The sequence below is a fragment of the Hesperophylax consimilis genome, chromosome 15 (assembly GCF_061612785.1).
Source record: "Hesperophylax consimilis isolate HC1 chromosome 15, BYU_Hcon_1.0, whole genome shotgun sequence".
NCBI classification, from domain to species: Eukaryota; Metazoa; Arthropoda; class Insecta; order Trichoptera; family Limnephilidae; genus Hesperophylax; species Hesperophylax consimilis.
Window position 1 is genome coordinate 13,260,915 of NC_142850.1, and position 986,234 is coordinate 14,247,148.

At 33.3% G+C, this 986,234-nt stretch overlaps 13 protein-coding genes, 1 long non-coding RNA gene and 4 other non-coding genes across 23 annotated transcripts; 9 read left to right on the plus strand and 9 right to left on the minus strand.

Moving 5' to 3' along the window:
* Positions 1–69,011: 69,011 nt before the first annotated feature.
* On the minus strand, positions 69,012–69,695 carry Teh1 (tipE homolog 1 phospholipid transfer protein). Its single transcript, XM_089640575.1, has one exon. The coding sequence runs from the start codon at positions 69,693–69,695 to the stop codon at positions 69,012–69,014; it is 684 nt and encodes a 227-aa protein (XP_089496701.1).
* A 23,503-nt stretch (positions 69,696–93,198) lies between these two features.
* LOC149417333 (uncharacterized) lies at positions 93,199–110,765 on the plus strand. 3 transcript variants are annotated; one of them, XM_089640221.1, is made up of 21 exons: positions 93,199–93,558; positions 94,230–94,748; positions 95,008–95,148; positions 95,438–95,590; positions 95,790–96,011; positions 96,293–96,463; positions 96,793–96,923; positions 97,166–97,274; positions 97,630–97,816; positions 98,054–98,244; positions 98,486–98,623; positions 101,157–107,119; positions 107,308–107,364; positions 107,585–107,654; positions 107,866–107,968; positions 108,943–109,009; positions 109,498–109,558; positions 109,749–109,805; positions 110,060–110,127; positions 110,382–110,459; positions 110,660–110,765. In XM_089640221.1, exons 1-12 carry the CDS (start codon positions 93,334–93,336, stop codon positions 101,280–101,282), a joined length of 2,313 nt encoding a protein of 770 aa, XP_089496347.1. In that variant the 5' UTR covers positions 93,199–93,333; the 3' UTR covers positions 101,283–107,119; positions 107,308–107,364; positions 107,585–107,654; positions 107,866–107,968; positions 108,943–109,009; positions 109,498–109,558; positions 109,749–109,805; positions 110,060–110,127; positions 110,382–110,459; positions 110,660–110,765. The 3 variants fall into 3 exon arrangements, with proteins under 3 accessions (XP_089496347.1, XP_089496349.1, XP_089496348.1); XM_089640223.1 differs by having other exon boundaries at positions 107,061–107,119; XM_089640222.1 differs by lacking the exon at positions 110,060–110,127.
* LOC149417334 (small nucleolar RNA snR61/Z1/Z11) lies at positions 109,926–109,993 on the plus strand. The gene has a single exon (XR_016303331.1). It is a non-coding gene; the product is annotated as a small nucleolar RNA snR61/Z1/Z11 (small nucleolar RNA).
* Positions 110,248–110,315, plus strand: LOC149417335 (small nucleolar RNA snR61/Z1/Z11). The gene has a single exon (XR_016303330.1). It is a non-coding gene; the product is annotated as a small nucleolar RNA snR61/Z1/Z11 (small nucleolar RNA).
* Positions 110,766–116,127: 5,362 nt separating the features above from the next.
* Positions 116,128–119,486, plus strand: LOC149417336 (cilia- and flagella-associated protein 298). The gene is made up of 4 exons (XM_089640576.1): positions 116,128–116,367; positions 116,873–117,031; positions 118,348–118,458; positions 119,340–119,486. The coding sequence occupies exons 1-4, from the start codon at positions 116,128–116,130 to the stop codon at positions 119,484–119,486; spliced, it is 657 nt and encodes a 218-aa protein (XP_089496702.1).
* A 5,823-nt stretch (positions 119,487–125,309) lies between these two features.
* Teh4 (tipE homolog 4 phospholipid transfer protein) lies at positions 125,310–206,381 on the minus strand. Its single transcript, XM_089640577.1, has 10 exons — positions 206,211–206,381; positions 201,846–202,139; positions 171,414–171,581; positions 141,940–142,135; positions 139,683–139,923; positions 131,132–131,260; positions 127,936–128,128; positions 126,846–126,980; positions 126,252–126,337; positions 125,310–125,749 (listed from the first exon to the last, which is right to left on the minus strand). Exons 2-9 carry the CDS (start codon positions 202,032–202,034, stop codon positions 126,266–126,268), a joined length of 1,323 nt encoding a protein of 440 aa, XP_089496703.1. The 5' UTR covers positions 202,035–202,139; positions 206,211–206,381; the 3' UTR covers positions 125,310–125,749; positions 126,252–126,265.
* Positions 206,382–217,314: 10,933 nt separating this feature from the next.
* Teh2 (tipE homolog 2 phospholipid transfer protein) lies at positions 217,315–222,832 on the minus strand. 2 transcript variants are annotated; one of them, XM_089640231.1, is made up of 3 exons: positions 222,443–222,832; positions 221,684–222,078; positions 217,315–217,804 (listed from the first exon to the last, which is right to left on the minus strand). In XM_089640231.1, exons 1-3 carry the CDS (start codon positions 222,830–222,832, stop codon positions 217,684–217,686), a joined length of 906 nt encoding a protein of 301 aa, XP_089496357.1. In that variant the 3' UTR covers positions 217,315–217,683. The 2 variants fall into 2 exon arrangements, 1 of the variants encoding a protein (XP_089496357.1); XR_016303295.1 differs by having other exon boundaries at positions 217,667–217,804; positions 221,574–222,078.
* A 951-nt stretch (positions 222,833–223,783) lies between these two features.
* Teh3 (tipE homolog 3 phospholipid transfer protein) lies at positions 223,784–227,067 on the minus strand. Its single transcript, XM_089640229.1, has 2 exons — positions 225,622–227,067; positions 223,784–223,924 (listed from the first exon to the last, which is right to left on the minus strand). The coding sequence occupies exon 1, from the start codon at positions 226,943–226,945 to the stop codon at positions 225,632–225,634; it is 1,314 nt and encodes a 437-aa protein (XP_089496355.1). The 5' UTR covers positions 226,946–227,067; the 3' UTR covers positions 223,784–223,924; positions 225,622–225,631.
* Positions 227,068–259,294: 32,227 nt separating this feature from the next.
* On the plus strand, positions 259,295–352,599 carry tipE (temperature-induced paralytic E). Its single transcript, XM_089640230.1, has 4 exons — positions 259,295–259,350; positions 259,500–259,748; positions 264,587–265,766; positions 347,900–352,599. The coding sequence occupies exons 3-4, from the start codon at positions 264,709–264,711 to the stop codon at positions 347,961–347,963; spliced, it is 1,122 nt and encodes a 373-aa protein (XP_089496356.1). The 5' UTR covers positions 259,295–259,350; positions 259,500–259,748; positions 264,587–264,708; the 3' UTR covers positions 347,964–352,599.
* A 10,302-nt stretch (positions 352,600–362,901) lies between these two features.
* On the minus strand, positions 362,902–367,274 carry LOC149417341 (uncharacterized protein C9orf85 homolog). Its single transcript, XM_089640225.1, has 3 exons — positions 366,889–367,274; positions 365,156–365,250; positions 362,902–363,236 (listed from the first exon to the last, which is right to left on the minus strand). Exons 1-3 carry the CDS (start codon positions 367,198–367,200, stop codon positions 362,999–363,001), a joined length of 645 nt encoding a protein of 214 aa, XP_089496351.1. The 5' UTR covers positions 367,201–367,274; the 3' UTR covers positions 362,902–362,998.
* A 1,637-nt stretch (positions 367,275–368,911) lies between these two features.
* On the plus strand, positions 368,912–370,961 carry LOC149417342 (heparanase). Its single transcript, XM_089640224.1, has one exon. It carries the CDS (start codon positions 369,106–369,108, stop codon positions 370,621–370,623), a length of 1,518 nt encoding a protein of 505 aa, XP_089496350.1. The 5' UTR covers positions 368,912–369,105; the 3' UTR covers positions 370,624–370,961.
* A 63-nt stretch (positions 370,962–371,024) lies between these two features.
* MICU3 (Mitochondrial calcium uptake 3) lies at positions 371,025–594,616 on the minus strand. Of its 3 annotated transcripts, XM_089640228.1 has the most exons (12): positions 510,367–510,470; positions 504,275–504,321; positions 413,235–413,376; positions 394,056–394,166; positions 392,946–392,993; positions 391,860–391,942; positions 391,154–391,219; positions 383,562–383,648; positions 379,706–380,039; positions 378,190–378,417; positions 376,398–376,555; positions 371,025–374,904 (listed from the first exon to the last, which is right to left on the minus strand). In XM_089640228.1, exons 3-12 carry the CDS (start codon positions 413,281–413,283, stop codon positions 374,833–374,835), a joined length of 1,236 nt encoding a protein of 411 aa, XP_089496354.1. In that variant the 5' UTR covers positions 413,284–413,376; positions 504,275–504,321; positions 510,367–510,470; the 3' UTR covers positions 371,025–374,832. The 3 variants fall into 3 exon arrangements, with proteins under 3 accessions (XP_089496354.1, XP_089496352.1, XP_089496353.1); XM_089640226.1 differs by lacking the exons at positions 504,275–504,321; positions 510,367–510,470 and adding an exon at positions 594,409–594,616; XM_089640227.1 differs by lacking the exons at positions 383,562–383,648; positions 391,154–391,219; positions 504,275–504,321; positions 510,367–510,470 and adding an exon at positions 594,409–594,616.
* LOC149417344 (5S ribosomal RNA) lies at positions 484,343–484,461 on the minus strand. The gene has a single exon (XR_016303377.1). It is a non-coding gene; the product is annotated as a 5S ribosomal RNA (ribosomal RNA).
* On the plus strand, positions 522,004–522,075 carry TRNAT-GGU (transfer RNA threonine (anticodon GGU)). The gene has a single exon. It is a non-coding gene; the product is annotated as a tRNA-Thr (tRNA).
* Positions 594,617–620,875: 26,259 nt separating the features above from the next.
* Positions 620,876–806,696, minus strand: bnl (fibroblast growth factor branchless). Its single transcript, XM_089640232.1, has 3 exons — positions 806,570–806,696; positions 636,691–636,794; positions 620,876–622,058 (listed from the first exon to the last, which is right to left on the minus strand). Exons 2-3 carry the CDS (start codon positions 636,718–636,720, stop codon positions 621,243–621,245), a joined length of 846 nt encoding a protein of 281 aa, XP_089496358.1. The 5' UTR covers positions 636,721–636,794; positions 806,570–806,696; the 3' UTR covers positions 620,876–621,242.
* On the plus strand, positions 662,350–663,524 carry LOC149417347 (myb/SANT-like DNA-binding domain-containing protein 3). Its single transcript, XM_089639982.1, has 3 exons — positions 662,350–662,893; positions 662,982–663,195; positions 663,288–663,524. The coding sequence occupies exons 1-3, from the start codon at positions 662,723–662,725 to the stop codon at positions 663,374–663,376; spliced, it is 474 nt and encodes a 157-aa protein (XP_089496108.1). The 5' UTR covers positions 662,350–662,722; the 3' UTR covers positions 663,377–663,524.
* Positions 806,697–806,790: 94 nt separating the features above from the next.
* LOC149417348 (uncharacterized) lies at positions 806,791–875,370 on the minus strand. Its single transcript, XR_016303296.1, has 3 exons — positions 875,278–875,370; positions 873,038–873,225; positions 806,791–808,308 (listed from the first exon to the last, which is right to left on the minus strand). It is a non-coding gene; the product is annotated as an uncharacterized LOC149417348 (long non-coding RNA).
* A 32,853-nt stretch (positions 875,371–908,223) lies between these two features.
* On the plus strand, positions 908,224–912,172 carry LOC149417349 (uncharacterized). The gene is made up of 4 exons (XM_089639983.1): positions 908,224–908,487; positions 908,811–908,895; positions 910,688–910,771; positions 911,531–912,172. The coding sequence occupies exons 1-4, from the start codon at positions 908,411–908,413 to the stop codon at positions 911,648–911,650; spliced, it is 366 nt and encodes a 121-aa protein (XP_089496109.1). The 5' UTR covers positions 908,224–908,410; the 3' UTR covers positions 911,651–912,172.
* The last annotated feature ends 74,062 nt before the right edge of the window (positions 912,173–986,234 follow it).

Here is a 986,234-nt window from a genome sequence, read left to right on the forward strand (position 1 = left end):
AACCCCCAAGTCGCTGATCTGAGCGACTGATGTCAATAGTACATTATTTAAAGAGTATTCATAAGTAACATGACTTTGGATTTTACGAAAACGAATAACTTGGCACTTTTGAATATTAAGAAATAATTAGTTGATCACACGCCAATGATACAATTTACAATTTATCCAAATTAGATTGCAAAATATGGCAATCTTCTATAGTACGTATCATTCTGTATATTTTCAAATCATCAGCGAAGAGCAGAACTTGTACATCTTTAAATACACCAACAATGTCATTTATAAATAATTAAAACAGAGTTGGTCCGAGGTGAGATCCTTGGGGAACTTCACATATGGATTCGAAGATGTAAGATTCTACAGAATTTATTTTAACACAAAGCTTTCTTTTACTAAGATAACTGTTGATCCAGATCAATAAGGTTCCTTTAATGCCCAAAAGACTTAGTTTATACACAAGAATATGTCTCCTAACTATATCAAAAGCTTTGGAAAAATCAGTGTATATCGAATCCACCCGATGCTTGTGGATAAGGGAATCAGTTACATAATTTTCATAAATGATTAAGTTACTTAAAGTGTTTCTATCTGTAATAAAGCCGTGCTGATTGGGAACGATTATATTATTGATTTGTTTTGTAATGACATCTAGTAAATTATTATGTAAATTATTTTTACTATTCCTAACTGATAAAATAATAAATGATGACCTTTATATAAAAAATTGAATCTTATGCTTTTTACATTACATAATTATTTGTTTTATGTAACTTTTTTGCAAAAAATAATAATAAATATTGAAAATCACCGATATTTTATTTATCTTGCCAATATATTCAGATATAATTATGATCAGATATTATGAAAATAAATACCGTATTGTTTTGACATCTGTCAATGAAGAACACGTCGGTTACGAGTCATAAGGTACTGATTACCGTCTAGCAGTGTAGTTGATAGTATCGATAATTTATCAAACAAGTTTGATAGAAATCTGATAATCTCATCTAAATCTCATAAAATCATGAGCTCCTTCTGTAATTCTTCTATTGAAATTTACCTAAAAAATGCATACTCAACTTAATAAACTTTATTTGAAAGACGCTCATTATTAAGCGTTTCATGTTCAAACCTTACTCATGGGTACCATCTAGTGGATTTCATCGGTGCTCTGTTCGAACTGAGTTGACCACAGCACGTCGCCGCGTGTTCCGCGTTCCAACATACTTCATTCCTCTCCGCCCCGAAATATTATTTCGGTTTTTGCAAATACCCCCTTAATACACAAGTCTCTGAATGATTTACCTGATGAATATCTCTAAACAGTATAAAATAAAGTTGCTATCCACGTCTGTCTGTTTGTGCGCATAGTTCTTCTAAGCTAAGCAACAAATTTCGATAGGATTTTCACCATCATTCAGAGAATTTTCTCCGAAAGGTTTATGTATATAATAAATGCTTATTATATTTGTAGAAAGTAGAGAAAAGTCAATGTTTATCATAGAATTCACAACCTCAAAACTTTACTCCAAATGCTTCACAGCCCCGATCAATACCGGGTACACGTCAGCTAGTTATTATATAATATTGTAATTCAACATGTTATATTTTCTGATTGTATAGGGAAAGAGTTTATCATAAATATTATACAAGATTCACTCAAAATGAATAATTCCTGGTTCTGAAATGTAGCAATAAGTACGGTGAAAGAACCCTAAACTATATTGTACCCAAAATATTTAATAAACTTACCGAAGACAATTAAAAATAATACCATTTATACTACTGAAGATAATATACAGGGTTTTCCAATAAGAGGTGTTATTTTGAATAGCCCGCTATTTCAGTAGATGTTACTTTTGAAGCTGTCATTTTTTTACATTTGAAAAGTAGAAACTACGTTATTAATAAAAATGGAACGATAAACGCTTCAACAACGCATTGAAATTATTAAAATTCACTTGAGTGAATCAAATGCAAATCATCTTGAGTGATGAGGCCCATTTCCACCTCGGTGGCTTCGTCCACAAGCAAAATTGTCACATTTAGGGCTCGGAAAACCCAAGACTTATTGTTGAAAAGCCTCGCTATCCTCAACGTGTGACTGTTTGGTGCGGTTTATGGTCCGACGGAGTCATTGTACCTTACTTTTTCAAAAATGAGGCTGGAGCAACAGTTACGGTGAATGGATCGCTATCGAGAGATAATTAATGATTTTTTATGGCCGGAATTGGATGGTATTGATTTGAACAACGTTTACTTTCAACAAGATGGCGCTACGTGCCACACAAACAACGAAACCATTGATCTTTTACGATTGGATATCAAAATAACATCTCTTATGGAAAACCCTGTATATTGATACCCTACTGAATCCCTTGTATTGATAATTACAATTCACATCACGACTTATAATTTTGTAATTCCTGTACCTACTTAAATCTTGGAAACTATTGACGTGACTGTTCATTTGTACTTATAATGCTATACTGCTATTTATACTTACACTATTCTGTTAATTTAACCCTTGATTAATAATTGTTTAGATATCATCATCATTACTATTCATAATACCATTTGAAAATGTACCATGTAATTACATCAAACTTAAGAAAAATGAACTGCTTAAGTAGTTTAGGAGGTTTGAATGTCAAAAAAAAACGTAAAAGTTTTTATAAAACACCACTACTAACACACACAATTACTGATTATTGCATTTTTTGTATAGCTGGTACTTATCATGCAAACTGTACGTAGGAGAAAAGTAATGAATAAATTAAATTTAATAAAATGGATACAGCACGGATGAGTCAATCTTGCTTGCTTTATATTTATAAATAATTTCACGATTTTGTATTTTTACACATAATTGAAACAAAACCACAACATGGCATATTATTTTATTTTCAAAATTGCTGCAAAACAAAGATCGCTATTAAATGCTACTAGTATTGTACTGTATATTATCTCCGTAAATAGTTAGTAATAACATAGATCACTGTAGAAATGTATTACAAATTTGTACAGCACCCTTGAGGTGATTTTGCACAAAAACGGCGCCATATATTTATTTATTTATTTATTTAAGGAGAAAAAACAGATACAGACAGTAATTAAAAGATAATTTTGTGAAACAATAACTTGAGAATTCGCCTGAATCCTAACTATTTCTCACTGATAGACAAACAGTGAGAAATATAAGTCATCCAATTATTTTTCTTCCGATTTTATGTCCGGGTTAAGTCTTCCCCATAGGAAAAACTAAACCCTTCCAAACACTTTTCGATAAATGATCATCTAGTAAATCAAAATTATGCGAGTGAATTATATAAGCAAAATAAATACAAAACGATACAAGAACAACACGTCAACTCACCAGAGATCAAATCGGAAAATAATTCACCGACTCCAGATATTTTCATATCAGAGGGTTCGGCTCGGTAGAGCTCCTAACAAGGCCTATAAATCCTACTGATCCCTCAACATAAATATTTAAAAAATATTTCAAATGACTGATTTTTGCATTTTGATATATAATTTCTTTGATAGATCTAATACGCCTAAATTTTGAATGAGAGAGCTAGGTATAATGCCAGTAGCCGAAATAACAAATGGTAATATTTTTATAGTCTGAGAATGCCAAATTCTTTTTATCTCATTTCCTAAATCTGTATATTTTCTTATTTTTTCACTAACAGATTTTTGAATATTACAGGAGTTTGGAATAGCGACATCAATGATATAAGTTATTTTTTTAATTTTGTCATGTAAAACTATATCGAGTCTATTATGACTAATCGTTCGGTCTGTTAGTATAGTTTTATCATAATATATTTTATTAAATTCGTTTTCTAAAAATGAATTTGGTCCATATTCATAATTAATTAATTCATTGAAGTTTCAGAGTCTGAGCCTGAAAGAAGGTTCATAAAGGATTATGTCACACACTTTAATGCTTTACAATGTAAAGTTCGGCGAAATTTACAACCAAATGCTGTCCATGCGTGGCAAGGGACATTGAAAAACAAATAAAATGGGCAGCGTGAGTAAGCACCGATACATGTTTGCTAAAATTGATATATAATTCAGTATTGGTTTAGAATAAGCTCTGTGTATTCCTCAGAGATGTTCCTCGGGCAAACACAGAAAGCAGACACAGGTCATGTGTGGAAAAAAGAGTTAACTTAGCAAATAATAATAATGCTATGCGTTGTGTATTGTGTTTCGTGTACGATCAGCAGCTTGACGCAGCGGCGCGATATAAAACTAGATGTGGAGTATTGAATATTTTATGGGAGAATACAAAGGACTGCGGTAGTAAGCCACTAACAAGGTGGCCTGAATATTTCATGCTGTGTGGTCATGGAGTATATACAAGGAGAGAATGCTGAACGAATTTGTCAATTTAATTAAATAATTACAACCTAGTTTGTTGCTACAGGGGTAGCAAAAGGTGGGAGGACGCCCTTATTCCATAAATGCCTTATTTTATTCACATTAATACATCTATATGTGCATTCTCATGTCTACGATTAATACTAATAGAATATCATTCTCATCTCTTTTTCTATTATTACGATCGCCTTCGAATCTTGGTCAATCTGAAGCAAAAACATTTTATGGCCCAATTCTTGAACTAAAGAAATATGGTTACGTTGAGTAAACAATTCATAATAATGTTTGTTACATAGGTACACCTACACAGGTCATAGTAAAAACTTTATACATATGTACATATGAATTCTTTTAAATGTATAAATTAATAACATATTTTCGTAATTTAAATTTAAATTACTTCACATTCAAAAGCTTCCTTGCATAAAATGTAATGAATATTATAAAAAATATTCTTCTAATTTATCTTCCCCTGCAAATTCGCCAAATGTCTTCAGTGCTCCGTACATCAATGACTTTTGCCTCCAGCTTTTATTAGCGAAAGGGGAGTTTTATTTGAACTCTTTTCATCGTCTCATGTTATATAACATTATATTGCTAACATTGATTTTATTTAAAAATGCCTCCCTATTTTAATTGGTTCCACGGTGGTCGTCAGAAATCTGAAAAATCTTGACTTTTTAAAAAAAATCTCAAGTGTTTACCTACACAAATATTGTCCACGATAACATAATTACTGGTGATTTTGTAATGAAATGTAAGTCTACTCATACTTACGTAAAAAGTCAAATAAATATGTATATAAAATGAACTGCCTGGAGCAACTGAGGAAACATGAGTCAATAATAATAGTCAATACGGTGAACCAACAGCTTGATTGGCACTTACCTACTTACAACCAAAACCTGAAAATACATACATACATTTTAGCTATTGTAATATATTATATCATGTATCCATACTATTATATACTTCAATCAATACTAATCTAACCTAGTCTACTTATAAGTTTTGCATGTACTTGTATCTCTAACTTTTTATATACATCTAGAGTTTCTGTTAATTCTATATTTTCTGATGTCACTGTTTATAATTTATTGTATATGGTATATTTTATATCGTTGATATTAAAATAAATAAATAAATTTAGATACTTATAATTAAATTTACCTATTTTGTTAATGATAAATGTTAATTTAAAAACAATAGATTGATATATTCATTTATTTACTCATGTAGGTACTCCATAAAATGCATCAATACATTACCGAGAAGATTACAAATTTGATGTACGAGTACATGTAAGTATTAAAAGTCATGAGGGCAGTTATACTATTTTGTGACATGCGTCAAAAGATAGTTTCTAAATAATAATTAGATAACTTGTATAGCACAGTTTTTGTTAAAAATCTTATCTAATTTTAAAGTCTATCTAATTTTATTATTTACGACTAAGCTGTCTGTAAAATAACGTAAAAAAATGTCGATGGTCAATGCAGAATCTGTTGAGTCGGTAAGGCTGGCTGCATACATACGTTTTCCGTATTCGATTTCCGAATTCGTTTTCCGTATTCGGACATCCGAATGCACGGAATCAGTAGAAAATACATTAACTGCCGCACACGTTCGTTTTAGTTCCGAACGGAACAAATTCCTTACGCACGTTCCGAATGCGAGCCGGCGCGTTCGGAGAAACCGAATGGAAAAAACCTAATGACGTCATGTGGAACGCAGCTCTCGTATACACTTTGTTTGTGCCGACGCAAACGTTTGGAAATTTACGTTCAGTAATTCAGTGTTGCCAACGGATCTTGACCTAATATCGCCGTTTCTCATACATAAGGTAGCGTAAAGTAGCCGAATTTGCTGTTAGGTGGGACATGTTTAAAATTGATGTTTTTACGTGAAAATAAAAATTTCGTGGGGGGGGGGGGTGACTAGAGTATTTCAAAAAAATAAACTTTGTCCCCTGAAAATAAAAAAAATTCATGAGGAGGGTGGCTAGAGAATTTCAAGAAAATATAAAATTTGTCCCCAGAAAAATAAATTATGGGGGGGGGGGGGTGGCTAGAGAATTTCGGGACATTAGATTTTTTCGGCGCCGATTCTCGCTCTGAGTAGCCTAAATGGCGATATATCGCCCTTGTTGGCAACACTGATTCTGACGTTTATACATTCCGAATGAAGAAAAACGAACGTTTGCGCTAGTCTCACGGAATTCCGAATACGGAAAACGAATTCGGAAATCGAATACGGAAAACGTATGTATGCGGCCAGCCTTAACGTACTTAGGAATGTTATTTTATGTATTAAATATTGGACTACCTATAATTGCAATACATAAATAATATTCAAGTAATTTTAATGTTTTAAATTACACTTATTTGAGTTTAATTAATGTATGTAGAATACTTTGACTTGATGTTTTGTGTAACAACGATTCATATATTTTATTCAGAATTAAATCAACAGCATTACATACACACATCATCAGAGATGTGCTTTATTTCAAATAAATCCATTTCAAATGGAAATGCAAAATGCAAAATGGGTATTTTCCATTTTGCATTTTAAATGCTTTTCTAAAAACCATTTTGCATTTTGCATTTTAAATGCTTTTCTCAATGCATTTTCCATTTTAAATGCTTTTTGCAACATTCTTCCTACTATCTCCACTCATCTTTTTTTCATAAGCCCCAAATATCAGTCGGTCCTCAACCTCGCTATGAGAGATAATTTACATTTGTCAAGTTGCTCCCTGGTAGGAGCCCTGGCAATTGAGTGATACCATTACAAAAAATACTGATTCAAATAGGTACTGAACATGGGGCCATGACTCTGTAATATTAAATGTTAGATAGCAGTTTCTATGTTTTTACGTTGGCAACATTAGTTTAATAATCTGTAGTCGTGGTGTTTTTGGATTTACTATCATGTAATATGTTTGTTCTACATTGATGTCCAATATTAAATGACAATTTTTTTTTTTAATTCTATAATTATTTTAATTGTTTGACCTGAGAAACCATTTTGCATTTTCAATGCATTTTGAAAATAGGTATTTTGCATTTTGCATTTGAAATGCTTTTCTAAAACCCATTTTGCATTTTGCATTTTCAAATGGAAAAGTTTTGACCCATTTCCATTTTGCATTTCAAATGGTTTTGGATACCCATTTTGCACATCTCTGCACATCATAAACATTTTTTTTAATTTAAAAAATCATTCGATAAATAAAATAAAATTTATAAGAAATCAAATAATTCTTGGGCAGTAAAATAAAGCTTAAATAAAGCCATGCAACACAACTTCTATATTTCTTTCACTATTGATGGTTACAGAATTCTGAATTATTTGTCCCAGCAAAACTGGCAAAGTGGGACTGTCGAATCAATTAATCTTTATGAATAATTCACTGGCGATGTATCATTAAATTACCCTGCATTAATGATTTTCATATTTTGATTTTTTTTAATTCCACCTGGATTTCACGGTGGAAATCTGTTTTCATAAAAACGAAAAAAAATGGTATTAAATTTAAATACTATTACTACGAATAAAACCGATTTAGTTTAATCTCTGCTTAAGGTAATGAAGATTATGATTTTAAAACAATTTTTTAATACCAAAATTCAATGTCAGAAACGCTTAAACCCTGGATCTATTAGAACTATTGCATTCCCGATCGAGGAGAATATAGTTTATAAGGAAGGTGTGAGAGAAAAATATGAAGTAAAGATTTTAAGTGTCTGGCTTTTGAGATGTAGTTATTCACTATTTCTAGCAACACTGTTGCGATTATGCACAATGGTCGCTAATCGGGGTGATAGTAATAGCGGGACGATGTTATAATATTGCTACACCTATATATATAATGTTGCTAGACTTATATATATTTTACATCTAATCTTATTTTGATCAAGCCTTACCGAGAGACAGCCTGGGTTCTCATTGTCTCCGAAATTCTGGCCCTCCATCAAAAGGGTAAGGTGCTCCTAGAGCCGTTGTGCCCACGTGATGCACATGTGGGGCCTTAAAGAGTGGGCGATGTGTGAATGCGGCGCGGTGCAGACCACCGAACATGTGGTCAACGAAAGCCCGCTCCATTCATTCCACGCAGGGTTTAACGAGGTCTTCGGAGCGACGACGCCTGAGGCCCTAGATGGCTCGCAGACCTACATGTCTTTGTTTTGAAAATTTGATCGTACAGAAACATTGCAGATGCTTTTATCAAATATTAATACTAATTTATTCCAGAAGGTAGTGCAATTCAAAAATATTTCAAAGAAATTTTTAAAAAACAGACAAAATAAAAATAGGTACGGAAGATGAAAACAGAAAAAAATCTTAAATGTAAAATCTTATGCAAAAAGCCGTTTATTTGACAGTCTCCCATTTCCAGAGTAAATACTGCTATTAGAAGACATATTGACCTTTTTTTAAACAATCTAGACAAAGGAAGCTTTAAATAAAATAATTTTCCTAGGAGCCTGTGTCTGGATGTCCTGGATGCTGTGTGGAGAATATTTTTAAAGGAAATTAAGGACAGGAAGTATGAGGGATGAAAAAGGTATGAGGGATGGGTAGGAATCTAGGGGTCCATCCCTCAAATTGCGGTGCAAGGCGATGGGTCGAGAAAGTCTGGCTGGAGATGTCTAAAAGCCCATCTTTTTTTTTTTTTTTAAAGAAAGACAAACATTCCCGGGTTACGAATAATCTTACAATATTTGAAAATCTCCTACTACCACCACAGTAAGCTGAAAATGTTGCTTGTGTTGTGATGGAGGACTTAGCCAGCCGAGGTATTGAACACACTACGCCTGGGTGGGACCTAAGCGCGATGTCAACTCAACCACCGACCGGTCTTAATCAGTCTCTCTCGATTCGTGGTGGGTAGACGCACCCGCCGCCAAGACAATTTAACCCCATTAACCAGGGCACCCATCAAACGTAGCGAACCACTTGGGGTAACCTATGGCAAGGGTTATGGTTATCTGATAAATGTTTCCCGGGGTGGCGTTACCCATATCTGCCTCGAAGACCATAATCAGTCTATATTAATCTTTTTATAAGCCTATAATTTGGTTTTTTAGATTATGATTCCGAATGCTACACGCCGAGGTGGATCGCCCTTAATACTTGAGAACACATTTTAGGGAGGAGACGGGGAAAAAGAAGGCAGGGAAGTACCTGGCTATTCAGATCTGGTCACCAAACACGGCCGAAGCTATTTCAATTTGAAAGGTGGTCGGTTACCAGGGCGATGCTGAGAGTATCACGACCGCCCAACAGTGCTAGTAATGGTTGGTATATTTACCCGGGTATCTTGGTCTTGGCTGCACTATATATCCCACAACAGATGGCAGTGATCAACTAAACGTTTACGGTATGTGAACCTTTTTGGCCTCCGTGGTCGAGGGCAAGGCTCTCGACCAGGAATCCAAAGGTAGCGGTTTGATTTTTTCAATGATTCATGCTCAGATCATAGTTTTTAGTAAGCATCCAAAATTTCGCACTATTTGGTAAGATAAATCTAATTTGAATATACATTAAATGCCAACATAACTAATACAGCGTTTTCCAATAAGAGGTGTTATTTTGATATTCAAAGAAAGTTCTGTAGAAAAATTAATATTGCTGATTTATTATGAATATCTCCAAATTATTCGTAATCAGTTTAGAAACCATATTGCAGGTCCTTAACGAATGAATTGACAGGTTTCCTATGTATATATGTATGTATGTATGTATGTAAAAATATAGAAAAATCTCTTCACCTTATGTGTTTTTAATCTACTCTGGAACGTGCCGCAAATATACTACATATTATTTTATATGAGTAATTTATGAAATAACACAAATTAATCAAATAAAATGTGTTTGTGCCCACCGTGATTTGAACCCGCGACCTCCAGCTTGCTAGTCGAGAGCCTTACCCATCGACCACGGAGGACGTCAATGGTAATATCATTGCGAAATACGCAGATCACCTGACATTTCCTATTTATTCAGGCAAACTCCTCACAACGCGAGAAGCTGTATTTAACCAACCCCCATTCACTTCCTCAGGAAGCCTCACCATAATATATATGTTGCGCTGTCAGTAATTGCCCGTGCAAGTACTATTATTTACAAACAGACTCCGTAGCGCAGGTTGGCCCGGCACAATGCACACCGCAACCCATCTATTTCGTACCGCTGGCTGTCGGGCGAATGAGATGCACTTCCGGAGGAGGGACTTGCGCATCCTACGGAAGTCTGCTGTGAGCAATCTACGTGTACGTCTCGTAGTATCTATCACAAGTAAAGTCGTTCGCTTGAGTTTATCAGGACTACAAAGCTCTCAGAAACGTAGATTTGATGTTTGAATTCAACGATGTCGAAACACGAAGGAACATAGAGATAAATTAATCTACGTAGGTTTACGTCGCATAGTACTACAAGACTTTCAAGAATGTTAATTTGAACTCTGAAGTAGTTTATAACGATAGATATCTTAAATCAACAATGTCTAAACTCGTTTTACCTAAATGTAGGAAAGTAGTGCTATGAAGCACCACTATCTATGTGAATGTCTCGCAATTTCACTAGTAAAGTCGCTTGAGTCGCTAAATACAAAGTAATTCAATAAAATGTATAAGCGCAATACGCAATACAATATATCGAACAGGAAAAATCAATAACTCAAAATATGATTTTATTCTAAAGCCGCGAATCTAGGGAACAGTTTTCGTTAAAATTTTAAAAATCATTAGAAAACAAAATATTGTGAATATATTAAAATGCGTTTACAGCTTTAGATAGTATGTTTTATTTTTATTATACTATTTAATTATTTATCTTACAAAAGAGCGATGAACAAGGAGGAAAATGATATGAATTTTTTTTTTATTTATCTGTTATCGGTATGAATTAATCTTTCAAGGTTTCCTTGTAATATTTGAAATTCCCCCCTCTGCACCACCATATCTCAAGCAACGATCTTCTAATACATATCTCAGCAACATTCAAGTCTCATCTCGGATGATATACGGCCGCGGAACCTAGAACCTTCCTGACGCAGCCTCTGTACGTGTCCATAAAGATGAATGGACCAGGAATCTGTTCCGCGGATGGTTGATAGAGGATATGTACGATGGAGGACGAAACGTGACTGGAATATCCGGTGTCCGATTCCACGAGAAAAGGGATCATTAAGGTTGTCTTTCAAATTTCTGTGGAAAGATTCCAATTTTTTAAATGAGAGATTTTAGTATTCTACCGCGATGCTTTCACCAATTCTAGTACGACGAACGCCAGAATACGTACAAAATTACATACATAAGTTATCTTTAATAATTTAAAATAAAAATGTATAAAGATTAGTATAATTTTTTAAATTTAATTTTTAGAATTATTTTTCAATACTAAAATAACATCTATTGTTCTTGAATAATGCATTATTTTTTTGAGTAACCCGTTTTTCGATTAAGTTATTCCGTATTAAGTTATTTCACAATTTATTCAATGAAAATAATATATAGTATATTTGTGTTACGTTCCAGACTGAAAGATACTCTCAATATCGCCCTAGTGTAAAACCATCATTCAGCGGCTTTAGGCATGTTTAGTGACGAGATCTGTACAACATACCGCAATTGAGGATGCCATAATCTAACTGGCTCCAGACGGTTGGAAGCAATTGTGACTCTTGTGCGTTATTCACATTAAAAAAATGTACGTAAACAGATTTTGTGAAAATTGCCTATTTCGTTTATACAACAACGTTTCCATTTCGAATTGCCGACACGCTGCAACTACCTGCTAATAAACTAACTTTTATAATCCATATGTAAGAATACCCACGAAAATCATTAGCCAAATTTTCCCACCGCTAAAATTTGATACCGCAACCTCTAGGTCAGGACTCAAGGAGCTTTTCGCTGTTTCATATCGTCCTTGAGTTCCCCTTAAATAAATTACCCTCTTTATAATTTACTGAACATGGTTTATCATATTTTTAATCAAATAAACTCCCAGAGATTAAATGAATATGCATGACCTTCCACGAAACAATGCAAAACGAGATGGGAAATATTCAAATAAACTTTTTTGCAGATTAAGGAGAAGCTCGAAAAGAACAATATCATATTTTCTCGTTATTGAATTTCAAAAGCTTCCTAATATAGGCAATCTCGCGGACACCGCGTGTCAGACTTCAATATTTCAGAAACAGGACCTGGAAGGAATCTATGGAGACAAAAGCTCCTTTATCCATAAGATTTGAGCTTTTTGTAATAAGTTTATTTTAACGTTAACTCCAGGCATGAAAATAAATGTTATTTTTGGGGATGCTATCTTTTTTAGGAGCAGAAAAAGTGAACACGGAAAGACAAATTGTTCCACAGCCGAGTAGTTGAACCCAAGAACGAGTCGTAGAAACAATCCGTTCTCATGTGACAAATTTAGTTGCACAAATACTTCCCGACAAGGCACCAATGCCAAATGGATCAATAACGCAAGTTCCTTGAAGCATCTTCCATCAAAATACAGGTAGAAAAAGGATAGCGTTCGCATCTGACGCATGTGGTCTAAATATTGAAGTGTTTTGGGGCTCCACACCATAGGTGGCCGCCAAAATGTAGGGCGCATTTGCGAACAATGTCTGAAGTTATGTACTGTAAAGTGCACAGTACGCCCAACTTCTGAGAAGCTAGCTTAACTCTGTCTTCGATGGAGCCTGAAATAATTTATATTTTTGCACTAAGCATATCTATGGAAGACATTATGGGTAGATTTCTCCACGGTTTTAATTACGTGATTACTTTTTTAAATATTTAATCCCTTAGACTAATTTGTTCGCTTTCGGGAACAACTTTTAGGACCTCATAGAAATCGTTGTCTCCCATACTGTGATGGTCTGAAATATGATCTAGGTGTTAGAAAGAGAAAACACCACGGGTTATATTCAAGTCAACCACAGAACAGTTAAATTGTACACCTCCATGAATTTTTCATCAATTATATTAATATGAAAGACCAAAAATGAGGTAACAATAATGCCCAATAAAATGTGTTTTTTTTTCTGCTAGCGATTATTTTAGTTCAGTATTCAGACGAAAAAATGTAAGGTGAGACATAATAATAAAAAAAATAAATTTCATTCAAAACTAATTATACGTTGATTTCAACTTTTAAAAAAAAAAAAGTTTTTGGATGCGTTCAGAAATATTCCATTTATTCGGATTTTATTATAAATCGGAAATACACACAAATTATGACAGAATATGACAAAGGCCTGAGGTGTTAGGAAAATAATCGAAAACCACTAATGCAAGAGTGACTATCTTTTTGTGAAATCGAGTTAATGATCATCTGCTTATTTCATTTTTGTAACTGTAATAATGAAATATTTAAAACATAAAAATAATTATATCGCGTTAATCGGGATATTAGTGTGCACATTTTTTTCACGTTCGGAATAAGCCCACTAATGACACACTATAAATCATGTTAAAAAAATATACACCGACACCATAACAATTACCGTTAATTAGATAATATTGTGGGAGGAAGTCAACCTGCGTAACACTCAACTATTACACGAAGTTTAAGTTACGAAGTTTCTTCCACGTGAAAGGTTACAAAAGGTTATTAGTACGGTAGGTTCTATACAGTTTTCAACCTGTATTCATAGTCTCGAGCTTTTGTACGTAAAAGCTTGAACCAGAACTTGAACATATTACAAAATGCAAAAAAAAAACTATAGTATGACCACCGAGAGTATTACTATGAGTCATTACTGAAATATTCACAGCAAACTTCCGTCGTGGCTCGCCACATTGAATACTAGATCTGATAGAAACCATACATCCATAATTAATTAATCAATGGCGTAATTTCTCACGTTTTTGCTTGATCAGTATTTTTAAACTTTTTTTAACATTAGTTCCACGCAAGAGGATCTGAAAAAAATTATTTATCTCAGGGCATGTCATCTTAGGGGAAGTAAAGAAGGAGAGGAAGTATTTGGAAGGAACAAGGTATAAAGGGAGGGTAGGAATTTAGGGGTCAGTTGGTCAAGAGTGACGGACGTATGAATCCATCCCTACATCTGAGTTGCAAGATGATGGGTCGAGAGAGTCTTACTGGAATGATCAAAAGGCCTCCATCAACCATTCTCTCTCGATCCTGCCAACCACGCAGCAGGTGGGTGCCTCAGCCCGGGCACACCTGCTAAGTCACCAAACGTAGCTAATCACTCGGGGTGACCTATGGCAGAGGTGTTGGTTATCCAATTAATGGTTCCCGGGGAGGCGGTACCGGTACCGGCCTCCCATATTATTAATAAATGAAATAAACAATAAAATAATTTCGACACAATATGTTAGAAGCAGACAAGGTTTTTCTTCTACCAAAGATTGATCAGGAAAATATATTTTATACATTTAATTTTTTATTTATTTTACTTATTTCAATTTGTTCTTGGAAAAAAAAATTTACCCACTTCTCGACATTAGATCGAGTCGATACTCGTCAGAGAGATTCCTTGTCGATGACGAAGCATTCTATCCATTTTTTATGGCAATCACGCATACACACTACGGATTGTAGTAACATATTGTCATTTCTCTAAAATTTGATGACATAATATAGGAAATAAATGTCGTTTCTACCCAATCGGGTTTTGGCTCAGTTGTTTGCGTGGTTGACTCCATTCTCTAGTGAGAAAGGTTCAAACCTACGTAAAACCAAAAAAAAAGCATATATGTATTTTTTTTAAGTTATACAATAAATTTCAACAGTTCACAGCAGGTAAGAGCCAATCCCTGGGGAGCAAGTTTAAATCCTAAATTAATAAAAATACATGTATTATAGTTTAAAAACTGTTTTTACCGGTAAATTTTTATATCGACTACTATTTACTCGGGCTTCGTCTAAATTCTCATTTTATTGAAAAAATATGAATATATTATATGAATAAGCAAAACGGCGTCTTGCGTAATTTTTGTCATTAATTTTATTTACAATTTGCTCAAATATTCTAAGAACATTGTTTACAAATGTTATTTAGCCAGCCGTTCTAGAATTTTAATTGCTTTGGGTGATATAAAATGCTATATTAAGATTTTAATGTGATAAATATCATTGCCAAGGAGTCATATCAAATCTTTTGGTGGTCATGCTATAGTCCACTGAATATGCCATGACTAAAATCATTACGCGAGCAGGTTTAACGAACGTAAAACTTCGAACAAATAAAATAATAATGACCAACCGAAACATACGACTCTAATCAGCATTAAAATGGAAAATGAAAACATTTTCTAACGAGGGCTTTTCAATTGTAGCATTAGCTATGGTATATTTTATAGTACATTAATGAAATTCCTTCGATTTTAACTATAAAGCAGAAGAAACCAAGCGCGTGTCACTAAAAACACTCGAACGGTAAAGGCCGACTACAGTACAGGCATGGGCGCGCGACGGATTTTGAAGTCCCACGTAATCAAGTCATTGGCATCAAACATCGCTTAAACTTATACTCCCCTCGACTGAAAAGCTTTAAAATATCAATTTAACTTTAAAAAAAACAAGGCATCAAAGTCAATAATTTTTGAATACCGAGAACTCCAAATTGTTGTTTTTTTTATTTATTTTTTATTATTCGACACTTTCCATCAGGAGCTATAGTGCTGTGAAATACTAAATGACATTCTATCCCTGCTGACAAACTGCTTCTGCGATTATGTACAGTAAACTCAAACTCGCATTGAATTCAAGTGTAATTTCCAAATTGGAAATGATCGTATGAACCTACCCATAATATAAACCCTACAGTATTTCGTTTTTCATATTCGTCAATTATTGTTCAATAGGAATGAAAAGGGAACTTTTTTGTCTTCTTTTACACTAGCCCCACGTAGGAGGCCTTGGGGAAAATAATTTTTCTCATGGCCCATGTTATCTTTTGGGATGCTGAGTGAACGGTTTTTTTAAGGAAATAAAATAAAGGAAATGAAGTTCCGGGAAGGAACAGGTATGAGAGGTGGGTAGGAATCTGAGGGTAAGTGTGTCCAAGAGTGACGGGCGTACGAATCTATTTCTCCAACTGTGGTGCCAACTCACCCCATGAACCCGGGCACCCCTGCTAAGTCACCTAACATTACGAACCGATATATCCAATAAATGGTTGCTGGGTAGGCGGTACCCATACCCACCTCCCAAATTGAAAAACAAATGGTTTTGAAATAGTTATCCATGATCATGATAACTGCATTACTTGCCTTTTTTCGTTTCGCATAAGCGTCGTTGATTGATTTTGTGTTTTCACGATATAATCATTTAAAATAATATATTTATTTATTGGTAAAGGTAAGAGACAAACAGCTTATACATAAAATATAAATATAAATATATACATGTTAAAAACAGTCAAGCCAAAAAAGTCTCCTATATTAAAATTGATTGGAGATGAAGTTTTATTGCATAAAAAAAAATATATATAAATATTTTAGGTGAGGAGGGGAGGAATAGGAATTTAGGATGAGGATAGGAGATGCTCTGGATACATTCCATACTATTGTATTAATTTTCGATCGTACGAGTTATATCGTTCGATATTTGTGAGGTGTATTGCTAAAAATGTCTATGTTTTGAAATTTAGTATTATATTGGGCACATATACGTGGAATTGGTGAATTTTTTCTAAAATTAGTTCTATATGTAGGTAAATGAAACAAATGGGATTGCAGTGTTGATCTTGTTGGAATATGAATATTTATTAAATTCATTAGCTCTGGTGAATCGAGGCCAGTGTTAAGAATTTTAAATAATAAGATTTGGTCAAAGATCAAACGTCGTGTATGAAGTGAGTTGAAGTTGTGGTAATTAATAGAATCGGCGTAATTTGAGAAATGTAAGTTTTGTTTATAATCAATGTGTTTAAAAATTTTTTTTTGAATTCTTTCGATTCTTTCAATGTGAGCTTGGTAAAAAGGAGTCCAGATCGGTGTGCAGTCTTCTAGGTGGGGACGGATGAACGTAATATAAAGTATGGATTTTTACGGCACTTTACAGATATGGTAGATCAGTATCTTCGTGGTTAAAGGACACCATTCAGATCGAAACGTTGCTTTAAATGATTATATTGGGGTTTGGTGACCACATCTGAATAGCCAGGTACTTCTCCACCTTCCTCTTTACCATCTCCTTCCCTTCCACAATACCTTCAGCCTCATAACATACCCCAATAATTGGGGATGCCATAATATCACTGACTCCAGACGGTTAGGAGCAGTTGGGAATCTTTTAAAAGGAGAAAAATGTATCGCTAATTTATTAAGAATTACAGCATCAGAAATCAATCAAGAATCAAGCCTCCACTAATGAATAAACAATGCAAATGATAATATATTTGTAATTTACTAAAAGTTTATCAGTCAACCTGTTAATTCATTCGTTAAGGCCTGCAATCCAGTTTTTTACTGGATAACCAATAATTTGAAGAGATTATTAATTTCACGGAGAAGAAAGAGTAATTAGCAACACTCCTTATTTTCCGTGTAATTTCGAGATATAAGGGAGTGTGATTTTAATATAAAGAATTCAAATCTAAGACGAAGCCGGGTAGGAAAAACAGTTTTCAATATTTTCATAGTTATTTCATGTCGGTAATATTAACATCGCAAATGTACGTACGACAGGTCGTTGACCCATTGGTTTATTGATTTTTCCAATCGAAACATTAGTACTTCGAAACAATTACCTTTCCACAAGTACGCAGATGTCGGAATTAAATAGAAATGACGACAACTTTTGTAAGTAATACCGATAATTATTCCAACAACATTTTCGCATGCCGCAGTTACTTAGCATTTTAATTTAATGTTTTTATTGCTTTCTTGGTAGACTCCACGTTATAAATAGCGATGATATTTGAAAAACATTATTTTAATGGTAATAAAATTTCTTATAAGTAGGTACCTAAAAATTGCGCGTAATTTTTCAGCGAAATTTGTGTTATTTTTGGTGAAATTCTTTGTGTGATTTTTCCGATTTGGCAACAAAAGTATTGTTAAAATTTTGGTATTTTGTAACAAAAACGTATTTTTAAAAATACGAAGAAGATAACTGAATTAAATGAAGAAGATAACTGCAATCTATTTTATGGCTATTCATTTTAGCCAAAATCAAATACAAGGACGTATTTGTTTATATATTATATATTTCTTTCTTCGTGTGAAAAATAAGAAAATTAGCGTTATTTGTCCGATTATTGATCAGAAGGTTGTCACTTGTAAATAAGACCAAGCTGTTGAACTCAAGAACGAGTCGTAGAAAAGACCCGTTCCCTCGTGACAAAGTTCAACTATGTACAAAAGTACTATCATCAGAATCACCTTCAGAAATTTGTGCACTTTACCCCCGAACACCTTGTATTTATATCTTTCCAATAATTTATTTTAATTTTGTATGTACGTTTCATAAATATAATTGCATTAATTCAAATGTACTATAAGGCTGATATAAATTTCACGGCTAAAAGTATTATCAAAAATAACCCAAAACTTTTTGGGTTACTCTGCAGTGTTGCGCTTCTTCCTAATTTAACAAACGTTTCGGACAACGTCTCAGTATTCATCATCAGGGCAGATAACGGCAAATTATAACTTCACAAGATTCTTTTTTATTTTTGCAGATTGGATATTTTTTGGTGAAGTTATGATGCCAACAGAGGTTTTCATCATTGTCCATTTATACCCGTGAACCATAATGTTAATATTAAAAACAAAAAATAAATAATTCTTTTAGTTGAAAGCTTAATAAAAACGTGAAATCAAAATTTGTTATTTTGTTTTTATTATGACCTTTACAATGATTTTTTTCAAATTTACTCGGATTTCAGAGCGCGCAGAGTTATGTAAGCCCTTATGTAAGGAGGGGTTGTCCAACGAACTAACCTGTTACTCCTGTGTTAATTACACTCCATTGACTACCCATCCGCCATTACAATCCTCAGCATTATATTAATATAAGATCATTACTAAAAATATAATTAAATTCGCATTAAGTTCGTTCCAGAGATTAACATACCTATTTACAAATAATCGTAGTACTCCAAAGTTTCCTCGCAAGCATCTCTGAAACACGTGCGCTTAACTATAAATCCCCTTAGACGTATAAAAGCGTCATTATGCAAGTTCCTCGGCGGAAAGTCGGCATCCCAGATGGCATAAATCACTTGAACATTTCCCAGCAACTTTAAAAACTTGCCCGCGCCCGCAGTCCCGCATTCGTGCCCAACAGACACAAACAAATTATGTACTGCGCATGGGGGACAGGGATTTATCATTTTGTACTAACAGATTCCTAAAAGGTACTTGTCAAAGATATTAGAAGAACGTACTTGTACTAAGTTGAATTAACTGCGTGTATAAAATTGCATTTTTAACACAAGTCATTACGGTATCAGCATATTCCAACACTGTTTTTATGATTGAAACAATTGAAATATAAAGAAAAACAATATGGCTTCTCTAACAGCATATTCATCAAATATCCATAGATCACAATGGAAATGACGTTGTGGGCTAAAACATAAATGTTACTTTTGAAGCTGTCATTTTTTGACATTTGACAAGTAGAAACTATGCCATTAATAAAAATGGAACGATACACGCTTCAACAACGCATTGAAATTATTAAAATTCACTTGAGTGAATCAAATGCAAATCATCTTGAGTGATGAGGCCCATTTCCACGTCGGTGGCTTCTTCAACAAGCAAAATTGTCGCATATGGGGCTCGGAAAACCCAAGAGTTATTTTTTAAAAGCCTTTTTATCCTCAACGTATGACTGTTTGGTACGGTTTATGGTCGGTGGAGTCATTGGACTTTACTTTTTCGAAAATGAGGCTGGAGCAACAGTTACGGTGAATGGATTGCGCTATCGAGAGATGATTAATGATTTTTTATGGCCAGAATTGGATGGTATCGATCTGGACAACGTTTACTTTCAATAATACGGCGATACGTTCCACACAAGCAACTAAACCCAAAGATATTAGAAGAACGAGATGTGCTATGAGCAGTTCGTACTGAGTGGAATTGTTTTGCCCAGTGTCGCCGGTTTTGTTCACCAATACTACTGCACACCTTCGCTTGCGCTAAGGTATCCGCACTAATACATAGAGCAGATTTCTGTGCGTACACGTCCCGATACCGTTCAAAGTACCCTAATTAGGTAGTACTCCGGCTACGGTCCGGCGTCCAACATAGCATATCTCGTTCTTCTAATATCTTTGACTAAACCATTGATCTTTTACGATTAAATATCAAAATAACACCTCTTATTAGAAAACCCTGTGGTTCTAGATAGCAAAAAAATCTAGCCAGAAGTTGTCGTGAAAATTTCTCGTTTCAAGATCTCATCGTTTGAGTGCATAGAGTTCGCAAATATCTATAGTAATATTCTGCTTGAAAGTAATTTGTTGATTTTTTAATGTGAATTCTGCACAAGAGTCCCAACTTTCCTCCACGACTCTCTGAGCTAGATGGAGTATGTCATGTAGCTGAATGGAGTGGGAGAAGAAAGAAGATGAGGGAAAGGAGGTTCTTAAGTACCTACCTAGCTAATCAGATCTGATCACCAAACTGGACTATAGCCATCTCAAGCAGCGCCAACGTTTCGATTTTGAATTATTTATTTACTATACATATTTATTTACTATAAATTTGATAGTATGAACATAATAATTCCGTGAAACAGTAATTAATAGTCTTTCTTCTTCTTCTTCTTAGAACATAAGTTAATTAATTTTAATTTCATATAATTAAAGCCGACCCCAACAGCCTACCTAGGCAATGAGTTGGGATAGTGCTAGGAAGAAGTAATTAATAGTAAAATTTGCATTTAAAATTATACAGAACCCGTACAGAAGAATGGTATTATGCTAAACTTAATTGTTATTATTACTGAAGTATGTTATTATAGCCTTCTTGTAACTATATTCCGTGCAGTTGAACACTTCTACAATTTCCGAGACAACATTGCCAACTGCATACAATCTAGGTACAAGCGAGTACGAAAATGACTAAATTTTTATTGAAAATAAAAAGAGTTTTGGATCGACTAGTTCTTGTAGGTATATGGAAGGTAATTAGACTTAATAAATCAGGACTGTCTATAATACCATTAAAAATTTTATAATAGTCTTTTATCAGGACGATACTGAAAGTATCTTACAATCTAATTTGCTTTACTCGATGAAATTACCTATTCGATTTTGTACAAGTACCTGTCAGTTGAGGTTAATAAATCGTCCATTATTTTCCTGTATCCAACTCACAAAATTTAAATGTGAAACTGTTTCTGAATGTTGAACAGTTCGAAGTTTTATTGTGACAAGTTAACATACATCATATTTTGCTCGTTCGTACAATCAAATTACGTTGCAAAATTCCGGAGAAGAAATTGAATAAAGTCGCGTTGGGTTATAAATTTTCAATACTGCTGTTCATTTAATGCAAAAAGATTCAGGTATTACCGCTCGAAAGGACTCTCAAACTAAAAAAATAATATTTATTCGCTGTTTTCAAATGCGTAGAACAGCAATTATAATAATATATTAAATGTATTAAATATATCGGTTTTCTGCTCAAAGTACGTGAATAAAGTGTTGGTATTGATAAAGTGGACAACATCCTAATATAATACAAATTCTCACCATGAATGAGCACATACTCGCTATTTCATTCAAATTACCCGTCACTCAGAAATAATTAAAATATTTTAGGAGCGATGGCCTGTAATTATTTCTGCTGCGTAGTTTAATGCGTACTTTTATCATTTTGCAGCTAAATTTTTCAATTGAATAAAATTTTTATTATTGATATCTTTTAACTACGCAATAACATTTTCTTTTAATATATCGTCTTGCTATACAATAATGACATCACCATATATTCGACAAAATGGGTTTATTGAGAACAATGGCACCCATGGTAGTGGTTTCCGTGGTAGTGGCTTGAGTTGGAAATTTCTTGTTCAATACGCAATGTTCCAAAAGAAAAATTCAATAACCCATGCAGTTACTTTCTATGAATTAATTTCAGTTTTTCGTAGCATTTTTCACTATATCTGTCACATCCATTCAATAGATAAACGTAGACCCTTCTGAACGGAAAAATAGTTTTCAGCAACAGAGTAAGATCAAAGAATGTGATTAGTCAATACTTTCAAAAGAGATATAACGTTATTAAATGAGTCAGTTAATATTTATCAGTTCGAAGGATATTATGGTTTAAAATTGTTTGCCAAAACGTATGATTCCGCATATAAATAAAAAGTATAGATCATACGCACAACACAAAATTTGGTCAAAACGAAAATTTGAGCAACGAACAATCTTTAAGAGGAAGCTACAAGCCAAAAATGTGTATATTCTTGGTATACCTTATATCGTAGGTAATAGGCATTAAAATCGCTTGACAAACGGAGTCTAGAAACGTTCGATTTCAAGCAAAAAACTGTTTTTTTTTTTTGTAAATAATTTTATAAGAAAGCAAACAAGTTAATCAAGTGAAACTGTCATAAATAATCTTGGCTATAAAACTGTATTTTTTAGAAGTTGTTTCCTTTATGCGTTCATACATTTCTATTGAAAAAAAAAATTTTTTTAGAAGTTTGCTATTATATTTTTTATTGAGTAATTTATTTTTTATTTGTGTTCTACTCAAGCAAAGCGATAGGAAAACCTTCAATTTACCTAAAGCATATTTTTTGGTATTCATAATGTACACCAACTCGCTAAGCTTCGCCTTAAAAAGCGAATCGAATCGCACCACTGAACTCAAAAAAGTGATGAAAAAATGGTAAAGATTTTTTTATATTGTAATTGTTTTAAGCACCAATACATTAGTATCCATTGATTTAATGTATGTAATAATGATAATTATTTAATATGTAATAATGACGACGCACTAATTTACATTGCAGAAGATAATTATGAGAAAGCAATCAAAAAGATAAATAGTGACTTAGAAACATTGTCAAAATGGCTCAAACTAAATGTAAATAAGACAAAATACATGCATATAGGCAGAACAAATACGCATGAGGAACCAAAGGTTTCTATAAATGGAGAAATCATAAAAAAAGTGGAAGAAATTAAATATCTAGGTGTTATTATAGACTCAAAATTGAACTTCTCAAAAAATGCAGACTATACAATAGGGTGTATCGATTTTTAACTTTTTTTTGTTTTCAAATTCCAAGTTGAAAAAAAGTTGCTACTAGGTACCACAACTTACCACAAAAAGTTTTGGATTTTTTAAAAAATGTTTAGGTCTCCCGCACAACTCCTAAAGTTTTAACTTTTTTCAAAAAATATCAATTTATTTTAAATTTAAAAAAATAAAATCGTAACTTTTCTGTTTATTCCAAGTTAAAAAACAGTAATATTAGGGCATAAAAATAGGTAAAAAACGATTTAAAAAAAAAAATGGATTTTAGGTCTCCCGCACAAGCCCTAAAGTTTGTTTATTTTGATGAAATTTTGTAATTTTGTGTACATATAAAAACCATGTTTTTTTTAAAGTTTAAACTACCTGTTTATTTTTATTCCCTAATATTACTGTTTTTTAACATGGAATAAACACAAAAGTTACGATTTTATTTTTTTTAATTTAAAAAAAATTTGAAATTTTTTTGAAAAAAATTAAAACTTTGGGCCTTGTGCGGGAGACCTAAACATTTTTTTAAAATCCAAATTTTTTTGTGGTAAGTTGTGGTACCTAGTAGCAACTTTTTTTCAACTTGGAATTTGAAAACAAAAAAAAAATTAAAAATCGATACACCCTACTATACAATTAAAAAAATTGCAAAAAAAATATCATTTCTTGGTAGAATCAGAAACAAAGTAAATAAAGAAACATGCCAGATAATATACAATACAATTATATCACCACACTTTAATTACTGTTCAAGTATTCTTTTTCTCTGCAATAAAGAGAAAATGAAAAAAAATGCAAATACTGCAAAATAAAGCAATGCGAATAATACTTAAGCGCAACATATACACACGGATAAGAGACATGTTAAAGGAGCTGAATATTTTGACGGTGAAGCAAACTGTGTATTTGAATGTACTTATTTTTATACATAAAATTAAATTAGGGATGATGTCTAAGGAACTGAAAAGAAAAATAAATTACAATAACGAGATACACGGACACGGGACGAGAAATTCTAAGCAAATTAGATTGCCAACAAGAAAAAAAACAAGCACCCAAAAATCTCTGATGTACCAGGCCGTTCAACTCTATAACAAAATCCCGAAGGAAATTGCTGTGATAGAAAATATTAATAAGTTCAAAAATGAATTAAGAAAATATGTCTATCTCAATTATTAATGTTTCTTTTTTTGTGACTTTATTGAAATATTTAAAGAAAGATTATGTTTGCCAAACAATGTACATGTTTATATGTTTATAAAACTATTAGCACACACGAAGATGTGAGCTAACTTAAGATTAATAAATAAATAAAATAATATGTATAAATATGAGTGTGTTTTAGTATGCTGTATGCCTTTGAGTGTGTGTATGCCTATGATTATGTTGCCCGAGGTATCTGTATGTGTATTTTATGCCTTTATATTCTTCTACATCTATTTTTTATATTATGGTTTCTTGTTATATGTGTGTTATAATCAATATTGTGAAACTGGCCAGCTGTTAAGCGGGTGCTTATAATGAAAAAAAATCATTTTACATGAATACCTATTATAGGAAAGTTGAACATAAACACAATACTAAGTTCACAAAGAATGAAGGCATTATTGTACCAAAATATAACAATAAATACGGACAGCAAACTCTGGGGTACAAAGTGTCTGAGATATTCAACATATTACTAAATAATAACAAAAATTGTGATTTACTTAGAAATTTATTTATTTATTTAGAAATTCAAATGGAATGGGGATATAATTTCAGGCATGTGTAAGAGAGACAGACCGCGTGCTAAATGGTTTAGAACCAGAGGTAACTAAGTCGCATTGTTTTCCATTCAAATTTACATGGGAGGCGCTTCTAGTTTTCTTCTTTATTCTAAAGATTTGTCAATGACAATAAATTGTACATTTATAGTTATTGTAATATTACGTATAGTTGCATTTCTATTGTTATTAAACATTCTGTGGACAAACTGCTTAATTGCAGTTTAACCCCCGTGGTCGAGGGGCTCTCGACTCGGGTTCAAATCCCGGCGTGCGCAAGTAAATTTTATTTGAGTGATTATTGTTATTTCACTATTCATTTAAAATAATATCAAACATATTTGCGGCACATCCATGAGTGGGAGATACTCTCAATATCTGTACTAACACCGGTATTCTAAATAAACATTCAGAAGTGAAATGTTGCTTGAAATGGCCATATTCGTGTTTGGTGACCACATCTGAATAGTCAGTTTACTTCCCCACCTTCCTCTTACCATCCCCTTCCTCTCCCCGTTTCTTTTAGCTTCACAACATATCCCGATTGCGAACACCGTCTCCAACTGTTGAAAGCAGTTGGGACTCTTGTGCGATAATCACATAAAAAAATATTGTATTACACGGAGAAATGTACTGATATGAAATATTGCTAAATATCACTTAAAATTATTCGTAATCCTGTTAAAAACGGGACTACAGGCCCTAAACGAATGAATTGATTGGTTTCATGTTAAACTTTTAATAAAAAGGGATTAGAATAACGTGACGTCGGAACACGTGTTCATAAAAATCATTATATTTTCACATTTCGTCATTATACATTAACAGGGCAAACGCAGGTGCATGAACACGTGTTCCCATATATTTGGAAAGTACTAACATTTTATTAGGAAACGGCCTGCTATCCAGGTTTTAACAGGATTTTAACAAATATTTTTTACATTGCCCACTCTCCGATACAACGACTTCACACCGTGGGTAATCATTACTTGGGTGATGTTGACATATTCAATACCAACTTGGCAAGTTTTGTGGATCATTTAAAACATTTATTTCAACAATACTCCTAAACACATCATGTAAACCTACAAATAGCTGTAATTTTCTGTTTTTGTTTCTTGTGTTTGTATGACTTGTTGCATAGCTTTTATCAAATGTAATTTTATTCTTATTTTGTATGTTTCAAAGTATCTGTCAAATTGAAAATGATACTACCAACCATGTAAAAGCCCTCTGGGCGTTAAATAAATAAATAAATAAAATAAAAATAAAAAAATCAGAAATTCTCATTTTTCTCTGTGTACTTAAGATAAAAGACACATGTCAATTACAAATAAAAAATCATTACCAGAGTAGTTAGAAAAACAAATACGTGACGAACAAGTTACGTTTGACTGCTACGGCTATCTTTTCCATCGATTACATTGCTTAGAGAAGTCCAATGTCTGTGGTGATTGAATAGGCTGGGTCGCACAATAATTCATCCGTAAAAATGGACTAATCCAACCAAAGCCACCCTCCGCAACCTTCAACTTCCATTCAATTCAACTTCAAAGTAACCTTTTCCTCGAACCTCCCGACGTTTTGGTAAAGGTGACTGGATACTGTCGAAATAATATAAGTGCGTAGATAAAGGGACGTCAACCTTTAAATAAGTTTAAAAACCTAATGATTTTTTTTAACGAAAAAGATCAGATTCTTCTGATGTTACTTTTTTCAACGACCTGAATTTTACATGTAATTTGGATTAAATTTTATACTATGTTGAGACAATTGAGATTTTACTCGTTAAATGCCCAAGCTGTTGCATTTCTTGGTTATCTATCTACTGCTCCGAAAACGGATGGGTTTTTTTACTTCAAAATATGTTATGATTTTATATGTATTGAAAATCAAAAGCATTCTATAATTAAACTGTCTGGCAAAAGGGCTTAGAGTAATAATATTGTGTGATACCAACTGTTTCTCTAAGCGTAGTTGATGAACAGCTTATCAGACAACTGAAATTCGGCTGAATTTACAAAAAATAGTGTAACTTCCAGAGTGAGAGTGGCTTTGTCAATTATGACTCCTTGACACAAGCCCGCGAGTGTTCAGCATTGGAAGATGTTTTCCGATTACGAAATTCTCCAATATCACGTGATGGTAGCGTTATTTAACGAGGTGTCGTGACCGTCGTCCGTCAGTCCAAATGTGGCTCTGGGTGGCTTAATGCTTCGGGTTGTCGTTCAGGGAATAGCAGTGCTTGATTTTAGAACTGCTCAGGTAAATGGTCCTAAAAATTATAGTAATAATAATGATTGATTGTCTTCTTTTCTTAGTAACATATAGAGATAATGATATCCTCACTGGGATCTCCCGTGCTGAGGATGTCATTTAGATATTATAATTTAATTATAAGAAATTAAGATTACAACAAAGTAACATATGAATTTAATTGTAAACATATATCATGTAGTATAATTTTTGAAGTGAAACTTCTTTAGGCGCGTAATGAATTTTCTGGGACGGAGTAAAACCGAGTCAGGATCGACACGAAAATGCGGGTACCCCCACCACCGCTCACCGTTCACTGTCCCTCTCTCACCATATGCGCTTGTTGAGGTGGGGGAGCCGCTCACGAACGTTCTCTCCCGACACGGGACAACAATCGATGCAGTTTTTGCACGATTCATTAAGGATTTAAGTGCTCATGTATATATCTCGCACTTTAGTTACCATAACCCAATTATCACGACATTAGGAAATGATATTCATGAAATTGACAATGAAAATGGCACATGATTGGTAAATTGTCATTGTAATTTCTTTGTAATTTTTAATTGTAATATTGTTATTTATGTAATATTGTATACTTGTGAATAAAATGAAAATTTTTGGAACTATACATTAATCGAACGTCATTCATCTATAAGAAAATATTAGAAAAAGCAAATCCATGCTTCGTCGTTGAATTATTTAACCTCTAATTTTCAAACTAACCTAAGAGAGAAAATAGAGATGATGAAATGAAAATAGAGAGAGAGGAATACTAGAAGTTTCACTTCTGTCTTGCGTAGGCTTGACACACCCACTTTTTTTATTTATATTTCTAATTTTAAAATAAGTAAGATAGTGTTTTTTTGAATAGTTCAGTTTAGTAGATTCGGTTTTAGTCTGTGTTTGATATCAGTATATTTTCTATTTCAGATCTCCCTATATTAAGTATCCAGCTTTTTATTTGAGATTTAAATGTTATGATGTTGAGGTTTTTGAGTGAGAGTGGTATTTTATTGTAGAGTTTAATACTATGATATAAGAAGTTTTTTTGCCCAAAAGTTGTATTAGTAGTTATTTGTTGGATAAGTTTTTGACCATGAGATCTAGTGTTTCTATTGTACGTGTTTGTTGTTATATTAAATGAACAGGTGTTGTCGTCAGAGCGCAGGTGTGGAAACGAAATGTTAAAAATATTGCAGGGTTGGCAATCTAACAAATGCAGAATGGTTAATTGAGTAAATACTGGAGGTTACGCTCACCGAAAACATAGACATAAATCAACTAGAAGGAACCTATACAAAAACGGCTTAAAAGAATATTGGATGACTACGTCATTGAACTATATCGTTCACTTTTATTATCGAAGTTGATCTCTGACTATCTCTCACTAGAAATTTTAAGTTCTAAAGTGTTTTTTTGTTTTTCATATTTTCTCTCAGCAATCTTTAAAATATCCAATAGAACAATATTAGTCAATATGTATCTCATGCAAAGTCAGATGGAAAATCTAGTTTTTTTTTCTTACCTACCTACATTGTATAGGTACATACACCCAAACCTAAAAATGTTTTCAACCCCTACCGCAATGACTCCACAAAGAGGCTTCCACGCCGGAAATCGATTTGTTTGACGAGCGCGCACAACGACGTGACATTCATTTAGTAATGATTGATTTGTTGATAAAAATGACACGTACTAGCAGCGACACCTTATTAGCAGGACTTCTTATCAACCGGAGTGATTGGAAAATTAAAACGTTTTCCTGTGGCGCCTGTCACGCCGTAAGAAATTGGGCATTACGCTGTGATCGATTGGTTTCCTGAAGAATTACAACTGTCCTTAATGTGAAAATAAACTAATTTCACTTTGAATTTTCTAACATGTCGGTCTTTGTAATGAATTTAAAATTGGTATTGTCGGTTATTTTTGGTACGTTATTAAACAGGCGTCACGTAACAAATGTAAAAAAAAAGATTATAAAGTAGGCCAGTGAGACATGGTAATTATGATAATTTTTGACGTTGAAGGTAGTGAGGAGGGAAAGAAGACAGGAAAGGGGAAGGCGGGAAGTACTCGGCTATTCAGATCTGGTCACCAAACACGGCTAAAGCCATAACAGCAACGTTGTGATTATGAATGGTGATCTTTAATCAGGGCGATACTGAAAGTAACGCTCTAGAATGTGACGCAAATATACTATACATTACATTAGATTACTCAACGGATGAACCTAACTTAAAAGCTAATAAAATTTCGTTATTTTTTAATGATAAACCAATGTTTACATGACAAGATTTTATGCATAGCATAAAGGATAACAAATAATTATAAGTAATAATTAGTCTGAAATACTAATACAAACTGAAAATATTAAGAGCCGACATAGCTCAGTGGTTACAGAGCACCTGACCGGACATCATAAGGCACGGGCTCAATTCCCGTTGGCGGCATTTATTTTTACTCGGGAGATATTTTCAATTTGTATTAGTATTTCAGACTAATTATTACTTATAATTATCTAATAACTTTTCGATTACAAAATCGTAAGACAAGGTTTCCAGGGCCTCGATTCTCGACGAAGTCATTCCAATCGACGGGGATTGTGAGCGGCCTGGATTGGAGAATCGATTCCGTGAGCTGTTCTTCATATAATCATCGAAAACATAATATTTCATTCGGTTCCATTAAACTCATCAAAAAGAAAATTCAATTCACCTTTAAAAAGTGGTAAATACAATAAAAGCGATGAAAAAAACATGTATATAAACCTAACCCAGGTAACCTATTAATCTAGTTTTTGTTTCATCACTTTTCATGACTTATTATCACTATTGAAATAAGGTGTGTTGAATTGTCATTTTGGCGAGTTAACCGGTCACCATTTCATTCATTACGCAGTCCAAAAGCTAGTCCCATTGACATTTTCATTTATTCCATATCAATAATTTTGTTCCCTAATATATAATATATTATTTATACCTTACTAATTATTTTAATGGTGATTTTTCATATTTACTTTAGGCAGGTATTTTTTTTTGTTATTTTTTATTGATACACATTTTCATAATGTAGTTATACAAATAAAATTACAATCTAGTGTGTTTCAAAAAACCTACAAAGGCAAATCCTGTGCGTGGGTATTATAGTACTTATTATCACAATTCTATTGTAGAAATAAAACGTAAAATTAAGGTGTACGTTTTCTTTGATGATAAGTAATATAAAATTATGTTATGGAAGTAGAAACAATAGATGAAATGAAAACAAAAATTACATAAAATTTGATATTATCAGTGGAAGATTTAAACCAGACACAAAAACATAAAAAGAGGTTTTTCAAATAAATTATCTTATTATTTCTATTACAGTAATTTATTAAGATTTGTTTAATGTAAAAGTCCTAAGTGCGTAAATAAATAAATATTATGTCAAACAAATCAATTAAATAAAATTTACTTTCACTCGCCGGAATGTAAATCCGTAACCACGTAAGCCGTCAGTGTCCTGTTTTGTCATAGAATCATATAAAAAATGTCTAAACCAAACTATTATCTATTTAGTGTCTAATGTACACATGAATAAAAAACAATAATGAAAATTTACAACATCGGTTGACATTTTCAAAATACCCAACGAGAACAATACGTCCAATGTCTTTACGTCTACCGCAAAGTGCGGGGTGTAATATCATTTTCCATTTCCCCTGGGAACTTGAGAAAGCAATATTCCTGTGCTCACACGGCGTGTCAGAGAGTTGACCTACATGGGGAATATTTCCTTTGAGGTTTCCAGTCGATGGGAAAACTACTTTACGCAACAGTAGCGGCTATGGCGACGGAAGGGAGATAAAACACAGTGACCGGAAATAAATATAAGTCGCACAAGAAGGGGAACAATTTGTACTATGTTCTTATACCATAAGATGATAGGGTGGTTACGTGGGAGAATGTTTCTGGTAGGGCCCTTTTACACCTCTCACTCCCACCACTAAACTTAAGTTATCTTCAAGAAAATCGAATTCTTTTCATTGTTATAATTTTGTTTTTTTACTCAGTGCCAGTATTTCAGGCTTGGTTTGAGAGATGTTTATATTCGTCAAGTCGTCCTTTTAAATTTAGTAGTAATAGTTTCAATTTTGTTACCGCTGCCCCGGGAATCCTTTATTGGATAATCAACACATCTGTCGTAAATCATCCGAAGCGGTCCGCTACGTTTGGTGACTTATCAGGGGAGATAATGCTTGAGGGAAAGCCTGTGATCTCTCGTGCTTTTCACCGCACCGGGAGAAATGGATTCATACGTCTGTCACTCCTGGATACAGATAATTTTTTCCTTCCCAGAACTTTTTCTCCTTTATTTCCTTAAAAAAAACCCGACACAGCAACCCCAAATATGATATAGGCTAGTAGGGAAATTATATTCGTCAAGGCCTCCAGTGCGGGGATTATGTAAAAGAAAGGTGAACCTTTACTTGCTCAAACTCCATAATGCCAGAAACGAAGACGATAAATAGCTTATATTTACATTTTGTGAAATGTTGATCAGATATTTTCCCCACATTATTTATTTAGATTGTCGCTTCAGCAGTATTCCCATCGCAATATCGATTATTTCTATGTGGGTTGGTGGGCAGAAAAAAATAGGTATCCCGGATGTTAGTCCCCATCTCGCGGTGATTAGTGAAACTAAACCTGTTGCATTGGGGGGGGGTATTAATAGACGGGGTAGGATCTGAAATATCTGGTTTCCTTATGGTTAGCTAGTACTTGGGGTGGCATATTAGGGATGTTCTATATCTGTGGGCGTTCTGTTGAAGTTTTCTTGTGAATTTAAATTCGTTTATTTATGTAGTTAATTATGTTTGGAATGTTTATCAGATCTTTACTGCAGATTCGCGTGTTAGTAGTTAGGCGTGTAAGTTGTAAATGCCAAGACACCAAGAAAATAAATAATACAAGAAAACATAAACTTAAGTTAAGGACTTCAATGATCTGTTTTAATTTTATATATATATATTTTCTTTCATGTGCCATACAAAAATGTACCTGATTATTTATAATAGTAACTAAAATAAAAGTGGCAGTGAGATACATTTTTAGTTTAGAAAATTTTAAATTTTGTATATTTCAACACGTCTCAAAGCAGAAGATTGTATTTTCGTATCTTTCTCTAGTAAGTAGTGTACTGTTGAAATGAGATCCCTGAGGCGTATGTGTGGTAAAACCATGTATAATCGTGTGAGGAATGTGGAGATCCGCAAAGAGTGCAAGGCTGATGTAAGCGTAATGAGTAAGATCAAGAAAGGGACGCTTAGATGGTTTGGGCATGTAGAGCGAATGAGCGAAGAAAGGAGTGTAAGGATATACGATGCAAATGTGAATGGTAGCAGAAGTCGGGGAAGACATGGCACGATCAAATGAATCAGATACTTGAGTCGGGCCATGTCAAGAGTCAGAATAATAGAAGATGTATGAATGTGAATGAGACAAGGAGTGTGTGCCAAGACCGAGTTGTTTAGCGATCTGTCCTCTCTGCCTACCCCTGTGGGGAAACGGCATGATTTTTAGTTAGTTAGTTAGTTTTTAGTTCTCTTGTAAGATTACAAATCAGAATGGAAACGTTGAGGTACTAATTGAAGTGACTTTATAAATGTTTAGCGACCCGTTTTAAATAACCAGATACTTGTAAGCCTTTCTCTATCGACTTATGTTTCCACTTCACTACTACCGACATCATTGAGAGCCTAAGAGGATAACACATAATATTATAGACTGGAATTGCACAATGTTTTTTCCTCCACCGAATTATAAAACCGCGATTTCAGAGTCAAATAGCGATCCGCTCTACCACAGAGGTAATCAGTCATTCCTTTACAAAATTTTAATATTTACTAGTATTTAACATCATTTCATTAATGTAAAATAAAATAATATAGCATACTTTCGGCACGTTCCAGAGTGGTGTACTAACAGTATCACCATGGAAAGATCACCATTCAGAATCGAAATGTTGCTTGAGATGGCTTTATCAGATTTAAATAGCCAGGTACTTCACTACCATCCTCTTCCCCTTCTCTTTCAGATTTACTTAACTGCACGGAAGCTAGGTAAAAGAAGGCATCATATCTTTTCAATCATATTATGGGGATGACAGATTACGCTATACGCATCATGGCTTGGCCTTTTTTCAGCATATCCCTCACCATACAATCCTAATGGGAATGGGAATGACAATATAGCGTGGTCTGTCACAGGCTTTAATTTATCCTTTTTTCACCAATATTTTTTTATGTACATGTATCTCTTACTTATATATTTTTCAAGAGCTTGCATTCATTTGATAATTTTTGATATCATTTTTGGTGTTATTTTTTTATTGTTTAAATTATAACATTTTTACAGTAATAAACATAATATATGGCAAAAACAAAACGGTGAAATACATCACAAGAATTCTACGCCATTTAAGAAAGCTAGCTCTAGAGCTTGTGTAGGAGTTTTTTCATAATTTTCCCACATTTTAGTGTACAATGATACTATAAAATAATGTAAATATAATCTTAAATACTAGGATGTTGTAACGTTAAAATTTTATAATATGGCATGAAATGAAGTGATTGGTGATGTTATGGTTGTTAATTTTTTCAACACAATTTGATTTTTTTTAATGATAACAAATCTGTTATTTTTTTTTTTCGGGAAGATTATTGAAATATTTTATGCCTTTGTAAAAATAATTATTGTGAATTTTTTGTGTTGAAAATAGAGGAATTTACAGGTTATGATTATACCTTAATGACGAGTTAAGTTATTATGTATATATGGTATATTTTAACCGTTGATATTCAATAAATAAATTCTCTTCTCCTTCCGACTTCAGTCTAACAACACGCGATTGGGGTCAGTCTAACTGACTTTGTGATGAAAGGCTTTAAATCACAGTGAAAAAACAGATAAACCATAGCTGCAAAAAAATATACAAATTATTTATGAAAACGGACATGCTAACGACATCTGGCGGAGAAAGAATTGATTCAGTTTGCTTGCAGTAGGCGCCTGTAATAGTTGGACTTAAATCGAGGTTCCGGGATGAAAGCAGAAAGGCCGTAAAATCGTCTAAGACGAGAAAGGAACCCCCTTTCTAGGCCTAAAAATAAATATTGAAGGTTGTCGACCAATTAGATCTGGTCGAGAACGATAAAAATTTTGAATAACCAATCAGTGAACGGAGAGGCGTGCATCAACTACAGACAAAGGAATGAACCTTGGACCGGGCGATAAAATAGATAAGTAATGGCTTCTTCTTTCCCACAAAAATTAGAGGTAAATGCACTATAGAGTAAACATCGACGTTTCAAGGGAACTAGTCCTGGGAATGTTTACAATAACTGAGACATTTATGAGGTATCGAACCATTGAAATCGAGGGCTTTGGAAGTTTTACAAGTTGTAAAGCACATACACAAAAATGCAATGAAAAAAATTATAAACGTGATAGTGTAAGAGAGGGCGGAGAAACTTAGGGAAATTACTGGCAGAATTTTCAACTGTAGTACAATTATTTATGATAGAAGGAGGGTGTCATGTTCGATAAAAATCGTACTAAAGAGAGGTGAGAGTTTTGGAAACAATGGAAATTAATCGTTATCAATTTAAGATGAAACGGACATATTGGTAAATCAATTTTGAATGAAAATCTCGCAAAAAAATAGACATTTTAGAAAAGTGCGGCGACCGAATGGAAGGATAATACAGAGATTTTTGAGCTGCTACAAAGGTCCTAGGGACATGAAAATTGAGTATCAGAAGAAGGCAATAAAGTTAAACATATAGCGATAGATTAAATTCAGGAAACGTAGGCATTTTACATGATTATCAGGGTAGATAGATATTAGAGTTACACAAGACGGCTGAAGAAGTGACATGAGATAAAAGGTTGACAGTCTCATGTGTATTTTAGGAAATAAACAATCGAAATCCGAACATGATTTTTATTTACGTTAAGGTAATAAACGATTAGAAAAACGATTAACTTAACGTGGAGCTTATGAGGTATTTAGATAAGGCAAAAGAGATTAAAATTAATAGGTTTGAAATTAAATTAAATTTACGACCATAGTACATAAATTCAAGACGTAAATAGGTGTCCAGACATATAATTTATGTGAAATCTTGTATGACAAAGATAGAGGATGGGGCGGAGATTGGGTCAGTCGAGGTTTTGAAGAGGTGAATACGTCGCAGTACTACGTTTTTGGTAAAAATTGACAGTGAAATATCTCTAAGTGTTAATTTATAATTTAATTAAAAAACCGGACTTTATAGTGTTATCCGAAACATTTACAAACGATGAGTCACCGTCTTATCACTTACCTGAGTACAACTATATTTCTACCAAATTAGACATCAATAAAAATTCGGGAATAATAATATTTGCAAGCAATAAATTTAGTATTGTTAACATAATAGAACATCCAATACACTTAGTAAACTGCATCGAAGTACATTTCAAACTCGGCAAATCAATATACCATCTAATAGCTATCTATAGAACGCATGGCTCGAATATTATTACATTTATTAATGACCTCAAATACATATTATTAAAATTAAAAAATAAACTTTGCTTCGTCGTAGGAGATTTTAACGTTAATATTAATGAAAAAATAGAAAATAATAACAAAAATGAATACATCAATTGTATGACTGAACAAAATTTTATATCTTGCATAAATAAAAATACTAGGGAAATAAAAGAACATACTCCATCTTGTTTAGACCACATTTGGACAAATGTAAACATTAAAGATCTTCACAAAATAAAATCAATTGTTTGGAAAACTAACATAACTGATCATCACTCATGCTTACTTCTGTATAATAATAATATTAAACATAAAAAACATAATTTAATAACCAAAAAATCAACAATAGATATGACTATTCTCTCTGAAAAATTAAAAAAGGAGAGTTGGAATAATGTTTTAAACAGTGATGATACTGAAATTTGTTCGACTAACTTCGAAAATATTATGTCACAACACATTAAAAATTCGACAACTGAGATAACAACACACATAAAATCAAAATTAAGATGTTTAAAGCCTTGGATTACCAAAGGGCTTATTATATCTATCAGAAATAAAGAAAAACTTTACAAAATAACTTTAAAAAATCCCCAAGATGAAAAAGCATATATTTTCTATAAAAAATATAAAAATAAATTAACATCTTATATTAAAAAAAGTAAGGAAGAGTATTTTAAAAATAAAATATTATCTTCAGAAAATAACCATAAACAAATATGGAAAACTGTTAATTTCGCCATAGAAAATACAAAAAAAACACAAAACATTAAGTACATTGAACATGATAAAAAAATTATAGATGCCAATATACAGCCTAAACAATGTGCAAACATACTTAATTCCTTCTTTGCAAATGTTGGGAAAAATCTTGCGAAAAATATCCATAAGCCTTCAAACCAAGAAAACCATAAAAATAAAAATATACAGAAACATAATATACTTTCAATGTTTGAAACAACAGAATGTGAAATCTCGAAAATAATAGAAAATATGAAAGGAGGTTCGTCTCCCGGTTTTGATTCTATTACGACACACATGTTAAAAACTATGAAACCTCACATAATAAAACCTATCACTCATTTAATAAACTTAAGTTTAACAAATGGAATTTTTCCAATGAACTACAAAACCACAATAATCTCACCTATTTACAAATCTGGAGATCCACATCAAGCAACGAACTATCGCCCAATATGTCTAATTTCTAATATAGGAAAGATCTTTGAAAAAATAGTAAAAAAACAATTGGTAAATTTTCTAGATAATAATAAAATATTACACAAAAACCAGTTTGGCTTTATAAAATCACTCGGCACACAAGATGCTATTGCTAACGTAACTTCATACATTCACGAATCATTAGATAAAGGTAAAAAATGTGCGGGTATATTTATTGACCTTAGAAAGGCATTCGATAGCATATCCCATGAGATGCTATTAAAAAAATTGAATAATATCGGCATAAAAGGCAACGTGATTAAATGGATCACCGACTACTTAAAAAACCGTCCTCAAGTGGTAAAAATCAATCGTGTTAAAAGTGATCAAGAGATTACAAGCTTTGGAATCCCCCAAGGTACAGTGCTTGGACCAATTCTATTTACTATATATGTAAACGATATTTTTTTTCAACCTTTACATGGTCAAATCACGTCATACGCCGATGATACAGTATTAATAATAAGTGATAAGACTTGGGAAAAAGTAGAATTAAAGGCCACAGAAGACATCAACACGCTCAAGAATTTTTTCGACACCAATTTACTGTCACTTAATAATGAAAAGACATTTGTAATTCCATTTGCAATCCATACAAATGATACTCCTAAAAATTTTAACATTGTCATACATAATAATACTAAAATTCACAGCCAAAACTATTGCAAATCAAACTGTACAGTACTAAAAACAACAAATGAAATTAAATATCTAGGAGTAATTATTGATAAAAATCTGAAATGGAAGGAACAAATATGTCAAGTAGTAAAAAAAATTAGAAAATTAATATATATATTTTTAAGAATTAGAAACTTTCTGTCGATAAAAAATCTATATTTAATTTACTATGCCTTAGTTCAATCCACTTTACAATACGCTATTATTAGTTGGGGATCCGCGTATAAATGTAACCTTCTTCCAATTGAAATTATACAAAGAACAATTATTAAAATTATATTAAAAAAATCCTTTGACTACCCAACAGAACGCCTGTTTGAAGAATTTCAAGTACCTACATTTAAAGACCTATATATTAAAAACTCATTAATCCAAATTATAAAAGAAAAAGATAAATATCAATTTTTAAATGAAAACAGAACGCGACTTAGACATGTTTTTCTATGCCCAAAACTAAATACGTCTTTTGCACAACATCATTATACTTACCAGGGAAGAACTTTTTTCAATCGTCTACCAGAAGAAATCAGAAGCATTAATGATAAAACCCAAATACTGCTCTCTGTCAAGAGACACTTTAAAAATATTCTGAAAAAAAAAACTACTGTCACTTAATTAATCTCACAAATATCCTTAGTTTTCCATAACTTTCTTTCTTTATTAAAATTTATTATATTCATATATTATCCTTCACTACTATCAAAAAAAAATACTACAGCAAACATACATTTATGTACAATGAATTATCTAAGTACTAAATAACAACAACATTTATGTACACTCCCCTTCCATACACAAGCAAATGCTTTCAATGGAAGAGTAGTAAAAAAACCCAAGATGTAAAATGAATTATGTACCATGTAAACTTATTATTAAAAATAAAAAATAATTCCAAAAAAAAAAAAAAAAAAAAAGTCTAAGTTTAAATTCTGAACAAGTCCCTGGACTTAGAAAGTTTTGTAAAAAGTCTTAAATTCAGTTTCTAAATTCCTTTGAAAACCCTATCAGTGAAGTTTTGTTAAGTCAGTTTAATTTAATTAAACCGTGAAAATAAATATGGTTGAACTCAGTGCTAAAAAGTGTTAAGTGAAAAGTGAAAAAAAAGCCATTGGTGAATATGAAAATTATTTAAATTCTAAAATAATTATTTCATTCAAAGTGAAAACATTCAAATTAAATTTAAGAGTTTGTTATCGTTAAACTAAAGTGAACGTGATCGCGGATTGATATTTAAAAATAGATTATAATTTTGTTTAAAATTATTAATAGTAAATACTTCATCTTAGGTTAAAAGAAACACAAAAACAAAAAAGGATTCGATAATAATAAACGTTCAAACCTTTGTTCTAAAAGTAACAGTTAGAAAAAAATTTAATTTATTAAGAATCGAGTTAATTAAAATTTTGCGCAATTCGGAATAAATTTTCTTATAAATTTATAAAAAAAAAAAAAAGAAATTTAGAATCAATAAATTGATCAATTAAAATCCATCGTGCGTATAGCGACAGTGTTAAAAGTGTTTGTCGTTTTAACCGGAATTTTAACATCAACCTACCATTTCGAAAAAGAGAATTTGAAACAGCTATCATTCAAAAGCCTAAATTAGAAAGGTGTTATTAAATCAACGGGTTTTCTGGATTAGGATTTCGTTCGGAAGAAAAATTAAATATCAGCTAATTTATATGAATCAAGCAAGAAATAAAATTTTAAATAGGAATAAATAGTCGAAAAGATTTATTTTGAAATTAGTTGGAAAATTCAGTTAATTAGGTAGGATTTTCTTCGGCAAGATTTGTTGTGTGGCACCCAACCGGAAAAATCTTGTAGAGGGTGAGTTTTCCTTTTATAAATGATTTTCAGGCCCAAGGAGTGAGGAGGCACAGCTGATCAATGGTATATCATTTAAATTATTAAAACAACAAAACAAAGAATTACACATTAAAATATGTATATTGTGTATATATATATAAATATAAAATAATATATTGTATATAAAGAATATATGTATGAGTAATGTAATTATATATATGTATTTTATTTATTAATCGAAGCATCGAAATGGTAGCGATTTTTAATACCTACCCGAGGACATATCTATATTATTGAAAAAGAAAATATGTATTTATTAATATTCCAGACTATGTAGAATCATATATTTTATATTTATTTTTTAATATATGTACTCTTATTTAACATATTTTGACAATCGAGATATGTGTACTTAAATATATATTTATATTTATTCTTCATTTAACCTAGTAAATTTACTAAATTCGGAAAATGAAAAATAGTTTAACTTCAATAAAGAAAAAAAAAAATATTTTAATTAATATTGCACAGTAACAGTAAAGAGACACAAGTGACTTCTAAGGAATTTTAAAATAAACAAATCTCACATTTAGGTTAGTGTGTCAGGAGATGGTTACATTATTTTTTTACAAATAAAACGTACGGGGAACTGGGTCAACTGCATAGTTTTGAAAACGACCTTGGCCGCAACTAGATAATCCTCAGGATGTCATTGTGCAATGTGGAGCGATTTGGGTCATTCACAAATGCCTATTGTTCACAAACGACAATTGAAAAATCACGGGTTAGCAAGATTTATATCGAAAAATTACATGAAACATTTAAATATCATTGATTAGATAGTCGCATAGATTTTTATTAGTTACCTGAAACAGCTGGAAGCTGCGTGCTTACAAATACTTATCATTCACAATCGACAATTGAAAAATCACGGGTTAGTAAGATTTATATCGAATAATTATACGAAACATTTGAATATTATTGATTGGGTGCTCATACAGAACCCCATCAGTTGCCTGAGACATTTGAGAGTCGAGTACTCTCTAATGTGGCAACCAACTACTTGAAACAATTGGAAAATCACGGGATAGGATGAACAAAATTAATGTTGAAACCTGGAGGTAAAATTTAAAACAAATACAGTTCATCAAACAGGAGGCAGTGGTCGCTCCTACAACAAGACCATTAACCAAACCAAATAGAGATGACGATTCTCTTAAATAAAAACGTCAAAACCAAACAAAAAGCCTGGAGTTTGATAGCTCTCCAAAACAAACTATCAATAAGACCTTATTCTACTAGTATTTATTAGTATCACCCTATTAGTACGTATTTATTCGGTTACCAAACCTAGGACTTCGCAGAGTTCTTGGCACGAGATCCGAGCTTGGGATGCGAGGTAAATAGCCTCGTATTGCAAGTTATAAACCTTTCCCAAACTGTATGTATACATATATTTATTCGTATGTACTGTTTACTGGAGAATGCGGACCTGCATACAGCTTGCATTTTAGGTCCTCTGGACCATTCTCGCATTTTCTCTTAAACGTGGAATGAGGATTCACGACCCGTAAGTCCACACCAACCGTGAGTATATGATCGTATATGAGACGAAACCGGTTCGCCCTAAGTAAATTGTAGTCCAAGGAGGAGTCGGAATTTGGGGGTATCGAGACCCGAGGGGAAACTTGAAGGCAGTGCATGATGACGTGGAAGGTTTATTGGGACGCGGTGACTTAGGCACCAATCAATGAACCGTGTCAAAAGATTGTGCGAATTTCTTGTTGACCCACGATCATCTCGTTTACTTGCAGGAGGAAGGAGCCAAATTATGCCAGCAAATGGGCTATTCCGAGTTCGTCAAATATGCAATTAACTAATTACATTAACCTACTAAATCAATCTTTACATGTACCTTATAGCAGCAGAATCATAAAGGAGTGGCGCCAAACAGACACAAGAGTTTACCAAAATCAAATTTACTAACAATTAACCATTTGAGTTATATTTAATTACCTGTCCAAATAAACTTGTAAAATATCTATTATCAGCGTTTAACTACGACTTTGTTAGGGTGCAGGGAATCAGAATAATTACAATAGGAAAGTTAGCTCATTCAGAGAATTCATTTAAGTCTAGGTTTGCAATGGAAAGACTAATTAAATTTTGAAACTCAACGCCTCGATCAGAACCAAGGGGGTTACCACAAAAATGAAGGTAATTAAAATCCTATATCATAAATCAAAAAATTACACAACGTTTGATGGAATTTAATTACAATATAAATACGGAAATATTTGCGTTCAAGTTCGTAAATAACGTATTAATTAGTTAAGTACATATGTCTATAAAGATATATAGTACAAGAGAGCTTTAAGTAGCTTTCTGTAGATATCAAAGAAAAGGGTCCAATTTTCATGGAGGCTTATGTGTTGTAGGGGAGGAATTTTCCATCCCTGCGAACACATATGCAAAGCCTTAGAAAAAAAAAATTAAATATCGGTCATAGCCAAGAGAGAAGAAAATTTTATATTGTTTTAAACAAATAAAAGAATGGCGAAAAGAGGGAAATATTACAACTTCAATATCGAATAAAAAAGAAAAATTGAATAATCTGTACCACCCCCACTATATCAATCATTTAAATAACTTTAAAAAACCCTTGATTAATTTCTTCGCTATAATTTCTCGACTTTCTGTAAAGCGACCGCATTGGGAAATTTCGTACCCAAATATTTATTCTCATGGAATATTCGTTAGGAGGAGATTTTCGTAATCAAAGTTTTAAGCCTGAGGGAAATATTAGTTAGTTATTTGCATAGAAATTACTTTCCCAGGACTTAATGAAGTACGTTGTAGAACGCAGAGTTTAAAGTGTTAACAATTATAAGTTTAATACGTACAAGTAAAAACTTTTTCGGTAAGTATCTGGTCTGTTCATGCGGGATCTTGTTATATACACAACCCTTACAAGTCAAAGTGTAAAATTTATATACATTCATCGAATATATACGTATTTAGATATTTCAAATAAATATTTGTATAGTTTGGAGATTATAGATAAAATAAGTCTGGATTAAATAAGGTGGAATAAAATTAATACATTAGGTGATTTAATATAATCACTTTTTTAAATCAGCTATGAAAATGCATCGATAGCGATCAATAGCGATTAGTATCTCTAATTGTGTGTTCTGGCGTTATTCAGTTTGCAATGTTTAAACCTTTTTCAAAACCTTTATTCCATGCTTTTCAATGCAAATCTCGGAAGCAGCCCAATAGTAAAACTCATTTTTTTTATAACTACTAGATGAAGTCCCGGCGTTTTCGGGCTTTAAGCGGTTTTTTTCATAAATCAAATTTTAATACAATAATCTGCCTTTTATTTCGAACGAATTGAATTGTGCAAAATTTCATCAAAGATTTTGCAAATTATACCTTAAGAAAGGGGATGGGGTGGTTTGTCGAAATCTCATGAGGACAGGGACCTTCGATTTGAAGTTCAAGATGTTTTGAAATTCAAGTTCAAGTGTGCCAAATTTCATCAATCTTGGAATATAACTATGGATTTTTATTAAAAAACATACCACAATGTGGCCTTGTGGTATGTTTTTTATACTTCTTTATTTGTGTAGGGTGTCCGGAGATAAATCCGGGGGGTGATTCTACATGATTTTAAAAGTAAAAAAGAGAAATAATTTTTCGAAATTTCAACGCTCTAGGGTAGATTTTAGGTAAAAAAGTTTAAAAAAAATTTTTATGGGAAAGTAATTATTGTTCTTTGGAAAAAAAAATTAGAATGAGAAAAAAAATTATATGTTCAAAAAAAGTTATTCATCTTTTTTTACTTCTACCATCATGTAGAATCACCTCCCGAAGTTAGAGCACTTTACCCCCGGACACTCTGTATATATTACTAGCTGAAATCCCAGGCTTTACGCAAAGTTTTTCGAAATCAGATGCAAACAGTGACCCTACTCATGTTCTGAAGGTCGAGTGTGCAAGATTTCATCAATCTCGGAATAAAACAGTAGATTTGTATTTAAACCAAATCCACGCCTCCCACCAAGGACACTTCTCGTTTATATACATAGATTATATAGGATAGATTGGTTGTATTTTAAAATTACGATTATTAAAAAAAAATTGTTTTCCTTTCGGACATTGACGGTGTTAACTGACTGAACAAAGTTTGCATCGCCCCGCTCTATCGAACTAGGAACGGCGTGGCTAGGTGCACCCCCGAGTCTTCTTCACATAGTTCTGACGTTCTGACCCCAATGTATATGTAAATACGTACTCAACAAGGGTCACATTAGCTCTTATGTAACATAGACCTTAGACTACTCGTTAGTAGAGAGGCTTTGCAAGACGAGTTTAGACCTCGGATTAAGATATTTTTAAAACCTTTTTCATGTATTCTCTGAACGACTGATACCCCCCACTTAAGCACACCAGCCAATAACAAAAATAGTTCATAAATTAACTCTTCACAAAACAGACGTGTTGTTACTTTTGAATCCTCTAGATGCTGACCGCTGACTCGTCATATTACACTCACCAATAATAGATACCTAATGCACGAGTACACCTGAAGTTAACCATTAGATTTTCATTACGCCAGAGTTCACTTTGCAGAATGTTTTTGATGAACGCACGGTAATTTTTTTTTCAATCAACCTCTATCGATTTCTTTGCATTTTAGCATCCACTTTTCCCTAAAATATACATATCTTTCCATTTGTCACTAGATATCTTTCCAAATTTCCGTTTAATTCTTCTCTATTCCGCAGCCAAGTGAGGAAGTAGGTAGTACCCAAAATTACTATCATCCTCATATAAGCTAAAATACTTGACATATCATTTTAGTATTTTACGTATTCTGCGCAAAATACATAAGTTACCATTAATAAATAATTGACTGAATAATTGGGATTTCTATAGTTTAAAAGTCCATAAGACAGAAAAATTCATGGGGTTGTCGGAAGACCCACTTGATTACAGACATTTTGTTTGGCATCTTGGCCTGTCAAGAGTTAAAAAAGTGTAAAAATAAATCTCATTCAAAAAATTCTTAATCAAACTAGTTCTCCCTAACTACAGAAACGGTAGCAGGAAAATCTTTTATCAAATAACCTAAATAATTTCATATTCGAAACTAGTTTTCACGTTAGCACTTAGCAAAAAAAGTAATTGTACCTAAAACAACTCCACAATATTCAATTTTCCATGTTATTCTGATTTTCCATTGTTTTCCACGCATGAAAAATATCGCATATTTATGAAAGCGGTGATAATAAAATTCTGCTTATGAGGGCATTTCAACTCATAAAATGTAAATCCATATTATATAACTTAATCTCCATTTATATTTGCGAACTTTCTGTTTTTATACGAACCATAAGAAACGGATTTACATTTACATATTCATGTTGTGGAACAACTTACAAGTGCTATATTGCAAATATATTTGGTGAAATGGCTATTCTACTAAGCTATAAGTGCCGCAAAAAATATACTTTCTAGGCATTGTTATTCTTTTTAAATTCTACACCTGTAGATCGAAGTTTTCATATAATTTCTGGATTTCCTCGTACTCAATAGGATATAGAATATTGTGAGACTGAAGAAATAGTGATCCTATAGAGGGCAATACTGAAAAAAAAGGTTCTACTAAGCTTTAAATAAGAATGATTTTATTTTTTACAGGACTACTTTATTTTACTCCTTGGTGCAAATTGCTAGCGAAGCATACGTGATTACACTGATAGCAGGAAGGCAATAGACGCAATCAAATTTCGTCTACTTTACCGAAGTCATGCAAACCTTAAGAAGGCAGTAGGTCAACCATGAATGTTTGTTATGGTAAAAGTATAGATAATATTTGATTTCCCTTCGTAATTAATCGGCAGTTTTGAAAATCATCAAAAAATTGAAAAATACTTACGCGTTTTAATATTGACGGATATGAGATTTTTTTATTGAATTTTTCTTATGGTTTAAAAACACATTTAGGAGTTTATCGTGAATAAATAAATAAACAAAAAATAATCATCCCTAAACCTCCCTGTAACATCACCTATCCTACACACTCCATGTTAGGTGAGTCAGGGTCCTTCAAGACATGTATAGATAACACGACCAGAAGCTGTTTTGCGAGATTCATCGGCGCCACGGTTCCCATAACGCGAGGGATCGATACGAGACGTCCCGAGGTACCGAAATACCGGGGTACCAGGGAGACAAGGAGACACGGGGCCCGCAGACTGTAGGTGGGGTAGGTAGAGATCCCGAAGGGCGCGCCACAACTGACTTAATCGATCATTTGCATAATGTAATAAGGGCGGGTGGCTCTTTTGAACTGTTTGTACATATATGTCTAGATTATCTGCTAGTATAATCATATGGCGCTGTCATTGAAGATGTCGGATTACAGTTTCGATAAAACTACGCGTAAAAAGAATTTTTCGCTAAATAAAAAAAGAAAATCTTCTATCCATCTATCTTCAATCTTTTGTCCCGATGTGGGTTTGTTTTTTTAAATAAATCTACACCTTTTTTCCGAGTTTCATGAAATTTCGCAAACTTGACCTACAAAACAAGAGAAATGTGACTGTCTAATGATATTTAGAAAGATCACCTCCATTTTCCTTCCCAACCCAACAAAATAGATTTTTGATATTTCTTGATTATATTTTGCACACTCGCACGCGTTCAAGTCAAGTTTGCAAAATTTACATCTGTTTTCGAAAAACTCTAATAATTTAAACACAAAGAAGAGGTTCCCGGTGTGGGTTTTTTTTTAAGCTACAGTTTTATTTCGAGATTGATGAACATTTTAAAATTGGCCTTCAACACAGGAGGGAGGTTACTGTCAACATGAGATTTCTAATAACCACCCCTATCTCATTTCCCATTCCTAAGGAAGAATTTTAGTATACTTCTTGATAAAGTTTTGCACATTCAAAATAAGAGAAAAATCATTAACTTTGCGTAAATCAGTTAATTTATATTAATATTCCGAACCGGTTTCGTCACAAGCGTGCCTTCGGTAGGGCAGATGTGATTGAATTTTTGTTTTTTATAACGTAATTACTTCATGGACATTTGTTTCGAAACTAATTGGTGTGTGTAAAAATAATAGTTTTTTATTGATAAAATAATACTATGATATTTTATTTTTATTGTACATTCCTGTCGCCTACCTCAGAACAGGTTACACCTAGTGAAGTAGGTAATGGAAAGCATACAATTAAATTAGACTTCAGCTAAATTTGTTGTTTTTTGTGTGAATTTCAATTAATGCCGATGTATGAACACGGAACTGAAAAACAGTGATATAATCGAAGATATTAAGTCTTCAATATAATTCTTTCACAACGAAGTTAATTATTTCAAAAATATTAAATACCCGCTGACTTCTCGGGAGTTGCCCGGGCTTTACGCAATTTTTTTTGAAATCTAATGTATAAAGTGACAAGTTTGTAAAATGTCATCAACCTCGGAATAAAACTGTAGATTTCCATGATGATGGTCACAACTAATATTCTGCCTTTGTTATGTGTTTTTTATTATGTTACTAACACCTCAATTTCTGATTAGATTGCCGTATTGAACTCCATCGTACTACATTGTCCATTTCCCCGTCACGGGGGCGGATAGACCCGGTTTCTGCATCCATTCAGGTGACAGTAATACGGTGCGGCCGTTCCACGAACCACGGATGCCTCTCATGAGCAAGCGGGATTCTGGAGGGTCGAGAATGGTTTTAAATACAAATATAACTTCCTTTTCCTTTTTATAACCTCACAAAAAGAGTCTTGACGTGTACGGCTAAGGTGGTTAAACAATCAGTTTCCTTACATAGCCATTAGAAAAGTGATGGGTCTTATGCAACGTATAATTCCTTAAAAATCAAACCCACGCCGCCTGTCCGGTGTCCGCCACAGACCCTCTTCTTTACATAAATCAATATTATTGATTCTTTATTAGTTGATCAAATTAAATTTGTAATATATCAACCGCAATGAATTTTGTGTGCCAACATCGGTTTTAGCGTGTTGGTGGTTTCGGTATATTAATGTCTCAGTTGGGGAATTGCTTGAGGTAGGCGAGGCAACCACATTTGGTATGAATATATTGCAGTCTGCAAAACATGTCAGACATCTGTCAAATTACAGCTCTAGCTTATTGCCGAGGTCCATCTGACGGTGAAAAACATGTTTTTCGGAGTTTGTAGAAAACAGCTATCGTACTTTTTATGGTGCACATTTCAAGTAAAATGACTAATGCTTATTGTAGATTTTAAAAACAGGAGTGGAAATTTAAAAAAAGCTTTTCTAATACAACAACTTGAAAATTAAAAACCTTATTTAAAACCAATACTTAATGAATCATTTAAATTCTACCTGACGTTTCAGCAGTTTTCTTATTAATTACAATGTTTTATTTCAGAACTACATTAATACCGTAAGTGATCATCATAAAAACTAATTTCGTTTGGGTATCTGTTTTCAAAATTAGAACTGATTGTGACGACAAAGTACCTACCCACCTATAAATTAGTTTTACCATTTTTGTGAATATTTTTTACTGATATTAAATTGTTTTTGTTGTTTGGTGTGTTTTAATAAACTTTCAGCTTCACAAATCCTTTAATTATAAGATCCCATGATTTGTCACAAGTTTGTGGTAGTTAATGATATAACTTTCAACTATCGTCGTAATACATCAAAATCGAACAACTGCAAAAACTGTGAGATTTTTTTTGTTTAGCTAAGTTCCAAATTACCTTACTCGAGTCTTATATTTTTTTTATGGTTTTACGCCCAGCCGGGCTTTAACATGGATTTTGAAAACAGAAAAAAATTTAAAGCATGATATAACAGTAAACTGAATACGAAACAATATTAGGAAAACATAAAATAATATAGAATATATAAATAAAACTATAACAATACTATATATAAGACAAATCACGAAAATTACATTACCAACGCTACTTTAATTTGTAGGATTCAACAAAGTGCTGGTATAGATTACGCTTAGTTCTATAAATGGATTCAATAAATATAACAATAGTACCTACCCCCAAACTTGTTGCCCAGATTATGCATCCTATTAGTTGGTGAGTGTGTCTTATAGTTGGTCGTGTATTACAGAAGAATGTTACATTTTGTCTTGTGTCCCTAGTCGGTATATTGAATTTAATAGTGGCAACGATGGCAGGATTGTCATTTTAGTTGTTAATGACTCTATGTAACGCAAGCAGGTGTTACACAACTCTCCTGTCAGACAGTGTAATTAGATTAATTGATACATCACACTGACCTAATTAATGAATTCAATTAGTATTTTGAGCTTAAAATTTAAGTACTTAAGAAATTTGTGCTGAAATCTTTATTTGTTGTTAGAATGAACTTTATTCAAAAAGGACTAATAATCAATGACTAAAGTGTCTTTTTTATTTTTTGTGTGAATGTATTCTATAGCTAATTGTTTATCTGAAATCGAATAAGTTTCGTTATAAAAAAATAAAATAAATGGAAAACAGGGTGCTTGAATTTAAAACGTTTTTTTCACCACAGAACATGTTTATCGATCATCCGTATATAATTTGTTATGTTATTCAATTTTGACTGAATGGCATCGATAAATCAACACACTACTCTATCCAATCACACGTCTGTCATTAATTCTATCCTAGATTCTAAAAGAACAGTTCATCTTGATAAATGTTTTTTTCTAATTGCTGCTGACCACTTTGTCCGCGTAATTTTGTCCAGTTTTCCAGATTGTCAATATTTACCGGTTCACATTATTCGGGCAATATTGTTGATTGGTGGGAAACGGTCGGCTGGACCGTCCATATGACTCGGAAGAAAATATTGAATCTCAGCGACATTCCGTTATTACAACAGCATCCCTTTTGTTGGGGTGATAGAACGCCTTATAGAATCTGAAAAAAAGCTCTGCGAAAGATTCTCTACTTTTTTTTATTTCAGTATCTGAATAGGAATACATAATTCTTTTAGATTTTTCTTTAACTAAGTATTACCTATTTTATGGCATATTATTACTTCGGATATTATTCAAAGAAACGGGTTTATTTACCGGAGTTTTTCCGAAAACTCTTCGGTAATCTGGTCTGAAGTTTTGGAGAGCTTAAAGTTCACAAGAAGAAAGAAGAAAAAATAAAATTTTCATTCACATTAGTTTTTACCTCAAAACTATTATTAATATTTTTATTTTTGAAACTGACAATTCATGGTGGAATTCCATTATCAGTAGGCTAATTACCAAATTACTGGAAATATCAAAATAATTAGAAATTAGACAGTCTAAAACGACTTAGTAACAAATGTAATTAAAAACCCTCGTAGACCAGCTCTCTCCCTCCCCCATATGTTATGTATATAAACCGTAGACTAAGAATAATTAGTACCAGTCTGAAGATGGCTTTAACGAGCTGAAACCGTTTACGGTCAATCAAATTAAAAAGTTCCATATTTGTTTTATTATTATATATTAAAACTATTATTTATTTATATTACATAATACGCCCATGCCGGCTTTTACAAACATACGTAGATAAATAATTTAGCCTAACATTATTAAAGAAGTAGTATCGTTAAAGAAATTATAAAATAAAATACATGCAAAGGAAAAATAAAATAAAACATAAATATTTTTTTATAAGGTTTGCTATTATAGCCTTCTTGATTCTAAATTCTATGCAGTTGAACACATTTACTATTTCTGAGATAGTATTGCCGACTGCAAGCAATTTAGGTACAAGCTAGTATCTGTATGACTAAGTCGTAAATTGTTGTTGCAATTAAGAACATTTTTTTTCGTATATGGAAGATTAATTAGTTAGATTCATTTCATATGATGTATCACGTATATCTTTGATTCATTTCATATGATGTGCGACGTTTCAATTTTTTGATTCATTTTATATGATGTGCGACGTTTCATTTCTTTGATTCTTTTTATACGAAGTGACACGTTTAATTCCTTTGATTCATTTTATATGAAGTGACGCATTTCATTTATTTGGTTCATTTCAAATGATATGATAAGTTTCATTTCTTTGATTCGTTTCATATTATGTGACATATTTCATTCATTTCATATGATGTGAAACGTTTCATTTCTTTGATTCGTTTCATATTATGTGACACGTTTCATTCATTTCATATGATGTGAAACGTTTCATTTCTTTGATTCGTTTCATATTATGTGACACGTTTCATTCATTTCATATGATGTGAAACGTTTCATTTCTTTGATTCGTTTCATATTATATGACATGTTTCATTCATTTCATATGATGTGATTCGATTAATTTCTCGTTTCATATTATGTAACGCGTTTCATTCCAATGAACTTTCGATAATATTTTCTACTGCTTTTTACCACCGCATTCCGAATTTATGCAGACCTGTAACGTACTTCCCTTGAACACTTGTTTTAAAGCTCTTCAAAATATATATGTTAGATGCCAAATTCAAAAAGGACATTATATGAATATACCGAGTAAGAAAAAAAATCGACAAGCAAGTTCTGAAAATTATTAAAAAAATCAACTGGTTCTGTTATTTAATATGTTATAGGTTTTTTAAAAATTCGTCATGTTTTTTTAAATGCTACTTAACGCAGTTATCGAGAGAATTTTAATTTATATTAAATAAGTTGTGTGTTATTAAATACTTTTATAACAGTTGCTTACGTCTTTTCATTATAATCGTTATTTTTAATATTAGCTCGTTCACTCTTTTATTAGTATTTACATGAATATCTCCCTTTCAAACCATCATCCTAGCCTTAAATGGGTACTTAGTTGTACCGTTTTATACATAATATATCAAATTTAAAATGATTAATACAGTTACATCGCAAAAACATGAAGGCAGACGATTGTAAAATCTGTCATTTCAAAAATCACATTTGTTGAACTCGTGTAACTCTGAAAATATTAATTTTCGTCACGAATTCAGAAATATTTGCCCAAAATCACGCGTGTAACATGAACAAGCGAACTGAAACATATTCTATAAAATACATTTTTTCGATAAAAAGAGAGAATGAATCAATGAAACACGTTATTTTTGCGTGATGAGCGATTGAATTTCAGGCAAAACTTAATATTCGCCGTATTCAATAAATCATAATACGAGTAGGTAGTGAGGTAGGTATGATATGCGGACACGCGAAAAATGCATAACCCGAACTGAACGCAAAATAATATTGATAAAAACACCACATATGGGTTGGATTTTTGTTCGTGATGCATGGAACTATTCATGTTTGGTGTGATTAATGTTAAGCGTAATATAGCCGAAAGTTCTGCCGGGGGAGGAGGTACAACACGCGACGGGTTGAAGGTATGAAGAGCAGGACCGAACCCAACGATTAGATTTAGAACAATATGGTATTTTTTTAAATAAACAATTTGTGAATACCGCACAAGGGTCCCAAGTTCTTCCAACCGTCTGGAGGCAATGAGTCTAGGTCGTCACTAACCGGGGTGTATTGTGAGGCTGAAGGTAGTGGAAGGAGACAGTAAGAGGAATGTCGCGATGTACTTGTCTACTCAAATCTTGTCACCAAATACGGCTAGGTACATCTATTTCAAGTAACGTTTCAATTCTGAATGGTGGTCTGACAATACTGAGAGTATATCCTACTCTGGAACGTGTCGCAAATATTCTTTATATTATTTTAAATTATTAAAAAGTGAAATAATACAAATTTCTCACATTAAAAGATTGAGGTTTACCTAAGCCTTAGTCCTCAATGACGGAGGCCGTCTCATGACTTAGTTACTTAGTTCTAACGTTGTATTGTGTACAATGTGGGACTTCATAAGACAGTGAGATTGACCGTTGATTTGTATACCATCGTTCCACATAACGCTTATTTGTATTATACATAAATGGCACTTGTATTATAAATAAATGGAGCTTCATAAAAAATTTCGGGCATTTTAAACTGGAATTCGATTAGATATTTTTTCATCAATTTTAAGACTATTAATTTACGTTATAAATCCAGTGAAACCTAAGAACATCCATAACCATGGTGCCCTTATGAGTAAATTCATGTTGAGAGAAAAGATGCTGCCAACGTTTTTTGTAGTCAATAACAGCCGCTAAAAAATTGTCGCTATCGGTTATTAGTCATTATTTTCTTAAAACTAACAAAATTAATAGAAAAAATTGTAAAACTTTTGACTTCATTATTCACAGGGCATAAAATTGTATAGCTTACAGACTCATCAAAGGTAAATCCGGCACTGGATATAAGGAAGGTATAGATATAGGGCGATCCGCAATACGGGATCGAGCGGAACAAACATGTCAGACTTGTGCAAAGCAAACACAAGAAAACAACATCTGTCTCGATCGCAACGTTCAGAAGTTTCCCTCAATAACTTGAACTCAAGAACCGAATGTCTTTTTTCTTACAAGAGCTCCAACTGTTCGGTCTGAAGGAGATTAATATTTCCATCGTGTGACAGAATATTGATGATATATACCTACATCAAGGGGAATAATGGTGATAGTTATAGAGACGCAAAGCCACAGTATATGATATGGATTTGCGTCTGATGCATTTGCAAATGATATTTGGACAATAAATCTTCTAGGCCAGGATTGAGGAATGATTTGAGCACGAGAATTATTCAAGATTTGGCCACAGAATCTGAAACCATTTGTTACGTTCAAGAATCTTCCACTCTGAAATTGTGACGATTTGTTTTGCTGGTTTTGTTTTATTTGTATTTAGTACAAGTCTGGGGTATTTTTTAAATTTTAATACAGAACAAGATTTCCAACTCTGTAGGCTTGTTGCGACTCGGAAGATAGTGGGGAAGGGAAGAGATGAGGACGAGAATGGTTGGGAAAACTGGCTATGAATATTTTGTCAGAAAACAAAGCCGAATCCATTTAAAGCTTTTCGATGTAGTAGATAATTTATCTTGTGGGTAGGGGACTTGGGCCCACAAATAGTTTAATCCGGGCCTGATTCGTTGTCTATCCTTTCTTTGACCTGTGGACTAGACACATTACGCACATATAAATATATACATCCCTGGCTGGTAACACAGTATACCCGCATGTGTTTATGTCAGCAGGGGACAATGGCGGTTTATCTGACTCCGCCATGACTTCATTTTCAATAGGTGATGTCATTTCAATGGAATCGCTGAAGCTTTTCATGACACATAAAATATGCAAGTTTATCATGTGAAAGGAATGGAGCCACGAGACGATGGCTTGCCGAGACTTTTCTTGCCATTTTCTCATTTTCCATAAATAAATATAAAGATTACGGTTGTTATTTGAATATAATATTCTATTAGCTATCTTAGTCTCTATACGGCAGTATTAATCAAAACTTTAAAGCAAAACTTTTAGTTACTACCCGATTTAAAGTACGATTTCATCTATTTGAAATTAAAAAATAGATAATTATAGGGTTTATTTATTTATTTAGAATTAAAAAGCGCCATGTATATACATGATAGTTATTGACAGTCATCGTATAATATAGAATAAAGAAGGAAAATAAATTTTAAAAAAACCTCGTTAAAATATGCACTGCTATTTTTTTTAAATTAGTACTGCTTTATACTTCAATATAGGAATATTTAAAAAATCAGCTAACATAGCATAAGAGTCACCAATGGCCCATAATAAATTTTTAAAAGAATTGTAGCCTAAAACCGCAGTCTAATTGTTACAATAATACATAAAAGAAACCTAATTTTTACAATAATACATACTAAAAACTTGATCTAATTGTAGGATCTTGAAAGTGAATTAACATTAATATATCAGGGCGATTCAACTGATAATTTACAATTTTATATAAATTATAAGACCAAAAATGTTTCTGCTGTCACGTAACTACAACAATTTCAAATAATGTAATAAAAATCGCTTAACATAATCTATTAATTCTAAAGAAATTCAAAGTCTAAATTAATACACTTCAAAAAAAGTTCAATAGCTCATGACGGGAATGAGGTTTTTTTATCAAATACTTCTGGTGTTCACCCTTCAAGGGCGTTCTAGGTCTAGGCCATTATTTTAAATTACGGAGAGAGGGAAGGTGAATTTATATATTAATTTTATTAAAATGGGAAAATTTCATGATTCTATGTAAGATCGGAGTAGAGTTCTGGCTTTGAAGAGATAATATGTTGAACGGAGGGGGGCAATTTTAGATAAGGCTTGATAGAAGAGAGAATATTTTTTAGAAAGGTAGAACTAAAAAATATGGCAACAAAAATTTTAATCTGGGGATCAGGCATGAAAATATTTACGATAAGTTCACGACAGAAAAAATATGTTAATAAATACGCCAGAGCTCACCGTCTGTCAGTATATTCAGAACGAATAACAGAGTGAAAATCTGTTTGGTATTTTATCAGATTTTAAAAATTTCACTAAACTTATTAAAATTTTATCATGTGTGTGGAATAATATCTTTCTTTCCTCTCTGACAACACTCTCCAAATGTTGTAGTGGTGGAAAATAAAGCTGATTAAAAGTGACCTTATCGTCATTATATTATGCACGTGTTTGAATTCGAAAGCCTTTTTGTGGGCTTCATCTAATATTTATACATTTTTAATATTGTTTGTAATATAGGTAATGTATTTGCTTCAACTGATAAGCATTTCAACAACATTTCTTGAGCACTACTCAAATAAACTTATCTACATTTCAACAGCCAATAACTTCATCCAAAATTAGATTAGGCTCTGTTGACATAATCTACAATGCTTTAATAAAATACGATATAACCAAACCAACCAACCAAATATATGGATCGATTACGTATTTTGATGAAACATATTACACTTTGTTTCCAAAATTAGATACGATTTATAAATTGCTAATCCTTCAATATTCAGAGATAATTTGGTAATGTGAGTTGTTGCAGTGTTTGCAAAATTATCAAACTCGGATAGACCTGATTTCTCTTGTTGATTTTGTCAGGTTTAAATTTAAATTAGTTCAATTAGTTCAAGTTCAATTTGGTAGGCGGGAATGGGTACCGCCGCCCTGGGAACCATTTATTGGATGACCAACACCTCTGCCACAGGTCACCCCAAGTGGTTCGCTACGTTTGGTGACTTAGCAGGGGTGCCCGGGTTCATGGGTTAAGGTTTGCCCAGGTCTTGGTGGCGGGTGCGTCGGCCCACCTTCTGCGTGGCGGGCCGGTTGGGAGATGCTGGTTGAGGGAGACCCTTTACAACCGGTTACCGCTGTCCGGGCCGCTCGATAGTACAGGGGCCCGACCCTCAGGCTCACGACTAAGGGTGGGCTGCCCCATCAGCGAGTGTAAAAACCCCGCCACTGCTGTTGTGCCGGTTCGTGACCGGAGGGGACCCAGCAGCAGCGTTTGGGGCGCATTGGATGCCCTCTCCAGCCGGACTCTCCCAGCCTATCGCCTAGCACCGCAGTGGGTGGGCTGGAACCAAACGCTCATCACTCCTGGACAGCCTGAACCCCATATTCCTACCCACCCCTCACACCTTTCCATTCCAGACCTTCCTTTCACTTCATACCCTTAAAAACAAAAAAAAAAAAAAAACAAAATTAAAATCATGAATATACATAAAAACAAACATAACATCTTTACAGCGGCGAGTAGCAGGCGTCCCCGGTGCGGGCCAAAACTGTTGGTAAATTTTGCCAACATTCGCGGCCTGCACACAAATTTAAATTCCGTCCATCACCATCTTTTGTCCCAACGTCCCAACCTTCTTTTCCTATCCGAAACTCAGATAGCCGAGCCGCCAGACTCCTCCTATCTGGACTGCCCGGGCTTTACCCTCGCAAGCAAATTCCGACTGAAAGGAGGAGTCTGCCTCTATAGTCGAGCTGACGTCAGCTGTGTGCGACTATTGAGTCTGGAAAACTCCAGATTCGACGTAATGTGGGTGCGCGTCAATCTTGCCAGTACGGCAAGATTCTACGCATGTCTATACCGCTCACCGAACCATAGCGAATCAGACACTTCCGAGCTCTTCAAACATTTGAGCGATACTATTGATGATCTCTTGCCCCGCTACCCTTCGGCCGAGTTTGTTGTTCTGGGGGACTTCAACGTTCATAACGAACCATGGTTGAAGTTCTCAGGCCCAACGGACTCGGCTGGCCGACAGGCGGAATCCTTTGCCATTTGCTACGGATTAGAGCAATTGGTTCAGGAGCCTACAAGGGTTCCTGATGTCCAGACTCACCGCTCCAATCTGTTAGACCTATTCTTAACTACTGTGCCACACGGTTATAAGATTGACGTCACAGCGCCTCTGGGATCATCTGACCACTGCCTAGTGACGACATCAATCCCCGTTAGCCTCAGACCAACCAATGAGAGGCTGAGGAGAAAAGTGTGGCACTATAGGTCAGCAGATTGGTTCGGTATGCGGGCCCATTTCAATGCTTTTCCGTGGTCAGCTGTTTGTTTTCGGACTTCGGACCCTTCAAGATGTGCCCAGGAGATTGGTGAAGTCATCAATTCGGCGATGGATGGCTTCATACAATCGACTACTAAAGAAACTGGTGTGGGCTCAAAGCCGTGGTTCAGTCGACAATGCTCCGAAGCAGTTCGACGAAAAAACGCGGCTTACCGAGCCTACAACACATCTCGAACGCCCGAAAGCAGATCAGCATACAACAAATCGGCAAAGGAATGCAAGAGAATCATCAATAGGTCAAAATTCGAACACGACCTGCAGATCAGCAAAAAGCTGGCTGCCTGCCCGCATGGCAGCAAAGCATTCTGGTCGCTTGCGGGCTCAATAGGTCGAAATTTTTGCAAACCCAGTTTGCCACCTCTTACCAGACCTGACGGCTCACTAGCAAACACCGCCACCGAAAAGGCAAACCTTTTAGGGAAAATGTTTGCGGAAAACTCGACCCTCGACGACGGGGGTGCTGTTCCGCCGTCGGTTCCTCACTGCGGCTTCTATATGAAAAAGCTGAGGATCCGGCATCGGGATGTACTCCACGTCATACGGGGGCTCGATGTTAACAAAGCTAGTGGACCTGATGGAATACCTGCCCTGGTATTGCAGAGGTGTGCTGCGGAAATAGTTCCAGTTTTGACAAAGCTCTTCAAAATGTCCCTGAAGTGTGGCACTGTGCCCTCTGGTTGGAAAAAAGCGGTAATTCACCCTATTCCCAAGAAAGGTGACCGCTCCAACCCGGCCAACTACCGCCCCATAGCGATCACATCAGTTCTGTCCAAAGTGATGGAACGTGTGATCAACGACAAACTGCTCACATACCTCGAGAAGAACAAAATTATCAACGACCGTCAATACGGATTCCGGCGGAACCGCTCGTGCGGTGATCTTCTCGCGTATGTGACGCATGTTTGGGGGCGGTGCCTGGAACGTCACGGTGAGACCCAAACGGTCGCACTAGACATATCCAAGGCCTTTGACCGGGTCTGGCACCGAGGACTTGTCAACAAATTGCATTCTTACGGACTTCCCGCATCCCTGTGTACGTGGATTGCTGACTTTTTAAGGGATAGGTCGATTCAGGCGGTTGCTGACGGTTTCACCTCTTCCTCGCACTCCATAAATGCTGGCGTCCCACAGGGATCGGTTCTGTCTCCGACTTTGTTTTTGTTGCACATCAATGACCTTTTGACATGTGCACCGATTCATTGTTACGCGGATGACAGTACAGTTCATGATAGCTTTTTGTTTGACAAGCCCCCAAAGGGCACACAAACTCCAACGGCTCGGAGGGCTTTGAAGCAGAGAATGGACGGTTATCTCGAGAGTATTTCCTCCTGGGGTAAAAATAATCTCGTCGAATTTAATGTTTCAAAGACCCAATCCTGTCTGATTACGTCTAAAAGGGATCCAAATGATAATCTAGTCTCCTTCAACGGAAGCAATCTTCCGAACAGGCCTTCCATTGATATGCTTGGTGTACCTATAAGTGACCAGCTCAGGTACGGGGGCTCCATCGAAGCTAGAGTAAAGTTGGCCTCTCAGAAGCTGGGCGTACTGTACAGGGCCCGCAGATACTTTAATAGTACACAACTGCTCACCCTGTACAAATCGCAAGTGCGCCCTACTGTCGAATTTGGCAGCCATCTCTGGTCTGGAGCCCCAAAATACCTGAAAAAAACCCTTGACTCTGTGCAGAAACGGGCGGTCCGTTTGATAGATTCCCCAATCTTAACAAACGGACTGCAATCTTTAGAGCACAGGCGTCAGGTAGGTATGCTGTCCTTGTTCTATCGGTATTACAATGGAAGATGCTCTGAGGAACTAGCGTCATTGATCCCTTCGGCACCGGTGCGTAGTCGGGATACACGCCAAACGCGCGCCCAACATTTGTACACAGTTGACACTTGTCACATGAGAACGGGTCGCTTCTATGATTCGTTCTTAAGTTCAACAGCTCGGCTGTGGAACGAACTGCCGGCCTCTGTGTTTCCTCCCTCCTACAACATGGGACTCTTCAAGACCCATGTTCACTCCTTCCTCTCCACAAAAAGACCCTCCACACAGCATCCCCAAAGATGACATAGGCCCTGAGGGAAATTATTTTCTTCAGGGCCTCCTTTGTGGAGTAAATATAAAAAAAAAAAAAAAAAAAGTTCCTAATTAGCCATATTTCCTGTACTAAACAACTAAATGCTGCAGAGCAGACAGATTGAAGTTTTATGAAGTTTACCTAACGTTTAAAGGCGCATAAGATTGTACAATAGATACTGCAATCTTCTAGACTTAGATATAATTTCAAACTCAATTAATACCTTCAGAAAGAACTTACACATACTTATACGGTTATACCTGATGATCTCCTCACTTAGAGCCATTTTATTATTTCAATTTCTTTACCAATCACCTACATACTTAGCATTAGCTCCACAGTGTATGTATTTGTGCGTGCATGTGTGTGTACATGTTTGCATACAATATGCGTATAGTGTTCACATCTATGCATAATATGCGTATGTGTGTGTTTGTATTTAAATATGAATGTATGTATGTATCTATGTATGTGTGTACATATATATGTAAATAGTGTATATATGTATGTATATGTGTATTTATATGTGTGCATGTAGGCGTATATATATATGTATAATATATTTGTAAGTCTTGTCATGTCACTCATGTCACTCTAGCCCAAAATTGAAATTTTATAATATCCAAAATAAATAAAAATCATTTAAAAATGGCTCCCAAAAGTGATACAATGGAACAAAAATTAGAATGTTTCAAAGAACAATTGTTACTAACAATGAAAATTTTCTAAAAAAAGATGTCAATAAAATATTCTTAGACATTAAAAAAGAAATTCAGGATATAGTTAAGAGCGTAGAATTCTGCTCTAACAAAATTGATGATTTCGAAAATGAATTAAAAAAAACCAATGAACATCAAAAAAAAAATGAATCGAAAATTGAAGAACTACAAAAAGAAATAAAAAATCTTAAACAGTCAGTAAACCATATCCAACAGAGCTCACTAGAAACATCCATTGAAATTCAAGGAATCACACTGAAAAAAAATGACGACATCAGAAAACCAGTAGAAATGCTGATGTCGACACTAGACTGTAGTGACCTCCTAAAAAATAACTCATTGGTGAATTACTATAACAACCCGGTGAAACAAATTATTACTATTCAATTTGATACAAAGGAAACGAAGGATAAGGTCATCAAACAAAAAAAAAATAAAGGAATTCACTCCCAAGGACATCAGGTACTCAGAATCAACTGAAAAAATATTCATAAATGATAAACTTACCCCAAAGAATAAACAACTTCTTTGGTTAACAAAATCTACCAAATCTTTGGGATATAAATACGTTTGGACGAAGGATGGAAATGTATTACTGAGAAAGAACGAAGAATCCCCTATAATAAGAATTTTTTTTTTTTTTTTACAGTATTACCGCACAAGAGTCCCAACTGCTCCCGTCTGGAGCCAGTGAGACTATGGCATCCCCAATTGGCGTATGTTGTGAGGCTGAGGGTATTGGGGAGGGGAGGGAGATGGGGAAGAGGAAGGTGGGGAAGTACCTGGCTATTCAGATCTGGTCACCAAACACGGCTAAAGCCATTTCAAGCAACGTTTCAATTCTGAATGGTGGTCTTACACCAGGGCGATACTGAGAGTATCTTCCACTCTGGAACGTGCCGCAAATATACTATATATTATTTTAAATGAATTAATTGTGAAATAACACAAATTAATCAAATAAAATTTATTTGCGCACGCCGGGTTCGAACCCGCGACCTTCGGATCTGTAGTCGAAAGCGTATACCACTAGACCACGCCGGCCGTCGAAGAATAAATGATGTTAACGACATTCCAACCCAATAATCATGTACCTACTAGAGTAAGAAATTTTTATAATTAAATATGAAAATGGATTACTATGACGATTTTTCGGTCCCAGACACTAAGGTTTATGAAAATATGACAGAACTAAATAACTACATAATTGAGGGAAATACAGATTTCAATTTAATAAATTTAAATATAAGAAGCATACGCAAACATTTTGATGATTTCTGTATTTTCCTCAATTCTCTAGATTTTCGTCCAAATGTAATCATACTTACCGAAACGCAAATGCGTGACTCAATACCCTACCACATCTCCGATTATGAGACTTACTCACTACCCTGTAAACATACTTCTCACGATGGTCTCTCAATATTTTACAGTTCAAATAAAATAACTAACGTAATAATTAATATCCCCAAATTTAAGTATTCTAATGCCATACATTTATCCTTCACACATAACAGTAAAACATACTCTATACTTGCTATATATCGCTCCCCTTCCTTAGACTCTAAATCCTTTATTACAGAACTTAAATATTTTATAAATGAAAATAATTGCAATCAATCCGATTTCTCATTTATTGTAGGTGATATAAACATCAACATTGATAATTCGATCCTAAACCCTATTGCAAACGAATATCTAAATGTAATATATAGCGAGGGTTATCTGTCTTACATAAATAAACCCACTAGATATGGCCATCACGCTGATTCTTGCCTCGATCATATATTACTCAAAACTAATAAAAATTTTATACCCAGATCAGCTGTTCTAAAATTCGATATCACAGACCACTACCCAACCTTTTTCGGTCACAGTAAATTAAATTTTCATCATACAACTAAAGAACAACAAGTGGAAAAAAATAAAATTAACTACCAAACACTAAACAATTCTCTAAAAAAAGAAACTTGGAACCAAGTTTTATCCAATGATGACCCAAATCAATCACTGAATACATTCTATTCGATATTAAATAATAATACCAAAAATAGTCTAGAATTAACACGAACACCTAAAAGAAAACATAAAAAAATTAAACCATGGATCACGCGTGGACTGATAATTGCAAGTCAACACAGGAACAAACTGTACAAAATTTACAAAAACCATGAGAATTACTGTATGGTAAAAGGTGTACCATCTAATGGAAATTTACGTCAGCAATACATAATCTATAGAAATTTTTTTAATATTCTTATGAAGAAATGTAAACAAGAATACTATGCAAACCAATTGCAAAAAGCTGATAATGATTCTAAAAAAACATGGCAAGTCATAAATGAAATAACGAATAGAACACACAAAATAAAAAGATTTCCCGAAAAAATTGTAACAGACGATAAAATAGTCATAACGGATGTAGGAAAAATCGCAAATAAATTCAATGATTTCTTTACAAACGTTGCCGCAGATTTAATAAATAATAATCCCTCATTTCAAAACAGTATACATAAATCAACCCAAATAGACATACCCACCCCCGAATATACTCCTAATTTATCTCAATTTAAACGGATAACTGAATCTGAAATTATAAAACACATTGACAATCTTAAAACAAATACAGCCAATGGTCCAGATGAATTAAGCTGTATCACAATCAAGTCTATTAAACAACACATTTCTATGCCCTTACAACACATTTTTAATTCCTGCCTTGAAAAAAACATTTTCCCAAATGCATTTAAACTCTCAATTATTGTACCCATACATAAATCTGGATCGATCTCTAAACTTGACAACTACAGACCAATATCGCTGATATCCCAACTTGCAAAGATATTAGAAAAAATCATAAAGATACAAGTACTAGAGTTTCTAGAATCTAATGCACTCTTGTCACCACACCAATATGGTTTCAGATCAGGTCTTAGTACTGATGATGCTTTATTTAATCTAACAAAAAAATTATACACCAATCTAGATTCGAATATGAAAAGTTTAACAATATTCTTAGACCTAAAAAAGGCTTTTGATACCGTCAATCATAATAAACTGCTTGGAAAACTTAATAATATGGGAATCAAAAACAATTGTCTGTCACTTTTAACAAATTATTTACTTGATCGCAGACAATCCACAAAAATTGGCGTAAATATTAGTAAACCAGCATCTATGAGACATGGGGTTCCACAAGGAACAGTTATAGGTCCGCTTTTGTTTCTAATTTATATTAATGACCTATGTAATATTAGTATTCCGGGAAAACTTTTCTCGTATGCTGATGATACTGCAATCACAGTTCATGGTAAATCCTGGGACGAGGTCTCTAAAAATGCAAATAAGTGCACAATTATTGTCAAAGAATGGCTCAATCAAAACCTTCTAACTCTGAACTGTGAAAAAACTATATATATTCCTTTTTATAATACCAAAAAAGCGGCACCCTTAACTCATCTAAGTATAAGGTTTCACAAAAATACTTGCAATCCTGTCTTATGCACTAACTGTACAGAAATGAAATCGGGGAATACAGTTAAATATTTAGGAATTATAATAGACAGCCAACTCAAATGGACAAATCATGTAGAAAAGCTTGTAAATAAACTTAGATATTTAACTTATATTTTTAAACGTTTAAATAACATAGTAGATATCAAAAGAATCAAATTGGTGTATCATGCATTGGTGCAATCATCAGTATCTTATGGAATAATTGCATGGGGGGGGATTTATAACACCCATATTAAGCCACTAGAAATAACACAAAAACTAATACTAAAAATAATGTTGCATAAAGATATGACCTACCCCTCCTTGCAATTATTCGAAGAGGCTAAATTGTTAGAGATAAGAAAAATTTACTGTACACAATGTTTAAAATATATATTTGCTCGAAATTTTCTTTTTATAAAAAATGAAAATCGGTCTAGTAATAGGGTAAATAATGTATTTAAAGTTCCAATGTGCAAAACAAGGCTTGCGCAAAGACATGCTTATTTTATTACACCAAAAATTTATAATGCACTCTATACCAATACAGAAATCAAATGTGAAAATATATCATCCTACAGGAAACATAAAAATGTAATAAAGTCTTGGATAAATACCATAGATATTAATATTTACCTGCTGTAACATCTGATCTTAGTCTCTATTAACTTTTAACAAATCCTTATTAACTTTTATTTTTCATATTTAATCCCGTAAATACAGTAAATAATGATTTTACTATAAATATTTTCATTCTTTTCTTTTCAATTTTCTACAAAGATAAAATATGTATATTTAGAGTAATTTTAACTGAACTGCCTTAAAGAAACACAAGTATACCCACGAACTGGCGATGCCTATGTGGGATTTTTTTGCTATCATACATTTATGCATATTATTATTTTTATGTATATGCTGTTTATAAACTCGTGTGTGTGTACGTGTATTGTGTGTGTATGTTATGTATGGTGTGTAATACACTATATATGTATACATATGTGCATGTGTACATATACTTTTCTGTAATTCGCATTGTTTCTTTCTTTTTTTAATATGTATGTAAAAAACATAATTTGTATTTTAAAACCATGTATGTAACAAAAAAATAAAATAAAAAATGTATGTATCTTTCTTCCTAATAATTGATTTCGATCCTCCTTGTTTTTATATATATTCTTGTAATTAATTGTAGAAATATCGAAATCTCAGTACTCGAAGTAGAGGATGCTTGAGGAAGACACGGCGCGGTCAAGTTAACCAAAGACTAAGGTCGGGCCCTGTCAAGAGTTTGAATGACAGAAGGGTATGCATGAGACGATGTATGAATGTAAATAAGTGTTTTCTAAGTCCGAGTTGTTTGGCGGACCTTCCTCTCTACCTACCCCAGAGGGGAAACGGTGCGATCAATTCTAATTCAGATTTTAATCAATTATAAAACTTTAATGGTGGCCAAAAGAAATCGAAAAATCCTCAGTTTGATAATGGCTTTAAACTCCGAAATAGATGTCACAATAATAAATACTAAATTACATTCAGAACTTAACAATACCAATATATTTTTTTCCTTATATAACTTTTTTTAAATGTAATATAAATATTTATGTGAGATAAAAAGAGTTTGACATTCTCAGACTATAAAAACTGGCATTATACCTAGCTCTCTCATTCAAAATTTAGGCGTATTAGATCTATCAAAAAAATTATATATAAAAATGCAAAAATCAGTCATTTTAAATACATGTAGGATAACGAAAGATTTTTTAAATATTTATGTTGAGGGATCAGTAGGATTTATAGGCCCTGTTAGGAGTTCTACCGAGCCGAACCCTCTGATATGAAAATATCTGGAGTCGGTGAATTAATTTCTCATTTGATCTCTGGTGAGTTGACGTGTTGTTCTTGTATTGTTTTGTATTTATTTTGCTTATATAATGCACTTGCATAATGTTGATTGACCAGATGATCATTTGTGGAAAAGTGTGTGGAAGGGTTTATTTTTCCTATGGGGAAGATTTAACCCGGACATAAAATCGGAAATTGAAAAACAAAATATATATACATATAAATATATTGATATATAAAGAATCTTTGAAGTCTGAAGCAGACAACAATCTCAAACGGTGAACTCTAGCTTTATCTCACTCGACACAACGCCATTATTTTCAAATCTTAATGTCGTTTACATAAAGCCTGTGACAGACTACTCTACAGCGGGCTATATTCTCGTGGCTTGGCCTATTTCAGCATATCGCTCGCCATACATTCCTATTGGGATTGTATAGCGAGCGATGTGCTGAAATAGGCCATAGCATGATGCGTATAAAGTAATCTATCAGCCTCATTATGATCCATTAAACTATGAAGAAATAAGACACGACCTTATACATGAAATTTGTTCTTTACTTTTCACAATGCAGATAATAAAATCCGTTAGTAACAAAAGTAATATTATCACCAGTATGTTAAAAATGTAATCAATTTAGTAGATACATTAAAAAGGTTCGCTTTCGGTGCATTCGGAAGTTTTATTGGGTTTTTTTTCCAAACTATAAAATATTCACTTCTCCCGCAATTCTCTCAAGTCAACACAGAGACGGTCGTTCGCACCGAACACGAAGAGAACCAGTCAAATACCATTTGTTCTCCTATCTGCTATCGCTCAAAGAGACCTACATAATATCATACTCCGTCGTTGGAGCTACATAAAATATTTATTAAACTTTTTCCCTCGCTTTGGGAATTCTGTGTTTTGCGGCTAGTCCTTTAAATCCTATTCTACCCCAACCAACCAATGTGGATAATAATCTGAATATAAAAAACTTTTCTCATTTTATTTGTTTTTTTTTGTTATACTTGCATATATTTATTTGCATCATATTAGTAAAAATGGTTACCACACAGAAAAGTTTCAGATAGAGCAACGTTAGTTACTATATTAATATATAATAGGGTTGCGAATGGCTTAGAGTAAAGTTTTGAGGTTGTGAATTCCATGTGTAGTTTTAGGTGGAAATAATGTTTTTATAAATAATTGAAAAATTACTTTATTAAGTATTTCTTTATGGTGCCATGTCTTCCTTGGGCATACCCGACTTTTTCTATCATTCACTACTGTATATCATATTGTTACTGATAATAAATTACTCTACACCGACTATAATTCAACTACGTATCTCATTTCAATGCAGAGATAATGCGTTATGATACAAACCACTTTCTAAAACTCCTGGCACTAATAAGAACAAACAGTAGTTTTTTTAAAGTTTATATAGCTCACTCATACGGACATTGCCTTATTTATAGATAGAATTTGTTATTTGTATGATCTCCATCATTGATGTTCTATGATCTCCATACATAGTTTTTTTATTAGTGGTCGATGAACGAATGTTAGCCATAAGCTGATAATATTTTGACTAGTTTGTAGTTAGTTATACGATAAATCATTGTTTAAAATTTTATTTATTTGTACAGCGCCCTTGGGGTGTTTTTTTACAAAAACGGCGCTATACAAATCATTCAAATATGATTATTATTATTTAGGAGACCCGATTAAAAATCGCTTACCTCCGGGCCTACGTCATCTTTGATGATGCTGTGTGTAGGGCTGGCTGGCTTAGGGGCGCGGAACCTGATCCTCGTGAAACCTATCCAATGCCCTGCTTTCTCTCCCTAGGACTGCCTGGGAGCGGGTGACGACACCCCCTCACAAAAAATGAGGTGTACATTTCACCATTTTCTTTTGTCTCATAATTTTTAATTTTTGCAGGTGGCTGTAAATTATTATTTTTACCCGTTATTGTTGATACCTTGTACATATGACCTGTTAAACTAACCAAATAGAGTAGATTTTACCAACAGGTTACTAATACGCAGCACTTGCATACTGCGAATAACATTGTATGCATGGACATTTTGGAGGTCTTGTTTTGAAATTTTAAATGTAGACTCGTTGTATCAAAAAATTAGCGTCCTTGAAAGAGCTCTGAAGGGGTACCATCAGTACCTAAAACAGGGCGGGGAAGTGGTGGGCCTCCTCCAGAATGATGTTGTGTGTAGGATCTTTTGAATAAACCTACCTACCGGCTGCGCCAGTTTGTTGTGAGTGGATCTTGATAATAAAAACTCATTCTTCACAACAAAAATTGTGTCTTTATTTAGACTTAAACATTTTTAATCATGCAAGAGTAAGTAGGTCTCTATTATCTATTATGCCCAAGTAGAGCCAAAATGATAATAAAAAAAACGTCGCACGTTTTCAAGTCTGGCAGTGACCCGCCATTATCAATTTGAAAAAAATCGTCTCATTTTTCTATTGTCTGTTGATTTTCTGATGAGTTTATCAAATATTCGTGCCGTCTCTTTCTATAATCTCTTATGCACCCTTTTACCAAATAATTGTTGAGAACCATTGATTAAGACACAAAATTGGATGTAAAACTGCACGCTGTAAAACATGTGAACAGCACAGGTTATCTTGGTGAGGTGTTCACAAAACATTACAACTTAACCATTTACTTAAGGCGATGCACTACGTCGTGCAATACTTTTAATTGAGCCGCTATCAATAACAATCCTTACTTAGATGGCAATAAGGTTTAAATTCCCGCTTAACACAATCCGCCTATTTTGATTTATTTAAGAAAAAAACATGGCCAAAAAGTTCCTTTTATTTTATTTTGTGGATGTTCAGGCATAAATATTTAATTTTTTTTTCGATCATTTTATAAATAACTTCATTTGCCACATTATACAATAAAATCAAAACCCAAAATAAGTTCGTAAGTAGGAGATTTTGAACTTTAAAGTAGTTTTCATAGGCCTTTACATATTTTTTTCTGGGCTTATAAAAAGACTTATCTAAAAAATACTCGATTATGTCAAAGGCCAACATGTATTCTACTCGCAGTATTTAATTAAAGCATCTGAAACATTTCTAGGCGACCAAATTTTCAACCCAAAAGCACATGATTTTGTATTACTATCGCCTCAATACGAGTATTCAGTTACTGATTATTTTACACTGTACTACCATTATTTAAATTAGGAATATGTTTGTATTACTTGCACTTTTCATCTATTTACCTGCAAATTTTATGGAATAGTATACATATTATATGGCATCGCCTTAATACGAGTATTCAGTTACTGATTATTGTACACTGTACTACCATTATTTAAATTAGGAATATGTTAGTATTACTTGCACTTTTCATCTATTTACCTGCAAATTTTATGGAATAGTATAAATATTACATTCAATTATATTTTATTTTAAGATGATATTTACCTGAAGTCCTCTCTCCGTGGTCGTGAGCGTGCACGCAAGCGCGGCCTCGGCGGGCGCGGTTGTCGACAGTCGCAGTGCAGCGCGCACAGCGCGGCCGACGTGGCCAGCGTCAGCACTAGCGGCGCCGCCAAGAACCTCAGCACTACGGCTACCTGCTCAGCGCGGTCATAGTGCGGGAGCGCTACACTACCGTCCGCGCGCGACCAGTAACACGGAAACTGCGTGCCTTCTGTGCCGTACGTCTCCGTGAAGTTAGCGCAGTTCACTGTAGGGGGATACCCACATCCTTTGATGTTGATCAAAAGCAAAGCGTTATGAGTTCTGCCTTCGGCGTCGTATTTGACGTGCACCCGCGTACATTTGTATAAGTCAGCCGTGCAACCTTCTCTGCAGGATGCTAGCATACATTCCATCAAGCCGTTTCGTTCTTCCTTTCGGATGGTCGTGCAGATGACGGGGGTGGAAGGGAAGTCGGCTGCCAGCGCCGAAAGCGCGGGGTCCACGTAGAGGGGCACGAGGAAGAGCAGCGCTCCTCCGCCGCCCGCCGCTAGTGCTGCCAGTATCGCCGTGCCGCAGCGGGCGGCTTGCTCGCGGAAGCGCTGCGCTCGCGTGGGGGGCGGGCGCGGGGCCGGGGCCGCACCCGCGCCCCTTAGCAGCAGCTCGGAGCTGCCGCTGCGCATCTTCTACCGCATCCTCCTCCCGCCTGGTGCTGACCCTAGGCGTCCTGCCTCACCACTACCTCCGTACTGCTACACTGCAACACTCCAACACTTGAATGTCCACTTATAACTTACTCCAACACGGATCCAAGCAACCAACCTATGTGTGCACTACACAATACGCACTTGTTTAAAACATATATCAAACAATATTATATTACATTATTAGGTATATTATATTACCACCAAAATTGTGCTTTGTAGCGTGTAGATATGTTTGGTCTTAATTTACAACTTAACGATTATACGGGTATTTTGATGGGACGCAATAAATAAAATCATAACCTAACCTATCCCAACCTAACCTAACCTATCAAACTGATTCACTTACATGTTGTAATAACGATTTACATTCTTAACCAAAAATTAATTAATGGAACCATCAACACGAGTAATTCAATGTGGTCTATATTATCTAATAATATGGTTATTGTGTAAATAAATATAAAATAAACTGGATAATTTACTAAAGGATCATATAATCTAATCGTGTATTTATTTCCTTTAGCAACTTATATAATGCACTTGCATAATGTTTTTTTTTTTTTTTGGTTTTAGGCATTTCACCCTGAAAAGAGTGCTTTGTGGTTGCATAATGTTGATTGACTAGATCATCATTTGTGGAAAAGTGTGTGGAAGGGTTTTGTTTTTCCCATGGAGAAGATTTAACCCGGACATAAAATCGGAAAAGATTATTGTATGCTTTAAATTACCTACCTCACTAAGAGTAACCTGTTCTGAGGTAAACTCAAAGTGTAGAGGATTTTATTACATGCTGCTTGGGAAAATTTATCGATTTTAAATTATGAAAAAAACATGTATTCACGATTACTTACTTAACGATTATACGGGTATTTTGATGGGACGCAATAAATAAAATCATAACCTAACCTATCCCAACCTAACCTAACCTAACAAACTGATTCACTTAAAGGTTGTAATAACGGTTTACATTCTCAACCAAAAATTAATTAATGGGACCATCAACACGAGTAAGCATTCAATGTGGTCTATATTATCTAATAATATGGTTATTGTATAAATAAAAACAAAATAAACTGGATAATTTACTAAAGGATCAAATAATCTAATCGTGTATTTATTTCCTTAGCAACCCTTATGTGGACTACACACAGGCACTTATTTTATTAAAAAAATATTAATCAATATTAAGATACAGTATTGTTGAAAATGTCACCAATAAAAAAATTAATAACATTTACTCCACTTGGAGGGGTCAAATTTACCGACCTTGTATTTTTCTTCGGCACAGAACCAAACCCTATTACCACCCGTAATAAAATATTGATTTATGCAGTCTGTAAATATTAATTTTAAAAAACCCTATCCTCAATAAAACTTTTGGGAAAGCGAGTTTTTTTCCTTAACGTCACCTCACCTTATCTAATTTTACCAAACACATCCTTATCTAACGTTAATACGTTTTCTAAATCTGATTCTAGCTACCTTTGAAATATAATTAAACATAAAATAATTTAATAAGGAAAACATTGAAAAAGTGTTTTTTTGGCTCTAAATTTGAAATGATGAACCATTTGTATGTTTTTTAATTAAAAATAAATGGCTTTATATCGTTATTATTATTAAGTTCTGCATGTATGTTTGTTTTCATTTATTGTGACAGCTGTTTCAGCGTTCAAATCCATCATCACACTGTCACAATAATAAAATACTAAGGACGGGTTGTTTCGGAGAATTTGAACAATTCATCAAATTTCAACGTTCATTTCCGGGTTCTGTGAAAGTCCTATTCAAGTTCTGTTATTATATCATTATAGGCTAGGTGCTTTAAAAAACTGAAATTAAAACAGAACTTTAAAAAATCTTTCACAGAACTTGAAAATGAACCTTGATATTTGATGAATTGTTCAAATTCTCCGAAACAACCCGTCCTTTCATTATAAAATTTGATTCAGTTTAAATTATAACAATTAACAAATTTGTTGTTCGTAATTTCAAATTTCGACACAACAAAAAGTTTTTTATTCAAAATATATTTTATTCCAAAAAGTTTTTTTATTCAAAATATATTTTATTCCAAAAATAAATCACTATAATCCTGAGAGAGTATTTTTTTAAATACAAATTATCGGTTTAAATAACTTTTTCAATGATGTCTTTGCGATTAAATTGGAATTATTAGACATAATCATTTGGAAATAAAAAAATTTGAAAAGTTTTTGTTGTGTCGAAACTGGAAATTACGAACAACAAATTTTATAATGTTATGTACTGTTAAGTTATGAATTTTTTTGTGAAAATCTCAAATCATATCTAACTCAAGACTGTTCTAAATATTTTCCATACCGTTTGATTAAAAATAATCGTCGGGTATTTTGTCATAAATCTGTAACAATTTTTAAAGGCTTCAAGTGCATTCCTCTTAAGCAATCTGTACTCTTACCAAGTGATAAAATATTAGTCAAGGATATTTATAATGGAAATTAATTATGTACTATCCATATTTTTTCTTTTTATTCAAAAACAGGTGTATTGAGTGGCTAGTTAGTATTTTTGTCCTACATCAAGAGATTCACAAGTTATTCTTACCTAACCTAAAGTAACAAAATGAAATCAAACCTTACCTAATACCAAAGCCCAACCAAATACCAATCAAAATAACAATGTGAAATTGTATCTATTAACTGCCACCTATGTATTGTAAGTTCCTCTCGTCCCACAATGAGTTTTGTAACTAATCGGGATTGCTCTAGCAAGAAATAAAAAAAATAAAAAATAGTATAAAAAACCTTCATTAACTAAACAATATTCAATAAAACTTTTAAATAATGGCTCAGAAAGTGTAGAGCACCAGTGAGGCCCACATGAATACATGTTTTTTTCATAATTTAAAATCGATAAATTTTCCCAAGCAGCATGTAATAAAATCCTCTACACTTTGAGTTTACCTCAGAACAGGTTACTCTTAGTGAGGTAGGTAATTTAAAGCATACAATAATCTTTTCCGATTTTATGTCTGGGTTAAATCTTCTCCATGGGAAAAACAAAACCCTTCCACACACTTTTCCACAAATGATGATCTAGTCAATCAACATTATGCATGTGCATTATATAAGCAAAATAAATACAAGAACAACACGTCAACTCACCAGAGATCAAATGAGTAAATAATTCACCGACTCCAGATATTTTCATATCAGAGGGTTCGGCTCGGTAGAACTCCTAACAGGGCCTATAAATCCTACTGATCCCTCAACATAAATATTTAAAAAATCTTTCGTTATATAGAAAATTAATTATGATATCTACTAATATTGTTGTTGTTTTGTGTGAAAGTGTAAAAATTGTATTCAATAAACGCCGATTTATCGTCACTGAACTGAACCTGTTAATATTATTGAAAACTTTATTGTGTTTTTAAATATTACTAAAAACCAAAACCCTGCATAAAAATTGTTTACATTGTATCACGCCTTGAAAAATGAACTTACATGAATTAATAGGGGTTACCACTCGGGACTCCCATCTCAGGTATTCTTTAATGACGTCTGTACTTCAATTTTATTGGATTCAATATTGAACAATAGATTTTTTCGAATTGCTAGACGTCAGGTAAACTAACAGTCGGTATAAAAGCACGTAGGTCACACCTAACAAAGGCGAGTTAAACGCTACGGACAGATTACACCCGTTTTATTATAATAGCACACCTTTTTTACCTCCGGTGCTAAAATTTTACATAGGCCATCAAATAAACACTACAATAATTCAACGAAATCGTATTACCAGTCTCACGAGAGAATTTCGCAATTATCATTTTATTACCAATAAAATGATTGTAAGGAATGATTTAAAATTGTAGAAATATCGTCAGTGAAGTGAAAACATCTTCAACGTTAAATTATTTTGTGAAGTCAGCGTGAATTTCTTAATGTTTTCAATTAAATACATTTTTCTGTGGAGAGTTTTGAGAATCAAAAGGTTATGCTTGTATATTCAAGGTGGTTTGAATCATATGTCACCCAAGAGATGTGTATGTAATACCTATGTGTTGTATCCTTAATAATTGAGTAGGTTATAATGTGTATCAAATTTAAAGCTTTTAAACAAAGAGGTATCTACCTATTATTACTACCGTGAATATTATAAAAAAATAATTAGTAGTTACAGTGTGAATAGCGAATTTATAATTAAATTATATCAGATTAAAGACGTTGGTACATCTTTGAACAATGTTTTGCAGATTACAAATAATGACCATATCAAATGGGGTGTTCAGAAATATTGGACAAATAGAGGTTAAATCATTATTAAGTAAGATATGGAAATAATGCTATCGGTTTTTAAACTTAAATTTGAGACCAAAAAATAATGTACATTCTTTAAACCACTTATTTTATTGGTTCAGTTTAGGAAATAATGTAACGATAGTTAATGATTTATTAATGAAGAAAAAAGAAGTTTTATTTCACTTAAATTTACATTAAAAAAATCACTTTTTTTAAATGAAAAATTAATGTTTATACGAAAACTTGTTGCTTAAAACTTTTAAATGGCGTTTAAAAATTAGAATCAAATATATGGTTAACATACAATATGTTATTAGATGTGACATAAGATACCGTCAAAGTGAGCGGAGAAGTGGTGTTAGGCAAAATGTGGCCAGTATACGCGCTTGCGACGGAAACAAGCGCCTTGTGACACGCTTGCTAACGGCGCCCAGCGATCCAACTGACGCGAACTCAAATGTACTGAAAGAATCCAGCTGAAATTCTGAAAGGCGGGCTCCACGGGGAGAGGGATTAAGGAAGGGGTTTAAATTAAGGGTGGAGGGTAGATGGAGACTTTCTCCAAGGTAATAATTAACAAAATTCATAATTCACAACCATCGGTGTTTATGATAATATTTATATGAAATTATGGGCAGCTTTATGATTAAAATAGAAAAAAAAATTAAATTTTACTGTTTTTATTCAGTTTATTAGCTGAAGTACTTTCACATTGAGTTTTGCGAGATCTAATGTCGGCAGTGAACTTCATCAAGTTTCGAAGGTCAAGTTTGCAAAATTTCATCATTCTGTGAATAAAACTATAGATTACAAACACACGTCCAAATCAAATCCACGCCGCCCGACATAGACAATCTTCTTTATAAAAATAGATACACGGAGAAAAATAAGTATGGCTGATCTATTAAAATCTAATCAAATATATTCAGTGTAAATTCAGAATATATCGGAACACGTGTTCTACAGCTGCGCTGATCTTGATAAATATAATTAAATGCGAAAATATTAGACTGTTTATGAACACGTGTTCCGACATCCTCATAAAACATTCGTGTTTTACTGACAGTTTTTCTTTTCAATTCATTCGTTAAAGGCGCCTGCAGTCCCGTTTTTAACAGGAAATTTTACAAGAGGTTAAGTAAATTAGCAATATTTTAAATCGGTAAGTTTTTACTCTATAGATAACATAGATTCCATTTTATTCTTTTTAATGTAATTATTGCAGTACAAATCTTGGCAGTTTTTATTCTAGTTAGATTAAATCGTGTGATAATATTCTTGCTGGATTATGCTTTATTGTTATGGGAAACAATATTTAATTAAATTTGAATAACATAATTTGATAAAAAAATTTTGACTCCTAACATTGCTAAAATCATACACATAAAGTTTTACTGTTGATTTTTCGATTTTTTATAATTTTATTTTCGATATATATAATTACATGGTTAATGTTTGAAATTATACATTGTTTACGTACATATAAATTATACGTAGTTTTTAAAAAGTTCAGGTTTACCTGTATGATATAAAATTAATGCTTAATTAAAAATTCTTAAAAAATAAGTTTGAGTTTGACCGTTTTTACCCCGTGGCAATACTGAACGCGTGGCCACCTGCCGGCCAGGCTGCGAGGCTCCCGCGTCCCCGCCCCCGCGGCCTGCGCACGCGCACCCCTGCCCCCGCACCCCTTACCAGGGTAGCAGGGCTACCGACAACCGACGCCCGTCGCCCGTTGCAAGGACGAGCGCCGCAAACGCCCACGAGCGGACGCCGGCGGAGGTACCGTCCCGGGGGAAGGAAAATATTACACAGACTCTTTAAAGCAAAGCGATACACAGCTCATCTCATTCCGTTTACACACTCAAGAAATAGTGAACAAAGAAAATACATTACGTACGTATTTACTGACGATCAACCAATAATAACACAGTACAAAGCATATAATACGAGCTGAACAACAGTAGAAATAAACGAAGAAAATGGTAGGTACTTGGCTATATATTAGCTACACCTGAATAAAGCATGACAAATTGCACAACAACTTACATCAGTAAACTTTAAGATGTGCAAATTCAGACTGCAATACTCGAAAAGTGGTCAACCAACACCATGAGTGTTTTGAGAGTGGTAATACTTAAGGCGATGCACTACGTAGTAATGCAAAATCATGTGTTTTTGGTTTGAAAATTTGGTCTCCTAGAAATATTTCAGATGCTTTAATTAAATATTGCGAGTAGAATACATCTTGGCCTTTGACATAATCGAGTATTTTTTAAATAAGTCTTTTTATAAGCCCAGAAAAATATAATGTATAAGGCCTATGAAAACTGCTTTAAAGTTCAAAATCTCCTACTTACGAACCCATTTTAGGTTATGATTTTATTGTATAATGTGGCTAATCAATTTATTTATAAAATGATCGGAAAAAAAATATTTATGCCTGAACATCCACAAAATAAAATAAAAGGCACTATTTGGCCATGTTTTTTTCTTGCATAAATCAAAACAGGCGGATGGTGTTAAGCGGGAATTTAAACCTTATCGCCATCTACTCTACTAAGGGCTGTTATTGATAGCGGCTCGATTAAAAATAATTCACGACGTAGTGCATCGCCTTAACACAATACCGGAAAAAGATGAGGTGTGGACTTAAAGTCGATGTAATGTAATGTAGTTTTTTAGTCCCGCATACCTAATTTCTACCGATTTAAACAAGTCTCTCGTTAACTCTTTAAGTTTTTAAGTTCAAAAAAAATATTATTATATTTTAAAGATAATATGTATACATTTGTTATACCGAAACGTTAATTATATGAAATTTCCTCGATAGAAAAAAATCGCAAAGTAATTTCCGAAAATTATTTAAAACACGTTTTGTTCTCTTAGGTAATATGTTATACACATGAAAAAATTCACAGTATATATTTAAATGCCATTAAAACATTTGTAGAGAGTTATGATATATTTCAAACGAGTCGTGTTTTATTAAATATTTTCACCATTTTCGCTTAATTATTATCGTTTTTTTATATTAGCGCGCTCCCTCTAACATTCGTATTTAAATATCTCCCTTTCAAACCATCTTTGAACGCTTACTACTGGGCCCAGTAACATTGTGGTATATAGTAGTGAATGGTGTAAGATGTTGGAAACGCTCGAAAAGACATTAACAATAGCGAAGCATTGTTGGGTCAACTAGTATTATTATGATTTCTGAACATTGTTGTCAAGAAATACATGTCATGCAATATCATAAATTTTTCTGGTTTCAGTGTAGTTCAGCCTCGGTGAATTTGATTCCAAAGCAAATAATTCAATGTCATGCATGATAGGTTTTATTTTATTTTTATTTAAAGTGCATAAGTGTTATTATGTTTTGTCAGGGTCGATTTTAGTTCCTAGCTAAGCAGATTGCCCGTTCTAAGGAACCAAATTCTCGTGAAAATGCTAATGAACTATGTTGAAAAAAATGTTTATACTTTCCATCAAGTTTTTTATTTGTCATCAAAAGGTGTATAATTTTACTTAGTGTGTCATCAATAGGTGTATACTTTTACTTAGTGTGTCATCAATTGGTGTACCTATACTTTTACTTAGTGTGTCATCAATAGGTGTATAATTTTACTTGGTGTGTCATCAATAGATGTATAATTTTACTTAGTGTGTCATCAATATATGTATAATTTTTCTTAGTGTGTCATCAATAAGTGTATATTCTTACTTAGTGTATCATCAATAGGTGTATACTTTTACTTAGTGTGTCGTCAATAGGTGTATAATTTTACTTAGTGTGTCATCAATAGGTGTATAATTTTACTTAGGATGGGTTGTGTCATAAAATTTGGAAAAATTCATAAAATTTCAACGTTCATTTTCGGGTTCTGTGAATGCCCTCTTCAAGTTCTGTTATTAAATCATTATAGGTTAGTTACTTGACAGAACTGAAATAATAACAGAACTTAAAAAGCTCTTTCACAGAACTTGAAAATAAGCTTTGAATTTTGAAGAGTTGTTCAAATTCTTTGAAACAACCTGTCCTTAGTTTGTCATTAATGGGTGTGTTATTTTACTTAGTTTGTCATCAATAGGTGTATAATTTTAAGTGACATTATTTAATACTTTTTCAGGCTCCCCTCTACTTAAGCCAATTAACCATTTAGTTATTATTCGACCGATGTAGGTCATTTTTTGCATGTTATAATGTTTAATTCTGCGGGGATTTCATTATACAATTTCGGACCCAGATACGTATACGTATTTTGATACATTGCCGTGTTTCTCCTCGAGACCATAAGATTCTTTCTGAAGTGACCTATTGTAATATATATTATTTATGGTCCATTTTATTAAGATTTTCTGGGTTTTGTGTATGTATACAGTTAAATATGACCAAAGGAGATAAGGTCCCATTAGCTTAGTTGGTAGAGCGGTGCCCCGGCAAGACATGGGTCCTGGGTTCGAGTCCTAGACGTGACCGTATCTTTTTCTGATTTTTCTGTTTCAAATATTCGTTTAGGAATTTCTAATATTGTCTTCAATAATTAGATATTAAATTTAAGGTATTACTTACTAAGTTATTCCAAAAAATAAAATAATCATCCTAGACTTGCAGATAAAGTCAATAGATGTCGCACATTAAAATAAGATATATTTATCTAAGATATTGTCTAGATTGCATTTAGTTCGAGTTAAATCTTGCGATCATACATAAAGATAGCAGCCGGTTCCATGATAAATCAACACATCGACTGTTTAACACACCTTTAAAAAGTGATATTAAGTCATTAGAAACGATGAAAAAAAATTAAACCTAATCTACTTAACCCAGTTAATAAAGTTTTTTTTCATCACTTTCCATGACTTTATATAACTTTTTAAAGATGTGATGAATTATCATTTTGATGATTTATCCGGTCACCTTCCCCGATCTAGTGCCCTCATTACGTCATCTAGCAAAATTTAGTTGAATCTATTCAAAGAGCCCCCACTAAGATGTTTTCCTATTAAGGCGGTGTCTAGTAATTTATCAATTCGAAATAATGAAAATATTATTACGCAATACGGTAAATATGATGTTCTTAGCCAGAAAAAAAAATTTATATATTTTTATAATTTATAAATACTTAGCATTTATCACAATTAAATCAGAAATATGACCTTTTTATGGCCCTCCTTTCGTATTGTTCAAAAAATATTTTAAATTTTGAATATCCTCAAAAAATACCTTGAAGGTTTTTCTTCAAGACTTCGTTGAGAAATTAAAAAAAAAAAAAGAATAAGGTTGTGGTATAATTATTTCCTAGGCACTATCTTTAATGTTTTTGTAAATGCGGTTTACTAAACTTTGGTTAAATTTATTCTAAAAAAAGGAACGAGGAATAGTTTCTATTATTTTTGTCCACTTTTTAAAATTATTTTCACATTTTTAAATTACCATTTGTTTAAGAGTTTCAAGTTTATTAAAATAATAAATTATGTTGCCGTAAAGTGGCGACATTAATTCAGCTACTACGGCAGAAATTAGAACTGAAGGCTTATTTTTAAATATGTCAACAGATGGCGTTAATCACGGAACGACACTTGGAATTTTCAACAAAATCTTGCGTGTCATCAGTCAGCGAAGATAATACCTACTTGTATATACGAAGAAGTTGCCAGTAATTTTTTATAAATTGACAAACGGTCTTGCTGTGCACGTGTTTATACATGTGTTAGTTTTCGACGTGGACATGCGCACACACACTTGTGTATATTATGTAAATATGTTTTGTCATTGATTTTGAGGACAGGCATCAGAGATGTTCATCGAGTTAGGTTGATACGGTTCGTCTTCACAATTTTTTATTGTATAAGTAAAATAATATTACATTTATTGTGAGGTGTGCTTAGCTGATTCTTATTTGGTACATGATATATACGTTCATAATTTTTTTATTTCAAATTTAATGTACTTTACATACGATTTTTATATATTGAAGTGAAACTTCTTTACGCGCATTATGCATTTTCGAGGACCGGAGTAAAACCGACTCATGACCGTCAAGTGACTCAAGGCCGATAACGCGACTAATTACCCTCGCAGACGTGCGTGACAAGTTTTTTTAGTAAACAACACAGCCGTAAGTGAGTTTTTCAAAATTTAAAATTGCGCGGGACAAGTCAATTGAGGAGTACACGTTGTATACGCGGTTCTCGTCGCGCAAGATATCTCTCCTCGCGGTCTAGAGGCAGAGCGTTCGATTCTCGTTATGCAGGACCCTGGTTCGAATCCCATATTTTTATAATTTTTAATTTTTTTTATCACATGCTACTTATAAATATGTGAATTTATAAGTAGCCATTTAGTAGTAATTTATTTTTACTTGTGTCATGACATTGTTTTTAATAAAGCATTACATATTATTTACTTAGGCACCGTTATTTTCTTCTATGATCCTTATTAAAAAAAGCATTTTTTTGTTATCCTTCAAAACATGCATTTTTTACTCTTGAATAGTCTTCAAGCACGTTTTTTTATTACGGTCACAGCGCATTGATGTACCTACCTAGGTACCTACCTATTGTATTTTTTTATGTCAGCGCGGAGCCTTCTGCAGTGGGAAAGTGTTTTAAAAAATCAAATATTGACATACAATATAAGTCAGTTATAATTAGTGACATCTTACGAATTTCAACAGAACTTTTTTAGTACAGAACTGTCTTTAAATGGCTAGTAAAACCTAGTTCCTCCGCTGGGGGGCATTGTTGTAGTTTCGTTCTGAACAGGGTACCTATTATACTTGGCCTTAACAGGAACAAGCAAAACACTAACAGACTTACTGATAAAAAAAATACTTACAAACCGCTAAACGGTGTTTTAGTTACACGTTGAATAAAAACTACAAAAGGTGAAAAAATACTTCCAAACCGCTAAACGATGTTTTAGTTACAAGTTGAATAAAAACTACAAGAGATCAAATTCGATTTGGTACTAATAAAAAGTGGGCTGCGAAAGAGCTGGCAGCCTTGGATTTAAGCAGACTGCCGGCTGAAATTTCTTTCTTGAAAAAGTCATATTATTGTTATTAATATTATTTTTAATTGACTGTTGCCGCGTTGATTTATTAAGAACTGTATGAAAGTGCTTTGTTTTAAAAACATGAATGTCTTCTGTTGGTAAATACAAATCCTGGAAACGTCTATATTGCGCGATCAACGAACCCAAAGTGTTTGTTTTTGGTTATTCTCTTGGTATTATTACAATTTTTTTTGTATACACAAGATAAAATGTGAAGTGACAATTTAAGTAAAAGAATTAAATTATATTTCAAATAAAAAAATTTAAAAGGTCATTTTATTTTGTCATATTATTGATAGTGTTAATATTGTGTAATGGTGTTACTATTATGTATTATGTAATGTTGCTTTTATGTAATTGTAACTGTGTACATGTATGCTAATTAGAAACTTGTTAATTTGACTGTCCTAAGGGCCCGTTCCCACTTCCGTTTTCAAATCGGAGGCGTGTCCCGTTTTAAAAACGGATGGCCAATGGCCCTGTTCACACTACCGTTTTAAAAACGGACCATACTCTACGAAAAAAAATAATTGTCGATTCAACAAAAACATGTTATTTGCTCATTCTTCAGTAATGGTGCGCAATGAACGACGATGAAGCTCTTGTTGTCATGTTGTACTTATTAAAAAGAAGGAAAAAAGTGAAAAGAAAATTTTGGGTACACCCAATCATAGCCGAATGATTTTCTGTAGGAATTTTCCAAGTGTTAATTGGTGAGTTGAGAAGTGATGAACTAAAGTTCTTTAATTATTTTAGAATAATAATGATTGGATTATTTATATAGCGCCGTTTTCACCATGAAAAATCACCTCAAGGGCGCTTAATGGCTTAAGAGAATGTCTATCACTTCCTTTAACCATCTACTGGAATGAGTTTCAAAGAACTTAACATATCAAAATACAAAATTGAGAAAGTGCATTTGTCCTGAAGAAAGGCTATCGATATTTTAAAGTAAGAAAACAATAACAACTCAAATATTTTTTATTATGTGTTTATTAAAATAATAAGCTCTTCCGTGCATCTCATTAAAGCTTTAAAATTTAAAAAAAGTAAACTTAAAAAAATAAAAATAAAAATTTTGATGTACAAAAGTTGTGTACACCAAGTGTTTTGTTTTTATTTGGTTAAAGATAAAATATTACCATACTCTTTCTTCGACCAGTGGTATTAAATTTTCGGGATTTATTTCCTTATCCATTATTGTAGTTTTGATAACCAAATACAAGCACGCAGCGTGCCTGCTTCCTTGCGACAGGGAGCGGGCGGGGAGGGGTCGGGGTTTGGCGGGGACTCTGCCGGAACGACTGGACGACAAGTGTGAACAGCTCCATACAACACTATGAGCGAGCGTGTTCCGACACGATTTGAAAACGGACGCGCTGCGTAGGCGAGCCATCCGACAAAAAATGTCGGATCCGTTTTCAAATCGTGTCGGACAAGTGTGAACAGCTCCATACATCCACTACAGCCACTAGGGCATCCGTTTTTAAAACGGGACCCGCCTCCGATTTGAAAACGGAAGTGGGAACGGGCCCAACGGGAAAGCTTCCTTCCATATAATATAATGTATCTTTTCAAAATAAATAAATTTGGTTTACAAAATGGTATTTGTTTTTACGACATCTTCAAAAAGAAGAATGCATACTACCTCGCTGGTCAAGCAGTAAGGTTCTCGACTAGCAAGCCGATGGTCGCTAGTTAATTTTATTTGATTAATTTGCATATATATTTACAATGAATACATCAAAAATAATATATAGTATCCTTGGGGCACGATCCAGAGAGGAAGATCTCTTAGTATCTCCTTGGTGTAAGACCACCATTCAGAATTGAAACGTCGCTTGAAATTGCTTTACCTGTGTTTGCTGAGCAGATCTGAATAGCCACCTTATTATTTCCCATCTCCTTCCCCGCGTCGCACAGTGGGCTGAAAATCGCCTTTCATAGACATAGAGACTTGAATTTTCAAGGGTATTTTTTTGGCTAATAATGGATTCTGCTGATCATTACTATGCTATAAAATTTCGTTTAAAGCAATTGCGTGGACAAATGAAGGAATTATCATTTTTTTAAGAAAAAATTGTATGGCGCTGACATTAAAAATGAGGTTATCTCTGGAATCATAATATTGGCCATTACATCCTTACACACAGATTTACTACTATTTATTTGTATTGTGGCGCAACTTGCGATTTTTTTTTTAAATCCTCATAGTTGAAAAAAAAACTTTTTAATGTTGATGATTCATTTTAATGCGTAAAAGCTGGAAGCTAATCGATGTGAATCAAATAACAAACAAAAGGTGGCCGTTACCTGCCCAACTGCGGCTGCACCTACCGGGAATATCGTATCCCGTTAGGGACGGATTGTCTTTTTTCTAGCACTACCTGTACCCTGTACCTGTGAGATTGTCGAGTGAAACATTGCAAAACACTTCCAGCTTTACTCATTTATTCCCTTTTATACGTATACATCTTTGTATTACAACTCATCGCACCTACCGCAAACATTTACATTTGTTTTCCAAATTTTGTATTTACATTATTTTTCCATATTTTGTATTTACATTATTTTCCATATTTTGTATTTACATTTTATTTCCATATTTTGTATTTACATTATTTTTCCATATTTTGTATTTATATTTTATTTCCATATTTTGTATTTACATTATTTTTCCATATTTCGTATTTACATTTTATTTCCATATTTTGTATTTACATTATTTTTCCATATTTTGTATTAACATTATTTTTCATCAGAACATGTAAAATTTATTTATATCCCCCGTTTTTATTATTTACATAATTTGAGAGGTCTGCTAATTTTACAATTCATTATTTATAATTGTGTTTAGATTTTCGTGTCTAATCTCCGTTTCTAATTCGGGTCTCCGCGTTTATATGCATCGATCAGCTTTCACAATGTTATATCTATTATGAAGGATTTTATACCTATATTAATTTTTTCGAAATTAATATTAAATAGCACTATTTTTCCTAATCGTGTAAGGAAATAGTTGTTTCTTATTGTTATGAAGTTTAAAAAAATGCTTATTAAATACGGAAAATGTAAGTAAAAATTAACAAAAAAAAACATACTTCTCGTTTTCACTAAAAACATACAAATATGTATGTAACTCTATATATATTTACTTTTTTATTTCTTTAGTAAATTTATGAGAAAACGTTCTACTTACTTTTTATCTTGTCGTATAAAAAAAATTAAAATACATGGGGAACATTTTTTGCGCCATTTCTTCTTGATCTTCTTTGGTAATAATTAAACATGCTGTACAAATAAATTTCCTCGGCCGCGGTAGTTTCCACGTCCATGTTGATCAAATCGCCAATGCGGAATTAGCCAACAGCATTGGCGTCAACGTTGGCGACGGCGATCACACGTTGGCGAGTTGGCCACGCATACAAGTGTATGATAATTCTGTACCGCAGTGAGAAGTAATGTGAATACTTATTTACAAAGTAACGAGCATGATATCCCACCATAAATAAACCAATCACTATTTCACTCTCCTGACAAGCGGGGTTGCCGATACATGCGTTATAACATACCCACAATAGTTGCTAAAAATCCCCGAATTGGAGAGAACAAAATAAAAATTCCCTCAATTTCCCCACAAGTTCCATTTGTAATCTCCAAAACGAAACAAAATTCTATTGAAATTTGTATTGATTTTTTATAATCTAGTTATTTTCTTTTTCGTTCAGGCTTTAAAAATAGAATTCTCACAAGTATTACGAATATTCTTATTGAATATGGTTAGATAATCGAGAAATGTCCAGAGTCCCGCATTTTCCCCACAAAAAGGTTCTCCCTGCAAAAATTCGAAGAGTCGGAAGAAAAAGTCGGACGTGTATTTCAGCTTTATGCAAAAGTAGGCACCGCGCGCCTTCAGACAACCAGTTCGGTAATAAAATAGGCCACGCCCTTCCGATTCGGCTGACCCACAGTGGACTGTCTAGAACAGAGGTTCCCAAAGTGGCCTATATGGACCCCCAGGGGTCGATATCGGCATGCTGGGGGTCTATGTTAGCGAGAAAAAAATTTAGGGGTCCACGAGATTCAAATGGGGGTACATACGAGCGGACCCCCATTTACCTCAAGTCAACATTTATTTATTTATTGGATGATTTATATAGCGCCGCTTTTGTGAGATATCACCTCAAGGGCGCTTTACAGTTAATGCAGATATTACAAAAAAATATAAATATTACAAATTGAAATTAAGTTAAATAAAATGAAGTACAGAAACAGGTGACACGAAGATGGAGAATCTGCTGCAAGAATCCTATGTGGTGAGGAAACTGGACCAGCTGCTGCAGCAAGAAAGTGCACCGCGTCCACCAACAGTGCCAGCACGAGGTTCGTCATCCATCCAGGTATGTGTCTGCTGCTAATAGAGCGCTGACACAATGTCCTCTCATGGATTCCAGACCTTGGCAGCACCGCTGTGACATTCGACGAAGGTAGAGGATGGAGACTCTGCAGCAAGAATCCTTGGTGGTGAGGAAACTGGACCAGCTGCTGCAGCGAAAGAGTACACCGTGCCCACCAACAGTGCCAGCACGAGGTTCGTCATCCGTCCAGGTATGTGTCTGCTGCTAATAGAGCGCTGACACAATATCCTCTCATGGATTCCAGACCTTGGCAGCACCGCTGTGACATTCGACGAAGGTAGAGGATGGAGACTCTGCAGCAAGAATCCTTGGTGGTGAGGAAACTGGACCAGCTGCTGCAGCGAAAGAGTACACCGTGCCCACCAACAGTGCCAGCACAAGGTTCGTCATCCGTCCAGGTATGTGTCTGCTGCTAATAGAGCGCTGACACAATATCCTCACATAGATAACAAACCTTAGCCGCACATCTGTGACGTTCGGCAAGTCCATCTCCTTGTACACTTGTTCCTGGTGATTATGTTAGTGGTTCATTGTCATAATAAATTACCCTGGGCACTTGTTAGGTCTTCCAAGAATTCCATTGAAAACATCTGGCGTACCTACAGTTACCGATTCTCGTCCCAAGTTCAACTTCATCGAATTTAGAATATTTTTTAGCACAATTTTCGATTATTCATTTTTAACACACTGCACTCTAATCACATTACTATAAAGTTCTGATTACTAATTGGTAAGTTAATTTTAAATGTTGATTGACTGATTTTTAAAATAATTTCAAAGGGATGTTGCCTCGTTTCCCTTGAAAATACTAAAAAAAACACAAAGCGGTTGGAAGACGGCATGACGCGTCCAGCTGCCACAAAGGGCGCTAACTAATGCCTAACCTAACAAGGAGTTCCGTAAATGACACAATAGACCTAACACAAATATAATAGACTGAGAAATGACTTATTTGATATTTGTATTTTTTATATTTCGTAAAGTTGTTAATTGAGGTATATAAATAGAGTCTACGTTACTTTTCTAGTCAGAATTAATATATTCAAGCAAAACATTGCACATTGGAAACCGCGAATTTTCCTTGTTTTTGAAAAATGTCCAGGGTAATAATGACGTTCAACAGTTAGATGTACTTCACACAGACTTCAAAACTATGTTTGAGGACATTTTGACTATGGAAATGGAACGTTGAAGCATCGGATATCAGGTGACAATACCTCACAAGGGTGCCCCTGTATACCGCCACCCGGTTGTTGGGCAGGCAAGGGAAGGGAATATTTTTACCAAAAAATAAATAATTATCACATGGGACGTTAATAGTTTTAGGAAAATTCAATATTCGGCAGGCAGGGGGTCTACGGAAAAAAAAAATGGCAAGTGGTCTACGGTACAAAAAAGTTTGGGAATCTCTGGTCTAGAACAAGCCAGCTTGACAAAATTGTTTTATAGCATATTAAATGGTCATTTATGAAGTGTCATAATTAAAAACCACCAACGCTTGTGTTTTTAATGATAAATAGACTTTATTTTTTGATTTTTGAAGGCATTGAAATTTCAGTTATTGTAGAATAAATTATCTTGGTGCATTTTGAATGGGGAATTATTATAATTATTAATTGAAATTATTTCACACTGTACATTTATCTATATTCTAGATGTTTGTACCTATATAAGTAGGCATAGATTTAATTTTGAAAAGAAAAGTTAAATAAAGCATTTTCAATTTTTATTAAACACAAATTTAAAAGCTTTTCTAAAAAATAATCTAATTATATAGATGTATTTGTGAACTAAGGATCAAACGCACTAATTTACTCAATTTGTAACAATATCCAACTGAAATATTCAATAATGTTTTATTATTATTGCACTTATAAATTATACTTAAAATATTAACACCGATAATTGATTTCCACAATTTACATTTGAACATTATTTGGAAGTACTTAAAATATAAAACAGAGGGAATAAGAATATTTTAAGTACTTAAAAAAATAAAATAACTTTTAGAAAGCTCGTTTCTGAAAAGTGAAAAAAGTTTTATTGGCTGCAGTTGCAAGTCGTGTTATATGAATTTTGGTTAACGATGAAGTATTCTTTCATTTGGACACAAAATTTAGCTGTCTGTATAGCAAATATCTATTTTTTTAATTATCTAGATAAATACCACGTTCTTTTATAAAATTAAAGATTTTATTAACTAGTTGAATTTTAGTTATAATAATATGCGTGAAAAAATTCAATCCACAGCTATACACAAAAAAAATCTATTCAACAATCCCTTGAAGTGTTCCAATAATCGATTTGCGAATATCGTATATGACTTTTGTCGAGCTGGCTTGTTCTACACAGTCTTCTGTGCACCCGATCCGATGTCGGATCGGATGTGTATTCCCGGCATTCGTATTTTCAAAATCTAGAATTGGGTAGATAGCTTTCACAGCCAGGTATCTAGGTATCTATTTAAAAAAAATGATAATAATATTTTTGAACCTTCCCGCGGACCGCTATGTTGTTCATTTGCAAGCTGAAATAATGCTTTCTCCGTTATTCAACATATGGTTTCCAACGATTTTTTTTTCAAAACGAGTTTGAAAAAAAGGCAGTTTCGTTAAAAATATCCTTTTTTCGCAATTAGCCTCGAAATATCTATTTGTAAATTATTGTTGTGTTTGTATATTTAGTTGATATATATTTTAAATCATATAGGTATATTATAACGGTAGCAATCAAGGTTCGTAGAAAATATGGTATATATTTTCTCTACGAACCTTGGGTAGTAATAGGTTCTGCCACACGTGCACCGCTCCAGACCGTCGCGTAAAGTCTCACAATGGCCTGCGCTCACAGACATATGAATATATAGACTAGAAATTAAAGATGAGGGGTAAAATCAACTGTTGAAGAACGAAGGGGGTAAAGCTGACTGTGATTCGTCAATAAATCAATCTGACAGTATATAGGCATCTCGCATTATAATATCACCATTTAGTTCTTAAAAGTAAAATCTGCTTTTGAATGAATAGACATTTTTACATGGGAGCGCAAATTACTCGCCACGTTATGAACAAATTTGCGAAGTCCAAATTCGGCAAAATAAATTTCTTCTATTTTCAGAGTCGAATATTTCGTTTACGTATTTAGTTAAGAGACTTTTATAAATGTTCATAATTTACTTCCCAGCTTTGTGTTTCGCGTCCAGACGTATCTCGATGTGATAGTATATGTTTCTACAACTGATCCATATTATACGATGTGAATATGCTTAAAATAAAGTAAACTAATGCTTATATATGGAATGTAATTCGACAATTGGGTTTATTCTCTTTTTCACATCTATTTTTACAAGTTTTCATACCACAAGCCACCATTTTGCAGTGTTATTTCGTAAAATGAACCGATGATGCCTCGACCATAGTTCGCACAAGAATGATGACGTCAAGTTTTCTAAATTCACTTGAGGCCATACGCGACAGCCGGCTCCAATGGAACCGGTATGGGGAGTGGCGAATAATACGCTTTTAATCACTTAGGGCAGGTCTACTAATATTCATATGTCTATGCCTGCGCTGTAAACCATTACCTTACTTTGGGACGTTATTTTTCTGCACGGCGACCTGGAGTGGCGCGTGATACCGCCGCTCCGAAGTGTACGAATGGCAGAGCCTAATGTCAAAAGTTTTTTCATGGCGGCGCATGATGGTCGCGTTTAAAATTTTCGTGGATGTTTATTTTAGGCAAATTTGGTTTGTATGTATTAAATATCAGTGTGTTCGTTCTTGAATTCTCTGCTAAGGCGACACAAGACTCTAATAACGTGGTTTGCTCATGGCTCACATTTTAATTAATTTCGGCGAATTCCTAATGATTATATATATTTTAGAGCGATCCCTACGGATATAAGCTATTTATATTTAAGATTAATAAAAACTGTACCTTAGGATTAAAATATTTTATGTAAAACGGTGTGAAAATTGTATAAAACGTTTTTCGAGTATGAAATTAGAGGTAAGCACCAGATTTTATTTTTCTAGACGTTGAGTTAGTAACATCCCGAAGGATTTCTCTAAAAACATCTGAGATTTTAGTTATACGTTCATTAGAAATAATTAAAATAAACCTCACGGAAAGATCAATTTTCTAGGCCTGCCTGAGCAAATTCGAACGTAGGTTTGTCCATTACGACGGGCCGCGCGCTGAATATTTATTGACATGTCTTCTTCACTTATGTCGTTAAGATTCCGACTTTATTTTGTAGGTACATCAGGGCCGTGCGTCGCAACTTTCTTCACTTGCGTCGTTAATATTCCGACTTTATTTTGTAGGTACATCAGGGCCGTGCGTCGCAACTTTCTTCACTTGCGTCGTTAATATTCCGACTTTATTTTGTAGGTACATCAGGGCCGTGCGTCGCAACTTTCTTCACTTGCGTCGTTAATATTCCGACTTTATTTTGTAGGTACATCAGGGCCGTGCGTCGCAACTTTCTTCACTTGAGTCGTTAATATTCCGACTTTATTGTTGTCCCGAACAAACATTCATATTTCACGCATTTGTCTGTTAAAAAAATAATTCAACTAAAATTAATGATTAAAAAAAATTACATATGTGAAATAATATAAAAATTAATCAGATCAATCAAAAATATTATATATATTCACTTATGTGTGTTCGATAGATGGGTAAATATGACGTAGTATTTAAAATTACATAGTGTTTAAGGCGATGCAATACGTAGTAATGCAAAATCATATGTTTTTGGTTTGATAATTTGGTCACTTAGAAATGTTTCAGATGCTTTAAATAAATATCGCGAGTATAATACATCTTGGCCTTTGAAATAATCGAGTATTTTTTACATAAGTCTTTTCATAAGCCTAAAAAAAAAATTTATAAGGCCTATGGAAACTGCTTTAAAGTTAAAAATTTCCTACTTACGAACCCATTTTCGGTTATGGTTTTATTGTATAATGTGGCAAATTAAGTTATTTATAAAATGATCGGAAATTTTTTTATATTTATGCTTTTTGGCCATGTTTTTTTCTTGCCTAAATCAAGACAGCTGGTTGGTGTTAAGCGGGAATTTAAGCCTTATCGCCATCTACGTAAGGAGTGTTATTAATGACGGCTCGATTCAAAATATTACACGACATAGTGCATCGCCTTAAAATTAATTTCCTCATACAACCGTCTAACATCCAGAACTCGAAACATTTCAAATAAAGCATCTCTGTGATACCTAAATGGTTATTTGAGGATGACCCTTAATGATGGTTTTTGAGATTTTGCTCAAGTGGTCCAAAACAGGTCCAACACACCCACACATAGTAGGAAGTCTCTAGTAGTGACCCTCACATAGCGCCGTAAATGAGTTTCAGTTCTTTTTTACGTAGGATATTGCTAATTGGCTTTGCTTTCTAACCTTTGTGATGACTAGATCTGTGTCCGTCCCATCTCGGGTATTTGTCAATTATTATAATACCCAGATATTTTATACTGTTCACTAATTTATAACAATTACAGGTAGCTGAGTCAGATCATCTACGTATAAAAAAATCATATAGGTATTATTCCTTAGGATGGCTCGCTTCCGTCGCTCTAAAACGTATGAATTTCGTTTTTTTTTCGAGTTAAGAGTCAAAAGATTATAGTTTAACCACTGGACCTTATTTGGCCACATTTTGGAAATTTGCAAACACCCGCTTCTTCACGCTGGCCAAAATATGGGCAATTTTATAAGATATTTTAAAACATCTATTGGAATTATTTCATAAGCTTTAGCGCGTTGAAATCTTCGATTAATCATAAAGCTAACTTAGTAGTTTCACATTCTAACAAAAGATGTCCATCATCTCTACCGACTTATTTGTTATTGAAATTCCATTAACCGAAATTATTGAAATATATTTTCTTACAAATCATTGATCATGTGTTTACATATTTAAACAATCATGGTAAAATTTAAATTTATAGCAGTGCTTAACAACTAGGTCATATAGAACATACATACAGAAGTAATATTTAATATTGCTCCAAGTAGGTACTAAAAAGATAATTTTAAAGATATTATTATTATTTAAGTAAATAATAAGCAGAATTCACGCTTTATAAATTAAAAGATTTTCTTATAATTTTTTCATGAATCCTAAAATATGCGATAAACGAACAAATTTAGGTGCATTCAGTGACTCGTCTCTCAAACCAAACACTAAAAAATTTCCGATCGATCAAGGCTAAAATTGATTATATGGCAGAACACCTCCAGTGGCAAATCACTACTAGTAAAAACCCTATCAAAATCCGTTTTGTAATTTAGAAGAACTAAGCGCACAAACAGTCTTAATATTTGTAGGAAGAATCTGGAATGATGTACGCTGGAAAGCAGAAGTTGGTTTAAAACTTCGGTAATAGCCGTCTTACATGACATTTTTTTTCATCCGGTTTGCCTAATCGGGATGAAAAAGGGGAAGTGTTTTATTTTGGTAGTTAGTACCGTGAGAGACGTGTATAAATATATATAGAAAATATGCATATTATATTTATAGAAAGGAGAGAAGAGTCAATGTTTATAATAGAATTCAAAACCTCACTCCAGACTCCAAATCATTCAAAACCCCGAGCAACGCCAGTTACAAGTCAATTAGTGATATTTAAAAAACTATTTTATGCGTAATGTGTCGGCACCACGGAGGAAGGAAGACTTCCTCCGTGGTCGGCACCCATAAACAAGACAATATGGCAATATTATAATGATAAGCCCGCCGTCTCACTGGCTCGGTAACGGTACGAAAACGGCAAAAACCGGATACAGTGCGCAGAAAAGTAAAGTAGACTCCGGTTTGCAGAGTAGCCATTGTGGGATTGATGGGACGACGAGCTAAATCAGCACTGACCGGGAAAAATCGTCCGGTAACCGGCTGTAGTCTGGTAACGTGCTTATTCCCCCAACAACAATACAATCTCTTGTGTGCTAAACATGGGTAAACCTTTGTATCATGTTTTTTCTACGAAATAATAATTTATAGTGACTATTTTATTTGGTCACTGCATTTACACAAAAACATTAAATTTTCATAAATTCTTTCAACACAATCAACGTAATAAAACATTTATATATTGACATATTTGTCTAAAACGGCGACTCACTTTTATAATTCTGAATAAATAAATGTAACAGAAAACAGAATATAAATGTTTATATTGTGTTGATCAATTTGTGTTTATTATTTGTAAAACTTCTTTCCTCAAGTTGTTGTGTGAATAAAATATTATTGCTTGTCGATCAAAACATTAATAATATTCAAAAATCTGGCCAATATGATTGTAAAAATAAATCACAAAAGGGATGTACGCATAGTAAATATTTTAATTTTGTATTGGCTCTAAATTAAAATATTTTGATGTCTAGAACGCAAAATACGTTAAAGTATTTCTAGTCGCAGGTAAAACATAAATAAATAAATAATATATGTTTGATACAAATTACCACGATTGACACAAAAAAAATTAATACGTCGTTTTCTCAAGACGAATGAGCTCTTTGTTTTCAACAGATGTATAATAAAATTTAACGTAAGAACTTTTATTTTTAGAGGTGCCTGTTCTGCAAATAACTAAACGTAACCCTGGCTACGTTCAAATTATATTTTAGTTCCATTTTATGCCACGGCACATATATAAAGCGTTTTTTTATCCATTTCCGCCCACTTCTCTGGACACACGCTTACCCGGCGTACGTGTGCAGTAATATTTCTTATTTGTCTCAATATAGTTGTAAAGTCGTTGTTACTAGAAGAGGGAACAGTCTTTCTTGTTTGTATTAATTGACATTTTATAACGTATAACCCATAATGTACGGAAATAATCGCGGAATGGGCATGGGAATGGGAGGACCGCCTCAGCCCCAGAGGCAAGGCGGCGGTGGTAATAGGCGAAACAACAGGGGCTTCAATAACAGGAACTCCAGATTCGATCAGCAAGGATTTCCCGGAGGCTTCCAGAACCAGCACCAGAACCAGAACAATAACCAAAACAGGAACTTTAACAACCAGGGGGCCCCCAAGAACGTCAAAGTGGTAAGCGCATTTCATTTTATCACATTTTTGATAGTTCAAAATGGCGGCCGGAGCGTCCATTTTCAAAGCGTCACTTCATTTTACGTTTCGTGTTTTGACTAACTCGCGTAAATATATATTGTCCGATTCTGAATAATATGCGTAATGCATAACTCCGTTCGCAAAATTAGTGCTATCCTACCTCGTGGGCATACTAATTACGATTTATCTTTTGTTCAACGCAGTGGGTATGTACCATGACCATTTATAGGTCACCGTTTAGATCAAATAATAGCAATAACTTAAGTTTTCAATCCCCGCCGGCCACGTGGCTTGTTGACACCGATTGTTCCCGGAGTGAACATCAAACCATTTGGTGACAATTATTCATAGATAGTAAAAACTTATAACTTATTTCGCCCCTATTTTACGCCACGCTTTGAAATCTTCAAAATAGATCTACAAAGTGCCAATATGTGGGGTAGATAAAATATAACCTGCTTCGAAGGAATCTTATGATACTCATTTGTGTTTAGGATTTTCAAATAATGTATGGCACAAAACGTTTCACACCAGTGAATATTTCTGTATTCTGGCGCTAGTTTCGAGGTTGATAACTTGAATTCTTTCGTCTAGCTTTAATTATATTAAACGCAACTCATCGATCCTAAAATATGTATTTTTTTTTACAGCAACAGGTCAAGCCTGAGCCTGTGGTTGCCGCTGTTGTCAACAAGCCCGAGCCAGTGAAGGAAGAGGTTGTTCAACCAGTCCAGGTTGTCAAACCCATTGTTGCCCCTGTTGTCCAACAGAAGGTTGTGACTCCTGCCAAACCCCTACCCCAAGTCACCACCCCCGTTCAGAGCAGGCCTGCATCGGCCCAATCTAACCCCCCTATTAACCAGGCCAAGCCCAACCAGTCTCAGGTTAATCAGAATAACCAAGCTCGTCCCGCTCAGCAGCAGCAACAACAACAGCAGCAGCAGCAGCAGCAGCAAAATGTGGCGCAAAACCAGAACAGACCCGCAGTTGCCCAAGCAGCCCCGGTCAACAACCAGCCAAAACCTAACAACCCCCCTCCCAATCAGAATTCCCAGAACAATCAGAACAATCAAAACAGGCCGCCTGCACAGCAGAATCAAAACAACCAGAACAATCAAAATAACCCGAATAATCAGATGCGCCCACCCGGACCACAGAATAACCAAAATGTAAGTTTATTTATTCAATGAAATATTTTTAAATAAAATTATTATGCGAGATATCTTTGAAATTTTGGTGTTGGAGAAACCTGACAAACTTGATTTTCTATTATTTGATGTGATATTTCAGAATGATGCTAGATGAAAGTAGTTTGAGCATTATGTATAGTGATGCCTATGATGCCAATTTAAATAAACTGATTTGTAAATTCACCAATAAAGGTTATTTAAAAATGAGATAAATTTACTAACGTTATAAACTTTTCAGGGCCCCAAGAATAACAACAGACAAAACAATGCTCCCAATAACCAGCAGACCAAGCCCAACCAGGCTGCCAACCAGAATACTCGTCCCGCTGGCCAGAATAATGCCAATATTCGCCCGCTTGTCCAACCTGGTCAACAAAATGTAAGTATCAAACACAACTTTCTAAAATTACATGTAATCTAACCCCCAAAAAATTGCGGAATTTTACATCTTTTTAAATGAGACAGTAAAATTGGAATTTGGGGAATATTGAAGTACCAATAGGAAACATGATTGTTTTGTGCAATTAATGTGTCGACATTCGGTAAACATTAATTCTTATTATACGCCTGATCATCATAAAAAAAAAACATCTTGTTCCACCGGGAAATGATATATATATTTTAAGGTTAAAATAGAAATATATTCTAAATAGTTTATTTTTGTTCAGAACCAGTTCCCGGGTCCAAATAGTAACTACAGTAGCAACTCCAGCATCAACAAGGCAGGCCAGGAGGGAGGTGGTGGGGGCTCCCAGCGTGGAGGCGTACGCGGCGGTCGCAGGCCCCTCCAGGGAGACAAGGGGATGCAAGGCAACCGAGACGTAAGTCACAATGCAATATGACCTCTTGCTGGACGCAGGTAGCTCAAGCCAGGGGCAGAGTGAACAAACCAACCAACCACCCTTGGGAATTATACTGACGTATGGTACAGCTGCTAATAATGGAATAGGAATAAAGCCATTGCAGTTTGGCTCGTGTATGTATACATAGAATTATATGTTAGTTTTGTATTTTCCACAGGAACATTTCATGAACACCAAGCTCAAGGAGCTGTCTGGCTCCATGGTTGATCTGCCCCCACTGGACCTGACTGAACAGAAGTTCTCTGGCAGGAACCGCCTCTACATCGGCAACCTGACCAACGATGTCACAGAGGAAGAGCTTCTGGAGACCTTTGGCCAGTTTGGTGAAACATCTGAGCTGTTTGTCAACAAGGAGAAGAACTTTGCATTCATCCGGATTGTAAGTTCAAATGAAACATTTTATTTTACTATTACATTAGATAGCGATTTGCCCCTATTTTACGCCACGCTTTGAATTCTACACGATAGATCTACAAAGTGCCAATATGTGGGGTAGATAAAATATAGCCTGCTTCGAAGGAATCTTATGATACTCATTTGTATTTAGGATTTTCAAATATGTAAGGCATAAAATATTTGATTATTTATACTTTGCTTTCATTGAATATTGTCCACTAGGATTATTTCTTGAAGTTACTAAAAATGTTGTTTATGTTTTAGGATTACAAAGCCAATGCAGAGAAGGCGAAACGTGAGGTAGATGGGAAGATGCGTCGGGGCCGCCCTCTGAGGGTGCGCTTTGCTCCGCACAATGCCGCCATCCGGGTTAAGAACCTAACCCCCTTCGTCACCAATGAGTTGCTCTACAAAGCCTTTGAAATCTTTGGAAAGGTATGTTATTTTTCCACTAGTAAATATAATGTTTGTTGTAGTCGGATCTCGTAGCCATTCTGCTTGTAGCTGCATTCAATCATGTAGTGTCTCCCTCCATAAGTAGTAGTCTGCTTCCCCTGATATTTGCCACACTTCACATTCTATTTATTGGAATGATGAGGTGCCAGTTCAGGGGTAAATTAAATATCAATCTAGGAACCTTTATTGTCTAATCCATGACATTCATTGGGTCGATGATATGTTGACAATCAAATGCCAATACTCTCACACGTTTTTGAGATCACTGCCTGAAATAAGTAATATGAATGTTGGATGAATTTGTGCAGGTGGAACGTGCCATTGTGAAGGTGGATGAGAGAGGGAAGTCGCTGGGAGAGGGAGTGGTTGAGTTCTTCCGCAAGGCCGCTGCCTTAGCTGCCACACGTCATTGCACAGAACGCTGCTTCTTCCTTACTGCGTAAGTTTATATATCATCCCATCCGTTGAACCCCAAAAAATTGCGGAATTTTACATCTTTTTAAATGAGACAGTAAAATTGGATTTTGGGGAATATTAAATTACCTACAGGAAGCATGGTTGCTTTATGCAATTCATGTGTCGAAGTGAGGTAAACATCTATGATTTAGTTAATTTATATCTATTTAGTTATGCGCAAGGGTATTAAATCGATTTTATATTGGTTTTAAATGATTTTTCCAGTTCCCTGCGTCCCGTTGTAGTGGAGGTGTTTGATGAAGTAGATGAGATGGACGGATATACTGAGAAAGCCATTCCCAGGAGGGGACCAGACTTCATTCGAGCCCGAGAGGTAAAATGAACAAACAATTATTTATTTGATATAATCCCCTGCTCTGTTGCACTATCCAAAGGAAATTTGGTTTGTGTATTTCAATTTTAAGGGGTAAGATTGACTTAGCTCTCTTTCAAGGATGCCACGGTGCTCATTTAAATATACGCCCGTAGCGATAAATCGATGAATTTACAAATTCTAGATATTCATGAAATAATATAGTCATTAGAGGGACATGAGCCCCTTACTTCCTTTTTTCTTTGAAAACTTCCTTATTTAAATTGCACATTGTTTTGTTACTTTTACGCTATCCCTAGAAAAAAATATATATCATGTATGTGCAACGAATAACTGTTGTTATGATGTTATTTAGATGGGTCCACGGTTTGCCGAGCCCAACAGCTTCGAGCACGAATACGGCACCAGGTGGAAGCAGCTGTATGAGTTGTACAAGCAGAAGGAGGAGGCCGTGAAGAGGGAACTGATTATGGAGGAGGACAAGCTTGAGGCTCAGATGGAGTTTGCCAAGTACGAGCATGAAACAGAGCTTCTGCGAGACCGTAAGTGCAACCTTCCATTTTACCATTATGAGAGGAACCCCAAAAAATTGCGGAATTTTACATCTTTTTAAATGAGACAGTAAAATTGGATTTTGGGGAATATTAAATTACCTACAGGAAGCATGGTTGTTTATACAATTTATGTGTCGAAGTGAGGTAAACAATCTATCAGCGCAAGTTAAATAAAATAAGTTAAGAGTGTTTGGGACAATATGTAAATAAAAATTATCTCTACAGAGCTGCGTCAGAGGGAGCAGGACCGCGAAAGGACTAAGCGCTCGTGGGAGATGGCGGAGAGGCAGGCCGATGAGCAGCGCGAGAAGGAACGCGAGTCAGTCATCCGACAGCAGGAGGAAATGTCCACTCGCATGCGTCTGCAGGAGGACGAGCTCATGCGCCGCCAGCAGGAGAATACACTCTTCATGAAGGTGAGCACTTCATCACCACCACAAGCACACTCACACACCCCTTACTATTCTCATTCTTTTCTGATGTTCGTACAGTCATAGAATTGCATTAAAGGGGAATATAAAGTTATCCTAAGGAAGCATCGTTGTTCTCATATAACTGATGTGTCGATATTTGGATAGACAAACAAACTCTCTCTCGCGAATATATGACATGATTCAAATAAAGTTTCCCTCGACTTAATGGTTATTTGTTTTCCAGGCCCAACAGTTGAACCGAATCCTGGACCAACAGGAGCAGGGCATGGGGGGTGGCGCCGTGGGTGGCCGAGGTGGCTATGACAATAGCCTAGTGGACAGCAAGAGGGGGGGAGGTTATGACATGGGGGGCTTGCAGATGGTGCGTACCTATATTTAATATTCTCACTCACTCCATTTCTCGTGATCCCCTCAGGCTCTTGCAAGCAAGTCTATTTATTATCCTTGACCTTGCTTATGTATTACTTTTACACTAAAATATATATCTGAGAGTTACTCTCAGAGCTAACATTCATAATTAGCAAGTCGAGAGGTTTTCCTAAATATAACCCGTTGAGAGGTTAATTTGTTTTGAAAAGACTGACTTGTATCATGATGGCAGGATTCCACACCGCCTGCAAGTTTTCACTTTATTATTAATTCTGTAGCAAGGGTTATATATATAAGATTAACCCCCCATATATAACATCTTTAAAAAAAAATGTTTTCAAACAATAATTTTCAACGTGAAGTATTTTCGGCTAATTAAAGTTTTCCTTGAAACCATTTTTTGTCACAATATTTCTTTTAGCACCTCGAATTTTTAATTTAATTATTGTGTAAGCATAAGGCTGGAAATAGTGGGACACGTACAATCAGTCGGTGACCACCAGTTACATGATGTCTTAGTGCTGTACTTTATTTATGTGTCTCCTGGGTACAGTTGTCTTCAATTAATTTATTCTTATTAATATCATATTTACACACGGAATTGAAATGATGCCTCCCACATTTTAACTTAGTCCCGCTTTGTATAAATTACTAGATATGTACCAAAGTGGAGGGCGGAGATGTACGTACCTCTGTACTAACCCACTTGTCAATTTTGTAAAACCGTGGACATGTACTCCCACTAGTTCACGCGAACCGCGCCGCACTGAATGCCCTCATACTCTATAGAAAGCGTATCAGTTATAGCGTTGCGCTGGTGAGCTGGACCGATTGCCCTAGTACGCAGCGTGTTGTAACTTGTGACCATCAACGTTTTACTACAACTCTTCACCTACACATTACTGTACGCACTATTTTCAGCCTAAGTACTGACAGTTCATAAAACATCTTGTAATATGCTGAAAGTGTTCTATATTTACATATTCTGGATATTACCGCTATCCACCGTGCATATCTTGAAGAATGGTATTGATTACTAACATATTTCATAAAATAATTTCTTGGCTCATCTGCGGGTAACTGCATAGGTACTTCATTTCGGGGCTGGGTTTAATAGACTACTTTTCAATTTCTTATAATAGATTATTTCCAAAGGAAAATCTCTGCTGTTTGACAGCAGTCATTTTTGTGATACAAAGAGCTCAAACTCTAGCTGAATGCCTAGTTCAACATGTAGTGTTGAATTATTTTATGACTGACCCAATTTTTTTGCAAGGTCAAGGCAACAAGGCCCTGGCTGTTACACCACACAAATGAAAAATACGTAAATTATCATTATCAAACGTTTCAAAAAATGGTTTCTTGGTTTAAAACATACTATTAAGTTTTACTCTATCAATTAATCTTATTAAACATTCTTTCCATGCTGAGACTGAAATGAGTTGTATTGCAATGTGGTTTCTCATTCCCATGGAATGAATATTACTGAATATCCAAAACTACAAAATAATCTGTGTAGTTGAAGCTGAATTGACTTCCTACAAATAATATATTACCGGTAGGGTTTCTAAAGCATTGATTAAATTAAATTGTGTTAGTTTTACGAACAACGACTGCAATTAATTCTGGATTACCAACATTTTTACCTCAGGATCTTCACTGACATTCATAAGTTCCGTTTTGCGCTACACAAATTAAAATTTGTATGGCTTTCTGCACTATACCAATTTAAATTGTAATATTTCATGGCTGCCTGTTGCTATTCTCACTGAAGTGTAAAAAAATCGTTTTAAAATAATTTCCGATGGCTGAGGCTGCCCCAGCTCTGTTATAAAATATTCTGCTTCTTAGTCATTGAATATTCTTAATACCTTATATTTGACCAGCTACAGCTTATTCTGTTCAAACATAGTTTTATTTGAGACTTTAATCTATCCATAATCATTGCATAAACTGTTATGACTATACCTGCGAGTCCATCTGATATCAAGAACCACTAATTAATTACATCTATAAAAAATGCTGTGTTTGAAGAATGTGTTGTACCCTCGTTTGGATTTATTGCATTGACATATGTTCCCCTGTTATTCTTCAGTGAATGTTGGCAACCATCTGCCCCGTCAGCTTTTATTACGTATACTTTCTGTTGCATCGGAACTATGAAGTATGCGCCTTTTCCTGTCCAAGAAAGAAACTATTATTAATAATTTGGTGTTTGGTATAGATCTAACCAACTCCAACTTCTATAACAGTTTCACTATTGGGCAAGAAGTTGCATCTCGGACTTTAATCAATATATCCCTGACAAGAAATTGTTACAGATAAGCTTTTTCTGAAAGTTTTCTTAATGATTCCTGGAATGGAATAGAAGCGACTAAAAAAGACGGACTAATCCGGATACGTTGAAATATCTCCCATCGCATTGCAATATGGCGTCTAGGTCAACAGTCATGGACAGGGTGAATGTGCGAATTGTCTCATTTTGGGGTTATTGTAAAGTATTGTTGTGAACCCATCAAATATAGGATTCAGCGTACGGCTTGGATAACTACGACTCCATGGGCGGTGGTGGCCGCATGGGGTATGAAGATGGACCGGGTCGCTGGGACGCGAGGCAAGAAGACTTCCCCAACAAGAGGCGGCGTTACTAAACAAACAACTAATCGACACCTGCGTTGCGTCGTGACAGTCAACTGTCTCTGTCTTTAACTTCCTCACGTTTTATTTAATCAACAGTGGGATATTTTTCCCCCCGCTTACCATATTATCGGAAGTTGACATATCTAGTTTATTTTTTTTTTATCTGGCTTTAAGTTATATTTCATCCTTTGGATATTATGATTTTCTTGAGCACTAGGAAGAATTAACACCCATTATGACATTTGAAATAGGCAGGTTACGATAGTTTTGACCGCAATTGTAATTTTAGGATAGTTAAGGTCGTCGATAATACATTTTATTGTCTCGCAAAAATAGTTAAATAATGAGGTTAATATTATTATTTATCAGGCAAAAGAGAAAAGATACTGAAATTAGTAGAATTAATATATTATATTAAAACCCAAGAGGTTCATTGTGACTGGGAGTGATGAATGTGATTTCTACTCTGGAATCTCGAGCCACTGAATATTCCACTTACATTAGTTCTTTAAATGTGTGCGTGTGCCGGTGCCGATTCAATTCTGACTGCAATATATCTTTTATAATAGTTTTTATTATCTTCCTGTTTAAAATAGATATTTTGTTTTTATTCGGTCATGGATGAAAGGATTTGTAATTTTTTTTGCTGATAAAATAGCTTAGGATATCTTAAGTATTTGTGGTTCTCTTTTTAATCCACCTAATAATAGTAACAATTATTGTATGTTTATAAACATAATACACAAATTAATTTATACGTATTCCAATCTTTTATTTTCATATTATTTTTATTATGCGTCAAGATTGGTTTAAGTGACGCTGCCCACTCACTACCAGTACTAACGTTATTAAATATGCAAGCAATTAATTTTCCCAACTTCAGTATTTTATTGCAAAAAAATTGTATTCTAATTTTTTTTTTGATACGTTTTTAAATGCCTTTTTGGAAGTTGTTTGGAACTCCAGAATTCATTCTGAAAAAAAAAGATCTCATGCAACCTGTGACTTTTCAGTTCACATTTGGGGAAGAAAAAAAAGGTAATAAAACTAAGAAAAGACTCCATGTAGGTCAAGGTAGTGGATTTCTGTTGGGAGAATATATTTTTTTATGAACTATTTGAATTATTTCTAAAATGGGGTTTAACTTGATAATTTTGGGTTTGTGGGTTGTCCCTTTATTTTTTGTTGATATCCTTAAAAAATAAATATATATTAAAGCCATCTGTCAAAATTAAAACCACAAATCAAGAAGAACCACACTAATGTTCTATTTTTTATGGTGGACCATACTTATCAATACCAACTGGATCTTGGGTGTCTACTTTTGTTGATGTCCTTCAAAGTATGTACATTGATGCCACCTGCCAACATTATTAACAAGTACAAATCAAGAACCACACTAATGTTTTGTTGTGTTTATGGTGGAGTATACTTCCTATCAATATGAACCGGATCTTCTGCGGTTAGTGCATTTATGCGCGCAACAGACCTTCATTCCTTATCCTTCAATGTTTATTTTCTCCCACTACTGGAATGACATCTTAAATAATCAATTGTTAAATGTAACTGTGACTTGACAAATTATTAATTTATTCTTTAAAATCTTTTTTTTATTTTTTTTTTTATCCATGACTGACATTCCCAACTATGAAACTTCAGACTTTCAAATGAAAAATGACAATTTCTTTAAAATCAAATAATTCACCCCTCCTTATCATATGGCTATTTTGTTACTGTTTTTGATTTTCAGGTTAATGGAAGGTCCTGATAACCTTACATACGGAAAATAAATTAATCATGATCTTATGTGTTGCTAATGATTTAATATTATTCAACATACATTAGTTTCATTAGTTCTCACATTGAACTCGCTATAAGCTGATTGTCAGACATACTGATTTAACTCTTAGACTAAGACCAACTGCAATGTGCAATTCTGGTGCACTACAATCTGAATTAAAATTTCGTTTTTTCAGTAAAGTTATCTTATTTGTAGTGTCTTAAAATTTCAATCATCACTGTCTTAGATGGGAATATTATTTTGTAAGCCGTTCGTTATCTTGCCATGATAATAAATGTATTGAATTAATATTATAACTTGTATCTTTCTAAAAACTTGCTAAGCATCGTGAAGATTTATAAAAAAAAAAATTCTAGCCGGAGTTCTAGAACACAATTAGAATAAACTCAGTAATCCGCTCCTCAATTATCTGACTACTACTAAATTATGCTGTTATTTTTATTGTTGGTTCATATGGCAATCTACCTTAAGTGTGATCATGACACATTCACTTTAAACCAAAATATGATAATTTACTTAGCTATATTTTTTAAAATTTCTTTAAACTTGGAGAAATTTTTTTTACAGGATACCTGTTTTAATGTTTAGCATATTATCTATGCACGCATGCACACGATAATCCGCCGCTTTCACTTATTGGACACTTGCCTGGTTTTTGGCATTGCGGATTAGTGATACTGTAATTATTATTGTCCCTAAATACTAGAAGGCAAATTCATCAACAAGATGTTGTGTTTATTTTTTTGCCTAGTTATTTATTACTTGCTGCTTTGGGTGACTCGTCAATCTTGTCTTCTCCCAATAAAATCCATTGATTTTAGACTAAAATCTAACAATTTATTATTATGTATTTCAATTTCATCTTCTTGAATAATGAATATAAAAATAGCTGCCCCATTGTATTTTAAATATGATTTTTCTTTCAGGATATTTAACAAACTTTACTAAGCAATATTTGAAATGTGGTCTTCGACCATTGTTTCTAATTAATACATTTAATGATATTGAGATGCACTCAATCTTTTATGAATGTATCGAGAGCTAATTTAAACTGAAAATATAAGTGGGGGATGGGGAACATTGAAATGAAAGTGATTTGCTACTCATAGATTGAATTCACAGTGCATTAAGCATGGTTGATTTCGCTGAAGAAGAGTAATTATTTCACTGATGACGTGGCGGACAATATTGCATGAAACTGCATACATATCTAATTTATTTTATCTTTCTACAATGTTCTCCGGATTCTATGACTATGATTGTCATTTTGGGTTGCGACGTACCATTATTTTCTGGATAACTGCATAATATTTTAATGTTGATATTTTGGGCACACAAAATGTATGTGGTCCATTATTTTTCAATATTGTAAATAGTACAACAAAAAAATATATAATTTTCCCGATAATCACTTGTGATCAGAATGTATGGATATAGGTGATAAAAAATAATGATCGAATCGTCGTCTACATAATAATTCTACTGGAATAAAATAATGCCATTTGAAAAAGTGTATAAGGCCCAGATGTTTCACAGGATTTAATAAATTCATTAACTTATGTTATCATTTCAGTTATGTGAAACAACTCACCAATAATCGGAACTTGAATAGAGAAAACCTTTACAGAACTTGAAAACTATCTTTGAAATTTGATGAATTGTTCAAATTTTGTGAAACATCCCATCCTAAGACTTAATATCTCAAGTAAAATTATCTAAATGCTGACAAATACGGATATGTGGGTTAGGATGGGTTGTTTCACAGAATTTGAGCAGTTCAACAAATATCAATGTTAATTTTAGAGTACTGTGAAAGTCCTTTTCAAATTTTGTTATTATAATTATGGGTCAGTTGCTTCTCAGAACTTTGAAAAAAATTAACTTTGAAGTTATATAAATTCTGCAAAACAACCCATCCCAAGTGTATGTATGTTGAATGAATTATGTAATGAGTGAATCCTTTGGGTTTGGTAATATTGTGTGTTCAAGAGAACTTAATGATTTATTATTAAGGACGGCTTGTTTCAGAGAATTAACATTCATCAAATTTCTACCTTAATTTTCGGGTTCTGTGAAAGTCTTATTCAAGTTCTGTTATTATATCATTATTAGTTAACTAGTTGCTTGACAAAACTGAAATAAAAACCGATCCTGAAAAAATCTTCCACAGAACTTAAAAATTAATGTTGAAATTTAAAGAATTGTTCAAATTCTCCGAAACAACCAGTCTTAAAATACCCGCAGAACTTCATAATAAGATTCATAAATTTGATTTGATGTAAATAATTTTTTTTTATTCTAAAATAGCTGCACGAATCCAGCTTTTATTTTTGATTTGATGGGTAAATTTAAAATATGGGTATCCCAATGTAGCATCAAAGAGTAAATACAATAGAAAGGCTTGATGATTGAAACAGATGAAAAAATGGAATAAAAGACTTTTGCAAACTAAATTTTGGGTCAAGAGTTTCTACCCTTTCTACTGAAGCATCGGTCAAGCTGTTAACTCCGGCTCATGGTAGTCCAGTCACTACACGTGCGGCCCCAACAGTGTGCTTATTGCCCAAGTATAGTTGCCAGTGTTACTGATATGTTAACACACCGACTCTTGGAAGTTACGGTGTCTTCATTAATTTAGCATCTGCCCTGTGATACAGTAGGTGAGTGAAATATAATTTGTTTTGATCGTAAGCCATTGTTATATTATACTTTTAGTAGAAAGTTATGTATTATACTTAAGTATTGTTTTTGGCAAACCAATGTATGCGAAAATCTTTTTTTTAATTCGTGGTTTACAACAACCAAACAAGAAATTTATAGAGCATTATAAATAGTGGACAGCATCCCCAAGATGACATGGGCCATGAGGGATTTATTTTTCTCAGCCTCCTGTGGTGCTAATGTTAAGAATAAATGGAACATCTGTTTGAAACCGTTCGTTTGCTTCAAAGCAGCCTTGTTGTTACTGCTGTACACAACTTGTTTGTGTTTTTTTCATTTTTTATAAAAGTAAAAGTCTTATTGCCAGTCATACCTTTTCCGCATTTCCAGATCTGGAGAGTGTTAGTTCTATATCTTGACTCATATTTGACATTGTATGATATTTTTATTGAGTCAATTCGACTGCATTTGATCAATCAAGCAAGATGAAAGTTACCTTAAATATTTGACCCTGCAGTTTTCCATATGTATACATTTTTAAGACGATTAAAAAACGTTTTCCCAGCAAATTTCATCTGGTGTAGTTTTCTTCTATTGAACTTATTAAATATAAATTTATTGCCCCTCTTTACCCGCCTCGTCAAAATGTTATGAACGCTCATGTTATTTATGGTTGTCGAAAATGATCAGAAACTCTTAATTGTTTTCTCAAATCACGGATAGTATATCCAGGATCAGAAACTCTTAATTGTTTTCGCAAATCACACGGATAGTATATCCAGATAATGACCGTAACCAAGGAGTTGTTAAAAAAAAAAAACATAGAAATTACAATTGAAATAAGATTGTCCTGATTATCCTAATAATATAGCATTATTGACCCCGCTTTAAGTATCTTAAAACACAAAAGTGACTATGAGTTGTTAACTTAACAGATCTAGTCTCTTCTAAGTTTGTTTCAATGACCACAGAAAAAGTGAATGAATGTCAGCATCTCGTGATTTTCATCTAACCACGATCGACTTGTATCTATCTGAATAATATTGTGTTTTGGTTGGTGAAACAACTATATTAATTAATACATATCTGGAAAAATAATATATTTCTTACAAATTACCCTTTTCCTTAAAATTATTTTTGAAATAGTTTTCATGTAAACCCAACCGTTTCGACTAGTTCCGTCAATCATGCAATGACATGTCTTCTTTAGACTATCATTTATCACCATCAAATTAATATTTTACTAAGTGCTACACAATTTTGTCAATTTCAGAAAATTAAGTAAATTGAATTTAAAAAAATCTTCATTAATATTTTTGTTTTACAGATGTGCTCTATTAGATGTCAGTAATAAGATGACCATACAATTTGAACCATTTTTATTGGGTAAGTTTCTTAAAATACTTACAATAATATTAAAAATATTTGTAATTAATCGGCTGTTGCCACTGATTTACGATTTGTTGTTTTTATCAAATTGTTTTCTTTTCCCATCGTATTTATGATACAATCTGAGCCCAGTAGAATACAGTTCTGTAGAAATGTTCTAAGAATAATTATTTTTTTATTTTCAGAAAATTTAGGAGACTCACCATTGCTCCCTAAAACCACAACTGGATTCAGACTTGGTGGTAAGTTAAATTCTAGTTATGATTTCTCATTATAATCTAGTAGACAAATAAAATGTGTTAGTGCATTTTAAATGATGATATTCAATATTTTAAATAATGTCTTCTTTTCCCGTCATATAAATGATGCTGATGAACACAATCTGAAGCAAATAAACCCAGTTGTGCAAACGGTGAAATATTTCCAATTCACTATTTAATTCAACCTTTTTTGTTTTTTTAGGATCGTCTCTAAAATGGGATTCAGGTACATCCACACTGAATGAAGAAAACAAGACTTTCTTATTTCTGAGGTAAGAAATTAAAGTTATCCTTTTATTGTACTCTATATTATTCTGAAACTATTCCTTACATGATGAGAAATGAAACATTTACTTGCCGACTTTTGTGCTGACGACAATTCTTTCATACCCACAGCGCTCTGATGATCACAATAGTCTAGTCTAGAGGTTGATCCTTGAACCAAAATGAATTGAAAACTGATGAATGAATTTTTTTTAACAGATACGACGGAGCTGAGAATTGTCTAATTGCCAATTCATCACTTCCACACAGATGCTACCTCTGACATAAAAAAAAACTAGTCCAGTTTATGGGAAACAACAAGGTAATTTTACCTATATGTATGAAAATGCTAGGCTTCATTCTTCGAAATTCCAGAGGTTTCAAGAATATTTCAACATTAAAAATTTTGTATACATCCCTGGTTCGTAGTCAAGTCGAATATAACTCCTCGATCTGGTCCCCCCACTACAAATTACATTCAGATTCAATCGAAAAAATTCAACATAAATTCCTAAGACACATTAATTTTAAACTCGGTATTCCCATTGAAAATATTAATTATAATTACTTGATGAAAAATCTAAATTTATTAAAACTCTCAGATCGAAGAATTATATCCGACTTAATATTTATGTTCAAAATTGTAAATGGTAGTATAGACAGTCCTGATTTAATTAACCTCATTGAATTTCATATACCCACGAGAGCTACTCGTTCTAAAATTTTGTTTAAATGCAACAATATCAGGACTGAGTATTCCAAACACTCGCTTGTACCTAGGTTGAATGAAGTTAGTAATAGATACGCAGATGTGGCAGATCTATTTAACTGCACGCAAGGTAGGTACAAGAGGGCTATGCTATCAAATCTTTTCAATCAATATTAATTAAATCTAATTCTACCTTATTTGCACTATAGAAACTTATGTACTTGTATCTCTTGTTTACTTACTCTCTAATGTCATTTCACATTCAAATGCCACATATATTTGTAATTCTTTTTTCAAAATATTTCTACGATTTTAACTGTGACATGTTATCATTGTTTATGGTATATTTATACCGTTTATATTAAATAAATAAATTGTAAAAATCTTTCACAATAATCTCAATAATACTTTCTACTGCTAAAAACTGGTACAACTGTACATGATGAGAAATGAAACATTTACTGGCCGACTTTTGTGCTGACGACAATTCTTTCATACCCACAGCGCTCTGATGCAACCGACTCTCCTCCAACTTCATTTATTTGATATGAATAATTCCCTACTTAACATAAAATTCTCTGTTGCAGGTATGAAGCGGCACACTCACACAGAGATGGTGGTGCAGATCTAACTGGTGGATGATAATAAGTTAATGTAAGTTGAGACTTGTATTTACGGCCTTCATTAGGTGTATTTGCTGAAGGCAATGCATTAACGAGTATGTACAGCCGTACGCAGTGGCGCAGACTCGCATCCGCTCAGTTGTGACTGCGGTACGGTTTCAGCAGGACAGTATTGCAACAGGCAATATTTTGTACACTACGCCTGCTTTAAATTCTCACAGATGACCAGCGCCCATGCAGGTACAAACTGAACGTGGTCTCACATTACATGCTGGTCAGCGATTTCTGCCTTGTCTGTCGAATGACATTCCTGCTCTGTACTGATCTCATCCTTGCCCTGATAATATTTTTTTTTGGACTTGTAAATCTCGTTTTTATGATGAAAATAATTACCGTTTGATAAAAATGATACAAATTCATGGCTGTAATTTTAAATTGATCCAGTCTTTAAGAAAATACTTACCGCGTTTGGGGTTAAAATTTTTTCTTTTATTAATAATTCTTTTCATTCTTTTGCAGATCATCAGGAAGATGACCCTACATGTTTTGGACAGTAAACTTCCCTACCATGAATTCTAAGGTACATATATTTCTGAAACTATTTTCAAAATTTTATTTTGCCTTTCTATGATGATAATAATTACCGTTTGATCTCCATGATACAATAGCATGGCTGCTTTATTTACTGAGTGCTATTTTCTAATAGTAATTTTTATTATTTTATGTAGTCATTACTCTAAAACTTATTCATTAATTTCGTTTATTTACAGAAAACTGCCAAAAATTGAATCTTAAGGGGCCTGAGAAACAACACGAAATGAACAATTGTGAGTATTTTAGTTCCTCTTTAATCTTTCCACCCCAAGACTGATTAAATTCTCTCGTTTAATGATATTTTTTTTGTAAAAATCACTGCAAGGGCTGTTTTTTATTATAATAAGACCCATTTTTCATGATGATCAACCAGTTCTGCTTCTGAGTAGTGTTGAAGATACCCATACCAAATTGCTGATTGTGCTAACTTCCACTTTTACATTCCATTGATGTTGACTTTTTTTTAATAAAAAGTTTTATTTCTCAGATTTTTTCAATGTGTGCCTGGACTAAGCACCTACCCTCCAGTCTGACCCCTGGAAATATTTTAGAAAGGTGAGAAATTTCATCAATTAAATATAAAAAATAAAAATTGACATGTATCAGTTTCTCCATGCAATTAATTACTATTTTTTTTTTGTGAATCCATATATATTTTATCCACTAAATATTTTTTTTCCATGATGATCAACCAGTTCTGCTTCTGAGTAGTGTTGAAGATACCCATACCAAATTTCTGAGGTTTCAAACCTCCACCATAATATTCTACTTATGGTCTTTCCTTTCTAATAATCATTAATTTTTCTCAGATACTTAAGCTGGTGGCAGAAGTGACATTTCATGACGATATGGGAATAACACTGGATATGCATAGAAAGTGGCCATAGGTAGTACATTTTATCACCTAATCTGCATTTATTCATTTGCAATATTTCACTTCAATTAATTTCCTGTGATGATAATAATTACCGTTTGATCTCCATGATACAATAGCATGGCTGCTTTATTTACTGAATTTATTTTAGAATTATCTCATGATGTAGGTTTTGCATAGGATCTGTTGAACTGATTTTGTTTTTCGTTCCAGATCCTGCTGTGGTGGTTTTCCTGCAATTCCATGAATTTCTACAAACCATATATAACTGATCTTGACAATGTATGAAATTGATTAATAAAATAAGCCATTATTCTAACTTATTGATTTGTTATTTCATAAGAACCCTCCTCAATTGCCATGTCGAAAACACAAGCCTGAAGTTTTTTCTCATCCATACATATCTGATTCTAACTACAAAGCTGAGTTCGACTCTGGGAGTTATTGTAAACTATTCTCTACTCGACAGTTGCCTGCATTAATATCCATTATGGTATAAAATTATGTATGCATAGCTCGTGTGACGCAATGTGACAATAAGCTTATTTTGAAATAGCCTCTGCAACCAAAGTTACTAACATTAGTACTGAGCGAGTGACGATTTGGTGAATCCTGTTACTATTTTCATTAAACTAATGAAGGGGACTGTAAATTTTCTGGTTAAAGGAATTGGAGGAATTAAACGACTATAAATACTAATACTTTGAGTGGCAGAAAAGCTTTTCAGTAATGAGACTGAAATTAATAATGTGTTGCCTGTGGTAGGCTTGGCATAGTCAAATGCGTGAGTATCTGTCTTGTCAAGAGTAAATATCAAGACAGCGACTATAACCTAGAGAAAAAAGCAAGTTTGTGGCGGTCTATCCTCTCAGCCTACCCCTGTGGAGAAACGGCGTGATGGTTAATATAATCTGTTCTCCTCCTTGATTGAATCCGGGCCTCTTTGACCCGCAATAATAAATCCCTTCTTACAGATATTATAGTCTACACCAGAGGTTCCCAAACTTTTTTGCACCGTAGACCACTTGCCAAATATTGAATATTGAATTTTCCTAAAACTATTAACGTCCCACGTGATAATAATTTATCTTTTTCGTAAGAAGATTCCCTTCCCTTGCCTGCCCTACAACCGGGTGGCGGTATAATTCCTTTGTCTTTAAATTATGCAGACTTGTGAGGTATTACACCAAATGAAAATGGAGCAGGATAAGCAACGGGAATTTCTTTCTGTAGCTGGCCCTACAGAACTGCCCCTTAAGTTCTTTGTTAGCGCTTATTCCGATCAGTTCTTCTTGTTATATGATATCCGATTCTTCAACATTCCACTTCCACAGTCAAAATGTCCCCAAACTTAGTTTTGAAGTCTGTGTGAAGTACATCTAAATGTTGAACGTCATTATTACCCTGGATGTTTTTCAAAAACAAGTTGGGAATCTAGGAAAATTCGCGGCTTCCGATGTGCAATGTTTTGCTTTAATATAGTAATACTGACGAGAAAAGGAACGTATAATTTTATTTATATACCTCAATAAACAACTTTACGAAATATAAAAATACAAATATCAATTAAGTAATTTCTCAGTCTATTATTAGTATAACGTAACCTGTGTTAGGTGTATTGTGTCATTTACGGAACTCCAAAATAAAGAGTTGAGGTAAATGGGGGTCCGCTCGTATGTACCCCAATTTGAATCTCGTGGACCCCCAAATTTTTTTCTCGCCAACATAGACCCCCAGCAAGCCGATATCGACCCCTGGGGGTCTATATAGACCACTTCGGGAACCTCTGGTCTACACTGTCACCTAAACACCTACTTAAACAAGTAAAAACCATGCGGCTGTACCCATGGCTCCTAGTGCATATTCTACGAATCTTGGGCTGTACCATTCAAGGATCGTAGAAAATACATGTTGAGTATTATATATTTTTACATACCTTGACCATAGCTATAATAAGCGCATAAAACAAAACATTTTGAACTATTTTACAGGGATTGAAGCAGGAACTAAGGCTGGGTTCAGACGGTTCAATTTTTTAGTTTATTAACTTGACACTTGAAAGAATATTGTATAATAATTAAATAATATAGTTTAGTGTGAACCTTCTTTCAATAAAGTTGAAGTTTTTAGTTAGAACTCCGTTCAATCAGTTGATCAACCAAAATTGAAACGTCTGAACCGCCATAGCGATTGCTTCGTGGAACTAGGCTCTTTCACATCATTTTAGGTTTTATCAAAAAATCTACACTACCAACGCAACCGATTGCAAAGCTGACATTGTTAGTTGAATCAGGTAAACATTACCATGGCAGCGATATTGTTTATCATCAATAAGTTTGCTTTCAGTATTGTGCTGTTTATCATCCTTAACCTGAAAACTAATTCTCTAAAAATGGTGATTCTCACGGTAAAAAAGGGTGACGAACCGCAATTTCTTTTTGAAACTACCGTAGACAAGTCGGTAGATGAAACTGTTAAAGAATGCACCGAGATTTACAACGGAAGACTAAAAGTCAGTCGCATTTGTTTTGGTAAGAAATTATTAAAATTATTTGATAAAATATGTACCTAAATATTGAACCAAGAGGACTGAAGTCCAGAAATAACACTATTTATTGTATATATATTATGTAGTTCAGGTCATAACTTTATTACCGTTCACTAAACCCGTCGTCCCATGGGTCTGTAAGGAATCGACATAAACCGTAATACACTGCGAACGAAAGTCCCACAATGGCTGCACTGCGTTTGCAGTGTCGAACTTAATTTTCTGTGCAGGCGCAAGGTTCAAGCGCTCGGTTTATGTCGATTCTTTACCGGGCCGTGGGACAACGGGCTGAAGTGACTGCTTTATATTATATTATACACTAAATAAATAAATAAAATATAAAACGTTTTAGGTATTGAAAAAAAAGTATTTAATTCGCACCTCCCATATTTTATTCCATCAGCACATATCAGTCATAGTGTCATCATGTAAATTCTCAAGAAAGACAAAAAAAATTACAAATCAACTATCTGTTTTTTTTTTTTAAATGAAAACAAAATTGTAGTCAGCTCCAATGTTAGCAATCTTATTATCAATAATAGTTCTTTATTTAGGACGGGTTGTTTCAGAAAATTTGAACAATTCATCAAATTTTAACGTTCATTTCCAAGTTCTGTTTTTATTTCAGTTCTATCAAGATATAATAACAGAACGTCAACAGGACTTTCACAGAACCCGAAAATGAACGTTAAAATTTGATGAATTATTCAAATTCTCGGAAGCAACCCGTCCTCTAGTTATGAGCAGAGATGTGCAAAATGGGTACCAAAAACCATTTGAAATGCAAAATGGAAATGGGTCAAAACTTTTCCATTTGAAAATGCATAATGCAAAATGGTTTTTAGAAAAGCATTTCAAATGCAAAATGCAAAATACCTATTTTCAAAATGCATTGAAAATGCAAAATGGTTTCTCATTCAAACAATTAAAATAATTATAGAATTTTTTAACAATTTTCCCATTTAATAATGGACATCAATATAGAACAAACATATTATGATGGAAAATCATTTACATGATGTTAAATCCAAAAACACCACGACTACAGATTATGAAACCACAAAAATTTGCGCGGGACTAATGTTGCCAACGTAAAAACATAGAAACTGCTATCTAACATTTAATATTACAACGTCATGGCCCCATGTTCAGTATTTGAATCAGTATTTTTTGTAATATTATATATTATATTATATTATATATTATATCTAGACGTCATTAGCTATAAGTCTAAGTTCTAAGTGATAGATTGTTTTTTTTTTTTGGTTTTAGGCATTTCACCCTGAAAAGAGTGCTTATTGTTTGTAGGTTAATTATGTTGCAAAGCGCCCCTCAAAGCGACTTTCTCACGAAAGCGGCTCTATAGAAATTATCTAAATATTATTATTATTAAAAAATAATGGATTTTGACCAGCAGCGCTGTTGCCCGCTACTAAAGTTGCTCTTGTGTCCTAACTCTTGCCTGGAAGTTCGTAGGGAACTTACGAGGATTTCAATCTGTTTGAACATGTGGAGCGGATAAACCGAAGTGAATAGTAGGAAAAGTCAGAGACGCCCGAGGAAGACATGGCACGATCAACCAGAATCAAAACTTTACTTCAGTTGGGTTATTTCTCAATAACAAAGTACCTATGTGTAAGGTGTGTGTGCTCGTGAGGCAGTCTATCCACTCTGCCTACACCTCCGAGGATACGGTGTGATGGTTATGGTATTATTAAAGACGTTCATTGTTTCCGGCCCGTGACCGAGTGACCGCTGTTTGAGGAAAGGTGAACGTAGCGAAGTCCTTTTCTAACTCGACCATTTGGCATTTCATCGGTCTGGAAATTTGTTTTTTTTTTACGTTCCGGCTCAAGATAATGGCCGTGTTGGATACTACATTTTTATCCCGCCAGAGTTCGCATGATCGTGTTTCCTACTAAGAGCTGTCAATTCTGAATAACCAATATTATGGTACCTACCGGCCTGAAAAAGTTTGATAAAAGAATTGTTATGTCACTGTACATAGATATGGTGACATTTCTTTTGACAAATTGTATAATAAAATTTCTTATCTGAAACTTTTTTTAAAGTTGACTAAAATATGTGTGGTTTATAATGAAGTAGGTAGGTATTTATGTACCTACTTACAAATCTTATGATTTCAGAGGAAATTATGGTTTTGATTTATTAAATAAGAGAAAATTAGAAGCTATTGGCGGACGTGTACCCGGCGTTGGTCGACTTTTCTCTAATTTCTATGATTTAGATGAACTAAGCGCACAAACAGACAGACGCCGATAGCGACTCTCGTAGTAGATGTACCCAGCCACGCGTTTCTGTGGCTCAGTCTGCACAGATAAAGAAAAAAATGGCGCGTATTGCTTTTACGTCTAACAGAAGGCGCTGTTTAAATAAAAAAAACATGTTTTTACCTTTCACAGGTGAAATCAATATAATATATTAAAAACACACGCGTATTCGAAAGCCACATTGTGTCAAATTTTCAAAGCAAAAAACTTTCGCAGATTTAAGATTTTTTAACAAACGAACATTTACATTTTTATTTATACGGGTGTATCGGCAAGTACCCGACAAACTTTAACCAGCTATTCCTCAGCACATTTGGAGTAAAAAATGTTATGGGCGCTTTGCTGTCCGGTAACATTTTTTTTCCATTAAAAACAAAAAATAAATAAAAAAATCCACACTCCGTCATTGTCATTTGCATTGTTTCTCGTGTCCAACAGCTGTTATTAGCAAGTGTGTCAAAAAGTGTCCTCGCTCTTTCGTACACACTAAATAATAATAGTTAAAAATGAGACGAATGGTGCCGTGCCATTTCGTTGTGATTGTAAAAGCGCGCCAACGTAGGTACGTACGTACATTATTCAACGAAACTCGAACAAAATATTGCCAGACGGGTTTTCAGACTTTGACAAAGGATAAAACATTGGTTTTTAATTTTTTATTAAAAAAAAAATGTTACCGGACAGCAAAGTGCCCATAACATTTTTTACTCCAAATGTGCTAAGGAAAAGCTGGTTAAAGTTTGTCGGGTACGTGCCGATACACCCTGTATAGATAGATAATAAAGATTAGAAACTGTTAAAAGTCCCACTGTTCACAGAACTAATAATATATTTGTAATGTGATGACAGAGATCGAGGAACTGGCTAAGCACGGCACCATGCTGCCCCCCGAGATCCTGGGCCTGACCCCGGATCAGGTGGCGGAACTGGGACTGCGGGACCCCTGGGCGGAGCGCTGCGCTCCCGCGGGCTGGGCGCAGAACCCCGACGCCGTGGGGCGCAGGTGTGGCCGCCAGCCCGGGCCCCAGCACCAGAAGGTGCTCAGGGATGCAGTGGAGACGGCGAGGGAGATGGTTTCCAAGGTAAACAATACACATGAAATTCTTTGCTTTTAGTATAGGTAAAATACTACTAAAATGTACAAAATAAATGACAAAATTTGTGCATTCATAAAATTTTTCTCATGCATTCTTCTATGCATTAGCAATGAGGATCTGCAGAGTTCCAAAAGAAAGTGCTCGAACATCCCTCTAGTGGAAGGAGGGATGAGGAGGGGCAGGGGGGGATACTGTTCACAGAACTTGAAGATCAACTTTGAAATTTGATGAATTGTTCAAATTTTGCGTAACAACCCGTCCTAAGTTTAAACGAAATTGATAGACCTTGGTAGGAACCCACTATCTTTGGGCATTTGGTAAGAGGGGACTGCAGGCGGGTGTTCCAATCCAAACTAGTCCATAAACAACGTGTTCTCTTTAAATGCCTTTACCTAATTAGAATTCAAAACATGGAAATCGAATGAAAAATGTACATATTTAAGTTGGATTTTCATAATTTAATCAATATTTACTTTATTTTATTTTCTAGAAACTGTGTGCTGCTGGAAAAGCAGTGACTAGGTCTGACGTGTCCAATGCTCTATCTGAGCTCTCTGGCGCCGTGACTATCGTGTACCCGATGGGTCTACCGTCCCACGACCCTGTTCGCCAGGAGTTGGAGAATGTTGAAGATCTTGATGGAACTCAGGTTACTATAATTAATTTCATTCAAAATCATGCTAAAATGACAGCTGACCGGCGGATATTCAGTCCGATGACAATCCAGGATGTGTTTAGTTAAAATCAGAGCCGAGTTAGGGGCGGTGCAAATAGGGTATCTGCCTCGGGCGCTATTGACCATGAGACCCATGTTTACTCCTTCATGTCCTCAAAAATTCCCTCCACCCAGCATCCCCAAATATGATTTAGGCCCTGATATGAGGGAAATTATTTTACTCAGTGCCTCCTGTGTGGAGAATGTAAAAAAAGAGAAATCATTTCTGATCACATTGAGAGACTGTTCTTGTGACGTATTCGATTGTCAGAAAGTAATTTTAGCCACCCATATTTTTTTAAATAAATTAGTAAGAAATAATTCACCTAATATTTTTCAGTCAGAAAAAAAATTGATGAAAAAAATTGCCTGTGGATGAATCAAGTACCTACATATATGTTATACGAGATAGAAACTTAGATGAATAATGAACAGAGTGACGATGCAATACTGAGACAGCGAGCGTGATCTCACTGAACTAAGTCCAGTGGACGTACTTCAGCGGGCCGTTCATATAGCAATTTCATTACTACACAGATATTCTATGAATTGCTATCCTACAGCAGTGCTATATTTTTTGTTCGATTAGTATGAATATAATGTGTTTTGTAATTTTATAATGTCATTGTATATAAATTGATATTGTGTGATGAATTAAGATACCTTTCCCTAGAAATTCATTGAGAAATGTTTTTGCAATGATTTTCACTTTACCATGAATGGCCCTTGTAGCGAAAACAGAAGTAACAACGGACTCGGCTATTGGACCACATAAACTCGGCGTCACAAAAATCGCACAATTGTCCACAAAGTGTCACAACTTGCGTCATCTTCCTGGGCAATTAAAGGAGCAGTTTAAGTCAAATATAGGTCATTCACTACCCGAACGTTGAAAGGGACACACGTAATTATTCACATGCTAGAAAACAACCCCTTAAAACGGACACCACTGCTGGTGAAGCCCCTCAAGTGGTGGCACTGCTGCAATCAGGGATGCGACAGTGTGATGTTGCTCGGCAACTAAATTTAAGCCATTTTGCGTTTTGGAGGTTTCGAACGGTTTCAAGAGACTGGTGGCTTCAGGCACGGATCACGGCGAGGATGCTGTACATCTGAAAGTGGCGATCGCTTATAAGATTTTGTAATAGGTGCGAATTTTGTGACGCCGAGTGTACTTGAAAGGTAAACTAATAGTTAGCAATAATCCTATCTTCCTATATCCTAATTGATTGATTTATTTATGAATCCAGGCTTCGCTCGAGGTGATGGATCCAGCCACCACGGTGATGTGGTTCTGCGGGAAGCAACTTCTGCCCGGGGCTGCGCTTAGTAAGCAGCTCGGCAGAAACGACAAGTGCAAAGTAAGATTTTGTCCCTATTTCAACATACATTTTAAAATATTTTTTTCTACAACCAGTCAAAGACCTTTCGCCAATAAAATAAAAAATGTCCTTCAACATAAGTGCGGCTGCTTGAGCAATATATTGTTAAATGTTACCCCGACGAGTATTCAATTGGCAAAGAACGGATAAACTTTTTACCACAGCCTAATGTATAATATTCTGTTCATAGCAATTAGTCTATAGACATCTTCTGTCAATAATTATTTGAACTAAAACCGTAAAATACTGTTATGTCATTATATTTAAAGGTTCGGTTAGAATCATTTTAATTGTATAGTTACTGGAATTTTAATCAAAAAATTTGAATACTTTTGGATTTAGTAATGTTTCTGAACATAATATGATCATCAAAAATACTATTTTTTGTTGTGTATCTGTCTGTTACTCTAGTTCAATGAATTTTAAAACAAGAATTTGCTTTGAATTTAGTATCATTTTCAAAATTGAAAATTATTGTGTTAAAAATTCGTACAAGCGATTAAGTAAGTACCTCATTACTTATTGCATAATATTTTACCAGATAATAATTTTATTTGTCTTTTTATTTAACAATTTATTTTCGGTTGTGAGTACGTAACGGTAATGTGAGTAGGAACCAACGTAGCATTCTAATTAAAAAAAAAAAAAATATATTGAATTTATGCCGCCGTTCTTAAAATGGTTGTGTGCGTAGGTATGGTCAACATAATTGCCTTCTAAGCAGTTGATCGAGGTTCGATTGAGGGCCTTGTAATTTTATGTAAATTATTTATTTTTTATTTTATATTAAAAAAATATGATTTTTCACGGGTCTGCGCTAGTAGGTACCTGTATAATAATAATGATGTTGATTATTAAAGGTGGTAGTGAAGTTGTGCAAGCGAGGAGAGGGTGCCCCGGCCAGGGAGCCAGTGCTTACTGAGGACGACAGGAGGCACCTCATGATGCAGGCCTACAGGCGCCAAGAGGAACTCAAGGTTAGTGCTAGTGCCCCTTTATTCATTTAAGTTGATCATTTTTCCCTTATAGGTAAGATGTATATTGTAACAGATATTATAATCCCATCAGCTGACGTCTTGAGAATTTTATTTATATTACGGGTATAATAAACAAAATCTGCATTTTGGGTTCTGCTACGAATATGAGTCCGGTATACCGTTTAGTCCGTATCCTCGCTATATAATCGTACGACATTCCTCGCACAAATTTAAGCGGGCTTAATTGGCCCGCTTAAATTTTGCCTTGATCAGCCTTAGAATAGTTTGCTTTTAGACGCCGAGGTGCTAGCACTGACACATGTCAAATCTGACGTTTACGTAAATCAATACATACTTCCTTCTCATCAAAATCTACGTTAATTGCCTAATCTTATTAATGTGGACTATTATATTCATCGCACGATGAAGGATTTCAAGGTTATTCATTGATAATTAATCAATCTTAGAAAGTCTGTTAAGATATTATAGGAAGGATTTTCAACGTCGAGACAGTTTGTTTTCTGCGTTTTATTTGCCATAATTTCACGACTAGTGCACTGACTACAGCCAAATAAATACTATTTAAAATTAGTAACTCGCATATAGCACCATGCTGATTGAATTGGGGGATTCGTCGATGCTATTAGACAGCATATATATGTATTTTGGTTGTACAAGGAAAAAAGAAACACATACCTCTTTTACAAATCATAGACAAAACGTAGAATATTGATGAAATCTAGATTTACGACTCATACCCAGATTATGTTCAAAGCCGCGCTAAGCCCGACACTCCAACCAAGCCGAGCTTTAAATAAACTGATGTATCGGGCCATAAACGACTTATCTGTAAGGACTCACCTTATTTTGTAGAATGATTGCCACCTCCCAGGCTTGGTGGCAACTGACAACTATAGTGTCAGTATTCAAAAATGGTTGGATATAGTGAACAAAGGCTTGTGGCATAATTTACAAAGAAAAAAACAACTTCGCTTTGTGCAGGTTTAACTAAAAACTGTCATTAACTATCTGATTATTTTTTCTGCGAGTTTACACAACAATGCGTGGTTATCAATTAGAATTTTTCAAGGAGCCGGTGTTTCAACTTCAAAGACCAAAGGGGTCCGGAGACGACCGATGTCATTGTCAGTGTTCTTATGTCATTGACAATGTGCATCGACATGCGGTCGACGGAACTTCAATCGACCCATCAATAGTTTCGCCTCAGTTGTTTTTGTGAACGTTCGCGGAAACAAAACCTGAAGTGTGCGAAAACCATTTGATATTTTATTTAGTCACTGGCGAAACCAGTAGATTCTTTGGTTTATTCTTTCAATAACTCTGGAGCGAAACATGCTAAATGCACATCGTTTTCCTAGTCACGTCACTGGGGATTCTCAATTGTCAATCGCTTCAATTGCCTTAGTAAACGATCAATTAGCGATTATTGTTAATACACCAAAGACATAGATTGACGCCACTATTGAAAATGGATGTGGACGTCTCTCGGACGCTTAAGATTCGGTAGTTCGAAACGAAGTAAGGAGAAAGCTACTTGAACAGATGTCCGTGTACAATTTGGGAGATATTGTTTCTATTTATTGGTAATGGGTGAATTATCGAATCGCTTTGTGAGGGTTTAATGGTGGCTCATTACATTTATCAATTTATTCGTGTTGTCCATAAAACGGTTATGCACAATATATATGCAAGATTTCAATTTTTAGGTACAAGTAAGTATAAAAGGCCACGCAGGCAACTGTACAACTGTTTGTGACATGCGTCCAAAGATATCTGCTAAACTGTTTGTAAGTGACGTTAAAAATGTCGATGGTCAAAGAAGAATCGTTTAGCAGTTGAGTCGCTCTGTTGATTGGCGAGTTCTGATAGGCAAAAGTCCTCGCTTTCGGAGCATGAAAAGTGCATGGGTTCCCCCACAAGTATACTAGTTAGGCACATATAAGTTAACCTAAATCAATGCGTATATATCTCTGTAACTGTACAATTGTACATCGCTCAAATCCATTGATTAAATAGGGAATATATAACTTCAGTCTTAAATTATATTATGTCATTTAAGTATGCATATAATTAAATAAACCTGTTTGCTTTTTTTTAATCTTTATTATTTTGTCAAAACTGTAAACTTACATTGTGTCAAAACTTGTCGCAGGATGGGAGATATTGGGTTTGGAGTTTTAACATGCTGGCGAAAAAGTTTACTCACTTTTGGAATGGGTAAATTTTGTCAAAATTAGATGTTTATTTTTCTTTCGTTCAAGGTATCGAAAATCAAAGACATTTCCTTAAATATTTGTTTCAACTTATTTATTTATTAGGCTTGTATAATATTATGAACATCAGTTTCTGCATTTTATGTAAATACAAACATCAAAAGCTAAAATAAAATGGACCTTCCTTTAAACCGAGTATTTTTTTGTAAAGACGAAGAACTACAAGTTATTACATACACACATATTAAGACACATCGAATGGTATATTAGGATATTATACCTCTATGAGAGGCTTAATAATTATTAACGTAAATGTACATGTAAAAGTTTTTAGCCACACGAGCGATGGAGATTTCCGGGTGTTTGGTTTTCGATTTATTTAATAAATCTCAAAATATTAATAAACATATCTGCTTACTGCCACTTAAAGCCAACGAATCCATCTATCCCATATTTTAATGTTTTATATTTTAAAAAATTAGTTAAATTTATAATTCATTAAAATCACCTACCTAATTTGAAATCCATCGCTCGAGTGCTTGGAAGATTACAATTTAATAAGATGGAAATAAATAAATTAAAAGCTTTATAGTAGATATACAGTAAGAACGTTATAAAACATGAGTTTATCAACAGTATATTGTTGCGTTTAAGTATGAAAGCTAATTTTTACAAATTTTATAGTTTTACTTGAATTTCAGCATTATTTTTCAAAAACTCAAAAAAGGTACAAAGAAGAAAAAGCAAGTGAATATTTCAAAGATCTGTGGGATATACACGAAACAGGGTTGCGAAATTGAAGAGTAGCCGCGTTAATTTAGAAATTCCGGATAAAAAAGTGTTTGTTTCATGACGCCAGAGTTCACTGTTTGTTCCTTGCTTCAGAAAACGATTTTTTTTACTTCATAGTTAAGAAGGGATCTCTGGGTTTAAAAACTAATTAAAAATGTATATATGTACTTGATGGCAGCGGCTGCTCGTGACTTTTGGGTTACTAGAGTGCTAATATTTCAAAAAATGGCGTTATTGATGTTGTTGTAGCTGAAAACGACTTTTCATTTTTTTTGAAAAATTATTTTTTTGTATGAAGATTTTCAGGAAATTCGTGCGGCTAAACTGTAATTTCCTGAAAATCTTTATACAAAAAATCAATTTTTATAAAAAAAAATAAAAAAACCGTTTTCAGCTACAGCAACATCAGAACTGCCATTTTTAATAATATTAGCACTCTAGTACAGTGGTCTCCAACCTTTTTGTCGCCGCGGACCGGTCACCGTCTGAAAAATTTACCGCGGCCCGCTGAGGGTGGTTGAGTTAAATGTTAATATTCTAGAACATTTTAAATATTTTTTTATTGAATTGTGTTCAACGGTATTGTGTGGGCGGTTACTTAGCCTAAATATGTTTTCAACAGAATAAGTTTTTTTTCGCGGCCCGTTACCATTTGCTACACGGACCGGGGGTTGGGGACCACTGCTCTAGTAAACCAATAAGTCACGTGCCGCCACTGCTTGGTGGTTATCCCACTTCTAAAAAATATATTTGGTTTAGTTTTATTTCTTATGTGAAACGAATTTTTATTTTTACTGGTTGTATATGATACCTATTTGCTTTTGGGCTTGGAGGTTTTTAAACGATTTTAAACTTTTCAACTTTGAAATATAGGAGGTAATATGGAAAATTCTGTTTAAAAGTAACTACACATTATATATTTTTTTTAAATATTTCATAAATGCGTATTTACTTAATATACAATTAGATATTAAGTCTACTTTTACAAATGTTTTCACAAATATCACATACATTTTAAGCCTTTAATAAATAATTTATTTATAATATTTTGGTCAATAGCATTAGGCCTTTGTGTAAAATAAGTCTGTAGTTTAGCCAAACAACTTGCTTCCTTCTTTTGAGAAAACAGCCCATTAGTTACTACAAAAATATAAATATTGTTTTCAGTTTCGTTGGAGCTGTATTATTCATACATTAAATCTCACACACAGAGAATATTTTATATCAATAGCAATATCGATTGGCAAAGCATATTATTAAAACATTAACGGCTTAGGTATTAAAAAACAGTACCATTTTCTTACATTCACTTTAAAACTAAGCAATACATTTGTGAAGTAGCACGACATTGCAACCCTGGCTAAAGATATAATAAAATTAAATTAATTGATAAGTATTTTGTTTCAACCACTAAATTTATTTAACTGTGCCTCAGTTTCTGAAGATTTTGCTCTCTGTCCCCCACACTCTTATGGGTGGTAAGTAAAATCACAGTAAGTCCCATTGGAGTCATTTTCCAGAGGAAAGTGTCGAGTTCTGTTTAACCTTTTAACATATTTTTAATTGACCTAATGTACTGATTTTTAGCCAAAACGCTTAAAGACACCTATTATTTGTTATCATTAATAAATAAATTTTATAAAAAAGTAATATCTGATGAAAAAAAGCGCTTTTCTATTTTTACTCACTGGTGAATGTTTTTGAAGCGCCTATGCTAAGTAAAAAGGCAGTATAATGTTTTACTACGTTTATACTTACCGAGATTGAATATTTGTCAAGTGATTATGGTAAGTACAAAAGTACAGTTTTTAATATTTTACTGTGTTTTTACTTGTAAAAAATCAGGACATATCATTTCTCACCCCAACACTCACGTACATACTACTACTTAGGATACATTTTCTGAATGTTTTGTTACTTTAACTTTTATCTCGACAAAGAGTTGTATATAAACGGGTTGAAAGTAAAAATAAATTTAGGGGTAAAAACCTCACAATTTAATCTAGTTATGGCAAACCACAATTTTAACAAAAATTTTAAGTAATATAATTTACTTTTACATAATACCTCACTTCAACATTCATTGCGTATTATTTTAAATATAAAGTTTTAAATGCATCTTAAATAGTTTTTGTGTAACATCAATAAAGGAATAAAAATGTACATAAATATATAATACATTTTTTTTAAATGTAGTTCCTAAATCTTAAAATTATTTTTAGCAAATGTCATAATTTTATTAAAATTAATACACAGAAGGCACAACGAACATTTAGTATAAAATTTACGTCCAATGAACAGCGTTAGGACTTAAGTTAATTAGGTCAATTAAATTTTTTTATTAAAAGTTTGTTTTTGATGAGTATTAAAGAGTTTTTATGTCTAAACTATATTATAATAACACCTATCTTCCATGAAATAAATATACCGAAATAAATATATCATAATAAAACCTATCTTCCATGAAATATATATACTATAATAACACCTATCTTCCATGAAATAAATATATCATAATAAAACCAATCTTCCATGAAATATATATATACTATAATAACACCTATCTTCCATGAAATAAATATATCATAATAAAACCTATCTTTCATGAAATATTTATATTTTCAAACAATAGATGTTGAAAAGTGTGACAATGGGAATACAAAATATATATTATAATAACACGTGTCTTCCATGAAATATTTATATAAATATCATAATAAAACCTGTCTTCCATGAAATGCATATAAATTATAATAACATCTGTCTTCCATGAAATATTTATATTATGAAACGATACATGTTGAAAAGTGTGGGAATGGGAATAAAAGATATATATTATAATAACACCTATCATCCATGCAATATATATTATAATAATAACTATCTTCCATGAATTTTTTAAATATATTATAATAACACCTATCCTTCATGAAATATATATTTTATAATAACACCTATCTTCGATGAAATATATATTTTATAATAACACCTACCTTCCATGAAATATTTATGTTTTGAAACGATAGGTACTTGTTGAAAAGTGTGGCTATGGGAATATAATAATATATAAATTCCTGTAAAAATTTAACTTTTTTCAATATTTTTTTTCTTTACTAAGCCATCAGTTCAATTTTGTATTTTTTTTTCTTAAAAACAAAATTGGTTGAAATATTTTAACAATCATCTGCTGTTATTGAATCAAAATAGAACCTGAATTAAGTTTATGCTGCGGCTTCGTGTTCCGTTGTCGGTTCTTCTGTGGGAAGCCTGAAAGGAAAATATTACAAAATTAGTTCGAAAATTAATTGTAATTACCAAATTCATTGAGATTTTTTGATGACGACGTCTTTGTTATCCACTCGAGCGATTTTTGGCACATTATGCCAAGTTTGCAAAAACGTTTTGAGCGGTCGCTCGCCATAATGTGCCAAATTAATAAAACCTAAACATATGGGATAGACGGTGAAATCTAGGTGGATTCCTTGGTTTTAAACCGCAGTAACCAGTTTCAAATGTTTCCGAATTAATATTTTGAGAAATGGAATTAATTAAATAATATTCATAATATATACCAATCGCTCCAGTGCATTTACAGTATATCAGTTGCGAATGAACCTAAATAACACGAGTTCTTTTTTCCCTATGGGCATGGGGATGTTTGTGAATTAAAAGGAAGTGTGTATAGTTGAGAAAGTATCGAATATTCCAAAATACGATACTTATCCCAAATCGATAACACGAATACAATATTAAGTGTAAAGGATATAACCTTCCATAGTGGTGCTAAGTGGGCGTAGGTTGTTGCACCTTCTGGCGGCAGCAGGACAAACATCGCAGCTTTGCATCGTCCCCAACCTGAAATCATAAATCACTTTGTAATCTCATATCGAACGTCATATGTCACGAACAAGCTTAAAATTACCAAGTGTTATAAAAAATATTCTTAAACGTCTATGGGCCGGAATATCAGTAAATTTTAGTAATGGTATCACTAGGCTTATCTTGACAGGACTCCAGACTACCAGAGATCAACTTGACGGACGTAAATGTCTCACAAGCCGGACTTAAAAGCAACTGATATACCGACCATAGTGAGTACCTGCCCTATGTAGGTGGTACAGTAGCATTTTTGGAAGATTGCATTTTTTTTAATTTGTGCAATTTCAATAAATGAATTTTGATATCTTTTGTGTTTATCCTTTCATCTATTTGATTTTTAGGGTGTTGGGCCGTATTTCGTTTTCTACACGCTGTTTTTCCTTAGATGATATTAACCTCCTGAAGTATCGCGGCATGAACATGATATTGTGTGCATTTTCTATTTCAGTCTTTATTGTCGCTTATTGAATGTGTTTAATCTGACCTTGACGGATCTGTTGATGATGCACAGCGTGGTGAGGGAAATAACGAAGAGTATGGATGGAACCAGTACCGCCACCATTAGCTCGCGCCACGTCTGCGTCAAGTCGAACCTGGCGAGCACCAGGAACGGGTCGTTCTGTAACACGATAAGTGCACTAACCATTAGATATATTCAATGTCAATCAATCTTTTCAAATTAGTGAAAAAAACATAGAGGAATGAAGGCTGGCGCATGGCGGAGGTAGTTGAATTTCCCAAAAATCACCATAGATTTAGATGAACTTGGCTCCCATGTAACCAGAATATTCACTTGTGTCAACATTATTTTTGGAAGCTAAACAAAATTTACATAAACATTTTTTAACCAGGGTAATTTAATCGTTTTCCGAGTTTCTCATTTCCGTGTTTAAAGAGAGTTATAACAGCCTACAACACCTAATAAAACTTCTTAAAAAAACACATTATTATGGTAATATTTCCCATAAAACCTTTTAATAATTATACTCTACACCCGAAATAATGTAAAATAAACTGCCAGTGTAAATATTTAAATGCCTGAAAGATGAATAATTTAAAAGCACTCCTAACAGCTTTCAAGTATTTCGAGGTTGACTGACTGCGTACAGGGTGACTGTAGCAGGACGGGTGCAAGATAATGGGTCTTTCAGACGTGTTAAATGGTCAGATTACCAGAGAAATGATTGGAGAGAAGTGTAGGCGAAACCCTCACTAATAACATGAACAAAGATAACTCACCGCTCACCAGTCGCTTCTTTGGCTTCTAGGATCGATCCCTCCAGCGGCAGCACTAAATTTACAGCGTTGTCTCTTAGCGGATTATAAATATTCGATAATGATGCGTTAATGAATGCGAAGTCCTCCATCCTCAATAGAGGTTTGGTTAAACTCTGATATATTGCAGACAGACTTACACAAAGAATGGGAATATCTAGAAACTGAAGATGAAAGGCTAGGGACAGGATACAGCGTAGATCACCTGCAGAAGTCCATAGGCCCATAAATGTATCGCCGAGAAGAAGATGATCTTCTGACTTCCCTGTGAAGTGAACATGGAGAATTGAAGGTTCTACCTTGTTGTAGAAGCAAGGGTAGCGGCTCCTGGCCGTGTGCTCCCTCCCGTCTTGCCCGTAGTCCAGCAAGAACTGCTTGCACTCTCCCTTGAGGGTGTTGACACAGCCCGCTAGGTTGATGTACAGCCTGCTGGGTGTGGGGAAGATCTGCAGGGAGATTCCGTGGGGTAGAAGAGATGAACCTCCGTGAGGTCTGCAAATATTCCATTCACATCAAAGTGATTATACTTATCAGAAACAGTGGTAGGATATATCTACCATACCTACCATACATAACTAATTAGGTAGGTATTTTATGAATTCCTTACACAGTCAGTTCCAATTTTAAAGATTTTGTGATTTTCCGTAACGTCCTTCGTATTATTTTTTATCGGAGAGTTGATAATTAAAGGTTTTTAAAATCTTATTTAAACGTAATATCCGATATTATCTTGGCAGCTACCGCTTTATGTCTGGGTAGAGGCAAACTCGTCGGCGACGCCAGTCTCCCGCGACTGCGAGGTTGTTCCCGCTTTCGGCATCGAGACTCTAAACATTTGTGACAATGCGTGTATTTAAATCAATGCTTAGAACAGAACAGTCAACAAAGAATGACAGGATGTAAAAATGACAGCTAGATCCACTGATTGGTTGTGAGTGAGGTTATGAAAGCAGTCTAGTTTTTACATTTCAACTCGTGATTTCAGTAGACACGTGTACGGACTGTGTGCAACAAGTTCTTTACGACGCGACGTGAGTAGAATACAACATGAGTATCGGATACTAGTGTATTCCTGTAGAAAAGGGGCGTTAATTAGTCACTTTTACCACGAAATTCATTGAGACACTATTTTGTATCATAATTATTTTTTTAATGATAAACTAATGTTTATAAGACAAGGTTTTATGCATAGCACAAAGGATAACAAATTATTATAAGCAATATAATAATTTGTCTAATAAACATTACTTTATCATTAAAAAAATAATAATATTTGATAAGTCAAAATATTTCACCAACAAATGTAGATATAATATGTCTTGATGCCATCTAGTGGGAAATTTAGCACTAACAAAGTCTTTCCTACAAAATAAAGTTGGTTTTTTACAGGTGAAAAAAAATATAATAAGCAGTAATTGTTGATTGAAGTACTAGTAGGTACATATTGAATTATTTGGCGGGTTGGAAATAAGCCGAAGTGGCTCAGTAGTCCAGAGCATCTGACCGGACATCAGAAGGTGCGGGTTCAATTCCCGTCGATGGAATTTATTTTTACTCGGGAGATATTTTCAATTTGTATTGATATTTCAGGCGACTAATTATTGCTTATAATAATTTGTTTTATCATAATCTTTGGATTTAACTTCACTCTATTATCCTATCCGTCTCCATTTAATAATTTTTTTTAAAGCTGTGTGGCGTCCAGATTTGGACATAAGCCTCCCTGAAATAATGTCTTCAGTTTTGCCAATAATTGCTGCTGAACCCTAAACGGACCCTTCTTCTGAGTTCTTTTCTTCATCCCTTCCATCCATGGTTGGTATCCTATGTTATTGTAATTCTAACTATCATTAGTTTTGCTACTTGTCCACAACAGTCACACACCAATACTCATAAGTTAAAGCTCGGTATATCTGTTATGCAATTATCATTTGAACTGATGTCATTAGGCGATGACGTCGTTCGGCTTCTAAATTTGATCGGCCCCAGCTCGAATTACCGAGCTCGGTCAATCAATCCAATTAATGGCGCTATTGATCGATGATATTTATGGATATTGATTGTTAAAGGTTGATTGATTGGCTGTTAATAACTCAATTTTGTCTATTTTATCTCCAAAATGGATGTCGGGAAAAGCTATTCGAAATGTTGGCACATTTTTTTGGAAGAGGGGTGATTTTTGCTTAAATATTTTGGAAAGGGATGTATTTTACGACCTCCGTGGCAGAGCGGCACGATTCTTGGCTCTGGGTACAGATAGTTTCTAAAAGAAATTAATAATTTGGTAGGCAGTTATGAATGTCCCCGCCCCGGGGAACTATTTACTGTACAACCTCTGCCATAGGTCACCCCAGGGTGCCCGTGTTAATGGGGGTGAAGTTTGTTCATGTCTTGGTAGCAGATGTGCCTGCCCACCAGCTGCATGGCGAGCCGGATCGGGAGAGGCCGGTTGAGGGAGTCCCTTTGACATCTCTAGCTGAACTCTCTCAACCCATCGCCTTGCACTGGAACGGTAGGGAAGGATTCATACGTCCGTCACTCCTGAACACACTGATCCCCTGGATTCCTACTCTCATTCCTACTTTCTCTTTTTCCTTTCCTTTCCTATCATTTTCCTCGGGGCCTCCTTTGTGAATTTTTTGTAAAATAAGTGATTTTTGGATGTTGAGCGGCAGAGATGAAATCCATTAGAACAAGATCAGGAGAATATCGGATGTGGAATAATTTCCCAACTCATCTCTTGTATAACCTATTTTGTAATGTTAGCAGTAAACGAACAGAAATTATCATACTGAATACTATATTGATGTCGATTTCAAAGGTCAACAAACACCGTTTCAAAACCTCAAAACGTTACGCTGGAATGTATCATTCATCAACCATTGAATAAAGAAGAACACCAGAATTTAATGGCTAGTGGGCGTATTTTGTGTTCCAAAAGTCTGACCATTCTTTACTTAACTTTTATATGCAGAACTGTGTTCCGCTATCATTATGGCATTCAAATAAGATGGCGATATACGATAAATAATAATAATATTTGGACAATTTGTATAGCGCCGCTTTTGTGAGATATCACCTCAGGGGCGCTTTAAAGTCAGGCAAGTGAGAGACAGAGAGACATTTAAGAGAAAAGTCATAAACAAAGAACTTCTAATCACCATAAATAATTAAATAAAAATTGTCCTGTGTAATTGTACCTCTACTTTTGCGATTAATGCGCGTGTTCTTATAACAAAATAGCCATTTCAAATTTTTAATACAATCCTGACCGAGTGCGAAGAAATAAAAATTAAACGAAAAAATAAGAAAATTATCGTAACATATTTGCTATTTTTTCATTGTTTCGCGGTATGAACATGGAATACAGTGTATTCGCATATATTTTTAATTCTCTGCTATTATTAATCTTTAGTGGCATTAGATTTGTTATATCCATTTGTAAATCAGCCAAGTGGTGAAGTGTAAGGCTAGTCTATTACAACCATTACCTACCGTTGGTTATTCCTCAGTGGTTCTCCTTCCATGGCCTTCTCCCAGAGCACTCTTAGCTGGGTAAAGTTCATGGCGGGCTGCGGCAGTTCAGCCGGTGGGATCACTGTTCCATTGATGCAATCTGTTCCCCTGAAAAAAAAAACAATTATTTAATATTTCCACCACCGGAAAGTTTGGTTTACTGCAACAGCCACAGGCAGCTTAATCATGCTTCGGTTCCAGAAAGGGTCAAATCAAACCAATCATATGATCCCTTCCAGAACCAAGCACTTCGATAGATCTAAGCTAGATATTTTATCTGTATCAAAAATTCATGGATCCTTCACGGATTTTTAAAACAAAATTGAAAACAATTAACAACAACAAGCTTTAAAAGCATCAAATCCATAGGTAAAAAAAATTAAGTTCGCACACCATATTTTTGAAGTGAAACTTCTTTAGGCGCGTAATTCGGGGACGGAGTAAAACCGAGTCAGGATCGACACGAAAATGCGGGTACCCCCACCACCGCTCACCGTTCACTGTCCCTCTCTCACCATATGCGCTTGTTGAGGTGGGGGAGCCGCTCACGAACGTTCTCTCCCGACACGGGACAACAATCGATGCAGTTTTTGCACGATTCATTAAGGATTTAAGTGCTCATGTATATATCTCGCACTTTAGTTACCATAACCCAATTATCACGACATTAGGAAATGATATTCATGAAATTGACAATGAAAATGGCACATGATTGGTAAATTGTCATTGTAATTTCTTTGTAATTTTTAATTGTAATATTGTTATTTATGTAATATTGTATACTTGTGAATAAATTGAAAATTTTTGGAACTATACATTAATCGAACGTCATTCATCTATAAGAAAATATTAGAAAAAGCAAATCCATGCTTCGTCGTTGAATTATTTAACCTCTAATTTTCAAACTAACCTAAGAGAGAAAATAGAGATGATGAAATGAAAATAGAGAGAGAGGAATACTAGAAGTTTCACTTCTGTCTTGCGTAGGCTTGACACACCCACTTTTTTTATTTATTTATTAACACGCTTCATGCGGGTGAAAACAAGGGTTCCATTCAAAGCCTACTTTTGTAATACGACTCCATAAAGTCAGTGTTTTGGGCAACTTACTGATGTTTTATTTGTAAAATAAGTAGGTTTTTTTATCACAATACATATATTTTTTGGGGTGACCGGATCATCAAAATGATAATTCATCACATTTTCAAAAAGTCATGGAAAGTGATAAAACAAAAACTTTTTAACTGGGTTAAGTAGATTAGGTTACGTTAAAAAAAAAAATTTCATCGTTTTTAATGACTTTATATCACTTTTTAAATGTGTGTTGAATAACCACTGTGTTGAGTTATCATGGAACCATTTTTTGGTGACCGAATAAATCATCAAAACGATAATTCATCACATCTTTAAAAAGTTATAAAAAGTCATGAAAAGTGATGAAACAAAAACTTTATTAACTGGGTTAAGTAGGTTAGGTTAGGTTAGGTTTAATTTTTTTTCATCGTTTCTAATGACTTTATATCACTTTTTGAAGGTGTGTTGAATTGTCACTGTGTTAAGTTATCATGGAAACATATTTTTTCGTTTTCGCATGAGAACAAAAAAAGAAAAAACAAAAAGTTTCGCATCTTCGTGCGATAGGCTTTATTATCCGTTCTACGAGTTTAAATATAGTTTACTTTTAACAAAATATTCTTCCACATAAAAGACAAGAATTTGCAGAGGGGGAAGACTTGGGTCACATTTTTAAATACATATACATATTGTTGGGACATTCATAAAGAGATATATGTAAAATAATTGTATGAAATTATCAGACAACAATGCCTTTTCCGCCATTTAAGTAGGACCGTCGTAAAAGTTATTCCTACCTGATCGTATGTTTGCGGATATGAAAGAGACTGCGTGCCTGAGTGAGACAGATGAAAGGGAGTATAGATAGTACGTAAGTTATCCATTGTCACTCTCTTGTGTCAGATTAGGAGCAACAACATTTCGTTATACACCTCATAAAACTAAAGAACGTAAAAGTACTTACTTATCTTATTTATCACAAATAATAAATCTGACTACACTACCCTTATTTTTTTTCAGTACTTAAATGTGAAAAATTATATACATGGATGTTTTAATACAAATAAATAACCAAAATTATAATATTAACAAACATAGTAACCGATAAACAAGAATGGGTTATAGGTATAATACAAATATATCCATAAACAATTTATTATTGTTACCTGTACTCTGGTTTACAATTCATCTTTACTGATGACACATTGAATTGCTAGGTACAATACTTATACTTCATTCATAAATACATACAATACTTATTACTTCATCACAATAACAGCATGATATGATTAATATGATTAAAGTTTACGATTCTCGCCAGAAGTGTGTTAATACAGTATGATTGCTGTTCATGTTCACATGTAAAAAAATAATAGTATCACATACGTATTGCATTTTTACGATGGTGAACTTGCTGTTATTAAGTAAAAAAAAAAGTAACTTTTAGGTCCGATTACCATGAGTTTTGTTAAAGACAAAACATTTTTCCATATTTTAGTATTAAAATGCGTCGATTACTGCTTTTTAAATAATGGAAACAGCTTGGAATAAATGACTAGACCATTCCCCGTACATAATTAAGTAATTTTTCAATTTTTGGCCGTATACTGCATTTTACTAACGAGGGAAGTATATTTTATATAATACTATTAGTGTACTGTAGTTTATTAAGCGCAATAATATCATAGCAGCAAAATATGGAAAATTCGTTCTTACACCGGCAAAGAATTAAAAAAACCTATTCGAATAAGATGCCCGTTCACCTGCAATTAGAGTATTATGAACTGTTATCCAACGAGTGTAGATCACAACAGAGTTGTCTGGTATTATTTCTTCTATCGGTTCAATTTTTATAACTATAAATGGCGTGATATATAGTAAGTTTAGATAGAATGGTACATTGATAAAAACAATATTTGATGGTTTATTTATTTTTCGGAATAACTTTATTGAGTAAAACCTCAAATTGTAATATTTAAATATTGAAGACAATATTTGTGATTTCTAAACGAAAATCTGTAACAGAAAAATCATACATAAAGATAGTTGCCAATAAAAAAAATGTGCGGTGAAAAAATGAAGACAATGTTAGTAGTTCTTATTCGAAGTATGATACAGTTAAAAGTGACCGAGGGGAATAGGGTCCCATTAGCTCAGTTGGTAGAGCACTGTCACGGAAAGACAAGGGTCCTGGGTTCGTGTCCCAGATGTGACCGTTTCCTTTTCTGATTTTTCTGTTTCAGATTTTCGTTTAGAAATCACTAATATTGTCTTCAATATTTAAATATTTGATGGTATTAAGATTCAGATCATAAGCATCTATGTAAATGGTAGACGGGAAAAAATAGTATGATGGCAGCCGGTTTTTACCTGCCAGTAAATCTTTATCTTTTACTTCTCGAACAGCTGATGTAATTTTTATAAATTAGAGAAAGATACACAAAGAACGATGGTAATCATGAGATAATTTTATAATAAGTAAGCCTGATTTTTTACGAGATAACAACCAAGTAGTAATAACCAAAGAAACAATGGACAAATAATGATGACATGTTGTGGTTTATGTGCTGGATAATCTGTAATAAACAAAGGGTATTAAATCTTATAGAGGGTGTTGACTGTTGACCTCTTGGTGAATAAACTCTTACTAAGCCAAGGAAAAATTACTTAAAAAACACATCTTTTATGGCACATTATCTGGGCTGGATTTACCATACAAGAAGCCTTGGGCTAATCCGCATTGGGAGAGACAGAGAGAAGACAATATTTATAACAAGGTTTTTTAAATAAAGCTATTCTTAGATAGGATAGAGGGTTTAGGTTGAGTAGATGGGCGGAGAAGAATGACATTTTATCAGGAGAATATAATAAGCTTACATATTAATTACACCAAATGGACAACGTCAAACTATTAGATCCAAAAATCTTTACGTGAATACACAAACATTAGGTAGATGTTCACAAAAGATTAATCTATTTGCTTGGTCGCTTTATATTCCTTAGAACAGACAACCTGTTTGGTTAGGAATTGATACCGACCTGACAAAACATAGGAGCACTTGTATATTTTTTAATTATTTTTTTATCAAGACACAATATTAAAATCCTTTGGGTTTTCTACTACCTCTTGGTTCTCAAATTCCTTTTCCGAAAATTTATATTTATTTATTAAGACATACGCAATTACATATAATAAATTGGAAGAAGTGCGTGGAGAGATGAAGATAAATTTATAAATCGAGAATTAAATGCTCACGATTTGTAATTGGCTATTAATAAAAATTTTACGAAAAGTTAAATGAAAGTAATTTTAAGATAATTTATATTGCGTAAAAAAATTTAAATAAACTAGTGTTGTATGTTTGCAAGGAATTATGAACAAAGTTTGTGTAGTAATTTTTCGTAGTGGGTAAAAGTTGTGATGGCGCGAGTAATTTGCGAGTTATTGGCTTCTATACGAAGAAGCGTAGGCCTGGTATGCCTCATAATTAAATAAAATTGTCAATTTTTAATGTTAATTTTAACAGAAAGACAAATTTTCCAAGTTACGAATAACCTGACAGTATTTGAAAATCTTCTACAATCACCACAGAAAGCTGAAAATATTGGTTGTGTTCAGAGATGTGCTTTATTTCAAATAAATCCATTTCAAATGGAAATGCAAAATACAAAATGGGTATTTTCCATTTTGCACTTTAAATGTTTTTCTAAAAACCATTTTGCATTTTGCATTTTTAATGCTTTTCTCAATGCATTTTCCATTTAAAATGCTTTTTTGCAACATTCTTCCTACTATCTCAACTCATCTTTTTTTCATAAGCCCCAAATATCAGTCAATCCTCAACCTCGCTATGAGAGATAATTTACATTTGTTAAGTTGCTCCCTGGTAGGAGCCCTGGCAATTGAGTGATACCATTACAAAAAATACTGATTCAAATACTGAACGGGGCCATGACGCTGTAATATTAAATGTTAGATAGCAGTTTCTATGTTTTTACGTTGGCAACATTAGTCCCGCGCAAATTTTTTGTGGTTTCATAATCTGTAGTTGTGGTGTTTTTGGATTTACCATCATGTAATATGTTTGTTCTACATTGATGTCCATTATTAAATTACAAAATTGTTTAAAAATTCTATAATTATTTTGATTGTTTGACCTGAGAAACCATTTTGCATTTTCAATGCATTTTGAAAATAGGTATTTTGCATTTTGCATTTGAAATGCTTTTCTAAAAACCATTTTGCATTTTGCATTTTCAAATGGAAAAGTTTTGACCCATTTCCATTTTGCATTTCAAATGGTTTTGGGTACCCATTTTGCACATCTCTGGTTGTGTTGTGATGGAGTACCTAGCCAGCCGAGGAATTGAATACACTACGCTTGGGTGGGACCCAAACGCAATGTCAACTCAGCCACCGACCGGTCTGATAATGATTTCATAATGCGGACACTCACATAATATTGAGGTAAGTGCGACGAATTGTGCCAAATATAATAAAATAAGAAGCAAATCAGTGAATTCCAATCTTAGAGTAACATATTAAGCTAATGAGCACCATCCTACAAATTAGCCAAAAATCAACCTACACTAACATCAAGCTACTTTACAATCAAAACATCCACAACCACAATACTCGGAATAAAATAAATCCGCATTCCTCAAACACACACTACAAAATATGGGATAAAATCTCTTAACTACGAGCATATTGCCTACACACTCTATAACTCTCTTCCAGATTTGTATAAAAACAGCCAGCATATACTAAAAAAATTAAAAGTAAGGCTTTAAAATATTTTTATATAAAAACGAAAATACGTCATTCTCGTCGTGTTGTATTTTGTCTTGTTTCTTTCTCTCTCCTTTCCTAACCCCTGTATTGGTAATCGAGCACAATCTCTTTGTACCAATGTATTAAGTGGGTAAGTACCTTCTTGTAATTTCTTATTTTGGCTTTGTGCTTATGTGTATATCCCTGTATGTTTACTTTTTGGGTTCTTCTTGTTTGTTCTACTTAACCGCCCTTTTTCTATTTTTTTACTGTTTTTTATGTGAAACTTAAAATTTTGATTTCAAAATACCAATGTAAAATTGTACATATTAACATCCACCTATTTATTCTAAGTTCCTCTCGTCCTACAATGAGTTTTGTAACTCATCGGGATTGCTCTAAAAAAAAAATTGTTACTTTAAGATTTTAGCATATCCGTTATCGGAGTCGTATTCCATTAAATAAGACATTACAAGCAACAGTGTTCGAGATACGTGAGTTTAATTTGGCCGAGGCCAATTTAACGATTTAATTAATTAGAGTGAGCCGATAAAGATAGCTATAATATAAAATATAGCGTAATGAGTTTGCTGTTCCAGCCTTAATAGCACCGCTACGTAGACGCTGACTGATTAGTGTTGACAAGAATATGTTTACTTTGTATTAAGTACCTGATCGATAATTGTGGAAGCATTTTTAATTAGCATGGAATTTTATGGTTTTCTGACCTAACTAAGTGAACGTTTTCTTACTCCAGAGGTTCCTAAACTTTTTCGAAATGTAGAACACAGCAAGTCTTTCCGAGTTTTTTCCAGAATATTGAATATTCCTAACGTTTCCTTAACTTCAAACGGGTTTTTCATTTTTTTTTGGAAAAAGATTGGCTACCGTACTAAAAACCTTTTCCATGAGGTATAAAGATGGAAATGCTATAAAAAATATGTCTTTAATAATCAAATTAATATAATTGAAAGATTCCATTGCAAATTTTTGAGGTGACTTGGATCCCTTGATTATGATTTTTTATAAAATTCATTGAAATTTTTGAAATAAGGTGAAAAAATTCTCGTATTTTAATACAAAATTTTAAATTTAATTTGGATAACCCTGATATATTATTGTTGATTCATTTTAATGTTCCTACCAATAAATTAAGGTTCCCTAGTATTTATTATTGTAACAATTATACTAAGGTTGCAGGCTATATTTCTGTTATAAATAGATTACATACACTACATTGGCAACTCTTATTTATGGTAGCTGATGTTTTCAATTTACCTCTATTGAAGTATAAAGCTGTACTAATGAAACATTTTAGCAGTGCATTTTTAAAAAGGTCACAGCATAACAAGTTTGTTCTTTTTGTTTCTTCTTCATTTATTTCATTAACTTTGTACTAATGCAGATTATTTCTTCTTTTGAATTGTTTTCTAATAATTTTGTCTTAAATTTTTTTTCTACCTATTTCTACATTGCACTATGACTGGTTATAACTATCATGCATGCAAATGGAATTTGTGCCGTTAATTCTAAATAAATATATTATAATGATAAGTAACACTATTTATTTCTGAAGCTAGAACTGCTGATACGCCTCAGTTTTTCCAGTCAAAAATATATCTAGTTTTGAAGTCTGCGTGTACATTTATATCTTGAATATAGGCCAAAGCGTTGTCATAAAATCCTGGAGTTTTGGCAATGACAAGTTGGGTAACTGGGGAAATTCGCGACTTTCAATGTTCTGCTTCAACATAATACTAATTCTTGCAAAAATGAACTAAGACTCTAATTATGTGCACTTATACCTCTAAAAACATTATATGAACATAAACTTTTTCATGAAATATCAAATAAGTAATTTCTTTGTCTATTATGTACCCAAAATCTGTGTTAGGTGTATTACGTCTTTTAAGAAACGCTTAACGCTTCCTCTAACTTGTACCCCCGTTCGCCAATTTTTTTCTCGCTTACATAAACCCCTAGCAAGTCGAAATCGACCTCTGGGGTTCCATGTAGACCACTTTGGGAACCACTGCTTTAATAGTTTGTTACTCAAAGTGTATTTTGTTCGATAAGCACCACATTATACAGGTGCTTTTCATATACCTATTACACCATATTCCGTTGACAGTTTAGCCAAGTCCCATTGATGAATGCTATAGTGCGTATTAATGCTATGGTCCTAGGTTCAAGTCCTAGATGTGACCGTATCTTTTCTGATTTTTCTGTTTCAAATTTTTGTTTAGGCATCGCTAATATTGTCTTCAATAATTAAATATTAGAATTTGAGGTTTTACTCATTAAGTTATTCCAAAAAATTATATTTTATTTTTCGTTTAAATTCGTTTTTAAATATATTTTTTATGGAAAATTCTTTCATAAATATGGACGGTGGGTATATTAACTATACTAATAAAAACAGAGCTTGCCTTTTAAAGGCAGCTTCATGTATGCTAAAATGTCAATATCAGCAAGATTGCTCTCCCCACCGGTATTGTCGGTGACGGAGATAACATAGAACGCTCTCCATGATGAGCGAGTTTTCAAACCATCCACGAATCAGTCTGAAGAAATGTGTAGCAATGCGCACATCCCTCCTGACCCGTAGAAGGTTCATTCCGAGCATACCCAATAAAAACTTGGTGGGATAGAGCCACGAGTAGTAATACAGATTAGACTTACGAGATAGTTTCATTGGCGCGCTCCACCGTGTGGCACGTGACCAACAGCACGCCGTCTGAAGGCAGCCAGAGCGGTGCGCGCGCCGGGGTGCCGGGCGCGCCCACCAGTCCACGCGCGCACCGTGCTGCCACCACGCTGTTGGCACGCGCGACCAGCACGTTGGTAGTGACGGCCGTGGTGCCAATGCGCGGGCACCAGCGCTCACACTCCAGGCGATGCCTGATCTTCAGGCAGCGGGTGCCTGTAAATCATAATTCAACGAGAAACCATGGTCAAATACATCTAACTTCCGGGCACATATTGGGTTGAAAAATACAAATCCCTGAAGACCCTGTACAAATCGCAAGTGCGCCCTACTACATCTCTGATCCGGAGCCCCTAAATACCTGAAAAAAACCCTTGACTCTGTGCAGAAACGGGCGGTCCGTTTGATAGATTCCCCAATCTTAACAAACGGACTGCAATCTTTAGAGCACAGGCGTCAGGTAGGTATGCTGTCCTTGTTCTATCGGTATTACAATGGAAGATGCTCTGAGGAACTAACGTCATTGATCCCTTCGGCACCGGTGCGTAGTCAGGATACACGCCAAACGCGCGCCCAACATTTGTACACGGTTGACATTTGTCACATGAGAACGGGTCGCTTCTACGATTCGTTCTTAAGTTCAACAGCTCGGCTGTGGAACGAACTGCCGGCCTCTGTGTTTCCTCCCTCCTACAACATGGGACTCTTCAAGACCCATGTTCACTCCTTCCTCTCCACAAAAAGACCCTCCACACAGCATCCCCAAAGATGACATAGGCCCTGAGGGAAATTATTTTCTTCAGGGCCTCCTGTGTGGAGTTAATATAAAAAAGTGATTTGTGAAAACCGCAACGGTGAAATTAAGTGAATAAAAACTTAAAAATATGCAATGCAATGCTAGCATTAGATTGTCTAGGTCTAGGACACTCTAGAGATCAGATGGAAATGGAGGAATCATGTTGGTGGCACATATGCTGCGTAATGGGCCCATTTGCAAACATGATGTCCTGGAACGTACTACGCTTTTATTTTCTTTTATATTATAGAAACAAACAGTACATGATTTACAGAGATGAAACAATACAGGAATAGGATATTATATTTCATGTTGGGTACCTATGATATGTTTCCTTGTAATGTCTGCTAAGTAGTATGTTTATTCCTTAATTACCAGGTGACGTGTGTAGTATATAGGTGTGTGTATGTGTAATGTATGTGTGAGTGTTTGTGTGTGTGTGTGTCTGTATGTATGCGCATTGAATAGTTTAAATTATTGACATGATGCCACGTTTGAATTTGTGCAGTGAATCCGAAAAAAATGTCAATGTTAGAGTTAAGACAAATATTATTTAGAGTTTATGTCCCCGATAACTTCATCAGAGCTAGGCAGCACAGGCTCTTTATTTTTTCAAGAGGCAGGACCAACCTACCAATTATCATGCCTTTGTGGAGAATGACTGCATTCCTAAACTACCTTTCTTCTGAGGTACACATTTTCATTTGAACTTCAGCGACTTCAAGATAGCAATACATATTTTGTTCAACACAAGGATAACTGATCTGACTGATAACTGCTCTAACTGATTTATTTATGTAATATTATATGATTATCTGATTTTGTGAAATGTTATCGGATTCACTGTATTTCACAAAAAATAAATAAAATATGCTCAAAAACAAGAAATACCTAAACATGCATTTAAAAACATTATCACAAAAGTGGACGGTTCCATGATAACTCAACACAGTGACAATTCAACACATTTTTAAAAAGTGATATAAAGTCATTGGAAACGATGAAATTATTTTTAACCTAACTTAACCTAACCTAACTTAACCTACTTAAACCAGTTAAAAAAGTTTTTGTTTCTTCACTTTCCATGACTTTATATAAATTTTCAAAGATGTGATGAATTATCATTGTGATGATTTATCCGGTCATCGCTGACATTATACCTGGTGTTCTTTGTCGTTAAAAGCGGGTAATCTTAAGAATAAAAAAAAACGTTTCGACCCCCATACAAAATGAAACGACGGTTGAAAAAAAGTAGGCTATTTGAGACTGGTGTCGTCAAACGTCACGATCATAGATTTGGTGCGATTTTGGGAGACTCGAAAAATTAAATCAATTTTTTTTAAATATGGACTGGTTTTCCTTATTGACATTGAGAACGATACTAGATAGAATAAAACAGAGAACTCAGTTTTCAGTAGTTTAATCGTGTTCATCACCATGACACTCGTACTGCCCCGTCAGCTTGCCGCTGTCTTTGTCCACATCCACTTCAGGCTTTTCTCCTCGGTTGGTGCACTGCAGCAGCTCCGTGTAGTTGGAGCAGTGTCCTAGCGAGCAGTTGAACAGTCCCTGCATGGCGGTGCACTGCGTCGCGTTGTTGCAGTTGGCCTTCACGAGCCCCTCCAGATTTGCCTGAATAATACAAGTGTTTACATCATTCTTCTTTTTTAGTATTATTATAAATTTGATGGTGGCTGTCAGTGGGATGCACATAATTTTTAATCAGGGTAGGCAGTAGGAAAAACAGCGAATTAATTTACCATTTTACTACAGACATGGAACGTTTTTGCTAATAATAATAAATTAAAAATTTCGACTCAAACGTTATTTTTTCAATGTTTTACTTTATTTACGCAGTAGGTTGGGCTTGATATATTTTTTTAACAATTACTAATAGTTTTATTTTATATTTTAAAACACAAATAAATAAACTAATACATATTCGTACTAAATATGTGCTATACTTTTTGATTAAAAAAATAGTTATTAAGTTTGGCCAAATATTTTGAACTCGAATCCAAACTAAAGTTTTACACGAAAGCCGCCCAGCCGTTCCTCCCTTACACACAGGACCATAATCAACCCATAGCATATGACTAGGGGTACTTAAATTTCGTTTTTACGAAATAGATGCGATAAAAGCGAAATCTGCATTTTGTTTGCGATAAAAGCGAAATTTGAAAATTAAATACTTTCGCACCTTTTTACGTTGCGTGCTATCAAATATTGATCAGACGCGCTAAAAATTATTACAACTCTGTTCAAAACAGACAGAGACGGCACGAGTTGTTGCGTAGTTGAGGAGCGAGCGTATTGCGTGATCGTGTTTCGGTAGGCGCGAGTCAATCGCGCCTTTAAATTCGAGTTTTGGTTTGCTGCTTAGCTAAGAAGTAGTGTAGATTGCGGGATCGTGTTTTGGTAGGCGCGAGTCGATTGCGCCTTACAATTCGAGTTCTGGTTTGCTGCTTAGCTAAGAAGTAGTGTAGATTGCGGGATCGTGTTTTGGTAGGCGCGAGTCTATTGCGCCTTTAAATTTGAGTTCTGGTTTGCTGCTTAGCTAAGAAGTAGTGTAGATTGCGTGATCGTGTTTCGGTAGGCGCGAGTCAATCGCGCCTTTAAATTCGAGTTTTGGTTTGCTGCTTAGCTAAGAAGTAGTGTAGATTGCGTGATCGTGTTTCGGTAGGCGCGAGTCAATCGCGCCTTTAAATTCGAGTTTTGGTTTGCTGCTTAGCTAAGAAGTAGTGTAGATTGCGGGATCGTGTTTTGGTAGGCGCGAGTCGATTGCGCCTTAAAATTCAAGTTCTGGTTTGCTGCTTAGCTAAGAAGTAGTGTAGATTGCGGGATCGTGTTTTGGTAGGCGCGAGTCTATTGCGCCTTTAAATTTGAGTTCTGGTTTGCTGCTTAGCTAAGAAGTAGTGTAGATTGCGTGATCGTGTTTCGGTAGGCGCGAGTCAATCGCGCCTTTAAATTCGAGTTTTGGTTTGCTGCTTAGCTAAGAAGTAGTGTAGATTGCGTGATCGTGTTTCGGTAGGCGCGAGTCAATCGCGCCTTTAAATTCGAGTTTTGGTTTGCTGCTTAGCTAAGAAGTAGTGTAGATTGCGGGATCGTGTTTTGGTAGGCGCGAGTCGATTGCGCCTTAAAATTCAAGTTCTGGTTTGCTGCTTAGCTAAGAAGTAGTGTAGATTGCGGGATCGTGTTTTGGTAGGCGCGAGTCAATTGCGCCTTAAAATTCAAGTTCTGGTTTGCTGCTTAGCTAAGAAGTAGTGTAGATTGCGGGATCGTGTTTTGGTAGGCGCGAGTCAATTGCGCCTTAAAATTCAAGTTCTGGTTTGCTGCTTAGCTAAGAAGAAGTGTAGATTGCGGGATCGTGTTTTGGTAGGCGCGAGTCAATTGCGCCTTAAAATTCAAGTTCTGGTTTGCTGCTTAGCTAAGAAGTAGTGTAGATTGCGGGATCGTGTTTTGGTAGGCGCGAGTCAATTGCGCCTTAAAATTCAAGTTCTGGTTTGCTGCTTAGCTAAGAAGAAGTGTAGATTGCGGGATCGTGTTTTGGTAGGCGCGAGTCAATTGCGCCTTAAAATTCAAGTTCTGGTTTGCTGCTGAGCTAAGAAGTAGTGTAGATTGCGGGATCGTGTTTTGGTAGGCGCGAGTCAATTGCGCCTTAAAATTCAAGTTCTGGTTTGCTGCTTAGCTAAGAAGAAGTGTAGATTGCGGGATCGTGTTTTGGTAGGCGCGAGTCAATTGCGCCTTAAAATTCAAGTTCTGGTTTGCTGCTTAGCTAAGAAGAAGTGTAGATTGCGGGATCGTGTTTTGGTAGGCGCGAGTCAATTGCGCCTTAAAATTCAAGTTCTGGTTTGCTGCTTAGCTAAGAAGAAGTGTAGATTGCGGGATCGTGTTTTGGTAGGCGCGAGTCAATTGCGCCTTAAAATTCGAGTTTTGGTTTGCTGCTTAGCTAAGAAGTAGTGTAGATTGCGGGATCGTGTTTTGGTAGGCGCGAGTCGATTGCGCCTTAAAATTCAAGTTCTGGTTTGCTGCTTAGCTAAGAAGTAGTGTAGATTGCGGGATCGTGTTTTGGTAGGCGCGAGTCAATTGCGCCTTAAAATTCAAGTTCTGGTTTGCTGCTTAGCTAAGAAGAAGTGTAGATTGCGGGATCGTGTTTTGGTAGGCGCGAGTCAATTGCGCCTTAAAATTCGAGTTTTGGTTTGCTGCTTAGCTAAGAAGTAGTGTAGATTGCGGGATCGTGTTTTGGTAGGCGCGAGTCGATTGCGCCTTAAAATTCAAGTTCTGGTTTGCTGCTTAGCTAAGAAGTAGTGTAGATTGCGGGATCGTGTTTTGGTAGGCGCGAGTCAATTGCGCCTTAAAATTCAAGTTCTGGTTTGCTGCTTAGCTAAGAAGTAGTGTAGATTGCGGGATCGTGTTTTGGTAGGCGCGAGTCAATTGCGCCTTAATATTCAAGTTCTGGTTTGCTGCTTAGCTAAGAAGTAGTGTAGATTGCGGGATCGTGTTTTGGTAGGCGCGAGTCAATTGCGCCTTAAAATTCAAGTTCTGGTTTGCTGCTTAGCTAAGAAGTAGTGTAGATTGCGGGATCGTGTTTTGGTAGGCGCGAGTCAATTGCGCCTTAAAATTCAAGTTCTGGTTTGCTGCTTAGCTAAGAAGAAGTGTAGATTGCGGGATCGTGTTTTGGTAGGCGCGAGTCAATTGCGCCTTAAAATTCAAGTTCTGGTTTGCTGCTTAGCTAAGAAGAAGTGTAGATTGCGGGATCGTGTTTTGGTAGGCGCGAGTCAATTGCGCCTTAAAATTCAAGTTCTGGTTTGCTGCTTAGCTAAGAAGTAGTGTAGATTGCGGGATCGTGTTTTGGTAGGCGCGAGTCAATTGCGCCTTAAAATTCAAGTTCTGGTTTGCTGCTTAGCTAAGAAGAAGTGTAGATTGCGGGATCGTGTTTTGGTAGGCGCGAGTCAATTGCGCCTTAAAATTCAAGTTCTGGTTTGCTGCTTAGCTAAGAAGTAGTGTAGATTGCGGGATCGTGTTTTGGTAGGCGCGAGTCAATTGCGCCTTAAAATTCAAGTTCTGGTTTGCTGCTTAGCTAAGAAGAAGTGTAGATTGCGGGATCGTGTTTTGGTAGGCGCGAGTCAATTGCGCCTTAAAATTCAAGTTCTGGTTTGCTGCTTAGCTAAGAAGAAGTGTAGATTGCGGGATCGTGTTTTGGTAGGCGCGAGTCAATTGCGCCTTAAAATTCGAGTTTTGGTTTGCTGCTTAGCTAAGAAGTAGTGTAGATTGCGGGATCGTGTTTTGGTAGGCGCGAGTCGATTGCGCCTTAAAATTCAAGTTCTGGTTTGCTGCTTAGCTAAGAAGTAGTGTAGATTGCGGGATCGTGTTTTGGTAGGCGCGAGTCAATTGCGCCTTAAAATTCAAGTTCTGGTTTGCTGCTTAGCTAAGAAGAAGTGTAGATTGCGGGATCGTGTTTTGGTAGGCGCGAGTCAATTGCGCCTTAAAATTCAAGTTCTGGTTTGCTGCTTAGCTAAGAAGTAGTGTAGATTGCGGGATCGTGTTTTGGTAGGCGCGAGTCAATTGCGCCTTAAAATTCAAGTTCTGGTTTGCTGCTTAGCTAAGAAGAAGTGTAGATTGCGGGATCGTGTTTTGGTAGGCGCGAGTCAATTGCGCCTTAAAATTCAAGTTCTGGTTTGCTGCTTAGCTAAGAAGTAGTGTAGATTGCGGGATCGTGTTTTGGTAGGCGCGAGTCAATTGCGCCTTAAAATTCAAGTTCTGGTTTGCTGCTTAGCTAAGAAGAAGTGTAGATTTCGGGATCGTGTTTTGGTAGGCGCGAGTCAATTGCGCCTTAAAATTCGAGTTTTGGTTTGCTGCTTAGCTAAGAAGTAGTGTAGATTGCGGGATCGTGTTTTGGTAGGCGCGAGTCGATTGCGCCTTACAATTCGAGTTCTGGTTTGCTGCTTAGCTAAGAAGTAGTGTAGATTGCGGGATCGTGTTTTGGTAGGCGCGAGTCTATCGCGCCTTTAAATTCGAGTTTTGGTTTGCTGCTTAGCTAAGAAGTAGTGTAGATTGCGTGATCGTGTTTCGGTAGGCGCGAGTCAATCGCGCCTTTAAATTCGAGTTTTGGTTTGCTGCTTAGCTAAGAAGTAGTGTAGATTGCGGGATCGTGTTTTGGTAGGCGCGAGTCGATTGCGCCTTAAAATTCAAGTTCTGGTTTGCTGCTTAGCTAAGAAGTAGTGTAGATTGCGGGATCGTGTTTTGGTAGGCGCGAGTCAATTGCGCCTTAAAATTCAAGTTCTGGTTTGCTGCTTAGCTAAGAAGAAGTGTAGATTGCGGGATCGTGTTTTGGTAGGCGCGAGTCAATCGCGCCTTTAAATTCGAGTTTTGGTTTGCTGCTTAGCTAAGAAGTAGTGTAGATTGCGTGATCGTGTTTCGGTAGGCGCGAGTCAATCGCGCCTTTAAATTCGAGTTTTGGTTTGCTGCTTAGCTAAGAAGTAGTGTAGATTGCGGGATCGTGTTTTGGTAGGCGCGAGTCGATTGCGCCTTAAAATTCAAGTTCTGGTTTGCTGCTTAGCTAAGAAGTAGTGTTGATTGCGGGATCGTGTTTTGGTAGGCGCGAGTCAATTGCGCCTTAAAATTCAAGTTCTGGTTTGCTGCTTAGCTAAGAAGTAGTGTAGATTGCGGGATCGTGTTTTGGTAGGCGCGAGTCAATTGCGCCTTAAAATTCAAGTTCTGGTTTGCTGCTTAGCTAAGAAGTAGTGTAGATTGCGGGATCGTGTTTTGGTAGGCGCGAGTCAATTGCGCCTTAAAATTCAAGTTCTGGTTTGCTGCTTAGCTAAGAAGAAGTGTAGATTGCGGGATCGTGTTTTGGTAGGCGCGAGTCAATTGCGCCTTAAAATTCAAGTTCTGGTTTGCTGCTTAGCTAAGAAGTAGTGTAGATTGCGGGATCGTGTTTTGGTAGGCGCGAGTCAATTGCGCCTTAAAATTCAAGTTCTGGTTTGCTGCTTAGCTAAGAAGAAGTGTAGATTGCGGGATCGTGTTTTGGTAGGCGCGAGTCAATTGCGCCTTAAAATTCAAGTTCTGGTTTGCTGCTTAGCTAAGAAGTAGTGTAGATTGCGGGATCGTGTTTTGGTAGGCGCGAGTCAATTGCGCCTTAAAATTCATGTTCTGGTTTGCTGCTTAGCTAAGAAGAAGTGTAGATTGCGGGATCGTGTTTTGGTAGGCGCGAGTCAATTGCGCCTTAAAATTCAAGTTCTGGTTTGCTACTTAGCTAAGAAGTAGTGTAGATTGCGGGATCGTGTTTTGGTAGGCGCGAGTCAATTGCGCCTTAAAATTCAAGTTCTGGTTTGCTGCTTAGCTAAGAAGTAGTGTAGATTGCGGGATCGTGTTTTGGTAGGCGCGAGTCAATTGCGCCTTAAAATTCAAGTTCTGGTTTGCTGCTTAGCTAAGAAGTAGTGTAGATTGCGGGATCGTGTTTTGGTAGGCGCGAGTCAATTGCGCCTTAAAATTCAAGTTCTGGTTTGCTGCTTAGCTAAGAAGAAGTGTAGATTGCGGGATCGTGTTTTGGTAGGCGCGAGTCAATTGCGCCTTAAAATTCAAGTTCTGGTTTGCTGCTTAGCTAAGAAGTAGTGTAGATTGCGGGATCGTGTTTTGGTAGGCGCGAGTCAATTGCGCCTTAAAATTCAAGTTCTGGTTTGCTGCTTAGCTAAGAAGTAGTGTAGATTGCGGGATCGTGTTTTGGTAGGCGCGAGTCAATTGCGCCTTAAAATTCAAGTTCTGGTTTGCTGCTTAGCTAAGAAGTAGTGTAGATTGCGGGATCGTGTTTTGGTAGGCGCGAGTCAATTGCGCCTTAAAATTCAAGTTCTGGTTTGCTGCTTAGCTAAGAAGAAGTGTAGATTGCGGGATCGTGTTTTGGTAGGCGCGAGTCAATTGCGCCTTAAAATTCAAGTTCTGGTTTGCTGCTTAGCTAAGAAGTAGTGTAGATTGCGGGATCGTGTTTTGGTAGGCGCGAGTCAATTGCGCCTTAAAATTCAAGTTCTGGTTTGCTGCTTAGCTAAGAAGAAGTGTAGATTGCGGGATCGTGTTTTGGTAGGCGCGAGTCAATTGCGCCTTAAAATTCGAGTTTTGGTTTGCTGCTTAGCTAAGAAGTAGTGTAGATTGCGGGATCGTGTTTTGGTAGGCGCGAGTCGATTGCGCCTTAAAATTCAAGTTCTGGTTTGCTGCTTAGCTAAGAAGTAGTGTAGATTGCGGGATCGTGTTTTGGTAGGCGCGAGTCAATTGCGCCTTAAAATTCAAGTTCTGGTTTGCTGCTTAGCTAAGAAGTAGTGTAGATTGCGGGATCGTGTTTTGGTAGGCGCGAGTCAATTGCGCCTTAATATTCAAGTTCTGGTTTGCTGCTTAGCTAAGAAGAAGTGTAGATTGCGGGATCGTGTTTTGGTAGGCGCGAGTCAATTGCGCCTTAAAATTCAAGTTCTGGTTTGCTGCTTAGCTAAGAAGTAGTGTAGATTGCGGGATCGTGTTTTGGTAGGCGCGAGTCAATTGCGCCTTAAAATTCAAGTTCTGGTTTGCTGCTTAGCTAAGAAGAAGTGTAGATTGCGGGATCGTGTTTTGGTAGGCGCGAGTCAATTGCGCCTTAAAATTCAAGTTCTGGTTTGCTGCTTAGCTAAGAAGTAGTGTAGATTGCGGGATCGTGTTTTGGTAGGCGCGAGTCAATTGCGCCTTAAAATTCAAGTTCTGGTTTGCTGCTTAGCTAAGAAGAAGTGTAGATTGCGGGATCGTGTTTTGGTAGGCGCGAGTCAATTGCGCCTTAAAATTCAAGTTCTGGTTTGCTGCTTAGCTAAGAAGTAGTGTAGATTGCGGGATCGTGTTTTGGTAGGCGCGAGTCAATTGCGCCTTAAAATTCAAGTTCTGGTTTGCTGCTTAGCTAAGAAGTAGTGTAGATTGCGGGATCGTGTTTTGGTAGGCGCGAGTCAATTGCGCCTTAAAATTCAAGTTCTGGTTTGCTGCTTAGCTAAGAAGTAGTGTAGATTGCGGGATCGTGTTTTGGTAGGCGCGAGTCAATTGCGCCTTAAAATTCAAGTTCTGGTTTGCTGCTTAGCTAAGAAGTAGTGTAGATTGCGGGATCGTGTTTTGGTAGGCGCGAGTCAATTGCGCCTTTAAGTTCGAGTTCAGGTTAGGTGCTTAGCTAAGAAGTATTGTATGTTGGCGTCCGTCCATCTCTTGTCTTTCAATCAGTCACTCGCTCATGCGCGTATGGTAAAGTTGTGTTACTAACGTCAATATGGGCCGCTCGAAAGTAGAATTATCTGAACGAGTAAAAAAGTTCAAAGGGGATGGCTTGTATTTAAGCGATACTAACATCGTAACGTGCAAATACTGCAACGTGCGTTTGGAAGGAGAGAAGTTAGATACTTCGAAGAAGCATACGACTTCTGTTACACATTTAAGAAAGAAATCTGATTCTGATCCTCAACCAGGGTCCTCTGGAATATAAAGGCAATCCACAATAGTTGGTGCTTTTGAAGTGCAAAAGCGTGCCAAAACGGAAAAAGAGGAATTTGTGCTTGGCACTGTAAAAATGTGTTTGAAAGCAACTAGATCATTCAGTGTTCGCAGTTACATCGAAAAATATGTGCCTGGCTCGGGTAACCTGCCTTCTGGAGATAATTTGAGACGTAAGTACGTACCACAGTGCGGTGTTTCGGAGAAAGATGAAGTGAAACAAAAACTAAAGGATCAGCCTGTAGTTGTGGTGGCCGACGAAACTTCTGACAAACAAGGCAGATGTGTCTTTGCAGTTTTACTTAAAACTATCTCTTCAGAACCACAGCAGTCTTGTTTTTTAGAAAGTGTAAATTTTTTAGACACTGCCAATGCTTCCACTTGTTCTCAAGCAATAATTGATACTTTGAAAGAATACGAAATTCAATACTCTCAAGTACATGGTTTAGTGTCTGACTCTGCAAGGTACATGGGTGCATGTTTCAACTTGCTAAAAATACTACTGGGTGACCATGCACTGCACTTTCAATACTGTGCGCACAAAGTGAATCTTGTGGGTGACATTTTTATAAAAGAATTTAAGGAACTGAACTCTATTGTGACCAAGACAAAGTTAGCCTTTTTGCATTCTACAAAAATGAAAAGTTCCTATTTAAACTTTCTACGACAGCATGCTCCACAATTAACTCCAAAACTTTACCCCACGCCTGTTGTAACCAGGTGGAATTCTTGGTTTAAATCTGTGATTTATTTGAATGAGTATATGCAGCAAATTATCGATTTTCTTAATTAATACGAACACGACAATTCTAGCACTATTTACCTCAAAGAATGTTTTGAAAATGACATTCTAACCAGTAAAATTCAAGTTCAACTTACATTTGTATCAGAATTCTGTCCGAAAATTATGAAACTAATTGACAATTTAGAAGGTTCAAACTATTCATTTGCACACATTTTGTGGAGTAAATTAGAAGATTTGAAGTCCTCTCTTCAGCGTCAATGTGAAGGCTCTTTTGGCGAAAAAACAATGAATATTTTATCAACCGAAAATTCTATCGATCACAGCATGATGTTGAAGATAGCAGCTCAAAAGAGCTTGGATAAATTGTTGGTACACATGGGGTCGAATCCAACAAATGAGTGCTACAAGCTCATTGGCAGATTATTTTGTCCATCGGAAGCAGCAAATGTGCCCTCTTCTTCTGTCGATTCAAATTCCATAGTGGAAAGCTTCGCAAAAATTCCGTTTTTCAAAAGTTTACCACAAGAAGAACTAATTGACGGGTACTCTAATTTTCACAGACAATTACTTCGATTGGTCGGCCAAGAAGCTCCTGTGGATGTAATGCAAGTTTTAGTTACATCAAAATCTTGCTTCCCTGGATTTGCAAAAGCAGCTATTCAATGTCTAAATTGCCCTGTCAATAGTGTTGATGCCGAGAGGTACTTTAGTATCTAAAACATTGTCGTAACTGATCGCAGGCAAACAATGAAAGATGAAAATGTAGAAATTACAACAATGCTAGCCTTTAATTGAGTTTTTAACACTGTATTTTTTTTGCGAAATAAATGCGAAATTTTCTATTTTGAGTTTTCTTAAATGCGAAATCACGATTTTTTATTTGCGAAATTTACGTACCCCTACATATGACAATTCGCCAGTTTCAATCACCAGTCTCTCTTCCACCCATAATATTCGTTCATTGTTTGTAAATATGGTAAAATTTTATTCGCCTTCACGGTACCTACTTATACAATGAACAGTTTCTAGTTTCACTCCTCATATTTCAAACTTTCAAAGTCGTTCATTTCTAAAGGCAGTTAAAATTAGGTATCGCAAAGGGAAGAGATAAATGAAGGATACTAAGCAGACCCTGACCCTAACAAAATACGGAAGATATCCGGAATTACATTATTGAATCCGATGTACGGACGTTCTAACTGCAGAACCTTCGTGGATTGTACTGCAGTAGTAAATAAAAAAATAATTTCTTAAGAGTCTCTGGAGTCAGGCAACATAATATTATCTAAGTTGGCAAAGTCATTCTTTTCGACAGGCTTTTGGTAATAGACGTGCTAGAGTGGCTCTCAGTAGTACTCAAATCCCAGCGTATGCGACTAAATTTTATTTTATCACCTGTTTTGAATTATTATTATTTATTTCTTTTCTCAGTTGTTTTTACATTTGTATTTTAAATAGTGTCTTACAAAACTGAGTAGTATTCAGTTTGATTGTTAAAAATGTATTCATTGAAAATAATGCGGCCATATTTATAACCATATTTGCTGCACGTTATAGAGCAGTCATACTCAACCTGCGGCTATTTTGTGCGGCCCTCAATATATTTAATATCAGGAACATGGTTTACAAAATCTGGCATTCTATATCACGTTAATTTGAGATTAATTGCGACTTTGACGTACAGACATTGAAACCCGAAGAGGATAGTCGTTGTCGTGTCAACATCAGATCTGGTATAAGAGTGTTGCTACTGCACACGTTAGATCTATCCCCAAAAAACAAAGATTTGACAGGCAAATATGCGCGCGAATAATTTTGATCGTGGCAACACATAAATTTTTGACAGCTCCAAAGTTAAATGCGTCACAGTCACAGTGTTGCCAAAAAACGGGGGTAGTGGGTTTCATGATATTTTTTGTCATACCAGTATAGTGTTGCGGCCCGCGTAGCTTTACAAACATATGAATGTGGCCCGCAGAAGAAAAAGGTTGAGTATCATTGTTCTAGAGTGTTAGATATTTTCAGTATCACCCTAAGCACCATTCTGAATCGAAACATTGCTTAATATGGCTTTAGCTATGTTTGGTGACTAGATCTATAAGTATAAGTATTTCTCACTTTCCTCTTCCCCGTCTCCTCCCCCTTTCCGTTATTTTCATCCTGACGACATATCCCAATTGGGGATGCAATAATCTCACTGGCTCCAGACGGTTGGAGCAGTCGGGACTCTTGAGCGGTAAACACATAAAAAACGAAAAGATAAACCTTAATCTAATCCTTGGAGTCGCATTAATATTGTCGTATTCCGTCTAGAATTTCCCAGATAACTGGAAAAATTAATTCGTTTTGATAAAATGAACCGACGGTGAATAATGAAGACAACAATCAAGCATGAATATTCCAGTAGCAGTTGGCCAGGTTGGCCGAGGTCGCTCTATGCAACGGGCCCACGGGACCTTTCATACTTAGCTTTAATAGTTTAACTTGCTCTAACCCACTTTCGGATAGTTCGGGGATCGAAAAGCCATGAAGATATGAGAGCCAAATTATATAGTAAACATAAACGCATAATATCAGCCACTTCGGAACCATTGCCATGACTGCCTGTGGGAAATCCTGCCTGTATCCTTCCTGTTGTATCCTTCCAGTTTCTTATGCAATCTTATGTGCTTTGGCCTCCATATCACCGAGCTATGTGGTTTAATTTACTATCCTCGTCCTCCAGATTTATTAAAGAGGAGTTAGTCTTGGGTCGATCACGAACTACCCGCTCATTTTAACCTGCTCCCGAACCACCAATATTGGTGAGCAAACATAGATGTTGGCATTATGTGGACCGGGCTTCTCGCATTTCGTCCTTGCGACAGACAAAGAGATATAGTTCTGGAAATCTAAAATATGGTGACGGGAATTCGTGTCTCGGGTACGGCATGGTACTTTCTTCTCTGCTCTATGACAAGTTTTTCCACCCGATCAAACTCGGATCACTTCGCCAGTGGGTCGTGAGCGACCCGGGTTGTATGAAATCGATCCAGCTCTGATGCTGTGTATACACGTACAAACCAAAGCGCGATCTGAGCCATGATCCAATTATGGGAAATGAACGAAGCAAGTTCTGTACGAATAATTTCACAGGAAAAATTAATAACGTAAGGCTATTTTCGTAATATCTTATTAGTCACTTCATTAAATAAAAAAGTAGATAAATTTTAAATGCACATATTATTATCATAACGTCTTGTTAAATAGCAGACTATCAGAATAAAATGCATTTATTATGATTTTGGACGTATACTTTCTCGGTTCGGACACAGTTCAGCGAAATCGCGCGTGTTGTCTCAGTAAAGTAGGATTTTCAATTTATTAATTGATTCAGGATTATGCGCCTAATTTTGGGAATGTTCGCGTGCAGTTGAGTGTGTATTGACATCGATCCGTGAGAATGGGCGGGAGAAGTGGGCGAAGAAACATTTCTCTACCCCCCACCATAAATGTACCTACGCATTGGAAATCTTCCCAAATGGCTTTGCGTGAGTCATTTTCTTAGAATCTTTCGTGTATTTTATTATGGGTTCCGCGTAACAACTGTTCTGCATTGCTAGTTGCTAGGGCAGTTTTTGTAACCTCTGTGATTTCATGGATTAAAGCATAGAGCTATATAATTAGAGGCGCTGTTGCGTAATAATATCTAGTCGATACGTGTTCCACTATTATAATGTCATAAGCGGTACACGTACACCGGATTCGGTAGTTTTTTCTTAAGGCGATGCCATACGTCGTGTGACATTTTGAATCAAGCCGCCAACAATAACACCCCTTATGTAGATGGCGATAAGGTTTAAATTCCCGTTTAACACCATCCGACTTTTTTGATAAATACAAGACAAAAACATCGCCAAAAAGTGGCTTTTATTTTATTTTGCGGACGTTCAGGCACAAATAATTAATTGTTTTACGATCATTTTATAAACAACTTAATTTGCCACATTATACAATAAAACCGTAACCGAAAATGCGTTCGTAAGTAGGAGATTTTGAACTTTAAAGCAATTTTTATAGGCCTGATACATTTTTTTTCTAGGCTTATTAAAAGACTTATCTAAAAAATACTGGATCATCTAGTAGGCCAAGATGTGCTCTACTCGCAGTATTTAACTGAAGCATCTAAAACATTTCTAAGTGATCAAATTTTCAAACCAATAAAACAAGAATTTGCATTGCTACGTATGGCATCGCCTTAAGTATTTGGTGCGTTGGATGTCAATTGGAGGTTAAAAAGTAGAACCTATCAATGGGTTACGGTCAGGAAGAAAAGAAGCTGCAATTCATGACCATATTTTTTTAATGACTTCAAGTTATTTATTTATAACACCATAATTAAGTAGGTACTTGGCTCTTACCGAGTCTCCACGCCATTTTACGGTATTGTGTTCATATATTGAACAATTTTACTATTGATTTTTTATTTATTTCTAAATTGGTTTCTAGTCTTTAAAAACAGATAAATTGTTATTTTGAAGCTCAAAAAATCACCATGGAAATGTGATCTATAAAAAGATGCTTCGAAAATTCCAGACCAGATAATCTGTCCATATTTCATTATGCCAGAGTTTGCCATTTGAGAGTTTTTGTTGCTTAATACACACAGATTTTTAAGGCAATGAAACGTGTCTTTTAACATTTTAAATCGGGCCGCCAACAATAATACTCCTTATGTAGATGGCGATTAGGTTGAAATTCCCACTTAACATCAGCCGCCTGTTTTGATTTAATAAAGAAAAAAACATTGCCAAAAGTGTGTTTTATTTTATTTTACGAACTTCAAGAACAATCATTTAAATGTTTTAGGATCAGTTTCAGGAGAACGTAATTTGTTGATAGGTAAGGCTCTCGACTAACAATCCGGAGATCGTGGGTTCAAATCCCGGCGTGCGTAAATAAATTTTATTGATTAATTTGTGTTATTTCACAATTTATTCATTACAAAATAATATGTGGTATATTTGCGGCACGTTCCAGAGTGGAAGATACTCTCAGTATCGCCCTGGTGTAAGACAACCATTCTGAAATTAAACGTTGCTTGAAATGGCTTTTTTAGTGACCAAATGTGTTAAATATTTTATTTTAAGTGATCAAATTTTTAAACAAAAAACACAGGATTTTGCATTGCTACGTAATGCTTCAGCTTAAAGAGAAATTAATTGCAAGATTCTTCTGTTTTCCTGTATTAAAAATGAAAACTGTCTCTTTGTTAAGGAATTAACGAAATAATAAATGAATTGGTACCATCGCCACAGGTCGAGCTAATTAGACTATGTAGGTTAACTACTGACGTAATTGTAAAAGGGCTGTGATAGGCTGTTAGTTCAAGGCGACCGCAGGCTCTAAAAAAACAGTACCTAACTGCCCAACCTTTACGTGTTTATGAATGTGCTGTACCACTCGTATTGGGAGCTATTGTGTGGACAGTCATAAATGTTTAACGGTATTTTACATAACATAAAAAATGTTACATTACTCGTCTTGTACTCATCGAGTGACGAGGGATGTCATGAGATTATAATTCAAATTAAATAATTTCACCGGAGATCAAAATGCGTCCACATATTTTACTCTGAAAATGAACAGGTCACTGTTTAAAAAAGTTTTTTGTACTAAATTCAATTAGTTCATTTGGCACTATGTTCGTTCTGTACTAAGTTCATTTTCACCTAGTTCATTTTCGAGTAAGTTCGTTTTGTGATAAGTTTATTTTCCAGTAAGTTCGTTTTGTGCTAAGTTCATTTTCACCTAGTTCATTTTGCATTAAGTTCATTTTGCACATGTTCGTTTTGTACTAATTTCATTTTGCACTATTTTCGTTTTGTACTATGTTCATTTTGTCGACCTATTTAAAATCTAAATGTAAGCTCAGGAATCGCTGTAAAAAAGGCTTTCGCGTATCTCCTGATACTCCCTGTATAAACCAAGTGGAGAAAAAGTCCTATATGACAATTAATTTATCACAATTATTTTGCGTTCTTGAGGAGTAAGTGGATTGTCAACACGTATTCTGATTCTGTTTAGGCACTTCGTAAATGTCAAAGTCGTGATGACGTAAGACTCCATCTAAAAAAAATGAGAGCATTTCCAGTAGGGCGATGACTTTAGAACTTTTCACCTTTTACAGATTTTTTTTCTTATTGAACTGTTTGAAAAGTCTTGTTTTTAAAATGTGTACACTTTGCTTATGTAATATTCAAATGTGTGTCAAAAACCTTACTCGTAAAAAATCAACACGTAGAATTTTTTTTTAAATTTTATTTTAATAAAAATACATATTTTCAAATGTGTTTTAAAAATTAAAAATACAAATTTGGTTTAACTGAGTATTGAACCTTTTTACCCAGACCAACATCCCAGAGATAACTTACTAACATGAAATATTGTTAATTTATTAAAAGTCTGGACAAATTATTCGTTTTCCTGATAAACACGGGACTGCAGGCCTGTAACGAATAAATTGACAAATTTCATAATAAACTATCAGTAAAGCATGAATTTGTTTTGAGAAAGTCGGAACACGTGTTCTTAAAAATAATAATATTTTCCCATCTCATCCATTATATTTATACGGACAAGGCCACCTGCATGAAGACGTATTCAGATATATTCTGAATTACTATTTTTTTATTTGGAAATGGTCATGCAGTTAAATTTTTAACATTTCAGTTATTTATCTGTGCTCATTTTTCTCCGTGGGTAGGCCCGAAATTTATTTTCTGTATTAACTGCTGTAATGTCAACCGACATTCGAGATAAGTACGTGATTGCCACCAAAAGTGGCAGAATGTATTGTCGTCAATAAAGAGTCTATCTAGTGAGTTTCAGCTATATAGGACGTTGGAAAATAGGTTAATAACCGCTTCCAAAATTTGTATTCGTTATTTCCTGAAAACAGAGGTAAAATTCAAATAGATATATTTAAAAAGATTGAAAAATGTGTTTTAACATTAAAAACAGAGAAAAAACTTTCCTTCGTTGACAGTGCAATAATAATTATTGCGCCACTCATAAACTTCATCCCCATTTCCATTAAATTATCTCTACACCGTTTTTACTTCTACCCAGTTCTACTGTTTACTACTACCCTTAAAGGAAAACATGATATTTTAATTATGAGGATATCAATAGCCACCCCTTAATGTAAATATACTTTTCGAATTGATCTCGCCGCGAGTAAAGGGTGGAAACCCTATTAATAGTTTCAATATTTACAAGAGTTTCCTCTTGGCAGGTAGTAAGCCGATAGCCCCTCCATTAGTCGGGGGTAGTAATTATTTGGGGCAGAACGCACCCATTTGCGATGCATACACTAACTCCCACTCACTAGCTATTTCTACAATACATAACCATCATTCATTCAACGGTTTTAACGTAAAAAATTGTTCAACACGCTTTCCCCGCAAATGGAATAACGCAAATGTAATTTAAATAATTGAATATTGAAATGATGTTATTTTTTCACATTCATTATTCAACCTTTTAACTGATATACCGCAATAGGAAATTCTAATAAGCATATTTAAGGACCTAAAACCCAATCAATTTTGTTTCCAAAAAGTTTTATATTCTATTTTGTTAAACACATTACATATTACGGAAACAAATTGTTTTTAATAAAGTAGTAAAATAATATCTATCTATTTATATAAAGGAGTGTCTGTAGCGTGGATTTGATTTTTTACATAAATCTAGAGTTTTATTTCGAGATTTATGAAATTTTGCACAATTGACCTTCAAAACAAAAGAAAGGTCTCTGTTTACTTGAAAATTTTAAAAACTCCTGCGAAAAGCTCGGGCAATGCCGGGAACTTTAGATATAACTTAAATCGTAATATTTTTAATGACATAGTAAATATATTACGTCAAGTTTGTGATATTAAAATTTGAGGGAACCTTTCATCTGTTTTCAAAAACAGTATTTAATTTTGCGATATGTTAAAACACAATGAATGTTCTTGAAATCGAATATCAAGTGAGAATATTTCTAAATAAAGCTATAATCGAATGATAGAGGAAGCGCGATAATATAAAAAATGATTATAATTAGAAGGCACAAGCGACTGTTATATATCTATAAAATACAGCAAAAACTTCGTGTCATTCATTAATAGCATAAAGTAGCATGCGTTTGAAGAAATAGTTTGAATTTTTCACACTCATGTCATGTCGTCATGTTAAATAACTGAACCAGATTTGTTTTTTTTTTTTAAATTTTCATTCAATACTGTCCGAATTTTAAATAATTACTTTTAAACTCGGCTTCTGAATGGAGATTATCATAAAAAAGAATATATATTTTTTAAGAGCTTCATTTATTGTTGTGTCTTATTTAGTCAATGGCTTTATAAATTAGAGAGTTCAAGGGAAGTATTCTATATATAGGTAGAAATTTGGTATTCGCAGTCTTAAAAGCAGTGTGATCTAAACACCACACGCATACTTATTCATAATTATTATGAATTGGAAAAGCATTGCCTAAATGTGTATTGTATAATATTATCATTTAATAAATCACCTCATTATTAACCCCTCGTACCGGGGCCCTACATTTGCAGTGTTGAAGAATTGTACTAAGCTCAGCGATTGCAGTGTCGACCTTATAAATTCATTTTTCCTTTGGAACTTTTAGTAAGTTAGTTAAGGCGATGCCACACGTAGTAATGCAAAATCATGTGTTCTTGGTTTGGAAATTTGGTCGCCTAGAATTGTTTCAGATGTTTTAATTAAATACTGCGAGTAGAATATATCTTGACCTTTGAAATAATCGAGTATTTTTTTATATAAATCTTTTTATAAGCCCAGAAAAAAAAATAACGCATAGGCCTATGAAAACTGCTTAAAAGTTCAAAATCTCATACTTACGAACCCATTTTCGGTTATGATTTTATTGTATAGTGTGGAAAATTAAGCTATTTATAAAATGATCGGAAAAAAAATAATATTTATGCCTGAACATCCACTAAATAAAATAAAAGGCACTTTTTGGTTTTGTTTTTTCTTGGATAAATCAAAACAGTCGGATGGTGTTAAGCGGGAATTTAAACCTTATCGCCATCTACGTAAGGGTTGTTATTGATAGCGGCTTAATTTAAAATAGTACACGACGTAGTTCATCGCCTTAAAGACAAAAGTATGGTATTGTCTACATGTTGGTTTTACAAAAATGTATTTTTATTTCTCAAAGATTCTTGCCGGCCTCTAGGGGGTTAAACAATAAAATTTTGGATTTTTGTACGTAACATTAAAAAATATATCATTCTTTTATTTACAGTACCTACATATTATAATGAATTTATGCCGCCTTATTTTATAATTTACATAAAAGCCTTCGACTCCCAGCCTCTGACACCAATGCAGTTCAATGAAAATAATAATCTGCTGGCATACGAAAATGCCAATAATACAATTCCGTCGGTTTATCTTTCAGTGTATATTACGTAAATGCTCCATTATTACATCGCACAGTGGGCTGAAAATCGCCTTTCATAGACATAGAGACTTGAATTTTCAAGGGTATTTTTTTGGCTAGAAATGGATTCTGCTGATTATTACTATGCTATAAAATTTCGTACGAAGCAATTGCGTGTACAAATGAATCATCAACATAAAAAAGTTTTCTTTTCAACTTGAGAATTAAAAAAAAAAAAAACAAGTTGCGCCACAATACGAAGTATGTAAAAAATACAAATAAATAGTAGTATATCTGTGTGTAAGGATAGAATGATTAGAACCTTATGATTCCAGAGATAGCCTCATTTTTAATGTCAGTGCTATACAATTTTTTCTTTAAAAAATGATAACTCCTTCATTTGTACACGCAATTGCTACGTACGAAATTTTATAGCATAGTAATGATCAGCAGAATTCATTTCTAGCCAAAAAAATACCCTTGAAAATTCAAGTCTCTATGTCTATGAAAGGCGATTTTCAGCCCACTGTGCATCGCGGAAATGCATTCTCACCGAGGGCTACCATGGGGTGAGGGCGAGGCCATTTAGAACTGTCATCATAAAATTAATGCACTTCAGTTGTGCAAGTTTTAGCAGTGATACTAATGTACTGGTAAATACTTTGGTCCATCCGACCTCGAAATTATTTTTTAATTGTATCAGGGAAATTTTATTGAAGCTTAAACCTTATTGTAATGTTTAATCATTGATGCAGATAATATCAACAACTCAAAATATCAATGAAATATGAAATAGACAGATAAAAGAGCTCAGTTGTTACAGCACCAATCCTAGTAACTACGACCACTAGGGGTTACGTTCCACGTTCCCAATGGCTTTACAAGTAAAACAGATTGTTCGTTCTGTCGCCGCACACGTCACGATTCTATATTTTTTAAATATATCTATTTCAATTTAGATTTTGTTTTTGTGAATTAATGAATGCAAATCTTGGAAACGACAATTAAGCTTCTGACAAGCTGAATCCCGGCATATAGAATCATTATCGATAGAAATGCATCCTATCAACTTTTGGTGGCAATCACGTACACACACGCGGAAATCTATGCATTTCTTCAAAATCGGATGACATTACAAAAGTTAATATACGAAATAAATGTCGGTCCTTTCCGAAACGAATTTGGCGAAGTTGGTAGAGTTGTCGACTTCAGTTCCTGGGTAGGAAGGTTTAATCCTCAGTCAAACCATTTATTTTTGTTTGTTCTATGATTCAAAAGACATTTTTAAATAGATGTATTATACTAAAAAAAATTACTTTTGCGGGTTGATTTTTTTATTTTCTGTATTTGTCAATGATCAAAATTACCAGCCTGCAGTTTAATAGCAAGGTTAGCCAAAGCCGAAAAAATAACCAATCAATAAGCCAGAAATGATTAGAGATTTTCACGGTTAAAAGTATTATCGTTGTTTTTTGGGTTTATATATTACGTTGCGCTTCCTCCTTCTTTAGGCTACATTTCGGACAGTGTTTAGTTTACATCTGCGCTGATTACGAAAACTATAACGCTGTTCGAAACGTTGGTTAAAAAGGGATTAAGCGCAACACGACAGCGTAATAATCCATAAATTAATTAGAATAGAAAACTTTTTACCGACAACACAATCGTAAATAAAAATATCTTCCATTATACAGGGTTTTCCAATAAGAGGTGTTATCTTGATATTCAATCGTAAAAGATCAATGGTTTTGTTGCTTGTGTGGCACGTAGCGCCGTCTTGTTGAAAATAAACGTTGTCCAGATCAATACCATCCAATTCTGACCATAAAAAAACGTTAATCATCTCTCGATAGCGCAATCCATTCACCGCAACTGTTGCTCCTGCCTCATTTTTGAAAAAGTAAGGTCCAATGACTCCGCCGGACCATAAACCGCACCAAAAAGTCACACGTTGAAGATAGAGAGGCTTTTCAATAATAACTCTTGGGTTTTCCGAGCCTCAGATGCGACAATTTTGCTTGTTGACGAAGCCACCGAGGTGGAAATTGGCCTCATCATTCAACATGATTTTCATTTGATTCACTCAAGTGAATTTTAATAATTTCAATGCGTTGTTGAAGCGTATATCGTTCCATTTTTATTAATGACGTAGTTTCTACTTGTCAAATGTTAAAAAATGACAACTTCAAAAGTAACATCTACCGAAATAGGGGCTATTCAAAATAATACCTCTTATTGGAAAACCCTGTACTAATATCCTCAAAACCACATTCCTAAAAGTCGATTTTATAAATCAAATACTGTAGACTCAAGACTCGACCGGTTTTGTTGAAAATTTCCAATCTGAATGGCAGAAGAAGTCGTGGACGCCTGAGGAAGACGTGGCACGATCAAGTGAAACATAAGATTATAAAAGTAAACTTTTTAATTCTTTTTTTAGTAATTTAATTTATTCTTTTTTAATAATATTTTTTCGGAATAAAGAATTATTATTTTAGAATAATATTATTTCCACATGAAAAATATTAAATAACAAAGTTTTCAGGTACACTAGAATTAACAACCTTACAACTTTACTCCAAACCATTCTAGAAGCCAACTAGAATTTAACACCACCATTTGTAGTCCTTACTACAGTGAACATAAGAATTCCCTTGAGCGAGTCCAACATAAATTTGTACGTTATATTAATTTTAAATTGGGAATATTCATCGAAAACATTAATTACCCCTCTCTGTTACAATTATTGGGACTCGATACATTAAAAGAAAGAAGAATTTGTTCAGACCTATTTTATTTATTTAAAATCGTTACCAACCTGTTGAACTCCCCTAAACTTCTTTCGTTAATATGTTCCCATGTACCTAGTCGATCAGTTCGTTTTAAATTACCCTATCATTGCAACAATACAGGATCTAACGCTGAACTCAATTCCACAATGAATCGCCTGCATGTACTTGGAAATAAATATGTTTTGGATGAACCTATAAACATTGCTAGTTTAACCTCATACAAACACTACTTAATTAAAACTGTCTGTCAGCTCTTCTCAGATTGACTATAATCAAATACAGTTTTAAAGTATTAACTTCTTACCACTCATTACATAATATCCGGGATTTATAAAATGTTGTATTGTATTTGTAATAACCTACTCCTTGTACTTTTTTATGTTGATACTACTATTTCTATTGTTCTCTTTTGTGTATTTTATAAATTTTTTTTCTATGTATATTCTGTATTCATATGTAAAACAATTGTTATTCTTTTGTTAAAGCTGCTATAATCGGCATTAATAAATAAATAAATAAAATAAATAAATTCATAACCCCGAGGAACGCCGGGTACCCGTCATAAATAAATATATAATATGCATAATGCTTGTGTCATTCGTCTAGAATTTGCTATGCATGTGTCTTGAAATTAGAACTTATTGTGCATTTAGCACTTCTCTAGATAATAAGCTCTAGCTTAAGCATACTACATTAAGCTGAGTCTAATCCAGTTAACTTAAGCTCAACATAAATAAAACATGTCGCAAGCTTCTGAAAGAATTGTGAGAACGTGATAGTATGTGAGTAAAACGATTTTATTTCGCGTACGTGGAATATTTGAAATGTTTTATAAAAGTTTGTAAAGGGACTTATTCGTTAAATTTATATTCACTTTAACCACCCTGACTGAGTGAGTTTGTTGAAAATTGTTCTTTATCAGATCTTAGAAAAATGTTTGTGTGTAACTTCGTATTAAGAAGACTTAAGAATTCATATCACATAAAAAAATACTTCAATCAGTAAATTCCTTCTTATATACTGTTATCTATATTATATTTATCTTCTGTCTACATATATAAAGAGGAGTCTCTGTGGCGGAGTGGCTTTGTATTTTATACAAATATACAGTTTTATTCCGAATCGACGAGGTTTTGAACACTTGACCTTCAAAGTAGGAGAAAGGTGACCGCTTACATTGGATTTTGAAAATCCACCTACCCCTTTTTCCCGCAAAATTTTGATACTCCATGGAGAAAAATGAGAATCGTTAATTTATTAAAAATCTTTTCAATTTATTGCTAATCCGGTTGACAACGCTTCCTGATAAACTTTTAGTAAATTTGTAATATTATCGGAACGTTTATTCATGCACCTGCGTTTGTCTTAATAATATGTAATGACGAAATGTGAAAATTTTACGATTTTATGAGCACGTATTCCTAAATCGTGACAAAACATAGGTATTTTACTAAAAGTTTATCAAGAACCTATCAGTTCATTCGTTAATGGCCTACAATACCGTCTTCAAACGGATTACTAACAATTCTTAAAAAAATAGCAATTTTTTTTTATCGGTAAGTTTTCTCCGTGTTCTTGATGAAATTTGAACACGTTGAAAATTAGAGGAAAATTACTGTCTATATCTGATTTCGAAAAACCTCTGTGTAAAGGCCGGGCAACGCCGGAGACTTCAGTTAGTATGTATTTATATAAAGTTGTTGTGTTCCCACAAACAGTTCTCCAACTCGTCGTGGATTATAAATAATTGGTTCTTTGTGATAAATCAGGGATTTATTAATACTTCGCGTATTACAATGGTGACTCGATAGTCGACCTAACTAGAAGCTGGCTAATTGAGATCTGAAACAGTGAGTTTGTCTGGGAGCATTCCCACTGGCCCTGGCGACTACTGGTCACTCGCTGCCATCTTGTGGACTTCCACGCAAGCTCTATGCACTGCCCTCTATGAGTGCATCGGTGAAGCTCTTACTTCCCAACAAAAGTATAATCAATGTATATAATACTTGAAGCTCTAACTGAAATACAAAATTAAAAACCACGTAAATTACAGACACGTATCACTCTATTAATTGCGCCACAGAGCGAACCGTGTCATTTTAAAGTTATCTCAAATAAACACAGCTTTTTGTGCTTTTTCCACCCTTGGCAACATTCCACAGGTATCCGTTTGAAAGCCTTAATGAAAAGCCCAACCACTGTATGTACCGGGATTTATAGCACCACCATTGTTCTCACGGACTTTTGTACAGGAAAGAGATAAACCGATGGTCTAGACGTGTCTGTGTGCTTGAAGTAAGCACTATTTTCCCTTATTTTGAGTGAAATTTTCTGAAGTCGATATTTTTTCTTGAACAGAAAATCAACTAAATTGGTCTGTCTGGTCACTAGGAGTCAAAAGGTCCTATGTAAATTTGAGACATCACTGTTCTTGCTCTTTCATGTCGCCACGCATTGGTCACCCTAAACATGCAGTGATAAGCTGAGTATGGCGATTCAATGTATCAATGTCTTGTAAATGTCAATTAATAGCGATGTATTTCATAAAAAATAAAACAAATATATGTCACTTCTACTGTTTATCTGTTCTGTGCTTCTGTAGTATAAATTTAGTACAAGGGAAGACTCGGCTTCTAATAAAGTTTTATTTGTAGGAGTAATGAAACTTGCAGAGACTTTTCTTTAACCAACTAGAACTAATACAATTAGTTATAAGAGGGTGTTTATATAACATTTGTTAATATACTACACCATGATGCACGTCCATAACTTGAAACTTCTTGATTACTGTGGAAAGTTAACGTATTATCTTGAGAGCACAAATAAATAATTGAAAGTTTTTATTTTTATTTTGTCCGACTGACAAATGGTATAAACGTATCTTTACAATTATTTGTCTTAACCTTGCGTACCTATCTCCAAGGTGACGCATATAAACTTGATAAGTAAACTTTAAAGCTAGGCTATCAATATATTTTTCGTTTTAACCTTTCAAATTGGTCCGCTTGAAAAACTATTAAAACGCGACCAAAAAAACGTTTTTCTCATTTCCGCCTATTTGAAAAACTAAAAGATTTGTAAGCAAGTACTTAAATACCCACCTACTTAACTAATAAACGCGACTATTCGGCGACTGATCACTTTTGAAAAAAAGAATATTATAATCTGAACTATTAACCCGACGTGTGCTGACGCTAAATTTTCGCCGTGCGTCAACTGCATATATATTTGTAATAACTTATATTATTATTATTTTTCTAAATTATACCTTCTTACCAGATACTGTGTTTATATATATATATTTTTTTTAAATAGTATATAATCTACCATAAGTATCTTCCCAGAGTTAGTATCTTTATATACAGAGAAATCATTTTTTAATCATGTCAACGTCCGCCATCTTTAACCGGAACCGGAACGTAACAAATTTACAGAAGGACGAAATGCAAAACAGGACTTCGGTACGATAAGTAAAAAAATGTGTACATTCCAAATATGATTTAAGATTTTCACGGCCAAAAATATTTTTGTTATTTGTTTTTGGGGTGTTATGCCGTGTTGCGCTAATTCCTTCTTTAGCCAACGTTTTGGACAGCATTGCAGTGTCCATCATCAGGGCAGATGTGTTTTGTTGTGTACATTCCGTTAAATATTAACCAAAATCTCATTATTTTCTACTAGGATAGGTTGAGAGGATGAAACGTCATTTATACATTTTACTGGGTGTTAACTTACTTTGGACGTCCACTTCTTCTTTCCACTTGAGCGTCACTTTTCTCCCTGACGCTTCTACCATACAATTGCTACCGTTACTAACTTGATAGTCCAGAGAACGCTTCATAACCCATAAAAGCTTAGTTTCCTAGAAATCCTGATACAACAGGCTGTTTGCTGTTAAAAATTACGTTTCCGAAAATTCTTTAAAAAAATGTTTTTGTCACTTCAGAGAATGAAATTTCTGCTAATGTAAAGGTTTTAGTAGTCATACGTTTCACACAGAAACTACGATTTTTCCATCTCATTCATTTTATATCATTTAGCAAATTTTTCTACAATTTTCGATTGAAGGCTTTTAAGAATTATTTAAAAGCTTGCTTTGTTCATCACTGGAGCGTGGCTGAAGCACTTAACGGCGCTAAGAGAAAGTAAGTAGATATTGTTGGAAAGTTATGTTTTAAAGGATAAAGGAAGATTAGTATCGAGCTGATGGACAATGGATTGATGACATGCGTCATTGCTTCATTACGTGATGGGGCCTATTAAAAGTAGCCATTGTCTATCTGAATACATTGTTGTTCGTTGTGCTATGTTTACTAATCCAGCCATTGATAGATAATTATTATATTTCTTTCAGTATTGGCAAATTTACACGGTTTTTAGGTCGAGATTTATGTAGAGAATTTCAGAAAATCGATCAAAGTTAGTCTTCTTTTAATGCATGTCTCTGTGCCACGGTTTTTCGATGGCTGGTTTTAGGGGATTAAGCTCTCAGTCAAATTAAAATTTAATCCATATTAATAGACGTATGTATGCAAAACGTGCAATCGGCAATATAAAATTGCGCATGGTGAACCATGCATGAGAAATAGTTAGTAAACATTTTATTTTTATTAATTTATTAACTTTCAAAAATACATTTTTTACAATTAAGTCCCGTTAAACTGATTGATATCAGTTTGTCAACGGGTTCTTTTAACGATTACTTCTTAAATACATTTATTTTATTGACACATCACATAATTATGTACGCATTACGCAAACTTGTTATTTATTTATATATTTATTATATACAATACAAAACAAAATGAACCTTTGTCTGTCCAACTGGGAAGGATTCCCGTTTCAGGATAGCCAAATTGTGTATTTAATACATAATATTCTTACAATGGAATGGCGATGCTGTCAAAACAAACTTTGAGAACATTGTTGATTGCATTCGAAGTGACAGGATGGTTTCTTTATCCTTGAAAGAATCGCAAAGATGTAATTATTACCAGGGTCAATTTGAATAACATTAGTAATTGCATTCAGAACAGATGAATGGTTTCTTTCGGGACATCACAAGTCTGAGATTCTTTCCAGGGCATTTTGGAGAACATTTTTATGAATGTAATGTTATGTTCTTTTAACCAACATAGGTTCTGAGTGGGAAATAAATACAAAACGTTTTACTGTGGCGTAAAAGGAAATATATTGTTCTAAAAGTTAATTAATTCTTATTTATTACAGATTTTTTGGTTTGAATTCTGTTATAATTATAAATTAAACATAATTATTTTACATTATTTTATTTTTTTTATTTTTGTTTTTTGCAGAAACAAACAGTACATAATTACATAGATGACAATAGTTACAAAGTTATAAAAGTTAGTATAATAATTGGTACCAATGACATGTCGCTGACATATATACATAGGAGGTATATTATACATTTACGGTTAAGTTACATTTTTAAGTTAAGTTAATTAGTGTGCTGGGGAAAGAGAGAGGTGTGTGTGAGTGTTTGTGTGTGTGTACGTGTGCGTGTGTGTCTGTATGTGGTTGTATGTGTTATGTTGGCGAATTTAGTGTGCTAAAAAAGTTTTTCTTAAATAGAGGGAGAGAATCAAAAAATATATCGGTACTTGTGCTTGTTTGAATTGAGTTGAATGTTTGAAGGATACGAGAAATAGGGGAATTGGCTGCAGCGTTTGTATTATTACTAGTTGTGTAAAAAAGGTTGGTGTGTCGAGTTCTTTTAGATGGGGTGTTAAAATTTATTTGAGATAGAAGTTCTGAGCAGTCTATTTCGTTGTGTATTATTTTATGGAGAAATGTCATGTCAGCTACCGTTCGCCTGGATTTCAAGGATTGGAGAAATTATTAGAAATAAAAAAATTATCCTCTTTAAAATCACAGCAATTTTAACAGAAAGTCATTTATAAGAAACTAGTGGACCACGCAATGCTTCGCTATTTCTAATGTCGTTCTCGTACGTCTCCGACTTCTTTCACCATTCACTACTATGTGCCACAATGTTACTGTTAAAAAACTACATAACATTGACTTTAATTCGACTTCATATCTCATTCCGGTGCAGAGATATTTAGTAACGTATTCCTCGAGCGTCCCCGACTTCTGCTACCATTCAAAACACTATCTAAACACTCCTGGCACTAATAAGAACAAAGCTTTGAAATTTTTACCGATATCGGTCGACTACTTTTAGAGTAGGCTGAATTTTAATATGTTAACAATTTTAACGATATTGTATTAAGTAAAACTTCGCCTGGCTTGACAGGAGTTTTTGTATTACTATAACAATAAAATATTACTTAAATAGTCGTAAAAAGTTATTTATTAATTAAAATGAGCCACAATTTTATTTTAAAAATATTAATAAAGTTTGTATTTGTCACGTACGTATGGGTGTGCTATTTTCAATTCAAAATAATTTCCATGTATAAGATAGCAAACAGAATTTTGGACCAACGTCAGTGTGTAGAATATTAATTCGAATCTTTGTTCGGAAGTTCCTTTGTTTTCAAAGACATTAATGTTTTCATTTATTTTCAGCATATTATTTTAGTCAATTGATATATACATAAAACAATTGCTCGACGTTGCACCAAAATCCAATTACTTTAAACTTGGTCATATAGCTCGTAATATATGTATTATAAATAATGAAGTTTAAGCCTTAGACATATTACGCTATATTATGCGCGAATAAATTGGGCGTGGCATGTATGTATTATATATTGGGCTGACACACTACGCTATAATCTTCTCCAGATTAATTGGATGACTGCCGCGGAATATCATTTCTTTGTATGGGATCTGTCACCTCGACAGATGACAGGCGCTCGGTAAATTGTTGTGAACCCTTCTCCTACCGTAGATAGGAGAGAGGGTCGCACAGTTTTCAAATGTAACCTGGCTAGCAGATCAGAGGACATATCGTCGCCACGCTCACACTTATAACATCATCTTTTTAGGTGTGACAGATCTGTCTGGGATTGTATGGCGAGCAATATTTTTTTATTAATTTAAACGCCCTGATAGGCTTTTACATGATTTACTGCATATTACAGTGCCGACAGAAGGTTTTTTTAAAACAAAAACAAAAAATTATTGAGTCACGCTTTGAACCTATAGCGTAATCTGTCACCCCCTTTACCCCTTATATTCTAGGTTATGTAGATCTATTAATATTTATGAACTTTTTTTAAAGTCTTGTATTTATAGAATACAATATCTCCATATTTGTTTCAAACGGTGATCAGCGAGAAGAAAGAAGAGTTAAATTATAATAACTAACGGTTTTATATGGGATTGTTCACGCTCCTAAAGCGAGTTAAGTTTTTTAGTTTAATTGTCAAAGAGTTCATTATATAAATATACCCATACATTCACGCATTTTGCGAATAAGTTATAATAAAATTGACCAACGTAGATACCTGTGTAAAAATTCTTTGACGCTATGCACACAACACACTTAAAAAAAGTTTTAGTTTCTGTTTGGACTATAGGTACCAGGGATAACTCCGATCGAAAGTGGGAACCGAAATATTGTGACGTCATATGATCGCCTAACTACATCCACCAATGAAAAACGCTGAAAGTCTATAGAATAAACTTTCAGAGTTTTTCATTGGTGTATAGTATAATAAGTAGGCTCCGAATGAGAATTGTACTGTCTATATATTGGCATATCTATGGTTTTTAGGACCGATTTATTTCATACAAAAAGCCCGAAGATATCGATCTAGTTAGTGATTTATTTACGATTATCATTGCCCACAATTACGAACTTTGAACATGTGTAGTTTCAAATGTTTCCATTCCAATGTTGAAAATTGGCTGTGAATAAGTGCTATATTATCTTGAGTCACAACTAATAGTGCACAACTGCTGATCCTGTACAAATCGCAAGTGTGCCCTGCTGTTGAATTTGGCAGCCACCTCTAGCCTGGAGCCCCAAAATACTAGACTCTGCGGAAACGGGCGGTCCGTTTGATAAATTCCGCTATCCTAATAGGCGGATTACAATCTTTAGAGCACTGCCGTCAGATAGTATGCTGTCCTTGTTCTATCAGTATTACAATGGAAGATACTCCGAGAAACTAGCGGCATTGATCCCTTCGGAACTTGGTTGATATTTGTCACATGAGAACGGGTCGCTTCTACGACTCGTTCTTGAGTTCAACAGCTCGACTGTGGAACGATTTGCCGACCTCTGTGTTTCCTCCCTCCTACAACATGGAGGGAGGAAACACAGAGAAACGCAAGACCGATGTTCACTCATTCCTCTTCTCAAAAAAGGCCTTTAGACAGCATCCCTGGAGATGACTAAGGACCTTAGGGAATTTGTTTTCCTCAGGGCCTCCTGCGTCGAGTTAATGTAAAAAAAAAACAAAAAAGAGTCAAAATATAAAAAGGTGGTTTTCTTACTGGAGGACAGTTGACTTGCTGCGCTCTCGTGCAGCCGGTTAGCAGCAGATTGGAGCCGTTCTGCCTCACCGCCACGTGCATCTGCGGGCAGAAGCCGGAGGTGCGCGTCAGGCACCACTCCCCGCACGACACCCACGAGCAGTTGTTCTCCAGGGTCGTGTTCACGGTCTGTGAACGAAAAGGCGCTTTATTTTCTGAGGATAAATAGTGATTATTTTTCTGAAGAGCGAAAACGGTTATTTTTTTATGGCAAAAGTTATTATTTTACTGAAGAACAGTGGTTAACGTCTTAATCGGAGTTTATATTATTGCTGTTCAGACGCAAAAAATTGTCATTACAAAGATATTTAAATTTAAAGAGTTTTACCGAAATTCACTGTAAAATTTTGGTACCTCGAAGTGGCGAAGTGTAAGAGCTTGCATTGTGCATTATTTAATTCACACTTAACCAACTCATAATAATCCAAAACTAATTTTTGAATACTCCAAGTGTCAAACAATTAAGTATTTTTATTGTTAACTTTGTGGGTATCTACCTATACCGAAGCCGCAGTGAGTAGTGTATTGGCCAGTATAGTACCTACTAACATATTGGTTCCGAGTGCGCTGAGATATCTAGGCTGTCCCATTAGCCACATCTGCAAGTAAATAATTACAACTTTTTCTTTCCAAAAACCATTCTTAATATGGATGCTCAGGCATATATTTGTCTCGCAAAGGACGCAGTGAACTTACTGACCAACATGATTATGGATCCCAATAATAAATTCACGAAAGAACATATCGCTAAAATTATTCCTAGAACCAATGACATATTAGGAACAATTGGCCAAATGGCTGTTAAAATGGCGAATCTTGAGGGTGAATTAACAGCTCTTAAAACTGCAACCCCTAATGTGTGCACCCCCTCAGTTTCACAAACTCAGAGTGTCTGTGATATCCTCGCCGAAATCAAAGAACAAAGTTACAGAGATAAAAATTTGATTATTCATAATATTCCGGAGAATACATCGTTATCTCAGACTGAATCAATAAATAGCGACATAGTGTCAGTGAAAAAAATAATTTCAGATTTAGATATGTCAACATTAAATCTTGACTTGAAAATCTACAGATTGGGTCAAAGGCGTGCCGATAAACCAAGAGGAATTAAAATCGAGTTTCCGGAAGCTAAATGGCCGAAAGTACTATTAAGCAAGAAACACGCATTAAAAAATAATATACGTATTTACCAAGATCAGTCATTTATGCAGCGGAAACAATTGAGTGACCTAAGAAAAGAATTGGAAAATAGAAAATCTTCTGGTGAAACGGATATCACGATAAAATACATAAATAATAATCCGTCGATAGTCAAATCGAACCCAAAAAACTAAATTCTAAAATAAAAATATTTTATCAAAACGTACGTGGACTAAGAACAAAATTACAGGACCTGAAATCAACCTTACCTACTCTGGATTTACGATTCTTACGCTTTCACTGAGACATGGCTGAACAAAAACATTGATACTACGGAATTGGGTTTCTTTGAACACACAGTGTACAGACAAGATAGAAGCAATAGCAATAAAACTAGAGGAGGTGGTGTGTTAATATCCGTAAATAAGAAATTCAACTCAAGAAAACTCAAATGCATCTACACTCATCTGGAACAACTATTCATCATGGTGTCTACCAATAAGGAAAAAATTATTGTTGGCTGCTTATATATACCCCCTTCTTCTGATGCTCAATTATACAAAGACCACTACCTCGAAGCTGAAACAATACGAAGAAAATTTCCAGATGCCACTTTGATATTAACAGGAGACTACAATCTACCTAATGTAACGTGGGACACAGAAAACAATAAAACTTCATGCACGGACAACATCAATCATGGTTCCCATGATATAATCGAGATGTCAAATTTTTTAAGTCTCCGGCAGTTAAACTACGTCTACAATGTTAACGCTCGTCTTCTCGATCTAGTGTTTTCCAATTCTTCTTCTGTAAAAGTATCCGCATCTGCTGAAGATATTCTCCCAATCGACAAGTATCACCCTCCTTTAACGATCGAATGCTACTGTTCAAAAATAGAAAAAAATCCATCTCCATCAACAAAATTAAACTTTTTCAAAGCTGATTTTAAGCAAATCACAAATCTTCTATTGTCTACTGACTGGAACTTTCTTGACTTTGAAGAAAACCTAAATGTAATGGTAGACAAATTTTACTTAATTTTAAATAATGCAATTGAATTGTTTGTACCCGTCACTAAAATCACTGTGCACAACTACCCAAAATGGTTTAGCAACGACCTTATTAAAATAATTAGAGACAAAAAAATTGCTCATAAAGTTTATAAATCGTCACGTGATCCTAAAGATTATGTAAAATTTTGTGAACTAAGAAAGACAACTAAAAATATGTCCAAGTTATGTTACAAAAGGTGTATCGAAAACTGCGAAGAGTTGGCAGCAGCTAATCCTCAGAACATTTATAAATTTGCGAACATGCTCAATAATAATGACTCTAGTATTCCGTCAAACATGTATTTAGATAATAAAATGGCCGATACCCCCCAAGAAGTCGTCAATCTGTTTGCTGAATTTTTCAGCAAAGTCTATGATACTGCAAACAACTCTCCATTATTCGATACAACTACAGCTAACAATGACAACAAGATCGATTTTAGCCAATGTATATTCAAAGAAAGCGATATTAGAACTAAATTAAAATCCCTTGATATTAATAAATCGGCTGGTCCCGATAACATTCCTCCAATTTTCTTATCAAAATGCTTATCAGTTTTAACATTACCTCTAACTAAACTTTTTAACTTGTCTCTAAAAATTGGTACCTTTCCACAAAAATGGAAAACCAGTTTTCTATTTCCAATCTTTAAGAAGGGAAATAGATCAGATATCTCTAACTATAGACCTATATGTATCCAATCGTCAATCCCTAAACTATTTGAATCTGCTCTGCTTTCTAAACTCTCGCCTGAGATTAACAAAGTTATTTCACATCGTCAACATGGTTTCATGGCAAAAAGATCTACTTTTACAAACTTGATGATCTATCAGGAATACCTATTTAATACAATGCAAAAGCGTCTTCAAACAGACGTAGTGTATACTGACTTTAGTAAGGCATTCGACAAAGTCTCACATAAAATTCTCATACATAAACTTAGTGCCCTTGGAATAACAGGGAATATTTTGAGATGGTTTGAGAGTTATCTGCATAAAAGAAAAATATGTGTTAAACTCAACTCACACTATTCACACCAGTTCGAAGTCTTTACCGGCGTCCCACAGGGGTCTCATTTAGGACCAGTACTATTTTTATTGTTTATCAATGATATAACTACGGTTTTTGATGGAGTCATGATTCTCTTATTTGCAGATGATCTCAAAATTTATAAAACCATTACAAATATTCATGACTGTTACGTACTACGATTTAATCTTGTGAGGCTACAAGAGTGGTGCACCCACAATGAACTATTTCTCAATATTGATAAATGTCAAACGATAACTTTTGCCCGAATCAAAAATCCCATTACGCATCAATATAGCATCAACAACATTTTCCTAAAAAGAGTTGAGAATATTAAGGATCTTGGTATTATTTTTGACAGGCAACTAACATTTGTTCCTCATATAAACGAAATAACCAACAAGGCCATGAAATGTTTGGGTTTTATATTAAGGACAGCGAAAGATTTTAAATTAATAAATTCCTTCAAACTGCTATTCACTGGTTTAGTTAGAAGTAATCTAGAGTATAACTCAACAATCTGGTCTCCATTTTATAAGATTCACCAATTAAAAATTGAAAGAGTGCAACATAAATTTCTGCGATTTATTAATTATAAATTAGGAATTCCAAACGAATATCTTAATTACACTTTCCTCATGAACTTACTAAATTTAACCGATTTATCATTGAGACGCACAGTGTGCGACTTAGTATCTCTTTTCAAAATTTCGAATGGCAGACTGGACGCCATTGATTTGACGAGTCTTATATCGCTCCGTGTACCTACGCGCGACACTCGACAGACCGCTCTATATAATGTTCCCATATCTGCTAACAATTATTTTCAAAACTCACCTATTCAAAGACTTCACATACTCGGTAATAAGTATAGCTCAATTGATGTTTATCATCACCAATCAGTATACAAACTAAAATACAGTATACTAGAATGTTTGTAACAGATTCATAATTTTTTTTTTCAAACGCATATTTTATTGTTTCATTAACTAAGCTTTGTTTTGTAAAATTCCCAATCGGGCAAAATAAAGATTGATGATTACAAAGATGGTTTACAACAAACTGTAGTGTTTATCTTTATAATAATAATAACAAACTTACTTGTCTTGTGTGTATTACCTACTTACATTATTGTACTCTTGTAACTACACTATATTTATATAAACTTATCGAACTCATTGTCCAAATTCCAATAACACCGTAACTATATACTTGAATTGTATCTACTTAACTACCTACCTATATCTGTTATATTTTTCTCAAGTTTATGTATTAGTTTAACCTATGTTCTGTAAAATATTCAACCGACGTACTTTGTACAATAAACTTTGCTTGCTTATGTTTATAAAATAATAACACCATAACAATAACCCTACACATTGTTATGTAAGTTCATACTCAATTTATTATGCTATGTAATTAAAATATTTTATAATGCTACTGAACAACAAAACCCATAACATGTATATGTAAAAGCCTTCTAGGCGTTAATAAAATGAAATAAATAAATAAATAAATTAAGTATCAAGAAAAAAGAAAAAAAATGAACAATTTCTAAAAAAATATTTTACCCTCTAAAATATCTAGAGAGCTCTCAATAATAAGCGGTGTGTTTTATTAGTTCCATGATAACTCAACACAGTGAAAATTCAACACACTTTTAAAAAGTGATATAAAGTCATTAGAAACGATGAACAATTTTTTTTAGCCTAACCTAACCTAATCTAACCTAACCTACATAACCCAGTTAATAAAGTTTTTTTTCATCACTTTCCATGACTTTATATAACTTTTTAAAGATTTGATGAATTATCATTGTGATGATTTGTCCGGTCACCGTTTTATTGCAGTTTGAGGTGTACAATTTAATAAATTTCTGTATGCCATGTTTCGCGTGAATCTCCCTTCATTAATGCTTCAAAACCTGCATTTTCTACCGTCATGTAACAATTTTTTTTTTAATCATGTAAGTTAAAAAAAATGTGTTTTTTTTAGATAATCTCTTTCAGATACAAAAGTTGAAAAAGAACAATGAAATTCCCTCAACAGAAAAAAAATCGCAATATATGCTATATATGTATTATTAGTTATCAGTCTATATTCATCTCCACTGTATTTAGATGTTCGTAATTACTCTCTTAATTGCCCAATAATTATTATGTAACAGAATTCCATATATTTAAAACTACACATACAGATAATCCATAAGTTTCAATTGTTCCTATTATATATATATATATATATATACGATACTTACCTATGGCATAATGTTATTCTATTTTCCTTATAATTAGTGTAACTCGCTTACAAAACCAGTTTCTTCTTTGGTGAGATTGCGATTATAAATATATTTTGTACTCATATGTACTTATATTACATCACTGTACCCATTAATATATTAAATAAAAAATAAAAAAAAATCCTTCGAAAATTGTAAAAACACGCCTGATTCTGTTATTTAACATTTTAGAGGTAAAAAAACACAGTTTTTCTGCAAATGCTACTTAACTAAGATGTTGCTCTATTTTTAATAATTCATGTTTTACTAAATACAAATAATATTTTCACAGCAGTCGCTTACGCACACTCTCTTTATCGTTGATATTTACATATCTCCATTTAAAACCGTCTAATCTTAGCTTATAACAGAGCCTCAAATCTTTTACCTTTAGCAAGAAAAGCTTTTAGTTTAACTTTTAACGACATCCATAAAGATTGTTTCAATGATAGGAAAACTAAAATCAAAATTATACGTAGACCCTATGTAAGCAGAGAGCTCAGTATGGCCTCATTTTCGTTCTGCACACACTTAAATATAAACAATAAATTCATTGACGAAGATCTTATTGCAATTACCTGACCTTTTTCTAAATATCCCCTTGCAATAATTATCTTCATAGATTCCTCTTAGTACATAAAACCACATACCGAGTTGATTGTGAAATATATAGCAGGTTGCATCCACACCTATACACCAACGATTTTAAATACGTTTGTTAATAGAGGGTATATAATTATGTACTGCAAGATATATAATTACAAGAACTCTATAATAACATACCTGAATAATACTAATAATTAAGATTAGCATAATACTATTCTTCTGCATGGGTTCTGTATAATTTTAAGGCGATGCACTACGTCGTGTAATATTTTAAATCGAGCCGCTATCAATAACACACCTTACGTAGATGGCAATAAGGTTTCAATTCCCGTTTAACACCATCCGCCTGTTTTGTTTTATGTACGAAAAAAACATGGTTTTTGGCCATGATTTTTATTTTATTTTGTGAATGTTCAGGCATAATTTTTTTTTTCGATCATTTTATAAATAACTTAATTTTCCACATTATACAATAAAATCATAACCGAAAATGGGTTCGTAAGTAGGAGATTTTGAACTTTAAAGCAGTTTTCATAGGCCTTATACATTAATTTTTTCTGGGCTTATAAAAAGACTTATCTAAAAAATACTCTATTATTTCAAAGGCCAAGATGTATTCTACTCGCAGTATTTAATTAAAGCATCTGAAACATTTCTAGGCGACCAAATTTTCAAACCAAAAACACATGATTTTGCATTACTACGTAGTGCATCGCCTTAATAGCAAATTTTACTTCATGAATTCTGTCCCACTAAATTATTATTTAACATCACATGTCTATAAAAGCCGGTATGGGCGTGTAGTGTAAATAAATAAATATAAATACACCGGACAAAAGTTATAATTTTTACTCACCTGGATAAAATATCAGGCCTTCATTCAGAAAAATAGTAATAACTGACATATTAGTTTGAACGTTACAATTTCAGTAACGTGACTACTCGTATAAACATACACATACATGGAGAACTATCGTGTGCATTAATAATTTATGTTTTCCTTTTTGAAAGTAAATAAGTTTTTTTTCATTCTATAAGTAATACTTTTCCCTGTTGCTTTAGGCCGCCTGAAATAAAACATTCACGTTTCCATGTATTTTTAATGACTGCCCTGTTAAAAAGGCCTGTATTTAACATAGAATAAATATGATGAAACCTGAAAAAATATTATTTGAATGTACTGTGAATGCTATGCTCGAAAATTATATGGAGAATACAAAATGTAAGGTTTTAAATATTATTTGTATTATCTTGTTTTTATAATTTATTTTTTTCTCTTTCTAACATAACATTTCAATATGATCGAACGTATAGGGCGTTTATTTGATAAACAACCATTCATTAATCAAAGATAAATATAGTTGTGTATCAGTTGTGTAAAATTTAAAATACTTTTATTAGTGGGGTGTATATAATTATCATGTTTGTGAAACAAATAGGTAGAAACATACACACCTGCCATGAAGCTCAAGGACCCTGGTTAGAGCTATTCGAGACCAATTTGAAGCCGCGAGGGAGGGAAAGATATATGAAAAATGCCAAAACCTACTTCATTTTATAACTAGTTTTTGGTGTTGCTCGACTTTCCTCTATTTTTTATAAATATAATATGCACGTATTATAAATATAATCTTCCGAAAGAAATTCTCTAAGCCCTACAGAAACCCGTTGCGCACATACAGAAGACGCGGATAGCGACTATATTTTAGTTTAATAGAGAAAACAAAATGGCATGTCCCATTTCCTGTGTCATCGGATACAATAAAATCGTAAGCCAGTATATGCATTGACGATATATATAAATAAAATTAAAATATTATTGATGAAGGCAATATTAGCGATTTCTAAACGAAAACCTGAAACAGAAAAATCAGAAAAGGATACAGTCACATATCAGATATGACCGTATCCTTTCAGGTTTTCGTTTAGAAATAGCTAATATTGTCTTCAATAATTAAATATTAAAATTTGAGGTATTACTCAATAAAGTTGTTCCAAGAACTAAAAATTAAAATAAATCATTTTTTACCACTATACATACAAATCATTTCAAAAGTTTGTCATACAAGATGGCTGCTGGACAATTTCCCCCAATCGTTAATTTTGATTCAATGTCATTCATATAAAGTTGCAATAATGCTCTATTCATGGCCTTTTAGGTTAGTGAGACCTGCAACAATATACAATGTAATTAAAGGGATGTAAAAATCACCATTGACATACGACTAAAAAGTTGTTTATCGAGATTTTTTTGTTGTTGTTCTGTATTATTTTTTTTTATTACAATATTTGTGTAAGTATTGAAACTCACTAAAATATGTATTCACTGCTAAACCAGATTAATACACAAAAGCTTTGTGATGTCATACAATAAAATACAGCGCGGTTCGGAAAACAAAATTATTTTAGATTTAATTGGACATGGAAAAGCTGACATTTTCATTACAAAGCAATTTGCAGTTTTACAGAAACCATAATAATAAAAAAAATTATGTTATTTCTGTCACAAAGGATTTTTTTGTCAAAACCTTTTTTAATTACCTAGTTGAAATGTAAATATTAATAACGTGTATTTGTTGCCGTTCTCTTATTTCGTTTTAGTGATATTAATCAAAACCTGTAATAAATTTTTAAAAAACTCTTCGAACATAACCGAAAAATAATTTATAAGGTTTTTGAAAAAAATGGTTGACGTGCTTTTCAATAATTAGAATATAGAATTCAAAGAAAATTTCTTCGCTGCGTAAATTTTAAACTAAGGACAAGTTGTGTTAGAGAATATGAACGATTCATCAAATTCAAAAGTTAAAATTTAACATCTGTGAAGGTTCTATTCATGTTCTGTTATTACTTCACTATGGGTAGGTTGTTTAACCTTTACTTAGATAATAACAGAACTTGAAAAGGACTTTGACAGAGTTTGAATATTTGCATTGAAATTGCCCTTAACATCCCTTTAGAGGATATATCTGATAGTATTATTGTCCCAGCGTCTGGACGATGTAGGCCCTCTGATTGGTCAAATTAAAATTGTGTGTTTCGGGTAACTTGAATATTAAGACACGATTCCATACTAAAATAGGATCGCCTCATAATAATACGAGATTTCTTCAAAAGCATCGTTTCTGCTCATATAATTTTTGGATAATATCGAAGAAAATATGTTTTAGAAAGTTCATAATCCATTGGATTAATTACATTACAATGAAAATTCTCCACAGTTACGTGATTATGTTTGACGTTTATAAAAATTCACGCGTTTCTTCAAGATGGCCGACAGAGCGCACCTCTGGCGGTTTAAAAACGAACCAAATGCCTGGCGCGAATATTTAAATATGCAGCTCACAATACTTGACTACTTACCATTAACAAGCGTTTTATAAGAAGATTTCTTCTGGAAGCTTATCACTTTGTAATGGCATTTATCATTATTATTTATGTATTTTTTTCTTATTAATTATATCTGATTTTATATTGGCATGTTTTCTAATTTCTAAAATTTCAAAATTATTTATTTACAATGCTTTATATCCTGAGTGAAGTATTTTAAGACCTGAATTTTTATCGAAAGTGTGATCATTATACAAAAGATTATTTGCAAACTCAGATTCACTATTTCCATTTATAGTCCTGCGATATTCTTTAGTTCTGACTTCAAAGTTTCTATTGGTTCTACCTTTGTAAAAGAAATTAAAATCATCTCAATTGAGTTTTTAAACTCCTGATTTTTTTGTTTGAATTTTGCTATCTTTATTATTAAGAATATATTTCGTCATTGTTATTAGTGTAAAACGCCAGTTGAATGGTACCAGGATTGTTTATATATATAATTTTAGAAGTATCGTTATCCACAAACAGAATTCTACGCCATTGTTTATTTCTATCTTTAGAAAGACCGTTTGAAGAGAATGTGTTTAATTTTTTTATTTAGTATTTCAACTATCAATTTATTAGAATAACCGTTATTAAATGCTATTTGTCTTATGAATATATTGTTTTATGGTTATATGCTATTTGTTTTTTTCAGGTCTTAAAATACTTCACTATAAATAATTTTGAAATTTTAGAAATGAGGAAACATATTAATATAAAAGCAGATATAATTAACAAGAATTTTTTTATAAACTCTCTTTTAAATATTTTCCCACTCAACTGGTCTTTCCCGTCTAACGATATTGTAATTCCTAATTATTATAAACCCAGCCTACTCTTACCCCTCCCCCCTCCTTCCACTTCTTCTTTCCCAATTGCAATCTATATTTAATTTTTGACTTCGGTGTATACACAATAAAATGTAAACATTATATTTATTTATTTATTGGACAATTTGCATAGCGCCGCTTTTGTGAGATATCACCTCAGGGGCGCTATATTGTAATAATCTACCTTTATATATAGATTTTTACTCTCCTGATGAAGGTCTATATATAATCTAGCTTTAAACTTTATTAGATACAGTAACAGTTGTAGGTAAAGAATTACCACCAGTTCGAGTAAAATTAACACATTTTAATTAAACCGACTGCTAATGTCATCGCACAATTACCTTGCTTTTATTCATAAACACGGGTACAATTAATCAATATGTAATAATCTATTATTTAAGTCAACTTTGTTAAAACTATCTTTAATTGTGACAAACTAAACGATATTGATTCAACTTATAGACATTGACGGTTGTAACACATATTCAAGCACTGCAAGTCTCCTATGAGCTAATTATATTAGGTACGATAACAGTTAATATCAGTTGTAGACATGTAGTCAATAATAGTGTTTCATTTGAAATAATCCATCACAAATACGTAAAATTTCATTTATTCAAACAACTGTCATTCTTATTATGCGTAAATTTAGCATGTTATTATTAATTAACTCCTTCCTGTTCCGTGTTTTAACAATATATATACCTACTCACCCTCTCTCTGTGAATGTTCTAATATATATCTATTAAATGTAACTGTTGTTAATATCACTTAAAATGGGCGAAGCCCAACCAAGAGCCGCCCGCAGGGCCTAGCAGAAAAAAACCCGCGGAGCGGGTTTTTAACTGCTAGTTTTAAATATTCCAACTTTAGAGAACAGACGAAAAATAAACGACCTAACCTTTTTATTAAAATGGTAAATCTACAAATTCTCCTGGATTTAACACATCTACCTGTAGGAACAGCCAAATGTATAAGATGTATATATATATGCATATCATTCCAACTATAGTGTGCGTACCCCAATTCAAAGTCATTTAACTATTTCTACCTAGTATAAATATTTTAGTGACAATTCAACACACCTTTAAAAAGTGATATAAAGTCATTAGAAACGATGAAAAAAAAATTTAAACCTAACATAACCTACTTAACCCAGTTAATAAAGTTTTTGTTTCATCACTTTCCATGACTTTATATAACTTTTTAAAGATGTGATGAATTATCATTTTGATGATTTATCTGGTCACCAATAAAAATATTTAAATTACTTTAAACGTGGTATGTGTGAACTATTTCTACCTAGTGTAAATATTTAAATGACTTCAAACGTGGTATGTGCGAACTATTCCTACCTAGTATAAATATAAATGACTTTAAACGTGGTATGTGTGAACTATTTCTACCTAGTGTAAATATTTAAATGACTTTAAACGTGGTATGTGCGAACTATTCCTACCTAGTATAAATATAAATGACTTTAAACGTGGTATGTGCGAACTATTTCTACCTAGTATAAATATTTAAATGACTTCAAACGCCGTATGCGCGAACTATTTCTACCCAGTATAAATTATTGTTAACAACAAATTTATGTTTAAATTGATATTATTGTTGATTGACAATTATATATTTTTATATTTTACATTGCATATAATTTTTCAAAAAAGATTTACTGTATTCTATGTAAAAGCCCTTTAGGCGTTTAAATTAAATAAATTCATACGTTTCTTCAATAGATGGTGTAAACAGAGTATTTCATTTATATATAATTGATACGTTTATTTGTTCTAAAACACGTGTCTCACTTCTCGGGAATTATTATTATCGGTTCACTTTGCTTAACCGATAACCTGTTCATCGTGCATCTGTCTCATCTGAAAAGTGTGTGTAAAGCAAACTCAATGTTACTAGAACCAGGATATCTCGCACTGTAGCGCAATAAAACCCTACATCAATACGAAATTGACAAAATCTATGGTCAGTTAGCGATATTTGCAAGCAAGGTCAAACAATTCATAAGAAGTGTTCTCACGGCCGATAGATAAATTTTAGAGCGGCCTCTACAGCATCAGACAAGTTTTGGTTAACTGTCCATATAGACATCTTTTTGAATAATGTCGATCATTTTGCAAAATAATTGCCTTATTAACGAACACTGTTGAACTAACGAAACTCTTAGAATAGAAAGAAGTCGTATACGCGGTGAGTTTAATCCGTTTTGGCTAACGACATTGGTTTGGGCTTGGAGAAACGAATGTTGTGGAAAAGGACCTTATTAAGACAAAAAGTAATCGCGGACTGCCAATGCATATTTAGGTTAGGATTTCAATTCAACATAGATAATACTTATAAATATTTTTGGCAGATGTTTGCCGTTTGACGTTTCAGAATGTCAAATAATATGCAATGCCTCCGTTGTTGCCAGCGTACATAGAGTTCTTATTTATTGTATAATCAATATCGGATTGGCTATCAACAGCGCGACCGTGCTCGGTAAATCGATATCAAATCATCGGTAGTTACTCCTATCGATCCACTGTGCTAGACTCCCCGGTCGGACTTTATGGTTGCCTTCCAAACCCTTTCGTATCTAAACTACCGTAACTGCCCTTTACGGACAGCAAGATATTTTTTAAACTGGAATTCGAATTCGAATTGGAATTCCCTTGATAATAAGTTGATTAAGTTAAGAGCCATTAATCCCCAGCACTCCCCACAGAATGCCCTGAAAATTCCCTTTGTTGAGAGTACTTTGTTGGTGTGACTCATTTGCGGTAATTAAATTCTGTGCAACTTGTAATGGACTCCCCTCGGGTGACTCAGACTGGCGCCATCTGAGAAAATTCCCCATCCCTCTTCCCAATCCCCACAATGTCTGCATCCCCCTCCCTACCCGCCTTGTCTATCTGTCTGGCGTCCCCAATCAATTCTGATATAATAAATATTCAACATTTAAAAAATATATATTGATTCTTAGTATTTTTCGGGTGATGTTTTTAATTGCCAATTGGAATGGCATAATGCATGCGCAAAAATAGAATGCCAAGTTTTTGTTCTGTTTCGTTGGGGTATGGAATACCCGATTGTGTGGATGAAGGCAGTGAAGAAGTGAAGGAAATGAAGAAAAGAAGGTTGGGAAGTGGTTAAATCCAATTCAAGCATCTTTGATAGTCTTTTACTAAGGCGGTGATGGGAGTAACTTTCACTCTGAAAAATAATCATTTATTCGTTGAATTCTTTACGCTTCTAAAATCCAAGTTATACATGCTAAGACTCGTTTTCCTTCTAAGCTCACCCACCCAACTCACTCTCCTTCCTTCCAGGAAAGATACAAGTCTGTACATTCTCAATCACATACCATTGACACGTTCCCCGAGTGCTCGTGCACCGAATGGTACAACAAAAATGTTACTTAAAATAACACGATATTAGTATACATCTTAAGAAATAGATTGGCTATAGAATATGAAATACGATATTAGTATACGTATTGAGAAATATATTAGCTTTAGAATATGAAATATCACTTAATAAATACTTAAGGCGAAGCTTAATGCCAAATCACTATTTTGATTAATCTTTATAACGAATTGGTGTACATTATGAATACCAAAAAATATGCTTAAGTTAAATTGAAGGTGTTCCTATCGCTTCGCTTGAGTAGAATACAAATAAAAAATAAATTACTCAATAAAAAATATAAGTGCAAACTACTAAAAAATCTATCAAACGTATCAATAGAAATGTATTAACGCATAAAGGAAACAACTTTTTAAAAATACAGTATTATAGCTAAGATTATCTGTGACAGTTTCACTTGATTAACTTTTTTGCTTTCTCATAAAATTATTTACAAAATAAATAAAAACCAGTTTTTTGGTTGAAATCGAACGTTTCTAGACTCCGTTTGTCAATCGATTTTAATGCCTATTACCTACGATATAAGATATACCAAGAATATACACATTTTTGGCTTGTAGCTTCCTCTTAACGGTAATTCATGTATTTTTAATTTCTAAAATTGGGAAAAGTGTTTCCATTTGTACAACGTTCTGAAGTATTATCACAGAATATGCTGTTTCAAGCATATTTAAAAAAAAATGATTTGAAATTATGAAGCAAAGATGCAAATCATTAATATGTTACATAACATTCTTAATTAACTAATTGAATTATCCAGTATTTAGAGAAATATTCTCGGGTCTAACGGGTGAGTTGGTCTATTTACAGTAGCTTGTTAGCAGCAGTAGATTTACATAAGCGGTATAAACTTTATGTAATTGGAATGTGAGTTTTATGAATGTGAATGAAGCAAGGAATTCGTTCATATAATGTGGGCCTCTTCGAGCCCCGCATTATTACTAAAAACCCTTCCTACAGCCCCTACCTTTACCCGCCTCACAATGTTGCCAAACCGGGAACTATATAACCGTTGGCGATATAGTCTTTTATCTTTATATTTTATAGACAGAGGAGTTTATGTGAGGTGTCACAAAAAATAAAAAAAAGGGTCGGCCAAGACCAAGTCGTCACGCAGTCCACACTAACTGCCTACCCATGCGGGAAAACAGTGTAATTTTTAGTTAGAACAAACGAACCGCAAAAAGTATTGATTGTTGAAAAAATCTAAAAACGCAAATTTTATTATTAAATAAAATTAAATTACGCCCTTTTAACGTTGGCCAGTGTGACGTCACAAGCGCCCTCCGTACCACCATAAACGTAGCTTTATCGTTTTGGCGGCATATCAAAAATTACATACTTCAAAACATTATACAAATTTTAAACTTGACTGTCGTTGTGCATCGCCATCCCATTTGATCGAATTGCGAATTTCTTAATTATGATGAAATACAGTTCTGTATTTGAAATTGAAGTAAAGAATGGTCAGTTTTTTGAATCATGAAACATACTCACATTGCATTTTTGTGTTGTTCTTTATTCTACGTCGTTATCACAAAAATAAATGCTATTATTATCGTAATTTATTTCAATATTATAAATCAGTGAAAACACCCTATTAAGATAATTATATTAAAGTCGTGTTCATCATTTTCATTCCGAAAATATTTGGTGTCAGGCTTTTACAAGCAATACATTTACCAACTTGTTGAATGTAAATGTGTTTTTATTATGATATTTTCAAGGTTTCGTAGGCCATGTTTTGACGTATCGCCTTGTTCTAGTTATCAGCAAGATTTTTGAACTGTAAATCATGTCTCACATTGTCTTTACCAAATCTATCATACAGGGGGTTTTTCTAGAAACAGTACATTATTTATAAGTGCGTTTAAGACATACTGTCAGTTGAAAATTTGAAACACAAAATTGAGTCGAAATTTGAAACAGAAAAATCAGGAAAAGATACGGTCGCATCTACGAATTGAACCCAGAAAGTTAGTCCTGCCGGGACACTGCTCTACCACTGAGCTAATCCGACCCTATATCCTTCGGTCATATGTAACTGTAACATACTTCGAGTAAGAACTACCAACATTATCTTCGTTTTATTAACGCATACTTTAAATTTGAAACGCTAATATTGTCTTCAATGATTAAATATTTCAATTTGAGGTTATATAAAGTTATTAAAAAAATTGTTAGTCTAAAAATAATTTGTACAGGGCGATTAAATACTTCTCAACACCCTGTATAGTTAACCCACAGTGGCTTATGTGATTATTACTTGATTCATTTGTGTTTCAGAAATGGTCAAATTCAATTATCATTGTTTCAAAGTTTTTTCTTCTTATTCTTGTTATTATACTTCTTCTTAACATAATATCCACTTATTATATTTACCTAATATTTATTTTTTCTTGCTTCCTTTCCAACTTTTGCGTAACAATTTTGTAAAATAAAATCATTTTACACGAATATAAGTCCTTTGCCATCTATAACCAATAAACTAATTATTGTGTAATATTTAGTTATAGCGTAAAAAAAACGAATCAGACGGAAAGCTTTTTTATAAACATCGATTTTTGTGAGTTTTTAAATACCCCTCTAAACGAGAGTACAAAAATGACACAAAATATTTAGTGGAAGGAAGTTCCTGTGCTTCCCAGGCGCTGATTAATACGATTTCCGATAATATGGGACCGAAGGTTGGATAAGGTCAACTTTACACAACTTGTATGATATCATCTCGTTCCCCTTCCCATGCTTAATATTTTTTGTGCCCGCTGGTTCTGACTAGCAGAGCTCTTTGAGACGTAGACGTTATGAAAGAAAATGAAATTCACGCTCGTATCCAATCCGAGAATCTGAAATTGATTTAATCTTCATTGACGATCGGAGCCATTTTGAATTTCCGACGTATGAACAATTCCCGTTAAATGCCGATACTTGGCCCGTTTCAGCTTTTAATCAAATTTTTATCAGCTGTACATCATAACCAAGTAGAATTAGTTTTGAAGGTAACAATAAACTCACACTAATTACTCCATTATAATATTTTGCTAGATTATACATGTTAAGTCACTATTTTTTATACATATTAATATTCTGTTCAAATAAAATATTCTCTGCCATTATAATATTCTATACCTTAATAGAATTTATCTTATATTAAATACTATGTATTATCATAACCATCTCATACCTCGATTTATGTCAGATCTTATACAAACCTAGTATTAATTCAACCATTATTAAACTAGTAGATATTTATTTTAATTATGTATTGTCTCACTGCACTTCTATTAACAACTGTACCACTTGCAATAATATTTTTGTGTACAAATTACTTGTTCTGTAATTTATTTCTAATATTCTCCTGTGTACCACTGTATGCTTATAATCCGATGTATCATTCTATTGTAAAAGCCATTTTATGGCGTTTAAATAAATAAATAAATAAAAATCGATACGTTCCAAGAATCAGTATTTAAAGGAGACCATTTACTTGACAAAATATCACATATTTGTTTTGTTTGAAAGATGGTTATCCAGAATTTTTCGCAGCTGTCCTGAAAATACTAAATATTGAACTTTCGAAAATATTTTATAGTTATTTACTTGTAATTGATGATCCCACTTCAATTAAAAATTTCACCTGCAGCCACTGTTAGACGTGGATAATCAAAATATCTGATATACTGGTATTAGTAATTAATATCCTTCAAGTCAATCTTTTTATTTATTTAAGGAATATAAACTTAGAAATAAAGCATCGACCGCCTCAATAAAACTATGTTAGGGCAGGCTATTGATTATACCATTCTTCTTTTAAGAAAATATTATATTTTTCAAAGTAACTGTCAGAAAGATAACTGTTTTACATTAATTCTTTCTTTAAGAAAACAATCACCCCCACATATTCCAGGCTTCAGTCTACAACAAAACAATCACCAACATACGTTAACTCAATCACCCGGTCTCCCCGTGAAACCCTATTATGTCCATTAGCTCCATGTTCACTGTTGACACAGTGGCTGATCGGTCTATATAATCCCCGAGCTTGGGACATGGAGAATGGGGTACAAAGCTTGGGGCATTAAGCACGAGCGTCGCGAGCGCCGCGACGTGGGAGAGAGGCGTCCGCCGCCACGGCGCCGAGATCCCACGGCGGACAGTGGCGGATTTTTGGCGGCTCTCAGTGTTCAAGCATTTTGTGATTCATTGTTGTTTTTAAGAGTTAATATTGAGTGCTACTTTATTTTTGTTGATTTTTATCAATTGAAAATAATCTGGTTAGAACTTATATACCGACGATATTGAAAACAATCATACCTGAAAAATATTATGGTGTGAGTAAATAAATGAAAATAGATGAGATTTTTTTTTCCATACACAAAATAAATTTAAAAAAATAATCCTTATAAAATGGTTGTAAAGTCTCGTAAATAATTTTATTAGTACTCCACTAAAGGCAAAAACTTTTAAAAAATGTTTGAAAAAACAGTTTACTTTGAACCTAGACAACAAATATATTTTTTTTTTTTACATTATTTTAATAGAGCTTTGAGAATATTTCCCATGCAAAAAAAAAGGTAAGTACCCAGATAAATCAACTCAATTACGCACATCTTCAAATGCACCTACACAGCGTTGAAGAGCGCTCCGCATATTTTTGTTTTGCGACCCATTACTACAGAGTAACTAGAAGATTTTTTTTCCGTGGTGAATTTTTAAACTTTTGATGTTAATGATCAAAACACAAATGACGCGCACCACCGCGTATATTATTTATTCATTCGTGTTACATAACGGTGATTTAAATATTCTAGCAATTTATTGGGATCGTTACAAGAAAACGTAGCTTTTTTTTAAATATTAATATAATTATTGATGTAATATTAAGCAAAAACTTTTAGCCTGAAAAACTTATATAAATTGAAAAAATCTTCCGAAAAAATACATGCCGCCGAAGGGAATTGAACTCGCTGCCTTCTAAATACCAGTCAGGTGCTCTACTAATGCGCTATATAATAGGCTGCGCTACGTCGACTTATTCCAAACCCGCCAAATTATTCATGTATTTTTTCCCAGAAGATTTAAACAATTTGTATGGGTGTTTCAGGCAAATAATTATTGCTTGAAAATAATATTTTGTCCTTTGTGCTATGCATAAAAAAGCTTGTATCTTAAACATTAGTTTAATTATGTCTCGACGCCATATAGCCGGAGATTTAGTATTATCAATGCCATTAAAAAAAATTGTTGTTTTAAAGTGAAAAATCTAATAAGCAATAATTGTTGAATGAAAAATACCAGTACATATTGAATAATATTATGTTAAATACTATTTTAATTTTTTTTTACTTATATAAAAATTTAAAAAATCGTGTATTAGCAATATAAATTATGTTTTAATTTGTTCTACTCTTTTGAAAATAGTCTTAAAATCTTACCGAAAAATATGTCTGCCTTATGAATTTTTTTTAGCGAAAAATAAGATTTTTCTTAGACTTAAACGAGCCTTAAGTTGAATATTTAAAGAAAACAATCATTTCTTAAAGAAGATATTGCGTGAGTTAATTGATGTCAATAGATGAGATTTTTTTCCATAAAGAAATAACACGTTGTGAAGACTGGTAAACAATTATATTCCCACTCCATTAAAGACAAAAAATTGGAAAAAATAGTTTACTTTAAATAAAGACTTTACGTGAAAATAATATTTCAATAAAGCAAATACCTTCGGGATTTAATAAAATAATAACTTAATGCTAAAAGTACGTAAACAATTTGATTCCGCACACCTTAAAACACACCTTAATACCGTACCGTAAATGAGCGCCCCGTACACCTCTGTTCTGCTACACATTAGAGAGTTATTAGGTTCCGGATGCAATTTTTAGTGACTTTTTTAATGTCAGTGATAAATAAAGTTATCATCTGTTAAAATATATTATTATTTCGGGAACATGCCGACCAGCGGGCTACGTCGCGCCAGCGCTCTAAGTTCCGCCACTGTGCGGCGTCGCTGCCCGCCATAACCACCTACCCGTGATACACTAGTACTCGTATAGTAGTGTTGGACCACATTTCTTAAAACTAGTCAGTTTTGCTGTTTTTTTAATAAGTCCAGGAGATAAGAAAGTAGCGAAGGTTTTTCAGGCAATCGAATTTATTCAGATTTATTTAATTTTTTTCGATCGATTAATTTTATCCACTGCGAAAAAAGAGAAAGCAGAAGTTAATTTATTCTAAGTAAATTTAAAAGAAAAATAATATATGCTCTATAAATTAATGAATAAACATTAATACTCGGTAAGGTTCTACAAAATGGAGTTTTCCACCAAATAAAGACTTTAATTTTATAGGTTTTTATTAATCTACTGAGTATTATTAGTATTGGGGATTTTATACGTAGAACTACAAATTTAATATATAGGAAGATGTTATTTTTTATGTCTCGATGTCGTGTCTATTATATGAGATCTATAATTTATTACTTTATTTGTATGCAGTACACGAAAAACCCCTTTTCCACGTAATCGTATTTACTCGTATTTAGTAATATTCACATGGCTTGCAATGCAATTATTTCGCTTTTGACTAAATCACACCATCACGTATAATCGCACAATCCAAAATTAATTAGTTAAAACAGTAGCGAAATCTGTGAGAATCTGATAAAATAAAAAAGGCGTAAGAAAGCCTTCTCAATATAAAGCTTTTTATATGTTATTTGCGACGAAAAAACAGGTACAAATGGGAAAAATATTTGTTCTATTTTTAATCCATTTTTATAACCATAGATATTACCCAGAAACTTTCCGATACAATTGTTATAAATCGATATTTTCTATAAATATCCAACCAATTGAATCATACTCATATTGATAAAAATAGATTGCATTTCAAATTGGAAGATTTAAAGGTTGGGTCGGCCTATTTCAATGCAACAGGCAGATACAATATTATACTTTTGCATAATCACTACGGAAATTTAGATTTTTACTTACTGCGTTTGAACTTCTCGTTATTAGTTTTAGTTTTTAGCCATGGTTTGCAATGCTTTATTGCGAGCTTTGAGCTTACAAATAAATATTATACATTATGTAGAGAGTACCATTTGCTAGTTTCCCGCTGGGAACAAAATTAATTCAAGTCCCTCTGACATACACATTTTAATTTAGTTTTCTCTAGTAAAGTTTTTATTTTTATGTGACACCCCTCACAAGAGCATCCCTGGTTGTACAGTGTAAAGACAGGGGAACTATGTCGATACTCAGTTGGGCAGCGTTGTATGGCGGGTTAAGGCACGCGCGTAGGAAGAGATTTCTTAATGCGGGTCTTGAAGGGTCCCAGATTAAATGAAGAAGGAAATAATGCCGGTAGCTATATGGCTATACGAGACGACTTACACAAAAACGTGTCGAAGAAACGACCCGTTCTACTGAACCCAACATCGCTTCGCTTTTCTCCGCCGAGTTACGCGCAGGTGCATCGGTACACCGGGGTGTGAGAGTAATTTAATTTTTTTGTAGATACAAAAAATAAAATAAAATCACTTTACAGTATTTGGTACTATATATTTGTCGCCTATCGGATAGAATATGAAGGCATTCTTTGGCCAGTCGCGCAAATTTTCCATGTCAAGCGTTTTTGAAGAAAGTGGATAACTTTGTGTACTTTGAAAGAATGTTTGCTAGTGAAGTGGCGGCAGAGCGCCTTGACAGATATGGGTGAATGTAGGAAATTCATTTGAAGACAGTTAAATTGCCATCACAAAATTGTCGATGGAAGCTAGCTAGCACTCTAGCAGTTTAAAATTGAATTCCGATACCAAACCATTGATACGGGAGTGACGCATGTAACCGGGAGAGAAATTATGAAATTAGACTTAGGCCCTTCGTACACACAGTTACTTGCCAGTTACGCGACTGTGATGCAATCACTAGCAAATCTGTAAACAGCTGATTTACTACTCTTTAAAGCTTTACAAGAATTATACTGAACTTGATCATTTTTCACGTACAGCCGTGAAGTTAAGAGGATGCCAAGTGACTAGCGATAAAGACAGTATTGTTCTTATGTATCCTTATTATAAACATACAAATACAAGATTTCGGGTTCACCCGGGCATGGAAATAAATAATAATTATAAGGCATTCGTCGCCGCCAAGAAACTACATGAGAATATGGTCAACGTCACTTTTTTTCCAATTTAAATCCACTCCTTCTCGGCCAAACCTTTTTAACAATATCCGATATATCGTGGTAAAATATGTAGATTTATATCGTTATATAAATCTAATCTGATATTTTACCACTAATTTAACACTCAAATTATGCTTGTTCTATCGAATAAACGAGTAGTATGATAGTAAGTAGTAGATGCGTATGCAACAAGCGTAGCGTGCTACAAGCAATGTAGTAGCATATCATCTTAAAGTGGTACTACCTACATGAAAAAGCCCTCTGGGCGTTGAATAAATAAACTTGCGTTAAACCCGTTGTTGCGTGTGAAATAGTATGGCGGATACTCCCGACCGATGCGTATGCTACGCGCACAAAACTCGAGTCGCTTGTAAGTATTTCCGTGTACGAATGGCCTTAGTATATTATAAATTAGATTCTTGAGGTAAGCGGTCAAACCATAAGCTCGATTAAAAAAAATGCAAATAAGATTCAATACGAAATCAATGCTGATTTAAGCGTAACGATTAAGAGATGAGGCTTGAACTCGTAGAGCAAAAGGGCGGAAAGGAGTGACAGTAAGTAAATATATTTTTTTCATCAGATCATGTCACCGTTGGGTATGATGTAAGGAGTGTATTTTTAATAAAATAAAGGAGAGATAGTTCTGGGAAGGAAACCTGACCTCCCCAACTTAATCAAAAGAATTACACATTTTGACCAAAGAATTATTTACTATAATAAGATAACTTTGCTACCCACTTTATAGCTTTTCAGATTTGACAAGTAGTGGATTTTTTAGGTTAAAAGTTCATTAAACTTAAATAATGTTATGCATTACGCAGGAATATTTCACATTACCCACGCACCGGAATCTGAAATTAGTGAGTTTTAATCATTTTGATACCAATATTATTGCTTGTCGGATGTGATAAGTATTTGAATTTTTGAAAATTAAAAGTTCATTGAATTTGAATAATGTCACGTATTGCAAGAATATTTCACATTACATAATACACCAACCAACACCTGAAATAAGTATCGAACAATTTCTATCGATTGGATAGGTAGGTACTAGTCTGTGAAGTTTGGTGTTTATTTTTACGCCTGCCAACCGTTTCAACCCCAAAGGCACTATCAGGAGTTTGCAGCCATTAAACGCAGATTGATTATGCCAAAGGGAAGAACGATTGAAAAATAGAGAATCATAAATAAAGTAAAAATTGGCAAAAGTTTCTTTCTACCACGAATTGAAACTAGAAATTTCTAGTGTTTTCTTTCCTTCATAGGTAAAATTGAATTGTATCTAGTTTTCTCAGCGACTCATTTAAAATGTAAGCATGTGCGTGATAGATCAAATTTCAAACATCAATTTGCAGAGTAAGTTATAAGTTTAAAATTTACTCTTAATACTCTTTAATACTCTTAATACTCTAAATACACTTGAAAAATTTTCAATTCTTTTCCGTTTTTATTTTATGTATTTTTATTTTTTGTTTGTTTATTTTATTTCTCCCCTTCATTGAATGTTTTGCATTGCAGTACCCCTGCGTACCTGCTGAAATAAATAATTATTATATTACTATCGCAAAACCATGAAAAGAGATAATAATTGTGGGATTGATTATGTTTTAGTTAAAACGCGCAGACCCTTCGAAAATAACGAATAATGACTTACTTGGCAAGATTAACCATAATAAAATAAAACAAAGAATATTCAAATTTGAAATATAGAATAAAAATAATTTTCTGTTAAAAATAATATATTTTTCTTGAATTTCAGTGTTATTCTTGACGCATAAGTTCATTTTTTGAAAATAACGATTAAAATAATATTCTGTTAAAATATTATATTTTATGCAGGAATTTGATCGCTTCTCTGAATTCTTCTAACCAGTTCCAATTTTGAAAAATGACACTTAAATTCAATCACCGACCCACCACCCCATTTCGCATTTTTGATTTTTATAATATTAAATTAGTAAAATTTTTATAGGTCACTGTATGTGACGGGAATTTCATCAAATGTGTATAAGCCATTCCTTTGACTGCACCCCATTGAACATAAAGAAATACGACATGTCTGATGTGACCTAGATAGTGACCTATGGGGTATTGTGTGACATGGAAATACAAAGAGGGCAAATGGGATCCTTTGGATGTAGGTTAACTAACGTTCTTTCATTTAATTTGTTTTTAAAATGTGCATATTTAGAGGGAATGCATTACTACACGATTACTTACTTAGTTTGTTTTCATAATTTATTGAAATTGTTAGAATTAATTATTATCTGTTAGTTTTAAATTTTGCTCTCAGTTTTTGATACCCCTGAAACACAGTTATTAATTTTATTTCTTGTTTGTCGTTTGTAAAAACAAAGCTTTAAATATCACAATATATTTTAATTCAACTATCAACATGAGCATTGTTTTTTTTTTAATAAGGTATTTTCACAAACTGTGAATACTGTTAAAAATGTGTGAAAGATTTTGAACAATTTATCAAATTTCATAGTTAATTTTCAAGTTCGGTGAAAGTTCCATTAAAGCTCTGTTATCATTTCAGTTTTGTGAAACAACTGACCAATAATGATATAATAACTTGATTAGAACCTTCACAGATATTGAAAATCAACTACACTTTTGATGATTGTCAAATTCTGGGAATCAACCCATCCTTAAAGTTTATGTTTCTAATTCTGATCATTGTATTAAAAATGTGTAATTTTAATATTTTCCTTCATTTTATTGATTTTTTAAAACCGCACATTCTGAAATGGTTCCAACTGGTTACAACGTCATTATGACATGGAAACCGCCACTGGTTGGTAAGACACGAATATACGAATAAAAACGAACATGTCGTGTTGGCAAATCGAAAATGGCACATTTTAAATAGTTCTAGAAAATGTATTCGTCAACCCACAAATAAAATATAAATAATTTATTGTCGTAATTTTTTTCTTTTTTTTCGAGCAAAGACAACAGTGAAAATACCCTATTACCTCCAAGTGCCGTACAATGTTGCCAATTTCTAAAGCAATTTTTTTCCGAAATTATAGTAATAAGAACGATGCTGACTACACTAAACTTAGCAACACTCCATTCAACAGGTTTATTTGGCTTTTCTTACGTATGGACATTGCAGCTATGAACATTGCAGCCATGTCAATGCATATTATTAGTTATAATTAAGACATGTGCAGTATTTTGAAAATTTTCAATTAATTATATGGTCTGTCGTAGTTTTGAATTTTTTTTATTTATTTTTTTATTGATACATTATTTAACAGTATTTCATATCTTAATTCAGTAATGTTGGCCTCACTGGGTTATTTACCCGTGCTGAGGCCCCCATTTTAAAATATACGAATTTATATATTTAAACAAAAAACAACATTAAAATAAAGATAAATTTAAAGTAAAAATAAAGATTAGAAATTAAAATTTAATTTTCACACTAAAATAAAAATATTAAAAGAGAATGGAAATCGGCATTTATAATGATTTATGTGTTTGTGCGTGTTGCGTGTTTTATATATTTTTTTGTGTTGCGTGTATATGTTTTATTCTTTTATGTTATAGAATTTTGAAAATATTGTCTTTTTTGTTCTTTAATCCATTTTTTTATTTTGTGTTTGAAATTATTTTTATTTTCCTCAATTTTTGTTTCGAGTGGAAGACTGTTGAATGCTTTAATAGCGTGGTATTTATGGTGTCTTTGTCCAAAGGTAGTGTTTACCGTCGGAGTTTTTATCATTTTTTTATACGCTTTTCTGACCGGTCTATTAGTGATATTTTGTGTTTGTTGCGGTTTGTTTTTTTGGTCGAAAATGTAGTTTAGTAGAGTTTTAACATATAATTGGCGTATATCAAGTATGTCACAGCTTTTAAATATTTGGTCTGTGTCGGTTAGTTTATGTTTTTTGAGTATTACCTTTAATATCGTTTTCTGTGCGATTTCTATTTGAGCGGTAGCTGCGTTTGTTGCTCCTCCCCAAGCAATTATTCCATATTCTATTATTGATTGGCATAGTGCATAATATATTGTTTTCAATTGTTTTATTTTATATATGTTTCTTATATTTAGGAAAATGTGTATTGTTCTGAGGAGTCTATTTGTGATTTGTTTGATGTGATGTGTCCACCTAAGATTATGGTCAATTACGATTCCTAGATACTATATTTGTTCTGTTTTTTCTAGAGGGGGACAATCGCAGATGTTGGTGTTTATGCATTCGTGTATTTTTATGGTGTTTGTATTGTTTTTTGGCTGTCCTGTGTTGGTTATGCTGTACGTTGTGAAATTTGTTTTCGATATGTTTAGTGTGAGTGTGTTTGAGTTCAACCATTTTTTCACTTGCGTGATTCCTAGATTCGCTATGTTATAAACCTTATTCCAATCCTTAGATTTAAATAGTAAAACTGTGTCGTCTGGGTAACTAATTATTTCTCCATCTATTTCCATGCTGCAAAGTTCATTTATGTAAATTGTGAAAAGAACGGGCCCTAGTATGCTTCCTTGTGGAACTCCGTGTGTAATCGGCAGTGGTTTGCTAGTATAGTTATTAATTTTGACTTGTTGTGTTCTGTCGCTCATGTAACTTTTTAATAGTTGTAGTTCTTTGTCTTTGATACCTATATTTTCTAATTTTTTAAAAAGTGTTTTGTGGCATATTGAATCAAAGGCTTTAGCCAAATCTAGATATATCGCTATGCATTTAAACCCTTGATCTAAGTTGCTATGTATATAATCTATTGTACTTGCTAAAGCTTCTTTTGTGCTTATTTTTTCTCTAGATCCATATTGTTTGTCCGAGATTAATTTGTTTTCTTCCAGGTATTTTATTATTTGGTTTTTAAATAGTCTTTCGTAAATCTTTGATAGAGAGTTTAACAAAGTGATTGGTCTATAGTTAGTTATTTCCATTTTATCTCCGGATTTATACATAGGTATTACCAGTCTATTTTTAAGAGTATTTATATTTTATGATTTAAAAAAAAGTTTTTATTTTTTTTATTTATTGATTAACGTCTTTTTCGGGGCTTTTACATATGAATATTAAGAAATACACATTATTTTCTTAACATAACTGAATTGCTTAATTAACAAAATTTTAAAAGTTTAAAAAATGTGAATTTAAAAATCACGCGACCCAATACTATTGAAAATATTTATTTCAGATTTTATTTATAATTGTGTTAATTGTAACGAGAATCACGTAATCTATAATGATAAAAATAAAAAATGTAAATGTTCGTTTGTTCAAAATCTTAATCTTCAAAAGTTCTTCACCGATTGCTTGGAAATTTTGACCACAACATTGCATTCGAATATGCGTATGTTTTTATATATCTATATTAAATAGATGTTACCTGTGACTGGTAAATTTTTAAAACAGCGCCATCTATTGGACTAACATGTTTTTTTATAAATATAAAAAATACGTAAAAAACGACATTGAATAGACGTGCACGTTTAGCTCTTGTGTTTGTTTTTAGGGTTTCGGTAAAACCCCGAAGTAAGCGTTCAAAGAAGGTTTGCAAGGAAGATATATAAATACGAATATTATAGGGAGCGCGATAATATTAAAAAAACTATAATAATTAAGCGAAAATAGTGAAAATATTTAATAAAACACTACTCGTTTGAAATAGAGCAAAAAAATTATCGTCAAATGCTTTAGTTGCATTTAAAGATACACTGTGATTTTTTCATGTCTATAACATATTAAAAAATAGAAAAAACGTGTTTTTATTTATATTTGGAGTTAACTTTGCGATTATTTTCTATCAAGGAATTTCATGTAATTAACGTTTCGACATAACAAATGTATAGATATTATCTACAATTTTTTTTTTAAACTTAAAGAGTTGACGTGAAACCTGTTATAAATAGGTAGAAATTGGGTATGCGGGGCTTAACTCTCCATTTATGAAGTAGGGGCGTGATGTGCCACTGGGATGGGCCTGGACGAGAGTATTCTAGGGCAATAATAATGAACGTCATCTGAAGCTTCGGCTTTATACTGAAATCTCTTTGTCAAAGCTCTTCCTCGGATTGAAGTCGGCTGGAATGCGAGCTTTACGGTAAGGGGCGCGTCGTTAAAGTATGCAACCGAGCTTTCAGTCTACCAGACTGTAAAACGACAACGAACACCGGATACCAGCTACTGCAGGAAAGGGGCGATATGGCAGTAAAGACGGCGGATGATTTTAATGATATGTGGCGCCACAGACAAGATGTACCTACCTAAACTTAGCTACAGCGGAGGTATTGATTTCTACGTTTATCCATAATGCGTGTCTTGCACTATATTTACATTTGAATTTTCTGTTTTTAAAAGATAATATACTTACTTGTTGAGTTTTCAAATGATTTTGTGGTTGTTGTATAACTGTTGAAAAATGCATAAAATTTATGTAGCGCCATTTTTCGTGTTCCACATCTAGGGTGCTTTTGGATAGTAATATATATTATAATAATTATTCTAATTCCACAAAAAGTATAACTTTTTTGAAAATATTTTCGAGTTTCCTTCAATAGGTAAATAATGTACGAATGCCATCAGTTTACTTTCATTACAAAGCCTTCACCTTTACCATCAGTTTATTTTCACTATAAATCTTTCACATTTTCCATCAGTTTATTTTCATTACAAAGCCTTCACCTTTACCATCAGTTTATTTTCACTATAAATCTTTCACTTTTTCCATCAGTTTATTTTCATTATAAAGCTTTCATTTTTACCATCAGTTAATTTTATCTGCAAAGCCTTCACTATTACCTACAATACATATATACATGGATCGACGACATACCCTGGGTTTGTTAGCAAAATGGGGAATGGTAGAATATCATGAAGCTTTTACTGTGTTTCATTATGTCATTTACAAATATATAAATAAATACACTGTACTTCTTACACTTCTTTATAAATTATTCACTAACAGAACTTCCTCTTCCTTATCTCCTTCACTCTCACCAACCCCTTCATCCTCACAACATACTCCAAAATGGACATGCCGTACCTAATCCCACTGAAGCAGTGGAAGATATTATGTAAGAATGTGAGTTTTTTTTTGTTTTTTTTATCTTTCCTGTCATGTTAATGTCCATTACTTACTGATATGATGATACTATAGCACTTCTTACTTATATTTTCAATGATTGCGCTGACATTAGGATTATATCCATTTAGGACTGGAATGATATCATGTCAGCGTAATCCTTAAAAGTATTAGTAAGAAGTCCTAATATTCTACCACTAAGTAAAGGACATTTAACGTGACAGTATGCATAAAGTATAGTAGTAGTAGAAGAACCTACCAAAATACCTCGAAAACCTAATTCGAATAAGAACGAATGAATGGTTGGTAATTACTGATAATTTGAAGGCAAAATTTATTAGTACGGATGTAGGAGAACTGTCAATATCTTTCTATTAGAACTAATAAAATGTTAGCAACTACTGGTAACGTATCATGAAGACTCTTAAGATATTCGTAATTGTAACGTAAAAAGATTAGTATTATCATATGGACTGTGCCGAAAGTGTGTGCAAGCATGATCATATATCCGTAATTTAATAAAAGATCAACAAAAAATCTCGACAGCCCGCGTCCGAATCTTTATTACTACTCCACTTCATGTAAATTCATTCGTAACAATTGCAATCCCGCTTTTAACCGTATGTACGAATACAAATGTGGGAATTTCTGATAAATTCGCAAATCATTTTTCTCCGTGCACGCCACGACTGGAATTAGGTCATATCCTGAGTGGAAAGTTTTATGACTCGGATATAAACAGCGACGAAGAGGCGTATGAAAGTCACTTCACTCAGTACCTAAGTCAGGTGACAGAAGTCGTGATTAGTCTCTCCAATACGTAACTTGCAAATGACTGGCATACAAACAGCAATAAACAGTTTGAATGCTGGGTGAAGATGTCTGTTGTATCCGAAAGCTGCTTACGAATTACAGCTTCAGATGCATTTGACAATGGACAATAAATAATTTGAACTAAACAAGATTAAAAGGTGTTTACCAGAATTGGTTGATAGTTTGTGTAGGAGAGAACAAGATATAGAAGGAAATCACTTATAACTACATCTCTGCGAAGGAGCATACAACACAACCACAACATAGTGAGTTCCATCGCGATAAGTCGAGGTAATTATCGCTACAACAAAACGATATTATTTATTACGTACCTTCAACATATTTGAATTATTTCTTTTTATTTAAAAACGAGATTGTGTGAATGAAAAACACCAACAACTTCCTTCCAAGGTAGCCCCAATCTTTCTTCTCTCTTCAAAACAATCGCACTCGAATTCGCACAATTTTTCTTGCAATTGTTATGTTCCATAATTCAAATAGTTAACCAGTGAGGTAATGTTTACGGCGAGGTAGGAATTGGATAAATGATATTCCGGTAGAAACCATTCAAAACCAAACAATGACATTAGTACTTACCTCGCACATGACTGGAGTCGGGTCATACCCCGAGTGGAAGGCTCTATGACTGGGGGCATACACGGCTACGGACAGGTACATGAGAGCCACTCCGCTGAGAACCAGGGTCAGCTGACAGAGGCAGATGGCGCCGATGATCCTTCCATCCTGCTCTGGGATCACTCGCGGTTTGTCTTTCTTCTTACCCATTATCGATCACAACTGATATCACTAAAACTTGAATTCGACCTTTTTTTACACTAACTATTTTAAGTGCGATTTTATACTGAGAAGCTACTTAGCGGGTTCAAATTCCTAGTGTATTAAAATAATATTATTAAAAAATAAAAAATAGTTAAATTACCTTTTTTTTTAAAACGCGCTTTTTCATCATGTTGAATAGTTAGATTTGTAAAAAAAAAACGATTAAAAGTTTTTAGTTAAGTAACAGAGTCGATCGGACTGTAACATCCCTAATTCAACTGAATAAAGTGGGAAAGGATAACAGTAATAACAGTATATTTTGAAAGTACCTCACTATTACTACTCACTATCTAATTAATAAAATATAAACATGTTTCGATTCTGAGAGTAGCTTATCTCTGGAACGGGCGCAAATACGTGACTCTATTTCAGTTTAAATTTATTTTAAATGTTTTCAAAATTTAATCAAAATACTGTACATGACAACTACATCGTGAAATAGAGAATATGATTTGTCAACGTTCTTTGTCATGCAAAAATACAGACAGTTTTGTTAGAATTGATCCAAATGCGAATTATACATCCTTTTGAAAGCCTTGTTATGTTGGAAACCGTGGGGGTTCCTTTCGTACATAATTTAAAGCATTCCCTATAGAGTTGAGAAGCTTTTTTACTATTTCCAAGTGAGCAGATAACGCAGTGAGCTTCTTTGGAATGAAAGTTTTTCGTGGAATTTATACGGTCGAAGTAATTTCGCTTCATAACATTTTGATAGCTGTCGCTTCGTGGTTGAGTTATTGATTAAAAAGTATATAAGGCATGGAGATTAAAACAAATCCTTTGTTGTGTGACAATAGGGTAGAGATTAGTACTAAAAGTAATTAGAATTTATTTCGTATAACGTATCGGGACGAAATTACACAGGCATATGATGCGAATGCGAATGGTAGCATAAGTCGTGGACGCCCGAGGAAGACATAGCACGATCAAGTGAATCAGATACTCGAGTCGGGTCATGTCAAGAGTCAGAATTATAATTAATTAATCAGAGTATCTATGAGAAGGTATGAATGTGAATGAGGCAAGAAGTGTGTGCCAAGGCCAAGTTGTTTAGCGGTCCGTCCTCTCTGCCTACCGAAACGGCGTGATGGTTAGTTAGTTAGTGAATTTCACACTATATTTATTACACAGTAATAACATTGCTGTCAGAATTACACTCCGACGGAATTACACACGGACTAATGTAAAAAATCTGTTTTTAATAGGTTTAAATTTAAGATCGTTTAAGTGTGTGCAAAATAAATTTCGTATTAACCCCTCAGGCCTCCGGCATATTTTTTCAGAAGGATAATAATTCCCACTATATCCGAAAACTAGAAACTTTGTTTGAAAGGTGATGAAATATGCTTTCAAGTTTTATTATTAGAAATAAACATAACATTTTTTTTAAATATTAAAATTTTAATGTAATAATTGAAAACAAAAATTAACTAAAAACACACGTATTTTATTAGACAAATATAACACAAACTTTATTGTTACCTCACTTTTATGTCATTTCATAAAAAAAAAAAAAATTATTAAAAATTAATAAAAAAATGCTGTCGCAATCTTTGGTTTCGTATAGGTGTACGTTTTAATTCTTCTGTGATTAATTTCTAGATTTGAATATAAAGCGTGTTCAGATCATAATTGTCACCATGACAGTAAGGGAGACTCTGTGAGACCAAATCAGCTCTTCCGAAAAGCGATAATTTAGCCTGAGGTGTTAAAACACAAAGATTAGATTAAGTTAAGTTGGATTAGGTTTTTTGACGTGTGTAATTAGAGTACTTGTAAATGAAGTGTGTAATTCCAGTTCTTGTAAATGAAGTGTGTAATTCCAGTACTTGTAAATAAAGTTTGTAATTCCAGTACTTGTAAATGAAGTACTTCAAGTATATAGTAAATTCACGTACATAGTAAATTCGTCGGGTAACCTATATACAAAAGTATGAGGTTTATTTTGTATACTAATGAAGTTTTTACGAACATTGTTATTTACTAGCTTCACTCTTTTATTTTTTGTTATTTAACACATTACTTAATGAACAATAAATCCCCATTTATATTCAACGCGCCAGAGCTTAAAAAATTGACTTGACTGACAAGATCGACAGGTTTTGAAAACTAGAAACACAGATTTAATTTTTTTTATGTGATCACGCGCAAGATTCACAACTTCTCCCAACCGTCTGGAGACAGTGATAATATGGCATCGCCAATTGGGGTATGTTGTGAAACTGAAGGAAGTTGAGAGGAAGAGAAGGAGATAGGGAAGAGGAAGGTGGGAAAATACCTGGCTATTCAGATCTGGTCACCAAAAACGGCCAAAAACAGTTTCAAGCAACGTTTCAATTCAGAATGATGGTCATACACCAGGGTGATACTGAGAGTATCTTCCACTCTGGAACGTGCCGCAAACGTGCTATATATTATTTTAAATGATTAAATTGTGAAATAACATAAATTAATCAAATGAAATATATTTGCGCACGTCTGGATTTAAATCCGCGACTTTCAGCTTACTGGTTGAGAGCTTTTCCCCTTTTACCACGGAGGTCGTCAAACTTTCATTATAAATAAGGTTATAACTCGTTTTATTGTAATCTATTTTGATATCAATAAGATTTAAAGTTTTTTAGTTTACTCTCGCATTAGTAATTAATAGTTTCAGTAAATCTGTCGCCACAACAATATTTACTTTGTGAAAAGTTCCATGTTTGTACAACCCAGAGAGAGTTGGAGAATATTGATTTTTCTGAAAGGTAATAATATTTTACAATCTGTTGTTATCTCGTTTTCCTACAAATAATGGTTGTTTAACTTTATGTGTGGGCAATAACCTTAGAAAAATTGGCCATGGAACGAAAAATGATCTCTATTTATTTATTTAAATTTAAATACTGACGGCACAACATGTGGCATTAACATAAATATAAAATTAAAAAGTATAAGGTATATAGTATACAGCATAAAAATAACGATGTATAATGTACGGTATAAAGTGTAAAGTATAAAGTCTAATATAGGTATAAAGTGTTAGTTAAGTTTTATAAAGAATTATATAAAAACGTACGAAAAGTAAGAAAAAAAATTTTAATAATGGAATTATTTACCAACCACGCAAAACATAAATGATTATCAATTATTAACAAGTTCAACCATACCAAACATAAATTATTATCAATTATCAACAAGTCCAAACATGCCAAACATAAATTATTATCAACAAGTCCAACCATGACAAACTTATGATTATCGAAAATCAACAAGTCAAACCACGCCAAAGATAAATGATTATCAATTATCAACAAGTCCAACCATATTGTAACAAGTGTTTAATCCTTATGTAGGCTTCTATTCTTGATTCGTGATAGTCCTTCAGTAATAAAATTAAACAAAGTGTTCATATTTAATATTGCGGACCTTAAATTTACTTAAACCTCATTCTACACTTTTTCTAAAAGATTTTTTAACATTTTATAAAAAATGCGATTAAAATTAGTCGAGTGCCTCACTAAAATAACACTTAAATTGTAAGCTCTGTCATCTTGTAAATTGCACGATCTGAATATTTTTTGTCTACGCGACTTTTTAATATTAAGATTGCAACAATAAAAATTAGACGAGACACCGTATATTTTGCTATACATTTGCCAATCAAACCGAGCGTAAAAAAAGAATGATTTGAGATTTCAGAGTTTGGCAAGGCACTATAGTTTATCATTTATGTACTCCAAGATGAAACGTTTAATCCCATTAATATTTTATTGAAATTGAATAATCTAATAAATTTTCATGATTAGATAATATTCAAACTCAGAAATATACTCCCGTAGATGGCGAAGTACGGAATATGTTTACACTCCGCATGCAACACGTGAAAACAGAACGTAGATTGTGACCTGTTGTTGTTTATTTTTTAGTGTTTTTACGGTACCCACCGACATTCCGATTACATTTTGATAAAGTTAAAGAAACATTAGTTTTTTTTTTTTAATAACGTGAATTTAAAACCCTTTCTATTAAAGTGCTTTAGCAATGCTCTGAATATATAGTATTAAATCAAGATAATTAAAAATATTTTTACTTTATTATGTTTTTTTAAATGTTTTAATTACTGAATTAAAAAAGGATTACGAATAAGAGATGGTGGAGAAGGGATTCCACTAGCGAATTAACGATTTTTTCTCAGTTCCATCGGGGAAACAGTCGATAAATAGTTGGCGTGTGAGTTGTTTTTAATTGGTTATTTAATTAAAATTGTTTGTTTTGCCACAACTTCGATAGTTGGGGTTTGCTCGCGTCCGACCCCCGCTGAAGTTAGGCGGCGACTGAAAGGAGCTGAAACCTGAAATACGGGACCCAAACAAACCCTGAAAACAATCTTTAAAACTGGCTACTGAAATACAACCACCTCACCGAAAATTTGACAACTCAACTGTTATAAATTTCACGACGTACTATTTGAAATGTACACTTTTAAGAGTAGGCTGTGAAGAAGTTCATTGCTTAGCTTTGTATTGGATAGTGTGCAGTTTGATGGGTGCGGGAAGAAGTGGAAAATACCCTCCCCCCTGGGTGGGTGACCGAATGTAATGAAATTGTCGAGATTATTTTTATTCCTTGTGTTGCATTGAATTTCGGGAAACCATCACTGGTGATGACATCACTGGGGCTGCATTTTATTTTTCAATAATCTAACTGAATTATAATACTATGTTCCCACGTCCTTCTCATAAATTTACCATAACATAGTAGTTATGGAAATGGTATTCGTGCGGATCGCCCATTCATTCTATAAGAAAAATAGCATTATTGACTGAGCGTCGCGAAGTCCTGTTTTAACTCGACCGTTTTCCATTTCATCTGTGGGTAATTTTTTTTTGTACATTGTGTTTCTGGTTGAAGATGGTGGCCGTTTTTATAATAAATCGTCTTATTTATTTTAACTTTCTTCCTTCGTGTTATGGTAGCTACCTGCTCAAAGAAAGTTTGAAAAAGAATTGTCTTTGATTGTGTAATTCCTTTGAGATAAAATTAAATGAGCGTTTTTATAAACATTCAATGCATATTTGTAGATCTAATAAATGTATATATTAATATATATATATATATTTTTATTATTTTTTATTTATTGTCAATTTTTTTGATACATACAGTTTCATATACAATTATACAAAATACAAGGAGTAACAAAAAAATCCCACAAAGGCGAAGCCTGTGCGTGGGCATTATAAGGTGAAAATCAAAACAGTGGTGAATGAATATGAATGTGAACATTGCGCAAAAGTCCCAATTCCGACTCCGACTCCAACTCCGACTCCGACTCGGACCGAGTATATCATACCGGCTTAAGTATCGGGGCTTTATAGAAGCCCGAGTAAATCTGGCTTCCAAGAAACTGGGCGTCTTTTTTTATTTTTTTATTTATTTATTGCACAACAGATAGATTATCCAATTACTGTACAATTCTCAATTTGACAATCTTAACACCCATGAAGATAATTATTATACAAAAAAAACTTTAGGCTATTTAAAGAAGAATTATATATATCTAGTGCTTCTGAGATTTCATTCAATAGCACCATTCCTCTTGTCATGCTATGTTGCGCTAGAATATCTGTTTTGCCGTATGGTATTTTGAATAAGTCGTGTCGACGACTACGGCTGAAGTTTTCGGGCACGTATAAACCATAGGATTCCAAGAGGAACGGGCTATCAATATAGTTTTGGATTATGTTAAAACTAAGTATTGCAAGATTTGCATGACGTCTAGTTTCCAAGCTAAATCTATTTGTTGCCTCAAGTAAGTCCACATGGTGCATGAACCTTGGATAAGTTCCACGCATCCGCATATAGACATACCTGAGGAATTTTTTCTGGATTTGTTCCAGCATATTAATATACTTAGTTTGGTGCGGAGTCCACACACCACTAGCATACTCCAGCTTACTTCGTATGACGCCATCATACATGGCTATCATTGCATCTGGGTCGTGAAATTGTTTACATGTTCTGGTGATAAATCCCAGGAGTTTGTAGCATGCTGTAGTAAGTCGTGATATGTGGTCCGAGAATGTTAGTTTGGGATCAAAGACGATACCGAGATCTTTATAGCTATTGACTCGGCATAATTTTTTCTCTTTAATGGTGTAATCAAAAACTACGGGCTTCTGAGAGCGGGTATATGTCATTGTTACGCTAGTCTTGTATAGGGCTAGCAGATTCCTCAATAGTAAACAGCTGCTAACCCTATACAAATCGCAAGCACATCCAATAATTGAATTTGAGAGCCACCCCTAGGCTGGAGCCCCACAATACTTGATTTATTTCATTTAAACGCCCATAGGGCTTTTACATACAATGCAATTATTTTTTTTAAATACAATAAAAATAAAGAATTAAAATAATATATAAGAATATACAGATTACATAAAATATAAGATTTAACAATGCATACGTTAACAAAATATAGGTAACATGAAACATAGAAAACGCAGGTAACATGGAATTTAAGTAAGTGAAATAAAAATAGATGATCGCCCAATATCCTCCAAATCAATTGAATAAAAAAGTATGAAATTTTTGTTCACTAACTAACTAACTAACCATCACGCCATTTCCTCGCAGGGGTAGGCAGAAAGGACGGATCGCCAAACAACTCGGTCTTGGCACACACTCCTTGCTTCATTCAAATTCATACATACTCTTCTATTATTCTGACTCTTGACATGGCCCGACATTCATATTTGCATCATATATCTTCCTTACACTCCTTTCTTCGCTCATTAGCTCTATTTGCCCAAACCATCTAAGCGTTCCTTCTTAATCTTACTCATTACGCTTACATCAGCCTTGCACTCTTCGCGGATCTTGCGGTTGTTCACATTAGCCTATAAACTGTGTAACTTTAATTAACAATCTATATTACGCAAGATCAGGATAAGAATCGACAAAATTTCTAATAGAAAAACGTTTATATCTAATGTAAACATTCTATTGATTCTGGTCAAATGAGGGCAGTCCGTCTAATTGACAATCCATTGTTAACAGACCGATTGCCATCTCTAATGCACAGATTCAATGTATGGGTATGCTGAGTCTGTTCTAGAGGTATTTTAATGGAGCCTGCTCTAAGGAACTACCAGCTTTGCTCCCCGGTGCAACGGTGCACGTGAAACTCGATGTACACGAGCGGAACGCCCGTTCACAGTTGATGTTGGCTTCATGAAAACGGGCCGCTTCTTCGACTCGTTTTTGTGTAAGACGGCTCTTATGTAGAACGAATTACCGGCATCTGTTTTTCCTCCTTCATATAATCTGGGCCTCATCAAGATACGAATTAGTAAATCCCTCCCTACAGCTTCTGTCTTACCCACCTCACAACGCTGACCGATCGGGCAGCGACATAGCTCCCCTGCCTTTACACTGTAAAGTCAGGGGAGCTCTTGTGAGGTGTCACTTAAAAAATAATAAAAAAAATGCTCTCAACCGTCCAGCAGAGATATGGCATCCCCAATCGGGAATGAGAAGGGAAAGAGGAAGGTTGAGAAGTACCTGACTATTCAGTTCTGGTCACCAAACACAGCTAACGCAACTTCAAGCAACATTATTCATGGTGGTGTTTCAACACAATCATAAAATTCAACGTATTAAATACATTCAACATTATTTCCCACTTTGTCATTATTTAGCAATTTCCTAATACTGTCAATTAGCTAAATGTCTAAATTATGATAGAAAAGAATTTGTCTAACTGTGATAGTTCTTACATCATTGACTGAAAAGGGAAAATGTTGAAGAATAACGAACGTTTGGCTAAAACGTTGGTCACCCAAACCCAAACATTTTCTCTTCGTTTCCACCACCTTCCCTAACGTATTCCGGCGCAGGCTTCAAACCCCCGTCCCCGGATTTACATGCCCTGCTTTCAGGTCAACTCAATTACTTTTTAGTTCATGAAAAAAATTACTTAAATTTTTATTGAATACAGGATAGTGGTAAGAGAAGCGGGATGTATATAATAATATATTGCTTAAAAATCATTGGAATAATATTAATATCACACTTTCCGTCTTATCAGCAATTCATACGACCAAGACTCTACATATGTTGCCCGAGTTGTCAGAGCACGCTTACGTTGCCTATACTGGGGGTCCCAAAAATAGTCAAAGCGGAGGTCAGGAGATAGAGCACACATAGCGCTATCTAAATCACCCAATTGTGTGCTCCGCGAGTTTTTGTAGTTTTCGAGAAATGATTTTTTTTGTACTTTTTTATGAAACCTTAACTTACAAGAGATTGGTCACAGAGACATGAATTATCGAGATGCATGCTTGATTTTTTTTTCTAAGTAGGTGAAGTGTATGTCTTGTAGACACAAAAACAATTGTGGGTAGATTTGATGCCATTACGCAAAAAATGTTTGTTTTGTAGTTTATGAGATACACACCTGGAGCCCAGAATGATTTGTAACATAAACTTCTCTTCAAAACAATACGCAAAGTTTACTCGTATCGCACGATTAGCCTCTGAGATATTATCCCATTTACGGACACGTGTCGAATCCGGAAAGTCGAAAATCGTGGGTTAACTTTGCGCATACGCAGTTCGATGCCAGGAATGTCGGAATAGTTTTGTGACAAACTTCCATCCGTCCTCTTTAAAACGAGATTAGATGGTGGAGTTATATATATTTTGGCCGATATATTGAAGTTCGAAATTACTTTGACAGAAACTGACGCTCGCTTGTGCGCAATTTCCTCCCCACACCCGGGTTTTTTTTGAGGTTGTCGCGTCAATATTTTACAAATAAAATATATATGTTGTTCTCAGATTGGTGCAAAATATTCATAGAAAAAATTTTGGACCTCAATGTTTAACATGCCTGTCAAATTCGGGTTCAACTGTTGTATTCGAAGGGCAACTACCTTTGTATGGAGCCGCATGCATTTCAAGGTGACTTTGAACTATAAAGGATTGTTTGAACCCCTTACTCCAGTTTATGCTAAACCTCCCTAGCTGGTACTTTGTTATGCACCGTGAAAGTCATTGAAATTAATTTTTGAGAACTAAGTTTTTATATATTAAATACTTACCCAAAATAAGTCGATTAAACTCAAGTCGATTAATAATAACCTAAACTGAATTTACATGCTACATGGAATATTGCAACTACATGGTTTTCCAATAAGAGGTGTTATTTTAAATAGCCCGCTATTTCGGTAGATGTTACTTTTGAAGCTGTCATTTTTTGACATTTGACAAGTAGAAACTACGCCATTAATAAAAATTGAACGATACACGCTTCAATAACGCATTGAAATTATTTAAATTATTAAAATTCACTTGAGTGAATAAAATGCAAATCATCTTGAGTGATGAGGCCCATTTCCACCTCGGTGGCTTCGTCAACAAGCAAAATTGTCGCATCTGGGGCTCGGAAAACTCAAGAGTTATTATTGAAAAGCCTCTCTATTTTCAACATGTGACTGTTTGGTGCGGTCTATGGTCCGGCGGAGTCATTGGACCTTACTTTTTCGAAAATGAGGCTGGAGCAACAGTTACGGTGAATGGATTGCGCTATCGAGAGATGATTAATGATTTTTCATGGCCGGAATTGGATGGTATTGATTTGGATAACGTTTACTTTTAACAAGACGGCGCTACGTGCCACATAAGCAACGAAACCATTAATTTTTTACGATTGAATATTAAAATAACACCTCTTATTGGAAAACCCTGTATTTATTGATATAATCGCCTAGTATAAAGTATCTGTACTTAGAAGCCACTTTTTAAGCCTATTTATGTCTGAAACTGGTTAGTAATTTACAATTTTTGATATTACATAGTAATATGTTGAATATTTTCGGAACGTTATGCTCCAGGGTTCGCTGTCCGTATTTATTGTTACTTTCGGGGTAAGCATTCCTGCATTCTTTGTGAAGTTTTTTCATGTTTTGTGACCTAGTATTATATTCATGTTCCACTATCCTCCATATTCAGATATAAGCTGAATCAATATTTAGTGCCATCATAAGGCCTGCACTGGCAAGATAGTTAAATTCCGATACAACAATGAAATTTTTCGACTGTGAAAAAATAGACCAGCTATATAGACTGACATTAAAGCTATCAATATCAACTAGTTATTTAAATACTTAAGTCACATAAGTTTACAGTTTCGTAAACCTTTTTTTTACATTAATCCCACACAAGAGGCCATTAGGAAAATATTTTTTCCCATTCCCTATGTCATCTTTGGGAATGGCGTGTAAAGGGTATTTTTAAAGAGAGGAAATTTAAGTAAAGAAAAACATTATGAAGGGTAGGTAGGAATCTAGGGATCAGTGTTTCCAGGAGTGACGGAATTATGAATCTATCCCTCCGACAGGAGCAGGAGTCAAAGGGTCTCCCCAAACCAGCCTCTCCCGATCTGGCCCGCTACGCAGCTGGTGGTCAGGCACACACCTCACCCGATGAACCCGGTCACCTCTGCTAAGTCACAGATTGCGACGTCCGTACCTAGCGAAACACTTGGGGTGACCTATGGTAGAGGTGTTGGTTATCCAATAAATGGTTCCTAGGGTGAACGTACCCAAACCCACCACCCAAATGGATATCTTCTTATATTCTAAGGATATTCCACAAATAAAAAAAATAATTAATTAAATAATTAAAAACACTTTGTTTTTACCACGATAATCTTTATTAAAAAATCAACATGTTTCGATTAATAAAGATTATCGTGTTAAAAACATTTTTTTTTAAAATTATTTCACTGATAAAATGGTGCCGCAAAGTGAATTTGCAAAATTTGAAGAAGTAAAAAAAAATTATGCATTGTAATTTTCTTTTGAAATATGCACTCCTTTATCGTATATCTAAGTTCGTGAAATGTAAGGGTTAACTTAAGTTTGGGTTATTTTATTGTTTTAGAATTAACTCTGTAAAACTGAAAACAAATTTTAAAATATTTATTTAGCTGTAGGCCACTGACTGAAATTTTCCAGAAGATTTTTCTGAGGATTCCAAACCAGATTTTTGTTCTCTGTAATTTTACTGCCATCTGTCGAAAACCTTATTAAATGAATATATCCACAGGGAAGAAGGTTTTTGAAATGTTAAGAAGCTTTGGAAAACGAATGAAATGAAATTACGAAATTATTTTATTAACTTTCTCAGGAAACATTTACCTTTTCCCGATTTGATTGAAAATGTTCAGCATCATCATATTTATTTTTTATACTTCTGAGTTCATGTTAAAAAAACCTGTAAAAACTAGCTTTTTATGTAAAATCTCCCTTGCAACGTTATTTTGTCCTGACTATTTTGTTTTTTTTTTCGTTCCATTAAAATACGAGTCTAGATTGTCTGGAGCCAGAAGGATAGTAATCAATAACCTCTGGGTCCAGAGCCAAGCCAGTTTCTCTCCACCATGGAGGATGAAGGACGTCTATTGATTTTTTAGTAAAATATGTATGAAAAATGTAGGTATTTATTTTTTTTTTAAATTAAGAAAGACAAAAATTTAAGATTAACCTGACAATAATTTAAAAATCTCCTGCCACTAAAAGGCAAAAATGTCTCTGGTGTCATAATGGAAGACTAAATCAGGCGAGGAATTGAACTCACCACCGCTGAGTGGGACCCAGGCGTGATGCCAACTCAAGAATTGGGCAGTCAATTATATTTTTATCTTCTTTACTTCAAAAATTTTCTAAATTCTTTCTTTTGTTCATTTGTTTTTTTAATGTTCCTCATAAATTTATATCAAGCAACGTTTCAATTCCGAATTGTGGTATTACGTCAGGGTAATACTTAGGACGGGTTGTTTCGGAGAATTTGAACAATTCATCAAATTTCAACGTTCATTTTCAAGTTCTGTGAAAGATTTTTTCAAGTTCTGTTTTTATTTCAGTTTTGTCAAGAAAATAGCCTACAATGATATAATAACAGAACTTGAATAGGACTTTCACAGAACCCGAAAATGAACGTTGAAATTTGATGAATTGTTCAAATTCTCCGAAACAACCCGTCCTAAGAGTATCTTCTACTGTGAAACGTGCCGCAATTATTTCAATTTTAGTAAATTGTAAAGTAAGTCTAATTAATCAAATCAAACTTTACTTGCGCACGCCGGGATTTTAACCCGCGACCTCCAGCTTGCTAGGCGAGGGCCTTAACCCTCGACCACGGAGGTGGTCTTAAGATTCTAGAAGCTTTTATTTGAAAATATTAACTAAGCTCACATTTGTAACTAAACTTCCTTCCTTCATTAAAATCATTAATATTAAATACGAGAACTATGGTACCGTCAAAAAATCGTATGCTGTACAGTTCCCTACCATTCTGTAAGTTTTCTAATAATGTGAGGCTTCTCAAAATAGTATGCTGTACAGTTCCCTACCATTCTGTAAGTTTTCTAATAATGTGAGGCTTCACAAAATAGTATGCTGTACAGTTCCCTACCATTCTGTAAGTTTTCTAATAATGTGAGGCTTCACAAAATAGTTTTAATTAGAAGTGACGGAATACAGTCGTATCCCACGATAAGACATTTTATACTAAGGCAGAAGAGACAAATACACATTTTAATAGAAGAAGTATTTTTATTTTTCCTCCAAGGTAAATGAAGTGTCCAATATACAAGTACAGAAATAGAGAACAAATTAGCAATTGTGATTGTTGCTATAATGAAATCCAGCCATGATCGCGTACTAGAGCGCTTTGATGGAGATACAAAGGGATGGAGATGGGAAACGCAATTGTAAGGATTCATTTAATAATTATAAGTATAGCTGTGAAATTACATCATTATTAACAATAATCTCTACAAAAGTGTCTATATTTTTATTATGGTTTAATCACAAAACAAGGTGAACAGGCAATAACTATACAATCTTTCCTTTTTTTGGTCTGCAGTTGAAATTATTTGAACCAAGTACTAATCAAATCTATCTGTGTATTTTTAAGCACGTTACTTTTGCTGTAATTTAGAGGTATATTATTCAAATAATGGGCATCATTTTTTTAAACTGATTATATAAAAACGTCAATAAAATATTGAACCTAAATAACGTTTGACTTAACTAATGTTTTTTTACGATTAACTTAACATCACAATTGTTTATGAATAATAGAGACTTTAGGAGATTCAACATAAGATTATAAATTAAAAAATAATATGCAAGACTTAGACATAAGAAAACATAGAAATTTTAACTCATGAGGGTTGTTAATTTTTTCTTGTAACTTTAATAATAGTTTATAAAATCTACGATAATTGTGTGTTTTAAAAGGTTTTCCTATCGTTCATAATTCTGAATGTCTTTGTAAATAAACAAATGCTCAAGTAATTCAATTTCAGACAGTAATTCAAATACATACAGTTAATTACAACTTGATTATCATTAAATGATATTTGTTGTGAGGAACACACTTAATAGCACGTCACTTTTTTATTTAATAAATGCAGTCTGGAATTGTGAACGGTGAAAGATTTCAATAAAATCTTTATACTTTTAAAAACACCAAAAAGTTAAACGAAACCTTAATTAGCAGTTATATATTTATAATAGTCCATAACAACCTCTCAGAATTTACAATATAATTTTGTGATAATATTTCCATCGCGGTAATAAATTTCATATAATCTTTGTAGTATTTAAAAATCCACATCGTATTAAAGGTCATTTGACTTAAGAGTTAAGCCATTATTGTCCATATGTACAAATTCCGCAACTTCTTGTTAAAACGTCGGTCATACTTTAATTAATTTATTAAAATTATCTAACAAGCATAAGATAGATTACTATGATTAAAAATATAAGCCACATTTTTTCGCATTAATTTAAAAAGCGAAGAATTTGTTAAAGTTGTACAAGGAAAATATCAACAATATCTGCTAGAGGATAGTTTTTTTGACCGAATGAAGAAATGTTAATCGTTGTTACGTTTAAATTACAATAATGTCAATGATAAGTCTCTCGACAAGACAAGGCAAAGTTTCAAATTCATTAAGTATGATAAATGCTTAGAATGACAACTCTTGTTAAATTTTTCAAATTTATAAAACTTGATTGGAATTTATTCATCGTAAAATCTAAATAAAGCTCTGACAAAGTCGAAGTAGTTGAATAATTTAACAAATTTCGCATGTCTAAGTACAATATCTACAATTCGATAAATGTTAAGAAACCAATTGTAATTTTTGTCAACGACCAAAGTCAAAGCCGTTTTTACCATAATTTAAAAACAAACTGTCGTGGGGTTTTAATGTTATTATTATCAGACTAGTGAGTCCGCCTTTGCGGAAGATTTGCACAAAATGCAAGCCACGAATACTTCATATAATTATTTTGAAAACAATTTTTTCAAGATATTGCACAACTTGTACAATTTTCCATGAAAATTGTTACGCTGGGACTTATACACCTCACGTCGTCAGTTTCCAATAATATTTACAAATATTTTATATAAATATTATGAATTTGTGGAATATGTAGTATTAAGTTTATTTTTATACGGTACCCACATCCCAAGCACTGTATAAACACCTTTTTTATATAAGTGCCCAGGCACCAACGCTACGCTCAAGATAGCCGCCAATCTTGTTCAAAAATTTCATCTCACATGGTGGAAGCTTATTTATTTACTCAGATTTTGTCTCTAGTAACCCAACGAACAACACGACATTTCAGAAAAAATATTATACGATTGTAAAAAAAAACTAACGAGATTTTATTGATTTTACCACAATCCTAAATTTTAATTCTATACTTTGAATACAAGTGTACGCTCTGTGGTTTAGGGTGACCTGATAAATCATCACAATGATAATTCATCACATATTTAGAAAGTTATATAAAGTCACGGAAAGTGATGAAACAAAAACTTTATTAACTGGGTTAAGTAGGTTAGGTTAGGTTAATTTTTTTTTTCATCGTCTCTAATGACTTTATATCACTTTTTAAAAGTGTGTTGAATTGTCACTGTGTTGTTATCATGGAACCATGGTTTAGATATAATGATTTCACACCTAAAAAATGTCTTAGTTTTATTAATAATTGAGACAATGTCATTAAAACTTTTATGAAGATTGCCGTCTTTGCTTTCATAATAGGAAGGCTTAAAGTCAAACACCATTATTTACAAATAATTCTAGAAATTAAGACCAAATACGGTTATATACAAAAAATGTGCCAAAACTATTTATTGGAATTTATTTGTGACATAACGTTGTTGAACTTTAAGACGTCCAATTATTGGTATAATATTTTGTATATAATTTACTTGACTTGGCCTAGAATTACTTTTATGTTTTTTTTGTTTTACTTTGAGCCCTCGAATAGTCCTCCAACGTATGAGTTTGAACAAGATAAGTTTTTACCCGTTGTCGTGGTTATGCATTTACACAGTAGATACCGCTTGAATGCATCGCAATTTAGCAAACAAACATTCCTAATGAACACAATTATTGACAGTCGTTGACGTTGTTACAAATAACTTCTTATTAATAGTAGATATTAAAGTTAGAATTGTAAATATCTGGTGGATAATTATAAGGCAACAGTGAAGTGCGGCGGACCGGCGTGGGCTCCCTTGGCTACCCTTTCCATAGCGCGTCCGTGTCTCGGGATCCGCTGCGGCCGCGCGCGTACAGGGACTCGTCGGGTTCGTCTCCGTCCCCGTCTCCGTCCAGGTCTAGCTCGTCGCAGAGCAGCTTACTGGGGAAACAAACATAGTCTCAGCAATACAAAATACAAACGTATATATTTTTATTTTTATTTTGGTAAACTAATGTTTAAGACAAGATTTTTTATGCATAGCACAAAGGGTAACAATTATTTTTATAAGCAATAATTATTAACCTGAAACACTCATCCACATTGAAAAATCTCCTGATAAAAGATACATGACGCCAACGGGACGTGAACCTGTGTCATTTCGATTTCCGGTCGACAGCTCTGACCACTGAGCTATGGCGGCTTATCTCTTATCCGCGAAATAATTCAATATATACTAGTGTTTCATTCAACAATTACTGCTTGTTACATTTTTTCACCTAAAAACAACCAACTTTATTTTACATGAGAAAGGCATTATTGTAAGTGCTAACTCTCTCACTAGATGGCGTCGAGACAAATTGTCTACATTTTTGGTGAAGATACTAGAACTTGTCAAATATTTGTCCCGTTGGCGTCATGTATCTTTTATCAGGAGATTTTTCAATGTGGATGAGTGTTTCAGGTTAATAATTATTGCTTATAAAAATAATTGGATATATTTTTGATAAATAACCAGAAATACCGGGCACTGTTAATACGCGCAAATTATTTAAAAAAATACTTCGCATCAGCTTAAAAACAATGATAAACAACTTTTATAGTCACCGGAAATATAAAATACCGCATTTTAATAGTTATTTCGTTCAAAATAGGGTAATTTGACGTCTAAGGTCCCCCCGTCATGTTTTTTACATAATAATATACGAAAAAAAAAATGAATGCTAGTTTTTATTATTTTATTAATTAAACCCTAATTAGGAGCATATGAACCTATTCTAGGTTCTTAGTTTTGTTTAGATAAAATAATATGTAAAAAATAGCATTAAAACTGTAGCTTAAAAAATAATTACCGCCAAATGGAAAATCAACCATTAAAATGCATTTTTTCCAGTGACTGAAATAGTTACTATACTGATACTTTTTTTAAATGTGTCCAGTAATTCTGGATACTAACAATCATTTTTTACTATCATCAATTTAAATTTGTAAAACTTAGTTTTTATTTAAAGTTTTTTATGTTTAATATATTCCCACCATCTTCTTCCCCTCCCCGCTACCGTGAGCCTCACAACACAACTCTAATGTTATTATTTAGTTTATTTATGAACAAATTTTGTTGTGCAATTAGTGTTATTACGAGTGAGAGCTGTTTCGCCTTCCAATGGAATTATCAAACTATGGTGAATCCATTTACATCTATTTATATTATTTCGATGGTTACTTAGAATATTGATTTTTTTTAATTTTTATATTAACTCCACCCAGGAGGCCCTGAAGAAAATAATTTCCCTCAGGGCCTATGTCATCTTTGGGGATGCTGTGTGGAGGGTCATTTTGTGGAGAGGAAGGAGTGAACATTGGTCTTGAAGAGTCCCATGTTGTAGGAGGGAGGAAACACTGAGGCCGGCAGCTCGTTCCACACCCGAGATGTTGAACTTAAGAACGAATCGTAGAATTAGAATGATTGAGAAATTGTTTTCATTTTTATTAATTTATTTGATTTTTGAGTAAATTGTTTGAAATTATCAATGGCTATTATATTGTCGTAAGCGTAATAATTATAATGGAAAAAAATATCTGCTTCATACAAATAATTAAGTTTAACCAATGATGTTTGTCTAAACACAGAAATAATATAAATAGATCATTTGAAAATGGCTTCACTACAGTTTCCTTATGCCTTCGGAAGGCGAAACAGCTGTTAGGCGTAATAACTATTGCACAGCAGAACTTTATTTATAAATAAAATGTTTTTTGTTTAATTGAAATAAAAAAAAACATATTATTTTAATTAAGGAGATATCAGATATGGTACGGAAGCGTTCTACAATCAAACTGCACGGACTTTCAAAGCGGCGCAGCCAATGAAAGTTTTGCTTTTGGTGTTAATGGAGAAACAAAGGCGGGCCGCTGTGTGTAGATGCTATTTGCAGTAATACTCGTATGATTTACTTTTGTGCACGCGACATCACACTAAACATGTCCCGTCTCCCTAGTTTCCATTGTCTATGTCGTCAGTATTATTTATCTGATTTATCAAAGGAACTCTCATCTACAATGTTCAAGGACATAATTTACCGGTAACCGGATAAATCGTCACATTGATAATTCATCACATCTTTAAAATTTTATATAAAGTCATGGAAGGTGATGAAACAAAAACTTTATTAACTGTGTTATGAAGGTTAGGTTAGGTTAGGTTAAAAAAAAAATTTTCATCGTCTCTAACGACGATCTTTGACGGCCGGCATAGTCCAGTGGTAACGCATTGGACTGCCATTCCGAAGGTCGCGGGTACGAACCCGGCGTGCGCAAATAAATTTTATTTGATTAATTTGTGTTATTTCACAATTAATTAATTAAAATAATATATAGTATATTTGCGGCACGTTCCAGAGTGGAAGATACTACCAGTATCGCCCTGGTGTAAGACCACCATTCAGAATTGAAACGTTGCTCAAAATGGCTTTAGCCGTGTTTAGTGACTAGATCTGAATAGCCAGGTACTTCCCCACCTTCCTCTTTCCCTTCCCCACTTACCTTCAGCCTCACAACATCCCCCAATTGGGGATGCCATAGTCTCACTGGCTCCAGACGGGAGCAGTTGGGACTTTTGTGAGGTATTCACTGTAAAAAAAAAAAAAAATCGACTTTATATCACTTTTTAAAAGTGTGTTGAATTGTCACTGTGTTGAGTAATCATGTAACCTACTTTACCTACCTCGGACCAGGTTACTACACCTATTGAGGTAGGTAATATAAAATATATAATTAAATGATGTAGCAAATTACGGTACTAATATTTAATGAAATTGTGAAAATTATACAAATTTATGAAGTAATAATACTGAACACTGAAATACATTGGAAATGGAGTTGTGCTGTACGGTCCTCATACGGTTATTATCCATATTCCTATTGTATGCGTTATTATGTAGGTATACAACAGTGTAAAAGTACGAATACATTTTCGAACCGAAACGCTATCCCTCGAGTTATGGGAAAGGAACGAAGCAACAACAAATAGCGTGAAACGCCGCCTACGGTTTTTTCATTCCTTTTTTATAATTCGAGGCTTGGTTTGCAAATGTATACGCAGCATAACAGAAATAGTGTATACATCGGAACTCTCAGCGGCAGGACCATAAGACACAAGCAATATTCAACGTATTTTGGCATTTGACAGAGCGGCTTGCTGGGTGGATAGTATTACTAACAATAATAATAGTGTCAGTACATATTATGTGATCGATGGAATCAATTTCAATATGCGGTATTCAAGATACACAGGTAATGGATTCATACTAGGCACAATTGGAGCAGGCCGCTCCTAAATAACTAAATGTTGAAAACATCAACATTAGATATTGTTTACGTCTATGCTATGAAGAGATGCATATAATTGAAATACATAATTGGTACAAAATTTTACAGTCGGTGACAAACTATCTAAGATGAATACTAGATTCGTAAACTATCCAACGAAACTACAAAAAAAGATTTCGGTACCTAAGGAACAAAAATATAACAGAAACGAATTCTAAAATGATAAATTTATTCAAAATAATATGTATTGCTAATAAAAGATAAAACAAAGGAGAAAAATAACATGTTTCCTATAAACAAACAATGTATTGGTTAGGAAAGTGGCAAATTTAAGCGGCTTTTTTTTTAAATCATAAAGAAATGAACCGAAGCAACTAATTACCTATGAACATGCATGGTCTACTGCTCGAGTTGTGTATGTATCGAGTGTCATCACACAGCCGCGTGACAACCTGCGCTACAAGAGGCGTGGGGTGCGCAACACACACTTACTCCTCCTTGGCCGGCGGGTACCTGTCCAGCGACCTGCCGCTGCTCCGATCCCCGCACGAGCAGTGCCAATAGGCCAGCACACCCACTGCTACGGCGAAGATGAGCGGCGGAGCCACCAGGGCGATGGCCAAGTGCTGCAGCGTGGCCGGCCAAGAATATCTCTCGACCACGCGTTCCGGGTGCACCTTGCTGTAGTAGCAGGGAAAGGTGGTGCCCGTATCGTACAGCTCGCGCAGAGCCTTGGCGAAGATGGTGCAGTTGACCCGGGGCGGGTAGCCGCAGCCCTCGGTGTTGATCAGGTAGCGAGTGTCGTAAACGTCCCACTCTATGGTGGTGATGGTCAAACCGCTCTGGAGGAACTCGGCGTACGGGATGCGGGAATAGTTGACGAGTATCTGGAATTCAATTCGTCATTTAAATTTTTTAATTCTTGAACATTTATTGACCAAATAATAACATATGATACTAGGAATCCATCTATGCTGTGGGGGATATCTTGCAAGATTTTTCTGGTCTGCGACACTAAACTTAATGAAGAGTCAGTTCAAATTTTAAAAAACATCTTCTTTCGTCATAATACCCATATGGCAGGGGTCAAAGATAGATATCAAGATCCTTGACCTAGTCCGAACCTTAGTCTTGTGAACCACATCAATTCCGCCGCGGAAAACGTGAAGCTAAGTTGAAAAATTTCTGCGAGAAGAGTGTATTGACATTCTTCTAGGAAACGTCTATAAAGAAGGAATCTGTTTAAATTACCTGAAAACACCGCGTATGTGAGGTGGTGCACCCTTCTCTGCAAGACGCCCAGGAGCAGTTCTTCATTCCCTCCACGTACAAGTGCTCGCTTACCGCACAGGTCACCGGTTCCGACTCAAAGTCCGCCAGGATGGTGGTGATGGCTGGCTCCACGACGAATGGAATCAGAAATAGGAATGCGAAAACTGCGAGGATAGCTGAAGTGCCGAGACAGAGAGATGTGTAGAATTTGGCCTTTGCTATAAAACTGGCAACCTTATCTGCAAACGTTTCTGGTACTGGAGACTTTAGTGGCGGTGGAGGACTTTCACCTCTGTCGCTGAGAACCTCGGCTCCCATAATGATGGTGGACTCGTCTGAATCCATCGTGGAGTGAAGTGATCCCTTCATCGTGGCTGATGTATGCGAGTACCAGCTGCTTAAATGCGCCTAATCTGCCGTCACTATCTCTTGAGTGCTTATTAGGATGTTGACAGTTACACTTCTCTTTCCCTTGTTTATCGATTGTCTGTTAACGTTTTCACTGATTCAAAGAGATAATTATTATGTTTTGATGAATTGATTTAATGTACAAAATGTAAATATTGACACAATTTAAACGCAACTCTAACTAACGAAAAAACACTTATTACGTAATATACTTAGCAAATAAAATAAAAACACTTTTAGTAATTTATTGCAATAACTTTGGCGTAACCTTGTCTAGTAAACAACCCAATATTATTAGTCTAGCGGTTCAACTAACTTGAGCTAGATTTGTGTTTTCTTTTAGTAAATATCGCTAGCAGGTGAGATTCAACAACGAAGTCTGCGTTTTTAACTAGAACTATGAAATTGTTTTTCTTTTATTTTGTTTCGTTATTCACGCGCTCTCCCCTCCGCGCAACTGATTTGCACTGACCACAGTTTGTTGTTTACCCCCGATGGACGAATGTTTCTTTCCGCCCGAGTCAAACAACTTCTCAACTCTGGTCGATTAACTGCGACGCTCTCCTTCGTTGTCACCTCACGTTATAGACGAAGCAATCCGAAGCCAGCGGGTGAAGTCTGAAGTCCATGATTGGCGACGATTGAATCAACGCACTCCAACTAATGAGATATGAAACTACATCGACTGTATCCGCGGGCGTACCGCAGGGATGCAATCTTGGGCCTAGTCTTCTAAAAAGAATTGACGAATGATATGCACAATAAAAGGAGCAGTATTGCTTTTATACTAAATATTGCGAATTGTTGAATGTAGTGTACTAGGTGCATAATACTTAGATAGAAGAAACACTGAGGAGTGGAATGAGAACTGTATGAGGCTGCTGATGGATGTCTTGCTCGAAGGCCGGCGCTCCCTTAGAAGGCTTTGTCAGAAGAAGTTCTTCCTCGGAAGATCTGTCCTGGGCGGGGCGGGGGGCAGGCAGGGGCGGGGGCGAGGGGGCTAAAACCCGCCCAGCCCACTGTGGACGGGACTCTCGTGCAGGAGGGGAACGCCTGGAAAATAAATATTTTTTTGGATTAGCAAAAACCAGCTGAAATAGTAAAATATTGGAAAAAATACAGATTTTCTATTTCAATAGCAAATACAGGTAAAAAATATTTCAGTAGGTACGAACGTCCTTTGAATGGCCCAGTAACCGTCGCTTATATACTCGTAATCTCTGATACTGTAATTTATATCCGAGACGCAACATAAAGCACAGACTGTCGTAAATTCAATAAAATTCCCAAAATAACTCCAAAGTTTGCCAATTTCTTTATGAGGTACTCGGGTAAGTTGGTTTTGCGCAGTGGCAAACATCCAAAGTTGTTAAAGGGGGAGAATAACAACCCTTTTCATGTGCTTAGACAACATTCTACCAACAAAGTGAACCATTGCCAATTTTATTCGCTCCCACCGCTTCGGCGCCAGACCTCGATAAAAAGGTTACGAAAAATGTTGTTCTCGAAGAAGAAATAAACAAATAAATACATTAAACAAGATGATAACCTCGAAAACAGAATGATACGTACATATAGATTTTTCACAGTATCGGGTCGGGCTCAGATAACTTATCACCTAGAAATAACCTAGTGACCTCTTATGCAAAATGTTATCATCTGTTTTGACTGCTGACATTTAAAAATAACATCTACGTCAATTAGCTGGAACTTCATACATACTTGTTATTGTTTTTAAATTGCATTGAAAAAATTGTAGAAGAAGATAATGTTAATAAACATAAAAGAAAGATGAAACCCAGGATCTCTTGTCTTACCGGGACAGGCGTCTTAAACCACTCGACCATTGGGACCTATTTATTATGAGTCATATTTGTCGAAATCATATTTCAAATTCAGAATTATCAATATCGGTGACCGGATAAATCATCAAAATGATAATTCATCACATCTTTAAAAAGTTATATAAAGTCATGGAAAGTGATGAAACAATTATTTTATTATCTGGGTTAAGTAGGTTGGGTTAGGTTAGGTTAAAAAAATATTTTTTTCCATCGTTTTTAATGACTTAATATCACTTTTTAAAAGTGTGTTGAATAGTCACTGTGTTGAGTTAGCATGGAACCATCAATATCATACAATAAATACAAATTTTAAAAACATCGTTACTTTGTTATATGGATTATTAGGGCAAAAAATTGTAGGTACCTTGTTAGCATTGTTCATTATTCATAATCGTATTAATAAATTATATTAGCTTTAGATTAGGTTACCGAGTGGCACCTGAGTATGCATTTGATCTAACTTAATAAATTATTTGTAATTTTCGTAAATTGGAAATATCGTGATTGAACAACGCACGTGTTGTAAGTGGTTTGAGGGTTTATTCATAATCGATAACAAATTAGCGGATGGCGTGAGGCGAAAAATAGAGAATATTACATAACTATTGTGTTTGGTTTCAGTCTCGTTACTCGCATTATTAATTCAGTAAAATATCGACAAAAAAAACAATTTTACATTTTCGACGTACTTAATTTTTTTTGCTCGTGGATCGTTTAATATTAAATATTTAAGGACTGGCTTTAAGATTAAAAAATGTGTACTTTGTAAGAACATGCAAAATTACAAACATTTGAGGAAATCTTATATTCAAAGCTCAGACTCAAGAAAGATATAAATTATTAATAAACCTCAATATTGTTGATAGTTTGTACTATTAATAACAGGAAAATATAATTTGGTCTCACGTGACGGATCTCAGAGTGCCATAACAGTGTCTGCATTGGGCTGCGCCGCCGCTATGTCTCCAGGTAGCTCACTACCAGCGCACCCCTTGAACCTCATCTTGGCATCATCCCCCACCACCACTGTCTTCTGGCACAATAGCAGCGTCAGGCAAGACACCACGAACAACACGGACGGCAGAACTGCAGCTACTAGGAACTGCCTATAAGTCTTCTCCAGATCAAACCGAGCCACAACTATATCAGTTCCGTCAGCATAGAAACAGGGGAACCTGGCTCTGGCGTTATGGTCTGTTCCATCTTTCCCATAATCCTTTATAAAGTCCCTACATTCATCTTGCAATGTATTCACACAACCTTCTAGATTTATCATTAGTTTACTTTCGTTGGCTACGATCAAGTCTTGTTCCAGTGGAGCAATTGTCTTTATGGGATGTGCCACAAATGTGTGAAGATAGCTCAGATAGGTGAAGTTGGTCAGGTCGGTGAGGACGTGCTTCTCTAACACGGAGCCGTTGATACAGTCCACGGCCATCACGCCTTCAGAACTGTTGCTGATGCTGTAGCAAGACGTCATGAGGACGTTGTCTTGATCTTCCGACCAGACTTCCCGACCCGTGTCCTTTTCGAGAGCTCTCTCGCACTGAGAGAGGTAAACTTTGTCTCCACTTAGTAATATCATGTTTTTATTGCGCGTGGGGATGTCAACACAGCGGCGATCACAATTATAAGGTGTCCGTATTTTTTCGCAAGTCCCTTTAGTACAACTGTATAAACCATCTATATCTATGCAAGTTATTTTGCCGCGTCTTCCCGAACACTTTAACGGAGGGTCTGTATCGTGGAATATGCACTCGAACGCGTCCGTTATGTTGATACACATTCCTAACGAGCAATTAAACGTCCCTGTCAAATTCTTACACTCGTCTGCGATACATCGATATTTCCTGGCATTTTCTTGGTCTATTCCATAACACGTTTTATTTGCGGCGTTCGTACAGTTTGCGAATAGTAAGGACGATCCATTTCGCCGGAGGTTGACGTAGATCTGGATGCAGGCTCCTGAGGTCTTGCTGAGGCACCACTCTCCGCAGGAGCCCCACTCGCAGCCATCCTTGTTGATGGACCTGGTGGTAGTACACATGATGGGCACCTCACTTATTCCCGAAGCGAAAGCTCTGGATGATGGCATGTAGATGGCTACTGTCAGGTAAACTAGGGCCACGCAACTGAGGATGCATGTCATCTGACAGATGCAGATTGTGCCACAAATCTTGCCATCCTGTGGCGGGATGACAGGCTCTTCTTCCTGTTTCTTCTTCGGCATCTTGTCTGATTGTCACTCAGTCACTGATTCGGTATCGATTCCGATGTATTCATCTCGCGGTAGGCAGCCGGGTCGGGCTCATGTCCGGGGGGTGTACGCGAGTGTGGCTACGGTAGCGAGTGAGGCTCTACTGGAGGGGGAGGGTGGGCGGGGGCCCAGCTGGGGAGGTGCGGCGGGGGCTGCGCGAGAGGCGCCGCGCACCATCCGCAGAGCGGCGATCGATCGCCCCCGCCCCACCACTCCACCAGCCCCCATTCGACCCACGCGCACGACAGATGACGTCACACGTTTCAATTATTATTATTGCAAACGGGCAGTCAATTTCAACCGTTATAAAATGGAACTACTTAAATCTATTAAAAGTTACGTAAGAATTACCATGATGATTGCGAATATTTAATTATTGTTCAAACGTATACACCGATATGTTCGTTCATAGACACTGATGCAATTTATTGAAATCCATAAAATTAAAAAGAATGTATTTTGGGTAGTGATTTTATTGATGCAAACTCCGACTTTTTTGAATAATTATTTAAAAACGGCCATGATCCTTCACATTGTGTCAGTTTGTGTATTTGATTGTTCATCAAGTGCAGGCAAATTGTTTTAAAGAGGGCACAATTGAATGTATTTGTGCACACCGATAATGGTTCAAACCGGTTCAAAATCGATCAATTCAGTTTTCGAAATAGAAGAACAGCCCCCTGTCCTTCGTACCCAAAGCATTCCTACAGTACATTATACAACACAAGCAAGAATCACTGAATGATTCTACTGTACCCGTTTGTCCGACGGAGCGCAGGAGTTAAAAAATATCTTTCTATAAAATTAAAATGGTTTGTTCGCAAACTATATTACCTACAAACTTATCTTTTCTTCGCAGAATCAGAAACAAAATTAATAAAGAAACATGTCAGATAATATATAATACAATAATACTGAACATTAATATACCCACGGATAAGAGACATTTTAAAGAAGCTAAATTTTACGACAGTGAAGCAATGTTTATATTTGAATGTATTTATTTTTATACATAAGATAAACATAGGGTTGATTTCTAAGTAAATTAAAGGAAAAATCAATTACAATCACGAGATTCACCCACGATATATGCAAAGCAAATTAGATTGCACACAAGGCAAAAATCAAGCTATGACTCATTTTAAAAAAGAATAAAGAAAGAATGTCCACCTCAAATACTGATGGATTGTTTTGAGTTTTTTTTTATATGTCTAAATTTTAAATATTTAAAGTTTGTTATATAAATATGTTTCTAAATTATTATCGCACACAACGATGTGAGCTACCTTAAGATTAAGATTAATTAATAAATTAATACTGCCTATCTATTATAAATTTATTGTTATGTTGTTATTCATTATTTCACGAAGTATCCAAAAATGTAAAGCTCCCATTGAACAGGTCTGGACGTATTTATTTGTAGTTCATAGCGCCAGGCGGGCTGTGATTCACGTCGGAGCACACCTTCCTTTTGTTTGAATAAACGGCAAAATATTTAGCCAACACGTAAAATTACCTTTTTATTTTCACCCTCACAATAAAACGTTAAGGCAATGCTTTTATCCTTTTTGTTAAATGCATCCGTGCTGTCAAGCTCCATTCGGGATCACCTTATAGACGTTTGAACGGACGATTCAAGCCAGTCTAAAAATTTTCAGGAAATTTCAGGAATTTCTGAAAAGTCGATGCATTTTCAAGGTGTGTTTTAGGGTGTTTATTTATGAATTTACTCTTTTTTTGTTCTAAATAACTTTAGTGTTGATTTGGATGGATATGCTATTTGGTTGCTTTCCGTTTATTTGATAGGTCGGATTACTTGTATACATATTCCATTGTACAAGCGGTGCTTTGCTTTATAGAATTAGTGGACATATTTACACCTAATTATTACGTTACGTTATAATTCCTCATTAAACAGTAACCTGCGTTCTGGACTTAATTAATTACGCGTTTTGGATGGGTTGGGTCGTTCAATTTAATCTAATAAATAGGTTATTAATTTATGTCTTCATTTTATTTTTAAATTTTATTTTCCACTGAAAGCAGAAAAACTAAAAATCCTTAATGAATATTAAATGTTTTTTTCTAAAAAAACACATTATTAAATGGAACAATATAACTTTGTTTAAATCACTATATTTGCTAATAACGACGACTGCAAACTATATACTAACTTACCATGAACAAAATTACAAAATTATGTACCACTTTATGTATCAAAATTATTTACCCACTCTTTTTTTTTTTTTTTTCTTAGGTTTGTCAACAGTGATTCATATCAAAGCTCTCGAAATACAATTACATTAATTAAACTTGGTTGATACTATCACTAATTACAGACAAACACAACATTGATGAACACAACACTGTAAGTTAAGAATAATGTACATGTATTCACCTACATGCATACATGTATACACACTCTTGCACCACTTTATACCACACACAGAAAACTTACTGATAATAAATATTGTTAGTGTAATTTTTGCTAAAAATCTGGTCAAATTATTCGTTTTCCTGTTAAAAACGGCAAATAACGAATGCATTGACAAATTTCATAACAAACTATCAGTAAAGCACGAATATGCTATGAAGAAGTCGGAACACGTGTTCTTCGTAATAATTATTATATTTTCGCATCTCCATTATATTTATTCGGACAACACCACTTGCGTGTTCAGACATATTCTGCATTACTAATATTTTATTAGGAAATGATCATGGAGTCACATTTTTAAAAGTATCTTGATACAAAAAGTCGTACTAATTTTGTATGTACCACTTTAAGTACCAAATTTATGTACCCAATTATGTACCACTTTATGTAACAAAATTATGTGCTCCACCCCCACGTCCACACCGAATATATTTCACCCATAATTTTGTAATATTAGGTTGGCGTTAAAAAAATATAGTGGCTTAAAGTTATATAGAATTTTTTTGGAATAACTTTTGAATTTTATCCCCATCAATATAATATGTCATTGAAGAAGCAGATAATACTAATAAATCTGAATGAAAAATGAAACGAAACAAGAACAGAAAAATATAAAAAAGGTATATACCCAGTTGTGACCTTAATCTATACTCTTAAATCTAAATATAATGGACAGCCGCAAAGTTATAGTACAAAATGTATTACGTTGGTATATTATTTTAGTATAAGCATGGGACCCAGATAAATTGACACGGAAAGCCTGTATTACATATAATATTAATTATAGCGTAAAAAATGTGTTAGTAGGTTGGAACAATTTGCGAATTGTTTTTTAATTAGCATTTCTTTGACGGCCTCCGTGGCAAGTTCTGCCTTGCTTTTAAGTGTCTTTTTCAAAATTGTATCTGATCTTTCAGTAATTCATGAAAGCGATAAAGTGTACTATTATTGTATGCCTACCTTTAGGTTAATATTTTTTTACGAGAAAATTATATTATTTCTATACTTGAAATTTCTTTTGCTTTTGTTTATATTTCTTAGGGTTAATTTTCACAAGCAAAATCAGGTTACGTGATTTTTTTACGTGTATGTCATAGTATTATTATCCTAATTACCTACTTTCAGCTCAAACCGTCTCCAATTGGGTAACATAACTTGCATAAAAATGTTCTATACAATTATTTTTTCTTAAATGTGCAAAAATGAAACTGATCTGTAGTGATAAAAATACCGATTGATTTTGACTACTTATTAAAAATAGCTGATGTTTCTAAAAATATTTGCGGCTAAGGAAACGGAGAGAGACCGAGCTAAATTGGGAAATGCTAATTCCACTTCTGAAGTTTAATTGGCCGCTACAGACTGCGTGGAGCAGAATTTCAAGTACGACAGAAGGGTGAAATTAGCTTGGATATAACAACAAACGTAAATCCCCTATCAAATTATCACAAGAAGTTAACTTTAATAACGAAATATTATTATGTTAAATCAAAATTAAACATGGGTACCTACAGCAAAGTTAGAGATTTTATTAGTAATGGGTTGGGATATTTTATTAGTAGAGAGTGGGAATACTGTACTTGTTCTACCGGTATTTCAATTGAAGTTTTTCCGAGGAACTAGCGTCGTTAGAACGTTCTTCAAATTCGGGAAATACGCCAAATGCGCGCTCAACATGTGTACACAGTTTTAATTTATCATATGTTATCATTTATCATATCTGCACTCTCCAATCCCTGACATCCAGGCGAACGGTAGCTGACATGACATTTCTCCATAAAATAATACACAACGAAATAGACTGCTCAGAACTTCTATCCCAAATAAATTTTAACATCCCATCTAAAAGAACTCGACACACCAACTTTTTTTACACAACTAGTAATAATACAAACGCTGCAACCAATTCCCCTATTTCTCGCATCCTTCAAACATTCAACTCAATTCAAACAAGCATAAATACCGATATATTTTTTGATTCTCTCCCTCTATTTCAGAAAAACTTTTTTAGCACACTGAATTCGCCCACATAACACATACAACCACACACAGACACACATGCACACGTACACACACACAAACACTCACACACACACACCTCTCTCCTTCCCCAGCACACTAATCAACTTAACTTAAAAATGTAACTTAACCGTAAAATATATAATATACCTCATATGTATATGTGTCAGCGACATGTCATTGGTACCAATTATTGTGCTAACTTTTATAACTTTGTAACTATTGTCATATATGTAATTGTGTACTGTTTGTTTCTGCAATAAACAAAAATAAATATGAGAACGGGTCGTTTCTACAACTCGTTCTAGAGTTCAACAGCTCGGTTGTTGGATGATTTGCCGGTCTATTTGATTCATCCCTTCTACAACATGAATAATCTTTAAAACCCAGGTTCAGTCATTCCTTTCTTCAAAAAGACCCACCACACACCATCCGCAAAGATGACATAGGCCCTGTGGGAAATTAGTATGTGTGAATATGTCTGCCATACTACTTTAAATCTACCTGTAAACTAGGCTATTTAATATTATTTTAAACACAATGTTTGATTTTCAATTTTTATAATAATTATTTAAGTAAAATATAAACGGTATTTTAAACATTGGCTAGTAATATTTATTTTTTCACGTGACATCTTCTCCTTAAAAAATACAAACGTCAGAAGTTGAAACAGCTGTCACTTGTAAAAATAAACTCACATACTTTGCAAAATTTTAAAAGGTTGTATTTGAGTTAATTTTTTAATTTGTATTTGTATTTTTTACAACAAATATACAATGTTTACAAGTCATACTGTTTTAATTTATAATACACTTATATTAAAAGCATTTGCTTGTAATAGAAGTAATGGAAGAGTAGTGTACATTTGCGAAAAAAATAATATAACTCGGTTACAAAGTAAAAAAAAATTACAAAAATTAAAATCCATACAAATTATTGTATTTGGAAGGAAGAACAAATATATATTATGGAGGATAAATGAGTTTAGTAGGATAATTTGTGAGATTTTCAAGTGAAACTAGGGGAATCAGTTTTTTTGTTAACGATTTCCCTGAAATATTTTTTTGTAGAGTTCAATATTTTTTATCATTAATGCTTCTAATTTCGTCTGGTAATTTATTAAAGAAATGTTTTCCTTGGTGGGTATAATGGTGCTGGGCAAAAGAAGTGTGTAGTTTGGGGCATGCAAATATATATTTAAGTCTGGTTCGATTTTCAGCTATGAATGAGTATTTATCTTTTTCTTTTATAATTTGAATTTTTCATAAATAAGGATGGGTTGTTTCGGAGAATTTGAACAATTCATCAAATTTCAACGTTCATTTTCGGGTTCTGTGAAAGACTTATTCAAGTTCTGTTTTTATATCATTGTAGGCTAGTTGCTTGACAAAACTGAACAAAAACAGAACTTGAAAAAATCTTTCACAGAACTTGAAAATGACCGTTGAAATTTGATGAATTGTTCAGATTCTCCGAAACAACCCGTCCTAAGTGTTTAAATGTAGGAACTTTGAATTAATATTATTGTAGAAAGCAATCACTTTGTGGTTTGACATATTTAATAAAATAAAATACTTTTTTGTTTTAAAACCACGATATTTATTAATTTAAGAACCGACCGGTTTCGCTTTACTTAAGCATCATCATCATCAGTATTAATTTGTACCCTGATGATGCTTAAGTAAAGCGAAACCGGTCGGTTCTTAAATTAATAAATATCGTGGTTTTAAAACAAAAAAGTATTTTATTTTATTTACTTTGAATTAAGTTCAGTGGGGAAGTCTGGAGGTTTTTTAGTATTATTTTTATTATAACTTTTTGAACAATTTCTATGGGGGTCTGGCTAGTTTTGTAAGCTGTCGAATAATTGTATTGAACGTAGTTCAGACACTATGGAAAAATAGTGAACGTATGATGTCTCTGATAAATGTACGATATAAACGTAGGGTATAAAAGGTTTTTCATTTTATTTTTGGAATTACTTAATGTGCAAAACCTTAAATTGTAATATTTAATCATTGAAGACAATACGAAAGGCGTGTTTACGTATGCTTCCGTTTTTGACGGTTACAAGTTGTTTTTTAAATATTATATACTTGTAATCGAGTGTATATTTTATTATACTTTCCATTTTCGAAACACTTTCATTTTAATATCAATTTAATAAAGTCACAGTGAGTTCTACAAAATAATAACATTTCAAACAAAAAAACGAGATTCAGTAAATTTAGTTTTGCCAATAGATACGTCGGCATCGACATTTTATTAGACAAATAGTTTTTCAAAGTATTTGATATATTTATCGGGCGTTTGGGATCGCAACCCTTTTTCCATTAGCAAAGTAGGTATAGCTTTCAGCCGTTAATGGCGAGAATCGGGCCTCTCGCTATGGGCTCCGGTCTATATATTACATAAGGGTATACTAGCCCGCGACTCCATTACGGTGTACAAGCTTATTGGACTCGAACTAGCTTTTAATTTTTTTTTAATTCAGGCTTTAGTATCTACATAATATTTACTGTCTAAGCCCTTATTTTAAGCAACAGTGGTTTCGAAATATTTTTTTGACGTGTTAATAATGTAATTTTTTTGCCTTGGTAAAAAACTTTTTTCGCACGAAGCACTGAGGAGAAAACCGCAAGTAAGTGTAATCAATAATACCGATTTGAAAGAAAACTGATGTCGCCAAGGTTGAACTGAATAGAAAAAAAATTACAAGGACGTCGAACATTTCCAGGTCGAGAAATTCCAAATAAATAAAATGTGTCTGAACGTATACGAAAACTAATAACTGTTCTTGAAAGGTGATGAAATATGTTATTCTATTAATAGAAACAAATATATTTTTTTTGGAATATTAAAATTTTGATTGTAAACATAAAAAATGGTTCACCTTATGTTTTTTTAACTAAAAATATTGATAGTGTAAAATCACACGCCTGTATTAGAAAAATGTATTACTAACGTTTTTGTCGTTACAAATAATTATAAGCAATAATTAGTCGCTCGAGATATTAATACAAATTGAAAATATCTCCCGAGTAAAAATATGCTATGCATAAAACCTTGTCTTATAAACATTAGTTTATCATTAAAAAATAATAGTTTTTGTCGTTGCATACAAAAAAATATTGATGATTTTTTAAACGTTAAAATTAACAAAAAAATTTCGGTCGGAGCCTTTAGTTTCAAAAGATGCAAATTTTAATTCTTCTATTATTAACTTTTAGGCAATAATAAAAAAATCTTGTGTTTTCTCTTTCTAATACCGTTTAGATCATACTTCTCACCATGAAAGTAAGGGAGACACAACGATTTCAATGAAACCAAAGGGTTATTCCCAAAAACGAACAAATTAACCTGAGGGGTTAATTCTCGATTTGTGTTTGTTCAAACATTTTATTAACAATATTTAAGAACCTCTTTCAAAGATTTTTTAAACAGTACCTACCTAAGCATATTATTTATCACTTCAGAATATTTTGACTTCCTAAAGTGTTAACGGTTAGAATATGGGAGATATATGTAACATGTACATACAAATATTAAACCTCTTCTAAATTCTATGGAAAAAATGTCTACGCAATCACGTATGTCCAACTTATAGGTACCTAAATGAGTAATAAAACGTTAAGTGATTAAATTCTACGACAAATATACGAATATATATGGCTACACGATGTGTATATATGTACTGTCCTTGGATTGAGACGAGACAATACCTTAAAACAAAGTCGGAATCTTAACGACTTAGGTGATGAAGTCGTGTAAAAACAATAAGCGCGCGTGGTATGGCGTAATGGACAGACCCATGGTCGACTTTTCCCTAGCAGGCACAGAAAATCGACATTTCCGTGTGGTTCATTTGAATTACTTTAATTATTTGAATTAAAAATATAGTAAATATTTCACATAATTATATACATAAGATTTACCACTAATTCATCGTCTGGAAAAATAAAATCTGGTGCTTACTGCTAATTTTATAGTGGAAAAACGTTTTATAAAAAATTAAAACCGTTTTACATAAAATATTTTTATTTTTAGGTTCTTTTTTAGGAGACATTTGAGATTTTAGTAATACGTTCATCAGAAATAATTAAAATGTGAGCGTCGAGCAAACCCCCATTATAAGTCTTGTCGCCTTAATTGCTTTTCAATTTTCTAGCATTTCTATGCCCTCGCATTCCAAACAATGGCCTTACTTTTGCTTTACAACTTCACCCGCATTCCCCCTACCTTTCGCCTGAAATCTGGTATCGGGACTAGAAGTAGGAGATCTGGGTCACCGCTATTCCCCCAGAACCCAGGTTCTTTTTAGTTAGAGACTTCAGGGCACATTTTTCACCTGGTTCACATTGCCTCGCGCGTCCCTAACGTTTGCATCGGGGGAGGCGGTGCAATATACGCGAGTGCTTTACGTTTTACAGGATGACTGAAAATATTTTTTAAGAAAAGGATCCTTTTTTTATGCTGAGAAAACCCATTTTAATTAAGAGGTTCACAGATAAATACCTTATACTAATTTCCGTTGTATGTCTGTAACTCTGTTTGAAATTATGCGTCACTTTCAAAATTAGAATTGTTTGTTTGAAAAAATTCAGAAAATTAATAAAGTACATTATTTAAAAAAAAAATAATTTTTGTCTTTTTCAAAATTGGAATGTCAATATCTCATGATTCTCACGGGTTTGAACTAGTACGTGATGTTGATTCAATTATATTTTCGTTATACCAGCCTTATAGGACGGGTTAATCCTGAATTTTAAAAAAGGCATCTTTTTTCCCTGAAAGTTAAAAATTAAAAATGGTATAATATCCAATTTCCCCGCTTTATTCGAATGAAAACGGTTTTAACAAATAATCTTTAATCTTAGGTAATGGGCATTCAAATCGATTGACAACGAAGTCTAGAAACGTTCGATTTCAGCACAAAACTGGTTTTTATTTATTTTGTAAATAATTTTATAAGAAAGCAAAAAAGTTAATCAAATGAAACTGTCTCAGATAATGTGAGCTATAATATTGTAATTTTGTAAGTTGTTTCCTTTACGCGTTCACACATTTCTATTTAAAAAATGTTTTTTTTGTAATTTACATTTATATTGTTTTTGAGTAATTTTTATTTATTTTTATTCTACTCAAGCAAAGCGATAAGAAAACCTTCAATTTATCTAAAGCATATTTTTTGGTATTCATAATGTACACCAATTCGTTGTAAAGATTAATCAAAATAGTTATTTAGCATTAAGCTTCGCCTTAACAGATGTTTTTCATAGAACTCGTAACTGTTTTTTTTTAAATTGTGGGACTAAATCAAATCACACATTTTTTTGTAAATGGACTAGCTATTTGTTAGATTGAGAAAAATTAAATTTCCTTATTTTGATTTCCACATGGCGACACTATTTGCATAATTGATAAAATGAAACAAAACTAATTAATATACTTTATACTTCCCTATGAACATCCTGTAGGAATACTACGCTAGTATATTATTTAGTCGATATTATTATATAGCTGTAATAAATATACCCCCGCGTAGTTTATTTCCTTCTCTCGAGCGGAAATGCCGCATCCGACCACACCATATAAAAGTGCCTACACACGAAGCACGAATTCCAGTGAGATGTGAGAACATAGAATAGATGTAGATAATAATACATAGGCCATTTCCACTGAAAAGCGTATTCCCGTAAATTAGATCTGAACCGTTTTGAAATAAAACTGAAGTACCCGATTAACAAACGATCTCTCAACTGGTTGCTGAACAAATAATTTCGATATTTGAAAATTTTTCATCAATTTTAGCAGAAATCTAGAAATTGTGTGCCCATAACACACTTCTATCAGTTTATATCTTCAGTGGCCGTTGCATCGTGTAAGTAAGAATAAATAATTATTAGGAATGAATATTAAGGATGGGTTCTTTCATTGAACTTTATACAATGTATTTCCGCAATATATTGGGAATTGTTAGGTATGCATCCACAAGCTTAATGGACAAGTGTAATGTCAATACAAAATCCTGCAAATGTCCTACCTACCCTTTTACCCATCCCAAAATGTCACCATTATAAAATAATTGTTGCGACACACGTAAAATCGGACAAGTGATGTCAGTTGCTCATCAGAGTTCGTAGTGATAACTAATATCAGACAGGGCGATTATATATTTGTGACGTGAAATCATCCAAAACTCCTGGAGACGTGTGGTAATCATCAACGGGTGAGTCCATCTTTCCTGCATTCCGATCTGGGCTTATCTTGTGCTCCAGAAGCCCAGATTTATACCTTTTTGACTATTGCACTGTCCATCGGGTTTGTCGGATGCATAAATCGTCCCATAACCTAGCATTCGGTGTAGTTTGGGACTGGTCCTTTGAGCGTGTGGCATAGGGCTTTGCTCTGCACCACCTTTAAAAATATAGTGGAGTCGCAGCTTCGCGACGACACCACACTGAACAATTTGAACAATTTATCAAATTTCAACGTTCATTTGCCTGTTCTGTTAATGTCCTATTCAAATTCTGTTATTATATCATTAAAGGACAGTTACTAGCCTATAATTAAATAATAACCGAACTTATAGAACTTTTACAGAACTTGAAAATTAACTTTGTAATTTGAAGATTTGTTCAAATTCTCTGAAACAACCCGTCCCTTGTCTTTTTTTTCATGTAGATACTTTTCAGTTGTCGTTTTTTTTATGTGCTATGGAGATCCAAATGCTAAAAATAAGTAGAACCATTTCACTCACTCTAGAGGAAGGTAATGAGGAGGTCGTAAGGCTGAATAAATATTTATTAATTTTTACAACGTTTTTGTATCGTAAAAAAATGTGCTTCAATGATAGATAACAAACAAATAAAATAAAACAAAGTACTATACAAATTGTCCAATATTATTATTATTATTATTATTATAAACGCGTCATACATAATATTTTATGGGCGGTGTTCGGTAACCAATAAAGTGGGGAAATGGGGAATCTACTTCACATATAGAACCCAAAAAACAAAATATGTTTTAATTCGTTTTTTTTACCAATTTTTCTGAAACTTCAGGGATTAGAGCTTATGGAGCCGTATGATAGTTGCGTCTTTTCGAGTGTTAGGCCGACAGACACCCAAATTGATAGACTCGCCCTATTATGAAATCAGGGTATCACATGAAGTGCTGGAGGCTAACCACGTGACCATATATTTGGGTACCAGAAGGGTTCAAAAATGCTTTGAAAAAACTACGATATCAGTCGTGCTTTGACCACCGAAGAGCGCACATTGAAATTACCTGACCAAAAGTAAAGTCCGCTTAAGTATAAAGGTTTGCAGCGAATTGTGGAATCTGAATGAAGAATCGCCTGGCAAAGTGACGCTAAAATTGAGTGAGGTGGGTAAATTATAACACATTTGTAAAAATGTCTAACTAAATAGTGTAACAAAATATTAAATTTCGGAAACAAGTCCGAACTTTTGTTTATCCGATTTGGGATATGTAGTTAAGTTTTTTTATGCAGCCGTCAATTTAATTTGCGCACCATTGCAAAAAGAGCTAGCAATTCCTAAGCACATTTTTATTTTCTAGGATAGAATGATGATATTACCATGCGAGTTGCCTGTCCATGCTTAAACGTTTCAAATTTTATGAAAACACAATTTTTCTCTGAATTATGCCACAGGTCAAGGGGTTATAAGGTACATGTAGCATGTTTATTTCTCGTGTGTTTATGCATTTCCGCATTTTATTTCGTTTGTGGATACTTGCCGATAATGCGCATTTACGTCAATGGTTTTCTTGGAAGCGAAGATTTTTGTTATCAGCCGTGTTTATTATTTGTTTTTGAATGTTTATTGGAAATAATACAACTCAATATATTTAAATAAATATGCTATACAGACTTGGAAATTAAAAGATATCCTCCCTTACTAATAAACTTGTTTCAAATTTTACACAACTGATCATCAACCATTTAGCAAAATGAATGTTTGTTTATGAGTTGTGTAAAATTTAAAACATGTTTATTAGTAAGGCCCTCAATGTTTTACATACAGGTTCAAGTTAAATCCGTTTATAAACATTTAAAAAATATATTCTATAGATTTAATTCTCCATGACAAAGCGGTAAACTACTTGTCTATGGACCCAAACGTCACGAGTCAATTCCCGGTGAAAGCAAATTAATTCACGGATTGAGCTCTCGTGAGGTGTTATTTAAAAGAAGTACGAAGAGGCATGTAAATATCAGAAACTTTTTTTCTCCGTTCACTTCTCAATAAGAAAAAATTATTTAAATAATACTTTGTATCAAATTAATTTCTAAAAGACAACTATTTACGTCGGAGGGGTTGAAAAAAGATACCTTAAAGTTCAATCAAAATTTTATGTGCCAAATTTTGCCGCCATGTTTTTTCTTGTTAGTATGTTAGTGGGTTAAATTTGAAGGTTAGAAAATACGCATAAAATATTTTTATAACTTAAACTAAGAAATTAACAACCTTATTTATTTATCTATGTTATTTATTTATGTTATTTCAATAATTTCGTCATATTTAACGTTAAGCGGAGTAAGAAAATATTACACAGAATTCCCATAAAAATATCACGTCAATCATTCGTTATCATACACACTAACAACCTTAAATCAATAATATTGTGAAACGAAAAACATAACATTTTCTAGAAACGATTATTAATTGTTGTAGTGTGTAAATAAATAGCAGCTTAATATAATATCCTTAATATAATGTGCTTACATGGATATTATTTACATTCTCTGTATACATTCAGAGTTTTTTCTTCATATAGGTAGAAATGTGTGTACGTATGTACATGATCTTCGAGGTTTAAATTTATATAGTGTTAAAGCGTATTAAACAACGTGCACATATACGAATTTGCACACATACATCTACAGTACTAACGTATGTATACATCTACCCATCTTCACTGCGTCATGTTTGTCTATGAAACATTTATGCATTGTATATATATAACAGCATTTCCCGATATAAACAAGGACAAATTGTTCGCTAATTCACTACGGGAAGGAAATTACACAACTGCATCCATCAAGGTTTAAAATAAACATTTTTAATATAGGGATAAAACATGATCTGATAAAAAGGGTTAGTATCTTGATTTTACGCTTATTTCTTCATTTTTGGTTAAGCTTAAATTGTTATAATTTTTAATATAAAACTGTTAAATAGCTGTTTTAAAATTTTATAAGTTCATATACAGGTCTAAATGCACTAACGCAAAAGTACTACAAAAAAATGACAATTTGTTTAAGTCAGTTTTCTTTTAAGGTTTCATCAAACAAAATGGTTTCTTTTCACATTAGCTTTGCATAAATAAATTGCAGATAATTATTTGATGGAGTTATAAATAGATGTTTATCAAGTTTGTTTCAAATATGGGATAAAAGTAAATGTTTTTCTTACCACTCAATGTAAACAGAGTACTATTGCAACTGGAAAACGTCAGGTTGGTTGTTAAAACCTCCCCGCGTAAAGATCTTGAACCTTTTCCTCTTTATTTATTGGATAATTCACATGACACGGTTAGCAATGGTATTATTTTAATCGTCGTGATGGTTGTTGCGTGTCATTGGTCGGCCGATAGCGCAAACACGAAAAGGTTGTCGGCCATTTTACTTTAAGTATAGCGCGAAAATATTGTTGTTCCCGATGGCTCTCTCGTTTGCCGGGTGACTGAAGAAAAGTCAGCTGCGTAACTACCACAACAAGCAGCGTGTGGCGGTTGGTAAACCGCGCTGAAGCGAAAAGTAAAACCAAAAACATATCACAGAGTCAAAAGGGACAATCAAAACTATGTAAAGAAAAAACAATTGACACGATTTTCTACATAGTTCCATGCTCTTTTTGTCGCATTTTGAGATACAAAGCGGTTGGTGGACTCCAGTCAAACGAATATCGCAAACAAAACTACGACACATAGTAAAAAATGTATTTTGAAAGTACGGTAAAATCTATCTCATTTGCGACTTTTTGACTAGTGTTTGCTTCGTTTCGTTGCATGCTGTCTGGTGTGGGCGTAAAGAGAGATGGAGCTTGCGCAAAATAGCGCCAAATATTGAGAGTGGCGTATTGCGCATGTTCCGCCGTTGGCCGCATTGAGGCAGCCATCTTGTGATTTTCTCGAATCAATAGGGAAAGTCGTGGCGGGAAAACTAATTTCAAATTTCGAAAAGTCGTTACTTATTTGTTTTAAAAATCGTTTTTGTTTCAAATTGATGATAAAGGCTGGTATTTTAAGACCAGGTTCTAAGAAAATTAATAACATATAAACTATAACGCACTCATTCAGTATTCATCAACTTTCATAAGTTTAGAATATGCTGCATAAAGGAGACTAAACAAAATAAATTAGCATATATTTAAGCTATTGTTCGATAAACTTAAAATTTTATATCAGAACTAATAATTTCCATGGCCCTTTTTTCCTGGAAAAATCCTTTCGCTTACAATTATTACACATGACCTTTTACACCGCATTTGTAAGTTCAGTAATGGGGTTAAAAACTTATATATTAAACGCATACTGAATTTATCATACCAATAATCATTTAAAACTATTATCCATTGATTATGACAAAAAATAAAATTGGGAACTTATTGGGAATTTTTTTTTTAAATTTTGCGTTAGCTCCACACAGAATGCCCTGAGTAAATCAATTTCCCTCGGGGCCTAAGTCATCTTTGGGAATGCTGGGTGTAGATTTTTTTTTAAGGAAAGGACGTAGAGAAATACCTTGAAAGGACAAAGTTATGAGGGGTGGGTAGGAATCTGGGGGTCAGTGTGTTCAGGAGTGAAGGACGTTCGGAAGTGAGCAGACGCGGACAATCCTCACCCCATGAACCCGGGTACCCCTACTATGTCACTAAACGTAGCGAACCACTCAGAGTGATCTATGTCAGAGATGGCATTATCCAATTAATGGTGCCCCGGGGCAGGGGTACCCATACTTGCCTCCCAAATTGGCAGTCGTATTTGAGTTTTTCACTTTAAAAGAAAGTACAGGTTGAAAAAAAGTACCTTCGTTTACGCTACTATTATATAAAATCATTGCAGATAATATTAAGATAATACTAAAACAAAAAATGTAAGAAATAAAATGATTCGCTCGCATATAGGAATATAAATATTATTATTAAATTATAATTATTATTTTTATATTTTGATAAAAAGCAATCACTTTGTGGTTTGACATATTATTAGATAAAAATAAAACAATTTGTTTAAAAACCACGAATTATTGTAAATTTATTAATACCGACCGGTTTTGCTTCCTAGAAGCATCTTCTGGGTTCAAATTTTAACTTTTGTTAATTATCAAAATTTAAATTTTGGACCCTTAAGATGCTTCTACGAAGCGAAACCGGTCTTCTTAATAAATTTTCAATAATTTGTCGTTTTTAAACAAAGTATTTTATTTTTATTTAATAATATGTTTTGTAGATAATATTTCAGTTTAAGATAGGCATTTCGTTTCACGGGTAAAAATATATTCATCCTTCCGTTTGGAGTAAAAAAATATGAACAAAACCACAAAATCGAACAAGCCCTCATCTGTTTTCTGACTACGCAACGCGACGGTAAAATTGATTTTAATGTATACAGATGATACGCGTGTGGTGATTCTCTCAATATTTACGACTTTCCACAATAAATGGGTTGGTTTTACAGGAAAAAAATTGCGGTTGAAATAGTTAAAAAATATAGATATTTATTACTTTTTATACCTGCAGGGCAAGATAAAAATATAATTCTTATAGAAGTTTTGTTTAAATCTGGGAATCATCCCTAGTAAAATGTCTATTTTTGGTTGCAGTAAAATAACAATAAATAACTTTTTGCCCACTCTTAGTTCCCCACTAAGCACTAAAAGCACTAAAAAAACCAACCAGAATTTAATAATTTTTAATAATTTAAAAATTTTATAATAATTTTAATTTTTTAATTTTAAAGTCATTTTAAATACACGTAGGATAAGGAAAGATTTTTTAAATATTTATGTTGAGGGATCAGTAGGATTTATAGGCCCTGTTAGGAGTTCAACCGAGCCGAACCCTCTGATATGAAAATATCTGGAGTCGGTGAGTTATTTTCCCATTTGATCTCTGGTGAGTTGACGTGTTGTTCTTGTATTGTTTTGTATTTATTTTGCTTATATAATGCACTTGCATAATGTTGATTGACTAGATGATCATTTGTGGAAAAGTGTGTGGAAGGGTTTAGTTTTTTCTATGGGGAAGATTTAACCCGGGCATTAAATCGTATACAAGAACATCTTAGTAAACACCACTTGTATTTTTTATACTTAATGTCGACCGGGTTCCGCTACAACCGTAGCTTCATCTGAACTGAATATACAATTATACAGCTCTGATGAAGGTACGGTTGTAGCGAAACCCGGTCGGTACTAATTATGAAAAATAACAGTGGTATTTACTAATACTGAAAAAATAATCTTTCTGAATCCCGAAAACGGTCACTATCCTGAAACTGAAATGGAACGTACAAACAAATTTACAGAGAGACGAAATGCAAAACGGTCTGGATAAAACATGACGCTCGTCGCTCAGTCAATAATTATTGTATTCTAGCAAACAAATGATGAAATACTTCAAAAATTTCAACCATATTTTAGGAATGATGATTTCTGTTGAAGTTTTTATGTGGAAAATTCTCATATTTCAGTTGGTACCGTGAAATTTGCGCAGACCATGGCGTTTATAGAAATGGAAATTTATAGTCCGACCGACGAATATCACTATTTTTATGGTTGACTGCTGCGCCATAATAAACCTTATACTCCTCCCATATTATTCCACGTAGGTACTCGTACATAAATATATTTATTGTGTACCCGAAAGCCAATTTTTTTCCGACAGTTCAACCAAATTGTAATGCGGAATTTATTTTTTGCAGTTGAACAAGTGATGTCGGGTTTTATTCATTTGGTCCGTGAAGAGTATAATGTTAACAACTCTCAAATAAATATGAAATAAAAAGACATAAAAATAAAATAAAAGTTAATTTTCAGAACTGGGACTTTAAACCAGATACTTTAGTTTTATCGCGATCGGCGTCTCTACCAATTGAACTACTGAGACCTGATGTCTCCGTCTGTCTGTAACTCCAGTTCAATGTATTTTTGAGCTCGAATATGCTCTGAACTTAAGTGTCATCATTTTTAAAATTGGAAGCGCTAAGTAGGTACTTATGTATTTTTAACAGAAAATTATTTTAATTGCCATTTTCAAAAGTAAAACTGATTTGTCCAGAATTCAGACTATTTGTGATTTTTCACGGGTATGCGCTAGTAATAATAATTAAAGAAATCAAGTTAAAATTCGCTAAGGACTATAACACGATTGCATTCTGATACATTCTGAGATGCGTAAGTTTTTTTTAATCCAAAATTAAATACTCCACTCTTCATCATGCGACATTCATAGGATTTATATGAATGCAGTCGTTGCAGTCAGATATCTTTATGATGGTCACGACTCTCGATCTTCCGATGATTGATCCCCCGACAGTTAAACCCCCGGACAGTTGATATCTCCGCACTTGATCCCTCGAAAACAAAAAAGGATTATATCTGTTTTACTTCCACCCCGGTAGCGTATGTAGAGAGGTAAGTATATGTAAGTAAGTTGCATTTTGTTTTTCGATGATGTTAACTCTTTGCAAAATTCTTCGGAGACACGGAATTATTAGCAAAAATCTTTGTACAGCAGATTTTTACTCAAGACGCCGGTAACTGTAGATGGATCAGGCGTTACGGAATCCTTTATAATACCTGTATTAAACTTAAGGCGATGCCATACGTAGTAATGCAAAATCATGTGTTTTTTGTTTGAAAATTTGGTCACCTAGAAATGTTTCAGATGCTTTAATTAAATACTGCGAGTAGAATACATCTTGGCCTTTGAAATAATCGAGTATTTTTTAGATAAGTCTTTTTATAAGCACAGAAAAAATTATGTATAAGGGCTATAAAAACTGCTATAAAGTTCAAAATCTCCTACTTACGAACCCATTTTCAGTTATAATTTTATTGTATAATGTGGCAAATTAAGTTATTTATAAAATGATTGGAAAAAAATTAAATATTTATGCCTGAACATCCACAAAATAAAATAAAAGGCACTTTTTGGCCATGTTTTTTTCTTGCATAAATCAAAACAGGCGGATGGTGTTAAGCGGGAAATTAAACCTTATCGCCATCTACGTTAGGGTTGTTATTGATAGCGTCTCAATTTAAAATATTACACGACGTAGTGCATCGCCTTAAATTCTCCATTTTCGCCTCCATCCTTCACCCCAACGCTAACATCTCACAAAGTTCCACGTGAGGTAAAGTAGTTTGCTACAAGAGTGCCGAGCCTCGGAAAACCCTCAAACTTATTTACTCCAATAAAACATTATCCTCGTAGTCAGAGACTTTGGGAATATTATTACTACCTCCTACTCAGTGACGCACTGAGGGGGGGGGGGGTGACTGGAGTATGGGAACAAGGATAGTGTCACTCCCACCCAATTTCTCAGTGATGTTACTTTTGGATTTTTTTTACATATTTAAAGCTTGTAACACTGGCTATTTCCTGATAAACTTATCAACAAATATATTTCTGGTCTATTCGAAACAGCTCTTTTTTTCTTAATTTCCTCCCTTATCTTTCTTTGGGTTCTATGATGACTTGCTGCTGATTTGAATCGCATTGGAGAAAACCTTCTTATCAAAGCAGGGTCTGTTAACAATAACCAAAACAAATTATGATGTTATTAAAGTACAAATTGTTTACATCACTTTATTATATACAACCTCTACGTATTTCGTGAACGAAGTTCACCTCATCAGGAGTGATTATACACTTCAGTGAGTTATTAAAGGCGATGCCATACGTAGTAATGCAAAATCATGTGTTTTTGGTTTGAAAATTTGGTCGCCTTGAAATGTTTCAGATGCTTTAATTAAATACTGCGAGTAGAATACATCTTGGCCTTTGAAATAATCGAGTATTTTTTATATAAATCTTTTTATAAGCCCAGAAAAAAATAATGTATAAGGCCTATGAAAACTGCTTTAAAGTTCAAAATCTCCTACTTACAAACCTATTTTCGGTTATGATTTTATTGTATAGTGTAGCATATTATTTATAAAATGATCGAAAAATAATTAAATATTTATGCCTGAACAGCCACAAAATAAAATAAAAGGCACCTTTTGGCCATGTTTTTTTCTTGCATAAATCAAAACAGGCGGATGGTGTTAAGCGGGAATTTAAATCTAATCGCCATTTACGTAAGGGTTGTTATTTATAGCGGCTCAATTTAAAATATTACACGACGTAGTGCATCGCCTTAAAGTTATTTGTGTTATAATAAAATAAATAATTCCATCACAAAGTGAAAAGCTTTCAGAAGATTTTTTTTTTCTAAAAATTTATACATTATTATTTCTATTCTATTTTTATGTTACACCTCACAAGCGCACCAATGTCTTCACAGTGAAAAGACTGGGTAACTATATCGCCACCCAATTAGGCAGCTTTGTGAGGTAGGTTGAAGTAGGGGCATAGTATAAAGGATTTATTAATGCGGGTCTTGAAGGGACCCGGATTATGTGAATGAGGAAAAACAGGTCCAGAATCAAGTATGTTTATCAGGTATTTTTGGGGCTCCAAAATTAAGGTGGCTCCCAAATTCAGTTGTTGGATGTACTTACGTCGGTTAGCAGCTGGTTACTTTTGAAGAATCTGATAGCCCCATACAAGACACTCAGTTTCTTGGAAGCCAGATTCAGGTTTATTTGAGCCTTAAGCCAGTCTGAAATGCATTACTCCGAGCATTTCAATGGAGTCTTTATTGAGGAAGTTCTTTCGTGAAATGTCACTACACAGACACCACACATGTTGTAATTTAGTTTAGTTTCATTATTTTTATTTGCGAAAATTGTGTAGACCCACATTATATTATTTATGAAAAATAACAAATACGTTATAATCAAATCTGCAATTACCAAAAATATAATTTATTTCTTTTTGTTATTATGCTTACGAATTACGAGGTAGATTTCTTACAATTCTATGAGATAAAAAGGTTTCGCTTTATTTATATGGCTGCCGCTCTCCAATATAATTGGTTCGATTTTCATTAGGCGCTTCGTCCCAACTACGTCTTTAAAATAATTGGTTCGTGGACATTACTTTCGCAACTAATTTCCTGCTCCTAGATCTTTCCCATGGCTACCGGTGACCACTTCATTCTTGCTTTCCAACTCGCTATGCAAGGAAGTCCGTTGTACCATCGACATCGGGCATTAGTATGCAAACCACGGGCTTTATCTTTCCTACAAACCAAACTTCAGCACAGCCACTGATGATTTAGGCCTGAATTTTACTGTTTTTCAGCATGCAATTGCCATCAGAGCTTCATACGGAAAACCATCGTTGAAAAAATCCGTACTTAGGAGGAAATATTGGTTTTTTGCGCTTTCGTGGATATTTTATCTACGTTTTCATTTCATTAACTTTTAAGAGGAACGGCTGCTCAGCCGTTTACATACAAAACATAAATTTTGATTTCAGGCCAAAATACCCAACCGAACTGAAGAATTTATAATAATAATAATAGGTGATAATTCCGGTATGTGGGGAGGTTATTGCAGTCCCACACATTCCATATAGAGATACGGTTCCGAGCTAACTCAACACAGTGACTATTCAACACACCTTTAAAAAGTGATATAAAGTCATTAAAAATGATGAAAAAAAAATTAACCTTACCTAACCTAACCTAACCAACTTAACTCAGTTAATAAAGTTTTTGTTTCATCACTTTCCATGACTTTATATAACTTTTTAAAGATGTGATGAATTATCATTTTGATGAATTATCCGGTCACAAGAGATACATACATAATAAAAATATGATCAAAAACAAACAAAAACAAAAAAACAGATGAATTGTACGTATTGTAACAGAATAGAATAATAATAATAATAGACTGCCGTAATATAGTACCATATTATGAATACAAACCAAATTCATTTTTAGAAAATGAATTTTATAAAATATATAATGATAAAACTTATGATAGACCGAACGATTAGTCATAACAGACCCGATATAGTTTTACATGACAAAATGAAAAAAAAACTTATATCATTGATGTCGCTATTCCAAATTCGTGTTATATTCAAAAATCTGTTTCTGAAAAAATAAGAAAATATACAGATTAAGGAAATGAGATTAAAAGAATTTGGCATTCTCAGACTATAATAATATTACCGTTTGTTATTTCGGCTACTGGCATTATACCTAGCTCTCTCATTCAAAATATAGGCGTATTAGATTTTCCAAAGAATTTATATATAAAAATGCAAAAATCAGTCATTTTAAATAAATGTAGGATTACGAAAGATTTTTTAAATACTTATATTGAGGGATCAGTAGGATTTATATGTCCAGTTAGGAGTTCTGCGGAACCCTCTGATATGAAAATATCTGGAGTCGGTTAATTATTTTCCCATTTGATCTCTGGTGGATTGACGTGTTGTTCTTGTATAGTTTTGTACTTACTATGCTTATAAAATGCACTTGCATAATGTGGATTGACTAGGTGATTGTTTGTGGAAAAGTGTGTGGAAGGGTTTAGTTTTTCCTGTGGGGAAGATTTAACCCGGCCATAAAGTCGGATATGATTATTAATATTAAAATTTTTACATATTGTGTTTATTCCGGTATGTGGAGAGTTTATAGTGCAGTCCCACACATTCCATTTAGAGATGAATTGTAAAATGAATTGTACGTAAAACAGAATAGAATTATAATAATAATAATAGTAAGTTGAAGCCTTTAAGGAGCCGTGACCATATTATTTTTATTTTAATAAAAATGTTTACCAAATATCTAGTACGGAAACGACACATTTTATTTACTTTTGATTTAATTTTTTTGTTGTTGCTTTCATCCGCTAAGGGTGATCTTGACCATACAAAATTAACACTTCTTCTTAAAACTGGTTACATTTTTTAAAAAACAAAAGTATGAAATGTACAAAAACAAATTGACCGGTCAGTGGCTATGTTGACATCGCGTTTGGATCCCACCCAGGCGTAGTGTGTTCAATTCCTCGGCTAGCTAAGTCCTCCATCACAATACAACAAACATGTTCCGCTTAGTGTGGTGGTAGTAGGAGATTTTAAAATATTGTCAAGATATTCGTAACCCGGGAGTGTTTGTAAAAAAAATACAGTGTGTGGCAAGCCTACGCACGACGGAAGTGAAACTTTTAGTATTCCCAGTCGACGCTTGTTTACACACGCTTCGGTTGTAGGCACGACATCCCTACATCATATTTCACTGTTATTATAATCTCGCCAATATGTTAAACAATCCTATCATGCTATCACAACAACAATACTTTTTTGTGAGATATTTATCCACTCTTCTTGATTATGTTTATCTTACGTTAATGTCATCACATATATCTCGCTCGTACTAATGTGGCAAAAAAACAATCCTATCATGCTATTACAACAACAATACTATTTTGTGAGATATTTATCTACTCTTCTTGATTATGTTTACCTTACGTTAATGTCATCACTGTGTGAATCAGACTCTCTTTTTCTTTGGTGATTTTCAGGGGATATTTCCTCTTGTGCCACGAATGTTTTTCTCACTTCTATCTCGTCACTACTCATTTTTGACACTAAAACTCTGTTCCAAATCGAATAAACCACAATCAATTACGTATTTCACTCGTATTACACTCACCGCGCAGTACACGAAGCAAGCAGCTGATGCCTGGCGTGGCGTCGTTGGCTAGAGAGAGAGGAAAAGAGAGAAGAGAGAGAGAGAACGTTCGTCAGTGGCTCCCTCACCTCAGTAAGCGACTACGGTGAGAGAACGATAGTGAACGGTGAGCGGTGGTGGGGGTCCCGTACCCCCACCACCAAATGATCACGGTTTTTCGTGACGGTCATGAGTCGGTTTTACTCCGGTCCTCGAAAATGCATGACGCGCGTAAAGAAGTTTCACTTCAAAACTTATAAACAAATAAAGCAAATGAGTGAATTAATATTTACAGATTTATAGAACATAAACGTATTATAACATAAATTAACATTGCATAAACATAAATTAACATAACATAACATAATATATTATAATAAAAAAAATATGAAACTTACTAGATGTAATAGACTGCTCGTTGAAACCATCTTCAGACTAATCTGAAGATGGCCTTAACGAACTGAAACCGGTTACAGTCAATAAAATTAGTGGAAAAAAGATTCGGATTTGTTTTATTATAATATATTATAATGGAATTCCACCATGAATAGTCAGTTTCAAAAATAGAAATATTCACATAACATAGTTAATAAAAATAATACAGAGCTGGTAATAATAGGTAAATACAAAATATAAAAATAGGAACCTGTGTACAAAAATAGTGGGCATTTTTCTTTATTTGAAATAACAGTTTTTTTCCAAAATAATAGCATTTTATTAAACAGAACTATGAAACAGACAAACTTATAAACAAAAAAAATACAGTGTGTGGCAAGCCTACGCACGACGGAAGTGAAACTTTTAGTATTCTTCTCTCTCTCTTTTCATTTTATTCTCTCTTTTTTTCTGTCTTACGTTAGTTTGAAGATCTTAGGTCAAATAATTCAACGACGAAGCATAGATTTTCTCTTTTTAATATTTTCTTATACATGAATGAATTTCGATAAAAGTATAGTTCCAAAAATTAAAAAAAAAACATAAATTTATTTATAGGCGTGTTGTTAACAAATGAACGTTTAACTAGATTCCTAATATTGACATATTTATAAGTAGCATGTGATAAAAAAAATTAAAAGTTATAAAATATGGGATTCGAACCCGGGTCCTGCATAACAAGTATCGAACGCTCTGCCTCTAGACCGCGAGGAGAGGTATCTCGCGCGACGTGAACCGCGTATACAACGTGTACTCCTCAATCGACTTGTCCCGCGCAAATTTTCGTTTTCAAACACGGCAAATGAATAATATCACATAACGTCTCGTTAACGCTTTATATAGGGTCGAATCGAAGACATATCGGCAGTGTGAAGTCATATCTGTCGTTTTTCAAAATATTTCCGTATATTTGTCCGTTTTGGAAAAGATCTATCGTGTTTTAACAGTCTCATACCCGTATGAAGTCTGAATTTGAAAAACATTTCTTAATTTTGAAAAACTCACTTACGGCTGTGTTTTTTTACTAAAAAAACTTGTCACGCACGTCTGCGAGGGTAATTAGTCGCGTTATCGGCCTTGATTAGTAATTTTAATGATTCAAAATAAAAATAATTAATCAAAATACCGAGCGACTCTACCGGCTCGATTTTTAAGCTATATTTCGACCAAAATATCATATAGGTACCGACCGTTACTTTTAGCCAATTACTCGAGTGAACACCTGCCGGTATAGTCTCACTAAATGGATTTAGACATTTCGGGAGACTCTCCTTTAAAATTAACAAATTTACGTAATTTTTACTACATTATTACAAATCATGTAGATATCTTCTTATATGTATACCTGACAAAGTCGCAGCACGAGAGCATTTTATCACTTTTCCTCGTATTAAAAAAATCACAAAAAAATAAAAAATTAGTTAAAGCGGGGATCGAACCTCGGTTCTTCACGACGACAGTCGGGCGCTCTGCCTCTGGTCTCTGAGTGACCTAAACTAGGTACATAATATTAGCTAGGCACCTATAGCGAAATGATCACGGTTTTTCGTGACGGTCATGAGTCGGTTTTACTCCGGTCCTCGAAAATGCATGACGCGCGTAAAGAAGTTTCACTTCAACAACAAATGAGTGTATACAAATATAGAGACGATTATAGAATAGTGTCTTAACATAAACACTCTAAGTTGGGATTAGTGATCACAAAATTGTGTGTTATAAGGTTCCTTAAAATAGGAACTTGAACAACTGAACACAATAGACGTTGCAAGAACTGCATAAATGCATACAAATGAAGATGAAAGAAATGTGATTAATGGTTAAATATCAAGGCCATTTTTATAAATAAATTTTGCCAACAAATGGTTAGGAGGCCAAGGTATACTGGTAGGGAATTCAATTTCAAGTTTTATCAATTCATGCATAGAGTTTGGAAATTGGTCATTTATAAGGTGAACTGACTTTATGGAACCTGGCAAAATGGCTAAGAGAACAAGCTTGACCCTATCGCATTCTGATTATGGAAAAAAAAAATTTGCCATGAAAGTGTATGCCATTTTTTATCAGAGAGGATGTTTTCCATTTAGAAGACCATTAAAGAAAAATTTCACTTATATGAGAGTTCCAAGTAAGCTTGCAGTCCAAAGACATCCCCAGGAACTTAACCTCCTTAGAGGTAGGGATGACTTCATCGCCAAATCTCACCTGAATATCTGGGAGCTTTCGACGACGAGTGAAGTTGATAACTTTGCTTTTGGAATGGAAAATATAGGCTATTAAAGAATTCGATTTTTCTTATTGTCAACTTACAGCCAACTTGGCATGTTTTCAATTATATTGAAAAATTAAATTAAATAACATATAAAAAAAATTATTCACCATCAAAAAGAATAAAAAAGTATAAGAAATTTGATTTCCGACGCAAACAGCCGTTTGTTATTTAAATGTAAGCTCATAAAAATGATTTTTCGGTCATTTTTATTTTTATGTTTCTTCACAATTTTTTATTATTTTCATAAACTATTTTTAAATATTTGTCATTAACTCACAAATATTTGCCAAAGTTGCCCCTAAATCATTAAAAATCGAATATTTTAATGTCCTTTGTTTTATAATGTAAAATACAAATAAATAAAATAGCTCACGTCCGTGCGTGATATTTCCTACATATTTTGATATTTAAAAATTAGTGTGGTTGAGTTTTTAGCCTTAAATCCAAAATTATTTTTTGTTGTAAAAGGTCGCGCATCCATTCTTTCAGTAAAAGGGCATTTTCACGATATTTTTTATCAAATAAATTACTATATGGTGGAAATTTAATAAAAAATTTGATTTGACGAATAAACCTATTCTAACGATCAAAACGGCGTGTTCGTTTTTGTTTGAGAATATGGCGTTGTTGACGTCACGCCAATCAACGGCGCGGGCGGTGACCGTATTACCAGCAATAACGTTATCTACAATATCTACATTATATTGCCGTTGTTGCCAATAGTGTGATTTTATTTCATTTTTAAAGTAAAATAAATGAAAATGAAAATATTAAAATTACGCGTTTTTAGTTCGATTATTATAATCAGAAAAGCAAATATTATCTTCCAAACATTTTTAACGGTATCGCCACTGTTTAAATACACGATTTTACATATAAGTCGTGTTGTATACTCATTATTTTGATGTGTTTTCTAGCACCAAAGGAGTCACTGGGAATGTTTGTCTTTCTTTTTTAATAGTAAAACAATGCTTTTGTTACAAAATAGATCATCAATTTTAATTTTTCTCGCTCAAAGAAAACTTAACGTATTCCCCATAGATGTAATGGTATAATTTGTACTAGTATCTAAAAATACATTTTATTTGCTTACATTTTTCAATTGAGTTATTTTTTGTGTTAAAATAATAATACACATACATGAAATAAGGGTATTGGAAATCAACTAGGCATTTTACATATTATAAGCTTTTTAACTCCTGCTTTCTTTGTAACAAAAAGGATTAAATTTAATCCTTTTTTTTAAATTATTCATTTTATTTGATACATTAATAATTACATTATTAGAGAGATTTTTTTTTAAATTTACGTGTATCATTTTCATTCTGACAATAGTTGGGTAGGCTAAACCCCAGCATTAGAGTTTATTTTGAAATGTTTTTATAATTTAGGGAAAATAAGTTTTCTTCTATTTTTTAATTCTGAAATAAATACTTGGGTAAATTGTTGAGATGAAATGTACAAAATTTAAATGAATATTGAAAAGCGCAATTTGAATAATACACGAATGAAATTGAATTAATTAAAATGTTATAATTAACCTATCAGCATGAAATACTGTCAAGCAGAACAATCAGAACAATTCCACAGTGATTGATAATTTGGTTCAATGAACAAACAATTAGTAATTATATTTACTGTCATAAATTTAATATAATACGAATGTTAAGTTTTTGATTTTATTAAACTTTTTTATTTACATTAGCGAAATTTTGAAGGATGTAGTATAATATGCAAACAGTATACACGTTCACGATTATATAATATTTTGAAACCAGTTACCGAAGATAATAATGTTTGTTTGTAGTCATAAAATGATCAGGTCATAAGATGGTTCATATCCAGGCGTAAGAAAACTTTTTTTTCACGTTACAGATGTTGTATATATATGTGCACCACGTTCTAGAGTAAAGCTGTTTTTAATGATCGGGTCTGAATAGTCAGACACTGAGCTATCCTCCTCTCTTTCTTTCTGCTATTCCTAACTTCACACAGCCTTACAACATTTTAAAATATCATGGATGCCATAGTTCCGATGTTTCCAGCATGGCAGCCAAAATTCAGTGAAGTTGTGCGATATTGCGTAAAACATTTTCTGTAAACTCTTAGAACTTGTGCAATATTGCGTAAAACATTATCTGATGTTGTTTATAATTGATGTCCAGAGATGATGGTTCATATTTTCAATTATAAAACAGTTCTAATCAGCCATTCTGCATATTATCAAAATGAATGTTGATTCTCTATAATCTTCACTATTCGATACAACTCTGAAGTGACCAGAAAAAACAAAAAAAAAATAGAAATAGCGCGACCACGTGAAATTAAATGGCATATTATTACTGTAGAATTTGTGAAGCTAAAAGTTTTTTTTTAACACTGCCAATTATTTTATAAAATAATATTTTATCGTTGGCAAATTAGTCAGAAATTAACTTTCGAATTAATTATGTTAGTAGTTTTCTTTTGTTTGAAATATTTAAATAAAAGAATTACACATTTAAAATATAGAATTATTAATTAAATAAAAATGAACAATTCTGTAATTCACACAGTCAGTTCCATTTTTTTAAAATTTCCTAGCAAATTTGAATTCTTTGAACGTGAATTATTTTATGCAGGAATATTTCGCTTCATGAAACGACAACCGAATTAGTATTTTTGTGATATGTGATTAGAAATCAAAGACTCGTTTAATGTAAGCTTTTCCCTAAAAGTATTGTCCTCGTATTTGGAGGATGATCCTGGGAGGAGCGTTATAATATCCTTGTTCCAAATACCAATACGTCGTTAACCTTTGTATCGGCCTTCTCATTTCAAACTGTTTCAAATCCTTATGTATTTCTAAAGAAGCCTTCGGTAAATTTTATAACCAAAAGAACTTTAATATGTACCTGTTCACAATTTTAATTCGTGTGGAAGTAGGTACCTACACTATATTTTTGGTTTCAATATTTTATAATTCCTAAAAAGTCACAAACCCTGAAAACGAAAAAAATCATTTACGAAGTTACACATTGTGTTTGTATTTATCATCGCTAAAACCCTAAATAAGGGCTCTATTATCATTTAATTTTACTATAAAACCACAGTGCTGCAACTTTCGCTAATCAAACTGAGCGATCAATAGGTTCCATTTAACTGCCATCAATGGAGACTGAGCGCAATTTCGAAGACATTTATTTTTAGGAAACAATGTATCCGTTATTTAGTAATTGTCAAAGTCGTACCTTCGAACTTTCTTGTAGGCCAAATTTTAACTCATTTTTTTTTGTTTGATATTTAAATTTAATGAAATAATATAATATACATTAAAATTCAATATTTATTTATTTATAAATGAAACATTAGCACAAAAGATTTTTCAACCTAGCAAACCGTTCATGCGCAGCTGGCATTGGAATTTCGCCATTGCTGGTTTTTTATGTGCGATTTAAATCTGTATGCCATGAGAAAGTGCATTTTTTTCATCAGAATTGCTTGCACTTGAATCACTTTAGAATTCAATTTTAAATTTCCCTTAAAAAGGGTCTTGTGTTCCAAAGGTTAAGGTAAACGATAATTATAAATATGTTCTCGACCAGTCTTTCTCAAAGTGGGTGATAACGCCCCCTTGTCGGCGCTGGAGGCTTTCAGGAGGGCAGTAAAAGGCTCAAAAGGATGCGTTAAGGATATCTAGAGGAGCGACGCCAGACAAATTTTATCTATAAAAATCCGACGGCATCTAGCTGATAAACAGTAATAATTTTGTTTACTTCCTTAGACATGCCCATTGATTATTACTTTATAGTCTGTTACAGTAAAGCGCACTTCAAGTGAAATCACACAGAACGCTATAAAAATTTTATGTTATTATTATAATTATTATTACTGTTTCCATGCTAACTCAACACAGTGACTATTGAACACACTTTTAAAAAGTGATATAAAGTCATTAAAAACAATGAAAAATTTTTTTTTTAACCTAACCTATTTAACCCAGTTAATAAAGTTTTTGTTTCATCACTTTCCATGACTTTTTAAAGATGTGATGAATTATCATTTTGATGATTTATCCGGTCACCATAAAAATTTTATTTGCAATAATTTTTTTTTAAATGCGCAATAGATGGTAATGTAGAATAAGTTAAAAATATGCTATTTCGGTGGATGTTACTTTTGAAGCTGTCATTTTTTGACATTTGACAAGTAAAAACTACGCCATTAATAAAAATGGAACGAAACACGCTTCAACAACGCATTGAAATTATTAAAATTCACTTGAGTGAATCAAATGCAAATCATCTTGAGTGATGTGGCCCATTTCCACCTCGTTGGCTTCGTCAACAATCAAAATTGTCGCAACTGGGGCTCGGAAAACCCAAGAATTATTGTTAAAAACCCTCTCTATCCTCGTCATGTGACTGTTTGGTGCGGTTTATGGTCCGGCGGAGTCATTGGACCTTACTTTTTTGAAAATGAGGCTGGAGCAACAGTTACGGTGAATGGATTGCGCTATCGAGAGATGATTAATGATTTTTTATGGCCGGAATTGGATGGCATTGATCTGGACAACGTTTAATTTCAACAAGACGGCGCTACGTGCCACACAAGCAACAAAACCATTGATCTTTTACGATTGAATATCAAAATTGAAAAAACACCTTTTATTGGAAAACCCTGTATTATAAACAAGTAATGAAATACAGTTTTCGCATGAGTATACTATTCGAAACAATATATGTGTAAAGCCAGCTTGTTAGTATTACACATATTTTTTGCCGAATTACTTCGAGTGTATATTTGATTTGTCAAAAATATTTGATTGAATGCAAGCCCAATTATCGTCTGCATAAAAACATCTGTTTGGTTTGGACGCAATAGCGGACTCTAATTGCCCTATTGTATTGATGATTTCATACATTCGCAATAATTGGTTTATTTCCTACGTTATTTTTAAATATTTTTGGGTTAAGTAAATAATGATATTCGAATAATATATATAACTACATTATTTTTTAACGACTACCCAAATAATTCTTCCTTCTGTCTGTATCTTCTTAAATATATTTTTAGCGCAATTACGTGAAATATTATTAGACTAGTTTATTACTTATTGGTGTCAAAATAACATAAGTAATCTAACACGCATCACGTTAAATATGTAGAGAATAGTTTTTTATTTTTTTTTAGATTTGTAACACACATTGTAAATTATAAGCATTTTAAGGCGAGGTACTACGAAATAATGTAAAAACATGCGTTTTTTAGTTGAAAATTTGACTGTTTAGAAATATTTTACCTACTTTAATTAAATATTTGCCTTTGAAATAATCGAGTATTTAAAAGCCCAGAAAAAAAAAATATCAGGCCTATAAAAACTGCATTATAGTTCAAAATTTTCTACTTATGAACCCCTTTTTGGTTATTGTTTTATTATATAAAGTGTCAAATTAAGTTCTCAACAATTTTTTTCTTGTATAAATCAAAACAGGCGGCTTGTGTTACGAGCAAATTTAAACCTTATCGCCATCTACATAAGGAGTGTTATTGTTAGCGGCCCGATTCAAAATGTTACATCCCGCGGTGCATCGCCTTACGTCTACTTGGGTACTGTATGTTAAAACATTAATTAAACAAACGGCAAACATGGTGTTATAAGTCAACAAGTTATTTATTACTACACCCTGAACCAAATGCTATATATAAATATTTTTGCATAAATTTAATGAACATATTTTTAACAAACAAATATCCTGTTTTGTATTAAGCCTTATCTAGATTTGCCAACACGCCTTATAACTAACTTTCTAGAATTGCCTACTTGCTTTATAACTGAACTTCACCTCTTTAAAATTATTTTGAAATTATGCCAATTTAATAATATTAGGGTGAAAATTTAATTCACCACTCCCTTTTCCATCTTTTGAAACCATGGCCAAGAATACCCTTATAGGGTCAATAATCATATTGTCAATAAACGAAAGTGAAAGCCAAACACATTTACACCACTAAAGAAGAAACCTTCAAGTTGTTTAGTTTGTAAGATTGCTTTAATATTAATATCATTATATCCCTATTAAAAGATAACTGATGAATGGAGGTGCCTTCTAAAAATAACATCCTTTCCAGTCACGTGGTTTCCACTCCCAAAAGTCAATTGATCTTCCCGTCTCGATCTTTGTTTTCCCCGCCAAAAGGCCGCGTCACGCGCTCGGCAATCTCCGGCGACGCTCGGTCGTGTCAGCGTCCCGGCGGCCGCCGCCTGTACCGCCCTGCGCGCGCTGTATCGACCACCCGACAAGCCTCCTCCGTTCCGCCCCGCCGCTGTTGGCCGAGCGCGCCGGAACCTTAAAGACGTGCGACGGACGTCGCATAGCGTACATCGCGCACACCGTTACCGTAAGCTCCGCGTCGCGTCAAAAATTACACTAAAACATATCCAAATCACACAACCACAAAAAAATAGTTTAATTTTAATAAAACATTTCAAAAACACTTAAATCATTTTTTAATAGTTGTTTGAACTTATCTGAATCTGCTATTTTCAGATTTATTGGGGCAGTTATTCGTTTTTGGATTTTCCAGCGCGTTTCAGTGTCATAACAATCGGAGCCCGTACAAAGGGATATCGGATTGTGTCCGGACTTCGGCTGGGTTTTGATCGTCCAATTCTGCAAAGTGAATCCCCGGACAGTGGTGAAGTTTGATTGATTGGAGTGGCAAACTGTCAGCAGCGGCGCGTGCTGTATTGTTGTCTCTTTAACGGATCTCCTAGCAAAGTGAACTTTACTTGACAGGTATGCTCTGAAGTTCAATCGGGAGATAAGATCACGTGAATCTATGTTTGAGAGTGTAGGAATTTGATTGTAATTGAATGAAAGTACAAATAAAATAATGCAGAAGAAAGAGAGACAATTTGTATGATCACTTTGCATCTTATTGAATAATAATTATTTTTTCTTTAAATCCATTTTTTTCGAATGCATCACTAAAACAATATTTAAATATTATTCCTGGAATCATTTGTATGCTCCATTCATTATTTATTTCACGAGAATAGATGTTTTAGATGGCTTCCATACATCAAGATTCGCTGAACAATGTGACTACTTCTCCGCTGAGTCCCTAAATCCTTTAAGAAGATTATATTGTTGTGTCGAGCTTAAGAGCCAAGTATAAAAGCGCCTCTGCGGAATGCGCTAATACCGGCGGCATTTTTCCTTTGACGGTGTTACGTAAACTTATTCATAAGTTATTAATACTCCAGCGGGGTCGAACCGAGGTCCTACACAATTGCGCTGTGAGAAGCAAACTTTCGGGGGAAAGCGATATAATCCCTTCTATTTATTTGCTATTATCACAATTTGTTCGTAAGCTTCATAATAACTATAGATGTTTTATTTGAATACTTCCATAAATAATGTAATTTGTAATTTGTCGTGCTTTATTCTTCAATCTAATCTTGAAGATTCCAGATGTTTTTACAACTTATGTTGTTGATTTTCTTAGAGTCAAAGCTTTTAAATATTTTCCGTGGGGTAGTAATATTTCCTTTTAAATTAGATCGAATGGATTGATTTTTGTAATTGTTAATTTTTTTTACTAAAAACATTTTATTATCTGCCTAAACTTTTAGTGGTAGTGAAACCAGCAGGAAAGCCTGAAATAGGAGGTACTGAAAACAAAGAATATTATTATTTTTTTTGATTTCTTAAAATAATAAACATTTGATCGAGATATCACATTAACTTTCAAAATCTATAAATGTCATCTAAATTATAAAACACTTTCAGATGTTTCTTGTAAAATTCTGTCAAAAAATTGGAATTACAAATTTTATAAATAAATCGTTAGTTATTATTCTGTTAATTAGTATTCCTAAATGCCATCTTTACAAATACAAAAAGCGCTGTTCGAGAAAGTTCCTTCCCATTAATCCTTTTGAAATATCTTCTAAAAGATATATTGTTATCCAAATAATTCATACATTTCCCTAAGACAAATTTAATAATCACATTTCTCTAAAAAATCATGAAAAACCTTTCAATACAATATCTAAACCATAGGGTAGCCAAGTATTCTTATAATATCTTCTGTCCTATTCAAGTAACTTGGTTTAGATGGACTTGACGTAAGTGTTGACTGAGGTTGCGTTACCTGGCTACTACCCCTAGCTACTCCTTACGAACCTTTCAGTGGTAGAGTTTTCAGTCCACTTGTTATCACATGGTTGCGGCGCAAGCTGAAAAATCAATTTTTATCGATTTTCGACGCCGTCAGCTATGGCTGCGAAAAATTCCATCTATTTGTTAATCCGTGAATTCAGATTCAACTCTTTGAGGTCTACTTTAATCAGTTGCTTAAAACAAGACTTAGTTTTATTTCATCTATACAATCATATGTTCAATAAATATCTCTTGCATCAATTTTATCATAGTTCTTTTTAATCCCATGGATTAGAAAAAATACGCCTTATTGTTAAAACAAGCCTTATTGTTTTAATCAACATAATTAATCATTACAAAATTATTTGTAATCCAATCCAGAAAATTGTTTCCGGTGATACGAAACTCACGGAAAACTCTTCGGTTTTTCATGTTGTGAATGTGATTTTTTACACCTTAGTCGCTTACCAGGGTCGAGCAAACTCTCGCAAGGAATTCCCAGTTGTACGTGAGAGATATTTACGGCATTTACTGAATTAAAAAAAAATCTATTTTATTTAGATTCTATTGATCAAAACAACCCTTAATTTGCTTGATACTTTATATAACCATTTGTAATGGTTCCTTTATTGGAATTCCCCATATGGGTATTTTTATTAAAGTACATTTTTGACTTTAAAAACGTACGTGTTTTGATTTGCGCTTATATTCAGTCTGCTATTGCATTAAATCTTGCTTTTGTCATTGTGATAATCGCACCACGTAAATATCAATTTAAAGTATTACGAAACTATTTATGAAAATTATTAATTTCATAAACATCATTCAATGTTTGTATTGCTCTCAATTAATATCACTTAGCCTTTGGCATTGAGAAAATATTATCAACAAATTGCTACCATAAACATTTTACCCTGACCGTCTTGGAAATAAGATAACTTATTTATATTCCAAATGAATTCAGCAGAATTAGGAAAAATAAAAAATTCGCAGTCATTTAAATGATTTGCAAAATCAATTTAATGGATCTTAAGTACCTATTTGAAATTCTTTTCTGAAAGTGTTTTATATGGTTAATGCGAACGAAATATAAAAAATAGCGGTTTTTTCAAAGGCCTTTCTTTTACAAAAAGTTTTTTTAAAGTTAATTTTTATCATAAAATCATAATTACGTAGGTATATAGTACATTGATTCAATGATAAATCCAATCTTGTTCAAAGATTTGCAAAAGGACCCGTTATAATTGGAATGTTTATTGTTTTAGAAGGGTATTATTTAATTTAAATAGATTATAGATTGATAAAAGCTTCTGTTTTCTTTGATAATTTTGATAAAGTATTGGAATCTTTAGATTGTGTCCCTACTGCTTACACATAATGTATTATTACATCAATTACTTATATTAAAATCTGAAAGTGTCACATCTATGAGCGAAGATTGCTTCTAGAATCAGATGGAGACGTATTTGATTCTAGAAGCAATCTACTCTCATAGATATCACACATGAGACTCCGAGTGAAATGATTTCCATCAGTGCCTATATCATCTTTGATGGGTTGTATTTATGAGGTATTGAGGGAGTAACAGGGGTCTTATTATTGGAGAAAGGAATCACAGTGGCCGACAATAACGTTTGTTCTGTTTAACTTGTCGGGAGAACGTATTTAGAATGCTAACATTACAACACATCTAATCAAGAGCTTAGTTTGGAAGTTATTCAACGTCTACCCTATTCCCCTAACCTTGATTCATTAGATTTTTACATTTCCTTTTCTCTTTCTATCTCTCTACAATAATCAATAAGGAATCATATTTACTAACGTCAAAACGTATTATTATTCAAAATAAGCTTAAAGAATTCTTTACTCAAAATTAACGAACTTCTTTTCAGAATTGTTTCACGGGCTTCAAACACTTCATCAAATTTCAAGTACTATTCAAGTTTTGTTATCATACAAGTACTGTGAATCAACTGGCCCACGGTGAAACATTAACATTACTTTATTTTCATCTTTGAAATTTGATAATTTTTCAAATTCTGTAAACAACTAGTCCTTATTAATATTTCACAACTTTGGGAGTCAACAAAAAAAAAGTATATTAAGCTAACCCGTGCGTCAATACAATACTTCATGTTCCATCTTTTGTTTTATCATTTTAGTATGGAAGAAGAGGGTGCCTTGCTAAATATTTATGACAGCAGTTAGTATTCGAGTTGCGAAAAGAAATAAGATGGGAGCATTCTATGGATTATTTGATTTATTATGAGCGATAAGCTTCCTCGTGAGGGTGTTCCGTGTTCTCAGTGTGATCTGTGTGGTTGTTTGTTGTCTGTAATATGAACCCGCAAAACATGGGCAATCGCTTAGTCATCTTAATTCCCCAATTATTCATGCGAGAAATCTTTGATTATACATACTTTCCCAAAAACAATTTTGAATTCAGTTTCAAAATTTTGTTTAATTCCTAACCAAAACCGTGATTTCAACAATTCCCTCATTTCTCCAAAAAATAAAGTAACTCACTTATTCGAATGGGGATTGGACATTGTTCCGTCACCCTTCTCTACTTTTTAAAATTCATGTTCTTGACCCCTCGGATTGTAGATTCTGCGGTCTAGAAGTTGGAACTTTAGATCGCATATTTTTGGCTGTCCCTCTATAAACAAATATCTTATCCTCTATCAAGCCTTATCTAAAAGTGCATCCCCTCCATTCAATATCTCTTCTCTTCTTAGTCTGCATTCGTCTCCAATATTCCATATAATTTTGAAATTTGCCTTCAATAAATTAACATTCCCTCTATCCATAATTTGAAATGATGGCTTAGAATGACCTTGAGTGGTGAAAGACATAAAACAAACAGTCTCCCTGGAGGAGTGGTAAGCTCCTCGGGTCTGGAACGAGAGGCTACAGGTTGATGGCCAGGGCAGTCTACAAAATAAATCTTGTAAAATAAGCTATTTTACATGGGTGTAGATTTGAATTAGGTCGCTATATTTGAACAGTATATTGAACATTGTTCTGGTAATATACAAGTACGCGCGATCTAAACGTTGCTTTAAATATCTTTCACTGTGTCAAGTTTCAGTTTTGAATTACCAGGTAACTTTCCAACCTCCTTAATATTTTCTTTTTAGTGTTTTAACTCCTTTCTTCAACCTGAAACATCTTCAAATTTTAAAGTCTTCCACTGTATATACAGAATCAATTTACCCTTGAAAAATATCCCCCACAACACAGGTGTACTTCTAGTCTGGAGGAATTTATACAATATCTTGTAATAAAAAACATGACTAGTAAATATTTTAAAATAGTTAACAAATATTATGGAATTTCCACTAGCTCCGGGCAGTTGGATCTCTAAAGAAAAAGCGATTATCCATGTTTTTCAAAGGTGTTTATAGGTGTGTGTGTGTGTGTATTTGTGTCTAACTGTGCTTGTGTTTGTGTTCTGTTTGGGCTCTTAGCTGATCAGTGGCGCGTGGTGACGGTGTGTGGGGCAATTGGCGCGCGTGGCGCACTGGGCGCTATGCGGTAAGCGGGGGCGCGCGGCTCCGCGGGCCATGGCCGTTGAAGGTCGCGCGCCATAATGGCTGACGAGGAGAAGATCCCCCAGACCTTCCTCGAGAAGCTGCTCTTCTACACCACGGCCACCTTCATCCTGCTGGCCATCTTCAGTCTCTTCGCTTTCCTCTTCCTCGTGCCCTTCGTCATCGACCCCGCCTTCACCACTATATTTATGCAGTTTGACACCAACCCGGCGCAGTGTGTGACCGCGGAGACGCTGCACCGCGAGGGCGCGACCAACTGTAGTTGGGCTTCTTGCCGGGAAGGATGCACGAAGGACATCTACGACTGCCTGCAGATCCGCGTGCACTACAAGCGCGCTCCGGGCAGCGGTCCCCTTCCGCCGCCGCTGGTGCGCTCGGCACGCGCGCTGAGAGAGTACGACTATGGGGAGGCATCTCCCGAGTCGCAATCCTTCGCGTACGAAGATAACGAGATCCCGCAGTCCATCTCGGACCCGGATTACCCGGAGGGCCCCCCGCCCACGGGACTCATGGGCAACGACTCGGAGTGGTTCTTCACCTACGCCCGCCTCTTCCCCAACGTCAAGGGCTGCGGATATCCCCCAATATTGAACTGCACAATATTCCTAGGAAAATACAAAACGGTCGGTACGAATTTCACTTGCTACTACAGTAAGGTGGACCCGGGACTTGTGATATCGGATTTGGACATGTGGCAAAATACATTAAATCTCGTGTATGCGATGGCGATACCTATTCCCTCGTTCATCGTGTCTGTTATCTACCTGACCGTAGCTTATTTCAAGATTTATAATGAAGATGAAGAAGCGGCGCCTCTGGAGAGGAACGCGGAGGGGATGGCTGGCGGGGAAGAAGTGGAGGGGGAAGCCCGGGAGGGCGAGGGGGTGGGGGCAACAGGAGGTGACACTCCGGGCAGCGACACTTTCAGAGAGGATTTGGCCTCGTTCGGGCACCAGCTCAAGGCGGATGCAGTGGGGGGCAGCAGACAAAGCTGCTGCAGCAGGAGTCAGAGCCAAAGCCAGAGTCAGGAGGAAGCCGCGGGGAGCCGCTGTAGTCTGGACGCTGGGAACGTCTCCAACTCGGGCTCTATACCCGGGTAAGCACATTTTAATATTCATTATAAATCATATTCATAACCAATGAGATTACCATTTAACTCACTGATGATATCGACTGAATTATTTAGGCTCTATTTCATGCTATGTAGCAAGGTTCCAAACTTCTTTCTGGTCTCGGCCCGATTTTACAAAAACTAAGATACCACGACCCCGACTGGGATGAGGGGTGCAAGGGTTTTTTTCTTGTGCTTTGAATTTTGAAACCTGCCAACTTCGAAATAGATTAAAAATTGTAATGAAATTCGAACTTTAAGATACACACTAATTATTATAACTATATTTTTTACTGTTCTGGGCGGCAATGCCCGTATTTTAGGTGAATATCTGGCACAAAACATTATATTTGTTCTTTTGCTCGAGAATTTTACAATCCAAATCATAACCTTTTATGTAATTTAAGAGGTCACACAAATCTACAAGTACTTTATTAACCCATGTAGAGATCAACCCGCTGTATAAATACTCTAAATGGAAAGCATAAAACAGAAAACAGGAATGGAAATTAGTGTACAGAAGCTTTTAGCTTTACGTATGTTTATATTTTATTGACTGCACTTTTTAATGTTTTGAATCTGAAAAATCTTAAAATTACAAAACACAATATGAGTCTGCCTGTAAGTGTAATCTGAGCGCCCTTGAGGTGATTTTTTGCTAAAATAACGCTATACAAATCATGTAAGTATTATTATCCAATGATTTGTTTTGAATATAAGTGTCATTTTAAAAATTGGAACTGATTGTGTCAAGAAATCAGTCAATCGATAAAGTGCCTACATAACCAAAATATAGTATTTATAACAGAAAGTTTCCATTTTCAGGAAAGTGTTATTTACTAACTAACCAGACTTACAAATATAGCGAATTTTCTCGAGAAAAACTATGGGACAGTCTGAATTCTCGAGAAATAAGTTACAATTTTGAAAATAGCAATTTACATAATTTCCTTATAGTTGGGTACCTACCTACTTTATCGCTTGTCTGAATTGTTTTCAAATTTAAATCAAATTTGAGTTCATCGAACCAGAATTCACGGGGACCAACAACCAAGCACACACAATCGAAATTAGTATATTTGGTGTACAGTATTAATCACACACAATATTCAGTAGATATCAAAGCTGATAGTAACATAACACCATAGCTTTATAAAAGGTTATAGATATAAGCTGAGAAAAGAATAACGAATGTAATCCGATACAGGAAATAAAACCGAAAAAGGTTTCAGAAAATGCTCCGTCTATACATTCCCCGGAATACCAAAGGAATCTCCGCGCTATCTGAGGCTAGGATTTTTCCAATATACTTGTGCTGGACGGATCAGGCTTTCATTTTAAGAATATTAAAAAATCCACACTACCAATTTGTTCTTTATCATTTCTAGGAAATAAGTTTATGAAATGCGTTACCTTTTATTTTAATGGTTCAGATATTTTATGATTTTGTAACTTTAACGAAGACTCTTGAATGAGTTCTTTAACTTAAAGCTGTTAAATCGTACGTTTTGTTTTAAAGTTTTCACAAATTTGGGGGATAGAGTGCAGTGCTTCAAAAATTCGACATTATCGATGTATAGTCCCAAACGATTTTTTTTTATTTTTGATTTTAAATTCGGTTTTTTGGGGGAAGATTTTCAGGATATTTCAGGTTTTTGCAGAGCACTGTACCGATTTCCTGAAAATCTTCGTACAAAATCCGAATTTTCGAAAACAAGAACATAAAAAACATTTTCGGCTACAACAACATCAATAATGACATTTTTTAATATTAGTACTCTAGTAAACCTTAAAGTCACGAGCCGCCACAGGTAGGCACCTACCTACTCTTATAATATTGTTTGTTTAATTCGAGTGCACAGAACGGTGAGTGCAATACTCTTCCGTATAAAAGCATACACAATATAAATTGATTTCAATAAATAAAATTGAATATGGGATATAAAATGCATAGATATTATATTACGATGGCTTTAAGGAAATCTTAATCTATGGAGTAGGGGCGCGCCCTGCCGCTGGGCGATGGCCTGGACAAGAGTATTTTCTGTTTTCCAGTAGCGTTGACTCGTCCCAGCTAATCTGTGGTGCATCAAAGCAGCGAACCCATGCACCCTTCCCTCTGCGAACACCCTTGAGGCGCATGGTAATACTGTACTCGGAGTGTATTCATGACACCTTAATTTATATTTATGTATTTATGAATGTTTTTATATGCGTACTAGCACTACTAACACAGACCCATGAAATATCACGTCGTATCGCTGTTGAAAAATGAATTAACTTTTATTTTTATTAAAAAAAACGTATGTTTAAAAATTAAGTATATATTAAAATGAAAGAAATTTATTTAAGAAAATTAAAATTAAGACACAAAAATGGGTGTGGCTATTACACCACCAAAAGGACGACAGCATAAATTCATCACATGAAAATATAATTACTAAGTATTTTTAATTTTAGTTACCTGCATCACATCATATCTGAAACTATCATTAAACATACTAAATTCTGTTCCCTGTCAGTGATTGTACTCTAGTTCAATGAATTCTATTTTATTTCAGAATAAAATTACATGTACATCCAAATATATGTGTAATTTTTAAAATTGGAACTGAATGAGTAAAAAAATCCGACAAATATCTCGATTTTTCAAGGCTCTGCAATAGTATTGTTTAATAATACGGTCCTGTCGCTAGACGCTCCTTTGTAACCTTTTTTTCTTTCTGTGACGAAAAAAAATAAGAGGTTACACTGGAGATGCGGTATCATTTTACATAATTAGTTACAGTTAATTAGCGAGTATAATAAAGGTAATACGAACCAATATTTAAAAGCAAAATCTGTACTTTCTTTACGTATTTTAGATAATTGGGTTATATTTTGGCAAAGGTACGTAATTTGTATAATAATGGTCAAAATCCACCTCTTAATTAAATTGCCACCAAAATTCTTGTTAGTCAAGGGTCACTAAGCGGTGTCAGACTTCGCTATTTTTACACAAAATTTTGTCTATGGTGAGCTTCTCAAACCGTCAACAAAACCCCTTACAACATTAGGGCAAAAACGGTGGAACTCGTGCTCTGTGCAGGTACTTAAATTAGTAATTTATACGGAGCCATTTTAGTGAAAAATCACCAAGGAATATAAAATACCAAGACAATCCAACCTTAATATATTTTGAAAGCTATGTAGGTGGCTGTAACTAGCCTCTTACAATTAATGACTAAACTGATTTACTAAACCACTTTACTTTAAGCTAACACATTATTTAGTGTCGTTGACTATACCTGGTTATGTAAACCGAAAAACTTTTAACAAATTCATAATTTACTATACGTTTAACATTTCGTCTGAATTTCGGCTACAGCGAATACTAAAATCTTTTCTAATTTTTTTCCTGTACCCTAAGGACTGTGTTATCTCTTTTAGAATTAATTTTGTTGAATACCAGGAAAATTAACTAGCTGTACCCTGACACGCGTTGCTGTGGCTAAGTCTGTCTGTGCAGATATAGAAACAATAGCCCTTTTGGCTTTTACTTCCAACAGATGGCGCTGTTTTACGTAATACAGGTGATATCTATATAATAAATAATATGTAAAAACACGCGCGTATACAAATGTAACGCTGTGTCAAAATTTCAAAGCAATCGGCGAAGAACTTTCGAAGACTTAAGATTTTGAACAAAATAACATTTACATTTTTATTTATATTCTTAGTTCTTAATTATAATCCCCTAATAATCCATGATAGTTATCGCGACATTTGATTCCACAGAAAGTTGATTTTCTTAGGTTATTTTTCGTCCCGTATGTTGTTTTTTGTCATTCGACGATAAGTCCTCTCTGCAAACTCCTTCAAAGTCACGGCATTATTGTTAGAAAAATTTTGTGGAATGGATTTCCACTCAAGATGCCTGGAGATATTATAAGTTTGTACATCGATTTTCGTTATACGGTCGTATATATCCTCTCTGGATTCTTTACCAGGGAGGAAGTACAAGAGAAATAACCTTTTGGGGGATCAAGTGTGTGAGGGTTAAAATGTCCGAGGTATCAACTGTCAGGGTATCAACTGCCGGGGGATCTAGAATCGGGTTACCGATTTCTTATTTGTTTCCAGTAATGTGGAAATTTCAAAGATATATTTCCATATCCTAGGATGAGTTCACTTCATATCTGGTGAACTGAATATTACATTTTCCAGCCAATGCATCTCATAATTATTCAATTTACTTGCACCGGGAGATCTAGCAACTCACACGTAATGGCATCCCTCTTAATTATATTTACGAAATTTCGCACTTCGAACCACTAAAACCAATAATCTCCAAAAATTATTTTGTCATTAAACGTAATGCATTTATAATAATAATTATAATACGATAATTTGCATAGCGCCGTTTTTGTGAAAAATAACCTCAAGTACGCTGTATTATTTATTATGAGTTCCTCTGCTCTATCTAATTTTATTATTTGCAAACAGATACAGAAAAGCATACTTACTAGACAGGTTACTTCAGATAATCACACTTTCATTAAAAAGTTTACGACTTTGCACGCAGAGGATACCGTAGTAAAAACACTGGACATTGATTCAATATTTTCTATTTTACCCTCCATTACAATAGATTGATATTAGATTCATTGGAAGATTTGTGGCAATAGTAGGGTTGATATTTATTTTACAAGACTAAAAAATTCAGAACTTTTAGGGACTGGAAAATTTTGCTAACGGGTTTAGTATATAACTGTGGTTCCGTCCTCACAACGCCACACAGGGCGCTGAGATGTACGATCTAGAAATAATAATACATTCTTTATACATTCTTAGGATGGTTTATTTCAGAGAAATTGAACAATTCTTCAAATTTCAAAGTTGATTTTCAAGTTTTGTGAAAGTTCTTTTCAATATCTGTTATTATTTCAGTTATGTCAAGTAACTGGCCTAGAATTATATACTAACAGAACTTGAATAGGACATTCACAGAACCCGAAAATGAACATTGAAAATTGATGAACTGTTCAAATTCTATGAAACAACCCATCCTTAATAAATGTGGTATTGATGTGCATATTTGGTAGTTGGGAGTAGGTCAGCGCTTTGTGCGAGCTTCATGTGAACACAAGCTATGAAGCATAGTTCGCATGCGGTTGCATCTCCGAATTTCTAAAGAATATTTCTAAATTAATTGCATAATTTTGTAGATAAAGGTTATATTCTGCATAAAGTATCACCGATGACTTTTTGGTATTAGAGGACATACGAGAAAGACTGCAACTTTATTAGCGTTAAGTACAAAAAAACATGTGCCAAAGCTGCATTAGGTACATGGGGATTCAGCAGTTAGATACGATTTGGAAAAAAAAAATGTAATCATAATGACAATTTATAATTATTTTTTAATCAATCTGTTTTACGAGAGTAGGATACAGTTTTCCCCCGTTTTTCATTTCCCAGTGTGTCTATGATGATATTCACTGTCTATCTTATGACAATGTTTTTTTTGTAGAATAATATTTAAAGTTTTATTTGGTGTCACTCGTGAAAACGGACCCATTATGATGTGCCAATTGGCTCCATACGGTTTTGCATTAGAAGATGTCATTGTAGTTGTCAATCTATCCACGAAAGCACCTTGATCGGTTTCAATTTACGCCAGAGCCAAGTCATACCTTTTAAATCTGCTGTTTAGTTTTCAAAATCTATTTATTACCTGTGTGGTTAATCAAATCCAATAAAACTTATATATTCAGAATAGAAGTTCTTTGAGAATGCTCTATAGAGGATCTTTTGAGGATATGAGGGAGAGTAGGATCTAAGAAGTAAAATGGTATAAGCATTCGTAAGAATCTGGGAGTCAGTGTGTCCACGAGTGACCGTCGCGTGAATCTACCCCTCACACTGCGTTGCAAGGCCTATTGGAGAGGTCAAAGGACCTCTCTCATCCAGCCTCTCCCTATCCGACCCATCACGCAGTTGGTGGGCAGATGCATCCGCAGCCTGAACTAACCTGACTCCATGAACCCGGGAATCCCCGGTTGGTTATCCGAAGAATGATTACCGGGGCGGGCGGCGTCCATTTCCGCCAACCAAAAATATTTCATAGATGTGTTTTCAATATGTTTCATTCATATACACTTTTATATTAAGTAGGTACTCCATCACCTAAATTCGGACCAACTTCAGACCAATGTCCGCCACTGTCCTGAAGAATCTGATATGACTTTTAGTCTGATAAGCATCTTTAATATTCTGATTAACATTTTGAGTATCATCGTTTTATGAAGTTTCGCCGCGGTGGTAGTTAGTGCAAGCATTGCGTAATGTGCCGTGAAATGTTCAGCTAATTAAGCAATAATAATTCTGCGTTTAGTTACTGGGACATAACTAGCGGCGGCGGAGTTTACATAATAATAGAGGTACGTTATTTACCAGATTCCGCCGTAAAAAGCAATAACTATATTGAGGTAACTAAGAGATATACATTGCACAATAAATCACTTTCTTCATCCTTAAAGTAAGAGTACTGGGTGGCAAAAGCAGGATAATCTGAATTTGGATTCCAGAATCAATGTTAGTTTTATTTTTTTTTTATTTTTTTTATTTGGAAAACCAACAGTTATAATAATCACAAAGTATGGTGTATTAAGTGTTAATTATTTAACCAATAATAGGTTTTCACTTAAGTATTTTAATTATTTAGTGAATATATAATATTTATGTAATAAAAAAAGTTACATTAGCCTATAGGGATGGGATGGGGAAGGGAGGGGTATGGGATGGATCTAGTCTGTGTAATGTGTAGCATGTACGTAATAAAAAATAAAAATGATAATATAATTATTTATTGATTTTAGGTTTTAAATTGTGGGGTGCTGAGTTAAATAAGTCTAATTCACTGTATGAAGTATTAAAATTGTATGAAGCACGGTGAATAAAAGCATTTTGTTTTGAGTTCGTGTTACATTGAGGGATGTTTAATGTGTGATTTTGTCTGGTTTGTCTGATGGGTACTCTTAATTGAATTCTTTCAAGTAATTCCGGGCAATCTATCACAGAGGTGGCAATTGTTTGTAAAAATAGTGCGTCTGCGGAGTTTCTACGACTTTCCAGTGACGAAATCCTGAAAAACGCTGCTGACTCCTCGTGACTCAGATGAGGACGATAGGCCCGAAAATCAAGGTATCGTAGAAAACGATATTGCACTTTCTCAATCCTTTCTATGTGTGACTTATACATGGGATTCCATACTTGAGAGGCGTACTCCAGAGAACTGCGTACATAAGCAAAGTACAGCATTTTCATGGTATTTACTTTTTTTAAATGTTTGCAGGTTCTGAGTACAAAGCCAAGTACCTTGGAAGCTTTTGCAACCATGGATTCGATATGGCGCTCAAAAAGTAATTTCGGATCTAACACTACTCCCAGATCCTTAGCCTCTGTCATTTTGCTCAGTATTGTGCCGTTAAGGGAGTAATTAAAAGAAATGGGATTTTTATTTCGGGTGAAGCTGATGGTGCCACATTTTTTTACATTTATTTGCAGGTTGTGTTCTGCACAATAAATATTTAGGCGATTTAGATCTTCTTGCACGCGGGTACACTCATTGATACACGTGACAGGGGAGAATATTAAGCTTTGTATGAACGAGAGACTCTTTAATCCTCGACCCCTTAAGACTATTCCAGACATATTAAAACATACTTCTCTTGTACCCTTTAATTTTCAAGCTTGTCAAAAATATGTGTTATTTTTTAAGGATGCCGCGCCGTCTTGAAAAGGTCATTATTTGAAATTCTACGATAGAAAAAATTGCAAAATGTGCTCCGAAAATTATAAAAAAACTTATCTGGTTCTGTTATTTAAGATACGAAAAAATTTGTGAAAGAAATAAAGTGTTTGTTTAAACGCTACTTAACTCTGATGTTGAGACATTTTGGCTCTTTTTTTAATAAATCGTGTTTTATTACATATTTTTATGATTTTTATAATATTAGCTCGCATAATCATTCATATTTATATATCTCCCTTTCCAATAATCTACAGTAATCTTCTCCCTCTTTTTTAATGCTCATAATCCTTACGGACGAATTTTCCAGAGGTTACTATGGGAGGGTATAATATAAACATAGTAAAATGTAAAGGAATATTCTTAAGCAACGTTGATTGACAACCAGCTAGAAACTCAGCGGCCGAAAACGGGAGCTTTCGCAGTTGTTGCCTGCAACATGAGAACGAGGCATTTTTCCATCTTGTTCTTAATAAAACGGCGTGCATATAGAATTAGCCATAGGCCTTTATGCCGAGCCTCTTCAAGACTCGCATCAACAAATAATCACATCGTCATTATGGCGGTATTTAATATGAATAAATTAAAAAACTGATTGCGCTCTGTTTACTGTTTCTACCAATTGGTATAAATCAAAGAACCTTTAGGAATAACTCCCAAATCTTCTCTGATTCTCTTTGGAAACTGGGCGAGGCGTTTGTTTGATTTTTTATGCAAATCTACAGTTTATTAAGAGATTGATAATATTTTTTGACCTTCAAAACAAGAATAAAGTGAATGTCTATGTCTGATTTCGAAAACTCTGTGTAAAGCTCAAACTTTACCGCGGATATCAGCTGATGTATTTTAAGCGTTGTAGTTGTTATAATACTCCTAATAAGATACCTATTTATTTTCTTACAAAAGACAGGTATAACAAACAACCCACAGGAATATTATAGGATTTTGTGAAATAATAACAAAATACAGTAATTTTATAGTATTTACTCAGATAATAACAAAATACAATAATATTTATACCTTCACCAAAGATAACAATAAAATGAGAACACATGGACGAATCAATGATTTCGGACAAAGATAATATTTCTCTTACTCAAAATAAATATTCCGGAATCGACTCCATTTTTACTTTGAATATTTGCTTTGAACTTAGAGAATAGCTGTATATATTTTTGTAACAGACTGAAACGTTTTTGGAATTGTGTAAGGTAGAACTTGATGGATAACTAAGTCGCAACCTGACTTAAAACTTTCAAACGTACCTTTTCTTCCAATGTAGACGGAATCTATTGATTTCCCCGTTATTTAAAACCTCCCAGTAAGGTGGTACGATTTTCCTAGAAATTTTCAACTGTATTTTTAGATCTTTAAATAAATATTGCTCTGTTCAACCTTTTACAAATTACATTAATGCTTCGATCTGTTTCCACAGCACTAAGCAGACATAATACATAGATTAGATTAACAAATACTCAATTGTTTTTAGAGTTTATCGACGATATGGCGACCTTTTAATGGACTTTTTAATGGACTCTTAATTTTATTAACTCTTTTTCTTTAATTTAATGAAGGTACGTACCTATTTTTTTTTTAATTTCTAGGTTCTCTGAATTATTTTTCACCCACAACTTCTTTTCCATCAAGAGCTTTCGAGCTTTTAAATTACTTGGGTTAGCCGTAAAAACAACAAATGCCGTCTTGTTTGTTCTATATTTTTCAATTGTTCTACAAGAAAAATTGCATTTCTACATCTTTGTAAATAACTAGTAACTCTGTGAATAGTAGAACTCGCGTCCGAAAAATATGTTTGTAATTTTTTGTTTTCCTCTAAATAGTATAAAAAAAAGTCGCTATCCGCGTCTGTCTGTTTGTGCGCTTAGTTCTTCTTAACTATGCAATAGATTTTAATAGGGTTTACACTATGATATAAAGAATTTAGAGAAAAGTCTTCAAATATTTTCGTGCGCTTACATTGCTAACACTGGCTAAACATTATGAGATTCATCAAAATAATATACTACGAAATTGTATATCTTACAAAGGCCTACAAAAAAGTCCAGCATTGTATATATCTATCTCCTCAGCATAAACCCCAGTGACGTCGGGTACACGTAAGCTAGTTAAATAGTATAAAACAAACTTCTAAACTACGCAACGGATTTTGACAGTGTTTTCACATCATCTCTAAACAGTATAAAATAAAGTCGCTATCCTCATCCATCTGTTTGTGATCTTATTTCTTCAAAACGACGTAACAGATCTTAAGGCGATGCCATACGTAGTAATGCAAAATCATGTGTTTTTGGTTTGAAAATTTGGTCGCCTAAAAATTTTTCAGATGCTTTAATTAAATACTGCGAGTAGAATACATCTTGGCCTTTGAAATAATCGAGTATTTTTATAGATAAGCCTTTTTATAAGCACAGAAAAAAATAATGTATAAGGCCTATGAAAACTGATATAAAGTTCAAAATCTCCTACTTACGAACCCATTTTCGGTTATACTTTTATTGTATAATGTGACAAATTAAGCTATTTATAAAATGATTGAAAAAAATTAAATATTAATGCCTGAACATCCACAAAATAAAATAAAAGGCACTTTTTGGCCATGTTTTTTTCTTGCATAAATCAAAACAGGCGGATGGTTTAACACCATTAAATTAAATTAAACCTTATCGCCATCTACGTACGGGTTGTTTTTGATAGTGGCTCAATTTAAAATATTACATGACGTAGTAAATCGCCTTAATAGACTTTTCGCTAACATTTAGATTTTTTTCTGGAAGGTTTATATAAAAAAAAAATATATATAAAAGATTCATATTATATGTATAGAAAGTTGAGAAAAGTCGAGCATTGCCAGGTACACGTCAGATAGTATTTAATAAATCGAAGTACATAAATCATTTGTAAGTAGATACTAATGTAATGTTTTCTTTTTAATTCCAAATATGGAATAAATCAATCTGTCCAAAGAAAAATCTTTATTCAAACTTTCTTCAGGCACGTGGGTGTCATAATAATGAAAAAAATGCAAATTAGAATAAAATAAACGCGACTATTTCACAGTTGAAAAAAAAAACTTCACTGAACAATGAAAACGGCCACCATCTCGAACCAGAAACGGAATATACAAACAAATCAACAGACAGACGAAATGCAAAACTTAGGACTTCGCTAAGCTCTAAAATGTTAGAAGAGCCTGGCGAAAAATTTCAACAACTGACGTTATTTTTGTCGCTGAATAATCTTTTTTCCGCCGTGGGGCGTTGAAAGATGGCCAACGACGTCACGCCACTGCGTGTCCTGGTACATTCAATAAGACTCGGTTCAGTTAAGGTTCAGTGTTCCAGTTTCCAGAAAGATTTCAGCGCGATCGCCAAAAGAAAGAACCTTATGTAATTAATCACGACTAACGCCTTCGGAGATCGTTAGTACTTTGAGATCCTTTTGGTGGTACGAGTAGCTAGGCCGTTTGTCTTGCAATTCTAGGTAACTACGTGATCATTTCAAATATGATTACAAGGGTACTTTATGTCGAAGGCTAGATATTTTGTCTAGACTTTGTCCTTTCGCTGACACGACGCGACACTTTTTTTAAATGGGGTCACACTGACGCCAAAACTATTATAACACTGCTAAATAATTTATTTCTACGGAAAAATACTAACTTCGAATTTTTTGCGTAATACTCGAATGCAAGTGTTGATAAATAGATATTATTTCTTGTTGTGTCTGTCCTGGGTTAGATCTTCCTCAGAATCATTTTACTCTAGAACTGAGATTTAAAAAAAGGTTATTTTATATTTTATTTATCTATACAATAGCAGTATTTTTTTACGACAACATCGTATGTTAATGTGGGCCTTACCCGTTCAGATACAGTATTTGTGTGTTGACTGTCCATTAAATGGAATGTATTGAAATTTAACGAACTTAAATAAAATGTCAAGATATAAAGAGTAAAATAAATGTATAAAAATAAAATAACCAAAGAGTGTAGTGAATATAAAATAATTAGGCAGTTATAAAAAATTAGGTAATATGTTTATCATTTTGAGGTAGGTGTATAATGTGTATAAAATTTGCACGATTTATTCTTTTAAGGTATATGATTTTGTAATTTTACCTTTTAAATTTTTTGTTCGTTTTGCTTTGAATTTAAGTGTCATTTTCAAAATTTTAACAGTTTGTTTGAATAATTCAGGCAAGCTATATCTAACCTCCCTATAGTATAATATTTTTACAGAGAATTAATTTAATTTTCATTTCAAAATTGAAACTGATTTATAAATAAATCAGACCATCGCGTGATCTTTCACGGGTCTGCCTTGGTATAGTGAAAAAATCTTCTTTCAGTTGTTTGTCTGTCTGTAACTCTGGTTCAGTGGACTTTGAAAATCGGTTTTATTTTGAATTTAAGCGTCATTTTCAAAATTGTTACTCTTTGTGTGAAAAATTTAGACAAGCGATGAAGAAAGTTCCCTACAATACATTATTTAAAATATATAAATTTAAATTGTCTTTCTGATTTGCTAGTATTATAATATCCCGTATTTTTTCAAGGGTCTGAGCTAGTGTAAATATACTGAGTGAAAATCAAAAGAAACAGCAGAGGTTCGTAAGACAATGGAACGATTTTATCTATTTTTTTTACTTCCCTGAAAATGGCACAGCTGTGTGCGGACTAGTTGTTTTTCAACACAAGTTTTAAAAAGTACATGGAGTAGAAATAATACGAGAAATAAACCATCCTTTTTTCGGTCTTATTATTTTGATGTAACATTACTTTGTCATCTTGGAACCGTCGTTAATTCCAGTGGAAACTTCTCCACAATACTTTCCACTCGATCCAGGGTTTATCTCGGAAACTCCTGGGTTATTTCTCTGCGTAATAAATGATGGGTGTTTTTCCCCGACTTCGACTAGCCAAACTAAGGTAAGCCCAGAAAACAACAGTTTAAATCACAATGGCCTTATTTGTCCAGCACTTTGGCCGGCTGTTACACAAACACGACGGCCAAAATAGCTATAACGCTGTTGTTTTAATGAAAAATATGTGTTTACTTTTGGGCCTGCGTATTTGTGGTATTCAGTTGGCTACTTATACTGAAATTAAACTAACAATAACAGAAGAGATAGCAGAACTTAAAAATAACAACCCAAAAATACCAGTTGTTTTATATTTTAAGTCACAGTCAATTAATATGATATCCAAAGTTATTTTATTCAAATAGTCTAAAAATAACACTTTTAGATATTTGAAGGTTGAAAAATATTTTTTTGCATTAATTGTACACAGGAGGCACTGAGGAATATAATTTACCGTCAGATGATGTGTGAAAGATCTTTTTAAGGGAAGCAATGAGAGGAAGTTCTAGAAAGAACAATGTTATAAGGAGCGGCTAGGAATCAGGGTGTCCAGGACGTCTAAATCCATCCCTCCCAATGCGATGCATCTAAGGAGCCAAGCTAGAGAGGTCAAAGGGTTTCCGTCAACCGGCCTCCACCAATAAAGGCAGACGTATCCACCGGTAAGACATGGACAAACCTCACATCGAACGTAGCGAACCACTTGGGTTGACCTATTGCAGAGGTGTTGGTTATCCAATAAATGGTCCAAGGTGCGACGGTACCCATACCCACCTCCAAAACTGAACCAATCAATATAATTAGAAGCTATAGTACTAAGAAATACCCGACATAATGTTAAGTTACCGTTTTTTTTCTTAAGAATAAATACCAACATTCCCGAGTTACGAATAACCTGACAATAATTGAAAATTTTCTACTACCACCATGACAGCAAAAATGTGGCTTGCAAAATCATGAAGGACTTGTCTAGAGAAGGAATCAAACCCACAACATCTGGATGGGCCCGGCATATTTATGCACTCAGCTTCTAGCCTGTCTAGATTTAGATTCCTTAAAACAAATTAGTCCTGAAACATTTTACAATTTAAAAAACAACCAGCTGAAGTAAATTTTTTCCATGTCAACGCATATTTCAGGCAAAATGAATCGTCTGGGAAAAAATATACCATTCACATGACTGGATAATATGGAAATAACATCCCATATTTTCAAATTTTATCGTTCATGGCACATAAAGCCTGGTTATTGAATATAGGTATACTTTTTATTGCAAAAGCAGAACAACCAATTACGTTTTACGATTCAATTGTAAATATCAGGAAAGAACTTCAAGAACATAGATTCTTATGATTGTTTTAAAAATAAATTAAGAGTTTTGTTTCCCTCTTGCATTAATAAAAAATCCTACCTTTTTTCCTCCATTATTATTGAGAGGTTTTCCATAAGTTTAATATTTGTTAAATGTAAGCGTCCACACACATCGCATCGATTCAAAATGGTTGCTGAAAGGCCGACTTCATGGATTATTCATGGTTTGTGCCACTTTTTGACACGTCAGGCCATTACTATTGTAGTCTGTAGTCGGGAGTGTGAGATAACCGGCTCTAAAGATGAAATAAATAAAAGTAGTACTGATTAATAGTTGAGTTCATTTAAAAAATTTAAAAAAAATAACGTTACATAATTTACAGAAATACAGTAATTATTTAATTTAATTTTATCCATAAGATATACGACCATAATAAAGCTAGGCTTTTGTGTATTTTTTTATATTTAGGTTACTTACTGGTATGAATGAATTAAAAAAATCTACTCCAAGATATTTATAGTTGAATTGCCCCAATGTTTTTTTTACATTTCGGAGTTGGGAGTATTGACGTATGTCAGAATAATCTTTGTAAATTTTTTAACTTTGCATATTAGAACTATAATGTATTTAGTTTTCTGACTTTAAATTCTTAAAAAAGAAGTTATGATGATTATGCATATGGTTTAAATAGAATTGTTTTTAATATTATTTTTTGTGCAACATAAAGATGTTTTTTTTTATAAGTTCCACCCCATCCTATAATGGCGGACTTTATTAGTTGATGCATATAAAGGTGTCCGTATTTTCTCGCTAAAATAATGTGTCCATTGGTGTAATGAAAAAATGTTTATCTCGAAACATGTTTTGACAAACACTTATACAGGTGTCTGGACGAATACAGAAAAATATGGATTTGTACCGAAAGAGGTCTATTATAGATATGTACCGAAATAGGTCAATTATAGATATGTACCGAAAGAAGTCAATTATAGATATGTACAGAAAGAAGTCAATTATAGATATGTAACGAAAGAGTTCAGTTTGTTTCTTACGAGTAAATATAATTGACAGTTGCGTGACACTGTGTTTTTATAAAACCAAAATTATTTTATGCATTCTAAGAAGTCAATATACATTTAATAAATATAACACTTGTGCGGAGAGGAATCGATTTTGGCCCTCACGATAAATTAATAGGCCCTAATAATAAAACATCAATTTAAAAATGTTTCATCGATTTTCTTTGATAACATATCATGAATAATACAAAAGAAATATTTTAACATCATTATATACTCACAAAATTTGATTACTGATTATTTATTCTTACAATTATTTTAAATTTAATCTTACAAATTCCTAACTAGGTATGCGTCCAAAATCATAATATTGTAATAATGTAATTGGATTTTATTCGGATACTCTGTTATTTAACAAGACATGGTGACACTATGGGTATGTAAATTTTGTCTACTTTTTCTTTAATGAAGTGACTTATAAGATATTACGAAAATAGTCCTACAGTATTCATATTAATTATTACATATAATATTTTTTAAATACAAAATGAATGAATGGTTGACATTTCCAAATTGTGAAAAAGTCTTTTTTAATTATTGAGAATCCCCTACAGGGATTTGTCACAAAACCGGCTCTATATCATTCAACAAAAGGTAATTAAGCGAATAAAATGTTAATTATTTACCGTGGAAGATTCGTTCAGCGGGAATATTTGTGTTTGTGTTTGCAATGCAAAAATTTTCGGATTTTCAAGAAAACGTGTTTCGACATCTTGATAACGTATTCGTAATTTCAAGTTCAAATATGATTTTAATTTATGTGTAAGTCCTATTACTCTTACTATATCAAAATGGGCCAGTTGCTTCATAGAACTGAAATAATAATATAACTTGAATAAAACTTTCACAGTCCTTGAAAATTAACTGTGAAATCTGATGAATTGTTCAAAATCTCGAAACAACCCGTCCTAAAAATTTTATTGGGAAATTCTGATAATTCGCGTTCTAACATTTGTTATTCGGCAATTTCCTGTTTTCATTCGTAAGACTTGCAATCCCATTTTTAACTAGAATTACCAATAATTTGAAGAGAATCATTAATAAATTATCAATACATTTTTCTCCGTGTTTTATCCAACAAGTAAAAATATGCTACATTATTAGTTGAATTAGCTTCGATAAAAGTTGAAATAAAAAATTCTTATTTTGTTATTTTTATCACGAACAATATGAGGCGCTATTGTGCAGGAGTTCAGTGGAATCTGGAATTTATCGCATCCTAGTAGTGCTTAGGATGCGATAAACGTTGCGCGTAGACCGGATTCGGTAGTTTTATAATTATTATTATTATTAAGTTTTAGCCTATTATTTGTGGAAAGGTTCTGATCACCTCAACAAATTAATCACTATTACACCACAGTTCATGACGTCCGCCAATAACATTTTAGAGTATACTAGCTGTACTGAGGCTCCTTCCAGAACTTTTAAGAGCATTCTCTAACTTTTCGGAACCTTCTAGACACACCGACATACTCCACCACTCCAGTTTAAATCTTTTTTTATTTTTTATTCTAGATAAAAGAAAATTACATTTTTCACTTATTTAACTAGAAATAACGAATACATTACACATAAATATATTACACAACGATATTATTCACTTTCATTGTTTTGTTGATTGAGCATAAAATTGAACAATTTTTTTTTTAAATGTACCTTTACTTTTTACATTTTTAATTTCGTCTGGGAGGCAATTATATATGTTGCTCCCCTCGTAACCAATGGATTGCTTGCGATAATGAGTATGTATGGTATTTAAATGTATTTTATCGTGTTGCCGTGTAAAGTGTGTGTGTACTTGGGACGTTTTAATGAGTTCTGTATTTGTATGTATGAGTTTATTATTTATTTTGTAAATAAGGAGACATGTATTATATTCTTATAATTTTCTTAATTTTAATAGTTTTGTTTCCATATGTAATTTTTTTGTTGATTTTCTAGGTTTGAAATGAAATAGCTTTTTGATATCTTATCTTAGAGAACCTTCTTGAACTTTCTCCTTCCAGAACCTTCTAGAGCATTCGAGAACCTTCATGAACCTTCCGACATAGTCGGCGGGCCCATTCTGAAATAATCTGAAGCATTTGCGGCCTTCCCATAGCAAATCACATTTTCCTCACCCAATTCCACCCACGCTCAGCCACCCTCACCAAACTCTCTTACTTTCGATGTGACACCAAGGGCTATCTACCACCATAACCACCGGTGCGCGGCAGTTGCTGGTTATGAATATAATTAGGCGGGCAGGGAAACATGGGTTTCTTTTTATAATATATATTAGATTCCTACATAAGTTCACAAAGTCAAATTCACAACTTTAAAATTCATTTTATTAATTTAATAAAAATACTTGAGTCACTGTAGTTATGCGAAATCATATCTGGTGACAATACTCGCCGCTCGCAGCAACGACTAGCAATATATTATCTTACGCACACTTGTAATGTACTTACATCGTTTTAGAGTTAAGCAGTAGGATAAGTCTTGTGGCGTAATCAGCTGATGACTTCTGTTGTTAGTTGGAAACAAAGCAGAACTTAAACGAGGAAATACTACATTCTCTCGGAGAGATAAAAGCTGTTTGAATGAGGAAAAACGGAAATAGCTATGAAAGTTCGAATCGTCGGTACAAAATACGAGAGCCGGTTTTTTTCACAACACAGTTATAATTATTTACAAAAATTTATAAACAAAAGCTGAGTTTCTTTTATTATGAAATTTTATCATCAGTTTTAAATTATCACTAGCGTAGGCCAGTGAAAAATTATGGGACATTATATAATTGTAGAATTTGTGAAGCTGAGAGAATTTATAAAAAAAATATTTCCTCAGAATCATTGCCCTTCAAAAAATTATCAAAATTTTTATTTAATACTGAAAAAATTTAAATGTGTCAAAATTTTAACTAAAAAATACTCATTTCAAATATAGAATTATTAAAAGATAAAATAATTTCAGTACCTACATTATCGCTTCTCTGAATCGTTCCCATAATGACTTCCAATTTCTAACATCAAATCTATGTTCTAAAAGTCATAGAAACGAAGTTACAGAAAAACACAAAATCAAAATTATTATGTACTTAAAGTACCAACTTAAAACATTGAAAAGTGTTACCTACATAAATGTTTCGTTTTGTAATATTGTTTTCTTTTCTGTTAATTTTTTTCAAAATCAGGAAAACCTATTTTCCTTTTCTAACAATATTGTATTATACCAACAAATGAAGTACAGTTGCTAATCTTCTGAAATTCGGATCTTAGTTTTAAATTTTAATGAATATATCTACTTCCTTCACAGTGGTACGTAAAAATAAGAAATAAATTAACCAATAACCTATTTTTAAATATTGCAACCTAACAGCTTCACCATAACCAGTATTTAGTTATATTATACGCCCACACGGGCTTTTAAAGACAAACATGTGATATACGATATACGTAATTATTTAGTGGAACAATAATCATGAAGTAAAATTTTCTACTAAAATTACATAGAAGCATTCAGAAGAATAGTATTATGCTAACGTTAATAATTATTACTATTATCGACGTATGTAATTATATCCTTCTTTTAACTACATTCCTTGAAATTAAGCCCCCGCATACCCAATTTCTACCGATTTATAACAAGTTTCTCGTTACCTCTTTATGTTTTTAAGGTCCAAAAAAAGGGTATTTTTTAAGGTATTATCTGTATATTTGTTATGCCGAAACGTCAATTATATGAAATATCCTTTTGTTTTGCATTTAAGCACGTTTTGTTTTGTTATTTCGTATGTTATAGACATGAAAAAGTTCAGTTTCTTTAAATGCAACTAAAGCATTTTTCGAGAGATTATTGCTCTATTTCAAACTTATTCATTTTCGCTTAAATATTATCATTTTTTAATATTAGCGCGGTCCCTCTAACATTCGTATTTACATATCTCCCTTTCAAAACATCTTTGAACGCTTACTACGGGGCCTTAAACACATCTACTATTTCTTCAAAAGTATTGCGAACCGCATGCAATCTAGGTACAAGCGAGTACCTAAATGACATTGTTGTTACAATTAAAAAGAATTGGCGATTGAGTAGTTCTAATGAATATGTCAGAAAATGAGGGCTGTCTATAATTCCATTAACAATTTTAAAATTAAAATCAAGTCTGTAACAAGTCTTCAATTTGAGAGTTTTAATCATTTTATATCTTTCATCAAGTGGTTTTATTTTATAGTTTTTATAGGTAGACAGAATTTAAGCACACTCAGTAATAAAATCCATTCCCCTGCCACAGAGATTAGCAAAAGCGGTTTGATGTATGTTTTTTCTGTTTACATCACTGTTGATAAAAATCAATTCACCCCTTCATATTATAACGTTCAAGGCAAACCGCGCGATTTAGGTTAAGCCTCTTAAAGTCAGACATGAAAGGTCTAAGGGGTCATAGGGAGGTTGTGGGTTAAGTCATATTGGCTAAGACAGGGACGTACTGCCTTTAGAAGGGTGATATTTATACCCTCGACTCAACTGCGGTTAACTGCAGCGGGCATACTTTCAAGAAGCGTAGACTTGTACGAATACGTAATACGTACATAATTTGTGAAAAGTCAACTTTATTCAGCTAACCAGTGGTCGGCAAACTTATTGGCCGAAGAGCCAAATATGTACATTACAACGATTAAAAAAAATTATGAGAGCCAAATGTGTTTTTTAATTTGGTAAACCTTTATTATAATTTTAGACCTTCATTAAATTACGATTACACTGAAAAAAACTTGATTTCACACATAAAATTTTATTTGTTGATAAACAATAATATAAAAGTAAGTCCATAAATTTAAATCGTGACAATGACTGATAAAAACTTAATGCGAACAATGTCATAGCATCTCCTTGGAAAGTTTGAGTAAGTCAGGTTTGTACGTAGTTGTTTTTAATTTTAAGCATGATTCCAGGTTCTCATCAATAAGACGACTTCTCAGTTTACTCTTGATAATGATAACTCCATGCTTGAAAGAGATTGTTCGCATGAATATCTAGAACCAAAAAGGGAAAGAACAGCAAATGGGAGTTTTTTCAACTGATCGTAACTGAGTCAGGAATACTATTCCAGACGTTGAAAATGATCATGTCTTCCTTCTCCAGGTCTTTCAAAGCAGACCACTTGTGATACGAACTAAGATCACGTTTTTTCTTCTCGAATATTACAAAACCAATAAAAAGACATTGAAATTTAGAGCTCCATATTTCCTTGTTTTTTAAATTCTGCAATTGAATTTCAAAGTTACCAATGTTAATGCCAAAAGGAGAAAATGTCAATTCATTTATCGTAGTATTAAGAGGATTTTTGACGAATTCTAAGGTCGCTCTGCTGTTTTTAACTCCAGAAGCCTGCTGATACCTGCTGGCCGTGGGTATTTGTGCCAGAGCCGCACTCAAGGAGCCAAAGAGCCGCATGCGGCTCCGGAGCCGCACTTTGCCGACCACTGAGCTAAGCTATCAAATTATAGTTGGAATGGTTTTTTTTTTATTAAATGCGTTGTTATTTTGTCTAATATAAATCAGGCTGAAATTAATAGTACTTACCAAAAATATTATGTACTATGCCTCTATGGTGAGGCTCTCGAAAAGCAATCCGGAGGTCCCGGGTTCAAATCCTGGCGTGCGCAAGTACATTTTATTAGATTAATTTCTGTCATTTCAAAATTTAATAATTAAAAATAATATATAGTACATTTGCGGCTCATTCCAGAGTGGAAGATACTCTCAGTATCGCCCTTGTGTAGGACCACCATTAAGAATTAATGTTTCTTGAAATGGCTTTGGCCGTTATGATTTGAAATTTTTACGGCTAAAAGTATTACAGTGATTTGTTTTTGGGGTATTATGCCGTGTTGCGCTACCTCCTGGCTTTGGCCGTGTTTGGTGACAAGATCTGAATATCCAGATACTTCCCCACCTTTCTCTTTCCATCTCCTTCGTCTCCGCACTACCTTCAGCCTCACATAATTCCCCTAAATGACGTTTCCCATAAGAGCTCATTGGCTACAGACGGATTACACTAGTGGATTATCTAGATTCTGGTAGGTTATTATTATTTATTTCCCTAAGACCAATACCCCGAATTCAAAACCAAATCTTTATTACGAAATAATGCAGATACCTTCATATATTTGTGATTCTTTTTTTAAAATATTTCTACGATTTTAACTGTGACAGTTATCATTGTTTATGGTATATTTGTACCGTCGATATAAAAAAATAAATTAATAAATAAATATGTTTTTAAATTAAATAGATTAATTTCATCAAGTTATTATTTTCATACCTACTTCTTTAACTCCAATTTAGGAGAAATGGTTAATTTAATACTATATATTGAAGATATTCAGGAATTTAAAATAAAATTAAAAAATTACCTAAAACTACTATAAAAGTCCATATCTTACTCTTATTATTATTTCCTTCAAATCTTGAAACTGTATTATTGATAAATCTTGCCTATTTCTTACTTATCCCTTTGGTTTTGAAAAAATATTATTTACTTACTTACATGATTCCATATAATTGAGCTAGGATTCACTCACCAAACACAAGAGCCTCGTCTCTTTATGGTGAGGAAAAGCTATTATTATTCACCTTTATAACACTGTATAATATGTATAAATTGTATATTTATTGTAAAAAACATACAAATATTAAATAAATAATAAAAAAATTAAAAAAAATATTAGTGTTGGTATTGACGGGAAAAATCATCAACCAAATTAATTACGCTTAATAGTATAATGCAGGCATTGTTAAAGGTATTGTTATTGTATTTAATGTGTAGAAAATTATTTTTATTATTTATTTAAATCAAATCAAACATAATAATAACATTATTAAATTTGATTATTTTAAATTCACAAAAAAGTTATCATATGATTGATTGCCTACGATTACGAATTAATTCAAAGAAACTACTCTAATTTAGTTTCTAATCGACTAGTACACCTGCTTTCATTACTGGTTTTCATAGTTTTGTTTAGCCAAGAAGAAAAATACAAAGAAATGTTATTCTGAATTGCAGGCCGTTTCCTGAAAAACTTTTAGTTAATTACCAATATATGGGAACACGTATTCATGCACCTGCATTTGCCTTGATAATATACAATGACGAAATGCGGAAACATTCAGATGTGTATGAACACGTGTTCCAGCATCATGATATATTCGTATTTTATTCATAGTTTATTAGGAAACTTAACGATTATTAAATTAGTAATTTGTACAGTAACAAAATTATTAGGTTTTAGTAGTTCTTGTAAAACTTTAACCGTATTAATAATTAGATTCTTATACGCCGGTTCAACGGTACGGAAAGGCCGGCCGCCTGGTTTAAAACCGTTTTAACCATACAAGCGCCGTGACTACAAGTCAAGTTTTTCACTGTTCTGACGTTACACGCCACGTAATATGTACATTGCGTTAGTAAGTAATTATCTTAATATTTCAGAGAAGAAATTGTGATAATGCGAAGAAGTTACGCAAAAAAAATGTCTTCAGCTAAAATCTGAAACATCCCACGTATCAAGAGCACAGCCTTCAAGTACCGACGGTAAGTATTTCGCAGCTGATTACGTTAAATTGATTGCGAGGCTTACCACTTACCACATGGGGTTGGATGATGCCACATGTAGCCTCGCATTGCTATTTCATACTATCTATGGACAGTGTGTAGTCAATACTGATGTTACATAAAACTAATGAAATTCGTTTTCTCACTTAAAGAAAGGCAATTTATTTTTTGAGCATTAACCTTCTCGGTGGGGAAAATTATTGATAAATAAATAAGTGCTTAGCTACGCCGATGATGATGATTAATGATAATGACACGCCACTAGCTCTACGGATACGTTTATCGATAAACTGGAATATTTTCTGATTAAAATATGGTTTGACATGAGCGGAACACTCTGTTACTGTGGTGAATTTTCGTTTTGGGATAATAGCGATCAACACCAAGTAAAATGCTATTGATATGTAGTATATAATAATATAAATATATATTTATGTAAAGATGTATTTATTAAAGATACCATGTAGCTTGCAATTTATTTTGCGTAGAATCTCGCAACCATACATAAAGATAGCAGCCAAAAAAATATGCGTCAGGAAAATGAAGGTAATGTTGGTAGTACTTAGTCGAAGTATGATAAAGTTTTAAATGACACAAGTTGATTTGATCGAGTTGACTTAGTAGTCAGTGGACAGAGGTCCTGCGTTCAATTTCTTGATACGACCGAATCTTTTTCTGTTTTTATGTTTCAAATTTTTGTTTGGGAGTGTTTAATAATGTCTTCAATGATTAAATATTACAATTTGATGTTTTAACCGATAATTTATTCCACTTTAATAAAAATATATAATAGTGGGTGTAATAATTCGTAATACCGTAAGAAGTTAGACGGTCGAAAGAAACAGGGTAATAAAGACGATGAAACACAAAATTTGTATAAGCATGCCCCACTATCGTTCTGTCACATTCATACTCCTTTTCCTTGCCTCGTTTTGGCTCTTCCTGGTTTCTCTTGTCTCTTCTTGCTTCTTCTAGTTTCTGTTGGCTTGTCTTGCCTCTTCTTAGCTCGCTTTGGATCTTCTTGCATATTTTTGCAACTTCTCGCACCTTCTTTGCTGGTCTCGTCTCTTTTTGCATATTTTTACGTCTTACACACCCTTCTTGCTTCTTTTATTCTCTTCTTGGCTCTTCTTGAATCTTTTTACCGTCGCTTCTTGTGTCTTCTAGTCTCTTCACGCCTCTTATTGCATGTTCTCGTTCCTTTTTGTTTACTCTTCTTGACTCTTCTTGAATATTCTTACTTCTTACCGACCTTTCCGGTATTCCTACCTTTTCTAGTTAATTTCTTCTTTTTGTCTCTTCTCGGCTCTTCTATTCGTGAAATACTTAAATAAAATAAATCAAAAACCTAACCAAGAAATTAGAAACTAATCACAAATTACATGTACAAACAAACGCCTCTGAAATATAATGAATATAAACCGACTGGTAAACAAAAAAATTAAGAAATAAATATTGGAATTGAACTTGTGTCTACTAATAAAAGAAAATTCGAGCAATCAATACAATTCAAAATTGTGTTCCTTTAAAATGTTTGTAATCTTATAACTGATCCACACTTGTTAAGTCTATCACAATTAATTACTTGACACTGGAACTGTTTTGTCGTAATTATTTCGGTTCGTCCCAAACAAGCTACACTTTGTGTGATTTTGTCAACTAACACTATATTTTGAAAGCGTTTTGAAATATGTTTAAAAAATCAAACATAAATTTATAACGGAAAGAGGTAAAATTAAATCCCGAAACAAAAATTATGTACTGATTTTAACGCGTACATATTCACTTTTCAAGGAAATCGATTCAAAAAAACGTCGGAAAGCTTAGAAAGAAAAGACAAGAAAAAACAAGGACCTCAAAAGATACGTCCTAAATTTTTTTTGTACTATCAGAAGAAGAAAAAATTTACACTGCATTATTCGTATCCCAGAATGTAGTCTTTGAACTGTAAAAAAAGGGTACCTTAAACTGGTGAAAATACATCATAATGAAGTTTGTTGCAAAACGTAAAGGAAACGTACACCATAAAAATGTAATGGCAATAATTCTGGAATAGATTGCTTTCATTGTGTCCTGAAATTGCTAGTGGAGTATCGTACACCGTACAAACAAAACAAAATGGCTGCACAAGTTTTAAGTTCGGCTTTTGTAATAACGCCGCTGCCCGCTGCACATACGTAGATTTTAATGATTTAGACGGCCAAAAGTATTTTTTTTTAAATCAATATAATGGTAAGGTATCTATTTAATTGGCGAGTCAACAGTTCTATGTACAATATAACATCCTCTCCCCCCTCCTTGGAAGCGCGGGAGTCGACTTTGATCAGTCGGAATTCGATAGTGAACAAGTGTGTACGTGTCGGGTCTCGGCGCTCTCCTAAACTTATAACTTTTCAAAGTGCATTATTCATTTCAAGCTAATATTACCGTTTTAACTGTGATGGATTGCAATAATACAGGTAAGAACAATTTGTTTTCGTTACAGAAAAATTTAATTAACATTCTCTGTCATTCATTTTTAAAACGACAAACATCACTCTGTCAAATTTTTTTTTTTTTAATATATTTAAATTCGAGTGCCTTTTTAGTGTACTTATGAGTCCGTCCCTGTATTAATTTTCATTATACTATATAGTGCATATATGTAACTAACTAATTCCATAAGAAATAGCCGCGCAAAATCGCGCTTTTTTGAGCTAAGCCCTTTTGAAAGGCTCTTTGTCAAATATAGGAAATATTGAGTGTGCGATATTTTGTATTAAAATTGTTTTTTTATTTGTTTCAGGTCTACCTACTACCTCGGGTACTAAAGAAGTGACTCGTCAATACATATTTGACCAACTACAGAGTCAAAATTTACCAACTTTAAATGAAAAACTTGACTATTATGAGAATTTTCTCCTTATGCGCTATGGGCACAACAAAGAGGCTAAAGAAGACTTTAAAAAAAGATTTTCTTATGTAAAATCACAAATTAAGCAACGATGGGTAAAGGCAAATAAACACCAAGATGTTTTCCTGAAAATAAACCAATCATGGTTAGAGGGAACATTCGAGATTCCCATTGAATCAGCCTCCTCGCAAGGTCGACCACCCAAGTCTTTTGGAGAACTAAGTGAGCGTAGTAAAAGAAGAAAAACGGAAGAAATAAGGGCTTCCGCAGGTGATGAAGTTATTGTTCACGCTGCTACATCTGTGTTGCAGACAACGGGACATAGGACCGCCTCGAAAGTGCTTAAAGATATTACGAACTCCCCAACACGGGTTAGTAAATATAGAAAAGCCTACAGTAGAGTTACCAACAACGATGAGGTACCTCAATTGACGTCTCTGCAAGCACTTAAGATTTTCGTTGAAGCTGATTTTACGAGACGACAGTATGATATAGTAAGGGCAACAAATCCACAACATTTTCCTTGCTATGATCTTGTTTTGAAAGCAAAACAAGAGTGCTATCCGCCGAAAGAATCCCTAAGAATTACGGCTACTTGCGCGGAAAGTAATCTACAGTGCCTAATGGATCTAACCGTAACACGATTATCAAAATACCTAGAAGATGTGATAATCCAGCTTAACGAGCAAGAAAGGAAGTCGTTAATGATAATCTGCAAATGGGGTTGTGACGGTTCTCAGCAATCCAAATTTACGATAGTGAGACTGATTCCGATGCCAACATTTTTATGAGTTCCTCTGTGCCTTTGCGCATTGTTTGTGGAAAAGAAGGCAGTAAAATTGTTTGGCAGAATCCAACTCCTTCTTCGTCAAGGTTTTGCCGTCCGATTCGATTCCGATTTGTAAAAGAAACAACGGACATAACTAAAGAAGAGATAAAATATGTGCAGGAGTCCATTAAGCAACTAAACAAAACAGTTGTTACGTTGAATGAAGAGGAGTTTTCGTTCGGGCACCAACTCAAAATGACTATGATTGACGGAAAGGTGTGTAACGCAGCCACAGACACAAAGTCAACATCCCAGTGCTACATCTGTGGAGCTACTTCGAAAACCTTTAATGAACTATCGAAGAAAAATAGTGTAAACCCTCAAGCTTTGGAATTCGGCTTGTCATTATTACACGCCCAGATCCGCATTTTCGAAAGAATTATACACCTTTCGTATAAACTGCCAGTAAAAAAATACAGGGAAAGAAAAACCGAAGAAGACAAGGCATTAGAAGCCCAAAAGAAGTTGGAAATTCAGGAGAGGTGTCGAAATGAAACCGGTTTGCTTATTGACATGCCAAAGGCCAACTTTGGCAACACCAATGATGGCAACACAAGCTGGAGGTTTTTTGAAAACCCCGAATTGGCTTCAGCCATCACAGGTATTAACTTTGAACTGATTTACAGATTCAAGGTTATTTGAGAAACTATTTCTAGTGGCCATAAAATTGATGCTGAAAAATATGATAAGTATAAGTATGCGTACGACACAGCAAAATTGTACGTAGAACAGTATGGTTGGCACCCAATGACGCCAACTATGCACAAGATATTGGTACATGGAAGCCAAATCATAAAAAGTTCGGGGCTCCTTCCAACTGGACAGCTATCGGAAGAAGCTGCAGAAGCCCGGAACAAGCATTTCCAATCGTACCGGCTAAACTTTGCCAGAAAGTTTTCTAGGGAAGAATGTAACTTAGATGTATATTATAGGCTTTTGTTAAGTTCAGATCCCTTCATTAGTTGCTTGAGACAAATAAGAAAACCTTCACGTAACGCATTTCTACCTGAAACGGTTAAACTTTTATTACCTGGTGACCCAAACACAGAGTCAGTAGAGACACCTGGACCTGAAGATACCGATTTTTAATGTAATTTTATATTTAAAGAAAACTTGTTAAATTCTGTTTCCATTCATTTGTATTTTTAGTGAATTTAGCTCTGTTATATATTACTGTTCTTTGTAACCTGACAAATATATGTATGTTTTTATAAATATATACCTTTTCTTTATTTTAATTGAACTTAGAACTAAAATAACCCCAAAAATAATTTTGGCCGCCTAAATCATTAAAATCTATCTATGTGCGCTGGTGCAATATTCGTATCATTCGTGGCTGTTACTGTATGGTTTATTTGTAGAAAATGCAGCGTGATGAAATATCGCAGAGAAAATGATATCTTCGCTACCGTATTTCTCATTGTTGAAATACATTTCAGCATCGAAGCTCGCATGAAAAACTTATTCTTATTTATTTAAACTAATTACAAAACAATTATCCTTTATTAAATTTATGAATTAACTCGATCGAAAATTATTGATTTATTTACTTCATGTATCCTGTTGGTTATTGAGTGTGTCTGATAATTGGTTGTGTATGTATTGCAGAAAAATGTTACATTTGTCTTGTGTTCCTCATGTCGGAACATGGAATTTAGTAATTGCGACGATGGCTGTCAAACAAGTTAAATAATGTATATACTTGGCGGATTGGTTTTGGCGGTATCATTTACCTAGATTTGATTTACACGTTGCTCATAGCTGTCGTAAAAAAACGATAAATAATATTTTCATTGTGTCTGATAGTTGGTTGTGTATGTATTAGAAAAAAATATTACATATTGTCTTGTGTTTTTAGTCGGACCATGGAATTTAATAGTGGCGACGATACCAGGGCTGTCAAATAAGTTAAATAATGTATAGACTTGACGGATTGGTTTTGGCGGTGTCAGGTACCTAGATTCTAAGATTTGATTTACATGTAGCTCACAGCTGTCGTAAAAAATTGATCAATAATATTTTCCTTATAATTTTATCGATGATTCCGACATGTCGATTTCGATGTATGAAGGAAATTTTATTTATCTTTTACTAATTAATGAACTTTTTATAATTTAAAATGGGTCGCTGTATTTACTTAGTTTTATAGAAAACAATTTCACTCTATATTATGCGCATGTTAGGTTGGACTTCAAAGCCTTAATGCTTCGTACAATTTGGAACGTATCCAGAAAAAATGCAATTAAAAGATGTTTGTTTTTTTTTTCACTGATTTATAGGCTATTTAAAATATGTATTTTGTAACCGAGTAAAGCTTTGAAGATTGATGTATATTCTAGTAATCACGGTAAATTGCGATTTTAACTACGCGCAACTTAAAATACATTAAACTTATATGAATATCCTATCTACGTCAATTTTTGCACCATTTTTTAACTTTCTGTTCAACTCACCTAATGACTTCTCATTTTCTCACTACGATTTATTTGTCATCAAAATTAATAAAGGATTATGACTTTTGATGAAAAGTGCCGCATGACTTTCTAATGTTTGATTTTATGGCGTGTAAAGAAAAACTAATATCACGTATTATACTTTGTATTGATCGCATCCCACATCCGTAATTGAAATGGTGTAAACATTTATTTTTCCAATGTGATAGCTTGAACAAAGTACTCATTAAATATTGAAAAATTGGGTAAAAATGAAGAACAATACATTTTCAAAAGCAACCAAACCAAGTTATTCTGGTGTGGTACCCCCTTCAATTAGCAATTTCCTGCAACTACTCATGATGAAGTACTATTGTTTAACCTACCAATGGGCAATGTCAGTTCCTACTGACACCTCAATCTGTTTAATGTTAAGCGATCAATTATCTATAACGCGATAAAGATCGGTGATTAAATTCATACGTTTAAGATATCTATACTTTTCCATTCAGCCAACCCATTAAGCGCATTTGCACGTTAGATGAATTAAAATGAGCGATAGTTTAATGATAAAACGCACTTGATTTCACTGAGCTGGGTCCAGTGGACACACTTGTGATTTAATGCACTTAGCATCGCAAATAAATCCGTCGGTTACCGGCTGCCACAAATACGTCAGTCATGGCTCTTTTTGTAAAAAATATGGCTTCCTGTACTTTTGAGATGTGCACAAATCGTTCTCAAGTAAAAACCAAATCTGATAGAGTTTCTTTCCATTCGCATGTACTAAAAAATCTCTTATTATTTCAATAAATACAATTATTCACACAGTTTTTGCTACCCAAAAACGGTAAACGTAAGATAAAATGAAGTGAGATAGCGAACGCAGAAATACAAAAGCGTATGAAGGACAACCCAGTGACAGTACGTACGTAGTATGCTACTACTCTGCTCGCTCGTTTTTTCGTCGAGAAATATGTGAAAAGCGCCCACTGACGGGCGAGCATGTTCTTGGCGAGCAGCCTGGGCATGACGTTACGCGATTTATTCGGCGGAAATTCATACAAAGATGCTCGTCGCTTGCCTGTGACGTCTTGCTTGCTGCGGACATGCTCGTCCGTTAGTGGGTCAACTGGTGTCGTGAGGAACGCGCACAGAAACGAGGGGCGTTCGTAATAATAAAGCTGTTTCACCCGTACACATATTCTATGAATGGCTCTCTTTCCAATGCGTTATGTTCCATTTAGCTATGAATAGTGTTATTTGTAGCCATTTAATTTATTCACACCTATTCTTTTCTTATGCGTTTTGTTATTCGATTTCAATCAAGAAACAAGAACGTGCCATAATTTTTGTTGGATTTGTATGAACTTAACTCGTCTTAGTATTTTTATCAATATATTGCACCCGTGTTTCAGATTTTCCATCTTCTTTAGCCTACTTACAGCAATAACAGAGAATGTAATATAATGAAATATGTAACATTTAATATATATTAAAAATAAATAAAATCAAAGCGTAATAAATAAGCGTATAAAATCCTAAAACTAAATCGACTCTCAACAATAACTTACTTCTATGTTACTTGTTTGAACCTGTACCTACAGAGTTTTGTTTTTTTAGTTATCACTGACAATGACAAAATGGGCTAAAGTTGTAAAGAAATGTGTCACATCAAGTCACTTGTTTAAGTCAGTAGTTATAAGTTTCAGTCGTAAGTCACTAAATATAAGTCTTAGATGTATGTCACAATTTATTTTTATAAAGCTTAGTTGTACGCCAGTTATTTAAATTCATATAATATATGTGTTTGAGGTGATTTTTCATAAAAACGGCGCAATATAAATCAGGCGAATGTAATTGTTAGTTTACATAATATTTAAAAGGAAAAATGTTACGTATGAAATCACTAACGTCAATCGTGCTTTAGCCGTTACGAATCAGTTACCTAATGAACTAGCCGTAATCTGACAATGGCGTTCTGTCCATGTTATATAATATTTTAGGGTAGTTACTCATGCACCAACATTTGCATGCGTTTCATCCCCCGATAGCGAATTTCTCACGTAATGCGCTAACCGTACGAGTATACTTCGTACACTGTGTGTTATAACGTAGATAGTGATGAAAATAATTGTTCTGTCAATTTAGAACAATTTTGTCTAAAATGTCCATTTGAACAATTCCAAGATGCATAATACCGTCAAATTTTCCCGGTTGGAGAATTCTTCGTTCAATCAGACAATTTCAAAGTGGGAAATATCATCAAATTTGTCCATTTGCAGAAGTATTTGTCAAATGGGACTATTGCATTGCACCAAATTTTGTCAAATTGTCTTTTTGGACAATTCCAATTGCCAGAGTTCTTTGTGAAATCCGATAATTCAAGATAATAATAAGTGGCTGGACTTAATAACGTTGTTTAATTTGAATTGATTAGTATTTAAAAAAATGAATAAAGGTACGAACAAATAATACACAGAAATAATTCATTTTTGCATTTAGCAAATGACTTTTTATCCGTTGCTTAGACAAAAAATGGAATATGTGTTGAAACAGTTTGTTGGCGAGGCTATAAGTTTAACGTGTAACATCTATTGTAGTCTTATTGAAGGCAAAATAGGAGGAAAACGTTTCCTTCACTGACAACCAATCAACGGTTGTATTTGGATCATAAACCCTTCATGGAGAGAAGGATTAACTGGAAAGGTTTATCTAGCGCACGTTTTGAGAGAATTAGCCTTGTAGCAAATACTCGTATGGAATTACGGTAGCAAATACGGTTTTAATCCTACAAAGAGTGAATTTGAGAACACAGAATTTTTATTATGTTCTATGAAAAGGGTGAACGTGGTTGGTGTTATCAGAATGCGAAGCAGTATCCTCAGATGTGAAAAATTACGTTTTAATTTTTTTTTCTCAAGGAAATGATGTCTTGTTCTAGTAAAATACAGGGTGTTTGGGGGTAAAGTGCACAATTTCTGGCAGGTCATGGATACCACATGATGATGGAAGTAAAAAACACAAATAAGGTTTTTCGAAATGCCGTTGTTTTTTTTCCATAAAAGAATATTATTTTCTCCATGCAAACAATTCAACTTTTGTACCCAAATACAACAAGAAATTTAACAGTTATTAATATATTTTACTTTTACAATCATAGGTATATCATACCGACTAAAATTTTACATTCTTCTGCAATACATACACAACCAACTATCAGACACACTCACTAAACAATAGGATGCATGATCTTAGCAACAGTTTCGGGGAACTATTGATATATTTATTGACTCCATTTATAGAATAAGGCGTAATCTATACCAGCACTTTTTTGAATCCTACAGATTATAGTATCGTCGGTAATGTAGTCTTAATGATTTGACTGAGTGTTATATTGTTCTAGTTTATATATTATTTTATGATACTGTTACATGTTTTACTAATATTGTTTATTACTCAGTTTACCAGTTTAATGTTATATCATGCTTTAAAAAAATTGTATAATTTACGATGGTTCACTAGATATTCTTAAAATCCATCTGAAAGCCCGGCTGGACGTTAAAAAAAAATATATATATTGTAATCACCTCCCGAAGTTAATGCACTTTAACCCCGGACACCATGTATATGTCGAATCATCATTACACTTTAGTTCTTCATTGTGTTATGATTTGAAAGTAATAAATTGTAGTCATTCAATGTTTTACGCTCAAAAATACGACGTAAGAAGCGTATAGTTTACGGAGTGTCTGGGGGTAAAGTGCACTAACATAGGGAGGTGATTCTACATGAAGGTAGAATCAAAAAAGGTAAATAATAACAACAAAAAATCCATACAAACAAATCAACTTATTTTTACAGAAAAGCTACCTTAAATTTTTTTTTAATATTTTTTACTCGTAGGTACTATCGTGTAGAATCACCCCCCAAAGTTAGTGCACTTTACCCCCGAACACGTTGTATCACGAAAAACTAGTTCTGGAAGATGTATTTTGTTAAGTAGTCCTAGAAACATAGCGAGAACAAAACATGGTAAACATGATAAGAAAGGTGACGTCACGTACGACCTCTCTCTATTCCCAATGGGGTATTTGAACTTTATCAGTTCAACTCCTAGCCATGAAATGAATCCCGTTCTCGGTTCTGTTTATATTTTTATTCCAACAGTTTGAAGAAGAGATCCTTTGTCTTTTGTTACCTTTCGGTCACGAATGAAATGCAAACCAAATGTAAACATCTTTATTATAGATACGTTGATTAATGTTCTTTTTATTTATATTCCATCAACGGTCGATAAAGAGCGGACTAGCGACGTTTAAATGTTTAACGATGTCACACATTAATAATAAGTTCGGCATGCGGCGGAGGGTCGATTATCCAATTCCAATGGTACACTCTACTTTATTGATTATTCTTTTTTTTTCCAGTTGGCGGCAATCTTTAATTATTCATAGCCCTCCACTAGGTGCGACCTTCATGGTACTAATATATGTATCTCCGTACTTTGGATTTAAAACTGTAGGTAACTAGGATTTATAATTTTTATGAAAGTACGAAAGAAATTAAAGCCCTTTTAAATGTAAATCTCAAATTTGTAAAGTGAAATACATAATATATGTATTTATGTGATAGCAAATACTTGGATTAAAACACATGAAATAATTAAAATAAACAGCAAAGTTATTTACATCTAACGCAACAAAGTTATAACTAATTAGAGTGTATATTTGCTGGATTGAATAATTGATGTGATTTTAATTATTATGTTACAATTCGTCAGCACTACCATCTTTGTGGAATAACTGAGAATGTCCCAGATATTTATGCTTATATCACAATTGATGTATTATATTTAGATGGGACATGAAGTAAAAAAATAAGTTTCACTTTTTTTACCTACAACTGACCTCCAACTAAACTTCAACTGACCTCCAACTCTTCAACGCTTTACCTAAAACTATCGAATCCGGTCTACGAGCACCGTTCATTAGCGATGTGTAGGTTCAGCCGGATTGAGTCCTTGAGCCCGAGTCCTTTGCGGGAAGCGGGTCCTACTCCCACTCCTTTTCGTAATCAACCACTCCCAGAGAACTCGGTCTGGGACTCGGACCCGAATGCCTCCAATCAACGACTCCCAGAGAACCCGGACCCGAGAATGCCTCTAAGGACTTGGACTCGGACCCGAATGCCTCTAATCAACACAACTCCCAGAAAACTCGGACTCGGGGTCTCGAACCCGAATGCCTCCCTCCACCACCGGCCTCGCGAGTCCTGCAGTGAGTGGTAAGTTCTGGTGGTGAAGACATCTTCTGTTTACCTGCTTTACAGTAAGTGGATGTTTTGTTTATTGTTTAATATCTAGTACTTATTGGAGTTATTTGGGGTTATGAGTTGCTTTTCTAAACCGATGAGCTAATTAGTTAAATAATAATATCGACTGACATGTACTAATAAATCAATAATAGCAATAAATTATTTGAGTGATGTAAAAAAAAATAAGTTAAGTAATATTTAATTTAATTAGGTGTATAAAAATTAGGCTGTGACTGGGGTTTTCACTTTAAAAAAAATTGATTCTTACCCTAGTATTGTCGATAGTTTTATCAATCAATTCTGTTTCAGCAATCAATTCTGCCATTCGATACAATTAACAGCATTCCTCAAAATATTAGTATTGAAACAATAAGAAATGATTATTGCGGCTTATAGCCAATGAATTCACCTAGATTTTACCATTTTTCCAATATTTTTAGACTCACTAAGTACTCTAGGATGTACCTAGAGGTGCTACTAAGATATTGCAATACTTGCAAAAATTTGACGAAAAGCGCTCCAGTGGATGTTTTTATTTATCTTCTAAAAAACACAAGCCACTAAAAAGCATCTTGCCTATTATTTATAATATCCATAACACTTCATTGTAAATATTGTATTTTTTGTTGTCACTGTTAATAACTACAACGACTACAGAAAACAGATAAAACAAGTTCATTGGATTTTGAAGGAACAACCTTGGAAGGCTCAGCCATCCGAAAGTTATTACCTTAAATCAAGCCCATTGTTCGTCCCTTTTTACATATTTTTAAAAAAATTGTTGGCTAAATCAGATAATTCGGGAGTTGCAGCCAAGCCGATTGTTTGTTACAGCGTTTCCCAAATGGTGGGTCTGGAGTCTGGATAAAATAAAAACTCTAATTAATTTATTATTTTACATTTAACTTCATCTCATAACAAAATATTATTGTCTTCTGTTATGAATTACGACTCTCATTTTGTGATACCTATGACATATTACAGCGCCCATAAGGTGATTTTTTCACAAAACGGCGCTATGCCAAATATCCAACATTATGTGCATCCTGTACTAAATAAATAAATAAAGATAATCTTAGGAATTTGATTCAGGTGGTTGTGAAATGGCCTCTGTCTTCCCTGACTTATACCGCAAATCAATCTTCCATATTACACACACACTAATCTAATAATCTCCTGAAATACCTTTCTCCGCTCTTCATGTCCAAACTATCTAAGCGGTCCTTCGACCAAGTATCTCTAGACAAGCCCTGTGATCTTAAAAATGCCACCCGAACCAAAAACATTGGTTTACGTAAACATTTTTCAAAAACAAAGTGCATTTTCTCGCAGTCCAAAGATCACAATAAGCATTGGTTTTTTACCTTTTATTGGTCTGAGTGGAGCAAATTTGTCCTCCAGTAAGTTCGCGGCAACAGAATCGCTAGTTTTGTGAAAATCTTTTTTTTTCAAACACAAACATGAGGCAGTCCGTAGTATTTTAGGTACGGGCTATCGCAAACTTTATTATTAACAAATTGATCAGTTATATGAATACTTCAAAAATAGATGTACCTAACAGATAGATCCGAGGCAGCGTACAAAGAAAAGTAACAAAAGATCAAAATGTTTAAATTCTTCCTAAGAAAAAAACCACGTTACGCAACAGTAGGTAGATCGGTAGGTAGGTACATTAGTAGTATTATGAAATGACGCGTTAGGTGGTATTACTTTTGGATTGAAATTAGGTATGGGAGGGCTAATCTATACTTATTATATCGATGAAGCGGTAACTTCTTAATCTTGTGCATTACGCCGTGCACTTTTTCTCCATATTTATACTGTCTTACATTCCTTTAAAAAATATTAATTAAGGTTAGTTTTTTTTAATGTAAATAGGTAGGTTCTAAAATGTGTAGGTACTGAATTAGATTTTATTTAAACAATACGTCAATATTGAGTGAAATAAAATTTTGTGGATCTGTGAAAAAAATAAAACCAAAAGGACTGCGGAAAAAAGTTTGGGAAACGCTGAGAGGAATATAATATTCATTTTGTCACAAAATCATATCTGCTGAGGTCTGCTGTGCACGCGTTTGTCTCGTGTGTTTTGCTGTGTGCCGGTTTTTAGCATGCGTTTTCTCGTGTGTTTCACGTGATAATTTCGCGGAACATTTTTTACTTTTTCATATTTTTCATGGCTGTTTTAGAAAGTATCTAAGTATTCGCGTTTTTAGTTTTGCTCCCAAATCTGCCTGTATTATTTTTCTTTTCAATTCTCCCACATTTTTTGTGAAAGGCAGTATTTTTTAAATTACTATTTTTATAGCGCCGCTTGTGTGAAAACCTCCCCAAGGTTGCTTTATACCTAACTTTAAGAAATTTAACGTAATCATAATATGATTATAAATATATTTTTAGGAATAAATAAATAGGGGAGGTATGATAAGAAAAAAGCAATGTTTCGCATTATTTTTTTTCTTCGATCCAGATACAAGTAACGTTGTGACGAGGTAGATATTTAAATATAGTCTATGTTCCTTACAAAACCCTACTTTCCGATGAAAGGTTACATCATTGATAGTTGCTATTTATTTCTTTTCCAGAACGATTTGTGCAGTACTGACCTATCTTACAGAACATATTACATAGGTAATTGACAGTTATCGCTGGAAATCCGTACCCGGTGAGCGCTTGTCTTGTAACTGACTCCGTGTTGCGTACATTGTGAACAATATGCCTCCACACAATGCAAAGAAGAGTGAAGTATGGAAGCATTTCGACAGCCCTAATGAAGTAGAACAGAAAGCTAAGTGTTCTTACTGTCACAAGTACATCAGTTATCGTGGTGGCGGCACTGCTAATCTATCACGTCATTTGAAGAGGACGCACCCAACGGTCCCTTTATTAACGAATGTTACTTATAATGCCCGTCTAACTGTACAAAACTTTCAAGAAGACCCATCTGTCTCTTGTATACATCAAGAACCGCTTCAGCCTCTAGAACACGAAAATATAAATCGGCGAACTCAAGAAGCACCGACAACTAGTCAAACACAAGCTAGTATTGCTAATTATATTCACGTTGTTCGACCTATCTCGGTTTTGAGATCAAAGCAGTTGGATGAGCAATTAGTGAGGGTAATAATAAAAGAATATCAACCATTTAGTATAGTAGAGGATGTGGAGTTCAAAAAATTAATACATATGTTATGCCCCGGATACAAACTGCCAACTCGAAAAACAATTTCTAACAGTATAATCCCACGGCTATACGCGAAAACTGAAGAGATAGTGAAGGAAAAATTATTTAAAGCTAATTATGTTTGCATAACCACAGATGGATGGACATCAATCACGAATCAAGGATTCTACAGCGTCACATGTCACTTCGTAAATGAGGAAACTGAATTGAGTTCGGTTTTATTGGGATGTGAACAATTTGATCACCGTCACACATCTGAAAACATATCATTTTTTTTTTGCGTCAAACTGTCGCCAAATGGGGGTTAGAAAATAAAGTAATTGCAGCAGTAACAGACAACGCTAGTAACATGACCCGTGCAGTCCAATTATGTCAATGGGAACATTTCCCGTGTTTTGCACACAGCGTAAATTTGGTTGTGCAGGCAGGATTAGAAAAGATCAAAGGTATTCTAGATAAAGTCAAGGTCATTGTCAAATTTTTCAAGAAAAGTTCCCACGCACAAGCATGGTTACACGCTGCACAAGAACGTATGGAATTACCCCTCTTAAAATTAAAACAAGATTGTCCAACGAGGTGGAATTCCACATACGACATGCTCAAACGCATATTAACTATTAAGAATGCAGTGGTATCGGTTTTAGCAGTTGAGATGCCCCAATACAATACTATAACATCTATCGAATGGGAGGTCATAGGAAAATGTGTTCAAGTTTTAAAAATTTTCGATGAAGTGACTACAGCCATTTGTGCGGAAAAGACCATTAGTATCTCAAAAACCATTATATTTGTCACGGCAATGAAAGAACATGTCGAAAAGATGATGGTGGAACTCATGGATGCTTCACATGCAGGCGCTCAAGAAATGACAATTACTTTGAAAGAAAGACTTGTAAGCAGGTTTCATTTTATAGCTCAGAATACTTTAGCAGCACAGGCATCATTTTTGGATCCTCGATTCAAAAAATAAGCATTTTCAGATGATTTGTCTTACCTAAAAACGTACGAAGACATAAAACATATTATCAATAGTTCCGAAGTTTCCCAGCAACAAGTAGTAATAGAAAGAAATCTACCATCCCAATCTAGTACTGACATAGAGTCATTACTGTACAAATGTTTTGATGAGAAAGTTCAGTTTTCGGCACTCTCAATGATTTATCGCAATTCTTTGATGTTTTATATTTTTATTTTAGCCCCTCATATTTGTAGGCGCTAGGTACCTACTGTAAGTAAAAATTATTGTTTTATTTTAAAGTTTTATTTTAATTATCGTTCACTATTTTTATTTTTTGTGTTATTAAAAATACAAATTTCAGTGGTGTCTGTCTGTGTATCCGTAACTCTGGTTCAATGAACTCTAGAATATGGATTTGCTTTGATTTTAAAAATTGGAACTGATTGTCAACTGGTATTGGAAAGATTCAGACAAGCGATAAATTAGGTACCAAGATTATTTTATTCAATAATTGTTTATTTAAAATGGCTATCTTTTGTTAAAATTTTTTAGCTATGTCGTAATAGTGTTCATTCGAAAGGCAAATTTCTGGCAAATGTTTATTTTTAATGATCCTGAGACATATATATGTATATATTTGTGAAACCAAAAGGAAAAATATACAAATCAAGTATATAATATACACAAATCCTACAATAATATATTGAACAAAGTGTGTATGTATTGTAAAAGTAAAAAAAATGGACTGGAATAAATAGATATTAAAACATGTTGTTAATTGTTAAAATTTTAATAGTTCAATGCTGTACCTAACTACTTCCTGACTTTGTTTTTAAAACATCTCGCCTTTACTGAGTTTCATTTGATAGAGGCTTCGACCATGTACCTTTATCTATATCGATGGACAGAGATTATGAAAACGACAAATTCTCAACGACAACCGAAATTTATGTTACTACATTTGATTTATTACTGCTTACGCGTGTGCTAAAATTATCATCTGGAACTTGGAACCTAATACTACATCCGTTACGGCCTCGCATTAGCCGTAGCCCAATCAGCTGGAACACGACAAGACACGAATGGATTTCGTTGAACTTCGCCAAAATGTAAACTGCACAACTCGCGACTCGGGTGCGATGGGTGACGGGATTGACTCCGTGTTCTCGTGTGGGTCCGAGTTCTTGTGCGGGTCCTTGTCCTGCTACGGGTCCGAGTTCTTTCGCGGGTTCTATCCGAGTCCGAGTGCCGAGTCCTTGGCCGGACCCGTGCGTCCCGGTAGTCGCCCAGTACCCAGTCCGCACCCAAGAACTCGGACCCGGGACCCACTCCAAGAACTCGAGTTCTTTTAAAAGGAAGCAGTCCTCGGATGCCTCCGGAAAAATGCAGAACTCACCCACCTCTACCGTTCATTGCGTTCTAATAGTGGAACAAGTTTCGACCAGATATTAGTATGCCTCCAATTGTAGCTCTATGGATGTCGACTAAATATATGGCCAAGCGCATTGGGTGTAGTAGTGTGGCGATATATTTTTATTACACATAATCTAGAGTACCTTAGAGTGAAATATTTATATATTTTCGATCACCCATCTTCTGTTCTTGTTCATAGCTCTTCAGCTTGTTAGCGAAGTCAAGACGAACCATTCCGACTCCCGCAATGGTGACCTCGAGGTGATAACACCGGTATCTACTAGTCGCCCATAGAAAACCCCTCTAAACCTCCAATCTTGCAGGTCTTCTGCTATCTCCATCTAGTTCCTTATGCGCTGGTATGCTGTGTTCGTCCTTTTTTCAAGATTATTCTCTCAAAAATGGTCTGACGAGCCATTTATAGATATTGGATTTGATGCTTTTGAAAGGAGGTCTCAGTAGGGTATTTTCACAAACTGTCGATACCGTTAAAAATGTATGGAAAAATTAAAAAAAAAAAAAAATTATTCATCTTTCTTAAAATGTGTTATTTTAATAATTTCATTCAAAATAATTATTGTTTTAATGAACGATCTAAAGCTCCACATTTCTAAATGGTTCGAACTGGTTACAACATCATTATGACATATATAACGCAACTGGCTGTAAGACGGATTTACAACCATGTTGACCGGCGTGATGTCAACAACACCATATTCATGAATAAAAATAAACTTTTTGCTTTAGCGGCAAATCAAATACGGCAAATTTTAAAACATTATTGAAAGTTTATTCGTCACCATAAAAGTGCCGTCATTATCGTAATTCTAATTATCCCATTATGCATTTAGAAATCAATAGCCAGTGACCTACTAGCCAGAATAATATACTTAACCTCATTTATTTGTTTATTTCGTTTTACGCTTATTTATGCTAAATATATTATTGTTTTTGCTGTCAGTATATATTATTATCTCTGAGAGTCTCTCCGGTAGTGTTAATTACAATTACGCTTTAAAAAATAACGCAAATTTAAGTAGAATAAATATTCCCCTTGTGAGTAACACAACTAATCTCGTAGTTTTAGTATCGCGGTCCTAGACTGTGTGACAGTTGTCCTTGTGAAAGGTCGCACATCCCCCCATGGTGTGGGCTGCAGGGTGTATGGTGCCGGGTGTAGGGGGCAGACGACGTACACGTACACGTAAATACTAAATACCCGACCACCCCGAACATAAATAATACCCGCCCTAACGAGAGCCCTTCCATCGCATTACGCGTTACGCAGTGTTTAGGTGCGGATTGTTTCCAAGGGGACGGTAATTATTTTACAACCCTCTTCATGCAACATTTATACAAAAGACCATCGTAATGTCTTATAACTTTTTAATAGTTTTATTTATACAAATATTCTATTCCGTACGAGTACAATATATTCTTATATTTATATACATCTATTTTATTTTTACTTTTGTTATCGGGAATGAATGATTTCAAATCTTGGGAGGGAAAATTAACCCACTTCCCGACATCTGTTCGAGCTGAACTTTTGGTGGCAAACGCGTACACACACATGCAAAATGCAGCTCACTTGAATGACAAATGACAAGTTCACCATCATTATCTGTAGTTTTTTTTATTGTTTAGAATAGTTCAATTACGTGAAAACTGTATTTCTTTACCCGTTTATAATATTATGCATTTCTTCATAACGCTTATTTTTTTGTCATTTCTAATATATTGTGTAGGTACAAATACTAACTCAACATTTATCTTAATGAAACTTTATTGGTATGGAACATACGAATGTTTATTCCTTATACTTAATGTACGACTTTTTGTTTCCCAAATAATTAAATTCAGTAAGTAATTTTTTTTAAATCCTGTAATATTGTATACCTAACGAGTACAATTATTTTTGCCTGTTTTATTGGATTGTAACACAAATAAACCATGTTGTTTGTACGAGGGTCATTCAGAAGGTTACAACATTTATGTAGGATCGAAAAATGCTTGTATTTAATTTAAATACACAGGATACTTCACAAATATATTAAACTATATGTAATCGTCGTCAAGATCGAAATATACCTGTAGTCGGGGCACCAGCTTTTGAATGCCAGTGTACTAATCCTCCACCGCAAGCTCTTCCAGCCACTTCTTCAACTTGCTGATCATTGGAAACACGTTTCCCACCCAAAAACTTCTTTAGTTTAGTGAAAAAATGATAGTCAGTTGCTAGGAAAGATGAATAACGCCGCTGAAGTGATTTTATTTTGGATTCTGAGGTGTAGTAACACACCCACGACTCATGATAGAGTCCAGAAAAGCTTCTCCCTCCTGTGTAAAACGATTCAAAAATTCACCCTGATCTCGCAGGGCCGGGAGGTGGCGGGTGCGCGCGACGACTTCGACGAATAACTAGTCCTTTATAATAGCGCGCAAATTGCTGGCTGCGAAAAAAACTTAACTACATATCAAACACCCACATGAAGTAGATCGTTAAAATACAAAAAATAAAAGTAATAATAATCCTGAGTGTACCCATCAAAGAAGATGAAAATATTTTTTTTACTTGTTATCAATATTATAAAACTCTATTAAAAATGGAATACTCAAATTTAAAGGATAAAATGAGTACTGACCAACACACCTACACCACAAGGAAGAAAATATACTGAACATCCCAAAATCAAATACATCTTTTCGTTAGAAAGACCATAATTTTCGGGCTACAAAATTATATAATGCCGTTCCAAATTAAATTAAAAACACCATGGGATAAAAAAACGTTTAAAAACTACATCAAAATTTGACAAAACATGAAGATGATGAAATCATTAAAATTATGAGGTAACAAACACCACATCAATTTACAGTCAACAAACATGAAGATTTCTTTATTATTTTGAGGAAATTTTAATAAAGAAGATAAAATCCTTATGTAATATCACAGTCCCACTCGGAAAAGGAACACCGAGTGAGGAGGACTGTGAATAAACTACTTTACTTCTTATTTTAAATATTTTCATTAGTAAAAAAAATGTCCCAAATCCCGTTTACAAAAGTTCGTGCCTATTTTCAAAATTTTGTATTTTTATTTCACCATTTAGTTAGACACTTGTACAAATGTGTTATAATTTACCCACCTCACTAAATTCTAACATCGCTACGCCAGATGATTCGTTTAAGAATGAACATTCAAATAATGGACAGCGCTGCCAACCTTTACCTAACTTTCACGAACTTACAAATTTATTAATTTTTATGAAGGTAGTGCAACCCCGTTTTAGCGTGGAATATAAAAACAAATATAATATAAATATATAAACCACATTCAGGAAAAGAAATAATATTTATTTTACGAAACTACGCAATATCTTTCCCCCTTATATGAAGCGAATAGAAAATTTGAATGATTACAAATCAAGAATAAAAATCTGGCTAAAAGAGATTAATGAGAATACATTAAAACGACATAGAAAACTAATAAAACAGAAACTAATAACTTTAGTCCGCCTCAGCATAGGTCACCTTAATAATAATAATATTTGGCTAATTTATATAGCGCCGCTTTCGTGAAAAATCACCTCAAGGGCGAGGAGAACTAAGAAATAGTCGCTATAATAAAAAAGTAAAAAATATATTTTTAAATTTAAAAGTATATATCTATAAATATATATTTACTTTCATTATGACTGAAATGTGAACACAACAAAGAAATTTTTGACTCCAGTAGGGGTGATTAAAGTAGGAGTAATTCACTCTTTTCCCATGTTATATTATTAAGTGAAATCACACCCATATAATTTCGTCTTAAAACCCACTTTTCCATGGTTCCGTCATCTTTGAGCAAGGCGATATCACAAAAAAGTTTCATGTTAGAAAAAAATATATCCGATCATGCAAGTCTTTCTTTTATCCCGGTGACAAATATTATGAACTATTATAGTCAACATGCAATTAAAACAAAAAAAAATCTTTAAAAATTCTACAGCTAAGGTTTTTCAAAAATTGTTCCAACAAAATATAAATTTGTGGACCAGATACTTTATTTATGTTTGAAAGGCGCTAGATTTCCGTGAGGGTTAACGATGAAGCGAGGAGCGAGGAACCTTTTTTGTCGCATACCGCATCCATCATTTCATCTTGCGCCACTCGTGAGTCAGACAATCATCATATATTCCCCTATTCTGTTTTTTTTTTGTTTCTCTCATTATTATATGACGGTTACTTCATGCGATACATAAAATATCCTGAAAATGTATTTTTTCACAGAGATAAAAGGAAGTGGAGAAGCAGTCGATTTAAAATAAGTGTGTATTAATTTTTAAAATATAAATTAAAAATAACGGACGAAAGAGACATCTCTGCTCAGTTTTGGATAGATTTTGCTCTGCAGGTGAGTGATGACGAATTCCAGTCACCTTTACATTGATCAGTTGGATTCATCCGGATTGTATCGTTTGTCAAAAGAGGTCTATTTAAGACTAAAATGATTAAAATATATTTTTTTGTCACAATAATGTGGCAGTACGTTGAATTACAAATGTACTAATTCATCTTTATTATTTAATAATTTTACTCTCTTGAGAGCTGGTTGACATATTATAATCTCATAATGCGAATGCAAAATATATTATTGTGCTGATCTGCCGTTTTGCTGCCGAATTTGAAGATCAAGGAGTAGAACTCAATTGCGAGTGCCATTATTTTCTGGTGAGTCTCTCTGTTTATATGTATTTTGGTGGCTGGTTTATAAGTGTTGCTTCTCCTGCAGAGTGAATTCAATGATCAATCCATTTTTTCATAGGGAAATAAAATATTCCCTGATGGTCTGTGCTATTTACAAGCCAGATTATCACCAGGAAGCCTTGCCTGGAATGTACGCAAAGACATTTCAACATTGTGTAAATGATTTATGCAGCAGAGTACATTAGTGGGCTTTGTCAAGCACAATTCTCACTGATTCCATAACCCACTAACGTAATGACATGTATATCTTTCAATGAAAGATTTCATGAAAAATGTAACTATCATTCAAAAGTATTTCAATTTGGTTACACGGCTGTATATGCTTACTTTACCAAAAGGACGTAGATCAGAAATAATACTTTTGGGGATCAAGTGTCCGAAGGATCAGCTGGCAGAGACATCAACTTTTTCGACGTTTTGATAAAAAACTGTTTTGCAGTGAGCTTTTTTTTCAACTTTTTTCATCTTTGATATTCAAATATTGCAATTTTACAATATATTTCATTTAGATTTTTGTATATTTCATATACGAAAATCTAAAAGGTAATTTTATCTACGTTCTAAAATGGTATTTATTTTTACGACATCTTCAAAATGAAGAAATATAGAAAACATTTAAAATACCTTATAAGAATTCCGAAATTTGTTGAGAAATTATTATTATTTCAAGTTTAGACAACAGATAAACAACCCTCTTTAACGTTTTATAAGTTATTACGATAAGCAATGTATATTACATATATAATATCTTTCCACGAACTACTTTGTCAGTTTCTATTTCACGTTTCAATTACTAAGGTTTTCACATAGACGGTCGTTTATTATGGAATAAAATTTTAACCATGTTTTTTAGTAAGGCTGTAAATGTGTCAACGGTACTTTAATAACAAATTCGGTAATGTTATATAAACAGTGGGATTGTAATATCTATTATATACATATTACAATCTTAATATCTATTATATACATATTATAATGTTTTCAGTTTCGGCGATATATTTTCACAGATAACGTTCGATGAATTTACCAAATCACGTCTCGAATTTTTCTTTTATGGTTCAACCTCTTTAATAATTTAGAACTTTAATCAGACATTTATATCTTATGCTATTTCACCATTTCAACACCATTTATACTGTGTTAAAACCGATACTAAACTATTCCTTCATCGCAGGGATTGCTCCAGAATTGTAATGCAGATTGATGAAATGGCAAAATTTATTTATTTAGATTTATCTTCGAGAGACCAATGACACATAAATAATAATGTTGCAAGTCGGCTGGTCTGAATTACGCATAACTCGACAGTATATTTTTTTTGTACTTCCATTATTAAACGTTGTGATTTATTGTAGATGTACTATGGTATATCTCCGAAAATCACTCTTTACATAAATAAATCATAAAAAAATAATTTCTGAAAAATAAAACAGAAACCACTTGAACAAGTAAAACTGTACTATTACGCTTGTTCTAGAGAATACTCCATCATTTGTTAAGATTTCTGAAGTAACGAATAGATGATGTATCTTTCTCGGTGACCGGATAAATCATCACAATGATCATTCATCACATCTTTTAAAAGGTATATAAAGTCATGGAAAGTGATGAAACAAAAACTTTATTAACTGGGTTAAGTAGGTTAGGTTAGGTTAAAAAAAAAATTTTCATCGTTTCTAATCACTTTATATCACTTTTTAAAAGTGTGTTGAATTGTCACTCTGTTGAGTTATCATGGAACCATCTTTCTCACATCCATTGCTTTAGTCCGTAGACGTCAAACGTATGAAAGTTTTAGTAGGAACTAAAAGTGATTACTGACTGTCATTGGATGCTTCCCATCGCTATCCTGACCAGAAATCGCCCTCAGTTTGTTAAAAATAGGTATTTCATTTTACAGCCATTACATCCCCATTAAAACAAATTGAAATTCAGCGGCGCGAGACTCATTGTGGATGCATATCTCTAAACCGGGTCAATCGATTCCCGTATTGGCATCCCCTAGAACTCCAGTCACTTCTCGCTTGGCTCATGCTCTGCCCAACTTTTGGAAATTTGGCCTCTTTCCAATCTAGGCGGTGACGTCATTGCTTTCAGACGCCTCCGGCGGATTTACGAGGAACCTAAAAGCACAAATTAAGGCATTTCTTTGCATGCGATTTGCGAAAGATTATCCTATTTGGGTCCGTCTGGTTAATTTATTGGCGCGTAATGAAGCGACGAGACTACGATGAATAAAAAATACATCAAACCCAGATTCATGAATATTATAGGTACGTGAATTTTCATTTTACGTAATTATTACTATTGGCAGAGTTGATTTTGACAGGTATTTTATACATGTCTTCCAATCTTTTCCAATCTTCCTTATAATTATAAAATATGTTTATTTAAATATTAAATTAATATAAAAATTCGTCTAACCTCTCTCCTTAATTTGAAATGATGGTCTAAACAATACCCTCCAATGGTGAAAGACAGAAATATTGAAGAATAAAACGTACATATATATTTAAGTAACATTTTATCGGTACCTAAACGATAATTTCTTTGAAGTACAACTTTAGATGCCATTTGGGTGCAGGCAAGATTCAGAAGCGATAACTGACATGAAAAATGTCTTTAAAGCATTATAATTTGAAATGAAAGAAATATTTTTATAGAATTCATAAAAAAAATTGTTTGTCTAATATCTGAAACAGTTACATTCCCCGAACCATAATCTAACCAATTTTTACAGCTTTTTTAAAGTCAAAACAACTGTTTTCAGTCACTAATATCGATTACATCATTATGAAGCATAGACAATAACATTTCGTGGAACAATGAGACAAATAATACGTTAATGGTGAAAGAAAAAAATAAATTTTAACTCGAGCGAAGCCAGAAAACTACTAGGTTTATATGAGAGTGTTGTAAAAACGATAAAATTAATAAAGCGACTTGGGGGCAAACGAGTATTTCACTAAACCCCTAAAAGCTTTTTACTGCACCGCGCACCGACTCGTAGCGGAATAACAGTGTAGGTACTGAACAAGCTCGCCCAGAATAACGAATAGCGCGGAGGCACCAGCATTGAGGAACCTAGACGAACATTGAAGAACATAAAACATTGTATGCACCATTCTGCATAGTGCATACGATTCTCAAAGAAAAGGCTTGCTTCAGTCTCCCTGAGTTATTCAATATTCCATGCAAATCATCTACTTAAAATAAGGCAATTCTGTAATTATATTTTCCGAATTATGTATAGAGATTCTCTGGCCTTTTAGGAAAGGTAGGCATGCAGACTTCAAGTCAGTCGAAGTTAGCTTCGCATCAAATCTACACACATTCACTCATTATATTTAAATGAGATGATAATTGTACCTGTTGGTAGCTCTGTGAACAGTAAGTAGACCTCGCGTCTGTAAAAGTTTGTTTATAATTTTCTCTTGTTTAATAAATAAAAACCTAAATTTTCTCTGAAATCAAAAGATTTGTATGTAGGTACTCAAATACTTACCTACTTAATAAATTGTAAACAACATATTTTATGTAGTATTTATTTATTATGCAATTTTTCCAAAGAAACGTCACTATCTCAATGACATTTTATTTCCAGCTCTCTTTAGGCAGGATTCCTAATATTGAAAAAATACGAATGAGATAGTCTAAATAAACATACAACGATTTCACATTTAAAAAAAAGTCTTTACTGAATCATCGAAACGGCCACCATCTTTAAACGGAGACGAAACGAACAAACAAATTTAAAGACATATGAAATGCAAAAGATAATGTAATTCGACAAAAGGTCTTCGCTATGTTCAGCTAATTAAGAGTGCTTTAATGTGTCTACTGTAAAAGGTCGTAGGTGAATAATATATGCAAAAGTCACTTTAAGGCTTTAATAGGAAATTCTGAGGCACTTGTATGATTAGTATAGCATCACATATTTGTAGGTGTGTATTTTTAGAAATCTGCGTAGGTAAGTCGGCATTTGATGGTTTATGAGAACACCTACTCGCGATTTCGTAAGTTTTGAGAGATTTTTTTAGTAAAATTCTTTTTTTAGATAAGTCTTCGATTAATAATACTACATGTCTATGGATGCCATTGTTGTAATATAATGACAATGACCACATTAGTATTCCACTAACCAGAGCCATTGTGAATAATAACTAATCAGGTGAAAGGTAATTGGAAAGACAAAGAATAAAGTGAAAAAATATTGTTCTAAATAACTAACTAAGCTTAAAGCAACACAACTTTAAAAAATATATATATGGTAATGCAAATTGGAACGAAGTGTCAATTCACCTACAAAGATAAGATACACATGGTATTTGAATAAAAATGATATTTTGGATTTGCGCAGTACAGAAATAATTGGTTTTTGTTTCATTATCTGTTGTAAAAACTGCGCACATAAAAAGTTTAAAAGCTGTAATTCTGTTAACAAAACAAAATACCCATTTTAGAAGCATTTTACATTTACCTTATTTATTTTTAGCCAAACGCTTTACAATCTGGATATTTTGAAAAGCTTTCTAATATTATTTCTAAACTGCCTAATTTTTACTTAAGCCTTCTTTTCTAACAACGTTTTCATGGGCTTTCATCAAATTCCGTTTATCAGGGAAATCTATCTCTCCCATTCTGCCCTGGGAAAGAAATTGAAATTCTCTCCACAAATAAAAGTGGATTACTGTAGTTTTTGCGTCTTGCAAGTGCCGCCCTTACCCCCGCCCTCGCGCCGCCTTACCGCCCTGCCACCCCCGCTGGGCCGCCCCCTGGCGGTGGTTTCCCGATTTTCATTTTGCCTTAGTTTTACACTCTTTCTAGCGTGAAAGCCTTTATTATTTATACAGCCTCCGTTGGAGCCCGGAGTTTCCCCAGAATAAACAGCTGTTTTAAACAATAAGAACGAACAAATTTTATCATTAATGTTTTCATTTATTTATTTTAAATTGGTACATTAACAGATTGATATCATACAGCATATAATAAAAAAATATTGTAATTAGTTTAAAACCAAGTAACCAATGTTTACAATTTTGCAAACATAATAATATTTTTTAAATATACGAGTACATTCAATTGAGTTTGCTAATAAATTGTATGGCTAGTAGATAAAAATAAATAAACGTATACAAATAATTGCAGGAAATATCATAAATAAAGAGTGCCAGTTGTACAGCTATGAGAAAAAAAAAGTGAAAAACATCAGAAATTCTCATAAAAACGAAAAATAATAAAAAAATTTAAGTAGCTTTTTAAAGTAAAGAAGAAAAAATAGTATTTAAATGTTAAAAACACATATATGATTTTTAATTTTATTTTGTTAATAATTGTTATTGAAATAAATGCTTTTAAACAATAAACAATAATTAAATTTTTAATATTGTAACAAACTCTAATTGCTAAAGATTAAAATGATGAGTGCGATTCCACCGGGAAACGAAAGATAATCGGAAAATAATATATTTTTTAAATATTTTGTAATAAATATCAACCCGATTTGCTATTGGATACCTCCAACGAGATTCTCTCGGGACGATGATCGGGTGATAATCGGACGATCGGTTAATTTTATTATAAACGGCTATCCTAAATGGTTTATAATCAATTAGGGTAACAATTTACCTCAATTACCAACAAGCTAACTCAGAGAATGTAATGATTATTTATAATAAACACATGATACTAAAAATATACTATACTGTTAAAAATCAATGAAATCTTATTCAAACTTAATCTACGTGAAATTTGGAGTCGATTTTGCAGTATAACTTTTTTGATTTGAGCTTTTGTTTTCGAGTAAATCTTTAACTACTTTGCGGCTCGCCTTACCATCCCAAAGTTAACATCATGTCGGGGTCACCATATTTGGGTAATGGTAAAGTGAGACGAATGAAAGATGAGATGTGATATCACAGTGTTGACGTGAGGTGAATGAGTATGTCATTGAGGTCGTATTAAAGTTTCCAAATCAATGTTCGACGGAGTTGTTGGACATTATCGATGGCAAATTCCCCAGGCCGAAGATCAACACCTCGTCGGTGGATATAGTAGACGGCAAATCCTGCAAGCGGTGATGAATGGTGGTCGAGTGGTCGTGGCGATGAATTAGCTTTAAGTCACTGTGGGTGGATTTGTATGTGATGTTCAGCATTGGTGATGACCACGGGTCTTCCGTGGGCTTGGGCTTGAACCGCGGGCGAAGCCCGTTACGCTCGTACGTACCTCGTAGCGGGCGCACGGGGTCAGTTGAAGCTGAACACTTGCTGGACACTAATAGGACTGACGGAGTAATTGCTATAGACAGATCTGGTACCGCTACTTTGTATAGGAAACACTCGTTCGAGAACATTTCGGCAGTCGCGAGGAGGTAGATGCGGCGCGCTTTCGCCGCTTATCTCATAGGTTCTAAATGCAAAGTGCGTTACACATATTAATGTCACAGAATTTCTTAGTAGCTTGCCGCTACACTACCAAAATGTTATTATTACTAGGATGTTTCGGAAGCCCTAACATTTGTACTGAGGGAATCCGTTAAACTTAACGTCATTCCACCGCCTAGCAGTAATAAAAGAGATTATTTTTTTAAAGTAAAATACATGTTTAAATTTACTATTGTCTTACTCTTAGGACGAGTTGTTTCGTAGAATTCCTACAATTCATTTTGGGGTTCTGTGAAAGTCCTGTTCAAGTTCTGTTATTATATCATTATAGGATAGTTGCTTGACAGAACTGAAATAACAAGAAATATAAATAACAGAACTTGAAAAAATCTTTCACAGAACTTGAAAATGAACGTTGAAATAATTTATAAATATTTCATAAAAGTTTATCTAAAAGATGAACTTTTAGGCCCCGTCTTATCCTTACCGAATTTATTGTAAATAATGATGATCATTATAATGGTGTGACACTTCATTCTGTGCGTGTAATATTTCAACTCTGCTTGATTTTCTTCCAATTTCACATTTAATTGAATATCTTCCACCCTTAACCCCCCTCCCACCCCATCTTCCTCACTCCCCCACCCGCACCACAAGGTCGGCTGCTCACTGTGAGATCATTCAACTGCGAGAAAAGTAATCTGGGGACTTTTGTGGTATCGGGAGCCAGACAGATCCGTGCGTAAAATAAAGCTATATTATTATGTACAAGGCTTTAGAGGTTTCCTGAAAATGTCAGGTTTACACTCTTATATTGTCGCCGAGATATGTTTTATTTGCAATAAATTCCCTGTTTATAGGGAAGCGATGATCTATATTTGGAGATACCCGTTTGATATCGTTTAGTTATTTGTGGAAATTGGAGTGTGCCGCATAGGTTAACGGATTTCTTTAGATTTATTGAATAATTAAGAAAAAATATAGTATCTACTTACCATAGAATAAAGATTAACACGAGAATTGGCTCATGGTTGTGTTTCATGATACAAATATTAACCTATTTGAGGATTAAATTTTCAATGTGTTTACGTAAATCAAGTGGAAAGTTGATATCTACAATGTCAGGCTAAAAGCAACATTTGTTTCCTTTCAATTTTGTATGAAAGGCACTCCTAGTTTTATTCTTTATTCTATGTTACGTGCTAATCCATTTTAGTACACACGCTTTCATTTTTTGGGTTTTGAGTTTTTGAATTAGATTAGAATTGTTTTCTACATAGCGTTAATTTATTTCAATATTGTTAATTATTTTTCCCTTTCATTAGAATTTTAGTAACTCTGAAAATTTTTAAATAAATCGTTAAAAAATTATAGCTAGGTACACGATAGTGCTTTAAAAGTAAATTCTCAAAAAGCAGGGAATATAAAAATATATTTTAAGCCATCTATTTTTTGTGCAGGAATCGCAGATGAATTTCCCAAAACTGTTAGTACAATCACTATGCCATTTATCAGTTAGCCTTAGTTCAGGTTGTAACGAGAAGTGACACAGCTGCCCATTTCGCATTTCGAATCGAAGATGATATACTACACGGGATGTAGAATTCTCTCCAACCTCCGTGTTTGTTTGTAAGTCATAAATATACGTTTGACAGGTGTACGGGTAATCTCGCGGGCTTTTGGGCAAGTGGCTAGGGATTCGCTCGGTACTTTGCGGGCTCACCTATCTCCGTGCTTTACTGGCTTATGTAAGCAGGGCCGGACCTTCAATATTCAATATTTATTTAAACCCTCTTTTTCTAACATCAAAATCGCGTTATTATTTATCGAATTAACATTTTTATAAAGTACTAATGGATCTCCTGCAATGCTTCGCTATTTATAATGTCTTTTTCGGATGCCTCCGAATTCTTTCACCATTCACTACTTGATCAAGGAACGAACAAGGGTTGGGATAGCAGTACTTTAAAGGGCTATTCCATACAGATAAAGCATAAATGAAGTCTATGGCTTGTGACAGGCGAATACGAAAACACAATACGTAAGGTTAATTCACAATCAACTTACCGGGTGGCGATGGTGAAATCTGCATGGTAAGACTCATCTGTCAGCACTGGAACGGGGTTGTGGTTCGTTAGCACTCGTTATTTTAAATTAAATTGCGATAAAATACGTATTAAGTGATTATTCCGATAGATAACCGGCGATGGAGTTTTGACAGGACGAACGGTTTTTGTGCGACTGAACGGCTCACGGCACTACGTGGTTATAGCTGACGTGTGCAAATTTAAACTACACAGTTCAAATTCTGACGATACGATTGGTTAGCACACGGCCTGTCAAAGCAAACGGCGTGACGGAACACTACTGTATACTACAATTTTATTGATAAAAAAAACATTACATAGACTTTAATTCTCCTACGTAATAATCTCATTACGGTACATTGATATTGCGTTAACTATTCCTCGGGCTTCCCGACCATTTTACCATTTAAATATCTACACTACTGGCACTAATAATAACAAACTTTGAAATTGTCAGCAATATCGGTTATCTTCTTTTCGCGTTTTGCGAGCACAAACATACTCAGGCTATTTTTTTTTATATATTAAGATAAACCAGTTAGAATTTAACTGAACCATTTGGAATTAATTTTATAATATAAGACGTTGTCCTACCACAGACCGCTTTTTATGCAGGGAAGTTAAAATGTGTGGTTGTATTTATTTTTGGATGAGAAATCTTGAAATTCGTTGAAAAAAAATTCAATTTTTTTTGGTTCTAAATCTTATATTTCAAGCTGGAACCAACCATACACATTCACAAAATTTCATTGAAATCGGTTGAGCGGTTTCGGAGATTAGCGTGGACAAACACAATGACACGTGATTTTTAAATATCAAAGCTACAGACACAAATGCTTTCTTTTACGATTCTGCCAAAATATAACATCACAACTGCCATTCTGCAAATAATTCAACACTCCTTGGTACGTGACCAACACTAAACCTGATTTTAATTCTGACATAGACCAGCACAAAACACGATCACAAAATCAAATACACTTATCGCCATCTACTCACATGACTAAAATTAACTCCTTACAATACATCGCATATACGCAACAGAACGCTTCACCTAGTAACCTAAAACTCGCTGTAACGAACAAAAAAATATTGGCAAAAGCTCTTAAAGGTTATTTCCTCGGCAGCTTTATTAATCAGTGACACAACGTTTCTTTGAAACTCTCTAACTTCTGTATATCTTTCGTAATGAAGTTTTGAAATATTTCTCAATTAACTGTGTTAAGTCTGACAAGTCTGTTTTAAAATGTATGTACACTATTCATTTAAATCCCCTTTAAATCTGAATTCTCATGTAAAAATATTTTCTTTTTAACTGTGTAATATTGTCTTTCCCGCAATGAGTTTTACTCACTTAAATAATTAAAAATGAATAAATTCGCAAGTTATCTCAGCAAGGCGATAGGATTATTTGTATATCTTGAATAGGACTTTCACAAAAACCCGAAAATGAACGTTTAAATTTGATGAATTATTCAAATTCTCCAAAACATCCCGTTCTTAGGACGGGTTGTTTCGGAGAATCTGAACAATTCATCAAATTTCAACGTTCATTTTCAAGTTCTATGAAAGAAATTTTCAAGTTCTGTTTTTATTTCAGTTTTGTCAAGCAACTAGCCTACAATAATATAATAACAGAACTTGAATAGGACTTTCACAGAACCCGAAAATGAACGTTGAAATTTGATGAATTGTTCAAATTCTCCAAAACATCCCGTCCTTAGACATCGTCTTTTGAAAAGTGTTCCATATGTGTACTTTTCCAGAATATGTGTTTTGTATAATTTAGCAGTGCTTGAATGAATAACTAATTTAATTTTCATAGAAAAAGAACATTCTGTTTCTTGATTCGATGAATATTATATTAGCAAGAACGAATAAATTATTCCCGTGCTTTGAAAATATTTATCTACCATCGCGAACGATTAAGCATTGGTAAAAAGAAGGAGTGGTTGATTCGTTGTTCTTCGATCAAAAAAGTTTTTGTGTGTAAATATACTGAAACCGTTTTTATCGGCATTTGTATTCCAACAGTGTGTTTCCAAATATTGATCGATATAAAATTATTTGCGCGGGTTTGGGTACCGCCGCCCCTGCAACCATTTATTGGATGACCAACACCTCTGCCATAGGTCACCCAAAGTGGTTCGCTACGTTTGTTGATTTAGTAGGGGTGCCGGGTTCATCGCGCGAGGTGTGTACAGGATGCACCTGTTTGGGGAGACCCTTTCACCTCTCCGACCTGTGTCTCGAGGGATGTATTCAGACATTTGTCACTCCTGAACACACTGATTCCAATATTCCTACCCAACCCTCATACCTTTTATTTTCCAAGAAGTTAATCTCCTTTCATTCGCTAAAACAGATCCTGCACACATCACCCTCAAAGATTAAATAGGACCTGAAGGAAATTATTTTCCTCAGTGCCCTATATGGGGTTAAAGAAAAAAACAACATTTTGCTTAAATTAAACTGATTACTTTTTTTGAGTACAAAATGAAAACGATTATTAATTACTAGATGCAAAGCATAATGTTTTTATGCTTTTTTAATTACCTTTTTTACTTAAAATGTAAAATTTGAAAGTAAAAACATTAATTCGCACGAAATTTAAAAATGGCTTTTTCCTTCTCATCTTTTTCAATATATTTGGATTTTTCTAACAGTGGTTGTAAAGTCCTGTGAAGTGAAAGTGTAATCATACCCTTATCAAATGTACTGTTTCGATGGCTTAAAATCAATGCGTTTGATATAATTTTCTTTGTGAAAGTGAGTTTCGAACTCAAACCATTCAAAAGATATTTACGTATCAAATTTTCAAAAGAGACTCAATTTTTTTACATAACTTTCTCAAAATACTAAATCGTTTATGCACGGAGAAAAATGAGTACATAAAATGATTTTTTATCATTATACTGTTCAAAATGTAACTACATGATAATTTTCTTATAAAATATTACTCACTCGGAATATATCTGAGCACGTGTTCAACACAGGTGGCCTTGCCCGAATAAATCTGCGGACGAGATGCGAACCTATTATCATTTTAAGAACACGTGTTCTGACTTCCTCATAACATATTCGCGCTGTACTGCTATTTTGCTATGATTTTTGTCAATTCATTCGTTATAGGCCTCTAGTACCGTTTTTAACAGGAAAACGAATAATTTGACCAGATTTTTAATAAATTAACAATATTTCATATCAGTAAGTTTTGGAGATGCAATATGTTGGATTTAAGCCATCAATTTATAGTAGCAAAATCGATTACTGTAAACTGTTCCCTCATTTCAACTTTTATTTCTCCTTGGTCTGAACTCTATTTTTTTAAATTATAACCCGTAAACCCCGTTTTTTTCAATATTTTTTTTTTTTTAAAGAAAGACAAATATTCCCGGGTTACGAATAACCTGACAATATTTGAAAATCTTCTACTACCACCACAGAAAGCGGAAAATGTTGCTTGTGTTGTGATGGAGGACTTAGCCAGCCGAGGAATTGAACACGGTACGCCTGGGTGGGACCCAAGCGCGATGTCAACTCGGCCACCGACCGGTGGCCGAGTAACTATGATAGATGTATTTAAAATAAATAATTATATTATTTTTGTCTGAGGATTAATTAGTCCCAGGGACTTACTAAAATGAGTGAACAGATATTAACTTCCATAAATTTTTATAATGTCATCCAATTTTAGATTAATGCAACATAGCTTATAGGTATACTGCCATTTCACGTGTCGGTCAGAGATCAACTAGAATGACAGCTCACTGTAAGTGTACCGTTCATGGCTTTGAGTTTTTATTGCGAAGTTTTTCAGGTCACGTGAAAATTACGACCGAATAAAAGGAACCGTCTCGCAAGAAACAATACTGACAGCAGATCCCGTGGATTGTGTATTAGATTTCTAGAAGATACAAGTTAAGGTTGAGAAAATACTTACTTTGATTATTTCTACGTACTGGGAGTTCCACATCAGGCTTTCAACTCGAGCGTATGTTAAAACCCCTCCAGCGGTTTAGGATCGTATATGACCGGGCGTCCATATTTTACAGAAAAAAAATTATCATGCGGAAATATGTAAATTTTTTGACGTTAGAAAGAGAAATAATAATTGTTTCCTTATACTGGATGCCATTAATAAAATCCTATAAATAGCCAAAACGAATAGTTCACATTTAGCGTCGCTATCAATAGTTTTCTTTTATAATTATTTCTGTTTTTTTTATTATATGAACGACGTAAAAGTGAATTTACAGTTTTCTTACAAATTCCTCAAACAAAACGAATTTATTTTAGAAATATCGAGTTCTCTCTATTCTTCTACGATTGGAGTTAACCGTGGTTAGCGTTGTTGAAGACTTTTTTCACGTTTTCAAAATTTTATTATTTATAAAAAGTTATATTTATTTTAAATTCATACACCGGAAAGATAATTTTATCTAGTTTCTAAAACAGTATTTTTAATACAAAACATTTGAAATACACAGAACACAAACTGAACAAAAGTGATAAAAGTACTGAAGGATTAAGATACTTTGGACACTTTGCTTGTCAAACTGAGGACTCCGACTTGGAGTAACTCATGGTCACTGGCAAAGTGTTTGTCAGGAGAATCAGAGAAAGGTCACCAACCAATGCGCTGGAGTGACCAAGTATCACTGGCGTCAGGTAAGTCGTTGTCCTTGGCTGAGGAGTGGTCTTTCACGCATTGTCGACCATGGAAAGTGGAGCGATTGATTAAACTCAGCAATGAGGAACCGAATTTATAGCCCGCGTTCCGAATTTCTATCGGTTTATAACGTATTTCACTTGAACGCTTTTAAGTTTTATAAAAGATCTTAGAATATTTAGTAGAGCGGTGCCCCGGCAAGGGAAGGTTCCTGGGTTAAGTCCTAGATGTGACCGTATCTTTTTCAAATCGTTAATATTGTCTTCAATAATTAAATTATTAAAGTTATTCCATGAAAAATATATAGATATAAAAATCATCTTCATTAAAAAGACACTGCAAAGCAAAATTCTAGCAGCTTTTCCACTGTCAAAGACAACCGCTGTGTAAATTTTGCTGTAAAGTAAATGGAGTTAAAGATTAATTTATAATGTATTATTTTAAATACAAACGAAGTCTGTTATTTTACTTTTTTCATAACCAATATATTTGTGTAACAGTTTTTTTTATGTGAACACTGTACAAGATTCCCAACTACTCCCGCCTTTCTACGTGGTACTAATTAAATAAAAATTATTTTATAACACCGGCATTTGAATCCGCGACCTTTCGATTCTTAATCGATGATATTAACCGCTTGACCACGAAGTTGAGATTATTATTGGGAAGGCGGGCTTCGTGGCCTAAAAAAAATTAATGTTTACCACAATATTAAAGACAAAAGATTCAGACAACAACAATATTTAGAATTATTCCTCGAAACAAATAAAATCCCTTTATAGTCCATTTCTCCTGGTAGTCGTGGTACCAGACGAGAGAAATAAAATATGGCCCAGCGAGTAATTGCTTCAGATAAAATACGCCACGTTGAAGAATCGCCGATGGTACAAAGGGTGAACTAGGAAATTTACTGCCGACCCAAACAAAACCCCGCTCAACGGATGTTAACAATATTTTAATGCAAAGTGATAAACAACCAGATGAATCGTATTATGTAAATTGCCTACTATTTTTTTCTTTAATTGCACTTCACCCCTTAAGGCTTTTCTAAGGCAAATATCAAAGGGGTTGAAAAAAATGAGAAAAAATGTATATAGGTTATACAACCTAGATTTGTATAAACTATCTGGTATACACCACTATTCTAATTTTTCGAAAGAAGTTGTTTCAAAAGAAGCTTTTAAAATATTGTATTACTATCGCAGACCAGTGAAATAAAACATTTTTTTTAATTAGTTACAACTATAAAATATTAAAAAATAGTTTTAATAATAATTGCCGAGAAATGAATCCCGATCAACTGCTTGAATGCAACTATGCCGACCACCAACTATTGTAAGAACGGCGGCATAAATTCATTATATGTACTGAAAATAACTAGAATCAATAATTTTTAATTTATTTTTAAAATGATACTACGTACTCATGTCACATCCGAAATTACATTGTTTAAATAACGCCAAGTCTAAATCAATACTATTGATTCATGGAAACAATTGTGTCTAATTTGTGGAAACTATTAGAAAATAATTTGAGTGCCTATTGCAATTTATTTGTGAATAGAAACCATACATTGTTTTATAACCACGAAACAGAACAAGACAAACACAAATAGTAAAAAATCGTAATGGTCTCAACTGGGAATCGAACCCAAGATCTCTGTCTTAACGGGACAACGGCTCAACTTACTTGGCCATTGGGACCTAATTATTTAACGTTATTTTTGTCGATCTCATTTTTGAAATTCAGAACTAACACTATTATCTTCAATATTTTTTATTAAATTAAAAAACACACTTTATAATACATCACTTTTTACTAGACTGTCAACCAGGTTTCGCTTATCTCAAGCTTCATCAGTGATATTAAATTAACAGTTAATATATAAGCCCTGATGAACGTTGAGACAAGCGGAACCTGGTTGGCTGTCAGTTATTAATTCAATAAAAAAGTGATGTATTAGAAAGTGTATACTTTCATTTAATATATAATGTCACTCCCCGAAGTATTTGCTTCATTCGAAAAAAATCAATATTTTACCCATATTTTTGGCTGCTATCTTTTTGAATGCCTACATAGTTCTAACAAATGTATTTGTAACCTAGATAGTGTCTGCGATATACATATAAAAATTTTATTGATTTTGAACACCTATTGGGTTTTTCTAAAAGTCTAAACGAATAGTCCAATTTACTGGAATAACTTTTTCAATCACTTCTTAAGGTAACCCATCAAAATCGTTTTTCTTTTTGAAGTGAAACTTCTTTAGGCGCGTAATGGATTTTCGGGGACGGAGTAAAACCGAGTCAGGATCGACACGAAAATGCGGGTACCCCCACCACCGCTCACCGTTCACTGTCCCTCTCTCACCATATGCGCTTGTTGAGGTGGGGGAGCCGCTCACGAACGTTCTCTCTCTTCTCTTCTTTCCTCTCTCTCAGACACCAGCGAACTGCGCCACGCCAAGCATCAGCTGCTTGGTTAGTATACTGCGTCGTGAGTGTAATACGAGTGAAATACGTAATTGATTGTGGTTCATACGGTTTGGTACAGAATTTCAGTGTTAAAAATGAGTAGTGACGAGATAGAGGTGATGAACACATCATTGTCATTGTAATTTCTTTGTAATTTTTAATTGTAATATTGTTATTTATGTAATATTGTATACTTGTGAATAAATTGAAAATTTTTGGAACTATACATTAATCGAACGTCATTCATCTATAAGAAAATATTAGAAAAAGCAAATCCATGCTTCGTCGTTGAATTATTTAACCTCTAATTTTCAAACTAACCTAAGAGAGAAAATAGAGATGATGAAATGAAAATAGAGAGAGAGGAATACTAGAAGTTTCACTTCTGTCTTGCGTAGGCTTGACACACCCACTTTTTTTTTCTGTATCTTGTACTGTTTCCTGTTTCGTTTATAAGATTTACCAGTATTATCAACTTATTCAATGGTTAATATCTTCAAATATATGAATATCTTCAAATATTATATGAAATTTAAAAATCCAATGAAATTGTATTAAAACCGTTTAATTTCTAGTATTTTTGTACATTCTTCCTTTTCTTCATGTTTGCAGATAAAACTTATTTCCAATAACGCCGTTTTTTGGGCAATATTCTGTTGACAAGCGTTAATACAATCACTCTTAATTAATACATGAAACTAGTTTAAAAAATAAATAAAGTATTTAAATGCTTGATCAAAATTCAAAATTCAAAAAACATTTATTGCGCAAAAATCTGTGGCGGTTTTCTCTAAAGTGCGTTTGTGCGGCGAACCCCCATTAAAAAGATGAGAAAATAAAACAAACTTGTTTTATAATAATATAAGCACATTATAGATAGCACGCTATTAAAATTTCGCCTTCAAAACCCGCGCCACCGAAAAATACGATACATATTCCAAATTTTGTGCGAGTTGAAATCCGCGCCAAACTCTTCATACAAAAGAATTTTAGCCGGTACAGATCCCTATGACGGTGACATATACAAAATTTGGTCTTTCTTTGCAAAAGTAAGACAAATTGTGTGCGCCGAACACGCGTTATGTTATCACGTGACCTCCGAACATTGACGAATGTAACCGAAGAAACCCGAGAACTTCGCGGTCGACGTTTGACCTTTAGGGAAGCAAGTGTTATTTTTTATGTTATATTACGGTATTTAACTTTGTAGTCATTTTTGTACATATTTTTGTTTTCTTGTTTCTGCATTTCTCCAACCGTTTGCTTATGGCATTTGCAAATCTACTACCTATTGAAGTAGACTTAGTAAATTTATTTCGTGCCACCTTTATTTGTTTTTTTTTAATGTTTTAAATATCTATTATATGTATATTCTACGAAATTATTCTTCTCGAAAAAACAATAATAATTAGCAACATACATTGAGTGCTATAAAAACATTAAACAATTTAATTCCTATAAAACTTTTCTCATTATCTAATATTTGTGTCTAGTGAAGTGATTTAAAAACAATAATATGTAGGTACCCCTCCCACTAACTTTATTTAAGTTGTGTGACTGCTGCCGTATTCGACTATTTGACGAAGGACAACAGTAAGTAAATTTTAATTAGATATGTTTTTCTTCTCTTGAATTTCTGAACCCCCTGTTAAAAAGACCACGAACCGCCACTGGCAAAAATACAGATTACAAAGGGTATAGCTTATAGGTTACATCTTATTTCTTCCAGCTAACCCAACAAATACACATTATATTACATAACCCGACAATTACAATTGATCCTCGCCTCATCCTACATTGTACATATTATTTTGATTTGGACATGGAAAGTGTGTGTACTTACATAAGCTCGTATAATTAACTATAACACGAACATATTTTGGGAAGCTACACTGCAAGGTACCAGAACACAGGCTCAAAGACAACAGTGCAAAACACCACAAAGGTTGCCATGTCACTATTTCTGGTCGGAGAGCCTATTTTCCATTAACTATAAACATTACAAAGGCTTGCTCCCACAGGTTGCAGGCTGTGTTGCAGGCTGTATGCTGCAGGCTACGGGGGAAGTTTGCCCTAATTGCCGCCTTGCCAAGAGAAACTTTACGGTTCAAATTATATCTTTTGTCGGATTTGCTTCGGGCTGCAGGAGTAATCGTCAACAAGTTTCTGGGAAAAGCGATGTAGATTCTTTGAAATTATTATCGTTTACACCCGAATGCAACCGGTTCATGAAATAAAATTATCTACTGTAAAAAAAATCTGCTTAGTTAGGTATAATAATTAGGACGGGTTATTTCACAGAATTTGAACAATTTATAAGATTTCAAAGTTAATATTCAAGTTCTGTGAAAGTTCTATACAAGTTCTGTTATTATCTAAGTACTTGAAGCTCTTGGTGAAATATTAACAAAACTTTTACAGAACTTAAATTTCGACTTTGAAATTTGATGAATCGTTCAAATTAGGTGAAAAAAATCCGTTTTAATCTCATTCTTACGAAATGATTCAAAATTTTCAGCTTTAAAGAGCAATAATTTAGATGTAATCAGTGAAATTCTTAGTTAAGCTGTATAATGTATTATATCAATACCAAACTGATTTTATTTTATTATTTTAATCATTTGCTGAATGGTTTTGATAAATAATCGGTAGTCATTCCCCTTGATTTCCCGAAAAAGTGTGAAAACTCCGTTTCCTCAAGTTTAACTTCATCATATCCGATCATTTAATAGCACTAAATAATTTTGAATTCGGCGCAATTTTTTTTTAGTGATGTTTATGAACTTATAAACAAGATTATCCAGGAAATGAACGGGCTCGATAAATTAACAATATTTTAGTCAATATCAACTGTCAAAAATGACACGGGCGATTTGTGAATCTTCCTTATCTACATCTTCGTCTTACATTATTATTATTTGTCATTGCTGCATTCATTTATTATAAGTGCTGTGTTTTCGGTGTAATCTCTGATTTCTTACATTTGTGTGATAATAAATATATTGTTGATGAATAAATTTAAAATTTAAAAACTACTAATCTTTTAAACTACTTTCGCTACAAATATTTTGTTTCAATTATATTACGTCCCCTTTAAGTGTAAAAAATGTATTTTAAATAGGTACCTACCTACTCAGAGTCCATCTCTTTATAATGTTTGGGGACCCCTGGTATGGTATTCTTAGGAAGGAGCGGTGTTGAAATCCTTTCAGATTAAATGCAAGAGTTTTTGTTCCCGGAATCTTTTCATGAGAATAAAGTGCACTCGGGTTCAACATTTATAATTTATATGAAAGCTAACAAGGTTATACGAATAAAATGGCGTAAGTCTTCATTGAAAATGTTTAATTAGTGGGTCGTAGGTTGTCGAGGATGTTCACTAGTGACCAATATGTAAAATATTGTTCTGATAAACCATACTCAATAATTTCTGATGGTTCTGAACACTTGTCAGACTTGATTAGACCAATGAAATGCCGATCTTATTCTGTCTTTACCACTAACCTAAGATTCTTCGAGTTCGGGTTTTCGATTTGGTAAGCGTTGTGTCAAAAATATGTTCGAATGCGGTTGGCAATTAGTTTTGTACGATAGATTTATATGCCAGTCTGTCCTTGGTACATTTACTTCTGCAACACCACATTCCGAACAGTTAATCCTTTTCCATGGTCTTAGAATTTAAATTATTTCAAAGGTCTGTACTTTAAATCTCAGGATATCTTGGAAAACGTAGGTTATTATTTTTTTTCTACATTTAGGAAGTATGTTATGAAAATGGGAAGGTTGATAGAGATATTGAAAGAAGGGTAAATGCGGGAAACTCTTTAATGGAGGACTGAACGCGGTTGGGACAAATATTTTCTTCCAAACGAGCGAAACTAGCAGTCCACAATGGAGTGCTGGTACCTCCTCCGATGTATGGCAGAGGAAGGATTAAAATGGACTTTTTGTGCATGTAGAGCGAATGAACGAAGAAAGTGTCTAAGGAGAATATTTGACGCAAATGTGAATGGTAACGGGGACGCCCGAGCAAGGCACGATCAAGTGAACCAGATACTTGAGTTCTTTACCCGTTTAGCTACTGAAATTGTCAGAAGAATAAAGCAAAACTATAACAAAAATTTTATGTAGAACTGCATTGTCAAAATTATTTAAGTACCTTAATGTTAGATAATGATAATGCAAAACGTATATAAAAATCGGAAAATGTGTTCCTACATCATCTGTCGGGTGAATTTAATTACTGCGTAACTGAATAATCCACTAGCGCGCTGCATCGAATGCATTAATGATGGACTGCATCGTGTACATGCAACATGCAGTCCGCAGGCTGTCTGTTGGTCGCCAACCGTATCCGGCGGGATTCATTTCCTGCCGCCATCGCGCTTCCGCCGCCTGCCTTGTCAACGCGGCGCTCACGCTGAATGGATACCGGACACCACGTGGTCCAAGGCCCTAAACTTCTAACAATAACTAGTATGGTAAGAAAGTACTTATTTAGGTTAAAAAGAGTTCTACTACAACATTAGTAGAAACTAGGACATCCCGCGAAAAAGCACGGGATATTATAATTGTATGATTTGTAAAACTAAAAAAAAAAAATTGTTGACAAATTAGAGAGATGATTGTAAATTTACCTCCCGAATGAACACTGTTAGTAAACTTGGAAAAGCACGAAATTTGTCAAAAATTTAAACAAAAGAAACACACATTCGCAATATAGAATTTTTAACTTATTAATTGAATAAAATAATTTTCTGATTATATGTAGGTATAGGTACCTACTTTATCGTTTGCCTAAATTCTTCAAACAACGATCATAACCGGATTTCACGCAGGAATAACTCTATCACTGACAACGGAAATTAGTATGTTTGAAGATATCCATTGGAAATTTTATAACTATACCAATTTTGTTATTACGCGGCTTTTGCTACCACCATCATTTTGTTATAAATGTTCCCCAGACAAATAAAAAAAATATCTGTAATTTACCCTCCGGCAATTTGTGAAAGACATTCATTCAATTTAGAGCATAAACTTACATTTCAGTAAAATCAAACTCAATTTTCACGAATTCGTATCTGTGCATCCGTTTGAAAGGAATTTACGTGTTGAAAGCTTCCTCCATCCGAGGCAGACAATATTAAGTTACAGTGTTGAGGCGAACAGCGAGATGGAGGGGCGAGATGTGAATAGGAGGCTGCATTGAACCGGATTCCAGATTTAAAGCGGATACTTCTATACTGACAGTATTGGAATTGATGTGGTCTGCAGTCTGCATCGACTTATAAGCGACTTATCTTTTAGTCATAGCTTTACCATTTCATGAATAATGTAATTTTTTTGCAGTTCTATTGGGGATGACGTATTGAAGCTTTTAAACCTCACTGTAATAATATTTAATCATTATTGTTACTGTTAGTCAGTCATTCAGAAAGAAAGTATGGGATTGATAAAAATTTACGAAATGTAATGAAGTGGCAATATTTCAATTGGTATACACCCCAGCCCCGGTAAAACTAGAGCATCTGGGTTCGAGACCGTTTGCTGTATCTTTATTTTCTGTGCCTTTGTCTGCTTCATATATATTTTTTTACATTGAAAGTAAATAATAATGATTGGATTATTTGTATAACGCCGTTCTCGTGAGAAAATCACCTCAAGGGCGCTTAATTGTTGATCTTCTTCAGTTTTTTACAATATAATGTAATCATTAATATTTACAACTGTCAAACGAAAAATAAACTAAAAAATCAGAAAAAGATGCGGTCGCATCTTGGAATTGAACCCAGGACCTCACTCTTGTCGGGGCTTTGTTATTCCGCTGAGCTAATCTGACACTATCCCCTTCGATCATATTTAACTGTCTCGTGAATTACCAGAATCCTCATTTCCTTAACGCATATTTTTTGGCTTCCGTCTTCAAACGTGATTACAAGAACCAGAATTTAATTTTTTTATTTTATTCAACCCGGATTTAATTGCGATCTAGATAGTGTCTTGGATAAACATATCCATTTATTATTTTAATGTGCGACATCTTGTAGCAGTTTACTTTCGCCCCGCTACATTTATGGTAATTTTTTACACAACTCTATCTTCAGACCGCTTTCCTCTATGGGCTCTCGGTCTATGGTTGATAGCAGAGCAGCGCGACGGAGGAGCTCCGGTCAAGGAGTACATTGATTTTCATCTTTCTTTTTATTCTTTAACAATGCAATCCTTTCTGATAGTAATCCTAATCTGTTACAATGATGCCGCAATCGCGGGTTTGTCATCTTATATTTGATAATTATCTATTACTTTTGCTTGGTAAAGATTTTATTTATTACTATGGCGTTCAACGTGGTGAATTGAAGTTGACGCAATAATCACATTGTTACAATCTATCTAGTCTAGGATTAATATTCAATATTTTTGTACAATTTTGAGGTTTACTCAATGATTATATTGATAAACAGAAAAATGGAAAAGTTGTAGGCATAGTGCCGTCTTGATCTCTGAGAAAAATTTACACAGTACAGTTGTTAAGGAAGAAGCGTTTTTTGTATCCAGAGAAATCAAATCTTCAAAAATACTAACACTCTTTTCCCCTATTGAAAATATATAGATTTCTAAGTGGATTATGGGAAGTTCAACTCCTTTTCGAACTCAGTGGCCCTGGTGAGCTTTTTAGTTCTGATCTTAGAACTCTAGGAGATGTTTCTTTTCACCATTTTCTTTCTTCTTCTCCGACTTCGTTTGCTTCAAAACATTGTTCATGTGAAGTTTCCACAGTACCAGCGACTAAGGGCGTCTCATCGCTATTTATTATTAATAATTTCCGTTTCAAGGTCTGGAATAGATCTAATTGCAATTTGAAAGAAAACATGAAACAGAACAAGACACGAAAACGGAAATGCAAAACACTGAACTATTGAGACGAGATTATTTTTCTGCCAGGACTTCAGTCTTACCGGGACAATACAAAACACTGAACTATTTAGACGAGATTATTTTTCCGTCGTTTTAATCGATCTCATATTTCAAGTAAGGAATTAAAGATACTCCGATTAATCCTCAATTAATTCTCTCCATTTAGACTTGTAGAAAATTCCAGGTGTCCAAGATTACAAATAATATTTTTTTTATTTATTATTGTAAATTATTTAACATTATAAATGATAACAATATGCAGACTTATATATATATGTTTTTTTGCGTTATTATTTTACTACTCCATAAGTTGAGCTCCAGGAGCTCGTGTTTATGGGAGGAGTATTTACCTTTAGTTCTAATGAATTTTTAAACAATAATCAAAAACTTATGATATAAATACAAACATAATATTAACATAGGTACACAAATTAGAAAAGTGTGTTTTTAAAGATAATTAAAATAATATATCTTTTTACAGATTAAGTAAGCGTGAGGAAATTGAGGGTACAATATATCAGGTAAACAAATTAGATAAATAGTTTTTTAAAGATAATTAAATTAATACATATATTTTTTACAGATTGAGTAAGTATAAGAAAATTAGGGGTACAATATATCACTATCCAATTTTAGGGACATAATTAACTTTTTGAATTAATCATAATTCACAGTTTTGGTTACACTAATTTTATTTGTGGACAATAATATATTATACCATCTCACACCTAAATACGAATAGTGGTGCTGAGCCGTGGTCGTTCTAAGCATAGGAATGGCTATTAAGCCATTAGTTTTGAATCTATTGCTTATGCTATCTGAGGGGTGAATTTTATAAATAAAATATTCTTTATAAATTTGATATAAGGCGATTCTCTTATACAATTCTGTGGTAGATGGTACATTAAATTCCCGAAATATCTCTAAAGTAGGGGAGTCATATGGTTTCCTAAGGATAATTTTTTTGTAATTATTCTTTGAATTGTAATTATGGGCTGTAAAGAAGCCTTAAAAGTCCCTCCCACCCAATAATCCCGTACTGCAATAAGGACTGAATTAATGCATGATAGACAATTTTGATAGTTTTCTTATTTAAAATAATATATCTATTAAGATACCAAGATATTTTACATTAGATTTATGATTTGTATTCGGGTAGGTAATATTACAAAAATATATCACCCAAAAATATGGGAATTAATTGAGGATGATATTGGTAATTCTTCAATCGAAATATGTGATCGATAAAACTGGCAGAAAAATAATCACGTCTCAATTGGTTTCAGTTTCATGTCTCAGTGGTTAGAGCATTGATTTCCAGCGGCAGCGGGGGGGGGACGTTGAAGAAAAATATACTTGTAATGTGGGCGACGAGCAAGATATGTTTGAAAACCGCTGGGTTAGAGTATTGTCCCGGTAAGACAGAGGTCCTGGGTTCTATTCTTGTTCTGTTTTATGTTTCATTTACATTTATCAATATTATATTATTCTTGATTAAATATTACACAAATGTATATTATAACTTTCATTTAGTCCGGATTATCTGGTTTAAATGAAATGTAATGATTAAGTAACTGATTCTCTATTTCTTACAATAAAATATATATTTGGATATCTTATGAATATATTATACGAATGCCTACCGTATACTATCAGAAGTCAGTCATTGGTGTCATCAAGCCACCCTTTTAAAGTCTAAATTGAAGAAAGGCTTGGGAACACTGCCAAAATGAGGAGTTCGTGAGGAAGCTTTGTTGAAACAAACTGAGAGATAGATAAATCACAGTCAGGCTAGAGGAAATCGATTTTAACTTACAAATAACTTTTCTTTCATCAATGTTTGGACTTTGATTGACATATCAGACAGTATATTAAGGGCACATGAAGGTAACTTCTAACAAAAAGGGCCGAACCAAATAATATATTATGTAAAATCTATATTTAACCAAACCCTAGTGGTTTCTGTTAGAATATATAAGTTCTCGAATAGAATATTACCAAAAATGCTAATTTGGTTTATGTATCTATCTTTATGTCTAACTCTGGTTTAATAAACTCCGATTTGCTTTAAATTTAAATGTCTTTTTCAAAATTGTAACCGATTTTATGAAGAATTCAGACAGGGGATAAAGTACCTACCTATAAAATAATATTCAACAGAAATTATTTTAATAGTCAATTTCAAAATTGAAACTAATGTGTCAAGAATTCAGACTATCTAGTAATTTTTCACTGGTTTGCGCTAGTATTTTGTATTTTATAACAATCTAAAGCTATACTTACGCTACGTAGAAATAACTGTCGATGAAAATTTTGAAATATCTTGAGGGGTATGCTTTTGATTAGTTTTAGATTCGCATTGACATTATTTGATTATTAAAAATGTTTTAAATTTGATTAGATGGTCATATTCCAAAATATTTTACATTGAAAGCGTTTTCTACGTAGCGTTTAAAGCTCCTAGAGAATTTTCAAATTATGAATTTTCAAATTTGAGTATATACATGCGAGTGGATCCTGCTGCATTTGAACTTTCAACATTTGAACCCATCGCGCAAAGCCTACAAAGAAAGTGTTTTATCAATCCTTGAAATTATATATCATTTGCATTCTAAAATATTTGAAAGCGATATTTAAAATAAGTCTTACAATTTTATTTTGTTAAAAGATTTTTCTATTTTAAACGCTAATCGCGGGTTCAAATCAAACAACTCGTAAAATCACAAAAAATCTAAATAATTAAAATTAATTTCCCATAAGTTTGTGGTAACTAACCTGAATATACCGTGTGCATGGTGTACTTTGCTTCCTAGTTGCTCGTTACTCCTCATAATGCAGCTTGCATTTCCTAGAAAAGTTCATGACCTCATATATTATGTAAGTCGTTTACCTCAACATGTGTTGAATTAAAACGTTCAACGGTTATTCCTCTGGTTTGGTTGACGTATTTTTGCTGACTGAACGTAGCGAACTCAGGATAAAACAAGAAATGCTTTCCGTACAAATTTGAATAGAAACTAATGTTCCATTTGTCCCACTAGCCCAGCGCTCTGTGTCACTTAAACATACCTGACATTGAGATCTCCATCCCATTTGAATTTCGTAAATACATTTATGTATCGGAAATTTAAGGCTCGAAATAGTGCGACGCGTACGTCGGTCACTTGCGCTAATATGTAGGTAAATTATTGAAGAGTTGTAGTGCCACGCCATTCGCTACGCGATCCAGCTTGTCGTCGGTCTACCAACGGTACGCGTGCCACTATTTTCAGCCTTAGGCACGATTAGACAAATATTTTGATCACGAAAAAAGCCCAAAAGGCATTTTTGTGTTCTTCTTTATTGTGTAGTAGCGAAGTCCTTTTATTGGAATGTTTTGCAATTCGCCTGTCTGTAAATTCACTTGTACGTTCCGTTTACGTTTCAAAATGGCGGACGTTTTAATGGTTAAATATGAAATCGTCGCTCTTATTTGGACTTTCTTGCGTGCATTTTTTTTAATATTATGGAAATTACTTGCCTTGAAAAAAATTAAAAAGTATGTCATTTAAGATAGTTATATTTCTTAGAACAAATTGTAGATACCTATAATTCCTTATTTGAAATTAAAAAATGTTACATAAAATATATACCTAGATTATAACTTCATTAGGTGGGTATTTAAGTAGGAAATTTTAGTTTTTATTTATTAAATAAGAAAAAATAGACGCGAGGTCTACCGATATGATTTGAGATTTTCACGGCTAAAAGTATATAAGTAATTTATTTTTGGGGCATTATGCCCTGTTGCGCTACTCCCTTATTTAGCCAAAGTTTCGGATAGCATTACATTGTCCATCATCTGTTCACAGAACTACTAAACAAATAAGAAATAACATAAGTATTAAAAATCATTTAGTAAGTCCTACTAAATGAATGAAGTATACCTAATTATTGTTTAGTGCATAATATTACGATCAAATAAACTGCTCTTATCGCATTATTTAATAATCTCATAAAAAAATCTCCAAGGGTCTCAAACTCTTCCTGCATGGAAAAATTGCGTTTATTATAATTGCAAGATTTATACTGACGTAACCGGGTAGTGCAACTAGTGTGATATACCCAATTAAAAACTGTGTTGAACAATTTAATACCTATTGTAGTCTTTTACAACTAAGCATTGATATTTTCCTTTACCAAACAGGAATTTTAGACTGCGACGGGCGTAAAGCTAGTACGAGAAATTTTATCGGTTTAATTATTATTGTTAGTTAGAGACACGAAAAAGGCTCGTAAACTTTTATGGCAAATGGAACCGTTTTTAAAATTCCCAGACCTCACAAAATTACCATTCCACCCCTAACAGGAAATTCAATATTGAAACCTAATAAATATCCACAAAAACTTTAATTAACGAAATCGAACTGAATAAATCGATGCATTAAATCTGCACCTTTCAGACACGCTCCAATGGCCGATGGCAGCAAATCCAATGGCAGTTCTAAGTGAATCCAAGTCAACAAAAACATAAAAACCTTCCGAAAACAGAAAACATCGAAGATTATGTTCTTTACTTTTTGTCTCTTCTTTATCCAGTGGCAAACAATCCCATCTCCTTTCGGCTAGTGCGGATTTATTCGCTGTTAAATCAAAACTCTTTTATGTTGCTTGGTTACGAGCATCGGGGTGCAATCATTTGTTCCATAAATGTATTCAAGTCCTACTTGTTGGTTGGGGTTTTTGATTTGTGGTGAGTGTTTTGCTTGTTTTCGTATCAGACTTTTTGTATGGTCTGTTCACATTGTGCAGAACATTACACTGCGACAGACTCCGCGGCGCCGACTATATTATTATGGCGTGCCGAATTAGTTTTATACAGCTTTATACATACACTGTCTAACGGCCAGCCAGCGGCTTGTTCTAGAAAAACTTACCGCATTAAGCTATTGTTGAGGTTAATAAAGTTGAATGACACGTTGGAACAGCGGAACTTGATATCTTATTATTACAGACTTTACAGACTCACCAATATAATTATAGAACATACTTTGGTTTGCCAATGGTGTACATCAAACATATGAAATGTTTATCTATTACTAATTATCGACACCTTGTGTTTATTATTTAACTAACTAATGCCATTTAGCTAAAGTGCTACAAAGCTTCGGTTTTGGATTATTACAAAAAATAAACCCATGTTTTATACCTGTGTCTTCCCATTATCAAATGACCACTCTTTGATTTATCTAAACGGCTATTAATTAATGTAATTATGCAATGTCATTCAATTTCAGCAACCAACGTTAGCAAAATCTGCCAAAATGTACACGGTAGATGTGTAGCTACAAACTTTAGTTACTTTAGCATCAATGTATTCTACCACGCACGTAATTCTGCGCATTGCCTTTGTCTTCCCATTATCAAATGACCGCTCTTTGATTTATATAAACATCTATTAATTGATGTAAACATCAGTCACAGCAATTTATTCTACCATGCACACATTTCACACGTTTTTTTAATTCAAAAAATCTTAAAATAACTTTGCTAACTAGCTATGAACAAAATAATTAAAAGTATCCCTCAAGGGTCGCATCAAGGACCTATCTTAATCGTCAATAGCTTTTTGAAATGTATTTCTTTGTATTAACTCCACACTGATTTAATGATTTCCCTCGGGGTATATGTCATCTTTAGGGGAAGCTGGGTTGAGAGTCAAGGAGACTTAACCAGGATTTTGCATTTAGAATATGTCTTTTCATGTACCTGATATAAATGCGCATCTATATGGGACCTGTGGGATTGCACTAACCTCTCCACATTCTGGAATGAAATTATTATTATTATTATTATTATTATCATCGAGCTTGCGATAAGCTATTTTGCTTTAGGTCCCTGATTTAATCCTAGAGGTCTCGATAAATATTCATTTGAACGGATTTTAATCGATTAGAATCGAAACATTAGATTGTTGAAAAAATGAATTATTTAGAATTAGATTGAATTCTTGTTCTGCCAACCTAACCTAAACTAAGCCCTTCAAAGTCATTTGTAATCCATATAAGCCTTACCATGATTTACTCCTTATCAACCGAGGAGTGTGTTGACATTCCGAGTATTATGTGATTGCGAGCAGCGGCGTAGCTACCTAGGGGCTACGCGGGGCAGTGCCCCGGGGCCCTCAAGCTCAGGGGGCCCTCGAATCCTTACCAGAAATCTCGATCGAACTGAACTTTTGGAAATTTCTCCCATTTTCAAAATAAATATGACAGGTTGCATCTTGCAACCCACCTTATCATGACAACTCAATTGAGAGAAATTCAAAAGTAATGCCTAGGGAATTCCCCTAAATTCTTTCTGTAGGTTGGCAGTGTCAGTCAATTTGACGGATAGTGATATGTGGAGAGTGGTTTATTTATGGATATGTGCGTCATTCCCCAACTACACTTGTAGCGTATTAAAATATGGATAAAAAGAAGAAACCCAGTGGTGCATTTAAACGCAAACAAGGCCAAGAAAGAGAAGATAGTAAACAAAAATTGCCCAAAATTGACAAGTTTTTTAGTCAGCCTTCTGCAAGTACATCTGGCCAAAATATTTCTATTGATAGTGACTCAAATAATGTGGTAACTGCAGTGTTGGTTGAGAAGCCTACTGAAGAAGATTCGACAATTATTGCAGTTGGAGATACCTCCGCCGCCGATCATGTTAACGTGGATGATGTTTGCTAAAAACTAAATCCGACTAGATGGTCCAGTAGGGTCAATACGATATCTGCAATAAAACTTCGTTATTTTGATATTATCAAAGCATTATCAGGAATAGTTCTAAAGAGTCCTAATAAAGATGAGCGTAGTGAAGCAGAGAGTATTAAAACAAAAATGCTAAATTTCGAGTTTCGTGTTGCTTTGCAAATTTATGCACAGTGTATTGAACGACATCAATTATGCATCCAAAACTTTACAAAAATGCGACATCAATTTGGGCGAGGCGAGTAAAGTTTTAGCAGAGACCAAAGCAAAGTTGCAAATTTATAGAAATGATTTCGAATTATTCAAGTGCAAAGCCAGTGAAACTGCAAGAAAATATGGTATTGATACCCATTTTCAAGAAAAAAGGCAAAGAAAAGTTAAAAAAACATTTTGATGAATTAGCTGCTGATCACCGATTTCCAAACCGAGAAAAAATATTTAAAATTGAGATTTTCAATAATGTACTAGACACAGTAATATCTCAATTAGATACACGTTTTATTGGTATGAGTGCAGTCTGTCATATATTCGATTTTCTAACACCAACATTTTTATTACATGTTGATGAAGCAACTTTATTACAAAAGTGTGACGAATTCCAAAAAAAATATTCAGATATAATAGGCCCTAGTGTTTCACTTCAATTTATTAATATTTACCATCTAGTTTTACCTCAACTAACTCAAGCATGGACTGTTCACCAATTATGTAAGGAAATAATGAGCAAATATGGAGTGCTAATGTTATTATTCTTTACAATTCCTATCACTTCTGCAGCAGCTGAAGGTCATTTAAAAAATAATAAAAAATTATTTAAGAAATAAGATGTGCCAAACTCGACTCAGACATTTATCGCTAATAGCAATTGAAAACAAAACCGCATCAAGCCTGGATTTAAACGAAGTCATTGATACTTTTGCGAAAACTAAAGCTAGGAAAAAATTGTAAATATAATTGTTATTTAGTCAGTTGGTAGGCCCGACCTTTATATAATAAACCCTTGAATCTTCTCTATTTCGTTTTATTAGCCAAATCTACACCAAGTATTATTGTAATTTATGTTGTTACTGTTTAATATTTTTATTACCTGCCCTGCAGTCTGCAGTGCACAAAAAAGAGCTTAAGTAGCTTAGCATTTTTAAAGTGTTTGTATAATATTTCATATTTTTATTTGATAAAACCTAATCATTTTGGTTGTTTGTTTTTGGGGTGTTATGCCGTGTTGCGCTAACTCCTTCTTTAGCCGACGTTTCGGACAGCGTTGCAGTGTCCATCATCAGGGCAGATCCGGTAGATCCGAAGATGTGTGAAAAAGAAAAACACATCTTCGGATCTACCGGATCTGCCCTGATGATGGACACTGCAACGCTGTCCGAAACGTCGGCTAAAGAAGGAGTTAGCGCAACACGGCATAAAACCCCAAAAACAAACAACAAAAATGCTTTTGGCCGTGAAAATCTAAAAACTTACCAAAACCTAATCAGTCTACATAGCAGTGGGGCCCCATTTTTTAATTTGCCCCAGGGCCCTTGGTTACCTAGCTACGCCACTGATTGCGAGACTCGAATACTCAAATAATAATACATAATAGTCGTGCCACGATAATTCTACCGTTTGAAGTAGATTATACGTTTAGCGTTTAGCCGGTGTACTAATGAAATAATCGATAGGGAAGGTAACAAAGGACCGCATGTACTATACACATGTAATATAACTGCTGTGCGTATACATGTACAGAATATAGACAGTATAAATTGCCATGAGTACCTACGTACAGTTGCCATACATCGTATTCTAGTAGTTCTGTGAACAGTAGACCTCGTCCAAAAAAGTAGAGGTAGGTACTATATTATTGAAGAATGCGAATAAGAATGTCCAAATAAACGAACATTACACATTTGAAAAAAATCTTTACTGAACTATTAAAACGGCAACCATCTTGAACCGGAAACGAGACGTGCATACAAATTTACATACAGACGAAATGTAAAAGGTCGAGTTAAAATAGCACGGTCTGTCAACGACTGACAGTTTCCCGGTGGTCTTTTTTTATGTGACACGCCCAAGAGGACGCCCCTGTTCGTACAGTGTAAATACAGGGGAACTATTTCGCCGTCTGTAATATCCCGAAATAGTTTGGGATCCCCGTCCCGCGGTCCCATTCTATCACAAAATAGTTTGGAACCCCCGTCCCGCGGTCCCATCCTATCACAAAATAGTTTGGAATCCCCGTCCCGCGGTCCCATCCTATCACAAAATAGTTTGGAATCCCCGTCCCGCGGTCCCATCCTATCACAAAATAGTTTGGAATCCCCGTCCCGCGGTCCCATCCTATTCCTAAATAGTTTGGAACCCCGCCCCGCGGTCCCATAATATCCCGAAACTATCCCGAAATAGTTTGAAACCCCCGCCCCGCGGTCTCATCCTACCCCGAAATAGTTTGGAACCCCCACCCCGCGGTCCCATCCCACCACTACACAAGCAAGAATCTCTTTAACCCTTCAGGCTAATTTGTTTGCTTTTAGGAGCAGTTCATATTAAGGTCTCACAGAAATTGTTTATATCCCTTACAATCTAAACAGTGTTAGAAAGAAAAAATATCAGGCTTTATATTTAAATCTAGCAGTTAACCACAGAATAATAAATATTAAAAATGTACACCTTTAAGAAACCAAAGGTTCCGACCGCAATTTGAGAAAAAAACGTTTGAAACTTAGTGACTTCACTATTTTTAAGTTTAAAAAAAATTAAGTGATAATAATGTTTGCTTTTTTTATAAATTTAATTTAGATTAAATTTGATAATATTATTATTAAGTTCTGCAAGTGTTTTAGTTTTTTATTATTGTGACAGCTGTTTCGGCTTACAAGGCCATTTTCAAACTGTGGTTAGTCCACATTGAGACGACGTTTTTATACTATTTCAAATGTAAATTTTGAAGGTGCATACATTGATTTATTACTGGTTACACCGATGACATGATCTATTGTTGGTTAAACCAATCTATGTTTTCCCCTCAATAAATGGTAATGGGTTCTTAATTATTTACTAATGACTTTATTGCTTTGAATTATTTGGGTGCATTATACTGCTTGGGTTTTGTGAAAATACTAAGAAGTGGTGAGTAAATTATTTTCCGTACTTTATTAATTAGTGTTAAATTTGGGTCATTCATTTGGGTCATTTTCACAAAACCCAAGCAGTATAATGCACCCAAATAATTCAAAGCAATAAAGTCATTAGTAAATAATTAAGAACCCATTACCATTTACTGAGGGGAAAACATAGATTGGTTTAACCAACAATAGATCATGTCATCGGTGTAACCAGTAATAAATCAATGTATGCACCTTCAAAATTTACATTTGAAATAGTATAAAAACGTCGTCTCAATGTGGACTAACCACAGTTTGAAAATGGCCTTGTAAGCCGAAACAGCTGTCACAATAATAAAAAACTAAAACACTTGCAGAACTTAATAATAATATTATCAAATTTAATCTAAATTAAATTTATAAAAAAATTAAATGGAGTTCTACGAATTAAACACAAAAACAATAAATAATAATGTTTGCATTGATTTTAGTTCAGTGATTAGACTAAAAAACGTAAGGTGAGCCATTTTAAATCACAACAAAGTGTATGTTTATTTCTAATAATAACATTTGAAAGCGTATTTCATCACCTTTCAAAAAAGTTTTTAGTTTTCGGATATGTTCAGAATTATTCCAATTATTTGGATTTTATTGAAAAGCGGAAATACTCCGACCTTCTGACAGAATATGCCAGAGGCGTGAGAGGTTAAAATTATTATATTGAACAAACATCGTCTTATGTCTGAGAGCTCTGTCGTAACTTATCTTTTTATTACAAGCATTTTTTTATAAGAGGCATACATATCGTAGTATTACACGCGTTTTTTTTATAAGAGGGATACATATATTTCTATTACACGCGTTTTTTTTATAAGAGGGATACATATATTTCTATTACAATCGTTTTTTATAACATGGATATACTCGTATATGGTACCATGGAGCTATCTATCAATCAATACCTTTTGTAAAGCATAAGTAGCGTTTCTACATCCTACAGCTAATTTACACGATAACTCATAACGTTAGAGGCTTTCCTCTTAGGTTATTATGAACTTAATTGTACATGATTAAATGATGTATTAGGACAATATAATTTTTATTAATATAAATAAAGTCCCAGATCGTATCTGGTGCTTTCTTTGTAGACAAATTTGAAATGAAAAGTAGTGTGATATATTGGGTTAAAGGTTAAAGTGTCAATTTCCTTTGAATTACGAACTAGAAAATATATTTAAATGGCTATAGGTTAAAAATATACATTTTCGAGAGAATTATATAACATAAGCCAAATATATAATATACAGAACATTGGAATACAATATTCTAAAGATATTTAACTCACTGCCCAATAATGTAAAAGAATGTAACTATATGAATAATATTATGAAGTACAAAAACAATAGGTATGTAAATGTAATAATTATTTATAGACACTGTTTTCTTATACTTGAGGGAACGACTGCACCATGCAAAAATTAAAAAAAAAATACAAAACTTATATTTGGATTTGAGGCTAAAATACCAAACCCAACTAAATAATTATTTTTCAATCAAAAGGTAAAGCTAATATCTAGTATATGGAGTAGTAGAAAATGTGCTATTTTATTTATTTGTATTTTAAATAAGGAGATATTAGAGCACTAAATTAAATGTGCATTGATTTTAGAGGCAAATTTGGAGTTCATCTTTTTGTGAGTTAACTGTAATTATTAAAAAAAACATTGCACTGTACGAACTGTCTTGATATAATGAAAAATAAAATAAAACATTTTTAAAAAAGAGGTTTTTTTGTAATTTGAATTTACGCCCATGAAAATGCTTTTTTATCATTTTATTTTTCGTCTATTTAGCATTGTAAATATAGTAAAATATGTTTCCCCTCCAGCGTTTTAGGGTCATATATCACCGGGCGACCATATTTTATAAAAGTATTTTTACTTTTTTTCTATCATGCGGAAATACTTAATTTTTTTGACTTTAGAAAGATAAATAATATATCTTTCTAGTTTGCCTCAAATATTTATACTGGAATCCATTAATAAAACCCTAAAAATAGCCTAAATGAATAATTCATATTTCGCGCCGCTATCGTAACAATCGGTTTTACTTTAAAAAATATTTCTTATTTTTTATTATATGGACGAGGTAAAAGTGAAGGTACACTTCTCTTACAAATTCCCCAAACAAAACGAACGTGTTTTCGAAATATCGAGATCTCTCAAATTTTCTATGATTGGAAAATAAAAATTTCAATAAAAATGTGATTAGCGTTTTTGACAACATTTTTCGCGTTTGATATTAAAATTTAAATATTTAGAAATAGTAATGTTTATTTTAAATGCATATACCGGAAATATGATTTTATCATGTTTCTAAAACAGTATTTGTTTTTACGGAAAATTAAAGAATTATACTATATAGAGCATTTGAAATCAGACTACATAACGCAATTTCTCTTGTCTAGAATTTCTAGGTCAACGCATCTATTTATTGATTACAATGGCCCTGTATATCAGTACTTGTTACTTACTCCTGCCAAAGAGCCTCTTGATAGAAGTAAATATCCCTCAGCGAGGATAGGAACTGACTGATATACGGGGCCTGTGTGCATTTTACTCACGCAACTTCTGCGCTCCGGGTATCGAGAACGCTAAGGGCCTGTTCAGACACGGCGATAACCGCGCGATTGATAAAATCGCGCGGTTTGAACCGCAAAAATGTTGACTGTTCAAACATCGGCGGTTAGTTAGCGATTAGCGATCAGTTTCAAGATGGAAGTCGAAGAGAAACTAGCGTGTCTGTGGCTGCCCCAGAAAAAAATAAAGAAAAGAAGGAAAAGGCAGTATTGGGTGCATCCAATATTAAGGGATCGACTGACACATGGCCAATTCGTAACGCTATATCCCAATTTAAGAATGTTTGAGAGGAAATTTTTTGACTATTTAAGAATGTCAATAAAATCTTTTGATGAACTAATTAAATTAATCAGGGAAGATATTTCGAGCTCTGAAACACAAATGAGGGCAAGCGTGTCACCAGAAGAAAAACTCGTAGTAACTTTGAGGTAAGATATTTATTATATCGCGCGGTGCCCGCAACGCTACTGAACGCTGAGGAAGATCTCCATAGTAATAAAACCGCGTGGGCGCCGCACGATTCTATTTTCTAGCGGTTGAGTGGCGGTAATCGCGAGGTTGGACTAACCGCGCGATTATGTCTGAATGATTATTATACCTGATATAAATACCTGCGTAAATAAGACCCACGCGGTTCCCGCGCGATTCTCAAACCGCGCGGTTCCCGCCGTGTCTGAACTAGCACTAAAACGCCCCAAATAAAAAAAATAATATTTAAAAATAAATTCGAGAAATCCCTTGGGCAATTTTGTGAGATATCTAGCCTGACACGGTCTCATAAAAGTTATGCTATCTGATTTTGTATTACGATGAGAGTATGATTTAAACAGTGTTAGAAAGAGATAATACCGCGCTTTCAGTTTGTATTAAAAAAATTACCATAAAGTTCCAGAATTTTTTTTAAATAAATATAAATCATTATTTAGCATTTGTCAAAGTTTACAAATTTTTAAGTAAATATTTTTAAATTATCTATTACTAAAAAAGTGAAGAGACGATATCTTCAATATAATACCTCTGTCTTATAAAATATGCTTTTTAGTTCGATGTAAAGTAGTAATTACAGTTTACATGATAAAAACCATCGCTAAGCAACTCTATCTTTCTTTGCGTTTAATTTTAATATTTTTAATTGCTTACCTCGAATTGTAATTCTAAAATCTGAGTATTTCATCTGGTTCAAGAACAGTATTTTATTTTGAATACGTTCCAAAACATCGAATTTATCTGGAATCAAATGTAATGCCAAAATGGTTAATTTAGCTGGAATCAAATGTAATGCCAAAATAGCGAATTTATCTGGAATCAAATGTAATGCCAAAATGGCGAATTTAGCTGGAATCAAATGTAATGCGAAAACAGTGAATTTATCTAGAATCAAATGTACTGCGAAAATATTTTCCACGAAATCTGTATTCTGACACATCTTCTAAGAAAAATAAACACATTGCAAAGTCAGAGGCTCTAGGGGTTAATACTAGTCACCTTTTCAAACACTAAACTTGCTCCTGGCAGATTCGCTTACATCACCGCTCTTGAAAAGGTTCTTTTAGTAAGGGATTTAAAATAAACTCTGTGGACGTGCAGAAAAATAATAATTTGCTAATTTATTATAGCGCCATTTTGGTTAATTACCTCAAGGGCGCTATTATTAAGATTTTTATCACAAATAACTTTTTTAGATTAATTAATTTTCCTCTGATAATTCTGTTTTTCGCAGATCCAAATCGATCAGCTTCGAAACAGTTACCAAACAAATATGTCGTAGATTCACTGGTGTCAGACAGAAGTTTGCACTGAATTCTTGTGGAACTTACCTATTATTTTATTAAGAACAGTCCAGTCTACCTCTGTTTTCAGTATGTGGGAACAATGTACCCATGGTTATATAGCTCCGGTGCCTACCACAGTATACTTACAATCTACGTCCAGAATGAGAAGGTTGGTAGTGGATTGGATACAGTGGCGCGTTGCGTGATTGCTGTTCCCAACCCTTTCGTGTCGGCAGCGATGCGATGTTTATTCATACAAAGTACAATGCGCAAAACTCGGGAAATTACGCCCGCATGCAGTGTGCATAAAACCGACAAGTACCTACCCTAGTAATAATAATTACTCAGCTCTTTGTTCCGGGGCTTCCTAGAATCAAGTGCCGAGAAATAATTTCGTTGAGGCCGATAAACTTTAAAACTTTAGGTAGGTACTTCTGGGTAACTATGCAAAGTTTTGAGGTTTTTCGCGGAAGTTTTAGATTTCCGTTACTTTTCGTTACAGACTTCGAAAATCTTACAAGTTCTGTTAAAATCTCAAAACTATTTTAGTGGATTTGCCCAGTAGAATTCTTGCGAATTTTTTTTTGGTCCCGGATTTTTCAGAAAACTTTTTAGTGACAATAATTTTGGCATTCTTATGATAATGGTTCACTTGTTATGGAGATGGGAAGGATATTAGGTTTTAGTTAGTGCACTTACTTTTATTTTATCGAGTTAATTCTTCTTACATTGTGTATAAACTAATGTGAAAAAACACAACTATTTTCATAAACAGAGTGTAATGAAATTTAGGTGAAGCCGGGTATATAATAAACCCTGACAAAATCAGACACACTTATTATTGTTTTAATTTATGAATCATGTGATTAATAATTTTATTCTGTTTATTTGCAGAAACTTGAGCAAGACGATGACGACGAGTATCTCGACTCCACCTGGGCCGATAGCGGCAGTCTGAGACGCCACTTCCAAGGTATGGACAGCATCTCCTGGAAGCCCAAGTAGACCCGCAGAGCCGCCGGCCGCAAGCTGACAACGAGCTCACAGCAAGCTCAAAGCAAGCTTACAAACACCACTCGTTTCAAACAAACAAACATAAATACATGATACTTTCAAACATACACATTCATCTCCCCCAAGCACAAACAACCCCAGTCATTCCAAACAACACACAAATTCAATTCCTTTTAAAATATTTTTAGTTCCATGATCAGGGTAGCGATTTTAAACTAAGAGAATCTCTTTGAAATCACATGTCTATGGTCAACATTTCTGTCAGAATTATGTTCTATAATTCGCCTACACACACACACATATTTGCCCACCATTATCTATGTTTTTTTAAGAAAACATTTGGGCAGGGATCGAACAATAGGCTTGACTTGACTTGATAAATAAACTACTCACGTACTTGGCAAACCAACCGTGTGTAGACGCCATACGACCCTGTCAGAATATCAAAAACACTTGTCTATGATCCTGTCAGATTATCAAAAAGAGATTCTGTCAGATTATTGAAAGCACTCGACTATGATTCTGTCAGATTATTGAGAGCAGTCGTCTATGATCCTGTCAGATTTCCAATATCACATATTACAAACATAATATTGTAGGGTAATCAAACAAGAGTACCTACGTGTTATTACTACTAGGTATCTCCGAAATCAGCTTCTTCAAGTTATACGTAAAATCATACCTTTATTTCCTCACCCATGTATGCCACACCAAATATTTTATGTTGTAGCGTACATGGGCAAGAAAACAGAGGTTTGGTTTTATGTGTGACTCGGAGAAACTGACTTCGGAATTACACAGTCGTAGTAATTATTAACCTGCGATATAATGCTACGCTATTTGATCCTGTCAGATTACTATTATTTGTTTATGTGCTAAATTCTTATAAGTTTTCCTTGTTCAAATTCGCTACCCGGCCTATTATTTAATTAACTGACTGTGCACTAGTGCACAGGGAATTGCATTCTGGCAAAAGCTGGCATTTGGTTATCTAATTATGTTGTTCATTATGAGATACGTCAGCCATTGCGGGGTCTATTATAATGAAACGATTACAAGGCGGATCTACGTATTCTGAATCCACGCACAGTGATGGCAGAAGTAACGAAGAACCAGTATGAAGATTCATGCTCAAAACACTTCACCAAATAATAATTTAAAAAATGTACAAGCACTGAGAGTTTGCTGCACTTTAAGAAGTAAAAAAAATAATAATAATAACTTATAGCGCATCGTAATGAAAATTATTATCGTTTGTAAGGGAAGAAAGCTGCTAGATTCACAGCATTGAGTGCTGGTTGGAAGCAGCCAACTCTATTCGCCAGTACGAAGACGGTGATATACGGGTTAACAAGTTTTGATATAGCGTTAGGTTGTTTTTGTTATAAAAATCGTCTTAGAGCTTTGGTTTGGAGGACGTTTTAAGCTTTTTGGCCTGATAGCTTCAATAAGTATGATAGCTGTAAGCTAAATTAACAACTTAAGTCGTCTGTATGCAATACTTATACAAATATCACTTTATCGTTGACTCTTTTGTTTTACGTGTAATCCCAGATTCAATGAAAGTGTGCACACCGTCATATAATAATTATTAAAAATTCATATTCAAATTATGAATACAAAAGGTATTTTGTTTTTTAACATTCATCTCAGTGTAGTGTCGTCATCTACTAGTGTACTAAAACTTTAGATAAATTAAACATGTAACTATAATTTTATTTTATTTTGTTTAGTTTTATGCCCGGCCGGGCTTTTTTTACATGTCACAATCTTTTGAATATGACGGGAAAAAGGTTATTACCCAATTCCATCAATAAATGATTTTCATTTCATTCAACCAAATACTTACACCAAAATAAAAATAATAAATTATTTTTGTTGTATTCACCATACGGTTCCACGATAACTACTCAAAATGACAATTCAACACACTTTTAAAAGTTGATATAAAGTCATTAAAAGTGATGAAACAGAAACTAGGTTAAATAGTTACATATGTAACCTAGTTTTTGTTTCATGACTTTTCATAACTTTATAACACTTTTTATAGGTGTGTTGAATTGTCATTTTGATGAGTTATCTGATCACCTCACAATACGCGTGTACTGGTAAAGTTGATAAATTCGGAAGTGAGCTAAATGAAAAAAATATATACAATCTAAAAAGCTTATGTGATAGTTCTGCCATTTTCTAAGCCTGAATTTTCCAGCCATATCTCATATTTCTAATAAACATACCTACATATTATAATATTTACATTCAATCATATGACACTATTTTTTGCCATCTAGCTACAACATATTTACAAACACAAATCATTCTACATAGACGTTACGTATACCTTTCATAGTGGGGCCTTCTCAATTAATTCCTAAAAGATAATACAAATGTATGTGCTTTCGTTGAAATATTCTGTAATGCCTGATGCATAAGTAACTCCTGGATTCATCAGTTAAGCTTTAGAACATTGTGAAACCTTTTTCCTACCATTAAATCATGTTGGAACTTACGCCATTGTTAAAATATACAAAGTAATGAAACAGCCATTAGAGAGTATAATAAATATCATTCTATCTTACAAAAGTAAACTAGATTAAAGTAACATATTAGAAAAATGTTGGTAGCAAAAAGGTTAAACAGATCCTGTATTAAGTGTTGCAATATTTAAATAATACAAAAAAATTATAATAATACTAATAAAATAATAATATGGTTGTTTTTTCTAAAGATTAAATAATATATATTTAAAAGAAACCAAACGAGAACAATTTGTCTGTGATCCACATTTATAAAACATATAATGGGTGTACTTAGGTATTGAGATGAATCGCAGGTTCAGCGGGAACGGAGAAAAACTTGGAGAAATAAACAATATGAATGTGGAATGAATGCATTGTTCGACAAAACAGTTGAAGACATGAATACGGTTAAAGACGGTCCTCTGAAAAAACATATTTTATAATGTACAATCGAGTAGGCATGGGCGGAAAGACTGTGAATCAAACCAATTACTTCATTCATTCAGAATGAATTCATTACGTCCATAACACCTGATATAACATGCATGCAGAATGAGACAACATCAGGAATCTATTTGAAAAAATGATTAAATGTATTTTATTACATACATCAAATAATTCCAAATGTGTATACCTAACTTAAAATTATTTCTTTCATTTTGCACAAAATTAACAGTGAGGTAATTTCATCTATGCAAAACATCTGTAAACTTGTACGTACTAGTGTCCTAAATCAAAATTAATTACTTTATCAATTTAGTCAAATTAATGCATTCAGTCTCGAATGAATTGATTTAATAATATGAATGAATCTGTCCATGGCTACATTGGTGTGGGAGCTTGTCAATTAAGAGTACAAATAAATGTCACAACATCAAGGGATGGAATTTCTAAATGAACAGAAAATATACTGAATAATAATTACAGTACAGTCTTAATTAACCATCAAGTGATGCGTTTCTTTTCACTATTTTCAGCCTATTTATTTCAACAACAACATTTTACAACAGTTTATTTGCTTTTTCTTCGTAGATAATATTCCCTGATGAGTAAAAAAGATTCTACTGTAATTTGTTTTTAAAATATTTCAATTTTTGATACTTTAGTATTCAATGTACACTCGATAGTTACGAAACATTAAATAAATAAACATGTCCATCGGCCAATCCTTCCAATAATTATTCCATCGGATTTTTTCTTGTAAACATTCAAAAACATTCAATCATCCACAGTTTATAAATAAATTTCAAGAATATTCTGACAGAATAATATTTGTTACCCAACTGAAGAATTATATTGGATCTAAAATGTTTTAAGTAATTTTGTACTAATATCCGAGCCATTTAATTTAATTTCTCTGTTCGATCATAACGCAATCTTTCAAACATAACAGAATAACAGTCTGATTAACACTATAAGAAAGTGATTGAAAAAATGTTTAACACTAAGAAAAGATTGTAAGGCACGAGGTTGGAATTTTAATTAATACATTTAAATAATTTTAACTGATATCCAAATAATAATTACAAACTGAAACATAAAAATGAAAAAAAAACAAACCATAAAGAAGTATTCTAATGGTATGTTATAAAAATGTTTTATTTTATTCTTCAAATGGCACTGCAGTCATTGATGCAAACTTATCGCAATAATTCCAAAAATGTAAAGTGACTTATTATAAATGTTTTAGTGCGAGCATAAAACAAGCGTGAAAAAGACGAATGATTCGAAAGATTTAAAAAAAAATAAAATAAAAAATATTATGATTTATTTGATAATCTTTTCTGATTTTCTAAATTCGTACTAAGAATTATATAAATACATATTAGACATTTTTGACATTTTTATTCTCATTTGTATTTTTGGCACATAATTCAAATATTCTTAAGGAGATAATATTATAAAAAAGAGTATATTAACAAAATGTGACACTAAAGTTGATCTAGTAAGGAAGTGAGGACAAATTAAAGAGTTGTGTGAGGCCCTTTAGCCTGGTGACGCTTTCTCTATGCTGCAATATTATATTGAATTAAAGTTAAACAAATGTTATAAAGCTTCAAACATGGTTTTAATTCACCTGTTTCCGACTCCACCATTCTGTTCATGATGACCAAAAGTTCATGATGACCAAATGTTCATGATGACCAAATGTTCATGATGACCAAATGTTCATGATGACCAAATGTTCATGATGACCAAATGGTCATGATGACCAAATGAACATGATGACCAAATGTTCATGATGACCAAATGTTCATGATGACCAAATGTTCATGATGACCAAATATTCATGATGACCAAATATTCATGATGACCAAACGTTCAGCATCCGCAGCTATCAAAGGTAAGAAAGGTGCATAACATTAAAGGTGTTAATAGAGGTGCCTGACTTTCTTTAAACATTGATTCCTAACATTATTCGTAGATAATAAAGTAATCAAAATTTTGAACTCCGGTGACATTTTTGTTGTAGTTTTTTGAAAAATGAAACAATTTTTTTTCACATGTGCGACACTGGTCACTCAGCCGAGTAACCGCCCACCAATCCCCCACCCCGACCCTAACTGTACAATAAAAGTTTTTAGTTGATAAAAATAAATAAATAAATAGTCATAGGACACCAAAATGTCAGCTACATTCTTAATAACTGCATAAGCTCAAGAATCAATGTTTAAAGTAAGTCAGGTAAGTCACTTAATACACTTTAATAATACATAATGATGTAATATCATAATCAAAGTAAACCTCTTTTATAATTGGAAAATGATAAGTTTTCACTGAATCTATTAACGGCTTTCCATACTAACCACCAAATGAATGAAGATTCACATGTCTATTGATCCTGGTATTGCAATTTTGTAAAATCACTATAAATTAGAGGTCACACATAATCCAGAGCAGTGTGTTTATTATGCTCATCAGACTTGTTGGGTGGTTGCATTTTATTAAATTTGTATTTATGTACTGACCTATTAACTGCTTTCCATATTAACTACCAAATGAATGAAGATTCACATGTTTATTGATCCTGGTATTGCAATTTTGTAAAATCACTATAAATTAGAGGTCACACATAATCCAGAGCAGTGTGTTTATTATGCTGATCAGACTTGTTGGGTGGTTGCAGTTTTTCAAATTTCTATTTTAGGTATGTATTGAAAATTTGTGGTGGAATTCCATAAATTGAAACAATTTTAAACTTTTTCCAGTTATTTTTTTTTTTTTTACCGATACTGGTTTCAGCTTATTCTAGCCATCTAACCAGTCTGAAGATGGCTATAATAAGTTGAAGGTGGTTACGGGTTCGACTCATGAATTTCACTATTAAAATATTAATGCCGACAGGTATCTGGTTTATCTGAGTTTTATTATTATTGGACCTTACAAAACTTGCTCCACGCTCTGTTAAAAGAAATATTGATAATTTCTTAAACCAATATAAAATAATAATATAAGAAACGTTAACTAAAGAAGGGGGATATGACATAATACCCCAAAAATAAATCACAATGATAATTACTTTAGCAGTGAAAATCTCAAATCATATTTATTTATTTTATTTATTTAATACATGTTACATTATTATGAAATTTACATAAAGTAGATATAATGAATCACCATACTAGGCGGCTGCCTGTTTCATGGTGACCAATTGAGTGTAATTAATTTGTATGAAATATGAAATCTAGTGTAAACATATGAAATTAGTAACTATAGATGAAGCTAAAATTTTGGAAAAATTGTAATAAAAAGTAGAAGATAGAAATTAGAAAGGAGAAAGAAGTAAATTAGCATTAGATTGTAAAAATGTACATAATTATATATATAATTTTTAATATGTGTGCATGCAAGCACACATGTGTATATAGCAGCAGACATACCTATATACATATAACAGCACATGTATACATACACCCATATGACGCATCCTCACGCATATAAACAATATATACACCTCTATCTGAGTACTTGGAATAGGCTACTAACACTATAATAATCACACATCAAAAAATCCCCAAGCGCTTTCCTGAAACTGTCGTATTTGGCTATTGATTTTATTTCTAACGTTAAATTATTGAATATTTTTGGAGCAAGAAAGTTAAATTGTCTTTGTGCCATTGAGGTTTTTATTGGGGGAATAGTATAATTCGATTTGTTGGAATATCTTGTATTATGGGTCGATTCAAAAATATTTTTTTTCGTATGTTTGAATTTATAGTAGGAGGATATGTTTTTGACGTATAAGGATTTTATGTTGAGTACTTTGAAGTCGTTAAATAAGTCCTTCGTGGGGTGAATATAGTGTACTTTGTAAATAGTCCGCATTATCAATTTTTGAGCTTTAATTAATGGATCTAATATCGTGTTAGAGCATCCTCCCAGACTATTATCCCGTAAGATATAATTGATTGGCATAAAGAAAAGTATACCGTTTTTAGTGTATTTTTATTAAGAATATTTCGTAATGACCTGAAGATATATGCCAGTTTCCGTATACGGTTTGTAACATTTATTACGTGATCTTCCCATCGTAGTTTATTGTCAATTATTACACCCAAATATTTAATGGAATCTACTCGTTCTAGTGGATTGCACAGACAACTAGAGTTATCTCTACAAGAATGTATTTTTAGTGTATGATTGATTGAAGGCTGACTCGGAATATTAAGACTAAACGTTATATATTTCGTTTTAGTTATGTTTAAGGTGAGTAGATTATCATCCAACCACTGTTTAATAATTTGCAATGTTAGATCCGCTCTGTGAAATGTTTCTTCCCATGTCTTACTTTTTAGTACTAGGGCAGTGTCATCGGCGAAAGTGATTATATTGCCATCAATAATAGATAGTTTACATAAGTCATTGATATAAATGAGAAAAAGTGTGGGACCGAGTACACTGCCCTGTGGCACACCAAAGTTAATGCTAGTTGAATGGGATGGTTTATGCGATGGTAGCTTAACACATTGCTTTCTGTCTGTGAGGTAAGATTTGAACCAATCAAATGCCTTATTCTTTATTCCGATTTTTTTGAGCTTGGCTAGAAGGATTGGATGAGATACTGTATCAAATGCCTTAGCTAAATCCAGAAATATTGCCAGACATTTATCACCTTTGTCTAAGGCTTGTGTTATATGTGATGTTAGTTCTAAAATAGCTGAATCTGTATTGAGTCCTTCTCTAAAGCCATACTGGTTTGACGAGAGTATGTTATATTTTGTAAGATGGTCGATAAGTCTTTTTTTTACTATTTTTTCAATAATTTTTGATAGTGATGATAATATAGAAATTGGTCTGTAGTTTGTTATGTCAGTAGGATTTCCGGACTTAAAAATTGGTTGAACTAGGGCAAGTTTGAGTTTGTTTGGGAATTCACCTTTAGTGAGACTGAGGTTGATGATATGTACTAATGGATGGATTATAAAGGGTTCAACTGTTTTTAGTATAGTTGAGGAAATTTTGTCATGATTGCACGAATGAGAGGGCTTTAATTGTCTAATGGTTTGAGAAATTTCATCGTAGTTGGTCGGGTTTAAGGTGAGTATATTATCTGTTTCACTGGCACATTGATTGATAATGTCGGCAAGGGCATTTTCATCGGTTGATGTCTTATTTAAAATCTTTGATGCTAGATTTTTACCGATATTGCAAAAGTATTCATTTATGTGATTGGTCACAGTGTCTGGATGGTCATTTAGGGAGGTGTCTTGGCCGTTGATGTTTAATTTATTGATTGGTTGTACTGGGTGATCAGTGTTAGATATTTCTTTGACGATATTCCAAATTTGTTTGTTATTATTACCGACTCTGGACAGTTTTTCTTTGTAGTAGTTTTCTTTTGTGGTTTTAATGATATTATTACATATATTTCTGTACTTTTTATAAAAAATTTGGGCTTGAATGTCTGGATTATTGAGTAAGTTTTTGTGAAGCTTGTCCCGTTTTTTAATACAAAAAATTAGGCCATCTGTTATCCATGGTTTCAGTTTTTTATTTTTTGAATTATTCACATGGGATTCTTCAGTGACATCCTCAATATGTTGCAAGAGAGTTTCAGAGAAGGTATTAAAAGCAATGTCTACGTCTGTGGAGTTTAGAGTAGAGAGCCAATTTTCTAAAATAATTTTAGAAGTTAGTTTCTCGAGATTAATGTGTTTCTTTTTTATATTACTACGTGACGTTCCGGTAGTGGGTTTATTATGCATAAGACCAATTGCTATTGAGAAATGGTCCGTTATGGTTGATTGATATATAATTCCCTTTGCATTTTTTTTTGTTCGTAGAAATATGTGATCAATACATGAGTTACTAGTATCAGTTATTCTAGTAGGAGCATTAATATAAGAAATAAGCCCGTGTTGAGTCATGAGATTTTTATAGTCGAGAGTTTGTGATGCTTTTGGTTTAAGTAAATCTATGTTAATGTCACCGATCACCATTAGCTCTTCATTTGGTGTACAGTTAAATAAGGCCAAGTCTAAGGATTTAAGGAAGGATGAAATATTTTGGTGTTTAGGTGACCTGTATAGTGCAAAAATTGTGGTTTGGATGGTTTTTATTTTAAGGCAGTTGGCATTATCAATGATTAATTCAGAGATAATCGGGTCCAGCTCAGATTTTACATAGACAATTACTCCATCTGACTGTGTCTTATTATTTTGTGTATTGAAAACTGTAAATCCTGTAATGTTTTTGTGAGTGTAATTTGATTTGATCCAACATTCAGTTAAAATTATTATGTCAAAAATATTATTCAAATCGGCAAGTGTTACAAGAAGGTCATTATAGTTCTTATCAATGCTTCGAATGTTTGTTGAGAATATTTTTAATCGTTTATAGGGTTTTAGAATATTTATGCACTTTGAGGCATCATTGGTTTCAGGAGAAATCACGTTACCGTGGTTTTCTATTTGTAGATTAATATCAATCATTTCGTTTGACTAGTACCAGCTAATTGTATCACGAGCATGTATGAAGAGTATGGGTAAGTGTGATGAATAGATAAGAACAAGGTTAGTGAACAAAGATGTAATTAAAACAGAGTTAGAGCATTTCCAGTAACTTTCTTTCCAAGATTTAAATAGTATTGAGGTAAATGTATTAAGTGTTGTCAAGAAACAACCGCAAATATTAATACTGGTGAGAAATATTCGTGTTAATAAAAGTGGTATTATTTGTTTATATGGTGAGAATGTCGAAAGATAGGGTAAAACATTAGAATTTGTGACAGTAGTTATGTCAAAACTAGAGGAATCTGTTAAGGAAGGTATGAACACATTATTTTGGGTAAATACATTATTGATGATGGTGTAAATCATATAAAAACATGTGAGTAGGACAATACGTATGGAATGATCTACTGTTTTCTTATAGAATATTAAAGAGTCTTTAGTTTTTATCAAAATTAATAAACTATGGTAAGAGTAATTACAAGATAGATTAGCAATTTTTGCAGTAGTTATGCTGTTACAAGAAAGTACGAATATGTTAATTTGAATGGTTAATAAATAGAAAATAGTTGTATGGATCATACAAAAACATGTTAGGAAAAAAATATTTACAGAATGATCTATTTTTTTCTTGAATAATGTTAAAAAATAATGTGTTTGGATGATAAGAAGTAAAATATGGTGAAAATGTTTAACAACAATATTAGCAGTGATTACAAAAATTATGTTCATACAAGAGAAATCTACTAAAGAAGGTAAGAATACATTATTTAGAGTATTTAAATTGTTAAGAGTGATACGAGACAAAGAGAAACTTGCAAGGAAAATAATATTTACGGAATGAACAAATTTTTCCTTAAAGGGTACTGAAAAAACTCGAGTTTCAAACAAAGGAGATAAAATATAGTAAGAATAGTAAGTAGCAAGATTAGCAATTATTACAATAATCGTTCTGTTACAAGATAAAAATACTAAAGACAGATAAGATATCTTTGGGGATGTGAGACAATGAAAGATGTAGGGTGGTGAGGTTACAGCGTTTATTTGGAGTCAGTACGCGCAGCTGTGAGATGACTCCGGACCGATGAAGATGACACCAGGTGTAAGCGGCGATGACAGCGGTAAAGTGGTGGAGGCGATTCGCACCGTTCATTCGACACCGCGTTGGTGGAGTCCGGACTTGTGGATGTGTTCAGCACTGGCGAAGACGTAGTGTTCCAGTGTGAATATAGACAAAGGTATAATTGACCTGGTTGGCAGATACGCGGGAGATGCAGGCCGGCGACGATATCGCGGGGCTGAGGTACAGACCGGCGACGGTGTCGCAGGTCTAGGCGCATGAGGAGCGCAGACCAGGGGTGATGTCCGGGACCAGGGCGCTGATGTAATCTCACGGAGTCCATGATAATCCGTAGCCTCTCCTATAAGGTCCGTGCAAAGCCGGGCTTAGTAAGTAGGTCCGTGGCCTGTAGCGGCGCGGTGGAGTATTGACGGGGGCCGGCCGGGTGGACGGCTGCTTAGCAGGCAGCGAGCACTCACAGGGCCAGCAGGTTGCTCGCAGTTGTAACTGCTGATTATGAACTGACTGACTGATGCATTTTGCAAGGGCGAATATTCTAGTAGCATCGCCACATATCTGATTTGATTTTGATTTTGATCTTGGAAAAGATATGTATAAAAGATTTAAATTCAGCCTGCTTATGTTTGTGCTCACAAAACTATTAAAGGTAATTTTATAAGCAATTTTAATCAAAAAATTTCAAAGTTTGTTTTTATTAGTTTCACAAGTGTTTTGGAGAGTAGTTTGAATGGTAGAAGTCGGGGACGCCCGAGGAATACTTAATGCAATATCTCTGCACAGGAATGTAATATGGAGTCAAATTAAAGTTGATGTAATGTAGCTTTCAACAGTAACATTGTAGTATACAGTGGTGAATGATTAAAGGAGTCGGAGAAGCCCGAGAAAGACATTAACAATAGCGAAGCATTGCGGGGTCCACTAGTATTTTATAAAAACTCTTGAAATATATTAAGGCGATGCACTACGTAATAATGCAAAATCATGTGTTTTTGGTTTGAAAATTTGGTCGCCTAGAAATGTTTCAGATGCTTTAAATAAATACCGCGAATATAATACATCTTAGCCTTTGAAACAATCGAGTATTTTTTATTAAATCAAATAAAACACTTTGTTTATTAACCACGACTTTTTTATTATTACATCTACCGGTTTCGCTACAGTCGAGCTTCATCAGGATGTGAAATATAACTAAAAACTAAGACAGAGTTCATGCATATTTATAGGAAAGCAGAGGGAGACAGAATATAACACATTATAAAAGTGGGAGGAGTCAAATATTACATAGGCATAGTGAATTAAAGATATATAATATTAATAACAAATTACAAAAAAACATTTTTACATGAATTATACATATAATAATACATTTTAAAGACATAAGAAAAAACACATAAACATATTATTAAGGAGAGGAATGGATTGTGGGAAACAAGTTAAATTTAGGACTATAGAATGTGTTTTTTTGATTAGATCAATTAATTTGTGTACTTAATAAATGGTCTGACAAGTTACTGTTTATAGATTTCCTGATTTCTAATGATTCTAAATTGTCTAACCTAATGCCTATACTATTTTTATGTAAGAGGCTAGTACCTGTTATTTTATTTAATCTATGGTCTGCTGATATTAAATGGTTGGCGAGTTCCGAAAAACCTTTACCATTTAAACACCGTACATGTTACTTCACTCTGGTGTTTACAGTGCGCGATGTTTTACCTATGTAAAAGGCGGGACAATCACTACAGTTGAGTTTATAAATACCCGAATGGCTTAGTATGTCATCATTGTCCTTAGTATTAATCAAAAAATTTCCTAGGGTATTGTTTGTATAAAAGGCAGGTTTAATATCTAAAGGAAGGTTCCTAACGCTTTGATATGAAAAATTATTTATAAATAAAATCCTACGCCAATGGTAAATAGGGGTGTTGATATTAATTGACGGAATACTGCTATATAGAAATTTGTTTGTGGAAATATGTTTTTGTTTTTTATTAAGAATTGTATCAATTAAGGCCGAATCATAGCCATTATTTGAGGTTATTCGTTTTATTATTGATAATTCATTTGTGAAATTATTGGTAGATAAAGGGACGGAAATTAACCTATGTATCATTGAATGGAACGCTGCATGTTTATGGGAGATGGGATGATTGGAAGTATTGTGGATAGTTATGTCTGTGTAGGTCGGTTTTCGGTATATGTTAAATTCAATTCTATTATTTATCAGAGTGAGCGTGAGGTCTAGAAAATTTAGAGAAGCATTGACACCTACTTCTAGGGTAAACTGAATTTGGGTATGGAAAGAATTTAAAAGCTGAAGGAAGATATTTAACTGTCGATCCGTACCTGACCAAATACAAAATATGTCATCAACATATCTTTTCCATATTAGCACATTTTTTAGGAGAGGAGATTTACAAGAAAAAAATTTATTTTCTAAATTATCCATAAATATATCAGCGATCAAGGGTGAAGTTGGAGAACCCATCGCCAATCCGGTAGTCTGATTAGATGATGTTATTAAATTAAAAATAATTTTGGATTAAGCAGACATTAAACAAACGAGAGAGGTCATTACTAAAGTCACATGGTAATTTAGAATTATTCACTAATTTACTAATTAAAGATTTACATTCTGTTGTTGGGATATTAGGGAACAAGTTCACTACATCAAAAGAAATGAGTTTACTGTTACTAGGAATAATTAGGTCTTTTAAGTCGTTAATTAGTTCTAATGAATTTTTAATAGTATGTTTTGGGGAAAACACTTTGGAATTATTGAACACATTAGTGATAAATGATGCTAATTTAAAATTTGGTGACTTACAGGAAGAAACCACAGGTCTAATAGGGGTGTTAGCTTTATGGATTTTTAGAACTCCATATAACTTGGGGACTTTAGGGTTTTTTGTCAATTTTTTTTTTTTTACTTGGTTATGTGGGTTATCTATAAAGATTGGGGTTTTACATGATTTTAAAGCAAAAAAAAATATATATATATAAACATATATATTTTTTACATAAGTCTTTTTATAAGCCCAGAAAAAAATAATTTATAAGGCCTATGAAAACTGCTTTAAAGTTCAAAATTTCCTACTTACGAACCCATTTTCGGTTATAGTTTTATTGTATAATGTGGCAAATTAAGTTATTTATAAAATGATCGGAAAACATTTAAATATCTATGCCTGAACATCCACAAAATAAAAAGGCAATTTTTTGCCATGTTTTTTTCTTGAATAAATCAAAACAGCTGGATGGTGTCAAGCGGGAATTTAAGCCTTATCGCCATCTACGTAAGGAGTGTTATTGATGGCGGCTCGATTCAAAATATTACACGACGTAGTGCATCGCCTTAAGAACAAGAAACGGTGAGAAAATGATTTGGTTTAAATTAAACTCCCAACCATAGTCATCCAAATTGACAGACTTGCCCTAACATAAAATCTGGGTATCATTAGGAAGAGCTGGAGGCAAATCATGTGACCATATTTTTGGCACCAGGTGGTTCGAGAATGCTTTGAATAAATTACGACATCAGTTGTATTTTGATCACCGAAGGGTGCACATTGAAATAACCAGACCCTGTGCAGAAAAGTAAAGTAAGGTTTGCAACGCAGTTCATTTCAGGGCTTTCCTGTGCAGTCTGAATGTTCATTTTCAACCGAACCGCCAACAAATCAGGTTGCGTAGTGACGCAAAAATGAGTGAGGTAAGTAAATTATATCACAAAATTTGCTTATGAAAATGGCAATAAAATCAATTATTAATATGTATCATCATTTGGCACGCAATCCTGCAAATGTGACATGATTCGATGAAACTAATTACACAGGAGGAAAAAACAATGAAGCTTGTGCGATATCTTACTTGAAAGTTACATACTGTCCAAAGGAACAAACATTTTAAGAAATATTCTCATTTTCTTTCTGTGGGAAAACATACTTAGAGAAAATGAATGACTATCAATCGAATCACATTAAAATATTACTTTTAGAAAATTTTCACATTCCTGTTATTCTGTGCCAAATGACGAAATAATATATCCATCACATTGCCATTAACTTCTTGATCGCCGAAGCTAAATTTTCGCCGTGCGCCAGCTGATTCTATTTTCATAACAACTTGTTTTTTTTTAAATAATTCTTTTGTAAATTGCATCGACTTACTGGATAATATGTTGCTATATTTATAAAAATAGTATATAATCGACGTGTTCATCTATATGTTTTCCCAAAATAGCTAGTTATATTCAGAGAAATGATTTTTTGATTGTGACGCTTTTAATGCTGGCAAACAAGAGATTAATTGGCGAAAGTAAAAAATAAAAAAAAGTATTTGAAACAATTTAATAATAATAACAAGTAAGATATTACACGGATAATTTTCAGAATAACAAAAAATTTCTGTTTTAAAATATGGAGGAATCTCAAATTTCATCGTCTTCATCATCGTTGTCTTCATCAGTTTCGAAATTTTCACTATCATCACTTTCCGAGTCACAGAAGTCACTGTCGTAATCCTCAATACCTTCAGTTCCCGCTTCCAGCTTCAGTTTGTTGATTTTATCTGCCAAGTCTATCTTTTTTCCTTCTTTGGTTGCTTCATCGTATTCCTTTTCTTTCTTACGTTCCTTTTTGCTCTCTCCATTTTGTTTTCGAATGTATCTAAAAGTGATAAAAAATAACATAAAAACATTTTCAAATATTGAAACACTTTCTTGAGCAGAAATTAATTTCATTGGCCTGTCTGGGGACTATGTCTTATGTAAATTGTCCAAATAAGAATTCATTTAAGGTTAAACACGACGCTCGTCATATTCTACGTGTTCATAGATGGCATTAATTAATTTATTTGCCTTGAAAGAATCGAGTTTTTTTTTTACAGAGCGACACGTTTAACCTTAAACCTAATCTTTAGCCAATTTAGCCAACTAAAATGTTAAATGAGGTAAATTTAACATTCTAAAAAATGTAGAGTTGCCTCATAAACTCTTCAAATAAAAACTCCACGGTTAACAAAACATTTTCTACTTCTATTCAGTGATAGATCACAGAGCTCGGATGGCTTTGTTAGAAAACGTAGGAATAATTCTGGGCCCTGTCTTTGCGCTCGCAATTGTATATATCTAAGTCTCAAACCCTACATTATCGACAGCTTTATTGTTACCAGTGCCATCTATGAGTGACCTCTTTTTACTACTATCTAGGATATCACAGGTAGGTACCTATTTAGAGAATATAAAGTACAAATAAGAACATGGAGTTGAAAAAAAAAGAGTATATATGTTAGGATAGGAGAGCTGCACTTCCGATTTCTTGCAATTTATAGCTAAGATTTTCAATTGAATCTTGAACAGTATTTTTACAAAAAAATGGTCGCTAGTAGGAGGGGCGTTAAAATGGTCGTTAGTAGAGGGGCATTAAAATGGTCGTTAGTAGAGGGGCATTAAAATGGTTGTTAGTAGAGGGGCATTAAAATGGTCACTAGTAGAAGGGGCATTAAAATGGTCGCTAGTAGAGGGGCGTTAAAATGGTTGCTAGTAGAGAGGCGTTAAAATGGTCGCTAGTAGAGGGGTGTTAAAATGGTTGCTAGTAGAGAGGCGTTAAAATGGTCGCTAGTAGAGGGGCTTTAAAATGGTCGTCAGTAGAGGGGCATTAAAATGGTCACTAGTAGAGGGGCATTAAAATGGTCACTAGTAGAGGGGCATTAAAATGGTCGCTAGTAGAGGGGCGTTAAAATGGTTGCTAGTAGAGAGGCGTTAAAATGGTCGCTAGTAGAGGGGTGTTAAAATGGTTGCTAGTAGAGAGGCGTTAAAATGGTCGCTAGTAGAGGGGTGTTAAAATGGTTGCTAGTAGAGAGGCGTTAAAATGGTCGCTAGTAGAGGGGTGTTAAAATGGTTGCTAGTAGAGAGGCGTTAAAATGGTCACTAGTAGAGGGGTGTTAAAATGGTTGCTAGTAGAGAGGCGTTAAAATGGTCGCTAGTAGAGGGGTGTTAAAATGGTTGCTAGTAAAGAGGCGTTAAAATGGTCGCTAGTAGAGGGGTGTTAAAATGGTTGCTAGTAGAGAGGCGTTAAAATGGTGGCTAGTAGAGGGGCTTTAAAATGGTCATTAGTAGAGGGGCATTAAAATGGTCGTTAGTAGAGGGCCATTAAAATGGTCACTAGTAGAGGGGCATTAAAATGGTCGCTAGTAGAGGGGCGTTAAAATGGTTGCTAGTAGAGAGGCGTTAAAATGGTCGCTAGTAGAGGGGCGTAATGGTCGCTAGTAGAGGGACGTTAAAATGGCTTTTTTTAAACAATGAAATATAATGTGGAAGCTGACTAAATCTTAGCATCACACTTTACAGGGCATACCGTCGTCATAAGCAAAAAGGCAGCTAGGAATTTGCATATTCTGATGTAATTTTTATTATAACAGGTTGATAAACATGAAAGGTCTCATATATCAGAATGTGACTTGCAAATTCCAGGCTGCCTTTTTGCTTATGACAGCAGTATAGTTTCTTCAAAGTTTAAGATTCAATTCACTGCATGTACAATTTAATAAAAGTAGAGCAAAGGAAACAAGTTTTTGATTCACACACCTCATCAGAGTCCTCCTTTTCCTTTCTGGGAGAGCTTTAATAATTCTCGCCATTTCATCTTCCTCAGCTTGCGATTTTACAACTGGCTGAATAACCTAGGAAGAAAAAAGATTATTAAAAGCAATTACCAAGCAATGTTGAGGATAAAATTTCCCTGCTCCAATTACTGCTAAATATGCCCAAATTATTGAAGTAAGTTACAGACGAGAGATATAACTTCATAAATTATTTTTATTTTATTTCTCCATTTTATTTTATTTATTTAATTTTTTTTTTTGCACAAAAACGGCGCTGGGTAAAATTCGGTTTATGGGAGTCACTCGAATAACCGAAATTGAACTTGATTTAGACTAATTTAGGGCTGGGGAATCCGAATCTGTAAGAATTAGGTGGGGGTCGGCACTATTAACTGAGTTATAGGGTTTTGAAAATTCGTACGCGATACATAGAAACCATGTTTTATTTATCAATTATGACATAAGAAAATCAAATGAGTGACGATTTATTAGTCTCACATTTCAGAAGTGCCAACCAAAAAATAAAAAGTGAAAAAACAATTTCGGTTATTCGAGTGACTCCCATAAACCGAATTTTATTAATTTTCTCCTATTCCGCCTCACTCTTAATACGCAATATTTCACTTTCAAATAAATGGATTTAGCTTTATTAATTCAAAACATGATTTATTATGTCGGGGGAGACGGAAATATACACACTTTTAATTTTAATTTCGTTTATTAAGTCACTTACGCGATATGTCAATTAGTATGCGGCGCCGCCGAAAGCGACTATATTCATATCAAGAGTTGGATTATATTCATAATATCGTAATTCATACCTACAAAATATTTCATAGACGCTGCTGCCAACCAAAAAAAAATTAGTATTGCCATATAAAATAAATAATATTATAGTGTATAATTAATCAATATTAATATGTAAGTCAATGTATTATTTATAACAAATAATCAACATATAATTAAATTAAATAACCCGAATAACAAACAAATAGAATAAAATGTGATTAAACGTATTCCGTTTAGGTAGTTTAGGTTAGGTTAGGTTAGAACATGGAAAATAGGTATTAGAATTAAATCACAAACAAGTCTATACAAACCTAGCGTAGCCCACATACTATTTGAAAACTGGGATGTAACTCTAAAGGGGACGCGAGCAGGCGTTATTAAAGGGGCATTTTTTTGCTATAGAAAATCACAGTTAGATTAGGTTAGGTTTTATACATTAATTTAATATTTTCAAGATTTTATTTTCTTTAACTGAATTAGTTCGTAGGTAGGTACTGAACCTAACCCGAGCACTGGCTAGGTAAATAACTAGTTGTGGTATTTCCGGCAAATGTCACATTATTTTGTTTCTTTGAAATCTCGTGTGACATATCGCGTAAGTGACTTAATAAACGAAATTAAAATTAAAAGTGCGTATTTTTCCGTCTCCCCCGACATAATAAATCATGTTTTGAATTAATAAAGCTAAATCCATTTATTTGAAAGTAAAATATTGCGTATTTACCGTGAGGCGGAATTCGTAACCTTTACCCGAATTTTTTCCACGGCGCTATACAAGTCATCCAATTATTATTATTATTAATGTAGATTATGTTTGCGCCCTTGGGGTGATTTTTCACAAAAACGGCAGTCAGGCAAGGGTATTAACATTACATCTTGACGTCTTCCACAGAAAGAAAAAAAAGTATAAAAATGCAGGAAGCTTACCTCTTCAGCTTTACAGCATTTAGCACAAACTCCTTCTTTCCTGGAGCAAGGAATGCACATAGTGTGATAAGCTGCTTTAACTGATTTCTGCTCGCATCGTACACATTTCTTGGGAGCAGTCAGAGGCTTATATTTCTTGTACTTTATCTTCCAATCTATTATATCTTTGCAGCGTGAGCAGATACCACTCGGTTGAATTGAATTTATGAACTTGATCTTCACAGAATTGTCGTGCAGATCATTCCTGAACACCGTCCGATTTTGGTGCTTTTGCGCTCTTGTTCGCTTTATATTTCCTTTGCAAGAACTCATATTTATTTATATTATTTTCAATGGATCGAATACAAACACGTGCTTTGAAGTTTGAAGCAAGTGTCAAAATTTGTACATTGTACATAGAGGTAGAGAATAAATAATAAAGTACGCAGATCATAAATAAACCACTCACGCAAATCTACGGAATAAACAAAATGTCTATGGAGCGATAAGCGATATCTAAAAGAAACCACACACTAAATTATTTCACATTAAATATAATTTTCTTCTCGCGTTTTAAAATTGATTATAATAAAGAGTTAGACAAGATACTTTTTATATTAACCCTTAAAGCCTCTAACATTTTGAAATGTACTTCTCTTAGGAGGACTTTCAGAAATCTGAATTCTCGGAAAATATTTTAATTATCTTACATTTGATTTCAGAAAAATTCTCTGTTTTTGAACATATTTCAAAATAAAAATAAATACTGTTCTTGAAAGCTGATGATTAACTCTTTCAGATTTTAGTATTACAAATCAACATGCAATTAAAAGCATTAAAACTTTGAATGCAAACGAAAATAAAGTTTTTAAAGTCGCTTAGCGATGGTTTTCGTCGTGTTATTATTAATTTAAATGAACATATTTGATTAGAAAATAGGCGACATAGAATTAATTGCCACTTCGCCTTTTTTCGTTTGGTGTAAAATATTTATTTAAAAATTGTAAACCTTGACAAATATTTTCTTTATTCTTCAACTAGCTGTTGTGTACCTGGGGGTTGTGCTTAGGAGATAGACATATACCATCACGGACTTTTCTGTAGGACTTTTTAAGATATATAATTACGTACTACATTATTTTGATGTATCTCATGAGGTTTAACTAGTGTTAGCAATGTAGTGCCTGAAAATATATTTGTACCACTTGATAATAAAACGTTGACTTTTCTCTACTTTTTATAAATATAATATGCATGTAAACCTTCCGAACGAAATTCTCTAAATGATAGTTAAATTGACCCTATCAAAATCTGTTGCGTAGTTTAGAAGAACTAAGCGCAAAAAAGACATACGCGGATAGCGACTTTATTTTATACTATTTAGAGATTTTAGTATTTAAAACAAAATTAGGAGCGTTTCTGGTTATTTTTTAAAAGCAAACTGGAGGCGCGGTATTCTCTCGTTCTAAAACTTTTTAAACCATATTTTTAACCGTAATACAAAATGAGATTGCACAAGTTTTATCAAACTGTATAAGACTGGGGATATATTTTCCAAAAACATTCTCCGGAAGTTTGTTATCTGTGAAGAATATAACCATATTGGCTTAGGGTTTTTTTTAACCTTATATATCAACAACCACCAACAGCTAACATGCTGACAATTACTGGAAGGAAAGGTAAAAGTCTCTATGAAAACGATTTGTATTCACCACAGTGTAAAGCAGTGTGTGTGACACACATTGACGCGGAAATGAGGAAAGTGGATTTTAAATTTGAAATACAATGTGATCCCATTTCCGTCCTTCATCCGGAGCAACCTGCAGTGTCAAATGAATTCACATGATTAACATTATTTCACGTAAAATTCAAAACGAAATAAATAAGACGTTCATAAAAATCTCAGGAGCAGCATCGACGATCGATACTACTACTTCCAATGCCAACACTATTTTTTGAGCTTCTTTTCGAATTTCGAATGAAAAATGATTATTTGATATCTGCGGCCAATGACAATGTCTATGATATTATTTTACTACAAAATAGTATTATCTGTCAGATGTTTCGGTTTTGTGTCAGAAATGTTCAAAATTTACCGTCGGAGTTGTAAGAAGTATTGCTTGTGTGAAATTCGGTATTTATTGTAAAGAAAGCATGCGTTAATCTCATATCTTGGGAAATTATCGCATGCAGATACTTGTAAATTGTCCAGAATAGTTTTACAACGCCGATACAATCATGTTTAATACGGGAAGAATCATTGAACATGTTTTTGTTATTATCTGTACTTCCCTTCTGTTTTCTGTTGCGATTTGGACAATGCTACGTTCAGATACAAATAACGTAATTTACGTGAATCTGCAATCAACGCCTATAAGTGTAGTAAGCAAACGGTTTTTAAGTGTGGGCGTAGATACAGTTGAAATAAGCCATGGGGTGAATGATCTACATTTAACTTCCCCTAAACTGATTCAGCTCACATCCCTATTGGGAGCTGGATATATAAGACTCGGAGGCACCATGGCTGATCGATTAATATTCACAGAAAATTCAGATAATTCCATTTCTAGAGCCAATATAAAGTGCAATGGAAATTCATGCGGTGACAAAAATCTCCCTTTCTTTACTTTGAATAGTTCTGACTGGCTGCAAATAAACGATTTTTGCAACAAGACAAACTTTCGGCTGTTGTTTGATTTGAATGTTTTGCTGCGACAAGAAGGAAAATGGGATCCCACAAACGCCATTGAACTGATGAAGTTCTCACGCGACCACAACCTTGACATTGATTGGCAGTTAGGCAACGAGCCTAATTCTTTCAAACATGTTTTCAACGTCACAATATCACCTCACCAGTTAAGCAAAGATTTCCTAGTTTTGAAAAGGCTTTTGAACGAATATTTCCCCGGATCTTTACTTGTGGGACCGGACACGACTAGACCTCAGCAAAAGCGACCCAGTTGTGTGAGATATATGAAACGATTCTTGTTAACAGCGTCGAGTTTTATAGACGCCATTGCCTGGCACCAATACTATCTGAACGGACATATTGCTACTCTTGAAGACTTCTGGAATCCTGATACATTGGACCTTTTACAATTACAGATTGACACCATGTTAAGGAATATTTTGCCGTACAAGAATGGGCTGGATATGTGGTTAACAGAAACGAGCAGCGCTTACGGAGGGGGTGCTCCGGATATATCCAACACCTTCTCTAGCTCTCCCCTGTGGTTGGATAAGCTAGGGGTAGCGGCTCTCAATGGAATACAAGTAGTCGTCAGGCAGAGTCTCATCGGGGCTAATTACAGTTTGATCGATAAACAATTAAACCCGTTGCCTGATTGGTGGCTTAGCTTTTTATACAAGAGCCTCGTTGGGGAAAAGGTCATTTCTTGTTTAAAAAGTACTTCGAAATTCCAACGACTGTACTGCCACTGCGCTGCTAAAACTCTTCAACAAAACAGCAGCATGATTATTTATGGAGTTAATCTAGCAAACTCTAAAGTGGACATAACACTTGCAGGCACAGCACTCGACCTGCCGGTGAATGTGGATGAGTTTATACTAACAGCTCCACATGGAAATAGAAAATCTAAAGAAGTCTACTTGAATGGAGTTTTACTGTCTTACAACGAAGACTTTCCTAAAATTGTACCAAAGAACCTGGGTAGGGTTGGGTCGGTAAGAATGCAACCATATTCATTAGGATTTTGGGTTCTGCACAATGTCAATGTTACATTCTGTCAAAATTGAACCTATGTTTTTAGAAGGTATTATATTACCTATTACAAAACTACCGGTTTGTTTGCTACCATCTACATCTACATGCATAGAACAAAGAAGAAAACTAGAAGTGCCTTCTATATAAATTTGAATGAAAACAAATGTGCCACTAACGTTGTACCTTTTGGTTCTAGACCATGGGTGGCCAATCTTTCCAGCAGCAGGGCAGGGCAGGGAAATGAGATTTCCTTGGCTGTACTATTCCCGTACTTGTTCCCTAGTATTTCGCACTTGTACTTACTTTTACAAGTAATGGTATGCCGAAAGGAATTATTGCTCACTCAGCGCTGGATTCCTCACAATATTTGCCTAATGATTTTTCAATAATTCCGTGGGGGGGAGGGGGGGGGGTAGCTAGAGAATTCCTGTCGTAAAGTTCCCCACATTTTTTTTTCATGTCCTCTGGTGCATTTGCTTTGCGGATAATCCATATTTCGGTTAGAACACTCTTCTCAGCGTCTTGCGGTTGGCGAGTATTTTGCGTATACAGGTCGCAAAAGAAGTTCAAGACTTGAAAGACTCGCAGTACTCGCAAGAAACGCAAAACTTGCAATTTATTGATAGTTGAATCAATGTACTGAGATACTTCCATATACGAGATATTATACGAACTACGAATGTTGGAATGTTTTTTTGATGGTTTTTATGTACACTAAAAGAAAAAAAATTGTGCATATGCTCCGCGGGCCACAAATAGACACCTAGCGGCCGCAGGTTGGCCACCCTTGTTCTAAACCATTTAGCATGCGGCCTGTCCCACTTACACTTTCCTGAAATTGTATATCACCATCCTTATGGTAAAACAGTTTTGTATGAAAATATTAGGCTTATATTTGGATCATGAAACACGCCCACAAGGCACTTTTTGTGTTATTCTTTATTCTATGTCTGCATACTACATAGTTGAGTCCAGAGAATTTTGAAGGATGGCCATACTTTAAACTGGACTCAGTTTTTATCATTGGATAAACCTTTTAATTATTATTCTCTATTTTCACACTCACAAGTTTTTAAGAAAATTATTTTTCTTAACACGTTGAACGCCATTGTGGAAATGAAGAAACATTACCATTTTTAATTTGAAAAAAAAAATTACTCAGATGGCATCGGCGACCATCAAAACGTATTTCTTTTTTTTTTTTACCAAAATTTTCCATGAAAATCAAGAAAATTAACTGACGTCACCGGTGACCGTCGTGGCGCTATGGGAGAAAAATAACGATTTTCGTTACGAGGTCACCGGTGACCTACATGGCGTTCAACGTGTTAATAATGGTACGAAAGGTATCTAGAAAATAAAACAAATTTTCAAACAGTCGATTTAATTTATTAGATCAAGCGAAGAAAAATGTTATATAAAAAAACACATACATATCATAAATAATAATGTCTAATCAGCTGCAGTTTGTATATTTTTTACCTCCATTTAAAGTACAATAGAGAAGTGGTGCTAGCTGAAAATGCGGAATTGTCAAATTATGGGATTAAGAATATAAAATTTGTTAGTAAAAGTAAATACATATAAAAAAAAGCAAAATGTTTACTTTGGCAGAATTATTATCTCAATTGTATTATGCATTAAAATGTTACTTTGATATTGTATATGCAATACTAGCTTCTATTCCTTTGCAACTGATCAGATAGTTAAGCTTAAGCCTACGAACCTGCACAACAAATTAGTAGTAGTTGTACGAATGTAATTAATATGAAAAACTGTCATTTTATACTATTAAATAACAGGGGGTTAATATTGTAACTTTAGTAGGAATTGAGTGAAAAAACACTCCAAATGCACATAAATTAGTATAAATAGGATTATGGATTAATACATTGTGATGTCGATAGTTATGACACTGCCGACTGAAATACTGAATATTATTGTACTCTGTATATTCTTTACCAAAGGACAATGACAAGCCATTAAATATTCTATTAAGATAAGACACTGTATAAAGGTACACAAAATGGCAAAAAGAGATCTTATATATTATCAAAAGATATTAAATTGGCTTACCCAAGTTTGGCAGTGAAATGATAATTAAAAATGATTAAACTAACAGTGAACTATGTTTTCGTTGAAATTATCAATATTCAAACCAAATTGTAATAATTTTTAGTGATTTTTAATGAGGCTTTTAGTTTTAAAATTTATTTTTATTTTCTTTAAATAACATAAGCCAAATGAATGTTATAACAAAAGACAAAAATATTACTGAAAATAATTTTCGTTTTTTAATTCAAATGAAGACATATAACCAAAAATATTATTGATTACACTAGCGTATAAATTAATGTCTAACTTTACAAACTAACTTTAGAGTTATTTCAGAAAAATTTGTAGCATATCAAAAAAAAATGCACACAAAAACACCATGTGATAAATTATAGTACATGGTGGTGGCATATGTTTGCTCAATTTCATTTTGTTATATTTAGACCATTTAAAAAAAAATATATGATTTTAAAAATTTCAATGTCATTAAAGAATGTCCTTAATAACTATTCTTTGTTGTTCAATGCCGCTTGCACCAAAAATTAAGAACTATAATAATACGAAAATACATAATAAAATGATAAAGTCTAAAGAGTATGTTAAAATCTAAATGCATTTATTTTCTTTTTGTGGGTGTACTCGAGATTGAAAAAACTTTTAGAATTCATATACATATACGTAAGTTTATTAAATTGAGGCTTTTATAGAATTAATTTAACAAATCGACTAACCAAAGCTTTTAAAATAGTCGTGGAATATTAATATGAGTTAATATAACAAAGATTAGTACTGTAAAATTCAATGCTATCTCAAGAGAAACCTGCCTGTTCTTGTTTCATCAATGTTAATACAGTCCAGCTCAAATTTTGAGTGAGAAACATGACGCCAATTTTCTCTTGTGATTCATTATCTTAAAATTAAATTTTAAAGATATTTGGCTAACTGCACACACACACTGTAGAATTTTTCTCAAAGTTAATCCATTATGACACAAAAATCTATAAATTTTAACAAAAATTATACATTTACTCCTTTACTAATAAACATGTTTTAAAATTTACACAACTGATAAACATCACATTATTGGTTGTTTATCAGTTGTGTAAAATTTAAAACAAATTTGTTAGTAAAGCCCATGTCATCTTTTATAACTCACGAATATGTATTATTTTTTCTGTTATGTACATATTTATAGATTTGTGCCAACGAACTGTGTACCTACTTAGCATGTATTTATTTATTTATACATGTTATTATTTGAAAAATAAATTATTTTTACTCTTGTGCAATAATTAACAAATTTAGTGCAGAAACATTCATAGCATGTATATACAAATTGTGTCTAATTGTTAAATATTTACTATGTACGCCCTTAGTTTAAAATCATATTTAAATAGTTAATATTAAAACACAAAATGCCGTACACTATAGTCATTAAGGTAAGATATTCAAATAATAGTTTTGTGACTTTAAATTTAATGTTCAAAATTCAATATTTCAATTGTTAAAAATATTGGTTAACTTTTATCAAATTCATTCAGTGAATCAATTTCGATCAAATAATTATTAGATGTATGTTTAGTAAAAAATCCCAAAAATATGTATGTGATTATTTTGCACAAAAAACCTTGATTAAAAACATGTTCAAAAAACAAAATCTTTTTTCTATTATATTATTATCATTATAAAACAATTTACTCGTGAACTCTGCGATCAACACAGAAAATAAAACTAATTTGATAATTTAAACAACAATTATTATTGACGCATATAATCGCAATATTTCATAATTGGTTGGTTGGTTGACATTTTAAATTAAAACTTAGTAAACAAATGATTGTGGTATCAAGATTTAAATTTACAAAGATCATTGAAAAAACTGGCCTTCAATAATAATATACTCGATACAAACTTTTCGTTAAGCCTTTTCTATACACTTTTCCATTATTAAATATCATAATACATATGCAATTAAGGGTGGAAATTTCATGAAGAAATAATATCCAATATAAAATATTCTATCTGTCTGGATCGAGCTTCTTGTATACGAATTCGATAACTTTTCGATTAGAGAATATTTCTTTGTGAATTCCATTCCATTTTTAAATCTAGTTTTAAAGATGTTAAAAATCTAAAAAGTGTAAATATTAAATGCGTCATGTTTTTATTTATCAAATGTTATTAATTTAGTTCAGATTCTTCATCTCTTGTTTGACGCAACTCTTGAATGCATCCCATCCCTCGTTCTTGGAAGAGGACTGTAACAATATTTTAAAGAATATTAACAGAGAATTCAAAGAAAAAGATCGGAGAAGAATGGTTAGGGACAGGAGTCAGTGGATAGCTAAAAGGAAGCTAGGAATTTGAAAGTCACATTCTGATATACGACGGCCTATGTGGTCACAAATCCCGGTGAGCAAATAAAATTTATTTGATTAATTTGCATTATTTCAGAATTTAATCATTTAAAATAATATATGCTATATTTGCGGCACGTTCCAGAGTGGAAGATACTTTCGGTGTCAGAGCCTTACCCCTTGATTCGCCTTTTTGCTTAACCTCTCAGACATAGAATTTTATTTATTATGTGTCCCTTTGAGAACTGTCAGAATGTGATAATTTTTGTGTTATTTACGAATTTTACTAAAAGCTTCATAACTCACGTTTTGGGAAACGTAGCCTCATTCTAAAAAATGTTTTGGAAAGATTATGAAATCCACTATCGCATTGTGTTGTTATACGTAAATATTTGCGTTTCTAAATATACATTTTATGAAAACGTCAAAATATGTAAAAATCGCTTACCATTATTTCAAAGCCTTGAAAAATGTACTTTTTTCTGAGTAGCATAAAGAAATAACACTTTATATATTGAAGAAATATATTTAAAAACTATTAGTCACCTCAAAATATTAACCGTCCAAACTAAAATATTTTTAATAAATTATTTAGAAACGCAATAAATTATTAACGAACATCTTGACAGTTTCAATCGGCTTAGATAATGCACCTCTACGTTCCATAGATATTCTTGAATACAGACGCGTAGCGTTATTCATTATCGATACTCTGTTTTTTAAATCATGGGAATCCGTATACTAGTGATGGAAATAAATCAATTTTTGTAAAATCTCGCACGTTTACGTGAAAAGACGTTCTAATGTCTTGACCGCTATTATCATATTTACGTCTTTTGACGTTCTTATGTTCTGAGTGGTTAAGATGGCAGAACAGGTTTCAACCGATTAATGAAAAATTTGTTTTGCACAGGTAATCACAATCTCTCCTGGCTTCATCTACTCTGAACCAGTAGTACTTCGACATATCCAAGGGGTAACTTTATGAGGCAAAGGAATGAGTGGAGAAGAGGCTGATGAAATGAAAGCAGAAAGTTGGGAAAAGTTGGCTATTCTGACGAGGAATTGGATCTAAACTGATTCCTTCTATTGTACAGTGGGGGCAAAGCTGGAGATCAACTTCCTGAGCCAGCAAGTACTAGGTACTCAGGAATATGTTTATTGGAGGACCATAGTAAAAAGGGTAGTGAGAAGCCAGGCTATCTCTTATTCAGTTTCCAATAGTCTTCAGGAGTGAGAGCTGACTGTACGAGTCTTTCCTTCCAACCAGAAGGATTTGCGGGCTTTCTAGAGATACGCAAGGTGAGAAGCGACATCATCGTGCAATTGTATTCCATTATTTAGCAGCACTTTGTATTCCTTGAATTATAACGAAACTGGCAATATGCACATACCTTGAATCCTCGGTGCAGGCGGTCCTTCATGATGGCAATGAACTCCTTGTAGCTGAGGAGCCCGTCTCCGTCGGAGTCGAAGATAGCAAACACGGTGCTTACGAGGTGCTCTGACTGCTCCACGCCAGTGCAGATCATCACAGCGCGCTGGAACTCACCTGAAAAAATTTACAATACAACATATTTTCAATCCGTTTCAGTCAGTATATATGGAAATTTTCATAGTCCTGGCGAGAAGAAAAATATATCACCAGAAAACAATAAGTAGGAACAATAACATACCACAAGCTTCGGAGGTTTGAATGAATAAAAATAACATATTTGTGTATTATAATACGATAAAAGCCTAGCAAGTAATACTTGTACAGCATCCTTGAGGTGATTTTTTACAAAAATATCACTTTACAAATTGAGTCGTGTAATTTCTATACCCGCTATATCAACTTTCATTGATTTGGAGAAAACCGCAAAAAACTGTCACATCTCTAGCGTACATAAGTAAATGCATTACAATTTTTTATATAATGAATTGGAGTAATAAAATTTCGAAAAGCATTTATTTTTCTATATATGTCTAGCAATAATTAAGTTATTTCGATAAATAAAATGGATATAGCGGATTTTGATACTCACTTCGTGATTTTGAAAGTCAACTGAGCCGACATGGCGGGTTTAGAAACTCACGCGTAGATCATTTTGACACACGAGCGTGGCGTCAGAGCGGCGGCCATATTGTATTTTGGCAAAATAACTGCTTGTGATTCGTTGAATCCGATATAGCGGGTTTTGATAGTAACTTTCTGTATGATATAGCGGATTTGGTTTCTCACTCGCAGTTTAAACATGGTTTTTGGTCGCGATAAGGAGGGTTTTGAAACTCAATTTTAGGCTCCTCTTGTTGCTCGCAAAAATGTGAACAAGATGTCATACTCAGATCATTTTGTCAAAAAATCGGATAGAAATTATAGGATTCAATTATCCAATTGTTATTATTGACTGAGAGTAGCAAAGTCCTGTTTTAACTCAATCATTTGGCATTTCATCTATCTGTAAACTTGCTTGTTATGTTACGGTTCTGGTTAAAGATGGTAACCTTGTGGAATACTACCTTTTAATTCCGCCAGAGTTTGCAAGATCATGGTTCCTAACTATGAGCTGTCAAATAAGAATAATCAATACTATATTACCTACCCGCCTGAAGAATTATATAATTATATTAGTAGAATTAATAAATCGTCATTTAAAAACCTATTAAAATTATAAGAGACTTAAACGCTCTGTGATTGGTCAGCGGGTTCTGGAAAAACTTCACCGCTATCTCACGGGTCGGTAGGCCGCGTACATTAGAATGCAGGCAAATTTATGCTTAGTTGCGTCTACTGCGTATACAAATTATTTTAAAAGAATTAACAGTTTTTGAAAATCTTGCTAAATATTTAAGCTGGCAGTTGTTGATTTTATACTGACCTGAGTGGGATTGACTTTACTGTTAAGTGAGCCATGCATACTCTGTCTAAATTTTGATTGTTTTAGCCGACTTTGAAAAGTGCAAACTTTGAAAATTATTTTAACTAAGAAATTGTCTTTGTAAAAATTATAATAAAAAAAAATACTGATATTTTTTTGAAGGTGAATTAATATTTATAAAAAAATTATTGGTAATTCTTAGGTATTTATGTACCTACTTAGAAATCTTACGATTTCAGAGGAAACTTTGGTTTTGATTTATTGAATAAGAGAAAATTAGAAAAATAATTTGTGGACATGAGCGTCTACTAATTATTATTTATACCTTTAGATATAGGACGGTCAGCAAGGGTATACATCCTCATGGCAATGGTGAAGTCCTCGAGGTTGTTGAGGAACTGACAGAAGATCTTGAACTCGTCGAATGTGATGCCGATCTCCTGCTTTACGGTTGACAGCAGACGGTCTAGATACATGTCGTATTCATCCGTATCCAGGTAAGTGTAGCGCAGAAGGATCTTGGCAAAGTCCACTTCGGAGATGGTTATCTGACCTGTGCAAACAGATTGTTGTTTAAATGTTAAAGGATATGAACATATTTAGCTTCCTATTGGTTTTACACAGTGTAGTGAGATACGTATTGAGAGCTATCGGGATGTAGCTTCGTGTGTCACCCAATATGAATTTTGCTACCCATTTGGCAACGGTTGATTGCGGTAGCAGTACCATGGCATGCCGTAAGTCATTAAATATATGTTATTACTCAGAACTAATTGCAAAACACATGTTGTATTCTTCTAATAATTTTTATTTTATTCCAATATAGTAATTATTATAAACTACATAATGTTACTATTGTGTGATTAGAAAAAAGGATATTTTTTGAACACTCAGGAGGAGGATTTTACTATGATAAATCCGAACCCGAAAGTCCTGTCATCTGGTATTCTTTCAACAGAATCTAAGATTTTATATAGTACCTACCCACTAGTTCAGACCTGTGAAAAATCACAGGATAGTCTGGAAAAAAAAAGTATTGGTGAAATCATTTTTATTCTTTTTCCTTTACATAGAGGTACATTTTTTGATTACTTCTTGGGTGCGGCGCGAGAACTTCCTTATTTGAAACGCCCGCCACACAGCAGCCATTAGTGAGAGTGGGAGTGTGCGCATTTGAAAGGGCGCAGTCTAATGACTCTCTTGCGCAAACACTTCCCCGAACGTCTCATCTCTTTGAGGGCCGATCTTCAGTGGCCAGCTATTTTTATGGGGATGTCTATTCATTGGTGTATACCTATCATCTTGAGACTCGGGTGAGCTGAAGAACAATATTTGTGCTGTTATTGCCAACACAGATACAGACATGCTGGACAAAGTGGACCGAAACTTCCGATTTCGACTCTCCAAATGTATTGACCAGAACGAAGGCCACTATCAAGAAGTAATTTAAAAAACTTTAAATATACCTCTATGTAAAGGAAAAAGAAAACAAAATGATATCTACAATACTTTTTGTTTTATGATTTTTTCAAATAAGGAATTTCCCGCACTGCATCCTGTATTATTGGTTGGTAAATTATTGCTTGTCTAAATTCTCCACACAATCAGTTCCAATTTTCAAAATGACAGTTAAATACAAATCAAATTCCAGTTCATTGAACCAGAGTTACGCAGGACACACAGAAAACTGAAATTAGTATGTTTGTTAATATGTATCAGCAAATAAAATAAATTCATCTGAAGTCGTGGAGGTAAAAATTAGATCATTTTACCTTTAGCAAAATGGAGAATTTGTCAGAATCAGAATTAATTAGAAAACTCTTCTTTTGTAAATAAAATACCTTTAGAAAATTCGTGGAACTCCAGTTCTAACACCTCCGTCTGCAAGTTCTCCATGAACCTCCTGAAGCCCTCGTACTTCAGTTCGTTAGTCCCCTTCTTCCCGAAGAAATGCACGGTGAGGAGGGTGTCCACACTGTGCCTCCGCTGCAGGCCCTGCTCATCATCCACGTAGGCCTCTGTGGGGGACTGCGCCCCCTTGGGCGGCTCCTTGGCTCCTTCCTTGGGCGCCTCCTTGCCTGGTTCCGTAGGGTCCTCTGGGTTCTTGGGATTGGTGGGATCCTCGCTGCTTATGCCCCTTTTTCCCTTCCAGGCGTAGCTGAAGATTTTTTCCATCTGGAATCAAGTTAGGTCATGCAATTTAGTAATAATAAGTATGTTTTAATGCTAAGCAAATTTTAAGCATGACATGCAACATCTACATAAAACATATCGACTGTTTCAAGCCAAAAGGTAGTAACCGATACATTGCTTTTTTTCAGGAAAGTAAAAGAAGAATAATAATTTAATTAGTAGGAAAAAGACAGTTATTCTCATCTACACAATATTTTGTAATCATTTTCGCTTTCTTGCAATGTAGCAATTTCTCACCTACGCCCTTTGGCTTTGAACATTCAATATAATATTATTTAAACTCTTTCAGCAATCTGAAGAGGTTTGCATGTATGTATGACTTGGTTTGGTATGTTTTTTATATGGATTCAGATTCTCAAAAAGAGAAGTTATTAAAAAACTTTATGTTAATCTATATAAACAAAAATGTTCTTCACCGATTTCTTTGAAATTTTGATACAACGTTGCATTCAAATACGCATGTGTTTTTATATACCTATATTATATAGATATCACCTGTGGCAGGTAAAAACATGCTTTTTTTAAATATACGCCATCTTTTGGACGTAAAAGCAACACAAAATTAATGTTAAATGTAAATAAATATATTCTTAAATTTATTTACATTTACTGTGTATCTAATTTGGTAACTGCTATTTTAGTCTATTTTCATTATCTATACTTTTGTTATCATGCTAGGTATATACATTGTGTTTATTTTTTACTTTAAAAATAAAAACTTTCTTTCTTTTCTTTACCCAATGTATATTGTAGTGGCACTACTCCCCAACTCAAACACGAGAAACGTTATTCTCTATTGAATTGGGTAGTTACGTTAAAAAGAAAACATTTTTATTGTAATTAGTATATTTATTATATTTTTAAGGTCGCGGGTTCGAACCCGGCGTGCGCAAATAAATTTTATTTGATTAATTTGTGTTATTTCACAATTAATTAATTAAAATAATATATAGTATATTTGCGGCACGTTCCAGAGTGGAAGATACTACCAGTATCGCCCTGGTGTAAGACCACCATTCAGAATTGAAACGTTGCTCCAAATGGCTTTAGCCGTGTTTAGTGACTAGATCTGAATAGCCAGGTACTTCCCCACCTTCCTCTTTCCCTTCCCCACTTACCTTCAGCCTCACAACATCCCCCAATTAGAGATGCCATAGTCTCACTGGCTCCAGACGGGAGCAGTTGGGACTCTTGTGAGGTATTCACCGTAAAAAAAAAGTTTTTTTAGTATAACATATTTATGTTTTTATATAAAAGAAATATATTTTTAAATAAAAAAAAAACATTGTTTCTCTATCTGCAAAGACAAACTGAGCCACAGCAATGCGTGGCAGGGTACAGCTAGTTTAAAATAAATTGTCCACTTTGATGTATCAAAACTTCAGCGCTTATGTTGCTAATTTTGGCAGTGTATATTAATCAAGTTCGCACAGAAAAATCTTAGTTTTATTATTATAGCAAGCTTCAGCGAGTAGACAGACATATTATTCTAATGCACTCTTATTATAAGTTCTACTATCACAAAACACATACAGTAAAACCACAGCTTATTAAAACAACATTGATAGCAACAGGATATGATTGTTGATCTGGTAATAAATTGCAGAGAAGATCTGAAAAGCAAAATAAATCAAGATAAATTCTGAAAATAAACTAGAAATTCAATGGCCGAGTTAATGTCAAGTTCAGCATGTAGTGGAAATCAGAGAGCAGGTAATTTTAAAAAAAAATGATAACTCAAGAACATACAGTTTTGGCAGAAACTGAAGCACTGGAGGAAAAAGGATAGAATAGAGAAAGGCTTGAAATTGCTAATAATATGATATATTTATAACGTTAGGGTAATATCAACCCGCAAAGAGTTGGGTATCTAATGTCAACAAGCAACAATATAATATTAACCACTCGTGTCACATAGTGCTATATCTGTCACCAAATGACACATCCTCATAAAACTCATTCTATCTCCTCTTCTATTATGATCACACATAATAATATAAACAGATTTAGATTTGCATTTAAACGTTTACCATATACACTCCAGTATAACTTCAAATATTATTCTATAAACCAAACAATCCAGTCAAGGTTTGCCAATTTTTTTATTAATTATTTTAACATAAAACAACAAAAAAAGGTAAAGTTACGTTACTATATTCAAATATAGAAGTTAAACACAGAAGAATTTAAATGTATACCTTGAAAATGATGTGAAACCAAGGGTTCCGAACGTAATTAGAGAAAAATTTATGAAACTTTGAATTTTTTTACTAATTATTTTTATATGAAACAACAAAAAAGTGGAATGACAATAATGTTTAAATACATTTGCCTAAATACACATAAGTTTCATAAGTCAATAAATTGTACAGCATCCTTGAGGTGATTTTTCACAAAAACGGCGCTATATAAGTTATCTAATTATTATTATTATACACTACTGTGAGCTACCGTGCTCAGGCTGAATGACCTGGGGAACAGTGTCACGAATGATGCCTCCGAGAAACAGAGTCGCATCTAGTAGTATTTAGATCTTACCCCAGCACTCGGGACTCTGTTGGAGAGGACCTTCTATTTCCCTAGATACTTGTAGGATGAAAATTGAACCATTCGATAAATCTCTCGTCCATCGTGGGACCTTCAGGGAACCAAGGAGGAGTGGAGAGAAGAGATGAGACCTGCGAAGACACATTGTGGAACCAGAGGACATGGCCACATATAGAATGAAAAGCCTGGTGAACTTTATAAAAGGGACTGGGTGACTATTAAAGGAATGAGGTAAAATGGGAGATGGCACAATGGTCCTGTGGCCTAAGTGCTCACGGGAACTATAATATAGTAATGTAAACATATAAATATTATGTAAACTGTCTCCACCCTATAAATAAATAAGTTAAGGGAACCCATAAAGGCACTGGCTGTGCGTGGGTAGTATAAAAAAATACTAATAAAATAAAAATAAACTTTTAAAACAAAATACAATGCAACGAATTTATAAGAACTTTTAAAAACATTTTTATTTTCCGAATACGTAAATATTCCATTTATTTGGATTTTATTGCAAAGCGGAAATACACACAAATTCTCCGACCTTCTGACAACGTCTTTAGGAAATGTAACGGTCAATATGCCAGAGGCCTGAGGGATTAAGTAACATATCCACCAAGTAACAATTTTGTTTCTTCAAGTAAAATCTCCATAAATCTTCATAATATTACACACAAATAAAACTTAACACAAAGTAGGTGAATACAGGTCTCAAAACAAATGATGAAACAAAATACCGAAATATAAACACAGTGAATAAAGAGTACTAAATAATTTTAGTAGTTGAGCACAAAAAACCAAACATTTGGGAAGATCTTCCAGAAGCAGCAGCGGGTATTAAAGTCACACTAACCCGCAACATGGGAAAACCGTTAGGGTGAAAACACAAACACGGCTAGACACTAGAACACAGGGCTCCGCTAGGGACACAGATGGTTACCACTTGGGGGCACTTACTGTCGAAGGTTGTTTCGGGGGCTCTGGGGGCAAGAGCTCCCTGGCGCGGATCTTGGCCTGAGCGCTTGTGCACACAAGCTTCAGTAGCTGGTGGATAAATACATCATTTGTTACATTTATTTTTTATAATATCATGTTGTTAATTTGGCTTGGTACAGATATTTGAAAGTTTTCTTGTTTATTTAATTGTTGGCTTGCTACAAAAAGTCACCAACTATTATTTTTTTAATCAATTTACTGCATTCTTGCGTAAAACTAATTAACCCAACAAAAAAGTTTGTGAATAAGATTTTCTGCAGCAAGCTCAACAAAAAGAATTTCAGATTTATTGCAATGCAATGGGTCTCTAAGGGTATATTTAAAAGAATTCATAATTTGTTCTTTCATAGATGGCACTAATTCAATTATTTATGGAAAAAAGCAAGCTATGCTTTACAATATTAAAACAAATTATTTGTTTGCGCCTGTACATACGCATTATGAAAATGTTTTTGTTTTTTAACATTAGCCCCACACAAGAGGTCCTGAGAAAAATAATTTCCCTCAGGGCCTAAGTCATCTTCGGGGACGGAGGGGTTTTTTAAGGAAAAGAAGGAGAGGAGAATCTGGAAAGGAAAAAGGTATGAGGGGTGGGTAGGTAACGGGGGGGTCAATGTGTCCAGGAGTGACGGTTGAATTCATCCCTCCCACTGCAGTGTAAGGCGATGGGACGAGAGAGTTCTGTTGGATAGGTAAAAGGATCTCCCTCAACCAGTCTCCCCAAATCCGGCCCGCCACAGAGTAGGTGGGCTGACGCATCCGCCGCCAAGTCCTAGACAATCCTCACCCTATGAACCCTGGCACCCCTGCTAAGTCACCAAACGTAACCTATGGCATAGCTGTTGGTTATCCAATGAATGGTTCCCGGGGCGGCGGTACCCATACCCGCCTCCCAAATTGAAAAAAAAAAAAAGTTTTGTCCGTACAAAAACTCAATTCTTTCAAGTAAGGCATACAAATACAATATTGGATTGAATCGAACGCCTCTATTTATATTTATGTATCTTTTTTATGTATTTTTTTTATGTATCTTCGTTTTAACATACTTATTTTAGCTAGTCTTAAATCCTGTATTCGTCTAGGATAACTTGAAACTTGTAAATTTGACTATTCTGAAACGGGAATCCTTCCTAGTTGGATTGAATTTTTGTATGGACCCAACTATTTATTCATATTGGGTACGTACAGACGCGAACAAATAATTTGTCTTTATATTTTAAAGCATAACTTGAAAAATTTTATTTTCATAAAATAATTAAATGAACACAATCTATGAAGGCTTAGATCAAAAAATATGTTACGTTAACCTTAAGTTTAAATAAATTATTAAAAGAAACAAATCAATTTCATAGGTAATTCCAGTATATAACTACTATATACAATTTTTAAACTTTCTTGGTGCCACAAAATCAGTTTCGTACTTATGACTTTGTAATCTATTTAGTTATTTTTCAATGTTCCTTATCACAGCTGTCGAGTTTTTGTAAGGTTCATCAAAATTAACAAACTCAATTAAACATATTATATAATTTTGGCCAACGTGGGTATTGTTACCCAACGTTTTGAGTTAAATGCATAAACCACTCTGGAAATATAAGAAATTAATCATAACACTTTTGTCTGTACAGTATTATAAAAAATATTCTAAATATTTAATAGTTGTGTGGTTAGGTAATAACAGTTAGTTTGCACTAGTAAAGAAAAATGGTAATCTAAACACATCAAAACCAAAAACTATTATTTATAACTATTATTATTAATTATTATTGGCACCTGTCATGTTGGTATTTGAGATGGAATGTAAATCTAATAATTATGTTCAAAATTATTCACTACTATTAGCACATTAAGCAAGAATTGAAGAAGAATTTATAGTCATTAGTTTCGGAGATGTCTCACTAAAACTCACTGAAGAGATTATGTCATAAGAAATATGCTGCATATAACATATTAATTAAATGATGAAGCAATTTTTTGACAACAGTTAAGAGCATCTGTAATAGAGCAAGACTTTATTCATACTTGTAAATATTAGCATTTTAATAAATCAGGGTGTAACTGCAAATAAATAAAAAATACAAGAAAATTAAGTGCAGCGTTTGATGAACGGTGACAGGGAGAGAGAATGCACAGCCACAGAACTCTGTTTCGGCAAATGTTCCTTGCTTCATTCACATTTATTCACAATGAGACGTCATACATAATCCTCTGGGTAAATCCACATATACTGGCCATCTTTACGCACAAATTAGTTTAAAAACACTTTGTATTAGTTTAATAACAATGAGGAGAATCTTTTTCTGCCTCCGGAGAAGCAAAATAAAGCATTGTAATAGCTATTTTGTTCAATTGAATATGTATATGGAAAATTTAACAAATTTTGTTCATGTCATGTTTTAACATATGAAAGAAGGTGTTTAGGCTATTTTTTTGTTGTTCTTTTTAATTACATACACCAAAACTAGAAACCTATTATACGTTTTTAGTTGGAGTTAAATAAAATAAAAATAAAAACAACCTGAGGACTATTTTCATAAACACAGGTGTCCCTGGGTAAAGTGCGCTAACTTTGGGAGGTGATTCTGAAGGTAGAAATAAAAAATATTGATAACTTTTTTCGAAATTCCAATGTTTATTTTTCCATACAAACGATTCTACTTTATAACCTAAAAACTACCTCAAAACATCGGAATTTCGAAAAAGTTATTTAATTTTTTACATCTAAAATTTGTAGAACCACCCTTCGAAGCCAGCGCACTTTACCCCCGGACATGAATTGGATATATTTTAATTTTAACAAAACAACTATAATTTTTTTTTTAATTTGGTTCTCCGGAGATAGTTATTGAACTGATACAAAGTCTTTTTAAAATAATTTATGCCTATTAAGGATTTCCACTGTAGGCATCTGGGTAAAACCCTCTCCTGTTATATTGACTCTTTAACATAAGCAGACTCAAGTATTACTTGGTGGTGTCATGTCTTTTTCGGCCGACCCCAACTTCTTCTATCATTCACTTCCGCGCCATATTCTTAGCGCTCCTTTCAGTTAAACTGCTCTATATGAAAATTTAACTTTAAGAAATAAAGTTGAATGATTGACTGTTGCACTTTAACCCTAGATTCATAACCATTCGTCCCACAGACCGCGCAAAACGTAAATTTGTTTCTAGTGTCTCGAGTGAAGGAGATAGAATGATGACCTCTCAAGTACCTTCCTAGATCGCTTGTTCATTAGTAACGCGGGTGCGTTTGCCTCGCAGTGAAGTCTTGTGGACAAGTTATAGACCTTTGAACGTCTGAGAGACGAATGTTTATGAATAGTGTAACTTTTGACGAGACTGCAAGTTATTTTGAAAACATTGTTTTTGATGAGTTCTGGTTATACAGAGTAAAAGTAAGTACATGATATTATTCTATATGAGTTATTATTTATAGTTACATCTTATTTTATCGTTCAAAATGTATTATTGTGTATTTTTACATCAAATCTTTTTATTTTATTTTAGAATGGATGAACGGCAAATTGATGACTATTTGAATCGTTTATCTGATTCTGATGATGATGATTTTACCAGTCAGCAAAAGGATGTAGAAATCAGTGATGTCGAAGATCATGTGGAATTAGATGAAATGGTGCCGACAGATTCCGACAGTGATAACGACATGGTTACGTAAGACACGAAATGCCAACTTTGAAGAGATGCCTAAAAAGGAAAATCGCCGAAGTTTTAGATGAAATGCCTACCATTGCCACACCTGGTCCAAGTGGTACTCAAAAAAAGGTTTGTGATTATTGTGATTATAAAAAACGGCATATGACAAGGTTCCAATGCAAGCAATGCAAAAAGTATATGTGCATGGACCATCGCGGCCTCATGTGTGTGGAATGTACAGATGAAATTTAATTTTAACTCGTTTATTATTTTTTTTGTTACCTAATTAAACATATTAAAGAGTGCCATACTTAATTTATTTATTTTATTTACAAGTACCCCAAAACTCGTCACTTAAATTTAGTCGTCTGTGAGATGAATGTTTATGAATAATGAATGTTCCTCTTAGATAAGGTTATGAATCTAGGGTTAAAAATATTGGACAGGAATGTAATTATGCCTATGGCTATAAAACACGTTCTATCCAATCATATTTTAAATTGTGAATTCCTAGAATACACCGTTGTACCCTAGAATTAAACTATACTAAATCATACATCCAAATTACTCAGTAAGCAATTTAAAATTTCAGGAAATTGTTTTTTTTAAATATTTGACAAATGGCTGTTTGGTATCCTGTGTATTTTTGTCGCAATTTACTAACATTTTCGATGAAATTAACTTGGATAAAGTCACCATGTAAAGCAAACAAGCTTCATTTAGAGCTTTGTGCTATTTTTATTATCAGTAGATATGACTACACTTTTTATTTACATCTTTGAAACGTAGTTATGCAAGCATCTTCTCCGTTCATGGTTAACAATGTACTGCTTATGACCTCCGTGGTAATAATTAAACAATATGAATGTAACTAACTAACTAACTAACCATCACGCCGTTTCCCCGCAGGGGTAGGCGGAGAGGACGGACCGCCAAACACCTTGGTCTTGGCACATACTTCTTGCCTCATTCACATTCATACATGGTCTCATACATACTCTTCTATTATTCTGACTCTTGATATGGACCGACTCGAGCATCTGATTCACTTGATCGTGCCATGTCTTCCTTGGGGCTTCCCCGACTTCTGCTACCACCCATTTGAATTATGGATGATGAAACAGTTCTGCATTGGAAATTAAAGATCCGATTGGGCATACTTTTGGATCACGAGACATGACAGCATTTTTTGCGTTCTTCTATACTCTACGGGTAAATAAAATGGGATTGCTTTATTAACACAAAATCAAAAATGCTCAAATATTGGTTGACATAACTCCAAACTATTGACCAAATAATTGTTTTTAAATTATCACGAAAACTGATATTTAAATGAAGATCTAAGCTATAAATGGCATAGAAATCTATATTAAACACTGCTACCCCAACAAATTTATTTACCCATCCATCCCTATGTTTTTATTTCTAATTAAAATACCTTACAGTGAAAATCTGAATGTTTCCCGGCCACCTTAGAGAGCTGACTGAATTAAGTTGTTCAATATAAGTAGACATTGGATTATATGCACTAACAGTGACAAAATATGCATATCAAAAAAAATATGCACCTGAAAAACCAGGAATTATCTTTTGCAACAGATTTCTCAAAAATATTTCAATCTTCTATTTTTATTTACAACATTACAACGTTCCTACTAAATCGGTACTATCAACATACAAGAATATAAATTAATTTTAATTTGAACAGCTTATACACGGTGTCCGGAAACTCGTAGTACAAGCGGGAAACTGGAGAATCTACACCACATGGGGAACCCAAAAAAACATAAAGTTTTTTGATTTGAGCATTTTCACAAAAAAAAAAAAAACCAAAAAAAAATATTTTTCGGCTATTTTAGGGTTAAAGTTTTTTCTGGTGTTTAGGGTTGAACAACAGATGTTTTAACCCTGCAGAGCAGAAATATTTTATGATTACACCGGGTTAAATGAAGGGTGATTTCAAAATAATGCTTCAAATCCGAGTTTCTTCATTTGTTTTACTTTCAAATAGTTTTAATTAGTTGGGTACTTTGATCTTCAGTAATATTTTATAAGAATTTGATTAAAAAAAAAAAAAAAAAAAAAACTTCAAACTCGATTTACTCGATAACGAAAGCTCAAATCAAAAAAAAATATACTTCAAAATCGACTCCAAATGTGATGTAGATTCACCAGTTTCCCGCTTGTACTACGAGTTTCCGGACACCCTGTATTTTGAATAATTTAGTACCTAAAATAGGCATTAATGATGGAAAAAGTTTAAATAATATGTACTAATTAGCAAAAAAGACTTCAATATGCACTAATGACCAAAAAGACTCAAATGCATATGAAAATGCCTGTAATCCAATATATAATTGTAAGGTATTTAGAGGAAAATGCATTTTTTGGGGTAGCGGATAAGCATTTCTTATTTTTGTACAGATTAGATCGTCGATTTCATAAGAATTTAGTCAGTAGTATGGAGGACTGTTAAACAGAGGCGGTCCCTGCCTTAGTGCATTTGTGCACTGCACTGCCAAACATCGATATACGTTAGAAATGTAAATTCGTATATCCACTCACCAAGAATTCACGCCAGATCATTATAATCTTCTTACCAATCAAAGTTTGTACTAGACTCCCGCGCATGCGAAAAACAGTGTAATATATCAACCCGTGCATTTTCGGCTTTGCCCGAGACATGCCATGTACCTTCTATAGGCACTGTCTCTAGAGGTCGGAACCGTGAAATGAACGAGACAGGTAGAGACCCATAACGGCTGTTGATGTGTTAGAGCAGTGGAGATAGAAGCTGGTCTGTGCATTATCGGCGCATGCGCCGAAACATCCTGATATATATCAAAAACCTTAAACATGCGTAAAACGTTTGGAATGCATTAGTTAGGATTGACAGATTTCGAACTAATTAACAATGTTATAATATTCTAGCGTTACCGGCGCGATCTACATATCTGCAAACTTGACAGTATTCATTATTGGCGATTGACGCGACAGTTTTAACGGTTTTTACGAGTTTTGCTCTGCTAAAAGCTTTTTAAAAATGAGTGCTAATGAAAACATTGCGGTTAACATTGATTTTATCAAAAGTAACCGAAGTTCATTTAATCCCAACAAACTAGAGATGATTTCGCGAATGCTGACGGAGCAATATCAATTTTACAATTATTTTACAAGAGTAACTTGGTGGAGTGTTTTAGTGAAATAGTGAAACTGTTAAAAATAATTTGTACTATTCCGATGACAACTATCGAGTGCGAAAGGTGTTTTTCTACGTTGAAACGTGTAAAAACATTTCTGAGGAATACTATGTCCCAAGATCGTCTCAATGCTTTATCAATGATGAGCATCGAAAAAAGTTTGATCTTGTCTATACCAGACTTTAATAATCTTGTAATTGAAGAATTTTCTCAAATGAAAGAGCGACGAATAGATTTTCTCTACAAATGAATTATTTGTACTGGGTATGTAGTTCCCTTTAAATCACTTTATTTTCCTATTTTACATGTTACCATTATTTGTGAAATGCACTGCTGGCAAATTCTGTCACGAGCCGCCTCTGCTGTTAAAGGCTGCGTATCATTCAGAAAGAGAGACAACATAATTGAGTTTTATCTGAAAAAGAAAATCTTTGAAATACTGTTTGATTCTAGGGTACAAATCAATATGTTATGCAATATTACACCCTGATTTTCACAAATCCTTAAAATGGAAAAATTTCGCACATTTAATAAGCAGTTGTTATTCACACTAGGGTAAGGCAGAGATGTTTGAAGGTAAGCCTTTGGTATGCGATCGGCATTTTCAGAGTTTAGTAGAACACATAACACAGAATTATTAACATGACAACATTGATGCTCGGAGTAAAAAGATTGTTTTTTTTTTCATTCCACTCACGGAGTCCACACTATCCTTATCTAAATCATCCCTTCTCTTCACCGAACCTCCCATCAGACGAGTTATCTATAAGTCACAATCACAGAGGGAAATAAAAACAAACATTTATAAAAATTATTACAGAGTATTAAAAGAGCTGATACATGTCCTTTGGTCTTCTATAAAATGTTCCACTGTAAAAAAGTCTTACAGCCACATTCAGTGGATTTAAAAAAAAAATGTTCGAGAAATACACATTACAAATTTTTATGAGATATTTGATATTTTACACGATATATTTTTTTTCAGTAATAAAAAAAGTGAATGTTGAATTTTTTGGAAATGTTCCAATATTTTCTAAGCTAATCACTTAGTTTTGGTAGGTACATTACATAAAATTAACCATTATGATCATGTAAATTTATCACAGGAAGAAAACAGTATATTTAAGTTTAATACATTAACACCTAGAGCAATAAATTTAATTGACGTGGATAAATAGCATAAAAGATGAACATAAAATCTAAATGTTTCGCATCATGTAGTTAAATATTCATATTCATTTTAAGAATAAAACAAAAACACTTAAAAAATAAATTCAAGTGCTCGTAAAATTGTGGTTTTTAAAAGCCATTTTCGAAAAAATACGTATTTGCAGGGTGATGCCTTAGTTTAAAGAAACTATTCAATAGAAGTAAATAGAAGAGAAGTATATAATAATACTCACCACGAGAAATTCGTTTTTGTCGACACGCTGGTTTCCATCTGTATCGAACATGTTGAAGGCGATTCGAAATCCAGACTGCGGCTCTGAAAAAAAAAGTTCAAAAGAATTCAATTATCAACTAAAATTTTTGAAAAAAAAACATTAGATCTCAAATTACAACACCATCGGTATTAGTTTAATGTCTACAAAGTCGGGGCCATGTGTGAAGTCATTGTATGGTCCAGAAAAAGTTGCAGTAATTAAAACATAAATATGGACTATGGCAAGTATTCCCAACCTTTTATTGTACAAGTTTTCTTGTGGATCGACTTCTAACAAGAACCTTAGAACAATTTTTGCAGTCACTTTTTTTAGGCGCCTCAAAACTTTGACCGCTAAGCCGCTTCACAGTTAAGCACGAATCTAGCAAAACAATTTGTATTACGACCAGTATATAATTTTTTTTTATCCATTATTGCAAATTTAAATTATAGAAAAAAATTGCCAAAATTTGCTATGCGATCAACTGTTTGGGAACTCTTGGACTATATGGCATTGAATTTTTTTAACCATGAACCTCTTATTACACTGCAAAACTAGTATAGAAATTAACAACAAAATATCACCCCAGACAACAGATGCTACTATGGTCAATGAAGCTTTGCATATTGAGACTCCTCTTGATACAGGCTAAAGTAAGAGTGCTAGGCCCTCACGAAGAATAACGGAAGTCTATTGAGAAGAATATTCTAAAAGCCATGCCGAAAATGATGTCTGGTGGACAAGGCAAAACCTCGAGCCATGCCAACTGACTTTCGAACAGTTAATAATATAATTCATTGAACTGGAATACTCCGCTTGGCATAAGGCATGTGGCAAGGATGTAAGATTGCTGGCTACCGAAGAGATTACTTTATATTAGCATTATAAGCCTTCAGGAAGAACTTAATTAAATGTTATAATAACAGTTTTTTGGGAATAAAATCATTTTTTATATTTTCCAATATATAGGCCAGCGATGGGAAATGTGATGCTAGTAATTCAGGAAAAGGTATGATTCCAACTTAACAGAAATAAGATAGCACAGAATTTGAGGAGTTTACTTACTTGTCAAAATGGAGAGCAGGAAAAGGTATTCGGTGTAGGAAATGATTCCTGAAACAATAAAAAAATATATGAAGAAATTAATTAAAAAAAATCTTAATTTTATGTGGGTTTTTACTTACATATAATAGAATAAATTTAATTTTAATTTTAAGTAACAACCTATATTCTCCATTAAACGGCGCTAAAATAGTCCCAGAGAGAGGTCATACATAAATCATTGATGATCGTTCTCTTCCTTCTCACGTGTCTCATATGAAAACGAAAGAGACAGAAGATACTAGAACAATAACGTCTCATATAACCTCTCCCTATGAGTACAATACGGGTTGTATCAGTAGGTACTCGAAGGATTTTAACCAGTGATTCTGAGCATACTTGGAGTAAAAAAAATGTAGATGTTGTTTTGCTGTCTGATATTTTTTTCAATTAACATACCTGCCTAGTCACGTGATACCCACTCTGTCTCGTTCCAGCAGCAATGCACAGACAAGACAGAGTAGATATCATGTGATCCGTTGCGACGTGTGGCAGTGTGATCAGTGGCGAAGAGTGATAAAAAAATATTTTGTTTTTGTTTTTAATTGAAAAAAAATATCATCGACCACAAAATTACATAATCATTTTGAACGCCAAATATCATCAGAAAAATCTTTCGGGTACATGCCAATACTCTCTATGTACAGGGTACCCAAGCGCTAACTTCGGGAGGTGATTCTACATGATGATAGAAGTAAAAAAGTTAAGTTTTTTTTTCGAAATTCCACTATCTTTTCCAATACAAAAATATTTTTCTACAGAAGAATTCAACTTTTACCTGAAAACTATCTTAAAACGTCGGAAATTTCGAAAAAACTTGTCTTTTTTACTTGCTGAAAATATGAAAATATAATTACTTGAATACAATTAAAGTCAATAGCTATTCGTTACAACGCACATATAAAAATGAATTTAAAAGCGTTTGATAATTATTTTAAACAATTATATTGATTAGATACTCTTTATTTCTATATGTAAACAGTTAGGCTCATTGTTGTCAATTGGGACGTGTAAAAAATAAAAAAAAAACAATAAGCAATATAGATGATCAAATAAATTTGAAAAGAAAGCAACCTTTATCACGCATGTTCCTGAACATCTGCGAGGAGCCCTGGTTCAACGACGGAGTGGAATCGCGAAGTTTCTCGATCTCCTTCAAGGTGAGTGCCTTCCTTTTGAGACGAGCTGAAAATAAGTGAAAAAAAATTACAAAAAAAATCAAGTATTTGTGCTGCCATTCTTTTTCTCACTATCATACCCTCTGCCATCTCATGGGAAATGCGTTAAGGCGAAGCTTAGTGCCAAATCACTAATTTGATTAATATTTATAACGAATTGGTGTACATTATGAATACCAAAAAATATGCTTAAGATAAATTGAAGGTTTTACTATCGCTTCGCTTGAGTAGAATACAAATAAAAAAATAAATTATTCAATAAAAAAATATAAATGTAAACTACTAAAAAAAAAACATTTTTTCAATAGAAATGTATGAACGCATAAAGGAAACAACTTTAAAAAATACAGTATTATAGTTAAGATTATCTGTGACAGTTTCACTTGATTAACTTTTTTGCTTTCTTATAAAATTATTTACAAAATAAATAAAAACCAGTTTTGTGCTTGAAATCGAACGTTTCTAGACTCCGTTTGTCAAGCGATTTTAATGCCTATTACCTACAATATAAGGTATACAAAGAGTATACACATTTTTAGCTTCCTCTTAACGAAAATGTAGAAAATCCATTTCACAACGCCTGAGCTCACCGCTCGAGAGTTTTAGCTTTAACTTTAGAAATAAGTTTTTTGCTTTAGAGTTACAACATGGGATTTAGTAAAAAAAACAATTTAAAAAAATGTCCACCTCTTGAATATTCTATCAAACACACCCCTTAACCTGATGCTTATAATACTATTTGACAAGATCGTGTTTGGTTAACCCCTCGGATGTTTTTGTACACAGAACACAGTCAGCAGAGTAAAGTATTCTTGTGTACTTTTAACCTAATGCTTATAATACTATTTATCAAGATTGTGTTTGGTGAACCCCTCGTGTTTTTTGTACACAGAACACAGACACCAGAGTAGAGTATTCTTGTGTAGGTACTTTTTTAGTCTAATTTCGATAAAATCTCAAAAGATCCCAGGGTAATATTTTTAAATAGGTAGGCATATTTAATATGAACTTTTTTCATTGGAAAATTGAGCATAGTAGAAGATACATTCGATAAGTTTCGGTAAATTAATCAATCAAGATCATAGAGGAGTCGTAAAACCAGTAGATCAAATTACGAAGTAGATCCAGGCAGAGTTTGTAGAATCAGAGGAATTTAAAAATAATATGTTTGTACCCAAAACCTTGAAATCTGAGCAGTAAAATTAACGATGGTAATTAAACATTGTTTCCAGTTAAATTAACAGTACGCACTTGTTTAGATAATAAAATGTATTGCGCAAATAACAAATTACGAAAAGCTATGATGTTAACCAATAGGAATTTATCAAATTAAAGTGGGTACCAGGATACAAAAGAGCTTGAAAGGATTGATCGAAACAAATTGAAAAATGGTGTTTGAAAAATTCCGCGTCAGACACGACCAAATACAAATTAATCAAAGAAGTTCAAAGACTAAAAACAAACGGAGCATTTTAACTGCACGAGAGTATGCGGACTACGTAACACTTTTAACCCGACGGCCGTCTGTCTGTTTCTGCGTCCAATTGTCAGACTGGTCATGGTCAATGCAATGCGAAACAAGTATGCGACCAGAATTTGTAAGTCGTTTTTGCGAAAGGGAAACGCTTTTCCTCGAAGTGTTATCTACAGAAGTGTGAGTATTACCAACGGTAAAGTCGTGCTTAAAAGTTCTTAGTTGAAAGAAAGTCACAAGACACAAGTTATAAATTGTTATTTTTTATTTAAAGAAAATCAAATTTGATAAAGTTATATATTAGTAAGTTCAGCAAGTATTTTAGTGTTTATTATCGTGACAGCTGTTTCGGCGATCAATGTCATTATCAAATGGTGGTTATGCTACATTGAGCGACTTATTTACACGGGTGACATGATTCGAGACTTTCACGGCCAAAAGTATCAGAGTAATTTATTTTTGGAGTATTGTGACGTGTTACGCTACCTCCTTATTTAGCCAACATTTCGGACAGCGTTACAATGTCCATCACTAGGGCAGATGTATAAAATAATTATTTTAATTTATTTATTTATTATCAAAAACACAACAAACATATTATTCAAGGTAACATTAGATATATAAGAACAGTAATGTAAAAAATATATAAAGGCACAGTAATAAAGAGTCCATAATAGTATGTATATTTATGTTGGACATAACCTGCCTTACTAGGCGAACATGTGTTGAGGCAGAATATTGAGCAAAATTAATTAATACACTGTCCAGGGTTTACCAATAAATATGACACATGAGTTCCCATAAAACCATTTATTTACTAGTAGGTACCTACCACACAAATCATCGTCTAACGTACAATAATTTGATACGAAACTCGCCAGACTTGGGTGAGTTCACTGGTTATTGCACGACCTTTATTGAATATCCATTGTTTAGTGACGATTTTAAATTGATTCAAAAAACGTATTTGTGTTGTTTCTTCGGTTTGGTTATTGTATATTTTATTGTAAACGTTAGGAGCAGTTGGGACTATTGTGCAGTATTCACAATAACAACAACAACCCCAGGCGATTATTTCATATTCGATGATTCATTGGTAGAGAGCATAATATGCAATATTCATGTATTTTAAATAGAGTGTTTTTTCTTAATTTTTGGTAATAAATATGTTTCCAAAGTTTTTTTGTGATAAGAAGGCAATGAAAGTTCCATTTAAGACGTCTAATAATATTTATTTATACAATTTTATTCACCCATACCCTGTTAATATTTTCGCCAAAAACCGATCAATAGGGTCGGGCACTTAACGTTAAAATTATTGTTTTCCTTCTTTTTTGTAGGAGGTAAGTGGTAAGAAATATAATTGTGACTTGAATTACACAGATTGCTCGTTTCCCTGTTGATATTGAAGATTTAGCAATTTATACTTGTATATTTCAATTTGGAAGGCGGGTACGGGTACCGCCGCCCGGGAACCATTTATTGGATAACCAACACTTCTGCCACAGATCACCCCAAATGGTTCGCTACAATTTTTTTTAATAATCAATTGACTTATTCTAAGTGTGCTTTGTAAAATTATAGTTGTAGTAACTATACGTGGAAAAATGAAAGGAAAACAGCGAGGAGATTAGAAAAAAACATTGGGAGCAAATGTTTTGCGTCGTGGAAATGATGTAAGAAATGGAATACGAGGAAAATAAACAGGAGAGAAAGACACGCAGCAACTGGTCTCAATCTTTTCGTTAAATCCATGAAACGCGGAACACGCAACAATATCATTTTAGTATTTTACGATATTTTCCTTTTTGCCGGCGGATTTTAGACACCGTGAGGGGTCATTGCCCTGCTTCCAAACAAACCCAACCTTGCCCAACCTTGGCTAACAATATTTTGCATTCTTTATTGAGAAATTCTAATGTTTCTACAGTTAGAAATACGACTACCAATCACTGAACAGAAAATCTCAAGAAGTGCGATATACCGATTTGAAAGAACACCGATACCCCAATAGGGCTTTCAACTCTTAGGAAAAAAATTGTGATATTTGAAAATGTGTGATCAATTTCCCCAGAAGGGAAACTTGAACTTACCCCAGGCACACGAAACACTTTCAAATAGGTTCGAATCCTACCGGCTGCGCCAATGTTAGTTAGTGTTTTATATAAGAGGTAAGTAACCTAAAAACAATTTTGTTAGTTTATTCTCTGTAATTTAATGATTGATAGTACATGTATATTTAAGTAACTAGTAGGTATGGAAAACTATTGTCTAGCTTGAACGATGATCTGGTGTAGAAATAGGCAGAGTGCGATCGCGCTACTCTTAGTAAAAATATCATTTATAACCTAACCTCACACTACGTAAATCAACTTAGCGTCTTTCTAATCCGATATCAAATAATCAATTTCATTGGCCTATCTGGAGCATAGGAGTCGAACATCCTGTGTAATTTTTCAGTATCAGTTTTCTTTCAAATCGGTATAATACTATGTGTGTATTATATACTTTACTTATTTGAGTAAGTACAAACAGGAATTCCCCAGTGAGATGAGCGGCGGAGGATTCTATTGTAATGTACCATTTTATGAATTTATAAATACACGGATACCTAGATCACACCTATTGGAATTATCTGTTCAGTGTAAAAATGACTACCAGCTTATTTTTTGTGCACAAATTGGCAAACGTCTTTCTCTATAAAAAGGGTGAGCGAGATGCTCGGATTAACTCCAGCAGACAATTATTCTGAACACGGCGATAAAAAATCAAATAAATTCATGTTATATATAATTATAATATATACACCCCTGGCCTTTTAGTTGCGTAAACAAAGCGGTGATTTATCCGAGTTTTTCGAATAAAAAGACACTTAAGTTAAATTCAGTTATGCGACTATACGTAAAGAAGGCACGTAGTGTGTTGCAAAGTTTTAAATTTATTTAAAAATGTCAGAATAATATTGTGAATGGCCTTGGCAATGCATGCCACACACAGTGCGTAGTGTTTTATGTATGTTATCAAGTGATGTGATGGATCCACCGCACAGTGCTAAATTCAAACAATCTATCTCAAATTTAAAAAAAAGAAGAATTTAACAGTTAAATTTTTTTTGACGGTTTAAACAAAGTATATTTTAATCTCTTTGTAACGATATTTATTTATTTAGGAAAGGAAATGCTAAAATATTTTAATGTCTCGTAATAGTAGTTTAGCTAAATATTTGTAATGTAGGTATTATTCGAAATAGGGCAATATATAAAAAGGGTAAGTAAATAATTATACACGGTGTTCAGAAACTCGTAGCACAAGCGAAAAACTGGTGAACTGGCCTGCAAAAAAATTCGGTTACCAGGCAAAAGCTGGGAGGGGAATGGATGGGTTTTTTCCGGGAAAATTATTATTATTTGTTAAATAATATTTTACACTAATTTTCCTTAATAGCAAAGAGGCACTAACCTAACCCAACCCGAATCTAAACGATGACTTATTGTATTATTTACAAGCTCACTCACTTGCACAAAAGATTAAATCTTTACCCTGTCTGTAAAAATGAGGACTACATTAACGATAAGTTCGCCGAACTTTACTCCAAACCAAACCGACCATAGCCCAGAGCAATGCCGGGTACACGACGGCTAGACTTTAGTTAAGGATGAAAGTTAATAATTACTAGTTGTAACGTAATTTAAAAAAAATACATATTGTTCTGTTAGATGCGTAGAATGATTCAGTGTGCGCCGCTTTGATTATGTCAAGGGGTTCAATGGCCGATGGTTGGTGGTACCGATAAAGTTGGCGAAAATCGTTCGTTGACGGACAGTAATTCAAATCTCCGAATTGGCATTCTGTTCTGTCCGCACAATGAGCGAATTGAAACACCGACCATGTGAGTACACCAGCAGTGCAGTACGGTAATATTATAATCCCATGAAAAATCACGGGATATTATAAATGATAGTTTGACCTTAGCTAAAAAGCGCAGAAAAACCGCTTGAAAAATCACGAAATCTGACTTTAATTGTCAAAATTAACCCTTATAAATTTAAGCAAAATAAATACATGTTTCAAACATATGTATGTACAATTAAAATAATTTTCTGGTTAAAAAAATATTATATTATAGGTAGGTAGGTACTTTATTGCTTGTCTAAATTCTTGAATCCTTGACACAATCAGTTCCAATTTAATAAGTTAATTATATCACGAGCGGTATTCATATTAAAAAAATTGGTTACTTCCACATAAATATTTTAAATAAACATAAGAGAATATTTTATAAATAAATATTATATTAGTTGTTATTTTATTCCTGTATAAGTATCTACGAGTAATCAACGAATCAATTAATTACTATACACTGCAAGCCGCTGAATACAGTTGGCAGACAAATAGTCCAGTCAGTGGGGAGTTTTACCTTGCAAAAGGTTAGGTAGTAGCGATTTTGATATATGTTGTCAAGATTGGGACTCTAAGGAAAAAAAAAAGTTTTCGACCTTGGGAGGGTCGAGCTCGACCCGCCATCTTGGATTGAAGGTGCCAAAATTTGTTTTTTTCAAAATAATTGTGAAGTGGTCGTTTTTACAACCAAATTGTTCAGGGCAAACTAAAAGACAACTAAATTACCTACATTTTTTGTGGACGGTATTTTTTTGTATGTCTAATAGGTAACGAGTTACAGTGGCGGAAATGTGAATATTTTTCTAAAAAATGATGAAATTCCCAACTTTGTAATTTTTTCGGGTTATTCATTACATATAATTATACCTAATAATTTTGTAAACTCATTTCCACACCACCATGAGGTATAGAACATGGCGCATTTTTTTACTGTGGTATCTCCAGTAGGTCTACCCCACAGATATACCAGCTATGGTAGATTTCGAAATTATGTTACATTACTATGAATTATGTTACTATAAATTATGTTACTTAATAACAGTCTTCGTCACCAATGTCATCATCTAACTCATTGCCTGTGATACTGAGATTCTGGGCTTTCATTGACAACATCTCTTCTTCTTCGTCCTCGACATCGATGTGAACCTCTAGCGAATTTCAGCATGTTTGACCATTACAGCACCCACATACAATAGAACACTTCAATCCAGCTTTCGTGCAGCTACATGCAACGCCGCTTCCTTTTTTACAATTGCATGAAATAAATTTTAATAAAGTCTCGGGTGCTGGTTTCTTTGTCATTCTTACTGGAACAAGCCCGTTGGTGTCACGTTTCCAGCCCCAGTTTCTGGATTTTTTTGGATTCCATACCATTTTTGGACTTGATGGTACGTTCTAAATGCATGGTACCGTGCAGCGTCGTTCGTTGGTGGCAAAGAGGCAAGATTGAATTTGCTTTTTGTTGTCGACTTTGCGAAACGTTTGTAGCGGACTTCTTCCAAGGTTTCCTTATCCATGTCACCCCCGTACAAAGCAACAAGAAAGCGTGTTCTTGCAACTGCTATGTCTTCTGGTGTTGCATCATGTTGTTTGAAGATTCCTATCATGGCATTGAGTCTTGTGTAGTTTTTTACAAGCGAACGAAATTTTGTTTTTCCTTGGTTGAAGAAGGACGATGTTGTATCGCAGCCGCTAAATGCCATGAAGAAACAGAATATTCTCAGCCGCCTCTTTGTATTTCACACTATTCGCGGAACACAGTCTTTCAAAAGTTTTGCCTCTCCCGGGTTTGCGAAGATATATACTACTTTTGGGTGGTGCTAATGCTGTCAGCAGAACTAAGAGATCAACGTCTTCGCCAATAATGAAAACAGCGTCATATGATGAACACAAGGAAATCGCAGTATTGACAATCAACTCATCAGCATCTTCTTCAGCCTGCTTAACTGTAAAATCATCCTGTATAAATTGCTTTGTAAGCATCGAAATCAGACGGACTTTGTTATTTTCAGTGGCTAAAAATCGTTCTTGTGAAACTTGAACTGGCATTGTTTCATCGAAAAGAACATCTGCAGACATGAGCATCCAGGCAACGTCCTGTAACCAGGACTCAATCAGTGTTGCCAAGTAGACTAGGATCCCACTATAACAAATCAACGTCATCGAGTACACGGATGATGCTATATAAGTATATTGTAACGTAGAAATACGTTAAAATGATATTGTGTAATATGTTCGTACAAAATTTATCAAGAAAACTGAACTTTTAGAATTTTTTGTCAAAATTTTCTTCTTTCAACCGCTGTAACTCGTTACCTATTAGACTTACAAAAAAAAAACTTTCCACAAAAAATGTAGGTAATTTAGTTGTCTTTAAGTTTGCCTTCAACAATTTGGTTGTAAAATCAACCACTTCATAATTATTTTGAAAAAACCAAATTTTGGCACCTTCAATCCAAGATGGCGGATCGAGCTCGACCCCCCCAAGGTCGAAAACTTTTTTTTTTCTTTAGAGTCCCAATCTTAACAACATATGTGAAAATCGCTACTACCTAACCTTTTGCAAGGTGGAGCCCTTTTTTATCCCCCACTGACTGGACTAAAAAGCTCAGCTAATAAGAAACAAAATTAAAAAAAAACTAAACTCCAGTCCAGAGTCTAGGCCAAGCTGGCTTAGACTTGTGGCCAGACATAATAATACGTTTGACAGTCGCATGTCACGGATGTAAATAAACGTCACACATGCGCTTCTGAAGTTGATTACTTGGCAAAGAAAAATACTAATATTACTCTATTTCCGTATTACTTCATACTTTGAACACATTACCTTTATACTTTGTATCTAAAATAATAAAAACTATTCTGGAAGCCAGAACATTAAGCCCGTCTCTGTGCAAAACAAATAACTATTACGAGAACGAGTATTTTCTGTAAACAGCAACCTCAGAATCTAAGAAATGAAAGCGAAAAATGTGAAAAAGCAAAGAGTTTCTCGGTGAATGAATAATAATTCATTTATTTCATTAAGGGTTGTTTGAACCATTCATCAAATTTTCATCAATTAATTTGAACAATTCATCAAATTTCACCGTTCATTTTCGGGTTCTGTGAGAGTCCTGTTCAAGTTCTGTTTTTACATCATTATAGGCTAGTTGATTGACAGAACTGAAATAATCACAGACTTGAAAAAATCTTTCACGGAACTTGGAAATTAACTTTGAAATTTGAAGAATTGTTCAAATTCTCCGAAACAACACATCCTTAAACTATGTATTTATTATTTAACTAGGTGTACCCGCCACGCGTTGCTGTGGATCAGTCTGTCTGTGCAGATAGAGAAATAATAGCGCGTGTTCCTTTTATGTCCAACGGATGGCGCTGTTTAAAAAAAAAACATGCTTTTAACTGTCACAGATGACATCTATATAATATATTCGAATGCAACACTGGGTCAAAATTTCAAAGCAATCGGTGAAGAATTTTAGATTTATGATTTTGTACAAACGAACATTTACATTTTTATTTATATAGATTTATTGTATGAACGCTAAATCTTCCATTTACATACAGTACAAGATTTATTGACTGAGCATAGACCTGTTTTAACTCGGTCATTTCGTATTTGGTCTGTCATCTGTGTAAATTTGTTTGTTACGTTCCGGTTCCAATTCAAGATGGTGGCCGTGTTGGATTCTAACTTTTATTCTGCTGGAATTCGCATGGTCATGGTTCCTTCTACGAGCTGTCAAATCGGAATAGTCAATATTATGATATTATATATATACCCACTCAACCACTGACCGGTCAGTGGTTGAGTGGGCATAGCGCTTGGGTCTCACCCGAGCGTCGCGTGTTCGATTCCTCGGCTGGCTAAGTCCTCCATCACAACACAAGCAACATTTTCGGCTTTCTGTGGTGGTAGTAGGAGATTTTCAAACATTGTTGGGTTATTCGTAACCCGGGAATGTTTGTCTTTCTTTATAAAAAATATATATATATATATATATAAAAAAATAAAAATATATAATAAGCAGTAATTGTTGATTGGAGTACTAGTGGTTATTGAATTATTTGGCGTGTAGGAAATATGCTGACGTAGATCAGTGGTCTCAGAGCACCTGGTCGGACATCAGAAGGCGCGGGTTCAATTCCCGCAGGCGGAATTTCTTTTTACTCAGGAGATATTTTCAATTTGTATGTATATTTCAAGAGACTAATTATTACTTATAATAATTTGTCAATATTATGATACCTACCCGGCTGGCCTTAAGAAAGTTTGAAAAAAAAATTGTCATTGAGATGATGACATTTCTTTGGACAAATTAAATAATTACTTATATGAAATAAAAAAAAAATGTTACGTAAAATATTTATGCTTTATAATAAGGAAAATTCGTAGGTATTTAAGTACCTACACAAATCTTATGATTTCAATGGAAATTTTGATTATGATTTATTAAACACCTGAAAATTAGAAACAAAAATTTTGGCCGCGAGGTCGGCTGTTCACAGAACTACCTACTGATTAATTATTCTTAGCATTTGGGAAGATACTATGTGTACTTACATTTTGAAAGTTATTTAAAGAATAATTAAATATATCTACTGACTTCTACACATCTGTTCTGCCGCGTGGTATCTTGAACAAGTCGTGATGGCGACTACAGCTACTACAGCTATCTTGAACAAGTCGTGATGGCGACTACAGCTACTACGAAAGGCTCGAAAAGTAGTCAACATAAATTTATATAACTTTGTGCAAAATTTGCAATTGTGAAAATATCAAGGAAGCTAGAAATGCTTCTTATAATCCAATGAAGCATATAAGCATATGAAACACAAAAAGGGAAAAATGTATTGTCGCTCGGTTCGGAAATACTAAAACAGAAACTTAAAATACAGACACTTGCGTTATTTGTAAAAAGCACACCAATGATAACAAATTTAAGTTCATTAGAGAAATCATCGACCAATCAACCGGCGTTAAATAGTACTGATAGTTAAGGTAAATAGAGTTTTAAAAATGACAAAATTCGTGAAATCATTAAACTTTGGTCATGCATTCATCTTGAAAGTAGAAATGGAGATCTGCAGAGTTCGCCCAAAAGAAAGCGATGAACCCTTGCTGTTTTCATGTTTCTTTACTAAAACCTGTCTTATCTCGCCAAAAATTGATACTATCTATATCAAGGCTGCCCAACCCCAGGCCCGCGGGCCACATTGTGGCCCGTGAACGAATTATAAGTAGCCCGCGTGAACCATTTTCAAAATACTCGCCAATTTGAAAATTACTTGGATCGAAAAATATTTTAGTATCATTGCATCATCCACCAGGAGGCGTTGTGTGCAAAGGACATAAAGTTGAATGATATAATGGAGCCGGTAGTACGCTACATAAATTACATACGTTCAAAAGCTCTTCACAGACGTAAATTCCCCATACTCAATATACAAGTAAATTCCCCATACTCAATATACAAGTACAATAATTTTTTCCCATACTCAAAGATTTGAAAGATAAGCTAAATATTGTCACCAAAAAGTATGAAGCTAAAATAAGATGCTTATTACAGTCGTTTGAAAGCAGATTCCAGGACTTTGAAAATACAAAACAAAATTTAATTTATTTTGTTAATCCTTTCACAATCAGTTTGACTGAAATAATTAATTATCCTGCCAATATCTAGTTGGAACTCACTGAACTGCAAAATCATTCTGCACTGAAAAACCTTTTTGCAGAAAAAATATTTTAAAATTCACAAACTTCTTCAGAAGAATTTGGAGAAGAACGTACGTATGTTTGTGAAAAGTTTTTTTCTTATTTCAATTTTGTAAAAAATAAATACCGCACATCTCTAACTGAGGAACATATGTCTGATTTGTTGCTACTGTCAACATCTGAACTGACTCCTAACATAGGAGAATTATAACAAAAACAATGTCAGAAATCACATTGATTCTACCAATTACTTGGATTTAGATTTTTGTTACTTAAAATGTTGTTTCGTTATTTGGCAGTAGATGTTATTTATTTTATTATTTTAATAGACGACAATAAAATTTCAATGTGTTTATTTGTTTGTTGGATAAAACAAGACATTAAAAATGCTCAGGTAACAAAAATAGTAACCGTCAGTAGTCAGTGGCCCGCCAGTGACTTTAAAATCGTCAATTTTGCCCAACTGTTAAAAAGGTTGGGCAGCCTTGATCTATATGGAAGTGGTCTGATTCGATTCAGCACGAATGAAAACATAGTAAACGATATCTCACTCGACTTAGTTTGTAAACACGTATTTTTCAAAAATCCCCCTCCCCCTACAGTTCCACCACTTTTTTGGGGCGGATTTTGCAAATCTTAATTTATACTGCCCATAAGAACGTATGAGCAAAGATTCATGAATGCAATAATTTTGTACATTTCGACACTATTTTACCTGTACCATAACGAAGTAGTAGCTATACAAAATATATTAGCGATTTGGTTTGAAAAAAATGCTTTTAGTGCTCATCAATCGTTACTAGTAAAAAAACTTTATGTACAATTTGGTCCGAATAAGTGGAGGCTGAGATTCGTGGGGTTGATTATATAGCTCTATTCGCCAGCGGGTTTACAGAGTGCAACTGAGCAAAACTTGGTAAGGGTGGCGATCAATAAAATTGGCATAATTTATTTCTAGGGCTGTAGGGCAAGGAGACAGGTGGCTTCAGGAGAGGGGAGGTGCCCTCCTTTATCCCTGAGAAAATATACCTTTTCATCTCGCCAGGTATCACGTGCATACATGAAGACATTCATAAATACATAATGCCTACGTGGAAGGGTTGAGAAAGGGGGAAAAGGAAGGCTTTATTCACGAGCTTATAATGCTATTTATGAAATAACTGAGTATTATATCTGTGAGTTATTATTTTGAATAACTTCGCCTAATTTCAACAGAACACAAGATAAGATAGAAAAGAGATTACTGATGTCAATATATAACAAATGGATCAGTGCAAATGGAAATATCCTAAAATACACTAGTTAAAACCCAGAAAGCCACCATGAAAATTATTCTGTATGTCTCTGTAAGAATTAGTACTGACGAAATCTTTAACAATCTTAACATTATGTAAATTAAACAACTCTATTCTAAAACAATACGCCTTAATATTCATAAATACAAAACATAAGAAATAACAACTAGTAGGTAAATTAGAAACACTAGATATCAGGGTCAAAAACATATCTAATAAGCAAATACCATGTTTGAATTATATTATGGTACTAAACAATACAACAAAATCCCACTATCATTAAAAACTCACAACAATATTATAACATTTAAATATCAAATAAAAAGCTGGATACAAAACGTAGAGATCAGAAATAGAAAATGTACTGACACCAAATGCAGACTAAAATCGAAACCACTCACTGCATCAAAAAATACCATGTAATATATTTACAATTATTTCAGAAAAACACTACATAACATAATATTTATAATCACTTCATATTATTCACACTACTTAAAAAATTATAATTCGTAAATAAAATCCTGAGTACGGGAGATCCCAGTGAGAATATCATTATCTCTATTTTTTGCTAAAAAGGAAGATTAAAAAATATTTATTATTTTTTTATAATTGAAAGTCCATTTTTGAGTAGTCGTGCCAGAAGTTTGGTTGTTTTAAGAAAGAATTTTCATCCTTTTACGAAAACTTTTGTAATATTAACTTATGTAATGGTAAAAAAATCGACTGGTTGCAAAATGGGTTTCTTTGAAAAGTTGGCAAACAGGGATTTATATGGACAAGTTTTTGATTTAGATACCAACATTATTTATTCAGAACATGGCTAAACGGGGTTAGTCCTTCCGAAGGAATTGTTTGGGTTCCATTTATCATATTGCAAAAACAAATACGGAAATGCTTGAATTATGTTTGCCTTATTGGCATGAATAAACACAAAGCATACATTAACAAGTTCCTTATATTATTTCTTTGATGGGCGGACATAACAGTATAACTGCATTTTTGACCATTTAACGATTTATATGAGAAAATGTGGCTTGTGTATGCCGGATCAATGGTATTAACAGTATAGTTACACCAGTACTCAAAACATAAATAAACAACTTTGTGCCTATTAAACTAACTTCAAATACTTGAGAAAATTGGGTTCATAATAATGTTTTTTTGCTCTCCTGAAAAGTTACACTTTTGCAGTTATACTCTTATGTCCGCCCATCAAAGATTTATCAATGCCAAATAACTTACACATGACGCATCTGGAGATCTGGAACACCGAAATACATACCTAATAATAATAAAACGACAATTTAAATAACGACGCGGTTTTTGTGAAAAAATCACCCCATTGGCTATTAAAATATATCGAGCTAGTGGATGTCTTCCTCGGGCGTCTCCGACTTCTTCCATCATTTACTACTGTATACCACAATGTTAGGTACTGTTAAAAAAAAACATTACATCGATTTTAATTAATACCATATTGCGTTAAGTATTCCTCGGGAATCCCTGACTTTTCCTAAAACACTCCTGGCGTCAATAAGAACAAACGTTGAAATTTTCAGCAATGTAAGTCGAATAATTTTCGATGAGTTTTGCGAGTGCAAACATACGCAAACTAAATTTTTATATATTTATTTTTTTATTTTTTTTATTTTTTATTTATTTATTTTATTTATTAAAAGTATACAATACAGAATATAGTATATTATATAAAGCATCGTACTCCCAGGAGTTAATAAACTCATTGCGGGAATGATACGCATTACATGAAACATATAGTTGTATGTATTAAATGGACATATGATGGGACATACACAACATTATTATTTCAGATAGTCATTAATAAGTTGAAGTTTGAGCATGTTAGTTTGGATCTTTTTACATTGACTTGCACATTTGATCTCGTTGGGTAGTTGATTATATTTTGTGTGAGCTATGTATTCTAGGGATCTTAGTCCATATTTTGTTGATTTGATTTTTGGTATATGAAGTTTGTTGTGATTTCTTGTGTTGTGTTGGTGTACGTCGCAATTGTAATAGAGTGTAGTGTTGGAATGTGCCGAGTGTTGAATTACTTGTAATATAGTTTTCGTTATTTCAAAAGTGGGAATGGTATTAAAAGGAAGTATTTGGGTGTTTCTGTAGATGTCTTTGACATGTGTGTCCCAAGGTAGACTGAAAATATTTCGCAGGGCTCTATTTTGGACGACTTGGATTTCTGAAATCATTTTTTTTGTAGCAAATCCCCAGATTCCGGCGAGATATATTAGATGTGAGTGAATCATAGCATGGTAAATCGATTTTAATAGAGAGGGAGGAAGTAACCCGCGAAGTCTATATAAAACACCAGTTATAGGAGTAATTTTGGATAGAACATGTTTAAATTGGTGATTCCATGTGAGTTGTGAATCAATGAAAAGGCCAAGATATTTTGTAACATCAACCCTTTCAAGGCGGTTATTATCAAGACTTATATTAAGACTTACATTTTTTTTATTTGCAAACAGTATGTAATGTGTTTTTTTTATGTTTAGGCTAAGTTTGTTTAATCGCAGCCAGTTTGCCAGGCAAGCTATATCCCTTTCCATTTCCTTTTCAAGTTCGTTTAAATCATTATTGTGATAAAGAATCACTGTGTCATCTGCATAGAGTTGTATTGTACCCTTAAGTCCCCATTTAGCAATATCATTAATGTATATTAAAAATAGCAATGGTCCAAGTACGGAGCCCTGAGGCACGCCACATTTTATCGTTCCCATGTTGCTTGTCCCTTTTCCAACAAAGGTCTGACAGTGTCGATTAGAGAGGTAGCTACACAGTAACTTCAGGGGAGTGCCTACTATGCCTAGGTGTTCTAGCTTCTTTAGTAGTATCCCATGGTCAACCGTATCGAATGCCTTTTTTAAATCTATAAATAAGCCTGCAGCATGCTTACCCTGGTCTATATGCTTTTGGAGGGCGTATACAAAATCGAAGGCAGCACATTTTGTGTTAGATTGGTTTCTGAATCCATACTGTTGGGATGCGAGTAAATTGTTTGATAAGAGATATTTAGTGAGCCTAAGCTTAATAACCTTTTCAAAAACTTTAGAGACGACAGATAGGATGGATATAGGACGATAATTAGAAGGATTTTTTTTGCAATCATCTTTGTAAATCGGAATTATTTTTGCTATCTTTAGTTGATCTGGGAAGATTCCACTATCCAGGGATTGATTAATAAGAAAAACAAGGTGGTCAGCTAATATATCTTTGCAAAAGTTCAGGTACACTGGTGTAATTCCATCTAAACCTGGAGATGCATTAGACTTTAGTTGAGAGATGATACTGAGAACTTCTGTTTTATTTGTTTTGGCCATGTATAAGGACTGGATTGCTTTTTGATCCGTGTTTATAGTGATAGAATCATCTGGATATGATGCAATTGTGGCTGCTAAGTTTTCCCCAACTGATATAAAGAAGTTGTTAAAAGTTGAAGCTATCTGTGTTGGGCATGTTATTTCTTCATTCTTAATGAGAAGACATTCAATTTCATCTTTCTGGGGTGTCGAGCTATTTGTTAGAATTGCATTTATTATTTTCCATGTCTGTCGCGGATTACGCAGGTTTTCTTTAAATATAGTCGTGTAGTATTTGGTTTTAGCATATCTTCTATAGTTGGTAACTTGATTTCTTGTTTTATTTCTCAGTGCTGTGAATATATCACTTTGCTGATTTTTTTTCCAGAGTTTAAACGCATTGTTGCGCTGTTTGATAAGTGCATTTAATTTTGCATCAAACCATGGAGTATTACCCCTCCGTTGGTCTCCTATGCGTAACTCAGATTTATGTTGGGATGATTTTATTGCTGTTTTGATGTATTCATTAAAATTATTATAGTTTTCATTGGCATTACTGGTGGTTTCGTGTGGAAAGTTGTGGGATTCTAAATATGTTTTTAACATGTTTTTATCGGTTTTGGTGTTGTTTGAAAAAGAATGTATTCTATTATTAGTGTGATGTTTCAAGCTGTTTTGGTAATCTAATATCAAAATGTTATGATCACTTAGGTAGGCATCTATATTTGCAGTAGTTGAGGAAATATTTTGTCTGTTTGAGATGATATGGTCTATTAGAGAAGTAGAGGTATCTGTTACTCGTGTAGGATAGGATGTGTTACATATGAAACAGTTGTATGAGTCTAGCGTGTTGATGTACTTAAGAGATGTATTATTTTTTTGAAGAATGTCAATGTTGAAGTCACCAAAGATAAGGGTATCATTTCTACAGTTATTTAAAATAGATTCAAGATACATTAAGAATTCGTTAATGTTTGAGGTAGGCTTTCTGTATATAACATAAATATTTAACGGTTTAAAATTTCTATTACGGATATTAATTCCTAAGAAAGAATTTTCACTACAATGTTTTTCGATAGTTGTAGCATTTAGTGAATGGTGTGTGTAGAGAATCACCCCTCCTCCTCTTTCATTGGTGCGAGACGCGAATGTACTTTGGTAGCCGTCGATGTTGAAGAAGCACTCCTCACCATCTTCCAACCAGGTTTCGGATATTGCAAGTACGTGTACAGTGGGTTTGATGCTCTTTAAAGTTTCTTCAATCTCGTCAATTTTATTTCTGATACTTCTCGCGTTAAGATACATTATTCGAAGGCTATTTTTTATTGGCTTATAGTCTTCAATTTTCTCATATTTGTATTCATTTATACTGGCCTGGGTCCCGGATGCTGTAGTTACAGTTGAGTTAGCCATAGTCAACTCTCTCCATTGTGCGTGACATCATTATGGCACGGTAGGGGCAGTCCCTATCGTTTGATCTGTGTTTTGGTGCCTCAATTTTGCCTTTGGCCATTTTAAAGCAGTTCCAGCAACGGAATTCTTCTTTTTGTTCCTTTTTTGAGCATTCAGATGATTTGTGTTCACCAGCACAGTGTAGACAACGATCTTTTGATTCAGTACATCTCGCGGCGGAGTGACCGTATCCCATGCATTTATAGCACTGCATGATTGGGCAGCTGTCTTCGACTCGGACTCGTTGGAAACCTATATTTATTCTTTCTTGTTTTAACATAGCTGAGTGTACTTCTTTCTGACTTCTTTATATTAAGATTAGATCTGTTTTAACCTTGATCACATGTCTGCAATGATAATATTGCCAAAACCAGTCTATCACGTGCTCCAGTAGTACTTCTTTACTGAACAAAACTTTTGCTTTCCGAGATAAACTTGCAAATTCAAACATTTGCCGAACTCTGCATATTTATAAAACAAGAACATCTGAATACAATACTTCAATTTATATCCATATGCAGATTTTTTTTAACTTTCTGGTGTAAAACCCAACTGTGAGTATTATGCACGTAGTCGTATTTTGAAGTAACAATGCTTGGTTACATACATTGAAAGGACATTGACTGAGACGCTATATAACAAATTAAATAGCTTATTTTATGTTTAAAAGTTTGATTACATGAAGTACGAAAAATTACTCTTATTTCGGGCATACTAGACACACCCACTCGTGTACTGTAAAAATTGTATTCCTTTTTTACATTTGATTCGTATTTAAAAAAAGCTAAAAACCTTTCATAGACAACTACGAGTTAAAACATAATCTTTTTAATTTAGTTTTAGAGGAGTTAGATTCTAACTTCTCTAACTGTTAGAAACTCGGAAAGAAGAAGAAAATCGTTGGATAAGTGGCCAATTTTTTTCCATAAAAGAAGGTTACTGCCCCAGACGCGAAAATCACTTTTATTAGTATTTTGGTATGTTTTGAATCGGGGTAGCAAAAAATAAAGCGCTCTTATAGGGAGAAAACTTATAAAATTAAATAATTTAGCCGCCCTCTTTGCACCATATTATATTCTCAGTTTAAAAATCTTGACTAAATTTAAAAAAAAATAGGCAATGTAACTAAATTAAAAGGAACGTCTGCGCGGCCTTTTCCATACGAAACTTAATTTTGGTTTTGAGGCAAAATACCCAACCATTGTAATAATTTATTTTTTAAAATTAAAATGTGTAGCAAATATCAAGAACGGATGTGGGATAATTGTTTTTTAATTTATAAAATTAAGGCAATTACAAAATTAAATTTTTCATGATTTTGGAGACAAATTTGGCAATTTTTCGAGAGTCAATAGTAATTATTAAAAAAATAATCCTGCTCAACCTACTAAATTAATATAACGAAATATTATAAAAAATCTTCCAAATTTGTGCTCCAACGTAAATCTGTCGTTTGTAATTTAAGTTTAAGTCTATCAAAATGTAAACATAAAAATAATGGAAAAAATAGTTACTAAAAAAAATTGTCATTGATTAAAAAACATTTGCTAAAATTGCCTTTAAAAGCATGAAAAGTGGAATTCTTTAATGACCTGTACTTGAAAAAAAAAATATTACTAGATGTTGTTGATTTAAAAAAAATGATTTTACAGTTTGGTTAGTTATCTTGGCCTCAATTCCAAATGTAACTTTTGTATGAAAAAAGGCCGCGTTCCTCTTAACCCCGAAGAGGAATGGCTCCAAATGAATGGCTAAAATGATAGGTTAGTTCAGGTTAGGTTATGTTAGGTTAGGTGTGTTATTTGTTTATTCTTAACTTTTCTTCAATGTTCTGTTTTGTCTGTGTTTGAAGGAAGGAAGTTTGCGGACACACTGTTAAAGAGAATTGGACACTCACGCCTAGGTTCGGCTTCCACCACAGACTCCAGGAAGTCCTGGGGGGTCATGTACAGCTGGCCGTCGTACTCCACGGATGCGAACTTGATGAAGCGCCGCTCGCGGGACGTCAGCTTTACGGCGCGGGCCAGGGTCTCGTCATGCTAAGGAAAAAAGAAAACGAGGAATTAGCTAAAGATTACACAAGAAAATTAATTAGATCGATTAAGCAAGCCCAGGGTATGGAGTATGGATATCATCGAAACCATCGACCAAGTGTTATCTAGAATGGGCGTGTTACCATTAAAATAAACACCTAAACCAAAATATTGGCTCAAGAAAATATTTATCAAAAAGAAAGCGCAGTCGAAAGATCGGAAGGTGCATTGCTTTTTACCTTTTGTTGGCCTGCACGGTGAAAATTAAAATTATAGCAAGTTCATTCCATGAGCGTAAGATCATTTTTCAAACAAGAATTTGAGGCAGTTGGCAATATTTTCGGTAGGTGCTCTCTAGGACTTTATAATTAACAATTTAATCAGCTATATGAATATTTTCAAAATAATATATCTTTCGTTCAGCAAATTGCGAAACACTTTTGCACAAAATGAACGATTAGCATACGTTCTTAGAAGCTTGAAAAAGCTTACATCGAGTTGGGTTATAAAGTTCATCTCTACGCTAGTTACGCTATGCCTTTCAGGTCAGTTATTGGCGGATAACATTAAAAAATTACAACACGGGATTAAGCGAAAACTTTTTGATCTGTTTTATGTTGTAGGGAACTTGCATTTTATCTAGGCAATCGAAGCGAGGCATCGAAATTCGACGGAGAGTTGTATTATGAAATTTCTCCTAAGTGGTGATATTTTTAGGTCGGAATTAGGTATAAGAAGGTTAATCTATTGTTATTATATATCGATGGTCGAAACAGTATCAACTGAGGACTGACCTGGAGAACTGAAAAATTTTAGCGAGGAGTAAACAACGAGCAGAAGTACGGGACGCTCAAATAAAACAGGCTAAAGAACGCAAGAAGGATAAAAAATGGCTTGCCGACCTGCATGTCAAACGCAATGTATCTTAAAACAGACCTTTCTCAATCGACAATGTCCTAACCGGGTAGATATATTTCTGCTGGTTTTACCCTGTAATGATACAAAATCCAAAGAACGAAAGAACAAAGCCGCTCGAGAGTATGAATTGAATCCTAACAGATACTGATAAGAGGAATGGCGAACCAAAAATTAGGCCCACGTTAAAAAAAGTGACTGAAAGGGATAATGATCGGAAGATCATCATCTAATCAAAGCTAATTGGATAATCAAAAGAAGATATTATTTATTGTTTTGTGTTTAATTCGTAGAACTCCATTTAATTTTTTTATAAATTTAATTTAGATTAAATTTGATAATATTATTATTAAGTTCTGCAAGTGTTTTAGTTTTTTATTATTGTGACAGCTGTTTCGGCTTACAAGGCCATTTTCAAACTGTTTGAAAATGTTTTGAAACAGTTTGAAAATGGCCTTGTAAGCCGAAACAGCTGTCACAATAATAAAAAACTAAAACACTTGCAGAATTTAATAATAATATTATCAAATTTAATCTAAATTAAATTTATAAAAAAAAAATAAAAAAAAGAAGATATTATGCTGATATGCTTTTAATATGAGTCTTCTAAATGTTACATATACTTAAACAACGGCGTTTACGTAATATTTATAAGTAGAGGTTGAACCCAGTGCATTCATGCTTTTTTATGCCCCTCATCGATTATTTCAAAAACAATATTTCAGGGGCAATAGCTCAATAAATTCAAATATTTGTAATTCGTTTTTATACGCAAGCTTCGCCATATTACGCATCCGCAATGTTTAGTCTACAATTTCTTCACATATTTGATGCAATTATTTAGCAAACGTCTGTATTATGTAATCGTAAAATAGGTGTATTTTCTCGCCCCAGACTTCTTCCCGATTCTGGGGCACTTACGTCCGTTCTGTTGACGATGGAGGGAAGGCATAGACAGAAGCAATGCCCGGACGAAACATCTCTGTTGGAAGCTGTTCGATTGACTTGTTTATTAATTTATTAGCTCAGGCAAAGTGCGGATACTGAGAGTTGCTGAGATCATCAGAGGCTGAGATCTCGTACTAACCAGATTTCCGCAAATATTCCAGGTGTATAGACATCTTGTATTTTTAAATTATTTGTTGTTTTCAGTGCGTTGAACTTTGGGCGAGTTAATTTTGAATCGTTTCTTCTAAGATTTTGGGCGTTGCTGCGTATTATGAGATGGATTATTTGTTTATCCGATTCACAGACATAGGAATTAATAGACGAGAAGATAATGGCGAGGGGTAAAATCAACTGTTGAAGAACGAAGGGAGTGAAGCTGACTGTGATTCGTCAATAAATCAATCTGACTGTAAATAGGCATCTCGCATTATAATATCACCATTTACTTCTTAAAAGTAAAATCTGCTTTTGAATGAATAGACATTTTTACATGGGAGCGCAAATTACTCGCCACGTTATGAACAAATTTGCGAAGTCCAAATTCGGCAAAAAAATTCGGTTCTAGTTTCAGAGTCGAATATTTCGTTTAAGTATTTAGTTAAGACACTTTTATAAATGTTCATAATTTACTTCCCAGCAACCAACCAGCTTTGTGTTTCAGACGTTTCTCGATGTGATAGTAACAACTGATTCATATTATACGATGTGAATATGCTTAAAATAAAGTAAAATAATGCTTATATATGGAATGTAATACGACAATTGGGTTTATTCTCTTTTTCACATCTATTTTTACAAGTTTTCATAGGACAAGTCAACATTTTGCCGTGTTATTTCGTAAAATGAACCGATGATGCCTCGACCATAGTTCGCACAAGAATGATGACGTCACGTTTTCAAATTTCACTTGAGGCCATACGCGAGCACAGTCGGCTCCAATGGAACCGGTATGGGGAGTGGGGATAATACGCTTTTAATCACTTAGGGCAGGTCTACTAATATTCATATGTCTATGATCCGATTAGATTATTTTCAATACGTAAATCAATCGCACATTATAAGCAGTGCAAATAATAATGGGTTGATGAAGTTCGTAGCTTTTTTTGTTTGACCTACGTCAATGTCATGAATCTGTGATTTTTGAGATGCCTTACTACAGAAATAGACCATCGTAATGATCGTAAGTCAAAATGGAGTGTCGATTACATAAAATCGACATGTCCCTTTATTCCCTGAGAAACAAAGAACCCTCCATACAAAACATGGTATCCATCTATGTAGTTTATGTAAAATACCACACTGTACATCATACTACGCGCAAAACTCTTTAATAGGACGTATCTGTAAAACTCACAATACCTTACGGGGATGTAGACATTAACTATAATTTGAAATCATATAAAATGCAGCTCACTAAATTGACAAGATAAAAAACTTTGATTTCGTGAAAATTATACCATCATTATCCGTAGTTTATTTTATTGTTTTGAATAATATAATAATATAATAATGCGAAAACTGAATTTCTTTACTTCTTTATAGTATTATGTACTTCTTGTCATTTGTAATATACTTTGTAGGTATATATACTAAATCAACATTTAACTTATTGGAACATTATTGGTCTAGAACATACGAATTTTTATTGTTTATACTTTATCGTATGACTTTTTGTTTCCTAAATATATAAATAAAAATAAAATAGCTAAAGTAAGGTCGTAGGGTATTTTTATCTGTCGAGTGGAACAAGGTAGGTAGTATAAAGGTACTTTCGATTGCTTCCGAGGAATCTAACCATAAAAAACGCATATATATATACGCATAATAACGCATTTGTATCATTGACAACATATTGTTAATGATACAATAAGGGATTATAGAGCTGATTTTGCAACACTAAATACGATAAAACTGCTGTTTAAAATTGGATTGACGATTTCTTTATCTGCAATCTACCGGATCTCCTAAGTTACGAAAACTTAATACTACTGCAATGATGGGAATCAATCGTAAATAATGTAGAATTGTATACGAGGCATATCCAGAAAGTAAGTGTACTGAGGCTCTCACGACCGAATGAATTTTATTTTCGATATGTTGGCTACACTTACGTGTAGCCTGACTCTTCCCCTCCGCAACGAGACCTGTTCAAGGTCAGTACGTTGAGAAATGTCAACGCGACAACACGTTTCGTGAAAAATGTCAATTCAATCTCCCGCCAAATGCGAAATACGCGGCGTCATCCGTTATAATAATAATAACATGGAATTTATATAGCGCAGTTTAGTGTCATTTCACTTCAAGTGCGCTTAACTACTCGTATAACAAACTTTAAAAAAAGTTAATTCAGTATTAATGGTTCTTAAAATTATTCTTACAGTGTGCCTTACCCAATACAGATCTAATATTATAACACTAAATACATTGTTTATACAAAGTGATGACAAAACTTAGAATAACAATAACAGTAGGACAGGACAAAACACGAATATTAAAACTAAAACATAACATAAAACAGGAGGCAGTTTGTGCTCAGAAATGAGAATTTTCTGAGCAGACACTTTCAAAAGGTACAATAAGGAGACAACCGAAACCAAACAATTACCGGAAGTTTTAGAATATGGCTTATTATAAAATATTGAAAAGAAGTTAAAATTTATAAATGGTAAGATTTTTTAAATAATTTTGTTTTTAAAGCTCGTTTAAATTCAGCCAAATTCTGGAGATTAGTAAGCGCTGAGGGAAGTCTATTCCAGATGAGAGGGCCTGTTACACTAAAAGAACGATCATAGTAAACAGCTCGATTTGACATAGAAAGTTCGATTAGACGATTACTAACATCTAGATCTGCTGACCTTAGAGTAAGCTGTCTATTGCTTAAGTTTTGTCGGATACATAGTTCCGATATATATGCTGGCGCCATTCCTTGCAATGCTTTGAAGGTCATTAAGCAGATCTTAAACTCTATTCTTTCAGGGCATCGAAGCCAGTGAAGGCTATCCCTTAGAAGTGGGGTTATACGGCAATACTTAGATTCACCAAAAATCATTCTTGCCGCAGCATTAAAAACTGACTGGATTCTATTGATTTGTTTCTGAGGTAGGCCGGCATATGCACTATTGCAATAGTCCATACGTGAGACGACGAACGAATTTATGAGTGACTTTGCTCCATCAGAGGGAAGGCATCTCCTGATTGATTTTATCTGCCTTAAATGGAAAAAACCAGAACTCACAGCTTTTGAAATTTGCGATTCAAGAGAAAGAATATTGTCCATAGTGAAACCTAGAAATTTTATTTCTGCAGAAGGGATTATATCAGTATCCTGAATACGGATTGGACTGAAGTCAAGGAGAGCTTGCCTTCCAGGGGAAGCTATCCACATAAATTCTGTCTTTGTGGGAATTAGTTTAAGTTTATTGACAGAAATCCAACTTGAGATTGTGTTAATGAGGCTAACCACCTCGTTTTTAAGGACGTCTTTTTCGTCAGGAGAACAAAACTTGAAAATCAAACGATCATCTGCGTAGCCTTGTGATTCAAAGCCAGCTGAGTGAATTAGTCGTTCAAGACGATTCGTATAGAGAATGAAGAGAATGGGGCCTAGGACAGAACCCTGGGGAACTCCAAATTCTATGGGAGTTTCAGGTGATGTACATTTATTGAATGTTACTGAGGCTACTCGTCCAGACAGGTACGATGTCATCCATTGGAGTGCATCACCTCGAACGCCAAATTCGGTTTCAATCACATTTAGTAAAATACTATGATCTACTGTGTCAAATGCCGCACTCATGTCAAGAACAGATATCAAACCCAACTTACCTGCTTCCATCCCGATGATCAAGTCTGAAACAACCCGCAAAAGAACAGTTTCCGTTGAATGAAACCATCGATAAGCGGATTGATTTTTGGCAAACAGACCAGCGGAGTTCAAGTACCCCACTAATTGTTTGGCAACGATTTTCTCAAGCAGTTTTGATAGGAATGGTAGGTTGGATATTGGCCTGTAATTATCTGTATTATCAGTATTAAGATTTTGTTTTTTTAGTATTGGCGTTATAATTGATTTTTCAAGTGATCCCGGTACAAGTGAATTTACAAGAGACTTCCGGATAATTTCGGTAATTACAGGTGCTATATCCGGGAGACATTTCTTATTCGTTATCTCGTTTGGAAGGAAAAACCTCCGTTTGAGGTTTATAATGAGGTTAAATCTGCATATATGGTGATAAAGCTATGAATTGTATGAGTGTGTACAAGTGGTATCGCGAGTTTAAAAACGGTTCTCACCTCTTCACCCTCCACCAAAAAGTTCAAAACCACAATTTCAGCCAAGAAAATCGTGGCATCCGTGTTTTGGGACTGTCAAGGCATAATTTTGATTGAATATCTGCCTCAAGTGGAGACCATCAACACTGCAAGATACTGTGAGACCCTAAAAAAATTGCGGAAGACGATTCATAACAAGAGGAGAGGCATGCTGACAAAGGGAGTCAGCCTGCTGCACGACAATGCCAGACCACACACGGCCAACGCCACGAAGGAACTGCTTGCTTCGTTTAAATGGGATATCCTGAACCACCCTGCGCATTCCCTTAACCTAGCACCTTCAGATTATTATCTCTTTACCTCCCTGAAGCTGTTCATGGGTAGAAAAAGGTTTTTAACCGACGAGGAGGTAAAGGAGGAGGTAGAAAAGTGGAAGAAGGTGTTGGCGGGAAACTACTTCGAGGAAGGCATCAAAAAGTTGATCCCCCGCTTCACCACCTGCATTGAGAGGAATGGCGACTATGTCGAAAAATAGCTTACATATGTACTATGGTAACCATGTAATTTTTTTGTTTCAATAAAAAAGATTTGTAACCTACAAAAATTCAGTACACTAACTTTCTGGATACGCCTCGTACCACTGATTATTTATAAAACTACTGCAATGCTGGGAATCAATCTTAAATCATGTAGAATTGTATACCACTAAATATTTATAAAACTACTGGAATGCTGGGAACCAATCGTAAATAATGTAGCATTGTATACCACAGATTATTTAAAAATATAGCAATGCTGGGAATCAATCGTAAATAATGTAGAATTGTATACCACTGATTATTTATAAAACTACTGCAATACTGGGAATCAATCGTAAATAATGTAGCATTGTATACCACTGATTATTTATAAAACTACTGCAATTCTGGAAATCAATAGTAAATAATGTAGCATTGTATACCATTGATTATTTATAAAACTACTGCAATTCTGGATATCAATCGTAAATAATGTAGCATTGTATACCACTGATTATTTATAAATTTAAAAAATATGCATATTACATTTGACTCGGCTCCGTGAAGCTATTCCAATAATAATAATAATAATAATAATTGGATGACTTGTATAGCGCCGTTTTTGTGCAAAATCACCTCAAGGGCGCTGTACAAACTTATAATACATTTCTACAGTGATCTATGTTATTACTTAACTTTTTATGGAGATAATATACAGTACAATACTTACCTGGTAGATCACTTGAGATTTACACTTAATTAACATTATCTAATTGTTTATTAGCGAAATTTAGATACAGGATTTAGGATTGAATTGGAAAATTGAATATAACTGGACGTTCTCTTAGGAATGGTATATTTAATTTAAGGGTACGACAGCTTAAAAAGGTAAGTTTTTAGTTTAGACCACTGACTCAGTTATTTTTATTTTTATTTTTTTTATTTGGTAAAATATTTTTTACATTTTAAGTTTTCCAGTAATATAGGCCTCACTGGGTGACTTGCCCGTGCTGAGGCCTTCATATTAATCCTTCTTATTGCAAGTATTCTGTAAAAATAATACAGGGTATCAAGGGACGTACTTGTCTTACATTAACTTGTGATTCGTGATATTATGAAGATTTAAAAAATGTTTAAGATTTTTTTTTTAAATTTGAAAAAAAAAAGAAAAATTTCGGTCACAATTTTTACTCCAAATAATCTCAGGAATCACTGGTTAAAGTAAGTCAAAGACGTCCCTTAACACCCTGTGTAACGTAAAAAGGTTGAGTAAGAGATTCGAATAACGATACAAATAATAGATTCTAAAATTAACTTTGTGTCAACATAATATTATAAAGGAATGTAAGGGATTCACCAGAGAAAATTAAAAAAAAATTCACTTAACTTTCAATTTACAATATTCGAAGCGGGTGCACCTGGAAGAAAAGCGCTTTAATGAGTCACATGTCAGAGTTGCTGCGCAGCATTCCCATCTAAATCAAAGCGGCATCTGCTCAAACAAGGACATAAATTAAAAGCCTCAACGAGTCTATTAAAGTTTCGCGACGCTGCAGGACGCGAAAATGCAAGACATTTGGTAAATTCGCTCGGGAAATGCTACGGGTTGGGACGTTGGAAGGTGCGGGGAATTCATCAGCGGCCGCGCGTGTCGTTGGTGCGGTGCGGCCAGAGATTGATTAGCCCTGGAAAATAAACCAAATAGGGATGGCGTTGATTTTCTTCGCGTTTTTTCAAGCTCGCGGCCGATTGTGAGATAGTGGTGGGGAAGATAATAGATCGACAGGAAAATTGCGATTGCAGACAATGGTCAATTTGCTAAAAGATTGCTGACCAATATTCATCAAGGCCATACGTAGTAATGCAAAATCACGTGTTTTTGGTTTGAAAATATGGTCGCCTAGAAATGTTTCAGATGCTTTAATTAAATACTGCGAATAGAATACATCTTGGCCTTTGAAAAATCGAGTATTTTTTAGATAAATCTTTTTATAAGCCCAGAAAAAAATAATGTAAAGCCCTAAGAAAAGTGCTTTAAAGTTCGAAATCTCATACTTACGAACCCATTTTCGGTTATGATTTTCTTGTATAATGTGGTAAATTAAGTTATTTATAAAATGATCGAAAAATAAATAAATGTTTATTCCTGAACATCCACAAAATAAAATGAAAGGCACTTTTTGGCCATGTTTTTTTCTTGCATAAATCAAAACAGGCGGATGGTGATAAGCGGGAATTTAAACCTTATCGCCATCTACGTAAGGGTTGTTATTGATAGCGGCTCAATTTAAAATATTCCACGAAGTACTGCATCGCCTTAAATAATAAAATAATCTCAAGACTGATTAAAATCTCAATAAATGTAAGAGTTTTCGAAAATTGTCGTAGAGCCTAATAGGTTGTAGGTTGTTGTATTATTTATTTATTTATTTGTTAGAAACAAACAGCTTTTACATTATATACAATGATAGATATAAATATACAAGTTAACTGAAGTCAAGCCACAGAAGTTTCTTATGCTAAAGTTCATTGGAAATGAAGTTTTAATATCTTAAAATTAATTTGGTGTTAAAGGAAGGAGAGAGGAAGAGGAAAATAGGAAGAGGATAGGAGGTGCTCCCGATACATTCCATACTCATATTAATAATCGATCGTACGCATTACTTCATACCGATATTTCTTTAGGTTATTACCAAAAATGTCAATGCTGTAAAATTTTGTATTATATTGTGCACATATACGAGGAATTGGGGAATTTTTTCGAATGTTTGTTCTACACGAGGGTAGATAAAATAAATCAGATTGTCAGGTTGATTTAGACGGAATATGAAGATTTATTAAATTGATAAGTTCTGGTGAGTCCAGACCATTATTTAGGATTTTAAACAATAAGATTTGATAAAAAATTAGAAGGTAGTTTATAAAGCTCTCAGTCCATGAAGGCAATGCATAGTGACTTCCTCTCTATAGACATATGTCATTGAGGAATAAATGCGATACGATTGAATCTTGGCATAGATTACTCAAATAAAAATAATTTTTAATTTGAAATATCGATTCGGGGATTATCATTAAAAAGTCGTCCCATTTCTACTCGGAAGAGAAATGCAGTGGATGCAAATTTCCCTAAACGCGCTTGACTCCCGACGTGTGACAAATCGTTCTACTGACTTTTTATTCTACTGAGACAATTTGTTTCCGCTCATTTATTCTACAGTTCTTGTTTCACTTATACATTAAAAAATTCCACAAAATAAAGAATAATAATATTTGGATGATTTGTTTAGGGCTGTTTTTGTCAAAAATCACCTCAAGGGCGCTGAAGGCAAAGACGATTTTAAATAACGTATTCTAAGTAATTAAATAACGGAATATGCAATTATAAATAAATAAAGCACAGGTCTACAAAATCATATTAAAGGAAAATATTCAGTAAACTCAAAATACGTATGTATTTATTACTTAGAAGAGACTAGAAAAACTATCAAATTTCTGATAAATTTGACTCATGTCGACCGCAAAGATTTAAAAAAAAAACAATAAGCTAACTTTAACCGATGTATTATACAAAAGGAGCAATGTCTACCAGTACGGTTATCTCCAGACAAAATTCCACTAAACCATTCAACATAAACATCAAACAAGATTTACACAAAATCTGCTGATGCCGAAAATAAATACAGCTTCCAACAATGACCTCATTACATGGTAATAAAAGTGCACAGATGACCTACCACAAAATATCAAACACATACAGGGTGCGGCAAACAGACAGCGAAGTTTTGAAGGGCTTATAAAAAAACAGCAGTACTTACAGAAATGGGGTTTATTTAATTTAATTCGGTACATCATGCAGTTTTATGCACCAAGTCCTGAAGATGACATCAGTAGCTCACAGATGAAGGCGATTTCTGTTTTTGGCTGCATTTTGGCACATCTCGACGGGGTTAGTGGCGATTTCCTTCAAATTCGATCCATGAGTTCTTCCAAGGTGTGAGGCTTATGTCTAAAAACATTTGCCTTCAGGTAGCCCCAAAGGAAAAAAGTCGCAAATTGCAGCCGGAAGGTCAGCTGGGAGGCGACTAAAGAACGACCATTTTCAAGAAACGTGCGGACACAAACCACGGTAACGACTGAAAACGGCACGACCTCCCGACACAATAAGACCCCTCCCAGGTTCATACCCCCACCACACGAGATGTACCGGTCCATCCAAACTGCACTGTTTGTTATGCTGCACCCTGTATTTTAAGTACCAACAATTTAAGTGATCAAAGTTTACAACATAAAAAATGGCCTCGCTAAAAAAATATCACTACGCATCTCTTAACAAAATTCGTTTACATTAAGGTTTCTGTGTTTACTGTGTTGTTCGCGTTCTTCAACTCTACAACACGTATTTTTATGTATTAGTAATTTATTTTAAATTTTACTGTTTATCCCTAAGTAATGGGAAAACCCAATATCGTCCAACCATTCTAGCTTTTAGGCTGGAAGAAGGATAGTTAATAAGATAGGACAGGAGCAGATATGCTCCTCACGACCTTCGTGTTTGCTAGTTAATTGTCCCTCTCGGATTTTTCGAATTTTAGTAAATTTCGAAGCAAATATTGATATTCTTCAATCGAACCCTGATCAACTGATTGGAAGTTAATTGCGCTACACAACCAACTATTTAAATAATGTCGGCATAAATTCATTATATTATGTACTGAAAATAATAAGAACTATTTATTTTTGTATTACGGTACGTACTCACATCACAACCGAAATTGCTTGTGTGGAGGGACATATTAATTTAGAATCACCCTCTGATATCGACATATTATCATTAATAATTAGTGAGCAAAGATTCAAGAGGGAAATCCAATCGTCTGCATGCAAATCTTTGTAAGGTTTGTAGCGAACATTATAAATTCTAATATGTGGGTATTTGTGTATTAAATAAAGATTATTTGTAAAGAAAGTATACAGATATATATTAAATTCATCACTAACACGAAAGGAATGCAAGATATCAGATCCAATCATCACATACGATTAGGAGTGGTTGTTATAGACGATACAGAACATTGCATATTTGCACTACGCCAGAAGATAACAACTGGTACTCGAACGGAGGCCCCCCGCATTGAAGAATGATGAATGTATTTCACTTCTCGGCGCCACCAAGCAATCTCAGGCTAATGAAGGCCCAACTAAGTGATTGGCATCAAGATGAAATATCGCGGCTTAGGCGAGTACAAGCCAAGGGTCAAGAGCACTGAACAGATAATCCCTAGAAGTGAGAACCATACTGTAATATCCTTGATAATAGTGTATGAGCTCACTCGTAGATGGGACAAGATTATTCTATTAGGTTACCCATAGATGGCGTTAGCTGTCGAGAATTGAAAAATAAGGGGTTCAGACAATTCCATTCGCCTGCTAATTAAGATTCAGAGCCATTTTTAATCTATCACAATAAAAGTCCTAGTGTTTTGTTGAAGCCGGAGTTTTATTGTATCACAGAGTTAAGAAAACCCCAGAGACACAATACATTTCGATTTGTAAGAAAACTGTTTTCTAGACCCTGGGCCTCAGGCAAGCCAATGATTATATGTTCAAAAAAGAATTTTGAAGTCTAAGAGTCTTAACTGTCGAGACAGAGAAACCATGTCATTCCCAATTATTGTGGTATGTTGAAAGGCTGTGGAAGAGAGTGGGAATGGAAGGAAATGGGGAAATGAAGGTTAGAAGGTTAGGTAAGGTTAGGTATCTGGGCATCAAACACGGCTAAAGCTATTTCCGGCAACGTTTTGATTCTGAATGATGGTCTTTGACCAGGGAGATACCAAGAGTATCTGCCACTCTCTCTCTCTCTGCCGCAAATGAAGTCATATACCTATATTTATTTACCACACAATACACAGACATTCCAACAACACATTTCTATCGGTTTAGCTCTTCAGTGGTCAAGATGCTGAAATTAAAATCCGTACAAGTTATATTCATTATCGGATAACGCTTGAGCAACAAAAGCACTTCGCCGTCAATCAATCGAAAATTATGCGTGATATGTAGTTTGGAAGAATGTCTTAGCTTACTTGCAGTAATTAAACACCGTTACTAGTGGCTTAATCTCAAAATCCAACCATCGCTGAAGATCTCGAACTTAAGGTACGATTAGAGATTGAATTTCGTCACTGAAGGTAGGATTTGAGATTTAATAATTGTTGATCACTGATGATATGCTCACTGAAAGTATGTTTGATTTTGAATTGTTGGTCACTGAAGATCTAGCACTGTAGATCATTGAATATCTGGTTACTGAAGGTATTATTAAACTAATGTTTATAAGATATAGTTTTTTATGTGTAACACAAACGATGGCATATTATTAAAACCAATCAATTATTTTATTTATTTTTTGGAATAACTTAGTAAGTAAAACCTCAAATTGTAATATTTAATTATTGAAGACAATATTAGCGATTCCTAAACGAAAATCTGAAATACAAAATAGATACGGTCACATCTAGGACTCGAACCCAGGACCCTTGCCTTGCCGGGGCGCCGCTCTACCAACTGAGCTAATGGGACCTTATCTCCTTCGGTCATATTTAACTGTATCATACTTCGAATAAGAACTACCAACATTGTCTTCATTTTTCTCACCGCACAGTTTTATTGGCAACTATCTTTATGCATGATCGCAAGATTTAACCCTAACTAAATGCAATCTAGACGGTGTCTCTTATATGTGACCGTGTCTTTTTCTGATTTTTCTGTTTCAGATTTTCGTTTAGGAATCGCTAATATTGACTTCAATAATTATTCGCCTGAAATACCGATACAAATTGAAAAAATCTCCCGGGGAAGAATAAAATGTTATCCTTTGTGTTATCCATAAAAAAACCTTGTAATGTAATACATCTGTTGATCATTAAAAATAATAATATTTGACAAGTCAAAACATTTTACCAATATAATATAGATATAATATATTCTGACGCCATCTAGTGGGGAATTCAGCAAAAACAAAGTCTATCTTACAAAATATAAAGTTGGTTGTTTCCAGGGGAAAAAATGTAATATGCAATAGTTGTTGAATGAAAAATACTAGTACACATTGAATTGCGAGTTTGTAATAAGCCGACGTCGCTTAATGGTTAGTGCAGCTGACCGGCAATCAAAAGACTGCGGGTTCAAGTACCGTCGGCGGCGTTTATTCTTTATCGGGATTTTATTTTCAAATTGTATGGGTATTTCAGTTGCTTAAAATAAACTGAAGGCATGATAATAGAGATTGAATCGTTGGTCACTGAAGGCGTGGTATTTGAGACTGAACTGTTGGTCACTGAAGGCGTGGTATTTGAGACTGAACTGTTGGTCACTGAAGGCGTGGTATTTGAGACTGAACTGTTGGTCACTGAAGGCGTGGTATTTGAGACTGAACTGTTGGTCACTGAAGGCGTGGTATTTGAGACTGAACTGTTGGTCACTGAAGGCGTGGTATTTGAGACTGAACTGTTGGTCACTGAAGGCGTGGTATTTGAGACTGAACTGTTGGTCACTGAAGGCGTGGTATTTGAGACTGAACTGTTGGTCACTGAAGGCGTGGTATTTGAGACTGAACTGTTGGTCACTGAAGGCGTGGTATTTGAGACTGAACTGTTGGTCACTGAAGGCGTGGTATTTGAGACTGAACTGTTGGTCACTGAAGGCGTGGTATTTGAGACTGAACTGTTGGTCACTGAAGGCGTGGTATTTGAGACTGAACTGTTGGTCACTGAAGGCGTGGTATTTGAGACTGAACTGTTGGTCACTGAAGGCGTGGTATTTGAGACTGAACTGTTGGTCACTGAAGGTATGATATTTTTGATTGAATTGTTGGTCCCTGCAGAAGGCTTGATATTTGAGATTTAATTGTTGTTCACTGAAGATCTGGTCACTGAAGGCATAATATTTGAGATTGAATTTTTGGTCACTGAAGGCATGATATTTGAGACTGAAGGTTGGTCACTGAAGGTATGATATTTGAAATATGATAGTTGGTCACTGAAGGTATGATATTTGAAATATGATAGTTGGTCACTGAAGGTATGATATTTGAAATTTATCTGTTGGTCACTGAAGGCATGATATTTGAGATTTAATTGTTGGTCACTGAAGGCATGTATTTGAGACTGAAGGTTGGTCACTGAAGGAATGATATTTGAAATTTGAAGGTATGATATTTGAAATATGATAGTTGGTCACTGAAGGTATGATATTTGAAATTTATGTGTTGGTCACTGAAGGCATGATATTTGAGATTTAATAGTTGGTCACTGAAGGCATGATATTTGAAACTAAATTGTTGGTCAATGAAGGTATGATATTTGAAATTTAATTGTTGGTCACTGAAGGAATGATATTTGAAATTTGAAGGTATGATATTTGAAATATGATAGTTGGTCACTGAAGGTATGATATTTGAAATTTATGTGTTGATCACTGAAGGCATGATATTTGAGATTTAATAGTTGGTCACTGAAGGCATGATATTTGAAACTAAATTGTTGGTCAATGAAGGTATGATATTTGAAATTTAATTGTTGGTCACTGAAGGCATGATATTTGAGATTTAATTGTTGGTCACTGAAGGCATGATATTTGAGACTGAAGGTTGGTCACTGAAGGTATGATATTTGAAATTTGAAGGTATGATATTTGAAATATGATAGTTGGTCACTGAAGGTATGATATTTGAAATTTATGTGTTGGTCACTGAAGGCATGATATTTGAGATTTAATTGTTGGTCACTGAAGGCATGATATTTGAAACTAAATTTTTGGTCACTGAAGGTATGATATTTGAAATTTAATTGTTGGTCACTGAAGGCATGATATTTGAGATTTAATTGTTGGTCACTGAAGGCATGATATTTGAAACTAAATTGTTGGTCACTGAAGGTATGATATTTGAAATTTAATTGTTGGTCACTGAAGGCTTAATATTTGAGATTTAATTATTAGTCACTAAAGATAGCTCAAATCATTTTAAGCTTCTACAAGAAAAAGAAGAAATTAAATAAGATTGGATTTGGACAAATGGACATTTTTTTATTTATTAAAGGAAAAAAGTACAAGTAATAAGGTTTACAATTTAGAATGACAATATTTAATACTACTCTTCTTTATTTCGCAATCATATGAGAATCGAACTCTGCAGATCGAAAATAGGCAAATGACGATCACACCCAAATCGCGGAATAATATCCGTAGAATTATTTACAAATTACAAATAATTTGACTCATAAATTTATTGTAATGGCTTAAACGATTTTCCATTCTAAATTCACTTTCAGAGATCCGTAGAATAAAAAGGCTTTAAGCTAAGTAGACACTTTGATAGTCGATTTAATGATATATTGACAGAGAGAGAGGGAAATCGGCTGGGCGCTGATTAATTTACGTATCTAATGAGCAATTAATAGGCCCGATGAACTATTTAATGCGGCTGGCTCTGCGGAATGAAGTTTTCAGTAAACACTATAAGATAAACTTGCGGTTCACAGAGTTCACGGTCATTCGTGGGTGAAGGTTAAACTTGAGGTCAATTCCTTATTTCACTATACATATTACTTATACAACTTTCGCATATTTAAGTTACAACATTGTTTTGATTATATTGTCTTCAATTCGTATACGTGCAGAATGTGACATTTGAAAAACGTGCTATGTTTGGGAGAAATACATAAATCGTAACTAGATTTTTTTATTATTTACAATGCATTTTCTTCCATTCATATACGTACAGAGAATGTCCGAAACACAGTTTTTTGTGAAATAGATGATGTTAATATTGACTGGTAAACCAAATATATAGTCTAAATTAAACTAACCAGGAAGAAATTTCAAAGAATTTGAACAACTTATTAAATTTCAAAGTTCTGTGAAAGTTCTAATCATGTTCTGTTATTTTTTCAGTTATATGAAGCAACCGACCCATAATGATAAAATAACAGAATTTGATTATAACTTTCACAAAACTTGAAAATGAAATTTGAATTTGATGAATTGTTCAAATTCTGTGAACAAGCCCGTCCTTATTTCTCGTCATATTCATCATTTCACCGGGGTAGGCGGAGGATAGAACTTCAAAGAACTCTGTTATCGCATGCATTAGTATAAAACGTATCTAGTGTTTAAAATTAGAAAAGATGATGTAAAAAAAAGTTAAGTTACAGCCAAGTCTTAATATAGTGCACCATTTTAGAGTGATAAAAAAATTCAGGCAACATAAAATAGAAAATAATGTATAAAATTGCCTTTGACATAACTTAACCTTTAACTTTTTTGAATGGCTAGCGAAATTTGAACATTTAAAAGAACATAATCAACAAAATATTTAAAAAAAAACATCTCGACAAATTACTTGTTGGTAGTTTGTTCAACAAATGAAACCAATGTATTTTTAATAAATATGTTCTTTTTAAATTAAAAGTACGTTCGTTTCAATTATATTCATCAAAGCATAAATAACAAAGTTGTTGCTGGAATTTAAGCTGAAATTTTGATGAGAATCAGAAGATATTGAATTAACTAATTTACGAATTCCCAAAGACCAAATTAAAATAAAATTTTATTTCAATTTGAAAGGGAGATGATTTTAGATTGCGCAGATTTTAACAAAATGTGTGTTTTCCATTATCGACGGGTTTCTAACTAGTAACATAATACTTTTGAAAGCACTAGTAATATTGCAACAATATTAAATACTTATTATGCTAAGCATTCATCTGGAAGATTGCCAAACCACGTTTTTTCAAAGAAAAAGCCTGCGAAAAGTTCAAAAGTTGTAAAGGTACTTAAATCGACCGTTGGCATGAAAACAAATAACGTTTATGAATTTATAGAGCGCCCCTGAGGTGATATTTCGCAAAAGCGGCGTTATAAAAATCATCCAATAAATAAATAAATAAAATAATAAACTCAGAAATCGGTTAATCTGTCAGATAATATTATCTTACCGTTACGGGTGGTTTGTGTTTGGAGTACGTACGAAAAGTGAGAATTTAATGGACTAAACAACAACTTAAGTTACAACTTTCCAGGGGTGCATCATTAGAACAGATGAATAAAGCAGTAAAAAGCAAATTGAAAAGGAGAATGATTTAAGCTTCTTTAATTACAAACTTCTGCCCCACAAACCGTGAAAAGCTTCCATAATTCGGACAGTGCAGCTTCATCAAGGGCATAAAAGCTCCGAGCAGCGCCCCTCCAAAATGCAAATTGCTCCTACTTTCAATTTCGCTGACTTACAAAGTTCCACGCCGCCACTCGTCTTGTTCCCTAACGGAACTCTTCCGCAAACTTTGTGTTTTTTTTTTCAAAGCTCATTCCACAAGGAAGATATTTTTAAAATATTACACACAATCCCACACCTCCGCGAGGTCGACGAACTTCGCGACGCGTCGGAGTTTGCTAGACCAGATAGCGAACACACCACGCGATAAATACTTCAAATTTTCAAAAAAACAACTGAATAGGAGAAGGCGAGTCTGCGCCATAAATAATAATAAAAACTTAAGCGCGAAAACAAAAATAGACAACAGTTCAATATATTCTTTAAAGAGCTGACTCGCTGGTGAATAAAAACCGAAATTCACACCAGCGTTCTCAAAGGTACTTGAGAGCGTACGGAATTGCATAAATCGGGATAATTTACGCAGTGTTTACTTTATGTACAGATAATAAAAGCTCGCACGTCAGAAGTTATGAGGATATTTAATGAATGCATCGGCGGAGAATGTAGATATATTTATTTTAATGTAACGGATAGAGCAAATTGTTGATGTATTGATAGAGACGTAAAGACATGCTAATCGTTTACACAAATTTCAAATTACACAAATTTGGGTTTGTATCTCAATAGATTTTCCAATGAAAAACACATTAGCATCTACAGTAATTGATGTATAAATAGGTATATATAACAACTGGTTATATAAATTTGATGCATTCACCAGCTTTAACTGGTATCCACACTATTTCGTCTCACCACAAACCTCACAATATCTTCTTTTGTGCAATTTCCTTATTTATTCACATGCTTCATTTCCCGTCGGTTTCTCAAAGCAAGTATCCACAGTGAATTTAGAGCAACAGAGCGCCATACATTATTCTGTCATGGGAAATTGTCAACAAATTAATTAAACGCTATCGGATTACGGAACCATGAAATTACAGATGTCCGAGATTCAGAAAAAAACGTACAACACAAACGGAACACGCTAGAAACGTCCATCTTATCCAAACATATTTTGGTCGTGTTTTTGATTAATTAGTTTGAATGATAAATGTTTTGCGAAATAATTTGTTTGTTGCGGACACTATTCCTACCCATCGCATTTTTAGGCAATAAATTTGATGTAGTTATATAAAAGATTCTGTGGTGACATCTTTATAGCAAAATAATTAACGAAGGGCCAACTGAATAAATAAAGGTCTTGTAATTAAAAGTAGTAATTATTATGCTATACTAATTAAAAATGGAAGGTTCTCACGCGTTAAGTTTTACAAATAGGATTTGTGTCAGTGAAAAATTAAAAGCGATTTAATATAAAAAAGCTCGTTTGGGTCAAAAGGGACATCGAGCAAGAATAAACAGACGGATGGTTTTGTTTTTATTACTACGAAGAGTGATGTTTTTTACAAAATAACAATGTACAGCTGCTATGAGAGTCATGGATGAAGTCATTAAGCCTCTTACCCTTCATAACCTTATCCGACTAAACGAATTATTAATTTGCCCGCATGCAGAATTAACCTTAGATAAAAATCACCCAATTTCACTTTTATGTGCGCAGTACAACACACAACCGAATTAATACGTACGGATCACAAATGCATGAGTACACAATGTAACGAGAGCATCTCCTCCTATCCTACTCATATATTCCTCTTTCCTTTTACCTCTAATTAGTTTTAAGGCAAAATAAAACTCCTATCTCTAACAATAACAAATAAATAACGCAAGTGAACTGAACTACTTGTGTGGAGAACTTTACTCGCTTTTAGGGTAGCGAATTTGTACAGAAGGAACAACATAAAAAGTAGGTACGATAGTTTGAAAAAATGTTTCAGCTTGATTGACGCGGCAAATTGCTATGGCTGCCAAAATAAGTCATGATTCACTAAATAACTTATGTTTTCAGCAATTAGCGCGTTCTTTGGCGTCGGCCATTTCCTTCAAGACGCGGGACCGTGTCAACGACCGTTCTTGAAAATTTCACCTATAATATAATGATTACTTGTCTTATTAACATTTATATGCATTTTTTATTGCACAGTAATAAATGCGGGCTTATTGCCAGGTGGAAATTTCTTTAACCCAACTCGGATTCTTATTTCAAATATGATTTGTCAATGAACAATTGGGTACGTCGTGAGACTGAAAGGGAGCGGGGAGAAGAAGGAGATGAATGTTGGGAAGTAGTTGGCTATTCAGATCTAGTCACTCAACACGGTTAAAGCCGATTCAAGTATATACAAATCTATCATACTGAATCACCGAAGAGACAAACCAATAGAGGTTCGCTATTGCTCAAAGTAGGGTCTAAGTACCTACCTATAATAATATAACATTTTAATAGAAAATTAAATTGTATTGTAATTTTATTGTCATTTTTAAAATTGAAACTGATATGTCAATAATTCAGAAAAGCGATAAAGTTCCTACCTATAATATTATATGATTTTCAGAAAATTGTTTTATTTCCATATTTTGAATGTGTATTTCTTTTTTTTTAATTTCTTAGAGTTTATTACATCGTAATTTTTTTATGGGATTGCGCTTTTTACATTTTCAATAAAACGTTTTTTACTAACTAGATTTACGTACACAATATCCTGTTATTTTTCACGGGGTTATAAAAATGAAAAAAAAACATCCAAACTTTTCTCGAACCTAATTAATTTAGATTAAAATAGAAGTGGTCTTAACATTATATTTGTAGATAGAAGAAGCATACCAGCGCCCTTGAGGTGAATTTTTACAAAAACGGCGCAATATAAATTGGCCAAAAATTATTACAAGTTATTAGGAACAATCGGAACTTTGGTAACTTTTTTAAAAATACATGGTTTAGTAAGAAAATAAGTGTTCATTCCTAGAGACTTCACAAAATGGGTGCAAATAAACTGTACTTCGAACTGTGCGTCTTTGACATATGTACAAATTATACGCTTGTGGTAAGTGACAATCGTATAGAAAAAATGTCGCCACATGAAGGGCAGGAGATTTTTACGATCTCACGGCCGCGGTAAGGTTTGTGGTAGTGTTTTGTTCCGGGTCCAGCTTCCTACACTCAACCACACTACAATACGAGAACAAAAACTTTAACAAAACAGGGTAAATTCTGCAAATGAAATGCAAACGATTTTAACAATTTCAGTATTTTTTAAATTAGGTAGATACTGAAAGATTTGGTAGTATGATCAACAGTATGTATAATACCAGTAGCCTTGAAATATCAAACTGCCAAAAAATAAGACGTGACACACAGACATAGGAATGAATAGACGAGAAGATAATGGCGAGGGGTAAAATCAACTGTTGAAGAACGAAGGGGGTTAAGCTGACTGTGATTCGTCAATAAATCAATCTGACAGTAAATAGGCATCTCGCATTATAATATCACCATTTAGTTCTTAAAAGTAAAATCTGCTTTGAATGAATAGACATTTTTACATGGGAGCGCAAATTACTCGCCACGTTATGAACTAATTTGCGAAGTCCAAATTCGGCAAAGTAAATTTCTTCTGTTTGCAGAGTCGTAGTTAGTTTCAGAGTATTTAGTTAAGACACTTTTATAAATGTTCATAATTTACTTCCCAGCAACCAACCAGCTTTGTGTTTCGCGTCCAGACGTTTCTCGATGTGATAGTAACAACTGATTCATATTATGCGATGTGAATATGCTTCAAATAAAGTAAAATAATGCTTATATATGGAATGTAATACGACAATTGGGTTTATTCTCTTTTTCACATCTATTTTTACAAGTTTTCATAGTACAAGTCAACATTTTGCCGTGTTATTTTGTAAAATGAACCGATGATGCCTCGACCATAGTTCGCACAAGAATGATGACGTCACGTTTTCAAATTTCATTTGAGGCCATACGCGAGCCCAGCCGGCTCAATGGAACCGGTATGGGGAGTGGGGATAATACGCTTTTAATCACTTAGGGCAGGTCTACTAATATTCATATGTCTATGACGTGACACCATTTTGTTTGCTTTACATTTTTTAAATATCCCTGAGAAAGAAGATCGCGAAGAAATAATGGTAACCAATTTTAATTCATTAAAATTAATTAAAATTAAATTTAGTTAATAAAAATTAAATTTAATTCATTAAAATTAAATTTAATTAATTAAAAGTTAATTTAAAACACATACAACACTTCTACACTCTTCAATAGTACGAAGCACAAATAAATAGTTTCTTGACGGCTTCACAAAAACTAAACGCCTAAAACCAATTTTATCCTCGTTGTTAATTTTCTTAATGCTGTGTTAATATTAATTCAGGGTAAAATGTTTGGTAATTCTATAATCACGATAATACTTTTGGCCGTGAAAATCTCAAATCATACAAATCTTAATTTAATTCATTCAAATTATTTTTAAATCACATTCCACACTTCCACTCTTTTCAATAATGGGGTATTTACAAAAACTATAAATACCGTAAAAATGTGTAAAAATTTAAAATGAATTTTTTCGATTCTGATTATTGTACTAAAAACAGCAAATTTTTATACCTAATTATTTATTTTAAAAACGATCTAAAACCGCATACCCCGAAACGGTTCCAACTGACTACAACGGACTACAATTACTGACATAGAAAACGCCACTGGTTGGTTAGACGGCTATCGCCAACGTCGCTCGAAGTGACTTAAACGCCGCCGAATTCACGAATAAAAAAGAAACGTATCGTTTTGGCGGCAAATAGAAAATGGCACAATTTTAATCGTTACAGAAAATTTATTCGTCAACATATAAATAAAATAAAAATACCCTTGTTAATTGTAATTGTTTTCTTATTTTTTTCAAGAAAGACGGTAAAAACAACCCATTAGAAGCACAAATAAATACTTGGTGTTGTTCATCCATATCAATTTTCTTTTCCCCTATTCTGTTGCCAACCACCCTCCCAATTGTAGCTGGTATATTGCTAAATAGCATAACAGACGGCAAGTGAGCTGTAATATGTACCTTCACCAGTCTGCCGCTGACAGTTATTACGTGCCAGGGCAATACTGACGACTCGTTACGCGGGTACGTCGAGGCGGATCCTAGAAAATGTCATTCGACGCAGGATGCAGAGGGCTTTGATCGCCGATACGACGATTAGCTAAGTAATAATATCAGGATTTCTGCGAATATGTTTTGGAGATTCGATATTATTTTCGGAGAAGATCCAAGTGAATACACCTAGGGGTATTCAATATACAATAATATCTAATAATATTTTTTTTGTAAAATACCTAGAACACCGTTAATGATTTCTTCCCATTTTTTAAATTTAAATATTTTTTTTCATATTGAATAGGCGGGTTGTTGCCATTTTTAAAGATATCTTAAATTTATACTTATAAAAAAAGAAAATAAATTTTAGGTCTAAAGAAATATAATTCTCGACAGTAGGTATAGTATAAACATATACTAATTACATCTTTTGGAGCTTTTGCAAACTGTTTGACTTTAAGGGTACAACAAAATTAGTTTTGTGGTTAAAAGATGAATTAAAAGATGATATTTAAGAGTAGGAATATTTTGGTGGAAATTAGAAGATGCACTACATGCATATAAAAATATTTTAAAAAAACTTGCATTAAAAGTTAAAATGAAAAAAAAACAAAAACGGTAGGTAATAAAAATCTTTATAAAACTAAATAAATAAGAGAAAAAGCAAAGCTTTTTATGGGAGCACATTATTAAAATAAAAATATAAAGTGCAAGGCTGGTATTAGCGTAGTGAGTAAGATTAAGAAAGGGACTCTTAGATGGTTTGGGCATGTAGAGCGAATGAGCGAAATGAGTGTAAGGAGCATATATGATGCAAATGTGAATGGTAGCAGAAGTCGGGGACGCCCGAGGAAGACACGGCATGACCAAGTGTATCAGATACTTGAGTAGGGCCATGTCAAGAGTCAGAATAATAGAAGAGTATGTGCGAGACGATGTATGAATGTGAATGAGGCAAGAAGTGTGTGCCAAGACCGAGTTGTTCGGCGCTTCATCCTCTCTGCCTACCCCTGCGTGGAAACGGCGTGATGGTTAGTTAGTTCATTTTTAAATAATTATGATAATAAAATATTACTATTTTATTATACATTTGAATTATTATCAATTATGTTAGTATTTTCAATAAATAAATAATGGGAGGGAAATAAAAAAAAATATTCTGATTTATATCGAATATTATCAAATTTTAAAACCTTTAAAACGATTAAATCAAGTTTAATCAACTTTTAAACGGCTTCGTTAAGTGGAAAATATTTATTTTCACCGACATTATTCACCGTCTGTCACCAGATAATCATAAGACTTTTGAGAGTAAATTAAAAACAATAAAACGTACATAAAGTGTCAAAATGGTTGACACTATCAATGACTACTGTGAAATCCTTCAGTCATCTATGTGTGAGATTCGTAGAATACTAAAGACATCCATGACTGGTATTAATTGAAAACACTTAGTTCAAATGACAATAAATAATCGCCATAAGTATTGCGTACTAAACAGGGGCTAGAAATTATTAATGAAACATTATATATATTAAGTTCTTGTGACCCAAAACCACAGATCTCAAACTAAAAAACACGATAGAAAATCTCTAAATGTTAAACCATATACAGACATGTGTAATTACAAAAATTATTAATCTGTTGGTGGAACATTGATGGACGACAAAGTTCCTGCCACAACGCTGAAGTTGTCCACAAATATCCTCAAGCTATGCAAATTCCAAAGCTACCATGGCCTGAAAATAGCCCCGATACGAACCCTATCGAACGTGATGAAAGAAAAGAAAAAAAATGATATCCACCAAGAGAAATTATCCGAGGAACATATTCAAGTTTTAAAAACATTGCAAAATTTGGTGCGCTGCATGCCGACTAAGATTAAATTGCTTCTTAACAACAGAGGACTTTTCACCATATTATACTAGACATAAACCACTAATAGTAATTATGTCATTAAAGTTGAAAACAAAAAAAATCATTCGCTCTACACACGTCTGTAATTGAAGGCATCCCCGATTTCTTTAATCTTAATCTTTTAATTAAGATAAAAGAAATCAATATTTTCTTAATCTTTTGGTGTATTTATGAAATAACAAGGTTTTTAATTGATTAGATTATCAGTCAAATAGATGGTTTATCAATCAATAAACCATATTTAATTTGGGTAGGTAGGTAATTTGGCTTTAATTGAAGAACAAAGCAGACCGGTGAAAATCATTATAAATGAAGAATTTGCGAAACTGAAAGTATTTACAAAAAAATATTTGCCTCAGGATTATTGCCTTTCAAAAGAAGAAATTTACCTTCCGGATGTTAGTAATGTTAACTCGAAAAATTACGACGTCTATCCAATGATATGATAAAAATACCCGACACGTATGTATGAATGAAAGTGTTCGGAGAGTAAAAAAAAAAAACAAGGTGGATCAAAGTTACTTTACGGAGAGGGGCGAAGTAGTTATATATATCAAAAGACACTGATATACTTTTATTGATGACACGAAACTATTAAAATCGGCAAGGAAATTATGCAACGTATTTACATTTATACCGTCTAATTATATCTAAAAAAAAATATCTTCGATAATTTATCCGATAACATTTTTGAATTTAACTAGAAACCAACTAATTTTACACTTCATTGGAAGCATCATTGTATCCACATTGCCCGAAAGAAGATAACGCTAAAAAAGCGAGTAATTTCTGTGGTAGCGAGAATCATGCAGGTATTGCTATTATTAAAGTCACACCCGATTTAAAAGTCACCCTATTTTACGGTACTTTGATATGTGTATTCTTGTATAAGAGTTATGAGCTTATTCACGAGACATGGCCGTCATATGATCATCACCGTCACCGTAAAACTAGAGTAACTATTGTTGGAGTATGTATTGGGAATTCCCTGGTGTTAACAAGTCGATGATACTCGATAGGCAGACTCAGTTGTCATCAACACCGTCATCGCACCAACGATAGACTGTCAAATAAATTCCAGTGAAAAAAATGCTGACTGCCAATTTAATTGTACTCTGGACATCGTCGTATCGGAGTATTTTGGATAGTTGAAATATGTGAAACAAAAAAAAAATACACAGTATACAACAGTTGTTATCTAACTTTTTGTTATTTTCGACCGGTCGGTGACTGAGTTGACATCGCGTTTGGGTCCCACCCAGGCGTAGTGTGTTCAGTTCCTCAGCTGGCTCCCCCATCACAACACAAGCAATATTTTCCGCTTACTGTGGCGGTGGTACCGTATTTTTAAATATTGTCATGTTATTCGTAACCCGGGAATGTTTGTCTTTCTTTTCAAAATAACTCATTTTTCATAAATTCAAATGACAACATTTTCTTTTGATTTTTGTAAAAATAATGTTTTGACCTGAAACTCGTAATTTCAGAGAATTTTGACAGTTTCATCTATTTGCAAGATTGAAATTCAAGTTCTGTTAATATTTCATCATGGACCGGTTGTTCTACAGTACTTGGATAATAATATAACTTGAATAGGACTTTACACAACATGAATTTTGATGAACTGTTCAAATTCTGCGAAACAACCCGTCCTAACAAAATACACTATTTAAAAAAACAAAAAAGAGCTCTTTTCCAAAGTTCACATTCAAATGAAATTTTGGTATAACATATTTTTATACGTTAATTCAAACACAACTGCAACGAAGTGGCTCTTGTTTACCACGGGACTTCGGTCATGAAGACTAAATATTTAAAACATACCACTACTGGGTCTCTGGAAATCTAGCGATATGGTTTTCTTCCAACTATCCATTGAAACCCAACTTCCTGACCTGACTCGACGTCAAATACGTTAGCCATGTTATGGGGTCGTCGATCTTCTTAATCTGACGTACAATATCCGTCAAATGTGTATCTCTCGTCATGGTACCCTTCTCTCCATCCAATAGCCGCGTCACGGTGATAATTTTGGCCAATTGACCGAGTGATTCGCAAACGAATTGCCGCCATCATTGGCTCATCAAAGGCGAACGTGCTCCCGACCACGTAGGCTAAAAGCTAGAAGAGACTTTATTTTTTGCGGCTCGCAATACCAACTATAGATATTGCGGCGCAATGAGGCTGAAATTGCAATGTAAAACTCTCATCATTATCTTTGATGGTATATGAGCCAAGACAGTGTAGTGCAATGTACAGGTTCTCCGTTGAGTGACCAAATATTGCGAAATTGTGTTAAACTGGAAAAGAAGAGAACTTATCTTAAGGGGTACCCCAATAAACAGGTTCTCCGTTGAGTGACCAAATATTGTGAAATTGTGTTAAACTGCAAAGAAGAGAACTTATCTCAAGGGGTACCCCGATGTACAGGTTCTCCGTTGAGTGACCAAATATTGCGAAATTGTGTTAAACTGCAAAAGAAGAGAACTTATCTCAAGGGGTACCCCGATGTACAGGTTCTCCGTCGAGTGACCAAATATTGCGAAATTGTGTTAAACTGCAAAATAAGAGAACTTATCTGAAGGGGTTCAAAATGCAAGGTTACAACACCCTGAAAACTCGTGTTGTCGATTAACCTTTCAGTATTTTCATCACATTTATTCAGTTTACAATGTTTTCTGTGTATTTCAAATGCGCTATATACATCTTATTTTTTAATTTTTCGTAAAAACAAATACTGTTTTAGAAACTAGATAAAATTAACTTTCCGGTGTATGCAATTAAAATAAACACTAGTATTTCTAAATAATAAAATTTTAATATCAAACGTGAAAAATGTTGTCAAAAATAACTAGATTTTTACTTAATTTTTTACAATTCATAGAAAAATTGAGATAACTCGATATTTAGAAAACACATTTGTTTTGTTTGGGGAATTTGTAAGAAAACTGTGCCTTCGCTTTTATCTCGTTCATTTAATAAAATAAATTTTTTTTAAAGTTAAATCGTTTGTTACGATAGCGGCGCGAAATACCAATTATTAATTTTGGCTATTTTTAGAATTTTATTAATGGATTCCAGTATAAATATTTGGGAAGAATTATTATTTCTCTTTCTAAAGTCAAAAAAATTATGTATTTCCCCATGATAGAAAAAAAGATTAAAATGCTTTTATGAAATATGGACGCCCGGTCATATATGACCCTAAAACGCTGTAGGGGTTAAATTTAATGCATGTAAAAAAAAAACACCGAAAGCTATATTAAAATTAGGATACATTGTCGGCATTCTCAAAATAGTCCGGATATAAATGGTGATTAATGTAGAGGTTCTTTATCGAAAACGGCAAACGTTGCGAAAATTAAAAACAGGTATAGAAATAAGACAGCATCAATGTCTTGGCTATATCATAGGGGGGCTGTCGTTCCGGGATGAAGTATGGATTGTGAAAACTGCCTAAGATAGCCAACCTCTGAAAGGGGCCAGATGAAGTTCACCTGGAGACTAGATTAGTTAAAATTTTTCATTAAATTTTCCTGATTTCCGGCCATTGACACGAAGACTAAGGAATATTAAGGAATTTTGTGGGGAGGCAGAATGTGACCGGGTAATGAAAAATGGCCGAAAAAGGTGAGGGGAGAACATAGATATTCAAATCCGATAACTTAAAATAACTAGTGAACGATCGCCTTTCATCAGAATGATACTAATAATGTCCTCAAAGCTGAAATATGAAAGACTTCGAAAGTCGAGGCTAATAGAAAACAAAAAATAAACTGGATATTGTACCAACACATGTCACCAAGTTCTCACTTGTTTTAATTATTAGCAACGTGAAAATATTGTAAAACCCGTCACCAAGTTATCGCATGATTCAAATGCCATTAAGTAGAGCCGAGTAATTGAGTCGAAACAATTCATCGAGTAATTAATGATTTCATTAAAAACAACAGCGCAAATTGTACAAAAAAACAAGTGTCCCAAGACACGTTTTGTGACGGGATGTGACAAGAGCCTGCTTATGGCAAACCATAAATTACGTGGTCACAATTAGGTACTTATTGTGTCCGACATTTTATAGTCTATGTGAGGTTTTATTACTATTGTCCGGAGTTCGGAGAATCTAAAAGACGATATTTATTATCATTGTTTTGATTACATCTAGTATCTTGAGCTTTGAAAGAAATGCAATTTTAAATTTATTGTTACGACCCAAATTCTGATCATGAACACGTATGTATTTTCGTACGTACGTCAGCAATGCTTTGGCGCTGTATTCGGATATGATTATTGACGACATGACAACAGTTCATGAAAGGTTGTAAAAAGGTTGTTTCTATTTGAAATTTATAAAACCTTTAAGACAACACCTTCAATATCTTGAAAGGGATGCAAAGAAGTACACCAAATAAAAGCAGGAATTAACAAATCTGTTTTTCAATATTTGTTGGAAAAAGTCGCTGCAAACCATGAAACTAAAAGGCCAGTTTTTTTTTTATTTTTTTTATTTTTTTTTATTTTTTATTTTTTTTTTTTATATATACAATAATATTATTATTGGGTTTATAAAAACAGTTTATTTTTAAACAAGTTCTGCTGTGTAATTATTATTACGCGTGACAGCTGTTTCGCCCTCTGAAGGCATTATCAAACTGTGGGTAGCCCACTTACAGACGATACATTTATATTATTTCTAATTAAAAGAATTCAATATAAAAGAAACGGAAATTTTAAATGATATTAAAGCCAAAATTAAAAATAGCGACCTCACAATTACTAAAGCGGATAAGGGAAATTCCGTCGTTATATTAAACAAAATTGATTACTTAAATAAAGTAGAAGCATTCCTAAAACCAGAAGACTTTGAAATCTTAAAAAAGGACCCAACGGACAAAATTTCAGTAAACGTGCGCAACCTAATAAATAATTGCCAATCAATATTCCCAAATAAATTCGCTAGAAGAAGTGCAATGGTGATGAATCCAAGGGCTCCTGCATTATACGGACAACCTAAAATTCACAAGGATAATATCCCCATACGTCCCGTTGTTTCTTTTATAAACGCCCCAACGACAATACTCGCCAAAAAACTTAACTTTCTTTTCAAACAACATACTAAATTCTACCCAAAACATAGCGTTAAAAATTCTCTCGAACTTGTAAATAAAATAAAAAACATTAATCTACCGCACAATTGCCAGTTCATATCTTTAGACGTGGTCAGTCTCTTTAGCAATATCCCTATTCAAGAATGCCTTAAAATCATTGAAGATATTTTAGACGAATCTAATATAAACCCAGTTACTAAAAAAGACTTATTCGATCTATTTAAAATTTGTGTTGAAACTAACTACTTTGAGTTTAATGATAAATTCTATCAACAAAACGACGGATTACCAATGGGATCGCCCCTCAGTCCACTTCTTGCAGAAATATTCATGGATTACATTGAAAAACAAATTTTAAATTCAATCTTTAGCAAACACATAATATACTATGTTCGTTATGTTGACGACATTTTGGTCTGTTGGAAAGGTACCAACAGACAATTAGATCTTTTTGTCACATTTGCTAACTCCATCAACCGTAAAATCTGCTTTACGGTTGAAAGAGAGTGTAATAATAAAATTAATTTTTTAGACCTAACTATCGGTAGAGAAAATAAAAAACATACGTTTGAAATTTTCCGTAAACCTACGTTTACAGATACGACCATTAATTATAAATCTTTACACCCATGGTCACATAAATTATCTGCCTACCACTCAATGGTACATAGGCTTACTAATATCCCACTCGACAAGAAAGCATACGAGAAGGAAAAAAATACAATCCTAACTATTGCTAAAAATAATGGCTTCAAGGGTAGAGACATTGAAAAAATAATTAATAATAACAAACACAAAAATAACCTTAAATTACTTTACCCAACGACTAATAATAAGACGAATAATAAATTCGGGTGTTTAGAATTCATCGGACAGACATCTAATAAAATTGCCAAAGTCCTCAAAAAGTGTGGTTTAGATATTGCCTTCCGCACAAATAACAACTTAGGATCATCTCTTAAAAACTCAAAAAGTAAGGTACTCAAATTACAAAATAGTGGCATTTATAAACTCCAGTGTGACGAATGCAACGCTGTTTATGTTGGACAAACGGGCCGGTCCTTTAACACTAGGTTTAAAGAACATATAAGATCTTTTAAAAAAAAAAAAAAAAATAATAATAATAAAATACAATCTCAATTTGCCAAACATCTCCTAGATGAAAATCACTCACTTAATGATAATAATAAACCAACTCCGTTACACGTACAAAATAAAGGCCGTAAACTGAATCTTTTAGAGCAATTAGAAATTAACAAAAACTCTAATAATCCGAAAGCTATTCTAATTAATGAACAAACAAATATAATTCGTTCACCCCTACTAGATATCTTTAAACCTAATGCAAATATGAGTGCACTATGAAGTACTTAATTATGCTATTAATATAACCCTATGAGTCATCGTTTGGGAATAACTAACATAAAGACATTCAGTCAAATTTAAACATTACACTAATTGGGGAAACTTTGCTGGGGTAATAACCATTAATAATTTTTAATATTTTACTTAGAAATCAATTAAGAAATCAGTAAATGAAATTAAAATACCTACCTAGAAATAATATAAATGTATCGTCTGTAAGTGGGCTACCCACAGTTTGATAATGCCTTCAGAGGGCGAAACAGCTGTCACGCGTAATAATAATTACACAGCAGAACTTGTTTAAAAATAAACTGTTTTTATAAACCCAATAATAATATTATTGTATATATAAAAAATAAAAAAATAAAATGGAGTTCTACAAATTAAACTTAATAACAATAAATAAATTGAAGGTTGCTGATATAGCTACCCAAGTGATTTTTTACAGACGATTAAAATTAAAACATCGGAAAATAGTGCAAAACCTTTGGTTTAACCAAGAGTGTTTGAAGTTAAACGTGATCCCCAAGTACGTGCATATTTCTACCAAAAGCAAATCCTCGGCAGCCATAAAAACTGTGCATCGAGCGCAGAGGATATGGTTGAAGGAGGAGACTAAGGAATGTTGTCGGAAAAGGGACACAATACTTCACTACATCAAGGTATTGCATTCGGAATTAACTTTTAAACTGCATCCATGGGAATTTGATACCCTGGATTACGATACTCGTGAACACATCGGCGGAATTATATCTGATAAATTCAAAACTCAGGAAAATAAACTTAAAAAACTTGTCGAATCTAAAAATAAAAATGTAAAAGTCAATGAATATCAAAGTAATACAAATACGGAGTTTTATATAAAAACTATTAACCTATCAGGTGAAACTTTTGAAGAGGATGAAATAAATTTACTAGATAAAGGCTTCAAATATAAAATAAATTCGGATATCACTAAAAAACAAATTGAATGTTTGGCAATCGACACAGAAATTTCTCTGTCTAAAATAAAAAATAACGGCTTACCTAAACAAATAACAGCGGATATATTGAGAAAAACTTTGAAATCAACCAGTAAAAATAAAAATAAATTCAATATAAAAGAAACGGAAATTTTAAATGATATTAAAGCCAAAATTAAAAATAGCGACCTCACAATTACTAAAGCGGATAAGGGAAATTCCGTCGTTATATTAAACAAAATTGATTACTTAAATAAAGTAGAAGCATTCCTAAAACCAGAAGACTTTGAAATCTTAAAAAAGGACCCAACGGACAAAATTTCAGTAAACGTGCGCAACCTAATAAATAATTGCCAATCAATATTCCCAAATAAATTCGCTAGAAGAAGTGCAATGGTGATGAATCCAAGGGCTCCTGCATTATACGGACAACCTAAAATTCACAAGGATAATATCCCCATACGTCCCGTTGTTTCTTTTATAAACGCCCCAACGACAATACTCGCCAAAAAACTTAACTTTCTTTTCAAACAACATACTAAATTCTACCCAAAACATAGCGTTAAAAATTCTCTCGAACTTGTAAATAAAATAAAAAACATTAATCTACCGCACAATTGCCAGTTCATATCTTTAGACGTGGTCAGTCTCTTTAGCAATATCCCTATTCAAGAATGCCTTAAAATCATTGAAGATATTTTAGACGAATCTAATATAAACCCAGTTACTAAAAAAGACTTATTCGATCTATTTAAAATTTGTGTTGAAACTAACTACTTTGAGTTTAATGATAAATTCTATCAACAAAACGACGGATTACCAATGGGATCGCCCCTCAGTCCACTTCTTGCAGAAATATTCATGGATTACATTGAAAAACAAATTTTAAATTCAATCTTTAGCAAACACATAATATACTATGTTCGTTATGTTGACGACATTTTGGTCTGTTGGAAAGGTACCAACAGACAATTAGATCTTTTTGTCACATTTGCTAACTCCATCAACCGTAAAATCTGCTTTACGGTTGAAAGAGAGTGTAATAATAAAATTAATTTTTTAGACCTAACTATCGGTAGAGAAAATAAAAAACATACGTTTGAAATTTTCCGTAAACCTACGTTTACAGATACGACCATTAATTATAAATCTTTACACCCATGGTCACATAAATTATCTGCCTACCACTCAATGGTACATAGGCTTACTAATATCCCACTCGACAAGAAAGCATACGAGAAGGAAAAAATACAATCCTAACTATTGCTAAAAATAATGGCTTCAAGGGTAGAGACATTGAAAAAATAATTAATAATAACAAACACAAAAATAACCTTAAATTAATTTACCCAACGACTAATAATAAGACGAATAATAAATTCGGGTGTTTAGAATTCATCGGACAGACATCTAATAAAATTGCCAAAGTCCTCAAAAAGTGTGGTTTAGATATTGCCTTCCGCACAAATAACAACTTAGGATCATCTCTTAAAAACTCAAAAAGTAAGGTACTCAAATTACAAAATAGTGGCATTTATAAACTCCAGTGTGACGAATGCAACGCTGTTTATGTTGGACAAACGGGCCGGTCCTTTAACACTAGGTTTAAAGAACATATAAGATCTTTTAAAAATAATAATAAAATACAATCTCAATTTGCCAAACATCTCCTAGATGAAAATCACTCACTTAATGATAATAATAAACCAACTCCGTTACACGTACAAAATAAAGGCCGTAAACTGAATCTTTTAGAGCAATTAGAAATTAACAAAAACTCTAATAATCCGAAAGCTATTCTAATTAATGAACAAACAAATATAATTCGTTCACCCCTACTAGATATCTTCAAACCTAATGCAAATATGAGTGCACTATGAAGTACTTAATTATGCTATTAAAATAACCCTATGAGTCATCGTTTGGGAATAACTAACATAAAGACATTCAGTCAAATTTAAACATTACACTAATTGGGGAAACTTTGCTGGGGTAATAACCATTAATAATTTTTAATATTTTACTTAGAAATCAATTAAGAAATCAGTAAATGAAATTAAAATACCTACCTAGAAATAATATAAATGTATCGTCTGTAAGTGGGCTACCCACAGTTTGATAATGCCTTCAGAGGGCGAAACAGCTGTCACGCGTAATAATAATTACACAGCAGAACTTGTTTAAAAATAAACTGTTTTTATAAACCCAATAATAATATTATTGTATATATAAAAAATAAAAAAATAAAATGGAGTTCTACAAATTAAACTTAATAACAATAAAAAAAAAAAAGGCCAGTTCATGCTGCAAACCACTAATCGTACATTTAAGCAATAATGGCATCGCCTATCCTATCGCATTTTCCGCTTTTCGTTATTCGCACTAGTCACAAGAGATGAGAGCAGAGACAGGAGACAGCTGACGCAATCACTAGGCGACAGAGTGATGGATTCGAGAGCCCTAATGATGCAACAAAAATTAGATTAAACAAAAAAACTATAGAAAAATATGCGCGTTGTGGATTGACGAGTGTTTAAATGATTATCTGTAATAGTTTAGTCTATGCTACGGTGTGGTGTTAGAAAGATATCTAAGTTTACAAAATGGGTTAGTAAAAAAAAGTTACGATATAACAGCAGTCAAATGAAATTAAACGAATACCTCCATTTATTTAAACTGTCGACAGGCTTTTAAAAAAATCCTCTTTCGTCTTCTGGCGTCACTCAAAGATATATAATAACATTTTTTTTATAATTCAGATGAACAGAGCGATAAGTGCAATACTCTCTGTGCCGTATAAGAGCATAAAGAATATAAATTAATTACAAGGTATAAAATTGAATATAGGTACGATAAAAAATGCATATAAATTGTAACATATTTAACACTTGTATTACGGTGGCTTAAAGGAAATTCTCCATCTATGGTGTAGGCCTGCCTGGACGAGCGTGTTTTCCGATTTCCGATAGAGCTGGCTCTTCCCGGCTACTCTGCGGCGCATAGGACTTAGAAGTGGTGCTCGGATTCATAGGTTTGTCCAGATCTTGGCGGCGGATGTGTATGCCCACCTATTGCGTGGCGGGCTGGATCGGGAGAGACTGGTTGAGGGAGACCTTTTGATCTCTCCAGACGAAATCTCGACACATTGCCTTGTACCGCAGTGGGAAGAATGGAGGATGGATAGATACCTAACCACCCCTCATAGCTTATTCCTTCCCAGAACTTCCACTCCTTTCATTCCTGAAATTTCCTTTCGTAAAATAATTTCCTCCTGTACCTCTCCTATGTGGGGTTAATGTAAAATATACGAATGCGCCCTTGAGGTGATTTTGCACAAAAACGGCGCTATACAAATCATCCAAATATTATTATTATTATATTTCTACCTCAACAGTTTCCAGGATTTTTATTTTTTTATTTAAAAAAAATTATTTATTAAGTTAAAAGAAATTTAAAATTTCACTTTCTTAACTTAAATAAGTACATATATATAACATTAAATAAGTAGTTTTCTAATATTGTTCTAATAACTTGAGATTAAAAAGTTTTTTTAAATACATTTAGGTATACTCTCCGTTTTAAGTTTATCTGGAAGGAGATTGTATTCGTACAATTTTCTTATTTTCAAAAGTTTCATTTTTTTCAGGTTATAATTGAAGAGTTTTTTATTAACTTTGTTCTGTATTGTTTTTAAATCATTTAGGTATGTAATGTATGTGTTTCCCCATATTTCTATTAAATAATTTAGATGGGACTGGATTAAACTAAAGTATAAGCCCCTCTTTACCTCTGTTGGTAGGTAATTCTACCAAATACACCAATCAGTGGGATGATTTTGCTTTTAATTTTTCTACGTGTTGTTTAAATTTCAGATGTTTATCAATATGTAAGCCAAGGTATTTTTCGCTGTCTAGAATAAGCAGGTCCCTTTCTTCTATTTGTAAAGGTTTATGCGACTATTTCTTTCATTTCAATAACTAAAAAAAGCCCGAAAAAACTATTCTCAGTTTCCGATTTGAACATGCGACCTTTGGTTCGAGGACAAGTGTTCATAGAAGATCATCACGGCGTCTGGTGAATCCAGAATAATTCCAAACGAATAACATAATATAAAAAATGAAACTCAAGTTCCAGAGTGAAAAATTTAAAAAAAAAGAAACAGACTTACGGAAACAAATTGCCCTAAAAAACAACAAGTGCAATCTCGGTTACATCTCTCCGGTCTGGCTGCACTTTTACATCGCGAGTTGCACTTTTTACACTTTGTGTAGCACTTTCGCAATGCATCTGTCGCGTCGGGGCCATTTATTATATCCACGTGCAGAACCGCGCAACAAGCGTGCCACCGGCACACAGTGGGCTGAGAATCGCCTTTCATAGACATAGAGACTTGAATATTCAAGGGATTTTTTTTTGGCTAGAAATGGATTCTGCTGATCATTACTATGCTATAAAATTTCGTATGAAGCAATTGCGTGTACAAATGAAGGAGTCATCATTTTTTTAAGAAAAATTTGTATGGCACTGACATTAAAAATGAGGCTATCTCTGGAATCATAAGGTTGGCCATTCTATCCTTACACACAATTATACTACTATTTATTTGTATTTTTTTGACATACTTCGTATTGTGGCGCAAATCGATTTTTTTTTTTAAATTCCCAAAGTTGAAAAAAAAACTTTTTAATGTTGATGATTAATTTTAATGCTTAAATGGATCTTGTATGCTTTGTCTAGTTAACAATATTTTAACACTGCAAGCCTACTCATATGTAAAGCATTTAAGCATTAAAATGAATCATCAACATTAAAAAGTTTTTTTTTCAACTTGAGGATTTTTAAAAAAAAAATCGCACGTTGCGCCACAATACGAAGTATGTCAAAAAATTACAAATAAATAGTAGTATATCTGTGTGTAAGGATAGAATGGCCATTTTTTTCTTAAAAAATTGATAACTCCTTCATTTGTACACGCAATTGCTTCGTACGAAATTTTATAGCAAAGTAATGATCAGCAGAATTCATTTCTAGCCAAAAAAAACACCCTTGAAAATTCAAGTTTCTATGTCTATGAAAGGCGATTTTCAGCCCACTGTGCGGCACCGGGCACCGAGGAATTAATCCGCTGTCAGGAAGCAGGGTGAATGGAGAGGAAAAAACGTGCGAAATAAAGGTTTGAAGAAGTGGCTTTTTTGGTAATGTCTCAATCAGCGCATTTTTGTAAGAGACCTCGTGAAATCAGTGTTATTATTCACACGGAGAAAAATGATCCTGTTCCTGTGAAATATTATTCATTTTAAAACACGTACATCGAGTATATCGAGAACACGTGTTCTTTTCTTAGTGCATATCATGACGGAATGCGACAATATCAGTACGTCAATATCCATATTTGTTTGAGCATGTGTTCGGCCGTCCTAATAAAACATTCGCTTTCGACTGATACTTTGTTACGAACTCTATCAATTCATTCGTTGAAGGCCTACAGTCCCGTTTTTAACAGGAAAGCGGATAATTTAAAAAGATTTTTAATAAATTAACATATATCAGTAAGTTTTCTCCGTGCAAATGCTAATTTTTAAACTGTTTAATTCGTGGAAGAATTAACAGTATGTAATTTTATGTATGGGAGGCAGAAAATCTGGCCAAGTAGATATGCTCACTAAGCATAGCTAAAATCAAATTATGTTTTACAAAACTTCGATTCATTTATTTTTCATACTGGATCGATTTCGCCCATGATTTTGAGACTGTGAGATTATTTATCTAAGTGATAGGATATTTATAACGTCTGGGTTAGCAATCAAACATTGGTGGACTCACAATAAGAAATAAGAAATACTAATTTCGAACGTGACTCTGACTGCAAGTTCTTTGAACTATAGAACTTGAATTTGCTTTGAATTTAAATGTCAATTCATAAAATTAATTCATTATTTTATTTAATTAATTCATCATTCATCCATATTTGAATCATGTAAGTGTTTTTTTTGTTTAAATTTTTGATAGATGCTGTAATTTTTCAAGTTTACTAACTGTGTTTCTTTCGAAATGTATGGTCGTCTCTAAATGGACAGTGTTTGTTTTTTAAAGGAAATAGTTCTTATATAGCTTCACAAATTCTACAATAATAATAGCCCGTGTTTTTTCACGGATATGCAATATTGTTGTATAAAATCTGTTAAATTATAACGCAACCGTTTTACGATGGGTAAAAAAATAACAAATAAATACATATAAAAACGAAAAATCTATTTTTTATAACTAAAACGTAAATTCCATGCTGCTAGCAATAAAATTAACTGAAAAAGTGCTTGAGCTGCAGATGCATTTTAGGATGACTTATGTTTAACGAAGACCTCATGACACTGCGCCAAACAAAATATTCAAATGGCAAATTTTAATTTATACGATCAATTAATCACCCAATATGAATAGTTATTAATGCGCTGTCAGACCTCATAAAGGGAAACATACAATTCAAATGACAAAAAACAACATTCGAATCACTGAACCGAAAATCTCTAGAAATGTAACCCGAATTGAAAGAAAGTGATGTCATCAATTGACACAACACCATTCGACTCCTAGGCCAATGTAATTGATTATCTGACCAAAAAGAATATTAACCCCTCCAGCGTTTGAGGGTCATATATGACCAGGCGTTCATATTTTATAAAAGTATTTTTATCATGCCAAAATGGATAATTCATATTTCGTTTTTCTTTAAAAAATATGTTTTATTATATCAACAAGATAAAAGTGAAGGTACAGTTTTCTTTCACAAATTCCCCAAACAAAACGAACGTGTTATTATGAACGTGAGTAAACAATTAAGTAAAAATTTGGTACACGTTTTTGAAAGAAAAATTCCAAGTTTCATATCAAAATTTTATTATTTAGAAATAGTAGTGTTTATTTTAGATGCATACACCGGAAAGATAATTTTATCTAGTTTCTAAACCCGTATTTGTTTTTACGATTTATATAGCGTATTTGAAATACATGGAAAACATTGCAAACTGTTCAAATGTGATGAAAGTACTGAAGGGTTAATATTTGAAATATGTTGATCAATACTTTTGCCTGACACGCCCACAACACAGTTCCATCGGTATGACTTTCCAGTGATCCGAATAAAACAATAATAATATCAAATATTTGAAATCGCGCGAAAAAAAATAATTCGAATACCTAAATGTCTTAATCAAGCCGACAACCGCGAAAGATTGTCATAATTAATGGCTTATTTTGGGAAATGTTTTATTAACAGGAACGTGGGTGTCTCATAAATTAAATGGCGGGCATAATTGAGAAGTAAGTCCGGACGTTGGGGCTCTAAATCAAGTCGAAGAACGCACTGATAGCTCCGGGACTTTTGTGAAACGTAAAATGGCACCCGCATCCAAATTGATGTGTGAAAATAAACAAAAGACGCTTGCCTCGGGGGAACTTTATGGAGGCGTTCGTTTTCAAATTGAAACGCGATTGTATTACCTGCATTTTGGTATTGCACAACGGAATGCTTGGGTGACTTGGTACCAATAAATACCACTCTTATGAAACACAATAATTCAAATTGCTGTTTAGCTTCTAACGATTTATGAATTGAAGCATTCGTAAGTTCATTCTAATTTATTTAATTTTTTATGTGACAACACACCACAATGGTAATCCCATGTTGTGAGGTGAAATTTAATGTAGGAAGGGGGAGATAGGGGGGTTGTGGGCTGGTATATCTAGTAAGTAAACATAAATACAAGCATTTCAATGAAATATTCGATTGTGAATGGTGTTTTTTTTTCGTGGATGCACGGAGAAAAATAAGTTTGGCTAATTTATTAACCTTCCAGCGGGCGCGTTGGGAAATTTCCCTTGAGCGGGCGCTTGTCGTAAATTTTACGTCATCGAGTTTTCTTCATGTAAGTGGTGTTTTCTTTATACAAATGTTAGGGAATTTCTTTAAGGTTATGGAAAATGATAATAGGCAGTACTTAAAAAAAAAAATTGACTTTCTTAAAAAAAACGAAGCAACACTCTAAACGTGTTAGTATTTCAAAACAAAATATTTTATTATTTAGTCAGAATCAATATTCTAATCCTTACAGTTATTACAAACTACCTCAACTGAAGAATGGTTCTTGCATGTAAAGGACTGGCAACGGCAACACTTCATTGATACTGAGGATCTTTTCTTATCTAGTGTACATAACCGACAAATACCACATTTTGGAAAGCTTCTGTTTTCTTCTTCTGTTTTCGGTTCAACTGCCCGACCGTAATTAACTTTGAGAAAAGCACTTATATCTTGCGGTAAATGTTTGACATTTGATTTGATTTGATTTGACTCTAGCATAGCTCGAAGCTCGATGCTTAAAACTAAGTGGTAAGAGTGGGGGAAGCGATATGGCGCGTCTGTCGTAAATTTTACGACAGCGCGCCCGCTGGAAGGTTAATAACCTCTTCAAGTTATTCGTAATCCGGTTACAAACGGGATTACAGGCCGTTAAAGAACGAATTTTTAGGTTTTCTGATAAACTCAATAAAAATCATAATATTTTCGCATTTCGTCATTATTATGTATTATCAAGGTAAATGCAGGTGCATGAACACGTGTTCCGACATATTAGGAATTTACTAAAAGTTTAGCAGGAATCGGCTTGCAATCCCGTGTTTAATAAATTAGCAATACTCATTTTTCTCCGTGTAGCAATCTAACAATGTTGATCGTTTCTTTCAGAATGATGTTTCAATATGAAAACTTTTAAAATGCCAACCTAAACAGCACAACATTTATGATAAACAGTACAGAGGATTCATTGATAAGAAGCAGATAAGCATTTTTATTTTCATTATCAAAGCGGCAAACATAAGACGAAAAAATATTTTCCAGAACTTTGTAATTTTAAATGAAGATCCCTACATACTAAGTTCATGTGGCATATTCAACATGTACTTTCAATTTACGTACTTTCTTAAAAAGCTAACATTTTTATATGTTTTCTAAAATCTTCGAAGAACAGTTATAGTCGGCAGAGCTTTCGCCATTTTAAAGATTGGATTACTCGTAGGAGTTACATTTGTTGTGTATATTTAAGTTTCTACGAAACAGAATGATATACTGACCCACTAACCTCCCAAACAGTGTTTGATTGATAATCGTTTAAATCCGATGTACACTTAAGATAAGGACGATACAATAAAAAGCAAAATAGACAAAAGAGTGACACTCGTAAAATTCACAAAAAACCTACGGCCCATCGATAAATCTGATTTCTCGTTAATGGTGATAAAATATATTTATTTCTTGGGTGGCTCGATACATAAAGCATTAAAACCAGAGTTATGGGATCACAGAAAAGCCATAAAGAGGAATAAAGCAGGCCCATCCATCAAAGGGGTGACAAATACTCATCCCTTAAATCGTAAAGTTTAAGAATGCTGAATAACTGTGCGCTTAAAACAGAAAGGCGGGATAGTAAAAAATCAAAAGCACAGTTGTTTTAATTCGAGAGCTTTTAAATCACTCGAGTGGAACTACAAGACGAAACAAAGCTTTGGGAACTGAACCCCGCGCTTCCTTCGATGGGTTGTACTCATCCGGGGGGTGATATGCAGGACCACCTTGAAATGGGATATGTTTATTGATAATTATTTCAGAATAAGTCTGCATACCTACAAATTAAGTCTTATAAAATATTCATTGATTTATTACCGCAAATTTTCAAATGCATCGAACAATGTTTATGAATGAACGATTGAAAATTATTATATTATATGTTATTTCCTAGCTATCTGAAGCGCTATTACAGTTTTATGTCACAAGTAGTCATTAGTAGTGATTACTTTAAGTCGTACGAGCATTCATTGAGTTAATAACATTTGATTAGAATTCAAATCGATAACACGTAAAGGTACATGTTATATGATGGATTCGTGTTATCAATTTATAATACATCATATTCGTGTCACGGAAATGAGAGATCTCGGAATTATTTTGGATGAAAAACTAAGTTTCGCCAATCATATCCACTAAATTGTAAGCAAAGGCATGAAAACAATAGGCTTTGTATTAAGAACAACTAAAAACTTTAACTCCATACAAGCCATTAAACTGTTATACATATCTCTAGTTAGAAGCATAATTGAATACAACTCAGTAGTTTGGTCTCCCTCTTACAAAATTCACATTAATAACATTGAGCGAATACAAAAAAAATTCAACGTTTTATAAATTTTTATTAAATATCCCACTAGAAGACTTACAATATCATTTCTTATTAAATACTCTAAAAATACACACATTGGAAGACAGGCGTAAAATAAACGACTTTTTTTATTCAAGATTCTTAACTCTAGATTCGACTGCTGCGAACATCTGCAACTCATAAACTTACGAATACCTACATAACAACACGACAAAATACACTATTCCACTGCAACACACATAAGCGCAATTACATTGCGAACTCCCCAATACAACGGTTTCACACTATGGGAAACCAATACTTAGGTGATGTCGATATATTTAATATTAACTTTGCGATTTTTGTGGATTACGTAAAAGACTTATTTCAACACTATTCCTAAATGGAAGTTATACTTTTGTAAACCAGTCAAATCGCTGTATTTTTTTAATTTATGTTCTTGTTCATTTTAATTTTGTTTCTTGAATATATTATTTCTTTCTCATGTTTCAAAACTGTCTGTCATTAAAATTGTACCACCTACATGCAAAAGAACTCTGGGCGTTAAATAAATAAAATAAAAAATAAAAATCTCAGTGTTTGGCGACCAGTCCCCATCTCCTCTCCCTCCCAACTACCTTCAGTCTCGTAACAATTGTGTATGTCATAGTTTCACTGGCTCCAGAGGGTTGAGATCAGTTGGGACTCTTATGCGGTATTCACATAAAAAGTAATGTACATAAAACATATAAATTTGTTACATCGAAAATAGCGGGAAATAATAAAAATGCTATTTACTACATCTTCTTGCTCTAAAACAAATTTTGGAGGTACCTACATACTATTATATTATTTTTTAATATCGACAAACTTCCTTATTTCAATATTTTTACCTATATTTAAACGTTATTTATTACTAAAATTTACACAGAAATTGCATTTTAATGTTGCATGACCTAATACTTAAATGTTTTTTGAGTGAGTTATTTTTCTCGAAGGTAACTTATGCCATCACTATTTATAGTTGGGTATAAGAAATACATCTCTAAAATGTATGAAAAAATATATACACTAGGCCAATGTCATCTTTTGGGATGCTGCGTGGCAGGTCTATTTTAAGGAAAGGAATAAGAGGAAGTTCTGGGAACGTGAAAGGTATGAGGGTTGGGTAGGAATCTAGGGATCGGTGTGTCCAGGAGTGACGGATATATTCCTCCAATTGCCAAGCAGGTGGTGGGCAGGCGCATCCTGAACACACCTCTCCCGATGAACCCGGGCACCCCTGCTGAATCACCAAACGTAGCGAACCACTTGAGGTGACCTATGGCAGAGGTGTTGGTAATCCAAAAAATGCTTACCGGGGCGGCGGTACCCAAACCCGCCTCCCAAATTCTAAGTAATAGAAGCGTTATTTTACCAGCAATAATAATTTTCATTTAAACGGAAAGCGTTTCTGCTGCATTTAAATGCATCTTAACTGATGCAATATAATATTTCAATATCCGAAGCAGATCAAGTAATTTAAATAACATGATTGCTCTCCCCACGGGCATGAAGATATTAATTGAAAGGGCATACAATTAAACCAGATTACTACCTATTAAATATGCATCTGTAAGTTAATTTAACTGTATTTTTAGGCTAGAATAGAAAAAAAACACGAAGGTAAATAAGAAATCTACTTGATTCGATATGGATGCACCATCCCAGCTAGGAGTAGGTACTCCTGTCCAATACAGGGGCAGTGATTATTCAGTACATGGAAGACAAGAACTAAGAACGTGAATGTGTCTTTGGAGTTTAATCAGCCGATATACATTGTAACTTGTCAATATCAGGAAGGTAGGCCCTAAAATTAAATCGTATCATTTCGACGAGCTGGTGTCAAACCATGTGACCATATTTTTGGCCACCAGGAGGGTTCGAGAATACTTTGAATAAACTACGACATCAGTCGTACATTGCCCACCGAGAGCGGACACTGAAATAACCAGACTCAGCGTAAAAAATAAAAATTTGCTAAAGTTAGGCAATGGGACCTATCAACGCAGGATCCGAATGTTCGTTTTTAAACGAACCGCCGAGCGGAGCGACGGTAAAACAGAGGAGGCGGGTAAATTAAACACATTTTTAAAAGTTTCTAACTAAATAGTGTAGCAAAATATTTCAATGTGAGTTTCTGGTATACTGTCAGATACATTTATTGACAAATCCCAAAAGGAAGGCGGCCACCCCGCCTCCCGCGCTCTGAGCTACTTGTTGTGCGTTGTGCTCCCCTTTTCTTGATTGGCTGGTCTATCAATTTGAATGTCTATGGTTAAAAATGATTTTTCTGTCATTATTTTATAGTTTATTCCTTCTTTATGGTTCCTCTTGCTCTTTCTAGCTTAGTATTCCTCCATTAAACTCCTTGTTAACTCTCCTCTTGCTCTTTCTAGCTTAGTCTTGTTCCATTTATCTCCTTCTTGTTAAATCTCCTCTTGCTTATTTTAGCTACTCTATTGCAGGAGTTTTATAACAATAGAGAATGATTCCCTATTTTGTGAAATCGAGTTCGGCTTAACACCTTTGGTCACAATGTAAATTCCTTCCTCGGGGATATCCACTCGGCTTGCTATGAATTAGATATAAATTAGCACCCCCAGCGGCGTTAAAGGGATGCTTTGTAAAGGCGGAGGCTGATTTAGGGGGCTGCTGGGATATAATAGGACTAAAGGTGTCAACCGCCTCGTGTTATTGTATCAATAAAGGGTTTTTAGTGATGTCTTTAACAGTGTGTTTAATATATTACTTGCGTTTCCTTAAACAAATCTAAAATTTTAAAAAGTTTTTCAGCACGATCTATAAATGTATTATTATGAAGTACCTACCTATATTGTCAAACTATTTTTGTTTTGAAAAAACACACCGAGAGAGCTTTAAATAATAGATAATAAGAACATATAAATCGAATGTTGCTTCGAAACTTGTCAATTTAACTTGACACACTAGGTAGGCATAAGGACCTATTTCAATGTCAACAATTCACAAAAAAATGTAGAAAACTCTTCAATTCCTCGTCTACATAGTTTAGCGAATGCATATAATTTGCCGGCCTGATGAGACACCGGGTCACTGGAGCCAGGATGCGACTAATAGCCTCCGCCAACACGTTGGTGACCGCAGCCTACCAGTACCAAACGCCACTCCTCAGTGAGCGCTGGGCCCAAGCTCACTCAAGACATTTTTATTGTAACAAAATTGATGTTTTAAACATACTTTAAAAAAATTTACATGTCAAGATATTATTTCTGTTTATGATTATATTTTAAATTTTTTATTTAATAGTTTGTAATGTAATGTTTATCCACTGTAATGTAAGTTGTTGTTATGTACATTTTTTTGCAACCATTGTTCATAACCCTTTTGTAAAAAAATGTTAACATTTCAATGTACCCAATTTAAAAGCCCCACCTAAAAATAGAAAATAAATAAAAAATGACAACGGTTTAATGCTGCAATACACATTAAAACAATTAAAAGTTAGTTAAGTTCAAAGCGGAATTTAAAATATTTAAACTGAATTTGTGAATATCAATTTGTTTATAGTGGGTTTTTTCTGTACAGTTATAAAGAATAAAAATTAAAAAAATTAAAATGTGGGAAATGATCTTAACATATAAAAATTTCCATGCACATACAATTTGAAAGATTAAAGAAACGATAAGAATATGATATCAAATTCTTTTGGCTTTGTAATTTATATTTTGGACCTTTGAAAATGTATTGATATTAGATGTAGTAGGAAAGAAAAATTATATATTGTGTTCAAATTAGCGCAGGTTCACTTAGAAAACAAGTCAAATATTAATTTGTACTAGTTAACTAGAAACCGTTCATAAAAAATTGATACTTACAATTTTACCTATAAAAAAGAAATAAAATTATTTCACATTTATCAAATTTCTAAACACCGCGTAAACTTAACAATTCTTCAAAGTGGGGGTGTGAAAAAAATAAAACAAACGGTGTCCCACAATAGCAGTTTTTGTGCGGTGACGAATAGCAGCGCCCCCCGCCGTGGCGCGCCCCACGGCGCTACAAGTCCCCAACACTTTATAGGCCTTTTTAGGTAAAGGCGGTTAAACGGCGCATTCCTACCAAGAATTGTCACGGAGCAGAGACAAAACGTTTCAAGATGTTCCGTGTTAGCAGGATTGACGGATTGCCGGTGAAGTTTAATCAGTTATTTATTACCTGTTGAGCATTGCGGGAAACATTTTTAGAATTATAAACGAAGAGATTTTATTATACGCTTATCGCAGTGATATCCGAGTAAAATGCAGGAAATTTGTATGATTTACTAACAGTATCATTTTGGCTGCATTTCAAGGTGTACTATAAATAATAAATAAAAAATAACTCGAAAAGGAAAATTCGATTTTTAAGAGCAAAGAGCAAGCTAAACAGTCGATCCTATCTATGAGTCATTTTATTAATTTCTAGTGGTTACTAGGTTCTTGGCTTCGTCCGAGTTTCAACAATATTTTACTTTAAAGATTGGAAATAAATCTTCCTGCTTATTTTTTGACAATTAAATGTGTATTTTAAAGCTGCGTAGCTCATATTTAACATTGCAGATAGAGCACCATTCGCCAATTTTTAATAAAGCGATAATTTCAGTGAAACAAAATATTAAATTTTACATACATCTCAATCCAACAAATATATCAACAATATGAATGTAACTAACTAACCATCATGCCGTTTCCCCGAAGGGGTAGGCAGAGAGGACGGACCGCCAAACAACTCGGTCTTGGCACACACTACTTGCCTCACTCACATCCATTAATCGTCTCATACATACTCGTCTATTATTCTGACTCTTGACATGGCCCGACTCAAGTATCTGATTCATTTGGTCGTGCCATGTCTTCCTCGGGCGTCCTCGACTTCTGCTACAATTCACATTTGCATCATATATTCTCCTTACACTCCTTTATTCGTTCATTCGCTCTACATGCCCAAACCATCTAAGCGTCCCTTTCTTGATAATACTTATTACGCTTACATCAGCCCTGCACTCTTCGCGGATCTCCACATTTTTTAACAATAATTTTAACTTGGCAAACTTCATTTTATACATTTATTGTATGTAAAAAGCTCATGCATATTTATTAATATTAACATAGATTTGGCGGATATTATCAGATTATCTATTTTATGTTAAACATTTATCTATTTTATGTTACATATTTATCTATTTTATGTTACATATTTATCTATTTTATGTTACATATTTATCTATTTTATGTTACATATTTATCTATGTTATGTTATATATTTATCTATTTTATGTTACATATTTATCTATTTTATGTTACATATTTATATTTTCTGTTTCCAGTTTTTTATTAACTCTTGTGCATTTTTATTATTAGTATCAAAGTAATTTCACAAAAAAGATTTACTATATATTATGTAAAAACCCTTTGGGCGTTTTAATAAAATCTTATTTAAATAAAATGTTTTTTTTTTTAATCTCGAACTCTACTAAACTAAACGTGGGCCAAAAGAAAGTGTGAAAAAAATGGTCAATATCTTGTAAGAACGGTTAATAGTGCAACAAACGTGATGAGGTGTATTAAAAATAGGAATGATGTCGAGAACTTTAGGATGGAATTCTCAGAAATTCTCTTACGGAGTCATGTCATTTTACATAACGCCTTTCACGATACATATCAGCCATTCGCATTTCCTCCATCATAATTAAATCTCAAAGTCTGAGGACTGAATCGCGTTTGTCACGTGAAGTAATGAACTTGAAAATTAAACACGCTGTCCCCACCCACTATTTAACAATAAAACAACGAACACAATGGGGGCTAATGGCAGAGCAAACACAAGAGAGATTTTCATTAATTCTTTAATTAAACGTCCGACAAGATACCAGCACGCGATGGGAAGAATTACACAATAATGTAAAAAAGACAAGTCTTACCAAATCGTTCATACAACACATACCTAAAATACAATGAAGCAAATGGTACAAAAGCAAATAGCTGTTTTCAATTTCTACCATTTGTAGATTTGGGATGATTTGACGGCTTGCAAATAAAGATATAATTTAGACTTAAATAATCTTGACGGTTGATGTGTTGATATAAATTGCGGATATAAATTACGTCATGTTTATTAGTTGATTCTTTAATTGCACAATATCATATTTTCAAAAGCTCAAGCAAATGTATTATTAAGTAATGCGTCGCCATGGTGTTACTAAAAACAAAATGTATAATCATTGCTGTTTGTTCAGGAGTTTTGAGAGGAACAAAATAATATGATCAGTATCATGAAGAAAAAATAATGCGGATATCAAGGGATTAAACATACCACCATTATAATTAGATTTAAACACCAGTCTCTGAAAAGTTTGGAACTTTGGTATATGCACGTAGACAGACGATCCAAAAATGTTACACTACCTAGTGCAAACATTTAATATTATGCTTTCCGATGAGTTGCTGGGTTCTCTATAAATTGATTCGAATATTTTATTGGTCTTAGATTCATATTGTAGTAATCTATTCCAAGCTGAAGCAATTGATACTCCAAAAGCTCTATTGTTTAAATTAACCAGGTTTGCCCAGAAACAATTCTGCGTACGGAATTACAATTACAAAGGTTCGGTGTGCCGTTGAACCGTGCTTTGACGGCAGTAAAAAGGAAAGCTAATCGACAAGGGGTGCAGGAGCAACAAAAGCTCTAACAGCGAAAAGATCCGATGTAATTCAGCCGCTGTCAGAAGGTGAACTTTACACGACTATCTTGTGAGATAACCATAATTTGTTCGCCCGAACGAATTTACGAGCTTCTCTTTGTTTCGGCGTTGCGACTATGTAAATAAAACCCTTGACAAATTATTGGGTTGATAATTAATAATACGAAATCTTATAACTCTTAACAAATTATTTGAGACCTGAAAAATTCACTTTTACAATAACGCGAAATATGGAATGTTTGTTAAAAAACGCGAATTTTGTATTTGTCACGCGATTTTCTGGTATTTAAAAAAAGAAGGTCATAACATGACATTCTAAATACATATTTATTTGTGAATAGTTTTGACATTCGAACGCAGCTAACTTCACATCGAAAACGCCGCATACAGTCAGTAATTTTTTGATTTTGTAAAAAAACAGTGTTTCGCCACAATTTTACAATACCACCGCTTTTGCTGAAAAATAACACCGCTTTTCGCAAAACATTCACAAGAAATTACGCGAAAACGCGTACCGCGAATTTTGCAGAAAAATAACACGAAATTTTCAGGTATGTGTTCGATACTTTATAAGGTTATCAAATATTTCTATTTTTAATACTGACAATTCGTGGATAAATTCTGTTTTAATAAAACGCTTTATCAACCCTAAGTCACAGGATATACATGCATTTTTACATAACAATCCAACATACAGCTATTAATATGGTTTTATTAAAAATAGTAAGAACATCGAATTATGTCAAATTTATGATAGATATATTAACTTACCGTTATTATTCATAAAACTCTATTCCTACATAAGTATTTAGATCATTTAGTGAGGTATTAGTTATGGATACCTTTCATTCGTTAGTCTCGTTAGTCGGTCATACATAATTTGACCCCAGATACGAGGTAGGCCTTGTTGAAACTACACAATTTCAATAATAAAAGGTTCGTTTTAAACTTTAAACCCATGTCTGACATATTTTGAACAAATTCTAGTGATTGACAAGGGTACGTGCATGTTTAGTATTTGCCAAGGGCCCGAGAGGCTTTGCGTGTACCCGGCGTGCGTGCATTTATCAGCTGTCGTGCTCGAATTCAACTCCCACTTACGCGTTTTGTCATTCGGAGTTCTTTTTTCGCTAATAGGTTCATTGGCCATTATAAGTATGGGTGCAAAATTATGTAGGCGGGGTCGGGTTATGCAGAGCCTTCGGCTCAGTGTAGAACTAAGGGAAGCCTACGTAATGAATACAGGGGTAGACAATGTATTTATAAAATAAAGGGATGAAAGTTTAACACTGATCTTTGACCGCACGATGGCGCTAGTAACAGCAATCGGCTGATTTAATGAAAAGAATTTTCTTACCACTAACTGATTAAATAGACAACAACTATATAACCTGTCACTTCTTTCGGCGTCTTCTTAACTATAGGTTTTTGTTCAGTAAAAGCATGAAACAACAGTACCAAACATTTATTTATCTGTCAATTCCTTGAATTTCGTGTAATTCCTTGAATTTCGTGTAATTCCATTATTGCCTTATTAATTTAAATATAAGGTGATCAATAAATGAGTATCGGTACGTATGCAGTATTGCTACATTTATGAAGAGCTGTTTCGAATTCATGGAACTCAAGAAGCCAATTTTAACTAATATGCTGATTAATAGAAATCATTGGGTTGGTGAACGGCTGACGATCATTTGGATGGAGGAAAAGCCATCGAGTTCAACAGAGGGCGACGGAGTTTGGACTGTGGATTCTATGATACATAATTCGAGTTCAACGGAGCACAACCTCGTCAGCGGTAGTAGTGGGATGAAGGATGTTTAATAAGTCGATTTTATTTAGCCACTTAATCAATGGCTGGTTTAACATTTAAACATACCCTTAAAGCAATCCAAGCTAGAACTAGTGTGAAATATTTCTATTTAATGCTCTGTAGTAAGCGTTCAAGAGGCAGAAGAAGAGGTTTAATGGGAGTTATGTAAATATCAATGTTAGAGGGGGCGTGCTAATACAAAAAAACAGTAATAATTAAGCCGATGCACTACGTCGTGTAATATTTTAAATTGAGCCGCTATCAATAACAACCCTTACGTAGATGGCGATAAGGTTTAAATTCCCGCTTAACACCATCCGCCTGTTTTGATTTATGCAAGAAAAAAACATGGCCAAAAAGTGCCTTTTATTTTATTTTGTGGATGTTCAGGCATAAATATTGAATTTTTTTCGATCATTTTATAAATAACTTAATTTGCCACATTATACAATAAAATCATAACCGAAAATGGGTTCGTAAGTAGGAGATTTGAACTTGCATTTTCATAGGCCTTTACATTAATTTTTTCTGGGCTTTTAAAAAGACTTATCTAAAAAATACTCGATTATTTCAAAGGCCTAATATGTGTATATATTGATGTATTCTACATAATATATATATTGATGTATTCTACTCGCAGTATTTAATTAAAGCATCTGAAAATTTTCTAGGCGACCAAATTTTCAAACAAAAAACACATGATTTTGCATTACTACGTATGGCATCACCTTAAGTCAAAATTGTGAAAATATTTAATAAAACATGAATAATATTTATAATAATAATATTTGTCTAATTTATATAGCGCCGTTTTCGTGAGAAATCGCTTCAAGGGAGCTGAACTGTTTAAAATAGAGCAAAAATTTCTCGGCAAAAGCCTAAGTTGCATGTAAAGATAAAATTATTTTTTTCATACTATAACATGTCAAATAAAAGAAAAAAATGTGCTTTTAATAATTTTCGGGAAAATACTTTGCGTTTTTTTTATATCGAGGGAATTTCATATAATTACAGTTTCGGTTCTAAAAGTGTATAAATACTATCAATAAAAACAATTTTTTTTTGGAATTTAAAGGCGGTCTAGAGAAATAAGTTATAAATCGTTAGAAATTCGGGGGCTTAAGTTAATGTTGTAATAAAAGCTAGGTATAACAATATGCATATTTTTAGAAGGTAGAGGTATAAAAAAATGATTTATGGTTTTGCATTTTATCGTGGAAATCTGGAAATTAAAATACGTACTCGAGAAATATAACAATTAAGATTACCTGACAATCTGAAAATCTGACTGATTAAAAACAAATTGTTTATTCGAGCATTCAAGCGTACACCACGCAAGAAACCTACTGAGCGGAGCTAGTGGGACTGTGCCACCCCTAAAATTGAGAATATTGTGAAGCGGAAATATGGGGGAAGGAAAGGTAGGAAAAATTAGGAAAATGACACACTTTTTCATAAATCAATTTAAAAACGTTCCGTAGGTAATTCGAAGGTAACTATAAAAAAAGTAACCAACTACATTAAAAAGTTTAAGCCAAAATTTGTATAATATTATACGAAACATTTAATTTTCATAATTATTTTTTATTTAAAGATGAACCCCCATAAAAAGCAAATGCTTGTGAGTCTAGGCGAAGGGTGTAATTTATTTAGTTATTAGGAAGATTTTTTTAGTTTTAGTTTAAGTATAATAAAAATTATAATTTAATTTTTTCATTTTAATTGTCTTGAATTATTGAAAACTATTTTTAAGGAATATTAAATTTATTAAAGAATTTTGTTCCTAGGTGTATGTAGTTCTGTTGACTTGATCTAAAGATTTTTTAAACATAGAAATTGGTAACATGTATTTTTGTCTGAGATTTGATTTCACCTGCATAGTGCGATTTTACTTAAAATATCCTCTTTACATACTTGTAAAGTTTAGTGGTATGGAAACAGCGCAATTCAACTAACGAAGTTATTAAGTAACATACCTTCAACACTCAATTAAAGTTAAAACTAAAGCAGTAAAAATATTAGCGGGTTCATAGCCCCCACGCTATCAAAGCATAAGTATCTCAAACGCTTTAAATGTTTACTGTCGGATTCAAATTCGTGTTGCCGAACTTAAATAAATAGGGTAATACGAACTACAAACCGTTTGCACCACGTATTTATTACCCACCCGCTCGAACCACAAGTAAATAAGGTCGTCGGAACGGATCAATGAAGCACAGGTCGCTTGAATTGATTAGAGATAAAGCTTTGTAAGAAACTTCAAACAGTTAAATGAAAGTGCTTTATTATCGCCTGCAAAAAAAGCATTGATTGCAAATTCAATAATTTATATCAATTCATGGCAGTAGAATGTCAATTAGCGACGATTGAAAAAAATTCATTCAAGAAAAGAAAGTAAATCAAGTGCCATCGGATATAATTACGATGATTGGCAAATTCTACAAAAATTACCTCTTTGGTGTATGTGTACTGGTTAGCAAAACTGAGTTGGCAATGTAAGAGTGAGAGATTAGATCCGAATTTCAATACTTTAATATATTTACAGGGAAATGGAATGTTATTTTCTTTTAATATCCAGCTAACACAAAAATAAATCACGTTGATACTTTCGGTCGTGAAAATCTCAAATCATATCTGACCATTTGACTGAAATTTTATTGTTCTTTCCACAAATTTGAGCTTTCAAAGTCACTGTCGTGCTTTTAACGTATGAAAATAACTTTCGTGAATCAATTAGGATTACACTTACTTAAAACGTTTGAAAAAAGATACTAAGATAATTGTGATTTTAAATGTAAGGGCATGGCCATCTCGTAAATGAATAACAGAATTAAAGGACACAACGGTTCTCCGAGTGGCAAGAGCACAAACGAAAAACTCCATTACCTACATTTTATCTGCACAGTACACAGTCATCATACATATACAAGCAAAGCGAAGCATAAGACAAGCGAAGTTTTGAATTTCTTAGAGGAATCCAAATCATTGTGCCAACATTTTTTACTATCATTCCAATAAAAATAAAACTCCAGAGAGAACCATTTTTTTCAAAGGCAACCGAACTATTCTTGATGATTCATTTGTTAATTTAAATGTTTGATCATATCAGACTGTAATTATAGACGTGATCAAAACTTAAGGGCAATCACCCTATTAAATAGTTAGAAAATGCGGCATGACGTAACGCCGAATGATGCCATATAGTCCAGACTAGGATAACGTAAGTAATTTAAGCAGAGTCGTAAAATTAACGCAACAATGCAGAATGCTGAAACTCCATAATTAAACACTCAAACAGTCGGCCATATAAAGCTTGTATTTAAAAAAAATGGCGCCGTAGTACCTCCCTGTAGCAGATCTGACCAAAACCTTATATTTATCTATTCGTTTGATTAATGGTCGTCAAACTTAACTTCGCTAGACAATAACAAACTATTAAAATTAGAACATAATTCTGTCATCTCAATTCAGATAATATAATACTTAAAATAAGTATCAGTATGACCATGAAAAATTTAACGTCCAACGGCTAAAAAAAATAAAAAAAATTGAATATTTCTAAAAAAATTAACGATTAATAAAGTAATTTATTGAACACGTTGTTCATTAAAACTAGACAATTTTTAATTGAAAAATAGCAACAATGTAATTTTAGTGCAGGAATAAGCAGATATTAGAACCAGTGGTTGGCGTGTGTTAAATTATTCCTATCCTATTTATTGCAAAAGTGAAGTAGTTTTCTGGAAAAAAAGTTGAAATATTTGTAGGGAAAAATATTTTTATATGCGAAAAACAACGAAAATTCTGAAAAAGTAATATACTTTTTTACGTCTGTAATATCACCTCCCTCCAGGTTACCCCCGGATACCTTAAATATAGGAGTATATATATTTAAGTAATACGTAATAAGTTATATTTGATAGCATACTACCTAATATAACTTATACGTAGTATCTACCTACTTACAGTTTTAACTTAAATTCACAAATATAATAAGTTATTACCCAACATTGTCCGAAATTTCAAGGGTCTTTCTTTGAATATTTTTTAGGAAACAAGTGAAAAATGTGCAACAAACAAGATGGTATCATGCAAACCTTTTCAAAAAAAAAAATACTTGTGAGTTTATACAGTTGCATTAACTATTAAATTTAAAATAGGTTCAGAAAAATACGTGCAACTCATTACTCGAGAATTTCGCTGCTTCAAAAAACAGATTTCTTCTTTAAAGTTAAGATTGCATTACTGCATTATCGATTTAGCAGAACCTTATAAAAATAAAAAGCTTGCGCTCGGGGGTTCGAACCTCCGCCAAAACGTCGGATCCCTATCGGGAAGATTGTCCGCAGCGGTCAGATGAAGTAATTCGGCTTGTATATCGATTCGGTGTATCTACCCCGATACACCCTCGATCAAACAATGAGCAGGTACCGCGCAGGAGTCACCACCCCGGGCCGATGTGCCGCGGAGATGGGTACTGGGCAATGGGCGTACGTAGTGAATGTACGAGGTCGAATAACTCGGGGCGATAATGTAAGGCAAGAGGCCGTTCACACTCGTAAAAACCCTTTCGATTGTGTATTAAAGAAAGTTAACAGAGGTTATTCGATAATGAAAGTGGTAAGTATTATATACTTATGGGATATGAATTTAATTTGAACATCCCACTTTCTTCCCTGTACAGTTTTTATAACAAATTAGTACAAAAAAGTTCAAATTTATCATAATAAAGTGATTAAAAACGATTTAAAGTAAAGAGTCAAGCCACAGAGAGCTTTATTGTATAATTTAAAAAAAACAGCTTCACCGGTAAACTGGCAAAAAAACAAACGCTTTTAAAAATTTTACGATTTCAGCTCTTCGTAGGTGTTAATTCATGAAAAAAAAACTTAGGTCGCCGGTCTAACGTTTTTTGATCAACATATATCCAGGTTCGTAATTATGCAAATTAAACAATTCGTGAACGTTTAAAATTATTATTGAATAAAGATCAAGGTATCTGTTTCCAAACGAAATACCACAGTGAACATACAAAATAAAAGCTTCGAGAAATAACTATACTAGCAGTGAATGACGTAGTTACTTCAATCTGCTACTTAAGGTAGGTACTTCAATCAATGTGCGAGGTGTGATAAACCGGTAGCGTCTATGACGTCAGCCTTTCATCAAGAAACCTATGAACAACCAAAGCTTTTCAAGCGCCATTGTACCCGCAAGTAAATGGGCTGAAAGGGCTTTGAACGGAGATATCAAACTACTTGTGTTACGACGTGTGATGTGCTAACCCCTTCAACGTTATAAATACAAAGAGAAAATAGGTATATAATAAATTGATTGATAGCCAGTTAAAACGGAGTTAATTTTGTTCTTATTGAAGAACTGATTAATAGATCATTAAAAACTCTTTGCCTAATGTCAATATGGGTCAGCTTTTTTGATTGCTACATAAAGGATCACCATTGCCCAAAAAATCAAATTCGAATTTATATGTGAAATCTGGATACTTACAAAACTCATATTATTAGCACTTACACGCTGAATTTGAACTCCCAGCTTCTTGGAAAATTGAATATAATTATAATAACGAGTTTATTCCGGAGCTTTTACCGCTTTGCCAAAATGTTCGTCTAATATTTGAGAGCCACTTTCTATCTCCATTTCCCGCCTCGCAACTTTCCATTTATACTATCCCTATAATAATAATTGAATGATTTGTATAGCGCCGTTTTTGTGAAAAATTGCCTCAAAGGCGCTGTGGGATTTCTCTTTTTTTTTGGTTCACAATGTCATAAAATTAAATGGAAGATTTTTTTACATTGACTAATACAGCTTTTTAATTATTATTGTACGAAATAAAAATAATACAGTTCGACAAAATAATATTTTAATGTGATTTATTGGCTAGTAAACTAGTGATATATCAGCTGGAGCATAACGATGTTGTAATAAGAATACTACTCTATTATTCAAAATACCATTTAACATAATATTATTTAAATTAAGTATACATGGAAACACTTTGAACAAACCACCACAAATTGTAACAAGAAAATACTAGAATCTTCGAACAAATATAGAAAGGTCATGGAACTCGCAAACAAATACAGAATTTAAACTAACTCCGCATGTACGGAGAATAAACGTGTGAATAAAGCATTTAACGCGAGATTAGAACATAGCGAGCTTTCGGCGCAATACAACTCTGAGAGCTTTTACCCACAAATGCGAAGCTCCCAATGCGGCCACGTAATTGAATGAGCTTACAGCAAAGCTAACACCGTACACTCAATTGAGAAAAGTGAATGTTGCAAGGAGAATGTGAAATTTAGGGAAAATTCAGCAAAACGGTTTGAGACAAATTTTGGTACCAAGTGATTTCAAGCTTCTGGAGGAAAATAACCATCGGTTTTCATTTGAAAAAAAATAATATTTAGTAATGAACACCACCATAATAACCATCACTTGTGGAGGACGGAAAAACACACTTTGCTGGCAAATACCTTAAAAATTAAAAAAAAATAATAATATCAATCACCAAAATTAAATGACTGATTTAAAATATGACAGAGATTAAAGAAATCCATTCAAAATAAGCTCTAATTTACACATTTGAATGAAAGTTTACGATTAAAAATAATATATTAGGTTTATGCGATAAGCGAGCCCTAAGGGTCTGAGACAGAGGTGTGAAATCGTCGGATCACGACAATAGAAAGAATTTTTTTTTTTTTTTGGATTTTATTTAGGTATTGGAGCCAGGAAGGAGTCTGAAAGGGTCGAGAGGATGCACTAGGTGGCATGAAAGGCTGGGAGGTGACTGGAGAGACTAAGGTAGACTAGGATGAGGTGATTTTGCACAGCGGTGCTGCCAAGGTCTGTTATCTATGTGAGGATGTTGTGTCGGCGCTCTTTATTGGCAGCAGACACATGTCAGCGCTATATTAGCGGCGGACACATGCCTGAACGGATGACGAGCCTCGTGCTGGCACAGTTGGTGGACGGGGTAGCCTCTCTCCCTGCAGCAGCTGGTACAGTTCCTTCGCTACCTAGGACTCTTGCAGCAGAGTCTCCATCTTCTGTCTTTGTCGAGCGTCACAGCGGTGCTGCCAAGGTTTGTTGTCTATGTGAGGATGTTGTGTCGGCGCTCTTTATTGGCAGCAGACACATGTCAGCGCTATATTGGCGGCAGACACATGCCTGAACGGATGACGAACCTCGTGCTGGCACAGTTGGTCTAAATAACAAATGTAGATCCTAGGAAATAAATTGTACAGCGCCCTTGAGGTGATTTTTCACAAAAACGGCGCTCTACAAATTATTCAATTATTATTATTATTATTATTATTAATTATATTAGGTTTAACATTTAATATTCTACAAGAATAAATATTACAAACTTCAAATTTACCAAAAATACATTTTAAATTAATGATATGAGTGATCAAATATCAGGGGTAATTAATCTTTACTCGTTCATGGACCATAGCTGTAAAGTAGTTTTTACAACCACTGATTAGTATTCAATTAGTGAGTTGGCCGTTACTCGTAACACCTGTGCAGCAGTGAGTTACCTGCAAATAATTTATTATTATGGAGATCGTCATAATTAAAGCAGCACGTGATACTATTTAATAATGATTCATTGAGCTTTATGGTCACACAGCATTTTGTTGTTATTATTTAAATAAATAATATTGAATCAAATGTATTCACCAACCACTCGAAAAAGGGGATGTGACAGAATCGAGATACGAATTTGAAATCGTGATTGAAGAGTCCATTCTGGGCGTGTCCGTATGTCTTTGGATAAAATTGATCAAACATTTTCAAATATCGAAATTCTTGGCTCCGTCCGGACCTGGAGTAGAAATATCTTCAGTAATTTTGGGAAGGGATTGGGATCAGTTTTCTTCCGAATCGGTAAAGACGCGTTACTCAAATATCGCCAATACCAAATTGAAACAATTCGTCATGGAATAAAACTGAATTGAAAACCATTTCTAGGAACAATTCGTTCAGTGAGATTTCACAAAACTTGAAAAATTCATCAAATTTTAAAGTTAATATTCAATTTCTTAACAAGTTATTATTCCATAATGGGTAAATTGTTTCAAAAAACTTGAATATTAAGGACGGATTCTTTAAGAAAATTTGAACAATTGATCAAATTTCAAAGTTAATTTTCATGTTCTGTGAAATTCCTATTTAAGTTCTGTTTTTATATCAACATGGAACAGTTGCTTCACAGAACTGAAATAATAATAGAATTTTAATAGAACATTCACAGTCCATGAAAATTAGCTATGAAATTTGATGAATTGTTGAAATTCTCCAAAACAACCCGTCCTAACTTTCAAATTTGAAGAATTGTTCAAGTTCTGTGAAACAACCATCCTATTTTACATTAATTCCTGCAGAAGGCCTTGAGGAAGATAATTTCTTTCAGGGCCTACGTCATCTTTTGGGATGCTGTGTGGGGGTTTGTGGTTTTTAATACTCATTTTCTCCGTATAGTGGTTGTAAAATATCAAATAATTTATTTGTTGTACATTGACAAGGAAGAATAATACAATCTGCAATTTACCTAGGTGGGTTAGGAACAATAAATAAAATGTAAGTAATTCTCTCGTGGAAGCCTTCGTTAGAAGGTAATTATTATAATTTACGTACGGGGGTGTTTAATGTTTAGTTACAACTTCATAAACATATCAAGTAGGATCCACTTGAATTATCGACGTACGTAAATATTAATTTACTAATGAAAGTATAGGGTGATTTAAACATGTGTTTAATCAATGTAATTTCATCAAGTACAAAATAAGTGTTTTTAAAATTGAATTTCAGGTGAACACAACTAGTATTGTCTGTCTAATACATATATAGTTGTGAAGCTTTAAAATATAATTAAAATCTCAAAACAAAAAGAAAAATGAGGTAGTTTTGTTCAATACATTCCATTTTAACGGCCTTCGGTCGGCGTGGATAAATATCAATAGATTAATTTGTGTTATTTCACAAATTTTTATTTAAAATATTTCATTTATTTAAAAAAAAAATGGTGTAGCCATTTTAACAAAAATGTAAGTATTCAAAGCAGGAAATATATTATTGCATATATTATCATTACTGAAAATAAATGCATTGGTTAAACGCAACATGCGTTCATAGATGGCGCTAATTGAATTATTTATTTTAGGAAAAAACACATTTTGCAAGTTATGCTTTAAAATGATAAGATGAATTGTTTTTTAAGAAAGAAATACAAATACAATATTGGATTGAATCACAGATACAATATTGGATTGAATCCCATTTACAATATTGGATTAAATCACAGATTCAATGTTGTATCTATTATCCTTTCTTGAAAGGATTGATTTTTAAACGTACAAAACTATTTATTCATATTCCGTATGTACATGCGCTAACAAACCCTAAAGTTTTAAAACATATTATGAAAGAATAATAAATAACACCCTATGCAACTGATCACGTTTTACCGGTAGTTCGTTTGAATCCTTACAAATCAGGTTGTCGGCTCCCACAAAGGGGGCCGGGGCCCCGGGGGCGGGGGCGCTCCTGAAAGGGCGCAGACCCTGGGGGCACTAATACGCCCCTTCGTACAATCACAATTACAAGGAAGAAGTGATGGAGATCCGATAACGGATACAGAATAAGGATAACGGATTATTATAGAATATTGCATTTCAAAGGAAGAGTAGAATGGAAAATACTCTAAGTATCGCCTTGGTGTAAGACCACCATTCAGAATTAAAACGTTACTTGAAATGGCTTTTTCCGTGTTTAGTGATCAGATGCCAATAGCCATGTACTTCCCCAACTTTCTCTGCTTACTGCTTCAGCCACACAACATACCCAATTGGGGATGCCATAGTCTCACTAGCTCCAGATGGTTGGGACCAGTTGGGACACTTGTCAGGTCCTATAATATTAATAATACGTCCAAACTACAACAACATCAATAATGCCATTTTGTTGCCATTTTAGCGATCTAGTACACCCAAAAGTCACGAGTCGCCACTGCGTCCAACTCCAGTAAAATATTGGCAATATCAACAACTCTGACCGCTAGAGACGTTAGGGTAGCTAGTGTTTACTTTGATATTCCTTTTAATGGTGGCAAATTGAATTTATACTTTAGTGGCGGTGTTTTGCACTTTCTAATTTGTATTTTGACATATTGATAAATGCAAATATGACCCAAAAAGTAGATTCTGTAGTAAAGTATATGTGCAGTTTACAGGTGTAATAATTACAAACAATAAAACACTCTAAGCCGTTTTTCAGGACGCCAAAAAACGTTGACAGGTAGTTGGTGAAATCCACTATAGAGTATCTATACATTTTTTCTCGATATGAATAAAAAAAATAAGTCAGAAATGTTATTTATACGAAAAACATAGGAAGGTACAAAATTAAGAGTGTTCAAAATGGCAAAGTGTATTATCGTTCTTGTGGCTAATCCAGCCACAGTCAAGCACAAATAAAAACATACCTAGTTAAAAATACACACTAGTAAAATAAAGCCTCGAATTAATTAATTTCGTTCTAAAATTATGAATTGATTTCTCGAGCTATCAATTGAGTGCTTTCAATTTACGTCAGTGGCTGAGTTGGCATTACGTTTGTGTCCCACCCGGGCGTCGTGAGTTCAATTCGTCTGGCTAAGTCCTCCATCACGACAAAAGCAACATTTTTTTCTTACTGTGGCCGTAGTAGGAGAATTTAAAATATTGTAAGGTTATTCGTAACCAGAGAATGTTTGCCTTTCTTAAAAAAAAAACTTCTCGACTTATAATTTTTCTAAACCAATCAAAAAAACACCAACGTTACTATATTTTATAGGAAAATTTACAGGACAATAACATTACCTAGTTTTAAAAACAAACACATTATAATACGTAGTTAGGTTACAACCAAAAGGTTATAAAGAAAAAGCTTATAACTACACACATACCATAACTACAAATTATAAAGAAGATATAGCATATATATATTTTGTATCATTTTTTCTGAAATTAAGAAATAAGCTCGGGAAAGGTCTTGATCGAAGAGCTTTCAATTATACCATGTTCATTTTCAAAAGCTTATCATCGGGATTGGACTCTTCTTAACCAATCAAAGAACACCAATGTCCGTACGTCATAAATAAGATATGCTCAGACGTACTACGTTTCGTCTCCCATTACACTATCGAGGAATGTAAGCCGACAAGTAATAGAAGAGTAATGGGCGTTTTACACGATGCTTTTTTCCGACCAGTTTCCATATGGGTCGTCCATTTGTACGAATTCGGGGTGTAAAAAAAGACGTGTTATATTTTGGTACCGATTTTCGTAGTTTAATATGACGGACATTGTTTGATATCTGTCGTTCCTCATTGTTTTACTATGTTATGTGGAAATGTTGCATGTTTGTTTCATGTTGCGTGTTTATTACTGAGAGTGAACGTGTATTGTGAACGTGTAATCCGCCACAATAAGGAGCTATATGACATCTACCAAGCTCCCAGACTCTCTACTCATTTACGGCTCCAAAGACTAAGATGGGCCGGACATGTGCACCGAATGCCAAGCACACGTGTACCAAAGAAGGTTCTAACAGGACACCCGGGAGGCAAACGAAAGGCGGGCAGACCTAGGCTGAGATGGGAGGACGATGTCAGGAAAGATGCCAGAGGACTACTCCATGTTGCAGATTGGAAGACGACGGCCGAGGACAGAGGGCGGTGGAGGCTCATGTTAAAGGAGGCCAAGGCTCGAAATGGGCTGTAGCGCCATTGAAGAAGAAGAAGAAGAAGAACGTGTATTACTGTAAGGTATTATAAAGGCAAATGACAGATGTTTTCATGTGATCTATGTGCATGTTCACGTTGTTACCTTTTTTGGCGATTTAATAACGTTCTTAAATACTATTTCTTTACTGATGGTATGTATGAAATCGTAAGAATAAAAATGACGCTCGTGTAAAGCCAACACTTGGCCTTTATACGGGACCCGATATATAGTTTAAGGTTCCATGCTAACTCAACACAGTGACTATTCAACACACCTTTAAAAAGTGATATAAAGTCATTAAAAATGACGATTTTTTTTAACCTAACCTAACCTACTTAACCCAGTTAATAAAGTTTATGTTTCATCACTTTCCATGACTTTATATAACTTTTTAAAGATGTGATGAATTATCATTTTGATGATTTATCCGGTCACAATAGTTTACTCAGGGGATCGGTATAAAAAAGTTTCGTGTAAATCGTCCATAAGTAAGATGCTGAGCTTGTCCTGGATTCATTTCTCCCACGCACTACATGTGTATCTCATCCTACAATTGTCTGGCACCCTCTTTAGACATATCTAAAGCGGGTGACCTTTACCTGACAGAGGAGGATAACTGATTGTACTAAGTAAGTGCTCACCATTGAAATGTTGTGTCATAATACGGTAGATATAGGATAACTTTTTTTTAGTATCAATTGAAATAATTATATATTTAGCATTTTTTAGGAAATTTATTTGATCCTTACTTAAAACGAAGAGTAAGTACATATAAATAATATTTTTTCGAAAATCTTCTCAATGATGTTACATTGAAGGCCTCCGTAATCCGGAAGTCACGAGTTCAAATCCCGGCGAGCGCAAGCAAATTAAACTTGAATAATTTGTGTTATTTCACAATTTATTCATTTAAAATAATAAGTACCTAGTATAATTTCGGGACGTTCCAGAGTGGAAAATACTCTTAGTATCGCCCAGGTGTACCTGAGTCCACAATTCAGAATTAAAACGTTTGTTGAAATGGCTTAAGCCGTGTTTGATGACCAGATCTAAGTAGCCAGGTACTTCCTCAACTTACTTCACCCTATCTCCTTCGACACCCCACTACTCATAGTCTCACAACATACCCTAATTGGGATGCCATAGTCTCATTGGCTCCAAACGGTTTAGACTTTTTTGCGGTATTCACATAAAAAAATAAAATACACGCCGTAATATAACTGTGTCAACTGTGTCATTGTGTGGGATAAATTACACATTACCAAAAAGCAAAAGATGCTCGCATAGTTCGTACATATGTTCGCATAGTAAAGGGGATAATATAATATTATTTCAGTTGAAAATCGTATAAGATTGTTAATTCAACAAATAGGTATCCGAAGTGCACAGCATATATTTAAAATTCGAGAAGTGGGGAAGTCGGATCATTGCGTTTAGTAATTACGACTATATATAGGAAAATGCAATGATCATGCCATAATATAGTGAGACGTGTCATGTAAAAATACTAAAATTCTTACAGCGTAAATTTGAAGGAAAACAAAGTCTGGAATGTAGAAAGCATTTGCAGAAGAATCGCTTTCAAATTGCGAAATCAATGATTACAGAAAAAAGTCTAAGAGATACACAAAGTATTGGCGTGCCTACGTGCAGAAAGCCAAAGTAAATAAAAATCATTTAAAAATTACGTCGTTGAAACAATAAATCATAAATCAAGTACAACATTCGGTGAATGCCGGGCAAAACATCAATAACGGTAACTGAATAAAATCATATTTAAAAAACGATCATACATATACATTGTTGCAAAAGCGCTGACCGAATTCATGTCCTCCATTAAATAAATGTCAAATTTTATTGCGGGTCGAGTTGGAGCGATTTGTCGGGGAATATCTCGGGTGCACCGCCGCAAAAAAAACTAAGCGATTTGGGAGAGTTGCGATCATGAATAATGACAGCAACGCGTGTGCATTTTTAACTCTACGTCCTCCGCCCGCAATCCGCAATGTCCAGTAGTTGAAATATATTGATCGACCAATATTATCCTTTCAAATTTCAATTATTGCGTTGCAAGTTTTTCGATCGTTTTCTTATTGCAATTACAAAAGCTTTCAAACAATAAGGAAGCGCGGTGCGACTGTACGGCCGATAATAAAGTCAGTATGCACCAGCAATGAAGGAGAGTAACGTCTCAAGAAATTTGGACTTAGAGCAGAAGCTTTCATAAATACCCCTTCATAAATACACACACCTGTCCAGTCGCGATCAGTATTCAGAACACACCCAGAAATGATTGCAGAATTTAACCGGGCCGACAGGCTACCGGAATATGATTCCAGGATCCACTCGAGATGAAAACAGCAGATATCGCTGTACAGAGTGTAAAAAAATAAGTGCGGATAAATGATGGAGAAAGGTTAACCATTATTTTGTTGGTGCACAAGACACAATATTAAACTGCAGAAAGGCAGCAGGACGAATGAGTTATGCGAAAACGAGTTCCTCGGAGGGTGTTCGTAATTAAAACGCTAATTGGCGTCCACTTTGTATAGTGTTTGCGGTGGACGATTACACACCAAAAGAAAAAACCAGCAAGAACCAAAATTATCACATTTTATGCCCCGTTAAATAGTCAGAAGGTAGATTTAATCGACGAAGCAAAAAATTCATCCCGTTGAATAAATAAATCTCCAGACACTCGTGGGGCGCGGGCCTTTTATTTGACAATAAAAAAATAAAAATTTAATTTGTATATTGCAATGCAATGACACGAATTAATTACGATACGAATGAAAATGTAAATGTGGGGTGTTTTACGACATGGCCGTAAATTTACGACTACTGGGATTCGCCGTGAAGAATTTAAAATGCAAAAGACTGAAATGAGAAGCGAGATCAAACGGTGCTTCAACATTCTTGAAGTGGGCATTTGAAGGTATTTAATTACGTAATGATACTTAAAGGTAGGCATCTGATTTTTTACAAATCGACATTAAACTTAAAGAGAAATTAACGCCTTTAACTGCTGTAAATGAGCAAGGAAATATTTGGTTTCCATTCCGATTAAAAATGTTTGCAGGAACTATAAGAAAATGAAACACAACAATTGTTAATAATCAGCAAATTACCCATAATATGAATTATAATAATACAAACATTTGAACGCCGCGCGCCGGGACCTTCTGCTTTCCGGTAAACTACTCTAACCACAGAACTACCTGCACAGTATAACCGCCGTCCTTCTCCTGTACAAATGATAGTTGAATGTGTAATTTATTATCGGCAGAGGTTGAAGTTTTATCCGCTAGGTGTATACACCTTTATTTATAGCTAACGAGATAGTTTAATAACTAAACCGCCGCTAGGTGACGTTAAAAGGGTCAAATGAAAATTATTCATAAAATAATCATTCATAGATGGCGTTAATTTAATTATTTTAGGAAAAAATACGGTTGCAAATTATGCCTCAAAATATTAAGATAAATTATTTGTTTGCGCCCGTACACGGAGAAAACTTACCGATATGAAATATTATTAATTGATTAAAAACCTGTACAAATTATTCGTATTCCTGTTAAAAGCGGGACTGGAGGCCTATAACGAATGAATAGAAAAATTTCATAAAAAACAATCAGTAAAGCACAAATATGTTATGAGGAAATCGGAACACGTGTTCTTAAACATAATAATATTTTTGCATCTCGTCCATTATATTTATTCGGACAAGGCCACCTGTGTGAACGCTGCGTTCTAGATTCTGAATGACTAATATTTTATTAGGAAATGGACATGCAGCACATTTTTAACAGTATTATATTAGCCATCCGTTTAGGTACATACGGTTTATGAATATTAATAAATAGTTTTGTCTGTATAAAAACTCAATTAAGTACAAATATACCAAGAAAGGCATAATAAAAAAAATTGAATCACTGAACGAGCAGTTTGTAAATAATATTAACTTTACGCGATTTTTCCCCGCTTTGTCGCATACCCAAGTAGATCGATTTGAGAAAGCAATTTCGGGTTTCACAATAAGTCCCAGGAATCACAACAGCGCATACGCACACCTTCGCTGCAAACTCAATCCAATTCCACTCCAGCCGGGATGACAGTCCCATTATATTATAGCAAGTCCTTCTTCCCGCCGATCCACCGGGATAAAAGTCTCAGCCCGGAGGCTACCCGGCCGATGAATGGACGAATGGACCAATGGACCCTGATCGATTCAGCGAAAGGGAAAATACACCATTCAAATTCTGATTTACGACGCCGGCTTTCGGGAGGCGAGTTTGCAACACCTCGCCGAAGATGAAGATTTTGTCTCGGAGCGTTTAGAGTCCGTCTCAATTGCCTGCCAGACGATAAAAACCACTTATAAATCTTGACACCCAATAAAATGGCGTGGCCTCAAAGCACAGCTCTTGTAATTTTGAAGACAAGGGCGTAAAAATGACAAATGTCGCAATTATTTTATGGGAGCGTAAAAGTTGAATTTCATGGTTTAATTGAGGTTCTGTGTGTACATAGGGGGTGTTTCACCACCCGCTTGTTAGCTTATAAACAAAAAACCTGCAAGAGCTAGAAAATTAGTGCACAAGCAACATTTTCCGCTTATAATGTTGGCAGTAGGAGAAATTCAAATATTGTCAGGTTATTCGTAATCTGGGAATGTCTTTCTATAGTTTTTTTTGAGGTGTTGAGAAGATCACGTTGACCAAAATTCCAATATTTTTTTTAAATACATAAAATGAGTTTTTTACTGAATTTGAACAATTCGTCAAATTTCAAAGCTTGAATTCAAATCCTGCGAAGTTCTATTCAAGTTATGTTATTATTTAATCATGGGCCGTTGGTTTCATAGTGCTTGAACAGAACTCGAATAGGACTTTCAATTGTTCAAATTATGTGAAAGAACTCGTACTAAGGACGGGTTGTTTCCTAGAATTCATCAAATTTCAACGTTGTTCTTCAAGTTCTGAAGGTTTTATTCATATTCTATTATTATATCATTACTGGCCAGTTGCTTCACAAAACCGAAAAAAATAACAGAACTTGTATAGAACCTTCATAGAACTTGAAAATTAACTTTAAAATTTGATGAATTGTTCAAATTCTGTAAAACAACCCGTCCTTGGTTTATTTTTATGATTCTGATCATCGTAGATACTAAATTGCGCAATTTTTAATTTCTTCATAGAAAACTATTGATTTTAAAAATGATCAAAAACCTCACATTTCGAAAAGATTACAACTGGCTACAACGCCATTAAGACGTGGAAAACCCCACTGGCTGGTAAGACGGCTATAACAGACGTTGGCCGGTGTGTCGTCAACAATGCCAAATTCTCAAACAAAAACTGGCACATTTTAAATCGTTATAGAAATTATAAAAATTATAACGCCATCATTACTATAATTTTTTCTAGAATAAAAAAAACTGTGAATATAAAAACACCACATTGTTGAAACCATTTGAACAAAATTCTATTCTGACTACGTCCTTGTACTGGCAGATAATCGCGTACATTAGGGTGGAGATGTGGTGAAATTGGGTGTCCGCTACTTGGCCATAATGCGCCACAAATGAGGTATTATGATTTATGTTTTTATTGATAGCCTATGCGAGAGGAACAGGAGGACGACCGGTGGAGAGATGGGATGATTTATCTCCATGTGTGAGACCCGGTGTTTTGAGAGGTATGCCGCGAAGTTATTGGAGTATCCGGTTCGAATTAGAAAATTGCACACTGTAATTTACGCGAGATATAGATCTTAATCGAAACGATATATCCCAAATGGAATGCGAAATGTAGAAAAAGGTAGAGCTGACGATGTGATTTATTGCAGGTACAAATTATTGGGTCAAGCGTAAAATGCACAAATTTCGGACCTACCTAAAAAGGCGTGCTGCGTTTTTTTGCTGGTGTGTGAGATTAAGAAAAAACGTTATTATTAATTATATCTTTGATTTTTCGAAATATCTACTGCTATTTAGTAATGCGTTGATAAAAATCATTACAAACCAAATAAATAATGATCGCAATAGATTGGTAAGCTCGTTGGCTCAGAACCCAGAGATGCTGGTTTAACACCCTGCGATGACAAGTAAAACAAATAAAAAAGTAATAAGGTTTACTTACACCTAAAATTAAAATAAATAAAATACACAATTTTATCGTACTTATATTTTTAATAACTTTTACGGTTTTAAGGTTTTCGTTTAGATTTAGTAGCATTATCTTCTTCTTCAATGATACATTACATTGATTGGTATAACCTTAAAGTTGTAAAAAAATATTCCAATAAAACTGAATGTTCATTAGGATTTTTAGAAAAAGAAAATGGGTGTTCCATATTTTAAAAAATCGGAGAATTTAATCCGAGACACTATCTAGGTTACAAATAAATTCAATAGAATTTTGTAATCATTCAAAAAGATAGGAGCCAAAAATGAAGGAAAAATTAGTTTTAAATGAGTAATTTGAAATTTGAGAACAACAAAAATGACATCAAGAAATAAGATAACAATGGTTATCGATTTGGTTGAGGCGTTTTCCCGGTAAGACAGAGATCCTGGGTACTATTCCCAGGTGAGATTGTTACCTTTTAATTTTTGTCTTCTTCTGTTTTATGTTTCGTTTAGATTTATTAGTATTATCTTCTTCCCCAAGAAAATAAAATATAGTTCCAAAAATATAGTACTGCCTCGTACCACGTGTCTAAAAATTTATAAACCTCCTGAAAGACCAACTTTCGGAATCAAAATGTTCCTTGAAATGGGTTTAGCTGTTGTCTTTATTGACCAGATAATTTTATTTATTGGACAATTTGTAAAGCGCCGCATTTGTGTTTTGATTATATAAATGTCTAGATAGAGTGTCGCACTGTTATTCCAACAGAAAGAACAGGCCAGATTTGAAATACTTGTGTGCGTGTCACGCACACAAGTATACGCAACCTATATCGTTGACGTAAGCGCTTAACGTCACTGTAGGCGTATTGAGTGATACCAGCTCCCTAGTATTTCCCAAAAAAGTTGGGAAAAAATATGTTTCGATTTTGCGGGACCTATAATTCGTTTAATTTTGAATTCATTTAAGTAAGATAGTTTTCTACATAAATATAATGAAAAGAAAATCATTGTTAAAAGAGATTTATTTTTATTTGATTATTTTTAACAAATAAACAAGAAATACGGAAAATAAGAAAGATACATTCCTAGACGCTGCCAAATGGCCGGCAGGTATCGCTGTGTCTAAATTTAAATTTTTATCATCATCAATTAAAGAAGGTGGCCCACAACCAGGTAAATCTATACCTACCTAAAAATATATAGGATCATTAGGTATTCTGTAAAATATGCATGAATAAAATTAAAAGTTTACTTGATACTTCACCAAACAAACCTGTCACATTTTTTTGTAATTTTAATAGATAAACAAATTTAGAATTCATAACTTTTTTAAATATAGTGTCAACCCGAAGAATTTACAAACACTTAAACACAAAGACAAACTTTCACAATTATAATATTATTATATATAGTGTACTTTGGGTAATTATTAAAACCTATTTTAAAATTAAAAACGCACTCATGATTCACGATTCTTATATTTCTTAAAGAGATGAATCATTTAAATTTACTGAATTTAAAGTTAATGTTCTTTATAAATAGAACGGCGTCATTTACGCCTTGCAATGTTTACCTTATGTGGGTATTTTAATTTGAAGAACAGGCAACCCTGTAAACAATGCGTCAAAATATGGCGTTGTCAAGACTAAATTACACTATTAAAACTGAATTGTTTCTTTAACTAAATGGTTATTATATGGCTTTGAAAAGGTAATTTACCTATGATAGGTAACATTTTTAGTTATTTTCAATCGTCCTTTGTAATTTCTGCACACTGTTATAGCGCCAATCGTCATTTTCAAATGTCACACAACACGTGTTTACCGCACAGCGATAGTTTCACAACTGAGCGGACTGAACGAGCTTATTAGCCAACAGTTGGCCGATATTTTTTTTTGGCGTTTCGTCGCTCGAACGCTCAATCTAGACATTTATATAATCAAAGCATTTGTGAGATATCACCTCAGGGGCGCATAAAATGAAGAGGGCCAACGTCACGCGGTGTTCCCAAGCGGTCACCCATCCAAGTACTGACCGCGCCAAATATTGCTTAACTTCGGTGATCGGACGAGAACCGGTGTGTTCAACATGGTATGGTCGTTAGCGCCAACTCTCCTTTTCTACTCGTACATCTACTACTCCCCGCTTTCTTCCGCTACAAATTTATAAATAATTCCCCTGATCAATAAAACAATTACTCAACAAGATTCGGGCAGTTGTAACTGTTGTGCAGAATAAAAAAAAACTCGATTTTGAGAAGAAACAGGCGGTCCGTTTGCTAGTTTCCCTCATCTCAACAACGGATTGTAATCTTTGGAGCACGGGCGTCAGGTGGGAACGCCGTCCTTGTTCTACCGGTATTTCAATGGAAGATACTCCTAGGAACTAGCGTCATTAATCCCTTCGGTACCGGTGCATAGTCGGGAAACACACCAAAAGCGAGCCCAATGTTTTAAACACAGTCTAAATTAGTCACATGAGAAAGAGTCGTTTCTACGACTAGTAGTAGTTCAAAAGCTGGGGTATGGAACGATCTCCCTCCTACAACAATCCTCTTCTCAAAAAGACCCTCCACACAGCAACTCCAAAGATGACATGGGCCCTGAGGGAAATTATATTCTTGGGGCCTTCATTGTGGAGTTAAGGGTGAAACAAAATTTAGAAAAAATTTAACTCACTTTTAGCTGATTTTACACTGAACCCACAAAATCATGTTTTTAAATATTTCATTTTGTGCGGGAATCGAACCCACAATCAGACTAAAATGCGTAGACCACCAAGACGAAAAGGAGGTCCTCAACACGACATGTAATCTGTAGATGATGTAGATAAAGATAAAATTATGCACGTGAAATAAATAACGATACGCATCCATCCGTGTCACATCTTATTATGGTATCCTGAATATTCCAAGCGTGTATCAACTTTATCCAAATGATTATCGAACATACAAGACTCTTTGCGCGATGCGTATAGAAAATCAAGTTATTAAGTCATTTCTAGCCCTCGGTGCTTCGCGAAGAAGTGCAATAAATAAGGCGGAATCGATGCAGCAAGTGCAGCGTCCTGCAATTATTATATTGGATGCAGGTGGACTTATCTGCCCACTGAATCTCGCGTAGTTAGCCGAGGAGATCAGAGATGGCGCCGTATCTTCGAGATGACAAAAATGCATTAACAAACAATTAAAATAAAGTGATGAGAACTACTAACACCATTTAACTGGATGTTGTTTATTAGAATTTGCGGACGTATGGACAGAACATGATGGGAAGGAACTGGCAGTATTGAATTTCAAACAGAAATAAGAATTGACTTCAACATTTACAAAAAAAAGGTTTTGACAGTAGAAAAAATGAGGTCATTGAGTGAACGTTTGAGACGGAAATTAAGTAATTTATAGTAACATAATGAAGTAATCAGCGTGAAAATAAAGCATCTTATAAAATTCCGTTGAATTTGGCAGGAAGTTCTGGTCTGGAGCTCTGAAAATGTAAAACAAAAATTCAACTCTTTAAACCGCAGATTCCGAAATGGTTCCATTTGTCTGCAACGTTATCATCATTTATACCCGCTACTGGCCGGTGTGACGTCAACAATGCCATATTTACAAACATTGAGTAGGCGATTTTCAAATATTGTCAGGTTATTCGTAACCCGGGAATGTATGTATTTCTTTAAAAACAATGTCATTGTGGCGGAAAATACCTTATTACTTTTATTTTTTCACATTTTTTTCATTATCACGTACGTAACTATTGATTCTGTTTAAATATTTCAACTTGCATTATTTTCTTCCGGAAATAATAGGTACATGGGCGTACTGTACAGGGCCCGCAGATTCTTTAATAGTACACAACTGCTGACCCTGTACAAATTGCAAGTGCGCCCTACTGTCGAATTTGGCAGCCATCTCTGGTCCGGAGCCCCTAAATACCTGAAAAAAACCCTTGACTCTGTGCAAAAACGGGCGGTCCGTTTGATAGATTCCCCAATCTTAACAAACGGACAGCAATCTTTAGAGCACAGGCGTCAGGTAGGTATGCTGTCCTTGTTCTATCGGTATTACAATGGAAGATGCTCTGAGGAACTAGCGTCATTGATCCCTTCGGCACCGGTGCGTAGTCGGGATACACGCCAAACGCGCGCCCAACATTTGTATACGGTTGACATTTGTCACATGAGAACGGGTCGCTTTTACGATTCGTTCTTAAGTTCAACAGCTCGGCTGTGGAACGAACTGCCGGCCTCTGTGTTTCCTCCCTCCTACAACATGGGACTCTTCAAGACCCATGTTCACTCCTTCCTCTCCACAAAAAGACCCTCCACACAGCATCCCCAAAGATGACATAGACCCTGAGGGAAATTTTTTTCTTCAGGGGCCTCCTGTGTGGAGTTAATATAAAAAAAAATCTAAGCAAAGACATCCAAATTGATAGACTTGCCCTGGCATGATTTTGGGTGTCATTTCGACGAGCTGGAGGTACACCACGTGACCATTTTTTGGTACGAGGAGGGTTCGAGAACGCTTTGAATAAACTACGACATCAGTGTACGACTGATCATACTGACTTGATCGATGCTCAAATTGAAAGAGAAGAAGAGCTAACATTGAGATAAACAGACCCCGCTCAGAAAAGTAAAGTTCGCTAAAGTAAGGCAAATGTTTGCAGCGCAGTCCCTTGTGAGAGTTTTCTGCGCAGAATCTGAATGTTCGTTTTTAAGCGAACCGCCCGATGTAGCAACGTTTAAAACGGGTGAGATGGGTAAATTATAACACATTTTTAAAAGTATCTAATTAAATAGATTTACAAAATATTCAATTTTGGAAACAAACCCGAACTCTCGTTTACCCGATTTGGGATTTGTAGTTAAGTTTTTACGCATCCAGCAATTTGCGCGCAATTATAAAAAGAACTAGTAATTCGAAAGCAGATTTTATTTTCAAGGGCCGAATAGTGATATTACAATGCGAGTTGCCTGTATACTTCAGATTCATTTATTGAAAAATCACAGAAAGGAAGACGGTCATGCCGTCTCCCACGCTCCGGACACTTAGTTTATTCCTCTTTCTCGGTTGGCCTGCCTATCAATTTGAATGTCTATGATTCTTAGCACTTGGCCGGTATACCAATATAAAATAAATACATATTTGAGTAAGAAAATCGGCCCTGGTGTACGGTGTACTTACACAGTTAAGCCCCACATAAGATACGCTGATCGAGTGCGGGGCGATGCCGATAATCTCCGCTGGAGGAGGAATGAAAATAATAATTATAATGGCTCGAGCCTAAAGACCTCGTAAAGACCGACCCCGTCCCCGTCCCGATTCCGATCAGTGTTAATATTAAAAATTATATAATATAACATAGAATATAAGGATCGCCGCCTGATCCGAGGCGTTTAATTGAGACCTTTATTACCGGCAGTATAAAGACATACCCAGGAAAGATGGAGCGGATAAATTATGACAAAGCTCTGGACGTTAAAGCAGGGTTAGTGCGTGATTTGTGGGAGTTTCGGTAGGGCTACAGCTTTATACCGCTGTACAACTTTTAACATGCAAAAGCTCGACAATACTAGATGATTTGACGATGAGTGTTTTCATCCAACTTGAATATGAATGGTTAAATAAATAAAAACATAAGAATCGCACCGAGAATGTTGAAAAATTGAAAAACATCTCACAAAGAGCGATGGAAAGAATTCTTGCTAGGGATCTAATTTTTTTTATTTCTAGTGTGTACGCAACAGACAGTGGATAACATAAAAATTACAAAGAAATAACAAATAATAAATAGTCAAATAACGACGTATAACAAAATGTAAGAATAACACAATAACAACAACAGCAAAACAAAGGACAATAATGCTTGGGTCAAGTGAAAACAGAGATTCGAGAAATTTTGTAACGTTCTGGGACTATCGCCAAATAGTCCGGTAACTAGCCACTACACTCTACAGTGGATGTTATATAGTCGATTCATTCCCACAAGAGGTTGAAAAATTAGGTTCTTTGGAAAATAATATGGAAAGTTTGGGGGTTTTTTAATTTCCTTGCGAAAGAAAGAGAAAGAAAAATAAATATTACCAGAAGCCTTAAGAAGAAATGAAATATTGAAATAATTTTCGATTCCAAGCAGAGATAATTTGGGGTTTTGGAAGTGAGTTAGTCGTACAGCCAAGTTTAAAGAGCAGCGTCTTTATTAAAGGAGATTCTTCAATGTTGGATGTAGAGCTGGAAATCTGATGTAGCAAGAACATGAGAACGAGGCTTATGTGAAATAACCTACCAACTGTTTGAATAGCAGCTTTTAAAATGTGAAGAGTGCGATGACGTATCTACCATAAACGGAACACAAGTTTTGAGCGGTTTTCGAAACCACAATACCTAAAAATATAAAAACCTATTAAAAATACAAACTTTTTCACAAATTGAAATTGAACTGAATAAAACAATACAATAATGGCATAAACATGAATCAACCCTTTAATATAAATATTTAATATGAATATAATTACATGTTTCAAATTCGACTCTGAAATTCTTCCGGGTCCAAACTGGAACCTCTTCGGTAGGTGTACTGCGAAAAAAGGAGAGTAAAAAGAGACACGGTAATAAATCGTACGGAGGTTAGTCACGGAATACTAATTAGAATCTTTGGTTCCTGTACAGGTTAAAACGTGTTATTAGTTAAAATAAGGACATCTAGCAAAGGTATTAACTAATGTATGAATACAAAACTTTTATTATTTGGTAGATTCCAATCTAATGTGATCACGATCCGAAATATGTTATTTGTAATTTGGTAGTGAAATTGGTATCGTTCAATATATTTAAGAGTTTTTTTTAGTACATTATAGGTTAGTTTTTGAGTTTGAGTTTGATAGATTGGAAAATAGAGCTCAATCATCTTCTTCAATTTTCGTAAATTTCTCGAAAATTATACCTATTTATAATTATTTTAAAAAATTGACACCACACAAATATATAAAAAAAAATTCGAACATTATAGTCCACAGTGATTATTTTAATACAAGTAAAGGTCATTTTTTACATCGTGGCATCTTGAATCTAGGAAGTAGGCTCATTTTGTTGGATACTATGAATACTATGAATGACTATTTTTTATGTTAAATTTATCACACAATAATGTATTCATTTTATTTTGCACATTTTAACATTATTAGACCGATCGCAAAGCGGATTAAATTTAATAGTCAATATCAGTTCGGCAAGCTGTATTATTGAAAAAACTCTAAATAAAATAACAACAACAAAAAACAATTGATTTCAAATACGCAGTCTTGGACTCCCACCGCATCGCGGAGGTCCCTGCACAATCGATTGAGAAATAACGGAACATTTGATTGCTTTGATTTGAGCAGTGCTGCGACCGGCATACCATTTAAGGCAATTATTCGGAAATTAAGAAGAAATTAAATTTATTACGCGTATTACGAATCCGACGCTTGAATAATATGAGAGCAAGCGCCTTCTGAAGGTAGCCATGTTCCGGAATCTATGGGATATTATTTATAGCTAGCACATTAATAACTAAAAGGGCATAACTTCTTTAAAGATTAATCTTACAGATCGTGTTATCTCCGACAGTTATGAGCGTGTGGTCGATAAAAATGAAATGCGATATCAAATAAAATAATACCTGAATGTTAGTACAATGCATTCAATAACATTCAGAATCAAACATGTTTTATTACACTCTAAAATGCAATGGGGTTGAAGGCAATTTATAATTATTATTATGTACAGTATCAATAAATTTATAAAGCTCAAATTTCACATTTTACATAAATGTGCTTTATGCCTGTAACAGACTTAGCTATACTCTTATGACCTATTTCAACATATTGTTCGCCCACTTGCTGAATAGGCCAAACCACGAGAATATAGCGCAAATGTGCAAGTACCATAAATCTAATAGCCTGACCTACAAATAGGCTTTACTGTTAATTTATTCATAAATATTTAATTTATTGTTCTAGTGTTTTATTTTTATGTAACGAAGCCCAAAATAATAAACTTCGGGTTATACAAGATAGGGGGATGAGGAGGAGTAAAAATTATATAACAAAATTTAAAAATGATCTCAACTAAACAACATATAATATATAATACGTTAACGTTGATGTTCAAGCTTAAAAATAACATGCCTCTTAATTATCTGCGAAATAATATTATGTACAGTGAAAATGTTCACAATTACCCCACGAGAAGATGGCGAAACTAATAACTAAACTTGAGTGCACAAAAAACAGTTTTTTTTGCAGGAAATAAACTTTATAATAACCTACTAAAACCGGTAAAGGAAGACACAGGTCTTGGCACTTTTCATAAGAAAAAATTTTCCTGTAAGAAAAAGTTTATGATTATATATGCAGGTTTTTAATTTATTTTTAAACTTATTTCATAAACCAATATAACGTAACTCTTAAACCTTATCTTTTTTTTTTAATTTTTACATGTATTTTATATATTTTCCTTTTTTTATTTTATATAAAAATTTGTATACATCTAAATAAATATTGAAAAACAAACAAACACTATATATTTTGAAATCAGTGTTACAGGACTTTAAAAAAAATCTTATTTTTCAAATTGTGTACCAGTATTTTAATAAGGGCTTTAAGGTGCGTGTCAAAATATTTTTTCGCATCACTAAAACAAATTCATTTTGCAGCTGAGACTCCAATTCAGAAAAGAGAGCTAAATATTTGTTGTAAAATTGTTAAAGTTTGTCAAAAAATTTACCTGACCCCACTCTTGCAATACGCGATATAATTTATTAACTGAGCGCTAACAGTTTTTTTTAAATAATATAAACAACCTAGCTTACGGTCACAATACCAATATAAATTTGAATTCCGAAAAACAAACTAAGTATTGTAAATATGGTAGATGATTGGGTATTGTGTTACTAAAATAAACAACTACACATAAAGTTCTACAGCTTAACCCCTTGACTACAATCTGTTAATGCAACAACCCGACATAGAAGTCCAATATACCCACCTTACCGTCCTGCAGCGACTGAGTACAAACATTTTGATGGCGGTCCATTCTAAGAAGAGCATCATTAACGGCGCATACAGCCCACAGTTGATAAATCACGGGGCAGCTCCACGGGGGGCTCGGGCCCCGCCGGTCCTGCCACCACCGCACTGTTTGGTCAACGTATAACGCATGAGTGACATCAAACCAAACACCCTTTAGTCGCAGCTTGTAAACGATATCGAATCTGAGATTCTGGCGTACCTTATGATGTAGTGTTCAAAGGATGGGATGTTACTGAATCCATCAGAGAATTGAATACTTTTGTTATGTAAGTACCGCATAAAAGTGTCAACTGCTTCCAAACGTCTGGAGCCAGTGAATCTATGACATCCCTGATTGGGGTATGTTTTGAGGAAGGAGGTAGTGGGGAGAAGGATATGGGGCAGAGAAAAGTTAAAAAAATAATGCACAAATTGCAGTCTTTTGAAGATGGAGTTTGGGTGCATTTTTTACTGGTATTTCAATGAAAGGTGGTCCGAAGAACTAGCGTCATTGATCCCATTACCACCGATTCACAACTGGGAGAAACTCTAAACGCATACAGACCTACCCAACATTTGTATACGGTTGACTGTACTACACTACACACTAGACTACACGAAAATGGGTAGTTTCGTTTTAAGACTCCTTTTCGTGCTCAAAATCTCGACTGTGTAATGATTTACCGCCATCTATGTATCCTTTCTTCCCACGACACAGTTTACTCTGTCTTTTGCTTAAAAACCCCCCATACAGCATCCCTAAAAATGGAACAACCCAACGAGGTTAAGTTGTGTAAAAATAATATGAAATTACATTTAAAACCTGTACCCGAACAGTTTTTTTTGTACCCGAACATACAGTTAACAGGAAAATAAATGATAAGTGTAATGTTCTTAATATTATAAAACATGGTAGTAGAAAGTAAAGTAATCATGTCAGTTTCTCTAAATAGTATAAAATAAAGTCGCTATCCGCGTCTGCCTGTTTGTGCGCTTAGTTCTTCTAAACTACGCAACGTATTTTAATAGAGTTTATCAATTAGAGAATTTCTTCCGGAGAGTTTACGTATATAATACGGTTCCATGATAACTCAACACAGTGACAATTCAACACACCTTTAAAAAGTGATATAAAGTCATTAGAAACGATGATTTTTTTTATTTAAACCTAACCTAACCTAATCTAACCTACATAACCCAGTTAATAAATTTTTTGTTTCATCACTTTCCATGACTTTATATAACTTTTTAAAGATGTGATGAATTATCATTTTGATGATTTATCCGGTCACCATATAATAAATGCATATTAAATTTAAAGAAAGTTGAGATATGTCGATGTTTTGTAATCAAGTCGTAAATAAAATATTTTCGGGAGATGACATTACTAACACTGGCTAAACCTTATGAGATACATCAACATAATGTACTACGGAATTATATGTCTAAAAGGCCTACAGAAGAGTCCGCAATGGCATAGGTCTATCTCCTAAGAAAAACTCCCAGCAACACCGGGTACACGTCAGCTAGTCTGTAATATTTTGTGAAAACCTCACTAGGAGAACCTGTGCTGAGGTGTTCACATGTTTTAGATAAACCGTGTTATTGTATAATAGGTTAGTAGCAGTTAAAGCACTCCTTTATTTATGTTTCATTATTTGAACGAATCTTTGTAGGTAATGCAATGCACCAATCCCTGCTGAAATAAACTGTTACTATCGTTCCCAATACTTACGCATATAGGACAAAAGATTCCAAAAGAGAACAAAACCGCCCCGCGGACACCGCAGTCAAAAACCCCATTTGAGGAATATTGTGAATCAAAATGAAACAGTTTGGAAATTGAGTTAATTCTTACTTTTTGAGATGAGAAAACAAAAATTAGTTAAAGCTAACGAAACGATTCTGAACAAAAAGTTTTCACTGAATTCTTTTCCATTTAAATTTCTCGAAATTAAAAAGCTTAGTCTACAGGAGCTTTAGGGGGTAGAAAAACAAGGTTCATTTAAGGTTTACAGCTTGCAATTTATTAGACAAACTCTCGGTTCAAGAACTGAATACAAAGCACTTGCTCAAGGAAACGAATTTTTGACAGCAATAAATTTAAAGAAACACTTTTCATTTTCAGTAAGAAACGTGTAGTGACGTAGTGAAAAGGAATGCATAAACATTTCAGCCTTTCAACTGCGAAAATTGCAAGTGAAACGAAAAATAACTCTTGAATTGAAATACTTCTGAACAAGTAATACATTATCATAAGAGCCTCTTCACACAGAGAAACATTCAAAATGTGTTCTCTAAATGTCGCTATCCTCGTTGTTTGTGCCCTTAGTTCTTCTAAACTATAAAACGGATCTTGAGAGGGTTTTCACTGTCATATAGAGAATTTCTTCAGGAAACTTTATATACATATAATGCATCCGTATTATAATTATAGAAAGTAGAAAAAAGTCGATGTTTCATAATCAGGTCGTAAAAAAAATTATTTTGGGTCGCTTACATTGTTAACGCTGGCTAAGCCTTATGAGATACATCAAAATAATATACTACGGATTTGATTAAAAGGCCTACTGATTAAAGAATAACCCCCAGTAACGCCGGGTACACGTCAGCTGGTTAAAGATATGAAGATCGTAGGTATCCAAGATTAACGTCCGAGAGCTATAAGCACCTCATTTTTTTTCTGTTAGGTTAGAGTAGGTTGGGTCAATGCGAATCGATTTCAAGTAGAATTTAAAATTTGAAGGGAGTCAATTTAAATACTTAAATACCTATGCATACAAAATTAAGACTTAGACAAGTCTACCTTTCCTCTTCCACCCCCACCAAAGTTGATGTTCTCTCTCCCCCTTCCAGCTTAACTATAAGTACCCATACACCTCTGTAATTAATTTAATATGTTTTTATTAACCCTGATGAAGGTTCGGGTTGAACTGAAACCGGTTGGTTATAAATACATTTTTTGGCTATTTTAGGGCTAAAGTTTTTTCTGGTGTTTAGGGTTGAATAACAGATGTTTTAACCCTGCACTGCAGAGCAGAAATATTTTATGATTACACCGGGTTAAATGAAGGGTGATTTCAAAATAATGCTTCAAATCCGAGTTTCTTCATTTGTTTTACTTTCAAATAGTTTTAATTAGTTGGGTACTTTGATCTTCAGTAATAATTTATAAGAATTTGATTAAAAAAAAAATTAAAAAAAATAAAAAAAAATCAACTTCAAATTCGATTTACTCGATAACGAAAGCTCAAATAAAAAAAAAGTATACTACAAAATCGACTCCAAATGTGATGTAGATTCACCAGTTTCCCGCTTGTACTACGAGTTTCCGGACACCCTGTATATACAATAAAGTGGTATTCAAACAAAGTTATTTTATTTTAATTATTATATTCACATACACCTACCGATTCTGGAATAAACTCGTAATTATTATTATTATATTCAAATACACCTCCTGATTCTGGAATAAACTCGTTGTTATTATTATTATATTCAAATACACCTCCCGATTACTAACGACGATTAGTTAAATAAAGATAGCTACCTACCTTCAAATATTTTGCTGTACCTATTTCATCAATAAAGCAGAATAATATTTTTTTAAAGAAACAAAGAAAGCATAAAAAAATCATATATATATATTTATGTGTTATAAGCTCATATGGGCTTTAAAAACAAGTACATAATATTTCAATGGTACAGTAATCAAAAGCATTTATATTTTTTTAAATTATATAGAACCCATGCAGAAGAAAACAATTCTGCTAACGTTAATTGTAATTATTACTGAAATATGTTATTATAGACTTCTTGTAACTATATTCCGTGCAGTTCAACACATCTACAATTTCCGCGAAAGTGTTGCCAACCGCATGCAATCTAGGTACAAGCGAGTATCTAAATGACTCGATCCTGATATTATTGTTGCAATTAAAATAATGTTCGATCGAGTAGTTTTAATTAGTATGTTGAGGGTGATTAGACTCAATAAATCAGGGCTGTCTATAATCACATTAATAATTTATTTGTCATTTTATTATATTTTATTCGGTTTTTTGTCATTAGCATATGAATTAATTCTAATCTCCTCTGGTTAACCTCGTTCCGAAATGGCAGGGCAGGATTGCCTGTATTAGTGTATTGAGACGTATCGGTATAATAATGTTGTTGGTGGGTATGAGCGCCCCCTGGCCGTGTGCGCCCTGCGGCGCCCGCCCAGGGGCTGATTTAGTGAGGCCGCCCTACGGGACTCCCGAATACCAACAGGCAGTGAACCAACCAACCATGCTGCACTGAACACTCTTGGAAACTACGAATTAAACGGTGAAGTGGTACTGTGTTTTTGTTTATGGAACTAATGCTAAGAGAAAACAATATTTAAATACAACTAACCAACCAACACGCCGTTTCTCGATCGCAGAGGTAGGCAGAGAGGATTGACCGCCACATAAATCTGTCTTATCACACGACTCTTGCTTTGCTCACAAGGATAGGAGTGTGTGCAAATACCAAGTTGTCTAGCGGTCAGTCTACTCTGTCTTTCCCTGCGGGGAAACGGCGTAATAGTTGGTTATTTTAAGGCGATGCACTACGTAGTGTAATAATTTAAATCGAGCCGCTATCAATAACACCCCTTACGTAGATGGCAATAAGGTTTAAATTCCCGCTTAACACCGTCCGCCTGTTTTAATTTATGCAAGAAAAAAAAATGGCCAAAAAGTGCCTTTTATTTTATTTTTTGGATGTTCAGGCATATTTAATTTTTTTTCGATCATTTTATAAATAACTTAATTTGCCACATTAACCACTGGAACGATTTCGGTCGAAAAATCGACCACTTTTATTTTTCTGCGATTGATATCGGTCCAAAAATGGACCGATTTTTCTACCATTCGTAAAATATTTATTGTAATTATTTAAAACGTTTCCATGGCCAGCTACTTGTTTTATCGAATAGCTGATAATATATTCTCTTTGTCTATGAACTTATCCGTTGTCTTTGAAGTGTTATTTAACGAGTTTTCGCGGTTTTTTTATGGCGTCCTGTCAAAAACAAAATTATAAATTTTCAACATTCACGAAATTTTGGACTCTTCCTAAAATGCCGTAAGTAATTAATTTATTGGGTTTTTAACGCATAATTATATATCTGTGTAATCATGATTGACTTATCTATCTTTGAAATGCGTTTTTAATTCGTTTGTTTGTATTATATTGTTTTGGTTGAAGTTTTTGTGTAAGATTACGTCAACTGAAGACGTCATCTGTTTTTGATTTACAATAATGTCTTAAATACTGCACTCGCGCATTTGAAATATAGATATTCCATCACAGTGATTCAAAACAAAGAGATATATATAAGTTTTATTTGAATTGGTTCATTATTAATACAGATATTTGCTAACCAATTATTTTAAGTCATATGTCAAAAAGTTGACTCTTTTTCACATGTAAAATGGTGTAAAGCCTTCGTCACACAATAAAAATTTAGTAATTTAGTTGTATAATTAATTAATTTGTTTACTTTTACCAAATTTGTGCAGAAACAGCTGTCGTCCAGGGAAAGGGATCACTCCACAACCCAATAATTATTTTCAAATTTTATATTAGTGCAATATTTAACAAAATTTAAACATTTAAGTACTTACATTAAGTGTTTTCAATTTAAAATTTATAGAGCGGTGCTGACTGCAAGAGGAGGCAGAGGAAAAGGGAGACGTGGGGTACGAGCTGGTGCCGGACTACCTGCACGTGGACGTCAACGCAGAGCTGCAATTGCAGCCTCGTCTGGAGTGTTAGTATTTTTTAATGTTTTTTTATGAAAGTACTTTGCTGTGGCCGTTGAACTCATCATATATTTGTATTTATTTAAACAGCGACCCTGCTTTGCTACTGGTGCGAGAGGATCGCGTCAAGGCCCTAAAGGCTGTTAGGGCCCTGCCTGCTTCCTTCCGGCTAGAGCTGGAAAGCCGAAAATTCAAGAAGCAGGCGGCGCGCATTTTGCTCCCTACCGCACCTCCAAGAAAAACTAAACAAAAGTAAGTAATCGTATTTAGATGCTTGGTACAATATTATTGTTTTTTCCTGACAGCGTTCCACTCTTACAGTGAGAGTTGGTAAGTTCAGCGCTCTGTGCATTTGGCACATTCAGTGCATATTTTACAGAGTTCTTATTTTATTGTTTATTTACATACTGTACTTACTGTTTCACACGTGAATGAGAACAATTTTCTATGATTTATGTAAATGTTTTCAGAATTCCATCTCCGGAGAGAACAACGTGTCCCTTTTCACAAGGGACGCCTTCACCGTTGCCACGACCCGTACCACCACCGTGGATGTCCACTCCCGCACAGACCCAATCAACGGCTCCCAATGCACCAATTATGCCTATCCGTGCAGCATCTCCCGAGCCGTTACCTGGGACATCGCGGAGTGGGGAACTCTTCTCTCCGGAAGCCGGCTATCACAGCGAGCTGTGGGTGGACGTACCATTCTACGAAGAATTGTCGGCGTTTGGGAACGGTGAGTTTATTTTTTGAAATGTCATACCAGGGGCTCAATATAAAATCAATTATCTATATTTTATATTGATATCCCTAGCACAGTTTCACTGTTGGTATATTGGCAGGAAATAAGCATAGTACTTAAAAATTCCACATAACAAACATACAAAATGTATTGTTGTTATGTCGTGGATGCATCATTACACATCTTTTTTCTGTAACGGGTATTGCAGAGTGAGAAATAAGACATGCCGAACTTCTTTGCGAGGATTACATTTGATTCACCGGCTTCTAAACGGTGTAATACAGCATTTTTTTCTTAAATTGAAAAAACACTTTCGCTTCACGGGACTCATTGTGTTGCGAGGCTGTATTGGTAGGTGGGTTTTGTAACCGGACAAATTATCATTAAAATAGGTCGCTTTACGTAGTTGGTCACTTTAAACGGATACGTTTTCCTACTAAAAGCTATGAAACCTTACTAGAGTTTACATTATCGTCACTTAAAACAGTAGACCGTTAAATGCAAAGTCATTATATCCAAATTCTACTGTAAATTTGTGTTTTCTTTTATTTCAGAGTCAGACATGGGCAGAAAAAGTAACGTGGACGAGGCAGCTGTACTAGAAGAGTCTGTACTTGGAAACCGTGAGTTATAAAACTAACTAACTTACCTTCACGCCATTTCGGTAGGCAGAGAGGATGAACCACCATGCAACTCGATCTTGGCACACACACTCTTTTCTTCATTCCATACCTACCTGACTGTGCTATTCTGACTCCTGACATTGCCCGCCTCAAGTATTTGATTAACTTTTTATATTTTTTTTTATATGAATACCTCACAAGAGCCTCAGCTGGAGCCAGTGAGACTATGGCATCCCCAATTGGGGGATGTTGTGAGGCTGAAGGTAAGTGGGGAAGGGAAAGAGGAAGATGGGGAAGTACCTGGCTATTCAGATCTAGTCACTAAACACGGCTAAAGCCATTTGGAGCAACGTTTCAATTCTGAATGGTGGTCTTACACCAGGGCGATACTGGTAGTATCTTCCACTCTGGAACGTGCCGCAAATATACTATATATTATTTTAATTATTATTTTAATTAATTAATTGTGAAATAACACAAATCAATCAAATAAAATTTATTTGCGCACGCCGGGTTCGAACCGGCGACCTTCGGAATGGCAGTCCAATGCGTTACCACTGGACTATGCCGGCCGTCAAAAGCCATTTCAAGCAACGTTTCAATTCTGAATGGGGTCTTACACCAGGGCGATACTATGGGTATCTTCCACTCTGGAACGTGCCGCAAATATAATATATATTATTTTAAATGAATTTTGTGTGAAAATAACACTAATTATTCAAATATAATTTATTTGATTTGATCCCGCGACCATCGTATTGCGAGTCATAAGCCGTACCAGAGGCAGTGGGTTATCGTAATATAGACACATTAAATTAATTTGGGTTTTCTGTTGTTTCAGAAATGGACAGATCGAGCGACGAGGATGACGAAGCGAGTGACGTCGACCACGAAGAGAGCGATGAGGATACCTTCTGCATGCCGCCAATACCTTATCATAATATTATCAACGTTTCACCTAACTCCGCTATGGCCATAGACTTTAGTAGACAAGACCAGGTAGATAGTGAGGCAATGCGTTTGATTCTGCCGCCTGAAGGTTACTCTTTCGATTGGTCTAATGATATCTTACGTTTTACTGGGATAAGGGAGACTTTCACAGGCACGCCGGGACCAACTTTCAATACCGACGAAATGGGCAAACCTGTGGATGCCTTTCTTAAAATCTTTGATGCAGATTTCGTTGAACTGATCGCGAGAGAGACCAACAGGTATGCAGATCAATGGATTGCGAAAAAACAATTTAAGCGTCATGCGCGTACCAATAAATGGGCTCCCACGAATAAAGAGGAAATGTATGTATTCTTGGCAATTTTAATGTATCAAGGTATTAGTCTTTTCCAGATCTAGTCACTAAACATAACTAAGCCAATTCAAGCAATGTTCAATTCTGAATGGTGGTCCCTCACCAGAGCGATACTCAGAATCTCACTCTATAGCGAGGCACAATGATATTATTATGTATTGATTTTCTTAAATTATGAATAAACCAATAAACTGAATACATTTTTATTATGACAAAGTGTGTAAACAATGTTTAAATCAAAATACTGCTCTTTCATTGTAACCATACAACTGTAATATTGATTTAAAAGGATATTAGGGCTTAATAAATAAATCAATTATTGGTTCCATCAATTATTTTCCCCTCATCCATTTTTTTTCGATACCTTTGCGTTTAGATATAAAATTATCACTATGATTTTATTTGCCATTCTACGGTCATACAAAGGTTTGATATATATATACAAATTTATCATCATTTTACATATTCCGATATACCCTATGTAGATTGACCTTAAGGTAGCTGTCAGTAGTGATTTTTCGTCAAATATTGGTGAATTTCATCAACTTTCAAAGTATCCCCCTGAAATATTGGCAATGTTTATATCTATGATGTATATCTCATTTTAAGCCTTATTTCCTCGTTTTGCACGTTATATAAAAACATGGTTACAAATCTCCAGTTCTAATTTACAATTATTTAAAAAGTAGCACCATGATTTTGACATCGTGAAATAGGCTCTCTGTATAATTCATCAAATGAATAAAATAAAGCCAACACGGCGACTATGCTTATTAATAATTGTAGACAGTTAATGTATCTTCCTAACGTAATACCAGTTTTTGTGGTAAATTTATTATATAGTATAATACAGTGATTTCAATTTTGACACGTCACGCACTCAAATTTTAAAAAATTATTTTCTAACCAAACTTTTGAAGAGAGCATAACGTACAAAAAATTATTTTCCCATTATATTCTTGCATCTGTAGTTATCAAACAGGCCATAGAGAACATAAAAACGTAGAAAATATTCTATAAAGATATTTAAAACTGCCACTGGCGGCAATTTCAAATCACAAAAACGCTAATTTCGCGCATTCATAAAGTTTAAGATTTTTTAATAATTTATCTATCAATTCTAAAAATATAGAATAATTATAAAAATATAGGTGAATTCATTGGCTGTATAGCACTACAATCAGTTTTATGTCTCCGTATTAAAATTCGGAGGTTTGATTTTTTTAATGTTGGCGGAAAATATTCAAATTCGTCGCCAAAAAACCGCGAGCAATCGGAGAAAAAAGTTTTTTGACGCGCGATCGTTCGAGTGGTTATACAATAAAATCATAACCGAAAATGGGTTCGTAAGTCGGAGATTTTGAACTTTAAAGCAGTTTTCATGGGGCTTATACATTATTTTTTTCTGAGCTTATAAAAAGATTTATCTAAAAAATACTCGATTATTTCAAAGGCCAAGATGTATTCTACTCGCAGTATTTAATTGAAGCATCTGAAACATTTCTAGGCGACCAAATTTTCAAACCAAAAACACATGATTTTGAATTACTACGTAGTACATCGCCTAAAAGCGTGTTTTCGTAAAATCTTCCAAATTTCGTCTAAACTGTCAATTCTATGTATCACTTAAACCCGTTTTGTTGTTATCGACAAAACGTGCCGCCATGACAGCCAATAAAACTGTATCCACTTCATCTTCCTTTATATTTAGTGAAATCCTATTGTCGGCTTATAAATGATTGCGGTACGATTCGGTAATACGAGAAGAGTTTTATTTTCCGACAAGACCAGCCAGACGACCCGGACACCTGTACCTGGATACCTAGTGACCTACAATAGCGATAAACACACCTGATTTATAATTACAGGTGAACTTGAAACAACACTGGATTGCAAATACCATCATCCACTTTCGAATCAATATAAAAACCTCAAATAAAAGCTTGCATACATAAAAAAAAACAAAGGAGAATAACTCTAGCGGATAAAATTTGAAATAAATTAAAATAATTAGGTGTTTAAACATCAATTGAATGTGTTGTAAATCAGAAAAACCTACACCTGTTTGGGCACCTCGTGTGTTCAATTAATTTTAGCATTTAGTTTTTCTAGTTTTAACATTTCTTGTGGTTTTACCTTTTAAATCGTATGGCCTTAGATAAGATATATTCCAGCACATGTACCATGTTTAAACTATAATTTTTGTAATTGTAAAAAGCATTCACTTTGTGGCTCATCATAATTTATAATAAAAAAACATAAATTTGTTTTTGACCACGATAGTTTTATTTTCACTCTACCGGTTTCGGAAGATCCCTTCCTTCGTCCTTCCTTTTTTTTATTATATATAATTTTTGTATTAGTGGTGCTTAAATTCAAAACAAATATTATGGCTAAGTACAGTAACTACTAAACTTTCATCCACATTTTTGACCGGACCGGTAGAAAAGTTATATGTATTTAAATCACATTATTAGAATAAGATTCCATAACAAATTGTTGTCTAAAAATACTCAATATTTGTTTCATTGGGGTTGATGTTAGGTATATTGATAAGTCTTAATTTGTTTTATTACACTATCGAAATTGTTATCTTTAACAAATGGTGTTGTCAGATTTAATTGCCACTTGATATTGCTAATTAAACCAAATGCAACCTATTTTACACTGTTGGTTTATCGCTGGTCTCAAGATAACCAGCCGTTGCTAATGCGGTGGCTAATTGGAAAATACGTTGCAGTTTTTTTTTACATCTTGAGACACGTGCCCTTATCGTAAGGCAAGATTAAAATACCCCATATCAAAGCAACTGACAACAGTCCAAAATTAAGAGGGAAACTTATTTAAATATAAAAATAATAATATAATTAATTAAGAAGAATGAGAAGTTAAGAGATCAATTATGATTTCATCATTTCGAGAAAGATTCCAACAAAGGTACCTAGGTATAATCCTGAATATAATTCCTGAGTATATTCCCGTTTCACAGTTTTGGTAATATCGCGTATTTTATTCAAAGACATAATACGTATTATTATTAAAATCTACACGTGTTTCAATGCGAGCTTTTTAAGGATAGAATGATTGTAGGAGGAACATTACTGGACAATAAGAGATCATTCATACAGTCACGGATGTTGCAAAATAAATGACACAACAATGGAAATGGGCGCGCCACGTAGCTAGAAAATATGTATGTGGGTGTAGTATCCTGTGTAACTGGAGACCAAAAGACCAAAGACAACCAGGAAGAACACGTGACAGATGGACAGTTCTTGAAGACAATCAAAACATAAACGGCAGGACCTAAACAAAAGCAGAGAATGCTGGAAGGAAAGGATAGATACCAAAGAATACCAAGGAATTGGCAGAATAAAGCTAAAGAAGAAGGCAAAGGAGTGTGAACAGTGAACACCACACACGACTACACTTTCAGAGCCAGTTGGACTATGTGAAAGGAGAAACGTAATAGTAAGAGTTTCGTAGCATAGATGGCTCTGATGGTGCTAGCAGCTCAAAAAGCTCTCCAAGAGATGGCTCTAGTACATAGGTTCGCCTCTTCAGTTCAGAAGTGACAGTTCGCAGTTAGGTTTCTACCAACAGCGATTTTGGGTGCATAAAAGAACGGACATTAGTATCCCGACTGCCCCAAAAAATCGTCCCCGATTATAAGAGTTTCCCGTTTAAATAAAGGTAAAAATGTTTTGTTGTGAGAACCGAGTTTTTATTCAAGAACTATTCTCAATAATCTGCCGCAGCCGGTAGGATAAAGTGGGAGAAAGACGGACATTCAGAATGGTGGCGTCTCTTCATGGAAATACTGAGAAAATTTAGAGAATTAGCATGGAAACAATTTTATCGTTTGAAAAGTCATAAAACTTGCGACAAACATAACCATTAACTACCTCCAAATATAGACTTCGCAGAACTATCATCGACTTTTAATATTTCGAAGTAAGAACTCATAAATAAAACAGAAAACACGGATAAAATGACAGTAGGATAGAGCGTGTAACAAGAATAGACAAAAACGCCTAAATGTCATACACCTTAAATAAAAATTCGCTATTCGTCATATTGTCTTTGCTGCCCATAGAATTGGCACCAGTCGACCAAAAAAGATGCCTACTTAAAAATAATGTTTCTCCATCCAAAAAAGTGATCTTATATTCTTGGCAGAATTATTATATTCTTCTGAAAGAGATCTTATCATTGAAACTTTAAAACAAAGTAGACTATAAATAATAATTAAACATGCTGATAATACCAGGAAATACGAAATACATAATATTATGACGAACGCATCAACCCAATCATTTTCAAGGAAATAATCATGTGAATATATTAAAGATCGATATAAAATTATTAAAAGTTCTCAGTAGAATATATACTCACATTTTATCAATGAATCACTGGATGGTTTCTTAGATGTCAAAAATTACCTGTAACAAAAAATAACAAACACATTAGATAAAATAAAATATGCATAAGAAATCTGATACTCACGACATTAGATTTCAAACATGGGCAATAAATATATCAAACGACAATTTGTCTTTTTTCATTTAAATTAACAAAGATCAACAATTTTAGATAACTCCGATGAAAAACTGACAAACGTAATTGTTTAATTAATGAATTAACTTAATCACTAATTCCAAAGTGGTTGAAACTCTAAGGACTAGTTGTTTCACGGAATTTGAACAATACATCAAATTTAAAAGTCAAAATTCAAGTTGTGTTATTATCCAAGTACTGTGAAACCACCGGCCCATGATACGATAATAATAGAACTTTCACAGAACTTGAATTTTTACTTTGAAATTTGATTAATTTTCAAATTCTCTGAAACAACCGGTCCGAAACGTCGCTTCACCCTGGTAGCCGTGTTTAGTGACAGATTTGTATAGCTAGGTACTTTTAACCATCCTCTTTCTCACCTCCTTCCTCTCCTACTCCCTTCAACCTCAGGCATAGTCCCACTGGCTCCGGGCAGTCGGGACTTTTGTGCGGTATTCACATTAAAAGAATGAATCGATTATTTCGAGGCGAAAAATAGGTATCCATTTTTTCAATGATTTATCAAAGGAAAGAGGGGCAATTCCGGCTCTACCTCATGATAAGGAATTGTCCTTAACCTTAAAATTAACTAGTTTTTCGTTAACTGCTATTCAAGCTCTTTCGGATGACAGTGACAAAATCGTTGTTTTTAAGGTTAATGACAATTCCTTCTCCTTAAATAGAACCGGAATCGCCCCTCAGAATAATGTATTATTTGTACAAAAAGTTAGCTTTGTTAATTTAAATTCATACCCTCAAGCTAATCGACAACATCGTAAATATCAAGCCGTGTATCTACCGATTTTGCATTAAGTGGGTACTAACTTACCGACTTTGCTTTAAGTAGGTACTTACCTAATTGAAAATTCAAAATTCGGAATGCTATTCTTTCCGGTGACCTTAATAATATTCGCAAAAGATGTCTTAATTTCAACATGGAGACGAGCGCCGCGTGGGTGGCACCCTTTGAAATGCAAAACCGTCTAATAATGCCTGCGTAAAATTCTCGTTATTTTTCTACCGCCCGCGGAACATCTAACGAGCGATTCTGGTACGCGGGACTGCACCGGTACGCCGGCAAATAACGAGACTGGCAATATTAAAACTGATGGATGCAAAAAAATATGAAGCAAAAGCTTCCGACACGAGCCGCTAATACGGAGCTAATGTAGCGGGTTGCTCTCTCGACCATATGAAAATCAACGCACTTCATAAAAAGTTCCCATTAAAAGCTTGAAAACAAAAAGATACACATTGTATGTTTTTTACAAAGTGGTTAAGATTTGTTTGTATGATTTTTTTATATCAGTTTGATGCGTGAATCTTTTGTAATATATGCAAAACCACCAACAGAGATTTACCCCGTTTTTGATTTTCTCTTTTTTAAATATTTGTTTATTATTCAAGGCGAGCATTGTCTAAGCAAAAATATTTCAAGGCAGGATACATACAATTAAGCAGCACGAAGACAAGGCATTATAATAAGATGTTTGAATAGGGCACGGTTAAGATTTTTTGGCCTCTTTGTTAACAAGCGTAAGTTTAACCAGCACGTACGAGACAATGTACGAAAACTTTCAATGAAGCTTTTACATTGTCCGTTATTGAAAGAATAATAACAATAACGCAAGCGTAAACAGATCAAACTGCAATTGAGATCTTGTCGATAACAATGCAAAATAAGCTAATAATAAAATAATGGGTTGACGTACAGTTCATAATGTTTTTTTGTGTGCACCCGGGAATATTCCCCGACCTGATATAAATTCTTCTTCAAAAAAAATAAATTTTAAATTAAGAAAATTATTCTTACAGTTTTATATTATTTTTTATTGTGATGAAATTGTATTCATAATTGTAATTGAAATTGAAAACGAGATATTTGGGAAGAACTAGATTTTGGGGCGATTTCGACTGGATTTGTTTTCAAAATGGCGGCGTTAGAACAAGTGCGCCAAGGTCGAAAACTTGGATTTTACATCAGTGGACCAGTCTACAAAAAATATTTTTTAAATTGGGATTAGCGGAATAATAACGATCGCGGATCGCTAATTGCCCTGGTCTATATAGGGGGTGGGTACCAATAAAAAGGCATCGAATTCACATCGGTTTTACTAACACCAACATTTACACATTAGAAGGGTGTAGTGGTCTCAAATGCATATAAATAATAAATTATTCAACTACACATGCGTGGCCGTGGCATAGTTTGGTAGTGCCTTCGAAGGGCGAAACGACTATAACAAACAACATAACCTAACTTAATGATCAAACAATATTGATTTAGTATTAAATAATATAAAAATAACCCGTTGAAAAGCGAACCTTATTAAAAAAACGTATCAAAACTATCTAGCATCTGTAAAGGTTATTATTTGATCGATAAACAATCAAATTTGTGTGCGTACTAACAGCGCCGTTTGTCGTTAACTGTCGGGGATTACAAGACATAAAACCAGGCTGTACGGCGTGACGGTATGATGACGATCTCAAACTAAGCCGAAGAGTTAATTTAAAAATAGGTACAATGTCTTTTTCGAGATGTCATAATGTCGGCATGACACGACAAAGTCAATAAAACGAAACTAGGGTCAGTAAGTTTATGCATTTTAATCAAAGAGTTTGTTCACGGACACTTTTAGAAAAGTTATTTTATTACACGGGTAAGGTAAGTAGATGATGTTACGATGTGATAAGATATACATGTTCACGCTGTGAAGTGTGAATGGTGAGATCAAGGAGTGGATGAGCATACCGAAGCGTGCCGCAGATAAGTCTAACGGCCGCTATCGCCGTTCAAACTGAGCGATCGTAAAGTTAAAATGTAGATTAAATGCAAAATCTCAGTGTCAATCGCAACTGCACTTAAATAATGTTTTAATTTTTTAATTAACTTCTAAGATCCGTTGTTTGATGACTCAATCACAACTTCAAAAGAGAGTACAGTAACAATGATGGTTTACGCAACATACTATCTACCCAGTAAGAACGATACTTTGATTAAATTTATTTGTGTGCGAAAGTAACTTGTAAAAATAATTATTGTAAATTGGTATGGATTAACCCTTGATTTACCCGGTGACTTCATACATACACAATTTACCTGGTGGAGTCCCCAGGACTTCCGGACATAAAATCGTTAATTTCACATGAAATAAAACACCTTTTTGAATGAAATGCTAGTGACATTTGTTTATTATATATTTGGTTTTACAATGGCATAGGTTTTTTCTTAAAATTATAGAATCACGGCCTTTTATTAAGGAACTTCTAGAATATGGCACTTTATTAATTTTCTCCTATTCCGCTTCACTCTTAATACGCAATATTTCGCTTTCAAATAAATGGATTTAGCTTTATTAATTCAAAACATGATTTATTATGTCGGGGGAGACCGAAATATACGCACTTTTAATTTTAATTTCGTTTATTAAGTCACTTATAATATTATATTTCACATATATTTCACTTTCAAATCTATTTATTTGAAAGTGAAATATTGCGTATTAAGAGTGAGGCGGAATTCGTAACCTTTACCGGCACTTTTTGTAACAAAATTAAGAGACCTAACTTCTAGTCTCAACATTTCAAAAACAAAACAATTTATCAAACTATTTTTTAAAGAAATATAACAAAAACATAATCAATTCTTATAAAAAGCAAAAAAAAACATGGTTCGAAAAAAAACGTGCAAGACCTTCTAGTCACGGTTGGTGCCACAGTCATTGCTTATTTTTGGTACAGATAAAGCATACAGGCTTAGTACAACTATGGAAAATATTTACAGTTTTCCTTTTTATACGCGGTGGACACAGGTGACAATACTTTCTCTCATTCCGGGGAAATTTTTATTTATTTTTTTAAATACCGTAAATAGGCTAAGACTGTAACATTAATACCCCGGTGGAGTCCCACTGATTCCACTAGCGTGATTACTCACCTATCGGAGCCACGCACATCGACGTCCACTCTCCCTCGCGTTTGGCGCGTCACTGCGTGAAGGTACTGGAACGCACAATTTGCAATTCCAAAAACGAACGGATTTATGAGCGCTGAAAGTGTTCAATGGAGTCTCAGGGACCTACCGGGTAAATCAAGGGTTAATCCTTCGTATATTTAAGATTTTCTCAAGCGCGAATTTGTGAAAGCAACCGTAAGGAGTTCAAATTTCCGTTGAAAATTATATGTTGATAATAAGCGTACAGCAAGCAAAGGGAAGCATGAAAAAAATATCAGTTTGAGAACTGAATCTCAGTTAGCGTTTGACATTTCGATCTATTCGCGGCCCACCTTTTTCTATCTCGTCCGGTTATGAATTACGACAGGCGTAACTAAAAATTCCAAAACATAGCGAGACACAGATTTAAATAGCTTTTGTTTAAATTCAGTCACGTCTCCTCTTCAGGCGATGCGAAATCAGAAGCTCCGACAGCTGTTATGATTTAGTATCGAAGAGCTGATCCGACAAACGATTGAAATGTTTTTTCATATCATATCACCTGAATAGTTATGCAGTGGATCCGATGAAAGTATTCAAAGAGACGATATTTTTCTTAGAGATTCAAAATAATAGATTGAGGTACTAGTACATATTGAATCATTTGGCGGGTTGGAAATAAGCCGACATAGCTCAGTGGATACAGAGCACCTGACCGGACATCAGAAGGCAAGGGTTCAATTCCCGTTGGCGGCATTTATTTTTACTCGGGAGATATTTCGACCGGTCAGTGGTTGAGTGGGCATAGCGCTTGGGTCTCACCCGAGCGTCGCGTGTTCGATTCCTCGGCTGGCTAAGTCCTCCATCACAACACAAGCAACATTTTCGGCTTTCTGTGGTGGTAGTAGGAGATTTTCAAACATTGTTGGGTTATTCGTAACCCGGGAATGTTTGTCTTTCTTTTAAAAAAAAAAAAAAAAAAAAAAAAAAAAAAAAAAAAAAAAAAAAAAAAAAAAAAAAAAAAAAAAAAAAAAATTTCAATTTGTATTGGTATTTCGGATGACTAATTATTGCTTATAATTATTTTGTTATCCTTTATGCTATGCATAAAATCTTGTCTTATAAACGTTAGTTTATCATTAAAAAATAATAAAGGTTAACATTATATGTTTTAATAAATGGTAACAGAAAACAAAACCCAAACCGAAATGTATATTATATTCATCCCAATTTCCAACCCCAATACTGATGCACCCCTTGTGCATTTTTCTCACAGCTTCCGACCACGAAATATTCAAATTTTGTTTTCCAAGCATCATTACCGCAGTATAAACCGTTATAACCATTGTTAACCGAAATTATCATTAAGGCACGAAAAAATATTAACACCACCTCCACGGTTAAATGCTCCACTGTAGCTCGGATAAATTCTGCAAAACGGCGAATCTGAGAGGAAAAATGTAAATGAAACATGCTATTTGCTATCCACTTAACATTCATTACAAAATATTATGCAGAAACTACATGTAGAAGGCCCTTTCAATATATATTGTGTGCGATCAACATTTACTTGCGGTAAGTCAATTTGATAATGAGAATGCCACGTTTTGTGCAGGCATTTATGCTACAATCATCATAATAAGGTTGAGAAAACAAAATGTTAGGGACCTATTTAACGGTTCTATATGTCCAGTTTAGCGACTGAAGCTGCTAAAATTTTGTCCAAATAAACAGATGCAACGCCGTGTTGCATAATGTTTTTTTCGTTTCCAATGCATCTGTTTTGCCTTGAAATGACGCAAGACAAATAATATAAAAACAATAACACATCACTTCTCGGTATAATAATACTAAACAGAAGGACTCGGGAAAACAATACAGAAATAGTGTCTATGTTTGAGAATAAATAAGGAATTGTTATCGTAACACATCTAAAATATTATCAACATAAAAACATGTTGTTTCGATCCAACAAAAACAGGCACAATACCTTTCGCAGTAACAGCAGCATCAATGGTCCACGCGATCAAATTAAAGAGTCATTAATTGCCTAACAAGTTGCACAGTTTGAATTTTAATAAACCAGATAAGAGATTCTCCCGAATGAAACCAAAAGCAGACAATGTCTCATTTGATATTCAGCCCGCCGCAGACGATACTGTTATTTACCAAATAGGACACCCAGAAAGAATTATGCACTTGAATGAAAACAATGAAAATGACACTTATCCATTGCATAAATTAAAAAATTACTATTACACACAATAGAAATGCAAGAAGAATATAGAAAATTAAACACTTAAGGAATATTGAAAGGTTTGACAAAGGCGGAAAGATAAATGTTTCTTTACCCAATCAATGTTCAATGATAATTTACACGTGTGATGTACGAAAGAAAGAGTGGAAACGGACCAGCGCGTGCGAATGACATTATTTGACCGTGTGTGTTTGTTTGATCGAGATGATTGGGTAAAAATGTTTTGAATAAAGAAAGTTAACTATGGGTAAATGTATAAAAGACATGACACCAAAATCATGACCGAATGTGCATCCCAGATGAAGCGATCTAGAAACAGACATATGAAGATAGGAGCAAGAAGGGAATATCTACGGGCTGAAGACGAATGCCTGGTGGAGCTGGTGGAGGACATTTATGGAGAGGATTAGTGTCATGATGATAATGACGATGCATGCAAACGCCAGTCAGTTGTTCTCAAATTTTAAATCTGTGGATTTAAATCTACATGTTCACAGAGTCAGGAAATGTTTGCTAGAATATGAAAATATATTTTGGACACATTGATTTTAGTCGATAGTTTATCTAATCACACTGTAGACGATCGAAGATCAGTAAACAATCAAGCGGCGCGCGGCGGTACGGGACAGCATTGAGTGTTCAGTGTCTAGTTTTTAGCGCGGAACGCGTAGCTATGTCCGCTCACTTTACTTTTTGGCAGGTGCGCGGCATTCCGTTACCCAAAGAAATTAAAATAAAGAAGAAACAATATGCAAGAGACGCAGCATCAGCCAGCTACTATTCCAAAGCTATCTGTCATATCACACAAGCGAACAACCGAGGAATGGAAAACTGCGGTCAGCCTTATGCATATGTGAATTGTAAATCAGGTTTTTGCATTTGTTTCTGACCATTGTATTTGATTTAGAGTTTAAGACAAAGAAAATAAACGGTAGCCGGCTTGAATAACATGACTGGCATTAGAGATTATCAGTTGGAAAGGAATAAACGGTTAAAATACGAAGCCGCGAAAGGGGTCAATAAGTCAACGGAACTAAAAAGAGATAATTTTGAGCGAATATAAATTTTCTGATTTCAAAATTAAAGAATCAAGGACTGCCAAGCATAAATTAAAATAATGATGGAAAGCGGTTCGTAACATTTTTGATTTTCTGAGTAACTTATTATAATACAGCCTTTTAGACATATTAAGTCAAATCATAATCTTCTGCAACATTATCGTTTTGCAGCGCATATTCGAAACGTAAAAGTTCAATTGTTGGATAAAGAAAATGGGAGTATCAAATACAAGATACTTAACATTACAAAACCCAATACGTCAAAAGTGGAAATGGTTAAAACAAGCACTTTTCGGTATCCCTCAAGGATCGCCGCAAGAACATAAATTTATAATGGCGTACATGAGGATGGCGTAACAAACCAACAACAATTGCAAAAATTGGCGAAAATATTTCCCGGTTCAATGAAGAGTGTCGGATTTCGGAAGAGTCGCGGTGTCCGTAGGTAATTCAATGCCGTGGCAATCCGTTAGGCAACACCGATGCCACGATGCTGTGGTCAGTGATATACAAAGGGAAGGATGAAATTAACAATTAAGAATAACCATACAGGTTTCTGTTGGGAACTGTGTCAATGAACTTTAACCCACGAGCTTATTGAGATGAAAAGAAAGGAAAACTTATAACTGAATATCACTAGTTTTGAAATCATTTTTTTTTGGTGTCCTCTTCCATCGGAGGAGGATTATCAAAAGGAAAATTTTTACCCTTTAGACTTCAGCCCGGAATTGCAATCATATCAGCCACGTTGGCGTCATATGTATTATGTCTTTCCCCTCTACTATTCGCAATGTTGAACTTATCACTCTACTTTTTAAAATCTAATAAATTTCGCAGATTCAGCTATTAGAAGAATCGTTTTAACATTCCATAATTATCAAGTTCCAAGCATTCTTTGATGATGCGCCTGGACATCCACATTTAAAAAACTTGCATCTTCTTGCCTGGTTTAGTACTTAGGTTATGAGTATTACTAACTGCTTTACTATTATAAAAGACGTATTCGAATGGAGTGCAAAGTGGGGTACTTCCGACGTAAGATTAATTTCATCCAAAAATTACCGACATAGAACAAGACTTACCAGGAAATAAAGCAAATCAATGAAGATTTATATGTCTTCAAAAAGCAGTATTCCAAAGTTCTAAGTATTTTCACAATAGGCAGGTAAAAACTGTATCTTATCTACACCGGCAGGAGGAAGCTATCGGGCGAGGCGGTATCCAAAAATGCCCAAAAACCCCTCTCGCAGCTGATTGCAAGGATTTATATTCGGCATTTCAATGTCAACCCGTCATAAATTATGGGCGATTGTTATTGGCGGATATTCCCGAACAGTTTCGCCGCCATCAATTTTAATGCGATCTGGATGGCTTTCGGCTTCTCTGCCTTTTTGCATAAAGCGTTGCCACACGCAGAAGTCAAATTTCTTGGCGACAGAGCTGTTTAATCGATAGTGGATATCTCGAATCTCGGCGTTGGGTTATTTCTCTTTCATCGGCAAAAAAAAAGTATCGCGGTTCGGATTCAAGATCACAGAATGTAGACAAAATGTAATAAAATCCGGTGCATTATAACTTCAGATTGAGACAGATCTTTCTCCACATATTTTCTGACAATTAGTTATATAATTACTTGAATTGAATTAGGTAAACAATGGATAAGTAATACTTATTTTAAAAAAACAATAATATAACTCATATGTCAGCAGTAACCATATTATGTAGATAGGTAATAAATATAACCAAACCATAGGTAACCAAATTATGGTAGCGTTTTTAGTGTAGTTTTAGTGATTTGTCTTGTATGTAGTATTGTTCTAGTTTCTATATTATGTTATGTTACTTGTTTTACTAATATTGTTTCATGTCCAGTTTATCAGTGTACTGTTATTTAATGCTTTAAATATTTTGTATAATTTTCGAAAGCTCACTAGGTATATTCTGTTCTTATAATCCATCAATAAAAGCCCAGCTACCTATAAGCAACATTTTTCGGTAATTTAGAATACATGCTTTTTCGTACATACATAGATCCTGGAAAATTAAAAAATTAAACCCATAAAAAAACAAAACTGGTTTTTGGTTTGGCTGAGGATCGAACCTTCTTTCCCAAGGACCGGAGTAAACCACGTTACCTGACATTTATTTAGTATATTAACTGTTGTAGGTACTTTCTTCAAAAGTTGGTAGATTGCATTGTCATCAACAAAGAGTCTATCTGCTGAGTTTCAGCTCGATCGGATGTCGGGAAGTGGATTAATATCCGCATTCAAGATTTAAATGCATTCATTTCTGAAAACATAAGTGAAATCAAAATAGATATATTTAAAAATATCTCCACCTACGTGCATTTTAGGTACAATAATTAGGTAAAGAATTGGTGGTTAGACCGGTTACTTAAAAAAAAAATAGAGTTTTGTAATGGGATTGTTCTGTTTTGCTGATTTTTGTATTTGCTACAAATTAAATTAACGCGCTTTTGAAATAATTTTTAATTTTAAAAATAACCCATCATCACCATGGAGAAGTCTTAATTCATAATTTAAAATAAATTTTCAAAAAGAAGAAGCAACGGTGCTTAAACAGCATTCGGCTAATTGTGGTCTAAGCAATTCACATCTTGACTTAAAACTATTCCAGAATTTTGGACCCGTTAGGACCCCCAAATCTCTCGGGAATTTAATTAATTCCCATGTCCCAACCGAACTTATTATTCGGCCAGAATTGTGGCCGCACAAAAACCGATTGATTTATCGCTAGAGTATCATTCTATTTAGGTATGTTGCATCGGCTAATTTACACATAAACCCGCGGATGACCTTGGGACGAGGATTTTGACCTCTGATTCACGTGGTCTATTGATCTATTGATCGGTCCTACAGCTTGAAATCATTTTTTATATTCAAATGTCTACATCATGCGCCATTAAATGCGAGAAGTTTTTCTAATCTTCTAGAATAAAGATTCTGTTATGACCAGATCCGAATAAAAAGGTCATCCAAACTTCCTCTTCCCTATCTCCATTCCATCTTTACTTAATACATCTGTAAATACACGTGCATTTGCCTTGATATATCATGATGAAATGTGAAAATATTCGGATTTCCAGGAACACGTGTTCCGACATCGTGATAATATATTGGTAATGTATTAAATTTTTTTGTCAGGAAACCTATTTATGCATTGTAATGCCTGCAATCCCGTTTTCAACAAGATTACCAATAATTTTAAGAGATTCTTAGATAACAATACTCATTTTTCTGCGTGCAACTTACCCCAAATTAAAGATACCTTAGTTCCACTAGCGCTGGACCCACTTTGAAATATTTTTAAAAACATAAAACAAGAACTATAGAGCAGAAACCTGTTTACTGAAGCAGAAAAACATTGGAACGATGAGCTCTGGAGTCAAGATTTTTACAGGAATTTCTAGGTCGGCCTCTCTATTTTAATCTCGCAGGGTTATTTAATCCGTGATCTTTGGAGCTTACACTGTCAAAAACACAAGTTGTCATTTTTGCTTGTGCCATAATTTAAATACTCTCTAGAAAAGGTAATATTATATTTACAATTTTTATTACAAGATAATTTAAAAAGCTTAAAATTAAGACCCCGAATTTCTACGGACTATATAAGATACTTCTGTTGTAATTTTAAGCAATATATTTTTAAGATAATCAGAAGTCGAGATGAAATTTTTTTCATATAACTATATGAAATTCCCTCGTTAGAAAAAAATCACAAAGAAGGCTCTAAAAATTATAAAAACCTACCTGGTTCTCTTATTTAACATGTTATATGGATGAATAAAATTCACAGCGTTTATTTAAAAGCTACTTAGCTCAGATGTTGAAAGTCTGTTTGCTCAAAATAAATCGACTTTTATTAAATATTTTCACAACTCACGCGTTTTTTTAGCGCTCTCCCTCTACCTTTAATATTTACCTATCTCACATTCATCTTGTTCTTCTTTTTGAACGCTTATAACGTAGCCTTAAAAAATACTTGAATCGTATTTTTAAATACATCTATTTGAATTTTGATTTTGTTTTCTTGATTGAATGAACAAATAAATGAATGAAGTGGAATCTTGGAATAGGAAACTAACCCACTTCCCGACATCCGATCGATCTGAAACTCGGCAGATAGACAGTTGAACTCAGCAGTTGTCGATGACAATGCATTCTATTAACTTTTGGTGGCACTCACGAACACACATTTCTCTGAAATTGGATGACATTATAAAAGTTAACGGCAGTTCACACCAAAAAATGTTCAATTATTTGATTATTTGAGTCACACTAAAAAAAAAATATATATATATATATATATATATATATATATATATATATATATATATATATATATATATATATATATCACACCGCCTATTTGGCGACCAGCATGGGAAAATATGCATTTAAAGTGGCGACCACCGACATTTGGCGACCGATATACGGTTGCCACTTTGTTTTCTCAAAATTTTTACACAGTTCAATAATAGATGTCGTTACAAGCATCTCAGCGAAATTAGTCCTGGTCGCCAAATTGGGCTGGGGGTGCACGTTTTCGAATATTTAAGTTCCGGAGTCTGTCGTCAGGCAGCTTGGCGCTAGGTGATATACACAGCCACGTATTCCGCATTTCATTCCTGGCCTTTAGTGGCGACTGGGTATGACGAATTCTTAATTTCACAACAAGCCTTTAGTGGCGACTGGGTACGACGTATTCCGCATTTCATATCTAGCCTAAAGTGGCGACCTTTCATAACTAGACTTAAATGGCGACCGTGTTCGACGTATTCTGCGTTTTATTCCTAGCCGTTAGTGGCGACTGGAAACGACGTATTCTGCATTTCATATCTAGCCTGTTGTGGTGACCGTGAAGGGTGCGTTTTTTTGCATTTCATAGCTAGTGGCGACAGGAAACAATGTTGCCGGTTCGTTTCAACTCGCGGTGGCTGGTTATTTGCGACGTTGCAGCACATGTTTTGCCAGTGGTCCCGAATGTCTTACTATTTCAAATGTATCTATTTTCAATTTAATACCGAGTATTGACGTCTGTACGTTTTAGAGTTTATTTGGCGACCAACCATTTTAATGTCTTGTTTACATACAGTATTGATTACTGTCGATACAATGAAAGCAACTCGTTCTAAATAGAAGTTAAAAAGCAAAAATAGAAATTTAGAAGGTGGGTATGGGTAGCACTTCCCTGGAAACCATTTAATGACACAACACCCCTGACATAGGCCACACCAAGTGGTTGGCTACTTTTCGTGATTTAGCAGGTGTGTCTGTTTTCATGGGGTAATGTTTGCCCGGGTCTGGGTGGTGGGTGCGATGACTGTTTACAATCGGTTACCGCGGTCAGGGCCGCTTGGTAATGCCGGAGCCTGAGCCTCAGACTGACGACTGAGGGTGTGCTGCCTCATCAACTAGTTGGGCAACTGTTGTGCCGGTTCGTGACCGAAACGGACCCAGCAACAGCGTTCGGGGACATTTGGGGTGACCTCTCCAGCCGGATTCTCTCGGCTCATCGCCTTGCGCCGCAATGGGTGGGTTGGGTTCATACCAATCATCACTACTGTCCACTATAATCCCTAGTTTACTACACACCCCTCATACCCTTTTCTTCCCAGACCTTCCTTTTCCTTCATAACATTGCAGAAAAATGTACAAATAAGAAAACAATTAACTGGTAAACATTAAACAAACAACCATATGGAACTCCAGTCCATTATTTTTATATTTTATTATTAAATTACAGCATTTTAATTCTATGGTATCATCTTCTTTGTATTCAATTTATTAAAATAAAAAAATTTAAAAAAAACTAATTTCAATTTCTCTACAAAGTCTCACATGGCGTCTCCAATAATACTAAACAATAGGTACGCATGTACCTAACAACTGTCTTTACAATACAATCACCTTTCTGAATGCTTCTGGTAATACTGGCAAGTATCTCAGATTTAAAGTAAAATACAAAATGATCATACAAACAAAAATAAATAAAACCGTTACATTGACAAGTTGGCAGATAACAAAATTCTTATTATTAATTCATAAATATAAATAGCATACTAGGATTGTACTGCAATTATTTGTCATAAATTCACAAGTAATAAACTAGTTTTTTCGATCTTTTTATAGTTTTTTAAATCAAAATCGCATTCCAGGTTGTACTCCTAAGGGTAAGGCTCATTAACAATTTATTAGTATGTAATTTTATTTGAATAAATGTTAAAAATATAAAAATTGATTATTTTTTCGGTATGGAACGCATTGTTGTATTTTACATTGTTTTATATGGGAAAAATTATTTCGCAACGAGTGTTTCACATAACGAGTAAGATTCTGGAACGAATTAGTCTCGTTATGAGAGGTTCCACTGTACTTATATAACCACCCTTTACAAAATAGTTTTATTTTTATTTATTTACTTATTAATTGACGCCTTGAAGGCTTTTACATGAATACACGTTTACAAGGATACTTTATCAGGATCACAATATTAAGTGTATATAATTTAGTACATAACACTTGTTTAATTTACATATAAATGACATGGAACGTAATATTAGTCATTCTTGTTTATTATTTTACGCGGATGACATGAAATTATATAAATGCATTGACTCCGTAGATGACTGCAACCAGTTACAAGAAGACATTAACAAAATTGAACAATATTGCGAAAACAATCAACTATTTCTAAACCTAAGCAAATGTAATGTCCAATTAATTATACTTACAAATTAAACCTTGTACCATTACAATGGGTAGAAACAATCAGATCTCTTGGACTAATACTACATTCTAAAATTTTATTTAAGGATCATATTGAAAATATTTTAGAAAAAGCTTATAAACAAATGGTCTTTATTATAAGCATAGCAAAGCCTTTCCCGTAGCACACACCCTAATTATGTTATATGTCATATGTAAGGTCACAACTTGAGTTCGCCGCAGTCATTTGGAATCCTCAATATCAAACATATGTATATTGATCGTATCGAAAATATCCAAAACAAATTTATAAAACACCTATCGTATCGCTTTAGTGATCATCGGTTTGACCCTATCGCTTTATATAAACGCATAAAAATCTATGATGCTTTATTCTTATACAAAATCGTGAACTGTCTTGTTCGTTCATCATATCTGTTAGAAAAGATTGCATTTCGTTGCCCCAAACAAAACACCAGATCGAACGATTTATTTAGAATATCTCACTGTAAATCCAAATACGCGCAAAACTCTATAATAGGACGTATGTGTGAAACTTCTAATACCTTACGAGATTTTCAACTTGAAATCAAATAAATTGCAACTCACTAAATTAATAATTAATAACTAAAAATACTTTTACTTTTGGGAAAATTATACTATTATGTGGAGGGAACTTTACTTCGTGTGGAGTCGAAGATACTTACGAATCTTTCAGGAAGGATCATGTGTTCAGTGATGAAATCAAAAGTTCCTCGCACATTTAATAATTAATAAATTAACTGATTCGTTTGTCTTCCGTAGTTTGTTTTATTATTTTCAATTAGTACCTATAACCATGCGAAAACTGTATCTTTAATAATATTATGTACTTCTTTAACATTTCATGGAATTTAATTGGTCTATAACATATTCATGTTTATTGTTATATTTCACTGTACGACTATAAGTTTCCTAAATAAATTTAAATAAAAAACAATTTTAAAAAAATAAGTTGAAAATAAAAAGTAGGTACAATATAAGTGGGTACAGAGTAAAACAGAAATAATAATATAAAAGATATTGAACATGACGTTAGCAATGTAAATATTTTTTTCGGAAGATTCAAATTTAATTTTATTATGGTTCGGACGGTGATATAGCGGGTGGGACTTCAACACTTCTAATTTTAAGCTGCCATATAATGTTGGAGATTTATTGCTTTTCCTACTTGAGATAGACAATAGATAAGGGTTTCAGTAAGTAGTTTACCTAACGCTTAAAAATAAGTCCTAAAAATGATATTTACAATGCAACATTTTAGAATTTCATAATATAGTTGTAAGACACCGTGTTTATAAATATACCATGCCAAAAATATTACTGTACTTTACAATATAAGGCTATGACATTATTTGTGAACATGTGAGGAAATAATATATGTTTTTATGCTACTTTTAAAAAAGAAATGACGATAAATATAATTCTTATGACAAAAACTATTTGGAATAGGAATTGTCGCATTCCGGAAAAAACAGATACCTAACTGAGTTTTGCAAATATTTTTGTATTTATTATTGTGACGGCTGTTTCGGGGTTCAAGTACTTATAAAATTTCAGCTACGCCACACGAAGGCAACTTATTTATATGATTTTATTTACCCCTTCAGTATTCTTATTTGTATGATGTTGTGGTGTTTTATTAACACACTTTGATCGGGTTATTTTTTCGCCGGCAGACCGCTGAAAATGGGCGAAAATAAAGGTCCCGTGCGAATTTCTTTAATTTGTTTTAAATCGCTATATCTTCGAAAATAATGGAAATATTTTAATAAAATTTTCTACATACTAACTCAGCATACCCAAGCTATAAAATTTCTATCCGAAAACCAAGTATTATTTCTAATGCAACTTAATAAATCGAAAACAAAATCATTGTTGGGTCATTAGGGTTCAATTTTTAAAGTATAAACTAGGTTTCAATTTTATAAAACTACAAATTATTATATTTTCACCAAGCCCAAATCATTATAAAAACAAAAACAATTGCCACATCTCTAGTATCGTCAGAGTAACACATTATTACCCATTCAAATACCACGTGTGCAATTGCCACCCAAAAAACCATCGGAACATGCTAATAATATTGGTTATTTTTTAAAATGAAATTTTAAATAATCTCCTCGGAACACAACCGTAGGACAATTTGCTTTTTAAAAACTGCCATGCACTTGTAAATATTTATTATGGTCCGTCTTACTGTGTTCGCCGATACCTGCTTTTGTTAGATGCGCCAGACACTCGGTAGTTGAGTGGGTGCGGAACCGAGATAGAGAGATTTGTTTCGAGTTCCAGGGACATAAAAACTCTCGTTCCAGGAATTGAACTATTATAATAACAGAATATGTTATCTAAATTACTTATTTCATTGTACTTCAAACGCAATACCTATCAAGTGTCAGGTGTTAATAATATAGGTCATTTTAGTTGAAATATCGATGTACACAAAAGACTCCAAGATAAATACTAAAAAAAGACTTGCATTACAATTTGATAATTACGTACGTATAGTTGGAACCTTTACAGAGAGATTGGTTTATAATATTCATATAAAAACATCGGATAATTTCTTCTTTTCTGCCATTGAAATGAGGCGGGCGCAGAAGGTAGAAATTCACTTCCGACGTTATGCATCAATCGACCGAACGCGAACGGGAAGAACTACCCTTCCCGATTAAAGTGTGTTAAGCTAGCTTGGAATGGCTTTAGCTGTGTTTGGTGACCAGAACTGAATATCCTGGTACTTCCCCACCTTCCTCTTCCTCGTCTCATTCCCCTCACCTACCTTCAGTCTCACAACATTCCCCAATTGGGGATAGGCCATAGTCTCACTGACTCCAGACGGGAGCGATTGAGACTCTTGTGTGGTATTCAATTAAAAAATGTACTAATAGACGTAAAAAGTAGAAGAACAAAATAATATAACTGCAAGTGGGTGTACAAGCGTCCTGAGGGGTTTTACATGTAGGTAGTACAATATTAACATCACAGAAAGTTTTAAAACAAAGTAAAGTTAGTAATAATAAAAATAAAACTATATTAGATAAACAAATACAACAAACAAAAATTAAAATAACACAGCAAACAGAGAGGTTATTAATTTTCTTTTGAATTAACTTAATGTTTATAAGGTAAGGTTTATGCATAGCACAAAGGATTGCAAATTATTATAAGCAATAATTATTGTAAGGCTGCGGTTACACTTGGAAGTTTTTTTTACCGTAAGTGAGTTAAGGCAAAATTATCTATCGAAACGTCACCTATAAATTGACATGCTGCCAATGGGACTCGAACCCACGGCCTTCTGATTACCGGTCAGCAGCTCTACTTCTGAGCTATGGCGGCTTATTTAATACCCGCCAAATTAGTCAATGTGTACTAAGTGTTCTGCAAGCAAAATTATTGCTTATTAATTTTTTTCTTACCTGAAAAAACCAACTTCATTTTTGTAGGTAAAGGAATTATAAGTGTTTAATTCTCCCACTTAAGGGCGTCGAGATATATGTCTTGATTAATTGACTAATTTGGTGGGTATTAAATAAGCCGCCATAGTTCAGTGGTAGAGCTGCCGACCGGTAATCAGAAGGCCGTGGGTTCGAGTCCCATTGGTGACATGTATTTTTTCTCGGGAGCTTTTTCAATTTGTAAGTTTTTTCTCTTACAATAATATTGCTTATAATAATTTGTAACCGAGAGGTTTACAAAAATCTTCTTTAATCATGGTTATTATCGGTTAAACTTGATTAATCTTAGTTTATCTTGGTTTATCTAAGTTAATCTTGGTTAATGTTTTGGTAGTCTTAGTTAATAATATGGGTATTCTTTGTTAGTAGCCTCCATACTCAAAAACTAAATACAAAAAACAAATATTAATATAAGTACACTGATGCTCGAACTCTGAATTTTGTAAAATAAATGGTTAAGCAACCTAACTTTTAATATTGTCTAATTACCTTGTCATAGTTACCTAAGATTATTTTTGAGAAATAGTTCTTTGCTAATTAGCGCCATGCACTAGTCACCAAACCTGCTGGAGTGTTATTTATTTATGCGACAATTTGTGTTTCCATTTTTAATTTTGTACCTATTCATGTATGGGATTTCAGCACTGTGCAATGCCGCGTACAGTTCAGACTTAATGAATCCACCCATAAGCGACACTTTGAACTTAAACTCTTGTCTCTAACTGCTCAAGGAAAACCTCCCCTATGCGGGTGTAAAACACTCAGCCAACCACCAATCATACAGATAAGGTTAAGGAAATATCCGAAGAAAGAGTTGACTTTAATTAGGTAGGTAGGCAGCTGGGCAGGTAGGTACATTGAAAAAAATTGAAAAAATCGTCATACATATCTTGCAATACTTAGTTTTAATAAAGTAGTGCGTATCTCTATTTGATAGCCTATTACTCTTGGAATTATTTGACATTTACGTGCCTGAAAACTTGAGCAGTAGGTAGTCGTCATCATGACACGAATTGTTCAAGATACCAAACTGCAGAATAGATTTTCAAGCATAGCATAGCATGACAATATGAATTTTTCTATTGAATAATATTGTAAAAACAGTATTTATATTTAATTACTCTAAATAACCTCAAAACTTGGTTCGTATACCTACCTGTATTCCCTAATGTGTTTATTGTTCTACATGAGAAATATTTTACGTATGCAAATTGCATTGTGTATATATCTACTGATTAATCTATTGATCAATACATTAATTAAGTAATTGTGGAATGATTTGCCGGCCTCTGTTTTTCCTCCCTCATGCATCATGGGTCTCTTTAATACCCATCTACAGTCTTTCCTCTCCTCAAAAAGACATGTTCAGGCCCAGAAGTAAATTATATTCCTCAGGGCCTCAATGTAAAAAATGGGTTTAAGTAAAGTAAACATTTTTTTCCTGCAATAAGTTATATCTTAGGCCCTTGAAGTGGTTTTTCACAAACACTCTACAAATAATCAATATATTTTTTTTACTAGGTAGGTAGTTCCTACGTGCTTAAGTGTGAACAGTGTACACTAAGGACGGGTTGTTTCGGAGAATTTGAACAATTCATCAAATTTCAACGTTCATTTTCGGGTTCTGTGAAAGTAGTCCTATTCAAGTTCTGTTACTATATGATTGTAGGCTAGTTGCTTGACAAAACTGAAATAAAAACAGAACTTGAAAAAATCTTTCACAGAACTTGAAAATGAGCGTTGAAATTTGATGAATTATTCAAATTCTCCGAAACAACCGGTCCTAAGAGTGCATAATAATAATTGGATAATATTTAGAGCATCGTATTTTGAAAAATCACCTCATGGGCGCTGAAACTATGGTATGGTGATACTATGGCATATCCTTACAACGACACCCTTCGAGGATTTTCAGGATTAGCATAACTGATGAATTAGCAAGTAACCTTCCCCAGGACTTGAATTGACTGAAATTACAACTAGCTTATGGCAGGATTATTCGTTTATTATATCTTAAAATATCACGTGACATTAATATTTTTTCAAAGACAGATCATTTATTTCATCTTATGTTGTTTTTTTTAAATGCCACACAATAAAGTCTTTTACAAATTTAGGTACGTTTTTATAGGTAAGTTGTGCAAAGTAGTATGACAAGTTTAAAGTACATAATATAATAATAACTGTGTAAAAAAAGTACATAAAAAATAAAATATGATATGTAAAAGATAGATATAATAGTACAATATTCTTTAATTGGCAAGTTGAAATCTGGGTAGCCGGTAGAGTCTACGAAGATTCATGTTATTTATGATGATAGAGAAATTATTATAAGCATTCCAGCTATTCTTTGAACACGTATCCTCAGTGATTTTCATATATTATTATGAAAAAGTGTTATTACACATAAAATAAATAAAACAATTTGTTGAGCACGAGACCACAAAAAAATTAAAGAAAACCTAATAATCATGCGACAGATATAAATATATTAGGAAGATGGCCAACTATATAACAGATGGATAACTTTTTTTCAAAATAAATGCAAAAGATATTATTATTTGTCAGCATAATTCACATCGAATGACGTTATATGATAATAACAGGATATTATTGTAGTACTTATATTATGTAATCATTACATTTATCTTAATAATCTATGGCTTGTCATTGAAGTAAAATCATGTATTATTTCATAGTGCTTTCACACAAACAAAAGTATTGAAATCCGTAAGTCTAAACTTAAACTTTAGGTTGCACAGTTTACACCCGCGCTGTGCAAGCGGGTTCCTTTCAGAGCATCGGACCATCATAATATGATTATTTGCCGGAAATTAAAACAAAAATTATGTCCTAAATGAAAAGAAAAATGATTATTGACAGTAGATGTAATATGGACGATGGTCCCTTTACTTAATCAATTGTTTATGAAATTACTAACTCAACTCTTTTTCTTGTTAGAATGGTAGAATAGAGTCATAAAATAGGTACATAATATTCGTGATAATTACTAATATCAATGAACGAAATCGTTTTATCTAAAATCAGAAAAAATTGCAATCGCCCAACAAACATTTGGTAGGGCGCTAATGTCAGATGTTGTTAGCTTTGACGAAACCGATTCCAATAAATATAAGGGGGATCAATCAAATTAATAATAATATGACCATTACGTGATAATTTTATCCAACTCAGTTTTATCTAAACAATAACTTGTTTATTTACGGTGATAAGTTTATTGTTCGCCAAACAAGTTGAGAAAATAATTAGTTTACTAATGCGGATTTTGTGTTGTTTAGATATATAGAGAGATTATCTTGCCTTTATCGCGAGATTAATTTTAAAAGGGTTCCCAGATTTTAAAATAAAATTTTGAAACATATTTATATTAGATTAGCCGGGCTTTACACACAATTTTTAGAATTCGGATGTAGGTAGTAATTTTTATTTTATTCTTATCGTCAAGTATGCAAATTTCATCAACATCGGAATAAAACTGTAGATTTGTATAAAAAGCCAAACCAAACATCTTTATATATTATGCATGTAGATGGATATATAGGCCCTGTCCCAATCTTTTTGTTTTTGTCGGATGTTTTGAAAACATTTTGTCGCTGGAGACCTGACTTGAGATGACCGCCGCTAACTATGAAATTTGGCAAAATTTCGTTGTTGTTTCTAAGCATAGAAAAATAATTACTTTTCTACCAACCTTACGGTTTCACTGTCAGTGAATTCAATTCATTTGGCTAATACCATTTGTTCCCACCCAGTCAAGGCCTGGCTGGTTTCATTGGCTGGCTAAGTCCTCCATCACTGAATAAGCAACCAACATCTGCCGCTTATAATGACGGTAGTAGGAGATTTTTAAATAGTGATAGGTTTTACGAAATCCGAGAATGATTATCTTTCTTTAAAGAAATAAACCTTTTCGCAATTGTCGTCCATCGTAGAAAGGCAGCTACTAAGTCAGAATACTTATTGGTGACAAACATAACGCTAGAGCCAAAGCGGTTCGTTAAAATACAAGCCAAAATCGATAGTCAATTTTGACAGACGTGAAGGGAGATAATTACGTTATTTTCTGTTATTTCTAATATAAAATGTATCATAAAATCGTCCACCATTTTGAATTTTCGGAATGCTATTCTTTTAAAATTAAATTTGCATCATTCTAGACAAGCACATTAAATTAATGTATTATGTCGTCAAATTAACCTTTGTTTGTATGGACTCGTCTTTTCAATGACAGCGTATCGTTATATACATAGGATATACACCGGTGCCAAATCAAGACCAAATTAAAAGGATTCTGAAAGCATCGGAATATAAACGTATGGCATACGGGAATATACGGAAGTCGTTAAATGTTCGTACTGAACGGACGCCTTATTAAAAACGTAATGTACTATGATATTCGTAAGATATATGCGGTTACCAAAAGGGCAGCAATATGAGAGGGTGTCCAAAAGACTCTAAAATGTATGTACCTTGCAAAAATATGAATACCCTTAAAACACGATTTATGGCAAATTCTGTTACGATCACTTTATTCTATAACTATATATAAGTGAACATTCACAGCGTTTTTGTTTCTAAACCTACCATAAGCGGTGGTAGTCAAAAGGATGCGAAGTGAAAGGTCGCCACATCGGTGGCGGGATTTATATATATATATATATATATATATATATATATATATATATATATAAAAAAAGAATGTTCAATTACTGTTACATATGTATGTAATAATTTATATTTAGATTATTTTATCTAGGTAATCTTTTATTTTTTAATTACGTTTCTTTTTCCTGTATTTTGTATTTTTATTTATTTACTTTGTATTTTTATTCACTTTTATTTTTATTGATATATGTAATGGTAGATACTGCTACCTGGCTCAGAACAGATATTGTCTAGTGAGTCGGGTAGCGCACATAATTTGTAAACAAATATTGAGGTTAATAAACGCCCGGGTTACCGGCAAATTTAAAAAAAAAAAGTTAATATACGAAATAAATCTCGGAACCATCCAATTAGGATTTGGCTTAAGTTATGGCGCGGTTCACTCATTTTAGTCAGTCACTGGGGAGGAAGGTTCAATTTTCATTGTTTGAAAACATTTTTAAAATTCGCAGTAGTAAATAGCCATGGCTTGGGAAGTAAGAGAAATCCTCACTCAAAACAAATATATGTATATTTAATAATAAAAATAAATGTATTATAGAACAAAAAACTTTGTTCTTGAAGGGTAGATTTTTTCTACATATCCCGGTATTGGATTTTTTACGAAAAGGTCAACGAGTCTAATCCATAACACAAAGAAAACACGAATAAACAATGTACACGATACCGTATCGGGCATTGGTCAGATACACAACTAGGAAAAAATGCCACTAAACTCACAATAAATCACTTTTTATTACATTTCGTTTTTTTTAAATTTTGTAACCATTCATATACGTGTGTATTTTTTAAAATCACTCTTACTTTTATTATTTGGAACTACAGAATTCACATTACCAGGTGGTAGGGGTCTATCAAACGATGGGGCATTTGCATAACTACCCGGGCTGACCCGGGGACCCTAGGGGCTGGTTAAGTACTAGAGTTCGTTAGTGATCTACGAGATGCTTATCTTAAGCATGTAAAAGCCAGGAGCTTTCAAATTAAATAAAACAATACATAATTTAAATAAACAAAAACATAAAATATTATAATGTATGTATTTAAATCTCCATATCATGCAAATAATACAAGCACAATATCCATAAATCAACAATAGAGTTGAAACCTCATATCCAGGGGCGTGCAGTTCATATAAGCACTGCCTTAATCTACATTATAAAATTATTGCAAGAAATCCATCGATACTTTCTAAATGTTTCACTTTACTTTATGGTATCAACGTTGTAATTAGTGAATGTATCAAAGGCACAATATGCAAACGACCACACGTCATGTTAAAAAAATGTTGTCTTCATTCGACACAAAAATGTACTCGTGTGTGGTATGCTTCATGAAGGGACGACTGCTTTGTGTTATTGTCGAAAAGGCCGTGACTTTTGGTACATATCACAAATGCAGCAATCAGTGACATCTGTCGGTACCCTTACTAGTACAACAATTTTAACAACGAATTAATCATCATAATTAAGTTGGTTTTCTTTCGTTTAATTGTGCGGTGAAAAAGATAGAATTGTTAATAATTCAGTGACAGGCTTGTAATATGCATAAATTAAGTTGATATCCTTACTAACATCATCTAAAGTCAGCAGCCAGTGTTAGCGAAAACTTGCAACATCCGTATACTTTTTTTATTCGCTGTTTTTCCTACTGCCTGCCCTGATTAAAAATTCTGTGCACGCCACTGCTCAGATCTATAACTAAACCGTCGCGCATCGTACTAATGATATATATATACTCCACCGATTTGGTGAAAACTAAAATCTGAAAATATTCAACATTCCCGGTAAAGAAACCTGTTGTTTTGAAACACGTTCATAATGTTTATTATTAAAACAGTGGTGAATAATAAGTTAGTTATTTTTCTTTAATTTAAAATGACGCGACCAACTAATTTTGCAAATATTGAAGAAGTGTATTTAAAAGGACAACTTTGTGATTTTGAGATTGAGGCTGGACATGGGAAAAAAAATCAAAAATGGCTTTATTATGCACACAAAAGCCCTGACTGTTGCGTGTGGCTAAATAAAGAACAAGCAATAATTCGGCTTGCCTAAATGCTGGGCGATACGAACCCCTTCGATTAATGAATGCACGGATCGGATTCCATCGACGTTTAATGACGTAGTAAAGTTCGGCTTTCGAATCTGAACCAAAATCATTGGACCACTTTGTAAAAAAAGTCGCCAGACATAATACGATGTGAATAGCTGCCATAAGAACGTCTTATTCTTTTTCACGTGGTGGCCTCGCCGTCGACGCTAAATGCGTGGGGTCCATCTTAATGGCTCTTTGATTGATAAACTAAACAATAAAGCGTTATATTGTAAACGAATCTGAAGCAAACTTATTAAGACACTATGCAAAAAAGTCACAAGACGAAGAAGAGTTTTATTAATGCTGCCTTAGGATAATCTCATTCATTTTCATGTGGTGGCTCCGTTTCTTTTGGTTTTGATGCTAACGCGTGGGGTCCATTTTATGTCCTTTTGATTGAAATAATAACATTGAAAACGAGAGTTTCCAAGAACCGTTTTCTGGTGATCATGATATTCAGAATAAACAATGCACCGCTATGATACTACCATCGAGTGCCCCGATTTAATCTCTCCCTCTTTCTCAAAAACGACGAAAATAACGGAAAGAGAGGTTATAGCGGATCTCTCAGAGGCAGGATGAGTCCTAATATCAGAGGACAAAAGGTGAAATCTTTACTTTTGATCTTCGAATTCTTCCATAGTGTCTTTACTGTTCGCGGCAAAGTTATGGGACATGACGTGTTGTGTAACTTTTCACTTTCAATGGTTAGTTGAAGGTAAAAGAAATTCCGATGTATCTTTTTAATGAAAAAGAGGAAACGTATGTCTTTAGAAAACGACCAGTGTAGAAATAAAACCATACATTAAAGTTGGGGATAATGTTCAAAATTCAACACAAGGAATCTAATGGATACACTCGTACGATTAGAAAGAAGATGAACATAATAATTTAATCAAATAATCTCATTAAAGAGGAAGAAAGCAGTGTGTTAAAAGTAAAATACGAATAATAACATTACATTATAAAGAAAATTGAGACCCTTGTTAACATTTTTGTTGGGTATTCCTAATGGGTTAGAAAGGAACGACTTTCAGAATTGACACCCAGAATCTAAATTAAATGGGGCTGTAAGAACTCAGTGCGGGAGTGTTAATGTATAAATGAACGGTTATAAAGATGTCAATAAATGCAGAAGGGAGAACATTATTACATTATTAAGCAAGTCATACCGTTAGAAAGTCCCACAGGATTACACGTAAGGAATACCATGTCTCTATCATTAAAGAAACCGAGATCTAAATCTTGACAATAAGAACGATATTAAAAAAAGATTATACCAAGATAACTGTATTTAATCTCTCGTTAAAAAGGTAAACGATTATTGGAAAATGGGTGGAAAATAAGTATATTTTCGTAGAAAGCAATCACTTTGTGGTTTAACATTTTAATGAAATAAAAACAATATTTTTTGTTTAAAACCACGAATTTTTATTAATTTTAAGACCGACCGGTTTCGCTACACTCAAGCATCGTCAGGGTACAAAATTAAACTGAGTTTTTAAGTTTAATTTTGTACCCTGACGATGCTCGAGTGTAGCGAAACCGGTCGGTCTTAAAATTAATAAAAATTCGTGGTTTTAACAAAAAATATTGTTTTTATTTCAGGAAAATAAGTACATATTTATAAGAGTCCACTTGTACCTAAAAAAGATAAAAAGCCAATATTGGCCTATTTACAGCAGAAATGCTTTTAAGGGCGGCTTGCACCAACTATCGCAAATTTAATCTTAAATTTTATTTGACTAAACGAATTTAAGACGTTAAATACATTTAACTTAAATGCGTTTAGTCGTGTCCTGCACCACGCAGTTGGGTGGCGATTTTAGTTAAACGTAATTAACGCGTCGGTAAAACAGTTACCGCCTGGTTACCGCCATTAACGCGTAAATAAAACAGCTACGATGTTTCATTTTACTTGAAGTGTCAAAATATTTTGTGATTGTTTGTGTGGTTTAATAGTGTGTTCATTTATTTTATGAAGAAAAAGTTAAAACAAATAGACATAATGATGAAATAAGACAAAAAGAGCTTCTGTTGTTGGAATTAAAAATAAAAACAATTATCCGAGTAATTTTGTTTTTTTTTTTATTTCTTTTACATATTATATTGTTTTAGAGTATTATGAGAATGCTGTAGGTAGGTATGATTAGAAGTTTACAACCTTGCAAAGTACTCCTCGATAAAGAGTGTTAGCTCCAAGTTACGAGCACCTCGCTGATGTTTTTACGGGTGTTGAATTTTAACTGAGGTTCAATTTCTTGCACTAATAATGATGTCGTTTCTTTACTGAGACGAAATCTTCTTTGAAACTTCCTGGCACTGAGTGTTTCAAATAAATTTGTTCTTGTGTTTACTTCTCTGACTATAAACGGTCTACTTATATATATAAGTATAATTTATTTGTAATTTCCATAATTTTATAATTTCTCCATCATCGTGAGAAAACAAATCCCAAATGTTCATTGTGAATACAAATTAAAATGAGATAGATTTTAACGACAATCAGAAATCGAAAGGATAAACTAAAAAAATGACATTACTGCTTTGTGAGTAGAGCTAAACACGTTTAACTCGGTTAAACAGCCCATTTTGGGTATTTAACTTTGACAGTTCTTTAAACGCATTTAACGAATTAAATTTTGTGGTGCAAGACGCCAAGTTGACTTAAATCAAATTATGTGTTTAAAATGATATTTAAACCAAATTTAACTTATGGTGCAAGCCGCCCTAAATATCGATTTAAATGTAATAAAAGACGAGACGTCATAACAAATTATTTCAAGCAATAATTATTCGCCTGAAATATCCATACAAATTGAAAACGAGTAAAAATAAATGCCGCCGACGGGAATTGAACCCGCACCTTCTGATTGCCAGTTAGGTGCTCTGAACCACTAACCTACTTCAGCTTATTCCCAACCCGCTAAATAATTCAATAAGTACTAATATTTTAACTAACAATTATTTCTTATAATAATTTATAATCCTTTGGGCTATGCATAAAAAACCTTGTCTTATAAACATCAGTTTATCATTAAAAAATAACGAGACGTCATATTTATTACTGTTTTCTTCATATTTGGTTTTTAAAAAATGATTTTTAAATCTTAGGCTAAGCTGGGTAAAAACGCTAAAAATTTCAACCCCTTTTGTTTGAAACTTTTCGAAATAAAAAAAAAACTTAATAAAGAGAATTTTTCACATTCATCGGCGTTCACAAACGCAAATTCCAAGTAAAAATCTGAAATATTTCCCAGCATAATTCTTATAAAATGTGGAGAATTTAAGCCATATTATCAAGGGTTCGTAATGGCCCCTTAGAATACTATCTAATTTAAATACATAATAAAGAATTGACTCGTTTATAGCTAACAGGAAAAAATACCAATTTAATTCACGTTTCTCGCAATATCAATGATTATAAATAATCGTAGATAGTTTTCTTTTTGGATACCAAAACGCAAATAGTCCATTCGCCGACATTAAATCTTGGGTTAACTCATTAAACATTATTTTACTGGAAATCCGAGCAGTTCAGAGATAAATTTATTATAAAGATAAGTGATTCGGGAAATGTATTAGAATTAAAAGATCTGCTATGTAACGTCGAATGAATTGATTATTTTAAACTCGAAATCAATTTACACGCAAGATCTTTGAAACACAATTTTTTTAAACATATCTTAGATGTTTTCATGAATGAATGAACTGATGAACTCCGTCGATAATAGAGATAAGAATCATTCAAACTGGATGAAATTAAGAAATTGTCAGTAATAAAGATATAATCATTAAAAATCCATCAATTTTACTTACGGCTTCGGATTAAACACCTTTCCGGTGAATAATCACGTAACTCTTCGCTAACCAATAGGATGCATGATCTGGACAACAAGTTTGGGGGTACTGTTGATATATTTGTTGACACAATTTATAGAATTAAGCGTAATCTATATCAGCACTTTGTTGAATCCTACAAATTAGAATAGCTTTTGTAATGTTGTTTTAGTGATTTGTCTTACATGTAGTATTGTTCTAGCTTCTATATTTTTTTATGTTACTGTTACATGTTTTACTAATATTATTTTATATTCAGTTTATCAGTTTACTGTTATATCATGCTTCATTTTTTGTACAATTTTCGATAGCTCACTAGATGTATTCTGTTTTTAAAATCCATGCAAAAGCCCGGCTCGGCGTAATACCAAATAAAATTCTTTCAGCCCTTCCTCACCTAAATCTGTTTCTCTATTTCACAATTACTTTAGAATTTATTAATTATTCACTCGAAATACCTATGTAATCGCTACTAATCACCAATGATAGTCTTAATCCACTAGAAATCTGAAAGTTTCGCATTTGCGATAACGCGAAAATCGTAATTTTTTCGTGAAAAACGCGAGTTTTTCCAGTTTCCCATTTGTCGTAATTTTCGGGTAAATAATGCGAATTTCAGTATTTTTTTAAAGTGATTTTCTTATTTTTTTTAAAATAAAAAGCATTACTATATAATCTGAATATTTCTATCTCAACGCTCGTAGAGCCATAAAATTGAACGCAGCCAACTTCAGGTAGAAAGAGCCATGTAAAAAAAGTCTCTTTTACTTAATATTGATATTATTTATTTTTTTTATTGAATTTTTTTTGACACATACGAGGATAGTTACATAAAATATTGAAAACTGTATGAAAAATATTGTAATAAATAATATTTGGGTGATTTCTATAGCGCCGTTTTTGTGCAAGATCACCTCAAGGACAATCTCTCAATATTATAAAACAAAGTCGCTATCCGCGTCTGTCTGTTTGCGCTTAGTTCTTCTAAACTACGAAACGGATTTTGAAATGATTTTCACTATCATTTAGGGAATTTCTCCCGGAAGGTTTATATGTATAATACGTGCTATATATATGTTATATTTATAGAAAGCTGAGAAGTCGATATTTTGTAATTAAGTCGTAAAAAATATTTTTGGGCGCTTACATTGCTAACGCTGGCTAAACCTTAAATACAGGGTTTTCCAATAAGAGGTGTTATTTTGATATTCAATCGTAAAAGATCAATGGTTTCGTTGCTTGTGTGGCACGTAGCGCCGTCTTGTTGAAAGTAAACGTTGTCCAGATCAATACCATCCAATTCCGGCCATAAAAAATCATTAATCATCTCTCGATAGCGCAATCTATTCCCCGCAACTGTTGCTCCAGCCTCATTTTCGAAAAAGTAAGGTCTAATGACTCCGCCGGACCATAAACCGCACCAAACAGTCACACGTTGAGGATACAGAGGCTTTTCAACAATAACTCTTGGGTTTTCAGAGCCCCAGATGCGACAATTTTGCTTGTTGACGAAGCCACCGAGGTGGAAATGGGCCTCATCACTCAAGATGATTTGCATTTGATTCACTCAAGTGAATTTTAATAATTTCGATGCGTTTTTGAAGCGTGTATCGTTCCATTTTTATTAATGGCGTAGTTTCTACTTGTCAAATGTTAAAAAAATTACAGCTTCAAAAGTAACATCTACCGAAATAGCGGGCTATTCAAAATAACACCTCTTATTGGAAAACCCTGTACATCAAAATAATGCACTACGGAATTGTATAACTTAAAAAGACACACAGAAAAGTCCTAGACGGTATACGTCTATCTCACAAGGATAACACCCAACAACGCCGGGTACACGTCAGCTAGTTAGAATTAATATGAGATTCGTTCTTAATCGTTGTTTCTGCAGTCTGCACCATCAAAGATGTTTCACAGAGCGTCGTTATACTTCAAATTCTCAAAGTGTTTTGAACACACCACTGACGTGTAAAACAAGGCCTATTAACCTGTTGGCAAGGGGTCCCAAAAGGGTTCGAGGAGGACTATTGTTAGGACTGGGAGTGTTGGCGGCCTGCTGACCTTACCAAATGTAGACCCATTGCAGGGTGGCCCAGCTAATGCGGACTTTATTGGACATTCCTCCTGCGGTAACATGTTTATGAAGGCCTAGCGACAAGGTGAACAGAAAGAGACCAACAATTCCAAAATTTTAACTTTTCATACTTTGAACAACATTCATGAATTGTAATTTTTGTGTCCCCAATAATATTGAGAATTCTGTGGTGAGCGCTGGTTGCAAAAATGGTTGCTTATTGTTAAATTTAATTCCGACGATCAAAGAACCTACTCTATTAAAGCAGTAAAATTCTTTTTTAGAATAGATTTGAACAATATTTACTTATATACATATAGGAAGTGGTATTTAGCTTTTTATTATTACTTACTTACACGATTTGATATAAAATTCCCTCACCACACACGAGAGCCTTGTATCTTTATAGTGAGGAAATGTTACTAATATTATTCTTTATAACACTGTATAACGTGTAAAAAATAAAAATATGAAATAATAATTATTATTATTTAAAATAGGCTAGGTCGATATTGGTACGGAAAAATAAAGATTAGAAATAAAAGGTATACTTTAATAATAATTCAATGTTAGTTAAACATAAATAATATATTACCTAAACAAAATAATAAAACCTTTTTGTCTCCTAGAAACAATGAAATTTATTGAAGAAAGAAATACATACATGTAATTTTCAATCAATTAAAGAAAAATAAAGAAAAAAAGAAGAAGAAAGAAAAGAAAGACACACGGATAGGCCAACACATTTTTAACGGATTATCTCTTCAAATGACAATATTTAAAATTGGAATTTTCATTTAAACGAAAATTGTTTTAAGGAAAAGGGAGCGTGCCACAAAAAATTATGTAATTATTTTCAAAATTTTGTGTTCATTATCACCCTATACTTCTAACAAGACGTGTTGTAACACCACTTGAGTTACTAAGGGCTCGCGTCCTGCAATCCTTTCAATCTATTTCCATGTCAAACACAACACAGTGCAGTCACTGATGGACCGAAATACATAGGTACACATGCTCGGGGTTCATACTTTACGCGTTTTTTTTTTTTTTTTTTTTTCCATTATTTCTGGCTTTCACCCTTCAAGGGTGTTCTTGGCCATCATTTAAAATTATTGAGAAAGGTGTATTGAAAGGTGAATTTAAATATTAATTTTATTTAAATAGGCAAATTTCAAAATTATAATGAAAATTGGAGTCGAGTTCAGACTTAAAAGAGATGAAATGTTGAATGGAGGGGAGGCAATTTTAGTTAAGGCTTGATAGAAGAGAGGATATTTGTTTAGAGAGGGACAACCAAAAAATATGTGATCTAAAGTTCCCACTTCTAGACCACAGAATGTACAATCTGGGGAGTCAAGGACGTGAATTTTAAAAAGATGGGAAGGAACGGAACAATGACCGATCCTCATTCGAATGAGTGAAGAAATTTCTTTTTTGGAAAAATGAGGGAATTGCTGAAACCACGGTTTTGATGGTATAGTCCTTTGTATTGAGGCATAGCAGGCTCCCTTGGATTGACTAGCAATGTGCCAATACTCTGACCAAACATTGCGGGATCTTTCTTTGATGATGGAAAAAATGTCAGATAAGGGAATGTGGTTTACGAGGGTAACAACAGGGTTGGACGCTCCTTGTTTTGCCAAGGCATCCGCAATATAATTACCCATGATACCAACATGTCCAGGAATCCAAATCAGAGTTACAGATTTACCAGAGCTTTGAATGGATGCTATCATCACTCGAATAAGGCATACAAAATGATCATCAGGATGATACTTTACGCGTTAATCGTACAAAAAAGGAGAGGGACAAGGTCAATATTCACATTAACATCTTGCTGTGAAACTGTGAACCAGGAACCAGTGGCCAACTAACAACCAACTAACCCACTGACTCGACACCTGTGGTTTATTCTTCAATTTCGTCACCTTAAAACCTTGTTCATCGCAATTCGTATTCATGATACAACGTATATAAAGTACTGGCATTCCTTTTAAAATTTTATTTGGAGTCGTAAGAATTTTAAATATAGAAAAATATAATTTAAAACAATACACATTACACGAATGTTTCACCCTCTTAGCACTGATAGTGCTACTCGAAAGCACAATTTTTTTTGGTCCATTTCACAATAGCTTCCGAAAGCATATTATCGCATTTTATTGGGTTATTATGCCGTGTTGCGTTTCTTCCTTTAGACGGTTGCGTTTCTTCCTTTAGACGACGATTCGGACATACAGTGTTCATTATCTGTCCAACATCTGCCCTGATAATAATAACCCAAAAGATTAATCACGATAAAGCAAAAACTCTGTTCGTTATTCCACTAATAAACTCTCGACCGGTGAGCTCTGACGTCACAAGGAACTTTTTTCGTTCTAGAATTGCTAGGTTAACGCAACTATTTTCATATTGCCATCAAGTCATTCTCATTATAAACCATGGAACTTTGTAATATTCAATGAGCAAATAAGACAAGATGCCATAATATATTGTTTGTTAAACAAAAAAAATGATATTTTCAAAGGAAGCAAAAACTTTAGGGTGACATAATTTATTAAATGAAACTCCCACGCCCACTGTTTACTCCCACCCCCTACCTACCCATCCTTTAATATTTTTGTCTCCCTCTATTCCATCCTCTCTAATATTTTTATCTCTCTCTATTTTATTTCTATCTCTTCCTGTCACCAAAAAGGTGCGTTCTTTTCTATTTGTATCTCTTTCACTCATTGTTTTATTTTCTTATATATATGTATGTAATTATCTTTACTTGATATAATAAGCCCTGACGAAGCTTGAGATAAGCGAAACCCGGTTGGCTGTCATTATTAATTCAATTTACAAAGTGTGTTTTGCATTTTATAAAAAATGGATGATTAACGTGCTGAAACTCGAGTGCAGCCGGGAAGCATAATAGTAGAACTTAAAATGAAAATGACGTTCTGCAAAACAAATTAGAATGAATATTAAATTACTTCGTTAGTTGCATCCCTAAAGTAGTGCTATTTAGGGGAAATTGTTGACAAAAGTATTCAATCAATGCTCCAAATTCCAAACAGATCCCTTAAAGTAAACTTTGGGGTTGGTTTTGTACTAAAATAACCAGAGCTCTTACTGCAAATCTAAACAGTCGTACATGACCCACGTGTGCGATTTTTCGAAACCAACTTCGCAATATCCAAAGAGATTTACAAATGACGTGAAGAATCATCCTGTCAAAGCGAAGCATTCAATGAGGGGTGAAATTCAATAATAAGGGTGAGAAATGTCAAGCCTTTGGTGAAAAAAACCTACCCTTATGAACGGAATGAAGCGAGATCACAAATCTATTTTAATCTTTAAAAATTAGTGGGTCCAATAATCAGTATAAATATAATAATTCTTGCGAATGCAGCATCTTGCTGTGGTAAGCAGAGTAATGTAATAAACGATATATGTAGTCTCAGTTTCAATTTTAGTTTATATATTTCAAGAAATTGCCCGTCATTCGTCAAATTGCAGACATAAAGGCTGTGCAAATTTCAAGACGCCAGAGCTCAGATTATTTTTTTCTGCTTTTGACGACCTTCGAGAATGAGTGGTTACGATCCTTGGCTACGAATCTGGAGGTCGTGAGCTCAAATCCCGACGTGCGCAAGTAAATTTTGTTCGAAATTTTTTTATTAACTCTCAATTATTTATTCATTTGCAATAATCTATCGTACAATTGCGGGACGTTCCAGAGTGATAGATACTTTTAGTACCATCCTGGTGAAAGACCACCATTTAGATTCGATACTTTGCTTGAAATGGCTTTAGCCGTGTTTGGTGACCAGAACCGAAAAGCCAGGTAATTTCGACAGTCCTCTTCCACATCTTCCCCTCCCCACCACCTTCAACCTCGCAACATACACCCAAATTGGGGAGGCCATAGTCTTACTAGGTCCAGGCGGTTGGGAGCAGTTGTAACTTAAATGCGGTAGATACTAACAGACATCAGATCTCTGCTTTGTTTAGAGGCGAAAACTAAACTAAAAGTAAGAGGTAACCTGTATTTTTACTATTCACAGACAACCGTTGAAATTGTGCAGCATTTCTTTATAGTTATCTTAAGGCGCCCATAAAATGATCTGCATAGTTCACTTAAGCATTCGTACATCAGATTAGTATCATGTCAGACCAGGGGCTTATTTCTTGGTAGTCTTGTATTATTTGGGCCTTCAACTTTCACATTCAAAATGGTTACATTAGGAAAGCAGCATGACTAGTTGATGCATTTTTTTTGCATTTTATATCTAAGAGATTGAGGCTTCAATCATTTTAACTTTTTGAATATATCTAATGTGAGAACTTATAATAAGCCTATTTTACGACGATGGATCTAAAATGTAATTATGCAATCAAATAATAATAATTTTATGTTTTTTATTGTTGTCATCGAACTGTGTTGCAATTAGTCGTCTTTTTGAGAAAGCGTTTCGAACAGCCTTGTGGAGTCAACCATCAAAGAAATTGTGCCACGTTTAAAGAAATCTGCCACGATAGACATAGCAAGGCTATCCAAAACAGTGAATAAATAAATAATTTGAAAAAACTAAAGGAATATAAATTTCACTCAGGCAATAAAAATATTAACATGAAATTTAAGTTTACCTGGATTTTTCATGAACTAATTTTAACTAAATGATTGCCTTCAGCAAAAAAAAATAACAGTTTTGTTCCACACTGGTTGTATAGGGTGTGCAATACACAACCCGCGATATCAATCAAAAACAATTACCAAGATTAAAGTCCTATTTTAGTGAAACTTCTGCACACTGTAGAAAACTGACTTAAAACTATATTTTAAAAACAATATCATTTCATAGTTTTCAAACGAAACGAATTAACAAATAATTAAAAATCCCTCTTCTTTGGTTTTCACAAAAAACGAAAAAGATATTTCAAATTTTTAAATTTCACAAAAAACTAAAAAGATATTTAAAATTTTTTGATTTCACAAAAAATTAAAAAGATATTTAAATTGCATTTATTAAGAGATAGCTTCAGAAACATGTTTACAATCTAACCAAGTTCATTTGCTTCATTCAAAAGCCTTAAAATTTTATAATGAAAACGCATTACGCAATTAAGCTTGGAAATTGAAACATCTCAGTGATAATGGAAATTTTCAGGGAGATAACGAACTCAATCAAGCAGAAAAGGAACAAAGAATCAGATAGGCTCATTTGACAAAGAGAAGGAATTAATACAATTTAAGTGAAAAAGCGTATAGAAGGAAAGGGCAATTAAGAGAAAAATAATTAACCATTAGATATGCAAAAAGGGCATTTAGTTAAAAAGCTGGGTAGCTGACTTTCATGTTAAATTAAGTGCTGAAAAGCTTCGCTGAAAATTTCAGTAGGAACAATGTAGGCACATTTACATAAAACATCAATGTATCAATATTTATAAGACGGAAATAGTTATTTATTTATTTTATTAGATACAATAACGTTAAATATTTTAAAACGTTATTTGAAAATGTGAGCCTCACTAGGTGGTTCTTTACCCGTGCTGGGGATTTTTACATATTTGTGGGGGCCATTTTACAATTTATTAATATTGAATTAAAATATATTATGAAATAATAAATTGGAATAAAATAAAGTACAATAATAAAGGTTCAAATGAAAAAAAAATCGTCAAATATAATGAGGTACGGTTCTGTATGATGTGTGTATTGTAATGGTATTGTGTATTATGTATGTATGTTTTAATCTTTTACGTTATAAAATATTTGTAATATTGTCTTTTTTGTTCTTTAATTCAACTTTAAATTTTGTAAATTTAAAGTTTTTTGTTTTCCTCACTTTTTATATCGAATGAAAGTATTGGTAGGTTGTGTTGGTGTGAATAGTAACAGGTGGTCTTGATTTCACAAAATATTCATAAGTAAACTACCTTATCATAATTTTAATAGATATTATTCAGTAACTTTCAGACATTCGTTACACTTTCAATTTTGATGCATATAACATACGAACGTAATGTATACAACATATTTAAATTAACGGCTTTCTCGTTGGACTACGATGATTTAAAAGTAGAAGTATATCGATGGAGATAAAGAAGTGCTGGCAGAAGACTAATCTTACTGTTAAAGAATCAGAAGTCAGCTCAATTTGCTTAAAAAACACTTTCTCGCTATGTCGTATTATAAACAAATCATCATTACTGGAACAATCTTAATAACAAATCAATACGACTACTGAATACAAATTCCTTCACAGTATCGATTCATCGATAGATTAAAATTTCGGCAACGGTGACAACACTGGACATTGTCCGTTGTTCGTTGTAATGCAACACAACGCACGCTTTGGCGCCACCAGATTACAGGTTGCACTCAACACCGCAATGACCGTAGGTGGTGCAAGCATGTCTGTTTATAAACCGGACTTTAATTACAATCTATAAATAATATCGTGAACTGTTGTGTTAACAACATGTTATTAATTAACCCGCTCAGATGATGCGCACAAATGATTTATAGTTAAGATTGAACCAACTGCGATTGCGGAGTTAGCAATGTGCTCATAACGACAATTGTTATTACGGTTAATTGTTATTAATTAGGACATTAAAATTTGTTGGAATTAATAGACACACAAGACGTTTGGACAACAGCAATATTACTGTCAATTATTATGATGAAAAGTAATTCCTCGTTATCTGCTGTTTTCCTGTTTGTGTATTCGTACCTATTATGTCGTGTTTTCCCGGTTTAAGTAATTCTAAAGCATGACAGAAAACAACAGCGCTCGGTGTATAATACTAACTTTGTCGTTATCAACGAAACAGCATTACATTATTGCGCAATGTAATCATATAACTGTGTCTCTTTCTATTCAAGGGTGCTTTCATGTATATATGTACAATAACATGGATCGCTACACAATATATATATATATCGATAACGTGCAAAGACTCCACAAAAGCTCGAAAATAACATGAATCAGGTTTTATTTATCACTTTAGGGATGAAGCTCGCGCGGCTTATTAGGGAATCATTGTGATATTTTTTTTGCAATTTTGACTGACGCAATTTATAAATTTGTAAAATGTTCGTATAACTGAGATTTCGCCGATGTTATACAATGCAGAACAATTATTTAATTATGTTTATTCAACGGAGTGAAAGACCTTTAGCAGGCGCAAGATATTCGGCTGCAGCATCCAACACCCACCTCCCATTGTCTGCCAGTTGATTCATAGAGAAGCTGAGATGATTATCATGTCTCGCAGTCGTAAGACGTAACCAACCGGTTCTAAGTCCAGACAACTTTACCTTGCCGAGATGGAAATAGTATAACCATAGAGCTTGATCTAGTATCTAGTGGGAATAGACTAAGAAAAGAGATGGTAGAACAGAGGAGAACAAAGCGCATTACTTGTCAATTAAAAGTCAACATAAAATAATGGTCTCCGAAAGGAAGTCAATTGTGTATCAAATCTTCCAATCTTAGAAGAAACTAGCACTGTGGAAATTTAATAAAGTTAATGTAACGTGTTTCCATCGTGTGAGAGGAATATAATGTGAAAATCAAACTACTACAATAATAATAATAATAATAATACTTGGATGACTTGTATAGCGCCGTTTTTGTGCAAAAACACCTCAAGACAACACATGGACGTCAAGTTAAAAAATATAATAGCCGTGAAAAATAACTGATATTAGAATTGCCGGATTTGTGAAGATGGAAGTTTATATTAAGAACAAATCAGAACGAGGACAATTGTTGCAGAATACTCAAACAAAAATGTTCAGGATTTTAATGGCCAAGATTTTTAATTCAACAAGAATTTACAAACTTACGTATACGATGTTACTTACTTAGATATTGTAGCGGATCTTATTATTAAATTCTTTTAGTGCAATTTCACAAAAAAACGATTCTATCCATAGACATCCAAATTAATAGACCAGCCAATCACGGAAAGGGGAAAAAAACCAAATTTTGGTGTTTTGTCATTAAATGAATCTAGTATACAGGCAACTCGCATTGGGTCGTAAAAATAAATAAAAATATGCCTATGAATTTGCCAAATTCCTGACTACGTAAAAAAACTTAACTACATATTCCAAATCGGGTAAACAAAAGTTGGGTCTGGTTTCCATGATGTAATATTTTGTTACACTATTTAGACACTTTTGCAAATGTGTTATAATTTACCCACCTCACTCAATTTTAGCGTCGCTACGGCATGCGAATCGTTTAAGAACGAACATTCAGATCCTGCGCAGAAAAGTCCCACAATGGACAGCGCTTTCTTTTCAACCTTTCCCTTACTTTACTTTATGCACATGTTATTTCAATGTGTGCTCTTCGGTGGTCAGTGTATGACTGATATCATAGTCAAAGCATTCTCGAACCCACTGGTGTCAATAATATGGTCACGTGATTTGCCTCCAGCTCGTCTAAATGGTACCCAGATTTAATGTAAGGGCAAGTCTTTTAATTTATCTAAAAAAAAAATTACAAAAAAAAAATTTGACAAAGTAACGGTAACGTAAATAACAAATCGAATCATCATTTTTGAAACGTATTCCCTACTTCAGTCACATTCCCAACGACTCATACTTATTCAGTTATATCATTATTAGTATTCAGTAATTAAAAAAATATTTTAAAATCATTATAAAATGTGTCTTAAGTAAAATAATCATTTCCAAATTCAGTGAGTATTCTGTGACTTAACGGAAACACGATAAGTATTTGAAATAATTATAAGTTGCACTCAACTGTAGTTACCGTAGCCATGAATAACCAAGATAACGTAATCGATTTTAAATTTATTAAAAAATTGATTGCTTATTTCCTAAATAGAAGATGGATATTTTTATTAATTCGAAAACTTTTCGTCAATCGAAGCGATTTGGGAATTTAATTTAACGATGTCTTTATCTCGAGTTTGTCGTTAAAATTGCATTGCAACTATTGCGTGTGAACAGAAATAACCAGAAACTTGTGTGGGAAAGACCTCCGTGAATAACATAGAATAATTCGATTAAACTAAACCAAATAGCAACGAATTTAAATATATATTTACACTCGGATGGATGATACTCTCAGTATTACTCTGATGAGAGACCAGCATTCAGAATTTAAACTTTGACCGAAAACTACAAAACATAAACTATAAAACTACAGGGTTTTCCAATAAAAGGTGTTATTTTGAATAGCCCGCTATTTCGGTAGATGTTACTTTTGAAGCTGTCTTTTTGACATTTGACAAGTAGAAACTACGCCATTAATAAAAATGGAACGATACACGCTTCAACAACGCATTGAAATTATTAAAATTCACTTGAGTGAATCAAATGCAAATCATCTTGAGGGATGAGGCCCATTTCCACCTCGGTGGCTTCGTCAACAAGCAAAATTGTCGCATCTGGGGCTCGGAAAACCCAAGAGTTATTGTTGAAAAGCCTCTCTATCCTCAACGTGTGACTGTTTGGTGCGGTTTATGGTCCGGCGGAGTCATTGGACCTTACTTTTTCGAAAATGAGGCTGGAGCAACAGTTACGGTGAATGGATCGCTATCGAGAGATGATTAATGATGTTTTATGGCCGGAATTGGATGGTATTGATCTGGACAACGTTTACTTTCAACAAGACGGCGCTACGTGCCACACAAGCAACGAAAACATTGATATTTTACGATTGAATATCAAAATAACACCTCTTATTGGAAAACCCTGTATGTTTACACTCACCAAAAATTATCACGAAATAAGACTACGGTCCTAATTGCTTACAAAACAGTAAATTTTACGTGCCATTCTGGCAATCATTTTGTTTTACGTAAGTTCATATTCTGTCATCGTGGAGTGCGCGCACGAGCGTATTATTTGTATCATCGTTTTTTTTTAAATTTTGTAAAGGAAGAAGAAAAGTAATTACAGATTTTAACTTATTTATTGATTATATATTATACAAATATAATGTTTTTCAGTTACGTTTTTTATTTTTTTAGGAATCAAACAGTCGTACATTTAGCATAAACATGATTATTCATATGTTCATAGATCAATAAAGTTCCATTAAGTTTAGTTGTTGATTTAGGGCGGCTTGCACCATAAGTTAAATTTGGTTTAAATATCATTTTAAACACATTATATGATTTAAGTTGACTTGGCGTCTTGCACCACAAAGTTTAATTCGTTAAATGCGTTTAAAGAACTGTCAAAGTTAAATACCCAAAATGGGCTGTTTAACGGAGTTAAACGTGTTTGGCCCTACTCATAAAGCAGTAATGTCAATTTTTTTAGTTTATCCCTTCGATTTCTGATTGTGGTTAAAATCTATCTCATTTTAATTTGTATTCACAATGAACATTTGGGATTTGTTTTCTCACGATGATTGAGAAATTATAAAATTATGGAAATTATAAATAAATTATACTTATATATATAAGTAGACCGTTTATAGTCAGAGAAGTAAACACAAGAATAAATTTATTTGAAACACTCAGGAGTGCCAGGAAGTTTCAAAGAAGATTTCGTCTCAATAAAGTAATCGGGGAGTACTTTGCAAGGTTGTAAACTTCTAATCATACCTCATTCTTATAATACTTTAAAACAATATAATATGTAAAAGAAATAAAAAACAAAATTACTCGGATAATTGTTTTATTTTTAATTCCAACAACAGAAGCTCTTTTTGTCTTATTTCATCATTATGTCCATTTGTTTTAACTTTTTCTTCATAAAATAAATGAACACACTATCAAACCAGACACACAATCACAAAATATTTTGACACTTCAAGTAAAATGAAACATCGTAGCTGTTTTATTTACGCATTAATGGCGGTAATCACGCGGTAACTGTTTTACCGACGCGTTAATGACGTTTAACTAAAATCGCCACCGAACTGCGTGGTGCAGGACGCAACTAAACGCATTTAAGTTAAATGTATTTAGGATCTTAAATATGTTTAGTTAAATAAAATTTAAGATTAAATTTGCGATAGTTGGTGCAAGTCGCCCTTAGTATTTGTACCCACACAATGTATTTATAAATGACAAAGAAATATAAAAATAAATAAACATTATAAGAAATTACAAAATGTTACAAAACAAGTAAAGACAGTTAGTAGTAATACAGTTTTCGCATGATTATACTAAAAACAGTAAAATAAACTAAGATGATAGAATTATTTCACAATATTCTTTTTTTTCTTTTACATCAGTTTAGTAAGCTGTATTTTATACATTTTGATTAATTATTCATTTCAATTATTCAAAAAAAAAAATTATTTTATTTTAAGTCATGGGAAAAGTGTAAAGATCTAACTCCAAAAAAAAATAGTGAGGAAATACCATGTTCCACAAAAGTTATTTTTTTTAATTTCCCGATGACACTATACGCATCAAGCGTTTTGTGGGCGTGGCCTACATCACTATATCGCTAGCTATACAATCCCAGACATGTCACACGACGACAGATGGTGTGTTATAAGTGTGGGCGTCGCCTAAATGATATGCCGTGATCTGCTAACCGGCGATATTTGTAAATGTTGCGACCCACCACTACGGAGGAGAGGTCAGATCAATTTGGGAGCTGCCGTGGCCGCGCGGTTGTCAGCTGTCAAGGTGACACATCCCGTACAAATAAATTATATTCCGTGCTCTCCCACTCCCCCTCCAGCACATGCTACGTGAGGGGAGAGAAGAAGATTACAACTACAACATATAATATATATTAAGTTACGCCCAAAAAACGCTTGATGCGTATAGCATAGTCTGACACAGGCATTAAAACTAAAATTTAGAGGAAATGTGAGGGCGGCTATGAAAATTGTCAGGAAACTGTATACTGGCACTCAACATCACACTTTCCTTCTTAAATAATTCACCGAGCTACAAATAAAATTGAAATGTCCGTCATATGAAAAAGCTAACAGTGAAATTGACCACGACTACTGGAAACATTCCACAGATTGCGGAGGCTGTAGTTTTACTGGCTACGTACAATTGGGACTGTTGTGAGGAAATACATAAAGAAAAAAACTCTCCCTTGTTCGAAAACGAGTCCTTATTCCTCGCAATGAATTACTGCGACGATTGTTGCGAACCGCCGGCGATCTGTCACTGCAGTAAATGCATTACAAGTTTAAGACATCATTATTTTAAATCTCCAGAGAGATCTTTTGACCCGTCGTGTACATATAAACAAGTGCATTGTAAACTCCGGAGGTCAAAGGTCCGAGAGCGGCCAGAAGAATGAATGATGTTCCAAAAGGAGACCAAAAAAAAAACACCTTAATAAATTGGGTATTGGTTAGTCTTTTTTACATTGGTTGTTGATCGAAGTTCAATGTCACCAGTATTGAAAGTGAATTGATCGAAGGACTTGACCCTGTGATTGTGATTTCATGATGAATGACAAAGGATCAGTTATTGGTGAAGCGTAAATCAATTAATCTTTCGCGACTCGACTGTGAGACGTGAGTTTTTTCGAGGAAATATGATTGATTTGTTTTATTTTAGGGGTTAGATTCCATGTAAGAATACTATTTGAAGAATAACATCACTAATTGACAAGAAGAGTTGAATGAAGTCTATAATAAAATAATTCATTTATCAATGTTTTTTTTTAAAGTCAAGCGGTTGTACAGAAAAAATAACACTTTTCAGAAGATATTTGTAAAAGATTTTTATTACATTTTATGCGTTGTTATCCCTAGAAAAAAGGTTATCATGTTGACTACAGAATTCAAAATTAATACAAAATTTAAACACTTTATTGCTTAAAAAGGCATTCCTGTGTTATGAATTACCTGACAATATATGGAATACAGGAGTATTCCGAATATTGTCATTACCTACTATCATTTTTTCTCTATAGATGTCATTGTCATTAACTCGGGAAATTTAAAAATGAACTCGCCCAAATGTTTTAATATATTTGTATTCGAGATACAAAATTTACAAAAGTGATTAGGAATTCAATCGATACAAATGGACTCGCCCAAATGTGCTTGATTTTGAGATACCTATCTATAAAATTTACCCAAATGATAATCCAGGAGATGAATACTGGAAACATGATCGCAGGAAGCTGCTACAATCAGAAGAAGAGACCAGTGCATTACGGATAGACATTGCGTGAAATTAAATTTACAAATAAAATGATTATATTGTGTTATATTTATTAAATTATAGACAGAGAACCTGCAGATAAACTGCCTTGTGGCAGCACAGCATGACTACTTTTTTATTAATATAAAAATTGCAGATACTTGTCAACGATGGAGGACTCGTCAAAATTATATAATTTTTTAAACGAATCAAATATTCTACTAAATAACTGATTTTATGGCACCCGTAGTCTTAGGATGGGTTGTTTAAAAAAATTTTAACAATTCATCAAAACCCGACTCAATCAGTACGGGTAAAGTACACTAACGACCAAGTAGTTGGGACTGAACAAAAGAGATCACAACATTTTAATCATACACTAAAATAACAAATCGAGACAGCTGTACATCTAAAATTATGACGAACAAATAGACATTTTTTACGCTTTTCGGGGCATCAAAGGTGAACTCATAAAAAAAGCTAAGTAAAATAAGCGTGTGAAATATTTGAAAACCACACGAATATTCCCTGCGGACGAATGAGTAAAATCCTGCACCCTTTAAAAAACGACGTTTTGTAAACGAACATACAGGGAAGTTAATATTTCTGGAATGTAACAAGCATGAGAACGCTTTTACAAAATATCAACGGCAACATTACCATTGTGTTCATTAGCCTTGAATATCAGAAAAGTTGCATTTATAAAAATATATAATTGGACATAAATACAATTATTTTATAATTATGGGATTATGGGCATTCATAAGTGAATATGCCTAGAATGTCTCTAAAATCATTAGCCTACGTAAGCCTAAAATTTTAAAATTTTAAGTGAGAGTTTTTTCACAGAATTTAAACAAATCATCTAATTTCAAAGTTAAATTTCAAGTTCTGTGAAAGTTATATTCAAGTTGTGTTACTATGTAGTATCACAATAATTAGATAATAACAGAACATGAAAAGGACTTTCACATAAGTCGAATCTTAACTTTGAAATTTAATGAATTGTTCAAATTCCGTAGAACAAACAACCCGTCCTTGGAATTATCTTATTACAAGATAAACAAAGCACGCGCGTTTAATTTAGATCAGTATTATCTACACATATTAACACCATTGTGGGGTTGTGAAGATTTGTGTAAGATTTGAAGAACAGCCGCACCCTACTAGTAAGAAAATAACATATGTATCAGGGTATCATAAAGCGAAGGCGGCGCAAGAAGTCTAATTTATTTAAATCTCGGTAATGCACTTAGTAACAATGCTAATAGCTTCTGGATTCCGTTCCTTAGAGTCGTGTGAACCGGCATTTGTTATTTTGTAACCAAAGAAAAAGATCGTACGCTTGAACTACAGAATGAAACTCCACTTAAATCTTTATGCTGGTATGTAGAAAAAAGCAATTGTTTTGTAAGAATGTTAACCAACAGTTGTTTCAGATGTCGCGGGCTATGAAAAAGTTCAGATTTGTGGGATAAACTTCCATGTAAATGTAAATGTTCACAATTATTCTACGAGATGTTGTCGTGATTTTGAGCTTTCCAAAACTAAACTTACATACATACAAAACAGCGTGTTTTATCAAGTATCAAACATGTGAAAAAATTACCGATTTTATTTTTAGTTACTGTGTTTATATCTATGTATTTTTATTTATTTCTTAAACTGTATTTTCGTTCACGCCACGTGTTAATTTATTTTGAAATAGATTCTTTCCTACTCTGTCAAAAAAAAATTGCATACCTACATCATTTCTTTTTGAGGTATTATGCCGTTTTGCGCTACCCACTGCTTTAGATAGCCTACGTTTCGGACGTCAGTGTCGCGCATCGTGATTAAACATCTGCTTTGATGACGTACATTTTAACGCTGTCCAAAACGTTAGCTTAAGAAGGAGGTGGCGCAACACGGCATAATACCCCAAAAATAAATCACGATAACTTGTAATACTTTTTGTAATAATCGAGTGGTCTATTCCTCAATCCGAAAGGTAATTTTTATTTTTGGAATAACTTAGTGAGTAAACGCTCAAATTGTAATATTTAATTGTTGAAGATAATATTGGCGATATGGATGTCGCACATTAAAATTAAAATAGGATGTATTTATCCAAGACACTAACTAGATTGCATTTAGTTCGAGTTGAATCTTGCGATCTTACATAAAGACAGCAGCCAATAAAAATGTGCGGTTAGAAAATAAAGATAATGTTGGTATTTATAATTCAAAGTATGATACAGTTAAATATGTCCGAAAGAAATAGGGTCCCACTGATTTCATGATATTTTATCAAAATGAAAATTCAACACACTTTAAAAAGTGATATAGTCATTAAAAGTGATGAAACAAAAACTAGGTTAAATAGGTTACATACGTAACTCTTATCACTTTTCATTAATTTTATTTATTTATTTATTCAAAAAAACAGTTTTTAACATAAAAAACATACTCTGCACATCTCACTAGGGCATTCCTGTATCAATATGTGCAGCTATACAATTATATCATTTTAAAAAATACATAACATTAAATTTAAACCTAAAAAAGAAAAGTTTATGACACGGTCGTTTCGAGACCGGTAGACAAAAATAAACTTTAGTAACAAATGTACGAAAAATAAAAACAAAAATGTCAACAAAAGAAGAATTAGTAAGTAAGTTGGCAACAATAATATTCTTCTGTTAACTAAAGTACAAGGTACCTGTGCTGCCTTATCAGACACAAGCATTGGGTAACCATACTAACAATTACAACATGGATAGTATGAATAATAAATTATAAGAAAAAATAAAATAACTAAATAAAAATAGGTAAATAATAACCGATAGGTAAGTGAATAATATTAATAATAATATAATAAAAATTAAGTACGTAAATATATTAGCTAGATAATAATTAAAGTAAATAATAATACGAGAATTAAGTAGATAGTAATAAGTACATAATAATAATAATAATAAGTAAATAATAATAACGATAAGAAAATAATACTAACAAAAAGTTATTTTAGAAGTAAATAAGAACCTACATGCGCAGTAAGTAAATAAGGATTGTGTCGAAACAGAGCTTCCACACGGAATTATGATATAAGCGACAACATGGGTGATCCAAAATCATCACTCTCAGCTAGTACAGAGATTTTGACCATTTTCTTGAATGAATTTAACGTACCTATAGTTTTTATATTTTCTCCAAGCATATTATATAGCAACAGAGCTTTATATGAGAAACTCCTTTGTCCGAAGGATGTTCTGGTATACACCGGCTGATACATTAATCATTACATTAATCCATACATTAGTCCATTTCACTTTTTGGAGGTGTGTTGAATTGTCATTTTGATGACATACCCGGTCACCGGTCTCTCTAGCTCAGTTGGTAGAGCAGAAAGGCCAAGGTCCTGCGTTCAAGTCCTAGATGTGACGGTATCTTTTTCTGATTTTTCTATTTTAAATTTTCATCAAAAGAATGTTATTATTATCTTCAACTATTAAAAGATAACTTTTAAGTTTGGTATTTAAGTTAGATTAATTGGTTCCGATGTGTTATATTGAAATATTATTTAAGAAATGCTGCTTAATTAAATAGTTTAAAATACATTAACCCTTTATAGGACAACTTTTTTTAACGATACGCCCATAATAGTTTTATGTATGTATTTTATATTCATTTTGATGAACAGAAAACCCCCTTTTTTTGCTTGGTCATTTTGAAATTTTAATTTTCCAGCGTTCATTTTTCAGACCAGTGTCCATTTAGGTAAAAAAAAAATATGATCTAAAATTTTTGTTTTCATTACATAAAGACAGGTTGGTAAGGAAAAAAGTACTTTTATTTATTTGCGTTGCAGGAGAATAATAACTGATTTGATAGTTATATAGAGAAAGTGACCAGGACGCGATTTTCGTAAATTTACTCAACATGTGCGAACTTCGGGGGGGTTGGTTCGATTCAAGACCTCTGTGCGTTACCTCAGAATGATTACAACCCATAAGGGCGATTATAACTTGTAAACATAAAGAAATATAGACCTTAATGTTGCAGGTCAAAACTATCCGTTTTTAGCTTATGACCTATAAAGGGTTAAAAATATTTTAACCTTTGCGTGGGCGATTTTGTGATACCTACATATTTGAAGAGGTTTATTCCTAAATAGTATAGATACTTAATAATAATAATCTTAAAAGGTATGAATTTGTAAGCATAGTATTAAAGATAAAGGGCGCGAATATATTGTGTTTACAGATTATTCAAATTTGAGATGCGATTTGATAAAATGGTGTAAACAACTTTAAAAAATATCGAACCTTTGCGTAGGCGTATCGATGATACAAATTTCAAGGTTTATCGATGAACAGGGTTTAATTTTTAAGTATGGTATTAAAGTTGGATTAGTTGGGCGCGAATGGGTTTTGACAAATTATTCAAATGCGATTCGTGAGATTTATTCTGGTCGTGAATTATGGCCTGGCAGATTCGGTAGGGTATTATGGCGTGAATGTTATCATAAATCACCAATTTGCATAGGCATCAGAGTATCAAGACAAATTACGATGTGTTATGGGTTTAGATGCTAATTTTATTATTGAATTAATCGTGATAATAATAATTCGCTTCATACAAATAGATTTACAGAGCATTGGTTCAACAAAGCACACGTAAGTAATTCTTTTTACCAACAAATATTTCATTTTAATGATGCCCTGATACGTTGATTCCACTTTCCTTGTAGGGATGTATTTTTTTAATAACAGCATCAAAAGTTTTGAATAAATTTAAAAACCATCATGAGTAATTATAATTTTTTTATCATGCTAATAATATGTTCGTTTTGCCATAAATAATGGTGGAGGCCACCTCTGGTTGGGAAGTCGATATTAAATATTGGAAATGAACTACCTTTATAGCTCAAAGGCTTAGCTAAAGCAGTCGCTTGTTGTTTGAGCAGTTCAAATTAAACAATTATTCTCACATGTATTTTAAAATCCAGTATCTCAATACAAATACATTATACTGTACAGCCAATGAGCGACTGTATAATTCATACGGCTACGGCACGGCAATGGCATAAACTAAACATAAAACGTACGTTCTTCGCCACAATGGAAAATTGTAATCATTATTGTTATAACTCCGGACTTGTCTTTTTTAACTTTACGAGTATTTGTGATATACAGGGTTTTCCAATGAGAGGTGTTATTTTGAATAGCCCGCTACTTCGGTAGATGTTACTTTTGAAGCTGTCATTTTTTGACATTTGACAAGTAGAAACTACGCCATTAATAAAAATGGAACGATACACGCTTCAACAACGCATTGAAATTATTAAAATTCACTTGAGTGAATCAAATGCAAATCATCTTGAGTGATGAGGCCCATTTCCACCTCGGTGGCTTCGTCAACACGCAAAATTGTCGCATCTGGGGCTCGGAAAACCCAAGAGTTATTGTTGAAAAGCCTCTCTATCTTCAACGTGTGACTGTTTGGTGCGGTTTATGGTCCGGCGGAGTCATTGGACCTTACTTTTTCGAAAATGATGCTGGAGGAACAGTTATGGTGAATGGATCGCTATCGAGAGATGATTAATCATTTTTTTATGGCCGGAATTGGATGGTATTGATCTGGACAACGTTTACTTTCAACAAGACGGCGCTACGTGCCACACAAGCAACGAAACCATTGATCTTTTACGATTGAATATCAAAATGACACATCTTATTCGAAAACCCTGTACACAATTAGCTCGGATTATTAATAGCAGGCGGTAGGAATGATTCTGGGCTTCGACCTTGAGGTTGCAATCGTATTTATTAAACTATCAATCCCTGCATTACCGACAGCTGTGATTAACCCCTTAAACTAAAACCTAGGATATCACAATTATTATCATACATCTCCCTCTCACGTATTAATATGAAATGCAACGTGGTTGTCGTTACCGTCACCGTGCCTTTGCCGTAGGAATCATAAAAGCCAGTGGGATTTTAAATCAAAGTCTTATATTAAAATGTACCCATAACGAATTCTTCAAATAAAACAAATTGTCATAGTTAACATATTGATTTTAAAAATGAAATACAGCAAGCATTTGAATTATTACTAAATCGCCGTCAAACGACTTCCGTTAATTGAAAACAATACTTCAAAAACCTGGAGAATTTGAGTTGAGTTACCTATTTTAAATACACTAATTAAGAAATGACTACAAAAACAATTATCATTATTTAATGTCAGTGAAAGTAAAAATATTTGTGCAAGATAGCGACGATAAACCTAAAGATGTTCGGTTGAATGCTTTGAACATTCGACCGAAAATTCCTAGGCGATTTCACGGTACACTGGAGACGTGTCACAAACTCACTGGGGTGCTTTTATTCAATTATTGGATATTTTTATTGAAAAAGGAACTCTACAACTTTCTAATCGATCCGATTCAATTGAGGCACCATCATTAAGAAGTTTCAACGGATGATATTGCGTTAATAAAAAAAGGTATTCGTTGTATTAATAATGGTGGTGTAGTGTTTATGGTTGAGCTTTGTTGGTTTTTATTGGGAGAAAATAATTAAACCTCCGTGAAAGCATTTGAATATATACTTTATATACAACACAAATAAGTGTTATTATTATTCGAAGAATATATTTCTTTTAAAAAATTTGAAAAGAAATTGTACTAGAAACGGGGAAATATTTGTGTTGAAAAGGTTAATAAATTATTTAAAATTCATTTAAAGTCATTTAAGAAATGTTTCATTTACTGACATAGTAAATTTTATATAAAATACTAGCGCAGACCCGTGACAAATCCCCACGGGATTTTATAATTGTAGGATTTGAGAAGCTGAAAGCATTTATATAAAATGGGGAGATGAGGAGAAGTTGATAAGCCAATTTTTAGCATCTAAAATCTACACGATAGTAATATTCAATCCCATTTTTTAATATAATATCCCCAGAACCGATAAAAAAATATATTGTTAAAATTTATTATAAGATTCAGTCTGTATCGGGACAAAAAATTGAACCTTGATTCGCATCGGTGCAAAGTTCGACGCGCAGATTCATGGAGTGGACGCATTCATAGCATAGCTCGCAGGCCATTGAAGAAATATTGAACTAGGTTCTCTCAATTGAGTTTATTGGTGTAATGCACAAGCTTCAGTGCATCCAATTGATGATTTACACCGCGACGAATGACATCTCTACTAGGTCATCGTCAGTTCAGGAATCAATCTGAAAACTTGCAGCAAATCGAACCAGTGTGATTGCCAACTCAGATATTAAATTAAGCCCATGTTGCTTATATACTACGTTCGATAATTTTTTTAAACTTTTATTTTATTTGTTTGAACTTCTTTCTTATTGAAGTCTGTAGCGTGAAAATTGCCCAAACGAAGAACGCATGTCTTTACGACGATATTATAATGCGGTTATAATAATATCATTAAATAAATTCTTATTATTTATGAGAAATCAACAGTTTAAATTCAAACACAGCAAGATATCTACTTACACGTCGTATATTCCCATGGATTAGAAGCCAATTAAAGATGAATTTATGGCCTTTATGGGAAATCAACAGGTCATTAAAGTAAACTAAGATATTTATGTAGTTGCATAATTTAGTTGAAATAAAAGCATCGTTGAATCATGGTTTCTCTCATTTACTAAAACCCGGATTATCATCGCAAAATAAGAAAAACCTAAAAGCTTTAATATAAAAATTATATGCAAAATATTATACAAAAACACTTATTTTAAATATTGTATGAATATGTTTGAACTTTTGAAAGCTGTTCAATTTATCTAAATCAAAATTAACAAAATGTATTTTATAGGACGGCGTAAGTAAGTTTATTAATTCATTGTAAACGGTCTGTCTGTTGACGTTAGAACTTTGATTCTTAAATAATATGATTTATCATGTGTGTACGGGCGTGGAAAAAAATTACATTTAATTAACTCGAAAAACCTTAATTTTAGCACTCAATCTTGAGATATGTATTGCATTTAGTATCCCCTAAGAAATAGCACACTCGTATATTAGAACCATCAGAAACAAAATAGTCCATTTGCATGACAGATGCGTAGCCTGCACCTTATCTGCTCGCGGGGTCGTTTGTTACAGAAGCTATCCCCCCCGACCGCACCCCACTCTGCCAGAGGGGTGGATCGGGAGGGAGTCATCCGGATCCTTCAGCTGGTACTGTACTTTACTAGGCAGTCTTTATTGGTGGCTGTGGACGGTACAAGGAGGTTCAATGAAGCGAGGGTACAGCCAATAAGTGTTACACGAGGCATGCGATGATCGATGAGGAATGAAGAGTGACTTTCGGGTTATTTTAGGGTTGCAGTATTGGCTCTTAAATTGATTTAGCGGAGGATTTGTGATTTTGCAAGACAAATTTTACATACACTCCTTCTGACTTCTTGGGATTCAATATTAGCATATTGACGATTATCATTCTAGAATACAACTAGCGCAGACCCGTGAAAAATCACGGAATAGTCTGACACATTGACAATTCTTGACACATAAGTTTCAATTGTGAAAATGACAAATTAAACAATTTTCTGTTAAAATGTTTCATTTAGGTAGGTACTTCATCGCTTATCTGAAATCAACTCCAATTTTAAAAATGACACATAAAAGAAAAATCGAAGTTAACAAAACGTCACATCTTAAAATCCAACATCAACACCGAATCTGAACAGCCAGGTATAACCCCACCTTCCTCTTCCCATTCTCACTACCTTCAATCTAACAACATACACCAATTGGCGATGCCATAGTCTCACTGCCTCCAAATAAAAAAAATCACAATTTGTCTCGTATGGAAGAATGAAACTGTTGGAAAATGCAACTTTACGTCACGTTTCAAAGATGATTGATTGATTAACTAATAAATCACTCAAAAAAATTTTGATTACCGTGCGCACAATTGCACAATGCACATGCGTTCTCCTGATAAAATACAATGCATTGTTAGCGTTCGGGTATTAAAACAGGAATCCTCGCCCCGATGAATAATGAAACTATTTGTATTGGTTAGCGCTTCATTGATGAATCAAAATCAAAATCAGAGACCTCGAAAAAGTAATAATATTTTATTGGATAACCGTTTACAAAATCAAAGAGAAAATCGGCGATTACCTACAGTAACCTCAACTTGTAAGATTACGATTCGTAATTACAACAAAATAGATGGTCGATTAAACATTACTAAATATTCAAAATAATTATTTAATATATCGTATTTTCTGTAGTAAGAATTCGTTTGAATTTCCGCTTTGCAATAAAATAAAAATAAATGGAATATTTTTGAACGTATCCGAAAACTAAAAACTGTTTTGGAAAGGTTATTATAAAATATGCTTCCAAATTAGGTTTTTTTTTGCCACCTAAAATTTTTCCACTAATAACAAAAAAAACATATATTTTATAAGACAAATTTATTACAAACGTTGTCGTCACCTCATTTTTTGTCGTTTCGTATAAAGATACTTTTTAAATTAAATTAAATAAAAATTTGGTTTCATAGATTTCTAACTTCTAGATTTGAATATAATATGGTGTTTTCTCTTTCTAACGAGATTTAGATAATGTTTGTCACCAGACATTGTGGGAGATACAACGATTTCTGCGAGACGGTGTGAGCTGTTCCCTAAACCGAACAAATTGACCTGAGAGGTTAACAAATTAAATCGAATTTGAATACTTTTGCGGAATATCATCGCCAATGATATCATAAAAGTGTGTCATTTTGTAATGAAATTGTATTTTCATGATGGCCTTTCATTTTGATAACACAAAATCCCTAAAGAAACTCGCATAATAATATAATATATATGTTGGCAGAATCCGAAACAAAGTAAATAAAGAAACGTGACAGATAATATATAATACAATCACTGCCCCACACTTCAATTACTGTTCAAGTATTCTTTTTCTATGCAATGGTGAGAAAATGAAGAAAATGCAAATACTGCAAAATAAAGTAATAATAATAATAATACTGAAACGCAATATATGCACAGGAATAAGAGACATTCAACTAAATTTTATGACAGTGAAGCATACCATATATTTGAATATATTTATTTTTATCCATAAGTTATCCGGAAAATGTCTAAGGAAATGAAGAAAAAATAAATTATAATGACAATTAGGAAGAAATCAAGCACCCAGAAATTTCTGATGTACCAGGCAGTCCAATTTTACAACGAAATCCCGAATGAAATTATTGAGATAAAAATATAATACATTTTTAAAAAGAATTTTTTGTTGGTGTGTGTTTTTAATATAATTTAAAATATTTAAAGATATATTAAATTTGCAAAGTAATGTTATTTTTTATATAACCATGCTTCTAAAATGATTTGAACACACAACGATGTGAGAAGACTTAAGATTAATAAATAAATACGATTCCCTTTACATCCCCAATAGTAGTGGATCGCCTCTCAAAGAAGTCAAATTAAGATGAGTTGATCTGTTGTGTTGGCCGCACGAGTACCCGCCACTGTACCCAGTTCAGTTGTTGAGATTAATAAAAGCGTACCAGCGGGATGACAGGCGGACATCTCTCATGCTGAGAGGGTTGGGATGCTCGAAGCCTCCCATGTTACACGGAACCAGGGGCGTGCCTGGGTCATTCTCAACAGTTTTTTTGTTCATTTTAATCCTCGAATTCGGTCACAGAGCGAAACTCCTTGGTTCTGGAGTCAGATCGCGGGGTTCAAAATAGGAGAGTAATATATAAAAAAATAGTAATACTATATACACCAATCCAGAGTGAAAGATTATCGCAGTATCATCATGCGCCAAGGAACTGGCGTAATTGATTCCTTCGGCACCGGTACATAGTCGGGAAACATGGTTGACATTTTTCACATGAGAACGGGTCGTTCCTACGACTCGTTCTTGAGTTCAATCGCTCGACTGTGGAAAGATTTGCCGGCTTCTGTGTTCTACCTCCTACAATATGGGTCGCTTCAAGGCCCATGCTCACTCCTTCCTCTCCTCAAAAAGACCCTCCTGCAGCATCTCCAAAGAAGAAACAGGCCCTGGGGGAAATTATTTACCTGTGGCGAGTTAATTGTCTATAAATTACGAGACAAACCGCTAAAAGTGTATTACCGGCATATCCTTGTTTCCGATATAAGCTCAATTCCTTCTTTTCTTTTGAGGATATCGATCGAACATTTTCTTATATTGGATTCTCCCAACAGCATCTTCAAATATGGTATAGGCCCAGAGAGAAATAATTATCTTCAGTTAAAGTTAAAAAAGGACATATTACAGATATCTTTAAAAGGAAAATCAAACATTCACATGTTACGAATAAGCTGACAATGTTTGAATTCCTCCTACTATAATTAAAAGCGGAAAATATTGACCTGAAAGTTTCGCGAATCGGCTAAAACATCACGGCACAGCCCTGAACAGTGGATTGCAACAGTGGATTTATCCTTACTCCAAACATCTAACCCCAAGGGGTGGCGGATGATTCCCCAGACAAACAGCTTAAAGACTGCGAGGTCTTCGGGACCGCTCTTGACAGACGCGATAATCTTGGAGACGATCTCTTGTCGCGCTGCGTCCCGTGGACCAATTGATTTGTTTTGACGTCTGGGGACACTCGGGGAGATGTGATCTGTGATGGATGATGTCGAATTAAAGACGCGGCGTTTATTTTGTCTAATTACGCCGTAGGGTACATGATTATGAGGGTAATCAAACATGGGTGTAAAACGCAAGAGTGTTAATGAATAAGTGTTGAATAACGAGTTTTAAATCTTATATTTATGCACCTACTTGTTGTTTTAACCCGATACACGCGGTATCACATATTATATTTAGACGGTAACCGGACAAATCAGAACACCATGAAAAGTGATAAAAAAAACTAGGATAATTAAATGTTAGGGTAGTTTTAGTACCACTTTTACCAGTTCTGTTTTGTCATGGAACCATTATGACAGTGTGCCTTCCTCGTTGTCTCAAATATGAATTGCATTGACTTAAAAATCCGGAAAGAAAAAGCTGTGAAAATTTAATGATGCCATAACATCCTGATTTTCTGCTTATAGTTAAGATTCCTCACATTGAAACATTTTGCGTAATTATAGAATAGACACGAAACAAGACATTTCTGTCGAATTATTTAATTTATAGAAATAGATAAAAATTAAGTTATCGTGCCTATTTTTAACGCTTTCAATCTAAAACATTGAAGTTGTGTCCGATTGGTGAATTAAGTTTTCGATTACAGATTATAACCGCTAAATGGATTAAGACCGATAATCGACGGGATGAATAATTCTGTAACTTTGTAACTGTTGCTATGCAGGTTGTACAATTTGACAAAAAGTATAAAAAGGCCTATTTCACAAAAAAAAAACTTTTTTTAAATTATACGTTACCGATTAACAAAATGCACAGCAACAGTAGTTGTTATCGTAAGAGTTACCGTTAAAATGCAAAGTAAATTGATAAGAGTATTTGGCAGTTACCTAGTTTTGAATAATAGGCCATGTAGAGAACTTTATCACTGTCTTGAGAACTTCTGGTACGAAAAATAACATTTTTATAATATACTAGGGCAGACTCGTGAAAAATCATGGGGTAATATAATTGTAAGATTTGTGAAGCTAAAAGTGAAAGTGAAGTGAAATTTAAACCAAAGAAATACACTTTTCAAATCTCTAAATATTATAAACTAAGGCCTGGTTCCCACTATGCCGGACCGGCAGATCTGCCAGGCCGGTAAAACTGCCGGAAGGGCTAGTGGCTGTACAATTTATATGTAGCTATTCACATTATCCCGGGTCCGGTATTTTTGCCGAGCCCGGCATTTTTACCGAGCGTTTTGTCACTGCGAAAGTGCCGGTAGAACCACCGGACCGGAGTAATGTGAACGAGTTTGTGCCGGTATCCGACTGTCCCCGCTCGCCGCGCCCGCGCTCCGGGCTCCCCTCTCGTCATCGGCTCGCATTTTTTGAAGAAAGTAGACGTATTCGCCTCGCTCCGCTCGTTTAAATCTTTTTATCAGTATTCAAATGTGTACCTCCATACGGACGTAGGAGATTAAAGCCTTCAGACACTCATTTTCATAAATCCGTCATTCTATACAAATATTTCTTTTTTTCATTTTTTTTATACTGTAATTGTTACATTATCTAGCGATTCCGTTCATTCAATTTTTCTATTGACTTGCCTACCAATGGAAAATGGACAATATCAGCGGGAACATAACAAGTCAATCGGTTTAATTGTTGGCAGATGAATTATCTAAATGCGTTTAAGATTGACGATTGATTTTATTCATTAATTTCATTCATTTAACATATATATCCAGCTAACAATAAAAAACACCCTAATATAATAGAACCTCCTTCTTCTTCTGGCGTTAGTAAGATTGTTAATATTAATTTTAGTTGTAAGTTGCTAAATATGTAAATACTCGTATATATGTCGTTAATATAGTAGTTATAGGCCTTAGTCCTAAGTCACTAGATATAAGTCTTAGAGATAAGTCAGTAGTTCTAGTATTAACTATTTAAGAAATATATTTGTACAGCGCCCTTGAGGTGATTTCTCACGAAAACGGCGCTATATAAATCAGCCAAATATTATTATTATTATTAGTTTAAACGGTAATTCCTCGTGCAAGTTTTCATGAAGCGGTCTAGGCTTTGGTACATTTAAAGTACCATCATTGATCTTTTGCCAAAATTTACTATCCTTTAATATAGTAGAATCGCATTCCTTGCCATATGAGCCCACACTAATAAAAATAAAACGGTACTCTGAATCAACAACTTCCATTAATACAAAAGAATTATATTCCTTGTAATTAAAGAACATAGAACCACTCTCGGCTGGTTTCAAAATTCTAATATGTTTGCCATCTACTGCTCCAACACAGTGAGGAAAGTTGGCTTTTCTTTCGAATCCTGAAGCGATGTCCTCCCATTATCTTTCCGGCTCCGGTGTAATGTGAACACTCTTGTCCGGTGTCCGGTTTCCGGCAGATCTGCCGGTCCGGCATAGTGGGAACCCGGCCTAAGGTGGCTATTTTCGTCTGTCTGTTTCAGCGCTTAGTTCTACGAAACTAGGCAACTGAGGATGGATAGGGTGTTTACTATAGTTTTTAAATTTCTTCCGAAAGGTTTACGTGTATAATACATGCATATTATATTTATAGAAAGTAGAGAAAAATTGATGTTTTGTAATCAAGTGGTAAAAAGATTTTCTGGCACTTACATTGATTGCTAACGCTGGCTAAACCTTATAAGATACATCAACATAATGTACTACGTAATTGTATATCTTTAAAAGGCCTACAGAAAAGTTCGAGGTGGTTAATGTCTATCTAAAGGATAATTCCCAACAACGCCGGGTACACGTCAGTTAGTATAGAATAATTAATTAATTGTAATCATTTTAGTACCTATTTAATCGCTCGAATCGCTGAAGTCAGTAAAGTGAAGAACCGTTAATCACGTCAAATCATCACAAGTAATTCCAATTTCGAAGTTCAAAGCAAATCTCAGTTCTTTCATTGATATGGAGTTGCACATAGACACAGAGACACACCTTCGAAATTATTATGTTTAATTGAACATTCATTATTACCTCCCTCATATCAACATCAGTTAAATGAGCTTGCAAGTCGCAAAGTCAGTTTATAATCTATCTAAGCGGATAAAACAAAAATAAACCGAAAATTTTCTCAACATTTACAACAGTGGATACGATCCCACAAACTGTGTAGTAACCAAATCACTCAACCTTACACGACAGTTAAAAATTTCGCAAAGATAAGATCACTTCCCTCCAACAAATAACGCAATATTATTTCACAGCGCGACAAAAATGGCATCAATCTCGCTCGAGTGATTCTCTGGAGGAATGCATCGCGAGATGCAAAACGTCAACAGCATCCCATGGATCAAATGTGTCACAGCAGATCCCATCAGCGGTTCCACCCTGTCTCACCCTCGCGACGCCGAAGGTTCAGGGGGTTAGTTGATATGCATTGAGGGTGCGAAGGATTATCATAGCATTATCTTGAAGATAAGTAACTGAAATCTTAAGTGATTGTAGACACACGATTTGATGCCGTGCTTTGTTTTGGCGTTTTAACCTTTACTTATCTGTGGTGTGTATTTACTACACATTGCTACTAATAACATTAATACCTCTATAACTATAATAAATACTGGGTTCAGATTTTAGGTATTCCTCTGTTATACATTTATGCACTGAATTAAAAATTAATATTTTACATAGTTTTCAAATGCAATTAAAAATCAGAGATTTTTGTTAACCCTTAAATGCATACTGTTGCAAAACTGCAACATACCGTTCAAACCACCTTTAACTCTTTGGTGTATACTTAATGCATGCCGTTTTAGAATTATCAAGTTCACAGTAATATATTTTATCGAGTGGCATCACCTTTTTTTTCTTTCGCGAATGTCAAATGTCACTTTTTCTTTAACAAAGTAAAGATTCTCGAAAATTGGTTGGAGGTTAGAATTACAGTTTTGTTTTGCTGTTATTATTTTGATTTTCTTAGGTAATTAGATACAATACTTATATATAATAACTCGTATTTTTCCGGTACACTTATTAGTTTTGAGATTTTTTTTTAGGTTTTTTATTTTTTTTTCATACGTAAATTGTTCATATTAATTTTTATTAAATACATGGTGTTGTAAACCTGGAACAATTTTTTTTAATCAAATATCATTAAAAAATTACAAAAAAAATAAAATTCTTTATATTTCCTTGCATATGCATGTAAATATCTACAAAATATATTTTTTTCCAGAAAAATAAATAAATCATGCATTTAAGGGTTAAAAATCGGGATCAAATACACCAATTCAACACCAATTCAATCAACCGTGTGACACTGCTACGCGAAGAGTATGCGAGGAAATGACACGCTATTGATGTCCCGCTTTAGTTCGCTATGCGGGAACATGAGAAATCCACACGTCCGCAGTTGTATTCAATTTAGATCATCGAAACCTACGACCGCGTAGTTTCCAGCACCAGTCGGTCGCGGGCCGTTAGATATGGAACTTTGCACGTTTTTTTAGCATCTGCCGATGGTTTTTTCATGTTTTCAGTGATTAAATTACAATTATTATCACTTTTGATATAATATATAATAAACATAAGCGACTAGCTATGAATATTCATATTTTTCCGATATTAAATCGCTTATTTTGAGATGTGTATTGACTACACAGCACCGGAACGCGTGGATTTTAGCACAGTAAGGGAAAGGTTAAGGGTGAAAATGAGTGGCAGGTAATTTTGAAGTTGTTTATTCCTATGAAGTTTTTTTCCAAAATTTTAAATTGTAATATAGATGCTACAATGTTGTATTTTGCCTCCGGGCTCTTCAAGACGTAGGTTTCCGATAAACAGTTACGAAATAAATGGATTGTGCTATAAATAAGGATAAATATAAACAAATAAATAAATCTCGTATTTTTATTGAACATTTTGTTCCATCAGATTACGTGATATGCCTGTGGAATCTGTTCTAATCGTAAATACAGTCCAATTATATTTTAATAGTAAAATAAATAAGCATGAATACACCTTTTTCAAAACTAACCTCACTCAATAAAATTAAATGATGCAACATTAATTTATACGAAAAATGTTACTTTCATTGAAAATCCAATTAGATATGTTTAAATTAAAGTACGTAATAATCCTTGTTTTAATTTTGTCATTTACATAAAAAAATATTCTATAAGCAAAAAAAGTTTAATTCCCAAGAAAAGATAATTGTTGCATTTGCTTAGTGTTAAATTTTCTAATTTTGATGCTGTATTGGGATCTCATTGATAAATTAGTTGCAATGTTGATGTTGTATTGGGATCTCATTGATAAATTAGTTGCAATTTTCTTTGCAGATTTGGATAATTGTGGTTTTTGGGTAGATATCTTTTACTTCTGGTACTTTGAATATTGTATTGAATGAAATGTTTTGACTGTCCTAAAACGGGAATTCCTCCTAGTTGGGCAGTCAAAGTATTTTTTATCTACATGTGTCATTGTATCATCACCTGTACTAAATAAATAAATAAAAATAAAATAAATAAATATAATTTTGTGAAGTGTATTATTTGTTTCTTCGTGTTCTCCATAAAATGGCCATAAACCAATGTATTAAGGAAAGATTACAAATTTGAAGTAATGTAAATATAAAAAGGTCACGGGGGCGGTTTTACTATTTTGTGAAAAGCGTCAAAAGATAATTGCGGAACTGTCTGTAAGTGACGTCGAAAATGTCGATGGTCAAAGCAGAATCGTTAAGCAGTTGAGTCGCTTTGTTGATGAGCATGTTCTGATATGCAGAATTCCTCGCTTTCAGAGCATAAAAAAAAAACACGGGATATCCCACAAGGAGAGTTAGGCACATATAAGCAAACCTCTTTCAACATAGGTGGATTAAGTATAGTTCCAGATATATATATTTTTTTAAATGTTGAAAACAGATGGATAGTATTGTACCAGCCCTCATACACAGGTAACGCATAAACCTATTTTTTACTATTTCTAGTATATGGTTTTGATCAAATGCTTCATACTTTCTCCGTATTGCGATTCCATTAGTAAATTACGGAGAACACGCATTATTGTGTAACGTTTGTTATTTTTTACAAAGGTGATGATAATGAGTAATATAACATCTATATGATTGCATATATGTCGGTTTTACACTATTGCGTTGCGTATTTGTGTTAAATCATATAAAACCCACGTTGATATAAAACAAAAAAATGGTTTAAGCTGTCAATTATATCTACAATAGTTTCTTAATGAGAGCGTGTTGTGTACTCGGTGCAACATTGGGGTCTGTATTGACCCATAAGCGTAAAATATTAAACATTATCAATCCCAGAAAACTATTCTGGCATTACCATAAGAAAGTACTTATTGGAAATGTAAATATAACATTTACCGTTAGGAACAGCCATTCCCGAACAAATAATACAGTCCCGGGCACATCTTCAAACACCCTCCTTGAATAATTAACTGAGAACAAATCGTTAGGGCATGTTCTTATAAAAAATGCATCTTTGAAACAATGAGAGGGTCTTCGTGATCTCATTGTACGGATTATGCAGGAGAGGCTGGCAACAATAATCACGAGCTGGAAATGGTACATAAGGAAGTTGGGGGAGATGTAAATGAGGTTGGTTTTATTTGAATAACTCAAATTCAAAAATAAAACAAGAGCAAGTGAATGTGAACGTTCGTAAAAGATGTCTTCATGCATTCGAAAAACCGAAACGCAAAAGAGTGGGAAAGTAGCACCACTATTTACAGAGTACTAAAAAATATACAAAATTTTATGCTTAAATAAATTAATAAAATATTTGTAAGGAAGAAATTAGCATTCAATTACTTTTGATTTTTTTTTGTCGTAGGTAAAAACCATGGAACAAAGAAGAATAGAATAAATACCTTCTGGGCGTGTTTCGTGATCCAAATATATGCATAATAGAGGCTTTTTAATTTTCAATACAAAACTGTGCTTACTAAATTCAACTGGGATGGAGATCCACGATGTCGGGCGGGTGTAAGTGCGACAGAGCGCTGGGATAATGGGCTTAATGGAACATTTCTTTGCAATAAATTTTTTTACGGAAGTCTAGTTAAAAATAATATTTGAATGAATAAATTGTGAAATAACACAAATTAATCACAAAATGGAACTTGTGCACGCCGCCAGGATATGAACCAGCGACCTACGGATTCGTAGCCGAGGATCGTAACTGCTCAACCACATATATATATATATATATATGATTTTATCACACATACGCTCTTCAAGGGATCTTATTTATATAACTCATTCAATATACTCGTAATTTCGTATTTGCTGTAAGTTAAAAATAGCAGAATTAAAATCTTAACTCGTATAAATAAATCCGGATGTATAGCTTTGTTCCTAATGAAATTAAACATGCACAAAAAGCATGTTTGTTTATGTTAGACAACAAAAGTGGGTTTATTTTAAGTATAATAGATAAAAATAATTCAATTAAAACATTAATAAGAACTTTTAAACTAAAAAAACAGGTACTAGTTACAAATTACAACCCAATCGATGTATTTCGATAAAGTATGCAGATTTTTTTCAACATGAAGGAATACAATTTGAGCGTTACACGCAGTACAATGACCCACCGAGGAATGCTATTTTGATTGAACAATGGCCGGGACTGCGAAGGGTATCAAATGGCATAACAACCATGAAAGATATCTCAATCGGGAGGGTCGGTATCATAATGGATCAATTAAATTTAATAACGACTGCAGTACAAATCGAAGCGAACACTTTTACCGTTTACACGATACTTTAAAAAATATGATGGAACTTTGCAATTAACTTGCAAAACCCGCTCCGGAAATTTCTGCTGATTCTCACACATTCTCTTAAAGTGCTTAAATAATTGAAAATAAATAAATAATTAATATTTTCATTAACTATCAGAAGAATGATGTACAATTATGTTGATGTTTAGCATAAAAGGTATATTATTTGTATATTCAAAGTGTTCCAAACAGTTTTTCGTGACATCTACAGATTTCCGAACAATTTTAGAGCGGGTTTTGCAAGTCGACGACTCAATTAGCCTTTAAGGACCACTAACATTGAAAATTCATTGATGTATTTAAATCAGTATTACTACAGATTCACTTACAAAAGCTTTATACCCACGCTCGTTCATTTTTGATACTTTTACGCTTATTCCAACACGCCTCGATGTGTGTACCTCCCCGCTCGATACATTTTTGTTCGAAATCGAGCGGACGACTCGATACGAAAAAGATTCAAGGGCTGTTCTTGAAATTCTTGCTCGATTTACGATTAGCGAGCATGGTTTCAAGTCAACGTGTTAGATCGAGCCAAACCGTCGAGCATGAATATAAGTGTGTCAATACCTATAGATTTGACATGCCATAAGTTGTTTTGTTATAGTATAATGCACTTCAAATGGGTTTATCATGTTATCATCTCATTCAGATTTTTTAAAGCCTGTACCCACGCTCGTTCATTCTCGATGGTTTTACGCTCAACGTGTGTACCTACCATCTCTCTCGATGCTTTTTTGTTCGATGCGAAAAAGATTCAAGGTCCGTAATTCTTGCTAGATGTTCGACAGACATACGATTTAACTGAGCGTCTTGGTGGTACATCTACAGTGTCTTGAGTTGAGCTGCTCGAGCATGCGGACGCAACAACGAACGTGGTTCCATGTCAACATGTTCGATCAAGCCAAATCATCAAGCATAAATATTCGTGTGTACATAGCGTTACTTTAACACTTCATTATTAAAAATAATAATTTCGGTGGCGTGACTTTGTATAACTCCGCTTCAACGACCTCTAGAACTGGGATTTGCTTCGATTTTAAAAATTGGACCTGATTATGGGAACGATTCAAACAAGCGATAAAGTAGACATTAAAACTATTTTATCAATTAATAATTCAATATTTGAAACGTCTGTTTCTTTTTTTTTTAATTTTTATCACATGTTAATTGTTTACTAACGGTCATCCAAATTATTCATTTGGAAACACCTTACTTTAACGACCAAATTAAAGGAAATTGGTGGAAACTTTAAATGGTAATATTAAATAAGCATTAATAATTTACTCTGAAATCAATAATGGCGTAGGTAATAAAAATAAAATCAATTTGTTTTCATTATAAATACCGTTTAGCAATGATATAAAAAATAATATAATAATACAAATACATTGTCTGTAAGTGGCTTCACCACAGTTTAATAATAATGCCCTCATAAGGCGAAACAGCTAGCACGCGTAGAATAGCCGTTATTAGATGCTATTTGTTTTATGATATTTAATTCAGAGATATAATTAGGATCCGACAAAGGAATCGAAATTAATAGATGATAGAATTAATAATAATGATAGGATAATAAATTGATAGATGAAATACTAAATAAAAAAATTAAAAATAAATTCTTTAAACTTTATATTTATCCTATTAATAAAGATACAAATAAACAATGGCGTAGAATTCTATTTGTAGATAATGATACTTCCAAAATTATAAATAAAAACATCCCCCTCACTATTCAACCGGCGTTTTATACGAATAACAAATTAAAAAAATATATTCTTAATAATAAAGATATTGATAGTCAAACTAAAAAATCAGGTGTTTATAAACTCAACTGTAATGATTGTAATTCCTTTTATATAGGAAAAACTAATAGAAACTTTGAGATCAGAATTAAAGAACATCTTAGGGCTTTAAAGGGAAACTGTGAATCAGAATTTGCGGATCATTTATTAAATAACGACCATACTTTCGATATTAATTCAGGTTTTGAAGTACTACATTCTGGTTACAAGGTATCTCAAATCAATAATTTTGAAATCCTAGAAATAAGAAAACACGTGAATATGAAAGCAGATATTATTAATAAACAAAAAAATTTTATAAACCCCATTTTAAATATTTTCCCAATTACCCGGTCTTTCCCGTCTAATGACATTTTAATTCCTACTTTGAATAACCCTCCCCCACTCTTACCCCTCCCCGCTCCTTCTACCTCTTCTTTCTAGACCTAATTTTAATTATAACTTTAGTATACTTGTGCTCCTGATGAAGTGAACTTGGTTCATGAAACATGTTGAGATTTTGTATCGAAATAAAGTGATGTAAACAATGTTATTTGTGTTTTAATAAAAAATAAATAATGCCATCACAAAGTGAAAAGCAGTTAGAAGAAGTTTTCTTCGAAAAATTGTTTGTTTTTACATTGAAAAAATTGACAATTATTTTTTTATAAATAATTTCAGCTTCACAAATCACACAATTATAAAATCCAGTGATTTCTCACGGATCTGTGCTATACATATATGTATATTTACAGCATGATTATTGTGTCCGGCTACGGACAAAATCAGAGCCTTGACTTTGACTCTTTTTACTTTATTTTATACACTTTATTCGTTTGTACTAGGTGTTGTGTTTGTTGTAAGTATTTATAAAAAAAAATATTTGCCTCAGGATCCATTGCCTTTCAAAAGAAGAAATTTACGTTTGGAATGTTACTAAACTTGAAAAATTACGACATCTATCATCTGTCAAGCATTTGAACAAAATAAATATTTATAAATTTCGAATAAAGAATTATTAATAACAATAAAATAATTATGGTACCTACCCTATCGCTAATCTGATATTGATTTATAATACTTATCGGTTCCAATTTTGAAAATAAAAAATATTTGAGCCTGAATAAGCATCACGCAGAAATGCGGAGGATTATTTCACGTAAACGCACACCGACAACCGAAATTAGTATGTTTAATAACAAGTAGGTACTTTCTTCTAAATACCTTCTGCTATCTTATCGCAATCTTTAATATAAATCCGACAAGAAGAGGAATGATATAAAATAAAAGGTCGAATTACAAAACGCTGTAAGGTAATCCGATTGTTTTGTCGGATTCGGGGTGGGCTGTTTTAATCGCTACAGGCTTTGCCAAAGGCGATAGTGGAATATAAATTTACTACTACAAGTTTTACTAGAGAGGTAATACTCATAATGTAGGATATTCTCAGTATAGCACTGGTGAGAGAACATAAATTATAAGCGTTTCTTTAAAGTGTGCTATGGTTATTAAACACACCTGAAGAGTGAGGTACTTCAAAACCTTCCTCTACCACATCTCTTTTCACTCCCCAGTTCATTTAGCTGTAAAATATAACTGTGCTGGAGTTAGAAACACCACAGCTTAGGGGAAGTTATATATCAGTGATTCCTGGAGTTATTTGGAGTAAAAAAATTACATGACAATATTGAAGAATTGGGTTCGACTCGGGAGTTGGACGACCATTTGAAAGAAAAAAAAATGTTTTGAAAAAAAAAATCAAAGAAAAAAACTACAAAAAATCAATCACCGCAAATCAAAAATTCATTGGCATTTTTTTACATACTCCAAATAATGTCGGGAATCGCTCAAGTCAGGTACGTATCTTAACATCCTGTATAATAAGGTAGAATACCTAATAATATTGACGTAAATGGGGGCAAGTGGGGTTTTCCTATGTATTAGAAAGTGTATTTTTATGGTAGTACCGCACAAGAGACACAACGGCTCGCATCCGTCTGGAACCAGTGAGAGTATTGCATTCCCAAGTGGGGAATATCATGAGGATGAAGATAGTGGGGAGGGGAAGAGGGTAAGGAATATGAAGGTTCTGGCAATGCAGATTTGATAACAAAACACGGTTAATACCATTTTGCGCACGATCCTGAAAGAATCTCCCAATGATTACAATAGAGAACACAATTTTACAGGTGTCGTAGGTTCAATTACTCTGCTAGATAAGTTCTCCATCATTGCACAAGCAACATTTTTGGATTATAATGATGGGAGTAGGAGTTTATTATGTTGTCACATTATTCTTAACGTGGAAATATTTGCTTTTTAAAATACATCTCTTTGAATTTCACTTTGGTTTTCTTAAATGAATGTAGTAATGAAGTGGAAATTAACCCACTTCCCGACATCCGATAGAGTTGAAACTCGGCAGATTGACTCGTCGAAGGCGCGGGTTCAATTCCCGTCGGCGGCATTTATTTTTACTCGGGAGATATTTTCAATTTGTATTGATATTACAGGCGACTAATTATTGCTAATAATAATTTGTTAAAATTATAGCAGTAAATACACGAAATAAATATCGGTTTCTACCCAACTAGGATTTGGCTCAGTTATTAGCGCGGTTTACTCCAGTCGTTGGGGAGGAAGGTACAATCCTCAGTCAAACCAAAATATATGTATATAAAAATAGATGTGTTAAAGTAAAAAAAATGTGTTTTTTTAAATAGTATTTGTGCTCCAATACAAAGTGTTTTTTTTTCCCTTTCACGCTCGCAAATCGCCGTGCTGAATTGTAGGTATAATATTATTCACAATCGCTGTGTTCATTAAGTCGTGATATTTATTTATGTTATCAATTATTATGCCATTAATCTTTATAAATAATATCAATTATTATAAATAAATAAATGCAGGTGGGAATGCAACATGGCCTACGTCACGTATACTTTCATTGCCAAGATCAAGGATCACTGGGAACGAATCATAACTAAGATATTAATATTATTATTAAGGTTTAGTTTAGATATTAACTAGAATGATAATTGCACTCATAGATGGATACAAAGATGCACAGTTCTTGGTATAAGAAAACGTGATCACACGGTGATGGAAAATATTGATAAGGAGTTCTCAAGGCCGAGAAGTATTGTATATAAATAATATTATAACTGAAGGTAAATATTATGATTTATAGATTAATCATACTAGTCATCTGTTTGAATGAATTAATTTATTCAAACTGTAGACTGTAGACAAACTGTAGTTTTTGGTTTGAAAATTTGAACGCTTAGAAATATTTAGATAGTTTCATTAAATACTGCGACTGGAATACATCTTGGAATTTGAACTAATCGAGCATTTTTGAGAAATCTTTTTATATGCCCAGAAAAAATAAAGTAACTGCTATATTATTCAACTTAGGAACCTCTTAAGTTGTCGTAAGTTAAAATTAAGTTCTTTAGAAAATGGTCGTAAAACATTTAAATATTTGTGCCTGAACTTCGCAAAATTAACTTTTTGGCCGTCTACGTACGAAGTCTTCTTGTTTGCGGCCCGATTCCAAATGTTACACGACGTGGTACATCGTATTAGGTGGGAAGTTTAGCTGAGTGGTCCAAAGCGTCGGGTTCCCACCTAGGCGTCGCAGGTTCTGAGTTAAGTAGAAAAAGAACAGCAGTCCCACCTGACAGCAGACAATATAATGGTAAAGCTAAAATCAGTTTTCAAACTAAACTAGGCTAACTGTATGTTGTCAATTGTTGAGGAGAGCCGATTAAAGATTTGTTCACACATTTTCATGATCTGCCGAGTTTAATAAATGCATAGATGGGGCTTCTACATATTATTATTATTAAAAATTCTAATTTCGGATGTGCCTATCTGTAACTCCGGTTCAATGAACTATAAAATTTTTACATTGAATTTAAACTTCATTTTCAAAATTGGAACTGATTTGTCGGGAACTCGGACAATCCCCATAGATATATTATGTTTAGATGAGACACGAAGCGAAAAAATCGATTCCATTTTTTTACCTCCGATTAGGTCAATTTGACTTCATCGGAGTATTCGTATTCATAGATATTCAACGCGAACGACCGGAAACTACCGAATCCGGTCACCGTGCACTTTTACTCGCGTGATAATAGTGTAATACGTTTCGACGAGATATTTTTACGCAATAACGCCTCTATGACTATCACGTGATTTTCATAGGTCGGCACTAGTAACATTATAAAATTATTGCAAATTGAAAAGGCGAAAACGTACGTTTTACTTGCGTTAGTAAAAAAAAATACAAATTTTTGAAAACTTACTGCGATTTTTAACCACAGGGGGAATAGCATAATATTTCAATTCGCAGCAGTATAAATAAAAGTGAAATCTTGGAAGATTAATTCGGGAAAATTTTTGTCAATAAGACACCTCACAAAGTTTGTCTGTCCGTTCTGTGAAAAACTTGTTAACTATTATGACACCCGGTTGAGCGACTTTGAGAGGCGGGTTAAGCAAGGGGATCTTATTAACATAGATCAAAAGTACAGGGATTAGATGACGGAGGAAATGCGAATAAAGGTAGCTCGTTCCAAAAAGGTGGTGTTTTACAGAAAAAATACTCGTCAAAATCATGCAAGACTCATATTAATAAATGGAAATGTAAATAATCTCACGTCTACTTATACCAAAACTATAAACATATTCTACGAGAAACAATATAATAACTATGTATTTATCACTATCGAGAGCTCGCGTAGCAACTGGGCGATATCAGCTGTGTACATTTGCTATTTGCAATAATGCATTCTGTTCACGGCACAAGGTCGTATGTTTTATGGAGGGTGGAATAATCAATAAGTTAAATATAAAAAAAATATTTAATGTGTTTTTGTTTATACTAGTAGTTCTGTCAACGGTTGGTTACCTTGCGTCCAAAAATCAATGTTTCTAATTTTCTCTTGGTTAATAAATCAAAACGAAACATTCCAACGTAATGAATACCTACCTACTTAATTATAAACCATACATTTTACGTAATATTTTTGGTTCAAAAAAAGAATTATCTGATTTGTCCAAAGAAACGTCACTGTTTCAATGACCATTCGTTTTTGAACCATGATCATGCGCGGTACTATTGAAAAAATGCGAATAAGATCTGTATAATATCAACCGTGTCCATGGGGCGCATGCATCTGCCCACCTACCGCGTGGCGGGCTGAATAGGGAGAGACTGCTTGAGGGAGACCTTTTGACCTCTCCAGACGAACACTCTCGACCCACCGCGTTGGAAGGAATCGATTCAAACGTCCGTTTCTTCTGGACACACTAACCTTTAGATTCCTACCAACCACTTATACTTTTTTTCCATCCCAGTAGTTCCTCTCCTTCTTTTCCATAATAATCTACTCACAGCATCCCTAAAGATGACACAGGTCGTAAGGAAAATTACTTTCTTCATGGACTCCTGCATGGAGCTGGAAACGGACCGTACAAACAATTTTACAGACAGACGAAATGCAAAACGGTCGAGTTAAAACAGGACTTTTAATTGAATAAGTGGGAGAAGTGTCACCATCGAAAACGAATTTTCTTCACGTTTTTATTAGTAATTCATTATTAGCACACTTCCAATGGTTGGTGATTTCTGAGCATTCTGTCCCGGGGCTTCCCGTCTTAGTTGCATCTTAAATATATTTTATGGCAGCTTATTTTCAGTAAATACATAATTACCGGCAATTAGGTAGATATAATATTTACATTCACTGGTGGTTTGTGTTTAAATAATACCCTTTTAATTATATTTGATAGCGGATTTCCCCTCAGTTATAATATTATCAGTTTCATTATCTGCTTAGTTCCAGACGTTAACTTTTGGATATATTGTTTTCTATTTACATAAAAGTGGAAAAATATTTAATATGCAACATAAAAAATATGATATTTAATTATGGGTAATGATATAATAATAAATAATGTAGTACATATTTTTGCAAATATACTTACACTTCGTTTATGCTTGTGTTTTTATCAATTGAGTTAAGTTATCATACTGTTGGGGTAATAGACAAGTTACAATTTTTCCCTTCTTGAACCAACGTTTCGGGGAGGTTTGCAGTGTCGATTATCATGGTAAACATGACATCTATGATTAACACTGCAAGGCCACCTGAAACGTTGCATAAAGAAGGAGGAAATGCAATGCACCTTATTAGCGTAAGAGTCAAATAACATCATAATTTTAAAATGGCTTCGAACGCCGCACAGTGGGCTGAAAATCGCCTTTCATAGACATAGAGACTTGAATTTTCAAGGGTATTTTTTTGGCTAGAAATGGATTCTGCTGATCATTACTATGCTATAAGATTTTGTATGAAGCAATTGCGTGAACAAATGAAGGAGTTATCAAATTAAAATTTATAGCATAGTAATGATCAGCAGAATCCATTTCTAGCCAAAATTCAAGTCTCTATGTCTATGAAAGGCGATTTTCAGCCCACTGTGCGCCGTGACGGAGGACTAAGCAAGCCGAGGAGTCGAACTCACGACGCGGACGTATGGGTGGGAACCAGACGCGATGCTAACTCAGCCACTGACTGGTCTTTCCATTAATTCTACTTTAATTAACAAGCATGTAAAAAGAAGAAAAGAAAATATTCTATAAATAAATATTGGTAATAACAGAAATGCACTGCAAATGTGATCCGCCCTAGAATCAGAACCATTAGACCGAGAGCACGTGCTCGGTAGTAAAATCTAGTAGTATCATGACGGTACGGATGACGTCACGCGACTAGACTCAATACGTAGATCCCGGAGTGGGTGGAATTTATGCAACTTGAGCGCATTGCGACCTGCTTTACATCATTTGGCTCAGGCAGCTCATACCGCTCAGGTGCACGTAGATTGTAGGTTGAAGCGTTGCACGGCGGCAGCGCAAGAAACGATTCGCATTGTTTAAACCAAACTGGTTTAGGAGATCGAGCTATAGGCATAAAAATTATCTATGGAATAATATTCAGTATGATTTATTTTCATTTTTGAGGTATGTATTGTATAGTAGTTATGTGAAGAGTAAACAAAACAAAAATATTAAACTAACATAATATTATATATTTAATAATTAGAAGAACATAAATAAACATGAAAAATAAAACGACAGTCGCAACTGGGAAACAAACACAGAAGCTCTGTCTTAACGGGACAACACTGTATATAAGTCTCAATAGCTCAATTAGTTTGTTTTATTAATTTAATTTGATAGGACGATTTTTCCTGACCTGAGCTATGCTGTGCTATAACATATGTTGTGCTGTGCGGATTCTTGAATACGTGGTGACGTAGTACCTACTTGTTCCGGGTGCAGCTTGTCCTTAGCCCGGGGTGAAAATTACCACGATGATAACTACCCTCCGATAGGAGGGCACCAATATGATAAGAATAAAGAATTGTATATTTAATTTCACATAGGTAGATACAATATATGAAGTATGTAAAAAAAGTATGTATACACAAAATGTGGAATAATATTGTCGATAATATAATGTATGTTGGTATGCACTTATTTAAACAACGATTTTAGAAATATTATAAAAACATTACAAATATTTAAAATTTATTTCACACAATCGGGGATGCTAAAATCCCATTTGCTTAGGGCAGTAGGGACTCATGTACAGTAAGGTGGAGCGGTCTATTATGGAGAATTATTTTTTTTCGTAATATAGAATTCGGCATACGCGGGATTGGTGCTCCGTTATGTACTTATCTTAAATAAAAAATATAAAAAATTTTTATTTATAATTACGACATCGCCACCACTTTGAATATTTGATAAAAACACTGAAAACACCAATAATGTTCTCCCGAATCTTAGAAATGCTTATAATTATGTAAAAAAAAATTGAGTGTTTATTTATTACCTATGATATAATTACATTATTATTTTATAGTATAATTATAAAGTAGGACTGTAGGAACAGTTAAACTATTCCCACAAAGCAACGAATCCTTCTACCCCAAACGCGTATCAAACAGAGTGAAGTGTATCGCGTATCATCTTGGCGAAGTTTCCGATCCGCTAGACATTATCTAGTAGATCGGGATACTGACGCTATTCCTTCTTGTAGTTTAAACTTTAGACTCTCAAAAAAATGTGCTTTGTCTTCAATTCCTTAAGAAATAATGCAATGTGAAGCACAACCAAATAATTCTCACCATGAGGCGAAAGACTTCCCTGTTGTGGCCAGAACATTAGACAGATATTGTATTTCAGATCGAGCAGGAGCTGCAATTGTTTCCGCTGTATTACAAGATGTTGGCATAATTTCACAGAACGATACATCTCGCGTTGTGGATAGGAGTAAAATTCGTCGAGCTCGAATGAAGAAAAGAACTGCCCTTACTAGTAAGCCGTTAGTAATCGATACCAATCAATTTGGTTTATACTTCGACGGACGGAAGGATAAAACTTTAAGCATGGAGGACAGCCGGCCAAAAATAATAACTGAAGAACACGTTAGTTTAGTAAAAGAACCAGGTAGCGAGTACATGGGATACATTTCATTAAAAATCGGAAAATCTGAAGCAATAAGTAATGGAATTATTTCATTACTGTCTTCGAAAGATATTGCTTTGGAAAAAATTGTTGCAATTGGATGCGACGGAACTGCAGTTAATACGGGGTACAAATGAGGTGTTATTCGGCGCCTTGAATCACATCTCAAACGGCCTTTTCAGTGGATTGTCTGTCGAGTACATGCAAACGAACTCATTTTGCGACATCTCTTTGAGAACATCGACGGAACCATGACTGGACCGCAAAGTTTCACTGGAATTATTGGTAAATCTTTAAATAAGTGTGAACAACTTCCTGTCGTGAAATTTAAAATCATTCAATGTTCATTACCAAGTATGACAAATACACAGGATTTAAGTACAGATCAGCTGTATCTACTGAAAATGTGTAAAACTATTGACTCCGGATTCTGCAATGAAAATTTATCAAAAACAAATCCCGGTAAAATTGTACAATCCAGGTGGCTCACTATAGCGAATCGGATTCTTCGGCTTTACATTTCTACCCTAAAACCATAAAAAAATATGGTAACTTTAACGACATTTGTATTAACAGTTTACGCACCTATGTGGTTCAACATTAAGACCAAACCATTATGTATTTCCGGTGCAAGGCATTTACACGAAACAATAGTGCTTTCACGGTATTTGCCCAGTGATTTAAAACATATTATTGATCCAGTAATCCAGCGTAATGGCTTTTTTGGGCATCACGAAAATATATTGTTAGCCATGTTAAACGACAACCGAAAATACGTAAGAGAGCTGGCGTTGAGAAGAATATTGAAACCTCGGCAAATAAAAATTCAATCAGACTTTATTCGTACCTTCAAAGTGCCTGTTTTTGATTTTTCAGCAGATGATTATATTGTGGGAAAATATAACCGAGCCACCACTTACCAAATTTGTAAGTGACGAGACAATTTTACAAGCCATTACCGATCACACGATAATTGAGGATGTCATACTACCAATGATAAAGAATTTTCCTTGCCACACTCAAGCTACAGAGAGATGTGTGAAAATTGTAACAGAAGCCTCAGACGTTGTTTGTGGACCCTTGAGGCGAGATGGATCAATAAAAACAAGGTTAGAGTCACGACACCTTATGCCTATGTTTAACACCAAAATGCAGTACCGTTCATAGTAACTTTTGTAATTTTCAAGTTTTTCAATGCGGTAAATAATATATGTACATTTTTTATTTCCACTATTTGTTCCATTCTAACAATCTACGAATGTATTATCTGTAAAATAAATGGTAAAATACAAATTTTATGTGTGTTTTATTTCGCGTATATGAGCTATAAATACTTGGGTAAAATCGTGAAAATGATAAAATATAATGCTTTGGCGATGTCCAGGTATTGTGAATATATTTTTTTTATCATTTTTGTTATAATTGTTAATATAAGGAGCAACTATGCCGATTTCGAAATTCTCAAAAAAAAATTTCACTCCACCTTAATGTACAGTAACACAATAAAAAATATCATTTTAATTTCCTTTACTGCAAAATAAGTTATTATAAATGAATTGATCGAAAGCCTTTATTGCACATCGAACAGCTTCTAGTTGAATATTTTTTAATACATTTTTTTTTAATATTTTAATGATATAAGCTTTCGGATTTCACTACATAATACTAGAAGTCGAGAATTATTTCAGTGCAGAAATTCTGGGATTAACTACCATATCATCAATTCCTCATTGCCCAGAATAAAATGGGAGTCGGTGAACATCTTCAATTTATCACGTAAAACAAATACAAAAATTGTTACTGAGGCAGTTCAGCTATAAAAGCTGCTAAAAAGGGCGTTAGTAAAAAAATTATAAATTGTCATTAAATTAGATATTTGCACTTTACAGTCATACGTGGTAATATCTAGAATATGTGTGTCAACAGTGATTATCATAAATCCAGCGACACTGAAAACAATCATAAAGATTGCAAATATTGAATTTAATGCCCATACTGTAATATTGGTGTATAATCAACTGATATAACAATTTGCTCATAAACATTTGCATAAAACACACGCATATATCATAATAAATGTTGCAGGAGTCAATAGAAAATCATCGCGTATCATAAACATTGGGATAATTAAAACTTCTTTATTATCAGCATTGCATTTATAACTCTTCTGATATGACGTAGTCCAATTACTATGCAAAAATGTAGAGATACTTAGGTATCAACATCGAGATTTTTTTTTTTCAGTTTTTCATATTCCGAAACTTGACGGGTTGTTTCGGAGGATTTGAACAATTCATCAAATTTCAATGTTGATTTCCGGGTTCTGTGAAATTCCTATTCAAGTTCTGTTATTATATCAGCATAGCGTAGTTGCTTGAGAGAACTGAAATAAAAACAGAACTTCTTTCACAGAACCTGAAAATTAACTTTGAAATTTGAAGAATTGTTCAAATTCTCCGAAACAACCCGTCCTAAGGGTCAGTTGTATTGACTGCAGTCACATTTAACACTGTCGCAAATAGACCATCGACGAAAGTTTAATTTCATTTTACATTTACGCTGTCCCCGTAGTAAGCGTTCAAAGATGGTTTGAAAGGGAGATATGTAAATACTAATGTTAGAGGGAGCGCACTAATATTAAAAAAAACGATAATAATTATGAAAAAATTGTGAAAATATTTAATAAAACACGACCCGTTTGAAATAAAGCAAAAATCTCTCTAAAAATGCTTTAGTTGCATTTAAAAATACACTGTGAATTTTTTCACGTCTATAACTTATTAAATAACAGAACAAAACGTGTTTTTAATCATTTTCTTGAGCTTAATTTGCGATTTTTTTCTATCGAGGGAATTTCATATAATTAACGTTTCGACATAACAAATGTGTAGATATTATCTTCAAAAATAACATATATTTTTTTGGAAACTTAAAAACTTAGAGTTAACAAGAAACTTGTTATAAATCGGTAGAAAATGGGTATGCGGGGGCTTAACCGTCGATTCTCGGCCCCAAAAAAGCCGCCCAGTATTATAACGGAAATTAACCAAACACTGACAGGCCGAAAATCGGCGGTTAGCAGAAAACGTCAACATATTCTAAATGGCGCTGATCATCGATTCGTGACGATTTCAAACGATTTATCGGAAAACTGGACCTAAATGATTTGTAAATAATTAATCACTGAAGACGATTTAAACAACTCTTTTTCAGTTTGACAATAGTCGTTAATATTGTCTTTGATGATTAAATAATAAAATTTGAGGTTTTACTTAAGAGGTTATAAAAAAAATATTTAATTAATTCACCATTCCAAATGTAATCAATCTATTATCTGTATTTTTTGTAAAATTGTTATAAATTGCCCCAAAGAAACTGTCGGAAACTTGGATTTAAATTCTAATAAAGTGGTTTAATGAAACTATAAGGATGGGTTGTTTCACAGAATTCAACCAATTTATCAAATTTCAACGTTTATTTTCGGGTTCTGTGAATCTCCTATTCAAGTTCTGCTATCATATCATTATAGGCCAGATACTTGACAGGCCAGATACTTGACAGAACAGAAATTGAAAAGAACTTTCACAGGACTTGAAAATTGACTTTGAAATTTGACGAATTGTTCAAATTCTCTGAAACAACCCGTCCTAACTATTCTAGAAAATCTATAAAAGACGAAATAGATATGACAGAAGATCTAGATCAGTGGTTCTTAACCTTGTTGGAGGTACTGAACCCCACCCGTTTCATATGCACATTCACCGAACCCTTCTTAATTGGAAAATACATATGTGCACAAAATGACCAAAACCATTAAAACATGATTTTCACACAAAAACAAAAACATAATAATGAATATTTATTGCAAATCAGTGTGACTTCTGCTGTTGTCTTTCAGAGACCAGTTCAGAAATGCTCAGCTTTACTTTGGCAAGTGCAACTCTCATGTCATTTCGCAACAAAGTCTGTTCCATTTCTTCGTTTTTATGTCCAGCATCCTCGAAAAGGATTGCTTACATGTTGTAACAAACGGTATGAAAATCTCCAGAGCTTTCTTAGAAATAACAGGGTACGTTACCATTTGTTGACACCAAAACGTTGAGAGCGTTGTTGTTCTGAAGAATTGCTATTGTACCTGGCTCTGCTGAATTTCAATGATTTCATCGAGGTATTCATCATTGACATCTGTTGTCTCGACACTAAAAGTGAACGGCTGTGTCATTCATGCTGGATATGACTCTCTTGTAGGGATGTATCCGTCGAGAGACTTTGCAAGCTCATCTAAGTGCGTGGCAATGCTTGCTTCAGTTCCGCGGGTACAGATATGTCTCCGATTCCAAATACATCTTTGATCTTACTTACACAGTCGTCTAGCAGGGGAAAGTTTGCGAAGTTATCGTTCTCTGTTCGTCGTTTCCATAACGGTAGCTTTTTGAAAACCCTTCAGGCTTTATTCTGATTCGATAATGTCAACTCCACAGCCCTGCATCTGTTTATTGAGATGATTGAGAGCTGCTAAGATATCATATGAGTCGGGGGTGTGTCTTGACCTCCGCCGAACCCGCGAGACTGACTCACCGAACCCCTAGGGTTCGATCGAACCCAGGTTAAGAACCACTGATCTAGATAAAGTAGTAATCCATTCTAGACCAACTCATAAAAAATACAATTTTTGACTCAGAAAAGTGCAAATCCAGGAATTTTGTATCCGTTAGACAGCTAAAATAAAACATAAAAACCCATTTGTACCTTTTATCTGAATAAACTTATTTAAATATGAGATATTGTACGACCTTGAATAATCTAATGAAGCAAAAAAAATACACGAATGTAGTGAATGTACCCATTACCTTGGTTTTCTAATTTAACACCGACATTCACACATAGCGCCAATGTTGCAATAAATTGTCATTGATCACCGAGTTTCCCAGGAACGCGTCATAATTCCTAGTAATGCAGAAAGCGATGCTAAGATATCAAATTTCGTCATTGTTTTGAGAGATACGGATTAGTATTGCTACACTCAAATTATTGATGGTACCGCTATAACAAAAGGTGCACGACGCTAGTTGCACGTAGGCTACAAGACCGCACTGTGCACGGGTTAGCAGTTATAAAGGCGAAACATTAAACATGCTATAAAACTGCAACAGCGGAATTAGCCAAAGCTTTACTGGGCGATATTTTTCATGACATTCTTATTCTGCGTCAGAAAACACTGGAGTAAAAGTAAACGCAAGGCAAGGCGTAAACGAAAATCGTGTTTCATTGCGGAGGCGATAGCCGATATATTTATAGATTCATGAAATAATGAGATACGATACAATATAATCAAAGTGAGTTTTAATATTCGGTGCATTGACTCACAATTTAAAGCCTTGCTCTTTATCTTTGAGGGTGAACTGCCGGCGTCGCACGGGCATTCAGAGTTTTTCGAAATCATATGTAGATAGTAATTTTCCTCCAAAATTTCATCAAACAGTATCAAAATTCTGCTTTAAGGTGAACAGAAAAATAATAGACTTGTATTAAAAAAACTCGTCATAGAAGTTACTGAAAATGCCCTGTAGGGTAGACCCAAATCTTAATAGATCCAAAACCCAGTTCACCTCGGCATAGGATATCCTAGTTAGAGGAGAACTAACAAAATATTATACGTCTGTTTTATAATCATATTTCACATAGGAAAACGTAAAAATTACAGTTAAGTTTATAAGTTCTGTGATTTAGTCATTATTTCGAATGACTGCCATGACGACCTCCGAACCCATTGTTAAAAAGGTTTTTTTTATTTATGTTACAATATTTATCATTTTACAGAGTTTATCTAAATCTAACATAGACACGTAGACAGTGACCTTTCTCTTTTTTTGCAAGTCAATCTACATTACTAACACACTTTATAATTCGATTCCAGAAATGTACAAAACCATAGCCAAAAATAAAAAAAAACTCGTGATTTAGTCATTATTTCGAATGACTGCCATGACGACCTCCGAACCCATTGTTAAAAAGGTTTTTTTTATTTATGTTACAATATTTATCATTTTACAGAGTTTATCTAAATCTAACATAGACACGTAGACAGTGACCTTTCTCTTTTTTTGCAAGTCAATCTACATTGCTAACACACTTTATAATTCGATTCCAGAAATGTACAAAACCATAGCCAAAAATAAAAAAAAACTCACAATGAAGAAATATTTTTTAAATATTTTTAAAAATTAAAACCAGTAGGTAAATCCATATTTATATAGCTTTGACTGTTCCTTTATTTATTTATTTTTCTACTTAACCTGTGTTTTAAAAATTATTATGCAGTGTTGTATTTTTGATATTTTGATGCTAATGTAAAATTATATGTACTGACTTCTGTATGTATTCTTCTTTTGTATTCTGTTGCGACTTATGTATTGTAATTTCCTCCCGTCCTAAAATGAGTTTTGTAACTCATCGGGATTGCCCTAGCAAGAAAAATATATATTACAAAAAAAATTATAAAAAAGTGTGACAAAAATTTCATCAGTCTCGGAAGAAAACGAGTCCCCCAAAACCCCCCAGATTTTTCATATAGAAAAATAACATAATAATTGTTTATTGCAATTTTGTTTTTTATCACTTTAAATTAATGGCATGGTACGTGAACGTTATATGCGAAAGACTGTAAATAAATATTCGCGAAAGACGTAGGACCAAGTACGTGACGAAAGTCAGGTGAATATTGAGTTCAGACGTCAATGATGAATTAAAATTGCACAATAATAGTATGCAGTAACATCATCGTTGGCTGTTTTAAAGACTGCTGATTTATTAGTTTATTACATGTGTCATAATGCAGCCTTTCACTTGTATCAACCAACTCTGAGAAACTCAAGTGTTTGCATGTTTAAAATATACAATTGTTTTATTTGCAGAACAAATATTATACTAAACCATTGTGACCAGATTATAAAAAAAATATTTTTAAGTATTTCGGATTATATTTAATATAAATTAAATTAAATATATTTAATAAGGTTTTATATTTTAAACGCATATGGGCACTAAAAGTATTAAATTTAAATTGATGAATCAAAAATGTCAAATTTCTATCTTTACTTAACTAACAATCACACCGGTTCTCATAAGGGGCAGGCAGAGAGGACGGACTGCCAAACAACTCTGCACTGGCAAACACATTCCTTACTGTTATTCTGACTCTTGAAATGACCCGACTAAGTATTTGGTTCACTTGATCGTGTCATGTCCTTCCGCCCCCGACTTATTCTACTATTCAAATTCGCGTCCTATATTCTCCTTTCTTCGTTCATTCGCTCTACATGCCTAAAGCATCCAAGCGTTCAAGCCCCCGCAAACCCAAATTCTACCGATTTATAACAAGTTTCTCTTTTAGTTTTTAAGTTCCAAAAAAAAGTTATTTTTGAAGATAATTACTATACATTCGTTATGCCGAAACGTTAATTATGTGAAATTCCCTCGATAGAAAAAAATCGCAATGTAAGCACCGAAAATTATTAAAAACACGTTTTGTTCCGTTACTTGCTTATCGTATAAAATCACAGTGTATCTTTAAATGCAACTAAAGCATGTGTCGAGAGATTTTTGCTATATTTCAAACGAGTCGTGTTTTATGAAATATTTTCACCATTTTTGCTTAATTATTATCGTTTTTTTAATGTTAGCGCGCTCCCTCTAACATTCGTATTTATATATCTCCCTTTCAAACCATCTTTGAACTCTTACTACGGGGCCTTAATTTTACCAATTACGCTCAAATTGACCTTGCATTCTTTGCGAATCTCCACAATTCTGACGAAAGCATTACATGGTCTTATCAAGCGTAGGCCTCAGGGATCCCATTTATATAGGATTCAGTCTACTTTCAAGTAAGCAATTCCATGTCAATTCCTCACTGTCATACACGGGGATTCTTCGCTTCTTTGAACAATTTTTCGTTAATGCCAACCGCGTTCAGTCTTAATAGAGTTTCCTGCATTTACCCTTTACCTCCCTAAAATATAAAAAAATAGATAATTGTACCAGAGTGGTAAATGGTCTCAATATCGCCCTGGTGAAAAATCACCGCTCGGAATCGGAACCACGTCATATCGAAATGCTTCAAATGGCTATGGCTTTATTTAGTGACGCGTCTGAATAGCCAGGAACTTTCCAACTTTTAGCTTTATCACCTACTCTTCCTCTCTGCTCCCTTCAGGATCACGACATACCCTAATTGGGGACGCCATAGTCCCACTGGCTGCGGGCAGTTGAGACACTTGAACGGCTTCACACAAAACAACGGCTCAACAAAACTTTAAGAAGTACGTAATGGATATCAGCACAATATTCGAGCCAGAGAACATACAATCTGTCGATACGATAGAGACGAGTCACACATTCGTAACCACAAATACACATTAAAAATAATTTATGTTTTTTAGTAATTAAATTAGGTATTGTGTGTTAATGAATTTTTATGGTAAATAAATAGTTAAATACGCTTTGAGTACTTTCCTAAGTAAATTATTTCACAGATTTTTTTTCCAAGTGTATCTCTATATATACAGATATTTTGTAAAACCATGCAATGTAATGTCAGATTTGCGGAGATTCGCAAAGAATGCAAGGTCGATTTGAACGTAATTGGTAAGATTAAAAAATATATATAATATATTTTTTAATACTAGTCCCCGGCGGCACCCGGGCTTTAAATGGAGTTTTTCGAAATCAAAATTAAATAGTGATCTTCCTCTTGTATTGAAGGTCAAATGTGTAAAGTTTCATCAAAATCGGAATAAAACCGTAGATTTGTATAAAAATTAGATTCACGCCGCCTGCCGGCCACAAACTCTCCTTTATAAATTAGATCTCCTTTAAAGAATAAGACTCACGATTCAATTCGACTACTTTAATTTATTATTTCATTTTTCAGCTTCCAACAAAATTAAAATTATGATAGTATAATTTTTTTTCATTCGGTTCGGTTTTAACAAGCAAGGGTATCTTTAAAATGATTTAACTGTATGTCATATGAAAGGTAAAAATGATGCTACTTGTAAAGGTACCTACTTATTATTATCGTTAATTTTAGAAAATGCATCCCGTGACCCAGATATTGTACATCGATGCCTAGTTACCCACATAAGTTGGCATAAGTTGGTTACCCGCAGTAAAAACAAACAAACGTACGTATCTATAAAAAATATGTATTCTTCTAACCGTATTATGTTACGTATTAACCGTGACATCAAATCATACTTTGCCTATCCACAGGGTATTCATTCATTCATTCATAACGGGTGTTTTACACAATGTTTATTTTCGTCCCGATCCTATATGGAAACTGAATTGGAACAATATGAAAATACTTTGTATTACACGATCACGATTTCCATACAGATGTTTGTTTGCCTTTAAAAAATAAATAATATTTTATTACGGTACTAAACCGGACAAAGCATTTATCATTTGCCATTGCCTTCAACAAATCATCATAAATAAAACAGAAATTCGCAATAAACACGTGTTATCAATATTTTAAATACATAAACAATGACAGAAGACAGATGTCAAATAATGTCCGCCATCTTAAGCTGTACGAAAATCGGCACCAAAATAGCTACGTACTTTTTTCATCCCTAATCCATAAGAAAAGATGCCCACATGGAAGCTGGGTGACAAAAATAATATAAATAAAAATGTAAATGCTCGTTTATTCAAAATCTTAAATCTCCAAAAGTTCTTTACCGATCACATTTTGACACGGCGTTTCATTGGGTTTTTTTTATACCTACTAGTATATTATACAAATGTCGCCAGCTTACGTTGGACGTAAAAACAAAACGTAAACTGAATATATCTACATGAGAATTTTTAGATAATGTAATTATGTATCACGAACTGAGTAATTATTAAGAAAATATAAATGCTTGCCTATTCACAAAAAGTGATAACAGTAAATAAATTTTTAAAAGTTTTTTATTTTTTATTATGCAGTTTTTGTCTTCGATCTAAATGGGTTGAAGCAAGATTGTACCGATATATTTATATTTGTTTGAACTAAACCCGGATTTTCGAATTGCGGTTTTCCAAATGTATCACCTTTTCGAGGTAAACTGTTCTTCGGGTATACGTGCAAGCTAAATCATAAGGCATGCAACATGATTAATAGCACCTCAGGCATAGTTTTACATATTATCGGAAACAGTGACTGGCTAAAGTTGCACGAATTAAGCCATTACGTCAGTGGTGCAAGAAAAAATTTTCATACACCAGAGCATCCTTGTAAATCAGGTCCTAACATATAGTTTAGTTTAGTTTCATGACAGTTTAGCTCTAGAACGCCTAGAAAATTTATTATATTATTTAAACTGGTTAGAATAAGCTGACTAAAAATATATATTTAAAGGCTTCTTTCACCAGTCGTGTTTCTGCTATATAATTATTTTATTTTAAAATGAAATGTTACATTCGAAGACAACCAATATTACAGAAACGAGGAGGATCTAAAGTTGGTTACAATAACCCAGTGGCTAGGGCATTTTCACGAGATCCCGTTGTTCAAATCCCGGTCGCAATAACTTTTTTCTTATTGAATTTCGTATAGCATATTTTACGATTCGTTGAAAATTGATGTAGTTACAATAGTGCATGATAAAAGTCAAGTGTGCAAAATTTCATCAAGAAATATCAAAATCCTGTTTAAGGGGTGGGAAAAGTGGATGGGGTGGATTTTCGAAATCCCGTATAGATAGTCACCTTCCTATTGTTCAGAAGGTGAAGTGTGCAAAAATTCATCAATCTTGGAATAAAACTGTAGATTTATATAAAAAAACAAAACCAGACCGCCACAAACACTATTATCTGTATAGTATTATATAAATAGAAATGTAGAAGAAGAAGATAGAGAATATATATATATGAGAATACATATATAAGATAGATAAGTATTAAAATCTAACCCACGGAGTGGAAAGACCCAAAATATCCATCATATTATATAATAATATCCCCCAGTTTTATCAATTCCAACTTTAAAACCAACTTTACCAAGTTTCCGTTAACTTTCAGTTTAGAAATGTGTAGATACGCGAAAAGAATTGCATAAGTGCTGTGACATCTCTTCAGAACACAGACGGTGAATCATCTTCACGAGAACAATGTTGTACGTGTGACCCAAATTATTAGCACATGGCGTCCGTGTTCCCATTCCGACCTTGGCTAAATATTGCAAACCCATTTCCAAGCAAAAGGCACCTACGTGATCGATTTTAGTCAAGTCAGCAAATCTACCCACGTAAGCCAAGCTTCCCAAGAAACAATACTAAAAATAATTTCAGCAGAAATCATATTTCCGTGGAAGATTGCATTAAAATATTTTTACGGATTCCCCGTTATGTGACTCTTGTCAAATTGCAAAAAAGGGTTGGTGAAAAGGGATAAAGAAAATATTATAACTGGCACAATTCACCCTTCATCAAACTACAAGCCCTGCCATGCACGAATATGGCTGGAGAGTGCATATATAAAATATGCTTTTACCGTTGGTGATAGGAAGGGATGTCGGAAAGCGGAAAAGATATATCTGATGTAGGGATGATCCCGTCACGGGACGATTGGTGAGGAAAATTTGTAGACCATATGAAAAGGGAGGATATATTTTGTGTATCTACATAGGTACCTCTCATATTACATATTTAATCGAATTATTATTGAAAATATTAAGATGGAATATCATAGCTTTTTTAACTTGGATTCAGAACAATGAAGTACCTACTGAGGTACAGGCGAGTAAAGTTTTTTTTTATTTCTTGCACAAAAATAATATTTTTGGACGTGGAGTTCTCGTGAGTGTGATATGTTTTACGTTCTCGTGGTGTGAGCAGATCTAATTAGTTCAATTCAGCTAATATTCGTCTAATGGGAGGTTTATACAACTCGTTCTTGAGTTCCACAGTCCGGCTGTGGAACAATTTGCTTGCAAAAATTTGCTTGCAAAAATAAAAAAATAAAATGGAGTTCTACAAATTAAACTTAATAACAATAAATAAATAACAATTTGCTTGCGTTTCATCCCTCCTACAATATGGGTCTCTGCAAGACCCATCCTCATTCCTTCCTCTCCTTAAAAAGACCCTCCACACAGCATCCTAAAAAAGAGATAGGCCCTGAGGGAAATTATTTTCATCGAGGCCTTTTGTGTGGAGTTAACGCAACAAAATTAAAACAGCTTAATAACGCCACAAAAAAAAAATTAGTATTTTAATAGTATATTATATTATCTAGTATGAACGACATATATTTACTTCCGTTAATTATTATAGTACAGAACAAAGAGAGTAACTACGTTTTGACTCTACAGTTCTAATCATATCATAAACTCTATCCAAATGCGTAAACCATTTAACGCTATGGAGTATGGCGGCCTTCACAGATATGTATGTGCAATCAACTGACAAGACAAATGACCTTGTGATAAAAACAAATACATATTGCGGTTAGCCGCAATAATTTATCACGTTTGATTTATGAAATTAAGGAAATATTTTTTAATGCCCATTTACGCAGGACGCCTGCTGTCATTAGAGATAATCAACATCATTTTAGATACGTTAGCATAGAACACGGAGGTTAATAATATGAATTATCATAAGTAGACAGAACTAGTCACTTAAAATTTCATATATTTAAAATTCAGTTAGGACTTGTGTGAAACCGTACAAGACAGCTCCCAACCGCTTGGAGCCAGTGAGACTATGGCATCCCCAATTGAATATGTTGTGAGGCTAAAGGTAGTATGTAGGGGAAGGATATGAAGAGGAGGAAGGTGGGGAAGTACCTGGCTATTCAGATCTGGCGACCAAACACTTCTAAAGCCATTTCAAGCAATGTTCCAATTCTGAATGGTGGTCTTACACCAGGGCGATACTGAGAGTATCTTCCAGTCTGAAACGTGCAACAAATATGCTGTAAATCATTTTAAATGGGTAATTTGTGAAATAACACAAATTAATCAAATAAAATTTTCTTGCGTACGCCGGGATTCAAGCCCGCGACCTCTGGCTTGCTAGTCAAGAGCCTCATTCCTCAACCATGGAAGACGTCAATTTCGGGTACTATCCAATTAGGATTTGGCTTAGGTGTTAGCGGTTGAATCCAGTCCCTGGGGAGGAAGGTCCAATCCTCAGTCAAACAAAAAATCTTTGAAATTAGCTACTAACCGGCCCAAGAGATGGCGCAACTGAGTCAAAAATTGAAAATAGATTTTACACATTAAAAAAACTGGTTTTCACGGGTTGTTTTTTTATTGGTGAGTTTGAAGATACTACCTCTATTTCGTGATTATTAAAAAAAATATTACACCTTTCAGATTTGATCATTTCAGATCAAAAAAAAACTATATTTGTATAACAATATTGAACATATTACTTACTCATAGTGACAACGTGATACTGATCAATGAGGGATATATATCAATGACAATAATACACATAATATGTAGGTGTTTTAAAATGGAGAACCGATTATAACAAAATAATTAACTTTTGAAATGCCAATCGAAAATTGACCGGATTAAATAAATTGATACATAATACTTGACAAATAAAATCATTTTTACTAGTACCTACCGCTTCATTACATTACATTTACAACGTATAGGTAACCCGTGTCCGGGCATTCGAATGGACAACAATAATAAAATCATGTGAAAGGCGTCTAAAATTTTCGCCTGCGGTGTCGATTTCGATTTCGAACTGGGGCCCTTTGCCGTTACAAGAATTTAAAAAAATATATTGGTGTGCAATGAAGCTACAATTAGAATTATATAGACGCGGTGTAGAAATCTCAAATTGGCAAGCAAAAAGTATATCAATAGGTGTACTTTCAATTTCGTAGTTTTAAAACTAAACTGACACGCGTCGTGTAAGGTCATGTACCTCTAAGTAAATTGCCAAAATGTCCTCGTGTGTGATGAGAAAGTTTTTTTGAAAGTTTAAAATAGTCTTTTATCAATCTGTTTATTTATATGCTTGCGGTAAAACAACATACAAATCAGCAGTAACAGCGAGTATCAACAACAACCGCAGCCATTTTCAAACCGTCGTTGCTCTATTATGGCATGGCACTAACTTGATCACTTGACACCTCAAAATCCATCAGGCGCCCAGGCTTGTAAACTCTAGTCGGCCTTGAGGTAGTATAAGACGCAACTTTTGAAGACGAAAACGCCGCCCGGTTCTACCGTTTATTTCGTTCATACATATGAATTTTTTATGTCTATTTTTGCCATACGTGATCAATCTTTGAATTAAGGATTTACTGAAAACATCGTGTTTCTTACTTGTCAAATTTTATTTTTATTTTGTATAAATTTTATTTTTGTTTTTGACAATAACAAATCTAGATGTACTGTAACGTTACTGCTGGTGTGTTATCTATTATTTTAAACTTCCTGTGGTGTGTTTGTCTACTTTACGAATATTTAGGAGGCGGTAGCCACTACTGTCGGTCTAACCAAATACACTATAATATTAATAATACGTCCGATTCCAGTGAAATAGTGGCAAATTTAACCACTCTAGCCTATATAGGGAGCTAGTGTAGCAAGTTGCCATCAGAATGTTTGGGAAACGTCAGAAGTTGGAGGTATTATTAATATTATAGGGTAGTGGTCTAACGAATCTTTCCATACTAGGTACCAACAGGAAAAAAATTATAAAATTAGCGAAGAATTTTAAAAACATTTTTAATTACAGATATGTTTTCAATCACAACAGAAATGAATTGGTTGATCGTCGGTTAACTTATTTTGATCCACAGTGGATTTGATGTACTTCAAATGCTCCACAGATGCGTTCGGATTATTCGCTAAGCGAACAGTAAAGAAAATTCATCAGCGGCGGAATTAAATTACCCAATAAAGTATTTGATTAATTCATAACCAGCGCAGACCCGTGAAAATTCACGGGATATTATAATTGTAGGATTGATAATTGAAAAATTACGAAATCTGACTTAACTTTTCAAGATAAACCCTAAAAAATTTACATAAAAGAAATAATTCCCAGTTAAATGTTTAAGAAAAAATTTAACATATATATTTGAATTCTTGACAGCAATTCCCATTTTCAAAATGAAAATTAAAAAAATTTCTGTTCAAATATTGTATTATTTACTCTTCTGCAAGTCTAGGATGAATATTTATTTTTTGGAAAAAATTTATTGAGTAACTTTATTGATTTTTCTGTTTCAGATTTTCGTTTAGAAATCGCTAATATTGTCTTCAATAATTAAATATTACAATTTGAGGTTTTACTCAATAAAGTTATTTCAAAAAATAAATAAAACAAAATCTTTTTAATCACTTTAGTGAGTATGAATTCACGACTCCGTAGTAAATACACTTTTACACTTTTTTTATTTTTACTGTTTCTTTACACATATTTTTCTTACCATAATCCACACTATTACTTTTAATTTACCTTAATGTAATCATAAATCATTATTTATTATTAACTATGTACCTAACACAACTGAATTACTTGTTACCTATCTTTGTAAAAGCCCATTAGGGCGTAAATAAATAAATAAATAATTTTCAACGTTTATTTTCGGGTTCCGTGTAATTCCTATTCAAGTTCTGTTATTGTATAACTATAGGCGAGTTACTTGACAGAATTGTACAAATTCTCTGAAACAACCCGTCCTTAGTGTTTTTGATATGAACATGAGCAAAAACAGTTTTTTAATCATTTTTGTGAAATAATTTTTTGTGCTACAGAGCACTTTGCGTGTTTAATATCAATGGTGTGGAGAAGATAATAATTGTATATTAATTGACTTTATTGTTATTGGTGGGTGACTAGCGAGCTCCTACCTAATGAGTAATGGCGTATTGAATAATTGTATGCGTTTTAGGATATTGACACGATTCGTATCATTCATGATTTATAGATAAACTGTATGTTAGTTTAGTTATGTTTATTTTGATACATACACATCATATTATGATAAAATATTTGAATGTTGCGATAAGTAACCAAGTACATATTACACTTTTTCTTGATAATGTTACATTTTTAAATATCTAATTACTGGGTTAGGTAGGTACAAGGTACTAACTTTCACCTTTCTAAAATTAATGCCGTAGTGATTGCCTTACAAACTGATACAGCGCTATGTACGTTTGTAACAGTATGTATCGTCAATTAATAGGTACTTTTGTACGGTATATTTTTTTCGTCTCACGTATGGCAACTCTGACACGCCTTGATTCGAATTTTAGATTATTTCTGTAGCTACGAAAAATAGATAATTTTATTATTTTTAAACTTTGAAAACTACCTAAATCTGGTGTTGCTATAATTACCAATGGATGTAATAATTTCGGTTGAAATACCAGATTCAATAACAAAAACAACAGATAGAAACCTGTTTATTTGTTAGATCTTCACAAATTGGACAGTACGCGTGATACACAGTATGCTATAACCTTCAACGACAAATTTTCGGTGTCAGCTGACATTAGCAAACAAATAAATATATCACACATCGTAATTAGATAAGTTAAAACATTGTCATACTAGTATATCATCTAGAAGTAATAATGACTATAAATAATACTGGTGATAGATGAATTCATCCCATTGCGACATAGTTCCACATATAGGACAAGCACGAGCCAGGGGAGAGCGGGCAAAGCTCTCGACCGTTCTTGACCCCGGATCGCAGACTCGCAATACACATAATATTATAAACCCGTTGCACCTAGACAACCATTATCAATGTCAATGCCAGATAACTGCAACCACGTGCTTTTAAAATGAATAATAATAACAATCTTGTATTCAGCAGAAAGGCGCGAGACAATAAAGCGAACAATAACAAATTCGTTAGGTTGGCATTAACTCACCTTAGGTTTGTAAGCGTAGACAGTGCTGTAGTTCTTCCACTTTGAGGCCGCGTAAAGTAACAACCCTCCGGCAGCGATGCACCCACATGTGGTGGAAACACAATTAATTGATCTGACATTGCGGAATGTGCTAATAAAACGGCCCGAACGCAAAAATTTTGATGTTTTCTGAGAAATCCCAGATGACAGCCTGCCTACGGTCGCCATCTTGAAATTCCCAACAGCTGACGCGCGAGAGAGAGACGGCTCGACCGCGCTCGGTTGCCGCGTGAACGAGCACCCGAACGTCTCCGGACTTTACCGAGTGGCTCAATTCCGTAACCGAATGGAAAAAATGATTGTCGAATAGTATTTTTATCGTATTTTCAATTATATTGCGATAAAAATAGAACTATTTCTCGTTTTGTTACAAAATATTAGTATGCAGTTATACTGAGATTGAATAAGTAATGGTTTCCATGTAACTTTAAATGGCTTTACAAACGAAACCCGGCTACAAAATAATTGTATTTCTGTTGTTTTAAAAACTGCATACCTACCTGCTAGCCTTTCAGATAAAATTATAGACTTTTCAAGAAAACACTTAGACCAAATCTAATTATTATTCCTAATTTTCGGTGAAGGCGGAAATGTTAAGACTATAAAATATTATACAACTTCACAACATTCCTTAGCAAGATTCGGACAAAAATAGTCGATGGATATTATTTTTACATCGAGACTAGCTCACAACAGTAGCGTAGAGTGTAGGAACTAGGAACCTACAGACGTCTAATTACTAAAATAACTTATTTGAATGTAAGTGCTTATCAATAAGGAAACGAACTTTGTATACCATTATTTACTTATCAATTTAATGTGTTAGGAATGTACTTTAAAATGTATTATTAAAAATTGTGATCATAATTTATTTTTACTTGTAAATGGGTCCGATATAAGTAAATAGGTAAAAAAATGTCACTCAATGAGAAAAAATGCTTCAAACCAAATTATAATTCAAACAAATTTCTTAGGAAATACGCAGAAATTGTTAACAAGGCATCAGAAAAAAAACTACGTGGAAAACTAAAAAAAATATTTGTCACCAACCGAAAAAATTTATTATTTAACTGCCGATAGGTAGATATTGTTGTTTTTTGATTGATTACTTGATTTTATGAGTAAATAATAAAAAAAAAATACTGAATACCTACGTGTCAAAATATTGTCAAAATCTCTAGCGAAAAACAGTATTTTAACAAATTTTAGGTAACGTTAAAAACACGTGTTACTGAACTTATACTAGAGGACGGTATTGCATTTTCATTGCACTTTATAATAATATTATGATTCATAATAAATGTCTGAATGCGAAACTACGTCTTCGTACCATGACGTTATACATAAGCAACAATCAATACAATGTGAGATATAAATAAATAGTTAAAGTTTAGGGATACCTATCATCAAGTAAATGTGTGATTTCATTCTACGATGTTACTTTGGTCATGCAAAATATAAAAGTTTTCTAGCCACCGAGATCATTCTTACGTTTTACTATAAAAATATTATAATTAATAAAAACATATTTACTATATACAAAAACACGTTTTGTTATTTCGATTAATCTGTTCATTGTTGAGTAAGACGTGGAAATTTGATGAACAACTATTATCACTCCACTCGCTACGAATAAAAATATTGAACTACCCACTCTTATCATAATATTCATAGTTTGTAATTGTTAGGTTAGTAGGTACCTAACTACATTTTTTTTAAATAATCTTCTGTTATAATAAAATTTATGTGTTTTTCTCCAGTACTAGAAAATTTAATATTAAATTTAATATTTGCGCATGCGGCAAAAATGTTATCCAAAATTATTCCTCTATGAACAACAAAGGAACTAACAATTTTTTGGACTGGTAACCCCACGGTCTAGTGTCTATACTAGACGCCCGAGTCTCCACATATACATAAGTGGGCATATCTGCAGAATGTTTGCGGCCTGGATTTTAATTTGTATTGCCTTTCATACAAATTTTAATGGAAACAATTTTTTATTTAATTTTTTATATTAACTCCACACAGGAGGCCCTGAAGAAAATAATTTCCCTCAGGGCCTATGTCATCTTTGGGCATGCTGTGTGAAGGATCTTTTTGTGGAGAGGAAGGAGTGAACATGGGTCTTGAAGAGTCCCATGTTGTAGGAGGGAGGAAACACAGATGCCGGCAGTTCGTTCCATAGCCGAGCTGTTGAACTTAAGAACGAATCGTAGAAGCGACCCGTTCTCATGTGACAAATGTCAACCGTGTACAAATGTTGGGCGCGCGTTTGGCGTGTATCCCGACTACGCACCGGTGCCGAAGGGATCAATGACGCTAGTTCCTCAGAGCATCTTCCATTGTAATACCGATAGAACAAGGACAGCATACCTACCTGACGCCTGTGCTCTAAAGATTGCAGTCCGTTTGTTAAGATTGGGGAATCTATCAAACGGACCGCCCGTTTTTGCACAGAGTCAAGGGTTTTTTTCAGGTATTTAGGGGCTCCGGACCAGAGATGGCTGCCAAATTCGACAGTAGGGCGCACTTGCGATTTGTACAGTGTCAGCAGTTGTGTACCTACTATTAAAGTATCTGCGGGCCCTGTACAGTACGCCCAGCTTCTGTTCCATTTAGTCCAATAGCCCAGCGCTCCGTCTAACTTACACTCTCCATCTCATACTTGTGGTACTTCTTGTGTTATTCTTTATCATTCATTTCAATTCAAAATATTTCAATGTATTAATACTTCAATTACCTATCTAATTATTAAAGATCAAATAATACAAAAAAATAATACAAAAGAGTCACAATGAACTCTTTCAGTAAAGAAACGCAATCTTCAAAAAGAAAGAACAGTAAGAATATTAAAAAGAGAAAACCGAAGAAAAAAAGAGAGTTTACATAATATAGTGGTTTGTAATATGTAAATGCTTTGATTTTTCATACAGTTTACATCGTATGTACAGTTCAACCTTTGTGTGTAGATATAATGTTAACATTTTTTTAAGCACGTGCCTATATTTTTGCTTTTACTCGAAGTTCAAGTTCATTGGCTCGATATCTAATCAGCATTATTAGTGAATTACATTTGGTACTTGCCTTGTGATTCGATAAATCGATTCAGTATACCTAAATAGTTAAGTGAAGCGATGAATACGACAAGTGTATTTAATTTTGTTATCACGTACGTCTAAATTAAATTTTTCCATGCTTTAGTTTATTTGACTTCCTTATTACTACAGACTGATCACATATTTATTATTTTTTAATGTAAATCTCCCACAAGAATTCAAACTGCTCCCCAATATCCGGGCAGATGGATTGGCTATGGTGGGATTATATCATTCCTATTCAATTATGAGGTAGGAATATTGGGATACATTGAGGAAAGAAATGTAACTGATTAACTCTTGTCACTAAAATCTTAAATTCTAGGAAAATGTAAAATTTAAAAAAAATCTATTTTACCTACGCCTCTGTGGACCAAATAGTTTATCCAATCAAAATCATTCCAAATATTGGTGAATTCAATGTTTACATGAAAATGATAAGAATATTATGACACCTACTTTTTGATAGCTGTCTGGGTACAGTAGTACAATCCAGTCACTGAGAGCTCCGTTGTTTATATTACATGCGTTGTCTGTGAGAACGATGAAGAGCTATAACATGTAGACTAATGGGTTATTAACACCTTGAACCTTGCCATATCTACAGTATTGGAGTTGAAGCCAATATTTTTGATTGTATAGTAAATACTTTTAATCCCTGTAATAGTCTTGAAGTATCAATTTTTAGGTACTTATCTCTACGCTATTATTAATACTTATCAGTTATCACTTTATCACCCAATAAATATGAATACTTGTTATTTTTGTCCTTCTCTTTTGAGGTTAATAGGTTTTTCTGTTTTTACCAATGTGTTTTATTACTTGGAATTTTAAAATTGTTATTTAATAAGGTAGAAAGCCTTCGTGGCCAAACGGTAGGTACTCTCAGAATAGCCCTGTCGAAAGACCAACATTCAGAATCGAAACATTGGTTGCTTGGTATGACTGCTGGCTCTCTTTGGTGACCAGATCTGAAAAGTTTGGTACATTCCTCACCTTCCCCTTTCTCATCTACTTCACCTTCCTCTATATTCAGTCTCACAATCTCTTCTCAATCTCAACAGTCTCTTTCCCATTTCGGGATAAAAATCCAAGTGCTGAAAATTCTAAAATTATATAAAAAATATTTATTTATTTATTTATTCATTTTTTGGGAAATCAACAGTTTATATTTTTACAGATTGTACATAAGTAAAATAGCCAAAATAAAACCAATTACGGATTTCCTCCTTGTGACTTTACGTAAGACAGCATTAGAAGAAATAATTAAATTTATGAGAAATGTGAAGTTATAATTATATAAAATAAAAGAATTGTATAAAATAATAGAACAAAATAATACAACAAAAATAATAAAAATAAAGGGGAAAAAAAAAACTAAAATTTATATAAAATAAAAGATTATCGATACATTGGTAACCATAAGAATACAAACAATATTGTGCATATTAGTTGGTATGTAATTTATTTTAATATTGTTCAATATGTTGTAGAAGACGTCAGTTGCGGATTGAGTATTCAGATGGTTCAGATTATGATCCCAATCAATTTCGTTTAGTTTTGTGTTTATCATTGAATAATCTGCTTTTCTAAATTGTAATACTTGCTTTGTGTTAGTTTTCAGGTTTTTATTTTTATTTTTAATAGGAATTGAAATTAGCAGTGTTTTATGATAAATATCTTCTGGTACTAATGAAATGTTATTGTGAGTAATTTTCAGTTGTATGTTACTTAGAGCTAAATCAAGAATGTGATTATTTATATTATTACTCTGAGAGTTATATTGTTGCAGATTATTAAATGATAAAAATTCTATAAAGTTAAAATGGTACTAACTTTCCTTTACAATAACCTAAATAAGTTAAACACCTTACGAAATGTTTGTTTTCACAAAAAGAACAAGAAATGCACAACAACTACAAATACCTAAAACAAACACTTCCTTTGAATGAAAACAATACAGATATCAGGCTATAAAGCTTTACAATTCCCTTCCAACGCAATTTATAGACTACAATCCTCATCAATTAAAATTTTAATCATGAGTATAAATTTATATTAGTAAAACTATGTAGAAATCGATTTTACATTTTAATTTTTTTTTTCTTACATCCTTTAACTAAGTCTTAAGTCCTTCTTTTAATATATAATAAATAAGTAGTCTTAAGTCCTCCACAACAGAGGTGAACTCATAGTGTGGAGGACAATATACCATATCTTTGTATTATTTATATGTTAAAAGAATAATAAAATAAAATGAAAAATAGTTGTAAGTTGTGAGCAATTTTGTGGCTTCTTTTTTAATTTGTCTATGTATGTTTAAAGATTATAATAATAATAATAATAGTGGTTTCATGTGCGTAGCGAGGTTTTGTGTAAAATCATCTCAAGAACGTTGACACCATAAGGTCCAACGCATAACATAAGGTACAAGTATGCCCAACAATTAAATTTGGGAGCTACCTCGAGGCTGAAGCCCCACAATATTGATAAATCTACATGATTCTGTGCAAAGGAGGGCGGTCCGTCTGATTAACAATCCATTGTTAGCAGACCGATTGCAATGTAGGCATGTTGAGTATTTACAGATATTTGAATGGAGCCTGCTGTAAGGAGCTAGCAGCATTGATCCCAGGTGTAACGGTGCACGTGCGTGAAACTCGACGTACACGAGCGGAACACCCGTTCACAGTTGATGTTGGCTTCATGAGAACCAGCCGTTTCATTGACATGTTTGTATTCTATTTTTCCTCCTTCATATAATCCGGGCCTCTTCAAGACCAGCATTAATAAAACCCTTCTTACAGCCCCTTCCTTAACCCGCCTCACAACACTGCCTAACCGGGTGGATACATAGTTACCCTGCCTATACACTATACAGACAGGGGGGGCTCTTTTGAGGTGATTTTGGAATAACAAAAATGGGTAAAACCTCAAATTGTAATATTTAATTATTGAAGACAATATTAGCGATTCTTAAACTAAAAATCTGAAAAAGATAGTTGCCAATGAAATGAGCGGTGAGAAAAATGAAGACAATGTTGGTAGTTATTATTTGAAGTATGATACAGTTAAATATGACCGAAGGAGATAGGGTCCCATTAGCTCGGTTGGTAGAGCGGTGCCCCGGCAAGGCAAAGGTCCTGGGTTCGAGTCCTAGATGTGACCGTATCTTTTTATAATTTTTCTGTTTCAGATTTTTGTTTAGGAATCGCTAATATTGTCTTCAATAATCAAAATAAAATATTTACTTTGCTATGATCCTTGTTTTTCTTTCTATGAAGTACCCATGAAACATACTAGTTGGTAGCCGAGTGGTCCAAAGGGTCGGGTTCAGTTACACTGAAATTTTTATACTGGTCATTTACACCAACTTACGTAATGTGTGCAAAGAAGCATGACATTATCTAATCTTGCTGACAGTAGTTGCTCAGTCATTCACTTCAATGACCTAAAGATATCCATAGTGACTCAGAAACCGAATAGACTTTTACGAGAGGTCACCTTGGTGACCTCAAAACCGCTCAAAAAAACTCAAATCAGCCTCCTAGTGTGTACCTAAACAATGAACTGTTCAGTATTTAAAATACATCAATCTACCTTTCTCCGCTAGTCAGTTAAGCACCAATCATTCAAAATCTATACATGGATCACAAACTACACCATCTTTCGTTAATCCATAACTCGGTGTACAAGCCGTTACATGCGTAAAAATATCATCGCTGTTCGTATGATTGATCAGATAAATTGCGTTGTAACTCTACCCACGAACCGTAGATCCCCTTTGCCGAGAGTTACCTTGTCCCAAAACAATCACACGAAATATCCGCAAGCGGAAATATGACTTAATCACGTGGTTCCAAACAAACGCTCGACCCAAATGTTTTGATCAGGGATCGTCAAACTTTTTTTAATTAAATAAAATTTAAAATGTAGTAATTCCGGTCTACCTACATTTAAAATTTCTTAAGAGGTACATTTGTATCATGTGGTATGTATTTATGGTAACATAATAAGTCGCTTTGAAAAAAAAAACTCTAAGGACGGGTTGTTTCGGAGAATCTGAACAATTCATCAAATTTCAACGTTCATTTTCAAGTTCTGTGAAAGATTTTTTCAAGTTCTGTTTTTATTTCAGTTTTGTCAAGCAACTAGCCTACAATGATATAAAAACAGAACTTGAATAAGTCTTTCACAGAACCCGAAAATGAACGTTGAAATTTGATGAATTGTTCAAATTCTCCGAAACAACCCGTCCTTATACAAGAACAGATAATATTCAAATTCAGAATTAGAGTCGCATCGTCTTTTTAGATAGGGCGACCAAAGTATTGGTTCAAAGTATTGAATGGCCACAAATTTCGAAATTATACTAAACACGAAAATGAGAATTCTTCAATATCCTTTTCCCAACACGAGATACCTACGAAGGGTGACGAATACCAATTACCCAATTAATAACCAGGGGAGGGGATTGATGGGATACATTCATTATACCCCATATCTTATGGTGAAGATTTCCCTGATGATACTACAGTGGTAAGAGAGGGCACCAGAAAAACTTTGGAATGAAAAATGAAGATGTTAAACAAGTCACTGAGTGGTCTCAAAATACGTATTTTGATCAGTTAGAAAACGAATGTCAGAGAAGTCGATGAAAACATGTCCAAACCCATGTTGTCCTAGAACGGTCATCTTGGTCTACTCGAGGACAACAAGTGGGTGGGATTGCTAGTATGGACCTAGAACAAGACGCAGACCTGAAACCGGTTTTAATACATCACAGTGGAATCCGGTGCAAGGTGGTTCGAGGCCGCTGCTTACGGAAGGAGTGGCGAATATTTTTCAGGACTACGTTGAAAGCTGAAAACTGAAGTAGATGTTGGTGATAGATATTGTAATGCTTTAATTATGGTGATAAAAGTTAAGTGATTTTATAAAAATAATCATTTAATATTTTTTATATTTTCACTCCAGCGATGGTTTCATATATAAACATTAACCATAATATTGAATTAATACCATTCCTCAAAATATTAATATGGAAACATATCAAAGTGCTTACTGCGGTTTATGTTTAAAGCCAATGAATCCACTTAGATTTCACCGTTTATCCCATATTTTTAGGTTCTGGCACACTATGGCAAGCTATCACTTAAAACATTTTTTTCAACTTGGCATAAAATTCTGATAGGAGAGAGCAACAAAAATTAATCATTCATTGAACTCATAACATACCATTGAACAAATCCTAAACTTATCATTGTGATTTCAGGTAATGCACCAGAAAACCTACAGTGAGTGCCAAAAAATTCATACAATTTCTAAAATTGTGAAAAATCTAGGATCTGTAGACCTTTGAAAAGTAGTTGGCAGATACGGGCATGTTTGTTTGTAGTTTGGTAAGGTTTTTAGACTGCCAATGACTTTGCCTGCTATCTATTGAGAAACCGGTTCTAAAACCAACAGTTTTGCGTCAATATTTCTGCAAATTAGTACGTGCAAACGATCACGTAGCGTCTAATAGTTACCCACTACCAAAAGCTGGGCAGCTTTTGTAGTGTTAGTGGATACTTCCGATGTATTAGTATCTACGTAATTGTATTTCATATACCATTACTGCCAAATATCAGCTGACTAGACTAGTCGCTAGTCAGTTTCATGGGATCTACATACGTCACTAGTAGTAGCGTCACGTTACACGATGCCATAATAATCATTTTACGATGTGAGAACTAGGTACCTGTATGTCGAGTGCTTGGTTATTTATTAACAAGTTAAATACGTACATTTGAGTCATGATTGCATCTATACAATATTTATAATGATGGTCTTATTGCGTACTGGAAAATTCATTCAACCAGTCGGGATTTGCAATGCAACATGTAGTTATTATATTTTTTTCGCTTTGTATCGGTGAAGTTATTTTTTCTCTGTTATTCAATCGTTTCAAAATATTGAACGAACGTCGTTGTGTTTTATCTTCATTTTTAAATACATCTATTTGAATTTCAACTATGTTTTTGTGAATGAATGAATGCAAGTCTTGGAAATGGAAATTAATCCACTTCCCGACATTTGGTCTAGCTGAAACTCGGCAGATAGGCTCGTTGTTGATGACAGTACATTCTAACAACTTGTGGCCATCACGCACACCCTGAAATCATTTTGCTGAAATTTAATGACATTACAGCACTTAGTAAATGTCGTTCCTTTCCAATCAGGATTTGATTTAGTTCTAACGCGGTTGACTCCATGGGGAGAAAGGTTAAATCCTCAATAAACTTTTTTTTTTAAAATTACGTTTTAAAAGTCATTTTAAAGTTCACAGCAGTTAAGAGCCATTCCCTGTGGAATAAATATATACATATTTTTACTATTTACATTATTTTATGTTTTCATAATTAATTCATACGAAATACATAACATGTTCAAACTTTTAATTTATAAAATTTGTACAATAATATATTTTTAGATACATATATTAATAAAAATATGTAGACATATTATAGTAAAAATACTTTGTTTTTCACGGGTTGATTTTTTAACAGTTAAATGGTTCCATAATTAGAGTTTAAAGCTCTTCATGAAGTAACGGAAATGATGATGGTGGCTTAAAGGGATATAATTTCATTACGCTAGAGTTACTCAAGACGCAGACATAATAGTTTTATTAAATTTAAAGAAACCACTGAGCCACACCCAACTGGCAAATAAATAATTAAGTGTTCAAGTATTTAAGTTTGAATGTGGATGATAATAAAATAAATTTTAAAAAATGGACTCAAATCCCTATTGCGACCTATGACATAGTGTATTGGGACCTTCACACCCAATGTTCAAGTTACAATTTTAGTTGGGAGCGGTTCCGTACGTTGTACAGACCATTGGTACAAACTGTTATTTAGGGTAAACGCAACGTTCGATATCTATGTGTTCGTAAATGGCGTAAATTTGATTATTTTACAATAATTGACTTTTTGAAAGGACTTTATTATTTATTTTTTGTTTGCGCCGCAATACGAATATGAATAAATAGTTTTGTCCGTTTAAAAACTCTATTCTTTCAAGAAAGGCATACAAATACAATATTGAATATTGGATCAATATTTGCAACAAGTGTATTTTCACATGAACACATACATTAAAACGTTCGTTGCATATTACAATATATTATGTTGCCATGAAGAATGTGTTTAAGAGGTTATATTATTGGTTTTTAAATATAAATATATTTTTTTTGTTTATATTACATGTAAAATCGTATTTACTTGTGTTTTTACGTACTTTGAATTGAATACTACTCTTCCGTAAAAGCATTAGCTTGTGTTTGAAAGAGCAGTGCACAGTACATTATTGTAGTTTTTCATAAGTAATTAATAATATGATAGGTTTTCCATGTTGTAGTAAGTACATTGCAGTGAGTAAGTAAAAATAGTTACATTATATGTTTGGTAGATGTTATATAAGTGTAAGTAGTTAAAGTAGATAATTTATATACTTTAAACAAAAAATTGATGATGTGGGTTATTTTTAAGAGTAACTCATGTTTATATTATTTTGGGTTTTTTGAGTAATAAAAACCTGAGATGTGAGTTTTTAAAACTAACTTTAATGGGTGATAATAATAATAATAATAATAATTGGATAATTTGTAGAGCGCCGTTTTTGTGAAAAATCACCTGATGCCCACAAATAAGAGATACGATAGACATAAACACGTAAATAATAAATTCTTCTTCCCATTTCGCAGAGCTGCTGTTGAGTAAGGTCCGCCAAGTAATAAAAAAAACTATCTATAAAAATATTTTCTCCCACAAGACAGACGTATCAGAACATTTTAAACGAATTAGAGGCAACTAACCATCTTATCCTGTGTAATAAAAAAAATTAAAATAGAAATAGAAAAGATGGAATGGAAAATAAAGAAAAAAACGTCGTATCACTCATCTGGTATTATTTATGACCCGTGTAAATCACGGGATATTATAATTGTGAGAATTGTGAAGCTAAATGTGTTTATGCTCGTAAAAAATAATTGTCTTTCAAAAACAAACATTGTTGATTTCAGAGACAATCAGAAATTTACCATTAGTAAACTTGAAAATTACTTCGTCTGTCAAAAATTTTAACAAAAGAATTACACATTTCACATATAGCATTATTGATTGGTTATTACTTACCTACTTTATCATTGGTCTATGCGAATAGATACCGTAGGTAAACTTGAAAAATTACTACCATTACTGTCAAAAAAATTATATGTAAGAAATTTCACAGAAAAATCACATTTCAAATAAAGAATATTGATTGATTAGTACACTACCTATTTATCGTTGGTCTGGCTAGTTTTCACAATCAATTCCAAGTTTGAATATGATACTTAAATTCAAATCGCATCCCAGTTTAAACTCTTTGAACCGTAGTTACAGACGTAATCTTAATATATTCAGACACGCGATATGTACATATTTTTTTATGTATTTACTATTTTTTTTTTTTTTAAATAAAAAAAAAATATTTCCGGGTTATGGATAACCTGACAATATTTTAAAATCTCCTGGTATCATCACAGTAAGCGGAAAAAGTTGCTTGTGTTGTGGAGGACTTAGCCAGCCGGCTAAGATAATTGAACACACTACGCCTGGGTGGTTCCCAAACGCCATATCAACTCACACATCGACCGGTCGTATTTCACTAGATATTGTAATTGTAGGATTTGTGAAGCTGAAAATGTACGTAAAGAACATATCAGAACAAGCACAAGGATCATGAAAAAATATGTACAGCAGCAAGGCGTTAATAACAACATTATTCTGCATTAGTTATGTAGATAGGTTATTATATCCTTGACACAATCAGTTCCAATTTTGAAAATGACACTTAAATTCAAAACAAATCTGAGTTTATTGAACCAGAGCTATAATCACTCACAGACAGACCCACAGTCAAAATCGGTATGCTTGATGATATAATCTATATATATATATTGTATTCAAAAAATATCCTGCTTCATCAATTTAAAAATGCACATATGTTTGAAGAACGAATAAGCACTAGAGCCCTAAGACAGTCACATATAAAATCTTTTAGCATCCCAGTTTGTCAAACCTCTTATGGTCAAAGAAGTTTTAAATACAATGCTACTAAACTATTCAATTCTTTACCTACTGACATTAGAAATACGCAAACAAAAAGTTCATTTAAAAGTAAAATCATCGATTACCTCCAATAAACATATCCATTGAGTAATTTTAAATATATAGTCTTATAATACTTGAATTGTATAATTAAAAAAAAAAGATTTTATTTTATTTTATTATTGTGTCATGTTTCATAGTATGCTAACAACCGCTCTGTAAATTGGCATCTCAACACAGGCGTTTTCACACCTAGTGAGATGGGCAATACTTGATCACTCTGTTTATATGTAATATTAAAATAATTAAATAAATAAATAAATAAAAATCATCACGCACGCAATAAATGATGCGACAATTGAACAATTCACTGCGAGACTTAAAAAAAATAATAATGCACGCTAACAAAATAGGTTTTTTTAACATGCCATACTTTATTAAAACTAAAACTTATCCCACAGTGGTACTTTTGTTTTCCTGGCTGTCCAGGCGTCGATTATTTCATACAGAGGTCGGGAAACCAAATTGAAGTAATGCTAAAAGATATCACATATTAGAATAAAGCTCGCTTGAGATGAAAATCATTGAATTATAGCTATGTATAAATTAGTACCATGTATAATGGTGTATTATATAGACTTTTTTTTTTTTTTTTTTTTTTTTTTTTAAACATACAACAAACGATGTTGTATTCCCAAGAGTTATTGAACTCATTAAGGGATCGCCAATTGGTAGTTTTCAAATAGAAGAGTAAAAAAAATTAAAAAAAGCGTTTTGTACAGAAAAATTAGATTAAAAATTAAAAATAACCAACCCAACCCAATGTGCAGACACAATGTATGAAGAAAACATTTACAAAACATTTCACAGAAGCAACATACAGACACAACATATGAAGAATCACTTTACAGATATGTTACAAAAAAAATTGTCTTATAAGACTTTATGAATTTTTCTAATCACTCATTTGATTTATGTACTGTTGGTGTCAAAAAGTTGAAAAAGTATCCTCAATGATGGACTATATAAATGCATAAAAACAAAATCAGGAAAATACATTAAAAAGTACGGGGCCAAAAATAAACAGACCTAATACAAGATGTTTTACATTCAAAATACATGAGAAGATTATAAAAGCTCATCATCTCTGGATGTACAAAGTTTGGTATTTGGAGATAATTAGGACGGCTATCAGAAACAGAGTTTGTACCTACTTATGACTCGTTTTCCAAATAACATTTGAAAAAATAGGATTTCAATATATCGTTTCGAGATTTGTTAGAGGCATATACCTGTCTTAATTCTTCAGGCAATTTGTTATAGTTAGTGTAGGCAATATATTCTAATGATTTCAGTCCGAACTTTGTTGACTGTATTTTTGATATATGTAGTTTGTTGTGTTGTCGTGTATTATATTGGTGAACATCGTTGTTATAGTTCAGTTTTATATTTGTGTGGGTGTTACACTGAATAATATTTAAAATGGTGTTTGTTATCTCAAAGCTAGGAACCATCTTAAATGGCAAAACAAGTGCGTGACGGTAAATATCTTTAACAGGTATATCCCAAGGCAAGCCAAAAATGTTACGCATGGCTCTATTTTGGATTATTTGCACCTCCGATATCATTTTTTTGGTAGCAAAGCCCCAGATACTCGAAAGATATGCCAAGTGGGAGTGAATCATAGCATAGTACAATGATCGCAGTATGGCTGTGGGAAGCAATCTACGTAGTCTGTACATTACACCGGTCACCGGAGCAATCTTTGATTTAACATGGTCAAAATGGTTTTTCCATGTAAGCCGTGAGTCAATTAAAAGTCCTAGATACTTCGCGACATCTGTTTGTTCCAGTTTGTTTATTCCCAAGGAAATGTTTAGGCGTTGTCCTTTCCTATTCCCGAATAGCACATAGTGAGTCTTTTTAATGTTAAGGCTAAGTTTATTGATTCTCAACCACTCGGCTAGATGACCCAAATCCCTTTCCATGTCTTTTTCCATTTCGTTTAAATTAGTATTATGATAGAATAATATTGTGTCATCAGCATAAAGTTGAACGGTACCTTTCAACCCCCATTTTGCAATATCATTTATATAAATCAAGAATAATAAAGGCCCGAGAATCGAGCCCTGTGGTACACCACATGTTATATTTCTATGATCACTTGATTCTTTTCCAATAACAACCGAAGAGCACCTACCCGTAAGATAACTAGATAAAAGTTTTAGATTTTTGCCCACGATGCCCAGATATTCAAGCTTTTCTAACAGAATCTTATGATCAACCGTATCGAACGCTTTTTTGAGGTCTATGAAAATGCCCGCTGCATATTTTCCTTGATCTAAGTGTTTTTGAAGAGTTAGTATAAAATCAAAGGCAGCACATTTCGTGTTGGAGAATTTTCTGAACCCATATTGTTGAGGCGTGAGAATATTATTAGTTGTGAGATATTTTGTTAGTCTATTTTTGATTACATGTTCAAATACTTTGGAAAAGACTGGGAGTATTGATATTGGACGATAATTAGATGGATTTTTTTTGCAGTCTTCTTTGTGAATTGGAACGATTTTTGCTAGCTTTAATTGATCCGGAAACAGTCCACTCGCTAATGATTGATTAATGAGAATAACAAGATGATCCGCTAATTTTTCTTTACAGAATCCGAGTAAGTTAGTTGTCATACCATCGACCCCTGGAGATGCATTAGTTTTTAGTTTTGATATAATTTTTAAAACTTCTAGTTTGTTTGTATTGGTCATGTAGAGGGACTGTAATGGCTTTGGTTCCACGTTTATTGTATTTACGTCATCTGAATGAGATGGGATGCTCGCAGCTAGATTTTCACCAACCGATGTAAAGAAGTCATTAAACGCTGTACATATCTGCTTCGGGTCATTTATGTCTATATTATTGATGGTAAGAGTTTCAATTTTATTTGTCAAGTTCTTTGGACTGTTAGTTATGATTGAATTTATTGTTTTCCAAGTTTGTCTTGGATTATGTATGTTTTCTTTAAAAATATCTGTGTAATATTTTGTTTTGGCGAAACGTCTGTAATTAGTTACCGAATTTCTCGACTTATTTTTAAGTGATATAAGAAGACTGTTTAGCGGATCTTTTTTCCACTGTTTGTAATAAGTATTTCTTTCTCTAATAAGAAGATCTAATTTTTTGTCAAACCATGGTGTATTACCTTGCTTAGGGTTTCCTATTCGTAACCTTGGCTTAAATTTGCAAGTGTCAATCGCTGTTTTGATATATTTAAAAAATTGATTAAAATTTTCGGTTATATTGGTAGTGTTGTGAGAAAACGGTTGGGTTTCAAAATATGTTCTCAGAGCCCTCTTATTGATACTGATGTTTATGTTTGGTGGTATTCTGTTGTTAGAGTGGTGTTTCAAAGAGTTTTGGTAGTCTAACATCATTATACTGTGATCACTTATCTGGTTATCAATATTGGAGGTCGTTGAAGATATGTTTTCTCTATTTGATATAATATGGTCTAAAAGAGAACTGCTGGTTTCCGTAACTCTCGTGGGATGTGTATTATTACATATGAAATAATTATATGAAAATAAAGTGTTGATGTATTTTTTTGTTGTGTCATTTTTTTTAAGAACATTAATGTTGAAATCCCCCAAGATGAGTGTATCTAGGCTACTTTTTTGTAATATAGATTCAAGAGATACTAGAAAATCATTTATATTGTTGTTAGGTTTCCTGTATATACCATATATATTTAATGGTTTAAAATGTTTATATTGAACCCTAACTCCTAAAAAAGAGTTTTCATTTGACCACTTTTCAATAACTTCACAGTTAAATGTTTTGTGAGTATATATCGCCACTCCTCCTCCTCTTCCAGTAGTCCGGGAAGCAAAATTACCCTGGTAGCCATCGATGTTGAACAATAATCCTTCTCCATCTCCCAGCCATGTTTCGGTGACAACTAAGACGTGCACAGTATCCGGTATCCTTTTGAGCGTTTCTTCTATTTCGTCTACTTTGTTTCGAATACTTCTGGCATTAATGTACAGGACTCTCAAGCTATTTTTTATAGGTATATAGTCATCCACCGATTGGTACTTCCTTTGTATGATTGATTGGTCAGCAGCTTTTTTCAACAAATTCCGGCGTAGTCTACTTTTTCCCTAACACGTTTATCCATCATCTTCCATATTGGACATTCTGAGCTGGTGGCTCTGTGATCGTTATGACTTACATTATTACAGTTGGCACATGTAGGCTGCTCTTTTTTGTTAGGGCAGGCCTCGAATTTGTGGTTGCCCCCGCAGTGAACACAGGCCGTTTCTTCCTTGCAGAACAATTGGGTGTGTCCGAAACCCATACATTTATAGCATTGGACCAATGGTGACTGATCCTCCACTTTTAAACGTTGGTATCCCACATTGATATGGCCAGCTTCTATCAAGCTTTTCCAGTTTTTTGGCGATAGTTCTAATACTGTATTGCAAAGAAGTGCATTCCTATGATTTTTTTTGTATTTAATTAATATTTTTTGCGAGAAATCTATACCTATCCCATTATTTTGTTTCTCCAGGGAATGCATTAGGTCATCATTAGTAGCTCCCTTGATAAGGCCTCTAATTATAACCATAGGATTCAATTTTTTTCCTTCTGCTATATTTATTTTGCCTTGTAGCCCTTTATTTAATTCTTCTTTAAATTTATTTTTATCTTCCAGGGAGGCCATATTGAAGATTAATTTGTCGCTGTTATTCGATTTTCGCATGCGTGCAACACCGATCCCCAGAGTGCGAACATCTACGTGCTTTTTGATGAGTTTTTCAATGTCGGCTGATTTTTTCTGTGGGTCGTCGGAGCTTATTACTAGGGCATGATTCTGAAGGGTTGTCTTCTGCCTAGCTGCAATAGTCGCGTACGTTGTAGCTTGAGGGGTTTGGTCCAGCTTTTTATTGATTTTATTAATATCATTGGAGAGCAATTCGATGCTTCTCATAACATTTTTTAAAGGTGTTTCGGAGTGAATTTGGGAGAAATGATCTGCCATTTCCACTACGTAATCTATTAAGCAACTTACGCCGTTCTTTATGGTCGTCCGTTGATCTTTTGTTAGGATGTTAGACGCCAATAAATTATTGATATCCTTTTGTATGCCTCGAACTCCGGGTTACTTCCTCCCTCTCTATTAAAATCGATTTACCATGCTATGATTCACTCACATCTAATATATCTCGCCGGAATCTGGGGATTTGCTACAAAAAAAAAATGATTTCAGAAGTCCAAGTCGTCCAAAATAGAGCCCTGCGAAATATTTTCAGTTTACCTTGGGACACACATGTCAAAGACATCTACAGAAACACCCAAATACTTCCTTTTAATACCATTCCCACTTTTGAAATAACGAAAACTATATTACAAGTAATTCAACACTCGGCACATTCCAACACTACACTCTATTACAATTACGACGTACACCAACACAACACAAGAAATCACAACAAACTACATATACCAAAAATCAAATCAACGCAATATGGACTAAGATCCCTAGAATACATAGCTCACACAAAATATAATCAACTACCCAACGAGATCAAATGTGCAAGTCAATGTAAAAAGACCCAAAATAACATGCTCAAACTTCATCTTATTAATGACTATCTGAAATAATAATGCTGTGTATGTCCCATCATATGTCCATTTAATACATACAGCTTTATGTTTCATGTAATGCGTATCATTCCCGCAATGAGTTTATTAACTCCTGGGAGTACAATGCTTTATATAATATACTATATTCTGTATTGTATACTTTAAAAAAAAAAAATAAAAAAAAAAAATAAAAAAAAATAATTGAAGACGAAGATAATATTAATAGAACTAAACAAAACATGAAAAAGATCAAGACACAGAAAAATAAAAGGGTAACGGTATCATCTTTGAACCGAACCCAGGATCTTTGTCTTACTGGGACAACGCCTCTAACCACTCGGCCATTGGGACTTAACTATTTAATCAGTATAATATTCTTCTTAAGGCGATGCATGTAGTAATTTAAAATCATGGGTTTTTGGTTTGAAAATTTGGTCGCCTTGAAATTTTTCAGATGCTTTAATTAAATACTGCGAGTAGAATACATTCTATCCTTTGAAATGTAGCATTCGAGAAGAATCCATTGAATAATTTATAATAAGCAGCTCGACACTACTTAGGTACGTACTTGCTACTTGCTACTTAGGTACGTACTCGCAGTCGAAATCAAAACAGAGCAACCTACGTACTACAAGCACCTACTTGTCTATCGACGACAATAATACTGCAGTCCGTCTGGGACACTACGACAACTCGCCAGAAGGCTCGAGTCTACCGCCTAGGCATAATTGCCGCGCCGCCGAAAGTTCGCGAAAGGCTTAGATTGAGCGGGTGCCTCGAATTTAGTTGCAATCCAACTACCTGCTGTTGCCACTGGCCGAACAGTATAAATAAGCCCGACGCAGCCAGTCAGTCAGTCAGTTATCTATCAGCCGTCAGTCAACGAGGCTCAACGAGTGATCACCCGCGCTCCTCTTACTAGCGCGAAGGACAACGTACCCGGCTTCGCCCGTACCATCATGGACTCTATCGGGACATCATCTTAGCGCCTTGTCCAGATCGCCGTTCCTGGCAAGCGCTACTTGGATTACAAGCGCCCTGTTTCCAGTGTCTCTGACCAGCGCTTCTTCCACGCCACCATGACCACCACGAGGACACGCAGCATCCTCACTGGTCTACGCCGCTCCCGTTCAACTGCCTACAAGGTCCGCCGCACCTTCGGCCTCCGTCAGCACTGGAGTATTGATTCCCCAGATCGCCAGTGCCTGACAGTCATCGAGTCCCGGTCACCAGCGCCCGGCGTAGACTCACTGACCCGCGCCTGACCAGCACATCATCGCAGCAACCGGAGTATTTAACATCTGTCCCACATCATCTCCTCGTCACGGCAACTGACTCAATAAAACACTGTGACCTTCACCACACGCCTTTTATTTCGTGCCTCACCATTGATCCCCAAAGAAATAATCGAGTATTTTTTAGATAAGTCTTTTTATAAGCCCAGAAAAAAATTATGTATACGACCTATAAAAACAGCTTTAAAGTTCAAAATCTCCTACTTACGAACCCATTTTCGGTTATGATTTTATTGTATAATGTGGCAAATGAAGTTATTTATAAAATGATCGAAAAACATGTAAATATTTGTGACTGAACATCCACAAAATAAAATAAAAGGCACTTTTTGGCCATGTTTTCTTGCATAAATCAAAACAGGTGGATGCTGTGAAGCGGGAATTTAAGCCTAATCGCCATCTACGTAAGGTGTGTTATTGATAGTGGCTCGATTCAAAATATTACACGACGTAGTGCATCGCCTTAAATGCTTTACGCATGGTATAACCTTCAAAAGTATTTTCATGTAATTCATACATTATTATCAAGTTATGTTTTAATGCTTTCAGTCCCCGAAATCTTGAAATGTCGTAACGTGAAGCACGCAACATGTGAACACGTAACATGTGATTATATCCGTAACACATAATGCATTATTTACTGAAATCTGGGATCACCTCGTGACTTCGCCCACGTGAAAAACGATCTGAAATACATGCATTTCGGTAGTTTGTTTCACACAATTATCGCGAGTGACATGTTTTGAAAGTGATGCATTGCTCCCAATTTACATCCGAAGGCCTTGGGAAATGACATAACTCTCAGCAATCCAATTTTACATTTTACAAAAAAATACATAATATTTTGAAATAATTTTTGCTTTATTTTTTTCTGAAGGGGTAAAATAGCTAAATTTATTACCCTGAGATGTTATGCGAGTTTTATTGATATTGATTTGTTCATCCGAAGAAGATATCTATTTTACGGATCCAAATCAACTTTTTCAAATCACGCGGGATTGAATTTAGAAATCCCGAGGAATCCCGCAGGATTTGTGTTAAGTGCTATTAACTTGAAATTATGTCTTCATAAACATTTTTAGTAGTTGGTAAAAAAAAAAAAAAAATAATTAAACAACAAAAATACTTTTAAAAGGTTACATAGTAAATCATTTAGGGGACTTTTCGTATCAATCGTCTTTGGTACTTGTTCGCGCAATATATAGGGGATTGTTAGGTATGCATCCACAGGCTTAATGGACAAGTGTAATCTCAATACAAAATCCTGCAAATGTCCTACCTACCCTTTTACTCATCCCAAAATGTCACCATAATAAAATGATTGTTGCGACACACGTAAAATCGGACATGTTGTGTCAGTTGCTCATCAGAGTTCGTAGTGATAACTAATATCAAACAGGGCGATTATATATTTGTGAAGTGAAATCATCCAAAACTCCTGGAGACGTGTGGTAATCATCAACAGGTGAGTCCATCTTTCCTGCATTCCAATCTGGGCTTATCTTGTGCTCCAGAAGCCCAGATTTATTCCTTTTTGACTATTGCAGTGTCCATCGGGTTTGTCGGATGCATAAATCGTCCCATAACCTAGCATTCGGTGTAGTTTGGGACTGGTCCTTTGAGCGTGTGGCATAGGGCTTTGCTCTGCACCACCTTTAAAAATATAGTGGAGTCGCAGCTTCGCGACACCAGTACTAGTAATATTTTATTGATTTTAGTATTTTAAGAAGATCTTCGAGAAAATATCGTAAAAAACATAGACTGTGGTCACTGGTCACCTGTGGACGGACATTTGTGCACTGCAGCCCAGCAGCGGAAAACGCTTTCTTTGATTGCCACAAGTTGGTTGGACTCTCGATGAGATCGATGGTGTGTGCTAACTGAAGGTATCTCCCTCTAACACCACCGTTCTCAAAAAAACATATTCCAGGTCTTGAAGTTTTCGATGTCGAGATGCGGCCAAGTTTAGTTTCTCTTTCATTGTCAAAGATTGACCACCAATTATTTTTAGTATTTTTTTCAATCCCGCAATATCCGCACATCCGTGGGATTTGTAAACCATAATTGCACTACAGACGACAGGTGTGAATGCTGTGTTTTTTCTAAGGGTATTTCGTCAGATGGTGTATGTGTATCGATCTGTTACGGACCTGAATTTTAGTTGTGTATATAATATTTTTCTTCAGTCAGGAAAATACCTTTCGTGCTTTTTTTTAATAACTCGGTTCAATAGGTAGATATTAATTAGATGTACAAGGGGAACAATAACATAAGTCACAAAATGCGTTTTTTTAAATAAGTGAATATTTTAGTCTAAATTGAACCGCATAACATAATTCAATGGCCACCGTTAAGAGTTTCATATTGAGAATGTTTGCAATCACATAATTTATTTTGCAATTAACCAACTAACTAACCGTCAGGCCGTTTCCCCGCAGGGGTAGGCAGAGAGAACGGACCGCCAAACAACTCGGTCTTGGCACATACTCCTTGCCTCATTCACATCCACACATCGTCTCATACATACTGTTCTATTATTCTGACTCTTGACATGGTCCGACTCAACTATTTGATTCACTTGGTCGTGCCATGTTTTCCTCAGGCGTCTTCGACTTCTGCTACACACTCCTTTCTTCGCTCATTCGCTCTACATGCCCAAACTATCTAAGCATCCCTTTCTCGATCTTACTCACTACGCTTACATCAGTCTTGCACCCTTTGCGGATCTCCACATTTCTCACACGATCATACATGGTTTAACACACATAGGCCTCAGGGATCTCATTTCTACAGCATTCAGTCTACCTTCATCCTTTCTCTGCCAGTTCCATGCCTCACTTCCGTATCAGCACTCTATTGTGGACTGCTAGCTTCGCTCCTGCATCGTATTTAGTTCGCAGTAGTGACTTCATTCTTAGAACTTGGATGCATGGGACCAATTTGCCCAATCAATTGCTCGGGGAACAATTTTCCAATGATTGTTAGCGTTTAAAATCGAACTGAAGGTTGGCAGTCGTCACTGCATTCATTAATTTTATACTCTTGGTATTTAATAGCTAATCGACAACGAGTGAGTCCATTCATCATTTTTGAATTTGTATTATATTTTGTTTTGATAACTGTGATCAAAATAATGAATCGCTTCAGTAACTCTTTCTCACACTGTGATGTAATGAAACACATATCTTTGTATTGTATTTGCAATCAATAAAGGGGAAATAAACACATAAGTAAGACTTACGTTTTTAGGAACTGATTTTATTTTGTAGGTTATGTGACTTATTTGTTTAGGGCCATTCTATTATCTGTAATTCGGGGGTCTAGTACAGCGAAATCGATAATTTTAGAAAATCGGATCGATAGGCGTAACTACCGATGATTTCATACCGATTTTTCGAGCACGGACGTGCAGATAAATAAATCACATTAGATATACGCTGGCAACACTGGCACATTGTCATTCCAAAATGTCAGAGGGCTACGTAAATGTTTAAAATTTTAATAATTTGTCGAATTGAATTAATAAATTTAATATCCATTGGCAGTCCGCATATACTTTTTGACACTAAAAAGTAAGTTAATTAGTTCATGAGGTCATTAGTCGTAACTAACAACTTTTGTTTCACGACTCAAGAACGAATCAATTAATTGCGTGAATTAATTAAGTCTATGGATCGTGTATACGATTTCTTTCAGTTCTAAGAGCTTAGTTAGTTCACCCCCGTTCATTAATAAGCCAGTTAATTTGTATAACGAATGACATTATCCCAAAAGTTGTCCAACATTTATCCCAAAAATATAATCTAATATCTAAATCTAAAATCATAATATATATATTTTTTTAAATTATGTTCCTTTATATTTTTAATTGACACTTAAAACTGCCTCCTGAAAACCAAGCAATTTTAACTTATGTGATTGTTCCCCCTGTTCATAGAATAATCTTATTCAGAACCAATACCTTTCTTCACTGCTTTTTTTGGTATAATGTCCATATCACCTAGATTTTTTCATAAATTATTTATGATTCGGGAGACCACTTTTCGTATCTTACCTTTGTTTTACTTGGGTCACCTTTTGAGATGCCTCCCGTTTGCTTAGGGAAAACACAAATAATCCAGCCAAAAATATGTAGAAACAAGTAAGTAATTCTTAAATTTATCGCCATACAACTTCAGTAAAACAAAAAATGTATAGTTTTCTGAAAAAAATGTTTTATTCATTCATCACATTCTCCACGTAAAAATATTTGGTTACAAGTTTCAAGAAAACATTATTGTTTGACATTATGTTCACGGTAGCTTGTCTTAAGTGCAAGAAAATACTTTTCAAAAATACAAAACCCTAAAACTGCGGTTCATCTAAAGGCTAAATCAATTTCATTACGCGCGAGATTGTCACCAGGAATGCGCATATTACTATACTCTCCACTGGTGAGAATTTTATTTCATAGTTTGAAGAATAACAATTTAAATTAAATATTTGTGGCAGAAAGCAGAAAGTATTTATCACGTATTTATTTTCAACTTACATGCAAATACAATGAAATAATCTAATAATTATAGATTCAGTAATAGATTGGCATATTTTGAGTATATTTATAGCGAAGAAACAATGATGTAGAAAAATCTGACGAGTTCGAAAAAAATTGCTCCCACTAACGAATAATCGAGTCGTAAATCCACCTTGTACGTATTTACAGTAGACTTGCTGATATCCTGTCTGCAGGATAACAACAGATGGATTTTACACACTGTTGATATAACCCTGTAGACACACTGCTTTTACTGGTGATTTGTAGAGGTTTTAAAGACAAAATCTGATTTTCTACATCATGAAGTATTTCTTAGGTTCTTTATTCTTCAAACTACAAAAATTCGCAATTTTTAAAATTATTTTTTTTAAAACATTTTCATTTTCAACGCCCATTTAAGTAGCAATTTAACGTTCATTTCCTCGAGGTATTTTTTTACCTACAAAAATACTGATAGCGAACTTTCGAATACATTTAATGAGTATTGTTTTTAAGATTACTTTTAACGTTATATAAACATTGACTTAAATAATAGCAATACATAATTTACAACACGTAGACATACAAATTTATTAATAAGAGACAAAATTCAGAGTAGGTACACAGTACTACAGTACACACACGCTATTATACAAACATTTTGAATAGCTAAAAATTTGAAAGTGTTCATATTAACCGTTTATTTACTGTACATAACACGGTACGGCATTATTCAAAAGCACTCAATTACAGTGCTGATAAAATTACTTTTTGGGTATACTTTTCAATTTTATATAAATTTTACAAAAAGCTTTCCTTTCAATTCATAAAATTTTATACTGATTATTTTAACGGACTCTATAATCAACACAAAAAGTTAAAAACAGGAAGAAAAATTAGTTAAATGGAAGGAAGATCTTTTTTTGCAAATGTTTTACTTCTGTACTATAAAAATATAACTCTCGTTTTTATTGTCTCTGTTTGGAAATCAACTGGTTTTGTAATTTATCACAACGTAATTGTAACCAAATATAATTTAATAAAATATCTAATTGATTATCGCCCACTCAAATGTATCAATTTCTAAAAGACTACATTTTATTTCTTGTGCTTAATTTTGCTACTAATAAAGCAGTTTTTACACCTTAATCCTGAATTTCAATATAAATTAGTTTAATTTAATTTAATGATTACAATTTATAAATGACATAATTTTAATCGATTAGAAAAGCTTGTCAGCAACTTTGAACTTGATTTTTTAAAATATTTCATGATTTATGGAAGAAAATCAATATGTACATAAAAAAACAATAAAATATTTTAAACATTATATGGCACAAGAATTCTTTTTTTCGTAAACAGTCTATTCAAAACATGAAATCTTTGACTCAAATTATTTGATATTCAGACTCCACATTGTTGGCAGAATTTACAAGACTTCGTGTCAAGCAACTGTTTAAGGTCAGTTTTCTCAAATTTGTCATATTTATAATAATTAGAATAAAATAACATTTTTTTAATTCCACTTTATTTTATATATCCTTGTAATATAAAAAGCCAACCGGTTTCGGTTCACCCTGAACCTTCGTCGGAATTATATAAAAACATACTAAATCAATTACAGATTTACAGTGAATTTATAGGTAAGATATTAGAGGGAAGAGAACATCAACTTTGGTGAGGGGGGGTGAGGAGAAGGTAGGGAAGATAGAGGGCTAAAAGTAAGTAGAGGGGGGGGGGGGGAATATGTTTAAAATTGGGTTATTTGACAAGTCTAATTGTTTATTTAGTAAAATGTTTTAATTATTTTTAGAGATATTTTTCCAGAGCTTCTAGATCGTTCAAACGTAATTATAATTATGTTTATCCACAAAGTGTTTGCTACATGTAAAAAAATTTCATATTAAAAAAAACTTTATTGCCTTCAAGCTCATTAAATTACTTCAAATCTTTAAAACATTACAATTTTAATAGAGCCTTCAAATAATAACTCTGACATTCAAAAAATAATTTAATACGTAAATACTGTACAAAAACAAAATTATGAAAATAAATAAAACAAAAATGGGATGGATCACTAAACAATAAATTAGTTACGAGATGATTCATTGAAAAGAATTTCAAATTAATTTAAAAGCGAATTGAGCTGAGTTTGGTAGAGGGCGCATCGGAATTGCTTTTAAATAAGCTTGATTAACATACAATGCAAACATTTTACAAATTTTAATTTAAAGCTAACACTACTCGCGATATCATTCGCTTGGCGAAGGATTGGACAGTGTTTCCAAGTTCTGATGAAAATTTAACGTTATTATTTTTATACTAAAAATGTGTGTTTGATACCAAACCAGTTCAACGCTTTTAAAAAAAGTGATTTTTTTTGTTTTACGTACAATTAATGAATTATAGCATTAGTCCAATGACAGATTTATTTACATTCTTGTTTTGTCTGCAAGTTCAGATTAATCTAGCATGGAGTAAAGCTGTTAAATTGTTTGGTGATCGAATCTCGAAATGCAACTACGACAAAGTATTGACTGTTTTTCAACTACGTAATGACTACCAACTATCAACTAATATTCGAATGTATGATTTAGGATTTCTCTATACTTATTGCTACTAAGAGTAACGGTCTACTTTTCAACAGAATTACATATTATAACCTCAATTAAAATTAATATTTGACTATTTACATACATTATTTACATTAACCGAAAGAAAACATATCTACCTATAATGTTCTATCACGAATATATATATACGAAAATGCCTTATTGTTCCTTGTATCAAGTAGTACATCAAGTAGTAAATAGGTTCTCACATATAAAACGTTCGCTTTTTTCTTAGACTAAGAACTTCAAAATTTCACTATTATGCAGAGACAGAATTGCCAGTCAAGTGTTTACCTTATTCATAGTCAGTCATTTTCGGAAACCGAATATCTTCCGATCGGAAATCCAGTTCGTTCGTCGTTACACTCTTTAGAACCAAAGCACGGTGGTGTCATTCGGACAACCGCTACCTGTCGGCACGAGTCATGGCTCAATACGCTTGATGATGCTGCACCCAAAGAAAGAGAATAATAAAAAGGACATGGAGAACAGAATAGATTTTAGGAGTCTTCGTCCTCGGCCGTCTCCTGCACGGCCGAAGCGGTCCGAAAAAACTCCCGAGAAAAGCCAGACGTGGTGGTCATCTCCCAGATAGTTACGTCCTCCACTTGCGTGCTGCTGGCCGCGTCGTCCGGCGATATCGTCCACGAGTCCTCATCGCTCTCCCAAGAGGTAGTCGCCGGTTGAGTCGTGTCCACGGGGGGGTCTTCTAACGCTCTGCCTACCTTCCTTTTCTTCTTCAATGGCTTAACTCGTTTCTTTTTCAGGATGGGCTCGCTTGGCTCTACTGGCTTTGTAGTGTGGAACTTCTTTATCTTTAGCGGCCTTTTATGCCTCGCATGGCCTGGCATCCCTGCACTTATATTCTTAATAACTATCTGTTCTTTGATACAGTCTGCACTGCCAGGGTTGCACTTTAGATGTGCTTGTTGACTATGTTTCTTTCCTGGTTTGCCATTGGGATGCAGTTCGCATCCGTCGGCTACTGGTTTTTCTCCTTCCTTACATCGTCTTTTTTTCTTTTTGTTGTTACGACACGCGTGCCGAGGAGGATGATGAGTACTTGTAGATATAGTGGCCTTCTTGGTACAAACTTTGGATATCGTCCTGTGCGCAGGCCTGGTGAGGACCCTCACATATCCAGACAGCTTTCCTAAAGGTCTCTTGGCTGGTAATTGGACCTTGCGTGGCCTGCCCCGTGCATCGAGAGCCAGGTACATGGTTCGGCGGGCACCAGAATGCTTCGCCGATGAGTAGGTATTGTAGTGATGCTGTTCGAGCATTTCATTGAAGACACATTCATCCGTAAAGTCCATCTGTAACAAAAGGAAAGGTTTGTTAGTTACATTCCCTGGGATGCTTTTTCATTGGGTATAAAATATGCAAGATCCAAATTTTATAAATTAATTAGCTAATAATGATCCTGTTTTTCTACGCTTTGTTCTTATAGATTAAGTTTTCATGAAAATTGATTAAAAGTTAATAAGAACCTATTTCCGTGGAATATAATTGATATTTTTCATTCGCTTTTAACCAAAAATGACATCATTGTTTTATGACTAAAGAGAGAGAAAATTGCCAAATCTAGATATTTTTAATATTGAAATGACAAATTTATTATAAACAACGTAATATACAATGGTGTGTTCGAAGAATATTCAAGATCAAAACACGAAAGAATTCGAAAAGATATTGCAGCAGAATATTTTTTGTAGTTTCTTCCAAGGACAAATGGAAATAATCCTTGGAATTCAAAGAAATTCTCCGCATTGTTTGGCAAATCCTCCCATCCAAGTCTTTTCTCTTTTCATTCATCTAACAGCGTTGCTCGCCTTTGGCATTCTTTCGGCCTTTTCCTTGATTCCACCGCAGGATATTTTTTGCAAATTTAATTGTCTAGACATTCTGACAACTTAACGGCGGAAAGCATTTATTTAAAGCATGTTGAAAATACCTATCATAACTTCATAACATTCGGTCTTATCGATATTGAAAAGAAGTATTTCAAAGTTACGTGATAATTTGAATATGTTTTTAATGCTGTAATGGAAATAAAATACAATGTCGATAACTCATTCAAAAGACGAGCTAATAAAAACTAGTCGGAAAAATGTTGGGCACACGTTTAATAATATGAATCGGGCATTGATTTTTTTTAAATATTTCTTGTTGTGTAAATGGTACAACCCATACAACCGCAATGGAAAATCCTTGAAATTACATTTTCTTTGTGCTTTGAAAACAACTTTTAAAAATGCAACAAAACTAGTAAGTAGTTCTGTGAACAGAGGACTTCGACAGCTCGTGCGCGAAAAAAAGGTACTATCAAACACGGCTACGGGACTGCGCTATATTCAGTCAAATATATATATATTTTTTAAGTTTAACTCGGTTTCAAAGTGTTAAGCATTTGCATGTGCAAAGCCAAATTTTCATTGAGTGAACATGTGTTTCCTCTGGGCTATTTGTCAAAGTTCGAGAGTAATGTTCGCTCCGTAAAGAGGGCGGCACTGTGGCACTCACCACTCGCTGAAGGGCGGCGCCCGGAGTCACGTGATAAATTATACGCCCAACCAAAATGGTGCATGTATTTCTTGTTGGAAAACAGAAATAAACATTTAGTTGTTATTTGGTTAGACTTGTAATTTACGAGTATTGTGTTGTAGATTCGCAGATCTTTCGTCGCCAAGATTATCTCAATTTTTTCGGTGTTGGCATGTCGACTTTATTATGAAATTCAGATGGGATTACAATATACGATGTCCGGCAAGTGTAAGAAAGACAAAGCGCGTGCTAAATGTGTTAGAACCAAATGGTTTTAAGTAAGTGGCGATATTGGTTTAGATTCAAATCTATATGGAAGGCATTAATAAAATTATTAATGGAATTATAGACAACCCTAATTTACTGAGCCTAACCACCTCCAACATACCATCTAGAACTACCCGATCGAAATTATTTTTAATTGCAACAACAATATCAGAACTGTGTAATTTAGAAACTGTAAATACTAGATTGCATGCAGTTGGATGTGTTCAACTTGACGAAATTTAGTTACAAGAAGGCTATATATGTAATAACTTACCTCAATACTAATAATAATTAAGGTTAGCATATTATTCTTCGTGAGTTTTACATAATTTTAAATGTAAATTTCTCTTTATTACTGTTACACTAAATTATAATTTAAAGTGCTTATCACATGTTTATAAAGGTCCGTATGGGCATATAATATAAATAATAATAATAAATAATAATTGGACAATTTTTATCACCTCAGGGGCGCTTAAAAATAATAACTACATTTTGCAAGCTAAGGCCTGCATTATGGAACACGCAACAATTTCAGCTTTATGATGAGAATAGGAAGAATTACAAAACAATGGAATTGTCTCTCTTTATAAACACATATATTAAATTATTGAAGACAATATTAGCGATTTCTGAACGAAAATCAGAAACAGAAAAATCAGAAAAGGATACGGTCACATCTAGGACGCGAACCCAGGACCCTTGTCTTTCCGGGACACCGCTCTACCAACTGAGCTAATGGGACCCTACCCCCCTCGGTCACTTTTAACTGTATCATACTTCGAATAAGAACTACCAACATTGTCTTCATTTTTTCACCGCACATTTTAGAGAGAGGTGTGAGACATTTTGTGGTAGAGCGGTGTCCCGGAAAGACAAGGGTCCTGGGTTCGTGTCCTAGATGTGACCGTATCCTTTTCTGATGTTTCTGTTTCAGATTTTCGTTTAGAAATCGCTAATATTGTCTTCAATAATTAAATATTACAATTTGAGGTTTTACTCAATAAAGTTATTCCGAAAAATAAACATATATTAAATAACTGTTATGTCCTCATTATCTAGTAAAAGAAAGGTTGTTACTTTAACTGTATATTATTTAACATACATTCCTGTCCTATCCCAACATTCTTACGACAAAGGTTATGTATGAGCTTATTTACGGAAGCTTCCTGATTCCTAATGCGAGCTTTAAGCACTTAAACGACCACAAGAAAGAAATAAATGTAATAATCATGGCATTAAAGCGGCGGCTGTGAGATGCTTATAATTTAGTACCCGTCTAATTTATGGAGCGTATAAAGATCTCAACGACGGGATGAGATATGAAGAAAAGGAGAAAAATGTATTTTTAGGTATCACTCTATAAAAACATCACATTCGGGCCAATTAGTAACGCTTTTTGTTCAAATAGAAAGGTTTCATCAAATCGTTGCTTATGCGTTTAATATATTATTTTGTTCATGAATATTAAAAAAAAATCAAGTTATCCTTATCTAGTTTATATCGCGGGATAATCATAGAAGCGCTATTTAATACCAATATCTATAAGTAGAAGTGCGTGGAGACCGGATTCGGTAGTTTCCGGTCGTTCGGCGTTAGAGCGTTGAGAACGTTGGAGATCAAATTAGACTAATTGGAGTTAAAAAGTGCATTCATTTTTTACGTTTCATTTCTTAACTAAATATAATACATCTATGGGGATAGTCTGGATTTCCACAAATTGGTTCCAATTTTATTCCAGTTAAGTACTTTCTTGCTGGTCTGAATTCTCCAAATAAATTCTTCCAATTTTGAAAATTATGACACAATTTGAAGCAAAAATTATAAAGTTTATCGAAAAGAATATTTATATGACATAATATCTTTAAAAAAATAAAACCTTATAAACGACCCTCACGCTATTTCTCCACAGGGGTAGGCAATGTAGGCATAAAGGATTGAAAACCAGGTTAGTCCGTCCTGCCAATTTTATCACCGAACAAAAAGTGTGTATTCTAAATCTTTCAGTGGTAGAATCATACCTATCATCACGCGTCATTTATAAATAAATAGAAAAGCTTACAAAGGAACTATCTGCAGTATGTTTTACAAAAAAAATACTTGTTTATTTTCGACGATCAGACTTTTTTTGCTTGTCTCAACTTTCAAGAATGAACTAGCCATTAAAATGAAATTTAAAACTTTTGGCTCTATGGAATGTATCGCATAATTCTTTTCTTTACAGAAATCTTACTGCATTTTTTCGAGTCAAAGATTATTCCAGAGTCTTGAATTAGTGGGTGGGAAGGGAATGCAGCTATTGCTATATGATGGGTGGTGTTGATTTCGTACGTGAATCGCCCAACAATGGGATCTGTGAAACTCCTGTGTATAATCCTGGCTATAATTAATGGGGTGCAGATAAAGGCGCTCTTAATCACTGTCAACTGCACGAATATTAAAGCAGGGCGCTGCAATACCAACGAAGCAAATACTAATAATAAATAAAACAAATAAATTATTTAAAATGCTTGTCAAATTTAATTTTTTTTAAAGAAGTAGGTACGCAGACAGTTAAAAATAAAAATTCGAGTATAAATAAACAAATTTATCTACAATTTTTTTTCTATACAAATCTACAGTTTTATTCCGAGATTGATGAAATATTGCACACTTGACGTTAAAAACGAGGGAAAGGTTACTATCAACACGAGATTGATTAAAACCACCCCGATCTTTTTTGCGCACCCCTTAAAACAGAGTGTTGATATTTCTTGAAAAAAAATTGCGAAGTTGACGTTCTAAATAAAAGGAAATCTACTGATTACATTTGATTTCTAAAAAGACTTAATGATTTAAAAAAAAATTTAATAAAAAAAACGCCCTGCCAAAATAAATTAAAATGTTTGCAAATTTTGACTGCGTAAATATGATGTAAATTTGGAGGACGCTGACTAGACTAAGTTATTTTAACCGGGTGATCATGTCACGGGGGGCGTACCACTAGTGATGAGAGCTTAATGCAACTAATTATCTAAACAGATGAGTAGACGTGGTGGTCACAAAATAAATAAACCTTACAATGATTTAGCGGTATGTTGGGGGCCTAATTTATGATTTTAAATTTATCTGCAAGGTCAAATTGAAAATGAACGTCATGTAGTTTATAAATCATCACCTAGTAAAAGTACTAAATATTTCAAATTAATTAATTAATTCATTGCAATTACTTATGGTATCCAAATTGACCTTGGTAATAAATTACATCTTTGCGATTCTTTCAAGGACAAAGAAACCATCCTGTCACTTCGAATGCAATCAACAATGTTCTCAAAATTTGTTTTGACAGCACCGCCATTCCATTGTAAGAATATTATGTACTAAATACACAATTTGGCTGTCCTGAAACGGGAATCCTTCCCAGTTGGACAGACAAAGGTTCATTTTGTTTTGTATTGTTTGTAATTTATATATATAAAAATAAATCAAATTAAATTTAAAAAATTTAGAAGGCCTATGTGGTCGAGGGGAATGATTCTCATTCCGGAGTGAATAAGTAAATTTTATAGGATTTTTTTTTTTCACAAATAATTAATTTAAAATAATATAAATTATATTTGCGGCACGTTCCAAAGTGGAAGATCGCACTGGTGAAAGACAACCATTCAGAATTGAAATGTTTGCTTGAAATATTTTTGTTACTTTAGCCCTGTTTAAATAGCCAAGTACTTCCTTAACTTCTTCCTCTTCTTTTTCCTCTCCCCACTACCTTCAGCCTAACAAAAAACATCAATTGGGGATGTCATTATGGTCTCACTGTCTCCAAACGGTTTGGAGCAGTTGGGACTATTATATTTGTAATTATTATTTAAAAAAACTTATTCTTTGGACCTCTGCTTGAAATTAAATACCATGGTTTCGATATCTAATTGTTCAGTTGCGTAGATAAAAAACATTGAATATCTCAATATCAATGGGTTTTTTGTAATTCTCTCAAAAATCTATTGTATTGTTTTCTATTTAGAGGATTTAAATGCTTTATTAAAGCGGGGGCCGTTTTCATTTGTATGTTATAATAACATGTAATAGTTATCCTATTGTACATAATATAATATCATGTATTGTACATACCAATTTACCATTTAGAAATACAGATTAAAATTCATTATCTAGTTCTTATTTTAAATTGAAAAGCTCTTCAGAAGATTTATTTATAGATTTTGTGTAGCTCGGCGAAGTTGTTAGGTAGGTACTAGGTAGCTCGGCGAAGCTGTTAGGTAGGTACTAGGTAGCTCGGTGAAGCTGTTAGGTAGGTACTAAGTAGCTCGGCGAAGCTGTTAGGTAGGTACTAGGTAGCTCGGTGAAGCTGTTAGGTAGGTACTAAGTAGCTCGGCGAAGCTGTTAGGTAGGTACTAGGTAGCTCGGTGAAGCTGTTAAGTAGGTACTAGGTAGCTCTGTGAAGCTTTTAAGTAGATACTACTCGTAGGTACCTAGATCGATATTTTATATTCTTTTTCATCAGTCTTCAGAAGTCCTGATTTGAACATGGGTTTCCCTTATAAATTTCAGATTCAGACAGTAATTTTTGAATAAAATTCTGAGAAGGATAATTAATTGTAATTTGGTGGCACAATTGATTAATAAAAGCTACCTAATCGGAAAATAAAGAAGTTAACAGTTCAATGTTTGATAGATATCAAGATATCAATCAATCTGAGATTTTGTTAACAATTCAGACATAAAATATTATCAGTGTCGCCTCTCCTTTACTTTTATGAAATGGGTCATCTTGCCACTGTGACAAGCAGTGGTGGTTCGTGGCCTACCTCATTGGAAGTTCTTTAAGACATTAAGAACGGAAGAAAAGAAGTTAGAACCGAGGAAGTCGGTCTTACAAATTATATGATTTTTTCATTTTTCCCTAGATCTAAAGGAGTTCCGTCACATCACTGCACCAGAGATTAGCGTTCTAGCAACAAGATACAAGTCGGCGATTCATTAGAACGTCTGTGGCTAAAGTATATAATGTCGTAAGTCACAAAATGTTTCAAATTTACACAAGAAAATGTCCGTTTTTTATATTAAAAAAAAAACATTTCGGGTAATCATCTAATTTTAATAACAACTTAAAAACGATAAATGTTGATTCTTGCAAAATACTTGCAAAGTACAAATTTAGTGTTAACAAATCTCATAGTCGCAGCGCACACAGGCAGCTACTAGATTCCCAAGATTTGCAGCTCTGCCGCTCTCGCGCCACTAGTAAGTTTTGAATGATTCAGAAAGTCCCACGTGTGCTGATATCATAACGCACGTTTGGGATTAATTTCGGACTCGCTCTTGTGCAGTAGGTATCATTCGAAATTTGAATGGCGCGCCGTTTAAAGTGTGCTAAATTTTGTCTTTTTTTTCTTATCTTTAAACGGCCACTGGGTATAAGTTCAATAAACTGACTTTAAATACAACAATTTTTTACAAAAGTTCATCAAACTGTCATTTGAAAAATGTTTATGTGGTGATTGTTACTACGGCTGTGCGTTATCAACGAAACTCTGTTATTTAGTTGACTTGATTGATGAATGGTTTTGAAATGGGCCACCCAATTATATTGTGGAAGGTCAATAACATGTCGTCTTATCAATTTGATAAACGGAGTAAAAGTATCTTTTGTTGTTTCAATGACTTTCTTAATGATGAGTCGAAACTGGTCTTAACAGTGACCAACAGTCCATGGAGCAAATAGATATTCAATTTAAATATAATTTTTTTTTTTTATTTGTAAAAAAAAAGATACACGAATTACATAATATAACAATTACATAATATAATTACACAATATAGTACAGTTATTAATTACATAATATTAGTATTTGATGTACCCCCATAAATAAGCAGGGCTTGTGTGTATGGGGGTGTTGTTATATTGGTTTATATTTGGTACGATTCAGTTCAACTGTTCGGAATACTTTTTAAGGTGGCTTTTGAATTCGTTTATATTTGCATTCATGTTTCTAATTTTTTCTGGTAATGAGTTAAAAAATTTAACTCCGAGATATTCATGGTTGAACTGTCCTATTGTTTTTTTACATTTAGGAGTAGGAAGTATTGACGTTTGTCTAAGATTTCTGTTATTTTTAAAGGGTGTAATTTTTATTTTGAATATAGTTTTTATATATTTGTAATGTTGCATGGTAGAAGTATAATGCACTTAATTTTCTGACTTTAAATTGTTTGAATAAAAGTTCGGACGAATATGAATAGGGTTTTTTTAATATGGTTTTTATTATTAGTTTTTGTGATATGTAAATTGTTTGAGTTTGATTTTTATATGTACCGCCCCAGCCTATAATGCCGTATTGTATAATTGATTGACAGAAAGCGAAGTATGTGGTTCTAAGTAATTTTTCGTTTAAAATATCTCTTAAACATCTAAATATATACGTTAGTTTCCTTATTCTGTTGTTCAGAATATTTATATGTGGGGACCATTTTAAACGCTGGTCTATTGTTATGCCTAGGTACTTAATATCGGTCTTGCTTTCTATGTTTGTGCATAACATATTGCATTTGTGGTTTTCTGTATTTTTCACAGAGTGGATAATTATGTTTATTTCTTTAGGTGTTTCTTGTTTTTTAATGAAAAATGGTAAATAATAAGTTTTTTTAGAATTTAAAGTCAACAGGTTTTCATCAAACCATAATTTTAGTTCATTGATATCTGTATTTGCCATGTTATTTAATTCTGACCAGGTGTTTGCTTTTAGTAGTAGGACTGTATCGTCAGCGTAAGAGACAATGTCTTCATATTTGGAAATATTGAATATATCATTGACATATATAATAAATAACAATGGTTCCAAAACCGTGCCTTGGGGTATTGAAAAGTCGCTATATTTTGAATCGCTGACTTGATTGAGTAATTTTACGTTTTGAGGTCTTTTATGTAAATAACTAGTTATCCATGCAAGACTTTTCCACTAATCCCTACTGATTTTAATTTACTTATTAATTTTTTTATGTGATATGCTGTCGAAAGCTTTTTTGAGGTCTATAAATATGCTAAGACATTTTTTATCGGAATCTAGGGCCGTATATAAATAGTTGGTTATTTTTGCTATCGCGTCGTGAGTAATTGTATTTTTTTTTAATCCGAATTGGTTATAATTAATTATTTTATTTTCTTCTAAGAATGTCCAAATTTGTTTTTTCACAATTTTTTCATATATTTTTTATATATTCGAGAGAAGTGAAATCGGGCGATAATTTTGTGGATCTTTACGACAGTCTGTTTTATAAATGGGGGTTATAATTGCTCTTTTATAGTTATTGGGAAATTCGCCATTTGCTAGACTTAGGTTTATTATATGTGTTATGGGGAGAATTAAGTATTCTTTCATCGATTTTATTGTTTTAGTATCTATGTTATCAAAGCCGGGGGCAGAATCTCCTTTTAGTTCCGAAATAGTTCTGTCAATGTCGATTTCTGTGACTGGGTGTAAAAAAACGTATATCTATGACTTGGTTGCAAGGAAACATAATTTTTAAAAAGATTTTAGTAATGGAATAAGAGGGAAAAAAGATAGCACCAGGTTTACACAAATTGTAAATGATCAACATTGATAAAGCACGACTTGGAATCGCGATAGTCGTTTTTGGAATGTTTTTTATACGTAATTATTTTTTCAAAGGATATAGTGTAGAAGGAATCAAACGAATAGAAATAACAATTAAAATTTATTTAAAATAAAGCAGATTGTTACGTTGATTTTACGGACGAAGAGGTCACTGCTCAGCTATGAAATCCGGATTTCTCCCGGAATGTAGTTGGTTGTCAAAATCAAATTTAATTAAAAATAAATCAAATAACCAAAATTCAAATAAAAACAAACAAAATTCATATTAAATAATATGTTCACAAACACAATTAGGTATACCTTTCATTGTAAATCCTATCAATTATGATGTTGTGCGGTTGACTTTGCAGTCAGCAACCATTCGCTGCAGAGCTTCTTGAAGCACCGCTACGATATCAATATTCGAATAGCCAGTGGTATTTCATTCCAAAGTTTTGATTACGAATAGCTGTAACCTGTAACTAACCTCAAATACAGCAGCTTAATGTCTGGATCTATCTAGATAGACAGAGAAATCTTTATATCCGAAATCAAGTTCATTATTTCGCCAAGGATTGGTTTCTTTTCTTGTTAAAATAAGACGAGAATGTACGAATGTGAAGCAACCGTACACAAAAAATATGTAACGTGCGGCCCTGGTGTATTGCACAGACCTGTTGTCAAATTTCTAAAATAAAGTGGGAATCTTAAGGACATACGTGATGAAGTCGTGCAGAAAATCGATCTTTTCGTGGGGTTTATATCAATTATTTTTGATGAACGTATTAATAAAATCACAAATGTTTCTAGAGGGATCCTTCTGGAAGTTACTAGTTCATCGTCTAGAAAAATCAAATCTAGTGCTTACCGCTAATTTTATAATTGAAGAAAGTTTTATTAAATTTTAAAACCTTTATTTTAATGATAAGGTTCTGTTAAATATAAATCCTCCCTTCTCTGGATCCCATCGAAACATTTGAGATTTTAGTGATACGTTCATCAGAAATAATTAAAATGTGAGCGTCGAGCAAAACTTCATTATTAGAGTGTTATGTCGCCTTGAGCACTTATTAGTTCCAACTAGTCTACCCTCTCGCATAGTTGCTAACCAAATTTTCTAATCGAATTAAACCCATAACATTATGACCCACAACGTCATCATCATAAAATATTCTGATTATAGAATACCATAGATATAGATTATTAATTTTAGACTATTGAAACACCAAAAATATGTAGGTAGGTATGAGAACGATAAACTATAGTCCCCGCAGATATTAACCCTTATCTAAGCTGCATTTCGCCCATGAACAACATGAAAAGCTAGATACAATATCCCGATAACAATACAATAAACATAACAGCTTGCTGTAAAGTCCACATGCCATTTTTTACATGCAAAGCCGTTAACGCATTGACTTCCCCAAAAACAGTAAAATATATCAAAGATTGTGGTGGTGATACGAAAACATCTGTAAAAATACAGATCAGGGATTCAAAGCATGTTTTTGGGAGCGGATACCTTTATTATTTTTTGTGCACTATTTACTTTGGATAAACAAGATTCCTAATTAGGTCCAACAACCGAAAGATGACGCGTTCTAACCCCGCAGTGTCATCCCACGTATAATAGAGGACAAGAAATTCCTCCCTGGCATGTCGTCGTAATTTTCGAACCCTTTGATAAAACCATACGGTGCCTACCTTATTTATATTTTCTGTGAAACCATAAGATTGTTTTGTATGTTTTATGTTTCTGTCATATGTTGTATCTTAATAGGAAGTACCAGGATTGAACTAATCAATCAATCAAACAATTTGTGAGGCGGGTATGGGTACCGCCGCCCCGTGAACCATTAATTGGATAGCCAACATCTCTGCCATAGGTCACTCCAAGTGGTAAGCTACTTTTGGAGACTTAGAAGTGGTGCCCGGGTTCACGGGTGTTTGTCTGGGTCTTGGGGGTCGATGCGTCTACTTACCAGCTGCTTGGCAGGCTTTTTTTTAAATGTGATTATTCAGTTTTTTTAAATTTGCACATTATTTTCTCTTACTTAGATCCTACAAAACTGATCAATCAGTTTAATTGTAGATTGGGAAAGGCCGGTTGAGGAAGACCCTTTCACCTCTCCAGCCCATCAGCCTAGCAGACTATCTAGAATGGATTAATTCATTCCTATCTCCTGAAAACTCTGAGACCATGATTCCTACCCACCTTTTTTCTTTCCGGAACATTTTCTAGTCGTTATCCCTAAAAAGACCATCCACACTGCTGTGTGCAGGGTCTATTTCATCTTTGATGAAGCATCCTGGTATGGCATGAAATAGGCCCTGAGGAAAATTGTTTTCTTCGGGATATCTTGTTTAGGACATGGGCTCTGAGGGAATTGATTTTTCTCAGAACCTCCTGTGCAGGAATATAAACTCTGGATGAAATTAAAAGATCAGTCCTTTATTCGAAATCACAACCTCACGATCAAAATTGCTATGAAGACCATGACCGAACAGGCCACAACACTAGCGAGTGCCTCAGTTCCTCTCGTATATATCGTCATATGTCGCGTAATTTATTAAGTGGCATTTCGTCGGCTAAAATCATGGATCCACATCGAAGATTAAAATTTATTTTTATTTTTTTTTTAAATTCGTCAAGATACGCTCAAGGTGGTATTTGGCTCAGGGTCGAGGCTGCAGCCAAGAATCAGTAAAATTTGAGCAAAGCAATGTTCATGTGGGCTACACTCAACACTGGGCGCCAGGTTAAGGCTGATGAAGTTATATAAAAACTCAAATAAAAGAAAAAGTATGAATATAATAATGTTTTATCAGCGATGCGGGTTGATAGGTCTTTCAAAGGATTTACGACATGTTTTATGTTAATATTATGACCCTTATACATTTTTTTAAACATTTAATTTACGAGCCCTAAAAATGATAAAGCCACCGAAATTGGAAATCTATCGTATCGAAATATTTATTTCTCGAATTAGGATGTTAATAAATTTTGAAAGGGCGCCCTGATGCATCTTTCGCTAAAGGTTTATGGTGACACTTTTATAATAAAATATAATAATATGAAAAAACGGATCGGTATACGGAGCATGACGTATTTAATGTCTTTATTCCCCCAAGTCGCTGACTGGGTCGTTTTTGGTTTTCTTTTTCTACAGACAAATGATGGCCCCAATAAATAAGGTTATATGTTGATAGATAAGCACACCCCCTTTACTGGGAAGGGAGAAGGGATGGCCGCAGGTAGGTTAACCCTTAGCGATATTGAGACATTTAAAAACAGACGAGTCTCTGATGTTTTTACATACATATTTTTTTTATAAAATGATTGAATTCAACACGCATAGTGTAAAATTTTAAAATTTTATATTCTATAATAATTTCGTAAATTTTTGCGCTGTTATCTCTTTGAAAAATCGCCAGAGTGTTGTTGGGTAGTACACGATTTCAGAATGAGGTACTCAAATACTGAAATAAGGTGCTGAGGTGTCTTGTGTGTGTCTTGTGTGTTGTGTGAACCAGCTAAAAAGGAGTTTAAAAAGGAGTTTATTGCTGGGGTGAGGTGGGTAATGGTTCTTTATGGTTGAGGCTGGGGTAAAATTTATTCAAAAGTATCCTGAGGTTGAGCGAGGGTGGCATAAAATGTAGGATAGACGAAACGTAGTAATGTAGTGCCAACACAAAATATTTTATTTTGTGAGCAGACGGGTCATTTTGTATTTTTGTATGGAAATTTGTAGTTCATCTTGTATGTGGTACTCAACACTACTTAAGAAAGATATACAAAGCGAGATTGTATGTAACTATGGTTAAATTGCTAAAAGAATCTGTTACCTAATCATGTAACATAGGTACTGATATTTACTACTTTTCCTTAGTTGTTAGTTCAATTGTTCTGAAAGGGTTCAGATGAGTGATATAAAGGTTCAGTATTAAAAATATTTAAAAATCTCCAAGTTACAACAATACGACAAAGAAAATATTATTTTAGGACGGGTTGTTTCGGAGAATTTGAACAATTCATAAAATTTCAACGCTCATTTTCAAGTTCTGTGAAAGGTTTTTTCAAGTTCTGTTTTTATTTAAGTTTTGTCAAGCAACTAACCTACAATGATATAATAACAGAACTTGAATAAGTATTTCACAGATCCCGAAAATGAACATTGAAATTTGATGAATTGTTCAAATTCTCCGAAACAACCCGTCCTAACACTCCGGATTGTGAATGATGATCTGAAATGATGATTAAAAAATAAAAGATCAAAAAATTGTAGAATGTTTCCACAGATTCGAGGTTCTTTTATGACTATCTAAATGTAATTGTTTACTCTCGCGTGAAATGGGTTAAAAAATAAGGAGCAATGAAAATTCAACAAATAGCGACAAGGGATGAAACAGTAATTATGTGGAATTTATTGCATTCGTATGATACGACAAAACAAGGGTTATCCTTCGAGTCTTAAACGATTAAAACCAATATTTTATTGCTATTTCAAAGCTATGCTAGTTGGAGTTGTCACAACCCATATACTCGTATGTAGAGTTTTACATGTACTCAAATTACTACTGAAATTGGTCATTAAAAACTTTAGTAATTTACTAAAATCATGAATGAATTACTAGAAAAGCACAAAGAGTAAAAACAGAGAATTAATTAAATTTGTCAAAGAAATTATTCTGTAAATAAATTGGCTTTACTTCGCTAGATTACCGATAGATGTCGCTGTCGTCAAATATTTCAGCTTGAGTTTGCGTCTGCAGTAAAAGCTCTTGTTTTTATTAATTCGTTCTGTATTGAATAAAATTTTGGTGTAATTATTGTGATTTGGCCCATGACTCAAAAAGATTACTGACAAAGAATAATTTACTGTCCTGTGGGACTTGTCTATGTATCAAGGTATCATTGATAAAAGGCTAGAAATAACTTCAGACGGATGAAAAGGATGCTTTTAGCGCAAATATAAATATCCAGCTGGTTTGGTAAAAGCAACAGAAAGAAAGTCTGCAGATAATTTTGTAGGAATATCGTTGAAAATTCCCGGACGTATTGAGTAACCAACGCAGAGGTCAGACAAGAATGTCAAAGAAATTGACAAAATATTAAAAAATCACGAACTGCATATAGTTCGACGCTTTTCTCAGTAGGTAGTGCTATTGGAAAGAAGGGATGAACCCGAGTCTTGAAGAGACACATATTGAGTGAGGGAGGAAACATACAATCTGTAAAATGTTTCCGAAGCCGAGCTGCGAACAAAAGAACAACCCATTCTCATGTGAAAAAATGTCAAATGCAGGGCGTTCATTTGGCGTATCTCCTGACTCTGAACCGATGCCAGATGCCGGAGAATCCTTCCTAGGCTTAATCTTCGGAGCACCTTCCATTGAAATGTAGGTAGAACAATCTCATTTAGCCACCGAACTTTATGTTAATTTAACAAAAATGATACTCATGTGTCGTATCAAAAAAAATGTACCAGGGTAACAAGAAAATCATAAAGTAAAGAATATAAAATAATATAGTGATCGTACATACAGAACTGTACGGTAGTCCACAGGCGTCCATGCAGAGGTATAAGCAGGTGGCCACACCCTGTATTTTAATCTGGCCCAGGCTCACTGTCGTCCTTTGGAGGATAGCTGTAGACAAAAAGAAAACAAATCATATTAGTAACTTATTAATAGTTAATAAACACTGAAATAAATGATCAACAAATCTGAAGCCAAAACTTCTAAAAATATCCAATTAATATGCAATTTTTTTATGATACATGGAGAAAACTTACTGATATAAAATATTCCTAATTCATTAACAATCTCTTGAAATTATTCTTAATCGGGTTAAAACGGGATTGCAGGCCTTTAACGAATGAATCGATAGGTTCCCTAGTAAACATTCAGTAAAACACGAATGTGTTATCGCGATGTCGACACGTGTTCATAAAAATTCTAATATTTTCGATTTTCGTAATTGTATATTATCAGGAAAATTGCAGGTGCATAAACACGAGTTCATATATATTGGGAACGTACTAAAACTTTAGTAGGAAACGGTCTGCAATCCCGTTTTTAACCAGATTTTAATAAGTCAGCAATACTCTTTTGTTTCCGTGTATATACACAAATTTCATCGATTAAGGGTGTCCTTAGCAGTTATTTCAATAGATTGGGCAGGCAAGACTAGTTTATTAATTCTAAAAATGAGATTAAAATAATTAATTGTTACATATAACGTCACGTATTGTTACATATAACGTCACGTATTGTTACATATAACGTGACGTTATATGTAACAATGAATTGACTGACGTGACTGACGTGATTTTACTCGTACAGTAAAATCAAGTCAGGAATGAAGATGACCGAAAAGAATACCTACCAGACTGAAGAAAGAGTAATTTACAAGATTAGTAAAGGGACTCTTATATGTTTTGAATATTTGAGCGGATGAGAATAAGATAAAGAGAATGCAGGACGCACAAGTGGATTAAAAAATAAATCGGGGTTACCTTGGGAAGACCATGAAGAAGTGAATCAAATGTTTGAGTCGGAGAAAGAAGAATCGTGACATAAGGAATGTGTTTCTGCAACGAAATGTGTGTAAAGAAGTTAGTTAAAATTTAAAGCTTGTTTGCACTACTTTACTTTGGGTTGAGGTCAACCGGTATCGAAAACAGCCTTCTTCGGGTCTTCAGGAGAGATATAAATATACGTGATGTAAGCACATCAATAAATATCATTATAATAATCAATAAAAAGGCATATTATGTATATTACACCCTTTGGTATTTGCATCTCTGCCATTGCTTCTCTCGCTATTTCGTTCTCATGACATCATTTCTTTATCATTGAGACCACCTTTACTAACAATTATTAACATGTAAATACGAGTATCACCAGCTGTAGGTATTATGAAGAAAATGAAGGAACGCTGATTAATTTCTGAAGTCCCGCCTTGATGGGAAGAAGCCTCAAAACTGGGGGCGTTTAAAAAAACAGACCTAACTGGTCAACCGATGACAACCCTTGTTAAAAGGAACGGGCTAAAACCGTTAACGTGGTATATTTTATTTATTTTAAAATTAACACGAAAAAGAAACACAATATTATGTGAGTTCTTTGAGAATGTTTGTATGAAAGACGTCACGACGTAACTTAGAACGAATTGCTTTGCTACAGATTCAGTAGATAAGGCCTACTGAAATTTAACCTTGAATTCTTTTAACGTCTGACAAAAGCCGTCGAAAGGATTTTTTTAGTGTGAAATTAAAGTTATATTTTATTTTGTAGCTAATTAATATAACATAATGTTGAATTAACAAAGATAAATGTATCCCCAAAAGCAATACATTACGTACTTTATTAACGTTTATTAGCCAAAAGTGAGATACTAATTTAAACGACTGTAATAAATTAGGATATCGCTGATAATAGATTAATATGTAATTTGTATTTTAGATAACACGTCTTTATTTTATCCAATTGATATTTTAATATGGATTTCAAGTAAGATATTAAAATTCGAGGAATTTAAACGATCAATTTTATCTGAAAACGAAATGCGAATAAACCTGCGCAGGTATCTACTTTAATACAGATTGATTATCTTGCATTGAAATATAGTTGGTTTTCGTGACTTTCGCTGATTTCAAACCAGTCCACCTTTGTAAAAAATAAGATAATCATTCAATACGAGAAGCTATATTCTGCCCGTGACATCACATTATATCGAATTAATAACAGGTTAACCTAAAGATAAATGGAAAATCCTACCTACCTTAACCTCTTTTGAAGCTAGCCGTAGTAGGTAATAATATTTAGTAACAGTAAGTGCAAATGTGTATCTTCTATGTAGTCTACCATAACCTATTGATCGACGCAATTAGAATTCACGAATTATAAAACTCATATCTTCAAAAAGTAATACACATAAATGGATAACACATTTGAAAGCCTTATTTACGTAGTTAGACCGCACTAAATTCAGAAGGTATTAATAAGTATATTTTCTTTGGCACCATTAGATATATAAGTATATGTAATGTATTATACATAAAGAGTTATAATGCGGACAGTAAAATTGGATTTTTATATATATTCAAAACCGCAAAAGTTATGAGTTTTTAAAGTGAGCATTGGTAAAATGTGTGCAATATTGTCCCGTGAAGTCACACGTATTACAATAAAACGTGTGCAATAGTGTCCCGTGAAGTCACACGTAGTACAATAAAATGTGTGCAATAGTGTCCCGTGATATCACACGCAGTACAATAAAATGTTTGCAATAGTGTCCCGTGAACTCACACGTAGTACAATGAAATGTGTGCAATAGTGTCCTGTGATATCACATGTAGTATAGTAAAATGTGTGCAATAGTAATTTTTCCACATGTCCGAAACTTTTCGCAGTAATTTTATCAGTTTTATAATATTTATCGTTTTTCTATGGGTTTTCTGTCTAAGTAGAACGCAAAAATAATTGCACAGAAGTTATTTAGTAGCTTTGTAAAGCACCTTGAGATGATATTTCACAAAGATTATACTGATAGGTAAATGTCTACAATTGTTATTTCTACCTACCTATTACAACTTGCGAAGTAGAAGTCTGGTACTTTTCCTCTAAGGCATTGATATTTCTTCAATTGAAACACACCAACCTTATATTATTTATTCGTATTTAACGACTGAGAACAACATTTCATGTGCAGTACCACCACATTGCAAGAATGATATCTTTATCGATGCAACATTTTAAATTATATCAAGACATTTACTTTGCAATGCCGAATCGTTTGAAGCCTTATAGCCACAGCAATCATCAATACACGCAACCGCTTAGCGATTTTTAGGTACACACGCAACACAATTCTTGTAATCAATAAATCGACAGGTAGTTACTTAACAATACTTTATGGTTCTGCAGCCATGAGATATTGAAATTAAAAATAAAACAAATGATCTTTGATAATTTGCTGTGACAGTAAATATGTCAATGAAGTTGCTAAGACCAGCATTGATAAGTAAGTAATATATTTTCGAAGCGAACTTAGATGTTAAATGAACGATTCTCACTTCTTCAGTAATTGCAAAATTATTTTGTGGCACCATTTTGATTTACTCAATCTGTAAAAAAATATATATTAATTTAATTGTCTTTAAAAAACTATTTTTCTAATTTGTTTACCTAATATATTGTACCCTTAATTTCCTCACGCTTACTTAATCTGTAAAAAGATATATTATTTTAATTATATTTGAAAACACACTCTTCTAATTTGTGTACCTATGTTAATATTATGTTTGTATTTATATCAAAAGTTTTTGATTATTGTTTAAAAAATCATTAGAACTACCTAAAAGTAACTACTAGAAGTACCTATGTTAATATTATGTCTGTATTTATATCAAAAGTTTTTGATTATTGTTTAAAAAATCATTAGAACTAAAGGTAAATACTCCTCCCATAAACACGAGCTCCTGGAGCTCAACTTATGGAGTAGTAGAATAATAACGAAAAAATTATTTATATATGTCTCCATATTGGTATCATTTATAATGTTAAATAATTTACAAGAAATAAATAAAAAAAATAAATAAAATATTTGTCTGACAAGTTTTGTGGACAGTCACCTTCATCTTTGTTTGAAGGTCAAACGTGCAAAATTTAATCAGTCTCGGAATAAAACTGTAGATTTGTATTAAAAACAGCCCCAAGTCCCACTGTGTCCGCCACAGACATTTTTCTTTAAATTAAATAAATAGATTAAAATCACAGAAACCGTAAAAAAACACTTAAAAAAATTATTTAATTTGAAAAAAAAAATCATAGCTGAGAGTCGAACCCCCACCGACTATTTGGAAGGCAATGATGCTGACCATTACGTTACCAACTATTTAAAAAATTGCGTCATTAATTCATTTTATATATATTCTGAAAATAAGAAGGATTAATACACCAACCATGTGGTACCCTGCTATATCCAGAATAAATTTTTAATGCGGAAAAGGCAACAATTTTACCAATTTCAATCTTGCTTGCTAAACTTTTCCATACAGCGACAACAATTTATGGTTTACACGTATATATTAATGTCACATACATAATTTTGTCTACACGTTCACTTCATCAGTTGATTTACGAAATGTCTTATTTTATTTTGCACACCTGTTAAAAGAGTCGATAGGTTTTGTTAAGTCCCTTTTAAAAGGTAGAGTAATAATGAATTCAAAATTGATCATTCGCTAGTATCTGTTTAATAATTTATGATGATTAACACTAATTAATTAAATCATGAGCGGCCATTGACGTTTCCCGGAAACTAATCTGAGATGGCATTGAAAAGGAGACCAAAAATTCCTTATTAATTATGTAACTAAAGTTATATAGGAAAGAATTTAATGCAGTGGATAAAATCTTGCGAACATGTTTAAGACGCCTTAAGCGCAGCACTCGGTGTGTTTGCTAGAAAAAATCGTGCATTTCGAACCATGTTTTTTGACGGTAAAATTTTGGTCTGCGGATAATCTTTTTTCTTGAAATTATTAACTCGTTTTGCGAAGGTAACATATTTTACGAATGCAAGTAATTAAAATTGGCTATTTGCCTATGTTTATAAAAAAAAACACAAAGGTTTTTAATTAGATTTTTTATAACGCTTATTAGACAAGATTCATAATGCAGACATCTGCAATAATGTTATTTATTATAAAAGAATGTGCCATAGAAAAACACGTGAGAGTTGACCGGGATTTGATTTCTTCTTTCGCTATCGGTTGCTTTTAGAAACGACTGAGCTTTCGATGCAAACAACGTACATAAAAAAGGTCTAAAACAATGGTTACATAAAAAATACCGTAATTTGGGTGACTAACCAATTTTCAACAATGAAACTAATTACCATTTTTTGTTTAAAAAAATGTTAAGTCATATTTATTACGCATGTTTAAACTATCGAAATACATTTTTTTTAGTTTTCACGTGTTCGGGGAATCAACAAATATTTAAATAGCATGGTGATTAAATATACCTACATATACCATTATTATGCTTCTTACAATGACACGCTAATCTAAAAAAATGCGTTTTCAAATATTCAAGTAATTGCATTATATTTCCAATATAAATGACAAAACACTCTTCTAATTGTTGAGGAATTTATAAAATGTACTCAACTTTTCTGTCGCTGAAAACATCTAATACATGACATTTCTTTTTTTAAATCGTCATTTTATTCAAGTTGTCAGAAAAAATCATTAAAAATAAGCTAGTAATTTGTGAGGGGTAGCGAGAATAATTACAGATATTATATTCGCCCTTATTACTATACTGATAAAAAGCCTTATATTACTGTACTGATAATAATTAAGTAGCTAGTTAATTTTTCTGTTCCCAGTATTAACCCTTTTTCTCGTGTTCGTTTTCTAATTGGTATAGGTACTTTGGTGAAAAATATTACTTAGCTACGCGTACATATTACTTATAACGTCTATAAATCAATTTATTTGGAAACAGAAATAATAGACGAAGAATTTTTTTAATTCGGATATCCTAATATTCTTATTATATTTTTTAATATGAGCTCATACAAAAGCATTGTTATCAGATGTAATAAATTAATCTGTAGAATTTGTGGGCGGATGCAAAAAAAATGTTCGATGAAAACGAGTTGATATCAAAGTTGATTTATTTTATCTAGTATTGAAACCATATAAATCGAAAGAAAACAGATTTACGACAAAACAAGATCAAAATGCAAAGTTGATATTTATAACAACCAATCAACATATTTTAATGTTCGCCTATGATCAGAATCTTATGAATTCAAGGGTCAGTAACCCCGGATTTAATTTATATCAAATGCGTTTAAGTATAACTAACATAGGTTTTAAAAATAATTTTAAATATTTTCTTCAAAATATAATAATTTCTATTAGCGCCCTGCGTCAACTGGGCTTAAATTATGATGTGTTTAAATACATACATTGCAATTGCGTTTTTGAACAGTGTCAACACGTCAGTAAAATGGTTTATTTATGATGTGCCGCCCTCAAAAATGTACAAAAAATCTTTTTTCAAGAACGCAAACCGCAAATATAACCACAAAATGTATCAAAATAATCTCTTTGAGCGTCGCGGGACTTTGCTTAGAATATTTATGCGCCAAACGATCCAATAATGTAAAAAACTGTGTGTGGTTGTGTACATACATAATTTTTTTTATGCGAGTAAAATAATGACGTGGACCTTTGAAGAATGTAATGGAAGTGAATGGTCGACTTCAACAGTTTTGGTATTTATTGACATTCATTCAACATAATATCGAACACAGAATAAGTTGAATGTGTTGCGCGGAGAGTTCTTGTGAGGTACATATTATTACGAAGAGCTTTTGTAAAGTATGTATGAAATAAAATATAAGCTAAATGAGACGAGAGTGATCTCCGTAACACAAAGGTTAAGAGGAAGCTACAAGCAAAAAATGTGTATATTCTTAGTATACCTTATATTGTAGGGAATAGGCATTAAAATCGCTTGACAAACGGAGTCTAGAAACGTTCGATTTCAAGCAAAAACGGGTTTTTATTTATTTTGTAAATAATTTTATAACAACGCAAAAAACTTGATCAATTGAAACTGTCACAGAAAATCTTAACTATAATACTGTATTTTTTTAAAGATGTGTTTCTTTTACGCGTTCATACATTTCTATTGAAAAAATGTTTTTTTAGTAGTGTAAATTTATATTTTTTATTGAGTAATTTATTATTTTATTTGTATTCCACTCAAGTAAAACGATAGGAAAACCATCAATTTATCTAAAAAAATATTTTTTGGTATTAATAATGTACACCAATTCGTAATAAAGATTAATCAAAATAGTGATTTAGCATTAAGCTTCGCCTTGAACGCTGACTTTGGCCCCCGAGTTTTTTTTGTAAAACATACCTACATTATAAAATATATTTTGACATATCATTGTGTCTTGAATCTTTATACAAACAAAAGTGTCCCGGTGAGGCGTGTGGGTTTGTTTTTATACAAATCTACAGTATTATTTCTAGATTGATGAAATTTTGCACTCGACCTTCAAAACACGAGGAAGGCAAAAAGTTGATGACAAAATTTAAAAAAACTATTTCCATCCCCTTTTCCAGCCTTGAAGAAGAATTTTGATACTTTTTGAAGAAATTTTGCACTTTTTACTTTACTGTCTACATCTATTTTAGAAAAAAAAAACTATGTGTGAAGCCCGGGTAACGCCAGGAACTTTAACTCGTTCATTAGTAAATCAGAAATCTGTTTGTTTGTCGGTAGCATCGAAAACTCCATTAAGTAGCTTTATACGCTCTAAACTTTAAAAAAAGAAGACGCCATTTATATTTAGAAAACGGTTGACAGGGATCATATTATATTATCTTGTATAATTTTCAGTTACTCTCTTTACCAGAAGGTATCAAAAGAATCAAGAATCTAAAACCGGTCAAAATTTTAATTAAATTAAAGTACTATGTAATTGCAAGCCACAATGTAAATGCTTTACGCAATCTTGTTATGTGTTCTGTATTTCTTCATTTTGGTCAAATGCAATAAACACTTTAAAAAACCTTCCAGGTAAATTTCACCGTATAATCGAGTTCAGGAAGTGGCGTGCAAATTGTCCCTCGTTACAGCTCCCGAGCGGTCATCCTCCGCCAAACACTGTGTTTAAATTCAATTTGAACGCTTCGAGTGCTCATTACTGCCTACTTACGAATATTCGATCGTCTGCATTAAATTGAATTTTTTCTTCTCCAATTATGGCAGGTGCATAATTGTGCGCAGGTTTTGTTATAAAAATTTTAAAATTTAAAGAAATTACAATTAACAGTTTGGCATTGAAATGAATTATTATAGCCTTACCCCACTTGTAATCCACAGAAACTACAATCTGGAGAGTCAAGCACGTTAATTTGAAAAAGTGAGAGTGAACGAAGCAACATCCAATTCTCATTCTAAGTATGAAAACCTGGATTGGTTTATGGTTAAAATAAAGTATTTATTTAAATTATTTACTGGACAACTTAAAAAGGGCTTGAATGCACGAATATTTGTCATTTTGGAGCTCTTCCTAGTTACATTTAAATAGGTACAAAATAAATGTAACCCTTTCTGCAGATTTATCCATAGATTCAATATATACGGAAATATCATACATACCAAGGAGCCTTGGCACAATAAAATATAAAAGTATTATTAACCCATTATATTATTGCATTTATTTTACACGAATCTCAAAATTACATGAAAAAAAAATAACAAACGCTTGCCCAACTTTGTATAAAATCTTTAAAAAACACACAAAGAAAGTAATTTATTTAAACGATTTTTCTTTGCTTTTTATGTTTTATTTTGTCGTAGACATCAATAAACTTCGACTGTGAGAAAATTTGATAAGTTCGACTATTAATTTATGCAGTCACGACATCTACACTGTTATATTTACAAGAAATTGTCAGTTTCCACATACTTACTTATACGGCCGTACTTTTATAGCATTTCTTAAGTATCGTAAATTAATTTGCATTCATTTAACCTCAGCACTAGTTTAATAAAAAATCTTACTTTAGCAACCATTTCATTGCAGTAGTAAAATTTATAGAGTTAACGAAATCCCGACATAGTTGGGTACCTAATTTCAACTGTTATTAAATAGGTAAAACGTTTGTGTACTAGTCCCAGCGAGAGGTCATACGTGACGTCATCGTTTCGTTTTCAAACAAGACGCTTGAGAAGGAAGAGGACGAACGTCGATGACGTCCAGTTGAGCTCTCGCTGGGATTAGTTTACTACCAGAAAACTTATTTTCTGTTGCCCCCTTCTCTCTGAGATCGAATATCATTATGATGATGTTTACCCTGCAGACTGCTCGTTGCTGATTCGTAAGTTTAGAAGCAATCAGGTCATTTTTTTCAATGTCTTAGAAGAATATTTACATGATTTTGAACCTTCAAAACATTAATTTGTATGTTTGTTTGTTGTTAGCTTTCATGTCATTAACTTCTCTTTGTATGCTTTTTCATCCAAATTACATCATGAACGTGTTTCTTTTCATTTTTGAAAACTTGAATAGAATGAATTTGAGGAATTTTGAAATCCAATTATAAAACTAATTTGATGGTTCACCACACAGCAATATTTAGTCTTAAAAATTTTGCGTCAAACATGTCACATAATTTTAAACAAGAGTGGAATTGGAATCCGGTGGAATTTTAATTGAGCCACTCGCGGTATCCGTTGAGCCCTTCCTGTGGCCGGATGTGGCTATTAAAAGGGCGGGAAATGTCGACTGTTCACGTGTTCACCCTCACATAATCTGCAGAGCTTCCGTTTCCATCATTTCAATAAATTTGTTTGAAATGTAATAGTAATTTTTAGAACACTTTTCCCACGGTTTGATATAGGTATGTAAAATCATATAAAAAAATACTTTTCAGAACATGTTGGATTTACTGAAAACGTCTGTACCTACTATGAGATACATTTTAAAAGGGACACAATATGAATGGCTGGTGTTACCCACTGTGCCGGGATATAGATCACTTGGACATGAATATATTTGTCAATTATCTTACATCTGTGAAAGTAACTCTTGATTGCCGCGAAATCTGTAAGAATTAGGTCAATGTTCTGATCCAGTATCGTTTGCAAAACGAAAAACGGCATCTCAGATAATATATTACAATCACAAAAATCGTTGTTTTATTTTAAAGGCATTCCGGCCGATGTCCGGCATTGCTTGGAGAGAAAACTCTAGTTCACGGATTCTTGATAACTTTTAATTTTTTTATTAATACATAAAATATATAAATTAATTAATGGAGCGTAGAGGCGGACCTGTTTTAGACTGTTTGGCATTTCATCTGTCTGTAAATCTTTCAGTACGTTCCTTCCGAAATTTCTTCGAAAATCTGCTAAAATCACATCATTATTCAAGAAAGTCTTACATTAACTAGATGGATGACTTTGAATAGGTAGCTAACATTGACTGAAATTTCCTATATGATGGTGCCTACCTGCCTAAAAAAAGAAATGTCATTGAGATAGTGGCGTTTCTTTCAACAAATTGAATAATTTAATTTTTTTTAAATGTTACATAAAATAATGTATGGTTTTAAATAAATTTTAGTTTTGATTTATTAAATAACATAAGATTAGAAACATACATTTATAGTACATACATTTCTACTGTGCATAGAACTACTAGTTAAAACTTAATGAATTAAATAAATTTAAAATTACTAAGTGATGAATTAAATAAATATAAAAAGTTGAATTAATGAATTAAACAATTTTATGCAAATTATAAATCAATGAGAGTTGATACCATGAACGAAAAGTGAAACATCTCCAAATGAAGCATCAATGATGCATTATTGGCATAATTACAGTCGGTGAACCGATACGGTGAGTCTAGACTCTTAATGCTGATATCTCAGCTCAAGGAGGATGCAACAGCCCAGATTACAAGACTCATTGAATCTTGTAATTCAGATTTGGCAATTGAATGACCGCTCTGACCACTCACAGGCAATCACGGTTATGATGTAGCATTACTCATCGACCGACAAGTGAAACTAAGGATTTACAATGTTTAATATTTATTAGGAGCTTTGGGATGATTTGAAAAGAATCAGGAGATTCATTTTAAATGTACAGTTGCTTAAACAATATATTTATTCATCTCCCTGATAATTTGTAATAGATATATGGATGACCCTAGTTTGGATAGATCTTAGAGGTGACATACTTATCATAGTGCGTATGAAGACACGGAGAACCGTATCTTCATACGCACATATTTCGAGAAAAATACTGATTTTGTGAACATAATAGAGAGAGGCTTCCAGGCCGTTCTACACGCTAGTTCATAAAGAGTTTTTTAATCTAAATAAAGACACAGCGTTTTGTTTGCAAGGTGTATTTATTATGAAGAACCACAATTCATCATGAATAAATAAAAATTATAAAAAAAACTCTACGTAAATGTTGTCAAATCGCGTCTTTATCCTCAGGCATACGGATGATCTTCTACAATCTACACGCATTAAACATATTTATAAAGACGAATGTTCCTCAGTCACGAAATTGTCCTACACCCTACACCCTTGCATACTTTTATTCTTCGTTTTAGTACCAATTAAATAAGATATATTAATCAATTTAATGCAATCTTGCAATACATTTCATGACAGACTACTATTTGTCATTAGTCATAGTGATAATAAAATTCAATATAAAATTATGAAAGTCAGTACCTAAGTATTTCGGATGAAGTTTTTGTTTCCATTCCAAAACAATTAGATTATAACTAAAAGTTTTGGAACCCAGAATTAAGAAGAACACAAGAAATGCGACGTGGGCGTGTTTCGTGAGCCAAAAGTCTGGGAGATTCCCCCTTAAAGTTCAAATATACAACTATGTTTCATCATCATTATGAAATTTTCATTTTGATCAAACGGGATGGCGATATACCACGTAAGAGAGACAGAGCCCGTACTGAATGGGCTAGGATCAAAAGATTCTAAATCAGTGGCCATATCGATTTCCATTTAAATCTACACGGAATTCAACATTATTTCTTAATTTTCATAGATGTAGAAAAAAGTATTTTTTCAGTGAAAACTTTTTGTACTTTTGTTATACCCAACCGTCACAATTAATGCGAGGTGTGATAGTTATATCAGCGATCTTAACTTCAGGTTTTGCCTTCCTCATCCTATAAATGATTAAAGCCCCTAGCCTCCCACTCAACCCTTTATAGAGTGAAAGCTTTTTGATGTCGGATCGTTTACAAATACAGGAAACTTCAGGGCGGGTTGGAAGCATTCGAAAAAAACGATTCGTAATCTCCTTTAATCACGCGACTCACTTCATAACATGCTGCGGTTCATGAACCCTTGCAATAATTGTTTATATCGTGAAGGTTATTGGAAATAAAGCTTTAAATTTTGTTTTGTGTTTTATTTGTGTCACGAATATCACGAAATCACGATGGTACCAATCAATCGTTATAGCCTTTTCAGGGATGGATATATAAATAATAAAAATCATTTTAATAAAAATATAATATAAAATAAATATATATTTTAATATAAAATATCTGGAGTCGGTGAATTATTTTCCCATTTGATCTCTGGTGAGTTGACGTGTTGTTCTTGTATTGTTTTGTATTTATTTTGCTTATATAATGCACTTACATAATTTTGATTGACTAGATGATCATTTGTGGAAAAGTGAGTGGAAGGGTTAAGTTTTTCCTTTGGGAAGATTTAACCCGGACAACTAAATCGGAAGTTAAAAAAAAAAAATAAAACCATTTTCACCCGGCTATATTCATATTATTATTGGTAATTTTTCATTTTGTAAAAAAAAAATAGTTTGATTTTCACAAAGTTTATTTTAAATATTTTTTATGCAACGTCTCACTATATCACCACCCAGTTAGGCTATATTGTCAGGGTAGGGGCTGTGAGAAATAATTTATTAATTAGGGTCTCCAAGAGAACCGGATTATATGTAGGCGGATGAACAGATATCAGTAGCTCGTTCCACACACGAGCCAATATCAATAAGAACGAGTGTTCCGTTCGTGTAAATCGAGTTTCGTATACGTGCACCGGTGCACAGGGAATCGATGCTGCTAGCTGCTGAGAGGCTCCATTGAAATATCCGTAGAACAGACATAGCATGCCTACATTGTATCTGCACATTAGAGATGGCAATCGGTCTGTTAATAAACGGATTATCAATCAAACGGACCCCCCCTCCTTTGCAAAGAAACATGTCGGTTTTTCAAGTAGGGGAGACCTGTACAAAACCGTATACCGGGGTAAAACCGTATTTCTCTTTAAAAGCTTTATTTCTTTAAATATTCCCGCCACGCATTCCGCCCATGTTAAGCCCCCAAATCAACGCAAGTCAGCAGAAACTTGCTAAAACAAGCCTGCCCGCTGGCGAGATATTACGATTATTTAGTTTTTCGGTGATCTGATCTAATTTTACGGATATTGAAATAATTAATGGTGAAGTTTATATCATTTGCAGGTGAGTGACATATCACATACTATTATTATGTATATTTTAAATTTGATTAAGTAAAACATTTGGGTGATTTTCTTGACAAGTTTAACATTTGTGAAAGAATGTGTGAATAGAAGTTTCTCGGGCACAACCGTACGGGGTAAAACCGGCCAGTATACGATTTTGACCCGGAGTATTTTCGTTGAAGTATTTTTTTTATCTGTTTACAGACGTTATCATCATGCCTCGTAATTACCAAAGAAAAACTACAACCAAGACTAGAATACGGAAAAAATTAGGAAAGCCATTAAGAGTGTCGTCCCAGGAACTATGGGTTACCTAAAAGCATCAGAAATCTACGGAGTGCCGAAATCACTCGTTGATCACGTTCTTACCATGGAACGTTGCCTATTTGGGATAACTTACAAAGATCTTCGAAGCTTAGCATTCGAGTTGGCGGAATCCAACAAAATAGTGTATAATTTTAACAAAACTGAGAAACTGTATATGGTATACGGTTTTACCCACCCCCCGGGGCAAAACCGGAAAAATTAGAGGTTTTGTTTTTTTTTTTTAAATACATTTACGAATAAGATTTTCATAAATTTTTCTATTATGTTTTGTTCCTTATTAAATATATTAATAAAAATAATTACTATCAACCTTATTTTATTTTTAATTACTGAACTACAGAGCTTCTGCCTTAGCTATACGGTTTTGGACAGGTCTCCCCTACATAGGGCTTCCAGCTCAGAGGTCGCTACCAAATTCAATAATTGAGATTTGTGCACAGTTAACAGCTGGCACGTTGTATTTGTATTGTATTTTTTAAAGTAGGTAAACCACATGGGACAAAGGCGAAATTTTTCTACTGGTAAAATATTTGCACAAGATTTCTATGTATCACGTGTGACTTGCATTTCTGTTTTTTTAAAACGAAATTAATCTCCTGCCATAAAGACGACGAATGCTCAGTAAACAAAAAAGTTCCCACATTCATAATTCAAATGCAACGTTTATGAAATTCGTAGTATTTCGCGATAAAAATACTATAAGATCTGTTTTTAGAGCCGCAGAATACATGTTAACATTTCACACCTTAGTTTAAAAGATGTTGACATGACTTTTTGTAGCCGCTTAAATGCAGCAAGCTTTTGTAAAAAATACCAACGAAAAAAGTGGTCAGGTTTTTTGTAATAAAATGTTTCAACTGATCGTATTAACACTTCGGGTTACAATATAACGATGGCATAGCGTACACATGTGTTAAGTGCAACTTGAAAATTCCATTTATAATAATTCGCGTGGTCAATTATAAGATGTACAGCAACACACAAACAAACACTTACTCACACCTCCCTCCTTCCCTAACATACTAACTAACTTAAAAATGTTTAATATACTGCATATGTATGTTAGTGACATGTCATTGGTTCCAATTGGACATCGATAATGTCTTGAGTTATTAATAAAACATTCTATATTGAGTAAAAAATCTTCGGGACCAATAATATATCAACCTTACCAATCTTATTTACATTTCAGGTGAGAATATATTGAAATGAGTTATTTACAAAATATAAAAAAGGGTCAATATAAGAAGATATTTTTGTAATGGAAACCTTGGTCGAAATTTAAATATTGTACATATTAACACGTGAATGCAAATTTTGGTGCATGCTTTATGCAGTGCCGCCTTGATGAATTATTTCTCCGCATAGATTATGTAACTGCAGAAAATGCACAGAAGTTTTATTATTTTAGTAAGAATATTTTAGTTTAGGATTGCGGCATAATTTATTGCATTTGAAATGCGCATTGATTATTGTCCAAAAAAGTGTGGTTATCGAGAGACCATGATAGTGCAATACTTAGTTGAAAGTGTTATGTGACGAAAATAAAACTAAATTAATAATATGTAAAAATCTTGAAGAAAATGTTTAGTTATGTATGTAGAAGCACGAAAAAAATACCCCAAAATTTCCTTTATTAAAAACACACTTTTTTTTCTATATTTTTATTTAAAAAAAAAACATAATTAAGTTATAATTAAATTCTTAGTTGAGTGTTCTTATTGTGTTAATTAAGTGTTACTAATGACTCTAATGAGTGTTATAAGTCTAATTATTAAGTGTTATTTTGAAGTGTTATTGTTATTATTATTTGACCTTTTTGTCGGTGTTGTAAAACCAAGTTCGATGTAGAAATCCTGTTGTACTATTATTATTTATTATCCTTCTAAAATCTCATTATTAAAGTATTTGTTTTTGTCTTCGTTAATTAATTATAATAAACATAAAATTTAAAATATTTAAATTATTTTTGATACAAATAATTTACCTGTCTTTTAAACCTTCACTCTTTTCAACAATAATAATAAGCCTTTTATTCTGAACTTCTGTTAGGTATATTAATATTAGAAATGTTTTGTTTGCTATAATATATCCCGAAGCTCAGTTTGCCTCTTAGCATAGGCGTCCTCTAACAATAGTATATAGTCAATGCGTTCCTCAATCTTTTCTCCTAGTCTTCGCATCTCACTAATGCCCAGGATATCCCATTTTATTTCTTCGAGAGCTATTTCTAGCTCGTGTAGGCTTTCTTCGGTTCTAAGGGTTTTCGTATTTAAAGTTGCAATATTGAGTATTTTGTTTCTTCTTGTTGCTACAGGGTTGTGGTCTATAACTCCCGCGGGGACCAGCCGAATTCATCAATTATATCATATTAAATAAAATAATTTTTAGTTTCCGTTTATTGATTTTTATTTTCGTTTATAGTTTTCTCATCATTGCATTGCTTGTCTCTGTACCCCAATATTGTATACAAGCCTATAATAGCTATAAAATGCAATCAGGTGTGAGCAAAGCTTTCCCCTCGCATCTCCGTGCGGTGGCTATTTAATGGAACATACTTTTAATTGGGCGCTTTGGTAACGGAACACCGGCGCGCATCTTTGTAGGCATTGGACTTTATTTATTTGCGTTCAGATCATAACAGTTTTTTCAAGGACTACAGGTAGTTGTTCTGAAATTACAATGCCTCACATACAGCAAAGTGAATCTTTTGGTAGTGTAATTCACGAACCTAATAATATATTACGTATTTTTGACATAAGAAAGGAGTTCCGGGAGAATACGACGTGCAAGAGAATGGAACGTGACGGGGGTGACCAAGGACGACAAGGCTCCATCATGTTGATCAATACTTGAGTCGCGTCATGTTGGTATGTATTAGTAATACGTTTATCAGAATTAATTTTAATTCTGATAAGTAATAAATAAATAAACCCCGCAGATAGATCAATTCTCAAAAGTTAGAGAAAATTCGACCTTAAGTCCGTCTAATACGCCCGGACCGCGCACCGAATATTTTTTAAACGCCTTCTTCACTTACGTCGTTAAGATTTCCACTTTATTTTAGGGTATTGCATCATCTCAAGACCCACTGTGTTTTACCAATATATGTGGTTTTTGAAAATGTTATTTATTACTAACATTTTATATTTTGTACTTCTGCTTATGTATACCTTTACAGTTTAACTTAGTAAGTAAGATAAACTATAACAATACGTTTAATTAAGATGTGAATTTCCAGTTGAAATCCCGGCCATGGCAAATATATTTTTTCCAATGAGCTCTTTGGCATATAATTATAATTATAATAATCATTATACTATAATTCACGTTATCATATTTCATAAGACTGATAATCTGTCTCTTAAGAATTTCTTTACTGTTACGAGGCTGAAAAGAATTTGATGAAATAAAATTAGCAGTCAATCAAATTAAAAATAAATTACCACTAATTAAAAAACGCTTCTGAGGCTGTGCCAAAAATCACGTAGGCCAAAAACCAGGTCATAAACATTATATTAATTGCGATTTTGAGTTGCCTACTATCCTTACATTTTTAGTGAATTGCAGTACCTGATTCCTCGCATCCTTAAATTAAATCAGTTTCACGAAAGTTTTTTTATCAATTTATTACTTAACAATAGGGATAATTCAATGTCCTGTAACTATGTAATAGGTATTAATAAATGTCAAATAGTTGCTTCCACAAACATACGAAAGATTATGTATTTTTTTACTGCCTTCCCTACTGTGCGGGAAAAGATTCGTTCGCCAAGTGAAATAAATTGATGTAGGCATGATGGTATAATAAAATCACCATCAAATCAATGGCTTTGTTGTTATCCGCGTATTTTGTTGGAAGTGACAATTTCACACCAAAAATACTTAATATAAATTAGCAATTTAATGATGGCGATTCCATTTTATGTATTTTTTAAACATGTTTAGCAACCGCGTTAACGAAAGAGCTTAGGTAAAGAATAGCAATAAATTCAGATGTAGGGTTAGATTCAAGGTTTTCTGTTTCCGCCATCAAAACTGACCACGTGACGTATTCTAAATTTTAAATGTCGCTATTTTTGGAAATTTTATGACACTTAGTATTGATATCATCATTGCGTTCAATATCAACGTTAAAATAAACCTCCATGACAAAATATCTATTACAGAAAACGTGATTAATTCTCTTGAATAGATCTACTTGTTTCCCATGAATAGATTATATCCTTTCAAACTGTGAAGGATTATAATTTATCACCATTAACTGTGTCAGATGAGGACCGGTAATGCACTTAAAACTATGAAGGATCACCGTGAAATAGGAAAGGATATTTCGATAAGCCGCCAAAAAGGATTAAAGCAATCGTGACAGTAACTTTTTATGATTAATTGATTCATGATTAGGTCATGTATTGTGTTCGTCATTCGTGTAAAAGCTCATTCCCATTAACGAATTCGTAATTCAAAACTAGTTATAACTTCTTACATGAAACACCGCCCTGCAAAAAATATACAATAGTTACTACGAGTATAAGTGGTGTGCATGGAACAAATGGTCAATAATATATTTACAAGTAGGTTACTTACAAGCCCTAAGGTCATTATCTCTTAATCGATAAAAGTGAATATTAATTGGTATTTGTTATCTGCACAACCTTCACACATTTAGATCTGATTGCTGAATTACTATTTAAAAACACAATGAAAAGCCTTTCTTCAAAGATTAATAGCTTTTGAGCAATCGAATCTGGTTTGATGCGTTACATTATACCTCCAAAAAAAATTTCGATGGATTAAATTATTTAGACACAAATTTTAGACGCACCCCAAAATTGCCTTTATTAAAAACAAACTTTTTTCTATATTTTTATTTAAAAAAAAAAAACAAATATAATTAATTTCTTTCAAAAAAGGGTCAATAGAAATCAAAAGTATCATTGTAATCGTTTAACTGAAATTACCGATTTGCTAAGTATGCAATGTCTTTAACATAAATTAAATTCAGTTGTCACAATAATGAATTATGTTTTCGATCGTCTGATTCTTAAAACGAATTCCCATCAATCATCGCAATTTGTCATTATTTGATCAAGTCAAAATGACAAAGTGGAATTTCGAGTTTATTTCATAAGGCTTTGAATTACAAAATGCTCCATCTTTCATCTGACAAATGGGAGCAAAAACGTTTGAACAACATTTTATGGATTGTCGAAACAAACAATAATAAAATGAATTATTAAAGTGATTATCGTTACCTGTAATACTTATCTTTGATGATTCTTATTGTGAATTTTAGACGAAGGATATTGGCGTAAAAACGCTGTCAATTATTTAATAATGATACAAAGGGTTGCAAGTATAACCGTTCGTTGAATATTTTCCCATACTTCACAAAATTATTATTTCATTAACTGGATACAGAGAAATAATTTTATTTAATTTTTCTTTCTTCTTTCACCATACGAAAGAAGATTTTATTTAATTTATCAATAAATCACGTACTCATAAGAAATCAATTTCAGTCATTTTCTTTTATATATTATGCAATGAATGAAAGCCTGAAAGTATTCCTCGAACTTCGAAAGTTACAGAGTCTTTGGATATGATAAGACCACTTTGCTTATGGGACCCATAAAAATGCGTATCAATTTGCCATGCAAGAACCAAATATACATAAAAATGCGATCGAAAGCGGTGGTTCGATAAACGGATGTCTTTATTGTTGACCAATTGAATTGTACCGAATTTCACTGTCGGGATTTGACAACGGCCATTCATCATCAATTGACAAATCAAAGGACCAAAAAAGGTAAGAGAATCTGAAACATTGACAATATACGGAGACTTTTCTTTTGGTCCTTCAATACGTCAAATTTAATAAACTTAAACGAATTTTCGAGTTTATGCGGTTTGTTTTGAGATTGGAATATGGTAGAACGGAAATTTCGAAAATCAAGGATTCTGCACGTAATCAGCAATAATGCCTACTGCCACGAGTGTGTATTCGTGGTGTATTGTAACTGAACTTTTTAAATGAAAGAATTGAAAGTTAAATTGTTGGACAAATTTGTGATATTTTGTTGTTTTGAGGTACTACGTAACATTATTAACGATTAGTTAAGTGGCATCACAAATTTGCATAACCAGTGTAGTTATTACAATTCGATTTGACAATTTTTTAACCTGATTTCAGGTTTTATAATTATATTCAAAGCATTTGTATATATTCAGACAAACGATCTTTCGAATTCAAAATACGTATTTTAGAGAATTTTAATTGTTTCAGAGACATTTTTTGAGTGAACGATTTACATATTGAAAATTTCTTCGAATCAGACGAGGTCTAAAGCTATTAACAAAGAAAGAAGAAAAAACCACCAAAGTCAAAAGTTAGGTAGAAAACATAACAATTTTCAATACAAGTATAAATGATCGTAAATGTATTCTTTGTAAACGTCACTGTTAAGATTTGGTATTCTTTTTGCGGTTCCGAATTCCGTATTGCAGTTCAAGATATGCGTAATAAATGCTCCGGAGGTCCGGCCCATAAAACCTCCTTCACTTCCCGCTCCCCCGTAGGCTCCTAGGAAACCAAAAAAATAATAAGGTTTCTTCTTGACCCACGATTTTGTGTGGCCCATTTAAGAACATTTGACAAGCGAAGAGTACTTTTGACTGACAGTCATCGCAAGATATGAATATATAAGATTTATCAGAAGTTTTGACATTTTGTTGATGTTTCAGAAACGATCGAAAAGGATATCAGTTGAATTAAACATTACATTTTTAACTGTGCAGTTTTTAAAAATACACTTCTATGGTTTTAAAGAAAAGATTAAAAATAATATTAATCAAGGAAAAATCTTTAAACGGTGACCAATAAAAATCATTCATTGAAACAATAATTAATGGGAATTGTTACAGGGAGTTTGAAATATGTCATTCGAAGTTTTTGTGCTTAAGGCCTTGACTGATTTTACAACTGTAAAACAAATGCAGTTTTTTTACGCATGAATAATTTCAGTCTAATATTTGATCATAATACCTATTTATTTGGTCAACTGACTGTAAATAAGCTGTTATAAATGCATTTATAATTACCTTAAATGGAGATGTTTTCAACGAATTGTGTAATAAACTAGATTAATTTATTTATAATTGCAATTAACTCTACATTATGACAAGTCAATTAATATTAATTGGAAACTTAACTTGTGAAGTTAACTGGTGATGGTTGTTAAAACGTCAGTATCCGAGAAATCCTGTTTAATACGAAGTTTTAAAGGTAAAATTACATTAATATTACGGTGTGATGGAAGAACTAAAGTAATTTGTAAGTTACAGAATAAGGTTTTCACTACGCTCACATCGCTTTAAAAGATTGAAAATTTTCCATATCATGTAAAAAATTAGTTTAATTTTTACAGCGGGTAAGTTATACTTAGTGTAAAGCTATGTAGGTAGGTATCATACATCTTTTAATTTACATATTTTTTCCTTCTTCTTATCAAAGGTTAGTTGTAATCTTCAGTTTGCAACTCTGCGGAACTGATTATGAAGCAATGAAATTCTAACCATCTCTGCTACGTCTTCCTTCAATCTTCCCCTGGAAATCAATTGGATATTTTCATAACATATGAACAGCGTTCAAAATGTGCGGAAGATAGAAAGCTCATTTTTTCTGATTCTGATCTGGTACTAAAAACGCGTAATTTAATTCAAAATTATTGATTTTGAAAACGATCTAAAATCGCACATTTCTAAACGGTTATAACTGGCTTTGTCGTTATATAATAGAAAATGCTACTGACTACCATGGAAATGACGGCTGTTACCACCGCCGTCGATGTGACGTCAATAAAGCCATATTCACAAACATGTAATTTGGTGGTAAATCAAAAACACCACATTTTAATCGTTGTAGAAAATTTATTCGTCAAATAGAAAACTTTCGTTATCGTAATATCTTTAATTTTTCGTTCGTCTATTAATGACCAAGATATTTGAGTTATCTTATTTCAAAACTGAACTTTAAAAGTAAATAATCTATTTAATAAAATGATTCGAAAGTTGCATGGAATTACCTTATGAAGCCTTCATACAGGAGTCGATGTACAACACCCAATGATGATAACATATTATTAAAACTGTCTTCCTAAGTCCTCTTTAGTTGTGTAACAGTATTAAGATAACTCCCTTAACGAAGCTTTGTACTTGAAACTTAACATATAAATTGAATCCAGTGACAGTGATCTTTACTTGATAACCTGTTTAATCTGGAAACTGGTAATCTTATTCCGATGCAGTTTCAGAACAAAGGCGTAGTAGGTAATAAAGATGTCTTAAACACACAAAAAAGAAGACACTAGAACTGCCGTAATAAATTACGTAAAATCACTGCTAATAGGTAAATATTTAAAAAAAAAATTACGCGTATTTTAAGAATTTAATTCAGAAAATAAGACAGAATTGAGACAGCATTCTCGTTAAGTTGTCAACATTTCAGGTTTGAATACCTGTAGCGTGTGCTCTATAATACCCGCATCACTGCCTGTGAACCTACTGCCTGCGACAAACTCTCCCAGAAGTGTTTATGTCTATAATGATGGTGCGTGGATGCATTAGCATGTAAAGCGATTGTCCCGACTGCGGCTACAGGGAGATCCGAGATGACGGAGGGACCGAACAAGATGCTCTGTCATAATACCTCAGATTAAAGAGAGCAGCCTCAGTTCTCGGCGAGCTTCATTATGAAATATCCGTTACGGATTATTTGATGACAATATATTAAGTAACTAAATGTACGCGAGAACTTTTGTCGGTGGAGAACGTAACAGTGATGAGACATAACGGTAAAAACTTTTTAGTAAATTCTTTTTTAAAAATATGCTTTATTAGAGGTAAAGTTACAATACAACTTTGCTGATTTTTCATGGCTTTACAAGACAAGAAAACATATCTTACACGTGGTTAAATTTTACTGTTTGCCATTTGCCAAGTCGATTAAACATTTTTTTTGAGTAATTGATAATAAATATTTACCTTTTTTTACAAAATAAACTATTAACAACAATTAGGTATGTAGAAAGACACAAATTTCAAGAATTGTTTGAAAGGAGAAATTGAACGGTAGGTACTATTAACAGAACTGTAGTGGTACGACACTACGCCAAGCGCCAAGGTACCACGTCGTCATAGAAACATTCTGGAAAATTCGGCCGTTGTGTAGGTTTGTTTGGAAATATCTGCCATAGCAATCAAAATGTTCGAGAAAGTTCTTCACCTTATAAAAGCGACAGCGGAAAGGAACTCGATAGTCAGTCATGAATTAGCAGTTCGCCAGCCATCAATCCGCAATCCACTGCGCTACACAGACCTACCACACATACGCCCCGGTCTGCACGGACCACAAATCATTACGGAATTTTCGGGATCACATCAGCGCCCTGGCCCCGGCTATCATTCCTGGTCAGCGCTGACATCACGCGCCTAGATCCTGCGACCACTTTGCCGGTCTGCGCCTCGGCCCCGGGCATCGTCGCCGTCCTGCATCTCCCGCTCATCTGCCGACCAGGTCCATCGCACCTTCGGCTACCTCAGTCATCGCTGTCTACACCTGGTGTCATCCTCATCGATCCCAGTAATCTCCCAACTGCGCCATTTTACTGACTCAGAATAAACGCTGTGTCACAACAACCTCATCTTTCATTCGTCTCGCTACCTGATCTCCAAAGAACTCTAAAAAATAGTATTTAAACTCTACAAGATCTATTGCATTTGTTTATATATGGGTAGTCTATTCCAAGCTTTGGGGCCGAATATTCGAAAAGCTCGATGCACGAACTTAGCATCTTGGGTGCTCTTAGGTTCCGTCAACCTTCCGTTAGCTGATGATGTATTATTATAGTCCAGCTACTGTTATCGTATCAATGCTGTTCCCACTCATTTATAGCTTGAGAATTCTTTTGAAAAGATCAACTTCTAAGATATATTGATGTATGCTCATCGTTACCTAATAATTGTGCTTTCAAAAGTGGACGCAATTTGAAAACATCTCAGCCCAGGGCCAATTTTTATCTTAGTAAATTAAAAGTGAACATTTCAAAGGAAAAGATTTATCGCATTAAAAACGTTTAAAATAATCACTGCGTCATTACACAAATTATTGTTGGATGTGCTTTTAGATAAACATACAAGATAATGACTTAAACAAAATGTCGTTACTTTAAAAAAGTCTAATTTCTTAACACTAATTATTATGAGTATGGTTGATAAAATGGTTGTAATATATGGGCATTTCCTTGGGTCTCTAGTAATGCACCTACATTTATTTATAAATAAGGTAACGTGGCAGTAAGTTACGCGTTATATAACGTGTAGCAGTAGACATCCGTAAAAAGTGAAAAAGTTGACTTGATCACGATCTTTACCAACACGGAATACTGGAAATCTATGTACAAAGTACTAGCAATGTTATCTGAAGAAAAAGTGTTTAACTGCGTGAATTATTCAATTGATTGATGACGGATAAAGTTATTGCGATTACATTTCCTACAAAAAATACCTCACTAGAATGCAGTACTTGCAATAATGTAGCCCCAATCAGTTCAATTTTATGTTAAAATAAGTAGTTATAAACATTTTTTTGTATTTCTAAGAGATAACTATTTAAGAATTTCTGTACATTTTGTTTATGAAGAGTTTTTTTACGCTGTATAGATTCGACATGTTTCTGTGTTTTAAAACGTTTTAAAAACATTGCGCGATAAAAGGGCTAGTGAATGATACCGACTTGAACAGCTTGACAGTTTTTTTTTAAAAAAACCAACATTCTCAGGTTGCGAATAACCTGACAATATTTAAAAATCTCCTACTACCACTATAGTAAGCGTAAAATGTTGCTTGTATTGTGATGGTGGACTTAGCCAGCCGAGGAATTGAACACACTACGCCTGGGTGGGACCCGCCGCAATGTCCACTCAGATACCGATCAGTCGAAGCTTGGATAATTTTATGTTCTCAGTACATCAATGTAACATGTAATTTTTTTCTTTTTACAAAGTTTTTAGAATTCCCAATGGTTTCGAGAAATTCATTTTCAGTCTACGTTCCACTTAAGGCGACGTTAGACGAAAGTGCATATAAATTATTAGGATTCTTTACGTGGTGTTTGTTACACAAATAAATACAGCACCGCCCCCTGGCGAAGATTCGGTGGAATCTTTTGATCTCGGAGTTATAAAAATAACAAGACGTCATAAGCTACGGATGTGCATACCAAGTAGCCTTAATATCATTAGGGAGCATTCACCAATAATGAGCCGCATATAAATAATTAAACAAAATAAGTGCTTTCTATTTACGCACTAACATAAAAAAATGTTTTTTTTTCACAACAAGTGTTAAGAATACATTTAAAATATTGGTACCTACATATATATTGTAAATAACACCAAAAGAATTTTATTCAAATCCAACTGGTTTCGGTTAAAATCGTGTATTTATGGCATCTTAAAAACTAAACATATCATATTTAAAATAAATAATTAGTCATATTTGAAAAATTATCACGAACAATTTTCGCCACATAAATAACATAATTTAATATAGTATTAGATGAATACGACAGCATTTTTTTCGTTATTTACGAAGATATGTATTTTTAAGGAAAACGCGTAAAATATAAATAGTTTTTAGTATCATTTACTATCTCAAGTTGGATTAAAACACAAATAAAGTTGGGCTCACAATTTTTTTTTCTTTGATATTTTGCATAGTAACACCCATATGCATAGTCGGTTCCTCGAGACCTCCTCCACTCGACCTTAGTCGAGGTCACCTCAAGGAAATCTTAAAAACTCCCTTGAAATCAGTATGTTCAGTTACGGCTTCACCCTCCAGTGAGGAACCTCCAGTAAGTCGAGTTGAGGTTGAGTGAAGGAATGACGTCATTAAATTTCTTATTATTATGTTGGCAAACTGTAGAGAATATGTTTATGGTTCACTTTTTTTATCTATGGGCTGTCTTCCTCTGAGATTGTGTTCTGTTTCTGTGGTGCTATCTGTCAATTCTGTTATTCAACTCAACGAACTCAACTGTCGAGTGCGAAGATAATTTGGTTAATTTGATTTCGTTCGTTTAGTGAGACAATTGTTATGGCCGGGAGGCAAGTTTTTAGTGAAATGGAAAAGGCGTGCTTGAGGGAATTAATTATAAAGTATAAATTGAACACCACGGGAACAATCGGGGCAGGAAATCCGAATGTAAACAAAGTAGCATGGGTCCGGCTTACCGAAGAATACAATTCTATTGAAAATAACAGCAAAGTAAGTAGAATACTTTACAATTTTATTTATATATTTAACTACTACCTATAATCTTATAGCCTAACCTAAATAATGTTGTTTATTTCAGAGAACAGAAGTCCAACTTAAAAAATGCTGGGATAATTTGAAGACAAGGAGGAAGCAAGTCCTAGCCCTAGAAAAAAGGGAACGAATGAAAACTGGAGGCGGGGCATACATACCTACACCGAGTTCCCAGGACATTGACGATGCCCTTCAAGACCAGACTGATGTGGAGATGCAGTTTGTCCGTGACAGTGACTCTGTGCTAGATGAAAGTCAATGTAATTTGTGTTACTTTTCTCCCTGTAGAGTTATTAGTTCCCTTGAGATAAACAAATTTTAGCTTCAATACAATATCATTAAAATATTTCAGGTATTGAAGTGGTGGATGAAATGCAAGATTTCCATCATGTTCAAGCTGCAGGTCAAAGTCTTGAGCAAGAAAGCATCGAACTTGGTTAGTTTATTTATGCTTATATTTGTCATTAGTACCTAATACATATATTTTTAAACTTTTGGATAAACATGAGATATATCTTTTGACAGGACGATCTGTGAAATCTCCTCCTCGTCGACCAGAGTCACAATTACCTGACCATGGTGCTCAGGCAACTCAAAGACAAGGTGAGGTTTTGGATTTTATTTTATATTATACAGTGTGTAACAAAAAGGTAGTCATATTTGAGGGCATGATCCTGCTAGGGTCATATGTTTGTATGATGAATACTGACATTTTTATCTGACTTATGGATGTTTATATTTATAATGTGTTTATATCAAAGAAAAAGTATTTATGTAGAAGGTATTAACCATCCAGAATCTACAACACAAGCATGTAGTTGTTACAGTAGAACTGATGGCGCTCTGTGTACAATTTCCAAAATGAAAAAGTATTATTTATTTATTAATGTACATTAGTAATTAAGGGAAACTCATTGGTACGTGATCAATCTGCAATTGTGTATTTACTCATTTCAGGTGCAACAAATACACGTGCCCGTGTTATTACGGAAGAGTTCAACCTTAGAAAAGCTCAATATGATAAAAATCAGCGAATGGATGAAGAGCTACATAAATTGAAGGTTGCTGAATAAGAGTGGTTAGTAAAGGCGGCACAAGAAAGGTACAATAAGGCTCGCCTGGAGAGAGAATGTGCAGAAGAGCTTCTCCGTTTAAACCAGGTCCAACGGGAGGAGGCGGAACTTAGGTTACAAAAGTTAAAAAAATGATTTTTAAAATTTTATTTATTTTATTGTTGTTGTGTTCTACAGAAAAAATAAAAAAATATAACACAAACCATTGTGTTTAAATTTTGAAATTTTAATAAAAATAATTAAGTAAAATGTCTTATAATAAAGTTATTTCTAATAATGCTACCACGTTCATTTTCCTGTACCACAGGTAAGGCAATCTCTGGTTCTCTTAGTGGCTCTGGCAATTCTTCATTCGTTTGTATACTAATATTATGCAAAATAGCACAAGAAACAATAATATTTGGAACAGTTGTGATTTTGTTTTGCAGTTTCCTGCTTAGGCATGCAAATCGCCTTTTCAAAACACCATTAACCCTCTCTATGATGTTTCTTGTGCTGATATGTGATCTATTATAACGCTGTTGTGGTGGTGTTTGAGGATTGAGAATCGGGGTAAACATGTAAGATGTTTGGGCATATCCATTGTCACCTAACAGTATACCACTATTTCTTAGGTCACCCTCTTCAAATCGCATCCTGCATCGACTGTTGGTAAATATACGCGAATCATGTACAGAACCTGGCCATCTTGTCACTATGTCATCTATTTCCATATGTGGGCCGCACACAATCTGAACATTTAAAGAAAAAAATCCTTTTCTGTTCCGATAAACTTCTCCATTTTCCCTCCTTGGGTTCTTGATTGGTACATGTGTACAATCTATAGTACCAACAACGCCAGGAAATCCAGCCTGTTGATAAAATTTTCTTTTAACATCTGACCTCTCGTCTACATTGGGAAATTTAATGTAGTGTCCGATTTTCAATGCAAGTGCTTTAGATATTTTAGTAACTATTCGAGATACCACAGCTTGACTCAGTTTGTGGAGATCTCCACATACAATCTGCAAACCAAACAAACAAAATCATATAAATTGTTTGTGTTAAAAATAGATTATTAGAAGGTAGGTATACATATGTAGGTATTTGCTTGCATCACAATACCTAGGTAAATAAATAAAGTTGTACCTAGCCATGTGTATTGTGTACTCACCTGAAAGTTCCCTGTGGCATAAAATCTCACTGCTATGAGCAGCTGCAACAGAGGTGGTATTGGAAGACCTCGGTTATTGGCACTCGGTGTTAAATTCAAAAGTGGCAAGAGGACATTTATGATTGTATCTTTTCTAAATCGAAATCTTCTTCGGAATTCCACATCATCAAAATATTCCAGCGGATTTTCTGCATCCCGTAAATACCGCTTTGTAGGACGATATTGGTACAAATCTTCATAAATGTAGTCAATAAAATCATGGAAATTATTCATTATGCTAATTAACCTCAGAAATAATGTGGTTGCGCGCTGTTAACAAGCTTTGAGGAGGCCTCAAGGTAGATCGCGATGTACCTTGAGTTTGACAGTTCATTACTCGACTCGACTGAGGAATTTGCTCAAGTCGAGGATAGTTTTTTCAATTCTGCATACCAACTTTATCCTTGAGGTTGAGTCGAGTCACAGTCGAGTGGAGGAAATCTCGAGGAACCGACTATGCATATGGGTGTTAATGCTTTTGAAAACTTTTGATCTTGATTACAACTGTAATTCACTTTTGATTACAACTGTAATTAACTTTTGATCACAACTGTAATTAACTTTTCATTACAACTGTAATTATCTTTTGATTACAACTGAACTTAACTTTTGATTACAACTGTAATTAACTTTTGATTAAAACTGTAATTAACTTTTGATAACAGCTGTAATTAACAGAACTTGATAATAAACATATTGTTAAAATTAATAATATTTTTTTTAATATTAAACAAAAATTTCGATTCAACGAACTAAACATAAAAACCATTGAATATTGTTGTAGTTTACAAAACAAGTTTGACAAATTTTTATATCATATCTGTCCATTCCGTAAGACATTTTTTCTATTAAATGAATAGGTTTGCCACATTCAAAAACTAATGAATGATTATTTTTTTTCATAAATCGATCACGCGATCGTCTTAAATGAGCTAATTTAAAGTAAATATCCTAGAACGCGTGTCCATAACTGGTGTGCCTGGTAATACTGAGAGATCAATGGCTCTTTACACGAGAGGAAAGTCTATTAAAACTAAGTAATGCGAGGTTATTTTAATGATGCTTCGGCTTTAACTTAGTATGTGATTATGATTACCGATATAGATCAACAAGGGATTAAATACAATAAATAAAATGATTGGTTTTTAATGTAGATAATTAGATTATTTATTCAAACAAAAGAATATTTTTGATTTGAAGATATCAAAAGATATTTTTTATATTAATTGACTGAGCGTAGAGAAGTTCTGTTTTGGCTCAACCACTTTGCGTTTGTTTTTGTCTGTTTGTACGTTTGTTTATGTGTTCCATGTCCGTTCAATCCTGTCAAGTTGGTAGCGATATTTGATAGAACCTTTCTATTCCGCTAGAGCGACTGTTGCGAGCTCTCAAGTCGTTTTTTACCAATAAGGTTTATGCGCATTATTTTTTGATGCTATGCGGAGAGGAACCTTCACAGAACTTGACAATCAACTTTGAAAATTGATGAATTTTTCAAATTCATTGAAACAAATCCTTAATACTGTCGTTTTTGAAAAAGGGGAGCGGTCATATAGGAGCTAACATAGATATACCTTTATGTTCTTGTAGTTATATTGTTTTTCGACCTTTACAAAGACTGAAAACTTCAAGTAAAATATAGCTATAAATATATTGGGATGTAAAAGTGCAAGCACGAAGTACCAAGCCATAGCAAAAATCATTAATTTGGAGTATCAGGTACAACAAGGTTTAAAGATTTATGTGCGCTAACGTACGGTGAAATATCACGTACTCTTTCTTGGCCACTGTAACCTTCAACGATGACAAGATTGGAGGTCATTAAAAGCTGACCTTTGGGAGAGTCCTTAAAGTTTCTTGGAGGTAACACATGACTAATGAGGAAGTTACTTCGTATGCAGGATGAGAGGAAACCCTTCACACAATCAAGAAAGGAGAAACTGTATTTATTGATGATATACTCAGAAACGAAAAATACTCAGTGGCAATTTATTTCGAAAAGAAGGATTGAGGGAAAAACTGAAATCAAAATACAGCACTTATCATGAGAGAGGAATTTGAAAATCAGAATTAATAATAACAATAGAGGATTTATGATAACTAAAATATTTATTTAAAAAAACACATCTTTTATTGCGACGCACAGGAAACCAAGTTCAGAGAACCTTACAATAATCCGTGTTAATGTATTTTATATGAAGCCGCGTCAATAGTCAATAAGTAACTCAACTTAAAATCCCTCTTGTAAAGAGATTAAATCCTCGATCTTTGTTAGCGATGGTATCTCCTAATATTCGGTTTATATCCCAAGGTGTTTACTGGCTGTTTAGGACTTCTAGCCGCATTCATAAAAGGAGATGTTAATGCAACGCGATAAAGTTGACGCCCTCCTGATTGTGAATGGAACCTAATATCGTCTAGCACAGACAGCGCGCATTATTGTCGCTAATAATGGTTTCAACAGCTGTTTTTGTTAAAATATCATCAGGTCATCTTTATAATAATCCGTTTACGTTGAAAATAATATGTGATCTGACTCAACTCACTAACTCACAACTATCACTCTCTCAATTTTTCTAGAGCTTAAAAAGACTGGTAGCCAAAGCAACATTACTACTACTTATGACTATTTCTGAATAGCCTCTTCACAACCTATTTCTTCTGTATCACATGAAAATAATATAAAAAATTTAAAACAAAGTGCAAATGTCGAACTAGCTAGCAGCAAAATAAGCTACGTGAGAATGGTCGAGCGTCAACCATATTCTACCGTCAACAAAATTCTCGCCGCCGAACATTTACTCTCTTGTGAATAGGGCCTTATACAAACATAATAGAGGTTTGTGGACTCTGTATAGAGATACAAACTCACAAATAACTCCCTGGGAAGAGAGTGACAAAATATACTCGTGTAATACGGATATTTATGTCCTCTGCATTCTTATTTGCTTTGGACCAAGGCGTCCAGCGTGTGGACCGGTTTTTTATCTTGGAAATTTATTGCTTTTTAAATTTTGATTTCTTAATCTAAAATTTTAATGTTTACACCGCGTGAGCCCGTTTACCATTCGGATGATCTTAAAACGTAAATAAAAATGCAAAAACTTTTTGATCTTCAAAATATTTCAAATTCTTTTACAGAATTGGCAAACACACATTTTATATAAATTACGCTAGCCGAGTTTATTAACCAGATTTGAATAGCCAGGTGCCTTCTAAACATCCTCCTTGCCCTCTCTTTTTCTCCCACTTCTTTCTGCCTCACAACGTACTTCAAATTTAGGATGTCAATTTCCCACTAAGAGTAGATTCATTTATATAGATAAGATAGAAATTTCGTTTATACTTTACATAATTTACTAAAGAAGAAAACTAGAAGTGCCTTCCTACAAAAATGTATGATATTTTTTTTCTATGTTGCCCAATTGCCCTGCGCTCCATTTCAGACATGTTTTTTCGATGTTTTCGATCCTATTTGAATTTCGTAAATTTTTCAAATATTTAGATTATGGTATTCTTTATTCAATGGTTTACATTGAGAAAACAAGCGAACAATTAACAAAGTGACATAAACAAGTACAGGCAAATTTTTTTAAAGAGTGCCCGTTGTTCATGTATGTGTGTACACCGATAGCATCGAAAGTTTCAAAAAAGTGTTTAGTTCTAGTTTGAAACAAACGCCCGCAATCTCCTCTCACCTCGCAAATGCTCAAAGATACTATTGGATGCAGAGCGATATATAAATTCTAATTAAACTTAGACTCGCGATTCTGTAGAACAATCGATTTGTTTTGTTTAATTCTGCAAACTTCCCAACAAAAATAGCTTATTTTTCCATCCATTTCACCACACACAAGGAAGGGTCTTTTTAAAATGATCCGCCTGTGGGTACCTGCGTTATTTAATGTCATCTAAGACAGCACTATATAAATAGACTAATAAAGTCTCTCAATAAACAAACATTGCACAAGTTGAATAATTAGTCAATTTAACGTAAGTATGCATCTAAATCGAGATATGCCGATATCTTTAACATTCCTAACAATTAATTTCTCCACAGCATCAACCCGCAGTGTTCCTATCAACACATTTTTATCTCCGCGGTAATACATGATATTGTAACTTAATCTCGTTTAACCCGTGTCGGCAGGAGATATTTCTCTATAAAACAACAGGCACTCTTCAATAGATTAGGGTTTGACCAGAAATGTTGGGACCTGATTGATTTTAAACCTAAATATTATCATTTTATAATGGCTGTAAAAAAATAAATAATTATTTTACTTTGAGAAGTAGATTTGTTGACAAGAAAATGTAAAAAGCCAAATATTTATCAATTATAAAATCATACAATGTATTTTAAATATTATATGATGATGTGTCACTGGGCGATTTGCCCGTGCTGAGACCCCCATTTTACAATTTAATAAAATCCAATAAAAAATAAAATGAAATAAATAATACGAAATAATAAATTGACGTAAAATAAAATACACCAATAAACGCAGTAATGAAAAAAAAGTCAAATAATACGAGGTACGGTTGTATGTAATAAGTATATTTATATATTTTATTGTTTTTATAGGTATAACGTATGTATAACCTATTACATTTCCAAACATATTACATGGTTTTAAAATAATTATATTCAATAAAGCACGACTTGACATGTGGAGTTTGGTGTTATTTTTTCATAATTCTTAATTCTTGATGTGCGGTGTACAGATATACCTGGTATGGTTACAAGAAAAAAATGCTAGTGCCTACAATATATGTATAAAATAAAATATATACAACATAAAAATTGAACCCAGCTAAGAACGTGCATCACATAGGTAACGTTAAAATTAGTGGAAGTAGAGAAGCAACATAAAAAAATGTTACTAAAGGAAAGGTGCAAAGCTTTTTCTGCTGTCAATGAAAGCTTGGAAGTTAATAATGTGATTGAATTAACTTTAAACTGAAGCTATAAACCCTAGCATTTATGGTGTTACGCGTGTTGAAAACATGTTCCTAGAATCAAAATCGATTCATTTGACTGCCAACCGAGTTTCTTTCATTACGTTATCGTTTTCTCTAAGGGTAGTCCAAGCGCTTGAGAACACATATTATAAATTTGCGAAACATTTAAAACTTTACAAACGTAATATGCCCGTTTCATTCTGAATTTCCAGTTTCTCGTAAGTCAATTAAAAATCTCCAGGATCAAAACATTGAATTCTTATTGAATGTGGCTTAAGGCTTTAACTAAACATATTTGTTTTCAATCTGTGGCTCCCGATCTAATAACACGTGTAAACATTAAATAATAAAGAATGGAATTCCACAACCGAATCAAATAATAAATTCAATCATTTGGGAGGGAAATTTAAATAAACGAGCTGGGAATTTATTACCCCATTGGAGGATGTTTACGAACCCTTACGGAGAGCGTTAAATTTACGAGTTTCGGCTTTTCTTTACGCTCTACGGTCAATGTTTGGGTTAGGGTTAGAAGGGACGTGTTTGATTGTGAACCTTTACAGGACTTCGTTCAGGGCGTTAAATGTATAGTTAAGGTGCACCTACCGAAAATAAAAGTGGTTTTGGGAAATATATTTGGTTAGCTTAACTGGTAGTTCAAAGGGATATGTTAAAATTCATCGTACAAAATACTCTGATTATCGTCCTGGCAAGAACCTTCATTTACAACTGAAAAAAGTGTTTAAAATCGCTTTAGTTACCTATTCGATGACCTTTAAAATAAAAAATAAACTTTAAAACCTCTTTTTATTCTCGTTTTGCATTCAATTGGTATGTATCCGTGGTCGATTGGTTAAGATCCTTGTCTAAAAATCTAAAAGCCGTGGGTTTAAATCCCACCGTGCGCAGGTAATTTTTTGTTTGATTAATCTGTATTATTTATTCACAATTTATTCATCCAAAATAATGTATTTAAAATAATTGGTTTAGTATATTAGCGGAACGTTCCCGAGTCCGAGATATATAACTATCGTCCAGGTGAAAACCCACCATTTAGAATCGAAGTGTTCCTTAAAATGGCTTTAGCCGTCTTTGGAAACAGATCGCGACCAGAAGCCAGGTCCTTCCCCATCTTCCTCTTACAAATTTCCTTCCCTCCCCACTATCTTCAGCGTCTCAAACTACCCCAATCGGGGATACTACAGTATCACTGCATTAAAAAAAAAAAAAAAAACTAGTTAATTGTAGGTCGAATTAGACTGCTTGCTAACAAAACAATATAAACAATATTGCATGTTAGGAAAAAACATTGAATAAATATTTTTTTTTTCATGTTCTCCATAAAACGGTTATTCACCAATATATCATGGAGAAGATTGCAAATTAAAAAGTTTACAGAGGCAGTTTTACTATTTTGTGACATTTGTTAAAAGATAGTTACTGAATTTTCTGTAGGTGACATTGAAAATGTCGATGACTAATGCAGAATCGTTAAGCAGTTGAGTCGCTCTGTTTATTGGCGCGTTCTGGGATCTCATTCGAGTAAAATTGTTAGGGACATAAAAGTTAACCTCTTTCAACATAGGCGGATTGTGTATTGTACCAGAGATTAACTTAAAAAAGTGTTTGCCTAAAAATATTTTTCTGCGGGCTTCTAATGTATTGAAATATTTAAGAACAAGGATGGATACAGGAATGGATAGTATGTATATTCCCTCATGTACAGGTAACGCATAAACCTTTAAATATGTAATCAGTACATTGATTACCTTAATCTAAAGATCTTTACTGTCTTGTATAGAGAAGCAGAAAATAACTTGAGCCCCATTCATCGAAGTCATTCATTTTATTAATGATATCATTAATTACAGGTAATATAATCGACTATGTTGTAGATCTACGGGTCTCCCAAGTTGTGAATCTAAAATATATTCGACTACCTGATATTTACGTACTAAATAATATATTGTAAATAAATAAAATATGAAGGGTTTATGACTATGTTGTGGATGCTAATGAAGCATAATTCGAACATCTTTAATGACCCATGCATTTTATTATGGAGTTGATTAGTAGTGGTTTTTAGTAGCTTCAGACTTCAGACCAAAAACGATGAAAAAAATATGCTGTCATATTTAAAGCAAAGAAATCTCAAACGGTGCCTTATTGAAACCGTTTCCCTGCGGTTGAATTATTTATAATAGGTCCTATCAACTACCTATGTTTTAGTTTTGATGGTGCCTAAGTTATTTAGTAGGAAACTAATATAAAAAATAAAGTTTTTCTTTGAATTTAAATTCTAAAATTTTAGTTGTATTTAAACGGTTCCATTGCTAACTCAACACAGTGACTATTCAACACACTTTTGAAAAGTGATATTAGTATATTAAAGTATACGTGGATAAACAGGTCTTTAAAACACGCGCGATTTTTCGAGCACGACGGCGTAGCCGAGCGCTCGAAATAAAGCAAGTGTTTTAAAGACCAGTTATCCACGAATACTTTACGCTATTTTTTTTTATTGGTACACTTTGAAAACATAAATATCTGATAATATTATTACTCCAGCGTCTGGACGGTGTAGGCCCTGTGATTGGTCAAATTCAAATTGTGTTTAAATAAGACTTTAAAGATTAAGACACCATTTCATACTGAAATAGAATCGCCACATGTAATACGATATTTCTTAAAAAATATCGTTTCTGCTTATACAATTTTTGGATAATATCGAAGAAAATATGTCTTAAAAAAGTTCATAATCCATTGGATTAATTACATTACAGTGAAAATTATCCACAATTACGTGATTACGTTTGACGTTTGACGAAAAAAGCAAGCGTTAATTCAATATGGCCGATACCCGAATACGCATCGCGGCTAGGTGGCCGACAGAGCGCCCCTCTGGCGGTGAAGAAACGAATCAAATGACTGGCGCGTATATTTAAATATGCAAAATTACTTGAACATCAAGTGTTTAATAATAAGATTTCTTCTGGAAGTTTAGTTCTACTTTGCAATGGCATTTTTCATTATTATTTATAATTTTTTTTTGCTTATTAATTACATCTGATTTTATATTGACATGTTTTCTAATTTCTAAAATTTCTAAATTATTTATTTGCGATGCTTTAATCCTGAGTGAAGTATTTTAAGACCTAAATTTTTATCGAAAGTGTGATTCAAAAGATGATTTGCAAACTCATATTCACTATTTCCATTTAGAACCCTGAGATGTTTTTTAGTTCTGACTTCAAAGTTTCTATTGGTTCTACCTTTGTAAAATAAATTACAATCCAGCCCAATTGAGTTTATAAACTCCTGATTTTTTTGTTTGATTTTCGCAATCTATATTATTAAGAATATATTTATTCATTCTGTTATTAGTGTAAAACGCCGGTTGAATAGTACCAGGAATGTTTATATACATATATAATTTTAGAAGTGTCGTTATCCACAAACAGAATTCTACGCCATTGTTTATTTATATCTTAAGAACTAGGGTAAAAATACCGTTTGAAGATAATATGTTTAATTATTTTATTTAGTATTTCAACTATCAATTTATTAGAATAACCGTTATTAAATGTTATTTGTCTTATGAATATATTGTTTTATGGTTATATGCAAAAAAAAATTTCAGGTCTTAAAATACTTCACACAGGATATAAAGCATCACAAATAAATAATTTCGAAATTTTAGAAATAAGAGAACATGTTTATAAAAGTAGATGTAATTAACAAGAATTTTTTTTTATAAACTCTCTTTTAAATATTTTCCCACTTAACTGGTCTTTCATATTGTAATTCCTAATTCTTATAAACCCAGCCTACTCTTACCCCTCCCCCCTCCTTCCACTTCTTTTTTCCAATTGTAATCTATATTTAATTTTTGACTTCGGTGTATACTTCGTTCATGAAACATGTATTGGTTGTATATAATAAAGTGAAGTTAAAAAAGTTATTTGTTTTTTAATAAAATAAAGTTTAATCGGATAACATTATTTTATCTATTTCCATTGTATATCAATGCATACGTACATAATAAAATGTAAACATTATATTTATTTATTAATTGGACAATTTGCATGGCGCCGCTTTTGTGAGATATCACCTCAGGGGCGCTATATTGTAATAATCTACCTTTATATATAGATTTTTACTCTCCTGATGAAGGTGTATATATAATCTAACTTTAAACTTTATTAGATACAGTAACAGTTTTAGGAAAAGAATTACCACCAGTTGGAGTAAAATTCACACCTTTTAATTAAACCGACTGCTAATCACATTGCACAATTACCCTCCTTTTATCCATAAACACGGGTACAATTAATCAATATGTAATAATGTATTATTTCAGTCAACTTTGTTGTAACTATCTTTAATTGTTGTGACAAACTATACGATATTGATTCAACTTATAGACATTGACGGTTGTAACACATATTTAAGCACTGCAAGTCTCCTATGAGCAAATTATATTAGGTACCATAACAGTTAATATCAGTTGTAGACATGTAGTCAATAATAGTGTTTCATTTGAAATAATCCATCACAAATACGTAAAATTTCATTTATTCAAACAACTGTCATTCTTATTATGCCTAAATTGAGCATGTTATTATTCATTAACTCCTTCCTGTTCCGTGTTTTAACAATATATACTCACCCTCTCTCTGTGAATGACCTAATATCTATCTTTTAAATGTAACTGTTGTTAATATCACTTAAACTGGGCGCAGCCCAAGCAAGTGCCGCCCGCAGGGCCTAGCAGCAAAAACCCGCGGAGCGGGTTTTTAACTGCTAGTTGATATTATTATTAAAAATTTGGAAATAAAAACTATTAATGAATTCGTGATGTGACATCACAATATCTTGTTGTCATGGAAATGAAAAACACAAACATTATTTTATTTGACGTTTAAAATATTCCTTGTTGATTTGTTGATGTTGCCATGGTAACTTTAAAAAACGCGCGTTCCATAAAGTGCGATTTAAACACGCTAGAGCGTACTTTAAATGAGTAAAAAAGGGCACCAATAAAAAAAAGTCATTAAAAACGATGATTTTTTTTTACCTAACCTAATCTAACCTAACGTACTTAACCCAGTTAATAAAGTTTTTGTTTCATCACTTTCCATGACTTTATATAACTTTTTAAAGATGTAATGAATTCACATTTTGATGATTTATCCGGTCACCATTTAAACATATCAAAATTTATCAAGACGTTGACAACCGTTTTGTGGATTTCATTGGTTATCAATTCAATTTCATTCTCAAATAAATCGACGATTTTCATGAAGAGTTTCAACGGATTATACAATTTAAAAATAGAAATGTAGATGTCCTAGAAATTTATTATTTAATATTTTAAACGTTATTTGAATATAAGAATAATGTTTTAAATTTGGCGCAAAAGTCCTCACTCGGTTTCTTAAGGCATTAACTTTGTTTTCTAATAAAATAATTGGTTTGACACACGTTCTTGAGAAGTATGGCGATGCTTGGTTGATTAATGTGTTATGCTTCTATTTAATTCACAATGATATGAAAGTCATGATGACAAGACGCCATTTGCAAAAATGGGAGCATCTTCCGCCTACATCCCTAGGTGAATGAAAACTATTCTGAAGTAAGTGGCAAATATATAAATTAAACATATTAAAAAATGAATGCAAACTTCATTAGCTCTTCATTCCAGAGTGGAAGCTTCTCTCATTTTCACTCTGATGAGAGATAACCATTCGGAAACGAAACAATCCAAATAAAGGCTTTAATTTTGTTTATGTTACAAAACCTCAATGGCCAGGTACCTACTTCCTTTCCTTCCTCTTTCCATTCGCAATAAACCCGAATGTTGCTGACTACTGAACATCGATTGCTGTACCTTTCTACGCCAAGCCATTTTAGCCTTGTAAAATTACCTTAGTAAACATAGATTTGTCAGTTGAGACTTGGATTCTCATGCTTATGGGCATTTTACACGATGTTTTTTTTTCGTCCAGTTTCCATTTGGATTAGGGGTGATAAAAAGGACGTGTTCTATTTTGGTACCGATTTCCGTACACTTTAGATGGTGGATATTAACTGTCGTCTTTCATTGTTACACGTAACTGTATTACGTGTAATTATTGCATTTTATTACGTTGTATATATTATAAAATATTTTTATAAAAATACTATAAAATGTGTTTATTACTGATTGTGAACTATGTAAATTATTCTTAGGTATTGTGAATTTCGCTTGAATTTTTGATAATTTGTTGACGGCAACGACAAAGGCAAATGACAGACGGTTTCATGTGTTCTACGGTTATGTTCGAGGTGTTTAGTACCGTTCCACAATATTATTTCTTCTCTAATGGGCTACCTATCTGTATGAAATCTTAAGTATGAAAATGATGATATTGTAAAGTAAATATTTTACATACGGGTTCCGATAAAGTTTCTATATGGGGATAGGTATGAAAAAAACGCATCATGTAAAACGGCCATTAGTAAACTATGGTGATTGTGTTAAAAGGGAGTAAGTAATGGTCACCACTTGCTTCGGACAGTAAAATTCTATTCACCTAACAAAAAACACTTAGGACGGGTTGTTTCGGAGAATCTGAACAATTCATCAAATTTCAACGTTCATTTTCAAGTTCCGTGAAAGATTTTTACAAGTTCTGTTTTTATTTTAGTTTTGTCAAGCAACTAGCCTACAATGATATAAAAACAGAACTTGAATAAATCTTTCACAGAACCCGAAAATGAACGTTGAAATTTGATGAATTGTTCAAATTCTCCGAAACAACCCGTCCTAATTGTTGTCAAAATCCAGACAATGAAATGAATGGCTGAATTTTATGGTGAAACTAACTAATTTGAATAATTATGTGTTAAAATAATTATCGTTATTTACTGCGACATAATGTCTCACGGACCAGCGAAGTTACTGATTTAACTTCAGTGTCGACAATAATTCAAGAAAAAACATATAAATTTGCGAGTTAAATACCCCTTTGACAATAAAATACGAATGACAATAAATATTGTTCGAATCACACGCAGGTAATAAATCTTGATTTCTACTATTGAATATTATAATTTTGATATTTGATACATTTTAAGCCGCGAAAAAAATGTTAATAACGATAAATTAGAGTTCATTGTAAAGCTGTGGATAAGTACCGGTATAACCATTTTAAGAACCAATTTAACCTTGTTATAATAGTTTCATTTATTTTTTAAGGATATATTTGGGGGAACTAGTTGCCATTTTAAAAATTGGTTGTGATAATATATTATGTGAACAAATTGTTACATGGATATTAATTCAGGAAGTGAGGATATGATAAATTATGTAAACACATTGCAACATATATTTTTTTTAACATTAGTTCCACACATTTCTCTCAGGGCCCATGTCATCTTTGGAGATACTGTTTGGAGGGTGGGTAGAGAAATGTCCAGGAGTGACGGACGTATAAATCCATTTCTCCCACTGCGTTGCAAGGCGATGTTTCGAGAGAGACCTTCTGGAGAGGCCGAAAGATCTCACTGAACTAGTTTCTCGTGAACTGGCCTGCCATACAGTTGGTGGGCAGATGCACCCACTTAATTAGGTCAGATATTTATTTTAGAAATATCAACACATTTTAACTTCGTATGTATTGGGAAATTGGCTAAATATGTTTGGATTAAAGAATTTACGCAATGATTATGGCAAATTAAATACATACCGATAACTTATTAGCAAATTTGGGAAATCCATTAATGTGTTTAAAAAAAATAATAATATGTAATATCACACAATTGGTAATCGATTTGATAAATAACGCTTTATATTACATATGATATAACTAAAGGAAATAATACAAAGTTAATTTATGTGGGGTAGGTACTACGTTTTCCAGAGATAAATGTAGAAAAAAAGTGACTCAAAGAATAAATATTATTTTTTATTTGAATACATATTTTATCACTTTGTCGCTTTGTAATTTGAGTAGGCCACGAGCCCTTCACTAAAGTGTCCTTTTAATATCCCAAAAAATGTTATGTTTTTACTCTTATTGAGTTTTGACACTTAGTAACTTTTTGTCTCTAAAAAACTAACAAACTTTGACAGGTTGGGTTCAAAGTGACACCGGTTAGTTGGAAGAAAGTTTACTTAACGTATTTGGTGGGCGGCCTATCACTATCAAAGTTTAATCGTGGAACCTAATGAAGATGTCAGAAGAGGAAATATAGACGTGGTTAAGACCGGACATTACGAACAATCTCGCGCCGTAACAGTAAAAAACACCATTAAATTACAGTACTTACATTGCTGTGATTATCGGTAAGACGATTTGGAATAATTTATAGCTTGACACTTGACATGTTAAAGAAAAAAATACAAATAAAAACCGATGAGGTCTGAATTGGAACAATTTTTAGCTTTTACGTAGCCGGGAGATCTTTCAAAAATTGGCCTCTCATGTTATGACAATTCTTCAAGACCAATGTGACTAATATCAATATAAAAACTTATATTTTAATGATATATATACATACAAAACAACGATAGTCGATTCTGACTTTTGACTACAAAGTGTTATGGTTACTGTACAGACGCGGTAGTCTCTCTCGCTGCAGCAGCTGGTCCAGTTTCTTCACCACCTAGGATTCTTGCTGCAGAGTCTCCATTTTCTATCTTCGTCGAACGTCACAGCGGTGCTGCCAAGGTCTGTTATCTATGTGAGGAATTGTGTCAGCTCTTTATTAGCAGCAGACACATACCAGGATGGATGACGAACCTCGTGCTGGCACTGTTGATGGACTCTCTCGCTGCAGCAGCTGGTCCAGTTTCTTCACCACCTAAGATTCTTGCTGCAGAATATCCATCTTCTATCTTCATGTCACCTGTTCCTGTTTTTCATTCTACTTTACTTAGCTTCACTTTATTTTGGTAATATTTGTATTTTTTGTAATACCTGCATCAACTGTAAAGCGCCCCTGATTATTATTATTATTATTATTTATTCGTATAATATTTACTATGATTTGATATAGGTCAGAACGGCACTGACGTCATTCTTCCCCGTTCGTATCTCTAATGCGTAGCATTGTGGAGAGATTGACAACTATTGTGACGTCACCTATCATTTATAATCAGGTCTGTTTTCTGGCAAAAAGAAAAACGTATTACGAAAACCTGTATAAAATAAAATACGTAAGACGGATAATATTGTGTGAGAAAGTTCTGGGTCATTTACGTCAAAAGCTTGTTAGCAAAACTTCTTACTTTTTAACACAAATAAATCGTTTCGAGTTAAACCTCGAAATAACATATATGGTTTTAGTGTAAATGCAACCATACGAGGGCGTATACTAACTTAAGCGTTTTGCGTGACTCAGTTATATTATGTTAATTATACATATTAAGCTGACTAATGTAGTACTTAATTATGAAAGAAACATAATACTTACATTCCACATCATTTCAAAAGATAACTTGTTATGTTTTCATCTATTTTGTTTAATACTTTGGAGTCCGATGCACTAATTGTTTTAAAAAAAAAACTTCTCGACAATGGTGAAGAGGAAAAGTGATTTGAAAACCATAAAGAACTGAACGGGTTTCGCTTAATTTGAATACCAAGACGTGATAAAGTTAAATATGTCTGAATTTAATTATGTAAATTGGAATCCGTGCATTGTTTGTTCAACCTGCCATCTACCTCATTATCTACTACCGCGGTATCTCATTAGTATTGTTTTCATTTGTGTTTGATTTACTAATATAAAAGACCTACTTATTTGGGTAGATCATAAATATCTATATTTCGAAATATGTCATAAGTAGAAAGAAGAAACAAGGGCATACTAAAAATTCCAAGTTTTACACAAAATGGATAGTTCATAATTAAGTACGTAGATATTTAAGTACCTACTTGCAAATCATACAAGATTGAGATACCAAGATAAAAATATGCATTTGTACAACACTGCTATTTTAACTGCTTCATTTCAAGGATTTACTTACATTAAGACATAAAAACTATTAACTGTAATGCAACCTTACTTCCTGTGGAACATTAATTCCTTTCCTCCGCAGAAAAAGAAAATTACAAAACGTTTTTGTAATACGATAAAAAATAATAAGGTATGACTATGGATTCTTTATTTCATATTTGTTTTTCACTGATATATGAAATTTCTACCTAACATCTTTCATTGAAACAAGAACTGAGTGGTCCATTTTGTAAACTTGTTGAATTTCAGAACTGAGTTAATTAACTTAGTTCTTTATGCGAAGCGCCTTGCCAAGAAAACCATTTAATGTCTGCATTAACAGGAAATTAATGAAGTAATATAAATTGTGTTACGTTAGCAAATCGTATAATACAACCATCTCTCGGCATAACAAAAGAAAATTACACGGCCCAGATTTACGAGCTTTACACTGCAAACAGTATCGTCTCACAGTTGTTTTGCCAGATTCAAGCAGGAATTCCTTGCACACGTGGATTTTGACTATATATGACTGTATGCAAAGGCATTAGGCTCGAAGGTAAACACGGTGACACGTGTTTGTCGGCTGTGTCAGCTGCTAGCTGCAACACCGTGGATGCACTCCGCCTTAATTGTGTTCTTGTAAATGACAGTTGTAATGGCTGCAAGAACAACACGAGACACGCTTGAAATGCATTCCATTTGTTAAAAAAAACACCAAATTTGTTTAGCTTGCGCAAACACGCCGAATCTGCAATGTGTTTACGTTTGTCAGCTCCTATACCTATGTGCGTACGAGATACGAGTATCATCCATGGAAACATCACGGTACTGTAGTGATTGTAACGATATGTTGTATTTGTTTGAAGAATTCAGATTATTCAATATACACCTACATAATATGTCAACTTTTAGAGTTAAAATCTTGTTTCAATTATTCTGTAATAGCTGACAACAAATTTAATAGATAATATTATGTAATAAATACAAGGTGATGTGGAATTTTATCACTATGCTGCCTCATTTGATGGAAATTCATAATTAATAACTTGGATTTATAATTTAAAACACCATTTCTTCAACACATGGAAAAATATACGGAGTTTGAGATCGTTTCAATCTGTTTTATCAGGGCCGCCAATATTATTACACTTCGTTATTCCCCAAATCTCCAATTGGACAAAATAAGATTTTTTTTTGCTTTAGTTTGAGATTGGCTTGATCATGATTACCTGTCTGTTGCTGAGAAATAGCAAACTATCTATTCAAAGTTTGCTATTTCTCAAGCCTTTCATAAATTACATCTTCAACGTATACTGACACTAAATAGGAATGTTTACAGCATTTTCTCGCATGGGAAGCTTTCATTCTTATGTCAGTCAATCAGCCATCAAGAATCCGTCAACTATTTCATTGCCTGTTCAAGTTAAAGCGACAACATGTCAAATATCAAACGGGACAAACAGTAAGTCAAAGCTCATTATTGCCCGTTGAAAGCCGTCTTAGTTCAAATTGGTGCTTATTGCCTACTGATGTCGGCTCGGTACTACTGAAGGTTCAAAGCTTAAAACAAACATGCCCGGGGAGATAATATGTTGATTCACGCGGGGAACGGGGAGCTTTAAGTGTTTCGAGAGCTTTTGTTGCTCTGTCGGCATTCAAGGAATTACAAAACGAGTTACGGACAAGAGTGTGAAAGTGATATATTGTTGTTTGCGATTGCAATCTCACCCGGGAGTAGGTACTCAATTTTGACTTTGACTTAGAAATATTTTCAACTAATGCATTCTTGTTGAAATGTGCTTGTTTTGATAAAATCTTCACAGCTCACACAGTCAGCGTACATCTTATGTATTGACTTTTTGCAGATATTTCTAAGAACTTTGCCTCTTGAAATCAGACGTAAATAAATAGTTGTGTAGTAATAGCAGCCGGGAGCTTGTATTTGGGTTAGCTGAAAGAAATAGGATATAACCTATAAGCTATGGGTACCCTTTGTACTCTGTGTTTTTTGAATTTTGAATTTTGAAAGGTCGCGCGCCGGGTTATAAAATAAACAATTAAAATAAAACACATCATTATTTCTAAAACGCCTCTATGTAATTTCACAAAAAATGATATTTAAAAATAATAATGAAAACTACACCTTTATAAAAATAAATACGCCATGATATAATATAACAAACACTATTTAAACTGTAATTATATATAATTACGTGATTTTTCACCTAAACGGTTCTTTTAAAAAATTTTCCAATTTTTATTATTATTATTCCAATAAACTTTATTAATTGAAAGAAAAATTGTTGACGGCGCGATTGCAGAAATCGACAATCAACCCATTCATAAATTTAATTAACATTAACATATTGTTATAAATAGTGTTTCTGATGTAATATGTTATTGCAATATACAATGTGAAAGGGAGGGGCAAGTACACAAGTTTTCCCGGGATGTTATCACTATGCTATTGAAAAAAGGACATTTAAAAAGTTTGATAAGAATGTTGATCGCTTAGAAAATTTATTCAGCGTATCAAATGTGAACATTCAAGTTTAATTCAAACTACCTAACACGCCCACCAAGAATGGGTCAAAATCATTATTTATGAATTAAATATACTACGATCGATCAAAATTAATTCGATCAATTAATAACGCCCAATTTTTGGCAACGATTAACACGTAATCTGCGCAACAATTTAATCCTCACTTTATAATTGTAATAAAAAATATCAGCTTATTGGACGGCCTACGAACGTGTCAAAAATACTTGTCCAAAGATATGTCAGAGATTTAAAAAAAAAACTAATTCAGATTGTGCGTGGTGTATTTTTTTGATAGGTTCGTTTGAGACATTAATCAATTTTAAGTATGCCTTGTTCTACCTTCAATTTTAATCGAAAAATACCAAGTGTAAAATTGTGTAATATCAAAACCTTTGTAAAAAAAACTGTGTTATGTCTTACTGGTTTTATTTATAGCTTTATTGTGAGTCATTAATACAGTACTTATGATATTGTGTTTATCTATGTATTATAACTCTGTACTAGTATATTTTAAATTATCAATTATTAATATTAAGAGCTTTTATTCTGGTTTGTTGGAAAGGTTAGACGGCCGACATAGCATTTTTTTTTAAATATTTCCATATAATGTTAACTGACCGGAGTCAATGGGACTAAAACACCCCTAATTTAAATAACGTTGTGAGACTGAAGGGAGTGGGGATGGGGCGGAAATGGGGAGGCATGTCTAAATAAGCTGAAAACGTTGGCCTATTAAATATTTTGTTTAAGGCGATGCACTATTTCGTGTAATATTTTAAATTGAGCCGCTATCAATAACAACCCTTACGTAGATAGCGATAAGGTTTAAATTCCCGCTTAACACCATTCGCCTGTTTTGATTTGTGCAAGAAAAAAACATGGCCAAAAGTGCCTTTTATTTTGTGGATGTTCAGGCAAAAATATTTAATTTTTTCGATCATTTTATAAATAACTTAATTTGCCACATTATACAATAAAATAATAACCGAACATGGGTTCGTAAGTAGGAGATTTTGAACTTTGATGCAGTTTTCATAGGCCTTATACATTATTTTTTTTGGGCTTATAAAAAGAATTATCTTAAAAATACTCTATTATTTCAAAGGCCAAGATGTATTCTACTCGCAGTATTTAATTAATGCATCTGAAATATTTCTAGGCGTCCAAATTTTCAAACCAAAAACACATGATTTTGCATTTCTACGTATGGCATCGCCTTAACGTGTTAAAACTACTCGGGCAATATCACCAAATGACATCCTCATGGAAATTGTAATCCCTTATTTTCTCTTATGGTCAGATATGTAATATAAACAGATATAGAAAGAGAGAAAACCAAGCTTACTCTTTGCATTTCAAAGTTTACCCTAGACGCTTCCGAAATATGTAATTCTATAAAACTGAAAACCAATTTACAAAATAATAATTTTTATATATATGTATTATGCAATTATTAAACTCCATTGTACAAAAGAACTCTCTATGATAACTTGTATTGTACCTGCTTAGTTCATACTTAGCTTATAGTGTTTTGTACTATTTTAACACTTATTTTTACTTCGCATCATTTACGAAAACAGTGTGCAATATAGCTGTGAATGAGGAATACTTGGAGTAGGTGGATGAGTTTGTGTATTTAGGAAGCATGTTTACGAGAGATGGGAAGGCTGACAGAGTTATTAAAAGAAGGGTGAATGCAGGAAACTCCATTAATGGAGGACTGAACGCAGTTGGCGCTAGCAAAAAAAAAATCCAAAGAAACGAAGCTAGCAGTCCACAATGAAGTGCTGGCATCAATCCTGATGTATGGCAGTAAAGCATGGAGCTGGCAGAGAAAGGATGAAGTAGACTGAATGCTGTAGAAAAGAGATCCCTGAGGCGTATGTGTTGTAAAACCATACATGATCCTGTGAGAAATGTGGAGATCGGCAAAGAATGCAAGGCTGATATTAGCGTAATGAGTAAGATTAAGAAAGGTACGCTTAGATGATTTGGGCATGTAGAGAAAGAAAGGAGTGTAAGGAGAATATATGACGCAAATTCGAATGGTAGCAGAAGTCGGGGACGCCCAAGGAAGACATGGAACGATCAAGTGAATCAGATAGTTATGAATAATACGATGTATGAAAGTGAATGACGCAAGGAGTGTGCGTCAAGACCGAATTTTATGGCGGTCCGTCCTCTTTGCCTACCCCTGCGGGGAAACGGTGTGATGGTTAGTTAGTTATATTTCTGCTCCTAAACATCTTACTAATAATAATGTACGCATGTAAAAGCCGTCAAGGCGTGAATATATAAATAAATAAAATGAAAAAAAAGTTTAGCAAAAAACGTTTGTATAATTAAATGTTTTTTGGAGTATCGTATATATTGGTAAATACGGTTAGCAAGAAAAGAAACATTGGTAAGCAAATTTGAATGGAAAATAAAACATTGGGATTTGGAAAAATGCTATCAATCTTATTTACTTCTACTATCACGTAAAATCACCTTCCGAAGTTAGCGCACTTTACCCCCACTATCCCTGACACTTCGGATCCACTGTAAAATCAAAATCTTTCAAAAACAGGATTTCATTTTGGGATTCTATCAAAAGCAGTATTTCATTTTGGGATATTTTCAAAAACAGTATTTCTTTTCGGGATACTTTCATAAACAGTATTTCATTTTGGGATAATTTTAAAACAGTATTTCATTTTGAGATACTTTCAAAAACAGCGAATCTATTTGAAAGTGAATGTCAAGCGGGAACATTTTGTGATTTTGTCTAGGCAGAAGGTATTAGACTATTAAAAGTAAAAATTATTAAATACATCAAACATGTTAACTATATTATTATCTGGGATATAATATAATGTAGAATTACTCTGCGAAATTCATATTTTATACGTTGTAGTAATGAGAGTTGGTAATTGGTAAATAATTTATCCATAATAACCATAATTAATGCCAATATATTCCTAAAATTTATGTGAATAGTAATACTTGGTTTGCAATAATAATTATTGAGGCCAAGCCAGGTGTCAAGGCTGAAAATGAAATTATTACTAAATTTAACTATAATTATTCATATAATGCCAACGTAATATAAAAAGCAAGCAGTCAAACCGATTCGGTAGTTCAACAAACATTTTCAAGAAGGCGTTTCTAGTTTTTAGATCAACTTTACCTTAATAAAATATTACTTTTATTTTCCTTCCGACAAAAGCGCACATGACTCATCGCAAGCACATGCTAAATTACTATTACTAACATGGTGTAATAATCACGCTTTTGTAGAAAAAAAATATTTAGCTATTTAGTAGTATAAAAGCCCATGTATTAGTTTCAACCCTCTCTCACATCCCAACTTGCAACTAGATAGAAAGCATCCATAATCTTGCGTATCATCAATAAACTAAAGTAATCCCTAAGTACCGAAAAGCATAATGCTTATCGCCAACTATTCCGCCTACCGAGATACTGCAGCGCCACGGAAATGTTTCTGGAGGGACGAATACACTTTTTCAGAGAGCTTCTCCGCCATCACACGGGAAGCTTATGGCGCAGACTACGCCAATCAAGTAACAAAATCATCACTGCCATGGTTGCCTGGATGGAGTCCCCTCTGATGGCCCTCTGGAGACGGGAGATGTGCAAATATCCTCCATAAACGGCAGCTTACACTCATTTTTGTGTTTATATTTTATATTTTTTCACTTAAATTCCGCTTTTTTGTGCCTATCGAAATCACCTACATATTATTATTATTTTCTTACTCTAATTATGTATATAATTTCAAATATGGGATGTATTGCATTGCACTACTCCTGCATTCATTCTGGAATAAATTCTTATTATAATTATTATTATATTAATAATACTGAAACATTTTTATACAAGTGACACAGCCATTGTAAGTTAATAAAAAGTAACTATTGTTTATCAACTATCCAATCGGGTAATGCTGCATTGAAGGAAGGAAGGGGAATATGGGAAGAATGTGAAGATACTAGCTTAGATTTAAATGTAACAATTCTTTTCAGTGAATAGAGATCGTTCAAATCGTGCAAAAATCCAAGATTTCAACTATCATATTTCGAATAATTGAATTTATCACTTCCCGCCTTATTTAAATTATCTATGTCACAATAGTCGTTAAAAATACACATAGATAACTGTATAATAAATATTAACACATTTTATTGGTACCTAAACATACTTGCTAGCATTTACTAACTGTATAATAAATATTAACACATTTTATTTGTTATTATTTTTTTGGTAAACTAATGTTTTAAGACAAGATTTTTTATGCATAGCACAAAGAGTAACAAAATAGAGTTAGCACTTACAATGCCTTTCTCATATAAAATAAAGTTGGTTGTTTCAGGTGAAAAAATGTAACAAGCAGTAATTGTTGAATGAAACATTATTATATATTGAATTATTTTGCGGATAAGAGATAAGCCGCCATAGCTCAGTGGTCAGAGCTGTCGACCGGAAATCGAAATGACACGGGTTCAAGTCCCGTTGGCGTCATGTATCTTTTATCAGGAGATTTTTCAATGTGGATGAGGGTTTCAGGCTAATAATTATTGCTTATAAAAATAATTGTTACATTTTATTCGTACCTAAACATACTTGCTAGCATTTACTAGCTATATTTTTTTTTTTTTTTTTTTTTTTTTTTTTTTTTTTTTTTTTTTTTTTTTTTTTTTTTTTTATGTTTCTTGTTTCAGATGACAGATATACACTTCACTTTGATTTTGGTTCAAGATTTTGTTTATGATAGCCTGCGATAAGCGAGCCCCATAAGTCTGGACCACGACACAATAGAAGAAATTTTAGTTTTGAATTTCTTTGTTGGTTTTTAATTTTATTAGAGCCAGGAAAAGGTCTAAAAGGGTCGAAAAGATGCATTCAGTGGCATAAATAGCCAAGAAGTAACTAGAGGAGACTAAAACAGACTAGGAGAGATGAAGTGATTTTGCACAAGAGTAGCGCTGTATAAATCGTCCAAATATTATTATTATTATTAATAGAGACTAGATATGATGGACTCGCCGAACGTCACAACGGTGCTGCCAAGGTCTGTAATCTATGTGAGGATATTATGTCAGCGCTTTATTAGCAGCAGACACATACCTGGACGGATGATGAACCTCGTACTGGTACTGTTGGTGGACGCGGTAGACTCTGCTGCAGAGTCTCCATCTTCTATCTTTGTTGAACGTCACAGCGGTGCTGCCAAGGTCTGTTATCTATGTGAGGATATTGTGTCAGCGCTTCATTAGCAGCAGACACATACCTGGACGGATGATGAACTTCGTGCTGGCACTGTTTGTGGACTCTCTCGCTGCAGCAGCTGGTCCAGTTTTTTCACCACCTAGGATTCTTGCTGCAGAATCTCTATATTCAATCTTCATGTCACCTATTCCTGTTTCTCATTTTACTTCACTTCATCTTTGTAATATTTGTATTTTTTGTAATACCTGCATCAACTGTAAAGCGCCCCTGAGGTGATATCTCACAAAAGCGGCGCTATACAAATTGTCCAAATATTATTATTATTATTATTATTATTATTATTATATAATAAATATTAACACATTTTTTTTCATGCCTAAACTTACGTTATGTTGTCAGTATTTAGCTGTATAATAAATATTAACACATTTCGTTTTGTACCTAAACTTCCGTTATGTTGTCAGAATTTAGCTATATAATAAAAATTAACATATTTTTCCGTACACAAACTAATGTTGTATAACTTACGTTATCAGTATATTAGCTGCATAATAGTTGTTAACACATCTTGATTCACACCTCGTGCTCTGTTGGAATCATTTCGCTGTGTTTGATAAACATACCAGAAAAGGAAGAGCGTATTATAATTAATTTGGTTCATTTACCGCGTCATAAAGCTATTAGTTACAAGTCGCAAGCATCATCAGATGATTTGTCAGCCAGTGGACATGTGGAGTGGAGTGTGTGGCGTATGTTACAGTGCCGAGACTCCCACCATCTTTCCCACACCGGGGGAGATGACAAATGGTCCAGCATATCTGAATTGTCTAGGAGTCGAATTTCACTAGTATTTAGTTGGAAATTTAGAGTTCAATGTCAAGGAGAAGTCGGTAACCAGTTTCTAGTATTAACAACAGGTGTTTTAATATAAATTATAATACAATTATTCCCAAACTGGCTCCATTCTACCACTCTGTATGCATTTATTCTTTCGGGTTGTACTATTTTTGATGTTGTGATGTTAAAATACTTATTTATTTACACTATTTTACTTTCTCTTCTTAAATCTGTAATACATTACCTATACACAAATACCGACTTCTATTCAGACAAAATTTTATACAAAATATTTTAAATAAACTCTTATTTACATTCATTTGAATGGAAAGGGGTTATTTTAATACATTTATATGTAAAGGCTTGGTTTAAGGTACTATTCAAATTTTCAAAAGCTGCAGTTCTATTAAAAATTTATGCAGAATCGAAGTGTAAGTTCCTTTAAAAAGTTATTTTTCAACCATCGATTGTCTGAATTTCGGACTTTGGAAGCCATCCAAACGCACGACAATGACTGCATTAAAAAAATGTATAATTATGCAATAAATTTTTTCATATTTTAAAGACCTCCGTGATAGAGCGGCAAGCTTGTTGGATCTGGACCAAGAGTTCACCGGTTCAAAGCCCGGAAAGGCAAATTATAATATCATTGAAATATTTTAGCACATGCATAAACTCTCAGTACGAGCCCTTGCAAGAAACCGATATTCATAATCTAATTGGCTACAGCAATACAGTAATATCCGAGCAGTTGAGAATCTAGTTCTATAAAAAAATTTAAAAAAATTTTGTAGGAAGTTAAATTGATTACGAATTCAGGTTTTTGTATTTCTACAAAAATTAGCACGTCACAAATTCATAGTTCATCGGTTGACCATCTCATTAACATATAAAAAAATGCACTACACGTGACAAGTCTGGACAAATTGTCTGACAAATAACATTGACCCCATATTTCAGTACATAATTTAATTTTCCCACATTACCAAAACCCCACTGCGGCGAATTAAAGCATGTGATGTTAATAATTCAACGAAAGTTTATTTACTTTACCATTTTTTCCATAAGAAAAATGGAACCCGGTTAAAAAACTAACAGATGTAATTCCACAAAAAAATTGAACTCTGTTTTATGATGCTCTTGACATTGAATTCTTACTATGAATGCTAGCTCTTATAGACACTGAACAAATATGGTTTATCGTAGCCATTAAAAGTTTCAAGGCATGTAATTATTGTTGGGTTTTGTAGGTTAGCTGAGTAAACACGATAAAGTTTTTGTAACTTTAATTTTCCGGATGTTTCTTCAGCGTGTTGGATTGTATTGTACTAAGTATGTACTTTTATATTAATTGCTAAAAGAGACGCTCGGGTGGCTTGGACAATAGACGTGCACGAACAGGTTGTCAGAGAATACATGACGTGCAAGTGGATGTAAGCAAAGATCTGAGACGTCCAAGGAAAACATTTTATATTCAAGTAAATCAATTACTGGAGTCTGGTCATGTCAAGAGTCAAGAGACAGCAAACCTGGAGAGTTTGCATGAAGAGGAGGATCAGCGAAGATTATGATTCTATTAATGTTTTTAACAATTCACAAAAATCCCACTGCTCGGAGCCATTAGTCGCTAAAACGACGAGTTCGTTTTTGTTCGCGAATATGGCGTTATTGACGGCACACCGGCGAACGTCGGTGATAGCTGTCATACCAGCCAGTGACGTTTTCTACGTCATAATGACGTTGTAGCCAGTTTTTAAATTCAATAATTACGAATGAAAATATCAAAATAACACATATTTTGTATGATGATCAAAATCCTAAAAATAAACTTTAAATCTTCTGCAACTTTTTAACGGTAATACCTTATTGGGTTAGGTATATTGTGTTGCTGAAGGAAGTGTGAAGAGGGGGAGGTACAGAGGGGGAAGGTTTGGAAGTACCTACCTGGTTATTTAAATCTGATCACAAAACACGGCTAAATCAAATTTCAAGTAGCTTTAAAATTCCGAATGATGGTCTTTCACGAGGGCAATACTGAGAGCATCTACCACACATATTTGTAAAGTAAGTACAATTTTTTTGTAAGTACCTCAAAATTTCCCAACTGCTCCTAATCGCCTTAAGCCAGCAAGACTATGGCATCCCCAATTGGGGTATGTTGTAAGGCTGGAGGTATTGGAGAGGAAAAGGACAGGAGGAAAAGAAAAGTGGGGAGTATTAACCTGGCTAATCAGAGCTGGTCACCCGAAAATACCAAAAACGGATAAAGTAAATTCAAGTAACGTTTCGATTCTGAATGGTGGACTAACAAAGGGGTATACTGAAAGTATCTACCACATAAAAAAATAATCCAAACATTATGAAATAATTTAAATTAATTAAATGACATATTGTACTTCGAGGGGAGAAGTATCACTTGCTTCAGTTAATATTGAAAGGCAAGATAGAGGGTCGCAGAGGGCCTGGTAGGAGACAAATGTCTTGGCTGCGAAATATACGAGAGTGGACCGGCATAAGAAGTGTGGAGGAGCTATTCCGGGTAGCGCAAGACACAGAGACATTTTCTAGAGTGATCGCCAACGTCGGGGGGACCTGATACGGCACATAAAGAAGAAGAAGAAGAAATGACATTTACTCACGCCATCACAGCTATCCTATGTCTTTATTAGATATATTTCCACTTTTAAAGGGAAATTAATTTAAAAAAGCTTATTTTTGTAAGGAATTACGTTTGTCGGTAAAATACTGTTGTTTTTTAGTATGGCTTTAATATTGTGTTAACATGCTTTTATTTTTCAACTTCCACATATCCAAACTTGTCCAAAGAATGCCCGCGTCAGTGTATCTTAAAATATAGCTTCTTAGCGACTTAACCTTTATTTATGACACGAGAAAGTTGATCGATGTTGTTCAATACGATGACAGCTACAAAGTGTTGAAATAATAATATTTAGAGCCATTACAATTAAACTCAGTGTGGAACATGATACCACAGTTTCCAACAGCTAATTAAATAATCAATTAAGCTTTTATTAAAAAAAACAGCTTTACTTTGGTAGGAAGATGCTGTGAAGTAAAATTTATTAATTATTTTTATAAGCAATAATTATTAGCCTGAAACACTCATCCACATTGAAAAATCTCCTGATAAAAGATACATGACGCCAACGGGACATGAACCCGTGTCCTTTCGATTTCCGGTCGACAGCTCTGACCACTGAGCTATGGCGGCTTATCTCTTATCCGCGAAATAATTCAATATATACTAGTGTTTCATTCAACAATTACTGCTTATTACATTTTTTCACTTGAAAACAACCAACTTTATTTTATACGAGAAAGGCATTGTAAGTGCTAACTCTCTCACTAGATGGCGTCGAGACAAATTGTCTACATTTTTTTGGTGAAGATACTTAAACTTGTCAAATATTAACTATTTTTTTTTTGGGAAACTAATGTTTAAGACAAGATTTTTTTATGCATAGCACAAAGGGTAACAATTATTTTTATGAGCAATAATTATTAGCCTGAAACACTCATCCACATTGAAAAATCTCCTGATAAAAGATACATGACGCCAATTTTTAAAGATCTAAAGATCAGGGTGGAAAAAAAGAGACAGTAAAAGCTGTGTTAAATTCAAAAGGTTACAATTTATGACTGTTTGCTGTTTCAAAATAATCAAAATTTGAACTTCACAACATTGAGAAAAAACCCACGAAAAACTGCAAGACTTTTAGCATCCTTAATATTTAAAGGGAGTTCATTGAAACCTTTATAATAAATATTGTTTTGTGTTCCCGATAAATTTGTCTTAGGAAGCCTAAAATCTATGTAGCTTCTCGTAATATAACCATGGACTGTACTGTTAATACTATAATTTTTTTTTGTTGGAATAACTTAATGAGAAAAATCCCATTTATTTAATATTTAAATACTAATAAACACTTTTACCATGTAATCTGGCAACATTTAATTTTTTAATAATTAAATACTAAGGTATTATTTTTTTAATAAAAAATACTAGGGGTGAGTAGTTACTATCCCCGACTATGATTCCGGAAGTCGCGGGTTCTAATCCCGGCTTGCACAAGTAAATTTTATTTGATTCATTTGTGTACTTCACAATTTATTTATTTACATTAATATAAAGTATAGTTTCGTCGCTTTTTGTAATAGTGAAAGACCACCATTCAGAAACAAAACGTTGTTTGAAATGGCTTTAGTCGTGTTTGGTGACCAGAATAGGCAGGTACTTCCCTGCATCCTCGCCTTCTCTTCCCCGACTCCTTCCCCTCCCCATTTTCAACCTCAATTGGGGATGCCATAGCCTCATTGGTTCCTGACCTCCTGTTGTGAGCAGTTGGGACGAATGTGCGGTACTTACATTAAAAAAATCTTATATGTTAATAATTTATTCTTGAATTGGCATCTACTTAAAGATAGCCATAACAAATATGTTAATTTTCGACCTTGAAAGATGACCTCCCGTTTTCATTTAGCTTATTTTGGTTATCAAAAATCCATGGAATTTAATTTGAACTAGACAAAATAAAGACCAAATGAATATTTCTGACAGATTTATAGGAGCCCTAGAAAAAAATTATCATAACAAAACATGTTTTCATGAACTACTATTAAATATCCTAAAATTACTTTATCCTCAGATTTGCATTACTGTGCAAGTACATATTTCTTACACATTTCATTGTTTTTGAAATTAGTATTTAACTTAGTGGTATATAGGTTCCTAGTCAAGATAATAAAGCCATCAATAACGATACAAACTTTTAATTGACATCACTACGCAGATAATGATATCGATACTTCAAAATACCAAACAAGACTTGAGTGTAAAATAAGTAAGTACCTACCTTCAATGGAAGTAATCATACTTCCCAACTGTTGGTACTTTATTACTTGGCGTTATGTATGAACATCCCTACCCGCTGGAAAGATATAGACATGATGAAGTCGCCTCATGCTGGGTTATTGTAACCCGGCCTTAGGAAGCCACTTCTACGTAATTTGATAAAGATATCAGTAACATGTTAATAAGAATTCCAAGACCTACCCATGTCTTAAAAGATAATTATCTATGGGGAGAAAGTGGACCGTGGAGAAAGAATACAAGACAATAATTCCTGCTTAATTTATAGTTTATCTGTGGTTTTGTACTTTAAGTAGTACTACACCTATCTACCTCAAAACCACAGATAAACAATGAGGTTCGGCGTTACAATCAGAGCACACTAATAAGTTCTTTGTGGTTCCATATAAAGAAGCCGGATTCAGACATTATTGAGTTCTCTGGCAAAATGTGTGACCTGATTATAAAGAAACATATTTAAAAGTTATTACCAAAGTAGGTACCTGCTACTGAAATTTGCGAGTGCATAAACAAATAGTGATTACATGGCATCCTCATACGAGTTTCAACACTCTTCTTACTTACTTCTTACTTCTCACTTTCATCTTATTAATAACTAGCTTTAGTTCCCGGCGTTACCCGGAATTCACTCAAAGTTTTTCAGATGCAGTCAGTGATAATTTTCTTGATATTTTAAACGTCAGATGTACAAAATTTCATCGAGTATGGAAATTCTGCTATAAGGGTTGCGAAAAATGGATAAAGGTGTGTACGCTGGACTGTGGCTTTCCTCTTGTTTTGAAGGTCAAGTTTATAAAATTTCATCAATCGCGTAATTTACATAAATTTGTTTAAAAAAATATACACAAGAACGGGACACTCATATAGAAACACTATACGGATGGATCATAAGGTTGAATGTGGGGATATTATTGTAATCCCACACATCCCATATGTGCAAATAAGTGTGTAAAATAAACAGGAGAGCAGTTGAAAAATATAGAACAAACAACATGTTTTTGTTACTAAAATTGATGTTTTAATGCTCTATGGTCCGTGATGATAAGAGCTTCAAGTAGTAGATTTAACAAAGATATTCAATTTCAATTTGGGAGGCGGGTATGGGTGCCGCCGCCAGGGAACCATTTGTTGGATAATCAATACTTTTGACATAGGTCACCTCAGGTGGTTCGCTACGTTTGGTGACTAAGCAGAGGTGCCCGGGTTCATAGGTTGAGGTTTGTCTAGGTCTTAGCGGCTAGGGCTGGATCGGGAGATAATGGTCGAGTGAGACCCGATCTCTCCAACAGGACTCTATCGATTATCACCGCAATGGGAGAAAGGGATTCATTTTAAAAAGGCCCACTGCAAAGCATCCCCAAAGATGACACTGGTCTTTATTTTCCTTGGGGCCCTTCTGTGAGGAGCTAATATAAAAATTTGGCTAGAGAAACCTGTGCGAATTTCATAACGCCGGTGCTCACTGCATATGAGTTTGTACTGAATCATAACGAGCACACAAAAAGGCATTCTGCTGCATAGTCAAGAAGATGACACGTGGGCTTGCAAACACTTTACAAAATATATTCATTGCCCTTTATATATTCACACGACCACTGAGGTATTGCCTGTCTAAAAGCTTTACACGCTTTAATCTCACGACGTCAAAGTTCAGGTTTTACACAGTTCATTTATAAGACACTCATTGATGTAAACCTTTTAATTACTTCACTTTTAAATGTAGGTTAAATATTTTAATCCATTCCCGATATTATCGAATAATATTTTATTAAAAATTACCTTGAATCAGGATTAGTGTACCTGGCGGTATTCGTAATGTTTTTTTCGGTGGCTTGTCATTTGCAGAGGATTGAAAAAGTATTAAAAACGAGTTCAGGAATCCAGTTTTTTCAGTGAGCGTTCAGTTGATAATATATTATTATAAACAGAAGTTAATTTTATCCATTTAAAAGGCAGAGATCTTATGTTCTGAATGACCAAGTCAACCAAATATTAGTATTATTATTTATTGGTGATTTGAATTGACATGTGTCACCTCAAGGGCGCTTTACAATTGTAGAACTTAACAAAATTCCTTAGCTACCGACATTGACAAAAATTAAGTTTTATAATATATTAACGAAAACCGGTAATTTCATATTTATATCATAGATGTCGTTGACTGTCATGATGTAAAAAGGTTCAGCTGTCAAGAATGAAGTAATAAAAACATCTAAATTTGCAAAGTAGGACAGACAGGTTTTTTTTATTGGAGAAGGCGAAAGGTGCGTGTGTTTAAGATGCGGGTAGATTAGTGGATTAAAATTATACGTTTTACATTCGAGATGATCTCAATAACGTGGCTAAAAATAAATCTAAAAACTAAATGGCTCAATCTTGAAGATGACCTTGAATGATAATTCAGCGCCATTTTTTGACATTTGTAAGATCCCCGCTATACGCCTATTCTAGGTGCCTAGCTTTCCATCAAATTATAATAAATTGACAAGCTTAACCACATGATTATTATCCTCTTCTGCTTACCACAATTTGTTCATAAGCCGAAAAGGACTGTCTGCATTTAAAAATAATGCATTTAACGGGGATTTTTCAGCTGTCATAAAAACAAAATGGCGCAGAATGGCTATTTGATGACAATGTTACATTTGAATTTAGACAACCCGTCCTAAGATCACGATCAAAATAATTTTAAAGATATTACAGAAAGAGCTTAAGAGGAAGCTACAAGCCAAAAAATGTATATTCTTGGAATACTTTATGTCGTAGGTAATAGGCATTAAAATCGCTTGACAAACGGAGTCTAGAAACGTTCGATTTCAAGCAAAAAAACTGTTTTTTATTTATTTTCTAAATAATTTTATAAAAAAGCAAAAAAGTTAATCAAGTGAAACCGTCACAGGTAATCTTCGCTATAATACGGTATTTTTTAAAGTTGTTTCCTTTATGCGTTCATACATTTCGATTGAATAAATATTTTTTTAGTAGTTTGCATTTATATATTTTATTGCGTAATTTATTTTTTATTTGTATAAATCTCTACTCAAGCGAAGCGATAGGAAAACCTTTAATTTATAAATCATATTTTTTGGTATTCATAATGTACACCAATTCGTTATAAAGATTAATCAAAACAGTGATTTGGCATTAAGCTTCGCCTTAATGAGTTGTTTCTGAATATTGAATGAGTTGGATCTTCATTGGTGATATTATAGTGGCAATCATTTGAGATGTGGATTAATTGATTTTTTTAAATTCAATTACTTGAATAAATTGCATGGATTGGTCACGTACACAGAGCGGGGGAGGACATGCTATTAAGACGGTGTACGAAAGCCTTCAGGCAGACCAAGATAACGTAATGGTCGACCTGAAGAGGCTGGGGGAGATGAATTGCTGGTAACTATACAAGCAATGGATCATCGGAAGTTGCATGCCATCATTATGGAAGCTATACTCAACTAGAACTGTAAGGTCTTCGAAAGTAAGTAAACGTGTAAATGAACAGATGGGTGCTTCCAGTTCTGTCTAAGGATAAAGAACTCTTCTTAATTTTAAAATTAATGTTTTTTTCCGATGTCATCAGAGAGAACTGATATAGTAAATACCAATCGTAGTTTACAAAAAAGTTATCAATTTTAAGGTTAAGGATAATTTAAATACATAAGAACACTCTGGAGTAGTAAGTACAGCAGTATTATATTTTATTTTGTATCATAAGTATCGCCCTATTGAATGACCACGGTTTAGAATGAAAAAATCTTGAAAATAGCTTTAGCCATGTTTAGTTTAGTTCTGAATAGTCAAGTACTTTCCAACCTGATTCTTTCTTTCATCTCTCCCCACCCTTAATACTCAAACACACATCAATTTGTGAAGCCGTAGTCCAACTAGCTCTGGCAATTGGGACTCTTGGGAGAATAATTAAAAACCCACCTTACCTAACCTAACCAACCCTTTATAATAGATAATTAGATACGACAAGGCCAATTTGGTGTTTCATTTTAGGTACCACCACTTAATTAATCTAAAAACATTCAATGCTGACTTGGGAAGTCCTATATCTCTCTAGACTTTGGTACTTAAATTAAATTAATGGACTTAATAATGGGTGATTAAATCAGATGTGTTCACTTAAAACAGCTTGTGTAAACAATCTAAGTTGTTTTATTGGTAATAGCCCATAACATAACAATCTAAATTTATTCTTTCAAACAATCCCAAAGTATTTTGAGAAAACGCAGACTTAATTCTAAACTGTTGCTGTTTTAACTGCATCTGGTACAAAATTAGACACGCCTACACTAACTGATTTATAAACCGCCAGTTAACCATGTGTGTGTAAAAATGGTTTATTGAAAACCAGTTTGGTGCTCCGTAAACAAATAACTTCAAGTCCTGCTTTTACAAAACTGCATTTCACTTGTCATTTTTAAAAATTTATTGACACGAGTTGTCGAAATAAATAACGTCTTTCGAAATGATGCCAATATCGTGCTTATGATATTTTTAACATCATACTCTTTTTAATTACTCTTACGTTACGGGTTCGTTTTGCCAATACTGGGAGATTATTTATTGAAAGAGTTTATTTTATAAAACTCGAGACGAAGCTTTCGAAACGGGTTGTCGCCATGTTGTATCTTTACAAGTGATAATCGTAGTAAATAATAAGTGTCCTTAAACGCTTTAAAATAATGACTTTGGCAATAAATTAAAATCCAAAATAAATCAGACAAGTCGATAAGTCTGCAAGAAACGGGAAATGAATTCCCTGTACAACCTGGCGATTATTTAGTGTTTAAACCGCTGATAATAAATAAAGCTTACTGTCTCTAGCGGACAAAACTCAAAACAATGTTAATTAATACATTCGAACACCGCACAGAGTGTATTGCTAGATTGCAAGATTTAACCATTGGCAAAGTAGACGCCGCACTGGTTAGGTTAAGTTAGGTTAGGAAGATATAGACACTTGTAAACGACTTATTTAAGTCTACAAATCATATTTGTCTACGTCTGTCAAAGTGAATACGTACATGTAATTAAAATAAATCCTAGACGGTGTTGTACATCCCTGCTGAACGCAAGATGATTAGTATAACACACTGAATAAGAAAATAAGTAGAAGTGTGCTGTGGGTCTTTCCTTATGGCATAAGTAAGCTGAATTCTGGTGAAATCAATCAAAAAATGTTAAATATCAAAACTCTGTTATAAACCTTCAAAAAGAAGAAGAAGATTACTGAAGATGATTTGAAAGTGAGATTATATGTAATTATGCATTTACACATCTCACTTATATCAGCACGTTAATTAAAAAAGGATTTAAGTGAATATGCGCAAGCGACGGTTGTGAAAATATTTTATAAAACACGACACCCAATCGAACGATTTTTGGCATAATATGGCAAGTTTGCACCAAATTTACATAGAACTTAAAAAATATGGGATAAAATGTGAAATATGGGTGGATTCACTGGCTTTAAACCGCAGTAATATATTAATTAATTTTAGATTTTGTATTATAATCGAATGGCGAAATCTATAACCGAACATTCTTCGCTCGAGTGGTTAAAGAAACAATGTGAATTTTTCATACATATGTTACATAACAGAACCAGATGTTTTTAAAAATTTTCGAAGCACACTTTGCAAGTTTTTTTCTATTAAAGGAATTTCACATAATTTGTTTTTCAACTCGGCATCTGATTAGAGATTATTTTAAAATAACATATATTTTTAAGTGCTTCAATATTAAAAGTGTTCAAGAGAAGTATGTTACAATATGTTGATGGAAAGTTGGGATGCGGGGTCAGTAGTTGAAATTTAAATAATTGACAACCGTTTACTTTTGAATCGATGTAGACCACACTTCCAGGGATTATCTGTTCCGTGGTGTAACATAATGAAGTACGCTTTAATCCAAGTAACTACGTACATTAAGTACATTACCAGTATGATATGATGATGTTGTAAGATTCGCTTCACTTGGCCGCTAGTCTCGGTAGCTTTGTAACGTATAGAGTTTCAATGAATGTATTTATCATAGACATAAGTAATTTATTGTGACAGATCGTTAGTTGTTAGCGGTGTGTGGGATCGCAGTGCATAGTTAAGATAGGTATTCTTTAACGTTTAATCAATTAACTCAGAGACAATCTTGAGAACAAAAAACATCTTAGTGTGATTGTATTATAGGATTAATTTTACAGTAGGCGCCTGTCAACAATTTCTAATTTCTTAAGATAATAAACATTATATTATATGTATATGACTGGCTAGGAAAATAGGAGTCTCATTTTTTTAAATGTACAATGATACAAACGTGTATAATAGAATTGGGCGGCACTTATAAAACTCATACACAATCTCTTTACATTGCGCAAAAACGAATAATTAAAATAATTAAAAAATTTTTTTTTTTTTTTTTTTTTAATTATTTTAATTATTCGTTTTTGCGCAATGTAAAGAGATTGTGTATGAGTTTTATAAGTGCCGCCCAATTCTATTATACACGTTTGTATCATTGTACATTTAAAAAAATGAGACTCCTATTTTCCTAGCCAGTCATATACATATAATATAATGTTTATTATCTTAAGAAATTATATATATATAAATACGAGTATCTTCCAAACATCAAATACGTAAACTGTCATTTTATATTTAAGAACTTCAACCAATACTTTTCGGAAACAAAACGTTAAAACAGGTGTAAGATGGAATTAATTTTACTTACATTGTTTATTGGTCTGCATGTATTTTCTCTAAAACATTTACACATTTTTTATAGATAAGAAATGTGAATATCTTACTTTACCCATTTTTTTGTTAAATAAATAGGTAAAGAGGAAAGTCTATGTTCACTCCAGTAGTTAAAAAACGATCGGTATCTTTTTCTGGATTTACAACAACCTTAAAAAAATTGTACTAATATTCTCCAACCTTTTCTAAAGCTAATTGTAATTTACTATAAAAGACGCTGGAAGCACAATCAAGCACAATCCCAATATTAACAGATCATTTCGTCGTCTGACACATTGATATGAATCTGTGCCGGTTTTTTAAATTGCACTATCCAATTAAATGAACAGTGTGAAAATTTTCCAAAAGTCATTGAATTTTTTTATTGAAAGTGTTAAAAATCATTTAGAATAATTTGCAAAATCGTGGCATCGTAAGGTTTAATCACACGCACTTATCGACTACTACCGGGTGTCTATGTCTAGACTTTAGGCATGCGGAATCCGAGATTAATAATCGACATATCTACAAGTTGTAAGCTTATTCCGGCGGTTATACGTCAGACAAGTACTATTCATAAACAATCTCTTTAAAGCTAGTTACTCGAGAAGTCATAATATTCACAAACAACCGATGTTTCCAGTAGCGTATCGAAGGATGAAAATGCGTATCAAGATAAATATATGCACGTTGAAAAAAATGTTAAAAGTTTGACTCTTATTCCTTAAAAGTCGGTTAACATAAAAAATTACATAGAAATAATAACATTTAATAAATACCAATTGTCCAATAAGAACGTACAGCAATATGTAAAAATGAAACAATGAGTACGTAAAACAACAACAAACAAACAAGAAATAATACAGTTGGGTTAAAGTGGAGTCAAGTGAAAACAAGAGATTAGACAAAGATTTAGTTTTTTTTTATTTATTTTTTATAATGATAAACTAATGTTTACAAGACAAGGTTTCTTAAATAAATTAAATCAAAAATAAAGTTGGTTGTTTAAGGTAAAAAAATAGAATAAGCAGTAATTGTTGATGTTGAAGTACTAGTACATATTGAATTATTTGGCGTGTCGGAAATAAGCCGACGTAGCTCAGTGGTCCAGAGCACCTGACCGGACATCAGAAGGTGCGGGTTCAATTCCCGTCGGCGGCATTTATTTTTACTCGGGAGATATTTTCAATTTGTATGGATATTTCAGGCGACTTATTATTGCTTATAATAATTTAGAAGTTAAAAATTAGAGAAGTTCCGTGGCTATCGCTAAACATGTCCGAAATCTTGCCACTATGTGGATATTATACACTCCTCACAATATTCGCACAAGAGGTTGGGACAGGGCACTGAGCCAAATGACGCCTGGCGCTGGTAAAAACCTCAAGGGCGCTGTGTTAGTTGTATTATCAGTGTCATAAATAACCAACTTAACCGTCTCCCAACCATTGGGTTAAGTTGGTTATTTGGACAGGAATATGGAAAGTTTCGGGGTTTCTTAGTAGATGGTATTGATATTTTTATTTTGACCAAGAGGGCAGATTCTACATGGACATTTTTAAGCGTGAAAACAAATTTAATGTAATTTTAAAGCCCATGTGGACTTGCGATATATATAATAATAATTTAGTGGAACATTGCTAAAGTACTAATGTTTGTCAAAATAGAACAAATGCTAAAGAATAATAAAAGCATTTATATTTATCTATGCGGTATGTTATTCTAGCCTTCTTGTAACTAAATTCCGTGCAGTCGAACACACCTATTTCTGAGAAAGTATTTAAATGATTCAGTCCTGATATTACTGTTAAATTTTTTAAATTGATTATTTCTAGTTGGTTTATGGAAGGTTATTGGGTTAAATAAATAAGGGCTGTCTATAAAACTATTAACGATTTTATAAATAATAAAATTCAAATCGAAAACAAGTATTTATTTTTGAATTTGACTGTCGGTTAGCGGTGTGATAAGTCCTATCACAAAAATAATAATAATTGGATGATTTGTATAGCGCCGTTTTTGTGCAAAATCACATTAAAAGCAAAAAATACTTTATCTTCTCCTCTATCAGTTAGGTAGTCGGTAATCTTGTTTTTGTCGCTTCTTTCTGTGACCATGTAGTATATTTTCGCATTTTGTCGGTCCCCTTCCATTGGTCTTCATTAGGCTCCCTACCTGTTCAGTGTATATCGAAGTTGCCCCAACATATAACCTAAACTTCCACAGCTTACATAATTTTTTTATACAGATTATTTTGCACAACTAAAAAATAATTATATAAACTTTTAGATTGTTATCTAATTATTTTTTAGTGTATCAATGTCATGAGATTATTATCAATTTTATAACAAACGAACAACACGTCAAGGGCTTGTGATATAATCTTGAGCTTTAAGCTTATCAAGCAATCTTCATACTATACTCCACTGTGTAACAGATCCGCCTGTCTTTAACATAAGTGACAAGTTCCTTTGTCGCAACCAACCCCAAACGTATGTTATCTTAATTTACGATCTTCAAACGATTAAATATCGTAAAAATTGGCTTCGGAATACCTCAGGATCCGTACAGGTCAAAATATTGATAGTTCATATTATAATAAGTCAGTGACACGATATACTCAATATTATAATTTACAACTTCTGAATACTGCTGACTTCATAATGGAAAACTAGTTTGAACAATCATCAATCTGCGCGATGATTAGGCACTGCCCGAAAGCTTAGCGTATCAGATTGGATGGAATCATCGATGATTAGCATGAGTCTACCTTATTTTGCGTGTTGAATTCTATCCGGCAATAAAAAGTGTTTTGAGCAGATGAATGGAGTGCCGAAAGGATAATAATATTAAGTATAAAAAAAACAATTTTGCTTTGGGTTGATCTTTGTCAGGATGGAATTAAAGTTTAAAATATATATTTCTTTAATGTGGTAACTAACTATTCGCATTGTCACTGTTCGTAGGTACCAATGTAATCTGTAAGATAAAAATCAAACAAACCATTTTCGGTTGTCTGTAATGTGCGTTAGTTATTCCTGGGTGAAATTTAGTTTAGTTTAGTTCAATGAACTCAAATTCGCTTTGAATTAAATAGTTATTTTCTATATTGGTACTGATTTATCGAGAATTCAGACTATCCCGTGATTTTTCACAGGTCTGCGCTAGTACTAATAATAAAACTAAAACCATTTGTAAAAAAGGCTACAATTAAATAATATTATGTTCACTTACTACAAAATACAAAATGTTCTCAAAATTTCCAAAACTGAAGTTTCACGACTATAGCCATTATTTTGCTAAGAGCTTTTAAATGAGGCCTTAAATTGAACGTCAGAAAATTGTCAGCTAAACTTTAAACTTCCTTGTAACTAAGCTCACTCTCACTCTGTCGCATAAACAGCAAACACACTCACATAAATTAAATAAGTCCGCATCTCCATTCTCTCGAGAAATATCTAAATCACAGCATCCGGAAAACCACAAGAGCGAGAGGAGAGTGAAAACAATGATAATGTTAACAACCCTTAGCCAATACATTCTCACGATAACAAGCCTTTGTAAACTTTAATAGCAATCCTATTAACTAGATTTTTAAGTACAGTGGAAAACGCAAAAGTGGTTCTTCCCACGCAAAACATCAGATGTAAAATGATGTGAGAAACATTAGATGCAATATTTGTGCGTATCATTAGAAGTAAGATACGTGCGTTGGTTTGAAGATCTGGGAATTAGTTTCCTTCCATAATAGTGTGTCAAGTGTGTGGTTCATCATTTTGCGTTCAGGCAACAACTCATTCAATTTACAAGTGTCATATTGGACCGAGTGGGAGATTCATAGGCCTGCCCCTTGAGTGACATCGCCGCCCATCTAATAAATATATTATTCGTCCTGAATTGTTTTGATCGCTGTTGATATGCAAATGATTGTAGGATGGGCGAAATATTCTGGTGGAAAGATACTCCTGTCTTCTATCTGACGATGTAGGCCGATGTAGGCCGATGCAGTGGTCTGCAAGTGTTGCTAAATAAAATAATTTCACTATCGCTGACGCTGAGGGTTTCGTTACAACCGTTCTGTTACATAAAGGCTTCGTTTTTGAAAAATAGCGAAAAGTGACAACGGAGGTATTGATTATATATATGTAACGCGTTTATATTAAACGTGTCGTTTTAAATATTTTATTATTTAATGAATTGAAAATTGAAAGCCTGAGTCGACAATCAAATGCAATTGAAAACTGTAACGAAAATTGAAGGATGAGTAAAATCTATTTAACCGGTTGTGCCTTAAGCGCGTTTACGCGCTCTAGGTAGCCGTGCTCACAAGGCCGGCCATACAAGATGAGCGCGTTAACACGCTGTTCTATATGACGATTTTGCTTGTCAAACTCAAGTAATTTGAAAAATCTAAAATATAGAACCCACGGTGACATCTATTAGGATGATGAAAAAATAATTATAATATAACAGTTCACAGATTATATCGACTTTAGAGTGATCTAAATGAAGCTTCAAGGTATCGGTGTAAAAAATTCGCGTCCTGTCGGTACATCCAAGTAAAATACCTTCCGGCATTTAAAGGGTTAAAAAGTCAGCAATCGAACATCAGCAAATTCGGATTCAGCCGATAGCCGACAAACAGAAGAGACAACAAAAATTTCCACATGTTCTTAAAACGATTATTTTTATTCTCTTATTTGGACACCAATGGGGTGTTCAAAATCATGTTGTTTCACAGGCGGCAAATTAACATTAAGAAACAATAAAATTTTATATCTTTTCACGGATACAATAAAAAAGAAGCAAGGACGCACATTATATATAAATAAATATGAATGAACATTTCCAAATCACAAAAAAAAAACACTTTTGTTTTTACGAAAATATTCAGTTCCCATGAAAGACGTTAGCATACATTTTCATGAGTAAACATTAATGTCTTCCCAAGTTATGTGACCTTTTAAAAACAAAGCTTCCATCCAATAAATAATGCAAGTAAATGTGAACTAACAATTATTTGTCCAATATATTTCTCGAAGCAAAATACATATTACTATAAATAAAATCATTTAGCAACACAACATAATCAATATTAAATTAAATTGACCATATATAATCACAATATTTATAATGTTACGTTCCCATAAATAAGTTATTTAATCTATGTAATATTGATCATATATTGAAAAATATGATTTCAAGGAAGCATAGTATATATTTATTTGTTCTAACATATTATTGCATAAAAGCGCTAATCTCTACTAATTTAGATCTTTCCACTGATCAATTTAGTAAATTTATGACACGTATCTTCTAGATAAGTTTTAATGCATTTTAACGTATTTAATAAGTTTTAACGTATTTTAATAAGTTTTAACGTATTTTATGATAATTTTATTTTTTAATTACGACCAGACATTTTCTTATTACCTACGTGTAATAAACAAGGAAAGATAAAAATCTATTATATTTGTGAATTATTGTGTGAGATGTATCTCAGAAAAGTGAGTGTGTAAATGTGTGATGTTACTTAATTATTTATAATTATAATATTTCATGATTTTGATTGGAGGGTTCAAGGTTTATTTTATTTTAAGCTCAATTCTATATTTCTAATTTTATGGGATTATTGTTGCTTCCCTCGAGTCTCAGTCTAACTTGCTGACGCACTACAGGTGAAGTAGAACGAAGTAATGCAAAATCATGTGTTTTTGGTTTTAAATTTGATTGTTTAGAAATATTTTAGATGCTTATTTTAAGAACCCATCTTGGCCTTTGAAATAATCGAGTAGTTTGTTTATAACTCTGTTTACAAGCCCAGAAAAAATAGGGTAGACCTTTAAAAACTGCTTAAAGTTGAAAATCTCCTACTTACTGACCCCTTTCTGGTTATGGTTTATTGTAAAATGATCGTAAAACATTTAAAAATATCTGTCACTGAATTTCGCAATATAAAATAAAATCAAATTTTGGCGATTTTTTTTCTCGCATAAATCAAAACAGGCAAACAGGAATTTAAACCTTATCGCCATCTACATAGAGAGTATTATTGTTTGCGGTCCCATTCCAAATGTTACACGATGTGGTGCATTGCCTTAAGTTAGTATACACTTCCCGTCCTAATCCGGACCTTGAGCAAACATCATGTCAAACGTGTCGACATGATTTTAGCCTTTACATGTTTTCCTTCCTTAAATTTAATTAAATTAAATTAAATTTTAATTTTTTGCATTCCAGTATTGCATTCTTAAACATGATCTCAATTCGATTTGATATTTACTAACCTTCTTAACTTCTATTTACTATCCTTTGCTGTTTTACACACTCATAAGGGTTGTTTATTATTTAAGCAATTCTAATTACATATAGTTCATAAGTATTGTATGTAAAAGCCGAAAGGCGTTAACTACATTAATAAATTAATAGACTTACCACAAAAAGCTCTCGTCGTATTTTTACTACCGATGAAAGCTTTAAAAATTGCCGTCAATAGTCGCCATTGTCGCCACGGTTATTGTCATTGGCTATAAAAAGACGCCGGGAGCTTTTTAATTCCCAATGAGAACAGGTTTTCACGTTTTTATGGAGACGTGGAAGTTTGTAAAAAACGATATTGCACATTAGGATTGCATTTTTAAAAACATAAAATAGATTTTATGAATAGTGTTCCGCGTGTTGTATTTTTTTGTGGTGAATGACCGGAATCTTATTGCCGTGATACTAATCAAGTACGAGTCGATATCAAAAGTTATTGCTATATTTCATGAGCAGTTGAATTAACATTTGCATATAAATTTGCACATTGGCTGCATTTCCCAAATAACGGTGGATTCAACTTTCAGATGTTTCGATCTTGGGCTTAATTACGTTTTACTCTTCGAAACTGCATCGATAGATTTGAAAGCGATATGAATGAAAAACCTCCAAAATTTAACCAAATGAAACAATTTAAAGTAGAAAATGAATAATGAAATACCTTTTTAATCAGCAATGATTTTAATCAGTGCCTAATCAGCGATATCTATGCGGAAGTTATAATATAGCCTTTTGAATGTAATATATTTTTTAAATTGCGTTATCTAAAAGTAGCATAATAAATTATAGTTAAGCCATCAAATTATGGAAAGAGTTTTTTTTTAAATGTGCTTTATTTAAAAAAAAAACTAATAAGAATGAAATTAGTACGACATAAATAACTAAAATATGTATTGGGCTATAAAAGACACAAATTTAAATTGAATTGTCACGAGTTACAGTATAAAACGAAAAATTAATTCGAAAATGCGGCAACATCATTTTTTTAATAGCCACTAGTAAAATTTTGACAAAGTAAAGCGCCGAAATTGTGGCTTCTTGAAAATAAAAAAAACCCGTAGAATTTCTTCAGGAATGACCAATGAACTGTTCAATCAGTCTTATAAAATCTGATAAGATCTTTCCACATCACATATCTGTCAAACATCTTCACAAACTGTTAACCTCTAAAACTTGCATTTTAAAGCGTTTCTATTAAATAATATTATACTTTTTATGGTTCACGGGTGAAGTAGTTTTGTCACATCGCAATTCAATAAAACGAGATATATCTTAAAACGAATGATGACACCTAATTTTGAGTATCTTCACTTATTTGTAAAAGTTTTAAATTGTATTACAGAGGAAGGCTGTAAAACAAAATGAATAAAGTCTTTTTATATTCACCGACAAACCGTGTTCCGACACCATAAATGTTTTGACATTTAACCCTAGGCAAACCTTATCGATGGTTAAATTGAATAGAATTATACCTAAAGCTTCTATAGAATATCAAGAAAGATTTTAGAACTGTGTTGAAATTTGATGATAGTCGCCTTTGGCATAAATTATCTTACGATAATCTTACGTCGTAATTGTTATGGTCGCGTTTCGGAAGAATTTTAGTTTGTTCTATACATCAGAGAGTACATTATATGAAACATCTTGCGAGTGTACGATTTTATAAGAATTCTGTAAGGTAAATTTTGAAACTTTAGAGATTTTAATGAAATATAAAGAAAATTGATTCTTGATATTCAAGCCCAGACCACGTTTAATAATATCGCTGACAGCGATTTTTTTGACAGAATTTTAATGACAATTATCAGACGACCTAATCTATTATGAATTAGAAACCACAAAGTTTTATGAGTAAATAATATGGTATTCCTACTGTTTATACCACACTTTTTATTCAAACTAGTAGTTCTGTGAACAATAGACCAGACCTGGCGTCAAAAAATGTAGGTTTCTAATTTTCTCTTATTTAATAAAACAAATATATTTTTTTCTGTGAAATCATAAGATTTGTAAGTAGGTACTTAAATACCTGCGTACTTATAAACAATATATTTCAAGAAACTTCACTTTTTTTTCAAATAAGGAATTATACAATTTGTCCAAAGAATCGTCACAATCCACAATAAAATTATTATTTTTTCAAACTTTCTTTAGGCAGGTAAGTAGCATAATATCTCTAGTAAAAGCTAGAGCAATTCACTCAAAGCTTGCTTGCTTAAAGTTTATCGAAACTTGAAATGAAACGTACAAACAAATTTACAGAGAGATGTGCTTTCAAACGGTACGCTAAATAAAAAAGCCTAAGTTACCCGTAGACGAGCATAACTCAAAATTATGCGTCATTGAATTGTTACATTCCATCGCTGAAATGTCGCATAGTTGCCAGACCTAATGTGGTAGACTTGAAGCTAATAAGATACGAAATTTCACATTTTTTAGGGATTAATTTTTTTGAAACGCAAAGCTTTGATTAGATAATCTTTGGCAGATTTTCTGGTTGCGTAAATACAGTGTCCAAAAGCTTCACCGAAAAATTAATTATATCTGAATATTTATCCAAGCAAGATAAATACCAGATCCGATAAAAAAAGTAATTATAAAAACGAAGATGAAACATGCTTCAGTAATTATACAAAAAAAGTAATATATGTTTTGAAATTTGTTATTGCAGTTGAAAATACGATAGTTTTCGCGATTCTAATGGTGGAACATTAATTTTTATTATTCGTGAATTTTATCAAAATTTAAATTTAAAAAAAAACATGCTGTGCTTAAACGTTGTTTAATCATTTAACTCAAAAAATAAAATATGAAAACTAACCATTTTGAATTGGTATACCATAAAATGTCTATCTTATGGAAACGCGTGTACATTAACTTCACTTTGAATTCTTTTATTGACTCCAAAATAACCTTGCGGAAGTAGGTAGTAATACAATAACTATTTAAATTAATCAATTTCCATGGAAAGACTATAATAAAAATTACGTAAGAATTAAGGTAAAATTTAATTCTTTTTAAAACCATAAATGTTTCCACAGATGTTAAATAAATAGCAAAAGGGTAATTACTTTATTGGATGGAGCTGATGGTGTTATTTGAGTATTTATCGTATTGTCTTCGATAACGACGCTTTCGGTTTCAACAAACATTTAGCAAAAGTGTTAAATTAATTTACATTGTTTTTGGATAGGCACTATCATTTATAGTAAGCTGAAAATTATGTGTAAAATTCTCATTCATTTAACAAATTTAAAATTTAAATGTAATATTAATAAACGAAAAATCATGTCTTCATGTAAAATTATTATAAAGCAGACGTCTGTTTATTGAAACTACAGAAGCTTTTGAATGTTGAGCTGCAGCGTCATGAAAATAGCATAGATATTCTGTCTGGAACCATTTTTAGCTTCCAAAGTTACTTTAATCTTAAACTAATGATTTTCGAAATGACTAAAAGTTAACTAAATAAAAAATTAGAACTTTGAACAATAATGGATTTAGAAAATTACTTATAATGAAATGTTCCAGTTTCTAATTTTAAGAGGCTTGGCCCCTTTAATGTGAACTACGAAAATGACAAATCAAAACTAACGTAAGTCCTGAAATTAATTCAATAATAATTTCATCAGAGCTTTTAAGCTTTTGAGCATAAGACAAGTATTAATTAAACAAGCTTTGCAAACAACAACATTTCATTATTTCAGACCGCAGTGCCGTAGAAATGTAACATGATATTATTTATCAATATTGGCTGATTCGAAAGCGCGTACAGCGTATCTTATAATATGTCGGAGTTGAATTCTTCCGGTACACAGGACTTGCATATTTGACTGTAATAACTCCAAATCGACAGGTAATCCCTTCACGACTGTCCCATTTGCATATTACGAAGAACGATAAATGCGGAATAACTTTCAAGTAGATATCTTTATACTTAAAAATATGGAACAGAAAAATGTACTTGTTGATCGACAAAGGAAGCGATAATCCGTTTATTGTTATGTATCTACCATGGTAGTCGATATAGAGTGTTAAAGTGGTAAGATCCTTGTTTTGTTTACCAGAAATCACGGGTTTTAAAATCAGGGTGGACCTGATACCTAGTACTTGATACCTAGTATTTGATGCCTAATACCTGATACCTAGTACCTGATACCTAGTACCTGATACCTAGTACTTGATACCTAGTACTTGATACCTAGTACTTGATACCTAGTACCTGATACCTAGTACCTGATACATAGTACCCGATACCTCCTACCTGATACCTAGTACCTGATACCTAGTAGCTAATATGCTTGTTTTCACTTTCCAGAATGGAAGATACTCTCAGAATCGCCCCAGAGAATGATTAACCTAACCTAATCTGGGGTGAGAAAATATTGAAAGATAAAAAGAGATTTTGATTTATGTTTACGCATGATACTACTTAACATAAGGTACAAAGTTTTTAAACAATTAGCTAAACTGTTACAGTAACAAAAATAATTTGCGATCTTTCACAAAGCAAGTGCATTAAAAATTTACGCGGGTAAACAATTAATTGTTTCTGGCTGGGAAAATTGGGTAAGAGCATCAAGATAACGGTATATAACTTGATAACGCATTAGTTAAACCATCCTAGTTAAATTTAATCTCGATATTAACTAACTGGTTATTTTGGGCAGTTTGAATAAATTAACCTCATACTTGCAATTGAAGATTATGTCATGTAAAATATTGATATCACTACCTGATGAAATTTTTTGTAATTGGGCATTTGCATCTTAATGCTTTTCTAGTCCTATAGACCCCCCAGAGATTGTGTTATTCTGTGAATATCTTGTGATAATAATTATAATTTAAAGGAAATCATTTTTATTAATTAATCATTGAGCTAAGCGGAAAAATATATTGACACTTTGCCTCTTGAGCGCAAATTAACAAATGAATTTCCATTTTATAATTCTCGTAATTTTTTATGATCGATTTTTATGCGACTGATTTTTATTAGTAAGTAATTTTAAATTTAACTTGCCTCGTGAAAATTCCTTCACCAATTCACGCAAAATTTATATCCAATGCTAGAAAACTTAACTATAAAGCAGAAAACCGACAAAATTTAAAACTGTGAAACAATAAGTTCTTATTAAAAGTTTGTCATTAAATTTTTCATAATTCTTGATCAACACAACTATTTTGAACTCGCAATGTGAATATTACGTTAAATACCTACTGGTTTAAGTGAAGGTTGATATTTTGCTCGTGAGTATCTTCTACGTCTTTTCTTCTTTCTCCTTTCTCCTTTCCCCTAATTCCCTTATCTTCTCTCAAATGGGCAATGGGCATGCCAAATCTTACGCGGAATCACTTAAAAATAAAATAAATTATACCGTGGTTTACTGAACAATATAATGCACCCTCCATTGCATTTTTTAAAGTCCCTAAAGTATCTAAATCTACCCGAATACCCGTGGAAAGTTTGAAGAGGTTTCGGTAGTGTTTTTGGCCCATCTCCACGCCATCCCGAGTCTCGAGGAGGCGGCGGTCCTTTGAGATTCTGTTCAATGATTAATCCCGAGATGATTGCGGTCATTCGAGCGCCTGGACCGCCGCCAAGAGGAGGAAATCAACGCCGCGTGGGTGACAGACTGAATAAGTATTCGGACCTGACGATTTGACCACACCTCGTCAAAATGATGGATTCGACCGGTCTATGATTCGATAGGTCTATCGGTAGCGAATTTACACCTCGGATTAATAGAGGCAATCTTTTTTTATCATGATTTGACTCATTCATGAATATTTAAAGTGTTTTTAGGGCAACGTGGGTGATGATTTTTTGTGAATATATCGAAGTAACAAAATGACTTTATCATCATAAAATAAAATTGTTTTTAAAACAGTTTTATTAACAAGCACGTCTTGTCTTTGATATCAAGAATAATTGAATACTAAATTTGTTTGAAATGCTTAAGGGGTTATGTGTAGTCAATAAAAATTTAATTAAAAATGATCAAAAATTAAAAAAATTGTTTGACCGTATAACATTTAAAATAATTTTTCAAATTTTCTCGGTTTTCTAAATTAAAGATTAATAAGTCGGTATATATACTTCTTCAAATTACATTTATGCCATAAATATATACCATTTATAGCATCCCTGATTTGGGGAACATTGTGATGCTACGGAAGCAGCAATTGGTACGAAATGGGAAAAAAGGTCTGCAAGTACCTGGCAATCTGGATCTAGCAATTATATATGGCTAAAGCTCTTTCTTGCACATTGCAATTTATATCTTTTGGGGATCCAAATAATTCAAGTAGATACCTACATTTTAAACAGCTTACCAATTTTCCACGACGGCTCAAAGTCAAATTTTACTGTATCAACGATTAAGCTCGTTTTAATTTTCAATAATCAAACATCATGGACTTCGTAAAAAAATAAATGCATCAAAGAGAATCTTAAAATCCATTCCATTGAATTTTAGTCAGGTATAAACAAGTGTCAACTTATAAACCCGTAAAAATAAAGTGGCTACATATTCACAAATCACGGACGTCAAATTTGGCATTGAAATATAAACGCAAGCGATCATTGTTTCAACACCGATTCACTGAATTTCTTTCACAAAACATTTCGAGAGATGTTACATTGTAAAGTATTTATCACCTTTTCATTAAGTGTAAATTGGTACTCCCATAATCAAGGAAATTAAAATGAAGTGTAATATTATGTGCTCATGCATTTAGCACACTTTCAATTGTTATTTTCTGTGTGTGAAGCCTTTTATTATCGTGCGTGGTTTGTCAGTTTATTTGGCTAGTAAATACGTACGTACTTGATCAAAGTTCTAGTGGTCACCAACCTATTTAGTTGTCCTAACTGAATAGTTTTGAAATAATGAAAATGTTTAATTTTGAACAGAAATGAGAAAGGCTTATCACCCACTAAAAGTGATGTAAGTTTGGTAGTCTATTAACCTTGACAACTTCATATAACAGGAAATTATAGTTTTGTTATGGACGTATCCAAATTAAATATTAAGCAGATAATCAGTTCGTCTGAACCAACAAAAGCTCTCAATCAGTGAGCTTCGACATTTACACAACTTTGTCTGATCGGAAATCAGCTTGCAGTGTCATTTGTATCATGAGTTGTGAAGCTTAACATCACACTAATTTGTTTTTGTAAAAACACATTCTTTATTTCTACTTGGATCTAGAAATTCCAAGCCTAGCCCAGTAGAAAATCAATAAAAAATTGTCTGTAAGTTGTTTTGTACTTCCACAGTATTAACTATTTATAAAGTTACAACCTGCGAGATGCTTGTCACAAATTTGCGATTTTTTAAGAGATATCGAATATTCGTTAAATTTGGGTTAAGCATTCTAGAAAATAACTCTACAATTTGGTCATCTGTCTTTAATAATCACATTAATGTCATTGAAAGAATCCAACGCAAATTTTTGAGGTGTATTAATTTTAGACTTAATTAATTTGTTTTATTATTTTCATTGAAATTGTTAAGTAATTAAGTGAACAAAAATTTTATATCTTATATTTTTATATAAAATTGAAAATTATCAGTTGAATAGTCCTGTTAGATTGATTGACTTTCAAGTTCTTTATTAGTATTAAGGTTCCCTGGTATGTTTTATTGTGACAATTATACTACGGTTTCAGACTAAAACTCTGTTACAAATATATTACACACGATCGGTAACTCTTATGCTAATGTAGCTGATGTTTTTAAAATGCTATTGATGTATAAAGTGGTACAAATGAAACGCTTTAGCAGTGCATATTTCAACGAGGTCACTGCATAACAGGTTTTTTGTTTTTGTTTTTGTACCAATATATATTATTTTTCTTTTGTTTTGTTTGCTTATGTAATGATATAATTTTTCTTTACTTTCTTCTTTCTATATTGTACTACGACTGTCATTACCTAAGAAGTATGTAAATAGGACTTGTGCCGTTATTTCTAAATTTTAAAAAAATACATCACTGTGAAGTACGTTATTACGCAATGGGTTAAAGATTTGAATCAGGTACGTGTTCTATCCTGTTGCATTTTTTTGTATGCTGAATTCCTAACAACTACCTAACTAGAAGACCTTTTCTAGGCTTGAAAGTTGTTGATGGATAATCTCCATCACAGGAATATTTTTTTAATCAATGATGAAAGCCTTAAGGCGTGATATTATCGCTAACTTGTTGATCAGTGCAAAATACTGAAGAAGAAGAAAAAGCGTGGCAATGAAGCGTGATATCACCCCAGGCGATTTGGTGAATTAAATTTATGATATTTAATATGCAACAACTATGCGATTATGTGCCGTCAATGAGCAGCGGTTAACTTTACCGATGATTTAAAATATTTTTTTTATTTATGTAAGTATTTTGTAATAGATTATTATGATGAAGATTATATCGCTCATCGGTTTAAAACAACATTATGTTAGAACGATTTTGAGGACGCCATGAAATATTAAAGCAAGACATCTCGCAATTTCAAAAACGTATGAAATAATTCCAAAATATGTGAAACATGTCGATATTATTAGGAATTTTTTTCTCATAAATGTGTAATCATTAATTATTAATATTTGACAAATAATGAGCACTTTCGTAGCGCTCTTTGAGATTTATAAATAAATTTTTATGTTCCTATTTTTTATTACAGGAGGCCATGAGGAAAATTATTTCCCCCGAAGCTAATAACATTTTTGGGAATGCTGTGTGGAGGGCCTTTCTAGGGAGAGGAAGTGGTGAACATGGGACTTGTAGCGACCGTTGTAGCGAGGTAACATATAGACCGGCGAATCCTAGAAACCCGTTCTCATTTAACAAATGATGCCATCATCCGAAGAAATCAATGACGCGAGACTTTCAGAGCATCTTCCATTAAAATAGCGGGATAACAAGAACATATAACTTAAAAACGAATAAACCAAAACGTACATTAGGTAAATTTCCTCGTTGTTGCAAAATCAAATATTTTCGCAATTTTGTTTTAAATATTTTTTTTCACTACACATATTTTTGAAACTCCTGTATCATTATGAAAAACAGATTTAATGTAGATACGTGAGTATCTCATATATATGGTATCATTAAATAATACGTAGTAGCATGCAAATGCAAGGAACAGCTGTCTCATCGAGTTATCTCGCAATGAAAATTCACGAGATTTTCTTTCACGCATTCGCTTGAGTTAATTCGTGGAGGAATGTTTTTATCGCGATACGAACTTGCCTCGGCTTAATAAAATTATATGATGTAAGCTGTAAAGTACACTTTGGCATGCAAAAAAAAATTCCTCCAAATCCCAGATCACTGACTGAGAAAGATAAAAGCTGGCAACGCAAAATGATATATTTGTTTTTATCACACAAGATTTTCAACTTCCTAGAGCACAAATTATTGGAACTCCCATTATATTTGGGGTATGTTGTGAAGGTGAAACAAGCCCGATTAGAGTGCAGGACTGGGCGCGCGGCGGATTCTGAAGTGTCACGTAATCAATTCAGTACCATCGAGCAACGACAGTTTGCAAATGGTGGCGATTTTTATTGATGCTTACCAATGATCAGCGTGTTTTTTTACCGAAAGCAAATTAAATAATAAACACGCTGACTAGATTATTACTATCTTAAACAGTGAAGATTACTTAGCGTCAGCACTGAGTTCATACCTTGGCGATTGCGCCAAGACCTATACTCTAGTCGGCCTCGGGTTAAAGGAAATTACGAAAGAAAGAAGATGACAAAGAAAATGGTTGGAAGGCATCTGAACATGACTAGTCAAATCAGTTCTCTAAAAATTTACAAAGTTTTTATTCTGAGTACTACTCGTACAATATTCTGATAGTAATTGAATGAAAAAATATAATTATAATATAATTGATAATATTTGACTCCACTAGGTTCTCTACCCCGCCAACTCCGGTCCGGAGTCAAGGAGCTTTTCGCTCCGATACGAAGGTCGTCAGGTATGTGTCTTAGTATGTAATATGTTAATTAAGGAATAACCATAAATAGATAAATAAATATGGCCTGCGCATATAAAAGTGAATTGAAACTTCTTACATAACTTAACTTACGGACAGTTAGTGCGCAAATAGTTTAAATTTATTTTTATTACGTTACCAGGCCGGCAACCCTTAATAATAATTACGAGTTTGCACTTATACCTGTATTCAGAATAATTTCAGTGAAGATGAGCGCAGTTAAAAAGAGGAATATCTCTTCTTCATTGAATGTTATGCGATGGGTAATGCAGTTAACTACTGTCATTATCGGAGCGGAACTTTAAAGGTGAGGTGTTAAAGAATCCTTAAGGCGCCATCGACCGCATTGGGAGGTCCGCGAACTGTTGCTTTTGATTTTAAATAATATACTATAATGCATGTGGAGAGTTCAAAAAATAATTTTAAAACATCTGTTAGTTCTTTCACAAAATTTCTATAAGCACTCCGAAATAATGGAATATCATGCCATTAGTTAAGTTCCCGAAATTTTAATATAAAAACATTGTTTTAAAAAACCTGTTTTAACTTGACCGTTTTGCATTTTGTCTGTCTGTAAATCTGTTGCTTCGTTCCGATTCCGTTTCAATATGGTGGACGTTTTAATGGTTCAGTAAAGATTATTTTTTCAAATGTGAAATCTTCGTGTTTATTGAAACTTTCTTTTTCGCATTTTTTTAAAGTATAATGTTAACTACATATCTGAAGAAAGTACAAAAAAAGAATTGTCATTGATTAGGACAAATCGTAAAATTCTTAATTTGAAATTTTTGTTTAAGTTACATAAAACGTATGGTTTATCATTAAGAAGGCAGTTATTTAAGTGCCTACTTACATTCTTATGATTTCAGACAAGCAGTTATTTAAGTGCCTACTTACATTCTTATGATTTCAGACAAGCAGTTATGTAAGTGTCTACTTACATTCTTTTGATTTCAGACAGGCAGTTATTTAAGTGCCTACTTACATTCTTATGATTTCAGACAGGCGGTTATTTAAGTGCCTACTTACATTCTTATGATTTCAGAAAAAATGGTTTTGATTCATTAAATAAGAGAATATTCATTTCACAGAACTACTAGTTCAGTATTTCAATCAAAAAAGCCAATTTGAAAATCTAAAACTTCTTTTTGTATCTTAACCAAATAGCATTATTAAATACCCAGGGAGTTCTTGGATTCCCGTGAGTGTATTTTTAATGTACGAGGAAAGAGAAAGAAGGAAAGGGAATAATATTTCCAACACAATTAATTACAATTCCCAAAAAACGATATTTTTTTAACATAAAGACAATTTTTTGCCAAAATATTAGTATTTTCCCACGACGCACGTTGTGGGATTTTTATTACATGTTTGGTATTCACATTAACCGTGTTAATATTCAATCTCCAACCACTGGCTTTAATAACCTGCTCTTATTTTTAATGACATGACGGGATTCTTTGTCACACAATAAGGCCCTGCCAATTAAAAGACGGAGGCTTTAATATTTTACCCTTAACAATTTTTTAACCAGGCGGTGTTATCGACGATGGTAGGTGGTACTAAAAGAAGCAAGGTGGTTCAGTAGAATCCTGTTTACAGGATACTCCTAAGTGCTTTTGTAAACACAGTGTAGCCTTCGTAATTTGCAGGTAAGTTAATATGATGCTTGTTGAACAGATCGGAAACTGTTCAAAAGCTCTTAAATACGACGGACTTCAAGGGATTAATACATAATTTCATATTGAATTATAATTTCACGTCAGTTAACTGCGTTTAAGAGACTTAGTTTGACATTGCAGGGATTTTCCTTGAAATCTGAATGTATCTACATCAATTTCCTACCTCTCTTGTAATAGCTTTATGTAAGCTTCAAAACTGTCACAATATCATTGCGTCAAAGTTATGGGTGCTTTAGACTTTAAAGGACATCGAATTTATAAGTTTGAGATTTTAATTGAATTTAATTCTTGGCAAATAACTTGTAATTTTGAAATATAGTTCAAAGATAATTCAATAATTGTCTGTAATAGGTAGGTAAATATTATGTTTTAGGTAGGTACTTTATCACTTTCAAGATTCAAAGACAAGTCGAGTTCATTAAACCAGAATTCCGCAGGGCACACCAGACAACCGAATATAGTATTTTTGATTTTTGAGGATGATAATTAGCGAAGACGCGAGAAAAATCATGGGTAGTCTGAAATGAGTTACACGGCCAAGACATATCATAACGAAAATTAGTATATTTGATGATTTAATCTAATTAAACTTGAAACGATGTGTTTAATGCATTGAGTTAGTACCAAGGAATTTTATCGACTTATTTATTCTTTTGGCTCCATAAAAAATTTAAATTAAAAAGGAATTATCTTCAAAAATACCCACATATATAACGTTCTGGCAGGACGTACATACTACTTGTAAAACATTATTCAAAAGCTGTTTCGAAACGAGATTATTAAAGTGAACTTATTTTCAATAAGTTAACATAAATACAAGGCTTGGGTCGGATTTACGTCTCGTTGGTTTAAGGACGGTGTTACGGGGGTGGACATATTTATTTATTTATTATTTACAAAATGTAGGCAGTTGTTGTGTTGGTACTCTTTGAAACTGTATTGATTGACTAGGTGTGACCAGTCGTGTTACAAGGCATGCTAATTTATTTACACCAGTGGTTGTTAGGCAGTGTAATTAAATTCAAAATGTTACAGGTGTATTGTTTTTATCCAAGCTTCATGTTAAATTCTTTTAAAAGTGGATTATGATCACCACCCATATGAATAAGTATAATGGTAATATTTTATTACAAGGATTAAACTTGCGATAATGCTCTTTTTAGTGCGTTATTTTATAAATACAAAATGCAAAGTGTTAATTAGCTGTAATGCTCGAGGCGTGAATTTCGTGAGCATTTAGCCAATTAAAGCATCTTGATCACTTAATCATGCTAGATGAGTAATTAGAATAATTTATATAAATAAAAAGTTTTATTTTTATAATTGAATTAAATAGCTGTTGGAAAACAAATTTAACAATATACAGAAATATCATGATTCATTTTTGGGTAATTTTGCCACGTTGCGGATCCTCCTTCTTTCGCCAACGTTTTAGAAAAAGTTACATTGTCTATCATCAGGGCGGTTCCGTGATAACTCATAACCCTAGGAAAATTCAACACACCTTTAAGAAGTGATATGAAGCCCTTAAAAGCGATGAAAAAAACTAACATGCAAACCTAACTTACGTAACATATTTAATCTACTTTTGTTTCATCACTTTTCACGACATTATACAACTTTTTAACCCTTCAGTACTTTCATCACATTTGTTCAGTTTGCAATGTTTTCTGAGTATTTAATATGCGCTATATAAATCTTATTTTTAAATTTTTCGTAAAAACAAATACCTTTGTAGAAACTAGATTAAATTATCTTTCTATATTATTTATAAATATTACTATATATAAATAATAAAATTTTAATATCAAACGTGAAAATTTTTGTCAAAAACGCTAACCGCATTTTTACTTTTTTTACTCCAATCGTAGAAAAATTAAGAGAGCTCAGTGTTTCGAAAACACGTTATATTTGAAAGTTATTGTTTGTTACGATAGTGGCGCGAAATATGAATTATTCACTATGGCTATTTTTAGGATTTTATTAATGTATTCCATTAAAAATATTTGAGACAAAGTGGAAAGAATTATTATTTTTCCTTCTAACTTCAAAACAATTATGTATTTTTGCATGCTAGAAAAAAAAGATAAAAATATTTTTATAAAATGGACGCCCGGTCATATATGACCCTCAAAAGCTGTAGGGGTTAAAAGTGTGGTGAATTGTCATCGTGTTGAGTTGTTTGATTACTAATTAGGGCAGTTGTTATAATGAGCACACTAAAGTTGTCCAAAACATTGGCAAAAGAAGGGAGAAGCGCATAATTTAATAATTTTGTAACTGAAAATCTCTAATCATATATATTTAAAACCGAATGATTATAAATGAAATTTAAAAATAATATTTTGTTAAGTTAGATTGATGGAGTAGCGAGTAGTAGATATCAATCAATACTTACGTATCATCTTTGGCAATCAAAAAATAAAACGGCATGTAATGCAATTGAAAGCACTGTATCATCTTTATTAGAAAACCATTCAGAGTAATTTCCACTCTCAATGATCATAAATTTATGAATTTATTATTTCTCTATACAGAGATTCATTGAGGATTAATCAAACAACAATATATGTAGCAATCATGTTCTTATAGACAATTAAAGTTGATTGAATACTGTTCATGTAGAAAATGCATATGAATATAGGTATATATATTAATATTGAATCATTATTCATGCATGCATTAGTTCGCGAAGATTTATTTAACAAGTAGACGCAAGTGACGAGACCAAAGAAATAATACCTTTTTTTTCATTAGAAAAAAAGGGATTAGGTTAAGGAAAAGGAGAGGAAGTAAAGGGAAGAAATATGAAAAAGGTGAAAAGAAAAACGAAAAATAAAGAGTAAAATAAATGAAAGGGAATGAAAGAAAGAATAACGTAGGAGTGGAGAACTATTTCACAAAATGTGCTAAAGAAATTTTGAAATTATTATTATAACGTATTCATATTTTGTACAAATGATTGGGATGAGCTAAAGATTTCTTCATAGAAATCATTAAATAACTAGTAAAAACTAATTCAACTTTTAATGGTGCAAAATTAATTTCGCAGAAACTAATATTAGTTACATAATTCAAGGGAAAAGGTGTTATTTTTAATCACGTACCATTTATCGGAATGTTTAAAAGTGCAAAATTTCATGTTAAGTCCCGTGGGAAAAGGAGGAGAAAAATACCATGAAGTAGGTGATTTAAAAAGATATTGATTTCATAGACATCGTTTGGTGATTAAAAACTAAATTGTTTTGATTAAATTCTTATTACATCAATTAATGCAATAAAACATAACGTCGTTCTGCCAACCAAGATCGATTAAAATAATTGACATGGTCGTTATTTAAATGGCTAAACATGTTTATAATTTTATTATAAAAACGCCAAGTATATTTCACTAAACTATTAGCGTAAGCATTTTTATAAAGCCAATATTAGGTACACGAGGTGGTTTGTTGTTAGGGGCACTTACAATAAAAATTAAGTGAATGATTCACATTAAAATAACGCGGTCTATTAATTACAATGTCAAGTACAGTAGATTAATTAGTCGATCTTGTCACGCCTTTGTCATGTTAAGTCGGTTGCATCTTGATTAATAAATAGCCATTCTTTGTTGTCGTCATAAATTGTCTTTTCTTTCCGATGGAATTTGCGAAAAGAGTGCATGAATGGATTCTTTGACAATGAAAAGGATTTTTTCGTATGATTTCTTTAAAAAAAATTTCATTGAAAATTAAAAAAATAAGGGGTGACGAAGAATTTCACTGACTAAAATTATTTTAAAATATTATTTACAGATCTCACTGTCTAAAGCAGTGAAAACTTTCGAACCAAGAGCTCTGGCGTGTTGGCATGTAAACTATTTTCAATCTGCGATGTCATTTCTATCGTGAGCTATCTGTGAACAGTTGAAATATCCATTTTTCTATCAAAAAGTAAGGCAAGGTGCCATATACTTTGTTATATATATTTTGAGCTTTGAAATAACTACGTAACTGCCAAAACTATGAAAAATACTGTAAGTGTATTTTAAGTATATTTGTATTTTTTGGGCAAGAAAAATGACTTCGAAAGAGTTGTAATTCGGGCGATGTCGGGTAATGATTTATAAAATAAAAACTTTTTGATTCCATGAATATATTATACATCTATTTCGCTTGTACGCACGCCTCTTTTTCACCGGCCAAATCGGTCATTAGCAAATCATTACATCTGAAATTATTTATTAGATAACATAATCGTTTTATAAGCTTTGATTGGACAAAGTTATTATTCGAGCTATAAAAATAAGCGAACCCAAATCACTCATAAATCTTGAGCTAAATTAAATTAGCTAAGGATAGTGGAGTAGTTGAAGTTAAATGGCCATTCCATGATGGCTAGCCTACGCCCATACAATAACTGATTTCGAAGAAGTTTTACAGTAACCAATTTATTTAATCGATGTAACGCTTTTATTTTTAAAAATCTATTAATCGGCCTTTGCATACCTTTCTCCAAAAGCTTCCCAAGAAAAATTACATTCGTAATTTATTTACATTTAAATAGATCTATTTTTTCTTATTATTAAAAAAATACGTGATGTAACTTGCCCAGTTCCACTTTAGAAAATCGCTTGCAAAAGTAAACTGTAATAATTTATCTAAGCACATTTCAAATATATAATTAAAATAATCAAACATATTAATTTCGGTTAACCCTGCGTGAAATCTTGTTTAAGGAACTCAATTTGGCTGTGAATTTCAGTGTCATTTTTAAAAGAGGAATTGATTGTCTGAATAATTCAAAGAAGCTTTAAGGACGGGATGTTTCACGGAATTTGAAATATTCATCATTTTTCAAAGCTGGTTTTCAAGTTCTGTGAAGGTTTTACCCAAGTTCTGTTATTATTTCAGTTTTGTAAAGCAAATGGTCAATATTGATATAATAATATACCTTGAATAAATCCTTCACAGAACTAGTAAATTTAGTTTGAAATTTGATGAATTGTTCAAATTCTGTGAAACAATCCATCCTTAAAGTACCTATATATTAATTTGATCTTTTGAAAAGAAAATCGATTTCAGATTTGGAACTGATAGAATTATTTAATCGCTTATCTGTATTTGAAAGGAAACTTTTAAAAAATTTTCTCACTCATTCAATTCCAATTTTGAAAAGAAAATCGATTTCAGATTTGGAACTGTTAGAATTATTTAATCGCTTATCTGTATTTGAAAAGAAACTTTTTAAAAATTTTCTCACTTCTTCAATTCCAATTTTTGAAAAGTCGTTGTCTGTTTACTGCCAAGGAAAATTATGTTTTCAAATAATTTGTGAGTAAATAAACGGTAAACACGTGAGTGTGTATACATAGCAAATAATTACGGTGTAGGTATATTTTTGGCAGAAGGAATTTATTACTATGTTTGTATAAACGGAGATAAGAAGGGCGTGTATTTTCGACATATTACCGTCAACTACTGTTTGTGCTGTGTTTGGAGAGAATAGAGTGTTCGTAAATTTAAAAAAAATTGTTATGTCTGTTCCACAATAATGAAGAGACATCATCTGTTTAAACTGCCACCTAACACGGAAACTTTTCAAGCAACAGAATCTTTATATTTTATAAAGATTCTGTTGCTGTCGTTTTTAAATTTATTAGAACAGTGCGTACAAATAACGATTTGGAAGTGCCCAATAATAAGATCTCACTTACCTCTAAACCCTTAAATTTCTCGAATCGGTGTATAGGTAGATAAGCACTTACCTGAAAAAAGAAAAATAAATATTGTTATAAAATAAATGTAATATACATCTTGAAATAAATGTTCTCAAATCCTATTGTTCAAAATAATATCGCCTTTTTAGCCCTCTGACCCAAATGTTTCGACTATATAAGAAAATAAATTGTGCTGAAGTAGACATTTTCATCGAAATTTTTAAAAAATGTCTTTGTATTGCTCAAAACATATATGTAACAATTTTTGAACTAAGTATATTGTTTATAACTTGCGTCTCTCTTTGTGTCTCTCGTTTATTTTGAGTGAGTCTTTTAGTTATTTTAAGTTATTTGTTTTTAAGTGTATCATTTTATAATTTTGTCATTTTATGTACCTATTTGTATATTAACTGAGTTCTTACACCTGGATTGTTCTCATGTAAGTAAGAATAACTGTAACCAAAGAAAACCCAGTAAATAAAATAGAATTATATTTAAAATTAACGCATTGTTCAGATTCATAATCGTAGACCAAACTTCAATGCAATGGCAACATGCAACAAGAAAGTTTCGATATTAAGAACTTTAAAAGGTAAAGAGATTTAAACATAGCACATCTCTATCTTCTCGTTTATAACACTTTTATATGAGCATCCCGTGCAGGTACTTGACTTGTTTTAGTAAATTATGCCAGTATCAATTCAGACGCGGAGTTCGCCTTGTGTGAACATTTTTCAAAGTATTTATTATAATTGGATTCTAGCCAGAGATTCAACATTTCATTCGTCAAATAGATATAAAAGTGATAAAATTAACTACCAATTTGAATGTTTGTTTAATGGGGTACGTCCCGTCAGGAGTGTGTTCGAATGATAAATTCGAATAAATCAGTTATGTTTCGCTAATAAACATATGTTAATGTCTCATAAGTAGACATAGATTTATAACGTTTATAGTAATATTTCTGTTATTAAAATGTCATATATCTGACTAATTTCTGGTAGAAAATAGTTTTTTTTTAATGTCTAGCTGTTATTGAGTATCTTTTAAATCATTGGTATGATTTACGAGTCTGGGCGTTTTCTATTTTATAGTTCTAGTATCAAATAGTCTAGGAGGTTTCTAGTTGGTTATTCTTGTAAGATGTACAATTATTAATATCATTGGGTGGTCGGGTCAGTAATAAAAATCTTGAGAAGCATAAATGACAAGTTGCATTACGAGGAAAAAAATCAGACTCAACAAGGTCAGAATTTTTGAACCACGCAAATAAATAAAAATGTGTGAATTGGCATTAAAATTTTGAACATCTGTTCTGTATGGAAAATTTTAAATTGGAACATTTGTTATCTATGGAAAATTTAAAATTGTGAACATCTGTTCTATATGGAACTTCCCTTACTCCCTTACTGAAATTTAGGGTTGTTATTTTTCTCTGCGGATAAATTATTTGAATTGGTGTTAGTTATTTAATCATTGTTGTAAGTGTTCATTAAATCAGTGTAAATATATTAATTAATTATTCGTCAATTATTTATTAATGAATTAATTGAATAATAATTAATTAGTTATTTACTATTCATTAATCAATATCCAATAGTTAAATATTTAATACTTAATTATTCTAACTATGAATATTTAATGTAGTAATATAAATTACTTATTTAATAATATTATTTAATTAATTATTGTGAAATAATTATTTTTTATCTAATGGTAATATTTAATTAATCTATTTTTTTGTGAAATAACTATTATTAATTAAAAAACAAACTAAAAACATTATTTCTTTATTCTATCGTTACGTTTATGTTCAAATACAACATTGAAAATTTTGCTTTAAATGGCTTTAACCGTGTTTGGTGACCAGATCTGAATAGCCAGATACCTTTCCCACATTTCCCTCCCAATTTCCTTCCCCTGCCCACTCCATTTAACCTCACAATATACCCCAAATTGGGGATGCCATAGTCTCACTGGCTCCAGATTGTTGGAAGCAGTTGCGAAAATTGTACGGTATATACGTATTTAAAAAAATGTGAAAAAAGCGGTGTACTGCAAATAATATATTTGCGATATCACCTCGCAAAAAAATATTTGTTCTACATTCTTGCACATCTTTAAGGACGGGTTGTTTCACAGAATTTGAATAATTCATCAAATTTCAAATTTGATTTTCAAGTTCTGTGAGGGTTCTCTTCAGGTTCTGCTACTATTTCAGTTTTATGAAACAACGAGCCAATAATGATACAACATCTTGAATAGAATCTTCACAGAACTTGAAAATCTCCAATGAAATTTGATGAATTATCCAAATTCTGTGAAACAACCCGTCCTAAGCCACACTCGTGAAATAGCTCTTGATTAACTAAACCTGAACAACGTGTTTTTTTTCTTCATTTTGACATCTTATTTAACACTGTCACACGGTGCAGCGGCTAGCTTAAGATTCCTGAATATTACTGAAGCATTCCATCGCATTCGAAGTAGATATTCCTGACATCGAGCCGCCTGTTGGATGAACAGCATGTTTACAATATGTATTTTTAGATAAATTGTTATGTAAACACGACTATAACATTTCAATAAGCTGCCTAAACTGAATAAGATGACACAGACTGCGGCGTTAATAGGTTACAGACTCGTAAACTGAACTTGTAAGCGGTAGTGATGATTAATTTAGGGGGTTAATTATAAATCGTTATTAGCTTCTCTCTTCTATATAACCAACGTTTCAGACAGCTACGAGCAGAGATGTGCAAAATGGGTACCCAAAACCATTTGAAATGCAAAATGGAAATGGGTCAAAACTTTTCCATTTGAAAATGCAAAATGCAAAATGGTTTTTAGAAAAGCATTTCAAATGCAAAATGCAAAATACCTATTTTCAAAATGCATTGAAAATGCAAAATGGTTTCTCAGGTCAAACAATTAAAATAATTATAGAATTTTTTTAAAGTTTTGTCATTTAATAATGGACATCAATGTAGAACAAACATATTACGTGATGGTAAATCAAAAAATACCACGACTACGGATTATGAACCATAAAAAATTTGCGCGGGACAAATGTTGCCAACGTAAAAACATAGAAACTGCTATCTAATATTTAATACTACAGCGTCAAGGCCCCATGTTCAGTATTTGAATCAGTATTTTTTTGTAATGGTATCACTCAATTGCCAGGGCTTCTACCAGGGAGTAACTTGACAAATGTAAATTATCTCTCATAGCGAGGTTGAGGACCGACTGATATTTGTGGCTTATGAAAAAAAGATGAGTGGAGATAGTAGGAAGAATGTTGCAAAAAAGCATTTAAAATGGAAAATGCATTGAGAAAATCATTTAAAATGCAAAAAGCAAAATGTTTTTTAGAAAAGCAGTTAAAATGCAAAATGGAAAATACCCATTTTGCATTTTGCATTTCCATTTGAAATGGATTTATTTGACAAGTACATCTCTGGCTACGAGGTGTCCATCACCAGGGCAGATTAATGATATTAAATATATACAACAGATATATTTTATTTTATTTTATTGATACATGATTTAGAGAGTACATGTGGTTTTTTGTGATATTTCACCCTCCATGCTAGTGATAACCCTGTGTTATGGCGGGTGAATTTTACAGTTTGCGGACATAGAATCTATGAATTACTATAATATAAAAATAAGAAATAAGAAAAATGATGTATAGCTAGTTTGGGTTGCAATAAAAGAATGGAGAAGTTAGAGAATTATAAAGAGATAAAAAATTTGAGAAATTATTGGTAAATAGATCACACTAATTAATTATGTACATACTCGTACTATACCGCTAAGTTAGGGAATAAGGATATATAATGTTTTGTCTGAAAGGTGATTAAATTGATAGAGTGTAGAATGAATGGGTATTGTAGTTGTAATGTTTTCCGTGTGTAAGGATCCATTTCGTAATTTGTTTTTTAAAGGAATGGGGTTGACTCGCGGTTTTTAGGTTTTCAGGGATAAGGTTAAAGATTTTAGGAGCTAGGAAGAAAAATTGTCTTTGAGCTGACGTGGTATGTAGTGACCGTTGGTTATTGTTCTGGTGGTGTAGTTGTGTTGTAAGAGAGTTTTATTTTTATATTTGAACAGGAAATGTATTAGCGAAAATTTTAGGTGGAGTTGTCGTATGTTTAAGACCTTACACTCTATGAGGAGTCGAGTGGAGGGGTATCTTGTCGCTTGCCTGTTAATGACACGTATCACCATTTTGGGCTTTTACGTTACGTTACGTTTATACGTTAGCTTAAAGTATATTACGGCTCACCCCAAAAATCAATCATCTTTATACTTTTCGGCACGAAAATCGTTAGAAGTTAGTTTAAAAAATCAAAAACTGTTTTTTTGCATGTGCATATTCCCTGTATTAAATAAAGATACATTAAATAATATTTTGCACTTACGAAACATTGTAATCATGGCTATTATAACTAGCTTGGGTTCTTCTCGTAATTATTACACTTAAATAACTTAATACGCCTGTATAAATTGAAGCTTGCGATGGCGCCTTTAAAAGCTCGTCTTTGATTAAATTGAGTTATATCGAATATTAAAGTTTATAAACAACGCAAGAACAGAAAAGTAATTTGATTGGAATAGTTATAAAAATCTTTTCAAACAAAGTTTACAACCTTTTTACGATGTGTTCTACCTTATTTTACTATTTAATCCGGGATATGCAAGCCAGGATTAATTCTCACCTATCCATAATAATTATCGGTAATCAAATACGAGCGTAAGCACGCGAAGTCGGTTAGTTAACCGTTGAGCCGCAATAGATTGATTACCATTTAATAAGATATTTTTAGCGAACAGCTAGGGTTGGATTAAATAAAACTACTCGAAGTGTTAGGCAATAAAATAGAAAAACAAACATGCAAATTTCAGAATTAAAATCAGTGGATTATATAAGAAACACAGTTTTGTATTCTGACATCCATCATCATCATCGGAGTTACAACCTTGGAGAGTCCTCCAAGAAATGCTTCCTCTTTAACTGGTTTCCTTCCGTATCCTTCCAATTCGTCATGTGCAAGGATACGTTCTTGGTTATTCCAAGTCATTCCACTCGAAAAACGAGTGTTTCAACCCATTCGTTGTTCGATTGGAATGACTTTTGACGTTTGGCATTTGTAAGTATGTACGAGTACCTTCGACGAGACTTAAAAATAAGAACGTCGACTAATATATTTACTTTCGCCGGTGATTGGAGAATCGATGCCCTGATCATTCGTCCCGCAGTTTAATAAACAAATACTCTGGTATTACCGTGTTTCGATTGACTTGAGAAACAAGTAGGTACTCGTATAATATAATATTTAAATATAACTTTGTACAGAAAAGTGATATGATCTCCGTTCCCATTTTATTTTTGGCGGTTCTGCTGGATAGAATATCTTTTCCGACATCTTTTAACAACAAATTTCACCACAATTAACACCTCCAAAATGCTAAACGCAGTTATTAATCACCCTTTTTTAAAGGACAGAACCAAACTCTCAGCCCTGTCAAGTCTGGCCAAATTCCGCCCCAGCGCTGTATAAATTTACAAATCGAGTATCAACCGATTAACGATAACGGTTTGTGATGATGAACTGCTTCTCAGTCGCTTCCGCCGCTTTAATAACCCGACGCTGATCGGTCAATATCCATAAAGTGTAAAGTGTTAACAGGACCGTCTTATGTATTGTATTATATTATATTACGCCGTGAAAGCTTTGATCAGAGCGGGTGTAAATTGATCCTGATATCTGATGCAAATTCTGTGAAAACAGTAAAGAATTACAAGGCTTTCAAAAACGAAGTAACATCGAAGATCTTTTTAAATAAAAATCACCTTTTAATAGGTAATGATAGAACATCCAAACGAAGAAAGTGCTTTGTTCTATCTTGAACACTGAATCTTAATTGCAGGTAGTCAAATATGTAACTATTCATTATTTTAACACAATCATTCGTTCTTATAAAACGTGTTTACCAAAACAACTCTTCCATAATTTCCCTTTCATTTGTCCTACTTTTTTTAAAACATTAGTGAACGTAAGCAATATGCACGCACATTTTAAATTTCTAATAAAATTATTCATCTAGTCAAAAATATTCTTAATCACTTGGCTGGAAACGAAAAAAGTTTGTGCATTGCAAAAGCATACTAATTTATTTCTAAGATTATCGACCTAAGAACTTACAAAAATTTTGGTGTAGGCGTGTTGGAAATATTATTAAGGCGATGCACTACGTAGCAATGCGAAATCATGTGTTTTTGGTTTGAAAATTTGGTCGTCTGGAAATGTTTCAGATCCTTTAATTAAATACTGCGAGTAGAATACATTCTGGCCTTTGAAATAATGGAGTATTTTTTAGATAAGTCTTTTTATAAGCCCAGAAAAAAATAATGTATAAGGCCTATGAAAACTACTTCAAAGTTCAAAATCTCCTACTTACGAAAACATTTTTGGTTATGGTTTTATTGTATAATGTGGCAAATTAAGTTATTTATAAAATGATGGAAAAAAATTTCAATATTTATGTATAAATTTCCACAAAATAAAATAAAACGCACTTTTTGGCCATGTTTTTTTCTTGCATAAATCAAAACAGGTGGATGGTGTTCAACGGGAATTTAAGCCTTATCGCCATCTATGTAGGGTGTGTTATTGATAGCGGCTCGATTCAAAATATTACACGACTTAGTGTGATCGCCTTAATGTTAAAAGGCAAAAAAGAATTACGTTTTGAAGTTGAATTTAAAAGAAAACATTGGTTTTGTGACGCGAATAAAATCCTCTTTACCCTGTCACTATTCGTGTTATTTTACTTGGTTTTAAATAATACCGACATTAGTCTGAACCAACTCAAATAATAAATACGTCAGCTCATATTCACACCACATATTTTCATATCAAGACCAAACAATCCTCTCAATATCTCACCGCTGATTAAGACAAGAATGATGAAGCTTTTAAACAGTTGAAAAATTACTGAAAAAAAAATCGAAAGTTCCGCTGAAATTTCCCAAATGAGTGGGTTTATATTTATTATATTTCATCGTTATTTCGCAATTCAACTCAAATTTCACGTGCGTACAAACCTCGTTCCGAGGAATCACTTTTATTGCACATGACGTGACGCGATGGAAAGCTCACACGAGTGGGTGAGAATTCTGCTACTCGACCAAATGCCAAGGGTTAGATCCTCGCATGACCATTGCATAAATATGATCTCCGCATGATTTAGCTCTCACGTGATGATATGACACATTGGCCTAGTTTCAAAATACCCTCAAATTTCGGCACGTAGACAAAACGTATTTAAAATTTTATGACAATAAAATTTTGGGCGTCTTACTTAATAATAAATGTTTGGTGTGTGGGAGATGATTAGAAACTTAGATGTTGTTATGTATTTAAGTCATCTTTTTCTTAATTCTACTTTTTCCTACGCATTTTTTGATATTACGTGTATTATTAACTAATTGGTTATTTGTGTTTTATAGGGTTTTTGAAAATGTCTAACGCCGATTAAACCTGTACCTTTTTAAATAAAGAAGTAGAACAAAATTATAAAGGGTTTCTATTATAATATATTGATGGCTTAGATTTAAAATATTGCATATCACATTTTGTCGAAAATAAGTCAAGTACTGAAATGTGCCAAAGATAGCCTATATTTTTATGGGTTCAAATATTGGGTCTCCCAAACCTACCGTCCCAAAGACATAAACATATTAACATGTATTGTAAAGAAGGTTTTTATTCCAAACAAGGTTTTTATAAGCACAGATATTAAATCTCCTTAACAATTATATTTATTAATTAAGTTCATTTCAGAATATTGTATTCCCCTAAGATGTAGTTTATGACTAAAAACTTGTTTTTATATAACAAAAAGGCTTGAAACAGTTAAACTCAGTTTTCTCAATAGTATTTTTGTCATTTGCTTTTGGGGTGTTATGGTTTAGAAAGTTTCGGACAGCATTGCAATGTCCATCATCAGGGCAGATGTGTTATTTTAAATATAACAAAAATACTTTTGGCCGTGAAAATCTTAAATCATATTCTCAATAGTATGTTTTATGGAGATATAATATTTTAATTGTAAGCCATCGACATATTAATATTTTTTTAATACGGGTGTCGCGACATATATCTTTATAATACACATTTCACGAAAACAAATTGAAAATAAATATTAAAAAAGCACAATAAATAATAAGATTTTGCGAGAACTCTGTAGTTAACTATGTCCATTTAGATTTACATACAGTTACCGGTCGCGAACACCTTTTACGTTCTTGCCGTGAAATATTGCGTAAAATGAAGGATCTCTTTATATAATCGTTCCGGTGGCTTTCAAAAATGGAAACATGATACGGGTGACTTAAAAAAGGCTTTATTATTTAAAATTGGCAATCGATATCGGGCACATCTCGTTTAAAACTCAATTTACTTGTCAAGCTCGACTTTTTAATGTAAACGGTGGAACGCCGCCTTTGCCTGTAATTACACAGTTTAATTTTTTCCACACTTTAAGTATCCGGATTTTGGTAAAAACTGCCTTACTTTTTATGTGGGAGTGCGACTTTAGTGGATATTAAACTAAATACCATGTCTTTGCTGTAATTATTTTGGTATCTTGGATGTAGGTAACACGAGTTGTAAATAGGTTTTGAGGCAATTTCTTCAGTATGTTAATTTACTTTTGAGAGCTTCAAAAAAAGCTCATTTTCCTCTTGAGCGATAATTATTATGTGAGGTTTTTACGCAAATGTTCTCTATCTATTGTAAATCACCAAAGCGTTTTTTTTGTACTCATTAACAAAATCAAATAATATATAATATTATCCATGTCCCAATATCTAACACAGTGGCGGCTCGTGACTTTTGAGTGTGATGGAGAGCTAAAGTTTAAAAAATTCGACGTTATTGATGTTGTTTAGTCCAAAAGCATTTAAAATATTTTTTCGAAAATTCGATTTTTTGTATCCAGATTTTCAGGAAATTTCAGTTTGGCCTTGCACTTTCGGCTACAACAACATCAATAATGCCATTTTTTTGTAATATAACACCCAAACACCCAAAAGTCACGAACCGCCACCTATCTTACATCTAATGGTTTAACTAATGTTATAAGGTTTGGTATAAGTTTGGTAAAATTTTGGTATAAGTTGCATTTTATTAAACAATATTAAGATATAATATTTGGTTGAACCAAAGTTGTCATGTGACAGCTTTGACTACATATTGTAAAGAGAACTACAAAAATATGATTGCAATCATTGTGTTTATACAAATAAATAAAATTTTGTTTAGCCCGCGCATTCCGAATTTCTACAGATTTATTTCTCTTAAACACTTGAAGTTTTAAAGTTCCTAAAAAAATATGTGTTTTTTTTATAATATCTATACATCTGTAAAGCCGAAACAGTAATTATATGAAATTCCTTCGATAGAAAAAAATCGCAAAATTAGCTGCGAAAAATATTAAAACCCCGTTTTGTTCTGTTGTTTAATATGTTATAAGGTATGAAAAAAATCACAGTGTATCTTTAAATGCAACTTAAGCACTTGTCTAGAATTTATACTCTATTTCAAACGGGTCGTGTTTTATCAAATATTTTCACCATTTTCGCTTAATTATTATAGATTTTTTATTTTAGCGCGCTACTACTAACATTCGTATTTACATATCTCCCTTTCAAACAATCTTTAAACGCTTACTACGGGGCCTTAACAAGCACGGTGGAAGAACACTTGTGTATAATGTACTTGTGCTACTTATTTTCTCAGAACAATCACTGTCTTGAAAGAAACTAATGTTAACTGGGCCACAATGGATTCAAACCTATATTGCAGCTTATCCTCGAAGCACATTGTACGTATCAAATTATTTTATATTATCCATACATGTCTACATTATTAGGTTTAATTCTGTTACTTATAATTTTCGATATCGATAGTAAATATACCATTTTGTGTATGTACATAATATTCAAATGCTTGCTTGAAGCGTAATATTACTAAACTTCGTTATAGAAATATAACATTTGTTCGTTTTCGTAAATAAATTAATCATTATCTTTATATTCGATAAAAGACAGCATGAATAACCCCGCAACAATTAAGTTAAGTCATCTCTTAATAATTTCTTCCGTCAACTTATTATGCAAGTAAAAAGTAACCTGCAGGTTTTCGTTATCTCAAAAAAGAAATGTACAAACAAGCATGCATGGCCTCAAAATTCTGCAAGTAAATAGAATAATCACTAAAATGATAATAATGTCGTTAAAGCATAAAACACATCCGTCAAAAGTTCATTCAACTTGATTTCAGTTTATTATTACGTATGTGGGTATTACTGCTAATATGCTGATTTAGTACGTAATTTTATCGCCTCTGACGTCTCGTGCGCGGTTGATGTTTTCTAGATCGAACCATTGATCAAATACTATCAATTTGATAACCGTTCCGACAGTGGGTGCTTTTGAAAATAGATAATAATAATAACGTATGAAGTTCAACCCGACATATTATCAGGAGAACATGTTTTTAGCCTTCTAGCTATCTCCTCATTCCATTTATTCCTACGGACATACACAGGCAGCCATTTAATACGAGCATGCACTTACTTACAGTTTAAAAAAAGATGGCACAGTAATAGAACGTTAACGTTAAGGCGATGCACTACGTCGTGTAATATTTTAAATCGAGCCGCTATCAATAACATCCCTTACTTAGATGGCGATAAGGTTTAAATTCCCGTTTAACACCATCTGCCTGTTTTGATTTATGCAAGAAAAAAACATGGCCAAAAAGTGCTTTTTATTTTATTTTGTGGATGTTCAGGCATAAATTTTTTGGATCTTTTTATAAATAACTTAATTTGCAACATTATAAAATAAAATCATAACCGAAAATGGGTTCGTCAGTAGGAGATTTTGAACTTTAAAGCAGTTTTCATAGCCCTTATACATTATTTTTTTCTGTGCTTATAAAAAGACTTATCTAAAAAATACTCGATTATTTTAAAGGCCAAAATGTATTCTACTCGCAGTATTTAATTAAAGCATCGAAAACATTTCTATGCGACCAAATTTTCAAACCAAAAACACATGATTTTGCATTACTACGTATTGCATCGCCTTAACGGCTATCGTTTTTAGTAAGCACATCAAAACCTCGTGGTTAATGGCTTAAATACTGTTGTCCGATTATGGACAGCAAAAGCCTATTTTTTAAATTTCTTCATTGTCCTAAGTCTATTTTATCTCCCTGCATAGCCTCCGCTTTGATTCTGGAAGCTTAATCATAGTCAAATAAATGTTGGGGGGGAGGGGAGCAGGCACACATATAATGTGCCTTCAGTACGAGTTTAGACTCGCTAGAGTTGTTGTGTTTTAATAGTGTTCTCAAAACATTTTCGAATAACAATTATCAAGAAAGTCTATTTTAATCTAAAAGTAAATCTGATTCATGAATTAAAATCAAGTCATGAATGGCACCATGAATATAAGTAGCACAAACAATGCACGTTCCTTCTGACAATAACCATTACGGAAACCGGGGTAAACTTAATTCCTATAAATAATTCCCCGTCCAACAAGAACTCTGGAATTTCGCTTCTTTTCCTGAGGTTCCTGAAATAATTATTCACTCGCCTCTTGTTGCCAGTGCGGATTGAACTATTTAAACTGTTTTATGATTTTTGTGTAGCTGCCAATACATTCGTTAAGTTCGCACATTCTCGATAGTCGACATATTTGATCAAATACTTTTATAAGAAGTTACAGGAAATTTTTAAAAGTAAAAAGAAAATAAAAAATGAAAACAGGTTTTTGTTCAATTTGGATTCGGAAATATCAGTACCAATCATTATAGCGAGATCGGAGAAATGAATTATTTTCTAACGAATTGATTGAATGTTTTTTTAATTACCCAATTAAGTATTTATTTTCATTTGAAAAGAAAAATCAAAGGCGTGTTAACTTCTCACTGAAAAAAGCTTATTTCACTTAAAAATGTTATAAAATAACTATGTAGACATGATGACGTTCCCCGGAGGAATAGGTACAGAGGATAGATTACCACACGACTCTGCCTTCGAACACGTTCCTGACCTCATTCATATGAATGCATTGTTTCATACACATTCTTTATTCTGACTCTTGACATGAACACAAAGTAACTGAATTACGAAAAGCTTTTTACCGGCCCATTACTGATTGATCATGTATGAATGAAAAAATGGTTATTTTGTTTTAATGATAAACTAATGTTTATAAGACAATGTTTTTTTATGCATAGCACAAAGTATAAAAAATTCTTGCTCATAGAAAAAATAGTAATTTGTTTATTTACAAATTCAGTGGCAGAGCAGGCAGATTTAAAAAATACATTATTTTTCCAGCAAATACCGCAGGCAATTTTTCTGATTAACTGATTTACGAATATATAGTTCCGGCCCCCCGGGGGCCCGGCAGCTGCCCAGGCGGTCATTACGCCACTGGTAGTCCACTTAATTAAAATATTTGATTTATAGCGCATTGCAACCAAATGTAACAAAAAAAGTGGTAGTTTGAAAGGAAAAGTGTGGGCGGCGCACCGCCCTCGGTATGCCGCATGGGCGCCGCCCAGAGCGTCCACCCCGCGAGACGATTGTCTTGCACCAGAAATATCTCGTTGCGTAATTAGCAGGAAGAGTGAGGAGATGCCAAGGTCGCCCGCCCCCGCCCTCGCCCTCTCTCTATCCGCCCATCCCGCCTAGAGAGACATGCCGCACCTTGCCAAGCTGGTGTGGCTAGCGATTCTACGGTTGTGTTATACTGTTCTTCTTACTGTTGATGTTAGACACAGATCAGATAAACAATATAAGCGTTTTGTGAGCATATTTGTTTCCTTCATATAAGTACAATCTTTCTTTACTGTTGACATTTGATTAACAGACTATTATACAATAATAACATAGTTCAAAGCATATAATACGAACTGAAAACAATAGAAATGAATGAAGAGAATGGTAAGTACCTAGTTACAAATTAGCTACACAGGATTAAACCAAAAAATACATCACTAATATTATGATTTCTATGTTTTGATGAAATACACGATTCAAACAATACCATATTTTTCCTAGTTACAGTGTAGTCCAGACCTGATGAATGAGAGACTATGCACATAATTAGTTATATATTAATCATTCTATTATTCAATCCAAAGCAACAGTTTTTCAATATCGTGCACAACGCTTTATTATCTACTAAGTTTCTACTAGGTGTGTCATTAAAAGGTAACTATTTATAATTTTAAGTATCATTATTTAACAGTTTTTCAGAGTCTCTTGTATCCAAGCCAATCAGCCATTTAGCTATGCATATTTGCATTCAAACATTTACCACCACAGTAAGCGGAAGATGTTACTTGTGCATTGATGGAGTAGCAGCAGAGGATTAAGAACCTTTCGTCTCCTAGGCCCCAGAAAACTTATACAACTGATTATCCGCTCAAGAGAGAATATTGATATTTGAAAATGTTCGATCAGTTTTATCAGAAGTAAGGAACTTTTTTAATTTGATTGGGGCACACGGACACGCCCTTCACACACTTCTATCGATATACTTATTCAGTGATGTGGAGTGATTCTTTATGTTAGATACAATAAGCTTTAAGATAAGATGAAACGTTAACACCAGCCAGTTTGTATTTACATGAATAACTACACACATCCTTGTCACAGCATTCGTACTTAACTAATTAATAAAGCTGTAAGTTAATTGGTAGATACCCATTAATGATTTACCTACTACATTTTTAGTTTACTTTCGATTGGTTGTGACTCGTGGTAAAACAATGCTCTCTTTACACTGCACATCATTTTTACGACACCACCAATTTTAACGTTTTTTTTTTTTTAATTTCATTAACCGAACGCAATATATAATATAACCGAATGGAATATACATACATTTACATTAAGAAATTCTCAATTTTATTGACTTATATCGACGTAAATTATTAATATTAGTGAAAAAAATAAATTAAATGGAAATAACAAACTTTGTTTACTCCACTATTTTAATAAAAAAATATGAACATTTTTTAAAACCTAAAGATTCTTCACCAGGATGAAAAGGGTACTGAAAATATGCATACAAGAATATACAAATAAAAACGTATAGTTATGTATTAATTGTCAATATACTTTGTTCCCTAAAGAAGAAACCTTTAATTTTGAAATAAGTTGAAAAAAAATATTAAAAATAGTGGTGTAAACAAAGTTTGGTTATTTATTAATTTTCATTTGATTAAAAATATGTAGCTACAGAGTAATTTTGCAATTATCGAAGAAACAATATTATTGGATTAAAAGCTGACACAAATAAGCGCATTTAACTTTAATACGGTAAATACTTCGAGGTATAATTTTATAGGATTTCACGTAACTTGACATTGTGTCGTTGCGGATATTATCTATAAGAAGTGTTGTAATCTGCAGATTATTAGAATGCATTTGAGTAAAGACACCCTACAAACACGTTGACATACATTGCGGGCTAAATATAGTCCGTTCCACTACTGTAAACCGTTCACCGTACAGGACAGCTGACGGCGACAAGCGACTCACGGTAAGAAGCTTTACTGTCTATTGCGAATTGATAATTCGCTTCAGGTAAGAATTAAAACGCATTACAAATCCTGTCATTCTGACATATGAAAGTGAATAAATAAACAGTGATCCGATTTCACAGAAAATTATCATAATATCAATTCGTATTTTTAAAACAAAATAAGCTTTACCAGGAAATGTTAATTGACAAATCTTGACAATTCTGGCATGGAAAATGAAAAAACAAACAATAATCCGATTTCAATGAAAGTATTTAAAATAATTCGCTTCACGTAGGTAAATTTTTAATGTTGAGAAATTCTATCAGGTTTGCATTTAAATGCTGCAAATTAACATACAAAGCTCATATTTCAAAGGAAATTGTGATATTAACTAATTTGTATTTGGGAAAGTAGAGCTTCGATTCGAATTAGCAAAAATTATCCCCTAATAATCTCTTGAGACTCCGATAAGTATAGGTTTTATAAAGTTTTTGTTAATTTGTATTGTGCGCACAGTTGTGGGTTAAGTAAATCTCAACACATTGGGGAACGGATATCAGAAGATCGCACGCAGATCAGACAATGCGCGATGCGCAAAGCCTTACTTCTGCTCTATGCTATAAAGAGTTCTAGAGTATTCTGCCTGAATATGTATGTTTTGACAGCTGTCACAATATTATTTTGTAATTAATAGATTTAATTTAAAATTTAGTAAAACATGTTCTATTCTCTTAATGTTTAATATAAATAACATGTAGGTATAGTCTGTAAATGCCGCCAATCAGAAATTTAAATTCCATTATTGCTTACTGAAATAAATACATCACATTATGCAATCAAGCAATGATGTGTCAAACTGCAAAAAGCACTCCAATTAGTGACTTTATTGACATCATGCTTCAGGTAAAACAGGTTAATCAACTGTCTGCAAACAGTTTTAAAAACTCATAAGAAGCTGCCAACGTACCAGTTTGCAATTTGTGATAATTAATAAAAATAAAAAAAATTGAAAATTTGTTGAATGAACCGAGTTTATTTATCAAGAGTGTCTCTCAAGATAAGGCGCCATGTATTAAATAGCAAGACTAATCAACTTTTACGGTCGTCTTGCTAAGCCAGCAGAAACATTTACTAGGAGGAAGGTAGATAGGTACTGGAACTGGAAGGCTTAGTAGCCGCTTGAAAATTAATTCGATGGTTTCATCGGAGCAGAAACCACAAACCACTTAGTGCATTACTTGTCAGCATTTAGTGGGAATTACTGGTAGCTGCAAGTGTCCCCTGTATGCACAATTACCGGCATTACCGATAATATTGGAATTACTGTACGGCTTTTCAAAAACCTTGAAACTAATGCGAATTGATGTTTCGCATGAAATATCGGAAAATTTATACATCAGTAGTTTCTACGAGTTCTGAATTAATTATAATCAAATTATTCTGAAATTTTTGTAAAAGGTTGCATAAAAGTCATCCCCTATCGCAAAATACACTAATTTTTACAAAAGTGCAATAAACAAAAGCAGAATGCTTATCGACAAACCATGAATCGCTATTAATACTCATCAAGAATGCGAAATAGTTTAATTATTATAATTGTTTTTATTTAAAAAACACAGTTGCTGCTTTAGGAAATCGAGTGAAAACTTTTGCGCCACCTCTTATATGTAATCTTATTCCAAGGTAAATGATATTTATAACTCCTAAATTTATAAAACATCTTATTTAAACCTTTTAATCTGTAACAAATATTTATTCACGTATAATTTTAATAGAGAGCATATGCTGTCTCACACACATTAGTCTAGATAAAAAATAACTAAATAAAAGTAATGTTACAAACGCTGATCGGGTTTATTTGTGTCCATACTTTACTACGATTAAGTACCTACTTAGTAAAAGCTTTTCCTGATCTGTATCTAAATAAGTGAGACTAATAAGAATAAAACTGTAATTTTTCGAAGAAAATTTTTTCTGAAAGTTTATCACTTTGTGATGTAATTATTTATTAGAATAATACGCAAATAACTTAGTTTACATCACTTTAATATATATAAAGTACAAGTACGGATATCTGGTGTGAACTGTGAATCATCAATTCTGAACAAAGTATAAGTACGGATATCTGGTGTGAACTGTGAATCATCAATTCTGAACAAAGTACAAGTAAGGATATCTGGTGTGAACTGTGAATCATCAATTCTGAACAAAGTACAAGTACGGATATCTGGTGTAAACTGTGAATCATCAATTCTGAACAAAGTTCAAATACGGAAATCTGGTGTGAAATGTTAATCATCAATGAAATCCAAAAATCGTCATGTATTTTGATACGTCACAAGACCGAATGTTTATTTTTGCAATTCTGTCGCATCTCACCGCCGAGATAAATATATGGTAAGCACAATCGCAAGTAATAATAGATCGTAAGTTAAACAGTTGTACGTACACTAAATTCTTGGCACACATGCAAAGAAAATCATAAGAAAATCAGTTTCTTTAAAAATGAAATGACATTGAACGGAAATATGTTTAAACACATAATGTTACCACTTTATGCAACTTCTGAACTCTTCGGGTACAAAATAATAATAAATTGAGTGGAAAACATTCCAAGGCGACAGAATCTTCAATATTATATAATTCATGTACAACGCTAAAAATAATTGTTACTCATTATACAATTGTTTAGTTTGTGGTGGAACAGTACTAAAAATCTATCTTTATTTGTGTTAAAATTGATGTAGTTTCCAAGTTAACCAAGCGTTGTTCGGAGCCGTAGAATATAGAACAACATTATAAATGCCTTCCAAGATTTGAATTGAAAGCAATGTATATGACTTAGTACCTTTTGGCTCAAGCCCATTTAGCACGCGCTCTGTCTCTCTTTCACTCATATTTATCGCCATGCCATTTAAAATTTATATGATGATGATGGTGAAACCCAGTTCGGCAATATGAAATTTAAAACTCAAATAAAGTGGCTTACAATAATAACACAATGTAATCCATAATGACATACTTTTCAATAAAATATTTTAAAAACAATGTAAAATAGCAAAAGACTCTTGCATGAGACATATTTAATCATATTTCATCGGAACTTTCTAATGTTGATTTTTAAAACTTTTTTGTATTAAGGCGTTTAACCAACCTATTGCGAGGTTTTAATTATATTCAAATTAATGTTGTAGTAGTCTACAGCTAGTGGAAAATCTTATCTTACTAATAATAAGTTGCATTATTTGCGTCATATTTTTTTTTATTATCAAACAAATAATTTAGATTATGAAAATTCTGATAAAAGTTGACATCAATAATCCATGCTGAAAAATCTGTACAAATTTGATAACGCCAGCGAGAAGAAAAAAAGCGGTTTGTTTGTTGAAGTAGTAAATTGCATCGAAATCCAAAGCCACCTAAAATTCATCTCTATGATATCAGCGGCGACAAAATCTCGAGATTAATCACCCTACATAATTCAAAGTATGATAGGAATTCCACTAACCGGGTTAATTAATTATAACCGCTCCACTACACTGGGACACAAGACCGAAGACAGAATACGTAATACTGATGCTGCAGACTGCAAGGAGTTATTGTTTTTGGACCAAGAATTAGATTTAGTAAATACCTCTGTGCTTCATTTACTGTATAGTTTAACCCATTTTCTTCACGGGCCAAGTCTCCTAGATTCTAAATGCCGTAGGTAGAGAAGGTGGGATATTTCATTCAGTCAACTTCATAGCTTACAAGCTGCTGAAAGCTCGCTTTAAGTATGTGGGATTCGTTGTCACTAAGATATTGAATGTCACAAAGAAGAATGTTTTAAGACTAATCGTATTTGTAACAAACATTTCATAATAAAATTGTGTTTTAAACCTGACACCTACGTTCATTCATAGTGGTTACATTTAAACCTGACACGTTCATTTGTAGTGGTTACATTTAAACCTGACACTTACGTTCATTCATAGTGGTTACATTTAAACCTGACACTTACGTTCATTTGTAGTGGTTACATTTGAACCTGACACTTACGTTCATTTGTGGTGGTTACATTTAAATCTGACACTTATGTTCATTCATAGTGGTTACATTTAAACACGACACTTACGTTCATTTGTAGTGGTTACATTTAAATCAATTGCATAATAATTGCAAAATTTTACACAGGATGGCTCGTTTCGAAAAAAAGCCAACCCTTTAAAATATGTGACCTGTGAATTAAAATTGCACGAATTTGTATATTATTTTGTGACGTTGGCACCTCATGGTCTCTTTCTACTAATACAAAAATAACCTGATTCACTATGAAAGGGGCTTGACAATATTTTGCACGTTAAAGAAATTGATATTACTTTTGGTTTCAACTTGATTAGAATTTTGTTAAAAAAAGCAGTTTTAATAAAATTCTGTAATGCATGCAAACTTGCATGAAAAATAAAGTTTCGAATATAGGACAAATTAACGTTTCGGAGAGTTTCAGTATTGAAGAAACTTGCTATATTATCATCGTGATTAGGTATAGGTATCATTTATTGCACGCCAGTTTAAGCATAATATTATAAACTTTCAAAGCAATAACAACATCGTAAGAGTCAATCCAGTTGAAGTGGTACATCCGTTAATCCTGTCAGATGCAAATTAAAGCTAGTGTTGAGTGTAAATGTTGATATTTGCACAGACAGATATTTGCCAAGAGTTGACTAAATACAGTGGCGGATATGGGAAGTTTCACGCTAACTTGCAACTCAACGGCATAAATCATGCGAGTTCATTCAATTAGGCACAATCAGCGACGTTTGCATAGGACCAAGGGTATTTGTTATGATCTATGACTACAAAACTCAATCTTCGAAGACACATCTTTCAATGTACTAAATATGAACATCAGAAGTATTAGGAAACATTTTGATGAGTTCTGTATCCTTTTAAACTCGTTATCTTTCCAAATTGATTTTATATCTCTTACCGAAACGCAAATGCGCGAATGTATCCCTTTCAGCCTACCAAACTATATTTCTTTTTCAATTCCAGCTAGACACACCTCTCATGATGGCATTACCATATTTTATAATGTACACTCTATATCTAATATTAACATTGTCAGCCCAAATTTCAAATATTCAAATGCTGTCCATGCAACCTTTACCTCTCAAGGAAAAAATTATTCTATTTTGTCAGCATACCGCTCTCCCTCATTATCCACAAATTTGTTCATACACGAAATTAAAACTTTTATTGACGAACATAGCTCAAATCAATTTGATTTTTCATTTTTAATGGGAGACATTAATATAAATATACAAAACGCAATACTAAATCCATCTGCAAACGAATACTTAAACTTACTGTACACCAAAGGTTACCTATCTTACCTGAACAGTACTACTAGGCCCAATCATCCTAATGATTCATGTCTTGATCACATATTTCTGAAAGCAAAAAAAAAATACCCAAATAGATCTGCTACCTTAAAAATTGACATTACAGACCACTATCCCACCTTCTACGGTCATTGCGTTATAAATTCTCCCAGAAACATCGATCCCAATAACCAGCAGGAAATAAAAACAAAAATTAATTACCTATCACTAGACATATCACTAACAACCGAAACATAGGATTGAAAAATGAAAAATGTTATGAACAAAGAAAACCACCTAAAAGTAAACATAGACACATAAAACCATGGACCACACGTGGTCTAATAATATCAATACATCATAGAAATAAACTGTTCAAATCTTACAAAACTTACGAAAACCATTGCATAACCAACAATGAAACACAAAATTACAGCAAAAGGAACCATTATATTATATATAGAAATTACCTTAATACTCTTATAAAAAAATGCAAACAACAGTACTATTCTGAACAACTCCAAAAAGCACAAAACGACTCACGAAAAACATGGAACATCATAAATGAGATCTCAAACAGGAAACAAAAGGATCACAAAATTCCCCAAAAAATTGTAACCGAACATAATATAATCTTAGAGAATGCTGAAGATATTGCAAACAATTTCAATCACTTTTTCACAAACATTGCATCTACCCTAATAGACAATAACCCTTCTCTTAGCTTACACTCTCAGAATGTATTCTCAGACTATTTAGAGACTAAAAATTCTACCTCTGAACTATCTGAATTCATGGAAATTACAGAAGTTGAAATCTCAAACCATATTGATAACATAAGCGTTAGGTCTGCAAATGGTCCTGATAACTTAAGTAATGCTACAATTAAATCCATAAAACAACATATAATCAAACCACTACATCATATATTTAACGCATGTATCAGTAAGAGTATTTTCCCGGATTTATTTAAACTTGCGAATATCATTCCAATACACAAATCAGGACCTCGATGTAAAACAGACAACTACAGACCAATCACCTTAACTTCTCAATTATCCAAGATATTAGAAAAATGTATAAAAAAACGAATCATCGATTTTCTGGAATCTCATGCACTCCTATCAGCTAACCAATATGGCTTTAGAACCAAACTCGGCACTGACGATGCTATATTTAATTTAACCAATAGAATTTATTCTAACCTAGACTCAAATATTAAAACCCTAACAATTTTTTTAGATTTAAAGAAAGCCTTTGACACAGTCAACCATAGTACTCTTAAATAAAATATCCAACATTGGAATTAAAAATAAATGTCTCATGCTTTTACAAAATTACATTTCGAATCGACAACAATGTACAAAAATTGGAATGTGTTTGAGCAATTTTGATACAGTAAAACACGGTGTTCCACAAGGGACTGTATTAGGGCCGCTACTCTTTTTAATCTATATAAATGATTTATGTAACATTGTTATACCTGGTAATATTTTCTCATTTGCTGACGATACTGCAATAACAGTCCAAGGAAATACATGGGAAGACACAACTAATAAGGCTAACAAATGTATTACTATTGTCAAAGAGTGGCTAGATAGAAACCTTACTTTAAATTATGAAAAAACTCTCTGTATTCCTTTCTATAACACACTGAAGTCAGCTCCCAAAACTAATCTTAATTTAAGATTTCATAATGTAAATTGTAACCCTACCGCATGCTCAAACTGTAAAGAGATGAAATCAGGAAAAAATATTAAGTACTTAGGTGTAACCATAGATTCTCAACTAAAATGGACCAGCCATATAGAAAAAACTGTTAACAAACTGAGATATTTAAATTATATTTTTAAAAGAATGTGTAATATAGTCAATATAAAAACCATAAAATTAGTTTATGATGCACTAGTTCATTCATCTATTTCCTATGGAATAATTGGTTGGGGAGGAAGTTACAATAATCATCTCAAACCATTAGAAATTGCCCAAAAATCAATAATTAAGATTATGTACCAGAAAAGTAAATCTTATCCCTCCAAACAATTGTTTAGGGAAACCGATATTTTGGACCTTAGACAAACCTATAGTTTTCAATGTCTTAAATTTATCTACAAGCACCCAAACAATTTTATTAAAAACTCTAATCGTTCCAGTCGAAGATGTGGCGCCTGTGAGTATGTTGTACCCCACTGTAAAACTAGACAGGCCCAGAGACACATTAGTTTTATTGCTCCAAAAATCTATAATTCAGTATGTTCAACCCTTAAAGAGACCACTCGTCAAAATCTTCATTCATATAAAAAATATATCAAAACTTGGCTCAAAACAGCCAAAATAGATATTTTTTTCTTATAAGTTATTAACAAAGCCATTAATTATACTTACAATTAATTAGCTTTAAGAGTAGATATATAATAAAGTCTGCTATGTGTTTGTTGTATCAATTAATACTTGTTGTACCAATTAATATTCATTGAGCACTTAAATATTTTTGGAATTTTAGTAAAAAGTAACAGAAATTACGGTAAAATCAATCACCATGTACAATATTTTATTTTTATTTAAACCACTGTTTTAAATATCCACATACAAATAATAATGCCCACGCACAGGCCTCGCCTTTGTGGGATTTTTTTGTTACTCTCTTTTATTTTTTGTTATTATGTATGTACCTGTATATATATGTATCAAAAAAATTTTCAATACAAAAAAAAAAAAAAAAAAAAAAATTGTTGCAGAACTCTATAGGGGTTGAAGTATTCACTTGAGATTAATATTTGACTTCAAACCCTCTCCCTAAAATCCTTTCCTTTCACCCTGATGAAAATTCATTTAATGCGTTAATAGGTACAATTAAATGTATGTTCCCTCGAAAAATCGAGAATTATTGGAAGAATTAGTGGTCGGGGAATAAGGCTCTCGACTAGATATAAGATAAATAATATATACTTTATCTGCGCCAAGTTCCAGAGAGGAAGATACTCTCAGTATCTCTAGTTTAAGACTTCCGTTCAGAATTGACACCTTGACGCTTGAATGTCTTTAGTCGTGCTAGGTGGCCAGATCTGCCAAGAAAAGACATATTTTCCAGAAGTATTTTCCCACTTTCATCTCCCCATTTCATCCCCCACCCCACTACCTTCAGCCTCACAACGTACCCCTATCCACAGTCTCGCTGGCTCCAGTTTGCGGGGTGCAGTTGGGACCATTGCACGGAATTCACATAAAACAAAATGGAATAAGCTAGATATACCATTTGGTGCACCCAATTAGAAGATATTAGAAGAACGAGATGTGCTATGAGCAGTTCATACTGTGTGGAATTGTTTTGCCGAGTGTCGCCGGTTTTGTTCACCAATACTACTGCACGCCTTCGCTTGCGCTAAGGTATCCGCACTAATACATAGAACAGATTTCTGTGCGTACACGTCCCGATACCGTTCAAAGTACCCTAATTAGGTAGTACTCCGCCTACGGTCCGGCGGCCAACATAGCATATCTCGTTCTTCTAGTATCTTTGGGTGCACCCGAACCTTTTCAAAATAATTTTAAAGCTTGCTTTGTTTAAATTTCAGGCTTTCGTAAGTAACGATAAAGCCCTGAAAAACATTTCAAAGCCATCCGCAATATCCATTACTTCGCTATCATAATTTTTATATGAAACTAAGTTCTTTTATAAGGCCAATATAATTTAACGAGTCCAGCTGGCTGCGATAGACTCATGCATTTCTGATTCGCTGGGCAAATGAGTGTTTTTAGCATTGAGGATGCTATAGCCTCACTAGCTGGGATCAGTTGGGACTCTTATGTGGTATTCACATAAAAAAATAATAAGAACTAACACAATATCATCAAAATTTCTTGTAATACTACGTATATATATATATATTTAAAATTAAGTGTGAATAAATAAGTTAAATTATCTAAATATTGACGTAGTTATATTTGAAATATGTACAACCGTTGTATAGTTGCCTTAGATGGGACACCTAATTTTATTAAATAAGTTCAAATAGTTTAATCATTGCTGAGGATAGTGACCCCCACTCTGATTTTACAAAAAAATGAAACTTCTCCCTGGCGGTCACATACGCAGCAAAATTACCAAATTTGATCACCCATTTTACATCTTTGAACCAAAGTTTCGTAGAGTGGTGCATCACCTTCGCGAACACGTTCATTTCGTTCTATGAAAACTACTTTGTATTAATAAACCGTAGTTAAATTAAAAGCTTAAGTGCCCCGTCAGCTTTCAACGTGTCCAACAAATGACTACTGTACTACCATAGTCATCAGTGCGATCATCAGACTATAAAATAGAAAGTTACAGACTAAATTGATTTCAGCCTACAGGAATTTAAAGTGCAGTTTATTAGCAGGCAGCCTATAACCGCCGACTGTACATAAGAATTGGCTCCACACAATAAACCGTCAGTTACTATTGTGTCGCGGGTTGCATTATTTAACTGCATCTAATTGTAACACCCATTATATCCAGGAAGCAAAATGTATAAATGCCAATTTTATGTCGTAGACAGTTTATTTGTCAATTTTAATAACTTAAAGTCAGAGGAAGACAGCTTCAAGTGCCCAACAAAAGCTATGACATCAAGGAATGTTGCACATGCAAAATAATCTACATGATATTGTGCGTGAGATTGACACTTGTGAACAGCTTGCAGAAGTGTTGACCGTTTTTGATTTAATATTTTGTTATGCCACCCATGTTCAATCCTTTGATTAGAAACGAACATGTAAGTTTTTAGATTCTCACGGCCAAAAGCATTTTTGTTGTTTGTTTTTGGGGTGTTATGCCGTGTTGCGCTAACTCCTTCTTTAGCCGACGTTTCGGACAGCGTTGCAGTGTCCATCATCAGGGCAGATCCGGTAGATCCGAAGATGTGTGTACGCTGTCCGAAAGTTACTCAGTCAAAATAATCAAAGAAAAAAATGTAACTTTTTTGTTTTATCTTTCATAGCCAAATCAAAACGAATAAGAAAAGAATGGCAAAGAAACGAAACGCACGAGAAAAGGATAGCAATTCAAAGAATGTGTGCGTATGGATGAAATAGCTGAATATTATCAAGCAACCCAAGCAAGCCGACAGCGAGCGGGGTAGAAGAATACGACGTACTGTCACTATGGTTGTCCTTCCTACACTTGTGTCTTTCTGCGTTCCCTATCTCGCTTCATTTTATTTTGACACACACCGATTTCGGGTAGACTAAAGCTTTGAATAATTTTATTTATTAAAATTATAAGTTATTTGTGGAATTTACGAATGGAAAGAAACTCTATCGGGTTTGTTTTCGCTCGAGAATGATTTTGCACTTCTCAAAAATAAATCGCTTAGTTATAATTGCATAGCATAATAACATAATAACTTATCTTGGATGCAACCTTTATAAAACTTTTCCCTTTAATTACTTCATTCTTTCGTCACGCCAGAAGAAGATCAATAGAGGGCCACACGTTATGGCCGTTTTGGAGAGCGCAAAAAAACCCCGTTGCAGGATTAATTTATTTACGATGCTTCTTTATGCAATCACGTATAAGGCGCAAGTCACGGTTCTCGAATAATCCATTGGGCTTTCATTTTCCGTCAACGGAACGTCGCCATGAGTGTAAATAAGATCGAGTGGGAATGGTGAACCGGGACGGCCGCAGCGTGACGACGCGCTCACAAAAACCCGCCAAAACGAATGTCAAACATGTTCCGGAATTCGCATTATCCGGGAGTTCTTGCGGCCAACTTCAGACGGGACTAAAGGCTCTGACGTTGGCTGCGGGCGGTCTTGCTCCCAGTGTGGCCAATTTATGACTTGTGGAATTGTGGACATACTTAACCCTAAAATTGATTAGAAAATTATGTTTTATTAATACCAAAACAGAGATTTCCTTCTTAATAACGTATAGTGTTTGAAGCTGGACTTGGAAGCGTTTCTTATTTGTACTGAAACCTTCAAAACGCTTGTTCTAATACAGAAAATAAAATTTAAAATTTATGAAATAAAGAAAAAGATTTTTGAAACGCGTGACTTTAGGTGTGGGAGGTATTGCTTCCAGTTTGAACAATTTATGACCTTGTTGATATACACTTAACCCTAAAAGCGTTTAGAATAGGATTTGATTAATGTAAATAAGCAGGTATAGAGCAATCCCAATGGTAGAAAAATGATTTTAAAAATGCAAAAATATAACTGTAAATCATAAAATCTGTTCGCATGATTTAGGTACTTTGTATAAGTCGGGTTGTAGGTAATTACTAGTTAAAAAGTTGCATGTAAGTGTGATGCATAAATAAACCACTAACTAGATCGATATTAGGGCTTTTTTTAAGAAACAAATCGGTCCTAAAAACCATAGATATGCCAATATATAGACCGTAAAATTCTCATTCGGAGCCTACTTATTAAAATATACACCAATGAAAAACTCTGAATGTTTATTCCATAGACTTTCAGAGTTTTTCATTGGTTGATATAATTAGGCAATCACATGACGTCACTATATTTCGGTTCCAGAGGTTATTAAGGAAGATTCACCACCTCAAGGGTTAAATGTGTTTGAATTTTTACCCAAACTGGCAATAAGTGAAATACACCTCGATTAGTTGACAATTTCACCGCTCATTAGTGCGCTAATGTATTCAGCACACGGAGAACATGCAAATGAATCCGCGATAGAGTTTTAATAATTTATATTGGATTACGTCGATACTTATAATATTGGGATGGCGTTGATCGCAAAAAAACATCGTTACATTGATTTTGACAAAAATTAGTGGAAATATACGATCATCGTCATATTTTAGATATTATTTATATTTCGTGTTGAGAAAACAAGTAAGATAATCTTTAATATATTTAACAAAAATTCAAGTCATGTCGGGGGATGAAATTTTTATAAGTAAATATTCATTTTAGCAATTACTCTATTAACCTTAAAGCGGAAAAAAAATAAAGAAAAAGATTAGAACAAATAAGAATGGCTGAGTGGTTAGAGATGCAAGACGGAGATCCTGGGTTTGATTCCCAGTTGCGACTCATCTTGTTTTATTTTCTTATTATTATCTTTTTCTGATTCATGTTTCATATAAAATTATTTGTATTATCGTCTTCTTGAACAATTCAGGAGAAAGAACAGTTTTTATTAGAAGAAAATAAAGAAAAATAATCTAAAGCTTTGAAAACACTCGAACAGAGAGGTCTGGTATCACCAATTTAGCACAGTTTCTTCTTAGAATTGATTTTAGTTTGCTTCGCTATTTCTATCATGAGCTATGGAGTTTTGAAATATCTATGCAACTGTCAATATTTAAGGGCAAGACGCCTTTTTCGGTATCATATTTTCAAGTGTTTTCCAAAAAAACTACGTCAAAAACTCGTACAAAATGAAATGGAAAAACTAAACTTTTAACTCGTGTTCTTGTGAGATGTTACGCAAGTTACCGAGCTTTCGAAATCCAACAGTAAGAGTACCTACCTTCGTGCGTATAGTATTGTTAGATGTTTCATAGCAGGTTCCATGAATGAACAAGTAAATGAAACGATATATCTTTGGTTCCCATCATTCATGATGGGAACGGTGATGAACATGGAAACGTATGGATTTACCATAATCAAATTACATAAATTTCAATTCAACACGCAACTATGTTTGACCTCTCAGTGGGGGTGGGCAGTGAAGCTCATATAGAGGTGATGAACGGAGGAGTAATACACGAAAATAATGTCTTAGTGGATAAATCTCAAACAAATAACTGGCCATATTTCAACGTGCTACAAATTGGTTGACTCTGAAGAACGTAATAATGTCCCATGTTGTTTTCAAGGTAGTTTGAATATTTTTACATCTTTCAACGCAATTGATTCTAATATGGAGATTTAAATGGTATAATATTGGTAAAATTATAATAATAACGGTTATAGTACAAAATTAATAAAAAATAAATATGCTAAAAAAAATTAAGAAAATTTTTATTAGATCTTATGTTTTTTCCACAGTTAGTAGATTATCCAACCAGATTTTTAAACGGTGTGTAAATTAATTTTTTACTATTGGATTTTTTTTATATAGGTAAAGACTTTTAGAAAATTTAATACTTGAGTTAAGGAGCACATTGTTCTAATAATAATCTTTATTCTGAATTTGGAACCACATTTTGGAAACAAATCATTATTTTGACATAAATAAAGGGTTAAAAAATTTCGTACAAATACAATGGGTTTACTTGAAATTGAAAAAAGTGTTAAATATTATTAGCAATAATTTGTCAGATTTTTTTTTTGACATCTGTGATACGCCTTGATTCGTAAACACGTATATTTATTTTTTATTGTAGTTATATTTTATGGAATGTGTGGGATTGCACTCACCTCCCTACATTCTGGAATTAACAATTATTATTATTATTATTATTATTATTATTATTATTATTATTATAGGTAGATAATCTACCCTTGTTCTTAACACGAATGCTCGATTTCAATACATTAGAAGCCCGCAGAAATATATTTTTAGGCAAACACTTTTTTAAGTTAATCTCTGGTACAATACATAATCCGCCTATGTTGAAAGAGGTTAACTTTTATGTCCCTAACAATTATACTCGAGGGAGATCCCATGCACTCTTATATGCTCCGAAAGCGAGGACTTCTGCCTATCAGAACGCGCCAATACACAGAGCGACTCAACTGCTTAACGATTCTGCATTAACCATCGACATTTTCAATGTCACCTACAGACAATTCAGTAACTATCTTATAACGCATGTGACAAAATAGTAAACTGCCTGTGTAAACCTTTTAATTTGTAATGTTCTCCATGATATGTTGGGGTATAACCGTTTCATGGAGAACATGAAAAAATAAATAAATAAATAAATAAAGGCAATAATTACCTATTAATCAATATTTTATTTGTTTCAAATAAATGTTTTTTTTTATAATAACAACTAATTAAAGACCGCTCATTATTATATTTTTGTCTGAACCTACGTATTTGTCTATGCGCGTTTGTGTATTCTTATATTCATTTTCATTTTACGTTTATCCTGCCGAAGAAACTATTGGTTTTGAAACACATATTGATTCTTTTGATTGGTGGTGTTTACAAAAGTTATTATTTATTTAATTTTAAATTGGTAAAATTGTTTATGTTCAATAAGAAGAAATCAAAAAAATATGTACTATATATGAATCACAGAAATTAACGATATTTTCTGGTAGTGACTCCATTGACTGACGCATACATACTTGGAACCGACTAAATCAATTAAATTGTTGTGTTTTCTAACACTCTAAATACATTCCTTTCTCTATTAATTCTTAAGTACTTTGTCTATAAACACTGCAAATTTCTTATTTAAGCAAGTTTTTTTAAAACACATTTTGCTAAAATTTGATATATTTCTTTAGTATTTATAAATAAAAGCTTGAATGTAATATTAGAAGTGTGTATTTCTTAACAAAATACAACTAATCAAATAATTTGAAGATGCGTTTAAGTGCTTTCTTCGTCTAATCTTCTTCGGAATTGAAACGGAAGTCACGCGCTCCAGCGATCTGTAGAGATTAGAGATAAATCGTTAGAGATTGAAACATATGGTTCACTCAAGTGCACTAGTAAATCTTACTAGTTAAACTAATATGTTATTCATCGTGAGGTGAGGCATAAGCCATTTAAGAAGTGTGCTGCTCCAGTTTACTGCCAAAACCAGTTTCTTATTATTAAAAAAACACTATTACTCTGACTGTACACTTGGGTCGTTAAACTTAAATAACTTACTTCTGAAGTTCAGACTTCTAATAAATATTACACCTTGTCATATATTCAATTTGATGCTGGTGGCTTTGATTGTTACGAGTTGACAAGTTAACAGAGGGATCAACAAATTGTTTGGTGGCAATCAGACGATCAAAGCTTATCAAGTGATCTATTCACTGCGGTGGTGCGGTGGATGTGGGAGATAAATACTAAGTACTTTAGTACGTTAGTTCACATCGTTGGCAATGTAAATGATGAATGTGCTTGCTAATGATATTCATCTTTTTCTAAATGCCAGAGTAGACGCGTTATAATGCAAAAAGCATTGTAGATTGCAGGGTAACAAATTCATGGAAAAAATGTTACGTTTTTTTCCAAACTTGCAATTAGACTCAATATGGTATGTTTCATGTCAAGAAGAAAATTGTGAAAAAGAGAAAACAGGAACTTCTGATAAATTGCTGATAGGGAAAATATGAAATATTAGTAGTTAGGTAGTAAAAAAATGCAATGGTGGTGGTAGTCTTGTATTGTAACTTATATTTTAAAGACAAAATAATCTTGGCCAATTTTGATCGGTAATGGAAAGAAACATGAAATAAGTGTTAAAGATAAAGATAGTACCAATAAATTTGAACGAGACATGAAACAGAACAAGACTCAAAAATAAAAATAAAACATAAGGGTCTCAAATAGGAATAAAATACAGGATCTCTGTCTTACCGGGATTATGCCTATACCCAATCGGCCATTGTGATATGATTGTTGACGTCATTTTTATCGATCGCATATTTCAATTTCAATATTGATGAAAGAAAGAAATTCTTTGTGGGCGTTTTTCGTGGTCCAAATATGTGCCCAATCGGGGCTAAAATTTTCAATTCAAAACCTTCATGATTTAACTTTCAAAAGTTATTTAAAAATTAAAACTTCTTGGAAAAAGTTTTTAAAAATTCTAACAAAATAAAGTAAAAAATAATTCTAACAAAATAAAGTAAAAATAAAGTTTTTAAAAATTCTAACAATATACCATCCACGTACTTCAATAATTATACAACTTTCACATTACTAAAATGAACATAGCAAACCAATACAAAAACCGAGAAAAAACATTTAAGCTCACGAAGATGATCAAATTATCAATTAAACTGACAAAGGGTTTTCTTTACTTATTTCGCAAAGTGCTCCTATCACAACAATGTCTGAATATTAAATATCCCCGTTACTAAAACGCACTTATATAATTAACATTAATTTATTGTATATCGCGTATGTTAATTTTTGTTAAGTACACGCATGCTGAAACGTAAATTGGATTCTACCGTGATAGCGTCAAATTAAAAGTCAGACCGACTCGTCAGTTTTGATTGATGAAGCGGAATGAAAGGCCCTGTGAAATTTAGGCAGATTTTTAACGTCTTGTTTTATCAGTGTTGATAAAGCATATAAGACTGGTCTCATTGTTGATTCTACCTGCAACTAGTTTTCTTTTTGATATAACTTAATTGAATATTTTTAAAGAGAACATGTTTAATATCTGGCGCTACCTGTTTCATTACAATCTTGTTCAGATCTGATGTAATGAATATGATTTGAAGTAATGAAAGTATGAAATGTTAAATCTGAGATGATAGTAATAACAATTTTAAATCATCATTATGCAATCTGATGCATGTATTAAAAATATAATGTATTTGCCTTGGGTGTTTGGTCTTCATTATACCCTTTATTTGGCGATGATGGATGATTTTTTGGGCATGCGTGAAATACAATGGGGCTGAATAAAATTTAATATCAAGATGTAAGATTAGTCAATAACTTTGCTCCTCATTAATATTTTAAAATGTTACCTGTATATTATCCCGGTCTTTTAAACGTTTTTATTTTTGCAACTTAATTAATGACCACACACAATGATAAAACACAGTATTTACCAGTGGTGATACTGTCATTTGGGCAGTCATTGCTAATGCAACTAATTCATATGATAATAATTGTTACATTAATTATACATAATATGTAAATGAAATCCTCAGCACGGGAGATCCCAGTGAGGATATCATTATATCTATTTGTTACACAAAAAAAAGATAATAAAACACTTATTATTATTATTATATTATTAATACATTAATACGTGATAAAAATACAATAGTACCTGGGTACTGTTGAATTTTTTAGATAATGTCGATAATTGTCATCGTATCTGAGCTTGAATGCAGATCACCAACGAACAAACAACAGTTTCCAATTACTAAGTATACTTAATTTATTTGACGTGTATTGTTTTTTGTACGTTAGCGTTAGCGAGCTGCAGTCGTGCTCGGTAACGATGGCAAGTTATCGACATTATCGATAAATCCTTTATCAATCGACCGTGCTAGATACCCTGGTGAGGGTTAGACATCGTACAATATAGAAAATTTAGTCAGGTTAATACCAAACTTTCCTCTTCCCTCTGTCTCCTCCTCCTCACTTTTTTCAGTTTTACTCAAAATGGGGTAGTATGTTTTAGACTCGGTTTACAAGCCCGGGGGGTGTTTATCACAGCTCGCCACGCCACTGTTAATTACAAAAATACAAATCATATCAGTAGGAAATTTAATTAACCCAATCACTCAAAACATAACAGATGTTAACCTTTCCCTTCGTAATTGGCCGTGAAGATCCAAGACTAGCTTCGCCAGGTTTCGAGGCCCGAGCGGGGCTAGTTTGTCACTCAGATTTCACAAGTGGTCAGTGAGACCCGGGGCCAACTTCACCAGGCGGCTTGATCATGATTGATTGCCCCGGGAGTTGATTGATTCACCTGGCATGGGATGGAACCCGGGACCTAAATATTGCAAGACTGCGACACGCCCAGCAGAAATCAGAGACCTAAACGTCAGCGGGAAGGGTTAATGACTCAGGGTAACTTGGGACTAATTTATCGCAAGATGGTACATAATAGATTGTTTGGCTTATTTACATTTTAATTTATTTATGGATGGCCTATTAAGATAATAGGGATTATGTTAAAAAGTTGGTTGGAAAAAGATCGGGATAGAATTAGAGGCTATCAAATCGTTATCATTTGAGCTTTCATTTTTTAAATAAAATTCGAAACATCTATGTCCATATAATTTGTAGCGAATTGAATGCTTTCTTTGTAAATGAAAACATTAAAACAATAGTAATAACTCACAAAGCAAAAGATGCAGAAATTGCAAAAATAATGTCTGAAATTCCTTCATTGATGACCGGCCATTTCCCGTGTTGCAATCAACTATTCAACTTTAAAAATATGAGTGTGATAGATTTTACTGGTCGAAGACGTACCCTGCCTTATACAGTTAAATACGAATTTGCAAAGACTGTTTATAAAGCTGATAAATAAAATACTAGAAATAATTAATTATTAGCCTGGAAAACAAATATATATTGAAAAAGCTTTCGATTAAAAATAAATGCCACCATCGGGAATTGAATCCGCACCGTTTGATTGCCGGTCAGGTGCACGGAACCACTGTGCTACGTCGGCTTATTTTTAACCGCCAAATAGTTCAATAAATACTAGTATTTCATTGAACAATTATTGTTTTTTTTTCTTTTTTTCCGTGAAAACAACCAACTTTAAAAAGGATTATAGTGATTTGTTTTTGGAGTACAATGCCGTGTTACGATACCTCCTTCGTCCATCATCAGGACAGATGTGCCACACACTGCAGTGCTGTCCGAAACGTTGGCTAAAGAAGGAGGTAGCGCAACACGGCATAATACCCCAAAAACAAATCAGTATAGAAACCAACTTGTAAGAAACGTGCTGGTGTAGGTATAGGTTGCGGCATACGCCGCAAAGACCTAGTTAATCCTCACCCCATGAACCCGGCCACCCCTGCTAAGTCACCAAACGTAGTGAACCACTTACGGGGTGACCTATGGAAGAGGTGTTGATTATCCTATTGATGGTTTCGGGGCGGCGGTAACCACACCCGCCTCCCAAATTGAAAGGTGGAATAGTTCCATCAAATCTTGTTCTGATCGTTCTACGAGTATTTCACATTTTTCTTTTGGGAGTTGTTAATATTATCCTCAATGATTAGACATTTGGATACTGAATTAATCCGGGTTACACATGTAGATCTTATAATCCAACCGGTTTCTTTTTGTTTCGTATTATCGGCTAGAAATAATTCGGAATGAAAATAATTAATAAACACTTTTTGGCACGTGTAGTTTAAGCTCATTCAGAATTTAAAATAGCGATGTGCACATGTTACAACATTAATCTAAGTACCATGCTACGCCATCTATTTTACCAGTGATAATAATTATTACTATTATTCACAGAGGACACATAATATCAATCTTCTAAGAATACATTCTTTGCAATCAAAACAATAAATTGCAAAATGCCAAAATGACCGTGTTTTTGAGGATTGGAAGTAGTAAGTTTTAACCTCAGCAGTATATGGCCCTCCTCACCGTATAGCAGCTATACCAGCGCTGTAGCAGCGTATTTGGGAATATTTATAGGTAAGATTATAGTCCACATTATATTAAATAAATTAATGACAAAACAACACAAATTAATTAAATAAAAAATTTCTTGCGCACGACGGGATATGATCCCTCTGATTAAAATAGCCGTACCCCTTAACTAAGGGGGTCATTATTATATTAAATACTAGGTTTTATTACTAGCTCTACTAGATTTATCGCGCATTTTTAGGAATTGTTTTCTTTTAATTTTTGTAAAATACATCTTTTCGTGTAATTTATTGAAAACTGGAAATATATTTCTCAGCTCAATAGCTCATGATTCCAAATTTGAAATCTGAACATAACAACGCTATCTCAGTTCACTGTTTTTCTGTCTAACGTAAATGAAGCAGTTATAAAATTAGCTTAACTTCGACAGTCGTTAATCATTTTTTCCCCTCTCAATTTATGATAATGATACCGAAAGCGAAACATCGTTGCTAACATGCAGATTGTCTGAAAGATCAACTGAGCGAATTGAGATTGATTGATGCTGAATTTAAGAGGCCCCGATCGCGAAATACGAGACATGCATCAGTTGATGGTATGTTGTGCATATATTCAAACGAGAGAATCGAAAAAAGTCTAAAAAACGTGGTAGCTTATTTATTGTTCTTGTGCTTTCTCTTATCAGAGGTTTGCTATCATGAATGTAATCATTAACAGCTCGTACTCGTATCGATCACCTAGATTACAAAGCATGCTTCTAAAAGTGTTGTTAAAATCTGTTAGAGGAAACAATAAATATAACTTTTAGTATTTTTGCATGTAGGTAGATACTATTGCTAATTTGAAATATTAAACACGATGTTAAATTCTTTGCTACATTTATTAAAAAATTATAATATTATAATAATTATCTTGCTTTAATTATTGAGTTAAAAAATAATTACATTCCAATATAATGTTAACTACCTAATGGACTTTACACACTCGTAAAGGTAAACATGTTTAATTATAATTTGAAATATATGCTCTTATTATGTAAATTTAAATAAATATATTGTATTTCATAAAATAAATAAAAAATATATAAAAAATAATTATTAACTTTTTGGAGAATAATGGTTTAATTTGATACCTAATCATAACAAATATTTTAATTAAAATTAATACATAAGTAATGAACATATGCAATTTATATTACGTGTGCAAATATTATTTAATATTTTTGTTTTAAGAAATGTTTTTACAGAAAATTCTCGAGTTAGTATGAAATAATATTATAACGTTTTATTTTTAATATTCAAATTCGTTGAATATTATGAATAGTGACTTTGTAGCTCATTAATTCTTAATGTTCAAGGTGAATTATATAATCTTTACGAATAATAAATATTTTTTATTAAAGAATGTCAATTTTTTGAAAGTTTGTATTGAATATATAAAGAAATTCAGATTACGTGTAAATTCCAATTTAAAATTCAACGTGTGAATTATAAATACTTAATTGATTAACAAAGATAATTGATTGACAGAAAACGGTTAGTATTAGGTATTAACACATGCCGTCTAAAAATATTCTGAGCATGACAGAATTATGTATCGAAAAAAAATTCTAGATAATTAATATTAAGTACCACCTATTTGTTTCTACTGAAGAATATAACGTGTGAATTATAAATACTTAATTAATGATTATTGATTAAAAAATGATGATAGGAACTTGAAAATACACACAAAAATATCCATAAGCGATTCATTCAAACAATTGTCAGTCGAACTGAAATTCCATTTGATCAATTAAAGTATTGATTTACTGCATCTGAAACTATGAATAATTCCGCATTGGCAAGTGCCGACGTATTACTAGTTGTTGAAGCGTCTCGGATGGAACATTTATTAGCATTATAATTGCCGTGTTTATGATCAAAGATACTACACAACACTTTGGTTATAACCGACAGGTTGTTAAATATTCATAATGTGGTGAAAATATTCGAAATTCACGAACAGAATATAGAAAAAAATATTATATATTAGAAAATATTATTAAAAAATTCATAATCATCGGAATTGCCTCATAGCGCCTTTTGGACTCATGCACCCGAATTTGAAGATCAATGACACGAATATTGATGTTAACGTGATGTAAAGAATACAGTAAGCTGTGAGCTTATCTAATCATTATTAGTTTATATTATTTTTTTATTGATGTGTGAATCAAGCCGAATCATATTATTTTATTGGTGGGTACGTTTGCATTTGTAAAAGGCGGGGTTGTGAATTAGTTTTGGTTACGAAATGAATAAATAAAAAAACCTTTTCAATAAAATTTTCGAATCTAAATTGTATGTCTCAGTGGTGAGTCATTAGAATCGTCCACTGATATATGAATTTATTATTAGTGTGTTTAATTATTATATATACGTACATATATACACAGACCATATTTTTTTTAATTTATAGTAAATCGTATTCAATATTAATTGTTATTATTAAGTTCCTAAAAAAATACTGGAAGTGCCTGACACAATTGCAAATAAATCGTTTTTTACCGAAAATATAAATAAATTATTATAAACATCAGACAAAACAAAAATTGGGTACCTAGTGGTAAATAAATCGTCTTAATGTGGAGTAAATATAGTTTGGTAATGACCTTGAACTCCGAAACAGCTGTCACAATAATAAAAACTATATTACATTTTTTAAGTTTTATTTACCATATAAAATAAAATAAAATTCAGCAATATGTTTTGTAGTGATAGCCAAAGATCTCACCTATCTACCAAAGAACATACAAATATATAATTTAACTGTGCGATTTCGATGCTTTTTGGTGTTCAGCCATTTAGGCACCTGGCTGTAACTTTTTAAAATGTCTAACTTTATGAATTTTGATTTAGAAATGATTGGGGTCAAATTTGATAGCAACTGGAAGTAGAGGATTTGATGGATCTGCGGTGGTAAAATAAATCTTAGAGGTCGTCTAACAGTGGTTAACGAAAAATATTTTTTTCACTACTTTTAGAAAATAGTGTGAAATATTCCACGCTCTTGTAAACATTATCCATATTAAAATGTTGGATTTGTCTAACAAGTCCGAAAAACCAAATAAAAAATTAACATGTCTGCAAGAAACATCTATTTTTCACCATTACATTGCATTAGCTTGAACACATTTCGTAATGTCAATCCATTGATGTATTACATTTGGATGAGACACGAAGCAAAAAAATAGGTTCCGCTTTTTTACCTCCAACTCTCCCAACGCTCTAACTAAAACTACGGAATTCGGTCTACGCACACCGCTTATCGCGTTCTAATAATGGAACAAGTTTCGATGAGATATTAGTAAGCAGTATAGCCCCTAGTTGTAGCTCTATGGGTTAATCAAACATTAAACATACAGATTTGCAAGATAAAAAAATCATATAAATCGAACTCGCAAATAAATCTTAACCTAAGACACAGTTAAAATGGTTTCGTCCAAATAATTTCTGGTTCACCAAATAGTGCCAGTTAATAGTTACGCATCAACAATTCCAAACTTGCGTCAAATACTATCACTGCATCAGAACACCTATAACATACTTACAACACTCGCCTTATTGGGTTTTGATTTACTCTCAGTGTAAATAAGCATCGCCTGAATTACAAATTAGCAAGCACTTCATAAGGAAAAATACAAGCGCATTAGACTCGCGGGTAAATTGCAAAACACTTGTTGCTCTTTGAGATCCGTTCTTATTGGATTTTCGTGTTCGTAAAATAGGTTCAAGTATTCTGAATACGAATTTATAAACAATGTTTAAAAAGCAAGGATAAAAAAATGACACAAATCTTCAATTTTTTAAACGTTTCCAGAAATATTGACCCTCTTATCATTAGCAATGCGTTATTGGGGTGAAAAAATTATTATCTTAATTTTATGACAACAACATAGTTAAATCCTAACCCTTTATCGCGTAAAGAAACCGTTAAAACATAATAACCTCTAATACGTCTATACTTAAACAGCATTATACTCAAACTAATAAAACAAATTTATATTTTTATCATCACAAGTCACAAAGTAAATTCTTTCTTCGAATACGTAAATAAACAAGGCTCCACAATTTAATATCTAAATTGCACTCTAAATTCTGACAAAACAGCACCCTTTTTTGCGCTCTAAAAACAAAAGTGAATAATAAATAACCATCATTTGTTAATACCATATCATCCTGTAAAAACATCAATATCTTGAAAAGTCGTATGCAAATCTCCTGAAATTTACCCACTACTAAAACGTTCGTAAAAAGTTTAACTGCTCTCAAATAATATCTTCATGTTTATGGACTTCGCGATACCATATCCACTCCATTAATAATGCAGAACCTGTTTGAATTCGTCCTTGCTTCTTTGGGTCATAAATAAGAACGTGAATAATAATAGATAGTTTTGCAATCATTTAGTTCCAATCGTCTTATATTCGTATCTATGCAAATTGGATGCAATCTGTTTTATCTCTTTTTTATTGCGTATTTTTGGTAAAAACTGTAAAGAAAATGACACTGTTTCACAAGATAAACTACGTAATTTACTTAAAAGGACATTTTCTTCAAAACATATTTATTTTAAAAATAATTTGTATTACTCGCATTTGGTGGCATAGCAACTGAAGCTTTTCTAGCACAACCAGATTTCTAGAATTGCTATGCTGATGTTTTTTGTGTATTGTGTGAATGTTATTTAACACGTTACTGTATTAGTTTACGACGATATTATTTTGAAGTTAGGATACCAAAATAAAGCTAGCACAGTTTCTACATCAATTGTTACATAAATTCTATGTAACTATTAGAATTAATTAATTGCGTTAAAAACTAAATAATTAGGTAATGACCGTGCGTTATTTTAAAATATGAACGCAAAAGAGATTTTTTGTATTTGTATTTTTTAATGTTATATCTCATTGACATTCCGATATTATGGGATGTTAGGATGCATTTGATCTACGTACATACTCACGTTAGTTAGATTTTATTTACGGTTCGTAAATTGCATCACGATAAGATAATTATCTATTGGGTTATCATGAGTTATTAAAATTACTAATCATTAATAATGTGTTTCCCTGCATTCAAATGCATTATTTATCAGGCTTCATTTACAGGTTTTAATCAAAATAACCTAGATTTACTTCAATACCTTTGACCCACTTTGTAGAAGTGCTAATAATGCTATTAATAAACTAATAAATAGGATTAATTCAACATTAATATTGTAGAAAGGGTAGGTTTTATTTTAACTCTAAGAACATTAGAGGTTTTTATGAGACACAAAAATAATTAAAATGGTTCTACTTATCTTATATATGAGAGAAACCCGGACACCCGGAAACATCAAACGTTGACCCGTAATATTGAAGCCTTCGAAATGTGAAAACATAGACACATTAACAAAAAGTATCGTGATCGTGTAAGGTAACTAATTTCGAAGTTCTTCATCGAATGGTCAAAGTAAAATTATTGTTAAGCCAATCTTTAAAACGTGGGGGCTCTAATGCTATTAACCCCTCGTGTTAATTTGTTTCGTCATCATTAATTTTAGTTCAGTATTTAGACGAAAAAACGTGAGGTGAAAATAATGTTTATAATACACTTTGTCTAATACAACCGATGTTTTTCTTTTTTTATGTTTCCATTCAAAATTCTTTTATTTAAAAACTTATTTGTTTATTTTTAATAATAAAATTTGAAAGCATATTTTATCATCTTTCAAAAACAGTTTTTTGGATTTCGAAAAATAAATTTAAAAAATATTTAATTTATTTGCGTTTTATTGCAAAGTGGAAACACTCTGAAAATTCTGACAGCATATATTCCAAAGGCCTGGAAGAGTTAACGTTGACTATTTTCCGGTAGTTCCATTTTACGGATTTCGCGTATGGTTTTGATGCGAAGTGGCAAATATCAAGACAGATGTGTTATCCATAACCGTTCTAATTACCAACTAGAACGATTTATCAAATGAATTCAAAATGATTAAAATAATTTTTCGATATAGCAAACCTGAATCTTGCAAATTTGTTTATTTCGCGAGTAAAAATCCTCCACGGGAAAACGGGTTTATGTAAACAGGTCGTCTAATTAAAGACGTCATTATTTTTCTTCACCTCCGAGTTTATCGCATTCCTTCACGTAGGCTTCACTTCACTTCAAATCACTTATCGACAGTTTTCCGCAGGACTTGTTTATCTCTGACGGTATCGGTTCCTACATTTGGATAACGTATCGGCTCAAGACCGGAATAAAGTATTCGTCAGGATTTCAGTCGATTGCCGAAGCAACGTACATGGAACAGATGTTGATAGGAGAAAAGATTCAAGCCTGATTCGATAATATAGGTATTGGTATTGAGTACTGAACGAAGGGTATTTTTTAAATTCTTATTAAATTTTTGAAATAATACTTTGATTATTTGTATTGGAACGTTTTTACTTACTGGTAACATCCATATAATTTTTGAATTCGTTATTGGCAATACGGTTGTAAATATTGTTATAACATCACATTCTTGTACCTACGAGTTAGATATTTTAATATGGTTCATTGACTCCTAAAACAGATATTTATATGGTATTTATTGCAATATGAAACTACATAACTATTGCATAAGAGTATCCTTCAAAGTGTTTACACCTTGCGCAAAGGTAGATTAATTTCCCAGGTAAAATATTAATAAGGTCCAATTAACTCTATAATGAATGTTTTTTTGGGTCATTGCGTTCGTCACAAGTTTATTAGATATCATACGCATTTAAATTATTCATCTACGTGATATTTTATTCATATTTTACGTATAATTTATCAAAATTTGCGTTTATTAAGGATGCAGAAACACTAAACAATAATTTAGATTTTAGATGAAGATTCAATCATTGAGATGAAAACACGCGATTTCAAAAACATTTGCACGTTCATTCGTGAACCGGTGAATACTATGTTACACATTAAATAAAAAATGTAAGATCTAGCAAAACCAAGGCAGAATATAATATCTAATAATTGCGGAAACGTTTGGGTACATAATCGTATAAACAAAATGCTTTATTAAATTAATTGTCGCAACATGACGGCCTCGGTGGTTTAGTGGTTGTGGATCATTAGCTATGCATCGGGAAGTCACGGGTTCAAATCGCAACGTGCGCAAGTAAATTTTATTTGCTTAATAATAATAATAATAATAAATTATTAATTATTATTCCAGGATGTGGGGAGGTTAGTGAAATCTCACTCATCCCATAGAGGGTATAAGTACAAATAATATTTACATATAGGAAAATAAATGAAATAGATTAAAAATTAAAATTAAAATTAAAAATGAAATTAAAGCAAAGAAGTACGGGAATCCATCGGATCTAAGATTGTGGGAGCAAGTTCCTTTCTCCAATGGTCTTCATTGCTCGATCCTGAAGTCAGACGGGATTCTATGATAAGAATATTTCTGGAATGGTTTATCCTTCCCCTCAGTCCTGCAATCGTGGGTCTTAACAGAGCTGTAAATCCTGAAACTATTGATTTGCGTCGTAGATACTTTCAGTGCCGTGGTGAAAAAAAAACAACACAGCATCGAAACGTTGCTTAAAATAGCTTTAGCCGTGTTTGGTGACCAGATCTGAACACCAAGCTACTTTCACACCTTCCTTTTCTTCGTCTCCTTCCCCTCCCCAATACCTTTAGCCTCACAACACACCTCAATCGGGAATGCCATAGTTTCATTGGTTCCAGACGGTTGAGAGCAGTTGGTACTCTTGTGCGGATTTCACATAAAAATAATATATATGGATCCCACATAAAACTACTTTATTACCCAAGAAGTAACTTACTTAGCTACCAGTAATAAAACAATTTCTTTAATACAACATCAATCAAACATTTCGATGAATTTATTTAATGAGTTAATTTCATGGTTATATTCCCTAGACAGGTATTAGATTTATTATTAATTATTGATTTTTTTTTAATTACATCTAAAATACTAATTGAGGGTGTGCACGAGCTCAGTTATTTTTTTGCGCATAAATAACACGTTACATTGCAACGACAACGATACAACGTGTTAATGTTTCACAGACTTGCCTAAATTACATACAATCAAGTTCAATCTTATCGAAAGCTAAGAAACTGGCACCCATTTAGTAGCAAAAAGTTGTTTAGTAACTTTTTTATATGTAAATTAATCACGTCGGTGTATTGAAGATATAACAAGTTACAATACATCGGCGTGCGTCTTGAATTAAATTTATCTATATTCTGCTCTGTAAGGAGGTTTGACAATTCAAATTTAATGGTTAAAAACGAGTCAGTGTCAGTACACATGTAAGGATTAATCACTAAGGGCCAGTTGTTTCACAAAATTCGAACACATCAATTCGAAATCATTTTAAAGTTCTGTAATAATTTTAGTTATTTAAAGCAACTGGCCCATAATGATATTAAAACAGAACCAGAATAGAAATTTCACAGAACTTCGAAATTTGATGAATTATTCAAATTCTGTGAAACAACCCTACTACTCGTAAGTATGAAGTATTTTGAAACAAATGTTAAGTTAAGTATTAAGTAATAAGTATTAAGTACTAAGTATTAAGTACTAAGTATTGAGTACTAAGTATTAAGTACTAAGTACAAAGTGTTAAGTACTAAGTATTGAGTACTAAGTATTATGTACTAATAAATCACATTAATAAGTACCAAGTATTAAGAACCAGTATTTTACTTCTCTAAATATCAATTATACTTACATAAACAACTAAGAAAATTGAGTGAAGAAAAGTGTTTATTTCTCACCAATAAATCAAATTAAAATGCTAAGTTAAAGTTCGTCAATGTGAAGGTGTCTTAAGAGACTTATAAAACGAGTTCATCGGCTTAAATACCGCATTGGTCCAAACGGATACAGGTCTTCCTCTGACCCATGTCGGTATAATATACGCAGATGCTTAAGTGGAATGGTATTAATGCTTGCAATTATCCATGAAACCTTTTTGGATAACTGAAATTACTTACTTCACACTGAACAAAAAAAAACTGATTAAAATAAATTCAGCATCTGAAAAAAAAAATCCTAACCATTAAGGCTGGCCGCATACATACGTTTTCCGTATTCGATTTCCGAATTCGTTTTCCGTATTCGGAATTCCGTGTATACTTAAGTCTGCATTGCAGGGGTGTTCTCCCTAGTGCACAAGTTGTGAACGTCCGAAATAAGAAAATATATAAAAGCCTTTTTAGGTGTATAAATAAATCATAGCAGGGGCGTCGCCAGCTTCCAGGGGGGGAGGCAGCTCAAATTTTGTATAGAGCTTACAAGGAAGCAATAAGAAAGTAATCAGAATAAACTAGAAATATAAGCTGACGTTTACCCAGCGTTGTTCGCGGTTAGGAACAGGGCTTAAGTTGTGAATGGGCCCATGGGCATACTAAGTTTAGGGGCCCCTTTTGAAAGCTATAACAATAAACAATAAACAACTACTGCATGTTCCAGCAATAAAAGTTATTTTATTTACTCAGGTGAAAAGGTACACATTATAAAACATCCCGATATGCATAATTTAAATAAAAAATATACGAACAAGGAAACGACACAAATCTCGACACTTCTAAGTTTATTTGTATTAATTTTTAATTAAAATTAACATATTTTTTTCATACACCCCTACCCCGAAATGTATCGTTCGATGCCCATCGCCGACAAGTCTCCCGTTATGTAAATAAATGGTCACCATAGTTGCACACAAGAATGTTTTAACCATATCATAAACAATAGGTTCTACGCGATGTAAAAAAATACAACAGCTTTTTCTCCTACACACAAAACGAAGCGATTTTTTGTTAGAACTTCAAAATATTCATTAAAAATTCAAGGTTATGATTATGAAAAGCTATCATCCATATTCTGATCGCATTTATTTTAATAATATTTAAAATTCGAAGATTAATCTTGGCGGTATGAATCAAGTCAAGGTGTGGGATGATTGAGTTACAGCAAAGTTATTCCCCTCATCCAATATCCAATGGACCAATAAACATATTATCAATTTATTACTGTGTAAGTGTTTTGCCCACTCATTTTATATGTTGTTTTGAAGCTTCCATCAGAAGCTTAAAGCTACATCACAAGGTCATATCTATATTTTTTTAAATGATATATTTTTTTTATTGTGATTTTAACATCACTGACCATTATTATTTGAGACAACCTAGGATTCGCCTTTATCCTAACTTTAAAAAAGGTTGTCTCTTAATATTTACTTATTTGTATTACTACTAACTGTCTTTACTTGTTTTATAACATTTTGTAATTCCTTATAACGTTTGTATATTTTAATATTTCTTTGTCATTTATAAATATATTGTGTAGGTTCAAATACTAAATCAATAACTAAACTTAATGGAAGTTTATTGGTCTAGAATATATGACTAATTACTGTTTATGCTTAAATGTACGACTGTTTGTTTCCTAAATAATTACATAGAATGAAGGATACACGGTCAATATATTAAACACAAAATTTTAAATATGGTTTTTTATTTTTTTTATTTAGCTCCACACAGGAGGCCCTGAGGAAAACAATTTGACTTAAGGGTCTATGTCATCTTTGGGGATCACTTAAAACAAAAAAAAACGTGGCGAACCATTTGGGGTGACTTATGGCATATTGGTTTTCCAATGAATGGTTCCCGGAACGGCGGTACCCGGCAAAATTGAGAAAGCAAAATGGTTGTAGAAATATGCCCCTGTAAATATATGATACATTTGAAATACGTACATGTTAACTTTATTAATTACATTGCCATTGCCTTCATTTCGATCAAATGCGTTCCATTTCTGTAGAATTTCTTTGATAAAATTTTGGGTATCAGTAAGTACAAGTAGCATCTGGTCGGTAGCTAAAATATTTAACAAAATTGTTACTAAATCCAAGCAAAGTAACTGTTTTTTCATTCATTTATAAAAACCACGCCGCAAAGTGTTTGATTTCTACGAAAATAAAAACAGTTCTTGTTTATATTATAACGACTTTAATAGCCATAATTTGGTAAGGGAAAGATGGTTTTAATTACCAAGATAGTTTAATAACCTATCGTAAAAAAAACTTTTTTTAATTAATCGTTAAATAGCTAGGTTTTATGACTTCATTTAATCAACGAATGTCGTCACGCACAGGTAAAAAATCAAAACCATTTTACATTTATTACAGACCTATAATTTTTTTATCATAAATATGTTTATTCGTATGTTGTTTTAAACGACTTTTTCATCTCAAAAATTTAATTTCTTCAAAGTTAGTTCCACTTGTCATGCCGTACTAAATTACCTCATTCAAATTATCCCGTTTCTTAAAATATTCCTAATGATTTACCGATGTAGTTATGAATACGTTATAAATATTTTATTAGTGAAGGAATTCTTCGCTTCTGATTAGGAAGTCATCATAAAAAATGTGATCTCATCGATAAATTAATACCAAAAACTGAATTGATATTCTGAGGCGTATCTACACATATCTATGCGATAGAATTACGAGATGTTCGGACGATAATGGGAGCTTTAATGAACAAAATGAACTAACGTATGCTTCATAGATTTTTTGGACAAATAGAGGAAACCAAAAGAAAAAAATTCGATGGAGGGACATGGCTCACAATTTGATATACATAATTTAGTCGAAGCATGTCAAGACTTTAAATAATAACATACGGGTTTTTTCCTCTCCCTCTGACTACCCCATAGGGAAAATGCGTTAAAAGAGGAAAGAAGCCTGGATCGCAGTGAACGTCGAGAAGGAAGAAGTAGCTGCACACGTTTCGGGCAAGGGGTCAAAGGAATGTACGAGGTGATTTGTGATCGAAAGGACATTCGTTTTGCTTTTTTTATAAATGCGCAAGCAATTGCTTGGTGCGGGGAATTTTTTTTATTAATCACGCAGTTCTAGATACTAAACGCAAATAATAATATTTTCATTATAGAAAATAGTGATCAAAAAGGGCTGATCTTTTGATGGGAGTGTGAATATAGTAGTTACAATATTATTTCATATGTGTATGATGCCCTTTTTACATTAGTTCCACAAGGAAAAAATCCCTCAGGGCCTATATCATCTTTGGAGATGTTGTGAGGAGGGTCTTTTCATGGAAAGGAAATGGAGGAAGTTCTGGGAGGGAAATGGGTATAAGGGCTGGGTAGGAATCTGAGGGTCAATGTGTCCAGGAGTGACGAACGTATGAATCCATCCCTCTCACTGCGGTGCAAGGCGATGGTTTGGGAGAGTCCGGCTGGAGAGTTTAAAGGGTCTCCCTCAACCAGTCTCTCTCAATCCAGCCCACCACGCATCAGGTGGACAAACGCATTCGCCGCCAAGACCTAGACAAACTTCATTCCACGAACCCAGGAACCCCTGCTAAGTCATCAAATTTAGCAACCACTTGGGGTTACCTATGGCAGGGCTGTTGGTTATTCAATAAATGGTTCCCGGGCAAGCGGTTCCCATACCCGCCTCCCGAATTGAAAATTTTTGTAGGCTTAGTTATTTATTTGATAGTTGGGAGCGGCTAAGTGCGTTATTGACTATTGACCTTTTGTTCACCACACAATATTTATTAAAGGCTTTTTATTCTAAGTAGGTACTCTATTATCAACAAACAATTGCCAATATTGTTTACACTTTAAATTTGTATGTTTCACATGTCCCGTGGACATTGGACAATTCCAACATTACCAAAACCGAATTATTTCATCGGTTGATTAAATTATTATTTTATAACCTATTGATTGAATGATCATCATCGTCATCAACTTTTATAGATTGGAACGGAAATCCTGGAATTTCGGTCAATGTTCTCGGGCACTTGTCACCAATAATGGAAAACAATGCCGCTGTTTTCAGCTCCGTGCGGTTTTCCTTTGGTGCGTTACTACTGTTTAATTCACGTTTAAATTAACGATAGGTTCTGAAACAATGAACTCCGGTTTCCGCTGGAAATACTTGCATAACAGGAAAACGCAACGATCAACTTAATTCGAATACCAAGTGATGAATGAACAACCTTTTTAAGGATAAGATTCAGCCATGTACGGAGAGACGAACCACAAATCGAGATAATGATATCCAGAAGTCCTTGGTATTGATATTAAAAGTGTTTATGAAGTTCTAACAGGGGCGCCGCATTAGCATGTTCACGAGTGCGGCGCACACGGGCGGCGGAACCTAGCGGCGGCCATTTAAATATGAATGTTTTTCTTCTAAATGTGCCCCGATCGCCACTTCATTCAGCAATCATCATGACTGATATTCCTATAATTTATCATTAATTTAAGATAATCTATAATGCACAAGTATCAATTCAAAGGTTAATATGAAGTCCAATCGACTATGGTTTTTTTTAAGACAATAAACCAAATAAAATCTACGTATGGCTGAACCGAATTGACAGTAAAATAATAATAATACAAATCGGATGACTTTTATAGCGCCTTTTTTGTGCAAAATCACCTCAAGGGCGCTGTACAAATTTATAATACATTTCTACAGTGATCTATGTTATTACTAACTATTTGTGGAGATAATATACAGTACAATACTTACATGGTAGGTCACTTGAGATTAACACTTAATTAACATTATCTAATTGTTTATTAGCGAAATTTAGATACACGATTTAGGACATAGTTGGAAAATTGAATATAACTGGACTCTCTCTCAGGAATGGTATATTTAATCTAAGGGTATGACAGCTTGAAAAGGTAAGTTTTTAGTTTAGACCTGAATTCTGTTGGACTTGTTATGGATCTTAGTTCCGGAGGGAGTTTATTCCAAGCCTTCGGCCCAGATACTCCGAAAGCGCGATCACCAAACTTAGTATTTGGCGTGCGCATAGGTTCTATCAGTCAACCTTGAGCTGATGATGTTGCTGATCTAAGGGTTGACTGTCTCAGAATGCTAAAATAGTCTTTAGAGCGAGAACAATTCTTAAGTGAATAATTAGTGACCAAGATGCGAGGTATGCTTAGTTGCTATGAAAAAATTATCGATCAAAGGGGCGATTCCGGTTCTACTTAAGGATAAAATATTGTCCTTAATAAAACTAAGGACTTTTTTGCCACCTACGATTCCAGATCTCTCGGACGACAGTGAAAAAGTCGTTAATTTTAATCTTAATGACATTTACTTAATATTACTTAAACCCGAAATTGCCCCTCAGATTTGAATCAAGTTAACAATGGTGGTTAGCTTAGTAATATTGGCGCTTCTTTCGCACAAATGAATAAGCCTGTATAGTGTTTACAAATTGTTTTCTGTATAATTAATAGTGCAACTACAAGACATTTTAACCATCTTGTTTTGGTTGATAAAATGTTATTTAAATGTTAGAGATGAATATTTCTGAACAAGGAGGAGGCAGTAGGCACTCCTTGCTACAACCCTGTGGATTGATTGATATTAAAAGTCCTCAAGTGTTTATGAACTTCTATGCTCATCATTGTCCATCGTTGACCAGCATTGTCCATCAACCACTAGCCCATTGTATTGTTAATTGATTAGCATAGTGTGAATGGACTAATGCGATTAAGGAATCAAGGCCCGTTGGGGAGTTCTGCGATATTTTGTGGTTTGATGAATTAATTTGAATTAACGAGCGCAGTAATAATTAACAATATCCAGAGTACAAGGTCACGATGGCAACCGGCAAAACAATATGATATAAATAACTGTCCTTGTTTTTAATGATTCGAGTGAAAACGTAAAAATGTTCAACGAGTAATATTGTCTTCAATCAAAAAAGTAGATACAAAGGATGTTTCATTTTGCTGTAGTGTATTACAACATTCTTCTGAATTATTCCTTTATCCCACCACTAAAGCAACATTCTGATACTTCATGATGACATTTTGTGCAAATGACGTTCAAAATAAGTTCTGGCAACGCTTGGGACTTCAGCTAGTCTATATAAATAAAAATGTAAATGTTCGTTTGTTTAAAATATTAAATATCCAAAAGTTCTTCACCGATTTCTTCTAAATTTTGACGCAACTTTGCATTCGAATACACCTGTGTTTTATATACCTATATTATATAGATGTCATCTGTGACAGGTAAACCAAGTCGCGGTGCTATTTGCAGAATTTGCACCCTAAGCAATTGAGCTCTGAAATATGCATTTAACGGTAAAAAAGGGGAGATATTTATGAATTTCACAAATTTTGTAGCGTTTCGGGCGAAGCCGGGAACTAAATCAAGTAGCATATTTTAAGACTTTAATATGCAAAATTCACTTTCAGCAATACACAATAAACATGAATACAATACACAATATTAATATAATATACAATATTAAGACTGTGATACACTGATTTTCCCCATAACATTGTTTCTGTATTTTCAACTTTAAAGTATAACACAATTTTTTTTTTTTGGTTTTTGTAGATATGTATGTATTACTACGCTAAAGCGTTGATGATTATTTCATTTATGTATTGTACTATTATTATATGTGCAACTAATCTCCTGCTGACAAGCTACTTGCAGTAGCTTAGTGGGTATAAATAACATTGTATGTAATTTTTATACAAATAAAAAAATATGAAATGAATTCTATGATAATATCTGAACAAAAAAAAGTGACCCTGAAAATGTGTCATGCACGAGTTTAATCAAACTGTTCCATCTTCAGTTGAAAGTGAATGAACTTCTCTTCATTCAATAATAATAGTAAGTCTACAGTTTTAGCAGATGCGTCGCCTTATGACCTTTCAAGGAACACACAAATAACACATAATAATGTATTGTTATGCAAAATAGTAAATCTTGCCCCATAAATCAACAGGACTTATCTAAATGAACGACAATTTTGCCTCTTTTTACGACAATACTCGGCGAGGCCGCTTTAATGTAACATCGTGGTATTCATTGATGAAAACAATAACATCGATGCGAAGATAATTTAATTACAAATAGTCCACATAATAATACCGTGATATCAAATGGCAAAGCGGCGCTTATTAGTTGAGCTATATAATACGTACAATGGATCGAACACTAACAATATTTGAAACAAGTGACCCCAAAACAATGTACGTAGCAGTTTATCAAGTCTGCAGTTTTTTTAAGCTATACACGGTGATTGGAAATGAGCTATTTTTATCATGGCTATATAACAAATAGATTCGTTAAAAAAAGGAAAAATGGGTATTAATTATAAGTTATTAGGATTAACTTATTGCAGTTTTAACCACATTGTAAATAATATTAACAACTCTCAATTAAAATATGAAAATAGACTAAGACACCAAAAAAAAGATAACTTTCGTAACTGTGAACCGAACCCAGATCCTCTAGTCTTAACGGATTAACTGACCCAATAGAGTCAATGAGACATAATTAAATTCGGCATTTTTTTATCGATCTCATTTCTATTTCAATTTCAAAATTACCAAAGTTATCTTTATTTAAAACTTTTCTGTAATCTTCGATTTTTGTACAAATCTACAGTTTTATTGCGATTATTTATTGTTTGGTGAAATTTTGCATACTTGACGTTAAAAATAAAAAGGAAAATTACTGACTTTATCATCTGATTTAGAAAAATTCATTTTAAAGCCCGGAGAACGCCAGAAACTTTTTAAACTGTTTTTGTCTAGCTTTTTAAAACACCGTTTAAGTTACGTTTTACAAAATGGCACTACATGTGTAAAATCGAAAAGTATTATAATTAAGTTTTATTTACCATTAACACCGGCGGGTATTAATATCAGACAATGAACAAAATAACGAGCTTGTGATGACCGTGTAGATGCGTAGAACATACTGACATCTTTATTACAGCAGACACCTATTACAGCACCCGCCCACGATACTTCAACCAACTATTTCTAAGTTTAATGGGAGCAATCAATCAGGAATAGCTAATATCTAGCTACAAAGATCCCGAGAGTGATTATTTGATATTAGCACTTAGATAATTCACTCTGCTGAAATGAAGCAATCTAAATTTGACGCCCACGTGATGCAATAAATGCTAATTGAAACTGCATATCCCTTTACCGTCAAGTTATAAAGGTAGCGTGTGGACTCACTCAACAGACAACCCAAGACGTATGATCTGTGCCAATTTTACAGAAAACGGTTGTCGCCAATAAAGATATATAAGACCTTTTGACGCGTAGGCCTCAGTAAGTCAACGAAATTGATTATATATATGTTCTAGAAATAACTAGTAGTTCAGTGAACAGCAGTTCTCACATTCAAAAAGAATGTTTCTAACTTTCTCATCATCATCATAAAATTTGTAAGCAAGTACTTACACCTACATAGCTAATTATAAACCACCCATTTTATGTAAAAAATCAATTTTCAATTAGAAATTCTACAACTAGTTCAAAGAATCGTCGCTTTCTCAATTACAATTATTTTTTTAAGCTTTCTTCGGGCCGTTTATAGCATGGTATTTAAAATTTGCAAATAAGAAAACCCAAATATACACGATGATATTAAATTAGAAAAAAATACATTTACTGAACATTAAAACGGCCACCAATTTGAAACTAACAGTATACAGACGTACGAAATGCAAAACGGTCGAATTAAAAAGGCTACATTTATAAATTTCAGAAGCGTGGGAAATTAAGCTTATTTCAGGATCAAGGACATGCCCACAACTTTTATCGGTTTGTATGTTCGAGAACAGCTTTTTTAAGGCTATTAATTAACACTCTTAATTAAATAGGAACCCATCAAGCTAACGGTCTGAACTGCGATAAGGGGAACTGATGATTAGTTTACTAGGTGCTTATAAGATGATAGTGTCTATTAAAAATGGAAGCATTCGATAGTAGTGGGATTATTAAAGTTTTCAGTTTAATTTGCCTCATTTCTAACACGCGTTTGTCTACCATCAAGATCAGATTTTTTTTTCAAGATCAAAACCTTGTCTTGTAAACAAAAGTTTACCTTTATTAAAAAATCATTAATATTTGTTCGTAGCTGAAGTTCCCGGCGTTGCCCGGGCTTAGCAAAAAGTTTTTCGGAATCAGATGAAGACAGTAATTTTCCTCTTGTTTCGAACAAGTGTGCAAAATTTCATCATGATGAATCCAGAATCCGCTTTAGGGGTTTTTTAAATCAAATCAAATTAAACAGTGACATTCCTCCTGTCTTGAAGGTCAAGTGTCCAAAATTTCAAACAAAATTGGAGATTTGTGCACAAAACAAACCCACGCAGGGACCCTCATGTTCACATTTAATCCATGTAAAATTATATGCAGCATATTTGCGGCACCTTCCAGAGTGTTAAACATACTCTGTAATCGCTCTGGTGAAGCACCCTATTCGGAATTGCAAAGTTGTTTGATACGACAGTAGCCGTGTTTAGTTACCAAATCTATTTCTTGACCTTCCTCTGACCTATCTCCTTTCTTTGCCACTCCATTTAGTCTCACAAGACACTCCAATTAGGAATGTCATAATTCCACTGGCACCGGGAGTCTTGTGAGGTATTGACAGTAAAGTACTGCAAAATGTTACTCTTGAACATTTACGGTACTGCTGAAATTCAATTGGTATGAACAAACTTCAGTCTTATTGATTATCTCTGGATTTATGACTGCCACAGATAAACTTCAATAAGCGTAGAACCAGTTTGTTTTACGAGCTCCACTGTAAAATACAGGTACATTTATATCACTATTTATAAAAGGGATGCTATTCCTTACGTTATGTATATCGTTTAATACGTGTGAGCATAGGGCCAACTTTGACAAAAGCAAGGAAAGGCCTCGCGTGCACTTTAAATATTCGATGGATTTTTGGCCTTCCCATATATTGCAGTGCTTCCAACATGCTCACGCAGGGGTGAGTTCTGTGTGTCGAAACCCTCATAAGAACACGATGGCAGGATTAATGGAAAAGATAAATAACTCCCGAAATATCCACAGCGAAGCACACTCGATAAAGTTAGTAGCCCTATCATTCTCAAGTTCTATGCAAGGTGTTAAGGGACGTACTTGACTTAGTTTAACTAGTGATCCCTGACAGTCGTTTTTTTTTGTTTTTCAACTAAAAACATCGAAAATTAGTAGATATTGGACAGCTAGGGTTGATGTGAGCAGTTGGGTAGTTACTCGGCTGATTTACCAGTGACGTAATTTGAAAGAACTTTTTTAAAACATGTTTACGAAAAAAAATCATAAAGTTCACCGGAGATATTTGGGATCTCACTAACCTAACCGGAATAAATAATTAAAAAATATTATTATTTACTGCTGTACCTTAATTTTAAAATGTATTTGAGTCAGTTGGAGTTAGGTTCAGTAGTTTACAAAACTCATGAATACTATATACGAGAGACGAGGGTTTGTATCTATCAATATTTGAGGTACGCAGTCTCTAAACGCGCTAAGTGGCCTGTGTTTACAGGTCCAATAATTCTCCTCCACAACCTGCCGCAGGATTTCGTCAGCCGAAGATGCATAGCTTGCGGCGCTTGACCAATTCTACAGTATCCGTGATACTTGTCCTCTGCTAAATACTATTTTCAATAAACCATAATGAATTTGTTACTTCTACTACTGGGTATTGGATGTTGATTCGAAAATATCAAGCCTTTTTAACGGCAGCAACCAAATTGTTGCAGATACAGCGAAATAACACCTATTTAATAGAAGATCGATGCTATAAATCGCAAACAACGAAAATGAAGCCCCAATATGAATATTTTTTTCAATCAAAATTGGTATCCACATTATTAAAAGATATTTATAAATTAGAAATAACAAAAATTTAAAGATATCTGGTGATTTGTTCGCGAAACACTAAAGGTAATATTTTTTATTCATTTACTGTTTCTACACATCATCAATCAGTTAATTTTTGTATTGTCTCATAATATCTTATTAGATTCGTTAACGTAATATCATAATCAATGCGCGACAATACTACAAACATAAACAAGTGAACACCTCATCACAGGTTCTCCTAGTGAGGTGAAGCACAAAACACAATCATATTTGAATCATTTACAATACACATCATCTTACATTAACACCTCGACACAGGTATATCCTAGTGAGACAGATATTGAAAAACACCTGTAAAAGAGTAATTACATTTGTTTATTTGGGAAACAAACAGTCATTTATATATTTAGCAAAAACAGCAATTATTTACAATATTAGACCAATAATGTTCCATTAATTCTAGTCGTTGATTCAATATTCGCACCTATACAATATATTTATAAATGACAAAGAAATATAAAAAAATAAACATTATAAGGAATTACAAAATGTTATAAAAAATTAAAAACAGTTAGTGGTAATACAGTGTTCGTATGATTATAATAAAAGCAATAAAATAAACTAAGATGATATGATTATTTCACAAAATAAAAAATTAAGTTATCAGTTTAGTAAGGTGTATTTTATATGTATTCAGGTTACAGTTGAAAATGTCTACATCTCTAGAGGCATTGTGAGTTTTACAGATACGTCATATTAAAGAGTTTTATGCATAGATATTTGGCTTTACAGTGTGGTGTTCTAAATAAGTCGTTCGATCTGGTGTTGTGTTCAGGGCAACGAAATGCAATCTTTTCTAGCAGATATGATGAATCAACAAGATTGTTCGCGTTTTTCTATAAGAATAGGGCGTCAGATATTTTTCTGCGTTTATATAAAGCGGTAGGGTCAAACCGATGATCAGTAAAGCGATACGATAGGTGTTTAATAAATTATAGCTGAATAAATAAAATAAAAATGTAACATTATACGAAATCTACGAACCAATATGTGTGTAAGGAAATGTTCATATTATTATTATCATTGAAATAATTTAACTGTTAAATGATTGAACAAATATAGGTACATAAAAATATATTTATGCTATAGTAGCATAAATATATTTTTTATTTACTAAGTTTAAAGTTTCCAATTCAACAGATTTCACTAGACACCTTTTATAAGCATTTGGTCACCCAACTTTCCATTAATTTTCATCAGGTCAACTATCCTCATTCTTTCAAATGTTATCAGTATCTCATGCGAACACCTCAGAAAAAGTTCTCCTATTGAGATGTTCACAAAACATTTATATTTAACATTACTACCATATTGTAAAATCGTCTTCAAAATTATCATAAAAACATCAAACTCGAAAAACTTGTTATTTTTTAATCATAAATGCATGTGATACTATAATAATCGTTGTGATTAAGAACATTAATACAGTCAGGGTCAAAACCAAGATAAACCATTAAATAATTACCGTGGCAATAACCTCTGAAAGTATTTATGTCCGTTCAGAGAAATGATTCATAAAAATAAAGCACTTAAATTGTATTAAATAGTGCAAACATAATATCGCCCAATAAAACATTACACGATTCAACGAAATATCAGCAAATACAGAAAATGATTGGTCCAATACTTATGAATAAGAGTGTGCATTTCGCCTAAGTAAATACATATGAAACCTGAAACAGAATAGCAAATATTGACTTAGCAGATCGTTGAAAGTGCTCGAATAAAGAATCCATGCGTAAAGTTGTTTTAAACAAAATATTATGTGCTAACTTTTATAAGAAGGTGAAGAATGGTACCATTTTTTAGGTTGGGTCCAAAGTTCAATTTAATTGAAAGATTATGTTATAAAGTACACAAGTAGGTACTGTTTACTATGCAAATAAGAAAGATTAAAGACGTCGGCAATGTTAAAAGATTAGGAGCTGTATTTTTGGACATTTGGATTTTCAGTATGATTAAATGATGTTCTGAAACAAAAATTTACACCACCTTAAAAAGTAATAGTTCTGTGGATAGTAGATTTCGTGTAATTTTGATTATTCCGATTCGACGCGCTCTGACGGCATACAGCGGTACTATCAGACACTGCTACCATCTTCACAGGATTGACTGGATTCAAGTGGTAGACTTGAAACAAGACTTCGCTGCGCCCCGTCAATGAAGTATAATTGCGAACCTTTTTTAAGCGAGTATCCATTACACTTGTATTTGGGGTGTTTTTGTAGGTTGCAAAGGTTAAACTTGAATTTCTGCTTTGATGTGAGTGAAACATCAATTTATATCCCATCTCCAATGTAATATTATTTTGTTACGTAGGTATAAAGTCTGAAAGAATATTGTTGAAAACAATAACAAAAGCAATTTTAGGGGGTTTAAAATGGCTCTAAATTATAAAACAATTCAATACATTTAACAATACTTTTTAACACTATTCAGATGGATTCACCTTTTGCAATTGTTGCATATTTCAGAATACAAGAAATATTTCATTGTATTACGTATTTACTGGGAAACTCAGCGAAACAAAAAAAAGTAATAATATTATTGCAGACTTCAAACCATGTGTTATTATTCGAAAAGAAATTCTGGAATTCAATTCCAAATGATAAGTGTCAACAGATGCCAGATTCAAAACACGGGAAAATTATTTTACACCACATCAATAAATACTTTACAAATCTGTTTCACGTTATGTTCTTAGTGTAAATGCAAACTTCAAAGAATCACCCGCAAATATTTGTCTTTCATGAAAATCTGAATTAATTTGAATGAGTAAAAAATATCTTGAATAATCTTATCTGAATTTTGCTAAAAAGGTCATCAACTCCGTATTTAAGGATAAATTAATTTTTTTAAACTCTAATCAATAACTCTGGGCCAATCTTATGGTTCACTGGCTAGTGTGAGTAGTTAATAAGTTTAGTGAATTAATATTATTATCACGTTTTTCGGACTGAGTGAAAGATACTCAATATCGCCCTGGTGTAAGACTACCATTCAATTGAAACGTGGCTTGAAATGACTTTGGCCATGTTTGGTGACCAGATTTGATTAGCCAGGTACTCTCCCACCTTCCTCTTTCCCGTCTCCTTCTTCTATCCACTACCTTCAGCCTCACAACATACCTCAATTGGGGATGTCATAGTCTCATTGGTTCCAGACGATTGGGAGCAGTTGGCACTCTTGTGCGGTATGCTTATAAAAAAATTTCATTTTGAATGCATTAAATCTAAATCGCGTTGATTTCCTTGCAAATAAAATTAATTTCAGACAATACGAACGACCTCCGGTATCATAAGATCCTTCTCCCTCGTCAAGAGGTTACTGACATTTCCTCAGAGAAAACCACCATTGAGAATCGAAATCACTCGGGGCACGTAGTTCTATTATCTGTCACATATGACCTTATAAAATTAGTTCTATCTCCTTTTCAATTATGTCCAGACATATAACATAAACAAAGACTAAACACAATGTTATAATAAGTTTGAACACATCCTTTGGACAGAGAAATAATAAATTCCATGCTATAAAATTGTTCAATGCTCTACCAAATGAAACCAAAAAAATAAACGAAATGAGTATATTTAAAACAAAAGTCAAAACATGGCTTAGAGATCAAAGTAATAATCAACTTGCAAACATTATGAAGACAATGTAAAGACAATTCAAAACTAAATACAAAAATTTAAGAAAAACTACAGGCCGCCTCAGAACAGGAAACCCTAGTGAGGAGGACTGTGAAAAAAATACAAAAAATATACTTATATTATACTTTAAACCTACATAATGTACAAATTTTGCTATTGATATTAATAAAAAAAAAATAAAAAAAATGCTTTCTCTTTTCATTTAAAAGTTAACATGGACCCTCCGGTATAATTTGAAATAATTATCTGAAACAGAAAACCGCCGATCGCTAAATTAGCAAATATTTTTAGATAAAACGAGAAAGGTGAAGTGACAGTGATTCTATTTTTAAAAATTAAAAAAATTAAGAGTCCTTCATCAAAACAGTATTTCGTTTTTGGATATATCAAAAACAGTGTCCATCTATTTGAAATTGAATTTTAAGCGGAAATATTTAACGATATCTCATTATGTTTTTACCTTTCCATTTTTCCCATTTGAGAGAGTATGAGTACGTTTTTTTTGTATCCATAGCAATGACTCCACAAACCCACGATTTTTATGGCTTGTTTAGTACTTCCTAGAAATATGACTCTACTACCTCCTGACTTTCAGTCAAATGCAAAGATCATAGTGCGTTACTCACTCTCTAGGTTAACATAACGTATACGTTAATAAAAAGCTAGGTTCGGGAATCTGAACGTAAAATACTGTTTTCCTATTTTTACGCGAATTTTTAAGTTTTCCAATAAACACAGCTCCTATTTTGAAAAATAACTAAGGTGAAAAATATCTATAATATTATTATAAACATGTTTTTAATTTAATGTGAATTTATTTTCACGTGATTTTTAGTAAATTATAAAAATTAAAAATGCGGCGCTTTAGTTAAGCCCCTCGTTTTTTCCGCTGAATGTGACCGTAAGAAAAATTACTTGGTTAATAGGCCAGTATTGAATAGGTATTAATCATTTTGCTTGGTGGACCCTACATGAAATATTAATTTATGACTTGGGGCAGAAAGCAATTACTGTACAACCTAAGGCATTGTAAACAAATAATAATATCTGTTCGAGATCTAGATAAAAGTGAAAGAGTTAACTTTTTTTTCCATTCAGATCAAGTTTAATGAGTAAACATTTTGCTACTCACAAGTAACCATCATAATCGTAAACGATAGAGATAAATTCATTTATTTAGTTAGAGATTTTAATAAGGCAATGAAGAAAAACAAAATTAGTAAACATCTTTAACTGGGACCTGTTTTATCAAAATCGCTGAGACTTCAAAACTTTGAAACTGGTTTTTTATCGCGTTTCAGCCAATTTATAAATTTTGAAAACAAAGTCGTCAACAAAGAGCGTAGCAACATCTCGCACCCCAGGCCACGTGTTTCAGTCAAATTCTCGACCAGCGTGTCCTGAAAGCAATTCTTGTAATCATCCATACTACTCTTTTATACGGTTTTGGTCTTAGACACATTACGCCATATTATGTGCGCATAATTTGGGCGTAGAAAATACGTATTATATGTACACTACGCTATAATCTAACTCAGGAGAGGGGGTCATATTAATTGGGGAACTGCAGTCGAATATCATTTCTTTGTATGGAATCTGTCACTTTGACATATGACAGACGCGTAATTACGGCGCTCCGTAAATTATTCTGACCCCTTCTCCTGCCGTAGGTACGAGTACGGGGTCGCATAATTTAGCCTGGCTAACAGATCACAGCTCATATCGTTGCCACGCCCACACTTATAACATATCATCTTTTTAGGTGTGAAATGCTTTGAACTCATAGCCATAATCTGTCACCCCCATTATGTATTTAAATGCATTTGATTTGATCTTTTCAATTTTTCTGTGCCCAAAGGCGTCTGACCAGTAGCGGTAAGCCGTGGCTTTTGGTTACAATTTTCATAGTATTTAATCTGCAGACAACCTTTTCTATACGAAAATTCTAATCTTAAACGTTGACAGTTTTATATCAAAACCAATAGATATGCATATTTTATAATGTTTTTTTAAATCGTGTAAATTCACGAAACCTACTACTTTCTAATTTGCACTGTGTGGTGTAGGCAATCACTACAACGAAACAATAAATAATTTTAAATAATTGCAAGTTTTTAACATAATTATTCTGTTTTAAAAGTTTTCCAGACAATGACATTTATTCAAATATTGTAGAATGCATTAGGTATTGACTTTGTGTCAATATTTCTTCAAGCTTAATTGACAAATCATTATTTATTGATAAAATAAATACAGGAAGATAATTGCAACACAAGACCGATTCGCATGCAAATTTATATGCAAAATTTCTTGCAGTTTTAAGTTCAAAGGTATTAAGATGTCAAATGCAGGTGTTCGCAGTTTTAATGAACCACCACTGCTGCATAAAAATGAAATAAATTTGAATCTCTATTAGGTATCTTTTAATTTAGTCAGCCTCTATTTGACTTTCTTTAATGAGCATTTTAAAATAAAATAAATTTATGGCGTACGTGAAACCCATCTAATTCAATTAATGTTAGATAACCTTCTTGGTAATTTTTATAAATATGTCTGGAGAAAATTAATTTAAATGCTTATATTAATGCAGATAAGAAACAATTAAAATTTATTTATTTATAAGAATGTTGATAGATAGATAGTTAATATGGATTTATTCATTGTAAAGTGTAAGTTGAAATAGTAGTTTCTTTGTAAATCGATGGACCGCCACTTTTTTAGGGGTTAATCATTTTTTTTTGCAAAAATGATTAACCCCTCAAGCTTATTCAGTCAGAAGGTTGGAGTCTTGGAATCTAGTTAGAATCTTTCCGAAGACTAAAAACTGTTTTTGATAAGTGATGAAATAAATACGCTTTTAAATTTTATTATTATAGATAAACATATAGATGTAAGCGTAATGAGTAAGATTAAGAAAGGGACGCTTAGATGGTTTGGGCATGTAGAGCGAATGAGCGAAGATAGGAGTGTAAGGAGGATATATGATGCAAATGTGAATGGTAGCAGAAGTCGGGGACGCCCGAGGAAGACATGGCACGATCAAGTGAATCAGATACTCGAGTCGGGCCATGTCAAGAGTCAGAATAATAGAAGAGTATGTATGAGACGATGTATGAATGTGAATGAGGCAAGGAGTGTGTGCCAAGACCGAGTTGTTTGGCGGTCCGTCCTCTCTGCCTACCCCTGCGGGGAAACGGCGTGGTGGTTAGTAAGTAAGTAGGTAAGTTTTTTTTTTTTTTTTTTACAGTAATACCGCACAAGAGTCCCAACTGCTCCCGTCTGGAGCCAGTGAGACTATGGCATCCCCAATTGGGGTATGTTGTGAGGCTGAGGGTATTGGGGAGGGGAGGGAGATGGGGAAGAGGAAGGTGGGGAAGTACCTGGCTATTCAGATCTGGTCACCAAACACGGCTAAAGCCATTTCAAGCAACGTTTCAATTCTGAATGGTGGTCTTACACCAGGGCGATACTGGTAGTATCTTCCACTCTGGAACGTGCCGCAAATATACTATATATTATTTTTAATTATTTAATTGTGAAATAACACAAATTAATCAAATAAAATTTATTTGCGCACGCCGGGTTCGAACCCGCAACCTTCGGATCTGTAGTCAAAAGCGTATACCACTAGACCACGCCGGCCGTCTTCTATAAGTATAATTATAGAAGAATTTTTTTTTTTTTATGAAAACGTAATTTTATTTCAAATCGTTCACGTAACGTTTTTGTAACTAAAATTACTGAGAACGAAAAAATAAATTAAAAAACGTTTTTGTAATCTCACTTTTTGTTGTTTCATGAAAAAAAAATTTAAAAAAAAAAAAAACACAATTTTCGGTCGCAATTTTTGTACTCAAGAAGGTGAATATTTTAATTATTCTGAGGGTAAACTTCTACATTTTAATGAAAAGCATAAGATTTTTTTCTTTCTGACACCGTTTAGATCATATTTTTCACCTGAGCTGTTTTCAAAATCGAACAAATTAGCTTGAGGGGTTAACTAATAAAATAGCGGTCGTGTAGGCATAATAATTCTCAAACATGCACGTAATCGTGCGAAGGTAATAAAAATAATGTACCTTATCAAAGCGAGCCATGAAAGGTTAGCTGGGAACTAATGATATTAGAGTTATCAATATTCTTAAGTATAGCTCGACTTAAACTAATTGGAATGCATCAATTCCACAAACAGTGAGCACAAAAATCCACTGAAAAGGTGGTCTGGATTCTATTACCAGGAAATTACCAGGAATGGTGCTTATTAATAAAACAATATTTACTACTGATTGAAGGTTTATTTAGCAAAGAATTAAAATTATTAAATTAGCCCCTACCTTACTCCGCCTCACAACGCCGCCCAACCGGGTGGTGACATAGTTCCCCTGTCTGTACACTGCACAGGCAGGGACACTCTTGTGAGGTGTCACATAAAAAAAAAAAAAAAAAAGAAAATTACAAATTACTATTAAATGATTGAAACTGTTACATGAAAGGGTATCGTGCAACCAGGAACCACCGTGGTGGAGAAATGCGCGGAGATAGGAGATATGGGCTCTCATCGTTCAAATTGATTCAGTTTTGCCACCTCCCGATGTAAAGTAGGGATGTATAGGATCTAATTGATACAGCGACGGTACCTAGCTATAATATCTTCAAGGTTTTATTAAGTTCTCACAGCTTTTTAATGGTTTCGCATACTTTCCTAAAAAAACAGTTTTTTAGTGTCGAAAATAAACGATGACCGATGACAATTCAACAAAAAACATTTCATCACAAAACAATTCCCAATGTGAAATAAATTGACAATTAATAATTTTTCATACAAAATTAATCATCTGATCGCAAAATCGACGCGCAAGTGTAGTTCTGTAATTCAATAAATACATCACACCGTTGCGAAAATATTATTGAATCAATCTACATTAAGCAGACGGGCAAACAAATCAAAAGCACCGAGTAGAACACAATACCAGCCTGTAGCGATTTGAGATCAGCAGTTGTTGTAACGGTATACCATTTTCACTAAGTGTCCTGCTGCGTTAGCGTCTAGACGAGTCTGTTATCACTAACATGGGGTCAACGACACACAGGATCACTTGTGCAATAATCACAAAACATTTGTAGATCTAATAATATTGGGTTATATAATTATTTAATGGTATTAATAAATATTAGCTTAACAGGTGTTTGTCGTAAGCTGGAATAAAATAAAACTTACTTAAAATATTATTTATATAGAGTCCTTACGCGATATGACCTTCACCTTCTACGTCTAAAAGTATTATGAATTGTTGAACTCTTATCATGCAATACAAGTGAAGGAAATGGTGTTCAAAAGATCATTTTCGCGGTTTATCTGTTATAATGCTGATTTGTTACGACACTGCGTACTTGTTTATTTTTTATTTTTTGTGAATACCGCACACGAGTCCCAACTGACCATAGCCAGTGGGACTCTAGCATCTCCAACTTGGATACGTTGTGAGGGTGAAAGAAATGGGGAGACGAGACGAGGAGAAGGGGTAGAGGGTTGGAAAGTACCTGCCTTTTTAGATCTGGTCACAAAATATAGCTAACACAATAGAGGGCAACGATTCGACTCTGAATTCTGATGTGAAATTAACAAAAAATGTATGTAGTTTTCACAATTTTCCCAGGCGTTTTGAAAATGCCCGCGAGGAGTTGACAAAACGTTTATACTGTTTTGTTATTCACAAATACAACCTAATAACCTGATATCTTTATCTAACGATTTATCAAAATCCAATTTGATATTAGTGATAGTGACAGCGTATGATTTAAAACTTTGCCTATGTAGACAACGTTTGGCAATTTATAGAAAATCTAGGAGTTCAGTACTATTTATCATTCTAATCGACTTCTCCGGGCATTATGACTGTTGTGAATAATGCCCTCTACATTAATCATTTGGTCCATAACATTGACAATAATATACACCACTATATTAATTATTTGACGGCCGGCGTGGTCTAGTGGTATACGCTTTTGACTACAGATCCGAAGGTCGCGGGTTCGAACCCGGCGTGCGCAAATAAATTTTATTTGATTAATTTGTGTTATTTCACAATTAATTCATTTAAAATAATATATAGTATATTTGCGGCACGTTCCAGAGTGGAAGATACTCTCAGTATCGCCCTGGTGTAAGACCACCATTCAGAATTGAAACGTTGCTTGAAATGGCTTTAGCCGTGTTTGGTGACCAGATCTGAATAGCCAGGTACTTCCCCACCTTCCTCTTCCCCATCTCCCTCCCCTCCCCAATACCCTCAGCCTCACAACATACCCCAATTGGGGATGCCATAGTCTCACTGGCTCCAGACGGGAGCAGTTGGGACTCTTGTGCGGTATTACTGTAAAAAAAAAAAAAAAAATTAAAGTTTAAAACCAGTTAGATTCGGACATAGAAGTGCCTTTTTGGCTCGAACCTCAAATAAAGATGTGTATGCAATGATAAATTTTTAAGAAATGTTACATAAAAAGATACACGGGGGCACCTGCACCCACCAAAAATGCTTACAAAAAGCAGTATTTAACAAACCTACACACAAATCGTGTAGTGCACACGTGCTCGTGGATAATGGGAATGATCTGTGATTATTATAACCTCAAAAAGCTTAAATATATACATAATATCTACACGTCACTTTAGAATAGATAAAGGTTCACGTTAAATATATGATAGATGTTGTTATTTGTTAAGGCTCTCGCATTGATAGATTCAGCATTTCAATATACCATCATTAGAAGTTCGAAGAAGCTCGGCCGATGTACTTTTTCTTAAAAAAATAGGCAGGTCCATTGTTGATTGCCCAGAACTCCTAGAACGAATACAGATACGAGTTCCTAACAGACGAACCAGATCAAACATGATTTTTAGCCTCCCTCGATGCAACACTAAGCAGAATTCTTTCATCTATTGTGCGTCCAACACTTTTAACACACACTATTCACAATTTGACATATTTAACTCTGCACCACTCTCCTTAAAATCCCACAGACAATCTCTCGATACCTTACAATAACAATAACTACAGATACCATCTAATACAACCACCACTTTATTAACTTCCTTTATACATACCTCAACCTAACCGATCCCTCCCCATCCTACCCCCTCCCTATTCCCCCCTAAATAACTTGTCTCTTGAAATGTAATTTTCATTAGTAAATATCTCGGAATCACTACACTTGTATATAATACCTATGTAGAAACCTGTAAATGGTTTATTTACTGTAACTCAATTATTATTATGCTGTTATTAATGTAAACTGTTGGTATCCCAAATAAAATAAAATAGCAAGCTGGAGGGCGCGGGTTCAAACCCCGGCGTGCGAAAGAATATTTTATTTAATTATTTTTTTATTATTTCACAATTTACTCATTTTAAATAATACATTTGAGTGGAAGATACTCTGTACTCTCTGCATCGCCCTGGTGTTAGACCACCATTCAGAATCGAAACTTTGCTTGAAATGGCTTTAGCCGTGTTTAGTGACCAGATCTGTAGTATGGCCGGGTACTTCCCCATCTTCCACTTCTCCACATCCTTCCTCTCTCTGCTACCTTCATATGCACAACATACCCCAATTGGGGTTGATATGGTATCACTGGCTCCAGACGGTTGGGAGCAGTTAAGACTCTTCTGCGGTTTCACGTACAAAAAAATAGTCTGAGAGCTTTTGCTGTACTAATGTAAAATTAATGTAAGAATGTAAGAATTATTATATTTCTAAAAATAATGTATTAATGTAAGAATTATTATATTTCTAAAAATTCCCCAAAAACTAAGCGATATTTCTATTCTGCGATTGGACAACTTGACAGCTACTTGGAATATGCTGCATTTTTCCTTCGGCCTTATTGTGAAAGAATAGATAAGTGACAAGTTTGACAGTCATAAACCATAGAAATTTATTTTGCCACAGAGAAATAATAAAGCAAAAACATCTTTTTCACAAATTGAGTCAAATTCCTTCTGCCGTTACAGTTGACATAACAATTAATTTTTTCCGCCTTCTTTCGGTTTGTTTATCATGCAAATTTTATTCATATTACTACAAACACAATATGCAAGAAACGAATCTTTCAATGTCAGAGGAAATGTATGGAAATATCAGGATAACAGATACATTGAGGAGGTGCGCCCGGTTTTCTTTATATCTCTTTTGGGGCGTGTAATGTATAACGCTTTGTTTAGCACACTGTGAAATATTATGCAACCACTTTGTATAATCAAAGCATCAAAATAAATAATGATTGATAATTTATCAAGCAAAAAGTCACTCGGCGTAATGATTGCCGTTTCCCTTTTGTTGTGTGATGTCTTCTGAGTATTGTAATGAATTTTCTCAAAAACGAGACAATACCCCAAAATAATGTTGGAATCTTAACGACGTAAGTCAAGAAGCCGTGCACGAAAATATGCGACGCCCGGCCCTGGTGTATTGGACAGACCTGCGATTGAATTTGTCTGGCAAATCTCTAAAATAAAGTGGGAATCTTAACGACATAAGTGATGAAGTCGTGTACAAACAATATTCGGCGCACGGCCCGGCTTAATGTATGGACCTACGGTCGAATTTGCCTTGGCAGTCCTAGAAATTGATATTTCCGTGGGATTTATTCGAATTATTTCTGACGAACGTATTACTAAAATCTCATATATTTGTAGAGGAATCCTTCGGGAAGTTATCTTAAATTCTGGTACTTCGGCTAATTTCATGGTTGAAAAACATTTTATAAAATTTTCAAACAGTTCTACAAAAAAAATATTTAATGGTAAGGTACTGTTTTTATTGTTAAGAATTGATCGGAATTAATTAAAATGTGAGCATCGAGCAAACCTTATAGTATTATAGTATCGTTTCGCATTAAATTCTAATGCGATTTTTTAAAGTTGTGCTAGTTACCTATACTATTTTTTGCAGTTGACAGCTATTTCGCTTTTGCAAAGCTGTCCTAGCCGTCAACAGGATGGTTGGTTAGTGAAATCAGCAAAATAAATACAAACATCTGAAAGATTACTGACATCTTGGAAGCAGCTTTTAGATTTTGCTCGTGCGTTTTTCTAGAGCAAATATATATAGATATTTTTTTTTAATGTGAAACTGCACAAAAGTTCCAACTGCTCACAACCGTCTGGAGCCAGTGAGACTCTGGCATCCCCAATTGGGGTATGTTGTGAGGCTGAAGGAAGTGGGGAGGGGAAGGTGATAAGGAAGAGAGAGTTGGGAAGTAGGTATATCTGGTAATTTGTTTAAATATAAAACACTAAAACAATGCGTTAGTAATCTATTAGGCATTTGAATATATGGTATTCGGGGAGCAAATAAGTTACGTAATTGCGTAGGAATATAGACAGTCAATAAAGAAGCGTCAAATGGCCTATTTCTAAATAAAGGTCTATAAAATAAATTCATGGGCTTAATCCCATAATGTTTATGGGTATCATATAATACAATATAACACATTTACTTCATTATGAAAAACTAGCAGCTATTAAACGTCAACATGTTATTTACGACACTCGTAAAGGAAAGATAAGTCAAAAATATTATAGGATTGAAGTACGAGAAGAATTATCAAAGCAACAATCGACAATAATCATTACGATTCTAATAAATTTTACGGAATTTTTGCGCTCGTTTTATGAAACATTTTTTTTAAATTTTTACTGAGCAGATCCGGGACAGGTTAAGAAAACACACACCCCTATCATTAATATTATTAAAATACAAGACATTTTATATTCATACTTATCGAACAAAAAATGCAATAACGCTTATGAAAAGGGTTTCCGTTATAACAACACAATGCAATTCAACACACCTTTAAAAAGTGATTTGAAGTCATTACAAGCGATGAAAAAATACTAACCTATAAACCTAACACAAGTAACCTATTTCAACTAGTTTTTTTTCATATTTTTATATCAATTTTTAAATGTATGTTGAATTGTCGTAATTTTGAACTATCCTGTTAAAATGAAAAAGATCGCCATTCAAAGGATGTGTGTGCAAAATGAAAATATGAATGTATGTCCACTGGACCTAGTTCAATGAAACCTCTTATCAACATATAACCATAAGGTATCTTCACTCTATTAATTCATCAAAACCCACTGTAAGGTCATAAATTTTAATGTTCAACGAAACTTTACTGTTCAACTTTTCAAGAACATTTAATACAAAATACTTTAATTTTAATCATGGTGTTAGTTCTCTTATTTTAATGTTCACCGTCAATACGTTTACCTTCAATCTTCTCAGATTTCAAGACCATTTTAAATGCTACACTAAAAACGCACTACATTTTTCGATTTCCACACTAATAAAATATTATTCAAACAATTTTTTTCTTATGACGTTAAAGAAATTTCCACGGTAGCACACGATATCTGCAATCTTTAGCAAGAGAAAAGCTCACAATATGTATTTTTAATGTTACGTTTTAAATGACCGTCGTGTATTCCTTGGACCCTGTCCAAACCGAATAATACTTGAAGACTCTGTAAATATCTGTCAAGTCTATTCAACTAGATGTAGATACACACGATCACACAGATGCTTCAATACATTATTTGCGTGTCCGTGTGTGGTCTCTTTTATTTAAGCGGCTATAGAATTTAAGTGCCTAGTTCTTTATTTGAATGACAATAATACTAAAGTTAATAGACAATATTTAGTTTTTTTACGGCAGTTTTTGGTTTCGTCCTTCAAAATAACGTGTTGAAGGAAAGGTCGTTAATTTATATGTTTAGTTTGGGGAAAGTGTTACATTTGAAAGGTTAAGGGGGACGTAATTTTAGATAGACCTTGAAAAAAATATAAATTTGATTAGTATTTCGATTTCTCAGAATGAGAACATTTCACGACGGGTTTTTTTTAGCAAGATGCCATTCTCATCATTCTGATTTTAAATGGAATGTGCTTACGAGAAGTCAAAATATCGGATAACAACGTGACGTTCATTCTTTTTACATTTTTTTACTTCAAAAGGTTTAACAATCAACGTCATTGGTAACGCCCGATTATAATATTATGAAACGAATACATTTAGACGACCGGTCGGTGGCTAAGTTGAAATCTCGCCTGGGTCCCACCCAGGCGTAGTGTGTTCAATTCCTCGGCTGGCTAAGTCCTCCATCACAACACAACCAACATTTTCCGCTTAATGTGGTGGTAGTAGAAGATATTCAATTATTGTCAGGTCATTCGTAACCAGGGAATATTTTTCTCTCTTTTTATGAAAATTTAAAACAATATTTATAGACAATAACCAGGTACCTTACTTATTCGAAAGGACTTGTTATTTTGAAATATCATTAAATAAATATAAAAATAAATTAATATGTATATAAAATAAATAAACATAAAGTGAATTTTATTCAATTACTTCGTGCTTTCGTTAAACCCAAAAAAGTTCTCCTTCTATTTGCACAGTACATTTGATTTCTTCTACATTAAAACTCACATAATAATTTGAACTGGCGTAATAAAAATAGGCTGTTCGCACTTTAATGCAACACGACTTTTCCTTTATAGACCTTCCAAAGCAATCAACTATTTTATTATGTTATTATTTATATTGCAGATAAAAGCAAGCGAATCCATTTTGTGTTGTAATATGAGTTTACAGCATAATATGAAAATCTCAAGTTCTAGTTTCAATATAATGGGAAATTTCCCAGTGAAATAAGAAAAGGCAGTAAATTGAATACAACCTTAGGGAACTTATTATTTCAAACAATGTCGTTAAATATGTACCTAGATCTGTGAAGTGTGAATAGCTTTGGAGGTTATTCCTCTAATTCGATTATTGCTGGTTGAATGTGATAAATCTGCGTTAAAGCTTTATTGCATTGTGAATTGAACGCCTTTCCGTTGGCCTTCGTTTTTGACCATACTAATACAATGTTAAGAAGAAAATATTATTGAATAGAAATCAATTGAAGGTTAACGGTTGACAAAACGAAATATTGTTGGTCTGTTCTAACGACGTTTAGTCTTGGTCGTATCAGCTATCATCGGGATATCAGATCCATACTGACTGGTAGAATTCGCAGTATATTTAATTCGGAACATCCGCATCCGTATGCGAGCTACAGGCGGAAGTGTTTGTCGGTGCAAAAAACTTAATTACCCGACCCCCAAATAACACATTATACAATATGTACATACTTATATGATTTGTGGGTATAACTGTGCTAGTTGTAACGAGAAACATGATTCTCGCTAAGGATAACCAGTATGACCACCGCCAAATCATTCCCAACATATAAAAATAATGTAACTGTTTCACCAGACGCGGCTCCTCCAAAACTGAGCATTCTCACTGGTACCTGCGTAACTAGTGTTCTTGTTAGTTGAAGAAAAGAATACCTGCGTTTTGTTGGGCACGTGTTCGTTTTAAACAAGTTGGGTTTATACAAAAATAACAAGTGTTTACCGTAAGGTCTACTCCACAATCTACCGGATATACAAACGGCAAACAAAAATAACAAGCGCTAACGCTTCCGGGTTATTGTGGAGATGATACTCTAATTTTAAAACTGCACCCATTTAAACTGAGAGTGAGAAAAAAATGCATTCGAGGAAATGTGTTTGTTTAAACTGCATAAAGATTTATTTTTATTACGGAATATCTAAACAAAGAAAAACTGCTGCAAAATATCCGTCATATTTGGAATGCTGAAAACTTTGGTTCATTCCATCTTGAGGTAACAAATGGAGCGCGATGAGAAATTATGTTGGTTTTTGTGCGATTAAAATACCAGTCACATTTAATCTTGAAAAATCTATAAACTTTTGATACAAAAAACGTTCGTTGACATTCTACAGGGTCACACTTTGAACCCTCTCTAATCTTTAACAGTGTCGTTTTTCGAGAAATAATCTGCCGCTGTTAAATAAAAATTATCGATTACTCCTCTGCTAATGCAAAACCGTGCAATAAATAAAATAAACACAACACACATAAGTTATCGATCGATTCACATGAAAAATTATTTCTTCGAGGTATTTCTTTGATACAAAATTATGGGCAATTAATTAATTTCAGAGTTAAATAATTGTGTGCATTGTTTATTTCACAGTTGTTTCAGTCAAGGTTTTAAATTTCTGGAAGAGTTTTAACAATGAAATTAATATTTCTAGGTACAATAATATTATAACTTAAATATATTACCCACGCACAGGCTGCGCCTTAGTGGGTTCCCATTATTCGTATTGATTTATATAATATTGTATGCAATTAATGTAAAAATTTGGACGAATAAAGGAATTTAAAAAAATAAATAAAAAATGCACACGAACATTTTACAAGGACTCGCAAAAATATTGTTCCCTTATTACCAGTTTTCAAGTAAGATATTTACAAAAAATGCAGATATAAATATTATTATTTGAGATAAATACGAATGTTCATGAGAATAAATTGTCCTGTGGTTTTGCTAATGAATTTAAACCACTCTACCACATTTTAAACACAATAGCCTGCTTCTATAGAAGACAAAAAATATAAAACTCAAAAGCGGTGAAAACAAATTTTACGAATTATTTTAGTTTTACATAAATATTATATATACTCTGTAAATTGATTAATTATTTAATAAATAAAAATTAAATTAAATTAACGATTGCAATTGAACATCATCAATAATTTAAACTGGAGTATCACGGCAGCATGTCACGTTAATAGTCTGTGCAGTAATGCTGAGCTAAGTTAAAGAGAAGAGTCCTCACAAATGGTTAAAAATTCTTCAATGGAGCTCAAGAATTATTCAGGAAACATCACTGGGTCATTGTTATCTGGCGTCGAGTAAAGCACAAGAAGGAAATTCGTGATTTTGATCAATTAGTAAAACATATGAGTGAGTGTTTAATAGGAGAAAGAAAAGAACAAGAGAAACCCTTAACTTTCTCTCATCTATGCAAATTTTATTAATAACTTAAAAATGTACCTAGATATTCACTTTCACTTTAGCTGGTACACATTTTCCATTTTTTTCAATTAGTCTGTCGTGATCAAGGTTCGGTTTATCCGAAACAAGTTTAAATTTCATTTTAAAGTGATGAATTAATATAAATTTATGCCCAGCAGAAAGCTACTAATAATTTATCTTTAAAAGAGGAAAACATTTTCTTTAATAATCACCTAAAGCAAAAAAAAGTTCGAAAGTGTCTTAGTGTTTAGTATGCGGAAAGACATAGTAAATTAAGAAAGCTACGAATTAAAAATCAAAGCTTGAAAACACTGGGATCCCAGACAGTCTGGGGAAAACACTTAATTATGTTTTCACAGATCTACATCACTACTCGCTTAGTATAATATTACACACTACATTACGTTTTCTTCTCACACTACGGCACTGAGAACTTTAGTAAGGCATTATATAATACAACTTGGCATTGAATCATCAATAAATTCCGTCATACAACAATACTCATAATAGGACATGTTCGATTCAGCATATTTATAAAACTGTGTAAGATGACATTAACAAAAGCAGGTCCCGTTCACTGGGTGGCTGTGCAGAATGCCTGAATGTTTCTCAGACAGCGGACCGCGGACCGGTCCGAATTATTGTACTCAGATCGACAACTCCGGCACGACCCACATGTTCGGTTTTTTGTGGTACGTTTCCACAGTACAGTAGTTTTTAACTATTCAAGCACGACTGAACGTCTCAATACAACCTGCAGTAACTATGGTGTAATAAACCAATAGGTTTAACTCCCAACTCCCACATAGGTTTTACTTTGAAGAGCACTTCCCCGGCAAGGAAGATGTACTGGGTTCAATTCCTAGATGCGATTGAATCTTTTTCTTCCTTTTCTGTTTCACGTCTTACGTTTGAGAGTCGTTCATATTGTATAGATTGCATTTAGTTCGGGTGGAATCTTGCGATCATTCACAAAGATAGCAGCCAAATAATATGCTTTAAAAAAATGAAGATAATACTGGTAGCTCTCGGTCTAAATATGATACAGTTAAAAATGACGTAAGTTGATATGATCGAATTTGCTCAGTTTTTAGAACACTTCACCGGCGAGGAAGAGGTGCTGGGTTCAATTCCTAGACGAACTGAATCGTTTTCTGTTTTAAATTTTCATTTGACAATCGTTAATATTGTCATCAATGATTAAAGTTTATTTTATTGATGTTGACGAAGGTATTCAATAGCGCCACTGAACATGAAGAAGTCTAGAGGTGTGATCTATACCGATTTGAAATAAAATTAATGGCGTCAATTTATATAAGAACTTCGAACTCCTAGGCCCCAGACAGGCCAATGAAATTGATTATCTATTCAAGAAATAAATATTTTCGATTTTTTTTTAGTTTTGATCAGTTTTACCAAAAACAAGAAAAATTGAGTTTTATACATTTTTGAGGGATGCAAGGTTTGACATAAGTTACAAACGTAGATAAGAATACCTGATACTAACAACCGTTGGCTGGCAGCATATCATTATACATCTAGTAAGAAATAGTTAAGTAAATTAAACCGTTTACCAATCATGTGAAATCATGGTAATACACTCAAAGAAGTTTATTTTTTAAATCATGCAAAATCAATTGAAGTACATGCAGTGACATAGCAAAATTACAGCTATGCTGGGCTCCAGAGCGTTTAAATGACAAATAGTAACATAAAACTAAAAACCTTATATACGTTTCTAATGCATTATTCTCTTAGAAGACCACAAAAATTAACATTTTTTTAACTTATCCAGTGAGAAAACAGCAACTCCGGCAAAGTAGAGTAGTAACTACAAGTAAACGAATAAAAATTATCGGCAGACTTGTAAACATGGAATTAATAGACAAGAAAAATACAAATAAGAGATTGGAAAGAAACACAGACTGAAAATATCTAAATAGAATTAACATAAGTTCAAAGTCTTTATTCTCCGCTTCTGAACATTACAGCGACTATAAGTCGTGACAGAGTTTTATGTGGAATCAAATACCACTTTTATCCCAATCTTCAATAGAATAATCATACTTTATAGTATTTTGAATGTACCGACATCAGTTGATGAGCAGCTATTAATAAAGTTCATAGATTGTACAACAACTGTAGAAAATATGGCAGCGATTATTGAACTTTAGAGTTTGTAACAATATGATTCAGTAAAAAATGCACAAAAGACTGCTCCTTCCCATTTAAGATTTTTTGAATGCCTAAACTTTGAGATTAGACATGCACAATTCCACATGTACATATATTAACGTGTGCATACTGTGCATGCATTAACTAAGGAATGCTTTGAGTATTAAAATACAACTCTATCCATTTTCTCTTTGTTTAATTTTCCTGTATTGGTGACCACATTAACCTTTTTTGATCCCAACTGCCCATGGCCACTAGAACTCTAAACAATTATTATTAATGATATAGTAACTGGTAACTGGTAATAAGCATTATTCTCTATCACTGCTCTGGAATGATTTTTGAGTTAAAAAATAACTCTTAATAATCTATTTTCTTGCTATAAACTTGCTTGTCTCCCAATTTCCAAGGCCAATGGTTCTATCTCAACCCAAACACCTTCTTCTATAATATTATAGTCACTATATTCTCCCATAGTCTATAGTGAAGCTATAGTCATCGTGAAGCTATAGTCACTTTAGTCTACTATAGTTCACTATAGTCTATAATGAAGCTATAGTCACAGGAGGAAGGTAATGGAAATTTGATGTTATTACGGAAGCTGTGATTGTCTTCCAAAACGATGTTCCAGCAATTACGAATACAGCACTGGACTTTCCAACCACCCAAGAACAGACTGAGGTTAACGAATGTTCTGATAACGTTCCCCTGGAAAGTTTTGCGGCATGACTGTCTAACCATGTTCCATTCAAATATATTTTTGTATTTGAAATGAACATTCGGAGACCACATGGTTGAATGAAATAATAAAGAAAAGCTTGTTCTGAATATAGGACATTCCGCTCTCACAGCGATGAATGGAGTTATTATTTATGCTTTGAAGGTCATTTTATCCTGCAATAAATCATAAAACCTACTGCTGGGCACTATTGCGAAATTGATATTTTTACCGAAATTCTCAATCTATCAAACTTTTACGATAAATATCTACAGATGAATGTGTTTGTTTTCCTTTACAGAAATAGTTCAATAATATTTACTTAACGATGTTTAATATGACAGCTGCAGGGCTATTTTTATATGGTTTTAATCAAAGATATTAGAAGAACGAGATATGCTATGTTGGCCGCCGGACCGTAGCCGGAGTACTAACTAATTAGGGTACTTTGAACGGTATCGGGACGTGTACGCACAGAAATCTGTTCTATGTATTAGTGCGGATACCTTAGCGATGCCTTAGCGTAAGCGAAGGTGTGCAGTAGTATTGGTGAACAAAACCGGCGACACTCGGCAAAACAATTCCACTCAGTACGAACTGCGCATAGCACATCTCGTTCTTCTAATATCTTTGGTTTTAATCATAACACCCAGAAAAGGACTAGAGATCTGCTAAAGCAATATTCCCATTGAAATTTTGCTTTGGTAATTAAAATAAATATGAATAGTTTCCTATAACATAGTAAGCTCATACTAAATCGTGCTTTTCTTTCCTTGAGCTAACGAAGTTCTGTTTTCATAGTGCTCAATGAAACACGTTCTCTTTACTTATTATACGACTGGTGTCCACCTGTTTCATTACCGATTGGCAGCTACACGATACTTGGCGCCCAGATGGTTCACCTTATGTGTGTTAATTCGGATAATTACATTTATCAATTAACGCAGCTTGCTTTCACACTCAAGTATACCCCTATCAGCACAATTCAACGTGCAAGATATCAATCTAAGTATCTAACTACTATCATATCTCTAAATAAATTCGTTCAGGTTCATAAGTGTTTTTTTCATTACACATTTAGCCAAACTCAAGCGATTCGTTACTGGGTACATTGCTCCACTGTAGGACAACAGATAAACGAAAAGAGTGAGACCTAGAACAGGTCGCATGAGCCTCCAGGTAGACCAGTGACCTGCCGGTCTGAAGCCATCAGATAAGAAGATACAAGGTGATGACTGCTGCTGACAAGAAGGAGTGGCGAATCAGAGAGTCCTATGTCTAAAACATTACCCAATGCTGCTGACCATAATGATGATCATGATTTTTTTTTGCCATCGCGTAATGTATACGAAGGCGCACGCAGAGAAATGACCTCCAAATCTACCGCTTGGTAGACTGGCAAAGTAAAAAATGATTTTAACTATTAATTGCTACATGCCAAATTGATGATAGGCAATTTCTAATATAGATCATTGTATTCCGACCAACCGAAACAATGGATCCAAAAAAATTATGAGAGTAACGAAAAAATTAATAGACCAAATAACAAGTTTTGTAGATAATATGGGCAGTAATGACGCGCATTGACTTTTATTCGGTTTTTAAAACAAGAGTTAAACCTGGAAACCAAATCCCAATTATGAGGTGTCATTTGAAACCGAGAATCGATCAATATTCGTATACAAATAAACAACGCGAAAATGCATATTTTGTGAAGTTCTGCTACATATATGAAAATTTCCTCCGATAATCGAATAAAAAATTGAATTTGCCACATTATACAATAAAAACATATCCGAAAATGGGTTTGTAAATAGGATATTTTTCACTAGACAGTTTTTTTTAGGCGTGATACTATATTTTTTTCTATGCTTAAAAAAGTCTTACCAAAAAATGATCGTCTGCTGACAAGGCCAAGATGTGTTCTACTTGCAGTATTTAATTAAAGCATCTGTAGTATTTCTAAGCGATCAAATGTTCAAACCAAAAATACCTGACTTTGCATTACTTGGTATTTTATCGCCTTAACATTCTTCAAATTTAGTTTCATTCGGGACATGTTGGGTAAATTAATCAAAACTCTATAAAAAATATTCTCAGCCAGGGTTTTCAAAAATTACCCATACATTTTGAGTTTTCATAGCCAAGTGGGCAGCATAAAATTGAAAAGCCGGCCGCAAGAATTGGGCCGCGAGTTGTGCATCACTGGTTTGTGATAAGTAAAATTTTATACCCGAAAAACATAACAATCCGGCAAGCTAGTTAGTTATTTATGACAGGTGAGATTTTACAAGCGGTACGATATGCACAAGCTAGTGATAGACAATTTAGTGGTATTTTTCTTGGAAGCCATGAACCAAGAGACGATGGATACATTTTTTTAGGGGGAAATTGAGAAGCATGAAAGCGATATCTTTAAAACAATCATTTATTATAAATTTCGTTAAGTGTATTTTTCTAATACGCTTTTTAATAATTAATACCTACTCGTACGTTTAAAATAAGTGCACATTTGAGAATATGTTGATAGTAGAGGCATTTAGGTAGGTACAAAAGACTTTTAAAAAACCGATTTGTACATAACGATTAACGCCTGTAAGGAGCAAGCTTAGTCGGTCCGTTCGTTCTCATTCTAACCTAATTTGACTGTAATAATATTATGAATTATGACATTAAATATTGTTATCCATGAGTAAAAATTACGTATCAATTACATAGTTTCATACAACCTTTCACCATGTTGAGTTTAATTTCATCGTACATCCGGATATGAACATTAGGTGTTTGTGCTTAGATATGGAAAATATTTTTAACTACCACAGTTCAATGGTCTACTTCAACCTGAATGGTGGATAACCTAAACAGACAAAATATTCTTATGTTATTAACACATTTAGTTATTCATATGCATTAAAATAGCGGTACATAATCCAACGTATGAAATATCAAATTTTAGTATCCCGATTATAATAATGAGCATCATTATGTTTTCGCTAAGCTGTCAAACTAGACACAATCCATAGATTTTTCGATACTACAAAATAAATCAGTGTGCATACAAACCGTAACCGGTAATTTTTTTTTTAAATTATCTCAAACTAATAATTTTATGACCGTTATAGGTTAAATCATTTAGATTTCCTAAGTAGGGCTCCAGGTCTGTGGCGTAACTATCTACTTAACCGTGTGGGCACTTGCCCCGGGATAATGTTTGACCCCAAGCTAAGATAAAAATGTTCAATATATAATATATAAGAATAATGTATATAAGAATAATGTATAAGAACTATGTGAACTACAATCTCACTTCTGACCAATGACATTATAAAAATTCGTGACATGTTATATTCGTACTAATAGAACAGAAAAAGTAGGACCCCTTAAGAAAAGGATAGTCTTTCAAAAAATACGTATATTTATTTATTAACTGTCTGTCTGACAATATGAGCATATTCATATAATTTAACAGAGTGTTGTTGTTCAACATAATTGCTGGAATACCCATTTTAAAATTTATAAAACAGAAGAATTTGTTTTGTATTCTTTCAACATGTATATTATAATGTGGGTTCCAGACAGGGGAATTGGACTCAAGTTGACTTCTTACATAGGCAAAATATAAGAATTTAATACACTTTATATTGTTAAAATTTCTGGTTAGCCTAGTTATAATATATAATATATTTTATTCAGATGAAATAGTTATATGAATGACCCGCTAAAGTAAGTCCATTGGACTCAGTTCACTGAACCCGCGCGCAGTGTCGCTGTAACGTATATTCACTCTATTAATTAATCTATGCTTCTAACTATGATTTTTAACTTTGTTGAATGTTTTTTTAATGAATGCGTTATTTACCATAAGTAATTTTTACGTATTGGATAAGATTAACTCAAAATACACTAAACCAACTTAAATCGTTTTATGAGCTTGCCCAAAGGGCCCAAAAGTTTGTCGCCAAGCCACTGACTTTAGACGTCGAACATCACCGATACGAAGTACCTTAACCAAATTTCCTCATTTATCTGCTTTTTCCAATAAATCTCAAATTTTAATGTTATTTTAAATTAATCAACATATTTATTTTGATGCCTTTTTTATTATTTCATTAATAATTCAGAATTTCTGTTTTTTAGAGTTGATTTAGTATTTATAAAACGCACTTGATCAGAAAGTTTTTTTTGAGGTGTTATTTAAAATATTACTTGTTAAAGCTGACCTAATTACTAAATGCACTCAACATTCTAAACATTGAGACGTCGCGCGTCGCATATCGATAAGGAATAAAACACTATACAATGTTTATACAATCGATCTATCAATCATAAGGAAGTTTTAATCTTAATATAACATATGGCCGCGATTATAACAGCACAATAGTCTGAAATCATTTATCGTGCTAATTGTGGCATTAAAAATACAAAATTGTGCTGGAAACGCCCATGGGCGTGATAATGCCCATTGAAGAAATATTTATAATATACCCAATCGGACATAGAAACTCTCGTTGTGAGTCTAATTTGATTTCTAGTAAGACCCATAAAGTAACGAATTGCTGGTTAGGTATCACTAAGGTTGTATTATTTATCTGTGCAGGTATCATAATCGAATAAATTTTGTCTTCAATAATCGCAAATTCACTTTTTTACATCATATTAATTTAATGAAAATAAGTAAATTTGTATACGGCAGTACTTAATCCTGACGAATAAACAATTGGTTTTGAAACATGTCAATTGTTTTGATTAAATAGTGGTGTATGTAAAGGAATACCTGTCCATTTAAAAAAAATTATATATTTTTAGTTGGTGTTTGTTTTCACGCTCTAAGGAAAAAAATCAATAATTATATTCATAAATATTTTAGACGATGTGAATGTATCCTAGGGGCAGATTCAGGTTCCAATTAAAGATAATATAAATTAATTATATTAATTATATTAATATCGAAAACAAAATTCACAACGTACAGCATAACTAACACAGGACAGCCAAAAAACAATACAAACACCATAAAAATACACGAATGCATAAACACCAACATCTGCGATTGCCCCCCTCTAGAAAAAACAGAACAAATAAAGTATCTAGGAATCGTAATTGACCATAATCTTAGATGGACACATCACATCAAACAAATCACAAATAGACTCCTCAGAACAATACACATTTTCCTAAACATAAGAAACATATATAAAATAAAACAATTGAAAACAATATATTTTGCACTCTGCCAATCAATAATAGAATATGGAATAATTGCTTGGGGAGGAGCAACAAACGCAGCTATCGCTCAAATAGAAATCGCACAGAAAACGATATTAAAGGTAATACTCAAAAAACATAAACTAACCGACACAGACCAAATATTTAAAAGCTGTGACGTACTTGATATACGCCAATTATATGTTAAAACACTACTAAACTACATTTTCGACCAAAAAAACAAACCCCAACAAACACAAAATATCACTAATAGACCGGTCAGACAAGCGTACAAAGAAAACATAAAAACTCCGACGGTAAACACTACCTTTGGACAAAGACACCATAAATACCACGCTATTAAAGCATTCAACAGTCTTCCACTTGAAACAAAAATTGAGGAAAATAAAAATAAATTCAAACACAAAATAAAAAAAATGGATTAAAGAACAAAAAAGACAATATTACCAAAATTCTATAACATAAAAGAATAAAACATAAACACGCAACACAAAAAAATATATAAAACACGCAACACACACAAACACATAAATCATTATAAATGCCGATTTCCATTCTCTTTTAATATTTTTCTTTTAGTGTGATAATTATATTTTAATTTGTAATCTTTATTTTTAGTTTAAATTTATCTTTATTTTAATGTTGTTTTATTTTTAAATGTATAAATTCTTATATTATAAAATGGGGGCCTCAGCACGGGTAAACAACCCAGTGAGGCCAACATTACTGAATTAGAATATAAATATTGTAAAATAATGTACCAACAATAAAAAAAAAAAAATAATAACTAATCGCAGTTGGAGGAAAAGTTGTTCATTTTAAGGTTAAAGACAAATCCTTATCCCTAAGTAGAAGCGCAATCGCACCTAGTTAACAAAAAGTCGTCCATTTTAAGGTTAAAGTCAATTCCTTGTCATTAAATAGAATCGAATTCACCCCTAATTAACAAAAAGTCGTTCTTTATAAGGTTAAAGGCAATTCCTTATCATTAAGTAGAACCGGATTTGCCCCTAGTTTACAAAAAGTCGTTCATTTTAAGGTTAAAGACATTTCCTTATCGTTAAGTAGAACCGGAATTGCATCTCTGGCTAACCCAATACCAAAAAGTGTATTATTGGGCATCTTAATCCAGTTGTCACTGTATCTACCTGCCGTAAACCTGTCCATAATCGTTGTCTAAAGTTACGCCAATAATGGATCTTAAATTAATATAAAGAAAGTACACAATAATAATTACAGACATAATTGACAACACATGGAGTTCATTTATTGTCTTGAGCTTTAAACGCAAACATTGAAATAACTTTAATTATTATGCAATCTTACAACCAGTTTAACAGGTTGGTACCATCTCATATCAATTCAAAATATCTGGCCAATATGCAGGTATCTGCTCGTTGAATTAATAAAAAATAAAGAAAGGTTCTGACACTGACATTTAAAATAAGCCCTAAAACTCGTAGGGAAAAATTCTGACCAATAATCATTAAAGAGAAAATACTTTAAAAATTGGGCACAATGTTGTAACAACTAAACATAGTAGTTTCATAATAATTTTATGACCAGCTTTTAAATATCTTGTTTGGAGAAATCTCGTGGTATCCAATCGGACTGGCAATAAACACTTTAATATCTGCGGTATATCTATCATTCACGCATATTTTTATAAAGGTTTTTTAATTCGCATGTTGAAGCAAGAATTTCATTCAGTCGTGGATACATCAAAGGTGGTTATCGACCTTAATTGACGGTCAAGATGGAAAGTTGAGTAGGGCCCAATTAAAGACAAGTCTAAAATATATAGTCAATCAAAGTAATTTATATCTTATTGAAAAAGAAAAACAACATTAATAGTTTGTAAACAGAAACATTAACATAATAATGTTTATTGTGAATATTTTATTTCAAAAAACACTTTTGATAAAAGTCATTATAATGTATAATATACTGGCCTTAAATATTTAGTAACCTCTTATAGAAACGAAGAGCAAATTTTACCATTGATGACACCATTCTATTAATTGATTAAGTGTTCGAACTCGCTATTAAAGATTCTAAGTACTAATTGCGATAATTATTCATAACAACCTCTTTTAGCTAGCCGTAAGAAATAGGTAACCCTATAGGCTCAACCCTATTTTAGTATTATAAGACATATTGATCTTATTTCTACCCATTGTGTATCAATTGCCTCGTGTGCTCTTACTAGATAACTGGAGATTTGGAACACTCCGAAAAAGGAGAAACTTAATAATTGAGTGATTTATTTTAAACGTAACAAACAATAAACATGCATTCCACGTAAATATAATAAAAACAATTTTTTAAATTTTCAATGTTCAATTGAAAAATAGCTATATCAAAGAAGAAGTTATTTTGTAGAAATTTTTTTTTTAGATTTATATAGATTAGTTTGCATCTCAGAACAACAAAAGCCCTGAGCTTACGCGCTCTTGTGAAATTGTCGCGAACATAAACCTATCAATATAATATCAGGAATAGAGATATGACCGTTCAGAAGGTGATGTGCTGATATCAGCAAAACAGTTTGAATACGAATACATGAGGTATCAGGCAGCATTATTGGCGCGCGTGGTTTATGATATACATGGCGTATACATCGACCAATGTGTATGATGTTGTAAATAAAAGAAAAATAGACTCACTGTAGTCGCTGTTCTCGTCGGAGGTCCCGTTAACGATGCCGTCGGGCAGCAGCTGCAGGTTTCTGTTCTTGATGAAGAGGTGCAGTTTCCTGTTGGTGCCCGTAATGTGGCTGAGGTTGGCGGAGCGCTGGGCGCGCGGCTGCGGGGGCGGAGCACCCGCGCCGCCTAACGCCAGCAGTGCCAGCGCCAGCAGCCCCGCCGCCGCCCACCGGGGCGCCGCCGTCACGCCCGGCCGCCTGCACCCGCGCCCCCCATGGCCCCCGAGCCCCCAACGCACACACAACACTGCAGGACCGAACCGCAACACCGCACCGCAACAGACACAGCACTCGTGTGCGCGGTCTACTCACGACCCGCACGCACTCACACGACGCTGTCTTTCCCTTACCCCAACTGTTCGATAACCCGATCGATGATGACCGCACCACAGAAGAGTACACAATCGATGATAACTAAACCACTTCACTGCAGTTCAGAACTGAGCCTATTCACGACGATGGTCGCTTTACAGTTCTTTGTTGATGATGACTTCAGAACTGACGGTGGTCCCTTTACTTTGGGCGATGATGACTTCAAAACTATTGATGGCCACTTTTTAGTCCCCAGTGGAAGATGTGACACTATTACTCACTGATCGTACACCAAAAAATCAACAAAGCACGTTTCAGTAAAAAAACTGTGGAAACTGGCTCGCACTATGGGTCTGATTAATATACTTGACTAAACAACTGGTTTGGCTTAGATGTTTCAATGAGCTATCACTTTCGGGGTCCACTCACTGACAAATCACTGCTGGTCTTAATATCAAAATGGCACCAGTGACTGGCACCACCGCAAACGTCAAAGTACTTTATAGAGATTTCGAGTTGTTATCAATTATTTTTTCACTTTTTGTACGTTTTTTATGTATTTATTAATTTTCTAAGACCTTGTGGTATTAATTTTTTAATCAGGCCGGTGAACACTGTTTGCAAGGGTCTAGAACTGACAAGATAGTAAATAAACAGGGTCAAGGCCACTCTTGTACATTCACAGTGTGTTTGAAATAGATCTCAGACTAGATAGACCACGATCGTTGGTAATCTTCAGATCTGACAAAGTTTAACTGCCAAGCTGACATTGGCTTTGAATTCCAATAAGTAACCCGCTTTCCTTAGTCACATAGATCCAATTACAACTAGCGACTAGCGATTCATATAAATTTTCTCCTGCTTTCTTTTCCGATTCAGACGCTTGGTTCCTTGTTCATTCAGGATCTAGGACCATCCATCAGATCTTTAATTTTAAATATCAATCCTCTTCAATTAGTTGAGATGATCATTCCAACATCAATTTCAGATCTATACTTAGTTTATCGAACCGTATCGATGTGTCTTTTAATAAATTTATATATCAACACATCAAATATCTGAAATCGTGGTTGTTTTTTGTCTTTTCAAAATGTTTTTACAATTTTTTTGCGCTAATTTTGATTCGTTTCCAAACTGAATTTTAGCTTTATATTCCTTTACAAATAATACAAAACCAAAATCGTTTTAATTTTGAAAGGGATTTTTTCCAAAATATTTAGTTAAATCTATCCAGTATTAGGTTGGTTTTTCATCCTGAATATTTGTAATTTATTTCGAGTAATGTTGAATTTTTTCCTTCTCCGCATTTAAACGGTGATAGTTTAGACGTCTGAATTTTTTATACAGCCAATTTTCTTCATACGGCTTAAGTTGTAGCACAATCCAAATCTGGAACAAAATAAAACAAAATTAATTAGAAAACGATTTTTTTTCTAAAAACAATTGATGGTCATTTTCAAAAGGTCAAACAAAAAATGTGACGATAAACCTGAAATGATTGAAGAAAAAATGTAAAAGTAACTGATATGAGAAAAATTACATTACATTGACATTGTTTATTGTTTACATAGCAATAATTCTTTCTCAGTTGACTCTAATTAAATATTTTTTTCAATTACTTATTTGATTAACGAGTAAATCACCACGTATCATTAGTATGAATTCTCCGAATGCGTTCTTTTAATATTAAATTTCAGATTATGAATAAACACTTTATTCACATTAATAAAAATATATGAACACGCAAAAACGAGATTCGTGACCTTGGGGTGATCTTCGAAGCAAATCTCTCTTTCAAATCCCACATATATGACATTGTCTCCCGCGCCAACAAAATGCTTGGATTTGTTCTTCGTAGTGCGAGATCATTTACTAATGGAATTGCAATACGGAGAACATATGAAGCACTTGTCCGCAGCATCCTGGAATACAGCTCCATTATTTGGGCCCCTTCTGAACAAAACCATATCTTAGAAATAGAAAAAGTACAAAAAAGGTTTATGCGTTACCTTTATATGAGGGAATATACATACTATCCATTCCTGTATCCATCCTTGTTCTTAACAGGAATGCTCGATTTCAATACATTAGAAGCCCGCAGAAAAATATTTTTAGGCAAACACTTTTTTAAGTTAATCTCTGGGACAATACACAATCCGCCTATGTTGAAAGAGGTTAACTTTTATGTCCCTAACAATTATACTAGAGGAAGATCCCATGCACTCTTATATGCTTCGAAAGCGAGGACTTCTGCCTATCAGAACGCGCCAATAAACAGAGCGACTCAACTGTCGACATTTTCAATGTCACCTACAGACAATTCAGTAACTATCTTATAACACATGTGACAAAATAGTAAAACTGCCTGTGTAAACCTTTCAATATGTAATCTTCTCCATGATATATTGGTGTATAACCGTTTCATGGAGAACATGAAAAAATAAATAAATAAATAAATATTGCTAACATTTTTTAACTATTAAAAACTTTTCATTTTGTAATTTGAAAACTTTGTCGTTATAATAAAATGAAAAATTTTTATTAGGTACTATAGTTTAATTTTAAAGAACATGACATAATTTGCCTTGAGGAATTGATTCCATAGTAGATCATAGCATATATCTCCACTTGCAAATTACCTTTGCTAAAATTGACTCTTAAATACATCAAGTATTTCAACTTAACATAATCGTATATGTATATTATCTATTCATAAATATCAGTTCATTACATGATTGCATCATTGGTAAAATGATCACAAACGAACCAAAAGCATTATTACATTATCTCTGTAAAAAAATTATCATAGTAATAGTAACATTTTTTTATGAACCCTTATCATTCTTCTCCCTAACCGTCAAATTAATTTAAATGAACATCCCCCCTTGAAGAGAGGAGCAAAGTAGTGCAGGACGTGGTTCATTATTCGCAAATCAAGACCGAGATGCGATGATCCTTGTTTGACGATACCAAAGTATCAATGTAAGTATAATACTACTGCAAAATTTGTCAGTGCAATAGGTAATGCATTGAGAGCATTATTTTTTTTTAACCATTTCAACTTATTAGTGAATTCAGTATTATTTGATATTTATTGGTACCTCACCTCAAAGATGCGAATTAAATCTTGCTGACCGACAAAAATATGCAAAAAATCTTTGTTTTGCGTGGGTTTCAGCACGTTTTTTTACATAATGGCCAGATACTACCTACGTTCATTCATAAACAAAAGGTATTTAAATTAATGTACGATTTGCTAGGAGGTCAATAAAATAATGTAAACTATTGAGTAATTCTTTAAAAATAGTTACCATGGAGAAAAAAAAAATTAAGTACCCTTTCCAATTTGCTTAGAAAGAAAGCGCAAGACGTTGAAATTTTTGCTCTAAATACAGAGCACAATGTTTCTTGTAAATTATATACCAACTGAGTTTATACCCTGTAAGGATGTGCATACAATTCAAGTGAAATTTTGATCTACTGAGCATTTGTTGGGGAAATACGTAATCGTCGTTTACATTTCAACTGTGGGAATGCAACATTAGCCGGTGTACCTACTTAAATGCAAATACGAGATGTTATCGTTAATGTCTTCATGAGAATAAATACTAATGTTATTATTTTGTTCTATTAACATAATGAAAATAATATTACTAATGGTAAAATGGTTGAAAGTGTTTATCACAATTATACAACACTTCAGATAAAATCTAAAAGTTCTTTGAGCCCAAGTCTCATTCAGATTTCAAAGGATCCAATAAAACCTAGCTAGGCTCTGATAAATGCAACTCTGACGTTTTAAATTATTTTTTTAATAAATAAAAATATCCATAAAATACGATGGAACCTTTCCCATAAAGTTTATCGATAATTGAATTGCAATCACGGGGCAGCGAGAAGGGTTTAAAAGCTCGCGAGGATCATAAAATCATATAACATGGCATTATTTGCGTTGCCTTTGTAATCTGCCGGTGTCCATTCTTTCCTTTTTGCGAGTGATTTTTATTCTTATTTTCCTGTATTTAAAGGTTTAATTTGAAGTAGACGGTGACTATGTAATTCCATAACAATGGTAAAAACAAAATGAACGCGGTTTTGTAAAAAAATTGAGTTCAAAATAAGATATTTCGATCAACAAAATCGGATAGGAATATCCGCGACATTACCCATATGACCGAATATCTAGGTTACAAAAAAATAGCTGCCAAAAAAAAGTAAATTATTGAGTATACATAATATTGGTAATTCTTAAATTATTGTGACATGAGATCTATAAAACTGACGGAAAATAATCCACCTCGATAGCTCAATAGTTAAAGTATTATCCCCAGTCGCGACCGTTACCTTTTTAAATTTAGTAAACTTTTATTGAATAGTTCGACTTTGTGTGGTCTAACATGAAAATACGAGTACATTTTAATTTACACTTTGTTTATTTTAAATACGCTTAATCCAGGTACATTTTTAATTCCACTGGGAACTAAGCTATAATTTTGGTAGTCTTTATAGTAAACAATTATGTGTTTTAGGTAAGTTTTTAGATTCTCACGGCCAAAAGCATTTTTGTTGTTTGTTTTTGGGGTGTTATGCCGTGTTGCGCTAACTCCTTCTTTAGCCGACGTTTCGGACAGCGTTGCAGTGTCCATCATCATCCAGGATCTGCCCTGATGATGGACACTGCAACGCTGTCCGAAACGTCGGCTAAAGAAGGAGTTAGCGCAACACGGCATAACATCCCAAAAACAAACAACAAAAATTATGTGTTTTGGTTCGTATTAATACTATCTTATTCTTTTTCAATAACACAAAATAAGAATTTAGTGGGTATTTACTAATGAAAAAATGATTAAAATTACACACTACTTACTTTTTAAGTCCTCTGTGTTTGAGGTATGGTATCAATCACTTAACGTATCCTCTCAACACGCTCAGAACAAAATTAAAAGTGTCATTCTCCTCTTCTGTTTTTCTCTTGATTCTCGTAATCATATCTTCCTGGGAAGACCCCGAATTCCCCTTCCGACCGCCGACGCAACATGTTTTCCATTTTACCATTTCGCCATGTTGCCAGAAGAATGATACAACATTAAACAATGCTTAACAAGATGACGTATTACGCGAACTTGTAAAAGCTGTTAACTAAGTCATTAATAATAATGCACTTAGGTTCAAAGTTGAAGAAATCATGGAAGCGATGCGGCATATCAAGGTACACTGAAATGGTATATGGTGTTTGCCTGTAATTCAAGTATGATTTTCAAAATTGGAACTAATAAAGTGATAAAGTACCTACCCACCTTCGAAATAATATTTTTATACAAGATTTTTTTTAAAAATTTATTTTTTACTTTTTTGTTACCCATATTTTTTGTGAATATAGCATAAGAGTCCGACTGCCTTGATTTTTCACGGGTATGCGCTAATAAGAATATTATGTTTACCCCTTTATACTAGTGGCTACTCACTAAAGGTGTTTAAAATGAGGATGGGGAATTTTATAGTAACATTTAATAATGATAAAAGTTCCTGTTTTCGTCGGAGATGGTACTCCAATGCGTTGGAGCCATTAAGGTCATCAATTCGCTGATTGGTCGCAAAATTGAAAGCGAACGAACCGAAATTATCGAAGGTCGGCGCACTCTGATACTTCGCAGCGGCTACTTAACTGGCTTTGGATCTTCTGTCACCTTCTGATTTCTGCTCTCCGGGCATGTCCGATTTGTGAAAGTTGAAACGTCTTCTTGAAAATCCACTGCGATATTTGAGAGTCTAAAAAGACCTACGCGTTTGTCGAAACAAAATCTTGATTGAACCAATAATACCGATAATACCGTTTCTATCTATGTTTTTGACATCCTTGAATACACACGTAGAAAAATGAGTATTGGTAATATATTACTCTCTTAAAATTATTCTAATTTGGTTATAATCGGAATTGCAGGACTCTAAATTACTAAAAGTTTATCAGAAAACTTTTTTAACCGGATTACCGACAAATTGAAGAGATTTGCAATACTCATTTTTTCTTGACTTTTGGGTATAGTAGAGTGATAATATTAAAAATAAATGGTATTATTGATGTTGCTGTAGCCTAAAACTTTTTTTCGATAATTTTGAAGGCACATTTTCAGGATATCGGTGCAGCGCACAGCCAAACTGATATTTCCTGAAAATCTTCATAGAAAAATATCTAAAAAAATAAAAAAAGTCGTGTTGGACCAAAGAATATGAATACTCTTAATATCAAATTTTTCGAACTTAGCACTCTAGCACCCCAAAAGCTACAAACAGCCACTGCTTGAATGTTTCCAAGATCCTATTTATGAAAGCTGCGAATGTGACCTTGACGGAAGACAAAACACAATTCAATTATAGGAAGGTTCAAATGGGCTGCAGTCGCAAATAAAATTACGTCAAATTAAGTCCATAATAGAGTTCTGTTAGCAAAACTATTTTTATGTATACTATTGAGGTGTGGAACTGGCAGAGGAAGTAAAATAAGTAGATTGAAATCAGTAGAATTATTGAATTACAAGGTGCGGTGAGGTGCAAGGCCGGTTCAAGAGCGATGTACCAATACTATAAGTTACTTTTGAAGCTGTCATTTTTTGACATTTGACAAGTAGAAACTACGCCATTAATAAAAATGGAACGATACACGCTTCAACAACGCATTGAAATTATTAAAATTCACTTGAGTTAATCAAATGCAAATCATCTTGAGTGATGAGGCCCATTTCCACCTCGATGGCTTCGTCAACAAGCAAAATTGTCACATCTGGGGCTCGGGAAACCCAAGAGTTATTGTTGAAAAGCCTCTCTATCCTCAACGTGTGACTGTTTGGTGCGGTTTATGGTCCGGCGGAGTCATTGGACCTTACTTTTTTGAAAATGAGGCTGGAGCAACAGTTACGGTGAATGGATTGCGCTATCGAGAGATGATTGATGATTTTTTTATGGTATTGATCTGGACAACGTTTAATTTCAACAAAACGGCGCTACGTGCCACACAAGGAACAAAATCATTGATCTTTTACGATTGAATATCAAAATAACACCTCTTATTGGAAAACCCTGTATAAGCTCGGATAGTTCGGAATTTATATTATTATGAAGCAAGTAGTCTAGTTACAATATATGCATTAATTTAGTTATCGGCATGTTTCGGCGAGATTTTAAATACATTTATAATAGAAGAGATAGGAGAGTTCCGACCTAGTCGGCGTGTGAGTAAATATACTTAAGCCTTTGAGCCAAGTATAAATATTGATGTTTATTGGCGGCTGGTGGCGCTGCGAAACATCCACAGCATTTTCTGCTCCCCTGATATTTCAAATGGCCTACAAATTACAGAACCGACTGATTATCATTATTACTTTCAACCAACGCGCATTAGAAGCAAAAAATGTTTGTAAAAGGATGATTGGTGGCTCAGGCAGAAATTTAAAGTTCCACTAAAAGCCATGTAATTGCTATTGCATTTCTTTGAGACATACATAATATCACCCTAACTCAAGAAACTGGGTTAAGCGCGGTCAACATTTAAACTTTTCCCAGTAATTTATTTACAGTCAAAGCGAATAAAAATACGATTTCAAGGAGTACTACATTCGGTAGGTATCTACTCTTCTAATTATTGATTATGACCTAGATAATGCAGATTATAGAAAAATATAAATTACACACAATGCATAATCACCCATTTACCATTCAATTTCTTATAAAGTGATAAAAAAATATCTTTCAGATATTTTATTACCCTGGCATAAATCGTGCAAAATACACTACCCTCAAAATAAGCACGTGTTTCAAGTTGTTTTGTATTATTTACGAGAACACAGATAGCACCGGACCATTCAAATATTTAATTTTACCAAGTACCAGGGAATCATAACGCATAAAGTAAAAACCTTTCCTAGAAAACTGAACGATAAATAATTATTATTCTTGTCCATCTACTTGAACGCTTAGTTCACAACATGCAGTAGTCAGTCGTTCTGAATGCATTTTGAATGCATTTCGAATTCATTTTGCATACATACACTCGGTGACCCGGATATGAAAAAGACAGTTCTTTTTCCGTCTTTCTTGTGTACAAGTTTCAAGTTCGTTTTACAACAAGGCGTGCATAATTCGTTTGTTTATAAGTAAGTCCTTTAGATGATGTTTTTTTAAACAATGTCAAATACAAATCCACATAAATATCCACGTCAAACCACGTACAAGAAATAACGTAGAAACTAGATCAGCGGCCATCTTTCCTGTCACTGTCCGGGCATTTATTCAGGAAGGTGTTGATTACACAATCTGCTTGATTTTCAGATTTAATTTATAACTGACCATTATTTCAGTGGGTGGTTTTTTGTTATTTCTCGAGATAAGTAATCAGTACTCGATCAATACTAAATTTAGGATTTCTAAAACGATAAGCGACTTCGCAAAATTTATTACATACCTTATTGTTATCTAACAGATAAGGTTTGTTTTTTTATGGTGGGTCAGTGAACCAAAGCGAGTTTAGCGAGTGTACCAAAACCATAGAGAAATCTCAGTATCTTCCATACAAATAGCGATAAAATATTTTGCATCGTATCAAAAAAACTTGACCCTTTTTAACCACGGTGGGTAAAACTCATAAATGTTTGGATTTGGAGTTAATATTGGCATTGCATCACAGAAAACGGTTTTATAGTTTTATTTTCGAAATTTTACAATGCGCTCTGTATTTTATGTTTACTACTGCGCCAAGGACTCTAAGGAGAATAAAATACATATGCTGCCGGTTTTACAATGCTTAAACAAACACTTCTATCTCTGTACTTTCTGGTTACGCGATTAATTCATCTTTAGAATCATTTTAACCCTACAGTGGTAGTGACATTGTGACCACATTTTACTGACAACGGTGACAAACTGAGAATGCGGCGAAAATGACAACATCTGCCTCCTTTCTATGACCTCATCCCTACTGACCTACAAATCTAAATTTAAAAAGATAATTTAAAAGATAATTTCTAAATTATTGTTTTACTACCCAGTTTCGTCTGAGATTTCGTCAATTTAGCAAACAAAATTCTGTCTTGTCAATTATATTCTTCACAGTTCAATTAAAATTATAAAGTTCCATTTCTGACGACAAAATGACATTTCGAGATCAGGAAAACAGCTTGTCAAATTTCATGAAACCTGAAAATGACATGAATTTGGGGTTAAAAAAACGTACAATACCATAAGGGTTTGCGAGGCAATAACTCCATTGTCTAAGTAAATATTGGAAATATTCTTTGAATTTTTATTCATTTTTTATGTTCTGCCTTAAACTATATTCAATATTTATGTATATTTGTAACTTAACTACTGTAGAACTCTTTCGAGAATTGCGGTCAGTTTATTGCATAATTTCTCAAGTAATAGCTTCAGAATAAACGAGAGAAATTGTTAAGCGGAAAGCTGGTAGACGAGGGGAGACAATACATGACTAATCGTTTACACAATACACGACAAACAACGAGATTATTCTAAAACATTTTTTAAATGTTCTAAAACATTTTTTTTAATATTATTTTTATAAAACGTTATTTAAATTTTCTAAATTATTTCAAGACTTGGAAGTTTTATTTAGATGTCTCATGTGCTGTAACGTTCAATGAATAAAGTCAGAACAAATAGATTTTGATAAACAACAAGCTTATGTGATTAATGCTGAACTGATGATTAATTTATACATTTTACAGTTTTGGAGATTTTACGATTTTCGAAAAATATTTACAAGTACACTTTCTTTTGATGTTTTTGGATTAATTTGTCTTTGAAACCGACTATTTGAAAGGTGAAACCGGAATGATATATATTTTTTAAATTACTGGTTGCACCACCTTTTATATAGACTAGCTGAAATCAAATGTAGCATTTTTCTTACGAAATCTCTCGTAGACAGGCCAATAAAGATCAAGTGTGCAAAATTTCATCAATCTCTGAATAAAACTGAAGATTTTTATAAGAAATAAAATTCACGCCACCAAGTAGCCCCCTCGCCATAGACACTCTTTTTTAAATAGATTGATAACTTGATGAATAAATGCCGCCGACGCACAGTGGGCTGAAAATCGCCTTTCATAGACATAGAGACTTGAATTTTGAAGGGTATTTTTTTGGCTAGAAATGGATTCTGCTGATCATTACTATGCTATAAAATGTCGTACGAAGCAATTGCGTGTACAAATGAAGGAGTTATAATTTTTTTAAGAAAAATTTGTATGGCGCTGACATTAAAAATGAGGCTATCTCTGGAATCATAAGGTTGACAATCAGCAGAATCCATTCCTAGCCAAAAAAAATACACTTGAAAATTCAAGTCTCTATGTCTATGAAAGGCGATTTTCAGCCCACTGTGCGTCGGCGGCATTTATTCATCAAGTTATCAATCTATTTAAAAAAGAGTGTCTATGGCGAGGGGGCTACTTGATGGCGTGAATTTTATTTCTTACTATTAATTTACAAGTCTAAAAATAATACTAATTATTTCTTTTATTTTTTACGCCCAGCTGGGTTTTTACATGTTTAATTTTTTCAAAGATAAAGAACATCTAATTGAGCACAATAACACAAAAACAAAATACTGTACAATGCAAGATGGAAAAATAGCAGATAAGGAATACAAATATCAATTTTATGTTATGCTAAATTCTGAAACACTTCTGAAAATTAAAGAGATAAGCCGATAGAAATGTTTTGCTGATTTGCCCCAAGTAAGGTTAAAACCGCATTGATCAAACCTTTATCGTTGTATTACAGGTTAACGTTAGATAGATTTTTGAAAGAGAAAAAATGTAATAGAGCACAGTAATAAGAGATTAAAAAAAATTGGGTATTTTAGCAGCATCAATAGGCAAACCTACATTGAAGCGGAATTTTAGCAAAAAGAAATGTATAATAAAAACACATAAATTTGTTTTTGACCACGATAGTTTTATTTTCACTCTACCGGTTTCGGAAGATCCCTTCCTTCGTCAGGAGAATATTTAAAACTGATCTACTACACAAAATATTGACACATAAATACAAAAATGTTAAGTGTTTGAGGGAGATGTGGACAAAGTGGAAGGGGTAATTACGGTAATTCCAGGAAGAACAGAGCGGTTAACTGGAAATATGTCAAGAATAGGACTATAAGACAGATTAATTTGGTTATTTATTATACTGGAGTTATTATTGAGGGCTTTTCTGATTTCAAGTGCTTCTAAATTATCAAATTTTTTGCCTTTATTACTACGGTGAAGAATTTTAACCCCTGTATCTTTACTAAAAGTATGATCGGTGGAAATGAGATGATTGGCAAACTCCGAAAAATTATTGTTATTTAAACATCTTAAATGTTCCGTGATTCTAATATTTATATTTCTAGTTGTCTTACCTATGTAGAACGATGGACAATCGTTGCAACATAGTTGGTAAATGCCTGAGTGGCTAAATTTGTGATCTTTATCTTTAGTATTTTTAAGTAATTTTCCCAAGTTGTTATCAGTATAGAACGCGGGTTTAATGTGGGTAGGCAAATTTTTTGTACTAAGTGAAGAAAAATTGGATATGTATAAGATTTTACGCCATTGAAAGGGATTTATGATTTTATTATTAGTTTCAGGTGTACCAAATAAAAATGTATTTGTCGAAATGAGTTTAAGTTTCTTATTCGGGATTTTATCAATTAAGTGTGTCGAGTAACCATTATTTAGAGCAATTTGTTTTATTTTTGACAGTTCAATTTCGAAATTAACAGCTGATAGTGGGATTTTTACTAAGCGGTGTACCATTGAATGATAGGCAGAATGTTTGTGTGATATCGGGTGGTTTGACGTGTTATGTATAGTTATATCCGTGAATGTCGGTTTACGATAGATGTTAAATTCAATTGTATTATTTATTGAAGTTAGTGTTAAATCCAGAAAATTAATCGATGCATTACTGCCTACCTCTACACTGAATTGAATGTTTTTATGAAATGAATTTATAAGAAGAAGGAATTTAGTTAGTTGCCGCTCTGTTCCCGTCCAGATACAAAAAATATCGTCTACATATCGTTTCCAAGTGAGAACATTATTTAAGAGTGATGACTTACAATTAAAAATCTTATTTTCTAAGTTATTCATAAAAATATCTGCCAACAGTGGGCTAGTAGGAGCTCCCATAGGTAGCCCTTGGCTCTGTTGGAAGACGCAGTTGTTATACTGGAAATAATTTTGATTAAGGCACATATTGAATAAACGAGAGTGGTCAAAAACAAATTTATGTGTTTTTATTATAAATTATGATGAGCCACAAAGTGAATGCTTTTTACAATTAAAAAGAAATGTGTTTAAATTTTACACAACTGATAAGCAACCATTAATTTTAGGTAAAATTTTATTACTAAGCGGGTAGGTAGGCATCTCAGTCTATGCTGTACTAATACCTATGGCATATATAATGGGTAAGTTCTTGCATAACAATTTATTTAATAGTACAACTCATCGACAAACGTTTATGCAACAATTATTATATTAAAATATGAGAGTCGATAGATATAGCAGAAAAGTATGCACGAAGCAAAAGAAACATCTGTTGCAAGACAGATTTGTGTAGCGTTCCATCATATTTACCTACTACCAGACCTAATTTGTACACCAGTTTTGCTGTGTTTTTTTAATGCAAGAAAACCGAGGACACGACGATAAATCATAAGTTTAAGCTTTGGTGTCAAAGCTTTTGAAAAGTTGTTAAGTTAATTAATATTTTGTCTACCCAAACCTGAAAATTCGATACACTTGTCGGTATAACTTCAACAAATACAAAAATGTACACTGTCATTTTATGCAAATTTCTCAGACGATTTGTGTTGTCACTTCTGATTTTTCTTCTTTACGTAGCCACGTAGAAAACAATGCAAGGTAGTTAACAATGCTATTTCCCGGCAAACGACTTAATAATAACACTTGCAAAAGTATTGACTATTATGTGCGATCGTTCGACACGGTTTCACAGACCACGGTACCTATATCTACAGCAGAATGTACCACCGTATTGACATGTCTGGAGGCTAAATACTGGCGCTACCAAATGCAATAAGTCATTTAACGTTGTCTATTCACCTGTCAGTCAGAAGGAATACGAAAAGGTTTTAGTGGAAAGGCAGTAATTTGCAAAAGGTTTCAGGTTTATCTGAAACTTTAGCCGTATGATTTGTAGTAAGTCTCAGCCCACTGAAGTGGAATTAATCCTAACTTTTTGTGTATCTATATGATTTGGGCATCATCAGTCCAGGCGTCGTGAAATTGTTTCATAAGTATAACGACTTGAAATTAAATTGTAAAAGCTTCATAAGCGTATGTAGAAATCAAGACAGCTTAAATGAAACCATTGATAAAAAGAAATTAAAATTATTTGCTTTGTCGTAAATAAACAATAATAAAGTCATTATTTTAACCAATAATACCTAAAACACTCTTTTAGAAATAATTGTTTTTGAATCATCGTCTTCAATACATGGCGGAAATGTTAAGTTGCACAAGCAGATAGAAATGCTTCATTTAGCTGAAATATTATTCTTAATTACTCATGTTTTTTTTTTCTAAATCAGAAGTAGACAGTAATTTTTCTTATTTGAACATCAAGTGTGCAAAATTTCGTCAAGAAGAAGCAAAATTCTGCTTTAAGGGGTGGAAGTTAGTCTATGGTTGTCAATGACAGATGTCATCCTTTATACTGCTCCATTGAAAATAGTGAAATATTTGCTAAAAAACAGATTTATACGACATAAAACGCTATTAACAGTGACAGTGCAAAGCTGTAGTAAGCTGAAGAAAGGATTGTGTACAAAATCCATGCAAGTGGCCTATTAAACGATCTTACGATAATCAACCGAAAGTGTGTAAAAAAGTGAATTCGAGCATACAAATTTGAAAATAAGTGCAGTTTTGTGCGGGCTATAACGGTGTTCTTTTATCCTCTCGGTATTCCATCGGAAAATATTACAAGTGCAATTTTTACAAGTGATATTCAAGCGAATAACAATAATATTGTTAAAACCGGGTAGTTTAAGTAGCTGCATGACGATTGGTTGAAAGTGAGCTCACTTTGTTTACCTTTTACCAGTGCTAGCCGATTTGCGGAAAACAGGCGCATCTTTGCCAATTCCCATTATACAAATAAAGTGCTAGTCCGATTGCAGACAAATAGGCGTTATCTATTCCAAAAGCGAAAATGCCATTCAGTGAACCCGAAAACGACAAGATACTCCCTGAAGAGAGGATAAAGAATGCTCGAGGCATACAAAAGGATATCAATAATTTATTGGCGTCTAACATCCTAACAAAAGATCAACGGACGACCATAAAGAACGGCGTAAGTTGCTTAATAGATTACGTAGTGGAAATGGCAGATCATTTCTCCCAAATTCACTCCGAAACACCTTTAAAAAATGTTATGAGAAGCATCGAATTGCTCTCCAATGATTTTAATAAAATCAATAAAAAGCTGGACCAAACCCCTCAAGCTACAACGTACGCGACTATTGCAGCTAGGCAGAAGACAACCCTTCAGAATCATGCCCTAGTAATAAGCTCCGACGACCCACAGAAAAAATCAGCCGACATTGAAAAACTCATCAAAAAGCACGTAGATGTTCGCACTCTGGGGATCGGTGTTGCACGCATGCGAAAATCGAATAACAGCGACAAATTAATCTTCAATATGGCCTCCCTGGAAGATAAAAATAAATTTAAAGAAGAATTAAATAAAGGGCTACAAGGCAAAATAAATATAGCAGAAGGAAAAAAATTGAATCCTATGGTTATAATTAGAGGCCTTATCAAGGGAGCTACTAATGATGACCTAATGCATTCCCTGGAGAAACAAAATAATGGGATAGGTATAGATTTCTCGCAAAAAATATTAATTAAATACAAAAAAAATCATAGGAATGCACTTCTTTGCAATACAGTATTAGAATTATCGCCAAAAAACTGGAAAAGCTTGATAGAAGCTGGCCATATCAATGTGGGATACCAACGTTTAAAAGTGGAGGATCAGTCACCATTGGTCCAATGCTATAAATGTATGGGTTTCGGACACACCCAATTGTTCTGCAAGGAAGAAACGGCCTGTGTTCACTGCGGGGGCAACCACAAATTCGAGGCCTGCCCTAACAAAAAAGAGCAGCCTACATGTGCCAACTGTAATAATGTAAGTCATAACGATCACAGAGCCACCAGCTCAGAATGTCCAATCTGGAAGATGATGGATAAACGTGTTAGGGAAAAAGTAGACTACGCCGGAATTTGTTGAAAAAAGCTGCTGACCAATCAATCATACAAAGGAAGTACCAATCGGTGGATGACTATATACCTATAAAAAATAGCTTGAGAGTCCTGTACATTAATGCCAGAAGTATTCGAAACAAAGTAGACGAAATAGAAGAAACGCTCAAAAGGATACCGGATACTGTGCACGTCTTAGTTGTCACCGAAACATGGCTGGGAGATGGAGAAGGATTATTGTTCAACATCGATGGCTACCAGGGCACTTTTGCTTCCCGGACTACTGGAAGAGGAGGAGGAGTGGCGATATATACTCACAAAACATTTAACTGTGAAGTTATTGAAAAGTGGTCAAATGAAAACTCTTTTTTAGGAGTTAGGGTTCAATATAAACATTTTAAACCATTAAATATATATGGTATATACAGGAAACCTAACAACAATATAAATGATTTTCTAGTATCTCTTGAATCTATATTACAAAAAAGTAGCCTAGATACACTCATCTTCGGGGATTTCAACATTAATGTTCTTAAAAAAAATGACACAACAAAAAAATACATCAACACTTTATTTTCATATAATTATTTCATATGTAATAATACACATCCCACGAGAGTTACGGAAACCAGCAGTTCTCTTTTAGACCATATTATATCAAATAGAGAAAACATATCTTCAACGACCTCCAATATTGATAACCAGATAAGTGATCACAGTATAATGATTTTAGACTACCAAAACTCTTTGAAACACCACTCCAACAACAGAATACCACCAAACATAAACATCAGTATCAATAAGAGGGCTCTGAGAACATATTTTGAAACCCAACCGTTTTCTCACAACACTACCAATATAACCGAAAATTTTAATCAATTTTTTGAATATATCAAAACAGCGATTGACACTTGCAAATTTAAGCCAAGGTTACGAATGGGAAACCCTAAGCAAGGTAATACACCATGGTTTGACAAAAAATTAGATCTTCTTATTAGAGAAAGAAATACTTATTACAAACAGTGGAAAAAAGATCCGCTAAACAGTCTTCTTATATCACATAAAAATAAGTCGAGAAATTCGGTAACTAATTACAGACGTTTCGCCAAAACAAAATATTACACAGATATTTTTAAAGAAAACATACATAATCCAAGACAAACTTGGAAAACAATAAATTCAATCATAACTAACAGTCCAAAGAACTTGACAAATAAAATTGAAACTCTTACCATCAATAATATAGACATAAATGACCCTAAGCAGATATGTACAGCGTTTAATGACTTCTTTACATCGGTTGGTGAAAATCTAGCTGCGAGCATCCCATCTCATTCAGATGACGTAAATACAATAAACATGGAACCAAAGCCATTACAGTCCCTCTACATAGCCAATACAAACAAACTAGAAGTTTTAAAAATTATATCAAAACTAAAAACTAATGCATCTCCAGGGGTCGATGGTATGACAACTAACTTACTCGGATTCTGTAAAGAAAAATTAGCGGATCATCTTGTTATTCTCATTAATCAATCATTAGCGAGTGGACTGTTTCCGGATCAATTAAAGCTAGCAAAAATCGTTCCAATTCACAAAGAAGACTGCAAAAAAAATCCATCTAATTATCGTCCAATATCAATACTCCCAGTCTTTTCCAAAGTATTTGCACATGTAATCAAAAATAGACTAACAAAATATCTCACAACTAATAATATTCTCACGCCTCAACAATATGGGTTCAGAAAATTCTCCAACACGAAATGTGCTGCCTTTGATTTTATACTAACTCTTCAAAAACACTTAGATCAAGGAAAATATGCAGCGGGCATTTTCATAGACCTCAAAAAAGCGTTCGATACGGTTGATCATAAGATTCTGTTAGAAAAGCTTGAATATCTGGGCATCGTGGGCAAAAATCTAAAACTTTTATCTAGTTATCTTACGGGTAGGTGCTCTTCGGTTGTTATTGGAAAAGAATCAAGTGATCATAGAAATATAACATGTGGTGTACCACAGGGCTCGATTCTCGGGCCTTTATTATTCTTGATTTATATAAATGATATTGCAAAATGGGGGTTGAAAGGTACCCTTCAACTTTATGCTGATGACACAATATTATTCTATCATAATACTAATTTAAACGAAATGGAAAAAGACATGGAAAGGGATTTGGGTCATCTAGCCGAGTGGTTGAGAATCAATAAACTTAGCCTAAACATTAAAAAGACTCACTATGTGCTATTCGGGAATAGGAAAGGACAACGCCTAAACATTTCCTTGGGAATAAACAAACTGGAACAAACAGATGTCGCGAAGTATCTAGGACTTTTAATTGACTCACGGCTTACATGGAAAAACCATTTTGACCATGTTAAATCAAAGATTGCTCCGGTGACCGGTGTAATGTACAGACTACGTAGATTGCTTCCCACAGCCATACTGCGATCATTGTACTATGCTATGATTCACTTCCACTTGGCATATCTTTCGAGTATCTGGGGCTTTGCTACCAAAAAAATGATATCGGAGGTGCAAATAATCCAAAATAGAGCCATGCGTAACATTTTTGGCTTGCCTTGGGATATACCTGTTAAAGATATTTACCGTCACGCACTTGTTTTGCCATTTAAGATGGTTCCTAGCTTTGAGATAACAAACACCATTTTAAATATTATTCAGTGTAACACCCACACAAATATAAAACTGAACTATAACAACGATGTTCACCAATATAATACACGACAACACAACAAACTACATATATCAAAAATACACTCAACAAAGTTCGGACTGAAATCATTAGAATATATTGCCTACACTAACTATAACAAATTGCCTGAAGAATTAAGACAGGTATATGCCTCTAACAAATCTCGAAACGATATATTGAAATCCTATTTTTTCAAATGTTATTTGGAAAACGAGTCATAAGTAGGTACAAACTCTGTTCTGATAGCCGTCCTAATTATCTCCAAATACCAAACTTTGTACATCCAGAGATGATGAGCTTTTTTAATCTTCTCATGTATTTTGAATGTAAAACATCTTGTATTAGGTCTGTTTATTTTTGACCCCGTACTTTTTAATATATTTTCCTGATTTTGTTTTTATGCATTTATATAATCCATCATTGAGTATACTTTTTCAACTTTTTGACACCAACAGTACATAAATCAAATGAGTGATTATAAAAATTCATAAAGTCTTATAAGACAATTGTTTTTGTAACATATCTGTAAAGTGATTCTTCATATGTTGTGTCTGTATGTCGCTTCTGTGAAATGTTTTGTAAATGTTTTCTTCATACATTGTGTCTGCACATTGGGTTGGGTTGGTTATTTTTAATTTTTAATCTAATTTTTCTGTACAAAACTCTTTTTTTAATTTTTTTATTCTTCTATTTGAAAACTACCATTTGGCGATCCCTTAATGAGTTTAATAACTCATGGGAATACAACATCGTTTGTTGTATGTTTAAAAAAAAAAAAAAAAATTAGAAATTTCTTGTAAACAGTGACCTTTCTCCTGTTTTGAAAGTAAAATGTGAAAAATTTCATCAATCTCAGAACAAAATTGTAGATTTATTTACAACAGTCCAGCCACAATCTGACCGTTAAAATCCAGACAATGAATGCCTTGACAAAATCCTCTTGTCTGGTCAGTCGAGGAATCCTATTATGTAAGACGCTACTGCTGCAGTCATTGCCATATTATGAACTACACAATCAGCCCTCATCGCAGCTCATGCATAAACACTAACCAACTTGCACGTCGTATCCACTGGAGATAATTTAATACCTAGAAACGATTTGAATTAAAACTTATAACGCCAAATGGCATAAGAACTTTCGGTTCCTTGCCCCAGACAGGCCAATGATCTGTTCAAGAAAGAATTTCGAAATCAGAAGATTTTTGATCAAATTTAGCAGAAGTTTTTTTTTAAAGCGAAGACGTCTTACCGTGAGCACACGGGACATGGAAACATTGTGCTATCTTCCATTTCACCAGTAACCCGATACATTTGATAAAGTTCACCAGGGTTGTCATTGGATATTTGGCTATGTTTCTTGGTTCCTCAGCGTGTCTTTCCAGGTATCTGATCCTTGCTTCCATCGGAGCTGAACATTTGAACTAAAGATAAATTAGAATCTCTTCATACTCATTTTCTGCATCACGTGTTTTCCACTCACAACAGTAGCACGTTTCTCACGAGGTTGCAATATCCTGTTAGTAGTCCTAACAGTTCCCTAAGTGAGTTTCTGTCCTTACTGAGTAGTTTCCTAGTTCGTCTAGAGTCTGATCCGTTTAGGGTTGTCTCTTTCCGGGTGCCCTCTTCCATTCCTCAGCAAGAAAAAAAGGAGTTTATACGCCCGTAACACACTTCTATCGGTTTATATATTCAGTGTCATCACTATATATATATATATATATATATATATATATATATATCTATATAACGCTAACCCTAAACTTCCTTTAATCTATCATTAAAAATTTCTCTAACCTCCTCTCTATTGGATTACTCTCGAGAGTTATTTTAATATATTTTTCAGTTGAAACACCTTTAAATCCCTATAATGTAACTTAGAAGTGAAATGTCGGTTATTAACCTTTTTGCGTAAGCGTATTACAATAAAGGAGTTTGTTATTTTTTGTACCCATGTATGAAGATAATATTTTTATTCTACAACAATCAAAAAATTAACATTGACTTATAAAGTACAGAAGATAAACCTTAGCACAATAAAATAGTTTGACAGTGACCTTTGAAGTCTACCAAAAAACTATTTCTTAAAAAATATTCATGTATCAGTAAATTTTATCTCGAAAGAATTTGTTAAGAAAAACGGAATTGAAGGTATTGTTGTGCAGAAAATAATCAATTACCCTAAATATTATATGTTTAGTCGAAATAAATCAATGTGTCATTTATTATTTGCTTCTCAAATGTTTTTCGAGTTGAATTTAATCTATAAATAAAAATCTGAGATTGTCTAGTAAATACGAGAAAACTTACCTTTTAAAATAACAATAAAATCACTGTTGGCAATACTACAATAATATCAATTCAATCAATCGTTATTAATAACAAAGCGATTCATTTTCAAGGAGGATCGATAAATTTCGATCAAGTATTTTTCATTCCATAAAAATAGTTTTTATTCATTGCGAAAAAAAAACAATTTTACAAGATGCGAAATATTCCGTCAAATATTCTTTACACTTTCACAGTGTGTCAAGCTAAACACGAAGTTATGATCATTGGCAATTTCCCAAAACGATGGTCACAAATAACAATCATTTGAATCATTCCATCGAAATGACAACTTTATGTAACGACTTCAGATGCGGCATTGTCCTCGTAAAGGAACTTGCGCTCAGTGATATTAGATTATACATATTATATAATGGGACATGATATTTATGCTTATCTTTTTATTAGATCAGATTATCTACAAAACAAAATGTAAGATAAAAAGGATATTAAATCTTTGCAACCACTCGCACTCCATTGTATCATGAAACTCTCCTGAAAAACGTAATTTCAGTCACGTAAAAAACAATGTTTTTATGAGGTCTCCTTCAACGAAGTTTCGTGTTATTTTCATTTGTTTCTATATTAATTAGGGCATACTTACAATAGAACTTTTTGAATTTTTGGAAAGATATAGGTAAGCCTGATAATGCTGATATTTGCCTCAAGCGGAAAAGCGTGTGGCATTGCGATACATGCACGGCAAAACCGATGCTAAGCCATTCGTATTATGAAGTATTTGTACTACGTGACACAATTGGCAATATTTTACCAATGTTCATTTTGAACGCTCATAACTTTGTCATTTTTAAAGATATCGGAAAACCAATTTTACTGTCGTTATAAACTCTTAATATTTAATACATTTTCAAAATAAAAATAAAAATCAGACAACTTAAATGTGGTTTTAGAATTGTAATTTTGTAGATACTAACCCGCTGAAAAGAGTAAAATGGTATTTTGGGCATGTTCGTGTACCCGAAGTAAGTTAAATTTTTCCTTACTTCTAGTGAAAATGATAAAATATCTAAATTTTTTCTTGTATACATAGCCTTGGGTTCAGGAACCGAAATTTTCTCGCATCAGTAGTTATATCTGGTTCAAAAGGTGTGAAGATTCGATTACAATCTTCCGAGACTCCTTTATTATATCTATGGACAGTGTTGACGCAACTATATTCCTTTAACATTGTCCTTGAAATTTTCCCATCCTATTACCTACAAGTACCTGTCATTATCCGACTGTACCCACGTTTGTGTGACATTTACAACAATAAACTTAACTGTCAAATCAGTTTATTGATGAAGCCGGTTTGAGGAACATCTCTTTATGATCAGTGCTATTATTGATATCAACTCGGGGTAGAATACCTACTGTGCAGTGAATATATTCGGTTCCCATCAGTGTGTTTCTTACCCAACCCAGATGTTGTCGAAGTTGTGAAACCAACCCTGTGAGTGAAACCAACCAGCAACATCGTTGACGAACATCAAAGAGGTAAGTCGGATTCCTTCCTTACTCCCTCCTGTTCACCATCTCTAACCATCGTTGTGTCAACTTCAAGTTCACAATTAATTTTACAGTCCATTCTTGATTCGCCTTGCGATTACATTATTTGGTCCTTCGAGCCGGATTGAATTAGAAATTAAATTCATTAGATTCAAAATTATTATTGTCATTGCGTATTGGCTGTTTTCTGTGTAAAATCATTATTTTTACAAATTAATGAGCAAAATGGCAGATAAGAAGGTCACTATATTGAAGGCTCGTAGAGATCGTATGTTAGCAAGAATTCAAATTACACATCAATTAATTGCTTTTTTAGACCAATATGAAAAGAAAGGGGAAATCTTTTCAAGCCGTTGTGACAAAGTGTCTGAATGGCTAGAAGAAATAGAATCATTACATAATTAAATCGAAGCTATATTCTAAAGTATAATATTGTATAAGGAAACTGGCATATATTTTCAGAGCATTGCGAAATATACTAAACAAAAACACACTAAAAACAGTATACTTTTCCCTGTGTCAATCAATTTTATCGTACGGTATAATTGTCTGGGGAGGATGCTCTAAAACTGTACTAGATCCACTAATAAAAGCCCAAAAATTGATAATACGGACTATCTACAAAGCACATTATATACAACCCACGAAGGACTTATTTAAAAACTTTAAAGTTCTTAATATAAAATCCTTATATGTAAAAAATGTTACCTCTTATTTTAAATTCAAATTTACAAAAAAATATATATCCGATTCAAATTATAACACAAGATACTCGAACCAATACAACTATATTATTCCGGCAACAAAAACTTCAATGGCACAGTCCCAGTTTAACTTTCTTGCCCCTAAAATATTTAACAATTTATCAATTGAAATAAAGTCAATAACCAAATATCTCACTTTCAAAAAGGCGCTTGATGACTTTTTGATTAATGATTGTGACAGTGTTAATCACTTGTTTCTCATTCTCAGATAGGGAATAAACAACTATGTACAAGTAGGCATGTGTATATGTGTGTATGTATGTGTGCATACATATATATATATGTGTATGTATGTATGTATACATATATATTTGTATATATTTGTATATCTTTGTATGAATATGTATGCTTCTATAAATATGAATAAGTGTGTGTGTGGATGTATGCGTGTACACGCGTATTTACGCGCTCATACATGCATGTACACTTACAAAACCAGAAAAGAGAGTTATGTATTTGATCTTTTCCTGCATAATAGCATGTCTTATTTTTATTTTTTATTTTTTTGTTTTTCTTTTATTTTTATTTCTTCTTTATTATTTTTATTTTCCTTTTTTTGTCTTCTGCTTTCTACTTTAACATTTTTATATTTTCTATTTCCATTATAATTCATTCTAATATAATCTTTCATACTTTAAACATGTATAAATATTTAATTCATATGTTAACACTAGACCTCACATACTAACGATATACCATTGGTCGCCACGAGACAGGCAGTCGCCTAGTGTGGTGATTTAATGTATCACATGTAAGAAAATGTATTATTGTATTATCATGTATTCTATAAATAAATAAATAAATATTAATCGAATCAGACAAGGCAGGCGATTGTTCGGAAATTACCACAGTTTCCGGGGAATTGGATGTCTTGTATTTTGAAATTTTATCTGAAAAAGAAAACCGTAAGAATTTAAACATTAAATTAGAATCAAGTTCTGCAAATAATATTAACAACTTAAAACTACCCGCAATTCAAATCACACCTGTTGATTCCAATATTAAAAATTGGCATAGAGTCATGCATTATTTGCGAGCTTGGTACACAATAATGCGATGTACACAGACATTGAAAAATTCCACCATTTAATATCGTTACTGCGGGGAACCGCATTAAATTTAGTAAAAACATTACCTTTAATTGCCGAAAATTATCCAATAGCTTGGAATATTCTACTGCAGAAGTATGAAGATAGTAGATTATTATTTACATTTTATGTAGACGAGATGATGAATTTTAAACCGTTACCTAATGAATCGATAAACGGATTAACACATCTCTTAAATACTTTTCAAGAGAATTTATCTGCCTTGAATGCAATGAAACATGAAAACTTATTTAGTAAATTTATTGCCCACATAATTGTACGATGTTTGGATCAAGACACCTGACGACAATTCGAAACTTCACTTATGCGAACACAATTACCGGAGACATCTCAATTATTTGAATTTTTACACAATCAAATTAGAATTCTTGAAGCATCAAACCCAATCACTACGAACATACCTAAACTAAAGGCGTCGGTTGCGAGAAAGTCTTTATTGATTGCAAATCCTAGCTCTGACTTGTGCGCTATTTGCAGAGAAAATCACTCCATTTATAAATGTACTAAATTTCATGAAATGTCTCCAATTGAAAGGAAAAATCGGATTAAACAATTAAATCGATGTTTTAACTGTTTAAAGTTGCATAGATTCGGTGAATGCCAAACACAGTCTAACTGTAAAATTTGCAACAAACGCCACCATTCTATGTTGCATTTTGAAACACCCTCAACGGGTGAAAATATGACTACCACGTCATTGACTGCAGTCACAAGGTCAAACGAACATGTGAATAAAGCACACAGTGTACTATTGAGCACAGCATTTGTTCACATGCAAAATAAATTCGGAAAGTATGTACCTATTCGAATTATTATCGATAACGGGAGCCAAGTCTCTCTTATAACTCAGGGCTGTGCCAAGAGGCTAGGTTTATCTATAGAAAATATAAGATTCCATTAAATGGATTAAGACAGACAGCTGTCAACTCATGCACAGGTATAACATCATGTGTTATCAAACCTGTTAATTAGCAAGCACCTACGTTATCCGCGACACCCATAGTGATTCAGGAAATTACTTCATGGATGCCATTTGTTGCACTGGATAAAAGTGTGAAATTGCTTTCTCAACTTAATGTTGGCCGATCCAAGTTTTGATCAGCCGGGTCAAATAGATTTTCTACTCGGCGCCGATCTGTATCCAAATAGTTTGGATGATCAATCGCATATCGTTCGGGGTAACCCTAGTGCTTTAAATACAGTTTTTGGCTACATTATTCTCGGGAAAGTTGGATGTCAATCAACCGATTCATCGCCAATGTCACTTTTGACATTGTCCGACATGTCATTAAATGATACAATGAAAAATTTCTGGGAAATTGAAGAAGCTCCGGTCATTTCTGAATTGAACCCCGATAATACCAAAGCGGAAGAAATATTTCAGAAGGAGCATTACAGACAGACAGATGGAAGATATGTGGTTCCGATTCTGTTAAAATCGGACAGTTATTTACCGCGAAATACCTACAGCTTGGCTGAATCACGAATCCGCAAGTTGGAAAAGCGTTTTAACCGGGATGCGACGTTGGCGTCAAATAATGTGGATTTTCTTGATGAATATGAAAGTCTAGGTCACATGAAACGTGTAACACCCCACTCTGGGGCAAATTATTTACCCCATTACGCTGTAATGAATGAAAAAGGTAAAATTCGCGTGGTTTTTGACGGGTCTGCGAAGGCCTCCGATGTGTCATTAAACGACATGCTGTATAGCGGTCCAAAACTACAAACAGAAATACCATACATGATATTTAATTTTAGATTTCATAAGTACGTCTTTACTGCCGACATTTGTAAAATGTACCGGCAAATTTTGATTATTCCTGATCACCGCAAATATCAGCACATCCTTTGGCGCAATTCACCGCATGAACCGATGAAAGATTATGAACTTCTAACTGTAACCTACGGTTTAACATCTTCTCCGTTTTTGGCCATTTCGATTCTACGTCAATTGGCCAGAGATGAGAGGGAAAGCTATCCTGCCGCTTCGAGGGCACTATTAGAGAATTTTTATGTTAATGATTTGGCGACTGGTGCAGACTCCATTGAATCGGCTCGCCACCTCAAGGATGAAATTATAGCCATTTTAAAATCAGCCAAACTGGAGCTCAGCAAATGGGCAAGAAATTGTTCAGAATTACTCGAGCATGATTCTGAAACTCAACAACCATTAATGAATTTTAACAAAACTCAATCGAATGTTAAAATATTAGGCGTGTATTGGAATCCCGAAGTTGATTATTTCTCTTATCATATTTCAATACCAAATTCGGCAGTATATTCGAAACGGAATATATTGTCAACACTTGCTCGGATATACGATCCGCTAGGGTGGTTGTCTCCTGTAATTTTCACGGCAAAAAGGATTATGCAGGAATTGTGGAAGTTGAATGTGGGCTGGGATTCCGAAATTCCACTCCACATCCTTTCCACGTGGAAAAGCTTTGAGGAACAACTTCCATTGCTACAACATTTACAAATTCCACGTCATTACCATACAAACCTAGATAGTCATTGTATTCTCGTAGGATTTTGCGATGCATCCCAACTAGGTTATGCCGCTGTGACATATTTAGTTGTTAAAAACGATAATTCCAGCCACTTGTTGATGGCCAAATCCAAGGTCGCACCTTAAAAGTCATTAACAATCCCTAGACTAGAGTTATGTGCAGCTGTGCTGCTATCAAAACTTATCAAATATATATTGTCGTCATCCTATTACCTACAAGTACTTGACATTATCCGACTGTACCCATGTTTGTGTGACATTTACAACAATAAACTTAACTGTCAAATCAGTTTATTGATGAAGCCGGTTTGAGGAACATCTCTTTATGATCAGTGCTATTATTGATATCAACTCGGGGTAGAATACCTACTGTGCAGTGAATATATTCGGTTCCCATCAGTGTGTTTCTTACCCAACCCTGATGTTGTGGAAGTTGTGAAACCAACCCTGTGAGTGAAACCAACCAGCAACATCGTTGACGAACATCAAAGGGGTAAGTCGGATTCCTTCCTTACTCCCTCCTGTTCACCATCTCTAACCATCGTTGTGTCAACTTCAAGTTCACGATTAATTTTACAGTCCATTCTTGATTCCCCTTGCGATTACAGGCAGAATTACAAGTATATTATATTTTCCACAATATAAATTAATAATATTAGGTACAATAACGAAATAATGAATCTGATTTGCTCCTGCCATTTTCCCAACAATGCTGCTCTCCGTGTTGTGTTCGACCATACTTCAATGCTGCCGTAATTATTCCTACACGATTTTCCCGCCAAACTGCGACCGCCATGACAGTTTGCTTGTTCGTGTCTCCTCAATTATAATCTATTCCGTTTCTTTGGCCTAGACTCTCCTCCGTTACTTCTTCCATTTCATATACTACATATTGTTTTCTCTACCATTCTAACAACAGGTTTTCACGTCACAACATATCCTCAACAACTAGGAGTATAATTTCATTTGTTCGTACTTTCAAATTTAAATTATGGGCTGCGAACGTAATTCTCAATCTCATACTTCGAATACTGAATAAAATTAATCGTCCTGCAAAATTGTACCAATCATTTATTAGTTGAGTCATTAATTTTCTTCGAGATTTCTACTGGTGTTTTAATGGAGGTATTCCGAATATTTTGCATCATTAATTCTTTTGACACCGTGCAAGTACGTAAAACATTTTTTACGCAATTTCTTTACGATTTGTATGTGTACTCAACAATTCGGATGTGGTACAACTTGGCTTGGTCATCCCTCCTACAACATAAGTACAATCCTCCTCTATTTAAAAAGAACCTCTACAATATTCACATGGCAAATAGCACAATTTTGGAAACCTCAAGACATCCGGTGTGGAATTAAAATAAATTGATTAAAATGATAAAAAATTAAACCTGTTTCGCAAGTTTCGGTGCAAATTATTTAAAAAACGCAAACAAATTAAGTTGCGTAATTGGTAGTGGCTTTGGAAAATATTTTTTGACAGGAATCTAAAGATATTGAAAGGTATGAACGTATTTCACGAAGTTCTGAAGTTTTATTTGAGAAAATCAATAAAATATGAGAGTTTTAAAATATGATAAAGTAATTTTATTCTGCGTTACTAACTACGGACTTTCACTTAGTAAAAAACATAATTTGGTAAGAATTATTCGTGAAATGATTGGTGTCATATATACATTTAGCATATTATTTAATTGATACCATTCCTCAAAATATTAATATAAAAAATTATAAAATTGCCAACTGCGACTAAAAGCCAATAAATCCACCTAGATTTCGCCGTTTTTCCCGTATTTTCAGGTTCTATAAATATGGCATATTACGGACAAGCACTCTCTCAAAACGTTTTTGCAAAATGGCAAAATATGCCAAAAAATCACTCCAGTGGTTATATAGATAACTTCTACATATTTCTAACGCCACTATAGTTGTTGTTATAATGCTACAATCTTGTTACATTGCTCCTGAATAGTGTTATTTGAATACCAAATTTAACATCATTAGACACTGATTACACGCAATAACGCGTGTACACAGCTGCCGTAGTCGTATTGTATCGGGTGGTTACGACCATCATTTACATCAAAAAAATATATAATTCATTAATATTATTAGGCGGCGATTTGTATAACGAAGCACCAGATATAACAGAAATTTATTTTAAAAAAATCTAAGGATAATCGGTTCACATATGAACAAGTGTCTGTCTATGATTCCCTTTTGCATACCTAACTATTGTTAGAGAAATGTTTTTTTTCGGGATTATAGAAGCTATAATCTCGAAGATATTTAAAAAAAAAGTAATAAACTACTTACGTTTTACACTTATATTTATTAGCTCCAGCTTTGCCGTGCATGGAGAAAAAGGAGTAATACGAATCTCTTCAAATTATTGGTAATACGTTTAAAAACGGAATTGCAGGCTGTTTCCTAATAAAATCTTAGTAAATTTAATATATGTCGGAACACGTGTTCGTGCACGTGCATTTTCCATCATAATGTATAATCACGAAATGCGAAAATATAAGGATTTTCATGAACACGTGTTAATCACTAAAAGTTTATAGGGAAACCTATTAATTTATTTGTTAAGGCCTGCAATCCCGTTTTTAACCCGATTACGAATAATTTGAAGAGATTCTTAACAAATTAGTAATATTCATTTTCTGCGTATAGTTTTAATGAATGATTTTCATTTTCCAGCACAAACACGTATTTTCATGCTACGTGACATTCCTGTCATATATGTGTGATTTGTTTAACGCCAATTGTGTAAGTTTTATTTTTTTATAATATACCTAGTGGTCGTTAATAACAGAAACGTAATGGACCACATTTTTGGATTGTGAACATTGAACTAAAAATTCACAAGAGAATTTTTTTGTATGGATTAACGCTACTTCTAACAGTTTCGTTATGATTATTTGAAAAAAATTCAGTAGCCTATTGAATTCGAAATAAATGATGTCTTTGTGTAATATATTCGTTGTTACTTTGCCTACCTCAATAATAAATTAATAATAACGGTCTAGAATCGACTTCCGCTTGGAAACTAACACCGGGGACGTCAATTTATTGAAATATATTTTTTATTGAATGGAGTTTGAGCGATCATGATATAAAATTTCAATCCGATATTTTATTTTAAAAACAACACAATTTCGATTTATATAAATATCTACAAATTGTCTTTAATCGTGAAAAGATTTAATTCGATTAATATTTCACAGTATTTATAATTTATTTCATATAAAATTGCAAATTATTTTGTTTATTTTTGATGAAACATTTCAAAATAAAGTCACGAATTTGACCTGCAAATGCGTGCGAGACTTAGTGATCGCTCAGTTTGATTGGCGAAAGCTGCAATTAGTATTGTAATTAAGGCGAAGTTTAGTGCTAAATCACTATTTTGATTAATCTTTATAACGAATTGATGTACATTATGAATACCAAAAAATATGCTTTAGATAAATTGAAGGTTTTCCTATCGTTTCGCTTGAGTAGAATACAAAAAAAAAATTACTCATTAAAATATGTACATGTAAACTACTAGAAAAAAAGTTTTTTCGTTAGAAATGTATGAACGCGTAAAGGAAACAACTTTAAAAAATACAGTATAATAGCTAAGATTATCTGTGACAGTATCACTTGATTAAATTTTATGCTTTCTTATAAAATTGTTTGCTAAATAAATTAAAATCAGTTTTGAGCTTGAAATCGAACGTTTCTAGACTCTGTTTGTGAAGCGATTTTATTGCCCTTTTACCTACAATATAAGGTATACCAAGAATATACACATTTTTGGCTTGTAGCTTCCTCTTAAGCGGATAACCATAAAAAATAAAATATATTTGTAATTTGGCACAGAAATCCACCGCGCGTCTATAACATGTAATTTTATGACTAAATTTAAAATTTTGCAGTAGCTTTCAGCTATGATTTTGACAAATGTGTTACATGCTCAAACGTATAGAATTTCAGTATTTAGCTTTCAAAATCAGATGATTTAAATGCATGCTGATAGAAATAAACAATTAGTCAACCTGTACCCCAGAGTGTGGTGCAGAGTCATTATTCCTTCACCAGAATAAGTCTCCATGACAAAGTGCCAAGACTGCAAATTTCACAAATCCTGTCTCCTCTCTTTATTTCACACCAAGGCTGACAAAAGAAAGTATTTTTTCCGACCGAGAAAATTTCCGGCCCGGAAAATTCAGGGGTGTCGAACCATTTTATAATTACACAAAAAATCAAATTGAATTGGCAGAATTTAATTTTTTATCCCAAAGAAAACTTTCTTCAGATATCATTTGTTTATTTTAAAAGACATCAAAAATAATTTTATTTTAAAATTTTCATCATAATGGTTGATCGTTATATTATTGTCTAAACATTATCTCATTTCTGCTCGGGGGTAGGCAAGATATGTAATGCTACAAATATCGGTATTGGAAAACAACACTCTTTGCAATTCACATCCATAAATTATTTTACTCAAGTTCTTCTGTTTATTTATTTATTGATTGGACAATTTGTATAGCGCCGCTTTTGAGAGATATCACCTCAGGGCGCTTTACAGTTGATGCACGTATTACAAAAAATATAAATGAAGTTAAGTTAAGTTCAGTAAAATGAAGTACAGGAAGAGGTGACACGAAGATAGAAGATGGAGACTCTGCAGCAAGAATCCTAGATGGTTACTCCGAGGCTAGAGACAACCGATTCAAAATTTGATTCGTGGTGCATTCTTAGCCTTATACAATATGCTCCCGTCACGTCTTTTTTATCTATCCGCTTTGTTTGTACAAACAATCATAATTTTGTCATCTTTTCACACAAAAACCTAATTATCTTCTTCAGTTGGTCAAATTACATCGGAATTCAATTGTAAAGTTCTTGAAAAGGAGATCTATTGATACTAAATCAATGTTAATTATATTAGCTAAGAGGAGCCCACGTTTGAGTTGAGTGACACTTCTTCTTTCATATACTACGAGCGAGGTTATCCAATCATAAATTTTCTTCAAGGAACATTTCACTTGGCACAATAATTGCAAGTCATATAATATTATCGCGGATCTATGGTTGTTATTTAAAATCTTTCTAAAAGCAACACAAGCAAATATTTTCAGCAGTTCATTAAATATGGCCTTTGGCGTTCTTTAATAAATGGAACATAACAATATCACCTATGGTTTAGTTGGCTATTATTATTATTACAAAATGATTACTTTCTTAGAAGAGGTTCTATAAAGGTATTATCTTTTTTTATTATTTTACTGGTGGTCAATACTACCTGGCTTCGACCCAGTTCCAATTTTTTTATTTTTTTCTTATTACAATTGTAAAATATAGACCACACAATATGGCTGTCTTGTCTTAAAAAAAACATTACAGTTCAAAGCTCTGAATTCAACAATAACGATGGAAAAACGTTGTGTGCTGAAAATAGTTGCGTTGCTAGAAATTATTCCAGATTAAAAAGATTTGTTCAAGATTTATGACACCAGGTTCTTGAGTTTTCAGTAAAACATACATATTTTCACTGAAAATACATTATTTTACATTATTAAGTCCATTATTTAAAAAAAATCTTTGTAATACAGCTGTTTCGTTACTGCTGATAAAGCTTTTGTAACCACTTTTTCGTAAACGAAGCAGAAATAGAGCCTAGAACGAACCTCTCGGCTCTCTTTTGCATAATATCGACGCCTGAAAGACAGAAGGGCGTAAGCGACAATTTAGTAAAAAATTAGTTAAAAATACAGTTTTGATCAGACAAAAATTCTAATCAAAATTGTTTGATTAACTCGTTTTTACTAAATTGTCGCCTACGCCCTTTTACCTTTTCGGCGTTGAAATTATTTTTATTTATTTAATTATATTATAAATAAATATTTATATTTCCTAATCATTCTTCTACTCCATAAGGTGAGCTCCATGAGCTCGAAAAAGAAAATGGTTAAAAGGTGATGTGTGATTATCTTTGCTATATATACCCAACACGCCTGAAGCTTTTTTGACACTTATTTAACTGATACTTTCTATTGTTGTTTTTTTTATATTAAATCTTTAGCACGCTGTTACCACAATACATTTTTTGTGTGTAACTTAGATTTTCATGTAAGCCAAAGTACAAAAATGTTCAATTTTCAGGCGTGCGGTAGGTCTCCTGAAAGCTTCTTTTCAGTGAGAACCGCATCGAACGGAGTTGACCTCCTCCGTCTGCAGTGAGATGTCCGTAGCCAACAGTCTGTCCGGTCCACTCCTTGGCGATAATACCACTTCACCAGGAGGGGGGAGAAGTGTGGACAGACGGGTATTACAAGCAAGCAACAAGTAGAGTGCGCCGCGCCACTGAAAACCACTAAATATAGCCAGAACGTCTTTATTCAGGAGCGCCCCGTTCTTACGTGCAATATGTGTAACGCACGCGGGCGGCCGAACCGCGGGGCGGCTTCTAGAATTTTACTTACACCCAACAGCATTAAATATATACTATCATTTTAGTACGATACGCCACTTAATAGCTAAATATAAACAGAACGTATTTATTTAAACGGATATCGAACCAAGTGGCGGCCTTTTCATTTCTGTTTACCCACTATCATAATGAAAATTTTGATAAATCCGTAAATGATTATATAATATTTACAACGACAAGATAACTCGAGTTGTTCGTGGAACTCTGAATTTCAATTAGACCAAAAAGCAAAGTTCTTTAATATCCTATCTGCACAACTTGCTACTTAATTTTTAATTAAGTAGGTAAAACTAAATCATTATTATCAGATAAATTCTTATCAACGAGTATACATACAAAAATGAACGCGAAGTCTATTAATAATATTTTTAGGTTTTTAATGCAATATTATCCCAAAGAGATGGACGTGTGTGTTTTTAAAACATGTATTTACGAATTTCTCGTGCATTTGAAAAGAACCCAAGGCCGACGCAAGCCTAGTTATTAACAACATTGGAATCAAGATAAGTTTCATAATTTTGGTGCTCCTTTCACAGGAAGCAATGGCTTCATTAATATTTACTATTTTCCAGACCTTAAGAGCTTGCGATTGCTGTCTCAATCGCAAAAGTATTTACGATACAAGAACCATAATATAAAACGTATTTTTAGCATCAGTCTCTTTTTTACTTAGCGCCCTTCAGGTGATTTTGCACAAAAACGGCACTACACAAATCATCCAAATATTATTGTTATTACTAGGGCAGCGTTATTTTCACTCACAGATGTAAAGTATCCCTCGCGGCGGTCCTGTGTTTATTTCGAGCGCCCAGACTCTGAATAATAAATAATAACACTAAACGTATTATGTATTTTCATAAAATGCAAAATGACCAATTAAATAAACACCAAAATCCTAACGACAGAAAATCGCAGACACTCTTTAAATAATTCGTACCAAATTATCATTTTTCTTTTGCCCTTATAGACAAAATGCTATTTTCTAAAATTTCTGGCAGCAAGGGATCATAACTCAGAACTTTCAGGGTTTATGGCATTTATTTGGTTCGGTATTCTTAAACAAATATCTACAATAATTCAGACAAATTTCTTAAAACGAGCTGTCAGACTAAATAATAAATAACTAATGGTTGTACAAGCATTATGGTCTTTCTTTTTGCACATAAAACTTAATTATATAAATATCATACATTTTACACTAAATCTCCTGTCATGTCGGCTGGTAAGTAATTGAAACACGAGTGTCCAACGTCTAGTACATTTAGTGAGTGCAATTTGTGGAACGTCTAGTATTTATTTATTATAATTTTTTTTAAATATTAATTTACGTTTATTTTATAGAAAGTCAAATTTAATTACTTGAATTTATACACCATCAATTAAATTTCATAAAATGTTATTATTCTGTTTAAGGCGATGCCATACGTAGTAATGCAAAATCATGTGTTTATGGTTTGAAAATTTGGTCGCCTAGAAATGTTTCAGATGCTTTAATTAAATACTGCGAGTAGAATACATCTTGGCCTTTGAAATAATCGAGTATTTTTTAGATAAGTCTTTTTATAAGCCCAGAAAAAAATAATGTAAAGGCCTATGAAAATTGCTTTAAAGTTCAAAATCTCCTACTTACGAACCCATTTTCGGTTATGATTTTATTCTATAATGTGGCAAATTAAGTTATTTATAAAATGATCAAAAAAAATAAATATTTATGCCTGAACATCCACAAAAAAAAATAAAAGGCACTTTTTGGCCATGTTTTTTTCTTGCATAAATCAAAACAGGCGGATGGTGTTAAGCGGCAATTTAAACCTTATCGTCATTTACGTAAGGGTTATTATTGATAGCGGCTCAATTTAAAATATTACACGACGTAGTGCATCAAACTATTATTGCATTAAATTAGGTCGTCAGGAGTAGGTATATCGTATAAATGACTTCTGCGAATTTTGACTTGTTAGAAAAAATAATCATTATTCGGTTTTATAATGTAGCATTGAGATAAGATTATAAAATCATTCAATTGTATGAAGTTGAAAAATAACAATATTTTGTTTATTAATGATAAACTGATTTAATCTTGTTCTGAAAGGTATTTCTAAAATACATTCGCCTCGTGAAGTCGTGTAATAAATATAGTTTATCTGCGATGCTATGAACAAATAATTTATTACATAATAAATTATGTGAATTTGGCTAGCTTATCTTAAACTTGTTGAAATTTAAAATATGACCCTGTCTTATTAATTGGGATGTCCCAAATGAGTATAAAGAATTTAGATGAAGAAGATTGGAGATGTGAGATATAACTAGAGGTATATTACGTATTGTGAGTACACTTTCAGTTAGCGGTATTGTCCGAAGGTGTGACGAAGTGGAAAAGCTATAATAGAGCAACTGAGTAGCAGAACCAGATGATAAACCAGACTATCCCGGAAGCCGAAGTTGATTGCTCACAGTGTGCTTAATGGTGGCTTGCTTGACAGAGTTCGAGAGTTATATCTGCCATAATAATCTAATATCTCTTGACACTTTCTGTGCTCTTGTAATCACCGTTTATTTTGGGATCAATATCTGAGAGGATCTACTTTTGTTGCATTACATCGTTTTTCAAAATGATGTAGACAGTTTATTTTGAACGTCAGGTGTTTAAAATTTAATCAATAAGTACCAGAATTCTGCTTTAGGGGGTGAGAAAAGGGGACGGGGTGGTTTATTGCAAAATCATGTTGACAGTGACCTTCCTCCTGTTATGAAGGTCAAGTATGCAAAATTCATCAATCTCGCCACAGAGACTCTTCTTTATATGAGGTGTTGACTTACTTCAGTGATTCCTGACGATACTCGAAAAAACTTAAACGAAAATTCGGAATCTTCAAAATCAAAAAAAATTCTCCACGTAACCGTAACGACACAAGTAACCGCCCAACCAGACACTTAGTCCCTAACTCTCCAATGCCTAGTCATTGATACAGTTTTTATTTAGAGGGGTTAACATTTTTTGTTCTTTTCAATATATTAATATATTTTAAAGGTGATAATTTTTAATAAACAAGTGTAAAACAAAAACTAGTACCTTAGATGATCTATACCTTTGTGAGTTGTTCCCGGCTGCAGCTTGCATGATGAATATTGCCCTGATGATAGCAAACCTCAGATAAGATAGGTCACCAATATAAGAAGCCTAGAAGATAATCACTAACGATGGTTATTACTATCCCGGAATAGACGATGTAAAAATAATCTCCCATTTTGCCGGCAATGATACCTAAATATTTTAATAAGCCTTGTAAACCCCCGATGTGTTTATTCATAAGCCGACCACTTTCAATTTCAATACCATTTGAATCGATAACAATTAATTTCGACCTATTTTCATGTTTTTTAGTGCAGTGAAAGGAAATTGAATTATATTATTAACAGCAGGCGGATTGGTAAAAATGACTAAGCATATTGGCACATGGCATTTAATATCTCACCTTAGAAAGCGATCAGTCTCACTAAATCCTGGACGGTGAATGAAGTCCAATTGAAGTTGTTGGAGACGTTCGGAGATAGCCAACTTACCGGCCAAAGAGAAGAGAAATTAGTTCGGCGAGGAAGACAGAATGCGAGCAGAGACTTGGCCCGAGTCCTAGAGACATTTCCGTACCGTGGCTCCTGTCATTCGTATCACAATTTTGCCGAAGCTTGACGGTGTATTTATACGAAAGACAGGGAACTCCATTGTAACTTGTTTCCTCTGATGAAGCATTATATAGACAAGGCTTAGTGACATATCATTTGTATAAGTACCTACCTTCAGACTAGAAGGTGAAACAGTGTGTTTCGTGCATGAAAAGAAAAAAAAAGATGAGTCAAAATTGGTTCTTTGAGTACAATCAACCATTTCACCTTGAATGTTTTTCAAGTTCTCATTTGTGTCACATATCCTGAACTTATAATTTAGCTTATAATTTATATCTTTTTCTCGTTGTTACAAGAGGCAACTAAAATACTTCTCTCCTACTACCTATTTATTTATATTTCGCTTTTTTGCAATAACTAGTAAAAGTTTTTTTTGTTTTTTTTTTGTATGTTCAATAATTTTATTATTAAATAAACAAACACAGTTTGTTTTTATACAAGTTATGTTATTATTACGCATGACAGCTGTTTCGCCCTCTGAAAAAAATATAAAAACTCTTATTAGAGTTTGATTATTATTTGAGTTTGATAATGCCTTTAGAAGGTGAAACAGCTGTCACGCGTAAAAATAATTACGCAGCAGAACTTTTTTATAAATTAGCTGTTTTTGTTGTAAATTCAATTATAATACTATTGAATATGTAAAAGAAAAACCAAAAATTAAAATGGAGTTCTACAAATTAAACTTGATAACGATAAATTTTAAAAAAATTACAAGATTATTTTTCACAGTTTTAATCGTCATTTAGTGTTCTCTTTTAAAAACACTTAAGATATAAATCGCCAGAAGATTGTTGTGACAAGCGATAAAAAAGGTAGCTACCTAGTTCATACATTTACGTCTGTCTCGACACAGGTTTATCCTAGTGAGACAGACTTCGAAAAAAAAAACCTGTAAAAAAACTTTATATTGATAATAAAAATAAAAAAAAATAAAAAAAAAAATTTCAAAATTGGAACTTATTTCTCGATAATCCAGACTATCCTGTGATCTGTGACGGGTATGCGTTAGTAACAAAATAAAATGCAAGAGAAAGCATAGCACAAGTATAATGAAAGCATTTTTAGATGAGTATATCATTTGTTCGTTTTTAAGCAAAACGTGATCATTCATTTATTCTGCCGAGTTGTATGCAAGGGTGTCGTAAAAAGATATCATATCTTTATCAACATGAACCTAATATTGGATATTACAATACACTCACTTTGTATCCAACATACCATTTTGACCGCGAGGTCTACTGTCCACAAAACTACTAGTAAATTAGTTCTAACTAACAATTTAATAATATATGCATTTGTTTGCGAAATAATATATTGTAATTGATTAATAATTATTCAATTAAATTCGTAACAATGACACATCCATTTAGTTGGCCAAGAGAATAAGTTTGATAGCTGACACTAAGATGTTGATAAGCTCATCTGATATAAGAAATAATATTGATATTATTAATGAAAAAAGGAACAGACCCTACATAAGTAGGTACAAGTACACATATAAGGAAATAAAATAATTTTTCATTATTCAATACATTTAAATGATGGCCTTTTTTACCAGTATGATAAATTTTGATATGCAAGGTTGAAACAATTTCGTTTCAAGTTTTTATGCTTTATAAGATAATTTTGGAAACCACAAGAGAGATTATTTTTATGAGAGCATTCTTAGAAAACAGCAAAATATATATTTTTTTTAAATACCTTTTATCAAACATTAGCATAATCATTATGAATTCCCTCAAGGTCGAGTGATTATTTAAAAAAAATAATCTTATTATCTTGCATTTATCACAAATTTCTATTGTATACCATATTAATATTTTAATTCAGCACATTTAATTTCGACCCAATAAAAAGATTTTTTTTTATTTAAAAATCAGGATAAATAACATTTTTTTATTTATTTTTACCTTCCACCATTTTTTTAATTTATTTAAAATCCATTAAAGGTCACGGGAAAATACCTTTTATCAAACATTAGCATAATCATTATGAATTCCCTCAAGGTCGAGTGATTATTTAAAAAAAATAATCTTATTATCTTGCATTTATCACAAATTTCTATTGTATACCATATTAATATTTTAATTCAGCACATTTAATTTCGACCCAATAAAAAGATTTTTTTTTATTTAAAAATCAGGATAAATAACATTTTTTTATTTATTTTTACCTTCCACCATTTTTTTTAATTTATTTAAAATCCATTAAAGGTCACGGGAAAATTAAAAAATATATATTTATTTCAAAATTAAAAATAAAAAAAATTAATTTAAAAAAATATATATAGCCACGGCTGAGAATCGAACCCCGACTGCTTGGTACTATTTGGAAGGCAACAATGCTGATCATTACACCACCAACTATTTTAATAACGGTGGCATGAATTCATTAAATGCACTGAAAAAATATAGTTAGTAAAAGTAGTGATGTATTTTTTTATTTATTTTAGTTGGTTACATATACCTACATAACCTAAATTATATTGTTTACTCCCGCAGACCTTGATAATAATAATTGTTTGTTTCAAAGATCGTTCAGTTTTGTTGATCCGTTTTCCCCAATTCCGGCTGCTTCAAGGAAGTGAGATTTTTAGACTCATTTTAAAAAAAAAGATTCACTTGTTTTCCATATGTCTGTACGAATCATTATTGCCAACTTCTAAGGGGCATTTTCATCATCGTAATTTTCACAGCAGTTTTAGTAAGAGACATACGATACGTTTGACCCCAGTTAGGGGCACTCCTGTCCTGGTGCGACCGGTAAAACAATGGGCATTGATTTGTTAAGACTTGGAACAATAACCATCAAGATGGGAAGGTGATCAAAATATTAAGGGCTATTGGAATATAAATTAATTTATTAATTCTATTTCAAATATCATCGTAGTTTTTAAGTAATTGTAATATGAATACGATGTTTTTTAAGTTGATCATTTCTTTATATGCGGAAGTCAGCAGGGCCTGTATTGTGCATTATTTGATTACAATTAGGTAATTGGTCATATTTTTTAATGCCGGATTTGGTTTTCACCAACCGCAAAGGTACACCGCCATGTAGAGAAATCTTCCACCACGAAAGACCAACAATCATTACTAGACATATTCAATTTTCGAGGCCGAAAATATAATCAACATGGTTCCATGATAAATAAACACATTGACAATTCAACACACATTTAAAAAGTGATATAAGGTCATTAGAAACGATGAAAAAAAAATTTAAACCTAATCTAACCTAACCTACTTAACCCAGTTAATAAAGTTTTTGTTTCATCACTTTTCATGACTTTATATAACTTTTTAGATGTGATGAATTATCATTTTGATGATTTATCCGGTCACCAATCATCATACATCCATCACAAAATATACGTTATTTCAATGGAAATACAAATAATTTTACTTTTTCAACTTTTTTTAACCTAACCTAACCTAACCTAACCTACTTAACCCAGTTCATAAAGTTTTTGTTTCATCACTTTCCATGACTTTATATAACTTTTTAGATGTAATGAATTATCATTTTGATGATTTATCCGGTCACCAATCATCATACATCCATCACAAAATATACGTTATTTCAATGCAAATACAAACAATTTTTCTTTTTCAAATTGGGGGGGCGGGTATGGGTACCACCGCCCAGGGAACCATTAATTGGATAACCAACATCTCTGCCAAAGGTCACTCAAAGTGTTTCATCACATTTGGTGACTTAGCAGGGGTGCTTGGCTTCATGTGGGTAAGGTTTGTCCAGGTCTTGGTTCATTAAAGTCGCGGTCGGTTGAGTGAGACCTCTCCAGGCGCTTCACGGAGAGGGATGGATTCATATGTCCGTCACTCCTGGACACACCGACTTCCAGGTTCCTACCCACCCCTCATACATTTTACCTTTCCTCTAAAAGACCCCTCATACAGCATCCCCAAATAAACATAGACCCTACATTCTACCAACTGACAATAATAATTGCCCTCGGAAGCGAAATACCAATTGTATCTATACATAATAGCATGAATTTACAACTTAACAATCAATAAATAATAATTATTAATTACTTGTGGTTGAGAAGACAGTCACGAGTGAATGTAGAAGATAATTTCTATCCGATTCTGTGAGCCACATTTACAAAATTTTCAAAGAACAGTTATGATATGACATCAACGTATGATGATTTTTTCATGTAACAATGCAATATTTTCAGCAGATCTTAGATGCACGTACTTGTTTACATATTATTTATAGGCTATATTTTATTCAGGCTTGAGAAATGGAATGAAATCCCACAGGTTCCATGCAGATTTGTGTTTTTATTATTTCACAATATAACGTCACACTTCCCACCTTTAATCGAGTACGTCAAAATCATATGATTCACTGATAAGACCAGGAAATCGCAAGGCTACGTTTGAATTGGCGCGTACTCTCAATAGCCAGTAGCCTTCCATATTGCTGATTACACTGAAAAGAAAATCTCCAGTGGTGTGATTCATACCGATTTGGAAGAAACTGAATATCACCAATTGAAGTAAGACCTTTCGACTCCTAGGCCCTAGACAGGCTCATTTAAGAGATTATCTATAGTTTATTTTTATTTTTTATTTATTTATTCGAGACACGAACAGGATATTTATAAAAACATTAATTATGGATTACAAAATAAAAATAAAATACAATTATAAATATCCCTAGACTAATGTGTCTGCAGCAATCACATTTGCACATTCACATAAGCAAACATGTAAAACAATGACAGTATTTATATACAAAACTTAAAACTTAATTACAAAGATTGAAGCACATTGTTTTTCTTTTTATTTTATTTAATTTTTTTTATCTAAGTACAGAAATGTGGAGATATTTCTTGAAACAAGTTATATTATTTGCAAAAATATCTATGACAGTGTGTGTTTTAGCAAGATCATTGTATGATCGAGACATTCTAGACATAGGATTAAAATAACCAGTGTTATTGGCAAAAATTTCGGTCCAAAATATGTTCATATTTCTAGTATATTTGGGCCTGGCGTAAAAATTGATTTGATTGACTAAGTTACTATTTACACGATTATTCACAATTTTTTAAAGCATTAAGAGGTCATTTATATTTCGTCTTTTAACTAAACTCTCTAGTTTGAAATATGTAAGTCTTTGATCATACCCACTTAGAAGATGGTAGACACCTGATCGATAAGACAAAATCCGTGTAAATTTATACACCTCAGATCTACGAGGCCGAGCAGTTAAGATCATCTGATACAAATTGGTAGGTCACGGGTTCGAATCCAGGCCTACGCATGTAATTTTCATTTAATTATATTTTGTTAATTCATTTAGAATACAATAATATTTGTGAAGTACTAGCACAGGCCCGTGAAAATTCACAGGATATTAAAAAGTTGCCTCAATCTAATTACGACATGCGTTAAAAATAAAATAAAAGAAATACACTTTTCAAGGAAAGAATTACTAAACAACTACTTGATTTTAGCACCTGCTTTATCGTTGGTTTAATCGTTCCCACAATCAGTTTCAAAATTGAAGCAAATCCCAGTACATTGAACCGGAGTTGCACACAGACACCGAGACACAGACACACACCAACTAATTAATTATTTATATTATTATTATTATTATTGCGGTACATTCCAGAGTGACAGATACTCTCTCCCGGGTGAAAGACCAATTTATACATATATAGATGGTCGATTGTTTAAATCTCCGATTTGTAATTCATCATCTCAAGGAAATTGCTCTAGTCGTGTTTAGCGACCAGATTTGAATAGCCAGAATAACCTTCCTCTGCCCCATCTTATAACCATTCCTACTCCCTTCAGCCTCATCAAATAGGTACATATCCCGATTGGATAATCCATAGTATCATATAAGTTGGTACTCTGAAATTCAGATTTAAACAAAAAAAGAATATCGATTACTGAAATGTTTTATCAATTTCACAAGAAGTAAGTAGAAGAAAATTGAGCTTACTTCAAGTACATGTATACTTCCACAGCCCACTTCTAAAGATTTATCTACTCAGTGGCTGATACGATTGGAAAATATCCGTAACTGAATCTTCGAAGCGATATGTGACGAAGTGTGACGTCATTTATCAATGTCGTACCTACGTGAGATTCAGCAGGTGCTAATTTATGCATTTAATATATCCCACGACAGCTTTGAAGTCAATTTTGTAAGATGCATTTTTAATCATTAATAAAGATTTTAATAATCATTCATCTTTCTGTAGATAGAAGTGAGCTGATGTTGCATTCACTTGTTGAGTTTTGTTACCTGAATTGTGTCAATCAATGTATAATGTATGATCTAAGAGAAAAATTTTACAGCTCCGAGAAATTTTACAATAAATTTGAAATTTGTATAGTCTTTTTTCTAGGTTTTTTTTAGATTAATATACCTATTTTATTAATGTTGGGAAGTAAGAGCTTCACAGATGCACTCATAGAGGGCAGTGCGTAGAGCTTACTTGGAAGTCCGCAAGATGGCAGCTAGTAGCCAGTAGTCGCCAGGAGCAGTTAGAATGCTCCCAGACAAACAGGGTGTTTTCAGATCTCATTTAGCCAGCTCCTCGTTACGAGGCGTATCCAGAAAGTAAGTGTACTGAGGCTCTCACGACCGAATGAATTATATTTTCGATATGTTGGCTACACTTACGTGTAGCCTGACTCTTCCCCTCCGCAACGAGACCGGTTCAAGGTCAGTACGTTGAGAAGTGTCGACGCGACAACACGTTTCGTGAAAAATGTCAATCCAATCTCCCGCCAAGTGCGAAATACGCGGCGTCATCCGTTATCTCGTTTGGAAAGGAAAACCTTTGAGGTTTATAATTTGGTGAAAACTGCATATTGTGATAAAGCTATGAATCGTACGAGTATGTACAAGTGGTATCGCGAGTTTAAAAATGGTTCTCACCTCTTCACCCTCCGACAAAAAGTTGAAAACCACAATTTCAGCCAAGAAAATTATGGCATCCGTGTTTTGGGACTGTCGAGGCTAAATTTTGATTGAATATCTGCCTCAAGGAGAGACCATCAACTCTGCAAGACCCTGTGAGACCCTAAAAAAATTGCGGAAGGCGATTCAAAACAAGAGGAGAGGCATGCTGACAAAGGGAGTCAGCCTGCTGCACGACAATGCCAGACTATACACGGCCAACGCAACGAAAAAACTGCTTGCTTCGTTTAAATGGGATGTCCTAAACCATCCCGCGCATTCTCCTGACCTAGCACCTTCAGATTTTTATCTTTTTACCTCCCTGAAGCTGTACGTGGGTGGAAAAAGGTTTTCAACAGACGAGGAGGTAAAGGGGGAGGTGGAGAAGTGGACGAAGGGGTTGGCGGGAAACTACTTCGAGGAAAGCATCAAAAAGTTGAAACCCCGCTTCACCACCTGCATTGAGAGGAATGGCGACTATGTCGAAAAATAGCTTACATATATACTACGATAACCATGTAATTTTTATGTTTCAATAAAGAAATTTGTAACCTACAAAAATTCAATACACTTACTTTCTGGATACGCCTCGTAGATCGACTATCGAGTCACCATTGTCATATGCAAAGAATTAATAAATCCTGATATAACACAAAGAACCTATTATTTAAAACCTCCTTCCACATTAGCATAATCATTATGAATTCCCTCAAGGTCGAGTGATTATTTAAAAAAAATAATCTTATTATCTTGCATTTATCACAAATTTCTATTGTATACCATATTAATATTTTAATTCAGCACATTTAATTTCGACCCAATAAAAAGATTTTTTTTTATTTAAAAATCAGGATAAATAACATTTTTTTATTTATTTTTACCTTCCACCATTTTTTTTAATTTATTTAAAATCCATTAAAGGTCACGGTCAATTTATTTAAAATCCATTAAAGGTCACGGTTAAAAATGGTTCTCACCTCTTCACCCTCCGACAAAAAGTTGAAAACCACAATTTCAGCCAAGAAAATTATGGCATCCGTGTTTTGGGACTGTCGAGGCTAAATTTTGATTGAATATCTGCCTCAAGGAGAGACCATCAACTCTGCAAGACCCTGTGAGACCCTAAAAAAATTGCGGAAGGCGATTCAAAACAAGAGGAGAGGCATGCTGACAAAGGGAGTCAGCCTGCTGCACGACAATGCCAGACTATACACGGCCAACGCAACGAAAAAACTGCTTGCTTCGTTTAAATGGGATGTCCTAAACCATCCCGCGCATTCTCCTGACCTAGCACCTTCAGATTTTTATCTTTTTACCTCCCTGAAGCTGTACGTGGGTGGAAAAAGGTTTTCAACAGACGAGGAGGTAAAGGGGGAGGTGGAGAAGTGGACGAAGGGGTTGGCGGGAAACTACTTCGAGGAAAGCATCAAAAAGTTGAAACCCCGCTTCACCACCTGCATTGAGAGGAATGGCGACTATGTCGAAAAATAGCTTACATATATACTACGATAACCATGTAATTTTTATGTTTCAATAAAGAAATTTGTAACCTACAAAAATTCAATACACTTACTTTCTGGATACGCCTCGTAGATCGACTATCGAGTCACCATTGTCATATGCAAAGAATTAATAAATCCTGATATAACACAAAGAACCTATTATTTAAAACCTCCTTCCACATTAGCATAATCATTATGAATTCCCTCAAGGTCGAGTGATTATTTAAAAAAAATAATCTTATTATCTTGCATTTATCACAAATTTCTATTGTATACCATATTAATATTTTAATTCAGCACATTTAATTTCGACCCAATAAAAAGATTTTTTTTTATTTAAAAATCAGGATAAATAACATTTTTTTATTTATTTTTACCTTCCACCATTTTTTTTAATTTATTTAAAATCCATTAAAGGTCACGGTCAATTTATTTAAAATCCATTAAAGGTCACGGTTAAAAATGGTTCTCACCTCTTCACCCTCCGACAAAAAGTTGAAAACCACAATTTCAGCCAAGAAAATTATGGCATCCGTGTTTTGGGACTGTCGAGGCTAAATTTTGATTGAATATCTGCCTCAAGGAGAGACCATCAACTCTGCAAGACCCTGTGAGACCCTAAAAAAATTGCGGAAGGCGATTCAAAACAAGAGGAGAGGCATGCTGACAAAGGGAGTCAGCCTGCTGCACGACAATGCCAGACTATACACGGCCAACGCAACGAAAAAACTGCTTGCTTCGTTTAAATGGGATGTCCTAAACCATCCCGCGCATTCTCCTGACCTAGCACCTTCAGATTTTTATCTTTTTACCTCCCTGAAGCTGTACGTGGGTGGAAAAAGGTTTTCAACAGACGAGGAGGTAAAGGGGGAGGTGGAGAAGTGGACGAAGGGGTTGGCGGGAAACTACTTCGAGGAAAGCATCAAAAAGTTGAAACCCCGCTTCACCACCTGCATTGAGAGGAATGGCGACTATGTCGAAAAATAGCTTACATATATACTACGATAACCATGTAATTTTTATGTTTCAATAAAGAAATTTGTAACCTACAAAAATTCAATACACTTACTTTCTGGATACGCCTCGTAGATCGACTATCGAGTCACCATTGTCATATGCAAAGAATTAATAAATCCTGATATAACACAAAGAACCTATTATTTAAAACCTCCTTCCACGACGAGTTGGTGAACTGTTTGTGGGAAAACAAAAATTAATAACTTATTTTGAAGGTTGTGGGTTCGATTCCTAGTTGTGACCGTTATCTTTTTATTTTTCTATGTCTTGTACTCTTTCATGTTTCGTTTAGTTTTATTTATTTATTTCTTATAATATTGATTACATTTTATGCTTTTGACTGTTTAACTAGGAAGGATTCCCGTTTTAGGACAGTCAAATTTGCAGGGTGCAAGTTATCCTAGATATAAGTTATGTTATTATTATTTGAGACTCACAATGTTATTTCCAATGTGAGGTATGGAATTATATCTATTGAATTTATAAAGCAATGTAATTCATTTGAAGGAATTTTCAAATTTGAATCTCCAATTACAAAATTGAAACATAAGAACAAATAATAGGTAGGTACAGTAAAAAGTGAATAATTACACAAAATAACTCAACTTGAAAGAACACATTCATAATATAAGGTAAGTAAATACATGTGTCAATGTTGAAGATAAGTACAGATTCATTAACGTGTTACATTTATGGATTAAAGGGATGATTAATGTTTATATTTCTTTACTTTTTCAGTTATTATGTTATAAAAAATATGGTTTACATATTAAATATTATATTTAAGGTCATGTATACTTATTTAGAAAAGAGGAGCTCTTATGCCTGATAAGGGAGCCACGATCCTTACTTTGGTATTGTGTTACAATATGTTTTGAAAATTTTTATATTAATTGTTTAATATTATTTATTTGTTCGGATTGGTTTATAATACAGTGCAATTCAGAAGAGAGGTTAATGTAGTTTTTATGGCTTGGTATAAATGATGATTTTTATGCATATGGGTTGTTTTAAAATTAGGTGTCATAAATTAATTATCTTCCATCATTAGTTTGTAGTTTTCCTGATATTCTTCGATAAATTTTTCTTTACACATTTCTAAAATAGAAGATTGTTCAAATATGTGTTTGAAATTTGGTACTCGAAAGTGACTTTGTTGAGAAGGTACAATTTTTTTTTAATGTTTTTCATATGATGATTATTTACGAAACTTTTAGAGAGTTTAGATTAAAATTATTATTATTTTTTTTTTTTTTTTTATTGAAAATTTTTTTTGATACATATATATACAGGTACATACATAATAACAAAAAATAAAAGAGAGTAACAAAAAAAATCCCACAAAGGCGAGGCCTGTGCGTGGGCATTATTATTTGTATGTGGATATTTAAAACAGTGGTTTAAATAAAAATAAAATATTGTACATGGTGATTGATTTTACCGTAATTTCAGTTACTTTTTACTAAAATTCCAAAAATATTTAAGTGCTCAATGAATATTAATTGGTACAACAAGTATTAATTGATAAAACAAACACATAGCAGACTTTATTATATATCTACTCTTAAAGCTAATTAGTTGTAAGTATAATTAATGGCTTTGTTAATAACTTATAAGAAAAAAATATCTATTTTGGCTGTTTTGAGCCAAGTTTTGATATATTTTTTATATGAATGAAGATTTTGACGAGTGGTCTCTTTAAGGGTTGAACATACTGAATTATAGATTTTTGGAGCAATAAAACTAATGTGTCTCTGGGCCTGTCTAGTTTTACAGTGGGGTACAACATACTCACAGGCGCCACATCTTCGACTGGAACGATTAGAATTTTTAATAAAATTGTTTGGGTGCTTGTAGATAAATTTAAGACATTGAAAACTATAGGTTTGTCTAAGGTCCAATTAATTTTAAGTTTTCTTTAATTTTATTTACTCCATAAATAATTAATATATTATAGAGATTACAGATGTAGAACATATAAATGAGAAATTGTAAAAAAAGTTTGCATGAACAATTAATAGCAAAAACAAATTGTAGAAGAAAGTATCTAATGAAGATGTTGATGATTTTAAAAATTAGTACCTAAGATCTCACTACAAGATAATCTGTATAAAATATATACACAAGTGGTAACATTATTTTGTTGTGTTATAATGGTACAGCAAGAAAAAGTTGAAAGGTATAAATAGAGCAAAGTAGAAGAATAAAAAGGTCATGGGATCAGTTTTACTATTTTGTGACATGCGTCAAACAACAGTGGCTAAACTGTCTGTAGTAAGTGACGTTGATAGGCAGAAGTTCACGCTTTCGTAGCCATAAAATTAAAGTATGCTTTGATCTCCCACAATTATGCTTATTAGCGTATAAGTTAGTTAGCGTATAAAAAGAGAGATGATTTTTTTAATTCAATGGGAAATCAAGTATTCATGTTAAGAACAAGGATGTACGTAGGAATTTTTTAGTAAGTATGTATGTTTTCTCATACGGATAACGCAAAAAACTCTGTTGCTCTTTTTCTACATATTTCTAAGATACGCTTTTGTTGTGGCGGTCCAAATAATGCAATTAATGGTGTGTAGTTTAAACAGACAATCTTCCTACTTACTAATACTATCGACCTGTTAAATATAACAGCACTCGCACTAATTTTCATCTGGACAGAAATTTTTAATTCAAATGCTGTTGTGTTTTTTAATGTCTAAAACTTATTTTAAATTTACATACAGAGTATTTTTGTGGAAATTTTTTCAGGAGATAAGTGGCATACTTATGCATATACATAATAATAACTTTATGTATGTATACGTAATAAGATACATAATAGATAACTTGTACGCATAACTCCGTTATGCATACATTTTGCATGCTTGTTTTGTCCACACAATAACAGGTGGCGGAACAACTAATTTCTTTTGAGGAGGTGACAAATGGGTGTTCTTAAATTTGCATCGTATGGAATCAGCAACTTCCAGATCCAAATAATCTGACCACTGATAACCACCGAGCCACGGAGGTCGGCATTAGGGTAAGCGCGACGCGATGTGACGTTCGACATACTAGTACCTACGTGAGTTTGAGCAGGTGCTAATACTGCGAACACGTTACATTTTATTTGCCATCAAATATGTACTGCAATTGCTATGCAATAAAAATGTCTGATAACGTACGTACACTGTTAGGTCGAGTGAGGTAACAGCAGTAGGTATAGCCAAACATTGTTGTAACTGACAATTTAGTTTAGACCAAAACGAAAAGAAAGCACAGCTGATATAAATCGAAGAGTAGAAAAGCAAATGGAATTTAAGTTTTTAAGTGATTTGGTAGCCTGCACTCCCAAGGTTTTGTCAATCCAAACACTTTTCCTGGCACACCTGTGAATGTTATGCTTTATATACTATCTTTAAGATATGTCCTTGCACCTCAAACCGTTATTTTAACTCAATTATAAGCCACAAGCTGCTCAACTGCAAAATGTATCACTTGGTTATTAAAGCACCATCTAAAACAACTTTAAAGTAAACCTGCTTTTCATCAAACCTTTACCAATACACATTATACCCGTTGAGGAGGCCCACAATCTTAGCAGCGATCAACGATACGAGCATGTATATAGCAAAATCGTCTGTGGCGAATATACGGGGTAAATTTTCCCTTTCTATCATGTATGTATGTAATAATTAGAGGCAAATAATATTATACATATTGTGCAGATAGGAATAAAATAAAAGGTAATAAAGACTACCACAGCGTCAACAATATTATAATACACAGTTCTGATTGCATACTCCATTCATTATTGTGTTGTGTCTGTCGCCCGGCGCCAGTGCGTCATGTTATCGGGAATATTGGTTCCCAGTAAAACCATACAGTTTCTGTACGTTTTACGATCCAGCTGAAACTGAATCTTTCTTCAGAAAATCTCAATCGTTTGGCTACCGACATTTGCTCCAGTTCTGTAATCACAACCACAAAACTCAAAGAATTTTGACACACCAATAAATTCTCATATTTATTCTCAGATCGATACAAAGTGAAAGTTCGTTGAACGTTGTTACTTGTAAACTTACCTGTTGTTACAGTGGTTTTAAATAAAAATTCTTCACAAACAAAGGGTGCGCGAAATTTCAAGGAATTCTTTATAGTTTTATAAGATTAACGCATGACCGTGAACTTCAGGGAAAAGTTCAATGTGTTCAAGAGATCAATAAATTTATAACAAGTGTCCTCTGAGCTTCTGAAGCCAAAAGATTCTGCAACAAATATTAGCTTGTATACGTGCAAGCATCTATCATCTACATACACATCTCTCAGTTTGTACCAGCGTGGTTTGTGGTCGCTGTTATTCTTGTTCATATTTCCACAGTTTATGTGTTGGAGGTATATTTTTACTGCCCATTTTAAACCCTTTGTTCCTTGCTCGTGTGCGAGAGGCTGGGTGTTTCATTTGTCAATCAGCACATCACCTTGCGCCAAAGAAACATTGTTGCTCTCGAAACTTAATAACTCATAACTCCTCGAAACGTAGGTAGTAATTATTAGCAGGCAAAATAAGGTAATTGACGAGAACTTACAAATGTATCACCCGAATAAAAATAAATTGGTACATAATGCTTACTGTTATAAACTTGGAACTTGGATTCATGGCGTATTTACAAATTCCGTATCATCAATGACGACAAGATTATCAACCAAAATTCCAATGTTAAGTAAACACGCAGTATTTTTTATTTTTCTGGTTATTGTTTGGGTGCCAAAAGCTAAAACCTACGGACACACTTACACCCGAGAGTTTGTTTTCATGTTTTAATGTTTCTGATAAACTAATTGAGTCGCGTGTGGAAAATACAAGTGTTTGGAAACTGCAAACAGGGAAAACCTACTTTATGAAGAAAATCCTAAGAATGTTGGAAATAACGATTGAAGAATTGTTGTAATTATTGTAATCAGAAGTGCTTTTTGAAACGTACTATCCGGAATCATTTTGATAAATACCAAATAGGTACCATAAGAAACTGGAGACGGGAGATGTTCAAAGCTTCACTTTTTTAACTTCTATTCCGCATTTTATGTGCATTGTTATTTTGTCTTATTCTTATCATTTATCTGATTTCTTTTTTTGTTATTTCAAAATATGGAATGTATTGCATTGCACTACCCCTGCATACATTCTGGAATAAACTCTAATCATGATATTTTTTCCATAACAAAAAACAATTCGAAAAGTTTAGGTTAGGATAGATTTTTAGAATGTTTCCTGGTAATACGTAAGTAGCGCGTATTGTAAGGTATGTTGGGTGTTTCGTTTTGTCACAACTCTAAAGCGGCAGTTGCGATTGATTGATGGCGCGTTTCGTCATCCTTCCTAGCTGTGTTTGGAACAGGGACAGAGACAAGGGAAAGGGAACAGGGAACAATCCAGTCAGTGCGTGCATGCGCATATATTTGCGAACAAGAACTGTATTAAGTATAAGGGGAACCGGCGAGTCCGGCGGTCGCGGGGTGGGGCGGCCAACGGCCAACAGAGATCTATTTGCGACTGGGTTAATGAACCAACTAAGTGATCGCCACACGGCGGAACACTTGGCGAAACACGTGCATTCGGACTGCCACTGATTGTCGCAATATCGGCCATGGCATCTCAACGCCACCGGCAGGAATTGGAACACTTGAATGCTACCCAGATACTACACTACTCTATGGACAAGGGATAGGGGACAAGAGGAACGAACTCCTGTCGACAGGAAGCGAAGCAAACACCGAAAGATCAAGAGCAAGTATATCCAAAGATGACGAAATTACAGCAACTGTAGAATTGCTGAATACAAATATATATATATATATATATATACTCAAATCTGATGTAATAAGCTTACCGGCACTTGGGTTAGATTTTTAACACAATTTCGATTAAGAACCATCTTAATCATTTAAAATAATTAAAAAATCACACTAAAGAATTGGAAAATGTTTCACATTTTGTAGTGAACACATTCCTTGTGACAAGGCATTCAAAATCTGCGTGTAAAATAAGTGCAGCAAATTGGGGACATAATCAATCAACATAATTTCTGAAACACGAAAATCGATCTGATACAAGGTGTTTTATTGAATGTTTACGACAGGAAACTGAATTTATAAGATATTATATTAAGATTATTGTTATGACTGGTTGTTGAGCGAACCTTGCGGGATTCCCTTCGGTCACATTAGTTTCTTGTTTCATCTTAATTGCACTGCGGTTGGTTTGACGGATGCACTTCGCATTGCGCGGACTACGAGCCACCGAAAGGCGCATAACAGAAAATAATTATCTCGCGATGATCCACATACTAACCTTAAGTCCAGCTGCTCATTTTGGAAACGTGCGAATGTCAACTGCTTATACTGATTGAGTTTTCAAGTCTACAACACCTGTCCATTGTGTTTATGTCAAAATTAGGACCTTAGGAGAAATATGGGAATTTTTGCTTCGATTCTTCATTTGAAAAGTAATGAAAAATTGAACGAAAAATATTGTATCTCACCTTATGTTTAAATACATCTATTTGAATTTCAATTTTGTTTTCGTGAATGAATGAATGCGAAATCTTGGAGGTGGAAATTAACCCACTTCCAACAAACAAACTTAGCAGGTAGACAATGCACTTTATTAACTTTAAGTGGCAATAACGTGGCATTATAATAATGGCATATCCCTGAAGTTGGATGGCTTAATAGCAGTTAATATACGAAATAATTATCCGTCCTACCCAATCATAAATTGGCTCAGTTATTAGCGCGGTTGACTCCGGTCCTTTATGGAGAAAGGTTCTATCCTCAGTCAAATCAAAAAAAAATATTACGTCCTTTTGAATAAATTTATTAATAAAAATAGATATATTATATTAAACAAAACTTCATAGTCTCATGGCCAATGATAGAAATGAAGTTGCAAGCTGTAAATAATTACGGTGACCTTGAAATTCCAGACGGAAAAATAACTGCAAATAAGCTTGCCATTGGAGAGTAATTTGTTGCTTCAGTAAATATATTTAGGCTTCTTGAGAAAATATTTCTAAGGCAAGATTTTTGTTAAGTAAAACATTTTTTTTTTTTTTGAAAAATGTTTTACTGCACAAGAAATAAATATTTCAGAAAACTAAATCACTTTTCGATTAAAATGATAAACAATTGCAAATGAGTATATAGTGAGAAAGTTATTATTAGAACTGTTTACCTGCTTGCTAACTGAATAAAAAATGCTTAGTTATAAAATTATTCTTCCACCAAAAATAAATCCACATTATTTATATCCGTATATATTTTTTTTGTAATTATTTAAGTAAACAAATCACTGTAGTTATTTAACAGGTTAGGAAAATTTAAAAAAATATAATATATTGATTCTGAACGTGTCAATTACAATGTGTTCAAAAATTCAACAACAAAATAAATTACAGGCATTCCTCGCTATTATTCTTTATAGTTTTGTATGTAGGTGATAATGCCTACTTTAAATATTTAAAAAGTAGTGTATCTGTTCGTTTTCTGTGGCGTAATTTTCATTGTTTCGTCAAGACGTCATGTGACGGCACTTGCGCACTATAAACTTTGCGATTTTTTTAAATATATATTTAAGTGTTTTTCTCTGGCAATGGCCGCTGAAAAATTTACGACATAAGTTATTTTTACCCGTGTACGTAAAGGGTATTGACTGAGAACGTAATAAGAAAATACTAATAATACTGCATGGAAATGCGACATTTTATTTTAAGCGTTTTGTGAAAATTATATAAAGTTAAACTATACGATTAATTACATCCAACATCCAACAGTTTGGTAACATTACAAATCAACAAACACAGGAGGGTACACGTTTCATTTTTCTATCTTTTTGTTTCGCCGTGTCATCAATTTTGAAATAATCTTGGTTTACAGCAACATTAAGAGGTATCCATCCTGATATTGTCTCAATAGTTTTTTAATCGTGAGTTGTAATTTTTTAAAGCTTTTCCTAATAATTCATATCAAAAAAAGTTACCTACATCGTTTTAAGGATACGGTTCGAGGGGTAAAGCTCTCAACACGCTAGCCGGAGGTTGCTTATTTGATTAATTTGTGTTGTTTCACAATTTACTCGTATAGAATAATAATCTCGTTCCAGAGTGGAAGATACTCTCAGTATCGCCCTGGAGTTAGACGATCATTCAGAATTGAAACGTTGGTTCAAATGGCTTCGGCCGTGTTTGGTGACAAGATCTGAATAGTCAGGTACTTCCCCACTTTTCTCTTCCCGTTTTCTTCCTCTCCCAACAACATTCAGCCTTATAACATACCCAAACTGGGGATTCCATAGTCTTACTGGCTCCAGCCGGTTGGAACTCTTGTGTGTCTTTATAAATACAATAAAAGTTTCAAACCTTCTAAAAACCATTTATTTATAATAAAGTTTAAAAAAAATTGTTTCATGTGTGTATCTACTTACATATTTTATAAATTAGTAATGTCATTATGACTCGTCCTGTTTTCAGAATGCAGGGTACAAAATAGACAGCTCCTCCAATATTTAACAATAAATTAACAACCGCTTTCCGGAAGATTTAAATTTCGAACAAAGTGTTTCCGGACAACCATCGGAAAACAGCAATGGGTACAAGCCTAATAACGAAATAATTATTACCGTAAAATAAATTAGGAAATACTACCAATTTTTAAATAAATTTAAAGTTAACGTAACAAAAGCCTCTCGTGTTAGTTTTTGCATTTAGTTCAATAGGCCAATAATAGTGACTGCTCTTGGAAGGTTTGCGTCTCTTGGACAATTTAGATTTTTTACAAGGTGCTCCTCTGAATTACACGTCTGACACGCGTATCCTATACTAATGCGTAACTGTCCAGGTGTCTAACTAAGGCCACGATGTGGTTATTGATTGACTGTGAAGGTATTCTGTTGCACACAGACATGCTTACCTTGAAAATTATTGATATTTTAAAAGGAATCATTTTTATACAAATTTGGATACGAATGTAGATCACTAAGGGCCAGTTGTTTCATAAAATTTGAACAGTTCATCAAAATTTCAAAGCTCATTTCAAATTTCGGTTTTTATGTCATTACGGACGATTTGCTCCACAGATCTGAAATTATAACTGAATTTTCAGATAATTTGAAGATTAACTTTTAACTTTGATGAATTGTTCAAATTCTGTGAACCCGATCCGAAATGTCAAAATGACAGTTGAACAACACTTGATTTTCAAATGATTTATTTTATATATTTTTCTAAATCAACTAAATATAATTTTTATCACATTTCTGTCACCTTTTGGGATGCTGTATTGAGTGACTTTTTGAGACCGGAAGGGAGAATGAAAGTGTAGGAGGAAACAAAGTTGATAAACTCAAGAATGAAATGACCCATTCTCACATGACAAAAAAAAACATGTTTGTAAAATGATGGCGCTGTTTTTAAAAAAAGTACGTTTTTACCTGTCACAGGCAATGATTAAAAAAATACCCTGAGAGGTCACAGGTGACATATATAGTATAATATAAGTATGTAAAAAATACACGCATATTCAAATGCATCGTTGTGTCAAAATTTTAAAGCAATCTCTGAAGAACTAAGAGAATTAAGATTTTCGAACCAACAAAAATTTACATTTTTATTTATATAGATGATTACAGGTTTTTTTTAAATTTTCCCTATCACAATAAAGTATTTACTAATCTTGCGAGGTTTTTCACAAATGCCGGGCGGTCGGTTTTATAGAAGAAATTGTGCCCAGTAATCGCCATGGGATATACCAATCGGACTGGTAATTATACCTCTCACAAAATATAACTACCGGATTCAAATTAATTCAGAATATAGGTAGTACTGTATAAATAACCTACGCGACTAACCAAAATAACAGGTAAACTTAATGACTTCAGTTTTATACTAGGTCATAATGTCGAATCCGGTATCATCTGATGCATAAATCAATTATCACGAGATTAAATTAGTCAGGTGAAAATCTATTAACTGTATTACCTACCTACTGAAGGGTTTACGACTTGAATTAAAATATATAAAGTACCTACTTAACTGATGATTTTAATTTCGAATTTTAATGTCGTCACTGACTCTTTTAAACGTAGATATTGATAGTAACGTTGCAGAGTATAAATATTGCAGGAAGAGTATTTTTAAATAAACTGGTTATTTGCAGCGAAAAAACAGGATCTCATTTATTGACTAATATAGCAGTCCTGACTCCTGACCTCTCGGTGGTTTAAACTTCAGAATGTTTTGCTTTTTTTTAATTCTTATAATATTATCCAATATCTGACATTGCCCAAGATTCTAAAAATTAATAAAAAATCTTAATATTAAGACTATGTGCGAAATCTGTATGTTTTACCAAAACATACGAACTGTGTGCTATTGCGTCATGAAATTTGCGAGTTAACTCAAGAATTTTTAGGTTACAAAGTCGTTTCCATCATGAAGCATGGAGATTTAACATATCCAATAAACTATCAAAAAAATGACGGGATAAAACACACACACAGTCAAGTGTTCTAGGTAGGTGCCAATCAAGTAGTTCGACATCACTTGGGTTCTAATATACTTTTTTTTTTTTATAGTGAATACCTCACAAGAGTCCCAACTGCTCCCGTCTGGAGCCAGTGAGACTATGGCATCCCCAATTGGGGGATGTTGTGAGGCTGAAGGTAAGTGGGGAAGGGAAAGAGGAAGGTGGGGAAGTACCTGGCTATTCAGATCTAGTCACTAAACACGGCTAAAGCCATTTGGAGCAACGTTTCAATTCTGAATGGTGGTCTTACACCAGGGCGATACTGGTAGTATCTTCCACTCTGGAACGTGCCGCAAATATACTATATATTATTTTAATTAATTAATTGTGAAATAACACAAATTAATCAAATAAAATTTATTTGCGCACGCCGGGTTCGAACCCGCGACCTTCGGAATGGCAGTCCAATGCGTTACCACTGGACTATGCCGGCCGTCAGAACTTGTAACCATACTTGTAACCACTTGGTTCCATGGCAACTTAGGACAGTGGCAATTCCAGTCATTAAAAGTGATGTATAAACCTTACCTAACGAAACATATTTAAATTAGTTTTTTTCATCATTTTTCATGACTTTATATCACTTTTCAAGAGTGTGTTAAATTTTCACTACACTTCACGGTTACCACTTGTAACATTTTCCCTGTTATTTTTTACTCTCGAAAAACATTTCGAAGCAATTTCGGAGATATTTTTATTTTATATTTTCATTGACGAATAAATTTTATATAATCATTTAAAAAGTTCCATTTTCAATTTTCCGTCAAAATTATGTGTTTTAATTCGTAAAAATGGCGGCGTTGATTTCCTGCAGCCGACTTGCGTTTCTAGATTACAATGACGTTGTAGCCAGTTTAGTTTTAGTGTAGAATGTGCAGTTTTAGATCTTACCAAAATCAATAATTATTTTAAGTACAATGATCAGAATCATAAAAATATTACTTATATTTTTAACGTTATTCATAGTTTCTGAAAGTACCCCATTGAAGCAGAAAAAAGTAATGTTGAAATCATTCGATACCTAAGCTAATTAATAAAATTTATTGGACGTCCACACTTTGTGCGTTTATTTAAAATTAACATGATAAATTCTTTGTCTGATTTAATAAAGAACCTCATGATTTAATAATCATGTAATGTTTTCAACACACGTCAAAAAAGGTCAATAACACGAAGATTTAAAAAGTACACGTATAACAAGTACCTCACATAATACTCGTAACTCTTTGATAATGGTGACAGTACACAAACTTACTTTGAACATATATACATAATACGATGGCAGACAAATTATTATCTGGTTATATTTCATGCTAATTCACTGAACCAATAATCAATACCAATTACGAATCTTTTTAATTCAATTTAATCAGTTCGGGGAGGTCTGCAAATGCCGAAAATGTTTTGCCGAAATTATAGGCCTTAAAGTAGTTGGATTGTTCGTTATATCGTGCATACGTCGTTTAAGTTCGCTTGAAACATAAAATTACTCGAAGTTAACTAATTTTAAATTGATTTTATGAACCATCCAATCTAATTGCCAACAGTAGCTTAGGTTTTTATAATCAATTTAATATATAAATAACAGTGGTTCCCAATACTTTTTAATGCTATTTCCTTTTGTTTTTAAAAGCAAATGATATTTTATTTTTGTATTATTATTACTAGTGCCCCCGATCAGACGTTGTCCTGCCACAGACCGCCTTCTATGTAGAACGTATTTTATATAGACCTCATTTTATGGAGACCGCCTTTTATCTATTGTCGCTATTGTCTGATATATTATGCATTTGACATACATAGAATACATGCGCAAGTCACATCCATCGTAGATATTGTTTGAACGTTTCGTTTGATATCGATCATTTGAACAGATTGTGATTCTTCTTCTTCTTTCGTATGGTGGGGGGATCAGAAGGAGACATCTAGGTCTGCGAGCCAGTCTAGGGCCTCAGGCGTCGCCATGTGCACCTCATCAATCCCGCCGGGGAATGAATGGAGCGGGCCTTCGTTGACCACATGTTCGGTGGTCTGCACCGCACCACATTCACACATCGCCGACTCTTTAAGGCACCATCTGTGCATCATGTGGGCACAGCAGCTATGGGAGCACCTTAACCTATTGATGGCGGACCAGGTTTTGCGTGGCAATGAGAACCCAGCCTGTCCCTCGGTGGGGTCCTGTATGAGATGGGCATTTCCCACTTTGGCCGTTTGCCAGATTGTGATTATCGTGCGGTTCGATAGAAAATAAGTAAAAATGTAGAAATGTACCGTTATATACACTTAAAACTATCTTGAAGTATATGTCTTCCACAGTGTGACAGATTGCTATACGAATACGATCCATAGAAAACAATTTCGATATACATTTTTTTTCGTCTCATATTCAAGTATAATAAATAGAATAAATATTCTTAATTGATAATACATAAAAATTAAATGTAAAAATGAGGTAAATAAAGATTGATCATTAACACATTATTGTTTTTTTCAATTATAGTAATGAATTTTAATTTAATGTAGTGCGATTTTGTGAAGAATATTTTTTGTCAATCCGTGCTTTGACAATCTGAATAGATAAAGCTTACACAACTTAAAAATGAATTACGATCCTATTTTATAATAAAAAAATTATTAAAATCGTCTTAAAAATATTAACGGGGGGTGGAGAGAAGTTAAAATTTGAGGTTGTATGTATTTTTGTTGATAAAGTTAAAAAAAAAAAAAAAAACAAATTCCGTGGAACAACATCGCTACCTATCGGGTCCAAAACTATCCTATGTTCCGAGCTGAAATCAACCGTACAGATTCACAAAATTTAATTGAAATCGTTTGGGCGGTTTCGAAGATTAGCGTGAACGAACACAGTGGCAGGTGATTTTTATATATTAAGATTAATTTGGGAGGCGTGTATTGGTGCCGTTTCCTAGGGAATTGTTTATTGGATAACCAACACCTCTGCCATTGGTTACCCCAAGTAGTTTGCTAAGTACGGTGACCTAGCAGGGGTGCTCAGAGTTTTGTCCCAGTCTTGGCGACGGATGCGTCTGCCCACGGTCGGTTCGGGAGAGGCCGACCAAGGGCAACCCTTTGCTAGACACTTTCGACCCATCGCCTTGCGCCGCAGCAGGAGGGATGGATTCATACGTCTGTCACTCCTGGACACACTGACCTCCAGATTTCTAGTCAACCCTCATAACTTTTGTCCGTCCTGAACTTCCGTTCACACACAACATCCCCAAAGATAAGATGGGCCCAGAGGGAAGTTGTTTTACTCTGGGCCTCATGTGTGGAGTTAATGTAAAAAATACCCCTGAAGCCTTGGGTGAAATAGTATTATCCGTAAAACGAGAATAAACAGATGCAGCAGAAGAAAAAAATTACGATAAATTACTATAAATCCTCATTATTTTCCTCAACAAAATCATTTAAATTAGGACATCTGAAAAACTTTCGTTTACGGTAAATTTTTCATTACTGACATATTTATTCCGATGATCAACAGCTTATTATTATTTATTAATAATTTTCTTTATTTTTTCAAATATCTTTATAAATTTTCAATTTATTTAACTAAGGTAAGGATTACCATAAACAAACCAGTCCTTAATCCGCATTACGGGAATTTTTTTACGTACAAATGTTGGCAAAAATCTGTTACGTTACATTCATAATTGAAAGGTATTTTGCCAGCACTTAGCTTCATATCATGACAACCGATAACAAATAAGCTATTTGACAAATATTAAATTCTTGTTTTTCATATTATTAACCAAGTATTTAACCCAAAAACTTTGCATATTTAGCATGAGAATCAATGAGAACACTTTTAAAAATTAGACAAAAAATTATAATTTCCCCGGAACACTTTTCTAAATATCACATTTAAATTCAACGATTGCATCAACTTCACTAATTTTTAAAATACCGCAACTCTTCTTTTTAAAGAAGATCGTTAAGTATCTCAAGTCCCGCTGGAATCGCTATTATTTATCGTCATAATTATCGAGACCACTATTAAAATAGTATCCACTTATCATAAGCAACTGCCGGAATTTTCCACCAATAAGATATGATTTTTACCTGAATCATAAAAATTCTTCAATATATTATTGGTAATTATGAATTAATAAGAAATATTCTTTCTGGAACCTGTCTAATAGGACCTTTAATATTCATAAGCAATTTTAATTTGAATAAAGCTTTCAATACATTAAAAAACTAAAATTACACAAACCGTGTGAAGATGGTTTTTTCTGTTTGTAAAAAAGTTATATAATAATTTTTTAAATTCTGATTAAATTTATTAAAATATGTTCATTAAAAAAATTATACTACATTATTTACAGAAAATATGTTACAATGAACAAAGTAATAATTTCACATAATGTTGTATAAATGATGTGACACCATGATAAAGCTAGGATTATGTGCATGAGGGATGCATTATTATGTTTTTGAGATGAAAATTAAAATCTTTAGTGTTTTTTATATTTCTGTTGTATTAAAAAAGAACTCCACTTCAATTTTTTAAATTTATTTTAAGTTAAAAGATATATACACATTTCACTTTCTTAACTTAAAAGTACTTTTTATTAACTTACTTAAGTACATTTTCATTTTGCTCGCTGATCTTAAGAGCAAAGAGTTTTTTCCTAAATATATTCATTCTATTTACTGATGTTAGGCTATTGGGAAGGAGATTGTATATGTGTACACCAAAGATATTAGAAGAACTTCTAATATCTTTGGTGTACACCCTCGTGGCCTATGTTTCTTTTACCACTATCAGTCTTTGCTGAATGTGTGTATAGTTTATTATGTTATCTTGAGTATTGTCCATGTACTTGTGGTGCTTTTGTAAATGTTGTGTTCGTGTGTTTAAATCAATTTTTTTATTTTGTAGATTAATAAGAATACGTTATATTCGTACAGTTTTCTGATTTTCAGTAATTTTATTTCTTTGTATACTTTTGTTGTTGGGGTATCTGGGTTATAATTTAAAAATATTTTTATGACTTTATTCTTTATTATTTGTAGGTCCTTAAAATATGTAATGTATGTGTATCCCCTTATTTCAATTAAATAATTTAGATGGGACTGGATCAAACTAAAATATACTCTCCTCTTTACTTGTGTTCGTAGAAGATGGGCTTTTCTACCAAATACAGCAATTAGTGGGATAAGTTTTTGTATTTGCTGCTTAAATGATAAGGGTTTATCGATATGTAGCCCAAGACATTTTTCACCATCTGAAATTTGTAGGTTTTTTTCTTCTCTTTGCAATGGTTTATGAGATGGTTTATGTTTATTCAATTTTCCCCGTTGTTTTTTTACATTTGAAAATTGGTAGAATTGATGTCTGTCTGAGTATTCTATTATTTATAAAGAGTGAAATTTTAAAACGTATATCTTTGTAAATTTCTAATGTCGCATGTTAGAAGTATAATGTGTTGTGACATCAAAATCTAAGTTTTCTTATCATCAATCAATCAAGTCTGTGTGTGATTATAACTCTGGTTCGAAACTCAGATTTGTTTTGAATGTAAGTGTCGTTTTCAAAATTGGAAATCATTGTATCAAGAATTCAGTCAAATGATAAATTATATTAATCGTAACATCAAACATATTAATTTATGTCTGTAAGGTGCGCTATTCCTGCATGAAATCATTCACGTTCAATGAACTCAAATTCGCTTTGACTTTAAATGTCTTTTTCAAAATTGGATGCGATTGTGCCAAGAATTCAGATAAGCGATTAAGTACCAACCTGTAATACAATATTTCAACTGAAAATTATTTTATTTGTCATTTTTTAAATTGAAACTGGTGTGTCAGTAATTCAGACAATTCCGTGATTTTTCGCGAGTCTGCGCTAGTACACATACTAACAGAGTAATTCGTAGATGTTCCGTGCGACGATGATCTTCCAAACTCTGTGTAAAGTTTTAAATTGTTTAATTTTTTATTTTTGTACGTACATTTGAGACTACTTCGTTTCAGGTTACGTTTGTATAGTATTTAAATTGCCCTAATGAGAGCTGTGAAGTCATTTTTATATGGCCCTCGTGAATCGGTTTATATTTTATCATAGATCTATTAATTTATGCACTCCGGGAGACAATCTGCCTGTAGACGTTTCAATGAATTGATCTACGTTAGGTATATTACACAATCTTCTAAATTATACCTAAAGCATGAAAAAAAATGAAAATACTTTTCCAGTCTGGAACTTCATGGCCAGCGCTTTTCTTTCCAAGATCCGGAATTATTACCATCGTGAGCTACGGATCCTCAAAATATCCATTTTATTTTAAAACAAGACGTCACGCCTAAGATGGCCCTTGAATTGATGGAAGAATGTAAGTAGATACCTATACAGGTCAGCAGATCTAGATGTTAGTAATCGTCTAATCGAACTTTCTAGGTCAAATCGAGCTGTTGACTATGATCTTTTAGTGTAACAGGCCCTCTCATCTGGAATAGACTTCCCTCAGCTCTTACTAATCTCCAGAATTTGGCTGAATTTAAACGGGCTTTAAAAACAAAATTATTTAAAAAATCTTACCATTTAATTTTAACTTCTTTTCAATATTTTACAATAAGCCATATTCTAAAACTTCCGGTAATTGTTTGGTTTCGGTTGTCTTCTTATTGTACCTTTTTAAAGTGTCTGCTCAGTAAATTCTCATTTCTGAGCACAAACTGCCTCCTGTTTTATATAATGTTTTAGTTTTAATATTCTTGTTTTGTCCTGTCCTGCTGTTATTGTTATTCTAAGTTTTGTCATCACTTTGTATAAACAGTGTATTTAGTGTTATAATATTAGATCTGTATTGGGTAAGGCACACTATAGGAATAATTTTAAGAACCATTAATACTGAATTACCATTTTTTTTAAGTTTGTTATACGAGTAGTTAAGCGCACTTGAAGTGAAATGACACTAAACTGCGCTATATAAATGCCATGTTATTATTATTATAATGAGTCGAAGGATAAAGCGGTTTGATTGTTGCATTTGTTTTACTATCCGAAATTGCTTGTTTCAACAAACATAACTATAAACTTATACCAATACCAATAATATGCTTTTCGTTCAAAATTCATTTTATGCGAGAGAGCTGTGTTCATACAGAAAACTAAAATTCAAGTTGGTCAAGGGTTAATATTTTGACCATTTTCTAAATATTTTTTGTAAGGCTGAAGTTTTTCAGTTTTACATAAACAAACAAACTGCCTCGCAATTGTAATAAGAGATTATAAAAAATATATCAAATGTAGAGATAATAAATTATATCTTCTACAATGATAATAGTAGATATGTTCATCTATTCAACGCTATTAGTAGTACAACTTTTCAGCAAAATTTGAGCAGAGCGCATCGATGTTAGAATCTTCGGAAAAAAGTAACCGGTTTGTCACGGTATTTATTTTTTGCTGCATGTTTTCTATTGTATTTATTAAACGTCAGACCGAGCAAGACAATAAAATATCATGCAAAATTTGTCATTCAAAATAAATGTTAAAATAGTGAGGCAAATTTTCAAATTAAAAAATGTTTAATTGACTTATTTATCAATGTTGGTTACCGCTACGCTAAACATTTATATAACTAGAATAAATTGGATACCATACACAGACCAAGCAACATCCATATATTTAATTAATTTAAGTGTATGTTTATAGATAATAATAAAAAAAATGTATATATGATTTGAATTTTCAGGGCCAACACCTATCATCGTGATACTTTGTGTAATCACTTCGATTCTGATAATGACACTGTAGTGATGTCCAAAACGTTGTCTAAAAAAGGAGGTAGCATACGGCACAATAATCCAAAAATAAATCACGATAATTATTCGTTATTTTTTCACGATAATTACTCGCTATCGAAACCGCAACCTCCCGGCTCAAAATCAAATGCGTTATCCACTGCATTATAGATTTTTTGTATGAAGGTGCTACCTGTTCAATCTTACTTGTACAAACTCTAAGTTGCAAAAGTAAGGATGTACGCTATAGCCGTCTATCCACTGGGTCGGTATCTGTAAGCTATCGACATAACTGAAAACCCTGCACAAAAAATTCCCACAATGGCTGCGCCACAAACTGTACCAAACATCACTTTTCTGTGCAGTGTCTTCGGTTTATGTCGATTGCTTACCGATACGAAGCCTGGGACAGCAAAACGTATACCGCGCAAAAGGCTTGCACGAACGTTAATTTGCGCAAACTAAATTTGTTCTAATTTACACAAGTAAGCAAAGACAGCAAAACTGCATAATGCGCAAATGGCTTGCATGCACTTCAAATGATTGCGACCTTTGCACAAACTGATTGTGCACGCAAGACGGTGGGTTTAGACGGGTCTTAAGAAATATATCATGATATAATATATAATCGACGGTTTATCGAGTATTTGGTATTCTCAATTGGAAACAGAGGTCGATTTAATTAATGCCCACAGTAAGAAAAAAGATAACTTTGGTTTAAAACTTCCCCTTGTTAAAGATCTTTTTAACCGTTCAGCATTCCGCGGTAAATGCCTACATACGAGTTTAAGTAAATAACACCGCCAAAGAACCGGCAATCTATTTCAATATTCAATATGATAATCCGTAATTATATGTAATTTAACCAAGTAGGTAGGCTTTTGCGTCGACACCGATAATATAATGGGCGAAAAATCTCAGTCACGCATAATGTAATTTGCCTCGTCCGGGATCGAGTCCACGACTGCCAGTCTCAAAGTAAACGCTTCTCAGGGAACTTTATCTCGATTAATAATACATACAAACACTTTTATCAGTGTGACGTTGTCAGAGCCTTATCGTTGACATAGATGAAAAATTAATTAAAAATCATTCAGTGCAAAAAAATTTATCCAACAAAATATTACTAGAAAGAATAAATGTTGCAAAAGCAACTTCTGTTCACTAAAGACTTTGTTCTATGATGCAGATACCATACAATGGTTTTGGATAAAAAATTATTTAATAAACCGAAATCTTTTTTTATATTATTTAAATTATCCTGTAAACTCAGGAATGAACTGTTTAAAAAATTTGGAATTTTTTAAAAAACCAAAGATCTCGATAATAACAAATATTTTTTTTCCTAAATAGTGACTACAAATTCTATATAAGAATCTTAGAAATATATTTTTTATCGGGAGGGATGTTCTAACCTAACCTAAAGGATTACATAATAAGATATTTAAACTGGTGGGATATCAATTCCAGAGTGGAAGATACTCTTCAGTATAGCTCTGGGGTAAAACCACCATTCAAAATTGAAACGTTGTTTTAAATGGCTTTAGCTGTGTTTAGTAACTAGATCTTAATGGCCAGGAACTCTCCCACCTTCCTCTTCCACATCTCTTTCCCCTCTCCGCTACATTCAGCCTCACCACATAACCTAATTGGGGATGCAATACTCCCACTGGCTCCAGACGTTTGGGAGCAATTGGGACTCTTGTGCGGAATTCAGATTTTAAAAAGTATATACAAAAAAAAAAACAATTTGTTTGCCGTTATATTTGGTTAAGTACAAGGAATATACGAAATGATAGAGAGATGTAAGGAATCGCAAAACAATCGCTAAGACATCTGAAGTCATTTTCCGATGATCTGTTATAAAATATATTTTTTTGGATGAATGAAGTACTTACTTATAAAAGATTGTTTCCACTCCTCAGCTCCGCGTTGCGGGCCATTCATTGGCTGTCATATAATCCAATGAGAATGCAATTCACTAATCACTTTTCACAAATCACTTTTGATGATACTTTTCATTAACCACTTTATTTTTTCTTTAACTGGATATAGGACGGTCATGCGTTACATTTCGGAAATACTTCTGGAAAGAAAAGGAGCTCTTATTAATTTCACTTTTAGTACGGGCAACCGTCGCGACGTTCTGTTACATCACTTTTTTCTATGGATTATAAAAATATGAAGAGTTCTGAACAATTTTCTATGAGAAATATTTATTTGAATTTTTAATCTATATTTGATCGAAGCGATATTTCCCTTACAATATTCACGCTTTAAAATCACCCTCCCACTCTTATTGTAAAGCCTCGATTAAATTTGGATTGTGGACACAATGTGTTCACATCCAGACGGAGAGCAAAAAATATTATGAAATGATTGGTAAATGTATAATTAACTGCCGCACTTTTAATAGGCTCAGATTATGTAAAATATACTTCGTTTCAACTTAATTACTACAAAAAACAACTTTACTATTTACGTCGGGGGGTAGTAAAAATTGCATTAAAGTTCCATTTTTATTCATTCAAAGTTAAAAATTTTCCTTTACAATTAATCTCGTGCCATCATTTTGGATTTTTTTTAGTATTGAGTGACATTTAGCGAAAGGTTTCGTTTCAATATAAATAGCCACATTTTTTAAATAACTCAAACTAAGAACCAATTAACATATTTTGTGCGTGTGTTTCTTGTAGTAATTGGAAGTTTAATTTTCACAATCTGTAGATACCTATTAAACATGCGGCGGTTAAGTAAATATTTACCGAATTAACATATATTTTATCTGAGTATATCTTGTTCACTAATTTTCATTTGTGGAAAACAAGTGGCTAAGCTCGGAATATAAACCCGGAAACTATTGCTAACCGAGTTATAGTTCTAACAATTGAGTAAATGCTCGACTAGTTTATCGCTATAGATACCTACTAAATCGCGTAATATGAATTGCCTATCTAATACGTATTAGATAATGTATCAACAAAAAATCTATCGATGTAAAATATTGGAGGTTCTACCCTTGAATTTCGCTTATCGAAACATTTTTTCGTAAAATTTAAGTAAATTGAACAAGACATCCTCTCGAGTTCTTTCATGATTAAAATCATTCCATGCGAATCTAAAAGGTATCTGTTTGATTAGATAAGGCACTTCGGACTTCAATCAAATTATCAATTTGTCTGATTATCCGTTTCGATGTAGTAGCTATTATTTCAGGATTTTTTATGAATAATTTGACTGACCGACATTTAATACAATACATAATGAAGCGAAAAGCGAAAACGCTGGCGTACGTGACGGAACGTTGCTTGCTAAAAAATCTCTCAGCCAATATGACGTTAATATTTGACGTAAAAAATGTGTGAGCGAGTTTAAAGCGAACTGCGGACTGACGACTTAGCGGGGAAATTTAGATGAAAAGTATACGTTGCATTATAACTTGACGTGTTAATAAAAATGTTTTTTTTTACAATCTTCTGAATTTTTATATCGTCTATTTATAAATGTTATGATTGGTTTTAACAGTTATTTCTTTCACCCTGTGAGAGGTCAATGACCGATTCCAGGATCATAACAATTTGATGATAGATATTTCTAAATATATCATTTTAAGGTTATGTTAAGTTTCAGAGTTTTGAAACCATTTTTCAAAAAGTTGTGCATTTTGGAAATATTTTATTATTTCCCTGAAAATTTTAATACATATCTAATATTTGTGTTATTCTTATTTTTTAATATATATATTTTTTAAATATGTTGTTAAATAGTAAATGAAATGGGAGTTTTATCAGTAGATTCATAACACTAAATAGATGAAACAAGTTCTATCTATTCTGAAAGTTTCATAGAGTTCATAAACACTTCATCATTCATTAAAAAAAACAGTTCTGTAAAATGTCACTCAAATGTCTTCAATCAACACATTATATTCTTAAATTAGATCACTTTTGAAAAATACTTTCAAAACATTTTTTTAAAGTCTTTCAAATAATTAGAACTTCATTCGATTCAAACAAAAATTTTCCGGAAAAAAAAATAATAAATTCAAATAAATTTAAAGTCATAGAAAAAGTTTTAAAATAGATCGTTGATTAGACAGTTTATTTTGAGGAAATTTTAAAATTGGAATCGACTTTACTTTCTTTGGGAAAAGGCGACTGATTACGCGATTAATGTGCGTGGTACACCGCTGGTGCGCTAGCGTGGCACGTGTTCACGGAACGGCTCGCCGGGTAAGACTGAGTTCGAGTTGCCTGCAGCCGGTAGCGCAAGGCGGACCGCGAGACCGGTAGAACGCCGCCCGTAGACAGCGATTGTACTATTCCTTTGCTATTATATGACCAGGCTAGGTATGCGATGCATTGTTACAAGAAAATTTAAAGGAAACGGGAGGGAAAATGGGCTGGGATGGAGGATATCCCGCCATTGTTGATTGAATGACGACTCGAATGGATTCAGCTAGATTGTTGTATCGGATTTTGGTTGATTTGGGTTGACGTTTGTAAAGAGAAGAATTTGAATGTTGTAAAGGGTGTCATTTTCTCCAATCTCGATATATTTTTCAACATTTTCTATAGAAAACTATGTTCTCCTGAAAAATATCTACAAATCAGAACCCTTTCTCAGCCCACGACGCTTATAAATAATATTTGCTCATTCTAGAGGTCCCTCACTTATGAGAAACATCTCAGGTTTTTACAGAGCTCTTAGAGTGATATTGAAAAGGGGTATAAACGATGTTTTAATTTTGGAAAGTTTTACATGCACATTTTTTGATAAAAAACTAAATAAAGTAAATAATATTTAATTTTAATAAAGTAAATACTGAATATTAAAAACAATAATTTATTGAAAATACTAATGTCGGTTGCGTGTGCGTCCTACGTAACTCTGATTCAAAGAAGTCTCCAAAATTCTTATTTCATGTGTATTTAAAAGTTATCTTAATTTAATGCTGTACGCGCATAAATTGTTTTAGTTTTAAAGTGTTTTACTTATGCATTTTTGAAATTACTAAAATAATGATATTTTTTTTAATGTTCGATGTATCCATTTTCTTTGATTTTAAGTGTCATTTCCAAAATGAGAACTAATTGTACAAAGAGTTCAGACAAGAGATAAAATATTTTCACAGAAAATTATTTAATTTGTCATTTCCAAAATTGGAACTAACCGTTAATAATCAGGTCACTTAATTTTTCACGAATCTTCTCGAATAATATAATTAAGCTAAAATCTCGTAAATGGGAAAAATCACCACGACAATTTTTAGATATTTCAATTTTTATGAGATAACAGGGTTGGTGGAACCTTGCAATTTATCTCTGGTCAAAGATTAATCCATTTTACAACGTTTCATTTTTGATAAATTGCGGTTTTACACCAGGGTGATGTTGAGAGTGTTTTTAAAGGCTTTTAAAACAACATTTGTAAAAACCGGTGCAACAGCATAACACATAATATATAAATAAAATACAAACATCCTGAATTTTACTCTCCCCGCTAGTATTAAACATATTATTTATTTAATAAACAAAAAAATTACGATTTTAAATCGATGTAATATTACGACCAAAAAATATTAGTTTTATGTGATTCCAGATTAAGAACTGCACAGAACAAGTAGAAATATTCCACCTTTTCATTGGAACCAATTCCTCTGCCGTAGGTTTATCCAAATGGTTCGCTTCATTTGGTGACTTAACAGGGGTTCCTGGGTTTCGTGATGTGAGGTTTGTCTAGGTCCGGATTGGGCCGGATCGGTAGAGGGAGAACTTTTACCTTGAACTCTCTCGACCCATCATATCTCCTTGCACCGCAGAGGGAGGGCTGGATTCATAGGTCTGTCACTCCTGGACACACTAATCCCTCAGATTCTTACCCATCCCTCATACTCTCTTCCTTTCCAGAACTTTTTCTCTTTCCTTTCCTTAAAAAGAACATCCAAGTTCTATCCTCAAATATGACATAAGGGCCTCCTATGTGGACAAAAATAATCGGTTGTTAAGGCGATGCCATACGTAGTAATGCAAAATCATGTGTTTTTGGTTTGAAAATTTGGTCGCCTAGAAATGTTTCAGATGCTTTCAATAAATACTGCGACTAGAATACATCTTGGCCTTTGAAGTAATCGAGTATTTTTAGATAAGTCTTTTTATAAGCCCAGAAAAAAATAATATATAGGTCTATGAAAACTGCTTTAAAGTTCAAAATCTCCTACTTACGAACCCATTTTCGGTTATGATTTTATTGTGTAATGTGGAAAATTAAGTTATCTATAAAATGATCGAAAAAAAATATTTATGCCTGAACATCCACAAAATAAAATAAAAAGCACTTTTTGGCCATGTTTTTTTCTTGCATAAATCAAAACAGGCGGATGGTGTTAAGCGGGAATTTAAACCTTATCGCCATCTACGTAAGGGTTGTTATTGATAGCGGCTCAATTTAAAATATTACACGACGTAGTGCATCGCCTTAAGTATTTTTTTCGACTTGCATCAGGCCCATTAAAATGTAAATCCTAAATTTACGGAATTCAGAAAATCCTTTAAAATACTATGGAAAATTTGTGAAATCTTGTCAATAGATACCTACTTCATTAATTTGCGTATAGAGCATGCAATTAAAAAGTATCTAATTTATTCCTTTCACTGGTTTATTTTTGAGACTGCATAAATAGTTTTGGATGTGTATTTTTTATAGCTGTCAATATTAACATAATATCTAAAAACCAAATTATTAATATTAACGATGAATGCATGTCCGTTAAAATGTAATACATAAATAATTCAGACATTCTGCATGTATATTCACATTCACATGCGAAGATCCAATGTGCGAATGTATAAATACACAAATTTAAATAAGAATAAACTTAAAATCAAAGCGTTTTACTACCTACGCATTAATTTTAGCTAGGAACGACACAACTATAGGGGTACCTTTGGTTGAACTTTATTTAGATAACTAAATATTGATTATTTAGTAATTTACTTTTGTTTGGTTGAAATGAGAAGATTCTAGATTCCTAGCGAAAAGTCAACTATCCAGTTCCTACCTCTCCGTACTGGAAAACTATTTGAATGATACATGGAACATGACAATTGAAAATAAATCGTGCGAATTCGAGTGCGTTTGTTTTTGAAAACTGAATCAGAATTGAGACATCTTTGGAAGCAAGTTGTTGGTGTTTTTCGTGTATATAATCTCGTTTAAACGTGAAAAGAAGGAAGTTGACTATTTTAGAAGTTCATAAGGTTTAGAGGTCTTCAATACATGATGTGTAAAAAACATTCATCTCGTTTTAAAGAAACACATTTTTTTCTGAAATACCTTCTTAATGTCAGTAAATCTTTTCCATTTTGCATTAATGAAATTCCTCACAACATGTCTACAAAACGGTTTAAAATTTCGTGGAAATATTATTTTCCGTTAAAATTAAAATGACATAAACACACATATTTTGTTTTAAATAACGGTGTTTCAGAATATGGTGATTACCAGTTAGATAAATCCATCAATTTTAAGGATAATTAATCGCGAAGACGAATCAATCAATGCAGTGATTTGGCGAGAGCTTCGGCAACGTAGGAGTTTTTTTCAACTAGCTGAAATTATAAAAGAGTTTTCCAAAATCAAACCTAGAGATCTTTCAGATAAGATCTTTTCCCTTCGTTTTGAAGGTCATCGTTCAAAATTTGAAAAACTGTAGATTTATATAAAAATCATAATCAGTCCTCCGGTGTCCGCCCGTCACAGACAGTATTCTTAGTACAGTACATAACTCAGAATATAAGTTTAGTTGAATTTTATTTAATAAGATTTTATTAGTTGGAGATGGAGCCATTGTGCTTAAGGCGGTGCACTACGTCGTTTAATATTTTAAATAGAGCCGCTATCAATAATAACCCTTACGTAGATGACGATAAGGTTTAAATTGCCGCTTAACACCATCCGCCTGTTTTGATTTATGCAAGAAAAAAACATGGCCAAAAAGTGACTTTTATTTTGTGGATGTTCAGGCATAAATATTTGATTTTTTTCGATCATTTTATACATAACTTAATATGCGACATTATACAATAAAATAATAATCGAAAATGGGTTCGTAAGTAGGAGATTTTGAACTTTAAGGCAGTTTTCATAGGCCTTATAAATTATTTTTTTCTGGGCTTATAAAAAGACTTATCCAAAAAATACTCGATTATTTCAAAGGCCAAGATGTATTCTACTCGCAGTATTTAATTAAAGCATCTGAAACATTTCTAGGCGACCAAATTTTCAAACCAAAAACACATGATTTTGCATTAATACGTATGGCATCGCCTTAATAGTAAATACATTAATGAAATAATTAAAAACACTATAAACATATCAAATTAATGGTTAAATTAAAATTAGATGGTTAGAAAATTCCGAATAATTATTGCTATTTAGACATCTCAAATGTTACTTAAGCCTGATTTTTTCTGCAAGTTTTACCTATGTAAAAATGGTTACAATCATTACAATTCAATTGGTAAACACCGGATTTTTTCGTTTTTAGGTCTTTGTTCTTGTTATTTAAAATATAATTTTTCAATTTATTATTTGTATAAAAAGCTGGCTGTATTGTATTAGGATTTTTTTCATTATTAAATTGGAGGTTTGATGATTTACAAACAAAATTTTTCTCCATTGTTATTTTAATATTATCCCTAAGCAATGGGTTTATGTAGGACAAATGAAAAATTTTCTTAAATTTTTTGTTTAGTATGTCGTCTATTGATTTGGAGTTATAACCATTATTAGATGCAATTATTTTAATGGTGTTAACTTTAATTAATTTTAATTAATCTATTCATCAAATAATGGAAAGCTAAGCCCCCCCCCACTACTTCACTACATTCTACCCATGCCTGTCTTTCCATACTTGATAATTTAGTTTTTAGTACATTGAATGTCCTGATGAAGAGAACATCGTTCTCGAAACATATTGATTTTTTTTAAATAAAGATTATCGTGGTAAAAACAAAGTGTTTTTAATTATTTCATTAATAAAATGGTGCCACAAAGTGAATTTGCAAAATTTGAACAAGTAAATACATTACTTAAATTCTGAACATAATCGATTAATTGTTTTTGGGAGAATTTCGTCTAAAATAATTTCATTTATATATTTAAGAGTTCAACCGCATTTTTGTAATTCGAGAGCAATTATTATGCTCATGGCTACTATTAACATTACTTCAACTGAGATTAAAAAAAAATACAGACCTTAACTAATATAAAAATAAAATGAAAAGCAAGGATTTTCTTGGGGTGTACAGGGGTGGAGTTTTATTGCTACGCCACTGAATTGAAGATAAATAGTAACCGTGTACTTTTGTAAAATGTGTGTCATAGAAGCATCTACCGTTGGAATAATTTCCAATAAAATAGTCCTGCCACCTGACCACCGCGCTACGTGCGTTCTACAGGTGATAAATATTATTTTAAGCTAATCAAATTATAATGAAAGTCTTGAATAAAACATTAAATGATTAATTAATAATTAAAATGACTTAAACCGTAATATGTTCAATGAGGTGGGGGTAATTCGATACATAGCGTCGTCATGTTTTTTGTAGTGAAAAAAATAACGAGATTTGCTAATTTGCAATTTGTTTGTAAATTTAACGAAAATATGTCAAATTTACACATAAATAATATACCACACTAGATCAGACCCTTGGCAAATCACGGGATAATATAATCTGTAGCTGAAAGTATTTGTTAAAAAATATTTATATCTGGATTATAGTCATTTAAAAGAAAAAATATACTTCCGAATGTTAGTAAATTTGAGAAATTAAGATATCTTTCTATCGGCAGTATCAAAATAGTAATGTAGTACTGCTTATGAAAGGGGAAGGCATTCAAATAATACGTGTATACGAATAAAATAACTATATGAACACATGCTAAAGTATGTCCACTGGACATACTCAAAGTTCAGTGAAACCACGCGCGTTGTCTCAGTACCGTATCGTTACTGTATTCATTCGTATAAGCATCTGTCAAGACTTTAAACATAACAAATACACATTTCTAGTAATGGATCATTATTTTTGTATCTACTTTATCGCTTGGCTGATATGATTTATATACTTGTAAACAATTCCAAGTTTGAAAATTAAAAGTTCATTGAACTTACGCATTACGCAGGAATATTTCACGATACCGAAACACCAAAATTAGTAATTTTATATTGTAAATGCATTTTGCGTTTTGGGATACCTAATGAGCTATTTTTATGAAATTATGAGTTTAAAATCGTTAAAACTTGCTAAACCCTAACAAACCTTCACGTAAAACAATACTTCAATAACACGCAGACGTCGTTAAACCGTCATAAACAAAGCGTTTTTAGCCAACGGATATTTGAGCCATGCCAAATTTACGATCCGTTTTTGAAATTCTTTAAATACTCTCAACAATGTATAAAGCAATCCAAAATTTTCGCTGAGTGTTGATTTTGTAAAGAAAATACAAGGAATTCTGCTAAGTAGAAACATCTTGAATCTAGATGATAGATGAAGGATTGATATAGTTCATGTAACTACTGTGGATATATGAATTTGTACAAATTCTCTAAACCTTACGTTCTCATCCCTCTACTACCCCTGTACCCTAGTAACTGCGAACACCCCATTCCAGGTGACATTGGAGTCACCTTCAACATCCCGATGTGAACTCGTGTTTTTGGGTTCAACAACCTTGTCAGAGGTCGTCAAGATTTTAAAATATGCAAAACTGCGTGGAATATTATGGAAGTTATTTCAATTAAGTTTCTACCTTCCTTCAAAACTAAAATCCGATAGTTTTTTTTATGGGAATGTTAATAATTAATTGCATTAAAATGGTTTTGAAACCTCCCAAATATCAAATAATAATGTTTAATTTAATGCAATTGCTAAATTGCCTGTACTCAAATCATTTTTTATTAAAGTGTTATTATTCGTCGATAGCTCAAATATGATGTTTTAAAGATATAAAATAAATGAGTTTTTGTGTATCGTCAGATTTTTCTGATATAAACCAAAGACAGAAATTATCCTTAAATGGATCTGCTTGGCTTTTTTCAATCAATACTTAAATTTGTATTGGAAGCCAAAATATTCAAAGCTGAATAATTATTTATAGTCAAAATGTATAGCAAATATCTAGTACGGGTTAAAATGATTTTTTACGTTAACCAACACAGGAGGACCTGAGGAAAATAATTTCCCTCAGGGCCTCTGTCATCTTTGGGGATGCTGTGTGGAGGGTCTTTTTAAAGAAATGAAGGAAATGAAGTTCTGGGAAGGAAAAAAGGTATAAGGGTGGGTAGGAATCTAGGGATCAGTGTGTCCAGCAATGACGGACGAATGATCTATCCTGGGCATTATTCTCCAGCACCGCATTTTGAGGGCATCTATCTTCTTCCTTTTGCTGGTTCTATGTGTGCAATGTACATGTCTATAAATGGTACTAATGAAGAATAATAATAATTTACATAACTGAAACATACTTTTCATGTATGCCTACAAACGATTTTAGCTTTTGTCAAAAAAGTAAAGTTAAAATTTTGGACCAATACTATACAAAAAAATACTGAAAAATTTATCTGAAATATAATGATGACGAGAAAATTCTAATGGTTAGGTATTTCGGTTGGGTTTCGTGGGTTCAATTATCTGCTAGTTAAATCCTTAATCGTTGCACAAGCAACATGATGATAGTAGGAGCATTCAAATATTGTCAGGTCACTAGTAACCTGGGAACTACAAGAGAGTTCTTAAAACAGATGGTATTAGAATAAAACGTGGAATGTAACGATGCGTAATCCATTACTCGAAGATGTATCCACTTTTTTCTAGAAATGAAACATTTCATGCCATTTAATTTTCGACTTGATCTACATGGAAAAAAAACAGGTCAAATGTGAGGCTTCCAAACTTCGGTCGTTTTAAATCTGTTACCCCTGTTCCGGGAATTGAATCGACAATCGACATGTTAGAGTTACCGTCATCAAATATTATAGCACTTAGTAAATAGTTTCCCTTAGCGGTAGCTAGCTTACTGTCGTTAAATTGGGGGATGAATAATTCAAATGTACCAACCTGTTTCTAACTACTCGTTCATAGTATCCGTCCCTCCTTCTCCTGAAACAAGGGTTATTAAACACTCAGGGGGAAATCGTCGACGTAATAACTATAGAGAATGTATTATCATTGAAGAACATAGTATCAAATACTCCTAATTGAAATAATTAGCAAATAGAGACATTGAAAATAAAAGGTAACTGTCGCAGCTGGGACTCTAACCCAGATCCTCTAGTTTTAGCGAGACTGGCTCCTACCAATCGAGTTATTGAAAACTTATTAAATTCGATAATTTTATCAATCTGTTATATCAATTTATGAATTTCTAACATTATCATCAATTAATTCACACATTTTGGCTACCATCTTATTTTGGTATGATTATATGATGTATTATTTACTATAATGTACTTTTCAATCCCGATCAGTATTTTGTGTCACACAAGCTCGACGCTAAAAGTGCACTTTTGAATTCTTGAACTACAGGGTGCGGCAGAGAGAACGAACAGTTTTTGAAAAAATCATAAAATAGTTAATTTTTACTCAAAAACAAATTTATTGATGGAATCAGGTTCGCGACCAAATAGCATTTGAGACAGTCAAGTGTGGAAAATCACATCAGGCGTGTGGTGGCCAAAATCGTTGATGCAGTGCTGGAGGCGTTCTTGGAAGTTCGCGTAGACTCTCTCCAACAACGCTCTCTCAACTTGGGCGACTTCCATTGACGCGAATTGCGTCCTTCAATTCGTCCAGAGTTCAGGGCTTGTTCTCGTATACTCTAGCCTTGAGGTGTCCCCATGTCCCCATTTTCAGGAGTTCGAACTGTTTGCGGAGCTCCTCTTGGTCTTCTGTTGATCAGTTCACCACGCCTGCAAAGTAATTCAACCCAACGAAGGATGGTGTTTCGAGAGGGAACAGCTCTATTCCGATGAATGTTGAAGTGGCGACGAAACTCACGCTGTACGACGGTGACTGACTCATTATTTCGGACGAAACAATCATAGGCGAAAACGCGGTGCTCCACCGTCCACGGCTCCATGACGACAACTGGTAAAACAATGCTAGGAACTAACGAGTCAAGCGGCACCCCCCCCCCCCCCCCCCCACCTCTCTCGTAGACGGAGGGGGAGAGTACTACCCATCTCAAAAACGTCCATCCTCTCTGCCGCACCCTGTATAATATTATGGAGGTGATAGATACCAAATAGACAGTGTGACGAATGCATGCTTAATTGGTGTGATATAATCATATTGTGGGAGTGGACTAATGCCGGAGTCCTTGCATAAATTTATTTATTGATTGATCAGTTGCATTTAATGGCTCATTATGGTTTCGATCTGTTTTTTTTTTGTTCAAGGTGTTAATTTACTGTTCTGAAAAAAATGAAGGCTACTTTGGTAGGTGTGTAGCAGTTAAATTTTATTATAAATACTTTATTTTAAGTCTCCACAAATATTTCTAAAAATATTGTGCATACATTATAATTTTTATTATTTGATTTAGTGTGGTTTTTTAAAAAAAGTAAAATGATTTCAAAACAGTAAAACAGACCACAATATAACGTTCTTAATTGATATTTATTTGAATGACGAAAAAATAATCAACATATGTTAGGGTAGGGTTAGGTTAGGTTATGTTAAATTCACCCCACAGACAGGTGGGTTACAATAATACAAGAACTTGATACTTAATTAGTGTGTTAGATATTTTAGCGTCTTGCTTATATGAAACGAAATACTGTGCGCCATTTATTAAAAAAAATATCATCGCGGGGAAACTCAACAAACATTATATCTTTGACACTGATGATTTCATCGGTTTGCTAAATAATAGTGTTTTGTTTTTGCCACACTGGAATTCTGGATTACAATAGTAAAAATAAATATATATTATTAATAGGATATATGTAGGATTAGTGAGTTCACCTTAGCAAACGAAAATAAATAATATAACTTTCAACATTGCTAACACAACCAATCAAAATTCACATAAGCTCCCTATTGCTAAAGCAATGTAACAAATTCCGATTTAGAAAAAATATCTTTCTAAATATTTTCCAACAGACTTAACAGTGTATGAAGCCAGTACCACGTTGACATCCCCAATAATTGGGGTATATTGTGAGGCTGAAGGGAAGTGGATATTGAAGATAGCAATTTGAGATAGTAAATTCGTGGAGAGTGTTCATTTTGATTTGTTCAGGCTTCAAACTTGAACAAGTAGTATTGGAGCAGATCAATCAATAGGTACAACTCGCCAAGCCAAAAAAAGCCAAGCAACATTAGGAGAAAAAAACAATTTTACAAAGAAGTATTTTTAATTCAATGTTTTATCGCTTTTTAATAGCTGCTCGGTCTATTCAGGTCATTAAAACGATTAAAAAATTATTCGCCTACTAAACCATAAAACCGCTTTCACGAACACAAATAAATCATTAAACTGTTTTACTAAAATACATACACTAGTATTCTAAACATAAAGAGGTTTTTTAACTTGAACTTAATAAGATTTACGTAAAGTCAAAAGTTTTTCTGCCGCTTTGACTAATGCTTTGATAAAATATTTTTTAATTAAATAAATATTATTCACTCTCATCTCTTTCGCTAACAAAACCATGTTTGCCAGGTTAGGTTGGGTTGACTGTGGTACTCTTTTCCTACGGTTTATCACTAAGGACTGGTAGTTTCACTGAATTTGAACAATTCGTCAAATGTCAAAGTTCTGCGAGGGTTCTATTCAAGTTCTATTACTATATCATTATTGGCCAGAGGCATCACAACACTGAAGTAATAACAGAACTTAAATAGAACCTACACAGAAATTATGAATTGTTCAACTACTGTGAAAAACCCGTCCTTAGGTTTTAAGTTCAAATCCTGATTACGACGCCCCTTTTTCTTAGATTGGTGAAATACAAAACTATTAAATTATTCAATTCCATATGTGTTTTTTTATATAAAGTCTCTACATTTTCACTATCCAGGTTCTGGGGAATTGGAAAATTGTTACAATGTCAGTATGCTTAAGTTCCAATTATCGCTTATTGGTCCGAAAGCGTTGTTTTGTTAGACTCTTAGATACGATCATGTAACTAATGGGTTTCCGTACAAAGGATGTTCCATTGTGTAACTTAGCAAGGGATGTTGCTTGGTGTTAGATCTCGATAAGAATGTCAAACAATGAACAATTATTACCCTCATTTTAAAACAGCACTGGTGGCTTTGTTGGTTTAACAGAATAAATTTATTTTTTGATATCACGGGGTTGAATCGAGGATTGAATATTGTTATCGAAAGTGTTAAAATTATTGGATGGGTATGCGCTACTAGATAAATTTAATTATTAGAGGAAATATTACCTGGAAAATTAGTTAAATGGTTTGCGTTGAGAACTGACAAATTAAGCAAAAAAATAAAGAATGTATTCGACTTACATTATTCATTCTAAATTGTTTATGTAAACTTAACAGCAATTTTATATTTTTAATTGAATAGCCTTAAAATTTGTACCCTTCACCCCCCCTTTGCCCCTTGTCCCCTTTCCTTGACCCGGGCCCAAAGACAAGGAGCATTGTTATCGTTGCATCTTACCGCGAACATTCGTGTTTTTGTGAATACCCGCATATGTTTAACTCGGCTGTGACTGTTTTTTTGGAGCATCACAATCGTCCAGTGAAACGTTTTTACCCGCCGCAGTGAATGTCACTGTTTTGTTTGTGTTAAGTGAGCGAATGTTAAAAGGGAATTGCCTTTAATTTTATGCAAGCTGATAAGTGTAAGAAACCAGCGGCTACAGAGGACGAGACCAGGGTAAGTCTTTGTCCTTTCCCAATCCTTACCTCTTGCAAACACTAAGGCAAATTCAATTCGTTTTTGTTTGTCTAAGTCTTTATCGCACCACCGCATCCAACCCCGCACAATTGCGAACGAAGGATTTGCGCACCACCACTCTTAATAGTAATTTTGTAACCTTAATAACTTATACTAGTCTAGTAAGGTGGGTAACTTATGTACCTGTGTATGATAAAAAAAAACGATTTTCCGGCGATGAAATAAAATCACATAATATATATTTTTTTAATTTTTTACACTAAATGGTCATTTTAAAACACATCAATAATGTTATAAACATAATGGAAAGATTTGTATTTTCGTGATTAATTTTTGGGTTATTATGCAGTTTTGCTCTTCCTCCATCTTTACTGACTGCGATACAGTATCCACCATCATCAAGGTAGATGTTTGACACTGTAACACTGTCCGACACGTTGGCTAAAGAACGAGGATTTATACACGGCAAAATAACCAAAAAAAAAACAAAATAATACATTTGGTCACGAAAATCTTTAATCATGTTTGATTTGTTTTTGCAATCACAATTATTGCTAATGTGTAAAGTTATAGTTAATAATCCGTCGCAATTAATTATAAAGAAAAAAATCTGACTCTAACTCGAAACATAAAGTCAACGTCATGAATTGATCTATCATCAATTTCTATGCAACGCAACTAGTTTCCACTCGCAGTGTCGTTATAACGCATATTAATATACTTGCAAACATTAATGTATTGTATTTAGATGAGACATGAAGCGAAAAAAAAGGTTCCGCTTTTTGACCTCCAACTGACCTCCAACACTCTCAACGCCATAACTAAAACCATCGATTCCTGTCTATACGCACCTCTTATCACGTACTATTAGTGGAACAAGTTTCGACGAGATATATAGCTCTATGCTCGCAAACGACTTTTCGATACACTAGTTAGATAACACAAAATTTTTGGGTTTTGAGTTAATGATTTCAAATGGTAAATCTCTCTTCATATTACATAAAAAATAAGTAAAATTTGTTTTAATGATGTAGTAAAATCAAATATTTCCTTATGAAATTATAATGAAATCAGCACATTGTTAGTTCAATAGGGAAACATGGCAGATGTTTGATACTTTAACTGAGAAAAAATTAGCTTGTTTCTTTACTGAACAATTTAATATTGTTAAATTAAAACACTAAAACCTTTAGAAACTCTATGGAATCAATCAAACTTCAGTATTGATGTGATTGGTAATTCATTTTATTAAGCCACCGCATTCCCAATTTCTATCGATTTATAACAAGTTTCCCTTTAGCTCTCAAAGTTTTTAAGTTCCAGAAAAAATATATGTTATTTTTTATGCTAATATCTACACATTTGTTATGCCGAAACGTTAATTATATGAAATTCCCTCGATAGAAAAAAATCGCAAAGTAAGCTCAGAAAATTTTTAAAAACACGTCTGTTTTTGTGTCTGTTTATTTTAATGTATTATAGGCACGAAAAAATTCACTGTATATCTTCAAATGAAACTAAACCATTTGCTGAAAGATTTTTGCTCTATTTCAAATGAGCCGTAATTTATTAAATACTTTCACCATTTTCGCTTAATTAATCTTTATTTTTAATATTAGCGCGCTCCTTCTAACATTCATATTTACATATCTCCCTTTCAAACCACCTTTGAACGCTTACTACGGGGCCTTAACCTAACTATTCCAGAAATTGTAATTTCTGAGTTCTGGAAGTAGGAATTTTGGATCGCATGTTTTTTAGATGTTCCTCTCTAAATGAATATCCTGTCTTCTGTCAAGAAAAAAAATTAGATTTTCATTTTAATTTTTTCGCAGTGGAAATAGTTTAAATTCGTATATTACGAACCGTGCAATGTTTAACCGTGAACATATGAGACTTAAAAATGTTCTCTTTAATTCAGAGGAAAACATATACACTTACTTTAAATAAAATAAACAAACTAACCTTCACGCATTTTCGTCAATAATAACAATATTTTGATCTTTTGCAATTTTTAACCCGTAAATATTAAAGTATTGTAAACCAGATCATAATTTACTATCGAAAATCTGTTCATAAACAACTTTTAGCTGTTTTCAATAACATTCGTGTTATTATTACTAATAAATTATTTTTGGCTAAATAATTATTTTGGCTGGTCTGAAAGATCTAAAAGTCAACTTCATTTACGGTCCAATTGGTTTATTGAAGTGTGCATCCTTCTTCGCCATTGGTCTTTTTTATTTATATTAAGTCTAATGGCGTGGTCCATCTACCATCTACCGAATGGCCCCCTAAATTCTAAGCGGCGCTCTAAATAACTATCTAAACTAATCTTTAAATGTGGAAAGTATGGGCAAATGTTTCTTTCAGACGTTAATAGAAGATTAAGTTGAATTTAAGTACCTAAGATCAACTGAAATCGAAATCGATATATATATTCTATTTTCTGTTTATGTGATAATCAAACATACTAATTTGGGTTGTCTGTGATGACGTGCGTTATTTATTTCTGCGTGAAATTTTTCAAGCTGAATGAACCCAAATTTGGTTTGAATTTATAATTTTATTTTAAATTTAAACTGATCGTGTAAAGAATAATTTAGACATGCCATAAATTTTTAATTATATAATTTATAATATTTGACAGATCGTGATTGTTTAAGTTTATTTACAGTGTACATTCGAAACGTTTATCTCTGATCGCCGCTCTATTTATTTGTCAAATAATTTAATTATTTTATATAAAATTATTATAAAATTAAATAAAATTATATATATAATCATATTTGTACTGACAGATCGTCAGATACACAAATAAAACCGTAAAACTTGGACACTTGAAATTATTTTATGTATGTAATTAAATGTAATTAAATTATTTGACAAAAATAAATAGAGCGGCGATATATGAAATAGATAAAAATTGTTTTTGAAACACGGTAATCCTACGGCAAATATATCCTAAATACTTTCAGCTACATATAATATCCCCTGATTTTTCACTGGTCTGCGCCAATAATCTGTGTTCATTCATAGTGTTCATTCGAAAAGTAAATCTATGAACACCACTCTATTTATTTTTTTTATATTTATATATGAAATAGATTTTTTTTTTGAAAGACGGTAATCTTACGGCAAATATTTCATAAATACTTTCAGCTACATATAATATCCCATGATTTGTCACTGGTGTGCGCCAATAATCTCAACAATAAATTGGTAATCTAGCCGTATTGTTGAAAAATCATCTAAAGGACGCATGACAATTAAATATAAGGCAAATTTGTACTATTCATGCTCGTTCTTAATGTGCACGGATAGTTGAAAAAACACTTTTTTAAGCTTTATTTTTGTTCAAACAACTATTTAAATTACAGGAAAAGGAAAATATTGCATTACAAATGGAAAACCTCTCCCCATCCTGGGCCCCCCTGTTGAGTCCCCATACGTAACGAACCACTTATGGCAGAGGTGTTGGTTATCCTATAAATGCTTTCTGGGGAGACGGTACCCATACCCTAAGATGGCAACAACGAAAACAAAAAACATTGAAACCGACAGCACTGACAACATCATTAAAACTAAAATAAAATTTATTATTACGTTCCTATTGCTATTTTCTTACCTTGATTAAGACATGTAAAGTTTTTATGCCAAAAGCTCTCATAAATTGTCTGATTTATTGAACAAGCCGCACGTTTATAGCTTTCTTACCCGAATCAAAGGTGTCCGTTTTTCTAAATATTATGTTTGTTAGTGAGTATTTTAAATTATTTAATCTTCTAAGCTAGAGACATAAATTAAATTAATTGCGAGGGACCGTGTCTTTCGCATCAGCGCAAAGCAGCGCTGGGATAATGCTTGGCAACATTACATTTTCGAAAGTACGCCAAAAATTAAGCCACGCAGAAGCATTTTTTGTTTATGGTTTTCGTGTTAATTTTTTTGCAGAAATCCTGAAAAATATTCGTATTTATTAGGGTATTTTATATTTTTAAATGAAAATTTGCCGCCATAACGATATGTTCGTTTTTGTTCGTGAATGAGGCTTTGTTGACTTCACACCGGCCAACGTCAGTTACAGTCGTCTTATTACAGTCAGTAGCGTTTTCTACGTCATAATGACGTTGTCGCCAGTTTCGTATTGCACGGTTTTAGGTTGAAATAAATGAATGATGTTAAAATTACATATTTTAAGTTCCATGTTTGAAAATTGAAATCTTAAAATATTAACCGTTAAAAGTCCCCAAATGTTAATTAAGTCCCTTAAATTGGATAGTGATATATTGTACCCCTAATTTTCTAACACTCAATCTGTAAAAAATATACATTTTTTAATTGTCTTTAAAAAAATATTTTTCTAATTTGTGTACCTGATATATTGTATGTACCCTTAATTTCCTGACGCTTACTTAATCTGTAAAAATATATATTATTTTAATCATCTTTAAAAACACACTTTTCTAATTTGATATTATTTAGTTAATATTATGTTTGTATTTATATCATCAGTTTTTGATTATTGTTTAAAAAATCATTAGAACTAAAGGTAAATACTCCTCCCATAAACACGAGCTCCTGGAGCTCAACTTATGGAGTAGTAGAATAATAATATCTAATAAAAAATGAAATAAATAAATAAAAAAATATTTAGTCGTATAAACCTTTTTCTAAATGTTTTGGCTAAGGATTGAACCTTCTTACCCAGGAACTGGATTGGACAACTCCACTAACCTCGCCAAATGCCGATCGAGTAGTGCTGACATTTATTTCGTATATTAATTGCTGTTATAATAATAATGATAATAAATCATATTTGGCTAATTTATATAGTGCCGCGTTCGTGAAAAATCACCTCAAAGGCGCCGTACAAATATGAACTAGTGACTTACGTCTGAAACTTATATCTAGTTGCTTACGAATAAGGCCTATAACTACTATCTTAATAAAATATACATTTACATATGTAGAAACTTAAAACTAAAATTAACATTAACAATCTAATTTTACAAACGTCAGAAGAAGGAGGAAGTTCTACTATATTGGGGTGTTTTTGAAATTAGTTTTTTTTATTAGCTGGAAATACTCGTATATCTAAATGAATTAATGAAATTAATCGCCGATCTTTAACGCATTTAAATGATTCATCAGCCAACAATTAAAACGATTGTCGTGTTATGTTCCCGCTGATATTGTCCATTGTCCATTGGTAGGCAATTAATGTCATCCAATTTCATAGAAATGCGTATATACTCGTATTTTTCTTTTTAATAGAGCAGGACTAGGAGGGTAGTGCAATCGCAGTATACATGATATATAAGAGAAAAATAAGAACAATGACAAATAAAAATAAGATGAAAAAAATATAATAGGTAGGTAAGTACCTAATATATATATATATATATATATATATATAGAGAGAGAAAAATAAGAACAATGACAAATAAAAATAAGATGAAAAAAAACATAATAGGTAGTTACCTAATGATAATATAAAGAAGCATTACATGAAAAAGACAAATTAAATTATTACCATATCAGGCCTATATGTCCGCATGTGTGTACAAGTCGATAGAGTCTGTCGAGTTTCAGGTCGATCAGATGACGAGAAGTGGGTTAATTTCCGCCTACAAGATTTTTAACCATTCGTTCGTGGAAACAAAAATGAAATTCAAACAGATGTATTTAAAAATTGACTTCAAATCCTCCACACATTTTTAACTGCATCCATAGTTTATAAATATATATTATTGTAATCAATTCAAAAGAAATAATAATATATTTAGTCTAAAAAAGGAGAATACTGTTCACACACATTGAACTTTTCAAAACCATGTTTGTAATCTCACATTTTATGAAAATGTATGTTCTACTACAAACATTTGAATATTTTTACCAGTTCGCATTGTTATTGTATAAGCTTCCTTTAAAAACATTTCTCATGAACAAAACATCCTTACGCACACTTCTTAAAATACATTAAAGTATGCGAAAGCTCTCTTGCGTGAGTTGTGAGCTTTTGCAAGGTTAATTTTGGAGGCTAGACTAATTATTATTTAGTATGTGCATTGTGCATCGTTAATTTTATTTGAAACCACTAAAACCTTCCGCTGTCTTAAACTACCACTTATTAACTTAAAGCTAAACTACCCACACGAATTGTACTACTCATCCCACATTTGTAAGCCTCTTCCTGTAATAGAGGATGGTTTCTGCATTATTTGTAAGTGGATTATCTCGAAATGGAATATTAATGGTTGGAATAAGGAAACCTTTTTATTTGTACCAAGTAAGGAAATATATCAACTTGCTTCTCTAACTGTTTAAAATTTCGAAATAGTCAAATTATTTCCTATGTCTGAGAAAATTACTTTAATTCTCTTGTAATCTTTTTTTCTAAACTGTTATTTTTTCCACGTAAATAGATTTTTGATAATGAAAAGATTTTTTTTTTATTTAGTACATTTGTTTACAAACTAGTTCAATTAACTTATAACAAAAATTGGAAACAATAGAAGTGAAATAAGATATTGGTTGGCATCTACAGACTACAGAGTTTTGAAGATAATTTGCCAACAAAGTTTTGGTGCATTTTTTTTACATTTGTTCCACACAGGAGGCCTTGCAAGATAATTTTTCGAAAGGTCTATTTCGTCTATGAGGATGCTGTGTGGAGCGTTTTTGAAGAAATTGAAATAGAGGAAGATAGTGGAAGGAAAAGGGTGTGAGGAGTGTGTAGAAATCTGAGTACCCACGAGTAACAGATGTTTGAATTCATCCCTCCCACCGCGGTGCAAGGCGATGGGTGTAGAGAATCCTGCTGGAGAGGTAAAAATTTACCTCAACCTGTTTCTCGAAATCCAGTCCACCACATAGCAGGTGGGCAGACGCATCCGCCACCAAGACCTAGACAATCCTCACAACATGAACCAGGGCGCCTCTGCTAAGTCACCAAACGTAGCGAAACGCTTGGGGTGGCAAAGGTGCATGATTTAAGCAATATCATAAGTTTTTCTGGTTACATGGAAGACCTGATGATGGTAAGGCTACGTAATTTATTTTTATTTTTTTTATTTCCTTTATTTTTTCCCAATTTATACATTTGACATTACAGTTTTATAGGAATAAGAAAGGGAACCCACTAAGGCGCAGCCTGTGCGTGGGTAATATAAGTGTATACATTATATTTTTGTACCTGAAAATAACAGTAAGCATATAAAGAAAAACGGTAGGATTATAATTAAAGTTAGTCTAAAAGATTGTGCAAGAGGTGCATATTAAAAATAAATAAAAGTAAAAATAAAGATTGTAAGATAATATATATGAAGTAAAAGAACTCAAAATAAACATTTGCATTTTACAGCCACAACTTTAATTATTTTTGGTATTGCGCTAGTTTAGTTGTTACTTGAAATTTTTTTGGTAATAGATTAAAAGTGCGAGGTACGTAATAATACGGTAGGTAATAATGATACTCTTTTTTTATTAATGATCAGTATATTTATTAATGTTTTTTTTAAACAATTTATTAAAATGTGTCCTTAATGGAGGATCTTACATACCTAATTTATCGGCAAAAAACACAGAGATTTTTCACGATACTAAGTTTTTTTTACTAAAAATCCAACCTTTTTATTTACGTAAACAGAAAATTAACGGGAAGAGTTGCGAAAGGTTAAATTATTGAGTAAATAATATATCAAGTCACTAAAATCTGAAGAAAAGGAATGTTTATTATACAGTTATGCACGTAAAAACAAAGTATTTCAATAGTGCGATTACCATACCATTTCGAAAACAGTTACTATCAGATAGCTTCTCTTAAGAAATTTATAACCTATTGACGATATTTAACTAAGTACGAGTTGTTTCACAGAATTTAAGCAATTCATCAAATTTAAAAGTTGATTTCCAAGTTCTATGAAAGTTCTATTCAAGTTCCTTTATCATTCCAGTTTTGTGCAACTACTGGCCAATAATGATATAATAACAGAAGTTGAATAAAACCTTCATCGAACTTGAATATCAACTTTGAAATTTGATGAATTGTTCAAATTCTTCGAAACAACCCATCCTAACAGATCTATTTGTTATTCAATATTCTTGAGAAACGACCTACAGTAAAATATGTGCGAACTCATTATAAAATGATGATGTTTTCACAGATAACTTCAGTGAGTAAATTCCTATGACAAATCATAATTCTGTCGATTCGTCCGAATAAATTGAGTAAATCTATTGAATTTTTCATTAGCGAATTATTTATTCTGACTGTATAATGTTACTATAAACATGTTATTAATATAAATTTCACTTTATTTATATCTTTTTTATGACTGTTATTAAAATCTAGTATCTTATTCGAGGACGTTATCAAGCGGTCGGTTCGACAAAGCCTTCCAAACGTTAAATTGCCGTCCCGCCCAAAAACATACCAAACTATAAAATATCATATTAGATTTTCGAGAATAAAGTGACTGAAAAAACTGAAGTTTCACTGAAGTGAAAATCGAAGAAGGCCACCGTGGTCGAGGGGTAAGGCTCTCGACTCCGCAGGCCGGAGGTCGCGGGTTCAAATCCCGGCGTGCGCAAGTTAATTTTATTTGATTCATTGTTCCAGAGTGGAAGATACTTCAGTATCCCCCTGGTGTAAGATCACCATACAGAATTGAAACGTTGCTTGAAACCTCGATACAGGCTTAGTCCTAGTGAGGTTGATTTTTATGAGAAAAAAAGTGATTTATGTATAGCAAGATGCAATAAATAAATAAATGGTTTTGGCCGTGTTTGGTGACCAGATCTGAACAGCCAGGTACTGAACAGTCACCCTTGCAACATACCCGAAATGGGAATGCCATAATCTCACTTGAGATTGTTGGGACTAGTGCGGTTACACATTAAATAAAAAGGTTTATTAGGTACTCTTCAATAGGTACATTAATTTGCATTCATTTTTAATTAAATAAGCTTTTTGCATTGCATTAAATAAATAAATGGTATAACACAAACACTGAATCCAATTCGCGAAAGATGTGTCTAACATTTGCCATGTTTTTATTGCTTTGAATCATAAGAATATTTTAATACATTTTTCTTTTAGTCGATCGAAATATTAGCTTAGAATGAGTTTTTAGTAAATCAAATTTCAAAGCTGCTTTTCAAGTTCTGTGAACGTTGTATTCAGGTTCTGTTATTATATAATTATTGGCCAGTTGCGCGTTAAATAAACAAATAAATATATATCTGCACAAAAAACAAACAGTCTGAAGTAATAACAGAACCTGAATAGAACCTTTACAGAACTTGAAAATCAACGTTGAAGTTTAATGAATTATTCAAATTCTGTGAAACAACCCGTCCTGACCCGCTAAGGATAATTATATTTTAATGCAAGTTTTTTATATGCACAGTGTAGATATTCCTGTTGCGAGGCTGACTTATAAGTAGTTGTCCTATAATTAGGGTTATACTTGTGCTGTTTTTACAACATATTTTTTTTTAGTTTATAATATTTTCAGTATCTTCGTGTTTACTTAGACATGAACACTTACATTTAGTAAATCGTGATGCGTTGTTATAAAATAAATCACATTGTTTTTAACATTTATCAATTCTTACGGCTTTTCTTTTAGAAGAAATGTATGAACAATGTGATCTCAAGGGATCCTCAGTGGTACTGCCAGGAGAGGGATATTGCCCTTAGACATTACCGGATTAACAATTTATTTATTTTGACATTAACTCCACATTGAAGGCCATGAGGAAAATAATTTCCCTCAGGGCCTATGTCATCTTTGGGGATGCTGTATGGAGGGTCTTTTTGAGGAGAGTAAGGATTCAACATGGGTCTTGAAGAGACCCATGTTGTAGGAGGGAGGAAACACAGGGAAACATAGTAAAAAAAAAAAATACAACGACGTATATTTGAGAGATTTAAGATGTACCTACGGTTTTATCCGGGACTTAACTGATTCCCAATTGAAAAAAATCAGTAATACTTTAGTAAGGTTTGGAGTAAGAAATTTTATTAAACTTATTGAAAACACTGATTCCCAATTGAGAACTTTATTATTTCATGAAAATTTGGTAATAGTTTAGTAAAGTTTAGGAGTAAGAATTTTTTAGTTCAGATCGGAAGGAGCCCAACGCATCCGGCCAGACACCAGACAGTGATATAGTCCCTCCACAGTCAGCGCTGAGTAAGTTACTTTGCAGTAGTACCTACACAGTTACACAGTGCACAGTACTGCACAGTTCGAGCTTTAAGCTCTGCTCCGGGAAATTAATTCTGTTGAGGCAGACGGCGACACGCCGCGAACCCGCCAAGAAATAATTCAATGATTTAGTGCGGTGGAGGTGCCAATTCTTCATACTAATTTTCCCGTTTGACTATAAAACGTAGAGAAAACTAAACGTTAAAAATTGTGAACTGAAAACATTTTTTAATGGCAAAATGAAACCAAATTGTTTAGTTTTCAAAGACGCTGAATTTGTTTCTACTTTTAAAAGATAACAAATACAGAAAGAAAAATGAACTTGGGTAAAAAATATATTATGGCTTTAAAAACATTAAAAATATCAACTAAAGCTGATTCTGAATATTTAAATTTATATTTACAAACTTAGTTATAATGCTATGTTTTTTTTTTCTATCGCACGGATAAAAATGATCCTGTTAAAAATTGAATGCCATCAGAATCAGAATATATCGAGAGCACGTGTTTTTTTCCTAATATATATATTAATGATGGAATGCGACAATATCAATATCAATATGTGTGTATGAAGACGTGTTCCACCGCCCTCACAAAACATTCGCTATTAACTGATACTATGTTGGGTTAGGTTAGGTTAGGTTCATTAGGTTCATTCGTTATAGGCCTGCAGTCCCATTTTAGCAAGAAAACGAATAATTTGACCAGATTTTTTAATAAATTTACAGTATTTCAATTCAGTAAGTTTTCTCCGTGCGGATTTGCACTCAAATGTGATTTGTAGAATCGCATTTCCCCCAAATTTCGGTTAAAAAATTTTATAAGATTTTGTAACTGTTTTAAATTCGCATATTATTCTTTTCACGTAATAGTTTTACTGCCATATCCTAAATATTTTTTTCATCCTTGGTGAAATTTTTTTACCAGCATGCCAAAATTTTTACAGAGCTTTTGTTTTTTTGTATTTATTTTTCAAGTTTACTTTATGGTTAAACTGTATAGGGCGACCACAATAAGCAGTGCACAGTTAGCGGGTTAAATGGCCCGTTGTATAACACGTTTACGGGTCGTGATTTTAACAGACTGCCTTCAACATTCGTTCCCCTATAGCACGCGCCGGATCGTTTGAATAATGATGTATGGTCGCTCTAAAAGCTCACGCAAAGATGGGAATTTCTGTTAACTTGCAGCTTTGTTGTTTTAAATTTGTTTCAATCACAGCATCGAAAGCTGATAAATTAATTGTACTTCTTACAATACTTCTTTCAAGTCGAGGGGTAAGTTTCTCGACTAGAAAGCCGAAGATCTACTGACAATTTACTGAATACGATTAATTGTCAATAGATACGTCAATCTACTGACAATCTACTGACAATAAGGTCTATACGATTGACAATTTAAAATGATCGTTAATTAAGGAAGAAGCGATTGACAATTGAGACTTTCCATCGACGGGGGAATATTGTGTATTTTTTGCCATAGACAAGCGATATTGCCACATCGTTTGTTCACTGATCGTTTCACTGTGCGATTGAGAATCATTCGTTTAATTGCTTTATGTATAACGCCCTTTGAAAACCAGTTTCGTTGTAGATTGAGATTTGTTTTACTTATAACTTCATTACATTGCAATTGTTCAGAGTTATGGAAAGACAATTCAATATGTTCGCACAACTGGAGGGAAAGGATAAACGATCGCACTTCAACGACATTAACTTGCATTGACAATTAATAACTAAGTGTCTACATAAGGCGTGAAAACAAATTATTTTTAATTCTTAACTGCGGGACTTACTACTTACTTACTTAATAATACCAACTATTTTCCAAAGTCCAAATACAAAGTCCTAAAACGTAGACAATTTTTTTGATTGTTATTGTTTACCAATATTTTTCCAGTTACTGAGCAAAAAAATAATACTTATTTGTAAAAAGCATTTACTTTGTGGCTCGTCATAATTTACAATAAAAAAACATAAATTTGCTATTGACCACTTTAATTTTATTTACACTCTACCGGTTTCAACCCTTCCTTCATCAGGAGAATATTAAAAAGAGAGTTTTTAATACTCTCCTGACGAAGGAAGGATCCTTCGAAACCGGTAGAGTTAATAAAATTAAGTCAATAAAAAATGTACATATGTGTTTTTTATCTAAATAAATAGTTCAATTGATTCATTTAGAAACATATTGATTTGAGGTTTTTTTAATACGAAAATAGTGTACATTTTGAATAATGTTGCAGTACAAAGCAACAGCTTTTTCAAAAAGTTTAATTTTTATGGGTTAATTATATTTATAAGATAATTCATTCAACGCCGCCATTTCCCTTGTCATGATATGGTTTGCAGGGCATCTGTTTTGCCTTGTGCTAACTGCTGGTACGACAGGTCTTAACGTCTAATACGGCAAGGGTTTTCGATACTAACAAATAAGATTAGTAGAGGCTTTTTATCATCACGTAAGTTGTTGTACATCCTGTATTCCAAAACCGTTTTATACAACATTTGAATTTTTAATTGTTAAATCCTGTTCGTTTTATAGAATGAGATGTTTTTTAAATTGGTGTTATAATATTGTACGACAAACTGAAATTTGAATTGTTTATCATTATAAATATGCATCCTAAAAAGGGCGTAACCATATTTTAGGACTGTACTAGTTTTTATATCAGTTTTAACTGCCAAGATGCGTTATCTAAAACAAAGAGTACGTATAGCCAATTTAATGCAAGGACTACTTTTAATTGCATTAAATACGGTTCACTTTTAAAAAGTGATATAAAGTCATTAGAAACGATGAAAAAATTTTTTTTTTAACCTAACCTAACCAACCTACTTAACCCAGTTAATAAAGTTGTTGTTTCATCACTTTCCATGACTTTATATAACTTTTTAAAGATGTGATGTCAACATTAAATACATATCAGAATATATGAATGACGATAAATTTCCTACTTAAAAACTATGCTTAACGGTTTGAACGCCGACACAGCTATCACAGAAATGATAATAATAACCTAAAAACTAGCACAACATAAAATTTATAATAATATTTTTCATGAAAGTGCGTCAAAAGGTATGAAAGAGATATTCGTAAAGGAGTAAAGACAGCATGATTATGCTAACGTATAAAAAGGCGTGTCTGCTTTGTACCTCGTCTTTTCAATCATTACCTTCCTGATAGAAACTTGAGCATATTATTTGACTACCCTTCAAATAGAAATTTTAATGTCTGTATGAATGCGTGTAAGTGCAAGCGAGACGACATGCTTGCGAGATTCTATAAAAGGCGATGCATACTAGAATCGTGTCTCTTTTGTTACAAGCAGCTCCTAAATAAATGCCAGTACATAGATCACCAAAGAGTATTATTGTGTACTACCTTCACCCGCTACAATACTCCATACATCACAGAAATTTACTTGGTGATTAAGCTCAGCCTATCGAACGAGCGAACATTATTAAATTTAATTAATTTTAAATAATACAGATGTCGTTTATTACCGTATTCAAAAATGTCGCAGATTGTATTTACTTCTAATTATTTTTTCACAATCTGCCATCGGGTGAATGCATACTATTTATTTTTAAAAGAGGGTGTGCATAATTCTTCACGTTCAATTAGGGAAAACGGTGAACACCAGTCAATTAATCACTCCTTAACATTCCCAGATGTCAGATGCACTCTCTCTTGCAAAAATAATTCTTAAATTATGTTTACCCCTACAAAAATAATGCACACTTACTCTTCTCCCAATTGTTCCTTTTTGGCTTGTGTGGAAGAATGGCTAATGTCTTTATTGGTATGCACGCTGAACACATACTCCTTAGAAGTGTGATTTATAGAAATTTTGAAATAATTCTTAACAACTGCCATTGCACATGAAACTTTTCAATTATTTATCCACAGGCAGATCAATAAAAGTGTTTATCTGCCTAAGGGAAACAGCTGCATGTTTTTTTTTCATACAAAATATCAATTTGTACTTTGGATTTTAATTTTTCTTTAGAAAAAATTTGATATTCGAAAGTTTTTCTTCGTTTTCAGCAGACGTAAGGAATATTTGAGCATACGGAAACGCCCACAATACAATTCTCTCGTTATATCTCTTCAGTGGATATGTAAGTTTACACGACGGCTCCGAAAAAAGCTCATTTGAAGACTTCCGGAAGTATGAATTTTTGTAAGAGAGCTTTGCCAACTTACTTATTTTACGATCTTCAGGACTGAAAATAATTTATTTTTGACTTTTACTACACAGACGCACGTTACCTTTTTTTGCTGACAACAATACTGTTACAAAAATAATGTCTATGTGTAACTGCCATCGAAATTGTGGTAACTGCTGATAAGCTGAATATAAAAAGTAATTTAAACACATCTAAAACAAAATATTCAAAGCTTGAATTTAAATATTCGATTAAAAATAATGCTATTTTTTTTCAACATTGCTTGTTGAATTTTAAAAAAATGATCTTATGTAACGCCTTGTTTCATTTTTTTTATTTCCAAAGGCCTCTGCCATATTTTGACACAAGGTCGGAATATGTCCGCTTTGCAATAAATCAAAATAAATGGAATATTTTTGAACATATCCTAAAACTAAAAACTGCTTTAGATAGGTGATAACATATATCTAGATAGGTGATAACATATATCTTATCATTTTTTTTTTCACTTGTAGCAAACACTTTGTGAGTATACATAATTATAATAATTAAAATAAAATAACTTTGTTTGAATACCACTTTATTGTATATATTTATAACCAACCGGTTTCAGTTCAACCCGAACCTTCATCAAGGTTAATATGTTTTTATTAACCCTGATGATGGTTCGAGTTGAACTGAAACCGGTTGGTTATAAATATATATAATAAAGTGGTATTCAAACAAAGTTATTTTATTTTAATTATTTATTATTTTTAATTAAAAGGTTATGAAATTAACACAAATAAAGTTATATTATGACGGCCTCCGTATTGCTAGTCGAGAGCCTTACCCATCAACCACAAATGACGTTGCTAGTGCTTTATACGCTGCGTATTCACTTGCGAGCCGAACCACGAATCATAGAAAGGGAACAAACTAACCATATAAGCTACTCAGCCGATTGGGGTTGGTTCGTTCCTTTGCCACGATTCGTGGTTCAAATGAATACACAGCATAAGAAGTAATTTGTATTTCCCTTGAATTTTATTATTTTTCGTGGAGCACTTTCTCTTTTGAAGTAATAATAATAATATAATAATAATAATGATTTATTGTCTTCTTTTCTTATTAACACATAGATATAATGATATCCTCACTGGGATCTCCCGTGCTGAGGATGTCATTTACATATTATAATTTAATTATAAGAAATTAATATTACAACAAAGTATAATGTAGTATATATATATTTTTTAAGTAATTTTAAAATAAGTAAGGTACTGTTTTTTGGTATAGTTCAGTTGATTCTGTTTTAGTCTGTGTTTGATTTCAGTAAATTTTCTATTTCAGATCTTCCTATGTTAAGTATCCAGCTTTTTATTTCAGATTTAAATGTTAAAGTGTTGAGGTTTTTGAGTGTGAGTGGTATTTTGTTATAGAGTTTAATACTGTGATATAAGAAGCTTTTTTGCCCAAAAGTTGTATTTGTAATTATTTGTTGGATAAGTTTTTGATCATGAGATCTAGTGTTTCTATTGTACGTGTTTGTTGTTATTTCTCGTGTTTTGTGTTTATGAATGTAAATGAGTATAGTTTTAGAATATAGTTGTTTAATAGACATGATGTTAAGATTGGTGAAGATTTCGTTAGTGCTAGTTCTTACAGGAACTTTCAGTATAATTTTCATTATGGCTTTTTGAGATTTAATAAGTGGATTTAGTATGTTTTTATTTGCACTGCCCCATCCGATAATACCGTATTCTAACAGTGATTGGCAGAGAGCCATGTAGATTTTGATTAAGTCTTTTTTAATGAGCACATTCCTGATAGTTTTGAAAAAATAACTAAGTTTTTTAATTTTATTATCTAAATAGCTAATGTGATTGGTCCATTTTAAATTTCCATCTATTTTTAGACCTAGATACGTTATATGGTCAACATTTTCTAATGAGGGACAATTACAATGCTCATTTAAGTGATGCGGGCTATGAATTTTCAAGTTATGGTTTTCTTCAGAGTTTTTTGTATTTTTTATTTTGAAAGTGATGAATTTGGTTTTATTAGCATTTAGTGTAAGTGAATAGTAGTCTAGCCATTTTTTAATCCTGTTTAGTGTGTCTTCTGCTTTCTTAAATGTTTCTGTCCAATTATTCCCATTTATAAGGAGAACAGTATCATCCGCAAAACTTATGATTTCTCCGTCACATTCTATGTGGCATAGATCATTAATGTAAATTAGGAACAGAATCGGACCCAGAATACTTCCTTGAGGCACCCCGCATTTGACATCAATACACTCACTGGTTATGTTGTTAAGTTTCACAGTTTGCTTTCTATTTCCCATGTAGCTTTTAAAGAATATCAGTTCATTATCAGTGATCCCTATGTTAACTAGTTTTTCAAAAAGATGTTGGTGATTTATTGTGTCGAAGGCTTTAGAAAGGTCGAGAAATACTCCAATGCATTTTTTATGTGAATCTAGAGAATTTTTAATATATTCAATTACTAAAGCTATGGCGTTGGATGTTCCTAGATTTTTTCTGAAACCAAATTGTTTTGGTGATAATAGTTTATTTGATTCTAGGTAATCGATGAGTTGAGTTTTAACTGTTATTTCTAAGATTTTAGATAATGTGTTCAGAATTGTGATTGGTCTGTAGTTATTGATATCTGTACGATTTCCTGATTTAAAGATTGGTGTAATAGTCCCTATTTTGAGTTGTGATGGAAATCTGCTTTCCGTAATAGATTTGTTTATTAGAAAGAGTATCGGTTCGGTAATTTCATCTTGTATAAATTTCAATGTTTTCATTGTGATTTCATCACTACCAGATGAAGATGTTGGTTTGAATTTAGAAAATATTAGTATTAGTTCTTGTTTAGTGATTTGTTTTAGAGCAAATTTAAACCTTTGTGGATTTGGGTGTTTGTTTATTTTTGGGTTATAGTGTTGGGGTTTGGTTATTTTATTCGCTAGGTTCGAGCCTATGTTTGCAAAAAAGTTGTTTGTGTAGTTAATTAGTTGATGTACGTTTTTGTTGAGCGAGAGTGTGCCGTTCTCTGTGTTGATTTCTTCCAATGGGTTTGCTTTGTTTTGATTTGTGTAGGTGATTTCTTTAATTATTTGCCAGAGAAGTTTTGGATTATTATTGGATTGATGAATTTTAGATCTGTAGTAATTTTGTTTGGCCGATTTAGTAAGATTGGAGCAGATGTTTCTATAATTTTTGTAAAATAGTTTTAAGGAAAGGTCGTATGGATAGTTTTTTACTTGCTGATGGAGCTTGTCTCTTTTTCTTATACATTTTAGTAGGCCAGGTGTGATCCATGCTTTTTTGATAATTTTATTGTGTGAATATGTGTAAGTTTTTATTGAGGTGTGGTTATGTATTTTTAATTGCAATAGTTTAATAAATAATTTCCAAGCATCTTCAAGGTCTTCAGCTTTATATATTAATTCCCAGGTTTCAGTTTTTAGTGAATTTTTTAGTTCGTTGTAGTCTATAACATGTCTATTCCCCGTTAAATTTTGAGTCGATGGTCGATTTTCCTTTGCATGGATGTTAAAAATTAAAGTGTAGTGATCAGTGATAGTGGATTGATGTATGATTGTGGAATATTTTTTATTTGTTTTTGTCATTATGTGGTCAATGCAGGTTTGCGAGGGGATTGATTTATTAATTTTGTGATCCACTCTTGTTGGTTCCCTTACAGCGGCAGTCATCCCGTGGGAGAGGAGTAGTAATTGGTATTCCTGTGTTTGTGGATGTTGCCTTCCGGTATCCAATATGTTAATGTTGATGTCCCCTATGATGAACAAGTTCCTGATGTTTCGTTCTTGAAGTAGAATAGTAAGTAGGTACCTTGTCTCAACAACTATGGAAATTTAATGTAATTTTGTCTGGACGTATAAATTTATTGCCTCCTTTTTAGTACCATAAATACTTGAGCGTCTTGCGATTTAGGTGCCAAGTACTGAGTGTTTATTTGCCCTTGCTTTTCATGGAAAGTGAAATAATAGGATCCATCCAACTAGAAAATTCAGAATAGCAGAAGCCTTATTCCTAAGCACTCCAACATGTTTCATTATAATAAACCCAGTTTAGTCAACCATTTATATAAATTTATTTACAATCGCTGATGTCGCCGGTGTGGCCTTTCGCAGAGTTTTTTTTAAATCTAATGTAGACATTATCTTCCAATTGTCAGGTTAAGTGCGCAAAATTTTATCAAATTCTAAATAAAACTGTAGATTTGCATTAAAATCAAATCCATGCCGCCCGCCCTAAAAATACACAGACAATCTCCTTTACATAAATAGATAGAACAGCACAGATACTGAAAAATCACGGTATTGTATGTATACATTTGCGAACCGAAACGCGAACCGAGCCACGAGTTTCGGTAAAGGAACGAAGCAACCGCTAGCGGCGTTTCGCGCCATTTGCGGTTGCTTCATTCCTTTCCCATAAGTTGAGGTTCAGTTCGGAAGTTCGGCTCGTCATCAGTTCGGAAGTCAGCAGGAGATTAGTTGCACACATAATAATAGTACAATACATAAATGAAATAATAATCAACGCTTTAGCGTAGTAATACATACAATAGCAGCTAGGCCCTGCGGGCGGCACTTAGTTGGGCTTCGCCCAACTTAAGTGATATTTACAACAGTTACATTTAATAGATAGATATTAGGACATTCACAGAGAGAGGGTGAGTATATATGTTGTTAAAACACGGAACAGGAAGGAGTTAATTAATAATAACATGCTAAATTTACGCATAATTAGAATGACAGTTGTTTGAATAAATGAAATTTTACTTATTTGTGATGGATTATTTCAAATGAAACACTATTATTGACTACATGTCTACAACTGATATTAACTGTTATCGTACCTAATATAATTAGCACATAGGAGACTCGCAGTGCTTAAATATGTGTTACAACCGTCAATGTCTATAAGTTGAATCAATATCGTATAGTTTGTCACAATTAAAGATAGTTATAACAAAGTTGACATAGGCTGGCCGCATACATACGTTTTCCGTATTCGATTTCCGAATTCATTTTCCGTATTCGGAATTCGTGAGACTAGCGCAAACGTTCGTTTTTCTTCATTCGGAATTTATTCATTTAGGCTACTCAGAGCGAGAATCGGCGCCGAAAAAATCTAAAAGGCGACTGGTCGCCAATTAAGCTACGTCAAAAACATCAATTTTAAACATGTCCCAAAATTCTCTAGCCACCCCCCCCCCCCCATGAAATTAATTTTTCTGGGGACAAATTTTATGTTTTCTTGAAATTCTCTAGCCACCCTCCCCATGAATTTTTTTTTATTTTCTGGGGACAAATTTTATTTTTTTGGAATTCTCTAGCCACCCCACCCCCCACGAAATTTTTATTTTCACGTAAAAACATCAATTTTAAACATGTCCCACCTAACAGCAAATTCGGCTACTTTACGCTACCTTATGTATGAGAAACGGCGATATTAGGTCAAGATCCGTTGGCAACACTGAATTACGAACGGAAATTTCCGTACGTTTGCGTCGGCACAAACAAACTGTATGCAATAGCTGCGTTCCACATGACGTCATTAGGTTTTTTCCATTCGGTTTCTCCGAACGCGCCGGCTCGCATTCGGAACGTGCGTAAGGAATTTGTTCCGTTCGGAACTAAAACGAACGTGTGCGGCAGTTAATGTATTTTCTACTGATTCCGTGCATTCGGATGTCCGAATACGAAAAACGAATTCGGAAATCGAATACGAAAAACGTATGTATGCGGCCAGCCTTAAATAATAGATTATTACATATTGATTAATTGTACCCGTGTTTATCATGTATTGTTTCATAGTGCTTTCACACAAACGAAGTATTGAATTCCGTAAGTCTAAACTTAAACTTTAGGGTGCACAGTTTACACCCGCGCTGTGCAAGCGAGTTTCCTACAGAGCATCGGACCATCCCATGTTTATGAATAAAAGGAGGGTAATTGTGCGATGAGATTAGCAGTCGGTTTAATTAAAAGGTGTTAATTTTACTCCAACTGGTGGCAATTCTTTACCTACAAATGTTACTGTATCTAATAAAGTTTATAGTTAGATTATATATACACCTTCATCAGGCGAGTAAAAATCTATATATAAAGGTAGATTATTACAACATAGCGCCCCTGAGGTGATATCTCACAAAAACGGCGCTATGCAAATTGTCCAATAAATAAATAAATATAATGTTTACATTTTATTGTGTATACACTAAAGTCAAAAATTAAATAGAGATTGCAATTAGAAAGTGGAACGAGGGGGGAGGGGTAAGATTAGGCTGGGTTTATAAGAATTAGGAATTACAATATCGTTAGACGGGAAAGACCAGTTAAGGCGATCCAATACCAAGTAATGCAAAATCAGATGTTTTTGGTTTGAAAATTTGATTGCTTAGAAATACTACAGATGCTTTAATTAAATACTGCAAGTAGAACACATCTTGGGCTTGTCAGCAATCGATCATTTTTTTGATAAGACCTTTTATAAGCCTAGAAAAAAATAAAGTATCAGGCCTAAAAAAAACTGTCCAGTGCAAAATATCCCATTTACAAACCCATTTTCGGATATTTTTTTTATTGTATAATGTGGGAAATTCATTTTTTTATTTGATAATCGAAGGAAATTTTCATATATGTACCAGAACTTCACAAAATAAACAAAATATGCATTTTCGCGTTGTTCATTTTTACACGAATATTGATCGATTTTCGGGGAGGTAAACATTGAATTTGCCATTGTGAAATAAACTCTATGCCGTCTACGTAAGGGTTAGGCGCTTTTGTATTCAGTTAACGCCCAGCGCTGGCGCTATAAGGACGTTCTTTATCTTAGTGCCGCTCTGTTCTCTGAAAATTTTCAACTAAAATCAGTTTACGTGTAATCGTTTTTTTTTTAAATTCCTAGTTTTATACAATGGGGAGGAAAGACATTAAAAAACAGGGTACGCTCAGTGGCCTAAAAAGAAATAAAAAACATGCTGGAATGTTTGGGTAAGTTAAAATATTTTTTTTCATAATTATACCTAGAAACAATAATATAATATGAAATATTTGTTTATTTTACGTTATGTTTACAAATCAAACAGATATACATAAAGAATAATAACAAATATACATTGCAAATGAACGCACGATAAAATAAGTTACAATCGTTATTTAAATATACAAAAAAATTATTATAAATCGGTCATCATCGATTATCGAACACGATTAGACTATTAGGTAAGATATACTCATGGAATTGGAATTATTTTTTTATTTTTTCAATGTATGCAGGGTCTTTTGTAATGTAATGTATCTAAATTTTTTTACAGGCCTCTACGTAATCTTTCCGTAAAAAAACAATTAAAAAATACTGCTGTTTCCGAGGGTTCTTTATCTGTCAATGAAAATGTACAAGTAAGTATTTTTTTTACACCTTATTCCTAACTATAATTAGGTATTGTAATTTATTAATTTAGTCGATTTATATGATAATACTATTTGGAAAACAACCATGCAATAATGTCTTTGCCAAAAATTTGTAAATAAGGGCCCGTTCCCACTTCCGTTTTCAAATCGGGGGCGGGTCCCGTTTTAAAATCGGATGCCCTAGTGGCTGTAGTGGATGTATGGAGCTGTTCACACTTGTCCGACACGATTTGAAAACGGATCCGACATTTTTTGTCGGATGGCTCGCCTACGCAGCGCGTCCGTTTTCAAATCGTGTCGGCACACGCTCGCTCATAGTGTTGTATGGAGCTGTTCACACTTGTCGTCCAGTCGTTCCGGCAGAGTCCCCGCCAAACCCCGACCCCTCCCCGCCCGCTCCCTGTCGCAAGGAAGCAGGCACGCTGCGAGCTTGTATTTGGTTATTTTGTTAAGTAAATAAATCAAAACTACAATAATGGATAAGGAAATAAATCCCGAAAATTTAATACCACTGGTCGAAGAAAGAGTATGGTAATATTTTATCTTTAACTAAATAAAAACAAAACACTTTGTGTACACAACTTTTGTACATCAAAATTTTTATTTTATTTTATTTAAGTTTACTTTTTTTTTAATTTTAAAGCTTTAATGAGATGCACGGAAGAGCGTATTAGTTAAATAAACACATAATAAAAAATATTTGAGTGTTTATTGTTTTCTTACTTTAAAATATCGATAGCCTTTCTTCAGGACAAATGCACTTTCTCAATTTTGTATTTTGATATGTTAAGCTCTCTGAAACTCATTCCAGTAGATGGTTAAAGGAAGTGATAGACATTCTCTTAAGCCATTAAGCGCCCTTGAGGTGATTTTTCATGGTGAAAACGGCGCTATATAAATAATCCATTCATTATTATTCTAAAATAATTAAAGAACTTTAGTTCATCACTTCTTAACTCACCAATTAACACTTGGAAAATTCCTACAGAAAATCATTCGGCTATGATTGGGTGTACTCAAAATTTTCTTTTCACTTTTTTCCTTCTATTTAATAAGTACCACATGACAACAAGAGCTTCATCGTCGTCCATTGCGCACCATTACTGAATAATGAGCAAATAACATGTTTTTGTTGAATCGACAATTATTTTTTTTCGTAGAGTATGGTCCGTTTTTAAAACGGATCCGTTTTTAAAACGGTAGTGTGAACAGGGCCATTGGCCGTCCGTTTTTAAAACGGGACCCGCCTCCGATTTGAAAACGGAAGTGGGAACGGGCCCTAACGCAGCTGAACAAAACAACGAGTGTTTACCAATTTTAAATCTCGCGGGCTTTTGCGTACCAAAGCGACGCACAGTGGTGAAATTTAACGAAATTGTAAATTATTTAGTAATTATTTATTCGTTTCATTTTCCGTATAAATTAAATGAAAACGATTTTCACGTTTTGGAGAAGATTTATGTTTTTAAATAACTTTTATTGCCAAATTCCTACTTTCCGAGGAAATGATCAAATATAAATTCTTATTTAAACCAAAACTACAGCCCAAAGAGTAGGTTTTTACTGCTAAGCTATTGATGAATACTAAATGAAAGTTAAATTTGGTTATTTTCATTTATTTATATATTATATAAATATCGATGTTTGCCTATGTTGTCCCAACGAATTTCAAGCAATCGAAGTTATTATTAGTAAATTTAATTGGGGCACCGTAAATACAATATTATGTATAGAGATGTGAAATATATGCACAAGTATTGAAATTTCTTTCTAATTGCAGATCAAGACACAGAATCTGAATCAAAAGCGAAGCTCGTTATTCGAGGACACAGAATACTTGGATCTCGAAAATCATTCTCTTGTGGTGAGTGAACTATATTAATTATAATACAGAAATAAACGGAATAATGATAAAAAAATTAAAAAAAATCTAGCTTTCGTGTTATTGACTCTATATTTATTTAAGCTTTTATAATTGCCGATTTTCCATATATCATCAATGTTTACTTAAAAAATTACTGGAATAACCTAGAACCATTTAGCAAAGATGCATGCTTACGGTTAAGTGGTTTATTACCTGGGATTTTAATTGCCTTAGCCTATTGTCGGCTTATCGCTCGAGAGGAAAGTACAGAGTGATAAGACTTCTACCATTATTATGAATTAACAGTTAGACTAAATGACCGGTCAGCCATCCCGTGTACAATTCCTCGGCCGGATCAACAAGTCCTCACTCACGACTCGTTTTGGCTCACTGTGGTGGTAGTAGGAGATTTTCAAATATTGTCAGGATATTCGTAACCCGTGAATATTGTATTTCTTTAAAAAAAATCAATTGGTTAAATTAACAGCGTGAGTATAATTTAACAGTTATATCAATAGATTCGTAGAGTTATGTATAGTAACGTTATTTTTTATTAAAGTTTATTTAGGAATTATTTTGAATGTTCATTGATAGTTAATTTAATAGGAACAACATAGTTTAGGGTTCTTTTATATTGATATTATTTAAGTTTTTTTTAAGTGTTTACTATTTAAAGTAGTATGTACATAACTTGTAATATTTTTTTAAATAAAAATATGAAATGCATGCAAAAGTCATAAAATATATTTTTAATTGCAGAACGATTGTGCCAGAGGGAATATGCCACCGCAACGAAAACTCAATCAAAAACGAAGCTCTTGTTTCGAGGAGACAGATGACACGGATTTCGAAAATCATTCGTTTGTGGTGAGATACTAATTGTTTAGATATTTAGCAGCATGTAGAGTAACCAAACCATACATTCAACAGAGAGTTTCCACATTATTGTATAATGTGGTAAATTAAGTTATTTATAAAATGATCAAAAAAAAATTTGATATTTATGCCTGAACATCCACAAAATAAAATAAAGGGCACTTTTTGGCCATGTTTTTTTCTTGCATAAATCAAAACCGGCGGGTGGTGTTAAGCGGGAATTTTAACCTTATCGCCATCTAAGTAAGGGTTGTTATTGATAGCGGCTCAATTTAAAATATTACACGACGTAGTGCATCTCCTTAAAACACGGTTTCGCTACATTCCGTCCATTATTTAACTGTCAACAAAATGTTTGCATTAATGAACACTTCTCTTCCAACCAAAGCGAATGATTCTAATTCTGTATTGTAAAACATTACTGTGATGTTATTGGAATGTTATTTCTATTATGTTGGTATAGATAACCTACCTTATATATTAGGACCCACCTAAAAATTTACTTAATAAAAAAATATTTAAAAATTGTTGCATAATTTTATTACAAAAAACTGTACAAATTTTAAGTACATTTCTTTCTTCAAGACCCGCATTAATAAAACCCTTCCTTGAACCTCTTCCTTAATCCGCCCCGCAACCCTGCCCAACCAGTGGCGATATAAATATATATATACTATACAACATATATATACCATACAACACATATAAATATATCTGTACAGACAGAGGCGCTTTTGTGAGATGTCGCATAAAAAAACGAAGAGTTTAAAAAACAGTTTTTTGTGCCTCCTGTAAAATTTGATAAATGGAAGAGTTATATGCATTACGCCGATATTATATTATACCGAATTTTTGACAAATTTTACCAGTGTGCGTTTATGGGCGTAATTGGGCAAATAAGGGGCAAATATAAGTCTGGGGTTCGGCTTTCTCTTATTGGTTCTTAAGTTTTATATTACCCATGCCAATAGGCCGCGCCCCTTCCGAATTCGAAGGACATCTGGAATATCACATCGCCTTAAGTGGGAAAATATTTAAAAGAGAGTTTATAAAAAAAATCTTGTTAATTATATCTGCTTTTTTATTAACATTTTTCCTAATTTCTAAAATTTCAAAATTATTTATAGTGAAGTATTTTAAGACCTGAAAAAAACAAATAGCATATATCCATAAAACAATATATTCAAAAGACAAATATCATATAATAACGGTTATTCTAATAAATTGATAGTTGAAATACTAAATAAAAAAGTTAAACATATTCTCTTCAAACGGTATTTCTAAAGATAGAAATAAACAATGGCGTAGAATTCTGTTTGTGGATAACGATACTTCTAAAATTATATATAAAAACAATCCTGGTACTATTCAACTGGCGTTTTACACTATTAACAATGAAGAAATATATTCTTAATAATAAAGATAGCAAAATTCAAACAAAAAATCAGGAGTTTAAAAACTCAATTAGGATGATTGTAATTTCTTTTACAAAGGTAGAACCAATAGAAACTTTGAAGTCAGAACTAAAGAATATCGCAGGGCTCTAAATGGAAATAGTGAATCTGAGTATGCAAATCATCTTTTGAATAATGATCACACTTTTGATAAAAAATCAGGTCTTAACATACTTCTCTCAGGATATAAAGCATCGCAAATAAATAATTTTGAAATTTTATAAATTAGAAAACATGTCAATATAAAATCAGATATAATTAATAAGCAAAAAATATATAAATCATAATGAAAAATGCCATTAGAAAGTGATAAGCTTCCAGAAGAAATCTTCTTATTAAACGTTTGTTAATGGTCAAGTAGTCAAGTATTGTGAGCTGCATATTTAAATATTCGCGCCAGTCATTTGGTTCGTTTTTATACCGCCAGAGGTGCGCTCTGTCGGCCGTCTATAGCAGTCCGTATCGGCCATATTGAAGGAACGCGTGATTTTTTATAAACGTCCAACATAATCACGTAACTGTGGATAATTTTCATTGTTATATAATTAATCCAATGGATTATGAACTTTCTAAAACATACTGTCTTCGATATTATCCAAAAATTATATGAGCAGAAACGATGCTTTTGAAAAAATCTGGTGATCCTATTTTAGTATGAAATTGGGTCTTAATTTTCAAGTTAGCGGAATTTACCCGAAACAGATTATTTGAATTCGACCAATCAGAGGGCCCAGACCGTCCAGACGATCGCATAATAATATTATAGATATCTACAAAAACCAAAAAAAAAAGTGTTATACTTTAAAGTTGAAAATACATAAACAGTGTTATGGGGAAAAACAGTGTATTACAGTCTTAATACATGATGTTACTCCTTAGTAGCCGTGATTTTAATATCAAAGAGAATTTAATAATGGGGCAATTTTTCAATTCAATTGGTAATTTGTTAAAAATTAAAGGTATTATGTATTCAAGAGTTCTTTGACCATATTTGTTTTGGAACACAGGTACTTTCATTCCTTTATTTTGTATGAACCGTGTATTGTGTACATGTTCCACCATTGTTTTATAAGGACTGTCTCGAAGATTTAATAACGACAGTAAAATTAGCTTTTCAATATCTCAAGTTATCAGCTTTCAAAGTGAACTTTGGTAAAACTTAAAATAATTCGTAATTCTATTGGCAATGCTGCAGTACCGCCGCGCATTTAAAGTGATCACAAGCTTTTAAATCGGCTGCATTTTGACGGCCTACGTCTTCGGTACTAATTCGATATTTTCCAAAAATTAAAAGTTCTATCCTTACATTTGTAAAAAAACATTAAATTTTATTCTAGAAGACCACCTTATTCTCGACAAATCAGTTAAAATTTTATAAATGGCATTCAAAATAATTTTGTGTTAAACATATTATGTATGTGGGTACTTCATCGCTTCTCCAACCAAATACTTCCAATTTTGATAATGATGACACCAGCAAAAGACCAAGCAAAAGTTACATACAGACAGATGAAACCACAACCGAAATTAGATTTTTTTTTTATAATTTCAACAATTACTGACGAGTCGCTTTAGTTAGATTACTTCCTTATTCCCCCATTCTCGTACATCGTGGTTTTTTTTTAATGTTCATTATTAAATATGAAAACACGCATCTTTAATTTTTTTACTGCAAGCGCATGCGTATTCAATTTCATAGCTTTATTAACACATTTGCCCCCTAAATAAAAAGCAATCAATATCTTCTGACAAGCACACTAATTTAAATTCGCTCTTGAGTCAAAAGAGAATAATACCTTTGAATTTGTCACACTATATCAAAGTTTTTTCATTAAAATTTAAATTTCGTTTTTCAGAATAATTGCTTATGATCTAATAACAATTCAACAGCGAAATTTCCCATGAACCTGCATGAATATATTTGTTATTTTTATCGAATTTTGACTTCACAGTTAAATAATACAACATATGGTTTGTTAAATTTAACAGAAACAGATCAATATAATGAGGTACTAAGCTGAATTTAAGTAAAAATAATAAATGCTGCAGCGTAAAACTCGTACACATTGACGCCAGGAAAGCTAAAAATAAACAACAATCACCAGAGTAAATAAAGCTGCAGTATTTATATTTATAACTAACTCCTTACTACTTTCTGAGGTTCTTCAAATAACTCCCACAAGACATTAAAGCAGGGCGATTTCCGAGGTTAAACCCAAAATAGAAAGCCATTTGGTAAAAATATCGCTATCGTCATTGCCTTTTAAATGGCCATCACTCACGTACAATGGCTTGTTGTATTTTGACATCGATATGTTGATACAAGGGGGTAATTTAAAGAAATTTATCATCGATATTGTAGAGAAGATTTCTGGCTGTTATTTGTCAATTGTGTATCAGTTGATTTTAAGCTCTGCTTGGTAGGAATGTCAAGCTTAACGCTGCTTGGAACATATTCCGTATACAGGTCGTAAGCCTAGATATCAGCAATATTACACGTATTGTCCGTGGTTTTAATAGAATGTGCTTTTTTTCTATGTAAAACCAAATTACTGTCTAGTGGATCTATACTCTCTTCTGTTATCAGGAGATCGTGAGCTTTCAAAATGTCAAATGTTTTAGGTGGGTTTAACTTACGAATTGAATTTTTGATAAAATTTGCCACTTCGATCAGCATGGTATATGAGAGAATACTAATTTTAAATAGTATGTTTTGCTGGAGTCAATGTACTATTCATGAAATTATAACGAACAAACCGCAGAAAACACTGTCTTGACGTTGAAAAATCCATTTTACCTTATCAGACTATTTGTCTATTTTAGATTAATTATCAATTAATAACATCAAAGTCCCTCGTCGCTCGATGAATGTTATTACATAGTGATAAAATTGGACAATTTACGTAAATTTCGTTGAGATGTAAGTACGTAATTACTCACATAAACGTCATGTTCGACATTTGTTACTGCTAGTGCCTCGGCGTCTAAAATGAGAACTATTCTGCGCCTTACCAAGGCTTGAGCGACCGATTTAGCCCGCTTAAATTTGATCGAGAAATGTCGCACATATCGATGATACGGAATACGGACCGACTGATATACCGGCTGTTTAATGTTACACTAAATTACATAGCAATCGAGACCAGTTTTAAATATATTACGCAATATAAAAATTATATTATGTATGTAGAACTTTAATTTGTTCTCTTAATCTTTTCAATTTATATCTAACACCCACATAAGTATACTAGTTGCCAGGTGTGATTTAAATTAAAATTTACATCGAACACCACATAAATATACTTGTTGCCAGGTGTGATATTAATTAATATTTACATCGAACACCAACATTAGTATACTTGTTGCCAAGTGTGATTTTAATTAATATTTACATCGAACACCAACATAAGTATACTTGTTGCCAGGTTTGATTTAAATTGGTATTTTAATGACTTGGTTTTGGTTGTTAATATTAATTAAAATTGATATATGAATCAGAGCTTTGGAATTAGTTAGGACTTTTTTAATTATGCAAATATTCATTTAAATAGTAATAAATCTTTTTAATAAAAATAAATAAATTGCATTGATAAATAAAATCATTTTAATAAAAATACAAATTTATTGCACTGATAAATTAAATCATATACATAAGTCGTCTCAGTGTGATATAACCACATTTTGATAATGTCCTTGAACTCAGAAACAGCTGTCACAACAATGAAACTAAAATACATGCAGAATTAAAAATTTAATTATAAAGTTTAACTTCTAAGTATAAAAAAATATTAAATAGAGTTCTACGAATTAAAGACAGTATCTATAAACAAGTCATTATTTCATCCTTCGCAGGATGAAATTTGAAGATTTTTTTGAAAATTATTTAAAAAATTGTGTTTTCAATACTTACTCGATTGAGAAGATTGTAGTTCTGCTGAGATCTTCCACTATGCAGTAAGCAGATTTCAGATAACCCTATTTTATGTGAATATCGCTCAAGAGTCCCAACAGCTCCCTTCTGTATGTAGCCAGTGAGCCTATGGAATCCCCAATCGGGGTGCGTTATGAGGTTTCCAGTAATGAAGAGAAAGAAATGAGGAAGAGGAAGGCGGGGAAGTATCCTGATGATAATTTACCGCTGATAGAGAAGGTACCAAAAAAAGAAAGACACCAAACTGCCTACAATATCTACAAACCTCTGTCCACTGACCAATAAATATAATGTTTAGATTAACGCATCCAGACAAGGCGTCTTTGCTAGATACAAGGTATTTACTTTTGATGTGAATTAGGAAGCATTGGTAATTCAGCACTCACCGAACAGCTTCCAACTATTTTATTTGCTTCTTAAGGTAATTTATGTGATGGAGTTGCGGACTAGAACATGTAAATACTAGATGTAAGGTGTGAAACTACAAGAGACATATTCTAGGGTTCTTATAGAAGAGAAGAAGAAAGATAGAGAAGTAGATAAAGGTAGATCCGCAAATAAACCGTTATTGAAGCATTTACGACCGTTCGAATGGACCTTTATGTAAACGTTTTTAAACCCATTGATTGCGAAACCGGATCTGTGTTTTTTCATGCTTTTTTAGAGAACTGTAATATTATGGTCGCTTAACACTTATCTTTTTTTCCTATCGATTCCCATATCGAAACCATCGGGTCACATGTCAAAAATCTTTGCTTTTTACGATCACTTTTATTGTACAGATAGTTGCCATTGAAGGAATAATATTTTTGAACGGTATTAAATCGTTGAACAATATCAACACCTTCAACATAACCACATGAAAGCATATATCATTTTCCTTTGAGGTTACCGTCTAAAATTCATGCGAAATTCATAATACGGATAGTAATAACATACTACAGTCTTTTATCGATATTTTTAACTAAACACCAAATTTTTCACATAATATAGCTAGATTTTGCGGAGATAAACATAAAAAATAGGAATAAAATCAAATATTGCATAATATTTTACATTAATTTGTAATATATCTACGAAGGTGCGAAAGGCAAGGAACTAATAAATATGAGGGTTGGAAAGTACCTGGATATTCAGGCTTAGTGACTAACTACGGCTAAAACCACTAAGCCATAAGCCAACCACGTTTATCTCACTGTTCAAATTCAAAATCAATCAAAAATCACAAGTTCAAATATACCTACTCCATATTATTTTATATGAAAACTATTTTTTTTGCCCACACTGGGTATCAAACCAGGGACCTTTCGGAAAGCCAATCGCTTTCTGTCGACCTATATCTTCGTAGTATTTTATGCTGTATCACATTATATTGAGATTAAATTAATTTGAAGGAATGCTTCACCGGAAGAAGCGCATGTCTTTATTCTAATAACTCCACAGAGGAATGTGTCACTGGGTTATCTCTGGGATTGCCGAGCGGAGATTATTCTCAGGGAGAAAAATAAATGAATTTTGGTCTTGAAGAAATCTATTTTGTAAGATTCAAGCTGAAAGGTCGTCCTGAAACCAAGAAATTTAAAATAATATATGTTTTTGTGGTCAACAATAAATTATTAAACAATGTAATAGATCATAAACTTTATGAATATTAATCAATTATCTATAGCAAAATCATATCGACGCCGAAAAGGCAAAAGGGCGTAAGCGACAATTTAGTCAAAAATTAGTTAATCATACTATTTTTATTAGATTTTGTGTCTGAACAAAACTGTATATTTAACTCATTTTTGACTAAACTGCTGCTTACGCCATTTTGTCTTCCGGCGTCAAATAATAATAATATTTGTTTTATTTTTAAACATCGTCGCTTTTTGTGTAAAAATTACCTAAAGTGCGCTGTAGAAAGCTCTATTAGCTTATTAATATTATCTTTAGACAATCTATGAAAACAAATAATGGCTAACAATTGGCATCCACTAACTCATCGATATAGAACTATGTATTATGCAATCATAGAATAAAGAAGAAAATTATAAGTGCCGTCTATATAAATTTGAATGGTAACAAATGTGCAACTGACCTACATTAATACCGTACCTACCGTAATTTTGATGAAACATTTTATATGGAAGTATAGGCCCAAATTGGGCTTATTTTTGAATCACGAAACACACCCATAAGGCACGCCTTGAGTTATTCTTTATTATATATGTACAATCCATTATACCAGTGAACGTGATTCTGTTTATGTCTATGTGGACCATACATACTTGTCAGGTCACTTAAGGTTACATATTACAGGTTACTGTAACATGTAACGTATGATGATAACAGTAGGTAAGCTTCTTCGGTATAAAAAAGGTACACTTAAAATTATTTATAAACTGCTCGTTCATAGATGGCGCTTATTTAATTTTTTTTTTGCAAATATTTTTGGAATAAATTAACTGGATTTGTTTTGCTCCTATACATACGGTATATGAATAAATAAATTTGTACGTATATAACTGAATTATTTCGAGAAAGGCATATAAAAACAATATTGGATTGAATCACCGATGCATCATGGGCGCCATCAAACAATACATCTTAAGGTTTTTATGTGCAGGCGCCAACAAACAATTCATCTTTAGGTTTTTATGTGCAGGCGCCAACAAACAATTGATCTTAAGGTTTTTATGTGCAGGCGCCAACAAACAATTGATCTTAAGGTTTTTATGTGCAGGCGCCAACAAACAATTCATCTTTAGGTTTTTATGTGCAGGCGCCAACAAACAATTGATCTTAAGGTTTTTATGTGCAGGCGCCAACAAACAATTGATCTTAAGGTTTTTATGTGCAGGCGCCAGCAAACAACTCATCGTAAGGTTTTTATGTGCAGGCGCCAACAAACAATTGATCTTAAGGTTTTTATGTGCAGGCGCCAACAAACAATTGATCTTAAGGTTTTTATGTGCAGGCGCCAACAAACAATTCATCTTTAGGTTTTTATCTTAAAATAATTATAAATAAGCGTCATCTATTAACAATTTTAAGTTTCAGCGAGAATTGGACAATTTTATTAACAGTCTTATTAACAGTGCACAGTGCTCAGTTTTATTAACAGTTCACACTGCACAGTGCAGATAGACTTTTTGGGCACCTTGAAATGGATAACCAACAGATTAAGGTTAAACGCGACACTCGTTATATAAAAATCTTGCACAAACGTATTTTAATAAAATAAATTAACTAACGCCATCTATGAACACGTAGAATATAATGAGCGTCGCGTTTAACCTTAAACCTTGTTGCGAGTTTTATTCTCTTCTTTGCCATTCCACTTCCCATGTTCTTTTGCATTTTGTTTCAAGCAATCATTATCTATTCTACCAGCCTCTCCAGGCCTGTCAGCAAATTACATCCATGGACCGTCGCTCATTTTGCAGAAAAAATATTTTGATCTTGATGTTAACTAGTCACCTAGATATATTATTAAAACACCTATCTACTGTTCAAAAAACATTTGAAGTCACGCTTAATAACTAAATCAGGTTTTTTTCCACAAGCATGCACTTTTTTCAAGTAGATAATCGCCGTTATTATCATCGTCCATCGATATATCTGTGAAAAGATTACATGCATCGTCTTCCAATCATCACATCTACAAGCTGGGCGTATTTTGCATAGTTGTTTTAGAGATTGATAATCTAATTTGTAAATTGCAATGTGCATTTAGTGAGAAATTATTAAACTAATATCTCATGGCATAGATTCGCTGTCTGCTTTTGTCTCCAGGGGATGGAATGTGTACAAAAAGTTGTACGTTTTGTGGTTACGTGTAGATTTGTACACGATAGTTTTTTTTAATATTAAACAATTATTAATATTGAATTCATGGATAAAAAACGGTAGACATAGTTTATTGTGTCTAATTGTAAGAGTTACATGTTACGATGCTATCGTCCTTAGTATATATAATACCATACTGTGGGTAACAATAATTAATTTGCTATGATTTATTTCGCACACAGTTATTTAGTTAGTCGTTTCGACTAACACTGGGTGCATTTTATGCTGTATCTCTCGAATGCACTAATGACTGGAGTTCTCCGTGCCAACTCAGTTACCGACAGAGATGACATTTCTAGGGAAATCCCTAGATCCTAGATCAAAGATGGGCAAACTTTTTAAGGAAAGGGCCAGATAAAATAAAAAAAATTATCTAGGCGGGCCGGAAAAAAAAATTAATAAAATAATTTTTTATAAGTGATATAAGCACTTTATTTTTGAATTTTTACATCATGCATAATATTGAGTACATTATATGCTAAAATGGTAAAAAAGTAACAAAAATTGATTATTCTTTAGAAGAGTATGAAGGCGTATGTGACAGATGAAACTGTGGCTGAGCTTCTAAAAGTTTATCATAATCTGGTAAAAACTGAGATGAGCTGATTCGCAGTAGTGAAGCTAAATGGTGGTCAGTCAATCGGTTTCTAACACTGTTTTTGCGAAGCTTCATAGTAGAAAACACACGCATTGCACTTCACATCGCCATGCATTCGCCATGCTACCGATCTGCACAGCGCGAGGTTGTGTGCAAACTAATATTAGATGCAATAATACCGTACTTAAAACACAATGAGAAGGAAACCGTTAAGTATTCTATTCTATCTACGTAGAAAATACATTTTGTTCAATTGGTAAATTGTGGTAGGGTTATTCAAAACAATGTCGCGGGCCGGATTGACTAGCCTGGCGGGCCGGACTTGGCCCGCGGGCCGTACTTTGCCCATCACTGTCCTATATCTATAATCTAGGGAAATTTTGATTCGAAATCCAGACAAAGTTTTTTTTGGGGACACCAACACTGGTCGCCGACTTGCAGGGAGTGACCGCGTTACAAGGCTAAATGCCGCCATTTTCTATTTATGACACTCTTTTTAGTCCAGTCTGCAGGGATAAGTGCCAAATTTAACAAAGCTCTGTATTTGTATATGTTTTGTAAGAATATCTTTTTAAGTTAGTTAGAAATTTATTAAAAAAAATCGTTAATTTTCTTAAGATTTATGTCACCGCTAAAATCAAGTTTTTTTTTATCGTGAATATAAAGTTGTTTTATAAAGTAACACGAAACCTTCGTAAACAAAACAATACATATTGTGAGGGTTGATGGAAGTGTTAGTCAAATTGACAAATTAGTCTTTACGAATACAACTACAATTAGTCTTCTAGGGTTAAAATATTTCTTATTCCATTCGGTGACATTCGGTACCTACATACATCAAAAACAACATCAATATTTATTTATTTATTTATTTCATTTAAACGCCCATAGGGCTTTTACATACAATGCAATTATGTTTCATTTTAAATACAATAACAGTAAAGAGTTTACATAATATATAAGAATATACAGATTACATAAAGTATAAGATTTAACAATGCATAGGTTAACAAAATATAGGTAACATGAAACAAGAGTTTACGAAACTTAGGTAACATGAAATTTAAGTAAATGAAATAAAAATATATGTTCTGCCAATATCCTCCAAATCAATTGAATAAAAAAGGATGAAATTGTTGTTCACATTAGCCTATAAACAATGTAACTCTAATTAACAATCTCTATTACGCAAGATTAGGATAAGAATCGACAAAAAGTCTAATAGAAAAACATTTAGTTAAGTATTACAATATTAAACCAAGTATCACAATATTAAGTCTAGTATCACAATATTAAACCAAGCATTATAATATTAAACTAAGTATTACAATATTAAATTTTAATTAAATTATCGAGAACACAGCCTTAAACTCGAACAATCTCTGGAAATTTATTAAAAAAATAAACAACGACAGCACAGACTATCCTCCAGAAATGCACATGGACGACAAATACGCCAACAATACGCAAGACATTGTAAATCTTTTTTCTGATTTCTTTAAAAATGTTTATGATGATGAAACACTAGAAGAAAATATTCCTTCATACACATTCAAAAAAACCACACATTTAACAGACTGCTACATCACCGAAGAATCTTGCAAAAAAAAATTAAGTTCCTTAGACATAAACAAGTCTGCAGGCCCGGACTCCATCCCGCCAATTTTTCTAAAACAGTGCTCCTCCGTATTGTCTAAACCACTAACCATTTTATTTAACTACCTACTATCCTCTGGATATTTTCCAGTCTACTGGAAATCCAGCTATATTATTCCAATATTTAAAAAAGGTGACGAGACTGACATTTCAAACTATCGACCAATATGCATACAATCTGTATTACCCAAAATCTTTGAATCTTTAGTTTTGGAAGAAATATATCCCACACTAACAAAGTTAATAAATGACAAACAGCATGGCTTCATTAGAGGTAGATCAACTACAACAAATTTACTACTGTTTCAAAACTATATATTGGAGTCTTTTTCTAAAAATAAACAAGTTGACTGTATATATACTGATTTTTCGAAAGCCTTTGATAAAGTGTCTCACAAAGTACTGATCCAAAAACTTCATGCTATAGGAATCAGAGCAAATATGTTAAGCTGGTTAAGTAGCTACATATCTGGTAGAACTTTACTTGTTAAAATAAAATCTTTTTTATCTAAACCATTTTTGGCCACTAGTGGCGTACCGCAAGGTAGTCATCTTGGCCCAATTTTATTTATTGTTTTTACAAATGACATAGTCAACTGCTTTAAAAATGTCAATGTACTGCTATTCGCCGACGATTTTAAATTATATAAAGAAATAACTTCCTTAAACGACTGTCAAGTTCTTCAATCTAATATAGACATGCTAAATAACTGGTGTTCACAAAACAATTTATATTTAAATGTAGAAAAATGCAAAATTTTGACCTTTTCCAGAAAAAAAACATCACAATTTTTTGGCTATTCAATAAATAAAACAAATTTAGAAAGAGTAAAGGAAATGCGAGATCTTGGCATAATAATGGATGAGAAACTAGACTTTACGGCCCACATTCAACAAACTGTGAATAAGGGTATGAAAGCATTAGGTTTTATATTAAGAACAATTAAAAACTTTGAATCTTTACAAATCATAAAACTATTGTACATATCCCTTGTTAGAAGCCTGATAGAACATAACTCCATAGTTTGGTCGCCCTTCTACAATGTACATATTCATAATGTTGAAAGAATTCAAAAAAAATTTCTACGCTTCGTCAATTTTAAACTTAACATCCCTTTAGAACACATAAATTACCAGTCATTATTGTATCATTTAAATATTCCGACATTAGAAAACAGAAGAAAAATAAACGACCTAACCTTTTTATTAAAATTATTGAACTCTAAATTCGATTGTTGTGAACTCCTGCATTTAATAAATCTACACATACCTACACGAACAACTAGGCAAATATCAACATTTTACATACATACATCTCATTCCAACTATAGTTTTCACTCTCCAATACAACGTTTACACAGTCTTGGTAACAAATACTTAAATAATATAAATGTATTTGACAATAATTTGAACTTGGCCAACTTTAAACGGAGTATGTGCGAACTATTTTTACCTAATTTGTAAACTATTGTTATACTTTCTTATTATCATTATGGTTGATTTTGTGGATTTTGGAAGATTTTATATTTTTCGTCTCACTTACTCTATCCATACCTATATTTTTAAAATTCTTATATTTTATGTAACATATTTTGTCAACTCTGATATTTTTTTATGTAACCTGTATTTTGCTAACACTGATTTTTTTATTTTTTTTTATATGTAATCTGTATAACTAAAAAATAAAGATGTACATTATTATAGGTAAAAGCCCTATGGGCGTTTAAATAAATAAATAAAATTAAGTTAAGTATTATAATATTAAACAAAGTACTATAATATTAAGTTAAGTACTACAATATTAAACTAAGTATTATAATATCTATTTATTTAAACGTATTTTGTAGAGTAGTAGAAATAGTTCGCACATACTCCGTTTAATGTTTGCCAAGTTCATATTTGACCTACAGATTTAATAATAATGTGTTTATAGGCTGATAGACATTCAGTACCGTTAGTGTTCACGCAATATTTATTCCCTGCACTGTGTTCACTGTGTAGTCGGTTGATTACTGAATTTATTTCTGTTTTGGTACCTGCAATGTTACAATGGTAAGGTACCTTCTGACGAACCGTTCTACTAGGCACATGAAAGTCGATCAACCTAAGGAGTTCAGGGGAGTCAAACATGTTATTAACAATTTTATAAAGAAAAAAGAGATCAGAACATATTCTTCTTTCTTTTAATGTGGCAAGGCCCATGACTTTCAACAGTGAGGTGTAGTTAATGTTTTCAATAGGAATACCTAATCTATAATTTATGGTACGTAAAAATTTATGTTGGATTCGCTCGATAGATTTTTCATGAATATTGTAAAATGGATTCCAAATGGTTGAGTTGAATTCTAAGTGGCTTCTGACAATGGATGAATACAATATTTTTAAAGTTTTTAAATTTTTGAAATCTTTTGAAATTTCTAATATGAAACCCAACATTTGCATCGCTTTAGTGGTTATATTGTTAATGTGGGAGATAAATGTTAATTTGGTGTCAAATATTATCCCCAGGTCTTTTATTTCGGGTACAGATACTAAGACTTGATTATTCATACAGTATGTGAAAATCAATGGGTTTTTCTTCCTATAAAATTTCATGACTTAACACTTTTTTACATTGAGGGTTAATTTATTTAGGATACACCAATCATAAAAGCTAATGAGATTTGATTGTAATAATAAGCAGTCATTAATATTGTCAATAATTCGGTAAATTTTCATATCATCTGCGAACAAAAAATAAAGAGAACAATATGAGCCTCAAATGTAAGTTTACTGTCAAGTATAACACCTAGATCACGAATTTGTGTAACTTTTTTGAGTAGTTGGCCAGCTATATGATAATTATGGTCAAACTTAATTTTATTTCTAGTGAAGGTAATTACATAACATTTAGAAGTGTTCATGTTGAGACGATTGCGGATTCAATAATCATTAAGCCTATACAGATCTTCTTGTAGTTTAAAGCAGTCAATTATAGAATTAATAGGCAGGAATATTTTCATATCATCAGCGAAAAGTAGAACATTTGCATAATTAAAGCATTTTATAATGTCGTTGATGAAAATTGTAAACAGTAACGGTCCCAGGTGAGATCCTTGGGGCACACCTGAGGGTATATTTACAATCTCAGAGATGAAGCCATTTATTGTTACTCCCTGAGCGCGCCCATTAAGATAGGAGACTAACCATCTATATAAATCCCCATGAATTCCCAAAGCTAGTAATTTGGACAAAAGAAGACTGTGGTCAATTTTATCAAACGCTTTTGAGAAGTCTGTATAGATTACGTCAACTTGGATTTGATCATCCATTGATTTAGTAATATTTTCAATGAAAATGGCAAGATTAGATACAACCGATCTTTTTTTCATAAAGCCATGTTGGTTCACGAGTATTACAGACTCGATGCAGTTATATAGTTGTTCATGAACAATGACCATTAATAATTTCCAACATTTTCTAACAAGGCCACAGGTAATAAAAATAGAAGCAATTTATTTCTCATTATAGGTACCTATATGTAAGTAATATAATAATGTCGTCTGACAATGCTTTCAGAAAGCGAAACCGCTGTCACGCGTAGTAATAATTACACAGCAGAACCTATCAATAAATAAACTTTTTTTTCAAATAAATTGACTAATAATATTATTGTATATATTAAAGAAAAATCTCACATTTAAATGGAGTTCTATGAATTAGACTTAATTAAAATAATAACAAATATTAACATATGGATTAATGGAAATAGATGTTAAAGCTTGTGGGGATTATTGGAAAATGCTTGTTTCTTTGTATTTGTAAAGATTAGGAGACCTTACTTTTGGGATTACTTTTACAATAGTCTCTATGCTTTGTATTTTTGAAGAGTAGGATACCTTACTTTTGGGATTACTATTACAATAATGTACTCTAGACTTTGTATTTATGAAGATTAGGAGAACTTACTTTTGGGATTACTATTACAATAATGTACTCTATACTTTGTATTTCTGAAGAGTAGGAGACCTTACTTTTACAATAATGTACTCTATACACCTCTTCCGACCACAAGCTAACGCTTCCATGGAAGAGTACCTAGTGGTAAAATTTCATAATCTGTAATAATGTAATGTGAATCTAATAATAATGAATCTAATTTAAATTTATTCTTTCCCATTTTATATGTACTTACCATATATCATTAATAAAATAAAATATATTTGTACCTACCCATTTCACGAATCACACGATAGGCCCCGCAGCAGACTTTTGTTGATTAGCCCATTTTGTATTGATGTTTTAGTCTAAGTGTTGTAATATTATTAATATTATTAGTATTACATACCTACCTACCGCCTTGAGTTCACAGTGAAATACGCTCCATATTAAAATTGCATAAACAGTAAGGATTTGCAAGTAAATACAAACAAAAAGTGTTAAATATTTTATATTACTTGGTGTTTTCAGAAATCAGTCAGTTATATTTCTTAAATATATTGTGTGCTGATCAGTTTCGTGTTTTAAAAATATTAAATAAAAACATTTCTGAAATCATAAACATACAGAACGCGCATGCGCAAAAAATAAGTTTGTCATTGGTTGCAAGTGTTGTCATTTTCTCGCTATTGGCTAATCGTGTCATCATTTTTGAATCGTGCCTGATTGCGGGAAATAGGCGCAAGTATCAAATAGAGATAGTTTATATTAATTTAGTTGTGTTAATTGTATGGTTATAGTAATAATATTATGTGTGTATGTATGTAATTGATCATTAACATCCTGTTGTGTCGGAACGGTTTGAAGTCGGGATCCCCGGAACTATGAATCATAAACAAAGGAGTTCTAGCAACATAAAAGAAATTGTTGACATGTTTGCCGATTTCTTTAAAGATGCGTTTGAACCTGACATTTCAGATGAACAAATTCCGGAATTTAATTCTGATATAAACTTGCAATTATCAAATATTAATATTAACATCACCGACATTACAAATTACCTTAAAACACTTGAACCAAAATTAAGTTCCGGGCCGGATCAAATTCCACCCATTTTTATTAAAAACTGTGCAAACAGCTTATCCATTCCGTTGTTCATATTATTTAATAAGTCTCTGTCAACGGGAAATTTCCCAAAACTTTGGAAAAAAGTTACTTAACTCCAATATTTAAATGCGGGGATAAATCTGCAATTGAAAATTATCGTCCAATTTGTATCCAATCATCAATACCCAAGATTTTTGAAAAATTAATTCTTCTAGAGATAAACCCCAGCGTGAAATCTATCATTACAACTTGCCAACATGGTTTTGTTTCAAACAGATCAACCTTAACCAATCTATCCCTGTACGAAAATTATATAACAAATGTACTTGCTAATAGACAACAAGTCGATTCTATATATACTGATTTCAGCAAAGCGTTTGATAAGGTTTGCCATAAAATTCTTGTTAGCAAACTGGCGAAAATTGGCATAACCGGTAACGTACTATCCTGGTTTAAGAATTATCTGTCTAATCGAGAGCTTACTGTCTGCATTAAAGGTCAACTGTCCTACACTTTTTCAGCTACAAGCGGTGTGCCCCAGGGATCACATCTAGGACCCATTCTTTTCAACATATTTATAAATGACGTTATAAATGTATTTAAAAGTGTCTTTATTTTTTGTTCGCAGATGATATGAAAATTTACCGAATTATTGACAATATTAATGACTACATACACACATAATATTATTACTATAACCATACAATTAACACAACTAAATTAATATAAACTATCTCTATTTGATACTTGCGCCTATTTCCCGCAATCAGGCACGATTCAAAAATGATGACACGATTAGCCAATAGCGAGAAAATGACAACACTTGCAACCAATGACAAACTTATTTTTTGCGCATGCGCGTTCTGTATGTTTATGATTTCAGAAATGTTTTTATTTAATATTTTTAAAACACGAAACTGATCAGCACACAATATATTTAAGAAATATAACTGACTGATTTCTGAAAACACCAAGTAATATAAAATATTTAACACTTTTTGTTTGTATTTACTTGCAAATCCTTACTGTTTATGCAATTTTAATATGGAGCGTATTTCACTGTGAACTCAAGGCGGTAGGTAGGTATGTAATACTAATAATATTAATAATATTACAACACTTAGACTAAAACATCAATACAAAATGGGCTAATCAACAAAAGTCTGCTGCGGGGCCTATCGTGTGATTCGTGAAATGGGTAGGTACAAATATATTTTATTTTATTAATGATATATGGTAAGTACATATAAAATGGGAAAGAATAAATTTAAATTAGATTCATTATTATTAGATTCACATTACATTATTACAGATTATGAAATTTTACCACTAGGTACTCTTCCATGGAAGCGTTAGCTTGTGGTCGGAAGAGGTGTATAGAGTACATTATTGTAAAAGTAAGGTCTCCTACTCTTCAGAAATACAAAGTATAGAGTACATTATTGTAATAGTAATCCCAAAAGTAAGTTCTCCTAATCTTCATAAATACAAAGTCTAGAGTACATTATTGTAATAGTAATCCCAAAAGTAAGGTATCCTACTCTTCAAAAATACAAAGCATAGAGACTATTGTAAAAGTAATCCCAAAAGTAAGGTCTCCTAATCTTTACAAATACAAAGAAACAAGCATTTTCCAATAATCCCCACAAGCTTTAACATCTATTTCCATTAATCCATATGTTAATATTTGTTATTATTTTAATTAAGTCTAATTCATAGAACTCCATTTAAATGTGAGATTTTTCTTTAATATATACAATAATATTATTAGTCAATTTATTTGAAAAAAAAGTTTATTTATTGATAGGTTCTGCTGTGTAATTATTACTACGCGTGACAGCGGTTTCGCTTTCTGAAAGCATTGTCAGACGACATTATTATATTACTTACATATAGGTACCTATAATGAGAAATAAATTGCTTCTATTTTTATTACCTGTGGCCTTGTTAGAAAATGTTGGAAATTATTAATGGTCATTGTTCATGAACAACTATATAACTGCATCGAGTCTGTAATACTCGTGAACCAACATGGCTTTATGAAAAAAAGATCGGTTGTATCTAATCTTGCCATTTTCATTGAAAATATTACTAAATCAATGGATGATCAAATCCAAGTTGACGTAATCTATACAGACTTCTCAAAAGCGTTTGATAAAATTGACCACAGTCTTCTTTTGTCCAAATTACTAGCTTTGGGAATTCATGGGGATTTATATAGATGGTTAGTCTCCTATCTTAATGGGCGCGCTCAGGGAGTAACAATAAATGGCTTCATCTCTGAGATTGTAAATATACCCTCAGGTGTGCCCCAAGGATCTCACCTGGGACCGTTACTGTTTACAATTTTCATCAACGACATTATAAAATGCTTTAATTATGCAAATGTTCTACTTTTCGCTGATGATATGAAAATATTCCTGCCTATTAATTCTATAATTGACTGCTTTAAACTACAAGAAGATCTGTATAGGCTTAATGATTATTGAATCCGCAATCGTCTCAACATGAACACTTCTAAATGTTATGTAATTACCTTCACTAGAAATAAAATTAAGTTTGACCATAATTATCATATAGCTGGCCAACTACTCAAAAAAGTTACACAAATTCGTGATCTAGGTGTTATACTTGACAGTAAACTTACATTTGAGGCTCATATTGATATGATTGTTAAGAAAGCCCTTAGAATGCTAGGATTCTTATTCCGTATTGGAAAAGAATTTAATAATATCATAACACTTAAAATATTGTATTTTTCTTATGTTCGCAGTCATCTTGAATTCGCTTCTCCCATATGGAATCCTCAACATAATATTTACATAAATCGCATTGAAGCCATCCAAAGAAAATTTGTCCATCATTTAAATTTCAAACTAAATTCAAACCTTGACGTAAACAGCTCGATGGACCTTTATGGACTTAAGCCATTAAAAACTAGAAGAGACTCCGCAGATATAATATATCTCCATAAAATTATCAATGGCTTTATTGATTGTTCTCCCCTTCTGTCTGAAATTAATTTTAGAGTTCCGAGCGTTAGAACTAGAGAAAAATCACTTTTTCATCTCCATAAATGTTCTACTAATATAAGACAAAATGCGTTTATATTCAGAGCCTGTAGTATATTTAATAAGAATTTTAATGATATGGACATATTCTCAAGTAATTTAGGAACCTTTAAAAGATATGTAATAACTAACATTAAATAATTTTAAATATTCTACTTGAAGTTATCATGTTATTGCTTTGAATCCTTTCCAGTTACTTACCTTCCAATTTATACTCATGTGTTCAATTTAGTTGTAGGTATACATTTATTATATTGTTATTATTGCTATTGTGTAGTGTTATTGATTGCTGCTGTGTTGAAATTTTACAATACATTTTGTTTTGAATTTTAGTTGGTTATTAGTATATCAGTTAAATTTAAATTTTTGAAATTTAGCTGGTTATTAGTATATTATTTGTGTTCCTAGATCTGTTATTATTTTTTATTTATTATTTACAATTTTGTATTTTTTGTAAATTTCTCAGGCCACGGGTACAGAACCCTTAGTTTCTTGTTTTAATATTTATTATTATTATTATAATTTTGAGTGAAAATCTGTTATTGGATTTTATCTTTATTATTTAGTTTATTCTTATATATGTAAATAATCTGTTGATTTTCCCAAATAAATAAAAAAATAAATAAAAAAAAATAAAAAAATAAAATAAAAAATAAAAATTTATTTTATCCTTGTTTTGTTTAAATTTGACTAAAGGTCTGTTTCCAAATGAATAATTTGGTTGACTCAGGGGTTTCCTTTTCCGTGTGTAATTATTGTGCTATAATGATTGAACTCGGCTTAAAAATATCGAGGAATGGCGAGCGAATAATATTTTTTTTGTTCATTTATCAAAAAGGCAAAACCTAAAAAAAAAATCCAGATTTTTCCTTCATAAGTCTATAAATGTTAGCTGTAATTATCATCAACATTCTAATATAAGGTACTTAGGTAAACCATAGGTTCATTATAATGCAGATAGATCTAATCCTACTGCATTGAATATGAAAATCCTGTTGGTATTACTCTAGGAAATTATTATTAGTCTTATCGGTCATATCCCGTAATTATTACGTACATAGATGAATCTTGTTTGAATTCACGCCAAGGGCAACTATCAGTCTATGTTGACACTGATGTAATTCAAATTACCTGAGTTAAACTCGAGAAATTATCGAATACCTCTGTAAAGTCAGGTAACCATCATCCTTCAAGTTTGAAACGTGATCCGGCGTGAGAACGGATAACTATTTTCGCGTTTAAATGTACATACTACTGCCATCTGTCGGATAATAGTGAAAGCGCTTTGGCAGTTTTTGCGCAAATCGAAAGAAAATGGTTAAAAAAATACGCTTGATTACCTCTTTTTCAATTATTGTAATGATTACTGATTAGTATACCATATGATAATAATATTTTATATTTTGAATAATTGTGATAACGGTGATTTACATCGTTCATCAACTCACATATTATTTGTATCATTTTCCCTTGTGCAGTGTGTTTGTTGCATTAGCAAATAAATTACGTTGGATGCGATTACCAGTCATGAGAAATTAGTGTAAATGTGATATATGTATTTATATAAGCGAGCTAATCGTGATTTATCTCAAGGATAACCTGATCAACAAGATATAGGAGTTCCTCCCAGGATCATAGGCGAAAGAACGTTTTCAGCGACGTTAGTAAGCGAAATAATTATAGTAAAAAAAATAATCATGTATTTATATTTACTACGAAAGTTTAAATATTTTATTATGTTTTTTTTTATTGATTAAAATCAATAATGTTTTTTTTATTGATTAAAATCAATTATAGTGTAAATTAAAAAGATACTTTCAATACTCGGTCGGTGGCCGAGTTGACATCGCGTTTGACCCAGGCGTAGTGTGTTCAATTCCTCGGCTGGCTAAGTCCTCCATCACAACACAAGCAACATTTTCAGCTTACTGGGGTGGTAGTAGGAGATTTTCAAATATTGTCAGGTTACTCGTAACCCGGGAATGTTTGTCTTTCTTTAAAAAAAATATATATATATTACACACTTCACTGAAATCACTATCCGTCTAACTAATTAGATTCTGATATGCGCCGGTTCAATGTTATTATGGTAAAGATGGCTGTAAGCCTGGTTTAATTCCGTTTTAACCATATGAACACCGCCGTGGTAATAAATACTAAGGCTTTAAGATAAGTGTATAGAATTATTGAACTGTTATAGATATAATTATTTAAAAAATAACAAAATACGAAAAAAAAAGTTTACTGAACAAAATTGAAAGTTTATCTATCCACAGTATACACATTTATTTGAAATTTAGTGATAAAAAAATATATTTTCCGAGTGTACCTATATATATACAGGGTGTATCGGCAAGTACCCGACAAACTTTAACCAGTTATTCCTCAGCACATTTGGAGTAAAAAATGTAATGGGCGCTTTGCTGTCCGGTAACATTTTTTTCCATTAAAAACAATAAATAAATAAAAAATCCACACTCCGTCACTGTCATTTGAATTGTTTTTCGTGTTCAACAGCTGTTATTAGCAAGTGTGTCAAAAAGTGTCCTAGCTCTTTCGTACACACTAAATAATAATAGTTAAAAATGAGACGAATGGTGCCGTGCCATTTGGTTGTGATTGTAAAAGCGCGCCAACGTAGGTACGTACGTACATTATTCAACGAAACTCGAACAAAATATTGCCAGACGGGTTTTCAAACTTTGACAAAGGATAAAACATTGGTGACATGTGGTGAAAAATATGAATACTAAATTTTTTATTAAAAATAAATGTTATCGGACAGCAAAGTGCCCATAACATTTTTTACTCCAAATGTGCTAAGGAATGGCTGGTTAAAGTTTGTCGGGTACGTGCCGATACACCCTGTATATATATACAGGGTGTATCGGCACGTACCCGACAAACTTTAACCAGCTATTCCTTAGCATATTTGGAGTAAAAAATCTTATGTGCACTTTGCTGTCCGGTAACGTTTTTTTTTAATAAAAAATTTATTATTCATATTTTCACCACATGTCACCACTGTTTTATCCTTTGATAAAGTTTGAAAACCCATCTGGCAAATATTTTATTCGAATTCCGTTGAATAATGCACGTGTGTACCTATATTGGCGCACGTTTACAGTCACAACGAAATAGCACGGCACCATTCGTCTCATTTTTAACTATTATTATTTAGTGTGTGCGAAAGAGCGAAGACGCTTTTTGACACACTTGCTTATAACAGCTGTTTAACACGAAACGCAATGCCAATGACAGTGATGTAGTGTGGAAATTTTAAATTTTTTTGTTTTTAATTGAAAAAAAAATGCTACCGGACAGCAAAGTGCCCATAACATTTTTTACTCCAAATGTGCTAAGGAATAGCTGGTTAAAGTTTGTCGGGTTAGTGCCGATACACCCTGTATAGGTACACTCGGAAAATATATTTATTTTTTTTATCACTAAATTTCAAATAAATGTGTATACTGTGGATAGATAAACTTTCAATTTTGTTCAGTAAACTTTTTTTTTCGTATTTTGTTATTTTTTAAATAATTATATCTATAACAGTTCAATAATTCTATACACTTATCTTAAAGCCTTAGTATTTATTATCACGGCGGTGTTCATATGGTTAAAACGGAATTAAACCAGGCTTACAGCCATCTTTACCATAATAAGATTGAACCGGCGCGTATCAGAATCTAATTAGTAGGATAGTGATTTCAGTGAATTGTGCAAAATTTCATCAATCTCGAAATAAAACTTTAGATTTGTATTAAATCAATCAAAATCCGCCTGCCCGGTGTCCGCCAGATATCGGCCTGCATGCCTTAGACATTCTTCTTTATATAAATAGCTTATATAATTAGTTTTCCATTGGTATTTTTATAAGAATCGGTGAATTTTAATCTTGTAAGCTTGCGAAGTAGGTATGAAAAAAAACACCAAGATAATGCTAAACTTTATGGTAACTACTTTGTTGGTAGCGAGATAACAGGTATTTAACAAGAATAATGAGAAAATTAAACAAGTCCAACTCTGGACTACAGCATCTAACAGGTTCAGCGCTTCATCTCAAAGGACCATTGATCGGAGATGGAGATGCGATCAGCGATGGGATACCTATCGAAGATTTGTAACGGGAAGCAAATCCAATAGTCCCTGATCCTCGATCCTATCGCAACCAGGACCCAAACACAATAAAAACACCAAGCCAGATCCAATCATTTAATTAAAACAATGTTTATTGTATTGTATACTAAACGAAATACAAGTTACAGCCAGCTTATTGTGTTAACTATTTGGTGCAGCAACCAATTCAAAGTGTACTAGGTTGTTTTTATTATGTACCGTAATGTGGGGTGACTTTGTCACTAAAAATGTCACTTGAAACTAAAATTGAGTCTATAAATTTTATATTGGCTAATGTATATTTTACTATATTAACTACATGTCTATAGACTAACAAAATATATATTATCAAGAAATCAATAAATCAGCTGATCGACCGCATATAATAATAAAGGTGTGCAAGCGAGAAACAATAATAATAATGTTGTATTTATTGCGAACGCTTTGCAAAATGCACAAAAATAAAATAAAATGTTAAAACGACTTTTTTCATTCTGCATTTAATGAAATAAAAATATCAACAGTTTTTTGTCAATGATCAATTACCCCTCAAGTTTCATGATGCATTTCAATAGACATATAGGTACAATATAAATGACACAAAACTATTATAATCGTTGAAGAATTTATAAAATGCATTTATATTTTTCTTTTTCTAAAAATAGATAAAAAATAGTTTAAAACAAAACCAACAAAAAACAAAAAATAGCTTCACAATTCAACCATTAATTTTATTTGAATACGTATTTGCTACTTCGCCCCCCGATTCAAAAGTCACCTCATGTTACGGTACTCTTCGTAAATATTTATTTTATCTTACTTTTGATGTTTTCCATCGGCGTTATTCTGTTTGTAATTAAAATAAGGTTTTCATTAAGATGTTTCCTTAGATCAGGTAGTTAAGAACTTCAACCTGTAGCAAGGATTGTAGACTTATGCGAATGGTATTACGTCATATAATGTATGTAGTTATATTATAATTGTTGTCCTTACATTTTATGAGATAAACTAACGCAGACCCGTAAAAATCACGGGATATTATAATTAAAGGATTTTTGAAGCTGAAAGTTTATGTAAAGAACACATCAGAACATGGACATTTGTTGCAGAATGAATGAGAAAAATATTTAAATATTTACAATCTATTATTTCATATTATCTTTTTATTGAATATTATCAAATTGTAAAATGGGGGCATCAGTACGGATAAAGATAAAGCACCCAGTAAGGCCCACATTATCAAATAATGTTTTAACATATAAATTTATTGTATAAAATAAAATGACATTTTGTGATTGTTTTTTTTTATCAGTTATGTGAGTTTAAATCAAATTTTATCTGAATTCTCGGAAACAATCAGTTGCAATTTTAGAAAATCTGAGTTCATTGAACCAGAGGTAGACACAGTCACAGACATACCCACAACCGAAATTAGTATGTTCGATGTAAGATAATTGATGGTAAAGATAACTATACTATATAAACTATTAACCCTTATTACCGCAAAAGTACTGATTCAAAACTCCCCGATTCGGGGAATTTTGTAATTCTGGAGGAAGTGAAGGAGATGAGGAGTTAGAAAGTTGGGAAGTACCTGGCTATTCGGATCTGGTCAATAAAGACGGTTAGATTTTAAATGGCGGCTTTCGTAGGGCCCCCGGGAGACACTGTAAGTAGACATTCCAGTGTAGGTTCAGAGTGTTAGTCTCACAGACATAGGAATTAATAGACGAGAAGATAATGGCGAGGGGTAAAATCAACTGTTGAAGAACGAAGGGAGTGAGGCTGACTGTGATTCGTCAATAAATCAATCTGACAGTAAATAGGCATCTCGCATTATAATATCACCATTTACTTCTTAAAAGTAAAATCTGCTTTTGAATGAATAGACATTTTTACATGGGAGCGCAAATTACTCGCCACGTTATGAACAAATTTGCGAAGTCCAAATTCGGCAAAAAAATTCGGTTCTATTTTCAGAGTCGAATATTTCGTTTAAGTATTTAGTTAAGACACTTTTATAAATGTTCATAATTTACTTTCCAGCAACCAACCAGCTTTGTGTTTCGCGTCCAGACGTTTCTCGATGTGATAGTAACAACTGATTCATATTATACGATGTGAATATGCTTAAAATAAAGTAAAATAATGCTTATATATGGAATGTAATACGACAATTGGGTTTATTCTCTTTTTCACATCTATTTTTACAAGTTTTCATAGTACAAGTCAACATTTTGCCGTGTTATTTCGTAAAATGAACCGATGATGCCTCGACCATAGTTCGCACAAGAATGATGACGTCACGTTTTCAAATTTCACTTGAGGCCATACGCGAGCCCAGCCGGCTCCAATGGAACCGGTATGGGGAGTGGGGATAATACGCTTTTAATCACTTAGGGCAGGTCTACTAATATTCATATGTCTATGCTTAGTCTGGACTTACGCCAGAATTTCATCCCAAATGTTCACTTTCGCTCTGTGTTTTCTCCTTTGTGTGTTTTCAAGTTCTGGTGGTTAAATTCATGTAAGTTTAGTAGGTACATGACGGTTCATTTACTCGTATTCCTTGAAACTTACCAACCAAAAAATGTTAGCAATGTTACGTAATAAAATCATAGTTTCACGTTTATAATTTGCGCCAAGGTAAGCAAGATATTAGCTACTTAACTACGTCAACATTACTAACAACTAACATTCACATAATATATCTAGAAATCCTCCCATTTCTGACCTTTTGAGATTATTAATGAGACCAAAGAGCATACCGATTATACCATAAATTATATTGAAAGCTAATTCACCCGTGACAGCATTATTCATAAAATAATACGTTTTTTATTATCTTCACACAGGAGTGATAGGCCCTGAGGAAAATAATTTTCACCAGGGCATGTCGTCTTTGGCGATGCTGTACGGAGAGTTTTATTTAATGAAATGAAGGAGGGGTAGTTCTTGGAAGGAAAAAATCATGAGGGATGAATAGGAATCTAAGCGTCATTGTGTCCAGGAGTGACGGATGTATGAATCCATCCCTCCCACTGCGGTAAACGATGATGGGTCGAGAGAGTCCGGCTGGAGAGGTTAAAGGGTCTTACTCAACCGGTCAAAAGGCTTCCGACCCGACCCGCCACACAACTGGTGGGTAGATGCATACGCCGCCAAGACCTGGAAAACCTCACCCCATGAAACCGGCATCCCTGCTAAGTCACCAAACGTAGCGACCAACCTGGGGTATCCTTTGGCAGAGGTGTTGGTTATCCAATAAATGGGTCCCGGGGTAACCCATAACCGCCTCCCAAATTTAACATTACCCGCAAGTCACAATCTATTTCTAATATTTGAACTTCACAACCGCCTTCCAAATAAATAAAAAGAACATAAAATTATAATATGTAGGTATAAGGATCGAGAATAATTTTTATTTGGTAGACTTCAAGTTTTTTTATTTTATTTTTTATTTTATTTTATTTAGGAAACAAACAGTCATTTATATATTTAGCGGTTCCATGATAACTCAACACAGTGACAATTCAACACACTTTTAAAAAGTGATATAAAGTCATTAGAAACGATGAAAAATTTTTTTTTAACCTAACCTAACCTACTTAACCAATAAAGTTTTTATTTTTATAAGCAATAATTGTTCGCCTGAAACACTCATCCACATTGAAAAAATCTCCTGATAAAAAATTACAATGCCTTTCTCATATAAAAATAAAGTTGGTTGTTCTCAGGTGAAAAAATGTAAAAAGCAGTAATTGTTGAATGAAACACTAGCATATATTGAATATTTTCTCGGGTAAGAAATAAGCCCCCATAGCTCAGTGGTCAGAGCTTTCGACCGGAAATCGAATGGACACGGGTTCGAGTCCCGTTGGCGTCATGTATTTTTTATCAGGAGATTTTTTCAATGTGGATGAGTGTTTCAGGCGAACAATTATTGCTTATAAAAATAATTGTTATCCTTTGTGCTATGCATAAATAAAATCTTGTCTTTAAAAACATTCATTTATCAAAAAAAAAAAAAAAAAAAAAAAGTTTTTGTTTCATGACTTTATATAACTTTTTAAAGATATGATGAATTATCCGGTCACCGTTCTAAATAAGTCGTTCGATCTGGTGTTGTGTTCAGGGCAACGAAATGCAATCTTTTCTAGCAGATATGATGAATCACCAAGACTGTTGATTCATCATATCTGCTACGATTTTCTATAATAATAGGGTACCAGATATTTTTCTCCGTTTATATAAAGCGGTAGGGTCAAATCAATGATCGCTAAAGCGATACGATAGGTGTTTAATAAATTCGGATTGGATATTTTCAATACGATCAATGTATGTTTGATATTGAGGATTCCAAATGACTGAGGCAAACTCGAGTTGTGACATATATGACATATATAGCAGAATTAGTGTGTGTGCTATAGTGAAAGGCTTTGTAATGCGTATAATAAATCCCAATTGTTTATAAGCTTTTTCTAAAATATGTTCAATATGGTCCTTAAATAACATTTTAGAATCTAGCAGTACTCCAAGATCTCTGATTGATTTTAATCGTTGTAGGGGTACATGGTTTAATTTGTAAGTATAATTAATCGGCTTTTTTACGTGTAAATATAGTAACGTTACACTTTTCTGTATTTAGATAAAGTCGTTTGATTCAATAAATGAGTAATGAAGCTTACCGTTTTTTTTTTCAAATATAAATTTCAACGTTATTTTACTGCCTTTCTAACTGCACAACGTAGCGTAAAGTATTTTTAATTAATCGGAATCGGTATAAGATTTAAAAATTGCTTTGATACCAAGTTATTGCATTCAAATAATAAAACTGGTCATTATCTTTTATAGTTGACTACTAAAAGTTACAGGTTTTCTATTGGCGACTTATTTTATGTTTTAATAAAACCCAATGCGGTGGTTTATACATTATTATAATTTCTTGTAATAAATTTGTTAGTATCTGTAAACGTTTGGCCCACAAATGAAACATTTTTATAGTTTAATTTTGTAATAATTTTTATTACATTACATTTTAGGACTTATGCAATGTTATATATTATTATGTTTGTACGATGATGCATTGCACTGAAAAGGATACATTACAACGATGAAAATATTTTACCACCAAAGACATTCAAATCAATAGACTTGACCAAACATGAAATCTGGGTATCATTTCGTCCAGCTGTCGGCAAACCATGTGATCATATTTTTGACATCGAGAACGCTTATATGACATCCGAAGAGCACACATTGAAATAACAAGACCATGCGCAGAAAAGTAAATTTATCTAAAGTAAAGCAAAGGTTTGCAGCGCCGTCCATTGTGGGACTTTTCTGTGCAGGGTCTGAATGTTCGTTCTTAAACGAATCGACTGGCGTAGCGACGTCAAAATTGAGTGAGGTGTGTAAATTATAAGACATTTGTAAAAGTGTTTAACTAAATAGTGTAACAAAATATTAAATTTTGGAAACTAGAACATTTGTTTACACGATTTGGGATATGTAGTTAAGTTTTTTTACGCAACCAAAAATTTACGCGCTATTGTAAAAAGGACTAGTAATTGATAAGTAGATTTAATTTTGAGGACCGAATGGAGATATTACAATGCGAGTTGCTTGTCAGATTAATTTAAGATAAATCATTGAAAGTTGGATGGTCTGACGTTTGATGGTTCGTTCCCTTTTCTCTTATTGGCGCGTCTATTTATTTGGGTGTCTATGGTTACCACTAATGCACTAAGTTATACCAATACGTCATTAATACCTTTTTTTTACTTTTCCACAGCAATGTTTTTATCTTATAAACATTAACTCAATACAGGAGACCCTGAAGAAATTTTCCCTGGGGACCTGGGTCATCTTTGTGGATGCTGTGTGAAGAATTTGCTGGAAATGCCACAAAAAATCCCGGTGGTGGAAAACAAAGGAATGAATCAAAGTCGACGAAAACCACTTGTTTAAAAATAAAAACAATGTAAATAAAATAAGTAAACATACATTATTTTTTTTTAATTCCAGGATTTAAAACAAACACAGGTATTTACACTTATAAATTAGAATTTAATTTAACTTTTAGTTTTCATAAGTAGTTCAGTTAGAATTTTTTTATCTATTGCGGTTATGGTTATCTAAGAAAATTTTACAATATTAAGTTAAGTTGTGGGGAGGTTCGTTAATTACATTACATATTAATACACAAGTAAGATAAAATAATACAAAAATTAAATAAAATAATACAAAAATTAAATAATATATTCTACAAATTAAATACAATAAATACTCCTGAGTGAGATCGGTTCCAGTCAAAGAGTATGGATACTAGTCCTAGTTCCATGGTTCCAGTGCTCACTCAGAAGTGGCGCTTGGTGCTGGTAGGCTGCGGTCACCAGCGTGTTGAGCTCAGTTAGAGCTGCTTCGTTACCTACCTAGACTAACCATTCGCTAAGTTGTAGTATAGTGGTAAGCTGCCTAGCTTAGCGTTGGTGAAGACAGCCGTAGGTATATTCGAAAGCTGTAAATAATGTTAACACTTATTATTAAAATATATATATAAATATTTTTTTTTTATTACTTTATTTATTTTCATTTCTTTACACATATTATACATATTAATAGATAGTATATAATAACACAATATATAATACCAAATAGTACACACAAGAAATGAAAACCCACTAAGGCACTGCCTGAGTGTGGGTAATATAAAACGATTACTATATTTCAAGTACCTAAAGTATAATATACATTAGTAGAAAAAGATATTTTTTTGTTTATAGTTATTATAAAAAGTAAATAGAAAACATTATATACAATAGTTTATAAAGTTTCAGTAAGTGAGTTGTAGAAAGGATCAATAAATTTATAGTAAAAGCGTTTCAATATCTGCCTCATTTAGCCATAATTTTACCTCTTTAATTATATTCTATCTTTTTATTTATCATTTGAGTTTGTAGTGGTAGAAGGTTAAATGTACGAGGACCAATGAAACTGCTATGTGTCTGCATTAATTTAGTATTGGTTTGGGGGGTGTAAAATATATCATTTGTTCTTTTGCTCATTCTGTTTTCATTTATTTTGAAATTATTTTTGTTTTTAAATAAATATTTCATAGTTTGTAATATAAATAATTTACGAATGTTAAAATAATTCCTTGTATAATAGGTCGGTCGAGAATGTTTTATTTTTGTTATATATGACTTTAATTATGTGTTTTTGAATTATTTGTAGAGGCTTAATAAATGTATCAGGTGCACCGCACTTATTTATACAATATATCAATACAATATATCTTCTTTATTTCTCCCGTGCATTGCACCTACACCAGTATTGTGTAATTACGTAAAAATGCATTATTCATCTTCATTTCTACTGCAGCATTATTATTGATATTTCATTTATTTTGATTGTGGCCATTCACATTATTTGAGTGTTGTACTATGCAGTCAATAAAATGTATATTTAATTAATAATAATTCTTATAACATGACTTCCAGTTTGTAAAGACGAGTAGGCGGAAGGAAATGAACATGTAATATTATTCCGAGTTTATAGGATGCTTGGAAAAAATACTAAAAACATATTAACTTTTTCTGTGGAAACAAAAAGAAGGGGGATTTTAACTTAAAATGGCTAAACTTGCATTTTTATGCTTTTTACATGTTGCAAGTTGCAAGTAGGTGCAATATAATTTTACGTTTCTTTTTATTTTTTCATTCTTTTTTTAAATATTGGCTTTATAAACCTTTTTGGCGATTTTGGAAGAACCTCAGCCCATGAACCCAGGTACCACTGCTCACCAAACGTAGCGAATAACTTGGGGTATCCTATGGCAGAAGCGTTGGTTATCCAATGAACGGGATACCCATAACCGAGTTCCAAATTTAAATTTACTCGCAAGTAATTCTTTAAGAATATTTAAACCCTTATTATTCTTCTGCGATCATTACGTCATTACAAAATCTAAGGACAGTTTTTTTCACATATTTTAACAATTCATCAATTTCAAAATTAAATTTCAAGTTCTGTGAAAGTTCTATTCAAGTTCTATTATTATTTGTGTTCAGTGGAAAAACTGACCTCTAATGGGATAGAAAGAGAATTTGTGTTGAACTTTCACAGAACTCTAAAATGATCTACATAATTTTCTAAAACGACTGGCCCATACTCTTTTTGAGATGCAGATTATCAGAATTATCCTGATTAGGTTTTGTTATTTTAATATTTAATAACACCCTGTAAATATGAGTGGGTTCGTACTGGGTACTTGCAGTGAGTGCGTATGGAATGCCGCGGTACAGTTAAGGTTGCATCTAATTAAAGCCACCTGACAACTTTACACCACACACATCAAGTTCATTAAACAAGTTACCTGTAGAGTATATAACATTGATATCCAACCTTTCGGCTTCTCTAGATCATTAAAAGGTCACGACTGAATTGTAAATTGGAAGCCTTACAAGAATTACTCCTGAAAAGATTTTTAGCTTTTCCTTTCATTTGACTTTTATCTCGCCTATAACTCCATTTTATATAGATATGTTTAGCTAATAAACTAAGACTTTATGAAATAAGTTTATAAATATTTGAATACCCACGCACAGGCTTTTTGTGGGATTTTTTTTATATTTCTTGTTTTTTTGTATTTTAATTTAACACTTCAACACTTTAATTTGTATCTGCTCAATAACAGTAATGAAAAATTTTAACATGTTTTTTTAAACGGAAGACTGGCAACATCACAGAAATAAAAAATATGACTTTTTTTTCATTAATGCATTTAGATTTTTTTTTCAACTTGTTTTTTTTTATTCAGCAACTATTAAGTTTAAAAAAAACTTTTGGAGAAGGGTCTACGCTTCGACCCATTTTAAAGGGTTACAAAGCTGAACCCTCGAGTGACAGACTATTTTCAGACCTAAAATATTCCGACTCGATTTACTCAAAAAACCAAAATACTAGGTATATCAAAAAAGCTATAACCCAAAATCGACTCCAAATGTGCTATTGATTCAATAGTTTAACGCTTGTACTACAAGTAATACAGTTTAAGTCGTAAAATTATTAATTGTGTGGGCTGCATTACTAGCGATCCAGGGTGTCTAGCATGATCGATCGATAAACGTTTTATCGATAATGTCGGTAACTTGTCATCCTTCCCAAGCACGACTGCAGATCGCCAACGAACAGATAAAGTTTCACAATGAAGTGTTCTTAAATTATTCGACGTAAATTTTTATGTATACGCTACCGATTTGCAGTCGTGCTCGAGAACGATGACAAGTTACATACATTATGTATAAAACTTTAATCGATCGACGTGCTAGATACCCTGGGATGATGATTTAACACCCCTGCTATAGAAAATCTCCGTATACTGTACCAAGCCCCCTCAATGGTGGTCCATACAACGGTTCACTATCTCAGAATCCTTTCATACTATTTGTTTGAGGATCTTCTTTCATGGTTTTATTATTTTTATCACTATTGGTTTGTCTACAAATTGATTGTTTATCCATTTTTCTAGTATTATGCGTAGGCTTTTTGGGGGTATCAGTATCGTTATCAGTAGGGTGTAATTGAAGACTCAATGTGAAAGTTTCAATCCGAGTTAATGCGATATGAAAATAATATTATAACAAAACAAAGAATAGTAACAATACTTTCTTCGGAAGCAAGAACCCAATAAATACAATAATAAATGTTATTTTCGATAATATAGCCCGTTGTTGAGGAGAAATCACTTAAAAAGAGTAAAATTAAAGTATTAGTCAAATGCTTTAGAGAATTTTAACAACTCAGGCCAAGAATTGCTTAGAGTAACGTAGTGCTATTTTTGTCAACAAATGACACCTCCTCGTAAAAGTTGTTCTATCTCCATTTCTGTCATGGTTAAAAATAAGATATTAACAGTTTTAAAAGGAGAGAACACTAAACTTTAATTTTGCATTTAAAAATTTACAGTAGAAAAGAGTTGGCTCCTGTATAATTAGAAATAATTATTTTGGTAATTATTCGGGATCGCTGGCCACGCTCTATTTTTTTCTACTTTTTGACTCGCCTTAGTTACTATAAAAGAAAACTATCTGCATTTGGGGATTTAATTTTTGCATTCCAATTTTACGTAAAATAAACATTCGCTTTCGTTACATGGCATTGTATGGGATGACAGCCAAAATTTTTATTTGTTGAAAACATTTTCTTAAGTTGGTATTCCTGATACTATTCAAGTGGCTAGAAGAGATGTTATTACCATTAACTCTATGCAAATTTGGTAGGTACTATTTTGGCGGAACAAAATTATATAATGGTATTTAGGCACGTATTTTAAATTTAAAAAATATTTCTAGAATAGTTAGGTTATTATAGGTAAGGTTAGTACAGGTTAGGTTAGCATAGATTAGGGCAAGTTAGATTCGGTTAGGTTAGGTTAGTATAAGTTAGTATAGATTAGGTTAGTATGGGTTAGGTTAGATTAGTGTAGGTTAGTTTAGGTTATGTTAGGTTAGGTTAGGTTAGTATAGGTTAAGTTTGGTTAGGTTAGTTTTGGTTATGATAAGTTAGGTTAGGTTAGGTTAGTATAAATAAGGTAAGGTTAGTATAGGTTAAGTTAGGTTAGTATATGTTAGGTCAGGTTAGATCAGGTTAGGATAGGTTAGGTTAGGTTACGAGAGGTTAGGTTTTCGATACAAAAATATTTTTAAAATTTTCAAAATAAACTTGCCTTAATATCTTACTTTAATTTTTTCCAGTGTTTCGCCAAAATAGTGCCTACCTACTATGCATGAATTAAATGGTACTAACGTTTCTTCTAGCCCCGCGTGTAGTATCGGGAATACAAACATATGAAAATATCGTTGACAGAAATTATTATAAATGGTTGTCATGCCATACAATTTTTATATATCATGCCATACGTGATCCAGAATTAGAATTTTAAAATTTCCCAAATGCAGATAGTTGCCTTTTATCAAAAGGTTTTATTTGAACAAATTTCGTTTAAAGCCGTGGCCAGCGATCCCGAATATTTAACATTCTTTAAAAAATACAACGCTCAAACTGTTCGCCCAGTCAATTCTTGCCATTTTTTTTGCCAATTATTTTTTGTGTGTAGCGAAAAAACTGATGAGACCTTTATAATTCGTTCGTTTTATTACAAAAAAAAAACAGTTTCGTGTAAATAAAGTTTACAAGAAAAAATCGATTTCAATAACTTTGACTAAGTTTGCGTTCTAAATTTTCATATTTTTAATATAAAATTATTTTTCCCGAGTCTTGTCTTTCCCGAGATATTGTCTTGGGAAGAATTTATCTTACAATCTACCAACTAAACAACTTAAAATGTATTGCTATACAATTATAATTATATGATTATAACTAATCACTAGTAAGTGAAACTAACAATTCGCAACAGTTAAACCTACAAATTCATCAATTCAAATACGTTGATTATCGTGTGACATTTATCGTATTTTTTCCACGACATGCATGATGCAAACTTTCTGAGTTTCTTGAATCCGCTAAATTACTTGTCAAAACATAAATTATTTATTGCCTTCGTGTTTTGAAATACTTTTTCAAAAGTCGTCCAATATTATTGATTGTCCTCGTTTCTTGTATTTCGCTGTAAACGGATGAAATACTTCTCCGAAAGATTGAAGTAATCAGTTAATAATTATTAGTCTGATTACTTATTACGAATGGAGTAATGTAGATGACATTATTATAACTTTAGCTAATTGGAAATTTTAACATCGGTCTACTACGCTATAGTACAATCACATCTCCAATACGCTGTAGTCATCTGGGGAGGAGCATACAAAACAAATCTACTCCATGTTGAAATAGTGCAACGTCTAATTATAAAAATAATATTGAAAAAAAAAGATTATCCCTTATTTTTGAAGAATTTAAAATATTAAGATTTAATTATTGTTATTAATCCGAAAAAACATAATAATTCAAATATAAGAAGAAAAATAAAATCACAGTTTTTTACCTGAAAGTCGTAGTCCTCATAAACATAAATTTCCAACTCAAAAATGTTACCTCATGTGTACAATATCATTATATATATCTAGGGAAAAAAATTCTTAGCTTAAAAATAAATTTTCAGCTTACTCGAAAATATCAGAACACTTGAAGACGATAAATGCCTACTAAAAGAAATTTAAGAGAAATTTGATGTAAAAATATCAGAACACTTGAAGACGATAAATGCCTACTAAAAGAAATTTAAGAGAAATTTGATGTAAAAATATCAGAACACTTGAAGACGATAAATGCCTACTAAAAGAAATTTAAGAGAAATTTGATGTAAAAATATCAGAACACTTGAAGACGATAAATGCCTACTAAAAGAAATTTAAGAGAAATTTGATGTAAAAATATCAGAACAATCGAAGACGATAAATGCCTACTGAATGCAATTTAATGTAGAAATTTCAGAACAATCGAAGACGATAAACGCCTACTGAAAGCTATTAAAGAGCAATTTAATGTAAAAATATCATAATGATGTAATTATCCTCTTAATTAATTAAACTTTTAAATTTGTTTATTTACTTTTTTCATGCTCATATTTCCTTAAATCATAATTAATTATAGTTGCAAAATATTTTTCATCAGGGCCAGCCCTGGTCCAAATGGCGCCTGGTGCGAGTCAAATTTTGACGCCCCTTATCAAAACCAGTAGACACCTAGGTAGGTGATCACTGTGATTACCTACCGTTGCGCCGTTTTTATGAAAAATAAGCTCAAGGGAGATATGTTAATTCCGTTTTCTAGTCAATGTATCATCATAATTATCATGTTTATTATAATGTTTAATATTTAATGGAATGATGTTCTTGTTCTACCGGTATTTCCGTGGATAATGCTTCGAGGAACTAGCGTCATTGATCCCTTTGGCACAATTACATAGTTGAAAAACACGCCAAACTTGCCCAACATTTGTACTCTGTTGACATTTGTCACGTGAGAACGGGGCATTTCTCGTTCTTGAGTTCAACAGCTCGGCTATGCAACACAGTATAATACCGAACAGTATAATAGTTTAACTTATTATTTATCATTTTTGGTATAATGGCTCTATAATCTCTTTATCCATCGCCTCTTGAGACTATTATAAAACTTTACTGTAATGGGAGTTTTACACGATGCTTTTTTAATACCGATCCCCATATGGAAACTATATCGGGACCCATATAAAAAAAACTTTGCTTTACAAGATCATTATTCTCACACTTATGATTTCATACAGTTGCCATTATAGAAGAAATAATATTTTCGGACGGTACTAAACAGTCAAAATATGGAAACACCTTGAACACAACCATAGAACAAAAACGCGAAAACATCTGTCATTTGCATTGGCCGTTGTTGTCAACAAATACATGCGAAATTCACAATACAGAACAGTAATTCACGTTCGCAATTAGTAATAAACAGATATTATAATAGAAAATATGATAACACATATGGCGTAAATAAAATGAAGATAATGTGGGTAGCTCTCAGTCTATGTATGATAAAGTTAAATAAAGTTATGGTCCGAATTATATAACAAGTCAAAGCAATTACACCACAAGGAAGAGGTCCTGGGTTCAATTCCTAGATGTGACTGAATATTCTTCTGTTTTTTCGGATTCACATTTGTTAACATTGTCTTCAATGATTAAATGTTACAATTTGAGGTTTTACTCAATAATTTATCCCACTATAAAAACATAACATATAAATAAAATAATTATTTTTATTTTTTTTAATATCTTTAAAAAAATAATAATAATAAGCAACATTTTCATATAATATAGTTACGATCATTTTATTTATTCCTGTTTGTTCATTGGTTACATTAAACAATGATATACGACAATAATATTAAGAAATTATTTTATGTATTCGATATAATTATTATTGATTTTATAAAAAAACATTTTATTTATAAACAAGTTCTGCTGTTTAGTTATTACTAAGCATGACAGCTGCTTCGCCTTCTGAAGACATTATCAAACTGTCTAATCTATCTATATCACGTCACAAATTAAAATTATAGAAATAAAATAGGACAATAATGTCAAATAAAGTTCGCCATTTAGATGTACGAATATAGGAACCAAAATGGAACATGCTCTTGTTTCATCCCGAATCCAAATGAAACTGAACGAAAAAACGCATCGTGTAAAACGTCCATCGATATCATATTTACGTTATCGCCGACACGATCTGAAGGATTGGACAAACCAGATCCAAATCTACTGGGAAGGAGAAAGTGATGAAGTATATTGATGAAGTGTACATTTTGTAACATATAATTATGGGAGAAAGAGGCTTTAAAAATATTTGGTTAAATGTCTTCATCGACTAGGATCATCTTCAAAGCTCCAGGGTGAAAGATCAGTGTGATGATTTATGAACGACGTGATAAACGCCAGTCTGATCCGTAATTTTATTTTTTATGGTGCATATATTATTTTGGTTTCGAGTTGTTACTGCATTTAGAATCTACTTCATACCAATATCGCATCGGAACAAGTTAACAGTTGCGTTATTTTAATGCGGTGTGATGAATGGATTTTTATTTTTAACGGTACCTGCATAACGTCAGAGGTGTGAAAATTAAGCTTTAAATTATTACCTTCATACAAAGTAAACATCAATTATTTTTATAAGATAACTATTTTTTTTTTCAAAAATATATTTTTTTACTATTAAGTCCCGTTAAACTGATTGATATCAGTTTGTCAACGGGTTCTTTTAACAATTACTTTTTAAATACATATACAATCTTAACAAGTACATAAAATATACACATAATTACATTAGTATAAAAAAATTCTTTCACATAACCATTTTTTTAACATACATTTCCTTCTGTGAGTCAATTCACAGCTTTTTAATGAGTTTGGTAACATGTTGTAAATTATTGGAACGAGGTATTCTAGAGTTTTTTGACCGTATTTATTCAGGTATCTGGGAACTACAAGTCCATCGTTTGCAATTAGTCTTGTATTATGAACATGTGTCATTATTTTATTTTGTTCAGATTGAGATGTATGCTGACTCCGTACAAATAAATATAACTCCATACGAATATTAAATCAATTGTTGAATAATGATTTAGAAACGGTTCTGCTAATAATTATAATTTGCACACCTGACAGTGGTTTTTCTTTCTTAGCTTTAATATTTTCTCCACGTATTTTTGTTTTAATTATATAACTTAGCTAAACCATTTTATAATAAAATTCCCCAGGAATGACGCTTATTTATTGTAATTATTTAAATGCCGCTGGCTCACTGGCTCCCAATCGCCTGGAGCCAGTGAGACCATGGCATTCCCAATTGGAGTATATTATGAGGTTGAAGGTGTGGAAAGGTGAAGGAGATGATGAAGAAGAAAGTGGGGCTCTTCAAATCTGGTCACCAAACAGGGCTCACCAATCAGGGTTCCCAGAGTGGAAGATACTACCAGTATCGCCCTGGTGTAAGACCACCATTCAGAATTGAAACGTTGCTCCAAATGGCTTTAGCCGTGTTTAGTGACTAGATCTGAATAGCCAGGTACTTCCCCACCTTCCTCTATCCCTTCCCCACTTACCTTCAGCCTCACAACATCCCCCAATCGGGGATGCCATAGTCTCACTGGCTCCAGACGGGAGCAGTTGGGACTCTTGTGAGGTATTACTATAAAAAAAAGGGCTCAAGCTATTTCAAGCAACGTTTTGATTCATAATTGTGTTCTTACACCAGGGCGATATTGAGAGAATCTCCACTCCAGACCGTGCTGCAAGTACACTATATATTATTTGTAAAGAATAATTTGTGGAATAACACAAAGTCATCAAATAAAATCTACTTGCCGAATGCAGTCAGGATTTGAACCCGCGACCTTCGAATTGTTAGTCGAGAGCCTTACCCCTTGACCACGGAGGCCGACGAATGAAAACTTTTTAAAATACTAAAATTCCATATGAGGATAACTCCTCGGAGCCAAAGAAACTTTTCTTTTTTATTTTAATCATAATATCCCCAATAAATATATTTTTTTATATTCCTATTACATATTATACTTAATTTCTATGCAAATAAATTTTGTTCAACTCAATTTAATCATCTCATATTAATAATAATTCATATCCAAGAAATGGAGATGACAAAAGGGGGGCAATAAGGAAAAGGAATTGGAGAAAGTATAGACGAGGATGTGTACAACATTATTATAAATAAATGATGTGAACAAATATTTGACAATCAACACCATATCGTGATCACGGTATAATTGGAAACTTATTATTTTCCAAAGAACAACTCCCTACCTCTTGTGCGAATGCGTCGACTATTTACTATAACATCTTCTGTAGTGGCAAGATTTAGAATATACTCGTATTTAACGATAAAATTTCTCGAATCTCTTGTTTCCACTTGACTTCACTTTACCCAAACTTGTTTACGTAGGTACTTATTGTTTTATCCTTACACACATCTATTACTTGTTATTTCTTTGCATTCTTTATTTGTTAACTCTCTGTTTGTTGTATACACCTGTGGCGGGGGGCGGGGAGGCGGGAGGGCGGCGTTTAATTGATTTTGTTCTAAATCTTCAGTTTTATTCCGAAATTAATGAAATTTCGCAAACTTGACCTGCAAAATAAAAATATTTACCCCCTCACTTCAAATTCCTCTCTGATTCCTTTAAAAATAATCACCATAAATTTCTAAAATATATTAACTATTAACTCGGTCCACCTATAGAAAGCATAAATTACAACAACTTGATTTGAAAGAATTAAAATTATATTAAAACTCTAGGATAGAAGACTTGTTTCCGTTTTGTCTTCTACCATTAAATTTTTTAATTACCTTCAACATGCCAACTAGAAATGCTCGATCAAAAATTCTATTTAATTACAACAAACATATCGCTCGCTCTAACTCGCTTGTACTATATTTCATGTTGTTAGCAATACTGTCTCAGAAATAGTAGATGTGGTCAACTGTACGGAATTTAGTTACAAGAAGGCTATAATAACATATCGCATAAATACATATTAATGTTAGCTTTTATTATTAGTATGCGTGTGTTCTATTTTTTTCTTTAATAATGTTCCACTAAATTATTAAATAAATGAAATGTTTGTAAAAGCCCATGTGGGCGTATAATATAAATAAATAAAACAAGAGGAAGGTCACTGTCTATGTCTGATTTCGAAAAACTCTTTGTAAAGCCCGGACAACTCCGGGGACTTGAGCTAGTTATAAATAAATATGACTTATCATTGAATGGTATTTCACTCATTGTATGGACTTCATACCATAGATATAACAATTGAAAATATGGAAAACCATTACCTCATATAAAATTACCAGACATGTACATTGTACAAGTCATAAAATACTAGAAATATTTAACTCTAAAAACATTCTATCCCGACTGGTCGCTCCCTCGTAGGGTTCTCGATGCCAGCTTTTAATCGGGAGTAAAATGACTGTATCGTGTGTTTTACGTTCATTTTTATGAAGATCGTCTTAATTACTTCTCTTCAGAGGAGATTGAGCCATCAAGTTTCAATTTCCATATCAGAAAGGATATTTAAACCACGTGAGATTCCTAGATTGTAGTGCTCAACGTTATAACGTTATGCTATAAATAATCCAACATATTATTCCACCACCTTCTTTGACTTTGACAATCTTAATCGATTATCGTAATTATAAAGTTTTATCACGTATCTCAAATTACACACGAAGAAAATATGTTGAGATATCACGCATTCTGTCAGAGGCTCCCAAACTTGTGAATCGATTTTAGGTGGCATGAATCACGGGGAAAAACGAAAAAGAACGAATCAAGGAGATTGAAAGTTTCTTTCTTCCTAGCAATAAATTCATCTGTGTGTGGAATGAAAAATTAAATTATTCATAAATACTATTCACCAAGTACACCCAACTTTTAAATAGTTAATCCTTACCGCGATGTTCAAATAATGAATCCTAATAAATACTAATTTCCGTTGTCTCCGTCTGTAATTCCAGTTCTTTTGTTTGGCTGTGGTTGATTTATTTGGAGAATTCAGGGAAGCTATAAAATATGACATAATACTTTAATAAAAAATTATTTCAATTGACATTTGGAACTGATTTTTCAAGAATTATACTCTCACTTGATTTTTCAGGGGCCCTGAGGAAAATATTTTTATACTAAAGGATTCCCCGCAATGCTACGCTATTTCTAATCTCTTTCTCGAGTGCCTTTTTCCACCATTCACTACTGTATACCACAATTTTACTGTTAAAAAACTACATTAGATCGACTTTAATTCTAATCCGTATCTCATTACGGTGCAGAGTATTCCTCGGGTGTCCCCGACTTTGTCTACCATTCAAATATCTCTAAACTTTTCTGGCATTAATAACAACAAACTTTAAAATTTTCAGCGATATCAGTCGACTACTTTTCAAGTTTTGCCAGCGCAAACACACCCAGTCTGAATTTTTTAAATATTAGGATTAGAAACCAGGTAGAATTTTACGCAACCATTTGGAATGCATTTTATAATATAGGATGTTGTCCTACCACAGACCGCCTTCTATGTAGGAAAGTTAAAATTTGTTGTTGTATGTATTTTTGATTAAGAAATTTGAAAAAAAAATAATTGAATATATTTTTTTTAGATCTTGAGCAGCGTCTCCTATCGAGTCCAAAAGTATTCTATATTTCGGAACCAACAATAAACATTCACAAAATTTTATTGAAATCGGTTGGTAGGTTTAGGAGATTAACGTTATGAACACAGTGATACATAATTTTTTATATATTCAGATTTCCCTCATATCTTTGGGGATGCTGTGGAGAGGGTCTTTTTGGGGAGAGGAAGGAACACGGTTCTTCACTAGTCTTATAATAAAAATATCCCTTACTTCAACGATTTTTTAAACTTTTTTCTCCTTTAGATTTCAATCAAAACTCGAATAATTATAATAATAAATTATCGAATCTTACCTTTCTTTAGTTCTCATAAATAAATAACTTCTGTAGAACTGTTAAAAAATATCCGAAATTAACTAGACGTATTGCAAAATATATTTTTTTATAAAAATTGTCCCACGGTACTGAAAGCGTGATAGTAAACATTTTTTTATCTCTCTAAATCAGAAAAAAATATTTTATCTTTTTAATTTAGGTCAACTCATTGGTGATAGTTTTCTGCTAATGCTTTAAATTTTAAGACCTTGTAGTACCTACCTACTTGGACGACAGGGGGGTGTGGTAACTTTTTATTCCAGAACAAAAGTTGATATTTCTTATTTTTTCTTCTTCGAATTACGTTTTTAGTAATACGAAAGTTTAAACTCAGAACCAATATTTTTCTGGTAAGTTATTTAAAGTAGTATTTATTATACCCAAATATTTTCACGAGCCCTATGTTTAAAGTATCTGGTTTACAACCATTGCTGTGACCATCCGAAGACCAGTTTCCAGTGATTAAAGCCATTCCTCACAGCTTGTCAAACTTTAAAAGTAATAGTTGAATTCGGAATTACTTCCGCTGGCTAAAAAACTGACGCTGCAATATTAATGGCTGTCCACCGCTACCTAGAGGCTGTGCAATCTTACCAAATGTGGTTTATCTCAGACTTCAGAGGACCGAAGACCAGACGCATAAGTCAATATTATTTATTGCCCAATCTTCGAACTTTTCATTTAATTACCTTAAGAGCTCATTAAATCGTAGCTTCGAGAGCTAGCGAGATATATTATGCTATCTTTGCGATTTTAAAACGCGTGGTATGCATTTTGACAAAATCTGTGTGTCCGCTTAGATAAGTTACATACTATATTATGACATCTGATATCTAAGTCTAGACCAGCAATAACCCTCGAACACGGAGAAAACGTACCGATATGAAATATTGTTAAGAGGAAGCTACAAGCCAAAAATGTGTATATTCTTTGTATACCTTATATCGTAGGTAATAGACATTAAAATCGTTTGACAAACGGAGTCTAGAAACGTTCGATTTCAAGCAAAAAACTGTTTTTTATTTATTTTGTAAATAATTTTATAAGAAAGCAAAAAAGTTAATCAAGTGAAACTGTCACAGATAATCTTAGCTATAATACTGTATTTTCAAAACGTTGTTTCATTTATGCGTTCATACATTTCTATTGAAAATATATATTTTTTAGTAGTTTGCATTTATATTTTTTATTGAGTAATTTATTTTTTATTTGAATTCTACTCAAGCGAAGCAAAAGGAAAACCTTCAATTTATCCAAATCATATTTTTTGGTATTCATAATGTACACCAATTTGTTATAAAGATCAATCAAAATAATATAAATAATAAAAATCTGGTCAAATTATTCGTTGTCCTGTTAAAAATGGTACTGGAGGCCTATAACGAATGGTTTGACAAATTTCCTAACAAACTATCAGTAAAGCACGAATATTTTATGAGTAAGTCGGAACACGTGTTTTTCAGAATAATAATCGTTTTGCATCTCGTCCATTATATTTATTCGGACAAGAGCACCTACGTGAACATGTGTTCAGATATATTCTGAATGACTAATATTTTATCGGGAAATGATCTGAAATGTATCTTGATTTTAAAAAAGCCACACTCATTTTTCTCCGTGAATAGTTGGCTTTAACTTTATAAAATTCGCATCCATTTTCCGTTAGCAATTTCAATGTCTGATTACTAATTTAAAGTGGTGTTTAACAAACAATTTGTTCAAAAATAAAATTACTATAATGTCAACTTCTGTCTTTACTGTATTCTTTTGTCTAAGGTAATGATTTATTTTTGTTAAATTTGACGATAAAAAAAGTCAGTTTATCTGCTAATAGCTTCATATAGATCACACCATTCTCCCTTTGTTATTTAATTTAATTCTCTTTTATAAATTATAAACAGATTTTTTTGTAATTATTTCTATAAATCACATAACTGCAATATTGACAGCATTGTATCTGTAAATTCATTGTATAGTTGATTCACTTTTAGTAGTATCATAAATTTTATTTTCCCAAAAAAAAAAAAAAAATCCAATTAAAGCATCTTTAGATATTTACGTTAGAGTCAGTAAACTCACATGTAGGAACTCTGAACATAAATAATATCCTAATCCAAATACAAATTCACTTATCAGTAGCAACGCAACTTCAAAATTTCATAAAAGGCATTGACTTTCAAGCTGTTATAATTTTTTGAATAATTAATATTCATTACTTGTATGTATTACATATATTTCCTACGCACAGCCAGCGCTTGTATGGGTTCCAATTTCATACAATTAAGAAACTATAATACATTTATGTTAAAAAACTTATATTGTGTCCTATTCCTTTCGCAAAAACTTTTATAAAAATAAAACCTATATTGCCTGCACACTCTATAACTCTCTTCCAGGTTTAAAAACATCCAGCATAATCCAAAAATTCAAAGTAAGGCCTTAAAAGAATATTTTTTAAACATATAAAAACAAAAATACGTAATTCTTGTCGTGTTGTACTTTGCTTTGTTTCTCTCTCTCTCCTTTTCTATCCCCTGTATTTGTACTCGAGCATAATCTATTTTTACCAATTTATTAGTGGGTAAGTACCTTGTTCTAAATTCCTACCTCGGCCCTGTGCTTGTGTGTAAATCCATGTCTGTTTCTATTTTGTTTCTTCTTATTTATTCTACTTAACCTCCCCTTTTCTATTTGTGTACTGTTTTGTATGTGAAACTTAAAATTATGAAATGTTTCTATTTTTGTACTGTATCGTACGTGAAATTTATAATTTTGATATCAAAATACCAATGTGAAATTGTACTTATTAACTCCCACCCTATGTATTGTAAGTTCCTCTCGTCGTACGATAACTAATGGGGGATTGCTCTAGCAAGAAATAAAAATTAAACAAAATTAAAATTAAAAGTAGGAAGAAAAAAAGAAAGCTGTTGATGTAACTGAAGAAGTTGTTAGAACATAGAACTTTTGTAACTTTAATTTTGTTCACGTTAACCAAACCATAAACGAGATGCTTACTGTGTTTTTACACTACGTCAATATTCGTTATCTTAAAAATTTTATTGTATGCATTTAAATTTTTAACATTAGATTCTCGAATTCAGATAATTTAATAAGTAAATATGTTTTAGCAAAAATACTAAAATATTTAACGTGTTTCTCACAGAAAACTCAGCTCCTGAAAGGGTGATTGTATATCTGTAATAAATGAGATTATTATAATAAAAACAACATTTTAATTTAAACGGGTTACCATTTTACATAAAATCCAGAACATCTCTAAATTGAGAATGAACCATGAAATCAGAACGAATTTGTATTTGATTAGTTTTAGTCACAGATTTTTCATCTCGCTGCCATCGGTATTTTTTCAAACTTCTACCTGTTTGTCTATTCCAAATAAAACAACAATAATTTAGGCATTCCGTGAACAATCTCAAAAAGCTTTAAAAAGTCCATTCAGGGAGTGTCCGTCGTATCGTTTAACGTGATATTAAACTCAGATATATTACACCTTTGGTTCCATTGTTGTAAAACGGGTCCATTCATTTCCTACCAAAATAATAGCTAGAAAAAACATTTCAGTCAACAATTCATCCCAAATCATCCCCCTATATAACTTTAATGGCCTCATTCTGGACAATGGCCACAATAAAAAGACAAGTCTAGGACAAGGACCTCGGCCAGGGGTTGAGAAACCAAAAACTTTGGACTTTTAGAAATCGACAACCTTTGAATAACGATTTTCACGTTTTTTACTCGTATTGACAAAGGAGTAAGTTGGTAGGTACCCGCTGGGACTATCGAACTCGATTCGACCGACTGCTAGCCGGCGCCTTGCTCACCAATATAAACGTGGTATTATCTAGATTATACATGATTAGCGTTTCCATCAGTCCCGATATGGGGGAACTGTAACAGTTATTGAGCCCTCTGTCCCGACAAAACCTAAAATGTACCGACAATAATGTCCCGATTTTAAAACCAAAACAGACTACCAATATTGCTCTCCGTCTTTACTATCTGTCTATGTATACTGCGTTTCTTTTGTCTCTCTTTCACATTAATTTTGCCCTATTCGTCCATTCATCCTACTTCTTGCTCTCAAAATAATGAAAAGCGCGTGTTTTACATCCGCATTTTGGAAAAGTGATATATTTGAGTTTTATAGCAATGAGGGAGGAATAGAAGCCGGTGATGTAGCGGGAAGTAATGATATAGTCTAACTAACTAACTAACAATCATGCCGTTGGTATATATAGGCAGAGAGGACGGACTTTCAAACAACTCGGTATTCTCACTTTTCGGCACACACTTCTCGTCATAGTCGAGTCAATTATCTCGTCATAACGAGTCAAACGATAGGATGGACACTCCCCGAATGGACTTTTTAAAGCTTTTTGAGATTGTTCACCGAATGCACTGAAGAAATCTTCGCCAATCTTAACATCATGTCAATTAAACAACTATATTCTAAAACTATACTCATTTACATTCAAAAAATAACAACAGACATGTACAAAACCCAAGAAATAACAACAAACACGTACAATAGAAACACTAGATCCAATGGTCAAAAACTTATCCAACAAATAACTACTAATACAACTTTTGGGCAAAAAAGCTTCTTATATCATAGTATTAAACTCTACAATAAAAGACCACTCTCACTCAAAAACCTCAACATTATAACATTTAAACCTCAAATAAAAAGCTGGATACTTAATATAGGGAGATCTGAAATAGAAATACTGATATCAAACACAGACTAAAACCGAATCTACTAAACTCATCGATACAAAAAAACACTATCTTACTTATTTTAAAATTATTTAAAAAAATATATATATACACTACATGATATATGTTCATAATTAAATTCATATGTTACTTTGTTGTAATATTAATTTCTTATAATTAAATTATAATATGTAAATGAAATCCTCAGCACGGGAGATCCCAGTCAGGATATCATTATCTCTATATGTTACTAAGAAAAGAAGACAATAAATAATTATTATTATTATATTATTATTATTAATTAAATACGTGCGTTGAGATATGTCCACAGTGGGAATAACCGATAATGGATGAGACGATGTGTGAATGTGAATGAAGCGCGAGCGTGCCAAGATTTACCTGGAATTCATATTCTCTGTCCACTTAAAAATTACTTGATAGGGAGCTAGTGAGTTTTGTTAGAAGTAAATAATAGTTACTTTTGTGGGTATCTACAACAGTAAATGAGCTTTTTAGACTTCCAGCGCTTCCAGTAGTTGATCGCCCAGACAAAACAGGAGAAAGTTTAACCAGAAGCTGTGGGAGGATAATGCAATGAAGCGTAAGATAGGGACGCCTGGAGGGTCCTTGTCAGAGCAATGGATCACATAATATACTAGGAAAATTGGGCGAATTAACGGAGGTTTTACAGATTCAAGATGAAAAAAATCAACCCATAAAAAACAAAGTTTTTTTTCTATAATACATCAATTTTCCAATGTTTCATCCTAATTTTTTTTAATTGAGTAGATATTTGGACCCTGGATTTTTTTAGACTAATTACTTTGTGACCTCTGTTTTTTTTATTACTGATTTTTCGAAATAACATAGATAATAATGTTGAATCTATCGTTAGTAGTTTCACAGTTTGGATAAACTGTGAAACTAATAACCCTTTTCAACATACTTTGTTTAAATGCTTTTTTGACATATTTTTATTTATTTATTACTAAATAATACATTAAAATTATTCTACTATTCCATTAAGTGAGTTCCAGTAGCTCGTGTTTATGGGAGGAGTAAGTATATACAAAAAGAAAATAATGCTTCAAAGGCGATGTGTAAACAATATTCAAAAACTTATTTAATAACTACAAACGTAATTCAACATACAAATTAACATAGTTCAATATTAAAATTAACTGCAAACATAATTCAATTTACACAATATTAGAGAATTAGTCTTATTAGTTTTAGTAAATAAAGACCTGAACTCGATATGCATGAATTAGCTAATACTTCACTTTATTATAAATTTAAATCAATGCTTAAGTTGACAACCATATTTTAAATGGCCCCAAGGATGTTATGCAGCCAGTTTAATATTATTCAACGAATTACTCTTCAAACGCAACTAGAAGGCAAGATTCATAAAACGTGTGTATTTATTTACATACTGACTTAATAATAATTGCTTTGCAATTACTGTTGATAAAGACTCTACCTGGAAATAATATTGTTAATAGACGACTTCATTAATCTTTTTATGCAATGTGGATGTCCTTATCAATTTTAGAATTATTTACAACGCGAAGGTTTTGGTCGGCAATTTATCTCTCCGCATATTATTTACGGAGAGATAAAGTTAAAAATACATTTTTATAAGTAGTAGAGGGTGGGTATAATCACTTTAGATTAGATGGTATCATCACCAATATTCTTTAGAGTAGGGTATTATCACTGGTTTTTTTGGTCTGGAAAAATTACGATAGTAAAGGTATTTTCATTTTATTAGACAAAGAAAAAAACAATTCTCAATCGAATCCTTTCTTCTTGCCTGTTCTAAATTCCAAAATTTGCTTATTAGCTTTCCAAGTATACCGGTCGATTGAACTCCAACATCCTTCTCATCCTCAGACTTATATCATATTGACGTAGTTAGATATTACACAAACTAATTTCGGTTGTCGGTGCATGGGTGCATGCTTGATTTGAAATTGTATTCCAGCGTAGTGCGTAAAATTATTCTAGTTCTATGATCTTTTGATTTTTAAAATAGGAACTGTCAAGTATGAATCATATCAGACTAGTACATTTTTTAAAATTAAGAATTAAGAATCTTTCGTTTAAATGTTTGACAGATCTAAAATCTGAAACACTAATGATTTTTAAATTTTACTAACGGTGTTCATCCTAAAGGCAATTCTGGTTGTCTCTCTAATTATTACTCAACAAAAAAATAATTACACATTTTAAATAAAATTAACAACATTCGTTTTTGATAGGCAATCTGAGGAAAATATTTTACAAATGCTTTCATTTTCACAAATCCTACAATATCCTATATATCTCGTGATTTTTCATGGGTTTGCGGTAGAATAAAATATTTTTGATAACTTATAACGCTCATGAATCATTATTACTGATCTTGAATAACTTATAAAGGTAATGAATCATGATTACTGATCTTAAACTACTTATAAAGGTCATGAATCATTAATACTGATTTTAAATTGAGAACAGTATTTTTTGGATAATGGTGATGTTACAAGAGATTTATTTATTTGACATCGTACCAAGTTCATGAATTGTGATATCTGAACTTTAAATAAGGGTTCATTAATTAATTGATTAAGGCTGTGTTTTGAACACCCCTCATTTAACCCTTTGATGCATGTCAGCGGGTTTTTATGATAGCGCTCGCCCCAATAAGGCGTGTCTTATGAGGGTGCTTAAACAATAAAACTAATAAAGAAGCACAGCGCGAGCCTTATCTTGCGCCATCATCAGGTGTCTTCGTGATAGGTATTATAACTTGCACTTTAGAAGCCTCTCGTTTTATACAGGATATGTTAAAAACGAGGAAGTATTTATTATTTTATTTAATTTGTACATTTTTTTAATAATTTTACAGATTGGGGTCTAAGTCGTCATAATTGTACCGTTTTTACAATTTATTTGCAGTGACAAAAAAGTTGTGCGAAATGGAAAACATTTCGACGTGGCTTTCCCCACTGGTGAGTTCATGAACAAATTTGTGCGGCTCGCTCTACAATAAAGGATGTTATGGCGACTTCCTCGAGAGTGAGGCTCTGGTAAAAATAAATTTATTTGAGCCAGAATCCATTGTAATATTTCATTAGAACAATACCTCTACCTGTCTCTAAGGAGTAAGTAGATGTGTAAAGCCAGGGGTAATATCCGTAGGGACGTAAAAATAAAAATCTTAAAAAATTCTTGTGAAATCTTTCAATGCACAAAATGTACATTAAATCGTTGGGGGGCACAAATGATTAAATTTGACTCCATTTGATTTGAATTTCAAGGGTCTCATATATACGATAGAAGTATTATAAATAGCAGCAAAACGCAAAGCAAAATATTGATCGGATTATTGTTTTAAACTAGGTTCTTCAATGAGAGTGGAAATGAATAAATGTTACTGGTTAATAATTAACGTATCCAATTATTAATCAGCAATGACTAAAATAAATATTGAATTGAATCCTTTTTAGCATAGCAGTCTATGCTATGGCTACGTAAATAACCAATAACTAGTGATGTAAAACTAATGATAGTCATTAAATAAGACCATTCTTACTTCTTTTTTATTGAAGTGTTGTTCGTAGTGAAAAAAACATTGTATTTTCAACACCACTCAATTGGAACATATTTTTTTTTTTATTATTTAACAATACACGTGTGCAGACTACAAACTCGTAGTACAAGCGGGAAACGGTTATACATCACATTTGGAGTCGTTTTTGTGGAATATTTTTATTGGAGCTTTAGTTTTCGGGTAAATTGAGTACAAGGTTGGAATTTTAGGGGTTAAATTTGAAAGAAGATCCGTCGCTAGGGGGTTAAAATGAAAAACTCAAAAAAACTAAATGCTCAGATCGAAAAAAGTTTTTCAGGTTCTCTGTGTTGTGTAGATTCAATAGTTTCCCGTTATACTACAAGTTTCCCGACACCGTATATATATATATTTTAATGTTTGTTTTACACTGTGTATAATTCACCACTGTGGAAATAATTTAAACTAACTAATTAACCATCACACCGTTTCTCGGTAGGGGTAGGCAGAGAAGCTAGACCGCCACACAACTCTATCTCGGCACGCACTTCTTGGGTCATTGACATTCATATATCGTCTCATACATACTCTTCATGTATTCTCACTCCTGGTAATTTAATTATTTTTAAGTATAAAGTGTACTCTTGAAGCCGTTCCTCTTAATACCTCTTAAGCCCCCGCATTCCCAATTTCTACCGATTTAAAACAAGTATCTCGTTAACTCCTTAAGTATTTGGTTCCAAAAAAAAAATTATTTTTAAAGATAATATTTATACATTAATTATGCCGAAACGTTAATTATATGAAACTCCCTCGATATAAAAAATCGCAAAGCTCGGAAAATTATTAAAAACACGTTTTGTTCTGTTATTTAATATGTTAAAAAATTCACAGTGTATCTTTAAATGCAATTAAAGACTAGAGATTTTTTCTCTCTTTTAAACGAGTCGTATTTTATTAAATATTTTCACATATTTCGCTTACTTATTCTCGTTTTTTTTTTTAATATAACGCGCTCCCTCTAACATTCGTATTAACATATCTCCCTTTCAAATCATATTTGAACGCTTACTACGTGGCCTTAATTAAATTACCTCAATGTTTCTATTAGTACCTACATGATAGCGATATTGCTTCTATTGAAAGCAATATTTTTATGAAATTTAAATTCTGCATTGTTGCATAATATATCTATCATCCCATATCAGTTCATTTAAAGAGTACCTACCCCCAATATTTTAAATGATTTGCTAATACAGGAGGAGTTTATTATTTTCAGTTTGTTGTAGGTATCTATAGAGGCCAACATTATTATGATTCACGACAATATTGTTACGAGACATCATTTAATTTTTAAATGTGCAAGTTATTCCTTTGATTGGGCCACAAAGGAAATTAGTGAAAGCGATGCTTTATTGTGGCCGTAACCAAATCGATTTATTTAATATCGGTTTGTAAGGCATCCAACTGGGCAGATGAGCGGAGATTTTGAATCGATCCTTAGTGAACCAAATAGGGCACCCATTGATCATCTGATACGGTCAACATCAAATCTAGGCTGACCTATATCTCAAATAGTCGGATAATCAGACTATTAAATTAGAACGTCTGGTATAGAAAAACCAAATTGTGGTTTACAACTTTAATATCAAATAATCCAATAATAGGTATTTATATTATAAGTGCTTTCATAAGCAAGTAATTTTCCTATAAAAAAAATATTATTTGATCATTGGAGTTGCGATTGGTGTAAAAGATTCCATGCTCCATTTCATGTAGTTGTTTTCGCACTAATTTTGTTTTATGTGCAATTCTTGTTCACAGTGACATCGTGTGGGCAATGAAACCATGTTTATTTTTAAGCCCCGCATTCCAAATTATTTATCTTGCACACTTTATGTTTTTATGTTCCTAGAACAATATAAGTTGTTTTTGAAGATGAAATCTATACATTTGTAATGCCGAAATAGCAATTATATGCAATACGCTCGATCGAAAAAAATCGCAAAGTAAGCTCCGAAAATTATTAAAAACACATTTTTTCTGTTATTTGATATGTTATAGGCGTGAAAAACAGTGTATCTTTAAATGCAGCTAAAGCATTTGTCTAGAGATTTTTGCTCTATTTCAAACGAGTCGTGTTTTATTAAATATGATCATTATTTTCGCTTAATTGTTATCGTTTTTTTTATGTTAGCGCGCTCCCTCTAACATTCCTATTTACATATCTCCCTTTCAAACCATCTTTGAACGCTTACTACGGGGCCTTAAGATTATTACATTACTATTGCTTTTATATAAATACTTATATGCTTTATACATTTTTTTTACATCCGTATATGGCCTACCTCTCGTTTTCAAGTTCACTAGAGCACATGTTGGGAAAGATTTTGAACATCTTTTAAATAGAAAACGCCACCAAAATATTTTTGAGGCAGATAATTTCTTTTCAATTCCATTTAAAAATTATATTATTCAAGGTATTCGACGTACACACTTTCAAGAACATGTCAAAAATAATATGTAATTTAAATTTGTCTTGCAATTTTTTTTCGATTTTACTTGATTACTGCACAAGAATCTGAATTCCAGGAGCCAGTAGGACTATGACAACCCAGTTGTTAGGAATATTGTTAGGCTGGAGGAAGTGGGTAGGGGAAGACGACGGTAAGAGAAAAGTTATGAAGTGTACCTACATGGCTATTACAATAATTTAAAGCAAAGTTTTAATTCTGAAAATTATCTCATCTTATTGATATTGTGATTAACAACACGCTTGGATAATATATGCTGTGCAGATATGACATAAATGCGTTATAACTGACAACATTTTAAAATATATATTTTTTTTTTCTTTCTTATGTTTCAAAATAACTTCTCATGTAAAAGCTCTCCGGGCATTAAAAAAAATTGTAACGTACTAAAAAAACCTTATAAAATTCTTTAACTTCACCCTTAATGGGTACCAACACAGATTGATTATTTTATAAATACATTCCACCTGAACAATTTAAAATGGGACACCCGACCTTTGACTTTCTGCTTTATAGATTCATTATGTTACAAAACCTTTTTTATCGATAAAAATTAAGGTTGAAATTATGAGAGATCATCCCATTATTTAATGTCCCTTCCTGTCAAGACCTTCATTAATATTTCGGGGTCAATTTTACGGAAGATCTCACGGGGCTCGATGTAAATCTGAACCTTCGACCTGATTCGAAATGAAAACGAAACGAATCGTAAAACTGGCACATATTATATTATTGTCAATATGTGTTTTATATTTTACATTATTATTTTTGTTGCTAACTATATTTATATCATTGGTCATGTCTTACGTAAAAATCAGTTGGAGGTGTTTGCATTTTACTATACTACTATTAGACGATCGATTTTAAAGCCATCTTCCTACTACCTTGCTACAGTTCTCGAATGTTTTAAGCGCAAGTGCGTAAGTCCACGTTTTGTAGGTCCTGATCGGTGGCAGTTTTCTCTTAAGTGAGTTCCCGTAAAATATAGGAAAATAAGACAAACTTGTAAAATAATGCGCGTTAAAAAAAAGCAACACGTTAGTATTAACTATTAACTGTTCTAAGAAATAGTTCATACAACTCGAGAGGCCCTGAGAAAAATATTTTCATCTCTGGGAATGCCGTGTGGAGGGTCTTTCCAAGGAAGGAAGTTCTGGGTAGGTAAAGAGTTAATTGGGTTGGTAGGAATCTAGAGGTGAGTATGTCCAGGATTGACGGACGCACGAATAATTCCTCCCACTGCAGTGCAAGGCGATGGATCGAGAGTCCAGCTTAAGAGGTCAAAGGGTCTCTCTCATCCAGCCTCTCCTGATCCGGTTTGCAGACGCCGAGCACCCCCGCTAAGGCACCAAACGTTGCGAATCACTTGGGTGTATGACAAAGATGTTGGTCATGCAATGAATGGTTTCCGGGGCGACGGTACCCATACCCGCCTCCCAAATTATTATTTAGTGTTATCATCATCAGTGGCATTACAGCGGCAAAACTTTTATAGCGTTCAAACTCTACTCTAGTGGCCGGGTGCGCAGCGAATATGAGATTTTATATCAAGACCAAATTTCTAAGGAATGAAAAATTTTGGAAAAATCGATAGATATTTTCAAATACCAGTTTTTAGAACAACATTCAAGAATATGTTAAAAGGAAAAAGACAAATCTGTACTACTAATGTAAAATATCAAAGATATTACCTAACTACTCACCTATTTTAGTTTTCTACTAAATATTTAAGATTTCCATAAGCGCCAAATTTCAAGCTGTTCCAGGTGCCAATTTCTGAGGACTGAGGCTGAATACTAGGATACCTCATAATAACAATAATAATAGATTATCTCTGACCTTGTTCTATTAAATAAAATTACTAATAATTGTATTGACAACCTTGAAATTATATGTACGGACCAGAAATATGAGAAAAAAATGCTACCTTTCTGTGACAATTTTATAAAAAATTATCGGGCTCACACTTATAAATCGACTGCATAGTTTTAATTATAGATTTGAGAATCTTGTAGGCATGTTTAAAGATTCCGTGTTATAGAAGTGAAACGAAATCTTCGAATTGTACGAGTTTACCACTACGTAGTGAATATTCATTTTTTTATACGTTTCTTTATTTTCATATATATTTTTTTATGTTTCTTTATTTTCATATATATTTTTTTGTTTCCTTATTTTCATAAATATATTTTTATGTTTCTTTATTTTCACATATATATTTTTTATGTTTCTTTATTTTCACATATATATTTTTTATGTTTCTTTATTTTCATATATATTATTATAATTTACACTACTTAATTTACTTTGTTAATCTTATTTCTCATTTTAAAGAAGTGAGTTTTCCATATGTTGTAACTTTACTTATTTTATAAATTAATACTATCTCTTTGCTTTACGATTGTTACAATATACAACAAATACTTAGTCAACACAACTGTATTACTTACATTTACATTTATTTCGTGTCTAATAGGGCGTAAATTAATGAATAAATAAATTAAATTTTGTAAGTATTATTTAAATTGCAGGCGACTAAAAGTGGAACTAGCGCAGGAATTAACTATTATGAATCCGTGGGTTATTTTTTGTATCCACAAAATCTACACTATCGACTTTACTGACAGAAATTGAGCGTCAAGCTATGAAGCTACTATTATTTCACCTACTTTTATTTTCCTCATAAAAACTAGTTGAGTGAACTACGAAATTCCAAAGATGAAAACAAAAAGAAAATATGATTTATTAAACCAACTTTCATGTTTCCTCGTGATCCGAGGCCAAAGCAAATAAAAAATAACACGAAACTTTCAATTTCAAATTACATCCTTTGCGGCTTCATTAGTTAAAAAAAGTGGAATATATTATTTTTTTTTTTTAATGGACACGTGTGATAATATAATGAAAGGTCCTATTTATCAAACAGCCAAATGACCCTTTGTTATCCTTCGTCCTAATTTGTACCTTTTGGGTGCAGTGAGGTGATACCATCAATAATTTATTTTCAAAATCATCTTCCCGTGTGTTTTTTTTACTTGGTTTCATATTTCCGACATTTTTTTCTTATTTTCAATAATAATGTGGTTGTGCCGCTGAGAGATCTATTGGAACTACTCTTTTTATTACATTCGTCATTTGTGAGAAAATAACGAGAGGTTCGTTGAAGATTGCTGTAATGTTTTTATCACATTCGTAATTTGTGAGAAAATAACGAGAGGTTCGTTGAAGATTGCTGTAATGTTTTTATCACATTCGTCATTTGTGAGAAAATAACGAGAGGTTGGTTGAAGATTGCTGTAATGTTTTTTATCACATTCGTCATTTGTGAGAAAATAACGAGAGGTTGGTTGAAGATTGCTGTAATGTTTTTATCACATTCGTCATTTGTGAGAAAATAACGAGAGGTTCGTCGAAGATTACTGTAATGTTTTCATCACATTCGTCATTTGTGAGGAAATAACAAGAGGTTCGTTGAAGATTGCTGTAATGTGAAATCTTTACAATGATGAGCTTGCCCAAAACCAGTGGAACTGGGTATAGTAATCTTCTTTTTGAAATTATGACAGATTATCTATCCAATTACAGTACAAGATTTTTTTACTTAAACATTCTTGACATTTAATTTTTTTTAATGATATTGTTGTGAATTTAAAGTTAAAGTGATTGTTTGTGTTTCATTTATTAAATTAATAAAAATGGAAGAACCTGCAGACAAGCAAGCTGCTATGTGGCAGTTTTGCTTGACTACTTTTTTGTTATAATTCTTGTAACATCAATGTTTTATAATAAAAACATGTATGTTTAAAGAATAATTATATATATCTACTGTTTTAGAAATTTCATTCAATAGCATTATAGCACTATTCCTCTTGTCATGCTGTACTGGGCTAGAACATCTGTTCTGTCGTATGGTATCTTTAAAGTATGACGGTATGAAATAATGACGGGTGGTGAAGGTGAAGGTGATAGTGAGTTCGTCATTCGAAAATCGACCACTATTTCTTGCTATTATTACTTTAAAACTGACAACCTAACGTAACTTTTTTTTATTAAATATTAAATTTATTGGGACATACATAAAACACATGTAATTTAAAACTATCAAAAAAACAGATTTTTAATTCTGGCAGTATATCCAAGTCCAATGGTTATAGATAAAAAAATATTATATATTAAAATGTATAGTAAAATATGTATAATTATTTAACAGATAAAAGGTTTACACTAATTAACATTCGTCGTTAACTTTTGTCCTAACACCAGTATAATCGTGTAATCATAACTTTTATGTGTCGATTACAACGTCTATACAATTGGCTGATTTTTTCGTAGATTATTTGAGGGAATATATTTCTGATGATGGTGACATCTCTATGAGTCATTAATTTGTTTTAAAGATATAAAAAAATTTGAGAGCAGCTGGCACTGATTATTCGCAATCATTATTTGAATAGGAATTTTATCTTGACGGGAAGATGAATAATTGCGCCTTGTAATGAGGAAATGTGGGCTTTTACTTGTCATACCTTCATAATTAGTTCACTATCTGCGTTATAGTGAAATCACATGATTAGAACTACATCTAGATTGAGATTGGTAACTAATCCAATTAACTAAAATGTGATAATTTGTAATCATAGTGTAACTAAATTAAGATATGTACTTCCCCCTAATTTTTCTGCGAATAACATACCTAACATTGCAGTCGATGGTGTCTCTAGTATAGATATAAGGCAAACTAGAGTACAGGCCTCGACACGCGATTTCGAAAATGGCGGCGATTGCTGTTGATACTCATCGTTACTGCTGATTTGTGTTTTGTATTACCGCAGGCAAATAAAGTAAACAAACGAATAAATAATGACGTTACAATACATCCAAACTTTTGTCATGTAAAATATACTCATATATTTCTAGAAAATTCTTAATTCAAACGTTGTTCGTGTATGACAAAGATAAGACAAAATATAAACTTTTGTGTTTGAATAAAATAAACGACAGGACCCTGCGGTGTTTTCGTATGTAAAAGATGCGTCGACTACTACCTCAATGCCGACTAGAGTTACGAGCCTGGGCGCCGGACGGATTTTGAGCGCCAAGTGATCAAGTCAGTGCTGTGTCATAATAGAGCAACGACAGTGCGCAAATGGCCGCAATTCTTGATGATACTCGATGCTACTGCTGATTTGTATTTTGATTTACCGCAAGCATAAAAATAAACAGACTGATAAGACTTGAAGTTTTGTTGGCGACATCACTGACTTCGAAATTTGGTTGTTGCGCGGCCAGACTTTTACTCTAGTCGGCCTTGCATTTCCTCTATAACGCATAAAATCTTCGGGCGGGAAATAACTATATTATTTATAATAATCGAAATAAGTAGTTTGCGTGTATTTACAAATGAAATGTTATTTCTTGGCTTTTTAGTGTTTGCTGAGTAATTAAAACACTTCCTTATCACACACAAGGGCATTTTGGCACTTTTTAAATGCAATTTACTTAGGGGTAGCACACGACCTTAAGCGACGCGTGACAGTTAGTACTAAAACTGCGAAATCGAAAGCACTACAATTGACGTACTTTTAGCTTACCACTCTGAGATTTTTACAGTTAGATTAATTTATTGGAATAAAATATGGTAAACTTGTTGACTTCTGCTGCATGCAGAGACTCTTTAAAAAACAACACTTGATATCAACACTCCAATATCTAATGGAGAACTATTTAAGTCGGGGGTTTTAGCAAACATGCACGAAATAGATTTTTAGGGGTTGGATTTGATTGAGTAAAAATAGAACTTCAATGCATCTTTTCCCATATCCCACCACATACATAGTTACTTCTTGTTAAAACTTGTTAATTCAGTTAAAACCATGTGATATTTATATGTTTTTTTAGTACTAAGCGTGCAGCGGAATTCGACAAGTTTTTATCTAAAATATTATCATTCTCAATTAAACACCGTGGTCTTCTATTTTCATCGGAGTATTTTATTTAAAATATAAAAATAAAAGGTCACACTCTATTCAATGTACAAAAAATACTGTTTGTTTTTAATATTAAAGCGAGAGTTGACGTTCTTGGTTTTGATGTCAAGTCTTTCTAAATTTTCAAGTCAATGGACTCATTTGAACACAACACTAGAACATTTATGACATTATTAGAATTTACTTCAATATTCACTTCCCTATACTTTTTTTCTATACGAATCTGTAATGTATCCAGTCATAAATCAGCACCGAAACACACGTTATGAAAATTATAACTAAAATTAATATGAACCAATCGAAGCACTCCGATTGTTGTAAATCGTATTTCAGGCGTTTCCACATTATAATATTATTATGACGTTTTGACTACATTAAACTACACAAATATTATATTTATTTTGCAATGTGCAAAAGACAGTTAATGTTTCTAATAAATTATTAATCAATTTTTTTTTTAAAGAAACTGACCACCTGAACTGTCAAAGGTTTTTTGTGACAGATTTGGAAGTAAAAATATATTTTTTAAATTCTGTTCATTTGAATTAATTGGTAATTGTAATGTATAAGAATGTACCACGTACCTACCTATTTAAAGTTCACAATAGGGTGATAAATGACAAAATTTGACGTTCAAAATGAGAGGAAAATTACTGACTACATCTGATTTCCAAAAAATGCCGGGGACTGTAGCTAATTCCATATAATTTAAAAAAATTTAATGAAGACACTTCACCTTCAATAAGCTGACTAATGTAAATTTATCATTATCATCACACAGGTAATTAATACCTGAAATAAAATTTTATCAATTTGATTAACCTGAAATGTGTTTATGTCGTCATACATAATCACGATATTATTGTTTTTACATACATTTGACATAACAATTTAATCTATTACCGTTTTAATTAATTAACTACATAATAGATGTTGTCTGTCACAAATCACAAGAGTTTTAAATCAGGATACGTGTGACCATCGTGTGACTTATTCGTGAGTCAGTGATACCTATATGGAGTCAGACAAGGGAGGGAGAAATTGTACATACTTATCTATATAGTCGGGGGGCGTCGCTACTGTAGATACTGAATATACAATTAAAATTAGTTTTAAAAAATAATTACTTCTTCACTAGTTCTTCTTTTGGGTACGTGCATAGAGAAAACTATTAAATATTTATAGTAGGTAATTATTATTCTAAAATTACCGTTTAGCCGAAAGATGATATTTTCCAAGTGATGCCAAGAACATCTATTCTATGATCTTTTTCATAGAACCTATGATAGATCAGATAGAACATGCTTTCTGTGCGATAGAAACGCAAAGTCGAAACGATTTCAACTTTCGATCTATGAGGTAGACCGTAGAACGGATAAAGTGGGAAACCAACATTAGTACTTAATATTTCGTTTCCTAAAGATTTTAAATATCTTATAAACTAAATATTGTATTAAACACAATGGCAAATTCGACATGCTGCCCTTGACAAATACATTACGTTACCTGATAACATTGTTATAGGTACGCTTGTGTGATGTAGGTAATTATGTGAATGTTCATCTAGGTACTAGGTAGGTACTTATTATGTTTATGAAATAAAACAATATTTTTTGTTAAAAACCACGAATTTTTATTAATTTTAAGACCGACCGGTTTCGCTTCACTCGAGCATCGTCAGGGTACAAAATTAAACTGTTTAATTTTGTACCCTGACGATGCTCGAGTGAAGCGAAACCGGTCGGACTTAAAATTAATAAAAATTCGTGGTTTTAAACAAAAAATATTGTTTTATTTCATTAAAATGTTAAACCACAAAGTGATTGCTTTCTACGAAAATATTATGTTTATCTTTGACAAAAAATATCATTTTATTTATATGTCACTAAGTTGACATTATAGTATAAGGATACCTACTTACAAGATACTTTGTCTCCGTAAAAAATAAAAATTAAATTAAACATTTTTTTCTAAACCCATGTTACATAGCTAAAATGAGTATTGCTAATTTATTAAAAATCCCTTCAAATTATTGATAATCAGTTAAAAACGTACGACGTTTCTTGATAAACTTTTGTTATATTCGAAATATATGGGAACAAGTTTTCATCCACCTACATTGGCCACGATAATATACTATAACTAAATTCGAAAATATTAGATATTTTATGAACCCGTGTTCCGACATCGTGATAACACGTTCTCATTTTACTGAAAGTTTATTAGGAAACCTATCAATGCATTCGTTAATAGGAAGCTACAAGCCAAAAATGTGTATATTCTTGGTATACCTTATACCGTAGGTAATAGGCATTAACATCTCTTGACAAACGGAGTCTAGAAACGTTCGATTTCAAGCAAAAAAACTGTTTTTTTTTATTTATTTTTAAATAATTTTACAAGAAAGCAAAAAAATTAATCAAGTGAAACTGTCACAGATAATCTTAGCTATAATATTGTATTTTTTAAAAGTTGTTTCCTTCATGCGTTCATACATTTCTATTGAAAAAATATTTTTTTTAATTAGTAATTTATGTTTTATTTGTATTCTACTCAAGCAAAACGATAGAAAAAACTTCAATTTATCTAAAGCATATTTTTTGGTATTCATGATGTACACAAATTCGTTAGAAAGATTAACCAAATAGTGATTTGGCATTAAGCTTTGCCTTAAGGTCCTGCAATCCCATTTTAACCGGGTTACGATTAATTTGAAGAGATTCTTAATAAATTAGCAATATTCAATATTAGTAATTTTTCTCTGTATACTATGCATTCCTACCAATACCATCATATCTTCATATCAGCGGCGTTGAGTCCATTACGGCTGTGCCTGTGGCTGCAAGTAAATTAACAGATTATTTACAAATTGCAAAAAAATTCTGATCAAAATGTATTTTTTCCGTGAATTTTGTAAGGAAATTATACACTAACTTATTCAATCAGCGGAAAATGAAAATGCACATTTCATACAAGAACTTGAAAATCGCACACAGTCTGTCATCGGTTATACCTGCCACAGGTTCTTTAGTTATATAGAGAAAAAAAAATCTTGAACTATGTAAAATATGTCCATACGTAGGTACGTATTCATTACCGCGTTTCAAAGATCTTATCGAATGAAACCATTGTTTAGTCGACTGTACAATAATTTTATAAAATAATGTGATTAAAATGAGAAGAATTTTGATAAGATATCTAAATTATTATTAATAATTGATCAGAGGATTAATATTCAACACTGGTGCCTTTTAAAGATAAATTATCCAGTATAAAAAAAGATACCTATACGGTGTCGAGAAAATCATGGGAAATAGGTACTGGCACTGGCTATTCTACACACAATTATTTTAAGAGCGACTTGTTGTCGTTTTTAAAAATGTATATTTTTATATCAGTTTTGTTTTCGGTAACGAATGAATGCAAATCTTGGAAGCGGAAATTAACCCACTTCTCGACGTTCGATCGAGCTGATACTCTTCAGATCGACTCATTGTTGATGACAATGCATTTTCACATTTTGTTTAATTCAACTTTTGGTGGCAATCACGTACATACACATGAACATATACCCATTTCACTGAAATCGGATGACATCACAGCAGTTAATATACGAAATAAATGTCAGTCTTACCTGATCGGCATTTGTCAAGGTTGTTGACTCCAGTTCCTGGGAAGGTTCAATCGTCAGACAAACCAAAACAAAAAATTTTCTTTTAAATTTTAAGTTTTAAAAGACATTTAAAAATAGATGTATTATAGTAAAAAAATGTTTTACTGGTTGATATATTTATGGTTTAATTGGATACGCATATAGGTACAAACTTTATTTCAGTTTAGTTTCGAACAAGACCGTGCCTTTTTCTGAGCTGTACCTAAGAGAACAGGGAGAACTCGCTAGGAATACGGATTGAAAATTTCAATTACTTTAAAAATATCTAATTAATGTTTTCAATTCTAATGAATTGGAGGCACGTTATGTGCATTACTTAATTAATTATTTTAGTTTCAAACATTTTTTAAAACAAACCATTCAAAATTATCACAAAAATGAAAACTCTGTTTATATCACATTTAGTTATATTTTACATAATAATAGTAAATACTACAGAAATACAAATTCAGTTTATTTTCTATAATTATTACAAAATAAATAAATACGTTGGTGTGGTAACATTATGTTCACTATATCACTGCATTTAATGATGTTTTTCCTTTTGATGATTGACTTCATGTTGATATTTTGTTGAGATGTTTTGATGGTTGATTATTTCATTTTGAAGCCACTTTCGGAGTCGTTCTGAAGCATCCGTCTTGCAGTGATATAGCGTCGATCATGTGAGAAAAACTATACACAATACGACAGCGATGATGATAGCAATGATGAGGAAGATGCCCAATCCACACGTCAGGATGTTGCACGCCGTGCAGGCCAAACACCCTGCACATCTGCAAATGGTTCCACACATCGTGAAACAGCAAATGTATCACTAAAACAAGCGATACTATGATGTTGTGACTCCACGATCCAATCACTTCAAAACACTCGGAACAAACTGGCCAGAGATTCTGCTCTTGATGTTCTTCAGTTCAGATACTAGTTTCCACTAACCGCTGTGATAATTTTTCACGACTTACAACTACGTAATGTAATATATATTATCTTGCAGATCTTATCTGTACGGAAAATGTGATAAAATTATTGATTGATGTGGCTAATTTATCACATTGCAAACAGAATACGTAGCAAGTGAAATCACGGCCTGGTAAACAAATGGGAATACCACCAAATTTAATATCGAAGCAAGGTCTTATCTTTATTTTATAAACTGATTTAATTGAAAATTTGTCTCCTGTTATTGGTCACGCAATTGAGTTGACTCAAACAACACAAATAGTGAGTAGGTAGATTGGCGTTAACTCCAGCAGCTGGAGCTAATATTAAAGATAATTTGTTTATTTAAAAGATTAATGAAAAGGCTTTACTTTTAACGTATTCAAGGAAAACAATACGACAGATATTATGATTACCACGCGAGTAAAAACTATAATTCCGAGACCTGAGCGAGCTACGCAAGTCACAAAGTCTAAGTTACACTAGCAAAAAAATTTAAACAACTAACGAAGAATGCTTTTATCGCATAATATGATTTTATTGTGTACATTTCTTTGGGCAGTTAACTGCTTATTATAGTAGTTTCAAAGTGTCGACGTAATTGAAATATCATTTAAGCGCCCATAACACAAATACTATAGAAAATTAATTTATAAGCCAATAGGTGGATTATTTTTTTTAAGATATTTTTGAGGTTAGTTGAGCTGCATCATAAAAAATAATTGTTATAATCTGCTTGCATAATAATATACGTATCTTATGATAAAATCATCGTTGATTATAATATTAGATACCACACATTAAAATGTATATATACCTCGATGATACCACAAAAAAATCTAGAAACTCATGAAATTTTAAAAGAAAACACGCAGTACAAACACAAAGGTGTAATCAAACTTACAATTACAATATAGGTTAAATTTGTTGCAAACATTTACTAGATCACCTAAATTAAACTATTACTAACTATTGTACTTGCATCAAAATGATTGCCACAACAAAGTGTAGTTGATCTAAGAGATAAAGGAGAATTTTACTTATTGGTTAGTTTGGCGGCATCACACCATTTTCTTCGTAGTAATGCAGATTTTGGAAGACTGAAATTTTTTATCAGGAGCGGTCACGATTTTTGTATTTTTGCACTTCGGTAGAGTACAATAACTGGACATTTTACCTGGCGTTCTTCGATGTTAAAAGCGGTTGAACTTGGTAGAAAAAAAACGTCTCGACACTCAACACCGCTATACAAAATACAGTGCCTGTTAAAATACGACGTAGGCTTTTTTACTGGTGTTATCACGTAGATAAACCATAGATTTTGGGCGTTTTCGAGAAATCCGGAAATCATTTTTTAATATTAAAACTAACTATAACAATGAAAAAAACATGTACCGGTATTTAAGTCACAAGGTCGTTGGTAAATAAACAAACTTACTTCAAACATTCGTTCGATCATAGAATACAACAGTTGTATTCTATAGTTACTAAGAAAGACATCGTAATATAATAGATCAAGATTGAGGATGGCTTTATAAAATAAATCCCTAAGCCTAGACTTTATTGGAACAATAAATTATTGTACTCATTTATTTTACAGTTTTTAAAATACGATGAAAACACAGGTAATCAACATAAAATTTTCAAAAGAATTAAAATACAGAAGGGCCGGTTATTTTTAGTAATGGTATCACTAGGCTTATCGTGCCAGGGCTCCTACCGGGAGGACGTATATATCTCACAAGCCGAGCTTAAAAACAGGCCCAACAACTGAAGCAGGCCCTAGAAATAAAGAATCTCTTTTTTTGGGTAATAAATAATTATTTTCCATAACCTGACAACATAGCGATTAGATGATACTTATGACTATAGAATTGGAAATCGTTCAATGTTATTCGACATGTAATTACATATTTCATTTTATTTGACATAATATATAATTATTGTATATTTTACATATGGTATAGGTAATATTGCTAAATTATAATATTAATATTACTATATTACTAAATCTATCATTAAGATAATGCACCAGAAGACCATGACATATCCCACCGATCAATTGCTTCAGGAAACTGACATTATGGAACTAAGGCGGATCTACTGTGTCCAATGTCTTAAATTTATATACACTCGTCCTTATAATTTCTGTAAAAATCCAAATTGTTCTAGACAGAGACACAACATATTCGTGTACACAGTGCCTCACTGCAAAACTAGGCTAGCCCAAAGACACATTAACTATACTGGCCCAAAATTGTTCAATCCCTTGCCGAGTTCCATCAAGATGTGCCAAAACCTAATCTCGTATAAAATAAATGTTAAAAGCTGGGTAAGAAAAACTCTGGAAGTGAGAGAATTTTTTCTATAATATGTACTACGAATATGATACCTAAAATATGCCATTACCGTCTACATTTAAAAAAATTAACTTCTATTTAACTTCAACTTTAATAGTTTTTTTTATCAAATACGCAAAAACTCCAGTAAAATCATATTAATCTAACTACAGGAAATATTTTTTTTTTCTTTATTCAACCACCACTTTTTTGAATACATAACTTATAATGCCCACGCACAGGCTTCGCTTCTGTGGGATTTGTTTGTTCCTGTCTTATGTTTTGTATAATTATATATGTACCTATATGTATCAAAAAATTGCCCATAAAAAAAATATATACATAAATGATCACTTTTGTATAAATGAAATAATCTTCAGTGCTTGCATATTATATTTGGATGCAATAATACTTTGTGGGTTGCACTAACCTCTATTTATAGGTAAGACCACGAATGCCAAAAACTTATATTCATGGTAAATATCCGGAATCGCTGGACAAGGATTATATGAAATATTTTTTAATAAAACCTTCTGAGTTACCTCAATTACTATAAAAGGAATCTGACTGCATTTGGGATATTTTTAATTTTAGTATTTTAATTTTTAATTATGTAAATCGAAAATTCATTCTCGTTGTAAGGGATGACAGCTGGAATGGTTTCTGTTGATAAAATTTTCTTTTGTTAGTATTCCAGATACGAGTGGCTATATTTTTTACCATGTGCAAATACTAGGTAGGTACTATTTTAGCCAAACTCGAAAAAGAAAATAAAGATATTTAGGTATGTTTTATAATATAGAAAAATTAAAAAAGGTGAGGTTATTATAGGTTAGGTTGGATTATTATAGGTTAGGTTCGATTATTATAGGTTAGGTTCGATTATTATTAGGATATAGGTTAGGTTAGGTTAGGGTGGATTATTATAGGTTAGGTTAGGTTGGATTATTATCGGTTATGTTAGGTGTGTTGGTTTAGGTTAGAAGGTTTTATTTAAAAATATTTCATATAATCCTTGTCCAGCGATTCCGAATATTTACCAAAATTAGGTCTTTTAGTAAACTAATATGATCAGTGGTTACGATACTAATGTTTGTATTAAGATAAATTATTAAAAAATGAATCACTTCACTCAGTTAGCAAAATACCTTAGGTAAATACACGTCATTTTTGTATTTGCTTTTCTTTGGTAAAAAATGATTTTTCACAGTAGGTAGGTAACTACCAAGGTAGATTATATAATCAATGAATGTAATTCTTTTTTGCGGACTGGCATTACTTTATTTTACGTAATAAAAATAGTTAAGGTATTATTATCAACAGCTTGACAATGATATCTTTTTAGGCGACCAGAATACGAACTAAATAAGCCATGTTTTTAAAAAAATCGGTTGTTAAAATATTTTTGATTGATTTTCTCCATAAACGTAATTGTTTTTGTTTTGGTTTTTATGATGTAAAGCGCAGGGCCGGCCCTGGGAAAAACGGGGCCTGGTGCTAGTGAAAACCCAAGGGCGCTGTGTTAGTTGTTCGGTTTTATCAGCGTCTTGGTTCATTGGCGTCTTACAATTGGAGCGGACTGCTCCAATTGTATCTGAACAGGGCCGGCCCTGGAAAAGCGATACAAATATTAAAACCAATGAAAAGTGATGCATGATATATATATATATATATATTTTTTTTTTTTTTTTAATATGTTATTATGAATATAAGTTTTTGGCATTCGTGGTCTTACCTATAAATAGAGGTTAGTGCAACCCACAAAGTATTATTGCATCCAAATGGTAATTTACTTTTCTGTTTTTCATACTATTTGAGTTAAAACTTACTATCCATTTCAAAAAATTACATCAGTTGCCATTAAAAGCAGCACAATCACTACACAGATCACTGCTATAACAATTAAAGTCCCAAGGCCACATCCACATGTCAAAAAATTAAATGCTAAAGAGCCACACTTGCAACACGGACATAACATAATAAATGTTGATCAACTCAATAATAATTAGTCTTGATTCTTCATAAGCACTTCCCGAGTTGTCTTCGATATTACGGAAACAACACTTGCTCACGTCATCGAAGCAAAACCCAGTTGTTTGCTATACTTATTATCCTCGAATTTAACCTCCTTGGTTATCCTTAATATCATAACATATTCGTTATTGTTATTAGTTTTTAATCAGTAATAATCGATACACCGTATTATACGGTTGTACAAACAATTAATCAGTATTAGTCTCAGAATTTTAGTATTACGCAGTGTAATCCGATGGCAAGTAGACAAGATAGAACTAGGATAGCGAAATATGTTTGTTACTTGGTAGAAATTAGTTTTCATAGGTTCAGTGGATTTCAAATGAACGAAGTTTTCCGGCAAAACCTGTATTTTAATGGTTTTAATTTATATTAAAAAAATATTAGATCGGTACGTTCCTACCTATGTAATAAGTAATTTTTTGTACACATATCATTGCTGTTGTACATTGTACATAAGATGGGGCAAAACGCTTTTATCAGGTAACTTTAGTAAATTGTCGAACAATAATTTTCTAACAAAAAGCAGCCTGCGGGGCCAAGCAGCAAAAAACCCGCGGGAACATCATTCCCCATACTCCTGAAAAGATAGCTGTTGGATGATGATACCTATATGACTAGAATTTGAAATCGATCCATGACCCATTATTTGACCCATTATTTGACATGCACAATTATTTTATTTTATTTGACGTAATGTTATTGCATATTTGACGTAATGTTGTTGATATTGTCAAGCTATTATACCTTAGCAATTTTTATTATGAAAATTAAGTATTGCCAGTCCGTAAAAATATACATCAATTGATTGTATAATCTAGTTTGGTAGGTATCTACTAACAAAAAAAGTTTATTTTTATCAGAGAAAGGTAAATACAAAAATTAAGTAGGTATGATATGTAGATGTTTTTGCTAAATAGAGTGAAGTGATTCATTTTTTAATAATTTATCATAATGTAAACATTCGAATCGCAATCACATTAGGTCACGATTGATACATTTGACATATTTTTAAACTCTAATTTTAATAGGCAGACACTATATTTAAATTTATCTACCCATATTTACACCTACGCAAATATTTTAAATATAATAGAAGAGATAAACGCGTAAGTTGGCGTCCGCGTGCCAGAAGTAAGGTCATTTTTCCCTCTACTCAGTGTGAAACCGATAAAACTTCTTCAATTATCCACATTATTTCGGTAAATATTCGGAATCGCTGGACACGGATTATACGAAATATTTTTTGATAAAACCTTCTGATTCCTTATTTTATTATTCCTTATTTCTTGTACAAACAATCAATTTCATTGGCCGGCCTACATAGATGTAAAATGAGTTTTCCTTCATATTGGCACAGATTAGGTACAATTTCTAGTAATTTACTATAGTGTTCCATAACATGTGTTATAACTTTCATTAAATTTTAAAAAAAAATACTTTTGATGTCACTTAACATATATTTTTACATTATTAAAAATAGCACAATCACCAAACTGATCACCCCTAATATAACAAGTATAATCCCGATGCCACATCCACATGTTAAAAAATCTAAGGCTATACAGCCACACTTACAACACGGACATAACATAATAATTTATGATCAACCCAATAATAATTATCAGTCTTTTGATTCTTCACAAAATATCTTCGATAACAGTTTTTCAAGACATCGAAACCAATGACATTACAAAGTTATTTTCTATTACAGCAACTATAATGTAATCCTCGAATTTAACCACCTCGGTTATCCTAAATGTCACAACATATCAGTTGTTATTAGTTATTTATCAGTAATAACCGATTCACTGTGTTATGTAGTTACATATTTAAATAAGCAATCATTATTGCACTCATCTCGAAGCCAAACGTCAAAAAAATCATAAAATAAAACATGAGATGTATTCAAATTTGGAATCATGATTCCACCAGAAGTAGTTTCGATAAGTAGGTACACCAAGGTTAAAATAATTTCTAAATGTTATGTTAAAAGTAATTAAGTAGGTAGGTACTAAAAATTTAAACATATCATATTATTTACCTCAATAATTTATTAATTTCAACTTAGCAAAGCCCTATAATATATAAATACTGCTACTAAAAATATATTTAAAAATTTAAATATGAAAATAAACGTCAGATCAATGCATGTTCTCTCTTGCCCAGTTAAAATCAAATATTTAAGAAAATATGTTTCTTACTGTATAACCGTTTACATATTAGTAGTTTTGATTAAATCATCAATAGACCTCCTGATTTTTCATTTGTAATCATAAGCGAGATCTTTTTACAGAAATCTGTTAAAAATATATTTTAAAAGAAAACATCTTCACCAATACTACTGCGTTTGCATATAGTATTATGTTTTAAAACTACAGGGTTTTCCAATAAGAGGTGTTATTTTATTTTAGAGGTGTTGTTGATGATCGGCCGCCTTGAGTTATTGTGTTAACTGAACTTTATAAGCTTTATAAATCTTCATGCAAAATACGGTGTAATGACGTTTGTGAAATGCCTAATTCCAAAGAACGACGAGGGATGGACAAACCTGGGTTTTCTTGAACACTTTCGGCTACAACAGCAATATTCTCGGCTGTTGTTGAGCGACGTGCACGGGTTTTATTTTCCACATCACTAAGTTGTCCCAACAGCTCGAATTTTTCCACCAATTTCTGTATTGCGGTCCGACAAGGTGCTTCACATCGACCCAAAAATGTTCGAGTTTTTCGAACCGTCTGCGTCTCTGCCAAATTTTCACCATGTGTTTTTTAATAATTTCAATGCGTTGTTAAAGCGTGTATCGTTCCATTTTTATCAATGGCGTAGTTTTTACTTGTCAAATTTTAAAAAATGACAGCTTCAAAAGTAACATCTACCGAAATAGCGGGCTATTCAAAATAACACCTCTTATCGAAAAACCCTTTATTTAAATCTGCGATCTTCAAAATCATTTTTATGTACTAAAAAAAAATTAGTCTCTAAAATTAAAATATACACACACAGCGTCCCAAAATAGTTCTAGCCGAAAAATGTAGAAAGGAACGAGTTTATGGTAATAGCGGGAACGCAGATGATTGTACCTTCTCGTATATTACCTTCAAAACCGTAGCGTTTGCAAAACACCTTAAAATTCATACATTGATCTCTCGGTTTTATGAGTCGATATTTCATAGCGTTTACATTTATTTTAAATAATATTTTTAATGCTATTCACAGATGGCGTTAGTTAATTTTTTTATTGAAAAATGCTTTTTTGCAACTGCTTTATAATCGTAAGACGAATTATTGATTTGCGCCCGTAGGTACGTACGCAATATGAATATGCGTATATAATTTTTCCGTATAAAAACTCAAATCTTTCAAGAAAGACATACGAACACAATATTGGATTGAATCATCGATACAATTTTGTATTTGTATGCCTTTCTTAAAAGATTTGAGTTTTTATACGGACAAAACTATTATGCATATTATTCATATCACCTATGTACGGGCGCAAACAAATAATTCGTCGTTAGTTGTGAGCTTAAAGCTGCCCACTGACGGGCGAGCATTTCCGCGGCACGCATGACGTCACAGGCGAGCGACGAGCATTTTTGTATCCACGTCATGCTCAGACTGCTCACCGCGCACATGCTCGTACGTCAGTGGGTTGATTTTACACTCGAAACGAGTGAGCAGAGCAGTAGAATACGACGTACTGTCACTACATTGTCCTTCATACTCTTGTGTGTGTCTGCGTTCGCTGTCTCGCCTTATTTTATTCGAAAATCACTGTAAATAATTGTATTTATTGAAATAATAAGGGATTTTTGAGTAAATGCGAATCAAAAAAAAACTCCATCAGATTTGGTTTTTGCTCGAGAATGATCTGTGCACATCTCAAAAGTACAGGAAGGCATTTTTTCACAAAAAAGAGCCTAGAGCGACGTGTTTATGGCAGCCGGTGACAGCTTGTCTGACCGACGGGCTCATAAATGAACCACTCACTAGATCAATATCTTCGGGTTTTTAGTACTGAGCCCATGGGTCCTAATGTTTGCCATAGATAAAAGTCAGTAACTGAAAAATATACGTCACTACTACACATACTCACCATCGACTAGGATAGAAACTATAAAAAAGGCGTAACCATAGACAATATAATTCTCATTCGGAGCCAACCACTGCCGTCTCTATTACAAGCCGTGCTGTAGATTTGGCGGGAAGTCAAATTTCAAAGTAAAGAGGCCTATTTCCCCAAGAAGCAAAAACATCATTCCAGCTCTGATTTTAAAGGTTCTAATGAATTTAATTTAAAGTGAAGGCATGGATATTTCATATTTATCAATACATACTTACCTATTTTACCTATGCAAATCGTTTTGATTCATATTAATGAATACATACTCACCTAAATCCTATGGGTAAAAAAATATATTTTTACTGTGGGAAGTAGATATTTTAGAATTTCATGGATATAGTAAAAGATTTTTTTGTACAAGTATATATTTTATTACATTATACACAATACAATACAATTTTTGATGGATAAATAGTAAAAGAATTTTTTGTACAAGTATATATTTTATTACATTATACACAATACAATACAATTTTTCATGGATAAATAGTAAAAGAATTTTTTGTACAAGTATATATTTGATTACATTATACACAATACAATGCAATTTTTCATGGATAAATAGTAAAAGAATTTTTTGTACAAGTATATATTTTATTACATTATACACAATACAATACAATTTTTCATGGATAAATAGGAAAATATTATTGTCAGTAATAATGCAAGTGACCGTAAAACCAAGTTTTTGAACAAAATTTAAAACATTTAAGGTGATTGTTTTCAAATCACTGCCAGAAATAGAACTAACTGGCATCAGTCGAACGACTTCTTTTAAACCACCAAAACATGAAGTGATCATAAAACATTGCACTGTTTTTGCTATTTTTGAGGAATCATTTGATGCATAACCTGTAAGTTTATTGGATTTATAAGTAATACAACTACTTATGTAAATTTCATCAATCAATAAGGAAACAAACTTTTCACGCTCCGAAAGCTCCTTTACTATATTTTTAAAATATAAATTATTTGAAGAATCAGGTGAAACATCAAACGACGAAGAAATGCTTTGTAAATACCTTTTATGTGGCAAAATAAAAAAATCTTTAATTAATCTGTAACATGTAGGAGACCTCGAGTAAATCATGAAAGCAAAGATTAAAGTGGTAGTACTATATCGTCTCCTTTTTGATGTTAATAAACTAACCTGATCTAAAAGTAGTTCTAAAGAGTTTTTAAATTCATATTCAAGACTACTGGCAGCGTCTAGTGCGGACTTTAAATAAATATGAGCTTTTAATAAATGATTATTTACAGTATTCTGACTCTTGTCTTCATAATTAACATTGTCATCTATATTAATATTATGATATCGTACCAACAAATTTTCTAATTGTGACCATAAACTCAATATCATAGTTTTGGGGAATAACCACTTCAATTCACTATGAGAAAGTTCATTTGTTCCGACAAATACTTTGATATTCAGATTATGGTCAACTACAACTTGAGAACTTAAATATAAATGTTTATCTACATTGTCAAAGTTTGTGGTGTATAAATATGTTATGTCATTTATAGTTTTTACATTCCACTCACCGAATTTAATTTTTATTTGCATATTTCTAACAAAATCACTATAATTCACAATTGTGTCACTTTGAAAGAAAAGTTCAACTTGTTCCTCGTGTCGGTGTTTTATTTTTAACTTCCTATTTTCGGGATTCACTTTATCCAGTGCCTTTTTCTTTGTTAAATAACTTGGCAAACCTTTAAAAATACTTGGTGTAGCTCCGATGGCCAATTTTGGTTTTTTAGGGTGCGATATAATATCCTTTTTGTCAAAATGATTGATGCAAACGGCAGCGAAAGCACCTGGAATCCAATTTTTGCGAGGAATGGCCCTGATCCATGACTGTCTGCGTTCTTCCTCCGCTGGAAATTTGAAGATGGTAACCGCTCCTTCCTTCTTCAGAGAACTGGTGTAATTTGCTT

Bases quoted from the DNA above. Each gene is read 5' to 3' on its own strand.
- MICU3 (XM_089640226.1), bottom strand. From the start codon at position 594,615: ATGGCGACCGTAGGCAGGCTGTCATCTGGGATTTCTCAGAAAACATCA. The intron at 383,649-391,153 runs GTGAGTGGAATG...TTTATCCACCAG, and splicing joins ATAAGGATAGTGTGGACTCC to CTACTGAAGCTTGTGTGCAC. The intron at 380,040-383,561 runs GTAAGTGCCCCC...ACTTGATTCCAG, and splicing joins CCCCGAAACAACCTTCGACA to ATGGAAAAAATCTTCAGCTA.
- bnl (XM_089640232.1), bottom strand. From the start codon at position 636,720: ATGGACGCCTGTGGACTACCGTACAGTTCT. The intron at 622,059-636,690 runs GTATGTACGATC...CTTTTGTTACAG, and splicing joins GTGGACTACCGTACAGTTCT to ATGGACTTTACGGATGAATG.
- LOC149417341 (XM_089640225.1), bottom strand. From the start codon at position 367,200: ATGAGTTCTTGCAAAGGAAATATAAAGCGAACAAGAGCGCAAAAGCAC. The intron at 365,251-366,888 runs GTAAGCTTCCTG...TTTTCTTCCTAG, and splicing joins AATGCTGTAAAGCTGAAGAG to GTTATTCAGCCAGTTGTAAA. The intron at 363,237-365,155 runs GTGTGTGAATCA...TATCACTTTTAG, and splicing joins AAAAGGAGGACTCTGATGAG to ATACATTCGAAAACAAAATG.
- Teh1 (XM_089640575.1), bottom strand. From the start codon at position 69,695: ATGCGCAGCGGCAGCTCCGAGCTGCTGCTAAGGGGCGCGGGTGCGGCC.
- Teh2 (XM_089640231.1), bottom strand. From the start codon at position 222,832: ATGAAGGGATCACTTCACTCCACGATGGATTCAGACGAGTCCACCATC. The intron at 222,079-222,442 runs GTAATTTAAACA...ATTGAATTCCAG, and splicing joins CACATACGCGGTGTTTTCAG to ATACTCGTCAACTATTCCCG. The intron at 217,805-221,683 runs GTAAGTGTGTGT...TTGTTTCCCCAG, and splicing joins TACCCGCCGGCCAAGGAGGA to TAAGCTGCTCTGCGACGAGC.
- Teh3 (XM_089640229.1), bottom strand. From the start codon at position 226,945: ATGCCGAAGAAGAAACAGGAAGAAGAGCCTGTCATCCCGCCACAGGAT.
- LOC149417336 (XM_089640576.1), top strand. From the start codon at position 116,128: ATGACAGAGATCGAGGAACTGGCTAAGCACGGCACCATGCTGCCCCCC. The intron at 116,368-116,872 runs GTAAACAATACA...TTTATTTTCTAG, and splicing joins CGAGGGAGATGGTTTCCAAG to AAACTGTGTGCTGCTGGAAA. The intron at 118,459-119,339 runs GTAAGATTTTGT...TGATTATTAAAG, and splicing joins GCAGAAACGACAAGTGCAAA to GTGGTAGTGAAGTTGTGCAA.
- Teh4 (XM_089640577.1), bottom strand. From the start codon at position 202,034: ATGGGTAAGAAGAAAGACAAACCGCGAGTGATCCCAGAGCAGGATGGA. The intron at 142,136-171,413 runs GTAAGAAAACCA...TGTATTATTCAG, and splicing joins AGCAAGTCAACTGTCCTCCA to GCAAATCTGGAGGGGCTCGT. The intron at 139,924-141,939 runs GTGATGAACACG...TATGATTTACAG, and splicing joins GGGGCAGTACGAGTGTCATG to GCACCCGCTGCCTGAAGATC.
- tipE (XM_089640230.1), top strand. From the start codon at position 264,709: ATGGCTGACGAGGAGAAGATCCCCCAGACCTTCCTCGAGAAGCTGCTC. The intron at 265,767-347,899 runs GTAAGCACATTT...GTTTATTTGCAG, and splicing joins AACTCGGGCTCTATACCCGG to AAACTTGAGCAAGACGATGA.
- LOC149417342 (XM_089640224.1), top strand. From the start codon at position 369,106: ATGTTTAATACGGGAAGAATCATTGAACATGTTTTTGTTATTATCTGT.
- LOC149417349 (XM_089639983.1), top strand. From the start codon at position 908,411: ATGGGGAGGAAAGACATTAAAAAACAGGGTACGCTCAGTGGCCTAAAA. The intron at 908,488-908,810 runs GTAAGTTAAAAT...ATTTTTTTACAG, and splicing joins AAACATGCTGGAATGTTTGG to GCCTCTACGTAATCTTTCCG. The intron at 910,772-911,530 runs GTGAGTGAACTA...TTTTAATTGCAG, and splicing joins TCGAAAATCATTCTCTTGTG to AACGATTGTGCCAGAGGGAA.
- LOC149417347 (XM_089639982.1), top strand. From the start codon at position 662,723: ATGGCCGGGAGGCAAGTTTTTAGTGAAATGGAAAAGGCGTGCTTGAGG. The intron at 662,894-662,981 runs GTAAGTAGAATA...TGTTTATTTCAG, and splicing joins CTATTGAAAATAACAGCAAA to AGAACAGAAGTCCAACTTAA. The intron at 663,196-663,287 runs GTAATTTGTGTT...AAAATATTTCAG, and splicing joins TGTGCTAGATGAAAGTCAAT to GTATTGAAGTGGTGGATGAA.
- LOC149417333 (XM_089640221.1), top strand. From the start codon at position 93,334: ATGTACGGAAATAATCGCGGAATGGGCATGGGAATGGGAGGACCGCCT. The intron at 96,012-96,292 runs GTAAGTTCAAAT...TTTATGTTTTAG, and splicing joins ACTTTGCATTCATCCGGATT to GATTACAAAGCCAATGCAGA. The intron at 98,245-98,485 runs GTGAGCACTTCA...TTTGTTTTCCAG, and splicing joins AGAATACACTCTTCATGAAG to GCCCAACAGTTGAACCGAAT.